The sequence below is a fragment of the Oryctolagus cuniculus genome, chromosome 17 (genome assembly GCF_964237555.1).
Source record: "Oryctolagus cuniculus chromosome 17, mOryCun1.1, whole genome shotgun sequence".
Taxonomy (NCBI): domain Eukaryota; kingdom Metazoa; phylum Chordata; class Mammalia; order Lagomorpha; family Leporidae; genus Oryctolagus; species Oryctolagus cuniculus.
The window spans coordinates 35,836,864-36,791,527 of record NC_091448.1 but is presented as its reverse complement, the minus strand read 5'-3'; the positions used below and the strand labels follow the sequence as shown (position 1 = coordinate 36,791,527).

The 954,664-nt window shown below is 44.9% G+C and overlaps 4 protein-coding genes, 5 long non-coding RNA genes and 4 pseudogenes across 26 annotated transcripts; 4 read left to right on the top strand and 9 right to left on the bottom strand.

The window, feature by feature from the left end:
- The first annotated feature begins 41,336 nt into the window (after nucleotides 1–41,336).
- PPM1D (protein phosphatase, Mg2+/Mn2+ dependent 1D) lies at nucleotides 41,337–116,969 on the top strand. The gene is made up of 6 exons (XM_008271185.4): nucleotides 41,337–42,029; nucleotides 61,008–61,236; nucleotides 75,835–75,959; nucleotides 104,968–105,158; nucleotides 110,542–110,784; nucleotides 115,489–116,969. Exons 1-6 carry the CDS (start codon nucleotides 41,573–41,575, stop codon nucleotides 116,044–116,046), a joined length of 1,803 nt encoding a protein of 600 aa, XP_008269407.4. The 5' UTR covers nucleotides 41,337–41,572; the 3' UTR covers nucleotides 116,047–116,969.
- Nucleotides 70,879–74,177, bottom strand: LOC127484497 (large ribosomal subunit protein eL15-like; annotated as a pseudogene).
- A 7,548-nt stretch (nucleotides 116,970–124,517) lies between the features above and the next one.
- Nucleotides 124,518–731,823, top strand: BCAS3 (BCAS3 microtubule associated cell migration factor). Of its 15 annotated transcripts, XM_070060998.1 has the most exons (27): nucleotides 124,518–124,667; nucleotides 124,753–124,981; nucleotides 126,924–127,011; nucleotides 130,621–130,675; nucleotides 141,170–141,245; nucleotides 161,984–162,090; nucleotides 194,690–194,771; nucleotides 220,987–221,059; nucleotides 268,790–268,897; nucleotides 277,253–277,329; nucleotides 288,174–288,250; nucleotides 292,649–292,732; nucleotides 299,960–300,130; nucleotides 305,274–305,367; nucleotides 325,510–325,643; nucleotides 356,302–356,566; nucleotides 384,231–384,381; nucleotides 395,409–395,453; nucleotides 402,855–402,979; nucleotides 405,777–405,942; nucleotides 407,765–407,865; nucleotides 444,534–444,634; nucleotides 447,455–447,651; nucleotides 450,681–450,778; nucleotides 709,153–709,320; nucleotides 727,861–727,951; nucleotides 730,999–731,823. In XM_070060998.1, the coding sequence occupies exons 3-27, from the start codon at nucleotides 126,929–126,931 to the stop codon at nucleotides 731,033–731,035; spliced, it is 2,766 nt and encodes a 921-aa protein (XP_069917099.1). In that variant the 5' UTR covers nucleotides 124,518–124,667; nucleotides 124,753–124,981; nucleotides 126,924–126,928; the 3' UTR covers nucleotides 731,036–731,823. The 15 variants fall into 15 exon arrangements, with proteins under 15 accessions (XP_069917099.1, XP_069917103.1, XP_051680681.1 ...); XM_070061002.1 differs by lacking the exon at nucleotides 395,409–395,453; XM_051824721.2 differs by lacking the exon at nucleotides 727,861–727,951.
- On the bottom strand, nucleotides 244,103–248,985 carry LOC103351529 (eukaryotic initiation factor 4A-I-like; annotated as a pseudogene).
- On the bottom strand, nucleotides 266,296–267,000 carry LOC103351614 (solute carrier family 35 member E1 pseudogene; annotated as a pseudogene).
- Nucleotides 681,403–682,627, bottom strand: LOC138846153 (uncharacterized). The gene is made up of 2 exons (XR_011383553.1): nucleotides 681,592–682,627; nucleotides 681,403–681,551 (listed from the first exon to the last, which is right to left on the bottom strand). It is a non-coding gene; the product is annotated as an uncharacterized lncRNA (long non-coding RNA).
- A 6,653-nt stretch (nucleotides 731,824–738,476) lies between the features above and the next one.
- Nucleotides 738,477–747,637, top strand: TBX2 (T-box transcription factor 2). The gene is made up of 7 exons (XM_070061009.1): nucleotides 738,477–739,159; nucleotides 740,197–740,464; nucleotides 741,390–741,536; nucleotides 742,664–742,740; nucleotides 742,842–743,005; nucleotides 743,430–744,067; nucleotides 746,270–747,637. The coding sequence occupies exons 1-7, from the start codon at nucleotides 738,765–738,767 to the stop codon at nucleotides 746,720–746,722; spliced, it is 2,142 nt and encodes a 713-aa protein (XP_069917110.1). The 5' UTR covers nucleotides 738,477–738,764; the 3' UTR covers nucleotides 746,723–747,637.
- Nucleotides 747,638–755,571: 7,934 nt separating this feature from the next.
- Nucleotides 755,572–758,686, bottom strand: LOC138846152 (uncharacterized). Its single transcript, XR_011383552.1, has 3 exons — nucleotides 758,549–758,686; nucleotides 756,371–756,455; nucleotides 755,572–755,701 (listed from the first exon to the last, which is right to left on the bottom strand). It is a non-coding gene; the product is annotated as an uncharacterized lncRNA (long non-coding RNA).
- A 3-nt stretch (nucleotides 758,687–758,689) lies between these two features.
- LOC138846154 (uncharacterized) lies at nucleotides 758,690–762,854 on the bottom strand. Its single transcript, XR_011383554.1, has 3 exons — nucleotides 762,744–762,854; nucleotides 758,921–759,026; nucleotides 758,690–758,822 (listed from the first exon to the last, which is right to left on the bottom strand). It is a non-coding gene; the product is annotated as an uncharacterized lncRNA (long non-coding RNA).
- A 23,659-nt stretch (nucleotides 762,855–786,513) lies between these two features.
- TBX4 (T-box transcription factor 4) lies at nucleotides 786,514–817,824 on the top strand. 4 transcript variants are annotated; one of them, XM_002719252.5, is made up of 9 exons: nucleotides 786,514–786,735; nucleotides 790,403–790,597; nucleotides 791,310–791,404; nucleotides 798,747–798,866; nucleotides 800,469–800,616; nucleotides 810,890–811,042; nucleotides 811,988–812,076; nucleotides 812,188–812,423; nucleotides 815,751–817,824. In XM_002719252.5, the coding sequence occupies exons 2-9, from the start codon at nucleotides 790,406–790,408 to the stop codon at nucleotides 816,365–816,367; spliced, it is 1,650 nt and encodes a 549-aa protein (XP_002719298.2). In that variant the 5' UTR covers nucleotides 786,514–786,735; nucleotides 790,403–790,405; the 3' UTR covers nucleotides 816,368–817,824. The 4 variants fall into 4 exon arrangements, with proteins under 4 accessions (XP_002719298.2, XP_008269411.2, XP_051680695.2 ...); XM_008271189.4 differs by having other exon boundaries at nucleotides 815,748–817,824; XM_051824735.2 differs by lacking the exon at nucleotides 786,514–786,735 and adding an exon at nucleotides 789,042–789,494 and having other exon boundaries at nucleotides 815,748–817,824.
- On the bottom strand, nucleotides 810,844–815,817 carry LOC127484377 (uncharacterized). Its single transcript, XR_007911292.2, has 3 exons — nucleotides 815,171–815,817; nucleotides 813,009–813,171; nucleotides 810,844–811,351 (listed from the first exon to the last, which is right to left on the bottom strand). It is a non-coding gene; the product is annotated as an uncharacterized lncRNA (long non-coding RNA).
- On the bottom strand, nucleotides 817,800–822,217 carry LOC103351531 (uncharacterized). The gene is made up of 3 exons (XR_519295.4): nucleotides 822,136–822,217; nucleotides 821,017–821,068; nucleotides 817,800–819,193 (listed from the first exon to the last, which is right to left on the bottom strand). It is a non-coding gene; the product is annotated as an uncharacterized lncRNA (long non-coding RNA).
- A 128,260-nt stretch (nucleotides 822,218–950,477) lies between these two features.
- LOC127484506 (transcription initiation factor IIA subunit 1 pseudogene) lies at nucleotides 950,478–953,103 on the bottom strand (annotated as a pseudogene).
- Nucleotides 953,104–954,664: the final 1,561 nt, after the last annotated feature.

Sequence of the window (954,664 nt, the reverse complement as noted above, 5' to 3'; positions counted from 1 at the left end):
TGAAAGAAATTGTTCCCAAAAATGAATTTTTCTTTACTCTCGAAGAATTAAAAATCTCCAAATTTCCCCCCTTTCCAAATCCCATTTTGCAGGGTTCTCACTGGAGAGATTGTTTTGTTCTCAGACTTCTTTCTTTGACTACGGTAGTTCTATCCATCTTCCACTAGACCCTTTATGGTTCCTCCAGCCCCCACCCAAGATGTTCCAACCCAATTCTGTATGTTTACTGAATTCTAGAAGGAACCATAAAAATGTTCAAGTATAATCTCCATGCCTACAAAACTTTATATCCCAAGCAATGATTTTCCATTAATGTAATAGCAATCTAAAATCACAGGCTCAGTGTTCATTATTAACCATAGCAGAAATTGCATTGATGAGGTGAGAAAGTTGTTATGGGTTAAATAGAACTTTTTTTGGCGGGGGAGGAGGCTGGCATTCTGGTACAATGGATCAAGCCACCACTTGCAATGCCAACATCCTATATTGGAGCGCTAGTTTGAATCCTGGCTGCTCCTCTTCTGATGAAACTCCCTGGTTGTGTACCTGAGAAGGCAGTGGGTGATGGCCCAAGTGTTTGGGCCCCTGCCACTCACATGGGAGACCCAGATAGAATTCCTGACTCCTGACTTTGGCCTGGCCCAGCCCTAACCACTGCTGCCATGTAGGGAGTAAACCAGCAGATGAGAGCTCTCTCTCTCTCTCTCTCTCTCTCTCTGTCCCTCCCTAATCTCCCTATTCCATCCCCATTCTGTCTGTCTTTGTCTCTGTCACTTTCTCACTCTCTATTGTTCTCCCTTTCAAGTAAATAAATAAATCTTTGAAAAAAATGAATTGTGTACAATGAAATACTTATAAATTCAGCAATATGGAATAATCTCAAAATTATTACAATAAGAAGCCAGGCACAAAGGGCTATATATTGTGTGCTTGATTTTACGTAAACTGCAGAAAAGGCAAATGTAAGATCTAGTGATTGGAAACAGATGAGTGGAACCTAGGGCTGGAGTTGGAGGTACTGACTGCATAGGAGCGTACAAGACCTTCTTTAAAGTGGTTGTTGTTAAATGGGTGTACACATTTGTTAAAATACACAGAACCATACACTTAAAGTGGGTACATTTTATGGAATATGGATTATATCAGAAATGAAGCTGATTTTTTTATACTGCTAGCACTGAACTACCTATACTTTTTGTGTATTTCCAGGGCACTGTTAAGTTTGCATTTTGTTTCCCCTAAAGATATATTGAAGTCTTATTCCCCAGCATCCCAGATGCTGTACAGAGTAGCAGAATCTTTGCAAATGTGGTCAATTCAATATGAGGTCATGACTATTGTGGTATTAAGAGGAAATTTGAAGGCTGGCATTGTGGCATAGTGGGTAAAGCTGCCGCCTGCAATGCCAGCATCCCATATGGGTGCTGTTTTGAGTCCTGGCTGCTCCTCTTCCAATCCAGCTCTCTGCTATGGCCTGGGAAAACAATAGAAGATGCCCCAAGTGCTTGGGCCCCTGCACCCACGTGGGAGACCCGGAAGAAGCTCCTGGCTCCTGGCTTTGGATGGGCCCAGCTCGAGCCATTGTGGGCATTTGGGAAGTGAACTAGTGGACAGAAGACCTTTCTCTCTCTCTTTCTCTGCCTCTCTGTAACTCTGCCTTTCAAATAAATAAGTAAATAAATTTTTGAAAAAGAAGACAAAGAAGAAGAAGAGGGGGAGGAAGAGGAAATTGGAATTCAGAGACACAGACACACAGGCAGAACACTGTGTAATGCTGGCTGTCAGAAGTTGGAGTCACTTGTCATGTATCCACAAAACAAGGAATGCCAAGGATCACCACAACCATCAAAAGCTGGAGAGTCAAGGGCCAGCGCCCAAGTGGCTCACTTGGTTAATCCTCTGCCTATGGCCCAGTCATCCAATATGGGCGCTGGGTTCTAGTCCTGGTTGCTCCTCTTCCAGTCCAGCTTTCTGCTGTAGCCTGGGAAGGCAGTGGACCAAGTGCTTGGGCCCTGCACCCTCATGGGAGACCAGGAGGAAGCACCTGGCTCCTGGCTTTGGATCAGTGCAGCGCCGGCCATAGTGGCCACTTGGGAGGTGAACCAACGGAAGGAAGAGCTTTCTCTTTCTTTTCTTTTCTTTCTTTCTTTCTTTCTTTTTTTTTTTTTTTTTTTGACAGGCAGAGTGGACAGTGAGAGAGAGAGAGAGAGAGAGAGAGAGAGAAAGGTCTTCCTTTGCCATTGGTTCACCCCCAACCCCCCCCCAAATGCCCACTGCGGCCGGCGTGCTACACCGAGGGCTGATTCGAAGCCAGGAGCCAGGTGCTTCTCCTGGTCTCCCATGGGGTGCAGGGCCCAAGCACTTGGGCCATCCTCCACTGCACTCCCAGGCCACAGCAGAGAGCTGGACTGGAAGAGGAGCAACCAGGACAGAATCCGGCACCCCGACCGGGATTAGAACCCGGTGTGCTGACGCTGCAGGCGGAGGATTAGCCTAGTGAGCTGCGGCGACAGTCAAGGAAGAGCTTTCTCTCTCTCTCTCTCTCATTGTCTAACTCTGCCTGTTAAACAAAAAATAAAATAAAATAAAATAAAATAAAAAGAAGAAGAAAAGAAAAGCTGGAGAGCCAAGGATCTTCAGTTCTCATCTGTGTGCCAAGTAAGAATACAACATGAAATTTAGATTTGAAGTTTCAAACTAGGAAGAGGACCAACACCATGCAGTAGCTCTGCTAACACCTTGACTTTGAATTTCCCAGCTTCCAAAACTGTGTGTGTGTGTGTGTGTGTGTGTGTGTGGTTGCTTAAGCACTAAGCAAACAAATAAAATCTTCCCATTGTTGTTCCTACAGCTCCTCCTGGGATAAATTAACCAAATTGTGTACTTTTCTAGAGTGTAGAAGGAAGTGTGAAAACACTCCAGCTTAATCTGTTTTCCCACAAAACCTTATATCCCAAGAATAGTGATTTTTCATAATGTAAAAACAGTCTATGGGGCAGGTGTTTGGTGCAGCACTTAAAGTATCAATTCTATGTTGGAGTACCTGGCTTTGAGTTCTAGCTCCACTTCCAACTCCAGCTTCCTGCTAATGTGCACCCTGGGAGGTGGCAGATGATAGCTCAGGTAGTCGGGTCCCTGCTATCCACAAAGGAGATCCATATTGGATACCGGACTCTGGCCTATCCTTGGCTGTTACAAAAATCTGGGGAGTGAGCCAACAAATGGAAGATCTCTGTTTCTGTCTCTCTCCATTTCAAATAAATAAAACAATAAGTAAAATTAAAAAAAAAAAACTTCTCTAGAACCTCAAGAGAGAGAGAGAGAGAGCATGTGGTGTTGACACCTTAATTTTAGATTTACAATCCCAGAAGCATGAGAAAATACATTTCTATTGTTGAAAACACAAGTTTGTGATGGTTGTCTACAGTGTATGACACTAATACAGGTGCTTATAATTGTCTTCGTAATTTGCCTTTTCAACTCTGGCCTTGGGGGGATGTGTTGCAGTGCAGTGTGAGGCCAATGAGTTTGAGATCTGAGCATCTCCTTAACCCAGCACTTCCTTGGTGGCATTCTCAGAGAATTAGCTCCCTGCTGTCAGCCCAGCATCCAGCCTCATGTATGAACTTGTGGTATTGTCTGGCTCCTGTTTGGTGAATCTTCAAGCCTGTGGCTTCCCTGTGGCACTCAGCTCCGTGAACATCTCAGTTGCTGCTTGTAGCAAGTCCCCTTATGTGGGAGATAAACCCAGATATTTTAGATATTGTATATTTTCTCATCCTGTAGATCATCACCACATTTTGTTTTTTCCAGAAGATGTTTTTCTCCACAAGACAACCTAGAATTAGTTCTGAATTTCCCACGGCTTTAAGAAAACGGGGGTGGAGGGTGTGGACATCATTGTGGAATGGCAGGAATGAAAGTCAGTAAATTTGCTTTGTTAGTTCAAAAGCTGTTTATGTATTGTAAAGCAAAAAAAAAAATTAAGAAAACACACAAAATCTGGCAGTAGAGGACCATACAGAATATTTGACAACCTCTCTTCACTTCCACAACCATCCTGGGAGCATTTACACTCCACCCTCCAGAATTCAAACTCCAAAGGAAAGGATCAACCAGAAACGAACCCGAATGTAATTATTTACACAGACATTGGGGTGCGATTGAATTTGTTTTCTGTATTTATTTTGCATTTACTAGAAAGACAGAGATCTGCCACCTACTGGTTCACTTCCCAAATGTCCACAATGGCCAGGGCTGGGCCAGGCCAAAGCAAGGAACTGGTTACTCAGTCTGGGCCTCCCTTCTGGGCCATCATCCCAGGGTTGCATTAGTAGAAAGCTGGAGTGCACCCAGGCACTTCAATATGGGTTGTGGGTGTCCCAGGTGGCAAATTAACACTGACTCAAATACATCAAACACCTGCCCCTAGAAATACTTTACATACACCTGCATTCACTTGCAGGCCCCTGAGCTGGGGCACCTGCCCGCTGGACTTATGCACACAGGTGCCTCACTCACCACATGGCAGTCCCAGCCCTGCTTTTTTTTTTTTTTTTAAGATTTTTTTAATTTACTTGACAGGTAGAGTTATAGACAGTGAGAGAGAGAGAGAGAGACAGAGACAGAGACAGAGAGAAAGGTCTTCCTTCCGTTGGTTCACTCCCCAAATGGCACAATGGCTGGAGCTGCGCCGATCTGAAGCCAGGAGCCAGGTGCTTCCTCCTGGTCTCCCATGGGGTGCAGGGCCCAAGCACTTGGGCCATCCTCCACTGCCTTCCCAGGCCACGGCAGAGAGCTGGACTGGAAGAGGAGCAATCTGGATTAGAACCAGTGCCCATATGGGATCCTAGCGCCGCAGGCAGAAGATTAACCTAGTGTGCCACGGCACCAGCCCCCAGCCCTGCTTTTTATTGGCTGCTTTCAGAGGGTACCTTTAAACATTTGCCTGAATTCTGGCTTTCTTTGGAGGAAGTCCCACTACTTTTGAGCTAACTCAGTGACTCTTATTTTGTTAAGTCTTTGGATGTCCTAGACCCCCTCCTTATTTTTCAAGACTGTTATATCTGAGTGGGGTTTTCCCATATGTCGCTTTCACATGTAGGATCAGTGTTTCTTCTTCGCAGGGCCCACTGTTCTCTCACTGCCTGAGATCCCCAATCCACTGTCTGAGTCTGTTTTGTATTGCTATGGCAAAATGAGTGATGCTGGATAATACATAAAGAAAAGGATTTATTTGGCTCCGATTGGTGCCTGGAAAGTCCAAACAGCCCTGGCTCTCACAAAGGCCCCCTCGCTGCATCACAGTGTACAGAGAAACGAAGGGAACTGGCCACAGGGTATATGTGAGCGACGAAGCAAGAGAATGAGAAGGAGTCAGGCGCACTCTTTTACATTAACTTACTCTTGGAGCCAGTGTTGTGGCGCAGCAGGTTAAGCTGCCATCTGCAACGCCAGCATCCCATATGAGCACTGGTTGGATTCCCTGCTGCTCCACTTCTGAACAAGCCCTTTATTAATGTGCCTGGGAAAGCAGTGGACGATGGCCTGAGTGCTTGGGCCCCTGCCACACATATGGGAGTCCCAGGTGGAGTTTAAGGCTCCTGGCATCCAGGCCGAGACCTGGCTGTTCCGGCCATTTGAGAAGTGAACCGGTGGATGGAAAATCTCTTTCTGTCTCTCCTTCTTTGTACCTCTGCCTTTAAAATAAATAATAAATAAATCTTAAACAAGCAGTTTACTCTCACAGGAACTAAATCAGTCCTGGGAGAAGGGCATTAATCTCTTCTGAGTGTGGCACCCCATAACCTAATGCTCTCTTAAAGATCCTACAACCAGGACTGGTGCTGTGGCATTGTGGGTAAAGCTGCCACCTGTGGTGCCAGCATCCCATATGGGCACCAGTTTGAATCCTGGCTGCTATGCATTCAATCCAGCTCCCTGCTAATATCCCTGGGGAAGCAGTGGAAGATAGCCCAAGTGTTTGGGCCCCTACACCCACATGGGAGACCCAGAGGAAGTTCCTGGCTCCTAGCTTTGGATCAGCCCATCTCTGGCCGTTGGGGCCATTTAGGGAGTGAACTGGTGGATAGTCTCTCTGCCTCTGTAACTCTGCCTTTCAAATAAATAAATAAATCTTAAAAAAAAAATCCCACCCCCTTAATACTGTTACATTGGGAACAAATCGTCTAGCAGATGAAACTTTGGGGGATACCATACAAACCACAGCATCTACGCTTGGTCAGCTCTATGTAGAAAGTCCATTAGGAGGGGTGGATGTTTGGTACTGTGGTTAAGATGCCACTTGGGGGCCCAGTGCTGTGGTGTAGTGGGTAAAGCCGCCACCTGCAGTACCAGCATCCCATATGGGCACCAGTTCAAGTCCCGGCTGCTCCAGCTCAGATCCAGCTCTCTGCTATGGCCTGGGAAAGCAGTAGAAGATGGCCCAAGTCTTAGGGCCCCAGCACCCACGTGAGAGACCCAGCAGAATCTCCTGGCTCCTGGCTTCGGATCGGTGCAGCTCTGGCCGTTGTGGTCAACTGGGGAGTGAACCAGTGGATGGAAGACCTCTCCCTCTTGCTCTCTCTCTGCCTCTCCTTCTCTCTCTGTGTAACTCTGACTTTCAAATAAATAAATAAATCTTTAAAAAAAAAATGCCGCTTGGGACACCTGCATCCCTACCAGAACACATGAGGCAGGCCCGTGCCGCGGCTCAATAGGCTAATCCTCCGCCTAGTGGCGCCTGCACACCAGGTTCTAGTCCCAGTTGGGGTGCCGGATTCTGTCCCAGTTGCCCCTCTTGCAGGCCAGCTCTCTGCTATGGCCAGGGAGTGCAGTGGAGGATGGCCCAAGTGCTTGGGCCCTGCACCCCATGGGAGACCAGGAGAAGCACCTGGCTCCTGCCATCGGCTCCCGCCGCAGCGGCCATTGGAGGGTGAACCAACGGCAAAGGAAGACCTTTCTCTCTGTCTCTCTCTCTCTCTTACTGTCCACTCTGCCTGTAAAAAAAAAAAAAAAAAAAAAAAAAAAAAAAAAAGAACACATGAGGCCAAGTCTTGGCTCAGCTCCCAATTCCAGCTTCCTGTAACTGTGCACTCTGGGAGACCTCAGGTGATTGCTCAAGAACTTGAATCCCTGCCACTAATATGGGAGACCTGGATTGAGTTCTGGCCTCTTGCTTTCAGCCTGGTCAAGCCCTGGCTTTGGCAGCATTTAGGAAGTAAAAAAAAAAGATAGAAGACCTGTCTCTTTCTCTTTTCTTTTCAAATAAAATGAAAGTAAATTCATCAGTGAAAAATCTGTCACTATGACTTAAAAGAAAAAAGGCCTATTTGGAGCTTAGATGACACCTGAATCTCTATAACTCACAAGGGCTGGCAACAAAAATCTCTTACATCTTGGTAATAAGTTATACCATTCTTGTCCTCTAGCAGTCCTTAAAGGGCTGGTTTCTTCATAAGGATACCTCACTTCTGAAACTAGACACCAACCTTATAACTGGATTATTCCTCAGTTAAGCAACAGGACAGTTTATGACATAATTTTATAATTCTGTTTGGAAATGCCCCCTGGTGGCTAGAACTAGTATGGTTTCCATTGTAACCAACCACAAAAGTCACAGAATAATCGCTACAGTGAGCCCAGTGAGTTCACATATTCCCCATCATTCAAACCAGGCACAATGGCCTGCAATGACTCCACCACCTTTTCTCCTGTCTTTTCTGCTTCTCTCCAAATTAATAGCAGTATAATCCATAAGAAAATGTTCATTGTTAAAAATGCATGTTACCATGCTGTCCAAACTGTTAGCTACTGTAGTAGTCAAATATTTTGGGAAAGTACATGGAGCCAAGGTTCAGATGTTAGGCAATGATGGGAAGTTAATATTAGTGCATCTACTCTCTAACAGCACAGAATTCTCAATACTCAACAGAAAAAGCACTAAGCTAAAATCTTACATATCATGTGAGAATTCAATCATTGCCTTATTATCCGAGAATAATCTATAAATCATGAAGGTTTCTTCCCATCTCTAAGAGTAGCAGTGTAAAACTCTGGAAGTCTTATAAACAAAGGTAAGTGGCAATCTTTGGCTTCAAACATAAAGCGCTTTCAGGTCCTCACTGTATTCCCAATTCCAGCTTCCTACTAGTGCACTCTAGTGAGGCAGCAGGTAATGGCTTAAGTATTTGGGTCCCTGCATAAGAGACCTGGATTGAGTTCCCAGCTCCTGGTGTCAGCCTGGCCTGGCCTTGGCCATTGCGGACATTTGAGGAATGAAGCACGGATGGCATCTCTCCTTCTGTCTCTCTCTATGCATCTCAAATAAAATGAGTAAAAATGCAGGGGCTGGCGCTGTGGCGCAGAGGGTTAACGCCCTGGCCTGAAGTGCCGGCATCCCATATGGGCGCTGGTTTGAGACCCAGCTGCTCCACTTCCGATCCAGCTCTCTGCTGTGGCCTGGGAAGGTGGTGGAAGGTGGCCCAAGTCCTTGGGTCCCTGCATCCATGTGGGAGACCCGGAAGAAGGAAGAAGCTCCTGGCTCCTGGCTTTGGATCAGCACAGCTCTGGCCGTTGCGATCAATTGGGGAGTGAACCAATGGATGGAAGACCTCTCTCTCTCTCTCTCTCTCTTTCTGCCTCTCTTCTCTCTGTGTAACTCTTTCAAATAAAATAAATAAATACTTAAAAAAAAAAAAGAACGCATCTCTAGACAAGATCTTTGAACTCTTGTCTTAAGAACCATCAAGGCAAAACTGAATCCAATTTCTGAATTACCCAAAACTTACTCAAGTATAGACACATGTAGATTACCAACAGGGACACATTCTAAGAACCTCATCATTAGGAGATCGCACTGTTGTGCAAATATCATAAATTGTACTTACACAAGCTAAGACAGCTACAACATCATTAGGCAATCTAATCTGTGACTCACTGTCAAACACCCAGTCTGACACTGACTGAGATGTTGCTAGACTGTACTGGAGACTTCAAATTACCTATGCCTCCACATTTATTGAGTCATACTATGGCTCATTAGAGCCCCTTTCTGTTTCTTCCCTTGTGTCACTCTATCTGGGTTTTGGTAGACATCCTACCAATGAGGATGTCTCATTCAAATTTAGCTAAACACCCATCAGAAGTTACATCTATCTGTATTTATAAGGGGAAGGCAGAAGGAGATAAAACACATAAGAGAAAAAGGCAATGTGGCCTTGGAGTGATGTAACCATAAGCCAAGGTGTGCTGGCAGCCAACAATAGAAGCTGGAAGAAGCAATGTGACAATGATTTATCTAGATGTGGGCTTTGGGTTTATTCCATCTGATGTTTGTTTCACTCTTGAATGCATATTTGACACTGTTACTTTTATATTATGTTGATATTTTATATTATACACTGATATTTGATGTTTTTCATCAAATGTGAGAAGTTTCCAGCCATAATATCTTTAAAAAGATTTATTTGAAAGTCAGAGTTACACACACACACACAGAGAGGTCTCCTATACGCTGGTTCGCTTCCCAGTTGGCTGCAATAGCCAGAGCTGTGCCAATCCGAAGCCAGGAGCCAGGAGCTTCCTCTGGATCTTCCCACGCAGGTGCAGGGGCCCAAGGACTTGGGCCATCTTCTACTGCTTTCCCAGGCCATAGCAGAGAGCTGGATTGGATGTGAAGCAGCCAAGACTTGAACCGGTGCCTATAGGGGATGCCACCACTGCAGGCAGCAGCTTTACCCACTATGCCACAGCGCTGGCCCCCAGCCATAATATTTTTGTTTGCTTTTTTTAACAGTCACATTTACAGAAAGGGAGAGGCAGAGAGTGAAAGATCTTCCACCTGCTGGTTCACTTCCCAGATGGCTGCAATAGCCAGTGCTTGGGCCAGGCCAAAGCCAGGAGCCAGGAGCTTCTTCTGGTGGCAGGGGCCCAATCACTTGGGCCATCTTCTACTACTTTCCCAGGCCATTAGCAGAGAGCTGGATCAGAAGTGGAGCAGCTGGGACTGAAACTGGTTCCCATATGGGATGCCCATAGCAGGCGGTAGCTTTACCTTTTATGCCACAATGCTGGCCCCTCCTTTTTTTTCTTTAAAGATTTATTTATTTGAAAAGCAGAGTTACAGAGAGAGAGGGAGAGACAGAAATAGAGAGATCTTCTATCCACTGGTTCACTCCCCAAATGGCTGCAAAGTCTGGGGCTGGGCCAGGCCAAAGCCAGGAGCTATGAGTCAGGAGCTTCATCTGGGTCTCCCATGTGGGTACAGGGGCGCAATTACTTGGACCATCTTCCACTGCTTTCCCAGGCCATGGCAGGGAGCAGGGAGTCTCTACATGAAAGTAGAAACTTGTCTTCAGGTTGACTATTTCTTTTGTCAGCTGGGATATATTGTTGGTCACCTCTGGTGAATTTTTCATCTTAGTTCGTGTACATTTCAACTCCAAATTCTCTGTTATGTGCTGATTGCTAACTTAATATTCTCTGTTTAGTGAGACATTGTTACCATTTCCTTTAGTTCTTTTCATCCTAACAGTTGATTTAAAGGGGCAGTTGGTAAGTGGCAGGTGGTTGGTTCAGCCATTGGTTGGTCAGCATTGGTTGGGACACCCATCTCTCACTGGGGTGCCTGAGTTCAAGTCCAAGCTCTGCTTTTGATTCCAACTTTGTTAATACAGACCCTGGGAGGCAGCAGGTTATGGGCTGAAGTTAGGTACCTGCCACCCACCTGAAGGACCAGCATTGAGTTGCCAGATCCTTGCTTTGGCCTGGCCCAGCCCTGGCTGTATAAATTAAGGGTGAGCTTATAGATGGTAAAATATCTGTCTCCATGCTTAAAAAAAAAAAAAGATTTTGATAAGTTCAACATCTAGACCCTCTCCTGGACATTTTCTATTGACTGTTTTTTGCTCTGTCCATGTGTTAAGCTTTTTAATTTTATTTTATTTTTTGACAGGTAGAGTTATAGACAGTGAGAGAGAGAGAGAGAGAGAGACAGAGACAGAGAGAAAGGTTTTTCTTATGTTGGTTCACTCTCCAAATGGCCGCTACAGCCGGTGCTGTGCCGATCCAAAGCCAGGAGCCAGGTGCTTCTTCCTGGTCTCCCATGCGGGTGCAGGGGCCCAAGGACTTGGGCCATCCTCCACTGCCCTCCTGGGCCACAGCAGAGAGCTGGACTGGAAGAGGAGCAACCGGGACTAGAACCCGGCGCCCATATGGAATGCCGGCACCACAGGCAGAGGATTAACCAAGTGAGCCACGGCACCGGCCCTTATGTGTTAAGCTTTTTAAACAATGATGTTTTTTTCTTGTTACAGCTTATTTGGTAACTTTATTGTACTCATTCTGTAATTCTATGTTGTCCGCAGAGTGTGGCTGAAAGAAGTCAGAGCAGCAATGGTAAAAAGGCAGAGAAAGGGCCCAGCATTGCTGCATCATGCGTAAAGCTGCCATTTGAGATGCCAGCATCCCACACTGGCAACGGTTTGTAGCCTGGCTGCTCCACTTCTTATCCAGCTCCTTGCTAATGGCCTTGGAAAAGCAGCCAAAAATGGCCTAAGTGTTTGGGTCCCTGCCACCCAAGAGGGAGACCCAGGTGAAGCTCCCAGCTCCTGGCTTCAGATCTGCACAGCTCCAGCCATTGCAGCCAATTGGGGAATGAACCAGCAGATGGAAGATCTCTCTCTCTCTCTCTCTTCTTCTTCTTCTTCTCTCTCTCTCTCTCCTTCTCTCTGTGTTACTCTTTCAAATAAACACGTAAATATAAAAAAAAAATAAAAAAAAAAGCTAGAGAGAACAAAGGGGCCCCTCTGGTAATGCGGAGCATTTTCTTAACATAGCTGGGAAACTGGACTGAGCTAGAAAGCAAGTGTGATAATAAAAAGGACAAAGAATTTCACTGATTGGTTGGGAGAAAAACAGGCTCTGCCGCCAAGGCAGGGTGACTGGAACCGTCTGTGACCAATCCCGGAGTATGGTGAAGACAAACGGCTCCCTCCCGCCACAGACCCCAAGACAGGGCTGCTTCTCTGTCCAGTACAAGCCACAGCCAAATGGGTGGAGCGGAGATAAGAAGGCAGGATGAGCTCACCACACAAGAACGCTCTTCTTCAAGGACTCTGTACAAACTTTCCAATGGGTAGAAAACCCCTAGATCCCTTCTTTTCAATAGCTTTTTCCTGCTGAAAAAGAGCCTATGCTCTTTTCAATAAAACTCTGTTGCTAAAAATTGCCTTCTCAGATACAGCAAGTGCCCCTGGGGTTCCTATCAGCTGTAACACGGCCAACGAGTTTCCCGCAAGATTTACAAACATTTTTTGTTTTTGTTTTGAAGCCTGGATTCCTAGGGATCATCTCTAGGTTAATAAAATTTAGTGATCAGCCGATGATCAAAGCGAAGAGTTCTTTTTTATGTTTTCTCCTTATGTCTTCCATCCTCAGCTAAAAGAATCTGTGTGGGAAGGCTTGGCTTCAAACTCCGGACAATGGACAAGACAGCCTTAACTTTATTTTCTGCTTGGAAAGACTCTTAAGGTCAGCCAGCGGTGTGTGAGTGGAGCCTGCCCCAGTGCATGTCTCTACTGCGTTCACACAGCCTTTTGGATTCCACAGAATATGTTGATGCTTCTCCAAGTCCCCTCTGGTTGTCAAGTTCTCCAGGATGCAATGTTCAGTTCCCAGCCTGTCCTTGTTTATCCCAAATGAAAAGCACAGCCTTAGGCAGCTTCAGTTTTGCCAGCAGATGGTTATTGTTTTGATAATGCCCTAGGGGAGAGGACATTATTTATTTCAGCTGAGTTCTGAGTCAAATCAAATAGTTACAAGTCCAGAGGAACAGAGATTTTCCAGGGAACTGGAAGTTTGAACAAAGCATTGACAGTGTTAAGCAAGTCAGTCCTCTCCATTGGCTGCGAGACTGCTGGCCTTTGCGGCTACAACTACGGAGCTGGGGCGGGAAAGTGAATGCAGAGTGTGCCATTCCCAGGTGAGACCCTCACAGACCCCAGCTCAGTAGTCTTACTGAAGTTTAACAGTTTCTTGGAAAGACAGTTTCCAGTTTGTTCTTTGGATTTGGTTAATTTCCAAAGTACTAAGATGGCCGATTTTAGTAATCTTTGCCTGTATTTTCATTGCTTTTTTGGGAGAGCAAATTCACAGAGCTCTTCACTTGCTATTCTGGAAGCTGATCTCCAGGCAAACTTGTTCCCAAACGTAATTCTTTTCAGGTCTCTTACATGGCTGCCAGAAAAGTATTCCAAGTTTGTTCTGCTTCGTCCAACTCAAGTGATAGTGGGAGACAGAGACGTTAAATGGTGAGGTGTTCAGGTTTTGGGCAAAGGCCAAGATAGGTCAGTTCGCTGGCCTGTGGGTGAACTCTGATGTCCCCTTCAGGTGCTCTCCTGGGGTGGTTATAGTCATATGAGGTTGCAGGATATCCAGCCTGTAGAGTTGGGGTGGTCATGTAGTAGCAGATCTGGCTTGACTTTATCATTCAGTAACTCCCAAGCCATGGTACACAGTGGATACTCGATGTATATTCTTTGTCCAGTGAAAGAGGGATGGTGTAACCAAAGAAAATCAATGAAGTTTCCAAGTGACTGAAAAATCTAGAAGATCTCAGCCTTCCTTTTGTCCTTTCCTTGTAAGACTGGGGTCTGGGGTGGGGCTGGGAATCTGCCGCTTCAGAGACCTGTAGTGGCTGAGAGATGATCCTGCTCAAAGATAGAAGCTTAATCTAGGTAGGAAGGTGTGTGTGTTGAGAAGGTAGAGAAGGAAGAATTCACTGGATTCCATCCCATCAAACATATCCCAAAACTTTCATGAAATCCAAGCTTCTGATATGAATGTTGGGATATCAATCTATTGCCAGATTAGGTAGAGGAAAATATGTTTGCATTAAAATAATTATTTTCATTCTAAGGTTTTACAACTTCACACAATTCAGTTATGGATTTCATCTTGAATTACAGATGAAGATGGATATGTCTTTAGAGTTAATACAATTCTTTTCACAAGACTTCTGTAAAACTGGAATTCAAGGGGAAATACTGACTTCTTGGTGATGTACTTCTGACACCACCTGATTTAATCCTCACAGTAACTGTAAGGTAGGTAGCATTTTTGTCTTATTTTTAAAATCAATTAAGGGGAAGCAGATGTTGTGGTACATCAAGCTAAGCCGCTGCTTGGGATGCCTATAAGCCAGAACAAGTCCTGGCTACTCTGTCTTGAATTCTAGTAAAATTCTCACCTTATGTATTTTTAATTAAAAAATTAAAGATTTTTGTGGGGCCAGCATTATGGCATATTGGGTAAAGCCACTGCCTACACTTTTGCCAGCATCCCATATGGGTTTTGGTTTGTGTCCCGACTGCTGCACTTCTGATCCAACTTCCTGCTAATGGCCTTGGAAAAGCAGTGGAAGTGCTTGTGCCCCTGATACTCATATCGAAGACCCGAATGGAGTTCTTGCTCCTGGCTTCTGCCTGGTCCAGTCCCAGCTATTGTGGCCACCTGGGGAACAAAAGAGCAGATGGAAGATCCAGCTCGCTCTCTCTCTCTCTCTCTCACTCTTTCAAATGAGTAAATGTATCTTTTTAAAAATATTTTTTTATTTTTTTTTTTTTTTTTTGACAGGCAGAGTGGACAGTGAGAGAGAGAGACAGAGAGAAAGGTCTTCCTTTGCCGTTGGTTCACCCTCCAATGGCCGCCGCAGCCGGCGTGCTGCGCTGATCCAATGGCAGGAGCCAGGTGCTTCTCCTGGTCTCCCATGAGGTGCAGGGCCCAAGGACTTGGGCCATCCTCCACTGCACTCCCGGGCCACAGCAGAGAGCTGGCCTGGAAGAGGGGCAACCGGGACAGAATCCGGCACCCCGACTGGGACTAGAACCCGATGTGCCAGCGCCGCAAGGCGGAGGATTAGCCTAGTGAGCCGCGGCGCCGGCCTATCTTTTTAAAAATATTTTTACTTCTTTATTTATCTCACAGGCCAAATAGGAGAGGGAGAGAGAGAGAGATTTTCCATTCTCCGATTCATTCCCCAAGTCGTTGCAACAGCTGGGGCTGGACCAGACAAGCCAGGAGCAAGAATTCCATTCAGGTCTTCTGCATGAGTGGCAAGGGCCCAAGTGGTTCCTGATAATACATCCTGGAAAGCAATGGATGATGGCTCAAATGTTTGGGTCCCTACCTCCCATGTGCGAGACCTGAATGGAATTCCTGGCTCCTTGCTTGAGCTTGGACCAGCCCTGGGCCGTTGTTGCCATTTGGGGAGTGACCACTCTACCAGCTGTATCTGTCTCTCTGCCCTTTAAATAAATATTTTAAAAAATCAATTGAATTCCTAAATGTGTATATAAAAGTGCATCATTGACAAGATATGAGCTTGGAAATATCTAACAAGGTGTTTCTAGTCATCAGTCAGAAAATCTTAATCCTGGGGCCCATGCTATGGCACATTGGGTTAAGCTGCTGCTTGCAACGCAGCCGTCCCATGTGGGAGTGCTGGTTCAAGTTCTGGCTCCTCCATTTCTGGTCTAGCTCCCTGCTAATGTGAATGTTCGTGGGAAAGCAATGGAAGATGATACATGTCCCTTGGCCCGTGTCACCCATGTGGGAGAACCAGATGCAGTTCCTAGCTGAGTTCTAACCATTGCAGTCATTTAGGAAGTTAACTAGTGGATGGAATGTCTGTCCATCTGTCTTTCCCTGTCTCTCTGTATTTCAAGTAAATAAAAAAAGTCCTTTCACCAAAGTATAATTTCCTGGTCAACGTATCTGGATGTATTAGTTGCAAAACATTCTGATTTGACTTTCTGTGCAATGCTATGGGAGGCCTAATTGGAAGGCAAGCATTTGCACCTCACGCTTACCATTCTCTGTCCCGTTCTCCTCTCCCTTGCTCTCAGCTGAGGATGTCAGTCCTATGTCACAGAAGATACAGGCTAATGAGCAGTAAATTCTTCCCACCCAATCCTAAACCTATAACTTACCTGCAACTCTGTCAGTCTTTACTTGCTGTTTATCTGCTCTATGGTTAATCTTTCTCTCTTAAGGGGATTTTCTCCACAGGTACTCCAGATCAGTGGTTCTCACAAGTGATCCCTGGACTATCAGCATCAGTACCACTTGAAGATTTTTACAAATGCAAATTCTTGCACATAATCCCAGACTTAAAAGAATCAGAAACTCTTGGAGCGGAAACCCAATCTGGTTTGAGTCCACCCGGTGATTCAGATGCACAGTAAAGCCAAATACTCACTGTTCTAAATCCTTACGACCCAAAGAGGGGCCCACAGAGAGCAGCATTGGCATCACCTGGAGCCTGTTAGAAACGAAGACCCTTGAGCCCCACCCAGAACTTGTGTGAATTATAATCTGCATTTACTAGGATCCCCCAGGTGACTCCAAGAGCTCCAGATTCTTAGTGTGTGTGTTGAAGTTTGAAAAGCACTGTTCCAGATTGCAGCTCTTCTCAGAGACAATCCGAATTTTCCCCTCTCATTACTTTTTCCTCTTTTGGAACTTTCTTGTCAGCATTTTAAAAATTATTCTTTTTCTGCACTATTAAAAATCATTCTAGGACCGGCGCCGCGGCTCACTAGGCTAATCCTCCGCCTTGCGGCGCTGGCACACCAGGTTCTAGTCCCGGTCGGGGTGCCGGATTCTGTCCTGGTTGCCCCTCTTCCAGGCCAGCTCTCTGCTGTAGCCAGGGAGTGCAGTGGAGGATGGCCCAAGTGCTTGGGCCCTGCACCCCATGGGAGACCAGGAGAAGCACCTGGCTCCTGCCTTTGGATCAGCGCAGTGCGCCAGCTGCGGCGGCCATTGGAGGGTGAACCAACGGCAAAGGAAGACCTTTCTCTCTGTCTCTCTCTCACTGTCCACTATGCATGTCCAAAAAAAAAAAAATCATTCTGGAGCAAACCTGGGTTCAAGTCCTAGCTCCACCCTCGTCTTCAGTTTCTTGTTAACGCACAGCCTGGGAAGCGGCAGTGATGACTCAAGTCACTGGGTTCCTCTTACCACCCAGGTGAGAGAGCTGGGTTATGGTACTGGCTCTTGGCTCCTAGCTCCAGACCCAACCCGACTCCAGTCATTTTGAGCATTTGGGAAATGAACCCGTGGAAGAGAACTCTGTTTATCTCTAAAATAAATAAAATATGTACAAATAAAAACGTGCTGTTCACCCTTTACTTCTCTCTCCTTCTATTCACAATCTTCTCAAATGATTTGTCTATTGTTTAATCAGTCTATCATCACTTTACTTCTTAACCTTTATCAGCCTAATTTGTCCCTCCCATCCTATTGGAAATTTCTGGACAAAGTTAACAAGTATCTCCTCAGTGGATAAATCTGAAAGACAACTTTCAGTGATAAACTTGCATGACTCCATAAATAAATCATTAAGGGGGGGGGGGCTGGCGCTGTGGTGTAGCTGGTAAAGGGGCCACCTCCAGTGCCGGCATCCTCTATGGGCACCGGTTTGAGTCCCAGTTGCCCTACTTCTGACCCAGCTCTCTGCTATGGCCTGGGAAAGCAGAAGATGGCCCAAGTCCTTGGGCCCCTGCACCCACATGGGAGACCTGGAAGAAGCTCCTGGCTCCTGGCTTCGGATCAGCACAGCTCCGGCCATTGTGGCCAACTGGGGAGTGAACCAGCAGGTGGAAGGCCGGCCTCTCTCTCTCTCTGCCTCTCTTTCTCTCTCTGTGTAACTCTGACTTTCAAGTAAATAAATAAATCTTAAAAAAAAAAAAAAAAACTTACCTGACCCCACTCAAGCATCTGACATTATTTACCATATTTACCTTGTTAAAAGTCCCTGGCTGGCGCCATGGGTCACTAGGCTAATCCTCCACCTTGCGGCGCCGGCACACCGGGTTCTAGTCCTGGTCGGGGCGCCGGATTCTGTCCCAGTTGCCCCTCTTGCAGGCCAGCTCTCTGCTGTGGCCAGGGAGCGCAGTGGAGGATGGCCCAGGTGCTTGGGCCCTGCACCCCATGGGAGACCAGGAGAAGCACCTGGCTCCTGCCATCAGATCAGCACGGTGCGCCGGCCGCAGCACACCGGCCGCGGCGGCCATTGGAGGGTGAACCAACGGCAAAGGAAGACCTTTCTCTCTGTCTCTCTCTCTCACTGTCCACTCTGCCTGTCAAAAAAAAAAAAAAAAAAAAAAAAAAAAAGTCCCCAGACCTTTAAAAGTCTAGACCTAGACCTGGATGAAGCTCCTGGCTCCTGGCTTTGGCCCATCCCTGGCCTTTGCGGTCACTGGGGAGTGAACTAACAGATGGAAGTGCACGCGCTCTCTCTCTCTCTCCCCCCCTCCCCATTTCTGTAACTCTGCTTGTCAAATAAATCTTTTTTAAAAAGTCTCCATTGATGTTTAAAATTTTTAAATGTTTTTGTTTCTATGAAAGACAGAGAAAGGAGAGAAAGAGAAAGAGAGAGAGAGAGAGATTTTCCACCCACTAGTTCAGTCCCTGAAACCCACAATAGCTGGGACTCCTTAAAATGAAGCCAAGAGCAGGAATCCCACCCGGGTTTCCCATGTGGCTGTCAAGTACTGAAACACCTGGGCCATTACCTGATGCTTCCCAGAGTGTACATTATCAAGCTGGAGTCAGAAGTGGATTTGGGACTCGAATTCAGTGTCTGATCTGGGATGTGGGCATATACCAATTAGTGTCTTCTCTGATGCACCAAAATCCAACTCCTTCCTTGACTTTTTTTTTTTTTTTTTTTGACAGGTAGAGTTAGACAGTGAGAGAGAGAGAGAGAGACAGAGGGAAAGGTCTTCCCTCCGTTGGTTCACTCCCCCAGATGGCTGCACCAATCCAAAGCCAGGAGCCAGGTGCTTCCTCCTGCTCTCCCATGTGAGCGCAGGGCCCAAGCACTTGGGCCATCCTCTACTGCCTTCCCAGGCCACAGCAGAGAGCTGGACTGGAAGAGAAGCAACCGGGACAGAACCAGCACCCCAACCGGGACTAGAACCTGGGATGCTGGCACCGCAGGTGGAGGATTAGCCAAGTGAGCTGTGGCACCGGCCTCCTTCCTTGACTTTTAAACAGGACAGTCTTACCATCTTCTTGACCTCTCTGAACACTCATTGTCATTTTTCTCTGGTGTCTACCCCTCCCACAGATAGCCTGGGTACTTCAAGGTAAGGAACTGCTTGGCCTAAAACAGTTCCTCAGCCTCAGCACTTTTTTTTTTTTCTGAAGCTTTATTTATTGAGGCCAGCATTGTGGTGTAGGAGTTAAATCTGCTGCCTGCAATGCCATTATCCCACATGGGTGCTGATTTGTGTCTCAGCTGCTCCACTTCCAATCCTGGTCCCTGCTAATGCACCTTGGAAAGCAGCAGAAGATGGCCCAGGTACTTGGGCCCCTGTACCCACATGGGAGAGCCAGAAGAAGTTTCTAGCTCCTAGATTTGGTCTGGCCCAACCCCGGCCCTTGCAGCCATTTGGGGAGTGAACCAGCCTATAGAAGAAATCTCTCTCTCTCTGTCTCTCCCTCTCTCTGTGACTCTGCCTTTCAAATAAATAGATTTATTTATTTATTTATTTATTTATTTAATTGAAAGGCAGAGAAAGGCACGTGCGCATGGATCTTCCATCTGCTAGTTCACTCCCCAGTTGCTGCAATAGCAAAAACTGAGCCAAGCTAAAGCTAGGAACCAGGAACTTCAACTGAGTTTCCCATGTTAGTGGCAGGGAACCAAGAACTTGAACCATCATCTGCTGCCTTCACAGGAAAGGCAGGAAACTGGATTGGAAGTGGAGCAGCTAAGACTTGAAACAGTGCTCTGCTATGAGATGTTGGCTTCACAAACAGCAGCTTAACCTGCTGGGCCACTATGCCAGCCCCAGCCTTGGCATTCTGGACTCTGTTGTGGGCCATCCTGTCTGCTGTAGAATGCTCAGTCACATGTGTTGCCCCTACCCACTTGATGTCAGGTGCACCTCTCTTCTAGTCATGACAATCAAAAATATCTGGTGGAGCTGGCGCTGTGGCACAGTAGGTTAATCCTCCGCCTGTGGTACTGGCATCCCATATGGGCGCCGGTTCTAGTCCCAGCTGTTCCTCTTCCAATCCAGCTCTCTGCTATGGCCTGAGAAAGCAGTAGAAGATGGCCCAAGTGCTTGGGCCCCTGCACCCACGTGGGAGACCTGGAAGAAGCTCCTGGCTCCTGATCAGCGCAGCTCTGGCCGTTGCAGCCATTTGGGGAGTGAACCAGCAGATGGAAGACCTTTCTCTCTGTCTCTCCTTCTCACTCTCTGTAACTCTACCTCTCAAAAAAAAAAAAAAATCTCTGGGGGCTAGCACTGCGGTATAGCCGGTAAAACCACCAGCTGCAGTGCCAGCATTCCCATATGGGCACCAGTTCAAATCCTGGCTGCTCCACTTCCGATCCATCTCTGCTATGGCCTGAGAAGGCAGTAGCTGATGGCCCAAGTCTTTGGGCCCCTACACACATGTGGGACACCCGGAAAAAGTGCCTGGCTCCTGGCTTCAGATCAGTGCAGCCATCTCTTTCTCAAAAGAAAAGAAAAGAAAAGAAGAAGAAGAAGAAGAAGCAGAAGCAGAAGAAGCAGCAGCTGAAGTAGACCAGGACTTGCTTGATCCTGGGCACTCTACTATGGGAGGTAGGCATCCCAACTGCTGGCTTAACCTGTTGGCTTAACCCAACTGCTGGCTTAACCTGTTGTGTGTTGTCCCTTTAACGCTTTCATTCTGGCTGATAATAGGCCAGCAGGCCGAACAGCTCCAAGTGGGAGTTTGAAGACCTCTGCTTTCTCTTGTTGAAGAATTAGAACTGAGAAACAGAGACATGGAATCCAAAAATGATGGGTCCCTGGAACTGAAAGGACGTGCAGACTTGAGGGGCACAAATATGCGTTTTTGTCTGTCTGATTCCATTCTCTGTCACCAGTGCCTGCAACAGGCCTGGCCCCTGGTAGGTGCTCAGTAAATATTTGCTGAGTGCATGCATGCTGATGAACACAAAAAATCTGCTCTGCTGAGAAAAGCATAGCTGAGACCCTTTATGTTCCTAGAAAAGTAAAAAGAAAGTTTGCCTTGGTTCCTGACAAGTCCCTGTTCAAAGTCCTTGTTGGCCTGGTCGGGGTTCCTGTCTTCTCGTTCCATGAGATACTCCTGTATCAGTATAACAACAAAGACTGCCCTTGTTTTTCTATAGTCATAGAGGGCTTTTGTGGGCACTTGGCCCACTCAGAGCAAGGAGTTCATTTCTTGGTTTTCTGTAAGTTAGGTGTTGCCATGTAACTATGCTCTGGTTAACAGAATATAGGCAGAAGCATTCTGGGATAGTTCCACATGACACATATACCTGGACTGAACTTAGGATAATTGTGCCCAGCTCAAGACCCTGTTGGGGAAGCTCTGGTCCCCAAGAAATTGGTAACCAAACATCCCTAGAATACCCTGGATTTTACCTCAAGGCGACCCTTTTTGTAGATATGACATTGTCCTCGTTGTGGTAACACTATGGTTATTTCCTTATCTAATCCTCACCATACCAATATTTTTAAAAAAGATTTATTTATTTATTTAGAAGGCAGAGTTACAGAGTGGCAGAGGCTGAGAAAGGCACCATACTAATCTTCACCAATCAATTTTCCACAGTGCCTCCATGAATGGTTCATTCCCTTCTAAGCATTGTCTTCAATTTATTATTAATTTTTTTTATTTGAAAGGCAAAAAGACAGGGGCTGGTGTTGTGGCACAGCAGGTTAAGCTGCTCCCTGTGATGCTGGCACTCCATTATTAGCACTGGTTCAAGTTTCAGCTGCCCCACTTCTGATCCAGTTCCCTGCTGATGAACCTGGAAAAGCAGTGGAAAATAGCTCCAGTGGGTGTGTGTCCCTGTACCTATGTGGGAGACCCAAACAGAGTTCCAGGCTCCTGGCTTTGACCTGCCCAAGGCCCGCTCGTTGTGGCCATTTTGATAGTGAACTAGCAGATGGAAGTTTTTGTTTCTCTCTCTCAGTATCTCCCTCCCTCTCTGTAAATATACCTTTTAAATAAACAAGTACAACTTCAAAATGAAAGAAAGAAAAAAAGAAAGGCAGAGAAGAGCTTCCATCTGTTGGTTCACCCTCCAAATGCCTACAATGGCTGAAGCTGTGTTGAGACCAAAGCTAAGAATTGAGAAGTCAATCCAGTTCTCCCATGTGGATACCAGGAACCCAATTACTTGAGCCATTACTGTTGCTTCCCAACATTTGCATTTGCAGGAAGCTGGAGTCAGGAACAGGAGCCAGGAATCAAACCAAGGTAGTCCAATGTGGGTCACAAGTATGTTAACTAATAGACTAAATGCTTGCCATCTGCTACCTTTCCTCTATTTAAATCTCATATTGAAAAGTGAAGTGGTAGGGCTGGTGCTGTGGCGCAGCGGGTGGAAGTCCTGGCCTGAAGTGCAGGCATTGCTATGGGCGCCGGTTTGAGACCCGGCTGCTCCACTTCTGATCCAGCTCTCTGCTATGGCCTGAGAAAGCAGTAGAGGATGGCCCAAGTCCTTGGGCCCCTGCACCTGCATAGGAAACCCAGAAGAAGCTCCTGGTTTCGGATTGGTGCAGCTCCAGCTGTTGCGCCCATCTGGGGAATGAACCAACGATGGAAGACCTCTCTCTCTGTCTCTAGCTCTCTGACTTTCAAATAAATAAATAAATCTTAAAAAAAAAAAAAAAAAAAAAAAAACACCCTGAAGAGAAGCAAGCCTCTCTACCCATGAGTAGTTTAGCAAAGAGCTGGCTCAGCAGAAAGTACCACATTATCACTCGCAGATATCATTACTGATATTTCAATTCCTTTAATACTTATTTTTTTTTTATTTGACAGGTAGAGTTATAGACAGTGAGAGAGAGAGAGCCAGAGAGAAAGGCCTTTCTTCCATTGGTTCACCCCCAAAATGGCCACTATGGCCAGGGCTGCGCCGATCCAAAGCCAGGAGCCAGGTGCTTCTTCCTGGTCTCCCATGCGGGTGCAGGGACCCAAGCACTTGGGCCATCCTCCACTTCCCTCCTGGGCTACAGCAGAGAGCTGGACTGGAAGAGGAGCAACCGGGACTAGAACCTGGTGCCCATATGGAATGCCGGCGCCGCAGGTGGAGGATTAACCAAGTGAGCCATGGCACCAGCCCCCTTTAATACTTATTTTTATGTAAGGCAGAGAGACACACAGATATACTGACAGAGGGAGAGAGAAATCTGTCAACCACTGCCCAAATTCTGGTAACAGCCAGAGCTGGATCAGGCAGAAGCCAAGAACCTGGGGCTAAATCCAGGTCTCCCTCTTGAGTAACTGGAATTCAATTACTTGTGCCTCTCAGGGTGCATATTAGCATAAAGCTGGAGTCAGGATTTGAATCAGGGCTCTAACCCAGGACTCCAATATGGGATGTGGTCATCTTGAGTGGCATCTCAGCCACTGCGCCAAATGCTCACCCCGTGAACTCCTTTAGATGACTGTCCAAAAGAATATCCTTATAGTATCCTCTAGGCCCCCCAAATTTCCCTATAGAAACGTAGCTCAGCTTGGGGCAATTGCCTTTGCTGGAGCTCTGTCCATCGAATGTCCACCTGTGCTGGTCCAAGCCTCTCCATGGGATATAGAGCGTAGAGTATTGTGTGTACTCTGCTGACTTTTCTCCAATAAACTTTCCCCAGTCAGTGATGAGTTATGCCTGTATCATGTGTGCATAGCAGTCTCTCACAACTTACATGCCCCACAGGAGGGCATTCTTTAGGGATCTCTAAGTCCACCATCCTCAATCATGGAGATGGATGACTATAGCTAAAATTTAAAATAGATACTCAAAGAGTGCCCATGTATCTATACCTCTTGGTGACCAGACAGGCCCACCTGAGCTGCCATTACAGAATTCGTGTTTAGCTTGTTACCACCCTCCTTTAGGAAGCATGTCTTGTTTTATAGCAATTATGTTTTTTCAATCCTGCTACTTTTCTGCAAACTGGACATAATTTAAATCCTTTCTAGAAGTCCTGTTCAGAACTTCCATAAATTCTAGACCACCCAGGACACCACCTTCCAGATAAGAAGCTGGATAAGGAGCAAGGAAAATGCATTTAGTAGGAAACAATGCTTAGCTTCTCTATAGCTGTATGTGTATACTAGCCTCTCAAAGCAAGAGGACCATTACAGTGAGTTTATCAAAGTGATAGACAATTTCTTAAAAAAAAAAAAAAAAAAAGGTGTTTTGGGGCCAGTGCTGTGGCACAGTGGGTTAAAGCCCTGGCCTGAAGCGCCAGCATCCCATATGGGTGCCAGTTCTAGTCTCGGCTGCTCCTCTTCCCATCCAGCTCTCTGCCATGGCCTGGGATAGCAGTAGAAGATGGTCCAGGTCCTTGAGCCCCTGCAGCCACATGGGAGACCCAGAAGAACCTCCTGGTTCCTGGCTTTGGATCGGCACAGCTCCAGCCGTTGCAGCTATCTGGAGAGTGAACCAGCAGATGGAAGACCTCTCTCTGTCTCTACCTCTCTCTGTAACTCTTTCAAATAAATAAAATAAATTTTTTTTTAAAAAGGTGTTTTTAAATTGATTTATTGAGGAAGCGGAGAGGGAGAGGGAGAGGGAGAGGGAGAGGGAGAGGGAGAGGGAGAGGGAGAGGGAGAGGGAGAGGGAGAGGGAGAGGGAGAGAGTGAACGAGTGAGCCGCCATCTACTAGTTTACTTTTAAAATGCCCACAATGGCTAGTGTCCAGCCAGGGCTGAAATGAGGGGCTGGGAACTCAATCCAGATTTCCCAAATGTGTGGCAGGAACCCAATTACTTAAGCCATCACTGCTGCCTCCTAGGGTCTGCATTAGCAAGAAGATGGAGTCAGGAGCCAGAGTTAGCTATCAAACATAGATACTCTGATAGGGAACATGGGTATCTTAACTACTAGCCACACACCTGTCACAATGGATAATTTCTTTGCCTTCTGTTTCAACTTTTTTTTAAAGATTTATTTATTTATTTAAAATTTAGAGTTACAGAGACAGAGAGTGAGAGAGAGAGAGAGAAAATAAATATCTTCGGGCCGGCGCCAAGACGCAGTAGGTTAATCTTCCACTTGTGGCGCCGGCATCCCATATGGGCCCCGGTTCTAGTCCCGGCTGCTCCTCTTCCAATCCAGCTCTCTGCTATGGTCTGGGAAAGCAGTAGAAGATGGCCCAAGTCCTTGGGCTCCTGCACTCACATAGGAGACCAGGAAGAAGCATCTGGCTCCTGGCTTTGGATCGGCGCAGCTCCGGCCGTGGCGGCCATTTGGGGGGTGAACCAGCGGGTAGAAGACCTTTCTCTCTGTGTCTCCCTCTCACTGTCTGTATCTCTACCTGTCAAATACATAAATAAAATCTTTAAAAATTATTTAAAAAAAAAGAAAATAAATATCTTCCATTTGCTGTTTCATTCCCCAGAAGGCCCCAGTGAACTGGGCCAAGCCAAAGCTAGGAGCCTGAAACTCCATCTGGGTCTCCCACAATAGTGACAGAGACCCAAGTTGGCCAACATCTGCTTCTTTCCCAGGTGCATTAGCAGAGAGCTGAATCAGAAGTGGAGCAGCTGGGACTCAAACTAGTGCTCATATGGAATGCCAGTGTCACAGGCGGTAGCTTAACCTGCTGCGTCACAACGGTGGCCCAGCCTTCTGTTTTTAGATATTCACAAAATCATTTTATAAATTGTATTCTAATTGCATTAAAATCAAAAAAGAAAGGTACAGCAAAAAAAAAAAAAAGTACAACTTTTAAAGGTAATTCAAAAGTCAGAGCCCCCTGCATAAAAGAAAAAGAAAGAAGGAAAGGGAGAAAGGAAGGAAGGAAAAGAAAGAATCTATACTGCACATCACACAGTTTTACCTAATATTTTATAAAAATGCCCTTGAAAGATTCAGAGACAGCCATATGTAGTGAGTACACAGATTCTGTTCTGCCAGAAGGATAAACTTATTTTAACCTTATAGTTTATGCCCCATTTCACCAAGTTCATGAACAGTTAATTCAAATAATTCACACATGCTGATTCCATTCAGAAGCTCCCATGCCTGCAGCTTTATCTGACTTGAGTGGTGAAAAGGGCAAATGTTAATGTCACTGAACAACTGGATGGAAGACCTCTCTCTCTCTGTCTCTCCTTCTTTCTCTGTAATTCTGCCTTTCAAATAAATAAATCTTCAAAAAAATTAAATTTGACACCCCTTGCTCCATGCTCAAGTCCCATTACCCATGCTGTCTCCACAACAGAAACAACTACTATATTTCTTTATATTTTTCCAGTACAGTTTTCAGATTTTACACACATTAAATTACCTTATATTATGCATATCTTATATCAGTTATATTATTTTAGAAATATAAATTATTGCTTTGAGCATGCATGAAATTTATAGAAACCATGTTTTCTTCTTTTTTTTAAAGATTTATTTATTTATTTGAAAATCAGAGTTACACAGAGAGAGAAGGAGAGGCAGAGAGAGAGAGAGAGGTCTTCCATCTGCTGGTTCACTCCCCAGTTGGCTACCACGGCTGGAGCTGTGCTGATCCGAAGCCAGGAGCCAGGAGTTTCTTCCAGGTCTCCCATGTGGGTGCAGGGGCCCAAGGACCTGGGCCATCTTCCACTGTTTCCCAGGCCATAGCAGAGAGCTGGGTAGGAAGTGGAGCAGCTGGGACTTGAACCGGCGCCCATATGGGGATGCCAGCACTGCAGGCGGCAGCTTTACCCACTATGCCACAGCGCCGGCTCCAGAAACCATATGTTTTACTAAATTAATTTATGCTCTACTTTAACATTGTTCCTTTAGCATTTTTTAACATTATGCTTGAGACGTTTCCATGTTAACCCAGTGTACCAGTTAGGAATGCTTCTGGCTGAGAATGACTTACACAAATAGGGATTTTTTTTTTTTTCATAAAATAAGTAGTCTGTAGATAAATCGCTGCTGGCATTTCTTCTGTTGCTCAGTAACGTCAGGGCCAGAATCTCTGTACTTCCCCTGGCAGTTCCTTCAGAGTTGTAAGCTGGAGGAAAAGGCAGTGCCAGCTGCATTTGTCTAAAAAATCCTCCAACAAACTTTCATTAGTATCTCACTGATTTTCCCCAAGGCTTCTGTGCATTGGGGTTTAAGAAGGAAGACAGTTAGGCTTTTTAGCTTCTGTAGAGAAGGCAGCAAATGAAGAAAGGAGCCAGGAATGACTGATGGGTAAATCAATCAATGCCAGACACACTGTTCCTAAAAGAACATTCCTGGGGCTGGCGCTGTGGCATAGCAGATAAAGCCACCACCTGTGGTGCTGGAATCTCACATGGGCACTGGTAGTTCCAGCTACCCCACTCACTATTCAGCTCCCTGCTAATACAACTGGGAAGAGTAGTGGAAGATGGCCCAAGTGCTTGGGCCCCCAGACCCATGTGGGAGACCCAGATGAAGCTTCTGGCTTCTAGCTTCAGACCAGCCCAGCTCTGGCCATATAGGCCATTTGGGGAGTGAACCAGCAGATGGAAGATCTGTTTCTCTGTCTCTTTTTCTCTCTTTCTGTAACGCTGCCTTTCAAATAAAATAAAATCTTAAAAATTCTTCCATTATTACGGTCATATGAACATGCCATATTTTATATTTCACTATTCTATGTTTCCAGTTTTTGGTATTTCATTCAATGCAATGAACATTCTTACATATATCTTCTTGTGAGTTTGTAAAGTTTTCGTCACCTACATTGCACAAAAAACTGGCTGTGATGAATTGCATTTTTTCACATACCAGACAGGTTTTTGAACCAGAAAAGCTGAATATTTAAGTCTTGTTTCCTGTAACATCATTTTCCTGAGGCATAAACTCAATTGTCCTTAAGTGAGGGAAGGGGCATGAAGTAACAAATTTCTGTTTGTGAAAAACCAGTAAACATACAAAAATAATTTTCTGCTACACAGAAATCAATTAATAAAGTCTCAAAATGTAAAAATTACACTCTGTGTTACCTTGGGTTAAGCTATCATTTGCAATGCCAGTATTATATATCAGAATATTGGTCTGAGTTCTGACTACTCCATTTCTGATCCAGCTTCCTGCTAATGCACCTGGAAAAGCAGTGGAAGATGGCCCATATACTTGGGTCTGTGCAGTCTGTGTGGGACACCAGGATGGAAATCCTGACTCCTGGCTTTGGCCTGGCCTAGACCTGGCTATTGCAGCCATTTAAAGGGGAATGAACCAGCAGATATAAGATCTCCCCCACCCCCACCGCCATAGCTCTACCTTTCAAATTAATTAATTAATTAATTTAAAAAACCCTGTACTCTAAATTAATACCTAACTAAACACTAGGCTATTTCAAGAAAAATAACACAAAGAAGCATAAATCACAGCATAGACCACCTGGGATGAAAGCAACATGGAACACAGCATAGTTCAGAGTGCAAACAAACAAGATCTACCAGATTAGTCATAAACCAGCCCCAGTTGCTTAGTGATGAGGAACAGATTTCTATCTGGGTTGTTAAAGATTCTTTATGTTGCAAGTGAAGAAAAATCCAAAGCAAGCTGGTTTTGTTAGAAAAGGAAAGTGACTATTGGTTAAGAGTGTTGGAAAGTTCAGGGATGGTGATGACTTTATTAAAAGTTCCAACAATGCCACCAGGACCTGGTTCCCAGATTGTGCTCCTCTGTATACCAGCTTCATTTTCAGGCTGGTTCCCTCTCTGTCAGCAGAGTCCCAACTTCACGCCCACTGAACAACAAGTCTTGAGAGTTACTGTGTCTTCTAGGAGCTCCATTATTGAGAAACTTTTCTCTCTAGTAAGCCGCAGCCACGTCTTCACATCCCGTTGCTTCGATTAGGTAATTGGTTCATTGATGAACCCATCACAAAGGCCATGAAGATGGAATATGTCAACTGGCTTACCCAGTCTGAGCCCTCTCCCAGAACTAGGGCTGGCATTAATTCTACTCAATCACAAGGCTTGTGAGTGGGGAAAGAAGGATTATCTGGAAGAAAACCATCCTATCATTTTACACAGAGAGGTGGTGCATGAGTGCTGGACAGGATAAACAAAATGTGTACTGGAAATCCAGAACATACGTTAGGTGGTTTTTAGTTAATAGTTTTTAAATAGGCAAAGAACGTTATATTGTTCACATCACAAAGATAGTCTCAGTCACTGTCTATGAGTGCTTCTACATCTTTTTTTTTTCTCCACTAAAGCCCATCCCTGAGTAATTACACAATGGAAGCTCTCTCCACCAATTACTACTTAAATGATACAACCAATTAGTCAATTCTCTGTTGTCTCTAATACAGATACTGGAGGGCAGGCATCTGGCCTCGTGGTTAAGCCAGGACTGAAACAGCACCTTTATGGGATGCTGGCACTGCAGGCGGCGGCTTTACCCACTATGCCAAAGAGCTAGTCCCCTGACTCCAATTTTCGCTAACACAAACCCTGAGAGGCAGTGGTGATGGCTCAAGTGATTAACTTCCTGATACTCATGTGGGAGACTCAAATTGAGTTCTGGGCTCTATGCTTCAGCTTCTGTCCAGTCACAACCTTTGTGAGCATGTGGGGAATGAACCAATAGATGAGAGCATTCATACTCTCTCTGTCTCGTGTCTCTCTCTGCATCTATCTCCTTCTGTATCTCAAATAAAAGTTAAGAATAAAAACAATACTGAAACTCAGAGCATGCTGAACCCCTGTTGACAGACTTCAACTCTCTCTCCATCTGCACTATTACTCCTACCTATTGAGTTAATGCTTGTTCACAAACCTGTTTGTTCCAGTTGTTCTTGTTTTAACTACATATCTAATTAAGTGTTGCATAACACAACAAAACGCCAGTGGAGGAAAATAATTTCTCCCTATGAAAACAAAATAAGAATACTTGTGAAAAATTCGATAAAGGAATAATTTTTTAAGGATTTATTTATTTATTTGAAAAACAGAGTTACAGAGAGGCAGGGGCAGAGAGAGAGAGAGAGAAAGAGATCTTCCATCTACTGGTTCACTCCCCAAATGGCCACATTGGCCTGAGCTGGGCTGATCCAAAGCCAGGAGCCTGGAGATTTATCCCAGATCTCCTACTCAGGTATAGGGGCCCAAGCATTTAGGCCATCTTTTACTGCTTTCCCAGGCTATGGCAGAGAGCTGCATCGGAAGTGGAGCAGCTGGGATTTGAACTGGCACTCATATGGGATGTTGGCACTGCAGGCAGTGGCTTTACCAGCTATACCACAGCACTGGCTCCCCAAATATTCATTTTAAAATACAGCTTCCATCTTTCTTCCTGTGTCCCCCTTCCTCCCTCTTTCTGTAACTTTCAAATCAATAAATAAATATTAAAAAATAAAAATAGAAGCCGGCATTGTGGCATAGTGGGTAAAGCTGTTGCCTGTGACACCAGCATCCCATGTGGGCAATGGTTTAAGGTCCCAGTCGCTCCACTTCTGATCCAGCTCCCTGCTAATGGCCTGGGAAAGCAGCGGAATATGGCCCAAGTGTCTGGGCCTCTGCCACCCATGTGGGAGACTTGGAAGGAGCTCCTGGCTCCTGCTTTGGCCTGGCACAGCCCTGGCCATTGCAGCCATCCATGGAGTGAACCAGTGGATGGAAAACTCTCTGTCTCTCCCTTTCTTTCTCTCAAACTCTTTCAAATAAATAAATATTAAAATAATAATAAAGATGATGATAATAAGAAACAAGCTTGCTGGTGGGTTGTTTGGCCTCACTAGTTATGATCCTGCATTTCACATTGGAGTGCTAGGGTTTGAGGCCTGGCTCCAGATCCCAATTACAGCTTCTTTCTAATGTAGCTCCTGGGAGGCAACATGTGATGGCTAAACCAGTTGTGTCCCTGTCAATCATGTGGGAGGCCTGGATTGATTTTCCAGCTCCAGGCTTTGGCCTGGCTCAGTCTTAGCTGTTGTGGGTATTTGAGAAGTGAGCCAGCAAATGGGAATTCTCTCTGTCTCCCTCTTTCTCTGTCTTGAATCCTGAAAACAAAACAAAACAAAAGAACCCAAAAATACAAGCTTCTGCTCTTTAGACAGATTATTTAATAGCTCATCTTTAAGTTGGGTCTGAAGTCCCTTCCAAGTTCACTCAGTTCCACAGAGCAGATAGAGACAGAAAATGTGAACAAAACAGAGGCGTGGGCATTTAGCCTGGCAATGGAGTATGTGGGTTCGAGGCATACCTCTGGCTCCTGATGCACGCTTCCCGCCAATGTAGATTTAAGGAGGGAAGCAGCATTGCCATGAAAATGGCCAGGACTGGCCGGCGCCGCGGCTCACTAGGCTAATCCTCCGCCTTGCGGCGCCGGCACACCGGGTTCTAGTCCCGGTCGGGGCGCCGGATTCTGTCCCGGTTGCCCCTCTTCCAGGCCAGCCCTCTGCTGTGGCCCGGGAGTGCAGTGGAGGATGGCCCAGGTGCTTGGGCCCTGCACCCCATGGGAGACCAGGAGAAGCACCTGGCTCCTGCCATCGGATCAGCGCGGTGCGCCGGCCGCAGCGCGCCGGCCGCGGCGGCCATTGGAGGGTGAACCAACGGCAAAGGAAGACCTTTCTCTCTGTCTCTCTCTCTCACTGTCCACTCTGCCTGTCAAAAAAAAAAAAAAAAAAAAAAAATGGCCAGGACTGGGCTGAGGTCGAAATCAAAAGCCAAGAAGCCAATCCAGGTCTGCTCTGTTGGCATTTGTGAAGTAAACCAGCAAATGGGAACTCTCTCTGTCTGCCAGTCTGTATCTCTCTTTTTGTCTAATTTACAAAAATAAAAAAAATTTGTGGGGAGCAACCCGGACTAGACTAAGTTACTGGAATTAAGACTTATTCTATGCATCTGCTCTCCCACAATATGGCGCTGGGAGAGGAGAAAACAGCTTCTACACAGCTGCCTCCAGTTCAGCCAATAAACTGTAGGACTTGCTCCTGATTGGAGGAGAGCAGCGTACTCGGCGTGTGGGCAACCGAGTTGGGATTGGCAGAGGAGGACTATAAAGGAGGAGAGAGACGGCATGCACCAGGAACATCTAAGGGGAACATCTAAGGGGAACACCTGTGCAGCCCCCGAGAGAGCCGGCCGGTGGTGTGCCGCTCCCCTGCGGAAGTGGGGAAAGTGGCTAGGGGGAACCGCCCTTCCACGGAGGTGGAAGGGTCGGTAGCCAACCCGGGAAGAACCAGCAGCAAACCCGGGAAGGGCCGAGCAGACGAAAGAACAGCGCAGGGTCCTGTGTCGTTCCTCCACGAAGAGGGGGAGTGACAAAATTTAAAAAATGCTGTGCCTTACAATGCAGCACAGAGAAGGCACTGAGTTCTAAAATATTCTGTCTTTACATCAGAGGCTAAAATTACCTTGTTAGTATCTAAAAACGAGTGCAATGTTTACACTTTACTAGTTTCTTTTTTTTTTTTCTTTTTTTTTTTTTTTTTACAGGCAGAGTGGACAGTGAGAGAGAGAGACAGAGAGAAAGGTCTTCCTTTGCCGTTGGTTCACCCTCCAATGGCCGCCGCTGCCGGCGCGCTGCGGCCGGCGCACCGCGCTGATCCGATGGCAGGAGCCAGGAGCCAGGTGCTTTTCCTGGTCTCCCATGGGGTGCAGGGCCCAAGCACCTGGGCCATCCTCCACTGCACTCCCTGGCCACAGCAGAGAGCTGGCCTGGAAGAGGGGCAACCGGGACAGAGTCTGGCGCCCCGACCGGGACTAGAACCCGGTGTGCCGGCGCCGTAAGGCGGAGGATTAGCCTAGTGAGCCGCGGCGCCGGCCACACTTTACTAGTTTCTATCTTAAAGGTGGTCTCCTGATTTTGTCTCAGAACTTATTTTGTCTGAAAACACTATTTGGGGGCTTAAAACTTCCTCCAAAAGAAGCATAGTACTGCTGAGTATAACTAACCCACACAGGAACCAACATTGTGGCACAGTAGTATTGGACATCCCATATGGGTACCTGTTCCAGCCCCAGGTATTTTCCTTCTAATACAACTCCCTGATAATGCACTTGGGAAAGCAGTAGAGGATGGCCCAAGTGCTTCGGCCCCTACACCCATGTGGGAGATCAGGATGAAGCTCTTGACTTTGGCCTGGCCCAGCCTTGGCCATTGTAGCCATTTGAGGAGTGAACCAGCAGATGGAAGATCTCTCTGTTTCTCCCTCTCTCTCTCTCTGTAACTCTGCCTTTCAAATAAATAAAAGGATTCTTTAAAAAATAAAAAAGATAAAAAACCCCTAATCCATACAGCAATTAGTCTAAGAAAAGAAAGCTTTTTCCAAATTTTTTAAACAAATATTTTTCATTCAACATTTTGGGAAATGAGGAAAGGAGAACTCTTCACAAAGAAAAGCAATAAATTCAAAAGCAGGCCACATCTTTTTAGAAAAAAAAAAGATTACTGCTATCGGAAACGTATGGTTGTTCTTTCCACATTAATGACTCAAAACTCCATAATCTTTAGAAAACATGACAGATTGAATTTCCATGGCTAATTTGACACCTTTGGGATTCGGCAGCACTCTTATTTTGTGTCTCCCACCAGTTTACACGCATACACAATGAGTGTGACAGTGTTAGTCAGATTAGACTGATTATTTTGTTAAATACTGAGTTGCAAAAACAACAGGGTCAGAGGCAAGGCAGGTTTACAGAATTTAATCTCCTGAGATGCATTATCTCGTAGTTGTAAATACACAAGTGACTCTATTAAATGAACAATGGACTACCACTTATTATCTATGTCACTGATATTTTCTAGCTATGGAGAGGAGTAATAGCAAATTAACTTGATGTTTATTTTGTTTAAAAAATGCAGTCTGAGAGTATATGTTTGAAGATTTTGAGCTCTAATAATTTAAGACATAATTAAAGATAATTAAAGGCAAGATATGACTCCCAAATCAACAAAGCAATGGATGACAATAGTTAACCCTGAAATAGAGCCAAGGATATGTAAAAACTGACTTTCCATTAAAGGGAGTATCACAAACTAATGGCTAAAAGTGGATCATTTTATAAAACATACTGGGAAACATACCTATTTGAGAGAATTCAAGTACCCTTCATACCAAGATAATTATAGATAATATTTAAAACCTTTTAGAAAACTCCCATTGGCTGATTCACTCCCCAAAAACCTATGACAGCTGAGTCTGGGCTGAGCCAAAGCTGGAAGCTAAGAACTCAGTCCAGGTCTCCAATGTTGGTGGCAGGAAGCCAATTACTTGATTCACCTCTGCCTCCCAGGGTCTGAGCTGGGAATCAAACTCAGGCACTTGGACATAGAATATGGGAATTTCTACGAGCATTTTAACCACTAGAACAAATGCCTGCCACAAATTTCAGATAATCTGGAATGTAAAAACACACTTTAACCATCAAAATGCAAGAAGAACCTGGGACTGGCATCATGGCATAGCAGGTAAAGCTGTCGCCTCTGATACCGCCACCCCACATGAGCACGGATTTGAGTCCCAGCTGCTCTACTTTTGATTCAGCTCCCTGATAATGGCCTGGGGAAAAGCAGCTGAAGATGGCCCATGTGTTTGGGCCCATGCACACATGTGGGAGGCCTGGAGGCAGCTCCTGGTTCCTGGCTTAAACTGGGGCCAATGCTAGCCATTGTGGCCATCTGGGGAGTGAACCAGCAGGTGGAAGATCTTTCTGTCTCTCCCTCTCTCTCTGTAGCTCTGACTTTCAAATAAATAATAAATCTTTTTTAAAAAATACTAGAAGAAACCATGAAATTTGGATATTTAACTGACCTCAGAAGTGAGAAAGACATTTAAAGCATAAAGTCACTGGAAATATAACAAAGGAAAGTTGAAGAGGATGTATAGTATACTTTATCCTATATTTTCATCTATTAAAAAAACCATTTATTGGCATGGGCTTTGGGGCACAGCAGGTTAAACCTGGGACCCCATACCACAGCTCCTGGTTTGAATCTCAGCTACTCTGTTTCCAAATACAGCTTCCTGCTAATGCATCCTAGAAGGCAGAAAGTGATGGTTTAAGTACTTGAGTCCCTGCCACCCACATGGAAGACCCAGATAGAGTTCCTGGCACCTGATGTCAGCCTGATCCAGCTCTGGCTGTTGTGGGCATTTGGGGGAATAAAGCAGTTGATGGAAGATAGCTCTCTCTCTCTCAGTCTCTGTCTCTATTGTACTTTCAAAGAAATAAAATTAATAAACATTTTAAAAATAATAAAAATAGGCCGGCGCCGCAGCTCAGTAGGCTAATCCTCCGCCTTGCGGCGCGCCGGCACACTGGGTTCTAGTCCCAGTCGGGGCGCCGGATTCTGTCCCGGTTGCCCATCTTCCAGGCCAGCTCTCTGTTGTGGCCAGGGAGTGCAGTGGAGGATGGCCCAAGTGCTTGGGCCCTGCACCCCATGGGAGACCAGGATAAGTACCTGGCTCCTGCCATTGGATCGGCGCAGTGCGCCGGCCGCAGTGGCCATTGGAGGATGAACCAACGGCAAAGGAAGACCTTTCTCTCTGTCTCTCTCTCTCTCACTGTCCACTCTGCCTGTCAAAAAATAAATAAATAAATAAATAATAAAAATATTAATCTATTTTAAACAATGTAGCTCTAAAAGCTTTTTGCAAAGATGCCTACTACTTGGTAAATTCCTAGCAGTAGAACTTCTGGGTCAAAGGGTATTGGTGTTTTAAGTTTCATTTGAAGAGCTGGTGCTGTGGCATAGCGGGTTCAGCCACTGATATGGGCGCCGGTACAGCCGGACTCAGACTGGCACTCACATGGAATGATGGTGTATCAGGTAGCAGCTTAACTAGCTGCACTACAATGCTGGTCCCCCATATTTCTTAATAACTTCTAAATTCACTTATTGCTTTGTTCAGGGCTCAGAATATAAAGTAATGAACAAAACAAGTTCCCTGTTCTCATGGAGCCTATATTCCCATTGGGGAAGAGAAACAATAAATTTAAAAAAGATGAGACAGGGGTACATACGTCCTTTGTAGATAATTTAAAAGGAGTCATGTGATAGAAAGATACTGGGTAGTTACTTTAGACTGGACGATTGGGAAAGCCTCTTTATATCTGAACAGATCTGAATAGCAAGAAGAATCCAGCCTTGTAAAGCTGCTGGGGGTGGGAGAAGCACATTCCAAAGAGAGAGAGAACAGCTAATGCAGAAACCCCTAAGGCTTTGGTATGTTCAAGAAACAGAAAGAAAGGTTAGTGAGGCTAGAGGGTAGTGGGGAAGAGTTAGGGAATGATGTTACAGAAGTGTTTAGGGACCAAACAGACAATGCAGGCCTCTTTGAGGAGTTGTATTCTATTTTAAATGTGACGGGAAGACACAGTATACTGAATGAGAAAATGACTCGACCTGACTTACAATTTTTTTTTTTTTTTTTTTTTTTTTTACAGGCAGAGTGGACAGTGAGAGAGAGAGACAGAGAGAAAGGTCTTCCTTTGCCATTGGTTCACCCTCCAATGGCTGCCGTGGCCGGCGCACTGCGGCCGGCGCACCACGCTGATACGATGGCAGGAGCCAGGAGCCAGGTGCTTTTCCTGGTCTCCCATGGGGTGCAGGGCCCAAGCACCTGGGCCATCCTCCACTGCACTCCCTGGCCACAGCAGAGAGCTGGACTGGAAGAGGGACAACCAGGACAGAATCCGGCGCCCCGACCGGGACTAGAACCCGGTGTGCCAGCGCCGCTAGGCGGAGGATTAGCCTAGTGAGCCGCGGCGCCGGCCTGACTTACAATTTTTTAAATAATTGCCATAGTGGGTGAGAAAAGAATTGCAGAAGGCCAGGAGGGAAAGAGGACTTGTGAGGAGGCGAGGATAGAAGTCCAAGGAACAGGTAGTAAGGGCTTTGGACTGCTTTTAATGGAAGAGGAAGTGAGAAGTGGTGGTTCAGAACTAAATTTAAAGATGGAGTCAAAAGGATGTGCTGACTAATCAGAAGGATATAAATAGATGTGGTGAGAGGATGACAGTGGAGGAGGGAGAAGAAGAAAGGTGAACTCCTGTGCTTTTTGGCTGCAATAGGCTGGTGGGTGGTTATGGCACTTACTAATGTGGGTAAGAGAAAACATTAAATTTCTTTTGGCTATGTTGGGATGAAATGCCTACTAGACATCTGCGTGTAACTGCCAAATACACAGTTGTTTGTAGGCACTGGGACTCGTGATACAGTCCAGGACTGGAGGCATAAATTTGGGAATCATCAGAAGATTGTTTTTGGAACCATGGTCCTAGATGGTGTTACCAGAGAGAGTGAGTAGAGAAAGGAGTCTGGCCAATGTTCTGGATGCTCTCCCTACGATCTGAGTTCTTGCTTGGGAGAAACTGGCAAAGGAAAATGGGTGGGTAGACAATGAGGTAGGAAGGAGATCAGTGTAGTCTCTGAGAAACCAAGAGAAAAAAGTCTCAAGAAGGAAATGGGCTTAACTTGCTCCTCAGTGTCAAGTAGGAAGTATTGGTTGCACTGGCTACTTCAGCTGGAACAGAAATCACTAGCTTTGGAAACAGAGATGTCTGGTTAAGTCATCAAAACAGTCTTACTGGCATGATGGGGATGCTTGCCTGATTGGAACTGGTTTAGGAGAAACTCTGAGGCAGAAGCTGGAAAGAGCATCTAGGTAGAATCTTTCGAAGATTTTTTTCTGTGAAGGGAAGTAGAGAAAGGGGTAATATAAGGAATCATGGAGTAATATAAGTTTTTGGTTTAAGATAGAAACCAGAGCAAATGGAGAAACCAGCAGAAAAGGAGAAATTGATAAGAAAGGAACCAGAAAAGGTGATAGTTGGAACAAGGACTTTGAGAGGGGAGAAATGATTTAGAAAACCAATCTTTGATAGCAGTAAGGCCTCTTTATTGCAAAGAGGAGGTTAAGAAACTGTGAAGCCAACGTGTTGTATGGAAAATGTGGCTAACATTTTAAAAGACAGAGAGGCTGAGAAATGACAAGAATAAAAGACAGGGGGGCTGGCATTGTGGTGTAGTGGGTTAAGCCACAGCCTGTGATACTGGAACCCCACGTGAGTGCTAGTTTAAGTCCCAGCTGCTCCACTTCCAATCAAGCTCCCTGATAATGTGCCTGAGAAAGCAGAAGTTGGCCCAGGTACTTAGACCTCTGCCATACACGAGGGAGACCTGAACATAGTTATGGTGTTCTGGATTGGCCTGGCCCAGAGCCCTGACCATTTTAGCCATTTTGAGAGTGAACCAGCAGATGAAAGATCTCTCTCTCTCTCTCTCTCTCACTCTGCCTTTCAAATACATAAGTAAGCCTTACCAAAAAAAAAAAAAAAAAAAAAAGTGGTCAAAAATAAATGAGGAAAGTTGCCAGGGATCAGTAGGTGAACGCATCTTAGAGTAGCAGTGATTCCCTTTAACTTAGAAAGAAGTTGGTTTTGGGGCCTGTGCTGTGGCGCAGCGGGTTAAGCCATGGTTGGTACTGGTTCGGGTCCCAGCTAATGTGCCTGAGAAAGCAGGAGAGGATGGCACCCACGTGGGAGATCTGGAGGATGCTCCTAGCTCCTGGCTTTGGCTTGGCCTATCCCTGGTCATTGCAAGCCATTCGGGGAGTAAACCAGCAGATGGAAGATCTCTCCATCTCCCTTCTCTCTCTGGAACTCTTACATTAAAAAAAAAAAACAAAAAACAAAAAACAAAACTTGAGTTTTCTTATTATTGTTTAGTTGTTAATTTGTTTGACAGGTAGAGAGAGAGGGAGAGGGAAGAAAGATCTCCTACTCACTGACTCATTCTCCAGATGCCCCATTGCTGTGACTGTGTCATCTGTTGGGCCAACCCATGGACACCTGGATGCATGAACTTCATTGAGCTGCAGTCCGACCTGCATAGAGTTGCCAGACCTCCAGCATCACTCAGTCTGTGAGGTGCCTTTCTGGGAGAGGATGGGCCACTGCCTGCCCCTCATCTCCTCCAGCAGCTTCCATGCTGCCAGTCACAAGAGCAAGGTGCTGCACTGCAAGGCTCCAGTGGAGGAACCAGAAACTGAGCTCTACTAAGTCACTCTAGCCAGGGCTCGACTGACCCCTGCCCATGCAGGCGGGAGGTATGGGGTATACCTCTGGAACTGTGGAGGGTGTTGGAGAGAGGCAGGGTTGTACATCTCTGTGGCCCAGAATCTGGTGTGGGCTGACACTAAGATGGTCAGTGTGGGAACTGGCTGTGTTCCCCTCTAGCAAGGCAGGTGTGGTAGTCAGGTCAGCCTGAAGCCAGGAGATAGGAACTCAATCTGGATCTCCCACATGGGTGACAGGACCCATGCACTTGAGCCATCACCTGCTGCATTCAAGGATATGCGCAAGTGGGAAGCTGGAATCAGTTGTGGAACCAGGACCTGAATCCAGGCATACTGATATAGGATGTGGGAACCTCATGAGGCATTTTTTTTTTATTTTAATAGATCGACTTTATTTATTTCAAAAGCAGAATTACAGAGAAAGAGAGATCCTCCATCTGGTGGTTTACTCCCCAAATGTTTTCAACAGCCAGAGCTGGGCCCAGGAACCAGGAGCTTCTTCTAGGTCTCCTATGTGGGTGGGGTCCCATCTTCTGCTGGTTTCCCAGGCACATTAGCAAGGAGCTGGATCAGAAGTGGAGCAGCCAGGATTTGAATCAACACTGAAATGGGATGCTGGAGCCGCAGGTGGAGTCTTTACCCCCTATACCACAGCGCAGGTCCCAAGAGGAATCTTAACCACTGTACCAAATGCACACCCTAGAACTTGGGTTTTTGGAGGAAAGAGGACAATTCATTTGCAGGCAACATAAAGAGCAGACTGTAAGGTAAGCACCACCGTGAGAGGAAAAATAATCTCCTGTACTTGAAAAGTTTCAATGTAGATTGGCTTTTTATTTTTCAGGTGATAAACCAGGTTTTAGTTGGAAAAGAAAGTTGATGGAAACATTAAGATAGAAAGAATGAAAGGGAAATGGCTGATAACAGTTGTTGAAATTTAAAGCTGTTGAGGAGCGGATATGGAACCATAGAATGGAGACACTAGGTTAATCCTCCGCCTGCGGCGCTGGCACACCGGGTTCTAGTCCGGTCGGGGCGCCGGATTCTGTCCCCATTGCCCCTCTTCCAGGCCAGCTCTCTGCTTTGGCCAGGGAGTGCAGTGGAGGATGGCCCAAGTGCTTGGGCTCTGCACCTGCATGGGAGACCAGGAGAAGCACCTGGCTCTTGGCTTCGGATCAGCGCCGTGCAGTGGCCATTGGAGGGTGAACCAACGGAAAAGGAAGACCTTTCTTTCTCTCTCTCTCACTGTCCACTCTGTAAAAAAAAAAAAAAAAAAAAAAAAGTAACGATGGATGACCCAGAGGCTGTTGTGACTGAGGTGAAAAGGTTTATAAAGCATAATGGGATTAATCTCTTGATAATCTCTAAGGATGAAGGTGGGTCAACTGTTTAAACGGCACAGCCTGGCACAGAACCTCACTAACTGTTCGCTCTTGCAGATACTGTGGTGTGGAGGTTGCTGGTGTACAGCTACCAAAATTTCACTCATTTTTTTCCCCTTGTTTTAAGCCCTTAGTGACCCGCTGGGTGAAGCGAGGGGGCGGTAACACCAGTTTCTTTCTATAAGCTATTTTCAAGCGATAGCTTTGAGTGACACCGCAAGAACCAAAGGGTGCATCCAGGGCCAATCAGCAAAAGCAGTGCGTTTAACAAAAGCTGAGAACTGTTAGGAATTCGTTAAAAATCGAGTCTTTTTGTGTTTCTGACATATCTAGTTCCGTGGAACAAGACTGTGCAGCTGATGGTGCAAACTTCCTAAGTTTGTCTGCTCTCCGTCCCCCCATCCTTCCCGCTCAAACCGCAGCCGGATGCGTCCCACTCAAAATGTTCACAGCCTTCGAAGGGAGGTTTCCCGCCATTTCACTTCAAGGAGTGGAAGGTACAAGTCTCCCACCCCCACTCCCACTTGGCATTTTCCACATTCGCAAAAGGCTGGGGCATACATCGCTGTCCCGGACAGGCAAGCCACGGGACGCCAAGTGGGCAGCAGGCCGCATCACGACCCAGAGCAACGGGCGAAAAGGCGGCAGACCGAGTCGCCGGGTTAAGCACGCAGCGACGACGGAAAACACCGAGGCAGCAAAAGCCCGCGGCCAGCGGCGAGCGCGCCAGATCGCACAGGGCGGCAGTGACCGCGGCGGGCGGAGGGCGCGCATCCGTTGCAAGCCGCGGAGGCTGAGGGCGGAGGCTGAGGGCGGAGGGCGGGTGCGCCGCACTCGACTCCGGATTGGTCGGGCGCCGAGAGCCGAGTGACGACAGCCGGCGAGAACGCCTGATTTGTGCGGTGGGCGCGCGCAGGCGGCGGGGGACGTGCAGTGCGCAAGCGCAGCTGCTCGGCTCCTCTGGCCTCAGCGCTCCGGCCCAGCTCTCGCGGACAAGTCCCGACATCGCGCCCCCCCCTCCCCGGCTCCGGGACCGCCCCCTCCCCCCTCTCGGCGGCGTCGAAGATAAACAATAGTTGGCCGGCGAGCGCCGAGTGTGCCTCCCGCCGCCGGATTCGGCGGGCTGCGTGGGACCGGCGGGATCCCAGCCAGCCGGCCATGGCGGGGCTGTACTCGCTGGGAGTGAGCGTCTTCTCGGACCAGGGCGGGAGGAAGTACATGGAGGACGTTACTCAGATCGTGGTGGAGCCCGAGCCGACGGCTGAGGAGACTCGCTCGCCGCGGCGCTCGCTCTCGCAGCCGGCGGCTCCGCGGCAGTCACCGCCCGCCCTTCCTGGGAAAGGCCCAGCGGTGGCAGCCCGAGAAGCCCGCGACGCTGCCGCGGACGCCGGGGCCTCGCCGGCTCCCGGCCGCTGCTGCCGCCGCCGCTCCTCGGTGGCCTTTTTCGCGGTGTGCGACGGGCACGGCGGGCGGGAAGCGGCACAGTTCGCCCGGGAGCACTTGTGGGGTTTCATCAAGAAGCAGAAGGGCTTCACCTCGTCCGAGCCGGCGAAGGTGTGCGCTGCCATCCGCAAAGGCTTCCTGGCATGTCACCTGGCCATGTGGAAGAAACTGGGTAAGTTCCCCGGCTTGCTGGGCGCCGGTTCCCCCCACCCCCCAACTCCCCCAGCCAGTTGTGGGAGGGATTTTACAGCAGCACCGGCCCCGCGCAAGTCGCCGGCTTGGAGAGCGCGGCCGAAGTGTAAGCTGAGAGCAGCGACAGAGACTTCTGGGGGCTCTGAGCGCGCTTCCCACGGGAGAGGTCCGGGCAGACAAAGTGGCCTCGCGCAGGATGGGGTCCCGCCTTCGCTCAGCCGCCCCCTCGCTCGCTTCCCACCCCCCACCCCCCCAACGTTCTGGGGGGGAAGCGATCCTCGCTCGCCCTTGGCGTCGTTACTTTGGTGGCGCTCGGCGACAAAGTGTTTGAAACCTGGCGCCGGCTTTGGGCCAGGAGATAAATTTTGAAGACACGTTGCTGCCGGAGCCAGGCCTCCGAAGGCAGCGGGAGAGGGCAGAAATCGGAGCGTTTCCTTCGGATCTGTCACGATTTTGCTTCTGAGGGACTTGTCCCTCATCCCCGCTCGGTTGCCTTCTACCGGTTGGTGGCAGTTCTCCAAGTGGATCCCGGCTGGCTGGCTGGCTGCTGGAGTGAAGTGGCAGCTCATTTAGAAGGGCTGGAATGTCATCATCCAGCAACCTAGTCTTCCACGGGATCATCAGGTGTGTTAGGACCGCACGTAAGCCATCTTGTTTAGAAAAACAAAAGCGGGGAGCGAGTTACTATTACTTCCCTCTTGAATTGGCCCCAAGTTAGTGCTGTGTTAAATTTCGCTGGGGTCCCCCCCCACCCTTTCCGTAGAAAGCCAGTTGCTTTCAGATGTCACTCAACAGTTCGTACGTGGGTAAAAGGACTTAGAAATTGTAAATACCTGTCAAAGTGGCAAAAGGTAAGGAGTACTGCATGCTAAGTGGATATGAGAGATCTTAATTTCTAAAAATTCAGCTTAGCTGTGGTTTGCAATTATAGTTTCGATTTGTTTTAATGTTTTCTAAGGCAACTACTATTGCTGTATCCAACATATATTATACCGAATTATAGTCGTTTATGTCTTGCTATGGATGAATAACATGCATCTTTGTTAGCAAAAAAAAGATGATACTCTTTGTTTTTGGAAAAAGCGCTTGTTTATGGGAGCACATCAGAGTTGCTTTACTCTCACCAGGACAGAGAAAAGAGTGTGAAGGATTTGTCAAATACAGAACATTTTAATAAAGGTATTGTCAGAGTTACAGACGAGCTGGTTTCAAAGTCTGTTTTCCATTTGCTTGGCTTTTTGCCAAGAATTATTTGATTGACTTAGAGATGAACCACTAGGCCTACTGGAGGCGTTTCCCGTCCAATCCCAGGGGCCTCTTTTCCCCGTTTATTTTTATTTATTTATTTATTTATTTTTGTGTAGGCAGGGTAGAGCTGAAGGCACTGTAGTGTTTTCTAGAAATATGTTGTATCATTGAATGCAGAGGAATTAGAAGTGGAGAGCAAGGAAACAAGATAGAGGAAGATTAGACACAAAGAACAAATCCAGAGTCTTGTTTATTTTGCAGTACACTTGCAGTAGTATGAATTTGCCATATCCTTGAACTAGAAGGATTAAAAAAACTTACATAAACTCTGTTACCTGAGCATTTTTAGGTAAAAAGGGGCTATGCTGTTAAATGTGTGTATGTGTTTGACATAGATATTCTTTAAAAATCTTTTACTTATTTGAAAAGCAGGGTAAGAGAGGGAAAAACGAAAAGGGAAGCATCTTCCATCTGCTAGTTTATTTCCCAGATGGCTTCAACGGCCTAGACTGGGCCATGCTGAAGCCAGCAACATGGAACTCCATCCTAGTCTGCCACAGGAGTGTCAGGGGCCCTGAGATTGGAGCCATCATTCTCTGCTCTCCCGGGTGCATTAGCAGCGAGCTGTGTCTGGGACTTGAACCTTTGATCCTGTGTGGACCGCTGGCATTGTTACAAGTAGTGGCATAATCTGTTGTACCACAAGCTGGTCCTCATACACATAGGTTTTTTTGTAAGATACCTTTAAACTCTGTAATCTATAAGCCAAGCCCTTTCTGGTTTTTTTATTTATTTATTTGAGAGAATTACAGTCAGAGGGAGAGAGAGAGAGAAAGGTCTTCCATCCGCTGGTTCGCTCCCCTGATGGCCACAATGGCTGGAGCTGAGCCAATCACAAGCCAAGGGCCAGGAGCTTCTTCCAGGTCTCCCACGTGGATGCAGGGTCCCAAGCTCTTGGGCCATTTTCCACTGCTTTCCCAAGCCACAGCTGAGAGCTGGATCAGAAGAGGAGCAGCTGGGACTTGAACTAGTGCCCATATGGGATTCTGGCACCGCAGGCGGAGGCTTAGCCCACCGTTCCACAGTGCTGGCCCCACATAGTTTTAGAATCAAGCTTTGACTCCTGTGGTACATAGTTTAGAGCCTTTTACCCCAGACAAATGTTAAAGTTTGCTTTGAACAAAAGCTAAATTTCAGATTCTATCTTCAAAATTTCAATAAAAACGAATATGCTGAGTGAATTTATATGAGTGTTGACACAGCAAACTCATGTTTAAAAAAAGGTTTTTTTGTCCCAAGCTCATGAGTGGCCCCTCATTTTTTTGCAAGATACCTTTAAACTCTGTAATCTATAAACCAAGCCCTTTCTGGTTCAAATTCAACCTCCCTAATAAATTATACCAGTTCCCTTTGTTTTTGTCATATTAATCTACATACCTTTTCCCAGGGCATACTGAAATAGGCTGTTTTCTTGGATTCCTTCCCCGGACAAAAAGAAAATTGAATCAAAAATGCATTCAAAATATAAAATCCAAATTAATATGGGGTCTGTGAAGACTTCTAACTAAGCATCCTTTGTTTCCTCATTTTTTTTTAAAGATTTATTTTATTTATTTGAAAGAGTTTCAGAGAGAGGTAGAGACAGAGAAAGAGGCCCTCCATCCGCTGGTTCACTCCCCAGATGGCCGCAATGGCTGGAGCTGCGCTAATCCGAAGCTTGGAGCCAGGAGCCTCCTCTGGGTCTCCCACGTAGGTGCAGGGGCCTAAGGACTTGGGCCATCTTCTACTGCTATCGCAGGCTATAGCAGAGAGCTGGATGGGAAGAGGAGCAGCCGGGACTAGAACCGGCACCCACATGGGATGTCGGCACTTCAGGCCAGGACTTTAACCCACTGCACCACAGCGCTGGCCCCTCTACTTTTTTTTTTTTTTTTTTTTTAATATTTATTTATTTAAGAGTTATGGAGAGGGAGAGAGGAAGGAGACAGACAGATCCTCCATATGCTGGGTTACTGCCCAAGTGGCCGCAATGGCTGGGGAGCCAGAAGCCAGGAATTTGATTTGGATTTTCCACGAGGTTGGCAGGGGCCCAAGCACTTGGGGTATGTTCTGCTGCTTTCTCAGGCCATTAGCAGGGGCTGGATCAGAAGTGGAGCAGCCAAGATGTGAACTTGTGCCCTTATGGGATGTGGGCATGGCAGGCAGCAGCTTTGTCTGCTCTGCCACAACACTGACCCTGTTTCTACTTTTTTTCCAAGAATTATTTATTTATTTGAAAGTCAGAGTTACAGAGAGAGGAGATCACTCTGGTTCACTCCCCAGATGGCTGCAGTGGCCAGGGCTGGATCAAGCCAAAGCCAGGAGCTTAATCTGAGTCTCCCACATGGGTACAAGGGCCCAAATATTAGGGCTGTCTTCCACTACTTTTCCCAGGCTATCAGCAGGGACATGAACTGTTGCCCATATGCCCATATGGATGCTATGCTAGTGTCACAGGCAGAGAAGCTTTACTACAACACTGGCCCCTCTTTTGACTTCCCTAGTGTTCAAGTTTTGGCTTATTGCAGTTCTCAAACTTTCTGCTCTAAGATTCCTGGGCATTCTGGTTTTTTTTTTTTTTTTTTTTTTTTTTTTTTTTTTTTTTTAGAGAAGAGAAATAGTCTGTATGTACTTAAAAGACAGAAAAACAGTATACTTTTAAAAATTAATTAATTAATTTGAAAGAGTTACAAAGAGACAGAGGCAGAAGCATAGAGAAAAGTCTTCCATACTCTGGTTCACTCCCCAAATGGCTGCAATGGCTGGAGCTGCGCCAGTCCAAAGCCAGGAGCCCAGAGCCTCTTGTAGATCTCCCATGCAGGTATAAGGGCCCAAGGACTTGGGCCATCTTCAGCTGCTTTCCGAGGCCATAGCAGAGCTTAATTGGAAGTGGAGCAGCCAGGACTCGAACCAGCGCCCATATGGGATGCCAGCACTGCAGGCAGCGGCTTTACCTGGTATGCCACAGTGTTGGCCCCAAACAGTGTACTCTTAAATTTTTATTTTTTCTTTTGCAGAAGTTATTTAATGGGAAAAGAGAAAAGTAGAGATCATTCATTCATTTCTTCACTCCTTAAATGCTTCAAGCAGCCAGGGCTGTGCTGTGCTGAAGCCAGGAGCCTAAAACTCAATCTGGGTCTCCCATATGGGAACAAAGACCCAACCCTTGGACCATCCTCTGCTGTCCCACAGGATGTGCATTAGGAAGGTGGATCGGAAGTGGAGGAGCTGGGGCTTGAGCCCAGGCACTCCAATGTGGGTTGTGGGCATCCTAAGTGGAGACTTAACTGCTGTGCAACATGCCTGCCCTTGAATGTCTAAGTTTTTTATTTATTTATTTATTTATTTTTTTGTGACAGGCAGAGTGGACAGTGAGAGAGAGAGACAGAGAGAAAGGTCTTCCTTTGCCGTTGGTTCACCCTCCAATGGCCGCCGCGGCTGGCGCACTGCGCTGATCCGATGCCAGGTACTTATCCTGGTCTCCCATGGGGTGCAGGGCCCAAGGACTTGGGCCATCCTCCACTGCACTCCTTGGCCACAGCAGAGAGCTGGCCTGGAAGAGGGGCAACCAGGACAGAATCCGGCGCCCCGACCGGGACTAGAACCCGGTGTGCCGGCGCCGCAAGGTGGAGGATTAGCCTAGTGAGCCGCGGCGCCGGCCCCAAATCTCCAAGTTTTATTAATACAGTTTATCAGTCTTTCAAGTAAAAAATGATGGTCCATGAAAAATGTGGCTAGTCGATGCCATTATTCAATCACAAGTGCTTTTACTGTAGCTAGTCATGGTATGTTATAGAAAGAAGACTGTATTATATGTTCCCCTTTTTGTCACACATAATGTCAAAAAAAAAAAAAAGGGATGAGCATGTGGTATAGTAGGAAGATGCCCACATCATATCATAGTGCCTGGGTTTGACTTCTGGCCCTTCCTGTTTCAGCTTCCTGCTTATGTGATCCTGGAAGGCAGTAGATAATGGGTCAATAATTGGTTTCCTGCCACCCACATGGGAGACCTGGAGTGTGATCCTGGCTCCTGATTTTGGCCCTTGACTAGCCTTTAATGTTGCAGGCGTTGGGGAATGAACCAGTAGATAGTAGCTTTGTTTCGCTGTCTCTAATAATAAGGTTAATAAAAGAGTACAATGAGGATTTAAGAAGAAGCTAGTCTTTAATTTTTAAAAAAAAAAATTCTTAATTTGAGAGATAATCAGAAGTAGAGAGAGAACTCCCATCTGTTCTTCCTTGGTCCCCTCCCCAAATGTTTCCTACAGACGGGACTGGGCCAAGTGGAAGCTGGAAGCTAAATCCAGATTTCCTTCATGAGTGGCAGGGATACAACTATTGGAGCCATTGCATGCCTCCCAGGGAAGGAGTGCATTGGCAGAAACCTGAAATTGGGAGTGGGGCTGGCACTTAAACTTAGGCACTTTGGTATGGAATGTAGGCATTCCAATCAGCATCTTAACCACTAGGCCAAATGCATACCTGTGAAGAAGCTGGTTTTAAACTAAATTGTTGGTTCTGGGGCCAATGTTGTGGTGCAGCAGGCTAAAGCCTTGTCCTGAAGCGCCAGCATCCCATATGGGCGCCGGTTCGAGTCCCAGCTGCTCCACTCCTTCCTTCCTTCCTTCCTTCCTTCCTTCCTTCCTTCCTTCCTTCCTTCCTTCCTTCCTTCCTATCTATCTATCTATCTATCTATCTATTTGACAGCTAGAGTTAGAGAGAGAGAGAGAGAGGTATTCCTTCTGTTGGTCACCCAAAAATGGCCGCAATGGTTGGAGCCGCGCTGATCTGAAGCTGGTAGCTGGGTGCTTCTTCCTGGTCTCCCTATGCGGGTGCAGGCGCCCAAGCACTTGGGCCATTCTCCACTGCCCTCTCCCGGGCCACAGCAGAGAGCTGGACTGGAAGAGGAGCAACTGGGACTAGAACTCGGTGCCCATATGGGATGTCGGTGCCGCAAGTGGAGGATTATCCAAATGAGCTGCGGCGCCTGCCCCCCCCCCCCCCCCCCCCGGCTGCTCTACTTCTGATCCAGCTCTCTGCTATGGCCTGGGATAGCAGTATAAGATGGCCCAAGTCCTTGGACCCCTGCGCCCACGTGGAAAACCCAGAAGAAGCTCCTGGCTTCGAAATCTGCACAGTCTGGCCATTGTGGCCATCTGGGGAGTAAACCAGCAGATGGAAAACCTCGCTTTGTTTCTACCTCTCTCTGTAACTCTTTGAAATAAATAAAATAAATCTTTAAAAATAAATAAATAGTTGGTTCTATGCTTGGCAGATAGTTTTTATTATTTTAATTTCAAATGAAATGCAGTGGAGGTAGGCAGAAATAGAGAACTGAATTTGAAGAAATCTTTCCCTTCTTAAAAAAGATTTATTTATTTATTTGAAAGAGTTGCAGAGAGAGAGATGGAGAGAGATCTTCCATCTTCTGGTTCATTCCCCAGATGGCTACAATGGCCAGGGATGGGCCAAGCTGAAGCCAGGAGTCAGGAGCTTCATTCAGGTCTCCCATATGGGTGGTAGGGGCCCAAGCACTTGGACCATCTTCTGCTTTTCCCAGACCATTAGCAGGAAGCTGAATTGGAAGTGGAGCAGCCAGATTAAGAAACAGAGACCATATGGGATGCCGGTATCGCAGGTGTGGCTTTACTCATTACACCACAGTGCCTGCCCCATGAAATCTCTTAAATCATAGAATTTTAAAGCTGATAATTATTTCAGTTTGGTTTAGTTTGTAAATGTAAGAATTAAGTTGTGTTCCCAACTTTTCATTATCAAGATCTGTTGCCTTCAAAATGTTTTTTTTTTTTTTTTTAAGATTTTATTTATTTATTTGAGAGAGTGAGTCACAGTGAGAGGGAGAGACACAGAGAGAGGTCTTCGTTCCATTGGTTCACTCCCCAGATGGCTGCAATGGCCAGAGCTATGCCGATCCAAAGCCAGGAGCCAGGTGACTCTTCTGGTCTCCCACACAGGTGCAGGGCCCCAAGGACTTGGACCATCTTCTACTGCTTTCCCAGGCCATAGCAGAGAGCTGGATGGGAAGAGGAGCAGCCGGGACTAGAACTGGCACCAATATGGGATGCCAGCGCCGCAGGTGGAGGATTAACCTGCTCCATGGCACTGGCCTCACATAAAATGTTTTGAAAGACTTATGTGCCATGCTCTTTAAGAAATACAAATTTATTTTCTTTTTTAAAATCAGCCATTATTTTTGATCATTAATAAGTAATCTCCAGAATTTATATAATGCAACAAAAAGAACATTAATAAATTTGAATTAGCTCCAACCTTATGCAAATAAAATTAGATTTCTTTGAATCTTTAGAATTTATTATGAAATGTTCCGAAAGTACAAAAAAAAATATAAAGTGCGATATAAAGTTGCAGGCATTTGTCCTGGTGGTTAAGATGCTGCTTAGGCTGCCCCATGTACCATAACCAGTTTCTGGGTTCAAATTCCAGCCTCACTTGTGATTCCAGTTTCCGGCTAATGTGAACTCTGGGAAAGCAGCTGGTGATGACTCAAGTGCTTGGGTCTCTGCCACACAAATGGGAGACCTGGACTGAGTTCTTATCTCCTGACTTAGGCCTGGCCCAGTCCCAACCGTTGCAAACGTCTGAAGAGTAAGATATAGCAAATGAGAGATCTGCCTGCCTGTTTTTCTGCCCTTTTAAAAAAGATTATTTATTTAATAGGTAGAGAAAGGGAGATACAGTGAGAAAGGTCTTTCATCTGCTGGTTCACTCCCCAAATGGCCGCAATGGCCAGAACTGGGCTGATCCGAAGCCAGGAACTGAGACCTTCTTCTTGGTCTCCTGCATGGGTGTAGGGGCCCAAGCACTTGGGCCATCTTCTATGGCTTTCCCAGGCCAGAAGCAGAGAGCTGGATTGGAAGAGGAGCAGCCAGGGCACGTACCGGCGTCTGTATGGGATGTTAGCACTGTAGGCTGAGGCTTAGCCTACTACGCCACAGCACCAGTCCCTCTCTGCCTTTTGATAAAATAAAATAAATAAATAAAACTTAAAAATCTTTTAAAACAGAGAAATAATCCATCCATAATACAATTGCAAAAGTAAAACATTACCAGTGGACTTGTCACTGGTCTCTGTATTGTATGTATCACATCCTTTTTCCTCTCAAGAGAAGCAGCTGTTCTCCTAAATTCATTCCCAGGAATTTCTTTATAATTTTATTGTATCATTGTATCTTTAAACAATGTGTAACACACTTTACATGTTTTTTTTTAAACTATAAATTACATATTACTGTGTGTATTCTTTTTGGTTTTGCTTTTTGGTTCAGTGCTTGTGATTTCTTCATGCATGTTGATATGTGCAGCTCTAGTTTGTTTATTTTCAGTTATGGATAGTATATCAATATGATGCTCATCTTGATGGATATTTAGTTTTCCAACTATTTGTAATTAAAAACAATGATGTTGGGAACATTCTTGTTGGTCTTTTTGTTGTTTCTCACCTGTATGAAAGTTTCTTTAAACCAGGGTTTGGCAAACTAGTGTATAGGTCAAATGGAATCATGACCGATTTTTTTAATATATACTTTTGTTTATTCTAAAAGAGACAAAATGTTTGCAATGGCAAGAATTGTGCTATGCCAAAGCCAGGAGCCAGGAACTCCATGTCTTTCACTTGAGAGACAGGGGTCTTAGGACTTAAGTCGTCACCTGCTGCCTTCCAGGGTGTACCTTAGCTGGAAGCTGGAATTGTAAGTGGAACTGGGACTCAAACTCAGGCATTGTGATATGAAATGATGGTATTTCAAGCGGCATCTTAACCGTTCCACCAAAGTCCCATTTTACCACAGATTTTTGTAAATAAAAAATTTTTTAAAAGATTTATTCATTTGAAAGGCAAAATTACAGAGAGAGAAGGAGAGACAGAGAGAGAGAGAATCTTCTATCTGCTAGTTGACTTATCAAATGGTGTTGGTTGGGGCTGGGCCAGGCTGAAGCCAAGAGCCTGGAATTCCATCTTGGTCTCCCACTTGTGTGACAGAGTCTGCTGCTTTCTTAGGCACATTAGCAGGGAGCTGGTTTGGAAGTAAAGTAGCTGGAACTCAAATGTGCTTTTATAGGATGCTGGTAACACAGGTGGCAGCTTAATCCACTGCGCTGTAACTTTAGCCCAATATAAACAAAATTTTTTGACACACTGCCATTATTGTTCATTTATATATATATATATATATATATAAAGATTTATTTATTTTACTTGAAAGAGTTACACAGGGAGAGGTAGAGACAGAGAGAGAGAGAGAGAGGTCTTCCATCTGCTGCAATGGCTGGAGCTGTGCAGATCCAAAGCCAGGAGCTAGGAACCAGGAGCTTCTTCCGGGTCTCCCAAGCGGGTGCAGGGGCCCAAGGTCTTGGGCCATCTTCTACTGCTTTCTCAGGCCATAGCAGAGAGCTGGATTGGAAGTGGAGTAGCCGGGACTCAAACCAGCATCCATATGGGATGCTGGCACTGCAGGTGGTGGCTTTACCTACTATGCCACAGCACTGGCCCCTGTTTATATATTGTTAAAAACTACTTTCATGCTACAGTTACAGAATTGAGTAGCTGTGACAGAGACCAGGTTTTGCAAATGTGAAAGCATTTTTCTGACCTTTCTAGAAAAGGTTTGCTGACCCTGCTATAATGTACATCTTGGCCTTTGATACTGCCAAATGGCTTTCCCAAGTGCTGTGCTTGTAGCAGTTTGTTTGTCCCAAGAAGTATAGGAGAGTATAGCTCTTGCATTGTCTTGCCAATATTTGAAGTTGTCAGACTACATTTTATGTCAGTCTGGTGAACATAAACTTTCCTCATTGTGGTTTTAATTTTCATGTCCCTGATTATTAATGAAAGTGAGCCTTTTTAAATGTTTATATAGGACATTTTATTTTTTTAAAGATTTATTTATTTGAAAGGCAGGATAAGAGAGAGAGAGAGAGAGAAAGAGATCTTTAATCTGGTGGTTCACTATATAAATGGCTGCAATGACTAGGGCTGGGCCAGGTTGAAGCCAGGAACCAAGAGCTCCATCCAGGTCTCCCAGGAGGATGGTAGGGACACAAGCACTTGAGCCATCATCCACTGCTTTCACGGGTACATTAGTAGGGAACTCGATTGGAAGCAGAAAAGTGGATGTTTATTACCTTGACTGGTATGATGGCTTGACTCACATATGCATACTCAATATAGTAGGGTTCTCCAAAAAGCTTGTGGAAAGTGCATATTACGAAAAGACTTAATGGATTTCTAAGTATTTTTGCACCAAAGTAGACATCTTTTATTTCCATTTTTTTAAAGATTTTATTTATTTATTTGAAAGGCAGAGAAGAGACAGAGAGAAAGATCTTCCATCTGCTGGTTTACTCCTCAAATGTCCGCAATTGCCAGGGATGGGCTAGGCAGAAGCCAGGAGCCAGGAGCCTCCTCTGGTTCTTCTGTGTGGATGCAGGGGCCCTCGTACTTGGACCGTCCTCCACTGCTTTCCCAGGCGCAACAGCAGGTAGCTGGATTGAAAGTGGAGCAGCCAGGATTCAAACCAGAGCCCATGTGAGATGCTGGCACTGCAGGCGGAGGCTTAGCCTTCTATGCCACAGCGCTGGCCCCTAATTCCATTTTTCCATGAACTTGTTGAAGTACTTGAATATACATGTATTAAATATTATCAAACTGTATGTAGACAGGATGGCTTCGAACAGCAGGCATTTATTGTTCATATATCTGGGGTCCAGAAGCCTAAATTCAGTGTATCCTCAGGGTTGCTTCACTTTTGGATATTCTGAGGGAAAATCTGTTCCACATCTGTCTCCTAGCTTCTTACGGCTGCTAGCAGTCCTGGGCATTTCATGACTTGTAGATGTGTCACTTAGTGTCTGCCTCCATATTTGTATCACCTTCCCCTCTGTATCTTCTCTTTCTTCTAAGGACATTTGTGTTTGGATTTAGTACCCACTCTAATCCAGGATGATCTCTTTTTTAAGAATCTTAACCTAATTCTATAAAGACCCTTTTTCTAAAGGTCACATTCAGGCCGGCGCCGCGGCTCACTAGGCTAATCCTCCGCCTAGCGGCGCCGGCACACCAGGTTCTAGTCCCGGTCGGGGCGCCGGATCCTGTCCCGGTTGCCCCTCTTCCAGGCCAGCTCTCTGCTGTGGCCAGGGAGTGCAGTGGAGGATGGCCCAGGTGCTTGGGCCCTGCACCCCATGGGAGACCAGGAAAAGCACCTGGCTCCTGGCTCCTGCCATCGGATCGGTGCGGTGTGCCAGCTGCAGCGCGCCGGCTGGGGTGGCCATTGGAGGGTGAACCAACGGCAAAGGAAGACCTTTCTCTCTGTCTCTCTCTCTCACTGTCCACTCTGCCTGTCAAAAAAAAAAATAAATAAATAAATAAATAAATAAAAAAAAAGAAGGTCACATTCAAAAGTTCTGGCTAGACTTACCTTTTTATTTGGTGTTGGGAGATACCATTCAGCCCATTAAAAAGATACTGGCCTTCAGATTACCTCTAAACAAAATACTTATTAATTACTAAAGGAAAAATATTACAGTAGAGAAATGTAGTAGACAACAGCTTAAGTAATCAAATATACTAGCACTTTTAATGGGAAAAACTGAAAGTGTATATTCTCTGGAATGAGAAGATCATAGTCAATACTTCCGTGATAGTCCTGCTGAAAAACAACCTGAATACAAACGTGAGAAAATGTAAGACCTAAATTAAGAGACATTCTTGAAATGACTTAGTATTCCTCAAAAACATCAGTGAAGCCGTGAAGAATTGTTCTAGATTGGAAGGGATTAAAGAGTTGGGATAAGTAAACATAACTAGAAAGACTATTATATATGAAACATATTATTAGGATAGCTGATGAAATTTGAAGGGGAAGAATGAACATTTGGCACATTGGTTAAGACACACTACTAAACTGACATCCCATATTGGAGTGCTTGGGTTCAATTCCGGCTTCACTTCCTATTCCAGCTTCCTCCTAATGCGCACCCTGGGAGATAGCATTTGATGGTTCAAGTACCTGAGTCCTTGCTATCCAGGCAGGTGCCCTGGCTCTTGGCTTCAGCTTGACCCAGCCTCAGTTGCTGTGGGCATTTGGAGAATGAACCAGTTGATGGAAGATCTCTGGTTTTCTGCCTCCCATATAAAATGAATATAAATAAGTAAATTTTTTTGAATGAGGTCTAGGGATTACATGGTAATGTATTATTGGAGTTAACTTGATTTTGATGGTTGAGTGTGGTTATGTTAGAATCCCCTTGTTAGGATTAGAGTCTGTAAATATTTGGGCGTTATGGGATATCTTGTTGGCAGTTTATTTAAATATTGGTTCAACAAAACACATCTTTGGAATTATTCTTGCCAAGTAGAGAACTTGAGCTGAAGAAATAGGTCTCAAGATGATCAGAAACCTCCATGCCTCCAGGAAAAGTGGTAGCAGTTTCATCAGGGTCTTTTTTTCTTTTTAAAGATTTATTTTAGGGGCTGGTGCTGTGGTGTAGCAGGTAAAGCCGCTGCCTGCAGTGCCAGCATCCTGTATGGGTGCTGGTTCAAGTCCCGGCTGCTCTACTTCTGATCTAACTCTCTGCTATGGTCTGGGAAAGCAGTAGAAGATGGCTCAAGTCCTTGGGCCCCTGCACCCACATGGGAGACCAGGAAGAAGCTCCTGGCTCCTGGCTTCTGATTGGCACAGCTCTGGCCATTTTGGCCATCTGGGGAGTGAATCGGCAGATGGAAGACCTCTCTCTCTCTTTCTCTGCCTCTCCTTCTCTCTCTGTATAACTCTGACTTTCAAATAAATAAATAAATAAATAAATCTTAAAAAAAAAAAAAAAGATTTGGGCTGGCACTGTGGCATAGCAGGTAAAGCTGCCACCTGAAGTGCCGGCATCTCATAGGGGCGCCGGTTCGAGTCCCAACTGCTCCACTTCTGATCCAGCTCTCTGCTATGGCCTGGGAAAGCAGTAGAGAATGGCCCATAGTCCTTGGGCCCCTGACCTGGAAGAATTTCCTGGCTTGGATCGACGCAGCTCTGGCCATTGTGGGCAATTGGGGAATGAACCAGCAGATTGATGACCTCTCTATCTGCCTCTCCTTCTCTCTCTGTGTAAGTATTTCAAATAAATAAAAAAAGATTTATTTATTTGAAAGGCAGAGCTAGAGGGAGAGAGGCAGATACAGAGAAATACTTCCCAAATGGCCACAGTGGCCCTGGTCCCAAAGCCAGGAGCCAGCAGTTTCTTCCACGTGGGTGGCAGGGTCCCAAGAATTTGGACCATCCTCCACTGGATGGGAGCTGGATTGGTGCTGTATGGGGTGCAGGCATCTCAGGCAGTGGCTTTACCCAGTGTGCTACAGCGCTACTCCACCACCACCACCACCCTTTTTTTTTTTTTTTAAGATTTATTTTATTTGAAAGGCAGAATTAGAGAGATGAATCTTGCATCTGCTGGCTGATTTCCAAAATGGCCAAGGATGGACCAGGCCGGAGCCAAGAGCTCTATGTACTTCTCCCATGTGGGTTCAGGGGCCCAAGCACCTGGGCCATTTCTGCTGTCCTCTCAGGCAGTGAGCTGGATCGGCATTGGAGCAACTGGGAATTGAATCTGTGCCCATATGGGATGACAGCGTTGCAGGTGGAGTCTCAACCTGCTATGCCACAGTACCACTCCTCATCAGGAATCATATTTATTTTTTGGGTAAAGAGACTAAATCAGAAACAACAGCTGCATTTGGGATTACTATTTGTCTATGATAATCCATGGTCATTTTGTAAGAATTCATACTTTTGCAGTGATCAAACTATAGAATGGAATACATAGACTCACCACCCCTGGTTCTTTCATGTGTTAGTGGTGGCACCAAGCTTTATGATTCTTTTAAGAGATGTGATGTTTTAAATTTATTATTTTGGAGAAGGGTATTGTGGGGAGCAAACCGGACTAGACTGAGTTACTGGAATTAAGACTTATTCTATGCATCTGCTCTCCCACTGTGGGGAGCAAACCGGACTAGACTGAGTTACTGGAATTAAGACTTATTCTATGCATCTGCTCTCCCACAATATGGCGCTGGGAGAGAAGTAAACAGCTTCCGCACAGCTGCCTCCAGTTCAACCAATAAACTGTAGGACTTACTCCTGATTGGAGGAGAGCAGCGTACTCGGCGTGTGGGCAGCCGAGTTGGGATTGGCGGAGGAGGACTATAAAGGAGGAGAGAGACGGCATTCACGAGGAACATCTATGGGGAACATCTAAGGGGAACATCTAGCTGAAGGAACACCCGTGCAGCCCCCGAGAAGAGCCGGCCGGCGGTGTGCCGCTCCCCTGCGGAAGTGGGGAATGTGGCCAGGGGGAACTGCCCTTCCACGGAGGTGGAAGGGATAGTAGCCAACCCGGGAAGAACCAGCAGCAAACCCGGGGAGGGCCGAGCAGACGAAAGAACAGCGCAGGGTCCTGTGTTGCTCCTCCACGAAGAGGGGGAGCGACATAATGGTGCCGTGACTCGGATAGGAAACCTAGCTCGGATAGGAAACCTGACTCGGATAGGAAACTTAGGAGGGAAGAAACGGGAAGAAGCAGGAAAATACTGGAGAGAGAGACTAGCGAAGAGCCTAGGGGAAAGCCGGACGAGAAAGGTGCTGGAAGAAGCTATTGAAAGCCTAGGCATAGACTCGGATATGGACTGTGGGAAAGAAGTTAGGATTGAAAGCGAAAGTGAAAGCTTTCATAGACTCGGATACGGACTACGGGGGGAAGCTGGGAGAAATCTCTAAGGTCGAAAGCGAAAGTGAAAGCTAGAACAAACAGACTCGGATGCGGACTGTGGGGAGAGGCCAGGAGAAATGAGGGAGGAATATCGTTGGAGGAAAGCTTGGGGAAACATACCGGGTAGAGAAAAATGTTAGGGAAATTGAAGCCGCGGGGGGCAGGCCGAGGCGGAAACGGAAGCCACTTTGGGGTTCTCAAGTTAGCCCGGGAATAGGGGGCGAAAAGTTGAAACCAGAAGCTGAAACGTGAGCCAGGTTGGGATCCGTCTGATTAGCCCGGGGAGCAAAGGACGGGAAGCCAAACCGTGGGGCGGAGACGTACGCTGGGTTGAATTCGCCAGGCTAGCCCGGGGAACTTAGATTGAATCCTAGTGGCGGACACGTGAGCTACGCTGTGTTACTCGCGGAAGCCGCCGCGTGCAGAGAGAGCACGGGGCGTGAGTAGATAGGGAACGCTGGCGTAGGCCGTGGTTCAGACGCGAAAGGGTTAAGCGTGGAGACCGCGGAGCGCGCGAAGCCGAGCCGCGCAGCCGGGAAGCCGCGGGGATAAGAATGAGAGCGGGAAGCCGCAGGGATAAGAGAAATAGAAGTTTAGAAGCAAAGTGAGAGAAATAGGAATGCTGGAAGATAGAAGTAAAATGGGAGAAATAGGAATGCCCGGAGATAGAGAAATAGAGAAATAGAAAGGCCTCCCCTCAACATGGCAATGAGAAAGCTTGGATTCGGTCTGCCTGATTAAGTGAGGCGATGAGCACGATGAGCACCTGCGGCGGCTAGCAGCTTATGCGCCGCAGGTCACCGAAGACAGGCACGAATTAACATCAGTAAGGCTTCCCCACAATGCAACAATTAGGAGGCTTGGATTCGGTCTGCCTGATTTAAGGCGGTAAGCACCAGCAAGCAGCTCGACCAAAGCATGAGCTGCAGGTCACCGAAGATAGGCACAAACCAACATTAATAAGTCTCCCCCACAATACGGCAATGAGAAGGCTTGGATTCGGTTTGCCTGATAGGTTTTGTAAGCACCTGCAGGCAGTTCTAGCAGAGCAGAGCATGCGCTGCAGGGCACCGAACACAGGCACGCATCAGCGCCTAAAAACCTCCTCACAACATGGCGAAGAGAGGACCCGGATTCGGTTTGCCTGATAGGACTTGTAAGAGCCTGTGGCAACTCTAGCAAGTAGAGCAGAGTGTGTGCCGCGGGACACCGAAGACAGGCGCGTATCAACGCCAAAAAATAAAAAGAAAGGGGGATCTGTGGGGAGCAAACCGGACTAGACTGAGTTACTGGAATTAAGACTTATTCTATGCATCTGCTCTCCCACTGTGGGGAGCAAACCGGACTAGACTGAGTTACTGGAATTAAGACTTATTCTATGCATCTGCTCTCCCACAATATGGCGCTGGGAGAGAAGTAAACAGCTTCCGCACAGCTGCCTCCAGTTCAACCAATAAACTGTAGGACTTGCTCCTGATTGGAGGAGAGCAGCGTACTCGGCGTGTGGGCAGCCGAGTTGGGATTGGCGGAGGAGGACTATAAAGGAGGAGAGAGACGGCATTCACGAGGAACATCTATGGGGAACATCTAAGGGGAACATCTAGCTGAAGGAACACCCGTGCAGCCCCCGAGAAGAGCCGGCCGGCGGTGTGCCGCTCCCCTGCGGAAGTGGGGAATGTGGCCAGGGGGAACTGCCCTTCCACGGAGGTGGAAGGGATAGTAGCCAACCCGGGAAGAACCAGCAGCAAACCCGGGGAGGGCCGAGCAGACGAAAGAACAGCGCAGGGTCCTGTGTTGCTCCTCCACGAAGAGGGGGAGCGACAGGGTATCACTGTTGGGGTATCCTGAAGTTTTCTGCTTGGTCTTTTCTGTCATAATACATTTTCTAACTTGTCATTTAAGAAAGAACTATGAAGGCAGGAGTTGGTGTGGGAGGTCTTGTTTCATAGCTGGTTAAGCTACTGCTTGAGAGTGCCTACATCCCATATCAGAATGCTGATTCAAGTCCTAGCTTCTGTGCTTCTCATTCAGCTTCTTGCTAATGTATCCTGGGAGGCAGCAGATGATGGCTTACTTGGGCTCCCTCTCACCTACCTTTTTGACCTGCTGGATGGAAGTTCTGGGCTTGGTTCCTGGCTGTTATGGGCTTGTAGGTAGTGAACCAGTGGATATAAAATGTGTGTGTTTCTCTCTGTTGCTCTGTTTCACTCTGCCTTTCAAGTAGAAGAAAATAAAAAATAAGCAAAAATTCCTATTTCTTAAAAAATAATTTGAGGGGAGGCTGTTAGTTGCTGCAGTTGTTCAGGGACTAAGTAGCTGTGAGGTGGTTCTGGAATTCTGTTAGATCTGAGGGTGTTGGACAGATGTGCATTATAAAGGGGAGAAAAGGAAAGCAATTTAAAGCTTTTCCTTTATTAGGATAACTTCCTCAGAAAAAAGAAAATCTCCCAAAGATAAATTATTTGGTTCAACAATGTCTTTTGATGGTTGTTAAATTTTTTCAGATTGTTTTCCTGAAGGCTTTTACATCTTCATATTACTTTGGAACTAGAATTCAGTCGGAACTCATTTTAAAAAAATGTTTTTGTGTGGCCTGTGCTGTGGCTCAGTAGGTTAAAGCCCACAGCTCCGATTTGAGTCTCGGCTGCTTCACTTCTGATCCAGCTCCTTACTAGTGATCCTGGGAGAGCAGCAGAAGTTGGCTCAAGTCCTTGGGCCCCTGCACCCACTTGGGAGACTTGGGAAGAAGCTCCTGGCTTCGGCCTGACCCAGCCCTGGCTTTTGTGGCCACTTGGGGAATGAAGCAGCAGATGGAAGACCTCTGTCTCTCCTTTTCTCTCTATGTAACTTTGCCTTTCAAATAAATAAATACATCTTTTATAAAATGTTTTTAATATGAGATGCAGAGAGACAGAGCTTTTGTCACTTGGTTCACCCTCCCCACAGATGCCCATAACAGCCCTCAACTGGGGCTGAAACCAGGTGCCAGCAATTTAATCCAGGTCTTCCAAGGTAGCAGGAACTCACTTACTTGAGCCATCACCTTTGCTTTCCACAGTCTGCCTTGGCAGGAAGCTGGGATGAGGAGCTGAAGCCAGGAGTCAAATCCAGATAATCTGATGTAGGATGAGTTAATTAGTAGGCTAAAATGTCTGCTCCATGGGGCCCGGTGCTGTGGCATAGAGGGTAAAGCCACCGCTTGCAGTGCCAGCTGCTCCACTTCTGCCCAGCTCTCTTCTGTGGCCTTGGAAAGCAGAAGAAGATAGCCCAGGTCCTTGGGCCCCTGTACCTGCGTGGGAAAACCAGAAGAAGCTCCTGGCTCCTGGCTTCGGATTGCCATGGCTCCGGCCGTTGCGGCCAAATGAGGAGTGAACTATTGGATGGAAGACTTCTCTCTCTGTGTAACTCTTTCAAATAAATAAATAGATCTTTAAAAAAAAAAAAGAATGAAATTAAAAAAAATTAAAATGTCTGCTCCACAAGCAAGTTACTTAACCATTAAAATCACTGCTTTCCTTTTCTTCAAGGTGAAAATCATGGGAATGATCTTCCTTATCTCATAGGTTTGTTACAAGTGTTATTTGAGATAATACTTGTGAAGCTCATGGTACAGAACCTGGTATGTTATGGGTACTCAGTAAATGACATTTTTGAGGTTATGAATATCAAAAGTTATTTCAAAAACAAAAATATCTTTTTTTGAAAATCTTTTCCAGTTTAATGGATTAGCAGTTTCTTCTTGAGTAGTTAAAATATTTTTCTTTAACTTTTTCCTGTTCAAATGTTAACATTCTTTCAGGATGTGCTGCTTTTTGTATTCTAACACTGTATTAATGTTTATACCTTGAAGAGTAAAATATATTATTTCTTATTACAGCAGAATGGCCAAAGACTATGACAGGTCTTCCCAGCACATCAGGGACAACTGCCAGTGTGGTCATCATTCGGGGCATGAAGATGTATGTAGCTCACGTAGGGGACTCAGGGGTGGTTCTTGGAATTCAGGATGACCCAAAGGATGATTTTGTCAGAGCTGTGGAGGTGACACAGGACCACAAGCCAGAACTTCCCAAGGAAAGAGAGCGAATCGAAGGACTTGGTGGGAGGTAATCATTCTGCTATTTTGTCTTTTGTCTTGGTTCTATTTAGTCCTTTTAACCAAACTGATCTACTTTTCCCTTTAAATGAAATTATTTTCTAGTGTTACGGGTTTTTTAGTTCGTCAGATGCAGTTCCCATGGGCATTTATATTTATGTCATTATTTTTAATTTCCTGTTTTATTTCTGAAAATGACTCCAAAGGGAAATATTTCATTGGGACTTAAATAACATTACATGGAAGTTTTTTATTGAAAATCTTTTATGTAAGTACTGTTTAGTCTGGTACACAGATTCTGGACAGAATAGTTCTTAATGTTTCAGAATAGAACAGTTAAATATGGCTGATTGAAAAGAGTTGTTAGAATTAACCTTCAGCTTCTTTTCTTTCATTTTTGATTTACTACATTCCTTTGTAATTGTTCTTTTGTTTGTTATGGCTTAATATCTCAATGTATACTTTGTCAGCTAGGAACTAAAATTGATTTCAGTATATTTTTTTTTGATCCAAACTAAAATGAAAAATTATTTTAAAAATCAGAATGATAAGAGAAAATTTTAAAAATTACTGATACTGATTATTAAAAATTGAGGGTCTGAGGCCGGCGCCATGGCTCACTAGGCTAATCCTGCGCCTTGCGGCGCCGGCACACCGGGTTCTAGTCCCGGTCAGGGCTCCGGATTCTTTCCCGGTTGCCCCTCTTCCAGGCCAGCTCTCTGCTGTGGCCAGGGAGTGCAGTGGAGGATGGCCCAAGTGCTTGGGCCCTGCACCCCATGGGAGACCAGGAGAAGCACGTGGCTCCTGCCTTCAGATCAGTGCGATGCCGGCCGAGGCGGCCATTGGAGGGTGAACCAACGGCAAAGGAAGACCTTTCTCTCTGTCTGTCTCTCTCACTGTCCACTCTGCCTGTCAAAAAATAAAAAAAATTAAAATTAAAAAATTGAGGGTGTGAGACAAGTTAAGTAGGATGCAGTATTTCCTAAATAATCATTTTAACTAAAACCTTCCCACTATATTTTTACTTTCCTCTTTCTTGATTTGTTCAGTCAAAAGTGAGCCTTTACAGAGAATTGACAAACTGAGGGAAATAATTAACATCTTGAGAGCTGGGCGTTGTGTGGCAGTGGGTTAAACCACCACTTGGGATGCCCATATCCCATACTGGAGTGCCCATTTGAGTCCTGGCACCTCCACTTCCCATCCAGGTTCCTGCTGATGCATCCTGGGAGTCAGCAGATGATGGCTTAAGTGGTTGGGACCCTTCCACCTATGTGGGAGCCTGGATAGATGTCTGGCTTCCTGACTGGTCTGGCCCAGACCTGGGTGTTGCAGGCATTTGGGGAGTGAAACAGCATATGGAAGATTTCTCTCTGTCCACGGTCTCTCTGTTGCTCTGTCTTTGAAGTAGATGAAAATAAGCAAATTAACATTAAAAAAGAATTAACACTTTTAAACTATAAGAGGTTTAGCAAGTAAAGAGTGTTAAAGGGCCGGCGCCGCGGCTCACTAGGCTAATCCTCCGCCTTGCGGCAACGGCACACCGGGTTCTAGTCCCGGTTGGGGCGCCGGATTCTGTCCCGGTTGCCCCTCTTCCAGGCCAGCTCTCTGCTGTGGCCAGGGAGTGCAGTGGAGGATGGCCCAAGTGCTTGGGCCCTGCACCCCATGGGAGACCAGGAAAAGCACCTGGCTCCTGGCTCCTGCCATCGGATCAGCGCGGTGCGCCGGCCACAGCGCGCCGGCCGCGGCGGCCATTGGAGGGTGAACCAACGGCAAAGGAAGACCTTTCTTCCTGTCTCTCTCTCTCACTGTCCACTCTGTCAAAAAAAAAAAAAAAAAAAGAGTGTTAAAGTAGGTAAAGGAGGGGACGCTAGAACAACAAAAAATGTGCAAAGGAGGAGTGAACTTTGAAAAAAATGTTTAACGTTACTGGAATATAACTTTCCTGCTGTTGGACTAGCAAACATTTAAAAAACCGAAGAGGTAAATGTTTAGTGCAGCAGTTAAAATATGATTTGGGTTGCTCACACCCGTTGTCAGAGTGCCTGGGTTTGAATTCTACCTCTGCTTTTGATTCCAGCCTCATGCTGGTGTGTATCTTAGAGGCAGCTAGTGATAGCTCAGGTACTTGAGCCCCTGCTACCCACGTGGAAGACCCAGATTGAGTTTCCATCTTTTGGCTTCTGGCCTCTGCCTGATCCAGCCCCAGCTGCTGAAAGAAGTTTGGTTTGAACCAGCAAACGGAGAATCTCTCTCTTTATCTTTCTTACTGTCTTTCAAATAAAAATGTATTTTGGGGGCTAGTGTTGTGACATAGTAGGTTAAGCTTCTACCTGTGATGCCAGCATCCCATATGGGTGCTGGTTTGAGACTAACTGCTCCGTTTTCGATTCAGCTTCTGCTTTGTGCCTGAGAAAGCAGTGGAAGACTTAAGTGCTTGGGCTCCTGCACCCATATTGGAGACCCCGAAGATGCTCTGGGCTCCTGCCTTTGGCCTGGCCCTGCCTGGGTTGTTGTAACCATTTAGGAAATAAACCAGCAGATGGAAGATCCCTCTCTTTGTTTGTTCTCTTCCTCTCTCTGTGACTCTACCTTTCAAATAAAAATTTAAAAAAATTAAGTTAATTTTTTCAAAAAGAGGTTCTCCTCATTGGTTGAAGTGGGTCCCTTGTGAATAAGACTATAAATTGGTATATAACATATTATAGAAAATAATGTCTAACAATAGCTTTAAATGTTTATTGACTTAGTAATTTTATTTTTATTTTTTATTTTTTTATTTTTTTATTTTTTGACAGGCAGAGTGGACAGTGAGAGAGAGAGAGACAGAGAGAAAGGTCTTCCTTTGCCGTTGGTTCACCCTCCAATGGCCGCCGCGGCCGGCGCGCTGCGGCCGGCGCACCGCGCTGATCCGATGGCAGGAGCCAGGAGCCAGGTGCTTTTCCTGGTCTCCCATGGGGTGCAGGGCCCAAGCACCTGGGCCATCCTCCACTGCACTCCCTGGCCACAGCAGAGGGCTGGCCTGGAAGAGGGGCAACCGGGACAGAATCCGGCGCCCCGACCGGGACTAGAACCCGGTGTGCCGGCGCCGCTAGGCGGAGGATTAGCCTAGTGAGCCGCGGTGCCGGCCTATTGACTTAGTAATTTTAGAAATATCCTCTAAAAAGAAACCTGAAATTTATTCAAAACTTTTTTTCTTTTCAGATTTACTTATTTTATTTGAAAGGTAGAGTTACAGAGAGAGAGAAGCATAGAGAGCGGGAGAGAACCATCCTCTGGTTAACGACTGCTAAAGGCTGGAATTAACTTAAATGCTGAACAGCTTGGAGAGTGGTTAAATATATTTAGTGTATATTCATAGCGTTAAATTGATGTAGCCATACAAATAATGTTTATATATACATATTAAATATTATGGTGTTTTGCAAATTCTCCAACTTAGGGCAGGGAAAAGAGTATAGTGAACACCAGTATACAGTCATGTGCCAATTAACGATGGGGACACAGTCTAAGAAATGAGTTATCAGGTGGTTTTTTTGTGCAAGTATCATAAAGTGTACTTACACAAACCTGATGACATAGGTCAGTCTCTTGATGTGGTCTGTTGATGCAATCAAGAGACAAGGTAAACATGGGATGGGTGAGGCTACTGCTGTATAATATAGCAGACAATAAGCCTTTTTTTTTTTTTTTAAGATTTATTTATTTAATTGAAAGGCAGAGTTAACAGAGAGGCAGAGGTGGGGAGAGAGGTCTTCTGTCTGCCTGCAACAGCCAGAACTGAGCCGATCTGAAGCCAGGAGCTTGGAGTTTTTTCCAGGTCTCCCACTTAGATGCAGGGGTCCAAGGACTTGAGCCATCTTCTACTGCTTTCCCAGGCACATTAGCAGGGAGCTGGATTGGAAGCGGAGCAGCCAGGACTTGAACCAGTGGCCATAATGGATGCCAGCACCACATTTTGCAGCTTTACCTGCTACACTACAGCACTGGCCACAATAAGCCTTTTTTTAAATAGAAGGAGTACATGCTAAAATATTGATTAAAAAGTATAGATAGTAAATACATAAACCAGTAAATAGTTAATGATCATTACATTATCAAGCATTATGTATTGTACATAACTGTATATGCTACAACTTTTTTTAAAAAAAGATTTATTATGTATTTGAGAGGCAGAGTTAGAGAGAGGTTAAGATAGAAAGGTCTGCTGGTTCACTCCCAAGATGGCTGCAGTGGCCCCAGGGCTGGGCTAGGCTGAAGCCAGGAGCCAGGAACTTCTCACAGGTCTCTGATGTGAATGCAGGGGTCCAAGCATTTGGGCCATCTTCCATTGCTTTCTCAAGCTATAGCAGAGAGCTGGATTGGAAGTGGAGCAGTTGGGACTCTAACTGGCACCCATATGGGATGTTGGTGCTTCAGGCAGGGCTTTAACCCACTGTGCCACAGCGCCAGCCCCTACAACTTTTATATACTGGTAGCACCATAAGTTTGTAACAACACCACTATAAACACGGACTGATGCATTGTACTAGGATGTTACAAAGACACTGACGTCACTAAGAAATAGGAATGTTTCAGCTCTATTGTAATCTTGCAGAGCTGCCTTTGTGTATGTGATTGGCTGCTGACTGAAATGTTGCATGTGAGTGCATATGAGGAATTTTTTAAAAAGTTTATTTCTTTTCTACTTTATTTTTTTAAAGATTTATTTATTTATTTGAAAGGCAGAGTTACAGAGAAAAAGGTCTTCCATCCTCTGGTTCACTCCCCAAATGGCTGCAATATCTGGAGCTGGGTGATCCAAAGTCAAGAGCCAGGAGATCCTGCTGGGTCTCTCATGTGGGTGCAGGGGCCCAAGGACTTGGGCCATCTTCTACTGCTTTCCCAGGCCATAGCAGAGAGCTGGATCAGAAGTGAAGCAGCCGGGACACGAACTGGTGCCCATATGGGATGCCGACGCTGCAGGCGGTGGCTTTACCTGCTACACCACAGCACCAGCCCCCCAAGTGGCATCTTAGCCACAGCACCCAGCACCCACCACTTTGCTATGGCCTGAGAAAGCAGAGGAAGATGGTCCAAGTGCTTGGACCCCTGCACCCGAATGGGAGATCCAGAGGAAGCTCCTGGCTTCAGATTGGCCCAGCTCCTGCTATTGCAGCCATTTGGGGAGTGAACCAGCATATGGAAGACCTTTCTCTCTGTCTCGCCCTCTCTCTGTAACTCTGCCTTTAAATAAATAGATGAAATTCATCTTTCTAAAATTAGTTAGAATTTATTTTTTAAAGCACTTTTAGTTTCACAGCAAAATTGAGTGTGTAGCACAGAGTCCCCAAATAGTCCCTGCTCTCACCCAGTCCTTCCAGCCCCAAATCCTCCCTTACTGTCAACATCCTGCATCAGAATGGTACATTTATTACAGTTGATAAACCTGCACTGATAGGTGATTGTCACCCGAAGTCTGTAATTTATGTTAGGGTTCATTCTGGGTGTATATTCTGTATGTTTTGACAAATATAGGATATAATGATATATATCCACCATTATAGCAATATGCCCTGAAAAGGTGGTTTCATTGCCCTAAAAGTCATCAGTGCTCTGCCTGCTCATCCCTCTCCCTTAATCTTGGCAGTCACTAATCTTTTTACTGTCTCCAGCGTTTTGCCTCTTCTAAAATGTCATGTAGTTGGAATAGTATAGTATGTAGCCCCAGTGCCTGATTTTGTAACATAGGCATTATCTTTTAGAGAATACTGGTTTACTGCAGTATGCAAATATCCCAACTATTAATACCTTTTTTCAATGGGATACTGTATTATAGCAGTCATGCAGACTCTCAATTCAACTGTAGGGCCTGTTGCTGTGGCGCAGCAGGTTAAGCCGCCCTATGTAGTACTGGCATCCCACTGGCTACCAGTTCGAGTCCTAGCTGTTCCACTTGTGATCCAACTCCCTGCTAACAGGCCTGGGAAAGCAGCAGAGGATGGCCCAAGTATTTGGGCCCCTTTGCCCACTTGGGGGACTGGATGAAGCTCCTGGCTGGCCCAGCCTTGGATGTTGTGGCCATTTAAGGAATGAACCAGTGAATGAAAGATATCTTCTCCCCCCCTCCCCTCCCCCTCTCTCACTGTAACTCTTTCAATAAAAAAATTTTTAATTAAAATTTAGGTACCAGCATTGTGGCATTGAGGTCTGAGCCTCTGCCTTTGATGTCAGCTTTCCATATGGGTGCTGGTTCGAATCCCAGTTACATCTCTTCTGATCCAACTCTGCTATGGCCTGGGTAGACAGTGGAAGATGGCCCAAGTGTTTGGGCCCCTGCACCCAGGTGGGAGTCCTGGAAGAAGCTCCTGGCTCCTGGCTTTGGATGGGCTTAGCTCCAGCTGTTATGGCCATTTAGGGTGTGAACCAGCGGATGGAAGATGTTTTTCTCTCTCTTTCCCTCTCTGTGTAACTTTGCCTCTCAAATAAAAAATAAACCTTAAAAAGGAAAGTTCAGTTGCATGCACATGGCTTTAGCATTTTTAAGAAAAAAAAATTCACTTTCATACCCCCTGAAAAGTCAAAAGGACCCTGTAGGGATCCTTGTACCACATTTAAAAAATACTTGTTTTTATTTATTTTTGATTTCTTGAAAGGCAGAGAGCATAATTTTCCATCCACTCCCAAAATGCCTGCAACATGTAGGACTGGATCAGGCCAAAGGCAGGAGCCAGGAACTCCATCCAGATCTCCCATGTTATTTGCAGGGAGCCAAGCACTTGAACCATCATCTTCTGCCTCCCAGGATGCATTAGCAGAAAGCTGGATTGGAAGCAGAGTAGCTGGAATTCAAGCTGGTACTCCGATTTCGGATGTGGGCATCCCAAGAGGTGGCTTAACCCTCTGTGCCACAATGCCTGCCCCATATTTTAAGAGACCTTTTCCTGATACTGATAGTTTAATTTTTTACAATATAACTTTTTATCCTACTAGAATTTTAAGATGTAAGTGTAGTAGGGATGCCAGTTAGTATTATTTCTCTAGATTACTACTGGAAGCCATTTGAACAATTATACATCTTTTCCTTACTAATTAGCAGGTGACCAGGCTTAATACCCTTCTTCATTGAGAAGGTGACCTTCATTTTACCTTTTCCTTGCAGTTTGTGTTATTAAGGTAAACGTAGAATGTCAGCTCTGTTGCTTATTGTAGAACGACTCAGCAATGGAGCTGTATTCCAGGTAGGGAAGACTCTGAAGGGACCTTAAATGTGTTGGAAGCACAAACCTTGACTTTCTTATATGCATGGAATTTGACTTGTATAGGCACCAGGAAGCTGTAGTCATAGGCTATTACAGACCCTGATTTCCTCAGGTACATGAAGCTTACCTAATCTTGAGCATGTGGTTACTTAAAAATGAGCTGTCACATGTAGGGGGTTGCTGGACATTGACTCCTGGATATCTTAAGTCTCATTGCTGTAGCCAGCATCTCAGGCTGGCATGGTGGCACACTGTTTCCTGTCCCATATCCTGAAATGTTAAGTGAACCTGCTTTCATGCTTTAGCCTATTTGATCCTGTGAGTGTGAAGGTTAGTCTTGTATCTTAATAGCTTTACTTGTAGTCACACAAAGTGGGCTTCACAATTATAAACAATTTCTAAGAAAAATTTCTGAATGCTTGGGACTTTGACTTTCTCTGGGTTGATTTTTCCCTCTGTGTTCATCTACCAGCATCATAATTTTTTAAAAAAATGATTTATGTATTTATTTGAAAGGCAGAGTTAGAGAGGCAGAGGCAGAGAGAAAGAGAGAGAGAGGTCTTCCATCCACTGGTTCACTCCCCCCATGGCCACAATGGCTAGAGCTGTGCCTATGTGAAGCCAAGAGCCAAGAGCCAGGAGCTTCTTTTGGGTCTTGCACTCAGGTGCAGGGGCCCAAGGACTTGGGCCATCTTCTGCTGCTTTCCTAGTCCATAGCAGAGAGCTGGGTTGGATGTGGAGCAGCTGGGACTCAAACCAGCACCCATATGGGATGCCAGCACTGCACGTGGTGGCTTTACCCACTATGCCACAGCACCAGCCCCAGAAATGTAATTTTTAAAGCTGAAATTTTTATTATAATTTTTCATATCGGTAGACCTTATCCCTTCTTATTAATCTTTTTAAAAATATTATTTCTTATTTGTTTTTACATGTAAGTGTTCAAAATCTTAATTTTTAAATTTTAATACATTTTTTAAAAGTTTATATTTTTTGCTTTATCGCTTAGAATACCATCAGGGCAATTGGATAGATGTTCTTTGCTATTTTGGAGCAGGTGTCTTTTTGCAAAAATTGAGCCATTTCATTATACGTGATTTCCTCACTTCCCTCTGTCCCAGCCCAGGCAATTGGCCACCATTCTTTTTTTCTAGCTTTCTGTTGCTGCTCAGTCAGCTCTCCGCATGCCAGCCGGTTTCATTTTATATGCCTTTTAATCATACAGGACAATAGTAGGGAGTACAGTAAATGCAGAATTGTTTATAACACTTTGGTTTTTTGACACTGGATTTTAAATTGTAATGTTTTATTTTTAAAATATTTATTTATTTGAAAGAGTGACAGGGAGAGAGCTTCAGTCTGCTGGTTCACTCTCCAAATAACTGTAGTGGCTGAAGCCAGGGCTGGGCCAGACTGATACCAGAAGCCTAGAACTCCATCAAGTTTTCCCACATGAGTGGCAGGAGCCCAAATATTTGGGCCATTATTTTTTTATTTTTTTAATTTTTTTAATTTTTAATTTTTAATTTTTTTTGACAGGCAGAGTGGACAGTGAGAGAGAGAGAGACAGAGAGAAAGGTCTTCCTTGGCCGTTGGTTCACCCTCCAATGGCCGCCGCAGCTGGCGCACTGCAGACGGCGCACCGCGCTGATCCGATGGCAGGAGCCAGGTGCTTCTCCTGGTCTCCCGTGGGGTGCAGGACCCAAGCACTTGGGCCATCCTCCACTGCACTCCCGGGCTCAGCAGAGAGCTGGCCTGGAAGAGGGGCAACCGGGACAGAATCCGGCACCCCGACCAGGACTAGAACCCGGTGTGCCGGCGCTGCAAGGCGGAGGATTAGCCTAGTGAGCCGTGGCACCGGCCTTTGGGCCATTATTTGCTGTTTCCCCATGCACATTAACAGGGAGTGAGATCAGGGGCCAGTGCTGTGCCACAGCAGGTTAAAGCCCTCGCCTGAAGCACAGGCATCCCATGTGGGCACTGGTTCTAGTCCTGGCTGCTCCTCTTCTGATCCAGCTCTCTGCTGTGGTCTGGGAAAGCAGTGAAAGAAGGCCCAAGTCCTTGAGCCCCTGCACCCATGTAGGAGACCTGGAGGAAGCTCCTGGCTCCTGGCTTCGGATCAGCACAGCTCTGGCTGTTGTTGGGGAGTGAACCAGTGGATGGAAGACCTCTCTCTCTACTTTCTCTCTCTACCTCTCTCTGTAACTCTTTGAAATAAATAAATCTTTAAAAAAAAGAAATGGAGTGAGATCAAAAGCAGAACTGCTGGGACTTGAACCAGCACTCCTATATGGGATGCTGATGTTGCATATGTATCAAAATGCAAGTCCCAAAACTGTTTTTGTTTGTTTGTTTTGTTTTAACTGTCCTAAATGGTTTATTAGATATGCATTTTACGAACATTACTTGTGTTAGCAGTAACAGTGCAGTTGGAGGGTATTGTGCCTTCTCGAGGCTGCATGACGAGAACCACCAATAGTTTGAAGGAACTTGTGGCTCTTTCCAAGGCCACGACTCTTGCGGCCTACCAGTGTCAGCCCATGCCATTTCCCTCTGCTTGTGGACTGCTTTCTTTGGTGATCCACTGGGTGTGAATTTCTTTTGAAAGCTTTATGGAATGGATCAATGAGGATAACCTTAAAGAATTTGTATGCAGAATCTTCACCAGTCCAGTAAGAATTCAAGACTCAGAGCTCCTACAGTGGTTCCCAGCTGTTCCTCAGCAACATACTGAAGGCTTTTTACAAACTTTAGCTGATTGGCACCATGATGGACAGGATTGCCTAGGTTGCTTTTTAGGAAATGGGCGCTTATGGCCTCCACGGCACACACAAATCCTATATATGACATAGCATTGCTTGGCCTTGTAGCCCAGGCTGCCCCTTGTTGAGTTGGGTGGTGGGGGCACCCTGTGGAGCACGAAGAGCTGGCGGTACTGCCAGTAGTGGACCTTTAAGAGAAAGTGCATCACATATGACTGCTTTCTTCATAGCTCCTGATGTACTTGCTTTTTTAATTAATTAATTTATTTATTTATTTTTGACAGGCAGAGTGGACACTGAGAGAGAGAGACAGAGAGAAAGGTCTTCCTTTTGCCGTTGGTTTACCCTCCAATGGCCGCCGCGGCTGGTGTGCTGTGGCCGGCGCACCGCGCTGATCCGAAGGCAAGAGCCAGGTGCTTCTCCTGGTCTCCCATGGGGTGCAGGGCCCAAGCACTTGGGCCATCCTCCACTGCACTCCCTGGCCACAGCAGAGAGCTGACCTGGAAGAGGGGCAACCGGGACAGAATCCAGCGCCCCGACCGGGACTAGAACCCGGTGTGCCGGCGCCGCAAGGCGGAGGATTAGCCTAGTGAGCCGTGGCGCTGGCCAAAAGCAATATATTTTTTTAAAGATTTGTTTATTTATTTGAAAGGCTGAGTTACAAAGAAGCAGAGGCAGAGAGGGGTCTTCAGTGTGCTGGTTTGCTCCCCAAATGGCCTTGATGGCCAGAGCTGGGCTGATCTGAAGCCAGGAGCCAGGAGCTTCTTCAGGGTCTGCCACATGAGTGCAGGGGCCCAAACATTTGAGCTGTCTTCCCCATGTGGGAGACCAGGATAGAGTTCTTTGCTCCCAGCTTCAGCCTGACCTAGCCCTCACCATTGCAGCCATTTGGGGAGTAAAGCAGTGGACAGAAGATTTCTCTTTCTCTACCTGCCTTTCAAGTAAAATAAAAAATAAATCTTAAAGGAAAGCATGTGGAAGATTTTCCTCTCCAAAAAGTAAATAAATAGTTTTTTTTTTTCTTAATATTTATGTATTTATTTGAACATCAGAGTTAACATAGAGAGGAGAGGCAGAGAGAGAGGTCTTCCATCCCATGCTTCACTCCCCAGTTGGCCACAACAGCCGCAACTGCGCCAATCCGAAGCCAGGAGCCCAGGAGCTTCTTCTGGGTCTCTCACACGGGTGCAGGGGCCCAAGGACCTGGGCCATTTTTTACTGCTTTCCCAGGCCATTGCAGAGAGCTGGATCGGAAAAGGAACAGCCGGTCTCGAACCGGAAGCCATATAGGATGCCGGCGCTTCAGGCCAGGGTGTTTACCTGCTGTGCTACAGCGCCGGCCCCAAATAAAAATAGTTTTTGAGAAGAAAGTTTTGGGGCTGGTTCTGTAGAGTAGCAGGTAAAAGCACCACCTGCAATGCTGCCAACCCATATGGGCGCCGGTTCGACTCTCAGCTGTTCCATTTCCGATCCAGCTCTCTGGTATGGCTTGGGAAAACAGTAGAAGATGGCCCAAGTCCTCAGGCCCCTGCACCCTTGTGGGAGAACTCCGAGGAAGCTCCTTGCTCCTGGCTTTGGGTCAGCAAAGCTCCTTGCAGCCAATTGGAGAGTGAACCAGCGGATAGAAGACATCTCTGTCTCTCTCTCTCTCTCTCTCTGCCTCTCTCTCTCTGTGTAACTCTGACTTTCAAATAAATAAATCAATCTTAAGACAAAAACAAAACAAAGTTTCTGCTTTATTAGGAAGATTGAGGCAATTTTGCTATATTCCTGTTTTTCTTGACCTAGGAAAGATCAGTCTTTTCTCATTATAGGTTTTAAACCTTTATTGTGCTTTCCTTAGGACTTTTATTTCATTTATTATCTTTTTTCTCTCCAGTCTTGCTTTGAAGTAAGAGAATAGATAGGAAAATCATAGACAGAGGTAATGAGCTGACTCTGTATCTTAGAATGTAGAATATTTTAGAGTGACATTCTTTAGAGATGATCACCATTTTCTTTTTTTGTCATCACCTTTACATATCTTAAAGCCAGTTACTTTTCATTGCAAATACATTTAGTGTTTGACAGATATAGAATTGAAGCGTGCTGCTCCAAAAGTCAGTGTGGTAAGCAAATAACAGACTAGGGGTATGTGTTTAGTTCAAAAGTTAAGATACTGCTTGGGTTGTCCACTTCCCATATTGGAGTGCATGGATTGGAGTCCTGGTTCTGCTTTCTGTTCTAGCTTCTTGGTAATGTGCACTCTTGGGTGCAGCAGGTAAAGGCTCAAGTTTTTGGTCCTTGCCACCTATACGGGAGACTGAGATTGAGAACCAAGCTCCTAGCTTTGGGCTGGCCCAGCCCTGGCTATTGTGGGCATTTCAGGAGTGAATCGATACAAGATGCAAGATCTTTCTCTGTCTGTGTCTCTGTCAAATAAAATGGGAAAAAAAAAATAAATAAATAAAAGACTGTTACATACACCAGAATGTCTACTCATTAATATTCAGAAAACGGACAAGAAAACTACATATTATTGTCAGCTAGTCTGCCCATCTTTTCCTTGTAGATTATTCAGATTGTAGTAATAAAAGGGTTTCTGGATTAGGGAAGTTAATTAGGTTATTTTAGTGTTTTTTTTTTTTTTTTCTTAAAATTTATTTATTTGAAAGTCAGAGCTATGCAGAAAGTCTTCTATCTGCTGGTTCACACCCTAAATGGTCGCAATGGCTGGAGCTGCACCATTCCAAAGCCAGGAGCCAGGAGCTTCCTCCAGGTCTCCCACTCAGGTGCAGGGGCCCAAGGACTTGGGCCATCTTCTACTGCTTTCCCAGGCCATACCAGAGAGCTGGATTGGATGTGGAGCAGCTGGGACTTGAACTGGTGCCCATATGAAATGCCGGCAATGCAGGTGGTGGCTTTACCTGTAACACCATAGCATCTGCCCCTATTTTAATGTTACGCATTGTTTGAGTCTTGGAAATTTGCTTTCTTAAGTTCTGTTGGAGCCGGCGCCACAGCTCAATAGGCTAATCCTCCGCCTTGTGGCGCCGGCACACCGGGTTCTCGTCCTGGTCGGGGCACCGGATTCTGTCCCGGTTGCCCCTCCTCCAGGCCAGCTCTCTGCTGTGGCCCGGGAGTGCAGTGGAGGATGGCCCAAGTGCTTGGGTCCTGCACCCCATGGGAGACCAGGATAAGTACCTGGCTCCTGCCATCGGATCAGCGCGGTGCGCTTGCCGCGGCGGCCATTGGAGGGTGGACCAACGGCAAAGGAAGACCTTTCTCTCTGTCTCTCTCTCCACTGTCCACTCTGCCTGTCAAAAAGAAAAAAAAAAAGTTCTGTTGGATGGCTATAATGTCAAGTAAACCCTTTTCTTTAATATGTGCTTTGCTGCTCTTCCTCTGCAGTATCCCTTTTGGAGGAACATTTCCTTCCTATTGACTCTTTCAAAAATATTTCAGATAAACTATCATTAAATTAATATCAGTTTTTTTGTGTGTTTGTCCCATTTTAGTCATGCCAGATACAAGTTGAGAGATCATTTCTATTATTTTTTTTTGCCAAGATTTTATGCACGCTATAGTGTACTTGCTATTATAGAGAATTTCTACTAAGATTTTCTTATTCTTCAACTTCCAAATAAACATCTCTATTGCTAATCTGTTTCCCAAAATTAATCTCAGGCTAAAATTATTTGTGTGTAGAAATTTATATTTTGATATTTCCTGTCAATTCCTGGAATCACAAGTATTAAAACTAACATTGTTTTGTGTTTTTCCAATTTCCAATGAAACCTTCAGAACTACATAAACTTTCCTTTTCAGTTTCTTTTATACTACTATGTAATCTCTCTCCATTTTTGTAAGTTCTTTCTCATTTTTTTATTCAAGTCATTTTTTCTCACATGGTATCTATTCATTTTTCTTATTTTTATTTGATGTTGATTGGCCTATTTCAGTAAATTTTTAAAGATTTACTTACTTATTTGAAAGGCAGAGTTACAGAGAAGCAGAGGCCAAGAGAGAGAGAGGAAGAGAAAGAGGTTGTCCATTTGTTGGTTCACTCCTGAATTGGTTTCAATGGCCAGAGCTGCAACGATCCAAAGCCAGGATCCAAGAGCTTTTTTTTTTTTTTTTTTAAGATTTTATTTATTTGAGAGGTAGAGTTACAGACAGTGAGGGGGAGAGACAGAGAGAAAGGTCTTCCTTCCATTGGTTCACTCTCCAAATGACCGCAAAGGCCGGAATGTGCTGATCTGAAGCCAGGAGCTTCTTCCAGGTGTCCTAAATGGATGCAGAACTTGGGCCATCTTCTACTGCTTTCCCAAGCCATAGCAGAGAGCTGGACTGGAAGTGAAGTAGCCAAGACTTGAACTGGTGCCCTTAAAGGTTGCCAGCACTGCAAGTGGTGGCATTACCTGCTACACCACAGTGTCAACCCCTGTCCTACTTCAGAAATCTCCAAATTCTCCTCATCTGAACAGAAACTTTGGCTTATGCATCTTTGGATGTGAATAGATAAGTCATGGATTATTATAATATAATCTTAGGATATTAACACCCTGAGCTACCTTAGTTGTTGTGTTTTAATCATAGTATTTTTACGAACTTTTTATTTTTTAGTGTAATGAACAAGTCTGGAGTGAATCGTGTAGTTTGGAAACGACCTCGGCTTACTCACAACGGACCTGTTAGAAGGAGCACAGTTATTGACCAGATTCCTTTTCTGGCAGTAGCAAGAGCACTTGGTAAGTAGAATTTAACATTTGGTGAAAACATTGGATTTTCTATACTATATGGAAGGGACTGAGGTCTAATCCCTTATTAGGCATATGATAAGGGTAGATGTATGATAATTAAATATACTGAAACCTAATTGAAGGGTGGATGTATAATTCAGCTTTTGGGGCATCTGCATCCCAGGTGGAGTGCCCTGTGTTCAAGTCTTTTTTAGTCTTTTTTTTTTTTTTTTTCTTTTTAAGTTTTATTTATTGAAAGGCAGTGATACAGAGAGGCAGAGGCAGAGAGAGATCTTCCATCTGCTGGTTCACTCTCCAAATGGCCACAATGGCTGGGTATATCTGAAGCCAAGAGCTTCTTCCTGGTCTCCCACACGGGTGTGGGGCCTCAAGGGCTTTGGCCATCTTCTGCTTTTCCAGGCCATAGCAGAGAGCTGGAGTAGAAGTGGAGCAGCCAGGTCTTGAACTGGCACCCAAATGGGATGCCTGCACTGCAGGCAGCAGCTTTCTGCGCTACACCACAGTATTGGCCCTGTGTTCAAGGCTTGACTCTTCTTCCAGTTCCAGCTTCCTGCTAATGTACCTTCACCCTGGGAGGCAATGGGTGACAGCCCATAAGTTCATTCTCTATGATCCATGTGGAGGTCTCAGATTGAGTTCCTGGGTCCTGTCTTAGGCCTGTCCTAGTTCCAGCTGTTGTGGGCATTTGGGGAGTGAATCAGTGGTTGGAGGATATTTACCTGTTTCTCTCTCTCTCTCTGATTCTGCCCTTCAAATGAATAAAAATAAACGACTACTGTTAAGAGAACCTAGTGTGGAAGGATAAGGTATTGTTTTATTTCCACATATTCTTTGATTGTGGCATATTCTGTGTTTGGCTGACTTCTAAGGGAAGCATGGGTTGAGCGTTTGGCACATTGGTTGATACTGCTCCAAAAGTCTGGGTCCTAGGTGGAAGTGCCTGGGTTTGAGTCTTGGCTCTATTTCTTCTTCTTCTTCTTCTTTTTTTTTTTTTTTTTAAGATTTTATTTATTTATTTGGGAGGTAGAGTTAAGACAGTGAGGGGGAGAGACAGAGAAAAAGGTCTTCCTTCCGTTGGTTCACTCTCCAAATGGCCGCAAAGGCCGGAATGCGCCGATCTGAAACCAGGAGCCAGGTCCTTCTTCCTGGTCTCCCAGGGGGGTGCAGGGGCCCAAGGACTTGTGCCATCTTCTACTGCTCTCCCAGGCCATAGCAGAAAGTTGGATTGGAAGAGAAGCAGCTGAGACTAGAACTGGTGCCCATATGGGATGCTGGTGCTGCAAGCGGAGGATTAACCTACTCTGCCTCGGCACTGGCCCCTTCTGAATCCAGTTTTCCTGCTGATGGGCATCCTAGGCAAGCAACAGGTGATGACTCATGTATGTAGGTCCCTGCTACCCATGTGATCGACTTGTATTGAGCTCTGGCTGTTGCGGCTATTTGTGTGGATGGAAGACTTCTCTTTCTTTCTTTCTTTCTTTCTTTCTTTCTTTCTTTCTTTCTTTCTTTCTTTCTTTCTTTCTCTCTCTCTCTCTCTCTCTCTCTCTCTCTCTCTCTCTTCTTTTTTTTCTTTTTGGCAGGTAGAGTTATAGATAGAGAGAAAGGTCTTCCTTCCGTTGGTTCACCCCCCAAATGGCAGCCATGGCTGGCGCACTGTGCCAATCTGAAGCCAGGAGCCAGGTGCTTCCTCCTGGTCTCCCATGTGGGTGCAGGGCCCAAGCACTTGGGCCATCCTCCACTGTCCTCCTGGGCCACAGCAGAGAGCTGGACTGGAAGAGGAGCACCCAGGACTAGAACCCAGGGAAGACTTCTTTTTCTCTCTCTGCCTCTGCCTCTCTAACTCTGCCTTTCCAATACATAAATAAATCTTAAAAAAAAAAAAAGTATTTAAAAAAAGTCCTTCCCTACTTCAACCTTTAGTATTCCTCCTAAGAGCCTTTAAGCATTTTTTTCTTTAATTAGCAGAATCGATTGTCCTTGACTAAATACAAAACAGTTCTTACTACCTGGTGTTGAAATGAAGGCCAAGTAGAGAATTACAACAATTGAAATACCTTATCATGGCTGTGCTAAATGGGAGTAATTTTTTGAAGAAAGTTGCTTTAAGGAAGCCCCAGTCTGTTCCTTATCCCCTCATTCTGCTTATTTGTTTGTTTGTTTGAAAGACAGAGAAGCAGAGACAGATCTTCTAACCACTGATTCACTCCCCAAATTGCTGCAGTGGCTGGACTTGGGCTGATCTGAAGCAGGAGTCTGGAGCTTCTTCTGGATCTCCCACGCAGATTCTGGGACCCAAACACTTGGGAAATCTTCCACTGCTTTCCCAGGCTATCAGCAGAGAGCTGGATCAAAAGTGGAGCAGTTGAGTCTTAAACCAGCACCCATATGGGATGCTGGCATTGCAAGTGGTGGCTTTACCCACTGTACCACAGCGCCAGGCACCCCCAACTTCTTTCATCTACAGATGTTTGAGAACAGATTTGATGTTTGGCATTAGGCTTTGGAAATAGAATACAGATTCACTCTGTGTTCTAATGGAATACAACCATGTAGGCAACACAAAGAATAAAAGTAAACTCATATAAATAATTACAGTTTAGGAAATACCATGAAAGAAATAGGGTGCTGTGAGAAAGAATAATTGAGAAGAGAGTAGTTATTTTAGAGTTTGGTGAAAATGTCCCTCTTAGCTGAAATTGTAAGTCTGGTAAGGAGCAACTCTTGTGAAGAGCCTATGGAAGAAGATTATTTCAGGTGTAGATCCAGAAGTGGAAAAGAGCTCAGCATATTCTAGTAATTGTCAAAAGACTAGAGTTGGTGAGGTAAATGTGGGCCGTATCATAGCAGATATTTACATTCTGGTCTGTTTTTGGTCAGAAGCATTTAGAGATATTAAGCTAAGGAATAACATCGTCTGATTTTTTTTTTTTTTTAATGGGACATACTTTTTTTTTTTTTTTTTAGCAATGTTTTTAAAGACTTATTTATTTACTTGAAAGTCAGAGTTACACAGAGAGAGAAGGAGAGGCAGACAGAGAGTGAGAGAGAGCTTCATTTGTGGGTTCACTCCCCAGTTGGCCACAATGGCTGGAGCTGTGCCGATCTGAAGCCAGGAGCTTCTTCTGGGTGTCCTATGTGGGTGCAGGGTCCCAAGGACATGAGCCATCCTTCTACTGCTTTCCCAGGCTATAGCAGAGAGCTGGGTTGGAAGTGGAGCAGCCATGTCTCGAACTGGCGCCAATATGGGATGCCATAGTGCCAGCCCTGTCTGATAGGCCTTTTAAAAAGATGATGCTTGGTGGTTATTTTGCCTAAAACTAAGACACCAGGTAAGACATAGCATTCTATACCACAGTGCCTGGGTTTGAGTCCCAGCTCCACTCTAATTCCAGTTTTCTGCTAGTGAGGATCCTGGGAGGCAGCAAGGGAAGAACTTGAGTAGTTGGGTCCCTGCCACTCGTGAGACACCTGGATTGAATTCCCAGCTCCTAGCTTCAGTTTGGCTCAGCTGTAGGTGTTTCAGGTATTCAGCCAGAGGTGCGCCAATCCGAGCCAGGAGCTTCTTTCAGGTCTCCTATGCCGGTACAGGGCCCAAAGACTATGGGCCATCCTCTACTGCTTTCCTGCTTTCCCAAGCCAGGGAAGAGAGCTGGATTGAAAGTGGAGCAGCTGGGACTCGAACCAGCCCCCATATGGGATGCCAGCACTGCAGATGGTACCTGCTATGCCACAGCACTTGCCCCAAGATCTCACTTCTTAATATTGTTAAAATTGCAATGAAATTTCACTGTGAGTTTTAGAAAGTGCACAAACTTCAAACTATGACAGATTATCTACCTCACAAGATGACTTAATACTGTATCAAGTACTTAGAATAATAACTATCATATAATATGCTACAAATATTGATATTTATTGAAGTAGGACAGTGATAAGATTCTGTTGCTTTTTTCTTTTTTTTTAGATTTTTTTTGTTTTTATTTTATTGAGTTGAAAGGCAGAGCTACAGAAAGAGATCTTCCATCCACAGGTTCACTCTGTCTGCAATGGTTGGTGATTAGCCAGGGTGAATCCAGGAGCCCAGAACTTCATCTTGGTGTTACCATGTGGGCAGTAGGGGGCTCAAGCACTTGGGCCAGCCTCTGCTGCTTCCCCAGGCACATTAGCATGAAGCTGGATCCGAAGTGGAGCAGTCAAGACTTGAACTGGCACCCATATGGGATGCCAGCGTTGCAGATGGCAACTTAACTTGCTGTGTTGTGACACCAGCTGCTCAGTTTTTTACAGGATCTTTTTATTTTTTTTAAATCAGGTAGAGTTACACACAGTGAGAGAGAGACAGAGGGAATGTTCTTCCTGCTGTTGGTTCACCCCCCAAATGGCCGCTACGGCTGGTGCTACACTGATCCAAAGCCTGGAGCCAGGTGCTTCTTCCTGGTCTCATATGCGGGTTCAGGGGCCCAAGCACTTGGGTGATCCTCCACTGTCCTACCGAGCCACAGTGGAGAGCTGGACTCAAAGAGGAGCAACCGAGACTAGAACCCCGTGCCCATATGGGATGCCAGCGCCGCAGGTGGAGGATTAGTACAGGATGGTTTTGACTGATACATAGCTAAGATTGTAAGAAAATAAAATTGAGGATAAGGATACCATTAAGAGTCCTACTGAACTATTCTAGGCACTTACTTTTTTTAAATTTTTTTTTTGTAGAAACAAGGCTATTTTAAGTTGTTCTGATGATTCCCAGTAGATAACCCTTTGTATCTGCAGATTGAAAATATCCAGAAAAAAAATTTTTTAGAAGATTTATTTATTTATTTATTTGAAAGGCTAGAGTTAGAGAGGGAGACAGAGAGGTCTTCCATCCTCTGGTTCACTTTCTAATGCTGGGCCAGACTGAAGCCAGGAGCTTCTTCTAGGTCTCTCCCATGTGGGTGCAGGGGCCCAAGGACTTGGGCCATCCACAACTGCTTTCTAGACTAATTAGCAGGGAGTTGGATCAGAAGTGGCACAGCTGGGACTCAAACAAGCCCATTTATGTGATGCTGTCATTGCAGGCCATGGCTTAACCTGGCTACACCACAGTGCCAGCCCTGAAAAAATGCTTTATCAAATTTATACAGACTTTTTTTTTCTTTTAAAGATTTTTTTTGACGGAGTTAGACAGTGAGAGAGAGAGAGAGACAGAGAGAAAGGTTTTCCTTCCGTTGGTTCACCCTCCAAATGGCTGGCATGCTGTGCCCATCTGAAGCCAGGAGTCAGGTGCTTCCTCCTGGTCTCCCATGCGGGTGCAGGCGCCCAAGCACTTGGGCCATCCTCCACTGCCCTCCTGGGCCATAGCAGAGAGCTGGACTGGAAGAGGAGCAACAGAACCCGGCGGCCCAACTGGGACTAGAACCCGAGGTACCAGCACCACAGGTGGAGGATTAACCAAGTGAGCCGTGGTACCAGCCAAAGATTTTTTTTTTTTAATTGGAAAATCAGTGTTAGAGAGAGAGATCGTCCGTCTGCTGGTTCATTTCCCATATGGCCACAACAACTGGGGCTGGGCCAGGCCAAAGCCATGAACTAGGAGCTTCTTCCAGATCTCCCATGTGGGTGGCAGGGGCCCAAGCACTTGGGCCATCTTCTGCTGCCTTTCCCAGGCCATTAGCAGGGAGCTGGATTAGAGGTGGAGCAACCTGGTTATGAACCAGCCTCCATATGGGATGGTGGCATTGCATGCAGCGATAACGCTGGCCACCATATACAGACTTTTTTGTTTCATTATTCCCTAACAATAATGTATAGTAGGGGCCAGTGCTGTGGTATAGCAGGTGAAGCCACCACCTGCAGTGCTGGCATCCCATATGGGCGCCCGTTCTAGTCCCGGCTGCTCCTCTTCCAATCTAGCTCTCTGTTATGGCCTGGCAGGGCAGTGGAGGATGGCTCAAGTCCTTGGGCCCCTGCATATGCACGGGAGACCTGAAAGAACCTCCTGGCTCCTGGCTTTGGACCGGTGCGGTTCTGGCAGTTGTGGCCAGTTGGGGAGTGAGGCAGTGAATGGAAGACACCTCTCTCTCTCTCTCTCTGCCTCTGCCTCTCCATCACTCTGTGTAGCTCAGACTTTTAGATAAATAAATAAATCTATAAAAAAAACTATGTTGAGATAAAGAAATTTAAAAAAAAAATAATGTATAGTAACTCTTTAGATAGTATTTATGTTTATTAAGTGTTATAACTATGGATGATTTAAAGTATTTAGAATGTTGTGCCTAGGTTATATACAAATATTATGTCATTTTATATTATGTCATTTTATATAAAGAACTTGAGTTTCCATGCATTTTCGGATCTGTGGTCGGTCCTGGAACCACTCCCCCTTGGATACTGAGGGACAGTTGCATAAGCATGTGATAACAATTTTCCAGTTGTTAGCAAGGAACAACATAGGGAAGATGATAGTCAGCTCTTGCTTAGGTTTCAGATAGGTGGTATGTTTCAGATTGACTACTCCCATTTGTAATGTTTGTATACTGAAAGAGGGCAGGAGATTCCAGGAACTAATATCACTGAAATAGAGGGCTTTTTTTTTTTTTTTAAAGATTTATTTATTTGAAAGAGTTACACACAGAGAGAGAAGGAGAGGCAGAGAGAGAGAGAGAGGTCTTCTATCCGCTGGTTCACTCCCCAGTTGGCTGCAACTGCCGGAGCTGTGCTGATCAGGAGCCAGGAGCTTTTTCCGGCTCTCCCACATGGGTGCAGGGGCCCAAGGACTTACACTATCTTCTGCTGCTTTCCCAGGCCATACCAGAGAGCTGGATCAGAAATGGAGCAGCTGGGACTCAAACTGGTGCCCATATGGGATGCTGGCACTCCAGGTGGCAGCTTTACCTACTACACCTCAGCGCCGGCCCCTAGAGGGTATTTTTTAGGGGAACTTAATGGGCTGAAGGCAAAATCTTACTGTAGATTCAAAAGTAAGGTGAACCTTCAGTTTAGAGAGTAGATGCTAGGTTATTTTGTGTGTGAGTGTGTATGCCAAGCATTTCAAGAGATCCTTGAAACCCTTAAGTGATTTTGCAGGAGAAGAAGGGAAGGGCTTCTAGAGAGATGGGAAAAAATCAGCTGGTTTTTCTGGTTCATATGTTACTTCTCAGTAGTCCACGTATACCATAGTCTAGTGATAGTTTCTCTGGGTTTCTTCCTCACTTCCACCTCTTTACCATATAGATATAGAAAGTAGTAAAGCAAAGAAGGTAACATGTCAATAGTTGAATTTGGAAAGGGAGTATATAGTTGTTCTTAGTCTTATGTAATTTTTTATTAGAAATTTTATTATATAACAGGCAAAGAAAAATACAGAGAAATAATTCAACCCCTGCTTGAATGTATTCAATAATCTTTTTTTTATTATTATTATTATTTTTTTAATTTTTTTGACAGGCAGAGTGGACAGTGAGAGAGAGAGACAGAGAGAAAGGTCTTCCTTTGCCATTGGTTCACCCTCCAATGGCCACCACAGCCAGCGTACCGCGCTGATCCGATGGCAGGAGCCAGGTACTTATCCTGGTCTCCCATGGGGTGCAGGGCCCAAGTACTTGGGCCATCCTCCACTGCACTCCCTGGCCACAGCAGAGAGCTGGCCTGGAAGAGGGGCAACCGGGAAAGAATCCGGAGCCCTGACCGGGACTAGAACCCGGTGTGCCGGCGCTGCAAGGCGGAGGATTAGCCTAGTGAGCCGCGGCGCCAGCCTGTATTCAATAATCTTAATGTTTCAAGGTACACACTCTTAAGTTATTGACTACTGTTTTTATTGTGAGTTAAAGATCTGCCTTCTACGCTGGTTTTGGGGCACCCTGGGTTAAGCCATAGCTTACAACACATTGACACAGAAATCCCATAATGTATCTGGTAGCTGGTTTGAGTCCCAGCCACTCTGCTTCCAGTCTAGCTCCTTGCTAATGGGCCTGAGAAAGCAATGGAAGATGGCCCAAGTACTTGGGCCTCTGCCACCCATGAGGAAGACCCCAATGGCCTGAGCCAGCCCTGGTCGTTCTGGCGTTTTGGGGAGTAGAGCAGCTGCTGGAAAGTCTTTGTTTCTATTTCTCCTTCTCTGTTACTTTGCTTTTCAAATAAATAAACCCTTTTTTAGAAAATCTGTCATCATGATTCAGATATTATTCTTAGTTTGATTTGCTGAAGTGAAAACAGGGAAGTGTGTTTATTTTACCTATTGCACAGTGACATTTACGTATTTAAAATTGGGTGACATGTTTCTTTAGTCTTTCCTATAGCTAGAATGCTAATTTCAGATCCTTCATCCTACTTGTCATGTCACTGTAGTTATTTAATAAACGTGGTTACAGAATTGAGTACACCCTACAGATACAGTCCAACTAGTTTGAAGTACAAACGAAATGTTTAGTTCTGTTACCTGAGCATTGTGCTTCTACTAATGAAATCCTGAAATCCTGTCATTAGCTCTCAATATTTTTATCACAGTATTGGCTCATTAAGCTCAGGTCTCCAGATATTTTTCTTTTGAATTGCTACGAGGTCATTTCTCTGTTACATACTTTTTTTTTTTTTTTTTTTTTTTTATTGGAGGGGTACAAGGGTAAGGTCTGGACACTAGAAAATAACAGCATTCGATGAATTCGGAGTTTGGGAGTTTAGATAATTGCTCTCCCCTCTTAAATGTTCATATATAGGGAGCTTGGTCCCCAGGGTGGTAGTGTTCGGAGTCCGAGTGGGCTCCTGGGAAGTCTTTAGGTCACTGGGGGGTCCTGCCTTCAGAAGAGAATAAGGTATTTTGTGTGGGACAATGGATAGTTCTTGTGAGAGGGTTGTTTAGAGCCTGAGCCTGGCCCCAACCGATTTTTTGTTTTGAAATGTGATCTCATACTCTTGCATGTGCTCTTCACTGATGCTGACCTTGTGCCCTTAAATCTCCTAAATAAATAAAGAGCTAAATAAGCCTCTTTACTTTGTAAAGTTATCCTGCCTTAGGTATGTTGTTGTAGTAATGCAGAAACAAGTAATACACGTTCCTTGTAGTGTACCTTTTGTGTAAATAGTTTGGAATTTATTAGAAGGGAGAGATCTTGATTTACATGATGCTGTTTCTTCCTTAGCTTATTTAACATTTATAACTCCTTGGGGAAAGAAATAGAGTATTTTTATATTATACAAAATGCTTGAAAGTTCTTAGGCAGCAGGATATTAACACTGTCTTAAAGTGTCTTTTCACAGAACAATAGCAGGCAGTAGTGAAGCCAGGCAACAAGTGGGTGATCAAAATTAACCTCACCTAAAGAGTGATAGTTGGACAATATGTACCTTCAGATGTGCGACACACAGAGGACACAATATCTCCTTTGTAGTGTTCTTGCCCAAAATACATGACTTTTGGGACAGAGGAATTGAGGACAGTGGTTGACACACCCACATCCCACGTTGGAATACCTGGATTTGAATCCTTGCTCTACCTGATGACTCAGCTTCCTTCTGATGTACATCCTAAGAGTCATTGGGTGACAGCACAAGTACTTGAATTACTGCCACCCATATTGGAGACCTGGATTGAGTCCCTAGCCCCAGCTGTTTTTGACATTTGAGGAAGTGAGCCAGTGGATGAAATATTTCCATCTGTGTTGTTGTCTCTTTTTCTGCCTTTCAAATAAAATGAAAACAACAAAAGTCAGAATACATAACCTCAGTCCAGATTGAAGGAGTCTGAAGAAATGTTAACAAGTATATCCTGTTCCTGACCCCAGACTGTATCCAGTAAGGGATGTTATTAGGACACCTGATAATTTGGAATGGGGATAGTGGAAGTAGATGAATTGAAAATTGATGAAGCTAATACTTATTTTGGTTATGTAGGAGAATATATATACATATGTATTTAAGATTTATTTGAAAGGCAAGGCAAAGAGAGAGAGGTCTTCCATCTGCTGGTTCACTCCTGAAATGGTCACAGTGACCAGAGCTAAGCTGATTCAAAGCCAGGAGTCTGGAGCTTCTTCCAGGTCTCCTATGTGGGCTCAAGGGCCCAAGGACTTGGGCCATCCTCTGCTGCTTTACCAGGCCATAGCAGAGAGCTTATTGGAAGTGGAGCAACTGGGACTTGAACAGACACCCATATGGGGTGCTGGCACTGCAGGTGGAGGCTTTACCTGCTATGCCACAGTGCCAGCCCCAAGAGAATATCTTTAGTCTCAGAAAATGCACATTGAGTGGGGCCAACGTTGCGGCGTGGCAGGTAAAGTTGCTGCCTGTAATGCTGGCATACTATATGGGTGCCCGTTTGTGTCCCAGCTGCTCCACTTCGAACCAGCTTCCTGGGAAAAAGCAGGGGAAGATGGCCCTATTAATACTTGGGCCCAGGTCCGGTACTGTGGCGCTGCGCGTTAATGCCCTGGCCTGAAGCACTGGCATCCCATATGGGCACTGGTTCTAGTCCCGGCTGCTCCTCTTCTGATCCAGCTCTCTGCTATGGCCAGGGAAAGCAAGTCCTTGGACCCCTGCACCCGTGTGGGAGACACAAGAAGTTCCTGGCTCCTGGCTTCGAATCGGCGCAGCTCCGGCCGTTGCGGCCATCTGGGGAGTGAACCAGCAGATGGAAGACCTCTCTCTCTGTCTTTCCCCTCTCTCTGTAACTCTGTCTTTCAAGTAATAAATAAAATAAATCTTAAAAAAAAAAAAAAAATACTTGGGCCCTTTCTACTCATGTGGAACACCTGAATAAAGCTCTTGGCTCCTGGCTTTGGCCTGGCTCAGCCCTGGTCATTGTAGCCATCTGGGGAACCAACAGATGGAAAATCTTTTTCTCTCTCTAACTCTAACTTTCAAAATAGATAAAACAAATCTTAAAAAATAAACAAACAAAATATACATTGAGGAACTTAGGGCTAAAGGTATTTAACACCAGGTGTTTTTCATCTTATTTCTATTATTTTAAAAAATGGTTACTTACTGTTTTATTATTTGAAAGGCAGTTGTTTCTTGTCTGCTGGATCATCCCCAAATGCCCAACAACAGCTAAAGTTGAAGGCAGAAGCCACAAACTCAATCTAGGTCACCCAAGTAGGTGGTAGGTTCCAAACTACTTGAGCCATCACCTACTGCCTCCCCTGGGGCACATGAACACGAAGCTGAACAGAAAACAGAACAGAGCCAGTACTTGAATCCAGGCACTCTGATACTGGATGTGGGTGTCCCAAGCAGTATAGTAACTACTTCACCAAATTGTTGCCCCTTCTATTTTTGCAACATTTTAGACATTTGAAATTATTTCAGAAACTTATTTGAAAGTTAGACTAACATTAATAGCATGAAATTTTATTAAGCTACCAGTCTGAGATTCAGAGCATTACTATTTGGAATATTTATGCTTTCACAGTAGCATTACATATGAAAAACTAGGGATTTTTTTAGTTGGTTAGTCATGAACATATATGTTCTAGCAGTGTTAAGTGTAATGTGGCCATAAAAAAACAATGTAGTCTTAGAACACAATAATAGTAGAGTATTCAAAACACGGAAGTGGTAGGTATACCACTAGACTCTGTTACCTAGAAATATATCCAGAGAAGAGTAACCAACTAGGAGATGGTTATAAACTGTTATTGTAGGAGGAAGAAAACTAACAAACTGAATGTTCTCTGTGTTCTACTGATGTTATTCATTTTTTATGCTTTAAAAAATGATAAGAATGTGGGGATTATTTCCTTAGCATATCTAGTACATTGACCGAGTCCATGTTGTTGCCTTTGAGTACAGCTTTATTCTACACAGTCTCCTAAATTGACAAAAGAAAATTTGGAAAGGTTATTTATGGGAAAGAGTTGAGAGAGTGAGTTACCTTCCATCTACTGTTTCACTCCACAAATGGATGGCCAGGATTGGTCTAGGCTAAAGCTAGCTCACCCGAGTTCTCTCTGGGTCTCCCACATGAGTGACAAGGGCCCAGGTGCTGGGGCCATCTGCTGCCTTCCCAGGAGGTTTATCAGGGAACTGGTTTAAAAGCAGAGTAGTCAGTACTTGAACCGGTGCTCTTTGTATGGGATGCTGGCATTACAAAGGGCAGTTTAGCTCACTGTGCCACTACACTGGCCCCAACCTGATTATTTAAAAAAAAAAGGGGGGGGGGTTTAGCTGTTTTTGTTTTAGTAAAGCAAAAATTATCCTCACAGTGGGCTTTGGCAGTTGCTAGAGAGTACAAGGGCAAAGACTGAGGCCTTCTGAAGCAGGATTTTCAGTTAAGGTGGAGAGAAAATGTAGTGATTGTAAGTTGAAAATCCAGACTGGGGTATGCAGAATCCACCTACAGCACTGTGAACTCAGCTTGGGCTCCATATAAAAAAGGAATTAAAAAGAGAAAAGTGGCTGGTGCCACGGCTCATTAAGCTAATCCTCCGCCTGCGGCATGGCACCCCGGGTTCTAGTCCTGGTCGGGGCGCCGGATTCTGTCCCGGTTGCTCCTCTTCCAGTCCCGCTCTCTGCTGTGGCCCGGGAGTGCAGTGGAGGATGGCCCAGGTGCTTGGGCCCTGCACCCGCATGGGAGACCAGGAGAAGCACCTGGCTTCTGGCTTCGGATGGGCTCAGCGCGCCGGCCGTGGTGGCCATTTTGGGGGTGAACCAACGGAAGGAAGACCTTTCTCTCTGTCTCTCTCTCTCATTGTCTAACTCTGCCTGTCAAAAAAAAAAAAAAAAAAAGAGAGAGAGAGAGAGAGAACATTACCCCAGCTGACAAAAATGATAATTTTGTTCCTTGTAGTGACCTTTTCTGTCACTAAAAGTGTTCAGGTGGATAAAAGGCCATTCACTGTGATTAGCAGAAATCTAATATAGCCTAGAAACCTACATAATAGAAGACTTGGAGGTTCTCTTACAGTTATGAGTATTTGTGGAAATATTGTTAAAATATTTGATCTTTGGATCAGCTTTCCATTGTAATCAAAGCAGCTTTTTCAGCTTGCTTGCTGTTTGCCCTGATTACTGTTTTTGAAATTTAATCATGTTTATAAGTATGGTTTTAATTCAGTCATCAACTGATATATTTATTTTTAATATGAAACTTTTCTTATTCCATATTGTGATTAGTGAACTTCTTTTTCCTGAGATTTATTTATTTATTTGAAAGAGTTACAGAGAGAGGTAGAGACAGAGAGAGAGAGAGAGAGAGGTCTTCCATCTGCTGACCCACTCCCCAGATGGTTACAATGGCTGGAGCTGAGCTGATTCGAAGCTAGGAACCAGGTGCCTCTTCCAGGTCTCCCATGTGGGCTCAGTGGCCCAACGACTTGGGCCATCCTCCACTGCCTTCCCAGGTGTGCCAGCACGGAGTTGGATCAGAAGAGGAGTAGCTGGGACTTGAACTGGCGCCCATATAGGATTCCAGCACTGTAGGCCAGGCTTTTAACCTGCTACACCACAGCATTGACCTCATTGATAAACTTATAAATGCTATGTTCAAGCATTTGCTATTATGGAAAAAGCTGCAGTAAATACCTTTTTGTATACATGTATGAGATTTCTGTAAGGTACGTAATTAGAAGTGTGAATGCTGGATCATAGCGTTACTTGTCAACTTTTTTGTATCATGACTCTTGTGTAAGATGATTATATTTCTGCAATAAACAGAGGAGGCTCCTTGAGGTTATAGGTAAGTAGCCTGGAATCCCTAGCCTTTTAGGACCTGTCTTGCTATCCCAAGGCAACACTCATGAGCCCATCCATGCAAACCAGTTTGGAAATTAAGTTCATGGATATTTGTGTCTTTAGTTTCATCAGATATTGCTAATTTTCTCCACAAGTGTATAAACCATATATTACAGTCTTACTCTATTAGTTGTCTTACTGCTGTGTAACAGAATACTTCGAGACTTAGCAGTTGAAGACATTTCTTGTCTCAAATAGTTTCTGTGGCTCAGGAACCCAGGAGCAGCTTAGCCTGGGAAGTCTTGCCTTTGAGTCTCTCATGTAGTTGCAGGCAGGATATCAGTAATCATCTGAAAGCTTGAATTGAGTTAGAACATGCATTTTTTAAAAGATTTTATTTATTTGAAAGGCAAAGTCAGAGAGAGAGAGAGAGAGAGAGAAAGATTGATGAGAGAGATCTGCCATCTGCTGTTTCATTCCTCAAATTGCTGCAACAGCCAGGAAGCCAGGAGCCAGGAGCTTCTTCCCTGTCTCCCACGTGGGTGCAGAGACCCAAACAATTGGGCCGTCTTCTGCTTTCCCAACCCGTTAGCAGAGAGCTGGATCAGAAGAGGAGCAGCTGGAACACGAACTTTGGGATACTGGTACTGCAGGCAGCAGCATTACCTGCTACACCACAGCACCAGGCCCTGGAGCAACTACTTTTATGAAGGTTTATTTACATAGTTTTTGGCAGAGACCTTAGTTCCTTGGCTTCTGGGCTGCTTGATATGGCTTCATGATGTGTGGACTGGCTTCATCGGAGCAAGGATTTTTTGAGAGGAAAGTAGAAGCCATTATATAGCTGCTCTGTGCCAGGATACTATTCTAGGTGCTAGGTATTCAGTTATGAACAACACAGTCAGTGATTTGTGAACACTTATTGGTTACCTTCTAGATAAGCTAAAATAATGAGATGATATATTATGTTAGATAATGAAAAATATTTTTAAGAAAAATAAAGTAGAAAATGTTATAGAATTAGGGATTGTAATTTTTAATTATTTTTAAAATTTTTTGAACATTTGTTTATTTGAGAGTGCAGGAATAAACTTCCTCACACTAGTTTACCCCCACAAATGCCACAGCTGTTAAAAGACTGAAGCTAGAAGCCAGGAATTTAGTCCAGGTCTCCTTTGTGGGTAGCAGGAACCTAATCATTTGAGGCATCAGCAGTGAATACTGCTGCTTCCCAGGGTTCCCATTAACAGGAAGCTGGAATTGGGAGCTGCAACCAGTTATTGAACTTAGGTACTCTGATGTGGGATGCGGACATTTTAATTGGCATCTTAACCTCTACATAAAATGCCTATCCCAGGTTTGTAATTTCAAATGGAAGGGTCAGAGGAGGCCTCACTGAAAAAGATGTATGACTAAAAAGATGAGACAGTGAGATCTGGGAGTGCCTCCCCTAAAGAATTTAGGTTGAAGGAACAAATGCAGAAGTCATCATTACTCATGAGTTTAAACTTAGCATTTGGAAGGGTGGAGTTGCCATTAACTGATACAGGAAAGACTGGAACATCTGTGGTAAGGAGAGGTCAGGAGTTGAGTTTTGAACAAACTATCTTTGAGGCAAATATGAGACATTATAATGGTGATGTCTAGTTGTCTTCTGGCTGTAAGGTGTAGAATGGGGGGCTAGTGCTATGGCGTAGCAAGTAAAGCCGCTGCCTCTAGTGCCGGCGTCCCGTGGGTGCCAGTTCATATCCTGGTGGCTGCTCCTCTTCTGATCCAGCTCTCTACTATGGCTTGGAAAAGCAGTGGAAGATGACCCAAGTGCTTGGGCCCCTGCGCCCACGTGGGAGACCTGGCTCCAGATTGGCACAGCTCTAGCCATTGCGGCCATCTGGGGAGTGAAGCAGTGGATACCTCTCTCTCTCTCTGCCTCTCCTTCTCTGTATAACTCTGACTTTCAAATAAATAAATAAATCTTCAAAAAAAAAATATACAGACTAGGGATTTCAGTTTGTTAATCAGCTTATGGAAGATCTATGTTTTTCTGTCACTAACTGGCTTTCAAATAAGATGAAAAAATAAATAAAATAAATTACTGAAAAAACACATTAAAAAAAGAGGGCTATGAATGGAGAAATCAGGCAAGACAAGTAAGAGCCTTAAGTGAAATTCAGGGGATGGAGCCCTGGAAGCTAAATGAAGGAAATGTTCCAGAAAGAATGTTTGAAAAGAATGTTCAGATAGAATGAAGACTGAGAAATGACCATTACATCCTGCAGTGTGGCTGTTGTTGACCCTAACAAAGAAAGTACTGGTTTTTGGTGAAATAGCCTACAACCACGATGGAAATTTGTTCAAACAAGAGCCAACTTCATGAATAGGAGGAATAAAATTTGATATGGGAAGTTTATGATTCCTTGTAGGAGAATTTTATTATAGAGGGGAAGATAGAAAAAAATTTTTTTTTTGACAGGCAGAGTGGACAGTGAGAGAGAGAGACAGAGAAATGGGGTTTTATCAAAAGCAGAAGCGAGAGTTTGCTGTTGTTTTAAATAGGGAACAAACAATAGTTGATAAGAAAGATTCACTGGAGAAGTGAAAACGCCTTTTAGGAGAGAATATATTGCTGTTGTGTCATACAACAGTTAATTTTAACCTGGTTTTATAAAAAATATACATAGAGGCCAGCGCCGTAGCTCACTAGGCTAATTTTCCACCTGCGGCGCCGGCACTCCAGGTTTTAGTTCCGGTTAGGGTGCCGGATTGTGTCCCAGTTGCTCCTCTTCCAGGCCAGCTCTCTGCTGTGGCCTGGGAAGGCAGTGGAGGATGGCCCAAGTGCTTGGGCCCTGCACCCCATGGGAGACCAGGAGGAAGCACCTGGCTCCTGGCTTCGGATCGGTGCAGCATGCCGGCCGTAGCGGCCATCTGAGGGGTGAACCTACGGAAGGAAGACCTCTCTCTCTCTCTCTCTCTCTCTCTCTCTCTCACTGTCTAACTCTGCCTGTCAAAAAAAAAAAATATATATATATATACATAGAAATAAAGACCTGTTTTGATATAAAAGGCTTATTTGGGAGAGTTAAAGTTGTTTTAGTGATAAAAAAAAAATACCTCTTTTTTTCCCCTTTGGATTTTCCCTATTACATGAATATTTTCTTCTCAGAAAAGGCACCTGCCTTTTAGATTTTTTAACATTTAAGCATTTAAAAAAAAAGCGTCACATGTTATTTTCTCAGTTCTTATTCTGGTACTTGGGGAAATTTTTTTATAGATTTATTTATTTTGTTGAAATGCAGTGTTGGGGAGGAAGAGAGATGGAAAGAGGGAGGGAGAGAGAGAGAGATGATCTTTCATTCAATACCCAAATGGGCACAATGACTGTGGCTCAGAGGCCGAAGCCAGGAGCTGAGAACTCCATCCAGGTCACCCATGTGGGTGTCAGGTGCCCAAGCACTTGATCCATCTTCCATTGCTTTCCCAGGTGTATTAGAAGGAAGCTGGAGGGGCTTGTGCTGTGGAGCAGTGGGTTAAGCCACTACCTGCAGTGCCAGCATCCCATATGGGCGCTAGTTCAAGACCTGGCTGCTCCACTTCCAACCCAGCTCTCTGCTAAGGCCTGGGAAAGCAGTAGAAGATGGCCCAAGACCTTGGGCCCCTGCACCCACGTGGGAGACCTGGAAGCAGCTCTTGGCTCCTGGCTTCGGATTGGTGCAGCTGTGGATGATGTGGCCATCTGGGTAGTGAACCAGCGGATGGAAGACCCCTCCCTCCCTCTCCCCCAGCCCTTTCTCTCTTTCTGCCTCTCCTTCTCTCTCACTGTGTAACTCTGACTTTCAAATAAGTAAATAAATCTTTTTTTTTTTTTTTTTTTTTTTTAAGGGAGCTGGATTGGACACACAGCAGTGGGGACTGAAACCTCTAATGTCAAAGTAGGAGGCTTAACCTGCACCATTCTGCTGACCCACAAATTTAAACAAAAAAACTTCAGGGGCCGGCGCTGTGGCGCAGTGGGTTAAAGCCCTGGCCTGAAGTGCCGGCATCCCATATGGGCACTGGTTCTAGTCCCGGCTGCTCCTCTTCCCATCCAGCTCTCTGCTATGGCCTGGGAAAGCAGTAGAAGATAGCCAAAGTCCTTGGGCCCCTGCACCCATTTGGGAGACCCGGAAGAAGCTGCTGGCTTCAGATCGGTGCAGCTTCTGCTGTTGGGGCCAATTGGGGAGTGAGCCATCAGATGGAAGGTCACTCTCTCTGCCTCTCCTCTCTCTGTGTAACTCTGATTTTCAAATAAATAAATCTTTAAAAAAAAAACTTTTATTATTAGTTTGTGGAGTTAGTCTTGTTGTATGATACTTTGTGCCCATAGAAAATTAGTTGCTAATGCTTAGCACCACTCTCATGGTTTATGGCCATTTTTCTTCCAGTGTTTTGGGAATCAGAGCATTCTACTCATCATAATTGGTACCCTTTAGGCACTCAGGATAATTACTCACGAACAGTGTGGTAAAGGAACCTTCTAGTGGCTGCTGGTGGAATTGCACATGAATTTTACAAATCACTCATTGAACAGTTTTTTTGTTTTGTTTTTTGATTTTTTTTTTTTTTTTTTTTTGACAGGCAGTTAGACAGTGAGAGAGAGACAGAGAGAAAGGTCTTCCTTTTTCCGTTGGTTCACCCACCAAGTGGTTGCTACGGCCGCTGCGCTGTGCCAATCTGAAGCCAGGAGCCAGGTGTTTTCTCCTGGTCTCCCATGCAGGTGCAGGGCCCAAGGACCTGGGCCATCCTCCGCTGCACTCCCGAGCCACAGCAGAGAGCTGGAGTGGAAGAGAAGCAACCAGGACAGAATCCGGTGCCCCAACTGGCGCTAGAACCCGGTGTGCTGGCACCGCCGGCGGAGGATTAGCCTGATGAGCCGCGGCGCCGGCCCAGTTTCTTGTTTTTTTTTTTTGAGTGCAGTATGCTGGAAGCACTGCTGGAAGTGTACAAGCATGTGATCTTTGCTCTTACGGATCCTACGGTCTAAGGAAGGGGAGAAATGTACCTTAAATGAACACAAAAACAAATGAAGATTTTCAACTCTTAACTAATTATGTATATGTTAATGAGAACTTAAAATAGGTTTATTTTACTTAGAGAGGCCAGAGTAGTGATGATTAAACTGAGATTAGTACAGTTACTAGAAGATGAGAGAGAAGGAAAGTGTTGTAGGCATAGTAATAGCATTTGCAAAAAGCTTTGTGGTAGAAAGAAGCATGATTGGGGGTGGGTGTTACGGAGCAGTGGATAAGAGCTGCTGCTTGTGTTGCTGGCATCCCATATCCAAGTGCTGTTCTGAATGCTTTTGGCTCAGCTTCCAGTGCAGCACCCTGTTGATGTACCTGGGTAGGCAGCAGATGATAGCCCAAACTCTCTATTTGTAGAGTGAACCAACAGATGGAAGAATATCCCTCTCTTTCCTTACCTCTGATGCTCTGCTTTTTAAGTAAATAAATAAATCTTTAAAAAAAAAAAAGGCATGATTATATGAGACTGATACAGGCCAATATGCTAGAAACAGATTGGGGAGTAAGTGATATGGGTAAAAAAAAATACTGCATCTTATAGGCTGTGGTAAAGAGTCATGTCCTTATCCTGAGAGCGGTAGTCAGCTAGTATGGAGTTAAGAGTGGGAAATGTATAACTAGATTTGTGTATTTGTAAAATTGTGGTACCATAGATAGAACATTAAATGTTGTCTTTCCATTTTTAAAAAAACATTTATTTATTTATTTGAAAGGCAGAGTGACAGAGATCTTAGATCTGCTGGTATATTCCCCAAAAGGCAGTAATGACTGGGGCTGGTCCAGGCTGAAACCAGGAACCTTGAATACTATCCAGGTCTCCCATGTAGGTGGCAGGGGCCCCAGTGCTTGGACCATCATACACTATTTCCACAGGCACGTTAGCAGGTAACTGGATTGGAAACAGAGTTATCTGTGACTTTAGCCCTTACTCGAGTTATAGTGTTCCACAAGCAGCAGCTTAACCTGCTCCAACATCACACTAACCACTTGATTTGTGTGTGTGTGTGTGTGTTTTAATTTTATTCATTTTTTAAAAGATTTTATTTATTTGAAAGAGTTACCGAGAGAGAGAGAGAGAAGAGAGAGAGTTCTTCCATCCTCTGGTTCACTCCACTGATGGCTGCAACGGCCGGAGCTGTGCCAATCCGAAGCCAGGAGCTTCTGGGTCTCCCACATGGGTGCAGGGGCCCAAGGACTTTGGCCATCTTCTACTGCTTTCCCAGGCCACAGCAGAGAGCAGGATCAGAAGAGGAGCAGCCGGGACTAGAACCGGCACCCATATGGGATGCTGGTGCTTCAGGCCAGGGCTTTAACCCACTGCGCCAAAGCGCCAGCCCCTAGATTTGTGTTTTAAGGAGATAATTTTGATGTGTGTGTGTATATGTGTGAGTGAAGGTTTTGATAAATAGCAGGATTTCTTCAAATTAATCTATTTGAAAGGCAGAATGATAGAGATGTCTTCCATCTATGGTTTCATTCCCCAAATGGCTTGAATGGCCAGGACTGGGCCATGCCAAAGCTGGAGGCCTGGAACTCTTCTCTGGGTCTCCCACGTGCGAGCAGGGAGCTGGGTCAGAAGTGAAGCAGTTGGGCACTCCAGTGAGATGCCAGCATCACAAGTGGCCGATAAACTGCAGTGCTGGCCCCATGATTAGCTGTTTTGAGAACGGAATTAGGACAAAACTTGTTGGGAAGCTACCAATAGAGAGGGCTGCTGAAATTTTCTAGGAATAAGGACTACTGGGTCCCTGTGACCTGCTGATTGCCATGTGCCACTGGAGCTAGTGGAGATGAGCTGATTGGAACCAGAGGGAACAACTTTTCTTTTAATGTTGCATTAGCGCCCTCTACTGAACATAAAAGGGAAAAGGCCATTGAGCAGGCAAGCAACCATACCTAGCAATGTTCAAAGGGCCTCCTTTCAGAATCGGTATAAATGACATTCGTCGTACTATTTTGGTGTACAAACAGAAGGCCAACAATAAAAACTTGACCTGATTCTTACACTTACTAGTTATTTGATCTTAAATAAAACCACATGGATTCCTTGAATTGAAATTCAGATTCTAGGGACATTTGCTAGCAAACTTAAATCAATGTGATCATGTTATAACAGGAATAAGTTAAAGTATCTGAATAAAAAAGTCCATAAGTCTAAACTGATCCTAAAAAATAGATTATCCCCCCCCCCCCAAAAAAAAAAAAAGGAAGGGTGGGAGGCTGGGGACATTGTGGTGTAGCGGATTAAACTGCTGCTTGTGACACTGTTATCTCATATGGGCACTGGTTCGAATCCTGGCTGCTCCACTTCCGATCCAGGTCCCTGTTAATGGTCCTGGGAAAGCATCGGAAAATGGCCCCTGCACCCATCTGGGAGAAGCAGATGGAGTTCCAGGTTTTTGGCTTTGGGCTGGCCCAGCCCCAACCATTATAGCCATGAAGGGAGAAACCAGTAGATGGATGATCTCTGTCTTTTTTTCCTCTCTTTGTAACTCTGCCTTTCAAATAAGTAAAATCTTATTTTTTAAAAAAATAACAAGACCAGGAAAAGCACCTGGCTCCTGGCTCCTGCCATCGGATCAGCGCGGTGTGCCGGCCGCAGCGCGCCGGCCGCGGCAGCCATTGGAGGGTGAACCAACGGCAAAGGAAGACCTTTCTCTCTGTCTCTCTCTCTCACTGTCCACTCTGCCTGTCAAAAAAAATAAAAAAAATAAAAAAAAATAACAAATAATAATAAGTAAACATTTTTAAAAACATAGAAGAGGGAAAGAACTTCTTTACAAAAATAAGTGCTTGGGCTCCTGCCACCCAGGTAGGAAACACAGATGCAGTTCTAGGCTCATGGTTTTGTCCTGGACCAGCCCAGATCATTGTGCCTTTTGGGGAATGAGCCAGCAAATGAAGATCTCTTTCTGTCTTTTTCTCTATCATTCTGCTCCCCCTTACCCCCCTTTTATTTTATTTTTTTCTTTTGTGAGCAGAGCAAAATTTATTTTGAGTCAGAAATCTGCCACAGCAGCCAGGAGCAGGACTCCAAGAGAGGAAGACCGAGAAACTGGTTGAAGTGGAGTCTTTTTTTTTTTTTGACAGGCAGAGTGGACAGTGAGAGAGAGAGAGACAGAGAGAAAGGTCTTCCTTTGCCGTTGATTCACCCTCCAATGGCTGTCGCGGCCGGCACACCGCGCTGATCCGAAGGCAGGAGCCAGGTGCTTCTCCTGGTCTCCCATGGGGTGCAGGGCCCAAGCGCTTGGGCCATCCTCCATTGTACTCCCTGGCCACAGCAGAGAGCTGGCCTGGAAGAGGGGCAACCGGCACTAGAACCCGGTGTGCCGGCGCCTCAAGGCGGAGGATTAGCCTAGTGAGCCACGGCGCCTGCCTGAAGTGGAGTCTTTTAAGCACACTTTGGGGAATAGTCAAAGGGCAGAGACAAAACCCAACAAAAGGCTGGATCTGCCTCTTAAATAAATAAATAGTTTTTAAAGATGGGTAACTAATATATGTAGGTAGAACATTCTAATTCATCAATTTATAGTCATTATAGTAAAAATTGATTCATGGAAGAATCATCAAGGAAGCTGAAACATAGCATATTTCACACAGTCTAAAACCATCACTCTTCAGATTACCCATCAGGTTAGAGAAAGAAGAAGGCAACTTGATAATACCAGTAGACAGTGCTTTAACCAAATAACCGAACTTAGAATTGCCAGTAATAGGCTCAGTGTTCCCGCTCATATGATACACTGAGAAGGACTTCAGCAATGTAGTATTTTGGCCAGAAACAAAGTTTAACCTGGATACAAGTCCATATGTAGCATGAGAATGAAAGAAAACAATCAGACAAATCCAAATTAAAAATTATTCTGTGTAATGATTGGTTGCTTATTTATAGGTAATAAAATTATTCTGGGTAAAACATGACTTTTAAGGGCTGGCTCTGTGGCATTGTGGGTAAGGCCACTGCCTATAGTGCTAATGTCCCATGTGGATGCTGGTTCAAATCCTGGATGCTCACTTCGATCCAGCTTTCTGCTATGGCCTGGGAAAGCAATGGAAGGTCCTTGGGCCTTTACACCCATATGAAAGAAGCTCCTGGCTCCTGACATTGGATCGGCTTAGCTCCAGCTGTTGCAGTCGTTTGGGGAGTGAACCAGTGGGTGGAAGATAACTCTATCTCTGCCTCTGTAACTCCACCTTTCAAATAAATAAATAGATCTTTTAAAAAATGGCTTTTAAAGCATAACAGCTATATGTAATAAATGATTCTTGACTGGATCTTGGATATTGAAATGCATTATTATGATAATTGGAGAAATTTGAACATGCACTTTATATTATAACAGCTTATCATTAGGAAATTTTGGAATTATGTGATTGTGGAGGGGAACATCGTCATGTATAGAAGATAAATGCTGAGGTACTACTGTTTGGAGATGAAATGTTTTGAGTCTATAACCTAATTCACATGGTTCAACAAATAATTTTTTTAAAAGATTTATTTGTTTACTTGAAAGGCAGAGCTACAGAGAGAAAGAAGAGACAGAGAGATCTTCCATCTACTGGTTCATTCCCCAAATGGCTGCAGCAGCCATATTGAGCTGGTCTGAAGCCAGGAGCTTCTTCCGGGTCTCCCAGGTAGGTGCAGGGGCCCAAGTACTGTCCTCTGCTGCTTTCCCAGGCACATTAATAGGAAGTTGGATCAGAAGTGAAGCAGGGGCTGTTGCTGTGGCATAGTGGATAAAACTGCCACCTGTAGTGCTGGCATCCCTTATGGGCACCAGTTCAAGTCCCAGCTGCTCCATTTCTGATCCAGCTCTCTACTACGGCCTGGGAAAGAATTAGAAGATGGCCTAAGTGCTTGGGCCCCTGTACCCTCTGGGGAACCTGGAAGAAGCTTCTAGCTCCTGGTTTCACATCAGCGCATAAATTTGGGGAGTGAGTCAACAGATAGAAGACCTCTCCATCCCTCCCTCTCTCCCCCCCACCTTTCTCTCCCTCTCTTTAAAAAAAAAAATGGAGCAACCAGGATTTGATTCAACACCCATATGGGAATATGGGATGCTGGCATCGCAGGTGGCGGCTTCACCTGCTTTGCCACAATGCCAGCCCTCAACAAATAATTACAAGCATCTTATAGACAGATCTCTGCATTAGAAAATCATAAAGATTTTCCCAAAAACTTCTGAAATTAATAAACAAATTAAGCAAGGTTACAGACTCCAAATTCAGCATACTCTTTTTTTTTTTTTTAAAGATTTATTTTGTTTTTATTTGAAAGGCAGGGTTAGAGAGAAAGGGAGAGACAGAGAGGTTTTCCATCTACTGGTTCACTCCCCAAATGGCTGCAACAGCCAGGGCTGTGACAGGCCCAAAACAGGAGCCAGGAGCTTCATCCAGGTCTTCCTCATGAGTGCAGCATCCCAAGCACTTGGGCTATCCTCTGCTGCTTTCCCAGGTACATTAGCAGGGAGCTGGATTGGAAGTAGAGCAGCCAGGACTGGAACTGTTGCCGATATGGTATGCTGGCACTGCAGGCTGTGGCTTAATCTGCTGCGCCACAGTGCTGGCCCTTCGTACATTTTCATTTGTCAAAGATAGTGATTCTTCTTTGGATTTGTTCTTTTGACTGTTTGAAAAAAATAATTGAAACTGGGAATGAGGGCCCAGTGCTGTGGTATAGCAGGTAAAGCCTCTGCCTACAGCGCTGGTATCCTGTATGGGTGCAGATTAAAGTTCCGGCTGCTCCACTTCCCATCCAGCTCCCTGCTAGTGTGCCTGGAAAAGCAATAGAAGATGGCCCAAGTACTTGGGCTCTAACACCCATGTGGGATACCTGAAAGAAGTTCCTGGCTCCTGGCTTTGGATTGGCTCACTTCCCAAATGGCCTCAACGACCAGTGCTGGGCTAGGCTGAAGCCAGGAGCCAGCAGACTTATCTGTGTCTCCCATGTCTGTGCAGGGGCCCAAGTACTCGGGCCATCTTAAGTTGCTTTCCCTGGCACACTGGTAGGTAGCTGGGTTGGAAGTAGAACAGCCGTGACTCTAACCCACGTCCATATGGAATGCTGGCAGTGCGGTGACTTAACCCACTCTATGCCATAGCACCAACCCAGGGAAATGAGAATCTTCATGACATATCCTTTTGTACCTTTTTTGTTTTTGTACTGTGAATATATTGCCTTTTTAAGTAAAGGAGCAATTATATTTAAGGAGGTTAAGAACCTAGAGATTAATGTTTATATGTGAGAAATTGTGACTCTTCTTCAAGGCCATATAATCTGCATTAGAGTGAAAATTAGAATTTCTTTTTTTTTTAATCTAGATTTCAGTTTATACACATTAGGAATTCAGCTTTTATAAATTTATCTTCTTATTTGGAGTTGCTATATCATCTAAATAATAAGAAAAATGCTTTTGAAAGTTTTTGTCATCATTTATGATTTCTGTCTTAACTATCTCTGTGGTAATTTTTATTTGTTTGCTGTTAGAAAGAGGAAATGTGTCTTTGTGCACTGACATGGATGATAATTAGTTTTTAATAGTCACATGTGTTCTTTGCTGCTTTGGAGGTTGAATTTGCCTGTTTGAATAACTTAATTTTAGCAGTGAATTTTAATATTTTGGAGTGGCGTAATCGATTTAAATTACTCCTTCCTTGGGCTCAGAGCATGTTTGAATTGGCTGGTATTTATAATGGGAGCTAATAAAGAAGCTTAAATAAGATAGGGTAGGGACAAAGAGCTTCCCATCATTTAATAAAAAACCAGCTGAAAGTGAGGAAAAGCTATTTACTCTCTTGTCTAAAAAAATGCTTTAGGGGACCGGTGCTGTGGTGCAGCGGGTTAATGCCCTGGCCTGAAGCGCCGGCATCCTATATGGGCGCCGGTTCTAGTCCCAGGTGCTCCTCTTCCAATCCAGCTCTCTGCTATGGCCTGGGAAAGCAGTAGAAGATGGCTAAAGTCCTTGGGCCCCTGCACCCGCATGGGAGACCCGGAAGAAGCTCCTGGCTTCTGGCTTCGGATTGGAGCAGCTCCGGCCATTGTGGCTATCTGGGGAGTGAACCATCGGACGGAAGACCTCTCTCTCTCTCTCTCTGCCTCTCTTCTCTCTGTGTAACTCTTTCAAATAAATAAATAAATCTTAAATAAAAGTATTAAGAAATGCTTCAGTTTAGGTCTTCTAAGTTCTTCACAACAAATAGGATGAAATTAATGTTTTTTTCCTTTCTATCTGTTCTTCACTTCTTGGGAGAAAAACAAGACTTTATATTTTTTCACTTTTGTAGTTTTATGAATTACAAAAGAGTTTATTTCTATAAATTATTCTTTCTACTTCAGTTTTGTTTTTGATGGCCTGGGTTAACTAATAGTTCTTATTTCTTTCTGTTTTTATTTTTTAAATAAAACTAAAATATTTTTAAAAATTTGGGAAGCAGAAAGACCAGACTTAAATTGGCTGACTAACTACCCAAATACACAAGGCAAGAGTAAGGAACTAGGAATGCAATCCAGGTCTCCCATGTGGGTGGCAGAAACCCAATACTTTATCCATCGCTGTTGCCTCCTAAGGCCTGCATTGGTAGGAAACTGAAACCAGGGGCTAGAGATGTGAATTGAACCCAGGCATGTATAAAATATTAGTATTTTTTAAACATTTTTATAATTTTACTTGAAAGGCAAAGTTAGAGGGGAGAGACAGAGAGCGACATCTTCTGTTTGCTGGTTCACTTCCCAAATGGCCGCAACAGCTGGAGCTGTGCCAGACTGAAGCCAGGAGCCAGGAGCTTCTTCTTGGACCATTTTCCACTGCTTTCCTAGGTGCATCAACAGGGAGCTGGGTCAGAAGTTGAGCTGCTGGGACTCAGACTGGCACCCATGTTGGTTGCTAGTGCTGTAGGTGGCACCTTAACCTGCTATACTGCAGTGCTGGTCCCGAGACACAGGCATCTTAACCACTAGATTAAATATCTGCTCCCTGAGGTTTATTTCTGATAGACCTAAATGGCAGGAGTTGAGACATTGTTCTGTGTGGCAGTTATCAAGGAAGAGGTTTGGTACTCATATGGAAAAAAAAAATCTTTCTGGGTATGGTAGGCTAAGATAATGAAAATACTCATTACCTCTGGAATTTTCTTCCAAGTAACTGGCACTCATTCTGTAAATTTGATGTAAGCTCTTTGTGGACCTCAGGTTAATCAGGAGGTTTTCAGATAACCACAGGTCAACTTCTCCTCATCTTGTTCTTTTTCTTCAGAATTATCTTGGCTAATCCTGACCCTTTTTTGTGCTCTTCTCTATACATTTCGTAGTCAGCAAGTAAAATGCTATAAAAGTTCTGGGTTCTGGTTGGCATTACAGTGCTTTATAGATTATCTTGGAAAGAACTAACATCTTTATAAAATTAAAACTTTTTTTTTGGAAATTTAGTTTGTTTCTCCATTTACTCAGATTTTTTTTATATTTCAGAATATGATTGTATAAATTTCAAAGAGTTTGTGGAAAATAGAATTAAAAAGAAGTTTATTTAAGGCCGGCGCCGCAGCTCACTAGGCTAATCCTCCACCTAGCGGCGCCGGCACACCGGGTTCTAGTCCCGGTTGGGGCGCCGGATTCTGTCCCGGTTGCCCCTCTTCCAGGCCAGCTCTCTGCTGTGGCCTGGGAAGGCAGTGGAGGATGTCCCAAGTGTTGGGCCCTGCACCCCATGGGAGACCAGGAGAAGCACCTGGCTCCTGCCTTCGGATCAGCACGGTGTGTCGGCCGCAGTGCGTCGGCTGCGGCGGCCATTGGAGGGTGAACCAACGGCAAAGGAAGACCTTTCTCTCTGTCTCTCTCTCTCACTGTCCACTCTGCCTGTCAAAAAAAAAAAAAAAATAATAAAATATAAAAAAAAAAAAATCAGAGGTTTGGCGGGTTTAAAAAAAAAGTTTATTTAGGTGCAAAAAAATTGAAATCTATGCTTAAGAAGAAAAAATTTCATAGAAAATGTGTATTGTGGAAAATTGTGCATGGATTTCAGAGGGTTTTTTTTGCACCAAAATAAATGTACCATTAAAATTTTTTTTTTTTTAATTTTATTTGGGAGGCAGGAGAGAAACAGATTTCTCACCTACTGATTCTACAACAGCTGAAGTTGGGCCAGGCCAAAGCTAGGAGCAGGAACTCATTCTCGGTTTCCATGTGAGTGTTAGGGACCAAACCACTTGACCCATAACCTGCTGCCTCCCATGGTGCTCTTTAATGGGAAGCTGGAATCAGGAGTGGAAGACTAGGCACTCCCTTAGGGGATGCAGATATCTTAAACACTAAGCCAAATGCCTACCCCATTTTCAATTCCCTTTTTCCATGAACTTTTTTATTTTTATTTTTTCTGTTTCTTTTTTTTAATTACCATAAAATTTTATAAACAAATATTTTATTTATTTATTTAATTTAGTTATTTGAGAGGCTGACTTACAGAGAGGGAAAGACAGAGTGAGAGAGGAAAAGGGGGTGGGGAGGGACCTTCCATCTACTGGTTCACTCCCCCAAATGGCCTCAACAGCCAGAGCTGGGCCAATCTGAAGCTATGAGTTTCTTCTGGGTTTCCCATGTGGGTGCAGGACCCTAAGTACCTAGGCCATTCTCTGCTACTTTCCCAGATGTATTTGCAGGGAGCTGGATTGGAAGTGGAACAGCTGGGACTCAAACCGGTGCCCATAGGGGATGCTGGTGCTGCAGACAATGGCTTAACCCACTGCAGCACAGCACCAGCCCCATTTTACTTTTAAGATTTTTTTTAAGATTTATTTGAAAGAGTTACACAGAGAGGTAGACAGAGAGAGAGAGGTCTCCCATCTGCTGGTTCACTCCCCAAATGACCACAATGGCCAGAGCTGAGCTGAGCTGAGCTGATTGGAAGCCAGGAACTTTCTCCGGGTCTCCCATGCCAGTGCAGTGGCCCAAGGACTTGGGCCATCTTCTACTGCTTTCCTAGGCCACAGCAGAGAGCTAGATAGAAAGTGGAACAGCCAGGACTCAAACCAGTGCCCATATGCTATGGCCGTACTGCAGGCCACAGCTGCGCCACAGCTCTGGCCCCAAACATTTTACTTTTTAAGTAAGGTATTTGATATTGGTATCTAATGGTTACCCTTTATCAGATTGAGGCAATTCCCTTTTGTTCCTAAGTTTTATAATTCATGAATGGGTTTTGAAAGTTTTAAAAAATGCTGTTCTGCTTCTATTAAGATGAACATGTTTTCTGCTTTCATCTGGCTTGCAAATAATGCCTGTTGGTTTTTCTTCCTTCCTGCAGGTGATCTGTGGAGCTATGATTTCTTCACTGGTGAGTTTGTGGTGTCACCTGAACCAGACACAAGTGTCCACACTCTTGACCCCCAGAAGCACAAGTATATTATCTTGGGGAGTGATGGACTTTGGAATATGATTCCACCACAAGATGCCATCTCAATGTGCCAGGACCAAGAAGATAAAAAATACTTGATGGTAAGAAATGATTTGATAATTTGGTGATGCTATTAAACACTGTTCTCATACTTTTGTCAGGGAACTTGAACTTAAACTAAGGATTTCAGCCTGGGTGGATTTTTATATTTATCTGGCTCTGCTAGTAGGCAAAATAGCATTTGAGGCTCTTCATCTTTAGGGCAATGAGATTGGAAATAAAGTAGATAACAAAAACACAACCGCTGGCCGGCGCCGTGGCTCACTAGGCTAATCTTCTGCCTTGCGGCGCCGGCACACCGGGTTCTAGTCCCGGTCAGGGCGCTGCATTCTGTCCCGGTTGCCCCTCTTCCAGGCCAGCTCTCTGCTGTGGCCAGGGAGTGCAGTGGAGGATGGCCCAAGTGCTTGGGCCCTGTACCCCATGGGAGACCAGGATAAGTACCTGGCTCCTGGCTACGGATCAGCGCGGTGCGCCGGCTGTGGCGGCCATTGTAGGGGTGAACCAACGGCAAAGGAAGATCTTTCTCTCTGTCTCTCTCTCTCACTGTCCACTCTGCCTGTCAAAACAAAAACAAAAAACACAACTGCTAACTTCTGTATGAATAGCCCCAGACTTACTAGCCTAATGAAACCTTACCTGCCTGTTTTCAAAAATTGAGATATGAATCACATACCTTAAAATCACCTTTTTAAAATGTGTAATTCAGTGATTTGTAGTGTATTCACAAAGAAGTTACATCTCCATGATCATTAATTCCAGCATATTTTCTTTGTTATCTCCTAAAAATCTCATAGCTGTTGTGTTTATTCACTACCCTCTAGTGCCCACACTCCTGACAACCACCAGTCTTCCTGTCACTCTATGCCCATTTTGGATATTTCATATAAATGAAATATGTAACATGTGGCCTTTCATGTCTGGCAGCTTTGATACAGCATAATATCATGAGTTTTGCATGTTGTTGCTTATATCTGTATTTCATTTGTTCTTGTGACTGAATTATTTTCCACTGAAGGATTTAATTGCATTTTGTTATCTGTTCATTCATCAGTTTTCCACTCATCAATCTATTTGAGATAGATAGTAGTTCACTACCCCATTAGTTCACTCTCAATCTCCACAGTGGCTGAGGGTGGGAACTGCAAATGCCATCCAGATCATCCATGTGAGTGCCAGAAACCCAGTTTCTCGAACCATCACTGCTGCTGCCTCCCAGGGTCTGCATTAGCAGGAAGCTAGGTAGAATCAGGAATGGGAGTCAGGAATTGAATCCAGGTAATCCAGTGTGGGACATGGGCATCTTAATTGTTAAGCTAAACACTGACTCAAGGTGTTGGATATTTGTGTTGATTCCATGTTTTGACTGTTATAAGGGACCACTGCAGTAAAAATTAATACACATGCTTCTGTATGTGTGTCTTTGGTTCCACGTGGGTTGCATAGAAACATGATTTTGTTTTCTTAAATAATTCCATGCCTACAAACAATCAGCAGTGGGAAAATTCTTTTCTTTTCTCCCTGATTCACTTGAAAATTATCTCCTTTATTCCAAGCAATGATAAAGAAAGAACCTGAAGAACGCAGGGTCAGTGGAGGCTTAGTGAACATCCAGAATGAAAAGTTTTGGTGACTGGATGTGGGCATTAAGCATATTTTAAGTACTTGTAATGATGAATGAATATTTTGTGAAGCAGGAAATAGACACGGTGATATTTAAGGGCACAAGGGAATATATTACTGTTATCTTGAAAATACAATAAGAGTTTTTACTTACTATGCCACAACACTGGCTCTGCCATTTTTTTCCCCTTAAGGTTTATTTATTTATTTTTGAAAGGCAGAATTTGAAAGGGAAAGAAAGAGAGTTCTTACATCCGTTGCTTCATGCCACAAATGGTTGCAATGACCAGGGCTGGGCATGCCAAAGCCAGGAGCTTCATCTGGGTGTACCATGTGGGTGCAGAGACCCAATCACTTGGGTCATCTGCTGCTGCTTTTCCAGGCATATCACATTATCAGGCATCTGAATTGGAAGCAAAGCAGCCAGGAATTGAACTGGTGCCCATGGGGGATGTTGGCATTGCAAGCTGCAGGTTTACCCAGATAGTAAAAATATTTTAAGTAGTTATGAGTCAGGAAGAAGATTTAAAGTATTGGAGAAATAACTGATACTGATGAAATAAAGGTCTAGCACACACGGAACTACCTAAAATCAAAGGCACAAGAGGATTGGGTATCCTTGGAAAAGATGATCTCTTTAAAATGACTGGAATGGTAAATTTATATTTTGAGGTAAAAAGGAGGCAAATTAATGAATCTGTTTTAAATCACCTCTGTTCACTCATTCAACTAACACTAGGTACTAAGTATGAGGGATGCAAAGGTAAAGAGAATGTGGCCCTTGCTCAGCACGTACCATATTATTACCAATGGGCTGTTAAAACAACCAGGTAGATTGTGAGGACTTTAATGGTAAGAATCATCTCAGTTTAATTTTTTTTTTTTTTTTTTTTTTTTTTTTTTTTTTTTTTGACGGGCAGAGTGGACAGTGAGAGAGAGAGAGACAGAGAGAAAGGTCTTCCTTTTGCCATTGGTTCACCCTCCAATGGCTGCCGTGGCTGGTGCGCTGCGGCCGGCGCACCAAGCTAATCTGAAGGCAGGAGCCAGGTGCTTCTCCTGGTCTCCCATGGGGTGCAGGGCCCAAGCACCTGGGCCATCCTCCACTGCACTCCCTGGCCATAGCAGAGAGCTGGCCTGGAAGAGGGGCAACCGGGACAGAATGCAGCGCCCCGAATGGGACTAGAACCCGGTGTGTCGGCGCCGCTAGGCGGAGGATTAGCCTGTTGAGCTGCGGCGCCGGCCTCAGTTTAATTTTATAACCTCAGTACCTAGTGTCTTGCATTTGGTCAGTGATTGTCAGATGTCAAAGAAATACTAAATAACATAAAGACTTATTTAATGGTTTTTGGAGTCTTTAATGATTTAAGAGAAAGCCTTTCAGTGGCGTTATGAGAACAAAAGCCAGTTCAGTGGATTGGAAAAACTTACATTCATCAACACCATAGAATTTTTAGAACGAGTATTAAAGTAAGCTTTCAAGTAACAATATGAGGATTTTTTTTTTAAGATTTGTTTATTTATTTGAAAGACAGAGCTACAGAGAGCGGTAGAGACAGAGATAGGTCTTCCATCTACTGCTGGTTCAATCCCCAAATCACTGCAATGGCCGGAGCTGAGCCAATCTGAAGTCAGGAGCCAGGAGCTTCTTCCAGGTCTCCTACGTGGGTGCAGGGGCCCAAGCACTTGGGCCATCTTCTACTGCTTTCCCAGGCCATAGCATAGAGCTGGATCGGAAGTGGAGCAGCCAGGACTGGAACCGGCGCCAATATGGGATGCCGGCTCTGCAGGAGGTGGCTTTACCTGTTATGCCACAGTGCCAGCCCTTGCTGCTTTTTCTCAGTGCATTGCAGGGAGCTGGATCAGAGGAGGAACTTCCGGGAATTGAATGAGTACTCCTGTGGGATGCTAGCATCAAAGGTGGTGGCTTAATCTGCTGTGCCACAGTGCCAGCCCCAATTTGAGGATAATTCTTAAAATTTGTGGGAAGTATAATTAAAAATAAGTTTAGGGGCTAGTGCTGGCTAGCACTTGGGCCCCTGCACCCATGTGGGAGACATGGAAGAAGATTAGGGCTCCTGGCTTTGGATCAGCCCAGCTCTAGCTGTTCCAGCCATTTGGGGAGTGAACCTCTCTATCTGTCTCTCTTTCTCTTTGTAACTCTGTCTCTCAAATAAATAAATTTTTTAATAAGGTTAGGTGGCGGTACTGTGGCACAGCAGGTTAAAGCCACAGCCTGTATCGCCGGCATACCATATGTGTGCTAGATCCAGTCCTGACTGTTCCACTTCCCATCCAGCTCCCTGCTAGTGTGCCTGGGAAAGTAGTAGAGGATAGCCCAGGTTCATGGGCCCCTGTACTCATGTGGGAGACCCAGAAGAGGCTCTTGCGTTCAGCCTGACCTAATTTGGTCATTGTGGCCATTTGGGAGAGTGAACCAGCAGATGGAAAATGTCTTTCCTTTTCTCTCTATAACACTTTCAAATAAGTAAATAAATCTTAAATGCAAAAAAAAATTTTTTTTAGTATAAAACTTTGAAATCCATGCAATTTTTTTCATGATAGGTGTTTTCCTTTTTTTTTTTAAAGATTTATTTATTTACTTGAAAGTCAGAGTTACACAGAGAGAGAAGAAGAGAGAGAGGTTTTCCATCTGCCAGAGCTGTGCGGTTCCAAAGCCAGGAGCCAGGAGCTTCCTCTGGTCTCCCATGTGGGTGCCGGGGCCCAAGGACTTGGGCCATCCTCTACTGCTTTCTCAGGCCATACCAGAGAGCTGGATCGGAAGTGGAGCAGCTGGGACTTGAACCGGTGCCCATATGGGATGCCAGCATTGCAGGCGGCAGCTTTACCCGCTATGCCACAGCGCAAGCCCCTAAAGATTTATTTATTTATTTGAGAGGTAGAGTTACAGACAGTGAGAGGGAGAGACAGAAAGAATGGTCTTCCTTCTGTTATTTCACTCCCTAAATGGCCGCAATGGCTGGAACTGTGCCGATCTGAAGCCAGGAGCCAGGTGCTTCTTCCTGGACTGCCATGCGGGTGCAGAGGCCCAAGAACTTGGGCCATCTTACACTGCTTTCCCAGGCCATAGTAGAGAGCTGGATTGGAAGAGGAGCAGCCAGGACTAGAACCGGCATCCATATGGGATGACGGCACCGCAGGCGGAGGATTAACCTACTGCACCACAGCGCCAGCCCCTTCCTTGAGCTTTTTGAAGAGCCCTCATATGTACAGATTTCAAAAAGGTTTTGTAACATAATAAACTTACCTTTAATTCTGTTTGCCATGAACTTTTTAAAGTACCCTTGTGTAATTACAAATCTTATGCAAACAAGGAGGAGAAAACATAGGAAACTGGGGAGACTTCATAGGAAGTTTCATGAAAGAGAGTGATATTTGCTTTCAACAGCTGGATGGACGTACACCAGGCCAAGGCCAGGAAACTGATCCAGATCTCTCACTTGGAAGACAGACTAAACCATTTGCACTGTCACTTGTCGCCTCCCAGGGTGTACATTAATAGAAAATGGAATCACAGTAGAGCCAGGACTTGAACCCAGGCACTTTTGATATGGGATACTTATCTTTGAAGCAGTATCTAAAACACTGTGCCAATTGTCTGCCCCATTAATATTTTTTAATGTAGTCAAGTACTGTTTAACATAGTTGTGGGGACTGTGGGTAATATTTGAATATTTGGAAGTTGTATATATTTTGCTAAACCAAACACTCAGTTTTTAATTTGATGTAGATATAGTCGCAGCTAAATCTTAGTTACTAACTTCCTCCTTGTTCTTTTAAATACAGGGTGAGCATGGACAATCTTGTGCCAAAATGCTTGTGAATCGAGCACTAGGCCGCTGGAGGCAGCGTATGCTCCGAGCAGACAACACCAGCGCCATTGTAATCTGCATTTCTCCAGGAGTGGACAATCAGGGAAACTTCACCAACGAAGACGAACTGTATCTGAACCTGACTGATAGCCCTTCCTATAATAGTCAAGAAACCTGTGTGATGACTCCTTCCCCATGTTCTACATCGCCAGTCAAGGTTTACAGCCTTACAGTTTTAATGTTTTGTTTTTGTTTTCTTTTTTCATTTGAGAGGCTGAGAGAGAAAGAGAGAGAGAGCCCCCGTGTGGATTGTAGTAACCCAAGTACTTGAGCCATTGCTGCTGCCTCCCAGGGTCACATTAGTAAGAAGCTAGAGTCAGATATTCCCATATGGGAGATGGTCATCTTCTTTTTTAAGATTTTATTTATTTGTTTGAAAGAATTACAGAGAGGTCAGGAGCCAGGTGCTTCCTCCAGATCTCCCATGTGGGTACAGGAGACCAAGGACTTGGGCCATCTTTTACTGTCTTCTGAGGCCACAGCAGAGAGCTGGATAGGAAGAGGGACTGCTGGGACTCAAACTGGCACCTATATGGGATGCCAGCACTGCAGATCGGGGCTTTAACCCACTGTGCCAGAGTGCTGGCCCGGGATGGTCATCTTAAACAGCATCTTAACTAGGCTAAAAACCTCACCCTTAATGTGTTTTAATAGTTGACATTTCTTTGGTTAGTGTTGCTTGAAAATAATTTTTTCTTTTCTTTCTTTCTTTTTTGGTATATTATATGACAGGATTTAGGGTTGGAACTAAGTTCAAGAAAGTGATTAATATTTGTATGCAAATTATTGTCAGAGACCTACCTTCACATCTGCTCCAGTCTGAAGGCCAGGCATATACAGCATGTAGTTCAAAAGCAATTATATTTTCTGAAGGATTTTAGTGTTTGGAATTTATTGATCACCTCTTAATGCTGTGATATTTGTAAAGTATTTAGAAGATTGTGAAATACTTTTGTATACAATATTTCCTTTGAAGCCCATAACCCAGAAATAGTGCTGATATTATACCATTTTATATCAGCACTATTTGAGAGGAGATTGAACAGTTTGAACAAGATCAGACAGAATTAAGATTCAGTTGGACCTTACGATTATCAGACCTTCAAACTGATTGTCTGTTACCATGGATAAGAAACATCATTCGCTGGCGCCGTGGCTCAATAAGCTAATCCTCCGCCTTGCGGTGCCTGCACACCGGGTTCTAGTCCTGATCGGGGCGCCGGATTCTGTCCTGGTTGCCCCTCTTCCAGGCCAGCTCTCTGCTATGGCCAGGGAGTGCAGTGGAGGATGGCCCAAGTGCTTGGGCCCTGCACCCGCATGGGAGACCAGGAAAAGCACCTGGCTCCTGCCTTCGGATCAGCGTGATGCGCCGGCCGCAGCAGCCATTGGAGGGTGAACCAACGGCAAAAAGGAAGACCTTTCTCTCTGTATCTCTCTCTCACTGTCCACTCTGCCTGTCAAGAAAAAAAAAAAAAAAAAAAAAGAAAAGAAACATCATTAAATGGTACCACAGTCTCCTTTTCACTAAGAACTCAAATTCTTAATTGTGTTTTCATCTCAAATTTTTCTTACCAAAAATTGTAACATTGGTAACTGATAAAAAGAGTGGCTAAAAGCCTGTCCTTTTTTTTTGGGGGGGGGGGGGACAGGCAGAGTGGCCAGTGAGAGAGAGAGACAGAGAGACAGGTTTTCCTTTGCCGTTGGTTCACCCCTACAATGGCTGCCGCGGCCAGCGCGCTGTGGCCGGCGCACCGCGCTGATCCGATGGCAGGAGCCAGGTGCTTCTCCTGGTCTCCCATGGGATGCAGGGCCCAAGTACTTGGGCCATCCTCCACTGCACTCCCTGGCCACAGCAGAGAGCTGGCCTGGAAGAGGGGCAACCGGGACAGAATGCAGCGCCCCAACCGGGACTAGAACCCGGTGTGCTGGCACCGCAAGGCGGAGGATTAGCCTAGTGAGCCGCAGCGCCGGCCTAGAATGTATTTTCCATAAACTAACCACTTAAATGTGAAATACAGAATAACTTTCTATCATCTATTTGGACAGTTCTTTAAAGTGCCAAAGAACTTTAATTTGGATGATGTGATAAGTCAATACTTGAAAATTTATTATTCTGCTTTCTTTATTTTACTTCTCATATGTATGTCAAAAAATAAATATAATAAGATGAAATAGAATCTTTTAGTTTAGAAGTGAACAAATTGTTATACTAATTTTTTAGAGGAGTTTCTTGTCAGATTTTTTTTTCCCTAAAGATATATATATTTGTTTGAAACACATAGTAATAGAGAAAGAGGGAGATAGAGAGATTATCTGCTGGTTCACTCCCTAAATGGGTATAATAGTCTTAGCTGTTCCAGGCCAGAGCCAGGACCCCTGTTCTCCATCTGGGTCTCCAGTATAGGTGACAAGTGTGCCCAAGTAGTTGAGCAATCTTTGGATGCTTTCCCAGGGCCATTAGCAGGGAGCTGGATCAGAAGTGGAGCAGCCAGGACTTGAACCTGTGCTCTGATAATTGGGATGCCATTATAGCAGCCTGTGACTTAACCTAGTATGCCACAACACCAAACCCTTGCCAAAGCTTTCCTTTCTCTAAAAACCCTTAAATAATAACACAGATTGAAACATTTTAAAGTCTCCTCATTGTCCTCAAAGCTGTGAAGGACCTTATGTTTAACTTGGCTATTTCTGACTGTTGAATATATCCATGACTTTGATGTTTTCTGATGCGTTTGAAAAACTGACCTTTAGGTGGAATAGAGAAGGAGACATTAAGGGTAGGAGTCAGGTGGGCAAATGAGAGGTATTAATCTGTGAATAAATACCCTTAATATTGACCTGAAGGGGCTGGTGTTGTGGCATAGCCAGTAAAACTGCCTGTGGTGCCAGCATCACAGATGGGTGCCAGTTTATGTCCGGGCTGCTCCACTTCCAATGCTCCCTGCTAATGTACTTGGGAAAGTAGCAGAGATGGCCCAAGTATTTGGGCCCCTGCACCCACATGGGAGACCTGGAAGAAGCTCCTGGCTCCTGGCTCCTGGCCTCAGACTAGCGTAGCTCTGGCCATTGCTGCCATTTTGGGAGTGAACCAGTGGATGGAAGATCCTGTCTCTCCCTCCTTGTAACTTTGTTTCTCAAAAAATAAATAAATCTTTTAAGGAAAAAAAAAAAAAATCCTGAAGTTCCCCAGGTGATTCTCATACATTTAATTGAGTTTCTCTAACCATTCTCAGTACAGACGCTTGTGTCCAATTTTTCTCAAATCATAGAACTGTGTATAGTGTGATCAGGGTACAAAGCAATGTGTATCCAGAGTTCCATTATGATATAGTTACTGTGATGTTCCGTGTCACATTTTCTATACCACTAAATATTCAAAAGTTAGAATTTTGGAAGTAGAAAGTGAACATACAACCCCCCGCCCCCCCCAACATTTGTTACTTATAGTGAAAGCACTCTGTTCCAGGGGTTAAGCTAAATAATTTGTCACAAGGTCATCATTCAACCTCTAAAATTATTTTTGTCATTTTTGAAGAGACCTGTAGATCTTCCTATCTCTGAATAGAAATCTACTCTTTTTTGTTCTAATTACTTTATCCTGTTAAACTTAAAATGTGTTTATATAGGCTTTGTTTGGATTATCAGAATATTATGTTAATGGCTTCTCAAAACGGTTTGTCTGTGTTTATATAATAATAAGGCATATTTCATTAGCATTGTTATTGCCATAAACAAAATTGCAATTTAAGCAGAAATGTTATATTTTTATGTTTTCATGTTTGCACAAAGAATGGGTGTATTAGGATAGTGGAAGAGGGGCTGGCACTGTGGCACAGCGAGTTAATGCCCTGGCCTGAAGCGCCGGTATCCCATATGGCGTTGGTTCTAGTCCCAGCTGCTCCTCTTCTGATCCAGCTCTCTGCTATGGCCTGGGAAAGCAGTGAAAGAAGGCCCAAGTCCTTGGGCCCCTGCACCCGCGTGAGAGACCCGGAGGAGGCTCCTGGCTCCTGGCTTTGGATTGGCACAGCTCCAGCCATTGCAGCCAGTTGGGGAGTGAACCATCAGATGGAAGATCTCTCTCTCTCTCTCTCTGCCTCTCCTCTCTCTGTGTAACTCTGACTTTCAAATAAAATAAAACAGATAAATCTTTTTTTTTTTTTTTTGACAGGCAGAGTGGACAGTGAGAGAGAGAGACAGAGAGAAAGGTCTTCCTTTGCCATTGGTTCACCCTCCAATGGCCGGCGCGGCTGATGTGCTGCGGCCGGCGCACCGCGCTGATCCGATGGCAGGAGCCAGGAGCCAGGTGCTTCTCCTGGTCTCCCATGGGGTGCAGGGCCCAAGCACCTGGGCCATCCTCCACTGCACTCCCTGGCCATAGCAGAGAGCTGGCCTGGAAGAGGGGCAACCGGGACAGAATGCAGCGCCCCGAATGGGACTAGAACCCGGTGTGCCGGCGCCGCTAGGCGGAGGATTAGCCTAGTGAGCCGCGGTGCCGGCCGATAAATCTTTTTTTTAAAGGATAGTGGAAGAGTAAATGTGTTTTTGTGGCAATTTTGGGTTGTGTTTTGAAAATCTTACTCCTTAAAATTTCTTACTTTTTGTTACCTGTTAATATTTGTGACCACATGAATTATTTCATCTATTGCTCTGAAAACAAGGTTCAGTGTCATTGTTACCTTAATATTGCCATCCACCTGTCCAGTTTCTCCCCCATAGTGCCTTGCAAATAATTCAGCAGCTGCATGATGAATGAATGAGTCATGTTTTTTGTCATCTTAGATGTTTTATTACAAGCCTCACACAATGGGCTTGTTGTGTTCTAGGATAAATAATTTCTTTCTTTTACCTTCTTGTTTTTCAGTCACTGGAGGAGGATCCATGGCCAAGGCTGAATTCTAAAGACCATTTACCTACTCTGGTTCGTAGTAATGCCTTCTCAGAGAAGTTTTTAGAGGTCCCAGCTGAGATAGCTCGAGGGAGTGTTCAGGCCATGGTCAGATCGTCGAAAGATCCAGAGCCATTTGAAGAAAATTGCACTAAAGGCCTGACTGTAAGGATACACGATTCTTTGAATAATAACTTGTCTGTTGGCCTTGTGCCTACCAATTCATCAAATACCATCTTGGACCAGAAAACTGTCAAGATAGCAACTCCTGGTCAGATGAAAGCCCAAGAAGTTGAAAGAACTCCTCCAGCAAACTTTAAAAGGACTTTAGAAGAATCCAACTCTGGCCCCCTCATGAAGAAGCACAGACGAAATGGCTTAAGTCGAAGCAGTGGTGCTCAGCCTGCAAACCTCCCCACAACTTCACAACGGAAGAACTCTGTTAAACTTACCATGCGACGCAGACTTAGGGGCCAGAAGAAGATTGGAAATCCTTTACTGCATCAGCACAGGAAAACTGTTTGCGTTTGCTGAAATGTTATCTGGGAAATGGGGTTTTTCCAAACTTAGGATGTAATAGGGCTTTTAAGTTTGGTGCCGAACTTGAACTTTTTTTAAAGGGACAAAATAAAAAGAGTATACAGTTTGACATTTTGGAATTTAACAGTTTTATCCTGGCCTTGTACTTATTTGTATTATAAATGTGAATTTTGTAGATGTTAGGGAATAAGTTGCTGTAAAATGTGTGTAAATTTGTATTCTTCACACAAACTCAGTTTCTTCCTCCAATACATAGTAATTGTGACAACAGGGCTAAATGTTTTAAAAAAAATCAGAAGAATCTATTAGATTTTAGAATTACATTTAATCTTTTTTAAAATGCTTATTAAAAATTTGTATAAGCCACTTGTGATGAAACCTACACAACTTTTTAAGGTAAATTATTAAGCAGATGGGAAAAGTGATGTATTTTCATAGTGACTTGTGTTCCACTGACTGTTTCCTAGAGACTACTAGTGTCTTTTAAAAGTTATTTTTTATTTCTAATTTCCTAATTCAGAACTAAATTTTTCCTAGAAGTGTTGAGCCATGCTAATATAGCTGGATGGTAATCTCCTTGTCCCAATTAAAGTACTATGCAGTATCTTTCTTAGTAGCATTTTTCTAAAACATTAATCAGATTTTTCACTAATCTTTGGCATAGAAGGAGGTATGTTTGCCTGAAACAGTGCCCTTCTTAATTTTCCCAGGCCAGTGGCATTATTTGGTCTTAAAGTAGTTACCCATTCTAGTGTTTGCTTAAAATATGTGAAGTTTTTCTTGCTATTTCAATAACAGATGGTGCTGCTAATTCTCAACATTTCTTAAATTATTTTATATCATACAGTTTTCATGGATTATATATGAGTATATGTTAATTCATCTAATAAATCAGTGACTGTTCTCATGTTGCTGAATTTTAGTTGGTGGTTTCTTTTAATGCACAGATTAATGTTCTACTTTGCCATGACCATGCTTTAGATTAGGGTTGGGAAACCTTTCTGCTGAGGGCCGTTCATATATTTATAATGCACTCATATGTGGATCATACAAAATTATCAGCTTAAAAACCTGCTATAGACTTACTGAATTTTGAGTCCCACCTGCAGCTGCCTTGGCTGGGCCAGACCACATGACTTTACAGGCCTGATATGCTTGTGGACCAGCCATTTCTCTACCTCTGTTTTAGAGTAACAACTTAAAATACATAAAATGGAGATGGGCATTGTGATGTGGCAGTTAAGCCTCTCTTTGCAATGCGTGCATCCCGTATCAGAGTACCTGGGTTTGAGTCCTGGCTCTGCTGCCAATCCAGCTTGCTGATGCTACCCTGGAAGGCAGCAAGCGACAGCTCATGTAGTTTGGTCCCTGCCACTTCTGTGGGAAATCCAGATGGAGTTTAGGGTTCCTGGCTGCTGCTTGGCCTAGCACTGGCTGTTGTAGGCATTTAGGGGGTGAACCAACAGATCAGATCTTTCTTTCTCTGTCACTTTGCCCTTCAGATGAATTTAAACAAATAAATGAGACTTTAAAAAATACATAATGTGAACTTTTATTCTTATTTTAATAGAAAATAAATAGATGTAAGCTAAATATCCAACAGCAAGAATGTAGTTAATTCAGTTATAGCTTTGGTAAAAAAAATTAGGTGGTAGTTAAAATGGGTAGACATTGGGTTAAGCCACTGCTGGGACGCCTGCATCCCATATCAGAGTTCCTGGGTTTGAGTCTTGAGTCTCCACTACTTATGATTCCAGCTTCCTTCTGATGCCCACCTTGGGAAGCAGTAGATGATGGCTCAAGTTCTTGGGTCCTTATCCTGGTTCTTGGTTTAGTCCTGGCCAGGTCCTGGCTGTTTGTTTTAGAGTATTTGAGGAGTGGGCCAGCAGATGGTAGATCTCTGTCTTTCTCTACGTTTCAAGTTAATAAATAAAAATTAGGGGCCGGCATTGTGGCATAGAGTTGTAGGGGGTAAACTGGGACTTGTGACATCAGCATGCAATATGGGCTCTGGTTCAAGTCCCGGCTGCTCCACTTCTGGTCTAGCTTCCTGCTGATGGCCTGGGAAAGGCAGGAGATGGCCCAGGTGTTTAGGTCCCTGCCTCCCAGAGAGACCCAGAAGAAGCTGACTCCCAACTTCGGCCTGGCTGTTGGAGCCATCTGAGAAGTGAACCAACAGATGGAAAATTCTCTGTCTCTCTGTATATATATAATTTTGGTGAATGTTATACAGTGTGAAACTTCAGAAACATTAATTTCAAGCAAGATCTCATTGATATTGGTGAGTTAATTCTTGCATTGATTGTGTACCTAAAATATGCTAGAAGTTTTTTTTTCACTCCTCAGATGGCTGGAATAGCCAGGATGAAGCCAGGAACTGGGAACTCAATCCATATTTCCCACATGGGTGCAGGAACTCAATTACCTGAGCCATCGTCATTGCCTACCAGGCTATGCACCAAAAGGAAGCTGGAGTCAGGACCTAGAGCCTGGAATTGAACACAGATACTCTTTGAGATGGCATGAAAACATCTTTAACTGCCAGGCTAAACACTTGTCCCAAGGCTGGCTTTTAAGAATGACTTTTGGGGGGCCGGTGCTGTGGCATAGCGGGTAAAGCCGCTGCCTCCAGTGCCAGCATCCCATATGGGCACTGGTTCAAATCCTGGCTGCTCCACTTCCGATCCAGCTCTCTGCTGTGGCCTGGGAAAGCAGTAGATGATGGCCCAAGTCCTTGGACCCCTGTACCTCTGTGGGCTCTGGAAGAAGCTCCTGGCTCCTGGCTTCAGATCCGTGCAACTCTGACTGCTACAGCCATCTGGGGAGTGAACTACCGGATGGAAGACCTCTCTTTCTCTGCTTCTGCCTCTCTCTAATTCTGTCTTTCAAATAAATAAATCCATGAATCTTAAAGAAAAAAAAAAATACTTTTGGGAAAGGAGAGGGAGAGAGTTTCCATCCATTGGTTCACTCTCCAAATGGTTGCAGTGACTGGGGCAGTGCCAGGCTGAAGCCAGAGGCCAGGAGCTTCTTCTGGATCTCACGAGGGTGCAGGGGCCCAAGCACTTGGGCTATCTTCTACTGCTTTCTGAGGTGCATTAGCAGGGAACTGGATCAGAAGTGGAGCAGCCAGGTCTTGAACCACACCCATAAGGGATGCCAGCATTGTCCTACAAATTAAAAAAAATTTTTTTACAGTGAATGTTCCTCGTGGCTTGCCTGAGACAGTCATGGCTTACTCTTTTTTGGATAAAATTATTTTTAAAGGGATAGAAGGTGATAGAAGGTGAGCTTCCATTGGCAGGTTCACTGCTCAAATGCCCACAATAGCTGGACTGTAGCCTGTGAGCCAGGAGCTCAGTCCAGGTCTCCTATGTGGGTGGCAGGATCCCAGTTGTTTGAGCCATCACTGATGCTTCCCAGGGTCTGCATTAGCAGAAAGCTGGAGTCAGGAGCAGAGCTGGGAATCAAACCCAGGCACTTAAATATGTTATGCAGAAATCCTAACCAGCAGCTTACTGGTGGGGCTAAACGCCCGTGCCTGGTGTATTTTTTTTTTTTAAGATATATTTATTTATTTGAAAGAGTTACCCAGGGAGAAGGAGAGGCGGAGAGAGAGAGATCTTCCATCTGCTGGTTCACTCCCCAGATGGCCACAACGGCCGGAGCTGTTCTGATCCGAAGCCAGGAGCCAGGAGCTTCTTCTGGGTCTCCCACGCAGGTGTGGGGGCCCAAGGATCTGGGCCATCTTCTACTGCTTTCCCAGGGCATACCAGAGAGCTGGATCAGAAGTGGAGCAACCGGGTCTCGAACTGGTGCCCATATGGGATGCTGGCACTGCAGGCAGTGGTTTTACCCACCATGCCACAGCGCCAGCTCCTGGTGTAATTGTTAATAAAACTTCATTTCATGAACGTGTCCTAGTTAGGATGATAAATTACAGATACTAGTTGGTTTTTTTTTTTTTTAGATTATTATTTATTTGACAGAGTTACAGACAGAGAGAGAGAGACAGAGAGAAAGGTCCTCCATCCGATTGTTCACCCCCAAAATGGCCGCAACAGTTGGAGCCGCGCTGATCCGAAGCCAGGAGCCAGGAGCCTCCTCCTGATCTCCCATGTGGGTGCAGGGGCCCAAGCACCTGGGCCATCCTCCACCACCCTCCCGGGCCACAGCAGAGAGCTGGACTGGAAGAGGAGCAACCAGGTCCAGAACCTGGTGCCCATATGGGATGCCGGCGCCGCAGGCGGAGAATTAACCTAGTGTGCCACGGCGCCGGCCCCAACAGATACTAGTTTTAAGAGAATGACAAGCTAAAAGAAAATCATGTTTTCATAGTGTTTGCCAGTGTTGTGGCAGAGCAGGTTAAGCCTCCTGCAATGCCAGCATCCCATATGGGTGCTGGCTTGTGTCCTAGCTGCTCTGCGGCTTATCCAGCTCCCTGCTAATGTGCCTGTGAAAGCAGTGGAAGATGGCCCCTGCGTCCACATGGCAGACCTGGATGGAGTTCCTTCTGTTACAGCCATTTGGACAGTGAGTAGGCAGATGGAAGCTCTATAAATTAAAATAAGTCAAATAATAACCAAAACCTGTTTTTACCTCACTGCAAATTAAAATAGTGCTCACTGCAGTTGTGTGTGAGGATATATTTTTTCATCACCCTTGGAATTTAAGTGTTTTTGATGGCCAGGTAAGTGGGGGAAATGTATTGCTTTGGGATAAAATAGGAAAACTAATCATAACAACCCAACAGGAACCTTTACACTTATTCTGTATATGGTTAGTTCTCTGATTTTTCTCTGAGGCCCTAGGAGAAGCAGTCTCAGTAATTAGCAGTGTATTATAATGAGCCATGGTAGCAAATGGAAGAAAAACAAAACTCGTTTGAAGTTGCTCTTTTCCACTGAAAATGAGATTCTTAGCTGAGATTTCTCAGTATGAAGAACAGATAGTTTGTTGAATGGTTTTCCCATGTCTCAATGCATTGAAGTGAATCATGAGTTGGCAACATCTTAAGCACCCACAGGTTACTTTCGTTCAAAAATATGATCAGAGGGGCTGGCACTGTGGCATAGCAGGTAAAGCTACCACTGCATCCCATGTGGACGCCGGTTCAAGTCCCGGCTGCTCCACTTCCAATCCAGCTCTCTGCTATGGCCTGGGAAAGCAGTAGAAGATGGCCCAAGTCCTTGGGCCTGCCCACCTGCATGGGAGATCCGGAAGATACTCCGGGCTCCTGGCTTCGGATCAGTGCAGCTCAGGCTGTTGCAGCCAATTGAATGAACCAGCGGATGGAAGACCTCTCTCTCTCTCTCTCTCTCTTCCTCTCTCTCTCTCTGTCTCTACTTCTCCTTCTCTCTCTATGTGTAACTCTGATTTTCAAATAAATAAATAAATCTTAAAAAAAAAAAAAAAACACCATGATCAGGGACTGGCAATGTGGTGCAGTGGGTTAAGCCACCATTTGGGTCACTGGTATCTTGTATTGAAGTGCTGTGTTGGAGTCTCTGGCTGCTCAGCTTCCAATTCAGCTCCCTGCTGATGCACCTGGGAAGGTAGCAGAGGGTAGTCCAAGTGCTTGGACCCTTGCTACCCATGTGGGAGACTTGGAGTGAGTTCCTGGTTCCTGGCTCCAGCCTGGCTCAGACTTGGCCATTGCAGCCATTTGGGGAGTGAACCAGCAAATGGAAAATCTCAGTCTATCTCTCTTTCTCTCTGTCACTCTGCCTTGCAAATAAATTTTTAATGATTTATCATGATCAACGTAGTGAGTGGGTCTTTCCATAGAAATTATGGTGCCACTTGGGACACCTACATACTGGAGTGCCTGTTTTCAAACCTGGTTACTCCACTTCTGGTTGGCTTCCTGCTAATGCACACCCTGGGAGGCAGCAGGTGATGGCTCAGTTACTTGGGTCCCTGCCACCCAAGTGGAGGCCCAGACTGACCTGGCTCAGTCCCAGCTGTTGTGAGTTGTTTCTGTTGTCTCTATCTCTGTCTCCCCCCAACCCCGCACCTCACTGCCTTTCAAATCAAATGAAAATAAATACGGTTAGCACAGAGTTTTTTGTGTCCATATTTATTGAAGCTCAGAAGAGAATCTCATGCCATCTTTGTGGGAAAGAAAATGAAGTAGTAGTTAGAACTGGTTGGTAGTTGATTTGAAGAGTTTTTGATTGCTTCTGAGAACATTAAACTTATTTACTCATAAAAAGCCTAAAGAGGGTCATAATATTCTTCTGCAACTTAGAACTAATGAAACAAGCACAGCAGTGTACTCCCACTATAAGATGTAGAACTCTGCTGGTATTCATCCTGTTTATATGTATGCATGTGGATATATATATATATATAACATGTTGAACTTTTTTAAAAGATTTGAGTTACACACAGAAGGAGAGGCAGAGAGAGAGAGAGAGAGAGGTCTTCTATCCACTGGTTCACTCCCCAATTGGCTGCAAAGGCTGGAGTTGCACCGATCTGAAGCCAGAAACCAGGAGCTTCCTCCGGGTCTCCCATGGCGGGTGCAGGGGCCCAAGGACTTGGGCCATCTTATACTGCTTTCCTATGCCATAGCAGAGAGCTAGATCGGAAGTGGAGCAGCCGGGACTCAAACTGGCGCCCATATGGGATGTGCTCCTCTTCCGATCCAGCTCTCTTCTATGGCCTGGGATAGCAGCAGAAAATGGCCCAAGGCCTTGGGCCCCTGCACCTGGAAGAAGCTCCTGGGCTCCTGGCTTCAGATCGGCACAGCTCCAGCTGTTGTGGCCTTCTGGGGAGTGAACCAGCGGATAGACACCTCTCTCTGTCTCTACCTCTCTCTATAACTCTGCCTTTCAAATAAATAAATCTTTTAAAAAAAATGACACCTATATGGGATGTCCTCATCTCAGGCAGAGGCTTAACATGCTGTAGCACAATGCCGGCCTCTGCAAATACTTGTATTTTTATTAAAAATATTTATTTATTTAAAAGGCAAAGTTACAGAGGGAGAGGCAGAGAGAGAGAATGTGAGAAAGATCTTCCATCCACTGTCCACTCCCCAGATGGCACCCAAGGCCAGGGTTGGGTCAGGTCGAAGGCAGGAGTCAGGAGCTTCATCTGGGTCTACCACATGGGCGCAGGGGCCTAAGTACTTGGGCCATCTTTGCTACTTCCCTAGGCCATTAGCAGGAACCTGGATCTGCCGGGACTCATATCGCTGTAGCCAGTGGCTTAAAACCACTGGGCCACAACGCTGTCCCCATGCAAATACTTTTTTTTTTTAATGTTTTTATTTTTTGACAGGCAGAGTGGATAGTGAGAGAGAGACAGAGAGAAAGGTCTTCCTTTGCCGTTGGTTCACCCTCCAATGGCCGCCGTGGCCGGCGCACCACGCTGATCCGATGGCAGGAGCCAGGAGCCAGGTGCTTCTCCTGGTCTCCCATGGGGTGCAGGGCCCAAGGACTTGGGCCATCCTCCACTGCACTCCCTGGCCACAGCAGAGAGCTGAACTGGAAGAGGAGCAACCGGGACAGAATCCGGCGCCCGGACTGGGGCTAGAACCCGGTGTGCCGGCGCCGCAAGGCGGAGGATTAGCCTAGTGAGCCAAGGCGCCGGCCCCCATGCAAATACTTTTAAAGTACTGCAGATGAAAGGCTATGCTTATCATTCTGTAAATAAGTATACTTATTACTGTGAAAGGAATGTGAAAGTTATCAGAACCAATAAAGAGTCGTCTATTGTCAACTCTAAGAAAAATGTTAATGAAATAAAGCCAGGTTCTCAAGAATGGTTTATGCACATAACTGGTTGACATTAAGTATCATAAAAGACGCCGCCAGAACCACATTACACAAGAGCCACCACAATCTCACAAAAAATGTTCTGTCCACAGGACGTCTGCCCAGCAACTGTCTATCCAACCTGGGATTAACGTCACCTGGGTCACTAAACATTGTGGCCAAAGACTGCTGTTTCAAAGCATCTGGTGTAATTCTCATTTTTGCCTTTAAAAACATCCTTGCCTCAACCTCCTTGAATGCACCCATAGTTTAGCATGGCCTGCAGATTCCCTTCGCAATGTGAGCGCTGCTATTCCGAAATACGTGTCACTTTCTTTAGCGAGTCTGGACTGCTGATTACGGTTTGTTTTTATTTAGCTTGACATTCTAAAAAAACAGCAAAGGCGGAAACGACAACCGCGAGATGCAGATCGAGATAGGAGAAGGAAACCGAGATAAGAGATAAGGAAGGAGTCAGGCGTGAACTACAAACCTTGCTCAAATGCACAAGATTACCGGCCGCGCCCCTCGTCCGATCGACATCTGCCTAACTCTAGGGCTGACTGCAGGGGCGAGCCAGCCTGGGCTCCCGGAAGGTAAACACATCGCGAAGGGCGGGGCCGAAGGCGGGTTCGGGATGGGTGAGTGGTCAACTGTAAGTGATTGGCAGCTGCCATGTCCACGTGCTTTGAGCTTCGAACTGGCTGTCGCGAGAATTCGATGTAAACAGACCGGTCTCCCTGTCCTCAGGTTCCCAACCTGAGACAGACTGGTGAAGTGAGCGGGAGTTGGGCATGTTGCTGTTTTTTTCTTTTCTTTTCTTTTTTTGACAAAGCCAAGAAGGTGCTGTCTGTAAGGAAAATAAAAATGTTTGTAATTCGTCCCCAGTGGCCTGCGTTCGCAACCGAACTTACATACTGTTGTGTTTTCCTTCCAGCCTCAGCGGATTGGCTACATTCAGGAGGCGGGTCCGCTCCTACTCGCCTTGCTGGTTGGAGAAGCCGACCTCGAAGGGCGGTGCCCGGCCTCAGCCAGTTTGCATCTGGGATTGGCTAGCGGGCTGGTTCCGTTGAGGCGTGGTAGGAAGTGGGAACCGTCAATCACGGAGGGAGACTCCAAACAGTGAGCCTAGAGCTGGAGCGCAGCGTTTACCGGCGGGGCGGCCGGTGAGGCGGCTGTGGGGCTTTGGCTTTGGGGAGGCTTGGAGAGGACGAGTGGCAAGCAGCCTGAGAGGACGGGGTTTGGCCGGCAGGAATTCGACGGCAGGGAGGTGTCGCGAATGGAGGGGGGAGGGGTGGAGGGCAAGGGGCCAGAGGGCGGCCGGGGGCAGCGGTGGCTGGGCATTGGAGGTTAAGTGGGAAGATCCGTGCGAACGTCTGTGAGCAGAGTGGGGCCTGAGCTGGTGGTGAGGGTCTTCCTCGGGAGCCAGGGCCCTTGAAGGACAGGGCGTGAGAGACCGGGGTTCGGGGAAGAAAGGGTGGAGAGGGAGCGAGAGGGCTGCGGGGCTGGCGGTGTAGGTGCTGTCTGAGGGGCGGGCAGCCGGGCCACTTGGGCAAGGGTGTCTCGGTGGTGGGAGGTGGGGCTCGCCAGTTTGGGTGAGTTTTCAAATGAGCCGATTGACTGCTCCCGACTTAGAAGTGATGGCTGTGGATGCTTTCAGGATGAGTTTCAGGCGTTGCTGTTGCCTGAGCCCTGTGAGAGGTCTTTAAAATTGCTGGCAGTCGTCTTTTAACCTCAAGCAGGTGGGCTCCATGCTCTTCTTCTTGTGAATTAGTGATTGAGACGCTCACGAGACGGTCAAGGATCAGGATTTAGAGAAGGAATGGAGAGTTTAAGGGGCCTCTCCCATCATATAAGTTTACATTACGTATTTGTTTGGACTCCAGTGATTAGGTTGCAATAGTAAAGGGTTAAAAAATGATTTATATTGTGCTTAGGCAGTCTTACTCATAGATCCCCAACAGGTTTAATTGGGAAGTGGAGAGGTATCATGTCTGTCCCAATTTGCTCCTGAAGTGTTGTACCATGTGTATTTTCACTGTCCCAACAGAAAATTTCAATGAAGTTTTTAAATTTTTGTTTACAAAATGTAGCACACATGTTTTCCTGTGTGATCCTGTGTTTCCCTTGCCACCCCATGTTCCAGTTCTGTTACCTTTCTGGCTATGTTTTAACAAAGACTCTAGCAAGAGCCTTGACTAGTTTTGTGGTTTTGAGGCCTGGTCCCACATAAAAATGGCTTGACTATGGGAACATTTTCTTTTTTAAAGATTTGTTTATTTGAAAGACAGAGTTTACAGAGAGAGGAGACAGAGAGAGAGGGATATTGATCTTCCATTCGCTGGTTCACGCCCCAGAGGGCTGCAACAGCTGGAGCTGGGCCAGAGCCAGGAGCTTCTTCCAGGTCTCCCACGTGGGTGCAGGGGCCCAAGGACTTGGGCCATCTTCCCCTGCTTTCCCAGGTGCGTTAGCAGGAAGCTGGATTGGAGGTGGAGCAGCCGGGAGTTGAATCAGCTGCCCATATGAGATGCTAACACTGCAGGCTGTGGCTTTACCGACTGCACCACAATGCCCGTTCTGACTGTGGGGACTTTTTTTTTAAAGATTTATTTATTTATTTGAAAGGCAGAGTCACAGACAGGGAGAGACACACAGAGAGAGGTCTTCCATCTGCTGGTTCACTCCTAAGTGGCCACAATGGACAGAGCTGGGCCTATGCAAAGTCAGGGGCCAGGAGCTTCATTAGGGTCTCCCATACAGGTGCAGCGGCCCAAGTACTTGGGCCGTCTTCCACTGCTTCTTCAGGCACATTAGCAGGGAGCTGGATCAGAAGGGGAGCACTCGGGACTTGAACTGGTGCCCATAAGGGATGCCAGTGCCACAGGTGGAGGCTTAGCCTGTTATACCACAGTGCTGGCCCCTGTGGGAACATTTTAAAGACTGACTCCTTCCTCTGCTTTTCCCTTTCTGGTATAATATAAATTATTGGGAAGGTTTCCTCTGTTGAAGGTGTTTTTGACAAGGGATCTCTATAGATTAACCCTAAGCCTTCTCCCTTACCGTCACAATAATGATCATTTTTTTCCTATATTTTTGTTCTGATAACAGGTTTTATGAATGAAGCTATGGCTACAGATTCTCCTCGAAGACCCAGTCGATGTACTGGTGGGGTTGTGGTTCGACCCCAGGCTGTCACGTAAGCACATTTCAGACTAGCCCAATAGTTCAAGGATAGATTATTTATGATAATAACTAACATTTGACTTTTTGTTTTGAATATTGCTTACTTTTGTCTTTTTAATTTTGGCTTTCCAAATTTACAGAGTGAGTAAAATAACATTGCCAGTGCCAAATAAAAGGAATAATGGGAGGGTAAAGTTGATGTATTCAGGATTTTTATGGAGTCCAGGAAGTGTGCTATGCTAATTCCTGAACAGCAGTGGTTTTCAAAAGCTAAGTTTAACAGCAGGTCATTAAATCAATTTAGTAGGTCAGGATTATGGTTTTATTTTTATTATTTTTAAAAAATGTTTGTTGGGGCCAGTGCTGTGGTGCAGCATGTTAAGGCCTCAGTCTGTAGTATCGGCATCCCATATGGGCGCCGGTTCTAGTCCTGGCTGCTCTCCTTCCCATCCATCTCTCTGCTGTGGCCTGGGAAAGCAGTGGAAGATGGCCCAAGTCTTTGGGCCTCTGCACCCATGTCGGAGACGGGGAAGAAGCTCTTGGATCCTGGCTTCATATTGGTGCCGTTTGGCCGTGTGGGGAGTGAACCAGCGAATGGAAGACCTTTTTCTTTCTGTTCCTCTGCCTCTCTGTAACTCTGCCTTTCAAATAAATAAATAAATAAATAAATCTTAAAAACAAGTTTGTTTATTTGAAAGGAAAAGTGACAGAAAAAGGGAAGGACAGAGAGATCTTCCATCAACCAAATGCCAGGGCTGGTCCAGGCTGAAGCCAGGAGCCCAGAACTCCCTGTGGGTCTTCCATGTGGGTGACAGGTTCCAAGCACTTGGGCCATCCTCTGCTGCCTTCCCAGGAGCATACATCAGCAGCGTGCTAGACCAGCATATGGGATGCTGGTATTGCAGACTGTGGCTTAACCCACTGTGGCACAATGCTGGATCCAGGACTAGAATTTTTAAAAGTGAAATAGAATAGAAAATATAAAAGTTGTGAGTTAGTATTGCTGTATGACAAGCATAGAGATATTCACATAATTGTTTTCAGGATGGTGATAAAAATGTATCCTCTGCTTTAGGTCTCACAGTTTCAAAATGTTATAGAGAAATACATTTCTGTAACTAAGACATTGCTTGACAAAGAATAGCTATACTTTATAGGACTTAATAGTCCAGTGTGGTTTAAAAGTAGGTATGCTTGAAATCAATATAATCAGTATAAAGAAAAGAGACAGAGAAAACAGGGTGAGATAATATAGGGAGTATTTTAGTGAGGTGACAGAAAAGGTTCCATTAAGAAAGTAACATTCAGGCCGGCGCCGCGGCTCACTAGGCTAATCCTCCGCCTTGCGGCGCCGGCACACCAGGTTCTAGTCCCGGTCGGGGCACCGGATTCTGTCCCAGTTGCCCCTCTTCCAGGCCAGCTCTCTGCTGTGGCCAGGGAGTACAGTGGAGGATGGCCCAAGTCCTTGGGCCCTGCACCCCATGGGAAACCAGGAGAAGCACCTGGCTCCTGCCATCGGATCAGCGTGTTGCGCTGGCTGCGGCGGCCATTGGAGGGTGAGCCAACGGCAAAGGAAGACCTTTCTCTCTGTCTCTCTCTCTCACTGTCCACTCTGCCTGTCAAAAAAAAAAAAAAAGGAACTGGAGCTGGGAATCAAACCAAAGCACTCCAATGTAGCATGCAAGCATCCTAACCAGCCTCATATTGCTGAACCAAATGCCTGCCCTCTGAGTGCTTTTAATAACTAATTTTAAAAGATTAATTAATTTATTTGAAAGGCAGGGTGACAGGGATGGAGAGAGAGATCTTCCATCTACTGATTCACTCCCCAAATGTCATCAACACCCAGGGCTAGGCCAGCCTGAAGCCAGAAGCCAGAAGCCAGGAGCCAGGAACTCCATCCAAGTCTGCCACATGGCTGGCAGGGGCCCAAGCACTCGAGCCATCGTACTCTGCCTTTGTAGGTGCATTTACAGCAAGCTGAATTGGAAGTAGAGGAACTAGGATTCTTTTTTTTTTTTTTTTTTTAAAGATTGATTGATTTGAAAGAGTTACAGAGAGGCAGAGAGAGAGAGAGAGAGAGAGAGGACTTCCATCCACTTCCATACTTCTCAAATGTCTGCAATGGCTGGAGCTGGGCTGATCTGAAGCCAGGAGGCAGGAGCTTCTTCTGGGTCTCATGCAGGTACAGGGGCCCAAGATGCAGGGGCCATCTTCTATTGTTTTCCCAGGCCATAGCAGAGAGCTGGATGAGAAGAGGAGCAGCCGGGACTTGAACTGGTGCCCATATGGGATTGTCCACTATGCCACAGTGCTGGGACTCTTTTTTTTTTTTTTTTTTTTTTTTTTTAAGATTTATTTATTTATTTGAAAGAGTTACCCAGGGAGAAGGAGAGGCAGAGAGAGAAGTCTTCCATCTGCTGGTTCAGTCCCCAGATGGCTGCAGTGGGCCAGAGCTGTGCTGATCCAAAGCCAGGAACCAGGAGCTTCTTCTGGGTCTCATGTAGGTACAGGGGCCCAGGGACTTGGGCCATCTTATGCTGCTTTTCCAAGCCATAGCAGAGAGCTGGATTGGAAGTGGAGTAGCCGGGACTTGAACCGGTACCCATATGAGATGCTGGCACTGCAGGCAGCAGCTTTACTTGCTCTGTCACAGCGCTGCCCCCCACCCCTCCCGCCTTCCCCCAGACTCTTAATAGACACTGTGGTATGGGGTTGTGGGCATCTCAGGCAGTGGCTTAACCTACTGTGCCACAAGTCCTGCCTCTAATAACTTGTTCCACTGCTTGTATTTGCGCCAAAATGCAGGCTGATTTTTCGTACAGGTAGGAGATGAGGCTGAGAAACAGTTTAAAGAGAAGGTCACTAAATCCTGAGTCATCAGCAACAGTGGTTCTTGCTCTAACTAGGACATTCTTCTGCTCTGACTCAAGAGGAAGATACTGATTTAAACAGGTCTTCTGTCATCTCTCCTTCAAGTACAAGTTAGAAGATATCTCTATCAAATTGGGAGAGTATGGCTTTTAAAAAGAGGTAATATTAGCCGGCGCCGTGGCTCAATAGGCTAATCCTCCACCTTGCGGCGCCGGCACACCGGGTTCTAGTCCCGGTTGGGGCGCCGGATTCTGTCCCGGTTGCCCCTCTTCCAGGCCAGCTCTCTGCTATGGCCAGGGAGTGCAGTGGAGGATGGCCCAGGTGCTTGGGCCCTGCACCCCATGGGAGACCAGGAAAAGCACCTGGCTCCTGGCTCCTGCCAGGATCAGCGCGGTGCGCCGGCTGCAGCGGCGGCCATTGGAGGGTGAACCAACGGCAAAAAGGAAGACCTTTCTCTCTCTGTCTCTCTCTCTCACTGTCCACTCTGCCTGTCAAAAAAAAAAAAAAAAAAAAAAAAAAAAAAAAAAAAAAAAGTAATATTTTAAAAATTTTGAAATCTCGCTTACATTAAATGACATATTCCAAAAACTCATGAAATCTGAACTCAGATAAGCAGATAATCAGGTGATAAGAGTTGTTTTTTCCCTTTGTTTTAATATTATAAGTGTCTTTATTAGGTCTTGTAAATAGAGTTTTTCCAAAGTCTGAATTTGTCATGACTAATTTTGTCCATTTCACTTTTGTCCAGAGAGCAGTCCTACATGGAAAGTGTTGTGAACTTTCTACAGGATGTTGTGCCACAGGTGAGTTTGCACAGGTGATTTTAGAAATAGTTCTACCTTTGGCCAAGGGAGCTCAGAGTGATCTGAGTTTTAAATTCGACACTTAAGTCAGGGCAACCTGAGACAGGCATTTGTTGTTTTAGCATCCTGAGCACTGGGAAGGGGGAACTTTAGTTGTTATTGTATAAGATGTGCCTTCGTTTTTGGACCTAACAGTGATGATCGTGTTCTAACTATTATTCCTTAGCACTGACTCTACTGAGAGGAATCAAGGGTGGGATGTTAGTTCAGAGCTGGGACATGGGCATCTCTATCTCAAATCTCTTCTATCTCAAATCTGTCTGTTGTGCTTGTTAAGTGTTGCCTGTCAGAAGTAAGAAAAGCCATACATACTCTGCATCCGATTAATTGATATTAACTGAATATTATACCTGAGTAGAAATACATGTCTCTTTCAAGTTAAGCAGTATTTAATGCCAAGAAGGATATGCCTTGTTATACTAATTCATAAGAGTTTTTTTTTAGTAATGCAGATTTACTTACTTTTTTATTTGATAGGGGCAGAGTTACTGAGGGAGAGGGAGAGATCTTTCATCCGTTGTTTCCCTGAAACTCCATCTGGGTCACCCACTTGGGTGCAGGGGCCTAAGTACTTGGGCATCTTCCACTGCTTTCCCAAGTAGACTAGCAGGGAACTGGATTGGAAGTGGAGCAGCCAGAACTTGACCCATATGTGTTAGTAAAACGGTGCCATCTTCCTAAGCCCAGCCTGGCTTACTTGAAGTCAGGTGACCCAATAGCCAAATCAAAGTGTCTGCTCCACGCCCACCCTAACAAGATTTGCCGCTCCCTCTTCCTTACCTCTGCAAAGCTATATAAGACCTGTTCTCCCAGTACAGGTTGCTGTTCCCTCTGTGCACGGGGAGGTAGCCTTTCGGGTTTCCCCCACCCGACAAGAAGCCTTTTCCCTTACTGCAGTGTTTGGTGTGTTTTGTGGTGGCCTTTCCTTTCAATATGGGATGCCAGTACTGCAGGTGATGGCTTAACCTGCTGTGCCTCAATACTGGCCCCTACCTGACAAGAGATGAAGAGAGAGAGGTCTTCCATCTGCTGGCTCACTCCCCAGATGACTGCAATGGCCAGGCCAGAGCCAGGAGCCAAGAGCTTCATTTGGGTCTCCCATGAGGGTCTGGAGGCCTAAGCAGTTGGGCCATCCTCTGCTGGTTTCCTAGGCACATTAGCAGGGAGCTGGCTTGGACATGAAGCAGCCAGGACTTGAACCAGCACCCATGTGAGATATTGACGCTGTAGACTCCAACCTGAGTACCTCTTGACACGCTTATTAAAAGTGATAATAGGCCGGCGCCGCGGCTCACTAGGCTAATCCTCCACCTAGCGGCGCCGGCACACCGGGTTCTAGTCCCGGTCGGGGCGCCGGATTCTGTCCCGGTTGCCCCTCTTCCAGGCCAGCCCTCTGCTGTGGCCAGGGAGTGCAGTGGAGGATGGCCCAGGTGCTTGGGCCCTGCACCCCATGGGAGACCAGGAAAAGCACCTGGCTCCTGGCTCCTGCCATCGGATCAGCGCGGTGCGCCGGCCGCAGCGCGCCGGCCGCGGCGGCCATTGGAGGGTGAACCAACGGCAAAGGAAGACCTTTCTCTCTGTCTCTCTCTCTCACTGTCCACTCTGCCTGTCAAAAAAAAAAAAAAAAAAAAAAAAAGTGATGATAATTTCCAGGTTCCTCTGGCAGGGAAGTGTGATAGAGATTTGAGGTGGTGTCCAGTAACTTGTGTCTTGTAATCCTCTGAGGTGATTCTTATGGTAGCTTTGGGAAGCACTGTTCTGGTGGGGCTGCTGAGGGGAGAGGTTTCTATATTTTTCCTTAAAGTTATGCCACTTCTGTGGTATCTGTAACTGCACTGTTCAAAAAAGAAAATCATAGATCCAGTGCCCTAGTTTTATGAGAGGGTCCTAGAAAAGTATAATATTCAAGTTTGTATTGTATTAAACAAAGAGAGTTCATGAAATAAGGGAAAATATCAAAGAATGTTGGTATTGCCCTATTATATTCAGTCAATTTTAATGAAAATAGGCCATAATAACAAGGTCTGTGGCACATGTATAATGAAGAAGAAATGCTTTTCTGTCCCAAGACACTGGATGAATAAGGGAAATCATCTGCTTGAAGCAGTCAGATTATTAAGATCAACACATCTGTAAGAGTTATGCATGCAGCCCTGACTGCACGTTTCGTTGATAGGGTATGCTGTGAAAAGCAGAGTCTAACGCCAAAGGATGTCAGAGGCAGCATTCGTTTGAAGGAGTCGCGTGGTTTACTATTTGGTATTGAATAACACTGGTTGAGTGGACTTAGGTAGACTGCTGTGGCATAGAGTGTCTGATTTACACGTGTGTCAGGCTTGGAAAGCAGCTGGAGGCTGTTCCTCTTTCGAGCCTTGGTCTCTGGCATGAAGCTGCAGTTCCAGTGACGGGGCATTTAAATTTTTTTTTTTTTTTTTGGTAATTTATCTGCCCTAGAGAGAGCTTCTTTATCATATTTTTCAAAGACACCTTTTATGATACTAGGAGTTCTGTGTGGTAGGGAGTAGTTTTTATTGGCTGTAGGAGAAAGGCTATGGTCAGAAGCTTTGAGGGAATAGTCTGGAGAGTTCGCTACTGGAATAAAAATTGGGTTGAGTAATTTTTATTGGGTGAAAAATAGAGAACTGTTAAAACTGATGGAGAAAAATACTGCAGATCAGAAGTTTACATTTTAAACAATATTTGTATTATTTGACATGCAGAGAGAGAGAGAGAACACGTGCGTGCGTGCAAGCGAGAGACACTTACTCACTGGTTTACTCCCCGCATGCCTGTGTCTGTAGGAACTAGGGCTGAGTCAGACTGAAGCCAGAGCCAGGAGCTCAATCTAGGGCAGCCACATGGGTGACAAGAACCTAACTACTTGAGTCGCCATCTGCTGCCTCCCAAGGTGTATATTGCAGGAAACAGGAATTGGGAGCAGAGCTGAGACCTGAACCTGGGCACTCTGATATGGGCTGTAGGCATCTCCAGGGATGTCTTGATTGTTAGGACAAATGCCAATCACAGAATATTTTATGAACATGATAGATTAGAAAAGTGGTGACAATTTCTTAAGCCATGTGGTTGACTATGAAGATTTGGATCAGACTAGGGACTATGGAAATGAAATTGTAGGCATGGATCTAAGAATTAGATTGTTAATCCAAAAATTTATGTTGTTTGTTCCCTGTGTGCAAGTCATTATTCTAGTTACTGTGGGAAAAAAGCAAAAATTCGGGAGACACTGGCTTGAGCACACTATGCTCCAGGCACTGAGCTAAGTTGTAGAATATTCAGTGCCTAGCCCTGAGGCTTCATATTCTCACGCAGAGGTTGGCAAACTTGTTTTGTAAAGGGCTAGATAAGTTTTGTGGTTTATATAATCTCTGTCACATCCACTCAGCACTGCTGTTTATGAGAAAGAATGAAGGTAGCTATGTTCCAATAAATCTTTATGAACACAGGACCAGATATAGTGATCTATGGTTTGTAGTATAGCTAAGATACAGTTAAATAAAATAAAACATGGCCAAATAGAAGTGCCACAATAAAGGTGTAAGCAAAGTACCCTAGTAACATAATAGAAGGAAAATGAAATTCAGGTGGATAGCGTCAGAGAAGGCTTAATGAATGAAGTGCCATTTCTATCTTCCTTCCGTCCTTCCATCCTCCCTTCCTTCCTTCCTTCCATCCTCCCTTCCTTCCTCCCTTCCTTCCTTCCTTCCATCCTCCCTTCCTTCCTTCCTTCCTTCCTTCCTTCCTTCCTTCCTTCCTCCCTCCCTCCCTCCCTCCCTCCCTCCCTTCCTCCCTTCCTCCCTCCCTTCCTTCCATCCTCCCTTCCTTCCTTCCTTCCTTCCATCCTGCCTCCCTCCCTCCCTCCCTCCCTCCCTCCCTCCCTCCCTCCCTCCCTCCCTTCCTTCCTTCCTTCCTTCCTTCCTTCCTTCCTTCCTTCATTTGAAAGTCAGAGTTACACAGAGAAAGAAAGGCAGAAAGAGAGAGAGATCTTCCATCTGCTGGTTCACTCCCCAATGGCTGGAGCTGCACCAATCTGGAGCCAGGAGCTTCCTCTGGATCTCCCACATGGGTGCAGGAGCCCAAGGACTTGGGCCATCTTCCATTGCTTTCCCAGGCCATAGCAGAGAGCTAGATCGGAATTGGAACAGCCAGGACTCAAACCGGTGCCTATATGGGATGCTGGCACTGCAGGTAGCAGCTTTACCTGCTATGCACAGTGCTGGCCCCAAGGTGCCATTTCAGTTGAAGTGCATAGCAAAATAAAATCAATCTTTTTATTTTATTTTATTTGACAGGCTGAGTGGACAGTGAGAGAGGGAGAGAAAGGTCTTCCTTTTCTGTTAGTTCACCCCCAGTGGCTGCTGCGGCCGGTGCGCTGTGGCCGGCGCACTGCGCTGATCCGAAGCCAGGAGCCAGGTGCTTCCCCTGGTCTCCCATGTGGGTGCAGAGCCCAAGGACGTGGGCCATCCACCACTGCCTTCCTGGGCCACAGCAGAGAGCTGGACTGGAAGAGGAGCAACCGGGACAGAATCCAGTGCCCTGACCGGGACTAGAACCCAGTGTGCCGGCGCTGCAGGCGGAGGATTAGCCTATTGAGCCGTGGTGCCGACCATAAAATCAATCAATACATTGGGAGTATGATGATAATAATGGGAGAAGTTATTACTTAATAATTTAAATTTGTTTGAAAGGTAGAGAGAAAGATCTAGAGATTGTGAGATCTTCCATTCACTGGTTTAGTTTCCACTTAACATTTGGGACTGGGTCAGGTCAGAGCCATGAACTTGGAACTCAGCCTGAGTCTCCTGTCTGGGTGGTAAAGAACTCAGTTACTTGAGTCTTCACTTAATGCCTGCTGAGGGGCCCCCATTACCAAGGAATCAGAAGCACAGCTGAGACTGAATCCCAGGCACTCTGATGCATGTGACTGTCCCAAGGATCGTCTTCACTGTTGGGCCACACTCTTGCTTAGAAGTTACAGCTTAATATTTTGTCAGGCTTAGAGTGGTTTAGTGATTAAGAGTATACCATTGATACTAGATAAGGTTTTGTATTTCATTTCTCCTTAATAGCTCTGGACGTGTTGAACCTTTCTAAACATTAATGATCCTGTGTATAAAATGGCATTAATCATTGTATTTACCATGAATTTGTTTTGAGGCTTAAAGGATGTCATATGTTTATGGCATAAAATAAAGCAAATATGAAGTATTCAGTATTGGAGGGAGCTGGGTTAGACTAGCTATCCAGGGGCAGAGAGAGATTTATAGCTGACCCTCAGTAGTCGAAATAATCAGAGTTGAAACATTGTGTTTTTCTAATTGTAGTGGTGAGAGTTAGTCACTTTTTAAAAAATTTTATGATTTGTTCATTTGAAAGGCAGAGTTAAGAGAAAGGAGAGACAGAAGAGATAGACACTTTAGGAGCTACTGACCATACTAGGAATAACTTTTTGTCCCACTAGACATTTGTTCACTGGCTGAGAACAGCACTTTCTAACATTTTCTCCCTACATTTATTATAGAATCCCACATTAATACTTTGTGCTCAGCCTTTGGAAATTTACGTTTTCTGCTGCTGTTAATGTTCACATCCTGCTGTATTCCTGGAATCATCATTCATGGAGCCTAGAAATTATTTTCTCGGTCTACAGATATATCCCTAGAGAGAATGTGTTGTTGAACTAGATAGTGGCTTCTTTAGTTATCACTCACTATGTTAATTCTATTTGGGTTCAGCTGATAGCACTGAAGGCTTGTAGGAGCCCTTAGCTGTGCTCTGTGGTCTAATAATTCCACTTAATGAAAATGTATTTTAAAAATCGAACAAACTGTTAAAGGCTAGAACATTTCATTTTATTTTTTTTTAACTTTTATTTAATAAATTTAAATTTCTGAAGTACAGTTTATGAATTACAATGGCTTTCCCCCCCATAAGTTCTTTTTTTTTATTTAATAAATGTGAATTTACAAAGTGCAACTTTTGTATTGTTGTGGCTCCCCCCCAAACATTTCATTTTAATATGTGTAAGATTTGTGCATTTTCAGTAAGAAATTGTTGCTAGTACAGATGTCAGTAACAGTCAAACAAATGGTGACATCATTGTCCTTAAAGAATAATTTGCTGTAATTAAAATCATACTTCTGGTAGTAGCACACCATGGAAGTTTTTTTTATAATAAAAAATAAAACGAGAATGCACAAAGATGCCTACATTGATTATTGTAGCCATGTTGTGTGTGAACTTTGAAAGTAACTTTGTGCTTGTGACTGTGTATTGTGTTAAGAAGCCAAATTAATTATAAAGGAAGCAAGTAAGTCTTGTCAGTAACAGGATGAAAGCTTTGAATCTAAACCACAGGGCTAGATCAGTTGCATAATATTTGAAGAAGGTGGGTTTATAGTCAGTGCTGGAGCAAAACAAAAAGTTTTATGTGGCAGTACATTGCCCTCCATAAGACAGCAGGTGAGATCTGTGTGGACTCTGGATGAGTCTGGCTTGTTGAGAATAAACTATCTGAATAGAGGCAAAGGGGATCATAAGCTGAGAGGCAGAAAGATGTCAGGTGCTGATTTTTGTGCAATCTTGCAGGAAGGTATGCCAGAACCAGCTCTTACGTGCCTCAATCAGCCTCTCAGAATTTCCTCAAAAATGCTTTCTAAAACAACACAGCATTTGCTAAGAAGTGAGGAAAATACGAAAGCAGAGGAAAAGCCTGGGTAGTAAAAGCCTCTTGCCATGAAGCTGGTGCACGGAGAGCCCCCTTTGATAGCGTTTGTTCTGCCTGTTCCTGAGAAATCGAAGGAGAACGTCTTGAAGAGTTTCACGGTGATAGGAGCATGTTGAGTGATGCTCTGCATGGCAAACAGTCCTAAATTAAGTCCGCTCCCATGAAGATAGTTTTGGACATATTCCTGCATTACTAGGTTAAAGGGAAGCTTGACAGGAAAAAGAGAAATGGTCCTAAATGTGGCATAGTATCCCAGATTAGATCCTGTAGCAGAGAGCAGGCATTAATCTTGTGAAATCTAAATAAAAACTGGAGTTTAATTAATTATGCTACCTCAGTATTTCATAGTTTTGAAAAATGTGCTATGGTAATGGGAGGTTTGCTTGTATTAGATAGCTAATGTTAGGGTGAACTGGTTGAGGAGAAATGAGAGCTCTCATGCTTACTAACTTAAAATTATTGTTGAGGCCGGCGCTGGGGCTCACTAGGCTAATCCTCTGCCTTGCGGCGCTGGCACACCGGGTTCTAGTCCCGGTCGGGGCGCCGGATTCTGTCCCGGTTGCCCCTCTTCCAGGCCAGCTCTCTGCTGTGGCCAGGGAGTGCAGTGGAGGATGGCCCAAGTGCTTGGGCCCTGCACCCCATGGGAGACCAGGAGAAGCACCTGGCTCCTGCCATTGGATCAGCGCGGTGCGCCGGCTGCAGTGAGCCACCATGGTGGCCATTGGAGGGTGAACCAATGGGAAAGGAAGACCTTTGTCTCTCTCTCTCACTGTCCACTCTGCCTGTCAAAAAAAAAAAAATATTGTTGAATGAAGTTTATTTTAAAAGAAGAGGGCTTCCGGGGCTGTGATTAACCTACTGCTGTGATGCAGTAGGTTAATCCTCCGCCTGTGGCACCCGCATCCCATATGGGTGCCAGTTCTAGTCTCAGCTGCTCCACTTCCAATCCAGCTTTCTGCTGTGGCCTAGGAAAGCAGCAGATGATGGTCCAAGTGCTTGGGCCCCTGCACCTGTGTGGGAGACCAGGAGGAGGCACCTGGCTCCTGGCTTTGGATTGGCGAAGCTCCAGCCATTGCGGCCATCTGGGGAGTGAACCAGAGGATGGAAGACCTTTCTCTCTGTCTCTCCCTCTCATTATCTGTAACTCTACCTCTCAGATAAATAAATAAAAATCTTTAAAAAATAAAAAGAGGGCTTCCAAAGATGAGGGTAACAAGATTGAGGAGAATGAGGATGAGGTGGTTGAAGATAAAGTTTATCAATGAAGTACAGATTTTCTTCTCCCAAGCAGCTAACTGTCCTACACACATCACTCTTGCTTTAACTGGAAATTGTATGGATGTTTAAGGTAATCTTTTTGTATAGTAAGCCTGTTATTAAAGTACCCCTTAGTGGTATTGTATTTTATTTCTTTTTAAAAAAGATTTATTTATTTGAAAGTCAGATCTTCTATCTGCTGGTGCACTCCCCACATGGCAGCAATGGCTGGGGCGAGGTCAGGCCAAAGCCAGGCGCCAGGAATTCCATCTGGATCTCCCAAGTGACAGGGGCCTAAGTGCTTGGGCCATATTGCACTGCTTTTCTAGAAACATTATCAGGGAGCCAGATAGGAAGTGGAGCATCCAGGACTCAAACTGGCTCTCATATGGGATGCTGGCATTGCAGGCAGTGGCTTCACCTGCTGTGCCAGGATGCTGCTCCCTGAGAGAAGTCTTTTATTCACTGGTTCACTCTCCAAATGCCTGCAACATCCAGGGCTGGGCCAGGCAGAATCCAGGAGTGAGAAACTCCATCTGGGTCTCCCACATGGGTAGCAGGAACACGAGTACTTGGGCTGTCATCTGCTGCCAGCAGTCATGTTAGCAGGAAGCAGATGACCCAGGACTTGAGCTGGCGCTCTGACAGGGGATGCAGGTGGGCATCCCAAGCGGCAGCTTCACCCACTGCTCCACAACGCCCCTCCCTTTTAGTGATTTTTAAAAAAAATGTGAAAGGCAGAGCCCAAGGGAGCTATGGAGTGGGTAAGAGAAAGGGAGACGCACACACACACACAGAGAGAGAGAGAGAGAGAGAGAGAGAACAGAGATCAATCTTCCATTTGCTGGTTCTCTCCCCAAATGACCACAACAGCCTGGGCTGGGCCAGGCTGAAGATAGGAGCCAGGAATTCCACCCTGGTCTCCTACATGAGTGGCAGGTGCCCAAGCACTTGGGCCATGCTTCAATTCCCTCCCAAGTGCATTAGTAAGAAGCTGGATTGTAAGCACAGCAGTTGTAACTGAAATTGGTGCTCAAATATGGTATGTGGATATCCCAACCCTTGGCTTAACCAACTATGCTACAATGCTAGTGCCAGGATACTTTTTTTTTTTTTTTAAGATGTATTAATTTATTTGGAAGGCGGAGATACAGAGAGGCGGAGAGAGAGAGAGATCGAGAGATCTTTGATATGCTGGTTCACCCCTCAAATGGCTGCAACAGCCAGGACTCAGCCAGGGTGAAGCCAGGAGTCAGAAGGTGCTGTCGTCTGCCACATGGATGCAGTGGCCCAAGTGCTTGGGCCCCTTCACCGCTTTTCCCAGGCTCATTAGCATGGAGCTGGATCAGAAATGGCACCCATATGGGATGCCATCACTGCAGACAGTGGCTTAACCTCTGCACTACAGCTCTGGCCCTACCAAGATAGTTTTACATGCTTTTGATATAGGTTATATTAAATAATTGTTCTGTAAACTTAGTACCACTTTGTAATTGCCAAAAATTTGTGACTGTTGATAATCTAAAGGCTTTGAAATATATACAAGTTTAAAAAAATCTATGTAAAAACCATGCTTTATGTAGTGATGACTCCTTTTGACTACGGTTGACACTCCAGCATGAATGCATATCTTTGTGACCCTTGCAGGTCACTGATAGGTTGGGTCTGCAAACTAGATAAGAGACTGAATAAATAATGTCTTTGGAGTGTTATTGCCTGATCACAGACACCTGGGAACTAAACAGAGTAAGGGTGGTCGTTTCCTAAGTTGCCTTATTTGTTAATCCAGGCAGGGGGTGATTTAGTTTTTTGTGTACCTTTGTGTGATAGTGATTCTTCATTATAGATTGAGATGACAGTGTTGGGGGTTTCTATTCTTTTTTGTTTAAAGATTTATTTTATTTATTTGAAAGACAGAGTTACAGAGAGAGGTAGAGACAGAGAGGTCTTCCATCTGCTGGTTCATTCCCCAGATGGCCGCAACGGCCGGAACTGCGCTGATCCGAAGTCAGGAGCCAGGAGCTTCTTCTGGGTCTCCCATGTGGGTGCAGGGTCCCAAGGACTTAGGCCATTTTCTACTGCTATCCCAGGCCACAGCAGAGAGCTGGATCGGAAGTGGAGCAACCAGGACTAGAACCGGTACCCATATGGGATGCCGGCGCTTCAGGCCAGGGTGTTAACCCACTGTGCCACAGCACTGGCCCCTCTATTAATTCTTTAATAGGTTAGAATTAATTTTTTTGTTCAAAATTGACAGAATCCTTCATAACATTCTTTGGGACTAATAATACTCCAAAATGAGCTAGTTACAAAGATGTAGGGCTGTTGAAAGTAGAGAGGGGTAGTGCAGGTTTTATCACACTTTGTTATGAACATCAGTAATATGAAAGCTTTAAAATACATGTACTAAAATATTGCTGTTTACTCTTCAGGCTTACAGTGGAACACCTGTAACAGAAGAAAAGGAGAAGATTGTCTGGGTCCGATTTGAAAATGCAGACTTAAATGGTACGATTTTAACTTCTTTGTGATATGTGAATTAAATGGTATTGACCTGATTCCAGGTTGGCCTAACCTTTACTTTAGTTGGATTATTTTCTCTTCAAGTAATGTTTTTAATTTTTAAAATAAATTCATTTTTTAAAAAAGATTTTTAGTTATTTATTTGAAAGTCAGAGTTACACAGAGAGAGAAGGAGAGTCAGAGAGAGAGGGAAGGAGGGAGGGAGGGAGGGAGGGAGGAGGTCTTCCATCCACTGGTTTACTCTCCAGTTGACCGCAATAGCCGGAGTTGTACTGATCTGAAGCCTGGAGCCAGGAGCTTCTTCCAGGTCCCCTACACGAGTGCAGGGGCCCAAGGAATTGGGCCATCTTCTACTGCTTCCCCAGGCCATAGGAGAGAGCTGGATTGGAAGTGGAGCAGCTGGGACTTGAACTGGTGTCCATATGGGATGCTGGCACTGCAGGTGGCAGCTTTACCCACTACGCCACAGCACTGGCCCCATAAATTCATTTTTTAAGGTCAGCATAACTACAGTATGGAAATTTTTTGAACTATTAATATATGGTACAATAAGTCTTAAAGTAATTGTAACCTAGTATTTTTAAATGTCCCAGTTACTTGCAAGCGAGTTAAAATTTTCCTCAAAATGATGTTATTAATTCCAGTTTGGTATATTGCATTGAATTCATAACTGCAAAGTAATTGTTAATGTTGAACTTTCAAGATAGTCAGATTGTTTTTTTCTGAGCAGACTCTGTGTTAATCCAAGGTCAGTCTGTACTCAGATACGTTCCATTGCTTTTCCTTGCTCCTCTCTCGAAGGGAGCTGCCACTTGAGGGTCTCCCAGGCTCCCATGTCTCCTGGCAGCTGAGTGGGAGTGTGTAAGGAAGGGAAGAGTAGTATTCTCTTTCATTCTTTATATCAACAGCTGGATTTACACTGGTGCTAGTTTCCGTAGGCGACCACATTCGGGGTCCAGTTTCTGCCAGGTGATCCACCACGCTGCTTTCCTTTCTTTGTGTCCCGAGCCTGATGCGGGGTCACAGTGTTCTGCTGCTAATGGGATAGGTTGCCCCACGGTTCCTTGTTCAGCTCTCAGCTCTCCCGTCACCAGTACAACCAGTTACCAGTTGTCTGTGTTAACATTTCCTATTTTAAATACTGTGACTTGTTAGTTTCCTCTTGAGTCTTTATCTCCTCTAAGGCTTTTTGTTTACTTATTGTGGCAAAATGCATAGAACATGAAACACCATCTTAACCATTTCTAAGTGTGTACTATTGAGGTATTAAATATATTTCTAATGTTGTACAACAGTCATCTCCATCAGTTCCCTTTTTTCGTCTTATAAAACAAATGCTATACCCTCGGCTAAATAATGATTCTTTTTTTTAAAGGTTTTTTAAAAAGAATTTATTTGAAAGATAGAACGTCAGAGAGAGAGACAGAGATGTTGCAACTGCTGGTTCACTCCCCAAATGGGTGTAATAGCCAGGGCTGGACAAAGCCCAAGGCAGGAACCAGGAAATACATCGAGGTCTCCCGCATGGGTGGGAGTACTTGAGCCATCATCCACCACCTTCCTAGGTGCATTTGCAGGAAGCTGGATCAGAAGTGGAACAGCCAAGAGTTGAACCGGCACTCTGATATGAGATGCAGGCATCAAAATCAGTGGCTTAACCAGCTGCACACAACACCGGCCCCAAAACTTATATTTTAATTTCACTTTCCACGAACTTTTTTGAAGTACACTCACATAAAGTCAAAGATTTAACAGAGTTGAAGAGAGTCTGGAAACGTACACATACAGATGTGAAAACTTGGTGTCAGGTAAAGATGACTTTTCAAATCAGTGTTCAGTGGACATATTGTTCAACTTTACCATGGAATAACTAAAGTATACTAAATTTCACACATTAAAAACATACAGGGGTGTGTTTGGCACAGAGGTTAGGTTGCCCCTTGGGTGCCCTCATCCCATCTTGAAGTCCCTGGGTTCGAGTCCCAGTTTTGCTCTCCTTTCCAGCTTTCTGCTAATTCATACTCTGGGAGATAGCAGGTGATGGGAAACCTGGGTTGATAAATAATGATTCTACATCCACCACCCCCCACCAACTCCCACAAGCCCCTGTTCTACTTTCTGTCTCTATGACTTGTCTAGTTACCTCAGATAAATGGAGTCATACAGGATTTTCTTTTTTGGGATTGATGTATTTTTCATTTTTAACATCTAAGATTCTTTACTAGTGAATTCTTTTTCTGTTTCTTTTTTATCTGTTAATTTTTTTTCAAAAGGATTAGTTATTTATTAGGCAGAATTACAGAGAGAGAGGGAGAGATAGAGAACGAGAGAGACAAATCTTCCATCTGCTGGTTCACTCCCCAAATGGATGTAGTGGCCAAGGGCTGGACCAGGCCCAAGCCAGGAGCATGGAATTCCAGCCCAGATCTTTCATGTAGGTGGAAGTTTTGTAAGCACTTGGACATCTTCTGCTTTCTCAAGCACATTATCAAGGGAGCTGGGTCAGAAGTAGAGCAGCTTGGACTTGAACCAGTGCTTATTCATATGAGATTCATGTGATGCTGGTGTCACAGGTGGTGGCGTAAGCCACAGTGTTGGCCCCTATTAATGGTAAATGATGAAATTACATCAGTTTAAAAATTTTTTATTGGTTTTACTGTATTTGTGATTCTAGAAATGAACAGCACTTCATACCATAAAATAAATAAGTGTTGTAATGAGCTGAGAGAAGAGATTGGTTTTATCAACAGAAAAGTGCTGCAGAAAACACAAAGAATAAGAATTAGATTGGTCATTTAGAAGTTTTTTTAAAGGTTTATTTTATTTGTTTGAAAAACACGGTTGCAAAGAAAAAGAAGGGGAGACAGAGAGAGGACTTTCATCTACTGGTTCATTCCTCAAATGGTCACAATGGCCAGGGCTAATCCAGACCGAAGCCAGGAGCCAGGAGCTGCTTCTGGGTCTCCCACATAGATGCAGAAGCCCAGTCACTTGGGTCATCTTCCACTGCTTTCCCAGGCATATAGTACAGAGCTGAATCAGAACTGGAGCAGCTGGGACTCGAACCAGTGCCCATATGTGATGCTGACACTGCCGGCAGTGGCTTTACTCGCTACAGCCGGACCCTAAAGTTATTTCCTATGTAAGATGGAGTCTCAGAAATAGAACATTATGGCTGATGCCGCAGCTCACTAGGCTAATCCTCTGCCTGTGGCGCCAGCACCCCGGGTTCTAGTCCCATTTGGGGCACCTGATTCTGTCCTGGTTGCTCCTCTTCCATTCCAGCTCTCTGCTGTGGCCCGGGAATGCAGTGGAGGATGGCCCAAGTGCTTGGGCCCTGCACCCGCATGGGAGACCAGGAGGAAGCACCTGGCTCCTGGCTTCGGAGCGGTGCAGCGCGCTGGCTATAACAGCCATTTGGGGTTGAACCAACGGAAGGAAGACCTTTCTCTCTGTCTTTTTCTCTGACTCTGCCTGTCCAGAAAAAAAAAAAGAACATTAGAAAAATAACTGGTTTCTTCAGGTAGATTTTTTTTTTTTTAACGTAAGGGGTAAAACGGGGAACTGAAATTGAACTGTCTGTGAAATGTGGCTGTTAAGTCTTTCCTGATTTCTCTAAAGGTCTGATAAAAGTAAGTTTCAGTTTGGCAGACCTTTTATTTTTTAATTTTTTAATTATATTTTTGGAAAAAATTTAATAAATATAAATTTCAAAAGTACAACTTTTGAATTATAGCAGTTTTCCCCCCAATAACCACCCTCCCACCCACAAACCATCCCATCTCCTACTCCCTCTCCCATCCCATTCTTCATTAAAATTCATTTTTAATTATCTTTATATACAGAAGATCAACTCTATACTAAGTAAAGATTTCAACAGATTGCACCCACACAGACACACAAAGAATAAAGTACTGTTTGAAGACGAGTTTTACCGTTAATTCGCATAGTACAGTGCATTAAGGACAGAGATCCAACATGGGAAGCAAGTGCACAGTGACTCCTGTTGTTGATTTAACAGTTGACACTCTTATTTATGATGTTTGGCAGACCTTTAGTGAGAGAGATTCCATTTGGTTTTCAGTCTTGTCTGGTGGGGCCTAGTGCAGGAGCTTAATCCAAAAAACCAGCCTCCTATAAATTTTGTTTAAGTCACTATCTCATTGTTCCTCATCTTTTGTGCTTTATCTTTTTTTACTTTTTTTTTTTAAGATTTATTTATTTGAAAGTCAGTTACACAGAGGAGAGGCAGAGAGAGAGAGAGAGGTCTTCCATCTGATGGTTCACTCCCCAGATGGCTGCAACAGCCAGAGCTGAGCTGATCCGAAGTCAGGAGCCAGGAGCTTCCTCTGAGTCTCCCACGTGGGTGCAGGGGTCCAAGGACATTGGCCATCTTCTACTGCTTTCCCAGGCCACAGCAGAGAGCTAGTTCGGAAGTGGAGCAGCCAGGACTAGAACTGGTGCCCTTATAGGATGCTGGCACTTCAGGCCAGGGTGTTAACTCACTGCGCCACTGAGCTGGCCCCATATCATTTTTTACTTTTGGACTCAGACTTTTCTTTCCACTTTAGGAATATATTTGTGCTTGGCCACAGCCACCCTCTGGCTGTTCTGCCTGCTGCAGGGGTTCAATAAATCTAATCCTGCCTGCTCTGACAGCTGTGGTAGAGTCTGTCACCACCCAGAACATCATCTGCTTCCCACAGTGTTCAGCCTGGCCCAACCCTGGCTGTTGTGGGCATTTAGGGAGTGAACCAGTAGATGGAAGATCTCTTTCTTCTTCTCTCTGTTATCCTACCTCTCAAATAGGTAAATAAATCTTTAGAAATAAGTAAATAAAAATTTTTAATACTTCTTTTGCCTTTAAAATTTTTTATTTAAGTTATACAAGTTTCATGTATTTCCTATGTACAGATTTAGGAATGTAGTGAGACTCCCCTCCTCCCACTCACGGTCCAACCCTTCTTCCTCCTCCCTCTCCTATTCCCATTGTTAATTTTTACAAAGATCTATTTTCAGTTTACTTAATGATTGTAAGGTTAACCCTACACTAATTAAAAGAGTTTAGCAAACCATATGAAGAAAAAAACACTGTTCCAAGGGCTGTTAAACAATCATCGAATCTCAAAATGTCCATTTTACTCCAATACATTATATTTTAGGTACTCTATTAGTTACCCTGATCAGGGAAAACATGATATTTGTATTTTTTGGATGCAGAAATGTGTTGTTGATGGTGGTTAGAATGTGTTAGAGGAATTTCATGACTTAAAATAAAAAATGTGGTCCTGGTCTTAAAAACATTGTTCCAAATAGTAGCAAAAGGTTGTTGTACAGTATATGTAAAATGTTGTTGAAAATTGATTTTGAACAAGATAGTTCAGATCAATAGTAAAATTTTAATTGTAAAATTAACATTTAAAATGTCGTAAACATCATCCATTTGTAGAAAAGGTTTTCTTTTTTATTATTTTTAAAGATGATTTATTCATTTGAAGAGTTAGAAAGATTGCTCTTTCATCTGTTGATAACTACCCAGATGGCCGCAATGGCCAGTGTTGGGCCAGGTTGAAGCCAGGATCCAGTCATCTGTATCTCCCACATGGGTGGCAGGGACCCAGTCACTTGCTTCTATTGCTTTTCCTAGGCTTTTAGCAGGGAGCTGGATTGGAAGCGGAGCATTTGGCACACGAGCCGGTGCCCATATAGGATGCTGGCATTGCAGGCAGCAGCTTTACCCACTATACCACATCACTGCCCCCACTTTTTTTTTTTAATTTTAAAGATTGATTTATTTATTTGAAAGAATTACACATTCAATACACATACACTCTTTTTTTTTTTTTTTTTTTTTTTTTTTTGACAGGCAGAGTGGACAGTAAGAGAGAGAGAAAAAGGTCTTCCTTTTGCCATTGGTTCACCCTTCAATGGCCGCCGCGGCCGGCACACTGCAGCCGGCACATCGCGCTGATCCGAAGGCAGGAACCAGGTGCTTCTCCTGGTCTCCCATGGGGTGCAGGGCCCAAGCACCTGGGCCATCCTCCACTGCACTCCCTGGCCATAGCAGAGAGCTGGCCTGGAAGGAGCAACTGGGACAGAATCCGGTGCCCTGGCTGGGACTAGAACCCGGTGTGCCGGTGCTGCAAGGCAGAGGATTAGCCTATTGAGCCACGGTGCCGGCCTACACACACTCTTAGAGTGAGATAGATGAGATAGAGAGAGATCAATCGATTGATTGAGATCTTCCACCTGCTGGTTCACTCCCAAAAGACAGGTCTGGGCCAGGCCAAAGCCTGAAACTCTATCCAGGTCTCCAGTGTTTGTGGCAGGGGCACATGCAGTTGGGCTGTTTTCTATTGCTTTTCCAGGTGCATTAGCAGGGAGCTGGATCAGAAGTGGAGCAGCTGGTGCTTGAACTGGTGCACATATGGGATGTTGGCTTTGTAGGTGGTGACTTAAGTTGCTGTGCCCCAATGCCGGTTTTCTTTCTCTTTGATTTTTTCCAGTACCTAAGGATTTCTGGGGTAATACTACATAAAGACTTTGCTTTGGTAAAGTAAAAATGCATCTGAAAATGTATATGGATCCTTCTTGAAAATTATTTTAGTATTATTTGTCATATTGAACTTACCAATGTATCCTTAATATAGGATCCTTAACCCAATTGATTTATTAAATTTTTGAATTTGTACGATTTCCTCCTAAATACTTGAGCATACTCATGTTCTTTATTCCATTCTTTCTGTATCACATCATATGACACTTTGGCCTTGGATTTTTATGGGTATGCTGTTGCATGAAGCAACCGATTGAGGCCTATGTAGTGGATGTTGAAAAAATTCACCAGAACAGACAGATATAGTGAGCAGAGTTAGAGTTATTGAACATACTGCAAGGAGCAGCAGACAGGCAGGACAGCTAGGAGGTGACTTGCCTCCCTGCACTGCAAGCCACCAGTGGGCAGGTAGCTAGAGGCTGCTTCCTCCGTCCTGGACTGCAGCTTGAAATGTATGCTTGTAGCAGTGGTCCCTTGTTAGTTAGAGTGAGTTTTCCCCATTACCCACAGGTTTTCCCATGTAGGTATTTGTGTTTCTGGGCAAAGGTCAGGAGCCTGCACTCCTCCTCCCCCTTAACTTTGAAATTTTCCCAGTGCCCTGGAGCAGCCATAAACATTTTACCCCGATGGATCAACAGTGACAAATCTTTGGCATTTGGCTAAGGTCTCATCTTCCAGAGCTGCTTTTTGCTGGACAGGGGTGTTGCAATGGCCCTCCCTAAGATTGTTGGTCCACTAGGGTTTTGGGGTGTCCCAGGGTCCTGGCTGCAGAGATCCAGCATGGGTGGTGAAGCCTCAGAGAAGAGAGGGGTGATCCATTCCAGAATTGTTTGCCCACATTATCTAGGGACTGTAGGAGGCTTCGTTTGGAAGAATTTTATATTAAAGGGATTGATATCTTTCTCAAATTACCATTTGGAAATGGATTTTCTGTATTCTGGAGGAGATAAACTAATTAATTTGTATTAGGCAGGACAGCCAGAAGCTGTCTGCTAGAGTGTAGGCTATGAGCCAAGAGGAATGCTTGTAACTGTAGTGTCTGCTCAGTTAGGCCAAGTTTTTCTCCATCATCCAACAGGTTTTCCCAGGTAGGTGACTTGCATTTCTGGGCAGGGCTGGGGAACCTACACTCTCCTTAGCTAGGGCACTTCTCAGTGCTTCCACATAACACTTTCTGTTTTGTCTGACCCTAACAGTGTGTATATATTTGTGGATGTTACATATCTGTGTGTTTTAAGACTGTAGTACGTTTTATGAGTATATTTGATCACACATATACCTAATCACAACATTTGTTGAGTTTCTTTCTGTGTGTTCTTTCCTCAAGAATGATTTTTAGTTTAGGTGTTTGTGTGGCAAGCTGTGCGATAGTCACAGTGTAGTGAAAATTTGGGTATGAGAAAGGGAAAGTAAGGTTTGCTGACTGTATGTCCAGCATCTCCCTGGGAAAAGCTAACAAGGGCTCATTTTTCTGCTTAGAGTTTCTTGGCCGTTCCTTCCCTGGCTGTGCAGTTCCTTGTGGTAGCTGGGGAGATGCTAGAGAAGACTTTTCTGGTCATGGCTACACTAGTTTTGCTTTCTTCATGGTGGAGTACTTAGGGGTACCTGGAGATTATATTAGGTATTGAGGCTTCTCTTTGTGGGAAATGGAATTTTTCAGGGAAAACACTTTTTTTTTTTTAAAAGATTTATTTATTTATTTGAAAGTCAGAGTTACACAGAGAGAGGAGAGGCAGAGAGAGAGAGGTCTTCCGTCTGATGGTTCACTCCCCAGATGGCCACAACGGCTGGAGCTGCGTCTATCTGGAGCCAGGAGCCTCCTCCGGGTCTCCCACGTGGGTGCAGGGGCCCAAGCACCCAGGCCATCTTCCACTGCTGGGAAAACAATCTAGAAACCTGTTAGCTCACTGTAGTTTCAAGTTATTCTGTATTATTTAGAGCGATTCTGTTAGTGGTTAATCGCTTTAAAACTCACAGCATTTGAATGGAACTCTGCTCCCCTGTTTGCTTTCTGAGAGCTCTGTTTTCTGCCTGGCGTTATTAAGTGGCTGCTTGCCTCCCTGCTGTAGTCCACTGGATTATGGCTTACAGTGGTTGTGGGTGGAGCAGGATCTGACAAAGGGTGCACCTCCGAGGGCGTGGATATTTGGTCTAGCTTCAGTCACTTGTGCCCCACGTTGGAGTGCCTGAGTTAGACTCTTGGCTTGGGCTCCTGACATAAGCTTTCTACTAATGCATACCCTGGGAGACAGTGGTAGTGTGTTAAGTAATTGGGTTCCTGCTACCCATGCTGAAGACCTAGATGGAGTTCCAATTCTGGCTGTTGGGGGCATTTGGGGAGTGAACTGATGTTTACTCACATTACTCACTCACTGACATCATAGTGGATGAGAACACATTCTGTCACTCTGCTTCTCAAGTAAATGATAAATAAAAATTAAGAAAACCTTACATCCATGGTTTAACCGACTGTGGAAGAAAAATATTTGTAAAGGGGCCGGGGCTGTGGTATAATAGGGTAAGCCTCAGCCTGCGATGCCAGCATGCATATGGGCATTGGATCATATCCTGGCTGCTCCTCTTTTGATCTAGCTCTCTGCTTGTGGTCTGTTAGGGCAGTGGAAGATGGCCCAAGTGCTTGGAGTCCCTGCACCCACATGGGAGACCTGGAGGAAGCTCCTGGCTCCTGACTTTGGATTGGCCCAGCTCTGGCCGTTTTGGCCATTTGGGGAGTGAACCAGAAGATGGAGGACCTCTGTCTCCCTATCTGTAACTGCCTCTCAAATAAATAATCTCCCTATCTGTAACTGCCTGATTTATTTATTTATTTGCAAGTCAGAGTTACACAGAGAGAGGAGAGGCAGAGAGAGAGAGAGAGAGAGAGTGGTCTTCCATCCGATGGTTCACTCTCCAGTTGGCCGCAACGGCTGGAACTGCACCAATCCAAAGCCAGCAGCCAGGAGCTTCTTCTGGATCTCCCGTGAGGGTACAGGGACCCAAGGACTTGGGTCATCTTCTGCTTTCCCAGCAGAGAGCTGGATTGGAAGTGGAACAGCTGGGTCTCGAACCTGCGCTCATATGAGATGCCGGCACTTCAGGCTAGGGCGTTAACCCAGTGTGCCACAACGCCAGCCCCTCAAATAGATAATATTTTAAAAAAAATTTGTAAAGAGATTGCATCTGCCCTTTTTTTAAAAAAAAAAAAAAGATTTATTTATTTATTTGAAAGTTAGAGTTATGCAGAGAGAAGAGGGGCAGAGAGAGAGAGAGGTCTTCCATCCGATTGTTCACTCCCTAATTGGCCACAGTGGCCGGAGCTGCACCGATCTGAAGCCAGGAGCCAGGAGTTTCTTCTGGGTCTCCCACGTGGGTGCAGGGGCCCAAGGACTTGGGCCATTTTCTACTGCTTTCCCAGGCTATAGCAGAGAGCTGGATTGGAAGTGGAGCAGCTGGGTCTCAAACTGGCGCTCATATGGGATGCTTTAGTCTAGGGTGTTAACCCAGTGAGCCACAGCGCCAGCCCCTCAAATAAATGGTCTTTAAAAAAAATTTTGTAAAGAGATTGCTTCTGCCCTTAACATGTACAAATTTTTTCTTAAAGTTATTCCCTATATAAATATAGCAACTTTTTACATAGACTTTATATTATGTGAATATTATATATATTGTAACTACCATGGTCCTCACAGTTTTTGCATATAACCCACACACATTTTCCTATATACTATACCATTTATATAAGGGACTTAAGTATCTTCAGACTTTGGAATCTGTGGGGTTTCCCATAACCAATCTCCCTACGGATAAGGGAGTGAAGACTGTATTTCCAGGGGCTATAAGGATTCTATAATCTTGGACCCTCCTAGGTTCTCCATTCCTAACCCGTGTAGTAACTTGAACTTGGTATTGCATAGAGACTGTGCTTTTGGAGTTTATTATAGAGTGCGAATAACCAAACCTTTGTATTGTGGTCTCTGTGCTCTTGATACTTTCAGATAGTTTGATTTAAACTCGGATTTATTTATCTTGAAACCAAACTATAGCAGTGTCAGAAGTAGACAAAAGAAAAATTTTAAGTTATTTATTTATTTATTTGAAAGTCAAAGTTACAGAGAGTGAGAGAGAGAGAGAGAGTTATCTTCCATCCACTAGTTCATAACCCCAGGTGGTTACAACAGCCAGGACTGAGCCAGCCTGAAGCTAGGAATCAGGAGCTTCATCTAGGTTTTCAACGTGAGTGGCAGGGGCCCAAACATTTGGCCCTTCTTCTGCTCTTTTTTTGCAGGCCATTAGCAGAGCTGGATCCGAAGTGGAGCACAAACCATATGGGATGCTGGCATTTTAGGTGTGGCTTTGCCTGCTACACCACAATGCTGTCCCCAGCATCCTGATGTTTTTCTGACAGATTTCCTAAAGATGAACGTTAGTTTGATTCTGAAGACACATCAAGTTAAACAGCCGGCTTACAACAATATAACAAACTGTCCAACTTTCTACCTTGTGCAGAGGAATTCTTTGTTGTAACATCAAAGTATAACTTCATTAAACAAGTTATTTTATACAATATGAACATCAATGTAATTACAATTGTAAAAAAATTTCTGAAAAAAGGATGGAATGATTTTTCAGATTTCCAAATCAGAGTCAAACTGTACATTTAAACAGAATTTTCTGTCATGAAGCCCAAAAGGAAACAGCATAAAAATGAACTTCGTTATGAACTTGACTATATCTTATAATTGTTTACTTTTTTTGCCTTTTTTTTTTTTTTTTTTTTTTTTTTGACAGGCAGAGTGGACAGTGAGAGAGATAGAGACAGAGAGAAAGGTCTTCCTTTTTGCCGTTGGTTCACCCTCCAATGGCCACCGCGGCCGGTGCACCGCGCTGATCCGAAGCCAGGAGCCAGGTACTTCTCCTGGTCTCCCATGGGGTGCAGGGCCCAAGCACCTGGGCCATCCTCCACTGCGCTCCCGGGCCACAGCAGAGAGCTGGCCTGAAAGAGGGGCAACCGGGACTAGAACCCGGTGTGCCGGTGCCGCAAGGCAGAGGATTAGCCTAGTGAGCCGCGGCGCCAGCATAATTGTGTTTAATGCACAGCTGTTTCACACTTTAAAGTTCCTTCAGTTTGGTGATATAAACGTAAACATTGCAGATCAGTATAGAACTGGTCATAGAAGAAGAGCTAGAAATCCAGTAGCATGATTTTTAAATAACCTGTCTTTGTTTTTGATGTTAAACAGTAAATGCCAGTAGTGACCAAGAACACAGTAATTACACGTACTATACTGGAGGGATTTAATTTTTAATTCATCTTTATGAAGATTTAGAATTCATTCCTTGTGTTTAAAGGGAATGTTTAATTGAGAAATAAACATTTGTGTACAAAAGCTAAAAAAAACAACAAAAACAAAAACAAAAAACTACTTTTGCTGATCAGCAGTTTGTTAGGAAGGCAGCTGCAGGTTTGTTACCTACAGTTGGAGACAGTAGAATAGACAAAAGTGTGTGAATTCATACATAAACAGTTGTGTGTCCTTAACCTCAGTCAGTGATGGAGCAAGGGAAGCCTTAGGCTGCTTGTTCCCTAAGTTTCCTACAGACGCTGCAGGTACACAGTAAGGCAGCTTCGGCAGCAGCTTTTTGGTCATAATCTTGAATCTTTTTTTGTCCAGCTTTTTTGCGTTTTTCTGCTGAGATTGAACATTCCACTGGACACATGCCCTATTCGGGCCAGGGCTGTCTTGGTTGGAGGGACTGTGCCGTGCGAGAACTGTGCTGAGAAATTCCTACCACCCCCTGTTCTGTGCTTACTTGGCCATTTTTTGTTTTTAAAGATTTGCTTCTTTATTTATTTGAAAGGCAGAGTTGGGTAGTGGTGTAGTGGTGGAAGAGGTGGGAAGATTTTCTTTCATCTGCTAGTTCACTTCCCAAATGGCTGCAATGGCTGGGACTGGGCCAAGCTGAAGCTTGGAGCCTAAAACTCCATCTGTGTCTCCCACATGGGTGGCAGGGGCCCCGGTACTTGGTCCATCTTCTACTGCCTTTTCTGGCACATTAGCAAAGAGCTGGGTCAAAAATGGAGCAACTGGGACTCGAACCAGTACCCATATGGGATGCTGGCATCACAGGTGTCGACTAAACTTGCAACACTCATTTGGGGAGTGAACCAGCAAATAGGAGATCTCTCCTCCTTTCTGTGATTCTGTATTTCAAGTAAATACATAAATCTTAAAAAAAAAAAAGTGATCAGCCCTTGAACTAACCCATCGTATGAGATGCTGGTGTTACAGGTGGAGGCTTAACCTGCTGCATCACTACCCTGACACCACCTGGCCAGTTTTAATATCAAGGTCTAGTATTATGTTTAAGTGTCGATTTTCACATTTAATAGGCTCTTTTATTCTTCTGTAATTGATTTAAGTAAAAAGGAGAATAGGGGCCAGCGCTGTGGCATAGTAGGCTGACTCTTCCTGTGGTGCCGCCATCCCTTATGGGCGCCAGTTCATGTCCTGGTTGCTCTTCTTCCAATTCAGCTCTCTGCTGTGGCCTGGAAAAGCAGTGGGAGATGGCCCAAGTCCTTGGCCCCTGCACTCATGAAGAAGATCCAGGCTCCTGGCTTCGGATGGGCTCAGCTTTGGCAGGCCATTGTGGCCATTTGGGGAGTGAACCTACGGATGGAAGACATTTCTCTCTGTCTCTCCCTCTCTCTGTCTGTAACTTTACTTCTTAAATAAATAAAATCTTTAAAAAAAGGAGAATAAAAAATTTAATTTGGGTGCTTTGGTATTGGGATGCAACAGGTTAAGCCTCTCCTTGCTACACCAGCATCCCATATTGAAGTGCCAGTTTGAATCGCGGGTACATTGCTTTTGTCACAGCTTCCTGCTAATGTGCCTGAAAGGCACATTATTGGGTTCTTACCACCCATGTGGGAGACCAGGTTGGAGTTCCTGGTTTCTGCCTTCAGCCTGGCCCTTACTTGGCTGTTGTAGTCATCTGGGGAGTGAAGCTCCAGATGGAAGTTCACACCCTCTCTGTCTTCCCCTCTCTCAGTCACTCTGCCACAGGAATCTTTAACAAAAGTTAATACTGGGGCATGGACATTTTACCTAATGGTCCCATAGTGGAGTAACCAGGTTCTGTCCCCAGCTCTGGCTCTTTACTGTAGCTTCCCTTCTAACACAGACCCTTGGAGGTCATGGTGATGGTTCAAGTAATGGGGTTTCTGCCACTCTTGTGAGGGGATCTTGATTGAGCTCCCAGGTTCTAGCCCTGGCCCAGTCCTGGGATCTCTGTCAGGCTGTGTCTCTGCTTCTCAAAGAATGAATTAGAAAAAAAATTAATTTTGGAAAAATGCATAGAGCATAAAAATAGCATAAAATGTACCACATTAACCACTTTTAGTATATGATTAAGTAGTGTTATGTGTTCACATTGTTGTGTGATCAATGTCTGGAACTGTTTTCATCTTAGAAAACTGAAACTCTGAAACCATCAAACAACAAGTGTCAGTTTTCCCCTTCCTCCCAGTCTCAGGAAACCTCCATGCTATTTTGTCTATGATTTTGAGTATTCTGAGTACCTTGTATAAGTGAAATCATGGTATTTTTCCTTTTATGACTGCATTTTTCACTTAACATAATGTCCTACAGTTTACTCATGTTGCTGCATATGTCAGAATTCCCTTTTTAAGTCTGAATAATATTCTGTTGTATTAAATACCACGTTTTGTATACCCATTCATTTCTCAGTGGACATTTGGATTTCTTCCATGTCTTGGCTGTGAATAATGCTGCTGTGAACATGAGCATACAAATGTGTCTTTCTGTCCCTGTTTTCAATTCATTTGGGCCCAGTAGTAAAGTTACTGGCTTATATGGTACTTCTATTTTTAATTTATCGAGAGACCATTATATTAGTTTCTATAGGGCAATTAAAAAAACCTACTCATGTACCTGTGAGGGATTGGTGCTTGAATTGTTTACACTTTCCCCACTTCTTGTCAGTACTTGCCTCTGAATGCTTGCTTCACTTTGGCTTCTTTAATAAGATTGAGCAGTTGTTGCTCAAAACTCGTTTCATTTATGATTACAGCATGTGATCAAAGAGGAAAAAGTATTCATTAGAAGATCTAGATGGCTGAGTCTGGGTCACCTTCCCATTTTTGAAATAGTTTTTGTGGCTAAGGATGTAGTACTAGCATTAGCTCAGCTTGTCACATGCCTATCCTTGTGAGTGAGGAATGCCGAGATAATATTGCAACAAACCTGTATTGCCTTAGAAGCTTGATTCCACATTTTGGCTATCTCCTAGACATCCTATTGGTGCCTCAAACCTGCATTTTTCCCCTCCATCTCACTATCTCAGCTTACCAGCCAACCCTGCTCACCTTTGAAGTCATTAAAGAGACAGAACTTTCCATGTCTCAGGGTCTTTACACAGGAGACCTCTGTGTCTTTACAATTATCCTCATTTACTATTTCTTTTAAAAAGGTTTTATTTATTTATTTGAGAGGTAGAGTTAATAGACAGTGAGAGGGAGAAACAGAGAGAAAGGTCTTCCATCTGCTGGTTCACTCCCCAAATAGCTGCAATGGCTGGAAATGGGCTGATGGAAAGTCAGGAGCCTGGAGCCTCCTCTGGATCTACCCACGTGGGTGCAGGGACCCAAACACAGGCCACAGCAGAGAGCTGGATTGGAAGAGGAGCAGCTGGGACAGAACCAGCGCCCATATGGGATGCCAGTGCCGCAGGTGGATGCTTAGCCCACTGAACCACAGTGCTGGCCCCCCTCATTTACTGTTGGTATTCCCTAGAATGACAACACACTTTATATACTGGATGTAGGTAATATGAAGCTGGTATCAATATGGATATGGAATATAGAGGAAGTAAGTTTGGCTTTTCTTTTTAAAGATTTATTTATTTGAAAGGCAGACTTACAGAGAGAGGAGAGACAGAGAGATATTGATCTTCCATCCGCTGGTTCACTCTCCAGATAGCTGCAATGGCCAGCTCTGGGCCAGGCTAAAGCTAGGAGCAGGAAGCTTCATTTGGGTCTCCCACATGGGTGCAGGGTCCAAGCACTTGCACCATTCTCTGCTGCTTTCTCAGTCCATTAGCAGGGAGCTGGATTGGAAGTAGAGCAGCCGGGACTCAAACTGTTGCACATATGATATGCCAGGTTTGCAGGTGGTGGCTTAACCTGCCATACCACAATGCCAGCCCATACCCTTCAACTTTTCAGTTGTGAGGAGAAACACAAGATCTCTGTCCTCACCCTATAATTGCAGTTTTCCAAGTGGGGAGAATGTGCCATCATCTGTATACTGTGTGCAATAATGAGGGTAGCATTACAGGTAAGACTGGACAGGTTTTCCAAGGATGGGTGAATTAAAGGAGGAGAGAATATTGTAGTTAGCTAAAAGCACACAGGAATGGTAGGTGTTTCAGCAGCAAAGACTGATGTTCATGTTTAGGGATGGTATAAAAAAAGAAACCATTGAAGAAGATAAGGAATATTTCTGGATAGAATTCTGTGGTGGTATGATGCAGGATATAAGGATAGAAGAAAAAGAATAAGGATTATTTGTCCCTGTCATAAATTAATTTTCAAGAATAATATAAATGTTTTTACAAAATTAAGTCTTTTTGTTAAAAAGCAATGAGTTCTTACGAACGACTGTCATCCAGAGCAAGTGGCTAAGCAGAATCTAAAAACAAGAGAAAGAAGATTTTGTTCATATAATGACCTCAGGATTTTTTTTTAGAAAGCTTTTTTATTTTTTATTTTTTTTTTTGACAGAGTGGACAGTGAGAGAGACAGACAGAGAGAAAAGTCTGCCTTTTGCCATTGGTTTACCCTCCAGTGGCTGCCGCGGCCGGTGCGCTGCGGCCGGTGCACCACGCTGATCCGATAGCAGCAGCCAGGTACTTATCCTGGTCTCCCATGGGGTGCAGGGCCCAAGCACCTGGGCCATCCTCCACTGCACTCCCTGGCCACAGCAGAGAGCTGGCCTGGAAGAGGGGCAACCGGGACAGAATCCGGCGCCCCGACTAGGACTAGAACCCGGTGTGCCGGTGCTGCAAGGTGGAGGATTAGCCTAGTGAGCCGCGGCGCCTGCCTGAAAGCTTTTTTTTTTTTTTTTTTTTTTTTTTTTTTTTTTTTTGACAGGCAGAGTGGACAGTGAGAGAGAGAGACAGAGAGAAAGGTCTTCCTTTTGCCGTTGGTTCACCCTCCAATGGCCGCCGCGGCCGGCGCGCTGCGGCCGGCGCACCGCGCTGATCCAATGGCAGGAGCCAGGAGCCAGGTGCTTTTCCTGGTCTCCCATGGGGTGCAGGGCCCAAGCACCTGGGCCATCCTCCACTGCACTCCCGGGCCACAGCAGAGGGCTGGCCTGGAAGAGGGGCAACCGGGACAGAATCCGGCGCCCCGACCGGGACTAGAACCCGGTGTGCCGGCGCCGCTAGGCGGAGGATTAGCCTAGTGAGCCGCGGCGCCGGCCCTGAAAGCTTTTATTTAATAAATATAAATTACGTAGGTACAGCTTTTGGAATATAGTGGTTCCTCCTCCCATACCTGCCCTCCCATCACTACACCATTCCACCTCCTACTTTCTCTCCCATCCCATTCTTCATTAAGATTCATTTTTAATTATCTTTATATACAGAAGATCAACTCTGTACTAAGAAAAGATTTCAACAGTTTGCACCCACACAGACACACAAAGTATAAAGTACTGTTTGAAGACAAGTTTTACCGTTAATTCTCATAGTACAGCTCATTAAGGACAGAGGTCCTACATGGGGAGCAAGTGCACAATGACTCCTGTTGTTGATTTAACAATTGACATCTTATTTATGATGTCAGTGATCACCTGAGGGTCTTGTCATGAACCTCCAAGCCTTTTGAGTCCACAAACTCTGATATTATTTAGACAGGCCCGTAATCAAAGTGGAAGTTCTCTCCTCCCTTCAGAGAAAGGTACTTCCTTTTTTAATGGTCGACCTCAGGGGTTTTAAATGTGTCATTTGAACCCTTCCAAAAGGAATGACCTGTGATTGAGGTGCTGCTAGTATGTAGAAGGATACTGGATTGAGCATCAAGAGTTGTGAGATTTCTCATTCAGCTATGAATAAGTTATATCTAACTTGTTTGTGTTAATCATAAAATGAAATTGACCTCTTCCCTGCAAGTAAAACAGGACTGATGTGTCAGGTTTAATGATGTACACAAAAGCATATTGGAAATTATAAAACACTATCATTCAGATGTAAGTTATAAAAGTAATTAGGCTTCATGTAAGTAATTTTATAATTCTGAATTTTGCTAGGTATAAAGTCATATGTATTTGTGCCAATGAATTCCTGTCAAAGAAAATAGGTGTTAAAAAATTACTCAGTGTAAAATTTGTTTAATGCTTTTGATGTTTACACAACAGCAAATCCTGAATGCCAGGCATGTAGGTTTAAGGGTATGGCATAGTTTGTGTTTTAAATAGGGCACTTTGTAGTGTTGTTTGGTGAGCCATGGGGGATACAAAAAGGAAGCCACTTACGCTTTTAGAGTAGGTGTTTTAGCTAGGGTAGAGTGGTGTTGGTGGAAGAAAATTGGAGATCTGTTTATGAACACATAGGAATTCGTAATAGATGAGCTGTTTTGGGGGTGAGTGAGGGGAGAAAATGAATTCTGTGTTTATCAAAGGGATAGGTAATGATGCTCTTCACCAAAATAGGAAACATTCGAGGAAGCTCATATTTGGAGTGGAAATCATGGTCATGGAGTGGAATTTGAGCTTCTATTGGGACAGCCCAAACGCCTGTAGAGGATATTACCAGTAGATACTAACTAAAGCAGTGGGTAGAATAAGATCATGTAGGGGAAAGGTATATGATAAGAAGAAAAGGGAGTTTAGGAATTAGTTTTGAATTAACTCCACTATTTAGAGGTAGAAAAAGTTGCGCCAGCAGTGAAAATTGTGAAGGAATGAGTAGAGACATTGGAGAAAAATAAGGAGTGGATTATCCATGGAATACTAAAGAAAAGTATTCAAGGAGGAAATGGTGAACGCTGGTGATAGTTGCTGAGTAGTCAAGTAAGATATGCTTAAAAAAATCTGCTGGATTTTCAGCTTGGAGATTAGTGTGACTATAACAGAAGTTACTTGGAGGAATGTTAGGGCCAGAAAACATTAGGAAATTGTTTTGGGGTGAATGGGAGATGAAAAATAGAGATGACAGTTATAAGTAACTTTAGAAACATAGCTTCTAGAAGAATAGAGCGATAAAGTCTGGTGAAGGGAAAAGGATATAGATTGCTTTCATTTATGAGTTCTAAAAGAAAGATTTATTTTATTTGAAAGGCAGAGTGACAGAGAGAGGAAGATAGCAAGAAAGATAAAGATCTTTTATCCTGTGGTTCACTTAGCAAATGGTTACAACAGCCAGGGCTGGGCCAGGCCAAAATCTAGGAGCTCCAAAGGGGCCAGATCTAGGACCCGATCTAGGAGCTCCAAAGCACTTGGGCTGTTCTTCTGCTGCCTCCCCAGTTGCATTAGAAGGAAGCTGAGTTAGAAGCAGAGGAGCTGGGACTTGAACTGGCACTCCGAAATGCGATGCCAGTGTCACAGGTGGTAGCTTAACCCCCTTTGCTATGAGGCCTGTGCTCAGATAATTCTTTTTGTAGTTGACAAACTGTCCAGTTACCTTAGAAATATTGGGATTATTTGTTATATGAGCAACATGCATTTTCTTCTAGTGCTAGATTTAAAAATGTAAAATCTCTGTATGGTTATACTTCATATTTCAATTTAGTTAATATTGGCAAAATATTTCATTTTTATCATTTACAGATTATTTTGTTTCAGATGTTTATGATCCCTGTTTTGCTAGTGAGATTGAATTTTAGATTCTTGTGCTAGTAATTACAGATATTCAGTCTTTTTAAAAGTTCCTAGTGTTGATACTGGCACAACTCTTTTTTTTTTTTTTTAAAGATTCATTTTATTTATTTATTTATTTTTTAAACAGGCAGAGTTAGACAGTGAGAGAGAGAGACACAGAGAGAAAGGTCTTCCTTTTCCGTTGGTTCATCCCCCAAATGGCCGCCACAGCTGGTGCACTGCGGCTGGCGGATCCAAAGCCAGGAGCCAGGTGCTTCCTCCTGGTCTACCATGTGGGTACAGGACCCAAGCACTTGGGGCCATCCTCCACTGCACTCCCAGGCCACAGCAGAGAGATTTTATTTATTTATTTGAAAGTCAGAGTTACACAGAGAGAAGAGAGGCAGAGAGAGAGAGAAGTCTTCTAGCCGCTGGTTCACTCCCCAATTAGCCACAATGGCCGGAGCTGCGCCCATTGAGGGCAGGAGCCAGGAGCTTCTTCCGGGTCTCCCATGCAGGTGCAGGGGCCCCAGGACTTGGACCATCTTCTACTGCTTTCCCAGGCCACAGCAGAGAGCTGGATCAGAAGTGGAGCAGTGGACACGAACCAGCGCCTATATGGGATGCTGGCGCTGCAGGCGGCAGCTTTACCCGCTATGCCACAGCGCTGGCTCCTCCTGTGCTGTCGCTCCCCCTCTTCGTGGAGGAACGACACAGGACCCTGCGCTGTTCTTTCGTCTGCTCGGCCCTCCCCGGGTTTGCTGCTGGTTCTTCCCGGGTTGGCTACTATCCCTTCCACCTCCGTGGAAGGGCAGTTCCCCCTGGCCACATTCCCCACTTCCTCAGGGGAGCGGCACACCGCCGGCCGGCTTTCTCGGGGGCTGCACAGGTGTTATTCGGATAGATGTTCCCCTTAGATGTTCCTGGTGCATGCCGTCTCTCTCCTCCTTTATAGTCCTCCTCCGCCAATCCTAACTCGGCTGCCCACATGCCGAGTACGCTGCTCTCCAATCAGGAGCAAGTCCTACAGTTTATTGGTTGAACTGGAGGCAGCTGTGCGGAAGCTGTTTACTTCTCTCCCAGCGCCATATTGTGGGAGAGCAGATGCATAGAATAAGTCTTAATTCCAGTAACTCAGTCTAGTCTGGTTTGCTCCCCACACTGTGCTTGCTGTTTAAATAGAAAAACAGGTTAAACAGTTGTTACCCTAACGCCACTAAAGAAGTGTAGTTATTTTCTTGATTGATAACTGCATCTTTTAAATTTGCTTCACAATTCTAATGTAGATACGTCACGAAATCTGGAGTTTCAGGAAATACATAGCACTGGAAATGAACCACCTTTGCTGATTATGATTGGCTACAGTGATGGATTGCAAGTCTGGAGCATCCCTGTAAGTATGACAATGAATCCCTAATGCGTCATACTCTCCTGCGGGATAGCTTATGTGGAATTCTGAGATACCTTTACAGTCGTGTTGTGGTCTCATCCATGTTATGGTTTCACAGTGAGTTGCCAGGAGACTGCTTTGTGCACAACAGCATAACAAGGTATTGGGATTGAGAGGCAAGGGAAGAATGCTCTGTATGGCTGATCAAGTGGATCAGGAATTGTGCAAATCATGTTCCATGAAAGAGCTCAGTATTTCTGTTGGCAAATTATTTTTGTTTTCTTAAAGATTTATTTATTTATTTGAAAGGCAGAGACAGAGAAATCTTCGATCCGTTGGTTTACTCCCCAAATAGCTGCAATGGCTGGGGCTGGGCCAGGCAGAAGCCAGGAACCTGGACCTACATAGGTCTTCTATGTAGGTGCAGGGGCCCAAGTACTTGGGCCGTCCTCTGCTGCATTCCCAGGTGTATGAGCAGGGTGCTGGATTGGAAGTGGAGCAGCTAGGACTGCTGCTGCTGCAGGTGGTGGCTTTAACTGCTTGCCACAGTGCCAGGCTTCTTAGTATAAGTAAGGATTATTATTCATTTTTTAAAAAAAGATTTATTTTATTTATTTGAAAGAGTTATTCAGAGAGACAGAGAGAGAGAGAGAGGGAGAGAGAGAGAGAGAGATGGAGGGAGGAAGGGAGAGAGGGAGACAGGGAGAGAGGGAGAGGTCTTCCATCTGCTAGTTCACTTCCCAGATGGCCGCATTGGCCAGAGCTGTGCTGATCCAAAGCCAGGAGCCAAGAACTTTCGGATTTCCCATGTGGGTGCTGGGGCTCAAGGACTTAGGCCATCTTTTACTGTTCTCCCAGGCCATAGCAGAGAACTGGATTGGAAGAGGAGCAGCCGGGACTAGAACTGGTGCCCATATGAGATGCTGGCACTGCAAGCGACAGCTTCACCTGCTGTGCCACATCACCGGCCCCGAGGATTATTATTTCTCTTTTACAGAAGTCTAAACTGAGACTTCTGGAAGTTTTTTTTTTTTTTTAATAGCAGCCACTAACAGTATATCAGTTATGAATCAGTTATAATAATCATGTGGTACAAAATCCTAGAAGTATGAACAGGTGAAAAAAATTTCCACCTCTTCTTTTGTTTTTTTTTTCTACTTTAAGGCACCTTGATTTTCTAGTTTCTGATACATTCTTTCAGGGTTTTTTTTTTTTTTTGCAAATAAATATATTCCTTAACCCTTGGTCTGAATCTTGCTGTTTTTGCTTCATGTTGGCATTTGGGGAAATTCTTCATTCAATCTGATAGCTGTATAATAATTCTTTTCGGATTTTCCTGACTTTACTAGTTTGCTATTGATATAAAAATGCTTTTAATTTATTTTTAAGATTTTGTTTTTGGGGCCGGTGCTGTGGCACAGCGGGTTAACACCCTGGCCTGAAGCGCTGGCATCCCATATGGGCGCTGGTTCTAGTCCTGGCTGCTCCTCTTCCGATCCAGCTCTCTGCTATGGCCTGGGATAGCAGTGGAAGATGGATCAAGTCCTTGGACCCCTGCACTCGTGTGGGAGACCTGGAGGAAGCTCCTGGCTCCTGGTTTCGGATTGGCGCAGCTCCGGCTGTTGTGGCCAATTGGGGAGTGAACCATCGGAAGACCTCTCTCTGTCTCTGTCTCTGTCTCTGTCTCTCCTCTCTCTGTGTAACTCTGATTTTCAAATAAAATAAATAAATCTTTAAAAATAAATAAGGCTGGCGCCGCGGCTTACTAGGCTAATCCACCTGTGGTGGCACTGGCACTCCAGGTTCTAGTCCCACTTGGGGCGCCAGTTCTGTCCTGGTTGTTCCTCTTCCAGTCCAGCTCTCTGCTGTGGCCTGGGAGTGCAGTGGAGGATGGCCCAAGTGCTTGGGCCCTGCATCCGCATGGGAGACCAGGAGGAAGCACCTGGCTCCTGGCTTCGGATCGGCGCAGCGCGCCAGCTACAGCACACCAGCCATGGCGGCCATTTTGGGGTGAACCAACGGAAAAGGAAGACTTTTCTCTCTGTCTCTCTCTCTCACTGTCTAACTCTGCCTGGCCAAAAAAAAAAAAAAAAGTAATAAAGCACCTGAAACATGAAAAAAAGATTTTGTTTTTACTTATTGGAAAGACAGAATGACAGGGAGAGACAGTAAGAGAGAGATCTTCCATCCCCTGGTTCACTCCACCTAATTATTTGAGCTGGGTCAGGTTGAAGCCGGGAGCCTGGGACTCCATGTAGGTCTTCCACATAGCTGGCAGGGGCTCAGATACTTGAGTTGTCACCCACCGCCTTCTTAGATCCAGTAGTAGAGAGCTGGGTTTGAAGTGGAAGAATGCGAACTTAAACTGGTGCTCTGATATATGGGGTCCTAGTGTCCTAAATGGTGGCTTAACCTACTATGCTGCACTGCTGGCCCAGATGTAAAGACTTTAACTACCTATTTTTTTGATATTTAAACCAAAGTTGTAATGAATGAACTTGAACTAAGATTGTTATGTGTCTGTACCTATATGGGATAACATTCCTTCAGTGGAATTTTTAAAGATTTATTTATTTATTTGATAGTCAGAGCTACAGAGGGAGAAACACAGAGATTATATTCCATCTGCTGGTACATTCCCAAGATGGCTGCCGTGGCCAGAGCTGGGCCAGGCCCAAGCCAGGAGCTTCTTATAGGTCTCCTATGTGTGTGGCAGGGGCCAAAACAATTAGCAGCTGTCTGCTGCTATTCCCAGGCATTTAGCAGGGAGCTAGAGTGGAAGTGGAGCAGCCAAGACTTGAACCAATTCCTGTGGAATTCTGACAGAGTCAAAGTCTAAGTGCATTTCTTTTTTTTTAGATTATTTATTTATTTATTAGGTAGAGTTACACAGAGAGGGAAAGACAGAGAGAAAGGTCTTCCACTCACTGGTTCACACCTCAAATGGCTACAATGGCCGGAGCTGGGCCTATATGAAGCCAGGAGCCAGGAGCTTCTTCTGGGTTTCTCACGTGGGTGTAGGGGCCCAATCACTTGGGCCATCTTCCACTACTTTGCCAGGCCATAGCAGAAAGCTGTATCAGAAGTGGAGCAGCCAGGACTCAAACCAGCACCCATATGGGATGTTGACATCCAGGCAGAGACTTAGCCTACTGTGCCACAGCGCCAGTCCCTAAGTGCATTTGTAATTGTGATTGACGTCTTGCACTGTGTAGTATCAGTCCTAGTTTGCCTGCTGACTCCTGTGTGTACTCCTTAGGGTGATGAAAAATAAGTTTTTTTTTTTTTTAAGAAGATTTATTTTATTTATTTGAACGGCAGAGTTACAGAGAGAGGGATACACATGTGCATACACACAGACACAGACACACACACACACACACAGAGACAGAGACAAAGACAATGTCTTTCATTTGTCGGTTCACTCCCCAAATGGTCACAGTTGCAGGACTGAACCAGGTAAAGCCAGGAGTCAGGAGCTTCTTCTGGGTCTCCCACATGGGTGTGGGGGCATAAGGACTTGGGCCATCTTCTGCTGTTTTCTCAGGCACATTAGCAGGTAGCTGGATCAGAAGTTGAGCAGCCAGGACTTGAACCAGCTCCCGCATGGCTGTCAGCATTGGCGGCTGTAGCCTCATCTGTTATGCCACAACATTGGCCCCCCAAAATAAAAGTTTTTAAAAAGAAGATGAAGCTTTTTAACATCACTGGGTGGGATTTAGTATGGACTGTGTATTTTGTCTGGTTTCATGTAAGTTTCTGGTGTTGACCTTATCTTTTCTGTAGGTGGGTGGATTTCTGTTATCTGGTTCTTTTGCTTCTGGGCCAATAGAATTTGAAGATGTACCTCTAATAAATTTATTCACCAAACTGCTTTGAAACCCCTTGAGTATGTGTGTGTGTGTGTCTGTGTCTTTCAGCCTGAATTTTTTTTTTCTGTTGGATAATTTCTTCTTAAAAGATTCCTTCTTTTAATTTTATTTTTTTATAAAGATTGATTTATTTATTTGAAAGTCAGAGTTACACAGAGAGAGGAGAGGCAGAGAGAGCGAGAGAGATCGAGAGAGAGAGAGAGAGAGAGAGGTCTTTAGTTTGATGATTCACTCCCCAATTGGCCGCAACGGCTGTGCTGATCTGAAGCCAAGAGCCAGGAGCTTCTGCTGGGCCTCCCACATGGGTGCAGGGGCCCAAGGACTTGGGCTATCTTCTACTGCTTTCCCAGGCCATAGAGGAGAGCTGGATCAGAAGTGGAGCACCCAGGTCTCAAACCAACATCCACATGGGATGCCGGCGCTTCAGGCCAGGGCGTTAACCTTCTGTGCCACAGCGCCGGCCCCCTTAAAAGATTTCTAAGCAAACATATTATTTTGGATTTAATGGAAATCAGGATGTTCTCAAGTTATCGAATTTGTCTTCAGTGGCATAGGGATTATTATTACTCTTTTAAATAAGAAGTATTTTTTACATATTTATTTGAAAGGCAGAGTGACAGGGATAGGGAAAGACAGAAAGAAATAGAAAGAGGTGTCTTCCATCCACTGGTTCACTCCCTAATTGTCCACAATAGCTGGGGCTAGAATAGACTGAAGTCTGCAGCAGGAATTCCATCTTGTTCTCCAGTGTGGGTAGTGGTGGGAACTGTAGTACTTTGGCCATCATTCACTGCCTTAACAGGTGCTTTTTACAGGAAGCGTGATCTGGAGCAGGGTAGCCAGGACTTGAACTGACACTCAGATATGGTTTGCAAGTGTTTCAGTGGTGCTTTAACCTGCTATGCCAAAGTGCCTGCCCCAGTTCTGGGTTTTTTTTTTTTTTTTTTTTTTTTAGTCACTTTTATTTATTTTGTGGAGGTAAAATGATCTTGCTGATATGTTGTGGACTTAGAAGTATTCTATTTCTTTTGCCTTTTGGAATGTGTAGTTGACCTTTCTGAGTTTTTTGTAGCTGATCATCCTGAAGACAGGGACAAAAGGACTCAAAATCTGTTTGTGTTGTTTTGTTTTGTTTTGTTTTGTTTTTCACCTATCAAGATAAATATTTCCATGTAGTGATCAGAGGAAAGGATTTGGTATGATTTTTTTTAAACAGTGGCTTTTTTGCTCTGTTATGCTGTCTTTTGACAGAATTGGAGGCAGAGACTAAGCCACAGCTGCTGCTTTCAAGGTGGAACCTTGTGTGATTAGAGGTCTTAGCTGGGTTGAACATGTTCCTTTAGTGGTCCTCAGGTTGCTTTAACTGCCCACTTGGCTTGGTTATAATGAGAGGGAATATTTTATTAGTATTAAAGTTAACTTATTTATCTCTAAAGGTCTTAATTCTTGGTAGTGCCAAATTTCTTCTTTCTGAATTCAAATTCAAATTCAAAGCCGACCATTTAAAAGTTGTTCTTCATGTTTCCCAAATGTGATAGTAGAAGATATCCCATGCAAGGAATTTGGTAGTTTAGTTTTACTTTTTGTTTGCAAACCATTAAGCTGTACCTTCAAACACTCATAAATACTTACTGTGACAGTGAAAGATACTCATTCTATTTAAACCTTTCTGAAACTTATCACCTGCCATATTTTTATTAATAATATGTTGGGCCATAGGATGCTTATGTGGGTCGCCATAAAAATAAATCACTCAATGATTTTTGTAGACTAATCATAATATATATAAAATTATATTTGTTTTATAATGCATGATATATAATATGTGATAATGTGGTATTTTGATATCTAATGTAATAAAAATCATGTTTACCTTGAGTAATTTTAAGTGGACAGCAAGTCAATCCCTGTCTAAAACATAGCTTAGTTTCAGCTTCTACCTTCAGTTTTGGCTTCCTGTGTTGATTTTATATAACCCACCTGTAAGTCTCAAATTAGGAAAATAAACATATTGTGGTTAAACATTTAAAAAACTAAATAGTAAATAAAGGTGAACATGTGTAGATGACATAGGAATATAATTAGCATCAGCTGAAAGGAAGAACTTAAAACATGATTTAAAAAATTTGTTTTCATTTTATTTGAAAGAAAGACAAGGGGATTGGCCGGCGCTGCAGCTCAATAGGCTAATCTTCCGCCTGTAGTGCCAGCACACCGGGTTCTAGTCCCGGTTGGGGCGCCGGATTCAGTCCCGGTTGCCCCTCTTCCAGGCCAGCTCTCTGCTATGGCCCGGGAGTGCAGTGGAGGATGACCCAAGTGCTTGGGCCCTGCACCCCATGGGAGACCAGGAGAAGCACCTGGCTCCTGGCTTCGGATCAGCATGGTGTGCCGGCCGCAGCGCGCCAGCCGCAGCGGCCATTGGGGAGTGAACCAACGGAAAAGGAAGACCTTTCTCTCTATCCCTCTCTCTCACTGTCCACTCTGCCTGTCAAAAAAATAAAAATAAAAATAAAGAAAGAAAGACAAGGGGACAGACACTGAGGGACATCTTTTATCTACTGGTTCACTCTCCAAATGCCTGTAGCAGCTGGGGCTGGCCTAAGCAGAAGCCAGGTGCTTGGAACTCAGTCTGGGTCTCCTCCTCCTGCCCTCAGGGACAGGGACCCAAGTACTGTGGCCATCAACTGCTACCTCCCTTGGTTTGCATTAGCAGGAAGCTGAAATTGGAAGTGGAGCTGGAATTCATAACTAGGCCCTTGGACTGGGGGATACATGTCCCAAGTAGTCTCTTAACCTGCTGCGCCAGATTTCGTGGCCTGTGAGAAGCACAGCTTTGCAGTGGTTTCTCTGTTGTGCAATCTCCACCATTTTGTATGAGATGACAGCAGGGAAGTACCAGCTTTCTCAATCTGTCAGGCCTCTTCTTTCTTTCTTTTTTTTAACTTTTATTTAATAAATATAAATTTCCAAAGTAAAACTTTTGGATTATAGCGGCTTTTTCCCCCCATAACCACCCTCCCACCCGCAACCCTTCCATCTCCCACTCCCTCTCCCATCCCATTCTTCATCAAGATTCATTTTCAATTATCTTTATATATAGAAGATCAATTTAGTATATACTAAGTAAAGATTTCAACAGTTTGCACAGAAACACAAAGTATAAAGTACTGTTTGAGTACTAGTTATATCGTTAATTCTCATAGTACAACACATTAAGGACAGAGATCCTACATGGAGAGTAAGTGCACAGTGACTCCCGTTGTTGATTTAACAATTGACACTCTTATTTATGACATTAGTAATCACCCGAGGCTCTTGTCATGAGCTGCCAAGGCTGTGGAAGCCTCTCAATTTCGCCAGCTCCTACCTTATTTAGACAGGGTCATAGTCAAAGTAGAAGTTGTCTCCTCCCTTCAGAGAAAGGTACCTCCTTCTTTGATGGCCCGTTCTTTCTGCTGGGATCTCACTCACAGAGATCTTTCATTTAGTTCTTTTTTTTTTTTTTCTTTCTTTCTAGAGTGCCTTGACTTTCCATGCCTGAAATACTCTCATGGGCTTTTTAGCCAGATCTGAATGCCTTAAGGGCTGATTCTGCAGGCCTCTTCTTTCAACACATGTGATGTAACATAAGAAAATATTATTTGTTATGCCTATGTTATGGATAAACATGCTTTTTCCCAGCCCATCCTCCCCCCCCCTTTTTTTGTTAAGATTTATTGATTTATTTGAGAGGCATAGTTACAGACAAAGAGGGAGAGAGAGAGAATTTTGTGTCTGCTGGTTCACTCCCCAAATGGTTGCAATGTCCAGAGCTGGGCCGATCCAAAGCCAGGAGCAGGAGCTTCTTCTGGGAACTGGTGCCCATATGGGATGCCAGTGCTGCAGGCAGAGCTTAACCTACTATGTCACAGCGCTGCCTCCCTCCTCCAGCCCATTCCTAGCCATGTTATTGCATGTTTTTTGCTAAGGACTGTCTTGCTTAAAATGTTGGACTTTTAAAAAAAACACAGTTATGTGTATATAATTATTAAAAATAATATAGTTTTATGAGATTCATAAGGGGGAAAAAGCAGTTCTGTTTGCTCCCTGTTTTTAAAATATTTATTTTCATTTATTTGAGAGGCAGAGAGAGAGGAAGAGAGAAATATTTCATCTGCTTGTTCACTCTCTGTACACTGGCAACAGCTGAGGCTGGGCCACATCAAAGCTGGGAGCCGGAAGTTAGTTTGGGTCTCCTTGTGGGTGGCAGAGACTTAGTTGCTTGAGCCATCATCTGCTGTCCACCTGGGTGCACATAAATAGAAAGCTGGAACTCGAACCCAGGCTCTCCAGTAGGGTGTGTAGGTATCACAAATGGTGTCTTTTTAAAATTTATTATTTATTTCTTTAAAGATTTATTTATTTGAAAGGCAGAGTTACAGGGGCGGGGTGGTGGGGAGGGAGAGAGAATGAATGAATGAATGAATGCTTCTGTCTGCTGATTCACTTCCCAAATGGCCACAACTGTCAGCTTTGGGTCAGGCTGAAGCCAGGAGCCAGGAACTTCTTCCAGGTCTCCCACGTGGGTATAGGGGCCCAAGTATTGGGCCATCATCTGCTGCTTTCCCAGGTACATTAGCAGAGAGCTGCATTGGAAGTGGAGCAGCTGGGACTCGAACCTGTGCCCATATGGGATGCTGGTGTCACAAGTAGTGGCTTTAGCTGCTATGCCACCTTGCTGACCCCCTAAGTAGTGTCTTAACTGCTATGGAAAACTCCCACTTCTCCTAATTCACTAATTTTTTCAAATCTGTTAGCTTTTCTCATTTTAGTATATATTTCAGTTATTTAAAAATATATTTAAATGCTGAAATTTTTTTTCTCAGTCTTAGACATTGACTTGGTGCCTTGAATTATGTGGATTTATGTGTTATTCATTTATTTTACACAGGACTGGGTTATACAGTGGTGAGTGCAATAGATGTGGTCTTTGCTGCCATGGAGCTAATAGGGGCTATGAGCTTAAATAATAAAAATAGGGTCTCTCATTGTCACATAATGGATAAAGCTTCCGCTTGCAATGCGAGGATCCCATATGTGTGCCAGTTTGAGTCCTGGCTGCTCTACTTCTGTTCCAGCTCCCTGCTGGTGCACCTGGGAAAGTGCTTGGGCCTCTGCAACCATGTGGGAGACCCTGAAGAAGCTCTGGGCTCCTGGCTTTAGCCTGGCCCAGCCCTGGCCATTGTAATCTTCTGTGGAGGGAACCAGCAGATGGAAGATTTCTCTGCCTCTCTCTTTCCCTCTCTCTAACTCTGCCTTTAAAACAAGTAAAATAAATCTTAAAAAAAAATAAGACACAACTTAAATTATAATATGAATACAATCATGAATTTATGGTAAGAAATTGTCATAGAAGCTAAAGAATAAGATTTGGTTTGAGTAAAACCGGAACTGCAAACAGTAGTCAGAGGCTTGGAGATGGATGTGTTCTTCTCTCTATAGGTAGATGTTGAATTAGATTTCTTAATCCTTTTGTGTTTTAATAATATTGAGATAAATATCTTTCTCTTCATGTAATTTGGAGACATCAATAAAATTAAGACTCTTGCTAGATTTGCCAAATTGGATTCTTGTAAAGCAATGTCATTTATACTTTCCCCATTCATTTATTTCATTCACTCAGACAAGATTTATTGATTGCCTTTTACATGCCAGGCTTTCTTGAGGGTGCTGGGGAAACAACACTGAGCACAACAAAGTCATTCTTATAGGTTTTCCTTTCCTTGTAGGTGTGTTGGAGGTAGGCAACAAAGATAAAAAAAACATGTAGCTTGCTAGATTGTTAGAGTAGGGTAATTGGTGTTGCTGTGGGTTGCTATTTTACATCCGGTGGTCTCAGCCTCTGAAGGAGCTGATTGAGCAGAGATGTGTAGAAGCGTACCCCATGTTTGAAGGAGGAACTTTCTAAACCAGTTACACACTCTGTGGTAGAAATATGTTTCCTCTGTTCAAGAATGGCCATGGAACCGTTCATCTGGAGCCAGTTGGGCAAACTGAAGAGTAAGGGGAGGTTCTATGCAAGAAGGTGTACTCAGTAATGTTTGTTAACCGGTGTGAAGACAGAAAATTTCAAACACGGAGCAAAGTTGAAACATTTTTATGGTGGAAATGTGTATTCCTATACTGTACCATTAAAATTTTGCCATTCTTTTTTTTTGGACAGGCAGAGTTAGATAGTGAGAGAAAGAGAGAGAAAGAGAGAGAAAGGTCTTCCTTTTCCGTTGGTTCTCCCCCCAAATGGCTACTGCGGCTAGCGCGCTGCGCTAATCCGACCGATCCGAAGCCAGGAACCAGGTGCTTCCTCCTGGTTTCCCATGTGGGTGCAGGGCCCAAGCACTTGGGCCATCCTCCACTGCCTTCCTGGGCCACAGCAGAGAGCTGGACTGGAAGAGGAGCAACCGGGACAGAATCTGTCGCCCCAACCGGGACTAGAACCCAGGGTGCCGGTGCTGCAGGTGGAGGATTAGCCAAGTGAGCTGTGGCGCTGGCCAAAAATTTTGCTATTCTTGATTTATCTCATATTCAAATGTCTGCATTCCAAAGTAAGGACAAACATCAACATGCATATCATTACCTAAAGTACAATAATTGATTAATTTTTGTTAAAATAGGATTTACAAAACATTTAATGCACATGCCTTCAGAGTAGTTCTGATAAGTATGTAGACCTCTGTAACTCAGATTCCTCCAAGGCATGGAACAAAATTATCACTCAAGAAATTTCCCCATGCTTATTCACAGTTTTGCCTCCACCCTGTCTAGAAACAATCACTGTTTTCATGGTTTTTTCCCATGAAAAATTAGTTTCACTTGTAAAATTCCTGTACTATTATGCACTATGTCCTGTTTTTGTCTAAGGCTTGTTTTCACTCAGCTTGTTGGTAAGGTCCATCCATGTCATTTGTTCGTTTTTATTGCTGAATAGTTTTCCAGTATATGAATAGGTCAGCATTTATCACTTCTCTTATTGGTGGATAATCTCTAGTTTTTGGGCTATTTTGAATAAAGCTTCTTTGAAGATTCTTGTGTAAGTCTTTTTGTAAATGTTTGTGCTATTTCTCTTGGATAAATAACCATGTTTGTTATTGCTGCTTCACAGGGTAGGTGTCTGGATAGTATTTCCTTTTTTAAAGATTTATTCATTTATTTGAAAGGTAGAATTAGAGAGGGAGGGAAAATCATGGAGAGAGAGAGTGAGAGCGAGAGCGAGAGCGAGACAGAGATAGAAAGAAAAAGAGAATCTTCATCTGCTGGTTTACTCCCCAAAAGGCAGCAACAGCCAGGGAAGTGCCAGGCCAAAGCCAGGAGCCAGGAACTTCATCCTGGTCTCCCTTGTGGGTGGCAGGTATCTGTGTACTTGGGCCATCTTCTGCTGCTTTCCCAGACACATGACAAGGAACTGAATCAGAAGTGGATCAGCTGGGATCTTCTGTATATTAAAATAATCGAAAATGAATCTTGATGTGAATGGAAGGGGAGAGGGAGTGGGAAAGGGGAGGGTTGTGGGTGGGAGGGACGGTATGGGGGGGAAGCCATTGTAATCCATAAATCGTACTTTGGAAATTTATATTCATTAAATAAAAGTTAAAAAAAGAATTAATATCTTTAAGAATTTATTAAATCACCTGTTAAATGGGTAGAATGACATTAGCTTTATAACTTTCTTGTGAAAATTAAGAGAAAGTGCAAATATTTTTAATCATTTTAGGATGACCTCTGTATAATCCAGAAGCCATAAAAGATTTCTATTTGACAACACAAAATGTTAACATTTTTATCTGGCCAAATAATGCCATAACCCAAATCAAAAAGAATAAATTGGGAAAAATATTGGGAATATTTATTAAAGACAAAGAAACTATGCATTCACATCAGTGAAAGAAAAGACCCATCCAAAAAGCAAAATGACAAAGGACATGAAAATACTCCACAGGAGAAAAATACAAGTGGTGTGTAAATGAATGAAAACCTTACCTTGAAGAAAATAAGCTCAGTAATATTCTGTTTTTCACTTTACTGTGAATTGATGAAGAAAGTAAGGTGAATGTAAATGTAAATTGATAAGACTTCTTTTGAAAAGTAACATACAACAGCAATAAAATGTTTTTAAATTTTCAAAAAAAAAAAAAAGTGGATCAGCTGGGACTCAAATGGGATGCTGGCATGGCAGGTAGGGGCTTAACCTGCTGTGCCACAATGCCAGCCTCTAGGAATCTGGTTCTTTTTTTTTTTTTTTCAAGATTTATCTATCTATTTATTTATTTAATTTATTTATTTGAGAGAGAGAGAGAAAGAGAAAGATATCTTCCATTCACTGGTTCACTCCCCAGATGGCCACAGATGCCAGGGCTATGCTAGGCTGGAGCCGGGAGCCAGGAGCTTCCTCTGTGTCTCCCACATGGGTGGCAGGGGCCCAGGCACTTGGGCTATCCTCCACTGCAGCTCCCAGGCTACTAGAAGGGAGCTGGATCAGAAGTGGAGCAGCTGGGGCACAAATTTTTGCCCATATGGGATGCTGGCATCACAGGCAGTGGTAGCCTAACCCACTATACCATGCTGCACCCACCACCCCTTTTTGGGTACCTTTTCCCTTTAAGTAGTTGTACCATTTTACATCTCCCCAACAATGTGTTAATTGTTCTGCATCGTTGCCAACATGTGATGTTGCATCTTTTTAATTTCAGACATTGTGGTGGGAGAATATCTGGATGATTTAATTGACATTACTGTTTCCTTGAAGGTGAACATTGTTGAGCATTTTTCATGTGTGTTTTAGCTATTTGTAGAGCTGTTTCTCACATATCTGTGAACTTTTTTCCCCCTCATTAAAAAAAATGAGCTTTGGAAACCATTTGAGAATTTAGAAAGAGGTACATAGTACTGTTGCTTCTAAAACTAAGGAGGATCTGTGAGGAGCAGATGTGTGTGGAAAGATAGTGAGTTTGGTTTTAAACTCATGATAGTGAACTGTTACTGGTTGCAGTAAGGTTAAGTACAGAGAACATGAGCGTATGCTTATAGAAACCTGTAGTTATCTGCCACAGCATGTCATCCGGACATGGGTCTGTGGTTTACAGAAGTGTCTGTTTCCATGACATTGGATATTAAAAAAATGTTAGAACAGAGCACTTGGTCCTTTATAAAAGATGGTTTGAAAGGCGCTCCTACCAGGGCATCCGGTTAGAGGATGAGTTGTCTGTGACAGAATGATTTAGACATTAGGCGATCATATATTTTTTTAATACAAATAACTCTGCTGTGACTATTAACATTCATTTGAGTAGTGACAATACTCTTTACACACAGGGGAATAGGGTGTAGAATTTTCAGGGAAGAGGTTTGAAATGCAGGATGAGGAGTTGGGCTGCAACTGTTAGATAATGTGATCTCATAGAAAATCTTTTTAGTAACAGGTATATTCTCAAAGCTGGTTTTTAAAAAGATTTGAGTTTGTGGCAGCAGTGCCATGAATAGAAGATGTTAGGTGTTGAGAGCCTAAGCTGAGATTGTTGTGAAAGGATTATAAAAAACTTTAGAATGTGATAGGGCATTTAGGAGAGAGGGAAAAGTCAACGGTGCTTCCAGGATCTTTACCTGGAGACCCGTGCGACCTGTTGTGTAAGATGGCACGATTGTTAGTCTTCACCTTACATTGTGTTACAACATAATATGAAGCAGAAGCCACATTGTATATCTTGTTTTACAGTTTTCTGGGAGTAAGAAAACCCAAGAGAGGTAGTTATCGTCTGTTTTTACGTATTTTTTGCTATCTTTAAAAATGGCTACTTAGTTTTCTAATATTATTTTGAAATGTTTAATATTTTAGGAACCTTGGATATGTATTCAATAGCGAGCGGGGTTTTTTGACGCTTTGTGTATACTTCAGAGATTTTACACTAGGTGTCGCTAGCACATTGAGCTAAGAACAGTGCAGTTGTTCCTTGAAAGGAAACATTTGCCCTAAAGCTTTTAGTGTAGTTTTTATATACTAAAAGCTTTAGAGCAGCATGCAAGGGCATATTTGAGGTAAATAGCAATTAGTCTATTATTTATTAGAAGTTGGGTGCCAACAGACCTTGCCATGTTAAGATTTTTAGCCAGGAAACAATTTTTATGGGTTTCACTTGGGAGTCATAAAAAGTTAGCGATTTGAGTACATTGGTAAGGAGAGAACGTTTGAACAGGCAGCTCAATCAAAAAAAAATTGCTTTGTTGAGAATAGGGCCTTATATATTTGGCCCGTTCTCTTCTTACTGGAAGGAGAGGTAATATATGGCTCTGTAGTTAGCTGTCTGCATTGAAAGGATTGGATATCTTGGAATGAATAAAAGCAGATGTAAACTGTAATGCTGAGATAACTTCTGCAGTCCACCCTTAGTAGTAAATGAAAATATTTATTCCTGTAGTATCTTTCTTGATGGTTACTTCAGAGAAGTCTTAATCTGAAATCTAATTTTTCCTTGCATTCTAATTGTGGCATTGTGTTGTGTAACTTGTTGATTTGACAGAGGCAGTAGATATAATGAGAGATTGCTATTTAATATTGTAAATTAGAGTCTTGTTGATCTTTTTTTCCCCTTTTTACTCAAAGATATTCTTGGGACATAAGCTAATTTATGAGTCTGAAAGTTTCTTTTGTTGTAAATTTTATCGAGTGTATATGGTAAAGTGCACAAATCTTAAGCACACAGACTGAATTGTTGTTTGAGAGGCTTCAGGAAGTTCATGGAAAAGCTGAATTAAGCCCTGTGCATGTGTGTTTTTTTAACTCAAGACATGTCTTTTGCTCTGTGTTTTCTTTTTTTTGACAGGCAGAGTGGACAGTGAGAGAGAGAGAGAGAGACAGAGAGAAAGGTCTTCCTTTTGCCGTTGGTTCACCCTCCACTGGCCGCTGCAGCCGGCACACTGCGGCCGGAGCATTGCGCTGATCCGAAGCCAGGAGCCAGGTGCTTCTCCTGGTCTTCCATGCAGGTGCAGGGCCCAAGAAGGTCTTGGGCCATCCTCCACTGCACTCCCAGGCCACAGCAGAGAGCTGGCCTGGAAGAGGGGCAACCGGGACAGAATCCGGCGCCCCGACCGGGACTAGAACCCGGTGTGCCGGCACCGCAAGGTGGAGGATTAGCCTATTGAGCCACGGCGCCGGCCTGCTCTGTGTTTTCATCTAAGTGTCCTAGAAGTTCATTTGGAGAAGAACCGAAAGTGAACTTTACAGTCTCTCTGCTCATGCTGTCAATTCATTTCATTTGCAAAATAGCCCTTTCTCCTAACATCTCTATTTTTATTAACACCACAGTTTTCACATTTAGTCATAACACTGAAAATTAAGGTCTGTGTCAAATGTTAGAAGATTCAAATGTAAGCTCTGCTTTGAGGAAATCACATTCTACTTGTGGGAAAGGTCCTTAAACTTTTGTATTCTTCATCATTCGTTCCCACCTGGGAGTGATTTTTGCTCGCTAGGGGACATTGGACTATTTTTAATCATCATGATCAGGAGTTGTTACTGATATCTTTGTGTAGAAACTGGAGATGTAGCTAAATCTCCAAAGCAGCAAATAACCCTGTCCAAAGTATGTCTAGTACTGACTTGAGAAATCCTGGTCTGTGTAGTCACTGTTACAAGAGAGCTAAAATGCCCTAGGAGGCACTAAGGAATGAGGGATGGAGCCTGGGGGAGTTCAACACTGTGCTATAATTTCCTGGTAAAATTTCTCAGTATTAATGTGAGTAACGAGACTGTAATTTGCATACTTGGAGTTTAACATACATTATTTATTATTTATATATATTGCACCATACATTGCATATTCAAAGGGTCTTCAGTGAGTTCATGGAAAATCTGCAAAAACGGAAAGTTATGCAAAAACTATGTCTGGATCTCAAGATTTTTTTTTCATCAAGCTAAGTATATCTTTTAATTCTAATTTAATATGAATTATTTGAAGTACCTTTATATTACTTATTATCTCACTGTTACAGATTAGTATTAGTCTCACTTTACAGATGAAAAATTTAAGGCTCATATTTAACCACATTTAAGTTCTTTAATAGATGCTTTCTTTAAAATAGCGATTTATTTTATTTGAAAGTCAGCATGACAGAGAAAAAGAGATATCTTCCTTCCGTTGGTTCACTCCCCAAATGGCAACGGCCAGATCTGAGCTGATCTGAAGCCAGGCGCTTCTTTCAGGTCTCCTATGTGGGTGTAGGGGCCCAACCACTTGGACCATCTTCCATTGTTTTCACAGGCAGGGAGCTGGAATGGAAATGCAGCAGCTGGGACTTGAACCGGCACTCAGATGGGATGCACTGTAGGCAGTGGCTTTGCCCACTACACCACAGTGCCGGCTCCATTAAATAAATATTTAAAAAAAAAATAAAACACTTTTGGTTCACAGATCAACAGTAGAGTTCAGAGTCCTACGTATCTTACTCCATAACTTTCCCCACTGTCGGTATCCTGCTCCAGAGTGGTACAGATGTTAAAATCAGTGAACATGCATTGTCATCATCATTGACACATCACAGTCATTATGTATTCATAATTTACATGGGAATCACTCTTGATGTTCTTCATTTTGTGAATTTTTGACCAATAATACAGTGATATGCATCCACCATTGTAGTACCATATAGAATATAATTTCACTATCCTATAAATCCTGTGTTCTCCTAAACCCTGGTCACCACAGATCTATTAACTCTGTCCATAGTTTTGCTTTTTCCAAAATGCCAACAAAGTTGAAATCACGTATTTTGTAGTCACTTGAAATTTGTTTCAAAGATAAAGATACACATTCTATAAAGTGAGCAAATCTGATGTCTGAGGCTTGGTGAGTTTTCACTTGTATACATGTGCATTTATGTATGTGTACATGTATGTGTATGCACACAGAAGAGCACAGCCACCACCGTGAAGAAAACTGTCTTTATCTAAAACATTCTTCAGTCACTCTTCCTTCCTCCCCTACTCCCTGTAAGGTAATCGTTCTGACCACAAGTGAGTTTTACATGTACTAAAATTTGAATAAATAGAGGCTCATAGTATGTCATCTTTTACGTGTCATCTTTTGCCCAGTGAATTTTTTAGATTCATGTTGTTCTGGATGTAATAAAATAATGAATTAAAAGGAATCCCGTTTATATAGATGAGTGTTTGTGAAGTGTTTATGACAGCTACTAGGCTGACACTCTCAATAATGGTGTTACCTTGACTTCTGAACACCTTCCAGTCTGCCTCTAGGCATTTGTGTCAGTGTAGCCTGAGTGGTTTTACATTAACATCCACCCAGAGGAAGATCTTTTGACTACAGAAGTGTTAGTTGCAAATGGAAGATACCATTAGAGCGGCTTCAAAGGACTGGAATGATATTTGGATTGGTGGGTGCTGAAGTAATGGCTGGGGTTTTGAAGTGTAATGTCTAAATCAGTGTTGCATAACTGAAGGAATGTGTGAGTTCAAGCTGCTTTTCTTTGATCTTCCTTTAGAAAATCAGGCTGAAGGGAAAAGGTTAAAGTTGCCTTAAAATACTCCATTCTGTGTGTGCAAAAAATTTGGAAGTATGAAAATATGATTACAAGTTCCATTCATTATTTATGTTCTGTGGTTTTCATATTGTTTTTGAAATTCACTTCCTTCTTGCCTCAAGTTTTGTATTTTGAATTTAGTGTCAAGACCAAAATACTGACTGGATTGCAGTCTCCTTTATGTGGTTAGCAAATAATCTGTTCTATAAGTTGTTAGTCCTTACAAATATGCATTTTAGGTGGTTTTTGTGGTTGATTTTTTTTTTTCTTGATGGTATACAGAATAGGTTACAGAGATACTGACACTCTGACATTAACTGAATCATTTGTGGTCAGGCAGGCAAAAATAAAACAAAACACTTGTTTCCCCTCTTCCCTCTAAATGTAGAAATCTTTCAAAAGGTCTGTTCTTTTCTATTAGGAATAGTTTTCCCAAACTGTTAACTATCAAGTTTTTGATATTGTTGAGGCAGAAATGTTACACAGCAGTTAAGATTCTAGGAGTGACTTGTTAGAAAAAAAGCTGGAAGTAACCCCTTGAGTCCCAAATTTTCAGTTCTGCAAATATTTCAACATCATAATATTTACTTCAGAGTGGGGCCTGCGCTGTGGCATGGTGGGCTGGGCCTCCGCCTGTGGTGCTGGCATCCCATATGGGCACTGGTTAGTGTCCTGACTGCTCCACTTCTAACCCAGCTCTGTGCTATGACCTGGGAAAACAGCTACTTGTGTAGCTACATGATGTATTTTTGTTGTTTCAAGAAATTTCCTTATTTATTTTTTACCTTTTCTCCCTAATTAAAAAATAAATTCTTACTATGGTTACTTTTTAAATTATAAAACTATAATGAAACCATCTTCTTAAGAAATTTCAATTCAGGCCGGCGCCGCGGCTCACTTGGCTAATCCTCTGCCTGCGGCACTGGCACCCCGGGTTCTAGTCCCAGTTGGGGTGCCGGATTCTGTCCCGGTTGCTCCTCTTCCAGTCTAGCTCTCTGCTGTGGCCCGGGAGTGCAGTAGAGGATGGCCCAAGTGCTTAGGCCCTGCACCCGCATGGGAGACCAGGAGGAAGCACCTGGCTCCTGGGTTTGGATCGGTGCAGCGCGCCAGCCGTAACAGCCATTTACGGGGTAAACCAACGGAAGGAAGACCTTTCTTTCTCTCTCTCTCTCTCACTGTCTAACTCTGCCTGTCAAAAAAAAAAAAAAAAAAAATTTAAGTTCAGTTATAGATGTTTAGTACTTATGGAATGATTAACAAATTTTTAACAATATACTTGCATATATATTTATTTTTATGTAATTCCTTCCTTTTATGTAATTGAGAGTCAGACAGAAAGCCATAGAGAGAGCACGCACACTTCTCTTCATGTGCTGGTCATACCCAAATGCCTGCAAGGGCCGCCTTCCTCTGTTGGGTTTGAGTTGGGAGCCAGGACCTGAACCCAAATCTTCCATGTAATTGGGAGTAACCCATTCATTAGAGTCATCACCACACCTCCCAGGTCTGCATTAGCTGGATGCTGGGGTCAGGAGCAGAGCAGGTTCCATGCAGACACTCCTACGTGGGTGCAGGCATGTTAACCAGACATCTGCCACTACTCTAGTATATTTTTTATTGTTTTTCTTTTTAAAGATTTATTTATTTATTTGAAAGGCAGAGTTAAAAAGCAGGGGCAGAGAGAGAGACAGGTCTTCCATCCGCTGGTTCACTCCTCAAATGGCTGCAACAGCTGGAGCTGAGCCAATCCGAAGCCAGGAGCCAGGAGCTTCTTCTGGGTCTCCCTCGCAGGTGCAGGGGCCCAAACACTTGGGCTATCTTCTACCACTTTCCCAGGACATAGCAGAGAGCTGGATCAGAAGTGGAGCAGCTGGATCTCGAACTGGCATTCATAAGGGATGCCGGCACTGCTGGCAGCAGCTTTACCTGCTATGCCACAGCACTAGCTCCTACTGTAGTATACTTTAATTAAGCTAGGTGAGGTCCTTTTATTGCTTTAGGAACTGAATTCCTTAGTATAAGACCTTACCTCTCCTTCCTTTCCCTAATCCCTCTTTATTTTTATACTTCATCCTTAATTAATTAATTAATTAATTTATCCCCTCCCTTCCTTCCTTCCTTCCAAGATTAACATTCATTTGTGGAATTGTATGTTTTCCATATTTATATATTTGTACCTTTTATGGAGTAATTGCAATTATACAGAAAAATTGTGGTGAAAGTACTGACAGTTCCTATTTATACTCTCAGCCCCCTTCCACTCCATGTTTTCCTATGAATATCATGTCTTAGAGTGATAATTATTTTTTAAAGCTTTATTTTATTTATTTGAAAGAGTTACAGAGAGAGGTAGAACCAGAGAGAGAGAGGCCAGGGCGTTAACCCGCTGTGCCACAGCACCGGCCCCCTTAGATTACTTTTTCCTCCTAATAAAAACATTTTATTTTAATTAATGTTAACTTTTAAGTTTTTTTTAACTTTTAAGTTTAAAATTAATGAATTGATTGAAAGGAACTTCAGTTGTGTCTTCATGTTTAATACAGATGAGTGAGACTGAGAACTATATTTGTGTATTTAAATTGGGTTTTTTGGGGCTGGCGCTGTGGCTCAGTGGGTTAAAGCCCTGCCCTGAAGCACTGGCATCCCATATGGGCACCTTTTCTAGTCCTGGCTCTTCCTCTTCTGATCCAGCTCTCTGCTATGTCCTGGGAAAGCAGTAGAAGATGGCCCAAGTGCTTGGGCCCCTGCACCTACTTGGGAGACTCAGAAGAAGCTCCTGGCTCCTGGCTTTGGATCAGTGCAGCTCCGGCCATTGCGGCCATCTGGGAAGCGAACCAGCGGATGGAAGACCTCTGTGTCTACCTCTCTCTCTGTAATTCTGTCGTTCAAATAAATAAAATTAAAAATAAAAAAATAAATTTGGTATTTTTACGTTACTGGTGATAAGGAAGACATACTGCAGGCAACTACAGTATGTGAACACATAACAGAGGATGGAGATGGGGATGTAAAGACAAGTGTGCTAAGACCTGCTCTGTGGATGAGGTGAGTGCTCAGCAGCTTGATGTCGTTGTACTTTTCTTCAGGGCTATAAGACGTAGGAGGTGATACACCAGTGGGTTTAGGAACTGAGTTGAAACAAAGTGTTTTTTTTTAAAGATTTTATTTATTTATTTGAGAAGTAGAGTCACAGTCAGAGAGAGACAGAGAGAAAGGTCTTCCTTCCTCTGGTTCATTCCCCAAATAGCCACAACAGTTGGCCAGGGCTACGCCGATCCGAAGCCAGGAGCCAGGTGCCCCCTCCTGGTCTCCCACGTGGGGGTAGGGCCTAAGGACCTGGGCCATCCTGTTCTGCTTTCCCAGGCCACAGCGGAGAGCTGGATCAGAAAAGGAGCAGCTGGGACCAGAACCAGCACCCACATGGGATGCTGGCGCCATAGGTGGAGGATTAACCCACTGCACCATGGCACCAGTCCCCAAAGTGTTTTCTTTAATATGGGATAATAGTTAGTGGTCATGATTAAATATTAGTAATTTTGCTTTGAGAACATTTTCCAAAGGCATTAGTGCCAGATATCAAGTAGAAAAATGAGGCTCAGCCATTCATATATCAGTTCATTCACCAAGTATCTTCTTAACTATCACTTGTTGAGTGCCAATTTTGTGTTACATATTGTCAAATACATAATTTTGTACTGACAGGTTTTTTTTAGTTACATGTTATTCCCTGCTTTCTTTTAAAAAAAAAGTAATAAAAGTTTTGAAGGGTAGAATGTGAGCGAGAGAGAGAGATTTCTTCAATCCAGTGGTTCACTCCTTGAATGCCCAGCTACTTCTTTGTCTCCCTCATTTATAGCAGGGACACAACATGCTTGGGCCATCTTCCTTTGCCTTCCTAGGCGCATTTGTGGAAAGCTGGATTAGAAGCAGTGCAGCTGACACTCCAGTTGGCACTCTGATATGATACTGCAGTGCTGCAAGCTGAGGCTTAACCTGCTGTGTCACAGTGCCCCTTGGTAATCTCCATTTTGAATTGATTCCTTCTTTTTCTTTTTCTTTCTTGTGTGTGTGTGTGTGTGTGTGTGTGTGTATGTGTATGGATGGAAGGTCTTTGTCTACATTGATTTTATTACTTCCTGTGGATGTCTATTCTTTCAGCACCATTTGTTGAAAATACCATCTTTGCTCCATCACGTTGCCGTTGCTCTTTTATCAAAGATCAGTTATGGCTCTGTTTTGCTCTGTTGATCTGTTTGGACATCCTTTTACCCATAATGCATTGTGCTGATTACTATAGTTTAAAGCAAATTTTGATGTTGGACAGTGTCACTGTTTAGTAGTAATATTCAATATTCAGTTAGCTATGCTGAGTCTTTTGTCTCTCCAAATAAATTTTAGGATTATTGTATTTTTGTAAAGATTTTTATTTATTTATTTTAAAGTTTATTTTATTTATTTGAAAGGCAGATTTATAGAGAGAGAGGGGAGAGGAGACATACAGAAAGAGATCGTTCATCTACTCCCCAAATGGCTCTGCAGCAGCCAGAATGGGGCCAGGCAGAAGCCAGGAGCCAGGAGCTTCATGTGACTCTGCCACAGGAGTATAGGGGCCCAGGATTTGGGCCATCTTACGGTGCTTTCCTAGACCATTAGCAGAGAGCTGGATTGGATGTGGAACAGCTGGGATTCTTACCAGTGCCCATATGGGATGCTGGCCCTGCAGGCAGTGGCTTAACCTGCTACACCACAGCCCCAGCCCCAGATTTTCATTTATTTATTTGAGAGAGAGAGACAGAGAGAAAGGTCTTCCATCCACTGGTTCACTTCCCAAATGGCTGCAATGGCTGGAGCAGGGTTGGTCCAAAGCCAGGAATTTCTTCTGGGTCTCCCATGCAGGTGCAGGGACCCAAGCACTTGGGCCATCTTCTGCTTTTCCAGGCCATTAGCAGAGAGCTGGATCAGAAGAGGAGCATCCAGGATTTGAACCAGTGCACATGTGGGACGCCAGCACCACAGCAGAGGCATTGCCTACTACACTACAATGCTGGTATTGATAAAATAATTTGGTGGGATTTTGCTTGGGATTGTGTTCAATCTACAGATGAAGTTGGGAATAACTGACAGCTTGTCAGTATTGAGTCTTCCTGTCCATGAACAGCAAATATGTTGCCATTTAATCCTTCTTTATACCTTTGACCAGTTTTGTAATTTTCCATTTATAGATGTTTAACATGTTTTATTAAATTTATATCTAAGGATTTTTCTTTTGGTTGCTTATGTAAGTGGTAATTGTAATTTCAAATTCTACTTTTCCACTGTTAATCTATGGAAAAACAATAACTTTTGCATTAATCTTGAATCCTTCAACCTTTTTATAACTGCTTATAGTTGAAGACTTTTTTGGTTGATTCTTCTGGATTTTACAGAGAGTTCCATGTCATCTATGAAGAGTTTCTTTTTTTTTTTTTTTTCATTTTCGATTCTCTTTATATACAGAAGATCAGTTTAGCATACATTAAGTAAAGATTTCAACAGTTTGCTCCCACACAGAAACATAAAGTGAAAAATAGATGATTTTTTAAATGATGATGAAATCAGATCAGACCTATTGTCATGTTTAATCCCAGTGAGAGTCAAGTTGGGAATTGATAATTTCTTCTTCTTCTTCTTCTTTTTTTTTTTTTTTTTACAGATCAGTTTAGTATACATTAAGTAAAGATTTCAACAGTTTGCACCCACATAGAAACACAAAGTGAAATATACTGTTTGAGTACTCGTTATAGCATTAAGTCTCAATGTACAGCACATTAAGGACAGAGATCCTACATGAGGAGTAAGTGCACAGTGACTCCTGTTGTTGACTTAACAAATTGACACTCCTGTTTATGGCATCAGTAATCTCCCTATGCTCCCGTCATGAGTTTCCAAGGCTATGGAAGCCTTTTGAGTTCTCCGACTCTTATCTTGTTTAGACAAGGTCATAGTCAAAGTGGAGGTTCTCTCCTCCCTTCAGAGAAAAGTACCTCCTTCTTTGAAGACCTGTTCTTTCCACTGGGATCTCACAGAGCTCTTTCATTTAGGTTTTGTTTTTTTTTTTTTTTTGCCAGAGTGTCTTGGCTTTCCATGCCTGAAATAAGGAGTTTCTTTTTTTTTTTTTTTTTTTTCCTGTCTGTATGCTGTTTGCAGCTTAAGTGTACTTTATCCCAAATGTTTGGTACAAGACATGTTTCGGATTTCAGATTTTGAAATATTTGTGTGTAGGCCGGCGCCGTGGCTCAATAGGCTAATCCTCCACCTTGCGGCGCCGGCACACCGGGTTCTAGTCCCGGTCGGGGCGCCGGATTCTGTCCCGGTTGCCCCTCTTCCAGGCCAGCTCTCTGCTATGGCCAGGGAGTGCAGTGGAGGATGGCCCAGGTGCTTGGGCCCTGCACCCCATGGGAGACCAGGAAAAGCACCTGGATCCTGGCTCCTGCCATCAGATCAGCGCGGTGCGCCGGCTGCAGCGGCGGCCATTGGAGGGTGAACCAACGGCAAAAGGAAGACCTTTCTCTCTCTGTCTCTCTCTCTCACTGTCCACTCTGCCTGTAAAAAAAAAAAAAAAAAAAAGAAATATTTGTGTGTATATAATGATGAGTTGTGCATGGGACCCAAATGTAAACACAAAATTCATTTATGTTTCAAGCACTCCTTATAAATGATTTAGTACGTGAAACAAAGATTGTCTATGTTGAAACATCATACTTATGATATCATGTTGGTTTTCAAAAAATTTCAGATTTTGGATTTTTGAGCTGGACATGCTAAATCTGTGTTTCTTTTTCTTCTCTTAGTGCATCAACTAAGACAGTGTTAAAAAGGAATGGTAGAGGGCATCCTTGCCTTCTTTCTGATCTTAGCAGGGAAGTTTGGATTTTTCTCACCATTAATTATGGTGTTAGCTGTAGTTTTTGTAGATCATTTAACTAAGTTGAAGAAATTCCCCTCTCTTTCTAGTTTACTCAGTGTCTTTTTTTGTTGAATCAATGGGTGTTGTCATTTTTTGTACATCTCTTAGTAGGAGCACATAATAGTTCTATGATGGATAACTCATCACAGATTTTTTTTTTTGAGTGGTAAATGATCTTTGCAAATGTATAAAATCCCTTTTGGCTGTAGTGTATAATTCTTAGTATATATTCTTGGATTTTATTTACTAATATTTTGTTGAGTATTTTTGCACCTATGTTCATGAGACATATTGATCTGTAGTTTTGTAATTATTTTGTGGTTTTGGTATGAGGGTAATGAGTTAGGAAGTATTCTCTTTGTGGATGTTGGTATTATTTCTTCCTTAAGTATTTGGTAGAATTTTTCATTGAACACATCTGAGCTTGCTGCTTCTGCTTTGCAAAGTTATTAATGATTGACTTAATTTCTTTAATGGCTGCAGGTCTGTTAAGATTGTCTGTCTCTTCGAGTGTGAGTTTTGGCAGATTGTGTTTTTCAGGGAAATGGCTCCTTTCATGTAGGTTCTCACATTTGTGGGCATCTAGTTCTTTTGTTATTCTTTCAGTGTCCATGTTTCTGTAGTGTTCTGCTCTCTGTCATTTCTGATAGTAGTCATTTGTGTCTTCTTTTTCTTTCTTGGTTATCCTGTGTAGAGTCTTAATGATTTTATTGACCCTTTCAAAACAACAGCTTTTGGCTTCATTGATTTTTCTGTATTGATTTCCTGTTTTTAATTCCATTGATTTCTGCTCTAATTTATATTTATTCTGCTTACTTTGGATTAAATATGCTTCACTTCTAGTTTCACAAGGTGGATCCTTAGATTGTTGATTTTAGATCTTTTCATATATATGCATTCAGTGTTACAGATTTTCCTATACTCTATTCCTCAGATTTTGGTAAGTTATGTTTTAATTTTCACTTAATTCAAAATATTTTTAAGTTTTTCTGGAGCTTTTTTTGACTTGTGTTATTTGAAATTATATTATTTACTCTCCAAGTGTTTTATTATTTTCTAGCTGTCATTAATTTCTAGTTTAATTTCATTGTGGTTTGAGTACAGACATTTTATGATTTAATTTCTGTTCTTTTAAATTTGTTAAGGTGTTTTATGGTCCAGTAAGTGGGCATCTTAATTTGTACAAATCAGTTTTTTTTTCTTTGTACTTCAAGGTACATTGTGTTACCATAACCCAGCCATTCTGCCTTAATTTGGGGGAATGATTGCTCATTTAAATTGATATTTGGAATTGAGATGAATTTTATTAGGTTAACAAAAAGCTCTGTCTTTTTCCAGAGCTGCTGAAGTGGGTGTGTGTATTTCATCCTGTTTTGTATCATCCTAACCTCTGGAAATCAAGAGATTTTAGGATAACACTCCTAAAACTTCTTTTCTCATGGTGATCTAAACACTGTTTATATATATAGTCTGAGGCAATATAACGTATTCATGGTGTATTGATTTATACATTTCATTCATAATGTATAATAGTTAAATCAGTACTTTCTGTTTTAAAAAAATGTTATGGGGGCCAGCACTATGGCTCACTTGGTTAATCCTTTGCCTGCGGCACCGGTGTCCCATGTGGGTGCCGGCTTCTAGTCCCGGTTGCTCCTCTTCCAGTCCAGCTCTCTGCTGTGGCCCGGGAGGGCAGTGGAGGATGGTCCAAGTCCTTGGGCTCCTGCACCCGCATGGGAGACCAGGAGGAAGCACCTGGCTCCTGGCTTCTGATTGACGCAGTGCCAGCCGTGGCGGCCATTTTGGGGGGTGAACTAACAGAAGGAAGACCTTTCTCTCTGTCTCTCTCTCTCTCACTGTCTACAACTCTACCTGTCAGATAGAGAAAAATTGTTATGTTACTTATTTGAAAGAGAAAGAGAGAGGAAGAAAAAGAGAAACATCCTCAGGTTCACGAGAGAGACACATTATCTTCAGGTTCATGTCCCAAATACCTGTAACAACCATTACGGGGTCAGGCCATACCTAGGAAACAGGAAGTCATTCTGGGTCTCTCACATGTGTGTCAGGGACCCAAGTACTTGAGGAATCATCTGCTGCCACCCAGGATGGGCATCAGTAGGGACTGGGACTTGAATGAGGTACTGATGTGTCCCACATGGCATCCTAATTGCTGTGCCAGATGAGTGCCCCTAAATCTGTAATTTTGTACACCTGCCAGAGTGGCTGGCAGCTTTTGTTGCCTTGGATGTGAAAGGTACTCATTAGTGGAAGTACAGATTTCTAGTCGAAGTGTAAATTGGTACAATCACTTTAGCAAGTGTTTTTTTTTTTTTTTTTTTTTTTTTTTTTTTTTTTTTTACAGGTAGAGTGGACAGTGAGAGAGACAGAGAGGAAGGTTTACCTTTTCTGTTGGTTCACCTCTCCATGGCCGCTTCGGCCAGAGCACTGCGCTGATCCGAAGCCAGGAGCCAGGTGCTTCTCCTGGTCTCCCATGTGGGTGCAGGGCCCAAGCACTTGGGCCATCCTCCACTGCACTCCTGGGCCATAGCAGAGAGCTGGACTGGAAGAGGAGCAACCGGGACAAGAACCCGGTGTGCAGGCACTGCAGGTGGAGGATTAGCCTGTTGAGCCGCGGCACCGGCCTAGCAAGCAGTTTTGTTAAAATCTATGAGTTGCATAAATGCCAACCCTATTACCCTTATACAGAAGCAGTAACACTACTATATCCAAAAGAAATATTTATACCTGGTCACTAAAAGTCATTTGTGAGAATATGCATAGTAGTATTTTTTTTTCTTTTAAAGATTTATTTATTTGAAAGAGTTACAGAAGGGGAGGGGGAGAGAGAGAATGAATGAATGAATGAATGAATCTTCCTTCTGCTGGTTTACTCTCCACATAGTTGCAACTGCAAGGCTGAGTTTCTTTCAGGTCTCCCATGTGAGTACAGGGACCCAAGCACTTGGGCCATCTTCTATTGCTTTCCCAGGCCACAGCAGAGAGCTGGATTGGAAGTGGAGCTATGGATGTGAACTGGTGCCCATACAAGATGCTGGTGCCACAGGCTGTGGCTTTACTGGCTATGCCACAACTTTGGTCCCCATGTTAGTATTCTTTATGATGATATTTTAGAAAAGATAAATTGATTTTTGTACAATTATGAAATGTACAGATGTTCTGAATTCTATTTAATAACTCCTTTTTGTTAAAAAAAAGATTTATTTATTTACTTATTTGAAAGCCAGAACTATAGAGAGGGAGAAAGAGAGGGAGAGAGATCTCTAATCTGCTGGTTTACTTCCCAAATGGCTGCAGTGGCCCCTGGGCTGGGCCAGGCTGAAGCCAAGAGCCATGAGCTTCTTCTGCTGTCCCATATGGGTGCAGGGGCCCAGACACTTGGGCCAACCTCCACTACTTTCTCAGGCCATTAGCAGGAAGCTGGGTCAGAAGTGGAGTAGCTGTGACTCTACTTGGATCCCATATGGGATGTCCGTGCTGCAGATGGTGGCTTAACCTTCTGTGCCACAGTGGTGCTGTGGCGCAGCGGGTTAACACCCTGGCCTGAAGCGCCAGCATCCCATATGGGCGCCTGTTCGAGACCTGGCTGCTGCACTTCCAATCTAGCTCTCTGCTATGTCCTGGGAAAGCAGTAGAAGAAGGCCCGAGTGCTTGGGCCCCTGTACCCACGTGGAAGACCCGGAAGAAGCTCCTGGCTCCTGGCTTCGGATCAGCGCAGCTCTGGCCGTTGCTGCCATCTGGGGAGTGAACCATCAGATGGAAGACCTCTCTCTCTCTCTGCCTCTCCTCTCTCTGTGTAACTCTGACTTTCGAATAAATAAATAAATCTTTAAAAACAAAAAAGAACTTTAGAGGTTGTTACAGCTGATTCAAAGGAGAAGGTGAAGAACAGATAAAAGGAATTAGGAATGATAGAATGAATTTGTTAATAGGTGCAAACTTGGTTAATATCCGATTGGTACTAAAATGCACTGCTTGGAATAATTTTTTCTGTTGGATGGAAGTCAGTTTTGTATCTACCATGCAAAATTGATTTGCATTTTTGTGCTTGAGAATTATTTGCATTGCAATCACTTTTCTACAACTCAGAGGATTGTAAAATAGTTCAAAGAAAAAGAGGTAAGTCCATGTAGAATCAGATGATCCCATGGGATCTGATAGATAAGAGAATGTAGTGTTTTTCTCATTACAAAATCTTTTACATTTTTTCTTATCATCCTAAGAGCTAAATATTAGAAGCAATTCATTGTGCCATAGGTTATAAGATTAAGCAAGTTGTAGTATTTTCATATGATGGAAATCTATATAGCAACAGGAAAAACTTACAATTACATAATTATATACAATAAATGATTTAATTTCATGAGCATAGAAATGTGTGAAAGGCACCATTCCCAAGAGTGATCCCATGTATAGCAGTAGAAGTTGGAATTGTGGTTATGGTTGCTCTAGATTTGGGATTATGACTGGGAAGGGATGTGGCAAGACCTTCTGAGTGTATGTAATGTTCTGTCTTTGATGTCTGTTCTGTTAACAGAAGTGTATGAAAATTGAAACTCATTCTGTGACACTTGGACTGTTTTAATTGTATTTGGTATTTGATTAAATTTTCTCTTTAGTCATCTAATAGCCTGTGAGACTTTAGAAGGATTTTTGGAGCAGGCTTGGTTGTGAGGGCTAGAAAAGCGCTTACAGAGCTCTCCCAGAACTTTCTGAGCCTCCTGAGTGTGTGTTGTTGTCTTGGCTGTTGTAATTTCCTTCAGCCCTAGATTGAGTTGTGAGATTCTAAACTTTGTTCTTCCCCCAACCCCTTTTTTGGTTTGGTATGTAATTTGCATATTTTCACCATGCGAAAGCTATTTTCTATGGTTGGAAAAGATTTTTTTCCTACAGTGTGAACAAATCATTCTTTGTTCTCCTTATTGTGCCTCCAAACTGGTACGTCCGGTTTATGCCCCAAACAACAAAAGTCTGTCATCAGAAATTAAAATGCCAGTAAGAACAAAGGCAGAGACCATGAGGAGCTCTTGGAGAGGTTTCCACCCTGCTTGCTCCTCTCCCCAAGTTACAGCAGTTGCCAGGGAGCCGGAACACTGTGTTCTACACTCCTTCCTTGTAATTTTAATCTTGTTTTTATTGTTATTATTAATGTAAAAGTGAACTTATAGGATAATTACTTTCAGGATCTGTAAAATCCTCAACTATGACATTTTTTGCCATTTTCAACAATCTCTTTTTCATAAACCTAAATATCATATTTTGTCAAAAGTCTTTTAGAAATTCAGCTTTGGCCGGCGCCTCAGCTCAGTAGGCTAATCCTCCGCCTAGCGGCGCTGGCACACCGGGTTCTAGTCCCGGTCGGGGCGCTGGATTCTGTCTTGGGGTCCTCTCTTCCAGGCCAGCTCTCTGCTGTGGCCCAGGAAGGCAGTGGAGGATGGCCCAAGTGCTTGGGCCCTGCACCCCATGGGGAGACCAGGAGAAGCACCTGGCTCCTGCCTTTGGATCAGCGCGGTATGCCAGCCGTGGCGGCCATTGGAGGGTGAACCAACGGCAAAAGGAAGACCTTTCTCTCTCTCTCTCTCTCTCACTATCCACTCTGCCTGTCAAAAAAAAAAAAAAAAAAAAAAAAAAAAAAAATTCAGCTTTGACACTCACATTTGAAAGCAAAATTACCTGAGCATACATCGTGTGAAATGATTAGAGGCAGTTCTACTTGGCATCTGAAACGCAGTCTGTGAGGATATGTCTACCGTCTGTGTGGCCCTTTAAAATATACATACATATCCTTTCTCTGTACACTTTGTTAGCACTAGGCCTCTTCTGAAATGGAATTCTAATTCAGAATTAGCATGTCCTCTTTGGACAGTTATCTCCTTTGCAAAGTCCGACATTTGTGACATACACAGGATAGATTAGAATTATGGTCCTTATTTTAATATTTTATACAGTTGTGATTTCAATATATTCACAATACCTATAAATTTGACAGTGTTGCTTCTTCTGTCTTCAAATGTGTTATAGGTAAACAAAGGTTCTAGCACCTTAATTTACATGTGATGAACCATAGCATGCATCTTAGAATCAGTCCTAATTGTTTTTCTTATTGACATGCATGTAAGAAAGGATTTAGAATAGAAGCATAGAATAGGGTATTTAGATTTGTTTTGAAAGCTTTTTTGCTGAAAAACCTAGTATGTTCAATTTTGAAATATTTCATAAAAGCTCTTTTGTGTTAAATACAGTGATAAACTTTTATCATCTTTTGGGTATGCCAAGATAGCTTTGTTAAATTCTTTATTGTTCAGTATGATTGAGTGCAGAAGCTCAGTTAAGTATTGTACTTTTTTTTTTTAACATTAAGCTTTTATTTGAAAGAACCAAATGCTAAATGGCATATGGAAGTAATAGCAGAGAGCAGTAGATTTTGTGTTAGGATACTGTAATTTGTTGTAGGTGTAAACTTTATAAGTGATAAATGTTTTTCATTACTCTGAATTATAATTTCAATGTAGTTATACTGTATTATTTCATAAATCATTTTTCATTTTATACTAGTAGAAATGTACTTTGTATTATATAAGACCATTATTTACGTGTTGTCCAACAAATAATTAATTTTCAAGTAAATGACCTGGCATTAAATCTTTATATTTAAAGTGAAGTAGCTAGAAGTAGACAATGATGTATCTTGACATACTTAATTTACAGTAGGGTTATACCTTTTATCATATGTATGCTTAAGATGAAAGAGATTGTAGATTTTAGAAAATGCATGATTATTGCTCTGAGTGGGTAGTTGAATCTTCTAAAGCTCTTCTGAATTGTAAATTCTGTTCTTTAATAGTTAAAAGTGGACTTCTGTGCTGTGGTAGATTATGCCTCTGGCTTTCATTTTGAAAAGTAAAACTCCCAAAGGAATTTGTAGAGCTGCTGAGTTCCTGTAGTTTGCTTTACGGAGTTTATAGGGTTTGTGTGTCATCGGTGGTAGGTGGTGCTGTTGTTGCACGGTTAGTCCCAGCAGTGCTTACATCACGTGCATCTCAAGTGCTTCAAGAGAATGGGCTGCTACGGACAGTAACTTTGTTGCAGTTATAAGCGAAGTGAATATTCATAACAAACATTCTTAATTTAAAGTTTTAAAATCTAGGTAAATCAGCTGGAAATCTAAAAAAAAAAAGTTTCCCCAGAAGGCAGTTCTAAGGATGTATGGCTTTATATTGGAACATTTATAAGCCTTTTATTTCATAATGTGTCTATTTTTGATATTTTAAACTGTCAGATCTAATAAGAAAATAACCATCACAAAGTTTCCTTTTGAATTTTTGTGTTGACTGCATTTGTCTGTTTTAAGTTCTTGGTTATTTAGAACTGGTTTTATAATGCTACCTAATTTCTCTGTTACATATCATCAAACGCTTGACAATTATGAAAGTGTACTCAGAAATGTCCGACCACTTGGAGTAAGCCTAGAAGCCATTCATGTCTAATTCTAATTTAATTTGCTTAGTACTTCAAGCAGCAGTTGCAAAGTAGTTTTCACACTTCCATGTATTAGCATACCCTTTGCATTAATGGAAAACCCACTAAAGTGGATGGGCAATTTATATTTATATATATATATTTATATTTATAGTGATGATTTCTCTAATAATCACATTTAAAGATGCTAACATATAACTGTTTTGTTCCAAGAATACTGAAATTATAAAAGTGTACTACGGTTCTTTCTAGCAGTTTTGTCTTCTCATTTTATAATTGCAAAAGAATGTAGGTTTATAGAAGTTAAATGATTTATTCAAGGTTAATCGATAGTTGCAGAACCATAACTGCCATGGGTAACAGGACAAAGTTGCTACAGTATTTAAGTTCTGCTCTTTGGAATAATTGCTTTACTCTTAAATACAAGGCAGTCTTTTAAGAACTGTGCAAATTTCTAGCAGTTGAAGAATAATGATAGACTTCCAGAGCAGACATCTCTGTTCATATCAAGTAGGTATTCTCATAACTTTCTGAGAGTACATGTGATAATGTAAGATATAAATGTACTTTACATGAATGACTAGCCATAAATGAGTGTATGTATGTTATGTATGTATATTTGAAAAATTATGATATAATCTAGAAGGTCTTCTTTCATATTTCTTTGTTTTGACCTACATTTTCATTTGCTGACTTTCTTCTGTCTTCTGTCACACAGATCAGTGGAGAAGCACAGGAGCTCTTCTCTGTCAGGCACGGCCCAGTTCGAGCAGCAAGAATTTTGCCTGCCCCACAGTGTGGTGAGTGTAGCCCTTAAGAAAAAACAAATCATTCAGAACGTTTCTCTTTTGTTGGTCTTGGACTACAGACAAGAAGAATGATAACTGAAGTCTGTTTTCCTCTAAGTGTCCATTCCCCTTCCTCCCCTCTCCCTACCAAGATAAACTCTTAGTTCTGTCAGTTGAGATGGAAATAGGTAATCTTAACCAATTCAATATGGCTATTCACTTTCTGCTGTGGTTTTGATTTATCTTCATCCCCTTTGATCTCAGTTTAGCCTCTGCTTTTGCTGTCTCTTTCTTGAAGCCCTCTTCTCTGGGTTTTCGTGGCATCATTCTTCCCAGATCCCTTCTTTGCTGACTGTGCTGCCTTTGTTAGGTTTCTGGCTTAGCTTTCTTCTGTGGGGATTCCTTAAGTCTCTCCTGTTCTCATGCCTTTGCCCTGCTTCTCAGTTGTACCTAGTGGCTCCCAGAGTTTAGCTTTCACTGTTATCTCTGCTGTCTGCATCCCGAGCTGTGTCACAGTGACATTTCAGACTTTTCCCCTTGCCATTCTGTTCTAATAGCAAATATCTTTTAATGTTAAATATATATTGTATGTTTAGTAAAATTCAAATATCTGTTTATATCTGCTATTTTGAAGGCTAAATAACACCTGGATCTTTAAGACTTGGAGCTTTCTTTCTTTCTTTCTTTTTTTTTTTTTTTTTTTTTTTAAGATTTATCTATTGATTTGAGAGTCAGAGTTACAGAGAGAGAGAGAGACAGAGAGGGAGGTCTTCCATCCATTGATTGACTTTCCAGATGGCCTCAATGGCTGGAGCTGGGCTGATCTGAAGCCAAGAGCCAGGAGTTTCCTCCAGGTCTCCCTCATGGGTGCAGGGGCCAAATGCTTGGGCCATCTTCCACTCCCTTCCTAGGCTGTTAGCAGGGAGCTGGCTTGGAAGTGAAGCAACTGGGACTCGAATTGGCGTCCATATAGGATGCTGGCACTGCAGATGGAGGCTTAACATACTACTCCACAGTGTTGACCCCAAGACTTGGAGCTTTCTAAAGGTTGAATGTTTTCGTTAACTTTCCTATATTCATCTGAATGTTTTTTGCATGTGCACTAAAAAAAAAATCATAATAATTTTGTTTTGATACTTTAAAAATCTTTTAAAAAAGGGGGTATTATCCTTAAGTGGAAAATCTTACTTATAAGACTTCTGACAGCAGTTAATTTTATATATTCTCTGAATTATTGAGAATGATGTTTACTAAAACGTAGAACCATTCTGTTCAGAGCAATTTTTGGGAGTTTGTGATTAAATTGGATCAAATTAAATGGCAGAGCAAAGGTAAGAAGGCAGCCATTAGGCGATCTTTCCTTGCACATGCAGATCTCAGCTCTGTAGCTAACTCTGTCCTGCCCACTCATCCTTCCATTTGGCCTTTATCACCACTTTTATTTATTGTGGTTCCTAGCCTTTACAATAAGGCAAGAGAAGTAAACAAAAGGTGTAAAGATTAGAAAGAAAGGTGTAAATTTTTGTTTTTTCTTTGATAGTCTATGCCTTTATAAAATGCAATGAAATTTGCAGGCTCCTTTTTTTTAAGATTTATTTATTTATATGAAAGGAAGAGTTACAGAGAGAGGTAGAGACAAAGGGAGAGGTCTTTCATCTGCTGGTTCACTCCCCAAAATGGCCAGAGCTGGGCCAATCTGAAGTCAGGAGCTAGGAGCTGGAGATGAATTGCAAGTGGAGTAACTGGGACTAGAACTGGGTCTAAATGGCATGCCAGCACTGCAGACAGCAGCTTAACCCACTACTTCACATTGGCAGCCCTGATTTGAAGACTCTTAAAATTAGTGAGGCCGGCGCCGTAGCTCAATAGTCTAATCCTCCACCTGCGGTGCCGGCACACTGGGTTCTAGTCCCGGTTGGGGTGCCGAATTCTGTCCCGGTTGCTCCTCTTCCAGGCCAGCTCTCTGCTGTGGCCTGGGAGTGCAGTGGAAGATGGCCCAAGTGCTTGGGCCCTGCACCCGCATGGGAGACCAGGAGAAGCACCTGGCTCCTGGCTTCGGATCAGCGTGGTGTGCCGGCTGCAGAGCACCAGCCGCAGCGGCCATTGGGGGGTGAACCAACGGAAAAGGAAGATCTTTCTCTCTCTCTCTCTCTCACTGTCCACTCTGCCTGTCAAAAAAAAGAAAATTAATAAGTGAATTTAGCGGCCGGCGCCGCGGCTCACTAGGCTAATCCTCCGCCTAGCGGCGCCGGCACACCGGGTTCTAGTCCCGGTCGGGGCGCCGGATTCTGTCCCGGTTGCCCCTCTTCCAGGCCAGCCCTCTGCTGTGGCCAGGGAGTGCAGTGGAGGATGGCCCAGGTGCTTGGGCCCTGCACCCCATGGGAGACCAGGAAAAGCACCTGGCTCCTGGCTCCTGCCATCGGATCAGCGCGGTGCGCCGGCCGCGGCGGCCATTGGAGGGTGAACCAACGGCAAAGGAAGACCTTTCTCTCTGTCTCTCTCTCTCACTGTCCACTCTGCCTGTCAAAAAAAAAAAAAAAAAAAAAAAAAAAAAAAAAAAAAAAAGTGAATTTAGCAGAGCTGTTGCATACAGGGCTAATCTGGTCTTTAGTAAGCTGATCCCTTCACTGTATTTTCCCAGCATCATCTTCTGCCTTTTTTTTTTTTTTGACAGGCAGAGTGGACAGTGAGAGAGAGGGACAGTGAGAGAGAGAGACAGAGAGGAAGGTCTTCCTTTGCCTTTGGTTCACTCTCCAATGGCCACCGCGGCCGGCGCGCTGCGCTGATCCGAAGGCAGGAGCCAGGTGTTTCTCCTGGTCTCCCATGGGGTGCAGGGCCCAAGCACTTGGGCCATCCTCCACTGCACTCCTGGGTCACAGCAGAGAGCTGGCCTGGAAGAGGGGCAACCGGGACAGAATCCGGTGCCCTGACCGGGGCTAGAACCTGGTGTGCTGGCGCCGCAGGTGGAGGATTAGCCTATTGAGCCGCGGCGCTGGCTGCTATTCTTTTCTTTTCTGCTCTACTGGTTGCCCCAACATCATTCCTTTGTTTTTAGACTGAATTTCTTCCATTTTCTCAAATGATCCGTGGTCTTCATTTCAGGCCTTTATATTTGTATGTGTGTATATATATATATATATATATATACATACATGTCTATCAGAAGAAACAGAGAGACATGTCCTTCTAACCCTTCCTGCTGTTTACCTACTATTGTCTTATGTGCTCCCATGAGACTTGACTCTTGCTTGTCAGATTAGTAGTGTTTTCATATCTTTAGTGCTTTACAGAGTGCTTATTACAAGCATTTAGTAAGAATTTGTTGAATGTTGCTTCATGGAAGAATCTATTGAAAGTTATGAATTGGAAGAAAAGTGAGCTTCCTTTATGAAATTTTTGCTGTGGAAAATTTATCCTTTAACCAAAAATGAAAACTAAGGACCATTTATTTATTTACTTATATATATTAAAATTATTTTATTTGAAAGGGAGAGAGAGAAGAAACCAAAAACAAAAGAAAGGAAAGGAATGGAAATAAAGTGTACCCATTTGCTGATTCATTCTCAAATGCCTACAAATGCCTACAACAGCTGGGTTTGGTCCAGTTCAAGCTGTGAGTTGGAACTCAGTCCAGGAGGACTCCCACAAGGGTGGCAGAGAACCAACTACTTGAGTCTTCAACTGCTGCTGGTATTGGGAGTTGGAGCTGAGTTTCTTTCTTTCTTTCTTTTTCTTTTTCTTTTTTTTTTGATAGGCAGAGTAGACAGTGAGAGAGACAGACAGAGAGAAAGGTCTTCCTTTTTCCGTTGGTTCACCCACAAAGGCTGTTGCGGCCGGCGCGCTGCGCTGATCCGTAGCCAGGAGCCAGGTACTTCCTCCTGGTCTCCCATGGGGTGCAGGGCCCAAGCACTTGGGCCATCCTCCACTGCACTCCCTGGCCACAGCAGAGAGCTGGCCTGGAAGAGGGGCAACCGGGACAGAATTCGGCGCCCCGACCGGGACTAGAACCCGGTGTGCCGGCGCCGCAAGGTGGAGGATTAGCCTAGTGAGCTGTGGTGCCAGCCGGAGCTGAGTTTCAGTCTGAGGCACTTCAGTATGGGAAGCCTGAGTGTTAACTGCTAGGCTGAAACTCTGCCTCTGATTATTTTCTTAATGAGTTTGGTTTTCTTTTTGAATATTTTCAATATGATGTCTGAGAAAAGTGTAGGACAATAGGAATTTCATTAGTCTTGTTCATGTGCTATTTTCTTACTGCTCATTGAGAAATAATTCTTTTGGATTGCTTTCTTAGAACTGCAGATTTAATATTGTGTTTATCATTTGGTATTTTGTGTCCTGAGCATCTGATTTATTTTTACCTAAGAACGTTTTAGAACAAATTCCTTTTTTTGTTGTTGTTTTAAGATATACTTATTTATTTGAAAGTCACAGTTACAGAGGGAGAGGGAGAAACAGAGAGAGAGAGAGGGGAGAGAGAGAGAGAGCTCTTCCACCTACTGGTTCATTCCCTAGGTGGCTGCAACAGCTAGGGCTGACCCAGGCTGAAGCCTGGAGTTAGGAGCTTCATATAGGTCTCCCAGATAAGTGGCAGGGGCCCAAACACTTGAGCCATCCTACGCTGCTTTCCCAGGCCATTTGCAGGAAGCTAGATCAGAAGTGGAGCAGCCAGTATACAAACTGGAGCCCATATGGGATTCTGGCATCGCAGGTGGTGGCTTTACCCACTACGCCACTAGAAAAAAGTCTTATAAATAAATGTTATTTTCATGACAGAAGGGCTTACTGGAGATACACTTTCCTGAAGCATCTAGGGTCACATTTCTGGCTGTCATTCTCAAAACACTGGACAGCAACTAGTTTTTTTTTTTTTTTTTTTTTTCAGATTATTTCAGTATTATTGCTTGAAAGGTCATATTTTTAGTTCTATGTAAGTTTCATATCACAGTTTCATATCTCAGAATATTAAAATCTTTTATAAGATCTAAGCATTCTGAATTTGAAGTATCAATGGCAAGTCTTCCGATGCTTGTAATTTTGTAAACAGCCATTCATGCCAACAAAAACTAATTATTGCTGGTTTTTAATCGATATAATAGTTAAAGTTATTTCTCGTGAGACAAGCATGAGCAGAGCAAGTTGAGAATGTTTTGTGATTTGAACTTTCTTGTTTGCTTATTATTCAAAGTTCCCTTTTTAGTGTTAAATTTTAGTATTTTCCATAAGCTTCATCCATTTATTTTATCCTCCTAAGAAACCTAAGTGTGGTATATTTCATATTAAAAAACTATTTGATTTCTTATGCTATATAAAGTCAGAATTTATGATGACCTTCTCCAGAAACATTTGCTGTAATTTATTTTGATGTAAAATTTTAATGACTATGGTTAAACTAGTAAATCCTATAAAACACACACACACACACATGTGCACACACATGTATCCAGTCTATTCACCCGAAACACTAGCAAACCCGAAAAGTAGGCCAACTGACATTTGCTAACGCTCATCACCAGTATATTGCAAAGAAGAGGAAACAGGCTTATTGACATTTTAAATGGCTAAACTATGAGATTTAGGGCTTCCCTAATGTTTTCTGCTCTAATTACTTCTCAGTTTGCTTGTGTATCTCTTTCATAACACCTCATCTTTATCATCAAAGGCTAACTGCTTCTGATATTTTAGGTTTTTACAGAATTTTACTGAGCCTGTGATTTAGGTAAAATATAACATTGGAACATATTTTGTTCATCTTCGATTTCTTTAATGTTTTTGATCAGAGGACACTATAGGGGAGAATGTTGCCTTAGAGGTGCTCGTTTTTAAAAATCCTAATTGTTTTAAAATGTTTATTTTTTCATTTGAGGGAGAGAGGGAGAGAGATTCCAATATCTGGCTTATTCCCCAGATGCCTCAAACAGCTAGGTTTGTGTCAGGTTGAAAGCAGAATCAGGAACTAAGTGTGGGTCTTCCATGTGTGTGGCATGGACCAAAGCACTTAATCTATTACCTGCTTCTTCCTACCGTCCACACTAGTGGAAAGCTGGACTAGAAATGGAGTATCCAGGACTCAAACCTGGTCCTCTGATATGAGAAGCCTATTTTTTACCCTGTTTTAAATTTCTGAATTACTTTGAGCAGGTGTTTGGCACACTGGCTTAGACGCCACCTGGGACATCCTCATCCCATATCAGAAAGTTTGGGTTCAGGTCTCAGCTGCAGTCTCCATTCCACCTTTGCCAATGTATGCACTGGGAGATAGCAGGCAATGACTTAAGTACTTGGATTCCACTTCTGGTGATTTTCCTGGTTCTTGGTTTCAGGCTAGGCCAGTTCCAGCTGTTGCTGATGGGAGATTTCTGTCTGCCTTCTTTAAAAATAATGAATAAATAAATAAATTCTTGCTGACATTTTAGAAACATAGTACTAATATTTTACTATCTCCATGGTTTTATCTTCTGTGGAATGTTACGTTACTGGACTCATACAGTCTTTCAGATCCACTATTTTCACTGAGTACTATGCATTTAACTTTCTTTTATGTCTTCTCATGGTTTGGTTGGTTGCTCATTTTTATTTTTTTGTGCTGAATAATACTTCATTTTTGAATGTACCACAGGTTGTTTATCCATTTTCCTGCAGAAGGTCAACGGGTTTGCATGCAAATTTTGGCAATTGCAGAAGAGGACCTAAGCCTTCCATTCATTTGAGTAAATACCAGGGATAGTGATTTTAGCATTGTAGGGTGAAAATACGTTTAATTTTATAAGCAGCTGCCAAACTCTTTTGTGGTGGCTTTGCCATTTTTGCATTTCCACTACCAATGAAGGAGAATTCTGTCGTTCCACATTCTTGTCAGTTTATGTTTTCAGTTTTCTAGAATTTGGCTGTTCTAATAGCTGTTCAATGATATCTTGTTTTTAATTTGAGATTTCATAATGACATAAGTCTTGGAACATCTTTTTATATGCTTATTAGCCCTATTTAAATCTTTCCATGTATGGATGACCATTTAGGTCTTTTGTCTGTCTTCTTCTCGGGTTGTTTTCCTTTAAGTAACTAATAAATTTGAAAAGGAAGGAGATAGGAAGAGAGAGAGGGAGAGAGAAATCTTCATCTGGTGGTTCACTCCTCAAAAGCCCTCAACAACCAGTGTTGGGCTTGGCCTAAGCCAGGAATTAGGAACTCCATCTAGTTCTTTCATGTGGTTGGCAGGGGCCTTATCATTTGGACCTTCATTTGCTGCCTACTGGGTGCATTAGCAGGAAGCTGGCTTGGAAGTGGAGGCAGGACTCCATCCCAGGCCCTCCAAGTATTGACTCAGCCCTCTCTACCACAATGCCTACCCCTTGAGTTGTTTTCTTTTCTTTTTCTTTTTTTTTTTTTTTGACATATTTATTTATGTATTTGAAAGAATTACAGAGAAGGAGAGACACAGAGAGAGAATCTTCCATCCACTGTTTCACTCTGCAAATGGCTACAATAGCCAGGGCTAGGCCAGGCCCATTTCTGGAGACAGGAACCTTTTCCCAGTCTTCCATATGCGTGGCAGGTACCCAAGGTCTTCTGCTGCTTTTCCCAGGCCCACCAGCAGGGAGCTGGATCAGAAGTGGCGCATTTAAGACTTAAACCAGTGCCCATATGGGATGCTGGCATTACAGGCAGTGGCTTAGCCCACTGTGCCCCAGTGCAGGCCCTCAAGTTGTTTTCTTATTGCTCATTTTTTAGAGTTTTGTATCTGTTTTTGGATAATGTGAATTTTCCTTTATCAGATGTGACTTTTGCGTGTATTTAGTCCCAGTCTATGCCTTATCTTCCTTTTTTAAAATTTATTTTTAAAAAATTTTAGTTTTTAACAGATTCAATATGGCTTATAGATACTATTCTTTTTATAAAAAGATAAATTTATTTATTTGAAGACAGAGTTACAGAGAGAGAGGTCTTCCATTTGCTGGTGTGCTCCCCAAACAGGTCCATCAGCTGTGCAGGAGCCAGGAGCTTCAGCTGGGTTTCCCACATGGATGCAGGGGCCCAAGCACTTGGCCCATCTTCCACTGCTTTCCCAGGGTCATTAGCAGGAAGCTGGATTGGAAGTGGAGCAGCTAGGACTTGAACTGGCACCCATATGGGCTGCCTGCACCTCAGGGGATGGTTTTACTTGCTACCCCACAGCGCTGGCCCTAGGAGATTTCTTGATCCCTGCCTCCCTCCCTGCTTCCCTCCCTGCCTCCTTCCCTGCCTCCTTCCCTCCCTGCCTGCCTTCCTTCCTTTCTTCCTTCCTTCCTTCCAAGATTTTATTCATTTATTTGAGAGGCAGAGTTATAGACAGAGAGGAGAGATAGAGAAGTCTTCTATCCGCGGGTTCGCTCCTCAAATGACCGCAGTGGCTGGACCTGGGCTAGTCCAGAGTCAGTAACCAGGAGCTTCCTCTGGGTCTCCCATGTGGGTGCAGGGGCCCAACGACTTGGGCCATCCTCCACTTCTTTCTTGGGTCATCCTCCACTTCTTTCTTGGGCCTTAAGCAGAGAGCTGGATGAGAAGGGGCAGCTGGGACATGAACCAGCACCCATATGAGATGCTGGCGCTGCAGGTGGAGGCTTAGCCTACTACACCACAGAAGAGAAATCTCAGCTCCTGATAACTATCTTAATACGAGTACACCTCCCTTTACCTTGAATAAATGGAAAGTGTTTATCATAGAAATTTTAGTGATTTCATATAATCTTATCTCAATGATTGTTTTTTCTCTGTTGTGTACCTTGACATACTTTTTGTGTGCCAAACCTTGTGAATTTTATGTTGCTCAGTTCAGGGCTGATATTTTATATTCCTTTAAATATTTTTGGATTTTGTTAAATTACTTGGCAGTAATTTGATCTTTTTCCTGTCTTACTCTTTGTTAAGTGTGCTGATGGTAGCTCTTGGTCTCTAGCAGGGATCTTCATAAAGGACTGGATAGGAAGTATTGTTGGCTTTTGGGCCTTTTCATATCTGTGATGTATTTGAGTATTCCTCTGTGCTGTTGTTGGGTAAAAGCAGCATTCACTGTCCTTAAATGGAAGGACAGTAAGTTGGGGTATTCATGGGATTCATATCAGTTGTTTCCCTTAATTCAGTGATCAATGTCTAGAAGCTGCTTTTTCCCTCATTTTTACCTGTTTAGGTTTTCCTCAAAGGAGGTGAAATATGTTCCCTCTTACTCTATTATAGCTGGATGTCAAATATTGAGATTTTGTTATAATTTCATGTTTTGGATGATTTCCTTATGATTGCTTAGACTAGTACCTAGTGTACATAGGAAAAGTTCTGTATGAGTCTTTGTAAATAAAGAAGAGAAATCTCAGACCCTTTGAAAGATATAAGCCTTGGGGCTGGCACTGTGACACAGTGGGTTAATCACGATGCCTGAATCCCATATTAGCTGCAGTTCCAGTCCTGGCAGCTCAGCTTTGATCCAAGTCCATGCTAATATGCCTGGGAAAGCAGCAGAAGATGGCCAAGTTCCTGGGCCCCTGCCACCCTTGTTGGAGACCCAGATGGAGTTCCAGGCTTGTGACTTCAACCTGACCCAGCCCTTGCTTTTGTGGCCATTTGGGGAATAAACTAGCAGATAGAAGATTTCTCTCTCTTAATTCTGACTTTTAAAATAAATAAATCTTAAAAAAAAAAAAACAGGATGCAGGCATTCTAGAAAAAATTTTGGTGGTATAGAATAAAATGCATTTTCTCTGGTGTGCTAAATGTTGTAGCAAGAGAAGATGATGAAAACATTAACAGACTATTTACTTTTGTCCTTATGAATATGGAAAGGAATCTTAAACTTTCCCTTTACTTTTTTATAAATATTTATTTATTCATTTATTTATTATAGAAAAGTTTTTTTTTTTTTAAGATTTATTTATTTGAAAGGCAGAGTTAGAGGCAGAGACAGAGGCAGAGAGCGAGGTCTTCCATCCATTTGTTCACTCCCCAAATGGCTACAACTGCTGTAGCTGGGCTGATCTGAAGCCAGGATCCAGGAGCTTCTTCCTGGTCTCCCACATGGGTGCAGAGGCCCAAGAACTTGAGCCATCTTCCAGTGCTTTCTCAAGTGCATTATCAGGGAGCTGCATGGGAAATGAAGCAGCCAGAACTTGAACAGGTGCCCTTGCAGGAGCCTGGCATCACAGGTGGCAGCTTTACCCCATATGCCACAATGCTGGCCCCATGGCATTCATCTTTCAGATTGTATCTCAGTGTTAGTTTCTCCCATCCTCTCTGTTATTGACTTCTTAGACCTTGGAGATCACTGTCTGTCATTTGCAAAATTCCTTTCATACTTACCCTCTCTTAGAATATCATTTCTTTTTCATTATTGAAGTCTTTAGTAGTTATAGCCTTTCCATTTGTGAAGATTAGATTTTTTCCAGTAATATACATTTGAAATTCTTATATCTTCTTTGAAATGTTTAGTCATGACTCTTGTTAATGAGCATTGAGTTTCAAGATTTCCCCCAGCCTCGCATCTTTAGATGCAAATTATTTGTTAGATATAAAATTTCAAAATATTTCCTTTCTATCTCTAACTTACCCTTTTATCCTCTCAATTTTGTTGAAGTCCAGTGAATAAGTTTCTTCTTTTATCAGTTGTGTCTTTGGTGTCATATGTAAGAAGCTGGTAAGCCCATCGTTCTTTACCCCATTACATCTCCTCTATAGAGTTTGTCTTTTCTCCATTTCCTTTTCTCTTTCTCAAATTTATTTAATCTCTACAGAATACATTTCTGGTTAATTTGATGAGAGATGGTTAGAATGTATACTTCTTCATGGAATTCATTCATATAGTTGTTTCATGATTGGTAGCATGTTTAAATAAATTTTCTTACAAGTGAGTAATTCTCTATTTTCACATGTGAATAGGGCTAGGACTGTTTGCTCAGAAATAATCTGCCACAAAGGAATATAGAGTCACGTACACGATACTAACTTTGGTACTTTCTTTGTTCTTATTTCTCAGATAGTGTTGTGCTTTGGAAGTTGGTGTTTGCTCAGTAAGAATTTTTTGTTAGTAGAACTTATTTTTCTGCAGACTGTAAATCTTTAAAGGAACTGGACATATTTTCAAAATGTAATTGTGTATGTAGTTGATACCTGGGTGTTGTCAGTGGTGTTATATCTCTATGAGAGGATATAATGTCCTACCATGTAAAGGGACCAACCTTAGCATTTCATCAGGCAGTATCAGTATTTTGGCCTGTTGAGTGTTTTATGCCTGTACAATGGGTATTTGCTAAAAGTAGCATATAGTTGTATGGGACAGTGAAGCAATGGGTTATCTATATAGTAACAAGGCTATGTATAAACACGTTTTGTTGTAAAATTCCTTGTGCCTGATCTGAGTTTTTTCTAGGTAGATATTGAATAAACATTTAAGTGTTCTTTCCTGCAATACACTGGTCTGTTAATATGCTGTGGGTGTTTTTTATCTTAGTGAAGCCTCAATTTTTTTTTTTTTTTCATTTTTGACAGATAGAGTTAGACAGTGAGAGAGAAAGACAGAGAAAGGTCTTCCTTCCATTGGTTCACCCCCAAAATGGCCGCTGAGGCCAGAGCTATGCCGATTCGAAGCCAGGAGCCAGGTGCTTCTTCCTGGTCTCCCATGCGGGTACAGGCGCCCAAGCACTTGGGCCATCCTCCAGTGCACTCCCAGCAGAGAGCTGGACTGGAAGAGGAGCAACCGGGACTAGAACCCAGTGCCCATATGGGATGCTGGCACTGCAGGCAGAGGATTAACCAAGTGAGCCACAGCTCCAGCTTCTCAATTCTTTTCTTTTAATGAAATACTGAATTTGCTTAGAAGCATTCAGAAATCAATAATGTTTCCTAGTCATAAATCATTTAACAAAACAGTTTTTGTAATCTGTAGCAGAGACAACTGCAGATTAGAGTACTACCATCCACATAGATAACTGCTTTGTGCTTTCACCAAGAATCTGCATTAAATTTCTCTTCCTGTTTATATGCCCCATGCTGTACCAGGCAATGATAGTGCTTGTTGAAAATATTTAAGACAAGGCTTTCTAAATTCACATCAAGTTATTTGTTAACTATACAAATAACACTGTATAGTTTAAAAACAAATTTTACACAATCTTAAATTGAAATTGTTTTCCCACAAGAATGAATCAAGTGCGAGGTGGTTAAATGGACAAGACAAACTACACTAGAATTACTTTTTCATCACCAATTTCTTTTTAATCTTTATCTTCTTTATCTTCCCTGTCCTTCTCCTTTTCATCTTTGTCTTTGTTCTTTTTGCTTTGTTTTCTTCCCTAATGAATCCAGATGGCTGCAACATCTGGGACTGGGCCAGGCCAAACTGTTAGCCCGGAACTCCGTGTAGGTCTCCCATTTTGGTGGCAGGGGCCTAAACACTTGAGCCATCTTTTGCCGCTTTCCCAGGCACCTTAGCAGGAGCTGGATTGGAAGTGCAGCAGCCAGGCATTGAACCAGTGCTTGTATTCCTGGGATGCTGGTGTTGTAGACAGCAGCTTAATCCTCCCTTTCAAATAAATAAATAAATCAAAAAAGAAAAAAAGGTAATTTTGCCATTATGTTTCTGTTTCAATTCATGGCTCATTAGCTGTTTTTCAAATACTTTTCTTGCTTTGTTTGTTTTCTACACGTTGTCTGTCTTACACTGATTTGGATCATATTTCCTCTTATTCTCTCTCATTCTCACATTCTTCCCCTTTGTTCTTTAAAAATGTCTTAAATTTTCACGATAATAACATACATACACGCATTATATATGTATATTTCTCTACCCATTTGTTTCTTAATTCCATTCTGTTCTGCATCAGTTGATGTATTAAGAGTTGGTGTACATGATTCCAGACTTTTGTTTTTCCTTTTTGTTCTATTGGAGATTCATCTTTCTGTGTCACAAGGTTGTTGCCTTTTTATAATTTCGGAAAGTTTCTGCCATTTAATTCATTGATTATCATATTAAGTATTAATACAGAGTTGAGAAGTGAGAGAAACACATTTTATGACAAACTCCCAAAATGCTTTTAATGCTGGACAGGTGTAGTTTTGGCTTGGAGCCAGGAGCTAGGAACTTAATCTACATATCACATGGGCTGGCAGGGGCTCAGTCTCTTGGGCCATCACCTGCTGCCTCCCAGGCTCTACACTGGCAGGAAGTTGGAAGTAGAATCAGTAGCTAGAGTTGGGAGTTGAACCCAGGCCCTTCATGTGGGGGATGTGGGCATCTCAACCACTATATTTTCTGTGATGCCAAACACCTGCCCCCAGGTATTGCATTTTTAATTTCTTCTGTCCTCTTCTAGTCCTCACTGTCACCATGCTCCACATAAAACTTTCTGTTGAAAGTTCATCATCAATGAGTGAATAACCTTGTTAGAAAAAAGATTAAATAAAGACATCCGTAAGAACTATACAGACTCTCTGATGTGGGATGCAGGCATCCTAACTTTTTTTTTTTTTAACTTGACAAATAGAGTTAGACAGTGAGAGAGAGAGAGAGAGAGAGAGAGAGAGAGAGAGAAAGAAAGAAAGGTCTTCCTTTCCCATTGGTTCACTCCCCAAATGGCCACTGTAGCTAGCACGCTGCGCCAATCTGACCGATCCGAAGCCAGGAGCCAGGTGCTTCCTCTTGGTCTCCCATGAAGGTGCAGGGCCCAAGCACTTGGGCCATCCTCCACTGTCCTCCTGGGCCACAGCAGAGAGCTGGACTGGAAGAGGAGCAACCGGGACTAGAACCCAGTGCCCATATGGGATGCCGGTGCTGCAGGCAGAGGATTAATGAAGTGAGTCATGGCGTTGGCCCCAGGCATCCTAACTTCTAGGCCAAATAACCTGCCATTCCTTTCATCTACGTGAAAGGCAGAGAATAGAGAAGATCTTTCATCTGCTGGTTTATTCCCCAAATGCCTGCAACAGCTGAGACTAGACTGGGCTAAGGCTAGAGGTCAGGAATTCAGTCTTTTCTTTTTTTAAGATATATTTTACTTATTTGACAGGTGGAGTTACAGAGAGAGAGAGAGAGAGAGAGAGAGAGAGAGATCTTCCATCCACTGGTTCACTCCTCTCCTCAAATGGCCAAAATGGCTAATGTGGACCTGTTTGAAGCCAGAAGCCAGGAGCTTCTTCTGGGTTTCCCACGTAGGTGCAGGGGGCCCAACCACTTGAGCCATCAATCACTTACTCAGGATGCTGGATTGGAAGTAGAGGAGCCATGACTGGACTGGCACTCTTAACATGGCATGTGGGCATCTGAAACAGTGCCTATAGGGCTCTGCCACATGGCAACCCCATTACTGACTTTTTTTAAAAATGTGTTAATTTATTTGAAAGGCAGAGGTACACATAGAGAGAGGGAGAGACACACAGAGAGAGCTTTCATCTGCTGATTCACTCCCTAAATGGCTGCAATGGCTGTCTGGGCCAGTCCAAAGCCAGGGGCCAGGAGCTTCTTCCAGGTCTCCCACATGGGTGCAAGGATCCAAGCACTTGGGCCCTCTTCTGCTGCTTTCCCAGGCCACTAGCAAGGAGCTAGATCAGGTAGAGTAGCCCAGTCTTGAACTGGTACCCATAAGGGACGCTGGTGTCAATGGTGGAGGCTCAACCTGCTATGCCTATTATTTACTTTTTATTTTGTATGAATCAGTGTATCTTGCTTTTATATTTTTACATGAATATGCATTTTTTTTAAAAAAAGATTTGTTTATTTGAAAGGTAGAGTTACAGACACAGAGAAGTAGAGACAGAGAAAGGGCTTCTATTCACTTGTTCAGTCCTCGAATGGCCACAATGGCCAGAGCTGAGCCAATCTGAAGCCAGGAGCCAGGAACTTCTTCCATGTAGGTGCAGAAGCCCAAGTACTTGGGCCATCTTCTGCTTTCCTAGGCCATAGCAGACAGCTAGCTCACAAGAGGAGCAGCTGGGAGTTGAACTGGTGCTCACAGGTGGTGGCTTTACCTGCCAAGCCACAGTGCTGGCCCCCTTCCTTTTGTATTGGTGAGTACTTTCGTAGCAACACGGCTGATGGAATTCAGATTGACCTATTATGAGCATTCCTATCCAAGCTATTGCATCATGGAGTTCACATGACAGTGTGCTGTACAGATGTGTGAATCAGTAACAGGGTGCATACAGTATGAACTTCTGTAAGAAATAGATACAGGGAAGGAGACAGAGCGAAACAGGACATGGTCTCTGGAATGACATTTCTGGTAAGGAGATATTTTAGCAAAGTCCTGTATGCAAGTGAACTGTGCGCATCATTAGGAGACAAGTGGGTGTTTGGAAGCAGAGAGCAGAAAGTGCAGCACTAGTGAGGCAGGTGTGTGCTTGGCATGCTACAGTGTGAGTATAGAACCACAGGCAGAGGCGTCAGTCAGATATTGACATGGTAGTAAGAAGAGCCAGCAGGAGTCAGTGATAAAGAGTAAATATTTTTTAATCCAGAAGAATAGATGAATAGTTTCAGTGTATTAGAGTTGCCAGAAGCAATGGTAATTGCATGCAGTTTGAGTTCTTACCTGTTGTAGCACCATGCTTGATTCTTTGCATATATTATATTTTTTGGTACAGCAATCATATGTGGTGTGTTGGTACTTATCCTCCTTTTACAGATGGGAGGATTAAAGCACTGAGGGATGGAAGGTTTTTGATAATTTTGTTTATCACTTTAAGCACAGGAGTTGATGGTGCTTTATTTTAACACTAGCTTTGTCAGTGAGTAAGGTAACAGAGGAAAGAACCGAGGGCTGATTATCAAATTCAGATAGAGTGTTTAGAACCACAACAATTCAGAAATTTTTTTTTTAAATATCTCTATTAAAATCAGCTACTCTGTTAAATGAAGATTTGCATTTGGTACTTTTTCAGTTTAATGAGTCTACTCTGCTAAGGGTACATTAGCTTGATATCCAGGTGAAATGGAAGGTGCTATTAAAGGTCAAGGGACAGCTCACCTACCTAACATTCCAAAGAGTAACATCATTAATACATTTGGATACATTTTTGAGGTCATAGTGGAGGCTGAATATGACAACATATTTGGGATATTTGAGGGAAATGGCAAAAGACATCTTTCGTGATTATGTTTAGGTAAGAGTTCAAGGCAGTGAGGTTTGTGTCCTGTTTGTCTTTCTTGTGATCCATTAATGGTGCCTGCAGACTCTGTATCTGTTTTCTTGTTTTTCCTTCTTCATTTTATCTTCTGTATCGTCTTTCTTTGTCTCAAACAATTACACATTTCATTTTTATGATTTAGGAGAATCTAAGTAAAACAATGAAACAACTAAATTTTTTTAATGAGTATAATTGCAGTTAAATAAAAATGAAATGGAAGATTTGGAAATGGTTCAACTGATAAAGAGAACTTAGTTTAGTGAAATTATCATGGAGAGACCTTCTTAGTAAAATCTCAAGACATCATCCTTAACATCAAAAGAATCGAGTTGGAATATTCCATTATCACTTGGGTTTTTATTTATTTGTCTCTGGATCTGTTTTTGGATAGAGGCAAAAATCATTTCCATTTGATATGTTGAAATCTTTAAGGCTGATTTATGAGCTTAAACTCTTTGGTTTAAATGAGTTTACAATGGTGTGTGTGGTAGAGGATATTATTTAACATTTTCTGACAAGCAAAGTGTTTTGTATTTTATTGAGTGGTAGAGGAGTTGGTGACTTTGTGGGGAAGTCCATTTTCATTACTTTAATTGTGTGATTTATTAGGATTTTAAGCTTTTTGTAAATGTTTTAGTGTTATAGGACAGAATTAAAAGGATTTAGAATAAAAGGAGTTTAACAAAAGGACTTTGCAACAGGATTGCAATAGTTTTTATATTTGGGGGATTTAGCTAGCCGCTTTTCATTTCAATCATCGTGGTACATTCTGTTAAATGCTGTAGAACAGGTGTGTGTAACGTCATTCTCCCTATTGTGCATGCAAATAAACACACAATTTTCTATATAAAATGTTAATCTGCTGCAATTTGGAGGATTACATTGTGGGAGAGTGGTGACTCCATTAAGCATCCTGAAGAGTGCGTCCTGCTATTCATAATTCAAGAAAAAACAAGTTTGTAGTTACTATGTTCATGAAATTGTATGATTTTTATACTAACATCCTGTGAGTTGTATTTATTCACAATAAAATCATTTAAAGGAGAGTTAATATTTTGTTACATTATTCTCTAACTTTGAACAAAAGGGCATGCCTCCAGCAAGTTCGAAGTTGTTAATGTTTGTTTATTATAGACTCTGGTCTTTTCAACTTATATGGATTTTCTAGTAACTGCTTTTGGTTATGCTACTGTTAAGTTAGGGTTTTATTTTGTAGTTCAAAATTTTTGCTTTTCTGAATATCCATGAACAGTATAAATCTAGTGTCATGTGGTTGACCTACAAAAATGCGGTCTGAAGGACTGATACATCATGGTAATTTAGTGGAAACTAATATCTTCAATTCAGGTTTGTGTAAAGCAAAACAATCAAATAATTCTTGCCAGTTTATTTGTATTTTCAAAACTTGATGTTTCATTTTTCAAAGTATCAAATTGGTATGTATGACACAGGTGCAAGCCATAAGACCTTGTGAAGACCAGGAAGTAGAAGGAAAATTGGTATTGTTTAACATGAAGGTGAAATATGTAGCAGCAAAGGACTGGTCTTAAATAGATGAAGCTTAGTTACAATTAATCTGGAACATAAATATTGTGGCTTTTGGATTAGTTAATTTGTAACTTGTAGTTGGATGAAAATTCATTGTTAATTGTGAACTCTGATTGATTTGCTTAGCAGTGGTAACAGTTCACAAGCCATAGTAAATAATGTGTGAAGCAATGTATTCCTGATGCTTTCCCAAAATATTGGCATAGATTTCTTTTTTTTTTTTTTAATGATTTACTTATTTTTTTGAAAATCAGAGTTACAGAGAGAAGGAGAGTTAGAGACAGGTAGAGGTAGAGGTAGAGAGAGAAAGAAATCTTCTATCTGCTTGATTATTCTCCAAATGGTTGCACTGGCCTAGAGCCAGGAGCTTCTTCCAGGTCTCCCATGTGGGTGCAGGGGCCCAACCACTTGGGCTATTTTCTGCTACTTTCCCGAGGCCATTAGCAGGGAGCTAGATTGGAAGGGGAGCAGCCTGGATTGGAAGGGGAGCAGGCAGGACTAAAACCTGTGTCCATGTGGCTTGCTCACATTTCAGGTGATGGCTTTACCTGCTATGCCACAATGCTGGCCCTGGCAAAGATTTCATAGGGAGTGGTAATACAGGCTTTTTTTTTTTTTTTTAACATTTATTTTATTTATTTGAAAGACAGAGTTACAGAGATAGGTAGAGACAGAGAGAGAGGACTTCCACCTGCTGGTTCACTCCCCAGTTGGCCACAATGGCCGGAGCTGTGCCGATCTGAAGCCAGGAGCCAGGAGCTTCCTCCTGATCTCCCACCTGGCTGCACGGTCCCAAGGACCTGGGCAATCTTCTACTGCCTTCTCAAGCTGGATCAGAAGTGGAGCAGCTGGGACTAGAACCTGCGCCCATATGGGATGCTGATGCTTCAGGCCAGGGCTTTAACCCTCTGCGCCACAGAGCTGGCCCCAATAATGCAGTTTTAAAAAATTGAAATAATTATAGAGGATTTTGTTGTTGAATATTAACTGTGATTTTAGGTTTGGTTTCTGCCTGTTTCTTGTAGATAATACAGACTGGTTTTTCAGGGTAATGGAGTTTGTGTTACCTTGGTTTTCAAATGTCATTATGATCACAGAAAGTATTATTGTATCAAGTTACAATCTAAATATGCCACTGTTAACCTATCTTAATTTGGATAAACCTTGTTACTTTTGAATGATCTTCTAGTGAATTTATTGTTAACATTCCAAAATACTTTTTACCTTCCTGTGTAAGACACAAAAAGAGATCTGAAGTCACTTGGCCACACTTCCCAAATGTTACTTCCTTTTTGTACCCCTAACGGGTAAATTCCTATCCTGAAATTAGCATGGTTCTTATGCTTTTATTTAATTCAGCATTTTATGTATTTTAAATAGTCCTCTATCCATCTGTATACACACAACTTCTATTCCTTCAAGTTTTTATTGTGATAAAAATCATGTAAAATTTACCATCAGAATTATCTCCCAGGGGCCGGTGCCGCGGCTCAATAGGCTAATCCTCCGCCTAGCGGCGCCGGCACACCGGGTTCTAGTCCTGGTCGGGGCGCCGGATTCTGTCCCGGTTGCCCCTCTTCCAGGCCAGCTCTCTGCTGTGGCCAGGGAGTGCAGTGGAGGATGGCCCAGGTGCTTGGGCCCTGCACCCCATGGGAGACCAGGATAAGTACCTGGCCCCTGCCTTTGGATCAGTGCGGTGCGCTGGCCACGGCGGCCATTGGAGGGTGAACCGGCAGCAAAAGGAAGACCTTTCTCTCTGTCTCTCTCTCTCACTGTCCACTCTGCCTGTAAAAAAAAAAAAAAAGAATTATCTCCCAGGATACAGTTCAGTAGTGTTGTATATAGTCACAGTGTTTTATCCTTGATTTTGGGATTTTTTTTATCTTACGTAATTGTGACTCTGTACCCATTGCATAACTCCAGATCCATCCCTTCCTCCTGCCCCTTGCAGTCATTTTTCTTTGTGTCAGTGGGTTTGACAGCTTTATATACCTCATATATGTTGAATGGTACAGTGTTATTCTTTTTTTTTTTTTAAGATTTATTTATTTATTTGAAAGTCAGAGTTACACAGAGAGAGAAGGAGAGGCAGAGACAGAGAGAGAAGTCTTCTATCCACTGGTTCACTTCCTAATTGACTGCAATGGCCGGAGCTGTGCCGATCTGAAGCCAGGAGCCAGGAGCTTCTTCCGGGTCTCCCACGTGGATGAAGGGGCCCAAGGGCTTGGGCCATCTTCTACTGCTTTCCCAGGCCACAGCAGGGAACTGGATTGGAAGTGGAGCAGCCAGGACTGATGCCTATATGGGATGCCGGCACTGCAGGTGGCGGCTTTACTTACTATGCCACAGTGCCAACTCCAGTGTTTTTCTTTTTATACTTGGTTTATTTCACTTAGCATACAGTTTTGGAGGTGGTTCCATTTTGTACCATGTGATAATTTCTTTTTTAAGATTGAGAAAGATATTCAAGTATGTAGTATAGAACACATTTCTAAAAATTTTTTTAGGGCCGGCACTGTGACATAGCAGGTGAAGCCACTGCCTGTAGTGCCGGAATCCCAGATAGGTGTCGGTTCAAGTCCTGGCTGTTCCACTTCTGAGCCAGGTCTCTGCTGTGGCCTGGGAAAGCAGTACAAGATGGCTCAAATCCTTGGGCCCCTGCACCTGCATGGGAGACCTGGAAGAAGCTCCTGGTTTCTGGCTTTGTATTGGCACAGCTCTGACCGTTGTGGCCACCTGGGGAATGAACCAGCAGATGGAAGACCTCTCTCTCTCTGTCTCTGCTTCTGCCTCTCTGTAACTCTGCCTTTCAAATAAATAAATAAATCTTTTAAAAAATAAAAAAGTTTAAAATTAATTTATTTGAAAGTCAGAGAGAGGGGCCAGCATTGTAAAACCATCGCCTGTAAAGCCGCTGCCTACACCCATGTTGGGGACCTGGAAGAAGCTCCTGGCTTCGAATCAGTGCAGCTCCAGCTGTTGCAGCCAATTTGGGAGTGAACCAGCGGATGAAAGACCTCTCTCTCTCTCTGCTTCTCCTCCTCTCTCTGTGTAACTCTGACTTTCAAATAAATAAATAAATCTTAAAAGAGAGATTGATTGATTGATGAATTGATTCATCTTCCATCTGTTGGTTCATTCCTCTGATAGCTTCAGAGGCCGAGTCTGGGCCAGGCTGAAGCAAGGATCCAGGAGCTTCTCCAAGTCTCCCATGTGGGTGCCAGGGGCCCAAGCACTTAGACATCTTTTGCTGCTTGTCTCAGGCCATTAACAGGGAACTGGATAAGAAGTGGAGCATCCAGGATATGAACCGATGCCCATATGGGATGCTGGCATTTCAGGCTATGGCTTTGCCATGTGCCACAACATTGGCCCCTATATCACATTTTTAAAGAAGATTTTTTTATTTATTTGAAAGGAAGGGGGGGAGAGATATAGATAAATAGATAACTCACTCTTCCATCCACTGATTTACTCCCCAAATGGACTCAACAGCAGGATTCTGGAACTCCATCTGGGTATCCTACATGGGTGAAAGGGACCAAGTACTTGGGCTCTCTTCTGCTGCTTTCTCAGGCACATTAGCGGGGAGCTGGATTGTAAGTTGAACAGCTGGGGCTGGAACTGGCAGTTCTGAATGGGTTGCTGACATCACAGGCAGCAGTTTAACCCATTGCACCACAACACTTTCCCCCATTTTATATATATATATATATATATATATATATATATAGAGAGAGAGAGAGAGAGAGAGAGAGAGAGAGAGTCAGTCATTAATTTGTAGACTTTTGGGTTGTTTCCATCTTGTGGCTGTTGTGAATAATGCAGTAAATATGTTTGCAAGAGCTTGCTACATTTATTTTTAAATGGTAAGATTTAAAAAAACTGGAAATTGAATGTATAAATAAAACATTTCTTTCACAGATTTATACTTGAGGTTTTTTTTTTTTTTTTTTTTTTTTTTTAGATTTATTTGGAAGTCAGAGATACAAAGAGAGAAAGAGAGAGGGAAAGAGAGAGATCTTCTATCCATTTGCTTACTCTCCTAATGACCACAATGGCTGGGGCTGGGCCAGGCAGAAGTCAGGAGCCAGGAACTAAAAATGTGGGATTCCCACATGGATTCAGGGGCCAAGGACTTGTGCCTTCTTGTACTGCTTTCTCAGGTGCACTAACAGGGAACTCATTTGGAAGTAGAGAAGCTGGGACTTGAACCATACTCATAGAATGCCAGTGTTGCAGGTGGTGGCCTAAGCTTTTGTGCCACAACACTGGCCCCATATACCTGATTTTTTTTTTTAAATAAAATGATTATTTAAATATTTGCATTGTGTGAAAGACCAAATGACAGAGAAAGAGAGATCTATCCATCAATCCGTCTTGTATCCATTGTATTCCCAAATGCCTGTAACAGCCAGGACTGGGTCAGGCCAGAGTTAGGAGCCTGGAACTTGATCTGGGTCTCCCATGAGATTGACAAGGGCCCAAGCACTTGTTCTGTGATCTGCTGTCTCTCAGTTTGCATTAACTGGATGCTAGATAGGAAGTGGAGTACGTGTGACTTTAATTAGATGCTCTGATAAGGGATGCATCCATTCCAAGTGGAGGCTTAACCTGCTGTGCCACAATGCCCTCCTCTGTTCTTGAGTATTTTATCTTTTTTTTTTTTGAGCAACTATCAGTGATACCGTATTTTACATTTCAGTTTTCATGTGCTCATGGATAGTATCTTTTTGTTAATCTCATAGTCTGTGACCTTGCTAAGTTAATAACTCAGTAGATTTAGGGTTTGACAATTTATAAAGTTGATTTCTTTGAATTTTCTGTTATTATCTTCCAGCAGTATTTTGTTTCTTCCTTTTCATCTGGGTGCCTTTTATTTTGTTTGTTGCCTGTTGTGCTTAGTAGAACTTCCAATGTTGTCCTGAATAGCAGAGGTGAGAGTGGATAGCCTTACCTTGTACCTGAACTTAGAGGAGAAGGCATTCATTCTTTATGATGTTAGCTGTAAGTTTTTATTATAAACTATATCAGTCAAAAATAATTTATTTGCTTATTTGGGAGAGACAGAGGAAGAGCGCCTGTTGGTCCATTCCCTGAATGCCTCCAAGGGCACCCAGACTGTGCCTTTCAAAAGATGGGAGCTAGGAATGATCCAGTTACTGGAGCCATCACCATTGCCTCCCAGTTTGTGCCTCCCAGTGTGAAGCTGGAGTGAGAAGCCAGAAGTGGGCACTGAACCCTGGCTCTCTGACAGGGTTTGTGGGCATCTTAACTGCTAGGCCAAATGCCCACCCCTGGTTAAACCATTTAAAGAGTAACCAGTTGAATTTTTGATCCTATAAACAATGTGCTTTTTCTCTTGTTGCTTGTGGAACATCCTGAAATTATATATTCTGATGTGGGACTGTTAAATCTACTGTGCTAGAACCTGAGGGTGCTTGTGAACTCATACTCTTATTTTGGGGGAAAGTTTTGAATTATTTCATGGATAATTTTCCTCTTTCTATTTTCTCATTTTGGAACTCTTGCTATCTATATAATGGATCTTTAATCCTGTTCCTGGGGGCCAGCGCCATGGCACAGTAGGTTAATCCTCTGCCTGAGGCACCAGCATCCCATATGGGCGCTGGTTCTAGTCCTGGCTGCTCCTCTTCCAATCCAGCTTTCTGTTGTGGCCTGGAAAAGCAGTGGAAGATGGCCCACGTCCTTGGGCCCTTGCCCCCACATGGGAGACTGGGAAGAAGCACCTGGCACCTGTCTCCTGGCTTCGGATCAGTGCAGCTCTGGCCGTTGCGGCCACTTGGGGAGTGAACCAATGATGGAAGTCCTTTCTCTCTATCTCTCCCTCTCATTGTCTATAACTCTACCTCTCAAGTAAATAAAATCTTTAAAAAAAATCCTATTCCTGTAAAATTTTTAACACAGGTTATAAATGCTGTTTTTTTCTCTTTTATGTTGTTCTTCTCTCTTTACCTCTGATGGCTGTGTTGAGTTTCTAAGTAACATCTATCTTGTTTTTTTAATTTCCAAGAGCTTTCTTTTAAAATCTAAACATCCGTTTTTCATTGTATTTTTATTGTTCCATGCCTTTAAAATCTTCCTATATCCTGGAAATGATTAATGATATTATTTTTGTTGTTTTCTTCCTGTCTAGTGCTAGACACTTTTCCAGATGACTGTTAATCTTTGGCTGTCTGCATATTATTGTCAGTGTTAAAATGAAAAGAACATTGAAAGTTCTGTGTCTAGAGTTTTTCATGGTTTAATTTTTTAGTGTGTGGTACTTTGATTGCGCTGTTTGTTTGTTGGAGCCTTCCAACGGATAGCATATTTTAGTCTGTGCTTATGGACTTGTTAAATTCCCCCAAGAAGAAGCTCCTGTCCAGGGCATAAAGTTCTGTGGCTTGTGTTCTGGAAGAAGGATCATGGAGATGGGGCATGGCTGCTTTAGTATAAAGTATAAATGCTGTCATTTAATCCTCTCTCTGTCTCTGTTTTTCTTTTTGATGTGTTTTCTATCCCCTTCTACCCAGTGTACTTCTGTGTTACCATCTCTGGGGAATAGCCTTTCAGTCCTTTGTTGGCAACAGGCAGCATGAGTTACCTGAATGAAGGTCTTGGGAGCTAAGTTTTTTCAAAAGGCCTACAACAAATCCTGGCCTCTTTATTTTGGCTCCATCTTCTTTCACATCCAGTCCCAGTTGTACAGGTGTTATCAGTCAATGTGCCTTTTAAAGATTTCAGGGTGTAGTTTGAATCTCAGAGTTTTCTTGTCTTAAATTTTTATTTAAGACTACAAAGTCAATCATGAGTCATCTATTTCCTAAATTTGGTGGGATGGTTATATATTTTTAAAATCTGCTTATTTAAGAGTTTTCATAAGGCATAAAATGAAATGTATGTTGTCAGGCTGCTATTCACTTAGCTCCAAAGTTGGAACAACCACTTATTTTTCTGTTTTGATGTTTGCCTCTACATGTAACAACAAAGCAGAGACTTTGGTGTAAATTTGTATATTCACATTGTTTTGAAAACTAAAAAGTATAAAATTTTGGTTCAGTTAGATATTTCCTCTTACTTCCCTCTATCTTCCATATTTTCTATTGTCTCCCATTGAGAACTGTCAGTCCATGATTTTTGATGTGTTTTGTAGTGTGGAAATGTTGGTATATATAAAAATCATCCCTTTTTTTCCCCCTCTTCATTTGAAATATGGTGTACTATTATACATATTCCTTTTTCAACTTTGTATCTTCTGTCATTTATGGACTACTTAATTCTTTTTCAAATTTTTAAAATTTGTTTGCGAGAGAGAGTCAGAGAAAAAGTATACTCTCTTCTACTGAGTCATTCCCCAAGTGCCCCAGAACAGCCAGGGTTGGGCTGTTCTGAATGTAGGAGCCAGGAACCCATTTACTTGAATCATTGCTGCTGCCTCCCAAGGTCTGCATTAGCAGGAAGCTGGAATCATGAGCCAGAGGCAGGTATTGAATCCAGGCACTTTGATGGGTATCCTAACTGGCAGGTTAACCAGCTTTACTGCTAGGCTAAAATGCCTGCCCCATTTTGTTGTTGTTCTTTTTAAAATATACTTTCATTTATTTGAATATCAGAGATCTTCCATCTGCTGATTCACTCCACAAATGCCAACCACAGCCAGGGCTGTATGAGGCTGAAGACAGGAGATTAGAACTCAAACCAGGTTATCCACATGAATGACAGGGACCCAAGTACTTGAGCCATTACCTACTCAAGGTGTGCATTAGCAGGAAGCTGGAATTGGGAAGCAACTCCTTGGCTTGAACCTAGGGATTTTAACAGGAGATTTAGGCATCCCAAGAGGCACTTTTTAAAAAGATTTATTTATTTTTTACTTGAGAGTCAGAGTTACACAGGGAGAGGAGAGAGAGAGAGAGAGAGAGAGAGAGAGAGAGAGAGAGAGAGAGAGGTCTTCCATCTGATGGTTCACTCCCCAGTTGGCCGCAATGGCCGGAACTGCACCGATCCAGAGCCAGGAGCCAGGAGCCAGGAGCAGGGTGCAGGGGCCCAAGGACTCGGGCCATTTTCTACTGCTTTCCCAGGCCATAGCAGAGAGCTGGATTGGAAGTGGAGCAGCCGGGACTAGAACTGGTGCCCATATGGGAAGCTGGTGCTTCAGGCCAGGGTGTTAACCTGCTGAGCCACAGAAATTATTGTTAATGAAATAATAATTTCACAGGTTTATAATGTGAAACTATTACTATTGGATTAATGTAAGTTGGTTGTAAGTTTTCTGATATGTTCACTAATATTTTGTTAAACATGGGAGGTGATTTCATGTACATGGGTATAAGATTGAAGTTGGTGACATTTAAAAACTCATTTTTAAAAATGATTTTGAAAAGGCTAGTTTAACTTTTAATGGTTACAGGTTTATTTAGCTTTTCTTTCTGTTCAGTCAAGTGTATAAATTAAATCAATTTATGTTGACTTTTCATATTTTCAGTTACAAATATTTTGAAAGCGTGAAGATTACATTGTCTTTTCTTCTCATTTTCAGGTGCTCAAAAGTGTGATAGTTTTGCTGAAAAAAGACCCCTTCTTGGTGTTTGTAAGAGCACTGGATCATCCGGGTAAGGAAATTGAAACAATTGAATCTCCTGTTAGAGATTTGCGTTATATTCCAGAAGGGGAACCTTGATGTCTTAAAATTTTTGCATCTGTAAAACTAAATTCTCAGAAAATGGAAGTAAAACTTGTGACCTGATGATAAAACTTAGTATTTTTTTCCCTAACTTTAGTTTTTATATGTGGGGTGATAGCAGGACCCAAAAGAAAGCCAGTGGTAGGGGCCGGCGCCGCGGCTCACTAGGCTAATCCTCCGCCTAGCGGCGCCGGCACACCGGGTTCTAGTCCCGGTCGGGGCGCCAGATTCTGTCCCGGTTGCCCCCTTCCAGGCCAGCCCTCTGCTGTGGCCAGGGAGTGCAGTGGAGGATGGCCCAAGTGCTTGGGCCCTGAACCCCATGGGAGACCAGGAAAAGCACCTGGCTCCTGGCTCCCGCCATCGGATCAGCGCGGTATGCCGGCCGCAGCGCGCCGGCCGCGGCGGCCATTGGAGGGTGAACCAATGGCAAAGGAAGACCTTTCTCTCTGTCTCTCTCTCTCACTGTCCACTCTGCCTGTCAAAAAAAAAAAAAAAAAAAAAAAAAAAAAAAAAAAAAAAGCCAGTGGTAGGTCAGAATATAATCTGGAAATAAAAGATTACAATTATTGAGGGCATCTTTTTCAGTTTGTGTTCCTCATATAGTTACTTTTGTGATCGATTATGCAGAGTGACTTTTTTTTTTAAAAGATTATTTATTTGAGAAGCAGAGTTAGAGAGAGAGAGAGAGAGAGAGAGAGAGAGAGAGAGAGAGAGGTCTTCATCTGCTGGTTCACTCCCCAAATGGCTGCAACGGCCAGAGCTGGGCTGATCCGAAGTGAGAAGCCAGGAGCTTCTTCCAGGTCTCCTACATGGGTGCAGGGGCCCAAGACTTGGGCCATCTTCTACTGCTTTCCCAGGCCACAGCAGAGAGCTGGATTGGAAGAGGAATAGCCAGGATGCATGCCAGCACTCATATGTGATTCCAGTGCCACAGGCAGAGGCTTAGCCTTCTGTGCCACAGTGCTCGCCCTGTGCAGTGACTTTTTCTAAACATAATTCTATTTAAAATTACATTCAGCTGCTAGTAAAGTTATAAGCTAGTAGCTACACAAATCATGTAATTAGAAGTGTATAGATAGTCTGAGCTAGTGTAATGGGTCTTTGATGTCATGAGAGAACCACTTTCTTTCTAGCTTTGTTATTCTTTATTTTGACTCTTTTTCCTAATAACTTGAAATAGGTACTGTCTTTTCACATACTACATCTCCTTAACTTGAATTCTTAGTTGCAGAGATTGCTGGAAAATGATTAAAATTTTAGTAGTGCAGAGTTTATGAGGCTGGCAGCTAGGCGTCTCTCAGATCCTTTCAGATCATACTGTGCATTTCAGAAACATGGGGCTTGGAAACTGGATGAATGTGAAAATGATACAACATCTTTAGGTCACAGTATATATTTTTTTAAAGATTTATTTATTTATTTGAAAGGCAGAGTTACAGAGAGGCAGAGGCAGAGGCAGAGAGAGAGAGAGACAGACAGACAGATCTTTCATCTCACTCTCCAGATGACCACAACTGCCAGAGCTGGGCTGATCCGAAGCCAGTAGCCAGGATCTAGGAACTTCTTCTGGCCTCTCACATGGGTGCAGGGGCCCAATCACTCGGGCCATCTTCCACTACTGTCTCAGGCCATAGCAGAGAGCTGGATCAGAAGAGGAGCAGCCGGGACTCGAACTGGCACCCATATGGGATGCTGGCACAGCAGGTGATGGCTTTGCCCACTATGCCACAGCGCTGGCCTCTGGAATGACAATTTTTTTAAAAAATATATTTACTTGAGGTAGAGAGAGAGTGAGCATAAGAGAGCTTCCATCTACTAGTTCACACTCCAAATGCTTACAGGGGTTGGAGGTGATAGAGACCAAGGCTGGGTGTTGGTAACTCAATGCAGGCCTCCCAAATGGGAGGTAGGATCCCAATTACTTGAGCTATTACTTCTGCCTTCCAGGGTCTGCATTAGTGACTCAGGAACTGAAAGAAGGTGTTGAACCAAGGTACTCTGATATAGGTTGTAGATATCTTTAACCCACTAGCCCAAATATCTGCCCTAGATAATGGAATCTTGCTTCTGAAAGTATAGTTTTATTTCATAGGATTGAAAGCAAATTTCCTCAAGTTTATTTTGGGGTAGAAATAGGTGTGGTGAAGGGACTGGTGCCTGCAACACTGGCATCCCATAGAGGTGCTAGTTTGAGTCCTGGCTGCTCCTCTTCCTGTCGTACTCCTTGCTAATGTGCCTAGGAAAGCATCAGAAGAAGGATCAAGTCCTTGGGCCCCTGCACCCACATGGGAGACCCAGAAGAATCTCCTGGCTCCTGGCTTAGGCCTGGCCCTACCCAGCCACTACAGCCATTTGGGGAGTGAACCAGAGGATAGAAAATCTTAATTCACTCTGTCTCTTTCCCTGTAATTTTTCCTTTCAAAGAAATAAAGTCAATCTTCAAAAACAAAAAGATTTAGAAAGATGAGGGAACCAATGTGTTAAGAAGGGAGCTGAATGTGAATGGGATTTATAGAGAAAAGGAGTAAGCCACTGTGATGCAGTGTTTGTTGACTTTGGTTTTTCAGGGGTGTGTTGGTGTATGAAAGCCTACAAAAGGGTGTGTTTTTAGATGAAATTCAGCTACCTGCGTATCATCTTGCTTTAGATTTTCCATTCTTCTTTTTTTTAAGATTTATTTTATTTATTTGAAAGAGTTAGAGAGAGAGAGAGAGAGATAGACAGAAAGAGAGGTCTTCCATCTGCTTGTTCACTTCCCAGATGGCCACAACAGCCGAGCTGCGCCAGTGGAGCAGCTCAGAAGTGGAGCAGCCAAGGGGCTGGTGATATGGAGCAGTGGGTTGAAGCACTAGCATCCCATATGGGTGCCGGCTTGAGTCCCGGCTGCCCCACTTCCTATTCAGCTTTCTGCTATGGCCTGGGAAAGCAGTAGAAGATGGCCAAACTCCTTGGGCCCCTGCAACTGTGTCGGAGACCTGGAGGAAGCTCCTGGCTCCTGGCTTTGGATCTGCGCAGCTCTGGCTGTTGCGGCCAATTGGGGAGTGAACCATCGGAGGGAAGACCCCTCTGTCTCTCTACTACTTCTCTCTCTGTGTAACTCTGACTTTCAAATAAATAAATAAATCTTTAAAAAAAAAAATAAAGAAGTGGAGCAGCCGGGACTCGAACTGGCAGCCATTTGGGTTGTCAGCACTACAGGCAGTGGCTTTACCCACTATGCCACAGTGCCAGCCCCAACGATAAATAATTTTTATATGCTTTTTTAAAAAAGATTTATTTGTTTATTTGAAAGACAGAATTACAGAGAGGGAGAGGGAGAAGGAGAGAGGAGTCTTTGATCTGCTGGTTCACTCCAAAGCCAGGAGCCAGGAGCTTCTTCCGGGTTTCCCACGCGGGTGCAGGGGCCCAAGGAATTGGGCCATCTTCTACTGCTATCCCAGGCCACAGCAGAAAGCTGGATCAGAAGAGGAGCAGTCAGGACTAGAACCAGTGCCCATATGGGATGCCGGCGCTTCAGGCCAGGACTTTAACTCACTGTGCCACTGCACTGGCCCCAGATTTTCCATTCCTAATCAGTTTTGTTTACTATGACTGAGGAGATTTGTTTTTATGGAATTTAATTATTGAAATACCACTTTGTCGTAGAATAAACTCCAAAGGAAGGGTAGGGTATTCTGTTTGGTTATGAGATCTTTTACTCAGGTAAGGTGTGTTAGAGTCCTCTGTAGAAATAGAACCAACAAGGGGTATGTGTGTGTGTGTGTGTGTGTGTGTGTGTGTGAATGTGTGTATGTGCATGCACACACACATGAATAGGTTGCTAAGTCCAAAATCTGTAGGGTAGGTTGGTAGGCTATAAGAAGAGATATTGTTCCAGGCTAAAGGCAGAATTCCCTCTTCCTCTCAAGTATGTCAGTCTTTTTTCTGTTAAAACTTTGAAGTAATTGAATGTGATCCACCCATTTTTTTTTTTTTAAGAAAGCTTTTATTTAATATATAAATTTCCCAGGTACAGCTTTAGGAATATAGTGGTTCTTCCCCCCCATACCTGCTCTCCCACCCCCACTCCTGTCCCACCTCCTGCCCCCTCTCCCACCTAATTCTTCATTAAGATTTGTTTTTACTTATCTTTATATACAGAAGACCAACTCTATACTAAGTAAAGATTTCAGCAGTTTGCATCCACACAGACACACAAAGTATAAAGTACTGTTTGAAGACAGAGCTGGATCAGAAGTGGAGCAGCTGGGTCTCGAACTGGCACCCATATAGGATGCCGGCACTGCACTTTACCCTCTGTGCCACAGCTCCGGCCCCCATCCGGCTTTGTTTTTGTTGTGTAAAATTGCTTTAGGTATTAGTGGTCTCCTGTACCTTCATATGAATTTCAGCATCATTTTTTCTAGATCTGAGAAGAATGGCTTTTATATTTTGATTGGTATCACATTGAATCTGTATATTGCTTTCAGTAATATGTACATTGTGATGATATTGATTCTTCCAACCCATGAACATGGAAGATTTTTCCATTTTTTGGTAACAGCTTCTATTTCTTTCTATATGTTTTGTAATTTTCATTGTAGAGATCTTGACATCCTTGGTTAAATTTATTCCAAGGTATTTGATTTTTTTTGTAGCTATTGTGAATGCGATTGATCTTAGAAGTTCTTTCTTTGCTGTGGCAATGTCTGTGTATACAAAGGCTGTTGATTTTTATGCATTGACTTTATATCCTGCTACTTTACCAAACCCTTCTATGAGTTCCATTAGTCTCTTAGTGGAATTTTTGGAATCCCTTATATATAGAATCATGTCATCTGCAAATAGGAATAGTTTGACTTCCTCATTCCCAATTTGTATCCCTTTGATTTCTTTTTCTTGCCTAATGGCTCTGGCTAAAACTTCCAGGGACATAGTGAATAACAGTAGTTAGAGTAGGCATGCCTGTTTGGTATGGTACCATATCTCAGCGGGAATGCTTTCAGCTTTTCCCCAGTCAGTATGATGCTGGCTGTAGGTTTGTCATAAATTGCCTTGATTATGTTGAGGGATGTTCCTTCTATACCCAGTTTGCTTAGTTTTCATCATAAAAGGGTGTTATTTTAAATGATTTTTCTGCATCTATTGAGATAATCGTATGGGTTTTGTTCTGTTTGTTAATGTGATGTATTACATTGATTGATTTGCAAATGTTGAACCATCCCTGCATACTGGAGATAAATCCCACTTAGTTTGGGTGGCTGATCTTGATGGATTCAATTGGCTAGAATTTTGTTGAGGATTTTTGTGTCTGTGTTCATCAGGGAAATTGGTCTGTAATTCATTTTCTCTTTTGCATCTTTTAGGTTTAGGAATTAAGGTGATGTTCACCCACATTTTTTAATGAGAATGTAGTTTACTTCATCTCAGTTGACCTAAATGTTAATCTTATCCTAAAACAAATATCTTGGTGTTTAGTGTTCTAGCTGATGCATGAAATTAATCATCATAGGTGTAGTGAAGATTATTTTGACAAAATAGCAAGTAGTTTGAAATAATTTGTTATAAATTTCCTTCCTCTCCTCCTGTTTTTGCTTCTTAAATTGATTTTGTAGCAGGGCAATGATATTGTTAGAAGATTTCTAATATGTCTGGATCATTTGCAAGATAGTTTTGAGAATGGTTATTGGTAAGTAATGAAAAGAAACATTTGATTTAAGTTTGTAAGTCATTTCATGGAGTGCAGAGCAGGGTAAATGTTTCTTGTTATTCCTGTATCAGAGCTCTCTTCTTGCCTGTGTGCTCTCCTTTTCTCTCTTGTTTTCTCCCTTTCTAATGCAAGAGACTGGCTGGAAATAAACATTCTGTTTTTGCTTATTTATTTGGTGACCTGATTACAATAAACTGAACTCTTGCTTGTTTTGTGTTTGCTGAAGTGCTTATCATCTTAACAAGGACATTTATATGTAGGATTGTTTCATATAAGTGTAGCATTACCATAGTGGGTGAATAATTTAATCTGTGCAAGTTAGTATCTGTGTATTTTATTTTTGTGTGTAAATGTTTGTAGTTGGTTAGCACATAGTGACGTAAACTTTAGGATCTACCATTGCGAAGAAAAAGCATTTTCTATATCTTCTTTTTTTGTGTTATTAGGAAATGTGTTCTTTTAAAATTTTTATTTTATTTTATTTGAATGACCAAACAGTTGTGACAAAGATATTCCATCTGCTGGTTCATTCCTCAACTGCCCAGAACAGAATGGGTTGTGTCAGGCTCAAGTCCGAGGCTAGGAAATCATTCTGGGTCTCCCACATGGGTAGCAAGGACATAGTTGAGGCATTACCTGCTGCCTCCTAGGTATGTTAGCAGGAAACTGGATTGAAAGTGGAGGTAGTCCCTCTGAGATGTGATCCAGGCATCCTGGGTGGTGGCCCAACCAGTTGTGCCTCAGTGCCTGCCCCAGTGAAGGGTTTCTTTCGAAATGGCTTCAGTCCCTCTGAGTTTCTGGTGAGATTCTAGTCTCTGGCTGCTTTTTTTCTTTCTTTCATTTACCCCAAAGCTCTGAAGGAACACATCCCATTTCTGATGTGTGTTCTTTCTGATGCTTTCCTCTGTCTAATAGCTCTGGTCCTGCATAAATTGTTATCTCCTTGCTTTTGATACCCTAGTAGCAACACCCTTGATGTCAGATCTGTTTTTAAAATTTCCCTATTGAGGATGAGGTGCCCTTCTTGTGAGAGTAGATCCTATGTGATTTCCTTTGTTCTGCTACTTACAAGACCATCAAATTCCTGCTTTATTCTCCAAGTAAATCCTGCTGAGTTCTACTGCCAGCTCTGGAACAAATAGCCAATTTTGAATATTCATAACACCCCAAGTAAATGTTATTTAAACATGGAGTTTTTTTCCCTCCTGGTTTTTGTGTAGTGTGATTTAGGGATGATTTTGTTTGCTTCCCTTGTTGATTTGTGTTTTTTGGAAGATACTCGCATTAGGTGGCCATATAGACATGCAGAAACACAGTTGTAAAAGTAGGCGAGTTGTGTTTTACTTATGTAAACCATGCTTGTCTTTCCCTCTTATTAAGGTATTATAGTGTTGCTTTATTTAGTAGTGACTATTACTGCTGTAATATGTACATTATCCCATTCTATAAGCATTCAACTAGTAAGCATATGGTTTATCTTGATCACACAGAGCAAGAGCTTAATAAAATAGATCATGTGGTGATGTCATCAGGTCATGGAGTCTCATGTTCAGTTTTGTGAGGTGTTATTTCAGAGAATCCTGGTGTCATAGTCCATTCCTACCACTATAAGTAATGCAAATGGGGTAATTAGTACATAATAAGTTTATTTCTTATGCTTCTGGAAGGTGGCAAGTCCCAGAATAAGGTGAAGGCAGGTTTGGTGTCTGATGAGGGCCTTGCAGATGGGTGGGAAAGTCCTATTATTTTCCCTTTACTCTCCTTTTTTAAAAAAATATTTATTTATTTACTTGAAAGAGTTAAAGAGAGAGAGATATTTTCGATCCGCTGGTTCACTCCTCAATTGGCCACAGTGGCTGGAGCTGTGCTGATCTGAAGCCAGGAGCCAGGAATTCCTCTGGGTCTTCCCATACGGGTGGAGGGTCCCAAGGACTCTTCTACTGCTTTCCCAGGCCATAGCAGAGAGCTAGATCAAAAGTATAGCAGCTAGGACTTGAACTGGTGCCCATATGGGATACTGGTACAGCAGGTGGCAGCTTTACTTGCTATGCCACAGTGCCAGCCCCTCCTTTTAAAAAAAAAAAGATTTATTTTATTTATTTGAAAGAGTTACAGAGAGAGAGGGAGACACACACACATTCGCGCACGCACACACACACACACACACACACACAGAGAGAGAGAGAGAGAGAGAGAGAGAGAATGAATGAATGAATGAATTTCCATCTACTGGGTCACACCCCAATTGGCTACAATGTCTGAGCCCAGCCAATGCTGAAGCCAGGAGCCAGGAGCTTCTTCCAGGTTTCCCATGTGGGTAGCAGGGGCCCAAGCACCTGGGCCATCCTCCACTGCTTTCCCAGGCGCATTAACAAGTAGCTGGATCAGAAGTGGTGAGGCCAAGACTCAAACCGCTCCCATAGGGCATGCTGTCATCTCAGGCTGCAGCTTTACCTGCTGCATAACAGCACTGGCCCCATCAAACTCTTTTATCAGGTTGCTAACACCGTTCTCAAGTCACTGCCAAACGCCTCATCTCTTGATACTGTCAACACTGGTGATTAAGTTTCAATGTAAGAATGTGGTGGGACACATTTAGACCATAGGAGTTGCTAAAGTAAAAAAAACTGGAAAAGTATTAATGAACATTTCTCTTCTATTTCTTACATTTGTGAGAACAGAAATTGGCTAGAAAATTATTAAACTTGGACCATCTCTGGAGTCATTTCACTCTAATATATGTTTTATGTGGCAGTATTGGAAAGAGGTATATTTTCCAAGAGCCAATTCTCATCTCTCCTGAGATAATAGTCTAGAAATTCTCACAGGAGTTCTAGAAATCTGACATAGTGAATGATAGAGGATAGTAGCCTGTAAAGTATGTTTGAATAAAGAAGCTTAAAAAGCAAATCTAGTGGCTGCTTTTGCAGAGTTTAAAAGGACTTCTACCTAGAGTGATATTTATGAATCTGCTATTGATTTTGTTTTCTACAATTTTCTTCATGTGTTGTTTTAACCTAAAGTTGGTACTCCTTAGTTTTTTTTTTAATTTATTTTATTTATTTGAAAGTCAGAGTTACACACAGAAGGAGACACAGAGAGAGAGAGGTCTTCTATCTGCTTGTTCACTTCCCAGTTGGCCACAATGGCCAGAGCTGCATCGATCTGAAGCCAGGAGCCAGGAGCTTCCTCCAAGTCTTCCCACGTGCGTGCAGGGGCCCAAGGACTTGGGCCATCTTCTGCTGCTTTCCCAGGCCATAGCAGAGAGCTGGGTGGAAAGTAAAGCAACCGCAACTCAAACCAGCATCCATATGGGATGCTGGCACTGTAGGCGGTGGCTTTACCCATTATGCCATAGTGCCAGCCCCGAAACTCCTTAGTTTTCATTGATACTCTTAAAACTATGGATGATTGTATAGTGTAATGGAAAGAATTATGACCTTTGAGAAATTATTAGCTGTATGAGCTAGTTTGATTGATAGCTCTTTGGCTTGTTGCCTTTATTTACAAATTTCTGCTGGATGTAATTAATATGCTTGGTTCTTTTTTTTAAATATTTTATTTGTTTATTTGAGAGGCAGAGAGAAAGATTTTCCATCTGCTGATTCACTCCCAAAATAGCCACAGTGACTGGAGCTGGGCCATCCAAAGCCAGGAGCCAGGAGCTTCTTCTGGGTTGCCTGTGCAGATGCAGGGGCCCAAGTACTTGGGCCATTTTTCCCTGCTTTCCTAGGCCGTAGCAGAGAGCTGGATTAGAAAAGGAGCAGCCAGGGCATGAACCAGCTCAATATGGGATGCTGGCACTGCAGGCAGAGGCTTCGCCTGCTACGCCACAGTGCCAGCCCCTGTGTTTGATTCTTAAGAGGGTTAAATGAGGTAGTGGTTTCAGATATTGACTATAGTCTGGTAGGTATTGGGTAAATCTCATATCACTTGAGTCAGAAAAATCTGAAGCATGGCTAGGGAACACTGTCTACCAGGAATTTGAATGTGTGTATATATATGTATATATATTTCTGTTCATATATATTATGCAAAAATACATATTTGTATTCGTAAATCTTTTTTGTGGTGGGAGCGTTGCCTCTTGGAGTAGTCTAGAAATTTGACTATGCCAGCATTACATGGGGTCGCCCTTTATTAATTTTTTTTGTAGCCTAATTCAGTACTGTATGTAGTTGTTTTTACCTTCCCTGGAAAACGGTTGTTAGCTTCTATTGTCTAAAGCAACCTTTATTCTTTATTGAGGTATTTATTTCAACTTGATAGATTTTGACATTTGTATATACCCATGAAGCCATCATTTTGATCAATATAATGAGCATATCCTTAACACACAACTCTTTTCTCATACCTCATTGTAATGCATCCTTCATGCTGCTGCCTAAGCAGAAGTATGTTCCTGTGCATAGGTTTCTTTGAATAGCAGTGAAGTCTTTACTATGCAATAAGCTTTTTTTAGGCAATGCTTTGCTATCACAGTTTAAAGTGACTTTAGTAAATTGTTAAAAATATGGGGATGGATGTTTGGTGTACTTGTTGGGGTGCTGTATCAAAGTGTCTGAGTTCAGATCCTGTCTCTGCTTGCAGTTTCAGCTTTCTGCTGATGTTTATTACGTGAGGCAGCAGACAGTCGCTCAAGTAGTTAGGTGTCTGCCAGCCACAGGGGAGACCAAGTTGAGTTACTGGCTCCTGGCTTGGGATGGGATGAGTTTGTGGATTGAACAAGTGGATGAGAAATCGCTCTGATTCTCTGTTTCTGACTCTTTGTCTTTCAAATAAATAAAAGAACATATAAGTAAATTTTAAAAAATACATAATGGGGCCAGCGTTTTGGTGTAGCATGTAAAGCCACCACCTGCAGTGCTGGCATCCCATATGCATGCTGATTTCAGCTCCACTTCCCATTCAGCTCCCTGCTATACTTGGGAAGACAGCAAAAGCTAGCCCAAGTTCTTGGTCCTCTGCCACCCATGTGGGAAACCCTGGTGAAGTTCCATCTCCCAGCTTCTCCTACCTTCTGGCTTCTGTTTTGTCCAACTCTAGCCATTGAGGCCATTTGGAGAGTGAACCAGCAGATGGAAGATCTCTCTGTCTTCTCCTCTCTGTAATTATTCCTTTCAAATAAATAATCATTTTTAAAAAATATATAAAGTAAGTATTGTGAGTTCAAAGTTGTTTTTTTGTCTGTCTACAACTTGTTAGTTCCTTTCAAAGTAAAGCCTTCTATATACACCAGTTCATTAAACTACTAAAGGGGTTGCAGTTTCTGTGTAATCATTTCAAAACAACAGGTTTTTTTTTCAGCCACCAAAAAGGATGCCGGCTTGACATATAAATAGAAAACAGATTGAAATTTTGGCTGATATTGCTATACTGGTTTAAATGTTGGTTCAGTCAACTTCAGGCTTAGATTACAAGATTTGTAAATTAAAGGAAAACCAAAAGAGAAAGAACATCTGTGTAGATTCTGACTTTGTGGAATTCCACACAGGCACGTTTCCTCTACTTCTGGTGGGACAGGGCATGTGTATGGTGAATAAACCTGATCACAGATCACTGTTGTGTTGTGATTATCTGAAAAGACAGGATTGAGAGAGGTAATTAAGCAGTTCATTATGGAGAACCATGACAACTTTCAAAGAGAGTATTTCAAGCATTTTGGGGTGGTGGGGAGGAGAGTTGGTCTGTTGATAAAACTGTATGGCTTTTCACCAAAATAAAGCCTTGCTAATTATCACTAACTGTATTGTTTGATGATTTTCTTGTATCAAAGTAGGATTTGAAAATAGGATTTGAAAAGGTAATTTACTTTAAGGTTGAAATTTGTTATGATCAAAGGCTATGGAGGCAGTTTATTCTGAAAGTACAGCACAACCTTAATAAAAGATAAAGATTTCTTACCTACTATTGAGATAATCATATATTATGTGTGTGATTTTAAAGTATTTGTTATAGATCTCATCTTGTGTAGGTAGGAATCTCAGAACTGTTTGAATGCAACTTTGCATTTTTTTTTCCCCTAAGAAGGGACTGTGTATTGTGTCAAGATACATTTTTGGGTACACATTATCTGTCAGCCTCCCTTAGAATAGTAATCTAAGCCATTATTTATTAACCGAGGGGAAGAAACGATAGATGATTCTCAGGACCAGGAGATACAGTAGTGTCTGGGGACATTTTTGGTGGTCATATGAGTGGGGAGTTCTACTGGTGTCTGGTGGGTAGAGCCAAGGATGCTACTCAGCATCCTGTAACACATAGGTAAGTCCTTGACACCAAAGAATTATCCATCTCATGATGTCAGTAGCATCAGGATGGACAAACCCTGATCAAGAAGACATAAAAAGTGTACTGGTAGAGCTGGTATTCTGGCATGCAGAGAGTAACAGTAAACAAGTAAAATACTTAGTATGGTGACAAGTGTCAAATTGTAGTGAAGGTGATTAGATAATGCTGATAGGACAATGACATTTCTCTGTTGGATATATGGACAGTTTGCTGTTTTGGGATTGTTGTGAATAGTGCTGATATGAACGTTTCTGTACTTTTTTTGGTGTTCATTTCTGTTGGTGGACATAATTAGGAGTGGACTTGTTGGGTGAGAAGTTATGCTTTTTTAGATATTTCCAAGCAGTTTTTATTATTCTTTGTTTATTGTTGGTATATGGAATTATAATTAGGACAACAGAATAAATGTACATCATTTATTATGTTGGTGTGTTCTGTGGTATTGCCTGAAGATACGGGATTTGAAATTAGGAATATGCTTTTATTCCAGGTGTAGCATTTAAAATACAAATTTTTAAAAAAATATATGATATAGACAGATGGAGAGAGAGGGAGAGGGAGAGAGATAAAGAGGAAAGAACTGCTCACGTCTGTTGGTTAATTTCTCAAATGCCTGCAGCTGCCATGTATAGGACAGGCTGAAGTTAAAGCCCACGATTTAAAGTCTCCCACATGGATGGCAAGGACCCAGTCATTTGAGCCAGTACTGCTGCCTCCCAGGGTCCACGTTAGCAGGAAGCTGGAGTTAGGAATCATAGACACAAATTGAACCCCGATACTCTGATGCAGGATGCAGGCCTTAACTACTAGGCCAAACACTCGCCTCTAAACCTTTGTTCCTTAATTTCTTCTCCTGGTATTGCAGTTCAAAATATGTTTCAGAAATATACATTCAGCTGTAATAGTATAAACATTATGTTATTGCACAAGTCTGTTTGGAAAATTTCCTGGAAGATGGCAGAAATTCTTGAAGGCATTCAAATTATAAGGGGGCAAAAGGACAGAAAGAAAGTGGTCATCAGCAACTTTGTAGGAAAGATCATGCAGTGTGAAATGGGAGAGGCAATGTTTTATTAGGCTGAACGTTCCCAAGTGTTAACGTTGTGTGCAGGATGGTGTAGTGGCCACACTTTGTAATGCTGTTAGCCAAAAGTTGGGATCCTGGGGACCAAATATTTAAAGAGAATTTGGAAAAATGTAGTAAATTCCTTTTGGATTTGTATTTCACTGAAAAACTTGAAAAAAATTAAAAACCATTTGAAATTTATGTTTATACACAGAGTATTATTTTAAAAATAAATGTCCTGGCTTCAAAAAGGCAGGCAGTTCTCACAACTAATGTAACATCCTAGAGGCAAGATTTAATGTTTGTGAAATTCTCTAACAAAAAGCCACTTGATTGAGTTAAGGTTTTTCTTTAGTTGAAGCTGATTTTATCCTTTGTTAGAAAACAGTTATTGTAAAAAGTGATTTTCTTGACTTTCATGTAATTTACTAAAATCCCATTTTTATTGTGAGATGACTGATGTATTAATTAGAGCCTCCTGATGGGGTGGGCCGATGCATTTGTGGAGATGGGGATGCAGAACGGATGGCATTTCGTAGTTGTTTTTTAGAGGCACTCAGATGTGTGCTATATTTTGGTTGGATCACATATTTAGATATAATAGTTCATATTTCTTTTTGGAAAAAATAAAGACTGTAATAAATTTGTATGTTGTAAAGTAATACCACTTCCTGTCATATTTTGAAATTTATTTTCTGATTAGCCTTTTTCACTTTCTTGAAGAATTTAAAGGCCACATTCTGAATGCTTTTGTTTGTTTTGTTTCTGCACCTTTCTCAAGCAAGGGAAAAAAATGAACCTTTATGGTATCAGAAAGCGCCGTGAAAACAGCTGCAGCACATACTTCTGTGAGTCGCTTGTCAAACGAAGCGGCAGTATTGGAAAAATGATAATAAACCCTCACGCTATTAAAGATAAAACTTCTGCGATTGGGGCCGTTTTGAATTATTAAACACTGTAAACGCCATAAAGTTAATTAGAAGAGGAACAAGCTCTACAAAGATAAATGTGTTTTCAATATGATTCTTAGGGAGGGTACAGTAGAAACCAGTGACTAGAGAGGAAATTTATTTCTGGCAGGACTCTAGACATGGAACTGTGGCTGAACTTTTTACCCTAATTACCTCCTGCTAATGCCTGCAGCGGTCTGGAATCAAAGTGGTGCTTCAGGCCCTGGAAATTCTCTGATGTGGCAAACGTTTGTTGTGTGAGGAGGGTTTCTTAAGAAAAAGCAGAATATTGTGACAGGATTTTAAAAAAATTTCTCAGTTACCACCCACCTCACTTGTTGCCTACAAAAATAGAGTAATTGTTTGCATCTGTGTGTGCTTTTTTTCCCCCTAAGAAATAACTGTTATAAATCAATATGACATAGATCCAGTGAACTGAGGCTTGCCTGAGGTAGGTTTTTTTTTTTTTTTTTGGTGTTGGGGGGTGCCTTTTAAAAAAAGTTTCTCTTTTAATTTATAAATCAGGTTGAAAATATAAAGAAGTTCTTTTTAATAATTGAGAAAGAATCTACACACTCTTTAAAAGGAGAATTTGGATTTTAGAATGTACTTTTCAAAATGAATTTTAAAGACTTGTAGTGTCAAACTGATAAGTATTAAATTGATCCTGGAAGTAGAGATGGGAATTTCCAGTTTCTATTTTAGGTTCTTGTTCTGAACAAGACTGCAGTCTAAGAGACGTCTCCCTTTAATCTCTCTGAAACTCTACATCATTCCATTTTTTCTGTCTTAAACTTTCTGGCCCTTTGTTCACATTTTTTAGTTAAGTTCTCATTAAACCACCTGCTTTTCATCCTCTCCTTTTAAAAGCAGTTTTTCTTTTCTGTGTATGGGATAAGTACCTCTACTCTATCGTAAGAGAATCAAAATCCTATGTACTGTGTATGTGTACCTCCGGTTCCAGCCCTTTACTGATCATTGAGGAACATTAATAGCAAATGATAATAATTTCATTTGGATAAAAATTTATTTTGGCAGTATTTTATGTAAGTGTCCTATCCAGGTGTCTTTAATTTTTTTAAGGTAGAATGCATGTTTCATTGATTCTAAGCAATAAAGATAGTTTTTATTTCTTATAATGACATCTTAATTTCACTCAAAGTTGAGTCAGTAACTTGTACCTTGCTGTAGTTAAGCTCTGTTTGCAAATTGCTTCAATATAACCTTAGTATGTTACATTCTGTGTACTTATACTTTGACATTGCTTCATAAAATAGTAGTTTTATTTTTTAATTGTGACTGAGGTCTGTTTCTTTGGATTAAACCAAATTTAAGGATTATGTTACAAATTAGTTTTGTTTGGTGCATAGTAATCAAGGTAAGGTTATTGTATATTTTCACACCTTATGTACTTCTTAATACATATTTATGTGAATACAAATATATTATTATGACTATATGAATATAAGTAGTACATATTTCATAATTACATATAGGATATGTATTCCACAGCATTTTTTCTTTGTGATTTGACTCTCCTTGATTTTCCATCAGTTCTGCCTTTACATGGGAAGCCAAATTAGAAAAGATTTTACTTTGTTTATGGGCAAAAAAATCTTTTATAATAATAACAATGAATCTTGAAAATTATTTCTTTATCTAGCTTCAGGAATTTGGTGCAATTTATGTATACTTTGCTATAAAACATGTACATATTATGAGAAGTGTTTAATAAAGTCTCCTTTTCTAATTCTGATATTGCAGAAAAGAGAAATTATACAGATGTAACTTCACCACAATTATACAATGGGAAAACATTTATGTAAACTAAATTTAAATATCCTTTGCAATTTTCAAACATATCTATTGTGATATAGAATAATAAATTAGCTGTACATTGGCAACAGGGCAGATTAGAAGTGGTATTAGTTTAGAATGGGATGTTACATTGCCCTGTCAAGAAAAAGTTGAATGCTTAGGTGTTCTGTTACCATTTTAAATTTTTTATATGTCTTAAATCTAATTAGTAAAATAATTTAATATATTTTTAGGGTGTAATGTGACACCTAAGTATATGTCTATTGTGATATGACCAGATCAAGCTAATTAACATATTACTTCAAATACTTGTCAATTTTTGCCTTTTTAGCTGTTTTGAAAATTTCAGTAGTTTATTAATAAGTATATTGACCATGTAGTGAATAATAGGCCACCAGAACAAACATTTTAAGTATTGAAATTGGAAGTAATTGATGAACAATCATTTTTTACATTTTTTTCTAAAAATTTTCTTGTTCTGTTATAACTGGTTATTATTTGATTTGGACAAGTATATTTTAAGTACAGTCTACCAATTTTAGCCTTTTTCTGTTTGTCCATATATCTTAGGATCGATAAACTTTAGGTTTCTTGATATGCTTAATAAAGTGGCTTCTATTTTTTGTGTATAGTAAAACTTCATGTACACTGATTATAAAGTTTTAAGTTGACACTGGAATCATGCATGCAGGTGTGGGCTTCTACATTGTAGCGTGTTTTGGTCTCTGTGCTTACTTGTAATTCACAACTTTCTGTGAGCAGAACCAGACTTCAGTTGTTTTTGGTATCATTGTTTATTTAGTTAATTATGGTTACCGATATTTGTTGATGTGTAAAATGATTATTTCCTTGCTTTATAATAACTGATAAGAAGTTATAAATTATCTTGTTATTTGAGAAAGAAATCCATGCAAGGTTTTGCTGTTTTGTTGGTGTTATTGCTTCTAGTATAACCAACTCATAATTTTCCCTAGTGTAGTCTTAATTTTTATAGGTTCTTTATAATATAATATTAGCAAAAAGTAACTTTACATGATTTTTGAGATCTTTAATATGTTTCTTAAGTATTAAGTAAAATTTTAATTTTTAATTCAATTTATTTCTCCCAAGATACATTTTTATTTATTTTCACTTCATTTGAAAGACAGAAAGCAGCCTGTCTCTGCCTCTCTGTACCTCTGCCTTTCAAATAAGTAAATAAAGATTAAAAAAAAGGCAGAGAGGCAGATAGAAATGTTACATCTACTAGTTTACTCCCCAGATGCCCACAGTAGCCAGGTTTGACTTGGCTTAAGTCAAGAGTCGAGAAGTCAATCCAGGTCTCTCATGTGGGTGGTAGAGACCCAGGTACTTGAGCCATCACATGCTCCCTCTCTTCCTGTAATTCCAGGAAGCTGGAATTGGAAGCAAAGACTTGGCTCAAACCCTTGCACTCTGATATGGGATATTTGCATGTTAACTGCTTCACTGAATGTCTAGCCCTAAATTTTTTTTTAACTTTTATTTAATGAATATAAATTTCCAAAGTACGGCTTATGGATTACAATGGCTTCCCCCCCATACCGTCCCTCCCACCCGCAACCCTCCCCTTTCCCACTCCCTCTCCCCTTCCATTCACATCAAGATTCATTTTCGATTCTCCTAATATACAGAAGATCAGTTTAGTATACATTAAGCAAAGATTTCAACAGTTTGCTCCCACACAGAAACATAAAGTGAAAAATAATAGATGATTTTTTAAATGATGATGAAATCAGATCAGACCTATTGTCATGTTTAATCCCAGTGAGAGTCAAGTTGGGAATTGATAATTTCTTTTTTACAGAAGATCAGTTTAGTATACATTAAGTAAAGATTTCAACAGTTTGTACCCCCATAGAAACACAAAGTGAAATATACTGTTTGAGTACTCGTTATAGCATTAAATCTCAATGTACAGCACATTAAGGACAGAGATCCTACATGAGGAGTAAGTGCACAGTGACTCCTGTTGTTGACTTTACAAATTGACACTCCTGTTTATAGCATCAGTAATCTCCCTATGCTCCAGTCATAAGATTCCAAGGCTATGGAAGCCTTCTGAGTTCTCCGACTCTTATCTTGTTTAGACAAGGTCATAGTCAAAGTGGAGGTTCTCTCCTCCCTTCAGAGAAAGGTACCTCCTTCTTTGAAGACCTGTTCTTTCCACTGGGATCTCACTCACAGAGCTCTTTCATTTAGGTGTTGTTTGTTTTTTTTTTTTTTTTTTTTTTTTTTTTTGCCATAGTGTCTTGGCTTTCCATTCCTGAAATACTCTCATGGGCTTTTCAGCCAGATCCGAATGCCTTTAGTAGCCCTAAATTTAAGTTTTTCATTTGTATGTTTTGTCTTTGTCCTTTTATATCCCACTGCCAGAGATTTTTTGGAAAAGTAGGATTAAAATATAGTGTGCATTTTCCATGATTTTTTTTTTTTGACAGGCAGAGTTAAACAGTGAGAGAGAGAGACAGAGAGAAAGGTCTTCCTTTTTCCGTTGGGTCACCCCCCAAATGGCCGCCACGGCCAGTGCTGCACCGATCCGAAGCCAGGAGCCAGGTGCTTCCTCCTGGTCTCCCACGTGGGTGTAGGGGCCCAATCACCTGGGCCATCCTCCACTGCCCTCCCGGGCCACAGCAGAGAGCTGGACTGGAAGAGGATTGACCAGGACAGAATCTGGCACCCCGACTGGGACTAGAACCCAGGGTGCCAGCGCTGCAGGCTGAGGATTAGCCAAGTCAGCTGTAGCGCTGGCCTCCATGATCATTTTGATGTTCTTTCTGTGTTTCATGTTATAAAATAGTGAACAGTTAATATTTTTGATGTTAAAGTCAGTTTCTTTTACGTAGGAATTTACAATGTGAGACTTTAAAAAAGGTGAGATTTTTAGTATTGAGTTACTACTTTCAAACAATATACTGTAAGTGTATTATGGCTGATTATAGTATCTACTGCATGAATGTGGGAGGCAGGTTTATTAGTTTTCTCTTTGATTATATGGGAAATATGATGCTAATGAAGTCAAGGTTGCAACTTCAATCTTCTTTCAAGCAAGTTCATTTCTGTCTTGTAAATCATTTTCCTAGTCAACTAGGAAATGAATATCAGCAACTTAAATATCACATGTTAAACAACTAAAATTATTGCTAGTGGTAGAAACGTTATACCTTATCTTTATTGCTGAATATTAAACATAAAGTTAAAAAGAAAAGTATTCCTCTGTAAAATGTTACCTAATTTGCAGAGACATTGTGAAGGTTTCGTGAAAGAATGCGTGTTAACTCCTCCATAACAGTGGCTGATACTTAAGAAGTGCAAATGTTCAGGAGTCTTTTGATAAGAGTACAGAGTTTTACAGCAGCAGCAGATATAAAACTTACTGGAAAAGTACAATTCTCAACAGGTAGAATGTCAAGCATTTTAGAATTGTTTATTTTAGAAATAAATTTATGCCAAGTATGTGTCTTGAATTCATTTGTTCATTTATTCTTTTTTTAAGAGCAATTTTAGAGTCACAGCAAATTCGTGGAAGGTGCAGAGATATCTGATACACCTCCCATACATGTATAACCTCTGCCATTGTCAGCATGCTTTAGTAGTGTGCATTTGTTAACAGTTGTTGATCCTACATCATGGTATGTCATGATATACATGATATGTCATATATGCATGATATGTCATTATCACCCCGTGTCCACAATTCACATAAGTACTCCCTTGGTGGTACACATTTTGTGAATTTGGATCCAAGTATAGGAACATGTAACCATTATTATATTATGATAGAGAGTACTTAATTCTTATAACAAGTATCTTTATATTTAAATTTTATGTTTTTGAAAAGCAGAGAGAGAGATTCACCCAATGAATCACCCTCCAGATCTCTGCAAAAGCTTGGTTTGGACCAGGCCAGAGTGAAGAGTTGGGAACTCAGTCCAGGTCTCTAATGTGAATGGCAGGGATTCAACTACTGAAGCCCTCATTTCCTGCCATTCTCTTACACACTGCAGGAGCTAGAGTCAGGAGTGGAGGTAGGACTTGAACTGAGGCATTCTGAAAGATCTGTGGACATCCCAAGTAGCATCTTAACTGCTATTCCCAACACCCACCTTTATAATTCTATTTTGTTGAGACTTGGGAAATGCACATATGATGAAATCAACTAGATTGGTTTAGCTCCTTTGTTAAGACTTCTTTATATTCACGAAAACATGGAAAACATCCACAGAGGATTACTGGACAGTTCATTTCTTCTTAGAATAAACTTGTTTGCTTTCAACTTGACTGTCACTGCCCTTGGAAATGCAGGAACATTTTCATTAATGTGGATCATTAGTGTTATTTTAAAATAATCTTGCACATACATTGAATTAAGAGTTCTCATGTAACGTTTTCATAAGGAGCCCTGTCCTTGTATTTGTTTGAAATGATCAGAAAAAGTAAAATACTTCCTGCATGCTATGGTATCAACTATAATAATTCAATCACAATTGTATGCTGCTCAGTGAAAGTGTTAGATGATGTAGAAGAGTTACAGTAGTGCAATTTAATTATATATCATTGGTCTGCTTAAAACCAATTGTTTTCAATGGACATACAAAAATTATACGTATTCAAGAGGTAACCTGTGATGTTTCTGTAAGGCTGCCACAACATACACCAAACACCAGCACAGGGGAAAGGTCTTAATGGGGGAGACCTGACAGACTGAGGGGAAGAAGCGAAGAGGGAAAGAGAGAGCCACGTGTTCAGGAACAGGTCCTTTTAAAACTTTGCCAGGGGTGGGCCAGGAAGTAGGAGCAGCGAATCCCATTAGGATGGGGGTAGGGCTGACACCAGTGGTTGGGCCATGTGGCTACCTGGCTTCCAGCAATGTCGGGGGTTGGGGAGCTAGAGCCTAGGATGGTGTTGGGACTGCGCCATTTTACTAACAGTTTCAATTCATGTATATATTGCATAATGCTCAAATCAGGGTAAACATATCTGTTTCCTCAAACGTTTATCATTTCTTTTTGGTGAACATATTTAAAATTTTTTCTCCTACTTTAAAAAAAAGAAAACTAATGATCAGGGGAATATGGATCTAAATCACAGAGTGGGTGGGTATTCGGCCTGATAGTTCAGACTGTTGATTGGGAGAACCACATTTTGTATTGGAGTGCCCGTGTTTGGATCTTGGCTCCGCTCCCTGCTCTAGCTTTTTAGTGATATTCACCCTGGAAGGCAGCACGTGATGACTCAAGTTGTAGGGTGACTGTCACCCATGTGAGAGACCTGTGTTGAATTCTGGCTCCTGCTTTTGGTCTTTCTGTTTCTCCCTGACTCTCACTGTGTGAGATGTCACCTAACCTCAGGAAGCTTGTGCATTATCAAAATGACAAAAGATAACAAGTGCTAGTAAGTATTTGTAGAAAAAGGAACCCTTGCACATTGTTGGTGGCAATGTAATTTTTTTTTTTTAAGATTTATTTATTTGAAAGTCAGAGTTACACAGCTACACAGAGAGAAGGAGAGGTAGAGAGAAGGAGAGAATTTTTCCATCTGCTAGTTCACTCCCCAATTAGCTGCAACAGTGCCGATCCGAAGCCAGGAGCCAGGAGCCTCCTCTAGGTCTCCCATGCAGGTGCAGGGGCCCAAGCACTTGGGCCATCTTCCACTGCTTTCCCATGCCACAGCAGAGAGCTGGATTGGAAGAGGAGCAGACAAGACTAGAACTGGCACCCATATGGGATGACAGCACAGCAGGCGGAGGATTAACCTACTGTGCCGTGGCGCCGGCCTGGCAATGTAAATTGATACAGGGATTGTGTGAGAGTTCCTCAAAGGAAAGAGAAAAGAAGTAGAACTATAATATGATTCAGTAATGCCACAAATGGGTATATGTCCAAAGGAAATGAAATCATTGTCTCAGAGAGGTTTATTTTATTTTATTTAATTAATTAATTTTTTGGACAGGCAGAGTGGACAGTGAGAGAGAGAGAGAGAGAGAGAGAGAAAGGTCTTCCTTTTTCCGTTGGTTCATCCCCCAGTGGCCGCCGTGGCCAGCACACTGTGCTGATCCAAAGCCAGGAGCCAGGTGCTTCTCCTGGTCTCTCATGCAGGTGCAGGGCCCAAGGACTTGGCCCATCCTCCACTGCACTCCCGGGCCACAACAGAGAGCTGAACAGGAAGAGGAGCGACTGGGACAGAATTTGGTGCCCTGACCGGGACTAGAACCCCGGGGTGCCGGTGCCGCAGGTGGAGGATTAGCCTATTGAGCCGGCACCAGCCCTGAGAGGTTTTAAATATGTGCTAATTCTTTTCCTTTTCTTTCTTTCTTTCTTTTTTTTGTGGCAGTTTCCAAGTCATTTTATTCAGAATTTTGTGTTAGCTTTCTGAATCAATAAATACTATATAAAACAATGTAGCCGGTGCCGCGGCTCACTAGGCTAATCCTCCGCCTAGCGGCGCTGGCACACCGGGTTCTAGTCCCGGTTGGGGCGCCGGATTCTGTCCCGGTTGCCCCTCTTCCAGGCCAGCTCTCTGCTGTGGCCAGGGAGTGCAGTGGAGGATGGCCCAGGTGCTTGGGCCCTGCACCCCATGGGAGACCAGGAAAAGCACCTGGCTCCTGGCTCCTGCCATCGGATCAGCGCGGTGCGCCGGCCGCAGCGGCCATTGGAGGGTGAACCAACGGCAAAGGAAGACCTTTCTCTCTGTCTCTCTCTCTCACTGTCCACTCTGCCTGTCAAAAAAAAAAAAAAAAAAAAAAAAAAAAAAAAAAAAAAAAAAAAAACCAATGTAAAAATGGCTACCATTTTCTCTTCCCTGCTCCCTGAGCTGGGCTTAATAACTGGGCAACCTCACTAGGTGCTGCTCCCTGCATATTTGGTCTGGCACGTGAGGTTGAATGACTTGTTTCAGTCCCTGTTTTTTTTTTGGGGGGTGGGGGTGGGGCGGAGATGGCGCCTGGGGCAAGAGACAGCCCCAAAGAAAAGGAGTTCCAAAATGTTCCCGGTTTCTTCTTTTGCCTCAAAAAGTAACATTTATTCAAAGAAAAAAAATGACAAAATGTCCATCCCTTGGCTTCCTTCCCTCCCTCTTCATGCTGCTCCTCAGCCCCCCAGGAATGAACCCCAGCTGGGGCTAGGTGGCAAGACGCCCCTCTCAGATGAGGTCATCAACATTGAGGGGCATCTCCTCAATGGAGGTGTAGTAGAAAGTCTCAGTGTCTAAGAGTCTGCCTGTCTTCTGTCACCTTGTTAATAGCCACTCTCTTACAACCAAAACGCCCACTGTGGCCAGTTCTGTGAATATAGTTTTCCCTGTCAGTGGGAAGGTCATAGTTGATGACTGCAGAAACCTGTTGCACATCAATGCCTCTGGCCAGCAGGTCAGTGGTAATCAGTACTCGGCTAGAGCCAGAACGGAACTCCCTCATGCTCGCATCGCACTCCTTTTGCTCCGTATCTCCAAGCATGGCAGAGACAGTGAGGTCTGGGCGTGCATCTTCTCAGTGAGCTTCTTGACATTCCTTCGGGTATTGATGAAGACGACAGGCTGGGTTATGGTCAGGGTTTCACACAAGCCACACAGTGTGTCCAGCTTCCACTCCTTGCGTTCCACGTTGATGTAGAACTGGCAGATATCCTCCAGGGTCAACTCTTCCTTCTTGTCAAGAATCCAGATGGGGTCCCCCGTGAACTTCTTGGTCACCTCGAACACATCGGAAGGCATTGTAGCTGACAGCAAAACCACCTGGTGCTGCTGTTGAGCTTTTAGAAGATGTCATAGATCTGTTCCTTGAATCCACGGCTTAACATTTCATCAGCTTCATCCAGTACAGACATCTTGATGTATTTGGGAGACAGGTATCTCCAGTTAAGCATGTCGAATAAGTGGCCAGGGGTGCCCACAATGATATGGGGAACTTCCATTTGCAGTTTCTGCAGCTCAGCATGAACGTTGGTGCCCCCAGTGCAGGTGTGACAGGATGCACCCATGTAATCTCCTCATGTCATGACCACCTTTTGTATCTGTTGGGCCAGTTCCTGTGTGGATGCTAGTACCTAGGCCTGGGTGGCCTTCAGATCCAATTCAATCTGCTGTAGAATTGATATGGCAAATGTGGCCATTTTCCAAGTCCCAGATTGGGCTTGAGCAATCCCATTATAACCCTTGCTACAAGGCAGAATGGCATGCTGCTGGATGGCAGAGTGCTTCTGAAAACCATAGGCGTAGATGCCATGAAGGAGGGACTCAGAGAGGTTCATGTCATCAAAGCTGTCAATGGTCTTCACTTCAGTTACTCTTGATGATACCTTAGGGCTCTATCCCATAGGGGCCATTGTCTCTGGATCTGTTGATTCAAAGAATGGATTTTGTGCCCTGCGTGATTGAAGCACGTCAGACAGCTGACAGTCAGGCTCTGTCAGCAGCCGGGCAAGCATGATGCCATCAGCACTCAGTCCCAAATCTAACTCCCACCAGTTGCCAAAAGACACTCTGAAGTTACTTTAAAACTGAGTCAGGGTCTCTGTCCCGTCCTGTGGCAGATTAGGGCTGGGCACCCTCCTGCACGGTAGGGAAAACTCCCCTCAAAGCATCTAATTCTTTTTCATGTTCATTGATCTACCTGTTTGATAGTGGTAGATTCTGGATTTTCATTTAGGGTTACTGATGCTCAAAAGGATGACAGACTTGTACTTTGTGTTATTGGGAAATAAGACTTGATGATTTCTTGGAGACTTGGAAGATATTTCTGTGCCCAGTTTACTAGGTATTTCAGTTCATTCATGCAATTAAGTCAACTGATTACATTAAAATAACAGTGCTTTAGCTTGAAAAACAGAAGAAACAAATTACTGATATCAGGAGAATAAAAAAGGGCCATCATTCAGATCTTATGGTCAATAAATGATAATAAAATAGTATTATTTACACTTTGTAGCAGTAAATTTGGTGATTTTCAGAAAAAAGACAAGTGGAAATCCTAGTTCATGAAGAGTTATTGACAAGAACAGTCAGTAGAATAATGCTGTGATGGCATAGTTGAAAATCGCTGGCAGATATTTCAGAATTTAAAATAATTTAGTCTTTTTTCCTTAAATGTTCTATCTTTCTTTATCTCTCTCTTTCTTTCAAAGATTCATTTATTTGAGAGGCAGAGTTATAGAGAGAGATAGGGAGAGACAGTGAGAGGTCTTCCATTCACTGATTCACTCCCCATATGGTTGCAATGGTGGGAGCTGTGCCAATCCAAAGCCAGGAGTCAGGAACTTCTGGATCTTTCACATGGGTGCAGGGGCACAAGCACTTGGGTCGTCACCTACTGCTTTCCCAGGCCATTAGAAGGGAGCTGGATTGGAAGTGGAGTGGACTAGACTTGCATCAGTGCCCATATGGGATGCTGGCACTGCAGGTGGAAACTTAACCAACTATGCCTCAGCACCAGCCCCAAAATGATTTAGTCTTAAAAGGTTATTTTTTCTATTACAGAAATCCACAAATACAAGAACTCAGACATAGTGACTTAATAGGAGAGATGGAACCTGTAGGAAGAAATAGATGGAGGGGCCGGCACTGTGACATAGTGGGTAAAGCTGCCAGCATCCCATGTGGGCGCTAGTTCGAGACCTGGCTGCTCCACTTCTGATCCAGCTCTCCTCCCCTATGGCCTGGGAAGGCAGTGAAGATGGCCCAAGTCCTTGGGCCCCTGCACCCATGTGGGAGACCTGGAGGAAGCTCCAGGCTCTTGGGCTCAGATCGGCCCAGCTCTGGCCATTGTGGCCAATTGGGGAGTGAACCAGCAGATGGGAGATCTCTCTCTCTCTCCCTCTCTGCCTCTCCTCTCTCTGTGTAACTCTGACTTGCAAATAAATAAATAAATACATTTTTTTTAAAAAGAAATAGATGGAAAAAAATTCAAGAAGCTTGTCACAGAATTAATGATTAAATTAGAAGGCATGGGAGGCAGGATAAGCAGAAAATTCATAATAATGTAATGTGATGGAGAAAGTTATGAAATATTTATGGAGGACAGGTGTTGTGGAACGGTAGTTTAAGCTACACTGGGGTTTGTGATTTGAGTCCTGGCTGCTTCCGGCTTCTGATCCAGCTTTCTGGTAATGCACCTGGGAAGCAGCAGATAGTGGCTCAAGTGCCTGGGTTTCTGCCCTGTTCCTGGCTGTTGGGGCATTTGACGAGTGAACCAGCTGATGGAAGATCTCTGTCTCTCTTCTATCTTTGTTACTCTGCTTTTGAAATAAGTAAATAAACATGAGAAATCTTCAAATATTTTAATGAAGCAGCTATGTTTCAATAAAACCTTATTTACAAAAATTGCATGGGGACACATTTGGAAAATAGTTTGCTGACTTCAATACCTGACATTTTTGAAAATGGTCCTAAATAAGGTTTGAAGCAATATGGGATTATTCATCAGTGGTGTATTTATACATGGTTTTTACTGGAGGAAGATTGTACAAGTACAGTAGAAAGTAGTATCATTAATAAATTATGTATGTAGGGGCTGGCGCTGTGGCACAGTGGGTTAAAGCCCTGGCCTGAAGCGCTGGCATCCCGTATGGGTGCCGGTTCTAGTCCCAGCTGTTCCTCTTCTGATCCAGCTCTCTGCTATGGCCTGGGAAAGCAGTAGAAGATGGCCCAAGTCCTTGGGCCCCTGCACCCACGTGGGAGACCCGGAAGAAGCTCCTGGCTCCATATCGGCACAGCTCCGGCCGTTGTGGCCATCTGGGGAGTGAACCAGCGGATGGAAGACCTCTCTCTTTGTCTCTCCTTCTCTCTGTAACTCTGACATTCAAATAAATAAATTAAATCTTTAAAAAAATAAATTATGTGTGTATTTATGTTCTAGTTCCCTATAGCAGCTCTTTGATAATTTGAATTTACATTGCACTGCTTTTCATTGTGGAATATTAAACATATTTTTGTATTATTATTTAATTTCCTATCTTTAAAAAACAAAATCAAAGCAGGAAGGGCGTGTTTAGTTAAGATACCTGCATCCCACATTGGAGTAACTGGGTTTGATTCCTCCTTACTGCTATTGCCTCTAGCTACTGCACACCTTGGGGAGGCAACACTGATAATTCAAGTAACTGGATTCTTCCTACCCATATGGAAGAATAGGTTTAAGTTCCTAGCTCTTGGCTTTGACCTCAGCTGAGCGCCACTGTGGGCATTTGGGTAGTGAAGAAGCAAATCAGAGCTCTGTCTCTTTTCTGTCTTCTCTCTTCTTCTCTCCTTCTCAAATGAATAAATAAAATTGACAAGAACAACAGATTGAATATCCTTAATCTGAAATACTTGGGACCAGATGTGCTTCAGGTTTTTGGAAGTTTATGGATTTTGGAATATCTGCCCATACCTAATAAGATGTTTTGGATAGGGGATCCAAGTATAAACATGAAATTAATTTATTTTCCATACACAACTTATTTATATAACCTGAATGTAATTTTGTACAATTTTTTTAAGATTTATTTTTTATTATTTATTTGAAAGAGTTACAGAGAAAGGTAAAGACAGAGAGAGAGTCTTCGATTCCTCTAGTTCACTCCCCAAATGACTGCAACAGCCAGAGCTGAGCTGATCCAAAGCCAGGAGCCAGGAGCTTCTTCCAGGTCTCTACATGAGTGCAGGGACCCAAGGACTTGGGTCATCTTCCACTGCTTTCCCAGGCCGTAGCAGAGAACTGGATCAGAAGAGGAGCAGCTGGGACTTGAACTGGTGCCCGTAAGGGATACCAATGCTCATGCTGGGACTTTAACCCACTGTGCCACAGTGCCCGCCACTGTACAGTTATTTAAAAAAATAAATTTATTTGAGTTGTACAGAGAGAGAAAGAGTTTACACTCAAGCTGTCATGTACTGAACTACTCCCCAGATACCATAATTGCTGGAGGTTGGGGCGTGAAGTCAGGAATCCAGTTCACTCCTTTCATCTGAGTGCCAGAAACTCACCTACTTGAGTCACTGCTGCTGCCTTCTAGGGTCTGCATTATTAGGAAGCTGGAATCAGGAGCCATGGCTAGGAGTTGAATTTGGGCACTCTGATATAGGATATAGATGTCTTAGCTTGCATCATAAAATGTGTACCCTGTATAGAATATAGTGTTCCTGTGTTTTGACTGCAACATATGCTATAAGGTCAGGTGTGAAATTTTCCACTGGTGGCATCATGTCACTGTTAAACATGTTTCACATTCTGGAGCACGTCTGATTTTGGATTTTTGGATTAGGTGTGTCCTACCTGTAATTATTTTAAAAGCTCCTTAAAAGTAGAAAATATTCTAACATTTCACATTTAGTGGCAAATAGAACTTTTTTCAATAGAATAGAATGTATCATATTTGAAGTTGCTGTTGAAGAATTTGTGATTCCAACCATGGTTCTAACTTTACCTCCTGTTTTTGTGGGTAGATATTGGTAACCTTGTCCTGCTTTGTTCTGCCCCAAATAAAAGCACTATTAATAACATTTTCTCAGTTTGTGGGGAGAATTGGAAGGTTTAATTATCCAGTGTTTATTCTGAACTCTGCAGCAGAAAAAAATGCAGGATAAAAGTTATTAACTATGCTAATCACAAATTTAGCTTTTAATATGGTTGTTTCCATTTTCTTTACCTTTTCTTTTTAATTACTTGATAAAAAGTGAGACCAACTGGCTTATGTTCTTTGGGAGTTGAATGAGAATAAAAATAATGTAATACTATCAAAAATTTTCCTCTTATATTTAAGGGATTAGATTCAGTAACACATGTTGAAGGTTGCACAGCTTTTTTCCATTTAAATATAAGTGTTTCCATGCTTCTTACAATTTGTGGTAGATTTAAATGTCTTTGCTATTTTGTGTTTCACATATACATGCACATTCTTGGAAAATGTCATTTTCTCAAATACTTTCTTTGAGTTTTCCTAAGTTTGTTTCAATCTGTTAAATATAATGAATGAAAATAATAAAACTCATTGTAAAGTAAAATGGTATTAATGTTTAGAATTTTAAAATCATAAAAGCCATATTTCACATTGCTTTAAAGTGATGTTCAGTGTATTCCATTTAAAAAATCCACTATTTTGAAAACATTGTCCAGGTTAAGATGTGTCTATGGATCTAATAAAATACTCAAATGTAAGAGAAAACATACTATTTCAAATAATTAAATATAGCATGATAAACAAAATTTAAGCTTTTTAGGGATTTCTAAAAAATTGGGTATAGAAATTGAATTTAATACTGCATCATGTGTTATTCTTTTACATCAAGCAAGGATGATCTTTTTGCATCCATATACTATATCATTTTCAGGTGATGTGTAAATTTCAGTCTTATAGTATGAGTTTACCATTTTCTTTCTTTTATTCATTATTTATTTTAAAAATGCTGAAATATCCAACTTCACATTTCGACTGCACAAAAAGTCCAAGGCACCTAGCTTGTTCTTCATTCTGTAGGTGTTAAAAACCTAGTGAGTGACAAAGAAAAATGGAATAGTGTTTCTTCTATGCAATAATATCATTACAGAGGAATCTGTAAAGGTTCATATCTAAAATTCTTAGTTACTTCTAATCTGTTGACCTACTTTGGCTCTGAGGTTCATTTGACTAGGCGTCACTGCATTCTTTACTTTTTCTGTAAGTAAAAATTGTTAAATGTGAAACAAGACTGTCAGATGTTTCCCCATAGTTATAACACATGTAGTAGTATTTTGTAAAAGAAGATTCCAGTGTTAAGGTTTGAGAATTCTCTTAGTCACTGAAACAATGATGTGGTTGTGTACATTTGATCAAACTTTTTTTTAAAAAAAGACTTCTTTATTTTAAAGGCAGAATTACAAAGGAGGGGGGGGAGGGAGGGAGGGAGGGAGGGAGGGAGGGAAAGAAATGCAGAGAGAGAGGTCTTCCATCTGCTTGTGCACTCCCCAGATAACTGCAACAGTTAGGGCTGGGCCAGGCCAAAGTCAGAAGCTCTTGGCTTCCAGGTCTTTCATGTAGGTGCAGGGGCCCAAGTTCTTGGGCTGTCTTCCTCTGCTTTCCCTGGGCACATTAGCAGGGAGTTAGATTGGAAGTGGAGCAGCTGGGATTTGAACCAGTGCCCATATGGGATGCTGGTGCCAGCGGTGGCAGCTTTACCCACTATGCTACAACACTGTACCTTGGTCAAACTTTTAATTGGTTAAACCTCAATTCATTAAGAGTGAATTCCTGATATAACTAAAAAGTAAAAAAAAAAAAAAAAATGATTGGCCGGCGTCGCGGCTCACTAGGCTAATCCTCCACCTGTGGCGCTGGCACACTGGGTTCTAGTCCCGGTCGGATGCCGGATTCTGTCCCGGTTGCCCCTCTTCCAGGCCAGCTCTCTGCTGTGGCCAGAGAGTGCAGTGGAGGATGGCCCAAGTGCTTGGGCCCTGCACCCCATGGGAGACCAGGAGAAGCACCTGGCTCCTGCCATCGGATCAGCGCGGTGCGCCGGCCACAGCACACTGGCCGCGGCGGCCATTGGAGGGTGAACCAACGGCAAAGAAGACCTTTCTCTCTGTGTCTCTCTCTCACTGTTCACTCTGCCTGTCAAAAAAATAAAAATAAATAAATAAATGATTAAAATTACTTATTACTCAGGAATGTCTCCATTTTACTATTTTGGAAACAGTTTCCGTTGTCAAAATAAAACTGAGTTAGGATACCAGTTAATGTTTTATGGAAAAACTTGAATAATGGAGGCTCATTTAGTTCAATTTGTTTCAGGATAGATTGTATTGCTAAAATTAAAAATCTACTTAAATACATACAAGTGGAATTGTTTTGGTTGATTAATATAGCATGTATAAATGAAATCATTATTTTGCTAACTCTAGTTATTGATTAAGCAACCTTTTGTTTTGAAGTACTATTGTGGTAGAAGGACATAAACTTTATTATGTACTGTAAAAGAGCCCTTCATCATCATATTCCACTGGGATTGTATTGAATCTAAATGAATTGATTATTTATTATTTGTAACAAATTAGCACAGATTTAGAACACTGAAATAGTTTTTGTGATTCAGTAGTCCATGGAGATGCCTCACCTTTGCCTTTCAAATGCTGCAGTAGAATTGTCAGCACAGTTCCAGTCATAGCTCCTCTGCTTCCAATCTAGTTTTCTGCCAATATGCATGGGAAGGTAGCAGATGATGGCCCAAGTATTTGGTTTTCTGCCACCTACATGGGAGTCCCAGGTGAAGCTGCTGGCTTCAGCATGGCCCATGGCTTCAGCCTGGCCCAGTTCTGGCTGCTGCAGGACTTCAGGGAGTAAAAAAGTTTTTTTTTTTTTTTTTTTTTTTTTTTTTTTTTTTTTTTTTTTGACAGGCAGAGTGGACAATGAGAGAGAGAGACAGAGAGAAAGGTCTTCCTTTGCCGTTGGTTCACCCTCCAATGGCCGCCGCGGCCGGCGCACCGCGCTGATCCGATGGCAGGAGCCAGGTACTTATCCTGGTTTCCCATGGGGTGCAGGGCCCAAGCACTTGGGCCATCCTCCACTGCACTCCCTGGCCACAGCAGAGAGCTGGCCTGGAAGAGGGGTAACCGGGACAGAATCCGGCGCCCCGACCGGGACTAGAACCTGGTGTGCTGGCGCCACAAGGCGGAGGATTAGCCTAGTGAGCCGCGGCGCTGGTGGAAGGTTTCTTTCTCTCTCTCTCTCCCCCCTTCTCTCTGTCACTTTGCTTTTTGAATAAAACTAGAGAATTCTTTAAAATTTTTTTTTTGTTAAAATTTATCTGAGAGGTGTGGAGAGACAGAGCTCCCGTTTGCTGGTGTACTCCCCAAATGTTCAGAGTGACCCCCACCTGGGGCAGAAGCCAGGATTCATGATGCCACATTTCCTGTGTGGGTGGCAGGAACTCAATTTCTTGAGCCATCATTGCTGCCTCCAAGGGTTTGCATTATCAGGAAGCTGGAGTCAGGAGCTATATGTAGATATCTAATCCAGGCACTGTAATGTGGGATGAAGACATCTTAAGTAGAGTAATGCTATGCCCAGTGCCTGCTTCTACTACATACAATGTTTATGAATTATTTCCTTCCGCTTGTATAGGACTTATGGTGGCATTTGTAGCTGTACATTCTCTTTGAGCACTGCTTTTGCTACATCTCATAAATTTGGGTATGGTGTGTTTTAGATTTCATTTGTTACAAAATATTTTCTAATTTCCCATGTGATTTTTCTTTGACCTGTTGAATGTTTATGAGAGTGTTACCTAATTCTACATATTTGTGATTTTACAGGTTTCCTTCTGTTTTTGATTGATAATTTCATTTCCTTATGGTTAGAGAGATTGTTTTCAGTGCTTTAAAGTTTATTGAAACATGTTTTGTGCCCTAACATATGATGTATTCTGGAGAATGTTTCATGCACACTTCAGAAGTACGTGGATATTGCTTTTCGTGAGCAGGTCTTCTTTCCAGTCATTTAGGAGTACTTGATTTGAGTGTGTATTTACTCATCATTCTCTTTTCCTTCCGTTCCTCTGATGGATTATTCCAGTGTTCTTATTTGAAAGGCACAGGGACAGAGAGGAAGACAGACAGAGATCTTTCATCCACTGATTCACTCCCCAGGTGCCCAGCACAGCTGTGAGTCAGGCTGAATCTGGGAACTGAGAACTCAATCTGAATTCTTACATGGGTAACTGGGGTCCAACTATTGGTGCCACCAACCTGCTTCCCATGGTCTTCATTAGTAAGAAGCTGGAGTTGGGAGTGAAACTAAGATTCAAACTCAGGAACTCTGATATGGGATGCCAGTGTCCCTAAAGCTTGCCCCTGCTTGATTCTTGTTTCTATTCAGTGAAGTGAATTTTTCACTTCAGTTATGCTCAATTCCTAAGTTTTTATTTGGATCCTTTTTTATACTTTCTAGCTCTTCATTGAAATTCTCAATTTGATTATTACCTGCTACCCTGGTTTCCTTTAGTTGTATATCTGTAGCTTCTTTTAGCTCTTTGATCAATATTAATCAAATTTTTAAATTTTTGTATAGAAAATACAATGCTTGGGTTTTGTTAGTGGAAGTTTCTCTTGATTTATTTTATCCTGTGAATGGGTCACACTTTCCTATATGCCTTATAATTTGGTGTTGAACAGTCACTATGTAAGTTATAAAATAGCAATTCAGACCTAAGAGTCTCTCCTCTCACAAGAGTTTTCTGTTATTGCTTGATGAGGTCTGCAATCAGCCATTGTTGAGCAACTTTTATAAACTGTTTCTGCAAAACTGTGGGCTTTTTTTTCTAGTTTTTTTTTTTAATTTATTTATTTGAAAGGCAAAGTTACAGAAATAGAGGGTGAGACAGAGTAAAAGACATTTTCCATCCACTAGTTTACTTCCAAAAGGCTAACACAGCCAGGACTGGACCAGGTTAAATCCAGGAACCTGGAACTCCAAGTCAATCTCTTACATGGGTGGAAGGAGCCCAGGCACTTGGGCCATCTTCCACTGCTTTTCCTGGTACATTATCGGGGGGCTGAACTGAAAGTGATGCAGCCAAGACTCTAACTGGTACTCCTGTGGGATGCCAGTGTTGCAGGCAGAGGCTTAACCTGCCCTATCATGAGAGCGCCTTATCTGTGTTTGTCGTCATGTATGAACAGGTAAAAGTTTCTTTCATTATCTCAGCAATCAGACAGTGACATTCAGGGGTTTTCTTGAATGGTGGTGGTCAGATATTTGTAGATTAGCTTTGAGCTTGTGTAGTTCTTAAATATGTCATGATGCCATCTCCAGCTCTGCCTTAGTCTTCACCTCCTGCTTCTGATGAGTCAGAGGTACAGTCTCAGGGTCTTTTTAGTTGGTTGGTTTTTTTTTGTTTTTTTTTGTTTTTTGTTTTTTGTTTTTGTTTTTTTGAGCTGTTGCATGTCCATGGGCTTGAGTTTTGTATTATGTCTTCCTTGTATTCCACTCAGTTTATACACACTTAGACACACAGGTTATAATATAGACACACAGGTTATAACATAGACAAGCCTCATTTTTAAGGAACTGGCTTATGTGATTTTAGAGCTGACAAGTAAGAAATAGAACAGCCTGGCAAGTTGTCTGGAAACCATCAGAATAGATCAATGCTGCAGCATTGAGGCAGGATTTTTCAATAAGAGGATGGGTTGGGAAGAGATCTTCCATTGCTGTTTCACTCCCCAAATGGCCACGATGGCCAGGACTGGGCCAGGCCAAACTAGGAGTCTGAAATTCCATCTGGGTCTCCTACATGAATGGCCTGGCCCTAAGTATTTGGATTCCTCTCCTCTGCCTTCCCAGGTATATTAGCAGGGAACTGGATTGGAATAAGAGTAGCCTGGACTTGAACCAGCACTCTGATATGGGATGCCGTAGTCACAGGTGGTGTTTTAAGCCATTGTGTCATAACATTGGCTCCTTAAGTTATATTTTAAACTGATAAATCAAAGTCAATAATTTTCACAAGTTGTTTTTAATGTTAATGTACTTTGTTTTTTAGAATAGTCTTAAGTGTACAGAAAAATTGAGCAGTAAGTACAGAATGTTCCCATATATCCCCTTACTCTTCCACAGTCAAATTTGATGCTTCCGTGTACCTGTCTCATTGTTGCATTATGATTGCTGAGCCAGCATTGATACAACTAGCATCCATAGTTAATATTAGGATTTCCTTACTGAGTTGTGTTTTATGAGAAATGTATAGTGCCATACATACACCATTGCAGTATCATACAGAATAGTTCACATGCTGTGAATAATTGCTTTACTTCACCTATGCATCCCCCTTTCCCTCTCTGTATCCTTGATTTCTTTACTGTGTTTCTCATTTAGTCTCTCTCTCTCTCTCTCTCTCCACACACACACACACACACACACACACACACACAAAATATAGTCGTTTCTGATTGAGTTGTTTTACTTAGCAGCATGCATTTAAGATTGCTGTGTTTCTTTTGGCTGCTTGAGAAATTTTAAAGAAATGATTGGACAAGCTGCAGAATAGGAGAAAGTGTGTGATGCAGACATATCTGAGAAGGATAATTTTCTAGAACATACAAAGAACTCTAAAACAGCAATAAGAAAATTAATAACCTGATTTAGAAGTGGGAAAAATCGCCGGCGCCGTGGCTCAATAGGCTAATCCTCCACCTTGCGGCGCCGGCACACCGGGTTCTAGTCCCGGTTGGGGCGCTGGATTCTGTCCCGGTTGCCCCTCTTCCAGGCCAGCTCTCTGCTATGGCCAGGGAGTGCAGTGGAGGATGGCCCAGGTGCTTGGGCCCTGCACCCCATGGGAGACCAGGAAAAGCACCTGGCTCCTGGCTCCTGCCAGGATCAGCGCGGTGCGCCGGCTGCAGCGGCGGCCATTGGAGGGTGAACCAACGGCAAAGGAAGACCTTTCTCTCTCTGTCTCTCTCTCTCACTGTCCACTCTGCCTGTCAAAAAAAAAAAAAAAAAAAAAAAAAAAAAAAAAAAAAGAAGTGGGAAAAATCCCTGAACACCCACCTCACTAAAGAAGATATATTGTATGGCATATCAGCAGATCAAAAAATGTCCAGGGGCAGGCTTTTAGCTTATCAGTTAGTGTCCATATCCCACATCGAAGTACCTGGGTTTAGTTGCTGTCTCTGGCTCTGGGTACCCATGGAGGAGAGCTGGATGAGTTCTCAGCTGTCAGCTTCATCCCCTCTACTTGAGGCTGCTGGATTTGGTGAGTGGACCAGTGGATGAGAGCTCTCTCTGTCTCTTTGCATCTCAAGTAAATTAGAAAGAAAAGACGACTAACAGCATGTTATCAAGGAATTGGAAACCAGCGATGAAATGTCACATTTTGAAAGGGCTAAAATCCAAAACACTAGCAACAACAGATGCCAGAAGTGATGTGCAGCAATAGGAATGTCCTCCTTTGCTATTGGGAGTGTACAGTGGTGCAGCCATTTTGGAAGGCCAACCATACATACACCGTAAGATCAGGAAGTCACCCTTATTAGTATTTACCTCAATGTGTTAAAACTTCAGTCCCCATAAAAACCTGCATGAGATGTTCGTATAGAAGCTTTGTTTATTATTGGAATGCAGTCAAGGTGTCCTTCCCCGTGTGTGTGTATAAATAAACCTAGGTGCAATATTATTTCTTGCTAAGAAGAAATGTATCGTTATGAAAAGAGCATGAAGGAGCACTGGGTACATATTACTCAGTAGAATAATCCAAACTGAAAATGAGAGAATCTTGTGTGATTCCAAATATATGACATTCTGGGAAAGGCAAAACCATGGAGACAGTTCTGATTCTATGTCCACAGAAAATCCTGCATGTGAATGTGTATGGCAGCTTTGTTCAGTTTCCCAGCCCTGGGAGCGATCCAGGTGCCCTTCAGTACCTGAAAGGATTATGAACTTTGATGTACTCATAAAATGGATTACTACTCTTAGTTACTTCTGGTGAGGTTTGTTATTTTCATCCTACTTTCTTACTCTGGAGGGTCAGGTTGAAGTTTGTGTACTTTATAAGGAACTACTCAGCTGTCGTCCAGGAGACCTGCATTTTATATTGCCAGCAGCAGAGTGAATGATTGTTTCTCTCTTTATTTACCAGCACATGTTGTCTTTATGTTTTTATTTTTATTAATTTTTACTAGACATATATTGAAGTCTCTTCTGGATTTTGTATTTCCCTTATGACTAACTGGGGATCTGTACAATGTCTGTCATGAAATATGTGTGCATGTTTGCTTTCTTAAAAGGAAGAAATTTAAAGAGTTCAATAAAAATATTTCTAATTTTCCTGGGGTAATTACTTAATGGTGCTATTTCCTAAAACTACTGCCTCTTCCATTGCCTTTTATACCAAATGCCTATAAACTATTATATAGTTTATAATGGAAACTTACCATTGAAGTTATTTTTTAAATGTAGAAAGTAAAGAAATTGTGTGCCAAATAAGTTGGTAGGTCTTTAGAATTCCATCTGAATTTCATAATTTAGGCATAAATTTAAGACATACTGTATTGAGAATTTCAGCAGATTTTAGGTAAGTATAGTTATTTTTCTTTGTCTAGTGGTTCTAAATGTACATATTCATTTATATGAAAACGTTTAATGGTTTCTTGTTGATGCCTATATTCTGTATTTCTAATACCTTAAACATTTTTCCTTTGAGGAAATCTAGTTTAAATATTTTGTTATATAGTTCATAATTATTTAATTTAACCTTTTCATTTTCAATATATGAAGAACTTTTTGAAATTGGCTCTTTAAATAGCTATAATCCACTCTTTTCACTGAAATTAATTAACTATGAAAATTCCATACCTTTGGCTATTGTAAATATATCAAAATGAGGAGGTTTTCCTCCCTGTTAAAATCTTAATAACTTCCTTTATTGGGTATAGGTCAGATGTACAGTAGGTTCTGAAAAATTTTTTTCAACACACACGCTTAGTAAGTCACTGTAAAGCAAGTCACTTTGTTAAAGAAAAAGTCAGTTGGAAACAGTTTGTGTTTATTTTTGTCTTATACATTTTGATATACAAATACAGGAAGTCAAGGTGCCTGTGCAGACTTTATAATATTTTCAATAGCCATCTAATAACACAGGTTGCTTCTTTTCTTTTCTTTTTTATTTTTAAAGATTTATTTTATTTATTTGAAAGAGAGAGAGAGAGAGAAAGCAAGAGTTAAGTGTCTTCCATCTGCTGGTTCCGTTCCCTAAATGGCCACAAAGGCTGGGGCTGAGCAATTCCAAAGTCAGGAGCCAGGAGCTTCTTCTGGGTCTCCCATGTGGGTGCAGGGGCCCAAGCACTTGGGCCATTTTCTGATGCTTTCTCAGGCACATTAGTAGGGAGTGGGTTTGGAAGTGGAGCAGGTGGGACTCATACTTGTGCCCATATGGATGCTACCATTGCATGCCACGACTTTAACCCACTGTACCATAGCACTAGCCCATGGTTGCTTCATTTCTGTTTTTCTTATAGCCTCTGGTCTTTACTTACAGTAGATTCAGTTATTTTATCTTTCTTTTTTTTTTTTTTTTAAGACTTCAAAATTTCTTCCAGGACCTTTTCTCCTTTTTCAGCTATCAGTTTTTACTTTTAAAATGAAATCATAGCTCTGTGTTTAAGTGTCAGACACACAGTGACAAACATGTAAATTGGGGCCAGTGTTGTGGTACAGTGGGTTTAAGCCACTGGCTGTGATGCTGGCATTGCATATGAACGCTGGTCCTGATCTTGGCTGCTCCATTTCCGATCCAACTCCCTGCCAATGTGCCTGGGAGAGAAGCCGAAGATGACTCAAGTACTTGGGCTCCTGCTACCCAGGTGGGAGACCCAGTGGAGCTTCTGGCTTTGGTCCGGCCCAGCCCCAGCTGTTACAGCCATCTTGGGGAAGTGAACCATTAGGTGGAATATCTGTGTCTCTGTGTCCCTCTTCCCCCTTGCCCCAACTCTGCCTTTCAAATAAAAAATCTTTTTTTTTTTTTTTAAAAAAAGGTTAATGCATTTGAGTTCTGTAGAAATCAAAGGAAGCCTGTATTCTAGGTACAATTTTCATCTGGCACTTTCTACTCCATTTGTGTGATGTATAGTAAAGTAGAAAGTAAAAGCTTGATTTGTCTCTGTATATTTTAGTATAACATGGTATGGGGAATGAGTACTGAGTTTCTGGAAAGACTTCTTGTCGGTCTGCATATGTGGAAAAGTTGGATTGCATGGCTATGCCTCTGAAATGGTCAAGGCTTTTGAAAGGAAAAAATGGAGAACAAAAAGATGGGTTGGGTGTGCTTGTAACTGTGGTGTTGTGTTGAGTGTGCTGATTTTCTTATGAATATATAAATTTGAGAGTTATCAGTTATGTAAGAGTATTTTTTTCTCCACATATAAATAGCATTTTCAGCTCTGGCAAATCTTGTTCAGTTAGTTATAAACTGAAGTCTTCTCGAAGAGAATCTCGGTTTTGACATTCAGTGAGTGAAATGCCAGAGAAGTGGTCAGAATTCTGCTGTTTCATTTATTGTAGCCTTAATAGGCTCCTAATTGATGGTAACAAGTTTTTTGTTTTTGTTTTTAAGATTTTTTTATTTATTTGAGAGAGAGAGTTATGGACAGAGAGAGGGAGAGACAGAGAAAGGTCTTCTAATTCGCTGGTTCACTCCCCAAATGGCCACAACGGCCAGATCTAGGCTGATCTGAAGCCAGTAGCCAGGAGCCTCTTCCCTGTCTCCCATGCAGGTTGGGTGCTCAAGCACTTGGACCATATTCCACTTCTTTCCCAGGCCACAAGTAAAGAGCTGGATCGAAATTAGAGCAGCTAGAACTTGAGCTGGTGCCCATATCGGATGCCAGCACTGCAGACGGAGGCTTAGCCTACTATGCCATGGCCCTGGCCCCAGCAAAGTTGTTTTTTTTTCTCTTCTAGTTGGTGAGCAGAATATTAGGTTTCATTATTCATTGTTTCCTTATCACCAGAGGACTGCATTAATTTGTTGGAAATATTCAGAAAAAAATACTTGCCTTCTTTCACTTTTCAAAATTTGTTTATTTAGTACAGTCCATAGATTTATGTGGTGAACTTAGGTGAGAGGGCTGAAAGAGAGGAGGAAGACAGTGAATGACATGCTTATAAAGCATGGCCTTTCTGACCCCTGGCCTGTCAGTTTTTATGGATAATTTGTAAGTTGTCTTCTAGTTGTAGCTAGATGAAGATTTTTTTTGAAATCATGAAAGGATAATTTCATGGTGTGTGTGCATTTTTCTAGTGTGGTAATGATCATAGTAACATACCCTGTTTAATATGATGGGGCCGGCGCTGCGGCTCACTAGGCTAATCCTCCGCCTTGCGGCGCCGGCACACCAGGTTCTAGTCCCGGTCGGGGCGCCGGATTCTGTCCCGGTTACCCCTCTTCCAGGCCAGCTCTCTGCTGTGGCCAGGGAGTGCAGTGGAGGATGGCCCAAGTACTTGGGCCCTGCACCCCATGGGAGACCAGGATAAGTACCTGGCTCCTGCCATTGGATCAGCGCGCTGTGCCGGCTGCAGCGCGCCAGCCGTGGCGGCCATTGGAGGGTGAACCAACGGCAAAGGAAGACCTTTCTCTCTGTGTCTCTCTCTCTCACTGTCCACTCTGCCTGTCAAAAAATAAAAAAAAATAAAAAAATAAAAAAATTAATATGATGAATTACATAACCTAATATTCTGGAGGAGTAGTAGCATTATTCCAGAGTAAATCCACCTTCTGGTCCTTGGATGAACTTTATCTGCTCTGGTATTGTTGAATTTGATTTGCTTATGGTTTTATTTATTTATTTATTTATTTATTGACAGGCAGAGTTAGACAGTGAGGGAGAGAGACAGAGAGAAAGGTCTTCCTTTCGTTGGTTCACCCCCCAAATGGCTGCTATGGCTGGCACACTGCACCAATCCAAAGCCAGGAGCCAGGTGCTTCTTCCTGCTCTCCCATGTGGGTGCAGGGCCCAAGCACTTGGGCCATCCTCCACTGCCTTCCCGGGCCATAGCAGAGAGCTGGACTGGAAGAGGAGCAACCGGGACAGAATCTGGCACCCCAACCGGGATTAGAACCCAGGGTGCCAGCACTGCAGGCAGAGGATTAGCCAAGTAAGCCGCGGTGCTGGTCATGATTTGCTTATGTTTTATGAATGAATTTTATATTCTTGTGAGATACTTTGTTTTTAGATAGATGTTACTAGCATCATAAAATAAGTTGAGAAGTCACTCATCTTCTGAATTTGTGTATGGTGGCTATAATTTTTTCATTGAACGATGGATATAATTTATAAGTAAAGGCATTTTTGATTTCTTTTTTTAAAAAAGCTTTTTTTTTAAATTTATTTGAAAGAGTTAGAGAGGTAGCGACAAAGACGGGGTGGGGGGGGGAGAGAGAGAAAGAGAGAGAGAGAGAGAGAGAGAGAGAGGTCTTCCATCCGCTGGTTCACTCTGCAAATGTCCACAATGGCTGCAGCTGAGCCGATCCAAAGTCAGAAGCTAGGAGCTTCCTCCGGGTCTCCCACGTGGGTGCAGAAGCCTAAGGACTTGGGCCGTCCTCTGCTGCTTTCCCAAATGCATTAGCAGGGAACTGGATCAGAAGAGGAGCAGCTGAGACTTGAACTGGCACCCATATGGGATGCCAGTACCCCAGGCCACTGTTTTAACCTGCTGTGCCACAGTGCTGGCCTCTAGGATTTCTTTTCCTGAAGTTATAGGTTTAATTTCTATCATATTCTCATGTGTTTAGATTGGTTTTGGTAGTTTGTAGGTGTTAGGAATTTATCTACATCATCTGAATATTCCTTATTTCCTGCTTTTAATTCTTTTCCTATTCCTTACTGACCCCCCCCCCCACTAGAGACAATCCTTTTTTTTTTTTCTTTTAAAAGATTTTTTTTTTTTTTTTATTTTTTGACAGGCAGAGTGGACAGTGAGAGAGAGAGACAGAGAGAAAGGTTTTCCTTTTGCCGTTGGTTCAACCTCCAATGACCGCCGCAGCCAGCGCGCTGCGGCCGGCGCACCGCGCTGATCCGATGGCAGGAGCCAGGTGCTTTTCCTGGTCTCCCATGGGGTGCAGGGCCCAAGCACCTGGGCCATCCTCCACTGCACTCCCTGGCCACAGCAGAGAGCTGGCCTGGAAGAGGGGCAACCGGGACAGAATCCAGCGCCCTGACCGGGACTAGAACCCGGTGTGCCGGCGCCGCTAGGCAGTCTTTTAAAAGATTTTATGTATTTACTTATTTGAGAGAGTTACAGACAGACAGAGGGAGAGACAGAGAAAGGTGTTCTAATCTGCTCATTCACTCCCCAAATGGCTGCAATGGCCAGAGCTGGGCATATTTGAAGCCAGCAGCCAGGAGCCTCTTCCAGGTCTCCCACACGGGTGCCAGGGCCCAAGGACTTGGGCCATCCTTTACTGCTTTCCCAGGCCATAGCAGAGAACTGGATCAGAAGAGGAACAACTGGGACTAGAACCAGCACCCATATGGGATGCTGGCTCTGCAGGCAGAGGATTAAACTACTGTGCCACAGCACTGGCGCTAACAGTCCTTTATTGTTGGCAAAAAATGGGTACAGCTGTTCCCACAGAGTAGTCAGTAATGTTTATGTTTTCAAAACAGTTGACAGTTTTTTAAAAAAGAGGCTTAACAATTTTCAGGTCGTTTAATAATTCAATATTGTTTGTGCTCAGGGCTGTCAGACCTTAAAGTGTTTGTGTCTGGTAATGTCCTGTTGGTAATACTGGTCCTACTGCAGGATGGAAGCTAGGTCTACAGCAAAAGTCAGCAATTCTAGGTGCTTGCTCACCTGGATACACCTTGCTTATCTTCCTTTGTAATAGTGGTTTGATTTTTCCCTACAGTGAATGACTTAAAATAAGGTGCTTAAGAAAACTGAGTCTCGGGGCCAGCATCATGACACAGCAGGTTAAGCTGCTATCTGCAGTGCTGGCATTCAATATGGGCATTGGTTCAAGTCCTGGCTGCTCCACTTCTGATCCAACTCCCTGCTAATGTGCCCAGGAAAGCAGCGGAAGATGGACCACTGCACCCATGTGGGAAATCCAGAAGAAGCTCTTGGCTCCTGGCCTTGGCCTTCCCCTGCCCTGGTTGTTGTGGCCATTTGGGGAGTGAACCAGCAAATGGAACACGGATTCTCTCTCTCTCTCTCTCTCTCCAACCTTGTTTTTCTATAACTCTGACTTTCAAGTAAATAAATAAATCTTTGAAAAAAGTAGAAAAACCGGGTCGCACAACAGTGAACGAACACTATTCAGAAATCCCTTCTGAGCCGGTTTCCCCCCTGTAAGATGCAGGAGTTGGGTTTGACTTAGTGTTGCAGGGCATACCGTCCTGTGGGTGGGCAAACTGTATTCTCTATCACAGAGCTCAGCAGTGAGGAGGGCAAGAGGGGACCAGGGCTGCCAGTGCACAGTGTACTCGCCTTCAAGAGGCCAAGGTCAGCACTGAACTGCTAGGCCTCAAAAACACGTCTCTGTGTTTTGATCTGAAGACTCAGTCTACTGTGATTGTCTCATTCATACCAGTATATGTGCTTTCTATAAATTTATTTAAAGAATTAAATATCCCATTTATTAAGAAACCATAATAAAACCAGACAGTCATTTCCCTTCACCAGCATATCTTGCCTTGAAAAAGGAAATCAGATCAATATACAAATTTTGGCAATGTTGGAAGTTTCATGAAACCTGAATTGAGCCATCATTTGTTTTGGAGTTCAATGGCAAATTTTTTTTTTTTTTTTTTTTGACAGGCAGAGTGGACAGTGAGAGAGAGAGACAGAGAGAAAGGTCTTCCTTTGCCGTTGGTTCACCCTCCAATGGCCGCCGCGGCTGGCGCGCTATGGCCGGCACACTGCGCTGATCCGATGGCAGGAGCCAGGTACTTCTCCTGGTCTCCCATGGGGTGCAGGGCCCAAGCACCTGGGCCATCCTCCACTGCACTCCCTGGCCACAGCAGAGAGCTGGCCTGGAAGAGGGGTAACCGGGACTAGAACCCGGTGTGCCGGCACCGCTAGGCGGAGGATTAGCCTAGTGAGCCGCGTCAATGGCAAATTTGAGGACTTGGTCACCATAATAATACAGATGACAAGTGCAAGATCTTCACAGTGCAAAACCATTGCCATTTGTTGTTCATCTGCAGGTTCCAGCCTCTCATGCTGGAGATAGGTTCTTTTCACAAACAACACCTTGGAGATGGCTGCTTCCTGCTATACAGGGTGGCTGCCTTACAACCTGGGACCTGAGTATTTATAAAGTAAGCAATCAGCAGACAGACAGACAGGGCCTGTCCTGGGATCAGTGGTACCCATGCTTGCAGACAAGCAGGAAAGCCCTTAAACTTGCCAGGTTGTAAGATCACAAAAATCTAACATGTTAAATACAAAATTCCAATGATCAAAAAAGGCAGAAATGACAAAACTAAAACCAAAATCCAAGAGTGAAGGAAGCATCATCACTTCCTCTCTGAAGAGGGAAACATCTCAAGAGGAGAAAATGGGCAAATCCCTGTCTCAAGTGTTGGTCCTGCTCCCCAGGCACCAATGAAAGGTGGGGACAATGTTAAAGAAAGAAGGTAGCCTCTCTTGAAGTCCCCACAAGTCAAGCCAGCAGGACTCTGTGCCATCTGAAGCAACACAGAAAGAAGTCATGAACTCCAGAGGCAGTGGTATTGTCAGTTGCACCAAACACGGGGTTGATACTCTTGGTTCAGTCCTTTTAAGATGACTGTGGTTTTTGAGAGAAGCACTTCAGAAGACTTTATTGTTTCTAGCTGAATACCATGGTGCATTGGACAAGCAACCATGGTAAAAACAAAACCATTTCTGAGCTATAAACCAGTCCTTGTGTGTCCCCCAGTGGGAACCCAGGCATGAAAACACAGCTACAAAATATCCCTAGAAAAGTACAGGATCAGATGTTTTGCCAGCTCATCACAGAAGTGGAAACTCATCCAGAAAGAGGTCAATAGAAACGGCTTGGAGCACTGACCATGGTTTCCTAAAGAGCCCTGTCTCAACTCCAAGAGGAGAGGTGTCCTGTTCTGGCCCAAGAAGAAAAGGTTAGAGGCAAGAGCATTTATTTTCTTTCCCTTTGGATCTGCTGGGTACCAGCACCCTCTTGGATGTCCAGGGCTCAGGCTCTGAGGGTTCAAGACTAAATTTGATGGCTTTGCTCTTGGGCATTTACCAGCGACTGCAAATAGCCACATGGATGATGGGGAAAGCTTCCGCTTTGTAGCTGATGGTGGTGTTTTAGGGAGAATCAAGGAACTCCCAGATTCCTCATCTGCCTGATGCCTGTATCAGTTCTGGATACATCTAAGCAGTGGAAAATGAAAATAAAAGCAGATGATCTGCCGTTCTCAAGTGCAGCCCACTGGTCCTTCCCTTGGCCTTGCCAGCGGTCTTATCTTTTGCTGGCTTCCAGGTCTGTATCTACAGCAGTGCCACCTTTCCAGATGGGGTCCCACATGAGGCCATCTGCAAAGCTGTTTGAGAGACTGCAGTGCCTTGCTTGGGGAAGAACTCTTTACAGAAAGAAAAAACTTGGCCAAGATCACCTCCGGTGACCGACTCTAGGGAGACAGTTGGGGACACCAGTCCCCCATTGTATTTCTTTATGTCTAGGGTCTGAGGTCATTCACCTGGCAGGTGTGTCTTGCTGCTGACGGGGCACTGGCCGCTCCAAAATCTTCCTGGTGATACCTGCTGCACTTTCCCCTCAGCACAGCTATACCTTCAGGTTTTGTCACCAGTTTCTGATTGTGCTGGGGAGCAGGGAAGAGTCATGGCAGTGTGCTGTCCCTGGCCTGTACACATCATGTCAGTTCAGAGTGTATGAGTTTGGGTAGCTCTGCTGCTGGACAATGTTGGCAGCCATCCTAATAGTCTCGGATGTGGGAAAAGGAGGCCATGGTGGGGCTTCTCAGCCTGGCTCTGGTGTCGCTCCTTGCTGGCCAGGTCTGCCGCAGTGACAGGGAAGAGTTGTTTCCAGGCCTGCTGGTTTGCATACTACTTGGGCTTGTTGTCTAGGAAGACACCCAGGGTGGCCATCATGCCTAGGATGTTGGTGCTGGTGACTGCCTTGCACAACATGATCAGGTACACGATGATGACCTTGATTCGCTTGGTGGTGTTGTTGACAGAGTACCTCGGGATGATGATGTTAAGGATGCTGACGGTACTGATGGCCAGGCCACTGGTACACCCACCTCCCCTCAGTGCTGACCAGGAGTGCTGAGAGGTTCACCAGGACCCACGTTGGGTCATTACAAAGACAGTGTGGCAGCCCAGGATGTTCAGAGGGTGGAGATGGTAGATCCGCGAACCCCTCAAGACCTTCTTGGAGAGTCTGTTCTGAAAGGAGAAGCAGAGTGTGGCAGCAAGGGTGCTGACCAGCCCCCACAGGGCAAAAGACAACTCTGATAGTGGCCTGTAGGACACTGCTGCTGATGGGAATGGGTGACCAGTACACCTCGGTGCTTTGCTTCTCCTTTGTGAAGACCAGGGACACAGGCCCACCCAAAGGGGCATGGTGGCTTTGAGTTTTTGGCCATGGTGTTGCCTGTCCTCAGCATGTCCTACAGCAGGTGCAGTGCTGCCACCTGCATGCCCTTGTATGCCCTGCTGCCACCACCATCCTGCCCCAGTGGCTGCCCTTTCCTGCTGGGCCTCTTTTATTGATTTCTTGGGATATGTATATGTGTATGTAAATATATAAGATTTATTTATTTATTTGCGAGATAGAGTTAACAGAGAGAGGGAGAAACAGAGAGTCTTCCATCCACTGGTTCACTCTCCAAATGGCTGCAACAGTCAGAGCTGGGCCAATCCGAAGTCAACAGCCAGAAGCTTCTTCTGGGTCTCCTATGCAGGTGGAAGGGCCCAAACACTTGTACCATCTTCCACTGCTTTCTTAGTCAATAAGCAGGAAGCTGGATCGCAAGAGGAGCAGCTGGCACATGAATCAGTGCCCATATGGTTTGCTGTTGCCACAGGCAGAGGCTTAGCCTTCTGCACCACAGTGCTGGCCCCTATTTCTTGGTATATTTTGATCAGTTCTCTTAGTCTGTTTTCATTGAATTTAAGTCACTTTTCAATTCCTGATTTCTTCAAGTGGAAACATTGGTTACCTCATCTTTCCTTGTGGCAAGAACACAGTGCCTTATTCTTTGAAAATACAAATCTTTTCTCACATTTAATTCAATCATTTGATACTTTTAATATTTTTAATGACACTGTATTGTTCTTTACAAAAATATAGTGACATTTGTATTCTCACCTTGTGTTAGTGAGCTCAGTGAATCAGTGTACTAATTTAATGGTATGTATTGTAGGGTTGTTTATGTATGCTTGTCTACCTACAGATTTGTATTGCTTGGTTTTATACTTTTGCAGTCAGGTTTTCAGTAAATAGTAACAGCTTTGTTTCTTTCTTGTAATTATTATTTTCTTGACTTATACACAGGATCTCCCTTACTATGTTGAATAGAAGTATAGTGATAATGGGCATTCTTTTCTAGTTCCCTGTTTTTTTTTTTTTTAAGATTATTTATTTATTTGAGAGGTAAAGTTACAGACAATGAGAGGGAGGACAGAGAGAAAGGTCTTCCTTCCATTGGCTCACTCCCCAAATGGCTGCAACGGTTGGAGCTGAGCCAGTCCAAAGCTAGGAGCCAGGTGCTTCTTCCTGGCCTCCCATGCGGGTGCAGAGGCCCAAGCACTTGGGCCATCTTCTACTGCTTTCCCAGGCCATAGCAGAGAACTGGATTGGAAGAGGAGCAGCCAGGACCAGAACCGGTGCCCATATGGGATGCCGGCGCCACAGGTGGAGGATTAACTTACTATGCCACGGCACTAGCCCCTCTAGTTCCCTGTTTAATGGTTGTGAACTTTTCAATATTTTACAATTACGTAAAATTACATAAAACATAATGAACATTTGCTAATTTTGTTTTAGTATTAGTTCTCTTTATCTGCTTAAGAAACTATTTCTTTTTTTTATAAATATTTTATTTAAGACCAACAAAACTATTTCTTATAGTGAACATGCTTTTAAATTTATCAGATGCTTTCTTCATCTATTAATATGATTGTTATTTTTCTTGTGCATTGTATTACTTTGATGGGTGATTTTTTTCTTCCTGAAATCTCATTGCTAAGATAAATTGATCAAGATACACTGTGATCATTTTTTCTAAAGAAAGGTTCAGATCAATTTATGAATATAATGTTAATATAGGTTTTTAATATTAGTTTAATAAGAACATGTAGATTCCTGATTTCTCTCTTTTTGAAAATAATGTAATTTTCTTCCATTTAGCACAAGCCCACCTTACTGCTGTGTGGATCTATATTCTCTTCGTACTGGGGAGATGGTGAAGTCCATTCAGTTTAAAACACCCATTTATGATCTCCACTGCAACAAGCGGTAAGCATTTTTTTCTGTTTCTTATAAAAGGTAACTATCTCCTTGGCATGGAGAGCTCTACCAGCTTCATTGATTAGTTTAGATTTACTTAGGAAGTAATTGGAAGGGAACATCTTATAAATTCTGCCCATGAAATAGCCGTAAGATTTCTTGATGAATGTATTCTTTTTTTTTTTCCAAAGATTTATTTATTTATTTATTTGAAAGTCAGAGTTACACAGAGAGAGAAGGACGGCAGAGAGAGAGAGAGAGAGGTCTTCCATCCGATGGTTCACTCCCCAGATGGCCGCAGCAGTCGGAGCTGCGCCGATCTGAAGCCAGGAGCCAGGAGCCAGGAGCTTCTTCCTGGTCTCCCACGCAGGTGCAGGGGCCCAAGGACTTGGGCCATCTTCTACTGCTGTCCCAGGCCACAGCAGAGAGCTGAATCAGAAGTGGAGCAGCCAGGACTAGACCCAGTGCCCATATGGGATGTCGGTGCTTCAAGCCAGGGCGTTTTACTCACTGTGCTACAGCACTGGCCCCAGTGAATGTATTCTTGACCTATTAGAGAAATAGGAATGCAGTACTGTGGGATTTTTATTATAATAGAATATTGTAATTTTTAAGAAAAGATTTATTTATTTATTTTTTTTTTTGAAAGGTAGAGTTAGAGGGAGAGACAGAGAGGTCTTCTATCTGCTGGTTCACTCCCCAATTGGCTGAAATGGCTGGGGTTGGGCCAGGCTGAAGCAAGGAGCCAAGAGTTTCTTCTGGATCTCCTATGTGGTTTCAGGGACCCAAGTGCTTGGGCCATCCTCCACTGCACTCCCAGGTGCATTAGTTGGGAGCTGAAATGAAAGTAGAGTAGCTGGGACACCATCCGGCACCCAAATGGGATGCTGAAACTGCTGGCAGTGGTTTAACCCTCCTGCGGGCCCCAAAATATTTTAATTAAAAATTTTTTTTATCTGTGTGGGGCAACAGAGTTACGAGCGCACTAAAGGATTGGGATTACTTGAAAAATTTGATTTTATAGTGGTTCCAGCTGCTTTCTGCCCATGTAGTTTGTCTGCTCTTCCATCTTTTTGAATGAGTTAACTTTCTCTACTCTTGCAGCTGTATACATACACATGTACCTGTTAAATCTCACCCTTCTCACTTATCCATTCAAATTGTTTTATTCTGACTTCACACTTCCCTCCAGGTAACTATCCCAAATTTCTTCAATTGTCAGCCTTCATGTGTCCCTACAATTATACTCATGCACTCTCTTCAAGGTTATATTGACCTTTGAGTTTCTCATTTATATTGATTAGTTTTGAGGTCTCATCCTATTGAGGTATTTTCAATGTCTCATTCACTAAATATTTATTAAATTGCTTCTGTATACCTGAGACTAATTTCAACCTTATGAATTTAGCAGTGAACAGAACCAGGTTCCCTTATCAATGAAGAAGATTTGGAGTACTCCCATTTTGCTTGTCTTTTTCTTTTCAATTTCTTCTTCCGAATGCATCTATGCATTCTATATATATACTGCATTAGTACCAATTAATTTATAGATGACCTATAAATTTTCATTGCTAATGGTGATTCTGTCCTTTATTTAATAGTTGTGTTTTGATACCTATAAGAAATCTCAAATTTGACTTTTCTGAGAAGGAAATCTTATTAAACTACTACTACTGTTATTTTGTCTATTTTAATAAATAAATATTTCACTTGGCAATTTGTTTGGAGCCATTTGAGATTCACTTTCATACATTCTACCCTTTTTTACATATACAATATCCTTGGTTTTTACAATTTTTACAACAGTTTGAGATTCTCACCAACAAATTTAGCCTTATCTAGCACCCCCCAAAAAAACCCCGTATTCATTAATTTTTTCTTGTCTTCTGGCAACCACTGATGTATTTTCTATTATAGCAGTTGGCCATATTCTGGATATTTTACAGAAATGTAATACATTGCGTACATTGGTCTTGGTGACTGGCTTCCTTCACTTACCATAATATTTGATTTGTTAACTGTTGCATGAATCAATACTAAATTTATTTTTATGACTGAATATTAGTCTGTTATGGTTATACAACATTTTGTTATCCATTCATCAGCTTATTATCCATTCTTGTGGTTTGTGTTTTCATTTTCTTTTTAAAGATTTATTTATTTATTTGAGAGGCAGAGTTACAGAGAGAGAGGAAAGGCAGAGAGAGATCTTCCATCTGCTGGATCACTCCCTAGATGGCTGCAATGGCCAGAGCTGGGCCAGATCGAAGCCAGGAGCCCGGAGCTTCTTCTGGGGCCCCACGTGGGTGCAGGAGCCCAAATATTGGGCCATCCTGCACTGCTCTCCCAGGTGCATTGGCAGGGAGCTGGATTGGGAGTGAAGCAGCTGGGACTCGAACTGGCATCCATATGGGATACCAGCAGTGCATACAGTGGCTTTACCCACTGTGCCACAGTGCCAGGCCCCATGTTTTCATTTTCTTAATGATCAATGATCTCATGTCATTTCATGTGTTCATTGGTCACTCATTTTTATTCTTGAAAAATGTCTATTTAGATTGCTAGATTATTTGCCTCTTTATTATTGAATTGAGTAGTAATTCTTAATTTTAGATAACAGTTTCTTAATACATTTATAGTTTACCAAACTTTTAATTTTTTAAAAAGATATATTTATTTTAAAAGTCAAAGTTACAGGAGGAGAGAGAGCGAGTGAGCGAGAGAGAGAAAAAAGGAGAGAGAGAGGAGAGATCTTCTATCCACTGGTTTATTCCCCAGATGGCCCCAACTTTCAGTGCTGGGTCAAGCTGAAGGCAGGAGCCAGGAGCTCTTTCCAGGTCTCCCATATACTTGAGCCATTATTTTTTTTTTTTTAAAGATTTATTTATTTACTTTGAAAGTCAGAGTTACACACAGAGAGAAGGAGAGGCAGAGAGAGAGGAAGAGGGAGAGAGCAAAGCCAGGAGCCAGGAGCTTCTTCTGGGTCTCCCACGTAGGTGCAGGGGCCTAAGAACTTGGGCCATCTTCTACTGCTTTTCCAGGCCACAGCAGAGAGCTGGATCGGAAGTGGAACAGCTGGGTCTCAAATCGGCACCCATGTGGGATACTGGCACTGCGGGAGGCAGCTTTACCTGCTATGCCTCAGCACCAGCCCCTTGAGCTGTTATTTGCTACTTTTCCTAGGGCATTAGTAGGGAGCTGGATAAGAAGTGGAGCAGCTGGGACATTACCAGAACTCATATGGGATGCTGGTGTCATAGTGTTGGCTTTACCTACTACATCATAACGCCAGTCCATTTGCCAAACTTTGTAAAGATTCTGTGGGTTGGGACTGGCACTGTGGAGCAGCATCCCATTTTGGGTGCCAGTTCAAGTCCCAGCTGCTCCACTTCTGATCCAGCTCTCTGATAATGTGCCTGGGAAAGCAACAGAAGATGGACCATGGGGTCAGGGTCAGTGCTGTGCGTAGCGGGTTAATGCCCTGGCCTAAAGCTCCAGCATCCCATGTGGGCGCCAGTTCGAGACCCGGCTGCTCCACTTCTGATCCAGCTCTCTGCTATGGCCTGGGAAAGCAGTAGAAGATGGTCCAAGTCCTTGGGCCCCTGCACCCGCGTGGGAGACCTAGAAGAAGCTCCTGGCTTTGGCCTGGCCCAGGGCTGGCCATTGTGGCCATTTGTGGAGTGAACCAGTGGATGAAAGATCTCTCTCTCTCTCTCTCTCTCTCTCTCTCTCTCTCTCTGTCTTTCCCTTTCTCTCTATAACTCTGCCTTTCAAATAAAGATAAATCTTAAAAATATTCTGTGGATAATTTTTTTAACATTCTTCATGATGTCCTCTGAAGCACAAAGTTTATAAATTTTTATGACGTCCAGTTTTGCAGATCTTTTCCTTTCTTATTTGCACTTCTGATATCATATGCAAGAAACCATTGTTATAATCCAAGATTATTAAACTTTATATCTGTTTTTTTCTAAGAATTTTATTATTCAGCCCTACATTTAGGTTCTTTCACATCCTGTTGTGTCTTCTGTCTTTTCTACCTACCTATAATCCAATGCATTGGCAATTCCACCTTTGAATTCTACCATAATCTAATTATTTCACACTGTAATCACTGTTACACCTTGTGCAATAAAACCACTGTGGATTATTGCAGTAATCTTCAGATTCTTTCCTCCATTTGCCTTCTGCATACATCATGTGGATTTTTCCTTCTCTCTAGACCTTTGTATATGACTGCAATTTAGTTTGCTATAAGGTGGTATTACAGATTTGTGGGTAAGGATAGGCATTTGGAACAATGGTTAATGTATTTCTTGGGATTCTCACATCCCAAATTGGAGTGCCTGGGTTCAGGTCCTGGCTCTGCCTGCTATTCCAGCTTCCTGTCTGTGCACCCTGGGAAGCAGTAGGTGATATAGATCAAGTAGTTGAGTCCCTGCACATGTATGGAAGACTCAGATTGAGTTCTGGGCTCCTGACTTTGGGGTAGCCCAGTCTTGGTTGTTATGGTGGACATTTGGAGAGTGAGCCAGCAAATTAAAGATCTTTCTCTATCTCTGTGTCTCTGTATCTTTCTACTTGCCTTTCAAATAAAATAAAAATAAAGAAGTTTCAAATTTTTAGTGAAAATACACTGTTCAGTACATGGTTTTAGAGCTGTAGGGCTCATCAGGTGAATTAAATCACTTAGTTGGTAATAAAACAGATTTTCTTTTTAACGGATCTCCTATTTAACGATTCTGTGAATGTTATCTTCCTTTAAAATGCTGGTATTAATAACTTAATAGTCTTTTTGGTTGAATGCGTTTGTGATTCTTCATGAAAGAATGAATAGATGTAATGTGAAAATTTGAATAAACAAAAGAAGACCATTTTTTATGTAGTGGGAAGTTCATTATGCCAAAGTTGTCAGTATTTGACCAAAATTATGTGACTGTATAATCAAGATTACCACAATAGTGCACTAATTTCTAAGGTCTGATAAAGACAGAAATGATGGACAAGAGTACCAATTCAGTAGAGTCTCTCTCTTGCTGTCTCGCTGCCCCCCCATACATACATACATACATACATACCCATACGTGGACGCATATGCTCACATGAACACATTTATGGACACCTGATTTATATTAAACTTGTTACTGCATGCAAATCTGTTCTTCAATAAGTCTGGTTTAGTCACTTGGGTGTTTGTACATTTATATAGAAAAAAACAAATTTTGATTCATACCAATCAGTTCCAGATGAACTGTAGGTCTAAACATGAAAGAAAATACCATTTATTTGTAGGAACATTACAGTTCATTCTATATTTGCAAGACTGTTCAGGTTTTAAAATTATTTCTGCCAGCAATTTTGATAGTTTTTGTCCTTGTAGACATTTGATCATTAGGCTCTGTAACTATTGGAGTGAAGTTGCTTACAGTATTCAAATGTTACCAGTTTAATGACTATAGACTTTGTAATACTATATATAGTTCTCTTTTTTGATCAATCTAGCTAGATATCTAATTTTGGTTATGTTTTATTTTTGGCATATATGTTGTATGTGTTTGTGTACCTGTATGTACTTATATCATGTATATGTTTTCCCTCATTCTCATAATTTCTTCTATAAACAAAGACAATTTAAAACTAGGAGACTGTCAGACAGGATAACAAACTGTTATATGTAGACCAAAAATGATAAAATATAAATTGCATAAAACTTATAAAGAAAAAATGCCTGCCATGGAAACAGTAACCATAAAAGATGGATTTGATAAGATTATTATTATTAGGCAAAATAAATATTAAAAATAGGAACAAAGGATCATTCGTTTCAATAAAGCAAGTCACATAGCAGGAAACTATAAATGGGTGTGCACTCAATAGTAGAAACTCACAAGATTTAAGGGTGATATAATAATACAATGAACATCTTATGTTTTGTGAAACAAAAAAAGAAAATTTAGATCAATCACCATCATGAACACATGGGAAAATCAAATCCAGGAACATATACACAGGCTTATAAATGACACATGGAGGTCATTCTAGCATACAAGAATTGTTTCATTCTGGGGAATCAACCCTTTTATTTTCTTCTTTTTTTCTAACTACTGGTGTACTAACCCAGGCCCTCACCATGGAGCTGACAGCATCTGAGTTCTGAGCAGCACAGGTGAAGGTGACATATATGATCATTGGAATCAAGTGCAATTACTCCCTTCTCACTGGGTACCCTATTTTTTTTTTTAAGATTTATTTATAGATTTAAATTCAGAGTTCTGGAGAGTGGATGATGAGGAAGAGGGAGAGACGGGGGGCAGGGAGAGAGAAAGAAAGAGGGAGAGAAAGAAAGAAAAAGAGAGAGAGGAGAAGATATACTTTCCATCCTCTGGTTCACTCCTCAGATGGCCACAATGGCCAGGGCTAAGCCAGGCAGAAGTCAGGAGCCAGGAACTTCATTTGAGTCTCCCACTTGGGAGGGTCCCAAACTCTTGGTCTATCTTCCACTGCTTTTCCCAGACCATTAGTAGGGAGTTGGATTCAAAGTGGAACAGCTGGGACTTGAACCAGCACTTGTATGGGATGCTGGTGTCACAGGTGGGGACTTTTTCCTGATACACCACAACACTGGTCCCGAGTCAACCTTTTAACACACTGAAAACGAAATACATAATCATCTTAATACTGAACTCACTAAATTGAATGCCCAGTTACATAATCAACACCAAAAACTGTCAGCAAATTAACACAGAAACTCCCTAAACTTAATAAACAACATGTATCATGCCATCTGTTTGGTTCAGTTTACTCTTAATAATAGTACATATTTTCTTTTTGCATGTTTTATTTTTGACGTGTTATGTCTAACATTGTTTGTAAAGGAACAGTAAAAACCTTGGTAAATACAGTTGATTTATGGATTTGCCATTTGTACTTCTGTAATGGTAAATGAAGTGTGTCTTGAAGTGAAGCATTGTGTAGGGGAGATGGATTTGTGCTTTGTTGTAGTAAGTGGATAGGAAGGGAGTTTATTGTTGTTGGATGTTTCTAAACCATCATGTGATTTCCTTTATTGGAGTAACATTATCTCTCTCTTTTTTTTTAAGATTTAGTTATTTATTTTTTTGAAAGGCAGAGTTACAGAGAGGCAGTGGCAGAGAGAGAGAGAGAGAGAGAGAGAGAGAGAGAGAGAGAGAGACACCTTACACCTATTGGTTCACTCCCTAAATGGCCGGAGTTGAGCTGATATGAAGCCAGGAGTCAGGAGTCTCTTCTGGGACTCCCAAGTGGGTGCGGGGGCCCAAGGACTTGGGCCATCTTCCCCTGATTTCCCTGGTCATAGCAGAGAGCTGGATTGGAAGTAGAGCAGCCAGGGCTCGAACCGGCGCCCATAGGGGATGCCAGCACTGCAGGAGGTGGCTTTACCTGCTATGCCACAGTGCTGGCCCCACAGTACCTCTTTAGTTACACAACATACACATACACACATGTAGAGAATTATCATTTAATAATGACAGATAACCTAGTTAACAGAGAAAAAAATCTTTACAGACTCATCCAAAATAGGTAAAAAAAAAACCAATACAGCAGAATAGTATGCCAACATTGCTATTGTTCTGCATCTGCAAGGGAAGTTGTTCCATTTTAACAAATGGATAAAATGAATAAAGCATGCATATTATATAACACCTTTCCCCAACCCATTATTAGTGTCTGGTGCTCATAGTAGTATGTTAAATATTTAAGAACAACTCAAACTTTTTACTTGACTTTTTGCAGTTAAAATTAATATCCTACAAGTAGCAGTATACTATGAATTAGATTTCTAAATGATCTTTGATATTATTTATAGATCTTTGAATCTGCAAAAAGTACTGTTTATACAAGTCATCATTTTAATATATTGAATCAGTAAGAAATGAATTATTTTTTATGAAGTCCCCATTTTACTTAGTTTTCTTAATCTATTTTGGGTTATTCAGCAGTTTTAAGTGACAGATTATACAAATTTATTTTATGTTTAATTCCACGGCTTTGAAACACTACTGGAAAAACAGTTTTTGAACATATAGTTCGTATCATGATCTTATCCATTCCTATTGTAGATTTCTTCAATTTAAATTGGATGAAAATAGAACTTTAAGAGAAAGTGTGTAAAGTGGTGGCTAGTTTTTTTGCTTTTCTTCTGGTCATCTCTTATCTTGTTTATTAAAGAATTTTATTGTTTATATATTTACGTTATAAGAGGAAGGTAATCTAGGATAAATGTTATATGAAGTGTTTTATTTTTAAATGTAGATAATTTAACTTATTCATAGAATTTCACATTTACTTTTATTTTTTCTTTTTGGTTATTTTCTGTAATTTTAGGATCCTCGTCGTAGTCTTGCAGGAGAAAATTGCTGCCTTTGATAGCTGCACTTTCACAAAAAAATTTTTTGTCACAAGTATGTACCAAATTGTTTTATTTCCTGTCATATGCATTCAAGTTTATGCTACTTACTTGATACAATCAGCAAATTAATTGTAATTATGGCATTAGTATTTTATGGGTTTTCACTCATCATGATCTTTGCGATTCTGTGGATATCCTCATTTGTTGGTGTATAATTGTATGATATATATGTTTTAACTTTCCACCCTATTTTCTTGATATTACTGAGCAGTCTGTTCTGTATTGATGCAGTTTCTTCCTACACATTTTTATTGAGTGGGTGTGATTAACTTATTTTTGTATCACTATTATGGTTTCACAGGAGTTGAGACTTTGCAAGCAATTATTTAGATTTCATAATTAGCTTACCATAAGTGAAGAGGTAACTGTTATCTTATATGAAGGATTTGAACATCAGAAGAGTCTGAATCTTGCTTTCCTTCCTTCTTTCCCCACCCCCACAACTTCTACCTGTCAGAAAGTTCAGATGTTTACTTAAATCTGTATATTAAGCAGAGTATAGTAGAAATTATTCATTTCAAAGAAGTGTTAGTTTTGTTGATGTAATTAATATAGAAGTGTGTGGCAAAGGGAATTAAAATATTTTTATTGTGGTGAAGAATTTTTTTGACCTACATATATAAGGAAACTTATGGGAAATGTGTTTTATCAAAGAATTATGCATGTCTTAAAAACTTTTTCTCCAGAATAAACTTATCCTAATTCTCTTTCCATAAATTTTTTGCAGTGCTCTCGTAAAATTACATACATTAATTACTATATATTCACTATAATATAATATAACTTATTATAATACTTTGCTTAACATTTTGTAGACCATGAAAGACCAGGAATGCTCATTCCCTCCAGTGTGTATCTGTCTCTCTCCAAGTTATAAAACTGTAGTGCATTCATACGTTACATCATATTTGTAATTATCTTTATAATCACTTGGGAAATTGAACCTATCTAAGGAACCACGTACGAGTATTTCTGAGTCTCCCAATTATGTGAATATAGAGCAGTGAATCAGTACGTAGTGGGAACAGCAACCCATTGAGATGTAGGATTTTCCCGAGCGTTTAGCTTTGCATGTTGTCAGTAATGTCTTGCAACTCTTGTTAAGAGAACATGTGTGTCTCCTGCCTATGCAACATTAGTTGTCTCTGTTGCCACTGCATTTTCACTTTAAAAGTCAAATATGGGAGTATATATTGGTGGCAATTGTTCCCTTTTAATGTAGGGAACATATAGATACCTTGGTTTTGTTATTTAAGCAAACAAAGATATCTTGCTACCTCCGTGAACGTTAAATTAGGAAAAATATCCAAATGTAATTTTTAATGCAAAGTAATATGTTACATTTGTCAGTCATGTAAGTTTCTTTCTTTGTAGTAAATGAAAGGGCAAAAAGTCAGTTCTAGCAGAAACCAAAAAGAAGTTCACAAGTAAGTTAATGATGGAGATATTTATCTATAGAGAATATGTATATTATAGTTTTTTAGTAGATAAGTAAAAAAATATATCTCTAGTAATTATCCAGTTCAGAATTTTAAAAGAAGTTGTACGTTTCAGTACAGAAGTGTCATTTAAGATATTTAGAGTTGTATATTAGCTTTATAGGAAAATTTGAAATAATTTCATACATTACAATGAAAATATACCTTTCATAATACTGTATGACAATAGTACTTTTTTAAAGCTTAGAATAGTCTACTAACTTTTTGAATTAAATGATATAGATAATAGCTTCTGTCTTATATATTAGTTTCTACATTTGAGTGGGATTTGTTGCTACTAACATTTGTATCTGTCATTTCACCAATTTGCTTTGGAAAATGTCTGTGTGTAAGTAGAAAAAGTAATTAATTCCCCCATGTACTTATCATCTAGTTTTAGTAATTATTACATCATGGACATTCTTCCCAGTTATTTCTTACCCAGTTATTTTGAGGCATGTATCAGACATTGAATAATTTAGCTTGTTACGGATTTTTAAATCTATTTGATGTGGATCTCTTAGAATTGGAAATGTTTATTACTTACAGGTTTACATGGAGTAGTAAATGAAAGTACAGCTTTGTGCAGATAAATGATGGAAATGAGTGTAACAAACTTTGCATTTAATACCAGTGTTGTCTTTGAAGGGCTGGTTTTCTTAGTTTTGGTATTGTCAGAAATCATGACAGTGTGTGTCCTAAGGCGAGTCATGATTCGATAGGAGTATTAAGTCAGGGCTTTTGGGAGACTGTAATGTTCTTTTTTTGAGTCTGGTGGTTGTTTATGTGAGCATATATTCACCTTGTTTATTTGGATACTTCATATTTTATATTAAACGAAAGTTCAGAATACAAGAACAAAAGTTTATGCATATGATTTTAGGTTGGTAATATTGGTGGTGTTTGAAAACTATTTGAAGAAATTTAGTTGTTTTCTTCAATTGTTTTATATCAACCCTTAGAAAAAATTCAGTGTGATTTAGTTTTGAAAATTTAGGAACAAAGATGCCATTTCATAAGTTGAAAGAAACAGTTTTTTCCTCCTATTTCTGCATCTCTGCCTCCTTCTACCCCATTGTTCGCTTACTCAGAAACTTCGGGCAGATAGGAAGAGGCGTGGTATAGGTGAAACATATACATACGATGGGTTTCAAAATTGATTTTGTCTGTTGTGGTGGAATGAGAAGGCCGTGCCAAGATATAGGATATTGGGATTTGAAGACAGGGAAGCTGCTGGGATAGGGAATACTGAGATAGCACTTGTGGATTCCTATTTGCCAGTGATATCTAGTTTTTCTCCCATTGATTGGTACCTGATCTTTAAAGATGTAGGATCAGACCCCAGATTAAATGACAAGATCTCTTAATTACAGTGCTATGTTGATTGTGCAAATGTTGATCTTTGAAGAGTTCTTTTTAATAAGTTCTTATTTGAGCATGTTAGTTATTTATGAATAGAATGAAGGGGGTGTAAAATAAGTAGAGGCAGCTCTGTCCATCAGAACAAGCCTAATGGGAACTTGTGCCAAAGAGTGGAAGGAACAGTCAAAAGAACTGATAGAGAACTGGTAATGGATCACATCCAATATGATGAGAAAGGAGACTTCTTTGTATTTGAATGTAAATAAAAGTAGCTTTGAGCAGCTGTCTGATGTGGAAATCTAACACCCAGGTATGATTAGGAAAACAAAAGACAGAGACTGATGGATGTCATTACCAGTCATTTTGAGTGTCCTTAAATTGAAAGGTAGATAGGAAGTCTCCAGGGAGTCCAAAGAAGTGTTCAGTACATGTTCTAATTTCCATTGGATACTGTGGTTACTTAGAGGTGGAAAAATTATTCTTTAGAATCTTAATGTTATTACTTTGTGTAGTATGCATCTTCTTCGTTTATATTAATGATGAATTACCAATGGAGCAAATAGAAATAAATTTAAAGTAGCTTCAATGTGCAAAATTATTTTCAATTTTAGAAAGAGAAGCTTTATCTTTTATGTTAAGATGTAAGTCTGTAAACATTTATGAAAAGTTGGGTGTGGTGGATCTCACCTTTTTAGCAGAAGGGAGGGTAAGATCACTTCGTTCGGCATAATCACACCCTCACCTCCTCTCTTCCAAGGTGATCAGTGCCCAGCTGTTAGTACCATACTCATCCGTGCTGCTTGTGAACCACAGAGTGGTGAGAGCATGGATCCCGTTGCAGTGACCTACCCTAGGTAGTCAGGGAGCTCTGAGCTTGTGGAGCCACTCATATTGATTTCCTAGTGACCCAGCTACACCCTGCACCCTCTAGTTCAGTGACAGAGTTCCCCACAGTCTCAGTACAAAGGCTCCCACAGTTACAGGGTACAGAGGATCTGCTCTGCCCTGCTAGCCTGTCAAGTCCACAGAGAGGCCGGGTTCTCAGAGCTCCTTCTGGGTGCTCTGCTAGGCGGTTTGAGCCCTGGAGCCTGTGATACAATGAAGTGCTGGGGCAACCTCACAGTCCTACTTGAGTTCTGGCCCCCTGTCCATCTTCCCAGCTAGGCCAAAAATCAGCGGGGAACATGGAATTTTTCTCTCTGGTGGAATCTCTGTATCACACATGTACACTCTTAAGAGCCACTGGCAACAGCCACCACTCGTTTCTCAGTGGTGCCTTCTCCTTGCTAATTGCCAGGTGCATACAGCCGAGCTTCTGCTGCCGCTACCACTAATAAGATGGTGTCTCGTCCCTTCCAGTTGCTGGGCATATGCACAAGTTTCTGCAGCTGTTGCTTATGCCCAAAACAGCACCTCCCCTGTCCCTGGTTGCTGGGTGCCATTGCAGAGGGCAGGGGAGGGATGGGAAGAGAGAAATGTGCCCCTTTTTTTCCGCTGGGTCAGTGGGTACCCTGTCCCCCTTAGGGCTCTAGGCCAGTCTCATGTGACACTCTCCCTCTGACTGTGTCACCAGTGGCACTGGCTGCTGCAGTCTGATCTCACCTCACTCTGCAAAGATGGCACGTTGCTGGCGCTTAGCTGCTTCGGTCTTGTGTCTGTGCTTATGCTACGCATCTGTATCCTCCACACCAATCCACGCTGTTCCTCTTTCTTCCTGTAGAATTTCCACTGCCATTTTCTCTCTTTCCTGAGAATATACTTCATCCACTTTTTTTTTTTTTTTTTTAAACTTACCCCTAGCCTAGAGCAGTATGCCCTGCCCTATTCCTCTGTCTTGGAATCCTCCTAATCTATACTAGCTCCGTTTGTTGTCGCTCCCCGTCTTCGTGGAGGAACGACACAGGACCCTGCGCTGTTCTTTTGTCTGCTCGGCCCTCCCCGGGTTTGCTGCTGGTTCTTCCCTGGTTGGCAACCATCCCTTCCACCTCCGTGGAAGGGCGGTTCCCCCTGCCACATTCCCCACTTCCGCGGGGGAGTGGCACACCGCCGGCCGGCTCTCTCGGGGGCTGCACAGGTGTTCCTCTTAGATGTTCCTGGTGCATGTTGTCTCTCTCCTCCTTTATAGTCCTCCTCCGCCAATCCTAACTCGGCTGCCCACACGCCGAGTACGCTGTTCTCCAATCAGGAGCAGGTCCCACAGTCTATTGGTTGAACTGGAGGCATCTGTGTAGAAGCTGCTTCTCCCTTCTCAGCGCCATATTGTGGGAGAGCAGATGCATAGAATAAGTCTTAATTCCAGTAACTTAGTCTAGTCCGAGTTGCTCCCCACAGTTTGTTGAATAGGCTATTCTTTCACCACTGACTTGCCTTGGTACGGTTCTGGAAAATCAATTGATTGTAAATGCAGATCCTTGTTTGTTAAAAAATCCAAAACTTTGGCTTTGTTAGGAAAAATAAGATGTTACTGAGACTAGTTATGTCTTGATTTTTGAAATGAGTTCAGGGCACGCTCTCCATTAGGATAATGTTTCTGTGATGATACTGTCTAAAGTTGCAAGATCCTGATATGTGATGCTGGTGTTGTGGGCAGCGGCTTTACCTGCTGTGCCACAATGCTGGCCCTGAAAGCTGCATCATTCTCAAGTACCTTATTAATTGCTTCTTTACTAACGGAAGAGCCTTTATTTAGTTTCATTAAACTGGAAAACCTACATTCTTATTATAGCCAGTTCTTTCTTCTTACTTTGTTCTAAATCACTGTAAACATATTAGAATTAGTCCAAGTAGGCCGGCGCCATGGCTCTCTTGGCTAATCTTCTGCCTGCGGTGCTGACACCCCAGGTTCTAGTCCCAGTTAGGGCACTGGATTCTGTCCCGGTTGCTCCTCTTCCAGACCAGCTCTCTGCTGTGGCCTGGGAGTGCAGTGGAGGATGGCCCAAGTGCTTGGGCCCTGCACCCGCATGGGAGACCAGGAAACCAGGAGGAAGCACCTGGCTCCTGGCTTCGGATCGGTGTAGCGCGCCGGCCATAGCGGCCATTTGGGGTTGAACCAATGGAAGGAAGACCTTTCTCTCTCTCTCTCTCTCTCTCTCTCTCACTCACTGTCTAACTCTGCCTGTCAAAAAAAAAAAAAAAAAAAAGAATTAGTCCAAGTATTATAGAGGTTCAGCATCCCCCTCAAAGCCCCCCCCTACTAGTGTTTTCAAAGTTTTGCTGGAGGCAAGAGTTAATCATTACAGGAGTCATGCTTATAAAGTGGGGATAGTGCTGAGTGGCTAATGTTTTGCTTATCCTAGCTGTAAAGTGTTTTGTGAGCAGAAAAACATTTTGTTTTCACACCAATACAGTATGATTCCTGGAGTTCACTAAGTTTCTAAAAACACGATCTCAAAAGTGATATGAAGAATTTTAAACAGTTTCCACATAGAATCTTTTAGTATTTGTAAAGCAGACTGTACTATCATCTATTGAAGTTTGAAGTGGATATCAGAATTGAGAGATTATACTGACTTTTAAAACTAATTAAGGATTAGTTACTTCTAAATTGATGCCACAATTCAAGTGTGTTTGATTCTGATTTAGACCATATTTACAAACCTGGTCTGAAATTTTCATTGGAATGTATCTATACAAAGTCATATGTAAAAGTACATTTTTGCATAAATAACATTAGTTTTATTAATATAGAATACAGTATGTAAATCTATAAAATTTGCATTGTAGAGGCCGGCGCCGCGGCTCACTAGGCTAATCCTCCGCCTAGCGGCGCCGGCACACCGGGTTCTAGTCCCGGTCGGGGCGCCGGATTCTGTCCCGGTTGCCCCTCTTCCAGGCCAGCCCTCTGCTGTGGCCCGGGAGTGCAGTGGAGGATGGCCCAGGTGCTTGGGCCCTGCACCCCATGGGAGACCAGGAAAAGCACCTGGCTCCTGGCTCCTGCCATCGGATCAGCGCGGTGCGCCGGCCGCAGCGCGCCAACCGCGGCGGCCATTGGAGGGTGAACCAATGGCAAAGGAAGACCTTTCTCTCTGTCTCTCTCTCTCACTGTCCACTCTGCCTGTCAAAAAAATAAAAAATAAAAAAAAAAAAAGAAAAAAAAATTTGCATTGTAGAATATGTTGTGATTATACAATTTTTGTGTCTTTGTTCGATTCATGTCTCTATGTTATGCATTTGTAGATACAGCAGTATCAAAGTTATCCTAAGGTCAGTTTTCCCAGGATCAAAAGCACAGTAAAAACATTGCTTTAAACCATAGCATTGATTTTCTTTTTTTTTATGGCCTTCCTAGGCCATAGCAGAGAGCTGGATCAGAAGTGGAGCAGGGGCCGGTGCTGTGGTGTAGTGGGTAAAGCCGCCACCTCCAGTGCTGGCATCCCCTGTAGGCGCCAGTTTGAGTCCTGGCTACTCTGCATCTGATCCAGCTCTCTGCTATGGCCAGGGAAGGCAGTAGAAGATGGCCCAAGTCCTTGAGCCCCTGCACCCACACGGGAGATCTGGAAGAAGCTCCTGGCTCCAGATTTGTGCAGCAGGTGCAGCCAGTTGGGGAGTGAACCAGCAGATGGAAGTCCTCTCTCTTCCCTCCCTCCCTCTCTCTCTCTCCTCTCCTCTCCTCTCTCTCTCTGCCTCTCTTCTCTCTATGTAACTATGACTTTCAAGTAAAATAAATAAAACTTAAAAAAAAAAAAAGCCAGCGCCATGGCTCACTAGGCTAATCCTCCACCTGTGGTGCCGGCACCCCGGGTTCTAGTCCCGGTCGGGGTGCTGGATTCTGTCCCGGTTGCTCCTCTTCCAGTCCAGCTCTCTGCTGTGGCCCGGGAAGGCAGTGGAAGATGGCCCAAGTGCTTGGGCCCTGCACCCGCATGGGAGACCAGGAGGAAGCACCTGGCTCCTGGCTTCGGTTCAGCGCTGCGCTGGCCGCAGCGCACCAGCCATGGCGGCCATTTGGGCGGTGAACCAACGGCAAAGGAAGACCTTTCTCTCTCTCTCTCTCTCTCTCTCTCTCTCTGTCTAACTCTGCCTGTCCAAAAAAAAAAAAAAATTGGAGCAGCCAGCTCTCAAACTGGAGCCCACATGGTAGCCAGTATCGCAGGTGGCGGCTTTACCCACTACTCCACAGCACGGCCCCCATAGCATAGATTTTCAAAACAATAAGCAAGAAAATGAGTTTTTTTCACTAATATGTGGATTTTCACATTGCATTTTAAAAATTGTAGCTTCATTATCTTCATTACCAAATAAAAATCCAAAATAGAAGCCGAACTCAATCTTACTCTGTGATGGAAGCCACAGCAATGTGTGCTTTTTAAAAACTATTTATTTGAAAAGTAGAGTTACAGAAAGAGTGAGAGTGAGAGAGAGAGAGAGAGAGAGAGAGAGAGAGAGAGAGAAACACCTTCCATGTGCTGGGTTACTCTCCAAATGGCTGCAAAGGCCAGGGGTGGACTGGGCTGAATCCAGGAGCTTCATCCAGGTTTTCCATACTGGTGACAGGAGCCCAGACACTTGGGCCATCTTCCTTTGCTCACTTAGGGGCATTGGCAGGAAGCTGTTTAGAAATGGAGCAGCTGGTACTCAATCTAGTGCTCATTAGGGATGCCAGCATTGCAGGTGGTGGCTTAACCTGCTGCTCCATAGTCTGGACTCAATGTGTGCTTCTTTAGTTCTTGTGTGCATAATATTTGACACAAATGGTATGATAAGCAAATGCTGCTCATAAAGGTGTTCTGAATTCAGGCAAGCATATGATATACGGGTAAGAAAGATTTCCTTGTGAGGATTGCTGTAAAATAAATACGCTGCTTACCTGAATATATTATTTTGATATGTGAAAAAATTTTCTTATGTACAGTATTGTTTTGAATTTATTTAGTATCTGGTATGTATCCTGCATTATTCTAAGAAGTGGAAATTCAGTGACGAACAAAATAGACACAAATTGGTAATTTTGCATATTCAGATCAAGTTGCAGAAAGGTAGAAAATAATGAACATTACTTTTTTAAAAGATTTATGTATATACTTGAAAGTCAGAGTTATACAGAGAGAGGAGAGGCAGAGAGAGAGATAGTTCACTCCCCAGTTGGCTGCAATGGCCAGAGCTGCTTCGATCTGAAGCCAGGAACCAGGAGCTTTTTTGTGGTCCCCCACATGGGTGCAGAGTGCCAAGGACTTGGACCATCTCCTACTGCTTTCCCAGGCCATGGCAGAGAGCTGGATCGGAAGTGGAGCAGCTGGGACTTGAACCGGCGCCCATATGGGATGCTGGCGCTTCAGGCCAGGATGCTAACCCGGTGTGCCACAGCACTGGCCCATGAACAATAAATATTTATCATTGCTCAATCTGTTATTGGCTGAGACTGGAAACAAGACAGGTGAAATCGGCTGCTTAACATAAATGCACAGGATTATGTTTTTCCCCAACATATTTCTATTGAGGCACACTTAGCTCACTAGCTCTATGTTTAAGTACTGTTGTTTAATGTTTGCCAGTGTGGCATCATCATTTCCTTTTAGATATGCAAGAAGTTTTCAAAAAGAAAATGAGTTCTATAAAAAAACTTTGCATGGATTTCAGAAATGTTTGCTTCGGGGCTGGCATTTTGATGTAGCTGCCTAAGCCGCTGCTAGTGAAGCTTCTGTCTCATATTGGATCGCCTGTTTGATTTTTGGCTGCTCTGCTTCCAGTCTAGTTCTCTTCTAATGGTCTTGGAAAGGCAGTGTAAGATGATCCATGTAAGTGGTCCCTTGCTACCCTTGTGGGAGACCCAGATGGAGTTCCTGGCTTCTGGCTTCACCCTGACCTGGACCTGGCTGTTGATGCCTTTTGGGGAGTGAACCAGCATATGGAAGAAGTCTCTCTTGCTATTTCTCTTCCTCAATCTCTCTCTCTGCCTTTCAAGCAAATAAATAAATACATAAATAAGTCTTGGGGCCAGCTCTGTGGCTCACTTGGTTAATCCTCTGCCTGTGGCACCGGCATCCCATATGGGCGCCGGGTTCTATTCCCAGTTGCTCCTCTTCCAGTCCAGTTCTCTGCTGTGGCCCGGGAGGGCAGTGGAGGATGGCCCAAGTGCTTGGGCCCTGCACCGGCATGGGAGACCAGGAGGAGGCACCTGGCTCCTGGCTTCGGATTGGCATAGCTCTGGCCGTAGCGGCCTTTTAGGGGGTGAACCAACGGAAGGAAGACCTTTCTTTCTGTCTCTTTCTAACTCTATTTGTCAAAAAAAAAGTCTTTAAAAATTATCTTTTAATTCCATTTCATAAATAACTTTTTTTTTGATAGGCAGAGTTGGACAGTGAAAGAGAGAGAGAGAGAGAGACAGAGAGAAAGGTCTTCCTTCTGTTGGTTCACCCCCAAATGGCTGCCACGGCCGGTGTGCTGCGGCCGGCGCGCTGTGCTGATCTGAAGCCAGGAGCCAGGCGCTTCCTCCTGGTCTCCCATGCGGGTGCAGAGCCCAAGCACTTGGGCCATCCTCTACTGCCTTCCTGGGCCACAGCAGAGAGCTGGACTGGAAGAGGAGCAACCAGGACAGAATCCATCGCCCCAGCCGGGACTAGAACCCTGGGGTGCCGGCTCTGCTGGTGGAGGATTAGCTAAGTGAGCCAGGGCACCAGCCAATCCATAACATTTTAAAGGATTCTTGTATGTCTGATTGTCTCATTCATCTTTTGCCCTTAAATTCCTTAATGCATTGTTCAGGAATAACTTAATAAAATGCAAAATAAAACTGTATAAAATGCCAAATTTCACTAGAAGTGATTACCAGTTCATCCCAGATTTGTTTTATTTTCGAACACAGTCAAAACCAAAAAGAAACTAAGGAGAAAAATATCCATGTAATCTACCTATTAGAATAATAACTAGTATTAACGAAACTTTACATGCCATTTGAAAAAAATAACCATTTGATTTTTCTTTTCTTCTGAAGTCCACATGTGATACACCAACAGAAAAGTTATAAAGAAACATCTCAATACTCTCATTTGAAATTTTTCAGGTTGTTACCCTTGTCCAGGGCCAAACATGAACCCTATTGCTCTTGGCAGCCGCTGGCTTGCTTATGCAGAGAACAAGGTAAGGTGTGGCCCATGTTTGGGTTATTTCTACTGCAGCAAGGCTTTTCCATAATAAAAATATAAACCGTTTAGGGATTACAAAGAATGAGTTTTTTGTTTGTTTATTTGTTTGTTTTCAGATGGTTTCAATTTTGCAATCATTGGATTCTTTTTAAGAGTTCACATATGTTTATCAGTTGTCCTTAAATCAAGATTCTGTAGAATCTAAATTTTCTAAGCTTAGTTTTATAAATGTTTATTAATGTTGAATATTAAAGCATTGACATTTCCATAGAAAGTCAACTTTCTGTGAAACTAAAAATTAGGAGGAAAAATAACTTCGTTGGTGGGCTGGAAACCTTGGGTCCAGTATGATCTAATCGACTGTATAAATGAGCAAGTAGGTCTTAGTAGGGATCCATTCATTTTTTAAATGATTAAGTCACAAATATACATGATTTGATGGATTTTCAGTTATCAGTTTATTAGGATCTTCATAGTAAGTGAAAATATTGTATTTTATACTAAGAGTTTTATTTCCAACTCAAGGCAAAAGATAAATTTTAAGAAGTGCAATAGTTTTTTAATCCTGTTTTGAAACTCTGTATGTGACTGGGTGATGAAAACTTAAGAATATTATAGACTTCAAAGAATAGTAATTTTGGTATCATTTTGCTAGTTGCATAGTTGTATCTTGGAAATATTATGAAATAATACAAAATAGTTCTTGACAAAATCAGGATGTGGTAAGTAAAGTGAGTGTTTGGTGAAGCCACAGAGCTAGTAAATCTCTAGCTCTGGAATCAAGGAACTACTGACAGATTATTTTTCTAGATAAACTCCTTGATATTTGAAAAGTCTGTAATAGTTCAATATTTTTATGCCTCTTACTGAATATTCCTGCTTGTTCTCTTGATGTTGCCATGTATCTCATAGCTCGTTCTTTTCAAATTACTTTTTCAAACAAGACAAGAGGCATCGAGTTAAATGTGGTGACATAAATGTGTCTGCTCATGTTTACATCCTAATGCTTTTCCCTTGTGTTCTGGGGACATCCAAGAAGATGTATGAATTGTCCCTTGGCTTTTGTAGATGTGTTTTCCTGTGTGTGAAACTGTCTGTCTTGGATTGGCAGTGCCCTGTCAAGAGTTACACTTTGTTTTTGTAGGGAAGGATCTCTATTCATAGATTGGTAGCCTGGATATGCACCACTTGTCTTGCCTTTACAGAGATGCATGTCGGTAATACCTGCTGTTGTGTAAAGAGACCAGGCAAAGTAGTGACATTCTCAGGGAATTTCCCAATCAAATGGTTGTTCTGTCATCTGTAAATATTTTTGCATAAATGTCTTTGCATCATATTTCCATATGAGCTATTATTTATTATCAGTCTCCATTTTAACTTTTAGAGTGAGTGTATAATTGCAAAATTAAATTAAATTTTAGAGTTACAGCTTTATGAAAATCCTCTTGATAATAAAATCTTAAGCATAAACTATTTTGTGGTAGAGTTTCGTTTTCAGAGCCATTTTTTAAGTGTATTTTTACCATGTCACAAACACAGATTGTCCTCTGGACCATTTCAGAGTAAGTTCTGTATATGATCAACTCTAAAAACATTAGTTAGTAACCACTTTCATAATGATGAAATACAGTTATCTAATTTACCATCCAAATTCTGATTTTTTCAATTAGTCCTGTAATGCTATTTGTAGGATTTTTTCCTGTGCCATAGAGTGGATCTGATTTAGGATAACGTAGTATATTTTACTGGAATGCCCTTCTTTAACTATAGGATAGTCCACAATGTTTTACGTCATTGATACTGTAAAGAGTATAAATCTCTTTATCCATTAATAGTTTTTAAAAATTACAATGACTTTAGTTTTTTATTTGCTTGATATATATTGTAAACAAGAATTTCCACCTTGCTCGTTTTTTCTCTTTTGTGTCTGTCCATATTTTTTTATGTATCTATATTTTTGATACAGATTTCTGTTTTCAGTGGTTTTGTAGTTTATAATCATCCTTAATTATTATGGTTTTCAAAATGTCCCAGAGTTAAACAATGGAAGCCGCTTCTAGTTAAACAATGGAAAACCTTGTCAAATATTCTCATCATTAAAAAAGAGAAAAAAGCAACACAAAATTGTTTCCTTATTCACTGGCTTAAGACTATGTCTAGATTCTTCTATATTTACCTTTACCTCAGCCTTGGAATCTGCTTTTTCCTCACTTTCCTATGGGTGCTTGTTAATGAACAGTGGTGCTAGAGAATAATCATAGTCTGATAAGTGTGCTTATTTCTCCTGGAGTGTATCGATTCTTACTTCTGTACCCTTTCAGGGAAGAGCTGGGAGACATATATACACCAACTTAATAGCTATTCACACAAATGGGCACATGCACACACATGTTCCCTTGTATGTCTACATATGATTATACACATTATGTAGTTTATAAATTATGCATTCCATATCCATATACCTCTTATCTTGCATATTAGACCCTGGCATCAGCTCTTGGGCTCACTTGTTACATATTTAAAAAAAAAAAAACCTTCAGGATTGCTTGACGATACCAGATAAAAAGAGGCCAGGTTTTTGTTGTTGCGGATGTTTCTGCCATCACGTCCTGTCTCATTGCTGTCCAAAATTGAAGGTGTACATGTATATACAGTATTCTTAGGTTATTTTCATGACTTTTTATTTGATCTTTACATTTCTTTCACCTTACCTTCGTTTTAGTTATGATTTTATTTCATGTGTAGTTATGTGTTGATGTATTTTAGTATTTCATGGTAGTATATGTGCTGTTTGGAATGCTGCTCTTATTCTTTCAAATATTTCTAGGAAAATTAGTCTGTTTGATAGAGTTTTACAATAGAGTACATTCCTTTTCAGCTATAAATTTGTTGAATCAAGATACAAATGTAATTTTCTCACGAGTCCGAGTTGTAGCCCCAAATCTGGCATAGTTTATCGTGAAGGTAGACATGTTAACTTGTTAAACTGAAAGGGTAGGCTTGTCCTTGGATATTGTAATATCCAAGTAGATATTATTGTAGAAAGTAGATGAGTCTTTACAAAATACTGCCTTTCTTTGCTCATGCAGCAGGAGGCAGCAGAGGGATAATTTTTATAATACTTTCATTGTGTATTTGTGGATAAACAAATAAGTGAGGGAGAGATCCTTTTTATTAGCCAAAATAATCACTTTTCAAATTCATTATTTCATTCTATGTAAAAAAAACACATTTACCCAGCACTTATCATTTAGAAAATTTGTCACCATCTTAAAATCTACTTAACCATATAGTGTGGACATAACAGACATTGCCTAAAAAATAGCTTGACTTTGTATATCAGAGTTTTAAATGTATTCCATTCTGTTATAATATATTAATATTGCTTTCAGGGATTAAAATAAAGTAATGTCAATGATGAAGAAAATTTTGATTTAAGAATAAAAGGATTACTAGTTAATCTTCACCAAAGGGCCTGGTTTTAGATTATGTAATGTGTTTTTATTTTTACATTTTGGGAGATGTAGTTTTTTTTTTTTTTTTTTTTTTTTTTTTTTTTTTTTTGGATTCCTGGGGCTTTTAAAACCTATTAAAATTGGGTGCTTTCCTAATACTCTACTTAGTCTCATTTTATTTTTTAAAAATGCAAACATACTAATCTGGCTAATGATTGTTTTTTCCAAATATAGTAAGTGTAGTACCAGTAGAGAATTTAATCCTGATTTGTTGCTTAGCATATGAGGGAATCATGCATGTCATAGTAGCAATTAACTTTGAAAATTGACAGGTTGATTTATTGTACAGGCAGCAAGAATAAGGGCATTTTATTTTTTACTCCTAATGGTAAAAGAAGTAAGCCCTATGTAGTGGTCAGCTAGCATGAATGTCATCATTGATTTGTACATTATTTGTGCCACCTTTCCACTGATAATTAAGAATGTAAATATGTAAAATCCTTGGCATGTTTTTTGTTTTCTTTTATAATCTTTGTGAAGGAATTGAAAAGACAAAACATCCAATTTGCTAGCATGTCAAATATTTTAATGTTTGGAAGTCATGTTTACGTACTTTGATTATGTTTTTAAAACTTATTTGTGGAAAGGCTGCCAGATTCCAAATCCTACCATTTCAGAGTTTATGAATTCTTAAAAAGACTATTCATCTTGTAATTAAAACCGTATTTGAGCATGAAACTGCCTGAGTGGCACCAGTAGATTATAAAAAGGGGTAAAAGTGTCTCAGCAGGGCTTTCAGCTGTTTGTCTGAAATACACTCATGCAAACATTCCCACCCACCACCATCATTATGCATGGTGAATAAGCTCTATCTAATAGCCTGTAAACTTAAACAGTTTAATAGAAATGACTTTCTGGTTCTCTTTTTTTACTCCCAGTTGATTCGATGCCATCAGTCCCGTGGTGGAGCCTGTGGAGACAACATTCAGTCTTACACTGCCACAGTCATTAGTGCTGCCAAAGTGAGTACCTCCACAGTCTCTGGGAGCTGTGATTATGTGGAGTAATTACCAAGTTTCTCTCCTGAATTGTATTCACTCTGCCCCTCCGTTGTCATTCACAAATACGGAATAACTTTTAAGACGTAAATCAGAATATTTCTGTAGGTATGGAGAATGAGTGATTAAATGACTTGTTATGTATTCTTTCATGGTTTATAAATAATACTTTATTTTCTGTTGTTGCGATTGGAGAGTTTGTACTTACCCAATTTTAAGTATTTAAGTCTGCTAGCTAGATTAAAGTTTGGTATCCAAGACCACATTTGAAAGCAACTTTACATGTTTTAAATAGTGGCTTCTGGATTCTTTGTGATTTGCTTCATTTTACCTACACTGATGTCCCTGTGCAGCTTTGAACATTTCTGAGTCTTCTTGACTTGAAAGAGTATCATTCTTTAAGAAAACTTGAGGCAATCCCCTGGCACATTCAAAGATTCTTTCGTATCAAGGGGCTGCCTGCCCCCTTCATGTTTGTCAAGTGAGTTCTTTTTTGTGTGTCTGAGGGTTAATTTTGATGATGGCTGGTAAACTTTATGCTGATTATAAGGTATTCTTATAACCACTATCCTTTTGAATTGTGAAGTATACAACAAAACAATTCTAATAATAGGGATGACAGAGTGAATCTAAATGACAGCATGTAATAGAAAGCACAACTGTTCACAAAAGAACAACAGTTTAAAGTAAACCACAGAGAGGGAATCAAAGGTCACACTGTTTTATGTAAAATACTTCAAGATTGATCACAAATGCTTACATGATGTTCTTTAGAATGTGTTCCTCTGTTGATGAGAGAAGAATTACATATTTTTCATTCAAAAGGGAAATAATAAATAAGTCTTCATGCTGACAGCACTATACATTTTACGTTTCAGAAATCTTTGAGAGAATGCTTGTTTTTCTCCTCTTATGTGTGCTAAAATTATAGTTACTTCAAAAAGCAGCAGTGGAAGATGGAATCAGTAGCATTTTCTGTGCTATTTTGTTACTTTATCTATAATATGTAATAAGGAGATCTGTTTTTCATGCATTAGAATCTCCATGGATTTATTTGTCCCACATAACTGGGTCAGTGTGGCTCATCACAGGAGGGCACATCAAAAAGTTTGTGATAAATGGCACAGAAAGTTTTGAAATCCGTGCATACAAAAGCTCATCCAGAATTCCCTAGAAAGAATGTATTATGAAAAGCTATGCATAGGTTTCAATAGTTCCATAATTTTAAGTTAAAGAATGAAAAAATATATCAGAATAAATAATGTTAATTTTACCAAAACTCTTCCAGAGAATAAAAAAGTTCAGACTATGCCTACTACTGTTTTATGCTGTCACTGTACCTTGATACTGACACTTGATAATACCATTATGAACAAAGAAGAAATATAGTCTTTTCCAGCTTATGAACTTATGTGAAAATATTCTGAGAAATGTTTATAGTAAAAATTGTTTGAGATAATTATAAAATCAGTTTATCAGTAGAAATCAATGAGTGTAATTTGCCACATTTAACAATATTATATGATTATCTCAATAAAAGTTTATAGTAAAATTGAGCATATAGTCATTTATAAAAGCTTCTAGTAAATATTTTCTTTTTTTCTGCATTTCCATTTTTTTAGGTTTGTCAAATTTATTTAAATATAGTAAACCTGTTCCTATTAAAGTCTTTTTGATAACTCCAATATTGGGTTATTTTGGATCTCTTTCTGTTTTTATTTCTGTTACTTCTCATTCATGATGACATCTTCCCTCCTTGTTTGTTAGAATTTAGAATTTATTTTAAAAATATTTGTAAATAATTTTTAATTTGGGTGATAATGGAATTTTCAGATATTGTTGATCTTGGATCATCTTAATCCTATTTGGGAAATTGATAGTTAAATTACTTAAATGAAGGTCACCAAAATAGCCATGGCTAAATATTGGTACAGATTCATTCTTCTGCTGTATTTCTCTATATTTCAACCCAAAATAAAGAGGGACTCTAACTAGGTAGACCCTCTAGGCAGACTCTGAATCTAGTTCATGACCACCTACTTCTAGATTTATCATAAGCATTGTTTATTCTCTAAGCAGCTCCCTCTGCAATCAACAAATACCTCTAGGCCTAATTGCTCAGCTGGAATTTCTGAATATCCTTGTCCTCTTGGATTTTGACCTAGTAATTTTTCATTATCTTGTTAAAAATTCAGTGCCTTCAAGCAGCATTTTATAGTATTCTCTCCAGTTTTCCTAGATGTTCTCATTGGAATGATTGATCTGTTTATCTAGCCTGTCATTACAGAAAATAGAAAATAAATGTTCTCATAGGAAATACTGCCATTTTAATCATTTCTAGGTAATACAATATCTTTTGAAAAGTAACAAGGAATGTGCTTGTTAAGAAAAGTGCTTAAATGATTTCTCACTCATTTCATTATGAAATCATTTTCTCTGAAAGAGCAATCATTCTTTTCTCTTTTTGAAAGCAGTTTCCTATGTGGCTTCATAGAGATATTTTACCCATTTGTTGTATAGAATGATTATTGTAGGAGTAAATGTTACTGTCTTTTCACCTGGGGCTCCTTAGAAGGAGTAATCATTTCTACATTTTCTGGATATCCATCCAGGTAGTACTTAAAAGTAATCCCTATAGTTTTAATTTTTCCCTTTCAATTTTCATAGCAATTGATTGGCTTTCCTTTTAAAGAATATAAAAATTTTGGAAAATTCTGTGGTAGTGATAAAGGAAAAAATTGAAAATGGTGTGGCCAATTATTTGTATATATTTATAAAATTTTGCTCCTTATTTTCTAGTTCCTTTGTAACTGTCTTATTGTAATGTTTTAACCCCTCGTGGTCAGTTGATATAGTAAAAATGCCTGTGTTTTCTTTTGTTGTTCGATAACCTTTTTATGACAACCAACAGCTTTTGTGAGAGCAGCTCCATTAGTGCTGCTAATGGGTGGCGAGGACTCCTGATATGGCCTGGGAAAGGTTCAAGATGACTAGTGACCCTTTGGCCAGTCTGCCTGCAACAGAACAGAAGTACCACTTTCACTTGAAGTATAGGTCATAGTGGGCTTTCTCACACTTTCATTGTAGTCTAATTAGCTTTCTTGTGAAGCTTCTTCAGAAAGTTCATGGAAAATGCATATTAAAAAACTATGCTATATGAAATACATGAAACTTGTATAACTTAAATGAAATTTTAAAAAACTGTGCTGGGATTTCAAAAATTTTTGGCAGCACATTAAACTTATCTTTTAATTTAATTTTTACTTAAACTTTTTGAAGTGCCCTTGGGTACCATGAAGTTTGTTTTGTAACTCGTCTTTTGAAAAATAATCAGGGATTTAATAAGATTTTAAATTTGGATAACTTAGACTGTGGTGATGATATTCAGTCTATGTTATTGTCTCCCTTTTGTCAGGTTAGATTTCTTTATTTCTAATTTTTGCTTATCCTTGATCATTTTTTGTATATATTTAGGTAGTTTATCAGGTATGTGTGTACACTGACTAGTAAAATCAAGTGGCCAAATAAATGGAATGTGCTTGTTTCTAATGTGGAAACAAATTTATCCTAAAAGCAAACATCTTTTTTCAGCACTCCTTCCTCGTCCCCCCATACTTAATGAGCAATGATAATTGCTATTATTTTGTAGCTTAATATGCAAATTACACACTTGATGACTACTAAATTCTGGGTTTAGATTTTTGTCCACCAGTAAGATCAGTCCATCAGCAGTCACAGGTTTTTTTTTTTTTTTCCTAAAAATTATACAGAACTTTTCATCTTATATAACCCTTTGGATGTGAACTATTGTGGTGTTTTCCTCATCTCTGTGGATCATTTTCTTAGTTTTCTTGTCACTGCTATCTTGTGGTTTGCTTTGGTGCATTACTTTACACTTTGATGTGCTCTAGTTCTTTTCATTTTGTTCCTATTCATTGGTAGAAGAGCATGAACTAATAGGCTCAGGGGTAAGTGCAGAGAATAGAATATACAGCCAAAGACTTTAAAAACTAAAAGGCATTCCTTTGATAACGGGATAGCTGCATGTAAGTGGGAGCATCTCCATTAGCATTAATGGAGTAAGTGCATCAGCTGAGGCATTGCAGAGGTTAATCGTGCTTCCTGGCCAGCTCTTGACATCGATACACAGTGGCGCCTGGTTCAGTTGGTCTCTCCCAGGCTTACTTGACAACACTGTAACAGACGTTGTGTAAGTCATTTCTTGTGAATTATTGAAACAAACATTTGCTTGCTAATTGAAGAATGCTAACGTGTTTTGTAATCACTGCAGTTTGAGTTTTTAGCACTAAACAAAACAGTTACAATTGATTTGTGGCTTTTTCTTGGGGTCGGTCTGCTATAAATTTACTTGAATTCAGCAGACGGTTTTGTTGGTCATTTTATTTAAGTATTTAGTAGGATACATTATTATATTTCTGATTTTGCTTCCTCCCATCAGATGGTTTATATTCATGAAGTTTTAAAACACAGGTGGTAACAGGACCAGATTACCAGGCCGTCCAAGAGAGTGGTGAACAGCGAGGCTCTGGTGTTGCATTCCTCTGTGCTCTGGCACTCCTTTGAGCTACCATTTCATTTACCTTCCCTGGAAGCTTCCAATTTCTCTTCCAAAAAATACAAGTAGTTTATGTTGGGAACTTGACCAGTCCCTAGCACACAGCAAAGGTGCCAAGGCACATGGCTACAATAGGAGAATATACGTATTACTAGTGTTTTAGTGGAACAGTTTTTTTTTTAAAGATTGATTTATTTATTTGAAAAGCAGAGTTGCAGAGAGGCAGAGGCAGAGAAGGAGGTGGGGAGGGGTAGAGAGAGAGAGAGAGAGGGAGAGAGAGGTCTTCCATCTGCTGGTTTACTCCCCAGATGGCTGCAACGGCTGGAGCTGCGCCAATTTGAAGCCAGGAGCCCGGAGCTTCTTCCGGGTCTCCCACGTGGGTTCAGGCACCCAAGGACTTGGAATGTCTTCTCCTGCTTTCCCAGGCCACAGCAGAGAGCCATATCAGAAGTGGAGCAGTTTGAACTTGAACTGGCACCCATATGGGATGCCCACACTGCAGGTGGTGGCTTTACCTGCTACGCCACAGTGCCGGCTCCAGTGGAGCATTTCTTTGGAAAATACTTCTCCCTTCTAATCTATTTTTTTTGTTTTAATATTTATTTATTATAAAGGCAGAGAGAGAGAAAGAGAGAGAGAGACAGACAGACAGAAAGACAGAGAAAGAGATCGACCAATGTATTCTATCCAGTGGTTCATTCCTGAAATGCCTGTACAGCCAGACCTGGGCCAGGCCAAAGCCTGGAGACTGGAACACATTTAGGGTCTCCCTTATGTGCCACATGGACCCAGGTACTTTAATCATCATCTGTTGCCTCCCACGGTACACATTGGCAGGAAGCTATATTGAAAGCAGAGGGTCTGAGACTCTACCCAAATATTCTGATATGGAATATGGCATGCTGGTATCCCAAGCAGTGTCCTAATCACTGTTCCTGCCCCCTAGTTGTTTCCTGAATCACTTTTGAGCCTCTGTAAACAACTGTCTTTGTGTACTTATTCATAAATTACATTTCAAGTATGAGTATGTAATAATTTCATTATTTAAATTTAGCTCCAGTGTGTGCAAGAATTTAGGTGAGAATATTTTCCCTATAGTTACTTTAGAAAAGACTCACTGCAGTGTTGATTAATTTCAATTATTTTAGTAAAAATTTTCCTCACAACATGAGAACTGAAAAAAGATATGTGTAGTATTTAATATTTAGTTTTCCATATATTTTCAAAATCTGGGCTGCTTTGAATGGCCTTAATGGTAAATCAGTTCTTCAGCTGAATATTACTGACAATAGTTTTCTGTTTGTTTTGACTATGTCACTTCAAAAAAACATTTTACAGTGGGAGGGGGAGGGCCAGAGAGAGAAGGAGATCTTCATCAGCCGTTCCAGTCCCCAGATGGCTGCCAAAGCTGAGACTAGGCCAGGTGGACGCCAGAAGCCTGGGACTCTCTCTGTCTCCCACATGGGTGGCAGGGAACCCAGTACGTGGGCTGTCATCTGCTGACTTCCCAGGCTCATTAGCAGGGAGCTGGGTCAGAAACAAAGCATCTGGAACTCAAACTGGTGCTCCAGTATGGGATGCTGGTAGCCACTTAATCCCCTGTGCAGCATGGCCCTGGCTATCTTACTTTCAAATAATAATAATAAAAAACCTTCACTTTTTTTTGAATGCTTGGGAAGCTAATTTGTGTACATGACAAAATATGAGGTAATTTTACACATTTAAGTTATCTTTAGTGAAAATTGTGTATTAGATGCACTACATTGAATTGTTTCCTGTGGTGATAGAAATGGACCCTCTTAACTAATTTTATGATACTTCATATATCTAATAATTAATATCTTGGACAAGTGGTATCGATATATTTTACACTTGTTGAGTCTTGGAATACAGTTATTATATAACAGCATAGTATAGATTTACATTGGAATCTAGGCTTTTGTACATGAGTATTCTGCATGTTTCAGTAATGATAAAAAATAGATATTATGTTAGATTATAATATTTAAAAACAGTAGAACTCCGACATAGATTCTTATTTCTTGCTATGTCACGTATTTTAAAAAGATATATACATTAAGAGGAAAGAATAAAAATATATTTTTAGGGGCCGGTGCTGTGGCATCCCATATGGGCCCTGGTTTGAATCCCGGCTGCTCCACTTCCGATCCAGCTTTCTGCTATAGCCCGAGAAAGCAGTAAAAGATGGCCCAAGTCCTTGGGACCCTGCACCCACATGGGAGACCCGGAAGAAGCTCCTGGCTCCTGGCTTTGGATTGGTGCAGCTCCAGCCGTTGTGGCCATCTGGGGAGTGAACCAGCAGATGGAAGATCTCTCTCTGTCTCTCACTCTCTCTGCCTCTCCTCTCTCTGTGTAACTCTGACTTTCAAATAAATAAATAAATCTTTAAAAAATATATATATATACATTTATAAAATACACTGATATCCTTATGTGATGGAGATCTTAACTGTGCCTATGTAAATTATGGCTGTTTACTGTTATGTAATGAGTTATAAACTAATATAATGAATTGAATAATTAATTATATGTAGATTTCTATTCAGAAACCATGTGTTAATGTGAAGACATACTTTTTGCCTCTCATTGTGCAGACCTTGAAAAGTGGCTTGACAATGGTTGGGAAAGTGGTCACTCAGCTGACAGGCACGCTGCCCTCAGGTGTGACAGAAGATGATGTCGCCATCCACAGTAACTCTCGGAGGAGTCCTTTGGTTCCTGGAATTATCACAGTGATCGATACTGAAACAGTTGGAGAGGGGCAGGTAGGAAGAACTTGGGTTCTGCAAATTACTTGCCGAGATTGGGATCTGATCAAGATAAGCCAAAATAATTTGGCCTAGGGGGTCATTTGGAGGTTTAGAAATTATTTTAGATCTCATTTTTTTGGTCAAAGAATAGAAACTAACATGTTAAGACCTATTATTTTAATTATTATTAATTCAAAAGGTTGTATATAAATGCAATCAATAGTAAATATATATGGAAGAATTTTTCAAAAATAATTGACCATGATTGCAAGGGACATAGTTTAGTGAATAACATCAAAATTTGTAACTGATTTTCTTATAATACAAAGGTACTTAAAAAAATTGACGTAGAGTGCAATTGGTGGTTGTTTGTTTTGGTTCAGAAAATTCTGCAAAAGTTCAAGGCAAACACATATTATGAAAAACTATGCATGCCATAAAAAAATCCAAAATTGATTCTTTGAATAACTTTTGAGTAGAATAGTAGTTGTGAAATAAAATTCTTTTTAGTTTTTATAGTTTTTTGATTCTGTAATTCAGAACACAATGCTTAGAAATATGTGAGCCTTTAAACCATTAATTTTTAAAAGTTTATAATCTTTTATGAAAATCTGCTTCCAGTATACAAAATTCAACATCTTATTGAAAAATTGCTTTTAGCAGCTACTCATGTGCTGTTTCTTATTGTAAGAAGTAATTCTTGTAGTGGAACCTCAAGAAAAGTGAATTTTACTGCAGGTAAAAACAACTTTGAACTTTTGAGTGAATAAATTTGCCTGGTTCACAGAAGTGTTGCTCTTCAGACTTTATTTGAAATCTGAATAGTAATATATCTGTACCTCTCCAGTCCTGACTTTACAGTTAACAAAGTATGCTAGAGGCTTGTATTGTTTATTAATGAAACACTACACACTTTTCAGTTGATCTTTAAGACTGTGTGTGTGTGTTAGCTGATATGGATGGGTTCATGTAAAAATTCCTCCCCCTCCTTTTCAGTATTGCAACTCATTTACTTTTACTCTCACAGGCAGAGAGAGAGGGAGAGTGCACACACTCTTCTGTCTGCTGTTTGCCTCCTCAAAGGGCTGCAGGACTGGGGCCAGTCCAGGTGAAAGCCAAGAGTTAGGAACTTATTTCAGTTCTCCCACAAAGGTGGCAGGGACTCGAGTATTTGAACTATCACTTGTTGCCTCCCAGAGTGTGCATTAACAATTTTATTTAATTATATTGAAGTTCAAGGACTTAAAAAGAATTATATTAAAAGCAGACCTTGGCCAGCGCCGCGGCTCAATAGGCTAATCCTCCACCTTGCGGTGCCGGCACACTGGGTTCTAGTCCCGGTCAGGGCACTGGATTCTGTCCCAGTTGCCCCTCTTTCAGGCCAGCTCTCTGCTGTGGCCAGGGAGTGCAGTGGAGGATGGCCCAAGTGCTTGGGCCCTGCACCCGCATGGGAGACCAGGAGAAGCACCTGGCTCCTGCCTTCGGATAGGCGCAGTGCGCTGGCGGCAGCACCCAGCCATTGGAGGGTGAACCAACGGCAAAGGAAGACCTTTCTCTCTGTCTCTCTCTCTCACTGTCCACTCTGCCTGTCAAAAAAAAAAAAAAAAAAAAGCAGACCTTATATTTTCAAATAGAGTTTAATTTTCTCAATTCTCTTATATATTTTTATGACGTAAAAAATAGGAATTCTTAGTTTGATAGTATTGAAATTGTAGGTTGTTGAGATTCAGAAGTTCATTTTTCTCTGATGAGTGTATTGGTAACACTTGAAACAGATAATTATGCTTATTGGGAGATATCCTAGAAATGTTAGAAGATTATGGGGCGGCATTATGATGAAGTTGGTAAGTCACTGCTTGGACACTCAAATCCCACATTAATGCCTGGAATAAAGTCCCACTTCTGCTTCCTATCCCAGTTTTCCTCATAATGCACCAACAGTAGGATATGGTCCAAATCTTTGGGTTCTGGATGGATTTCCTGGCTCCTTGCTTTGGCTTGGCCCAACCCCATCTATTGCAGGCATTTAGGGAGTAAACCAAAGGAAGATATCTCTGTCTCTCTGCCTTTTGAATGAGTGAATGAATGAATGAATAAATAAATGTAATCTTTTTAAGAAGTTTAAAATCTCAAATGTTGTTCAATGTGAAATTTTTTATTTTTTTGTTGAGAGGGAGCTGTATCTCCCACTTATGAAGTATTCTGAAATTTCACATTGATTAAAACATTCTATTAGAATAGAGAGGCAAAACATTTATATTAACAGATAAGTTGCTATTACATTTTAAAAGAATCATATTTTTTATGACAAGGAGATTCCTGCAGTATAATGCTTTTTGTCTTTTGGTAGCATTAATCAGTTTTTCATCAATAAGATTTTTTTCTCTGTTAAGTAGTTTATTTGGAATACAAGGCTGTTATTAGTTTTTTCTAGGTTGTATTAGGAAGACTGAAGTGGTTAACTTTGTAAATTTTTAAGATTTAGCCTTTGCCACTGGTGTTTAGCATTACTTACAACGTTTTTCTTTTTCTGTATATGAGCATCTCAGGATCAAGATCTGACATTATACTGTGTTTGGTTTTTTAAATTCTTTGAGCCTTTAATAATGATATTTTCATCTTCATATTGGTAGGTATAAAATCTGATTCATTATCTTGTGCTAAATTGATTAGTTTGATTTTATGGCAGTTGATCATCCTGTGGTGACAGCATTAAGGAAGAATGGATTTGATTGACTTTGTGTCTATTTTTATCTGGGGCATTTTCATATGTTATTTAAAAGATTTTATTTAATAAGGTAGGTTAAGTGGTGTGATTTCTGTTGTGCACATTTATATAATTGAAGTTAGTAATGTGGCAAATTTTCTACTGGAAGTAAAATGCCTCCAATTGATATAAACCTGAGCTATTTCTTGCCCTGGGAGAAGTGTTATTTATAATAATGATTCCTGAGGTGTTTGTTCATATAATGAAGGCTTATTCATTTTGCACCAATAATGTGCTTTTGTTTGACACAGTCTAGGTATCAGTGCATTCTTAGAGGGTCAGCCTGCTTCCTTTTATCTGTGCCCATCCTTCACCTTACCCGCATCCTTTTCTCCTAACAGCCTGTTCTCCATCTCAATGATTTTCTGATTTTGAAAACATTCTATAAATGGAGTCAGACAATGTGTAACATCTTAGGATTGATTTATTTTCTCCACGCATTGTGTACTTAAAGTCCATTCAGGTTGTTGCATGTAGCTCATACTTCAGCATGCTGTTGTATTCCTTTGTATGAATTCCAATTAGTTCTTCCATTCACTTGTTGAAGGATATTGACAAGAACATTTGTGTAAAGATTTCTATGTGAATAGATATTTTTCTCTGTATTGAGTGCCTAAACGTGATTCCTGAGTTGTCTTACTGTGCATTTTGCAAGTAACCATTTTCCAGTGTGGCTATAATGTTTTATAGTCCTGGGAACAAGATAATGATAGGCAGCTGATTTCTCAGCTGAAAACATGAAAGAAGTAGAAAGTAGTACAGAGTGTTTAGGGGAAAATGCAATGAAAAGTAAAAACATTCACATCCACCTCCCATTTAAAAAGAAAATTTATTTGAAAGGTGGGGGTGGGAGGAGAGAGAGAAAGAGAAAGAAAACATCTTCCGTCCAGTGGTTCACTTCCCACATGGCTGCAACAGCTATAGTTGGGCCAGGCTGAAGTCAAGAGGCTGAAGCTCCATCTGGGTCTCCCATATGGGTGACAAGGGCCCAAATACTTGGGCCATCTTTCTCTATTTCCCAGGTATATTAGTAGGGAGCTCAATTCATTCATTTCCTGTAAATTCCACTATGTCAGTGCAGTCTTCTTTGCTTTATTATCTGAAGAATAGTGGGTACAATTAGAAGGAACCAAATCCAAATTGTAATGTAAATGCCTAATGATTTCCCCTCAAAACACTTGCAGAATTGCCCTTGTGTGATTGGAGACATGAATAGGACCATTGAATGACAGAGAAGCACTCTGGTGATACTCTCCTGGCTGTTTTCTGTAAAGCTCTGACTTTCTTGAAACACGCGCACAATAAATGCATGGTATTGTTCTTTGGCCCTCCAGAGATTCTACCTGCAGAATACCTGGAGTGCCCTGAAAACTGTTGCTGTGCCCTTTGCCTTGATCAGGCTGCTTTGGTTGTGTTGGAGCTGCTGTCAGTCACTGGTGTGATTGTGCTTTGTCTTCGGGATCCTGTTGAAACACCATGCTTCATCTCAAGAGATGCTTCGTGATCTTGAACTGACTTTCACGGTTTTCATTGAAAGCTCTACTCTTGCGGGCAGGATGGCTGTGGCCTCCACTGAGCAGAAAGCTAGCTGCATTTTGGTTTTTAGTCAGAATAGTATGAGCTCCATCATTTGAGAGGTTTGTTATGTTGATTTTATTTCTGCTGTTAATCATTGATCATCTTCAATTACGGCATGAACAATATAAACTTTTTTTGGTTCACAAATTGATGTGGATAGGGAACTGATGTTAGCTTCATCTTGAACTTCATCTTGTTGTCCCTTTTTAAGATTCATTCGAGAGGAAGCAAGAGAGGGCGAGAGACAGAGAGATCAGTCTTACAAATGTGGTTCACTCCCCAAACATTTGCACCAGCCAGATGTGAGCTAGGCCTGTTCTTGCATGAACCCAGGCATATTAACAGCAAGCTGGATTGGAAGTAGATGAACTGGGACTCAAAACAGCACTCTGATATGAGATGCCAACGTCATAAACCTTGACTTAGCCTGTTGTGCCACAATACTGGCGCCATCTCATCCCCTCTTAAGGAGATCTCTCAATTTGTAAGCTACTGATTTCTCTGAGGCATTGTCTCACCATACTGAGAAACATCTGTGGTTTTTCCAGCTGAGTCTGTAACATCCTAAGAGTAGTGTTGCCTGTCTTTGAATAAAGCTCCATGTGATTTTATTTTCTGTACTTGATCTGCTTGCTAGGGCCATATTGTATCTATTCCTTATTCCAAAGTGAAATGTTCACCTTAAGTTAAAAGGAATGTCTTCTAGTATATTAGAAGCATGTCATTTTTTCACAGATATTGATGTATAAACTTCAGTTTCACATATTGGTGAGGAATTGTTAACCTCCATTTATCATTATTCCCTTTGTGAAGGTACTTGTGAGTGAGGATTCTGACAGCGACGGTATTGTGGCCCACTTCCCTGCCCATGAGAAGCCTGTGTGCTGCATGGCTTTCAATACAAGTGGTAAGATTTTTTGGTTTGTTTTGTATTTTGCTGTTCGCATTACGTGTATCCTGGGAATATTTTTTGTAAATTCAAAATATGAAAGATAGAATTTGTTTTTCATGTATCAGTATGGATCAAAAAAGTTAGTAATACTCAGTAATGATTATAAATAATCCTTATGTTATTCAATGCAGGAGCCAGGGGCTGCTTCTAGTTCTCCCATTTTGAGACAGGGACCCAAACACTTGAGCTGTCTTCTGCTGTTTTCCCAGGTCATTAGCAGGGTGCTGGATCAGAAGTGAAGCAGCCAGAACTTGAACCGGTATCCATATGGGATGCCAACATCGCAGGGAGTTAATAAAAATTAATATAAAATAGAAATATTTACAGTGAAATAGTAGCTGTACCTGTGTGTTTGTAAGCAACATCATAATGGATATCTTGATATCATTTCATTTTCAGCAAATATCTAAATAGTTAAGTTTCAAAATTATGGTAGAAGGTCACTGTTGTACAGCAGGTTAAGCTGCCTCTTTCAGCACCAGTATCCCATGTCTGAGTGCTGGTTTGAGTCTAGTCTGCCTCCAATTCAGCTTTCTGTCACTGTGCCTGGGAAGGCAGTAGAAGGTGGCCCAAATAATTGGGCCCCTGCCACCGTGTAGAAGACCAGGATAGAGTTCTTAGATCCTGGCTTTGGCCTGGCCCAGACCTTATAAATAAATATTCTGAGAGGGAGTTGTCCCCAGTCTTTCCATTATTGCTGAAACAATATATTGTGCTAAAGTATTTGAGTCCCTTATGAAAAATTGTTTCATTTATTTCAGCTGAACACATTGCAAGGTAGCTGTTTGGCTAGAGGCTCCATTCATATCACCTGGCTAAGAACTGGTGATTCAGTTAATAGGCGGCAGTCTGCATACAGAGTACGTTGTAGTGATGTGGATCAGTAAATAGTGGTTTAGAACAAAGAAGTAGACACTTATAATATGGACTAAGGACAGAGTGCTAGGAGATGACTGTTAGCCTGATATTGGGGAAAGTTTTGCAAATAGAATTCAGAACTGAGGTGAGAACTAAAAGATGATTGGCTAGTAGTATTATCCCCCTTTCCTGGTACATGAATATTAAATGAATGAGGTAAGAATATTATTGAACACAATAGATGGTGAAAGAAAATCTGTATGTTGGACTCATCAGATTATCATGCAACAGATAAGATTTTCCAAAACTTCTTATAAAGGCTTTGTAGCCGTTTAAGTATTTGAATTAAATGGAGGGTTATAACTCAGTAACCACTCACACGATTGATTTACATAATGATTTGTGGTAGCTGGTTGGCAAAAATTTTATTCAGTTACTAATCATTCATCTGAGTTATTTACTGTTCAGCTCTGATTGTTTTTGCTGTTCAGAGTAGTGTTATAACTTGATTATAATCAAGAGGGAAGAAAATTCTCAATGACTTGAAAATCCTGATTATATATTTAGTGTAGCAAGTAGTTTTATGTTTTTGAATGGCAAAGTGACAGAGAGTGAGAGGGAGGGACAGAGAGAAAAACATCTTTAATCTACTGTTTCCCCCAAATGGCCATTAACACCTAGGACTGGGCCAGGTGATGCCAAGAGCCAGGAACTCCATCTGTGGTCTCCCATGTGGTTGGAAGGAACCCAAATACTCGGTCTATCATCTGGTGCTTTTCCAGGTGCATTAGCAGGGAGCTGGGTCAGGGGTAGACCAGCCAGGTCTCGAACTGGCACTCACATGAGATGTTGGTGTTGCAGACAGCAGCTTAACGAGCCCATGCATTACTAATTATTGTCTTCACTTTTTTATTATAATGTAAGTACATTATGTGTTGTAGATACGGATGCTGCAGTTGTGATTTTTTTCCTTAAATTTTCTTGTGTGACATTAAAGAATTATTTTTGGATTTAAAATGAAAAGTAAATACATCAGGTTCTTCCCTATATGTTACCAATATGATTGAGAAATAAGATGTTATAAAATGGGTTAGTTCTCTATTCATTGACTGAATTGCTTTGGCTAGTCTGAAATTTTATTAATTGGTATACTGTACAAAGATATTTAAATTGGCCTTAATGCATTAGTAACAGTTTTTTATTTATGCTAGTCTTTCTTGAAATATAATCTATTGATTCTCCAATTTTATTGTCTTTATTTATCTCTCTATGTATTCATATATCCTAAATTTATTTGTGGCATTTAGTTTTAACTTTTTATCCTGTAAAAGTTCTCTATATTTAATTGAAGCCATTTTTTTTGAAGTGTGTAATGTGACTAATAATAATAGTGCTTGTCAGAATACTTATTTTATAAGTTTAGAAATACATTTAATAGAAACAAGGCCGGCGCCGCGACTCACTAGGCTAATCCTCCGCCTAGCGGCGCCGGCACACCGGGTTCTAGTCCCGGTTGGGGCGCCGGATTCTGTCCCGGTTGCCCTCTTCCAGGCCAGCTCTCTGCTGTGGCCAGGGAGTGCAGTGGAGGATGGCCCAGGTGCTTGGGCCCTGCACCCCATGGGAGACCAGGAAAAGCACCTGGCTCCTGGCTCCTGCCATCGGATCAGCGCGGTGCGCCGGCCGCAGCGCGCCGGCCACGGCGGCCATTGGAAGGTGAACAAACGGCAAAGGAAGACCTTTCTCTCTGTCTCTCTCTCTCTCACTGTCCACTCTGCCTGTCAAAAAAATAAAAAAAAAAATACATTTAATAGAAACAAAACATACAAAAAAGTTGTGTCTTTTTAAAAACTGATCTTTCTCGTTTTCTTTTTTTTTTTTAAAGATTTATTTATTTTACTTGAAAGAGTTACACAGAGAGAGGAGAGGCAGAGAGAGAGAGAGAGAGAGAGAGAGAGAGGTCTTCCATCCGATGGTTCAGTCCCCAGATGGCCACAACAGCTGGAGCTGTGCCGATCCGCAGCCAGGAGCCAGGAGCTTCTTCCCCGTCTCCTACGTGGGTGCAGGGGCCCAAGGACTTGGGCCATCTTACTGCTTTCCCGGGCCATAGCAGAGAGCTGGACAGGAAGTGGAGTGGCTGGGTCTGGAACCAGCGCCCATATGGGATGCCGGCACTTCAGGCCAGGGCATTAACCCACTGAGCCACAGCGATGGCCCCAAAACTGATCTTTCTCAAATCAATTTACTTTTATGTGTTACTGTACCACTCCAGCATACAGTTTAAATAAAATTTACTTTAGGCTTTTTTTTTTTTTTTAAAAAAAGAAGGATATATTTTTAAATGAGAGAATTGTAAAAATGCCCTGCAAACCACACCTGTGGTTCCTCATGGGCAGTGGTAAATATACTATGAAGGGCACATGTTGGAAAAATAATGCAGGGGCTGGTATTGGGGCACAGTGGGGCCCATATGGGCGGTGCTTAGACTCCCATGTGCTCCACTTCCCATCTGGCTCCCTGCTAATGCATTGGGGAAAATAGGAAGATAACCCAAGTCCCAGGGCCCCTGCACCCACTTTAGAGACTTGGATGGAGTTCTAGGCTCCTGGTTTCAGCCTGGCCCAGCCCCAACTGTTGCAGACATCTGGGGAGTGAACCAGCAGATGGAAGATCTCTTTCTCTCTCTTGTCTCTCCCTCTCTCTGTGACTCTGTCTTTAAAATCAATAAATATTTGTTTGTAAAAGAACAGTGCAAAATGAATTCAGAAGAAATGTACGTTCACTGACTGTGTTGCTTGCTATTCTGTTGTGTTTGAGTTCCATTCAGAGCAGGAATTATGGGGTGCCACTGGACTGAGCTGTGAAACTTCTTGTTCAGCAGCTGTATTTAGTTTGTTTTGCAGTTGCTTATTCCCATTTTTATTTATTAGCTGTACTCTGAGTCCAGAATCAAAACAAATATTTTAATGGCAACATTTAGGCTTTGTTTAGAAATGCCAGAGTAGTCTTCATGGTTAGATGTAGGCCAATTGCATCTGGATGGTGTAAATCTTTGTCTTGGCAATGTTTTTTTTTTTTTTTTTTTTTTTTTGTTAATAAACTTTAAATTTAGAGCAGTTTTAGATTCACGGCAATATTAAGTACAGAAGTCCCATATGCCCACCTAACCCACATATGCACAACTTCCTTCAATATCAACAACCCACACCACAGTAGTGTTTTTGTTAATATTAATACATGGCTGAACCTACATTAGCACAATGTTGTCACTTGCTGTCTACAGTTTCCATTAGGTTTTACTCATGGTACATTTTGTGGATTTTAAAGATATTTATTTCATTATTTGAAAGAGTTGGAGAGAGAGAGAGAGAGAGAGAGAGAGGTCTTCCATCTGCTGGTTCACTCCCCCAAATAGCTGCAGTCTGAAGCCAGGATCTTAGAACTCCATCCGTGTGGGCCATCTTCTGCTGTTTCCTCAGGTGCATCAGCAGGGAGCTGGATCACAAATGCAGCAACCAGAACTCAAACCGCCCCCTTTATGGGATTCTGTTGTTGCAGGGGGTGGCTTAACCCGCTGTGCCACAAGGCGATCCAGATTTTGTGGATTTTGACAGATATTCAGTGCCATATATCTACCATATATACCATAGTATCACGCAGAATTTTTTATAATCCTAAGTTTTTCAACAAATTTGAAACTCTTTAGCCATTATTTTTGAAAAGTTCTTTCTGTTACTTTTTTCATTTTCTCACTGTACAGTTCTTTAGTGCTCCATAGCTTGTCCTGTAGGCCTCAGAGTTCTGTTTTTTGTTTTTTCTTTCCTTAAGCTGGATAACTCCATTGAGTTGTCTTTAAGTTGGCAGATCCTCTCTTCCAGTTCAGATTTGGTGTTTGAACCCTGTAGAGAAATTTTTGTTTCAATTGTACTTTTTAACTTGAAATTTTCTATTTTGTACTTTTTTATAATAGTATTTTTTCTCATTATTCTCTTATTGTGAGTCATGTTCTCATATTTTTATTTAGCCTTTAGATATAATTATGATTTCTCTGATTCTTTGCAAGCATTTGGGAGTTGTCACCATTTCAGTGTTTATATATTCTAGATATAGATCCTGTGTCATGTAAGTGAATTGAAGCTATTTTCTTCCAATGATAAGTTTGCCTTTACACTATGTTTTTCTTTCCTGAATATTCATTTATTTATATGAAAGACAAAATTACAGAATAAGAGGAAGAAACAGAGAGAGATCTTCTGTCAGCTGGTTCACTCCTCAAATGACTGCAGTGGCCAGGGCTGGGCCAGACCAAAGCCAGAATATCAGGTACTCCATCTTAGTTTCCTACATTAGTGACAGGGACCCAAGTACTTGGGCCATCTTCAACTGCTTTCCCTGGCATAGTAGCAGGGGGCTGGGTTGGAAGCAGAGCAGCCAGTACTTAAACTGTTGATCCGATATGGGATGCCTGTGACACAGAGAGAATAAGAGACATTGATAGCTTCAGGGCACATTGTCAAGACCTCACTTAACTGTAATTAAATCATTAGAAGTCCTGTTTCTGAATGTAGTCATACCAATGATTAGGATTTCAAGATGCAGATTTAGGGTGGGTATCCATTCATTTTATTAACAGTACAAATGAAAATCATTCTTTACTCTTAGTCCTGACCTTTCAATTATAGGTTTATTTTGTTTAAGATTTTTGTATGTATTATACTTACTCTACCAACTTATTTCTATTTAAAGATAATATATTGAAAAAGAAAATTTAAATGTAATGACGCTTTCATCTTTAATGGTTTCTTTACTTCTCCACATATATTGTGTAAAACTGTTTAAACTGGGCTGGTGCCGAGGCTCACTAGGCTAATCCTCCGCCTTGCGGCGCTGGCACATCGGGTTCTAGCCCCGGTCAGGGCGCCAGATTCTGTCCTGGTTGCCCCTCTTCCAGGCCAGCTCTCTGCTGTGGCCAGGGAGTGCAGTGGAGGATGGCCCAAGTGCTTGGGCCCTGCACCCCATGGGAGACCAGGAGAAGTACCTGGCTCCTGCTATCGGATCAGCGCAGTGCGCCGGCCACAGCGCGCCAGCCGCAGCGGCCATTGGAGGGTGAACCAACGGCAAAGGAAGACCTTTCTCTCTGTCTCTCTCTCTCACTGTCCACTCTGCCTGTCAAAAAATAAAAATAAAAAAAAAAAATAACTGTTTAAACCTGGGGTGGGTGTTTAGGGTCCCTGCCTACCACATGGGAGATCTACATGGAGTTCTGGGCTCCTGGCTTCAGCCTGTTCCAGCTCTAGCTGTTGAGACATTTAGGGAGTGAACCAGCAGATAGAGGATCTCTCTCTGTTTTCTGTCTTTTTGGCTTTCAAATAAAATGAAATTTGAAAAGTGTTACAACCAGGTATGGTTTTTCTACTTCAACCTGCTTCTCCCACATTTTCCTTGCATCTTCTAGCCATCCAAGTATCTTGCTGCTCCATTTACCTGTTGCATAAATCTTCCTCTTCTGGAATCTTCCATAGCCTGGCTAAACTCTTAGTTATCACTTGATTCCCATTCTACATACCATTTAAGAACATTTCCTGACCCTATATAAAGTACCATGCTTTTCTTCTGCATTCACTTTGCTGTTTAATTGGACAAGTTACTGAGCTGTTTGAACCCCTCTGAGTGCCTCAGTTTTGTCATCAATGTAATGGTTCTCCCTTTGAATGTGTCTTTGTTATAGGTAAACTCTTGAGTGGTCCTCAGGTGTTAGCCCAGTAACTTTCACATATTGGATATTGAGTAAATGTCTGTTGGACAGTTACATCAGTTCTGTTCATTTCTTCGTGTGTGATCTCATTCAATAAAAATAAGGCACAGATAATCATCTTCTTTTTAGATTATGCTTTGAATAAGCACCATCTCTGTCTCTAAATCATGGGAATGATTCATGATGGCAACTTAAATTAAATGGAGGATCAAATCAAGCATAATTAAGACTGGAATGTGGAATAAAAGCCAAATTATATGCTGCTGAAAGTACATTGTTTCCTTTAGAAACAATAAATGGATATATTAGTAATTGCAGTGCCTTGGACATTATATAAGATAAGTATTTTATTTTATTTAATTAGAAACACAAAGACAAAATTCTCCACTCTGTAAGAAGCATGACATTGCTAAAATAGGCCTGCTGTCTTTAAGTCAGTAAATAATTGATTTGCTTTCCAGAAGCATTAACTTCTGCCAGCTGTACAGCTGTGAGCTGTGAAGTGCAACACATCTACATTTTAAATAATTGCCCCTCCTTGGCAGGGAGATTACTTTTCCATCCATTAATAAGAAGAAAATGAGTGTTGAGTCTTGAGTAAAACAGATTAAACATGTGTCCCTCTCGATGCTTGACTGCATCCTTAACAGACCTGAGATTCTTCTGGTTACTTAAACGGTGTATTTTGAAAGGTAAGGATGGTCTTGGATTAATGTGTAAAAAGTGTACATTGTTGTTTTCATTAAAAGTTGTTCCCATCATTCATAGTAAGCGGCCAGAAAAATGACTTGATTTTTGATAATTTCTGTTAGACTACAGATAGTTACCAAATAATGTGACTTGAGATTTTTCATCTGTTAGGTTCTCGTTTATCACTACCTATCACCTGTACTTAACATCATTAACTATGCAAAGGCAGCTTGAAGAATTTACTGCATTTTTTCCCTCCTTAGATGAGGATGTTTTTGTGATAGGTTTGTATTTATTCTGTCTTTCATCATCCTGTGCAGTCTGTGGTGTCTTTTACTCATGAAACAGATTACTTCTTGAAGAATGACTTTGCTTTTCTTTCTCTCTGTTCATTATGTTGCTGGCATTGCGTGAGAGCCAGAGGAATCACTGTAGGGATGACTTGCTATTATACCTATGGGGTCCAGTATCTGTGGCCCGCAGTGCTGTCAGGGCTTCACCATAATGTCTTCTATTTTTTAGAAGATTTATTTTATTTTTTGAAAGGTAGTAAATGAGAGAGAGAGAGAGAGAGACAGAGAGAGAATGAATCTTCCATATCTTCCATTTACTGAGTTAGTCCCTTTAATGGCTGCAATAGTCAGGTCTGGGCCAGATTGAAAACAGTAGCCAGGAACTTTTTCCTTGTCTCCCATGAGGGTGAAGAGGCACAAGTACTCAGGCCATCGATCTGCTGCCTTCCCAGATGCATTAGCAGAAAGCTAGATTAGAAGCAGAGTAGCTGGGCCTTGAAATCACTCTGATAATGGGATACCCATGTTGCAGGTGGCGGCTTAACTTGCTGTGCCACAACACTGGCCCATCATTTTAATTATAAATCTTTTTTTTTTTTTTAATGCTGAGGAGGGCCCATGAAGTCAATAATATATACATCCCATGAAAGTTCTAGCATAGCCTTGAGTTTTGGATTTCCCTTCCATGACACTACCAAACAGCACTCCCACTTTGTTAAACAAAGGTACTTAATTAATATTTAGTGCATGAATGAAAAATGTGAATGCATACATTCTTACTATGTAAATATGTGAAATTAAATTTATAACAACACAGATGCTAACAACAGATATAACTGAAATATAGCAATATAAACTTTAGTATTAAGTTCTGATCAAGCTGCTTGCTAATGTGCCTGGAAATGCAGTGGAAGAAGGCCCAAGTACTTGGGTCTCTGCACCCATGTGGGAGACCCCAAGAGTTCTAGACTTCTGGCTTTGGCCTAGCCTAACACTGGCCATTGTAGCCATTTAGGGAATGGACCAGCAGATGGAAGATCTCTCATGCTCTATCTGTCTCTCCTTCTCTCTGTAACTCAGCTTTGAAGTACATAAGTAAATCGTTAATAAAATTTAATAAATGTGATCTTTTTCCCCCAGAAACCTTTTATTTAAGGAATAAAAACTTCATGCATTTCATAAATACAACTTGAGGAACATAATGATTCTTCCCACTGTACCCACCCTCCCACCTTTCTTCCTCCTCCCTCTTTTATTCCTATTCTTATTTTTTACTAAGATCTATTTTCAATTAATGTTCTATATACACATATGATTAACTCTATACTAAGTATTCAACAAATAGTATAAAAAAAAAAAAACCTGTTCCTCAACAGTTGAGCCAAGAGCTGTTCAAAGTCATTGCACCTCAAAATATCAATTTCACTTCTATAGATTACCTTTTAGGTGCTCTTTTAGTTATCACAGGTCAGGGAGAACATATGGTATTTGTCCTTTTGGGGCTGGCTTATTTCACTAAGAATGATGTATTCCAGTCTCATCCATTTTGTTGCAAATGACAGGATTTCATTTTTTTTTTTTTACCACTGTGTACTATTCCATGCTGTACCTATCCCATAATTTCTTTATCCAGTCTTTGGTTGACAGAAATTTGGATTGCTTCCATATCTTAGCTATTGTGAATTGAGCTACAATAAACATGGGGGTACAGATAACGTTTTGATATGCTGATTTCATTTCCCTTGGATAAATTCTCAGGAGTGGGATGGCTGGGTCATTTGGGAGGTCTGTATTCAGATTTCTGAGGTGTCTCCATACTGTTTTCCACAGTGGCTGTACCAGTTTACATTTTCACCAAGAGTGGATTAGGGAACATTTTTCCCTACATCCTCACCAGCAGCATTTGTTCTTTGTTGATTTCTGTATGAAAGCAATTCCAAAGGGGGTATAATGAAACCTCATTGTGGTTTTGATTTGTATTTCTCTGATAGCTAGTGATCCTGAGTATTTTTTCATGTGCCTGTATTTTCTCTTTTGCAAAATGCCTGTTTCAGTCCTTTGCCCATTTCTTAACTGTGTTGATTGTTTTGTTGTTGAGTTTCTTGATCTCTTTGCATATTCTGGTTATTAGTCCTTTGTCAGTTGCATAGTTGGCAAATAATTTCTCCCATTCTGTCAGTTGCCTCTTCACTTTGCTGAGTGTTTCTTTTGCAGTGCAGAAGCATCTCAATTTGATGTAATCCCATCTGTCAATTTTGGCTTTGATTGCTTGTGCCTCTGGGGTTTTTCCAAGAAGTCTTTGCCTATGCCAATGTCTTGCTGGGTTTCCCCAATGTTCTCTAATAATTTGATGGTGTCAAGTTGTAGATTTAGGTCTTTAATCCATTGTAAGTGGATTTTTGTGTAAGGTGTAAGGTAAGGGTCTTGCTTCATACTTCTGCATGAGGAGATCCAGTTTTCATACCACTATTTGTTGAAGAGACTGTCCTTGCTCCAGGGATGGATTTTAACTTCTTTGTCAAAGATAAGTTGGTTGTAGATGTGTGGGCTGATTTCTGGCATTTCTGTTCTGTTCCATTGGTCTATCCATCTGTTTTTGTACTAGTTTTGATTTGATTTTGTACTGTTTTGATTACAACTGCCCTGTAGTATGTCTTGAAATCTGGTATTGTGATTATTCTGGCTTTCTTTTTGTTGTATAAGATTGCTTTAGCTATTTGAGATCTCCTGTGTTTCCATATGAATTTCAGCATCGTTTTTTCTAGATCTGAGAAGGATGTTCTTGGTAGATTAATTGGTATTGCATTTAATCTGTAAATTGCTTTTGATAGTATGGATATTTTGATTATATTGATTTTTCCAATCTTGAACATGAAAGATTTTTTTCTTTCTTTGTGTGTGTTTTATTTCTTCTTTAATGTTTTGTAATTCTCATTGTAGAGATATTTGACATCCTTGGTTAAATTTATTCCAAGATATTTTATTATTATTTTTTTTGTAGCTACTGTGAATGGGATTGATCCTAGAAGTTCTTTCTCTGCCATGGTATTGTTTTTATATACAAAGACTTTTTATTTTTGTGCATTGATTTTATATCCTGCCACTTTTATGTCCTGCCACCAAACTCTTTTTCGAGTTTCAGTAGTCTCTTAGTGGAGTCTTTTGAATCATCTTCATATAGAATCATGTCATCTACAAATAGGGATAGTTTGACATCCTCCTTCCCAATTTGGATCTCTTTAATTTTTTGTTTTGTCTAATGGTGCTGGCTAAAACTTTCAGGACTATATTGAATAGCAGTGGTGAGAATGGGCATCCTGTCTGGTTCCAATTCTCAGTGGGAATGCTTCCAACTTTTCCCCCATTCATAGAACAAAGGGGGCCTGTGTTGTGATGCAGCAGGTTAACGCTCTGGACTGCAGCACTCGCATCCCCTATGAGCACTAGTTTGAGTCTGGCTGCTCCATTTATGATCCAACTCCTTGCTATTGCACCTGAGAAAGCAGTGGAGATGGTGCAAGTCCTTGGGCCCCTGCACCCACATGGGAGACCTGGAGTAGGCTCCTGGCTACAGATCGACTCAGCTCCAGCTGTTGCCACCATCTGGGGAGTGAACCAGCATATGGAAGACCTCTGTCTCTCTCTTTCTGTCTGTCTGTCTCTCTTTCTTTCTCTGTAACTCTGTCAAATAAATAAATAAATCTGGCTGTGGGCTTGTCATAAATTGCCTTGCTTGTGTTGAGGAAAGTTCCTTCTACATCCAATTTGCTTAGAGTTTTCATCATGAAATGGTGTTGCATTTTATCAAATGCTTTCTCTGCATCTATTGATATAATTGTATGATTTTTGTTCTTCAATTTGTTAATGTGATGCATCACAATGATTGATTTGCGAATGTTGAACCCTCCCTGCATACCAGGGATAAATCCCACTTGGTCTGGGTGAATGATCTTTCAGATGTGCTGTTATATTCTATCAGCTCGTATTTTGTTGAAGATTTTTGTGTCAGTGTTCATCAGGGAAGTTGGTCTGTAGTTCTGTTCCTCCATTGCATCTTTTTCAGGTTTACCAATTATAGAAGGAGTTTGGGAGGATTCCATTCATTTCTGTTGTTTAGAATAGCTTGAGAAGGTTGGAGTTAGTTCTTCTGTAAATGTCTGGTAGAATTCAGCAGTGAAGCCATCCCATCCTGGGCGTTTCTTTGTGGGGAGGATCTTTATTACTGAATCAGTATCCATCTTGGTTATGGGTCTGTTTAGGTTTTCTATGTCTTTATGACTCAGTTTAGGTAGGTTATATGTGTCCAGGAATCTATACATTTCTTATAGGTTTCCTGATTTGTTGGCTTACAGCTCTTTGTAGTAATTCCTGATAATTCTTTTGATCTGTGGTGTCTGTTGTTACATTTTCTTTTTCATCTCTAATTTTTTTGATTTCAGTCTTCTCCCTCCTTTTTTTAGTTAGCTGGGCCAGTGGTGTGTCAATTTTGTTTATTTTTTCCAAAGACCAGCTCTTCGTTTTGCTGATCTTTTTTATTTTCTTTTGGTTTCAATTTTGTTGATTTCTTCTCTAAATTTATTACCTTTTTCTCCTAGTTTTGGGTTTGGTTTGCTGTTGTTTTCTAGGTCCTTGAGATACATTGATAGCTCATTTAATTGGTGGCTTTCCAGTTTCTTGGTGTAGGCACCAATTGCTATAAACTTTCCTCTTAACACTGCTTTTGCTGTACCCTGTAAGTTTTGATATGTTCTACTGTTATCTCCATTTCCATAAAGTTTTTTGTTTCTCTTGATTTCCTTGATGACCCACTGTTCATTCAGGAGCATGTTGTTCAGTCTCCATGTGTTTGAATATGTTCTAGAGATTCTTGAGTTGTTGATTTCCAGCTTCATTCCATTGTGGTCAGAGAAGATGCATGGCGTGATTTTGATTTTTTTTTTTTTTTTTGAATTTGCTGAGACTAGAGAGTTGAGGCCATTTATATTCAAGGTGACTATTGATAAGTAATAACTTGGCCCTGCCATGTTCCTATAAATATTCCTGTTTTTTACTTTGGATTTCCTTTGTACTCTTACTGGGAGTTTTTTGTTGTTGTTGTTTTTGTTTTGTTTTGTTTTTTTGCCTTCGCCTTCTTTCATAGTGATGACCATGTCTCTATGTTTCTGTATGTAGCATATCCTTAAGCATCTTTTGTAAGGCTGGATGAGTGGTGACAAATTCTTTAAATTTCTGTTTGTTATGGAAGGTCTTATTTCACCTTCATTCATAAAAGTGAGCTTTGCAGGGTATAGTATTCTGAGTTGACAGTTTTTTCTCTTAAGACTTGGAATATGTCTCGCCATTTTCTCCTAACCTGTAGGGTTTCTAATGAAAAGTCAGCTGTGAATCTAATTGAAGTTCCTCTGAAAGTAATCTGGCATTTCTGTCATGCACATTTTAGAATCTTTTCTTTATGTTTTATTGTGGAGAGTTTGATTACATTGTGTTGTTGTCAAGATCTTTTCTGGTCGTGTCTATTAGGAGTTCTGTATGCTTCTTGTACTTCAACGTCCCTTTCTTTTCCCAGTTAGGGACGTTTTTTGTAATTATTTCACACAAAAGGCCTTCTAACCCACTTTCTGTTTCCATACCTTCAGGAACTCCTAATACCCATATGTTGGGTTATTTGCTAGTATCCCAATAAATGTAGCCTTAATGTTTTTTTTAAAAAATACCAATAATGTAAAGAAATGATAATTAAATATGAGCTTATTTCATGATTTTTCTATCATTGTATTGTTTATTTCTGTAAAGTCATTAAATGAAGAAATATATAATTTTAATTTGTAAGAATATCTGCCTGCCCAGTGATCTTTTTCTTTTTTAAATATTTATTCATTTTTTTGAAAGACAGATTAACAGGGAGAGACAGCTCTTCCCTCAGTTGATTCGCTCTACAAATGACCACAATATCTGCTGGTCCAGGCAGTTGCCAAGAGCCAGGAACTTAATCTGCATCTCGTACGGGAGTGGCAAGGACTAATGTGCTTGAGCCTTCTGCTTCTTCCTAGATATATCAGCAGGAAGCTCAAATGAAAGGAACGGAGACTCCAGCTGAACTCCCTGATATGGGATGTGTGTATCCCATGCATTAGCTGAGAAAGCTGAGTAAACTTGTGAATTAAGTGAAAGCTAAGTACAATCAGTAAATTAATTTTTGCATAAATATAGACCTAGATGAATGAACCATTAAAAAATTTGAAAGAAGAGAGCAAGAGTGTGAGTGAATGTGTGAGTGAGCATCTATTTACTAGTTCATTCCCCAGATTCCTGCAACTGAATTTGGCTTGCAGGAAACTGTATCATAAGTGGAGGCAGGTTGCAAAGTCAGATAATCCCATGTGAGTTGTAGGCCTCCCAACCGAATCTCAACATTGGTGTGCACTTCTGCCCCACATCTAGCTCTTATGTTCATTTGAATTTCCACTAAAGCGACATGTAATTCAATAAAATAAGTATAGCTGTCTAAGTAAATGATCCTCAACTAGGATATCCTTTTTGTACAAAATGAACCATTAGTTTCATACAGAAAACTTAACTCTAAATTCATAATAGACTTAACTAAAAAAAACCCCAAACCTATAAATCTACAAAAAAAAAAACAAAAAAAAAAAACCAACAACACAAAGGATTATAGCTTTTTGACTCTGGGATAAAGAAAGATTTCCTAGATTGGATACGAAAACCAAAGATTATTAAAGTCATCTACATCAGAATTAAAAACATTGGAAGGATATTGTTCAGAAATGTTGGCACTCAGGAGACAATTTTTGATGGTTGGATATATGGGTGAAATGACTAAAGTTTTATAAAGATTCACATTATGACATGAAGATTTGGAGCTTATGGGAATGCAAGATTATTCAGACACTTCGGTTATTTTTTTTATTTATTTTTTTATTTTTTTTTTTGACAGGCAGAGTGGACAGTGAGAGAGAGAGACAGAGAGAAAGGTCTTCCTTTGCCGTTGGTTCACCCTCCAATGGCCTCCGCGGCCGGCGCGCTGCGGCCGGCGCACCGCGCTGATCTGATGGCAGGAGCCAGGAGCCAGGTGTTTTTCCTGGTCTCCCATGGGGTGCAGGGCCCAAGCACCTGGGCCATCCTCCACTGCACTCCCTGGCCACAGCAGAGAGCTGGCCTGGAAGAGGGGCAACCGGGACAGAATCCGGCGCCCCGACCGGGACTAGAACCCGGTGTGCCTGCGCCGCTAGGCGGAGGATTAGCCTAGTGAGCCGCGGCGCCGGCCTAGATTATTCAGACACTTTGGAAAGCTCTTTCTCAGAAAGTTAAATGTTACTTGATCGAATAGTTCTGCTAAATATTCACCCTAAAGAAAGAAAATAGAGGTTAGTACTTAAGTGTTTCTGGCTTGTATTACAGTATTAGAAAAGTAGCAAATAGGGAAATGGATGCATAAATTATGATATGTCCTTACAGTGTAACATTGATCAGATATGTGTGTTTATGTATGAACGAATGAACTACTTTTGCTTGTAGTAAAAGGCTGAGAAAATACTATGCTTCTATTTATAGTCTAAAGCAGGCCATATTAATCCATAGTAACGCAGAGCTGATCTGTTGATGCTTGGGACCATGTGGATGGGGAGTGGATGAATTGTAAGTGCACACAAGGAAACTTTTTCAGATGTTCCGTATGTTATTATGGCAGTAGTTGTGTCTGTGTATAGGTGTCAGACTCAAAGTGTGACTTAAGAGAGATTAATTTATTGCATGTAAATTATACATTAATAAATGTTAATAAAATTTTCAAAAGTATTCTGGCATCTAAAAAGTGATACACTCAACCTCTTGAAAAAGTAAAAAACGTGAGCGTATACCACTTGTGAATATTTATTTCTTAAATACATAATTGTTAAAAATAATGAATACTCTAATGCTTAGTATGAAAACCCATTGGATATGGCCAATATCCAATATCTTCCTAAGCCTAAAAATTTCCTGATTCAAAGAAAAAAAATGAATCAATATATGTGTGTTGAGACACTTCTAAAAGCAAAAAATGCACAAGGATATGTTAACATATCCTTTTTTTTATGTTAACAGATAAAGTAAGTGAGCTAGAAAACCACTTGTTGACTTTAGACTTTTCCACATGGAATAAATAAGGGCAACATCATAGCTTGTACTGTAATTTATGTAGCTTATGTATATACAAGGAAAGGATCAAATAAATCATCTCCTTTGTTTGGTACTGTTTACTTCAGTGCCTTTAACAGGATGTTATGTAGCTTGTTTGATAAAGATTTACTGTATTCTGGGCTACTGAGGTGGAAAAAATACATTGATGGGTTTGACTATCAGCATCCTGATAACAACTTAAGAAATGTGCTGCTGTAACTGATACTGTCCATATGGTGGCTTTGAGACTAGTATTTTTGGGCATTCATATTCAGTTTGTAAGTTCTATTAATTAGATGTTAATTTGCGATAATATTGTTTTATGCAATCTGAGCACATAATGGATTTTAGTCGTTGAACTCTCCTGGTTTTTGTGTTTATGAAATTGGTTATTAACTTTTATAAGTTACGTGTTTGTCTCTTTAAAAGTTTTGATCAGGAAGTCTTCCATTCAAAAGCATTAATGCCAAAGTATAAGATTGTTTCATGAGTAATACAATCTAAATTCCTTTAAAGATTTTTGTGTGACCCAGCATATCAATGTTTATATTTCTTTTTGGGAGAGAGTATGAGTAGTTGGTAATTTGTCTTCCAGTTCACATGTGTGCACATGTTAAAGAACCATACAATTAGATAGGTGTTATAAATAGCATATGGCAAAAAAGACAAACCTACTCATGTTTCCAAGATTTTATAGCCTATGCCCAGTGGAGATTTGCTACTCTTTAATTTTGCTTTTTGGGCTAACCAGCTGACGCCCAGTTGAAAAGACTTATGTTCTTATGAGGCCACAAAAGCCTTAATGTTCGTTCTGCAGCAACCTCAGATTTTGGAGAACGCTGTGTACCATCAGCAGCTTCAGTCTCCACCCTCCGACGCTAAGGCTCATCTATCAAACTTGAGACTGAGAGTGAGGGAGAGGAAGCTTCCAGATAAACATACAGCAGCGCCTAAACAGCTAATCACTCTAGGCTTCCGCTTCCAGGCCCTATAATTAGAAGTCCTTCTTTTCCTTGTATTCCCAGATGACGCAAATGCTTTTTGTGGCTTGGCACCTCATTTGGGGCGTGGGTTTAGTTTATGGCCAGGCCGGAGTCTGGTTTAGTCTTCTGATGCTGCATAAATAGTTCACAAGCCACAGTCTACTCTGTGTGAGTTTTTCCTTTTATGTATATGTGCTTTTTAACTTGTTTTGTATGTATAAGAAGAAAAAAAGCTTACTATTTCCTCAACAGAGTGTGTACAAAGAAGGAAATTGTGAATTAAGAGAAGGTACGTGATTATGTAGTCCTACACTAACCACTTATTCCTTATCCTTGGTGCTTTTTTACATTTTTCCTATGATTTTTCATGAAAAATGTAAACTCATTGGTGGATTAGAGAAGTCATACATGGACTTCAGAGCAAATAAAATAACCAAGGTTAAAATAAGACAAAAAGGGTTAATTCATGATGAACTCATAATTGTGTATGGAGTGAAAGAACTAACTTTTAGGAAGCTTGATATAAACATATCCACAGTTATACTTGGCTGTTTAACTCCTACTCAGTAATAGAAGAAATAAGTAATTACTGAGGACATTGAAGACCAAAAGAAAACACACTAACTTGAATTGATATTTTAGCACATTCCAGGTGTGCAAGTTTATATGGAGCAGTTTTCAAGGCATCATATTCTGAGTCTAAAACAAACTTTAAAAACTTAGAAGTAATTTCTTGTCAAAATGAAATGACACTAGGGATACTCTCAGAAAGGTACCCACTTATTTCAAAACTAAATAACATTCCTTTTCCTAACCTATGAATAAAAGAGGAAGTTTCTTGAAAACATTTAGAACTAAATGTAAATGAAAATGAAAATATAAAAATCTGTGGAATTCACCTAAATCCGCTTAGAGGGAAGTTTTTGCCAATGTATGCTTACCTTGGAACATCTTAAGAAATTTGAGTAAAAGGGGGCCAGTGCCGTGGCTCACTTGGTTAATCCTCTGCCTGTGGCGCCAGCATCCCATATGGGCGCCGGGTTCTAGTCCCGGTTGCTCTTCTTCCAGTCCAGCTCTCTGCTATGGCCTGGGAAGGCAGTGGAGGATGGCCCAAGTGCTTGGGCCCCTGCACCCTCATGGGAGACCAAAAGGAAGCACCTGGTTCCTGGCTTCAGATAGGTGCAGCGCCGGCTGTAGCAGCCATTTTGGGGGTGAACCAACAGAAGGAAGACCCTTTCTCTCTCTCTCTCTCTCTCACTGTCTATAACTCTACCTGTCAAATAAAAAAAAAAAAAGAAATTTGAGTAAAGGAAGAGCAAATAAAAGGGAGAATAAAGGAAATAATAAATTCAGCAGCTCAAGTCAAGAAAATTGAAAAGAGAAAGAGACTTTTCCTATCTTTCCAAAATAGGGTACTTGGGAAAGATTTGCAATGGGGAGGGGGGAACACAAATTACTAATATCCTGAAGTAAAAAGTGGACATCACTGAAAACCCTATAGAAAGAATCCACTAGGCTGAAGCTGGGAGTCAGGAACTTTGTCCATATCTCCTGTGTGAGTGGCAAGGAACCCAGTGATCTGAGGCAGCATATTGTCTTCCAGATCTGTATTAGTAGGGAGCTGGAGGCAGGTACTCTGATGTTTGACACAGGTGTCATTTTTAAAAAGATTTATTTATTTCAAAGGCAGAGTTAGAGGGGGAGAGACAAAGATCTTCTGTCCTCTGATTCATTCCCCAAATGACTGCTATGGCCAGGATTGGGCCAGGCTAAGAGCAAAGAACTTTATCTGGGTCTCCTCCATGGTAAAAGTATTGTATAAAACTATCTTAAACATATATTCTAGAAAGGGCGTGTGCGTATAGTGAAGCTCATACTTAAAGAGAATGCTTTTGGGGCTGGTGCTGTGGCATAGTAGGCTAAGCTTCCGCCTGTGGTGCTGGCATTCCACATGGCCACTGGTCCAGGATCTGGCTGCAACACTTCCAGCTCCTGTTAACATTCCTGAGAAAGCAGCGGAAGATGGAGCAAGTGCTTGGGCCTCTGCACCCATGTGGGAGACCCGGAAGAAGCTCCTGGGTTCAGATGGGCCCAGCTCTGGCCATTGTGGCCATTTGGGGAGTGAATCAGCATTTGGAAGACCTCTCTGTCTCTCCCTTTCTCTATCTAAACCTTTGCTTTTCAAATAAATAAATAAATCTTTAAAAAGAGAGAGAGAGAGAATGCTTTCATTCAAGACATGAAACAAAGCATGACTATCTCTTCTATCCAGTCCTGGTTCCCTCAGCAAATGCACCAATTCCAGGAGGAAATAGTATGTAGACTGAAGTGAGAGAAATTCAGCTGTTGAGAGACTACATGATTATCTTCCAAGAATATTCACATACTCTACACACACACACACACGAACAAAAAATCACCACCACCACAACCAAAACCTAGAATTTGTAAAATACACAGAGCCACTTTTATCTGTATGTCGTAAGGAGGAAATGTTAGCATGTCAGGCACACATTTGGTGTAGTGGTTCTGATGCTACTTGGGAAAGCTATCTCCCATGTCAGAGTGCCTGGATTCGAGTCTGCACTCTGTTTCCTATCCAGCTTCTTGCAGTGCATTCAGCAGTAGGTGATGACTCAAATAATTGGGTCCCTGCCACCATGCATGGGAGACTCAGATTGTCATTTTCACATTCTTTGTTCTTAAAAGTAGTTGTGGGTGGCCGATGCTGTGGCATAGTGGGTAAAAGCCTCCGCCTACTGTGCCTGCATCCCATATGGGCACTGGTTAAGTCCTGGCTGCTCCACTTCCAATCCAGCTCCCTGCTATGGGCTGGGAAAGCAGTAGAAGATGGCTCAAGTTCTTCGGCCTCTGCACCTACGTGGGAGACCCAGAAGAAACTCCTGGCTTTGGATTGATGTAGCTCTGGCTGTTGTGGCCCGTTGGAGAGTGAACTAATGGATAGAAGATCTCTTCTCTCTCTCTCTCTCTCTCCCTCCCTCCACCCCCACTCCCAGCCTCTGCCTCTTTGTAACTCTGCCCTTCAAATAAATAAATAAATCTTTAAAAAAAAGTAATTGTGAACCCTGGAAATTCTAGCATGTAAGACTTTCTAATGTTAAGGCAATGTCCTAATATCTGAACATTTAGTGTTTATACTTTGCTAGTTTTCTGATACAGCATTGTTTGTTATTCATAGCAAAAGTATATTTTAATTTTTTATTTGGAAGTTTTTAAATATCTTATAATTTATTCCTTTGTTAATATTGTAAGTAGCTTGTAAAAAGATTTCTTCTGTATACATAATCATTTTTTTTTAACCTTTTGTTTTTCTGTGTTGCAGGAATGCTTCTAGTCACAACAGATACCCTGGGCCATGACTTTCATGTCTTCCAAATTCTAACTCACCCGTGGTCCTCATCACAAAGTGCTGTCCACCATCTGTACACGCTTCATAGGGGAGAGACTGAAGCCAAAGTAAGTTGTTTATATTGATTCCTTTTTGTGATATGACGTCTAGTCTAGCTGGTCATTCGCCTCACACTGGACCTTGATGTTAACATTAGTGAAAAAATGTGAGAAATGCTTTTTGTGATATAGTGGGTTAGATAATATTGAGAAACAGTATTGCATTTTGACCCAATAAATAAACAGACATTAGATAAAAGCCTTACCGTTGAAATATTCAGTGAATTTTTTGAAATAGTAATTGTCTTTGTGATGATTCTTTTCACTCTAATCCAATTTTTGTCCCAGATAAAACCTCTGTCATTTATTTGTTCTTTCTAGATCTTTTTGGGCATTTTGAATCTGTATAGATAAATTCACATATACATACATACACCTGCGTATATAAGAGCATATATTCACAAATACTCAAAAACAAGTTTTTCTTTTGCATGTTTAGTTTCTTAGTGGATAGTAAAGTGTAGATTAGCTGGGGAAAGTTTAAGGTGTCTGTTGAGAACCACATATGTGTATTTTAATAGGAAAATAGGAGTTTGTGTGTCAGGGCAAGTGTTAAAGATTAAAGGAGAGGCTTTGGAAATATCATCTGAGAACAAACTGTGGATCCTCTTTCACACAAACCAAAGATAAAATGATAGTTTTCATTAAAACGTGAGAATTTTTTTAAAGACTTGTTTTACTTATTTGAAAGTCAGAGTTACAGATAGAGAGGGGAAGAGACAGAGAGGTCTTCCATCTGCTGGTTCACTCCCTGAAGGGCCGTAGCAGCTGGAGCTGGGCCACACCAAAGCCAGAAGTCAGGAGATTCTTCTGGGTCTCCCACGTGGGTGTAGGGGCCCAAGCACTTGGGCCATCTTCTGCTGCTTTCCCAGGCACATTAACAGGGAGCTGGATTGAACATGGAGCAGCTGAGACTCGAACTGGCACCCATATGGAATGGGGTGCCACATTCCACCACAATGCTGGCCCCAAAAGGTGAGATTTTTTACACTTGACATATTAAATGATGATAAAGAATATTAAAGTCTATTTTTCAATCATACAAAAGTATTGTAAGTAATTTTAGTAGTTTGCTTTAAAATATTCTAGCAGTAGAGGAAGGGTGGTTAGATGATAGAACAGATAGACTAGAAGGATAAATATTCTGTTTATGAGAGACTTGAGATACACTTCAACTCAGTACAATGTGTGAACTTTGGGCTAGAATTTGAGTAAATTCTATGAAGTATAAATGACATTTGAGACATTTATGTTTTTTCCAAGAATTTTATCTGATAATGATATAATCTCATTGAAGTGATATACTATATCTAATTTGCATTAAAATATTCAGTCAAAACAAAGGAAATAATGAGATAGGTTCAGCAACATTTTCTTTTTTTCTTTAGGTAGAGTTATGGACAGTGAGAGAGAGAGAGAGAGAGACAAAAAAAGATCTTTCATCTGCTGGTTCACTCCCCAAATGACCACAACGCCAGAGCTTAGTTGCTCTGAAACAAGGAGCCAGGAGCTTCTTCCGGGTCTTCCACTCGGGTGCAGGGCTGCAAGCACTTGGGCCATCTTCCACTGCTTTCCAAGGCCATAGCAGAGAGCTGGGTCAGAAGCAGAGCAGCCTGGACTAGAACCAGCAGCCATATGGGATGCCAGTGCCGCAGGTGCAAGATTAACCTGCACCACAGGGCTGGCCCCAACATTTTCAAAGTGTTAATAATTATCAAAGCTGGGTGTTATCAATGCAGGTGTTTCATTGTTGACTTTTCTATACTTTTTTTCTATGTTTATAAATTTTGCTAAATAGAAGTAAAAATCAAACAACACCCTTTACCAACATTGTATTGTTTTACTTACTTTAGCATCATATTGCCATTTGTTTTCCTTTTGCAAAAACTTTCCTAGTATTTTGTAACTCTATTGATTTACACAGAATCCTGTGGAGACTTATTTGGAATGTGTTGAAATTATATTTTAATATAGTTAGAATAGATATCTTCCCATTATATAAGTATTCCACCTAGGAGTCACTACATTTTAAAATTAATCATTGTTGTGGTTTGGCATAACTGTTGATTGTTTTGTATCTATTTGCTGTCTTTATGCTTTGGGACACTTTTTTTTATGAAATAGTTTTTTAGTAAGTTTTCTTGGATTTTCTAAATAGAATATATGTTTTTGAAAATCACAGTAATTTTTGAGTTTAATTTTTACAACTTACTGCATTTGCTCAGAATCTGTACAACTTTGTGCATCTATTGCCTTTTGTTTTTCAATACCTTCTTTCTTTTTTTCTTCAGTATTTTTTTTATTTTACTAGAAATACCTAAGAACATTTAGAAGTAACTTTTAGATAATCCTGAAGTAATGGAGCAAAGCATGCATGTTACCTTTTAATCTCTGTACCTCCAGTTGCTTTTTTTAATATAAAACTTTTATTTAATAAATATAAATTTTAAAAGTACAACTTTTGCATTATAGTGGTCCTCCCCCCCCATAACCACCCTCCCACTCGTAAACCATCCTATCTCCTACTCCCTCTCCCACCCCATTCTTCATTGAGATTCATTTTTAATTACCTTTATATATAGAAGATCACCAGTTGCTTTTTTTATTGAAATTTGTTTTGTCTTCTTCAAATCTCACTGAGTATTTACCTAGATTACTTTGTTCTTAATAAGGCAGTACTATTTTATCTTTTTTAAAAAATAGATTTATTTATTTACTTGAAAGACCAAAGTTATAGGTGGAGAGATCTTCCATCTATTGGCTCATTCCCCAAATGGCTGCAACCATGAGGGCTGGGCCAGGCTGAATCAAGAGCCAGGAGCTTCTTCCAGATCACTCAAATGGGTTACAGGGGCCCACACACTTGGTACATCTGCTACTGTTTTTACAGGCCGTTATCAGGGAGCTGGATCGGAAGTGGTGTGGTCAGGATACAAACCTGCACCTATATGGGTTGCTGGCATTGCCAGCGCTGGCTTAACCTCCTATGCCACATGCTGATCCCAACTGTCTTCTCTTTATCAATTATTACTGTAATCTAGAAGGACTATAGTTTACAAAAAACAAGAAACAAAACAAAACAAAAACCCAAGTGATTTCCCTTAACATTTCTGATTTGAGTTCCTAACATGGACAGATTATTTTGTAGTGCTTCATAGTTATGAGCTTAGGTTTTCCATTAGTACCTATGGGAAAACACAGTTGTCTTTTTGATGGGATCTTGGAATTTTCTTTGCCAAGTTTTTTTTTGGGGGGATTTATCAGCTTTAATTAAAATGAATAAATCTTGAATCTGCATTCTCTGTATTTTTCTTTTTATATACCTGTTGCCACTTTTTGTGATAGGCTGCAGACATGAAAATAATTTTATATGTTTTTCTTCATCTGTATTGTTTTGTCCTGCAATTGAATCTTAGTTTTTTAAAATTTATAAGTACATGAAAAATAAAATATGCCCTTTTAACTATTTTTAACTGTACAGTTCAGTGATATTAATCATATTCATATTGTTGTGGAATCATCACCACTGTCTGAGCATTTGATCCATGATATCCATTCCTGGGTGAGATAGTAACTGGAGAATGAACTTCCAGCCAGTAGTGCAGTGTTGTTCCCCCTCTATCACTGTGCCTTTTAAATAAGTCAGTCAGTCTTTTAAAAAATTGATGGTAAGGGGCCGGCGCCATGGCTCTCACTTGGTTAATCCTGTGCCTGTGGTGCTGGCATCCCATCTGGGTGCCGGGTTCTAATCCCGGGTGCTACTCTTCTAGTCCAGCTCTCTGCTGTGGCCCGGGAAGGCAGTGGAGGATGGCCCAAGTGCTTGGGCCCTGTGCCCGCGTGCGAGACCAGGAGGAAGCACCTGGCTCCTGGCTTCGGATCAGCATAGTGCCGGCCATAGCGGCCATTTGGGGAGTGAACCAATAGAAGGAAGACCTTTCTCTCTCTCTCTAACTCTCTCAAATCAATAAAATTAAAAAAAAATGATGGTGAGTTTGACTTCAAATAGTAAAGATTGCCTTCTGTTTTTCACTTTGTGTATAATAGTGAATAAATTACAGGAGGCACTCAACAGTTTATTACAAATTGGCTTTGTGTGGCCGGCGTCATGGCTCACTAGGCTATCCTCTGCCTGTGGCGCCGGCACACCGGGTTCTAGTCCCGGTCGGGGCACCAGATTCTGTCCCGGTTGCCCCTCTTCCAGGCCAGCTCTCTGCTGTGGCCAGGGAGTGCAGTGGAGGATGGCCCAAGTGCTTGGGCCCTGCACCTGCATGGGAGACCAGGAGAAGTACCTGGCTCCTGCCATCGGATCAGCGCGGTGCGCCAGCTGCAGTGCGCCAGCCACGGCGGCCATTGGAGGGTGAACCAACGGCAAAGGAAGACCTTTCTCTCTGTCTCTCTCTCTCACTGTCCATTGGCTTTGTGTGAGATGATTTTGCCCAGTTGTAGGCTACTGTAAGTGAGCATGTTTAAGGTGAGCAAGGCTAAGCTGTGGTGTTTGGTAGGTTAGATGTATTATATGCATTTTCAGCTTCCAGTAGAATAATCAGGACATAACCCCAGTGTAAATCAAGGAGCAGCTGTACATTGTAGATTGTCTGTTCTGTGCCTCATGGTCTCAAGGCTGGCTGGGATCTGAGCTCAGGGTTGCTGCCTGCATATAGAATGTGGAATTATTTATTTTATCTCCTTTTTTTGTTTTATAAAATATTTCATACTTTGTATATTTCTGTTGCGCTAAATGAAACTGATTCTTGTGTTAAGATTTCTGAAAGAAGCATGTTTGTTGGATCATGACTTATGTATTTAAAAAATATTAACTTGAGAATAGAAGTGGGGTCTTCCATCTGCTGGTTTTCTCCGCAAAAGGCCACAATGGCTGGAGCTACCCTGCTCCAGCACCAAGAGCCAGGAGCTTCTTCCAGGTGTCCCACGTGGGTACTGGGACCCAAGCACTTGCACCTTTCTCCAGTGCTTTCCTAGGTGCATCAGCAGGAAGCTGAATCAGAAGCGAACAGCTGGGATTTAAACTGGAGCCCATATTGGGCGCTGGGTTCTAGTCCGAGGTGCTCCTCTTCCAGTCCAGCTCTCTGCTGTGGCCTGGGAAGGCAGTGGAGGATGGCCCAAGTGCTTGGGCCCCTGCATCCGCATGGGAGACCAGGAGGAAGCACCTGGCTCCTGGCTTCGGATCAGTGTAGTGCCAGCTGTAGCGGCCATTTTGGGGGTGAACCAACGGAAGGAAGACCTTTCTCTCTGTCTTTCTCTCACTGTCTAACTCTATCTGTTAAAAAAAAAAAAAAGAAAAGAAAAGAAAAGAAAAACAAAAACAAACTGAAGCCCATATGGGATGCTGGCACCAGAGGTGGTGGCTTTACCTGCTACGCTACAGTGCCAGCCCCTATCTCAGCACTTTTCAAAAAACTTTTATTTATTTATGTTGGTTATTTGAATGTTAGAGGTGGTGGTGGTTGTGGCCAGGTGGTTAAGCCCCTGCTTAGGATGCCTGCTTCCCGGGTGAGTACCATTTTGAGTCTCTTCTGCTCTGTGTTTCCGTTCAGCCTTCTGTTAATGCACATGAGAGAGAATGGGTGATGACCCAAGTACTTTCGTTCTTCCCACCCATCTGAAAGATCTGTGTGGAGTTCTGATACCTGGATTTGGCCCGGCTAACTCCAGCTATTGTGGGCATTTAGAGAGTGAACCAGTGGTGGAAGATCTGTTTCTTTCTTTCTGTCTCTGTTATTCTGCTTTTCAAATGAATAAATTAATCTTTAGAAAAAAAAAAGAGAGCTTATCTTTCATCCACTGATTCACTCACCAAATGTCCACGATTCTGTCAATGCCAGAGTTGGGCCAGGAGCTGGGAACTCAGTTGAGGTCTTTTCCACATGGGTGGCAAGGCCCAGCAACATGAGCCATCACATACTGCCTCCCAGGGTGTGTTCTAGCGATAAGTTTGCATAGCTGAGGCACTCTGGTACAGGATGAAGACACACCAAGCTGTTTCTTAAACACTGAATCAAATCCCTTTCCCTAACTCAGCATGTTTAAGAATTACAGGTCGTTTATTTTGTAGAATGTGCCTCACTTTTTGTCAGATGTTTCCTCATTCTATGCCACAACCCTGGGGCTTGTTTTTATTGTTTAAGATTGCTTTAACTTTTCAGGTCTCTCGTGTTTCCATATGAATTTTAAGGTCATTTTTTTTTCTGTATCTGAGAATGTCCTTGGTCTTTTGATTGGGATCACATTAAATTTGTAAATTACTTCAGGTAGTATGGACAGTTTGATGATTCTTTTAATACATGCACATGGAAAAATCTTACCAATTTTTTCAGTCTTCTTCTGTTTCTTTCCTTAATTTTTTAATAAAGTGATTGCCATATATTTTTTAAACATTTATTTTATTTGAAAGGCAGAGGTACAGAGAGGCTGAGGCAGAGAAAGAGAGCGAGAGAGGTCTTCCATCCCCTGGTTCACTCCCCAGATGGCTTCAATGGCTGGAGCTGCACTGATCCAAAGCCGAGAGCCAGGAACTTCTTCTGGGTCTCCCACACTGGTGCAGGGGCCCAAGGACTTAGGCCATCTTCCACTGCTTTCACAGGCCCTAGTAGAGAGCTGAATTAGAACTGGAGCAGTCGAGACTAGAACCAGCATCTGATTGGGATGCCAGCACTGTGGGCGGTGGCTTTACCTACTGCACCATACCGCCGGCCCCTCCTTAATGTTTTGTAATTTTCCTCATAGAGATCTGTTGCTTCCTTGGTTAAACTTATCCAAGGTATCTAAAATTTTTATAGCTATTGTGAATGAGATTCATTATACAAGTTCTTAACTATGACATTGTTTACAAGAGGATTAGCCAAGGGAGCCATGGCGCCAGCCAGCCACGGGTTTAATCTACTACACCACAGCACTGGTCTCTCTGATTTCTTAATGTAGGCACTCATTGCTAAAAACTTTCCTCTTATCACTGCTTTTGCTATATCCAATAAATTTTGATATGTCGTGTTGTCATCTTCATTAGTTCATAGGAATTTTTTGATTTCCCTTTTGATTTCTTTGGACCCACTGGTCATTAATGAACATGTTATCCTCATGTATTGACATATTTTCTAGAGTTTTTTGTGTTGTGAATTGCCAGCTTCATTCCATTGCAGTCAAAAAAGACACATTAATATTTCAGTATTCTGAATAGGTTTTATTTCTTAAGTTTAAAACCCTGTACTATCTTTTCTAGTACTGATGTGCTATGCCTCATCTATATCCTTTTAGAATTTGAATATTTAAAGCACTTAATATACCTACACACTTACCACCTTTCCATAGGCTTATTTGCCTTATGATTTATCCATATGTCTGTTCTGGAAACTGGAATCTTGTTTAAACCTTTCTGGTATCTCTCATTCTTAGAATAGTGCCTCACACATAATAGATATAAAGGTTTGCTACTAGCAGTGGTATTTCTCATTAACAAATAGTAAAAGCACATAGAAAATTATTTTGCTCTAGGGCACATTCTTTAATGTTGGAGATTGGGAACTTCTGAATAACAAAACAACAAGATTTAAGAACATCCAAATTAATTTTTATAAGCCTACTGAAAATCATTTTTAAGTGATATAGGAAATCATATACATGAAATCACATATTTATGGCACATGGTCAATGTAGCTATCTTTGAGTACTGTAAAATCATGTTATTTTGAAGTCTTCCAAGAACTCTGAGTGTACTTTAATCAGACAAAGAAAAAAATCAAATATGTGGATCTAATTATGTTGAATTAGGTTGTTTTGTGGTCTGTGACATGGGGTATCCCTGCATCTGACAGTAATTTCCCTCGTAAAGCACATATGCAGTAAGAAAAGTTGTCCTTGTATTCGATAGTAAGTGGAAACCTCACAAGTATTTTGTAAATTTACTTCTGAATTATCTTAGGGGACTCAAGTCATTCTTGGATTTATCATACTAATTTAGGTAAATGAAAACTTGCTTTTGAAACATCTGATAAGCAGGTAAGTGGTAATTTTATCATACCAGGACAGTCCTACTAAATAGTATGATTAGTGTCTTTGTCAAAAAAGGAACTTGCTTTTTTTTTTTTTTTAGAAAGGATTTACTTACTTGAAAGACAGAGTAACAGAGACAGAGAGATACAGAGAGAGATTCCATCCTGTGGTTCACTTCCCAGTTGGCTGCAATGAACAGGGCTGGCTCAGGTTGAAGTCAGGAGATGATTATTACAGGTCTCCATGTGGGTACAGGGGCCCACACAGGGCCTCCTTGCCCCCAAATACTAGTTTTCTGGAGATTCAGTAAACAAAAGAGTGTTGGTTAAAATGTTAATGGAAAATGGAATTAAAAGATGGGGTTATCTTGTTGCCAAAAGAAACCATATTGAAATCCATTCAAGTTTTTTGGCATCAAGATAAACTTTTTTTTTTAAAGATTTACTTATTTACTTAAAAGTCAGAGTTACGCAGAGAGAGAGAGAGAGAGAGAGAGAGAGGTCTTCCATCTGCTGGTTCACTCTCCAGATGGCCACCACAGCTGGAGCTGTGCCGATCCAAAGCCATGAGCCAGGAGCCTCCTCCAGGTCTCCCATGTGGGTTCAGGGGCCCACAGACTTGGGTCATCCTCCACTGCCTTCCCAGGCCACAGCAGAGAGCTGGATCAAAAGTGGAGTAGCCGGGACTTGAACTGGCGCTCACGTGGGATGCCGGTGCCCCAGACCAGGGCGTTAACCTGCTACATCACAGCGCTAGCCCCTAAACTTATTTTTAATATTTATTTATTTATTTGACAGGCAGAGTGGACAGTGAGAGAGAGAGACAGAGAGAAAGGTCTTCCGTTGCCTTTGGTTCACCCTCCAATGGCCGCTGTGGCTGGCGTGCTGCGGCTGGCGCACCGCGCTGATCCGAAGGCAGGAGCCAGGTACTTATCCTGGTCTCCCATGGGGTGCAGGGCCCAAGGACTTGGGCCATCCTCCACTGCACTCCCTGGCCACATCAGAGAGCTGGCCTGGAAGAGGGGCAACCGGGACAGAATCCGGCGCCCGGACTGGGACTAGAACCTGGTATGCCGGCACCTCAAGGCAGAGGATTAGCCTATTGAGCCACGGCGCCGGCCCTAAACTTATTTTTTAGTTCCAGTTTTTCACAGCCTTCTTGAAATACCCTTGTATACTAAAATTCTTTCCATCTTAAATTTTTTTTTTTTCAAATTGAGAAAATCAAAGGGAAGGGAGAAGGAAACCCTCCATCTACTGATTACCTGCCAAATGCCCACAACAGCCAGGACTTGCCCAGGCCAAAGCTGTGTGCCAGGACCTCAATCCAAGTCTTCCATGGCGGTAGCAGTAACCAGTTACTTGAGTCATCATTTGCTTCCTCCCAAGGTCTGCAGTTTTATGAAACTGGAATTCAGAGCTAAAGGCAGTAATTGAACACAAGTACTCCAGTGTGCAATCCAAACATCTTAACTCTCATCTTAAATGTTGGACTAAATGCTCTTGTCAGTGATGTTTCAGTGATTTTTGGGTGTTCTCTGAGTGACATAGACTATCACCAGTATCCAAATTCAGAACTTTTCTCAACCTTTAAAAACAAATACCTGGTCTATTAGCAGTCTGCATTTCTGTTTCCCAATTTGATACAGTAGGATGCATAACCATACTCCCAAGGATTAGCTAAATATTTTTTTCCAATCTTCAGATTACTCATTAGTGAAATGAGACCAATACCTGTTTCATAGTTTATCGAGAGAATGTCAGAAAGACTGTTTAAGGATCTTTCCAAAAACTTCATGGAAGATGTAAATAAAAGATAGTTTTATTTTGGTACAAAAGATTTTGAAGATCTTCTCTAGTTTTTTTTTCATTATATACATTTTCCATGGGTTTTGAAGATACCTCATATGTAACATGATTAGCAAAGCACCTGGTAGAGGATACACCAAATAGAGTCAACATTAGGATCTCCATTTTTGGCTAGTGTAGAGTAAAAGGCACTGGGTTTACCAGTCTGCTAAGACAATCAAACAATTAAGAGTGGTTTTTTAGACACTGTACATTAGCCATTGAAGGAGATGACCCTTGAGGAATGATAAATAAATGAGTAAAGGCCTATGATTCTTGCAGCTCACTGCCTTGGAAGTTTCTAGTCCATGGTACATGAGAGCGAACCGAACTGGAACCAGATGGTCTCTGAGTTGATGAGATGTTGCTAAGATTCCAAGGATACTGAAAGTATAGATTCTGTGGCCAGAGTATCAAGGAGATGAGAGCTGCAAAGAGAGAATCAGAGATCTACAAATGACCTTTTAGAACATGGAAAGAACCACCAGCAAAACAGAAAGGAAAAAGTGAAACTATCTTTATTCATGATGACATGGTTATCCATGCAGAAAATCTAAAGGATCCTGTGACACAATAAAAACTAATAGATTTTTTTGACATTGTTACAGGATATTTGCTCTTAGTACTAAAATCAATTGGACTTTTAGATACTAGAAAGAGTCAATGTTGATAGCTTTAAAGGTATTTAAAATTATAAAATACTGACTTTTTAATTCGTAAGACTTATTCTGTGAAAGCTGGAAAGTGTTGCCATAAGTAAGTAAAAGCTAAATAAATGGAAAGTTAAGCCGTTTTCTTGTGTTAGCTTATTTAATATCATTCCAATTTCAATTCTTAGCAAATTGATCTGTAGATTTTTGTAATAGCCATCAAAATCACAGCAGAATATTCTTGTGGAAGTTAACGTGCTAATTCTGAATTTTGAATGAAAATGCATAGGACTTAATGTGGACAAAATAACTTTAAAAAAGGAGAGCCAGGCTGAAACTGTGGTGGATTAGGTTAAACATCCACTTGCGATGCTGGCATCCCGTATGGGGGCTGGTTTGATTCCTGGCTGCTCCACTTCTGATCCAGCTCCTTGCTGATGTTGGAAAGCGGAAGATGGCCCAAGTGCTTGGGTCCCTGCACCTGCATGGGAGACCTGGAAGAAGCTCCAGGCTCCTGGCTTTGGATTGGATCCCCACTCCGGCTTTTGCAGCCATTTGGGGAGTGAACCAGCAGATGCAAAACCTTTCTCTCTGTCTCTCCCTCTCTCTGTAACTCTGCCTCTCAGGTAAATAAATAAATCTTTTTTTAAAAAAAAAAAGGGGGCAAATTTTCATGCTGTCACTGCCTGATACCAAGACTTAAAAAGCTACAATAATCACTAGAAGTCCAAGAATGTTCCTGTACATGTCAGCAGTGATTTTCAGCAAAGGTGCAAAGGTGCAAAGTGAAGAAGGTAATTTTTTCAACTAAGTAACTCAAATTTGGGCATAGATTTAAATGTAGAACATGTAACTATAAGTATTTCATAGGAAAATGTGGGAGAACCTTTGTCACTTGGGTTACGCACAGGTTTTTAAAATGTGACAAATAGCAAATTCTATTATGAAAAAATTGATAAATTTGAGTTCATTGAAATTAAATATATCTGCTCTTTGCAAGAAACCATAAAGAGGGTGAAGAGATAAAGTGGTATTGTATCCAGAATGCCTTTAAAAAATTGTTAAGTCTGAAATTCCTTGAAAATACCAATTCGAAATCCCCAATTTTACTGTCGAAATAATCCAGTACAAGTATTGTTGAGACTCTGAGATCCATCCTTGTATGAGGTTTCTTTTCATCTATTAAACTACTAGAGAAGCTATCTGCTATCAAAATACAATAGTAGGACATACATTGGATAAACATTTCAAAGGGGCAGAATGGAAAACTAATAAAGGAGTCACTGGTCTCACACAAGTTTAATATGCAGTAGGCCAATTTGATTGCAAGATCTTAGTTTTCTCTATTACTTGAGACGGTCCCTTCCTGGCCTAGATATTCATTTTCTGGTGCTATGGCTTTGCTTACCCTGTTGTACATGGTTTGTGCCCCTAACTGTGTCCTTGCTCATCATTCATCCAGTTTATGGAAGAGTAGTACATATTTGTACCTGAATACTGGATATCTGTTTCCTTCCTGTAACTCTCTCTCTCTCTCTCTTTTTTTTTTTTTAATTTGACAGGTAGAGTTATAGACAGTGAGAGAGAGAGAGAGAGAGAGAGAGAGAGAGAAAGGTCTTCCTTCCGTTGGTTCACTCCCCAAATGGCCGCTACAGCTGGTGCTGCACTGATCCGAAGCCAGGAGCCAGGTGCTTCTTCCTGGTCTCCCTTGCAGGTGCAGGGGCCCAAGCACTTGGGCCATCCTCCGCTGCCTTCCCGGGCCACAGCAGAGAGCTGGACTGGAAGAGTAGCAACCGGGACTAGAACCAGTGCCCATATGGGATGCCAGCACTGCAGGCACAGGATTAACCAAGTGAGCCACGGCGCCGGCCCCTGTAACCCTCTTTCACATCATTCTGTCTTGAATTTCAGTCCAAGCCGGCAGTGTTTCTGCTGATAGAACATTTTCAGAAACTGTGTATTTCCTGAATGTATCATGTGGATTCACACCACTAGACAAGAGAATACTCCACAGCTCTTGATAGTTTCCCTTGTCTCAGTTCCTAGATTCTGCTGTGAGTCTGTGCCTGATATCTTCAGCCGAATATTATCCAACCATACTCTTAGCCTTCTTTCTAGAGCACACTTTCATAAATGTTGAACTCTTGATACTAGAATATTTTCCTTCTTAATATGATATTAAAATGCCAAAAGATTCAAATAAATTACTATTTAATGTTAAAAATAGAAGCATTGTGCAAGGCAATAAGTAAGGGAGATCCTTGGTGTCAGGGACACATTCTGGAAATTGGGAAATCATACAAAGTTTGTAATCCAGCTGTAGTGGATTAAAAGGAACTGGACTGATCCTCTTCATCATCAGGATTCTACCAGTGAACTGGAAACTGTAGAGCGTTAATGAGATATATTGGCTTACATGATTGTGGAGGCTAGGCATCAGAATGTCACTCTGGAAACTGTCAAGCAGGAGCTGTTGCATCAACCCATAGGACTACAGTCAGCACATTAGCAGAATGAATGCCACAATGTTCAGATGTAGTTAATAGCAGCAATTATGTTAAAGCAGCTGGTACTATTACCTTCCACAAATGACATAAAGAAAAATAATGTTCCTAGTAAATGAAAAAGTAAGTAATATTAGCAGAGAAATAGAAAAATATAGGAAAAAATGGATAATCTGGAACTTGAAACTACAGCAACAGAAATTAATATGAAGTGTATGTACTAATTGCAAAATCTATAAAAAGTAAAAATTTCAAAACTGAGATGAAAAATATCAGCCTAGCCATATCAATAGGTACAATAATATCAGATCTACAATATGTGTGGGGTGGTTATTGCATAATACCAGGAGAGAAGGATTGTGAAAGAAAAAAATATTCAAGATAGCAACCAATACACTGTTGTTAATAGACATATAAGTTTACATGATTATAAAGACAAGCAAATACCACATAGGGTTAAATAGAACAAAAGTTATTTATTAGGAGATCATAGTTTTCTGAAGACTAAAGTAAGGTAGCAAATCTTGGAAGAAGGCAAAGGAAAATAATATATTACATAGAGGGAAAGAATATTTCAACAAACTATTGACTTTTCATTGGATATAATGGAAGTGAGAAGACAGTGGGATAACCTGTTTAAAAGACTGAAAGAACAAAATATTGGACAATATCAAGTAAAAGTATCCTTCAAAATTTTTTTTCATCAGAAACCTTTTAGTATACAAGCTTCAGGCATTTCATAAATATAACTTTAGGAATTTAGTGAATCTTCCCATTGTACCTGACCCTCACACTGCTCCCCCACTTTCCTGCCCTTCCTCCTCCTTCTCCTATTCCCATTCTTATTTTTTACTAAAATCTGTTTTCAATTAACTTTGTACACAGAAGTTTAACTCTATACTAAGTAATGTAAGTTCAACAAATAGTATGAAAAAAAATCTGTTCTTCAACAGTTTTATGATTTCTCTTTCGATTTCTTCAGTGGCTCACTGTTCATCAGGAGCATATTGTCCACTCTTCACATGTTTGCATATGTTCTAGAGATTCTTGTGTTGTTGATTTCTAGCTTCATTCCAATGTGGTCAGAGAAGGTGCTTGGTATGATTTTGATTTTTATGGATTTGCTGAGACTTGCTTTATGGCCTAGCATGTGGTCTATGCTAGAGAAAGTTCCATGCAATGATGAGAAGAATGTGATTTCTGTAACTATAGAATGAAAAATTCTGTAGATATCCTTTAGGCCCATTTGGTCTATAGTGTAAGTTAACTGTTGTTTCCTTGCTGATTTTCTGCCTGATTGATCTGTCCATTGCTGAAAGTGAGGTTTTGAAGTCTCCCATTACTATTTTTTTTATTTTTTTATTTTTTGACAGGCAGAGTGGACAGTGAGAGAGACAGAGAGAAAGGTCTTCCTTTTGCCGTTGGTTCGCCCTCCAGTGGCTGCCATGGCCGGCGCGCTGATCTGATGGCAGGAGCCAGGTACTTATCCTGGTCTCTCATGGGGTGCAGGGCCCAGGCACTTGGGCCATCCTCCACTGCACTCCCTGGCCACAGTAGAGAGCTGGCCTGGAAGAGGGGCAACCGGGACAGAATCCGGCACCCCGACTGGGACTAGAACTCGGTGTGCCGGCACCGCAAGGTGGAGGATTAGCCTAGTGAGCCGTGGCGCCGGCTTCCCATTACTATTGTATGGGAGTCTATGTCTCTCTTTAGATCCATTAACATTTCTTTTAAATAGCCAGGTGCCCTGAAATTAGGTGCATGTACATTTATTAAGTCACATTTTCCTGTTGAATTAATCCTTTAATTATTGCATAGTGTCCTCTTTTGTCTCTTCTAACAGTTTTTGTGTTAAAGTCTATTTTTTTTTCTGATATTAGGATGGCTACACCAGCTCTTTTGTTGGTTTCTGTTAGCATTTAATATGTTTTTCCATCCTTTCACTTTCAGTCTGCATGTATCTTTGTTGGTGAGGTATGTTTCTTATAGGCATCAAATAGATTGGTTTTGTTTTTCAATCTATTCAGCCATTCTGTATCTTTTAACTAGAGAGTTGAGGCCGTTTACATTCAAGGTGACTATTGATAAGTAATGACTTGGCCCTGCCATTTTCCCATAAATATTCCTGTTTTTTACTTTGGATTTCCTTTGTACTTTTACTGGGAAATTTTCTGCCTTCACCTTCTTTCATAGGGATGACCATGTTTTTGTGTTTCCTTAAGCATCTTTTGTAAGGCTGGATGAGTGGTGACAAATTCTTTCAACTTCTGATTGTTATGGAAGGTCTTTATTTCACCTTCATTCATAAAAGTGAGCTTTGCAGAATACAGTATTCTGAATTGACAGGATTTTTTTTTTTTCTCTTGAGACTGGAATATATCTCACCATTCTCTCCTAGCCTGTAGAGTTTCTGATGAGAAGGCAGTTGTGAGTCTAATTGGAGATCCTCTGAAAGTAATCCAGCATTACTGTCATGTACATTTTAGGATCTTTTCTTTCCTTCCTTCCTCCCCCCTCTCCTTCCTTCCATTTTGACCACAGTGTTTCATGGTGAGGATCTTTGCTGTTCATACCTATTAGGAGTTCTATGTGTTTCTTGTACTTGGATGTCCCTTTTTTTCTCCAAATTAGGGAATTTTTCTGTAATTATTTCACTAAAAAGGCCTTCTAATCCACTCTCTGTTTCCATACCTTCAGGAACTCCAAAGACCTGTATGTTGGGTAATTTGAGAGTATCCTATAAATCCCCAACATTGTTTCTTAGTTTTCTAATTTATTCTTTCTTTCTTTTTTTTTTTTTTTTTTTTTTTTTTTTGGTCTGACTGTGAAATTTCCAGGGATTTGTCTTCTAACTTGGATATTCTTTCTTCTGCCTCACTGAGTCTGTTAAGGCTTCCCACTGCATTTTTTAATTTGATCTATTGATTTCTTCATTTCCAATATCTCATTTTGATTTCTTTTTAAAATTTCATTTTCATGATTCATGTCATGAAGGGATTTAATTTGTGCATTTTCTTCTGATTACTTCTAAGTAATCCTATGAACTATTTTTTTTTGAATTCTGTTTCCCGCATTTCTTCAGTCTCTTCATTTTCACATTCTAGTATAGAAGTGTTGTTGTGTGCCTTTGGAGGGGTCTTGTTATCTTCCTTCTTCTTGGTTCTTGAATTGCTGCATTTATTTTTAGGCCTTTATGGAAGTACTTGTTGTTTTTTATTTTTTCCCCCCGTGATGATTTTTATCTTTGGACTATGCCTCTGTGGATTATATGCTTATGAAAGTGTTTAGGGCTGGTGCTGTGGCACAGTGGGTTAATCTTCTGCCTGCAGCACCGGCATCCCGTATGGGTTCCAGTTCTAGTCCCCGCTGCTCCTTTTCCAATCTAGCTCTCTGCTACAGCCTGAGAAAGTAGTAGAGGATAGCCCAAGTCCTTGGGTCCCTGCACCTGCGTGGGAGACCCAGAGGAGGATACTGGCTCCTGGCTTCAGATCAGCTCAGCTCTGGCTGTTGTGGCCATTTGAGGAGTGAACCAGCAGATGGAAGACTGGCATCCTGTCTCTTCTCCCTCTCTCTGTATCTCTGCCTCTCAAATACATAAATAAAATTCTTTTTTTAAAAAAGAAAATTTCTGCTCTTTCAGTGAATACCCTGAGGTGTGTGCTGGGTGTGGCCAGGGAGCTCAGTTCAGTGCTACAATGTGAGGAGAGTATCCAAGGTAATACCCAAATTGGGTGTGGTAAATCTCTCTCTCTCTCTCTCTCTCTCTCTCTCTCTTTTTTTTTTTTTTTTAAGTCAGAGGAGAGGTTTAATCTTCTGCTCTGTTAGTGCAGTCTCAAGCTTACCTGCCTAGCTTCTCTCTTCCAAGGAGATCAATGCCTGGTCACTAGCCTAGTGGGTACAATATTTGTTCACGCTGCCACAAGATATACAAAGGATCCCACAGCAGGGAGTCAGGGAGCCCTGAGCACGTGGAGCAGCCCACATGGACTGCCCAAAGACCCAGCCACACCTTATGCCCTCATACGCAGCCACAGTGTTTTTACAATCCCAGAACACAGGGTTCCCACAGTCCTGAGCACTCTGTCAATTCTTCCAGCCAGACTCAGGTGTGTCCTCTGGGCTGGGTGCTGGGCATGCGGACAGGAGCTGGCGCAGCTGTTACATATGTCCAAAATGGCACCTGACCCCTCTCCGCCAGTTACCGGATGCCAGTGCTGGGTGGTCAGGGTGAGAGAAACGTGTCCCCCATCTTTTCCCTGCCGGGCTCCAAGCCGGGCTTAGGCCAAGCTCTTTCCGCAGCTTTATCACCAGTGGCTTGGGCTGCTGCAGTCTGGTCTCACCTCACTTTCCAGAGCTGGTGCTGAGGCACTCAGCTGTGGGGGTACTGAGTTGTCTGCATTCACACGCTATGTGTGGGTCCACTGTGTCCCTTTAATTGCGTGGAGTTTGCCCTTTTCTCCCTAACTTGTCACTGAGATTACATTCTCTCCACGTTTTATAAACTATCTTCCCCGAGACTAGAGCAGTAAGCTCCCTTCCTGTCTGCCCTCTTCTAGCTGGGACTAAAAATTGAAGGAGCAATAAAGCCAGCACACCCATACTAAAAATTGTGTTGTCAGCTTTGATGCCATACACAAACTTAGATCTTTAAAAAATAGTGAAGATTTTCAGAAATGGATTCTTATTAGAAAGGATGACTTTTTTACTTAATTTGTGTAAAATATATAGGGATTATAAGGTTATAACTTTCAAAATTTTAGATGTAAGAAGTTAAATCATTCTTTCTAGTTATATAATGTATACATGCGATTCATATCATGACTTTCCCATAAAGGATGAAGAGTACTTAGGTAAAGGCAGATATATGAAATGGTATTGTTGCAAAGGTCAACATGCTACATCTGAAAATTCCATATTTAAATTATAATAGAGTACTAGAAATATTTGGTTAATTGAAATGAAAGCAGAAAAGGAAGAGCAGGGGTACAAGAAACAACGTGGATAAACAAAATAAATATTAAACAAAAAAATCCAATCATATAAATAATGCCAATACATATTTATGTGATCTAATTTTTTTAAGGGAAAGGATTTATTGGGAGAAACCTGCCAGACTGCAGGGAAGGTGGGAAGAAGGAAAAAGAGTGAGAAGGAGGTTGTAAGAGATCCAGAGAGATCAAGAGACAGAGACAAACAGAGAAAGAGACAGAGAGAGGGAGCGATCAGGAGATGGAGAGAAAGAGAGCCACGTGTTCAGGAACAAGTTCTTTTAAAACTTTGCCAGGGAGTGGGCAGGGAAGTAGGAGCATCAGATTCCATTAGGATGGGGGTGGGGCTGACACCTGTGGTTGAGCCACATGGCTACCTGGCTTCTAGCAATGGTGGCTGGGGCTGGAGCCTAGGATGGCGTCAGGACTGTGCCATTTTACTAACATTCCCCCCTTTTGTTTTTTTTATAAAGCAGGAGTTGTATGGGGTTCCATTAGCTGAAAAAGTCCAGGATGGGTAGAGGGACGGTGATCTGTCTTTAGAGCTACTTCCTGCTGACATGGGGTGATGAGGTACTGTTCGCTGGCATGGGGCGATGTCTTAAGCGGCTGTCTCCTGGGTGGGGAGCTGAGTATATCCCTGTAGCAGCATTTGGTTGACCGCCTCATTGCCGAAGGCCTTGGGTTTGTTCCATTATCACCTCCTGTAAACACTTAAACAGACACTGTAGTATAAAAGACAGGGTGAGAATAGCAACCAATATGTGATCTAATTTAAAGGAAAAAATGACAAGAGATTTTCTGTAATTATAAACATCAATATGGTAATAAATGGATGTATAAGAATAAGAATATAGTGTATAAGAATAAGAATTTGACCATGTTTATATCAAATAAAATCAGCATTAAGACAAAGCTTTTTCTGAAAGATGTTTCATCATGTTCTTGTGCTAAATTATCAGGAAGATTTCATTGTGTCTGCTTCTAAAACAAAGTTTAAAAATTCATTAAACAAATATCAGTGGAATTAATAGGATGAGTAATTATTCCTTAATCTGTGTTGGTCATTTTGAGACCATTTATTCAACATTTGGAAGAACAAATAGCAAAAAAACCATGAATTTATCAGAACAGCACTACCAACCATATTGTCTTTATAGGTAACATTTAACCCCAACAACTGCAGAATGTATATTTTCAGTTTTGCCATTATATATACTTCGATTGGCCATGAAACAATGGATAATAAATGGGACTTAAACCACAGACAAATCATTCATTACTGAGGAATGTACTTTGGATTACAATCAGTGCAGTGTAAGGCAGTGTAGACTTGATCGATAGTTTGATTTCAATCATTTCTGTCAATAAATGGGTCCATACCTTTTTTATGAGAGACCCAGATTGTTCAAAGAGCAGCCATAATTTGCACAGCCTCGAGTTGCAAAGGTGTGCATCTGCAATATGCTGGTATGTTATCCTAGTGATAGATGGGAACATTGGCCAGTCCACTCCCAGCTGCCCCAGAACTGGTAAAAATAAATCTTGACCAGAGTTTGGGTATATATAGTAGGAGTCAGTAAGCTTTCTTTAAGGGCCAGATATTAAAAATATTTAATTCTGTATTCCATATGGTTTCTGTACTCTGTTTTCATCACAAAAAAGCATCCAGATAATATATGAATAAGTGAATAAGGTTGGCCTGTGGTTATAGTTTGTCTAATTCTAACTTATATCAGGGCCGATGGCTTTCTTTTATTTTCCTGTGCTGATTTTTCCTTTGTTCAGTTAGTCTTCCAGTCTGGTTTTTAGGGTGATACAGTTGCCATGGCCAAGTGAACACCATCAGCTTTCATTTTGGTTCTGACATGACAGAATCAAGCCTAAGCACTTAGAGGAAGCTCTGTGAATCATGTCTCTGTTGAATCTATGGTATTTTTTAAGATGGTGGAGTAAGAGTAGATGTAAAACCCAAGTTGTCACTCTTCTCGTACTTTGGAATATCCACTTCCATTCCTGTTTTGCCATCTTGTCTTGTTTATTCTCAGGTTATAGTTGACCTTTCCCGAAGTGGGTCTGGAATGTAATATGGCCTCCCCGAATGAGCTGTTCAGTTACAGTTTGGGTTTAGTAGCTGCTTGATAGCTGCCATCCATCCACAAAAGGCCGTGTACTTGGTTACTGCATCAGGCAGGTGGCGATATTGTACTGGGATAACACCTCAGTTTACTTCAGCAGCCGTTAAGTCTTTACCTCTGCTTTTTCCTCCTGGATTTCTGTAGCATAAGAACTAACTAGAAGTCTAGTAGGTTGTTTTTGTGCACTCATCCTACTGTAACTTAAGTTTGCAACCTCAGTTGCTCTAGAGATAGCTGCCATGCTATAATATCCCCTGTTTGGTTGTCAGGGGAGGCCAGACTAGATACCATGGGACGGCTGTTGAGTGATGACCTTTTTTCTCACTTAGCCCTTAGAATCATGATTGGGTCCTAATATTAATGTGTTCCCCTACCCTACTGTGAGTAAGGTGCTGATTTTCAGGATCCTTATTAATATCCAGGCACAGCAGGATATTGTTGCTATCTGTACCCTGCCTTTGCCCATTACTGGCCCATGTCAACCTGCGGTCCTTGTCATCTTTGATCACTCTTGTCCTCATCTGTAGTCAGATTCAAGCTGCAGAAGGAAGCCAAGCCCATGAGCACTGCTGATCCTGTGCAGTTATTTTAGAAAGGCTTCATATTTACAGATTTATTTATTTATTTATTTATTTTTTTGACAGGCAGAGTGGACAGTGAGAGAGAGAGACAGAGAGAAAGGTCTTCCTTTGCCGTTGGTTCACCCTCCAATGGCCGCCGCGGTTGGCGCGCTGCGGCCGGCGCACCTCACTGATCCGATGGCAGGAGCCAGGAGCCAGGTGCTTTTCCTGGTCTCCCATGGGGTGCAGGGCCCAAGCACCTGGGCCATCCTCCACTGCACTCCCTGGCCACAGCAGAGGGCTGGCCTGGAAGAGGGGCAACCGGGACAGAATCCGGCGCCCCTACCGGGACTAGAACCCGGTGTGCCGGCGCCGCAAGGCGGAGGATTAGCCTAGTGAGCCGCGGCGCCGGCCCATATTTACTGATTTTTTAAAAAATTTCAGTGTTTATAGATTTAAACACACTTGCAAAAAATAACACCAAAAGATTCCATGTACATTTTGCCCAGTTTTACTTCAGTGGTCATATTTTACAGTAGCATATTAGATCACAATCAGGGTAATGACATAAATATATTCTAAAAAATCTTTTTTGGGGGGCCGGCGTAGAGGGTAAAGCTGCCACCTGCAGTGCTGGCATCCCTTATGGGCACCGGTTCAACTCCCAGCTGCTCCACTTCCAATCCCGCTCTCTGCTATGGCCTGGGAAAGCAGTGGAAGATGGCTCAACTCCTTGGGCCCCTGAACCAGCGTGGGAGACCCGGAAGAGACTCCTGACTCCTGGCTTCGGGTCGGCTCAGCTCCAGCCATTGCGGCCAATTGGGGAGTGAACCAGTGGATGGAAGACCTCTCTCTCTCTCTCTACCTCTCATTTTCTCTCTGTGTAACTCTGACTTTCAAATAAATAAATAAATATTTTAAAAATTCTATTTTTGGTTTCACCAAGTTTACTTGTAGTCATTTGTGTGTCTGTGTAGTTTTATCATATTAGTTTGTATATCCATGCCCACCTTCCCAATACTGAACAGTTCCCTCCTGTTGTTTTATTACCAGACATTCCTCCCATGCATTTGAGTGTTTGAACATTCACCTGTTTAACAACATCTGGAGTGTTTATAGTTAATGTTCATTTTTTTAAAAGATTTATTTTATTTATTTGAAAGATAGAATTACAGAGAGAGGCAAAGGGGGGGTGTGTCTTCCATCTGCTGGTTCACTCCCCAGATGGCCACAACAGCTGGAGCTGCGCCGATCTGAAGCCAGGAGCCAAGAGCTATTTCCAGGTCTCCCATGCGGGTGCAGGGGCCCAAGGCCTTGGGCCATCTTCCACTGCTTTCCCAGGCCATTGCAGAAAGCTGAATCGGAAGAGGAGCAGCCGGGACTAGAACCAGTGCCCATATGGGATGCCAGCACTTCAGGCCAGGGCGTTAACCCACTGCGCCACAGACTGGCCCCTGTGTTCATTAAATATGTACTATGTGAAAATACTTTTTTCATTTCTTTGGCACAGATGCTCAAAACAATAATTACAGGCTCAATTTTATAAGAATTTGCACAGAGAAAAATAGTTTTGAGAACAATGTATCTTTTTCTTTTTTTAAGAATTTTATTTAAGTTATACAAGTTTCATATGTTTCATATATGCAGATTTAGGAACATAGTGACACTTTCAACCCTACTCTCCCTTCTGCCCATGCTCCAACCTCCAACCTTCTTCTTCCTCCTCCTCACATTCCCACTCTTAATTTTAACAAAGATCTATTTTCAGTCTGCTTAATGATCATATAGTTAACCCTACACTAAGTAAAAGAGTTGAACAAATAGTATGAAGAGAAAACAAAACAAAAACACTGTTCCTCAACGGAAGAGACAAGGGCAATAAACAATCATGGAATCTCAGAATGTCTGTTTCACGCCAGTACATTACATTTCAGGTACTGTATTAGTTACCTCAGATCAGGAAAAACATATGCTGTCTGGAGGCCAGAGCTGTGGCATAGCGGGTTAAAGCCCCATCCTGCAGCCCTGGCATCCCATATGAATGCCAGTTCGAGTCCCAGCTGCTCCACTTCCAGTCCAGCTCTCTGCTGTGGCCGGGAAGACACTGGAAGATGGCCTAAGTTCTTAGGCCCTGCACCCACATGGGAGACCTGGAGAAGGCTCCTGGCTTCTGGCTCCTGGCTTTGGATCAGCTCAGCTCTTGTCATTGCAGTCATCTGGGGAGTGAACCAGCGGATGGAAGACCTCTCTCTCTCTCTCTCTAGCTCTACCTCTCTCTGTAACTCTGTCTTTCAAATAAATAAAAAATAAATCTTTAAAAAAACAAAACATATTATATCTGTCTTTTGGGGACTGGCTTATTTTATTAAGTATAATGGTTTGCAGTTGCATTTGTCTTGTTGCAAAAGACGTAATTCATTATTAATTTTTTTTTACAGCTGAGTAGTATTCCATAGTGTGTATATACCATAATTTCTTTATCCACTCAACTATTGATGAACATCTGGGTTGATTTCATATCTTAACTATTGTGAATTGTGCTGCATTGAACATAGGGGTACAGATAACTCTTTCATATACTGATTTCTTTTGATTTGGGTAAATTTCCAGGAATGAAATGGCTGGATCATATAATAGGTCTTTATACAGATTTCTGATGTATCTCCATAATGTCTTCCACAATGGCTGCACCGGTTTACATTCCCACTAACAGTGGACCAGAGTACCTTCTCCCCCACATTCTCACCAGGATTTGTTGTTTGTTGATTTCTGTATGTGAGCCATTCTAACAGGACTAAAGTGAAACCTCACCATGGTTTTGATTTGCATTTCCCTAATGGCTAGTGATCCTGAGTATTTTTTTTCAAGTGTCTGTTGGCCATTTGAATTTTCTATCTTGAAAAATGCCTGTTCAAGTCCTTTGCCCATTTCTTAACTCTAGAAGCAGAATCTAAGCAAAAATTGACAAATGGGATTACATCAAGCTGAGAATCTAATATACTGCAAAAGAAACACTCAGCAAAGTGAAGAGGCAGCCGACAAAATGGGAGGAAATATTTGCAAGCTATACAACTGATAAAGGGTTAAGAGCTCAAGACATTCATGAACAACAAAACAAGCAATCCAGTTAAGAAGTGATCGATTTTTAAATTATTAGTTTTTTTTTTTTTTTTTTTTTACTTTTATTTAATGCATATAAATTTCCAAAGTACGACTTATGGATTACAATGGCTTTCCCCCCATACCGTCCCTCCCACCCACAACCCTCCCCTTTCCCACTCCCTCTCCCCTTCCATTCACATCAAGATTCATTTTCGATTATCTTAATATACAGAAGATCAGCTTAGTATACATTAAGTATGGATTTCAACAGTTTGCTCCCACACAGAAACATAAAGTGAAAAATAATAGATGATTTTTTAAAATGATGATGAAATCAGATTAGACCTATTGTCATGTTTAATCCCAGTGAGAGTCAAGTTGGGAATTGATAATTTCTTTCTTTTTTTTTTTTTTTTTTTTTTTTTTTTTTACAGAGGATCAGTTTAGTATGCATTAAGTAAGGATTTCAACAGTTTGCACCCCCATAGAAACACAAAGTGAAATATATTGTTTGAGTACTCGTTATAGCATTAAATCCCAATGCACAGCACATTAAGGATAGAGATCCTACATGAGGAGTAAGTGCACAGTGACTCCTGTTGCTGACTTTACCAATTGACACTCCTGTCTATGGCATCAGCAATCCCCCTATGCTCCAGTCATGAGTTTCCAAGGCTATGGAAGCCCTCTGAGTTCTCCGACTCTTATCTTGTTTAGACAAGGTCATAGTCAAAGTGGAGGTTCTCTCCTCCCTTCAGAGAAAGGTACCTCCTTCTTTGATGGCCTGTTCTTTCCACTGGGATCTCACTCGCAGAGATCTTTTGCCAGAGTGTCTTGGCTTTCCATGCCTGAAATACTCTCATGAGCTTTTCAGCCAGCTCCGAATGCCTTTAGGGCTGATTCTGAGGCCAGAGTGCTATTTAGGACATCTGCCATTCTATGAGTCTGCTGAGTATCTCACTTCCCATGTTGGATCACTCTCCCCTTTATTTACTCCATCAGTTAGCGTTAGCAGGTACTAGACTTGTCTATGTGCTCCCTTTGACTCCCAGTCCCTTCACCATGACCAACTGTGAACTGAAACTGATCACCTGGAACAGTGAGATGGCATTGGTACATGCCACCTCGATGGGATTGAATTGGAATCCCTACAGCTGTTCATCTACTAGAGACATGGGCTCTTGGAAAGCAAAAATTTTTTAGTTTATTAAGATCCAAGGTAGCAAATTTCTTTATGGGATATGCTTTTAAATAAAGCTTAAAAATTCTTTGCCTATCCCTCAGTCCAGTATTTGTTAGATTATTGATTTGATTCCTTTTTTTTTTTTTTTTTTTTTGACAGGCAGAGTGGACAGTGAGAGAGAGAGACAGAGAGAAAGGTCTTCCTTTGCCATTGGTTCACCCTCCAATGGCCACCGCGGCCGGCGCACTGCGGCGGCGCACCGCGCTGATCCGATGGCAGGAGCCAGGATCCAGGTGCTTTTCCTGGTCTCCCATGGGGTGCAGGGCCCAAGCACTTGGGCCATCCTCCACTGCACTCCCTGGCCACAGCAGAGAGCTGGCCTGGAAGAGGGGCAACCGGGACAGAATCCGGCGCCCCGACCGGGACTAGAACCCGGTGTGCCAGCGCCGCTAGGCGGAGGATTAGCCTAGTGAGCCGCGGCGCCGGCCTTTGGTTCCTTTCTTGTTTCCCATTTATGTATCTAGAGGGATAATTTTCCCACAGTGCTGCATTGTTTTCATATTTGCTAAGATATTTTCATTTTTTGTTCATTTCTGTCGATTTTGTTACTCCTTTTCAGTCTTTACATTTAATCTATGAATTATTTAGAAGTGTGTTGTTCAGTTGCCATCTGTCTAGTGATTTTTCCTTTACTTACTGATTTGCAGTTTGATTGCATTATCACCAGAAAACATATTCTGTGTATGATTTTATTTCTTTGATGAAGGAAGTATTTGTGATCGGTGTCAGGGAAACTCAGAAGTATTATAGGCATCTTTAAAAATGGATTTTATTTAAACCTCAGATATACTTAAAGTATTTGTGTTCCCAACTTCAGACACGTCAGAAGTTTGAGGAGTAGAATTCAGACCTTGCTCTTCCCTGTCTGTGATCATCTCTTTTTAGCTGTGTGTATACCCCTCCCCCTTTCCCATATATTCCTACAGCTTATTGGAACTCACTTCTTCTTCTGTCTTTTCATAACTTATATACATATCCTCTATTAAGTAGAGGAAAAGAAAAGGTAATCTATAAGATAAAATTCTTGTTTCAAATTCTGGTAGCAGTCTGTTTAGACAAATAAATAAGAATTAATATCTCCATGAATTCAAGTTAGTTTGTGAGCTAAACTAAGTCTTATATTTGCAGAGTCTTTCATTGTTAGTAGTTGTGAGGAATATTTCAAACTTATATAACATTATTGCCATTTTATTGACACAGTAGCAACTCAAAATTATTACTTTTAAGACATTCCAGATACTGGTTTATTTGCTTTCATGTACTAGCTCAATTTTTACCAAAATCCTTTTAGGTTGCTAGTCTTCTTTTGCATATTTTAGGTATGAAAGATTATGTTTTATTTTTCACTGAGGCTCATGGATGACAACCTCATGCTTCCTCAATTTGAAAAAGGGTAAGGGAGGGGCTAGCATTGTGGCATAGCAGGTAAACCACTGCCTGCTACTCCGGCATCCCATATGGGTGCTGGTTTGTATCCTGGGTGCTCCCTTCTGATCCAGCTCCCTGCTAATGTTCTGGGGAAAGCATCAGAAAATGGCCCAAGTGCTTGGGCCTCTGCCACCCATGTGGGACAACTGGAAGAAGCTCCTGGCTCTTGGCTTCCTCCTGGGCCATCACTGGCTGTTGCAGCCATCTAGGGAGTGAACCAGTATTGGAAGATCCCTCTCTCTGTCTGTCCTTCTCTCTGTAACTCTTGTCTTTCAAATAAATAAATAAATATTTAAAAGAAAAAGGATAAATAAGGAACAGAGATTTTAGGTTTTAATCAAACTGTCACTTTTCTGTTTTTTGTTTTAAGCCTTTCTACTTCCATGTAGAAATGGCATGAATTTCAAATGTACTTTCATTTCATTTATCTCATGTTCCTAGGTCATGTCATGTATTAGTTCTTCTTGTGTTAAAGTTTTCTGTAAAGTCTCCTCTTTACGGTGGAGATTCTTCTAAACTATAGCAATCCTACTTGTGGACCTGAGGATATCTTATGTTTTTTTGCCTTTGACTTTAGATTTCTGTAATTTTTTCTACTTTTGAGGTCAGTGAATCTGTTCAAGTCTACATTCACCACCATGATGATGATATAAATTGAGTCAGCAAGCTGTGGCTCATGGTGGCCCTTTGATTGTTTTCATATATATCACCAGCATGATTTTTGCAGATGAATATTGTATAACACTTGCGTTGAACCTTAAAAGCAAAATACTAACCCTCAGTATGAAAGAATTTCATCTTTCTCATTGCAATATAGTTTTTATATTGCAATGGAAAGTGTACTGGATTATTATTATATTTTAACCATTGTGAATAAAAATTTGTTTGAAGATTATTTTCTCTGGGTTCTGATAATGTAGGCCTCAGGACATTTTTCCCTGACCTGTAATGCCTAAGATTTTCCCATGTGGTCCCTTAGAGAAAAAGATTATAAATCCCAACTTTGAAAGAAACCTGCACTTGTCTCATATCCACATTCATTTTCTGTTTCAATTTAAAAGCATATTGAAATACAGCCAGCCAGGAGCACTTACTTCCTGAGTTCACAATATTAGTGGTGAAGCTCTTTAAATATAATTATCTCAATAATTTTGTCCCTAAATTTGATAGGAAGAGTTTGAGTAATGAGTGACTCCTATACTTGTTTTCTCTCTCTCTCTCCTTTTTTAAAAAAAATAATAGTTGCCCAATCTGTATAATTATATTTAATACTATAGAACTAAATCATAGATGGGACTCCAGTCTAACCTCTCCTTTTTTGTGATGAGAAAATCTTGACTAGCATTAACATTCCAAAATTAAGGTCCAAAAATTATATAAATGATGTCATCACTTTATTATTATACTGATATTTTAATACTTTTTGTTTTGTTTTACTTAATGGCATATGAAAAATCACCCAGCTAGTTTAGTGATACTGACATTTTTATCATTTCTGTTTTGTGGATATGTGACTTGTTATCCTCTGTGATATAATTTAAAGGATTATTCTAGTTCTCCTGACAGCTATTATCTTTAACAACCCTTCTCTGCCCATATATGTTTACTAATGTGTCTTCAGGGTCATAGAGCAGAATCACTTTTTCAACAGCAGTTTTCTAAGTAAGCATTAGGTAGAATTCTGTCTTCCTCTCTTGATACTGATTGTTAAAAACACTTCATATCACAAGCATTTTTTAGATGTGAAATAAGGTAAGTCATTTTTGTTGATAGTACAGGAAGAGATCTGAATATAAGTGTTGTGGAAAAAAAGTTTTAGATAATGTGTGTCAGATGCCCTATGGATGAAGCATAAATTACTCAATAATCCTGAAGGTATTTTTCTTTGTGTTTGACTCCGGCATGTGGGAATGCATTTGAATATTGATACTAAATTCTTAAGGCACTATTATTTTCTTCTCTAGCATTCACTATTTATACTTTTTTTTGAGCTAACATTCCCTTTATTTCACTTTTCACCTCCTTCTACTCTTTCTTTTAATAGGCTCCTAACCTATTTAATAGAAAAGTCTGTTAAACTGAAAGTTATTGTAAGCAAACTATACAGGTTATATGCTTGTGAGACAACTTTTTGTGTGAAATGCTGTGTTTTAAGTTCGTCAGCTTTCAGTATTATTTTCCATTATAACATTATTGTACCATTATGATGTGTTAGCATTAATCAAGTTGGGCAGACGTGGTTGAATTTTGGGTTTGTCCATGTATTCCTGTTTGTTATCAATATTCTACCAATTAAGTTTTTGCCTTGATACATTAAACAAACATTTATTTTTTATTTAAGACTTTCCAGGGTCTTTTAGAAACTTGTGCGTTGGTAAATATGTGGAGCAGGCTTATTTGAATGTCTAATATATTGAGAAGTACTTCTTTGCTTTGAGGACTTCTACTTAATTCATAGCTTCCTTGATTTGTTTACATATTTTCTATGTCTGGTTTGACAGTACGAGGGCAGAATCGAGTTGTGACAGACAACAGAGGCTGTAGGTCCTGGAGGGCTTTGTAGTCCATTAGTGAAAAGGGAAGGGGCCAACCACTGACCATACATGCGTATTGCTGCTGTGTGTCTGTGCATTTAGTGTTTTTAGGCCTTCTCTCTTCTCCATCTTCCATGTCTTCAGAGATCTGTAGCTGATTCTGGAAGTCATTTCCTGCCTCATTTTCCTCTTACAAATCTACTCCTTCTCATTTTATTTGCAGAAGCAACTTTCCAAAACTGAAATTTTGACTCTACTATTTCTTAAATAAAATCCAAACACACCTTGCTCTGGCTTTTGCCTTCCATTTATAAGGCACATATGTAAATGTATATCTAATGTGGAATGTCTAAACATATATAAATTGGAGTGGCTCTCCTTTCCTTGTAAGTATCTTACTTCAAATGTCAGTTCCAGAACCATTGCCTATGCTGATGCTCTTTGGTCTGCTCCTTACGTTTTACGGCCACCATCTTGTAGGGAACAGAGGTGAAAACCTGATCTCAGAGGCAGAGTTAGCATTTCCCTTTCTTCGTATTTCTACTGAGCCTGGTACACAAAACAGTTTTTTTCACTTGATATGTATTTCAGTTTCCTGAGTATTTATGTCTTGTCCTCCTGTTTTACTGTAAGCACAGTGGTTGTTTCTCGTTTACCTCATTGTTGCCAGTGCTTAGCATAGTGTCCAGTAAATATTTATTGAATTAATTCTGGCTCAATTATATGGTACACTTTTTTTTTAAAATTTTTTGACAGGCAGAGTGGACAGAGAGAGAAAGGTCTTCCTTTGCCGTTGGTTCACCCTCCAATGGCCATCGTGGCCAGTGCGCTACAGCCGGTGCACCGCGCTGATCCGATGGCAGGAGCCAGGTACTTCTCCTGGTCTCCCATGGGGTGCAGGGCCCAAGCACCTGGGCCATCCTCCACTGCACTCCCGGGCCATAGCAGAGAGCTGGCCTGGAAGAGGGGCAACCAGGACAGAATCCGGCGCTGCAAGGTGGAGGATTAGCCTAGTGAGCCGCGACGCCGGCCCTATATAGTACACTTTTAAAATTTTTACCCTTCTGTGCTTATTGGAAGCCAAAATCATTTAGAAAAATAAACCTGACTCATATATTTTGTCTTATAGCTCCTAAGATCAATAGGATGAAACTGTGTAGGCACTGTTTTCTGACTTGGCACACAATGCACTAAGGCCAGAATTCCTCCTCTAAATTTTGTAGAATCTTTGAATCGAGTTTTGATCAGTATTCATTGTGAACCTCTTCTGTAGAACACTGTGTGTGTGTGTGTGTGTGTGTGTGTGTTTACAATTTATTTTATTTGTTTGAAAGACAGAGTGGTAGATACAGAAGAGAGTGGTCTTCCATCTGCTGGTTCAGTCCCCAAATGGCCGAAGTAGCTGGACCTGAGCTAATCCGAAGCCAGGAGCCAGGAGCTTCTTCCGGGTCTTCCACACGGGTGCAGGAGCCCAAGGACTTGGGCCATCTTCTGCTGCTTTCCCAGACCACAGCAGAGAACTAGATCAAAGAACAGCCAGGACTTGAAGCAGCACAAGCCCCAGAACACAGTTTTTTTATATTTGTGATTTGCTCTTCATGAAATTTTGTTGATGTATAATATTCTGAATAGTTTCAGCCATCATTATGTCTTATCTCATTTCTAGGTACAAGACATCTGCTTCAGCCATGACTGTCGCTGGGTTGTAGTTAGTACCCTCCGGGGTACTTCCCACGTGTTCCCCATCAACCCCTATGGGGGCCAGCCTTGTGTTCGAACACACACATCACCACGAGTAGTGAATCGCATGAGCCGTTTCCAGAAGAGTGCTGGACTGGAAGAGATTGAACAAGAATTGACGTCTAAGCAGGGAGGTCGCTGTAGCCCTGTTCCAGGCCTATCAAGCAGTCCTTCTGGCTCACCCCTACATGGTAAACCTAATTTTTTCCTTTTCTACTACTCACTCCAGTCTCCCTTCTTTGTTCTTAATTTTAGAGGTCTGGAATTAATTAAAACTTTTTATTATCTGTTCATTTAAAGATAAACTCTTGGGCTCGTTTTAGATATTCTTATTTATTAAGTCATTTAATAAATTGAAGCCAATATGGTACCAGTTGTTTTGACCATATTATTTTAACTGCCTGTATTTTTTGGTATATAAATGATATTTGGTATGTTTAGGACATTTGAAGTGTGAGAATGTTCTCTTAACTTTGGAGACTTTAACATCGTTCTGCATATCTCTTCTCCCATGTTCTGTCTTTAATGGGTCAGTTCTAAGAGTATAATTCCTTAGAATTACTCATTTTTGGAGAGGAATAGTCATGCTTCATGTATATTTTAGGAAGAACAGCATTTGCTTTTTATGTTGAGGTATTTCTCTGCGTGATTTCTACCAGAATGTTACAGGAAAAACAAAGGTGTATATTGGTGTTAGATCTTAGAGCAAATAGTTGTGTAATCTTCCTCCCAGTCAATAAATGAAACATTGTCAGAATTCCCACATTTTTTGTGCCCCATACCATTAAACCACAGTTATTTCTCTTCTAGTTATCACATGCTGACTTTAAAAAAAATTAGAATCTTCCCTTATATAGAGTAGAGTTTGTTCCCATTTTATACAAGTGTCATTTATATTTTGGGATATTTGATTTCCTTTCACATTATATTGGTGAGATTCATTCATGTTGTTGTGAGTAGTTTTAGTTCACTTATTTCCATTACTTTAATTTTTCCACTGTTCAAATATACTTCTATTTGTTTATCCTTTCTATAACTACTGAAGTATATTTGTTGTGTTTTTGATTTAGAGTTGGTAGGAATAATGATGCAATGAAGTTTTTTCTACTTGTTTCTTGGTATAAATATATCTACTCATTTTGAGTGGAAATTCATATATGAATCTTAATTTTGTGAGATAACACCATAGTGGTGCTACTGTTTTATTATCATGAAGACAATGTGGACATTAGATGACTCTACCTGGAGTGTTGTAGATTCTCCTTAATGGATAACCATTTTAGATTTTCAAGATCAGGCAGTTTTAGATAGTAAGATAACCCAGTTTATCCATTTATCCATCCATTGATGTTTGTTTTCCATCCTTCTATTTTAAAAATTTATTCATTTATTGAGAGGCAGTGCAACAGAGAAAGTGAACTTCCATCTGCTGGTTCATACTCCAAGTGCTTATAACAGCTGGAGCTGGGCCATGGCCAAAGCCAGGATTTTGAAATTCAATCCAGGACTCCCATGTGGGTGGCAGAAACTCAATTACCTGAGCCATTACTACTGCAAACCAGGGTTTGTATTAGCAAAATGTTCAAGTCAGGAGTCAGCCAAGAAATGAACTCAGGCATTCTGATATGGGATGTGGGCACCTTGACCTGTGTCTTAACTACTAGGCTAAACCCATACTTTTTTTCCCTTTTGGCTTTTGTGACTAATGTTGTTATGAACATGTGTATACATTTATTTATTTACTTGTTTGCAATTCTTTTGAGTATATACCCACTTTTATTGTTTCAGCTTCTGTGTTGACCACATTACATATAATTTTGTAATACTTGTTCAGTATTATTTGTGTCTACATGTATGTTTTTAGTTTATACAGACTATATTTTCCATCATTCTTGAAAACTTTCTGTGAGAGTGTACATGTATCCTGAAGGGAACTACTATAACTCAAATATGTAGAATCTCTATTTAAGTATTGTGCCAAAAAACTGGTATTTAAGTATGTAGTATAGATTCTTTAAGGATTCTTTGTGATGAATATTTTTGTTTTTAGAAAATTGAACTTATTTATTTGGAAGACAAAGCAATAGGGTGGGGAAATGGGGATGGTGGTAGATACCTTCCATTTGCTGGTTCACTCCCCAAATGTGCATATCAGCTGGGGCTGGACCAATCCAAAACCAGGATCCTGGAGTAACACTTAGGACTCAAGTACTTGATTTTCACTTGTTACCTTCCAGGATAGAATCAGCAGCAAGTTGAAGCCAGGGCTTACCCGGTGCCAGGTGACTTTTTTTGAGAGAGATTCAATGTGTATGTGCAGCAGCTAGGTCAACAAGACAACTCACAGATGCAGAAGTGTAGTTTACAAGTTTTGTGGAACAAATTTGTTTATCTTGGTGCAAAAAAATTTTCATGAACTTCTGGAAGACCTCTTTTTACCTTTGATTTTCTTCCCATTCCTCTTTTTTTTTTTTTTAACTGAGTAAACCACATGACAAAAATCTGTGCCAGTTTTTAGGTATGATGTACACACACACACATGCACACACACACAATGCGTTCTTGTGTCTTCTACTCCAAAGAGAAAGACAGATATTAAATGACTGCAACCAAATACCTCTCAATATGTTTTTATTATTATTTTTTTTAAATTTTTTGACAGGCAGAGTGGACAGTGAGAGAGACAGACAGAGAGAAAGGTCTTCCTTTGCTGTTGGTTCACTCTCCAATGGCCGCCACAGCCGGCGCGCTGCAGCTGGCGCACTGCGCTGATCCAATGGCAGGAGCCAGGTGCTTTTCCTGGTCTCCCATGGGGTGCAGGGCCCAAGTACTTGGGCCATCCTCCACTGCACTCCTGGGCCACAGCAGAGAGCTGGCCTGGAAGAGGGGCAACCGGGACAGAATCTGGCGCCCCGACCGGGACTAGAACCCGGTGTGCTGGCGCCGCTAGGTGGAGGATTAGCCTAGTGAGCCGCGGCGCTGGCCTCTCAATATGTTTTTATCAAAAGTGTCAAAGGGCCAGTCAATGAAAGGTTTTATATTTTTGTAAAAGGACGTTAGCTTAAGAATAATACTTGAATTCAAAGTCAGAATATGCTGTTTTCCCTAAGCTTAGTGCTTTCCTAGGTTTTCTGGTGTTTTCGCAGAAATTTCAGAGGGGAGATTCAGCACTGAAAATGATGCTGTACTTAAGATTCCCTTCTGAAAGCAGTGAGTTTCAAAGAGGTGTGTTTCCCTGGATAACACATTTCTCCCCATTGCTATGTAGTTTTTCTCATTTTTGAAGTATAGTCATTGGAGTGGTGGTCATTTTTCTCCATTTTATTTTTGTATCTTAACATGTCAAAACAACATGGGCATTGTTGTTGGGTTGGTTCTAAAAATGATGTATTTACAGTTTGTGTGGGTAAACAGTCTGATGGTGGTTAAAGACAATGTAAACCTTTGCACAGGGAGGGATTCATCTTGAAAATGAATCATGTTTTGGCCCTGGTACCAGTGTTCATCTGTGCTCCTTTTAGCAAAGTCAAGGAAACTGTTAAATAACAGTTGATATAGGGGTATTTCCTTTTTACTTTTGGAGTCAATCCAGTCAGGTTAGGATTATTTTATCTGTCTTTCCAGAGGATGTTTATTTATTTGAAATATATTCTTTACAAATACTGCTTTTCATTTCCTATCTTGTTGGATGGAGCTTAGTCTAGATGAAGGGTTCCCACCATGAGATTCATGAAAGGAGATAGAAAAAAAGTACTTCTTTATATTCATTGTCCTCTAGCCAAAAGTAAGTATCTCTTTTCAATACGGATATAGAAAATACATGGCCACAGTACCAGCAGTACTTGTGTTTTTGGTACCAGTAGAAAACACAGTAGTTTTGATGTCATGTTAGATGTGAGAAAAATAGAATTAAAAGTGTGAATTTGTTTTGGCACAGAAAACTTTTTTATCAGTCATACGTGGGAACTCTGTGTTGTGAAAGAATTTATACTTGGACTTAAAAATCCTTTCATCAAGACTATGCTTCTGATTCCATTTTTTGTGAACTTTTCAAGCACTTTATTATTAAATATGTATTGTGAATGTGTTAAATTATTTAATGGTTTGATATATCTTTTGTGCTCATCACAGCTTTGAAATTATATGTGATTGTATGTTATTGTAACATTAACATTATAGTATAACATTGTTTTTAATAGTTTAACTGTACTTCAGTTTAATTCGTTACCTTTCTAATTATATGCCAATTTTCTGCTTATGTCACACCATAATCTTAGAATGTGAGGAAATGCCTCATCTTCCTATCCTCTTGTGCCATCATGATTTGAGTTCTTTACTCTTTGCTGAATATGCCAGGTGTATTGATTTTTGAGGGTGACTTTCCTATTTGTGTAGTTTTCTGTTCTTCAAATAATTATTATGCCTTTGATTGCCTACTAAGGCAGCTGAAATAACAGTCTCTCTCTTAAGTCTTCTCTTGATGTGGTATTGCATGTGTCAACTTCATTTTTGGTTTACTGTGCATACTTTTGTCTTATAATATGGGAATTCATTGGTACATCTGTGTTTCCTGTTGGATTGACTTCTTTAAAGAAAAATCCTATTGTGTCTTGCCACCCTGCACAGAAGTTGGCAAAATGTGACCTCTGTGGCTTTACATCATGTTTTTGGTTAATTTTTTTATTTTTTTATTTTTATTTTTATTTTTGACAGGCAGAGTGGACAGTGAGAGAGAGAGACAGAGAGAAAGGTCTTCCTTTGCCGTTGGTTCACCCTCCAATGGCCGCCGCGGCTGGCGCGCTGTGGCCGGCGCACCGCGCTGATCCGATGGCAGGAGCCAGGAGCCAGGTGCTTTTTTCCTGGTCTCCCATGGGGTGCAGGGCCCAAGCACCTGGGCCATCCTCCACTGCACTCCCTGGCCACAGCAGAGGGCTGGCCTGGAAGAGGGCCAACCGGGACAGAATCCGGCGCCCCTACCGGGACTAGAACCCAGTGTGCCGGCGCCGCTAGGCGGAGGATTAGCCTAGTGAGCCGCGGCGCTGGCCGTTTTTGGTTTTTAAAATTTTAAAAATTTATTTGAAAAGTGGTATAACAGAGTGAAAGGGACACACGTACGTACACACACACACACACACACACACAGATCTTCTCCCTGCTGGTTCCTTCCCGATATGGCTGCAACAGCCAGTTCTGGGGCCAGGCTCAAGCCAGGAGCCTGGGCCTCCATCTGGGGCCTCCCAATGTATGGCAGGGCCCAAGCACTTGGGCCATCCTTCACTGCTTTCCCAGGCCATTAGCATGGAGCTGGATTGGAAGTATAACAGCTGGGACTGGAATCTGTACTCGCATGGTATGCCAGTGTCACATCCAGTGATTTTACCAGCTGTGCCACAACACCGCCTCACATCAGATTTTTAAAATGTCTTTAGAAGTTGTTCTAAGGAAAGCAGTATTTTTTTTTTTTAATTTTCCAAGACGAAGAGCTTTTCACTCATGGTAAGATTGCTTTTTATTTTAGAGTCTATAAAGGGTTAATTGATATTTCTTGTGTCTAGGCATTGTCATGAGCTCAAGCAATATGTCACTGAAGGAAAGTAAAAAACTTCTCTGTTCTCATGGAGCTGTGGAGAAAAATAAGGGAAGGAAGTGGAGAATAGGGAATGCCTGGAGAATATTGCAGTTTGAAGTTAGTATGCTTCCTGTAGGCTTCACTGTGATGACATTTGAGCAAAGACCTGATGAAAGCAAGGGAGAAAGTCATGCAGATAGCTACAGCCTGTGTGAAATTATTTTGAGGTGGGAATGTGCCTACAGTGTTGAAGGAAAGGCAGGAAGGCCAGTGTGGCTGAAGTATAGTGTGCAAGGTGCACAATAGGTGATGAAATCGGGGAGGAACTGTGGCCTGGAATGTTAACCTTCGACTTTTCCTCCGAGTAAGAGGGGTGGCTATGGAAGGCTTTGAGAATAAGACTGACATGAAAGTCCTGTGTTTTAGCAAAGTCAGAATGGAGATCTTTATTGAGAATGTATCATCAGTAGGTGGGTAAGTGTGGAAACCTAGCGAGTCCAGTTAGAAGAGTATTGCAAAAATCCTGCTGAAAGATGAACTTTGCATGATCATGCTTCTCTCCCCCTCCCTCCCTTCTTTCTCTTATTTTTGTTGAACAATCAATGTTTATAATGGGGGTTCTGCAAAGTCACTGGGTTTTTTATGTTAGGGTTATCAGGATTTCTGGTGTATGTTATTTCAAGCATGAAAGAACAGAAGAGTCAGAGTGAGCAGTAACACTTTTGGTCTGAACAACTGAAAGAATGGGGTTGCTAGCAAATGAAATGCAAAATGCTGTGGATAAAGTTTGAGGTTTGAGGGTGGGGAAAGGATCAGAAATTTTGGACATGTTAAGATGTTTCTTTGACCTCTGCTTGATGGTGAGTAGGTTGTTGGTTATATAGTTCAGTGGAAAGCATTCGTTTGTATGAAGATAAATGTTTGGATGGAAGTTGAAACCCGAAGCAGGATGAGATCACCTGTTGAGTGAGTGAGAATAAGATAGAGATGTCCTGGGACTGAGCCCTTCTGCCCTCCAAGATTAACTAGCCAACAACATAAAAAAGGAAAGCCATATGGGAGAATTCTAGAGCCCAAGTGAAGAAGGTTTTGAACAGAGAAGAGATTGATTAATGTGTTCAATTTTACTAGTAGGTAAATGAAGCTATGACCTGAGAAATAGAAGAGAATTAAATGTAGTGAAATAGGACATGTGAATGTGATTAAAAACAACTTTGCTAGAGTGATGAAGGTCTGGTCCAAGTTGATTTTAATAAAAATTAAAAGACAAAAAGAAATGGTATAAAAGAGATCAGGGAAATGGGGGAAAGTTTGGGGGAAAGAGGAGGTTGCTTTTGTCTTCGCATGGAAATGGCTGGTGAGCTTTATGTTTTCTCCCTTTATGAAAAAGTATGGAAGTTCATGTTTCCTTTTTCAATATATCCTTTATCTGTACTGATGGTCTTAGTGCTTTTCACTTACTAGTTTTGTGTGTGTGTGTGTGTGTGTGTGTGTTTTGGACGGGCAGAGTTAGACAGAGAGAAAGGTCTTCCTTTTTCCGTTGGTTCACCCCCCCAAATGGCTGCCACGGCTGGTGCACTGCGGCCGGCGTGCTGTGCTGATCCGAAGCCAGGAACCAGATGCTTCTCCTGGTCTCCCATGCAGGTGCAGGGCCCAAGCACTTGGGCCATCCTCCACTGCACTCCCTGGCCACAGCAGAGAGCTGGCCTGGAAGAGGGGCAATCCGGTGCCCCAACTGGGACTAGAACCCGGTGTGCCGGCGCTGCAAGGCGGAGGATTAGCCTAGTGAGCTGCGGCGCTGGCCTCACTTACTAGTTTTTAAAAGTTATGTTTATTTCATTTTTGTTTATTTGAGACGCAGGCAGAGAGAGAGACAAAGAGAGAGAGAGAACTCCCTGGTCTGCTAGCTCAATCTCCAAATACCTGTGGTGGCCAAGAGGGTCCAAGCAAGAGGCTGGGAACGTAATCCAGGTCTCCTACACTGTGGCAGGAACACCAGGAACCATCATTTGCAGCCTCCCAGGCTCTGTGTTAGCATGAAGCTGAAGTCAGAAGCCAGAGCTGGGAAGCAAATCCAAACTCTCCTACGTGGAGTGCCCTCTCCCTGTTATTTTTGAGGTTGTCTATTACTAATCTATAAACTTGTTGGCAAGGCACTTGAAGGCCCCAGAGTTAGACTCCCTAGGGTAGTTTATTCTTGATGACTTTTAATGGTGTAAACTTAGACAAATTATCAATCCACCTGGAACTCAGTCTTGTCTTTTCTTTTTTTCTTTCTTTCTGTGTGTTTTTCTTTTTTCTGTTTTATTTCTTTTTCGTTTTGGAACTCAGTTTTCTATTTGCAGAATGTAGATAGTGATACTGACCTTCAAGTGTTACTGTGAAGCTCAAAGCACTTTGAAGAGGATGTGGCACATATCAAATGCTCAGTAAAAATTTAGCTGATATCATTAGTATCATCACTGGGGCAGCTGCTAATATCAGATTTTCTAATTTTTCTTAAGTTTGATATAGTGATTCTTATCTGCAACATAAAGGGAATGAGCAATTTGATAGATAATGAGTAGATGAAAGATAATCATGAACTTCTTTTGTGCAAGCTTTTATATCATTGTTGGGCCTTATATATATCTATATATAAATTGACTTTTGGTTTCTGAATGAGTAGATAGCAAAACTGAGTGGGATGGCAGTATTATTTTATTATTTGAATCTGTTTTTTCTCATTTTAATTTTGTGCATCAGGATGCATCACTTGATAAATTAATCCACCCATTTTTGAGAATTTGCCTTTTATTTATTTTTCCATTTTAGGCTCGGGAATATAGTGTGTCTTAGGATTGTTAAGGGATTTGTTTTGTTTCTGCTATTTCCATCTAGTTGACAGAGGGCTCTTGGATTCACTGCTGTAGTTCTACAGAGTTCTCAGAAGTGTCTCCTTTTCCATTAATCCATTCATCCTCTGAGGAGGAGTCATTTTTGAGTCAGAGCTTTGGACAGCCAGATTCTCCTGTTTCCAGATGGACTCTGAGACCTTTGGTGGAGGCCTCTGGTTCCTTAGACTTGGGCCTTCTTACTGCAGTGAAGTGCTTTTAAAAACTGGCAGTATCATTTTTCTTTTCAGCATCTGTATGAGGCATTCTTCTTACCACTCAGAGTCTCTGTTTATAGCTTTCATTTGATGGTTTATTGTAATTATTTACTTTTGTTGATCAGTAGTTTTCTTGATACAGACCACATCACAATTGTAAATACAAAGCAACCACACATTTCAGCCTTATATAGTTTCATCTACTTAAGAGAATCAATAATAATGTGATGTTTCTTGACTTCTCTTTCCACATCACTGTTTACTTGTGGATTGAAGTTTCCATGTGCATGTTTTAATTTTTGCCAGGAAAAATCAATCATGTGCACTGTAGCTCTGCTTTAAATTTTATGCCTCATATGACATAGAGTATATAAATAGTGTATACATGTTAAATAGAGAGAAATCTTCTTTCAGGAGATCTTAATTTAGTACCTGGTTTTTCTGATTACATGTACTTTATTGCTTTTAGTTCAGAGGCAGTTTTGTTACTGATTTGTTTTCAAACCAAGCATTTTTCTGGTGAACTTGTTTTCCTATGAATTCTTTTGTCATCCTTTAAAAAAATCTTGCTATTACTATGCCAGTTTTGACATGTACTGTATCCCAAGCTATACCTATTTTGCATGTTTCATCCCAATATTTATAATTTCTCAAAGGAGCTTTGATCTAAAATATTTTAGATCAAAAAGCTTTCACCTTTGTGAAAACAAGGTAATTTCACTTAAAAATCGCTAGTAGAACTATTATGTAAAGATAGTATAGTTTTTGATTTTTAATATGATTTATTTTTTAGACCAGTTTTAGTTCCACCTCAAAATTGAGAAGAAGGTACATAAATAGTGTAGTTTTGAAGTGCAATATAATCACCTGTGAAGTAGCTTTAGAAGATCCAGATGATATTTGCCTCAAAATAAACTTTAAAATTTAGTACAATAAAAGCTAATCCTAAATTTTTAAAAATGAATGAAATATGTTATCTTCCTGTGTATTCCATTTTGGATATGCTACATTTTTCTCTGTAAGTTTGTTTTAAAAGTAAATGCTAGATAAAGTAGTTAGCACATGAAACTAACACAGAATTTCTTGTTTTGCTTTTTACCACTCATGAAATTGTTTTGCCTTTTTATGTGTATTTTACATTGCCAAATCATTGCTTTTAAATGGTTAATGAGACATGCCTCTAGAGGGCAATATTTTCTCAACTTTAATTGTCAGAAGGAAACCCTGCCATGCACGACCTGGGATACCTTTGATGTTGATGTTGCATTAGATTTTATAATAGTTCTTCTTTGTTTTTATAACGTTTTCCTGTGACTTATCCAACTTATTCTTCAGGGTTTTCTTAGAGAGTTGGACATATTGAACATATATTACTATCAAGTGACATCCTTTTTTGAGTATTCCATCCAGATACCAATTCCTGTGGATGAATTCAAATAATTGAATAGAGTTAACTTTTTAGTTATTTTATGTGAGCAAGTGGTGTTAGGCTGTTCTAAAAGTTTCTTTTTTCACTTCTTTATATATTCTTATTTAAGGGCTTGTTATCTGTGAACTTTATTTCACCAGAGTGATTAAATTCCATCACTGAGGCCTTGAGACACTCTTAGGACTAAGAGTTAACCTCATCCTTTCTGTTCTGTTACCATTGGCTGGACGTTCATTGCCATTATTTAACTTTTTAATACTTTTATTAAATTGATGAAATATATGTATGTATTATGAAACTCTGATAATACCATAATACTACAGTGAAAAAAGGCACTCCCCTCCCTCCCTCCTCCACTCCTTGTCATTCTCTGGAGGCCTCTTTGGTTGGCTCATCCCTAATTTTCTCTGCACCCCTTTCTGTAAATCATTTTAGTTGAAAAGTGGGGTTTCTACATTGAACCCCTAACTTTCTTCTCCATTTTATTCTTTTCAACTTTATCTTCCAATCATATTCCATTTTTATTTCTACAGTTTTTTAATATGCTTATGCTTTTTCTTTGAATGTTTTGCTATAAAATTCTTTTATTTCATTGATTTAAGATTACTTATTTCTTTGAGTAATAGTTAATAATTTTTAAAGTTTTTTTAAGATTTATTTTGTTTATTTCAAAAGAGTTACAGAGGGAGATAGAGACAGAGAGAGAGAGAGAGGTCTTCCAATCCGCTGGTTCACTCCCCAAATTGACCACAGTTGCCGGAGCTGAGCAGATCTGAAGCCAAGAGCCAGGAGCTTTTTCTGGGTCTCTCATGTGGGTGCAGGGGCCCAAGGACTTGAGTCATTTTCTACTGCCCTCCCAGGCCATAGCATGGAGCTGGATTGGAAGTGGAGCAGCCGGGACTTAAACTAGTGCCCATATGGGATGCTGGTGCCGCAGGCTGGGGTTTTAACCCGCTGTGCCACAGCACCAGCCCCAACAGTTATAATGTAAGTTCTTTGGTTTTTTGGCCTCATGTAGTTCTTTATTTTGTGAGTTCTTTTTCCAGTAGTTGTGGTTTGATTTTCCTCATAGATGTTAGAGCATGGTTCTCAACCCTGACATAAAACCTATACTGGATGAATTTAAAAAATACCTATGACTAGGCCCCATCAGACTGGTTATTTAGAATATTGACATCAATGTCTGGCAAGTGTTGACTGATAAGTGGCTGATGATTCTGTTAATTTATTATTGTTTTATGATTTTGTGTTTACCTAGCTAATCAATAAGTTAGTGTTAGGGTACTGATTGGAAACCCTTTGAATATGAGAAAGGCGTACCAGTTTATAGGTCCCAGTGGACTACCAGACAAGACTGGTTATTTTACTTGCTTGCCCACACCAGTCACCATTCAGAGATCTTTTCATTTAGGTCAGTTTCCTCATAAAGGACTCTTAATCTCTGTTCAAGTTATGGTTGAGGTAGTATAGATTTTCTGGTAGTAAACCAGAAGCTGGTTTTCAGGAGCTAAAGGAGTTAAGGTTATTTTTATGTAGAGTTGAGAATAAGAAAAAAGGATTTGGAAAACTGTTTATATCTTACTATTGCTTTTTTCATTCAAGAGTTTCATTAAGTAATAATTCTGATCTGGTTCCATTCAAATAGAAGTAATTCTCTTTAAATGAGATTTTTAGTTTTTGAAGTGAATAAGCATAAAAACTATCCAAAAGAGAAGGGTTAGTTGGGTGGAATAGCTAATTTTGGGAAGTGGACAAATTGTCCATTTCTTTATATGCTAATCTAGATAAAGACCTAAAATGTTACTTCAGGTTTGGTATTAAGATAAGTTTGGGAAGGAGCAGAGAGTGGGTAGGCTTCACAGGATATATATTAAACATTGTCTGAATGACTGACTTAAATGAACAGGTTTAAAAACTGTCTTGCTGGACGGCACCAGCATGAGTTATTTTAAGGTTAAAATCTCAGTAGCAACTAGAAATCTGTTTGTTGATAGTTGGAAACTACAAAAGGGGAGACTGGGGTAAGGCTTTGCCAAGGTTATGCATACTGAGAAATTGAAACTATGATGGTCCTTCACAGAATAGGGTGAGTGGCATTTTGCATTCGGAGGAGAATGAGGAGAGGAAGAGGATGTAAGGTTCATTGAAAGAGTTATTAACATTGGGTGGTGTGTTTTTGCAGGTGAGAATATTAAAGCTAGAATGAGGCACAAAAGAGAAACTACTTCAGAACGGACAGAGTAGAATTAGTGTGTGCACTGCTGTTGGCAGCTTTGGAAAAGACAGGCTATTCCATAGTCAGTGTTAAGAATCATCTACAGTACAGAATGCTTAATAAATGTTCAGTAATATCTCAGTCTAGTTTTGGAGTGGACTGAAACATGTCCACTTGTATAAAATCATCCATGAGGGGAAAAAATAAGATGACAATGCTGATAAATAAGTGTGTATAGTTTTCTGACAGTGATGTAGCTGATGAGGAAAAAGTGTTCCTATTATAGTGTAGAATTACAGGGAAAGAAGAAGAACCATTGCTTGTGAGATACAGTTTGCCTAAAGATGTTCAATCAAGGTGTTGCCTCTCTCTCTGCTTCTTATTCTCAAGGATTTTCTATAAAAGGAGTTTTTATGTACATAGGTTAATTTATGAGTATGCTGTTGGAAAAGTAAATATAGAAGAAGAGAGAGACTTAAACTGCTAATATGCATAAGGGATGCTGTGTTGAATTTTGTGCGTGTGAACAATTCTCATTCACAAATTGTTGATAATTTAGGCAGCTAAATTAAGTATTGGTTTCCTGTTTTTTTTCTTAAGCAGATTATGTAAGCATATTTTGATGGACAGATATTTAAATGATTTTAAGCTGGAAATAAAATATATGTGACTGGAAAAGGTTTTATCTTTCCTGCTGTCAGAAATGCTGATTTGGCCCTTTGGCACTATACTCCCGTCTTTATATGGTTGTTAAAATGTGTTGCTCTTTCCCATCTGAAGGAAATGCATCTTTGACACTTCTCATGACCTGAGTCATGATGCTGAAATAGAGCCAGAAAGTATCCTTAACAGTCATGGGTAAAAAGAAGGAAGGCTTCCGTGGGGGCGGTGGGGAGGAGGCAGTACTGGAGATTGTGGGGAGAAGAAAGTCTTTGCTGTTGTGGCTTGTGTCTTTTTTGATTGTTAGAAAAGTTGCTTACATTTTTCTGCTGTACTTGTATTCAACAGAAAATACTTTGATTTTAATGTTTAATTGTTCCTCAAGACAAGTATAAATTGTTAAACCACAGTTTAAATCTCACAAATAATTCAGTATTTCTTCTTGTTGTAAGGTGTTTACTTTTGTTTCTTCACCAATTCTCAATACTTTCACATCTCATATGTTCACTAGTTCAAATAACAAAATTATATTTGTTGAGTCAAGCTGATAGGATTCCATATTTTTCCTTGAACAGTGAAGTACTTCTGTTTGTGCAATGATGGTACTATAGAAAGTTCATGGGAAATGGGGTGATTTTCTGGAAAAAAGTTTTGAAACCGTGGATATGAAAAGTCTTCACAGTTTGTATAAAATCTTTATTAATGAAAATCACAAGCTTATCTTTTAATTGCTTTTTGTTTTTGGTTTTGTATTTGAAAGGCAGAATTACAGAGAGACAGAGAGAGAGAAGAATCTTTCATCTGCTAGTTCACTCCCCAAATGGCTGTGGCGGCCAAGGCTGCACCAGGCTGAAGCCAGAAACCCAGAGCTTCTTCTGGTCTCCCATGTGGGTGCAGAGGCCCAAATACTTGGGCCATTTTCTACTGCTTTCCCAGGTACATTAGCAGGGAGCTGGATCAGTAGAGCAGTTGGGTCTGAAACTGGCACCCAAATGGGATACCTACATTGCAGGCAGAGGCTTAAACTGCTATGCCACAATGCCGACCCCTTCATTCTGTGTTTCAACAGACTTGAAATTGTCTTGTAGGAAACTCATGGTCAGATGAGGATATAATATTTTCAAGAAATAATTTTGATGAAGGCTTATACTTTAGGGAGTAATTCCTCTGTTTTTAGTCTCAAAGATGCCAAATTATGGGGGTTTACTTCTCGAGATTTTTACCTAGGGCTAAACAGCTTCACTTCTGATAACTTAGTTCCAATAGTAAAATTGAGCTTGATTCTGTGGAGTGGGAAATTTTAAGGAACTTTAATATGATAGATTCAAGAATAGTTGGTATCTTAAAGTAAGATGTCCAAGATTTTTATTGTGATTATTATTTATACGGAAAATTTGGTTTATCTCTCTAGTGTTAAATAAATGTCGTATGTAGACTCTATTTCTACATGTTTCTTTATATAAATATTGTCAGTTTATACTTTTGTTTGTCCTTCTGTTGTTAGAAGAGCATCAAACTGCAATCCTAATATTTAAAAAGAGTTAAAAATTCCAAAAACTTCTTAAATATTAAGAGCAACAGCTCTTAATAAACTTATTTTATCCCAGAATCTTGGAGTATGCTAAGAATAATAACCTTTCCACTTTTAAAGAGAAGATTTTGTCCATTCAGTTAGTAATTAAGGTCGACTGTGAAACTAAGTTGTATGAAACTTTTCATAAAGTTTTAAAAATATTTCTGTAGAACTCCTCACAGTTCTATTATTCTTCTCTTTTGTATTTTTCCATCTTGTGAATATTTTTTCTAACTCTTTTGTAAGTTTTTTTTATGTATTGGAGAGACAGGCAGAGAGAGAGAGAGAGAGTTTTCCATCTGCTGGTTCACTCCCCAGACATCTAGAATGGCCAGAGCTGGGCCAGTCAGAAGCCAGGAGCCAGGAACCAGGAGCTTCATCCCGGTCTCCCATGTGGGTGCAGGGGCCCAAGGACTTGGGCCATCTTCTGTTGCTTTTCCAGGCCACAGCAGAGAGCTGGGTCGGAAGTGGAGCAGCCGGGGCTTAACCTGACGCCTATATGGAATGCCGGCACTGGGGTGGCGGCTTTACCCTCTATGCCACAGTGCCAGCCCCTGTTTCTTTTTTATTTTATTTATTTATTTTTTTTGATAGGCAGAGTGGACAGTGAGAGAGAGAGAGAGAGACAGAGAGAAAGGTCTCCCTTTTCCTTTGGTTCACCCCCCAATAGCCGCTGCGGCCGGCGCACTGCAGCCCGTTTCTAACTCTTGGTCACATCTCCTTTCTAGTCTTCTTTTTCCCTTTTAAGTTTTTAACCCTCCTTGTTCTAGGCTCTCTGTAGTACTTTTTACAGTAGTTTAAGCTATATGTTTGTATGTAGTTTAAACTCCACTTATGATTTCAGTGATAATGATTGTCTCTTTGTTAATTCAAAGTTTTAAATTTAATTGAGTTTATTTTATGTTTCTTAATTTTTAAAATTTATTTGAGAGACAGATATGTGAGAGAGCCAGCCTCCATTTACTGATCCACTCCCCATATACCTGCTAACAGCCTAGGCGCTGTTCCCTTTGAAGTTGGGAGCCTGGAACTCAATCCAGGTTTCCCTCATGGGTGGCAGCAAATCAGTTCCTTCAGTCAGCACCACGGCCTCCCAGAGTGTGCGTTAGCAGGAACTGGAGCTGCAGTTGGATATCGGACCCAGGTACTCCTATACGGGACACAGGCTTCTTATTCTTTTTTTAAAAAAGATTTATTTATTTATTTATTTGAGAGGTAGAGTTACAGACAGAGAGAAAGGGAGACAGAGAGAGAGGTCTTCCATCAGCTGATTCACTCCCTAAATGGCAGCAATGGCAAGAGCTGGGCCGATCTGAAGCCAAGAGCCAAGTGCTTCTTCCAGGTCTCCCATGTGGGTTCTAGGGCCCAAGTACTTGGGCCATCTTCTACTGCTTTCTCAGGCCATAGAGAGCTGGATTGGAAGAGGAGCAGCTGGGACATGAACTGGTGCCCATATGGGATGCCAGGGCCACAGGTGGCAACTTTACCCACTAAGACACAGTGCTGGCCCCCGGGATTCAGGCTTCTTAGCCAGTTGTCAACCACTAGACCAAATACCTGTACCTGTTCAGTTGATCTGCACTTTAAGGAAAGAAAAATATTTAAATTTATATGTTACCATAGCTAATACATTAAGATAATGATGAGTAAGTCAGAATGTGTTCAGAATGAAACCAAAAAACTATCTAAAGCATTATTTATCATGAATATATATGTATTTATATATATTTAGAAGTAATTATTGAATAACTAGTATAATGTCATTTCTTTTGATAAGCACTAGCAAAACTCCATAGAGATTATTTTTTATGTACTGGCAACAAGTGATGACAATATCATTAATAACCTCAATCCCCTTCTTGGGTGGGGGGGATGGTTAGATTCTTATTTTCTAGTGTATTGTGTGGGACATTTATCTTTCTGCCTTCCCACTCTTTGTCAAAGTACCTGTAGTAATTCCTATGGTGACATAAACTGTTTACTTGAAAAAAACTCAAGTGTTTCCCAGTATTTTTACTTCATCATCTATCACTTCTAAAAAAAGTTATTAGGCCAAAGCAATGTCTAGTCAGAATTGTCTCTCTTTTATTATGTCACTTGAGCTGTGTGTCAACAGTCTTTTAAAATGTATCTAAATACATACATTCCTACATCTACACCCACCCCCACTTACATATATGAAGTTCATTTTCTTTTATTTGTGTGTTCTGCCCTCCTCTACTCCTGTGAACAAGCATTGCTTCCGCCCAGTTTGGCATGTGGGTCAGAAGGCACTGTTTCTCACCAGGGCGCTGCTGTTTCCTTTTCCTACTTGAGTAGATTACAGATTATACTGGAACATGCCTGAGAAAAGGTCAGAAAGGAGGGTGAAAGTCCTGGAACTGCAGCTGGGAAGCCTGTCATTCTCATCGAGGAAGGAGGGGGGAGGGTAAGCAGAGAGAGAGACGGAGAGAGACTGGGTCCAGTCCAGCCAGAAGTCACCCACATGCAGGAAGTTCCCATTTGCCCAGGATACTTTATGTATTCCGTGAGGATTTTATTTAATTTTCATGAGCAGTTATGCGGAATTTGGTTGAGAAAACTTCGATGTTAAATTAGTTGACATGCAAGTGCTAAGCAGTGTTTTCAACTTTGCAGAGACCCTATTTTCATTACTTGCATCAAAACAAGCTACTCTTGTATTATTTTTAATAGCGTTGAAGCTGGCATTGAGAAACTTTTTGGCTACAGAGTTCACTTACTGTTAAACTCCTTGGTATATTTTTTATTTTTATCCTGTTAGTTCTACAGTAGGATATTAAGGGCAAACCAAAAACTTTGCTTTTCTGTGGAAAGCAAATGCTTAGAAAAAAAGCTCTTTAAAACTCATTACCTAACTTTTGCTTTGGAGTGATATGCAGGCAATATGAAGTCTACATGTTATCTTAGTGTACGAGAAGAGTTGGGAGGAGGATATAGGTATTGGAAATCTTGGGAATAGGGCTGTTTTGTAGAATTGTCTTCTGATGAGAGAGCAAGGACTCACAGTGACGTTGTTTCAGTGTACCTCATTAATCCGGGTTCAGTCGAGCAGATCAGAGACAGTGAAAGCTTTCTTTAGTAGGACTGTAGTGGACTTTTGGTAACTGTGTGGAGAAGTAAAGACAACAGAATTTGATAAAATTGTAGGAGTCTCTGTACTCATCCCCATGGATTTCAAAATACTTTGCAATAGGGCGAGTATTTGGCCTGGTAGTAAAGATGGCAGTGGGATGCCAGTGTCACACGTTGTAGAGTGGTAACTGGATTGTGGTTCCAGTTTCCTGCTAGTGCAGATACTAGGAGGCAGTGGTGGTGGTAATAGTTCAAATAGCTGGACTCCTGTCATGCTCCGGGGAGACGTGGATTGAGTTTCTTGGCTTATGAGTTCTGTGTCCCAAAAACCACGGACATTTAGGGGCAGACCAGTGGTTGGGAGCTCCCTCTCCATCTCGCTGTCTTTGTCTTTCTGCTTCTCAAATAAGTACATTATAAAATCTTTTAAACATTTATTGAACCAAAACAACTTTTTTTTCAATTCCATTGAATTATAGGAAGATATCTTATAAATCTTCAGAAAAGTAGAGTGCTTGAATTGAATAAAGTGTGTGTGTCCATAGTAAGAAGGAAAAAGTTAGTAGCTGTTCCTAGGGCAGCATTAATGCTGCCTACCATTCTTTTATTCTTTTACAAATGAATATTTACCATTTCTATACTTGTGTATCCCTACATCTTTAATGTCAACAAAAGGACTGTGGTAAACAATCATCCAAGTGCTCTGTGTGGTCCACTTTATTTTATTGTAGTTCTTACCTCTCAAAAACACACAAAAACTTTCTTTTCTGTTTCATTGATCATCATACTTTTAAAGGTTCTTTCTGATCTTACTGTTATCCTTTGATTGCTGCGTGTTAATCTAACTGATTTTATTTCCCTTGCTTCACAATGTAGTAGCAGAGGGAAACTTTTTGGAGAGGGGTTATCTTGCATACACACATACAGGTAGACTGATACTAACTTTAGTAGCATAATCCGAAGTGTCCAACAATTTAAGAGTCTTGTTTGCTTCAGAACTTTCTAGCAGTTTGCCACATTCACATGTTGTCACATCACTGCATTCAGAAGCTAAGAATACCAACCCGGCAGCTTCTGCATGGAGGGAAAAGATAAAACAGAAGGGAATCAAGCTTTGCAGCCACATTACCTGGGAGTTGCTGCTGATGTCTTTTCCACAAATGTCCAAGTTTGTCAAAGCCCAGTAAATCTTGGAAAGTTTATTTTCCTTGTAGCATCTGTGTTTTATAATGGGTCTTTTAATTTGTTTTTACTTTGTCTGCAGGGATTTCTTTTGTCCGGAGTTTCAGACTCTGTCTTTTTTTTCCTGTGGAAGTGAGTCCGTTAATGATGACTGGTTTGGGAATAGGCCTCTCTGCAAAACTGACCTGACAAGCTCTTTCTCCAGTGCAGCGACAAAGCCCATTGTTATTTTCTCTGTTCACGGTTATCCTCAGCTTAATCCATTTTTCCTCTGTGTTTTTATAGCAAGAAACGTCTGGGAAAACATGATGTGGGACAAAGCATAAATAAGGTGGCATTTTGAAGTTAGCTGAAATTTTAGTAAACAGATCATACATACCATGTCAATCCCACATGTGGAGGGCGTGGTTCTATGTGGCAGTGTGGAGATTTAGAGCTTCTGTGTGCCTGAGTCGTGGGTTCTGACAGGTATTCTGTATCCAAAAGGTCTCAGAGAGGGGGAATAACACAAAAACTCATGAGATTGTTTTCATACTTCCTTTTTCAAAAATGTAGACTTGTTTGAGATAAACACAGAAAGTCAGTGGTTGAAACCCCAGAGTGAACTGTTCTTGCTTAGTGCTTTGTATTTTAGCATTAAAAACAATAACAGTAAACAAAAACAGAACAGAATCAAAGTATCACAGTTTTAAACATCAGGGCATATTTTAAAAATTCTGATTTTTCAATGATTTTTCTATTCCCAGATAGAATTTATGCTTTAATTTATTGAGAAACCATTTTATTGGAACTTGAAATATTTTTTCCCCCAAGAGAACTGCGTCTATCGTGGGGACTGGTAAACCTCTAAAGGATCAAAGCTTCAGTGGCTTTGGATAAAGACCCGAAAGCCTGCAGGCTTATGCAAGTTTATCTATAGAGGAAGCCCAAGAAAGTAGGATGAGAGTCTTAGAAGAGCTTATTTTCTCATGAGATTTTTGGGACTTCCTCTGTCTGGTTGTGCCAGAAATACTGTGAGAATATCCATTCTCATGGCATTTGTCACTTACAGGTCTTGTCCCAGCTGAAATTTGAAAGTATAATGGTGTGTGAAATATTTTATGTGTCTTAAGGCTCCATGAATCCCATTGCTGAGGCTGCCATTAAACCATCTCTGCTCTTTTCCTTGTACTTCTACAATAAAGAGAAAAGACAAAAGTGCAGTAAATAAGGGAAGGGAAGGTGACACATTTATGGAGTGACTCTCTTCATAGATCTCAGCAGTGTTTCATTTTATTATTACTATCACATATATTCCTGAGAGATGACACAAAGAAAGAGAGAAACAATAGGGCTAGAGTTCATCTAGCTCCATGAGCAATACTAGAGGCCTCTTCCTGCTGAACCTTGTTACACTAGGGGGCTTGAGGTTTAATGAAACTTCCTCACTTGAAAATTTAGGCATGATTTATACACAAGGAAGTGTCTGAAGATCTCTTCGAAAGTCCGGGCTCCTGGCAGAGTCAACAGGAGGCTAAGCAGAATGGTAAAGGCCAGGGACTTGGGTCTTCTGGCTATATTCTGAAGTACTTTTGAGTCCCCTCCAAGATTACTTTTTAAAAGATCATATGCCTGTATTTTTCTTTGGCTTCTGAATGTGTGAAAAGTATTTCTTTCCTATATATATATTTCTTTTACAGGCACAGTGGGCAATGAGAGAGAGAGAGAGACAAAGGTCTTCCTTTGCCGTTGGTTCACCCTCCAGTGGCGTCTGTGGCTGGTGCACCGCGGTGATGCGAAGCCAGGAGCCAGGTGCTTCTCCTGGTCTCCCATGTGGGTGCAGAGGGCTGGCCTGGAAGAAGGGCAACCGGGACAGGATCCGGTGCCCTGACCAGGACTAGAACCCAGTGTGCCGGCACCGCAGGCGGAGGATTAGCCTAGTGAGCTGCAGCGCCGGCCTCTTTCCTATATTCAGCATTTATTGAACTGTTAATGATTAGTAAGACATTGTCTTTACTCTGGAGGAGTCACCCATCTCGTGGACGATAAATCTGGAGTTTTGTTACTTTGGAGCTGAATTAAAACAAAGATAAGAAATTGCGCAAAAATCATTCGAACAAGTTTTTAACACTAGAACAGAGAAGAAAGGGTCTTCGTGCTATTTTATGTATTTGAGTTATTATTTTTAGATGTGTATTATTTACATGTGGTTCATGTGTCGGCTGTGGAGATTTGTGGTTTTATCTAGTTCCTTTTACTAGTCCCTAGTGCTGTTCATACACCTCTGATTGTATCCCTTATTTTATGTTAGAAAAATAATCAGAAGAAATAGACTCACTCCCCTATGATCAAAATTTTTGGAACAATCTTTTCTGCTTTTTATAGTTGTCTTTTAAAATAGTAATGAAGGGGCCAGTGTTGTGCCATAGCAGGTTAATCCGCCACCTGTGACACAAGCATCCCATGTGGGCACTGGTGCAATTCCCAGATGCTCCACTTCCCATCTAGTTCCCTAATGTACCTGGGAGGGCAGTGGAGGATGGCCCAATTACTTGGGCCCCTGCACCCACATGGGAGATCCAGAAGAAGTTCTTGTCTCCTGGTTTTGGTCTGGCCCTCCTCTGACTGTTTTGGCCATTTAGGGTGTGACCCAGCAGATGGAAGACCTCCCTTTGCCCCCCAGCCCCTGCTCTCTGCCTCTCCCTCTCTATGGCTCTGACTTTCAAATAAATAAATAAATATTTTTTAGATATTTATTTATTTATTTATTAGGAAGGCAGAGCTACTGAGGGAGACAGACTGAGAGAGAGAGACAGAGAGGTTTTCCATCCACTGGTTCACTCCCCAAATGGCTGCAGTGGCCAGAGGTGGAGCTGCACCAATCTGAGGCCAGGAGCCAAGAGCTTCTCCAGGTCTCCCACGTGGGTGTGAGGGCCTAGGGGCCCAAGGACTTGGGCCATCTGCTACGGCTTTCCCAGATGCATTAGCAGGAAGCTGGATCAGAAGTGGAGAAGCGAGGTCTCAAACCGGCACCCATATGGGTTGCCAGCAAAGCAGGTAGAGGCTTAACTTACTATGCCACGTTGCCAGCCCCAATAAATCTTTTTTAAAAAAGAGTGAATTCCTATTTAAAAATAAATAAATAAGTGATAATGAAAATAATTCTTTCCTCTTTGCTCCTGAGACATTTTTCAGGTTTATTTATTTATTTATTTGACATTTATTTATTTGAAAGTCAGAGTTACACAGAGAGAGAAAGAGAGGCAGAGAGAGAGAGGTCTTCCATCTGTTGGTTCACTCCCCAGTTGGCTGAAACAGCTGGAGCTGTCCTGATCCAAAGCCAGGAGCTTCCTCCAGGTCTCCAACGTGAGTGCAGGGGCCCAAGGATTTGGCCTATCTTCTATAGCTTTCCAGGCCATTGCAGAGAGCTGGATTGTAAGTGGAGCAGCCCATATGAGATGCCGGTGCTGTAGGCGGTGGCTTTACCCGCTACACTGCAGTGCTGGCCTATCATATATCTTTATTAGCATGTTTTTCTTTTTAAATTTTTTTGTTCATATGCCTTTCTGCACCATTATGTTACGAACTCTTTGAAAATCCCTGTGATGTTTTCACCCAGGATCTTTTGTACAGGGCCTAATGTAAGAATGAATGTTGAATGAAATCTTTGGTGTGATATTTCATCTGTTAATGTCTTCTTTTCAGTGCCCATCCTTAAATCTTTTTTCTGTGTCTATTACCTTGATCATGTTTAATCAGTGTCCTTTGTCCCTTACTCTGACTTTGCCCTTTTTTTATTATCCTGTCATGGACTTTCAGAAATACTAGCATTTTAATCTTGATTTTGCCTTCCTTAACCATGCCTTTCTTGACCATTTTATTAACCTAGCTTTTTCTTTCATTAAAACTGTTTTGGGGCCATGCTGTGGTGCAGTGGGTTAAAGCCATGGCCTGCAGTGCTGGCATTCCATATGGGTGCTTGTTCGAGTCCTGGCTGCTCCACTTCTGATCCAGCTCCCTGCTAATGTGCCTGGGAAAGCAACAGAGGATGGCATGAGCCTTTGGGCCCCTACACCCATGTGGGAGACCCAGAAGAAGCTCCTGGCTCCTGGCTTTGGATTGGCTCAGGTCTGACTGTTGTGGCCATTTGGGGAGTGAACCAGTAGATAGAAGACCTCTGTCTGTAAACTCTTTCAAATAAATAAATCTTTTTTAAAAAAACATTATGTATGTTTCTAAATTGCTTGGCATATCCTATGAGATAGACATATCCCTAGGAACAATATTCACAATTTGTTTTCTTCTTTCAGATGTGCTCGATTTAAGACAGAGTGCGTTATAGACAGATATACCGTGAGCAGACCACAAACGCTCTGGTGTTTTCTTGAGAACACAATAGCAGGTTGAGAAGGATAGTCCTGGAGTGCACTGTGTGCTATTCTGAGGTTCTTCTTTACACTGGAGAGACAGTGAAGCATTTTAAATCATGGCAACTAAACCACATTATTTGGAATTTCTCAGTGAATCACTTCATTTTTCCAGCCCACTCATCTATGGAGTTCAGTGACCTCAACATCTATTCTGTTCCCTTGCTAAAGAACTTGCCTAATTTCCCACTCTTCTTTCATTTCAAAGTTCCTCTGATTTCCCTTACACATCTTCTTCTGTGATTAGATTCCTCCTTACTGCTCACGTAGTGACATCCCTTTTTATCTCTCTTCCTGCATATTACTTTTCGTGCCTAGAATACTCTATCTTCCCTACACTTGTCCAACTAGGTCATGTCCTGTCTGCCTCATGTGCCCTTTTCCAAATACATTTCCCATATGTACTTATCTTTAGTTTTAGACAGTGAGCACTTCATCATTCCTGTGTCATGCACATTAGACTGTAAATTTTGGTGTAATAGGGAATACTGTCCCTCACTGCTTATTATCTTAGGCTAAAATAGTTGACAGATAGTTTATTTACAATGGTGTACACAATTCTTGAGTTTTATTAGCTTGTGACATTTGTGATGTTGCAGTCTCACTTTGGATCCTGAATTAATAATAGACTAGTTGACTGGTGATGAATATTATGCAATTTACATCTATATTGGCTGCAAAAATGAGATAATAAATCACTTTGTTTAATTATTAAAGTTTTTCTGTTATTCTTGCACAAATATGAAAAGTTGTTATCGAATTCCCCTCTTTATATTTTATACAAGGCTCTGTGTTATTTAAATGTAGTATTGTCTAATTTATTAAACAGCTTAAAGCATCTTGTATACTTTGTAAATACTGTCTTATGATACCCCTACAACAAGTATAGATTGCTTCTAATAACTTTAATGTGTATTTTTCACTGGAAATTTGGGGGATAAGGAGATAAAGATTTACTTTACTTACATGAACATTTATTTTTCCCCTTAATTTGTGAAAGAGGAATTTACCAAAAGTTAGCTTGATAATTCCATAAAATAAGGTGTCTAAGGAGGAAGTAGCGTGAGGTTAAGCTGTTAACATTTTTTTTGCAAGGGAGTTTTGCTTTTTCACTGCCTTTGTTAAGTGCTATGTGGAACGTCTCTCTCTATCTTGAATCACACTTTTTAAAAAATGTATATACTTGGAGGCGGTAGGGGTGGGGCAAGGAAAACAGCTTTATCTGCTGGTTTACTTCCCAAATACCAGCAACAGGGCTGAAGCTAGGACCAGACTCAGTTCTGGTCTCCTGCATGGATGGCAGGAACCAAGTCACTTGAGCCATCACTGCTGCCTCCCAGGATCTGCATTAGCAGGGAGCTGGAGTCAGCAGTCAGAGCCTGCTACGGTATGGGATGCTGTGTCTTAGTGGCTGAGCTAGATGCCTGCCCTGAATCATGCTATTTTGAAGTTGAGTGTCTTGGGAGTGGGCATTTAGTCTAGTGATTTTGTTTTCATACCAGTTTTTTCCCCCCTAACTTCAATTAACTTGAAAATTCAAGTGTGTGTTTATGATACCTATTATTTAAAAAATAACATTTATTACTAAATAAATAAGGTAACTTTTATAAAAAGTCAGGAACAGCAATTTGCAATTAATATTAGGTCAATAAAATCTTTTCTATATAAGGAGTTGTTGGATTATAAATGCTGAACCCATTTTTTTAGATGGAATATGAGGTATTTTTTATAATGTTTCTCTCTAAATCATGAATTAATAAGAATCACTAAAAAACTACAGAATTCCCAAAGATGTGATTTTTGTGAAGGGATAACATGGAGATCAATAGAACTAAGCTTATACATTCATGGTCAATTGATTTTTGACAAAGGTGGAAAGCGGATTAATGTAGAAAGGATAATCTTTTTAACAAGTGGTGATGGAACAATTGGATGTCTGTGTTGGACACAGTGAACCTCAACCCTCATCATTTATATAGGAATTAACAAAAAAAAAGAAAGGAAAAGAAAAGAAAACCACCATCTGCACTTGTCCTGTCTGTTCAATTTTGTACTGGAAGCTCTTGCTAGGGAAAGTAGACAAAATGAAACAGAAGGCATCCAGAATGGGAAGGAAGTAGTACAACTATCTCTTTTTTTGAACATGACATAGTCTTCTATGTAGAAAATCCTCGTAAACCATAGAAATTAGTAGATATAAGAAATGAGTTCAGCTAAGTTGTAGAATATGAGTAATGAGTACATTTATCTGTTACCTGTATAATCTGAAATGTGCAATTAATAAAATTCCATTTAGAAATTAGATCAAAAAGAATAAAATAATTGGTAATAATTAAACAAAAATGTACAAAACTTATGCCCTTAAAACTACAAAACAGCATATTATAGTTTTGTGTAGTAAATCGAGTTGTGGTGTAGTAGGTTAAGCCACCCTGTGCAGCACTAGCATCCTATATGGGTGCTAGTTCAAGTCCCGGCTTCTCAAGTTCCCATCATCTCCCTGTTAATGTGCCTGGGAAAGCAACTGAGGATGACCCAAGTCCTTGGGCCTCAGCATTCATGTGGGAGACATAAGAAAAGTTCCTGGCTCCTGGCTTTGACCTGGCCCAGTCATGGCCATTGCGACCGTTTGGGGAGTGAACTAGTGGATGGAAGATTCTCTCCCTCTCTCTTCCCCCCACCTTCCTTCTCTTTGTAACTCTGTCCTTCAAATAAATAAAAATAAATCTTAAAAAAAAAAAAGAACAAAAAACCCCACAACGTAGTAAGAAATTATATAATACCTAAGTAAATGGAAAGGCATTCTGTGTTTTTAGATGGCAATATTGTTGAGGTTGCAGTAGGGACTCCTTGAAATCCATGGGGCATTTGTTCCCATTTGTTCCAGGATTATGTTGGTTACCAAAATCCACGATGGTTAAGTCCCTCATTTAAAATGGCATATTGGCCGGCGCCGTGGCTCACTAGGCTAATCCTCCGCCTTGCGGCGCCGGCACACCGGGTTCTAGTCCCAGTCGGGGCGCCGGATTCTGTCCCGGTTGCCCCTCTTCCAGGCCAGCTCTCTGCTGTGGCCAGGGAGTGCAGTGGAGGATGGCCCAAGTCCTTGGGCCCTGCACCCCATGGGAGACCAGGATAAGTACCTAGCTCCTGGCTCCTGCCATCGGATCAGCGCGGTGCGCCGGCCGCAGCACGCCGGCGGCAGCGGCCATTGGAGGGTGAACCAACGGCAAAGGAAGACCTTTCTCTCTGTCTCTCTCTCTCACTGTCCACTCTGCCTGTCAAAAAATAAAAAAATAAAAAATAAAATAAAATAAAATAAAATGGCATATTATATGCATATAACTTATCCATATCCCCTTATTTCCTTTAAATTGATTCTAGATTACTTTTTTTTTTTTTTTTTTGACAGGCAGAGTGGACAGTGAGAGAGAGAGACAGAGAGAAAGGTCTTCCTTTGCCGTTGGTTCACCCTCCAATGGCCGCCGCGGCCGGCGCGCTGCGGCCGGCGCACCGCACCGATCCGATGGCAGGAGCCAGGAGCCAGGTGCTTTTCCTGGTCTCCCATGGGGTGCAGGGCCCAAGCACCTGGGCCATCCTCCACTGCACTCCCTGGCCACAGCAGAGGGCTGGCCTGGAAGAGGGGCAACCGGGACAGAATCCGGCGCCCGACCGGGACTAGAACCCGGTGTGCCGGCGCCGCTAGGCGGAGGATTAGCCTAGTGAGCCGCGGCGCCGGCCTAGATTACTTATAATTGGTAATACCAAGGAGCTTCAAAAAGTTTGTGGAAAATAGAAGTAAAAGATAAATTTATTTTATTACTGCATTTTTTTGAAATCTATATATGATTGTTTATGAATTTCCAGGAACTTTTTGAAGACCCTTGTATCTTTTCTCATTTTTAATGCTATGCAGATAATTCTTATACTCCATTGTGTAGAGAATAATTATGGTGGGACAGGGGCAGAAGTCTATTCACGTTCAGTACGACACAACCATCATAGGTCTAACTGCAAGGTACATGAATGTTCCTAGGCATGTGAGTGCAGGAGAGACCCTGAGGATCCGTGAAATGGTGGGAGGCTTCAGCAGTGTGTCTACACATCGCTTCATTCTCACGGATTTAGCATAGTGCTCAGCATGCGACAAATTCAAGTTTTTCTTTTTGTAACTTTCTGGACATTTTTTTCCTTCTTAAATATTTCCAGTGCACAGTTGGTTGAATCTACAGGTGCAGAACCTTTGGATACTGAGGGCTGACTATATTTAAATTGATCAACAGGTTCATTGGAGTCCCTGTCAAAGGCCCTACTGAATTTTCTCAGAAATTGACAAGGCATAGATGAAAGCAGTCAATTTTATTTGATGTAATGACTCATTGAAGAAAGTCAACAAACTACATTGACTGTCTTCAGAAAGATAAGCAATTTATTCCCTTTCCCCAAAGAATATATTACTCTGTTTATAATCCAGTCACATTGGTTGTTACCAGGATACTTTTTTTTCCTATTCATTAACTGTAACTATAATTCATTTGACATTTGATTTTTTTCTTAAATAAGTACTGAAGTGAATTAAAGCCTTATCAGAGTTTGGGATCCTTCCTTTGATGATGTTTTTCTCATTTTTCTCTTTGTAGGGAAACTGAATAGCCAAGACTCATACAACAATTTTACCAACAACAATCCTGGCAACCCTCGACTCTCTCCTCTCCCCAGCTTGATGGTAGTGATGCCACTTGCACAGATCAAGCAGCCAATGACCTTGGGGACCATCACCAAACGAACAGGGTAAGACCTCAGGCTTCATTTTTTTTTTTTTTTTTTGCAGATGTTTTAAATGGTTGAATGAATAAAAGTAAAACATACTTTTTCTATCTGTGGTTTTGATTATATTCTTCATCTCGAGCCCATATGAAACTTAATGGCAGCAGATTAAGTACAAAGTCTAGAACTTGCACAAACATGCTCACACATATCCCTAGAAAAAACAGCAGTGACAAGTTGTGAAAACTAGTATTGACTAATAAGAACCAGATTCATCTACTCAATCTTGTATTTATTGGCCCCTGGTTTTGCTTGATAATACAGTTTGATTTTGTTTTGGTTTTTGTAGACATCATCAGGATTTAAAATGACTTCCAATTTTTTTTTTTAAGATTTATTTATTTATTTGATCTGCAGTTACAGACAGACAGAGGGAAAGACAAAGTCCTTCATCTGCTGAATCACTCTCCAAATGGCTACAATGGCCAGAGCTGGGCTGATATGAAGCCAAGAGCCAGGAGCTCCAAAGTGGGTACAGGGGCCCAATCAATTGGGTCATTTTCCTCTGCTTTCCCAGGCCATCAGCAGGGAGCTGGATTGGAAGTGGAGTAGCTGGGACGTGAGCTGGCGCCCATATGGGATGCCGGCACTGCAGGCAGAGGCTTAGCCTAGTACGCCACAACACCGGCCCCGTGACTTCCAAATTTTGGCAGACCCCACTAATAAGGAGAGAGCTTTAGCGGGTAACTGTGTATCTAGTACTTCCTAAAAGTTATCTATATTGAGGTATAATTAATATATAAATGATTTTGTGGGTGGTTTTGATAAGTCAGTGCTACAAGATTTGGGTTTTAGTCAAGATGGATCATTAATATACTAAAATTTTTTGATAGCTGGGTTTTTGTGTTTATTTTAGCTATTTCTGCTTTGTGCGTATTGAACACTATGATAGGTGAAATAAGTAAAGCACAGAGAGATAAATATTGCATGTTCTCACTTGCATGCAGAAACTTCAAAATTGATCTTCTAGAAATAGAGAATAAATTAGTGATTTCCAGAGCCTTGGTGTGGTTGAGTAGGAGGAATAACTTTCACAGTTCTCTAGCACAGTAATATAACTATGGTTGACATGGATTCATTATTTCAAAATAGCCAGAGGAGAGAATTTTTAATGCTCCCAACACAAAGAAATGACAAATGTTTGTGGTAATAGGTAGCTCAGTTACTCTGATCTCATCATAACACATTCCATATATATGTCAATCACAGTGTATCCCATATATATGCATAGTTAATATATTATCAGTGTTTAAGACAATTTTCTCCTACCTATTTTGGATATTAGATGATCACTTATTCGGGTTCCTGAAAAGAAACTGCTATGTCTCTGATATTATTAGATGTTCAGTTATATAGTAGTAGTGGAAATTCATTTCATACCAAAAAATAAATGAATATATGTTAAAGGCAAATTGCTTGTTTTCTGCAATGAGCAATTTGATGTTGATTCTAACTTGAAATGGAACAAGTGCTTGAAACTTCCATGTTGCAGCAGTAAACAGAAAACTCTGCTTGTCCTTGAATAGTCCTCAGGGTCTTTACAGTGGGAGGAATAGATAGTGGTTTTTGCTTGTTGTTAGTATGGTTGTGATAGGTGTTTAACATGTTCACAGAGGTCGCTTTAGTGAGATGAACTGTCACTGTTCTCAGGGATGTGGCCATTCAGCTCGAGGCCCCTGTCTAGGGGAAGTGGTGCTTTGAGTATTAAGTGATCCCACTGTTGAATGTAGAAATAAAACTGACTTTGTGGAACGTTAAAGGGAAGAAAAGGAAGAATGCAGAAGACCTACCTCCCAGATCATATTTTATGGTACTGACCTTTTGCCACGTATGTCTTTTAATTGACTGAAGCTTTTTAACTCTTTGTGTTCAGTAGATGTATAATGTAGAATGGAATTTTTAAAAAAAGATTTATTTGAAAGGCAGGGTACAGAGGGAGAGGGAGAGACACAGAGAGAAAGAAATCTTCTATCTGCTGGTTCACTCCCCAAATGCCTGCAACCTGTGTGCTATACTAGGGCCAGGGCAAGGAGTCAGCGTTGCAATCCAGATCTCCGAAATAGGTGGCAGAAATCCACCACTGCCTTCTAGGGTTCACGTTAGCATAGAGCTTTAATCAGGAGCTAGGACTGAGATGGGTGCCCAGGTATCAAATTTGAGATGTAGTTCCTTTCTAATGGCTTAGGAAAAACAATAGAAAATGACCCAAGTGCTTGGGCCTCTACCACCTATGTGGGAGATCATTTTGAGCTCCTGGCTTTACTGTGGCCCCACCCTGGCTTTTGTGTCTATTTGGGGAGAGAACTAGCAGATGGAAGAGTTCTCTCTATCTCTCCCTTTCTCTCTCTCTCTCCCACTCTCTCTCCGCACCCTTCCCTCCCTTCCTCCTTCCCTCTCTAACTCTTTCAATAAATAAATCTTTTAAAAAAAATTAGGGGGGCTGGTGCTGGGGTGTAGTGGGTTAAACTGCCTCCTGTAGCACCAACATCCCGTATGGGCACCGGTTCAAGTCCCAACTGCTCCACTTTTGATCCAGCTCCCTGTTAAACACCTGGGGAAACAGTGGAAGATGGCCCAAGTGCTTGTGGCTTGAAACCACATGGGAGACCCAGAAAGAGCTCCTGGCTTCTGGCTCAGCCCTGGCTGTTGCAGCCATTCAGGGAGTGAACCAGCAGGTAGGAGACTATTCTCTCTGTCTCTCCCTTTCTCTCTGTGTGTATAACCCTGCCTTTCAAATAAATAAAATCTCAAAAAAAACTTTTGGTTAGGGTCAGCACTGTGACACAGTAGGCTAAGCCTCTCTCTGTGGTGTAGGTGTTGGTTCATGTCCCAGCTGCTCCTGTTCTGACCTAGCTCTCTGCTACAGCCTGGGAAAGCAGTAGTAGGCCCAAGCATTTGGGCCCCTGCACCCGCATGGGAGACCTGGAAGAAGCTCCTGGCTCCTGGCTTTGGATCAGCCCAGCTCCAGTCATTGTGGCCATTTGAGGAGTGAACCAGTAGATAGACCTTTCTGTCTGTCCCTCTTTCTCTCTTTCTGTAACTCTACCTTTAAAAAAAATAAATAAAATCTTTAAGGGGCTAGCACTGTGGTACAGCGGGTTGACGCCCTGGCCTGAAGTGCTGGCATCTCATATGGGCACTGGTTCTAGTCCCGGCTGTTCCTCTTCTGATCCATCTCTCTGTTATGGCCTGGGAAAGCAGTAGAAAATGGCCCAAGTCCTTGGGCCCCTGCACCCACGTGAGAGACCCGGAAGAAGCTCCTGGCTCCTGGCTTCGGATCGGCCCAGTTCTGGACGTTGTGGCCAATTGGGGAGTGAACCATCGGGTGGAAGACTTCTCTCTCTGCCTCTCCTCTCTCTGTGTAACTGACTTTCAAATAAATAAATAAATCTTAAAAAAAAAATCTTTAAAAAAATTTGGTTAGAATTCTAAGGTTTTTTTTTAAAGTGTGTATACTGCACATACTTATATTGTGGAGAATTTATTATTGAATGAAGTATTACGATTTTGAGTTTATATGTGCTTTTTGAATTTACTATTAGTGTAAAATACTTATATATTGCTGACTAGGCTTGTATCTAACATTTCAAATCATTTTATTGCCGCCACATTTTTGAACTGCTTTTAGTATGTGCTATACTGAAGTGTTTAAGAGGGAATATATTTGTTCCACAATCAGTATTTGGTTTTAATTTTGTTGCCATTGTTAGAGACATACAAACCTGTTGCAATACTAATAAAAAGAGTTCAAATGTCCCCATATTCCTGTTAACGGCTTAACTTGTTTGCTTTGTTATTCATGTTCTCTCGCTATCTGCATATGCACTCACATTTTGTTGCTCCTAACTGGTTCAGAATAGATTGCAGACTTGTCACCCCCATATCCCTAGGTACTTCACTGTATAGTATCTAAAGGCAAGGGCATTGTGTTACATAACCACAGTGTATTATCTGAGTAAGAGATCTTAAAACAAATTTTATTAGCTGTTTTTTATTCTGTGTAATTGTTGTCTGTAATAAATTTTGTGCTTGTGCTGGAGCTTCAGAGTACCACCAATTACCCACCCTACCCTTCTTTTATCTTTTCCTATTAACACAGAGTACAGAGACTGATAAGTGCTGGATGACAGTGGTCCTAAGTTTTACTTGATCCCCGCCTGGTTACAAGACTCACTGAAGCCCTTTTCTGAAGTGTTGGTTGATTTTGCTCAGAAATGCTGTTGTGCTTTCCTTGTGGTCCTTCACTATAAGACACCTAAATAAGCATTTGGTCATAGAGTTTTCCGAACTCTGTGGTTTTGTTGTCTTAAAATTTAATGTTTTTATTAAAATACATGTGTTTTACCTTGTCAAAAGTAATATTTTTTTTTAATGTGTGAGAAAAAATATTCTCTGAATTTCCATTTTTGCCCTGTGCGTAGTTTTGAGGCGAATCCCAAATAATACTATATCCCATTAGGTTTTTTCTTCTTATATTTTAAAGGCTCTATCTACTTTATTAATTTTTAAACAATGACTGACCAGTTCTCAAGACTGCAGTTAACATTTTTGTGTTAATTATTTCCATTAAATTGTGTTGTGTTTATTGAGATTTGATTGCATCATTAAGGTCCTCAGGATGATGAACAAATGGTTTTTTAGCATGTCAGTTTTATCTCTAATCACAAATTCTGATTTATTCGAACTATCATTAAGCTCCTTTTCTAGTTTTTAAAAGCAAAATTAGCAAGAAATATTTGACTTGGATAATGCAGAAAGAGTCCTCACAGATGATCTATTTATAAACAAGTTAATTCTATGATTACCTCCATTATACCTGATAATATATGTAATAAAATTATATACTTAATTTATTAGATCAGCTTTTATTTTTCCATGTCCTAGGTATTTTACCTAAAGGCATAGAATAGCTAGAAAAAGTTATATTTCTAGAGCAGAGATTTATAAAGATTTCTTTGGACCCAGTGAGAGAGAAGCCTCAACTTAAACCTTCAGGGAATAAGACGTGTGTTTACCATATTTAACATCTGTCCTCTTATTTTCACAAATACATACCCCTGAAAGCCTGTGCAGCATTAGGGACCATCTGTCTCATGCTAAGACATACATGCAGCCAGCAGAACTAGAAATGGCAACAGACAGATGTGTTTACACCTTCTTGTCCAGCACCTTGAAGCAGCCCTGGAGGATATAAAGCCTGTTTTGGCAACAGCTGTTGCTTAGCCCTGTGATGGCTATACATTGATGATGGCAAAAGCAGTGCTAGAAATTATTTGACTTCAACAATCATCCATTCAAATGGAATCTTTTTTCTTCCAGTTTCAGACTGGATGATGGGAAAGCCCAGTTTCCCACACCCATGATATTTTGTATCATATGTAAAAAATAATACCTCCTCTCATTGTACTAAAAGTGAAACTGAGTGCTCAGAGGTTGCTGCATGTCTTGGATGTAAGGTTTTGGTAGAAGAGATTTATTAGAAGCATTTCATAGATGTTTGGTTCAATTAATGAGTTAAGTGTGGAGAAATTTTTAAAAAATGCTTTCTGTGTAGTAAGATACAAAACAAATTTTTATCGGTATGCTTAATTTTATCTATTTTAAATCTAAAAGTATTTGTGTATATACATTTTTTTTGTGAGTATAAGCCAGTAACAGTAAATTTCACAAAGAGGTCAGAGTAGTCTAATGGGAATAAATCATATAAAAATGAAAATGAAGTTACTTCTTTGGTCTTAACAAGGTTACCATTTTTAAAAGGAAAACGTGACGTGATTTTCTTCTTCATAGGATTCCTTTTTTCTCAGTTGGAAGTAGCTTCCAGCTCCTTTTCCTTTTCCTCACCTTTATTTGTTTCTTTGTAAACAGTTAGGGATCAGTATTAGGAACCATGGGCTGCACCCTGTAGAAAAGGTTACGTAATGTATTGGAAAAATATAATTTGGAGTCTGAAGCCCTGGCTTCTCATCTAGTTCTGCCACTTATCATTGGTGAGCGCTAGGTAATTTTCCTCATTTGAAAAATAAGTGTATTTCTGTGGGTTTTGAACTTTCAGCCATTCCGTGTGTGAGTGAATTCTCACCCATTCTTTAATTCCATTACCTTATTTCTAAGCCTCACTCACTGTTGAGAAGCCCTAGACAAGTGCTTAGCACAACCCAAATTAGAAAATGTAGATTGTTCTTTTTTAGAATTAGCAGCATTGAATAACATTTTCTTGAAGTATCTCCAGATAATATTTGTAGAACAAATCTGCTATCTGACATTGGTGTATAGTAGGGCTTGAAGAAGATCTATTCTTCATTTTTATTTAGTTTGGTCCACTTTGACATATTTGGGTAATTTGTCCTGCACTCTAATCTTTTTAGCAAAGTACTGAGAATTAGGTGGGAAAGATTTGGAGAAAGTTTCAGCAAATATGATAGCAGATGGCAGTTCTCCATCCATCTTGTGTAACGTTAGGTTCTTGATGGCTGCGCCATGAATATTTAGGTATAACATAATATACAATGTATTTTCATTAGAATGTACATGAATGTGTCCATATATGTAATATATTTATCATAATTTTGAGTTCCCAATTTTTGTGCTAAATTAAAATAAAAGTACACTATAGCTTATTGAATTTTACTGTACATCTGTTTTTTAAATGAAATCTACTATATACTGCATTAGAAGTCAGCAGGAATAACTTTGTACAAAAGTTTAATGTTAGTTATGATGTAGTAGTCTCTTTTTTGCCACATGTGGCAAAATTTAGGCATTATCTTTGTTTTGTAATGAAAGTTGTTTTACATCTTAAATTTATAATTGTATATTCAAATTAGACAATTACCTGTATCAATTCAGTTTTCCTTGCAGGTCAGTAGTTTGAGAACTGACAAAGCATAAGTCTCTTTGTAGAGAGGAAATAAAATTAATGAAAAATTAATGGTAATACTTGAAAATGACATGAGGGACAATTTGCTCATGTTGATGTGGGAAATGTGAATTCTCTGCAGTTACTCTATAAGTGGAGAGGCACAACAGCATGTAGAAGTTAGAGTTCCTCAAATTTACCTCTTATATATAATGTTGCATAGCAGTTTCTTTTTCTCTATTCAGTCCATTTAATATTTATTTCTATTATATGAAAGCATCTGTGTTCTCGTAGAACATAATTAATTGAAAAATAGGATTATAGAGTTTGTTTACAGATGTTTCTTGAACTCTAATTGCTTTTTTTTTTTTTTTTAATTCTGAAGATAGTCTTTATAATCTTTAGTACAGGAGTCTGGTTATAGGGGATTTGAATTGTACCAATCAAATCTAGTTTACTTCCCCTCCCCCTCCATTTTAAAAAATCTTCACTTTTGCCTTAATTTCAACTAGTAAAACCAAAGTCTGTGTTTTTTTTTTTTTTTTTTTTTAATTTACAAAGGGTATGAAGTATGGTGAGTGTCTATGCCTAACTGCCATCTAATTATAAGTGACAATAAAGTTTTTTTTTTTTTTTTTTTTTTGACAGAGTGGACAGTGAGAGAGAGAGACAGAGAGAAAGGTCTTCCTTTTGCCGTTGGTTGGTTCACCCTCCAATGGCTGCCGCGGCCAGCGCGCCACGGCCGGCGCACTGCGGCTGGAGCACCGCGCTGATCTGAAGGCAGGAGCCAGGTGCTTCTCCTGGTCTCCCATGGGGTGCAGGGCCCAAGCACTTGGGCCATCCTCCACTGCACTCCCTGGCCACAGCAGAGAGCTGGCCTGGAAGAGGGGCAACCGGGACAAAATCCAGCGCCCCGACTGGGACTAGAACCCGGTGTGCCAGCGCCACAAGGTGGAGGATTAGCCTAGTGAGCCGCGGTGCCGGCCTAAAACCAAAGTCTTTGTGTACCATGTGGCATCCAACAACATGATTCTGAAAAATGGCATTAATATATTATAAAATGTAATTCCTTCCTATCTTGTGATAGTCTCCAAGAGAAGAAACTCTTAGAGAACTAATGATCAGGTCCTTTCACAGTGTCTATAAATAAATCTCTAATAAACATTTCTGGATTTCTAGTCTCATGACTAGTTTTTCTGCGCTTTCTCCATTGGAATTCAGCTCGGAAAATACATAATTATGATGCAGTGATGAACAGGTTTTGAATGGCTGAATTGTTCAGCATGCTAAGACTTAATCATGATTGGGAAACACAAATTTTTCAGATCTGCATATAGTAATTTGAGTTGTATATGGTACTACAGACAGTCTGTAATTCTACATTCACTCCCACTCAAACACTGTCTTCCCTCATCTGTCCAACCTTGTCCCACTCCAATACAGAGCTACAGCTGTGGACTTCCAGCGAGAGAGAGAGAGAGAGAGAGGGAGAGGGAGAGGGAGAGGGAGAGGGAGAGGGGAAAGTCATAGGTGAAGACAGCTGGATCATGGGCTGGTACTTTGTGACTATATTTTCATTCTTTTGCTACTGAGGAAAGATTAAGCAGACTCATTTCAAAAGAACAGCTGACACTCCCTATACGAAGTCAGTAATTACGTCAGTCACTATAATTCTTTGGGGTTTGTGGATCTTCTTTCACATGTATGTGGCAGTGGTCCAGTTTGTAGAACTAGACAAGAAGTGGGTGAGTATAGATTGGATACATGCCAAGTGCACATACTAAACCAGGTTCTCACCCTTTTCTCAGCCTTCCTCCTTTTCCGTTAGCTTTGTGAGCCAGTAGATCTTTATTTAAGTGAAGTAGAACTTTTAACTATACAGTTGGTTTATGTTGTGGATAGGCAACGTATTGTCTTTAAGTTGACAATGCTGTTATTTAATAGGCTGAGAATTCTTGTTGGGCACACATTGTTAATGCCTGGAAGGGAGAATCTAGCAGTTGGTCTTTGTTTTGTTATCCTTCGTTTGTTTGTTTAAGTTTCTGTATCATTTGTTGAACTAACCTATGTTTCCTTTTTGAGTATTAAGACATTTAAGTGTGGCTGAATGTGTTTACTGACCATGTAGGTAGAGAACCTAAGGTGGTCTTCTGAAAAGAAGAAACTGAAGAAACTGGAAGGTTTTCTTTCATTTTTGTTTGGTTGGTTTTTGGTGTCAATAGGGAAAACTTCAGTCAGAAGGGACTAATTAACAACTCTCCAGTTCCTTCGCTGTAAGCCAGCAGTGACCTGGGAGGCCCACACATTCCTCACCATGAGCACTCCTGTCAGTTGGACTGTTTGGTTATTTCAGATATCCTGCCCAAAGAAGTGGAGTGTAGAGAAGTTGGGTAGTGTGAGTGCATGAAGGCCTCCTCATTTTGGAGATCTTTCTGGGCATTTAGAAATGATTTGAACCTTTCATGTTTTGAGCATTTGTGCATGAGGTCACCACACTCTTGAGAGATGGAACGCATCAAGTGGTCTCAGTTATTTACATCTGTGCTTTTCAAAGTGCAGGATGAGCGCTAGTAACATTTTATTTGCTATGTAATTAGTGAGTCTGAAATCAGATAAAGGGATTATAACTTTTTTTTCTTTTAATGAAGTAGAATAGAATAAAATACAAATTTGCCACTGGTTCCGCAGAACAGCAGCATTAGCATTATCTGGAAGCCTAGTGGAAAGACAGAATCCCAGGCACACTGTTAGAATGTGAATTTATCCACATGCTAAAAATTCCCAACATTAATGTTTATAAAATGTTGAAATAAAAAATACTAAAGTTTAAAAACATGTTTATTAAAGTAGTTAAATCTTGTTTTTCGTGTTCATGTTCAGACTAGTGTTCACCTTAGAAAATGTTTTAGATGCGCTTTTTACGATTTGGATGATGACATCAAATTCCTCGTTTTGTAGTGAACTATGAGAGAGCCATCCTTTGGTTGCATTGATATTATCTGTAAAGTTTCTTTGCTTCTCTTTATTTCTGTATCTTATCTTTATCTCCATCTCTCACTTTTTCTTCTACTTCACATTCCTCTGGTTATTTTTGCTTGTATCTAGTGTGCTTTAAGCTCATTGTACTCAGTGTTGTCAAAACACATTTTTCAAGTTTCAGATTGTGGTTAAGTATATTCAGTTTACTGGGAAATTAATGCTAAATAGCAGGATTTTAAAAATGTTCCTAGTACCAAATTTGAAGAAGGAAATACCCAAATTGTACCAGTGTGCTTTCTTCCTCTATTTATTATGTCTTCCAAATGTCAGATTCTCCATTAACATTTTGTTTTGGATGTAATTAAATCACCCAGTCTTTTTGCATAGCAATATTCATAGCCTGTCTTAAATACCGGGAGCAGACATTTCAAAAGAAATGTGTATCCCCAGTTGTACTAAAAAGAAGCAACTGTAGCTTTAGTTTACTGTATTCTAACCTAACCCAGCACAGGCCAGGTACAGCAACCTAAGCTTATGTATCATTAGGAAATGTGCTAGTTGCCTGGAAAATGATCAAAAGTATAGAAAAATCATACCATATGCATTTAGTATGTGTTCTTTTGGCCGCCAGTATGCAGTTCAACTTATAAATAAGCAGTTCGGTGCTGCAAATAAGCAACTTAAAAAAAAAATGTGCTTTCTTTGTAAGACTGCAATTACTAAACAGCCACCAATCCCAGAGTTTTTATTCAGTCATCTTTAACTAGTTTTAAACTTTTCTCTGTCACACAGCCTCACATTTTTGCCAATGATCTCATTTTTCTCCATCTGATTATTCCATTTAATTTGTAGTTTGTTTTTAAGGGCCTCAGTAGTGAATTTTATTTTAACTTAGAAATGCTACAGGGGTGTTCCAGAAAAGGGGGAGAAATAGAAAATTTTGAAATCCCTAAATCTCTGACAATGAAGAACTTTGTTACTGCATCATTTTCTTTATTGGTTATATCAGACAGTATGTACAGCACAATTGCAAATGATTGCTCATTTTTTATTTTTTATCCATACTCTATAACAGTATGATATACATGTATTTGTTAATGTTAAATGATCTTTTCTCTAATTCTTTGTGCATTTTCCCCCCTTTTCCATGAAGGCCTTATCTCTTTGGAGCGGGGTGTTTTTCCATAAAAGCTCCATGGTGAGTTCCAGTTCAGTCCCGCATGCCTAATTCATTTGCTGTACTCTCAAGAAGTAACTCTGTTTTGTTTTCAGTTGCATGGCCTGATCACACGTAGATGCACCAAATTTCTCAATAATTTGTAGATAAGACATGAATGTTAATATTAAGCTTTTAAAAAATGGGATTATTTCTGACTTCATTTAATTCCTTGAAAAGTTTTTTTTTTTTTTAAATTACTGATGTAGAATGTCTTTAAACAAGAAAATAGAAGACTTCTATCATAATGCTGGTAGATAATGAAGAGACATGGCTGACTCTCAAGTTTAAAGCTTTGAGTATTACTGTGATAGGTTTTCCCTACATATCATGCTTTACATTTGAGGACATTACTTATTTTGAAATATAAATATATTTAAAGTATACCAAATACACCCTATAAAAGTTACTGTAGTTTATTTGGTCCTAGAGGGACAATGGTCAGTTCTGTTTTGAAAATCTAGTTATAAAAGGCTACATGGTAAGGAAGTATATATTTCACATAAAAACTGCTAAAAATTTATTGTTTGAATTACTAGGGCCTGCTCATATAACTTAATCATTTCGTAAATTATTTTGTAGCAATGGATAGAAAGCAGGTTTGTCAGTCTGAGGCATGAACTTTCATGTAAAGATGTGCAGTGAAATGTATTATGAACCTGGTGTGAAATGTTTAATGGTCAAGTGTCAGTGTCCCAGAATCAGACTGTCAGATCTTAAATCAGAGCTTGCACACTTAATTTTCTAAAACCCTTCTGTTTCTTGTTTTTCTTATCTATTAAATGAAATTAGTAGTAACACTTACCTTATTAGTTATTGTGAGGAATAAATGAACTGATATATACAAACAGTGTCTGGCACATAGTAAACACTCAATAAATATTAGTTGTGGCCACTCCGAGTTCTTTTCCAGGTTAAAGGAAAAGAACAATAAGCGACAAGAAGCTTCTTTAAATTAGATCACTTTTTTTTTTCTTTTAAGAGTAGTTAAGCCAAAAGGAAGTTTTGAGAAATGTCAGGGAAATCAGTTTTATTAATTTAGTCAGCATACTTAAGAGTTCTAAACTTTTATGCGTATTTCTCATAACTGCACTAGGAATTGTTTGTGCTGTCCTAGTAAAGTAGAAACTACATTCCAAGCTTTTCTCCCATAGACAAAGAGGCTTAAATAGTTCTTCAAAGTAACTTTTCCTGTTCACATGTTGCAGGAGCATCTGAACATTTCATTATCATGTAAGATGAGATGACATAAAACAAATTAACATAAAGCTCTCCTCCTTGAAATGCAACAGCATACTTAGCACACAGTTTGCCAAATTACTCTGAGTAAGTTCAGAGTATACAGGGGTATATGAAAGTCAGTCTTCATTCTCTTTGTTAATCAGGTTTCTTCTAAAAACAAACAAGATACATAAGTCTGTCTTTTGAGCTTATAGCGAGCAGTGAATTTTAAATGCTACATTAAACATGATAAAATTTCTTTGTAGAAAAAACTTAAGACTAAAATGCATTTTAGGGTAAATTCCTCATTCTAAGTACAAAGGAAAGAATTTTAGCATGTTAAGTTTTCACATAGAAGTAAAAGATGGAATAACAAATGTTGTCTGTTAAGTAAGAAAGGCTCATTCCTCCAACAGCTTATGTGCTCCCTCACATTTAAGCAAAAGCACTTGTCAACCAGAAATGATTTGAGGTTGAAACAAGATTAAAAGAGCCAGATTAAAGAAAGGGATATATGAAATATAGTAGACTTTTAAATCATTGCCTGTCTTTTAGAAGACTGCTTTGTGGTTTGTTTGATGCCATCGTTAGCTTACAAGAAACTCGTTTTTAGTCACTTATACTAGACTAAAAGGTCCTCCTTTAAAATACTCTACTCTACCAGTGTGCATGTTTTTTCCATTAAGATCTTAATGAAACCTCAAATTAAGGCAGCAAAATTAATATAAATTTGACAACTTCTTCCATGTTGTGTATGAGAGCTTCTTTGTTTTAATAGGTTTTGCTCTTTCTCCATGATATTTAACATTTAATCTGAGAATGTTTTTATTTACTGTTCTGAAATAAAACATGTTAAATAGTTATGTTCATAGTATTTGTAGCTGAAGTGTAAGATATATATTTTGGATGGGAAAAGAATTTTCACAATTTTAAAATTATTAGTTTCAAGTTGGAACATTTATACTTAATATTTTGTACAAAGATTTTGCTTTTGGTCTATCGCAGTCGCCACTATTTCTTCATCAGACTGGTTTAGTTCTTAAAATTCATGCTGTTTCACATGAGTTAGTTTTAAATGTGGTCCTTCCCTTGTACTCCAAATAGCATGTTGGAAAGTGAACTATATAGGCAGATTTCCACATTTTAGTTAGTTTAGACTTTCATGGCATTTTGTGTCCTCTGTTAGTTTAACTAGGATACTTATATAAAATAAAGTGAAATAATTATACATGCAATATAATTTATTAAATATGGGATTTTAACATAAATAACTAGTGTGAACTTTAAAAAATAAATTTTACTTTCACTATTGTAATTAAATAAGTAGCAAATATATATTATGCTACTAAATTGCATGTAATATTGTGTTTAAAGCTAATGTGTTTTTTGAATTGTATATCAAAAATATGTATAACAAGTAGACAGTACATAGTCCATAAGGATATATCCCTCATTTATATGTATTTGTCTCCTTATATATAAAGTTTATTTGACAAAATAGTGTACCTATCAAATTAGATTTAAAGTTTTAATTAGCATTTTTCTGAAAGTTTGGTCAAAATTTAAGTAGTCATGTAAAGGAACCTTGATTTTGTGAGGATAACTTGAAGTTTATAATTTAGTTTTTGGAAAGTTAAGAGTTCTGTAAGAAGGAGAATCTTTTCTCACCTGCTAACTTCACAGAGGTCTGTTAGAAGTCAGAGAATAATTTGTGATATGATGGAATAGTTTAGACAAATAATATTTTTAGTTATTTGAAATGAAATACTTTGTAAAACAATATGGATCATGAAAGGAAACTTCCATAATCTTTTTAAAAGTTTAATCATAATAAAGAGTATAAAGTTTTTGTACCACCTCTAATTCTTACATCAGTGTGGTATTTTATATGTAAGCTCTAATATTGGCTGTGACTTATGTTGGAGAAAATAAAAGAAATGGTGCTTCTATGTCGTGTATGCCCTCTCCATGCTTGAATCCTGCTAAACAGGGGCCCAGCAATATTGCTGCTGATCGTGTTGTCCAGAAATGCGTCCCCCAAGTCCTATTCTGTGACACCTTGTTAGATTAACCAGGGGGAGATTTTGTCCTAGATCTAAAAGCAGATATCATTAGAAGTTTTGGGTTATCGTTTTGTTTCCTAGTTTGCAGTTTATTGTGGAGTAAAAGCAGGAGAAATTCAATATGTTAATCTGACCGCATTACATAATACAGTAAAAGCCAATGGGAAGAAAATGCGAAACTTCGATATGCGTTGGAAATATTTTTTGAAGTTCCATTATATTAATATCTGTATAGCTTCTGATGGCAGTGAACATGATTCTCACGCTGTACTTTAAATATTTTTACCTTTCCACAGAATGTGTAGGACACAGTAAAAACTACTGATTTTTATTTAGTGTTTCAGTTATTCATTTTATTTTTTTTGCTTGTTTTTCTTTTGATTATGTTCATTTGTATCAGGCTTACTTAATAGGCTATTTTATGCTTAATTTTTTTTAAACAATGATACTTGCATTCCTTTTTCTTTTATGCTTTGATGTGGGGTTATTTATAAAAGGTTGAAGGAGTAAAGGGGCATGAGTTACCCTAGGAAGGACTCCATTAGGGCTGTCTTTAGTATGTTTTGTTCCTATGTATGACTGCTCTAAAAAAGGATGTACCCTTATAATCCCTACAGTTAATCTTAGGGCACCATTATAAATACAAATCTTACTTTTATATTATCCTGTTATTTAACAGTTGAATAAATAAAGTGGCCTCCAAACATGTGCAGAAATTCCTTTTATACGTGCAAATTTTCTGTGATAGGATTTGTTAAAAAATTCTTTCAGAAGAGAAAGGGGATAATGAGAGCAAGAACAAATTTCGAACACTGTCCTATAATGACTTAGTCACCAATACCAGTCTGTAAATTCGTATGATTTGCAAGGTTATCACTTTTCTGTTTCATTCACATATGTATTTTTCAGTGATTTTTTTTTTGTAATGGAAGTATTTTGTATCGTTGTGGAAAAGTTCAATATGGGGTATTTCTACATTGGTAGGAAAGCCATTCTGCTGTTACCCAGCTTTCTTAGATTCAGTCTTTTTTAAAACAAACCTAGGACTAAGGGCAAATTAAGTCAAACTAAACAATTCTAACTTTGGGCAGTCACATACGAAACACATCAGTAATAGCATTCTTTTCATTAGATTATTTTTCCTTTTTATTGCTCTCCAAGTCTTATTACATACAAATACACTTTTACATTTCTAGTTTGCTTAAATAGTATGACCATTCCAGATGTAATTTAGTGTTCGAAATAATGTGACATGAAGGTGTTTACTCGTTACGCTGTATGCCCCACAACAGTATATCTTGTAGCAGGTAGCAAGTTGTTTTCAAAGATGAGAATTCTTTTGATTCCTTATTAAGCATGAGCTTATACTAATGACATTTATGAAGACCCTATAAAAGGAAAAAGTAAAAATGATAAAATATAAGAATAAAAATAATTCCCTGTATAAATTAAGCTTGCTTTAACTATAGAATACTTATTATCTGTGGGAGATAGAATATGTGTAGAATGATCTTAGGTTGATGCTTTTCACTTGTTCCAAAATTGAACTATGTAACTTATAGAACTGAAAGAGATTTTAGCTTTTGACATGGGTTTATTAGACCGTTAGCTTATAAAATGTAGCGAATATACTAAATTGGTATCCTACCATTTTTTCTACTCTTTATTATTCTGTTAATCTGGCCCATTATCAACTATTTTTAGGACTTTTTAGGATGCATACTTTAAGAGGAATCATATATTCTCTTAGGAAGTGGTATACTCATTACCACATAACTTTAAAATAGCAAAAATCACATTTAGTGACTTGCAAAAAGCTTTAAATTTGTCCTTGTGTTATTGTTCTTTGATGGTGATTCTATTACAAGTATGCAATCCCACAAACACAAAAAAACTTTGAAATTCTGGAGTGGTTTTCTCTCTTTTCTTCCCAGCAGCCTCCCCACTCCCCCACAGTTTAATAATGACTAGGGGTGCTTCAGGGATGCCCTCTGCAAGGACTTGTCAACTCAATGATAGTTCAGTGATGAATGGGTTCTTTTGAAAGAAAATGTATTTTCTAAAGTAATACAGCAGAGGACATCACAATCAGAAAGAGCAGTTCTAGTGACCTGTATAGCATGGGAAGGTGCATGAGTCTTCAGGTGTGGGATAGATTATTGGTCCAATAACTTGTGACTAATGCAGCTATGAAGAAGTGAAGTTGTTTGTGAACCACATGGAAGACTGATTGTGACTGGTTTTGTATTTTAGGAATGTCATGATTTGTGGGGGAAATGATGTTCAGCGTTTAGTGAACGTTAATGATGGAGAGATGGATTTTCATATATAACAATGTTCATTATTTGTAGATTTGATTAAAAATGTGAGACCAAAGTAACCAATCTTAGTATCCTCTGAACCAGAACTTTTGTTTTTTTCTAGAGGAAAAATATCAGAGTTCTTGGGAAGTCCTTGTAAGATACCTAAGAGACTCTTTCAGATGTCATAGGAGCTAGGAAACCAGGATTGCCAACATAGAGTCTGAGGTTTTGTAAACTAGGTGGGGGCTGTGAGTGCTACAGAAGATAAATCATATTCATTCAGTCCTCTGAAAGGGGAAGACCTTGCCCTGTCTCTACTATAGTGGTTCTTAAACTTGGCCCTCTGGAGGATTTCATAAAAAACACAAATAGTTGAGCTCCAATCCCAGAGTTTCTGATTAAGTAAATTTGGGATGAGGCCAGATTGGTATTTTTGTGCATAACTAAGAGGTTCCCCAGTTGGTACTAATTTCTAGGGATCAAACTTTGAGAACAAATATAGTAGAATCCTAAAATAGCTATTGGAGGTAGGCTATAAGAGGTTAAATGACTTATCTGAAAGTCACAGAGCGCTTAAGTGAAACACTGAGATTCAAATCCAGGTTTCTTTCTGACTTCCAAAATCAATTTCTTTCCATCCCATCATACTTTATTAAAAGATAAGGCAAAGTGACCAGAAGAAGGTAGCCGTGTTGTTTTGAGAATAACTTGTAGAACACTGACATCAGGCTCCAGCATTCATTGTATCCCAGCTGGGATGTGACAGTGAAGCTATTTTCTGGTCTGTGAACTTGAGAAAATAATTTGTATATGGTAGTTGGCAAAATTGCTAATGAGCTTTAGGGATGCCCTTAATACATCCAAAGAAAACAGAAAAACAGGATTTGAAAGAAGTTGAAAGATGAATGTTAGAAACTGGGAGTATGGAAATTTATTTGTGGAAAACAGAAGAAAGCAAGTCCTGTATGGTGGTAGTTATACAAGAGTACTTCAAACGAGATCATAGAAAATAAAATGGAAGGATGTTAATTTTGGTATAAAATTTTCTGAAATCTATGCAAAGTTTTTCATAAATGCATTTTCTGTTAAGTTTTTGAAGACCCTTTGTGTGAAGGAACACCAATTGCTAAATGTGTCCTTACACATACAAGAAATATTCATGTTTGAGAGGTTATTGATAATTAATTCTGCCTTGATCTTTTCCCTTAACCAAAATAGACAAAAATTTTTTTTTGCAAACTAAAGAAGATAAATAACAGATAGGAAGATAGATGAATATAAGTATTTTTAGTTCATTAGGTTTGCCCCCCACTCATTGTTTAACTGTGCATTTTGGCTGAGAGCATTTTCAAGGTTTTATTCAGTATCATCTCATTTTCATACATGCTGTCTGCATTCACTTGTATTGTCAACTTCCCAGTTATGTATCAACGTGAACTGATAAACCATTGTATTATTGTGTAGTGTTTATGCTGGTATTACTGCTCCACGATGAAATCTCCAGAGAATTGTTACCCATCTGAAGTCATTTGAATTTTGCCAGCACACTCATCAGAAAAGGATTTAGTTTTTATTGAGCTTTTAACTTGTTGCCTTGACAAGACTCTGGAACTTCAAACTAATTTTTGCTTTCACCCCAGAGCATAATCTCACATCACCACCTGTTACTTAAGGGCAGAATGCATGTACATATTATAGCATTTGAATACTTATGGGTGGAATTTGTAGGAAGATCTCTGATTATGTAGAGGACTGTCATTTCATCTTGGTAATTTTTTTTGTTTTATTTTTTTAAGCAAAGTTAAACCACCTCCACAGATTTCACCAAGCAAATCGATGGGCGGAGAATTTTGTGTGGCTGCTGTCTTTGGGACATCCAGGTCATGGTTTGCAAATAATGCAGGTCTGAAAAGGGAAAAAGGTATGTATTTTTACTGATGATCAAACATACTATTTGTATTTTTTGCTTCTTAATGGAAATTGGTAGTAATTCCTCTGGAATATTCTTGGACCTAATAATGTGAAGACCAGTATTTCCATTCCACTCAAGCCCAGTAAAGGAGAAAATTTTCCTCTTACATACACATGACACAAATTGCCCACTGAATGATTTTGGTTTTGCTTTCTTGGTGACAGTCTACAGGCAACCTCAGTGCTGTCAGTTCCATATCCGTTTTATAACTTTGAAATTTTATAAGCTAGTTTCACACTATTCTTTCTTAAGTGTGGAAAGGAAAATCCTTGTTATCTTTATTTTAGAGAGGAAGAACTTGAAGTCTTAGCTAAAAGCACAAGTTCACAGGTGGTGATACCAGAGGTTGAAATCAGGTTTTCTAATGGTAAATCTTTATTTATTTATTTATTTTATTTTATTATTTTTTTTTTTGACAGGCAGAGTGGACAGTGAGAGAGAGAGACAGAGAGAATGGTCTTCCTTTTGCCGTTGGTTCACCCTCCAATAGCCGCCGCGGCTGATGCGCTGCGGCCAGCGCACCGTGCTGATCCGATGGCAGGAGCCAGGTACTTCTCCTGGTCTCCCATGGGGTGCAGGGCCCAAGGACTTGGGCCATCCTCCACTGCACTCCCTGGCCACAGCAGAGAGCTGGCCTGGAAGAGGGGCAACCGGGACAGAATCCGGCGCCCCGACTGGGACTAGAACCCGGTGTGCCGGCGCCGCAAGGTGGAGGATTAGCCTAGTGAGCCGCGGCGCCAGCCTTCTAATGGTAAATCTTGACTTAGTTAAAAAAAATTGAGCAACTCTGCTGTCTCTCTGTTTAAGATTTCTTTTTATTTATTTCTAAGAGATGGGGTAGAGAGTGAGGAGAGATAGGGAGACAAAGATCTTGGATTCACTGGTTCACTTCTCAGATGGCTGCATTGGTCAGGGCTGGGTCGGGTTGAAGCCAGGAGTCAGGAACTCCATCGTGGTCTCCCACATGGGAGTCAGGGGAGCAAGTACTTGGGCTGTGTGCTGCTGCTTTCCCCGGTGCACTAGGAGGTCGCTGGATTGGAAATGAACACTGGGATTCGAACCAGCACTCAGATATAGGATGCTGGCATCACAAGCCACTGCTTGTGACATCATTGCCAAAATGCTGGCCACTTTGCTATCTCTTTTTAACATAATTACAAAAAGCAACCTGTCACTAGAAAGAATGCTACACTTTTTTTAATTTCCATTGGTCCTTTGAGTTAATATAGTTATGTTATATAATCTGTGTGTCCATCACCAGGGTCAATACCTAAAATGTTTATATAGTTAATGTTTTTGTGGGTGGTTTGTTATTGTCTCTGTATAGAAGTGAATGTCTTTGTTCGTCTCCCAATTATACAGTTTTGAATATGTTGTGATTTTCCCGTTTTTATTTTGGTATTCCTAAAGTAGGTCACCAACTGGGTTGTGACTGGGGCACTTTGATGTGGGGTTGCGCAGGCAGCATTGTTCCTGGCCAAATGGTTCTCCTCTCCACTTCCCACTGGCAGACGTCAGCCCTTTCCCTCGTTCTCACCTTTCAGTGACCCTTTCCTGGGTAACAGGATCTCAGGCACAGCAGGTTCCTTACCTAAGTGGAGAGGATACTGTAAAGTAGGCAAGCCTTCTATTTCCTTATCCCATCTTTATTTTTTTGTTTCCTCCTTGGGTTTAATGATGCTATCAAAAAGACTTTTTGTTACTAGTTAAAACCTTCTGTGAAGCTCGATTTCAAATTGTTCTCCCTTCTGTTCTAATTACCCTTTTAACTTGCTATTCCTTTGTGTCCCACTAGCTGGTCATTAGCCATTTTCTCAAATCAGCTGTAATTGATTCGCCTGACATAGAGATAAGGTGACCCACCCAGCATTCATGAGTGATTTTATATGCTCTTTGGTTTACTTTAAACCCCCAGATAGCAGACCAAACCTGTTTGGGTAGCGAATACATGTGTATTCCTTATAAAGTCACTTTGATTAGATCCATATTAAGCCACTGACTTCTCTGGGTATGGCTGATCTTCCTTTACCATGAAAGCCATTGATATCATTGAGAGACAAGAAATAAGGGTTTGTGGAAGAGGAGTGTGTGTGTGTTTAATAGGCTTTATTTTTATAGGCAGTTTCAGGTTCATAGCAAAATTGAACAGAAGGTACAGAGATTACCATAAACCTCCTGTCTCCACGCATGCATAGCCTCCTCCATTGTCAACATCCCACACTACAGTGCATTTGTTGTAACTGATGAAGCTATGGCAGCACATCATGTGTTTTTTGTTTGTTTTGATTCAGTAATTTAAGTTTTAAATTTAAGTTTCCTGAAACAAAGTAGATAAGATGGTAGTCTGATTTAGGCATGCAGTAGTCTTTCATGCAGTTCGCTCAGTCCTTCCCTGTCCCACCTGATATCGTTCAGTTTTCGTAACATGGGACTAATTACATGGTAGACAAATAAAAAGGAATGTAGAATAGTGTTTATATTAGAATTTGGGGAATAGTTATATTGTTAAAATCGATTGCTTAAAATTTTAGAGTATTTTGACAGCATACAGATTTCCGTTTTCCTTACCATCTACTTATTAGAGGCATTCTTTAGGCAAAGAGCAAGCACCATATAAAGATTGCTGCCTTTTCATTTTCTCTGAGCAGCCCCTGGAGTGGTCTGAAAAGGTCAGTAACTTGTAAACATTGTGCTGTGCCCATCTGATGCCATTGTCAAACATCCAGTTCTGTTTCTCTCTTTGTAGATCAATCCAAACAAGTTGTAGTTGAGTCTCTCTACATTATCAGTTGCTATGGGACCTTAGTGGAGCACACGATGGAGCCACGAGCCCTGAGCACTGCCCACAAGATCAGTGATGACACTCCACTGGAAATGATGACATCCCCTCGAGCCAGCTGGACTCTGGTTAGGTTGTACTTCCTTTCTTTTCATTTTTTTAAACTTGAGGTGTATGAAGTGATGGATGTGTATACATGTTGACATGTGTATACAAGCTGTGAAGTTATAACCACAGTTAACATCAGAGACATACCTATCACCTCTAAATGTCTCTGTGCCCATTTGTAATTTCTCTTTCTTTTGTTCCTTTCTGTCACTGTAGTTTACAGTATCTAGAATTCTGTGCAAATGTAATAATATAGGATGTATTATTTTGTGTGTGGCTTATTGTAGCAAAACAATAGCTCATTATTTTTGCATTTGGCATATAATTTAATACAATAAAATTCACCCATTGGTAGTGACTTTTCACAAAGTTGTGATCTATCGTTGCAGTCCATTTTCATCATCAATGAATGAAATCTTGTGACAGGAACTCCCCTTTCCCCCAACATTGCAGCCTAGGCAACCTCCTCTTTACTTTCTGTCTTTATGAATTTGCTTCATCTGGTCAATATGCTTTTTTGTGTCAGGCTTCCTACATTTAGCCTGTTTTTAAGGTCCATCCAAGTTGCAGCCTGTATCAGAACTTCGTTCCTTTTTCTAACCATAGTATCCCGTTATGTTGACATCATCACATTTTTCCCATTCACTACTTGATGGGCAATTCTCCTTGTAGCTGTAATCGATAATGTTGCTTTGAACATTCATGTCCAGATTTTTCTGTGGACATATGTTTTTAATTTTCTTGGTTGTATGTCTTTGGAGAATACCTGCTTTTGAACTCTTTTCTGTTTGCACCTTTGTGTTGGCTTTTCCTGGAATTTTGCTTTCCCCATTTGCAGTCTCATGCTTAGTGAAAGTAGAAAGCCATTCAGGGGAATAGAAACTAATATAAGTAGATCCAAGATTTCCTTTAAAGAAGTTCCAAAGATACCATGGCTAAGCACTGTAGAAATGTTGATTAAGAACCAGAGTGAATCAAAAAAGTTTATTTATTAGAATTAAGTATTAGAATCTTTACATGATGGTTATTAAGTATTAGAATCTTTATATGCTAGTTCATAGAGGGAGAATATGAAACCTGTAATAAAAATTGTAGTACATTGTCCAGGAGAGAAAAATTATTCCTAATATGTATGGAAGGGAATAGAAACAAATGGGTTTGAATATGATCTCTGTCCTTTAACATTTAAAAATATTCTTTTATTGATTTTTGGAGGTTCCATCATTTTTTACTACTACTTTACTATGTTGGATTGATCTGGTCAGTATCTGATTTATCAAGCTTATTTAGAAGTGGACAAAACTAATTAAAATTATTTTACTATCATTGTTGAAATTATGGCTTATTTTAGAAGTCAGACACTAATTAGATCTATAAGTCGTCATCCATTTACATAGGTATATTTTTTACACCATTTTAAACTGATTCTTTTTTTAATACACATATACTCGATATGGGCCTAAAATATATGTACACATAAGCTAATAGAGAGGCCTAAAAATGGATAAAAGTTACATAAAATTAGAGCCGCTTAGATTGACATTTGAATTCTATACTTCCTCTGTATAGGACTTCTGAATTCCTTGTCTGCCTTATTGTAGAATCTTCTGCTGTTAAGCTAATATTGACTCCTTGTTGTTTGTATGATACACAGCTACCTTTTTATTCCTTTGAAGCAGATGGCCTTGTGTTTCAGGTTTCAGCACATTTATTTTAATGATTACAAGTTCATTTTAATGATCACAAAAATAGTGTGAGCTTATGTCAGTATCTGTAAGGGATGACTGTTGTGATTTGTAGCCTATCTATTAAACTGAAATATTAATATTCTTCTGTTGTTTCATTAGAACCCCTCAGTGGAATGAATTGCAGCCACCATTTAATGCAAACCACCCTCTGCTCCTCGCTGCAGATGCAGTACAGTATTATCAGTTCCTGCTTGCTGGCCGTAAGTAGTTCTGATTGTTTTTTTCCTCCCTTCCATATGATCTTTTCAGGTTTCATCTTAAAATGCTTACTTTTAAAGCAGCTATTCGTATTACTAACTGGTCCATATGCCCTAGGCCCTAAAATGAGGTGATAGGATATTTAATAGGATGTAAACCATGAACCAGAGCATACTTTAAGTATGTTTCTGGCTGCTTTTATTCTCTGCCCATGAAATACTCCCCTGCAATGATTACAGGTAAGTTGATGGCAGTATCTAGTGGGCTGTTCCCCAATATTAAAACAGAATATTAGAATACTAAGGTATGATGAAGAGTTTCATAAAAACTTGAATATGTTTCTAACAGGAGAAAAAAGGTAAACATTTTTTCACTGTGAAAAAGGTGTCAGGAGGTTTCCCTTTTATATAGTTTTACTCGGAATAATGAAGTAATTATTTTCACTCCATTGATTTCTAAATAGCCTTTTTAACCTGCAAGTCATGAAAAGACAATATTTGTCAACCAGTTTGTGTTCATGGAATTAAAAATTCCTTACAATTATAATTTAATTTTGCATAATGGACTGAATCCTAATGTAACTTGATGGCTCTGAGTACTGCATGTTTTTAAGAAACTTCCTAAAAATCAACACTGACATGTTTTTGTTGTATTCAGATTATTATCTTCCTTGGTGTAGTATAAAGCAAGAGTTAAAATAGTTCTAGAATTATTTTACTTCCCCTATATATATATATTAGAAAGAGAAAAATTTTGTAGACATTGCTGTAAATTATGAAACTCCGTGAATATAGTATGTAGTTGGCTCTGTTGCCTGGTTGCATGGTTGAGTTCATTCTTCTTCTAGCACATATTTATTTAGTACCTAGTATGTATCAGACACTTTTGATTTAAAGATGAGTCACATAATGCTCTGTCCTCAATGAATTTGTTGTTGAGTTCTAGAGATAGACACTTAGTAAATAATTACAATAAAACAGGATAGGTTTAGCAGTGGAAGAGTTTGTATTCAGCCATGGCAGCAGTGACATAAATTGCCAGTAGTATCACAGAGGATAATATAAAAGTGGTTTTCAGATTGGTTCAAAAAACAGAGTATATAGAAGTTGTTTCCAGGTTTTTAAAGCTTATATTTAACTCTCTAATGAATTAGGGGAAAAAATGACTAGTCTATGCTGTGAAAGAAAAATCACAGACACATTTCCATTACCTCTAAAAGGGGCCAGAAATAACTAATTGTTGAATTAGTCGTAGTTGGTATTTTCAGAATTAATATTGGCTCTTGTTTTGTTATTTTGATACTTATTAGGTAGGACTCTTTAATAGACAAAACAGTAAGCAGCAAAAATTATTTAACAAAAAGATCTGGGCAAAAAAATTTGCAATTGTCTCAGTTTTTATGTTCTCATCAGTAGGCTGATGGAAGTCACTTGATTTCAGTTGTCTTCAGTACCTTTGTCCGGTTCTTAGAACAACAAAAATTCCCACGTCTGTAGTTTAGGACCCATCACTGTAGGCAGTAGCAAGTCTTCTAATGTTTTCCAGTACAGGACTTAGATAATCAGAACTGCATTTTAGAAAGATCACACCAGCCACTGTGTTGCAGTGAAAGAGTCCAGAGACGGGAGTGGAGGCATAGGATCCTGTAGCAAGTTGAGGGCTTTAAGTAATTCTCTTACAGAATTAATTACAGAGAAGTTACAGAGAATTCAAGTATCATTGATGATTTTGTAGTTTCTACCTATATTTATAACAAAGTTTTACAGTCTTATAATGCACCTCATTTTAGATCTTTTGAAATCTTGATGTCCTAGTAATGGCATATAGATAAAAAGGCCTGGGTTCCAGTTCAAAATCACCTCTCAGTAAGTGGATAAATGTAAAATACCAATGATAATATTTGCTTTTTTTAGAAAACTTTTATTTAATAAATTTAAATTTCAAAAGTACAACTTTTGGATTATAGCAGTTTTTACCCCATAACCACCCTCCTACCTGCAAACCATCCCATCTTCTACTCCCTATCCCATCCCATTCTTCATTAAGATTCATTTTTAATTATCTTTATATACAGAAGATCAACATAGTATGTACTAAGTAAAGATTTCAACAGTTTGCACCCCACAGACACACAAAGTATAAAGTACTGTTTGAAGACTATTTTTACCATTAATTCTCATAGTACAATATGTTAAGTATAGAGATCCTACATGGGGAGTAAGTGCACAGTGACTCCTGTTGTTGATTTAGCAATTGACATTCTTATTTACGGCATCAGTAATCACTGAGGCTCTTGTCATGAGCTGCCAAGACTGTGGAAGCCTCTTGAGTTCGCCAACTCTGATCTTATTTAGACAAGGCCATAATCAAAGTGGAAGTTCTCCCTTCAAAGAAAGGTACCTCCTTGTTTGATGGCCTGTTCTTTCTACTAGGCTCTCTCACTCACAGAGATCGCTCATTTAGGTCATTTTTTTGCCATAGTGTCTTGGCTTTCCATGCCTGTGAAACTCTCATGGGCTTTTTAGCCAGATCTGAATGCCTTAAAGGCTGATTCTGAGGCTAGAGTGCTGTTTAGGGCAGTTACTATTCTACAAGTCTGCTGGGTATCCTGCTTTCCATGTTGGGTCATTCTCTCCTTTTTAATTCTATCAATTATTATTAGCAGACACTGGTATTATTTATTTTTTAAAGATTATTTATTTATTTATTTGACAGGTAAAGTTACAGACAGTGAGAGAGAGAGACAGAGAGAAAGGTCTTCTATCCAATGGTTCACCTCCCAAATGGCCTCAACAGCCGGAGCTACAACAATCTGAAGCCAGGAGCCAGGTGCCCCCTCCTGGTCTCCCATCCGGGTGCAGGGACACTTGGGCCATCCTCCACTGCTTTCCCAGGCCACAGCAGAGAGCTAGACTGGAAGAGGAGCAACCGGGACTAGAACCCGGCGCCCATATGGGATACCAGTGCCGCAGGCGGAGGATTAACCTAGAGTGCCACAGCACTGGCCCCAACACTGTTCTTATTTATGTGATCCCCTTGACACTTAATACTATCTTTGGCCGGCGCCGCGGCTCACTAGGCTAATCCTCCGCCTAGCGGCGCCGGCACACCGGGTTCTAGTCCCGGTCGGGGCGCCGGATTCTGTCCCGGTTGCCCCTCTTCCAGGCCAGCCCTCTGCTGTGGCCCAGGAGTGCAGTGGAGGATGGCCCAGGTGCTTGGGCCCTGCACCCCATGGGAGACCAGGAAAAGCACCTGGCTCCTGGCTCCTGCCATCGGATCGGTGCGGTGCGCCGGCCGCAGCGCGCCGGCCGCGGCGGCCATTGGAGGGTGAACCAACGGCAAAGGAAGACCTTTCTCTCTGTCTCTCTCTCTCACTGTCCACTCTGCCTGTCAAAAAAAAACAAAAAAAAAACAAAAACAAAAACAACAACAACAACAAAAATACTATCTTTATGATCAATTTTGAACTTAAACTGATCACTTTAACTAGTAAGATGGCATTGGTACATGCCAATGTAATGGGATTTGGAGTCCCATGGCACGTTTGTAGCTCTACCATTGGGGGTAAGTCCGAGTGAGTATGTGCCAAACTATGGATCTCCTCCCTCTCTTATTCCCACCCTTATTTTTAACAGGGATCAATTTTCAGTTAAATTTAAACACCTAAGGATAATTGTGTTAATTAAAGAGTTCAACCAATGGTATTAAGTAGAAAAAGAAAATACTAAAAAGAATAAAATAGTAAGCTGTTCCTCAACTATCGGGACAAGGGCTGATCAAGTCATTGTTTCTCATAATGTCAGTTTTACTTCTACAGGTTTCCTTTTAGGTGCTCAGTTAGTTGTTGCATATCAGGAAGAACATATGATATTTGTCCCTTTGGGACTGGCTTATTTCACTCAGCATGATGTTTTCCAGATTCCTCCATTTTGTTGCAAATGACTAGATTTCATTTTTTTTTTACCACTATGTAGGATAATGCTTGCTTTTATGATGATCATGAAAACATGCTGCAGTCCTTTGGAAAATTGTAAAACAGTAAATGTATGTAAAATTATAAAACAATACATTTCTTTGTTGGTTATCACAAAAGTGTATAATGCCTTTGTTGGTTATCACAAAAGTTAATAATGCCTTTATTGGTTATCACAGAAGTACATATTTTCAAATAGCAGACTTCTGGGACTTTTCAGTATTAAACTTTTTTAATATTTAAAAATATATCAAATGTTCAGCAAATGTATGATACAATTACCACAACAGAATTCTCATATTAATGTTATGTTAATTCAAAGACTAGATTCATCGGTGAATAGATAAATTCTGTGAATATAATGATACTTGCCATTCTCCCCTTCCTCCTTCTTTCTTTCCTTTTGTACTTTTTGTGATAACATGTATTTAATTTACATTCTAGTCAAAGGCTTAATACTCCATTAAATAAAGAGTTGAACAAGTAAACAGCAGAAAGCCCAGCAGGAATATAGGCAAAGGCTATAAACAGTAATCAAGTGGAAATATGCCCATTTCACTCATGTGCAGTAGATTTTAAGATAATCACAGATCCTAAGAACTATAATAGCATCTTTCTTCTAACCACTGGTTTGACAAATATATAAAACAAAGTTTGTATACAGCATTAATCATGAGATACCTGTTTAGAGTATGTGATTCTAATTATGTTGTTATACCAATTATTAAATGATAGACATAGTTAATATATTTTATCTTGTGAGGTGTTACTATAGACATAATTTAATATATTACAAATCTGAGAGATAATTCTGTAATAATTATTTTTCTATTTTATATTGATAATAGAGATATGGAGTTAGCCCATATTTAAAAATTAGTTTTCCTTATGTAAATATGAGCTATTTGAATGAGAGTCCTAAGCATGATAGTATGTTACATGGCTCAAACAATGAAATATGAAAAACATGGGTCTAAGGAGTAGAAGCCTGAAATATGACTGATAAAAGTGCCACTGGTACCACTTAAAAAGACTCCCTTTACCTGTCTATCTGTTCCCTGCTTTCTGCAGTGAAGAGCCTCTTTTTTTTTTTTTTTTTTTAAGATTTATTTTATTTGAAAGGCAGAGTTAGGCAGAGAAAGAGAGAGAGAGAGAGAAATAGAGGTCTTCCATCCACAGGTTCACTTCCCAAATGGCCACAATGGCTGAACCAATCTGCACCAATCCGGAGCCAGGAGCCAGGAGGTTCTTCCTGGACTCCCCATGGGTGCAGGAGACAGTAAGGCTTTATTATCCACTCAGTTTCTCTGCAATTCCCTTTACTTAAGCCACTTGAACGATATTGTACCCCTTAAAGCACAAGTATACCATATTGTTGCTGGAAAGTTTTTTTATTTTGTTTTACTTAATCATATTCAAAGTCACCTTATTTTCCACCTTGAAGAACCTTATAAATATCTTCCTAAAATTATTTTCAATTGAAACTTTTTAAAGAATGCTAATACAGATATCACAAATGTTACAAGCATTTCCTTTATTGAATTTAAATGTGTGGATCAAATGAAGCAGTCGTGCAAGCCACATAAGTTGTAATAATAGTGCACAAAGAATAATGGAAATGGGAGACTTTATCTCAGGGGGAAGAGAGGAAGGGAGCAGGTTGTTTACTAGGGAAACCCAACTCCCTTTCCATTGCCTTGATCATAATACATACACTGTGGTTGATAAACAGAGTTATGCATATGTGACAGAAAGGTGGTCACTGGGAGAAGGACGGGAAACCTACCCAAAACAATAAAAAGACTTGATAACTAACAAAATGGTGTAAGTGAAAACGCATGTTCTCTATTGATAACTACAATTACACATTTCCTATCTATATTAGTTGAATAGGAACAACCAAAATTGAGGAATTTTAATTTTTATTGAGGAAGAATAGTGATTTGTAATTTGAGTATGTCATAAATTAGATCATTCAAGAATATTCCATGTCGAGATCATGTTGTGGTGGCAATGACTTCTTTGTCTTAGCTTAATCCTATGAAATTGTTAGTTTTACTAAGAAAAAAAGTCTAACAATAGCAATTTCATATAGTTTGTCCTAGTAGAGTGGACAGTTTATACATACAAACTACTTGTACAGATGGAAATATAGTTTTATTGTATAGTTCACAGAAGGTAAAAATCATGAATCTGGCATCCAAAGGATGTTTTTCCTGGGTGACAAACATTTTGAAAACAATCTATAAAAAGCTTGCAGCAGAGATCAGTGATTCTTATATTAACATTATATTTTCTCCCTGCAAAATGAAAATCACATACCATAATGACCTTTTCTGACATAGGCATTTTATTTCAGTGTTTTCTTTGCCAGCAATAATAAACCATAGAACAGACCAGTCAGTATCATCCAGCTTTGGAAATGCTCCTAAAGTTGTCAGCTTTTTCTTTGGTATGCTTTAGAGCTTCCAAATTGTAAATTAAAAGCAAAACTTATTAATTTGATTTAGAAAAACTTTATTTAGAGGAAAAGTAATATTTCCACCTTTTCTTTCAGATAATTTTATGAGAGTAGTATTCTTTTTCTTTAAAATTTATTTGAAAGGCAGAGTTAGAGAACCATCTACTGGTTTACTCCCCAAATGGCTACAGCCGAAGCCGGGAGCCTGGAACTCTGTCCGATTCTCCCGTGGGTGCAGGGGCCCAAGTGTTTGGTTCATCTCTGTTTTCTCAGGCACATTAGCAGGGAGCTGGATCAGAAGTGAAGCAAATAGGTCTTGAACTTGTAGTCTTATGGGATACTGTCATCACTCGGACAGCAGCTTAACCTGCTGTACCACGTTGCCAACTCCAGCAGTATTCTTAAGTGGTGACATTAGTTAGCTTTGAGTGTGTGCAGTTTTCAGACATTAAATTTCTTTGTGAAGTAGATTTCTTCATATAAGAAATTCCTCCCTCAATATACTGAATTTTATTTGAAACAGAAATAGAAATATCCATCCATTCATCAACAATGTTCCCTTGATATATGATAGAAGAGTAACTGGGATCCCTTGAACTTCCCTGTGTTTTATTGGTGATGTACAGTCAGCCCCTTGTATCCTTGTATCCTACATCCATGGATTCAACTGATCACAGATAGAAAATGTTGGATGAAAAATTTATTTGTAGTGAAGAAGAATTTTTCCCTGTCACCATTTCCAAAATAATACAACAATTATTTACATAGCCTTTGTATCCTATTAGGAATAATAGGTAATCTCAAGATGACTTCATGTATACGAGAGGACATGGGTTGTATGCAAATATTACATCATTTTCTATAAGGACTTGAGCATGGCAGGGTTTTATGTCTTCAGGTGTCCTGAAGCCAGTTCTTCATGGATGCTTGGGGTGACTGTAGAGGCAACGTAGGAATGCTGAGGAGAACCTTTATATACTTCAATTTCATCTCTAATTGTGGAAAAATAGGGTCTTTGTTTTCATTGATTCTTAAGATTCCAGTTCAGGGGATGAACCCCACAAGGATAGGATAACAGAGATCAGATTTACCTTCCTGCCTGAAGGAACAACAGCAAACAGAACAAGAAATGACTGACGTAAAAAGTTTTCTTATCTAACTTGACAGTAGGACACAAATGAAGGACAGTGGTGATGGGAAACATATAAGGCAAGCCCTACAGTTGCCTCAGTTTACCTCCTTGACAGAGTGTCTAGGCTGCGTCAGGGTACAGGGGAGAGCGTGGGCAGCCAAGTGCAACCCAGAGGGCTCCCTGAGTTGAAGGGACGTTACGGAGGGTCTAAACCAAAGAAGACCAGGTGTCAGCAAACTACCATGAGCTCTTCCTGTAAATAAAGCTTTCTTGGAACACAGCCACACCATTTCATTTCTGTACTGTATGAGCATTTTAGTTGAGCGATAGCTATAGAGACCACATGACCTGCAGAGCCCAAGATCATTTACAGTCCTGAGACCTGAACCTAGAATTTGTTGAACAAGTGATCAGACAGGAGATCTGTATAAATAGAAATCTCTGAGGATGTGCCACAAGTCTTCCTCTCGAATTCAAGAGAGTGTAGAATGGTGTGAGGAAGCAGAGGAAACAACCTTCTGAGAGTCTAGAGTACACAGGTGCTCACATAGGGTCAGGCCCAGTGGCAGTAAAGGACATATTATTACTATATTCCTTGTGGTAGAAAAGTAAGGATGTAGAACGTAGAAAAATGACTGAAATTAGTTACATGGATATAAGAACCATACTAAATATACAGCTACAGTGGATTAGATTGAGAATACATTATAAATTGCAGAGGAAAATGGTAGTCAACTTGAAGACAGAGTAAGAGAAATTATCAAATGAAACACAGAAAGAAATGGATTTTAAAAGAGTATTGCTGTGCCAGTGCTGCGGCTCATTAGGCTAATCCTCCGCCTGCGGCGCCAGCACCCCAGGTTCTAGTCCTGGTCGGGGCGCCAGATTCTGTCCCGGTTGCCCCTCTTCCAGGCCAGCTCTCTGCTGTGGCCTAGGAGTGCAGTGGAGGATGGCCCAAGTGCTTGGGCCCTGCACCCGCATGGGAGACCAGGAGGAAGCACCTGGCTCCTGGTTTTGGATCAGTGCGGTGTGCCAGCTGTAGCGCGCCGGCCGTAGTGGCCATTTGGGGGTGAACCAACGGAAGGAAGACCTTTCTCTCTCTCTCTCTCTCTCTCTCTCACTGTCTTAATTCTGCCTGTCCAAAAAAAAAAAAAAAAAAAAAAAAGTATTGCTATACTGTCAAACAATATAGTCATGTGTGGTTTACCAGTGGGATCCATTCTGAGAAACGTGGCATTAGGTGTTTTAATTCTTTTGCAAACATCATAGTATGTGCTTTCACAAATTCAGATGGCTGGGGCTTCACTAGGCCAGAGAATGTATGGGACCACCATGGTATATCATTGACCAGAAACTCATTTAGCTGGAGGATTGGGACAGAAGAGATAATACCCAGTAAGATTCCAGACTTAGTGTTGTCAAACTATCAGTTGAACAAAATCAATAAACGAAAACCATACAAGAGTGCACCAAAATCAAATTACTCAAAATGATTATTAACAAGCAAAATCTTAAAAGCAGCCAGAGGAAAAGGTGTATTCCATACCACAGAAGAAAGAAGCAGATTTGTTTGCCTAATGAAACAACTGTCAACCTATGATTCTATTTTCCAAAATATATTTAAAAATGAGGATAAAATAAAATAATTCAGACATATAAAAGCCAAAAGAATCTACCTGCTGTGGATATACCCTACAGAGAATCTGTTCAAGTAGAAAAATAATTACAACAGGTGGAAAAGAATGAAGAGCATTGGTGATGCTGCAAGCATGGGTAAATACATATGATCTTCTTCTAATTATTAAAAAATTTAACATATGGGGAGGCCAGCACTGTGGTGTAGCAGGTAAAGCCTCCACCTGCAATGCTGGTATCCCATGTGAGTGCTACTCCACTTCTTTTTTTTTTTTTTTTTTTTTTTTTTTTTTTTTTTTGACAGGCAGAGTGGACAGTGAGAGAGAGAGACAGAGAGAAAGGTCTTCCTTTGCCGTTGGTTCACCCTCCAATGGCCGCCGCTGCAGCCGGCGCACCGTGCTGATCCGATGGCAGGAGCCAGGAGCCAGGTGCTTTTCCTGGTCTCCCATGGGGTGCAGGGCCCAAGCACCTGGGCCATCCTCCACTGCACTCCCTGGCCATAGCAGAGAGCTGGCCTGGAAGAGGGGCAACCGGGACAGAATCCGGCGCCCCAACCGGGACTAGAACCCGGTGTGCCGGCGCCGCTAGGCGGAGGATTAGCCTATTGAGCTACGGCGCCGGCCTGCTACTCCACTTCTGATCCAGCTCCCTGCTAACGGCCTGAGAAAAGCAGCGTCAGATGACCCAAGTGCTTGGGCCCCTGCCACCCATATGGGAAATCTGGATGAACCTCTTGGTTTGGCCTGGCACGGCACTGAATGTGCAGATAGATGGTTTGAACAACATAGTTGCTTGTTGTGATGGAACCGTTTTGTATCTTTGTTGTAGTGGAGGCCACCTAAACTTAGACATGTAAAAAAACTGAATCTATACCTACATCAAATTAGTATGTATAAAACTGTATTTGTAAAACTGTATTATGTGGCCAGTGCCGCAGCTCAATAGGCTAATCCTCCGCCTGCGGCGCCGGCACACCGGGTTCTAGTCCCGGTTGCCCCTCTTCCAGGCCAGCTCTCTGCTATGGCCCAAGTGCTTGGGCCCTGCACCCGCATGGGAGACCAGGAGAAGCACCTGGCTCCTGGCTTCGGATCAGCGCAGTGTGCTGGCTGCAGTGTGGCGGCCATTGGAGGGTGAACCAATGGCAAAGGAAGACCTTTCTCTCTGTCTCTCTCTCTCTCACTGTCCACTCTGCCTGTCAAAAAAACAAAACAAAACAAAACTGTATTATGTAAAGAAATATGACACCTAAATTGAAATTCCTGGTTTTGCACCCCAGAGAGAAGGGTGAACATAAAATAGCTGTTCTATTTCACAACTCTTATAAATTTGTTATCATTTGAAAAACAACAATGTATGTGGGATTGATCCCAATGAGTTGTTAAGGGAAAGTTTATATGGCTAAGTGCCCATAGTATAAAAAGTAAACACTTGATGTCTGAAGCTCCACGTTGAGCAACTTGATGACATTAATGAAGCACAAAAAACAGGGGAAAAGGAAATACTAACAGTAATAATGCAAATCATTGAAATAGAAAAACAGAAAAATTCATGAAATTTTATAATTTCTGGAGTTTGTGGAATTCTTTGATCTGTGGGTTTATTGTTTTCTTCAAATTTGACAATTTTTATCTGATCTGTCTTCAGATGTTTTTTTTTGTTGTTCTTCTTTCCTGTTAATCCAGCTACATTTAATGGTAACCACTTCATACTTTCCCTGCTTACTGAATGTTTGCTCAGTTATTTCCAGGACTTTACATATATTAATTCTTCTGTTCTTTATTTTTTACTTCATTGAACATGTTTTTCTTCCCAGATACCATATTTATCATGTCCAGAAGTCCATTTTGGTCATTTCTTATTATGTACATGTGTTATAGAACTCTAGACAAGAAGATATGTTAGATGCAGCAGATGAGAAGTGAAAGCTAGTGACTTTGGAACAGTACCTTAAGAGAATGATGTAAAGGAAGTTATGGGCCCATGCTTCGGGAATTAGCAAAGAGCATAGTGAATTGAATTAATCATATTAAAAATCTAATTGAAACCTGACTTTGAAGTAGTAGTGTTACTTTTGAAAAACTAATCAGTTTTATTATTCTAAAGAATAGTAAATCCATTTATTGTCAGTCACTGTTGGATACTGCTTTATTAATGTATTGTGTTTAACCAGAATTTTAATTTTGTCTTTATGAGAATGAAGTAGATAGTACTTAAAACTAGGGATAGTTTTGTTTTACATGTAGAAGTACTAGCATCAGAAGTCAGTAATGAATAATGTTAGATTATAGGGAGTTTAATTCCTAAGTTTTGTTCTGCTGGCTTGTTAGCCACAATTGTGAGACTACATTTTTCTTTCTGATATGAAGTCATATGTTTGAGTGTAGAATTTAATTTCCTTTAGAACATTTTAGTATCTCCTTGGCTTTGCAATTCAATACTGAAACAATTTATGCATGTTGCTAGTACCAACCTACAGAAAGAACAATGACACAAAAAGTTAAAAAAATAAAATATTGGTCTTCTCCGTCGTGGGCGTTGTCAATAGTCTGTAAGAACGGTTACATAGGCATCATTTTTCTTCTGAACTGTTCTCTGTTAGATGTCACATTAGATTCAGCCTAACATCCTGGATTGCATTGCTGTTGTGGTATGTACCAAATTGGAGGTACTCAACAATATTTCCTTGCATTGTCCATGATAAATATTTGCCCAAGAGTGAGTAAGGGTGGAAGGGAAAGAAAGAAATGTTTTGCTTTTATAGAGGAAACTTGTAATGTAAGACTTATTTAAAGAGTGTTTATAGTCCATTGTTGGCAGTAGGGTGTGTCATGCTGCTCTGTTCATTTTCAAATCTTAGTTGGTTAAGAAATTGCCTATGACTGAATTACATTTGATGATTTCATATGTGGAACTTCCAAAATGTTGCTGGAAAAACAGAATTAAAGATGGTATGTATTTTCTTATGAACTTTCTAGTGTCCCCTCATAACAGTTGATACATGTCATTCCACAGAGAGATGATTTTGGTGAAGTGAAAGGTGTTTATCATAAGAAACTAAGAGTTGGGGCCAGCACTGTGGCATTAGTAGGCTAAGCCTCCGCTTGTGGTGCCTGCATCTCATGAGAGTGCAGGTTCGTGTGTCCCAGCTACTCCTCTTCTGAGCCAGCTCTCTGCTTGTGGCCTGGGAAAGCCTTAGAGGGTTGCCCAAGTGCTTGGGCCTCTAGCCACGTGGGAGGCTCCTGGCTCCTGGCTTCAGATCTGCCAAACTCCGGCTGTTTGGGGAGTAAACCAGAGGATGGGAGATTTCTCTGTCTCTCCTTCTCCCTGTCTGTAACTCTGCATCTCAAATAAATAAAATCTTAAAAAAAAAAAAGAAAAAGAAAAGAAGAGTTAAAGACATGGATACGACGTAAACTTGGTGGGCACATTGTAAAACTGAAGCTTCTTGTTCAGTGAAAAGATAGGAAGTAGTTAAGTGACAGTGCCATCAGCAGTCTGCATGTTCTCTAAGCAGTGGATTGAGAAACTGCAATGGTATATAATAAGATTTTTTGAAAAAAATTTATTTATTTCATTGAAAGTGAGAGTTACAGAGAGGAAGGAAGAGGTAGAGAGAAAGGGAGATTTTCCATCCACTGGTTCACTCCCCATATGGTTGCAACCACTGGAGGTTGGGCCAGGCTGAAGGCAGAAATTAGGAGCTTCTTCATGGTCTCCCAGTTGGGTAGCAGGGGCCCGTCCACCCACCCAGCCCATCTGCTGCTCTTCCCAGGCCGTTAGCAGGGAAGAGACCAGAAGTGGAGAACTGGGACACACACCGAAGCCCATATGGGATGCTGGCATCTCAGGCGGTGGCTTTACCCTGTACACAATGCCAGCCCCCTATAATCAGTTTTTAAAAATTTCTAAATGCCGGCCGGCGCCGCGGCTCACTAGGCTAATCCTCCGCCTAGCGGCGCCGGCACACCGGGTTCTAGTCCTGGTTGGGGCACCGGATTCTGTCCCGGTTGCCCCTCTTCCAGGCCAGCTCTCTGCTGTGGCCTGGGAGTGCAGTGGAGGCTGGCCCAGGTGCTTGGGCCCTGCACCCCATGGGAGACCAGGAAAAGCACCTAGCTCCTGGCTCCTGCCATCGGATCAGCGCGGTGCGCCGGCCGCAGCGTGCCGGCCGCGGCGGCCATTGGAGAGTGAACCAACGGCAAAGGAAGACCTTTCTCTCTGTCTCTCTCTCTCACTGTCCACTCTGCCTGTCAAAAAATAAAAAAAAAAATTTCTAAATGCCTTTCATACTTTAATTTACAGAGTTCTGCATGAGATTGTTAACACCATATTCTTTCAGTTTGTTTAATGACTACTATTTTTCAGATACAATTAAGAGTGAACATTCTTCTTCTATTGATACTAGTAATATTTATTATTTTGTGTTGGCATATTTCACTGAAATCAGTCATTGGTTCTGAGAGATTAAGGAAAAATGGTCTGTTGCTAATAATGCCATTAATTCATCAATTTGTCTGCTTCTGATGTCATTGTCTTAATCCCATCTACCATGTGGATACTGATATCCCTGAGTGTGCATTTTGACAAACAGGTAGTGGAGATAGGGGATGGAGGATACAGGTGTATCTATTTGCCTTTTTCTCCAAAAATAAGAAGCTAAAATAGAATGACCTGTCTCTGCTTACCTGTAGGAATATAATGGCTTGATTCTGGCAGCAGTTCGTGGCTTGATATGCTATCACTTTCATCAGTTAAGTTAATTGCTAATATATGACTAAATGGGAATTCAGGGAGAATGCTATAGCTGTCTGCTATGTTAGTGGTAACAGAAGTTCTGGCGCCATTTCATGGTCACTATTTGTGTCTGTCTATCAGAGTTAGAATACAGTTGTTTCTCTCAGTTTCAGCCTTCTCTATAGAATTTCTGTCAATTGTTGGACTCCATTAAGTGTGCGGAGGAAATAAAAGCCTGAATGACCAATCCACCAGGGGCTATGGATAGACCCTTTCTTTGTCCATATTCAGAGCACTGCATTAGGTCTCATTATCCATTTATAATAAGTGACCTCTGCCCCTTGGGTCGTTGAGAAATATTCAGTGTGCTTTTCTGACACATAGGGTACCTTTCTCGGCAGGCATACGAAACAATGGGATGTCTGGCAGTCTGCAGGACCAGTGTACATTGCAGGTTTTTAAATAAATACACAGCCTTGTGCCAAATCACTCTGTCAACATTTTTTCCTTTGCCCTATAATGGTTCATAAATGGGCCAAGGGTAGCCTAAAGCCTATAAAATGAATGCAATAGTCCTTTCTCTTCTTTCTGCCTTATTCTTCTAACTCTAAAGGATTTTTTTTTTTTGGCCAGGTTTTTCACTTTCGTTTTCTAGAAATAGCTTGCCTTCATTTCTGATTTTGCATTTTCTGATAGAACACTATATAAAATCTTAGTTCTGTTGAGTGGAGAAAGCCCTCATTTCTGGGAATGTTTACCAGATGTACCCAGAGTAGCTCTGCAGGTTATCTGGACACGCTTAAAACTTGTTTTTTAGCCTCTGTTATGCCCCAAGTGCTTGTAATCAAGCCTCCCATGAAAGCTTGGAAAAGAATTCAGTCATCCATCCTTCCTTGGTCTAATTTACTTTCTGATGCAGATTTGGACCTTATTTTTAGTATCTGTGTTACATACCAATAGGAGTCAGTCGTGAATTTGAAGTATGTTGGGACAGGAAAGTTGTATGAAAAGCCTTTGAGAGTATAAGTTAAAATTTTTGCTTACCCTTTGAAGTCTTTAAAATACTTTGATGAAATACAAAATTTTTTATCATTTTTAAAGTTTAAAATGCATATTTTACATTAATAAACTGCTCATTTGAAAAAGCTTACTTATTTTGTATTTGTTGTCATGCAACTAATTATTTATTAAAAATATGTGACACATACAGGGATTTGAGCACCGTTTGTTTCCATGATTTAGACTCCCTGTGTCCAGTAGACCCAGTTGTCTTACTACAGCAGTGCGGTTTCCTGTTGAGTGATGTGCTACTGCTTGATCTCAGATTTTGGGGCCAGGGTGTCATCTCTGCACAAATCATCTTTGAGTCCACACACCGACTTTTCTCTCCAAAACAGTCACGGAAAACCCTATCGTTGTTAGGACTCTTTCTGTGACAAGAATTAATATATAAGGTGGATTATAGCACTGTTTGACAAATTGCTTACTAAATACATCAAAATTGATTGGGCATTCTGTATTTGAATTGACAAATGGTTGCATTAGGAGAAGGAGGGAAATCCATTAATTATAACTGCTCTCAACCATAGGAAATGTAATCATATAAATATGGATTTTGCTAAAGCGAAAGTATCTACTTTATGGTAGTGTTGCCTGTATGTGTATCTACACCTCTTTGTCATTAATACAAGCACTGCTCTTAGTGACTGTCCTTTAAATAATTAAAAAAAGAATTCTTCTGGGCTAAAAGATATGTTTGAAGCTCTTCTGAGTACATAGTGGTTTTAAAAATATTCCAGAAAATACCAGGGAAACCCTTAGCTCAGCCTTGAGCTCAATTTTCAGTCTCACCTCTGTTTGTCTTGTTTTTGCGTGTTCATGATTTCCCAGATACCCTTACAGATTTGTGACTGCTCCGGCATGTGTTTATACTCAGACATGGCAAGGCCTTAGACGTAGATGATTCTGACCTCCTTAATAGTGTTCTTAAGCCGGCGCCGTGGCTCAATAGGCTAATCCTCCACCTTGCGGCGCCGGCACACCGGGTTCTAGTCCCGGTTGGGGCGCCGGATTCTGTCCCGGTTGCCCCTCTTCCAGGCCAGCTCTCTGCTATGGCCAGGGAGTGCAGTGGAGGATGGCCCAGGTGCTTGGGCCCTGCACCCCATGGGAGACCAGGAAAAGCACCTGGCTCCTGGCTCCTGCCATCGGATCAGCGCGGTGCGCCGGCTGCAGCGGCGGCCATTGGAGGGTGAACCAACGGCAAAGGAAGACCTTTCTCTCTGTCTCTCTCTCACTGTCCACTCTGCCTGTCAAAAAAAAAAAAAAAAATAGTGTTCTTACCTTGAACGAGTCATTATTTTCTATACCCTAATTTCATCATGTTTGTAATTTTAAAAAGACTGAAGGTCCTTTCCAACATTCAGATTTTGGGGATCTTTGCTCTCTAATCTTGTAACTTGCTCTGAAACTTATGAAAATTCAGAACCAAGACATGTTAAAAGAGCGGGATAACTGCTTCAACATCAAAAGTCAAGGTCTTTGTCAAGATCTTTGTCTCACTTTTATATTTTAATGTAGTGACAGGATCAGTAATAATTCCTGAATGTGAAATAATAGAAACAAAGGTACTTAGGCAATTGTTTCTAGAAAATGTATGTCCTTTAAACATTTTAAAAAAGAGGTATTGGGACTAGTGCTGTGGCTTAGTAGGCTAAGCCTCCACCTGCAGTACTGGCATCCTATAAGGATACTGGTTCATATCCCGGCTGATTCTCTTCTGATCCAGCTCTCTTCTATGGCCTGAGAAAGCAGTAGAAGATGGCCCAAGTGCTTGGGCTCCAGTATCTGCATGGGAGACCCAGAAGCAGCCCCTGGCTCCTGGCTTCATATCGGCCCAGCTCTGGCCATTTGGGGAGTAACCAGCAGATGGAAGACCTCTCTCAGTTATTCTACCTCTCGAATAAATAAATAAAATACTTTTTAAAAATAAGAGGTATTTATTTGAAAGGCGAAGTGACAGAGAAAGAGAGAGACAAACCCTGCATCTTTTTGTTCACTCTCCAAATGCTGCAACAGCCAGATCTGGGCCAGGCTGGAGCCAGGAGCCTAGAACTCCATCCAGGTCTTCCAAATGGGTGGTAGAGTTTTAAGAATTTGGGCCATCTTTCTCTGCCTTCCCGAGTACATTAAAAGGAAGCTGAATTTTTGTACTATTCTTTATTTCTAGGAATACATTCAAATTAATATGTGTATGTCTTTTTTTCTATGCTTTTTAAAATCTGCCTATTTTAAAATAAGCTATATCACTAATATGGACACATTTTTGTATTTCAGCCTCTTTTAACCCAATGATTGTGAAATGTGCATTTTTTAAAAATTTATTCTTTTATTTTGAAGGTCAGTTACACACACACACACACACACAGAGAGAGAGAGATTCTTCATCCACTGGTTCACTCCCTAGATGGCCACAATGGACAGGGCTGGGTCAGGCTGAAACCAGGAGCCAGGAGCTTCATCCAAGTCTCCCACATGGGTGGCAGAGGCCCAAACAGTTGGGCCATCGATCGGGAGTGGAGCAGCCGGGACTCGAACCGGTGCTCATACGGGATGCTAGTGTCACAGGCCATGCCTCTGCCTGCAACTCCATGATGCTGACCCCAAAGCCTGCGTTTTTAATATATTTTTTTCTTGAATAGTTTGTTTGATTTGTCAAATAATTTTATTTTCTTTCATTGTGTGTAAGATTTCATTATTAGTTTCTCTTAAAAATTTTTTTCCCTTATAATCTTTCTTACTGAAGGTAACCAACGGCACTGATGAAGCACAAGGGACGTGACTGAATGCCTTGAATTGTCTCTCTGCAGTTTGAATCTCTTCTCCTTATTGTTGTCATATGACAGCTGACATTGGCCATGTGATTTTCTGGAACTTGATGGAGAGACAAGAAACTCTGTATTCCTTCATGCCATAACTTTCTTGCCTTTTCTGTTGTGCTTTCTGTGTATTTTGGCAGCACATGAAGGACATCTGTAACGACCCTTGTACAGTGTGAAGTCTGGGGTCAGAAGTGATACTTTATAAGGAATTGTTCGAGGCTGACATTTTATTCTTTCCTTCTTCCTGGGCTATTTTGCAGGTGCTGGAGGGCTCTCCATGGTGCTGTCCTATAGACCTTTATATGGAGATGTAAATATTCTCATTCCACAAGGGTTTTACAGAGAATTTAGAATGATAGGCTAAAGTCATTTCTTTTATTCTTCTTTTTTAAAAATTTTATTTGAAAGGTGGAGCTACAGAGAGAGAGAGAGAGAGAGAGATCTTCCATCTGCTAATTCACTCCCCAAATGCTGCAGTGGCTGGGACTGGACCAGACTGAAACCCAGAGCCAGGAGCTTTTTCTGGATCTCCCACATGGGTACAGGATCCAAGCACGTGGGCCATTCTTCTCTGGTTTCCCAGGCACAGTAGCAAGGAGCTGGATTGGAAGTGGAGCAGCCAGGACTCAAAATGGCACCCATTTGGGATGCTGGCATTTCAGAGGGTGGGTTTTACCTGCTATGCTACAATGCCGGGACCCCAGGTCATTTCTTTGTCTGTGCATGTGGAGCTTCTTGGAGTTTTAACCTTCTTGTGTTATAATTTCTAGTCAAAGTAATTCTCCATTTGATTACATTGTGTGTTATCTCTGATTAGGAGAAGTATTTATTTAGATTACAGAAAATATCTTACTAAGCTAAGGAGCCACTGAATAAAGAAACCATAGGTATGGTACAGTGGATATTTGGGAACAAACATCTCTCAAATGTTTCATAGGATAAATTTAGGTCAAAATTAGGGAGTTACTTAGTAGGAAAAGAATGTGAAAATGAAAGGATAAGAAAGACAAGTTGTTACATAGTATAGATATAAAATGATATACTTCAGGCTGGTGCCCCGGCTCAATAGGCTAGTCCTCCGCCTGCGGCGCCGGCACACCGGGTTCTAGTTCCAGTCAGGGCGCCGGATTCTGTCCCGGTTGCTCCTCTTCCAGGCCAGCTCTCTGCTGTGGCCCGGGAGGGCAGTGGAGGATGGCCCAGGTGCTTGGGCCCTGCACCCCATGGGAGACCAGGAGAAGCACCTGGCTTCTGGCTTCAGATCAGTGCAGTGCACCAGCTGCAGCGTGCCGCCGGAGCAGCCATTGCGGGGTGAACCAGTGGCAAAGGAGGACCTTTCTCTCTGTCTCTCTCACTGTCCACTCTGCCTGTCAAAAAAAAAAAAAAAAAAAAAAAAAAAAAAAGATATACTTCAATCAAAGTACACCAGAACTAAATGTCTTAACATGGATGGCACACAGAGTAGTGTGCTTAAAAAAATTTTTGTGTTAATTATGTCATCTATTTCAGTTATATTGTTTATTAAGAAACACTCATAAAAATATTTTTGAAAATTTTTTTATTATGGAAATGATCAAATATACATGAGATACAGCGAATTATATTAGAAATATACCCATAACCTAAGTTCAGCAATTAGCAATATTCTGGGGCAAGTGTCATTGTGCAGCTGATTAAGCTGCTGCCTGCAGTGCTGGCAACCCATATTGGAATGCTGGTTCGAGTCCCAGCTACTCCACTTCCAATCCAGCTTCCTGCAAATGCACCTGGGAAGGCAAAGACCCAAGTCCTTTGACCTTGCTACCCTTTTGGGAAACCAGGAAAGATTTCCTTGGCTCTTGACTTCATCCAAGCCCAGGCCATTGTGGCCATTTGGAGAGTAAACCAGCGGATGGAAGATCTCTCTCTCTCACTCTCTCTCTTGCTCTCTGTGTGTGTGTGTCTCCTCTTTGTCACTTTGCCTTTCAAATACATAAAAATAATCTTTAAAAAATAATTAACAGTATTCTACCTCTGTGATTTCTTCTGTACTTATAAAATCTATTTTTTTTCTCCTCTGTGGGAGGAAAGTCAACTACTGTTATGTCTTTTTTATACCTGAGTACTTCACTATGCCTCTCTTAATAAGGAATTTTTGAAAAACAGAACATGACTGCCATGCCATTCATTGTGTATTACATAGGTGAGGGAGTGGAAATGAATAGTTGAGGTAACTCTTTCACAATGTGGAGAATTAGAGGAAGATTAAACCCTGGATAATGTTTTCTTGCTTTTGGAATGATAGAAGAATGCTATGCAAATTGTGAACTAATGTTTTCTGTCTCAATTCTTCCCCTATCATCTTAATTCTGTGATTTTTATAATATATTTAGAGAGGCTGCAGGGAACGTATCATGGGTCTTTAATGATTAATCACAATTATTTAAAACTGTGTCCCTGAGTATAGGTTGAAAATGTTATCTAACAGGTCTAAACGCTTTCATTTTCCATGCCAAGCCAACTTTACGGTTTTTGCTTAGATTCATTGCTCTTCTTCATAGGTGTGTAAGGCCAATAAATTTACAATATCTGGCCTATTACCTACATTTACAAGTTGGTATGTTGCTAGCAGAATACAGTTTAATTACCAAGAATATTGATTGTTTATCTTTGTAAGATCAGCTTACAATTGATTCTACATACCCACTAATCATTTTGGTTTATTTTCGAGTGTATTGTATTTTAGAATATTCCTTTGGTTTTGATGGAGAATAGATTATTTCTGAAAGAAACGCATTTACCATGCAGGTTAGGTTAGTTGAATGTAAAAGTACAGTTGCCACTTCCAAGGATTAAAACTTATAATTCTCCATAGAATTTAGACTTGGATGCTTCTAGTTTTCAACAAATAATCATTCTCCACAACAAAAACATACAGTTCCATGTGTTTAAGCAGTTGATAAAGGAGCTCTTGGTGTCTGCATACAGAAATAATTATAGAGGCTGGTGCTGTGGCGTAGTGGATAAAGCCATTGCCTGCAGTGCTGGCGTCTCATATGGGCGACGGTTGGAGTCCTGGCAGCTCTACTTGTGATCCAGATCTGCTATGGCCTGGGAAAGCAGTGGAAGATAGTCCAAGTGCTTGGGCCCTAGAAGAGCTGGAAGAAGCTCCTGGCTCCTGGCTTTGGATCAGCCCAGATCTGGCTGTTGCGGCCATTTTGGGAGTGAGTCAGCAAATGTGACATCTCTCTCTGTCTGCCTCTGCCTCTGCTTCTCTGTAACTCTGCCTTTCAAATAAATAATCTTTTTTAAAAAAATGATAATGGGTTATTCATGGACATAGCCTACATAAGCACATGAGAAGTCTCTCCCCTTCTCCTTTTTAGTTAAATCAGTAATCCTTTAAATTAAAAAAAAAAAAAAAAAAAAACCATGGTTCAATATTTAGTTATATTACCTTTTTGAAGACAATTGTATTGCTTTTTAATTTTATTATTTTTAATCTTTATTTATTTTCATTTACTTGAAAGGTAAAGTGAGAGTGAGAGAGGGGGTCAGGCAGAGAGAGAGAGAGCAATATCTTCCATTTGCTGGCTTACTCCCAGATACCCTCAACAGCCAGGGCCTAGCCAGGCTGAAGCCAGATCTCCCTCATGGGCAGCAGGGGCACAAACACTCAAACCATGAAATGTTGCCCCTGCGGATGAGTTAGCAGGAAGGTTGATTGAAGCCAGAATAGCCAAGACTCAGACTAGAACAGTGTCCATCCCATAATGTTTTTTAAATTTCTGTTTATTGGAAAGTCAAAGAGAAAGACGTGACATAGAGAGCCAGAGAGCTTCTATCTGTTGGTTCACTCCTCATTTCCACAATGGCCAGCACTGGGCCAGGCTGAAACTGGGAACCCAAACCAGATATCTAGGTGACAGGTATCCACCTACTTCAGCCATCACTTGTTTCCTGCCACTGTATGCATGAGGCAGACACGTGAGTCAGGAGCAGAGTCAGGACTGGAATGCAGGCACTCTGATACAGGATGTGTACATCCCAGCCAGCATCTTAACCACTGTGGCAGGCACCTGCCCCAACCTAGCTTTTGTCTTATGCATCAGTTTCACCTGTTTCTTGATAGGCATGTGATTTGTTCATTTCTTGATTACGGGTAGATTATAGTACCATATAAATAATAGTGTTTTGATTGTACAACTTTCTATTAAATACAGAATTTTAGGTAGCTGCATGGAGTGCACAATTCTTATAAGGTATGGAAGAATGTTCAGTGAAAAATAGGTCTTCCCTGTCTTCTGGACATCCACACCTCCTCGTAGGAGGTAACTGCTATTTCTCATATCTTGCATTCGCAGTTTTCGCTGTAAGTAGCACTCTGACCTCAGATTCAGTCCTTACGGCATTTTTGTCTGGATGAAAAGCCCACGAGAGCATTTCAGGCATGGAAAACCAAGACACTGTGGCAAAAAATGTCTCACATAAAGGACGTTGGTGGGTGAGACCCCAGTCGAAAGAAGTGGTCATCAAAGGAGGAGGTACTTTTCACTGAAGGGAGGAGAGAACTTCCACTTTGCTTTTGGCCTAGTCTAAACATTGACAGAGTTTGTGGATTCAAAAATCTTGCATAGCCTAGGCAGCTCATGTCAAGAGTCTTGAGTGATCACTGATCACTGACGTAAGGTGTTAATTGTTAAATTAATGCCAGGAATCACTGTGCACTAACTTCCCATGCAGGATCTCTGTCTTCAAAGAGTTATGTTATGAGAGTTAACAGTAAAACTTGTTCTCGAAGATTTATTTTGTTTTAGTGTATTAAGTGGAGAATATTCTTATGTCTCATAAGTTTTAGTTACGCCTAAGAGTCCAACTCCATGCTAGTTTTCTTAGGTGCCTCCTTAACTAATGATAAAACTTGTTCTCAAGGACTTACTTTCTTTTAATGTTCTAAGTGGAGGATTCTCATGTCTCATAAGTTATAGTTGTGTCTAAGGGCTCGCAAAACATGTATCATTTTTGGGTGCTTCTTTAAAGTTAATTTTCTAAAAAAAAAAGTGAAATTAACTTTGAGATACAATGACTTTGAACAGCCCTTGTCTTGACTGTTGAGGAATGTTTTTTGTTTTTTCTTTTTTTGTGCAAATTTTTTGAAATCTTTTTTTTTTCTTAAGATTTTATTTATTTGAGAGGTAGAGTTACATACAATGAGAGGGAGAGACAAAGAGAAAGGTCTTCCTTCTGTTGGTTCACTCCCCAAATGGCTGCAACAGCCGGAACTGCACCGATCCAAAGCTAGGAGCCCGGAGCTTCTTCCGGGCCTCCCATGTGGGTGCAGGGGCCCAAGGCCTTGGACCATCTTCTACTGCTTTCCCAGGCCATAACAGAGAGCTGGATTGGAAGAGGAGCAGCCAGGACTAGAACAGGTGCCCATATGGAATGATGGTGCCGCAGGCGGAGGATTAACTTACTGTACCATGGCACCAGACCCTTGTACTCTTTACTTATATAGAGTTGGTTTTCTGTGTATAACATTATTTGAAAATTGATCTTAGGAATGGGAGATGAAGGGGGAGGATGGATGGGAGTGTGTGTGGGAGGGTGGGTAGGGTGTGAATAATCACTGTATTCCTAAAGTTGTACTTATAAAATGCATGAAGTTTGTATTCCTTAAATCAAAGGTTTTTTGGGGGGTAGAAAAAAAGAATGATTTTGTTGATATATGAACTTAACACATCTAGGCAGGGTATATATCCCATGGTTAAGATAAAGTTATTATCTATAGGCTATAAGCAAGTTACTATTCAGTTATGATATAAACAGTTAAAAACAGGACATGTGGAAGCTGTTTTTCTAGCTGTCCTGCTGTTGTTGGTTTAAGGTATATGTGGTGGTACAGCCCCCTTAAGTGTGCTGCGGTAGTATGTGTTAAGTGGCCACTGTGTGTATCTTTCCTGCAAGTATGTTCTCCTTGGCCTTAACTGCAGATGTTTAAAGAAGGACTTTGATATTTTTGCTTAGTGGAGTAGCTGGTTTGGCCAATAACATGAAACCATTATGCTTTGTTCTATCATTTTATGAGATATATAAGGTCATTCTGAGAAGTAAAGCTTAATTGTGAATCCCATCACATTCCCTTCAGTTATAACTTACTCCAGTGCTGAATGTTCATTCACCTGTAAGGCAGCAGGAACACAAATAAAATCTCCTTAGTTATGTGTTCTCTGGAAATACTGTCAAACCTTGAGAGTACAGAAACTCAAATGGGGGACGGTGGACATGTCCCCAGAATTGTATTACACACTTTAATTTGTTACCCTATAAGCAATGAGGTTGTCATTTTTCTAATTATATATTGCCTGTGACTGTTCTTCTGGGAATGTGGAATAAAAGGAAAGTGAAACCAGAGAGGGGCTCTGACTGACTGTTAGAAAACTTTAATAATTAATTAGGGAACATCTCTGGTACCACAGGGTCAGGGGGCAAGAAGGAGCATTGATCCATTTAATATATAACGTAGATAAAGCTTGTTCCCCTTTATGTATTGTCACACTTGAGTTGTTGTTGCATTGGTATAAGGGTTGGCTGTTAATAACAGAGCAGCCAGAGATGGATTGTGCTAGTGTATAACTGTTTTATGAGGTTCAATGAATTCCTTTACATTTAAATTGTAACATTTACAAATCAGCTTGTGAGTTTTAATACCAGCATTTCATAAGGTATTTAAGTGTCTTACTTTTGACCTGAGAAACCTTTTTTAGTTCTTAAAAAAACTTGCTTCAACTTTTGCCATACTTTCATAAGTATGAAATAACTCTTGTAAATTTGTAAATCTCAAATTAAAATTAGTACTATTAATGCGTGTTGGATATTGTATGTGACCTTCTATGAATTGGTTGTTCATTGGAAGCTGCCTTTCTTCATTTTGCTTTAGGATTATTTGTTTTGAGGGCATTTCTTTTTAAAAGACAAATTTTTGTTGTAATAAGAAACCTTATTCCCAAGCAGAATTTCGCCCTGGGATCTTGAATGCTTTCTGATCAGAAGCAGAGTCTGGTAAAGAGCCCTCTCCTGTTGTGTGGCTGCTGTAGAAATGCTGTTTTTAATAAGTACCAAAAATATATTGAAGTTTGTCCTTGGATGAGAGTTTATCACTGTTGCCCTTTGGGTGAACTTTGAGCCTGAGCTGTTTCATTCAAGGCAGCATGATGTCATTTAACTCACAAATTTCTCTGTTGCTAGAAAAAGGAATGTTGTTCTCCTAAATAACCTAAAGAACTGAAAAATTCTGGCACAACATTATTCACCTCTCAGGTCTCCATGGAAGGCTTTAGCATGGTAAAGGATTTTTATTGTTTGCAGGAAAGGTGGGGATGTGATAGAGAGTAGTGGAAAACAAGAACAGCATATGGTCCTGAATCTGAAGACTCCTTTTTTCCACTGGCCATGTAAAACTCAGCAGCCATTACATTCCAGCTCACGCTCACTTCTCCAAAGAAGAGACTTTGGATTGGTTGTGATTGGTTAATTGATTTCTTTGTTTCTTTCCAGCAGAGCTTTCTCCTTCCTCCCTAAAGTTAAAATATTTATTTATTTAAGAGATAAATGGTAAACTCTCATCTGCTGGTTCACTTCTCCAATGCTGGGAACAAATTGGGAACCCAAGAACCCAGCTTTCCCACGTGGGTGGCAAGGACCCAGGTGCTTGAGCCATCACCTGCTGCCTCCCAGGATGCGCATTTGTAGGGAGCATGGACTGGAGAACAGAGCCAGGATTTGATAGCAGGCGCTCTGATGTAGGACGTGGGTGCCTTAACCACTAATCTGTCTTTATGAGTTTGTGAATGAAAAGACTGAATTCTTCCTAGATGTAAATGTTCTGCATACTTTTTGTGTCCAACTGAAGTTTAAAGTAGACAAGTGAATCAGTATCTCACATGATACATTTGGGTCAGCATTTGTACCTTTTTTGAGGAGCAGTAGCATTATGATTAATTTCAGGGAGTAGAACGAGCCACTTCGTGTCAGCTAGAGTTCAGAGTCTAGGATTTTCTAAGAGTGGAACTTGTGGTTGATTGGTTGTACTCTCTCAAGCATCCAGAGCTACAGCCATGAGAAATTGTTACTGGAAGTTAATGAAATGTCGTGGAAGAATAGAACAAGAACAGAGCAGAACCTCAGTTTTCCCCTTCATTGTTTTCACAGACAAGCACTGCTCTGTGGTAGTGTTAGAGTATGTGTTAGTTTTTGTAAAGAGGGTGCTTACAACCTTTGTGTGGTTGGTCTTTTAACTTTAAATCTGTTAACAATTCCTTTTTTTTTTTAATTTCTTTAAACATCAATAGATGGAAGTAATTTTTATTTTTCTACCTTAAAATAATACTTAAATCTTATAAACTTCAATTTTGGGAAATCTGATATTTTTCATGAATAGCCATGCCCAGTACACTAAAAAGAATAATTAATTGCATGCCTTGGTATAAAATATATTGAGTATATTAATGATAAAATCTTATCTTCCATCTTTTAAGTGGAAGACTAGATTTGTTGCAGATGAATGTAAGTTATTCAGATTTATCTTTTTCTTTTCTTTTCTTTTTTTTTTTTAAAGAATTTGGTTCCATGAAATTGAGGTTATACTGAATTGTCATGAGGTTTAAATTTCTCTAGGACTTGTAATAAATCATACTTGGAACCTTGGTTCAAACCTACCATAACCAGTGTTAAAGGGATGGATATTTAAAGAAACCTAAGGATGTCCATAAAGATGTCTTTAAATACAATGTTTCCCACTATAGCAAAAAAATTTTTGCATAACTTAATACATCGTACTTATGGTTCACAAACTCACAAATACTGCATTTTCCATGAGTAAATTAAAAATATTCTGTACCTAATGATCCTTATGTTGTAGAATATATCTACATTCAAAACCAGAATTCTTAAAAAATCTATAGATTTGAAACAAAGTCAGTCATGAATTGACTTTGGAATGCTAAGAGTTTTTTTATGTAGGATTCAGCATTCAGGCCATTATTAAGGGGACATTTAATCTTTCTACGCATAGCTTCACTTGTTTTGTTCTACTGATTTGGAAGCATTTTGACTTAGATTTACAAAACTAATTTGTAAGTTCTACCCTGAAGCAAATTTGTTCTTGTTTGCTTTACATATAAACAAATACAAAAATACATAAATATATTATACACACCTATTATCACTGTAAGATAGCAAAATATACTTAGTGAATGTTTTTTCTTTTTTTTTAGATCCTATTTACTCACAATAAGCATGGTTTGCTTCCTGAGAACACAGTATAAACAGTCTGGTTCATAGTTCCCTCATAATGGTCTACTCATCCTATCTTTGCTTGTTGATCTTTATTTGTCAGATGTGTGTGTGTACAGGCAATGCTTTGAAGTTGTATTCTGTTGAGTAAATAGATTGCATATCCTTTTGGTTAGGTAGATAAGGTATGTTTGAAGTTACTGAACCGAAGGTAGGGATGGAGCATGACAACCCGTTAATCTCAGCATTCCATATCCTTCTCTTGTACCGGTTTATAATGTTATTTAAATAATACCAAACATTGTTTAGGAAGCTGGTATGTATCTTGCTCTATTGCATTTGAATTTGAAAGATGTATAACATTCATCTGACTAAACTCTCCCAAGTAAGTTCTCATTTTTTTCCTATATTTTAGAAAATGTGAAAATATTAAGCTCAACCAGTTATACTCTCTTCAAAGGTTGCATCTAAATTTCTAGGGCTTCCAGGGTATAAAGTGTGAGATAAAGAGTTTGAAGATGTTTTACCCTCATAGTTGCTCAGTTCCCCGCTACATAATGAGCCATGGTTCTTACCCATCTCTGCATGATCTGTGCTTGTTTCAGCTCCCCGTCAGTCAGCGCTCTGGGATATATCTGTATGATTCCGGCACACATAGAAAACATTTTCTCACTTAAGCATGGGGCACATGGTGACTTTGTCACACCTGGCTGTGCAGACATACAATGTGAATACTGTTCTATTCTTGTACTGTGTGGGATCATATCAGACTTTATTTCAATCTTTTTTCTTATCTATGAGTAAAGGTTTTTTAATCTTTTCTCCTGATATATCACTTTTTTCCTAAGTCAGAGAATGTAGAGAGTTTTCCATACCTGGATTAGGGTACAGTTTAAAGTTTCACTAGATGTAAGGGGTGGGGAAGGCTCCTTATTTCATATTTCATTATTATCCCACATGACTTGTATCTTTTTATTTTTTTAAGGTTTGTTTTATTTAGGGACTGATGCTGTGGCATAGTAGGTTAAGCCTCCGTCTGCAGTGCAGGCATCCCATAATTGGCACCGGTTCATGTCTAGCTGCTCTTCTTCTGATCCAGCTCCCTGCTAATTGCCTGGGAAAGAGCATAGGATGGCCCAAATGCTTGAAAGGCAGAGTTACAGAGGAAGAGAGACAGAGAGAAAGCTTCCATCCGCTGGTTTACTCCCTAAATGACCGTGATAACTGGGGCTGAGTGAGACCAAAGCCAGGAGCCAGGAGCTTCTTCCAGGTCTCCCATGTGGGTGCAGGGGCCCAAGGACTTGGCCATCTTCTGCTTCTTTGCCATGTGCATTAGCAGGGGGGCTGGATTGGAAGTGGAGCAGCTACAACTTGAATTGGAGCCTGTATGGGATGCCAGTGTCTTAGGCCGTGCTTTTACCCACTCTGCCACAACGCTGACCCAGAGACTTACATCTTTTTTTTTTTAACTTTTATTTAATAAATATAAATTTCCAGAGTACAACTTTTGAATTATAGTGGCTTTTCCCCCCCATAACCTCCCTCCCACCAGCAACCATGCCATCTCCTACTCCCTCTTCCATCCCATTCTTCATCACAATTCATTTTCAGTTATCTTTGTATACAGAAGATCAACTTAGTATATGCTAAGTAAAGATTTCAACAGACTACACCCACACAGACACACAAAGTACAGAGTACTGTTTGAGTAGTAGTTTTACTGTTAATTTGCATAGTACAACACATTAAGGACAGAGGTCCTACATGGGGAACAGGTGCACAGTGACTCTCGTTGATTTAACAATTGACACTCTTATTTTTGAAGTCAGTAATCCCTCGAGGCTCTTGTCATGAGCTGCCAAGGCTATGGAAGCCTCTTGAATTCACCAACTCTGATCTTGTTTAGACAAGGCCATATTAAAAGTGGAAGTTCTCTCCTCCCTTCAGAGAAAGGTACTGCCTTTTTTGGTGGCCCGTTCTTCCTGCTGGGATCTCACTCACAGAGATCTTTCATTTAGGTTTGTTTTGTTTTGTTTTGTTTTGCCACAGTGCCTTGGCTTTCCATGACTGCGAAACTCTCATGGGCTTTTTAGCCAGATCCAAATGCCTTAAGGGCTGATTCTGAGGCCAGTGTGCTGTTTAGGGCATTTGCCATTCTGTGAGAGACTTACATCTTTGTATTGCACATCTTTTGGTGGATTCAAAACATCTTTAATTAGAAAACTGTAGTTTATAAAAGAAAAGTGACATGGAACTTCTGCTTACAATCTTGACTTGGTAATTCTGCAATCAGGTTTATGGTTGTGTTTCTTAGATGAGTATTTATTTGGAGTCCTTACTGCTTCTTTTGGAAACTATGAGTCGTGGAGAGGATCTTCTGGTCCTCCTACTCGTCCTCCTCCCTTTTCACTGTGGCAAACTCTGAACATACACAAAACTAGAAAACTAATTCAATGAACCTCCCTGACCAGAAATGATCAGTTCATGACTAGGCTTCTTTATTCCATATTGCTATTCCCTGCGCCCATGCCAGCCAGGTTTTTTTTTTTTTTTTAATTGTCCACATTTTTGTGATGGATAATTAACTGTCCAACCATTCTGGTGCCATTTCTTACTCTGAAATCCAAAACTCTAACCATCTATTTACTCCTTCTTTACTGCTTATTCTATGACAGTTACTAGTCTGGGCTCAGCTTGTTTATGAGAAATTCATCTTAGGTACTAATTTTTTTTTTTTTTTTTTTTGACAGCCAGAGTTAGACAGTGAGGGAGAGAGAAAGGTCTTCCTTCCGTTGGTTCAACCCCCAAATGGCTGCCGCGGCCAGCGTGCTGTGCCGACCCAAAGCCAGGAGCCAGGTGCTTCTTCCTGGTCTCTCATGTGGGTGCAGGGCCCAAGCACCTGGGCCATCCTCCGCTGCCTTCCTGGGCCACAGCAGAGAGCTGGACTGGAAGAGGAGCAACCAGGACTAGAACCTGGCGCCCATATGGGATGCCGGCGCCGCAGGTGGAGGATTAACCAGTTGAACCATGGTGCTGGCCCCTTGGCTATGCTATTATTACAGAAAAGTGTTAGGCATCTCTTTTATAAGGTTTAAAGATCAAATTGTACATTCTAGAGAGTTCTTCAGAATAGAGTTAGCTTTCTTTAAGAGAACAGAGAAATGAGGGAACAAGTTAGGCTTCCCAGATTGCTTACTGACAATAGCAATATCAAATGAAAACTAGCAAACAATTTTAAGTAACAACTTATGAAAACATTTAACTGAAGGTCCAATGCCTTCTATAAATTTCAAGACAATAGTGTATGTATTTGGAAACATTGCTTAAATATCTAACAGAAGTGTAACTTGTTTGACCAGCAAACTCAAGTACAAACGTCAACAAATTTATAACATCTGGTACAGAAATTTAGGTCACGTGAACCAAAAAGGTATCTTTGATTAACTTAGCAGTTTGAATTTATGGACAATATTTTATCTATAAGCCAATTAAAACAGAGCTCTTAATAAATTTTCCATGTAGGGGAGAGCGCTGTAGCGTAGTGGGGAAAGCTGCTGCCTGCAGTGTCAGCATCCCAAGAAGTCATCATGTGGATTAATCCGTATGCATTCAATAGCATCTGAAGTTATTGGGCCTAGTTCTTGCCTAGAAACCCCAGGCAAAATTAAAACAATGAGGACAGTTGTCACCTGATTAAAAAAAAACTCCACTGGGATTAAAATCAGCAGTCACAAGCAATAACAGAAGAACCCTGGTGGCTCACTGAATAGACCAAGGACTCTGTGACACTCTGGAAAAGAATTTAATGCATATCAGAGCACATGCAGAGGTCTGTTAGGGCTCAGAGTGGAGGGGCTGGCACTTTTTGTAACTCACTTAAGCTAACTTCTCCATCCTCTAGCTTGTCGGCAGACCAGGTAGCGGTGTAGAAAATGACGAGGCATTTTTCTGTTAGCTTGCAGGCCAAAGAAATAAAAGTAGATAGTTTGCCTCCTGGCTGGAATGAGAGCATAAAAACAGAAGTGTGCTTCAGGTCTTATGTGTCCTGCGTTTGAGACATCTCGAAACTGTCTCGGTGCCTGTGGTGTCCAGATGTGCACTGAAGCCCACAGGGAATGGAGGAAGGTGAGAGTAGGGTTAGCATGTGTCACCCACTCTCGCTCAGCCTTCCTGCCTGTAGCCTAGGGTACATATTTGTCAGAATAGCACACACAGGGAGTGATCAGTTCCCTTACTGGTGGTGTGCTAGACGGGGTCTCTGCCTGGTCAAATATATACTGTAGCTTCTTCTTAGACATAAAGAAAAATAGCTGTTCTATGCCTCTCCTTAGTCTTCTCTAATAGGCCTGATCTCGACAATGAGCTTTCATGGCAATCACCTTAGCAAAGGTGTTTGTAAGCTAAAGTGCCAGTCCTGGCTACCACCTATGTTGTGACTACACAAGTGAAGTCACAAAGAAGCTGAGTGGGAGAATATAGTTCTCCCCAGTTAAACTCCTCTGTGGTAGCTGACAGTGGGGACCCGCAAGAGCAGACTGGAGAAGGAAGGTGGAGGATACCAGAGACATGCTAAGAGTTGTCTGTGCCATGTGGGGACTGCAGCTAATGGGAGTCTAGATCGACAGACTGCCTGTCTGTAAAGGAGATAGTTAGACTTTAACCCAGAACTAACAAATGAAATATCTAGGAGATACCCACTAATGAGACCAGGAAATTGAGGTTGTAGAAATTGTGGAGACTTGATGAGGTATAGAAAGCGTTTAGAGAAGCAGAGAGAGAGAGAGAGAGAGAGAGAGAGAGAGAGAGATCTGCTGAGATCTGGGGTATAGGAAAAACTCACTGAGGCATGGAGCCGGGAGCCCACGGCCTCACTCCAGGCTGCGCCTAGTCTCACTGACAGATTAATCTCCAGGAAGGAAGAAGAGAATGCAGTTTCAGCCTACATCCTAATGGGCCATTGGGATCTGATGTCCAGTCAGGGAGTCCTTGAAAAATGCCAGAAAGTGGCCCTGTCCTGTATTTCAAGGTTACTCCAAACCTTTCTCCCAGTCCCATGTGTTGGGCCAATCCCTGCAAAAGGAAGCTGGGTTGGGCCAGACCAGTATTCCAGAGCTGAGATGAGAAGCAAGAAGAGTGGAATCTCTGGCTTACAGCTCGTGAGGACTCCAAAAGGTCAGGGAACTGGCTCCCTGTTGGAAACTGCGTTTCTCGGCCCAGCACCGTTCCTGCAATCGGAGCCTGGTGCCCAGCCACAAGACCTTCTGATAACACTGGAGTGTAGCCCCAGCCAGAATCCATCAGTTGTCTCAAGGCCTTCTTCCAGGCCCATGCAAAGGGCCGATCCACGCAAGAGGGAGTGGAGGTGTTTCACGGCCCAACACCATTCCGGCAATCGGAGCCTGGTGCCCAGCCAGGAGACCTTCTGAAAACGCTGGCGTGTAACCCCAGCTAGAATCCATCAGTTGTGTCTAAGCCTTCTTCCAGTCCCACACAAAGGGCCGATCCACGCAAGAGGGAGGGGAGGTGTTAGGATAGAATCCTAGCTCCAGGGGATTGATCTAGCCTTAGTCAACAAGCCTTGCCCCTGAGTCTTAAGACTGGCTGCCACACTAATCACTTGTAAGTGGCTGACAGGGACCCGGTGTTTTGAGAAAAATGCAAGTTACTATGAAGGAGAGAAAGGCTCTCCAAAAAAAAGTGACAATAGTCCACATGCTCACCAGTCCAGTGGGATGATTGATGTTGGGTCTACATCACATCACGCTGGAGTTGCAGTCTGAGTCACATTGGAGTTGCTATCTAAGTCATGGCACCAAAAATGTTACGGGAAATTGGCGAAGAAATTACTGTTACCTTGGTTCTTTGTCTCACATAGAAGGAGAATTTCTAAGCGGATGGCAAAGAGATTTAGAAATATTTATTAGAATCAGGGACCTCCAGCCAGAGTGGCATGGAGGGGGGCTTCCAAGAGAGGAAAATCCCTATTCCCTTACTACTTTTTTTTTTTTTTTTTGGACAGGCAAAGTTAGACAGTGAGAGAGAGACAGAGAGAAAGGTCTTCCTTCTGTTGGTTCACCCCAAAATGACTGCTACGGCCGGCACACTGCGCTGATCCGAAGCCAGGAGCCAGGTGCTTCCTCCTGGTCTCCCATGTGGGTGCAGGGCCCAAGGACTTGGGCCATCCTCCACTGCACTCCTGGGCCACAGCAGAGAGCTGGACTGGAAGAGGAGCAACTGGGACAGAATCCGGTGCCCCAGCTGGGTCTAGAACCCGGGGTGCTGGCACCACAGGCGGAGGATTAGCCAAGTGAGCCATGGCGCCCACCCCTATTCCCTAAATTCTTTAAAATTTTTTCTACTCTTATCTGCTTTCCGTAGCATGTCCTGACCTCTAGACATTTGTTCATATTCACCTTTTTCACTGGTATTTAAGGGGTAGCATTTAGGGAATCCTCCTACTCTGTGTTAAGAAGTTAATATACATTATATGTATTATAAAAAGTGGCATTGTTTAGGGCCAGCTCAACTTTTTGAGATCCAGTTTGCTTACCACCTTTGCAACATGTACTAGAATTACTTCCACAAGAATGCTTAAGTAAATATATAATTATCATTCACCTTCAAGAATGTAGATGTGTGTATTTTGATCACTTGTGCTTTATACCAAATGCCAGCATGCCTCCCAGCTGTAGCACCATGATTTTAAAGAACTAACTGCTGAATGTTTTAACCATTGTACATTGATTACATGTTAATACTTTATGTACCCTTTCTCATCTCAAAGCTTGCTAAGATTAAGATGTTTTTGAATATGTGCCTATTTAAATCTGGCCCTAGATTATACCTGTTGGCTTCGTTTGTATCTGTTCCATTGAGATATAGTCAGTCAGAATATCCTGTTCCACAAGAGCGCAGCAAGGGTGGCATTTGCCTTCTTTCTTTGGAAGTATACACCTTCTCTAGGAATGGATGTTAGGAGATTCTAAAATGCTCACACCCTTTGCTTTCATTGTTAGGTTTCTCAAAGCCTTAGGAGATTTTTGGACATTGATGTATGTACAAGTATCTCTGGGAGATGGGAATTATAGGATTGTTGTCTGTTTCTTATTCTTTTCTATTCCTTCCATATCTTGTTAGTTCTCATCTCTCTTCCTCTTTTTCCATAACTTCATTGCCTGGTTTCTCTGAGTTATAAAATGGTAGATGGGGCTAGGGAATATATGGGAAATGCCTGTATCTTGAGCTCTTTTTGGCTGTGCACCTAAAGCTGCTACTTAAAAAAAACTACGGGGGGGCCGGCGCCGCGGCTCACTAGGCTAATCCTCCGCCTTGCGGCGCCGGCACACCGGGTTCGAGTCCCGGTCGGGGCGCCGGATTCTGTCCCAGTTGCCCCTCTTCCAGGCCAGCTCTCTGCTGTGGCCAGGGAGTGCAGTGGAGGATGGCCCAAGTGCTTGGGCCCTGCACCCCATGGGAGACCAGGAAAAGCACCTGGCTCCTGGCTCCTGCCATCGGATCAGCGCGGTGCGCCGGCCGCAGCGCGCCGGCCGCGGCGGCCATTGGAGGGTGAACCAACGGCAAAGGAAGACCTTTCTCTCTGTCTCTCTCTCTCTCACTGTCCACTCTGCCTGTCAAAAAAAAAAAAAAAAAAAAAGAGAGAGAGAGAGAGAGAAAAAAAAAAAACTACGGGGGATGGGGTTGGTGCCGTGGCAGAGCAGATTAAGCTGTGGCCTGCAGAACCAGCATCCCATATGGGTGTCAGTTCAAGTCTCGGCTACTCTACTTTCTTTTTTTAAATTATTTTTATTTTTTTATTTTTTATTTATTTGACAGATAGACAGTGAGAGAGAGAGACAGAGAGAAAGGTCTTCCTTCCATTGGTTACACTCCCCAGATGGCCACAATGGCTGACACTGCACTGATCTGAAGCCAGGAGCCAGGTGCTTCCTCCTGGTCTCCCATGCGGGTGTTGGTGCCCAAGCACTTGGACCATCCTCCATTGCCATCCCGGGCCACAGCAGAAAGCTGGACTGGAAGAGAAGCAACTGGGACTAGAACCCAGTACCCATGTGGGATGCCAGCGCCGCAGGAGGAGGATTAACCCAGTGAGCCACGTGCCGGCCCCTCGGCTCCTCTACTTTCAGTCCAGCTCCCTCCTAATGCACCTGGGAAATCAATGGAAGATGGCCAAATCCCTGGACCCCTGGACTTGTGGGAGACCTGGAAGAAGCTCCTGGCTCCTGGCTTTGGCCTCATTCAGCTCCAATTACTGTGGCCATTTAGGGAGTGAACCAGCAGATAGAAGATCTCTCTCTCTTTCTCTGTCTCTTTCTTTCTCTGTAACTCTGCCTTTCAGGTAAATAAATAACTTAAAAAAAAAAAGCTGTTTGGAAAGGGATTCTACATTTTCCTATGAAAAGGCTGTTTTTTTTTTTTAAGATTTTTTTTATTTGACAGGTAGAGTTATAGACAGTGAGAGAAAGACAGAAAGGTCTTCCTTCCTTTGGTTCACCCCCCAAATGGCCACTCTGGCCAGTGCTGCGCTGATCCAAAGCCAGGAGCCAGGTGCTTCTTCCTGGTCTCCCATGTAGGTGCAGGGGCCCAAGCACTTGGGCCACCCTCCACTGCCCTCCCAGACCACAGCAGAGAGCTGGACTGGAAGAGGAGCAACTGGGACTAGAACCCGGCACCCATATGGGATGCCGGTGCTACAGGCACCAATTGAGCCATGGCACTGGCCCCAAAAGGCTGTTTTCTTAAAAATTATATTTATTTTTATTTTATTTGAGAAAAAAGAGAGGTAAAGACAGAGGAAACAATATCTTCCATCTATGGCTCAGTAGGCCAGGCCGAAGCCAGGAATACATTCTGAATGTCCCACATAAGTGGCAAGGATCCACATATTTGAGGCATCACCTGTTACCTCCCTTGTGCATGTTAGCTGGGTTGGAAGTGAAGCCAGAACTTGAACCAGGGACTCTCATACGGGAAGCAGGCATCTCAAGAGGTGTCTTAACTGCCGTGTTAAAGGGCCACACCATGACTGAAATTTCTGGTGGGATAATATATGGTTCAATATATTGGGTTGAAACTCAATTAATGTTTGATGAATCATTTTCTTGTTTTCACTAAGAATGGGTCCTCTTCATATGAAAAAATAGACTGTAGTCAGAAACTACATGTTTCTTTGGATAATTTTTTTGAGTAACTGAGAATGCTTTTAATGAAATATGCATTTTTGTGCATACCACATATATGAAATTATAGGACGGACTCTTTTAAGCAACCTTAAAGTAATCCTTCAATGAATAGGTTTGACACTATTGCTCATTATACTTTGCTGTTAACATCATCAGTCTTTTTCTTTTATGGTGAAAATATATCATTACTAATTTTGTACAGAAAATGTACCCTGAATTACAGATCTTTCTTATTCCTAAAATCTTCTGGAATTGCTTGCTCTTTAATTATTTGAATTGCCTTGGTGCTTTAAATGTTGTATTTTATAAGTTAGGACAGTGTCCATGATGCTTGTGCCCAGATCTTTTCCATTGCCTGAATTAAAGTGGCTTAAATCCATTTTCTTTGTTCTATAGTGGTGCCCCCTGGAAGTCCTGGGCCTATTACTCGACATGGGTCCTATGACAGTTTAGCCTCTGACCATAGTGGACAGGAAGATGAAGAATGGCTTTCACAGGTAAAACTCTGAAGTATTTGGGTATTAATGTCAAAACAAAAATCCACTATTTGTTTTCATTCTTGTCCTTAGAGAAAAATGAGAAGAATTGGTAACTCTTACATATTGATATTCTTTCTCAGGAATAATGTTACAATTATATACATAATATTTTGTATCAGTCCATACATACCTGTGTGTGTGTGTGTGTGTGTGCACTTTCATACAGAGAACATTAAAAAATGTGTGTATCTTTTAGATAACCCATCTAAAGCCCTGGGTTTTAGACAGACTCTTTGGAATAGATTTGTATCAGATTTGAAACAAAAGTTAACCATGATAGTATAGTGTAGCCATTCATGAATCTTTGAAATTTGTTTGTGAAACCAGTATTTTCTTGTGACTGGTTCATACTCTGATTACAGAAGTTGAATGTTCTACACAGCCTCGGCACTAGTGGTGCATGAGAGTTTCCTAAACTGCTTTAAGGTTGCTTCTGGTCATCTGAACCAGTCCTGTAACCTCTTTAACTGACCCTTCCTCCCCTATCAGGTAAAGCTATCTTCATCTCCAGAGATTTGAAATAAAAAAAAAATACTTGGGCAGATTTCAAAACGATGAGGATTACAGGCCGGCGCCGCGGCTCACTAGGCTAATCCTCCGCCTAGCGGCGCCGGCACACCGGGTTCTGGTCCCGGTCGGGGCGCCGGATTCTGTCCCGGTTGCCCCTCTTCCAGGCCAGCTCTCTGCTGTGGCCAGGGAGTGCAGTGGAGGATGGCCCAGGTGCTTGGGCCCTGCACCCCATGGGAGACCAGGAAAAGCACCTGGCTCCTGGCTCCTGCCATCGGATCAGCGCGGTGCACCGGCCGCAGCGCGCCAGCCGCGGCGGCCATTGGAGAGTGAACCAACGGCAAAGGAAGACCTTTCTCTCTGTCTCTCTCTCTCTCACTGTCCACTCTGCCTGTCAAAAAAATAAATAAATAAAAAATAAAAAAAAAATCAAAACGATGAGGATTACAAATGGCTTCATTACAAATGCTGTTATGTCTGCTTTAAGTTTGACATCTCTTGGTGAAGTTAATGACCTGTCTCTGATTACCAGCCTGGAGCTTTTCATCAGACAGGTGCCTCAGAAAGAGTAGGACCACTTTATCATTCCATTACTTTTTCAGGAAACGTTAGCTTGGAGAACCAAGGTGAATCCACAGCCTCAGAGAACCAGTATCTAGGTCCATGGATTCATTTAATCACAACCAGCGTACTGATAGGAGACGCCTTGAAGCAGAGTTGATGCTTCAGTTGCTGGCATAGGGAAGTCAATCCTTTTTTTTTTTCTGATAATAAAATAAAGTGAATCCAAAATGCATGTTTTTTCCCCAAAATGAAACTTTCTGAGAATGCTGGCAAAGAAACCAGTGTCCTTCACTTCAGCTTTTCAATTAGAAAAAGGGGTAATGTGTGCTGTCAGTGTGAAAGTATATCCAATATGTTTGTCCTGCACTCAACAGGAGAGTGAACTGAAACATCTGGCCATCGCCTCAGTGAAATTGCAAAGGCATCTGTTTACCTCTCGGCTCTGTGACACTGATGGTTTTGAGCTTAAAATACACAGAACACTTTATCTGTGGCCTAATTTACATTGCCGAATACAACTACTTGAATCAGAAATCACTGTCCTCAATCTGAGTATTTCTCTCCCCGTGATTAGTGGGAATGTGAATATTGTTCCAAGACCGTGATGTGTTTGCCTGTTCAGACTCACAAACACAGAGCTATGCTCTGTGAACCTTTTCAGTTATGTTTTGTTAAGAATTAATCTCCGCAATCAGAAAAATGTGATTCAATGAAAAGAACTCAGGGCAAAAACTCAAGGCACATGGGATGTCAGTGCCATAAAGAATTCTCTCAGCTGTGGATATAACAAGGGGAAAATGTTAGAAATACCGTAGACTTACACCAAAGGTTTTCACATTGAGTCAGTTATTCAAGTTGATCGTTTGTAAAATCTTGAAATATGAGTGCACTCGGGTTTTGCCCAATGTCTTGTATTTGCTGCTTCATCTGTACAGTGTCTAATATAACTTTGGCAACATTTCCTGCCCTCTCCATAAAGCATGAAATTCATAAAGCATTTTGATATTACTGTTTTGCAGCATATTACGTGTTTGTCAATATTCACGGGCAATTGAGAAGACATTCTAATTAAGAATCGTTATTTGGGAACAAAAAAATCTACTTTGAGAGAAAATATGTAGTGCTTTCTCCTTTTCAGAGTGGATTTTTAGGGATCTTGAATGCAGTCTCATAACTATTATAGTATTTAATGTGGAAAGAAGCTGGTATTAGGTGTTAAAAGTTATTTCAGAGCCTTTCTTTTCCTTAGGTAGTTCAAGAACAGCTTCACGTTTGTCACGAGCTTGATCCTCTGTGAAGGAATTACTTTTATTCTGTGGATTAATAGGTGTAGTATTGAGTGCATGCCCACAACATGGGAAGCACTGTCTCGAACAAATGGAAAAGGTCAACCCTAGGGAGCTGATGCTAGTTATATGAAGCAAGCAACTTGTTCTTTACTTCCTTGGGACGTTTGTGTTGTGTGTATGTATATGTTATATGTTGTGCCTATTCATGTATATGTAGATAATATGTCATTTTTTCAATGTGGATGAAAACCAATAGAAGGATATAGTACATGTCTTGTGTGAGTGTTGTCCCTTTCCTACTTCATTTAGGTGGGCTCCTTGGAGAAGGGTGTTGTGAGAATGGGGAGGGTTGGGTCATGAAGGTCTGTCAAAGTAGGGGTCAGAATACATGTAAACCATGATTCCTGCTGTGTTCCAGGTTGAAATTGTAACACACACTGGACCCCATAGACGTCTGTGGATGGGGCCACAGTTCCAGTTCAAAACCATCCACCCCTCAGGCCAAACCACAGTCATATCTTCTAGCTCATCGGTGTTGCAGTCTCATGGTCCGAGTGACACTCCACAGCCCCTTTTGGATTTTGATACCGATGATCTGGATCTCAATAGTCTGAGGTAAGGAATAAAAATTAGGGAGTGATTTGAATGGCAGGGTTAATATAGTCATCTGAGATGAGTATCCTGTGTAATAGTTAAGTTTGCTTTTTTGGCTTGGTACCATGTTGCAGACTACATATACTTTTATGTGTGATCCACTGTCATCACTTGGGGAAGATAAGATGGGATCGCATTACATGCAACAAAAACTTGTATTTCAGATTATATTTTACCTAAATCTAATATTTGGTACTCTTTTTTATGGAATCCTAATTTATGATCTTTACTCATGTTTCTAAGTGCTTGAATTTTGATTCAGTCCTTCTTTCCTGACATTTCTGAAGTTGGAATTATCTTCCAATGAAATTTCATTTTTGAATTTCATCTAGTCCTGCATATTTCGTTTTGGATAAGAAAGTGTTGCTGTAAATTCATTTATAGTTTCTTATCTTTTTTTAATTTTTAGAATTTATTTTATATGAAAGGCAGAGAAACAGAGAGGAGGAGAAAGAAACAAAGACAGAGATCTCCCATCTGCTTTTTCATTCCCTAGATGCCCGTAACATCTGGGCCTGGGTCAGGACAAAGTCAGGAGCCAGCACTTGAAATCTGGGTCACCTACATGGGTGGGAGGGACCCAACTGCATGAACTGTTACCTGCTGCCTCCCAGGGGCAGCATTAACAGAAAGCTGGGAGAATAGCCAGGATTCAACCCCAGTCACACTGATGTAGAATGCAGGCATCCTACATGGTATCTTAACTGCTACACCAAACGATTCCCCCTAATAACTGATTATTTTAAATGGAATTCTCATATTTTTTTTACTGTTGTAGTCTCATGTTTGCTTTTAGTTTATAATACCTAGACTCAATACTTTAGAGACAATAAAGAACTGGGATTAATGCAATATAATCTTCCATTCCTTGTCTTTGTGAACAAAAAATCATTACACACCTTGATTTGAATACAAAATAGCCATCTGCTTTTCCTTTTATATCTTCTCCTTATTTTTTGTTTTTTTTTTTTAAAGGTAGTTCCTGAAGATTCCATTATTCTTTTTTTTGAAATTTATTTTATTTATTTGAAAGGCAGAGTTACAGAGCAAGAAAAAAAGGGAGAGACAGAGACAGAGACAGAGACAGAGACAGAGAGGTCTTCCATCTTCTGGTTCACTCCCCAACAGCTATAACAACCAGGGCTGGGCCAAGCTGAAGCCAAGAGCTAGGAGCTTCTTATAGGTCTCCCACATGAGTGCAGAGGCCGAGACACTTGGACCATCCTTTGCTGCTTTCCCTGGTGCATTAGCAGGGAGCTGGATCAGAAGTGGAGCAGCCAGGACTCAAACCAGTACCCATATGGGATGCCGGTGCTACAGGCAGTGGCTTTACCTGCTACACTGCAGTGCCAACCTCTGATGGTTAGTTTTAAAGAATGACTCATAAAGAGGAATGTAACTTTAAAAAAAAAAAGATTCTATGAATTTACTTATTTGAGAGAGAGAGTTATAGACAATGAGAGGGAGAGATAGAAAACTCTTCTATCTGCTAGTTCACTCCCCAAATGGCCACAACAGCCAGAGCTGGATTGATGTAAAACCAAGAGCCTGGAGCTTCTTCTGGGACTCCCACATGGGTCCCGGGGCCCAAGTACTTTGGGCCATCTTCCACTGCTTTCCCAGGCCATAGTGGAGAGCTGGATCAGAAGAGGAGCATCTGGGACTTGAACCAGCACCCACATGAGATTCTGGCGGGGCAAGCGGAGGCCTAACCTGAGACTCCACAGTGCTGGCCCCAAGACACTCTTTTCTTTGTGGCCTAATTTTGCTTAGACTTGCTCATCTCAGAGCTAACTAACCACTGCCAAGATACTGTGGGGTTATCGTGGCTGGTTTAGAAATACAGTCATGGGGGTTGGAATGTTGGGTAGTACTTCATAGCAGTCATAAATATTTGTATTTCAGTATTTTCAATTTCAAGTTCTAGACCAATTGTGTTACTTTATAACTCCCATTTCTTTCTTTCCCACAACACACACACACAGATTCAAACCGTACTTTCCATAGTTACTCTTTGTCTTCAGTTCATACTTGGCGTTTCAGGCTTCTGTAATGTGTTCCATATTTCTTATCAACTTCTTATCCTCCACAAATACCCTTTATGAACTCTACACCTTACACAAATCATGCACCTCAAGATGCCCTGCATTTATCATCCTCAACCACAAATCCAAGGCTCTGCTTGTTTGAGTCCTGAGCTTAAAGGGTACCTCTTTCTCCTCTTCATATATCCATATTCCATTACAATCATCCCTCAGCACCCATGGGAGACTGATCCTAGGATCCCATTTGGATACCAAAATCCAAGAATGCACACATCCTTTTTAATCATAGATATTTCAAGGTTAATACTATTTATTCTAATGCTCCTGAAGACCCTTGCCATTTGTATGTTTATCATTGTTGAACAACTTGGAACTGCAGGTAGTAATTTGCCATTTTGTTCAAGTTCTCGTTGTTTCTTATTTCTGCTAGTAATTTTATGGAAGTAACTCTGTTAGTAGTGATCCTGGCCAAACTCCTTGGAGCCACACAGCTTCGCTATCCTGTGCTTAATATCATATATAAAGTGACTTTCATTATTGATTTGAAGGGAGCATTTCAGAATTTTACCTCCTATGTTGCTGCCTGTTGTGGAACTCATTACTAGCTGTGATGCTATTTATGAATTTGAAGATTCTCTTTAAAAATGTGTCTTCTGCAAATAACAGACACTCCCATTCTACTTATTTTATTCCTCTAAATTACCCTCATCTTTCATTCTCTTACTGAAAAATCTCCTATGTAACATAGGAAGTTAGGTTAGAATGTTTGTAGTAAGTTAGCTTTGTGCACTACTTAGTGGGTACAGCTCCCCTGTTTGTCTGGTTTAAAATGAATGGTTCTTTAATGGATTGGGCTATTTAAACACGCCTGATTTAAGGTCTGGTGTAGTATGTGACAGTTGTGATGCCAGTAACATATGTGAATTAAATTAAATTGCATTGCAGGATCCAACCCGTCCGCTCTGACCCAGTCAGCATGCCAGGGTCATCCCGTCCAGTCTCTGATCGAAGGGGAATTTCCACAGTGATTGATGCTGCCTCAGGTAGAAAACCATCTCCCAAATGTGTGCTGAGCAGTCCTGTGCATTTTTCAGTTATTCTTTCTTGTATATGGTAGAGAATGATATTCATTTGCCTCCTTCTTTTGTGTGTGTGCATGTAGGGGGGATTTTTCTTACAGTAATGTGCCTTTATTTGTTGCTAAACAAGGCCGTGCATTTAGCCTTCTAAGATTGGTGAATGATGCAGTGGAGTTGGCGCTTGATTAAATGTAATAATGAACATAGTATTGAAGGCTACAGAGTTGATGACTGCTTTGCCTTTGATCACTGAAATGTGGAGAAGCAACCTTGACAGAGAACGTAAATACAATATATGGATTCAATTTACTCAACCTGTTGAGTATCAAAGTGCCTGATCTGTGAAAGTAGAGTCCAAATGCTGTGACTTGAATGGTTTTACTATTGAAAGCATGGAGTTTAGAAATTCATTAAGTGAGCTCTGTTCTATCTATTCCAGTTATTAATTTCCTATCTGTAGAACCAGCTATGAATATGTACCGTTAGTACTTGAAAGGAGAGACTTTGCAGATGATGGTTGCTACTTTAGTACTGGAAAAGTGTTTTCAGAGAGGCCTGCTAAATAATAGGCCTGTTGGTAATAATATATTTTCTCATCTCTAAAATGAGTGATCAAGAAAATAAGGACAGTGATGCCTTGCATTATTGTGCAGCTGAGAAACATCTGAAGATAGCACAGAGCAGGATTTCATCCCAAAAAGTCTTTCACAAGTAGAATTATTAAATACTCGGCATTAGTCAAACAGTTGAGTCAGAGAGGATTTTAATCTATAGCGATTTCAAAATCCCTAGAGACTGCTGATTTGATTGAGGCTTAAACTGTGAAAGAAAATGGAAACAAACACAAACTGATTTGTGAAGGTCACTTTTGAAAGGCCATAGCTTCTGTTTCTGACTCTGTCTCTGGATATATTTTAAATTTGCAAGCTAATGAGTTTTGTGCATTTTCTTAGGCTTCTGATTGTTTGATCAGTGGATTGTGCCTGTGTCTATTGAGCTGTCCAGATTCAGGGCTTATGCCTGAATTTTTAATGGAGATTTTTTTTCAGACAACTCATACTGCTTTAACTTGTCAGTCATGTTTGTTTCCTGGAAATAAGCACAGAAATGTGTATTCTTTATCCTTGCTTCTCTGCATTGAGTAAGGTACCAAGATAGGTAACTTAAACAATAAATCTTTTTGACAGTCTCAGTCTGAAAATTCTTATGTATCATGCTGGTCTGGAATTATCATTTGAAATTGTGAATCTTGGAAGTGTTACGTGTTTTATCCTGAAGGCTTTTATTGAAGATCACGATCGCAGGCCTTGTTGAGCTTTTTAAACTACCACATTATTAATGTTACATTGGCAAGTAGTAGCTAACAGGAGAGCCTTTTGCCAAAGAACTTTCCTTGGGTTTTTAAAAGTTGATGTGTCCACTCTGCCTGTCAAAAAAAAAAAAAAAAAAAAAAAAAAAAAAGTTGATGTGTTCAATACTCTAGTCTGGAATGAACGATTTTAGCTCTATTTAAAGTTGCATTATGCAACCTGGAGGAACTTCACCAAAATGGTGTGTCTAGTTTTGTTTTATCCACTGCAAGAAGCATTTTTTAGCTCATATCTGAATAGGAGTTAGGTGTTTGCCCTTGGTTTACCTAAATTTCCATCAGAGCTGTGTTGTAGAAATTCCCAAGGTACTGCTATATAGCTCTGAGCCTCTACCTGAAAGTACCTGTCTTTTGAGTAGGGAAAAGATTTTGGTGATGAAGCTTTACTAGTACCTTTCTAAGTCTGTTTTCATTGTATAAAGCCAAGAATTTGTTGCTTTTTTTTTTTTTAAGATTATTTGGAGGGCAGAGTTAGAGAGAGAATTCTATCTGCTGGTTCACTCTCCAGTTGGCCTCAGTGGCTGGAGCTGGGCTGATCTGAAACCAGGAGCTTCTTCTGAGTCTCCCACATGGGTGTGGGTGCCCAAGCACTTGGGCCATCTTCCACTGGTTTCCCAGGTGCATTACTGACGTCTGTATGTGACATGGGTGTTGCAGGTGGTGGCTTTACTAGTTACACCACAGCGCTGGCCTCATGAATTTGTTTTGAAAGACAACCAGAATAATGAAAAATGGGTGCTGCTTCCTCCAGCTTTTTTTTTTTTAAAAAAGATTTGTTTATTTTACTTGAAAGTCAGAGTTACACAGAGAGAGGAAAGGCAGAGAGAGAGAAAGAGAGAGGTCTTCTATCCAATGGTTCACTCCTCAAATGGCCGCCATGGCTGGAGCTTTGCCGATCTGAAGCCAGGAGCCAGGACTTCCTCTGGGTCTCCCACGCAGGTGCAGGGGCCCAAGGACTTGGGCCATCCTCTGCTGCTTTCCTAGACCACAGCAGAGAGCTGGATCGGAAGAGGAGCAGCTGGGACTAGAACCGGTGCCCATATGGGATGCCGGCGCTTCAGGCCAGGGCGTTAACCCGCTGCACCACAGCGCTGGCCCCTTTCTCCAGCTTTTGAGCTGAAGAAGTCTCAGTGTAGATGGGGAATTGAACTTTTTATTAATTAAAAAAATGTTTAATAGACAAACACACAGTGTTCTTATATATAATTAGACTTTTATAAATATGTTTTAAGCTACATCTCCAGTGGTTTCTATAATTTTTGAATGAGAGTATATGTTGCTCAACACATTTTTTGAGTAAATACTATTTTGTTACGGAACCTGTAATAGATCTTCTGTTAAAAGAGTATTTTCTACTGCTATTTAACAAGATAGATGCTAAATGATTTAAGTTCTCTATGGAAACATGTTCATGGGAAAATTCCATTTCAGATTCTCCAATTTTTAAAAAATCTAATAAATTTTTATAATTGCTCCTGAATCAGGAAGTACTTCTCTGATTATGACCTATGTATCTGAGTTAGCTGCATATTAGCAAGAAGCTTCTCTAAACATTTGGTTGCCTGTTGCTTAGAGATGTTCAGTGTGGTGCCTCCTGTATTAGACTATTAATCTTCAAGTTTTTATATGATTTCATGGATTCTCTTTAATTGTTGCTGTGTCACATATTATAGCTGCCCCTCTGTTTTAGTGACTGCTTTTGCTCTGTCCAACTTGGTGTTTCATATAATTGCTTTTTAGAGGTTATGATCTAAAAATTGCAGTGATACATTCAAATTCATTGATAGCTACAATAGTTTTCCAAGTGAAAATACTTTATTTGACCTTTGGGTCTACAGTTTATTTTTATCTATGTGTGTTGTATTAATTTAGCTACGAAACTGAAAGAGATGATTGGAGCATTTGTCATTTCTGCTAGGAGTTTTTTTAACAGCCTTGATTATGTTGTAATTTCTGTTTTACACAGAAACACACTCCCTAAAATAAGTATTTTACTTGTTACTCACAGTGAATTCTGTGCCTTTAGATATATATATATATTTTTTTTTTGACAGGCAGAGTGGACAGTGAGAGAGAGAGACAGAGAGAAAGGTCTTCCTTTGCCGTTGGTTCACCCTCCAATGGCCGCTGCGCCTGGCGCACTACGCTGATCTGATGGCAGGAGCCAGGTACTTCTCCTGGTCTCCCATGGGTTGCAAGGCCCAAGCACTTGGGCCATCCTCCACTGCACTCCCTGGCCACAGCAGAGAGCTGGCCTGGAAGAGGGGCAACCGGGACAGAATCTGGCGCCCCGACCGGGACTAGAACCCGGTGTGCCGGCGCCACAGACGGAGGATTAGCCTAGTGAGCTGCGGCGCCGGCCCGTATACTAGCTTCCTACCAGCTTTATATGTGTGTGATTTAGAACATCAGCAGATCTCTTAAGTGCTTGATTTAGGTGCTTCTCCTATAATATCTATTTCATCTTATAGGCCACCTAAAACTGTGGTTCAGATAATTGTGAGATACTCCCTTGGCTAAGGAGAAGACCAGTGTGGAAATGGATGCTTCATAGGATTTTAACCTAAGACATAGGCTCCTCAGAAGAAATGGGATTTGAGGCAGTTGCTAACTTTATCCTTCATCCGGCTAATTATATCAGTATTTCTTGACAAAGCACTGTAGCAGTATCTTAACTTTTTTTACTTACACGTTCTTTTTAATTGTCTAAGAATTTTTTCCCATTGTTTGTACCTTATAACATGTATCTCTCTTTTGATAAAGGCCTTGGTGCTCTAAAGAAAAAGCAGAAAGATAGCTGTTATTGTGTTTTTGAACTTTGTTTCCCAGATTGGTGACAGATGTTCAATGAATTAATAATCCCTTTACTTGCTTTTGAGTCACCAAATCAAGGATCCTAGAAAGATCTGGCTCACCCTGAGTTTGTTGATTCTGGTTTGTCATTTTACTGCGGACATTGTTGTACCATCTTAAGAACTGAAAACAACTGAAACTGAAAGTTAAAATTTAAGGTAGGCTTGTCTTGTATGAAGAGAAAACATCTTTATCAAACTGTAACATTAAGTTTTATAACCATAAAGGGATAAGAAATGCTGGGAGGACTAAGGAATACGAAAGCTAAAAAGGACGGTCATGACATATATATAAAATGAGTTCTTAGCCTTCAGAGCAGGTTTTTACATAAAAGATGTTTGTTTTACATCAGTCATTTCCATTAATAGGCATAAACTTGCAAACTTGGTATTTGTTGTTTGAATAGGTCAGGGTTCTCTGGAGAGAATCAACAGGGCATGTGAATGTAGATATATTAAAGGGGACTTACTACAGGGTTATCTATAGTGTTTAGCTCAGTCCAAGTCTGAAGGCATAAGAACTGACATAGCTCAGTTCAAGGCTGGAAACCTGAGGACCTGATGAGCAACCCACAAGTCCTCACGTCTGAGGCACATCTCAGCTCTCTGGACGAAAAGATCTGCTCACCTTTTGCATTTATATTCTCCAGGCCCCCATCCAATTGGCTGATGTACTCCCACATTGAGGGCCGGCCTCCTTTATCTTGGGCAGTATGAGTCATATGCTAATCTCCTCTGGAAGTACCCTCACTCAAAATAAGTGCCTTTAGGTTTCTAGATATTCCTTAATCCAGTCAAGTTGGCACCTAAAATTAACCATCACATTATTTTCCTTGTCTTGAGATAGGTAGTGTTTTTTTTTAATAGTTGAAACACTAAATTTTTTTAAAGATTTATTTATTTACTTGAAAGTCAGAGTTACAGAGAGAGAAGGAGAGGAAGAGAGAGAGAGAGAGAGAGAGAGAATCTTCCATCCACTGGTTCACTCCTCAATTGGCCACAACGGCTGAGCTGCGCCAGTCCAAAGCCAGAGCCAGGAGCTTCTTCCAGGTCTCCCATGTGGGTGGAGGGGCCCAAGGACTTGGGCCATCTTCTACTGCTTTCCCAGGCCACAGCAGAGAGCTGGATCAGAAGTGGAGTGGCCAGGACTCAAACCAGCGCCCATTTGGGATGCCGGCACTATAAGCGGCGGCTTTACCTGCTATGTCACAGTGCCAGCCCTGATGCTAAATAATTTTATACACTTTTTAAAAAAAGATTTATTTATTTATTTGAAAGTCAGAGTTAGAGAGGCAGAGGCAGAGGGAGAGAGAGAGAAAGAGAGAGAGGTCTTTGATCTGCTGGTTCACTCCAAAGCCAGGAGCCAGAAGCTTCTTCTGGGTCTCCCATGCTGGTGCAGGGTCCCATGGACTTGGGCCATCTTAAACTGCTTTCCCTGGACATAGCAGAGAGCTGGATTGGAAGTGGAGCAGCCGGGATTCACACCGGTGCCCATCTGGGATGCCAGCACTGCAGGTGGTGGCTTTATCTGTTATGTCACAGCGCCAGCCCCAATAATTTTTAATATTAGAGAATGTATTAATTTTAAGAGATAATCTTTGAACATCTACTTTTCCCAATATAACAAAATAATTTGTTTATGGAAGAAAAATATACATGAAATTACAGCTGCTTTCATTTTATTAATTTTATAATGATCATATTTGACATTTGATGTATGAGTCCTTTAAACAAATAATACTTCTTATTAGGTGATAGGAGACTTTTTTGACCAGTTCTCACTGTATCTTGCCTTCATATCCATGCTGAGGGGACATTTTTTTAGTAAATATTTACTTATTTATTTATTTGAAAGGCAGAGTTACAGGAGCTTCTTCTGGGTCTCCCATGCAGGTGCAGGGGCCCAAGAACTTGGACCATTTTCCACTCCTATCCCTGGCCATAGCAGAGAGCTGGAGCAGAAAAAGAGCAGCCAGGACTTGAATTGGTCCCATATGGGTGCCGGCACTGCAGGCAGTGCTTTTACCTGCTGTGCCGCAGTGCAGCCCCCGAGGGGACAGTCTTAGAGAAGCTTCCTTTTATATATTTTTTAAAAAAATTTATTTTATTTATTTGAAAGACAGAGTTGCAGAGAGAGGTAGAGCCAGAGAGAGAGAGGTCTTCCATCTACTGGTTCACTCCCTAAATGGTCGCAACTGCCAGAGCTGAGCAGATCCAAAGCCAGGAGTCAGGAGCTTCTTCTGGATCTCCCACGTGGGTGTGGGGCCATCTTCCATTGCTTTCCCAGGCCATAGCAGAGAGCTGGATCAGAAGTAGAGTGGCTGGGACTCAAACCAGGACCCATATGGGATGCCAACACTGCAGGCCAGGGCTTTAACCCGCTGTGCCACAGTGCAGGCCCCCCTTTCATCTTAATAGATTGTTCTCATGCATGGGGGAAAGGGTATTCCTAAGGATTAAGAGAGGACTTCAAAAATTCATTGCAAGTAGAATTAAAAGATGTTTATTTTAATGCAGAACTGTTTGAAATGCATGCATAGTTTTTCATAAGACACGTTTTCCCTTGACTTTATGAACAACCCTCTAGACATGAATTTTATAATTTTTTACACCAAAATAAGCTTACCTTTTTAAAAAAAGATTTTTTTTTGTTTATTTGAAAGGCAGAAATAGAGAAGGAGAGAGGAAGAGAGAGATCTTCCATCTGCTGGTTCATTCCCAAATGGCCATATTGGCCAGGCTGTACCAGACCAAAGCCAGGAGCCAGATGCTTCCTCTGGGTCTCCCATGTGGGTGCAGGGGCTCAGCCACTTTGAGCCATCTTCTTCTGCTTTCTCAAACTTGTTAGCAGGGAGCTTGATTGGAAGTGGAGCAGCCGGGATACAAACAGGCACCTATATAGGATGCTGTCATCACAGATGGCAGCTTTACCCACTCTACCACAATACCAGTCGTGAAGTTATGTTTTTTTTTTTAATGTGTTTAGAGATTTATTTATTTATTTGAAAGGCAGAGTTACAGAGAGGCAGAGAGAGTGAGAAGCCTTCCATTTGTTGATTCACTCCCCAAATGGCTACAATGGCCAGAACTGGGCCGATGTGAAGCCAGGAGCCAAGAGCTTCTTTTGAGTCTCCCATGGGCATGCAGGGGTCCAAAGACTTGGGCCATCTTACACTGCTTTCCCAGTCCATAGCAGAGAACTGGAACAGCTGGAACTCGAACCAGCGCCCTTATGGGATGCCTGCACTACAGGTGGCAGCTTTACCTGTTATGCCACAGAGCCGGCTCCCTGAACTTACGTTTTAATTCCATTTTGCATGAACTTTTTCAAATGCACATATATCTGCAGGTGCTGTTCTAATATGAGGCCATCAGATTTGTTCATTTTCTCAGAGACACAGAGATGCTGGCAGTAAGAAGCATTTGCAAAAGGGTCATTCAGTCTATTATAGTGTGGCCATGTAGCTCTGTGATCTTAAAACTAGAATTGAGTGACAGAAGTGATAATCATGATCTTGAATTTTACTGAAACCTTCAACAGATCTCTTTTTGTACCTAGACATTTGTTGGCATCTGTAAAAATGTTTCTTGTGCAAAACTTTCTTCCACCTCTTTTGGAAAGGATATAATCAAATGGTTTCCTAAAATAGTTCTCAGGTATGAAGGACGTAATGAGCTTTAGAAATATTAAGCTATTTCTCTGCATAAATGATGTAGTTTTCATTTAATAGAGTTCCAGATAGGCTTGGTGATTATAAAGTGACAGAAACTCCAGGCATGTACCTGGAGTCCTCAGAGCCTATGTGCGATCAGTAAGAGGATTAAAGAAAGGGTAAAATTAAAAGCTGGCTCAGTCCTGACCTGTGAACCATCCCTTAGAGGGGAAAAATATTCAAGCTTCGATATTTAAATTGACTTTTCTACTAAAAATCAGGAAATGTATGTATTGAATCAGTTTAATCTTTTGTACAGCAACTGTCTGTAAGAAATCAAAAGTCAACTGTAGAGATTGAGAAAGCAAGGAAAAAACCTGATTTGTCTGTTAGAAAAGTGCTCCACCACATCTGTCTTCTTCTATTTCAAATATTCATTCTTTTCATTCTTGTTTCTAAAAATTATAGGAAGGTAGAAGATCAAAGCCAAGTTAACAATTTGGAAAAATTTAGCTCAGCACAATTAAGAGAAAAAATTGCCCCATTTGAAGATGAAGAAATGGTAAACAGAAGTAGAAGTTGTTGGGAATGTTTCCTCTGATGACACATTGCTGCTTTGAATAAATCTTTGTGTCAACTGAAGCCTCGCCTGTGTTCTCTTCTATTGCAAACACCAGGTCCTTGATGTGACTAAATCTCTCCTTTGCATTTGGAGAAGGAATTGTGGGAATTCCCCACACTGTTGTTAGACCAGGGCACCACGGATTGATGTGGGACTTTCTGAATAATACACCCAACTTTTCCCTTTGGCCTTTGTTACTACAGCCCTCCTACAGAGCTGAGCTGTTTATGTCATCTGTAGCCTGAGACTGTGGTGGCAGGGGGACAGTGTTGGGGGGCAGTATTAGAAATTGTTTAAGTCTGAACCGGGAATTCCATTTGTCTTTGTGACACGAGTGTCAAACTGTTAGTGCCACACTATTTTAAATTGTGTCCAAGAGCCTCAGAGGCTTATGCTTATAGGTGCCATCTATATCCTTAGAAATGAACAAAGGGCCTCTCTCCACTGAATAGTCAGCCCAGTTGGCAATTAAAGACTAGCCTGGGTCCTGACCCAGGCCACTAGTTGGAAGCAGAGCCTGTCCTTTTACCTTGGTTGTTGTTGAGAGCTGTCATAGAAAAACTAAAGTAAATAATTAAAGTGAAAACAGTTGTTCCTGAGAAAAGTCTTGTTCTGCAAGCTTGTTGTAGTAGGAAGAATAATGGGCAGTAAAAAGTATCTTTGTACTAGTCTCAGCTCTGCCTTAACTGACTGTTTGGCAAATTGCTTCAAAGCCCAGTGCTTTCTTCCATAAAATGAGAGAATTGAACTAGGTTATTTCCAAAGTCTTTTTCATCTTGAAAAATTGATGAGTCTGTACCTTGGATCACCTTTGAAGATGTTTATAAGATTAGAGTATAATTTATGTACAGCAAAAATTGCACATTAATCATATAGCTCAGTAAAATTTTATACCTATATAATCATCATTCCTATCAAGATGCGGAATATTTCCATCAGTTCAGAAAGTTCCCTCATACACCTTCCAGTGAATGCTGCCTCTGACTTAGAGCTAACCAGTTTTTATCATGATAAATTAGCTTTGCCTTTATTGACTGTCGTATAATTGGAATCATTCCATCCGTACATTTTTATATCTGATTTCTTTTGCTCAGCTTAGTGATTGTGAGATCCATCCAGATGTTACATATGTCACTAATTCATTTTTAACATTATAGTGTGGTAGTCCATTATATGATATGTCATAATTTATATACCCTATATCCTGTTGCTTCCAGCTTTGGGGAATTATGTATAAAGTTGCTATAAATATTAGTATACAACTCTCTCTATTTAAAAAAAATGCATTTGCACACATTTCCTTTTGGCATATACTTGGGAGTGGAATTGCCTGACCATGGGGTTAACTTGACTAGGAAGTATCAAAAAGTATACTAAAATGACTATACCATTTTGCATTATTTAGGAAAGATGGATTTATTTATTTGAAAGGCAGATTTACTGATAGGAAGAGAGAGAGCGAGTGAGCGGTCACGCGCTAGCTCTTCAATCCCCAAATGGCCACAACAGCCAGAGCTGGGCCAGGCTGAGGCCAGGAGCCTGGAGCACCATCCAGGTCTCCACATGGGTGGCAGGAGTACAAGCACTTAGGCCATCTTCTGCTGCTCTCCCGGATACATTAGCAGGAAGCTGGAATGGAAGAGAAGCAGCCGTAACTCCGGTGACGCTCACGTGGTTGCTGGTGTTGCAGGTGGCTGCTTAACCCGCTGTGCCACACACAGTGCCTGCCATTCTAGGCAGAGTGAACTGTGGTTGTGTTTGCTTTTCTCTGATGAATCTTTTTTTAGAAAACTTTTATTTAATAAATATAAATTTCAAAAGTACAACTTTTGGATTATAGCAGTTTTTCCCCCTATAATCACCCTCCTACCTGCAAACCATTCCATCTCCTACTCCCTCTCCCATCCCATTCTTCATTAAGATTCATTTTTAATTATCTTTATATACAGAAGATCAACTTAGTATATACTAAGTAAAGATTTCAACAGTTTGCACCCACACAGGCACACAAAGTGTAAAGTACTGCTTGAAGACTATTTTTACCATTAATTCTCATAGTATAACACGTTAAGGACAGAGATCCTACATGGGGAGTAAGTGCACAGTGACTCCTGTTGTTGATTATCAATTGACTCTCCTATTTATGACGTCAGTGATCACCCTATGCTCTTGTCATGAGCTGCCAAGGCTATGGAAGCCTCTTGAGTCCACCAACTCCGACCTTGTTTACACAAGGCCATAATCAAAGTGGAGGTTCTCTCCTCCCTTCTGAGAAAGGTACCTCCTTCTTTGGTGGCCCCTTCTTTCCACTGGGATCTCACTCACAGAGATCTCTCATTGAGGTCATTTTTTGCCACAGTGTCTCTGATGAATCTTGATGTTTAGCACCTTGTATATAGTTATTGACCATTTGGATATATTCTCTTGTGTAGATCCCCAGTGTTTTAGTGAATATCAGGGGTTCTCCAGATGTTCTGGACATAGATCATTTGTTAGATGTGTGTGTGTGTGTTGCAAGTATGTTCTTCCAGTTACTTGCCTTTTCACTGTCTTAATTGTGTATTTTGACAAGCAAAGGTTCAATTAATTCCTGGTGGAGTTTTTTTTTTTTTTTAATATTTTATGCCTTACACAAATTTCTCTTTTTTTCAATCTTGAAAGGATGCTTTTCTCCAGAAATTGTGTAGTTTAGACCTTCACATTTACCATTGGGGTCCTTTTCAAGTTAATTTTTTTTGATGATTTAAAAAATTTATTTGAAAGGTAGAGTTACAGAAAGAGAGGGAGAGACATACACAAAGAGATCTTCCACCCACTGATTCACTCCCCTGGCTATGGCAGGCTGAAGCCGGGAGCCTAGAGCTTCTTCCATGTCTCCCACATAGGTGCAGTGGCTCAAGCACTTGGGCCATTTCCACTGCTTTCCCAGGCCCATTTGCAGGAAGCTAGATTGGAAGTGGAGCAGCCAGGTCTTGAATCAGTGCCCATATGGGATGCAGGTGTTGCAAGCAGTTTCTTAACCTGCTGTGCCTCAGGCTGGCCCCTCAAAATTAATTTTATTATAATGTAAGTCAAGAATCAAAATATACAGATTCTCCCATATAGATATCCAGTTGCCCAGCACTATTTATTGAAAAGATAGGCCGTCCTCTCTGTTAATTGCATTGATATCTTTTTTTAAAAAAAGCACCTCTTTATTTATGTATTTGAAAGGTAGAGGCCAGCGCCACGGCTCAATAGGCTAATCCTCCGCCTTGCGGCGCCAGCACACCAGGTTCTAGTCCCGGTTGGGGCACCAGATTCTGTCTCGGTTGCCCCTCTTCCAGGCCAGCTCTCTGCTAAGGCCCGGGAGTGCAGTGGAGGATGGCCCAAGTGCTTGGGCCCTGCACCCCATGGGAGACCAGGAGAAGCACCTGGCTCCTGCCTTCGGATCAGCGCGGTGCACCGGGCGCAGCGGCCATTGGAGGGTGAACCAACAGCAAAAGGAAGACCTTTCTCCCTTTCTCTCTGTCTCTCTCTCTCACTGTCCACTCTGCCTGTCAAAAAAAAAAAAAAAGAAAAGAAAAGAAAAGAAAAGAAAAGAAAAGAAAAGAAAAGAAAAGAAAAGAAAAGAAAGGTAGAGTTACAGAGAAGCAGAGAGAGAGAGAGAGGTCTTTGAGAGAGGTCTTTGATCCATTGGTTCACTCCCCAAATGGCTGCAACAGCCAGAGCTGGGTCGATCTGAAGCCAGGAGCCATGAGCTTCCTCTGGGTCTCCCATATGGGTGCAGGGGCTCAAGAACTTGGGCCATCTTCCACCACTTCTCCAGGTGCATTAGCAGGGAGCTGGATCAGAAGTGGAGCAGCTGGGACTAGAAACGGCCCAGATGGGATGCCAGCACTGCTGATGGCGGCTTTACCCACTATACCACAGGGCCAGCCCACATTGATATCTTTTATTTTGCTTCATGTTGTGTTATTTTTATCCAATTGTTAGGAGAGACAGAGATGGAGAAAGTTTCCATTCTTTATTTCACTCTCTAAATGCCCACAAAATCCAGAACTAGACCAGAGCTAGGAACTGGGATCACAATCCAGGTTCAGCTATTTCAGTGGTAGGAACCAAGCGGTTGGATTTGCCAACACTGCCTCCCAGGGTTTGCACCAGTAGCAAGCTGGAGCCAGGAGTCAGAGGCAGGAATTGAACCTCTGATGTGGAATGTGGGCATCCCAATCACTAGACTGAAAACCTGCTCCTGATTCCTTTTTCAAAAATTGTATTTTTCAAGGATTCTGTATTCTGTTCCATTGATTTATATAGCTGTCATTATACCAGCGTTGTGCTTTATTATTCACAGTAGGTTTTTTTTTTATTAAGTTTTGAAACCTAATAATTTAATGCCACTGCCTTTATTCTTTTCTATGGTTGTGTTGGCTATTCTAGGTTTCTTGCTTTTCTGCACACATGCATCTGTGCAAACATAGCTGTGTTTCCCCAAAAATGTGGTCTACAGAACCCTGGGAACTCCCAAGATACTTTCAAGTGGTCCAGGAAGTCAAAACTATTTTTATAATAGTAGTAAGTCATTATTTGCCTTTCTTTCGTATTCCATGTTGACATTTAGTACAGATGGTGCGGAAGCAATTGTGGATAAAACTAACTGGTGGCATCTTAGTAAGGCATTGGCATTAAGCTCTGCTAATCACTGTAGCTACCCAGTTGGATTTTTGCTTTTGAAAAATTCTATTCATTTAAGAATATCATTGAAGTATTTAAAATAATAATTTTATCAACTTTTGATCCTGTATACCTTTAATATTCTGTAGTCAAGTGGGAATGAAGGCACTTACAGTTGTCCTGAGGAAAAGCCACTTGTGTGATTACTAGAGATGTGAGCCGTGCTAGCACCCATGTTCAGGAAGTAGTTTCAGCTGAAAGATCAAATGATAAACTATGTTAATAGACAGGAATCTTAGGCAGAAATTTGTTCAAAAATAAAGCAAACCTGTCTCTTTTAGGAAAACAAGTAATCATTTTTTACCACTGATAAAATTATAGCTTCCTGTTGAAAATTAGAAATTCAGATACCTTGTGTCTGCACCATCTATGTAATAGGTTCACACTACTTGAAAGACATTTCTGATGAGATAGATGGTGATATTAACTGACTTTTATGTCATATACTGAAATAACATTTGGAAGATCTGCAATATTTTCTAAATGGCCAGTTTCATGGTGTTGCAAAATTATACAGGAGTAAAGGACTCCTTCCAAGTGCAAGAAGGGACCAAGGGTTTCCAAGTAACAGAATTCGAAAGGTAACTGGTATGGTTTTAAATTCCACATGGGAACTCACTTTTTAAATGTAATATCAATAATTCTGTAATTAATACACAATTATTCTTAAGTGTTGAAACTTAGCTGAAAAGTAATCCCTGTTAAATATAAAAGTGGGAATAAGAGAGGGAAGAGATGTACAATTTGAGACATGCTCAATCTAACTTGCCCCAAATGGTAGAGTTAGAAACATACCAGGGGATTCCAATTCAGTCCCATCAAGGTGGCATGTACCAATGCCATCTCACTAGTCCAAGTGATCAATTTCAGTTCACAATTGATCACACTGATAGGTCTAAGAGTCAAAGGGATCACATAAACAAGACTAATGTCTGCAAATACTAACCGATAGAATAAAAAAGGGAGAGAATAATCCAACATGGGAAGCAGGATACACAGCAGACTCATAGAATGGCAGATGTCCTAAACAGCACTCTGGCCTCAGAATCAGCCCTTAAGGCATTTGGAACTGGCTGAAAAGCCCATGAGAGTATTTCAGGCATGGAAAGCCAAGACACTTTGGCCAAAAAAAAAAAAAAAAAAAAAAAAAACAAACAAACAAACCAAATGAAAGATCTCTGCGAGTGAGATCCCAGTGGAAAGAACAGGTCATCAAAGAAGGAGGTATCTTTCTCTAAAGGGAGGAAAGAACTTCCACTTTGACTATGACCTTGTCTAAATACAATCAGAGTCGGCAAACTCAAAAGGCTTCCATAGCCTTGGCAACTCATGACAAGAGCCTAGGGTGATTACTGATGCCATAAACAAGTGTCAATTTGTTCAGTCAACAACAGGAGTCACTGTGCACTTACTTCTCATGTAGGATCTCCATCCTTAATGTGCTGTACATTGTGATTTAATGCTATAACTAGTACTCAAACAGTATTTTTCACTTTGTGTTTCTGTGTGGGTGCAAACTGTTGAAATCTTTACTTAATATATACTAAATTGATCTTATATATATAAAGAGAATTGAAAATGAATCTTGATGTGAATGGAAGAGGAGAGGGAGCAGGAGAGGGGAGGGTTGCAGGTGGGAGGGAAGTTATGGGGGGGGAAAAGCCATTGTAATCCATAAGCTGTACTTTGGAAATTTATATTCATTAAATAAAAGTTAAAAAATGTAATATCAATAAAGAATATTGCCAGATTCTGAAAATGCTGCCAATATACTCTGTGCATTTCCAGTTACGTGTTTGAGTAAGGTCAACTATTCCTCACATGCTTCAAGCAAAATAAAATATCACAACAGACTGAATGCATATGCAGATACAGGATCCAGCTGTTTTCTATTATGGAGGCATTCATAAAAATGTAAAAAATCACTTTTCTCACTATTCTTTCTTGGTTTGGAAAAGTTTTTTTTTTTTTTTTTTTTTTTTTACTTTAAAATGCCATTTATGTTAATACATGAAGACTTCTTTTCAAAGAGGACAAAGAGGAGGATCTCCTGCCCACTGGTGACTCCCTGAGTGCCTGCACCATCCGGGGCAGCCCGGGGGGAGCGAGGAGCCTGGGCCTCCACCTGAGTTTCCCAAGGGGCGGTAGGGAGCCGAGTGCTTGCAGCACTGCCTGTTGAGTCCCAGTGTGCCGCGTTAGCTGGCGTCTGGAGTTAGAAGCAGTGCCAGGACTCCAGTGGCAGCAATCTGACGTGGGGTGTGGGCGTGCCAAGCAGCGTCTTTTTTAAATTTTTTTTTAAAGATTTATTTTACTTATTTGAAAGAGTTACAGAGAAAGGTAGAGACAGATAGAGAGGTCTTCCATCCTTTGGTTCACTCCCCAGATGACCACAACAGCCACAGCTACACCGATCCAAAGCCAAGAGCTTCTTCCAGGTCTCCCACATGGGTGCAGGGGCCCAAGGACTTGGGCCACCCTCTACTGCTATCCCAGGCCATAGCAGAGAGCTGGATTGGAAGAGGAGCAACCGGGACAAGAACCGGTGCCCATATGGGATGCTGGTGCTTCAGACCAGGGCATTAACCCGCTGCGCCACAGCATCAGCCCCACCAAGCAGCGTCTTAACTGCTACATCGAACAGCCACCCCAAGGCTTGATTGCTGTTGCTTAAAAATTTCCTAATACTTAGTAATTTTTAATAAATCTTTTTTTAAATATATTTTTATTTTTTTGACAGGCAGAGTGGACAGTGAGAGAGAGAGAGAGAGAGAGAGAAAGGTCTTCCTTTTGCCGTTGGTTCACCCTCCAATGGCCGCCACGGCCGGCGCGCTGAGGCCAGCGCACCGCGCTGATCCGATGGTAGGAGCCAGGTGCTTCTCCTGGTCTCCCATGGGGTGCAGGACCCAAGCACTTGGGCCATCCTCCACTGCACTCCCTGGCCACAGCAGAGAGCTGGCCTGGAAGAGGAGCAACCGGGACGGAATCCGGTGCCCCGACCGGGACTAGAACCCTGTGTGCCGGCGCCGCAAGGTGGAGGATTAGCCTAGTGAGCCGCGGCACCGGCCATAATACTTAGTAATTTTAAATGTGGATGGATATACTACACACAAACCCAAAGTCTTTGTAGTCCTGGGTCAAAAAATGTTAAGAAAACACTGAGACATACATACATATACACACACACAAGCATTTGTATATATACATGTACTTAATCATGTATTAAGTAATCAGCTTATTCATTTCTGCAGGAGTTCAGATGTGATTTAATTGGGATTTCATTGTACACATCAAATTTGGGAGAATTAACCTCTTAAAATTACTGAATCTTCTAATACCTAAACTTGTTTTGCTAACTTTTGATTAGGCCCTTTAAATTCTCAGTGTTGAGTTTTTACACATCATTCATATTATTTATTTATTTCTAATATTTAATCCTTAAAAGTTAATTTACATGGTGTGTTTTCATCATAGCTTGTAGAATTTTTTTTTTTGTATATTGAACTTGTATCTAGAAACTTTATTTTTTTTTACAATGATACTTTCTAGTCAGTTGACCAAGGTGGCTTTCTTTTTTTAGATTTATTTATTTATTTGAAAGTCAGAGTTATACACAGAGAGAAGGAGCAGCAGAGAGAGAGGTCTTCCATCACTGATTCACTCCCCAATTGGCTGGAACAGCTGGAGCTGTGTCGATCCAAAGCCAAGAGCCAGGAGCTTCCTCCGGGTCTCCCACACAGGTGCAGGGGCCCAAAGACCTGGGCCATCTTGTACTGCTTTCCCAGGCCATAGCAGTCTCAAACCTGCACCCATATGGGGTGCCGGCACTGCAGGTGGCGGCTTTATCTGCTAAGCCACAGCACTGGCCTCAACCAAGGTATTTTTTTAAAGATTAATTTATTTATTCAAAAGTCAGCATTGAGAGAGAGAGAGACAGCGAGAGACAGACAGAGAGATCTTCTTGGTCTACTCCCTGAGTGGATGCAATGGCCAGGGCTGGGCCAGGCTGTGGTAGGGGCCCAAGTGCCTGAGACATCTTTTGCTGCTGTCCCAGGCCGTCAGCAGGGAGCTGGTTCAGAAGCCGTGAAGCCGGGACATGAACTGACACCCATGTGTGACGCTGGCATTGCAGGCAGTGGTGCAATCTGCCGTGCCTCAACACAAGCTCCTAAAGCTTTCTAAATTCGTTTATTAATTTTAGTAGAGCCCGTTGGATTTATTACTATTTAATTGTGTCTTCTGCAAATAAAGATGGTTTTATTTATTTATTTGAGAGGGAGGGAGGAGGGAAGAGAAAGAGAGAGAGAGAGTGAGCGAGCAAGAGCTGTCATCCACTGGTTCATTCCCCAGATGCCCTGCTGAGGCTTAGCCAGATTGAAGCTGGAAGCCAGGAATGCAAACCAGTTCTTCCACCTTGGTTGTAGGAACCCAGTTACTTAAGCCGTTTGCACTAGAAGCTGGAGTCAGGAGCCAGAGCTGGGACTCAGACCCAAGTACTCCAATGTGGGAGGCACTTGTCTTAATTGCTGGGATCAACTGCTTCCAGCAAGTGACTGGAATTTATTTAAGGACTACAAATTTCATGCTTTTCATAAATGCAATTTTAGGAATACAGTGGTTCTTCCCACCATACTTGCCCTCCCACCCACACACCCACCCTTGTTTCTCCTCCCTCTCCTATTCCCATTCTTATTTTTAATTAAGATCTATTTTCAGATAACTTTATACACATACGATTAACTCTATACTAAGTAAAGAGTTCAACAAATTGTATGGGAAAAAAAAAACTGTTCCTCAACATTCAAGACAAGGGCTGTTCAAAGTCATTGCATCTTGAACTGTCAATTTCACAGTAAGTGACTTTTAATAAGCCAACTGTGTTTCTATTTTCTTGGGTTCACACTTGGGTAAAGGTTTAGAGTTTTGGATTAAACTAGAAATTGAAAAAGTAGTAGGTCCATTTTTGAGATTCCTTGGCAATATGAGATTCCTGTCTCCCAAGAATCAAGAACTCTTAGAGGAATTTTCAGTATGTTTGTTGATAGGTGAATAAGATGTGGGAAACTAGTGTTTATATTTATAAACAGCGAGATGCCCAATGCTGTGCTATATATTTTCACATGTCTTATTTAATCTTATTTAATTAGGATCACAGGTCCATTCCAGAAATATTCAAAGAATAGGACCTAAGACACCTAACTGCTGATACTTTGAATTACTTTAAGTGCATTATGGTGACACCTCAGATAAGTCCAAACCTCTTTCTACCCTGCCTGATTAAATATTCATGTCAAAACACTGTATGTTGAAATGAGCCATGTGGGAGTTGAAGACAATCAACTATTCAGGTGGTGAAAATGTGTGAATGCAGCTGGCAGATGAAGTTCCAGGAAGATGAATTCCCAGCTTGTCCTTATTGCCTCAGGCAACAACTGACAGGCCTGACTGGTCATTGGCTTTCCATTTCTGGCATTGATAGGACTGAAAATTCTTAGTGTCACAGATACTTAAAAGCTGTCCCTGTTACAGTGAATACAAACAGTGCTGGAGGGTCCTTCTTGTATAGAGATGTAATCAATATGGTCTGGAGTTCCTGACCTGAACCTGTAATTATTTGGACATTGTGAAAGTAGCCTGTTGTCACAGAAAATGCTTATATTCAGAAGATTAGGGTGAAGCTGTCCATGGAGTGGAGAAAAATAGATGCTTTGTGTGCGTTTTTCTGTTTTTCAACAGTATTTAAGAGACCTTCATAATAATCACAGAACGGGGTGGTATTAGAAGATTTTAGAGCATTGTATTATGGCTTTTGCTGTTGAAGTGTGCATGTCAACCTTGAAGTGATCCTGGTGTCTTGCTAAAAGTGTGACTTTAGTGTTATGCAGCTTGTGATTGTGATTTTTATAATATCGAAGTAGAATTTTTTTTCATGGACCCACATACCTAGATTTGAAGTAAGCCTTTAATTAATAACATATTTAAGTTTGAGTTTTTATTGTCCCTAAGTGGTCAGCTGAAAAAATGGATTAGCTAAACAGGTTTTAGGGCATTCATGATGTATGAGCAGGAGTGAAGAGAAGGAGATGACCCTGGTATTGGTTCCGCCTTTATTGTGCTGATGTGTTTGCTACACACTGTTGTGATTAGGATTCCTTTGCCACATGAAAGTAGTAAAAAGAGAGACATGAAACACCTTAATAGTGGTGTGTATCCCATGTACTCTGTCACTGTCCTAAGATACTTCAGGCTGGCATTTTTATTGGATTACCCTACACACGGGATTCTTTCTAAAAAGGTGAAAAATAATGCATTGAATCAATGGAAAAATCCAGATGAGACATAATGCCTTATAATAAAGGTGTTCCTTGAGAACAAGGTCTGTATTTGTATCTTCCTGTGCGTAACATTGATTCCTTCACTGAGCAAATGATTCATATTTGTTGTATTGTTCATTTATGATAAAACGTCAAGTCCTTAAATATACCATGAATTAACTAAAAGTTTATAATGATGTTTTCTTTCTCCATTTCATTAGTTAAAGCTGGAAAACTCATCTTTGACCTACAGTTCTTGGTCAGGGTTGCCCTTATGCCGTGATACTAATCCTGTGTTTGGTCCTATTGGTAAACTAGGTGATTAGTTGAAATATTTTGCAAAGAGCATTTCAAAGTATCTTTGTGTTACTCTTTAAAAGCAGCATTATGTTTAAGCAGAATGTTTGTCATCTGTGATAGCTTTTACTTAAGGCAGACAATAAAAATAAAGGAATTATAGCCCTTAACTCATTTCTTCTTCGATTTAGTAGGCTTATCATAGAAATTTTTGGTTTATGGTGATCTTTATACAGCATTAACTATAACAAATTTCTGCCTCCTGGCATCTGTTGTCAAGGCTGGGAAACATGAACACATAGTGAGTGTGGTTTTGTCTCCTGGTCATACTAGGATAACTTTACAACATAACCATTTCAGAGGTATTTGGGGATGTCTTTTAAGCCAGCCCATCTTGGGCATAAAATGTTACTTATTGAAAGCTGATCCAAGTTACATTAAACCAGAAAGTTTTGTTAAAAAATTGCCAAAATTATAGTAATGTCATTACCGTGAATGACCTGAACTATGTTTTAGGTGGCTCCAAGTGGCAACAGTGGAATTTGTTAAGTGGTATCCTATTTTGCCTTGGTGTTTTATGAGGTATGGATAGGCAACAGCTACTTTGTGAATGCTCGTGGTAGGTTACTGGGGAACACCAGAGTCTCCATTGAAGACTTGGTTGAACTGCCCAGTGGAACTTGTCTCTTCTTCCAATGAGTGTATGTAGTTTTCAGTTGAAGACTGTTTCCTTTCCTTCTGTTTGTTTGCCTGAATGGGACACAGAACCCTTTGACATTCTCCTCTAGGGCTGCCTTTTCTTTTCCTGTGTCAAAAATGCTTACCCATGAATGAAACCCTCTAATTAGAGCTTTTATTGCTATGGGAGGAACCCATTCCTCAGTCAGAAGACTTAAGCCAGAGAAAACTTAACTATGGTGCCTGAATCCTTTCCTTGGCCTTCAAACCTATTCTTAATCTTACTGTAGTCCATTGTACTCCTTATTTGCTTAACTGCTTTTGTTCTGATCTTCAAAAAAATTCACTATTAAACTTTTTTTTTAAAGGTTTATTTATGTGAAAGGCAGAATTTACGGAGAGAGAGAAGGAGAGGTAGTGAGAAGGAGAGAGACCTTCCATCTGCAGGTTCACTCTCTAAATACTACAATGGCTGGAGCTGGGCTAGGCCAAAGCCTGGAGCCAGGAGCTTCATCCCCATCTTCTGTGTGGGTGTAGCAGCCCTTAAGGACTTGGGTCATCTTCCACTAGTTTCCCAGGTATATTAGCAGGGAGCTGGATTGGAAGTAGAGCAGCTGGGACTCGAACCACTAGTGTCGCAGGTAGGGGCTTGACCCACTACATCACAACACCAGCCCTGTTCTTTTTTTTTTTTTTTTTTTTTAAGATTTATTTATTTTACTTGAAAGTCACAGTTACACAGAGAGAGGAGAGGCAGAGAGAGAGAGAGAGAGGGAGGGAGGGAAGGAGGGAGGGGTCTTTCATCTGCTGGTTCACTCCCCAAATGGCCACAACGGCCAGAGCTGAGCCAATTTGAAGCCAGGAGCCTGGAGCTTCTTCCAGGTCTCCCATGCGGTACAGGGGCCCAAGGACTTGGGCCATCTTCTACTGCTTTCCCAGGCCATAGCAGAGAGCTGGATTGGAAGTGGAGCAGCCGGGATCTGAACTGGTGCCCATATGGGATGCCGGCACTGCAGGTGGCGATGCTACCCACTACACCACAGTGCCGGCCCCCTGTTCTGTTCTTAAACTTTTACTGTCTTGTTTATTACCTCATAATAAAGTGAGTTGAGCAGCATTTTCCATTCCAGACTTGAGCTCATCTTTGTACCCTCCAGAGCTCCCTAAATGGTTCTTATCCATAGTATGCACTGAGTAAATGTCAACATTTCAGCAGAGAACATTGAAGCCAAATTTTTGCATTTGACTGGAATCAGTATTTACCTCCTAGAAGAGAAGGGAAGCTGAGTGGTTGGTTAGGGAACAGAAACTGAAAAGCAAACAATCTCTTCACTGTATACTTTTAGAACACATGTGAATAATAAACTTTCAATACCTAACATGGCTCAGCATTTTTTTTTACATAGGGAGAAATAAGAGATTGAAGGATATTGAGTAAGTAGTCTCTTGTCATATAGCAAGTTAGGTGATATAGCAAGGTGTAAATCTGTGAAACCTTTAGTCTTCCCTGAACTTGGAATAGCATCTCAGTCAAGATAGCCTAACTTGATTTTTTTTTTTTTTTTTTTTTTTTTTTTTTTTTTTTTTGACAGGCAGAGTGGACAGAGAGAGAGACAGAGAGAGAAAGGTCTTCCTTTTGCCGTTGGTTCACCCTCCAATGGCCGCCGCTGCAGCCGGCGCACCGCGCTGATCCTGGCAGGAGCCAGGAGCCAGGTGCTTTTCCTGGTCTCCCATGGGGTGCAGGGCCCAAGCACCTGGGCCATCCTCCACTGCACTCCCTGGCCATAGCAGAGAGCTGGCCTGGAAGAGGGGCAACCGGGACAGAATCCGGCGCCCCGACCGGGACTAGAACCCGGTGTGCCGGCGCCGCAAGGTGGAGGATTAGCCTATTGAGCCACGGCGCCGGCTCCTAACTTGATTTTGTTCATGTAATCCTCAGTCTTTATATGTGACCTAAGTATTATCTGTACTTATTCTTTCTACATATGCTACGTTCATCACAGAAGTCACAAAGGTGATCACTTCTACTCTCGAATGGCATCTCTATTTTAAGAGGTTGTTGGCAAAATCTCTCTGATGAGGTTTGGATGATGGAAGACTGATATACTTATGGCTCACCAAGGTATCCTTACAGATCAAAAAGAAACTCTTTTCCTTTCAGTAGTAAGCAATTGTCTTCTGCTAGGAAAGCCACTATCAATCAGGTAATGGTTTCTTGACTTGAAATAGGCTTTCCCCTAAAGAATGGTGATTGCCCAAGGACACATTTAATTCCATCTATTTGTGCCTAAATACAAACTAAAAGAATACCAGTGCTTGAAACTCACAATTCATTCTATATTGGGGGTTGGGGACCAAGGGAGGTAAAATATTGAATTTCCCTTAAAATATTGTTAATTACTTTTAAGAAGATAGATTAAAGCTTAAAATAAGCCAAAAAGGTACTGATTCTAAATGGACCTGACACCTTGATCTTCAGTCATGGAATAACATATGAGAGAGGATTCCCAATGGACCATTGTTCACTACAATATTTATTACTATAAAGATCTAAGAGCTCTTAGACACTTTGAAACTTGTAAGAGCTCTTCAAGTCTCATCCCCGTGACTTGTGTTTTCACATTTTATAATTATTCTGGTATGTTAGGTATAGTGTATTGAGTTGTAGTCTATGTAATAAATTTGACTTTTCAATAAATTTTGAGGATGAGCTTGGATTTGAAGTAAAACAGAGATGAATGTATTTCCTTTTCCTTACCATCTTCCCCCATCTCTGCCCCCTGCCTCCAGTTTGTTCTTGGTGACTATAGAATGTTAACTATATTTTACTGTCTGTTGTGTTGCTATGATCAAAATACTAATAAACTGAAAGAATCAAGTGTGATACCTTTATTAGCTCTTGGTATTCATGGTATAATTTTTCCTATAGTTTGCTTAATGCAAATTATTTCAAGAATTAAAAAAGGAAATTTATGAAGAACTTCCTGAGCACAGTGCCATTATAACACAAAAATAGCAATACAAAAATTAGTACAAATGGGGTATGCTTTTGACCTCTTATTTAAGAGACAGCTTGAGGCCGGTGCTGCAGCTCACTAGGCTAATCCTCCGCCTGCGGCGCCAGCACCTTGGGTTCTAGTCCTGTTTGGGGCGCTGGATTCTGTCCCGGTTGCTCTTCTTCCAATCAATCCAGCTCTCTGCTGTGGCCTGGGAAGGCAGTGGAGGATGGCCCAAGTGCTTGGGCCCTGCACCCACATGGAACACCAGGAGGAGACACCTGGTTCCTGGCTTCAGATCGGCGCAGCGCGCCAGCTGTAGCAACCATCTGGGGAGTGAACCAACGGAAAAAAGGAAGACCTTTCTCTCTGTCTCTCTCTCTCTCACTGTCTAACTCTGCCTGTCAAAAAAGAAGAAAAAAAAAAAGGAAAGAAAGAAAGAAAAAAGAAAAGGACTGCTTGAGACACCTAGATCCTGTAGTAGGTTACTTGTGTTTGAGACGAGGCTCTGGGTCTTGAAACCTGGCCCTAGGTCTTGATTTCAGCTTCTGGCTAGTATAGTCGCTGGGAGGCAGTAGTGTCTAGATGCCTGCCACCCATGTGGGAAACCCATAGGAGCTCCTGGCTTCAACCTGACCTAATCCTGGCCACTGCAGGATTTAGGGAGGCAAACCACTGGATAGGAGCTGTTTCTCCCTCTATGTTTCTCAAATAAATAAATATATGTCTTTAAATTATAAATTATTTTTGAAGTTATGGTCATGAAAATTAATGTAAACTGATATAAATTTGAATTACATGCTTCTTTATGAATGAAAACTATTTAGACTGGTTTATTCCTAGAAAGTTATATAAATATAATTAAATCAGTAGGCTATTTAACATCTCTATTTATATCTTCAGTGATTGCAACCCATAAATTTCTGTGGTGCATATATGTTTAATGAAGTAATGGTGGTTTTAGGTAACACTGGTTGCTCAGTACACTGTACTAAGAATTTCATATGTATTACCTCCTTTCTTCACAAAATCCTATGAGATTAAGGTATTATTATAGCTTCCATTCTTGAGACAAAGCTGTGGTTCAGAGAAATTAAATATAATATACTGCCTTCCACTTTGACAGTGTCATCTGAATTTCATTGTAGGACATGTATTATATAGGACTTTATTAAAATGTGCTTTTTATAAAAATACTTCTGTAATAAAAGCATTTTTAGGATGCACAGGTGTGTAGTGTAAGTGCATGAGCTTTGTGGTCAGATGTATTTTTGATTTCTATTTCTTTGTCCACTTAATGACTGTTAGTTGCTTTGTACTTAAGAATATAAGAACAGCTGTCGCCTGTGTTGTGAAGAGTAGTAGATACAACATTTTTAAAGCTTCTGGCCATGGTCTAGGCAGATAACAAGGACTCATTAAATGTTTGTTCTGTCCTTTATATGATCTTTCCCTGATAAATCTAATTGCTTTTACTGGGGTCCAATTTTTTTGTTTTGTTCTTTGGCTCTTTGTGTATGCTATATGTGTTGTGTATATTTCTCTTTTTAAAAAATTTTATTTATTTTCATTTTTATTTGAAAGCCAGAGAGACAGAAACAGAGATTTAATATCCTGTGCTTCAGATGCCCACAACAGCCAGGGCTGGGCCAGGCCAAAATCTGGAGCCCAGAACTTCATGCAGGCCTGTGGTTTGCAGGGACCCCAGTACTAGAACTTTCATCTGCTGCCTTCCCAGGCTGTGCATTAGCAGGAGGCTTGTTTCAAGTTAGAGAAGCCAGCACTCACACCCAGCACTCCAATCGATAATGGTTTGTGGATATCCCAAGCAATGACCCAAACACTGCACAAAATGTCTGCCCCAGAGTTTATCCTATTGATCATTCTGAGGAAATAGATTATACTATTATCCCCATTCTGTAGAAAATGGATTTTTTTTAAAGATTTATTTTGTTTATTTGAAAGGCAGAGTTACAGAGAGAGGTAGAAACAGAAAGAGAGGTCTTCCATCTGCTGCTGGCTCACTCCCCAGATGGCCGCAATGGCTGGAGCTGTGCCGATCTGAAGCTAGGAGCCAGGAGCCAGGAGCTTCCTCTGGGTCTCCCATGTGAGTGCAGGGGCCCAAGGACTTGGGCCATCTTCTACCGCTTTCCCAGGCCATAGCAGAGAGCTGGATCGGAAGAGGAGCAGCGGGGACTAGAACTGGTGTCCATATGGGATGCTGGCACTGCAGGCCAGGGCTTTAACCCGCTGCACCACAGCACCAACCCCGGAAAATGGACTTAAAGATGCAACAGATCCCATGCAGTCTGATTCTAGTGTCTGTGTAACGACCATGGGATTTGATATGAGAGGGTTTCTAATAACAAAAGATTGGTTTCTGACTTTTCAGGCAAGAATGTAAATCTCAAGAATTGTCTTTCCCCCTTCTTCTCCAACATCCAGTTCTTCCATGATTAGATTACACCAGTATGATAATGTAGGTCTTCTGATTCTCACTTGGCTTCTATAATAACTTTGCTATATGAGATATTTTGATGCCCTTTTGATTCTCAAATCTCTGGTCCTGTATCATTTGGATATAGCTCTGAGAATCCTTAAAGCAAAAAGCATTAGTCACTGTTGCTTAATAAGGAATATGTTGAAATTTTTATTCTTTTTTTTTTTTAATGTATTTATTTGGAAGTCAGAGTTACAGAGGTGGGGGGAGAGAGAGATCTTGCATCCACTTGTTCCCTCCCTAAATGGCTACAATGATCAGGGCTGTGCCAGGTCGAAGCCAGGAGCCAGGAGTTTCTTCCGGGTCACCCACTGGGTGTCCAGGCACAAGCACTTGGGCCATCCTCTGTTGCTTTCCCAGGCACATTAGCAGGGAGCTGGATTGGAATTGGACCAGCCAGGATTCAAACTGACACCTGTGTGTGATGCCAGCAAACAGGTGGTGGCCTTATCCACTATGCCATAGTGCTGGCCTCAACATTTTTGTTCTTTGTGTCTACAAACCCCTTCTGACAAAGAATTAACCAGTTATTGTAATTTTTGGTGGGGATTTAGGAATGGGAATTAAGTCCCCACATCTTCTCTTAAATAAAGAAGAACCTCAAAAATACTTCTGTCCCCCTGGACTTGATTTGAATCACTTTCATCTTTACACATAAGTACATTTGCTCAGCCTGAAACAAGTGAGGAAATGAAGCCATGTGGTCTACCCAAGGAGAAGATCACTGTCCTGAGCATGTCAGATGGGCAGCTGGCATTTGCTTTTGGCTCTGTCTTGATCTTTATCCCTTTTTCATTCTTTTGTTTCCTTGTCTTTGGTTGAGCTTTTCCTCCTTTTCTCTCTCACTTTCCATGACCTGTTTTTTTTTTTTTTTTTTTTTTTTTTTTTTTTTTTTTTTTTTTTTTTTTGATATACCGTTTCATCTCAAGAGAAAGGCTCTTGCAGGGATGCTGAATATGGAAATATTTTTTATTATAGTCCCTACTTACACAGAAGATTTTGACTTGGCTGTAAAACCGTATTCTTGGCATAAGTTTGGCAGATAGTTTTTAGCCTGGGTGAGACTTTTCCTTGGGATCCGGAAAGTGTTGGGGCGTGACCACCCTCCACTTTTGCTTCTTCAAGTATGACATTAGTGGTTTTAGCTCTTGTTGACCCTTCTTTAAACCAAAGCTTTATAGCCTATTAGAGCACATTGTGGATTTTTCTTATGATACATTGGAATGAAAGAAGAAACTTCTCTAAAGTTACAAATGGTTTCATTTACCAAAATGACTATTTCACTTGGAAAGTTTTGTCTTTTCTCTAGAAATTCCAGGATTTGGGTGGGCTTGGTGTCCTCTCTGCCATTGCACCTCCCTGCCCACACAACACTCCTGCAGCCAGAGATGCTGAGATCTTTGACCATTTCTCTAGCAGGAAGACATTGACCTGGGAATAACTAAGATGCACTTTTCTACTTTTATTTTAAAGAGACATTTTAAAAAATAGATCTCTAGAATGTTTTCATTTTGCATAACTGAGTAATGAAGCTGCTTGTATTTCAGAGAAAATAAGGAAATACTGCAGGATCACTTTAATATCTGCTTCGTCACACAGCACAGGACAAATCAGTACAACGTCCGTAAGTCCTGCTTGAGTCACCCCTGGGGAACTGGTTTCTGTGCCTTTCAAACCTGCATTTACTCTCATCTTCATCATATACTGGCTCAAACAGATTTCTTGTTCCCTTAGGATTCCTGTCAGTGCCTTCAGCTCCAGAGAACACGTTATGTGTTACCTTGTGAGAGGGTCACTGCATTGCCTTCACCTGCTTCATTAAAGGACTTTATTATAAGCATTGCCATTTTCACAGCATATCTCAAGGCTTTAAAGAAATGAAATCTTTTCCCTTTCATTAACAAAGAAAACTACAAAATAACAAAAAAGCTGAGACTTGATCCCAGGTGCATAGTCCAATATGGAATGCTGGCATCCAAGCGGCACCTTAACTGCTAGGCCGAGTGCCCATCCCAGTTTTTTTTTTTTTTTTTATCATGAGTATTTCACATGAACTTTCTGAGTTACCCTCATTCACATATGTAATGCATGCTTCAGGTGACCTCCCTGAGGTTCCGCCCTACTGTTGGCTCAGCTGTGGCTTTTCATGGAGCCATAGCTGCACCTCCATCACTTTTCTTCCTTCCTTTTTTATGAGACTGAAAAGCAAATTGAGTGCTATTTAACTTTTCTCCACTTATTTTTATTGAAAACTACCCTGCCACAGGGCACAGCACTTTGGAAAATTGCCTTGTGCTAGCCCAGTTTTCCACCCAGGTGGTTTACCCCAAAACCTGGGCTTCACTTTCCTTAAACCTTTAATTTGTTTAAACCAAATGATCACAGAAGAACTTGGGAGGAGCCTAGTTTCGTTTGTGAGGTTTTCAATAAAACTTAAGTGGAATATGGCTAGAACGCCAGACCCATGAAAAGCTGTGACTGTGCTGACACTAGAGGAAAATCCTACAGAATTCATGAGCCACTTGATTTCAGTGTGTGGAGAAAGAAAAAGAAGAAGAATGTGGAAGAGCTCTAATACTAACACACTTTGGGAAATAAGAGGAGTCAGGGAGGTCTGATCACATTTATTTCTCACACACTGCTGTTTCATTTAAAATAGTGTCATGGGGGTGGGCGTGCTGCTGCTGCTGCATGTTGAGCTGATGCTGGGGCTGCTCGCATCCCCCATGGGAGTATCTAGGATGAGTCCCAGGTCTTCCACTTACATCCCAGCTTCCTCCTAATGATCCTGGGAGGCAGAAGATGATGGCTCGAGTGCTTGGATTACTACCACCCATGTTGGGGACCTGAACGTAGTTCCTGGCTCCCAACTGTGTCTCTCTGAGCCTCTTCCTCTGTCACTCTGGCTTTCAAATAAGTAAATAAATAAGTCTTTGTAAAAAATATTGTCTTGAGGCTGGCGCCGCAGCTCACTGGGCTAATCCTCCACCTTGCGGCGCCGGCACACCGGGTTCTAGTCCCGGTCGGGGCACTGGATTCTGTCCCAGTTGCCCCTCTTCCAGGCCAGCTCTCTGCTGTGGCCCGGGAGTGCAGTGGAGGATGGCCCAAGTGCTTGGGCCCTGCACCCCATGGAGACCAGGAGGAGCACCTGGCTCCTGGCTTCGGATCAGCGTGGTGCGCTGGCCGCAGCGCGCCAGCCACAGAGGCCATTGGAGGGTGAACCAACGGCAAAGGAAGACCTTTCTCCCTGTCTCTCTCTCTCACTGTCCACTCTGCCTGTCAAAAACAAAACAAAACAAAACAAAACAAAACAAACAAAACAAAACAAAAAAAACAAAAAATACTGTCTTGATTTTTAAAAAAATATTTATTTATTTATTTGAGAGGCAGAGTCACAGAGAAAGAGGGAGAGACAGAAAGGTCTTTGATCCACTGGTTCTTGCCCCAAATGGCTGCAATGACTGGAGCTGGGACAAGCTAATGCCAGAAGCCAAGAACTTATTGCAGGTCTCCCCTGTGGATGCAGGGACCCAAGCAGTTGGGCTACCCTCTGCTGCTTTCCCAGGTGCATTAGCATGTAGCTGGATCAGAAGTGGAGCAGCCAGGACCTGAACTGGCGCCAATATGGGATGCCAGCGCCACAGGAAAAGGCTTAACCTACTGTGCTGGAGTGTTGGCTCTGCACTGTCTTGATTTTAAGTATATGTTCATTCTCAAAATTTTGGAAAATACAAAAAGGCATAAAGAATATTAGTAGATTTGTCAGTCATCCCAATCAGATCAGAACACATTGTATACATGTATTAAAATATGGTGCACTCCATACATGTACACAGTACTACTTATCAATCAAAATAAAAATGTGTGAAATGAAAATTTAAAATGTAAAAGCCAATGAATTCCACAGATGTGATTATTCATAACAATTCAGTATATAATTTATAAATACCTGCTTTTTTCTGTTTATGAATTACTTTCTCAATAAACATCACCCATTTCTTTCAAATCATGGACTATTTACTATGTGAGAATAAATAAAATTCTTATATATGAATCTTTGTAGTCATTTCAGTTTGTTTAGTTAGAACTCCTAAAAGAATTCCTAAAAGTGGAAGTTCTGGGTGCAGAACGTATATATATTTTACGTCGTTTTATGCATCCTTCCTGCCAGCTCTCAGTAAGGCTGCATCAGCTTGTGCTCCATTCAGCTAATTGGAGGGTGCCTGTGTCCTTCCTTTATGGCCTTCAATTTGACAGACTAAAAAGAGTTATTACCTCTGTTACATTGCTGTTGGGAATGTACAATGGTGTAGATGCTGTGTAACACTATTTGATAGTTCCTCCAGCCTAAACATAAAATTTGCAAATAACCCAGCAAGTTTACTCCTGAAGAATTTGAAACAGGGGTGGCTGTTGTAGCCTACTGGGATGCCTCATCCCAGTGACTCTTGCGGCCTCTGGGATGCCTGCATCCGATCATAGAATGCCTGGGTTTGAGTCCCGACTCTGCTCCTGATTCTAGCTTCCTGCTAATGTGCGCCCAGGGAGGCAGTAGGTGCTGGCTCAAGAAGTTGGGTCCCTGCCATCTACAGAGGAGACCTGTTTTGGGTTCCCAGCTTCTGCCTGGCCCAGCCTTAGTCCTTGTGGACATTTGGGGAGTGAACCAACAGATGAGAACTCTCTGTCTTTGTGTCTTTCATTAAAAACATGTTAAGAACAGTGACTTGTCAGGCACTGTTCAGTGCAGCATTATTCACAATAGCTAAAATGTGGAAACAACCCAAGGGTCTGTCAATAAATGAGTAGATTTTAAAAATGTGGAGTATCCATACAGTGAAACATTGTTCATTTAGAAAAAAAGAAATCTGATAACATACTGTAGGATAGGTGAATCTTGGAAACATTATGCATCGTTAAAAACATTGCATGATTCCACTTATATAAAATTTTTACAGTAGGCAAAGTAAATTCTTTGTTTAAAGTTTAGTACAAGAAATAGTGGTACGAGTGGAACACTTACCCACCTTTTGGGAGTCACTGAGGGCTTCCCATTGATAGCTCACTTGAGTTGGAAAGAGGGTGAGTGTTCCTCTCCTACCAAAATATTCTTAGGTACAGAAAACTAAGGCTAGAGAGATGCGTCTCCCGTCTCTGTGCATCCTCCATCCCTCCACGAGATCTCACCGTTAGTTATGGGAAAACTGGAATTCACATTCTTAGTTCCTTTCGAATCAAATTCTTTCAGTCTCATCACACAGCTTTTTTAGACAGTGGCTGTTTAAACTTTATAAAATCACATTTCTATTTCCATAGATGAAGGAATCATTGGGATCCTTGTGTTAGGTTGAATGGGTATGCAGAAAGTAATCTGGACACTTCTAATCATATCTAATGATGGCACTGTCTGGAACACATCTACCAGCACTGCTCCGGTTACTACATCCACCTTCTATGGACATGAAAGAAAATTGACACTGGGCTACAGAATCCCTACACTTCTGTGTCATTTTTTTGATATGTGTAGATTTGTATAACCACCACAATGAAGACATGTGCCGTTAGATCACCACAAAGATCGTGTCAGTCCCTTTGTGTCTGCAGTCAGTTCCCCTTCCACCACCATCTCTAATCCTGGCCACCTCTGGTCTGTTCTCCCTCTCTATAATTTTGTCACTTTGAAAAATATTAAATAAATGGATTCATGCAATAAGTGACCTTCTGATACTGTCTTTTCTTACTGAACATAATGCCCTTGAGAGCCATCCAAGTTGTTGCATGTATCAGTAGTTTCCTTTTTATTGCTAAGTATTGTTCTGTGGTCTGAATGTACTACAGTTTATTTAAATATTTATCTTTTGTAGGACATTTTCATTTTATGACTACTTCACGTCAAAGTTTGCTGAACAATCTTGTGAAGGTTTTTGTGTGAATAATAGTTTTCATTTCCCTGAGATAAAGACCCATGAGTATAACTGCTGGGTCACATTTTAAGTATGTGTTTAATTTTTTAAAAGAAACTGCCATACTTTTCCATATTGATTATATCATTTTACATCCCATCAACAATATATGAGAGCCCTAACTATTGAAATCTCCCGCTAAAATGATTGACAAATCCTTTTCTTCTTTGACTTTTATCAGTTTTTGCTTCACATCCTTTACAGCTTTTTTGTATAGTATATGTAAATTTAGGGTTGCGGTTTTTTCTTGGGATATCCTTTTATCATTGTGTAATATCCCTTTCTTTGCTCTAAAATCTTTATTAAAATAACCACTCCTAATTTCCTTCATCTTATGTTTGTGTGATATATCTTTTTCAATTGTTTACTTTCAGTTTGTTCATATTATTGTATTAAATGAGTTTCCTGTAAACAGGATATAGCTGTTTTCATGTTTTTAAATCCATTCTGCCAACATCAGTCTTTTAATGGTGTTTCTAGACCATTTACATTGAATGTAATTGAATCCAATTATTTATATATTGGAGCTTAAGTCCACCATTTTGTTATAATAGAATTATCTTTAAAACTGCTCTATATACATTTAGAACATCAGAGGGAGTTAAATTTTTTACCTTGACTCTCAAGCAAAATTTAGAAAACTCAAAAGAAGGAAAGCCTATTGCATTTACACGCATTTTTGCCTACTGTATTCTTTTTCCTTTCTGACGTTGTAAGCTTACTTCTTTTGTTTGAAGAACTTCCTTTAGTTACTCTTTTACAGCTAGCCTGCTGTCAACAATTTTTTTTTTTAGTTTTTCTTCATCTCAGAATGTCATAATTGCCCCCTTCATTCCTGAAAGATCTTTTGTCTGGGTGTAGGATTCAAGGTTGACAATTCTTTTCTTCCAGTATTCAGAAAAATATTGTGCATTGTGTAGAAACATGACTCTTTATCCTATAAATATTTCCAATTACTAAGTGTCAACTATAAATAAAACTTTTAAAAGATATGTGTCACTTCCTTTTAGCCTCTGTGTTTTCTGATGAGAAATCTGATGTTGTGTGAAGTGTTCTTCCCCGATGTCTAAAGAGCCAGTTTTCTCACAGCCTTCAAGTTTTCTTTTCTTTGATTTTAGTTTGCACAAGTTTGATTATGATGTATCTTCGAATGAGTTTCTTTGGAAGTTTCCCATTTGGGATTCTTTACCTTCTGTAATGTGTATCTCTTATAAATATCTCTTGTAAAATTTATGTATTTAAGATATTTATATCTCTTGGAAAAATTGGGGAGCTTGCTTTTTTTTTTTTTTTTTTTTTTTTTTTTTTTTTTTTTGACAGGCAGAGTTAGACAGTGAGAGAGAGACAGAGAGAAAGGTCTTCCTTCCGTTGGTTCACCCTCCAATGGCTGCTACGGCTGGCGCACCACGCTGATCTGAAGCCAGGAGCCAGGTGCTTCTCCTGGTCTCCCATGGGGTGCAGGGCCCAAGCACTTGGGCCATCCTCCACTGCACTCCCGGGCCACAGCAGAGAGCTGGCCTGGAAGAGGAGCAACCAGGACAAAATCCGGCGCCCCGACCGGGACTAGAACCCGGGGTACCGGCACCGTGGGCGGAGGATTAGCCTAGTGAGCCGCGGCGCCGGCCAATCAGGGAGTTTTCAACCAGTATTTTTCCAATTCTTTTTCAACCCACAGACCCTTAATTATATCCTCCTAGTCCTAAAATGACAATAATTTTAGGTCTTTCATGATAATCCCGTTGATTCCCTCAGAATCTGTTCTCTTTTGCAGTCTGTTTTCTCTCAGTTGTTCACACTGAGTAAATTGTATTGTTTTATATCACAGTTTACTAGTTCTTTCCACTATCTTTCCATTTTCCTATTGAACCCATCCAGTCAGCTTTTTATTTTGGTTATTGTATTTTACAATTCTAAAACTTCCCTTTGATTCTTCTTGAAATCTTTGCTAAGACTTTCTTTTCTCCGGCCCTTTATTTTTTTAAATAAAGGTTTAGAGATTCCGCTTACACCCACTTGTCCCGCACATGCACAGCCTCCCCCACTGTCAACATCCTCCATTAGAGCAGTGTAGGTGTTGCAGATGGAGAGCCTATATTGACACATCACACAATATGCATACCTTAAATGTTTTCATTTTCATTTCTTTCGTTTCTAGCATGTTGGTGATTGCTTAATGAAGTATTCTATTTTCATGACTTTTCTAAAATCTTTGTCAACGATTGTTAGCATCTCTGTCATCTTAGTGTTCACATCTGTTGGTTGTCTGTTTTTTATTAGATTGGATATCTTCCTGGTGCAAAGTATGTTGAGCCATTTTCACTTGAAACCTGGGCATTTTCCTATAATATAGATCTTATTTAAACCTTGTGTTTTAGCTGGATTTCTCTGACACCACCGTGGCAGGGGATGTGGTGTTCTGTTACATTTCTACTAAGTGGAGATCCAAGTCTAGGTTCCTTACCTAGCCACTGTCAGCTCACAGAGTCAGGTTGCTATTAGGTAAAGATGGGAATTCTGTCTCTCCACATATTCTATACCCACAGTCTGGCAGGTGCGGCCTCCCTGCTTTTGGGAGAGATGGTTGGAGTCCCACAAGGACTCTGCCTTAGGCCTCTTTTCACCTTAGCACTCCCTGGGAGGAAGGAGAGTCCAGGATCCCTCTTGTGCAGTGGTACTGCCTGTGTGGGAGTGCAGGCTTCCTGTCCTGCAATGATGCTGCCGATGCGTTTTGGGAGGTGGTTCTTCTAATCAGGCAGGGGGAAGAGTCTGATGCCCTATGTACCCTTCTCTAACTCCACCCTGGTGGGGGTGTTGGGCATCTTGTTATCATCTCTCAAGGGGGGCAATCTAAGCTCCTCCCTTAGCATTTCCTGGTGTGCATAGTGTGTATGGTATGGTTTTTTCTTCAGTGTTTGGCTAGTTATTTTCTCAAAATTTCTGTCATGCTTGTCTGTGTCTTTGTCTAGAGAAAGGAGGCTTTTATTGGGTCCGTAAAAAGCACAGGCAACCTTGCAATGTAGAAATGTTCAAGAACCTTTACTACTGTAGGGATTCCGGTGCTACTCTGAGATAAATACTATTTGGATCTTTTTTTTTCTTTCTTTCTTCTAACCTGGATTTCTTGTTTCTTATTCCATATTAGCATTCCCAAAAACATGTTCTGGCTTTTAAATTATCTTCCAAAAAGTTAATGGTGTCTGCGTTTGTCAATTACTTTAATATTCCATACTTTTAAATGGATGGTTGGTTGGGAGTCTCTAGACACAACACTTCACACTAAGTAATGCTGACAGTTTAGTGATGTGGAAGCCATTATCTCACCTTTGTGCTTGCAGGCTGTAGCCTTTGCCGATTTTATAATAGAAAGCATTAGCATTGAGGAACTTTTTAACACCTACCGAGAAAGGGTTTTTTCTTAAGCCCCTCTAAACAAGGCTTTTAAAAATGAATAACTAAAACTGAACCAACACATCATACTCAAACAGAGCAATGCAACAGTCTTATGTATGAATTTCAATCCCAAAATTCCAAATAAAAGGCATCAAACAAAATTATACATTATAATAGAATAATCATCTACCAGAACCACCCAGTATTATAAAATTTATTATTGTAACAAACAGTATTGGTCTAATGAGAAGCTGCAATTATTTCAATAGATGTAGAAAGGGCATCTGAAAATAAAAAAAACATTTATCCTTAGGATTTATTTTGAGATAACTGGGAATGGAAAATGTTAACTGCTTAATAAAGAATAGCTATCTAAGACTAAAAACTAGCATCATATTCAATATGATGGCATTTCTCCTAAAATCTTGAAAAAGTAATCGTGTTTTGAACATTATTGTACAATTATTTGTTTCCGACAGTACCATCATATATAAAACATATACAAGAAGTGTACCTACAAGTCGTCATTTATAGACAATATAAATATTTTGGCCTAGAATATTCAGCTTTTAAAGGACTTTTTTGGGCCGGCGCTGTGGTACAGCGGGTTAAAGCCTTGGCCTGAAGCGCCGGCATCCCATGTGGGCGCCAGTTCTAGTCCCTGCTGCTCTTCTTCCAATGCAGCTCTCTGCTATGGCCTGAGATAGCAGTGGAAGATGGCCCAAGTCCTTGGGCCCCTGCACCCACATGGGAGGCCCGGAGGAAGCTCCTGGCTCCTGGCTTTGGATCGGTGCAACTGCAGCCTGTTGCGGCCATCTGGGGAGTGAACCAGCAGGTTGAAGACCTCCCTCTTTGTCTACCTCTCTCTCTAACTCTTTCAAATAAGTAAAATAGATTTTTTTTTTTTTAAAAAGGACTTCTTAACTGGCCAGATAGTTGGTAAATATGCAAAACATCTGTGCTATTTCCATAAAGAAGTAAAAACTAATTAGATGGTCTGAGCTTTAGAATATTATACTAATGATAATACCAGAACATGTGAAACAACTTTGGGCTGAGCCTAAGAAGAAAGATTTGATGCCTGCATAAAGAAAACTGTATATCCCTATCGAGTGCTAGAAGGAAATAATTTATGTGAAGTTATAATGTTTGTTCAGTGTAGAGAGGCTGAATATTTTAAACTGTAGTTATTTAAAATTAGTTCAGAACTTTTGTGCAATCCCAATCAAAATTAAAGTAGATTTAGGGGCCAGTGCTGTGGCATAGCAGGTTAAAGCCCCAGCCTGCATCGCTGGCATCCCATATGGGCGCTGGTTTGAGTCCTGGCTGCTCCACTTCCGATCCAGCTCTCTGCTATGGCCTGGGAAAGCAGTGGAAGATGGCCCAAATCCATGGGCCCATGTGGGAGACCTGGCAGAGGCTCCTGGCTTCTGGCTCCTGGCTTCAGAACAGCTCATCTCTGGCTGATGCAGTCATTTGGGGAGTGAACCAACAGAATGAAAGACCTCTCTTTCTCTCTGGCTTTACCTCTCTGTTAAACTCTGTCTTTCAAATAAATAAAATAAATCTTTAAAAAAAAGTAGATTTAGAATATTGATAATATTACTCACTGCATATCGAAGTATAAGGCAAGAATTGCCAAGATAACTGTGACTTGATAATGAGTAGTAAAGTTTTATACACAGCCTGTTATATGAAAGCTCCCAGATTTATAGCAAGTAATCTAAACACTCTCAGTGTGTTCAATAATTGCTCACATTTTGTGTATCTTTCTATACAGAATTGAAATTTAAATAAAAATGAGCGAAGAAGTCTGTTTTTATGGCAGTATCAGTGCAGACTCTTTTCTTTGTCTTAAAGCATAAATCTTCAGAAGAATTATCTGTACTTGTTATTACCAGTTTCTTTGTGTGTGCATATTCATCTGCACTCGTACTCAGGTTGTATATTCCCTTTAACTCGTGAATAATTTTAAATATATGCAAATATAGAATGAATAGTTTAATGCCCCCCTAAAAATTAAGGACCATCAACACTTAATAACTCATGGTCAAACTAGTTTTATATATCAGCCCACTACCTCCAAATTGTCTTGAACAGGCACCATATTATTTAATCTGTAAAGTTTTCGGTACCCATCTCCAAAAAGTTAAGACTGTTTTTAAGAAGCAAAGTATTAACTCAACTATCAAAATTAAAAGTAATTCCCTAATATACTGCAGTTGGTCAATACTTCTTATAGACTTTTTTTGTGTGTGTGTGAAGGTTTATTGTTGGGTGGGGAAAACCCAACAGGTCGCCTCCTCATGCACAAGAGAACAGCTGATAGACTCTTTTAGAATACAGTTAACCCGTCACAGTTTAGGGCTCAGCCAACTTCAGATAAAAATCTCTGGAGGGGCCAGCGTTTTGGTACAACCAGTGAAGCTGCTACTTGTGATGCCAGTATCCCCATTGCAGTTTGAGTCCTGGCTGCTCCACTTCTTTTGTTTTTAATTCAAATGGCGTCCATATAGGTTTTTTTTTAATCATTATTATTTTATTTATTTGAAAGAGAGTTACAGAGAGAGGTAGAGAGAGAGAGAGGTCTTCCCTCTGCTGATTCACTCCCCAGATGGCCACAACGGCCGGAGCTGCACCTATCTGAAGCCAGGAGCCAGGAGCTTCTTCTGAGTCTCCCTCGTGGGTGCAGGGGCCCAAGGACTGCTCCACTTTTGATCTAGCTCCCTGCTAATGTCCATGGGAAAGTGGCAGATGATGGCCCAAGTGCTTGGGCCCTTACCCTCCTTGCCACCCTCCCACCAACCACACCTTCCCAACATAGGAAACTGGGATGGAGTTCCAGGCTTCTGATGTTGGCTTGGCTCAGCCCCTGTCATTGCAGTGATTTGGAGTTTGGAGATAGTGGATGGAATGTCAGTCTTTCTCTCTCTCTCCCCTTTGTCATTCTCTCAATCTTAAATATAAATGGAAAAATTATTCTGTGCTGAGCATGTAGAAAATATTTACTATTCCCTAACCAGTGAAACCGTATTTACATTAGTATTTATGTTGTGTTAGGTATTTTAAGTGGTGTAGAGATGAGTTGAAGTGGATGGGCACGTGTGCATAGGTTATAGGCAAATACTACTCCAGTTTCTATGGGAGCCTCGAGTGCCCTCTGATGTTGGTGTCTGCGACAGGTCCTAAAAGCAGTTCCTCACAAATACCAAGTGACACCAGTGTAGGTTTTGCCCCTCTTCATTTCCTTCTCCTCTTTACAGTGTAATTGCTGAGGAAACTGGGCCATTTATCCTGTAATGGACAAGATTTTGCTGATCCCATGGTACACTTTTGTCCCCAGAATTTCCTGTAAACTGTTTATTACATCTAGAAGATTTGTGAGATCATATTTTATATTTTGGGAAAAATGTTTCATTATCTTTGTATATTCGCTGCAGCATAAAGTGTTACATTTTATATAAATTAAAGTTACCTTATTAATTATGTCTTAAATGACCTCTGATACACACACAACTTGGCTTTGAAAGTATGAGGTCCAATCTCATGCTACTAATATTTCTACTTCTCCTTATATTTCTGTACTTCTGCATATGGCCAAAGGTGTTGCTGCCATTTTATTTATAGATATTTGTAACTCTTAGGCACTTATTATAGAATAAAATATACCTTTTAACATTTATAGGTTTCCTCCTTTTGTGTTTTTTTGTTTATTTAAGATTGTGACGACTGCTTTGCTTTATAATAAACATAGAAATATTCAGATTTTTCTGGAAAATGATACAATTATGGACACATCTTTATATGGCATTTTTATGTATATGTATTCATAGATGAGAGACTATATGAGAGATCAAAATATAAAAAGGGTTTATCCCCTGAGTGATCTGATTATGGGTCATTTAAATTTTCTTCTTTACAAAGTTTTCTGTAATGAGCTTGTGTTACTTGTATAAGATTCCAAAACCTATTATTTTTACAAAAGAATTTTTGAAATATTTATTTATTTGAAAGACAAAAGGGAGAGAGGAAAAGGGAGAAACAGAAGGAGAGAGAAGGGTGTCTGCCATCCATTGGTTCATTCCCTAGACAGTCAGGTCTAAGCCAGGCCAGAGCCAGGAGCCAAGAAGTCCATCCTGGTCTCTCATGCGGGTGCTAGGGTCAGAGGCACTTGGGCTGTGATCTGCTGCATTCCAAGGCACATTAAAAGGAAGCTGGATCACAACTGGAGTAGCTGAGACTTGAACCAGGCATTCCAGTATGGAATTCTAGCATTGCAATGATGAGTTAATCCACTGTGCTGCAATACCAACTCCACAAAAGAAACTGTAAGGAAAATATACAGAAATATTTTGGCTTCATTAATGTTTTCAGCATATTTTTTTAACCACAGATGAAATATAATGAACTAGAGACAGTATTGAACACCTCCCACCCCCAGTTTTTAGCACAACTAAAATCCTATCCTTGGATCTTACAGTGTTGCATTTGAAATGGGAAAAGTTGATTACTAGGAATTGTTACATGGATGAAGAAGGAGTTACCAGAGTCTCTGATGACTGGCGGATTAGAGGTAGAATCCAGGAGGCCTCCCGAAAATCTGGCATTCCCTCAGGCTTTCCTTGGTTGTGAGCCACATGCAAACCCTTCAGTTGAATTTGTCTTTGTCCAGACACTAGCTTAAATGAAAGTAGACTTCACTTGGAAATGTCATTTCAGGTTTTGGCTAGAATAGCTGTTGTAGGGGAGCTTCTTCAGATGGGAAGCCATGAGGGAGTTCTCTGAGTACATGCATTTTCACACATCTGCTAATGCAAAAGCCCCAGTGTGAGCATTAGGACTCAGGAATGTGATGTGGATTCGAGATGATCTCCACAGGATTTTGGCAGGTCAGGACAAACATTGTCTTGCTCCCATATGTTTTTGTAGGATCTTAAAAAGGGAAATCATAGACATTTCCTAAAACTGACATACTGAATTTTCCCACATATACCAAAAAACCCTCTCAGCAAAAATAAATTCAAGAATATGCAGATATACATTCATATATTTAGCATCTGTTGTCAGTACAACAGAGTAAGCTGGTGGCTATTGGAATTCACATACACCGTGCATTTACTTTATGTTTAAGTGGCTTATCTCAGAAAACTTGACCTGGTGGATAGAGACTATGAAAGAGCCCATATTTGGAGTAAGTCCCTTTTATTTCTCTCTACTCTTCATTTCCTTAGGTGCAGTGTGCTTGTGACCAGGTGCCCCTTAACTCTGCTGCTTTGCTGTTGCTAGAACTATTGTCCCAAGTGGACATACCTCTCAACAGATTGGTAGTGTCTGCTATAGATCTGACATATTCGTTATAAAAACAACCAGGGAACCCTTTTGAAGGAAACCTTGTGAAGCTAAAACAACTCTGCTTTCAAAAATTATAACACACATGATATATGAAGTCCATATCTGTTTTTTATCACCTTCGAGCAAATCCAGTCCTATTTCATATGGGGTTTGACATACAGTCGGTACTCATTAAATGTTGACTAACCCTTTTCCTAAGTTTTTTATTCTTCAGGTTTTTTTTATCCCTCTAGAGAATGATCTGTAATCTGCCCAGTAGTTTGACTCCTTTTTTCTCCAATAATATTATTAAAAGTTGAATAAAGAAATAGCACCTGTGTCAGCAACATTATGGCCCACATGTCAAGAACAGCGTATTGGTTGATTCTCAATGGCATATGGGCTGACAGATTTCATCTTGTTTCATTTTGTGTCATATCCACACCCTCCTGTAGAACTGAAAATAATTCCTAATCAATGTTTGTTTTCATGTTTGGTTAATGGGTTTTAATGCTACAGTATCCTCTATGTATTCAAGTTAGTCTTTCAGGTGGTTTTTTTTTTTTTTTTTTTTTTTTTTTTTTTTTTTTTTTTTTTTGACAAGCAGAGTGGACAGTGAGAGAGAGAGACAGAGAGAAAGGTCTTCCTTTGCCGTTGGTTCACCCTCCAATGGCCGCCGTGGCCGGCGCACCGCGCTGATCCGAAGGCAGGAGCCAGGTGCTTCTCCTGGTCTCCCATGGGGTGCAGGGCCCAAGCACTTGGGCCATCCTCCACTGCACTCCCGGGCCATAGCAGAGAGCTGGCCTGGAAGAGAGGCAACTGGGACAGAATCTGGTGCCCCGACCGGGACTAGAACCTGGTGTGCCGGCACCGCAAGGCAGAGGATTAGCCTGTTGAGCCACAGCGCCGGCCTCAGGGTGGTTTTTTTTTTTTTTTTTTTTTTTTTTTTTTTTTTTTTTTTTTTTTAAGATTTATTTTATTTATTTGAAAGGTAGAGTTGGGGGCGGGGTGGGGGAGAGCTTCAATCCACTGGTTCACTGCCCCAGGTGGCTGCTACTTGAGGCTGGGCCAGGCTAAAGCCAGGAGCCAGGAGCTTCTTCTGGGTCTCCCATGTAGGTGCAGGGGCCCAAGTACTTGGGCCATCTTCTTCTGCTTTCCCAGGTGCGTTAGCAGAGAGTGGAACTAGAAGTGGAGCAGCAGGGACTTGAACCAGCACCCATATGGGATGCCGGTACTGCATTCAGTGGCTTAACCTGCTGTACTGCAATGCCAGCCCCAATCTTCCAGTCCTTTTATGTGCTTATATCACTCAGTTTTCAGGCTTTCAAATATAGTTGAAAGCTTCTACCTAGTCTATATTTCTTTCTTTTTCATATTTGGAGAATCATCTTTGATATCATTACTTTTACTTCATTTTCTGTTAGTTTAACAGAAGTGGGTTTCTATTGGATTATTTAGCTGGGAGAGTTATTTCTACAGGACACTAAGACCTGGGATTCGGCTCTACAAGATGAAACATGAGATGCTAATATTATCAATTTAGTGTATTAACAAGTAATTGACTTTTGGTTCTTTTCCTGGCATGTTGAATTACTGAGGTCATGTAACTTTGCTCAGTCTAATTTTATCAGTCTATAGAAGTGGGTATTGTAATATAACAACACATCTTATTTAGCATGTTAACTGCGTTCTATTGTAGGACTGTTTTTGTTTTTAACATCTTAGGAATCCTTAGAAAGATTTGCATTTTGGTACCAGTTCTTCATGCTTCACAATATCTTGGTGTTTTGGCATAATTTCTCACATCCTTACTATATTTGCGGGAGGGAGAAGATGTGGAAAAGTTTCTTGATTTTGTTTTTAGCTGTTTCAGTTAAATATATAAAAATTTTCTTCAGTTCTAGAATTTGAGAGATTTTTCAGCCCTTTGAAAAAGTGGTTACAGTGCATTTTCAATATATTACTCAACATTATGAATCTGCCTGCCAAATGATCCCAGGTGTGGATTGCAGCAGGTAATTTCCTGAGCTGTATGGTACAGGTGATTTTCTGTGTTAGAAGATGGTATCGGCTCACCTGGCTTCTTTGTGACAGAGAAATCCTTTGTTTATTCATTTAGTAGGCAGGTTAACCCTAATGAATATTGGCTTCCTGGAAATAGATACAGGTGACAATGGCAAAGTGGGGAGAAGTAAGAAGGACAGATTCACTTTTCTTTCTTCACTTATAAATAATGGCAGCTTTCACAAGACAGTGTTCTAAAACAGAAAGGAATGCAAAATATTTCAACTAAAATAGATTTAAGTCTTCAACCTGCAATATTTAGTTTTGAAAAAATATATATGTAGTCTTTTCAGAAAAACTGAGATTTTTCAGTTTTGGCAAACGAGTTTTAGGTTTTCATTAGTGTTAAATGAAAATATTAAATAACTTCATGCTGATTTGGGCAGTGCTGCTCATATTCCTACTATGTCCTCGTATGTTCAGTTAAGATTTTGACAACTGGAGAATTGTTAACATTCATCAGATCTTAGCACATGAAAGAAAAGTCCCTCATTCTGTGTGAATGGCTATAGTGTATTCATACTTGTTCAGTGGCATATTCATTTGTTTTCTCAGCAAGCATGAAGGATCAGTCTAGGCATCATAAAATTATTGATAAAGTAATCATGAATTGTGAAAAGTTTATAGCAATAAGCTACTTTAAATTCTTTGGTTTGTTATAGGTTTTAAGCAGATGCTATATTGGTCACAGTCCTATTTTATCAGTATAATTTTATTGATATTACTTGTATCCTCATTAATATATGATGAAAGCAAAACGTTTGCAAATGCAACTCTAGGTTATGCTTACTGAAGGACAGAGTACTTTACAACATTTTTCTTTGAATGGTTCTGGAGATACATTACTCCCTTGACGGGAATGTATAGGCACAGATGGGAAAATCTCTTAACGCTCATCCAAACTTTTCCAGATCTTACAGGTATGATTTATTCTGCACTCTCTCAAAATGTCTTCTTTTACATAACTTTATCCATTGGAGGAAAAGTTAAAAATTCTCCTCTCCACATGCTAAATGTTGAAGATAGTCTTTTTACCATGCCTTTTGTAGTTGCATATAAAAGCTCTAGAATTTCAAGGAAGAAGTGAAAAAGCAGTTTACCTTTCCAGGAAGATTTTAAATTTATGATTTGGCTTAAATACCAGAATTGTGATTCTGCTTGAATTGTTAGGGGGAATTGTGCATAGTGTGAGATATATGTGAATAGGAGACAGTAATAAATTCTGAATGAATCTTTTGGTTTTTACCTACGATTACATTATCCTTAAAACTAATGTTTTTGTAACCTCTGACCAAATGCAAAAGATCCAAAATACATCCAAGGGTGAGAATTTTTCCTTGCCTGTTGTGAGCAGTTTAATTCATTCCAATTGTGTGGCACGTTGTATGGCTCCTGAGAACATCAAAAAGAAGCATATTTGCAAAATCTTAATTTACATATGAACCTGGTAACATATGGGACAGTCTTTTACAGAATTCTCAGTAATATTTATTTTCAAGGGTTTTGGACAAAAAGTAGGTAATGTATGTGTGTCATATTGTCTTTACGTGAACCACTGCACATGTTAAATAGATTTTTCTTTCCCTTTAGTCAAAAACTGGGGGACAACAGTCATTATACGATTTTGTATTTTAAGTATTTTCATAATCCAACATAAATTGGCCCACCCAAGGATTATGTCTGTCTTGTAAAGATGTGTTTATATAGTCATTGGGTGAAAGATTGCAGAAGTTGAACCACTAGTTTTGAAAGTTGAGCCAGACCAGGAAAAATCAGGATACAATTTGGCACTTATGGAGACGAAATGATTTCCTTTTTAGCTGCTGATTTCTACTGGGAAATGTATCCTTGGACTGAAAATTGCATCCGGAAAAATGTTTATGTAGTGTTTTTCAAATGACTGATTATTCTTCTAACCTTTAACATGAACTGTGTCTAATTTTGGTCTCCCTTAACTCTTTCCTGACTAGGGGATTTTTCTCTTTGTGAGAAACTTAAGAACAACTGATCTTTCCACTCCGCCTGCAGAAATATCTTACATAGAACAAGAATAGAAAATGAGTTAAAATTTCTCCTTGAGTTATTTTTCCTAGCAAGTCGCAAAACACCTAGAATTATTTACTAAGCTTTTATCCTAAGACTTAAGCTTTACATTACGATAATATTTCAGGATAGTTCAGTCAACTTGAGCAGTAGCCCCAAACTCCTCTTCTTCCTCCACCATCACCTGCACATGTCAGGTAGATGCTTCTTGAACATTTTCATGGGTCACATTTGACTTGTAGGGTGTACACAAATATCAGCGCTTGTGTTTCTGTCCTTGTGTATTTAGTGACCTTTCTGGCTACATTATTGCTAACTCTTGTCCGTAATAGGTAACAGGGTGCTCTGCTCTGTGTTACCTCCACTCAGTGACCTTAGTTTATGAAGGCTTCACCACTGAATTATTGCCACTGACGTGACAGGGGGAAGAGGACACTGGAAGTCTCTCAAGTGCTAAGTTCTACCCATGGCTCAGGTAGACCGATGGTGTCCAAAGCAATAGTCACCAGCAGTATGTTCCCAGTTTCAACATAAATTAATGAAGATTAAATTAAAATTTGAAATTCAATTCCTTGGTTACATATACCAGCCACATTATATTGGGCAGCACAAGAGCATTCTCATCCTTGTAGAAAGCTGGAGACTAGTGGACTGGAACTTTGAGAGGATGGGGAAGCACCATCCCACAGTGTTCCTAGAGAACAAGAAGAAACTGGTGTTACCAAAATGCAGTACAGAGTGAGCGTCCCTAATCTGTCTATCTGTCTATCCATCCATCCATCCATGCATCCACACATACACCACTTCTCATTGCATGAAAAAGAAAACAGGGCTAAGTATTGTGGTGTATTGGGTTACGTCACTATTTTGGATGTCTGCATCCCATATTGGAGTTCCTGGGATTGAGTCTCACTTCTGCTTCTGATTCAGCTTACTGCTACTGCACTCAGGAGGTAGCAGATTATGGCTGAAATACTTGAGTCCCTGCCACCCGTGTGGAAGACCCAAATGGACTTCCTGGCTCCCGGCTTCAGCTTTATCCAGCCCTGACTGTTGCAGGTGTTTAGGGAAGGAACTAGAGGATGGAAGATCTCTCTCCCTCTCTCCCTCTCCCTCTCTCCCTCCCTCCCTCTCTCCCTCCCTTCCTCCCTTGCTTTCTCTCTCTCCCACCCTCTCTCCCACCCTCTCTCTCTCTCTCCCTTCTTCTATCCCTCCCTCCCTCTCTCCCACCCTCTCTCTCTCTCCCTTCTTCTATCCCTCCCTCCCTCTCTCCCACCCTCTCTCTCTCCCTTCTTCTATCCCTCCCTCTCTCCCTCCCTCTCTCTCTCTCTCAGTGTCTCTCCTTGTGTGTCCCTCTCTCTCTTTCCCTCCTTCCCTCCCTCATTCCCTCTCTCACTCTTGTAGTCTTGTGTTTCAAATAAATAAAAATGAATAAGAAAACACTTATGAAAAAAACAGTGGAGGAGTCCACACTTGCAAGTGACGTTCTGCCAAAGGGTCGCACTTTTGTTAGCTGTCCCTTGAAGGAAGACCCTGAAGTGCATTTGTGTGGCTTTGGAGAAGGTATCCTGCAGAGAAACACCACAATTCCCACTGAGCTCAGAAAATGTGATTAAGGAATTGAATGTAATTACCCAGAGTTTGGCTTTTCTTTTAAAGAACTCATTCATTTTAGAGATTCCTTGATACTGTAAATCTGACAACTAAACCTGGTTTTCCTTTGGATGTCTTCCCCCAGGAACAGTGCGAGTCCAGGATGAGCACATAAAGATAAAGCTGGAGCAGCAAGGACAGGCGGAGCTATATTGTTTTGTCTTAAATCAGATTTTATGTGTGTCTGACATGCAGAGGGGATATTTAGAGGGATGTGCAGAGCTCCATTCAGACTCCCGTCTTTATTTGATTGGTGTACAAGCTTATTTAAGTGAAAAGTGGGGCACCAATAAATACACACTCAAACAAATCCCCCGCAGTTACTGCTGAGCACCATAATAATAATAGATTTGGAAGATTTTCGGTATTTTCAGAGGTAGAATTTGACAAGTAATGGACAAAGCTTCAGTTCTTTTCTCCCCTGATTCATTTGGTGGCTGCATAAAATCCCCAGCACTTGTAAAAAGTGTGTGTAGAGAACAAGAGAACAAGTAACCCAACAGAGTTTGTGACAGAAGCTATTAGCTCTCCTTTGTGCTGTTTCTGCACTGTCTTGTCAAACATCTGGAAACCAGCATGTTTGCAGTCGTCTCACAACATGAGTTTGCATTTACATCATTGTGCTAGCTGGTAGAATTTTTTTTCCAGGAAAAAAAAATTGGCAACTTTTGGTCTGTCACAAGGTCAAGTGATGATTAGTGATGCAGTCTCTCCTAAACACATGGTTAGCACAGAAAAGTTAAATCAGTTTCCAAAATTTGGTAACCATTAGAGAGCTTCCTAAGTCACTTCCGGATGTCGGGGCTAAGGTGGAGAGAGGGACAGGGCTATATTGAGTTCTCTCCAGTTTTCTTCCAAAGGGATTTAATTTGGCAGCTGATCCAGCCAAGGAAACACTCACGCAAGGGCAGAGCTAGACAGGAAACACTTTTGAAAGTGCTGTTTTGATAGAGGATCATGAGATCAGGCAAAGAGCTGTGAACTTTATATGTAGCCTAGGCCATGCAGCACAAGGCTAGCCACCTGAGGGTATAGAATAAGAAAGGAAATTAAAGGACCAGGGCCAGAAAACTTTTCTTAAAAGAGGAGCACTAAAAATTACAAATTTCTTTGAAGTGGAGGAACATAAGTGATGAGTTCTCTTGTTGTTGTTTGTTTTTTTGCGAAGCATTCCACTGTCATTATTCACCTTTACGTTTTTAACATGATTGTTAGCATAGACTACAAGAGCTAACCTCGTCATTTCCAACCACCTTTTTATAGCTCTCAGAAGAGCTGTCTTCCAAAGAAAACACTGCATTCAGCAAAGGTTGTACTTTGGGAAGATGGACGTTTTATAATGATCAGTTTTGACAACTTGCTCTGGCCGCCATGTGTCTCCCAGTCCTGCTGGTGGGTGGGTATTTGTCAGGAATGAGAGTATGTCTGAGATGGGCTGCTTTATAGCAGCCAGACTTGATTTTCAACTTGCACGGTTTTTGGCATCCTGCAAGCACTCCGGAAACATGGAGAAGGGGCTTTGCTGCCCTTGAATGTCATGTTGGAAAAGAGAAGTCCCTGAGCATCTTGTCATTCATGGTGCAGAGCCCAGCGTTAGAATCTTTGTTGGACACCTTTACTTCTCCCGTGGACTTTTCTGTGTCTGTCTTGTCTGCCTTTCAGAAACGATCATGTGTTTTGTTTCTTTTGTTGAGCCGCTCTTCCAAGTCTACAGAAGCTAATTTTGTTTATAAATCAGACTTAATCATTTCTCACAGTAGACCATTAAGTATGTGGCTTCACTGCAAAATTCAGCAAGAAAAGACAAAGTCTTTGTTTTTACCTAAAACCTGCTAATACTTTTCTCTAGACCTATGGTGATTTATGTTTTGTTGTCTCCCACTGCGTCATTGGCCACACACTGCTTCTGGGACTCAGCACATTGGGTGGTACACCAGTGGCATCTGTCCAGTTGTCATTATCCCATACCTTGTAGACACCTGAAAGACCATCCTTTACCTTTGCTAAGTTTATGTGACTTATTTTAAATTTACTGTAAACATTTTTATATAATACTCTTTGAAATGTTTATTAATACTTAATAATAATTGCAAAGTTTTTCAACTCTATATTCTAGAGAGTCTTAAAAACTGGCAAACAAAGGATCTTACAATTAATTACAAAAAACTAAACTACAGTTTCCTCATTATCATTCATTTTGTTCTATGCAAAAATAGTTGATACAACCCAAGGATCCCATTCGTGAGAATAAGCACAACGCTGCTTCTCAGATACTTCTTTTCTGGAGCTCTGCTGAAATATCCAGATGGTTTCCACCAACACAAATTTCTCTACCTACGCATTTCTCCGCCAATTCCATTTTTTCCTGTCATTCCTCTTCTCAAGAACCTTGATTACATCCCATTTTACAATATGAAGTTCAAATGTTTTGAATAGAGATTCTGAAAGTCCAGCCAGGTTTCGTGTAAATCACCTCCAGGGGACTGTTCCACTAGCCAGTTGGTCCTTCCTTGTAGTTAGTTCGGCTCTGAGCAGTTCCTTTACCGAGTCTTGCAGTCAGCATCAAGCAGTGTTTCTCCTGAAAAGTTATGAGAGCTTTTCCATCCCAAAGTAAGTGACAGACAAGGCTTCTGGCTGAAAAGCTAGAGGCTGGCTGTCTTTCCTAGCGAGAGTCAGGCGGTGTGCCTCCCCGTGGTGAATAGTTCCTGAGGGCTGCTGCTAGCTATATTTTACTGCAGAGGATCCAGCTGTTTTTTGACTAAGTGTGATTCTTCCTCGGAGCGGGCTCCCCAGCGGAGAGGGCAGGGTATGTATCTGTCAGGCCATGGCACCAACTCTCACAGAAACACCAGTCGGTAAAACACCAGTGAAGTTCCACCGACTTCCTGGCTCCTGGGTGGGTTATGTTACCTGAACTGCTGTACGGCAGCATGTGCTTGGCTAACTGCAAACTGTGGTGCTGGTTTTTTTCTGTAGTCAGTGTTGTATGTACCCTGTCCCTGGCAGACAGAAAGTAGACTTTAAGTTTGGCATTAGAAAAGTTGGCATCAGTTTTGGCTGTGGACTCAGCCCTTTGCTTGCTCATTTTGCGTGGCAGGCTGCGTTCTAGTTTTATAACTGCAGTGATTTTTATCAAAATTTGTATCCAAGAGTTCTGGAAGTGTTTTCCTATTGTGGAATTATCTTTCTATGAAATGTTAATTTTCTCTTTTACATGAGTCTTGTTAGCTCTTCAGCTTATTAATACTCCCAGCGATACAGTTAATAATAATTTAATGGTACCTTGAATTTATGAGGAATTATAGCAGCTATATACTTTGTATAAGAACGATGTAAAACTGGGGTCGGCTTTGTGGCGTAGTGGGCTAAGCCACTCCTATAGCATTGGCGTCCCATATGGACACCGCTTCAAGTCCTGGCTGCTCCGCTTCCCATCCAGCTCTCTGCTAATGCGCCTGGCAAAGCAGTGGAAGATGGCCCAAGTGCTTGGGACCCTGCACCGACTTGGGAGACGCAGAAGACGCTCCTGGCTACTGGCTCTGCCTGGCTCAGCCTCAGCCATTGTGGCCATTTGGGGAGTGAACCAGCAGATGGAAGAACTCTCTGTTTCTCCTGTCTCTTTCTTTAACTCTGCCTTTCAAATGAATAGAATAAAATCTATTAAAAAAGAAAGGAAAATAAAGATGTAAACCCTATTGTATAGAAAAATATGTTGAAACAGACTGCTAAGTGATCTGCTCTAGATAGCTCAGTAAGAGTGCATTTCCTGACACATATTCTGCTATTCTCTTTGTTTTGCTGCCTCTTTGCAGTATTTGACCCGTGCATAGCATCTGTAGTTATTTAAGTTGTTTGGCATTCTAGGTTCTAGGGTGAACTCTGCAATTAACCAGCTAATGCCAAGCCAATTTAATTTTTTCTTAAATTATTTCTTACTTTCCAATGAAGAAAGTACTAATATACACAATTTTATGGTTCTAATTCCACTTAAGTCAACAGTTGTGTCGTAGACATTAGAGCATTCTTACATGCAGAGTTTTTTTTTTTTTAAAGATTTACTTTAAACAAAATGTATTTGAAAGGCAGTGTTACAGTGAAACAGTGGGAAGAGACAGCTCTTCCATCTGTTGGCTCAGTCCCCAAATGGTCACAACCTTCAGGGTTAGGCCAAACCAAAGCCAGGAGTTCAGAGCTTTTTCTAGGTCTCCCACATGTGTGGCAGGAGCCCAAGTACTTGGATCATCTTCTATTGCTTTCCCAGGCACATTAGCATGAGGTTGGATTGCAAGTGGAGCAGCCAGGACTTGAACTGGTGCCCACATGGGATTCCAGCATCACAGGTGGCGGCTTCATCTGCTAAGACACAATGTTAGCCCCAATGATCGATCTATCTTTCTTTCTTTCTTTCTTTCTTTCTTTCTTTCTTTCTTTCTTTCTTTCTTTCTTTCTTTCTTTCTTTCTTTCTTTCTTTCTAAATATTTATTTATTTATTTGAAAGGCAGAATTACAGAGAGGGAGAAAAAGAGAGAGGGGTCTTCTATCTGCTCGTTTACTTCCCAAATGGCCGCAACAGATGGAGTTGGGTGGATCCGGGGCCAGGGGCCAGGGGCCAGGAGCCAGGAACCAGGAGCCAGGAGCCAGGAGCTTCGAGCTTCGAGCTTCGAGCTTCGAGCTTCGAGCTTCTTCCAGGTCTCCCATGTGGGTGCAGGGGCCCAAGCACTTGGGCCATCTTCTACTGCTTTCCCAGGCCACAGCATAGAACTGGTTTGGAAGCCGAGCAGCCAGGACTTCAACTAACACCCATATGGGATGCCGGCACTGGAGGTGGCGGCCCCTCCAATGATTTCTTTCTTTTTCTTTTTGATTTACTTCTTTATGATATCCCTACACTTGTGTATAAGGGGAGAGTTCCTGATTTTTATTGTTTTAATTATTTTCATTTATCTGCATTTATTCTGCCCTGGCTTTATTTAAACTTTGAAATAGGCATGAAAATTATTAAACTGAGAATATATATTATAATTTATTAAACAAATTCGTAATATTTTATACTGTTAAAATTATATTCCAACTCTTATAATTAAGTTTGAACACTGCAATTTTAAAATAAATTCCATACGTTTGGAGTCCTGTTCTACCTGCACTAACTTCCTTCCCCAGCAAGTCCTCTCTTCCCCCAGGCATGGGGGCCCGTGGGCCTCTTCAGTCCTTAGTGGTCTGCACTTCTCTGTTTTTCTTTCCCTAAGAGTGCTGATTAGTGACTTGCGGTGTGGATTCTGATTTATCGCAGACTAGAGCTGCCCCTTAGGGGCTGAGCAGAAACACTCATGAAGGAGCCCTGATTAAAAAGAGTGGTAATGAAGACAAATGTTTCAGAGGGAGTTGAGAGAAAACCAGTCCTTGGCATTCCACGTAGCTCCTCTGAGCTTTTGCAAAGGAGGCAGTGGTAGCCAAAGGAAATATTTCTTCTTTGTTGTTTATTTCTCATGGCACTAGAAACATTTTTCTTTTCCTCCTGGGTGTTCTAATTCTCACTTGTTAACTGCTTTCCATGCAGGGTTGCAATTAACCCCTGGCAGATACCTCACCAAGTTCTCTTTATGCCATTCCGTCCCCAAAGAAGTTTTTAATACTTTGACCTATAACCATTTTAAAATTCTTCAGACTTAACACTTTTGCCTAATTTCTCAGATCATTAAATCACACTTCTTTTTTTTTTTTTTTTTTTTTGTTTCCTCCCCTGGTGATTTTTACAAAATTTGATAGTAGGTACTTATAATCACTTTCCTTACTTGTTTTTACAAGATAGAATGCCAGGAGAAAAACGCTATTCCTGCTCTTGTGGCAATTTTAATCACAAGTGGGTCAAGCATCTCGAACCTGGTGTTCTGCCTGTGCCTGAGGATGCCACACCTGATCCCTTGCAGACAGGTGTCACCGCCTGACTGGGGTCCCACCGTCTGAGGCTGTGTGAGCTGTCCTCTCCTGTCCTGCTCAGGCTTACCCAAGATTCTGTTTTCTTTTGGAAGATTTGCTAGCATTAGAATAAATACTAAAGATACAGATAGTTTGTGATGGGCTCACACAGAGATTCTCCACACTACACTGAGTGGTGAAGATGTGGCATCAGGGCACTTAGGAAGAAAAACAAAGTGCCTTGGGAGCTCTGAAGTATTCTGGTGAGCAAGAGCAACCCGCTACCTAAGTACATGCGCCTGCGTTCTGTGGCGGCTGTGTACTTTGCTAAATGCTAAGGATGCAAGATAAAGAGAAGGAAAGCTGAGAGAAATAGAAGATGGAGGTGCCTCCTCACCTCATCAAGAGAAGCTCCTTGCTGGTTCTTTGCAGATTAACAGGAAAATAACCAAGAATTCAAGCTGTTTGTAAAATACCACCACCCCTGATTCATGACCTGACCTACTGAAAGGCTTGATGTCTGGGGGCAAGTAATAGTTTCTGACGCAAACCGATAGATTTCTGTTTTTGTGGAGAAAGCCTCACCATAGACCACTTTGTCAAATACCCAAGCCAAAGGAAAATTTAATCCAGTCAAATGAACAAACTGATAAGAGGGTGGACCCATTCACTAGTGTGAAGGAAGCATTTAAATTACCCCCATGGCCTTTGTGAAATACTTACCTCTGAATCAAGCAAAATAAAAGTAAAGCAAAAACAGATTTGACAACAATGAATTAGGAGTTTTCTGTTTCTCGCATGTAAGGGAGTATTTCGAGTTCATCCATTCTGGGGAACATCTGAATTGCAAGATCAGCGAGAGCACGTTGACAGAAGGCTTGGGGAGACCTTTCACACTTGGTTTCTGCTGAGGTTCGGTCCCTTCGGGATTAAACTCTTCCCAGGGTACACAGGCAGGCTCAGTCAGGGGCTGAGTGTCTGCTGAATGACATCAAGTACTAGGGCTGTAGCAAAGGCCAAAACATCGCTGCTGCTCATCTGCCACGAGCTGAAAAGTTGGTGCGCTGGACTGATTGTCGGGTGTGTAGGCACTTGCTCCAGGGTGGGAAAACCCCATGCAAATCTGAGCTGCTTGACAAGACTTCCCTCTTCACTGGGAAGAAATGTATCGTGATTGGCAAGACTGAATCAGATGCCCTCTCACGTGCTGATGCACTCTGTTTTTCCTGGCTCCAAACAGGCCTATTCAGATTTCATGGCTATCTGTTTCTTTGAGGATCTGGGTACAGATCAGAAAAACTACATGGAAAAGAGGGGAAAAGGAATGAGGTGCAAGCACTTGCAGACTGCAAATGTGAAATTGTGGGATATCCTAGTGAAGGAGTCACACTCAGAAAGGAAAAAGAGGTACAGTTTGCTTGCTTTGGGAAATAAATATTTTAAGTAGTCGGCTTTAATCTGGCCTGTAGGGCTAGATAGAAGTTGTGTTCAGAATAAGCATAGGAGCATTTTACCCACATCTTCCAAAAAAGGGATGGATGAAATATAGTTTTATGATAGAAAGATAAAAATAATGACACCAAATGTGTATTGATTGTTTAAAAATATACATTAGGGAAGCAGGGCAAATGAGCCTAGTGGTTACAGCATCGGCATCCCATAAGGGAGTACCTGTGTTCAGTACCCAGCTCCAGCTCCTGACTTGGGCTTCCTGCTAATAGAGACTGTGAGAGGTAGCATTGATGGCTGGAGTAATTGGGTTCCTGCCACCTACGTGGGAGATGTGGGTTGACTTCTTGGCTTCTGGCTCTCAACGTGGACCATCCCCAGCCATCGTGGGCATTTGCAGAGGAAGCTCTGTGTATGTGTGTGTGTGTGTGTGTGTCTTTTTTCTGTATCTCTGAAAGTAAATTTTAAAAACAAAAAAAGTTCAATAATATCCCCAAGATAATAGAATCAGAATTATTCATAAATAACTATATCAAAGATCGAAGGTTAAGTTTTGAATCACTTTTGTTATAATAGACTCTTACAGAGTCACAAATATTGGAATAATGAAGAAGTAAGTTTTTAAAAGAAATGTTTCAGGGCTGATGCTGTAGCACAGCAGGTTAAGCCACTACGTGCAGTGCTGGCTCCCATATGGGCAGGGGCTCAGGTCCTGGCTGCTCCATTTCCCATTCAGCTCCCCGCTAGTGTGCCTGGGAAAGCAGTGGAAGATGACCCAAGTGCCTAGGCCCCTGCACCCACATGGGAGTCTCCTGCCTCCTGGCTTCCTCCTGGCTCAGCCCCAGCTGTTGCAGCCATTTGGGGGAGGGAACCAGCGGATGGAATATCTCTCCTCTCTCTCTCTCTCTCTGCTTTTCCCTTTCCCTGTAACTCTGCCTTTCAAATAAATAATAAGTAAATCTAAAAAAAGCTCCTCCATCTTAATATGCTACTTTTTCTTAGTCTTTCATTAAAACATTTGAGAAATTAGTTTGAAAGGCAGAGAAACAGAGATTACTCTTTTATCCTTTGGTTTACTCTCCAAATGCCTGAAACAATCAGAGCTCTGCCAGGCAGAAGCCAGGAGCCTGGAACTCAGTCCGCATCTCCCACAGAAGGGCAGGGATCCAGCTACTTGAGTCATCACCAGCTACCTCCAAAGATGTGCATTGACAAGAAGCTGGAACTGGGAACAGAGCCAGGATGGGAGCCTGGGCACTCCATTATGAAATGTGGGCATCCCAAGTGGTGTCTTAACCACCAAAGAAAATGCCCCTCCCCTTTTTAAATGTTTCTAAAATTGAGTAACAGTGATGTATTTTCTTCACAGTTGAAATTCTTGTTATCTGACCTGTGTCTTGAAATGAGTTCCAAATGAAATATGTGAAATTTCTGGTAGATTGGGTTTTCCAGAATCTGTCCTGAAATCAAATCAGGACTGACAGTGAGAACACCTAGCCTGCTAGATGTTCAGCACCCTGTTTCATACTTCTCCTAGTGACTCTGCTGTAGTTAGTATTATATTCATTATAGCAGAGGACTGTAAATAATACAGGATTGGTTTCTTAATAGCCTGTACTTTTTGTCACTTAGCCCTAATTCTCTTAATTCAAGGACATACCCTGTTAGTTCTGGGGAACTAGTTTAAGGCTGATTTTGCTACACTAATCAGATTACATCAGTGTCAAGTGCCCACTAATTAACATGAAATTTATATCTGCATTAGGTAAATGTCATTTCACCACAGTCGCTGGAAATAAGCTTTCTGTTCCTTTGAGTAAACATGCCATCTCTTCGTAAATATTATAGACAAGGCCATGAAGAAATGTAGGCCCATGTGTGATTGTTCCTTAGCGGGAAATAGCTGGAAGATGTCAGTACTTCCAGAAATCGGAAGGGAGTTCCCTGGTTTGTTTTTTATTTGATCCTCTATCTTGTCACTTTGAGTTCATGGTATACACCGCAGCAGAGCTTGGCACACTTCTGCCACCACATGTTTGTGTACAACCCAAGGGCTAAAGACAATTTTCACTTCTTTGAATGGCAGAAGAAAATCAAAAGTCGGAGATATTCTATAAAGCCTGGAAATTCCATGAATTTTACATTATTTTAGCCTGATAAATAGTTTTCCTGAAATAGTTCTGCTCACTCATTTATGTGTATCTGTTTTCTCACTAAGATATCAGTATTGAGTAGTTGTAACAGAGACTGTGTGTCCTAAACATACAGTCTGGCTTCTCCCAGGATGTGGTTCCCAACACACATCTCCATAAGCAGGCTGACCCAGCTGTTCTAAACTACTGGCACTTCTTGGACTGCACCATACTTTTGACATGTCTGTGTGTCTTTCTCTGCTGTTCCCTCAATGAGAAGTCATGCCTTTCCCTCCAGAGTACTCCTGGCAAATTTCTGTTTGTCTTCCTATATTTTGACTGAAGCCTCCCATATTCTTCCTGTAATCTCAGCATCTTGGATGTAGCTTTGTTCCCTCCTCTCACTCTCTCTCTTAGATAGTAAGGTTTTTCAAGACAGTTGTTTTCTTGTGTTCATTTTTGTATCCCTAGAACATACTTTCTCAACCTTTGAACTGTTAGTGTTTTGCACTGGGTTATTGCTGATGGTGGGATGTAAAAGTTTAGCAGCATCCTTGGCCTCTACCCATTAGATGATGGTAGCACCCTCTCCTCCTCAAATGTGTCTACACATTACCAGACATGCCCTGGTGGGCAGAGTTGTCCCTATTGAAGAACCACCACCCTAGAAACCAGCAGTAACCTGACTGATGTGGAGGTGGGGTCAGTGTTGCCCTGAGTATTAAGAAACTGAATCCACATCAGATTGTATACTTCAAGTGTATGGGTTGTGAATAGTATCTTAAGAAAACTTTTTTTTTTTTTTTTGGACAGGCAGAGTGGACAGTGAGAGAGAGAGAGACAGAGAGAAAGGTCTTCCTTTTGCCGTTGGTTCACCCTCCAATGGCCGCCATGGCTGGCGCGCTGTGGCTGGCGCACCGCGCTGATCCGATGGCAGGAGCCAGGTGCTTCTCCTGGTCTCCCATGGGGTGCAGGGCCCAAGTACTTGGGCCATCCTCCACTGCACTCCCTGGCCACAGCAGAGAGCTGGCCTGGAAGAGGGGCAACCGGGACCGAATCCGGCACCCCGACCGGGACTAGAACCCGGTGTGCCGGCGCCGCAAGGCAGAGGATTAGCCTATTGAGCCACGGCACTGGTGGTGGTAGTTTTGGTTGGTGGCTGGTTGTTTTCTTTGAGTCCACCAAGGAGCTACTTTTTTCTTCCATGTCATTAGACCTTGAGCTTTAGGGGAATGCACAGTGTATTCTTTTTTCAGTCTACAAAAACAAGAGAAAATTTGTAGCTGGCATTATCCATTATTTCAAAGAGAATCTTGGAGCAATGGCTACTTAAAACAAATATAACCTGAAAGATGGATAACCTTAGGACTGGCACTATATGATAGAACTTTCTGTAATGATGGAAATGTGGTAGTGTCCAATATAAGATAGCTCTGGAAATGTGAATTTATTTTTTTTAAAGATATGTTTATGGGGCTGGTACTGTGGTGTAGTAGGTTAAAGCTCTGCCTGCAGGACTGGTATCCCCTGTGGCTGCCAGTTCGAGTCCTGACTGCTCTACTTCTGATCCAGCTTCCTGCTAATGGCCTGGGAAAGCAGTCAAAGATGGCCCAAGTGCTTCAGCACCCACACTCACGTGGGAGACCCAGAAGAAACTCCTGGCTCTCAGCTCAGATCAGCCCATTCAGTCAGCCCATTGACCCATTGGCCCCATCAGCCCATTGGCTACATCAGCCCATTGGCTCCAGCTGTTGCAGCCATTTGAGGAGTGAACCAGTAAATGGAAGCTCTCTCTGTCTCTCCCTCTCTTTTGTCTCTAACTCTACCCCTCAAATAAATTAAGTAATAAAAATGTTTATTTTATTTATTTGAAAGGCAGAGTTGAGAGAGAGAGAGAGAGAGAGAGAGACTGAGCAGAGACAGAAGGAGATCTTCCATCTGCTGGTTCACTCCCCAGATGGCTGCAACAGCTGGGGCTGGGCCACGCTGAAGCCAGTCCACAATGCTAGCCCCTGAATTTCTTATCTATTTAATTTTAGTTAATTTAAATTTAAATATCCGTATGTGGCTAGTGGCCAATATGTAGCACAGCATAGCTTTACAGTCTTATCTTTGATCAAACCACAAACCTAAGCTTAAGTGCAGCAATCATCTTTGGAACCAGAGACTCCAGTCTGTGACTGGGTAAATTACCCATGATAGATACAGATGGGAAGTTTGGGAATATCTACTTGTAAAGTGTAGATTAAAAGATATGTTTGTAGGGTATTTTGCCTAGAGGTTGGGAAGCCTGCATTGAATATTGGAGTGCCTGGGTTCGAGTCCTGACTCTGCTTCTGATTCCAAATTCATAATGACATACCTCCTGGGAGGCAGCAGCTGATGGTTCAAGTAGTTGGGTCCTTCCACCCCCATGGGAGACCTGGCTTGAGTTCCCAGCTTCTGGCTTCAGTCTGGTTGGGCCCTGACTGTTGCAGGCATTTGGAGAGTGAACCAACAGATGGTTCTGTTAGCTATCTGCCCATCACTCTGTTTCTCAACAACAACAAAAGGAAACGGAGCCTGGTGGGGGTGAACTATTAGATCTTGGCTGTATGATTTATACATGGACAAAGTTACTCTGTTGAAGGTAAGCTCACTTCCTGGTGCTGTTTCAGCATTTCTGAACATCTATTAATAAGTAATTTTGCATTTTTCAGCTTACTTGATTGCTATAATAATTACAAAATAAATTAGCCCTAAGTAGATATTCCTAACTGGACAGTGTAGAGATGTTGAGAAATAAATGGATAATGTAGTAGATTTGATAGTTTCAGTTAGTTGCTTAAAAAATTTTGTTGGAATAATAGATTGTTGCTTTATTAAAATTCTATAGTTTTTTACTAGAAAATTTGTTTTTTTGGCTTTTGGGCCAAATGACAGCTGCATTTAAGAATTAAATAGCAAAGTTACAGTTTTTCTTCTTTGGACATTTTTTTCTAAGTATTTTCAGAGGACTCCATATCTTGGAATATGCTTTTCATACTAGTAAGATTTTAATTATGAAGATTAAAATTATATTGACATGTTTTCATCAGCAATGCATTATTTAAAGGGAAAAATATTTCAAATTCCATGTTAAGTTAGTTATAATCTTTGACAAATTTTATATATTTTTAAAGTTTTTTTATTTATTTGAAAGGTAGAGTTACAGAGAGGAAGAAGCAGAGAAAGAAGTCTTCCATCTGTTGGTTCATTCCCCAGATGGCCGCAATAGCTGGAGCTGCGCAGATCCAAAGCCAGGAGCCAGGAGCTTCTTCCGGGTTTCCCACGCAGGTGCTGGGACCCACCAACGTGGGGCATCTTCTACTGTTTTCCCAGGCCATAGGCAGAGAGCTGAATTGGAAGTGAAGCAGCCGGGATTCACACTGGCACCCATATGGGCTGCTGGCACTGCAGGTGGCGGCTTTACCCACTGTGCCACAGCACCGGCCCCTTGACTAATTATATTTAAACCCACTGTATGCTTTTGCTTTGTGTTAATTAATTATAAAATATCTGGGGAAAAAAGACACTTTAATTAGGGAGACTGAGATGAGTTTTTTTATTGTTGGATTTTTAAGAATTATTATTTTTATTTGTATTTATTTTCTTCCTGTACTTTGTGTTAATTGCTAGTGATAGAAGTTCTGAATGCTTAAATATTATACATTCCCCCCTTAGGATTACAGATAATCTAATCTAAAGATTTGGAACACTTTAAAAATATAAGTGCAGGCCGGCGCTGCGGCTCAATAGGCTAATCCTCCGCCTGCGGCACCGGCACACCGGGTTCTAGTACCGGTCGGGGCGCCGGATTCTGTCCTGGTCGCTCCTCTTCCTGTACAGCTCTCTGCTGTGGCTCAGGAGTGCAGTGGAGGATGGCCCAAGTGGTTGGGCCCTGCACCTGCATGGGAGACCAGGAGGAAGCACATGGCTCCTGGCTTTGGATCAGCGTGGTGGCCGGCCGCAGTGGCCATTAGGGGGTGAACCAACGGAAAAGGAAGACCTTTCTCTTGGTCTCTCTCTCATTGTCCACTCTGCCTGTCAAAAATAAATAAATAAGTGCAAAGGTAAGTTTTTCCCTTTCCCACTTCCTAATTTGCTCCCTTTAAGGAAATAGAAGGAGATTAAAGATGCTGTGATCTGATCAGAAGAGATTCACAAATACTATTTCTGTATTTTAGGTTTTGGTGTTTCCTCTTGTGCATGATGGGTCTTGCTTCCTCAGTTTTTCTGTTATGACAGAATTGACTGCTCCCCTTATATTCTGGGCACACAGCATGTGGGCTATGTATAGGTTTTGTCTGTAGAAAAAAAAATACTGTCCAGGAGTTGGTAAAATAATTCCTTCAAAGGATTTGTGCAGGGGCTGCTCATCCAAAAAAAAAAAAAAATCTATTTTTGAGTTTGCTAGCTCCCGTATGCACAGTAGTTCAGTGTGATTAAAAGTCACCATTCAGGGCAGGGTTAAGCCACCACTTGGGTTGACCATATCCCACATTGCAGTGCTGGTTTGAGTCCCATTTACTCTGCTTTTCATTCACCTGCTTGATAATGTTCATGGGAAGCAGCAGAAGATGGCTCAAGTACTAGAGTTCCTACCACCCACATGAAGACTAAAATGGAGTTCCATGCTCCTGCTTTTAGCTTGGCTGAGCTCTGACTTCCATGGCTGTTTAGAAAGTGAACCAGAAAACAGAAGATTGTGTGTGTGTGTGTGTGTGTGTGTGTGTGTCTGCCTGCCTGCCTGCCTTTTTAAGCAAATAACTCTTTTTAAAAGATACATATATAAGCCACCATGCTTCATGCTATATCAGGTACCAAAAAAAATTAAGAAGGCACGTTCCCTAACCCCTCAAACCTAGAATTCAGCTGATAGAAATAAAACCCGTGTCATCATAGAACAAGGCAGACAGAGTTCTCCCAGGTGACAAGGGAAGGAAAGTCTATTTTCAGTGGATGATCAGAGAGAATGTTCTGTGGACAAAGTCCATGTGAACTAAATCTTGAGGAGTAGGTAGAATTTTGACAGATGAAGACTGAGGAGAGGGACTCTGACCGGCAAGAAACAAAGGCACCCAGGCATCCACATGCTGCACGATGGGGTAGAGCCTGCGTGTGTTGTGAATATAGCAGAGGGTGGATGAAGAGAGCTGTGGCTGATCCAGCTGTCAGGAGAGGCTAGGACCAGACTATGGAAGCAAAGTTGTTGGTAGAAGAGTTGAGCAGGGGCAGGCACGGAAGGTTGTTTTAGCCGTAGGATTGGATGGAAGTGGAAAAGATTTCTGAAGAGTCGCCTCGATAAGTAGTTATCACAGTCAAACCAAAGTCAGCACAGCAACTGAGGCTTGGTTTGTGAAGTGTATGAAAGTTCCAAATCTTTCCTGTTTTGTTCTTTTTAATGGAGAGAGAGCACCTCGGCATTTCGCTATTAGGGTGGCCTTTATCTAACTTTGGAATGCATAAGACAAGAGAAAAGAATACTGTCATTGTAAAGTCAGGGAAAAGCTTCAGGTTTGTGGTTTTTTAATTAATAAGTGGGTAGGTAGTTCTTTCATAAAGCTTTTATGTCAGTTCTTTTCCTTATGAAATGACTATATGACATAAGGCATATGACAACTTGCAACGTAGTGGTTTGATAGTGTGTGATTTAAGATACATTTGTCCTAATCTGCAAGTGTCCTGACACAAGTTAAGTAAGCAGAAAGTGTGCTTCCCTGTGCCCTTTGTTCATTGAGTGATGCTCAAAAGCGTAAGCCTGAATTAATGCAAGCACGAAGCCCATGAGAGACCCACAGCGTCTGCTGCTTCTCACCATCAGGACTCTGGCTTCTCTTTGGCCTGGTTCACCTGGACAAGTTGACAGGGCTGGCTTATTCTTAGACCAAGAAGTGAGGGTTCATCCTCTGTCACCCTGAGCATGATGCCAATATATAAATATTACTCCCTTCACCCAAGGTTGTTTACATTTGTGTATGTGACATTTGACTGCTTAAATGTTTTAACAGTTTCAAAGAGGTTGAATCACCATGTTTTAGATTATGAATGTGTTGAAAGTTTCCATTCAGTAATAACATAGACATACTCAAGTTCTTGAGAAAAGTTAGTTGAGGGTAAGATTTATTAAAATGGAGATTTTTTTCAACCCCATTTCCTCTCTTATTCCTTCCTTTCTCCCACATACCTTCTCATTATGGGTATCCTTCTGCAGTTTTTTTAGTATTTATCACACTGTTGCTTATGTTTTTAAAAATTGAGCCACATTTTTTATTAAGGTACCAGGCTAAGCACTTTATGTACAGTTTATTAATCTTCTTGACAATTCTATGAGGTGGTTATTAATTCATATTTAAGGATGAGGAAGCAGAGATTCAGAAAGGTTAAGGAGTTTACCCAGGAACACAAAGCCAACTTTAAATCCAGATCTGAACATCTGCAGCTGTTGTCCTTGGTGGTAGATCATGTGACCCCAGCTTTGGGGATGGAGGAACAGTGGTTCAGAGTAGTGTTTGCAGAGAGAAACTGGAGCACTGTAAGGTTGAAAGGGTACTTGGAGAGCATCAGCCCTCAGGTAAAGCAAAAATCCTGTCTCGGCTGATATCGGGTGTTGGAAGTACTAGTTAGTACTAGTAACAATGCTCTGTGTGTTGGGAGGGCAGGTCTGTCATCAGAAAAACTGATTTGGGCATGGAAGTGAAAGCAGTCAGTATGGAATAACATACTTGGGAGATCCCTGATTCTCCACAGTGTGCTTGACAGAAGTGGACCTGATGACATGTAGCGTTTGCTTTAAAGTGATCCAGTAGGAGGAAAATGGATTTGGATGTGGACGGGGCAGGAATGGCCTGGTTTGATGGTGGTTGGGGTTTTGTGATGGATGCATGGGATTTTATTATGTTTTTCTATTTTGGTATATGTTCAAAATCCTCCTTAACTCAGTCTTTTAAAAAATTTATTTGAAAGCACTGTTTCCATGTTTTTGTAGTGGTTTAGATGATGTATATGTTTTCTTATCCAACACTTTCTTGGAAGTTTTTCTCAAAAGAAGCAGTTTCTTCTAGCATTTGTTCCCTCTTGAAATCTCTGTCATCTCTTTTTCTGATTATTTTTTAAAGAAAAACTCAACTTTTTCAGTGCTAAAGGTGAAGTTAGCTGTCAGCTGCTGATACAGTGACAGCATTGGGATAATTCTTCTGATTTGACTTACGAGTAAGTTCTTTTTGACTATTTTTGAACTCAAAGACTTGCTTGCATTGTTCCTTTTCATAAAAAAACATAGCTAGGATGTACTTAGTAATTGGAGTCAGCTGCACTTAAGACTGGTCGGCCAGACTGTTATTTTAGCCTTCACTAGTAGGGTTTTTAACACCAGCTTGACCTTACTTTGAAACATTCTCAAAATACCATACTTTAATATCGATTTATATACTTTCATATTAGGCAGGGCAGGGTCTCTGGGGAACAAAATAATGAAATTCTTACTTTCCACAAATACAGAATACAGCTACATTTTCTGATTTTGTTTTTTAAAGAAAAAGAGAGGGAAGCAGTTTAGATAAAATGTTCTTTAGAGCATAATGCTAGAAAACCCATTCTGAACTGGACATCAGAGGGGAGGGTACCTACAAATGAGTGGGGTGGTGCCCATGGCCTGTGTGTCCTGCTCCAGCATCTCAGTGTGTGGCACTGAGTAGGTGCTCAGTGAAGTCTCCTTCTGGATGCGAAATAATAAATTCCCATAACTTTGTGCCAATTATATTTTAGGCAAGTCATGCTCACATTTCAAAAATTATTTTCTAAAATAACTTCCAAGCTTGTTAATTCCAGAGGAGTAGGTTTCCTGGCTCCCTTTTCCCCTTTGCATTGTGCCGGTGTAGTTCTTTTTGCCACTCATAAACTCCTGTCTCGCGGTGTGTCAGAGGCAGTACACGGAGAGTAGATCTTCTTTTTTGGGTAGATTGAGAGAGTTATAGTATTCTCAGGACTTCTTTCTCGGAAGACACGACCATGTCCCATATAAGGCAAGGGCCTCTTCCCCCGGCCGCCCCATCTCTTCTGAGTCCTCTGTGCGTGTGTCTAGAAGAGATGCAGTGACTGCGAAGCCCTGGAGCGCTCCAGACACTAAGTCAGCTGTGTAGGAACTGAGCAAGTGTTTTCTAATGAGTGGTCCCTCAAGGCGCCCTGCATCTCCCTGTTATGCAAACCTGCAGACACCCAGTGTCCAGTCATTTTTAGGTCTAAAATGTTGGCTCTTCTATCTCTGTTATGTTTCTGGGATATTTGGCCTAATCTTTTTTTTATTAGTAGATAGTAAAACCTTTGCGAAAGTTTGAAATTTTATAATTGGCGATCCTCTAGAGTGAAAAACAACTAGTTATTTAACAGTACAGTATCTCTTGAGCCTGTATTTTCAGTTTTCTTTAGTTAACCCATTATTTTCCTGACTTAGTCAAATTAGCGATTAGAATTGTTTTTACAGGTTGGGGAGGAAGCTAAAGGTTAAAGAAATTTTCTCAGTAAGTTGATTTACATCAAAGCACGCCTTCCTATAAATTAACTGTAAGGATGATACTGGTAAGCTCCCCAGACCCAGGTCCTCACAGCCTCTCGAGTGGCCCTCAGTGTCAAACTGCGGCTAACCTGTTTGGCTCGCCACCCCAAGGCTTGAGACATAAAAATACAAAAGTGTTTGAAATGTTCTTTCTGATTCCTTATCAGAAATATTCATTTAGACCATAACAACTGTTAGAACAAGATAACAACTCCAGGCCAGCTGTCAAATGTTTACCATTATCAAAACTCTCCCTGGAGGGAGATGCAGCTTTGGCTCGTCTCACCGGCAGTAATTTAATTTTTCCTTCATTCTGACTCGGAAATGGCAGCATTTTTCAAAGCTTCCTCCCACTGATGGCTGAAATTTTCCTTGTGAAATGATTTCCACCAGTCTTGAATCTTTCTTGTTTCTGCCGTCTTCACCTTTGCTGATGGTTCTGCAACTCATCACCAGCTATGCAAACTGACAGTTCACATCCTGGGGCAGCAGCGGGGTCTGGCCTGCAGAAAGGAGCAGCCTGACCAAATTTACGCTCACAAGATCTCTTAATTCACAAAAGCATTTGCTCTAGTTCCTGTTCTCTGCTGCAGGGGCTACGGGGAGGGAGTGGGGGCTGGGGGAGCACCACTGGGAGAATGTTCGGAGGAGAAGAGAGGCTCTCTTCACACTCTACTGAGTACACAGACTTTGGAGATGAAAACCAGACGGAGAGAGGCATTTCCAACCATCCTGCTGCTCTGGGCAGGGGTTCACTGAGCTGTACAGCAAGCAGAGCACCAGACCCGCGCGTCATGTAATGGTACTTTTGAATTGTCCTTAAACGTTCAGCGCAGACATCCCTCCCTCTTTTACTTAAGTTGACAAAGAAAATAAAAATTAAAAAGGAAATTTAAAAATAGTAAACCTTGCGATGAGAATGACCAGAAATGGTCTCCCTTCCCTCCCTGGGGAGTTCTGTTTATTATGAAAGTCCTCTTAACAAGAGTGGACAGAGGAAGTTTTAGGTTTGATTTGAACTTCATGGACATGACATATCTCATTTTCTTTTCTTCTCTCACAAATTTTCACCTAGAGCACTTGTTCACACAAACCACCAAACCTAGCCTGCTGCTTCCAAGTTAGTCCTGGAGTCTGGGGTTAGCTTTTACCATTTTGGAAGAGACTTCTTTTTGTGCCCCCCACCTCAGTCCTCCTCCTCTTCCTTCTCCTCCTCCAGGGGAGGACCCAGCCCCTGCGCACGATCTACTCCAGATGGCGGCCACAGTGCTAGCACAAGGTCACTCACTGAGTTGGGTACCAGTTTAGGTCCCTCTGAAAATTTCTTTTGAAAAATTGTGCTTAAAATGAGTGACCTCTTAGTAGTGTTTCTACTCATTCCTTCTGTCCCAAGATGTCTAAAATGACTTCATTAAATTGTCTGTTGTTTTCATGACTTTAGAAATGGAACTTAAATTAACAGTGATGGAATCCAGCAAGAGTGGCAGATTTGAATGCTAGCCTTTGTTCTTCCGGTGACACTGTTCATCCCTTTCTTTCCTGGTGATGCTCACAATCACAGTGAGCACAGTGGGAGTGTAGGTGATGACACAGTCAAGTCCCGAGTTTGGATCCCACAAATCCAGAATGTATGGTTACGTCGAATGGAGGCTGAGCTTTGAAGTGTGTGTGAGTTGTTTGTGAGGCAGATATTATTGGTAGAGTCAATAATATTTCAATAAGGAACATTCACTTACTGAAGAAAATGGAAATATTGCAAACCTGCCCATACAGGTGCATTGCTGCCTGTAGGTGTTTCTCGTATCAAAGTAGGCTAATGCGTTTCTAGTTCTCAGGTGTACTTCTTTTTTTTTTTTTTTTTTTTTTTTTGACAGGCAGAGTTAGTGAGAGAGACAGAGAGAAAGGTCTTCCTTCTGTTGGTTCATCCCCTAAATGGCCACTACAGCCGGGCGTTGTGCCGATCCGAAGCCAGGAGCCAGGTGCTTCTCCTGGTCTCCCATGCAGGTGCAGGGCCCAAGGACTTGAGCCATCCTCCACTGCCTTCCTGGGCCACAGCAGAGAGCTGGACTGGAAGAGGAGCAACCGGGACAGAACCGGCGCCCCAACCAGAACTCGAACCCAGGGTGCTGGCGCCGCAGGCGGAACATTAGCCTAGTGAGCCACAGCGCTGGCCCTCAGGTGTACTTCTTACATATACCTCACCTGTTCTCTTCTTTCAACCTGGCATTCCCTAAATTGCCTGCCCTTAGAGGTGTTTTTGTATTCTCAACAAAGCTTTGGAGAACCCACAGCTGAATATTTAAGTTGGTTGGGGATGTAAATACCAATACAAGATACAGTATATGCTCAATTCCTCAAGGCCTATTGTAAGAAGTATTAGCTGAGTAGAGACACTCAAAAGGTTTAAAAAGCTGCATGTATGCGGATGCTTCAGCAAATGTGTGGTAAGTGCATGCTACACGAAACACACATGGCGTCCCTGCCTGAGTGACCCTCACAGTAGAAAGGCCATGATTTTCGAGGTGGCACACTTCATCCTTAACCGTCAGGTGGGTAAGCCTTTATCGTTAGGCCCCAAAGTAATCTTACCTTTTAATTCCATTGTCCACAAACTTTTTGAAATACCCTTTGTGTCTCTCACCAAGAAGTGTTTGTATTCTTTCCAGAACTTGGTAGCTTCTCTGCTTTATACAGTGTTTTGCTGATACATCCAAAACACCCCCCTGAAGTTTGGAGGCAGGGTCATTTTATTTGGCGCAGTCATTCTCAAAGTCATCTTTCACCGAATACTTACTGTGTGCCGGACCTCGTGTGCAGACACTGTTCCGGCACTGTGCTCCACTGTTCTGTGCAGGGTCCACAGTCTCAGATGTTTCAGTGGCGGACACCCTAATGTTCTCACTGCAGCAATGTGGGCTTGGCATTGCCAGACCTTCCATGTAGTCAAGAGAGGCAGGAAACTCACATTTTTGTATGTATTTCCTGATTTTTGAAACAGTACAGGCTAACTAAAGTCGTTTGTGATGTCTGCATTACAAACTGAACTCCACTTTATCCTCACAACTCCCCAGCAACATTTACCATCACTTGTCCATCTCCACTCTTGATAGGGGGAAAAACAAACAAAAGTGAGACACTTGCTCCTGGTGTGGCTTGCTCCAGAAACTCTGCTGTGACTGTGCCTCCTCTACCCTCCCACACTTGTGGGGTTGGTACTATTGGCAGAACAGTGCTTTTTGGTTAAAGCCAGGCCCTTAACAGAATTACCGTGTCATGTAGTAGTGTCCCATAGAGTGTCTTCTGGAAAGAAGTTATTTACCACTTTGGTGAACTAAGTATGGCATGAAGGTGCTGGTGACTGAATATATCAGACAGAAGGGCCTTTGCCTTTGCTGCAGATTAGTTCATTCTCATGGTACTTCTAGGAAAGCTACGCAAATACTGTAACTCATTTGCAGAGTTCTTCAAGTTTCACCAAGAGTAGCAGAAGTCTTAGTGGCAATTTTACAAGAACTGACCTTCCCCGAGAATGAGGACAAATCAGTAGTTCTCAGGGTCTACTAAATATTTAATCACTTTTATTTAAGTTCTGAGTGAACTTTGTGGCCTAAAGGAGTTAACACACCTCCACCAACCTGCCTTCAGCTGGTCATATCAGACCCATTATTATTATTATATACAGCTGTAAAAAGCTGGTTCCATAGCATAAATTGCACTGAAATACTTAGTCCCCGAGATTACTTGAGAAGAATTGTATTGCTTGTTCAGTCATATATTTTGATCTTTATTGCTGGTAGTTTATTCTCATGAGAGTTGGGGATTAGCCTTGCTTTTAATGTAAAAAGTGTATCTGTGAGGGTAAAAATATAAAATGAAAATAGATTTTTAATGGCAACTTTGGTTCTTAGCATTAATTTTACATGCATTTTTCATTCTGAACTTTTAAAACAGTTTTGAGAACATATGAGAGATTTGTGAACAGGGGGCAAGAGAGGGTCAAATGTATCAAATCCTTGGATTCCAGCAAATGTAGGATTTGTGGAAGAGCAAGGAAGCACACATGTGTTGGGAATGTAAATTAAAATAAAACCCCACTTTGGGGAGACTTTGAGAAGTGAGTGCACCCTGTTAAGGCAAATGACTGAGGCGTTTGTCATCTTAATAAATTAAGCAAATATGAATGTAAACATTCATTTTATCAGTCTGCATTTTTCCTCTCTGGATGAAAGTGTTTCAGGAAAAATCATAAAAGAATCCGTGGTAGCTCAGAGAGGTTAAACTCAACAGTTGTTTTCTTTGAAGTCCCTGGCCACGAGGTTAATTGCCAAAACTGCTTGTGGAAAAGGTGGTAACAATTTAACAAGACTGTACAACTGCAGAGACTCAGATGAATATCAGGTGCTCGCAGATGCTTTTCCCTAACAGGAAAGGGGGTGGGGAGGGGAGGCGGAACAGAATGAGAAACAGGGGAAGAGAGAAGCCCGAATAAAGTCCCAACTAAACAGCCAATAATTCTTTGTTTGCTTAGCCAATCATCCTGTAATTGGCCAGGAGGTTAATAGGAGTCTATTGATTGGTCAGGAGGATTGCTTACTGCGGCTATTTTTACAGTATGCTCCCAGACAGAAGGCTGCAATTACTGCAGTGTTCATTCCCACTCTTTAGGGCCACTGCTGCTCTGATTTATGAAACCTGATCGGGTTGCTGTTGGCAGTTTGTGTTTTAAGTGTTGCCTTCTGGGTCTCTGCTGCTTATGGGTCAGTGTGCTATTTCTCATCATTTATTGTGATCATTGGAATAAGGAAGCTTATTTATGACTTACTGAAGTAGGAATACATTAAAAATAATCACCACCACCCACGTGGACTGAGAAGTGGGAGCAGTCCTACAAGATGTGTGCAGAGCGCAACCTGTTCTAGAAAGAGAATCTCTACTGCCAGGGTGGAGATGACAAAAGGTCAAGAATTTACAGTCCTTACTTTTGTAGATAGGTCTCCTCGCTGTTCTTTGTTAGCTCCTACTAATCGATTACACTTATATTTGCTTTTGTATAACTTCTGAATTAGATGTGGTTGCTGATGTGTTTAGTGTTTGGAAAACTGAGGCTACGCACGAAGCGTCTAACCAGCCAGGCCGTTTCTAGAGCTTGCAACAGGGCCCTTCTGTTGTGACCCATCCTGACCTGGTCTTGACCCTAGCATTACTAATAAGGTACTTACCTCATCGTTTCATTTCTCACTTGCTGAACGTGACCATAAATCCTTCCCTCACTTGAGATCTTGATTTTCCGCCCCCGTTCGAGCTTTCTTTTGTGATTCCGAGATCCCTGGGAGCGCAGAGGAAGGGGATTACATCTCAGAGGCTGAGAAGCATCCCCCCTCCCACCCTGAGCCACAGCCTGCTGGGGAGCCCCCTCTGGACACCTGGCTTCCACCTGCACGTGCAGCTTGCCATTGACAGCCACAGTGGCTGCAGCTACCACTGCTGTTGTGGCGGCTGCCGTTTCTGCCTTATCTGGCTAGTAGTGATTTTGCAAACACGGATGTTCCTGAAAACACTGGACTTTTGTTTAGGACGTGTGGCAGGCACCACCCTATAAAGTGACCTTACAAGAAGGGCAAGGCTTCTCTGTGTACCCAGGGAGAGCAGTTTTGTGAAAGGAACCAGACTGGCTGCAGTGGGCATCCTGAGCCAGTGTTCCAGAAGCAGGCAGGCAGGAGGAAGAAAATGGCCGTGAGATGGCCGTGAGCAGAACTGAGAGCGTGCTTTGAGCACTTGGAAGGGGGGGGATGCTTACAGTTATAAGCCTCTCTCCCCTCTCCTCTCCTCTCCTCTCCTCTCCTCTCCTCTCCTCTCCTCTCCTCTCCTCTCCCCTCCCCTCCCCTCCCCTCCCCTCCCCTCCCCTCCCCTCCCCTCCCCTCCCCTCCCACTTTTTATGAAGACAACAAAATCTTAGGTTATTTTTCAGGGGGAACAAACTACCACTGTTGCCCATGCTGCAGGTTCATGGTCGTTTTCCTTCTCCAAGGGACCCCTGGTTTGGGAGGCACACCCCTCTCTGTAAGCAGTAGCGGCTGTGATTTCTGCACTGGAGCGTGGGGTCTGCAGACGGCCTCCCCGAGATTCTGCTGCTGTTGTGACCACGGGAAACAGTTTAGTTGTTTATATTAAGTGGACCTTAATGCCTTTCCTAATCCCACCGTCCTATGCTGAACCACCTTTTCCCCTGTCGTCCCGCGTTTACAAGAGCTCCTGAGAGCCTTTGGAACTTTCTGCCTTGTCAGATGCGGGTGGATCTCCCCTTCTCTAGGTGTCGCTTCTGCACAGAAGACACAAGGCCTTTTGCTGCCCGTCACCTGGTCCCTCACTGTAGCAGTCTACATTGATTGTAGTCTCACCCATTTCGAGGCTCTTTGCAGTTCTTCTAATAAACCTATTGTTGCCGTAATGTCACGATGAGGAGTAGTGTTGATCTGACATGCCTTTCTCTGTAGTAATTATAGCTCAAGGAAAGCAAACCACTGGTCACTGCCTCTCCCATAGGGTAGCCTGCCACCAGTTTCATCCGGCTTGGAGACCATCACTCCCGCCTTTCTCCCTGATTGACATTTAGGCTGGATTATGTTTCTCTCTCTTATCTGTTTTAATAATGATTTTTACTATGAATGTCAGAGGGCAGAGGACTGTTCTGTGCCTAACAGCTGCTGCTCACATAACCTCTCTCACCTCACCAAGCCCTGGCCCTGGCATCTCCTGTTTACTCTCTCTGGAGAGGGTAGCTTGTGACTTTTCCTCAGGCTCCAGGCTCCTTATTCTCTGCTTTCTCACAATCCGCAGGTTTGAGCCCCAGAGAAGGTTCCTGAAATGCGTTCTCTTGAACACTGTGTGCCTTTAGAACCCTTGTGTTGGCTTTGTCCATGGATTTGTTTGGCTACACTTCATTGTTTTCCTCATCACCACCTTCACATCAGAGCTCAGCAGCATTCACAGGACTCCAGTGCTCACCTGGGAACTCTGATCTTCGTTTGCAAGTGGAATCTGCTGATCTCTTCCAGAGGAATTAAACAACCAGCCACCACAAAAAATTGAACAATCCACATTCTGAATCTAGCCAATTTGAAGGTCTCATTGCTTTTCCTTGTCCTTGTACTTCTGATAAAATAATTAAGAGGAGGAGGATCGTCCATTCACTTAGAGAAGGGAAGCAGGGAAAAGCAAACCCGCTGTCCACCCCCTGGCCCAGCCTGGTTCTCTGGCAGGAGCTTTCCTTCAGAGGTTTGCCACACTGCCTCTTTCTCTTTTGTTTTGTTTGTCTTTGTTTTGAACCAGCGTGCCCTTTGCTGGAGAGAGGGACGGAGGAAGCGAGGGAAGAAACTTCATGTCATACAGCAGAGATTGTGGACTGAGAGGTGGAGCAAAGGCAGAGTTTGGAGATACTATTTATAAAACTTCGGGCGCTGACCCAGCCATGACACTCTCACCTTTTTAGGAGAACTCAGGGGGCGTTTGTGGCCAATTTCTGTGATTTTGTTTGCATTGTTCCAGGACGAAACTACTACTACAGCCTGTCACATTCCAGAGAACTAAAACATGACTCAGTCAATCACTAGAATATTTTCCACTTAATATGTTTAATGTAAAAAGTAACACAATTCAATGTAAATTAAGGTTCTAACACTAAATATATTTTTATTTTTTAGAATACAAAATTGTACACTTCTTTTGATGGAATACAACTTTTATTTTTCAGTTTGTGCTAGCCAGAGACAAAATAAATCATTTAAAAAATACATATTTCTCTGCTCTTTTCCTTGATGTTGTCTTGTCAGGATGGAAAAGGGATGAATAAACACCAGAGTTTTTCATGAGACACCAGGCTCCTGTGTGCGTCACACGTGTGACACGACTTCAACACACCCATCTTACCAATACAGTGAACAAAGTCCTAGAAGCTTACCTATGACTTTTAAATATTTCTCCACCCATATTATAGATGAAAGAAACTTTAAGCAAAGAGCAAAAAAAAAATACAGTTTGAAATGAATTTTAATGAACATTATCAGAGACAAATAGTGGACCAACTAAAACTATCTGTTTATACACAAATTTGAATTGGGGCAGTCATTGTGCCTGAGACTTCCGACGACACCATGAAGTATTTGTGATTTAGCCTGTATGACTGATGGCATTAACAGAAGTGAGCATTTGTTTTGAGAGATGGATAATTCACACTTAAATTTTGTTTTTCTTTATTTAATCAAACTTGAATTTGGGTTGGAATAGTGGCCAAAAGCGGGGGGAGCTACAGAGAAAGTGTAGTGTTTGGTTGTAATCTTAACTTCAGTTTGCCACCCGAGGCTGGGTTGTTACATCTGTCTAGGAGCGAACCTCTGGTGTTTGTCAATAAGCAAGAGAAAGACACTGGCTCTCAGATAACAGGCATTTGGTGAACTGGCGACAGTCATGCAAGCGAGAATGTTCAAATGACTTCAGCTCTTTCTAGCTTCATTATGTCAGGCTGGCAGATCACATATGGCATTATGGAAATCAGCAAATGAAAACCATATTGATCAGCATTGAGAACAAATGTAAAAAAGGTGGCGTCGGGGAGGAGTGGAGGAGAAGAATGCCTTCCTGGTCAACCTGATAGGCCCTGGCGAAGGCCTTTTAATCATTTATTAACGTCCCCTCCTTCTTCCCTCTCCACTCGGATTACCTCAGCCACACAGCATCCTGCTCCATTTATCTGTTAATGTTTCCTTTATTTAATTTATTTTTAAGCTCTAAGTTATACTCTCATTTCAGAATTGAGTTGTACTTTTCAAGGGATTGTTTTAAGTGACTTAAATGACTCTTCCCAACAAGCCAAGCAGGCATTCGAAGGAAGAAAAGCATTTTCTGAGATTCACCTATCAGCAAATAATTTACTGGGTGTGCACCACCACCAAAAGTAGAGAGACAGAGAGAGACAGTCAGCCAGACAAATTTAAGAAAAAAAAAAGGTAAAATCTGAGTTGTTCCCTAGCCCAATTCTCTGGCTAAGGTTTGGGACAACGTATTAGTTTTCTTGTCTTCTTCACAGGCTTTGGAATTTAGCCTGGAAAGATTACTTCAGGTCTAAGCCTGGAACTCAGCCACCTTTCACACCTCCCTCTCCACTCTGGGACTTGAGGAGAAGGGTGCCATTTTCTTTCATCTTGTGTCTCTGGGGGAAAACTTAGAGCAGTCCTTGGCCTGCTGAATGGAGATGGAGAAACAGACCTGTGTGCTGGTGGAGGGGCTGCTGACCTCGAGTCCCCTCACCTGAAATGCGGTTGCCAGCTCTGTGGCTTGCCGCCTCTCTCGAGCTACATTCCAGCCTAGCTTTGAAGGAGCAGTCTGGCTGCTGTCTCCCGATCTCGCCCCACTCCCACTCCTGCCTGCCCTTCTGTTTTTTTGTCCAAGTTCATCTTTTGGTACGAAGTTTCACAGGCTTTTTTTTTCTTTTTAATATGGACCTGTGTCCTTTTGTAGTTGATGAATAACCTGTAGATATAAGTCCTTGGAATACTAATTGACAAATAACAATAATTGTTTCTTCATTGCTTTTGGGTATAAATAACTCCTAAAAAAGATTCAGATACACAAAAGACATCTGGATTATGGATGTAGGTTAATGCCCTGGAACTGGTTCACACAAACAACTCAATGATGGAATCTTCCAAGAATTATTTACCTAATTGACAAAAGTGCATATTTGCATTTTTTTTCCCTTTTGGAAAACAAATTCTACATTTAAGCTGTTATGACTTCACTCTCCTATAAATTTAGCACTGAATTCAGAAATCGATATTCTAAACAAAAGAGAAGCATGTAGTTTATCTCTGGGTGCTGCGGGTGATCAGATCACTGCACTTTTTCTGTTCACTGCGCTCCTTGTGTGGGGCTGTTTGGGAATGATTATTTTTGACTTTGCTTTCCTGTTTCTTTGCTTTCCCAGTGCATGATGGGGGGAATCTCTGATTGATTTGAATATCAAAAAATGCAGTGTATAGACCTAATTTATCTATATAGAATGCAAGAATTTTATTTCATTTTGTTTCTCCCTGAGGACTTCCAAGATATATTCAGTAATATATTTGAAAAATCCATGTGTGAAATCTATTTTATCTTTTCTTCTTCTTGCATACTCACTGATTTCTAAGTGCTTTTCCTCTTAGACTCTATCCCACTTTGCTTTCTGGGCTCCACATCAAACAGTGTATGAATTACAGCAGGCGTGCTATCTGTGCAAGACTTGCTCCCCTTGTTTGTTGCAGAAGAGCAGAACATTCAACAGTGAGTGCTCTGTGCAAACGCTCACCCTCTCGGCTCTCTTTCTCTCGGCCTCCTCCCTCTTTTTTCCACTCTTCCCTCTCCTTCTCTTCCTCCCTTTCTCCCTCTCTCTGTCTCTCTCTCTCCCCCCATTCCCAATGGGAGTGTTGTTTATAGAGCATTATAATTTATAACTGAAGAGAGTGGATTTAATTTCAGTGGAGAGGCTCGCCAGCAGGGCGCCAGCCTGCAATCATATGAATCAGCAAGCTGCAAACTCTATTGAATGGAAAGTATTATCGCTGGCCACAAACGGACACTGTTTCTCCTAAACAACTCCCTTGGTGCAGGAAGACCTTGTCTTCATTCATCTATTTTACATATCTACTTCTGTTTTAATTTTGTCATTTCCTAAAAGTGTTTTCTCTTTAGATTGCAACTTTTCTTTAACTACCTTATTTCCTGACCCAACATTGGAAACTGCTATTGCATATTTCGAACTGACTTGATATCTCATCTATCCCTGTTCCTTACTGTGCATGACTTTAGTTTTCCATTTGCTTCTCCTTCCTGTATGCAGCTCTCTTTTTTTTTAAATGGGAGCTGTTAAACATGCAAACAAAACTATGATGAACAATTAGCATTAATATTGTAAAATGCTAGTCAATTTCAGTCACCTAGAGGCTTATTTAATCATGGGTATTTTGTTTATACTAAAATATTTTTTCTACATCCACGGGGAGATTAATTTTCTTGCTTTTGAAAGTGTCTCTGGAAGATGATTTCTTACTCTTTACCTGACCCATCCAATATGTTGTAATATTAGCACTTGGATCTTTACTCTGTATTTTTCTCAACTGTTGTAGTCTTTTTTTTACTAAGAGTGATAGAATATGTGAATGGCTTTTGTGGTTCAAATTTGTTTCTGTAACCCAACATGGACAGCTTTAATGTATTTAACTAAATCTCTGAGTCATTTTAGAAATCAAGTTAGACTTACATGTGACTAGTACCTTTTTCTAAAGCATTTCACTGAATTCATGCAGCTATTATAATTTTTAGGAATTTTGGTAGTGAATCTTTAACTGAAATTAAACAAACCGCATTAAAAATTGCATCCAATTCCAGGCTGTCTTTTTCCAGACTTTAGTAATTTCAGAACTCATGACTTAACAATAAAATTCAAGTTGCACAAATACATATTAACTGATGTTGATATTTTGTTTCGAGAGAGAGGAATAGTACATAAAACAGTAAGGCAGCTCCAATAAAAGAATTCTATTTAGATACCACAGGAGAATACAGACTAGTCTGCCTATATTTGTTTAAAATGAAGATCTTACATGTTTAAAAAATACTGAAATAAATACAAATGTTAGAAAATTTCAAAAATACTGAAAGTTCAGAAATGTGATTTGAATTCACATGATTTGTCAGAAATGTATTGTCTTGTATGTATAAAAAAGGAAATTATAAATCAGCTTGCATATTTTCTTGACACAATTTAATATCAACAAATCAAAATATGTTACCATAAGTTTTCTCATTTCCAGCACAAAATTATGAATTCATTTATATTTATAAATTTTCTTCTTTTAAAACCTAATAGAGTTAACAGTCATCACTGTCTGAGCTAGGAATTTTTCTTATCTTTGATTACTCAATAAGAATTACACTTCAGAACAGAAAATCAATATGTTTACCTCTGCTTATTTTCCAAATTAAACGTTGCTCTGGTTTGATATCAAAGGTGGACCCCGGCTTAGTTTCAAGGGCTTTTGTTTGGCTTAATTTTAAATTCTTCGTGCTGATGGCTGCTCCCTGCAACAAGTAAAATTGCCGAACCCCACCACCACCACCACCACCACCAGCAGTAGTATGTGAAATGAGGAAGAAAATTGTTAGGTGATTTCAGGTGAATGTGTTTCTAAATCCTTTTATTCTGACTTGAAACCACTTGGTAAGCCTGACCTGTGGTGCGTGGTTTTTCAGTGAATCGCTAACATTACACAGACGGCAGGCAGCTGCGGAGCCCGTATCTTTATACAGCGATGGGGAGCGTGGGTAGCATCTTGGAGAAGGTGGGAGTGCTCTATTGACATGGGAAGGCTTGATGAAGCTGGGATGACTCACAGCAGTGAAAAGGACTTTGGTTTTATTTCTTTTCTTTTCAGAGGTTTGCAGAGGGAGGCATTTTCTCTTTTCTCGAGTCCTGTGTTCTTTGTTTGCTTTTTGCCTAAAAGATACTTCTTTCCACCTGTGATGGAATGTTCATGTGAAACCTGGCTTGTGCCTCATTCTGATTATTTCCTGTTTTTTTTTTTTTTTTTTTTAATCGTAAGCGCTCTCAAAATGCCATCGTAGGACAGATAAGTACTATTTGGGAATTATAAGGAAAAGATTCATTATTTTAAAGTAGTGCTCTCACATTTAATTAATTCCTTTGAGAATTTTCTGCAGCTGAAGTAGAAGGAAAAAATGCGGTTATCTTTGGTTGCATACAAAATATTGAAAATAGAATCATCTATAGATATTCTTGTCCAAAATCTTTACATGTTACTGTTTTCAGAGATTTAAATTAAATGTAAGGAAGTACTGTTCACTAAAAATTTGTTTTTCATCATCCGAAGCAATGTGGTTATGTTTTGTAGAGTTCTTGCATGTTATAGAGGCCTGACTTCCTAATATATTATCCGATTCCTTAATTAGAAAAATTTTCTAAGACTAAACCTGAGTAGTTTCTTTTTTAAATGTACTAAGTGACCTTGTGAAAGTCCCTAAACTGATCTTACAGTGAACGTGTGCTGCCTCAGTCATTGCTGTTGGCTTCCTTGACTGTGAATACCGAGTTTCCAAGCACGCTTGAGTAAGACTTGTGCGGGCGTCATGGCAGACCTCTGCCTCCCCCCGCGCGGCTGCCCCCGCACACTGTGCTTGGCAGACTGCGGAGCCCGAGAGTCAGCTGCTGCGTCTGTGCGCTCCAGCTCCGCTTTGACTGGGGGCGGTTGTGTGTACCATTGTTTTCTAAGTGTTGTAAAAGTTCTGTTTTCCATTCACTGCCGGTCTTTTTTTTAATTGTCTTGGGTTGACAGTTTACCAGTTTCTAATGTCTATGTCTCCAAAATATAAAAAGGCGGTGGTCTTAATGCTGATTGCAGTGGATAACTCGGTGGGTGCTCTGGATGAAACTGTGACCTTGAGAGGCGGGGGTGGGGCAGGCGCTCCTGGTGGCTGCTGTCCTCACTTTCAGGAGCTTTGATGTGTTCTGCCACTGATACAAATGCAGGGGAGGTGGGGTGTCAGGGAGAGGGAGCTGGCTGGCAGCGACAGATTAAAATATTTCTGACCCACAAAAGTAACCAAATGCCCATATTTCTTCATTTAACATAATTAATACCTTGTATTTCCATTGACTTTGATAAAGTGGCCTTCCTCTTCCCACCCCATCCCCCTTCCCTCTGTCAACTTTGGGAAGACTGCAAGAAATCTGCAGTTAAAATACTCTACAGATGATGAAGGATAGCATGTCTTTTAAGAAGCCAGCATCAAAAGTCTCAATTAGCTTGCTGCCTAGCAGGAAGCTCATAACCACATTAAAATGGAAAAATTTCATTTTTAGTATACTGTGTTTCAGCAGCAGAGGGTTGCAATCTAAGAGCAGTGTGAAACATTCTGGTGTGGCTGCCAAGTGAATGCACATTTTTTAAAAATAAATGTATAATTACCAAAACTGTATGAAAAGTGTTAAACATTTCTTATCAAATATTGTTAAGGAGGAACTCCAGTTGCATTTGAAATTTCACAGAGGCCTGGGATACATTTTGCTCACGCGGCAAGGTCCACTTGTTGCATTTCATTTAAAGCAGTTGTGCTTATTTCACTACCACAGAGCCTAGTGGTTTTCAATTTATTCTTTCAAAGGGAAAGACAGTGGCAAAGAATGTGTATGTGTGTTTATGCAATATTTGATTGATCGTGTCATTCAGTGTCTTCTTGCCATGTTGCCTGAAAGTACACATTTCTGAATGAAAAGGCAGACTGTCTTCATTTTCAGTAACCTTGTCGTGGCTGATGAGCTACCTGGACAGGTGATGTCCTTGGAGGGATAGGGTGGTTGCAGGTGACAGTGGGCGACCACCCCTTTCCAGCACACGGCCCAGCCTTGGCAAATCCAGTTTCATGCTGCCTGACTTGCTCTCTGGTTGGTTAAGCTCATTCTCCTCAGCTGATATTTAACTAGTAGCTTGTGCTGGAAAAGTATCAGCCTGCCTCGCTGGCCTTTACAAACATGATTGCTGAGCAAAGATGAGCTCCCCTGATCTGCTGTGATGGATAGAATTCAATTATGTTACTCCCTCGGAGAGGGGAAAAAAGTGCATGTTTAATGCCATAGCTAAATTTGATTCCTTCTCCTAAGAAATCCTAAATGTGTATTTCATAGCCAGACTGGTTGTGGATTGGGTTTGAGAGAATATGAAGTTGACTCTGAATGGGGATGGTTTAAACCTCCCTCAGAGAAGTGTACATTTCCTGCTCTCGACCTGTTTCTTTCTTAAGTAGCAGCCGAAGAACTCTTATTGGAAAGTGTCTTGGGTAGGTAGACAGTGATTGGGATGCGGATGGAGCCACAGTGCTGACAGGAGAATGTGTGGTAGATGTAGGAAGGGGAAGCCCTACCAGGATTCTGATTCTCTGTAGGGTGCAGGTAGTTAGAGAATCGTTTCTCTGGAGAAGGAAAGCTCCTGACGCAAATGAGATTGCAGAAGTATTCCTGTCTGCCGGGCTCCTTTTTATTCTCAACAAATAAATGTTTCGTAAGCTTTTGACCCCACAGAAGGGGGCCAGTGTCTCATGCCAGATACTGAGAAAGGGTACACAAATACACTGCATTTTATAAGACGTCCTGACAGAATTGCTCGCTCCCTTGTCCACGCTAGTCTGTTGTTACACAGCAAGACCGAGATGATCCCAGTCATAAACCTTACTGATATGGTTCACTGATTTGCTTGGACTCTGCATTTATTTTACCAGACTACTCTGATAGCATTTTTGCAGTTTTCAGCTTTTTGTTGTTGAAAACAAAAATAATAAGTAAACCAATGCAGGGACATATTTCTTCTTCTGAAACGGTTTCCCTGTCATGATATCCTGCCTGGGGAAGAGTGACATTGCTGGACAAGACTGGAACCCAAGGAACTACTCCTGATGGAAAGTGAGAAATCTGAGGGTACCACTCTTTCATATTGTTTGAGACATTCAAGAGCTCAAAAAGTGGGAATTTTTTCCTTCAAAAATTATGTGCATGCATGTATATCTTTTTCAGTGGTTATACATAATTCTGTAAATGTAGTCATACTTTGGGAAGGATCAAAGCACCATTCTGTTAATCTGATACATTTTGGAGCATGTATTATATGACCTAGAGTGAGTACCTAGCGTGGCTTTATGAGAATAGATACTGTTCACATTGTGTAAGTGAAGCACTGTGACACGTGTGGTAGACACCATTCAATAAAGTGTTTTTTCTATAGTTAACATTTAGCAGATCAATTCTCAACTATCAGGAGATGGCATAATTTTTATTGTCTCACTTAACAGTTGAATGATCAAGATATTTTATTACTGTTTTTAGCATCATTTAAAAATATTTTGTTTATTTAAAAGGTAGATAGACATAGGAAAAGAGATACAGATATAGTCAAATAGAGATCTTCTGTCTGCTGCTTCACTCCCCACAAAAGCTGGCACATTCCAGGCTGCAGCCTGGAGCTGGAAACCCAGTCCAAGTCTCCCACTTAATGGCAGGAACCCAATTGTTTGAGCCATCACCTGATGCCTCCCACAGCCAAGCCAGGAGTTGAACCCAGGCACTCCGATAGGGGATGTGAGCATCCCAAGTGGCATCTTAACTGCTGTGCCAAACACTCACTCTGACCAAGGTATTTTAGATTTGGAGGTGTAACTATAGTATGTTTTTCCAGTGCTGAGCTTTCTAGAGTCTGTTTGGTTTAGATTAAAGGTTTCATTTCACATTCCTTTCTGGACTGTAGTTTAAGAAATGAAAATATTCCGTTTAATTAGGAATGAAGTAAACAAACAAAACTCAAACCAAAGTTTTAATTGAAATGACTATTTTTAGGAATTAAAATCAGTGATATAGATGTGACTTTTCTTTTGAGACACCAATATTGGATATTTTATAAAGTCCTTAATACAGCCAATAAAAGTTGCATAGAATCATGTGTATGGTAATTCTGAAACAGTGGCATGATACTTACCTATCTTCTGGGTCATTAAATAATAAATTCTATTTCTGTACTAAGCATGCTTCAGAAGTTTCTAGTTCCTAATGAATATCCCAGTATGATAGATGATGTACCTCTTAATATATATGTTCCGAGGGAATGGTGAGTGTTGTGGTGCAGTGGGTTGAGCTATCACTTGAGATACCCACATCCCATATTATTCCTGGGATCGAGTCCCACCTGTGTTTCCAATTCAGCTTTCGGCTAATGTGCACCCTGGGAGGAAGCAGATATTGGCTCAAGTACTTGGGTCCCTGCCACCTATGTGGGAGAGTCGGATTCAGTTCTAGGCTCCTGGCTTCAGCCTGGCCCAGCCCTAGCTGTTGCAGGCCATTTGGGGAGTGAACCAGCAGGTGGGAGGTGTGTGTGTGTGTGTGTGTGTGTGTGTGTGAAATCAATAAATAAATAAAAATGCAGAATGTTCTGTGAACCCCAACGTGTTATTTTCTGATTAGATTATGTTCCTGATCAATTATGGGAAAATTGAGCAAGCAAACTCCCCCTCCCCAACCCACTGGGAAATCAGATGGAGGCATTTACATGGCTTTTAAAAAATTGTTGTTATAATATATAGAGAACTCTTCACTTATGTTTATCAATTAATAATACTCCAACTCAAAGAGGCAGGAATTACTGTTTTATGTTTTATCAATGAGTAAACAGAGACTTGGAGTTGTTAAAATATTTCACACAGGGCCTAAGTGGTAGAGCTGGGAGTTACAGTGAAGTTTTCCAAGTCCAGATCCTCTCTCGTTGCCACATGACTTTGCAGAGTTCTTAGGATGGCAGTGATCACAGCTAAAGGAGGCCATTGCTTAAGGTTCTTGATGAATAAAGGAAATGTGTCTCATGATTAGTTTTCCCCTTTATTGCCTGCTGAGACCCTGCAAAGCAAAATACCTTTGCCAGGAGCTCCTTCTGGCAGATTATCAACAAGCAAAAGCCTTGAATTCCCTCGTGGCGTATTTTGTCCTATAAAGTAGCTTATGTAACTGATAGCTTCATCACAGTCTTCCCTCCCAACTACTTCTGGTTAAGAGGCAGTTCCAGCTGGGCCTCCTAATTGTAGCTGACAGCCCTGTAAGCATTCCTTAAAGAATCTGTTCACTTTGTCAAACAGGTAAATATTTACTGAGTGCTTTTTGTGCTTTGTTTTTAAGATTTATTTGAAAGGCAAATTTACAGAGATGTAGAAGCAGAGAGAGAGAGAGAGAGAGAGAGAGAGAGAGAGGTCTTCCATCTGCTGATTCACTCCCCAAATGGCTGTCATGGCTGGAGCTGGGCCAATCCAAAGCCAGAGGCCAAGAGCTTCTTCTGGGTCTCCCATGTGGGTGCAGGGACCCAAGGACTTGGGTTATCTTTCACTGCTTTCCCAGGCCATAGCAGAGAACGAGATTGGAAGTGGAGCAGCCGGGACTCCAACTGGCGCCAGTGCCAGCACTGCGGGTGCTGCCTTTACCCGCCATGGCACAGCACCGGCCCCTTTTACTGTGTTTTTACTATACAAGATGAGAAAACTTTCTTTCCTGGGACCAGTGTTTGGCATTGCTTCAGTTGGGAAATATGAAGCATAAATGCATTTGAATTACTTAAAAGACAAAGAAAAAATGTAAAAGTTTTTTCTTAAAAGGGATAGGAATTTAGTCATTAATATGCCACTTGAGATCCCTGCATCTGATGTCGCAGTGCCTGGATTTGATACCGAGTTCCTTTTCTCAATTCCAGCTTCCTGCTGATGCAGGCCTGGGGAGGCTCCTGCTGACCATGTGAGAGGCCCAGGTTGAGATCCAGGCTTTGATCCCCAGCCCAAGGCCACTGAGCTGTTTGGGAGGAGCAAACCCATTGGATGGAACCCTTCCTGCCACCCACCCCTCATCCCAGATAAATAAAACATTTTAAAAAGTTTTTAAAAAGGTGAATGCTGGCCGGCACCTCCGCCTGCGGTGCCGGCACCCTGGGTTCTAGTCCCGGTTGGGGTGCCGGTTCTGTCCCAGTTGCTCCTCTTCCAGTCCAGCTCTCTGCTGTGGCCCGGGAGGGCAGTGGAGGATGGCCCAAGTGCTTCGGCCTTGCACCGCATGGGAGACCAGGAGGAAGCACCTGGCTCCTGGCTTCGGATCAGCGCAGCGCTGGCCATGGTGGCCATTTGGGGGTTGAACCAACGGGAGGAAGACCTTTCTCTCTGTCTCTGTCTCTCTCTCTCACTAACTCTGGCTCTCAAAAAAAAAAAAAAAAAAAAGGTGATTGCCATTTTGCCATTAGCAACTACATGATTAATTGCAAAACTCATGGTAGAGGTCGTAAATGCTTTGTGTTCGAAGAGAGGGAGACTCCCACTGTTAGAAGTGGAATACTGATGGAGTCATTGTCCAGTTCCACTTCCTTCTGAGAAGTTGCAGCTCAGAAGGACTACACGCAGGCTTCGAGATACAGAGCAAGACATTTCTAGATCTAGAATTTATCAGTCTCTCCCCTGCAGTAGACTCTGACCTGCAGACACCTAGATTTGTGAGGATGAAGCCTCACCATCAGTATTTTAAAGTTTCAGACAGGATCTAGCAGGTATCTGTGGAGCCTCCTGCAATGCCTTGGGCAGTTTCTCGGGGTAGATATATGTGCAGTGTATGTCTGACTGGACTACAAGGTAAACTTAAGTAAATGCCACAGAAGAGTCTTTCATAAATACTGTGCTGGGGAAGACCAGGGAGAAGTGGTGAGAAATCCTGCTGCTGAGGAGGCCTGCGTTGTCCTGTAGGGGACGTATTTCCTGGCAAAGGGAAGCGCTGTGATCTCCTTTAGGTTTGTTAGTGCTTTCATGATAAGGACCTGCTTGCTCGTCCACTCGTCCCTGTTCTTCATGCTTATTTTTCACTGTCTTAAACGCTTGTCCATGTGCCTTGCTGCTGAAGCCTACTTTTTGATATTTGCTGTAACTGTAGGCTTCCTTTTCCTCCTCTTCGGTACAGTGTGACACTGCATGCCTCTTGATAGTGGAAATAATTGTATTTCTTCATTGGCTTTTATCACTTGGTACAAATGAAATTCATGCCGATGACAGAATTCAGCACTAGCTCGTTTCATTTGCTGGGTCAGGGGTGCCTTTTCTCTCTTCCCATCCTTCTCCTTCCTTGTTTCTGTTTTTCATTTCTGTAACTCTGGGCTCTTTCCTGGCCTCCCATCATTTCTCCTCTAACTCCTACACTCTGGATGATCTTTCCACCTGTCAGGAGGGCCTTTTGTTGCCTGAGGCTTTTCTCGTTTTCTATTCTCCTACATTTTGTATTTGGCACTTAAGTACCATGCTGCAAGACAGGTTGTGATTCTTTTGTGTGAAAAAAATGCAATCAAATAAAAGTTAATTTCTGTTTAAAGGTGGCTCTGAATGTATGGAGGTTAGGTCATGATTTTCTCACCTTTTAAATATTTATCTCTAATTTTCCCTCCTGCCAAAGTCTAAAATTCCAGAGTGTTTTTTTCCTCAGTAATTTAATTAGGCCACAAGTTTGGAGCTTAATGGTAGATCAAAAAATGTATGATATGCTTGAGAGATCAAGACAGTAAATTGATTACTGTTGTAGCAAAGGTTGGCAAATGTGGGAGAGGGAGCAGGTACTGCCCTGTGCTGCAAGATCTGAGTCAGTGATCAAGGTCAGCTCCAGTTCATTAACTTCTTCTGAGGGCCTATAGTCATTGTAAATATAGCTGCACATAGTTTATATTATAATTAGAATATAGTATCATTTTAGAATTATGGTAACACTCAGTCCTGTTCTAGAGTAATACAAGATGCTCCAAGTCTAGAGTAGCATAAACTGATGCCTGGCTGTTTTACCTAGCTTCCTAATGCCTGCAAACTGAAAAAAAAAATCTCACCTCGAAAGGTGTAAGTCTGGATAAATCAACTCCCCATACCCCAGGCTAGGAGTAGTCAGCAGTGTGTTCCTGACCTGATCGTCCAAATGATCGCCTAGTTTCAGGAGCAATAAAAGGATTCCCATTGTGCTTTCAGCTAGAAAAGTATTGAAAATGGAAACTTATTCTATTCTAATTATTAAGACCTCACTCTCAAGAAATGTTTTCTCAACAGTTCTGATACCTGTTTTAATCCTGTGTTTACATACAATACCATAAATTTGTCCTTGAGTTGCTAATAGGCCTACTTTCAAAGCATTTCACTTAAAACAACACAATGAGTGATTTTAAGCTTAACAGAATTTAAGAAATTCAGAGTGAAGATAATAACCATGTGTTCAGTCTGTTACACAAAGCAGAATAACTTGGTTTGAGATTCTGCACCTGGAAAACTTTATTATCCTATGAGAATTCTTCTGTTCAAGGATTTCTTGGTGTACTTCAGAAGCTTTGCCTGCCAACTTAAAGACAAAATACAAAAAAGTCAGTATTACTTTTCCTTTATTAAATGTACATTAAAGATCATTTGAGTATCCAGCCTTGGTGTTGGCTATAATACCAGTTTTATTTAAGTCAATAATATTTGAGGATATTGGATCATTTTTATTTATCTCATTGAAAATAGATTTTGCTGCTTCCATGTTCTGTAAGTGGACTTTTCTAAAGATGAATAAATTGTCATTCATTTTATAAGCGTTTTGGGGCTATTCCATACATAGGCATTTACAAGGCAGGCACCAGCCTTACTCTTCCACGTGAAACCAACTGGACAGTTGCATGATACAGTGATTTTTAAGGAATTGATATCAGTCAATTAAGACAGTGATCCCTGAGAGGTGAGAAACAAATCTTTCATAGCTAGTACATACTGCAAGGAGGGGAAATCTTAGTGGAGGACAGCCGTCTCCTTGAGCAGGCCAGATGAAGCTGGGAATCTAGGGAGGCTAGGTGGCTGGAGTTCACAGGGCAGAGTACCCAAGAGCAGAGTTTCACAGTGAGACAGAGACAGCAAGCTGTACAGTCTGCAGAGAGCCTATTCAAAGCCCAGAAAAGAACCCTGTGAAGAGATTTTCAGGAACATTCACCACAGCTCACACAGGGCTGAGGGTGATTTGTAGCATGCCATCCAGAGGGGAAGAATCTCATCAGTTACAAACAAGCAGAAGGGTTTTGTTTGTTGTTTTTGTCTTGATAGTGGGGGTAAAATTTCTCCTAGATTAAGCTATGCCACTTCTGCCTAACAACACTTAAAAAATCAAGACCGAACACATGTTATAGTGAAATTGCTTTTAACCAGTGATAAAGAAAAAAATGTTGTAAGGTACTTACACCATGTATAGAGGGGTATGATGGTCCCTAAAGATCTAAAGTACCTAAATGTCTACATTAGACTTCAATAAGTTACAAATAGATGCTGCATACCAAAAGCAACACCTAAACAGCAGTTACAACTAACAAGTTAACAAATTAAATAAAATGTAATCCTAAAAATATAAGGAACATATGGTTATATAGAAAGGTGATAGATTTAAACCCAACCATGTCAAAAATCATATTAAATGTAAATGGTCTAAATACCTAATTAAAAGACAAATTGTCAAATTGGATATTTTTAAAAAGGGTGATTCAGTCATATACTATCTACAAGAAACCTTAAATATGAAGACACAAACAGGATAAAAATAAAAGAATGGAAATAACAATATACTTTGTTAGCACTAACAAAAAAAGCAGGAATGGCTATATTAACTTATAAAATAGATTTTTATTATAAAGCATAATATCACAGAATGAAGGGGAATTTCATAATGATATATTGATGAAGAGATGAAGAGGTCACTTTTTAAAGAGAACATGTCAGTTCTAAATATTTATGTGTGATTATAGACTGCAAAACATGAAAGAAAACTGATAAAAGTGCATGTAGAATTGGATAATTCCACAATTGTCATTGGAGCTGTCAATATCTCTCTCTCAACAATTGATAGAATATACAATGATCCAGCAAGTAGATAGAATATTTGAATAACACCAATAGCCAAATTAATCTCATGGGCATTTATTTCAAAAATAAAAACTCCACTACCAACGGTGGAACCACCTTCTTTCCAAGTACACACAAACCCGTAACTACAGTAATCCATATTCTGAACCACAAAGCAAGTCTCAATAAATTTAAAAGGTTTAAATCATGCAAATTGTTCTCCGACCACAATGGAATTAAACTGCAAGCCAGTAACCCACAAGATATTTGGAAAAATCCCCAAATATTTGGAACCTAACACTTTTGCATAACTCATAGATTGAAGAGGAAATCAAGAGGGAGATTAGAAATTATTTTCAACTGGATGGAAATTAAGACAAATCATGACAAAATTTGTGGAATGCCCTACAGCAGTATCAAGAGGTAATTTTATAGAACTAAACTGTATTAGACAAGGCAATAGATCTTCTTGTTAGTGACCTCAGCCTATGAAAGTAGACTCATGATCAACGTGAAAATTTGCTAACTAAAAACAGAAAAACAATAAGGTCAATGAAATGTAGGTTTCTTCATTTCATCACCCATAGTGTGATCTGTAAAAACATATTAAGTTGTGCTTTATCCAAATCAAGATGGTACATCATTTCAAAGCTACATAAAGGCTGGATTATATGGTACTCCTATTTTCACTTTATTGAGGAACCTCAATTCTGTTTTCCGTAATGACTGTACTAGGTTATATTCCCACTAACAGTATATCAGATTTCACTGGGAGAAAACTTTAATGGAAGTTATACATTGAGAGAAGATATTTTCAAAACATGTATCTGATTAAAGGACTCTTATCCAGAATATCTTAATATATAAAAACTAAAAACCCAGTAATAAGAAAACAATTGAATAAAAAAATTGAACAAGTTGAAAATGTTATGAAAACCAACTAAGATATGTATGTGGTGTCTTCAAATAGTTCACAGAGAATGTAGATTATGAAGAAACTGTGTATGGATTTCACAGTTTTTTTGCTCCAATTTACAACTGCTGAATGGGTTTATCTTTTGCCCTACATCTCTAAATTCTATAATAAAACAAACATTATTCACTTGTATCTTTCAGTGTTTGAGTTGGCCTTTTTTTTTTTTAGGATTATGCAAATATAGACTTAAATTCCAATTTTTTTTTTAATTACCTCCCCCTGTTCACAGATTCTGACTTGGTGGGCTGTACACCCAATCTGCCTTCTAATTCTGTAGAAGTCCTGCTTGGACATTGTATTTTGAAATCTGTATTACAAAGTCCTTTATCCTTTTATTGGTTTAGTACTTTAAGCCTGAGACATGAGAAAGAAGACTATCAGCGAAAATCAATTGAAATGCAGTTAGATAAAGATCTGATGTACTGAGGCAGAAGGCTTACTTGCAGCACCATATAATCAATTAGGACCCTCCAGCTGCACACAGAGTTTTACCCGGCCAATCACTTTTCACACGTTTCCTCCATTAGCTTGACTAGAGTTCTTCTTTTTTTTTTTTAATGTGAATTATGATGAATGAGATTGCTGTTATGAATGTAGAGATGGGTCATTATCCTACAGGAACCAGACTGTGCTGGCGTTTAGTAAGTAGGGCTATCTGCTTCTGCTATCAATAAAGCACAGATTTATCTGTCTCAAACTATGATCGGGAAGCTGTGGTCATTGTTATCTAATTCATTTAGCGATGTTACAATACAAATTTGTTATAATACAAATTTACAATATAAAATTATTTTGGTTCATCTGGGCAATTTACATAATTTTAAAGGGTGAAGGAATATAATTTATCAAATAGAGGTGGAAATTTTTCTACTGTAAATATACAGTAGAATATCCCTTAGGAGTTAATGTACCCACATTTAACAAACCAGGTGTAGCCCTTTAAGCTATGAAAAAGTAGAAATAAGAAATGAAGCTGTCAATCCTATATGAAGATGCTGGAGCTTTGTAAAGTAATGCCCTTCAGCTTATGCAGATATCCTACAGTTGTTGCATTCTGAAAAATGAGGTGACTGTTTTACTGGGCTTGAATCAGGGAATGCAAGAGGTGGGATGGAGTTACTGAGTTTGGTTTAATCCACCAAATGACTGAGATCTCATTATTAGGTAAATTGGGCCAGTCAGCCCAATATTAGCACATATTTTTTAAAAAATGCAGTGAAATAAGATTCCATTCTAGATGAACAAGTTTTCTATCTTGTTATTAAATGTTCCTTGCCAAAAAAGGACCTGTCCTTTGAAAACTTGCATCCAGGCAGAGCAGTAGAAAAGATCCTGCTAGACACAGCTGTTGAATTTTAATTTTCCCTTAAAATGGCTTTTGTTTGTTGTTGTGTTTAAGTTTTTCCTATTCCAGATTCCAAATGTCATAGGTAAAGGCTTTAAGAAACAAATCTATCACTGATGTTAGTGTTTGGGTCATTGTAACATGAAAAATTACCTGGAAAAGCGGAACCCGTTTCCTGACTGTGATGGACACCACAGAAAGGCCCAGTAGCGGTGCTGTTCCTGGAAGCTTAAATTGAAGCAGGCGCCCTTTGAAGTATTCTGTGCCATGGGGTGGGGGAGGAGTGCTCAGTGCTAGAAGAGTTAATAAACACCCGGAGCTGCGCTCATCTTGTAGCTTTAGGAAGGCTTACTCTGTAAGCTTGATTACCTCCTAACTCTAGAGCTCTTGTCTCTCCCTTCAAGCACTGCAGGGGCTTTATGGCGGTATTAGTGGCATTTTGCCCAACACTGGTTTTAGGGAAATCATTCTACAAGAAGGAAAAGCAGAAAGACTGAATCTATCTGCTGTGTGTGGTTATTAGCACAGGAGTAACCTTAGGAGCTGCAGAGGGCAGGAGGGGATGTCTTGTCTGTGCTAGAAACCTGCAGCTGAAATGCCGTGTCTGTTTCTTTTCTAGCCCAGCTTGCCCTAGCTTGGTGTTGTCATCATGGAGAGGGACTAGTCATAGACACTGCTAGCAGAATATTCACTTGAATACCATAGGAAGCTTGTGGTGTCTTCTAGGATATTTCATAAAAATACATCTGCAAGTTGTAGCTATCTGGGATTTTTTTTTTTTTTTTTTTTTTTTGGCGACACATACTTACAAAGATTTGCTCTGTAATTAATTCTCAACACTGAGCTATTCTGGAGTCAGAGCTGATTGAGTGCTCCGTGTTTTGCCAAACATCATTAAGTCATTAGTGTAGAGGACTTGTTGTAAAGGACCGATTAAAAGCTCAGTGTAGCCCTTGCACATTTTTATATTAATCCCAAGAGCTTTCCAATATTCTCTTTTCTCTTTCTAATGAGGAGTCTGAGAAGATGATGTATTATTTCATTTAAATAAATCTCAGAAGATAAACTGACAGAAAATTATTACAGCCACAGATAAAGGATTAAGCTATTCTGCCAACAAGCTGTAATAAATGAATTCTGAGCCAATATACTGTTAAACTGGGAGCCATTGTGTAGAAATAACATGGCTTAAATTTTGACCCAGTACTGAGAGGGGGTGGGGGATACAGAATAAAGCTGTCACTGCCCTACGGGGTATGCCAGGGTAGATTGTCAGGTTATCTGAAGAACAGGTCTGCTCTGCAAATATGGGGAAGCTATGCAGGGCCTGATGGTCAGGTGATGGGCTTTGAAGCCAAGTGGTGGTGGAAGCTTGCTACCTCTGGGGTCACAGAATCCAGTGGGCAGAACTCACAGGTGGCCTTTACTCTGCAGTCACACAAGTTATCCCAGTCATGCGGCACATGAGATAATGTGTCAGTGCGTTCACCACTGGAGCCTGGTGATAGACTCTAAGCGCAATGAGGACAGAGTCTTACCTTCCGTTGTGGCATCCCCAGCACTTGTAATAGTCCTTGACCAATCATGGCAATTTAATTCAAAATTAATTAATTGGCATTTAAAAATATTATTTGAAAGGCAGAGTTAGAGAGAGAGAGAGGGAGAGAGATCTTGTATCTGCTCGTTCACTTGCTAGATGGATGTAATGGCCAGGGCTGGGCTGGGCTGAAACTGGAAGCCTGGAACTCCATCTGGGTCTCTCATGGGGGCACAGGGGCCCAAAGACCTGAGTCATCTTCCACTGCTTTCCCAGGTGCATTAGCAGGGAGCTGGACGAGAAGCAGAGCAGCCAAGACTCAAACTGGTGCTTGTATGGGATACCAGCATTGCATGTGGCAGCCTATCCCGCTGTGCCACGATGCCAGCCCCACTTGGCATATAATTGTAGTAACATTGGTTGTCATGTCTGGTGAGGGACAGGGAATGATTAGCTCTTTGCCAGATCTCATGATTGCATAGTAATACCAAAAACTTTCTTGGCTCACTGCTAGAGATCAAACGTAGGAATCTAAGCAAATTAGGCAACGTGTGGAGTTATGGGAAAATTCTGATGGCCACTGAGATAACCAAGAAACTACTCATTACTATAGGGGATATTATCCTTGGGCCTTTGTTCAGCTGTTTACAGATCAGTACACCCGGAAGCGATTTTTTGTGTGCTAACAGAGCCGAAGATCTTGAGTACGCCAGTCATTTCCTTTTGATAGTCAGAAGTAATCTATTTTGTCTTTGGGGAAAAAAATTCTGCAAATTGGTTTTTCTCTATGAGTTGCCAATCGATAAAACAGAAAGTTACTGTCTAAATTCGGTGCAGACCATCTTGACCCGAGATGCAACCTGTTTCCCTATGTCTTTTGCTCAGTGAGAGGTGGCCTGTTGTGGTAGTAGACTACACCTCTCAGAACCTGAGAAGATGCCTTCAGAAAGGAGAGAAACATAAGGTGCTTAAAAAGCTTTAGGGTATAGGAGGGAAGGTGGAAGAAAAAAATAGTGTGAACACAGAGGTTTAAAGTAGAAGAGGGGTAAAGGCCTGGTACTTAATTAATTAGCTTCTTTTCTTCATTTTTCATTTTCCCCCAAAATATAAATAGCTTTATATTTTCTGTTCTTGTGGATATAAGGTACACATCTTTGAAAACTCACTATGAGAAAAGATAGTGTGTTGCCATTTTCCCAAAGCCCCATTGTCCCTGAGATAGCCCCATTTAATTTTTTTGTTTTTATGGTTATTTTTTTTCTTTGAAAGGGAGAATGATAGAAAGGAAGAGACAGAGAGAACGAGATTTTCCATCTGTTGATTCACTCCCCAAATGCCTGTCAAGACTGAGCCTGGCCGAAGCCAGGAGCCAGAAACTCTGTCTGCGTCTGTCCTGTGGGAGATAAGAACCCAAATACTTGGGCTGTTGTCTGCTTCTGCTTTCTCCCGAGTTGCACATTAGTGGGAAGCTGGATCAGAAGCAGAATAGCCAGGTCTTGAACCAGGCACTCCTTATCTGTGATGTGGGCATCCCAAGCAGCATCTTAACCTGCTCTGTCATATGCCCCCCAACCCCCGTTTAAAGTTTTTTCCCTCTGGTTTCCAGACTTCTCGTGTGTATATCTTTATGTGTATTATTACTAACAACACTGCTACGAACTCTCTGCTTATATGTCTGCCTGTAATATAGTTGTTTCTGTACAGTGTACTCTTTGAGGCAGCAGTGGTACCTCTTCAGAGTATAAATGTTTTAAACGTGGGTACATCTTATTAAAGTGACTTTCAAAACAAACAACTATATTCCTTTGAATAGAAACTTTCCTGTTTCTGTTATGGCCTCACCATAATCTGGTCAGGTTTTTTTTTTTTTTTTCTACATTTGTTCATGTTAGGTGAAAAGATTTTATGATTATTACCTCTTCTTTTTGTGAATTTCCTTTTGACATAGCTCATTTTTTTTGTTGCTAAAGAGTTTGTTACTTTTCATTTGTTTAAATTATAAGGACTAAAAATATGAACACTTTATTATACACATTGCAAATATTTTCCCATTTTGGTCCTTCACAGAGGACCAAGTTTAAGTTAATACCCTTTGCTATACTAAAAATCTTAAACTTTACTAGTGTTCTTTATTGACTTCTATTAAAAAAAAAAAAACTTCCCTATCCTGAATGTATTGAAATTCATTCTTGTCCTGTTTCTCCACTTCTGGTCAGTGTGAAGAATGACGACTTCAGAGATGATAGATAGCCATATGTCTGAGGATTGACCATCGCTCTCAACTCCTTTGTTTAAAAGGAACAGAGAGTGAATCCTCAAGTTAGCACAGATGAAAGAAACGTACCTGTCTTCCTTTCAGCAGTTTGTTTTGCCCTTTCGTATCTGTGGGGTACATCAGAGCCGGATAAATACTTTCCATCTGTTTTTATGTGCAGCAGTGTTGACTCTTGAAGGATGGAGTCATTTCCCTTTTTCCTGGAGATGTGTTGTCTTCTGGAAATCCATACCTGGAATTTGAGTGGATTTTAGACAGTATGTTCTGGTAGTCTGCACGGTGTCACTGTTGCTCTGTTTCTGTTTCTCGGGTCACCTTCACTGAGATCTGCTGGGTGTCAGAGTGAACTCCAAGTAAAAACACAGAGATGTGTTTCAGCACGACTTCTTCATTGTCTGCTAAAAGAGATCTCCCTTAATTCTGGAGAACAAGTCAGAAAAGTTTTTAGTTGCTTAGTGTTTCATATCATTGCTAGCATCACAAGCCTATAATATTGCTTAATTCTTGAAAGTAGAAATATTCTCTTATAGTATCCCATCATTCTAAAATTTTGTGAAAACATCCCAAAATTTCAAAGAGGCAATGTAAGCAGTTTTTAGCAAGTATTTTTATCTACTTTGTTTATTAAGGAGTTGTGTATCTGTAGAGTATGAGTTTCTGGTAATTTTTTTCTTTTTTAATTTTTTTGTTAAAGATTTAGTTATTTATTTGAAAGTCAGAGTTACACAGAGAGAGAAGGAGAGGCAGAGAGACAGAGGTCTTCCATCTACTGGTTCACTTCCCAATTGGCTGCAACTGCAGGATCTGCGCCGATCCAAAGACAGCAGCCAAGAGCTTCTTCCAGGTCTCCCACGCGGGTGCTGGGGCTCAAGGGCTTGAGTCATCTTCTGCTTTCCCAGGCCACAGCAGAGAGCTGGATCAGAAGTGGAGCAGCCAGGACTCAAACTAGCGCCCATATAGGATGCTGGCACTGCAGGCGGTGGCTTTACTATCTACGCCACAGCACCGGTCCCTCCTTTTTTAACTTTTGTTTCAAAATTTTCTGTTTTCAAATCTCGTTGTTGTTTTTTTTCTTTGTTTTTGTTTTGTTTTGTTTTGTTTTGTTTTACAGATAAAGTTAGACAGTGAGAGAGAGAGAGAGAGAGAGAAAGGTCTTCCTTCAGTTGGTTCACCCCCCAAATGGCTGCCGTGGTCGGAACTACACCCATCCAAAGCCAGGAGCCAGGTGTCTCCTCCTGGGCTCCCACGTGGGTGCAGAGGCCCAAGAACTTAGGCCATCCCTCCCTGCCCTCCTGGGCCACAGCAGAGAGCTGGACTGGAAGAAGAGCAACCAGGACTAGAACCCTGTGCCCACATGGGATGCCTGCGCCACAAGTGGAGGGTTAATCAAGTGAGCCACGGCGCTGGCCCAATCTCTTGTTTTGAAGGATTTTAACTATACACAAAAGGAGCAAGGGTAGTGTAAAAAGCACCCATTACTCATTGCTCATCTTGAACAATTATCAATATATTACCAAGCTGATTTTGTTCCTGTGATCCTAACCCTACTTCTTACTCATTATTTTTATTTAAATATTACTATAGTTTACATACTATCAAATGCACCTGTTATTTGTGTATAATTTTTTTTTTTTTGACAGGCAGAGTGGATAGTGAGAGAGAGACAGAGAGAAAGGTCTTCCCTTTGCCGTTGGTTCACCCTCCAATGGCTGCCGCAGCCAGCGCACTGCGCTGATCCGATGGCAGGAGCCAGGTACTTATCCTGGTCTCCCATGGGGTGCAGGGCCCAAGCACTTGGGCCATCCTCCACTGCACTCCTGGTCCATAGCAGAGAGCTGGCCTGGAAGAGGGGCAACTGGGACAGAATCCGGTGCCCGGACCGGGACTAGAACCCGGTGTGCCGATGCCGCAAGGCGGAGGATTAGCCTAGTGAGCCGCGGTGCCGGCCTATTTGTGTATAATTTAATGGTTTTTAAAGTACGTTTCTAGTTGTGCCACAAACACCATCACAGTTTTAGAACATTTCTGTTACCCTACGTTCCTGTATGCCCTATGACAGTAATTCCCCATTCCCAAGCCCTAACCCTAGGCAGTCCTTGATCTGATTTCTGACCCTATATATTTGTTATTTTGGACATTTTCTAGACATTTCATATACGTGGAATCATATAGTCTGGGGTCTTTTGAGTTTGTCCTGTTGACATAAGGTGTTTGAGATTCATCCATGTTTTAGAGTGTTGTGGAATGTGTCAGTAATTTGTTCTTGTGGCTGTGGACCCCTTTTGGTTCTTCATGTTTCTTGGCTTTGGTCTTGGCTTGAATTTGTGGGCTATGTGCTGAATAACTTCCCTATAACTTTTACTGTTGTTTTGGAGGGAACAGAGGGGGGTTATTATTATTATTATTATTATTATTATTTTGCCAGGCAGAGTCAGACAGTGAGAGAGTTATAGATAGTGAGAGAGACAGAAAGGTCTTCCTTCTGTTGGTTCACTCCCCTAATGGCCGCTTTGGCTGATGCTGCACCGATCCAAAGCCAGGAGCCAGGTACTTCTTCCTGGTCTCCCATGCGGGTGCAGGGCTCAAGCACTTGGGCCATCCTCCACTGCCTTCCCGGGCCACAGCAGAGAGCTGGAAGAGGAGCAACCGAGACTAGTACCTGGCACCCCAACCGGGACTAGAACCCGGGGTGCCAGCGCTGCAGGTGGAGGATTAGCCAAGTGAGCCACAGCACCGGCCTGTTGTTTTGTCTTTGTTTTAATGAATGGATACTTCCTGTGAGTTCACACTGCTAGTTAAGGAAATATTTATTTCATAGAAGAGCCTTCTTTCAAGGTCCTCCTACTTTTCTTCCCAATTATGTAATATCATTTTTAAAAGTTTGCTATTATCTTATATATCCAGTCAATGGAAAACTAAACTGTTGATATCTTTGTTATCAAAGTTAATACTCAAAAGCTAATTTGAGATTAAACATGAAACAAATCTTAGTTCCCCCACCTCACTAAGAAAACTCTAATTGCTTATTTAAACAAAAACTATTATACATTTATAGGAAAAAATTTCCTTTCATTAAAAATTTTATATTATTTCTTCTTTTAGAAAAGAAAGCATTAGTTTAGAAAATGTTGTTTGATGTGTCAACTGCCATGTTATCCACCATAAGAAAATGTTTTGTCGAGAGTTAGTAAGAAAGGCCTAAAGCTGGTCTTAAGTATGTGTGCAACTCTGTGTTGTTTAAAGTCGGTAGGAAATTTCCCCTGTTGCTGTAGTTCAAAATAAATATAACATTATGTTAAATGAAAATGTATTACTTCTTCTATGATGTTTGCTAAGGTGTTTAAAATAGCCCACAAGCTTACTGTTCAATTGCCATGTAATGTTCCTAAGGACGTTATGATGTGCCTTGTGAGGAGGATACATGTGGTGTGTAAACTTTATTTAGGCAAGCATCGTAGTGCTGTTGGCCATGGACTCAGGGTTACTGAACCAATACTGTGGTACACCCAGAAAAAGGAAGAGGAAATTTGCCAGTCTGGATATGATCTGCTTTGGAATTGGGAGGGTAAAAGCCCCACAGTGCTTGATAAAGCCATGGCAAAGGGGGAAAGTGGCTACATTTGTGGATTTATGAGATGACAACTGATTTAAAAAAAAATGTAGGGATGAGATTGTTGAGAGCCTGAAAACCAAAGAAATTTACAGTCCCACTATTCAGGGTCAGGAAAATGTTAGACTCCACTCAGCTGGTGCTGACGGTGTGACCATTGCCAAGGGGAAATATGGCCCAAGAAATGGTGAACTTGCAGGCAAGGCAGGTTCTGCAAATGTAGAATTTTGCAAATATTGTCAAAGTGTTAAACAGGACAGGATTATATGGAGGAGGTTTCCAGTGCTGTGTAGACTGGCTTATTTTCAGTGCTGGTGAGACATTGGCAAATGCCCCTAAGCACATACTTGCATAATACAATGGCATTTTAGTTGATGAAAATGTAGAGTCTTTTGGGGGCCTAATCCTGTTTTTGCTCAGAACAAATTCAGTATTCACTAATTCAGTGTTCATGGTGACTTTATCAGACCCTAAGTACCTTGAGTAACAGGATTGATTATATTTGATAAAGGAATTATATACCAAATCTTTCAAGAACTCGTAACTCAATAATGAGAAAACAACTGAAAAAATGGGCATTTGAATAGTTGCCACAGAAGATTTGAAAATGACCAAAAACACCTATCCTGTGCACTAGAATGGCTGAAATTAAGAAGACTGACAGTATGAAGAGTTGGTGATTCGTGGAAAAACCGCAGAATTCTTGTATGTCATTGTTGGAAAAATGAAATGGTATTCCGCTTTTTAAAGTCATTTGATGGTTTCTTATGAAGTTAACTTACCATATAATCCAACAATTCCATTTGTGGGTATATATCCAAACGAAATGAAAATCTATGTTTATACAAAGATTGCATGTGAATATACATTGCAGTTTCATTCATAATAGCCCACGCCGGAAAACAAGCCAGATGTTCATCAGTCTGCAAAAGGATAAACAAATTGTGTGCTCACATCCCTCTTCAGCAATAAAATGGAACAAACAACTGATATACACAGCAGTGTGGATGAATTTCAAAAGCATTATGCACGTGAAAAAAAAAACAGAAACAACTATTAAATAATGTATAATTCCATTTGTATGAATTCCTGAAGAAGGGAGCCAGTGTTGTTGCATAGTGGGTTAAGCCACTGCTGGGGACACTGGCATCCCTTATGGGCACTCGTTTGTGTCCCAGCTGCTCCACTTCTAATATAGCTCCCTGGGAAAGCAGCAGATGATGACCCAAGTACTTGGGCTCCTGCCACCCACAAGGGAGACCTGAAGAAGCTCCTGGTTCCTGGCTTCAGCCTGGCCCAGTCCCGGCCGTTGCCGGGGAGTGAACCAGAAGATAGAAGATCTCTCTCTCCGTCTCTTTGTCTCTGTCTCTCTCTCTCTCTCTTTGTAATGCTTTCAAATAAATAAATAACTCTTAAAAAAAGAGAGAGAGAGAAAGAAAGAAAAGGAAAGAAATCCTGAAAAAGGAACTACTATGGTAGAACGCAGATGAACGATTGCCACAGGCCAGGAATTGGGAGGAAGTGATGTCACAGGGGCTTCTTGGAGCGGTAGAAATATCTTGATTGTAGTGTTGATGATTACGTATTATATGCATTTTTTAAAAAAATACTCATCAAACTCAACACATATAATGAATGAGCTTAATTTAACGTACATTGAAGCTCTAATAAATTGTTTTTGAACAGCAAAATCTCCTTATGAAAACCTTCAAAGCCCAGCATGGTGAAACGAGTGCCTACTTTTCCATTTTAAAAATAAAAAAGCCTTTATTTTCTTTGAATTTATTGGCATTTCGCTTAGCAGAAGCTCCTATTGGAGTTGGGCTATCTCCATATAAGGCAGTAGTAGTTAAAACTGTTCTTTCTTTGAATGGCTAATGGGCTAGTGGTTTAAATACTTCTCCACATTCTACTTTGTGCTTCTCCTCAGTGACCATGCTGTGACCTCTCAAAACAGAAGTTAGAGATCGGAAGTAACTGACTGACAATCACAGTGGCTGATACACTCCAGTTTAAATAGAAGTGTCCTCCGTTAAAATATGGTTCATTCATCGGTCAAACTGTCCTTATTTCCTTTAATTGAATTAAGATGGACAAATGAGAGATGTGAGCAAGACAGGAAAAAAATCCTTTCACAAATCACTGTTATCCTCCCTCTGAGTGTAAAACGAATCAATTAAAAGCATGTCAAAGCATCTTTCACTCTTGAACAACTTTAACATAGAAAACATTCTCTAAAAATAAAATTTTGAGTTAAAATTGATTATCCTTTACGGTTAAATATCATTTAGTGTTATTTCTGAGCATTGTGGATTATTTTATATGCTCTTGTTTGATTATAGATGATATCTTTATGCTAAAAAGCCTTCCTTTTTCATTTCAACTTCAATAATAGTTGTATAATACAATACAACCGAATAATAAGAAACCACAAAATATTTTAAAAACTCCACAATTTACAATTGTATGTATACATTTTATCTTGTCATTTACTAAATAGTATTACTAAATAGATGTGTGGGAGTAGGATGGAGGGTGAAATATAATTTTTATTTTCTAACTAGCTTTTAAAAATACAATGTCCCTTTTCTTCCCAAATACATCTAATTATTACTTAATGTATTATAGCTTTTTTATGGATTCATACACATTCTAGAAAATCATTTTTACCTGTGTGTTAAGATTTATTAAAATTAATTCCTTTGTCTTCTGCTGATTTCGCTAGTGTCCACACACAAATGCATACTGTTTAGCCCAGAGTCTGCTGACTGTGTAATTCACACCTTTTCATACTTGCCTTTCCCCCTGCTTTCTCAATTTGATTAGAGAGATGTTCATGATTTTTTTAACTTTCAAAATTTTAGATTTTTTTAATCAGTTCAAAATTAAAGCATACAAAAGGGTATATGGTGGGGGGAAAAAAAAAACTGTTCCCAGCCACATAGTTCCTCTCGTAGAGGTCACCAGTATTATCAGGGTCTTTATCCTTCCAGACATATTTTGTACTACATACATTTGAGTATGTGGGGTGAGGGAGAGTGAAGCAGGCCTTACTGATTCGGGCTTTGTAGAGTATGAATTGCATTTGTTTCTACACGTTGATTGTCAGAGAGTCTACTCTACGATTCCAAGTGTTACCAAGGATATCGCGATAGGCTCTTTTCAAAGAGTTCTTCAGAACTCGCTCAACATACTCTGAATATCAAGCTTTTAGAGTTTCCTATTGCTGGCCTTTATATCTCTGACATGTGTTCTCAACTAGATTTCTTGTATGGCTGGGTAACTCCTCTCTTACCATTCATCTCTCAGTGTGGCTCCAGCCAGGGAAAGCGTGTGGATATGAATTACTGAGTAGCACTGATCACCAACACAGCTACTCCTGTTGTTTTCTTTCAGTTTTATAGTCTGTACTTTAAAGTTTTTCCTCCTAAAGTATTTAGGAGCTGGGAATAAAGATTGCAACTGTTTTCTCCCATGATAAGTAAACAGGATTTTGAAACACAGGATGGGAAACTATAATATTGGCAAACATGTTTAGGATTATTTATTGATGACTTTGCTCATTGGTAGTATAAAGTGTGTGTGTGTCACTTGTCATTGGCAGTAACAATTTCAGCACATTATATTCTCTTTTTATTTACTCTGGTGGCAACATGTTTCTGAACAGGGCCACTGGCTGTGGGTCAGGAGGTCAGTCTTTGAGGTTAAGAGTGGATGGGGTCATTTGCTATTAACCTAAGATTAGCAGCTAAGGTTTGTTTTTTTCTTTTCTTTTCTTTTATTTTCTTTCTTTCTTTTTAATAGATTTCTTCCTATTTGTGTAGTTTGCAAAATTAATCTTGCCCAATTTTAGAAAAATTTCTCCTTTCTGATGTGTATTTTATTTATTTAAATTTACTGTCAAGGGATCTTTATTCTGGCCCCTGTCCTGGTCCCGCAAAGTGAGGTTAACTTCTTTTTCTAAGATGTAGAAAATCTTCCTATCCCAGTGTATAAATGCAGCTAACGTACTCTGTACTTTTGAAGTTTTCTTCCCACATATTTACATACAAAATGACCAATACAAGGTAGAATTTTAAGGTTCAGAAACATGTTCTCCCAGGACAGTCTCTTTGCTGGGCTTTCTGTTAGATGCACTCCCAACTCTTGAAACCTCAAGTTTTGTTGTTGTTAATTAAGGGTTCCTATAATTGGTGCACTGATACCTGCAATCTCTTAGTTCTCTCTGTTCATCAGCAAAATAGATCACCAACCGTGACGTGGTTTCCTTAGTCATCTTTGAAAACCATCTAAATATGAATGGACTACTTGTAAAAAGTGCTCTCTGTGGGATTTCCTCATAGAGAATTTCTACACAATTTCTATTTTAAATTTATTAATTGCAAAGACAGAAAGAGTGATATCTTCCACCCACTGGTTCACCCCCTAGATGCCCACAACAGCTGCCAGCTGGACCACAGTCAGGCCAAAAGCTGCTGACTTAATCCAGGTCTCCTCTGTAGGTGACAGGGGCCTAAATACTTGAGCCATCATCACTGCCTTCTGTGGTGCATAGTAGTAGGAAGCTGGAATTGTAAGTGGAGCTAGGATTTGAACCTGGGCATTCTTTATTTTTTTCTTATTTTTTTTAAGATTTATTTATTTATTTGAAAGAGTTACAGAGAGGCAGAGGCAAAGTGAGATCTTCCATCCACTAATTCATTCCCCAAATGTCTGCAATGGCTGGAACTGGGCTGATCCGAAACCAGGAGCCAGGAGGCTCTTCGTGGTCTCCCACGTGGGTACAGGGGCCCAAGCACCTGGGCCACCTTCCACTGCTTTCCCAGGCCATAGCAGAGAGCTGGATCGGAAGAGGAGCAGCCAGGACTTGACTTAGCACCCATACAGGATGCCGTCACTGCAAGTGGAGGCTCAGCCCACTATGCCATAGCGCCACCCCCCATCCCCCCACACACAAGAAGTATCTTAATTACTGCAGGAAACACCTGCCCCACAATTTCTGTTTTAAATTCCATTATAGATCACAAGCCTAGGAACTGAGTGGATTTTTAGATGTTTTATACCAAGCCTTGGTTCATTAGATTACTGGAAAGAGATTTTTATTTTTAAAAATTGTTATTGATGATTCTCTTTCTTTGTTTCTGTAACTTTAGCAGTAGGTCTTGTCTTGTGGAAAGCATGTAATGAGTACACTGTTGGTATGAGGTAACAGCAAACAAGGACATGTTCTTAATGCAGACTTCCCAGAGTACACTGTTGAACCTAATGATTGAAAAGAAGGAGGGCCGGCTCTGTGGCTCACTAGGCTAATCCTCCGCCTGCGGCACTGGCACCCTGGGTTCTAGTCCCCATCAGGGCGCTGGATTCTGTCCCGGTTGCTCCTCTTCCAGTCCAGCTCTCTGCTGTGGCCTGGAAGTGCAGTGTTGGATGGCCCAAGTCCTTGGGCACTGCACCCGCATGGGAGACCAGGAGGAAGCACCTGGCTCCTGGCTTCGGATCAGCGCAGCACACTGGCCGTAGTGGCCATTTGAGGGGTGAACCAACTGAAAAAGGAAGACCTTTCTCTCTCTCTCTCTCTCTCTCTCTCTCTCTTTCTCTCTCTAACTCTGCCTGTCAAAAAAAAAAAAAAAAAGGAGCAGTAACTGAAAACTATACATATAAAATTTAAATATGTTAAACCTGTGATAAAGTACAGACTGAATTTCAAATCACATTATGCTGTCAAGAACAGCACATTTTAGAGGGTAAAGGTATGTTCTTTGTTGCTAAGCTTGTTAACATGCTTGAAGTTGCGCCAGAGAAAATTCAGGGAAAGCTTCCTGGAGAGGTGCACACTCAGAATAAGATTAGCAGCAGGCAGCCACAAGAAAAGGCATGGGATAGTCCAGGGCCCATCAGTAGGTTGACCTGGCCATAATACAAATTCCTAGCAGAGAGTCTTAGAAGATGAATCCAGAGTCTGGTGGATTTTAGTGAACGAATTTAGACCTTATCCTGTAAGGACCTGAAAAGAGTTTTAAGCAGAAGAGGAGTGACATAATGAGGCTTACAGTTAAAATACAAGTTGGTTGCTGTAGGGAGGGCAGGCTCACAGAAGGGTTAAGGATGGAGTCAGTGAGACCACTCAGAAGTGTTGACCTGACCTTTGGCAGAGGTAAATGGAGTTGAAAGGAGAAGACCAGAGTCGAATAGAAAGTTGAGAAATGCCTATGAATAAAAATTGCCAGGCTTGGAGTAGATATCAGATGTGACAAGGGGGAGAAGGTCACTGTGAATTCTAGGATTCTGTCCCTGCTAATTAAAGGGAGAGAGAGCATACCAGAAGCAGTTTAATGAGGAACTTAATACTCTTAGGCTCTGGTGCCTGCCATGTTTGTGTGTTCCAGTCTACCAGTTTAGGTTTGGTCCAGCCTCATCTGTTGCTGGCCTTTGAGGAATGAACCTGTGGGTGGAAGCACTGTGTCCCCTACTCCCTCTCAAAATGAAAAAAAAAAAAAGTTTGTAAATTTGGGAATTATCACCATTCAGCTATAGAAGATGAAGGGCAAAATATGTGCAATGAGAAAAATACCGCGGACCTGCAAAGGATTTGTTCAGAAGGTGCTGTAAAGAAAGCAAGAAGAGAACCCAAAAGAAGAGCCGTCAGGACTGAGTGACTGGATCAGCAGTGACACGAGGCACGTTCTGCGAAATGCAGCATTAGGCCATTTCATGATTGTGTGAAAATCTTAGAATGTACTTTCACAGAGTAAGGTGTCCAGGATACACCAGGCAATATAATCTCGTGAGACCACATCCTTTAGGCAACCCACTGACACACGTGTCTTCACATAGGCATCACTGGAGAGAACAAGGCACTGTTCCTGAAGATAGGGGTGGAAGTAGCTGTTGTATTGAGTAACTAGCACATCTTGTTGGAGGACTTGGCAAGAACTGTTCGAGGACAGCAGTGAAGAGGAGAGCCACAGTACCACAAACTATGGAGTAAATAAAAATGACTGCAGGTGTGAAAACAGAAACCTGAATGCTTCTTTGATGTCATTTTCTCTCTTGTTTGTTTTAAAAGATTTATTTATTTATTTGAAAGATTTACAGAAAGAGAGAGAGAGAGAGGCAGAAAGAGAGGTCTTCCATCCGTGGTTCACATCCCAAATGGCTGCAACAGCCGGGATTGGGTTGGACTGAAGCCAGGAGTCAGGAGCTTCTTCCAGGTCTCCTTCATGTGTGCAGGAACCCAAGCACTTGGGCCATCTTCCACTGCTTTCCCAGGCACATTCACAGGTGGCTGGATTGTAAGTGGAATGGCCAGGATGCAAATGGATGCCCATGGGGGTGCCGGCATCACAGGCCATGGCTTCGCTATGCCACAGTGCCGGCCCCTCTTTGATGTCATTTTTAAGAGAGCATTTTTATTTTTTTCATGTGAATCACATGAGCACATTTATCATCTGAAGAGGAGAATGAGAAAGTGAGAAGTGAGTTAGAAATGGTAGGAAGATTGTGTGCCTGACAAAAGCAGATCTTGATCATGCAGGAGAGGATTGATTGAAACCCTTAAACAGAGGGAATGAGAACTTAGATTTATGTAATAGGAAGACATAGCTACAGGTAGGTAGATGTCTATGTTCAATTATCAGCAGTCAGTTGAGAGTTTAAGATGATTGGCCTCAGATTCATGTAATCTCCATTGTTTCACCTTCCATGTATCTAAGAAGATTAATCTACCCACCCCTACTTAATTTTTACTATTTACAGAGATACATACATTGGCATGGGGCAATAAAATTCTTAATTCTTTTAACTAATTAAAAAAAAGAAAATGACCACCAATTAACATACTTCTGGGGAAAAGACTTTGCTATAACTTTTTACTTCTCCTGTGTGTATACGTGTATGGTTCTTAAGTGACTGTGTAGTATTCTATAATTTAACCAGTTTGTGATCAATAAGTATTTTGTTTGTACTTTGCTTTTGTTTATTTTGCTCTTGGATTGCTTTGATTTTGGTTTTGCTTTTTTAAATAATTCCTTGTACATTTTGGCATGTATATTTCTTTGGGATAAATTTCTAGAAGTATAATTTCTGGACCAATGGGCATACATCTTGTTAGTGCTTTTGAGGTCTGTTTCCAAATTACTTTCCAAAGGGTTGTTATATATATAACATATGGGGGTTTATTTATACCCCATATACAATGTAGAGAATGATTTTCCTGTGCTTCCCTAGCATGAGTATCATTCTTTTTGTGTAAAAAATTTTGTTTGGGTTCTTATTTAATTTATTTATGGTCCAGCTTATTCTAGGTTCTTTCTAATGACTGAATAACATTCCATGGTATATATAAATACCATGTTTTCTTTATGTATATATCCATCATTGGGCACCTAGTTTGATTCTGTATCTTGGCCATTGCAAATAGGGCTGCAGTGAACATAGGAGTGCAGATATCTCATTGATCTAATGATTTCATTTCCTTTGGACATATACCAAGTAATGAGATTATTGGATTCTATGCTACTTCCATTTTTATTTTATTGAGGAACCTCCATATTGTTTTCCTTGGTGTCTATGTTAGTGTTGTCATTCTTTTGTTGGCCAACTCAGTCTACAAAAGTTTTATGTTTGTTTTAAAGTTACATTTCCTTGATGTTGAATTCATGTGTTCTGATGACTTTGAGTGTTTTTCACTTACTACTAAAGGTACAAGAAATTAATGATAAATTATAAGAAATTATTTGGATTTAAGAAATGTTCAATGTGGCTTTTATATATATGTATCTGCGATAACAGTAATTATGCAAAGGGCCAGCATTGGAGTTCCAGGATCTTGGCTTCAACCTGGCCCAGCCCCAGCAATATGGCCATCTGGGGAGTGAACCAATAGATGGAAGCGCTCTCTTTGGTGTGCTGCATATGTAGGGAGAGTAGGATGATTTTAGCATAATTCCCACTTGCAATGAGCCTACAGATCAAGTAACAAAATCTGTAGTATAAAGTAATACCTTAATACCAAGAAAGACTACCGAATCAGCATGTAGGAAATGATTGTACTCAGATGAAAGAAAGATAATAAAATGAAGCGAAATCAAATTTAAGACCCTCAAAAGAACAAAGGAATAGTCTTGCAGAACAAGTTGTAAAACAAAGGCCAACCAACATGAAACAAGACAAGTGGATATGGAAAAGAACCACTTCAAAATTAGCAATAAAATAGTGAAGACATTGAAACTTAAACACTCTAATAAATTAACAAATTGTATACTTGTGCGGTAGTTCACTCAGAAAGATGCATAGAGGTATAAAAATGTGAAAAAGTAGTAAAGAAATACACAGGTAAACATCAATATATATATCTGAAAAGGAGTTAACAAAATAGTATGATAGGGAAGTGATGTTCCAATAGTAATTACTCAGAATTTTTAGTAATTATTACTGTAATTTTCCATAATTAAAGATATTATATTCCTCAGGCTGAAAATGTTATCTTCAATGTTAGAATAAATAAAAATAAATTTGTATCTTCATCCTTTGTAGTAGTATTAAAGAACTTTGATTTTTAAAAAGCTAACTAAGAGGAAAGACATATTACCTACATGTGTATAAAAATTAAGTTAGTGACAGATTTCTGTTTGGTGACAGTGGATGTACCAAAGTTCCAAGTAAAAACAATTCTTTTTTATTTGACAGGTAGAGTTATAGACAGAGAGAGAGAGAAAGGTCTTCCCTCCATTGGTTCACTCCCCAAATGGCCCCCACGGCTGGCACCGCGCTGATCCAAAGCCAGGAGCCAGGTGCTTCCCCCAGTCTCCCATGTGGGTACTGGGGCCCAACCACCTGGGCCATCCTCCACTGCCCTTCTGGGCCACGGCAAAGAGCTGGACTGGAAGAGGAGCAACCGGGACTAGAACCCCATGCCCATATGGGATGCTGGCACCACAGGCAGAGGATTAGCCAAGTGAGCCACGGTACCAGACCCTTGAAAACAATTCTTAACTTACAATTCTATACTCAGCTAAAATTATCAGTCCATGCTTTCACACAGTGGCAAAAGTTAGCCACTGTCATGCTCTTTTTGAAAAAGAAAATCTCTTAAAAATGGACTTCACCAAGAAAATGTGAAATCAGAGGTAGGAGTGATATGCAAGATATTAAAATACTTGTGTGAAGCTAAAACTCCATATACTAATGACAAAGAAGAGATAGGGATGTTCAGACAGAGAAATAGGTCTTCCTCCTGTTGGTTCACCCCCTAAAAGGCTGCCATGGCTGGAGCTGCGCCCATCTGTAGCCAGGAGCCAGGTGCTATTTACCAGTCTCCCTTGCAGGTGCAGGAACCCAAGCACTTAGGCCATCTTCCACTGCCCTCCCAAGCCACAGCAGAGAGCTGGAGTGGAAGAAGAGTAACTGGGACTAGAACCCGGCACCTATATGGGATGCCAGCACCACAGGTGGAAGATTAGCCAAGTGAGCCACAGCGCTGGCCCCCAGTTATAGCATATTCAGGGCAAATATTGAGCTATTATCTTAGGGAAATGTGTTAAGTGTAGTATGATAATTATTAAATCATTAATAAATATAAATCTGTTTTCCTACCATGTAAAGGAAAAATTTATAGAAAACTATCAGTGCAATGTAAGACAGGAAAGAACAGATCATGCAAAATAAGATGGTAGGCATTACCTCCAATACATCAATAAACAAAACGAGCCTAAATTATGGAGTATATAATGTTTTCAAAAATCTAGTCATATTCTACTTACAGCAAAAGTGTATCTTCAGAGGGTGCCATGAGCCTGTACTGAAGGTGTGAAATTTTAAGTTAAGTTTTATAGTAAGCAACAAATGGCTTCATCTTGTTGTTCTCATTTTTGCAAACACATTGAGTAAGAGAAAAGAAAACATTGCCTTGTAATGTCATAGATTTTGTCGTTGGTTAATCGAAGCGTAGAGAGGCTCCAGAGACCCCATCAGTTAATTCTCCTAGTCCTGGACATTTTCATTTCAAGTGAAAGCTGACTGAAATTCGGAGATGCCTTTAAAGCAATTCCAGACCTCAAACTTCCGCAGGGTTTTAGAGAGATACTAAGTATGTAATTCTTCAATTCATAGGCTGAATTTTCCTTTGGATTGTTTTTCAAAGACTGAAAATGCTTATGTCAGGAAATATCTTCACTCTCCATCTCCCAGCTCCCCGACTCGTACTTGTCAACTGTTCCGTTCTGACCTCTCAGATGGGGTTTGCATTTTAATTACGATTATGTGTGGCAGTCTCCATCTGCCATAGGCGGGCAGCCTGCAAGCCTGCAGACAGAGAGCCGAGCGCAGGCCTTCTTTTTGACAAGCTCTCGCATTACTTTCCCTTTGGCAGTCAAACTCTGAATAATAGTCTGTTATGATGAATGAGTGAACGGTCCTATAAATTATCAGATTTTATGAACCTTCAGTTTAGGTCTATGTAACACTTTAAGCATTAACAATATATTTATTTAAATCAAATTTCTTCATTCTTCAAATGTGTCATTTGTGCTTATGGCCAGAAGGACTTGATACAATACCTGTATTTGAAAGATACGAAAATTTGCTGTTTATTCTCTTCCCATTTAACTATAGATAAAATATACCTTGTCCATGAGAAATCATCCCGAGTGGAACATTTATACTCTTCATTCATGTCACTCGGGGTCCTTTCCCCCAACTGTGTTGTTCCTAAGACTATTTCTAAGCCTCCTAATTCATTGTGACTAGAGTCATGTACAGATTTATTCTGGTTGGTCATAAGCACGTGGCTATCCCGAGGAATAACGTTTGTAGGCTGCAGTGTTGACCAAATGTCCAAACTGTCTTTTGTCTTTTTGTGTGTGAAGGTAAGAGAATCTAACATTTATGGGCTGACCTCAGAAACATATGTGAGAATATGTAGCTTAAAAAATGCAGCTTCCTTTTCCTCTCCTCTGACTATAGAGACACCAGTTGAAGATCTGCCTGGAGAACTTTTCAGGTTCACACACGCACACACATCCTGTTTGCTGCTGCTGCTGCTGCTGAACTCCTGCTGCGGCCCTAGCTGGAGTCAGTGCATTCTGAACCACTAGAGAAGCTATTCCGTAACACAGTGAATCGCAGAATTTATTTTTTCAACTGATACTTCCAGCTCTGGATCCTGTGACATTTGCCCAAAGGGAAACACCGGTCCCTTGGATTGCACTGTGCATCCATTGTCTGAACTGTCACAGCAATAGCGCGTCAAGCTGTTTGCATAGCGTGCTAACTCTATCAGGGTCAGTTCCAGTCTGTGGCCGCTAAAAATGAAAACCATGCCCCAACCGGGACAAGAGCAGGGTCAACAGCTGGCAAAGGATATGGCAATCATTTATATAAATATGCTTTCTCAAGCCCACAAAAACACAAAACCCCAACCCAACAGCTGGGAAGGGTTGGAAGTAGCCCCAAGGCTGGTTAGTCCCCTTCCAGATGGGAAGGTTAGACTGGGGCTAGCCAGGCTGCTCCACATAGACTTCCGATTCGCATTAGAAATGAAAAGAGGAGAGGAAAAGGAAAAGGAAGAAAGGCTACAAGCATGACTGCTCTGTTTTTCACCTAACTTAATCAAATAAGTGAAGACTTTCCGAGACGGAAGGCTTGCATTTATCGGTATTCACGCTCTGTTTTTTCTGTTTATCATAGTGTCTAATACACTTCTTAACTGCTTAAACAGAAAGCATATATGCTCTAAAGTATAGTTTATATATAATGTCATGGTTATTTGTAGACAGATTGAAGAACCAATCTCAGATTTATGTCCTGTTTACGTCTTCCAAACACTTATGTAGAACGTTCAATGCTAGGGAGATAATAATTGTGGTGTTGGCTCACTCCCAGAGTTTTATCCAAGGGATAGGGTTCCCTTTTGTAATTTGATTTACTTTATAATACATCGTTATTGCACATCTAATATATCCAACAGAATAACGAATACCATTTTCCTGGGTTCATCCTAAGGTTGCATGCCATGAGGCAGAGTATTATTTTTGTAACCTGTTGATGTTTCAAGAGGCAAAGGTGGAGAATATATGACTTCAGATGCTTCCAAAGTGACACCAAGAAGTCAGAGACACCACAGTGATAATGAAAAAGTTGTTCTCATTATCTAGAAATGGGCAGCCTCTTCTAATACTGGAGAGTCCTGCTGAAGCCAAAGTGAATGGCAGACAGCCCTTTGGTCCTCTTCAGCCTTATGTCTGCTTAAGGGAAAGCTTACATAATGAATACATTCATAGGTGTAGGATGAGCTCATGCTCTCAGAATCCATAAAGAGACAGAAATTAGAGTCTTTTGCCAAAATTGAGGCACTGTCTTAGAGAATGTGCCGGTCTGACCTAGAAGTTAAGTGATGCACTTTCATTCTTGTAATGATCTCCCTGAACAGACGTGTTAGCTTCACTCGTAGAATGTCAAAACTCAGAGAGATGGTAATGATCCTCTCAGATACTGCCTCTCCTCTCCCTGACAGAGCAGGGCCCATCAGAGAGGAAGACTGTGTAGCTCAGCTGAAGTATGCTGTGAATGAGGTCTGTGTTTTCCAGCTGCGTGCAAGTCGGAAAACAGTCGCTCAGAACCAGACTGGCTGAAGTTTTGCAGAGACCTGAGTTGTCAAAGCTAATGCCCCCTGCTTTACTTTGTTCTGTGGTTCTGTTGCATAAAAGGGCTCAAGCATCAAAATTTTATTATTGGAGCCAGCTCTGTGGTATAATGAGCTAAGCCTCCGCCTATGGCACCGGCATCCCATATAGGTACCAGTTCAAGTCCCAGTTGCTCCTCTTCTGATCAAACTCTCTGTCATGGACTGGGAAAGCAGTAGAAGATGGCCCGAGTACTTGGGCCTCTGCACCCGTGTGGGAGACCTGGAGGAAACTCCTGGCTCCTGGCTTCAGATTGGCCCATCCCTGGCCATTGCAGCCATTTGGGGAGTGAACCATCAGATGGAAGACGTTTCTCTCTGTCTCTCTACCTCTCAAATAAACAAATAAAAAAACCTTAACAATTTTTATTAAAAATACTGCTGGTTTCTATGTTATATTTTGGTGAGATATTTCTATGCATAAGTAATAAGACAAGTGTGTTAGGTGGTGGCTCTGAGACTATATTCCTACATTTATGTAGTACTAGATTTTAAACTTTGGGTGGAGGTTAGGAAAATAAAGTGTTATTCACTTTTCCTCTATAATAGCTATAAGCATTTTATGCTAAATTTTTTTTATGGGAGCTTTTTATCACCTTACTTTATACAGTAGGCCAGTTGTGTTTTGCAGGAGTGTGAGAGGGGATGCAGATGTGTCTGACAATTGTTGTTACTGCTGCTGTCTTCTGTTCTGTTGCCTGGCCCTTTTTTAGTTTCTTTGCAGTGATTTTTAGTTAATCTATTTGATTTGATGCACTATTCTCTCCATCTCAAAGACTTTCTTAGTATTTGTCTGCAAACTTTGAGTGTCAGAGTAGGACAGAAGCACAGAGGTGTGCTCAGAATTTAAGAATTTAGTGGTTTAATTTCCTGACTCTGAGAGTTCAAATGTTGCCTTAGATTGATGCAGATTATTTTAACCTAATTGAAAGTTTGAAAGCTGCATGTTTCTGAAGCTTTTAAGATAATGATACTTAGCAGCCCCTGACTCTTGCCTGAGGAATAATGCCTGTAAGGTATGTTTACAAGCTTCAAAGCTTTTAGTATCCCATAGCATATGCTGATTACTTGAAATATATAATGGGAACAAACAATTTCTCTGTCTTGGAATTTTGAGTGAAGAGAAGTGTCCCATGGAATCTGTCCTTCTTGAACTTAGTCAAAGCAGCTTTTGTGGATTATTTTTATGTTTGTTAAACTTTCCAGCAGGCAGGCCTGGGTTCAAGTCCCAGCTCTGCTTTCAGTTTCAGCTTCTTGCTAATGCACCCCCTGAAAAAAAATGCACACTCCGGGAGGCAGCAGGTGTCCCTTCCACTCACAGGGAAGACTGACTGAGTTTCAGGCTCCTAGCTTTATCCTGGTGCAGCCCTGGCTGTTGTGGCCATTTGGGGAGTAAACCAGCAGATGGAATGTCTTTGTCACTGTCTCCATCTCTATATCTTTCCAATAAATAAATAAGTAATTTTAAAAATTTAAAACTGCTTTTCCCAAACTGTAACAGTTTTGTGGTCCTGATGGGATATGATAAACTGGGGAGACATTTCTTCCCTCCCTTTCTTCTTCCTCTTTTTGGCTCTCTATATACCAAGTACAATCAAAAAATATCTTTGTTTGCATCTGTTCTGTTGTATGCAGTGTTTATGCTGCCTGCCAGTCTGCGTCCTTTTTCTCTCCACACTGCCACATTAGAAAGCCAGAGGCCAAGGGTGGGCATTTACCCTACCAGTTAAAGCCACCGTGTAGAACACCCGCATCCTACACTGAAGTACCTGGGTTTGATACCTGTGTACAACTCTGACTCCAGTTCCATGCTAATGCTTATCCTGTGAGGCAGCATTGATGACTCAAGTATTTGGGTTTCATCAGGGGAAACCTGGGTTGAGTTTCTAGTTCCTGGCTTTGGTACTGGCCTGTTGGAGGGTTTTGGGAGTGAACCAGCATATCTCTGTGTCTGTCTCTCACATACTCTGCTTCTCAAATAAACAAACAATAAAACGGAGGTAGGAACCTAGAATATGCTGATACATTCATAACAACTTGACATTATTCTGACTGCAACTTCCCTCCCTCAATATAAAGGCCAGCGGTACCTATCACAACTAAATGTAGGATGCTATTGACACCACTTTTTAGGTGTGTGTGATTCATCATGATTATTTAATCACATTAAATAATAATGAATATTTTTAATCACATTTTTCCCCAGTGATTGCATCTTGTCAAAGGCATAGGACTAGGATAACAACCATGATGAACAAGTCAAAAGAAATACTTTTTTTTTTTAAAGATTTTATTTATTTATTTGAGAGGTAGAGTTACAGACAGTGAGAGGGAGAGACAGAGAGAAAGGTCTTCCTTCCGTTGGTTCACTCCCCAGATGGCCACAACTGTCAGAGCTGCACCTGGCCGAAGCCAGGAGCCAGGTGCTTCCTCCTGGTCTCCTTTGTGGGTGCAGAGGCCCAAGGACTTGGGTCATCTTCTGCTGCTTTCCCAGGCCACAGCAGAGAGCTGGATTGGAAGAGGGGCAGCTGGAACTAGAACCGGCGCCCATAGGGGATGCCGGCGCTGCAGGCAGAGGATTAACCTACTGTGCCATGGCGCCGGCCCCTAAAAGAAATACTTTTAAAGCAGACAAATGTTACCTTTAAGCGGTGAACTCTAAGGGAATGGATTACTAACACTGTAATTCCTTTCTCAAACAACAGTGACAACCTCATTTTATAGAACTCTTATGATCTTTCCATATGTATTCATGCCGGTAATGATGTCCTCTGTATGAGATCCTATCTCTCTTTTCAAAAATCTCTGTAAATTCATTTGCTTAAAACTACCTGAAAACATCTTTCTAGACATCCACCTTACTTCAGGGCTCAAGGGTCATAACTTCTTAACCTTAAAGGTTAAAGGTCTCTTGCTTTTTGATCTTTCTTGGTTCCTTAGTTTCTGCCTACTTCCTCAACAACACTCAAGCCTTGTTATATAAGGAAATTGGAAACACCAATTTTGGATGAGATAAGTTACCCTCTCTTGCGGAATAATGCAAAAGGACGAAGTTAAATAGAAACATGCCGGGGGAAAAGCTGGACAAAACTACGGCATCCTGTCTAAGCTAGTTTGAAGTTGAGCCCTTTCATTTCTTATCCTCTCTTTCAAAAAAAGAAAAAACAACTTAAAACTTACTGTTGATTTAGCGATACAGTTTTTACTTAGGTCCCAGGCAGGGCAGCTTGCTTGAGACATCAGAGAGAGTCTGAGTGAATAAGAAGAGGATTAATAAGATTAGTGAGCCAGTCTCTGTTATTCTTGCCTTACTGACCACTATGCTGTTTGATGATACTAATACCAATAACACCAGGATCACACGTTCTACTGACAAAGCATCATCACAGCTATGATTTTATAGCCACAGCAACTGGGTGAAAGTGAGTTTTTTATCTTCATTTTATGGATGTTTCTTTCTTTTTAAAAAAATATTTATTTATTTGAGAGGCAGAGTTATAGTCAGAGAAAGGGAAAGACAGAGAGAGAGGTCTTCCAACCACTGGTTAACTCCCCAATTGGCCACAACAGCTGGAGCTGCTTTCCCAGGCCATCAGCAGGGAGCTGCATCGGAAGTGGAGCAGCTGGGACTCGAATCGGTGCCTATATGGGAAGCCGGTGCTACAGGCAGAGGCTTAACCTACTGTGCCACAGCGCTGGCCCCCTTCATTCATAATGGAGGAATCTGAGCTTTGGGAAAGATGCTGTACTTGCCTGAGGCCATGTAGCACCTGCATGGTAGAGCTGGCATGGATTGTGAGCTCGCGGTCCCTGGCTGTTCCTGCTGGGCAGGCTTCAGGAGCAGGTCAGGCTTCTTGTGGTTCTCAGTGAGCATGGTGGAGAGCTACCCTCAGTTGTTCAGCTGGATGACTCTTATTCCATTCATACTGTTTTCATCTTATCTTGCTTTTGTTTGAAACAATAAGATTAAAAAAAAAAAACGATGTATTTTATTTTCTGAAAGGCAGAGTGGGAGAGATAGAGAGAGAGAGAGAGAGAGAGAGATCTTCTATCCACTGGTTCACTCCCCAGATGGCTGCATTGGCCAGATCAAAGCCAGGAGCCCAGAACTTTTTCCAGGTCTCCCACATGAATGCAGCGGCCCCAGGACTTGGGTTAACTTTCACTGCTTTCCCGGGGCATTAGCAGGGAGCTGGATTGGAAATGGAGCAGCTGGGACTCAAACAAGTGCCCATATGAGATGTTGGCACTGCAGGCAGTGGCTTTACCTGCTGTGCCACGAAACTGAATCTGAGCCAATAGGTTTTGTTTCTTTGTCCCATCCCTAAAACTCAGGTATAGTTCGCTGATCTGAGCCTAATAGTCAAATAGTGAAATTCAACATGTAATTGGATTTTGGTGGAATACCTTTCCTCTTTCCTGCCCCAACCCCAGAGTCCCCATTAGAAATCAGGTCTCTCGTGTGGCATTGTACAGCTGAGTTAGGAGCTCTAGGCCATTTTTAGCACAACAGGTGTTTGTTTTTAAGTCTGACTCAAAATATGCTGTTTACCCATTCACCAGACAAAGCAAAAAGAGGAAAAATGGCTTCAGTCCCTTTAGTTTCCTTGAGATTATTGATAATGTTTAAGTAAGTAAATTGTAACTGAAACCGAAAATCAAACAGTGACAGCAGCATTTCTTCTCAAAAGCACACTAGCTGACATTCACAAGTATGTAGCAAACTCAGAATTGTAGACCTACGAAAGTTAATCATACTTGCATCCCATATTAATCATCGACTTGTCTGGCTCACAAGAGCCCTGGAGCGTGTGTGTGTGTGTGTGTGTGTGTGTGTGTCCTGAATTTGTTTTGATTTGAACTGCCTTGCCAACTGAATAAGGGGGCAAGGAATGTAATGTGGAAACCATCCATTGCCACTGCAGAAAGGATCCAAGAGGAATTCCTAAGCTGGGAACATGGGCTGTGAGCAACATGTTTAAATAACTAAATATCCAATGTCTGAGTCATGTCCATTTATTCTAGAGTACACACTCTTCTTCAAGGTTCCTAGATGCCTTTTGACTTGGACTGTAGCAAATGTGGTGCTAGAGAAGGTAAGAGACTGGCAGCCCTGGACAGTTTGTTTAGCTTGTGGGCAGTAGTGAGAGAGAGTAGTGTGGCTCCCTTCATCTGATACACGAGCAGTGTCTCTGTACTCTCCAATGAGAGGAAAAGGTAGGAGTAAGGAAGCTAACATTTTTGGTCCATTTTTACATGCCAGAAGCCATTCCAGGCACTTGCAGAAGTATCACATTTAATTCTAGAAGGTAGAGAATTGTGTACCCATTTTGCAGGTGAAAAAACTGATACCTGAAATGACTTACCTGGTCTAACACAGCTACTAAGGTTGGGTTCAGGATTTGATCCCAAATTTAGCTCCCACGCCCAGGCTTCTCTCAACTGCCTTGAAACATTACTCAAAACATTTATTAGAGCTTTGAACAAAAAGCTAACTTTTTCCCATAATTTTCTTTATTTTGTCATTTATTTGAGAAACAGAGAGAGCTCCTATCCACTGGTTTACTCAAGTACCCAAAATGGCCAGGACTGAGCCAGGACCAAAGATGGGAACCAAGAGCACAGTCCCAGTCTCTCGTGGGCAGCAGGAACAACGTCTGTGTTGTCAGGAAGCTGGGGTCAGGAGCCGGAACTAGGACTCAAACCCAGGACTCAGATAAGGAGCGTAGGCATCTTCAGCACCGTGCCAAAGCTGCTTCTCTAATAAAAGGAATTATGCATTTAATTGATTTTAGTTGATGAGTTTACTTTCTTTCTGATCTTGTTTGGTTTTCTTCTCTAGTAGCTCCCTAGGATAATTACTCTATTGATTAGAATGATGCTGTTGGGCTCCAAATTTTGTTTGAGCTCTGGATAAGCCAAGATAATTTTTTTTTACAAAGAATACTTAAGAATTGTATGGTTTCACCATTATCCTGCCCTTGTCATGAGAGTATGAAAGATGAGCTGAAAGTGTGTCTGACTCAGTACCAACCCAGAAAGCAACTCAAAAGCACCTGTGTCAGATGGTCTAAGTATTAAACAGACAGAGTAGAAATCAGCAGCCTGAATAACTCATATACTGAGTCAGTAGCTTTTCTTTTTTTCTCTTTAAAGATTTATTTATTTTACTTGAAAGTCACAGTTACACAGAGAGAGAAGGAGAGGCAGAGAGAGAGAGAGAGAGAGAGAGAGAGAGAGAGAGAGGTCTTCCATCTGCTGGTCCACTCCCCAATTGGCCACAATGACTGGAGTTGCATCAGTCAGGAGCCAGGAGCTTCTTCCAGGTCTCCCGTGTGGATGCAGGGGCCCAAGGACTTGGGCCATTTTCTACTGCTTTCCCAGGACATAGCAGAGAGCTGGATTGTAAGTGGAGCAGCCAGGACTTGAACTAGCACCCATATGGGATGCCGGCACTGCAGACTGTGGCTCTACTCCCTACGCCACAGCGCTGGCGCCCAGACCCTAATTTAAGTACATGGTGATACTCTATGGGCAGGCTAAGTTTGGTGTCAAGAAAGAATGTGCAGTTTCTAAAACAGTCATTTTTAGAGAGTGCAGAGGATTCCTGAAGGAAAGTGTGTCTGTCCTGGTTGGTGGGCAGGAGTGTTCCCCACACGGCTCTCTGGGCCTTCTCCCTTAGCAGTCATTACTGTTATATCTCGTGTTATCTTTGTCTTCCTGACTTCTAGACTACAGGGGAACACAAAGTGGACTGTTGGTGGAGAACTTGAGAATTTGTTTGTTGCCATTTCTGTAACATCGAGGAAAAGTAATGAATAATTTAAAAAAATATATATTTTTATTTATTTGAAAGACAGAGTTACAGAGAGAGGTAGAGACACACACATACAGAGAGAGAGGTCTTCCATCCGTTGGTTAGCTGAGCTGATCTAAAGTCAGGAGCCAGGGGCTTCTTCCAGGTCTCGCACACAGGTGCAGGGGCCCAAAGATTTGTACCATCTTCTACTGCTTTCCCAGGCCATAGCAGAGAGCTGGATTGGAAGTGGAGCAGCTGGGACTTGAACCGGTGCCCCTTATGGACACTTCAAGCTGGTGCCTTAGCTGACCCCGAACAGACATCTTATAATAGGTAGGACAGCAGCCATCACAAAGCATTTAAACAACCCACTGCTACACATTCTGCCTCCTCTTGGTCCCTGTAAGCTTCGTGTGTTCGGGTCGAGGGTAACTCCTCCTCCACCTCACCGCCAGGACCAAATGCTCAGTGGCCGTCGTTGTGCAGAGACTGTTCCCGGTGTGCCAGTGTCCTGGCTTTGGCAACAGTTGCGGCTCAGGCCCCCTTCACCGCGCAGCCAGCTGGTCTGCTAAGTGACAGAGGGGAAGGGGCAGAGGATGGAACCAAGAGCTCACTGGGAGTGGGGTTCAAGCTGCGTGCCGTGCCTGGCCCCCTTCTCTCACAGCTGGGGTTTTGGCAGTGCAGCCCCGGGGGTTGCAGGGCTGGGTGACCCTGGCCGCCTGTGATTTACTAACTGTTTTACAAACATTTCCTCACTCTGGGAGGTTTGATACGCTCCTCATCCTCCTCGGCGCACCAGAGTGCCTCCGTCTCCGAGCCAAACCTGCCTTTGTTTACAACTTCGCCGGAAATTTTCACAGAGGGGGGACAGCCTCCCTCCTCCTCCAGTGTTTTATTTTTAAGTCAACACTTTCCTCAAGTTTATTTGTGCTAAACCAAGTCCTCCTACAAGGTATTGCTCTATATTCAAATGGGAATTGCTGCGGCTCTATAAATAGAGCGAAGGGCATGTGAACGGGTTCAGACAAATCTAGATAGCACATTTTACGGGACCTTTACATTTAGTTCACTACTTTTTGAAAATAATATTCCATGTTTGGATTTGTCTTTTTTTCCCACATTCATATTAGACTGAGCATTATGTGAAAAACTGAATTTGGGAAACATTGAGTGGAATCTTTTAAAACTAAAATACCCATGTTAAAAATAACAGAAGTGGTTGTTGCTTCTTCACCGTAAGTTTCTGACAAACAAGAGTTTATAGCCTGTTCATTAAATATTTCTAGAATATGATTGCTTTGGAAAACACAGTAGCAGGGGTTTTCTCCTTAATTCTAACTCTCCTTGTGTCACTGTGGTTTTACATTGCGAATGAGTCAGTGGCGTAGAACTTGTGAAGCATTGAGACAATTTGAAGGAAAATGAAAGAGTGATAGGAAAAAAAGATTAGGAAGCCTTATTCAGTTTGAAATCAAATGCTAGCTTTTGGCCCATACTGAGAAGCATGTCAGGTTGCCATGAAATAAACCCACAGTGGATTGCCTGATGCTGGTCATCTTCCCTGTCTGCTCGTACGATGGAGGCAGATTTGTCAGACTCTCCTGTTTAGAACATGACTTTCTCTGGAACTTGTTTGGGAAATGCAAAGAGAAGCATTATCTTTCTCTTTGTACCTGGCTGAAACGGAAACAAAACAACTCTGGCAGCGTCTCTTTCCCCACTTCCATCTTCGAGAGCCCTAACAGGCAGAGCATGTCTGAGCTGCATCCAGCCAGAGAACAGCTTCCTGGTAAAGTGTGTTTTAGGAAGGAAAATTTGTTTTATTTCAGCAAATCCAGCTGGGCTTCCTGGTGGGCCTCCCACAGTGTCAACATCAGTAGCACATATTTGCTGACCAACAGAAGGCCACCATAATGAGGTGTCTCCATTTCTCATTCTACAAGAAAGACAGCTGTCGGGGAAGTTGGGACGAAGGAAGTGGCGAATGAGCCCCGTCGGGGACCCCGTGTGACTTGCAGGAGCTCTTGCAGACTTGCAGTGCTGCAGACGGTCCCCTCAGCCGTCGTGTCATTGACCTAGACGTACTCGGGACAAATTGGCCTTTGTGATTGCTACCACATGCTGCAGCGCCTCCTAGCCCTGCGGTGGCCTGGGCTGACGGGGCAGAGGAAGGGCCGGCCCTTGTGCTCTTCAGCGCCTCGCCCAGCGTGCTTCCCACTCGGCCTAGTGCTGAAATGGCTAAGGTAGAGCTTCCTAGGCTTTGCAGGAGCTGTACCGTGTGCCTAGTTTTACCCAAGTACTGAGTAGGTGAAGTGTCTGTATTCTCAGTGTGTGAACGGTTTCAAGAGCAGGGGATAAGGGAGACAACCACAGCGCCAGTCTTTCTGCTCACTTAGGAAGGTGTTTATTCATGGCGAAGCTCTGTCAGTGGTCTGTTCTATTACAGAGGAGTAGAACTTGGACTCTGTGTCCACCTAAAGAATCGACTGAAATGAGCAGTTAGCATCCTATGGAATTTGTGTTCTCTCTCTCCTGTAGACTTGAAAAATGTTTTATTTCTTTCTTTTCATTTGCAAGGCAGAGAGACAGAGAAAGAGAGACAAAGAGACAGAGAAAGAGATCTTCCATCTGCTGGTTGACTCCCCCACACCAGCTGAAGCCAGGAGCCTGTAACTCAATCTGGGTCTCCCATGCAGGGAGCCAGGAACCCCAGTACTTGAGGCGTCACCTGCTGGCTCCTACTGTGCACGTGGTTGGAAACAGGGTAAGCGGAGTAGCCAGGACTTGAACCAGGCAGGCACTCTGATATGGGAGTTGCAACTTTAACCGCCATGCCAAGTGCCTGCCCCTAGTTGTATAGACTTTAAAATGTATCTGGAGTCACAAGTTTTAGGCAGTGAATGGTTGTGTGGGCTTTGGTTTCTGGCACTCTAGGTATAGGTGCTTACTAAATGCTTTTGCAGTGAATGAGTGGTGAATCCTACTCAATTCAAGAAGCATGAGGTAAGTCAGGATCTCAGCAGAACTGAATCATTGTCTTTTGGAAAGAACTTCGGGTCTTAGCCTGAAGTTGCTATGTGAGGTCTGGTGCTGCAGGACAACATGACCCATAAACTGGAGTGTGATTAGGTTTGTTAGCAGTTGGCATGCGCAGAGCACCCACGGGCATTCTCTGTTCATCGCTCCTCCCTGTATTCTGCATCAGAGCTCTCTAGAAGATCCTTTAGTACGGGGAGTAACTTTCTTTCTCTTTTGTAGTAAGCAAGACCATGTTATTTCTTGATTTCTGTGTCAATATATCTGTGAATTATGATAATTTCTTTATGTCGATATGAATAAATTTAGTATTAACCACATTTTGTTAGAAAATTGTGGAGGGGGCCTCTCATGTGAACATACAAGTTTTTACTTGGATTCTATCAATCCAAGTTGGGTTAGGTTTTTGTTTGTTTGTTTGTCTGTTTAACTTGAAGAATTCTGTGTAGCGCTAAAATAATTTTGTCTTAAAAGAACAGAGAGAGCCGGCGCCGCGGCTCACTAGGCTAATCCTCCGCCTAGCGGCGCCGGCACACCGGGTTCTAGTCCCGGTCGGGGCGCCGGATTCTGTCCCGGTTGCCCCTCTTCCAGGCCAGCCCTCTGCTGTGGCCCGGGAGTGCAGTGGAGGATGGCCCAGGTGCTTGGGCCCTGCACCCCATGGGAGACCAGGAAAAGCACCTGGCTCCTGGCTCCTGCCATCGGATCGGTGCGGTGCGCCGGCCGCAGCGCGCCGGCCGCGGCGGCCATTGGAGGGTGAACCAACGGCAAAGGAAGACCTTTCTCTCTGTCTCTCTCTCTCTCTCACTGTCCACTCTGCCTGTCAAAAAAAAAAAAAAAAAAAAAAAAAAAAAAAAAAAAAAAAAAAGAACAGAGAGAGGCCCGTGCTCTGACACAGTGGGTTAATCCTCCACTTGCAGCTCCAGCATCCCATGTGGGTACTGGTTCGAGTCCCCACTGCTCCTCTTCTGATCCAGCTCTCTGCTATGCCGTGGGAAAGCAGCAGAGGATGGCCCAAGCGCTTGAGCCCCTGCACCTGCTTGGGAGACCTAGAAGAAGCTCCTGGGTTCTGGCTTCAGAATGGCCCAGCTCTGGCTGTTGTGGCCATTTGGGGAGTGAACCAGCAGATGGAGGATCTCTCTGTTTCTGCACCTCTCTGTAATTCTGCCTTTCAAATAAATAAATAAATCTTTAAAGAGAGAGAGAAAGAGAGAGAGAGAGGAACAGGTGGCATGTACTTTACAAAAAAAGGGGGAGGTTTTTTGAGAACCTCTTTATTTGAGGATTCAGTATTAGTGTTTGTTCTCAGCACCTTTCTCAAGTTTTCTGCACATCAACTCTTGAATTGCGCCAAAGATAGTAGATAGCAGAGATGTTCCGTAAGCTTTTATCAGTTACATGCGAAACAAAGAGAAATTCCAGCTTTCCTTCTCTGTATCACTTGTTCTGCAGCCCTTGTTTTCTGCCTCCGGTAGATGCGGTGGATGTCATCCCAGTATCAGTACATATTGTACTTGTAGATCCATCTTATTCTTCTTGCTGTCTGCAAATAATAACCAAGGTTAGCATTTCTGCAGGTAGGCATGTATTAATTCATTTCAGCTTCTCCATAACTTTAGGTTGTTGGTACTGCTACTCCTCTTTGACAGATGAGGGAAATAAGTTAAAGGAAGGAGACAAACATGTCCAATATTACAACAACAGTTACCACCGAGACTAGTTCCATAGCAAGATGTGTGGCTCCTGAGCCTGTGATCCTTCGCGATTACAAAGCTCTCTCCCTTAGTATTCTATTGTGTACAGATACTATCATTTATTTAATGGCTTTGCTATGGATGTTATTTAAAATTTGTTTGCTTTTTCTTTAAAAATATTTTTTTCATTTATTTGAAAATCAGAGTCAGAGAGAGAGAGAGAGACCTTCCATCCTCTAGTTCATTCCCCCAGTGCCTACAACAGCTGAGTCTCCCACATGGGTGGTAGGGACCCAAGTATTTGGGCCCTCATCTGCTCCCTCCCAGGTACATTAGTAAGGAATTGGATTGGAAGCAGAGGAGCCAGGACTTAAACCAAGTTCTCTGATATGGGATGTGGGCATTCCAGGTGCTGCCTTAACCCATTGTGCCACAATGTCCAGCCTCCAATTTTTTGCTTTTAGAAGCAAAATGCATTGAATATTTGTACCTATTCTTTTGTGCACTGGATACCATCTTTTTGTTAAGGAAATACGTGTGTGTGTGTGTGTGTGTGTGTATGATTTATTGATTTGAAAGGCAGAGTTACAGAGAGGCAGAGACAGAGAGAGAGAAAGAGAGGTCTTCCATCTGCTGGTTCACTCCTCAGATGGCCACAACAGCTAGGGCTGGGCCAGTCCAAAGCCAGAAGCCAGGAGCTTCTTCTGGGTCTCCCATGCAGGTACAGGGGCCCAAGCACGTGGGCCATTTTCCACTGCTTTCCCACGCCATAGCAGAGAGCTGAATCGGAAATGGAGCAGACGGGACTCAAACTGGCGCCCATATGGGATGCTGGCACTGCAGGCAGCGGCTTAACCCGCTACACCACAGTGCTGGCCCCTATTGAATACCATCTTAAAAGCATGGATGTAGGTGCCCTTTGCCCCTTGCCAGAGCAATCCCTACCCAACAACTTCCGAACCCAGAGAAGGAGAAAATCTGCCTTGTCCCATGGCTCAAGGATATTAAGCAGGCAGAGGATCCATTTTTCCATTATTTTGGATTAAGACCAAAATAATGTTTTATGTATTCAGTATCTCGGTTAGTGAGTAGTGGTAGACAGGGATAATTGGTTTGTTTTGCAAAAAATTTTGCTAGTAACATGGCCAAAAACATTAGCTGGAGAAAATTCTCAGTAATTCCATAACTTAAATAGAATCAGAAGGTTAAAAATAGTATTAATTTTACAAGAACATTGAGAAAATGAATACTTAGGTGTTAATATTAATCAAATTTTAAAGTTATCTTTAAAGTATATTAACATAATGAATAGGACTGTTTCTAAAATCTTCAGAAAACTGTATCCAGCCATACATGTGGAACTTTTAAAATCCTGGGTTAGTTACAAACTCAAAAACAAGTCCAAAGAAACACCTTTTTTAATCTGTGGGGGAAGTAAACTGGTTCTACCTCTTACCTATATACCGTAATAAATGTCTCTAATCTTTTAGAAAGTGGTCTGTAAAAAATTTATTGACTTCCATTTACTATTTCAAATCTAAGTTCAGGGTGGGAACGTTTTGTGAACTTCCCAGAAATTGAAGGCTTTATAGTCCCCTGCCCCATGCTTGATGTTTTGGTTATTGTATTGTCTTCTTAAATGTGTTTGACTTTTTTTTTTTCCCCTAAAGCTGGACTGTTCTTCCAGGGTCATGCGATGCTTTTTCTGTTCTGCCAAAGTCTTGCTAATGCTCTGACTCAGCCTAATTTAAATCCACAGTTTTATTTTCTAACATTATTAATAATTAGTATTGAAGCACCCAATAAAAGAAGTGTGATAGATTCATTAAAGAACTGAGAGATCTCCTGTTCAGCTTAGTTCTTATCCCCAGCATGGCTTGAACTTGAATCTCATTAGCCCAACTTACTTTGAGGATGTTCTAGAAAAAAGAGCAAAGTCAAACACATGGTCATCATGACTGCTAATGTCAAGAGCCTCCCTTTGTAAATTGGTTAGGTCCATGCTTCTGTAAGGAAAGCAAGTATCCGTGTTACTCCAGCTCCCCAGAGAGAACCTCACACACATTTTGTTCCCAAACAGAATCATAGGACAAAGTCTGCTTAGCTGTCTTTTCCTGTTTAAAATACAGCAACCCCTGAAGTAGAGCCATCGTCAGCTCCCAGGTGCTCTGTGCCTACTTAGGTAACAAGTCCACGATAGAAGTAGTGTCGGGTGGGTTTGTTGCTCAGGGAGAAGTGCTTAAAAAAAAAAAAAAAAGGCTCTATGGCTTGTGTCACTGAGACCTTTGTGTCCCCGGCTATCTAATGTACAGTTTCAGCAAAGGACACTCTGAATAATACCTCTGGTTCAAAATTGCTTCAATGTTGAAACATATGGTCTCATGTTGCATTGGTTAGGAAACTACCAGCTGTTCTCAGCCTGCCACATCCAAGTAAACATCCACTGTGTGCAAGAGAGAGTCTGAAGTGGTGCAGTAAAAACATAAAAGCTGTTTCTGCTGAAGAGGAAGAAGAAGGGGAGGAGGGAAGGCCACCCCGAAACAGCAGTCAGTGAAGAAGAGAGAACTCCTGTCTGAGACCATGCTTTCCCTGACTCGCCTGCAGTGCGCTGTGGGCTGTGGGCTGACTCAGTTACGAGGACGTGTAGGTGCCCTTGGCTTGCCTTCTGGGGGTGAAAACCACGGGGTTGTCTCAGTCACAGTGATTATTTTAATATAACGCAATTATCTGAATAATTAATTTATTTGACTGCTCTACTGTGTCCTCCATTTACAGAGGCCAAAATGTCAAAGATCAAGTCGATTGGGTGAATAGGGAAATTCTCATGATAAAGGCGAGGGGAGGAGGGAAAGGATGGAATACTTGGAATTTCAGTGCCGTGGTTTCTATTTATCCGAAATGTCAAGGGCAGTGTAAAATGTATTTTTAAAATGTGTTTCTGTATGGTTTGTGCCCATTCTTGGCGTGGCTGTGGCTCCACAGAGGCCATTGTTCTTTGAGGGGTATGAGGGGGTGTCTTTGTCCAAAGTGACAAAAAGAAGACTTGGAAGACTGGGCGGCCTTTGTTCCTGGGCGGTGCTGTAAGATTTGGTTTGAAATGAGGACCTCAGGGAAGGGCCTTCAATAGAGAGCTTTCATTTCCTGCCAGCATCTTAATCACGCCGGGGTTTAAAGTGGATGGCCGGCCAGCATAATGGCCCTATGTTTAATAGAACAGCTTGTATCTTGAAGGCCAGTTAAGGGATCTGTCATCCGCCCAATATTCATCTTTTCTGTTTCCTGTCCATTTGTGAAGATCGCCCACCCTTTTAGGTGGCTTCCCTGGACTATTTTGTAGGAGGGCTGCTGCCGCAGCTTCTCAGAGGCTAAACAGAAACTCAGTTGAATGCCAGCCAGTCTCCTCCAGCCCTGCAGGAAAGGTCTGGAGAGTGCTTTAATTAGACATGAAATTCACCAGATTTGGGAGTTGATTCCATCAGTTGCACAGGAAAAGTGTCAGATTTCACGCAAGTACAGAATTTGAGGGAGGTTAAAATTTATCCGTTTCTCAACAGAAGTCTGGGCACCTGTGGACCATGTCTGCTCTCACGGCACCGACGCCCTGGAAGTGGAGGTCCCTCTCTTACCCCCAGGAGGGAAAGCAGCCCGGGGGTGAGACCCTGTTGTGCAGCTGGGATGCTCCCTGCAGTGGCTCTGATACAGTGGCCTCTTAGCTCTAAAAGCCTCCCTTGGAACCATTTAGAAAACCATCTGTGTAGTCTATTAAATGACATCAAGAACCTCTAAAGGAGTAAATACTGGAGTTAAAGAGAGAGAGAGAGAGAGAGAGAGAGAGAGAGAGAGAGAGAGAGAGAGAGAAAGGGAGAGAGAGAGGGAGAAAGGGAGAGGGAGAGGGAGAGGGGGGGAGATGGAGGGAGGGAGGGAGGGAGAGAGAGAGACAGGGAGGGAGGGAGGGAGGGAGACAGGGAGGGAGGGAGGGAGAGAGAGAGACAGGGAGAGAGGGAGGGAGGGAGAGAGAGAGAGAGAGAGAGAGAGAGAGAGAAACACATTAAGAAGTAAGGATTCTGTTTCTTCCTCAATTAACGCCTAGTGGCCAAGAGTGAGATAAGATCAGTGAAAGCCTCAAATTTCCTAAATTCTAATCTGGGACCTATCACTGAGACTGCTCTGTGACCAAGTGCTAAGCACAGCCTCTTTGCTGCCAGTGCTGGTGAACCTGTTGGCAGAGGGAATTCAGGGGGTAGCTGTCAAATATCACACTGCTTCCCTGACTGAGTGCTGACATCCGTGCGCTGAGGGGAGAGGGCAGGACGTTCAGTCTCTGTCCCATGAACAGGTGTGTTTGGTGGATGAGGGTGTGAGGGGGCACTTTTCCAGAGTGTGTTTTTGCTTTGTGGCTAATTGCAGCAGAGTATGATGGGGAAATGAAGGTGTGCATAAGCCTCTTTAAGCAGAGTGGAACAGAGGTTTGCCAGTCCATCTGGGAGCACGATTAAACCACCCTACAGAGATGCTGGAGCTGAGCCTGACCCATTGCTGCCCACAGCCTTCCCCGAGCTGGGGTCCCATGTCTGGGTAGAGGGAAGAAGAGGCTGTCAGGAGTATTGTGCGGAAGCTTTCTCACTTCCGTAGCAGGAATGCAGTGGTGTTAAAGTTTGCGAGACAGTTCTGGAGCCATGCCCCCTTCCATTTCCCTTGCTCTGTGATCAGTCATCCTGATCCAGATGGTAATCCAGGTGGCCACCAAGAGGTGGTGCTTCTTTACTGAACGACCTTGTGACCCAGCAGACCTCTCAGACACAGATGGCTACATGCAGGGGCTTTACTGCTCTTTGAGAGCCCCTCTCTCTCTGGGTCCCTCTCTTTCATTGTGTCTCTGGCTGCAGACTTCCCAGCTGCCCAACTGGAGCCATTTTCAGTTGGCCTCCCTAGGGTGACTGGGTGTTTGTGAACTGATGTGAAGTAAGTGTTGCTCCAGTAAGAGCTCCTGGCAGAGGAGAGCTCAGTGCCCAACAGCAGAGGGGACGGAGGGAGGCAGCAGGTGCTCCGGAGGCTGGCAGTGTACCCTCCCGTTGGTGTCGCAGGGACTGGGCACTGTTGGACTGAGGATCTTACCTCTGCAACCATGATGTTTCTCCATCCAAAACGACCTCTGATGTTTCAGCACAGGAACCTTCATTGTGTCTGCAGCAGCGTGCGCCCACACAGGAGATGCTGTGACTCGAATAACCATTTGGCAGCTCAGCTTAGAGTCCCGAGTATATTTACCAGATATAAGTTTTCAGGCAAAAATGTGGAGAGAAAGCTGCCCACCAGAACAGGGCTTTAGCATAAAGTTGATATCGTCATAGATCTGACTATAAAGCCATTTCATTCACTGCTGCACTTTGCTGTGTGGGTGTTTCCACAATGTGGGAAACTCATTTCATTGAAGAGTCGGAATATTTTGTGAGGATGTGAAGAGTTGCAAATCATCTTTTCTGTAAGGCTGTGAGGAGGAACAAAGCAGCTAATGTTAGAAAGAACTGGTGCACTATTGTTTTCTGTCGTTTGTAAAACTCAATAGGAATATTCTAGACGTGACAGATTTATATCCTCAACTTGTTGCCTCTTAAAGATTATACAAGAAGTGCACCTTGGAAAAGTTTGCAAGGATATCCTCTTTTGAAACTCAGGTAGTTTTAAAATAGGATGATATATGTAGAACCTAGACTCTTTGTCAATAGAAAACACTGTGTCTCTATTTTCAAAGAGCTACCTGAAGTCTGCTGTATCAGCCAGTGAAAAAGTGTGGAATCAAGCTTTTATATTTTTGAATATTTAAATAAAAAGTAGTATGTGTATGTACAATTTAAAATGTAATACAGATAAATGTGTGTGTTTTATTCCATAGTTAGCCAGGATGCTTTCATTTTTGCCTTTAGGCAATGAGATTATCCCAGCCTTAACTGTAACCAAGGCGGTTATTAGACTCCATGGTGCTAGTTTCCAATTTCTGTTTTTCAGTATCTCTTTGAAAACACACTGGGAAATGAATTGGCCTTTGTGGATGTCCTGTTCTTAGTCGGTGGCATTCAGTTAGCATTGTCTCTGTGAGCTCCCTTCAGAAAATTTGCCTGTATCCGTTTATGAGGCTTCTTTAAAAACTTCATAGAAGGAGCTGGTACTGTGTCTGCCTGCTGTACCGGCACCCCATATGAGCACCTGTTCGTGTCCTTGGCTGCTCCTTTTCCCATCTGTCCCTCTGCTGATGGCCTGGGAAGACAGTGGAAGGTAGCCTAAATGCTTGGTAGACCCATGTACCCACATGGGAAACCCGGAAGAAGGTCCTGGCTCCTGGCTCCTGGCTCCTGGTTTCAGATTGGCCCAGCTGCAGCCCTTGCAGCCATTTGGGAAGTAGAACAGAGGAAGATCTCTCTGTCTGTCTCTCCTTTTCTCTATGACTCTGCCTCTCAAATAAATACATAATAATAACAATAAAAACAACAAGAAAAGCTTTATGGAAAATGGAACTAAAAGATTGTTTTGGTGCAAACATTTTTGAAATCCAGGCATACAAGGATTCTTCAAAAAGTTCATGGAAAATGCATAATATTAAAAAACTGTTCTTGAGCTTCCAATTTTTTTGCACCAAAATAAACTTATCCTTTAATTCCATTTTCCACAACTTTGTCAAATTCCCCTCACATGCATGAAGTCCTTCCTTTCAAGAAGCTTTCCTGGGAATTCAGCCCTGACTCAGGTAATTTGCACTTTATCGCCTTGTGTACAGGTGGTTCTGCGTTTAGAACTGAACCCTTCCTGATAGTCAACTTCTCTGAGGCAAAGCACATGTCTCACTTTTCCTGTAGTCCTCAGAACCTAGCGCCCTATTTGGCATCTAGGTGTTAGTTTACTTTCCTTGATAAATTGCTATCCATTTATTTTCTGTAGGAGAGAAGTAAGGCATAAAGAGAAGTTTATTATTTGTTTAGTTGACCAGAAATTTAGAACAAAAGTAGTATAACAGCCATCCTGCCTGGAAGTATTATCTTCTTCTCCACACCTTTCATTCTAGCTCTTCTTCTTGACTTTTAACTGTCTTTAATTGTCTTACATTGCATGCTCCGGAAAAAAATGTGATTTTGAAAGTAATGAAAGAAAGTTTGAGGATGAATATATAGACAGACAGATAGACAGATACATATTTCTGGCAGAGACTGAGTTAAACCTCAGAAACCTAGTTTCGTGGATGTGGTTTACTACATCCTAAATACCAAATCATATCTCCCGGCATGTAATCATAAGGCAGGCAAGGAAGGATTCAGTGGGGTTAGATTCTGCCATCTACCCTTCTGTAGCTGCCCAGGGTAGCAGAGGAAGACCTACAGTAATAGCATGCAAAGAGAGGGTTAATAAAGTGACAGCAAGTGAGGGCTTGATTTCATGGTGGGCTGGATACCTTACCTAGCCTTACAGGACTCCTTGCATGGCTTTGTTTATTTTTTTTTAAGATTTAATTATTTGGAAGGCAGAGTTAAATATATAGAAAGAGGTAGAGGTAGAGGTAGAGAGAGAGAGAGAGATATCTTTCATCTACTGGTTCACTCCCCAGATGTCCACAATGGCCAGAACTGGGCTGTTCTAAAGCCAGGACCCGGGAGCCTCCTCAGGGTCTCCTATGTTGGTGCAAGGGTCTAAGGACTCGGGCCATCTTCCACTGCTTTCCCAGGCTATAGTAGAGAGCTGGATTGGAAGTGGAGCAGCCAGGACTTGAACTGGCACGAATAGAGGATGCCAGCATTGCAGGCTGTGGCTTTAGCCACTATGCCACAATGCCAGGCCCAACTCAATGAATATTTTTTGGAATTAACAGGTTCAAAAGCCAGTGGTCTTTCTTTTTTTTAAAGATTTACTTGTTTATTTGAAAGTCAGAATACAGGGGGTTGAGAGGAGAGAGAGAGCAAGAGCGAGAGAGAGAGAGAGGGGGAGAGAAAGATCTTCCATCTGTTGTTTCACTTCCCAAAAGGCTGCCATGACCAGGGCTGGGCCAGGCTGAAACCAGGAGCTAATAACTTCCACTGGGTTTCCCACATGGGTGGCAGAGTCCCAAGCACTTAGACCATTCCCAGCTGCCTTCCCAGATGCACCAGCAGGGAGCTGGATTGAAAGCAGAACAGCCAGGACATAAATTGGAGCCCACATGGGATACTGGCTTGGTGGATGGTGGCCTAACCTGATAGGCCACAGCACCAAGACCAGCCAGTGGTCTTTCTGGAAAATATTGAAAGCTATTTAAAATAATATATTCTTGCTAAGAATATACTATGCAGGTGTTAAGCAGTATCTGGCAACCATACACTTGCTACTGCTTTCATCCTGGGAAACTAAGCACTTTCTTGTACTTTGAGCCCAGACATATCCTCAAGAAAAAAACTGCTTAGGGGCAGGAATTTGACGTAGTGGTTTAGACACCACTTGGAATGCCTTGTCCCATGTCCAAGTGCCTGGGTTCATGGTGGCTCCACTCACAATTCCAATATCCTGTCAGAGTGCACCTTGGAAAGCAGCAGATGATGAGCCATCATCACTCACATGGTAGACCTGGATAGTGTTCCCAGCTCCTGGCTTCAGTCTGGCCCAGCTTCAGCTGTTGCAGGTATTTGGAGAACGAACGAGTAGATGGAAGATGTCTCTGTATACCTCTTTCTTTCTTTCTCTATCTGCTTTCAAATAAATAAATAAAACATTTTTGAAAATGTTAAATTCTGTCTTACGTTGGTTTACTCAGTAATACATCTCTGGTATTTTAGAACTTTGCTAAATATTTTATACTGACTATATGCTTTACTTCATATCATTTCTCTGATTCACATAGTCCTTCCCCTGTGCAGCACCATTTGAAAGTAGGTAGCACGATGTGAATTTCTGTTCCTATCTGCTACGATTAAATTCTAAACTAACAGGGAGATTTCTTAGTACATCACTAGATGTCTAGAAGTTGAGCATGGCCTGGGACACATGACTGGGATTAAGGTGGCATTGATTTGAGTTTATTTATAAATCCTACTGGGATTTATATCACCATTTTGTCAGATTTTTCTTAACTCAAGGACATGAAATGTTTAAGGAAAAGCTCTTTAAACAGAGGTTTAAAGGGAAAAAAAAAACTTAAGAAAAAAATACCCATTAAAACATGCATAGCAAAGTATCACCAGACCAATAACTTGGTGATTCAATAAGTATTTATAGATTTTATATGAAGGGAGAAATGCTCAACTACATTATTTCATTGAAATATAGAATTTAAATATTCATTCACACGAATCTGAACATTTGAATGTCTGCCCGTCAGGCTGCAACATGGGTTGCCTAGAGTGTGTCAGTTAAAGGTCACGTTAGTTTATAGCGTCCTCCACATTTTATAGGAATGAAAATCTAGATTCCTGAAAAGAATAGATTCTTTACCCACCTGGATGATTTCCAGTCCTTCCATTGGTTTGGAAGCATGTGTTGGCCCAGAAATCATCGCGGCTTAGTTTGGCTTGCTCCAGTGATGTAAATTATAGGAAACCTTTCTTACAAAAGATAAACAGGAACTAAGAGCAGAAATGCTGTTTCCCTCCACCCGTGGTTACTTGGAGCTATTAAAGGAATGGGCAAATAAATGAAGGGCATATTCCCAGGACCTAGGCACACTCCAAAATTCCACATTTTTTTTTAAAAAGATTTATTTATGTATTTGAAAGGCAGAGTTTACAGAGATATACACACATACATATATACACACACACACACATACAGAGAAGAGAGATCTTCCATCCGCTGGTTCACTCCCCAAATGGCTACAATAGTCGGAGCTGGTCCGGTCCAAAGCAAAGAGCCAGGAGCTGCTTCTGGATCTCGCACATGAGTGTAGGGACCCAAGGACTTGGGCCATCTTTCGATGCTTTCCCAGGCACATTAACTGGGAGCTGGATCTGAAGTGGAACAGCCAGGACTCAAACTGGTGTCCATATGGGATGACAGCATTGCAGGCGGTAGCTCCACCCGCTATGCCACAGTGCCGGCCAAATCCCAGTAGGTTTTACAAATTTGATAGCATTAGGCAGATTCCTCTGACTTACTAATTTGCTTGAGTAATATGTTTTTTATCATGTAGCCTCCCACTCTGCATTGCCTCTACAACTCTATGCCATTTTTCTCTCGCTTGAAGTGATTTAAAAATTCATAGTGCCAAGTACAAAATAAGCTATACCAGAAAAATATCTTCTCTGAAGCCATCTTTTCCAAGGAGTCTCCGTTTAGTGTTGCCGCATTTATGGTATCACAGTCTCGATCCAGCAGAGCAAGGCACACGGAGACGCCTGGAGGAACAGTTGCTAAATGTCAGGTGTCGGAGTTTCATTTGACGCCTCATTACATGTTCTTCCTGGAGCTCGTTGTGCTGTCTCAGCCTGCAGTTCCTTCCCGTCTTCTCCTTCCCGAGGCTCCCATGCACCCATTATCAGGTCGCATTGCAAAGACGTGGGGGTGTTCCTTTCCCGGGTTCAAACTCTCTGCAGACTATTGAGATGACTTTACATTCGTCTGTCAGTGGAGAATGCCCAAATTCCATTCTGTGTGTCCTTCGGGCTTTGTCCTTAGGACCAGAGCAAAGGGCCCTGCAGGCCTGAGGCTCGTGGGCTTCTTTCGTTCATTTTCATGGAAATGTGTTCCTGGCTGTCCTGTGATCCTGGCCCTGCATGTGAAGATGCAATGGATAACTCCGCCTGCATGATAGTTATTGTTGTAATGACTCCTCTCTTCTCACTAAGGAGAGCCAGGGCTGGGTCTGTGCAGTTGCCTACTGTGGTTCAAATTGCCTGGTATATATTGCTAGCAGGACATCCAGCTTATAGGCTGAATATCCCCGTTTTCGGCAGGGCCAGCTGCTCAGCTGGGGTTGCCCTAGGTCCCAGTTTGCCTGGGTCATGATTTTATTTATGGTGCCAGTTATTATACCAGTTTGGAAGATAGTCACCCTATGTGAAACATCAGGAAACCAAAAGAGCTAGCTAGTGTCAGTGGAATACTGCTAGGATCCGTGCTTGTAAAACACTGGAATTAGTCTGGGTATCCTGTTGTGTTCAATAGAAGTAGACTATTGCTTGAATCTAAGAAAGTGGCACGATATCTGCTTCCTTGTTAGGATTCTGAGCTCTTTAACTGCTATTTTTGAATCTGAATCAGCAGTAAGGTGCCAGAGGAATCAGTGGGGCCTTTTCCTAAGATCTAACTCTTCCTGTGGGTGGTAAAGGTAGGTGGGTGGGGTGGAGTGGGGTGTCTTCTGATCACACAGCTTCTGAGAAATAACCCTGGTCAGAAATCCCATGCTCCCAGTGGTGCCCAGCCGCACCCTGGAGAGAAACATTCCAGTAGTTCCTTTCTGGGCCTATTTCCTAGGGAGTTTTGGGAGTTGTGCAGTGTGTGGGTTCAGGATTTTGGGGGCAGGTTTCCACCTAAAAGGCTTGGTCTCCCCAAGGTGGCCCATTGGCTTGGTTTCTGTGTGGCCACACGGCTAGTGCTGCCAGCTCAGGGAGTGTATGAAATTTTGATGGAGAAATTAGGTTGTTGCTTATCTTGTCCCATCTTGCTCATAGTATTGACAGTACCACTGAATTGCTGGAGGCGGATAGCATCTCGGCGATCACTGTGCTATTTCAGCTTTCTGCTGCTGACAACATCAGAAGTGTTTTAACAGGGTTTTAATGGGCAGCCTCTGTAGCTCCTTGGAGGGTTGCAAATAGCTGCCGTGAGAAAGCCTCTGTGCTGCTCTGGGCTGACATGCCCTCTTTTCTCATCCAGCTGCTGCTTGTTTAGATGGCCGCCTTCCTGGTGACAAGCACTTCTTATTTGGGCTGAGCAGTCCTAGGACTTGAATTCCAGAGATGAGATTGTGTAATGTAAAAAAGGAAAGGTCTTCTAAGGACGTTTTCTTCCCATCCTGTTGGGGGCACGAGAAATAAGGCAGGTCATGGGGCATGGGGAGCCTCAGGCAAGAACGAGGGGCTGACCAGGAGCGAGCCTGCCTTCCCAGAGCGGTTCCTGGAGGAGGCCTGGCGTGCCGTTACAGCGAGGTTTTCTCATTCGACGGACTCACTGGCGTCTGTTTGGGAAAGGTCGTGCCCAAGGCCCTGGCCGTTTTTTTCTTTTAACCTTAGTCACATTTTGGAATTTTCCTTAGTGGTTGGTAAACAGACAAGGAAAACACCTTTTCTACACATGAATACCATTTTTCACTCTTTTAGGATACTCTGGGATTGTCTCTGTTTCAAAAGTGAAAGCCCTATGAATCAGTGCTGCTTTTTTGGCTTTGGTTCTGTTATTTAATCTTCAAATTCAAGTAAGTATCTCAGTTCCCAACTAGTAACTTAAAATGTTAAATCCTAGGATGAAAGGGGATGGATAGCCCCCATCCCTGGGATTCTCTTTGCTGTCAAAACGGGGTGGTGAAGAGGAGTGAGAACATGGTACTACCTTGTTCTCCCACTTTTGGTGCCAAAGGCAGTTCTGTGCCCAGGGGTAACAGGGTCCCCCAAAGGACACTGTCGGTAAGAATGGTAGAAAAGGCACCGGCGTTGTGGTGCAGTGGGGTAGCTGTCTTCGACACCAGCATCCCAGTTGGAGTGCCCGTTGGAGTCCCTACTTTTTGGCTTCCGATCCAGCTCCCTGCTGATGCTCCTGGGAAAGCAGCAGAACACAGTCCAAGTGCTCGGGCCCCTGCACCCACTTGGGAGACCTGGATGGATTCTGGGCTTCTGGCTTTGGTCTGGTCCAGACCTGGTTGTTACAGCTGTTTGGGAAGGGAACCAGTGGATGGGAGAACTCGTTCTGTGTGTCTCTCCCTCTCTTCTCTTCTCTGTCACTCTTTCAAATAAATGAACATGAAAGAAAAAAAGAAAGAGTGGTTGCCAAAATAAGAAGTTATCAGTGTGGCCTCAGAGCTCAAACTAATCAAAAGGGGCTCCCTGAAGCAGAGATGTCCATGTTCCAGGCGGGGTCCCAGGGTTTGTCAGCGCAGACATAGCTGCTGGGCTTGCTTCTCTGTATCACTGGCCCTTCTCAGGGACTTGAAAATGGTAGCTCGCCAGGCTGCCAGTAAAGGAGGCTGAGGAATAATTCCTTCTGATGTCAGAGATGGGAACTGCCTTCCCTCCAGCTTGACTGACTTAGAATTGGTTTTTATCACTGTCACCCTCCATAGTGATTTCAGGTTGTCTGAGAAAAATCTCCTATCAGACACTTAGGGCCATTTCACAGCCTCCTCTTCCCAAAGCAGACTGATAGCTCTGTGCTATCACCTGTCCTTCACAGATGTGAGATTGTTAACTTCATGTCACCAGCAGAGGCTTGGCCTTAGCTGTTAGGAGATAAATCTGATTATCAAGGTTGGAGGAAAAGAAGAGCTAGCACCCCTCTGGGACATGCTCCGAAATGGATTCTTGGGCGAGCCAGGTCTGTCACCCTTCGCATTCTTACCTTGGGCACCTGCCCTCAGCCACAGTTGCTGCGCTGCTCTTGGGACCGTTACCCACCTGGGATCTTTGAAAAGTGTCGTTAGCTGTGCTCAGGTTTGGGGTCGTCTGAAAGGCACCAAGGAAGGAAAATGCCAGAGACTGTGATGCAAAGGAGCGTGCTTCCTGGTGAGACAGGAGTTACGGGGAAGACTCAGGGCACCGTGAACTAGCAAGTGCATCCACACCCTGCCCGCCTCAGGCGCCTCATCTGGAAAATGGAGCTTATAGCAACGGAGAATTCCACCTCAAACTTCCTAAGTTTGTTGGGGATTCGGTCAGCTAATCCGTTACAGCATGGTGCCTGTCTCGTGTTTAAGGGCTCGGTTAGCAGAGGCTGTAAAGCGCACGCGTGGCTGGTGCTGAGCCAGCACATGTATAATCCCGCCGTGTGTAGAAAGTGCTTCGCTGCGGGGCGTTCGCGAGCAGTCAGACTGACGTAGACCCAAGTGTTAAGGACTCGTGGGGCGGAGTGAATTCAGCAAATCGAGCCGTGAAAGAGTGGTGGGCAGCTCTAAAGAAACATCAAAGCAAAAACCTAGCATGAACCCTTGCCTGTCACATCACAAACTTCCATTTCTGGTTCCCTGTCTCAAACCCAGGGAGCCAGGCTCGACTGACGGGTGAGGTCATGAGATGGTTCTTCCTTTCTCTGCTCCTCAGTGTTTTTCTGGGAAGTGGAAACTTGCACACGTTGGTCTCCAGGGTTATCTTCTGGTCTGAAGTTCCTTTCGTCTGAAGGTGGTAGCTTCCTCTTTCCCCAGCCGCTCAGCTGTGTGCTGCTGCCCCAGGCACAGATGTTCTGCGGCTGTCCCCTGGTACCGCTTTCTGAGCAGTCTCCAGGTCCTGCCTCCTGTCTTTGTAGCTTAGCCCGTAAGTCGTAAGTCGTTCTGTTTTATTGCCATTGGGGGGTGATTTACACCCTGTGGCGGGTGGGGATTTTTCCTCCCCTTCGGTGACCAGTGGTGTTGGTCAGGGCAGGCCATGGCCACCCTGAGACTCCTGTTGGATTCCTTTGCCTACTGGGCTTTTGGCTTTTGCTTTGAAGTTGCTTTTTGCCTTAGTCAGCTGCCGTGAATAAAGTCACTTGCTGCTGCCCTGTGCTTGTGATTTCCTCTGCTTTGATGTTTGTCCCCTTCTGCGAATGGGGACAGTAAATTGTCAGCTGCGAGAAACAGGTCCCCCAGGTTCCCCCCAGTGACAGTCCCAACACACTGGGCTTTTCTCCACCCACCACCCACCCTGCCCCTCTGGTTGTTCTCCAGTCCCCTAGTTTAATTCTCCACTTTTGGAGAACACCAGGGCAGTGCCTCCTCTCCGTTAACCACAACTGCAGTTGGCAGCTGTATAATGAGTTTCCTACAAATACTGATTTTAGTGTGACAGGATGCAGAGCAGGTTTTTTAAGAATAAGGATTCAAAACATTTAAAAATTAGCAATAACTCTAATCAGGTCCCAGAGGGCTTAGAAACTGCCTGACCCAGCCGTTCTCCTCTCTGCCCTTGGGTGCCATCTGTCTTCACCTTTGTGTGTGTCCTTACGTAAGGGCAGTGCCTTTTCTGCTACACTGCAATGCTGGTCCTCCTTCATTTCTTAAGATACCATATGTAACAATTTATATTGGATTCCTGAAGACCTTTGGGGAGGTGGCCACATAGTGAGTGACTTGGCTCAGGTATTTTCAGAGCAGCTGATGTCTCACGTGTGGGTTCCTTGAGATGTGAGTAGTTGTCGAGGTGCATGTAGTGCCTATTGACATCAGCCAAGCAGTCTCACTAGGACCCACCTGTGGTGTGGTGGGTGTGAAGGACATCTGCTGAGTACCACCTGTGCTCAGATTTGACTACATGGAGGAGGTGGGAGCGAGGCCGTCGTTCTGGTCCTGCCAACCATCTCTTACTGAGCATAGATAAAGACCTTGATTTCTGTTAATATGATAGTCGGTCTTTCCTCCAGTACTTGATTCTGGGAAGCAGTTTCTGGTTTTATCTTATATGTTATTTACTCATTCAGTTTTTTTTCCTTAAAGATTTTATTTATTTATCTGAAAGGCAGAGCTACAGAGAGGGCAGAGAAAGAGAGAGAGAGAGAGGGAGGGAGGGAGGCAGGGAGGAGACAGAGAGGTCTTCCATCCACTGGCCTGCTCCCAAATGGGCACAACAGCTGGAGATGGGCCGATCTGGAGACAGGAGCTTCCCCCTTGTCTCCCACGTGGGTACACGGTCCCAAGGACTTGGGCCATCTTCCACTGCTTTCCCAAGCCATAGCAGAGAGCTGGCTTGGAAGTGGAGAAGCTGGGACTCAAACTGGTGCCCATGTGAGATGATGGCACTGCAGGCAGCAGCTTCACCCACTACGCTACAGCACCAGCCCCTACTCATTCAGTTTTAAGAGGAAATTTAAGAGGAAATGCACCTATTATGTGCATCTCTGTGCTAGGTACCCTAAGTGATTCAAAGATGCACAAAGCAAAAAAAAATTTTTTTTTGACAGAGTTAGACACTGTGAGAGAGACAGAGAGAAAGGTCTTCCTTTTTCCTTTGGTTCACCCCCAAAATGGCTGCTACAGCTGGAGTGCTGCGCTGATCTGAAGCCAGGAGCCAGATGCTTCCTCCTGGTCTCTCATGCGGGTGCAGGGCCCAAGCACTTGGACCATTCTCCACTGCCTTCCCGGGCCACAGCAGAGAGCTAGACTGGAAGAGGAGCAACCAGGACAGAATCCGGTGCCCGAACCGGGACTAAAACCTGGTGTGCCAGCGCCGCAGGCAGAGGATTAGCCAAGTGAGCCATGGTGCCAGCTAAAGCAAAATTCTTGTTAGCCAGAAGTTAGGCTAAGTATACAAGGAATCTTCAAAAAGTTCACGAAAACCTTTAGGGTGAAAAAAAACTTTGCACCAAAGTAAAGTTATGTCTTAATTCCATTTTTCCCACAATAATTCTGCTATTCCCCCACCCCTGCCACAACCGTTTTGAAGTATCTTCATATACAAGACCTTTAACTGATATCAAAAGTACAGGTAAATCAAGTGTTTGGTTTGGTTTCATGTCTCAGCTCCACTTTGCATTCCAGCTTCCTGCTAGTGCATGCCCTGGCAGGCAGCAGACATTGGCTCAAGCAGTTGGGTCCAGTCCACCTATGTGGAAGACCTGCATTAAAGTGCCTGGCTTCAGCCTGGCCTACTCTGGCTGTTGCAGGCATTTGGGGGCATGAACCAGCAGATGGGAAATCCCTCCCTCCCACCCTCCCTCCCTCCCTTTTTCCCTCTCTCCTTCCCTCTCTCTCTGTTTCTTTGTTTAAAAAAAAAAAGTACAGAGGATGAGGTGCATGTTCTGTGATTAAGGTGTCAGTTAGGACTCTGTGTGCCACATGGCCATGGCTCCTGACTCCACCTTCCTGCTAATGTGGGCTCTGGGAAGTAGCAATGATGGTTCAAAGAGTTCTATTCCTGCCACCTCCTTGGGAGACCTGGAATGAGATCTTGGCTCACACTTTGTTCCCTGAGCTCTTGTAGGCATTTGGAGGAGTGAGCCAGTAGGTGGGAGTGCTCTCCCTCCTTCTCTCTCTCTCTCTCTCTCTGCTTCTCAAATAAATTTAAAATTTCTTTTAAGTACATGTGAAGTAGTAGCGGCATTCAGAGGAAAGGAAATGTTTCTTCTCGAAATTCAGTGAGGCTTCATGGAAGAGGTAGAACGTGAGCTCAGTTTTATATGCAAGTAGGAAATGAGCTGTATGGAAATAGGAAAGGGAAGTTGTCCAAGGAAGGAAAACAGTGCTCGGAAAACAGCATACTTCTGAGGAAGAATGGTGATTTGGTTTGGACAAGCGTGACAAGGACAAGAGAAGGACATGAGGCTTGAAAAGTGAGTTAGACCAGAGGGAGTAGGGCTTTCAGTATTCTGCAATGTTTATGTGTCCCTGGAGTCGACTGACCAGTTGGGATTTGAACCCTACTTCCACTGCTTCTTACCTCTGTGACCTGGGTGTATTCCTAATTTTCTGTCTACTTCCGTTTCTTGGTCTGTAAAACTTAACAGGCAAAATTAACATGTATGTTTCTTTTAGTGCACTATACCTAGAATATTTCATAACTTTTTCATGCTGAATCATCAAAATCTGTATGTTTTACACTTATACACATTTCCATTCAGACTAGCCACATTTCAAATCCTGAATAACGACATCTGGTACTGGCTACCAGACTGAATAGGGTCTAGAATATTTGGGACCCATTCTTCAGTTCTCCTGCCTTTGGCTACTTTTTTTAAAAAAAGAATTATTTATTTGAAAGACAAAGGGTTGGGCACACACACACACACAGAGATTGAGAGGTCGATCAATCTCCCATCTACTATTTCACTTCCCAGATGCCTACAACAGCCAGGGCTGGACCAAGCCAAAGCCAGGGGAAGTTCTATTGGAGTCTCCCATGTGCATGACAGGAACCCAAATGGGCCATCATTTGTTGCCTCCCAACACATCAGCAGGAAGTTAGATTGGAAGCAGAGTTGAGACTTGATCCTAACCACTGTGCTGACGGGTGCCTAAGTCCCAAGTGGCAGCCCAGTCCTCTGTGCCACAACACTCACCCTTTGCCTTTGGTTTTATAAACACAGAGTGAAACATTAGGATTGAACTCTAAAGTCACTCCACACTGAAATGCATGGTTACCTATTTCAGATGTTTTTGAGATGACAGAAGTTAATCCAAATAAATTTTGGCTTTGGCCATAGCAGGTTTCCAGCAGTTGTCTGCAATGAAAATATTTGCTGGTGACAAGTCCATGCTGGTGGACATGGGAGTTTTGTTCTGGCAAGGTTTTTTACTTTTTATTTTTAACGTGAAGTAAGATTCTTCTCTCCTGTAGTCTTTTGTGGCCCTGCCAGTCTTTGTATTCCAGTCGGCAACCTTGGCCGCTTACAGAGTGTGTGCTAAATGTAACAGTTACCTTTTTCACTTAGCAAGTGGCTCCTGAATCCCCAGCGTGGATCTAAATCCAATTGCTCCTGAAGTTTACCTTTTACACTTGTGTTGGTTTTAGCCAGTGGCTGCCATGTCAAAGGTCATGAACTTTTACACTTCCTCCCCAAAGATTCACAGTGTTGGTGCCCAGTCTGTCAGGATCTCACTAGATTGGCTTATTTAGTTTTGCTGTTGTTGCTTAATTCATAAAATCATAAGGCCTTTTTCTTCTTTCAAATGAATGGCAAATGAGGGACACAGAAGAAGAAGAGAAAGGAACAGAATTCCTCAGTATCTTAATTAGTTTGTAAGTTCTTCCTTAAATGTGTCTTTATGGGTGTCGTTGTACTGGCCTACAGCAACTAATTGAAACCAGATCCTTAAATTTCTGGATGGAGGAACAGTGGGAAGCCCAGAGCATCTTCTCCCTATAATCCAGAAACATGTTGCTGTGCTTGGGAAACCTAGCATGATCTGGTACAGTAAGGAAGGGTATATTTATTCCTGTTTTGTTATTTTTTATTTACTTGAGAGGCAGAGAGAGAGAATTCCCATCTGCTGCTTCACTCTCCAAATGCCTGCAACCACTAGGACTGGGCCAGGACAGAAGCCAGGAGCCAGACCACAATCCAGGTCTGTTATGCGGGTGGCAGGACCCCAGTCATTTGTGCCGGCACTGTTGCTCCTCAAGGTCTGCACCAGCAGGAAACTGGGGTCAGGAGCCAGAGCCAGGAAAGGAAGCCAGGCACTCTGACGTGGGATGTGGGTGTCAGAACAGCTAGGCTAACTGCTCCTGTTTGAAATGGGTGCAACCAGAGAAGGTTTTTGGCCTAGTAATTAAGACACCTGAGATCCACATCAAAGTAGCGAGGATGGGGCTTAATTACTGGTGATTATTGAAACGATGTATTTTCTTTGCATTTGGTATTAAAGGGAAAAATCCATTTATTTTCAGCTACAGAATGTATGATTACAGTTTCTTCCCTATCACGTGCTGATTCGGATTTGATGTCAGAAATTCAGAGTGCTGCTCCAGCAGTGCCTGCCAAGCGCAGCAGTGTGCCGCACACACTTCACCGTCTTGCTCTCGGGCCTCCCTAGAAAATCCAGGTGATGCTTGTTCTGTGACACCTACTTTTCAGGCAACTCCAGCTTGTCAAAAGACTGCCAATATCTGAAGAATTTAATGGGTGTTAACACATTTTTTACTTGGTTGAAGAAAATACTCAGACAATTTTTTAAAATGTCTAACCCTTTGAAGCAGAGCTCTTTCTCTGCTGGATCCCACGCTTGCTTACTTCTTAAATCAGAGTGTATTGGATCTGCTTTGGCCCAGCGGGGAGGCTCAGGCTCACCCACAGTAGGCAGGCAGTTCTTAGTGACTGTCGAATGTTGTGAACATCCAAGTGTGTGCTGGATCTTAGATCTTACAGGTTTGATTTGTTGCTGTTGTACTCATGTGAGTTTCCTGTATTATCTTTCTCCTCTTCCTGTCATCAAGGCCAACAACCTGATTGCCTCTAGACAGAAAACCCTCTATTGACTGCTCGTGGGCGCTGGAGGCACGTGGCTTACATGGCCAATCACATGTAGCCCTCCCAGCAGATCTGCGCTGTCACTGCTGCTACTAGAGTTCCATGGCAAGAACCTGAGGCCTATAGAGGTTGAGCTTTTCGTCACTGCTTTCAGTGTCAGCGCCTGTATCCTGTATCCTGTACCTTCCCTTTGTAATGTGCCGCTTCTAGTCTGGGGGACCAGAAATCCAGCTAACTGGATCACACATGACAGGAAGTTCTCCCTGGTCGGTCTTCCTGGTGGGATTCTCAAGAGAAGGGTTGATGAAGAGTGGAGGAGGGGGCTGGCGCTGTGGCTCACTTAGTTAATCCTCCATCTGCTGTGCTGGCATCCCATATGGGTGCCAGGTTCTAGTTGCTCCTCTTCCAGTCCAGCTCTCTGCTGTGGCCAGGGAGTGCAGTGGAGGATGGCCCAGGTCCTTGGGCCCTGCACCTGCATGGGAGACCAGGAGAAGCGCCTGGCTCCTGGCTTCGGATCAGCACAGCGCGCCAGCTGTGGCAGCCATTTGGGGGGTGAACCAATGGAAGGAAGACCTTTCTCTCTGTCTCTCTCTCTCACTGTCTAACTCTGCCTGTCATGTTAAAAAAAAAAAAAAAAAAAAGGCGTGGAGGACCTGCAGGCTGGGTGCTACTGCCCCTTCTGCTTAGGACCGGATTAGTCCACAGTGAAGCTGTTGTGGTGCTGTTAGTCAGCATGGTTTCATTCTGGCTACCCTGTTTGTCTAGGAATAGAGAGATTGCCACCGTGAGCCCTCACAGACTGTTCTGGAGTAGTCACACACTGCTCTGAGAGCCAGTGAAATCCATGAGTCATCCCCAGGACAAAACATTCAGACATTTATCCAGATTAATGCTGCCTGTGCTTGTGGGGATTGCAGGACCCCTCTGACGCCTTCCTGAGCCCCAAGTTCAGATCTTTCACCTGTCCTCTCTGGGTGGGTGCTAGTCACTGAGGCTCGCAGAATCTACACGTAGTCCCAATACCAGAGCCATAGAGGAAGCCCAGGGAGTGTGGGAGGTTTGAAGCAAAGAAGGCTTTGTCATCTGGGAGGGAATTATGTTCGCCCTTGAATACGATGAGGTAGGCAAGACTGGTGGAGCTGCTCCTGGATGCTAGGAGACCTCATGTGCCCTGAGGCCTTGTGTCTGAGAGGAGGGCCAGAAGCCAAGAGAAGAAACTGGGCACTGGTGCTTTCAAGTTACATGGATTGCTCAGGTCAGAGCACCCTGGGCTATGCTCAAGAAGTCCTTAGAGTCTGAAACCTGCCCTTGGGAGATGTAACTTTTTATGCTGTTTACATTTTATGTAATGATTTTTTTGGCTCTCTCCTTGATTTTAAATACAAGTTGTGCTAAGGTCAAAGAAAGGGACCAGCATTGTGGTGCAGTGGGTTAAGCTCCCCCTTGCAACCATGGAGCAGTTTTCAAGTCCTGGTTACTCCATTTCTGATCTAGCTTCCTGCTAATGTGCTTGGGAAGGCAAGGGAAGATGGCCCAAGTACTTGGGCACATGATCACCTACGTGGGAAAGCAGGATAGAGTTCCTGGCATCTGGCTTCAGCCTGGCCTAGCCCCAGCTGTTGTGGTCATTTGGAGAGTGAGCCAGTAGATAGAAATGCCTTCTCCCTCTCTCATCCCTCCCCCGTCCCACTATGCCTTTCAAATAAGTAAATCTTAAAAAAAAGACAGTGGTTGATGCAGTGGTGTGAGTAGCAGTTCTGTTATTCCAGAGTGAGCTCCCAGGAAAGTAAAGTGCAAAGGTTTAGCAGCAAGTATAACAGAGTCCTTTCCCACCTGAACACTCTCCTCTGAATGTCCTCCCCTGAAGGGATTAGCATAATGTCCAAACCAGCAGGAGGAGCTGCCTCATTTTTTCCCAATTGAGACTCCTACTTGGGGGACCAGTCTCCTGGCTTTTAACTGAAGTATTGAACCATGTCAGCGATAGAAAAATTCTTTATTATTTTGCTTTGGGGTTCTTCTAACCTTCACTTGTGTTGTGAAATTATGAAGGAGTCAATAGACACATTGAAATCTTCAACCAGAAAAGCTGCATTAATAGGAAACCATAATTTATAGTTGTTTTCAAAGGATCTGAAAGCACTAGAGGGCCCTTAGTACAGTATTTTCCCAAATTAGGCATCATTATCCTAAAGAATGCAAGCTGTCACCTTTTAAGTCACAGACCAATCTTCTGTATCTAAATGCCATAACTTTTTTGCTAGGCAGCTGCAGTCTAAATAGGTGAATCATATTCTTTTGCTTCTAAAACTTCTCCTTTTGAGAAGGCTTTAGAGTGGCAAAGAAATGCATGCTTCCCGAATCTGGCCCAGGGTCTGGATCTGGAGCCACAACTTTGCCTTCTGCCCGCTGAATTTCTTCTTCACGCTAAGGTTGCATTTTTAATCTTTTAAAAAAAGATTTATATATTTATTTGAAAGTAAGAGACAGAGAGAGAGAGAGATAAGGATAAGTCTTCCATCCACTGGTTCCTTCCCCAGATGGCCACAACAGCCATGGCTTTCCCAGGCCGAAACCAGAAGCCAGGAGCCAGGAGCTTCTTCATATATGTATACTTTTATTATATAAAGCTATTTATCTTTCAAGTTATCCAAGCTTATCCCCTGAAATTTCAAGCAAAATAGCTCTCCCTGGCCCACTATTAGGTAGCCCCCACCCAGAGACACTGTAGTAACATGAGAACATTGATAGAGGTTATGTTTTTTTATTGGTGTCTTTTATCACATTTTACAAATAAGAACGAGTTTTGTAAGTTTCATGTATTTGCTGAAGGTCATACAACTCATGAAGTGCAAAGCTGTTTCAAAGCCCCTGCCTCCCAGAGAAATGAGAAGACAGATTTGAAATCATTCCAGAGTTCATGGCAGTGGGCTATTCATGTACAGGGTGTTTAGTTTCCCACGTAGTTTAGAAATTTTGATTTTGGATAGGCATGTATGTTACATGTAACTGTAGGTACTTCCAGTGATGTTTTCTAATAAAATCCATTTTGACCTAAAAAAGTTTGGCATTTGGCACAGTAATGAAGACACCTCTTGGGATATCCACAGTCCATATTGCACTGCCTGGATTTGAGTCCTGACCCTGCTTCTGAGTCTAGCTTCCTGCTTATGCATACCCTGGGAGGCAGCATCAGGTGACCACGACTCAAGTACTTGTGTCCTTGCACTCATGTGGGAAACCTGAATGGAATCAGTCTCTTTCTCTCTCTCCCCCACCCCTGCATTTCAAATAAATAAAAACAAAATTTTAGAAAAGAGTGGTAGGCAATTTTTCCCAATGAGAGTATCTGGTGAAGTGGGTGCTTTTTCTTTTATGTGCAGTGACAGAGTCTCAGGAGGGAATCTGCTGTGTTCGTGGTGGACTGGCAGGACTTTGAAATACAGCCTTTTTCCTGAGCATGTTCTGTTCCTGCCCTGCAATCCTCTGGCGTTTAAGGAAAGCCCTGACAATCCTAAGACTCTGAGTTTCATTTTGAGGATCTGAGACCAATGTTCTCTTTCTTAAGAGAAAAAAGATTCAAATGTTGGGAAATTTCTTGCAGGTCCTGTTTTAGTCTCACTGAGCTCTCACCTCCTTGTGACCATGTGAATTAGAAATGACAACTACTGTTGTTGTCATTACTAAAAATCACTGTTTCTTTGTTGCTGTTGTAGAGTTGGGTATCTGCTTAGCAGACCAGGGCAGCTACCCTGGAGCTACTGTTGCAAGACAAAAAATCATGTTGCCTGCATCAGCTGGGAATTCCATGGAATTTGCTTCCATTTGACTGTGTTTCCAGATGGAACCATGTGCCTAAGTGTTTGTTTTGGGCCCCTAAGAAGTCATTCCTTTGCAATGATCTGTAGCCAGACTGTTCTCCGGAGCAAATAACCTGTGTGACTAATTTGAGGAGGAGTGTGATAAACTTTGTTCCCACTTAAGAAGCAGCTAAAAATACTCTCCCCTCTTTCTGTTATCTGGCAGCACTCTTTGAGGAATAACAGAAAGAAGGGGTGAGATTAGAGCAGATTGGGAAAGTTCAGAAAGCCCAAATTTCGTTTGGAAGCTTCACACCTTTGAGCCCCAGGGGTGAATTTTGACTCGAGGTTTTTACAGGTTTCCTGGTAGAATCTGAGCTTCCCAGAACTCTGTGTGGCTAATGGCTTTCACAGAAGCGATTTTACAACTGAAAATGGCCATCCACCAGACTGGTCTTAGTTCCTCATCCAGAGCTGAAAATGATGGTTAGCTTGACTTCCTGTGCACATTCAGTATTTCTGTGGAGACTTCTTTTTTTGAGTTGTGGTCCTCTGATCAACACATGGTAAATGACCAGCTTCCCTAAAATGTAGAGCAAACAAGTGTGGTTTAAAGACCAGTGCACACCTCATGGGAAGACCATACTGGTTTTTGCCTTGACCCAGGCCCTAGCTCACGGAGAACTTCTGGCAAGCCACAGCCTTCCTGTCCTTTTTGTCCTTCCTGCTTTTTGTACTTTAAAATTAAAAAATTGGGCTAGCTGTTTGATTAAAAACCTCCCTTTTATACCCTTTCTACTCCAATAATAGAACTTTTTTCTAATAAAATTTTATGCAGGACCCAAATATATAAAACAGATACAAGTGGAGATGCTTGGATTAATGGAGGGTACAGAGTGAATCTCTTTTGGACTTCAGTTCTGGTCCCTGGGGCACTTTCTTGGTTTAGTTTATTTCAGCTTCTATTAAGAGCTCTTCCAGCTGTGGCATTCTCTAATTCTAATTAATTAATAGCAGGTTCAGTTTTGATTTTTTTTACCATTTTTAATTTTTCATTCACTACCTGCATCAGGGAGGAAGCCAAAGGTATTGAGTTGCACATGATTTAAGTTTGTAGAAGGTATAATTAGCTAATAGTAAGAACTAGTTCTGGTCTAAGCTTAACTACTAGGAGTTATGGAAGTTTGCAATAGAAATGTACTTTCTTTGTCCTTGAACACACGGAGCCCAGAGTATAGAGAAGGAAGGCAGTGATAAACCTTGCAACCAGTAAGAGCTCACTTCCCAAGTATTTCCCACTGAGCTCTAGTGTCCAGTTCCTCTTCTCCTTCCTCTCTCAACTCCTGGTTTCCTGCACCACTGTGGAGCAGTCTGGGAGGCTGGCCTGCAAGGACTTCCTTCATTCTTACATGCCGCTCCGTGTGTTCTGCACCTGCCATCCTGGCTGATGCAGTGCTGACCTGTCATGTGGGATTACATTTGGAGCCTTCCGGGGAAAGCATCAGAATGTTGTTAATTGCAAAATCAACAGCTCTCCCGCCTTCTCCTCTGGTGGGCTTCCCTCTAGCAAGGCAGGAGCTGCTGGGAGCATATTAACACCTGCGGCTTTTAGATGAGCTTTGAGCTCTCACTTCATTTTCTCAGCTGCGGCATCTCACTGTAACTGTGGCCAATCATTTTGCTTTTCTTGAGCAGCGACTTCTCCCAGCCAGTGGTTTCCCATTAATTGTTGGAGCTGTTCATGATTTATCCAAATAATAATAACAACAACAACAACAAATACTGTTGAGCATTTTCTCTCAGCCAAAATTGAAGGACAGGATAGGTACAGCATTTCCCAAATCCTCCCTGGCTAGCTACAGCCTCCACGACTTGTCGACAGGCAGGCTGGGCCCATCCCAAAAGAGTGAGTGTCTTTTAATGAAAACAAGCCATTTTGAGAATTTGGATTTTTTTTTTTTTTGACAAAACAAATGAGCCATTCGAGTGGCTTATGTATGAATGTGATTGTTTGGCAGGTGGAGTTATTATTCTCTTATGTTAAAATTTATTAACAAGGGCTTAATTTCATTCCAGACAGATTGTGTCAAGGCGACTGTGCACTGCAGAAGTACAGTGAAATATGAGATTCTTGAGCCTTTAGTGGAAGCTGAGCTAGAGACCCCGTTAGTCCTACCTCCTCAACAGCCGCAGCCATGAAACTTCCTTGACCTTTTCACCTTTAAACTTTGTTTGAACTTGGAAAGAAGACTTTCGAATTTAAAAAAAGAAGGAGAAGGAGAAGGAAAGACAGACAAGGGGGGGACCAAGGGTTGGGGGAGGCCGTGGAGGGGCTAGAGCGGCGGCTGGGGGGAGAGGACTGATTATATGTTAGCGTAACCATGCTGCCGGGACAATAATCCTCCTCTGTGTGTGAGTTTCTGCTACTGGGAGCCTCGGGTCATCAGCTCACATGACATACCCAGAGGCTAATGCTAGCCTGTGCTGTTTTTGAACATATTCAAACAAAGGCTGATTATCCAAACAAGAATTTGGACTGCAGCAGCCGGACCAGTTAAATTATAGTTAGTAAAACTTGGCGCCTTCTACGCTTGCAATGTTACAGTTGCAGCTGGGTCCTCACGGGTCCACACTAAACAATAACACCCGAGAGTCACATCTCCTGAGCACTCAGGTTAACTCCTTGGGTGCTAAGGGACAAGTGGCGGTAACTCAGCTTCACCTTCCAGCCAGCCTCCAGTGGGTTTGGGTAGGGAAGTGTGTAGGGGAGGGGAGAAAACACTGTTACTATTTTCTTAGCTCTTATTTTGGAAAGAGAGTAATTGTTACTCAATTCCTTTAACAACAGTTCTTAAGTGCTCCTGTGGACAAATCCCTGGGTAGCTACTTTGTTTCCATATAAATGATGATAATGAATGGCACAAAACAGCCAAGTGTAAAATGGTTACAAAATATTAGGAGTAGGGACTGGTGTGTGATGTAGCAGGTTAAGCAGCTATTTCAGATGCTGGCGTCCCATATCCAGGTGCTGGTTGGAGTCCTGGCTCCTCCACTTTGGATCCAGTTCCCTGCTAATGCTCCTGGGAAGGCAGCAGAAGTTGGCCCAAAGACTTGGGCCCCTGCACCCATGTGGAAGACCCAGATGGAGTTGGTGGCTTCTGGCTTCACCTGGCCTGGCCCTGGCTATTGGCTACCATTTGAGGACTGAACCAGCAGACAGAAGACTAATCTCTCTCCCTCTCTTCCTCTCTCTCTCTCTCTCTCTCTCTCTCTCTCTCTCTCTCTCTCTCTCTTTGTGTGTGTATGTCTGTCTGTCTGTCTGACTGTCTCTGTTTCCTCTATCTTATTCCCTTTGTTGCTCTGCCTTTCAAATATATGAGTACTTTTATTTAAAGTATGAGTAATTTAGTGGATGGGACTTGGAGATGATGAAGGCTTTTTTGAGATGGTGTCATTTGAGATGATTTTTAATTGAATCTTTAACAGTGGCTCTCTGGTGATTTTAACAGCTCAAACAAAGGAATTGAAGCAGGAATACTGGGACTTGGGTGGGAACGGAAGTAGTAGAAGAGAAGTCTGAAAGATAAATTGAGACTGCAAGGGGAGAACTTAGGATACCAAGTCTAAGAGAGTGGGCTTTAGCTGAAAGCAAGACGAACCATTAAAGGTACCTTCCTTTTTTATATAGCTGTCTTTAACAAGTTAACTTTTGTTAGAAATTTACTGTATTTTTGGACATTCGACCCTCAAAATCATTCTCTAAGAAAACAGAGACCCAGAGAAACCAAGTAACTTTCTCAAGACCACACAGCCCACAAGTGGCAAACCAGATTCACACCCAGTTGACCCTAATCCCTTTTCTGTACCACTGCTCCTTTCAGATTTTCTGATTGTAATACAGAATTAATTTGGAATATTTTTGTATGGTGGCAGGAAGCTTGACAGTAATGTATCACCACCAGTCTTGAGTTGGATGACTGTGGTGATAAAAAATTACATGGATGGGTTTTTTGCTGGACAAGATGTAGTTATGATGATAACCTGGGTTGGTTCACACATATGGCTTGCAGTGAGTTCGTGTGAACAAGAGTATTTATTCCTGACCAGTTCCACCAGGGCCAGTCTGTTGTCCTGGGCACTTCTGCCAGGGCCAGGTCTCATGGCTTCATGGCGTGGCCTTGCATTCGGTAGCACTGGGTGAGGCTGTGCAGTTCCCGGATTGCACAGGGAATCTTCCCCGTCCCCTTATCCTCTGTTGACCTTGCCACTGTCTTGTTTTCCTTCCTGTCCTCTTTGATATACTCTGTTATTGTAAGCCAGGCTTGTGGCTTCTGGGAGGGGTGATTGGCAGGGTCAGTCAGACAAGCGCTGAAACGTGTGTCCCAGAGGTGGAAGCCAGATTTCCTCTCTGGGCCCTGGGGCCAGCCTCCCTTGATGGCTTCATGGCTAGAAATAGCGAAAATGCAGATGGATATTGCAGACACTCCAGACAAGCATGTGAGAGTGCAAATGCTTGGATGCTTGAGATTTTAAAACTCACTAATGGATATTTTTCAGTAGTAGAGTGTATTTTGGTGCCTGTTTTCCCCATCTATGGCAGATAGGTTGAGGTTTACAGCTCTTAGGAGGTTGACTTAGCTCATTTTTGAAACACAAAAGCAAGAGTGAATACGATAGCAGGTTACTGTGGTTGAGATATTGGGGGTTAATTGACACCAACATTCTTACTTAGCTGGGATTAAAACAAATTCTCTACATAGTGAGTGGGTAGAGAAGCTCTCAGTGTCAATGGCAGTGGTGTCAGAGGTCATTATATATTGAAGAGGAAAGCTTGCATTGGAAATACTGGCAGAGCTCTGCAGATTTTCAGGTTTGTTTGCTTTTGTATTGTTAAATCTGCAGAGGTTCTAAGCAGATAGTTCTAACACATTTGGGAAAGCTGTTAAAATTCTAGATAAACCTTCTGGAACTTAGGGGTACTCCTGGAACTTTGGTGGTCTAATGCTGAGAAGTTCCTCCTTTTGATGTTAATCATTTGCATTATATCATTGGCTCTAAGATTAATATAAAAAGGGAACTTCATTTACGCTGAGTGATCATGTTTCAATGTGTTAATGTTTCAAGAGTAGCAGAGGATAACATAAAACTGTTAAGATCTTGATCATGCTAAAAGTATTAAACTTGGCTTTTGGAGATTAGCTTTTTCCTACTTAAAATTAAGAACTTAAAGATTTTAATCAAGATAATCCTAAAATGTCTTAAGGTGCAACTTATTCTGGAGGTGATACTACTTGGAATAGTAAAGACCAAAGGAGACATTGTGAGTTAATGTTTACTCTTTCATTACTATTTTAATCAAATGGCTTTACAACTTGACCTTTTAAATGTGAATATTTTTTTAGAAGAACACTCAGGTATGTGAAGCCATAACTGTTGTGTTGGAAGTTCACAGTCCTAAAAGTCTTAGAACTTGAATATTAAATAAGTGTGTGATCACAATGTCTTGATTGGGGTTTTCTGTTTTGGCAGTTATAGTCTCCTGAGAATTGGTATTGCATGTAGGAAATATTAAATATATGGTGGTTATTGGGGTTTGTAACCATGCTGCCATCGGTGGTGTTTGAGGGAGCATCGGCAGTCACAGTGGGACCGTTTATTAAATCCCTGCACTCCTGCAGGAATTGTATGGATTTAATTTCTTATCCTTACAACCATCTTGCCACACAGAATAGTTTTTGTTGCTTTGTTCTTCACAGATAAGCAGACTCACAGATAAGCCTGAGAGAGGATAAGTAGTTGGGACAGGTTTTACACCCAGGTTTTTGTAAGTGATGCTCATTTGAGATCTGTCACCTTCTTAGTACCCTAAAAAGTTCCAAACAGGCTTTATCTCAGTCACTAGACATTCATTTACCTGTGTCATTGAGCCCTATAATGGAAGGGTCCATTTCTTTTAAATTGATCTCAAGCACACTCAAGTGTATCCTACCTAAATCTCCCTACCCACAAAGACAGAAGCATTCTTAAAAGGTACCAAGAGTTGTTATTCTTAAAGTGTTTCTGATGAAGCCAAAGGCAAAATACTTTAGGCATAGGGGGCCAGTGCTATGGCGTAGCAGGTAAAGCCACTGCCTGCAGTGCTGGCATCCCATATGGGCACTGGTTTGAGTCCCAGCTGCTGTATTTCTGATCCAGCTATCTGCTATGGCCTGGGAAAGCAGTAGAAGATGGTACAAGTCCTTGGGCCCCTGTGTCTTTGCGGGAAACCTGTAAGACGCTCCTGGCTCCTGGTTTCGGATTGGAGCAGCCTCTAGCCATTGCAGCCATCTGGGGAGTGAACCAGTGGATAGAAGACCTCTCTCTCTCTCTCTCTCTCTCTCTCTCTCTCTCTCTCTCTAACTCTCCCTTTCAAATAAGTAAATAAATCTTTTTAAAAATATTTTAAGCATTTAATTAGATTCTGTTTTGGGGGCATGCAAGTATTCTTACCTTGGAAACCTGCTCCCTCCTGTTCAGTTCTCTCTCTATCACTTGCCCAGCCAGAAATGATGTCCCATCTACTGGTTCACTCCCCAAATGCTGGCAACAGCCAGGGCTGGGCCAGCCTGAAGCCAGAACTCAATCCATGTCTCCCATGTAGGTGGCAGGGACCTCAGTAATTGAGCCATCATCTTCTGCCCCCCAGAGTACATGTTAACAGGAAGCTGGAATCAGAAGCAGGGCAGGGACTCAAACCCAGGTCCTCTGATACAGGATACCAGTGTCCCAAGCAGCATTTTAGCCACTGCCCCAGAGGCCCTCACCTGCTTAGGTAAGTTTCTTTTACTTTTGCAGAGCCATTGTTGAGTTTCAGGAACAGTTCTCTAACCATGGCTGCTTCCTTTACCACCTTTGTAAGTTAATCCCAGTTTCTTCCAAACCAAATCTTAAATAAAAAAAAGGAACAAAATGAAAAACCAACTCTATTGAGGTATGATTGGTATACAAAAAGTTGTAAATATTTAATGTATACAATTTGATGGGTTTGGAGATAAGTAACACCTGTGAAATCATCTCCACAAATCTATACCCATAAACCTATCCATCACTCCCAAAAGTTTCCTCCTGCCCTTTTCATGTTATATATGCACGTATGTGCAATAGAAACACTCACTGTAGGATCTTCCATCTTCAGCACTGCTGCTGTGCACCACACGTGACTGCTGACTTCAGGAACCGTGCAGTGACTTCGAGGACTCACGTAACTGAAACTCTGTCCCCTCAGATGGATACCCCCCTCCCCCTCTTTCCCTGGTCCCTGGAAATCATGGTTCCTCTCTCTGGTTCTGTGAGTTTGACTATTTTAGATTGATTGTGTAAGTGGTACCATATGTTATTTGTCCTTCTGTGAATGGCTTACTTCACTTAACATAATGTCCTCCAGGTTCATCTATGTTCTAATAAATGGCAGAATTTCTTTCTTTTTAAAGACTGAATAATCTTCCATTATATCCAAAATCACATTTTCTTTATCCTTTCATCCACTGATTGACATTTAAGCTGCTTCCAAGTCTTGGCTACTGTAAATAATGCTCCCATGAACCTGGGAGCATCTCTTCATAATCCAAATTTGAATTATTCTAGTTATATACCCAGGAGTGTTATTGCTGGATCACATTGTAGTTTAGTTTTTAATGTTTTGAGGACCCGCCATACTGTTCCCTATAGTGGTAGCACCTACAGTGCACGGTGGTTTCCTTTCCTGTGTATCATCACCATAAGTTATCATCTTTTGGTTTTTTGACAATAGTCATTTTAACAGGTATGAAGTGCTATCTCCTGGTGCTTTGAATTTGCATTTCCCTGATGTTTATTGATGAACATTTTTTCATATCCATATTGACCATTTTTATATCTTCTTTGGAAAGATGCCTGCTCAGGTTTCTTTTTTTTTTTCCCCCATTTGATAATCAAGCTATTTGTTTCTTTGCTGAATTATAGATATTAAATATTTTGGATATTGACCCTTTATCAGGTAGATGGTTTGCAAATATTATCTCTAATTCTATAGTTTGCCTTTTCATTTGGTTGAGTGTTTGTTTTGCCATGCAGCTTTTAATTTGATGTAATCTTGCTTGTCTGTTTTTGCTTTTGTTGCCTGTGCTTATGTGGTCGTATCCAAGAAACATTGCAGAGGCTAGTGTCAAGAAATGTGTCCCCTACTCTTTGCACCATCTTTCCCTTCTGCCATAATGGTGCACACGAGTGCCCTGGCTAATGCTCTCAGGAGCATCAGTAGTGCTGAAATGAGTGTTTGTTTAGGCTGTGCTCTGGAGTCAGGTTCCTGACTGTGTTACTTATATTGGCGAATCTGAAATCATTGGTGACCCACTGCGAAGATTGTTGTGGCCTTCACAAGCAAGTTAAACAAGTATGAAGTGATCAGCCTCAGATTTGATGTGCAACTGAAAGAGTTAGAAAAATGGTGAAATAGTCTACTCCTATCTTGTCAGTTTGATTTCGTTGTACTGACTACCTTAGCAGGTATCACGGACCACGAAGAAGCAACATGAAAATACACAGGAGGGTGAACCCCAGGATTCTCTTTCTAGGGATGTAGCACATGCATGCAAGGAAAATGCCTCAGCATTCCCTCTGTTTTCTTTTGGAGGTCTTACAGTTTCAAATCCTGTATTTGAGTTGTACCACCTTGTATAAGCTCATATCTTCTACCAGAAGTTTCTTGGATCATTCTTCTTCTTCTTCTTTTTTTTTTTTTTTTAATTTATTTGACAGGTAGAGTTATAGACAGTGAGAGAGAGAACAAAGAGAAAGGTCTTCCTTCCGTTGGTTCACCCCTCAAATGGCCACTACGGCCAGTGCTGTGCTGATCCAAAGCCAGGAGCCAGGTGCTTCTTCCTGGTCTCCCATGCGGGTGCAGGGACCCAAGCACTTGGGCCATCCTCCATTGCCCTCCCGGGCCACAGCAGAGAGCTGGACTGGAAGAGGAGCAACCGGGACTAGAACTCGGTGCCCATATGGGATGCCAGTGCTGCAGGCGGAGGATTAACCCAGTGAGCCATGGTGCTGGCCCCTGGATCATTATTCTTTATTAACTACTTGGTGGTTAACTAATTATATTCCATGAAACACCACGAGGACTGGAGGCCCAGACTCCAAATCAGAGACTCATGAATTCTTGTTTTGCTTCAGTTTGTCACATTGAGTGAGACTTTTCCATAATTTAGGAAGATTTAGCAGTGAGTGTTGTTTCCCTGAATCTAGAGTAAGTAGGATTACCTTCACCTTCAGGCCTGTCACTCATCTGTGTTTTTCCATATTGTACCACTTCCTGCCTGATACATGCATCTGGGAGTAAGTGACTGCCAGAGAGTTCTATTTGACATACTTGGGAAATAAGTATTAACATGCTAACTATGTGGGGTTTTTAATAGTATGTGAATTTGAAACCTTTTTAAATCTTTTTTTTTTACTTAAGTTATATTTGTTATAGGAAAATTAAGAAAAAATACAGAAGCAAAAACAGAAATTATAATCATTCATAATTTCATTACTTTGAGTTTGCTACTATTAACATTATGGTATTTATTCTGCAAGATTCTTTTATGCATTAAGGCATACACATAAATGCACAGACACATGTTTTTGTAAAAGGAGATCATATCGAGTTCATATGGCAGTAATACAAGCCTTTCCCCTGTTGTCCGGAGTGTTTTTTCTTTGGCTTTTTACTAGGTGCTATATTGAAGACATCTTTTTGTGTCAATAAATAACAATTTTACTGCATCTCCATTAGTGGATACTTACTATCCAATCATTAGCTGTATCTGGACTTTGCTGTATCCTTTAGAAGGTAGTGTCTTAGAAAGACAAAGAAGGGGGCTGGCATTGTGGCAAAATGGATTAAGCCACCGCTTGGGATGCCAGAATCCCATATGAACACTGGTTCAAATCCCAGTTGCTCCACTTCCCATCTAGATGGCGCAAGTACTTGGGACCCTGCACCCATGTGGGAGACCCGGGTTAAACTTCTGGTTCCTAGCTTCAGCCTGGCCCAGCCCTGGCTATTGTGGCCATTTCGGGAGTGAACCAGCAGATGGAAGATTTCTCTTTCTCTCCCTCTCTGTAACTCTGCCCTTCAAGTAAATAAAAAATGTTAAAAAAAAAAAAGAAAAAATAAGTTGTAGGTTTTCCGTAGATATTTTTTTTTAATTAGAAAAAGCCATTCAGTTTAAGAAAATAACAGGCCAGTGCCACGGCTCAATAGGCTAATCTTCCGCCTGCGGCGCTGGCACACCAGGTTCTAGTCCCAGTTGGGGTGCCGGATTCTGTCCTGGTTACCCCTCTTCCAGGCCAGCTCTCTGCTGTGGCCCAGAAGTGCAGTGGAGGATGGCCCAAGTTTTTGGGCCCTGCACCCCATGGGAGACCAGGAGAAGCACCTGGCTCCTGGCTTCAGATCAGCGCGGTGTGCCGGCCGCAGCACACCAGCCACGACGGGCCATTGGAGGGTGAACCAACAGCAAAGGAAGACCTTTCTCTCTGTCTCTCTCACTGTCTACTCTGCCTGTCAAAAAAATAAAAAATAAAAATAAATAAATAACACAAGGCACAAAGGCATGAGTTTAGAAACAGGATCATAAGAAGTTAACAAAAATATGTGTCATGGGGCTGTCACTGTGGCATAGTAGGTTAAGCATCTGCCTGTAGTGCCGGCAGCCCATATGGGCACCGGTTCAAGTCCCAGCTGCTCCACTTCTGATCCAGCTCCCTGCTGATGGCCTGGGAAAGCAGTGGAAGATGGCCCAACTCCTTGGGCCCCTGCACCTGTGTAGGAGACCCAGAAGAAGCTCCTGGCTCCTGGCTTCGGATTGCCGCAGCTCTGACTATTGTGGCCATTGGGGAGTGAACCAATGGATGGAAGACCTCTCTCTCTCTCTCCCTCTCTGTATCTGTAATTCTGCCTCTCAAGTAAATAAATTAATCTTTTAAACAAAGTGTCATAGAGAATAACTACAGATAAAGTTGAGAGTATTATTTTACTTTAATGTAAAAATGATCGAACTCTCACATACTTCACTTATTCTACATTTGAGAAATGGAATAGAAACAGGCACGGTGGTGCTTCAGGTTATGCCCTACTTGGAATGCCAGTAACCTGTATCAAGAGCACCTGTTCAAGTCCTGGCCACTCTGCTTCTGATGCAGTTCTCTGCTATGTACCCACCAGATGGTGACTGAAGTACCTGAGTTCCTGCTGTCCATGTGGGAAGCCTGGATGAAGCTCCTGGTTCCTGGCTTCAGCCTGGCCCAGCCATAACTGTTGTGGCCATTTAAGGAGTGAAACAGCAAATGAAAGATATCTCTCTCTCTCTCTCTCTCTCTCTGCCACTCTGCCTCTCAAATAAATTTATTTTAAAATATGGGATGTTTAAGGAAGGAACATTTTTTTAAGATTTAACTATAATTGCATAGTAATTTGTGATTTCACTATTCATCTTTCTAAATGTGTAATAGACCATAATTCTAGAAGACATTTAAGCAAATATAAGTCTGTATAAAGGTGCTTGTTTTAAAAAGTGAAAAAATTGTTTACAAAGAATCTGATATCGGTCCCTTTTTCTCTGTGTTGGCAATTTCGTACGTACAGATGGAAGATGTGGAAGTTCTCCTGCCCAGCAGGTTCAGATTGAGGCATTAATGTCACGACTATGAGAAGCTGACCTCTCACAGGAAGCAATTCCTAAGGGAATACCTACATTCAGCACTTGGTTGTAATTGGGAAGTCCTATTGAAAGGAAAAACAACAGGAGGTGGTTAGGTACCTCTGACTGCCCAGTGCTAGCCAAGTCGTGAGTGCTGTGAGATCCTGTGTCGGTTAGAGCTGGAAAAAAAAAAAAAAAGAAAGAAAGAAAGAAACTGCCAGGGTTCAAGTGACCCTCCAGGGTTCCACAGTGGCAGAGTGCTGGGTGTGGAATTCTAGCTCTCTGGCGCCCAGCTCTGGCCTGCCTTGCTTTCAGACAAGGATTCCTTTCTGTCCTGGGCAAGCCCGTCACTATCATGGCAGATCAGTTGACATCTGTCCAGATAGCGTTCTGGAGAGGGTGAAGTCGGGAACAGGTTTGAAATGGGTTGACATTCTCCCCTGGGTTTCCTCCGGAGGTGTTCCAGGAGCCCCGGTGTTGAGGGCAAGGGAAAGCATACCCCGCAGTGTTTTGGATGTGGCTCACCTGCATGGTCTCATTGGAACTGGTGACCTAAATTATACCTGTTGTTGCGGGTTAGCTCTCTTAGCTGTTAAGAAAATTTTCTTTTCTTTTTCAAAATGCAAGCCATGTTTGTGTTTTAATTCAATATCAACCATCCAGCCTTGACATGATTTAAAATGAATGTGGCTGGTTTTGCCTTTCAGAGCGTGTGTGTTGGAATAACCTAATTGACAAGCAGTCATGAAGTTTTCTTTGAGCCTGATGTTATCCCATCACTCGGAGACCCATTTGGTTTAATTTGTTTTTTTTTTTTTTTTCATATAGTTTCTGGTGGGAAAAAATGCATTGCTTTGGTACTGAAATTAACTTGATTGAAATGTCTTGGACTTTGTCATTTTCCAGTGGCTCAAAATGTTATTTCCCAAGTGTTTAATTTTTTAAGTGTGGTATATATTAATTTAACTGCTACTTTCTGACATTCATCATCCCATGAAAAGTTTTCACAAGTGAATACATGGAACAGATTTCTATTTACACTGCTATTCCTACTCAGTGTACTTATTTAACTTAGAAAGCATCATGCAAATGTGATCAGGATGAGGTTTCTAAAATTTGAGCCATTTATCAGTGTGTTAAATATAAATTTCACAGTTTCTTTGTAGTACCCTGTACCTTTCTAAAGGCAGACACTTAAAAACGAGTGCAATCTACAGGAACTGTCCCATCAGAAATAGTGAATGGAGAGGTCACTTGTCAATGCACTTATTACCTGAAATGCTCTTAGTTAAGGAGTTCTTGTCTTTGAGGTAAAAAGGTCTGCCATGAAAAATGGGGACTGCATGGGGCTTCTGAATTCTGTACAACCTCTCACGATTTTTGCTCCTGAGCTAAAGATAGAAAGTAAAATAAAATGTTCTTTGTCCATTTAGTTATCCTTGACTCCATGAAATTCTCCAAAGTAATTACTGGTGACCACAATACCACCTACCAGCTAGAGCAGCATTGACCTTGTGCCAGCTGCCTTATTGCTGACCACAGCTGCTCTTGACTGGAGCAGATGTTTCTCCTTTTGCCTTGGCAGTAAAATTTTATTGAGCAGTTTTGCAAATATAGAGCAACCTACCCTACCTGATGATTGGCTGGAGCCCGTAGCCACTGTGTGCAGTCAGGTGAGATTTCTCCTGTCCGCCATCTGGCTCCCACCCCTGGGTGCCATGCGTCTTACTTCCCAGGCCTCAGGCCTTGTAAACTGCAATCCTCTTGGCTTTGTTTCCCTACCCACGCATGTAATTTTCCCAAGGAAAATAATGTTGGACGAGCAACCACACTTGTGGTTGCAACTCGCTGCTTTAAAAGGCTGTCACATTGGAACTTTGCTCCTACCAGTTGTGGGTTTACAAAAAGGAGTTAGGGTACTTTGTTGGGATGTTTTGTTAGGATGCTTTTCTGAATTTTTCCACATCTCTTTGGTTTGGATGTTGACTTGGAAATCTCTTTTGGATTAGCTTCTTTTGGAGAGTGTTCTGCCTTTCCGAGTACTTCTCAAATCTTTCCCCCATCAAGGCTTCCAGGGGACCTCCTTCTGATCCTGCTCTGTAGGGCATGCCCTGAGTCGTGCAGACCGAAGCTCACAAAGGTCTGCTTTTGCTTCTGAAATGGATTGGGAGATTTAACACAATGTGTGTGTTCCTCGGTCCTGGATAAAGGGTAGATTTTTTGGGTTCTGGCTGATACTACTTGTAAAAAGTGGAAATCTGAAGGGCAGGTGCTGTGATGGCCACAGCCTGCTTCCCAGGACCTTTCAAAGAAAACAATTTAGAAAGATACCAGCAGTTGAGGGTCCAAGCCCCAGGCTGGCAGGAATTCCCTCAGAGGCTGGGGCCCTGGGAGAGAGGAGCAAGATAGAAGATCAGAGGGCAGAAGCCATGTGGTGAGAATTTGCCTGGTTTGTGCTTCCTTAGCAGGCAGGAAGTAGCAGTGACCTCCATCCAAAATGGCCATTCCAGGAGTGTGTCGCTGTGGGAACCTATCTGGCTAGCTTTGTGGCAGATGACCAATCCCGATAGCCTCATCTTAAGTTTCCTAATGCATATGATGCCAGATGTCAGGCTTCACTGAATATTCTGTTTAGTCCATGTGAGGATCCACAGGACAAGGAGAGTGACAAGCTGTTTAGAACAAGAAATCTGAATTAGTGTATTCTTTTTTTAACACCTCAAACTACTGGAGTAGCTTAAAAAAATAATGTACTTTTAAATGCTTGTGATGTAAAATGTAGGTCTTATTAGATCTTAAAGTAAAGACTTTGTTGATGTGAGTATGTGTTCTTTCCCTACTTTCTCTACTACTTCTGGGAAAAAAAAAAAAAAAAAAGGCCCTTGAAAGCAATATCACCCCTGCAAGACTGGGTATTTGGCTCAAGCCTGTGCCCTTTTTTGACGTTCCCAGAGCAGAACTTTCCTTAAACTAGGATGAGAAAAGTTAATTTTAATCCTCCAAAGGCTTATTTGCTAGCACAAAAGGTCACGTAACACACCCAGAAACTGGACTGCTGCAATCTAAGGAGAGAACTCTCAGGCCCCAGCGTGGAACTGTGTCTCTGGCTGAAGAAACGTGCATTCTATGCACCAGTTAATAAAAAGCTGTGGAGAGAGGGGTTTTCTCTTAAGTAAGTGGTGAGGGGAAGCTTGCTTTCCTTCATGTCATTTCAGGAATCTCAGAAGTCTTTACTAGTGTTTGTAAAATGATGGTAGCAGGAATTATTTCCAAGGATGTTTAACTAAATGCTCTTTTGCCTGATATTAATATATAATATTAATAGTGTGTAGTCTTTTAATAGTTACATTATTTTGTTATATTTTACATTTTAATTTGTTGCCTGTCAAAAGGGAATGAGTCTACATCTGGCTGAGAGACCCGTGGAATACAGAAATGTGATGGCCCATTCGTGTGTAAAGTTGTTTTTTTTTTTTTTTTTTTAATTATTTGAAAGGTAGTGTTACAGAGGGAGTGGAAGAGACACACAGAGAGAGAGCTTCCATCTGCTGGTTCACTCCCCAAATGACGACAACAGCTGGAGCTGCACCAGGCTTAAACTAGGAGCCAGGAGCATCTTCTGGGTCTCTCACATGGGTGTAGGGGCCCAAGTTCCCAGACCATCTTCCGCTGCTTTCCCAGATGCATTTGCAGGGAGTGGGAGTGGAGCATCTAGGACTCAAACTGATACCTGTATGGGATGCCAACATCAAAGGCAGATGCTTAACCTGCTTTGCCACAATGAATGATTTGAAATTATTTGAAATCATTTGAAATGATTCCTTAGGGTATTAAAATATCACCTGCCCCAAAGATTAAAAATCAGAAACTAAATAAGTCAGACTTGAAAAAGATCAAAAAGCAGTAGCCATGGCCAAACTAGCAAAGGTGGTCAAATGACCTTCCTTTTCTCTAAGGAAATTTCGGTTTCAGACCTCAGGCCCAACCACACTTCTATTCCATGGGTTTGTGGGGTGGGTGTGTAGGTGAGTTCAGCCCCTGAGTCCGCTCGCCAGCCTCGCTCTGTGATCATCTCTGCACAGTTGGACAGACCTGAGAGCTCTGTGTCGCCCCCCCCACCCCCGTGTGCACGTACATGGAGTAAAAGATTATTCACGGGAAGGTGGAAGAGAAAACCTAACTGCATATACAAAGTTGGGACCATTTGAAACCAAATAAGGAGACTTATTTACAACTGTTCCTTTACACAGTGTGAACTCTGCTGTGTTATAAAAATAGGGCCTGCTAAGCCATTGGAAGGCTTCTCAGTATATTGTGACACTAAAGGAGACTGAGAGAAAGGCACGTTTTCTGCGTGGAGAAACTGAGGTAGTAACTGAGCACCACACGGTGCTGTAGGGGACCAGAACTTCCCGTGAGTCGTGAAGGCATGCAGCGAAGCCCGGGACGTCACAGGACAGGTTTGGGCAGTGTTTGGGATGAGGAAGACGGTAATCTTAGAAGAAACTGGACATGGAGGACACTGTCTCCCGTTTCCCCACAGGCAGAGGGCATTCTGTCAGGTAGCCTCCTCCTCCGGCTCCAGCGGCCGCGCTGTCGGCGCTGTGAGGGGCCCCACAGAGCAGCCTTCCCAGCTGGGCTCTGGATACCTGCGGCCCAGCTCGGCTTCAGTTTCCTCTCCTGAAAACGAGTAAGAAACTAGATCATGTCCATGGGGCCTGTCTAGCACCAGGAGTCTGTGAATCTGGCTTTTGAACATCATCCTCCAATCGTGGATAACCTCTGGGAGATTGTATGATTTGTGGCTTCCCATCCGTGGGCCCACCCCATACCTTGGGCACGTTGAGGAGAGCAGTGTGACTTCAGTGGTCAAACGCCCCAGGAAACTCTTGGCTCAGAAAGGCCGTTTCACTTGCTACGAGCCAGACTTACTGGTACAAGAGCTGGGTGCTGTTTGCGTAACTGGAAGGGGAGCCGTGAGGTACCTGCCCTTGAAGGCACCTGGCCTGCCAGGGGTTGTCAGCCTGGGGCACGTTGGCAGGAGTCTGCTAATGCTAGACCTCATTCTAATGAATTTGGAATTTGTTGCTGACCTGGGGTAGGCATTTGGCCTAGGAGTTAAAGATTCCAGTTTGGGTACCCTTGTCCCATTAAGAGTACCTGGGTTTGCTGCGAGGCCTTCTTACTCCAGCTTCTCACTAATGCAGATCCTGGGAGGCAGCAATGATGGCTCAAGCGTTTGGAATTCTGCCACCCACATGGGTGACCTTGATGGAGTGGCCCAGCTCACCCCTGGCCATCACAGGCATTTGAGGAGTCAGTCAACCAGGGGGTGGGAGTTTCTCTCTCTCTCTCTCTCTCTCTCTCTCTGCCTCTCAAGTAAATTTTAAAGGCTGGATCCTGGTGCATCCAATGCTCTGCCCTTGAAACCTCTGGGTTGATGACTGATATGTTAGTCTCCTGGGACAGGGCTGTACAGTTGAGAAAAGTAGCAAGAGCATCAGATCTCTGCGGGTCATCTGGCCCCCATAAAAAAGCAATAGCAACTGGGAAAAGGCTGGACTGCGAGGTTCCCAGCTACACAGCATTATTGGACAAAGCCACCCACTCCATCTTTGTTTATAGAACTCATTTTCAGGCACAAGTGTTTTATGGTGAGGTGGGGACTGTAAAGAAGCTATTTATAATGAGGATCCCAAATACTTGAGCCTTATATCAAGCGAGATCTAACGGAACTTTACATGGGTGGCAGTTCAGGAGAGAAATGGAGAAAAGGATAAGGAAAAAAACTAATAAAAATAGCTGAGATCACTCAGCAGTTATCAAGAAACAGATACTACAGTTTTATAACATGAAGTACTAAAAGTATATGCACTCTTAAAAGGCAATTAAAACGTATGCTCCGAAACCATAAAACATTTTCTTTTCATCTGCAACATAGAGGGTAGATTACAACACATTAATAACGTTTTGTTTAGAGTTCGGTTTCTGATGGTTTCCAAATGTAGTCTGTGTAGATTAACCAGAAGGAGTCCAGTTCCCTTTTTTAAGAGCGCTTGTAAAGGAAAGCAATGTGGTAAGATTGTTATGAAAAGAGAGTGTATTTAGGAAATAGCACTTAGCAGGGTCTCTCTGAATGGCTGCCAGGTCAGGAAGCTGAAGTGCAAGGCTTGGCCCTTGTTCAGCACCCCCAGTTCCAGCTCCTTGACCACACAGTACGTCAGGAACATGTCACCAGCCAGCCAGGAAGACTCAGCCCCGCCCCAGGACCAGCTTGGCACCGCTGCGTTCACATAACCCAGGGCTCCAGAGGGGCCAGAGGCAGGCATTCCAGGACCACGGGAACTTGCAGTTTTTAAAATAGAAATGAAGAACTTTAAAAAAGAAAAAAAAATGAGAAAGCCTGGGAATTAAACAGTTGCTGAGTCTTTGTGGAGGACGGGCCCTCATGTAGAGTGGCAGAGGGGAAAGGGGGCTTTAAAGGCTCTCTCAGCCTCTGCCCCTGCTCTGCCTGGGCCTGTGTGGGGGAACCGCTCGTGGGATCCTTCTCTGTGCACTCACAGTAGGCTACACCCCTGCTGGCCCAGCCTCCCACCCTGGGGCCGGCCACCCTGCTCCAGGCCCCTCTCCCACCGCAGATTTGGCTCCGGGAGGCTTTCCAGTGGTCCGTTGCCTCTCCGTTTGTCCTGACTCCTGGATCTCAGTCTTCATTTCTTCATCTGCAAGATGGAGATCCTGTCAGTGTCCACTTCATAGCATTGTTACAAGGACTGATTAAATAACACATGGAATCATTACAGTGCCTGGCGTGTAATAAGGGCTTAATAGTATTATCTGATGATTTGTTAATAGTGGGAGTATGAGCACGATACCGTCATTGTGTTACTGTGACTTCCACGGTCACCATATAAGCAGTCGCCCTCAGGTAGGCAGCCTTAGGGCCTGTGGTGTATCAGCTGCAGCTCCAGCGGACTGGCAGACCTAGGAGTGAGGTCAGCGCTGAGTGGAGGGGATGATGAGCCTCGAACACCTTGGGGCCAGTGCTTCCTGAGGCCTTGTCATCAGATGGAACCAAGGTTCAGGAGTGTTCTGCTGTTTATTTTTGTTTTATTTTTTTGCTGCCCTGTTTTACAAATTTTGTTAAAAGAGACTTTGCCTTCTCAGCGTACTTGCTGGATAACAGACAGCTGAGAAAGAAAAGTGCCTTGGCTTGTGTCTTGCTAGCTGGACTTGGTAACTGAATGGCGTTCCTGTTTAGTTTGTGTGTAAAAGGGGAAGTGGAGGAGAAAGAGGATGATGCCCATGCGACTTAAATCCTATAGCCCACCGCAGCCTGGTTCCTCAGTCAGTGTGGAGAACAAGCCCCTGTAAACGTCCAGTGAACGTTTGTTTCTTACTGCAAACCTTGAAGAGATTTGGCCCCACTGGGTGGGTGCTGCCTCACAGCGGTGAGTTGGAGCCCTCAGGACCCTACTCCTGGGTCACTGAAGCCACCGTGGCAAGCACACTTTCTTTGCTTAATAAAAGCTGACTGGTTTAGAAAGTAAAATTACTTTCCTAGTTAATGCCTCATTTGTCTTCTCCTTGGAGTTCTTGTCTTTCCTTTGCCTGTTTTTCTGAAATGTGTGGTCAGGTTTAAGATTAGCAATTTTATACCACTTTAAATAGCCAATAAGATAGTTATTTCGTTGTGAGAAAGATCTTTGTTATTTACCTACAACAACAAAACCGTTCTCTACCTAGAAAAACCAACTATAGATTCACCCTGACTTCAGTGTTTTAGGTTCTGGTGTTGCCTTGTACATCAGAACAGCCTTATCGTGTCATTCTGCTTTCTGTTTCCTGGTAGTCTTGGGAACTGCGGTTTCATTACTCTCCATTTGCTCTGAAGGCACCGAGGCAGATTTTCAAGGGCTGCAACGTCGCAGAAGGAGCGCAGTGACTTACTGAAGTTTCACATGTTGTTCTTTGTGGGAGCTACTGCAGACGGAACCGGATTCTCCACCCTCTGCCCCAGAGCTGGATGGAAGTATCAGAGTTTTCCCTTCTCTGGTGACTTTCAAAAGTACCATCCCAGTAAAATCATTCCTAATTTGCCAAAGAACAGAATCAGAGTTCAGGTGGTAAAGTTCAAGAGGTGAGGAGAGTGTCCGATGACCCAAAGAGCTCGTGGGAGCGCCTCCAGGATATACCACCTTAAGATGAGTGTCCACATTCAGTAGTACTACAGTTTTTTTTGTTTGTGTGTTTTTTTTTTTTTTTTTTTTTTTTGACAGGCAGAGTGGACAGTGAGAGAGAGAGAGACAGAGAGAAAGGTCTTCCTTTGTGGTTGGTTCACCCTCCAATGGCCGCCGCAGCTGGCGCTCTACAGCCGGCGCACCGTGCTGATCCGATGGCAGGAGCCAGGTACTTATCCTGGTCTCCCATGGGGTGCAGGGCCCAAGCACTTGGGCCATCCTCCACTGCACTCCCTGGCCACAGCAGAGAGCTGGCCTGGAAGAGGGGCAACCGGGACTAGAACCCGGTGTTCCGGCACCACAAGGCGGAAGATTAGCCTAGTGAGCCGAGGCGCCGGCCTGTCCTACAGTTCTTAATTTAGCAGTGTCTGGGAGGCATCACAGGAAACTGGTGGTCACTACCAGTGAGACAGGGACTTTTCAATATTAATAGGACACTTAAGTCCTTCCATCCTTCTCTGAAGCCACATTGGGTGCATCCTCGCACCCTGTGGAGTCAGTGTGAGTCCTGAAATCAGAGGAACCCTGGCGTGGTGCCTGTATCGAGGTCCCTGTCCTAACTGCGGTATCTCTGTTGAGTGGAGCTTTTTCATCAGAACACTGGTTCTTTGGGAGCCTTTCATATACTCGTTTTCCTTTGACCACGCTGCGTGTAGGGTTTGGGAGCTAATGGGTTCCTGATGGAGCTGCTCATGAGGAGAACCTCACCACAGCTTTCTTTTCCCTGAGCAATATGTGGTGATACCCTGACAATTTGTTTAGATGTTCAGTGTGTAATATCTAATAAAATAATAAGTGGATGGGGTTTGATTGTAAGGACACTTGGGGCCTTGGTTTTCTTGCCAAGCTACTGTGTGCAAGTTTGCTCCTAGACTTTGGGATTGGGGGGGGGGGGTGCTGCCCTCTCCCCGTTCCCCTGAACATTGAACCAAATTAAAGCAAGAAGCTGTCTTCCGAAACTCCAGGTCACAGTTGTGTTATGTGTATTTTCTGACTTGGATGTCTTCCCTTTCAGTTGGTACACGTTGCCTACCCTACTGCTAATCTCGAATAGTAGTCATGGGCTAAATGGTTTTTATGTAACTGAGGCTTCCTTTTTAACATGCAAGAGCCATGTTTACCTTCAGAGTGACCCTCATCTTCACCAGACTGTGTGGGATTTAAGTCTTCTGCTCTGGAGCCAGGAGGCAGCTGCTTGCGTTTGCAGGTTTTGTTTGGGTGTCTTTGTCCATGGGATGCTCACATCTTGCTCTTTGACCCCCTCCAGCCATGGGGCCTGTGAGGGGTGCAATGCAGAGGTGGCTTGAGACTGCGGAGCACAGCCAAAAAAGGATAATAATTTTTTAAAAAGATGTATTTATTTATTTGAAAGTCAGAGTTACACAGAGAGAGAAGGAGAGGCAGAGAGACAAGAGAAAGAGGTCTTCCATCCACTGGTTCATTCCCCAGATGGCCTCAATGGCTGGAGCTATGCCAATCCAAAGCCAGGAGCCAGGAGCCAGGAGCTTCTTCCAGGTCTCCCACGCAGGTGCAAGGGCCCAAGGACCTGGGCCATCTTCTACTGCTTTCCCAGGGCATAGCAGAGAGCTGGTTTGGAAGTGGAGCAGCTGGGACTTGAACTGGTGCCCACACGGGATGGCGGCAATGCAGGTGGCAGCTTTACCCACTATGCCACAGCACCAGCCCCCAAAGGATAATAATTTAAAAGGATACTTGGGGAGTTAGGATTGTTTATATCCTATGGCTCAAGATGCCAGGGTAATCTCAGGCCTCAACCTGGAGATGTTACTTGAGCAACCTACAAGTTAATACTGCTCATAAGTACACACTCTGTGGAATTTCTGGGGGTGAACTCAGATATCCCTTAGAGATATTTTCTCTGCCAAAATCAAGATTTTTTTATTTTTTTAAAAAATGATTTATTTACTTGTTTGAAAGAGTTACAAAGAGAGAGAGAAGGAGAGACAGAGAGATCTATCCACTGGTTCATTCCCCAAATTGCCACAACGACCAGAGCTGGGCCAGGCCAAAGGCAAGGGCTAGGAGATTCTTCCAGGTCTCCCACACGGGTGTAGGGGCCTAAGTACTTGGGCCATCTTCCACTGCTGGGAACTGGATTGGAAGTGGAGCAGCCAGGCCTCGAACCAGTGCCCACCTGGCTTTAACCCAACTGCATCACAGAGCCGGCCCTGGAGATTTTTGAATTTTTGAAAATATTTTACAGTCTGCTTTATACTTAGAGAACATTTCTTCCCACATTATTTTGCACACCTGTGAGTGAGGTGGGTATCATCTTCCCCATGATCAGAACTAAAGAAAGAAACTCTAAAATGAGATTGCTAGTAAAAGGCAGAATTCTGGCATTCAACCCATGCTTCGATCACGTTGAGACAATTTTTCTCCTCAAAAACTTTAATGATGTGTTGCTTCCTTCTGAAAACACAGATCCACATTCTTTAATATCTTGTTTCTTTTTTAAAAATTATTTATTTGAAAGGCCAAGAAACAGAGATCAATCGATTCTCCATCCCCAAATGGTTCATTCCCCAAATGGCTGCAATAGCTGCGGCTGGGCCAGGCCATAGGCAGAAGCCAGGAGCTTCCTCCAGGTCTCCCACGTGGGTGCAGGGGCCCAAGCACTTGGGTCACTCTCTGCTGCTTTCCCGGGCACTTTGGCAGGGAGCCACCTCAAAGGGATCTCGTGAGTATAAATGAAAGGACAAACATAGCACCCAGCTTGAATAGGAACCCAACAGAAACAGGCTCTTTCATCCTCCCTTCGGTTCAAGCTGAGCTTTCCCCCCGTACCTCCCACCTCTTCCTCAGAGGAATTCTTTGTGCCACATTGAGAATTTACCCTCTCCCGAGCACGCATTTCACCTTCCCTCTTCAGTGTGTTTCCTGTCCCACCTCCAGTCACTCGGCACACCTTCCCTTCCTCCAAAGAGCCCTTCCTTCATCCGTGTCCCCCCGTCCCCTCCTCGGTCTCCACATGTAGAATTCCTGCTCACCTCTGAAGCTTTCGCTCAGATACTTCTCTTGCTTCAAGCCTATTCTGGTCACTGCACTAGGAATTCTTCTCTGCCTGTCTGTGTCTTTCATAACCTACACTCTCAGGGGACACTGAGCCTGTTTTGCTTTATGCTGTCTTCATTTATGTATCTTCATCACTTTTCCTCTCACACTTTAAATTCCACAGGGGAAGAGGCTGAGGTTTCTTGCCTCTGGGTACCCACCACCAAGTGCAGCATAGCTCCAGAGAGGCTGTGACTGAGAGCAGTGTGTCTGGGACTGAGTCACGAGTCTCCCACTTCCTTGCTAGCTGTTGACCTCAGACAAGGTACCGCACCCTCTGAGCCTAAGACATAGATAACCAAGCCTACTTCATGATGTCATTGTGTGCATTAAAGGAAGTAACATACAGAGTACAGGGCAGTGAATAGGTGCTTAATAAATGTTAGATTCTTTCCCTTCATCATAATATAAAGTGGATTGAGTGACAGTCATACTTCATGCCATGATTTACCCAAAAGATAAATTGTAGATAATAAATGTTAGAAGATTCATTTAATGTAATGGGGACTGGCATCCACCCTCTGTAGTTTCTTTGGGAAGCCTGGTGTGGCTAGTGAAAGAAACACAAAACATGAGCTAGCTATTGACAACTGATGCTTCTACCCTATTCCAGCATATGGATTTGTGTCTGTAATTCCCCCAAGATGAGAGTTTACCGTCCCTCTTAATTTTATTAATCCATTCTAAACTGACAGATGTTGTGGTGAGCCTTGAGCTCTTTGGGGATTCTTGTTTCGTTTCTGATTAAAAGATGAGTTTCTTTCTTAAACCCAAGGGTCTAAGTATATGCTGCCCTTCTCTCTTAAACAGCTTGTTTGAATGCCAGAAGTAGACTTGTTATTTGCTCTCAGATACTTTAAGTATCTGAGCCCCTTCTAAAATGTTTCCTTCTTATTAGCAGAAGACTAGTATCTGGATAGTTTAGTACTTAGGACTTTGTAGATTGTAGATTGTTAGTAAATAATAGATAACATGATCTTTATTTACTTTTATATATTGAAAGAGCCTGGGGAGAATAAGCAGAGCTCATAGAATTAATCTGTGTTGATCTCTCTTCTCGAGGGCACACAGAATCTGAGGACACGAAATCCTGCCGGATAATGACCCAGAGTTACGGTCAGTGTTCCGGTGTGGTTTGCGCTTTGTTCTTTCTTATTAGACTGCAGCAGCACAGTAATTGCCAGTCCCTAACCGTGGAGGCTGAGAATATCGGCAGACGACGTGCCTTACACTGGAGAAGCCGGGGTTGCCTGGGTTGTGGTCCACTCTTAGGTGTACTGGCCACTGCGTGAACAACTGCTCTGGAAAGCAAGCTGGTCAGAATTTCATTGCAGACTTTGAGTTTTCCAGCCATGAGAGCTGCTTCTCTTTGTTTTTTTTTTTTTTTTTTCCCCTTCCATCTGCCTACTTCCAAGAAGAGGCTCCTGTTCTACTTGCAGGGCACCAGCTTTAGAGTGAGCGCTTGCCCATGACTGGCCTGGGACAGTCGTGTTGGAGATCCGGAGGTCTCCCCAGACACCAGACGCTTGCTATCATTCTGCACCGCTGTTGGCTGATCCTGCTGGTGCTTTTAGAGGTACCTGAGGTCATCTTTCTCCCCAGGGAGCGTCACACCATGGCATCTGCTTGAATAGGACTCAGTATGTGCTGTCACTTTGGACTTGATAGCATCAGCCACTAGTTATTAGACTTCCGTGTAAGTTAAGTAGTGTCCAGACTGCTTAACACAGATTGTCATTAGTCCTCACAGTAGCCCTGTAAGGTTGGTGTTTTTACACTCATTTTACTGAGAAATATTGGAGAAATTAAGTCACCTTCCCAAAGTTTAAGGAACTACTAAATGCCAAAGCCAAGACTTAACTTCAAAGCCCCATTTCCACCCTGTGAGTGGAGAGCTCAAAATGACCCCCAGAAACTGAAATCATGGCGGTATTTCACACTAACATTACCAGAAATTCCCAAGACGTTAATTCAATGATCTGAGCTGAATGTGTAGAGAGATTTGCCAAGTTGGAAACAGTAGATTTCCACACGTTTACAAGAAAACCCTGAGAAGCCCAAGTACATTAGACAAATTGGAACTGAAAAGCTTAAGTAAAAATACTCATTTTAAGGTCAGCTGTTTGTACCGCCACCAGGTCTATGGAAAATGAGGGAGCCAGCATCATGTTTCTGAAATATGCAATTTTACAATGGGAACGTGTTATAAAACGCCCCGCCACTGTTGTTTTCCTTGGGATTTAGGGTGAGAGACATGAAGGCTGACAACTCTCTTCCTGTCGTAGGTCAGAGCTTCAAGGAACTCTGTAATCTTCCCACCAGCTTTACTCTCTCCTGGAACTCACGGGTAAAATTAGATGCTGGCTGGACTTCAGTAGTTGAGTCTGAAGGCTCTCAGAGGCCGAGGCAGGCGAGCGAGTGCAGCCGGCCGCTTTCTCACAGCGCCACTTTGAGAGATGCTTTGTACAGACCATCAGGGCTTGGTACACTGACGAGCGCCCCACAGTTCAGCCTCCAAACGCCCGTCAGTGACAACACCCACAGCGGCAGAGAGACTTAGCTTTGTTTCGCTGATCTGGCTGTGCCAGTGTCCTGCGTGCATTCCTTGTTGTGGCTGTAGTGTGTGTGTCCTGTTACAGTTAGAGCGGCACCAGCGGCAACTCTCTTCGAGGATTTCATTGGAATTGTTTTATGATACACATTCTAATTGACTCCAGGAGGCAGCCTTGGTGGAAAGGGGATGGGAAGAGATCGTTTAGAGACTGAGTGTTCTCCCAAACTGGCATCGACCACATTTATCTAATTTGACACATTTTGCCTGGAAGTCATAGAAACAGACTGCGGTGCCCTCGCCGGAGACCAAAACCAGACCCAAAAGGGCCAGCCCTGTGAGGGAAGTCCCTCCCTAGGGAACGGTGGGCAGAGAAGGAAGGTTCTATGGCAGTTATTAAATACTGACTCAAGGATATGTCCCGAAAAGCTGCGACCCAAGAAAACCCTCCCTCCCACGCTTCGCCGGGTAGGGACAGCCGAGAGAAAGGAGCTCTGCTTATTCTCTGCTGCAGGATGCTACCCCTGACCCTTTATAAGTCAGCCTTGCTTGATTACTCCTTTTAATTCAAGACTCAAAACAGCTTGTAAAGTTTTTTTATCATTCCGTTCCAGATTGTGTGGGCCACACTGTAGCATGAGCTCTCCCTTTGTCCACATCTGTTTTCCAACCTCATTACTCTTCTGTTATTACATTCATTAAAAAAAAGAGAGAGGGAGAGCTGTTTATTTCTTTTCTGCATGCTTCCCCCGTAGTTTCCAAAGCTGACATGGTAAATCCTGTGGTGTTTGATGTGACCATCTCCACAACTGCTAGTGCACGAAACCGTGGTTGCACAGACAGAAGTTGGCCGAACCGTATTGTTTAGATTAGCTATACCCACGCCAAGGCTCACAACACACAGCGGGCCATTTCAGCATCAGCGTACACTGGGGCTGTCAAGACTTCCCGTGTCTGGATCAGAGTGTCCTATCATGCTTTCCAGGGCTCACAGGAGTAAAGTAAATTTTTTGGCTAGTCTGACTCCTAAGCACTTTAGCTGAAATAAAATTATTTAAAGACAAGTAGAAGCTGAGAGGCAGAGCTTTAGGAGTTAGGGTGGTTCTACTTAGTGAAGAGAAAGCTAAGAGAAAGGAAATGAGGATACCCGTTAATGCCACTTCTGTTCAACATTGTAGTCAAAATGCAAGCCAACGCAATGAAATGAGAACAAGAGAAAAGAGGTGTAGAAATTGGCGGCGGGGGGGGGGGGGGGGTGCTGGGAAGGGACAGAGCACCCTTATCTGCATCCAGGGAATGAACCAGTGGATGGAAGATCGAGCTCTCTCTCCCTCTCTCACTCTGTAACTCTGACTCTCAAATAAATACATTTTTTCTATTAAAAAATTGCATATGCAAAGAAGCTGGGAATAATCCTTATGAAGCAAAGTTGGAGGAGTGAAAGAGGACCTAAATAGTAAGTGGGTATATGGCTGCAAAGACTTAATGCTTTAAAGTTGCTGGCTATCCCCAGATTAATCTAGAAATTAAATGAAAAGTCTAATGAATTGTAATTCATTTAATGAATTTTAATGGCAGGAAAGCAGTGGTATACACCAAAGCATTTTCAGAAGAGAGTTCATAGAGGGGTTATCATAATGAACAAAGCTGTGGGAAAACCAGGTGACCCACAGGGGCAGGTGAAGCACCTTAAGGAGCAAGAAGTCTTTAGCCACCCTGGGCCTGAGCTGCCAAGGCCAAGGCGATGGTCTGATTGCATATGGCGCAGCAGCGATCGCTGTCGGTGAGGCCTGCTCGGCAGGTCTTCGGCACTCAGGACTCTGTGGCAGGGGAGTCTAGGGCGAAAATGCCTTGACCCCTTTTGCTCTCAGCCTTCATTCTGCAGTCTTTGGCTTTCAGGAGCGGAGTCTAGGAGGAAGGGGACCAGCTAATGTGGTCCCTTTGGAGGCCAGCCTCATGAGTCCCAGAGCCAGGTGAAGAGGAAGGAAGAGTCCCAGCAGATTTTTTTCCCCACGGGATTTTTCAAGGTGATCTTGAACTTCATAGGGAGGGTCAGAGAGTCAGATCCAGCAAAGAGCAATTTCCATGAACAGACCTGTCGTGATTTTTTTATTTGACTCATTAATTTCTGTCCTACCATACATTAAAATGTAAAACTGTAGTAATTAAGGCAGATTGATCCTGTTGTGGAGAAAGATAGACCACAGAAAAAGTCCACATGTAAGTGGAAACATGTATGACAGAAGTAGCATTAGAAATTAGTGCTGAAAGATGAACTACTCAGTAAACTATGTTGGGACAAATGCTTATCCATGTAGGAAAATCTCATTATAGATAGCAAAAATGAAACTTTGACCGTAAGTCCGAGAAAGATGTAGAGACCCATGCACTGAAATATAAATGTATGTCGTCCCTTCCTTTGGTGATCTACATGGTCTGGTGAACTTGAAGGATTCTAGAGCCAGACGTCTCCTCCTTGGTAGAATAAGGACAGCAGAATTCTCCTGAGGCTGTTGTGAAGCCTAAATGAGTTAATATACATAAAAGGCAGAGTGACAGAGAAGGAGGTCTCCCATCTACTGGTTTACTCCTCAAATGGCTGCAACAGCCACGGCTGGGCCAGGCCAATGCCAGAAGCCCAGAATTTCATCCTGGTCTCCCACATGGGTAGTAGGGGTTCATGTACTCAGGCCGTCTTCCACTGTCTTCCCATGGAGCATTACCAGGGAGCTGGATGGGCAGTGGAGAAGCTGGGACTCGAACCGCTGCTCCCATATGGGATGCCAGCATTGCAAGCAGAAGCTTAACCCACTGCACCACAATGCCAGCCTTGATAAACACCATTTAAATGTCAGTCAGTATTATTGTTATTTCAAGATCTTGTAGTTCCACTCCTAGGTATATATTCCAGAGAAAATTTTCAACCAACATGTTGAAAGGGGAAAAGAACAGATTGCAGAGAAATACAAGTAAATACTGAGAAGGCAGGAGATAGGGCTGGGGCTGAGTACTGAGATTACAGCTTACTATTTTGTCACATTTACATTTAAAATATTTTTATTGAAAGAGAGCTAAGCAGTTCATCGTGGTTGACTTTAAAAAAACAGGGCTACTAGAAGCATGACAAAAAGAAAATGTTTTGCAATGGAAAACTACTACTACTACTCTAGCTAGTATTAGTTTGGTAACCTTATATAAATTACGTCACCTTAGTTTGAGCATTACACAGCGCAGTTGATGTTCAGTAATTGTTGCCGTCCTTTCCTTCTTGTTCAAAGCAGAAAAAAGACTAACCAACACTTCCCTTGGAAGATATTCTAGACCAAATTTCTGCTTCTGTAGTCCTGGTTTCTACAGTCTTGTCTTGGCTGTAGTTCATGTTGACTTTAAGTAAAGATTTCCAAATCATGCTCAAACTTAGTGAAGCAAACTCACTTGATTAAGAAATGAACTTCAGGATCTCACAGTATAGAACCATCCTTCTTTTTTTCCATCAAATAGTATATTTGCCAGTGTTTGGGTGTGAATTGCTGGTCTGAGATCTGTGTAAGAAATTAAACAACCATGGTCCTTACCTTTATCTTGGAAAAGTCCTACGATTTGTGACCTTACACCTTCCCTTGCTGAGCCTGGGAATGGTCACCTCCCACCCCCATTCCTCAATAAAAGACAACTCTCTTTGTCTTAGGAAGACCCAGAGTCCACTTTCATGGATACTAAAATATTTGCTTTTCTAATCTCCAGCAACAGTTGCTGTTTGATTTTTCCAGTTTTTGGTTGTTTTCAAGAAATGTTTTATTGACTTAAGATAATAGTACATAGTGATAGGGCACAGTGTGATAATGGATATGTATATACAGCATATCAAGAACAAATTAGGGTGATTAGCATTTCTGTCTCTTTAAATGTTTATCATTTCTTTTCCTTGAAGTAAAGGTTTACTTATTTGAAAGAGCTTCAGAGAGGGAGGGAGGAACAGGGAGATCTTCCATATTCTGGGTTACTGGCCCAGATGGAAGACACGAGCCAGGAATTCCATCCGCATCTCTCACATGGGAGGCAGGGCCCTAAGCTATAACTAGGGCTGTCTTCCTCTGCCTTCCAGGCATATTAGCAGGGAGCTGGATCGGAAATGGAGCAGCCGGAAGGTGAACTAGTACTCGAATATATGATACCAGCATCATAGGCCAAAGGTTAACTTGCTGTGCCACAATGCCTGCTTCCAATTTATCATTTCTTTATGTTGAAAACCTTCAAATTCTTCTCCTCTAATTCTTTATAAAAGATGTTACAAATTATTGTGAACTATAGTTAACCCTACTATGCTGTGGAACGTTAGAACTCACTCCTCCTATGTAACTATAGTACCTGTTATCAACCTCCCCTGATTACTGTTTATAGAAAGATGTGAAAGCTCTGTAGTTGGGGTTGGTTTCTGCATGGGAGGAACTTGTCCTTACTTTCATTATAATCACATGTGTTCTAGGCACACCTCTTTTGTTCATTGCCAAGAAATTTGATGCTTTTCATATGAACACTTTGGGAACAACCAGGTTAGCAAATACAGGACTGTGGTTGAGAATTTGACTTTGCTTTCTCTCTAGGACCTGGGGAATGCTAAGAAGGGAACAGTTAAAGTGGACTCTAAAGAGAAAGCACACCTACACGCAAGTCTGTTAATAGACAACAAAAATGGGTGATACATGGCTATTCAAAGAGTGGTCGACTTTCATGCATGCATCGCACAAGGAAACGCACCCTGGCGTTACATCTGAGGAGGGGTTTGGGAAAGGAGAATTAGTTTCCAAAGGAAAGTGCGAGCAGCACCTTAGGCTTGAATGATTTAACACTGGGACATGCTATCTGAGAAGCTGCAGCAGAGGGTGGAGAGGTGAAACAGGAGGCCTAGGAAAGTTTTCCTGGCTTGGGATCTCAAGCTTTATCAAGCTGGCCTTGCCCGTAGATGCCGCCTGCTGTACTGAGCATGTTTGGGGAAGCTTCTGGAAGGTCTAATTGCCACAATAAGCATGACTCCCAGCCCTTTGCACCTTCTGTTGCTGTGGGATCTATGCCATGCCGTGTTAGAAATTTTCTGCAATCTAAGCCTATTTAGTCTATTTTCTCCCGCTTTGTAAACACCCTTTTTCCATAGTTGCAAATGTCTCCACCATTATTTGTTTCAATTTGTAAATTGCAGAAAGGCTGGAATAAACAGTGGCCTCACACACGCACACTCATCTGTTGCCAAAGATGAGCCATCTCCAGCCAGAGGTGCGTTCACCAGGGGAACCTCCACGCTTTCCTGAGGGAGCCAGGGTTCCAAGAGCGAGGTCCTTCTCTTCCTGTCCCCTTTGTGCCAGGATAGGAAAGTTAATTTTTAAATTCCCACAGTGGTTAGTAACTTAAAAGACCATGAAGCAGTGATGTCAAGGCTTTTATATTCTTTGGAAATAAACAAGTGATTGACTGGTCCCTCAAAAACATTCAGGCTCTGAGCAAACAGCTGCAGTGTTGGACCCCGTTGTGTTTATCTTTGAATTCTCAGCACTCACCCGTGGCTGCTGGATGAGTGAGTGAATGAGTGAGTGAATAAATGAATGCATGCCATGTTGCCAAGTGGGGTCCTTGGCCAGAAGCACGAGATGCCTATGGAATGATAGTCTGATCCAGAACTCAACGGGGGAGGTGGCAAGAAGGTGAAACCTGGAATTTTCCAAAGGAAAGCCAGGAAGGGCAATGGGAGAAAGGACCACTTGACCTGAAACCTGACCGTAGGGCAAAACACTGATCTCTTGTCTTGTTCTCCTCGGTATTCCAGAACCTGCCCTATCTAGGCCTGTGTGTGCTCAGAGCTCACTGAAAATCCATACCCTTCCTCCCACAAACAACAACAACAGCAACAAACAAAAAACTGGGTCATGGATCTCTTGAATATTTAACATTGTGCCCTACATTCTATGCCTGGAGAGAAACTCTTACTTGGAGGTGTCCCTCAGGCCACGGAGACCTGTGACTCTCTGGAGATTCCGTGCTCTTGTAGTCATATTTGACCCTGGGGACTCTCCATATCACTCCGTCTTCTACCCTTGCCTTTTTTGCATTTGTTGTTCATCCAGTATTTTCTAGTGACTAAGGATTCTCTGGTCTACCCACAGTTGAAAATAAATATGACATCGACTCTATCCTTGAGGTATATCCCTCAATCCAGTTTGGAAGCAGAATTATGTAGTACAGGACAGTTTCTGTCTGTCCCTCTGTTTCTGTGTAACCAGCAGCAACCCCCACGACCCCCATAGTCTCTAGTTTTCTTTTTGTTTTCCCTTTACCAGACTCAAATTGCTTTTTGTCATGCTATAAAAACACATAACAGGGGTGGGCATTTGGTCCATTTGTTGAGTTTCCTCCTACATCAGCGTGCCTCGGCTGTAATGTCTGCTGCACTTCCCGTTCCGGTGTCCTAGTGTTGTGTACCCAGGGTGCCAGTGGATGATGACTCGCAGCCTGGGGTCCTGGACGCCACCCATGTAACAGGACTACATCTCCCAGGGTGGGGAGACCCTGATTGGGTTCTTTGTTCCTGACTTGGGCCAGCCCCAGCTGTTGTGAGCATTTGGAGATTGAACCAGTGGGTGGAAGATCTCTCTGTCTCTGTCTCTATCTGTGTCTCTCTTCCTCTCAAATAAAAAAAAATGTAAAAAATTAAAAACATCTGGGCCAGCACTGTGGCATAGCAGGTAAAGCTGCTGCCTGTAGTGCTAGCATCCCATGTGGGCACCAGTTCAAGTCCAGGCTGCTCCTCTTCTGATTCAGCTTTTTGCTATGGCCTGAGAAAGCACTAAAAGATGGCTCAAGTGCTTGGGCCCCTGCACCCATGTTGTAGACCTGAGGGAAGCTCCTTTCTCCCAGCTTCAGATTGGCACAGCTTTGGCCATTGAGGCCATTTGGGGAGTGAACCAGCAGATGAAAGACTCTTCTCTCTGTCTTTCTCTCTGTAACTCTGCCTCTCAAGTAAATAAATAAATCTTAAAAAAAAAAGAATTCCTAAAACTCGATAGTAAAATTACAAATCACTTAACTAAAAATGGGCAAAGTACCTGAACAGGCACACTTCTCCAAAGAAAACCTACACTGGCCAATGACCATATGAAAAGATGTTCAGGGGGCCAGCACCGTGGCTCACTTGGTTTATCCTCCGCCTGCAGCACCGTCATCCCATATGGGCCCCGGGTTCTAGTCCTGGTTGCTCCTCTTCCAGTCCAGCTCTCTGCTGTGGCCCAGGAGGGCAGTGGAGGATGGCCCAAGTGCTTGCACCCCTGCACCCGCATGGGAGACCAGGAGGAAGCGCCTGGTTCCTGGCTTCGGATCAGCATAGCACCAGCCATAGTGGCCATTTAGGGGATGGACCAACAGAAGGAAGACCTTTCTCTCTCTCTCTCTATCACTGTCTATAACTCTACCTGTCAAATAAAATTTAAAAAAAAAAAAAGATGTTCAGTAGCACTAATCATCAGGGATACTAAACTCAGAACACAATGAGATACCACTCGCATCCACTGGAAAAGCTATAATCAAACAGAAGCTGAGGGGCTCCCATGCTGCTCGAGGGAATGTAGATTGATGCAGCCTCTCTTGGCAAGGCTGGCTGGCAGTTCCTCAGGTGGTTAAATAGAGTTACCAGATGATGCAGCAATTCTATACCTGGATTTATACACAAGAGAAATGAAAACATATCCACACAAAAACTTCACTTGACTCTTACAAGCAGCATTACTCCTAAAGGACAAAAGTGGAAGCAAATGTCCATCAACTGATAAATGAATATACCCAGAGGAACCGAGAGCAAGGATAGGAACAGATGCTTAGACTCGTGTTCACTGCAGCTTTATTCACGTTAGCCAAAGATGGAAACAACCCAAGTATTCATCAGCAGATTAATGGACAGACAAAATTTGCTAAGTCTATATAATGGAATAGTATTCCATGTAAAGGAGTCAAGTTCTTTAAAAAAAAAAAAAGATTTATTTGAAAGGCAGAGTTACAGAGAAAAAGAAGGAGAAACATAGAGATATTTTCCATCTGCTGGTCTGCTGGTTCACTCCCCAGATGGCTAAAATGGGTGAGGCTGGGCCAGGAGCTTCATCTGAGTCTCTACGTGGGTGCAGGGACCCAAGCCTGGGCTGTCTTCTGCTGCTTTCCCAGGTACGTTAGCTGGATTAAAAGTGGAGCAGCTGGGACTCAAACTGGTGCCCATATGGAATGCCAGCACTGCAGACGGCAGCTTCACCCACTGTACCACAGTGTTGACCTCAGGAGTTAAGTACTTATACATACTACAGCATAGATGAACCTTGAAAACATTTGAGAGTAGAAGAAGCCACATGGTTCCATTTAATGTCCAGAATAGGCAGGTTTCTAGATAGAGAGCTTAAATTAGTAGTTCCCTAAGGCTGGAAATAGAAGAGATTGGGAGGTAGGGCTGGCACTGTGGTGTAGCGGGTAGAACCGCCACCTGTAGTGCCGGCATCCCATATGGGCACCGGTTCGAGTCCCAGCTGCTCCACTTCTGATCCAGCTCTCTGCTATGGCCTGGGAAAGCAGTGGAAGATGGCCCAAGTCCTTGGGCCCCTGCACCCATGTAGGAGACCTGGAAGAAGCTCCTGGCTTCGGATCAGCGCAGCTGTAGCCATTGTGGAGAGGTGATGGCCAAGAGGGGGAGGGTCCTTTTTACAGTAATCAAAGTGCTTGAAATATAGGTCATAGTGATAATTTTACAATTCTGGGAATACACTAAGAGCGATTGAATTCTACCATTTACGTGGATAAAGTCTGTAGTAGTTAGTATATCTCAATAAAGTTTTTTTTTTTTTTTTAAGGCAACCTCAGATTCACACATCCAGTAGAATAGATGCCTTTGTCTTATTTCTTCCCTTTTCCCCAGTGTCTGTGTTGGTAGGCAGGTGTGTGAGCAGACGGGGAGTTGCATTCCGTCCCTTATCAGTTGGGTTTGTCTTGAATGGCAGCTTGCGCCCAGGCTGTAGTGGCTCAGAGAGTCATCAGCCACTGTTTGCATTTTGCACTTTCCCCTGGGGTCTTAGCAGAGGATATTTTTGGAACAACTGTGGGTCTAGTTTTGATGTGGGGCAGTGTCTGCTCATCAGTCCCCACCCCTGCCATGGGGCAAGCACATGTCACATTCAGTCTTAATCCCTCACGGGACACAGAGTTGTCCAGGCCCTCCTCGTTTCAACCACAAACTATGTTTCAAACAGTGAGCCAAGCCAGTGGGCTCCATGCTGAGGTGGCACTGGTCCCTCAGCACGAGTGAGAAAGAAAAAAAAAAAAAAGAGCCAGGCAGGTAACCACAAGCCAAGTTGGACTCGGCTCCTCCCACTGCCTGCATGACTGTGGCAGTGCAGGCTTTCTAAGCCCCCTTCAGCTCCCTCTTCCTCCCTCTCTCAACCTCTCTCCACGTTTACTCTTTATTTAGCTGGGCTGCAGAGCTGTGCACGAGTACTTTCCTTTAGTTCGATGTTCATTTCTCAGATAATTCTCTCCCCACTGTCAACAGAACTTGTGAAGCAGCCTAGTTCAATAAAATAGAGTTGAAAGGGGTCTCAGAAGGCACGCTAGTCCAAGCCCCGTACATTGTATTTCCGGAGTGGGGTGCTGGAACTGCCCGCAAGGGCTGAGTCAGTTTTGTTGCTCTGCTCCTGGTTCAGAGCTCTTTCCACTTCTGAAATAAAGACTCGGGTTGCAGAAGAAGCAGGACTCTGAGCATGCTCCAGCTGCTTGCAGTTCTTTGTGACAGATCCCGACATAGCACCAACAGTTGTCCACCTCAAAGGCAGTTGTAGTTTTTTAAAGTCAAGAGGTTTTGGGATGCCCCAGATTCTACCTTGTGGGCCAGGCATCAGGTTTGTCTTTGGAAACAAATGTGAGGTCATTGACTTGGTAGAGAGAATATCTAATTTGGAATCAGGACCTGATATCTAATTTGGAATCATAACTCTGCCATGTAATCATGGCATCCTGGGTGAATGAGTTAAGTTTTCTGAGCTTCTCTATGCCAGATCTAATAAACAGGGAGGAATAACAGCACCTACTTTAGAGTGGGCTGGAGAGATTTGGTGGAATGAGGAGTGCAACAGCTTCTTGTACCTTAGGAGAGAGGTTTATCACTTGAAAATCTTGGTGCTGCTGGGTAATCACACATGTAGCCAGAGGTGGCCCCTCCACGTATGTTCTTGTGACACCCCAGTGCTTAGGCGGCCAGCACCGGAGTGCAAGGTTCTTTCTGCCTGTCGTCCTCACACATGCCTGCTCTTTGGGGCGGCAGTGATGGAGTCATTGGGGCACTTCTGGGCCTTTATCACATGGAAGGCTTTCTCTGAGAACTCTCAACTCATAGACTCACTGATTCCTGTGATAGCTCAGCTTTTTTAGTAGGTATTACATTTTTACCACGCAGTTCAAAAAGGAAAGTAGACACAAAATGGCGTGTAGTGACAAGGCCCCTTGCCCTGTTGCTGAGTGTCTCCCCAGGGGCCATCACAGCTTCCCATGTGTCGTTCCAAAGATGCACTGTGTGCCCTTTGTCCTTCACATCAGAGGATGCTGTGCTAGTCACACTGTTTTCAGGTGTCGCTATATCTTGGAGAAGAGTAATTTGTAGAATTCCCTTGTTATTTATAGAGACAACTTGGTTTTCCATAATTTCCTTAGCTACCCTCCATGTTGGACATTACAGATCTTTTATCTTCGTAAACAGAGCTTCAGTTTGAATATTGTACATCTGTGGGCAAGGGTATAATTTTATCCGTACAATTAGTTTCTGGAAGTAGAATTCCCAGATCAAAGGATATGTGACCTCAGAATTTTTTGTAAGTTACTACATCATGTCAGATTTTTCACCATACTCACTATACTAATGCATATGCCTGCCAGCAACATAGTGGAGTGCGTATTTGTCCATCCCATGCCTGTATAGTGTGTTATCAGATGTTTGTTCATTGCTGTTCAGATGGGTTCAAAGTATGACTTCACTGCAGTTTTAATTTGCATTTCTCTTAGATTGCCGTTGAGCATCTTTTCACACATGCAGGTGCTGTGTTTATTTCATTCTCTCTTCACGTTCCTTGTCCATTTTTCCAGTGGGTTATGAGTCTTACTCAAATTGATTTGGAGAAGCTTTCTGTATATAAGGTTCATTAGGTCTTTATCATATACATTTTAAGTATTTTTCAAAGTTGTCATTCTCTTTTAACCTGTTTATGATTTTTTTTCTCTTATATTTTAAAGCTTTATTTGTTTAAATGTATCAATAATTTTAATGTTTCTGGAGTTTGCATGTCAGAATAGTTTTCCCCATTTTTCTTGTTTAAAAAATTGTTTTCATGATAAATTTTCACTTCTTGGTTGCGTGCATCCTAGATGCTGAAGAAGGTTTTTCCTAAACTGTTTGAATTAGGCTGTTTCATGTAGTGAAAGGAACAGTGAATTTGCTTCGAAAACTGTAGCATATTCACACCAGGTGGCTACTTTGTACCTGCCTCTGGATTTTTGTGAATTTTTATAAAATCAAATGAATTAATGTATGAGAAAGTGCTTTATAAAGTGATTATTTGAGACAGTTTTTCACTGAACACATTCGTACATGCTGTTGTTATTTTCTTCCCTAATTGGTCTCAGGTTTGAAATAAAGTTTGTCTCTAGGAAAAAGCAAAGCTCATAAATGTGAAATTTCCTTTATTGCTCCTTTGGGAATACCTTACCAATGAGCAGGCTGGATAAGAGGGGAGCATTGGGTTTCTGGCGAGAGGGTCTCCTGAGTGTCCTTACGGGTATCGTATGAGAGCCAGAGGGTTGGAAAAGTGGGCAGGACATTTGGATAATATTCAAAGACAGAGCAGCCAGTGCGTATTAGTGTTAAAATAGTTCAAAGGCAAAATGTTTTGGGAACTGAGGCTGAGTTAGTTGGTTTATGCTTAGGCAGATGTGACTTCCTGTGTCAGCAAGGGAAGCTCCCCTAGCCTGACCTATCAAGCCTGCAGGGACATGCTCAGTGCCCAGTGATACAAAGCTGTGTTTGGAGTGATCCTTTTTAGTAACATGGTGAAGGGGCCAGCGTTGCAATGCGGTGGGTTAATCCACTGCTTACAATGCGGACATCACCTATCACAGTGCTGTTTTGAGTCCTGGCTACTCGACTTCCAATCCAGCTTCCTGCCAATACACCTGGGAAGGCAGCAGATGATGGCCCATGTGTTTGGGACCCTGCCTCTCCCCCTCAATGTGGGAGACCTAGATAGAGTTCCTGGCCCCTGGCCTGTTCCCAGCTGTTGATACCATTTAAAGAGTGAACCAGCAGATGGAAAATTTCTCTCCCTCTCTCTGCCTTTCAAATAAACAAATCTTAAAAAAGAGCTGTAGAACTCAGCTGAATACAAAAGAAGAAAGCCCATCAGCTTAGGATACTGTCAGGGCCAGGGCCGCAGTGTAGTGGGTGAAGCTGCCACTGGGCACCAGTTTGAGTCCTCGCTGCTCTGCTTCCTATCCAGCTTTCTGTTACGGTCTGGGAAAGCAGTAGAAGATCACCCAAGTACTTGCGCCCCTGCCACCCACGTGGGAGACTCAGAAGTACCTCCTAGCTCCTGGCTTCCAGTAGACCCAGCTCTGGCCATTGTGGCCATTTGGGGAGTGAACCAGTAGATGGAATCAATCTCTCTCTCTCTCTCTCTCTCCCTCTCCCTCTCCCTCTCCCTCTCCCTCTCCCTCTCCCTCTGCTTCTCTGTAACTGCCTTTCAAATAAATAAATGAATCTTTAAAAAAAATAGGATACTGTGGGCTATACCCTTCTAAAATTCACTCTACCTTACTTTGGAAGAATTGGACACTTATTTTTGTTTCCATCCTAATTTAATGAATCGGTCAAATTATATCATCATCGCTTTATCTAGCTTAAATGAACTTTAACCCAATTTTTCATATTTCATACAGTGAAATGCAGATGTCTTGGATTTGTAGTTAAGTTTTTAAAATGGAAATATATTTTTTGACTGTGATATTTTTTCCCTCTTTAAAAATAAAGCAGCCTTGGCATCTTCTGTCTCAATAACATGATAGTGTGACGTTGTTGTACCAGAACTGTGAGGATTTTGCTCTGCTCCTTTGTGTGTTGAAAGCAATTGGGCAGCCAGGATACTCATTTGTGTTGCCTGGATCCTTCAGAGATTTTGCCATTAATTTATGTTTGAATACAAATGTGACCATTTGTGCTGGAAAAGTAGGCCTGAGTCCAGGTTTGGCTTGCTTCTCTGCCACTGCCCCATCAGCGTGCACCGTGCCACCACCTGGTGCCAGGATTTTATGTTTGATTTGCTTCTTTCTCTCAACTCTGTCCCTTCTTGGGAGGAGGCAGAGGTGATGAAGCGATGGTCAAATGAATTGAGAGAGGATTTGTATCCAAATGAGGTTGAAAAATCCATAGATTTGTAAACGGCCGGAACTTGAAGTGACTTACCTGGGCATCCGCCGTCCCCTGGTGTCCCGGGCTGCAGGTGTCGCGGCCCTGCTGCAGCTGCTCCCTCATGCCTTGCACGCAGTGGTGCTGTTGGCAGCTACATCTCTTTCCTGGCCTCTTTTTCTCCTGCTCCTGTTGTTGAAGCTTCACTCCAAGTGGCTTTTCAGCCTGCCCGGCATTCGTTTCTTCCTTGTGGCCACAATGACCATTGTGAAGGCCCAGACTGGGCATGCTCAGAGGCACTGCCAGGGGCTCCGCTGGGAGAGCCCGCGCTCGCCGGAAATGGCGAGATTTACCCAGGCCTGGCCAGGCCAGCGCAGTGACCCGAAGCCTCCTCCGAAAGAGCAGCAGAAGCTTGCCCAACTCCGGACCTCGGCTCCTGTCCGGGAAGGGATGCATGAGTGACCTTCTCAGGCAGTTGTCACCAAGGCCTCTGCTGCTTGTCGAGCTGTGGGCTATGGAAACTGTGTTGCCCTAAATTCCTGTCCTTAGCCTCTCCCCAAGCTGAGCAACTCTCTCTCCAAGTCCCTGGTGCTGACCTCGGGGCCTCTTCTGCCCCCTGCTGATGGAAACCAGCTACCCTGGCCCAGCCTCCGCCCAACGGACCAGGGCCCAGGTGAACCACAGGAGCAGAAAGTATCACTTGAGAGTTGAATTGGGCTCCCTAGTTGGATGCATCCTGCTAGGTTGTGCTTTTTCCTTGCTCAAATGCAGAAAAGGAAGATGGAACAAATGTAATAGTTAGTGTGTGACAGACTAGGTGCTAACTGGTGCTTCACAGCCTGGGGTAGTGAAGACTGAATACTTACCTTTGTTTTCTGCACATTTTCAGCAGGTGTCAGTTACACTTTCTCGGCCTGCAAAGCTCTCCATGCTGGGTTCCCTTTACCCATAGGCTCTGGACTAGACTGGGGGATTGACTCAGGGAAAATGTTTACTTCTCTAATTAAGCAGAATTAAGGTCTGAACTCAAAGCTGTCTTGGGCTGTGCTGGGCATAATTGAGATGCATGAGCTTTGTGTAAATAATGTACCTCTAATTGGCTTTGATTAAGTGCAAATTAGGATCACACTTCACTCCAGTGTGATTTACATTCCTCAGCCCTTTTATTCACCGGAGGGCTGTGGGTGGCCGATAAGGCGTGTTTATCCAGGAGAGGAGAGAGGCACAGCCAGGAGCTACCCAAAACGTAGGCAGCTTGCAGCCCAGACTCCCGACTTTGACTTCTCGTCCCTGTTTCTCCTCCCTTCTTTGGGTGAGTCCTCTTTAGTCTTTGCGGTTCTGGGGCTCCACCAATTGCTTTTAGATTGCTTTTTGATTTTCAGGACTTGGAAAGTTAGCATTTGCCTTGGCAACCTCTGCCCTGCAGCTGCCCCTGGCTTTGGCTATGTGAGGATCACCACACCTTTTGGTGGCGCAGAAACATTTCACAAACAAAACAGCTGGTGGGAAGTTTCCCCCCACAGAGTCCCCAGGGTGTGGGCATGAGTCCATAGCCTACCTTGATACATGTCTTCCAGGTGCTTCTGTAGCTAAAGGGTGGGCCTTTGCAGCCGGCCCTTGGGGAGCCAGCATGAGGGAGTGGCCCCATTTCCAGCTGCTTCTCGCATGTCCGAGTTTGTACTGGGAAATCATCCCGAGCAGATGAGGCTGCCTAGCCAGCTTTGCAGTGATGCTGGCTCCTACCCTGTGCCCGTGCAGCCTGGCATGCGGAAAGGCCCCTGGTTTAGTGGCAGCCTGGTAAGGAGCAGTGGGGTGGGGAGGTGACATGGTGTTTATGAGCCTGCTGGCCATCGACAGTTGGGCCCAGAAGGGGTTTCTGCAGATTTTCTCACATTAGCCTGCTGCTGCTTGGCGCGGGATCCAAACCCAACACTACCGCATAGGGATTTTCACACCAGCCGAGAGCGCTGTCGGGGTGCCAGGGTCGGTGGGAATGCTCTTAGGAGGAGTGAGTTAAACACCACTTCACACCCTTGCGAAAGCCTCTCCCAGCACAGCCAGAGCGGCTCCTTGAGCTCGCCACCTTCAGAGTTCTTTGGTTTAGACTCTGCCCTGGGCTTAGCGGAGTGGGAAGGCCCTGTATTTAGCTAAATGACACTATGGAAATGCCAGCCTGGGCGCAGAAGTCAGAGCAATTTCCAGGCCTTTTGAGCCACACTCACTCTTTTATGCATTCGATGAGGTCCGCAGGCCCCTTCTGAGCCAGACACTAGAGAGGCTGCGAGGCACCTGCCCCACCTTTACACGAAAGAGCTGGCGGGGGCTGGGAGCCCATCTCTGTGGATGCAGCAGGTGCTGCGGCCGAAATGAGCCGGGGCCACCAGCCTGCCGCCGTGCTGGTCCTGAGAGCGTGGACTAGCTCGGGGGCCACGTGCTGTCCCCAGGAAGAGCGCTTGTCCTTCCTTTCACCTCAGTGGGACCAGTGCATGAATCTCTGAAGGAAAAACGGCCGTAAGAACAGTGGTCAGTACAAGTTGCCGTTCTCCGTGTTCACTCTCTCTTCTGACCATCACAGCACCAGGGAGTAGACTGAAACTTGGAGGGATCCGGTAAGCTACCTAGGATCTCCGAGACATGGAGAGGCAGACCAGTTGCGTGTGGCTCCGTCTCTCAGGCTCACCGCTGCGACTCTCTCTAGGTTGCCAGAGCCGGCGAGGCCAGCGCTCTGGGCTCCGATGCTGACTGGCTCGCCAGCTGGCTTTGTGCTGCTGGGCAAGTTGCTGCCTGTCTCTGCCTCAGTTTACTGCCCAGCTACACCTTCAGGTGGTGCACTCAGCATGAATCCAAGAAAACACACAGGCTATGCAGGAGGAAAGCATACACGCTTTTCCAACTTGCTGTTGCTGCTGTCAGTCACACATTCCGTGACCTTGACTTGCCGTCTGTCAGCCCGAAAGTATGCAGTATTGATCTTTGTCAGTCTTACTTCTTGACCTGTGTGCTTGATTCCAGAAAGCCTCTTAAAGAAGGGCTCTGTATCTTGCTCTGTCAGGAATAGACCAGGCAGCAAGGGCCCGAGGTTATCAAGTACAAGGGCCCTGTCCCGGGGCCATCTCTGCTGCGGACTGTGCTGGCCTGGATCAGCATGTGCTTTCCACTTCGGATCCCCGATGGGGCCTCGGTGGCAAGTGCAGTGCTTGTTCTTTTAAAAGAGGCCGTTCGGCCCAGGGCCTTGACTAAAGTGAGTTTTCCTTCCTTTGCAGTGGCTTGGAAGTGGTCCTTTCTTGTCTAAGCGACAGAGTCAAGGAGCCAGGCCTGCAGCCACCAGGCAGCATGGCCAGCAGAGGACCAGAGGGCCCCCCGATGATTTGTAATGCAGAGGTGCTGAGGAGGGAGCCCCGATCCCACGTGCCATCCTCTTAGCAGGCAGTGTACCCAGCCTCGGTACACTCGGTGGGGAGGGGGAAGTACTGGGCTGAGAACCCCCAGTCCTGGGCCTAGGTGGCATCTGGCCCTTTGCAGGTACCTTGATTTTGAAGGAAGCCTTGGACCAGAAGTTTTGGGTTTTGAAGGATAAGGGTGGAAGGTGAGAAATATGCTCATAGCACTTATCTGTCAACCCATAAGATGTTTAGAATTCCCAGTGTCAGCTTCGTGACATCAGTCCTTTTTGTTCCTCCCATACGAGCGGGACCACACAGCCATAACCGCCCTGCCCTGCACATTTCCTCTTGGGCAGGGCCCAGTGCAAGTGTACCTTCCTTCTCACTGCTTAGTCCACCTGTTGGAACAGCTTACTTTACACTCTTAATCTTGTCTCATTCTTCTTTTCATGTTCTGGAACCTTGACTTTGACCTTGAGCTGTATTTCCAAGTACTAAGCATTATATCGAACAGAAAATGCCACCATGACTCAGCAGGCTCACTCAGCATGGGGGTGGGGGTGGGGGTGGGGGTGGTGTGTAGCGGTGCTGAGCCAGCAGATTTTTACTATGAAGAGGGGGCTTCTCTTTTGACCACTTCTGAACATCCTCAAATGAGCCAAATTTGATTTTTAGTCTCCTTTTTTTTTTTTTTTTTGCTCTTTGCTTCTAATTTCTCAACATCAGTCATACATGTTTACCTCCATGTACATTACTGCAATACGAAACCACTCTGCTGTCCGAAAGCAAATAAACCGGCTCTAATGGGTGTGCTGTCAGGCAGCGACTTCAGGGTTAACAGCTTTAGCAGGCAGACCGGCCAGCAGGAGTTAGTGGTGTGGAGTAAGAGGGACGCCAGGCTGTCTCTAAACTTTCTGGCCTTCCCCGAGTACAGAGATGAAGGAAGAGCTTCTATAAATCACAGCAGATTAGAGACCCTGTTCTTGCCGACTCCGCAGGGTTGCACTGCTTAATGTCAAAGCCTCACGTATTACTTTAACAGCACTCCTTTTCTTTATTAAATCCACTTTGAAATACATATAAAAAAAAAAAATGATGATCTTTCCAGTAAGGGGGAGAAGGCTAAAAGGATTTAGAAAGTATCTGCGATGTTACATTACAGAGACTAATAACTGTTTAGGGAGTAAGTAACATTTTTGCACCATCTTAAGCTATAAAAAGGCAAAGAGATATAAAGGTCTGTTCCCTCGAACCCACTGGTTTGAGTGTTTTGCGTGGTGTCCTTGCCTTCGGGTTCCTTCAAAGCACAAGCGAAGAAACTGGCGAGCTGGTGTGAGCACTAGTGACAAAGAGAGCGAGTGTGTCTTTTGTAAATTGTTAGGAAAGTTGGGTGTGCACTCGTGTGTGTGTGTGTGCGTGAGCAAGCCAGGAGCAAATGGGATGGAAAGAGTTCTACTTTTATTCTTAAGAGGAAAAAATGCAAACTCCGTGTCCTGCTGGAGGCTGAGGCTGGGCTTATCTTCTTCATCTGACTTTAATGAAGACATATTTTAAGCAGCTGCACCCATGTCAGATGTCATATTTCGGCTCAAAATTTCCACCTTCTGAGTGGGAGGGTTCTCGGAACTCAGATGTTGGTAGTGATTGCAAACTAAGTGGGGAGCACTAGACAAAAGTGCGACTGTCACAGAACTCAAGTGAGAAACAAGTTTGTAGGGTGGAAATAAGAGAAGCCGCCAGTCGGTCATTGTTAAAGCTAATGATATACGCACAGACAGCGAGCTGCCATTGTCCCTGCCTGTAGTTTTTGATAATTTTCACAATTGCAAAATAAATCAATTTAAAGTGCTTAGAATTTTGTAAGACAGAAAATACACCACCAAAAAGTGAGCTAAATTGTCAAATCACCAATTACTGCATTTTAACCTATACTTTCAGAGATCTAAATATAAAGAAAAGCTGCCCAGAGAATGTGAATGCCTCTGACTTGTTTCCTACTCATTACAACATGAAGCTCCTTTCTGTTTTTTCTTTTGTTGTCAAATGGTCATAACTGAAACCACATTATTTCAAGAAAGCAGGATGTCCTCGTTGAAAACCCAGCAAAAGCCTTCAAGACCATAGGGGCCGGTGTGGCCGTGGCACATTTGGGGCTGGGTCTTTGAGCCAGGCCCCCACAAGCCATGTCCATCATGGCTTTAGGGTTTCATTGTTCATTCAGCAGACATCTGATCAACAACCACTGCCCTCCCAGGCCTGTTGCTAGCTGATTGCTGCGAATCCAGTGGAAATGTAGAGATTCGGTACAAGGTAGGCCTTAAACCTTAGAAATTAAAGGCCACTTTTTAAGCATTGCCATCCTTGCGATAGGAAAGGGCACTGAGCTTTCGTCATGCAGCTCCCAGGTTCTGACTCGGAGAAGGACCTGGGAGCCCCGAGATGAGCGAGGTACCCCTTTGAGCCCATCGCTAGATCGGCGCGATGTTGTTTCCATCTGCATCTCGAAGTTTGGAAAGCATTCGCACCTTTAAAATGTGGTTCATATTTGCCAGGAAAAAAACTGGCTTGTTTTGCAGAGCTTCCCATCCGAAAGCTGCCAGGTCACAGCTTTTTCTTCTGACGAGCAGCTTGGAGGTATCCCCTCTGCAGGCTCCCGACACGATGGATTGCAGTTCTTCATTTATGGCAGTCTGCGCTTCGTGTGCTCTTTCATGTGCTTCGGACGGCTGCCCAGTTTTAAAGTAGCAGCTCTTAAAATAGCTGGAAATGGACGTGGCGTTCAGGTTGGGGTGGGAGGGGGTTGACGCTGCTTGGGTGTGTGCGTGTGCGTGCTTTCAAGTCCGCGTGCGTGGCGGTGTCGCTGGCAGCTGGTGACACAGCAGCCTACACAGGGGTCCATTGTGAGAGGAAATACAAGGCATGGAGGGAGAGGAGGGAGAGGGAGGAAGGATTGCAGCTAGTGATCCCGGAACAGTTGCTCAGACCAGCATTTAGTGTTTTATTAGGAGAGAACAACTCTATAAAAGGAACAAGAGGTTCAATCATTACAGAGTGGGGCGACAGGAGGCAGCTGCCAGCGTGACTTTGAAACCCCTTTGAGATCCCAGGCGAGTTGCCACGTATCGCACGCTGCAGCTGCTGGGATCATTTAGCAGAAGTGCAGAGCTTGGCACCCACCCACCCTTGCAGGGACAGGACTCCAGGATCGCCCCTCGGTTCTCCTTAGGTACCGTCCAGTGCAGCCTCTCCCCCTCCCGTGCTTGCCCACAGTTGTTCTTGTCTTTTTCTTTCTTTTTCCTCCAGGTAGGTTTGTAGCGAATTGAGAGACAAGGACAAGTCGCCTAGTTTTGATTTGAAAAGATGCAAGGGGTTATATTTGCTTGGGGGCTGGGCAGCTAAGGCCGGCTTGGGAAGCAGACAGAGAGGGTCCCCTAACCTCACACCCAGTACTGGGACTTGAGGAACAAGTTACAGAGCCTGGCAAGCTATCGCTTACATGATGTCATCCCGCTACGAAAGCATGTGCATTTCATTTTTAAAGATCTACCTGGGATGTCTGTTTTTCATCAATACATAAAGAATATTTGCAAAGTTGAACCCTTCAACTTTAAAAGTCTCCAATTAAATCATATAAACTTAAGCAACAGCTAATGTTCATGTAAGCCAGAAAAAAAAAAAAAGGTCATTTGCAGGAGGTTATTCTTGACAAATGTATTATTTAGTGTACATATAAAATGTTTTATAAAGATTTCTCCAAGTCTAAATGCCAGTTACTGCTCAACTTTGGCAACCCAACGAGTTTCTGTGAACTCACACTTCTGACCAAGCTCAGAGACCACCAGTATGTCAGTAAAAGTTGTTACTGCCATAATTTTGAGAGCGAAGTGGCTCCGTCCTCACTGGGGAACAAATGGAGGGAGAATTAGAGAGTGGGTGTGGAGATAGATACTCACAGTTTCATTTCTAGAACATTAGAAATCTTAGAGTTTGAGAAACCCTCCTGCCCCCTCCCAAGCCCAAAGAGTCTGGTGATTTCTTAACTCCTTAACTCTCCCCCAATTTAAGAATCGTTCCCACTTTTAGTAATGAGAGCTGGGTATCTCTCAGATGTATCGAGATGGAGCAGAAAAGTTAAGAACGGCTCTTTTAATCCTCCTGGCTCATTTTTTCGCTTTATTTTAATTTTTTATTGAATATCATAATATTATATATTTGAGGGGCACAGTCTGATAATTTTATTCATGTATACAGTATATCCTGATCAAAGCAGGGTAATTAGCACTTCCATTTCCTTAAACATTTATCATTTCTTTGTGTTGGAGAGCTTCTAACTTCTCTTTTCAAGACCTTTATAAAATATATAATAAGTCATTCTGAACTGGACCTTCCCACTTTTTATTTTTTTAAGAGTTTCTTTTATTTATTTGAAAGGCAGAGTTACACAGAGAGGGAAAGACAGAGAGAAAGAGATCTTGCATCTGCTGGTTCACTCCCCAAGTGACCACAATGGCCAGATCTGGGCCAATCTGAAGTCAGGAGATTCCTCTGGGTCCCCAGTGTGGATACAGGGTCCCAAGCACTTGGGCCATCCTCTGCTGCCTTCCCAGGAACACTGTTAGGGAGTCAGATCAGAAGTGAAGCAGCCAAGACGTGAACCAGCACCCGTATGGGATGCCAGTGCTGCAGGCAGTGGCCTCACCCGCAACACCACAGCACCGGCCTTGTATTGTCCCACTTCTAAGATGAGAAAGCTGCGGCCCACAGAACTCCTGTAGAGGGAGGTAGAATAAGGTCTTCTTACTCCCTCCCTTGGTAGTGAATGCTTGTGTGGATCCAGGCATTTCTACAATGTGTGATCCGACCCTCATGTAGTGGCCACAGAACCAGGGCCGACAGCGCTTGCGTAGAAGAGAGAAGACTGTGGTGCTGGTGGGGTGACACAAGGAAGTGCAGGTGGTCGTAGCTGGAATTCCATCCTGTGAAGCAGGACTCAGGAGTTGTACGGCACTAGCAGCTCATTTTGCTGGAAAATAGGCGGTTGTATCCACGCGCACAGTAGTTCAGTAAGAGATTGTTACGTTTCTTTCTGGCATCTTCCAGTCACCAAAATAAGTTTTTATTTCCAAAGGTGATAAATGCATAAAAGAGATGCGCACTACTGTAGTTAAACTCATATGGGGTTACTCATGTTTGAAAAGAGCCCTAGCCTGGGCCCATGGGCAGATGGTAGTACCGTGATGTCCTACACTCACAAGTCCTGTGCCTATTTCTTTGGCGGACAGAGAGGACTTCCCACCAGACTGGAAGGAATCCCCCAGCCTAAGTGTCTTTAAACATTTGATTCAGCCATCCAAGAAGCAAGCAGAGTTATGCTAGCCACAGCGTGGTATTTGAAATTCCTTTTGTTATTAAAAAATTCCACTCTTGTTGTCTGCGCTCAGGAAGCCTGAGCAGGGATGAGAGCTAAGAGCTGTTGTCTAGTGGCGTTTTAACGCGCTGCTCCGCGTCCAGGTGGGCAAGCTGGCTTCGGAAGTTGGCTTCAGGTTGTTAGCACTGCTGACTCTCGGACCCGATCTGTATGGGTTCCACTGTTCCGTCTCGCCTGTCACTGTGTTTGTCAGGATTCTTCAAACAGCATTGTCATTTAAAACCCAATCCAAGCAGATTCTATCCAGTCCCAGCCACTGGGACATAGCCTGCGTTTGATGCAGCTGGTCTGTTGGGATGGGCTCAGCCTTTCCCACATGTTCTTGAGACTTCTGGTGCGTTGCTTCATCTCAGAGGTCCTTGGCCCTCTCTGCTCCTTGGTGCTTTCAGTAGGTCAGGCAACTTAAGCGTCCTGCCACCTCCATAATCCAGGAAACAGAGACTGTGCCCGCCCATGTGGCCACAGCCCTTGATGACATCACCACTCAAGGCTGCAGCTGACAGAAGGCCTTAGTGTCACTTTATGAAGGAGACAAGCCGAGAATCCCACCTTCTAAATAGCGCCTGCCGGGTGACGAGGCCTTGACTGGGGAATGTGCTTGCCTGGGTCTTCTCTCCCAACGTTGCAGGGGGCGCTCCCTGACAAGCTGCCTGAGATGGGCGTGCTGGCCCGGGAGTGCCCTCAGAGTGGGCCACAGCCTCTGGGAGGAGGCCGTGCCAGGCGCCTCCTCCTTCCTTCCTAAAACTTCACTCTCAGCTGAAGTGGCTTCTAAGGAGCAGGTGACGGGGCCATGAAGGTGTTTGCGATGGAGACTTCTGCCAAGCACAGTCTGGCTCCTGGGAGAGGAACGGCCCAAGGACCTGTGGTACCCCGCTTCCTCCCTGAGGCACGGGACAGCCTGGGAGGGTTTGGTCACATGAGTTCCTGCATCTTGGTGTCTGCATGTCCCAAATTTCAGGCCCCGTGTGGGACAGGTGTTCCTGCGGAGTTGTGACACTGACTCACCTCGTTGCAGCCGCGTCTCATTCCCCGGCCCGTTGTTACCGTGTTTCTGTAGGAGGGAGATGTACTAGCAGAACCTGTTTCTTCCCTTGTGTTGGGTTGGGTCATTTAGCCCACAGAAGCTTATTAGGCAGCAAGCATGTGGCAGGGAAGGCATCCTGGGGAGACCAGTGCTTGAATGAAGTCTAGGAGAATGCACTGGAAATAACGGGGCAGCAAGGAGGTAGGGACAGAGTACAGCGTCTGTGATGAGATGAATCAGTGCGCGCAGAGGCTCCCTTTGGTTCAGGGAGGCCAGGAGCCGGGGTCCATGCTTGGAGTCATAGGAGCTGAAGTGGGAAAATAAAAGGCTGATCCTGAAGAGTGTGGCTGTCACGGTAGAGAGCCTGAGGCTTTGGGAGCCCTTAGAGAGCTGAAGCAAAGTATTAGGCTCAGTTAGACGTTTCAGAAAACCCATGTGGATCATGGGTTGAGGTGGGAGTGAGGCTGGACCCAGGAAAACCCTCAGGCACCGGCTGTCTTCAGCTAAGCGAAGAGTGATGCAGGGCAGGAGTAAGGGAGTGGTGGGGACGAAGAGAGGGGCTCCATCAGAGGCCAGAGCCCGTGGGATCCAGCTTGACCACTGAGGGGGAAGCAGTACCATTCATGGAGGAAGGAGGGATGGGGGAGAGAAGGTAGGTCTACTCTGGAATAGATTAGGTTTAAGAAACCTAAAGACCAAGCAAGAGAAACAGGGGCTAAAGTCTCACTTCTTAACTTTTCCTTTATTGACTCAGACTGACTTGTTCTATAGTGATGTGTTCCTGTGTGTGTGTGTGTGTGTGCATGCGTGTGGTGGGGGGGAGGTGGAAGCAAAGAGAAGGGCATGTGGAAACTCTCAACATCCAAAAGAAGTTAGCATAAACCCTTCTGTTGAGATTATTTCCAAAATTTGACCAGATGTTTAAGCAAATTAACAAATGATTAAAGCGGCAGTCGGCAGGGACCCAGACTCCTATGGGAATAAGCAGAGGCACAAGGCTACAGAGCAAGTTAGGCCCAGGTGTTCTCGCTGGAAAGGAGGTCGGTGTGCTGTGGGTCCCCAGTGGTTGATGGGCACAGTTGAAATAAGGCAAGCTGAGTGGGCTGGAGCCAGTGGAATAGCCAGCCTAGACGAAGGGCTGCTATTCTTGTTCACTCTGAGAAAGACTTCGGCCCTATGGCAAGACCCACAAAATTTTTATTGCATGGGTAGTTGGTAACATACTCTACTTTTTGTTGTTGTTGTTGTTATTGTTTTAAAAGGATTTCATCCCTAAAAAGACTGTTTTCAGGTGGTCTGGAGAGAATGGTATCACGAAGGACGATTGTTTAGTATTTTGTCATAGCAAAATGGATCAGCAGTTGAGAGAGCACTGGGTCCCCCGCCTTGAGCCTCAGTAATAGCTCACTGCAGGGCCTTGGCAAGATGCAGACCCCCTCTGGACCTTAGCTCTCTTCCTCAGAAGGTAAAGGAACCTTCCCTAGCCTTTTCTTGGGTCACTTTCAGCAGTGACAGCCCCCATCTGTGTCCATTTCGGGTTTGAAAAGGCCACACGTCTTGCTTACAATGGCAGATTCTTCTCACTCACCAAAGACACAGGCCTGGACATCAGCAAAATACTTGAGTAAATTGTACTTCCCAGCACACTTTATGCCTGGTGTGTACAGGCCTGGAAACATGCCACAGAGACAATCAATGCAGCCCTTAACCCATCAAGGGTCATTGAGAATGTCAGCCTTAAAAATCAACCACCCTTCCCCCCAAAACGTCAGCTCCCAGCCAGAGACTGCCCTCCTAGCTGTCCCTAAGATAAAAATGCAGTGTAGTGAGGAGGACCTTGAGCTCCAGTGTGGGGAGGCTCTCCCTGCACCCCAGTCCATGCACACCCTGGCACTCTTCATCATCCTCATCCCTCAGGTGAGTCGATTCTGTAGTTCAAGTCCTTGACCTTGAGACTAATGGTGAAAAAGATCATTGAAAGCTGGCCACTGCTTTCCAAGCTGCTTCCCAAAGGGAGCCAGGACCCAGGTCCCCTAAAGGATTGTACGCTGCCCGAGAGTTGGCACTCACACGCCCCCAGTCTGTGGGTCTCAGGCTATGTCCATTCCTCATCCCTCTCAGTCCCTCTGTAAAAACCCAGGGTTGAGTGCCTTCAAAATGTGGGCCCCCAGGGCCGATGCAGCAGGTTAAGCTGGCCGCCTGCAATGCTGGCATCCCGTGTAGGAACCCTATTTAGGAGCCTTGGCTAGTCGACTTCCAATTCTGCGTATGTGCCTGGGAAAGCAGCAGAAGATGGCCCAAGTGTTCAGGCCCCTGCCATGCATGTGGGAGACCTGTGTGGAGTTTTAGGTTCCTGGCTTCAGCCTGGCCCTACCCTGTTTGTTGCAGCCATTTGGGGAATGAATCAGTGGATAGAAGATCTGTCTGTCACTCTCTTTCTCTCTGTCACTTTGCCCTTCAAATAAATAAAATAAATCTTTTAAAAAGTGGGCTCCCCTCCAACTGAAAGTAGTCATGCACCGTAATTTAAAACTTATGTTGCAGAAGACAGGATTCTGAGTAAGTTTAGGATAAGGTCTTTTGAATTCACTCATAGCAATTTCAAGGCATTTTTTCAGAGGGCTTGGGTCTCTTTACCAAGAGTGTCTAGTTACAGTTTAGTGCCTCTTTTGCATTAAAATGTTTGTTCCACCCTCGGACAGCACAGAGCCAGAGAGGTTCAGTCACTTGCTTGTTGTCACACAGCAGGTGAGTGATCAGCAAGGATTAAGAGCAACCAGGTGCTGAGAACTGAAGGCTGTGGGCTCTGCCAGCAGAATTCAGGGACAGGAGGTCGGTGCTCGTACACGGGGTGCCGCTCAGCCCCGGAGTCCCGTGGCCGTCCCAGGGGAACTGTGTTTTCTGTTCTCCTGAATTATGTTATGACAGATTCTTTTTAATGATTTAAAATTTATGTGTATGTACGTGCATGAAAATATGTGGCTGCTCACAGATACATATATCGAAGATGAAAGAGGAAAATGGACAACTTATAATTACAGATATTTTTGTTCATCTGGATGCCAGATGATCTCCCTCGATTCTGACAGTTTTGACAAATCAGTTTATTAAAATTGCAAATGTAACCCAGAGCTGTTTGGTCCAGTGCTGAGCAGAAGGTGCCTTCTCCTCACATGCTGTTTTGCTGTGGCATCGTCAGAAGTGAAAGCAGCTTCTGCTTCAAGCACGGACCATTGGTCTTCCAGGAGAGCGATGTCCACAGACAGCCCCAGTTGGAGTCTCCGGCCCTGACCCCAAGTGTGTTCTAGTGTGGCTCTAAGCTCGTTCAGGCCCAGAGGCGTCTGGTCTCCCCACCTGCCCTCTCCCCACCGGCACTGCCTGCCCTGCTCCTTGGAAGAGAAAACAGGCTCCCTGGGCTCCCAGCAGGCTGTGTTCATGTAACATTTGAGGAAGGAGATGGGGATTATACGCTCCTGGTGTTGAGCAACAGGTTTCTTTTCTTTCTTTTTTTTTTTAAGATTCATTTATCTATGTATTTGAAAGGCAGACTTACAGAGAGGCAGAGGCAGAGGTACAGAGAGAGAGAGAGAGAGAGAGAGGTCTTCCATCCACTGGTTCACTCCCAGATGGCCAGAATGGCCAGAGCTGAGCCAATCCGAAGCCAGGAAACAGGAGCTTCTTCTGGGTCTCCCACACAGGTGCAGTTGCCCAAGGCCTTGGACCATCTTCTACTGCTTTCCCAGGCCACAGCAGAGAACTGGATCTGAAGTGGAACAGTCAGGACTTGAACCGCGCCCCTATGGGATGCCGGCACTGCAGGCGGCAGCTTCCACAGCAGAGAACTGGATCTGAAGTGGAACAGTCAGGACTTGAACCGCGCCCCTATGGGATGCCGGCACTGCAGGCGGCAGCTTTACCCGCTACGCCACAGTGCCGGTCCCGAGCAACAGGTTTCATGGCGACCTCTGGGAAACTGTGGCCAGGAAGGCACGATGGAAAGGGAGGGCAGGGCGGCTCGGCAGTTGTCGGGTGCTGTCTTTGACACTGAGAGAAGCAGTGTGTGCCATGCAGGAGGCTGCCGTCTCTGAAAATAGAGAGGAATTCCTTCTCTTCTGTCAGTCGCTATCGGAGGCCCAGAGTGGTCTTCATTCCTTATCTTGTCAGCTTCATCCAACAGTGTCTTCCGCCTCTCTGACTTGGCCTGGCCGGCGTTCCTCTACCCTCACCTCCAGCCTCTGCCCCCGTCACGTATGAACAAGAGCAGACATGTTTTCCTGTGTGCCATGCACTATTGGCAGTCAGGTAAAGCCTGCAGACCCCTTGTGAGAATACTTTAAAACAAATAATATAAAAAGTGTAGGATAATAATTATAAAAATATTTTAGGGACAGGCATTTATCCTAGTGGTTAACATGCCAGTTAAGATGCCTTCGTTGGAATCATGGCTCCAGCTCCCAGTTCCAGCATCCTGCTAATGCAGATCCTGGGAGGCAGCAGGTGATAGCTTGAGTAGTTGAGTTCCTGCCACACACATGGGCCTCGTAGATTGAGCTCCTGGCTCCTGGCTCCTGGCTTCCGCACGGGCCAGCCCCAGCTGTCACAGGCATTTGGGGGAGTGAACTAGCAGATGGGAACTTTTTTCTCTCAACCTTTCAATTGGTAACAGACTATTTAAAAAAAAAATTTTTAAGTCCTATACATTTATGATATGGTAATAGATGTACTTATTTTTCACATGTTTAATTACCAGACATAGTCATTACTTAAATTTTAAAGTCATCAGGTGTACCTTCCAGGGGTTGGCAAACTAAGGCCCACAGTCTGATTTTTTGTAAATAAAGTTTTATTGGAACACAGCCATGCTCATTCGTTTACCTGTTGCCTGTGCCTGTTTTCACCCTCCAGCAGCAGAGTCCAGCAGCTGCCCTGAGATCATGTGATCCTCACATCTAAAGTATTTGCCACCTGACCCCTTACACAAAGAATTTTCCAATCCCTGGCATAAATTGCAACAAAGTAATCTAATCAGAAGACTGATTCCTAATGGTGGCAGTCAGTTATTGATGACTACTGATTTTTGCCCATATCCATAATTAATGTAAGACCTGAATTTTAGTTAGAAGCTACTGAAATATGGTTGTAATTTTTTTCCAACCCAAACCTCCCAGACCACCTAAATTCTTTTTTTTTTTTTAATAATACTGTATTTGTTTGAAAAGCAGACTTACAGAGAAAGAGGGAAAGGGAGTAAGAGAGAGAGGGAAAGAGAATGAGAGTGAGCAAGTGAGCAAGCTTCCATTGCTGGTTCACTCCCCAAATGTCCTCAGTGGCTAGGGCTGGGCCAGACCAGAGCCAGGAGCCAGGAGCTAGGAGTTTCTTCTGGGTCTCCCACATGGGTGCAGGGGCCCAAGGACTGGGCCATCCTCTGCTGCTTTCCCAGGCACATTAACAGTGAGCTGGATTGGAAGTGCAGCAGCCAGGACATGAACCAGCACCCATATGGGGTGCTGGTGCTGCAGGCCATGAGTTAACCTGCTACACCACAGCCCTGGCCCCCACCTGAATTCTTTCTGTGGGTCCCTTGGAGGACTGTGGACCCCAGGTTAGTGACCTCTAAATGGGATCACACTGTAAAGGACCTTTTAGCAGAAAGAAATAATTTCTTTGGCGTGTGAAATACCTGTACCTCTCCACCCAGCTAATGAATGCATGCACATGTTTACGCAGGGGACAAAGGAGAAAGAGCTCAGATCATCTCTAGAATTAGGTGAATCCGAGCCACTTCGGACTCTTGGTCTTGTCTTGCTGGAGTCATGCGGGCAGGAGCCTGTGGTGTGCAGTCTGCTGCTTCCCGCTGCCCCACCCCACTCCGGCCAGCGAAAGCCAGAATTTCTCAGCCTCACACTCCAGGCTCCCCTGTTCTCCGTGGAGTATAACTTGACTTTTCTTGTCTTGTCTCTTAATGTCACGTCAGAGCATGCCACGGGATCTGACTTTGCCATCTCTGTGGCTGTGACACCTTCGTCTCCAGAGGTAGCAGCAAGTGTTCAGCAGTGACTCGCGTCCACTTAGCGTGCAGACTGCTGCCATCCGGCAGCACCTTCAGCGTGCCAGTGACGAAATGCGAATGTTTCTACTTTCTTAGTGCAGTTACTTTTCGACTCTTAAGGACTGGAGTATCCTCTTTGTTGGGAATTGGGAGCTGGAAATTGAGACGCAGAGTTCCCTTGTGCTAATTTTCAGCAGCCTGCTTACCTAAAGCCCTGGGCTCCCTCACTTAATCCTCACATCAGACGTACAAGATCCCTATCATTATTGCTCTGGTTTTATTGCTAAGAAAACCACTGATGTCGGGAGGTTAGGTTACACTGATAAGTGACAGGATTGTAGGATTCATGTATTTTTTTTCCCAGCCTTGAGAGAAAAGACTATTTTATCTGATCCTTGGTTTACAGGATCAGCTGTGGCCCCTGGGTGTGTTTTCATCTGATGGTAGCCCAAGCTTGCAGAGAAACAGTTCTGGCTGTAGACTTAGGGGATGTAGGGTCTAGATCACTTCCGAAGTTTCTCTATAAAATAAGGACTTTGGGAAAGAAGACTGGATATTGAACCCCTTCTAATACCATCCAGTTATCTGTGATTCTAGAATATTCAAAGCAAATTTGAGGGTGTGGATGTTGTGTTGCAGGAAGGTAAGCCACCAGTTTGGATGCCTGTATCAATACTGGAATGATGGTTCGAGTCCTGGCAACTCCACTTCCTAGCATCCTGCTAATGTGCCTGGGAAGTGGCAGATGATGGATCAAGAACTTGAGTTCCTTCTACCCACATGGGTGACTCAGGTGGAGTTTCTGGCTCTTGGCTTGAGCCTGAGCCAGCAGTGGCTCTTGCAGCCATTTGGGGAGTAAACCAGCAAATGGAAAATCGATAGCTCTCTCTGTGTCTCTCTGTCACTCAGCCTTTCTACTACATAAATAAATAAATGCTTTGAAAGGAAGAGGGAGAGGAACTTTGCAGCAGCCCACGTGGGGTGACCTCCACAGTGTGCCTTTCAGCCTGGCCAGCGAGGCAGAGGCTCCCCAGACTCTAGGACCTCAGAGGTCGGGCAGCAGGTGCCGGGGCCACTCCCTGTGTGCCGAGCAGCTCTGCTGATGCAGCAGGGCTGGGCTTCGTATTGATTTTTCAGATGATATTTGAATGTCATCTTACCGAGATGAAACGACGAGGATTTACGGGGAGCCAGCGCCGCACACGGCTGCAGGAGGCCCTCTCCGCGGGCATCTTCTGAGCTGCAAGGAGAAAGGAGTCCCTCATCTCTGAGCGTGGGACAAGAACATAAACAAGCGCCTGTGTTTGGGGACACGGCGGCAGCAGCCTGGAGCTGCTGAACTGCTGCAGAAACGTCCAGGGGGTGAGAAGGAGCACGTGGGCGTCCCCGAGCAATTAGTGCCAGAGGTTTCCTCGCGTTGGGGTCCCGATCTGGTCTCAGCTCCGTCTCCGCTTGCCTTCCACGATGCTGATGTGAACTGACAGCCTTACCACCTGTTGTTAATTGGACTTTGGTGCTTTCTCCTCCTGCTGTCATTTCTCATTACTGCCCTTGACTTCTTTTCAGGGGAGTGGGTACAGTGGGGAGTGAGCAGGCCGCAGGAAGAGCCACCGAACACGTCAGCGTGACTCTTCTCTTGCCTGATTCTGGCTAGCTGTGGCTCGAGGCAGGACCGATCCCCCCCTGTCCTGTTGTTCCCTCTCTACTAAACATTTAGCACAGTGAACTCGAGCTTCTTGCTCACATGCCTGACCCCCTTCTGGATTGTAAGTAAGCCCCTAGAAAGCAGAGGCTGAAGAGTCATCTCTGTGTCCCCAGCCCCAGCTTCTGTGCCTGGCACTTGGTAGGTGTCCACCCGCTTGACAGAGGGGCGAGAGTAGGCGTAGTTGTCCCAGCCCAGCCCATCCTAGCTGTCCGGTGCTCTCGGCAGTGCCGTCTGTTGCTGTTCTCTGAATCCACATCTGAGCTGGTAACACCACCGTCGGCCCTGTCAGCGGCACTAGACACATGGGAGCGTGCTCCCCGCTGCCTCCTTCTACCTCACTTCTCTGTGCAATTAAATCGCCAGTTCCTGCTGATTTATTTCCCCTGAGTCTCTCTCAAATTTGTCCTCTCTCCTTCATTCCTGTTGCCACTTCCTGCTTTATTGCCTCGTTATCATGATTATCTGGCCTCCTACCTCCCCTCACTTTGTCTTCCACTTACTGGCCCTGTGCTCTGGCCATGTCACTGCCACTTCACTACCCTGTCCGAGGTCTCTCAGGGGCTCTGTCTGCCTACCTGCATGGTCTGGGGAGCCTTCTCTGGGCCTGGCCCTGCCTGCTCTGAGTCCTCTGCTCTGACTGCTTCCTGCCTTGAACTGTATGTCTCAGCATCACCACCTTTCTCGTAGACACCCATATGTGTCCTGTTACCCGCATTGGATGCCTCAATTGCCCTTCTTACCCTTCCTTTTTCCATTCTCCCATGTGTCACTCACCTCTGCCAGGAGGCCTTATCTGACCCTATTTCCAGGGAGGGAGGGAGGGTGGGTTAGTTCCATGCACTTGAGACTTTCATAGAGTTCTGTGTACACACTTCAGTATACCTGACACAGTTGGTCACTTCCAGAGTTTATTGAACTCCCAAGCTGTCTGTTTCAATAGTGCATGCCCTTGAATTCTATCCATTTTCCTGCCCAACACTTTGCTGAAGTTTTTGTTCATATTGGGATAAACGCATTCTTGAGAGGCTTGCTGTTTTTCCCAGGCCCCTTCCTTCCCTCCAAAGGTGGAATGGCCAGCCTCAGTGAGTGGAGGAACATCATGGGTTGTCAGATGAACCCAGTGGACAGTCGAAAATTGCTCCAAGTTCTGATTCAGCTGCTGTGGCAGGTGAACTGTCTCCTTTCTGCTCGGTGAACCACGAAGAATGGAGGGAGCAACAGAGCCCCTCATGCCACTGAGAGGGGTTGGGAGCTGAACACAGCGGCGCTCGGGAGGAAGCCGGCTGCCAGAAAGAGCCTGGCCTTTGCAAGCTTGCCAAACCTGGGTTCAAAGCCATTGTCTGCAAATGTGAGCAACTTCCTTAAGCCCCCTGTGCATCTGCACAGTGCTGAGAACCAGCAGAGGTCATAACGTTGTCTGCTTAGAGCAGTCTGGCCCGGAGGCGGTGATGGGTAGCACGGACCACATTTGCTGTCCCTTGCCCTGTGGTGATCCTCTGGTGGGTGTCCCTGTGCAACAAAGCTGGGAGGTCGTTCCTCGGCTCTGTGCTTCCTTCTTGTGTCCCTGACTCCGACCCTGGTGCTTCTCCCCCAACTCAAACCAGAGTTCCGAGGGACTTCTGACTTAGGGAGTTTCGAACATGCTTGCACATTTCCAGTTTTCAAACAGTTGAGGAAAACCTGAGTAAGCCCCAGACCCTGAACATGGTGGGGAAATGTGGTCCTGGCTTCCTGTGGAACTGAAAATGTGACACACCCGAGTCTCCCCTCTTGGCAGCTGTGTGAACTGGGCTTCCTCCCCAAGATCTCTGTCTCAGTTGTAAAAAAGTTCCTGTGCACGTGGAACGTTGTGTTGTTGGGCGTGCTATTTGTATTTCCTTCTGGAACTTATCTTATAATAAAGTATTTTGGAGGGGCCGGCACTGTGGTGTAGTGGATAGGGCCGCCGTCTGCAGCGCCGGCATCCCATATGGGTGCCAGTTTGAGTCCTGGCTGCTCCACTTCTGATCCAGCTCTCCGCTATGGCCCTCTGCACTTACGTGGGAGACCTGGAGGAGGCTCCTGGCCCCTGGCTTCCAACTGGTGCAGCTCCAGCCATTGTGGCCCTTCGGGAGTGAACCAGTGGATGGAAGACCCCTCTCTCTCTCTCTCTCTCTCTCTCTCTCTCTACCTCCCTTTCAAATAAATACATAAATCTTAAAAAAAAAAGAAGAAAAAGTTAACATTTTTTTACAGTATTTTGGAACTATTTGTTAGCCAGACGTTAGGCTTAAATATAGCTATTAGCAGACTTTGTTTGGGTTTTAAATGGTAACAGAGTTCACCTTAAGAAGTGGAACATGCTCATTATCACCACATGCTGATTTATTAGTGTAATTCAGTAAGTTCTCTCTCAAATATGTCTTTGAAAATAAAGCCATAGGTACTATTACGTTTTTATCTTCACCATTATTGATCATTCCTTAATGAAACTTCGGGCTTTTCCCCAGGCTTTAGTGAAATGGTTATTTCTAGTCCCGTGTGGTTTTCTGGCAGAAACAGCTCTGTTCTCTTGGCCAGTTTGAGAGGTGTAGGGAGTGTCCCCAGCTTCTGTGATTCCCTCGAGGGGCTGTCGAGGTTGATGGGAGAGTCATTGCCGCAGAATCCTTGCCGTTTTTTCTGCCTTCCACACAGGCGCAGAGTTAGAGAAGGCAGAGTGAGGTGCTGAGCTCGGGGCCCTGCTCGGGCCTGAGTCCCCTCCCGCTGTCACCAGGAGGAGTACCGTGCCCCAGCTCCCAGGAGGAAGTGTGTCTGCTAGTTCTTGGTTGATTTTTTGGAGAACAAAGGATCCCACCTATGATTTCCCCCTACTTTGTTAGAATTTACTGGATCTTACTTGAGATGTTTGAGAGCAATCTCAGGAGAATCTAGCCCATCCTTTCCTTATCCCCTTGCGTCTAGCACAGCTGTACGTGTGATAAATTATGAGTTAACTTTCGTTAGCGTCTAGTCGGTATGTAAGCATCATCCTCTGTGCCTGGTGTCTGCTGGTGTGAAATAGGCATCAACTCAATTTCCTCAGCGAGATTTTGCCAAAATAAGAGAGTCTTCTATCCAGCAATGAAAGGAGCCGTATAAATCTGAAAAAAATGCAGAGAAGCTTCTAACTAATTTCATTCCGAGGCCTCTACATTGAAGTATTTTTTCCAAGTATTCTAGGAAGGGTTACATTCCTGGGTAAGAAGTTACTGGTCAAGATGGGAGGTAACCAAATTAAAACAATTTAATTCAAATGTTTTTCTTGTGATTTAATTGTGATTTGTTAAATCATGGTGTGTCTCAATACATGTACACACTGCATAATGTTCAAATCAGGGCCAGCCTATCTGTTCCCTCCCACGTTTGTCATTTCTGTGTGATGAAAACATTTACAATCCTTTCTTTTAGCCTTTTTTTTTTTGTAAAAAAAAATGTGAATATACTCAAAATGTTCATGGAAAAATGCATTTTACCTTTCATTATTATTACTATTATTATTATGAGAAGCAAAAACAGAGAGAGAGAGAGAGAGAGAGAGAGAGAGAGAGAGACAGTTAAAAACAGAAAGCTTCCATCTGCTGATTCACTCCCCAGCTGTGCATAATGGGCTGGACCAGGCGGAAGCTGGGAGCCAGGATTCTAATCTGGTTCTGCCGTGTAGGTAGAAGGAACCTAATTCCTTCCATCACCACCGCTGCCCAGGGTCCTCAGCAGGAAGCTGGAGTCAGGAGCCAGAGCTGGAGCTGGACATTGAACCCAGGCACTTGGATTTGGAGCGTGGACATCTTAACCAGCATTTAAACCACTAGGCTAAAAGCCCACCTCGTGTTGTCTTCTAATTTCCTTTTTTCCACAAACTGTAGTCACCCTGTAGTCACCCTAATTTTTTGTAATTCCTTCTGGTAGACAGTTCCATGCGACTTATGTAAAATAAGCAAAGCAAAACATGGTTACAGATGTAACACACATAACGTTCTGTGACCAACTCCAAACAGTGTACCCTTACGCTGTGGAGACTTCAGTTTTTCCAGACACAAATTAAATGAAGCAGATGTATCGTCCATGCCATCCTGTTTCCTTCTGTTTTATCTACTTAGCAAATGCTTAGAAGAGAGCGTGTGTGGGCCTCCTCTGAAGGGAACTAGGAATTGGGGTCAGAAACTAGACTGGCCAGGTCCTGGAGTTTGTGCTCCCTGGAGCTGTACACAGCAGTGTGGGCACAGCCGGCCCTGCCTTGTCAGTGTGGCTGAGCCTGCGGGGACTCCCGTGTTGTTGTTTACGCCATTTGGCAAATATTTCTACTCAACCCTTCAGCTAGTTTATAGCATTTCGTTGTACAGACCATCACGATGATAGTAACCAACTCCAGGAAAACATCAACAAGCCAAAGGCAACCATAGTGTCAGAAGACAAATGTGACCCCAGAGACCCCTCTTCTGCCCCCCACCCCCACCCCGGGCCCATCACACCCCTCTCCATTTCAGTGCCTCTCTGGCTGAAGTGGTTGCCTTGGGTCTTGGGTCAAAGGAAGCTGTTTGGAGGGATTGCTCCAAACACATGCCTATAAATGTTGAGAAATAGCATTCCCAGAGAGCAGAAGGCGCACACAGACCTCAACCCCTCTCTCTGCATAAGACACAAGGCAGTGTGGTCTACAAGCACGGTAGAGGGCCTTGCAGCAGGTCAGTCTGCAGGGGGTGGGTGGTGAGGGGGACAGGGGTCCAGGGACTGGGGAGGGACCAGGCACGCCTCTTCCCTCCAAACACAGCCTCCTAAGACGGTTTCCATTCTTGAACAAGGAAACAACAATTACATTTTAAGTTGCATTGGTTAAGAACAGAAAAATATAACTTGGCGTGAGTTCCCATGCTGGCCTTTAAGAGCGCATTGGTCTGTAACACCATGCTAAGTCTGTTTTCTATCAGTGATTCCTAGCCAGCTTATTAAACAGATTTATACAATGAAAGAATCTAATAACAGAAACATTCACCTTCTTTATTACTTGGCATTATTTATGGTTTGAGTTTTTTTTTTTCAGCTACTTTTTTATGCACTGGAACCTGCCAACATCATACTTATAAAGTTTATGTACCAAAGTCGAAGTCGGTTAGGAGCCTATGGTGAAAGTCTCCCCTGTCCTGCCATGTGGCCTCCCCAGCAGGGACCCGTGGGGCCCGTCCTCTGAGTGTTGCCAGCTTGGAATCCTGTTTCCTCCTGGAGTCCGTGATTCTTGACCCAAACAAGGGTTATCCTCCCCCAACCCCATCCCCCAAGGAGCAGTGCTCCCTTCAGCCTGGGGTTGAGGGATAGGAAATACAAGAACCTCAGCATGTGTGCAGGGATTAGATCATTCTCTCTTGATTTGCAGTCATCTCTGACAATTTTTAAGATATCTGGATTCCTTGCCATTCATTCTAGGGTAATGAGGACTAGGGAGGCAGCAGTAGGGTTGTTGGCGGGAACCAGTATGAGCGGATGAGGACACGTGCGGCTGAAATGATAGCATCCCTCCCCAGATCGGCCTTCTGGAGCAGGGGTAGCCGGCGCCGCATGGGGGTGCCTAACTGGGCTCGTGTTATGGAAGCCACAGGCCCTTCCCTGCCCCATTTGCCTCCCACTTCTGGCTTCATCCAAGCATGAGAGAAGTTTTTGAATTGTTTTCCCTGAGAAAGAGCAGCTCCCATGCCAGGTTTTGCCCCTTTCCCTGACGTGCGTCCTGTTTCCTGTGGGAAACTGTGGGAAAAGCTCACCTGTACAGAAGGCTCCCCGCGCAATGTCTGGAGCTGGAGAGGTGGCCACGGCCACGTGGGGACTGTGCAGAAGTGGCGGCTGCTTGTGGCTGGAGGAGGAGGGACAGGGCATCAGGAGGAGGACCAGGGGCCTCCACGCCCTTGTGAGAAGATGCCCAGGAGGTCACATGCCGCTTGTTTAAGGCAGCCATGCACTCCAGCAAATGAGTAATGACGAAGTTCTACATGCAGGGGAAGGCTTTTGCTCAACGCAGGATTCCTCTTAAGAAGTGCAGCGTTTGGCTACCTTTCACCACGTTTCCTTAACAAGGAGGCCATGCTCAGCCTTGTGGCAGGAGTCAGCCTTCCCTGTGGTTGATAGCAACAGTGTGAGGACTCGGAGGCTGCTGAGTCAGTGGGGATTGCAGTGGGCCTGCTGGCAGGTGTCCCGGAGGCGATCACCCTCTTCCTCCCTGCGTCCATCTTTCCAGGCCTGCCTGCCCGCCATGCTTTCATGCACTAGGTCTCTTTGGCCCACTGACCTCTATTCTGAAAGGGCCTGTGAATAATCTAGAATGATACCATCTCTAGAGGGCTCATCCCTCACTCAGATGCATGTGAATCATCTCCCAGAAGCAAGTATTCCCCCAGCCCCGGTGTTAAGCCGAGCTCTGAGCCAAGAATTAGAGGTGGGAGAGACTGAGGAAGGAACAGCCCTCTACACCCTGCACCTCATGAGCTCCCAGTCTCATTCCAGAGCCTGGGCTGTAACCAGATGATTGCAGTGGTCCGTTCCGTGGGAGGGAAAGGACTCCTGGTCCTGTGTCCTGTGTGTGCAACGGGAGGCAGTCGAGAGGCAGGTGGAATGTGGAGAGGCTAAGCTAGGCTCCAGGTGGCCTCCCAGGGTCTAGGACTTGAGAGACAGCTTGGCTCAGAAGGTAAGAACTTGGGCCCTGGAAGTCCACTTAGAACCTCAAACCCCGGTTCTGCCTCTTTACAGCTGTGTCATTTGGGGCAGGTTCCTTAATCTCTCTGTGCCTCAGTTCCTCATCCATTAGATAGTATACCTACATCCAGGGTGGCTGTGAGGAGTCATTGAGTTCATGGGTACAGCATACTTAAAATTCTTCTCACCTGTCTCATAAAGAATACTGCCTGGAAGTAAATGTTGTATACATTTAGCTATAGTTGTTACTATCATATCATCTTTATACATACTTTATGAAAGCGTGTACATCCGGTATGTGTGATTCTTCTCTTTTTTCCAATTTTGGGTACTATACGGAGAGCCCAACCTGCTTTCCATGTCAGTGCATACAGATTTACCATAAGACACTGATTTAGAATGGACTTTGTTTTGAGAAACTGGATCACTAACCCCATCAGAGCTTAGAGGGCTCGAGGAGGCGCCACCATCCCAGGGCTGGGTCTTGCTTAGGTTGATGGATTTCCGTCCTGCGAGGTCTCACTTTGGGACCTGTCTTCAGGCTGTTTGGTTTCTGAAAAATTAAGATTATTTGTCTTCTAGAATCTGTGTTGGGACATGCCATTCACTGTGTGGAGAAATTGTGTGTGCTGATGTCTTGGCTGTGTGAAGAGCTTGAGGGGTACATGGTTGCTCTCCCTAAAGGATAGGGCCAAGGGGAACTCAGCCTGCTGGGCATTTTACATGATGCCAAGTCAAGGCCAACTGCTCACATCCCACATGGGGCCCGGGGGGCTTGCACTTCTGCAGTGCCGTGGTGTCTAGGTGACTGTTAGCAACAAAGCAGGAGCAGTCTAGATCTCTTACTCCTAAAATGTGGGTCCTGGGTTGTCTTTAAGAAGTGCCAGCTCTGGCCAAGTGACACTGTTCTCCCTGATTCACTCCCCAGGTACCGGGAGCTCCAGCTCTCAGTAACGGGAGCCCAGGGTTCTGCACGTTGTTATTGGTTGGTCCATGGAGGCAGGGAGCAAGGAAAAAGATGGTATCAGCCGAGATGGGCCAACAAGTCTGACAGATGCCCGATCTCCCAAAAGGCAGCCACCCTGTGTAAATCCCATCTGATACTCCAGAGGCCGGAGCGGTTGGCACACCGCTGATCGACACTGACCTTGGCCATGCTGCTGGGGTAATTGGACTTTCAGGATGAACTCCCTGAACAATCCCGCCACTGTGGCTGGCACAAACAGCCTTTTCTTTAGCAGCAGACGTTCATGTCTTCTTGCTCCAACTTTTTTTTCTTGAACAAACATATGTATTGTGGCCAATGCAAGGGAAATCCCACTCACCATTTTGATCTGAGTTGCTTCTGTCCTGGAACAATGGTCTAGTGTCCCAGGGGCCCTCGAGAATCTGGTTTCCATGCCCGGGTCCAGTTTTGTGAATCTGCTTGGAAGCCCCTAAGGCCAGGAAGCCGCTGGCATTCCCGAAGGACCTCCTCCTCTGGTCAGCAGTGGCGGCAGTGGCTCGCTACCTGATTGTCTTCCTTTTCTGTCCCTTACCAGAGAGTGAACTTGAGCAACAGCTTTAGGGTCGGCGTTGACTGATTTGGAAAATACCCCCGAATCAAAGAGCTTGTGAAGCGCCTGCCTTGTCTCCCGTGAGCCGGCATCTTCCTAACTTAACTAGGCACAGCCAAGCACTCGTATCCCTGCTTGACTGTCACCTCACTCTGGCGGAAGAGCAGGCTGCCGAGGCCGGCACCGTGGCATAGTGGGTTAAACCACCGCCTGCGACGCCAGCGCCCCGCTGCCCAGCTTCGGATCCAGCTCCCTCCTGCTAATGTGCCTGGGCTGAGAAGGCAGCAGAAGACGGCCCAGGTTCCTGGGATCCTGCACCCATGTGGGAGACCACAATGGAGTTCGTGGCCCCCCACTTCAGCATGGCCCAGCTGTGGGTGTTATGGCCTTTTGGGGAGTGAACCACTGGTTGAAAGATATCCCTCTCCATCCTTCTCACTCTAGCTCTTCCTTTCTAATAAGTAAATCAGTCTTTGAAAAGAGAGAGAGAGAGAGCAAGGGAGCAGACTGCAGACTGGAGAATAGCACCGTCCACTTCAGGTCCACAGTGAGATGTTTCACATCTCGGTGCTCAAAACCCTGTGAGGTTTTGACTCAGCACTGGTTGAGAAATGTGCTCTGCCTTAAGCTGGGACTAAACGTGATGAACAAAACAGGCTTCGGGCTCCTGGAGGTCACTGCCAGGTAGAAAGAATGGACGCTGTCCCGTCAGAGGACAGGAGGCCGAGGCTCGGGCAGTCGGCGGGGCTCTCTCCGGGCCCTGCAGCCACCGTTGGCGCCTGTGTGACTGTCAAGTGGCTGTCCCCTTCCGCTGTGCCATGCCGCCTTCCTATAGGAAGCTTCATCTGTGGTTCCACTTAAAATGTGAGGAAACATCTGGAATATTAGTTTTCAACCACACTTCAGACACAGCAAGCAGAGCCTAAGGAATAGGCCGGTTGGCTCCTGTCTGCGAGTGGGTGAGAGTGGAGAGGAATTGCTGATCGCAAGCATTTTGTTAGAGGAACAACCCCCCAGGACAGGCCTGGCTGAGCCGGGATTTGTGTGGGCCAGACACTGTAGGGGATTTATTTCCGAAGCTGGAGGACAGAGCTTGGATTCCGGTCCAGCTCCGCATCCTCCCCGGAGCCCAGGCTGCTGAAGACACACAGCCCCTGGATGAGGCTTCCCGCCGGGAGAGGCCGCAGGGCCCAGGCAGTTAACGATGAAACAAGACGCAGCCTTTGGCTACAAACCTAATGGTTTGGGTTCCAGAGCACAGGATAAAAATACACGGCTGGAAAGGCAAGCTCCCAATTAAGTGGAAGAGCTCCGGCAGGAGACGTTTCAGAGCGGCGCAGCCCGCGACCACACGCGGGCCTGCCGTCTCCTCGCACGGCCCCGTACTTAGTGCTGGCTCCGGAAGCCCGTGGGGCCGGCAGCTGGCAGCGCCGGGCCTAGCGCTCTCCCATTCAGAGAAAACCTCGCCTGCCCTCAGACCGACAGCTCATCTCCTTTGGCATCGCGGAGCCATGGGACGTGGAGCCGCGCAGCCACAAGGGTCTTTGGGGATCTGGGTTCAGCCAGCCTAGTCCAGCGCCCTGAGCGACTGAGGCCCACCAGGGGACAGTGACTGGAGCAGGAGGAGGTTAAAGCTTTCGCCTTCTGATGCCTGTGTTCGCTGCTCCCCATCCTGGGCTCAGCCCGCACCATTTGGCCTCCTGCCAGCGGCGCCTCTCTCCTCTGCTCCCCCAACAGTCGAGCAGAGCAGTGGGGCTCTTCTTCTTTCACAGGAGAGGGGAGGGGGGGGGGAAGGGAGGGGAGCGGAGGCAGTGCCCGCAGAGCCGACGAGAGCGGATGCCAGGAAGGGAACCACAGGATCCCGCCCGGCGGGCCTGGCCTTCGCCGTCCGACCACACTGCCTCTCGAAGAACATGCTGTGGGGAGGACCCTGTTTGGCCTCTTGAGCTCCAAGCCTGCCTGGGCCATCCTGATGGCTGTTGGGTCCCTGGCTTCCTCCTGCTGCTGACTCTGCCCTCGGCCGCTGCCCGGGACAACCTTGCAGCTCCAGTGACTTTGAGTCTTGCCAAGACAAGCCCAATAGTTACTTTAGGACTTAAGTTCCTGCCAAGCCTGAAATAGTAATTGCCTGACGGCTTCCAAAAAGCTGGGCTTTATCTGCAGCACAGTCTTAGTAAATCAAAACACGGGTCTTATCTCCCTCTTCTCTCCCCTCTGTTGTGTGGTCTCCTCCATGAAAAATGTTACCTAATTGCCTACAACAGCTGGCCTGATGTTTAATTATTTCGGCTTTCTAACCTGATATTCCGGGCCAATAAATTGTACACAGGGAGGGGGTCGTGCTCTCTGCAGGTTTCCTTTGTGGGAAATGTTGATTTCAGCCACCAGAGGGAATTCCAAACGTGAGCGCTGTGAGCAGTCACTGCCTCTGTCTGATGCTGGACCTCGTCTTCACCCATCTGAGGAGCAGTGTGCTCGGAAAGCGCCTTTAATCCTCTCCCAAGCATTCCAGCGGCGTGCCCTTGTGCACTCCTGCACAGTTCAGCGTGCACTCCCTGTTCCAAGGCCCAGCAGAGCCTGGAGAACAGCCTTGGCCTGACCCTCAGCCCTGGTGCCTTTGCTGTCAGCCTCGGGCCTGAGAGGGAAGGTGCCCACAGAAGAGGCAGTGCGGTGGTGCCAGTGAGCGGCCGAGCGGGAGCCCAGGTTGGCAAGCCCCAGAGAGTCTGTGCCGCCTTCTCCCTGGCCACAAGGACTCCACGGCCATCCCATGTGGGTCCCGTGTTCTGAGCGGGCTGAGTGGCTCTGGTTCTCTGCATCTTATAGTTCTCAGCGTCTGTGCTCCGACCAGTCACCGAGCCTCCCCTTTGTTACCCCTTCCCTCCCCGCTTCCCTTCCATCTGCCAGGTCCCACCTGCTTCCCCTTCGGGAGTCACCCCAGCAGCAGTGCCTCTCCTTTGCCCCTTGCTGGGTTCAGAGGGCCCCAAGACTGGCGTCCCAAGTGACCCCCGCTGTCCGCCTATCCCTTTCTCTCTTCAACTGAATTTCTTCAGAATTAAGACTATAATCTTCTTTGTGATGCTCCAGTACCTAGAATATTGTCTGCTGCATAGCAGGTGCTTACTAAACATGTGCAGAAGGGGAGATGTGTTTCGAAGGAAACCTAAGATGTCATTCTTAGAGCAGCAGAAGATATGATCACATGGCTGTATAATTGGTATTCAGTTAAGGAAGGGAGGCAGGCACTTGGCCTAGCGATCTCGACACCCATGTCCCATATCGGAGTGCCTGGGTTCAATTCCCCACTCTCAGTCTAGACTCCAGCTTCCTGTTAATGTAGGCCCTGGGAGGCAGAGGTAATGGGCCAAGTAATTGGGTTCCTGTCACCCATGTGGGAGACCAGGATTGAGTTCTCGGCACCTGGCTGTGGCCTGCCCATCGTGGTCCCTGGCTGTTGTAGACATTTGAAGAGTGAACCCACAGACAGAAGATCTCTGCATCTGTCTCTCAATAAATAAATGTTTAAAAAAAGAAAGGAAGGGAGGGAGAGAGGGAAGGAGAGGAGAAATAGCTAGAAGAGGCGTATTCTTCAGAAGTGTGCTCGCCCTCTGAACGGGACGGTTGTCCTGTCTTCCAAGCCAGTGTCCGCTCAGGCCGACGTGCAAGCCCCTGTGTGCTGCATTGGCCTCCTCCGTGTAATGTGCAACAATTCCTGCCATTCAGGTTTATTAAATTAACAGTTTCAACTGAAATTATGTCTAGCAGATCTCCCCCCTAAGGAATCCCTCATCTCTTCGATCGATTTGTATATGAGGCTAGCAGCAGCCATCGCCACTCCCTCTTGGAACCTGCTGCCAGGAGAGCCAGAGTGCCTTCCTTCCACCTGATGCCGAGAGAGAGCCGTGCAGGCTGGGATGAGCGTGACGTGGATGGAGATCGCTTTCACTCTTCCTTAAAAAGCGTACATTTCTCTCAGCAGGGTCTATTTACATATCCTATCTGCAGTATTTGCAGCTTTCCGTCAGACAGATGTGTTTCGTGGCCCAGCTTTTCCTTCACCTGCTGGTCGTGTTATTAGCCCTGTTAGCCAAGGGTCTTTCTCAGACCCCTGCTTCCTGGGCCTGTGCTGGGGGTGCAGCCCAGTAAACCACAGTTCTTGGTGCTGGGGCCCTGGACTAGGGAGGTGACCCTCCTGGTGACGTGGGGGTCTTCCTCCACCCATATGGGGCACTAGGGACTATAGCGAAGGGCCACGATGGCGATCTGGACTGGCCGGGCAGTAGCAGCGGGAGGGGTGGCAGGCAGGGGGCCGCAGTGGCCTGTGGAGGACCCAGCAGGAGCCTATGGTTGACAGGAGAGGGTGTGGCTTCATTCCTGGAGAACTGAGGCTCATCAAGGCAGGGGCCCAACACACAGAGTGCAGGTCTCAGCCCCAGCATGGGACTTCAGTCTGCTTGTTAGAGCAGAGATGGAGTCCGAGCCGGCTGAGGGCCCTGCCCCGGGGCACCTGCTACCCAGGTCTCTCCCCACTCCCCACTAAGGGCAGACCCGCTCAGAGAATGCCAGCAAGGTCCGAAGGTGCAGAACGGCCTGGCAGAGTCTGGCAGGGTGCCCTAACTGACTGTTCTGCCGGGCCTGCCACGCTGAACTGCTGGTGAGGGACAGCGAGGGCAGGACATGGTCTGCAGGTGCCCAGAACACGCAGAACTCGGGACAGAGACCTCCTCTGCTGCTGGCACCCTGTGTCTGCCCCCTAGGATCCCCCCTTCCACTTTCACACTAGGAGGTGGGCTCCAGGCTAGAAGAGACTAGAAATGCCTGGGAGAAGGCTGCCTACTGCAGTTTCTCCTCTGGGGCAATCGATCCTTCATTTAAACAGTAGGGGAACATTTAAACAGCTGGGGGGCCTTGCAAGGCATGCAGAATCACATGGTCTGGCCCTGCCAAGGCAGCTGTGGGCAGGACTTGAAATTCAGTACATCTGTAGTGGGCTGCTTTTGTTTTTGTTTTTAAAATTTATTTTATTCATTTGAAGGGTAGAGTTACAAAGAGAGGGAGAGACAGAGAGAGAGAGAGAGAGAATCTACCCTCTGCTGGTTCACTCTCTCTAATCCTGGTCTTCGCCTTGTGGAAGGCTGGCTGCAGGCCTGCAGTGTCTACAGCCCTTCCGAGCAGCGGAGAGCTGGAGAACGCACAGTAGTTCCGCTCCTGTTCTTCTAGGGTGTGGCAGCCAACGCCTGGGACCTGCAGGGTCTGTGGAGAGCCTAGGTCATTCTGGCCGTTTGGACTTGAAATCCTTGGAGAGCTTTTCCCTCCAATAACAGGGCATAATATCCACAGTATGACACCCCCTACATCAAGCTCTATTATATTAAGGAAACCTGAAAACTTAGGCCTACAGTCCTGGCTTGATAATTTACAATTCTGCTGGGATCAGTATGAGGAGTAATTATACCTATTTATTTATTCCACTGTCAGAATGATGATGCTAGGTTTTCATACTGTCTCTGCCACTAAGATTATAATTAAATAATATGTCAAATGTATTGATCATATTCTTCTAAATTTGCTTGATATGCTTTAGAGGGCTTTTGTTGTTACAGTATAGCACAAGATTAAATTCAAAAGTTTGCCAGCTCATCTAGGTCTGTTTAAGAGATTTTTTTTTTCTGAATAAACCACAATTTTCTGATGCCTTGTCATTTTGACATTGACTGAAGTAATTACTTTTTCCTCCCGAATGCAGTCCTGTTAGCCTTTAGTCAGCCTAAATAGCTGTAATAGCATTAGGATGGAAAGTAGTGTGCGTCTTTGAAAGCGGATTTTAAATGTCCTTCTCTGCATAAACTCACAGTTTTTCGGAAGACAATCTGTTTTCTTTCTGTGAATTTATTATGAGAACTTTTCCAGTGGAATTTGAACTCAGCTCCCTTGTACTCAGAACCCTGGTTTCTCCTTCTGCATCGGAGCGCCTGGCTCCAGACAGCTGCGTGGGGGACCAGCACAGCAAGGCTTCCCCTGGACTTCCCCATGGGCTCTCGGCAAAGGAGCACTGGTAGAAGGATGTGTGTAGCTACGGATTCTTCCATCCTGTGCAGCTTCTGCTTTTCTTAGGTCCCATTTAGCTGCGTAAGTGACAGGGCCCAGAGGGTACAGTCAGACTTTTTCTAGAGTCTGTGTTGGCTGTCTCATGTCCTTTCTTACTTGGCCACCAGGGTTTCTTCAGTGTTCCTGAAAATGTGTGGTCAGCTTTTCAGTCCTAATAGTGATAGAGCGTGTGTGTGTGTGTGTAGCTGTGACTTTCACAAAGAGCCTTCATGTTCATTTTTCAGCTGATCCTGAAAGCATGCTATGGTGTACCTGGGGATTGTTACTATGAGTATATTTTGCAGATTTAAGAAAATTTATTTGAAAGCCAGAGTTAGAAGGAGAGAAAGAGAGAAAGATGGAAAGAGAGATCTTCCATCTGCTGGTTCCCTCCTCAAATGACTACAACAGCCAGGGCTGGGCCAGGCCAAAGCCAGGAGCCAAGAGTTTCATCTGGCTTAAACGGCTACGCCACAACAGTGGCCCCCATGTTACAAATGTTTGCAAAAGAGGTACGGAGAATTTAAGATTTTCCCTGTCATACAATTACTAAAAGTGAAACTGAGATTGGAGCTCTTGTCTTCTGAATCCTGCATCTAGTGCCTTTCGGTCTCCTGTCCTCTTTTTCTAATGAGCTGTATAAACATAACTAAAAACGTATCTCCAGCGTCCCCTTTTTCTTCATTTCTGTAAAGTAGCCCCTCAGCTTCCTTCTGGCATGCAACCCTCTGGGTAGATGTGGCATGAAATAATATGGCAGCCCCTTACTAACCCAAGGAAGGACAGAGCAGTAGCAAAAGAAGAAGTGTGTTGTTTGTGACTTGGAGACGGACTCACACCCCCTGCCACACCTGCCGTCCTCCCTTGGCTCCTTGAGGAAGCTCATGAGCTCTGTCCTCCAAGAGCGGAGCTGTGGTCCTGGGCCAGGAGGAAACACAGTAGAGTGAGTGGCAGGTGACCTCTGGAATGGCTGCTTGGGCAAGGCGGGTCACAGGCTGTGGCCCGGAAGCCCCAGCTGTCACAAGGCCTCCTGGCACCGCTTCTCCTTCACCCTCAGGGAACCTCGCTCTGCTCTCACGCAGGTTGGCGTTTGGTCTTTGTTTTCAGGAATTCTTCACGCTGGAGCAAGCCCTAGTGAGAATGACCAGCAGGTTGTCCTTGTGGCTGCTCTAGGTGCTGAGAATAGGCCAGATCTAGAATGTTCCGTGCTAGTCTGGGCTTTGGCAAGGGGGCCAGCAAGGTGGGCGACAGAGCCCTGGAGGGCTGGACTTTGGTCCTCACAGCCTTTATGGCACTAGGCAACTTCTCTCTCTGAACTTGGGCTTGGTTTCCTCATCGGTTCTGTGGATGTTCACGTCATTATGGGGAGGCGAGAGTGAACTCTTCTGTGGAGGCACTTTGCTCACTCCGGGGAGATGTTGACCCTGGGAGACCGTGTCTAGGGCAGTGCGACACGCAGACAGAACTCTGCTCTGCAGACTCATGGTGAGGGGCAGCATCGCCACCTGTGCTTGCCCCCAGCCCACAAGCCCTCCGCCACTGCTCCCCTGAGCTCTTGACTCAACCACGCTTGGGCTGTGCCATCTCTCCAGCCCTGATGCTGCCGGGCCAGGAACATGGCTTCTCCCTCCCTCTCCGTCTCCCTCTGCTGTATCCCTCCCCTTCTCGGCCTCCGCTTCATTGCAAACAAGTGAGTTGTGTTTGTTGGTTTTTTTTTTTTTCCTTGAGATTGTCCTTATTTATTTATTTATTTATTTTGTCGTAAGAACCCCCTGTTGCTTGGAGCCGAAGATAAAATTTGTCCAGAAGTAAGCTGAAAGTGTCATCTCATTGGTGTTGATGTTTTTAAGCCTCTCTGTAAAAAAAGAAAAGAAAAGAAATGAGAGTGACAGAAGAGAGCTCAGGGAGACAGGCGGGGCGCGGCGCTGGAGTGAGTGTCGGCTTGAGTACCCTAGGGTGAGGACTTGACGTCTTCTCTTGAGAACAAGGCGCCTGCCTTCTTTTTAGGGAGCGTCATGGCTATTTTGATGCCTTTTGAAAGTGCCACAATTAATTTGATTGAGCTGCTAAGCAGTTGGTTTTTTTGAAAAGAGAGGAAGGAGAATGGTCACATGGATTTAGCATCACATGGGGGAAATTCACTGTAGCGCAGCAGCCTTTGAGACAGCTGATGACCACGGGCCAGATTGTTCATTTCACAAAGGGGAGTCTTTCAAAGATGAGAAGACTTTTGTCTAGAGCCCGAACTTCCCCAGGGGGCAGGACTCATTTATAACCCACTCTGATGATTCTTTTCCTCTTGGGTCTCACTCGTTAAATACGGGGTTGTGTGGGGCACCAAGGGATGCAGGGGTGAGGCGTTGGTGTCAGAGTGTGCACGCCCCAGGTTCTACCCTCGGCGCTGGCGCCTGCTCAGATGGAAAGCTGTCGATCGCGGAAGTGGCTCCGAAGTGACGTTGGGTTCAGGTTTCTGCTTTGTAAAACGAAGCGGTGACACTAATCCTTCCTACCTGGGTGGAGTCGTCTGGAAGATAATGTCAGTTGATCATGTGAAAGTGCTTTGAGCAATGCCATGGCCATTCTCAAAATGATAAACTTGGGGTTTGCAGGGCAGGTGACCAGGCAGGGAATGGATGACAAGCTCCCCGGCTCCTTTCTCCATGGACACCTCTGTCAGGAGGGGAGTCTATTTATATGAGTCCGAGTCGGTTTCTCACGGTGCTGCCAGGCCCCCGGGAAGCAAGTAGCCTGACCCTGGTGCACCCCTGCTTTTGAGACGCCTAGCAGGACAGGCAGCCGTCCTAAGCCAGGCCTCTGGTCCCTGTGTGGGTCCATGGGCTTTCATCTGTCCACTTCTCCACTTGGCCTTCTTGTTTGTGGATTCCTCCTGCAGTGAGAGGGGAGCTCGTGAGCAGGCGGGGAGACCCAGTTAGAACTGATTATATCTGTGAGGTGTGTGGGGTCTTTCAGTCCCATGTGTTCACTCTGGCCCCCAGCTGCATCCTCTTGCTCCTTCCCCTGGGTTCCTAGGGTGCTCCATGAGCCTCTCCTAGAACTCTGAGTGCACAGGGTGTGCTGGGGCTGAGGACACCCCCACCCCTGGCTCTGGAGGTGGACGCTGGGCAGTTCTGCTTCTCTGTGTCCCCCGGCCTGGACACATGCTCAGCACTCAGCAACGGCCAGATCAATGAATGAATCAGAACGAAAGGGACCAGCACTGTATGCTTGGGCGGAAGTGAAGCCCACAGCTGCTGTGTGAATTGATCACAGAGGGAAAGCTGGAATGGAGATCTGTTTCCCAATTCTAGGACACCCTGCCTCCAGTTTGTCCAGTGTCTATCCGTCTGTCTGTCTAGCGATCAACCCATGGATCTGCCCTGACTCAGTGGACTGTGTGCTAAAGAACAAACCCAAAGCAGCCCCCACAGCAGAGCAGCACTGAGTAGTCAGAAGAGTGGCTGGGAGCCAGGAGCCCAGCCCTGACTTGGTTACGTCATGTCCTGGTCCTCATCTCATCTGCTTCCTTTATAAAACAGGAGCGTAACCTGCATGATCTCTGAAGTTTCTCCACGTTCAGAAGTCACACATTCCGAGAGCTCCTGGGAGAAATATTTGAGCTGCTTGAGGAAACGTAGGAAACATTTCAGGACTATGGTAGATTATTGTGAAGGTGGCCTTCTGTCAGAGGTGCTGGAAGTCCTCGTCTGAACACCCACGTCCACTGCAGTCCAGTGGTAAACATGGCGTGCTGTAGAGGCCCCTCCCCCCACCACCCTCCGAGCTGCTGGTGGGAGCCTTTGGGGTGTTTGTCTCCCAGTCACAGCACAAGCCGCTGACTGTCGTGGGCAGATTTAGGGAGTGGCAAGATCGCGTTCATATGGCCGACAGAGACCACTGTGGGGAGCCGTCAGCTGTAGACGCAGCTCTGGCCTGTCTACGTGCACGGGGGCGGATGTGCAGCCTCTGCACATCTCACACAGACTCCGGGCAGCCTCCCCATGTCTGCCCTGGACAGCTCTCGGGCCTTGCGGGGGCGGAAGGAGCGGCCTCTGCCTCAGGACGCGGCCCGGCCATTCCTAGGAAGCCCTGCATTGGCTCTCCCCGAGGGCTTTCCACACCAATTCATTCTTGGTCAGTGGCAGGCACATTTCACACTGACTTCCACCCCATGGGGCTGTGTCTAATTGGACAAATTTGAACAGCAGGCAGCATAGCCACTGCAGCGGGGAGCATTGATATATGGCCCAAGCAAGGGACTAAAATCTTAAAGTGGCAGGGGTTCCTTTGGAAAGAATAATTGGCAGGATTCCAGGACTAACAGGCCTGACGATGACCGGCGAGAGGGAGGTGGGCCAGCTCCACAAAGCAGGGGGTGCTCGAGGGAGGTGTTTTTCTAAAGAGAGTGTGCATCTCTCCTGGGATAGGTCATCAGGTTAGGTTGGGCCCCAGGGACCGTCTTCTGGGACCTACTTATCCAGACGCGCCTGCCACCAAAAGTACACAGTATTTGTATCTGGATTAAATCTGGCTACACGACCCAGCAAAGAAGACTTGAGAGAAAAAAAGAATGAAAAGCGGTGGAGTCATACGTTACTGAACACCAGCATCCATCAAATATCTACTAAGTGCTACTGTGTATGCTGTTAGATGCACTCTGCTCGGACACAATGGGGCTTGTGAAGTGCATGGTTTAGGGTAGGGGAAAGACATGAGTCAAATAATCTCACAAGTAAACTTACTTAGAAATTGTGTGAAGTATTACGAAGGAAAACTTCTCTGTGGTCAGAGAGCATCTGAAAGGACTATTCAGAGAGAGGAGGTTTCCTAAGGAGGTCACGTGTCAGCCAAGCTCTGATGGGCGAGTGAAGGCAGCTAGGAGCGCAGCAGCAGGAGAGGGGAAGCAGGGGTCACGAAGTTGAAGGAGGGCCCGTATGGCTGGAGCTCAGCGCCTGGTGGGCGTCGGGAGAAGAGCCAGGGCTAATGCTACAGCGTCTTGGTGCTCTCCTGGCTTGCACTGTCATCCTTTTTTAAAAAAGGTTTTTATTTATTTATTTGAGAGGTGGAGTTACAGACAGAGAGAGAGAGAGACAGAAAGGTCTGCCGTCCACTGGTTCACTCCCCAAATGGCTGCAGTGGGTGGATCCAAAGCCAGGAGCTTAGTGCTTCTTGGTCTCCTATATGGGTGCAGGGACCCAAGGACTTGGGCCGTCTTCCACGTCTTTCCCAGGCCATAGCAGAGAGCTGGATCAGAAGAGGAATAGCTGGAACTAGGACCAGCGCCCATATGGGATGCTGGCACCTTAGGCAGAAGATGAACCTACTGTGCCACAGCACTGGCCCTCTCAATGTAATCCTAAAAGCAGTGAGGGGTGTGTATTCAGCAGACAGTGATGTGGTCATATTTGAGTTTTTGAAAGATCTCTGTAGACTGTGGAAAGCAAGAGAGTATTGCAGACATCTGGTGGAACATGATGGAATGGGTTAGGCACACAACAAGCAGCAGTAGACAGGCAGGAGTGGTATTTAGGGGGTAGTTTCAATAGGACTTTGAGAGGAAATGGGTATGAGAGGGTGGAAGAGGAGATGTTATAGATGGTCCCTAGTTTTCTAACTTTTTTTTTTTCATGTGCTTCATTCACTGGGAGTTGCTTGTCGTCTGGAGAAGGAGGCTTGGGCACATAGAGTTTCCAATGAAGAAGTCAAGATACTGGGTGCACAGCCAGGTCTCTGGATCTTGAGCTCAGCAGAGATGTTTGGGCCGGGCATTTCCTCAGGGAAGTGTGGGGAGAGAGGAATGGGAAATTGACAGCCAGCTGGATTGGATGCCATCTCTCCCTTGCGGCCACTCAGTCTATTTGCAGAGGCAATGGGACCACATAGTCAAGGAGACATTTGAAGATTAATATAATAAATGTAAATGCGCACAATTTTGTGGAAGTGTGACAAGATTTACCCAGAGTTAGATGATAGCCAGGTCTGTGGTTATGTGGAGTTGAAGGAACAGAGCAGATAGCAAATGAGACAGCCCTAACTGATTTGCTCTTGCGAAAGTGATATTCAGTTCACAGGAAGTTAGCAGAAGGCATGCCTTTATTTAAAGTTCGTATTGCTTATTCATACACTGGAGGTGAGAGTGTACATTGGTGTACCCTTTTTGGAAGTCAGTTTGGTAGTAAACGCTGTATATTAATGGTTTGTTCTTTTCAACCCCACAGTTGATCATCTATGAATTTATCCTATAAATATACATGTGAAAATGCTAAGTTACAGCTGGAAACACATTGTAATGCAAAAAGAAAAAATATAATCCAGTGGCAGGTGTTTGGCCCGACAGGTCGCCCACACCCCATAGTGGAGTACCTGGGTTTGAGTCCCAGTTCTGGCTCCTGACTCCAGCTCCCTGTGACTGCAGACCCTGGGAGGTGGTGGTGAGGGCTCAAGTGAAAGGCTTGCTGCCACCCATGTGGGCAACCTGGATTGAGTTCCGGACTCTCAGCCTTGAGCCTGCACCCCTGCCTGGCTCCTGAGGGCATTTGGGAAATGAACCAGCAGGTGAAAGCCCTCTCTCTTGCTCTCTGTCTGCCTCTTTCTCACTGTCCCTCTCTGCTTCTCAAATAAATAAATGTATTTTTAAAATTTTTTAAAAAGAAAGAACCCAATTGTCAATTAGTGGAGAAGATACAGTAAATTTAGGTTGTGCATATCATGAAATGACGTGTAGCTATTAAAAAGAACATTTAAGGGGCCGGCACCGTGGTGCAGTAGGTTAATCCTCCGCCTGCAGCGCCAGCATCCCATATGGGTGCCTGTTCTAGTCCCGGCTGCTCCTCTTCCAATCCAGCTCTCTGCTATGGCCTGGGAAAGCAGTAGAAGATGGCCCAAGTCCTTGGGCCCCTGCACTCACATGGGAGACCGGGAAGAAGCACCTGGCTCCTGGCTTTGGATCAGCGCAGTTCCGGCCGTTGCGGCTATTTGGGGAGTGAACCAATGGAAGGAAGACCTCTCTCTCTTTCTCTCCCTCTCACTGTCTATAACTCTACCTCTCAAATAAATAAATAAAATATTTTTAAAAATCTAAGAACATTTTTAAGTTTTAGACAAAGTGTTAATGTGACCCCGTTGTTAAAAAAAAAAATGCTGTATAAGCACAGACCTGTAGTTGTCTCAGGGAGGTCGTCAGTGCAAGCAGTGTGGGATCTGCACTCTCGTGTGCTTCTGTACAGGTAGTGTTCTGCAGTCGCTGCCTCAGTCCGTTCCGGCTGCTGTAACAGGCGAGCACACACCGGCTGATTTACACAGTGGGCATTTATTTCTCAGTGTGGAGGCTCGAAGTCCACAACCAAGGTGCTTGCAGATCTGGGTCTGCTGAAGGCCTGCCCCTGGTTTGCCCCTGGCAGGGTCTTCTTTTTGTGTTGTTCCCTGCAGGAAGCAGAGAGAGAGAAACCAGGTCTCTGTGTAAGAGCGCTAATCCCACACGAGGAGTCCACCCACATGAGCTCATAAGCTCCCAGAGGCCCTGCCTCCAAACACCAAAACACCAAGGACTAGGGTTTTCTCATATAGGTTTGGGGCAGACATGAACATTCAGTGCATAGAAATATGTTACTTTTCTGAACAGAAATAATATTAGACTTTTCTAAAAATTTTGTTTATTCATTTGAGAGGTGGAGAAACAGCGTGACAGAGACAGAAAGATTGACAGAGTGTGTCCACCTACTGTTTCTCTCACCAAGTATTCACAGTGGGCAGCACTAGGCTGGGGCAAAACCTAAGCGCCAGGAATCCAATCCAGGTCTCCCTTGTGGGCAGCAGGAACCCAGGATATCCTGTCGTGGGCGACAGGATAGCTTGAACTGTGGAGCTATCACCTGCTGCCTCCCAGGGTCTAGAGGCAGGAAGCTGGAGTCAGCAGTCAGAGCTGGGTCCTGATCCCAGGAACTCTGCTGTGGGATGCAGGCATCCTAACTGCTAGACCAACCGCCTGTACCAGTAATCCATCAGTAATTGATCAGTAATCGATCAAATAGGGCAAGTGGAAATAACTGCTGGCTATGAGCAGCTCTTCTGAACCACGCTGAGGGGCAGGAGGAAAGGGGTCCGCGCTCTTCTGTGATTGACCTACACTTACTCATGGAGGCTGCGAGGCAGCTCGGACACCAGCCCTCCCAGCTCAGGCGTCTGTCTAGCAAGCATTTGTTAAGTGTCTGTTGATCAGACCCCACGAGGCCCTGGAAATACGGAAGTCAGGTGCAGTCCGTATCCCAGCAGAGCTTCCTGTTTAGTGGCAGAAATTGCCAAGTGACTAAATGATTGCAGCACAGAGCTGAGTCCTGGGCCCTGAGGTCTCTTCTGAGTTGAGAAACCTTCAGTGCAGTGACAAGGGTCCCAGAATTTCAAGTTGCGTTCAACAGGCTGGGAGGCGGACTCCGTGAGCAGCTCTGTGCTTGCCCATGTGTTTGCTCCTGGTTGGCCTGGCCCCCGTGTGGGCCCTGCTTCCCTGCACTGCAGAGTGTTCCTTCTTCTCCATGGAGGGTGCTATGGAGGAGGCCAGTGAGCGAGTCTGTGGCTCACCAAGCTGATGACACAGCCGGGGCTCACATCCCCTCCCTGCAGACTCTGTAGCTCCTCAGGCCCCACAGCCACTGCCGCCTGAGTGTCCCACCGCAGCCCATGGCAGTTAACCCACAGGGGACGCTGGGAACTGCACTGAGCGTAGGGCAGCGTGGGCCTGCGAGGGAGCAGCCCTGAGTTCTCAGCCCTGTGCTGTCGCTCTCGGAGGACGACCTGGGGCAAAGCACTTGCTCTCCCTGGGCCTCAGCATCGTCATTTGCAGAATCGGCAAGTGGTGCTGGATGCTCTCAGCCCAGAGCCTTTGACGTCCTGTTATCACAGTGAGACAGTCCCGTCCTCTCTCTGATGGAGCAGGTGAGGCCCCCTCCCAGAGAGCCTCTGTCGGCTGGGAGTGTGCCTCGTGGCCCCGGCAGGAGAGCCAGGCACAACGCCAGCACCCAGCAGGTGCTCAGCATTTGTTGTTGAACAAATTAGGACTGGTAGAAAGCCCACTGCAGGCGTTAGGTCTTGTGTAGAGGAGAGGGAAGGTTACAAGCCCCTGTCCTGCCTTCTAGGAGCTTCCTGCTTGCTCAGAAAAGCAAGAGTCATGAACCATGCACAGCAGCCCTGGAGCCTTCAGCCCCCAGGGAAGGGGGAGGCCAGGGAGGGGCTGCAGGGAGAGGGGGCTCTTTGGTGGGTCCGTTCCCAAGGTTCCTGCTGGTGCTGAGTTTTGCCCCTTTATGAGGCACACAGCAAGGTCTGATGCCTTGGTCGTTCTAGGACATCCTATTCTCTGGTTCCGCTTCTGAAAAGGTGTTAACCCCAGCACTTCTGAAATGTCTTCAAGGGTCAGGAGAGGGATGGGAAGGAGCCAGGGGCCCCGTCCTTCTGTTCCAGAGAGCAGGGATGGAGGCGACCTGGGATAAGCCCAGGCTGGTGTAAGACAACATTATTCAAGGAAAAAGTCCCAATCATGTAACCCTTCTTAAGTGCCATTCTTCCAAGCCAGGAGAGGTGAAAGAATTCTTGCTGTCATGTTGCTTCCTTGTGGTGTGGCCTTGGCAGAGTGAGCCTGGCATGTGGCAGGTGTCCAGCCAGGCCTCGAAGCGACTGCCCTTCCGAGTTCCCTGCCCGGCACTGCGGCCTGCCAGAGCTTTATATGCCTGTAAGAGAGCCTGAGTAGGTTTGGGGGTGGCCTTCCTTTGGTCGGAACCATGCCAGCCTTCTCTGCATATCATGCTGCTGTGTCTCTCGGGCATGTTCTGGGCTCCTGTTGTCTGTCTGTGAGCCTGAGTCGGTGTGTAGGGCCTGAGCTCCCATGAGCAGTGTGAGGCTGCCCAGCCCGCCAGGCTGTGGAGCCAAGCTGTTAGCTGTTCTCTGCGGGGCGAGGCCGCCTCTTCAGGCCCCCAGTCCCTGCATGGAAGCACCTGACAGGTTCTCTCTGGGCTTTGCAGGGCAGCAGGAAAAGATGTTGTGTGAATGGGGACTACCTGGTGACCCACCTAAGACGATGGGCCTAATGTGTGCCCAGCTCTGAGATCAAGAGTCCTGGAGGCTGGGGACTTCCTGCCCTGTCAGCACCCCAGAGATCAGCTCCCTTCCCCCGGGAGCCCTTGCTCACCATGTTTGTGAGGGACAGATACAAATACAGTATTTTTAGGGCTCCTTGTTGAAAGAAGGGGAGCAAGTTGATAGCAGAAGCAGAGACTGTTGCCATTATTACAAAGTCCTTTTAAATTCATTACTTCTCTGTACCCTAGGAAGTAGGAGTTATTATCTTGATGTTAAAGGGGAGACAGCATGGGCTCCAAGAAGCCATGTTGCAAGTATGGGGATCCTGACTGGGCTCCTGACTGGGCTCCTGACTCCAAGTTCAGTGCGCTTTCTAGAATCCTGCACTCTCCAAACCAACATGGCCACCACACAGTGGTTTAAAGCCCTTTCTACAGACCCCCATCAGGTGCTTTTCCAGGGCCCTGCCCGTCTCCCCAGGGCCCCTGCAACTTATCTGTGGACCTGAATGGCATATGGCTTAAGGAGAAAGCCGTGGGAACAGGAAGATGAAGTCCCTGTGAGCACAGCAGGTGCAGTTTATGCACAGGAAGCAGCTGGCCCCTTGACCTTGTTGGCCACTGCTGTTGCGGTGTCTGCCTTGGAAAAGCTGCGTGTTCAGAGAGGTTCAGATGGCTGCTCCTCCACCTGTAATCTTCAGAGTGCACCAGTTCTCATCAGCCCATAGCTGTCTGTGACCTCAAGCCAGGCGTGTGCCTCATTGACACCATAGCACACCTGCCTGCCAGCCCATACCCTTGCCGGTCCCACGCGTAGCACATAATGGGTAGCAGCCCTTCCTGCCTCCCCCAGCCCAAGATCACCCTTTTTTTGCCCACCACACTTGTTATCCAGCATTATCAGCCTCTCAACCCTTTCTGGCCCCTGGTTTCCCCACTGGAGAGATTCAGCAAGTATGCATTCATCCCTTCATCCCCTCATTTGTGTTCAGTTGGTCTGTAATCCACCAGTGGGGGTCCCCAAGATTCAGCAAGGAAATCAGACACAGTCTCAGCCCTGCAGGTGTTCCCAGTCTAGCAAGGGAGACAGGTGCGTGCATGTGATGTGATGCAGTAGGAACAGGGACCCAGAGCGTCCCAGCCCATGTCACACCTGTCTCCCCTGAAGGCTGTTGAGAGAAGAAGGGTGTGGCAGTCGTCTTTTCCTTCCTTAGGAGTCATGGAAAATATGTGGAGGACCAGGGCGGCCTCAGTGAGCTCCAGTGACTTATGTAACATCCCTGAGCCTCAGTTTCCTTCTCTCTAAAATGGGATGCTTGCAGGCCTGTGCTACAGAATGATATTGTCAGGAAAAATCACATATCCATTCAGCCAAGGCCTTGTACACAGTGGGTCCTCAGCGGACAAAGGAGCCACCAAAAGTGGTGAGTTGTGTTAGGGGGCAGGGTCTGTATCACAGGGACGGCACACGATGACAGCAACTTGGATTTATTAGGGCCCAGCCAATGGCTAGCCCATTTATGGGCTTTGGCCCAGTGTCCCGAGGCTGAGGTCTCTCCTGCACACTGGGCCTGCTGAGCATAAGCTGGCCTTTGCTGGGAGAGAACTGAACCTACAGCCAGCACAGCACGTCTTCAGTCGCCAGGAATAAAGCTCTGTGACCCTGGCTCTGTTGTTGTACCCCGGGGCGCCTGGTGCAGGCCAGTGTGTCCTCTTCAGGCACGTGGGGCCCATGCTGGCAGCCGTGCCTCACTCTTAACCACGTCAAGACGGGCGCACCTCCCCGGAGGGAGCCTGGGTGGAGTCAGATCTGCCTCCATCCGCGTCCCCTGGGCCTTCTGAGAGCTCTGTAGATTCAAAGCAGTGATTTCTTCCAGGGCCTAGCGTGCCAGGCGCCTCCTGTCTCAGAGCTGCCTCCTCTTCCCCTCACCCAGAGCTGTTTCCTGTCTGCTGGGAGCGTCTGACCCCCTTGTTCTTAGCAGTGACCCCAGGTGCCCTTTGGCCATAGCTCCCTCAGGGTCGCCTCAGACGCAGAAGCAGTGGGAGGCAGGGTCCCTGTGAGCCTTGCTGGCCAGGGTCCAGTCCCCAGGGCTGCACCTTCTCTTAACGTTGACCCACTTCTCTGAGAAGTGCCTTTCCGGCCTTGTGAATTAATTGCATTTCACAGCAGCTGGAAGGAAGAGGGGGAAATGCAACTTTTGGTTGTATTTTCTTCTCAGAAACCCATAGGCTGCAGTCTGGCCTGGACAGCACAGTGTCAGAACCCGGCTGGAGAGAAGGCACCAGCTAGCTTGGTACCTTGCACCTGCTGGATTGACAGCTGTCTTCAGGTGCCACCCCAGGGCTATCAGACCCCTCCCCTGACTTGGGGAGCCCTCTCTGCCAGCCTTCTCCGTGCTTCTGCTCAGATACAGGAGTCACGTGCCTTCCTTTCACACCGGAAGCTCCAGAGGCCCTGCCCTGATGGTGCTGCTCTGGATCAAGGCCTTGCTAAACTCCCAGCTCCCCGGTTTGCAAAGCAAACTTCAGCCTTTTACTATTTACCTTGGCAAGTCCAGGGCCGGATTGATGATCTGTAAAGTGGATTTGTTATTTGGCTGTTTGCTTTGGCAGCTCTTGAAAGCGCTTTGCTGATTACACTCCCAGATGTCATTGCATACATTACCCTGCTCTATAACGGGACTTTGAACGCTTTAATTTGAACTACAAATACTATTAAGCTTTTTGCACCTCTTCTTTCTTTAGTTTTTGGATATTAAATATCAGAGTTGACAGCCCTTATTCTCTTAGGCTTCTTTGCTGTTTGTGTCAGTCTCCTCCCCTGGCGAGCTTTGGGCTCTCCTCCTGCCATCTCTGGTTCTTTCTGAACTCCTTGCCCGCCTGTGCCCACCTCTGCCCTGCTAACGGGCAGCAGCCTCACAGGTCGCCCGAATGCAGTTTGGAAGGTGCAGATGCTCCTTCACTCGGGGTCCTGCTCTTCCCGTGCCCTGTTTCATTCATCTGCCAGGGCTTTCTCTATATTCTGTTTGTTTTAATGTGAACAACAGCGTTCTTTGAAGAAGGCTAGATTTGGAATCCTGTTGTTTTGCCCAGAGAGGACAAAGTGTTGCTCAAGGTTACACAAAAAAAAAGGCAACTGCAGAAGCAAACATAGTTGTGTGCTCTGTGGCCTCTCGGAGCCTGCTAGTACCGCCGGGCTCCGCTTCGTGTGGATGCCCCGCCTCGGCGGGCCCGGGACGAGCGCTAGGGCAGTGTGGAAGTGGAGGCAGTTGCCGGTTCATATATCTTTGGGGGTTATTGGTGGCGAGTTCCTGGCTAGTGGCGGTATATGACTCAGTGTTCTCCAAGGTAATTGCTGCTTCCTGTTGTAAATAAACCATTAGCTGGGGTCTTCGCCTCAGGAAGCAATTTAAGGCCCAAGGGAAGTAGCCAGAGAAGGCAGCCTGCAGCTCCTGGAGGGGAGGCCCCACTCGGCCCACAGCCCTCGGCCCAGGTCTTCCCCTTGGAGCAACAGACTGCGCCCCAGCCGTCCTGCCGAGCCCCGACAGCTTCCCTTGGCTTTGAGTTTGCCAAACTCCCCATGAACTCCCTCGGTTTTTGTTAACCCTCCAAAGACAACGGCTACTTCTACTCCTCCCATGATGAATACTGGTGGGATTTTTTTAGCAGTGGCGGTGGTGTTTTTTTTTCTTTTTGTTTTTGTTCCTGTTCCTTCAGGGTCATTTTTTTTGGTCCACTCCCTCTCCTCTGCCCTTGAAATGTCCTCCAAGTTCTGAGCCGAAACTTTACAGCATTCTGCAGGGCTGTCGAGACAGAAAAAGCCGCCCTGCTCACAATGGTTCACGGCATTTTTCAGCAGTGAGCATTTCCGGTCATCCCTTACCGGCCCCCCTGCGGGGACGCCGGTCCTGTCTGCTGTGCGGTGGGGGGCAGAGGCTCAGGGAGGTGACACACCTCGTCCCACGTGGCATAGAGGCTCAGGGAGGTGACACACCTCACCCCACGTGGCACAGAGGCTCAGGGAGGTGACACACCTCGCCCCGCGTGGCACATCCATGGCTGAGCAGTCGCATCCATCTGACTGCCCTCCCTGCCGGCACCTCTCCTTGCTGCTTCTGGTCAGACCCTCCCTCCTGCTCTTGCTGGGCCTAGCTTCTGACTGAGAACCACAGCACCCCGCTTTGTTGTTAGCACATCAAAGGTAGGCTGCATGTCGCACTGGATGTCCTATGGCAATGACCAGTCCTTGGCCTGGCTCTTTTAGGTGCCGGGTAAATGCTTATTGGATGAGTCATCGTAAATGCACTCCCGTGGTTCTGATCTTGCACGCCTGTATCTTCTCTGTGGCCAGTCTCTGTGTCGGGGAGGGCACTTTCAACTTGGCAGAAGTTAATTCACACTGTAAGTTTACTTTAGGAGTAGAGATTATTGCAGAATTTTTGGCCACCACTCTGAAATTCTCCTGGACCTTTACTATAATAAGCAAATTGTGCAGATTAAGGACATAGTTAACTGCCAAGTGGTGTTCTGAACTCTGTCGAGTTACCCAGAGTGGCTTCCCCCCCCCCCCTTATATAAAAGATTGTGTGGGTTCTGTGAACTTCTGTGCCTTTTTTTTTTTTTTTTTTTAGCTCTTCCTGTTTCATGGTGTTTGAAGTATCTTTGTGGTGACCTGTTGGGATTGGATTCTTCCATATGGAAGTGTTTCTTTAACTTTTTAATCATTTCTTTTGGGAAGTGCAGGGTTAGGGGTAGCAGATGTTTTTCTGGCGTTGTTTGCCGCCTGGAGGCAGGGACTTGGGAGCTGTGATCCAGCCTGAAGGAGCAGGCCCGTGGCCCATCACCGTCGGGTCTGGCGCAGCAGGCCAGCTCCCCGTTCTCACTCTGACTAATGCCTTTTCCATTTCCCGGGAAGAATATGTTTTCCCTGGTGACACTAAGGAGTTATTTTTTTCAGTGTCCCAGGGCAAATCCTTATCAGTCCTCAGATGGGAAGCCTGTCTGGTTCCCTTCCAAAAAAAAAAAAAAAATGAGAAATGACAAATAAAATGCTCCCTTGTTCTCTCCTTGTAGCAGTCATGCCCCGCTTTGTACCCCATTTCTCAGTAAAACAAAGCTTTAGCATCTAAAAAAAAAAAGTTGGATTCTCCCATTTTCTCAAGTTCCTCTGGACCCCCTTTCTCATTTGGTGCCACGGGACCTCCTGTGCAGGTGGCAGAAGCTGGTGGTTGGTGGGCATCCCCACAGCTCTGAGCCTGAAGAATGGCTGTGACAGTGACAGTGGCAGGTACCCCTTGCCCCTGGACTCGTTACTGCCTCCCCTTCAGCATCCACCTCTGCTTTGTCTCCAGGTCACACTTGGAAACTGAATGGCAGGACTGGGGGGAGGGCATACTGGGAGAACACGGTGGGGAGAGACCTGGAGAAGTGAGCCCTTTCTTGTCCAGACCAGGACAGTGGGTTAAGCCGCTGCTTGGGACATCTGCATCTCATATTGGAAGTGTCTGGGATTGAGTCTTGCCTCTGCTTCTAATCCAGCTTCCTGCTAATGTGTGCCCTGGGAGGCAGCAGGTGATGGCTCAAATACTTGAGTCCCTACCACCCCTGTGGGAGATCGGATTGAGTTCCAGACTCCTGGCTTCAGCCTGGCCTCAGTGTTGTTGTAGGCTTTTAGAAAGTGAACCAGTAGACAGAAGATACCTCTTTATCCCTCTCTCCCTCCCCCCTCTGCCTATGAAATAAACAAAAAAAGGTTGAGATGAGCAAAAGAGGAAGTAAAAGAGGCTGAGAACTAGTAACCAGAAAGACGGCAGGAAAACCAGGTGAGGGCTGTGTCGTGGGAGCCAAGTGGAGAGCAATCAGCTATGTCCATGCACACTTGACCCTGAGAAATGGCCGTGGCACCAAATAATGCGGAGGTCAGCGGCTCTAGAAGAGCAGTGTCGGGGAGAGGAGGGGGCAAAAGCCTGATTGGAGCGGGTTCAAAGAGAGAGAGGAGGAACGCAATTACAGGCAGCAAGTGCAGACGGCTCTTTCAAGGAGTTTTGATGAAGGAAGGGGAGAAGTGGGACTGTGGCGAGAGGAGGCAATGCAGTCAAGGAGGTCTTTCCTTTTTTTAGAGGAAGAAATATTAGCACAATGATGGCAGGAGGTGGGGGTCCTGGTGCCTGGTGGAGGGGCCGGCCTCGGTGGTTGAGGGAGTGCAGGTGGGCCGTGGAGGCAGGGGTGGCACTTAAAGCCCTCTGCTGTTTCCTTCTCCCTAGTGAAGCAGTCACTCAGAGCTGGGCAGCCTCTCTTGTGCCAAGGGCCATTTCGGTATTTATGACATCACTCACAGCCTTACAGGATTATCAACTTAAAAATCAGCCCGCTGTGGGTTTATCGCATTTCGAGTCCTGCCCGCAGGTGCCTTAGCAGTGATTTCTCCAGCCTCATACTGCCCCCCACCCCGGGTCACATGTTCCCCACCCCTGATAACCCTCAGCGGTGGGGAAGGCATGGGGGTCTCAGGGTAGCAGGGAAAAGTGAGAGACAAAGGAGTGAGGTGGGCACAGTGAAAAGCAGGCAGGGGCGTCCAGTGTTGTGGTGTAGCTGTAAACTCACCGCCTGTGACACCTACATCCTACAATGGGTGCCGGTTCACGTCCCAGCTGCTCCACTTCTGATCCAACTCCCTGCTAATGCCTGGGAAAGCAACGAAGGATGGTCCAAGTGTTTGGACCCCTGCACCCACGGGGGAGACCATGATGGAATTTCTGGCTCCTGGCTTCGACTTGGCCTAGTGCTGGCCGTTGTGGCCATCTGGGAGCAAGCTGGACAATCTCTCTTTCCATCTCTCCCTCACTCTCTGTCACTCTGACTTTCAAAATAAATTAATAAATATTAAAAAAAAAAAAAAAAGAAAAAGAAAAGCAGGCAGGGGCAGGGATCATAGATGCTGGTAAGGGTGAGGATGGAGTTGGGGTGCTAGAGGCAGGGAACCAGGAGAAGAGGGGGGGTTCCTGGTAGGCATTCGAGGTTGAGGTGGTGACGGCGTTTGCTATGACTGTTGATTATATGACGGGAACCACTGCTGCCGTGAGGAGCACGAGCCACAGAGGAGTGGAAGTGAGGCCATTGAGAGCTGAGGGAGCAGGTTGCCAGTGACTTCTGGCACTGATGCGGAGGGCCGGTGAACCAGGAGCCTAACCCCTCAGGGAATAAGGGGTGTGACAGGGCCGCAGGTGCAAGGGTGCGACAGGGAGTGGTGGGCGATGCACTCTCGTGACGTGAGTGTCGGGGTGAAGCAGAGAAGAAGTGTCTGCACCTGTGGGGAGCGAGGAGTCTGAGGGCTGGAAGAGGGAGACGCTGCAGGAAAGGACAGCTGGGCCGGCAGTGGCCGAGAGCAGAGCCTGCGCTCCTCGGACACGTCACTTTAGCATTTGGAGAACAAGTGTGTGTGCACCTTCTGCTTCATCTGAGTCCGGCACAGATTGGGGGGGCAGACGTCCTGATCCCTGCTAGATCCCCGAGCTCCCCGAAGCTTCCGGAGGAAGGGATGGATGTGCGGGCCTCAGCCGGATGGGGTGGGGCCCGAGCGCGCTCTGTGCCTCTTACTGCCGGCCTTTAGGCAAAACACACCTGACCCAAAGTCACCTCTGCTGTCTCCAGAGACAGGCTAAGGGAGGGGTGACCGATGGCCCATCCTCGGCTCTCTCAGGCTCTCTCAGATCTACCCAGAAGTTAGGGATCATCTGTGGAATACCCCAAATATCACATACTATTGCTCAGCTCCCAGTAATAGCTTTCAAGTACACTTCCCCTCCAGGGATGGCTTTAATAATCATTCTGGAATGGAAAAAATAGATTTTCTTTTCCTTAAGTTGATTTATTTATTTTTATGTAAAGAGAGAGAGAGACCTCCTATCTGCTGGTTCATGCCTCTAGATGCCCGCAATGGCCAGGGCCAAGCCAGAGTCAGGAGCGGCAGTTGCTCCATCCTGGTCTCACATCTGTGTGGCAGGGATGCGAGTACTCCAGCCATCACCTGCCGCCTTCTGTGGTGCATTTTAGCAAGAAGCTGGATCAGAAGCAGAGGTGGCGTTCAATCCCAGTCACTCTGATGTGGGATGTAGATGTTATAAGTGGTAGCTTAACCTGCTGCACTCTAACACCTGCTCATGATTGTTCAATTTTAAGAAATTCAGGCATCTAAGAACATGCCTGGGCCATAGCTTTCCAGGAGCAGTTGACAGGGAAGTGACAATGAGATGTTGCCAGTCAGCCATGAAGGAAGTCACAAACTTAGGGGGATGGTTCAGGGCCTGGTTCTTAAGTGTGTTGTTTCCTTCTTGATGTCAGGCACAGCGAGAGAGGCGGTGTGGCCATGTGGGAGTCTCCCGCTTGCCCAGATCTCTCACTGGGCCAGCTGCACACAGGGGCAGAGCAAGCCCAAGCCCAAGGCAGGCCTTGTCATTCATGTCCTCAGTGAGCATGCCCCAGTTGTCACAGGGCTGGGTAGATGGAAGCGATCACCACACTACAGAAATGAAGTTGCTTCTGTCCATGCGGTCTGTGAGATTTCCTTCTAAAGGAAAGTGAGAGATTCCTGTGTACTCCAAAAGTCACTTCTCAGCCACACCAGCCCCGTGTCCCCTCTAAGGAGGGTTGGTTTGTGTGGTGCAGAGGGTGGTTTGGTTCCGGATGCCTGCATCGAGGCCTGCTCATGACAGCTGGGAGGGCTCCTATCCCATTCTGGAAATGCCGCCAAGGGCAGGGCTGGCACAGCAATTGCGACACCTCCCAGGATGCCTGCTGCCATACTGGGGAGCCTGGTTTGACTGCTGCTCCTCCGTGTCCTATCCAGCTTCCTGACAGCGCACCCTGGGAGCAGAGCTGACGGCTCAAGCCCTTGCATCCCTCCCACTTATGTGGGAGACCAGAATGAGTTTCAGGCTCCTGGCTGTGGCTTGGCCTGGCCCTGGGGCATTTGGAGAATAAACCAGTGGATGGAAGAGTACTCTCGCTCTCTTGCTCTGTCTCTCTCTCTCAAATAGAATGGAAATACTTGTGTGTTTTTTTTTTTAAGATTTATTTATTTATTTGAAAGGTAGAGTTACAGAGAGGTAGAGCCAGAGAGAGAGAGAGAGAGAGAGAGAGAGAGAGAGGTCTTCCATCTGCTGGTTCACTCCCCAAATGGCTGCAACGGCTGGAGCTGCGCTGATCCAAAGCCAGGAGCCAGGAGCTTTCTCCGGGTCTCCCACGTGGGTGCAGGAGCACAAGGACTTGAGCTATCTTCCACTGCTTTCCCAGGTCATAGCAGAGATGGCTGGAAAGGAAATGGAACAGCCGGGACTCGAACCAGTACCTATGTGGGATGCCAGCACTGCAGGTGGTGGCTTTACCCGCTATGCCACAGTGCCAGCCCCTGGAAATACTTTTTAAAAAAACTTATATGCTTTTAAAAATAAAAAACAAAATAAATAAAAATGTAGCAGTGCAGCAGACTGAGCCCTTCCATTCAGCAGCCTGTTGTATACGGTGACGGAGCAGAGTCTCGAAAGTCTGTGTCCTGTGCTGTTGGCCATAAGGGCCTCAAGCAGACACTGACCTGGACAGAGACAGGATCTCACCATGCGTTACAGCCACAGGGAGTGCCTCACGATCACTGGTGGGCCCTGAAAGATACAGATACTCGAGCCTCAATACTATACCCCAGAGAGTCCGACTGTGGTCCTGGTGTGGACTTTGCACCTTTGTTTATTTGAAAATCTCACCAGTTGCTGTCCAGCCCCAGCTGAGAAAGTTAATGCAGAGGCTTGTGCCAAACAGCAGGATGGCAGGCGAGCTGACACCCGCTCCATTCCTCTACCAGGCCTGTGTGTGATCAGAGGTCTCCACAGACAGATTCCCTGCTCACTATTATCCTCCAGGAACTTGTGATTATCCTCTGTCTAAGTCAAAAGCAGCTTAATTCCTCTAAAAACAGTGCCAGTTGGGCATTTTGCCTAGAAAGAGACGCAAATCTGTGTCAGCGTTCTCACTCGGTTCAGCCTCCATGGGGCACCCTCTCCGGAGTGCCTCCCCCTTTCTCTTCCTTCCACCAAGCCCACTGCTTTGTTTGGTGCTGGCTGTTCAAGTCAGGTCATTGCAGCAGGCGTGGGTGTAGTGGGCCAGATGAAGTATGGTCGACAAGAAGGTCTTGGGTGAGCTAAGACAGGTGGATGTCAGCTGTAAGGTCAGAGAGCAGATGGGCCAGGAGCCCGGGCAGCAGGCTGAGGGTGAAGACCACACCTGCACAAAACCCCAGGCCTGCAGAGCCCTGCAGTCACGGCCAACAGAGGCCTCACTGACACCCAGAACGAGCTGGGATGGGTGAAGCCGCCTGGCTTAGAGGAAGCCGAGTTCAACCTCCGAAATCCTGCTTTGCCATTCAGTGCCCTGGGTTGTAAAGAGTCATCCTCTTGCCAGTCCCTTCTCCTTTGTCAGACATGTGATGTCAGACACGGCACCTGCAGCGTCAGCTCTGTCTGCTCATCCAAACTGGTTCCCTCTTAGGCCTCGCTGACCTTCTGGGGCTCTCTCCCAGCCAAGTGCTGATGGGAGTGCTGTGCTGACGCCGGCCCTCCTGGCTTCTCTGGGACCAGTGTAGGAGGGGAGCGATGGGTGTTGACGACACCGTGAGAGAGCAAGGCAGAGTGGCTCCTCTGCCCTTGCAAGGCTCGCGCTCTGCAGGAAGAAGCCGACGCTCTCACACTCTGTGTGGCCAGGGGAGGTTCAAAGGCCTGACCTTGGGGAGCATCAGGGAAGCCGTCCGAGGAGTTCTCTGTAAGCTGTGGTCGGGATGAGCAAGGCAAGGAAGGAAAGACCCAGAGCTGAGAGGAGGTGCAGTGTGTTGGAGAAGCTGATGGAAATTCACCGTGACTTTGCCAAAAGTGAGGGCTTGGGGAGGGAGGAGCCTGGAGAAGGGGGCAGGCCGCAGGGCACGTGGAACTTGGCAACCACGGCAGAGTTAAGATGTCATGTTAGCCCCTGTTGGCCACTGTAGATACGTCTTTTCTGATCACAGGCTGATTCTGAAGTATACCCTCCCCCTCCCAGGAAGAATGGCTTCTCCGTCCCTTCTCCTCCAGAGAGGGCACGGGGTTATCTGGATTATAAACCACCTGCCTGGGGCAAGGCCTCGCCTGCTGGAATCATCTTCCTCCTCCGCCTTAGGATGCCACTCGGCCTCACACAGTACAGTTCTCTGATGAAGAACAGAAGTGACAAGGGCAAAATCAAAAACTCTCCAGAATGTATTCAGCAGGAAGCTAAGATGGGGAAAGCTGTGCTCATGCTCCCCAGCCTACACTCCCACTCCTGCCTTTGCCCGTCAGAGGAGGCCTGGCTCCCGCTATGCCTGACTGGCTGGCTGGGCGATTCTTCAGGGGCTGTGTTGTGTGCTTGTCACTCCCACACTGGGTCGCTTTTAAGATGCATGGACTTCTGAATCTTTAAAAGAAAGAACTAGAAAGGAAATCCCAGAGGCAGTTAGTTGGCAGGTCATCTGCCCGGAATGAGGAGAAAGTTGTGACAGGTTTGGGGAGCTTGAGAACAGGGGGAAATACAGGAGGGAACTGACCAGGAACAAATGGGAAAAAGAAATAAATAAGGGTGGAAGAGCGAGGAGGGCCTGGCTGATAAATTTGTCATGGTGCCAGTTGACACAAGTGTGTGGTTTTTCTGCACACAGCTCAGTAGCCTAGGAGCAGGAGCAGAGGAAGTAGATGGTTGGACAGGTTGGGCCGAGCGGGCCTGGCAAAGCAGGCGTGGCTCATGAGGCAGGTGGGAGCGGGGAGTGAGTGAGGGTGTCAGGTCTGTGCGTCCTCAGCACTAGGATAGGCAGTGACCCAGGGTCACCAGCAGGAAGAAGCCAGGGGACTGGGACAGTCAGGGGTTGGCAGGCTCTGGGAGGTTGAAGAAGGTCATGAGTGAGAGTAAGGCAGGGAGGGAGGTAGACAGACTGATGATGCAAAGGTGGGATTTCTAGGCTCCACACGTGGGAAGTGGCCTGGAGTACAGCGTGAAGGCTTAGGTGAGGGGCTGCTGGAGTGAGGGTGAAAGCCAGGGCTGGGTGGAGGCTGGTGAACTTGAAGGCCAGAGGTGCTGGTGGTGAACTTGAAGGCCAGAGGTGCTGGTGGTGAGCTTGAAGGCCAGAGGTGCTGGTGTGGTCGTGCACCCGAGCGTCACACTTCCTGGGCACTTGGCAGCAGTGGTTGAACAGACAGAGGTGCAGGTGCCACAGCCCCGTCACAGTTGAGGGATTGCCCTCGGAGGTGTGGAGGCAGCAACAGGGGCGAGGAGCACCGTGCCCCACAGGCCTCTGGGCTCCGAGTGCCTCTCCCGGGTGGAAGGCCGTTGCTTTGGAAGAGGTGCTGTAACCCACACAAAGGGCATTGGTAACCCCTCAGAGGAGGAGGTGCGTCCTTTCATTGTCAGGCCATTTTAGTGTGATTGAAAAATCAGGGGAGAAATTTCATTAGATGCCTGAAAGGGATACTGTATGAGATGTCTCTGCAAATCCTGGCCTCCCGGCCCACCTCTGCCAGAGAGCATTCCCGGTCGCACCCTGGCTGCTTTCCGAAGCAGAGTGCCGCGGGGCCCTGGCGAGGACTGTGGAGGCAGTAGCACACTCAGCCTGCCCCGCACGTTATCCTGTGTCCAGTGCATTCCTCCATGCCGGAGTGATTTCTGTGATTCCCATTTTATTGATGGGTAAAGTGAGCCAAGATTTGCCCTGATAGCACAGCTACTGAACAACGGGCCAAGCAGAGCCATCCCCATACCCTGACAGATCCCAACCACTCCCAGGTAGGCTCTGCAGACACAAGTAAGAAAACGCGTGCCGAGCCACGCTGAGCAGACGTGAGAGCAGACCGCTTCACCACACTCCCAGGGGCGCTGTGTTCGGGGTGTGCAGGTGCTGTGGCGGGGTGACTTCAGGCAGGCCCCACAGAGGAGCTCGCCCTGGGGATGCGCCTTGAGTCTGCAGGAGGCAGCTGCGTGTCACTTGGTGCATCTGCTGTTGGTCTGAAATACACCATCATTGTCTCCTCCCTCCATGTCCTGTTTTTGAAGAAACATACACACACCAATACCAATTCCTTTTCCATGAAATAGCCTTGATTTCTTCCTTTCCTTCCTCCTGCCAGGTGCCAGGAACTGAGGCACTGCGCTATGCACTGGGGACACAGAGCATAAAAAAGAAAAAAAGAATGAATGAAAATCAGATCCTGCCCTGCAGGAGCTTGCAGCCTAATGGAAGGACAGACCAGAAAGTGCTGCCTTGCTCTTGTGCATAGTCTACTCCACAAAAATGCCCAGCAGTCAGTGTACTGGCCAGAGTTTGACCGACTGCTGTCCCGGGTGATGGGTCAGTTGCTCTCTGTGAAGACCTGTTGGATGATCTCAGACAAGCAGGGGAGTGTTGGACTTCCCTAGCTGGCCCAAGCCCTCAAGGATGACTGGAACTTTATCAAGGAAGAACATTCCAGGGTCAACAGGCAGCACATGTAGAGGCAGTGAGGGGGAGGCATGGTGGTGGGGGCAGGCAAGGCCCAGGGGCAGGCGTAGTGTGCAGTCTGGTGAACAGGGCAGGGGTGCAGGTGATGGACAGTTATGCTCCAAAGAGTGGGCTTTGTCTTAAGGACAGAGGAGTAGAATGCACACATTTGCAGTTGCAGGAAAAGTCACACTGGTAGCAACAAGAATGAATTGAGGGGCCGGCACAGTAGGTTAATCCTCTGCCTATGGCACAGGTTCTAGTCCCATATGGGCACTGGTTCTAATCCTGGCTGCTCCACTTCTGATCCAGCTCTCTGCTATGGCTGAGAGAGCAGTAGAAGATGTCCCAAACACTTGGGCCCCTGTTTCCGCATTGGAGACCCAGAGGAAGCACCTGGCTCCTGGCTACAGATCAGCACAGCTCTGGCTGTTGCAGCCATTTGAGGAGTGAACCAATGGATGGAAGACCTCTCTCTCTGTCTCTCCCTCTCACTGCCTGTAACTCTACCTCTCAAATAAATAAATAAAATCTTTTTTTAAAAGAATGAATTGAAAGTAAAGATAGAGTAAACTCTGTGAGAACTGAGCTGAATTCCGGTAGCTATAGAGAGTAGAGGACAAGTTCAAGAGGGCTTAGGAGGTTAAGTCCACAGCCCTTCCTGATCAGCTGGAGGTAGGGGTAGGGAAGGGGCAGCTGAGGGGATGGCGTCGCCGTTCACTTAGGAAATCTGTTTTGGACTTGTTGAGGTACCTGTGGGACATCCAAGGGAATGTGTTTGGTGTCCCCTGCCTGGGTTTGGAGCCAGGCGAGAACTGAGGGGCAGGTGCATTTGGGAAGTCCGGAGCGTGCTGCTTGTATGTGCAGCTGCTGGAGTGAGTGAGTGCACTCAGGAAAAGTGTGCAGAGTGTGGTGGAACCATCAGGAGCACCACAGTCAGGGTTGCAAATCAGGAAGAGCGGGGCTGTGGGGAGACTTGGGGGTGGTCAGAGAGGGAGAAGGAAAACCAGAGGAAGCCCAGCACTGGTGGGAGTATGCAGCACTTTCCCCGTCTAGTCAGTTTGCTTTTAGGGTGTTGGGCTGTGTTCCACCAAGCTGCCGTGGCTGTGGGAGAACACTCACATGTTTTCCCAGTTGGGCAGAGGTTATTTAAAAAAATTATTTATCTATTTGAAAGGCAGAGTTACAGAGAAGCAGAGAGAAAGAGCAAGAGAGAGAGAGAAGTCTTCTACCCAGTGGTTCACTACCCAAATGGCTGCAGTGGCTGGAGCGGGCCAATCCAAAGCCAGGAGCCAGGAGCTTCTTCCGGGTCTCCCGTATGGGTGCAGGGGCCCAAGGACTTGGGCCATCTTGTACTGCTTTCCTAGGCCATAGCAGAGAGCTGGATGGGAAGTGAAGCAGTCGGGACTCAAACCGGCAGCCATACAGGATGTCGGCACTGCAGGTGGCAGCTTCACCCACTATCCATAGCGCCGGCCCCTGGGGCAGAAGTTCTTAATGCTCAGTTTGAGGACCTACTGCTCTACAGCAGTGGTTCCCAGAGTTCCTGAATAAGAATCTGACTGTATCCCAGAACCACTGCATCAGCATATCCCGGAGAAGGGCGGAGAATCCACCCCCGGGAAGCCTCCCCTGGGATTCCTCTCACCAGGGAAGCCTGGGAATGGTGCTCCAAGCGTTCCTGGAGAACCTGAGGTTCTTTCTGACTGCGCCGATCACACCCCACACCCACACCTTCTGCCCTAAGGTTGTGATCCCTGTGGTCATGACCGCTGTTCTAGTGAGGCTCTGGCTGGCTGGCGTTGGAAGTGCTCACCCTACCCTGAGCACTGGCGTGTTTGGGAGCCAGCAGAGATGCTGCGCTGGGGTTGTTGGTCCAGCTCCAGCCTCTGCCCGTGTTCTGACCACAGTCCTTCCCCGCTGCCTGGTGCGGCTGGGCTGATCGCCAGTTCTGCTCTGTGGGGTAACGGGCCTGAATGTAACCCAGCATTCGGAAATGCCTCTGAATGTGTGAAGCTGACTCAGAACGAAGTGGGGAAGAGGCGCCATATGTAGACGGTAGGACATTGTAGGGTTATTGCCGCTGAAAGAGCCAGCTCCACCTGCTTCTGTGTTGAAGACCTTGCGCTGCCTAGTGTCCCCAGCGTGCGACTCACAAAGCATGCCTGATTCATTTACTCTCAGGAGTAAGGTCGTGAATAAGGCCTGTCGCAACCAGAGGTATTTATTACTCCTAAGAGTGATTGACAGGACCTGTGCACCTGGTGTGAAATTGCAAATTTATTGACTTCAAACACTCTCATTGTATTAATGAATAGTCCAGATAAGTAGCCATTCCCAAACTATTGGCTTTGGGCATTGTCTTTCTAGAACAAAATGGAAACATAAATTACAGTTATTTTAATATAATAGGCATAAGAGACCTACTGAGTAAAAAACCAGGGACATCTCCTGTTTAGAGCTATTTTACATTATTAAATAACTTGTATTATGTATATTTAATCTGTTCCCCCAAGAAAATACAATCACCACTTCATAAAGAAACCTGCACCCCATTCGCTAGAGCACTGTTCACAACCAGGCAAGATAGGAACACAACCCAAGTGTCCATCAGTGGACAGATGGACAACCCATAGCATGCACATGTGTGTGCACACACACACCCACACCTGCACACACAGTGATTCTGCCCCTTGCCACTATTTGGAGTTATTTGAGAATGAAAGGTTGCAGGGTGGTGCTGCCTGGGAGGAGGTGGGTGGGTGGGTGCAGAATGAATGCCTGGGCAAGTTTTCTTTCAGGCCCATGGCACACAGATCAGCTCATGCTGTAGTGCAGGCCTGTTCTTTCACCTCTCCATTCAGCAAACTTGGGTGCCTGTCGTGTGGCAGGACCTATGCCGGGGCCATCTGTGGGGTGTCAGATAACCTCAGGGTGAGCTCTTTCTGATTCTGGAGGGCAGCAGTTGAGTCTCGGGAGCACCAGGAAGGCTCCCATGAGGCTGTTGCTGGCAGCTCCCGGTTCCCAGGTTAGCAGCGCCCAGTCCCAAGTGCACACGCCTCCTGCCAAGACTGTGTGAGACCTACAGGGTACCTGTTTTTTTGGTTTTTTGGGGTTTTTTTTAGATTTATTTGACAGGTAGAGTTACAGACAGTGAGAGAGACAGAGAGAAAGGTCTTCCTTCTGTTGGTTCCCCCCCTAAATGGCCGCAACAGCCAGAGCTGCACCTATCCGAAGCCAGGAGCCAGGTGCTTCCTCCCAGTCTCCCATGCGGGTGCAGGGACCCAAGTACTTGGGCCACCCTCCACTGCCTTCCCGAGCCACAGCAGAGAGCTGGACTGGAAGAGGAGCCACCAGGACTAGAACTGGTGCCCATATGGGATGTTGGCACCACAGGCAGAGGATTAACCTTGTGTGCCACGGCGCTGGCCCCAGGGTACCCGTTTATCAGGTTTGATTTTCTGACCATCTGAGGGATGTGAGAAAGCTATTCTAGTAGCTTTTCAACCCCAAAGGCATCTCCAAAACTTGAATGAAACCTGGTGAGAAATGAATTCCTTTGTTCCACTCTTACTCCTAGTTCAAGGTCAGATCAGGGGTTAGTGCTGTCAGGTGGAGTCACTGAAGTCTCTGCCGCCCTGCCAGGGGCCCCTGGTGCCTTGGCCTTTTCTTTGTATTTTTATTCCTCCCTATGGAGGAAGCCGATTTTCCTCTAATCCATTGTGTACTTCAGGTCTGAAGATAAAAAGATAAGTTCCTGCGTGCTCTCTCTCACACACACATAAGCACACACATGCACTCACGCTTACCCATACACATGCTCATACACACACACTTACACACATACACATGCTCACACACACACACTCATACACATGCTCACACACACTTACACACACTCATACACATGCTCACACACACTTACACACACTCATACACATGCTCACACACACACACTTACACTCATACACATGCTCACACACACACTTACACTCATACACATGCTCACACACACTTACACACTCACACACATGCTCACACGCACACTTACACACACTCATACACATGCTCACACGCACACTTACACTCATACACATGCTCACACACACACATACACATGCTCACACACACACTCATACACATGCTCACACGCACACACACACACACTCATACACATGCTCACACGCACACACACACTCATACACATGCTCACACGTACATGCTTACACACACTCATACACATGCTCACACGTACATGCTTACACACACTCATACACATGCTCACACACACTTACACACACTCATACACATGCTCACACACACACTTACACTCATACACATGCTCACACACACACACATGCTCACACACAAACTTACACACACTCATACAGATGCTCACACACACACTCATACACATGCTCACATGCACACACACACACTCATACACATGCTCACACGCACACACACTTACACACACTCATACACATGCTCACACGTACATGCTTACACACACTCATACACATGCTCACACGTACATGCTTACACACACTCATATACACGCTCACACGTACATGCTCACACACACTTACACACACTCATACACATGCTCACACACACTTACACACACTCATACACATGCTCACACACACACTTACACTCATACACATGCTCACACGCACATTTGCTCATACATACACATGCTCACATGCACACACATACATGTGCTCACACACATGCTCACACGTACATGCTTACACACACTCATACACATGCTCACACGCACATTCGCGCACAGATACATGTGCTCACAAACACACACTCATACACATGCTCACATACTTGCTCACACACTCGCTCACACACACTCATCCTGGGCTGGTGATAAATCTGCTCTTTGCCTGACTACAGCAGAAACAAAATACGGTGCTTCCTCCTCATGGGGGGAATTGGCATTTCTTACACGAGGAGGGGGAACAGGAATCTCTCCGGCCCCTCTCAGCTTGCGTCTCAGCTGTGGAAATGAATAACATCCTGCCTGGCCCTGCCAGGGTGAAGCGGGGAGCAAGAAGGGAGAATCCTGGCCCCGAGCTCCTGCCAGGGAGACCCTTGAGCTGGCAGGAAGTCATAACCAGGTTAACACCATTATCTGGGCAGGGCCGAGCAGGAATGTCCTGCAGGCAGGTGAGGACCCCCCCCCCAGCCTACAGACAGCTGGGCCTGTGAGGGAGAAAGACAAAGGGAGGCCCCTCATGGGCCCACCCGGGTAGCCAGGTGGGAAGGCCCTTGGGTGCATTAACATGAGGCTGGAGCTGAGGGAAGAGGCCGAGGGACTGGCCGCTATGGGGATTGAACTCATGGGGTGGGAAGGAGGAGAAAAGGAGGGGAGATGGCGGCAGCATCGGCTTGAGGAGTCGTGGCTGCCGCACACCCAAGCCTCTGTCTGCTGCTGCTTCTGTCGCAGACTGCGCGTCATTCCCAGCCTGGGCCTCCAGCTCCTTGGCTTTAGAGAAGGTTGAACCTGAAGTACTACAAAGAGCCAGGAGCCGCAAACTGCTCTGGGGCTGGGACAGAGGTGAGCAGTGGCCGTCCAGCTTTAGCGAGCACACAGGTGCCTGGGGACCTCATTTAAAGGTGGAATCTGATGTTGCAGGCCTGGCTGGGGCCTGAGAGGCTGCAGGTCCAGCAGACCTCCCTGTGTGCCATTGGGCAGGCCACACGTGGAATACTCCTATGCCACGTGCTCAGCTGTGGAAAGGGGACTGGTAAGCATCGCCTTGACGTCCTCCTGCAAGGTGCGGTGAAGATAAGGGAGCAGAGGCCTACGGGAGCATGGCGTCAAGGCAAAGCAGTGTGTAGTGCCAGGGATTATTGCCACCATTGAGGCTTCTGCGCCTGTTGCTTACCCTGTGTGTGTTCCTGCAGCACCTCAGCGTCTCCCTGCCTCCTCTCTGGTCTCCAGACCTGTGCTGCAGAGTCAGTGTGGCCCCCACCATGGCTGCACAAATACTTTGATGTGTCGAGGCAGGAAATGACAGTCCCCAGGCACCCCGCTGGTTCAGGTGTGGGGTCCCCTTAAACAGGCCTAGGATGATGCACTCAAGTGCTACCAGGCTAAGCCCCACCCTCAGCCCCATGACTGCGAGACCAGACAGGCAGACAGGGCAGTCCCCGTGCAACAGAAGGCCTGGGGAAGCGCCTGCCTGCTCACGGAAACCTTCATGGATGCTGCCACGGCCGCCCTGCGCAGTGGGAGGCAAAGGGGACCAGCCTCTGTAGCCTCGTCCGTGAAGTGGAGCAGACAGCATCTGCGCTGCCTGTGGCGCTCTGCCGTGGTCCTGTAAGCAAAGTGAGACGATTTTGTGAAAAAGTGTGCTGATCCTGTGGAAACAGGCATGGCGTTCGTGAGACTCTGCTCGCTGCTCCCACGGGAGGAGCACGGTGCTCAGACTGCCCTCCCCCAGCCCCGCTGTAGGATGTCCCCTTGTCCCCCGCTGGCCTCCAGGCCTTGCAGAAACCATCCTCACGCCCCTCCAGTGACCAGTGGTGCTGCTTTTCGTCTTACCCTCCTTGGGCCCTGAGTTCAGGTCTTGCCTGAGCAGCTTCAGTGGAGGGGCCTGGAATGTCAGGATCCTGTTGTGTGCCGTACCCACCAGCACAAGCACAGGCCGGGCCCGGCTCTTTGTCCCGAGCCCCCTGCAACTGAAATAGTGGTGCAGATTCATGCCTTGGAGTGAGAGCTGACAGCTTAGGTGGCGGAGGGTGCTACAAAGCTGACCATGCACACTGCAAATAGAGCTGCCTGTTGCCCAAGCGGGCAGTGCCACTGTAAAGCCCCTGTAATTAGGTGGCTACCAAAACAACACACCCAATCAGCGCCTCAGCCACAGCAAGACCCTCCCCTTCAGCGCTGAGTGGGCTCCTCCCTGCCTTTCCCCGAAGCTGCTGGCCCAGGGCCTCCTGGGAAGGAGCAAATAGATCCTGGCTCAAGTAGGAACCCATTTGCCCACCCATCCCTCCTTGGCCTTTGAAGTCCCAGAGTCCAGCCCAGACCCAGGCCTGCAGAGTGTGGCCCCAAACACCTCAGCGAGCAGGGGAAGCCGAGAGGTCTCCCTCTGAGGAAAGGCAGAGCCGCACGGGGAGAGCAGGGGTCAGGGATAATCCACAAGCACAGGCCGCTCGGGGCTGTGTGCAGCGCGAGCGTCACATCTGCAGCCCGGTCGTGATAAATCCGATGGTTTTGGAAACATCTTTGATTAAGGAAAACAGAAGACGTCCTGGCCCCTGCTTTCAGACTTCAAAGTTCTCCGTGGAAAGCCTCACATTTGACTTAACTTACAGAGCGCAAATCACAGGATTGTAGGGGGTTGCTCCCCCCACCCCAGCTGCCCAACTGTAAGAACCTCTGTAAAATTTTAGATAGGACAACTGAGCTGAAAACCCCCTTCTCCGTACTGCAGCCAGATTTTCAAAACCAAAATTCAGGTGAAGGAGTCTGGCATTGTGGTGCGGCAGGTTAAGCCGCTGCGTGGGGTGCCTGCATCCCCTATCAGAGAACCCGCGATTAAGTCCCACCTCTGCTTCTAATCCAGCTTCCTGCTAATGCACATCCTGGGAGGTAGCAAGTGCTGGCTCAAGCACGTGGGTCTCCGCCACCCACGTGGGAGAGCCAGGTGGACTTCTTGGGCTTGGCCTCTGCCTGGCCCAGCCCCAGCTTTTGCTGGCATTCAGAGAGGAAGCCTGCAGATGGACAATCTCTCTCTCTCTCGCTCTCGCTCTCTGACACTCTGCCTTTCAAATAGAAAAATAAATAAACTTTTAAAAACATTCAGCGTACGTTTCAGGTAGCAAGTGTAAGCTTTAGAGTCAGAGGAACACAGAATCCTGGCTGAACACTTGATATTGTCACCTTGAACAAAAATGCTACTTTTCTTTGCCTCACTTTTTTGATCTGTAAAATGGGAATAATTGCATCAATATAATTGAATTCTTGGGATGATTTAGATGACATATAATGTATATAAAGTGCTTAGCGCTGTGTGGCACAAAATAAACACCCAGGTATTTAAGTTCTCTTTTCCTGATATCTGACCCAACTATTTCCCATCAGGACTGTCCTAGAAAACCTACTTTATGTGTTTGTTGCCTTGAGAGATACGGTTCCGTGAAATGTTTCCATTCAAGGAGTTGTTCGGTTTCCGAGGACACGCTGCATCTTCCAGTGAATTCTGAGCCCTGCCGGGGGAATCCTGTACAGGATGCTGTGTGCACATTTTCTCTCCATCCTCAGAAGCAGGCCAGAGTATACTGAAGGAGCCATTTCATTGCAATATTCTGCAAAATGATTCTTCCTTTCTCAGGTGGAGGGGTAGAAGTCACGACTGCACTGGGCTTGGGGGGTGGTGTTTGGCCCAGTGGTTAAGATGCCAGTTAGTACACCCACTCCCATTGCAGGGCATCAGAGTGCCTGGATTTGACTCCTGCTCCAGCTAATGACTCCAGCTTTCCTACTAATGCAGAGCTGAGGGGCAGCAGGTGAAGGCACAAGTAGTTGGGCTCCTGTCACTCATGTGAGATACCTGGGCGGAGTTCCCAGCCCCAGGCGTCAGGTGGTGCAGGCATTTGGGGAGTGAACCAGAAGATGAGATCTCAGTTTCTCTCCCTCTCAAATAAATAGATGAATAATTTTTAAAAACGTAAAGCAGAGGGGTAAAGGGTCTCCGAGATGCCATCTGGGAACTGCTGGCCTGACTCTGGGGCAGCAGCAGGTCGGTGTGAGTGAGGAGCCAGCCCACACTCTCCTTACTGGGGTCCTCAGTGATGACTGAGCTCCTGGGCTCACAGGCAACCTGCTGGGGCCCTGCTCAGTGACCTCACCATGCGTGAAGGTCGCAGACATGCCTTCACAGTCAGGAAAGGGTGTCTCCTAGGAAGCCGTGTATCCAAAGGATAGTGGAGGGTCACAGGCAAAGGGATTCGATTTTTAAATCTCCTTTCGGAGTTGTTCTTAAAGCCCTTTCTGAGCTCAGGCATGGATTGTGTACAGAGGTGGAATTGCTCCTGCCATTTTTCACACACTAGTTGGTACACATTCCTGATCTGAATTGAGAGGAAATGTGCCACAGGTGCAAGGGATGGGTTCACACTGCATCGCGTGCGGCCCGCCAGGGCCTCTGGGAGGAGAGTCAGACGTGGGCCACAGAGCTGCAGGCTCCCTGGCCCCAGCCGGGCGGAGGTGGCACTCAGGGCTTCCCCAGGAGGCAGCTGAGCGAGGATGGGCCTCCCGCGCAGGCTCTGCCTCTCGCTGGCTGACCGGCTCCTAGTGGGCACGCTGCTCTGCAGGCATTTCGCTCACTCGACCTTTCTATTTTTTCTTTTAATTTTGTTTTGTTTTTATTGATTACAAAAATTGTGGAAAACACCTAGAAAGGTATAAGGTAACAGGAGAGCCCCCTGGCCCGGCTCGGGAGGCTCCTTGGTGACCATTTGCTGTGAGTCCTGTAGGACACTTCTCTGGGCTGCTGGTGGGTGCTCACTCTATAATTCTGCCTTGCTTTGCACATTGAATGTGCTGTAAAGGGTGTCTCCTCTTCACACCTTCTGTTCTCCAAGGATTAAGTGTAATTTACATAACAAATACCCCTTGTGAAGCCGTGTGAAAGTAGTAGCATCTCGGTGCATAAAGGTTTCTTGGCCTCCTAGGTTATATACTTGGACTGGAGTTCTGAAAATAGCATTCGCAGGTCAGTAGATGATGCGTTTCTACCTTAGTGTGTACCGCCACTCAGATAGCTTAGACTAGTAACTTCCCATCAGCTACAATCTGGCTTATCCCATCCGGACCCATACAGACTGTGGTTCCATTTATTTATTCAAGAATTTAGGGGTGTGGGTGTTGCAACATAGCAAGTTATGCTACTACTTGAGACACCCACATCCCACATCGGAGTGCCTGGGATCAAGTCCTACCTCTGCTTCTGATCCAGCTCCCTGCTAATGAGCCCTGGAGGCAGCAGATGATGGTCCAAGTACCTGGACTCCTGCCACCCATGTGGGAGACCCTGGTGGGTCAGAGACTCCTGGCTTGGGCCTTTCCCAGCCCTGACTGTTGTGGGCATATATGGAGTGAACCAGCAGGTGGAAGATCTGTCTGTCTTTCTCCCCCTCTTCCCCTCCCCAGTCCCGCTTTCAAGTAAATAAAACTTAAAAGAATTCAGGGAGCTGAAAATCCTGTCCCCACCCTCAGATGTGGAGAGATCATTGGTACATAAGGGACCTAACCTTGTTCTGAGCTAAGGGGCCGACCCCCTGCTCCCCGAGCCCTCAAGGCATCCTCAGGAAAGGGGGCACCATGGCCAGCGAAGGCCCCTGCCTCACAGTAGGCAGTGAGCAGTCAGCCTGGGTGGAGCCGCTGCACGGGGACAGGCTGCTCCGCTGGCTGCCTGTCTTCTGCCCAGGATTTCCTCAGGGACTCACCTTCACTCTCTAAAAAATCCCAGGGCCCCCAAGAAGTGCTGCTCACAGAGCCAGGGGTAATCCCCTCTGAGTGGCCCCTGGTCTAAGAAACCAGTGTAAACACTGCAGTTACAGACCTGATTGGTTTTTATTTGTGACGCAGGCGTGGGGTGGTTCTCTACAGCAGACTGAGAGCTTCCCCAGGCAGAATCAGAACATTGGGAGCAGGCATCGGCCCAACAGGGGGAAAGCTGATTGGTTAACCTCAGGTTATATCAGGTTACTTCCGTGAATAAGGGTTAAAGCAGAAGGGCGTCCTTAGGATACTGACTCAGGTGGACCAGAATCTCCTGTTTGAGAATACAGGTGGGCCAGGGGCCTGTCTACAGCCCCTCGAAGTTCGGGTCCAATTCTGTCCCGTTCAGCACAAGTGATCCATTTTGTCCTGGTCTGGTTCCGTGCAGGAGTTTCACAACAGCCTCCCATGATTTTACTTAACACACTGATGTGATGCTCACGGTAGCCCTGCAAGGCAGACGTCAATTCCCTGGCTTGCAGGTGCACTGTTCTCTTGGAGAAGCTGTCAGAAATCACCACGGATGTGCTGCATTCAGACAGCGCTACTCAGGGTGGCACTCCGTGAAGGCTCACCTCTCCCAGCCCCGGCGGCTCCCGGCGTCCCCTGGCCTGTGGCTGCATCACTCCCGTGTCCGTCTCTACCTTCATATGGCCTTCTTCTCTGTGTCTGTCATCTCCCTCTCTCTGCTCTTCCAAGAACACAGGCCTTTGGGTTCAGGATGGTAAATTATGACTGAAAGGCTCTATGTCCAAATCAGGCCACATTCTGAGGCTCCAAAGGGACATGTCTTTTAGTAAGGACACCTTTCACCTGACTGGCTATAGTTGAAGAAACCAAGGTCCAAAGAAGGGAAATGACGTTCCCAAGGTCATTCGGTGAAAAGAATAACTGGCCGTGGCGTATGAGCCCAGGTCTCCTACTCACCAAGACTATGTTTAATTAGGCAAAAGCAAGACTCCTATGGGACGGTTCCTTGCTTATATTACCTGGTTCACAGAAAATGAAATTTGGTAACTTACCCTAGGATAGCTCAAACATTATTTTACCATTTTTCTGTTAGCATCTTATTGTTAATTCTATAATTCTGTTAGGATATTATTATTATTTACTTTGGAATTAATTGATGTCAGTGTGAACCCCTTAAATGAGAATCAGTTATTGTCCATGTGTTAAGTGTGGAAATTGCGTCCCAGAGGGAGTCAGTCACTTGCCCGGAGAAACCAGAAATGTCTGTGGAGGAATTCCAGTTATAGCCTACATTTCCCACTTTGTAACTGATGTTCGAGCCGTCAAGGTCTGCGTTAGGATCCTCTGCTGCGGTTGTGAGTGTGACCTGGCTGTCACAGTGACGCCTGTGTGTTAAACTGCAGGGAAAGTCTTAGTGTCTCAGTTACTCCTGGCCTTTTCTTCCTGCTGCAGGCCTCTTTGACATGTTGGCCACACGGGGCACTGTGTTCATGTAGCCCCTTCTCCCTCGGGGCCCCGAGGGCCTGTGAGAGCAGGTGTGCGTGCCGTCGCCACCTGGCCTGTCGGCACCTCCTGGCTTTACAACATTAGCTGGGGTGTTCCTTTGCTTTGCTGGAAGCTTTTCTTTACTCTTTGCTCAGTTTGCTTCCAAACTGGAGTAGTAAATCCTTTAAAAATAATCTACTACCCAAACCCCAAATCCCACAGCCAAACAGATGAACACGGGACATACAGGGTTCACTGATTGTCACCGTTTCATGAGCCTTAGATCATCTGAGTCATAACAGATGGCTGGAGCCCAGGCCCCTTTGCTCAGTCCCACATCTGCCTATAGGGGTGAGAGTGTGTTATTTACGGGAACCAACCCAGAGAATGCAGAGGACAGGCGGAGTGCTCATCTCCTTGCGCCCTACCTGCCCTCCCACAGTGAACCCATCTGGTAGTCGTGACATGGTGCACGATATCATGAACTATGAAATATGCCTGCAGACATCCCAGTGACCTCCCGATCAGTCAGGGTTCTCCCGGAAAACAAAATGGGAGACGGGTACATGTATGTATGTGTCATATGTATGTGTCATATGTATGTGTCAGCAGATCATTCTCGGGATTTCTAATGGGAATTACCTGGTGTGATTAGGAAGGCTTTGAAGTCCCACTCGCTGCTGCCGTGAGCTGCAGGCCCAGGGCGGCTGGAAGTGCCACCGTGGGAAATCCCGGTGTAAGTCCTTGTCGGATCCCAAAGCGCAAAACGCAGTGGATGAGGGGCTGAAGGTGTGAGCCCCAGCCTGGGCCCAGAGGTCTGAGCACCAGGAGCCGCAGTGTCCAAGGGCAGGAGGAGACAGTGTCCCAGCTCAGAGGGAGTGAATGTGTCCCTCCGGCCTCTTCTTGTCTTCTTCAGACCCTCAGCTGGACAGCGCCAACCCACATGGGCGAGAGTGGATCTTCCTCACCCTGTTGACTGGTTCTGATGCTAGTCTCTTCCAGGAACACTCCACATCATGTTTTGCCAGCTCTCTGGGCATCCCTTAAGCCCATCAAGTTGTCACGTAAGATTGACTGTGGCACCAAGTAAAGCTCGGGTCCTGGTGCTAATCAGAGCTGAGCTGAGGTGTGGAGAAGGCAGTGCTGGCGGTCAGCTCAGCAAGGAGCAGTGTGGTGCCCCAGCGAGGAGGCCGTGCAGGGGTTGCCTTCACCGTGCATGGGACAGTCTCTTGGTTACCAAAGACACTGCTATTATCACAAGCTCTCACCTAGCAGGGCCTACCTCTTGTAGTGCAGGTTTTCTTGTTGGCCTCCCTGGTTGCTGGAAATCTGATCAGCAGACTCTCAGCAAAGTCCAAACCCAGGGCTGACTCTAGTGGTTGCAAAGCGGAGGCTGTGCCACCGTCTCGTAAATAGCGGGATACGATTAGACACTATCAGCTTAGGGGAGCATCCCGCCTGCCCGCTCCGCCTCCACCCCCATGCGTCCCTGCCCCTTTTACAACGCTGTACAAAGCAGCGCGTGTGTCCCCCCGCCTCCCCACACGCTGCCAGCTTGCCAGCTGTCACAGCATGCCTTTAATGGGTTTGTGAAACCCAAGAACCTGCCCCATCTCTTCTCTGGGGAGAGAGGATCACACCGGATGCCAAGCTGGGTAGCAGGATGCCACCGCCCTCTGTGCCATCCCACCCAGCTTGTTTTGCCTTTTCTCATTCTCAGAATCTCCAAATCTAAAATAAGTGTACAGAAGGTGAAAGAGTGACGCTGTAGGGCTGCTCTCCGCTCCGGTCTTCTGATGTAAAGTCCATTTTCTGCCTACCCTGGCTCTAGCTGCCTGGGCTCAACAACCTAAAGGGTGTTGACACCAGAGTAACAGATCTCTCAGATGGTCATGATGAGTCAATCAACAAATGTGCTCCGAGCACGCGTGATGTACTAAGCCTTGCGCTGTTTCCCATTATGGAGAAATGCATGCCCTCAGGAGTTCTGAGCTGCTTGGAGAAGCGGAGCATGTGAGCAGCATACGGCAGTGTGGAACACGGCCTTGGGAGTGGTCTGTGGGGTCCCGGATCAACCTGGGCTCCACAGAAGGGCTTCAGAGGCATCGTGCTTGCGTGGTGTTGTGTCTACCAGCACACAATTTTTGGATAAATTTCTAGCTTTCCTCAACTACACTCCTAAAGATAAAAACAAACAAAACAAAAAACCCGCCTACTATCAGAGCTGGTGGGTGAATATGCATTATGTGCTGAGTTGTTGTGCAGGGTTCCATTGAGCAAAGTCAGACTTGAACCCCATCTTGGAGCGTGACGGAGACTGCAGGGTACAAGGCGGCCCTGCAGGGTAGATTCTCAGGCAGCCTCCTGGGAAGACTGTGGTGCTCGGTGTGGTTTCTCACATCTCTCAGACTCCGGAAATGCCAGTCGTTAACGTGGTGACAGTTGCTGCTGCTTCCCACGTTCTGTGAAGGCCCCTGAGCGTGGGCTCCTGGATTTTTGGCCCACTCTGTATCGCCATACAGTGCAGCGCTTGACTCCTGTCATGTGGACAGTAATCCGTGTTTGATGAATGCCTGAGTTAGCTGAAGTAACGCACGTGCGAGGGCTCTGCAGCCAGCGGCTCGTTGCTTCCGCGCGTCTTCATTGCTAGCATGTGTGTTTTGAGCTTTGCAGCGGCCTGCGCTCAGTGAGCATCTTCTCCCCCGAAGCTGACCCTTCCCCACGTAATGGGACTCAAGGGCCAGCCCCTCTGATGGAGCGTCCCTGGGCTAGAAGATGAATGAGAGCTGTGCCGTCACCACCGACAAGATGTGCAGTTTCCTAAGAGCCCGGAGGTGACCTCAGCCTCCAAGGGCTTGGCCTGTTCACCCCTGCGCCTGCTGACATGCACACACCTGCAGCCCTGCTCCACTCCACAGCCAGGAGGGCAGCAGCGGGCTGGGAGGAAGGGCGGGGGTGGGGGTGTTACATAGCCTCCGCCGGGACCCTTCCAGCTGGAAGAGCAGGGGCTCTGCTGTGACTTCCCTGGGCAGCGGAAACGACCACGTGCTCCTTTGCTGGGCACCCTCAGGGTCTCCTGCCTCCCACCCACAGCTTCTTAGATGTGTCCAGGCTGACAGAATAGACCTCCAGTCTGTCTTTTCCCTCCTGTGTGCCGTCGGACCGCGGGGTGACTCCTCGTCATCACCATGATACACCCAGGGACTTGGGCTGGTCGGGAGCAGGAAAGAGTCTTAAAAGGTGTTGGATGAAGATGACAGGAGTTCTCTGCGCAAGTTGAGAGAAACAGGGCAGGAGGCAGTGTGCGAGTGCATAGAGTGAGCTTGTAGAAAGATGGTCTTCCCGAGTTACACCCCTGAAGGGACACTCTGCCCGCCTTGCCTCACGTGACGACCTTGCTCGCCAAGCCCACGCTGTGAGATATTAAGATTAGCCACCCATGCTTTCGAAATAAATACTACATATTTGTGTCTATGTAACATTTCCATAGGGAGGGAATATGGCAAAATATTTTTAAAAAGCAGAATGTGTTCCAAGCCGAGAATCAGGAACACATACTTAACCTCTGCGAGCTTCCCGCTCCTCCTCCTCCTCGGCCGAGCTGAGGATCATGGCGGTCAAGGTATAGATGCCGAGGTAGGCACTTGTGACTGTTGGCGAGCACACGGGTGACATGCAGGGCACCCCCGTGTCGGGCACTGCCAGCTTCATCTCACGTAGCCTCTCCGCCCCCGACGGCTCCATGCGGTTGTGTTGTTTTGTCCGTTCTTCCCGGGGAGGAGTTGGCGACTCCAGCCTGGAGTTGCACAGCGGATATGTGTGAGTCCAGGTTTAAATCCAGGTCCGCTTGCATTCTGCACCATGACATGACTTTCAGTTCTCTCCTCTGATACCGTGTACCCTCTGTCAGCCATGGCAGGCCCACCCTCTCACCTGAGCGCTTGGTACTGTAACGGGGGGTCTGGATTCTGATTTGTTTGGTTGTCTTCCTGACTCGGCCCTGCCCTGGCCTCTTGCACAGAAGGTGTGGTCAGCAATGGGGACACCTCCCGGAGGCAGCCGCCCTGCTGTCCGCTCCCATCCTGCTCTCCAGGCTCTGAGCCACCTCTGGCTGCAAGAAAGCTGCGTGCCCAGGCAGGAGGAGGGTCCTCGTTTTCTCATCATTCCGGCTTCTGAAGTCATGAGGCACAGGCGTGCCAGACAGACCCTGGAGAAAAACACCCATGCTGTAGCCGCTGGTGCTGTCAGATCAGCCGGGGCGGGGAAGCTGGCGTAACCGCACTGCTCCCTGGAGCCAGAGCAAAGAGTCACTAGTTCCCTTCAGAGATGGGAAAAGGAGATAGAGGCACTCGGCTGACGTCACGGGGGAACAGGCAGTAGACTCAGAAGGCTCGTTGGTGTCATCAGCCCTGCGTGTCCTTGGGAGCTGGGCTGATGTTGGCTAGGTGTTGTCCCCAGGCCTGGCGCTACCAGTGTCTGACTTCGCTCAGCCCAGGCCCTTGGAAAATTTGCTAACACTCAGCACCTAGCTCCCCAGAACGCCACCCTGACCCTACTCAGTGGGACAGAGAAGGTGAGTGAGGGCAGCACCCCATTGCCAGTCGCCAGCAGCCCTACCGCCAAGGCTGCATCTTCAGGGAGACGCAGTTACAGCTGCTGCCCACTTTCCAGTGCCAGGAGCCTGTTCTACAATTAGGTAAGAGATAAATCAAAGCCAGAGTTGGCTGATGAAATTCAGGAGCTGGTGGTGACCCTTGCCACACATATAAATCCCTGCAGGCTGGCTGGGGGCCTTTGTCTGGTCAGGAGGGTTCAGGATTATCTGGCCCACTTTGCTGATGTATGGAGTCCCCGGCTGCCGGAGTGTTTACCAACGGTTATCACCTCGATGCTTTGGCCATTATCAGAGGCAGGGCCGCCTGCCGGGGCCGGGGCTCGCACCCTCTCTATTACCACCTGTCATTGGCAGAGAGTGTGCTCTGACACTGCCCAGTCCCCCGTGCCGAGGGAAGATAGTTTCTGACGGCTGATCAAAGAAGAGAAGCAAGGCCTGATAAAGAGTGTGTGTTTCATGTACTTTTAACTTTGGGAAACACTGGCATTTGCATTTTTCCCCCATCTTCCTGGTGCTGGCAGGAACCAAGCCCAATAAATGTAGTGGATTCAGTTACCTAATCACTGTGGAAATGGCATGTGCTTAAAGCAACAGAGCATGACAATAATCTCCTTCCAAGAGAGAGGGGATGAAATAAGCTTTCACAGAAGACTTGCTGTAGAATAGAGTAGAATAATTTAAACTTGGACTTTGAAGTGATCTTGCACGTAAAACCTAATCTTGGCATTCAGCAGAACACCATGTACTTTTCAGAATTGGGGAGAGCTTTGGATTAAAGAGTGATCCTTAGTGAAGATGCTGTCATTCGACTCTACTGGTGGTGTCCCTGCATGGGGCCCTGGCTAGGCACGCGTCCTTGGGAAGTTGGGAGACTTTGTGGCGGAGTAGAATGAGTTGCACAGAGAGGCATCGAGAGATCTGAGTTCTCAAACACACACTGTGGCTCTATGTTCTTGGGCCCTCGCTTCTCAGCGCTTCTAGTGTAAAATGAGGAGATTGGGGGGTCCAGGTTATAGGACATAGTGGTTTAGAAAGTCTTTTTGCCATTTAGCCCATGCAACCCCTTTTGTGAATGCTATTTCGGGTGGAGTCCCATTGTTTCTAACAGAAGTGGAGATGTGTTGGGGGAACTCGGGAGGGGGCGGCCCTTCCCCCGTCCCGGTTCTTGAAGCAGTCCCTGAAGACCAGAGGGAAGCCCCTCCGAGCTCCTCAGAAGCAGTTTTGAAATCAGTGCCCTCAGTGGCGTGGAGGTCTGCGCCATCTGCAGCGGCAGGAGCTGCTTTCTCCCGCACCACCCGTTCCTGTCCCGCACTGGTCTCCCTCCACCCAGCGCACAGAAGTGCTAACATGGGGCGTCCATGAGGGACAGACAGAGAAAGAAGAGCCTGCCCCGGGAAAACCTGGACTCAATCCAGATGTCCCCTGTGTGCCGCAGGTACCTTCGACCGGAGCGTGACCCTGCTGGAGGTGTGCGGGAGCTGGCCTGAGGGCTTCGGGCTGCGGCACATGTCCTCCATGGAGCACACAGAGGAGGGCCTGCGGGAGCGGCTCGCCGACGCCATGGCCGAGTCGCCCAGCCGCGACGTCGTGGGATCTGGAACAGGTAACGGCGCATCCCACTGCCATCCTGACTTTTGGCGTAGTGCTTCTTTGGCAGGTGAGGGCGTAGGTGTGTTTGCAGGTTTCTGCAGTAGCACTCGGCTCACTCCACGTGAAGGGGGCTTCCCAGTGGAACTGCCCCCTCCCATAGGGTGAGCACAGGCACCAGTGCCATGGTCGGCACCATCGTGTTGTGCAGGAGCTCCGGAAGGACTCCCCCCAGGAAAACGGAGTCCCCAGGTCCTCCTGCAGCTCTGACTGCAGAGGCCTCACGCATCTCCCGCCAGGCTGGAGGCTTTGCAGACTGGTGGCAGGGGGCCTGGCCTTGGAGGGCACAGCATGGAGCAGGCAGGGCTGCTTCAGCCCCCACACAGCTCTTTCCTAACCTGCCTTTTGCCCCGCACTCTTGCCCCTGAGCACATCCAGTGACAGCGGCCTGGGGTGGCCTTCTGCCTCCACAGAGGATGAGAAAGCCATCCTTAGATGATGAGTGGGCGCTCCCCTGGGCGGGCACGTGTACGTGTGCACGTGACTCTCACCCACCCTCACACAACTCTCACATGCACTCTCCCTACCATGCACATGACTCCCACACAAGTGCACACAGCTCACACACATGCTGTCACATGCACGTGACACAACATGTTCATGACCCTCACACATGCATGCACATGCGTATGACTCAAGCACGTTCCCGACTCTCTCACACGCACTCTCCCACACATGTTCTTAACCCTCACACACGCACTGTCACGTGTACATGACACACACATGTTCACGGCCCTCATACGTGCATTGTCACATGCACATGACACACGTTTGCAGCCCTCACACATGCACTGTTGTGTGCACATGACACACACATGTTCACAACCCTCACACATGCACTTTCACATGCACGTGACACACATGTTCACAACCCTCACACATGCACTGTCGCGTGTACATGGCACACACATGTTCACAGCCTTCACATGTGCATTGTCACATGCACATGACACACATTTGCAGCCCTCACACATGCACCGTCATGTGCACGACACATGTTCGTGACCCTCACACCATGCATTGTTGCATGCACATGACACACACGTTCACGGCTCTCACACATGCACTGTCACGTGCACATAACTCCTACACACATGTTCACGACTCTCACACACACACTCTTGCTCACATTCACACGTTCCTTCCCTCTCCACACGACTGTGACACAGGCTGGGCTTCCTCGTGCTAGGTAGCTCTTGCTGTCTGGGCTGATCTGGCCCCGCTCCGGCATCTCCTGAATGCCCCAGAGGCCGCTTCCCAGCTTTCTGAGGTCAATGCGGACTTTTTAATGGGTTGGGCGGACACTGGCTGAAGACCTTTTCCTCTCTCACTTGCCTGAGTCCTCTCAGGATTTTCACTCTTTGCTGTGAACTGTTCCATCCCTGCCTCCCAGGCCTGCCCGCACAAAGGAGCCATGTGGGAGACACCCAGAACCCTGTGGTTCTGACCGGGACCAGCAGGGCACCCTGAGGGTCAGAGCACCTGAGGCTGGCAGCACCCGGCGACATCTCCCAACTCCTCCAGCCCCTCAGATGAGGGCTGGCAGTTAGGCCGACCCCTGCCTTCTTGGCCATCCCCAAGCCAGGCCCCCTGTGCCCACATGAAGAAGACAGAGTCATCTCGCATAGGGGCCTGTCCACAGGGCAGGCGCTGAATGAACCAAATGGAGTAGAGGAGGCCAGGCGGAAGGGGCGGGGCTTGGCTGGAGACCTGGAAGGTGCTCATGGGCCCCAATGACAGCCATCTCTCTTCCCTGCCACCCGCCCCACAAAGGAGGGAGCTCAGGCCTTGCAGGTGCCACGGCTGTGTCCCCCCCCAACCGTGCGCTGGTGGGCACGACCACGTCCTGCCACTCTAGCCCACTGTGTAGCCCCCACTCACTTGTGGAGGACACATCACTCCCCTACCCAGGGAGGCATGCATTGTTCTTTCTGCACCTGGCTCCTGCCTCACCTTGACCCTGCGTCTCTGGGGCCCGACCAGCCTGGGCTCCCACAAGAGCCTGGTGGCACTGGACTCACTCCCCGGGAGCCTCCCTCCTCTGAGGCCTCTCCTCCCCAGCATAGCTCAGCCCCCCGTGAGCAGATTGGAAGGTGCCTTCCACGGGAGCTGTGCCTGGGTGCAGCCTGAGCAAAGCTGGCAGTGATTCGTCTATCAGACAGCAGAGGGATTCAGGGACATCGTTGTGGCCTTAAGCAGGTTCATGAAGTTACAAAGAATAAAAAAAGAGAGAGAGAGGAAATTAAAACTGCATGGCCCATAGGTCAGAAAATAAAGAGACTCTCTTTTTTTCAGTAGAGGGATTTCATTTTCCTCTCCAAACTGTCACCGAAAGGGATTCACTTAGTTTTCTGTGACTATAATAGATGTATGTTTTATTTATTTATATGAAGCTTCTCTGTTTGGAAGGCCAGTAAGTAGAGCAGGTGTCATGGAAGTTAGCTGGTTCCCTGCGCTGTGTTGGGAATCACTTTTCACATTTCCCAGCTGGGGATGAAGTAGGAGCCTGGTAGTGCTGCACGGGCAGCACGGGCAGCCTCACACACGCAGCCCCGGGCAGCTCAGCCCCCAGAGGGTCAGGAAGTACCGAGTGTCGGGTGAGGATTTCCAGCAAGTCACCTTTTGCTCAAAGCAGCCTCCGTTCCCCTCTTCCCACAACGCTGCTCCCCTGGGTATTCATAGGACAAGCAGACAGGGTGACATCAAGTGCTGGCCTGCTAGGTGCTCTGATGCACCAGAGATAAGTCACTTCCTTGCATGCCTTCTCACAGGCACCAGTGTAATATCAACACGCAAATGAAGCAGAGGCCAAGTCAAAACTTGCTCTCGTGACCCCTGACCCGGAAGCACATGATACAGCACACCTCACTGTTACCAAGGTTGAGCTGGCAGCAGTGTTGGTAAATATTTAACAACCGGTTCTCCAAAGGAATGCAGGGAAGCCCTGCTTTGTGGACTTCCGAAGAGTAAAAATGGTGAGCGTGAGTTTCAGGCTGTTGGCAGGATGTGTAGTCGGCTGGCAGACTTCCTGGAAATGTGCGGGCTCTGGCGTCCCGTCGCAGGCTGCACCGTGGGACGAGGGATTCTCCCCAAGCGCAGCTCAGTGGCAGCTGTGCAGCGCAGAGGCTGAGATACCACTTGGGACAGCCGCATCCCATAATATCAGAGGGCTTAGTTTTGAGTCCCAGTTTCACTTCCCATCCAGCTCCCTGCTGATATGCACCCTGGGAGGCAGCAGTGATGGTTCAAAGACATGGTCCCCTGCCATGCACGTGGGAGGCCTGGATGGAGTTTCAGCCACTTGGAAGTGAACCTGTGGATGAAAGATAAACCTCTCCCTCACGCTCTTTGTCTCACACTCTGCCTTTCAAATAATCGTTTTATAAAAAGCATGAAAATCTTTTAAAAGGTCCCAGGTGGCCAGGGTGGTGGGGACGTTGACGAGCCCGTGGTCCAGGGATGTGAAAGTTCACGTCAAGGGATCGGGTCCCCAAGACCTGTCATCCCGCATGGTGAAGATGTTATGTCCTTGAGCATGGCCTGGAGAGTATGTTTTAAGTATTCTCACCACGAAAACCTGCTACGGGAGGTAATACGATGTTAGTTTGATTTGGCCATTCTGTAATGTGTAGTTATTTCAGAACTTCAGGTTGTATGTGATGAATAAGTACAATTTTTATTTGTCAATTAAAAAGTAAGTTTATTTAAGAAAAAGAAGAAGAAGGGGTGTCTGCAGGCCACAGCGTCACCATTCCCTAGGAGCTGACGAGAATGCAGAGTCTCAGGCCACACCCAGCCCTCCTCAGTCAGGGTCCATACCCTAACAGGAACTGGAGTTCAAGGTCTATTTTTAAACCTGATTGACCTGTCAGGCGGGTGCTAGTTCAGGCCTCCACGGAGGCTGCAGATCCAGGCGACTCGTGAGGTCACACGTGTGACGGCAGGCCCAGCTCTGGCGTCGCTAGCTGCATCGCCCTCTCACTAATGCTCTCAACGCCCCTCACTCCCGCTGCCCTTCCGCTGCTTCGTGCACTTGGGGGTCAGTCCCACTCTGCCCTTGCAGCTGCGCGGCCAAGGGACGCTCACAGCTTGTTCACGGTGGTGACACGGTTGTGACACGGTTGTGGTCTGCAGCCTGCTTGAGCCCCGCCATGCGTTTCGCTGTGTCCTCTTCCACCGCTCTCGCTTGCAGCCGCCTGCCTGGCCCGGGTGCAGCACAGCAGGCAGGGAGGCCGCAGCTCTTCACTGAATGTGCCGCAGTCCTGTGTACTTCTGGCCTGTTTTCTTACAGATTGCCCACTTCTGTGACCCACCAAGAGTTTACTTTCGATGCTTTTTCCTGTCCCCGCTGTTTATTTAGGACGGTGCTGCGCTCGGTCCCTCGTCTGGGAGCCAGGCCCTTTCCTTCTCTGTGGATGCTCCTTGAGCCCCCTCTCACTGTCAGAGAGGAAGTGGGGGTCGTCAGTGCAGGCGTCTCTCCCCTCCCTGCCGCCAGGATGCTGGCCACAGCCCCTCTCCTCCTGCCACAGAGGAGCCACCCGACCCCAGCTGTCCACAGCTGTCCTCCCGGCCGTGGGCCCCGGCCGTCGGGTCTGCCCCAGCACTGGCCCTGCTTGCCGCTGCTGCCTTCTGGAAGTGCTCTCCCCGAGGGCCTGTTTTGCCAACCCCCGTGGCTTTTCTTCTCCATCCCCGTCCTGGGTTTCCCTGCTCCGTCCTCCATAGTCTTACTGAAGGCCCTGTCTTGTCTCTTCTGTGTCCCTCAGTGCCTGGTGATCTCTGTCTCCATGGCTTCAGTTTCTACCCCCGAACTGACAACTTCCAAATAATGTGCAGACTGGCTTTGTCTCCTGTCTCTGGAACGCGCTGCCCAGTTACCTGCTGACCTGCCCACAAAACTGAGAACAGATCTCCACCTTCCCCTCCTCCCGGCTTCACCCCATCTCAGTGTGCACCCAGCCCTCCCTCCATCTTCCTCTCCGGCTGCCCTGTGCCAGCTCCAGCGTGCTCCCTGAGGGTCCCTGAGCCCACGCGCACTCTGCCCGCCAGGCCTCTGCACATACTTTTTCCTTTTGCATGGAATGTTGTCTCCCAGAGCCCACTCCTCTCCATCTCCCCCCCAGAATAACTTCACTAATTCCTGCTTAGCAGACATTCCTTTCAATATTGCCTTTTCTAGAAAAATAGAATGTTTTAAGTAAACACAACATTGACTTCTTCCAGTTGTTTTGTGGCTAGGTAAAGCTCTAACAATACCAAAGGGGGGGGGGGGCGGATGTGAGAAACACCTGGGTACCCTGTAAGTACTTCTTCTCTTTAGATTTTAACTCTTCAGTCACTCTTTGGTTAAACCTTGTCTTCCTTTTTCGCTTTCTCCCACAATAAGTATCAAAAACACAGGCCTCCCCTACAGGCCCCGGTTCTCTGTCTAACCTATGCTTCACCCGGCTCTGCAGGAAGCAGCCTCTTTGGCTGTTAACTTTGCTCATAAATTTCATTATACGTGCTCGCTCAGCTCACCCAGATACACAGATCTTCCCAAAACAATACCGGGCAAGACGTTCTAGAATGTTCCATTTTATTTCATTTCTTAAACATGCAGTCATAACTCACTAGATTGAGTGGTGATCTGCAGTTTGAAAACTCGTGCCCTAGCTCGTTCTGCTAAACCCTCTCCGTTCTCCTGTTTGTGTGTTAATTACTCAGCAGACAAGACTCTGGTTATTTTCAGCAAAAGCTGTTCTAAAGACTTCCATCAGAAGCTGCTTTTAGTTCTAGAAAGCGGTGCCTTTTTCCCTTTGTACCAGAAAAGGCCCACTCTGAGCATTACACAGTTTCTAAGTGGCTGCAGTGAGGTTTCAGTAAGTTAATACCAAATATCTGTGGATTGCCTATGTTTTGCAAAAGGTGACCTCAAAGCACTATTTGTATCTCGTGTGTGCGTTCACGTGTATGTGTTAATAGCATCTCTCATTACGGGGCTGTGGGAAGTAAGATCATGGTAGATGTGAGCCATGATGACCAAGGAGATCAGAGGTGCACGCTAAGCCAGATAACCCTGCTGCTGACCGCCTGTGCTACCTCCAGGTTCAGCCTTTGGGGTAGGCCTTAGGATTCCTGCCCGTCCCGCTGCTCAGGGCTAGAACACCCCCTGCGTTGTCAGCAGGGGCCATGTCAGCCCCCTTGCATTGCAAGGTGCTGCATGATCCAGTGACTGCAACTGCAGGCACAAGGGCGGTGAATGAGCTGTTATCTCTTAGACCTCACTGCCCACTGGTCAAGCCCATCTTCAGGACAGGTCACTGAATTGTCAGTGTTGATTTTGCTGGACTTGGTAGACGTTTTGGAAGATGGAGCCATTAGGATTTCCCCAGCCCACAAATGAAACGTCTGCAGCCCGGATGGGGGACTCTACCCCACGCACGTGCACCCTGGTGACAGGAGGGACTGGCAGCGCCGGCCCACGAGTGCCCTTTCCCAGCCCTGAGTGATCTGATTCTCAGTGAAGTGGGAGCCTGCTCGGTGGGTCCTGGGCCAACACCCCGTTTCCATGTGTGCTCACCCAGAGGTGATGCGGGCCGAGCTGCCGCCGTACCAAACCCCCATGCAGCTTTGTTCTTGCTGCGGGGTCTTCTCTCCTCCTCTTCCCACTGTCTCCCTGTGAGTGGAAATGATCTTCACCCCAGACACTCTGGCAGGATCTTGGAGCCACCTGCCAGTCAGAATGCCTGTGCTCTTCACGATGCCCAGTGTCAGTTCTCACCTCTCTGACTTCCCAGGTCCCATTCCCCCTTCCTGAGATGGGAGTGGGTGATGCGTCTCGTTGGACTTTCTCACTCTCTCTGTCTGGCATGGCTGGACCCTCTCGCCCGGAATGCTGGGGTCTCTGGGTGCTCTCCCTGATTGCCAGCTGCTCCTGGATTTGCCCCTCTCCCAGCAATTCCAGGTTCCTGGGCGAACACTGCCAGCCAACTTAGCCGGGCACCTGGGGCCTTCCCTCTGCTTTGCCTGAATGGGCCCTGGATTCTTTCTCCCCCATGGAAAAAACCCTGTGGGTGTCTTCCCTCAGCGACCACCTAAGTGGCCCCCCGTGCTCCTTGCAGGCATCTGCTCGCTGCCCCAGGCCAGGCTGGAGAAGAGGAAGTAAGACTTGGCCCCTGCCCTGAGGAGGCAGTAGTACTGACCCATGAGTCTGTTGCTCTCTGGCTGCCATCTTCGGCTTACCCCTGGGCCCCCCTAACAGAGCTGCACCAAGGAGAGGTCCGGGTTGCTCCCCTATGCACAGGGCTAGTCTTGCCATGATTGAAGACAGAACTGGCAGCTCCCCAATCCCAGATGCCCTCATTGCTGAGGCGGGGAGAAGAAAGTGAGCACGCAGAGGGCCTAGGACCCCCAGATCCAGGGCCCAGGCCCACCAGCAGGTCTTTGAGTGGGAGGCTGCAGCTGGGGTGGCATTGTTGGTGTCTCAGTTCAGTGTCACATCACCTGGCCCTAGCCGTTACCCACTGTGGGAAAAGGCCAAGCCTAGAGTCTGGTCAGTTCCCGGCACCCGGCTCCTGCTACAGGGATGTTTGCTTTTCCTCTTCGGTGGGATTTAGAAGCCCTCCTCAGGGTGTGGGCTTGTGGCCCTGGCAAGCACCTTTCCCTCTGTGGCTCCCTGCCTTCTTCTCCTACTGTGGGCACGGGGCCACCAGGAAGTGTAGAACGTGTTTCCTCCTGCCCCAGATGTGGCCTGGGCACTGAGCCACTGCACCAAGTGCTTTGTGTCATGTCCCTGGTCCTGGCCACCCCGAAGGCCCTCTGGGCTTCTGACTCCACTCAGCACATCAGTGTCCTCTCTCCATCACACGAGGCCAGGTGGACAGACAGTCTCCCTTCCAGAGTAAAGAGAAGGAATTGAGGGACTTGAAGTGAGATTGTAGCTGAAAGGAGTGGTATTGAGTTAAGGTATCCAGAGCCAGGTGGCCACATGGCCCAACCATTGGTGTCAGCCCCACACCCATCCTAATGGGATTTGCTGATTTGCTGCTCCTACTTCCCTGCCTGCCCCACCCCCCTGCAGAGTTTTAAAAGGACCTGTTCCTGAACACATGGCTTTCTTTGTCTCCATCTCTCTCTCTCTCTCTCTCTTTTTTTTTTTTTTTTTTTTTTTGACAGGCAGAGTGGACAGTGAGGGAGAGAGACAGAGAGACAGAGAGAAAGGTCTTCCTTTGCCGTTGGTTCACCCTCCAATGGCCGCCGCGGCTGGCGCACCACACTGATCCGAAGCCAGGAGCCAGGTGCTTCTCCTGGTCTCCCATGGGGTGCAGGGCCCAAACACTTGGGACATCCTCCACTGCACTCCCTGGCCACAGCAGAGAGCTGGCCTGGAAGAGGGGCAACCAGGACAGAATCCGGCTCCTCGACCGGGACTAGAACCTGGTGTGCCGGCGCCGCAGGCAGAGGATTAGCCTAGTGAGCCATGGCGCCAGCTGTCTCCATCTCTTGATCTCTCTCTTGCTCTCGCTCACACTTACACTCATGCTCTCCTTCTCCCTCTTTTCCTTCTTCACCCCTTCCCTCTAGTCTGTTGGGTTTCCCCCAATAAACCCTTTCCCTTAAAAGAGAGAGAGAGAGAGAGAGAGAGAGAGAGAGAGAGAGAGAGAGAGAGAGAGAGAAAGAGAAGGTATCCAGGTTGAGTCCCCAGCTTTAAGATCCTGCCTGCCTCACCTAGGGAGGTGCCCCTGCCTGTTCTCTAGATCGGGGGATCCCCAGAAAGGTGCCCCTGCCTGTCCTTCTCAGGGCCTGCTCTGATATCAGCAGTGCCCAGGGCCTGCATTCGCCGCAGGCTCCTTGCTGCAGCATGGCACATCTGGAGGACCCGCGCCCCGCTACTCCCCAGTCTGGGTGCACACATCCCTGGCTCTGAGGGCCCTGATGTGGCCGCTGCCCTCCTCCTCTGCCCACTCATCTGTTTTAGGCCACGCTCAGACCCGACCCGCTCTGTAATGCTTTTCCTGATGGCGTAGCCATATGTTCGTGCGCCCTCTCTGACTGTCCCTGCCACCGCTTTATGGAACACTTGGCCCCGGGCAACCCACGTGGGTTGCCATTCTGTTGACTGGTGATGGCCCATCCCTTCTAAATGTCACTGCAAGAAGAGCCAGCTCCAGCAGTGCCTCCAGTCCCTCCCTGGCGCCCAGTTCCGTGAGCGGGTCTTGATCCAGCTCTGTTTCCATGAGCTGAGTCTGATGCATCTTTGTCACCTTTAGCCACTCGCCGCCTCCCTGGATGGGAGCCAAGCTGGGCCTCAGTTAATGTCTGTTGAATGACTGGTTGGGTTTTTGTGGCCTCTGAGAGGTAAATGAAAGGCAGCCAAAACAATGGGAATATTTATTGTGCTCCAAAGACACACTTGTCAGGTTCTGGCCAGATCTCAAATCCGATTCCAGGTAGATTCTCCTCTCTGTGCTCCACCCTCCCTCTTGTCCCCCGAGGCTCCCAGAAGCCCAGCCAGAGGCAGGGCTATAAGGGACAGTGTGGACTGAGAAACTTCTGTGTGCATTGCCCAAGGTCTGCTTTTGACATTCTGACTAAGGCACGCCGATTCTGCCACCAAGAAGAAAACGGCTCTGTGACCCCCTTGGGGACCCCTCAGAGTCCCCTGTCCAGGTGCCGGCCCAACATGGAAGCAGGGTTCCTGTGAAAAGGGTGTATCCAGGACAGAGGGTGGGAGCAGCTGCTGCCTGGGACCCCTCTCTGGAGGGATAACATAGGTAAATGGTTAACCGAAGGGAGGATTTCTCTGTGCCTCCTCCCCGCCAGAGAATTCACCTTTAACCACCGACCTCTCTGGGCGGTGTGAGAGCTGAACCCAGTGGAGCACAGTCGTGGGTGGTTAAATGTGCACCTTTCCCAAACTCGGCCTCTGCCTGCTCAGAAGACGGCATGGGGTAGGCAGAGCACCCCCAGGGCTGATGGCTGGCAAGAGAGGAGGCCAGCCGTGACCCTCCCTGACACTTGAGTGAGAGGCAGCACTGTCTGAGCCAGGCGAGTCGGGGGGCACCCACACCAGCAGCAACTGCCCACCCTCCGACTTGGAGCTGTCTTCCTGCCCACTCCTGTTCCTTCCCCACTCCTCCCCCAGGAGCCTGCAGCCCTACCACATCAGACATTTTGACACTGGCTGGCAGAACCCCCAGCACCAGGCCACCCCAGCAGCCCCGACGCCCCTGCTCGGGTATTGCTCGGAGCAGCTCCACCCCTCCGTGTGCGTAATTGAGTTTGGGAGAACCCGCCATCCAGCCGCTTCAGTTGTTCTGGCTGATTTTCCATCCCATGTCCCCTGTGCTCATTTTACTGGCATCTCCAGGACCGGCGAGCCGTCACCCCTTTGATGTGTGTGACTGCTTGGTGCTGGCCTTGGGGGTGGGTCGGGGGGGGGGGTGGCCCAAGCCTTCCCCAGGCCCCGCCTCCATCTGAGCGTGGCCTGGGCCCTTGGAAGGCTCAGCGCGTCTTGGGTTTCATGCTTTATTCATCCCCGAGCCACTGGGAGCAGAAACAGAGCGCACAGTTAATGCATTTGAGCCCGTTTCCGTGATCCTCGCCTCAGAAGCGTAGCCACGCTGCCACACAGCTTGGAAATCAGGCCCAGATTCCAAAGCCCTGGGACCCAAGAGGAGCAAGAAAACCTGAGGGGCCGCCCAAGGGCCTCGCTGCCCTTCCACCTGCTCCCTAAGGCTGCCCTGGCCGGCAGGACACAGGCGCTGTGGGCTGGCCCGAGCGGCAGGCGGGGAGGGCAGCAGGAGGCCTCTGGGGCCCCAGGAATCTGTAACCCCCTGGATGTGCGTGCCTTGGACCAGACCGGCAAGGAACACCCCCCGCAGAGCTCTCGGTCAGACCAGATTCTGGCATCCTCTCTCCTCGGTCTCAGCTCAGCTCTTTCTGCTCCCTCAGAGGTCCGTGCTGTGAGCCTCTGTAAGGAAATACTTTATTTTCAATGCAGCCGCAGCCCTGGCCAGGGCAGGAAAGGCCATCCCTCCTGAGAGACCAGGGCTGCGAAGTGTTCGGGTGTCCCCTCCTGTCTCTGCCTGCTCGGAGGCTTTGTCCCGCTGTCCTGTTCCCCACGAGGGTGCCCTCCCAGCACCAGGTGCTCCAGCTCCAGGAGGCCCTGGCGTGACAGCCAGGAGGTCCCTATTGGCAGGGGACTGGTTGGGATGGGGAGTCGGTGCTGCCCTTCACCCAACAAGAGTCTCTTTGAGAACGAGGCTCCCCGCCCCCCACTTTGAAGATGGAACTCAAATTTTCGGACTCTGCTGTGCAGAGCAGAGAGGTCACTAGGCTCTAATGCATTTACCATTGACTGCCCCTCTTGTAGTGCGTCTATTAGTGAGTAATTTGATTTGTACCTATTCATTTGCAGTCCCTGCAGGAGCCTGGAGCTGGCCCCTAGTATAATTGGTGCTGTCTCTATTTTTACATCATTAGATTAGCCCCGACTCCTGGCCACTTGTTGTCTGCGCTTGTCTGTCCATTTATACAACCTAATGTAACACAAAATTCATTACTGATCACATTACTTTCAACTCTGAAGCCAGCCTTGTGATAAACATTTGGTTAACCCCTTCCTACCCACGGGAGGGCTGACAGAACAAATGCACTTCTCCTCGACAGGCAAATCAATATCTTAATACAGCAAAGTGGAATTGCATTTCTAGATTTGTTATTCCTCCTGGAGGAGCAAATGGAGAGGCTCGCCTGAGCCGGCTGAATTGAATAATGAATAGAGCCCCGGCACCAGCAGCCAGTCTGGGAGCACAGCACACAGGCAAACCTGGCATCGGCCCGGGCGCTCTCATCTGGACAGGCGGCACCGAGGCCAGGAACTGGGGTCGGAATCCCGGCTTCAGTGGGGGGGCTTGAGGGCACCGGCTGGGACCCCAGTGGGAACCACAGAAATCCTGCCCGATGCCATTGCCTTTGCTAGGCTTGGCCCAGGACAACCAGACCCAAATCAGCACAGACAGAAAGGCTGCCAGACACGTGGGCCTCACCCTAAACACCACCGGGAAGGTAAAGCCCATTACTAAGGTCAGGCTTCCCATCTGGAAACAGACACGAAACAGCAGTTCCTATCTGGAGCCAGCCCGGTGACACTGGAGCTGGTTGGTTCCGACTGACTCGTGTGCGTGCTCCGCCTGTTGCATTCTCTGGCACCCAGATGCCCTGTGCGCCTGCTCGCAGTTCAGATCTCTGGGAGGTTTGTGAAAAGTGATTTGGACTCCCACATAGCAGAACGTCGTAAAGAGACCTCCGCGCAGCTCTAGTTTATCCAGAAGGTTCTCCCGTCCCCTCTTTGTCTCCAGGCAGCATCCACACCCACAGTAGATCCTTAACGCACAGAGCCGTTTGTTTTGGAAGGAACCGGGCCCCCACTTACTGAGAGACTCTCCCTTAAAGCCTGCACAAGGATGGAGGAGTAGAACGGAGCCCACCTCCGTGGAAGCCATAAGGCACTGAGTAACAAGAAGCCAGCAACTGGAGGTGCCCAGGTGGGAGGCAGGCTGGGCAGGCAGCCATCCAGGCACCATGCTGCTTGCCCAGGCCTGGCTCAGCGAAGTCTCACTTCTGTTGAACGGGACACCCCACTCCGCCCCTCGCTTCGCCACCACACACACACAGGTCTGCCTGGGGACTCTGCTGTCCCATCAGCACTCAGAGCCCAGGCAGGCCTGTGAGACCCGGTTGAGGGAGGCCTTGGCAGACTCAGATGCCGGCCCTGGCCCTGGCCCTGAGGCCGATTCGTCCTCTCCTGGTAGTCCCGAGGCCGCGGGGGTGGGGTGCTCTGTGACCTGGGAGGTAGGACTGGGCCCAGGAGGCTTCTCACCCCCAAAGGCTCCAGGATCGCAGCCCTCAAGCCTTTCCTGCAGTGAGGAGCCACTGAGAGGGGTCCCCTTGCAGGGTATTATGGGATGCCTCCTTATCTCGGAGGGGCACTGGTATGTCAGTGAGGTGAGTCTGGGTACAGGCCCTGTGAGGAAGAGTGGGGACACTGGCCCTTCCCCAACTCCGCCCCACTCCGAGTACACCCACAACGGGCTCGGCCGTTAACCCTCTCGGGTGGGTTTGGGGAGCAGTAGGGCGTGGGGTGTGCGCCGCCCGTGCCGGCTCAGGGTAGAAGAGATAAGAGCGAGGGCCTTGGCCTGGGACTGGGAGAGGCAATGGCAGGAGGAGCGGATCTGCTGGTGGAATGAGAGGCTGCGGTTTCTTAACCTTGATGGAAAAGGGGGAAAGCCACATCTTACCAAACTCTTCCGCTGCGTCGTCGAGAATTTAATTACATTTGGACACTTGAATGAGAACCAGATGTGGCTCTGGCCCCGAGAGTCAGCGGCATTCAAAGAACGGCGTGGCCCCTGTGGTCTGCAGGCCCGTCTGCTAACTCAGCGCAGGAGCGCAGCTTGGGGAGACCCCTGCCTGCCTGGGAGCTGGGGTGGCGTTTTCCGGGCATTGTCACTGGACTTGAGGAGCCAGGCAGGTCAAGGCCAGCGGCCAATCACCTGGTCCCACGAGAGTGGTCCCTTGTCCCGTCCGCTCTTCCTGGCCATGCAGGGTGGGTGCATATGCACCACCCCCTCATCAGCACCCCCATGAAGAAGCCACTCCCGCTGTGCTGTGGGACCCCGAGTCCACCTGCGGTTAAGTTATGCAAGGACCCGAAGCTAGAAGAGGTCCTGGGTACTGCGTGCTGCTCTGGGGCCTCAGCCTGCCGAAGGCACACCGGCGGCTGAGCCATGCAGCGCCTTCGTGTCCCTTCCTGCCGGAGCCTCACACACCCGGGGAGTGGCTGGAGCAGAGCCCCGCGCCTGCATCTGCCCAGCAGGAAGCGAGCCCGACACCTCCAGAGCGGGGCGATGGAGCCGGCTCGGCCCAGCCTCTGCCGTCCCTGCGCGCCATGCTCTGCCTTGGTCCGGAGTTACAGCAGCGCCCAGGGGGTCCCTGGACAGGGACCACTGGTCAAGGTGGTCTCAGGGCGGTAGGGAGGATCTTGCTGCCCTATTGAAAATCAGGACTTGGTTTCCTGGGAGTGGGCGTGGCGGCCTTTCTAGTGCAAGTCCTCCCCTGCCTCCTGGCTGTCGTGGGAAGGGCCCAGGGGAAAGCCAGTGAGACCTCACCCCCATTGTCACTCTTGGTTGGTTCGAGGGCGGTGATGGGGAAGCCAGGGCTGGGCTGTGAGGGGCTGGATGCCTTAGGGACAGGTCTGGTCAAGAGAGGCCCCTCTCTCCCACTCGGTCCTGCTTCTGTTCTCCCTTTCCTGCACTCCAACACGCACACCTCCGGTGATTCTGCCCTGCCCCTGCTGGGCCCTCAGGGCCTCGGGGTTCCTGCCTGCCTCTAAGTCTCTACTCCCTGGGGCTGATGCCACCAGGGCTGTGGTCATGAGCAGGGCTTCCAGGAGCCTGCAAACCTTCCTTGTGTGGAGGGGAAGGAGAGGAGGTATGCCCCTGGAAGCTGAGGCACAGAGAGGGCTCCTCCATCATCTCCTCCATCCTCGCCCCTCCCACGCATGCCTTACAACCCTCAGCAGCAGCAGCATCTGAGGTCTCCTGGGCCTCAGGTCTTCCCCTCCAGGCCCCATGAAGGCTCCTGGGAACTTGAACGCAGCTCCAGGGGCCAAGGGAGGCGGCTCCAGGCCGCCCGAGCCCAGGGCACCTGCCATTACTTTCAGTGTTTGAGCTGACAGTGGCGGCTGGTGGGGAGGGGCCGACAGGTTAGGCCACAGATGTGGTCTGGGCCTTGTTCTAGGATGACCTCTACACCTGGGAGGGCTCAGCAATGGGAGCTGGGAAAGGAGGGTCCCTGTGGGATGAGAGACTCCTGCCAGGGAGGAGCAGGTGCCCCAGGGCCACATTGCTCAGGCTGCTGGCAGGAGCTGTCGGAAGCACCAGGCTGCCTCCGTGGTGAGAACCCAGGAGTAGGTGGCGTCAGCTGGCCGGGGTCTGTGCTCAGACATAGGTGTTAAGCCCCGGAGATAAGAACAGGCGAGAGCAGGTCCTGTGCCTCCTCCACTCCCTGTCTCCCACAGCCCAGACCAGGATTCCTGTTAGCGGAATGTGGGGGAGCCTCAGCTTCCAGAAGCCGCCCTCCTTCCTCCCTTGAGCCTGCCTGGGAAGGGAAAAAAGGCCCTGCCGCGGGAGAGAGGGGCCTGCCTGCCCGACCCCTGCTAGACGAGGCCCCCGCCTGCCTCGCGAGGCCCCCGGAGGAGCCGGCTCTGTTGGCGTCTCTGCGAGCTCTGAAGCTGAGCAGGGTGCTCATCTAGACCCAGCGGCTGTGAGGAGCCAGGCAGTCTCGCAGGTGGGAGTGCGGAGTGCAGAGCAGAGCGAGGCCTCCCCATAGGCTGCCCTCTTTAACCGCTGCACTTGGAACCTTCTACAAAGTGCCTGGGGGCTGAGGCTGGCTCCTGCCCCACCTGTGGTCCTGACAGGGTCACCAGGCTTTTAGAGGCCAGCTTAGCCCACTCCATCTGGGTCTCTCTGAATAGGCCTCCGCCGCCTCGGCCACACTCTGGAGAAAAAGCGGTCACTTCCAGGCCCAGAACTGGGTAAGGAAAGCAGCCCTGGGCTGTGTCTGCCAGGGTCACCACCCCACTGGCAGCTGTGCCATCGCTCCAGGTTCCAGCAGCAGGAAGCTGCCAACCCTGGCCAGCCCCACACATTGTGTTCAAGCCTCCCTGTCCCCAGCTTCTCTCTTCCCCGTGCGTGCGGCGCAGCTGGTCCTGTGCCCTGTTTGCAAATCCCTTGCTGATAAAACGGCTTGCCCGGGGCAGACCCCATTGAGACCAGTTTGCTGACGTCATGGCAGTCCTGTGGCCCTGTGGTCACCATACAGATCCCATCGGGGAAAATGCTGAAAACCCCTAAGCTCCTAAGGAGGAGACCGCACATGTACACACCTGACTTCCTACCCGAGCTGAGGAGACTGTTCTGGCAAATACTTCCTGAGCCCAGCACTGGGCAAGACAGGGCAGCGGACAGGCTGTGTGCCTATGGCCATCCACTCCCCGGGGTGCCACCAGGCCAAACCCAGGCATGGGTCTTAATCACAGCCCCTGCTAACATGGGAGAACTGGGAGGTAGGTGTAGGAGGGGGAAAAAATCAATGCATGTCAACAGGGTTGGAAATTTATTTTCCATCTCGGAGGAGGGGTTTTGCAGAGAGGGAAATGAAAAGCTGTACACGTGTATCAGCCATCCTCCTTCCTGGGCCGTTTCTTGATGAAAAGCAGGAACTCCTTCCCAAGCTCCAGTGGGGGTCTGGGTGGCAGAGACACCTGCCCGAGAGGGAGTGCAAGAGGTGCCCTGAAGTCCTGCGGATAATCATGATGACTAATCCGATTGCAGCAATAATAGTAACTCACATTTGCTGACTGGAAGCTTGAAGCACTCTGTGATGCACTCCACATGCATTATTTAATGTCATTCTTACAGCCAGGCCACGAAACAGACATTGCGATCCTCACAGTCAGGAAGCCGAGGCACAGAGGTTGCCCAAGTCTCCCAGGTAGCAGGTGGCCCAGGCCTGTGCTCCTAATGCTTCCCTGAGCGGCCTCCACCGGCCTGGGCCCTCTGAGGCTTCATTCAAGGCCAGGGGGAGTGTCCTGCTTCTTGCTGCTAGAAGTGGAGGCTGTGGGTCCGGGACAGACTCCTGCTCCCACCAGGTCTAATCCCACTCCCACCAGGCAGTGTGGGTGATTAGCTTGGGGCTCCGGTGCACGGCTGCAGCCAGGGCCCAATAAAAGTGCTCTGCTAATCCCTTTCATGAGCAGCATCTTGGCGCTCGCGGACGGAGCGAGGCTGGCTGGCTGGAGCCTGGAGGAAGCCAGAGGGGCGAGGCAGTCCATGCTGCTCCTTTGTGGTTGTGGAAGTGCCGGGGGCCCCAGCACCCCCTTCCCAAGTGCAGACGGCACTGCCCTCGCCAGGCTCTCTCGGCCTCCTCGGAGTCCCTTAGACCTGGACCTGGGCTCTCCCTGCTGCCCCCCCTACCGGGTCTCCAACTCGCTGAAAGAGGCCCCAGCACAAGCCCATCATGGCCTTCACGTCTACCAGGGTCCCCGGGTCTCATCTGGGCCCCGTGTCCTAGGCATTTCTCTCCCTGCCCAGGAAGTGGGGGAGCTGGAGGTGTGATGTTGAGTAGTGACTGCAGTGTGAGAAGAGGCCCGCGTCCAGTCTGCCCAGCTCCCACCGCAGGTCCCAGGAGCCAGTCTGTGCACCCCACTGGGGGCTGAAGGGCAGGGCTTATTCTGCACAGTCCAGCTCGGGAGCTGGGCAGGTGGCAGGCAGCCATGCCCCCGCCTCAGGGCACAGAATGAGCATACCCCTCCCTGTGTCTCTCTGGTGGCTTCCCTGACCAGGCCAACCACTTCTCTGCACCCTGTGACCGGCACCCTAAAGAGTGGGGTCAGCACGAGGCTGCAGCCGTCTGTCTCCCTCTTGTGCTTGCTTCATCTGAGCTGAGTCTCCTCCCTGTTACTCACTGCCACTGTCTTGTCCCCCCAGCCCCTGTGGCCTGCCCATCCTTGGCCATGGCGGGGAGGGGCAGTGGTGGGCAGCAGCCCCTTCTTCCAGTAACAGTCCTCAGGGCAGTGGTGGGCACTGAGGCCAGGCCCAGTGACAGTCGCCTGGAGGTCAGCCTGCACCAGCAGCAGTTCTCTGTGGTAGCGCGTGGCCCGGGGCTAGCGGCTTCTTAGTCCTCGGCTTCCCTGTCTGTAGGATGGGGAGGTCACTCCCCCTCCCAGGAGCTCTGCAGAGTACGAGGTCTCAGGAGGGCTGGCTTTCATCTGAGCCCAGCCGCATCCCTGGGCACCGTTCCTTACCCCCTGCCCTGCTCCCATAGCCACCTCAAAGCCTGGCCAGAAGCTGCCAGAGCTCCACGGGGCACTTGCTGGGCTGCTCCCCTCATCCCCCACCACAGGCCCCCAGCACCCTCTGCCAGGCCCTGGCAGGTTTGAGGTGGATCCTCCACACACGCCCATGTCAGCTGCCAGGCACTGCCCAGGCCGGGGCTCCTGGGAGTGGGGAGGAGGATATGGGCCAGAGCTGGGCCCCTGAGTCAGAAGGTCCGGAGGCGGCCTGCCAGCCATGTGCCCCTCCTGCCAGCCCACCTGCATGGGGTCCCATCCAGCGCTGCATGGGCCGTGGTCCCGTCTGTCCCCTTCCCGGAGCTGCTCCTCCTGCTCAGTGTGACCCCTCTCCCCTGCCCCCTTGCCAAAGGGGGTCTTGGCTCCGTCACGCCGATTCTGTCTCGGGGAGCCCCCAGGCTGGCCTGTGCCCAGCCCCCCACATGTGCATGTCACCGTCCCCGACTGCAGAGTCCCTGCTGCAAGCCTCCCCCAACCCTGGTGTGAAGCCTCTGCCCGCACCTCCATCCACCCCCTGCACCTGCTTGCCAAGATCACTGTCCTTCTCCATCGTTGTCCATATCTTTTCCAAAAAAGATTCCTCAATGCTTTTCTTTTCAAAAGGGAAAAAAAAAGGAAAAAAAAAACAATGCCAACAGCCCAGCGCCCGTGAGCAACCCAACAGTAACAAAGCGTGCGTTCGCGATGGAGGCAGGTAAGGCTGCGCCTTTCCCTTCGCCGTGCTCCCAGGGCGGGCAGCGGGGAGACTCCGGGGACCCGCGTGCACCCCCCGACTCCACCTCTCCACACACCCCAGTGCTGCCTTCAGCGGGGAGAAGGCATGGCGGAAGGTGTGTGGAAGGGCAGCCAGAGGATTGTCCAGGGCTTAGTCCCACTCTCTGTGCCATCTCGGTCATCTCAGCCATCTCCAGGCCCTGTCATTGCCAATAGGGACACAGAGATAAGGCACAGCCACCCCTGCCCCCGGCTCTTGACCTGGTTGGGGTTGGCACTTGCTAGTGTTAGAGGGCCTGGGTGCACAAAGGAGTGAGCCCTCTTGCTAAGCTTTGGGAGATAAGAGGGTGCGGTGGGGCCCAGAGAGCCCAGGAGGGGCCTGTCAGTCAGAGGAAGCAGCTTGAGCACAGCCCCAGAGTGTCACCCAGCCCGGAGAGCTCATGGCTGACAGCTAACACCCGTGGGTGGGGCCGGAAGGCTGTGTGTCACACTGGGGGGCTGTGAGCATCCAGGGGAGGTTTTTAAGCAGGGTCCAAACAGGATGAGTGCTGCAGACTGACTCCTGCGGCTGTGGGGAGGGGGTTGCAGGTCAGAGGCCTGGGTGGGCAGTGCAGGCTGAACCAGGGTGGAGGCAGTGGCCAGCTGCTGGGGAAGTAAGTTCAGCAGAGCCCCATGTGCCCTGGGGTGTGGGGGTGAGGGGGAAGGCTGCCCACCTCCCTCTCGCTGGGGCCAGTCGGCGGAGGGAAAACTGGAACAAGGTGGCTTAGGCCGCCCCTGGCTCCGGGAACTGCATGTTCATCTTGTAACCCCTTCGGCAACTGTCCCCGCACTGCCGCGTGACGGACCGGGCTGCTGGCAGTGTCGCTGGGGGGTCTGCACCAAGGGGCGGTGCGGGTACCATGCTTGGTCCTCGACTCTGGGTCCCTCGGCTTCCTGGGCAGCATGGATGTATCCGCTTTTGCGTCATAACCAAGGGGGGGGGGGCTGCTGTTCAGCTCTGAAAAGGGGCGACCCTCCCCTGAACTCGTGGCCTTTCCTGCTCCTTCATCTGGGGCTGTCTTCCTTGGGCCTGGTGTGCGGATCCTAACGAAGCCTCTGCTTTCCTTGCTCCTGCCATGCGCCTCCCCTGCCCTCCTGGCCCTGCTGTCAGCGCCCCCTAGTGCCAGGACGGCCATGCACGAGGGCAGGGGCCTCGGAGATTCCCCCATAAACTCCCTGGCTTGCCTGTGGGGAAAGAAGGAAATGGAGGGTGCGCTCGTGGAGCCGGAAGCTTCCATGAACCATTCCCACAACCTACACTTTGCTTTTCTGTTCTCTCCCTCTGGTGACACAATGGTCTGCACCCCGCAAACTAGGGTGCCCCTGAAGAATGAGCAAGAAAGAAGAGATCCAACCCAGCAGCCACCTGCCTGGCCTGTTCCCTGTCCCAATCCCAATAACTCTTGACTTTGCCAGGGTCACGGCCCCAGGGCAGCCAGCATCTCTTGGAGACCAAGGGCCGAAGCAGGGCTCTCAGCCTACGTCCCCAGTCTGCCCGGGGGACCTGGCTTCCCAGTACGCCCATCCAGCCGGGGTCCAGGCCCCAGCCGTGGCAGGTGCATTCCTTTTCCCTGTGCCTCTCTGCGGCTGCTGCTTCTGTCAGCCTCAGTGCTTTCGGGGTGGCCTGCAGGGTGCAGGAGTCCATGGGTAGTTCCCACCCAGCTGGTGATGGCGGCCCAGGAGTAAAGGCCGTGACCCATTCCTTCCCTAACCAGAGCAAGCTGTGCTGCGTGTGTGTGGTGACAGGGGCCTGGGGGCAGCAGCAGGCTGGAGGGAAAGTGCTAAAGCTAGACCAGCTGGGCGTGACATCCGAGCACACCTTGCAGGCCCAAATGGCTGCTTTGGGGCCCGTGCGGGCGTTTGCCTGAGGTGGAGGGGCCAGCCCCCCAGGCAGAGGCAGGCATCCCTTGGAGAAGGGTAGGCTGCAGGTCACCACATCTCAGCTCGGGGAAGCTTCTAGAGACTGCCGGGGCATGGGAGTGGCTACGTCTCAGTGAGAAACTGAAAGGGGGTAGGAACTGGGCAGCTTCTGCAAGCCGGCAAATAATTGCTGCTTTCCTTGCCTTCAGCAAGCAGGAAATTCTATTCCCAACTCATCTACCCCAGTACCTGCCTCGGGTAGAGATGTTGTGGCAATTAAGATGCCTGAGGTTGAATGAGATGGGTCACGTTGTCGGGTCCAAGGTGGCAGCCTGGATGTGCAGGGGCCAGGGAAGGGGAGACTGATGGGGGAGACCTTTCCCCCTGCTTTACAGGTCTCTCTGAACATGGACCTTCTCAGGGGCCCCTGAGGCTTGGGGCTGAGAGGAAGGGGAGGAGTGAGGCACTCCAGGCAAGCAGGGACCCTCTCTCCAGTGCAGTAGGCACCCCTCCGAGCAAGCATTGCTTCCCGAAGGACAACAGGATGCTTCGAGGAAGTGCTGCATAGGAGCCAAAGGCTGGCCAGCAGGCAGCTAGAGCCGATGAGAACGAGCAGCTAAGCCAGGGACAGGTGGGGCAGGAAAGGAGAGGTGGGCGCAGATCAGGCTGGGAGGCGCAGTGCTCCTGTGTCCTGGCTTCTGCCCACCTGTCCCTCCTGAAGATCCAGGACAGGAGACAGACACTGTGGAGTGGGGGTGGGGGAGGGAGTAGGGGTACCGGCTGGGCATGTCTACATGTGCTGGTGCCAGCCAGCACAGGCCCCGTGAACCACAGTGTCATCCCGGCAGATCGTCAGGGTGGCTGTACTTCTAGCCTAAAGGGCTCCCCCATGATGAAGGAAAGATTGTGCTCTAACTCTGGAGCTGGCCAGCCGAAGGACTTTCTCTGGCCCCTGGCTGAACCTCCCTATGACCTGAGCTGCTGCCTGGCCTCCGTGGGGACCAGAGCGGGAATCACCTTGCAGAAGGGTGCAAGGGGGGCCTCCAGGCAGGCGGCTAACCCAGCCTGTGCCCCACCCACCCCCAGTCCCTGCTCTGACCTGGCCCGGCCTTCTCCTCTGTCTTGCAGAACTGCAGCGAGAGGGAAGCATCGAGACTCTGAGTAACAGCTCAGGTTCCACCAGCGGCAGCATCCCGAGAAACTTCGATGGCTACCGATCTCCGCTCCCCACCAATGAGAGTCAGCCCCTCAGCCTCTTCCCCACCGGCTTCCCGTAGGTCCCAGCAGCCTGCTTCAGACCGGCCAGCCACTCACCTGCCCGAGGGAGGGGAACGGCCCCCTCTGATTTGACCCTGCAGTCTCTGCGCCTGTCGTCATCATTTCCCCGAGCTTAGTGACGTCAGCCACCCATCCTTCCTGGATCAAGAAGAGCCCCTTCTCCAAAGCACCTCGGCGCACCCCGACCTCTGCCGCCCATCAGTGGGGCCTGTGGCCGCGAGACTGCAGATGCTCAGTCAGTCCCCTCCTCCATTTGCACTTGACGTCCTGCATTGGATCCGCTTTTGTATTTTCTAACCATACCCATGGGGGCCCTGGAACCGTGGCCAGATCTTGGGGCCTGGCTTGGGAGGGGGTGGTCGGTTCCAGCTGGGTGCTTAGGCCCCGCGTGGTCAGGCTCCACCCCAGCCCTCTCTGAGCTGTGGCACGCAGTTTGCTCCCAGCTCCCCTCGCTCAGCCCCTCCAGCATGGTGTGAGCTGAGGCCCAGAGTATTCGGGGAGGAGGCGGGAAGGAGAAGTGTCCCCTTCATCTCCCCATCAGCTCACGGGAAGGCTTTGTCTTTTGAATCTTTAAGCCCTTTTACCCTGGTTCTGTACTGTTCAGTGGAAGAAACTGGTGACCGAGGCCCTGTCGAAAAGTGCACGTCTTGTCCAATAAATCACGCTGCAATTGGAGTCCATCGCTGAGTTGCTGGGGGCCAGGGTCCTCACCAGATGCTGAGCAGGGTCCTGTGGGCCTGACCTCGTGCCCTGGCTCTCCACATCCCCACCCCCAAAAGTGCAGCTGAGCGTGGAGTCTGGGGTAGGAGCAGGAATGGCAAGGGGAAATTTTGCTCCGAAATTTGGGTGGGGCCCAATGTAAGTCCCTTCTTGAAGCTTCTTGCCTGTTAGCAGACCCAGTGCATCCTGAGTGGCAGTCAAGGCCAGCTCAGCCCTTGATGCGTGCTGGCAGGTGGCGGTGGGAAGGAGAGCTTGGCAAAGCCTTGGACCTTATCTTCGGGACACATGGGAACCGTGTCTCTTTGCAAACTCAGAAAATAGGAAGGCACTCAGGTGGAGGTGGGTGTTGCATGAAACTCGGCTGAAGTCTCAGGTGATGACTTCCTGGTTTTATTCCTCCCCTCCTCTCTATTCTGGACCTGAATGAATAGCAACATGGGACAGGAGCTGGGGAGCAAGAAGGTTGAGCAGGAAGATTAGTGCTAATCCTGGTGCCCCCTTCCCTGCCTCCACTTCCCAGAGACCCCGGTAGACCTTGCAGGATTGAAGGAAACCCAGTGAGCCAGGTGTGTTTTGGGCTGAAGTTTAATGAATAGCTGTAGAAAAGTCAAGTTCACAGACAAGCAGGACCTCTCATCCAACCTATTAGCCAGAGCCCGGGTAGCTCCTGGGGCTGCTGCCGCCCCCTTCACAGATCCCCTGTCCCATCCCTGGTACCACAGATTCCATCTCCAGTCCTCCCCAGTATCACTTGGGGCTGCTGGGAGAAAGGGGCTTGAATTCCACTAGGCTGTGCAGGCTAAGAAGATGTCCCTCCCACCTTGGCACTGCAGCAGGGGAAAGCCCCTGCTGGAGCAAGGCACACTGGGACCCATGGGAGGCCTGGGCACAGGCGGGGAGGGGGCCGCTGGACCGACGGCTCCCTTTTTCCCTTTCAGCTGAGTTGGAGCCACTGATGCGCCTCATATGGGCCCCGCTGCCCTGCTGGAGCAGTGTTCAGTCTAAGGGGACAGGGAGGAAGGGGCCACCAGGCTGCCTATGCACACTGCCGGTGGCCTGGCTCCCTGATGGCTCCCAGAAGCTCTAGGAATCCACCCTAGGGCACGTGGTTGGGGCAGAGACCTTGCTGCCTGGGGCCCCCGCCCAGGCAGGGACCCGGCAGGCAGCCCGCAGTCAGTGCCTGGCCCTTCTCTGGTGGGGGACGAACAGCTGTGGCCTTCTCCCGCCAGGGAAAGTCGTGGGTGTCGGCTGGACATTGGGCTGAGCTTGCGGGACAATCTGGTTATTCATCTGCTCACAGGCAGAGCAACTCTTTGAGTATGTGGGGGAAGGGTGGGGATAAGAGAGGCCAGATAAGCCGGCCCCATGGCGGCTGCTCCTGGAGCTCAGGTTATCAGAAAGGCCTTGGGCCTGCCCCCCCCCCCAGGCTAATTGGGGACATTGTGGACTCTGCTATAGTCTGGAAGTGAGAGCTGGGCCCCAGGGTGGCGCCCTTACTGCCACTGGCCCTGGAGCTGCCAGCAGTCCACTCACTACAGATAACATCCAGGCCAGTCTCCCCCTCACCCCCAGCAGCCCGTGACCTCATGATGGCATCACCTAGAAGGTCATCGGAACAGCAATCTAATTGTGGTGGGCCGGTGACCTTGAGGAAACCATGTGACCTGAGTAGCAAATTACTGTGGACTTCTCAATTTGACAGAGAAAAAAATACATATATCTTCATGATCTGGATCAAGAAACCGAGGGGTGCCAGAGAGGCAGCTCAAGGAGAGTCTGTCGTTGACGGGAGGCAAGTGTAACAGGACTGGCACTGGGGCGGCTCCCCTGGAAGCGGGAGAGGCCAGGCAGCCTCAGGCTGCACCAGAGACGGCTTCTCAGGGCCGACTTTATGGTTTTCACAGATCAGAGACTCGAGCCCAGAAGGTACCTGATAGCACTGCTCGGTCCTCATTTTGCAGATGACAAGCTGAGCCCCAGATAAGGGCAGGGCCTTGTCCAAGGTCACAAAGTCACACTGGTAGTCAGCTGATCCCTGTCTGCACCTTGCTGCTTCACCAACTCCAGCCAGCCCCCTCACAGGGGCGAGAATCTGAGCTGCCCCCACTCAATCCGGGACCCCGTGCTCCTGACCCGGGTGCCCTACCCCTTCAAGCTTCCCAAGCCCCCTGTCTGGCTGTGAGACTGTTTGTCCCTGTGTAACTGGGAGGGCAGCCCAGACCTGGAGGCTCTAGGGGCGAAGAGAGAGGGCCTTCTGTGTGCCCTGTTTGTAGAGCGCTCCCCGGGGTGGATCTGGGAGGCCTGGGCCGCAGTCTGATCCCGCTGCCTGGGCAGAGGTGGCCGCTTCACAGCAGTGTCATCTCCTGGGAAGGAGTGCATTTGCACCTGCTCTCCTTTAAGGGCCCGGGGTCCCATCCTGGCTCCACCAGCAGAAGTCCGTGTGGCCTTGGGTGCACCTTACTGCACCTCTGGGTTCCGGGCTCCTCCTCTGCAAGAAAGGGGTGGGGGTGGGGAGAGAGGAGGACCAGGGCGGGCTCAGGGTCAGAAAGGCAGAAGGTGGTTTTAGGTGCAGAGACTGCCAGACCAGGGAACTCACTGGCGCCCGACGCAGGGGGGCGGGGGGCGGAGAGGGCACAGGTGGCGCAGCTGTAGCCCAGATTGTGGCTTGTCGAGCCCGAAGCTGCTCTCTGGAATCCCGGCCGGCCGCGCTCCCGGAGAAAGCGTTTCTGAGACCGAATCGACAACCCGGCGAGAGCGCGCCGGGCAGTCCCGCCCACCTGCCGCAGGTGGGCGCGTCCTGGGGATTCTACCTGAGCTTGGCCCCTTCTCCGAGGCCGCTCAGCCGAGGGCCCGCCTCCGCAGTCTTGGACGCCCACGCCCACGAGCTCACGCCCGAGCACGTCCGCGCACACGCGGGTTCGCAGACGGCGCATCTAGGCTGCCGCCGCACATCGCGTAGGCTGGAACCCCCCCCCCCCCAGGCTACAGGGTCTCCCAAGCCCTGGGGAAGTCGCCAAGCCGCTCGTTCGCCCCATCCAGCCCACAGCGACGCCCCTCGAGGGCTGGGTCTGTCCCCGCTCCGGGAAGCCGGGCTGGGCCCCGCCTTCGCAACAGCCTGGAAGGCGAGGTACCAGACCACACAGGCCGCTTCTGCCGAGGCACTTCCCGGGGCCCGACTGGAGGAAGTGTCCCCGCCGCCAGGCCTGGCGCAAGGCCGCGGCCACACCGCCACCAGGAGGGGTCGCGCCGCCTGCTCTGCCCGCGCCCCCTGCCCCGCCCCAGCCCGTTGGCCCGACCCTGCGCGGGGTAATTGGGGCGGGAGGGAGGCGAGCGGCGGGCGGCGGCTCCAGAGAGACTGCGCGCCTGTCAGCCGCAATTTGTTTAAGTGGACGGGACAGGCCGGGCCGCTGCGGGCTGGGGTCACCGAGGCCGCGGCCCCCACCCCAGCCAGACCCGGGACCGCGGGGGAGCCCATCTCGGCCGCTAAACCGGGCTGGCTGGCGCCAAGGCTCCGGGAGGCGCGGGGCCCTCGGAGAGGCCGGGGATGGGAAGCAGAGCGTGTTGGCGGGGACGTCGAAAGGGCTACACGTGCGCCTGCGGCCCCGGACTGTCACACACAGGGCCACGCGCGGCCTGTGCCACCGCCGCTGGGTACCAGCCTCGCGCCAGCGCCCGGTTGGTTACTCGGGCTTGCGTCGAGTACTTGGCCACACGCCCCCAGGAGCTCCCGCCATCCCCTCCACGGGTCACGCAAACCCACGCCCAGCCACACAGGCGAGGACACCAGCGGGGACCCCGGCGACTCTGAAGCCCAACTCCCGGGACGGTCTCAGCCAGACCCTTGACCCCGAGAGACGAGGCAGGGCCCAAGGACCGGCGGGCAGCAGGCGCGGGAAGGGGACCGCGGCCCCACTGAGTCCGGGGCCGCCCTCGCCTAGTGTCCTCGTTGCGGGAAGCGCGGAGCGGGCCGACCGTGCGCAACGAGACTGAGGTCGCGAGGCCGCGCCCGTCCGACGCCCCAGCCCGGGACCGCCCGGGAGAGGGAGGGGCGGCTGAGCGCGCGTCCCCCGCCCGTCTGCGGGGCCCGGCCGATGCGAAGTGACAGGGGCTGGAGCTTTGTTGTGGAGCCTCGGCCGCCTGGCGCCAGCCGCCCCCGCCCGTGCCCTCCCCCTGCAGCCCCGGGCGGCCCGCGAGGCGCCCCCCGGGGCCTCTTAAAGAGACACGCACACTCGGCTCCGGGGACTCCCCCAGGGGCGCCGGCTCCTGGGAAGGAGGGGGGAGCGGAGAGGCGGGGGAGGGGCCGGCGCCGTTCCAGGGCCGCTCGGCCTCTCCAGCGCCCGCTCTCGATGAGACGGTGACTGTCTCGGCTGCAGGGGTTGGCGGGGGGGGGGGGGGGGGGGGGCCGCGGGACGGTGGGGCGGGGCAGACGGTGGGACCCTGGCCGGTAAAGAAGCCGGTAGCCGCCGGGGAACTGGCCCGTGGCTCCGTAGGTGGAATCGCAGTCCCCAGATGCCGCCGCTACACCGTCGCTGCCGGGTCTCGCGACCAAATAACCCAGGCCTGTTTGTTTCAAAATCTCTGGGCCAGCTTCGGACCCTTCCCTGGAGAATGTCCAAAACGCAAACCCTTCGAGGTGCACGCGTGCGCGCACACACACACACACACACGACTTGGAGAGCGTGTTCCCGGCCCCCAGGCCGCGCCTGGGCTCCAGGCTGGGCAAAGCCGCCCATCCGACCGCACGGACGCGTCCACACACGCCCCTCCGCAGGGGCCGCCGCTCGCCCCCGTGGAAGCCCACAGCGTTTTTCCTGTGCGACGCTGCGAGGGATCCTGCGCCGGCTGCGTAGACCGCGTTCCGGGCAGAGAGCAGAGACCCAACCAAGAGCGAGGTCGTGGAGAAAACCCCGTGGGGGCAGCGGCCGCGTATGTGTGGCTATGAGTAGCTGCGACAGCCTTTGGGGCTGGCTCCGAAACATAGATAACAAGGTCTCGGAGACCCAACGGCCTCTGCCGGTGCAGCGCCCGCACGGTCCGGGGCAATGGGTCTGCTTACGGCAGGCGCTGGGCCCCGAGGCCCTCGGACGACCCAGGCCAGGTCACTGCCGGATAGGGGGATGGACGCGCCCTCCGGGCGGGCAGTGGGCCGGCGCCGGCCCAACTCAACCGCACTGGTGAGGGTGGGAGGATCCCCATGGCCAGTGCAGGTTCCGTCTGGGCTTTCGGAACATGACCTCCAGGAACCGACCCGAGCGAATGTCGCGGCCCGAGCCGGATCCGAGGCAGGTGTGCGGTCGCTTTCCTCTGCCCGCGCGCACCTTCGCGTTCAGCGCTCGCTGTGCCCAGAGGGCAGCACACACACCAGCACCTCTCCCTTTCTCTCTCTCTCTCTGCCTCCCCCCCGCCCCAACCTCTCACAGCGGGAGAGGGGGTGGGAATACTGGGGCTGCCAGAAGACGGAAGACGGACTGATCCCACAGAGGGTTCAGCCACAGTTGCTCGCAGACACCCCGACTCCCACCCGCGTTACTCAGCACTCTCGAACTTGGGACACTTGCGCCTCGGAGAGACGCAAACAAACGAGCGAAGTGGCGGGGAGCGGAGGGAGGATGCGGGCGTGCAGGATGAAAAGAGACTCGCGTCTCCAGTACCGGATGCAGCGAAAATTCGTTCGGCCGCGGGTGCAGAATCCCAGCTGGGGATCCTCCTGCGCCCGGGTGAGGTCCGGTGCTCAGCGGAAGGTGCGCTCACCTCCCTGGCCCGGAGGGCCCGCTCTCCTGGCTGCCCGAGGGTTCAGAGCTGGGTCGCCGACCCAGACAGAAGTTGGGCTGCGTCCAGGGCCTGCTGGGAACTCCAGGTTCCTCCGAGGCTTCCAGCAAGGGGAGGGCGGGCCGGGGCTCCCCCCGTTTCCCGAGCGCTCAGCTGCATCCCGCTCCCGCCCGCGCCGGCCCCATCAGGGCTCTGCTACGGCTCCACTCACCGGCTCCCGCCACCTGGGTTCCGCTCCGGGACCTCAGCCGCCCAAGCCTCCCGACTCACCCGCCCACCGGCCTCCCTCCGCAGCGCGGGGACCCCGGGGCGGCGCCGCGGCCGGCAGCGGGGTCGGAGGCCGGGCTGGGGCGCGGGCCAGAGCGGCCTGGCCTCCGGGCGCGGGAGAAGGAGGGCGCCCTCTCTCCTCGCGGGGCCGTGTCAATGCTTTGCACTTGGGGCCGGCTGCGGCTCGGGGTTCTTCCCCAAGGCCCCGGGGCCCGGAGGCCCCCCGCCTCAGGCTTCTTCGGCGGGTCGGGTCGGCCCTCCACGCTTCCAGTCCCCGCGCGGGCGGCGGCGGGCGCGGGCGGCGGGGTGGGGGCCGGGGCAGGGGGAGGGGTCTCGGGGCCCGCCGGCCCGTCATTGGTTAATATTTTATTCTGTTGACATGTTTTCTTACTGCTGAGGCTTCCGACACCTTCTCCCCGGCCCCCCTCCCTCGGCCGGAGCTTGGCCTGAGCTGTCAAAACCCCGCCCCCGGAGACCCACAATTGGTCCAAAAAGCGTAAAATCAGCAATCAAGGGGGGCCTGGCTCGTTAGCGCAGGGGATCCGAGCAGGGCAGGACATGTGAGATAGTCACAGTTTTCCAGAGATCACGACAAGATCTTGCCAGTCGCGCGTGGTCCCCGGCGCCGAAGCGGGCCAACCCAGCCCAGCCCAGCCCAGCCCCGCGCAAAGCCCCCTCCACCCCCGCGCCCAGAGCCGGGCGCCCCGGGCGGAGCGCGGGACGGGGAGCCGGGAGGAGCGGAGCCGCTGCCGCGCCCGCTGCCGGGGCCGTCCGTCCTCCGCGCGCGCCGCCGCCCGGGCCGGGGGTCCGAGCCGCGCGCCCCCGGCCCCGGCCCCCGGGCGCCTGGGCCGGATGTCCCGATGAGAGAGCCGGCGCTGGCAGCCAGCGCCATGGCTTACCACCCTTTCCACGCGCCACGGCCCGCCGACTTCCCCATGTCCGCCTTCCTGGCGGCGGCGCAGCCCTCGTTCTTCCCGGCGCTCGCGCTGCCGCCCGGCGCGTTGGCCAAGCCGCTGCCCGACCCGGGCCTGGCGGGGGCGGCGGCCGCGGCGGCGGCGGCCGCAGCGGCGGCCGAGGCGGGGCTGCACGTCTCGGCACTCGGCCCGCACCCGCCCGCTGCGCATCTGCGCTCGCTCAAGAGCCTGGAGCCGGAGGACGAGGTGGAGGACGACCCGAAGGTGACGCTGGAGGCCAAGGAGCTGTGGGACCAGTTCCACAAGCTGGGCACGGAGATGGTCATCACCAAGTCCGGGAGGTAGGGAGCCGGCGGGCGGGCGGTTGGACGGACGGACGGGCAGGCAGGCGGGCGGGCGGGCTGGGGACCGACAGCACCGACCGGCACCGCGCCCGCAGTTCGCGGCTCGGGCTCCGGCCTCGGCGCCACGCTTGGCTCCCGCGGACGACAAAAAGTTGGCTTTTCTCGATTGGCACCGGAGCGAATTGTTTGTTTAGTTTTTAAAACGAAAACATCAAAATCTCACGAATAAAATAAAACGAAAATATGCTCCGAAAGAATAGCCCCGACTGTCCTGGGTCTCAAAGCCGGGAAGGCCCGAAGCTCGGCCCTGACCGGTCCACTCAACCCGGTGGCCTTGCCTGGCAGCTGCACGATGGCTCTGGAAGCCCCAAGGAAATTTGGCGTCTTCCGGACGCTCCTGGAGCCTGCAGTGGGGCCCCCGCGCCCCGACCGGCCCCAGGCCGGCTGCTTAGGCCCAGCCTGCAGCCTGACCCGGCCTTGGAGAGTCTTGCCCTGGCCGGAACTTGGAGCTCGGTAGCACCGGCTAGCCCAGGCCATAAAGCCAGAAGGAAGCCACAGTCTCCGACCCTGGGCCCTGCGACTCAGCCTGCGCGAATCCAGGCCTTGTGCTCACCCTCTTCCCCCGAACTGCAGCCAGTTCCCCTACATAAACACCCTCTGAACTTCATTCTGGGAACTTCTGTTCCAAATGGATTTAAGTCCTGGAGGAATCTCAGGATTACTCGGGAGTGTTCCTATAGGGCCTAGATTTCTTTCATCCGAGGTCAGAGAGGGTTCCCCGAATCTGAGCACCAGCAGAGGTGAAGCCGTTTATAACAGAGGGCCCAGCCTGCAGAGTTATCAGGATCTTCTGGCAGTAGCAACCACAGGTCGGGGCCTGGGGCAGTGGGAAGAGGGCAGATCGGGGACCACAGGAAACTCAGAAGCGACCTGCAGGCCCTGGGGTGCAGCGGGGGAAGTACAGCAGGGACAGAGGGGTCCTTGGATGTCCAGGAGCGGGATCCCAATGGCATCTCCCCCTCCCTCCTTCCTAGGCGCATGTTCCCCCCCTTCAAGGTGCGAGTCAGTGGCCTGGACAAGAAGGCCAAGTACATCCTGCTGATGGACATTGTGGCCGCTGATGATTGCCGCTATAAGTTCCACAACTCCCGCTGGATGGTGGCAGGCAAGGCTGACCCAGAGATGCCCAAACGCATGTACATCCACCCGGACAGCCCGGCCACTGGGGAGCAGTGGATGGCCAAGCCTGTGGCCTTCCACAAACTGAAACTGACCAACAACATCTCTGACAAGCACGGCTTTGTGAGTGTGGGGCTTTGTGAGTGTGGGGCAGAGGTGGGGACGGGGTCTGGAGGCTGAGCGCCCTACACCGCAGCAGCTTGGGAGTGCCCAAGATGCTGCCTGTGTGTCACACCTGCAGGGCCTGGGACAATGGTCTGGTGGGCGGCCAGGAAGCTCCAGGCCACAGACAATTTTAGTTGCCCTCTGGCCTTTGAAGGTCACTCCTAGAGTCAGGCAGGAGGCAGGTGCCGTGGGGCTGGGGTGAGCAGCGTGGGTCCTAGGGAGGTCACCTACTGTTGGCCTGTAGGTCTCAAGCTCAGAAGACCTGCCCGTGACCTCAGCTTGTCCCTCACTCACCTTTCCCTAAGACTGGAGGGTTTAACAGTTTAACCAGAACTTCTCCAGGCTCCCTGAAACCCTCCCCTCCTCTCACCGGCAGATGCCCAACCAGGAGGAAAGACTTTAGAGATCTCTTCATTTTTGCTTGAGCCGAGGTCCCAGCAAGCCGGGGTCCCAGCAAGCCGGGGTGGGGTGTCCGTGGGGCAAAAAGAGACTGCCGGTTATGCCATAGGGCAGTCTGTGAGCCCCTGGGGAAGGTCCCAATCCCTTCTCCCAGGGCTTTCTAGGGGCTTAGCAATGGGACCAGGGAGAGAGGTTACCAGTGCCCTATAGGTCGCTTTTGTGTTTTGTTTTGCTTTGCTTCATTTTGCTTCCTTTCATTTCCGACTTGGGGGTAGTGGGTGGTTATCAGTGGTGAGAAAGAACGTGCAGGAAAGAAAAGAAATCCAGAGAAGAGCAGTGAAGACAGGAGAAAGGGGGTGGAGGAGGCAGAACCAGGGGAGAGACCGAGATGCAGAAACGGTGGGTCCGGGGGAGCCCAGGGGTCGGGCTGGGGGCGGGGGGCGGGGGGCTGGGGGCTGGGGGCTGAGCCGTGCCCTCTGCGCAGACCATCCTGAACTCCATGCACAAGTACCAGCCGCGCTTCCACATCGTGCGCGCCAACGACATCCTCAAGCTGCCCTACAGCACCTTCCGCACCTACGTGTTCCCGGAGACCGACTTCATCGCTGTCACTGCCTACCAGAACGACAAGGTGCGCGCGGCGCCCCGCGGGGTGGGCCCTGCCCCTGCCCCTGCCCCTGCCCCTGCCCCTGCCCCTGCCCCGCCGCCCAGCTCCAGCAGGCTCCGGCCCCGCGCTCACACCCAGCCACCCGCCCCTCGCTCGCGGCGCCCGCTCCCGGTCCTCTCCCCAGCGCCGTCTCGCGTGCTCGCGAACGAACGACGCGTACACACACGCTCCCCCGGGACGCGCCGACAGCTGGGCGCTGGTTCTGGTGGGGATGTTTACTTAGTAATTAGCGGAGACTCTGGGCCCGCGCTGACATTTTTACATTTTATTCGTTTATTTTCTTGGCTCAGGGATAGGGATTTAAATGAAGTGAGGTCTCTCCTGGTACTAGAACTCGAGGCCCAGCTTCCACTCTCCCAAGGGAGCCAGAGGGTGGGACAGGTGTCAGCCCCCTCCCCGAGCGTTCCCCCGCTACTGCTCTCGGTCAGTCCAGGCCCCTGACCCCTTGGGAAAGGCGTTGAGACTTTTCCTTTAAGTCCAAGGGCTTAGTTTCCTGCTTGCTACATTTCCACCCCGGTTTCAGTGGGGTAGGGACACGTCCATGCGCACCACTGCCGTGGGAGCGAGAGTCGCGGTGTCCGTGACGGTCATTTTGGCTTGGTGGATCCGTGTGCCCGCCTGGCTCTGCGAGCATCGTTTGGGGCGTGTGAATTCGTTTGGTTATGTGAGCGCGCATTTGTTTTCTGCGTGCAGAGGTGCGCGCGGGCCGTGAGTGTGACTGCCGGTCTCTGCAAGTACGGGCGGACCTGGGTGCGCCCTACTGGGTTTGTGTGTGCCTGTTCCCGCGCGGAGTCGTTTGACTTGCGGGACGGCGCTGGCCTGTTTCTGTTTACTTGAGCGCATTTCGACCGTGTACGCACAGTTTCAGGCATGTGCGTGCATGTTCAGGGGTTATTCCTTGAGTAAGTTTCTGGAGAACAGACCCTGTCGCTTTACCTCGGGCGTGTCATCCCTGGCGGAGCGGGGGAGGGTTGCCAAGTGGACACGGCCCGGGGCTCCTCTGGTCGGCGGCCGGTGACCTTGGGGTGCCCCCGGCCCGGCTGGAATAGCCACGGCCTGACCTAGCGCCGCCCCCTCGGTGGTCCCCGCAGATCACGCAGCTGAAGATCGATAACAACCCGTTTGCCAAGGGCTTCCGGGACACCGGCAACGGCCGGCGGGAAAAAAGGTGAGGGGTGAGCGGGCCGGCCCTGCGGCGGGTGTCCTGGGGAGCCAGAAGCGGGACCGGTGCGCGCTCCGGGCTGACCGGCTCCCTCTGCTCGCCCCCAGGAAACAACTGACGCTGCCGACGCTGCGCCTGTACGAGGAGCACTGTAAGCCGGAGCGCGACGGCGCCGAGTCGGACGCCTCGTCCTGCGACCCTCCGCCCGCGCGGGAACCGCCGCCCTCCCCAGGCGCAGCGCCCAGCCCCCTGCGCCTGCATCGGGCCCGAGGTGAGGGTCGAGTTGTCCGTCTTGGGCGGGGAGCGGTCTCTGGGGAAGGTCAGCTCCGGGCCCCGGGGTGGCCTTTAGCTCAGCGAGCAGCTAATCTTGGAGGCCGGGGTTATGGGGAGTCAGCGATATGTCTGCGCCAGACCCCCCTGTCGGCAGCTGGGGGGGCTGCGCTCGCAGCGTGGCCCTGGCGCTCGGTGGGACTGCGTGCAGCACGGCCGCCTCTCAGTCTCTTTAACTGCCAACACGGGGTCCTGGGTTAGGCGACCTGCAGCTGCCCCTCGCCCAACTTTCCGAGTCCCGGGGGCTCGGCCTCCGCCAGAGTCGACCTTGCCAAATCTCTCCGACGGGCGCAGATCCTGGGGAAAGGCTTCACGTCGCTGTCAGCCCAGACCCCTCTCACCCCAGGCGCCCTCTCTGCCCGCAGCCGAGGAGAAGTCGTGCGCCGCAGACAGCGACCCGGAGCCCGAACGGCTGAGCGAAGAGCGCACCGGGGTGGCTCTAGGCCGCAGCCCGGCCCCGGACAGCGCCAGTCCCCCTCGCTTGACAGAACCTGAGCGCGTCCGAGAGAGGCGCAGTCCGGAGCGGGGCAAGGAGCCTGCCGAGAGTGGCGGGGACGGTCTGTTTGGCCTGCGGAGCCTGGAGAAGGAACGCGCAGAAGCCCGGAGGAAGGACGAGGGGCGCAAGGAGGCGGGAGAGGGCAAGGAGCCGGGCTTGGCGCCGCTGGTGGTGCAGACAGACAGCGCGTCCCCTCTGGGCGCCGGACACCTGCCCGGTTTGGCCTTCTCCAGCCATCTGCACGGGCAGCAGTTCTTTGGGCCGCTGGGAGCCGGCCAGCCGCTCTTCCTGCACCCAGGACAGTTCGCCATGGGCCCCGGCGCTTTCTCTGCCATGGGCATGGGTCACCTGTTGGCCTCGGTGGCAGGCGGTGGCGGCAATGGCGGAGGCGCCGGGCCCGGGAGCGCCGCCGGGCTGGACGCAGGCGGGCTGGGTCCCGCAGCCAGTGCCGCGAGCACCGCCGCGCCCTTCCCGTTCCACCTCTCCCAGCACATGCTGGCATCTCAGGTAAGGCCTGTGAGGCGGCGGCGGCGCGCAAAGGAGGGAGGGGGACCAAGCCGCGGGGCGGAGAGCAGAGGTGGGCAGAGGGGTTGAGGGGTGCCACGGGCGCTGGAGCCTGCAGCGGCAAGAACTCCATCCAGGGAAAAACTGATCACTGCTCTCCATCACACCTAGGTTCTGGGAGGAAAACTAGGTTTAGGGTCTGGCCACGGCACTGTTCCGACTCCCGTGTGCCCTTGGTCGAGTCCCTGCCGCCTCTGGACCCATTTCCCACCCTATAACCCCAATGAGCAGGCACCCCTTAAGACTCTTCTCACCTACGAGGGGTGCCCCTGGCTTTCAGGACGTCCATTCTCCTAGCCCCGGGAAAATCTGCAGCCGGGGGAGGGGCGGCAAAGGCCCCTGCTCACTGTCTGTCCTGAGAGGCTAGGGTGACTGGACAGGGGAGGGGCAAAGCTTGCATTATTCCCTGGACAACTGGCCCCCACATGAGCTCCTCCTGGGCACCCCTGTTCCCTTTCAGGCACTCCAGGAAGTCGTCCTCTCAGGCAAAGGACAGACTGGGCTCCCCCCACCTCAAGCCCCCCTCTCCCCAGCCACATCTCAGGGAAGGAGGATTCAATCCCCCCCCCCCCAACTACCCCTCAGCCCTGGTTGAAATTCTGAGCTCCCAGGAGGGAGTTTATGAAAATGTGGCCAGCGGCACAATAAGGAGACCCAGTGGGGGAAGCAGCCTCTTTGGTTACTTGGGTGGAATATTCCCTGTGGAAAGATTTGGAATCTCCTCATTCATTTTCTTCCCTCTGAGGTTTCTGGCAAATTGAACCCTTGAGATCTTATCTCCAGGGAAGGAAAAGAGGAGTTCAGGTCTGAGAAAGTGCCTTTGGTTCAGAAGGAAATATTTTAAAAGTTGGGTGAGGGGCGTTCTGAGATTCGTTGTACGCAGAGCTCCACATCTGGGTGTGTGCCATGTCCCCCCACCAGCGGCACCTGTCTGGGGCTCTGTGCTGGTTGGGAAGCCTCCGGAGAATGGAGTTCAGGGCGTGGAGGCTTAACCGGCACCCCTGACTGTGTGTATAGGAATGCCTCCTCCCCAAACTCGTGGTGAGCACGGGTTTTATAGAGGCCAAGGGCTTCTGCATACAGCCTGGTCAACAGGTGCAAGACCAGGTGACAGCTCCAGGAACCCAGGAGGCTTCAGCTGGTATAGCTGCTGCTGGGTGCGTTCCCAGGCCAGCCCAGCCCATGCCAGCAAACAGGTAGAGCCAACCCCCCGGGAGGTCTGTCTGACGGCTCGCTCTTTCCTTCCACCCTAAGATGACGGATCTGAATGCGCAGCGGGGCTTGACCCTCTTAGGAAAGCTATTTTCTCACTCCTAAGCTCCCTCTTTGCTTCTCCCTGCTCGAGCCAGGCCTGAGGCTCCCAGGAGCCTAGCACGGTCAGCCCCCGTCCTGCTCCCCGTAAGCACCACTCTGCCGAGGGAGCCATCATGGCAGAGGTCAGAGGATCTGCAAGTCGGGCCGCAGGAACTCAGGCGCAGTTTGTGCAGGGTTTCCTGGCTGCTGTGCGCTCCATGGCCAAAGACTGCATTCCTCCCCCAGCTGCCGCTGAGGTGCTGCCAGGAGCTCTTTGTAGAGTCTTGAGGCCAGTTTATGAACTGGTTGGCACCTGTGCCCTCCTCCTGGCCCAGGCACGGGGCCTGGAACAGGTGAACAGGCAGAAGGAAGCTTGACCAGAGCCTCCTTCAGCCTGCTGCCCCAGCCTGGCTCCATGGGCGCCCACAGACAGGAGGGGTGGGGAGGGCCCTGTCCTAGCTGAGCAGGACCTCCCAAGGCAGCCAAGGCGGCCCGCTTGCCACCTGGCCCTGTGCCCGCCTTGTTTCTTCCCTCCAGGCCTTTGCCCGTGCTAGTGCAGCCACCTGGAATGTCCTCCGCCTCCCCCCCCCCCACTCTGTAATTAATACCCAGCCCAGAGCTGAGCGTGCCAGGCCTTTGCATCCTAACCTGCGGTCGTCTCGCCTCCCCGGGCGGGCGTTCGCCACTGCCGCACTGGCTCCTGCCTACCTGTGCTGCCCGGTGACAGTTGTGTGAATTGCTGTTTTGTATTCCTTAGGATTGCCTCCTGCGGCACCACCCACAGCACCCAGCACACCCTCAGAAGGACCTCGGGCAGCTTGTCTGATCCTTGTCTTGTTCTGTTTCTTCCAGGGAATCCCAGTGCCCACTTTCGGAGGCCTCTTCCCCTATCCCTACACCTACATGGCAGCAGCAGCCGCAGCGGCCTCCGCTCTGCCCGCCACCAGTGCTGCCGCGGCCGCCGCCGCCGCCGCGGGCTCCCTGTCCCGAAGCCCATTCCTGGGCAGTGCCCGGCCCCGCCTGCGCTTTAGCCCCTACCAGATCCCGGTCACCATCCCACCCAGCACTAGCCTTCTCGCCGCTGGGCTGGCGGCCGAGGGCTCTAAGGCTGCGGGAGGCAACAGCCGGGAGCCCAGTCCCCTGCCTGAGCTGGCTCTCCGCAAAGTGGGGGGCCCGTCGCGAGGTGCCCTGTCACCCAGCGGGTCCGCCAAGGAGGCGGCCAGCGAACTGCAAAGCATCCAGAGACTGGTGAGTGGGCTGGAGAGCCAGCGAGCCCTCTCCCCCGGCCGGGAGTCGCCCAAGTGAAAGGGCCGACCAGCTGCCACGCAGGCCTCCCGGGCTGCCACCCCCGCTGCTTGGGACGTGCACAGCACAGAATGGGTTATTTATTTAAATAAAGGAGCAAAAGCGGGCTGCAGCGGCCAGACTAGAGCCTCCACTGGCCAGCCGGGGCATGGGGCACTTCCCTGGCCCTCGACAGGGAATCAGGTTGCCGGGAACATGGTCACTTTGGGGCTCCTGGACTCGGTCCAGGTCCGCTCCAGCGTCAGAGTGGCATCAGCGAGGTCTCTCTGGGCCTCCCACGCTGCTGGGCAGGCCTCTCCCCGGGCCCAGCGGTCCCTACGGAAGCCAGAAGGCGCAGGGGCCGGGGGTGGGATTCTTGGAGGAAGCTCCGGAGGCCCTGGCCCTGGGCCTGGACCGCGTGAGAAACTGGGCTGCAGGGGGCCGGAGCCAGAAAACAAGTCAGTGTAGACTTAGGCTGGGAGGGGACCTGTCCTGTTGGTCTCCCACCTCTTCCCTGGATAGACAGGCGCCCTTCCCACCCCTGCCTTGAGTCCCCAGGGGGGGAAAGATATTTATGAAATAAATGGTAATTTGTGTAAATAAGCTTTAAGGTCCCCAGAATATGCAAATTGGTATTAATTTATTCAAAGGTGTACATTGCTGTGTACATATATTTAGAGATTAACTCATAGCATTTAAATTTTTTTTTTCATTTTACATGAGCATCTATATTGTACAGGGCTGGGGGTCCCTGGCTGCGGGAGAAGGCCCCGCGCCAAGGAGGAGCCCCCCACCCCGCCGGCCCCTCGGCCCCTCCGCCCGGGCTGGGCTCGCCCGGCTCGCGGGCTCCACCTCAGGTTTTCACTTTTCGCTGCGGAGCGAGAACGAAACGACAAAAACGCGAGAAAACAATAAAACGCTACCATGCGAAGAGAACGGCGCAGTGCGCTCTGTGGGCCGCGCGGGGCTGGGGCGCTCGCAGGCGCGTGAGGAGGAACGAGAGGCGGGGACGAAAGGCTGGCGCCCCTCGCGCGGCGGCAGCTGCATCCGGGGGGCGGCCGCACGGCGGGGCCGCCGCGTGCGGAGCCGCGAGGCCGGGCGGCGCCGGCGCGGGGCGCGGGCCCGGCGAGGCGGCGCCGCGCCGCCTCGTGCCCCTCGTGCCCCCAGCGCGCGCCGGGCCGGGGCACCGGGCTCCCTCTGCTGGCCGCTCGCTGGCCACCGGCCGCTCCTGCTCTCGCACCTCCCGCCTGGGCGCCGGAGCGGGGCCAAGCGCAGCAGGCGGCCGGGCCTCTGAGTCCCTTTGCTGGGACAGCACAGTGCAAACTCGACGCCTCTGGGTGGACTGGCTGGGAAAATGGGTACTCCTCGCCTAAATCTCTCCCTCCGGAGGACAGGCTTGGCTGTGGCCCCCACAAATGCCGCGGATCCCCCGATTCCCCTCTACTGCCTGTGCCCTTCTGAACCTTGAAGAGGAACTTTCCGTGTCAGGGATCAAAGTTCCTTCTTGAAAATCATCTAAATCCCTCTTGGAGGGTGGGATGGTCAGCAAGCCAGTCCTTCCCCGCCTCAGTTTCCCCTGTATAATAAGGGGCGTGGCTGCCGTGGAGGTCTCCCGTAGGCTGCTCCTTCCCGGTGACCCACTCCTGCAAGGCCTGCTGCCCACCTGAGCAGCTCCCGAGCGCGGCGGCCCACAACGTGTTCAGCCCCTGGTGCGCGTGGCGGGCGAGGGAGATGGGCCAGCGCCGCCTCAACGCGCCCTTGCGTCTGTCGGCACCAGGCAGGCAGCCCATCCTCCTCTTAGTTCTCTCTTCCCTAAGCCTGGACGCTCTGGCAGAGCAGGCGGCCCACCTGGGCACGGCGGGGGTCGGTGGAGGCGCTGGCTTCCGGCTCCCCAGGCAACACCAGGGATGGTGGCATGGAAGGAAGGGGAAGTTAGAGGTGCCACGCTCCATTCCGGAGCCTCCCAGCGCCATCACGTCTGCAAGGAAAGGATCGTGCCCACCACCTCGGCCAGGGCGGCGAGGGGTGGGGGTGGGGGACTGGCGAGGGGCGCTCGGCTGGGGCAGGAGAGGGTGCAGAAGATTCCGTCCCGACTTCTAGAAGATGGGTTCCAGCCTCTCTGTCTGTGGCCCGCGGGCGGGACGAGGAAGGGGGATCCAGGGGCCCGGGCGGGGACGGGGACGCCCCTTTCCCGGTACAGACAGGCGCACCGGGTTTTCACTCGACGTCGTTTCAGGCTAACGTGCCTCTAAAAAGCAGAGAGCGCGCGGTGGGAGGGTGCGCATTGGCTTCCCGCCGCCTCCCCTCGCAGCAGGCCCGGGAAGCCGAGCGCGGCCTGCGGACCGGGCTGCGGACACCAGGGGGCAGCACGGCCTTGAGGCCCTGGGAGGAGCAGCCCGGGAGCCGGAGCCGGGTGGGGCTGCGACGGCCGCGAGCGCCGCCTCGTTTCGGTGCGTTCCGGCCGTGTGGTTGCTGCTGCGACGCGGGTAGGACCAGGTCTTCCGGGGCCTTGAGTGCAGCTTGCGGAGTCGCCCCCTCCCCAAGTCTCCCACCCGGCGCTCTACGCTGGGCCCCAGCTGCGAATCCGAGTGCGGGTACGGGAGCCCACTGCCAAAGACACGGCCTCGTCCCAAACAAAGGCCAGGCCACTCCCAGGCCCAATTAAGCCACCCGCCTCCCCAGCCTGCCAGTCCCCATTGTCCCCGGGGTCGCCAATTAGCCCAGGCGCCCCGCGTCCTCGCCTGCTGCGGAGCCCCCAGGCCTCCTTAACCCTTCAGGGCCTATCGCGGGGAGCGGGGTGAGGTGGGCGCCCTGGACGGGCCCAGCCGGCATGGCGGGCGAGCGCCGAGGCGGTGGGAGCTGAGGGGTCGCCGCCAGTGACCTCGCTCGTCGCCGGGGGACCCTGCGTGTCCCAGGTGTGGGGGCTGAGAAGGCCCCGCGGGGTCACTGTGGGGCTGTGGGAGTCGCAGGGGAACCTGAGGACCGAGGCTGTGGGTGGGAGCTCCGTGAGACCCCTGGCGGCCAAACTTCCCGGATCCCGAGGCGCAGGGGGCCTCATTTCCTCTGGGGTTACCGGGAAGAGGTCCCGGGCTGCGGTGGCCGGGCCTTGCCCTCTCCTGGGCGGTGGCTGCGGAGCAAGGGGTGTGTTCGGCCTCACGTGAACTCCCGGCTCGGGAACCCGGGACGGGACGTCTCCCTGAGTGTCAGAGACCGAGGTGTGAACTCCGCGCCTGCCTCCCTCCGGCTCCAAAATCCCATCCCCGCGTCCTCCCCTCCCTCACTGTCCTGGACCCCAGAAGCCGGAGCATCAGCCCGCCGAGGAGCGTCCAGCAGGGGCCCGAGCGCTCCGTGCCCTAGGAGCTGGGCAGCAGCCGAGAGGGGGACGCGTGCGCGCTTGGGGACAGGGCAAAGGGGAGTGCCTCCTCCAGGGAGCACCCTGGTGAGGCAGGCTGCTCCCCCCGCCCCCACCCCCGCGCACTGAAAGATTAGTGCCTCTGTCCGGGCACAGCGGGGCTCCTCTGCCCTTGGAGTTCCTTGCAGGCTCCCTGGAGCTGCAAATCGACCCCCACGTAAGTCGGTGGATCGGGGGACCCCGACCCCACTCCGAGAGTACCGAATTCCCAGAGCCGACGGCCGCCGCTCTTTACCTCCGCGCCAGTCGCTAGCTGGCCCGGGAGAGCCTGGAGCCCCCACACCCCGCAGACCGCGGCAACTCCCCACGGGCTCCACGAGATGGCGCTCCAGGCCAGGGGCCGGGCCACGGCCGCCCAGCCCGCGCAGGCTGGAGCTGGCGCTGACCGAGGGACCCACGGGGAAAATGGAGCGCAGGAGTGCCGCTCCGGCCGGGGGCTGGGGACGCCTGGACCGGAACTTCGGAAGCGGGGGTCGGGTCCTCTCCTCTTCTGCAGTGCCAACTCCCGGAGCGGTGAGGCCTGGCCGCCAACCCCGACCCGTCACCTTCTGCGTGCCCGTCTGGGCCAGGGCCCTCGGGAGTCCTCTCCGGCCTTGCCAGCTTCCTGGAAGCGGGACTGTGGCCTGGGATCCCCCGCGCCCGACTTGACGGTGCGTGCCTGGGGACTGACGGCCGCTCGGTAGTGCAGTACGCGCCCCGAAGGCCAGCGCTCTTTCCGCAGAGTTGCGCTCCTGCCTCTGCCTCCCCCGGGGCTGCCCACCTGGGTTCCCACCTCCCAAGGCTCAGGGGAGGCGCTGGGTCTGCCCTGTGCCCCCGGCAGGGCTGGCGTGGGGGAAAGGCGAGGGCGCCGGGGAGGGCCGACGACCTCCTCCACTTTGCAGTAGAAGGCCGCAAGGCCGCATGTGAGAGTCTGAGGCCCTGTGGTCCGGAAATGCCACAGCTCCAAGGATGCCAGGCATCTGCGGACCTGGAGTGGGGACACAAATCGGGCTTCCTAACCCGCCTCCCCCTCCTACCCAGCTCTTTCTCAATCCCAGCCCTCGGGGAGGGACACTAATGAAGTGATGATGGGTGAGCCGCAGACTTGCCCTGGGAAAGGGCGAAGGGCCCGGTCCTGAGCCCTGGATGACCCGGCCGGAAGCTGCGTCCCTGGGAACAGCAAGGCTGACTCAGGGCCAGAGTCCTGGAGACCAGGCCAAGGCCAGCCAGGTGTGCCAGGGGCCGCTGGTGAGGCAGGGAATTCTGGCGTGTGAACAGTGACCGGGCCGAGAGGGTGACCCGAGGTGCTGCCGGCCCGTTTGCTCTTGAACGGAGTGCCCTCGGCCCCAGCCTGCAGGAGCTATTGTCCTCCACTGCACACCTAGCTCTGTGCTCTCCTTTCTTACTCGGTTCTCAGGGCGGAGCGGGCAGTCGGGGTGCTGATCTCCATTTCACAGAGGAGAAAACCAAGGCTTGGACCCACCCAAGGCTGCAGAGTTGCTAAGAAGTAGACCACAGGGCCACACCAAGGTCTGGCTGACCCCACGCATGGGTTGCTCTGTCCAGGAGCCCCGAGGGTTCCTGCTCTGCAGCCCCTAGGCCTCAGAGTCTCGGTCCGGCCTCGCGGGAGGCTGTCTCCGGCTGGTCTTTGGTTAGCCTTGGACTAGCTGCTCAGTTCTTTCTTGTCTACCCCTGCAGGCTGCGGCTCCCACCACTGTCCGAATTTGCCCACAGTGGGTCAGGTTTTAGGACTGCTATCTTGTGTTCTGGGACACCTCTGAATTCTGAACAAGTTACCCAGTGGGTCACCCCCCCACACCCACACACCCCACAGACAATGCCTGGCACATGACCCAGGCATGGGCACACCAGCACCTACCCCACACACACACACAGATGTCCACACACCCTCCCTGCCCACACACACACTTGGTGCACATACAGAGAAACATACTTCGACACACACCAGCGCACAACACCAGCGTGCGGAATGCCTGCACGAAGACCCCCATGCAGAAGCCAGGGTTACTGTCAAGGCTCTGAGGCTCCCTCTTGTCTCTGATTGGCTGGGGCCAAGCCTTGCCCCGGTCCACCCCTACGCGCGGCCATGCCCCGTCTTTGGAGGGGATGTGTTTGTTTAAGGTTTCTGACTTCCACATAGTCACTGCCTCCTTCTCTTCAAGGGGGGCTGTTGTCCGTTTGACTCATGGCTGGGTCCCCAGAGCTGACACTGCTTAACACATGGAAGTGGCAGGGGAAGCGTTTGCTGAATGAATGAATGAATGAATGAGAAGCAGGGCTCACACCTGTCCCTCCAGGGTTCTCCCACACAGGCTCTCGCCTGGAAGCCCCTGCCCCATGTCCATCTGGGGTCTGCTGCAGAGAGCGCCAGAGGGCCGTGGGTGGGCCTCAGCCCAGCCGAGGGCCCTCCTCTGTGTGTCCTGCCTGAGGACTGGCCTCTAGAAGTTTCCAGCCCTTCCCGGCTGCCCCTCTAACTGCTGTGCTGGGTGATTCTCTGTTCCCCAGGTGGTCTGTACCGGCTGGCCTCTGCGGCCTCAGCCTGGCCCACTCTCCAGGCCAGGGCTCTCTGTCCCTGACCCTTGGGGGGGCCTCCTCGCATGCCTACTATCCACTGTTCCCTGTGCAGCAGAGAACATTCCTGCCACAGGCTTTCTACCGCTCTGGGGTCAAGTGCACACTGCTCTGGCAGTGGGGCCTGCGTGGGTCCTGCCTCTGGCCACCCACCTGCCTCCCATCCCAGGGCACCACCGCACTGGCCAGCTCCAGGGTAATCCTGGTGACCTTGCCTCAGGGCCTGCTCGTCCCTCCACCTGCAACACCCTTTCCTGCCTTCCTTCAAAACTCAGCCCACTGGCTGCTTCTCCAGGGCGCTCCTCGTTGGCACTCCGCCCTCTTGGGTGAGGTGCAGTCAGTGATGGAGGGATCTGGGGTCAGCTTCCCACCTCTGGCCCCCTCCCCCGCGGAGATTCTAGCACCTAGCTCACGGGCTTGGGTGCGCTGTTTCCTGCCCCTTCAGAGGGTGACCTGGAGGTGCTATTCTCGTTGGCCCAGAGGCAGAGCCGGGGTTGATCCTGCCAGGGAGGGGTGACCCTTCCTGCCCCGAAAGATACCCTTCTGGGGTGACAAGCTGGCTGAGTCCTAGGAATCCCGCCTAGACTGCGGGGAAGGGTTAGACCAGGGGTGGCCGAAGGGGGCCCATGACTTGGGGCTGGGAGGTCTGTGACTGAGCTGCCGCAAGGAGAGCCAGAGGGAAGGCACAGCAGTGCGCACGCGCTGGGGGGGCCTCCTGCGGGTAACCTGCCCCCAGGGAGGGGCGTGCGTTGCTTGCAGAACCGTGTTTGCCTGGGTCCCTTCTGCTACCCAGGGGCCAGTGAGCTGCATGGGCCGCGCAGGCAGTGGCTCCTTCCCACCGCTAGGTGGGGGTCTGGAGTCGGTCAGACCTGGAGTCTGGGCGTCGGGCGGCGGCGCGGAGCCCCGGCCCCTGCCGCCGGGCGGATTTAAGGCAGGGCGCCCGCCGGCCTGGCTGGCTGTCTCCAGGGTTCCGCCCGCTCTGCGGGTCTCCACGGTCGTGCTTGGCGAGGTCCTGCTGCCGGGAAATAACGTGCAGGGAAGTGAGTGAAAGCGTGGACTTTGTGCAACCAGAGACACCTGGGTTCAGAGCCCAGCTGTGCGGCTTCAGCCCTCGAGCCTGAAGTTTCCCTACCTGTGAAGTGACCTGCAGAGGGCTGGGCCGCCGCCCGGCGCGGGGTGGGCCGCGAGCCTACTGTGTTCTGTGACCCCTTTGGTTTCACAGCGGACTGGGCAGCGTCCCCACCTGTCCGGTCCAACACCCCTCCCAGCTCCCTCCTCCCGGAGCTCCGTGAGGTCCCAGGGGAGCGCTGAGCGAGGCAGGCACCTCCCAGGATTGCCCCAGACAGTGACACAGTGAGTCCTCGAGAGGTGGGAAGCAAGGGCTGTGGGCTGTCACCTCCCCTCCTGTCCCCAGGGTGTCTCCTCCTGCTAGTGTCTCCTCCGTCCGGTAACGCCCCTCTCTGCGGGCACCGGCTCACGGGCCAGGGACTGGGGCCCGGAACAGGTTCCTGCCACAGCTGGGTTGCTTAAGGTGCTGTGAGAACGCTGACAAGATGGAGGAGCATTCCCAGCCCCAGGGGCCGGAACCTGGGGGTCGTGTGGGCAAGGGGACACTGTCCCAGCTTAGGATAATGTGTGAGCTCTGCCTGCATCAGGAGGCTCTCTCAGGGAGGCCTGAGTGCCGTCCGGGAGGGTGGAGGGTGGAGGGGCTGGGTTGGGGAGGAGAGACACTGACTCCTTGCAGGGCCTCCTTTGGAGTCGCAAGCCCCAGCCTCCCTGGCCTGGCCACTCGGGGGCGGCGGTGGCAGGGCCTGTGTCTAGTCCAGCCTGTCCTGAGCTGGGCTGTGGGCCCGCAGGTTCATGTCCTCTTGAGAGGGGCGTCACGTCACCACCCCACCACCTCTGCAGGTGAGGAGGGAACTGCTGTGGGGCTGGGAGCCCAGAGGCCTCAGTTTCCAGTGCTCTCCCGGGTCAGTTTTCCAGGGACAACAACATGGAAAGAGGCAGGGGCACAAACGGCCTCACTTGTCTGAACAGAGCCCGGGGGTTGCTCTTTTCCCTCCAACACTTCGTGTCTGAGGCTTTCTGGCCGGCAATGCCCCCCCCCCCCAGTGCCTCCCACAGGGCCGAGTCTGGTGCAGTTTCCCCCTCCCCAACAGTGCCATCTTCAGGAGTGCCATGCGCTGCCCTTGGCCTTGCCTTGCCTTTGCAGGTGTCAAGGCTGGGCCCTGCCCTGGGCTGAACCTGAGCCTCAGGCTGGTTTGGGGTTTCAGTGTGGCTTGTCCTCAGGCCCTGCTCCCTGACCCCAGAGATGCCCAGGGCTCCCCAGGCCCTCCTGGACAGCACCCCTGCATTCCAGACCTTCTGCACCCCACACCCGCTCCTCCCTGCTGGAAACTCACCTGCACCAGGCCCCTCCCTCAGGGCTTGCCTGACTCCCCAGGTGCTCTGCTTGCTGCCTCCATCAGCACCATGGGGACCAGACTGATCTTGGGCAACATCTCTGCCATCACACAGAGGCATTATCCCTCTCCCCACTCCCCAGCCAGGCTGGGGGATGATTTCCCTTCCCTCCCATTCACAGGCAGGGAAAACCGGATCTGAGAGAGTCCAGGGCAGGCTCTGTGTGTGTGGGGGGGGGGGCATGAAGGATCAGCCTGGGAAGGGGAGCATGGGGCTTGGCACTGTTCTAAGTCATCCTCTTCTTGGTTCAGGTGTTCCCGCCGCTCCCCCACAGAGGTCACACCTACCATTTCTTGCAGCCTGCCAGTCACTTAGTCACTCTCTTCCTGGCTCCTCCCCTTCTTTCTGACCCTGGGCAAGGCCCTCTCACCCCCTCTGCTCGCTCCTCCTGCCTCCCTCTGTTGTCCCTGTTAGCATCTGACGTGCTGTGACTGCCCTACTTACTTATCTGTGGGCATTGTGTCTCCTCACTGGCCTGTGAGAGCTGTTTTGTTCACTGTTGCTTCGTTGCTGCTAGAACACGGCCTGGCTTGCGGCAGGTGCTCAGTGAAGCTCTGCTGGGTGACACACAAATACAGACACACAGGGCGTTGTGCTGGGAGCAGAGGGAGGTGGACCAAGGGTCAGGGAAGAGCCCTCACGGTGCCCTCCCCACCTGCCACAGCTGCTGTGGAGGCTGGGCCCGCACCCCCCCACCCGTGCCCTCCCCGCGGCAGAGGAGGGGCACCTGCCTTCCCCCTTCAGCTAGGCGGGGAGTGAGGCAAACTTGGCTGTGCAGCCGCTTGGACAGTCCCTGCGGCAGACAGGACGCCAGCTGAGCCCAGGGAGTTAAAGGCAGCAGTTGGTCCCCAGTGGTTCCCACTTGAGGAATGAGGGCCAGGCCACCCCAGCCGCCCCAGGGGGTTTATGGCCTCTCCTCAGCCGGCCTCTGGGTTCCTAGTCAGGAATCCTCCAGAAATGCAGCTCAAGCTAAAGGGAAATAGCAGCTCCTTGGCTCACAACTTAGCTGGAGAGAGCAGGCGAGGGGACAGCCGGCGGTTAATCCGTGGCTTGAGGCAGCTGCATCCCATATCAGAGGGCCTGGGTTCAAGTCCCAGCTCTGCTTCCGATTCCAGCTTCCTGCTCATCCATCTTCTGGGAGGCAGCAGATGGTGGCTCAACTACTTGGGTCCCTGCGACTCACATGGGAAACCCTGATGGAGTTCCAGTCTCCTGACTTTTACCTGTCCCAGCCCTGGCTGTTACAGCCTTTTGGGGGGTGAATCAGCAGATGGAAGATCTCTCTGTCTCTTTTTCCTTCTCTTTTCCCTTAAGATAAAATGAAAATAAATAAATAAAAACTTGAAAAATGAAGTTTCTGCACAGCAAAGCAAACATTCAAGAGAGTGAAGAGCCAAAGTGCAGAATGAGGGGAGTATTCACAAGCTATGCACCTAATCGGGGTTAATATCCATAATATAGAAGGAACTCAAATAACTCAACTGCAAAGAAATAACCAATCTAAATGATCCACTTTAACAATAGGCAGTAGATCTAAACAGACATTTCTCAAAGGAAGACACACAAATGCAACAGAAAAATGCTCAGTGTCACTCATCAACAGGGAGATGCAAATCAAAGCTACAATGAGACATTCACTTCAGTTAGACCAGCTATTAGCAAAAAGACAAAAGATAACAAGTCCTGGTGAGGATGTGGAGCAAAGGGGTCCTTGCACATGGCTGGTAGGAATGTAAAAGTACAGCCATTATGGAAATCAGCGTGGAAGTTCCTCAAAAAACTGAAAATAGAATGGCCATATGATCCAGCAATCCCACTCCTGGGTCTGCAATCCAAGGGAAATGAAATGGGTGTGTTGAAGAGACAGCTGCATTCCCATGTGTGTTGTAGCACTGTCCCCAGTAGACAAGAAATGGAAACAGCCTAAGTGTGCATCCACCGACGAAAGGGTTCAGAAAATGTGGCGCATGGGCCTGGTGGGAGACTACTCACCGTCAAAAAGATGCTATTGTGTTCACAACAGCACGGCTGCAACTGGACCTCATTACATTAAGTGAAATAGGTGAAGCGCAGAAAGACAAGTGTCATGTGATCTCTCACATATATGAAGTCTAAAATGAAAGTGATCTTGGGGCCGGTGCCATGGCGCAGTAGGTTAATCCTCTGCCTGCGGCGCCAGCATCCCATATGGATGCTGGTTCTCGTCTTGGCTGCTCCTCTTCCAATCCAGCTCTCTGCTGTGGCCTGGGAAAGCAGTAGAAGATGGCCCAAGTGCTTGGGCACCGGCACCCGCATGGGAGACCAGGAAGAAGCCCCTGACTCCTGGCTTTGGATTGGCGCAGCTCCAGCAGTTGCAGCCATTTGGGAGTGAACCAACGGATGGAAGACCTTTCTCCCTCTCTCTCTCTCACTGTCTGTAACTCTACCTCTCAAATAAATAAATAAAATCTTTAAAAGAATTAAAATGAAATGAAAGTGATCTTAAAGGCTGAAAGTATTATGATCGTTACCAGTGGGTGGAGAGGGAAGTGGAGATAGAGGGCCAGGGAAAGGTTGATTACAGGCACTAAATACAGCTAAGGGTAAGAAATTTGGGGCCCCATTGCGCAGTAGGGGGACTACAGATAACATTAATGCACTTTGTGTTTCTCTATCCAAAAAAGCCTAGAAGGTAGGATTTTGGATATTTTGACCATAAGAAATGTTAAAGTTTGAGGAGATAGATACGCTTATCTTGATTAGGCAGCATACCATGTACACATGTATCAAAACTGCACATAGTGCCCCACTGTACAATTTTTATGTGTCTTAAAACATTTTCATTTAAAAAATACAGAAAAAAGGCTCATATTCTTCTGGTAGGAGTGAGTGGCATGCAGGTTGGAATTTAGTTCCTGCTTGATCCCTCCACCCCGAAAGGTGCACCTGGGCTGTGAAAAACCTATGCTAACTGGGTGTGGTGTCTGTGGCCTGTATTCTATAGTTCAGTCTGTGTCTGGCCAATCCAAATCATTTTGGGTCTCCATTCCATTATTTCACGTATTTGCCATCCCTGCCAGTTTTGTGAGACGTACTGAGCTGATAGGCCAGCTTCCACACCACTTGAGACCAGCTGGGCCCGGTGTGAGGCTCCACTGTGGACACCTGCTGCCGCATTTGCACTGGCCTGCTGGCCGTCACTCGGTGCAACTGTCAACTGCCATTGGTCCTTGTTGTGTCCCTGGAATGACACTGTGATGCCATCGCCTGCCTCTGCCCTCACTGGTCTTCTCGACCCTTTCTGACTTTGTTCACAAAGATTTCATGACAACTGGATCAAAAGCTTTTCTGAATTCTGAATAGACTTCCACCTTCCAGGCTGGGTTTCCAGCCACAAGAGATTTGCCACTACTTTCACTCACCTTGGTCTTTGAATGGGTGAGGGAGTGCAGGGCAGTGGTGTTCAAATCTGGGCATGCTCGGAGCACCCAGGGGTGACTTCTGGGCTCCACCCACAGGGTTTCAGTGCAGCAGATCTGGGGGTGCAGCTGAGGATTTGCATTTCTAGAAAGTTCTGAGGTGATGTTCACTGTGAGAATCACCAGCGTACGAGGAGAAGAGTAAATGTCCTGGAGTCAGACCATAACCTGTTTGAGCCTTGTTGTCTGCAGATAACTGTTCCACCTCACAGGCCAGCTGTCAGTGAAAAAGTCATGAAAAAAGCACTCACTTGGTATCCAGTGCATTGAGACTGACAACTATTGGCGCTGGCATGGGCGCGCCTGCTGACGCACCTGTGCTGGCTGCGCTTGTAAACTCCCTGCAGAGCTTTGCTGAGTAACTCAGCTGCACACTGGAGAGGGGCTGTCCTTGGCTGGCGTCAGCTTTTCTGGTGCTGACCTGGAAAATGGGTAAATTTCAAAACTGATCACCTGAAGGAAGCAGACTGATTGGATAAAAAGGTGTAGGAGAAGAGAACAAATACTTAGGGGAGGGAGGATGGACTGAACTGGAGAGGACCCCCCTGACTGCTGCTCCCTCTTTGCCTCCTGCCCTGTCCTTTGTGGTGCTATCAGTGCTGCACTTTCCATAGCCCATTCCTAGACCCCAAGCCAAGAAGAGGGTGCCAGCCCCAGGCTGGCTCTGGGCAGGGCAAGTCTCATGCTGGCAACCACTTAGCTCCAGGCCTCTTGCCCTAGTCTTTTTTTTTTTTTTAAGGTTTTTTTGTTTGTTTGTTTGAAACAGAATGATAGAGAAAGGGAGAGAGAGGGATCTCCTCAAATGGGCACAACAGCTGGGGCTGGGCAAAGCTGAAGCCAGGAGTCTAGAGCTCAGTCCAGGTCTCCCATGAACGTCGTAGGAACCCAAGTGGAAGGAACCTCCCAGGTGCATTAGCAGGAAGCTGAGTCAGAGGCAGGGAAACCAGGACTGAATCCCAGGAACTGTGACATGGGCTGTGGGCATCTCAAACAGTGGCTTCAATCGTTATACAATAGTACCTGCCCCTCTTTTCAAAAATTTTATTTCCATTTTACTTGAAAGGCAGAGAGAGAGAGATACAGAGATGTAGAGAGTTCTACCAACTATTGATTCACTCCCCAAATGCCCACAATAGCTATTGCTGGGCCAGGCCAAAGGCAGGATCCTGGAACTCAGTCTGGGTCTCCCGTTTGGTAGCAAGAACCCAATTGCCTAAGCTGCCTCCTAGGTTCTGCATTAGCAGAAAATTGGAATTGAGAGCAGAGCCAGGACTTGAACCCAGGCATCCCACATCCAGTATGGGATGTGGGAGTCTCAAGTGGCATTTTAACCACTGCGTCAACACTCGCCCCAGTGGTGCCAAGTTTGAGAAAGCGGCTCTGCTCTCCGATGCTGTATTTCTGCCCGCCTCCCCCTGGTATTATTACTGGCACTGGTTTGACCTTATCCCTACCTTGCTTCCGGCCTTGCTGTTGTGGTCAGAGGGGAGTAGCGTGGGCCCCCTCAGCTCTCTGCTTCTTCCTCTTTTGTTGGCAGATGCAAAGAGACAACTGGCTTTGAAGAGGTACCTAGGTACCAACCCAGGCCTGGCAAGAGACAGGGTGAGTATCCTCCAGGAAGAGACCAGAGCCCGAGAGAGAATGCAGCAAGGGTGTGTGGAAGGAACACTGGATAGAGAGTAAGAGGCTCAAGTCCTAGCCCTGTGACTCTGCCTCAAGCTTGGCCACTTAACCTCCCTGCCTCAGTTTCCTCCTCTGTATATTGGGCGCGGATTCCTTAACCCCTCATAGGGTTGTTCTGAGGGTCAGGGGAGATGAAAGAAGGGGCGGGGTGGTGGAAAGCACAAATGACAGGCAGCACACCCAGACAGCTCCTGCTGTGCAGGCCAACACAGGAGCTTCCCAGGTAGGCTGAGAACACAACAAACCTCGGGGACACTCGCTCTGGTTCCAGGGTCCTGCAAACAACCAGGCATGGCTGCAGCACAGAAGTGGAGTAGAGAGAAAAATGGTTCTGGGCAGCAGCTGGGGACTTCCTCTGTGGACGCTGCTGTCTTTCTGTAGTGCTCAGCCAGAGAGAGCAGCAGGTGCATCTGAGCCTGCACGCGCACTCACGCAGTCTGGGCTGTGGAGTTAGTGCAGGGAGAGGTGTGAGAGCAGGTGCCAGTGTGCCTCACACACTTGGCCAAAACCAGATTGGTCAGACCAGATTGGTCAGCAGTGTAGTCTTGAGGACTAATGAAAGCTGGCTTCTGCAGCTGCTGTTTGCAAAGCATTTGTATTTTTCATTACCTGTGAATAACTTTCACAACCTTCACATGTCTTTAGGCATCACTGTGCATTTTTTCAAAGTGTTTCAACTCTATTTTTAAAGATTTATTTATTTGAAAGAGTTACAGAGAGAGGGACAGAGAGAGAGAGAGACAGAGACAGAGACAGAGAAAGAGAGAGATTAGTCCACGGGTACACGCCCCAGATGGCCACAATGGCCAGGACCGGGCCAGGCTGAAGCCAAGAACCAGGAGCTTCTTCTGGGTCTCCCACGTGGGTGCAGGGACCTAAGCACTTGCGCCATCCTCCACTGCTTTCCCAGGCCATTAGCAGGAAGCAAGACCAGAAGGGGAGCAGCTTGGACTCAAACTGGCACCCATATGGGATGCCGACTTTGCAGGTGGCAGCTTTACCTGCTATACCACAATACCATCCCCCAAAATGTATTTTTTTTAAAAAAAAAAATGTATTTTATTCATTTGAAAGACAGATAGACACAGAAAGTTCCCATCTGCTGGTTCACTCCCCAGTGCCCAGGAGACAGGAACTCAGTCCAGGTTTCCCACCTGGGTGGAAGAGACCCAACCACTTGAGCCATCGCCTGCTGCCTCCCAGGGTGTGTGTTAGCGGTAAGCTAGAATCAGGAGCAGAGATGGGACTCAAACAGCACTTTCTCCTGTGCACTCCGATAAGAGATGTCGGTGTCTTAACTGCTTGGCTGAACACCTGCCCCTTTACTTTTTTTTTTTTTTTTAAGATTTATTTATTTATTTGAAAGGCAGAGTTACAGAGAGGCAGAGGCAGAGAGAGAAAGAGAGAGAGAGAGAGAGAGAGAGAGAGAGAGAGAGAGAATGAGAATATGAGAATCTTTCCTCTGCTGTTTCACTCCTCAAATGGCTGCAACAGCTGGAGCTGGGCTGATCCAAAGCCAGGAGCCTGGGGCTTCTTCCGGGTCTCCCATGTGGGTGCAGGGGCCCAAGCAGGGACTTCTTAAGCTGCTTTCCCAGGGGCATCAGCAGGGAGCTGAATGGGAAGAGGAGCAGCTGGGTCTCGAACAGGCGCCCATATGAAATGCCGACAGGGATGCTGACACTAGGCGGCTGCTTTACCTGCTATGCCACAGTGCTGACCCCATCCCTAAAAAAAACTAAAGGTTTTTAACTTTAATTTTTTTTACCTAGTTATTTGTCTATGTTGAATCAATTAGCAAAAATCTGAAATAACCAGAATGCCCAACATTAAAGCATTTATTAGAATGAATGAAAATGTATCATCAAGAATTTGTGGGAACAAACTAGATGCACACACACAGAGTTATGAATAAAGAACTATTGTCAAAGACTGCATTATGATAAATCAGAGGCCAGCACTGTGGCATAGTGGGTTAAGCTGCCGCCTGTGGTGCCAGCATCTTTTGTGGATGCTAGTTCAAGTCCTGGCTGCTCTACTTCTGAAGCAGCTCCCTGCTAATGCACCTGCGAAAGCTGCAGAAGATGCAAGTGCTTGGGTCCCTGCACCCACGTGGGAGACCCAGAAGAAGCTCCTGATTCCTGCCTTCAGCTTGGCCCAACCCCAGCTGTTGTGGCCATCTGGGGAGTGAACCAGTGGATGGAAGACCTCTCTCTCCCTGTCTTCTCCTCTCTCTCTCTATAACTCGGCCTTTCAAATAAATAAAATAAATCTTAAAAAAAAAAAAGAGAGAGAGATAAATCAGAAGAGTTGCAAACTCAAGTACTAAAGCCTTGTGTGTGTGTGTGTGTGTGTGTGTGTCTGTAATTATATTCAGAGGAGACAGACGGTGGGTGTTAGTCATATCTGCTGCCCAGAAGTTGGGGAGAGGCCCGACCCCTCCCACCAGCCCCTTTACCTCGGTTTTCTGCTTTGTGAGCCGTGCACAGCATTGATGTGCTGTCAGAGAAACACTGCCGCCTGCAGAGAGCGCCCCTACTGGCCAACGCTGGAACAGCTTTAGCAACGTAATAAATAACATGCTATTGGATTACCACCCGAAGTATAACATATGTATCTATGAGGTGGTTACAGTGATATAAACAAACTCATGGCAGAGAACGGACCATTCTGTGACGAGGTCCCAGTATTTATGCCCATGCTCCGTGCTGAAGGAGGTGGAGTGGCACACCGCACTCCGGAAGCGTGGGCAGCGTGTAGTGACCTCCTTGCAGCTACCGCAGCGTGCGGGCGTGTGGGTGTGTGCGACTACAGCGGACACCTGGCCAATGCCAGCTCGCTCAGGTGGTCAGTGGTGGCATCCTGATGACGGGTGCTTGTGACGCGAGGTGATGATAGTGACACTTCTCGTCCAGGTCCTTCCTCCTCAAACCCACAACTCCATCCTGATCGGAGGAAAAGCCCAGCAACCCCAGTTGAGGGACGTTCTACAAAACGCGGGGACAGTGTTCCTTAACAACATCACGGCCGTCAGAAGTGGGGAGAATCTGAGACTGTCACAGCCCGGGAGAGGCTGAGGAGACCCGGTGACGGAATGTCACATGGGGTCCTGGACGGGATCTGGGAGCTGAAAAGGGCAGGAGGGAAGAACCAAAGACATCCGGGAGAACTGAGGACCGCAGAGGAGACGGCCCAGCCGCTGCCGCAGGAGTGGGCAACAGGAGGAGGAGGGTGTGAGGGATGCCGGGAGTGTATGCTCTGTCTCTGCGGCCTGTCTGTGAATCTTTCCAAAATGAAAAGCTTGCTTGAAAAGTGGACAACGGTGTCTATATTATGTTGTTGCATTCAGTAAGGGAATTTATACCAAGTATTTTGAACACTGGCATTTGTGTTTAATATTAGCTATTTTTTTATCATGAGCATCCTTGTTTGTATTTTCCTTATTAAAATAACAATATGCATTTACTACAGAAAAATTTACAAATGAGCCAAAGAAAAACACAAGCCAAAGAAGAACAAAGGGCACCCTGCCCCCTTCCAGACAACTCCTGGGCACACCTTGCTGTGGATCCCTGCAGAGGTGTAATTAATTTTTTATAAGGCTTGGATTACACCACACATACAGTTTGGTAAGTGGCCGTAATTTATCTAAGTAGCCCCATAAAATCACTTGACATTTAGCTGTTCCAATTCTTTGCTCTTACAAATAGGCAAGAAAACAAGTAATAAACTAATGTTAATTATGGAGAGAAAAAGGAAACCCTGAAAAATGACAGAAACTGGACACCCGTGCTTAATTGTGCAGAGACGGTGATAATCAGATAACTCATCTGAAAATGTGATGACTGATGACTGGCTTGTTTGACCCTGGATCAGTTTTGTTTCTTATTTTCAAAAAGCTGTAAAATTAAAAGGAAAAAGAAAAGAATTCACAAAAATTAAAAATTTCATTTATTTTGACAGTGGAACTGGTAGAAGATGCGTTTGTTCAATGTAATTAGGGTAGGCGTTTCCTGTTCTTTTAAATTTTATTTATTTGCTTTTAAAATATAATTCTGTTCTCTCTTTTTAAAGTTTTATTTATTTATTTGAAAGGCAGAGTTACAGATAGGCAGAGGCAGAGAGAGAGAGAGAGAGAGAGAGAGAGAGAGAGGTCTTCCTTCCAATGGTTCATTCCCCAAATGGCTACAATGGCTGGAGCTGAGTTGATCTGAAGCCAGGAGCCAGGATCCTTTTCTGGGTCTTCCACGCGGATGCAGGGGCCCAAGCACTTGGGCCATCTTCTACTGCTTTCCCAGGCCACAGCAGAGAGCTGGATTGGAAGAGGAGCAGCCAGGACTTGAACTGGCACCCGTGTGGGATGCCGGCACTGTAGGTGGTGGTTCTACCCGGTATGCCACAGCACTGGCCTCTAATTCTGTTCTTTTAAAATTCGTTGGTTTTATTTTTATTTGAAATAGAGAGGGAGAGAGTCAGAGAAACAGAGAAAGAGACACAGAGAATAGATCTTCTGTCTGCTGGTTCACTCCCTAAATGCCGGCAATATCAGAGACTGGGCCAGGTCAAAGCCAGGAGCCAGTGACTCCATCTGGGTCTCACACAGGTGTCAGGGACGCAGCTGCTTGAGCCATCACCTGCTGCATCCCAGGCTGTGCACTGGCAGGAAGTGGATTAGAAATGGAGTAGCCGGGTCTTGCTCCAGACACTGATATGGGATGAGGAAGTTCCAAACCTTAACTCCTGTATCAAATGCCCACCCTGCTACCTGTTGTTATCCCTAGTCTTGTAAACTTTCATCTTGTAAAAGTTGTGTGTGTTTAAAGTTCACAACTTGATGGTTTGATAGATGTCGTGAAGTAGTCACTGCAATAGAGCTAATTACCATATCCGCCACCTAATGGGGTGCCCCTTGTTGCTCCTGGTGGGGAGAATATTAGGACCCATGTACTCTGTCTCTTTTTTCAATCTTGGTCTCCCCCCCCTTTTTTTAAAGTAAAGATTTATGTATTTATTGGAAAGGCAGAGATACAGGGAGAGAAGAGGAGAGAGGGAGAGAGAAAGATCCTCTATCTGCTAGTTCACCCCCCAAATAGCCACTATGGCCACAGCTGGGCCAGGCCAAAGCCAGGAGCCAGGAGCTTCCTCTAGGTCTCCTACGTGGGTGCCGAGTCCCAAGGACTGCTGCTTTTCCAGGTGCATCAGCGGGGAGCTGGCTCACAAGTGGAGCAGCTGGGATTCAAACCAGCGCCCATGTGGGATGCCGGCACTGCAGGCGGAGGCTAAACTTTCTGCCGCCACAGCACTGGCCCCAGGACCTACTCTGTTAGGGATTTCACCTGCACAGAACATCTTGTTACCTAAAGCCGTCGTGCTCCACATGAGAGCACCCGAACTTGCCCCCCTTGCCTAACCGAGCCGTGCACCCCCTGAGCATTTCCCCCTTGATTTAGACCCTGGTAGGCACCGTTCTGCTCTCTGCTGCTGCGTTTGACTACTTGAGATGTACTTAAGTGAGAGCACACAGCAGTTCCCTCTTTGTGCCTCGTTTATTAGCATATGCCCCTCAGGTGTCTCCGTGTGTTGCGGGTGGCTGGGTTTTCGTCTTGCCAGGGCGGGTTTTCTGCTTTTCCTTGTGTATACGTATGCACACGTTTTCCCCGCCTGCTCCTCTGCTGATGGACGTGTTGTGAATGCTGCAGCAGCACACATAGGTGTGCGGCTGTTGTAGCCTGTTTACTCTCCTTCTTGCAACAAAACACCCGAGTCTGGGCAATTTATAAAAAATAGAAATTTGTTTCCTCAGGGTTCTGGAGGCAGGAAAGCCCATGCCCAAGGCAGCAGCAGGCTGTAGGGCCTGGGGAAGGCCCACTCTTCACGGACGATGCTAACCAGGGGCCCTCGCACGGTGGGAGGGACGAACGCCTTGTCCTCACGAGAGGGAAGAGCAGCAGGGGGCGGGGCGGAGGCTGGCTCCCTCAGCTCTTTCTCCAGGCCCCAGTGCATTCGGGTGGGCAGAGCCCCCGTGGCGCAAGCCCTTCCCAGAAGGCCTCAGCTCTCCAAGGCCACCACGATGAGGATGGCGGGGGCGGAGGGGCAGCATTGAGACCACAGCCTGTGTGCCTCCTCAAGACCCTGATTTCAATTCCTTTGGATAAACGCCCCGAGAGGGCTGCTGGGCTCGCATGGCGGCTCTGTGGTGATAACCGAGGAAGCCTCAGTGGGCGTCCTAATTCCCACCAGTCCTGTGCACAGCTTCCTTTCCTTCCACACCCCCACCAACGCTCGTTACCTTTAAGAAAGAAACGCGAGCTGGCATTGTGGCATAGAGGGTAATCCCATGTGGGCGCCGGTACATGTCCTGGCTGCTCCACTTCCTTGGCTCTTGGCCTGGGAAAACAGTGGAGAATGGACCACGTGCTTGGGCCCCTGCACCCATGAGGGAGACCCAGATGAAGCTCCTGGCTCCTGGGTTCAGCCTGGCCCAGCACCGGCCATGTGGCCATCTGAGGAATGAAACAGAGGATGGAAGATATCTCTCTTGCTCTCTCTTGCTCACTCTCTCTCTTTTTGTGTGTGTACATGTGTGTCTTTCTGTAACTCTGGCTTTCAAATAAATAAATAAATCTTTTAAAAAATAGCCATCCTAATAAATATGAGGTGACACATTATTATAATTTGCATATCTCTGATGATTAGTCATGTTGAACACTTTTCCATATAGCTCTTGTTTTCCTTTTTTTTTTTAATTTCATTTGAAAGGCTCAAGGGAAGGGAGGGAGGGGAGTGAGAGCGAGAGCAAGAGAAAGAGCAAGAGATCTTCTACTTGTTGGTTCACTCCCCAAATGCCTGCAATAGTTGGGGCTGGGCCAGGCTGAAGCCAGTAGCCAGGGAACTCCATTCCTGCCTCCCATATGAACTTGGGCTATCATGTGCCACCTCCCAGGGGAAATATCAACAGGAAACTAGAATCCAGAGCATAGCTGGGACTCAGAAACAGGCACCCCCATTCGGGACGCAGGCACTCTAAGTGGTGGTTTAACCACTATGACAAGCCTGCCCATCTATTGGCCATTTTTGTATCTCCTTTGGAAAAATGTCTGTTCAGGTCCTTTGTGCCTTTTTAATTTTTAAAATTTATGTTATTTGTTTGAAAGGGAGGGAAAGAGAAAGAGATTTTCCATTCTCTGGTTCACTTCCCAAATGGCCTTAATGACCAGGACTTGGCCAGGCCAAAGCCAGGAGTCAGGAACCCTATCTAGGTCTCCCCCATGGATGGCAGGGGCTCGGGTGCTTGAGCCATCATCTGCTGCTTCCTGGACATATTAGCAGAGAGCTGGATTGGAGGTGGAACATCCAGGTCCTGAACCCGTGCTCTGACGTGGATGCCAGTGTCACAAGCAGTAGACTAATCTGCTGTACCATAACACTGGCAACTTTGCACCTTTTAAAAATCAGGGTTTTTTATTTTTTGCTATTGAGTTGTGTGAGTTCCTGTCATGTTTTGTATCAGATACATTGTTTGCAAATATTTTCTCCCATTCCATATGTTGCCTTTTCACTTTGGTTCCTTTGTTAGACAGAACATTTTAATTAATTAATTTATTAAAGAGGCAGAAAGAGAGAAAGAGAGAGTGCTCCTATATGCTGGTTCACTTCCCAGATGCCCGAAATAGCCAGGGCGGGGCCAGGTTGAAGGTGAAATCTAGGAACTCAATACAGGTCTCCCACAGGGTGGCAGGGACCCTAGTACTTACGCCATCACCTGCTATGCTTCCGAGTGTGCATTAGCAGGAAGCTAGAATCCTGGACAGACCTGGGATTTGAACTCTGGCACTCCAATGTGGATGTCTCAACCCCTAGGCCAAATGCCTGCCCTGCAGAAACGTCTTAGTTTGATGGAATCCCACCTGTTTATTTTTGCTTTTGTTTGTGGTTTTGGTGTCGTAGCCAAAACATTGTTGCCAAGACCAATAGCAACAATTTTTCTAGGAGTTTTATGGTTTCAGGTCTTAGGCTTAAGTCTTTAATGCATTTCAAGATAATTTTTATGTACCGGGCCAGCACTGTGGCGTAGTGAGTAAAGTTGCCACCTGCAGCGCCAGCATCCCATATGGACACTGGTTTAAGTCCCATCTGCTCCACTTCTGATGCAGCTGCCTGCTAATGCACCTGGGAAAGCAATGGTGTACGGCCCAAGCATTTGGGCCCCTGCACCCACATGGGAGCTCCTGGCTCCTGGCTTCGGATCGGCCCAGCCCCAGCCATTGCAGTCATCTGGGGAGTGAACCAGCAGATGGAATATCTCTCCACCCCCCCAACTCTGTCTTTGAAATAAATAAATAAATCTTTAAAAAATTTTATGTATTAAAGTTAACACTGGAGTCCAATTTCATTCTTTTTTTTTTTTTAAAGTTTATTTATTTATTTGAAAGCCAGAATTACAAAGAGAAGTAGAGAGAGACAGAGAGAGGCAGAAAGGGAGGGAGGGGTCTTTCATTCACCGGTTCACTCCCCAAAAGATCAAAAGATCACAGTAGCGGGGGCCAGGCCAAAGCCAGGAGCCTGGAACTCCAATCAGATCTCCTACACGGGTGACAGGAACCCAGGCTCTTGGGACCTCTTCTGCTGCTTTCCCACGCCCATTAGCAGGGAGCTGGATCAGAAGTGGAGCAACCAGGACTCTAACTGGTGCCCCCATGGGATGCCAGCACTGCAGGCAGTGTCTTCACCTGCCATGCCACAGTGCTGGCCCTGGTTCATATTGTTTTGACTAACATAGCTTAATGCAGTTTGAGATCAGGGAGTGAGATGCCTCTAGGGTTGTCCTTTTTCAGGAGTGCTTTGGCTATTCAGGCTCTTTTGTGTTCTAATGAATTTGGGGATGCTTTTTCTATTTTTGTGAAAAATGTTATTGGAGTTTCAGCAGGATTACATTGACTCTGTAGATAGCTTTGTTGTATGGACAATCTAACAATGCTAATTCTTCTAATGTATGGCATATCTTTCCACTTGTTTGTGTCTTCATCTTCTTTTATGAATGCTTTGTAGTTTCCAGAGTATGGGTGTTTTACTTCCAAGGTTAAATTTATTTCTAAGTATTTTGTTCTTTTTGATGCTATTGGAGATGACATTGTTTTCTTTTTTTTTAATTTTTATTTTTTGACAGGCAGAGTGGACAGTGAGAGAGAGACAGAGAGAAAGGTCTTCCTTTTGCCATTGGTTCACCCTCCAGTGGCCGCCGCGGCCGGCGCACCGCGCTGATCCGATGGCAGGAGCCAGGTGCTTATCCTGGTCTCCCATACAGGTGCAGGGCCCAAGCACTTGGGCCATCCTCCACTGCGCTCCCGGGCCACAGCAGAGAGCTGGCCTGGAAGAGGGGCAACCGGGACAGAATCTGGCGCCCCGACCGGGACTAGAACCCGGTGTGCTGGCGCCGCAAGGCGGAGGATTAGCCTAGTGAGCCGCGGTGCATGCCGACATTGTTTTCTTTATTTCCTTTTTGGATTCTTCACTGCTCAGGTATGGAACTGCAACTTTTATGTGTTACAGTTTTCCTAAATTAATTAGTTCTAATAGATTTTTTGGTGGGGGCTGGAGTCCTTGGGGTTTTTTATATATAAGATCATATGATCATGTCCTCTCTAGAGACAATTTAACTTCTTCCTTTCTGAATTTTTTTCATTCCTTTCTTTCTTTACTTTACTTTTTTTTTCCTAATTACCTCGGTTAGGACTTCCAGTACTATTTGGAATAACATTGACAAGAATGGGCACCCTTTTTTGTGTCTGATCTTAGAGTAAAAACTTCCAGCTTTTCTTGATTTTTTTAAAGATTTATTTGTTTGTTTGAAAGGCAGAGTTACAGGGAGGGAGAGGCAGAGGCAGAGAGAGAGAAGGAGAGGGAGGGAGAGATCAATTGTCCATTCACTGACTGACTCCCCAAATGGCTGCAGTAACCAGGATTGGGTCAGGCTGAAACCAGAAGCCAGGAGCTTCATCTGGGTCTCCCACACAGGTAGTAGGGCCCCAAGTGCTTTGGGCCATCCTCTGCTGCCCTCCCGGGTGCAATCCAGGGAGCTGGATCAGAAGCAGAGCAGCTGGGACTTGAACCAGCACCCATATGGGATGCTGGTGCTGCAGAATGTGCTTTACCCACTACACCACAATGCCAGCCCCCCAACTTTCCTCCATTGAGTACAATATCAGCTGGGGCATTATTATATATGGCATTTATTATGTTAAGGTACATTCTTTCCATACCCAATTTGTTAAAAGTTTTTAATGGAAAACAATATTGAGTTTTGTCAAATTCTTTTTCTGCATCTATTAAGATGATCATAAGATTTTTATCCTTCATTCTGCTAATGTGGTGCATCATATTTCTTGTTTTGTGTATGTTGAGCCATCCTTGCATCCTAGGGACAAATACCACTTGATCATGGTATATCCTTTTAACGTGCTGTTGAGTTCAGGTTGCTAGTATTTCATTGAGGATTGTTTCATTATTGATTTTTCCATCTGGATGATCTTGCCAACATTGATTGGTGTTGAAGTTGCCTAATAGTATTGCATTACTGTGTATTTTTACTTTTAGTTTTATAGTGATTTGCTTTAGATATTCTGGGTGTTCCAATGTTGTATGTATATATATTCACAATTGTTATATCTTCTTGATGATTTTACCCCTTTATCATTACATAGTGATTTTTAAAAGATTTATTTATTTTCATTTGAAAGAGTTACACACAGAGAGAAGGAAAAGCAGAGAGAGAAGACTTCCAATCTGCTGGTTTATTCCCCAGTGGCCGCAATGGCTGGAGCTGTGCTGATCCAAAGCCAGGAGCCAGGATCTTCTTCTAGGTCTCCCATACGGGTGCAGGGGCCCAAGGACTTGGGCCATCCTCTACGGCTTTCCCAGGCCATAGCAGAGAGTTGGATTGGAAGTAGAGCAGCTGGGACTTGAACCAGTGCCCAAATGGGATGCCAGCACTGTAGGCAGTGGCTTTACCTGCTACACCACAGTGCCAGCCCCATTACATAATGATCTTATTTGTCTCTTGTCATAGTTTTTGGCTTAAGTCTATTTAATTTAATTATGGCTATTTCTACTCTCTTTTAATTACTCTTTGTATGGAATAGCTTTCTCCAACCCCTCACTTCAGTATATTTGTGTCCCTAAAACTAAAATTAGTCTCTTGTAGGGAGCATATACTTGGATCTTGTTTTTTAAATTCATTCAGCCCCTATGCCTTTTGATTAGAGAATTTAATCCATTTATAATTAAACTAATTATTGATAGATAAGAACTTACAATTGCCATTTAGTTAATTGTGTTCTGATTTCTTTTTTTTTATAAAGATTTTTTTATTTATCTGAAAGAGTTACACAGAGAAGGAGAGGCAGAGAGAGAGAGAGAGAGAGAGAGAGAGAGAGGTCTTCCATCTGCTGGTTCACTCCTCAGTTGGCTGCAACAGCTGCAGTGTGCCAATCTGAAGCCAGGAGCCAGGAGCTTCTTCTGGGTCTTCCACATGGGTACAGGGGTCCAAGAATTGGATCATCTTCTACTGCTTTCCCAGGCCATAGCAGAGAGTTGGATTGGAAGTGGAGCAGCTGGGACTCGAACTAGCACCCATATTGGATGCCTTTAACCACTACACCACAGCACTGGCCCCAATATTCTGACTTCTGTAATTCTTTTCTGTCTTCCTGTCTCCTTTTGTGATTTGATGATTTTTGTAGTATTATACCTTGATCGCTTTTTTCTTTTTTTTTAATATTTATTTTTTAAATTAATTAATTAATTAAATTTTTTGACAGTCAGAGTGGACAGTGAGAGAGAGAGAAACAGAGAGAAAGGTCTTCCTTTTCCGTTGGTTCATTCCCCAATGGCCGCTGCGGCCAGCGCACTGCAGCCAGCACACTGCGCTGATCCAAAGCCAGGAGCCAGGTACTTCTCCTGGTCTCCCAGCAGGTGCAGGGCCCAAGTACTTGGGCCATCCTCCACTGCACTCCCGGGCTACAGCAGAGGGCTGGACAGGAAGAGGAGTGGCCAGGACAGAATCTGGCGCCCCGACCGGGACTAGAACCCGGTGTGCCGGCACTGAAGGCAGAGGATTAGCCTATTGAGCCGCAGCACCGGCAAAAATATTTATTTTTGAGAGGCAGAGTTACACACAGAGAGAGGGAAAGAGAGAGAAATCTTTCATCTGTTGGTTCATGCCCCATATGGCTGCAATGGCTGAAACTGAGCTGATCCGAAGCCAAGAACCAGGAGCTTTTCCTGGGTATCCCACATGGGTGCAGGGACCCAAGCAGTTGGGCCCTCTTCTACTTTCCCAGGCCATTAGCAGAGAGCTGGATCAGAAGTGGAGCAGTGGAGACTCAAATTGGCGCCAACTCTTCAGGCAGTGGCTTTACCTGCTATTCCGCAGTGCCCGCCCCATAAAGTTAATATTTCATGTGTGGGCCAGCGCCGCGGCTCAATAGGCTCATCCTCCACCTAGCAGCGCCGGGTTCTAGTCCCGGTCAGGGCGCCAGATTCTGTCCCGGTTGCCCCTCTTCCAGGCCAGCTCTCTGCTGTGGCCAGGGAGTGCAGTGGAGGATGGCCCAAGTGCTTGGGCCCTGCACCCCATGGGAGACCAGGAGAAGCACCTGGCTCCTGCCATCGGATCAGCACAGTGTGCCGGCCGCAGCACGCTGGCTGCGGCGGCCATTGGAAGGTGAACCAACAGCAAAGGAAGACCTTTCTCTCTGTCTCTCTCTTTCACTCACTGTCCACTCTGCCTGTAAAAAAAAAAAAAAAAAAAAAAAAAAAAAAAAAAAAAATTCGTGTGTGTGTGTGTTTTTTTTTTCTTTTTTAAAGATTTTGTTATCTATTTATTTGAAAGGAAGAGTTAGAGAGAGAGAATAAAAGAGATTTTCCATTTACAGATTCACCCACCAAATGGCCACAATGGCTGGAACTGTACCAGGCCACAGCCAGGAGCCCAGAACTTCCTCTGAGTCTCCCACATGGGTGCAGGGGCCCAAGTATTTGGGCCACCTTCTGCTGATTTCCCAGGAGCATTAATAGGGAGTTGGATCAGAAGTGGAGCAACTGGGTCTCGAACCAGCACCCATATGGGATTCTGACGTTATAGGCAGCTGCTTAACCCACTACACCATGTCACTGGCCCCCTCACGTGTTTTCATGTTGGTACTTCATGTCCTTTATTTCAACCTGAAGAACTTCCTTTCCCATGTTTGTAAAGAAGATGAATACTGATAAACTCTTTCATCTTTTGTTTATCTGGGAAAGTCTATCACTCCTTCATTTCTGAAGTACAGCTTTACCAGCTAAAGTATTCTTGGCTGGAACTTTCTTCTTTCAGAACATTAAATGCGTCATCACGCTCTACTAGCCCTCCAGGTTTCTGCCAAAAAATCCACTGTTAGACTTATGAGGATCTTCCTCTATGGGGTAGGTAATTTCTCTCTTGCAACTTTAAATGTTAATCATTATGCATCTTGGTAATGATTTTTTTCTTCCTTCCCCTTCTTTCCTTCCTTCCTTTCTTTTTTAAGATTTTATTTATTTATTTATTTATTTATTTATTTGAGAGAGAGAGTTATAGACAGAGAAGGACTGAGAGAAATATCTTCCATCTGCTGGTTCACTCCCCCAAATGGCCACAACAGCTGGAGCTGGGCCTGTTCGAAGCCAAGAGCCAAGCACTTCTCTCGGGTCTCCCACATGAGTGCAGGGACCCAAGCACTTGGGCCATTTTCCACTGCTGTCCCACCCATTACCAGAGAGCTGGGCTGGAAGATGAGCAGCCAGGACACAAACCGGTGGTCACATGGGATGCCAGTGCCGCAAGCAGAGGCTTAGCCTCTCACACCGTGGCGCCAGCCCTGGTGATGATCTCTTTTGTTCAGTCCATTTGAGATTCTTTGGGTGTCATGGATTTGGATGTTCCTTTCCTTCCCCAGATTTGGGTGGGGTTTTTGGTCATTACTATGTAAAAACAAAAAACTTTTTAAACTTACTATCATTTTATCTAAAGAGCAGAGAGAGACAGAGACAGAGACAGAGAGACAGAGAGACTTTCCATCCACTGGCTCGCTCCCCAAATGCCCGTAACAGCAGTCAAAGCCAGGAACCTGGAACTCAGTCCATGTTGTGGCAGGGACCCAACTACTTGAGCTACCACCTGTTGCCTCTTAGGGTGTGCATTAGTAGGAATCTGGATGGGAAGCGGATACTTGACTCAAACCCAGGCACTCTGAGAAGGGATGTATACATCCCAAGTGGTATTTTAACCGCTGTGCCAAATGCCTGCCTTGTTTTTATTCTTTTTTTAAATAAGCTGTCTGACACTGTCTGAGTTTCTTCTGGGACTCCCATGATGCATACGTTGCTTTGTTTCATGTAAATCTACTGTCCATGTAGTGTTCCAAATGTTTCCTAAATATGTAATGCCTCGGTGAAGTAACTGATTCCTGTGTGGATCATTTTCGGATGAGGAAACTGAGGGCCAGGAAGGCTAAGCAGGTTGTCCAGGATTCTACCTATGTGTGTGGTTCCAGCTGCCCACCTCTGGACTGCTGCACATGGCCCCCATAACCCTCTGAACCAAATCACACACAGCCACGCTGCATGCAGTCAGTCAGGTGACAGCGGCATTAAACTTCGTGATTCTGGGCCTGATATCTGAAAACCACTGGATTCCCGAAGTCTGAAGAGGCTACTTCCTAGTTGTAGCTTTGGAAAAGTGCCTGAATGTCCTTAAACCTTGGCTTCCTTATATGTAAAATAAGCATCATGACACCACCTGGGTCCCCCCCTTCTCCTCGGAATACAGGTGCGTGAAGATGCTTCACAAGTGGTGACGCATACCTGTAGGCAGGACACCGAAGGAGAGCAGCGAGAAGGGCGCTGTACAGTCAGAGGTGTGCACACAGGACTGCGGGGCCGCTCGTGTGAGGGAAATTGTGTGAGGGAGCCTGTGGGAGGCACTTGTGTGAGGGATCTCACGTAGGGAGCTCGTGCGAGGCGCCTGTGTGAGAGAAGTCGTGTGAGGGCACTTGTATGAGACAATCTATGTAGAGAGCTTGAGCGAGAGAACTTGTGTGAGGGAGCTTGTATGAACGTGCTTCTGTGAGGACACTTGGTGAGGGCGCTTGTGTGAAGGAACGCGGGCTCCTGGGAAGCGGTGTTGGGACTGGGAAGCGGTGCTGGGATAGGGTAGGAGCTCGGTTTGGTGTTAATCTGATGAATTTGGATGCTGTTGGTGGAATGGGAGGCGTGCTGTGAGCGGCTGTCCCCTGCCGGGATCCTGGGTGCTGGAAGGGTTTTCTTCACCTTCTCTGATGGACTTCATCTTCTCTCAGTTGCAAAGTGGGAGGGCTCCCAGGGACTGCCTTCCTGGCGCGTTGTAGCCAGTGTGCACAAGAGGAACGCTTGGTAGCAAGGGACAGGGTTGGGGCTCCTTCCACAAGCCCAGGTTAGTCAGAGTGTGGGCTCTTCCGATTTAAAGAAGCCAGCGCATCGACCCTCCAACACTCCCTCTGCTAGACTGTTCTGCTGCACGCCGACTTCTCACTGCTCTTCCCTCATAGTTGGCACTTTCCTCCTGACACCCTTGTCGGTGTTTCACAGTGCTCGCCTCGTCCTTACTCCTAAAGGGCTGTGCTCTTTCTCAGCTAGTCTCCTGACCAGTTCTTCTCGGGGCCTGTCATTAATATCCTCCTCCTCCTCCTCCTCCTCCCCCCCTCCCCCCTCCTCCTCCTTCTCCTCCTTCTCCTCCTCCTCCTCCCCCCCTCCCCCTCCCCCTCCCCTCTCCTCCTCCTCCTTCTTCCTTCTCTTCCTCCTCCTCCTTCCTCTTTTCTTTCCTCTTCTCTTTCCTCTTCTTCCTCTTCTTCTTCTAAGTTTTTTTTTTTTAATTTAATGAATGCAGTTTTCATAGGTATAACTTTCGGAATATAGTGGTTTTTCCCCCTATACCCTCACTCCCACTCCACCCCCACTCCCATCCCATCCTCCTAGATTCTGTTCCTGGTCTCCTTTTTTCTCCCATGAATTCTCTTCTAGGGCCTCATCAGCCACCAATATGAACCTTTCCCTGCACACTAGGAGTCCCGGATCAGGATCTCCAGCCTCTGTGTTTCTAATTTTCATCTCTTGATAACTAAAATTAAATCTGTCTCTGCCCACACCCCTGCCTCCTTTCTCACTACCAGATAGGGTTCTGTTGTCCAAGCTGTGAAGAATGTATCCAGTCAGCTTTAGTGTAAAGGAGACTTCCTGCGAGGGCGGGGCAGCTCACTGGCTGGAAGTGGAGCTGGAGGTCTAACCTCAGCCTTGCTACAAACCTCTATGGCTCCCGAGGCCTTCAGAGTTCTTAGGATGGTGATAGAGGCCCTTCCCAAACCACAGGCTTGCCCTCCCCACCCCAGCCCCACCACTGCTCACACTTGCCTCCCCCTGCCCTTCAAATCTGCTCTCCCTTTCTCCTGGGATGCCCGTCCACATTCTCTACCTTGCAGGTCCATTCATGTTTGCCTTTCAAAGATGGACTCAGGCGTCATCCCTCACCGAACTTCCCTCCACAATCCCAGGTGAGTTGTTCACTCTCCTTTTGTGTTCTCCTCACTCTCAGTGTACGGACCCGGATGAGAGCCCTGAGTGCATTTATTGCTGCCCTTGTTTACATGTCTGTCTGCCCCTCTAGACTGGGAGCCCCCCAAAAGCAGGGCCTGAGTTTTCCGCAGCTTCATCTTGCTGGTGCTTAGCACATAGTGTGTGGTCAGTCCTCAGCAAACTGCCCAGATGAAGAAACTGGTTTTCTAGGAGCCAAATCACACATTCAAGAAGGAGAAAGCTCCTGGATGGACATGGATTTGGAACTTGTCTGATCAGTCAGACTGGGCTTTGTAATCACCCAGGCAGTTGCCAAAGACCATTTGGGGTAGAGGGCGGAAGCCAGCTATCTCCACTTGCTCTTTGGGGAATAAGGCTCTAATGGTCAGGGGGGATTTAACTTAATGAAGAGGAAGACTCTTGTTTTTGGGTCTGGTAGACAAAACAGTGGGCTGACTCAGAGCGCTTATGGACTGGGCCTCTGCATGGTTTGAAAACAAGATACACGTTATCAGGCCAGAGTACGAAGTTCTGCTAGAGGCGGCCAAGTGGCCGAGCTGGGGGCTGAAAAGAACCTCCCGAGGAAGCCCGCGGGACACAGGAGCCAGCTTCAGTGTCTCTACCACGTTCGCATGGAGCTTGGGGGGGTGCCTGGGGGAGGGGGCAGACGGATGAGGGAGCCCTCGCTCATTAAGGCTCTGCCCACGAGTAAATGTGAGGCTAATAAGGCGGCCCCATTCCAGGGCACCTCCACACCCAGCCAGCCGGGCTGCCTGTTTATTGCCCGTATGGAGATCATTAATGCCTCCTGACACTGGGGTCACTCCCGGGGTCAATCCCAGAGCCCGTTCTGCAAAACAAGGGGAAATGAACTTCCCAGCACATGTGGCTCAGGCTGGGCAGGGAGGGGGACTCCTGTTACCCCACACCTCAGCTCTGGGAGACATCAGAACCCCAGGCAGCCAGACCCCCCAAAACAATCCCCTCCGCACACGCTGGACCCTGGGAGGAGGGGTCCTGGGGAAGGGCACGAAGTGGAGGTCCTCGTCTGGGCCAGGACAACCCCCACTGAGGCTGTCCCAACCTACAGACGGACACTAATCCCCTGGCGACGGGCTGGGATGGTGTCTGGGAGCTGCAGCTGCAGCTCGACAGGGGCCAGGCTGCCGGCCGCAGGTGGCGGGAAGGCGCAGGCCCGGCGGCCACGTGGGCACCAGCAGGGTCCTCAGCCCCGCCCTCACGCACTTCCTAGTCAGTGATTGGGCGCCTTGCCGCCTCAGCAGTCAAGATGGCGGAGGGGGGCGGGGCTCCAGGCAGATGGGAGCTGCGATTGGTGAAGCCAAGCTCTTTGAGTGAAGGACATTGTCAGTAGCCACTCAGGGAGCACCCGGTGGTGGTGCTGCGCCCTTAGTCACCTTACCTCACACTTAAGCAGCCGAGGCGGCCTCCTGAATCCATGTCCCGCAAACTGGGGAGGGCCAACGTAGGAATGAGGAATTCCTAGACGTCCTCTGGGCATGCCCCTCACCAGTTTAGGGTGTTACCCTCGGTAATGACTAGAACTGGGAATCAGCCTTACTGGCCCAGGAAGAAGCGGGGGAAACCTCCAACTAGCTGGGAGGAAATCAATAGGATTATGAGGTTAATGCCCGAGCAGGCCGAGTGACATTTACCAAATAAATGATCCCAGGAGGACACGGCTGAGGTTAAATGAGGCCCAATAAATAAAGAAACGTGTTCAAAGGGGAAACTTCAGAAAATGCAAGGGTATGGGGGTCAGGCCTCGGGACACTCTCCTGCCATCCCTTTCTAGGGCCTACTGCGTCTCCGTCTCCGGCGGAACCCGGCTCCAGGCCTGCTTCCCAAGAATGCAGACGTGGGTAGGCACCCCGATCAGTGCCAGTGCTGGTCTCCCTCCAGGACACAGCGCGCCTTGGACAGCTCCCTCCATCCAGTTTCAGGGACTGAGTGAGAGAATGGAAACTCTTACTGTGGAGGTCCAGCATGCATCTGCTTCCTTAAAGAAAGGGATAAGTGCAGCAAGAGAGGCTGGAGCTAGATGGCAGGAGGCACCTTCATAGCGTTAGCTACGTGGAGGGAGCTTACGGATCTGGGAGGCAAGTTGCCTCTCGCTCGGCCTCCTTCCTTCGTGAACTCTGCAAGAGAAAGGTTTGGGTCTCTGATCAGTAAGCAAGATCCCTTATCCAGTTGCTTTTCAATCTTCCCGCTGATGCTCACATCAAGCCTCCTTCCATTACCTGTTTACTGTGCCAGCCCCTTAGAGTTAGAGACTGACAAAAATCCATGGCTGAGGCACAGAGCGCAGCCCTGGGTTGAGTGGGGCCCAGGCTGCTGGAGGTGTTTGAAGGCGAGGGAAGCTACTGGGAGAGGACCCTGGAGGGATGGGCTGGGGCACCCAAGAAACTCCAGGACCCGGTTTCGAGGGACTATGAGTGGAAGACAGACAGGTTGGAGCTTGGTACAACCTGAGAGAAGGGCCTGTGCTGTGAAGGGGGATGGAGGCACCAAGCCTGTCTCTTGTTGGGGTTTCCTTTGGCACATATTTGGCATTGTTACAGGTGTTACTTGGTTTTGTGTGTGCATGGTGTTTTTATGGTAACAAATTTCACCCAGAAGTGGAGAGAGAAAGATTGGTTTTCCAAGGCCACTGTGTAGCACTTGTATTGTCTCCCTCCACATCCAGGGCCACATGACCACTGGTGCAGCAGGTTTGTGCCCAAGTAAGTGGATGGGGAGCAGGAGCAGAGCATTCTTTGCCCAGGGGCCTGTGATAGAGGGTTTTATTCCAAATGATAAACACATTTTTTCCTTAATTTATGTTTGGTTTAGTCAAGAATTTGCCTTTTTTAGCCAAAGCTTTGTTCCCAGCTGGGCAGGGTCATCAGCACCATCTTTGCACAAGACACACTTGCAGTTGAATGTAAGTGTAGAACACCCTCCTTCCGTCAACAGTAAGTCCCATGAGTGGGCAGCCACTCCCATGGTCCTGCCGACTCTTCCAGGGGCTCCCTTGGTGAGGTCAGAAACAGACAGCATGGTGTTCTTGGTACCATCAAGGATAGGAGTGGCTCTCTTGAGAATTTACAGAGAGGGATGCTTGATCCTTTGGTATCTGGGTGGGGGGTTTATGATTTCAATTGTAACAGCTGCCAGGTGAAGGTCTTGGGCCCTGGAGGCCGATGGCTACAATGACCTATTTTCTTGTTGTCTATGGCAAGTCCTATTTATGATCATGTTGCCAGGATTTGAGTGTTACTATGTGTCAGACACTATGTTACTCTCACAACATGGTGAGGGAAGTTATCCCTGTTTAACAAAGGAAACCTGCTTGGGTTAGGTGATCACAGAGTTGAAAGCACGGACACTGAATTTCAGATTGACTTCATTTCCTGGTTGTATAACATTGGGAAAATTATCTGGCCTCATTTTATTCACCTATAAAATTAGGTGCATGGTAGTATCCATCTGATAGGGTGGTGAGGTGGGAGTGAGATAACACATATAAGGGTCTGAGAATGCTGCCAGGCACATTGTAGGTGTGAAGTATGCATTCGCTGTGATTGTGAGCCATCAAAGCACTCTCATCCGGGTGATGCCATGTCATACTTCTGCCACCCTGTGAGGCGGCCGCTATTGAAGTCATTGTAGAGATGAGGACACAGGTGTAACACTGGTCATGCTCGAGGGCCCTCTGGAAACAGCTTGCAGAGGATCTGAATGTGGGATTTGAAATGTCCAATTCGAAAGGCTTCCTGATAACTCATATACTCATTTTTTTTAGGATTCATTTCATTTATTTGAAAGGCAGAGTTACAGACAGAGAGGAAGAGAGGGAGGAAGGGAGAGAAAGAGAAAATCTTCCATCTACTGGTTCACTCCCCAAAAAGCCACAATGTCCAGGGCTCGGCCCAGACCAAAGCCAAGAGCTTCATCTGTGTCTCCCACGTGTGCGGCAGGGGTCCCAGCACTTGGACCATCTTCTGTTGTTTTCCCAGGCCGTTAGCAGAGCTGGATTGGAAGTGGAGAAACCAGGACTCAAACTGGTGCCCATATGTAATGCCAGCATTGCAGGTGGCAGCTTAACCTACTGTGCCACAAACCGGCCCCTCACATTCTTGAATCCTAATTTGTTTCACCTCCTCATTCATTGCCAACTTTGTGTTATACATGCTAAGGAAGAATGGAAAGGAGAAAGAAGGAAAAGAGAAGTTAGATAGGAATTTTTTGCACGTAACACAAGCCTGGCAGATATACCTTCCTCAGACAGTAAACATGAGCCCACATTCCAGAGAAACCTTGCTGGAGGAAATGGCATCTCAGGAAAATGTGAAAAGAGGTTGAGTGGGGTGGGGAAGCTGACCTACAGAGAATCCACCTACAGATTAGGACATTGGAACAGCAGCTCTGGATTCCTGGCCCAGGCTCGGCAAAACTTAGATTTGAGGATCCATTCCTTACCTCTGCAGCATCTCCAGAGGGAGGTATAGGAAGGATCTACCTGTGCTGTTGGAGAATCACACCTCTGCCCTCAGTCCTTATATGGCTCGGACCAGCCTGCCTCACCCAGGTCAGAGACTGGGGCAGCCCAGTTCCCCAGTCTTTTGACTGTACATTTTCTAATTCTCTCTGGTAGGAGAAGGCCTGGGAGGCTGGGGTGAGAGGTCGGGTGAGCAGACTGCATCTGTGGTGTAGGGGAAGCACCTGCAGCAGCAGCTGCCACCTATGGCCTGTCCCCTTGCTCGGTTCTTCAGCCTTCAAGAATGAGCTCAAATTCCTGCCCCAACCCCAGCTGTCCAGAGCTTGCGAATCCCCATGGGTGTGAGCTAGGGAATCTGGAACCTAGATTTGGGGCTACTGGGTGACAATAAAGCCACAGAAGACAGTTAAATTCCCCGCTGCCTCACTCATCCTTTCTCTATTGGAGGCTTAATAAGGATCTCGGACCTGAAACTGCAACACGCACAGAATAACACAGCCGGGAAGGAAATGGGGAAGATTTTGTTGCCTGGATTCTGTTGGAAGGCATATATGCACAGGACACAAGGACTCACAGACCTTCTGTATGTGCCTTTTGTTATGAAGTACCTGAAGGACTCTCAACGCTGAGCGGGGACCTTTCCATGGGTCTCAGCAGTGGATTTGGCTGTGAGTAACAGAGCCAGACTAACGGTGATGTAAAGGAACATGGCTTATTTTTCTCATATTTCAAGAAGCTGACTGGTATTGGTTTACCTTCTCAGTGACGCCACCCAGATTTTTTTCTGTTTTACTCCTCTCTCTCTCTCTCTCTCTCTCTGTCTCTCTCTCTCTCATCCTTAGCAGACTGGTCCTTTTTGCCTTAAGGTTTCCAGAGGGTGAGGACTCCAAGGACCTCCTCCTCAGGGGAATTGAAGGGTGTGTCTTCCTCTTTATCAAGAAAGCAAAACCTTCCATACCACCTTCCTTCCCTCTAGTCTTCCAATGAGCTTAGGCCAACACTGGCTCACACTGCAATCCCTGGCTACGAGGGGGAGGCGGAGAGCAGAGAACAGGATTCCACACTTGGCACAGAGCAGTGCTTCTCACCCTTGGCTCTACTCTCAGAGACTCTGACTCAGTTGGTCTGGGTTGGGGCTTGGCATTGGTCCTTATGAATTGCTCCAAAATCCTGGGTTTTAAAAAAATTGTAATTGCTTTTCACGCCACTGTGGTGCCAGCTCAGGCAGTCATCCACCCAAAATCTGCCCTAGGCTTTGGGAGAGCCACCTTACTGAGTGCTCAGGCTCCCCCAGTTAATCCTGTAGCCCATTCTCTCTGGGCTGTCTAGGTAATAAATTAGGGAGTTTGCAGTTTGCAGTCAGGACTTGTGAGCCAATCTGTTAGTTCACTATTACAATGGTTAGCTAACCTTTCTTCCTGATGTATCTGGCATGTAGTAAGCACTTGATAAACATTGCTTTGGATAAATAAATTCATAAAATAAAGAAAAATAAGGTTAACAAAGTATTTAGAGATAGTAGCTGTGAAGCCACTTTTTTTTTTTTTTTTTTTAAGATTTATCTATTTGAGAGGCAGCGTTACAGAGAGAGGGAGAGACAGAGAGAGATATCTTCCATCAACTAGTTCACTTCCCAAATGGTCGCAAGGCTGGAACTGGGCTGATCCAAAGCCAGGAGCCAGGAGCTTCTTCCGGGTCTCTCCACATGGGTGCAGGGGCCCAAATATTCTACTGCTTTCCCAGGCCATCAGCAGGAAGCTGGATTGAACATGGGGTGCTGGCCCCTGTGAAACCATTTGTACAAGAGAAAGCACTCTATAGACACATAAGAAACATATGGGGCAGATATTTGGCTCTGCATTTAAGATTTAGCTGGGGACATCCACGTCACATATGAGAGTGCCCAGGTTTGAGTCCTAGATCTCCTTCCCATTCCACTTCCTTCTAATGTGTACCCTGGGAGGCAGCAGGTGTTGGCTGAAGTACGTGTGTCCCTGCCACCCAAATGGGAGACCCAGATTGATTTCCTGTTTCCTGGCTTCTGCCTGGCCCAGTCTGGCTGTTGTGGGCACTTGGGGAATAAACCAACGTGGGGGAGATCTCTGTTTCTCTCTGTGTCCATCTCTGTTTCTGTGTTTGTCTCTGTCTTTAAAAAAAGAGAAAGACAGCATCTAACATGATCTTAAAAAAAAAAAAGAAGAAGAAGAAGAAGAAAAAGTTACATGAGAAACTGCTGTCAGAGATCCTGGCAGGAGAAAGCGTGTTCACTCACCTCCCACCTGCGCACTGCTGTTACCATGGTTCTGAAGTGGAGAGCCGCCATTTTGCCTGCAGCTGGAAAGCCCGACTTGCTCTCAATTACAGCAACTTAGTCCGCACCTAGTGACTGTGTATGTGCCTTTTCCTTTTTTCCTTGGTCCTAATTTGTTTTCCCACTCATATTTTTCTTGGCTTATTTTGGTTACAAACTACCTCCCGCCCTTTTGGGAAAGGTTGGGGAAGGATCAAATCAATGTTTAAAATGCTTGGGAGCTAACCTTTATTAACCACCTCCCACATGCTGGGCATTTACCTGCACTCACTTGGCCAATCTTCAGGGAAAGCTTATGTGCTGGTGGGGTCATTTCCATGTTGTGTAGGTATGAGGGGACTTGCCTAAGGTCACACAGTTACTAAATGGTGATCCAGGACTCAGGGCAGGGTTTTAAAACCAAGGTCAGCCCAATACCAAACCAGAGCACTTGACCTCAAGCCATGTCATGTCAGCGCGGGAGACGCTTGCTTAACAGTCAGTTATTTGTTTAGCTATCCCAGGAGGAGTTTTGTACTTTGAAGTCCGAAAAGAATTTTGGAGGGGAGCATTTTTCAGTTTATGCTGCACTTCATCAAGTGTAAGCTACCCCTAATACTTTACATGCCACTAAGAAGAAAAGGCACTGCTAGTTAAACCACGAAACACCACTGACTAGAGGTGCATCCTTGTAGTCCTGGAGTTAGCAAAAGGAGGTACTGCAGCACAGGATGGGAAGTGTGTATGTGTAACCGCCCCCTCTTACTTGCTCACTGCTCCCCCCTTGCTTTTCTCTTCCAAAACCTTGCCAGTCTCTTCCATATCTCCTTTCTAAATCACCATTAACCACTGGGTATTGATTTGGATGGTCTCCAGAAAGTCTTGCACTTCTGGGAAGGCTCCAGTCTACATTTTCACAAGAGCTACACTCCACCGTCTCATTCTGCACTTCCTCCAGTGACTGTCAACAAATTCTTTCCAGAGCCTGTCCTAACTCTGATCTTCCCTCCACACGGTAGTTGGTTCCTTGGCCTGTACACTGTTTATCCGCAAGGGATCTCCCTGCTAGCTGTGGCAGAGGGCATGGGAGGGGGCGGTAAGTGCAGCGCTCCCTTCACACAGGAAACAGATTCCCCCTGGCATCTCCCACCACTTTCCCTTTCCTCCCTGGGGGAGGAGGCAGGAGTAGGGGAACGACAAGCTTCCCCACCCTCTCCTAGGCCTTCATGCGAGGAGTCTTGCTGGGAAGTTGTGGAAGGGTCTGGCACTGCTTGCAGGTGGTGATGGGGGCCTCCCTAGCAATGGGCCTCTTGTTGAGCTGGATTACAGGCTCCTGGTGCTTCGGCGGGACGGCGGGGGCAGCAGCAACCGCTGCTGGCTTTGGAGTCTGTGTTTTGCTTCCTCCTCGGAGCGCAGGAGGGGGTGGGGGTGGGGGGTGAGAGAGGCACTGATGCTGGCTTTCCACATCCTAGCATTAGGAAAGGGCGGGCAGACCCATCCAGGAAAGGAAGGTCCCTACCTCGTTCCCTTCCATGTGATCTTGAGGTCAGAATCTGGAAAGGAGCAGAGGCTGGTTGGAGAGATTGGGGCCCCCAGTGGAGAGAGGGATGCGGTCCACGCGGAGAAGTGAGGGGCTCCTCTGGGAATCTTTATTGTCAGAAGCTCCTGAGCATGGGAGGCAGGTCTGTCCTTGCCCCAGTGTTGTGGGCATCCGACAAGCTTCGAGGTCGAACCTGGTCTGCGGTGCACACGGCTCAGTCCGCCCGTGCAGCTGCAGGGGCCTGCGGGGAGGTAAAGACGCGCATGGAGAACTAGAGGAACGCAGCGCTTCCTTGGCTGGAGCGGGCGCTGGGCTTTTCTGCGGCGCTCGGGGATCTCGGGGAGGGGGCGGGGGATGGGGTGCTGCTGCCGAGGCCTGGCCCCTGGCTGCGCTTTCCCCGAAGAGGCCCTGCCAAGCCTGGCATCGTTGAGCCCGTCTGGGCTCCGTCAAGGCCTGGGCCAGGGCCCAGGCTTCGACTCAGAGGCCGGACCGGCACCTCCTCGGCGCCGCCGCCTCTCCAGGCCCGGCTGCCCGGCCGGAGCGCGGGGCCTGCCCTCGCCCGCGACCTCCGCGGCCGACCGCGAGGCGCGCCAGGCCCGGTCTGGCGCCCGCGGCCCCCGAGCCGGGACGAAGAGGGGCGGCCGAGCGGTGCGCGGGCGGTGCGCACGGTGCCCGGAGCCCGTAGGTGTGAGGACGTGGTGGGCACGGTCGGTAATCGGTTGTAGGGCTCTGAGGCACCGAGTGTCTGCCACGCCGGGAAGTGGGCTCGCGAATTCAGTGCGAGCGCGGCTGAGAGCGGGTCAGAGAGGGGCGTGTGCCGGCAGGAAGCCCGCAGCCCAGGGGTCGGTGGAGACGGCTGCCTGGAGGTGGCCCGGGCAGGAGCCAGGCCTGGCCGTGGAGCGCCCGTCTGTGGGCCCGCGGCTCTGGGCAAGCCGTCCCGGTTGTCGAGCTTCGGGTGGGAGCCGCGCGGCGCGGCCGGGCCGCTCGCCCTCTCTTCCCGCCTCTCTAATCTAAACCATGCGGGACTCCCAGCTGCTCCCCGGCCGGTAGGGCGCAAGGGCCGCGGGGAGGGCGCTGGGCCGCGCGGTGGAGGAATAGGCGGCCTTACTCCGGGCTCGGGGTCTTGGGGGCCGCAGAGCTAGGGGACCCTAGCGCCCCCTCCCCGGGGGGCGGCGGGCACGACTGATTGACAGCGGCGACGTCAGCGCGGGGGTGGGGGGTGGGGGAGGCGGCCCCGGAGGGAGGGAGGGAGGGAAGGAGGGAGAGAAGGAGGGAGAGAAGGAGGAGGAGGAGGAGGAGGGAGCTGAGGCCCCAAAGTGCAGCGTCGGAGATCAAGGGCCCGCTCCAGAGCCGGGATGTGTCCGGCTCCGAGGGCGGGGCGGGCAGCGGGACCCTGACCCAGCGGCCCGGAGTCGGAGCCCCGGCTGTCCCGCGCTCCTCGGACCCGAGCCTGCAGTGGACCTCGGGCCGCAGGCGCCTCCGCATGTGGCAGCGCAGTTAGGGTGAGTGTGCGGTTGTGGCGCGGTGCGGGTGAGCAGGGCGTGCGGGGCTGGGGCCACCTGGAGCCCAGGGTTAGGCTGCAGGATCTAAAAGGATGAGCTGTAAAAGGGCGAGAAAGCTGACCAGGCAAGGACCTTGGGGGCGGCCAAGGCTGCAAGAGGGCGGCATAAAGCGCCTCGGGTCTGGTCGCCGCCGGGCCCCGGCACCCAGGGGTTGCAGCGCGGGACCTCCTCTCCGAGTCCCAGGCACCCAAGAGCAGAGAAGCGACGGCGCCAGCACCGCAGAGGCGAGGTGGAGCCGTGACAGGCGGAGCAGTGGCCTTGAAGCTGGTGTTTGCAGAGTAGGACAGGCCAAAGAAGAGGGCCTGGGTACTCGCGGCGAAAATCGATGCAGAAATATGAATGATCAGAACTGCAGAGCCTTCGAGGCAACCGACTCGTCGGAATTAAGGCAAGGAACGTTATGTGTAAATAATGATCGATGACCCAAAATTATCAGAATGTGAGCAGCCACCAAAGAAACACGGCTAAACAGCGCAACTTGGGCTATAAAATAACACTTTCAAAATCAAATGAAAATACTAATCAAAACTTCAACAGGATTAAAGACAAAGTAACTCCAAATACAGGAACAGTGTAAGAGCTACTGTCTTCATGCCAGTAATAATAGTATAACAAATAATAGTGCAAGAAATTACTAAACTGTGGGCAACTGTAGCAAGCACACTGTAGTAAAAAGATGAACAATAAAAAATATTAAGGAGAATACTCTAAGTAGTATTGGTGGGATGCTATCATATAATGCCTTATTTATAGAACAGTGAACTATTAAAACAAATATTAACCAAAATCTTAAGAGCAACTGTAAAATACAAATAAAATGATGAGAATTGCTGGAGTAATATGACAATTTATGACCAAGGTATTAATAGTCACAACAACATTATAAATAATGGCTGAGTAATAAGAAGTATTGTACTTATGTGATGAAAAATAATCAGAGGATGGAGCTACAGCAATTTTACAAATTATGACAAAGTAACAAGAAGTAATGATGTGATGAAAAATAACTAGTGAATTAAGATCTGTAACATTACAAATAATGACAAAGTAACAAGATACTGACCGGTTCGATGAAGAATAATACCTGGAGTATGTGAACGATCCCAGCAAACCAAATTATAGTGAGAGAACCGAACAATTACTAGGATGTGAAGAAAATTACCACGACTGTGGAGCACAATGTTAGGAGAAGCGGTAAATAACAAGTATTCTAACAGTGTGACAAACTGTAAACAGACTGAAGAGCTAACAACCACCATTTTGGGGATACAGAACAAATATAAAAAACAACAATGGATGAGCATGACCTGTGGAAACACTGTATTTAATTACTGAGAAACTGGTAATACCACGAACGTGCTAGGGGGCCTGGAACGAAGGAGCGCTGGTGGAAAGCAACCGCGTGCTTAATAGTGATAAATTTATGAACGAAACCAGGGCTTCAACCTTGTGGTATTAATGATAAAGGTACTAATAATTCGTGTGATAGGATAAATATTCTCAGTGCTACTGAGCTGACCAGATCACTTCTCTTAGCGTGGGGACATTAGCGTGGGGACAGTTTTTAAAAATATTAAAACTAAATTAGTACAGGATAGTTAACGATTCTTCTAGCGCGAGGAAAACATCACCAGTCGTCTTAAAGTGGGAAGAGGATTGCTGCACTCCTAGGGAAACGGCAGCCGAGAGCGACCCAGCCGGGCTCGAGGGGAGTGGAGCCGGCCGGCCGCACCCGCTCACCAGGCGACGACGCCAAGCACTACGCCGCGGTGCCGGCGTCAGAGCGCGCGGAGGCTCGGGGTCCGAGGGGACCGCAGGGTGCGAAATCAAAGAAATGGACGCAGAGCTTCGGAGAGGGCAGGATGCGGCCTCTGTGCCCGAAGCAAGAGGCGAACCCCGAGGCGAGGAAGGACAGCTTGGCACAGCCCTAGTCCCCGGTCCGGGCGGCCGTGCTCTGCGTTGGGCAGGATTGGGGGCGCCGGAAGAGTCGCTGCGAGTCTCCGGGCGTGACGATCGCCCTGCAGAGGACCCAGTGGCCGGACCGGACCGCAACCCTCCTGCGCCCCGCGGGATGCGACACCTGGGACAGCCCGACCGCAGGCGCCCTCCCAGGCCGGGCCGGGAGAGATCGTTGGAACCAGAGACTTGCCCCCCCCCCCCCCAGCGCGACTGCCCTCGTTGGGGCAGCCTCCCTCTGTCTGGGGTCTCTTGGATTTCCCAGGCTCAACCCGGAACTCGCACGTGGTCCAAGGCAGTGCCGGGCGACCAAGTCCAGTGAGCCTTGCTCTCCGCCTGCTATGGCCAAAGCCTGGCCGGGGTCGTCAGCCTTATCTTTATGGGCTTTTCCCAGCCCGGGCTGGCCCTGGCCTTCCTTTTATCTCTTCGGTTGCACTTGGCTTGTTTACATTGCAAAGGCTCTGGGAGCCGAAGTTTAAGCCTGGGGTGGGAGGCCAGTGAACTGGGTGGGCATGGGACCTGGACCTTGGGATGCTGACGGAGACCCAAGGGAAAGGAGAAAAGGGAGAGTGTCCTGCCCCCAAGAAAGGCACACCAGAACTTGTCTGAACCAGAAGGAGCAAGAGCAGGGAGGCACAGAGGGGAAGCAGGGACAGTGCAGGGCCCCTGGACAGCTTGGTTGGTCCTTGCAGGCTGGGATCTCCTGGTGACCCATCTGTGGCCGGGGGCAGGCACAAGCGTAGGTGAGTGAACAGGCCCCAGATGCTGAGTGATGTAGGAGTGTGCACCCTGAGGCAGCACTGGGCTGTGCCTATTAACGGGACCCTCCCTACTGGCCCAGTTCTTCCGCTGGGAAGGGTCTCCATCCTTTGGCTCAAAGCAGAGCCCTTTGAAGCCAAAGCGTGAGTGGGTGAGCGGGTGAGTGTGAATGTGAAGACAAGGCTGGGGGGCCCCTAGCCGCGTTCAGGGCCCGGATTCTAGCGTGGCTAGGAGAATGTGGCAGCCACTGTGAGCAGGATGTGTGGAGGAGCCTATGCCAGGGCCCCAGGGAGAAGGGTGTGTGGGGGAAGGGGGAAATCGCATGTGTAGAAGTGAAAGTCTGTGGATCAGCAAGTCTGTCTACCTGAGCGCTGTCTTTAGGACTGGCTGAGGGCACCGCAGTGCCTAAGGCTGAAGGGCCAACGCCCAGCCCCAGGCCCTCTCTGCAGGTGCTGAGCTCCCGAGGCCTGGGCCTGCCTGCCTAGGAAGCATGCTAGCCGCCCTGGGCAGAGTGAGGCCTGGACCTCAGTTATTAGGGAACAGCCAAACAGACCCAGGCCTGGGGCTGCACTGGTGCCCAGCAGGAGGGAGGGACTAGGGGTACACCTGGGGCCATGCTGAGGGGGCGGTCCTTCCCCCAGACCTACTCATCACGCAGCCCCACACCCAGGGCAGGCAGACATAGCTGGGCAAGCAGACCCTCCCAGGCCCAGACCTGGCGGGGAGGAGGCGAGAGTCCTGCCCTCCCCCGGCTCAGGAGGGGGCGGGGTCCACGTGCGCCAGGAAGGCCTCTATGCCCTTCGTGAAACCCTCGGCTGGGCTGGAGCGGGCCCGGGGGCCTCTGGCTGGTGTGGATCCGGGCGAGTGATTCGGTGTGTGCTGTGCCCCGCAGGAGATGCTGCAGGACAAGGGCCTGTCGGAGAGCGAGGAGGCCTTCAGGGCCCCGGCCCCAGCGCTCGGAGAGGCCAGCGTAGCCAACGCCGCCAACGCCCCGGAGCCCGTACTGGCCGCACCGGGCCTCGGCGGAGCCGCGCTCGGCAGTCCCCCGGGCCCCGGCGCCGACGTCGCCGCCGCGGCTGCGGAACAGGTAGGGTCGCGCCGGCCGTCGGGTAGAAGTCGGCCGTTGGTCGACTTGTGCCCGATGTTTCGTCTTACCGCGGGCAAGATTCGCTCCAGGGGGACGTGGCTGCCTGTTGGTTCTCTCTACCTTTCGGGCCCTTGGGGCTACTCTGGGACTGGAGCGGGAGAGAGACCCCTGGCAGCTCAGTGTCCTGCTGTGTGGACCGCCAGGGGCTGGGGTCAGAAGCCTGGGACCTGGCGGGAGGGAGCCCGCGTGCGCGCAGGAGCCGCGGGGGCATCGCGAGGGGCTGCCCGGTGCTAACCAGGCGATCTCAGACAACAGAGCCCAGCCTGCGTGGGTCTGCGTGCGACTGGCCGAGGGGGCGTGTGCGCGCCGTTCGCTGGTCTTGCCTAACCAGGCGCCTGCGGGTGCGGCCTGCCGCGAGAAGTGTTTCTGTCTGGGTAGCAGCTTGTTGTCTACCGCTGCCCGGTCACGATACGTGTCTTCTGCTGGCCCGTCTGTAGGTGCAGCCCCGAAGGAGGGAGCTTTCGCTGTTGCCTAAATTAAAAAAAAAAAAATTCTCCAACGGTTCAGAATAATTTTGCAAAACGAAATCTCCAAGCGTGAACTCCCAGGCTGGTGCGGGTCTGCATGATCCTTCTCGCGGGCTCCGCGTGGAGCCGTGGAGCCGTGGAGCCGTGGGCCAGGCAGACATGAGTCCCTCTCCCTCCCACCCCAGACCATCGAGAACATCAAGGTGGGGCTACACGAGAAGGAGCTCTGGAAGAAGTTCCACGAGGCGGGTACCGAGATGATCATCACCAAGGCGGGCAGGTCAGCGCGGGCAGCTAACCCAGCTAACCCCCGGGGGATGGCGCACGGGAGCCCTGGGGCTCTCCCGGGGGCTTCTTGGCAGTCTTAGGGCCTATGGGAGACCCCTCGGCCTCGCCAGTCTCAAGGCCACATCCAGCCCTGACTTGGGACCCGGTGGGAAGCCCGAGGGGGAAGGAGGGTGCGACAGCAGCATGCAAATCTAACTCGAACTCAGAGTGTATAGCCTCAGGACTTTGCCTCCCTCCCCAGCCTGGCTGCTTTGCCCTCCCCGCTTGGGGACCTTCCAGGGTTTCTGAAGATTGCAGGGATCCTAGATGCCCCTCCAGATGATGGATGGGGATAGGACCACACTTTCCAGTTTCTAGAACTTCTCTGGCACCTGGTTACCCCCAAGTCTCTCCTCGCAGCAGTGCTGCTTCTCTCTCTTCTGCCTGCCCTCAGCCAACGAAAAGGCACTGTTAGGCTGCGTGTGTGTGTGTGTGTGTGTGTGTGTGTTGTTTGGGGAGCAGAGCTCGGGTGGCTGCCAGAGAGAGAGATGATTTATAAAGTGGAAACATCTTTAAAATGCGCTGGTGTCTGTGGGAGAGAACAGGGAGGACAGGGTGAGAGGAGGAAGACACAGACGAGGATGACAGAGATTGGATGGGGTGGGGGTAGGAATGGCCCCTGACAGGGGAGATCAGGTGAAGATTGCGCAAGTTCAGGTTCATGAGCCCCTTCCCCACGCTCTGCGCCTCTGCAGACTCAGGCTTGATTTTGGTCCCTAGGGACAGGTTGAGTGTGAAAAAGCCCCTTTGCCTGGTTGTGGTTCTGAAATTGGGGATTTGGGAGGAATCTGGTGGAGAAGCATGAAGAGCCAGGGTGCTGGTGTCAGACCACTGGGGAGGGGTTCCAGCTCTGACTCAGCTGCTTCCATCCGTGCAGCCCCCACGCAAGGTGCTTTCCGGTCTGTGCCCCCTCCCCACGCCAGCTGTAAAAGTACAGAGCCTGCCTCATACGGTTGTCTGTTGGTAAAGCACTCAGCACGGCTCCTAGCACACGTAAGCACGTACGCAATGCTACCTCATCGTATTACTAATCAGAACTGTCTGGCCCCACTCAGTACTGCCTTCTTTTTGGAGAACGCAGCTCCGCTGAACTGCTTAGGGAGTGCAGGGCTGTTCGGAGCAGACCACAGCAGCGGTTTGCTGTGTTCAGCCTGGGGATGCTGTTGGCCTCCTTGTCTGCTAGCTGGCAGGCTTGGCAGCCTGTCCCTTGTTTCCCTGAAGGTAGGGATATGGGCACCTGGTCAGCCTCACACCTCAGTCCGGGAAAGGCATGGCCCCAAGGACTCTTTCAGGGGCGAGAGAGTTTGCTGTATTTGCATTCAAGAGTAGGGTTTGGTGGAGGCTGCCACGTGGAGCAGCCGTGGAGGATATTGAGGGCCCTGCGTGGTCCTCGCTGAGTGCACTTGGGCAAGTCACCATAGCTTAGTGGAGCCGGATGAACGGTGACCAGACCCACCTGCCGCCCTTCCTCTCTTGGTGATTGCAAGGCTCCAGCCAGCGTACCATGGGGATGGTGCCTGGCAAATTGTCAAGTAGATTACAGGTGTGAGGAGGGACATTTGATTTCTTGTGCCTGCTGGGGTGGAGGGAAGGAAAGAAAAAAGATCCAGAATTTTCATTTTTAGGCAGCAAACATAACCTTGTCTGTTGAAAATGAACAGCCTGCATGTTCTCTGGCAAGCCCGGCCTCTGCCATTTCAAACAAAAGGCACTTGTGGGTCTCCTCAGTGGGGTTTCCTGCACCTGTGTGGGTCCCCCATCCCTCCCCCCACACACACACTCATACATGCGCTCACAGAGGTGGCCAGCTTCAGGCAGATGTTTGTGCCTGGTCTTCCTGGGAGCTTAGAGAGAGGCATCAAGCAATGATAGAAGGAGTTTTGAAATGGCCCTGATGATGTTGGTCAGTTATGAATTCATCATGGCCTTTTATTCTTCTGGCAGGAAGTTATCCTTGCACCAGGTCAGCCCTTAAGAAAGTCCCCAGCCTTATTTGTCTACCCCCACCCCTCCGTTCTCACACACAAAATCTGTTTCCTTCTGCATGGCTGCCCACTGCCTTCAGAAACCACTTTTATTGCTCTGATCACAGTGTGCAACCCTGTCCCCCCCAGCACCTCCATCATGGAAGGCAGCTTCTAGATGCAGCTTTGCTGGGGCTTGTGGCGCCCTGCTCCCCTAAACTGTGTGTTTCTCTCTCAGAACCCTTTCTGGGACACTGCCATTTCTCAGCAGGTGGCCTGGACCTTTCTCTCCTGAACCTGAGTGCTGGGGCAGAGCAGGGAGAAGCAAACTCCAGGGAAGGAAGGCCACACTGGGTCCACACAGGCCACGCAGTTGATACACCCCGCAGCCTGAAAGCCTCCCCCACCCCCTGTGCTCTGCCCTAGAGATCTTGGCAGCTTAGGGACTAGCTAGCTGCCTTTGGGATGAAGGGAAGCAAGGGCTCTGCAGAGAGGGAGCCAGAACCTTCCCAAGCCAGCTTGAATTCTTGGATCACAAGCCTCCTGCCTTAGCCCTTTGGGGCCTTGAAAGTCTGAAGTCCCAGGAGAGAAGAGTCCCCTCATTGGCTGTGACTTTGGGTCGCCAGGCCATCTGAGCCGACTTCCGAATGCTCAGGAACCTCTGACAGCAGGTGTAAAATGCAGGCCAGCCCTCCCCCACGCAGCAGTTAGGCGGCCTTGCCCAGAGGGTCCACGCTGGAAAATGCAGGGAGCAGATCCCTTCTTGGCCTCCTCACATCCTTGCCAAGCTTGACCCACGTGAGAAACTGCATCTTCTCCCAAACACAGATAAAAGCGAGCTCCACAAAAATTTAAATATAAACCTCCCCCAAATGAAAATTTCCCAACCATCTGACTGGCCTGCTTCTAGGTCACAGTTTTGCCACCAGATAAATCTCCACTATCAGCCCTCATGGTCTGTTGAGTTCAATGTTGCTTGTGTTAGTGACAGTGAATTTGTGCTTGAAAAATGAACTACCGATGAGAACTCCTGTTGAACCTGCATTGTTTGTTATTCTGAGGCAAGGATTTGGCCCGGCTTAATCCGTGGCTTCAAAGCCAATTGCCCTCGCTCTGTATACAGAGCGTCAGAGCCCAGTGGCGTGGATGATAAGAGAAGTAAGGGTTGAAGACACTGGGAAAGTGGGTTGGGGAGAGAGTGCTTTGATCTCTTTTTAAAGTATTTTCTGAAAGCAAAAGTCTATCAGAAGGAAGTGCCTTAAAAAAAAGAAAATCTAAGGGAAACAACCAGCCTTCTAAAATAGAATCCATTTCACACACCCTCACCCTTTCCCCTTCCCTCAGGGAAAATAGTTCTTTAAAAAACACTTAGGGTGAATGAGCACACTTCATGTGGGGGCAGGGGTACGTGCATACCCACGCGTGGACCCATACCTGCGTGCAAAGTGGCAGTCAACCTGATAGCTCTGTGGGTGCTCTCAGAAAGTCATTTGGCTACAGAAGCTTTGGCCCCAGTGTAGGCAGCACGGCCACCCTCCCTCTCCAACCTCAGCCCTGGCCTCTTCCCAGCAAATCCCAGAATTCTTCCTGAGGACCCCTGGACATTAGCAACAGAAAAGATGAGTAGGGTGTTTAGTGGTTCCCTGCCTTTCTCCTGTGCCTCTCTGCGCGAGCGCGCACGCGCGCGTGCACACACACACACACACACACACACAATTTAATGCAGATTTTATTGAAGTGGAATATTCTTGCAGAGGAATGCAGTAATCTTAAGCATACAGCTCTACAGACTTTCACAAAAGGAACGCGACCGGGAACCCCCACCCAGATACAGAAGGAGAACATTACCAGTCACCCCCCCTGCCACCCTGGAAACTACTCCCCCCAGACTTCTCACCCCTTCCGTCTGGTTTTGTGCCTTCACTGAAGGAAGGCACGAGTGGTTGTTTCTGAGGTCCCTGGGGAAGCCAGGGCTGTGGTGGGGTTGGGGTTTGGGGCCCTGCCAGGCGGCGGTCCCCCTAGGGGGCTCTCCGCTCCTTCCCCCACGAGAGGGCGAGTCTGTCAGCGCCTGGAATTTGGCAACAGTCACTTGGACCCAGGAGGAGCCCGGCGATGGCTTTGTGTCCCCTCCCGGGCAGTGAGTTCGCATTGATGTGTTGATATTGCCAAAATCAAACGCCCCAAACCCTGGCGCGGGCCCTGCAACTCTCGGACGCGGAGAAGCGTCCCCGGAAGCTTATCTTAGCAGTTAATGCCAAAGCCATTTCCGAGGATGAATGGACGAGGGCTCCAGCCCCGCACCCGTTTCGTGATCAGAGCAGAAGCCCGGGCTTTCATCTCCTCGCCGGGCGGCAGCTTGTTTATTCGCCCGGCGGAGCCGCTTCCGCGCGTGCGGTGGGGGTGCGGGGCGCCCCGTCCGTCGCGGGTACGGGCGTGGGGACTGGGACAGCAGGGAGGGCGCGTGCACAGGGCGACGGCGACTCCGCCGAGTACAGCGCGAGCGACCGCCCTCCCCAGCCCACGAGGGCGTCCGTGTTCCCCGGACGGTGCTGGTTTTCAGGTGCATCGCGAAGCGCGGCCATAGCGTGCGCCCCGCGCCACCGTTTCTGCTGTTTCCTTAGAAAGGACTTCGCAGAGCCAGCGGGGCGTGGAGGGAGGACCAGCGCCTAAATCCAGCTGGCCTCCGTCGCTGGGTCGTGCTCACCAGGGTCCCCGGGCTCCAGCGGTAGCTCTCAGGGTACCCAGGGCTGCTGCCCACAGGCGGAGGCGGAGCCCTCTGCCCGAGCGTGGGCAGGGGACCGTGGGGTGGCCAGAGGGGCGCCTCGCCGTCGCACTCAGCCCGGCCCCACCCTGGGCCGCTCTGGGTCCCTCAGAAGCTGGTCGTTGTGGGAATGTGCCTGGGGCGCCGCAGAATGAGGTCTGCATGGCCCCGGAGCTGTCCCGAGCTGGATTCCGCCGAGACTCAGATGTCTGTCTGCACCAAGGCAGCGCAGCCTGGAGCAGAGCGAGTCGGCTCTCCGGAGCAGATAATGGCGCCCTCCCCGCCCCAGGCCTCCGCCCCAGGAAGGGGGAGTGGGTGGGCAGAGGCAGAGGCGAGGTGGAGATCGCTTCCTGGTCATCTCCCGTGCCGGCGGCATCACCGCCCCGACCCTGGGATCCATCAGGAGCCCGCCCCGTGGTCAGCGGTCAGCTCCAGCTGCACGCCTTGGGCGGCAAGCACAGGCTCCCCCTCGCCTTCCACACAGCTCTTAGTCACTGTCACCCCGGCCTCCGGAGCTGCAGGCGGAGGGGGAGGACGGTGTCCGCCCTCAGCCTAGGTTATGAAGACCAGGCAGTGGTCATTTCCCCTCGCGCCCTGTGTGGGACACTGTCCCAGAGGGGAGCCCTGGCTGCCTTCTGTCATTGCCACCCGGAGTGACTTCAGGAGATCCAGGGCTATGTGGGGGCCACTGGTGCCAGCCGGCCCAGCGAGGCCGGGCTGCCCCATTTTGCGGCTGTTTTTGTGGCAGTTACAAAATGGTGGCCTGGAGGGGACAGGATTTGGGCCTTCCCTTCCAGGAGGAGGGGAGGCAGCCGCTGCCTCCCCCACCCCCACCCCCTTCAGCTTTAAGCCCACCAGGGAGAGGCAGGGCCGGGAAAGAGGGTGGTGCGGGTTGCAGCTGTGCCCCCAGGCCGGACGGGGGCTGGTACGCAGGAGGCAGGCTTGGGTTCCTGAGCCGTCACTTCCCCCGTTCCTGCAGAGGGGGTGGGGTGGACATTTGAAAATGCTTTCAATTGACATCTGAGACAAATTCTTCCACACGGTTTATAAGTCCCTAGACTTGCAGCTAGAACTCACCACTCCCCCCCCTCCGCGCCCAGCAGGCACGCACACAGCCGCACATGCGCACTTGGCTCGCACTGCACCACGTGCTCGCGCACATGCGCCTGGGCGCGCACGCACGTTCACTCGCTCACGTCCCCACTTCCCGCCCGCTGTGGGGCGCTCGTCTGGCCTCTTCCTGCAAGAGGCGTGTGCGGGCCCAGCTGGGCTGGGGTAGGGGGTGGGCCTGAACCTCAAGGCGCTGGCCAGGGCCTCCTGTAGGGTCTGCCCGCTTGCGGAGACCTTCATCCTCTCTGCCCTCACTAGATAAAGCTGGTGCCCCCGTGGACAAAATGTGGCCCTCTGATCTGTCTGGGGATGCGGGATGGCTCCTTGAGCACTGGACTCCTCCAGGCATGGACTGGCCGGGCCTTCCCACAGCTCGGGGCTCGGTCCCTCTCATTTCCCTCGGTGTCTTCTGTTAGGGTTGGATCTGCTCCTCTCCTGGGGACATCTTTGTGGGAAATCAGCTCGGAGGGGCAGAGGCTGTGAGGAGGACTGTGAGGCTCTTGTGGGGAAGGCACTGGTGGCCAGGGGAGGGAGCTGTGACCCCGGAGTGTGTGTGTGTTTTTCCTGGCTGGTGTAGGTGTGTGTGCATGGCCCAGGGCTCAGGGTCCTCAGAGCCTCAGGTTTCTTGGTAAATCCGTTATCACAGAGGGAGGTCGAACCACTGATTGGTGGAGAGTGGAGTGCAGCAGGGATCAGGGTGATAGTCATAAATGGAGTCATTGAAGCTACGCAGCGAGCTGTGAGTGAGGTAGTAGGGTTATCCTTGTTTTAGGGTGAGGGAACCAAGGCACAGAGAAACCCAGGGTCCTAGACGCATCAGTGGTGGGGGCAGGCTGAGGACCTCAGCAGGGTGGCTTCAGAATCCGTGTTCTTATCCATCAGCTCCTGGACTGACTTTCCCCCATGCCGTGTTAGGATTCACGGTGAGAAATACCCCTGCTCAAAGCACCAAGCCAGGTTTTCCGCAACACTCACTTTACTGTTTTCCTGCTGGTTGGTTTGAGGTCTGAGGGCACACAGATGTGGCTGGGAGGCAGCGTCTCGCTGCTGGTGGATGCGGCACACAGGGACTTCCAGGCCATCTGTCCTGGCTCTTTACAAGGCCACCCCAGAACTTCAGCTAGCAAAGGCCAGCAGGGAAATGAAGGCGGCCAGGCCGGGGAGGGAATCCTCTCTCACAGTCTCTGCCAGGGCGTCTAGGCTGCCGCAGCTACCAGGCCCATATCTTAGGGGAACTGAATTTGAGAGACCATGTCAATTCTGTTCCTAGACACAGACTGACAGCTGCAGGGGCTCAGGGGGACACCAGCCCCTCCTAGTGCAGCAAGGCAAGGTGGGGGGCTGTGAGTGCTAGATCCCTAGGTATGGGGTGGCACCTGCGAAGGCCTTCCGCGTCCTCCGCTCACTCTGCTGTCTCCCCTGGCCCTGTCCCTGCTTCTCCTCACCCCTTGGCCCCTCAGGAGGATGTTCCCCAGCTACAAGGTCAAAGTCACAGGCATGAACCCCAAGACCAAGTACATCCTGCTGATCGACATCGTCCCTGCGGATGACCATCGCTACAAGTTCTGTGACAACAAATGGTAAGAGGCCTGGGACCCTCACCACACTGCCAGCCCTCCCTCAGCTGCTTTTCCCACACATCACCCCACCCCCACCTGGTGTGCGGCACAGGGGCCCAGCCCAGGATCCCTGCCAGGAACTGGAACTCTGAGGGCCGAGCAGGGCAGGCAGTGCCTGCACAGCTGCTGCAGGTGGGGCTGGAGCCGGGAAGCAGCCAAGGTGTTCGGGTGTCCACTGGATTTCAAGGGTCTGGACTCCCCCACAGCCATGGACAGTCAGGACTTGGTGACCATGCTGTCGGTGATGAAAGAATGCCAGCACTGGGCAGATTCACACTGTGTCAGTTCTTCACTGGGGATGGGGCAGGGGCTGTTTCTTTGGGGAACTTTGCTAGTTAGCAGTATCACCTGGCCGTCTCTGGTTTCCACCCACATCCTCTGGCTGCAGAGCCCCTCCGCCTTAGGTTGTGTGTCCATCACAAAGACTGAGGGAGCTGCTGTCTGGGGCTGAGTGACGGGACCCTTTGGCAAGGGGTTGGGGAGATAAGCAAATCCAATTGGAGCAAATCCAATTGGGGGGGGGGGGCACAAATAAATGCTAGGCTGCCCTTTTCATGAGGCCAACTCATTCACACCCTCTCTGTCTGCCCCCAGGACTGAGAACAATGCTTTCTGGGGCAGGCACTTGGCACAGCAGTTAATCTGCACTCGAACGCCTGCATCCCATATTGGAGTGGTTTAAGTCCCCCTTACTCCACTTCCAATTCCAGCTCCCTGCTAATGTGCACCCTGAGAGGGAGCTGCTGATGGCTCAAGTACTTGGGTCTCTGCCACTCTCTTGGGAGACCCGGATGGAGTTCCAGGCTCTTTGCGTTGTCCTGACCCAGCCCTGGCTGTTTGGGATATTTGGAGAGTAAACACACAGATGGAAGATCTCTCTGTGTCTGTCCCTCTGCTTTCCAAACAAAAGGAAAATAAATAAAATTCTAAGAAAAGATTAAAACAAAAAAAGAACATTTGCAGAGGGCGTGCCAGCCAGGGTGGGTGGGTAGTGGAGCTGGCAGAGGTGGAGCTGCCGAGGCAGGATCTGGGGACCAGGTCCTGGCAAGGACTGTGTGTCTGTTTCTTCTGTCTCTGGACTAGATTAGAACTCAGAGCAGGCTCTGGCCGAGGGAAAGCTACCGATTAATTTCCTAGCATTGTTTTTGGGGCAAACAATTAGAAAGTTGTCTATGGCCTCTAAGAAGCTCCCTCTGAAGAATGTAACTTGTAACATTTACAGTTTATAAGTGTATATGCAGGAGTGCCTGGATCTCCCCCAGGCACCTTTGTGATTAGCCCCTGTTCTTACAAATGGTTGCATTTCCTGGTGCTCTTCTCTTCCTTTTCTACTACCGTAAAATACAAGAGGTCTGTAGCCATGTCTCTTCCTCAGCTCTCTGTTCCCTGTGCCTCACCACCGCCCCCACCCCCAGGGTCCCACAGTGACTGCAGGTGGGACCCGCGGCTGCTCTCCTGCCTGGTCACCCGGGGGGGGGGGGGTGCTCTCCGAGGGACAGGGTATCTGGGCTTCACAGACCCCAGGGTGATCCACTGCTACCACCATGTCTGCTCTGTTGGCAGGATGGTGGCGGGGAAGGCAGAACCGGCCATGCCGGGCAGGCTGTATGTGCACCCGGATTCTCCTGCCACGGGGGCCCACTGGATGCGGCAACTGGTCTCTTTCCAGAAGCTGAAGCTGACAAACAACCACCTGGACCCCTTTGGCCATGTAAGCATGGGACCCAGCTGGCCTTGGGGTGGGGGTGGAGCAGTGTTGGGGAGGGGCAGGTGGGGGTGGGGGACAGGATCCAGCATCTGCCCCACTGTGGGGCGGTTTCTTTGCCTTGTGAGCTGAGGTTTCCTGGTCTGGAAAGTGGAGATGGCCCCAGCTACCTCTCGTGGCTGTTAGGTCTGAATGAGAGGACAGGCTGGGAGGACCTCACGCCCACAGGAGGCTCTGAAAGAACGGTGACCTTGGTGATGACTGTGATGGGCCAAGCCTCTCAGCCTCAGTTTCCCCAAATCTGGCCTTGCTGGAGCACACGAGACAGGTGAACCTCATGAGAAAGAGCATGGATGCGTTCCGAAGCCGCTCCCTGGTGTGCAGCCTGCTTGCCCTCCAGATGACAAGGCCCAGCCCCCGTGTCAGCTCCCCCTGGCTTTGCCTGGGACATGGCTCCCCTCAAGCAGATTCTGAAGACCAGGGGTGCTGTGTCTGATGCCCCGTCCAGGCTTCCCAGGCTCGCTCTTTCCCCATCTCGCCCTCGCTGGCCACCAAAAAGGAGCTTTTTTTGGTGGAAATTTTTAGCTCAAGTGTGTGGCAAACAGAAACCTGGGACCCTCTGGTATTATCTGCCAGAGCGTAGGCCCTCCCTCCTTAGACTTACAGTGGCTGCTCTGGAAGTGCAGGACAGGTGGGGTGGGTGGGGTGGGCAGAAGCTGGCAGGTGCAGCCCCCTGAGCTGTGCATGCAATGCTCGGGGTGTGGGCGGTGGGGTTGGGGTGTGTAGGTTTGTCACCCTTGATGCCTTGGTTCTGCTTCTGGGGAGCTATGTGCAAAGTAGGGTTCCAGGAATGACCCTCATGGAGAATGTCAGCAAGGCTTCATTTCTGATTGATGGATGTGCAGCTGGCAGACCCCTCCTGGCTTTAATTTCTCAGAGTGTGTTCCATTTGCTGCTAAGTTGGGAGAATGCTGAATGAACATGTGTAGCTTCTGACTTCCCTCTGCTGGATTTCCCATGCAGGCAGGGCAGGCGGATGTCCAGTGGAAAGGCTCAGCCAGGGCTCTGCCTCCCAGAGCAGCAGAGGCTTTGTGTTGAGCGGCAGAGGGGCCTCCTGGACACTATCCTGGCCATGACTTTGCTCCCACTCAACTCGTATTCTCCCTCCTCTTCGTGGCTGGGTTGTAGCTCCAGTCTTGCAGTTCTAGGGATGGCCTCCATGGTAGAAGGCCAGAACCTTGTCTCTCCCGCAGCTGCACACATCCAGACCCCTGGCAGGAGCTGAGCGTTTGGTGCAGAAGTCCCTTGGGATCAAAGCTCTGGAGGGGACTTTGGGTGCACCTACCTGCTATCATTGCTCCTGGCTTTAGGAGTGCCCCTCCCTGACTCCTGCAGGGGACAGGAGGGGAGGGGAGGGTTGGAGAGCTGGGCCTTCATTAGGACGTCAGAGAGAAATCTGGCCTTCAAAGCCTGGTGCCAGGTCTTTCCAGCCTGGCTAACCTGTGTGGTGATTCTACCTGAGTCTCCAAGGGGCTTGTGACAACACTGTGGGTAGTGTTAAGTTTGGGCCTCTGTTAAGCTCTTTTTAAAAAAATTTTATGGGGCTGGCACTGTGGTGTACAGAGTAAACCTGCAGCCTGCAGTGCCAGCATCCCATATGGGTGCCGGTTCGAGTCCTGGCTGCTCCACTTCCGATCCAGCTCTCTGCTATGGCCTGGGAAAGCAGTAGGAGATGGCCCAAGTCCTTGGGCCCCTGCACCCATGTGGGAGACCCAGAAGAAGCTCCTAGTTCCTGGCTTCGGATTGGCACAGCTCTGGCCATTGTGGCCATTTGGGGAGTGAACCAATGGATGGAAGACCTCCCTCTCTCCCTCTCTGCCTCTCCTCCTCTCTCTCTTTCAAATAAATAAATAAATATTTTAGAAAAAAATTTTATTTATTTTGAAAGAGTTAAAGGAAGAGAGAGGTAGAGACAGGGGTCTTCCACCCACTTGTGCTCTTCCCAGGTGGTCACAGTGGTCAACATTGGGCCAAGCCAAAACCAGGGGCCAGGGACTTCGTCTGGGTCTCCCACATGGGTGCAGGGGCCTAACACTTGGGACATCTTCCTCTGCTTTTCCCAGGCCATTAACATGGAGCTGGATTGGAAGTTCAGCAGCTGGGACTCGAACAGGCACCCATATGGGATGCCAGTGTCACAGGTGGAGGCTTTACCTGCTACTCCACAGCGCTGGCCCCTGCGGATGGGCTCTTGAGGCTGGAGTGCACATGCACACACCTGTGATCCCTGCCTGGGGCTTATCTGTCCACAGCAGAACAGATACCGACCTCTGTGAACTCAGCTTTCTGCCGGGAGGCGTGGGATGCAGAGCCTTGGACTGCTTCTCCCTCTGTCCTCACCCTTGTGCGGCACCTGTTGTCCTTTGGCTCCAGCACCCCCTGTGGAGGTGACAGGGCTCAGGGAGCCGAGGAGATTGTCTCAGGAGCTGGGAGGAAAGGAGCCAGTGCATGGACCCATGCTTCCTGCTTCCTGGTCCCCTGCCGTTTGGGCTCCCCTACCTGTCTTTCCATACACAGGGTGCTAGCTGTCCCCTCCTCAGCTGTTGGGAGCAGCCTTTGGCCATGCACATGGGCAATGGAGGAGGAGCTCTCTGCCAGGGCGGGTCAGGGTGAAGCAGCCCAGCAGACGCTGCCTTTCCACTCCCCGGCCTGTGCCGGGGGGATCCGGGAGCCCTACTGGAGGTGAAGAAGCTGCCTCCTCTTGGCTTCTTTCTGTACAGGAGCTGGGACAGAGCCATCCTGCACTGTGAACTTCTCTCAAACAAGCTCTTCATTCTGCACAAGTCACCACTGCATTTTCAGTTTTCCCCAAAAGCTTCCAGGCCTCAAGGGACCTTCTCCAGCCAAATGGACTTTGGCCATTCCCCTGGCATCCTCATAGTGTCCCAGGAGTTTTAGCAGTAGCCTCTCTTTGACAGCCTTCCCCCAACTCCACTGTCCAAAGGGCTAGGGTCTCTCCTTAGTGAAGGGGCCCAATCCACGGTGAGCTGGCACTGCCACTGTCGTGGAGGAGTCCAGAGTCAGTTCTATGATACCAGCTTGGGATCCTTCTATCTTAGAGATCCTCAAGTTCAGCTGCCCCATTTCCTCATCCCAGGGGTGAGCAGGGTGACTGACAGGCCGTGTGTCTATCTGTGCATAAGGGCCCAAGGAGAAGAAAGGCCCAGTTACGGGGGGTGCAGAGCAGCCACGTGGGGAAAATATGTGCTTGGGTAGTTGCCTTATCTTCCAAGCACCCTGTGTCCTCCCCCCGCCCCACACACACACTGCTTTTCTTGACTGTCTGAGACCCAGGAGAAGGGTGCATGACTCAGGTGAGGGCTTGAGCCCGGTTGATGCTCCTAACAGACAGGACTGGCTTCTGACGAGACCAGGAGGGTCGGGTCAGCAGGGCAGGCTCAGGAATGACCACCAGGTTCCAGGAGTGAGCCAAAGGCCAAAGGCTACACAGGCAGCCTGGGCAGAAAGGGTCATGGAACAAGGGTAGGGTGGTATTGCCTCCATGGACCTGGCAGCCAGCTCCCCTCCGTGGTCCTGCTGCCTGCAGCAGTGGCCTGCCCATCCCGCCTCCTCCTTGCCACTCCTCCTGCCCCCAGCTTTCCCCTTCTGCCTCTCCTCCTCTTCAGGATAAGAGTCCAGCAGTGCAAGTGAGGGGTGGGCGTGTCTCCTGTGGCAGGACACAGAGGTGGCTGGCCTGTGAGCCTCCTTTACCCTTGATCGGGAGGAAAGAAGGCCCTGGCCGTAGTGGGCTGTGTTTGTGTGCATCTGTGTGAGCATGCGTGAGTGTGTTCATGCATGTGTGACTGTGTGTGTGTATTGGAGAGATGGCCGTCTTCACTAGCAGGAATGCCAGATTGTTGGGGAGGGGGGCCTGCATAGGATTTTTGACATAGTAGGTAGAACTATTGGACAGGCTGAGTTGGCGCAGCCCAGGGGTGTGCCCTGCCTCCAGCTTGTGCCCAGTGCCCTCCGAGTTCCCCCTCCTCCTCTGGCCACAGTTCCACACATACTGCCCGCCTGCCACCTGCCGTGCTTCCCTGTCAGCCTGGGTTGATCTTCCCACCCTGTTTGCTTACTTGCATACTACTTGAGCCTTAGGATCCAAGTTCAAATGCAGCTTCTTCAGGGAGAAAGTTCAGGTCCCCATTCTGTACACACAAAGCCTTAGGCACCTTTTCACCCTTGCACTTACCAAAGTAATGATTTCACACTTACTTGCATTTTTAAAAATTTGTTTTTGAATAGGAAATATACTTACGTGGTTTCAAAACAAATCACTGAATAAATAAAACTGTCTACACTGCACTTGTGCTCTACTCCAATTAACTTCTTTCCAGCATTTCCTTCTGCACATATAGGCATAGTCCATAATCTCAGACCCCTCATCTGTACACAAAAGGCAGCTACTGTATCAACACTTTTCGCTCCTTGCTTTGTAAGCTTAATCTAACTAGGCTATCCTTCCACTCATAGAAAACATCCTTCTTTCTTTTTTTCTGTTTTGTTTTCTAGCTTTGTGCAATTGTACCACGTGTTTGTTCCATCAACTCTATAGCCAGCCTGATTGAAGGAATGAGGTGTTCTCGTTTTTCCCCTTGTCAGTGTGCATTGATGTGTATGTCTGTGTGCTAAGTTGCCTGTTCAGAGGGGTTTGTAATTTTGAAGACACCGTCATTGCCCCTGAGGAGTCACACCACTGTGCACTGCCACTGTTGCTGTGGCCTAAGCAATAACACGGGAGAGCAAACTTAGGGTTTCTGCCATTTTGATGAGTGAAAAGTGGATCTCAGTTTCAGTTTTCATTTCCTTTATGGTGAGTGAGGCTAAGCGTTGCCTCTTCTGTGAGCTGCTGTTCTTGTCCGTTGCTCATTTTCTCTTACATGTTTGCTCTCATCAGCTTGTAGGAGCTTTTATAAATCAGGAGGAATCAGCTCCCGCCCATGATGAGAGCTACAGGCATTTCCTGACTTTGTCATCTGTCATTTGGTTTTGTATTCTCATGTAAAATTTGTGATTGGATTGGTCTGTTCCTTAAGGATTCTGGGTTTTGAGTAATTGGGAGCCTGTTTTCCACTCCTCACTTACAAGGGGATTTTCTTCTAGTTTTTTATGGATTTATTTTTACATTTAAACCACTGATCCTTTTGAATTTTATTCTGGCATTTGATACGAGGTGTGTATCCAACTTTCTTTTCTTTTCTTTATTCTTTGTTTCTGGAGAGCGGGCTCATTGTACAGCACAGGCATTGCATAGTCCTCTCTCCTCCCCACTCTGGGGTCCCTGACTTCTGTACGCCCAGTCCCCCAGGTGCTGGTGTCTCTTCGTGTGCCAGTGCCGTAGCTGTTGAGACTTTGAAAGGGTTTCAGTGCTTGGCAGGGCTCCGCCCTCTCACTCCTCTCAGTTTTCTTGGCTTGTCTTGTCTATTTTTCATATGAACTTTAGAATCAGCTTGTAGTGGTGAAAAAAGAAACTCCGCGTACTTTTTTTTTTTTATTGTAATTGCTTTAAATTGCCATCTGACTTCGGGGGAGTGCATAGGAACGCCTTTATCTCAGCTGAAGTCTGTCCTTCCAAGTGTGTTGGAGTTTCCTTCCTAGCACCTTGCTTGTGTCTCCATTTCCGGATTCCCGTGCGCTGTCTGCACTAGGCAGAACATCGCGAGGTTTTCACCACTGCTGTGTCCCAGTGCCCAGCACCGTCTCTGGAGAACCAGCGGGTGCTGGGTGAGTGAGCCTGTGGGTGGCAGGGTGGCATGTGGACAGAGAAGGTACTGGTTTCCCTCCAAGTTCATGCTATTAACTTGCCAGGGGGTAGGGATCCAGAGCTGTTTGTCCCCTGTTTGACCTCGTTTGCTCCCACATTTGCTGCGGTCAATGTACCAAGCCTTTGGGAGTGACGGGGGCCCACAGAACTCCAGACTAAGCTCTGCTGTCCCCCCACCAGGTGGAGGTAAGGGCTCAGCCTTGGAAATCCCTACCATTCTGGTCCTGCCTCCGTTCAGCTGCCTGGTACTGGGCAAATGTTTTCATTCCCCAGCCCCTACTCCCCTAGTAATGATGCCTGCTTTATGAGGTTGTTGTAAAGATCAGTTATGCGATGCATGTAAAATGCCTAGCAAAGGGCACACAGCACATGCTGGGTGGACATTGGCTATTATTGCTGCTGCTCTGAGAATAGGCGGGAAGGTTCTGGGCCCTAGGTATGACCCCAGGATTGCTGTCCTGGCTGTGACACGGCCCAAGACCCTGTGCGGCTGAGGCCTTTTGAATGGGCTAGAGGGCTTCCTGTTCCAGTTCTGATTTGGCTCTTTGTTGGGAAGTCACTTAATTCTCCAGGTCTCGGTTTTCTTTTCTTCCTTTATTTTTGAGCTGCGGCTCCTCTCCCTACCCTAATCTATTTGCAGGGCTGGGGAGGGGAAGGGAGACTTAGAGAGTAAAATAATGGTGCAGGTAAACTGATGTTCATATGTGACAAAATGAACACTCGCACCCAGATAGGCCATGCCTGCTGGACCCACATCCCTCACATTGCTTAGCCGACACCTCGAATCCTTCCACAAGTTGTTGAGAACCTTGTGGGTTCTGCCCAGTGCTCTGTTTCCAGCCAGCTGGGTGTCCTTGAGTGAGTCCCATGCCCACCACAGGCCTTTGGCTCCTCAGCTGGACCGGAGTGATACGTGAGGACTACCCTCCCACGTCTTGATGTCCTGTGATTCTAACGGAGAGAAATCTGGGCCTTAGTGGCTAAGCACGCTGTGGTGCTCTCTCGAGGAGATGGATGTCTGGCTCTACTGCGATTGTTAAAATAGACCAGGCTTCGGAGCTGGGGCCAGAACATAATGAATCCCATTTCTGTGAAACAATGATGATGACGGGACCAGTCGTAGTGGGGCTGTTGACGTGGCTGGCCCATTTGGCCCAGCATCCTCGGCAGCACACATAAATGTGAGACTCTGGCAAAACCTCTCAGTGTGGCGCCTGCAGAACTTGCAAGCAGAGCCAGGTGCATGAGTCACCCAGTTGGTTTCCCGTTCTCCCAGCGGGATGGGACTGAGGCTCACGTTTACACTTGCCTTGGTTCAGTGGAGGGGGCTTTCTCCTAGACACCTGTCCGAGTTCCTGGCTGTCAGAGTCCATGATCTGGGACCACTTAGTTGAAGGTCTCACTTTATAGACAGGGACCCCAGTGCTGGAGGGGAGGCGCTTGCTCACGTGCAGCCGGTGAACAGAGGTCCGCCGAGGCTTCTGGAGCCTTCGTGACATCTCTGTGGCTGTCCTCGCACTCCTCTGGTGGTGCCTGCCTAGGAGGAGGGCAGGCAGTTTCGGCCTTCCCAGGCTGCCCTGTCAGCAGAGTTTCTACCCCAGTCACTGGGGACTTTGTCTGATGGCTAAGGAGCTTGACCTTGATTGCAAGGGGCTAACAGGGACCTTCATCAATAGAAAGCATTTACTGAACCCTGAAATCTCCAGGCCCGGTTGTGACAGGGAGCGGGCCTGGGAGCCTGAGGAACAAATACAAAGGGCTTTGTTCTCCCGGATACCCCAGGGGAAGCAGGGGAACAGCTTGATAGGCAGTACAGCAGGTGAAGATGGAGTGGGTGGGGGCAGGGAGGAGGCTGATCCAGCGGTGCAGCCAGGGACCCGGGTCTGAACCAGGGCTGCACGGAGGGCAGGGGAGGCACACTCACAGGATGTGGTCGTGGAGTGGACCACGGGCATGGCCATGGAGAGGGGGAGTTGAGGGTCATGCCAGGGCTTTGGCTGCCCTGGGACCACTTGTGAACCACCCCATGTCACAGGAGCAGTGAGGTTGCTGCCAGTGGTCTTGAGGGCCCTGTATGGCCTCACTGGGGGCTGGGTGCCTGTAGCATCTGTTTTAGGTTCTGTCAGCCTTGCTGTCTTCTCTCTCCCTTTGCATGGGTTCCTGGGAGAGCCAAAGCAACCAGGGGCTGGTCCTGCCTGCTCACAGCGGGATAGTCTGTGCTGTGTCTGAGTACCACTTCTGACCTGACAAATGCCTTAGAGACGATCGATGTTGTCTCTGGTGAGTAAAGTGAGGCCCAGGGGCAAGGGGGCTTGTGGAAGCCCCCGCTGAGCCTGCGGTCCTGGTCCAAATCTGCCCACAGCTGTCGGCCTGCCCGGCCCTCGCCAGGACCTGTGTCAGGGCAGAGGAGCCTGGAGGCACGAAAGGAGTCAGGGATTCGGCCCTTCCCCTTGAGGAGTTTATAGTTTCACCAAGGGACAAGGAACAGGAAGCCCGGCGGAGGCCGTGGCAGCCAAGTGGAGCGCGCAGAGGGAAGTTCCAGGGCTTCAGACCGTCCTGGAGCTGGGCGCCAGCCCAGGAGTGCAGGGCTTCCCACATGGCAGACGACAGGGAAGGAGGACGATGGGAGCCGAGGGAGCTCTGGGCATTCCCAGAGACGTCTGGCCACCTCCTGGGTTTTAAGGGAGCTCAGGGTCCTGGGTGGACCCTGGGTGGGCGTTTGCACCTCATGAGCAGTGCGGGGTGACAGAGATCTACAGGGACTGGGAGGTATTTCCCAAGACCCAGCCCCTGTGCCTGCAGGAGAGCTCTCAGCTGCTGGACGGGTTCGCGCATACTCCAAGGCCCCGTCAAGCTCACTCGGACTTTCTGGCCTGGCAGGCCTTCAAGTGGGTGGTGGGTCCCCAGTTGTGGGACCTGGTTTGGGGTTTGGGGAAGTTCTTTACTTGTTCTAGAAGGGTCCAGAGGTTTGCCATTGAAAGAGGAGGGAATGGCTGGCACCGCAGCTCACTTGGCTAATCCTCTGCCTGCGGCACCGGTTCTAGTCCTGGTTGAGGTGCCGGATTCTGTCCCGGTTGCTCCTCTTCCAGTCCAGCTCTCTGCTGTGGCCTGGGAAGGCAGTGGAGGATGGTCCAAGTGCTTGGGCCCTGCACCCACATGGGAGACCAGGAGGAAGCATCTGGCTCCTGGTTTCAGGCTGGCGTAGTGGCCATTTGGGGAGTGAACCAACAGAAGGAAGACCTTTCTCTCTGTCTCTCTCTCTCTTACTGTCTAAACTCTGTCAAAAAAAAAAAAAAAACAAAAACAAAAAAAAAAAAAACCAGAAAGGAGGGAGTGGCCAGGGCAGGAGGCAGAAATGCTGGTTGGTGCTGGGTGGAGCCACCTAACCAAAGTCAGGAGTCCAGGGCAGCCCAGAGCCCAGCTCCTTTGTCAGCTGAGTGTGCGCTCTCTGGGCTGTCCCTGTGCCCCAGAGATGTAAAGGGAGCAGAGCCTCTCTAGCCCTAGACTTTAGTCCAGGCTTGCCTTGGAAGAGCCTGACTCTGTCCTCTTTTTTGGCATGCCAGTCACTAAAGGGTTAAATCTTTCATCCAGCTTCAGCACCAGGCCGGTCCCAGGAACCCAAGGGTGGGAGCCAGCAGGGCCATCCCTAGGAAGGGGCACTCCCAGGCAGAGAGAAAGGAGCTTGGGGGGAGTGGGACCTGAGGCCACCATAGGCCGGCCCAGACAGAAACCAAAGGGTTAACAAAGGCAGCCGAGCTGATAAAATGCCCCAAATTCCTGGTCCTGCCTCCAGTGGGAGGACGTCTGGCAAATGTCAACGATAAAAAATACATTTTAATGGCACGCGATGCCGCAGCTACCGTGGGGCACGGCCAGATGAAGCAGGTTCGGAGCAGCAACTGCCGCGTGTTGCTCCCGGGGCTCACGGCCCAGCCTCCTGAGCTCTTGGCTGAGCCTTGTCCAGCTGGGCCACCTGTCCTCACTAGCCCCTGGTGTCCACAAGGGGCCCCTGGCCGCCTCTGCCATTATTTTAGGAATTGTGCATGTCATCTAGGGCTCTAGTCCATAGCATGCTTCTATCCAGGCTGGGAGCTGCCTTTGGCCCTCTGAGTGCCCGCAGCCCAGCGGGCCTCTAATGTTAAGACAGGCGGGAGTGAATGGGGGCCGCCTGGAAGACAGAGTGAGCCCCTTTCCCCACTTCTCCCCACCCCCCTGCCCTTCACCCACTGTGAGAGGAGAGAGGAGGCAGCTGAGCCCTCAGAGTAGACGGGCTGAGTCAGGGCTCAGGGGCCTGCTTCTCTGCTTGGGAGCTTTTGAATTTTCTGGGCTCTGTCCCGGTAGTCAGGCCTGAAGCTGGGGCTTTTGGGAGTATGAAAGCCAGCCCAGGGCTGCTAAACAGGGTCCAGGAGCAGAGTGTGGGGACCTGGAGCTCACAATGAGACCCTTCTCTTGCAGATCATCCTCAACTCCATGCACAAGTACCAGCCGCGGCTCCACATCGTTAAGGCTGATGAGAACAATGCCTTTGGCTCCAAAAACACAGCCTTCTGCACACATGTGTTCCCGGAGACCTCCTTCATCTCTGTGACCTCCTATCAGAATCACAAGGTACCCCCCAGGCCCTACCACCAACACCCCGGGCATTGCTGCTTCCACGACAGAGAAGATACAGTGAGGCTGGGCCAGGGACCTCCAAAACTGGCAGTGTCCCTCAGAGCCATGAGCACATTGAGTGTGGAACAGGACAGAGGATCAGACACACGCCTCTGGAGCAGAGTAATGGTGGCCTCTGTATTTAGGGATTGGGCAGAGTTGGCAGGCGCAGAAGCTGGGAGCACGGAGCCTGCCTTGTGGTTTGGGTTAGGGCCTCTTGTTGTATAGTCTTGTCCCAGTGCATCTGCAGGCATGTTTCTGGGCCTGCAGAGAGAGGGAGAGAAGTGGGAGAGTAGCCCTGGGCCCCTGTCAGCTCTGTGGGTGCAGGGGGACTGAGTGTTGTGGAGGCCGCACCCAGGCTGCGGTCATAGGTGCCTGGGATGTTCCCACCCACACCCTCCCCACGGCTCACCCTCTGCTCATTGCCTCCCTGGCTTTGTCCCTGCCACCCTTCCCAGGGTGCTGTTCATGTTATGCACACGAGGACTGGCGGGGTGGGTGGCGGTGGTGTAGAAGGGCCTCAGGAGAGCAGCAGGGTACAGTTTGCATTGAGCACAGTCCCTGTGAACCTGATGTGGTGGTTTCACTGGACAGGGCCGTGGGCCAGGGAGCCAGGTACAGGGAGAGCCTGAACCAAGTGGTGCTGTGGGCTGGAGAGCAGGAGAAGGAATCAGAGGGTCTAGAACAAGGAGAATGGAGAAGAGTAAGAGAGCCAGGGACATGCCACGTGGAATGGCAAGGTCAGGGGAGACCCCAGGTGCCTCCCAGCTGGCTCAGGGCTGCTATGTGTGGCCTCCGGGCCCTGCCGTGAGTTCTGAGCGAGCCCAGGGTGTGGGAAGCAGGCCAGGGGCCCGCGGTTCTCTCTTCGCCACCACTCTACCGCGTGTCCTCTTCCTGCAGATCACACAGCTGAAAATCGAGAACAATCCTTTTGCCAAGGGATTCCGGGGCAGTGACGACAGTGACCTGCGTGTGGCCAGGCTGCAGAGGTGAGGCTGCCCTGCCCAGGGTGGGGGGCTGACGGGATTTGAGCACGTGGACTTGGGGACCCTCAAAGCTCCCTGTCTGTCCGTCTTTCCCACTGTCCTCCCTGCCTTCAGCAAGGAGTATCCCGTGATTTCCAAAAGCATCATGCGGCAGAGGCTTGTCTCCACCCAGCTCGCGGCCAAGCCCGACGTCAGCCCCCTGCACGGTGCACACCAGGCGCTGCAGCACTACCAGTACGAGAACGGGGCCCACATGCAGTTTGCTGCGGCCGAGCCACAGGACCTTCCTCTCAATACCTTCCCTGCCCAGAGGGACTCCAGCCTCTTCTATCACTGCTTGAAGAGACGAGGTAGCTCTCTGGTCTGCAAGCCTTGGAGGGGTGACGGGGCTGGGGGAGCTCTCTCCACAGCCACTCCCCATGACACATACACGTGCACGCTGCCCCCCCCCACTGCCACACACATGTTCTCTCTCTCTTTTTTCCCCCAAAGATTTCTTTATTATTTATTTGAAAGAAAAAGTTACAGAGAGGCAGAGGTGCCCAAGGACTTGTGACATCTTCCACTGCTTCCCCAGGCCACAGCTGAGAGCTGGATTGGAAGCAGAGCAGCCAGGACTTGAACTGGTGCCCACATGGGATGCCAGTGCTACAGGCCAGGGCTCTAACTCACTACACCACAGTGCCAGTCCTCCCCCGGCTAATTCTCACATACATTCACCAACTCACACACCCATGCACACACATACCCCACTGCCACACATGTACAACCCACTCACACACACTCTTGTACACATATACACACACTTACACAAGCACATACCCCCACTGCCACACACACATGCACACCCATATACACATATCCCATTACCACACACATACACATACACACCCAGTCACACATACGGGCACACACACACACACACGCACAATTACTTGTGTGGCGGGGAGAGTAAACCTGAATGGTTCGAGATCATAGCCAGGTTCAAGGTCATCTTTCCCAGTGCAGGAAGACTGGTTCTCATCTTGTATGGAATGCTCACTGTTTGTGGCCTTGGTGTCCCCAGGCCCTGGCAAGTGTGGCTTCGCAGTTGCTGCTCTGTGGGCAGGATGGAGACACAGCGTTAGTCGGGCTAGAGGTGAGGGGAGGCTGAGGCCCCAGAGTCCACAGGCTTACGGATTGGGGCCGTCATCTATGGAGGTTCCTAGACTGCAGGGTGGGACAGCCCTGTAGCCCTCTGTCTCCACACCAGGATCTGCACAGGCTCTTGCAAATTTGCAAATTGAAATGAGATGAGCCATCATGGTTACAGACTGGGGCCCGAGAGATGGTAGTGGCACTTTTGGGGCTGGGCTGCTTTGTAGTAGGGACCCTGGGCTGGGAACCGGAACACCAGTGCTGTGCTGTGGTACCAGGTCTCGGTGTCTCCGTGGATGGAATGGGGATGGTTAGTGTTACTCCATCGAAGATCCCACCAGGCTACTGCCATTCTCTTGGGGACAAGTCTGGGACTTTTTTTTTTTTTTTTTTTTTTTTTTTTTTTGACAGGCAGAGTTAGACAGTGAGAGAGAGAGAGACAGAGAGAAAAGTCTTCCTTTCCGTTGGTTCATCCCCCAAATGACCGCTATGGCCGGCGCTGTGCCGATCTGAAGCCAGGAGCCAGGCGCCTCTTCCTGGTTTCCCATGTGGGTGCAGGGCCCAAGCACTTGGGCCATTTGCCACTGCCTTCCTGGGCCACAGCAGAGAGCTGGACTGGAAGAGGAGCAACTGGGACAGAATCCGGTGCCCCAACTGGGACTAGAACCGGGGGTGCTGGCGCCACAGGCAGAGGATTAGCCTAGTGAGCCGCGGCGCCGGCCATGTCTGGGACTTTTGCTTGTGATCCAGCATGTTCTCTCAGCACCACTCCCAGCCACCAGCCAGGCTGAACTCTGGGTACCCCGTGCACAAGCCCTGTTAGAGCTCAGTGACCGAGAGCAGGTTGGCAAACTGGGGCCTGAGCACTAAACTGATGTGCCGCCTGTGCACAATGTTTTTCACAGTTTTCAAACAGTGGGGAAAAGGTCAACATAAGATTTCATGACATAGCCTGTGCCGCGGCTCACTAGGCTAATCCTCCGCCTTGCGGCGCCGGCACACCAGGTTCTAGTCCTGGTCGGGGCACCGGATTCTGTCCCGGTTGCCCCTCTTCCAGGCCAGCTCTCTGCTGTGGCCAGGGAGTGCAGTGGAGGATGGCCCAAGTGCTTGGGCTCTGCACCCCATGGGAGACCAGGAGAAGCACCTGGCTCCTGCCTTCGGATCAGCGCAGTGCGCCGGCCGCGGCGGCCATTGGAGGGTGAACCAACGGCAAAGGAAAACCTTTCTCTCTCTCTCTCCTCTCTCACTGTCCACTCTGCCTGTCAAAAAAAAAAAAAAAAAAAAAAAGATTTCATGACATGTGAACAGTATCTGAAGTTCAAAATTTAGTCTCTATAAATAAAGCTTTATTGGAACACAGCCACCCTCATTTACGTCCATGTTGTCCACGGCTGCTTTCAGGGGCCAGCTGCAGGATGAGGACTTGTGGTGGATGTTGTGTGGCCCCCAAAGCCTGATCCATTTCCTCGCTGTCTCTTGATGGAAGACATTTGCTTAGTCCTGACCTAGAGTCACTGGCCACCTGCCAAGGCTAAGAGCTTAGTGCAGGGAGAGAAGAAGACTCTGGGGGGAAGATGGGGAGGAGGGGTGAGTGGGGGAAGATCCAGCTCCCCCAGGGCAGGGAAGATGTCTCTCGAGGAGGGGCATCGGAGAGAGGTGAGCACCGGCCTGCAGAGCCAGCTCCCTCCTCCAGGCTGCCCTGCCCTGTGCACACACTGGCCTCCAGAATGATCCTCAGAGGCAGCAGGAGGGCGGCCAGGATAAGTGTGGATAAGTGTCCTTCGATTTGTTGAGCAGGCCACCACCGGAGCCTTCAGGCCTGGGTCCTCCCGGTACCCCAGAGGAGGGTGGGCCACTCCTGCAGCTGAAGATGCTGAAAGACCCACAGACAGGACATCCATGTCAGCAACACCAGGGCAGCAGCTTAGCCTGAGAAGCCCGAGGGACCCTTCTTTCTCACCGTCGGCTCCTTTCCTGAAGTTGTAGATGTCTTGGTGTCTGAGCTGGCGTGATAACAATCTTATGGGCCGTCTCTGTCCACAGTAGGGTTAACTCCCTTTTCTACACACAACAGAAACGTGCCTACAGGAGCTGAGGAATGAAGCAGAAACATGGTGGCCTTAATTTTCTGGCTAGTTCAGACAAATGTGGCCTCAGAGCCTGGTTGGGCCTGGCAGTTGCCTCCACTTTCCTTGGCCAGGGCTGGCCTGGCCTGAGAACGCCAGCACACATCAGGGCCTCTCACCACCCCAGGAGGAGGCTGGCAAAGGATCACAGCCTGGTCCAGCACGTCACTCGGTGTCCAGGGCTCTGGGGTCCCCCATGGCCTTTGATTAGGGTCTGGGATCCAACCACTTTTTGGCTGCCACCGCCTTCTAAAAGCTGTAGCTGATTAAGACGTTTGTGGGCGTGCCATGGCGACACGGGCGAGGGTGGGCACTGAGTGACGAGGGAAGCCTGCTGTGGCATCCAGCGGCAGTGGGGGAGGTGCCGGGCGGGTGGAAATGGCTCTCCCTGAGTATGTTTTTGTCCTCCAGCAGACAGCGCCCGCCACCTGGACTTGCCCTGCAAGCGATCCTATCTGGAAGCCCCCTCTTCAGTGGGGGAGGACCACTACTTCCGTTCTCCCCCTCCTTACGACCAGCAGATGCTGAGCCCCTCCTACTGCAGTGAGGTGACCCCACGAGAAGCGTGCATGTACTCAGGCTCGGGGCCCGAGATCGCCGGGGTGTCTGGGGTGGACGACTTGCCCCCGCCCCCACTGAGCTGTAACATGTGGACTTCGGTCTCACCGTACACCAGCTACAGCGTCCAGACCATGGAGACTGTGCCCTACCAGCCCTTCCCCACGCACTTCACTGCCACCACCATGATGCCTCGGCTGCCCGCCATCTCCGCGCAGAGCTCCCAGCCGCCAGGAAACGCGCACTTCAGCGTCTACAACCAGCTCTCCCAATCTCAGGTCCGGGAGCGGGGGCCCAGCGCCTCCTTCCCCAGAGAGCGCGGCCTCCCCGCGGTGTGTGAGCGGAAGCCCCCCTCCCCACACCTGAATGCTGCCAGCGAGTTTCTGTACTCTCAGAGCTTCTCCCTGTCCCGGGAGTCCTCCCTACAGTACCATTCAGGGATGGGGACCGTGGAGAACTGGACTGATGGGTGACTCCGTGCCTCCGCGACAGCCCCCGGACCTTGTTAACCCAGTAGTAACCTCTGTGGGTGGCCTGTACAACCGAGAAACACAGGAAGGTATTTCACAGCGCGTGTGCATGTGTGTGTATGCGTGTGTGTGTGCGCACGCGTGTGTGCGTGTGTACCTGTGCTCATGCTTCCATGTATGTATTTTGGAGAGCGTCTGTCTTCTGATGTACAACTGAGGCCATCAAAGAAAACCAGGATGATCTCAGAAGCGATTCTGCTGCAGGGCCTGGGGCTGTTGTCTGGCATCTCTGGACGTGCCCATGGTGGGATGGGAATCGAGGGTCCAGAGGAGCTAGTTAGAGGCCCCTGGAGCCCGCTCAGGGCCAGGTGGTGAGGTCTCCCCCAGGAAGGCTCTGTACACATGCTGGAGGTGCAAGGGGAGCAGGAGGCCCACTGCTTTGGCTTCTGAAGGGCCTGTGAGACCACCCGAGAGGTGGGCCCTGCGGAGCCTCCGAGAGGGGTGCAGGCGTCTCAGTCCACGGTCAGGAAGCTGACTGCTGGGGCTCTGAGCGCTGAGGCTGACTTCCAGGAAGGGTCCCACCTGATGGGTATTTTACAGTGGTGGAAGTTTCATTTTTCCTTCAAAAGGAGGGAAAATCAATAGCATCTTTGTCACTATTCGGGGTTTGTCTTAAAGCCCTCACACCTCGGTCCTCAACACACAGGCGACCCCCACACCCCCAACCCACACACCCCCTCTGCTGTACCATACTCAGCCTCTCGGGCACCGCCTGCAGCCTCCTGGGGCTGGCAGTTTGGAAGCACACCCGTGTCCCCCAGAGACCACCCTGGATCTGATGTCAGGCATCTCCTGGGCCTGTTCCACTCCCAGGAAAGCCCAACCAGAGATGGAAAGAGAGAGAGAATTGAGAAAAATTCAGTTCTTCCAGAATATTCAGCCAGTGTGCACAGGGAATGAAGGTCGCTCTTCTCCACGAGGCGTCTGGCCCTCAGCCTTGTTCTCTAGCCTTGAACATCAGCAGACTGGCCTGTGTGGCTGGTGCGAGCTCTAAGTGAAGTTTGGGAAGTCACTCAACTCTTTGCATGCTGAATAACCTATTTATATATTATATAAATGAATAAATAAATAAATATATATATCTCACAAATGCAGGCCACATGTCAAATTCAGCTTTGCTTTTTAAAGATGACTATTAAACTTAATAAAAATGAACATTGGAGGGGGTATTCGGAAAGACATCTATTTAAATTTTTATTACATGTCTGTTGTTAAAAACTAAGAGCATTTTAGATAAAACGTATATATTATATATTATATATAAACACACACACATACACTGCAGATAAAGCTTTATTAGGAAACACGTTAGCTGACAGGTGATACGGATCGTCAAGAGTTTTGTTATATAGCACGGACGTTTTATTTTACGTATCGGAACATAAAGCCATTTTACAGCTGTGCGGTGTGTGTAGGCTCTTTATTCCTGACTTGTCATTTCTGGGCTCAGCAGTGAGGCCTGCCTCTCCCTTTGCTTGTGTTTTCTCTCAGGTGCAAGGTGGGGCCCCCTGAGCCTCTGAGCACAGAGGCATGTCGCTTAGGGTCAGTGTGGAGACAGCCCCTTGGCTCCTGAGGCGCTCCTTAGGGGAGGGGTCTCAATTCCAGGGTCCACCAAGGCCCCAGCAGGCCCTGGACAAGACTGCTGCCTTTGAGCAGTCAACACACAACACGGCTATTTGGGGAGGTCGGTCTCATGAGGAGGGGATTCTTGGTGGGATCTGCACGGCAGCTTCAGAAAAGGAACCGACAAGTGGGTGAGAGGCAGAGCCCGGGGCTTCCTGGCTCAGTGCGAGGTGTGAGCGCAGCTCAGCCTTCACTCCACACTGTCCCCTGAGGTTTGGCCAGGAGATGGAGGGAGAAGGAAGGAGCTGAACTCCAAGTGGCACCCTAACGCAGGTGTACGGAGGCGCTGCAGGGTCTCCCCTCTCAGAGTCCCTTTGCTCCTTCACCAAAGCCGCTCGCTCACCTCCACCATCTCTGCTGTCGGCTGGGAACCCAGAAGAGAAGGCAAGGCCAGGAGCACCCTTTAAATCTGTCCTCAGCAGGACTAAGATGCGATTTCTTGCTGGATAAAAGGTCAGCTTTGTCCCCCGTTTCCGCAGGGCCCTTCACTGGACTGCTTCCTACGGAACACAAGGTCACACTCCTTCCTCTGTCAGCTGTTGGCCGGATGCTCACCGGAGCCTGGCTTGGGGCAGGGAAGAGAGCTCTAACTCACCCCAGCTCTGTTTCTTTCTTTCTTTCTTTCCGGGTGGACACTGCACATCTGGGGTACCCTGTATCTTCTAGAAGCCAGGGAGCAGGCTGCGGGCAAGACCTATGTTCCCTCGGCTCTCTCCAGACACACAGTTGGCTCAGCCCTGGGTACAGAAAGTCTGCTTCTTACGGGGTATTTTGCCTTGAGGGAGCCCCACAGCTTCCTACCCACCTTCTGGGAAGCATGAGGTCCCCGACTTCCCCACCTGGGCATGGCGAGAGCCGGGCCTGCCGTTGGATTTGTGGAACTTTCCTGCCCCTCTGAGTCAACAACTCAATAAAAAGGGGGCACATGGGATCTCCTGAACAAAGGGCGCCATTCAGGAGCGCCAACAGGTCATCCATCACTGGGCCAGAAGCTGCCACTGGAAAAGGGGCTGCCTCCACCGTGTCTTGCCCGCATGGAGGCGCGAGGCCGTGGGCAGGCAGGCGGCTGCCCGGGCTCTGCGCTCCGGCCCTGCGCCAGGCCTCTGGGTCCCAGCTCAGCCACCAACAGGCCCTCGGCGGAAGACCCTGGAACAACAGCAGGGAGAAGGAAGAGAGAAGCTGGGTCAGACTGACAAATTGTTAAAAAACCAAAAACCAACTTCCAGCCTGCGCTGGCCTCGGGGGTCAAGAGGCCCTGGCTGGCCCCGCTAATGGAGCCTGCCGGCAGAGCGGCAGCCCAGCCCCGCAGTGTCTTATCTTACAACATAAAATTAAAACCCACTTAAAAGGCCGGAGGGCATGTTAACATTCCCCCTGCTGTCTAATTGAAGTAGTTCCCAGTGCAAAGGATTTCACTTGAAAGCTGCCTCCTCTGAGCCCGGTTCTGCTCAGAGGCCCCCGGGAGGGCATGGCTGGGAGGGACTGTCACGGCCAAGACCAGCCAGAAGACAAGGCACCCTTGCCGCTGGCCACCCCCACCCAGGTGGCAGGTGGCGACAGCAAAGGTTACAACCGGCTGGGTTGTTTTGTATTTTTAAAAAATTTACAAATTCATTAGCAGCGATGTCAGCAGAGGCCAGACTCCCGACAAAGAAGTCCTGGTAATGATTCAAACCCTGGAGGGGCCTGCAAGGAAAACTGGCAGCTCCCGTAGCCAAGAGGTTCCCATTCCTTTCCCCCTGCAGTCCCCTTCCCCCGCTATGCAAATACACTGCAGGTCTCCAAGGCATACGGAATCAATCAGGGACATCCTGTAAAGGTGATGAACTTGCACTGGCCATCCCGAGTAATGGGAACCAGTCAGCTCACGGCCGGCCAGCCTTGAAAGCCAAGGTGACAGCTATTAAGCAATTGTGCGCCGAACAAAATGGCAAGGGGGCCGGGCAATCAGCTCCATTACTCCACGTCGATGGGCAGCCCCAGCCTCCACAGCCGTCTGTCGCAGCTGATTAGGGAGGGCCCGGCTGGGGCTTTCAATGCAAGCCCATCCCAGATCAGAAACAGGCCCGGGATGAAAAGGGAAGGAACCGTCTCCAGAGGTGCAGGCGATGAAGGACTCTGTTTTATGTGACTGTGTTCTTCCTTCTCGCCTCGAAGAAGGGGCAGGAGGAACGCTAGCAGTTTGGAGATTAGATAGTTTTCTTTTCAGCCATTTATCATTATGAAGGAAAGTAGACAGGGCAGAGGCAGGAAAATCTCCAGTGGGATTTCTGCGAAGTCTCACTAAGAAGGACCAGGCTTACGCTTCGCCGCCCGAGCAGCCCCCGCTGATTACCGCAGCCCCGCGGGGTCTGCAGAGCGTCCAGGGTCCCTCTTCTCTAACGAGGGCAAGCAGGCCCCTGCGCTGCAGATCACAGGAGCCCTCGGGCCGAACCCCCAGCCACCAAATTGGAGCATTTGTGAAAATGAAAGCCCAAGTCAGACCAGTGGGGAGGGGAGGCAAACCGGGATAGGGAAGAGTAGAGAGGGCTGGACCCCAGTGGGCGGTGGCCCCCACTCTTCCCTGGGCCCAGGTCAGCGCTGTGGAGCACCCCCACCCCCGTGTCTGCCGCCAGTCAGCCTGCCTCTCAGGCCAGGGAGGATGCCTGCTGGAAAATTCTAGGCTTCTAGAATTTTCTAGTGCCTATTCAGCACTCTGCTACCCAGGCTTGGGGTTGTAGAGCAAGAGCCAGGCCTAGGTGCCATGACGGAGACAGCCATAGGGCTGTGGGAGGTGGGACAGGGCTTGTGAGCAGATGGCAAGGGAGGCCGCACGCCCAGGGGCAAAGGGCCACTTTGGAGCCTAGGGTGGGACAGAATGTGGGGAAGGAGGAAGGGCTGACTTAGAAAGCTGGAGCCAGGGCCGCTGGCAAGCAGATCATTCCGAAAAGAGGACATAGGAGTAGATAGTTACCCTGGACAAAACTGACCTTACACTTTTCCTGGGACAGTGTGGACCGAGACTCTCAAAGTGTTCATATCCTAAAAGATTGACCAGAAACGTGGACATTACTTAATGCCCTGTATTTGTTGTGGTATTACTTTTAGTAGTCCCACATGGCAGAAAATAAGTTGGTCAATTATGGTATCTTCTGGAAAAAGACACAGTCATTGAGCCTGGGTTTACCAACAGCCTTCGATGACCTGGGAATTGATTTAAAATTAAGTGAAGAGAGAGTAGTAACATAGAGTATGATTTCAAGAACGTTTAAGAAAAATTGGTGAAGCCAAACTATAGATCATTAAGTAGCAATTAACAAGAGAAAGAGATATACATATATATCCATCATACGCGATGTGAAAAAGATTTCTGAGTGATATATATGGTGTCTCATTTGTGCAACACAAACTAATAAACCTGTGTGTGTGTGTTTGAGGGTGTGCATGAGTGCACTCATGTCAGTGTACTTCAAAAAGTTCATGGAAAATAGAATTACAAGATAAGTTTATCGTGGCACAAAATTTTAAATCCATGTATAGTTTTAAGTTAACATGCATTTCCCATGAAATGCATGGCTCACATGCATTAATTTTTTTAATTTAATTCATTTGAGAGGCAGAGTTCCCATTTACTGTTTCACTCTCCAAACACCTGCAACAGCTGGGCCTGGGCCAGGCTGAAGTCAGGAGCCTTAAAACTCAACCCAAGTCTCCATGTAGTAGTAGAGACCCGACTACTTGAGCCATCAGCACCTGCTGCCTCCCAGAGCGTATTTCCCAGGAAGCAGGAATTGGAAGCAGAGCCGGGACTCCACCCCCAGCACTCCAACCTGGCTTGCACGCATGCATCTTAACCTCTAAGCCAAATGCCCACCCTTCTGTGAACTTTCTGAAGACCCCATACCTGTGGGACGCGTGTGTGTGTGCGTGTGTCTGTGCGGGGCACAGAGATGATTTAAGAAAGACCTGTTCATGATGCTCCCCTCGTGCCTCTCTGCTTTGCTTAATTGGTCACAACGAGCATGTACGGCTTCTGTAACTCACAGATTTAATGGAAGGAAAGACGATTTGGCTCCCGAATTCACACAGATTTTAACCTCCAAACTCACCAGTTAATGGCGCTGGGAGGGTGGAGATTCGCCCAGCTGCCGCACCAGGGGGGCGGGCCTAGTGGGAGGTCGTTAGGTCACGGGTGGCATGCCCCGGATGCTATTCTCGCGAGAGGGTTGGGCCTCTGTTTCCGGGCTCCTCGGGAGTCCCGCCTCGGCACGCGCTCCTCCACGTCCCATTGCGCTCATCCACGTCCCTCATCCGAAGCCACGCTAATGGGGTCGCCTGGCCTCGGACTGGAAGCTCCGGAAACCGTGAGCCTGAGCAAAGCTCTTGCTCTGTCACGAGCCTGAGTTCCGTATCATAGAACAAAACGGTCACAGAAGCCCCTGGGGGAAGAAGGAGCTGTGCCCACACGCCAGGGGCGGTAGCTGCGGCGTGGGGAGGGGGAGAGGGGCTGCTGCCGCCGCCCGGCGGGTCCCGCATACGGCACCCTGCTTTCCCGTGGCCTGGTGGGCTCTTCCTCCCAGACACCCTCAGTGCGGCTCCTGTGTAAGGCGGGGGGGCTCTCCCTAGGGGATACGGTCCGCCCCTGTGGCTTCTCTCAGCAGCGGAGGCCCGTGAGCCTCAAGGCCGGATCTCCTTTCCCTCTCCTGACAGAGGCGTTAGGACTGAGTCCACCCTGTTCATCTCCCTGCACGCCCGGCATGGTGCCCTCCCCTGCAACCTGGCTTCAGGGCTGACTCCTCCCAGCGCCTGCCCAGCCTCTCCCACATCCGCCCACTTCCTCCTCTTGTGTGCGGCGTGCGGGGTCGGCACAGTGGCCAATCTTTGGAGCTGGGTTGGCGCCTTCCCAGGTGAGCTGGGTGTGACTCTGGGTTTGGGCTGTTGTGAGCGGCACCCCCCCCCCGGGGGGGGCACTAAAGCACTACTCATGGGGTGAGGGTTCAATGCGTGAAGCCGGGGAACTGTGGGAGCTGAAGGCGCCAGGCCGTTCAGGGACAGCAGTGCTGCCGCCTTCGCTGGCATCCCTGCTCTCCGCTGGTGCGGCCTGGGTCCGCTGCTATGGGGTGTGAGGACGCTGGGTACTTCAGCGGCCCATGGTCAGGACTGCAGCCCATCTCCCAGGGTCGTGGGCCATCTCAGCACCCTCTTGTCCTCCTAGGTCTGCACCTGGGGTATGAGGCTTGCCCTGGAGCTCTACCTTAATGCACAGTTGCTTCCTAGGGCAGAGTGTGACCGGCACCTGCCCCGGTGTCTTGATTCCACACTGTCTGCTCCTCCATGCACTTTCATGGGCACCACTCGCCTATGCCAAGATGGGACTGACTTTGTCTGTCTCTTAAGAAGAAAAAAGTCAAACTAAAGAAGCCCCTAACACAGTTCCTGGCAGAGGAGGCCTGTCAGGAAATGGCAGTGTCCCTTGGTTCTTTGTCCCTTCACCTGGCAGGTTTCTGTCCGGGCTGAGGGACAGCAGCAGATGGGTGGCTTGCCATCCCACCTCCACATCAGCTGTTGAGTCTGAGGTCCCCAGCACACCCTATTCTTAACCTTTGGGTTTAAGGAGCCGGGAGACGTCCAGATGTAATTGATGGCCCTTGGAGAGCCTCACTCTAATCAGGAAGAGGAAGGGACCACTCCTGTTTTTTGACTAGGCGAATTGAGGCTTTGGTTTGGTGGTGGTTGGGCCAGGCTTTCTGTAGGTGGGGGAGCTCATGTACCTGAGTCCTTGCCACTCAGGTGGGAGACCCCGATGAATTTCTGGGCTCTGTGAGTCCATGTCTCAAGATCTGTCTTGTAGTTGTGGCCTTTCTTTCTCTTTATTTTTCTTATTGATTTGAAAGAGTTAGAGAGGGAGAGATCTTCCATCTGTCATTTCCCTCCTCCTCACAGCCACAATGGCCAGGGCCGCAGCCTTAAGCCAGGAACCTGGAACTCCATCCAAGTCTCCCACGTGAGTGGCAGGGGCCCAAGCAGTTGGGCCATCTTCTGCTGCTTTCCCAGGTGCGTTAGCCGGGAGCTGGATTAGAAGTGGAGCAGCCGAGACTCTAACAGCCGCAGTGCTAGTGTCGTAGCCGGTGGCTTAACCTGCTGTGCCACGTCTCTGGCCCTGTGGCTGTGGCTTTTCTAGCCTTCTGGTAAGAATGGGACCTGGATTTAGTACGTCTGGTCTCCCGGTTTCCCTAAGGGATGAGCGCAGCTTCACTGGGGTCTAGTTTCAGCATCTGTGGGACAAACTGTGTCTTGGGCCAGAAATCCTGGGTTTAGGACTTGGCCTTGTCGCTTTCTGGTTTGTGCCGGTCAGCAGAGACATCATTACTGAGTCTGTGTCATAAAAAGGGGCTGATAATGCCTGAGAGCGTCTGTTTCCTGGGACTGTGGAGATTCAAATAACACTGCAAGTGGCCTGGCACTGCCCCATCCCTGTCGCTCTGATAGGAAGCAGGGAGTTCCTCTCTTTACTGCCTCCTTTCATGGCAGGGTGTGGCTTGGGATTTCAGATTCTGAACTCTTCAGATTTTACTATTCTCGTGTGTAAAAATGAGAAACGGAAACTAGCCTTCATTCCTACTGTGTTAGTAAGCAGTTAGCAGGTGTTAGGAGTGGCGCCAGGCCGTGTATTCTCTCCTAGCAACCTGGTAAGAAAGGTGTTGTACCACGCCCTCACACAGGAGGATGCTGAGGTTCCAGGAGGCCAAGAAGCTTGCTCAAGGCTCTGGGCTCAGGGTCAGAGCTGGCTTCAGAGCCAGGTCTTTCTGACACAGAGCCGTTCCTCTGCCTCTAGGGTGTCACAGCCGTCACTGTCATCACTGCACGTTCTGTCCCCTGGCTTGCCCTGCCCCCTGTCCCGAGGCTGCTGGACCCAATGGATTTGTATTTTTAGTGGTTTTTGGGTTCCTTAACAGAAAAATCAGACAGATGTGTTTCAAAATAATTGTGATTTGAAAGGCACAGAATGGCAGAGGACGACCGTTCCATCTGCGGGCACCGCCACCCACCGCAGAGGGGCCATCCGCGTGGGGTTGCTGTTGTCCTCTCCCTCGCAGAGCGGTGGTGGAGGAGGAGGGGGGCTGGCCTTGTACTGGATCTCACGCTGTCCTTGGAGATGAGTCAGCCTGGCCCAAATTTAGGTACTGGGGCAGGCATTTGCTACAGTGGTTAAGATGCCAGTTTGGAAAGCAGTTTCCTGAAGCAGAGGGCCTGAGTGCAAGTCCCAGCTTCCTGCTCTTGCACACACTGGGAGGCAGCAGGGGATGGCTCATGTACTTGGGTCCTGGCCACCACGTGGGAGATCAGGATGGAGTCCTGGGCTCTGGCTTCAGCACGGTCTAGTTCTGGTTGTTGCAGTCATTTGAGGGAGTGAACCATCATCTCTGTCTCTCTCTCTGCCTTTCAGATAAATAAAAATAATTCATACGCCTCTAAAACAACTGTTCAAAGTGGTTTTTTTTTTTTGGGGGGGGGTGGGGGATGCGGTGTTTGGGAGAGGGGCCCAAGACTCACTGGGCTCAGAAGCAGAGCGAGGATGTCCTTTGCTTGCCTGTCCAACTCCTGGTCCCAATATGCTTCCTTGGCAATAGCGAGAAGACTTGTGGAGGAGTCACTTTTCTTCAATACCCAGAGTTCCTAGCTGGTATGCCTGAAGCAAGGGCTGGGTCTGTAAAATGACACGGCGGCGTGAGGAATGATGGAAACTATGTGGGCTGCTTTTAATAGCATCCGACGGCGCGCAGCCCAGGCTTCCTTCTCCAGCCCCACGTGCTGGTGGCCTGGCCCGGACTACGGGCATCTCCTCAGGGCAGTCGATAAACCTGAAAGTACTGCACAGGAGGCTCAGGCCCTAGTCTCTGGCCACTCACACTAGAGACCCAAATGTAGTTTTCTGGTGCAAGAAAAGTGAACTTCCAGCTTCTTTCTCGGTCAGTGTTGAGCAGCGAGAACGTGGTCTTGGGTGCCTGGCCGCAGACCTGTCGCTTGCTGCCTGTGTGGCTTGCCCTCTTCCACGCTGCAGCTACAAGGCCACGCATCCATAACTAGGGTCTGTGAGGGAACTTTGTGGTGGTGAAGGACTGCGGAAGCTGTAGCAAGACTCTCCGGAGTAAAGGGGGGAGGGCACACCCGAGTTTCTCTCTTTAGTTTAATCTCCCCTTTTCAAATAGCCGAAGTCTGTATTAGCATGGTAGAACACATGTGTAATTTATAAATACTATACTGGTAGTGTGTTCTGACAGTTTTTCCCATAGGGAGGGTGACGTGGGCAATGTTGTGAGCTTGCGTCTGTGGGCAGGGCTCTTTGTCCTGGGATGCACATCCTCCTTGGGATGGTGTACCGGCACTTGGGGCGGAGCGGCCTGATAGGACAGTGGAAGCAAGCGGGCCTGGCGCTCTACCCTGTCTGAGACGGGTGCCTGACCCCTGTGAGCTCTGCCTCCCCACACGCTACTCAGGGGTGAGAAACTACTGCCTTCTCCCCGGGCTACGGAAAAGATGAAATGAGATAATGCAGACAAAACATGTGCTCGGTTCCTGTGGCCCTCAGCCCCAGCGCGCCATGCCAGTTTGCACAGGTTCCGTTTTAGATGCTGAGAAGATGGGAGACTTTTTTTTGTGCTGGGAAGTTCTGTTTACTGCATTTTGAGATTTTATTGCTTCTCCTGTCTCATAGCTGAACCTCCTTTTCCAGATGCCACAGCTCAGATCCGTGTGCAGCTGGGTGTGCGGTGCCACTTGCAGGCGGCAGGGGCCTGTGCTGGGTGGGAGCTTGCCTGGTCTTTCCAGGCCTCTGAGCACCTCAGGCGTCCAGAGCTTTGAGATTTGCCTCCAGCAGAGCCCCTGCAGCCAGGAGCCAGGCTCCAGGGAGGCAACCTGAATGTTTCTCACTCAAATCCCATTGCAGAGCTCAGGGGCACCGACGCTAAATCTACTGCAACAGGAAACTCCCTGCGTTGCCACTGCCTTGTCAGAGGCCTTGGGCAAGTCCCTGTCTGGCTTCTGTTGCTGCCTTGGGAAGGAGGGTGAGTCACATCCCTGTTGCCAGCCTCCGAGGCGTGGCCTGCCGGCCCAATGAGAAATGAAAGGGATCCTGACAGTTTAACTCCCCATTGGCCCCGTTAGTCCTGGGCCAGGCTCATTTCTGCATTTTCAGGAGAAAAACAAAACAAACCCCACTACTTCTCCTGGACCAGGGAGGGGGACGGTTGGCACAGGGTGGAACAGGCCGCGCTCGCATGGGGCATGATTTAGAGTCCTCACCTGCCTCCTCCTCCTCCTCGCCCCGCCTTGCGTCCTCAGCCCAATTTCCGGCACACACGGAAAAGCCGGTGGCTGCATTGGGAACAATCGGCCACAGTGCCCCTCTCGTGGGGTTGATCCTTTCATTTCCTCCGGCAGACTCCCGCCGGGGCCCAGGTTCTGGGGTTTGCGCCGCTCTCCTGGACTAATCATTTACAAGCGGCCTTAGCGCCCGGCCCCTCTCTCGCTTTTACTGTCCAGGGCCTGTTAATTGGGGCAGGATCCCAGCCAAATGGCGAGAAAGACTCAAGGAGCTGCTTCACTGGGCCCTGACTATCCTGCCCAGGCGGCCATGGAGGAAGCGTGGGCCGCAGCCACGCGTGAGGCTGCTGTGGAGGGGAGTCCTCCGCAGAGATATTTTTCACGCTTTTAATAAACCACTGTGTCCTTAGCACTCACTGGACCTGAGCTTAGTGAAATGCGTAAGCTCTCGGGCTTGAATTTTTCTTTTGTATTGCAAAATGAAACCAACTGGCCCAGTGCAAATTAACCTCAGAAAATGCATAGATTTTAATTGTGTTTCTCTCCTTTTTCCTCTCCCTTTCACTATTCTCTCAAAATTTTGAATTTTGCTGGCAGTTGCAATCTTTTGGAAGAAAGGACAATGTACAAGAGGAAGAAGAAATAAAATTAGAGAAACATTCTCAGATAGTCACGACTTTACAGGATTCACAAAAGGAAAGTTACTGATCGCCAACACAAATTCCAAGGGGATTTTTTTTTTTTAGAAAGAAAATGAAAAGGCAAACCAAACCACCACCAGATCCTCTGAGGTTGCATCAGAAGTGCAGTCTGGTTTAAGCCTGCATTTTCTGAAAGCGCCTTCCGTCTGTCCTATCTACCATGAGCCCTGCACGGTACTGGTGCTCCTGAACTGACAAACAGATCTCCATTCCAGAAGTAACGAGCACACGTTCTTTATTTTTCAAGTTTCTGGGGCTGAGCCTTTGGAAATCCTGCAGGGGGAGGGGAGTGGAAGGTGCTGCTGTGCACCTGGCCTGCTGCTCCCCTTCAGCTGTGGGGGCAGGAAACGGCTCCGCTGAGCTTCTGTATTTGCAGGAATTTGTAAAAAGACATCTTTTTCCCGCTTGCAGCTACATGCATAAACAAGTGTGCGCTCACAGCCCTCACCCGCTTGGCACGCATGTACTCAGTAGAGTGGGGTTTCCAATGCCTCCTTGTTCTTCGTGGGGGCAGAAAGATGCAAGTGTCCACCCTTAAGGTCAGGGCACTCTGGGCCTTTCCAAAGTCAGGCTTGGAATCCCTGCTCAGGTTCAGTCGCCCCACAAGTTGGGAGAGAACCCGTTTCCAATGGACAGCCTTCAGCAGCGAGATTGGCAGGCCATGGAGAGGGCTGGAAAGGCGTACAGACACACACACACACACACACACACACACACACACCCAGGCCCAGAGCTGCCTTTGTCTTGGCCGATTCCTCCTCTCTGGATCAGGCTCAGCTCCATTCCTGCAGGGAAGTCCCTGGTTGGCATCAAGGCTGGCCTCAGGCATAAGATCCTAATTATTTGAATGGTATTTGTTTTCATAGCTCTCTCTCTCTTTTTTTTTAAATGTGTCCAGGTCGATGGCATTTTAATGCCTTATTAAACAGGGGTTTTACAGCAGTCTGTCTGTTCAGTCTCTGGGCCCAGGCCTGTACTTTGTGTGCGGGGATTTTATCTTTCCTGCTGGCCAAAAATATTTTCCAAATTCCCAATAAAAGTTTTCGAGATTTCCTAAGACAAATAGAGCTCCACCAGCTCTAAAATGACCTCGATGCAGTGGGAATTACGTTCAGACACATGCTCTCCCTCTTGTTTACACAAAGAACTGAACTGCACTTGTGCTCATTAACTGCCGTTACGAGTACACCGAATTCACTCCACGAATGTGCTGGTGCATAAAACACAGCCCTACCTGGGATGGCTCCCCAGAATCCCATCTTTTACTGGTTTCTTCCATCCTCTCAGATGGCCGCCTTGGCTTTGTAGGCAGCCTGCACAAAGCCTGTCCTGGACGAGGGGTTTACATGAGGGCAGACGGCCGCTGCTCGCAGCCCAGAGGAGCAGCCAGGCCTGGAACAGGACTGAGGCTGTCCTGAAGACCACAGAAACGTCCAAAAGAAAATCGGCTGAGACCTTTTGTTTCCTTGCCAGTGTTTTAAATGTTATGAAAAATGAGTTGTCTCTCCAGAAGGAAGCTGAATTGGAAACTGTTACGATAAGCCTGGAATGGGGCAATTTAGTGGTCGCCAAAGAACCTAGAACAGACATGAGTTCTAATATCTTTTGTGGTACCATGTAGAATGTGATCTTGGGCAAAAAACTCAATTTCAGTGTCTTTTAAAAAATGAGGAAAATTGGTGCAGGCATTTAGCTCAGTGGTTAAGACAGTATTTAGGTTGCCTGTATCCCATATTTGAATGCTTGGGTTCAAATCGTGGCTCTGCTTCTATTCTAGCTTCCTGCTAATGCACACCCTGGAGGCAGTAGGTGATGGCTTAAGTAGTTGGGTTTCTGTCGCTCATACAGGAGACCCAGATTGAATTCTGAGCTGCTGGCTTTGGCCTGGCCCAACCCTGGCTATTGTGGGCATTTGTGGAATGTTCTCTTGTCTGTTGGTCGCTATTTCTGTATTTCTGTCTTTCAAAAACATTTTTTTGATGGTAGAAATTATGAACATACATCTGGCTGGGTTGTGTGAGAAGTGAAATGAAACAGTGAAACAGTGCATATAAAACATAAGTGCAGTGACTGATCCTGACTGTTGTAACTGTTTCCATTCCATGAGGCTCTTAGGATTCAGAGGGGCAGCAGCGGGTCGTGGTGGGTCTCGAGCCTTTGTGAAGGGTTCTGGGAGTGTGAGCAGAAGGGAGGCTTCCAGGGCCCAGTGCCAGTGCTGAACCAGATATGGTCATCAGTGGTAGCTGGTAGTCAGATATGACTCTAAAACCATGCTAGTTCCACTATCCATACTGACAAAAGTGTTGATGTTAAGTATGGGGAATTATGTTAGCTGCCTGCAACCCAGCCCCAGGCTGGCCCAGGCCAGCAGGCCTCACTTTGCTCAGGTGCCCCGGAACAGCCCCTCCCCTACCTGCTGCTGGGCTGCCAGGAAGTTCCCTGCAGGTGTCTGTTTGGCTGGCCCACATTTGAGCTTAACCTCTAGGTGTCACACTACTAACGCCATTGTCAACATTTAAGACAGACATGATTAGAGGGATGTCCCGCCCATGGTGAGCATTTCCGGTGTAGTCAGCGTCTACTGGTGCCGGACGTGTGGCGCCAGCGGTGGGAGGCTGCCCGTGCCGCAGGCGGAGGGCACGACTCATTGGGACGAAGACCTTCCACTTTCATGGGGTCACTGAATACTGTCGATTTCAAGGAATATACATTGCATTCCTTGAGATTCTATTTGATTTCTTTTCAAGTCAGCTTAGTTTTTTAAAAAAATATATATTGCTTTTTCTGATATCTGTGGTCTCTCCTTTCTAAATATTTAATTATCTGAAACATTTTTAAATAATCTCTACATGATAATTCTGTCATCTGAGTTCTTGGGGATGACTTATCTAGCCAGCTTTTATTGGGTTTACTGATATTTCACAAAAGATTTTTTTTCTCAGATTGTCTTATAATTTCTTGAGGCACTTATCCTAAGCCAGGCCTGATCTCCTATGAGGTCACCTCAGAACAGTTTTGTTTGCTTCTAAGGATTAGCCTTTTGTGTTGATTTTTCAGTTTGGCAATTGTTAGACTATGCAGGAATTATAAATTCAGATCCCAAAATGAACGAGGACAACATTTTTTTGTCTTGTGCTGGGTGTGAATCCTGTGGGGTTTCAGCCATTCACGTGAGTCTCAGTCCCAGCTCCTCTACTCTCCTGTCCTTACTTGTCAGTGAGAACTCGGGCCCCTGGTGGTACTAAAGGAAAAAGTTGGAGGACTTCCACTGCAAGGTGAGAAGATCTGTGAAAAATGATAGCGATGAAGGCAGCATTGCGCTGTGCAAAGACAGATGAATGGGACATTCATCTAGAACAGAGTCCAGAAAGACGCACATTTGTGACACTCGCATTAGGAAAAAGGTGGCAGTATAGTCAGAAAAGATGGTGCCGGGCCTGTAGGCTGTCCATCCGGAGTGCAACGCTGCTTCACCTCTGGCTCACAGCGTGCACACAAACCAATTCCAGCGAGACCGTGAGCTAAATATTAAATATAGAATACATTTTTATAAGAAAACGTGGAAGAATAACTCCATGACCTTAGGCTAAACAGAGATTCCTTAAAGAGAACATAAAAAGCCTAATTATAATGGAAGACTCTAACAGATTAGTTTATATTGAGTTAAAAATTCCTGTGTGGCAAAATGTACCACTAAGACAATGAAAAAGCCAAGTGCAGAATAGAGGGTATGAAACATATTATACATAGACTCAAATCCAGTATGTATAAAGAACTTCTATAAACCATTAATGAAATTCAGACAACCCTAATAGGACAATGGGCAAAAGACTTGTATAGGCTATTTGCACCAGTTTGCCAAGAAACATGAAAAAGTGTTCAACTTTAGTTGTTACCAAGAAAATGCAATATTACTATACCCACAGCAGAATAGCTAAAATGGAAAAAACAGTACTGCTTGTTGGAACTTGCGTACACAGCTGGGAGGATTGCATGTTGGTATAACTACTTTGGAAATTTGTTTGGCAGCATCGCCTAAGGTGTTCCTTGGTATCCTACAATTATATTTAATAGGAACATACTCAATGGCCATTTAATTCCCCTCTGAGGTATATATCCCAAGATGCATACATTTACTAATAAAAAGACAAGTATAGAATACTAATAGGGCATTATTTGAGATTTCAAAGTGAGAACAACCTAAATGTGCACCTACAGTAGAAAGGACAGACAAATTTGTTTGGGAGATGTTGTCATGCAACGGGTTAAGCTGCCACTTTGTACATCTGCATCCCATATCCAAGTGACTAGTTCAAGTTCCACCTACTCTGTGCTTCCATTCCATTTTCCTGCTTATGTGTCTTGGAGGCAGTGAATGATGGCGCAAGTGTTTGGGTTCCTGCCACCCACATGGGAGACCAGGGTGGAATTCCTGCTTCCTGGTTTTAACCTGGCCTAGTCCTGATTGCTGCAGACATGTAGGGAGCAGATGCAAGATCTCTCTCTCTCTCTGCCCCTCTGCTTTTCAAATAAATATGTAAATCTTTAAGAAAATAAATAAATTTCAGTATATTCATACACTGGACTATCACATAGTAATAACAATAAATGAATTGCAACTCAGTGCAAAAGCATAGCTAAATTTTACAGCAAAATTCAGCTAAAGAAGTCAGACTTAAGTGAGTACAGAGCATGCATTTTCATTTTATGAAGTCCAACTAGCAAAACTAATTTGATGCTGTTAAATTAGTATAAGGGGTCAGTGTTGTGTAGTGCGTAAAGCTGCTGCCTATGATGTTGGCATCCCATATGGGCACTGGCTTTGAGTCTTGGCTGCTCTATTTCCTGTCCAGCTCCTTGCTGATGTACCTGAGAAAGCAGTGGAAGATGGCCCAAGTGCTTGGGCCCCTGCACCCGCATGGGAAACCTAGAAGTTCCTGAATCCTTGCTTTGGCCTGGTCCAGTCCCAGCTGTTAGAGCCATTTGGGGAATGAACCAGAGGATGGAAGATCTTAGCTCTGCCCCTCCGCCCATAACACTGCCTTTCAAATCAATAAAAATAAATCTTAAAAAAAAGTAAGTTACACAAAAAACCATAATGGTTTCAAAACTTAAAAAAAAAAAAAAAGTGGGATAGGGTTTTCCCTTGGAGGGATGGGCAGTGAATGGATAGCTCACAAGGGGGTGTCTGGCATGCTGACAAGGTTTATTTCTCTGTGTGGTCTCCAGCTACATGGATGTATTCACTTTGTGAAAATTCATCAGGCTGTGTAACTATAATTTGAGCAAATTTTTGTATGCATGATACACTTCAGAAAAGTTTTACTAAAAACATAACTGTAATTAACAGACAAGAACTTTAAGCCCCTTGATTAATACCACAGGTCCTCTAACCTCAGGCAGTCCTAGCATCAGCTCTTACTTTGTACTTTTTGGTCTTTAGGATTTCTCTTAACTTTCTTGTAAGCTCAACTCTGTATTTTAAGTGAAAATTGCTGTATTTTATCCATCTTTCAAGAGGCTTTTGAACAGGAGATTTTTTGGTTAAGTCACAATATTGCCCAAATCAGTAGTCTTCTATGAAAAGGTACTCAACCTCAGTAGTCATCAGGAAGGGAAATGCAAAACGTAACCACACTGTATGTCAGTATGCACAGTATGTCAGTATGACTGGGTTTTCTTAAAAATTTTTATTTCTCAAATGACTCTGTTCTGAGTGAAACAAGGATCAAGGCTGAGTCAACCATAAGACAAAAGACACTGTTGTCTTATATCAACAAATGATTCTTTTTCCATCACCCTGGATTCAAAGATGTACTCATTGTCTTCCTTGTTGGGTCAGGCATTCTGTCTTGTCTGCCAGCAAGAAGACCAGGGGCAAGAACAGCGAGTGGAACCTGGTTTAAAGGACTTGACTTACTTCCTCCCACGGCCTCATCTGGTTCTCACTGTTACTCCAGTAGATTCGTTTTTTTTTTTTTTTTTTTTTTTCTTTAGAGAGAAAGGTCTTCCTTCTGTTGGTTCACCTCCCAAATGGCTGCTACGGCTGGCGCTGCGCTGATCTGAAGGCAGGAGCCAGGTGCTTCCTCCTGGTCTCCTATGTGGGTGCAGAGACCCAAGGACTTGGCCATCCTCCACTGCCTTCCCGGGCCACAGCAGAGAGCTGGACTGGAAGAGGAGCAACCGGGACTAGAACCTGGGGTGCCGGTGCCACAGGTGGAGGATTAGCCTAGTGAGCCGTGGCACCGGCCCAGTGGATTCATTTGAAAGTTCCTTTTGGAAAATGTGTTTAGTTGTAATAAAGGTATCAGGGAGGTAGACTCTGTGTCTTGTCTCATGGAACCGTTAGGTCTCAGGTTGGGGGCAGAGGGTTAGGTTAATCATTCTGATGTAGGAGTATATCCTCATTAGTTTACCAAGTGAGCATTTCCTTCTGTTAAGTTTCTTTTTAAAGTTTGAATCACACTTGGAAAAAGACAACAAATCTGACTGAATTGGGCAGTTCTATCCTTCTCCCTCTGTGCTTGCTTTTCCGGTAGACCTCACAGGAGAAATACAGAATCCAGGAGCTGGCTAGTTAGCTGGGGACTCCAGTGGCCCACGTGCAGTGGCAGCAAGCATGCAGGTATAATTACCTCCCATAGCACAGCCATAGAAAGCAGTTTCCTGTGTTCTTTCCTCTGCACCTCCAAACTCAGCTTTTTATTGTATATGATCTTTATTGTAATATTTTCCACATGGTTATTTCTGATATGGTAGAATAATTTTTATTTTGTAAATGCTACAAATGCTATCTTGAATCCAGCAGTTTTTTATTTGGTTCTCTTGGCTTTTCTAGTTAGATAATCTTATCAGTTGCAACTTCCCTTTGTTCCTTTTTTTTTTTTTTTTTGACAGAACTCCCCCCCCTTTTTTTTTAAAGATTTATTTATTTGAAAGAGTTAGAAAGAGAGAGAAGGAGAGGCAGAGAGAAAGAGAGAGGTCTTCCATCCACTGGTTCACTCCCCAATTGGCCACAATGGCTAGAGCTGCACCAATCCAAAGCTAGGAGCCAAGAGCTTCTTCTAGTCTCCCACGTGGGTACAGGAGCCCAAGCACTTGGGCCATCTTCTACTGCTTTCCCAGGCCATAGCAGAGAGCTGGATTGGAAGTGGAGCAGCTGAGACTCGAACCGGTGCCCATATGGGATGCTGGCACTGCAGGTGACAGCTTAACCCACTACACTACAGCACCAGCCCCCTGGACAGAACTCACTTTAACAGCTGTGATAAATAATTGATTGTAATCTTGGTAGATTGTACATTTCCCTTTTTTTAAAAAAAAAATAATTAATTAATTTATTTATTTGAAAGGCAGCATTGGAGAGGGAGGCGAAGAGACGAAGAGAAACAGAGATCTTCTATCCGCTGGTTCACTCCTCAGCCACAGCTGGGGCTCAGCCAGGAGCCTGGAACTCCATCTGGGTGTCTTCCGTGGGTGACAGGGATCAAGAACTTGGGTCATCTGCTGCTACCTTCCTGGATGTATTAGCAGGGAGCTAGATTGGAAGTGGAACATCTGGGACTTGAACCAGTGCCCGTATGGAATGACAGCATCATGGATGGCAGCTTAACTGACTGTGTGACAATGCCAGCCCCACATTTTATTTTATTGTATATTTGACTTTTGCAACTTGTTCCCATTTGTTCTAGTATATGCAGAGGCATGATGTATTCACTGACTGCCAGTTCCCTCATCTTCTCTCTCATCACTGTTTTTATTCTTATCTGGGACTCTGACTTGTATTATAGCCTCAGTGGTACCCAGAGGTACCATGCTAACAATGCCCAGATCTAGAGGCAAGCCACTTCTCTCTTGAAACCCAACTCCTGCCTTCCTGCTGCCTCTGGGCATGGTTGTCCTGAAGCTACACCAAGCCTGGAGTGTCCGGAACAGAGCTCTTCCCCACAGCGCATCCTCTGGTGCATTCCCGGCCGGGGTGGGTGGTTTACCAAGCGCCTGTCCTCCCAGCTAGGAACCTGGGAGCCAGTTTTACTCCCTCCTTTCCCTCCATTTCCTCTTCCATGCAGCTGACATGCAAGAGCTTTTGTTGAATGAACTCAACAGAGCAACATCACAGCCCCTTGTGTGTATGTTGCTATGAATGATGTGAAATAAGACGCGAGCCTCACACTTGTCAGGGTAAGGAAAAAATGTTCTTTAGAACAAAAACGGATGGCAGACACTCAGCCTATAGGGAAGTTGCACAACTGGTTTTTCTGGGAAGACACCATCACCATCTAGCGCAGTGCTCTGGTGGCACGCTTCTGCTGAGAAGGACCCAGCCTTGGTGTGGTGTAGGGGAGAGCGCAGAGTTCCTCTGTGGAACAGAGTGAGAGGACTTGAGTTTGGGCAAAGAATCAGGGTGAAAGAGATGGGGTGGCCCCACAGACAAAGGTGCGGGGATGTGTGACTGGGGGGAAGATGGCAGCAGGCCAGAACCAAACGGAAGGAAGTCCCTTTGTTTCTGCTGAAGACTCCGATGGCACGGCCTGGGAAGGTGTGCACCACGACACCGCTCACGTTCACACTCGAGGTGTTGGCTGTGCTGTGCCACCAGTGCTTCTGTGAGTCCTGTAGAAAGGACTTGCAGAAATGGTGTCGGAGGAAGCAGGATTACGGTAGTGAAGGGAGGCTCAGCCTCCTCCGTGCAGCCTGCCTGAGGCTGGTGTGGCTGTGCTGTGCGCAGGACGGCAGCCCACAGGAGGGCCCTGGGCGCCAAGCCTCTCTCCCCAAGGAGAGCGGGAAAAGGGAAAGTGATCTTCGGGACGGGGCAGGCAGACCCTTGGGTTGTGCCTACAATCTAGAAGGGAAGAAAATCCAAACTGCCACAAAACAGTGCAGAACGAGAGCCCTGCGAAGGGCTGCTGGAGTGTCTTACAGGCATGTCGGGAGGGCTCTGACGTTAGTGGAATCCGAATGAGATAGGAATATCTGGGAATATATAGAAGATGAAGCAGCACACACCAACACCACAGCAAGGATCAATGTGCTGGGAGTTACCAGTAACTCTTAACAGCGACATTTGCAACAGCAAATTTAGGAGAACATTAAGATTTTTAAAAACTTATTTACTTCTTAAATTTAAAAGGCAGAGACATAGACACACACACACACACATAAAGCATTTCTATCTCTACAAATGTTCAAAGTAGCTGGGGCTGGGCCAGGCCAAGGCCAGAAGCCCAAAACTCCAACTATGTCTTCCACATGCGACCCAGGTACTGGAGCCATCACTTGCTGCCTCACAGGGCATGCATTAGCAGGAAGCTGGAATCAGTAGACTTGAGACTTGAACCTAGGCACTCTGACATGGGATGCAAGCATCCCAACCAGTGTCTTACCTGCTATACCGAATACCCACTCATAAAAGCACATTTTTTTTTTTTTTGACAGGCAGAGTGGTCAGAGAGACAAAGGTCTTCCTTTGCTGTTGGTTCACCCTCCAATGGCCGCTGTGGCCAGCGCGCTGTGGCCAGCGCACCGAGCTGATCCAAAGGCAGGAGCCAGGTGCTTCTCCTGGTCTCCCATGGGGTGCAGGGCCCAAGCACTTGGGCCATCCTCCACTGCACTCCCTGGCCACAGCAGAGAGCTGGCCTGGAAGAGGGGCAACCGGGACAGAATCCGGCGCCCCGACCGGGACTAGAACCTGGTGTGCTGGCGCCGCTAGGTGGAGGATTAGCCTATTGAGCCGCGGTGCCTGACATAAAAGCACATTTTAAAAGTAAAGCTTAACCCTCAGCATTTGCTGATGAGATGAATGAATGCAAGAAGAATTTGTTAAAGTGATTCAGAATGAGAGACTGAATTGTGAGCCCATGCAACTGACAGGGTGGTAAAGACTATAAAATAAAGGAATGAATGACTTACAATGAAAAATTGAGTTCTAAAATTGGTATGCTTCCTGAACAATAAATTTTGCTAGAGAAAGATCGAGTAGCCTAGATCTAAGTACTAGAATCTAAGTACTTTATGAAGTGCTTTACCAAGATCACCAGTGTTGGCGCTAGCCAGGATAAACAGAGCAACGAAGACATAATTGGAGGCTTTAAATGAAAACATTTTTGCTGCAAATGCCCTGGGCTCGTTCTGCTTGTTGTAGCTGCCTTCTCTAGGAAGATCATGGTCATCAAGATATATGTGTGGGTGGGGTGTGTGTGTGTGTGTGTGTGTGTGAGTGATGAGGCAAGAGGGACAGGTGGAAAGAAAGAGAAAATCAAAGTGTAGGTGGCACTTGTGAATGAAATTTCATGATTAACAAAACAAAAATCAGAATGTCCAATTTGTCTTATTTTATGCTTGTAACAACTAGTATCTGGCTTTCCATTTGACAGATCCACGAATGTGGTGAATGAATTGCATTAGGGCAGTTAAGTGCATGGTGCGAATATTTTTGAGTCGTTCGTTGACAACAAGACCCAGAAGCTCCAGTTAATGACTCAGTGTCTACTGTGGTCTTCACCAAGGCCCAGGGTGCAAGTGCACACCGGGTGGGGGCAGTGAGGCAGCATGTCCTGAGGCAGAGGTGGCAGAGGGACAGGCTGGGCAGTCCTTCCGAGGGGGAAGAGAGCAGCCATCTGTACCGTGGTGCTGGCTCTGCCGAGGCAGGAGGCCAGATGTGATTTCCTTGGTTTCAGCAGATGAGGAGGCTGAGGGTCTGAGAAGCGGCACGGTGGCCAAGAGCTGGAACTTGGCTGCGACCCTGGGTCTGCCCAGCTCCATGTTACCACGTCACCAGGGCCTTAAACCAGGGGAGGAGTCCTCCTCGCGATTTCTTCCTGACTCCCAGAAACAGAAATATTTCTGAGGCTCTGATGGCTGCTTGACACTAAGCAGAATTCCTGTAGAACAGGTGAAAGTTATCAACAAAAGCCAGTACTTTTTGGGGGTCTCTAGAGACAGGCTTCTACTTTGGGGAAGAAAATATGTGTAAAGTAAACTGAATCAACTCCAGATTCCTCGCAACCAGCGCCATCCAAGAGGAACAGGGGAGGCACTCACCCCAGCTTATTTTTCTTCCAAGAAACAATTATATAAGAAAAGAATAAAGATAGTAATATATATTAAACTTCCTAAGTGAAATGACAAGTTAGTAGTATATTGCAATACATTAACTGACAAACATACAGCATATATAGAGGATTTCTATGAATTAATAAGAAAAAGTTTCATAAAAGCCAGGCAAAAGACATCAACATATACTTCACAAAAGAGCAAACAGACTTAACTGCTAACCACCTCAGCCTCACTGGAAATCAGGGAAATGCAAATGAAGATCACAAGCGGTTTCCATTTCATACTCACTAGAGTGCCAAAACTTGAAATATCAAGTAAAATCAGGAATTAAAAAGAACACGGAGCAAGTGGGACAAGTATGCACCGTGGTGATTGTGCACACTGCTTGGGACACCAAAGACAAGCAAACTCCTAGATTCATCAGAAATCAATCCCCAGAGACACCTGTCGTGGTGCCCCGGGAAGCAGGTACAGCAATGCTCAAAGCTGTGCAGTTTGCAGTAGTGAAACATTGTAATCAATCCAAGTATCTATCAGGAGGACAGTGGTTAAATAGACTTCTGTACAAACAGTGGAATATTATACAGCAGTGCACGCGAGTGAGTGATAGCTACACACTTGCCTTAGACATGCATATGACACCATGTTTATGACCCTTTGAACAAAAAACAGCATAGTTTGGGGATCAGTACTCCTGTAGGAGATCCTCATGCTGGAGAAAAGGAGTAAGAAATGCGGCGTTAAGGACAGAGTGACCTCCAGGGAACAGGGAGAATTTTTGGTAGCCTGGGTGATGTTCTTTTTCTTGTACTTTGGGTACATCAATATTTATCTTACCGTTCCTTCACTGAATATATACTTGATATGTTTTCTTTTGAATGCATCATTTAAAGAACACGAAGAAACAGCACCAAGGGCTGAGGAGTGCACTTGTTTTAAAAGGAACCTCTCTGCCTTCCCCTTGCTCATCAGTGGACTGTTGCCTCCCTCTGGAATGGCATTTGTAGTGGATGAAAGGATTAGAGAGCAGTGGGTAAAATTAGCTGTTGGGAGATCTGCAGTTTGCTGTTGACATTTAAAAAGTAAAAGTGCCGTCTCAGGTTGGACTGACCCCTAAGTGTTCCATGGACATTTCAGAAGTACCTCTACTAATGAAGATGTTTCTGAAAATTCCTTGGTTGGCAGAGCCCTTGCTTCCAGTGTTAGGTGTCACGTTGCTGCCCTGGGCTTGGGCGCAAAGCCTGGGCTCCCTCTCTCTGCTCCCCAGGCAGGCGCCACAGTCACACAGACATTCCTTTCTCCCCACCCCCAGGCAAGCCTCCGCTGCCCAGCCTCCCAGCCTGCTGGTCCCCCACAGGGCTGCTCTCCTCTGCTCTGCCCTGCCCTTCCTTCAGCTGGGGCATCCCTTGTCTTCCATAATCAGCCAAAGCCCCACACCGGGGCTCTGCGCCCCCTCTCAGCCCAAACTGGGGCGGAAGGCACCAGATGCCTGGCTGTGAATTGTCTGAGCTGAGGCCTCTGACCCAGGCTGTCTCAGGGGCCCCTGCCACACCTGTAGGTTTATTAGCTCTTTGTCACCTGTCTGATTTCTCAGACGCTGGGATTTATAACATTGTTCTTGGGACCTTCTCCTTGGAAATTTGTTTTTCAATGAAACTAAAATTTTCAGTGTCCCTACTGGCCTCAATGGCCAGCGAGAAGTATTAGAGGACACGTAGAATGAGTGGCAGTCGTCAGATGAACAGGGTAGAGCACTTTGCTCCAGCAACCGCTCTAGCTAACTTCGCTCTGCTGAGTTAGTTATCTGTAAGTTGCCACCCAGGCCCTTACATGTCAGGCTGTGTTCAACATAGGTGTTGAACCAGCAGGTGAATTGTAATTAACTCTACTTTATAAACAAAGGGAATGGAGGTTTAAATACATACTGGCCAAGGTCACATATCCTGTAAATCATGAATTGTTTGCTGACTTCAGCTTGCTAGGAGGCTGTTATAGGTAGAAATTCCAGTGTCTTTAGGAGGACAGTGAGGTCATGTGACATGGTGCTCCACATAGGCCGTGACACTGGACTCTGCTCATTTTCCGTATGCTAGTACAGTGTGGAGGGCATCTCTATTTCTGGTGGAACAATATTATTAAAAAAAAGACACTTTTTTTGAAAGGCAGAGATGGGGAGAGTGGAGGCAGAGAGAAAGAAGATCTCCTATCCATTGGTTCACTCCTCAAATGGTTGCAATGGCCAGGGCTTGGCCAGGCTGAAGCCAGGAGCCCTGAACTCCATCCACATCTCCCACGTGGGGCTCTAGTACTTGGGCCATCATCCACTGCTTTCCTAGGCATATTAGCAGGGAGTTGGATCTGAAGTGGAACAGCTGGGACTCAAACTGGGTTGTCGGCTTTCACAGGCAGTGGTTTAATCTATGCCACAGCACTGGCCCCACTACATTTCTCTTTCAAAGCACAATTCCTGCGACTTCACAGAGGCAAGCCTTCGCTGCATCATAGATCGATAGTTTACAAACCCATTTTTACCAAACAAAGCTTTTGGGGTATTTGTTGAAATCACACTCAATGCCTGGAACTAGAAATGTCTATATTTTTTTGAGCACATGGCTTAAAATGAGCTAAGAGACTGAATGCCAAACTTCAGCCCAGAGTGAATTTTTATGACTTGAGCTGTAAACCTATGAAATTAGGGGTTTAAAATGGAAATGGTGACACAATCTTTGCACTTCCTAGAACGTCAAAGCCTGGTGGGGGTCGTGCTTTCTGCTGGGGCTGGTGGCCCCTGCTGTGCCAGGAGACTTCCTGTCCCGCTTGCTTCACTTTGAGGGCTCTGGTTCTGTTCCACACCCCTGTGAGCCTCTCTCTGGCCTTCCTGGACAAGGCAGCTCGGCTGTAGGCACATCTGGAGATGTTCAACGTCAGGCTGGGCCTGACTGCAGGGCCCCGCCTTGGGAGGCCCTGCTGGGCTCAGAGCTCACGCGTGCTGCCCTGGGCAGCCCAGATTCTGATCTTCCAGGGGCCCAGTGAGATGCAGCATCCAGCTGTGCTGCTTCCTGGGCATCCCCCACGACTGCAGCGTCCAGGCCTTACCCTCTCCCCAGCCCCGATCCCAGATTTGCTCAAGGCTTTCGGCCAGCACTGAATTTGCATCCTCCTGGAAGGAAAACCCCTATTAAAAGCCTTTTCCTTCACAGCAACCAGGTGACAGGTGATGGCTGCCCGAAAGTTACCTTGAATCAGCATGGCCAGCCGCAAGCGTGCAAACTTGGAGTCAGATGGCCCGGATTCAGACCTCGCAGGACTGACCTCAGGAGATTATGTTGGAGATCAAATGAGTTCTATGCAAAGTGCTTGACACTCCCTGGGTGAGTACTGGGTGAAGGCAGAGCTGCTCCAGCTGAAAGCAGGGGCAGGAACCAGATGAGCAGCTTTGGGAGGCTTGTGCAAGACGGAACCCAAGGGAGGGAGAACGGCCATTGAGGACTTCAAAATAGAACTTGTTTGCATGGAGCTTTATAGTATATGGTCTCATAATGTTATTGGAATATCCCTGAAGGGTAGATTATGTCTACTTTACAGATTCTGGCTCAAAGAGGTTAAGTGACCAGGATCACATAGGCAGTCAAAAGCCAGGGCTTCAACCATGTCCTGATACTCTGGTGCTTTCTTCACATTTTGTAGATTTCGTGGAGGTAGAAGTTGATGGTGCAGTCCTCACTGACCAAGAGATTCTTTTGTATGTATGTGTGTGTGTGAGAAGATGTATTTATTTATTTGAAAGGCAGAGTTACAGAGAGAGGGAAAGAGAGAAGGGAGATCTTCTATCCCCTGGTTCTCTCCTCAAGTAGCCACAACGGCCAGAGCTGGATCGGACTGAACCCAGCAGCCTGGCCAGGGCCCAAGCACTCGGCCACCTTCTGCTGCCTTCCCAGGTGCATTAGCAGGAAGCCGGATTGGAAGTGGAGCAGCCAGGACTCCAGCAGGTCTCTCAGGGGATGCTGGTGTTGCAAGGGTGGTCTAATCCGTGGTGCCACAATGTTGGCCTTAACTGGTGGTTCTTAATGAAAATTTTTATTTATTTATTTTACTTGACAAAGATATAGGGAGCTCCCATTCACTGATTTACTCCCCAAATTCCCTCAACAGCTGGGGCTAGACCAGGCAGAAGCCAAGAGCCAGGAGCTTAATCTTGGTCTCCCATACAGGTGGCAGAGATCCAACTACTTGAGCCATCACCACTGCCTCTGAGGACTTGGATTGCAGGAAGCTGGGACTGGGGGCAGAACCAGGACCCAACCCCAGGCATTCTGTTGTGGGGTGCAGTTGTCCCAAATGGCACCTTAATCACAACACCAAACTCCCACTCCAGGCATCTTTATTTAAAAAACTGACTTTATTCCTTTTTTTAAAAAAGATGAAAAAAAAGTATATTCCATTTCTTTATTACTGAGAACTCCAGAAAATAGCTTGGTCTTGGTGTGAGCGAGGCTAAAATGAACATATTAGTCCTTGGCCGGCGCTGCGGCTCAATAGGCTAATCCTCTGCCTAGTAGCGCCAGCACACCAGGTTCTAGTCCTGGTCGGGGCGCCGGATTCTGTCCCGGTTACCCCTCTTCCAGACCAGCTCTCTGCTGTGGCCAGGGAGTGCAGTGGAGGATGGCCCAAGTGCTTGGGCCCTGCACCCCATGGGAGACCAGGAGAAGCACCTGGCTCCTGCCATCAGATCAGCGCGGTGCGCCGGCTGCAGCACGCTGGCCGTGGCGGCCATTGGAGGGTGAACCTACGGCAAAGGAAGACCTTTCTCTCTGTCTCTCTCTCTCATTGTCCACTCTGCCTGTCAAAAAAAAAAAAAAAAAAAGAGAGAGAGAACATATTAGTCTTAATATGGAATTAAATTGAATTTACTGACTTAATTCTGCTTTCTTTTATACTTTCTCCAATTTTAGCTTTAGGAATTTTCTTTACTTCAGAGACCATTTCATAAAAAATTCAGTTTATGATCAAAATTTAATTGGGAAATGAGAGAAATAGCATATAAATAAAAGAAGAAAAACTTTTTCATAATTCAGTAAAACTTGCTTAGATATTTGATGCCCATATAAATGTGGGAATGAAATAACTAAACAGTAAAACTCTGCTTTGCTACAGTCACAAGGGAAGGTATGATGCGACACAGGAACTGTTGTTTTCTTCTGGACAGTGGAGAAGACTTGTTTCCATTGGTCCAACCTAGAAACTGTTCTCTTTCTTTTTTCCTTTTTTTTTTTAAACAACAGGATCTTTTTAGAAAGATTTATTTATTTATTTGAAGGGGAGAGTTACAGAGAGGCAGAGGCAGAAAGAGAGAGAGAGAGAGGTTCCACATCTGCTGGTTTACTCCCCAAATGGCCACAATGGCCAGAGCTGAGCCAATCTGAAGCCAGAAGCCAAGAGCCTCCTCCAGGTCTCCCATGTGGGTGCAGGGGCCCAAGGACTTGAGCCATCCTCTGCTGCTTTCCCAGGCCACAGCAAAGAGCTGGTTGGGAATGGAGAGGCCGGGACCTGAACTGGGCTCATATGGGATGCTGGCACTGCAGGCAGCAGCCTTACCCACTATGCCACTGTGCTGGCCCTAATACTGTTCTCTTTCTAAAAATAGAAACAGGGCCATTGCTGTGGTGCAGTGGGTTAAACTACCATCTATAACGTTGGCATCCCATGTTAGTGCCTGTTCAAGTCCCAGGTGCTCCATTTCCCATCCAGCTTCCTGTTGATGCACCTAGGAAAGCAGTAGAAGATGGGCCAAGTAATTGGGCTCCCTGCACCCACCTGAGAGACCTGGATGAAGCTCCTGGCTCCTGACTTTGCCGTGGCCCATCCCTGGCATTGTGGCCATTTGGAGAGTGAACCAGTGGATGAGATTCTCCGTCTCTCTCTTGCTCCCTTTCTTTCTCTGTAACTGCCTTTCAAATACATAAATATTTTTTAAAAACAACTGTGAATAGTGAGGGATTAAAAAAAAAGAGAGAGAAAGGAGAGAATAAAGCAGAGAACACAAACAACGTGAGAGCAAGCGATGCCAGAGGTGCTCCAGGCAGAGGGATGGCTCTGGCGTGCCTTCTTCGGAGTGCACAGTGCGGGAAAGTGACTCTGGCTGGTTCTGCTCAGGAGCAGATGGGAGACAGTTTCGCTAGAGCTGTGGAAGTAAAGCTCAAAAGGATGCACTTGAAGACCAAACTTGAACCAACTGCAGACAGAGATGCTGAATTGTCTGCATTTGTTGAAAAGCATTTGCACAAGGTAGGCCCGTGAGGCATGTAAGACAGCCTGGGACACGGAGGGTCAGCAGACCGCGTGCCTCCAGACAGTGAAAGTGCAGGATCGGAATAGGACGAGGAGATCCATCTCACCAGTCCCTTGGTATGAGCCGATCGGCTGTAAATATCGGCCACAAGAAATAATCTAGTTGTGTTTATAGATTTATGTTTAAATGAACTATTTGATGAAATAGTTTATTCTATGGTATACATTTAGTCCTCACACATCTAGGCAATCCATTAAAAGGATTAGTCAGATCCTTGTAAAAGTCTTTATGAAGTCTTGAGTTCAACAGACAAAATCCTGTAACTACTGAGGGTCCTTGAACCTAGTAGGCTCTGCTCACAATCATGATCGAGATTTTGTTGTTAAAATTGGCAGACAAGATGAACAGCTCAGACTAGCACCTGGTGGGGGATGTTTGCAGCCCCATCTGTCCATAGTGATGATTGTGCTGTTGATCTTTTTTGTACGTTGGCCTTTACAAAATTGCTTATCACCTTGGGATTTTTCTTCTTTATTTCTTTTATGGGTGGGAAATTATAGCCATTTCCCATCTTTTGGCTTATAATGGTGTTGATCTTTCACGGTGCCACTGCTACTCCCTAACAAATTCCATGTCTTAGACATTCAGGCCTTACCTTTCACCTGAACCAGGAAGCAGCCAATCTATCCAGGAACACAGCTAAAAACCAGGAATAAAGGAATAATGAAGGGTGAAACAAAGAATGGAGTTTTGTGTATCACCTGCTGTGTGTCTAGAACTCTGTTTTATACTTTATACATATTTCTTCATGTAATTGTCCTTATTCTGTAAGTTTTATTTTCTCCATTTCACAGATGATGAATCTGAAGTTCAGAGAGATTAAGTAACTTGTCCAAGGTCATGCAGCTAACAAGTAGAGAATTCAGATATAGGTCTCTCTGGCTATAAAACTCATATTCTTTCTACTGCACCACAATGTTTTCCATGAAGGCCTTCAAAAAGTTGAGACTTGGATTCAAAATATGAACCTAAACTATGTGATCAGGTTCAGATGCTGCTCTCCTTGCCACGTGGTGACATCTCTAAAAACCCACATCAGTGGAGAATATCATTACATTGAAAGGAATTCACTACGCCTAACCTTGCAAACATAGCTCAGCCTAGCCAACCGTTTTTTTTTTTTTTTAAGATTTATTTATTTATTTGAAAGGCAGAGTTAGATAGAGAAAGATCTTCCTTCCTCTGGTTCACTCCCTAAATTTCCACAATGGCCAGAGCTGGGCCAATCTGAAGCCAGGAGCCAAAAGCTTCTTCCAGTTCTCCCACATGGGTGCAGGGCCCAAGAACTTGGGCCATCTTGCGTGTGTTTCTCAGGCATGTTATCAGGGAGCTGGATCAGAAGTGGAGCAGCTGAGACTCAAACTGGTGTCCATATAGGAAAGCGTCACCCCAGGCAGCGGCTTTACCCACTACACCACAGCGCCAGCGCTCCAGCCTGGCCAACCTTAAATGTGCTCAGAACACTTTTCTTAGTCTGTGGTTGGGCTAAATCATCTAGCAAAGCCATTTTACAATAAAGCATTAATTAGCTCATGGAATCTATTGAATACCTGTATCCCAAAAATGCTGGCGACTTAGCACACTGCAGAGCATTCGTGGCTGCTGCCCAGCGTCCTGAGAGAGCATCAAGCCACGTGTCATTGGCCCAAGGAGAGATCCACATTCAAAATTTGAAATTCTACAAATGGCTTTCACACCATCATAAATCAGAAAATCATTGGAAGTTGGGGACCGTCTATATTTTGCTAAATGCATACTACATGAAGACTAAAACCCTCATGTAGAATTTGACTGCTCTTATTTTACACACAATTATAAGACATGGTTGTCTGGTTCTGAAACTCAGAGATTAGAAAGAAGCAGCATATTAAAAGATGGGATTAGGGTTTTTCTGAGCAAGTACCCTGATTACAGTGAGAAGAGACAGATGACAGCTTGACAGGAAGAAAACCACATGAAAAAGCAGATGCAAGAATAAAAGCACAGAAATGAACAAAAGCTTCATATTACGTGATGCTGATAGTAACGACTGATGTCATTTAAACAGTGCCTATTAAATATCGGGCTCTGTGCTAGAGGCAGGGATTTAAACAACCCAGACAGGAGCAGGTGTTGAAACGCCTGTGTCTACACTGGGTTTCCTTCCCAACATGGGCTCCTGACTCCAGCCTCCTGCCAACGCAGACCTTGGAAGGCAGTCGTGATAGCTCAAGTAGCTGGCTCCCTGTCACCCATGTGGGAGACCTGAATGGAGTTCCTGGCTCCTGGTTTCTGTGCTGTGGGCATTTGGGCAGTGGACCAGAGGATAGAAGATCTCTCACCAATTCTTTCTCTCTCTTGTTTTATCTGTCACATTTCCATTTCTATAAACTTTAAAAAAAAAAGGCATTTTGGAGGTGGAAAGCATTTAAAAAACAACCACATTGTATTGTGCAATCTGGAAATCAGCGTTGTTGAGTTTGATTCTGCCATTCCCATTTTACAGATGAGAAACTAAAGCTCAAAAACATTCAGCAATGTGCCCCAGGTCACATGGCTGTTAACAGTGGAGCCAGTACTGAAAGACATTTTTGCTGACTTTGAGAGCCTGTGTTGTTTCCTCTGTCAGGCTGCACCACATTTATAGGGATGGCTCTGAGTCATTAAAAGAAGATGAGCTTGTAACTGTTTAGGAAGCCAGAGGGTCTGTGTTCATTCGTTAAACTGTTGGAAAAGACTCCCAGCTACCTGGGACACTGGGCTCTCTGGAACCATTAGATAAAAACAGGGGAGCTGCTCTGTGAACAGTCTTCACACCTTTCCCAGTGCTCTTTGCAGGAGTGTAATTTTGTAACTTTTCACGGCTCTTGCAGGCCTTCTTATGTAGTCATCTCAGTGGGAATGTTGAAGAAAATCCAATCCAGGCAGGATTTTCTCATGGTAATCATGAGGAGAGAGTGGCTTTCAGCTGGATTAAATGCTGTCTGCTTTGGTGCCAATGACTTTATTGAGCCATTATTCATGAGTGGAGTCTGCACATGTGCATACATATCACCCATGAATTATTAAAAATGCATTCTTTTATGAATAATAATCTGTGGGCTGCAGAAGCGATATCTTCATGAGATCTTCCTAATGATATTGTAGGAGGGGAAAGTAGTTATAAATCATCCCCCAAACCCTTAAAGGTTGAAAGGTAAGTAGTAACCAGTCATCTTCAGAACTCATTGGATTTACAAGTTTATCCTTGACTAGGTTCATGACTGAGAGTCAGCCTCATTAATCTTAATCGTAGCAACCTGGGTGCCTAGTAAAGTTAGGTCAGCAGTGGCTGCTATCAGAGGCAGCCAGGACATACTTCAGACAAGAATGCACTCACTTCATAGACACACATACCCAGAGCAGATAACAGCCAGGATTTAGGGGAGATTGGCTGGAGACACAAATAGTCTTAATAACGACAATAACTAAAGAGAGGATCCCAGAACCAAACACACAGCTAATAAAACACGGAGGTGCAGAATCAGACCAGAGTGGCCGCAGCCTTCCAGAACATTGCCAGCTCTATTAAGGGGGGGGGGGGGGCAGCAGAAATCTTGTGTGTAACAAGTGGCCCATTTGGGGCCTCAATGGGTGGAGTATAGTTGTGCTGGGAGACAGAACCAGATAGCATCAAGGTCAGGGAGAACTCTGAGCCTTCCATTTAGATCTGGGGAGATCAACACAAGGGGACAAAAAAAAAAGCAAGGGAGGGAAGGAGAAGCCACAGAGTGTAGACATTTTCTGCATTTGTTGGTGGGTGTGAACTCACCGAGTTCAGACTGACCTGACCAGAGAAAGTCGTCTGGCACACAGCGTAGTGAATGGAACCCACTAGGTGAACATCTTTTCCATTTTTTACCCCTAAGAACACCAACACTTGCCAGGAAACTGTAAGGTAAATATTCTGTCTCCCTTGTGTTTCCCAGCCTGGGTGCTGTTCACTTACTCCATCAGACTTCTCCCAGAGGCTGTACGTGCCTTATAAGAAAAGAGCATATTTTGTTCATCTTTATTTTCCCTTATAAAATTGAATATGAAAACACACAGTAGGCACTCAATAAACCTTTGTGGGCTTTAAACACCCGCACACCCCCCACCACATTATGGAGAAGGTGTTCTCCTTCTTCTTTTGTTGTCACTAACTAAGCCCCAGTATTTTCAAAGATGCACGAAGAAACACTGGGCTTGATCCTGACAGGAAGCTCCGTAGATATATAGAAACATCACAACACACAAGATAAGAGCCAGTGTTGAGGTGATTTGATGCCAGCCAGTTTTAATTTGCTGAACCTTCAGTTTGTACCTCATTTAACTTTTAAACTTTTTTTCCCCTAATATTTAAGCTTCTTCTCTTTCTTTTTTGCTTGCTTGCTTTCACCTCTGGAGAGAACTTTTATTTGTTGCTTGTGTGTATTGCTTTGTTATAAAAGAAGTAATTGCATTTTTTAAAAGATTTATTTATTTATTTGAAAGTCAGAGTTACAGAGAGAGAGGAGAGGCAGAGAGAGAGAGAGAGAGAGAGAGGTCTTCCATCCACTGGTTCACTCCCTAGTTGGCTGCAACAACCAGAGCTGCGCCAATCTGAAACCAGGAGCCAGGAGGTTTTCCTGGGTCTCCCACGTGGGTGCAGGGACCCAAGGACTTGGGCCATCTTCTACAGCTTTCCTAGGCCATAGCAGAGAGCTGGATCGGAAGTGGAGCAGCCAGGTCTCGAACCCGAGCCCATATGGGATGCTGGCACTTCAGGCCAGGGCGTTAACCTGCTGTGCTACAGTGCTGGCCCTAGAAGTAATTGCATTAGTTAGACCCTGTCACTTGCATTTTAACAGTTTGATTGAGATATAAAACCATACAATTCACTCATTCCAAGTATATAACGCCGTGCTTTTTAGTGTACTGATAATTCGGCAGCCATCACCACAGTGAATTTCAGAATATTTTCATCACTGCAAAACTAAATCTCGTGTCTTTTAGCTATGCTCCCATATCCCACAATACTTTCTAGCCCTAGGCAACCACTAATCTACTTCCTGTCTGTATAAATTTGCCCATCCTGGAGGATGTTTCGTAGAAGTATCATCATACAACATGTGGTCTTTAGTACCTGGCTTTTTTCTGTTAGTGTAATTTTCTCCAGGTTTATCCGTGTTGTACCATGCATCAGTACTTCATCTTTTTTATAGCCAAATAATATTCCATTGTGCACATACACTATTTTTATTTAACTATTCATCAGGTAACAAATATTTGTGTTGTTTCTACCTTTTAGCGATTATGAATAATATTGTTATAAAAATTCAAGTACAAGTTTTTGTGTGGACATATGTTTTCCTTTCCCCTGCGTATGTATATCTCCAGGTACAGTTACTGAGCCGTGTGTTAGCTGTAGGAGCCGGCTGAGGAAATGAATGGCTGCACCGTTTTACATTTCCACCAGCAGTGTGTGTGAGTTCTGTCTTCCCTACATCCTCAGGAACCCAGTATTTGTTGTCATCTGACTTTTTGAATTCCAGCCCTCCTGTTGATGTGAAGCGGGGTCTCACGTGGATTCCGCTGGCATTTCTTGGATGACAAACGGATGATGTTGAGCATCTTTTCATAGACGTGCTGTTCATTTGTGTATCTTCCTTGTAGAAATGTCTATTCTGATCCTTTGCCCATTTTTAAATTGGGTTATTAAACTTTTTTATTGAGTTGTAAGAGTTCTCTATATATTCTGCATATAAGTGCCTTATCAGAAATAAGGTTGCAAGCATATGCTCCCATTCTGAAGATTTTTGTTAATGTTTTCATTTTATTGATAATACACTTTGAAGCACAGAGGGTTTTTCTTTCTTTCTTTTTTTTTTTTTTTACTTTGATGAAGCCCAATTTATTTACTTTCTCTTTGACAGTACAAGCTTTGGTGTCATGTCAAAGAATCTATTGCCAAATCTGAGGTCAAGAAAGTTTTCCCTCTCCTCCACCCCCTTCATGTTTTTTTCTCGGAGTTTTATAGTCTCAATTCAGTACTTTACCTCATTTTGAATTAATTTTTGTATCTTTTATGAGGTAAGGGCCCAACTGCATTCTTTTGTTTGTGACCAGCACCGTTTATTGAGAAAACCATACTTTCCTCTATTCAGTGGTCTTGACACTCTTCTTGAAAAATCAGTTGCCATGGGTTTGTTTCTGGATTTCCAGTTCTGTTCTACGGATTTATATATCGACCCTTGGGTCCGTGCTATACAGTCTTGATTTGTATTGAATTGCTTAAGTTTTGTAAATTGGAAATGTTAGTTCTTCAACATTACTTTTAAAGTGATTTATTTAAAAAGCAGAGAGGGAGAGAGCATCTGCTTCACTCCTCAAATACCTGCAATAGCCAGACAGATCTGGGCCTGGGTTACCTGAACCCAGGAACTCAATCCAGGTTTCCCACATGGGTGGTAAGGACCCAACTACTTGAGCCATCACCTGCTGCCTCCCAAGTGTAAATTAGAATGAAGCTGGAATCAGAAGCAGAGCTTGGACTTGAACCTAAACATTCTGATATGGGATGTGGCCGTCCAAGCAGCATGCCCCCCCCCCACCCCCCAGGTTAGACAGTGAGAGAGAGAGAGATGGAGAAAGAGTTATAGACAGTGAGAGAGAGAGAGAAAGGTATTCCTTCCGTTGGTTCACTCCCCTAATGGCCTCTAGGGCCGGCACTGCGCCGATCAGAAGCCAGGAGCCGGGTGCTGCTTCCTGGTCTCCCTTGCAGGTGCAGGGCCCAAGCACTTGGGCCATCCTCCGCTGCCCTCCTGGGCCACAGCAGAGAGCTGGACTGGAAGAGGAGCAACCGGGACAGAATCCAGTGCCCCAACCGGGGCTAGAACCTGGGGTGCCAGTGCCGCAGGTGGAGGATTAGCCTATTGAACCGCGGCGCAGGCCATCCCAAGCAGCATCTTAACTGCTACTTGAAATGCTCACCCCAGAATCTTCAACTTTATTTTTTATTTTTCAAGCTTGTTTTAGCTATCTCAAGGTCCATAAAATTTGCATTAATTTTAGCACCAGTTTTTCAATTTCTACTAAGAAGTCAGCTGGGATTCTGATAAGGATTCTGTTGCATCTGTGGATCAAGTTGGGAAGTTTTGCAATGTCTCTCAGCTGTGGACGTGAGGTGTTTTCATTAGAACTTTTAAAATTTTTTTCAATAATGGTTTTATAGTTTCCAGAATGTAGGTTATGTACTTTTTTTCTAAATTCATTCCTAATTATTTCTTTTTGATGCAGTTGTAAATTGAATTGTGTTTAATTTTTGATTTTCAGATTATTCATTGCAAGTGTATAGAAATATGTTTATTGATGTGTATCTTGAAACCTTGCTGAACTTGTTTATTAGCCTAATAATTTCTTAGTGGACTTCTTAGAATTTTCTGTATAAGTCATGCCTTCAGCAAATAGAGGTTGGTTTACTTCTTTCCTCTTCTGTTTTTTGGAAGAGTTGGTGAAAGACTGGTTTGAATTCTTCTTTGTATGTTTGTAAAATTCACTCTTGAAGACATCTGGTTCTGGGCTTTTCTTTGTGAGTAATTTTTTGGTTACTAATTCAATCTCTACTTGTTATAGATTTATTATGATTGTCTATTTCTTTTTGAGTCAGTTTTGGTAATTTATATGTTTCTAGGATTTTTTTCCCATTTCATTTAGTTTACCTAATTTAGAGCATATAATTATTCATAGTACTCCTCATAATCTTCTCTTTCTTCTTCTTCTTCTTCTTTTTTTTTTTTTTAACTTGGGAGGCAGAGAGAGCGAGAGAAAGAGAGCTCTCCCATCTGTTGGTTTGCTCTCCAAATGCCCACAATGACTGAGGCTGGGCCAGAGCCAGAGCTAGGAACTCAATTCAGGTCTCCATATAGGATGGCAGGAATATAATTAGGTCTACTTTGCCAGGAAGCTGGAGTGGGGAACTGAACCCAGACATTACAATGTGGGACACAGTATTTTTTTTTAAGGTTTATTTTATTTATTTGAAAGGCAGAATGACAGAGAAAGAAGAGACAGAGACAAAGAGATCTTCCATCTGCTATTTGACTCCCCACATGGCTGCACTGGCTAGGAATAGGCCAGGCCGAAGGCAGGAGCCTAGAATTCCATCCTGGTTTCTCATTTGGGTGACAGGGACCCAAGCGCTCAGCCCATCTTTTGTTGCTTTCCTGGGCACATTAGCAGGGAGCTGGATCAGAAACAGAGAAGCTGGGACTCAAACTGGTGTTCTGGTATGGGAAGCTGGTATTGTATGCGGTAACCACAGCACTGGCCCCAGGACACAGGCATCTTAAATGATAGGCTGAATACCCAACCCCCCTTTTTCACTTCTGATTTTAATTTTAATTAATTTATTTTATTTATATGAAAGGCATAGAGAATGAGACAGAGATCTCCCATCCACTGGTTCACTCCGCAAATGCCCACAACAGATGAGATTGTGCCAGGCTGAAGCCAGGAGCCAGGAAATCAGTCTGGATCTTCCACGTGGGTGGCAGGGACCCGTCCATTCGAGCCATCACATGCTGCCTCGCAGAGTACAAATTATTAGGAAGCTGAAATCAGGGGAGCGGGGTTTGAACCCAGGCACTGGTGTGTGGGATAAGGGCATCCCAGCTGGTGTTGTAACTGCTGAGCCAGAAAGCCCATCTCTTCTGATTCCAGTCATTTGAGTCTTCTCTCTGTTTCCCTTGGTCAGTCTAGATGAAGTTTTGCTAATTGTGTTGATCTTTTTCCAAAAAACGTTTTTTGTTTGATTAATTTTTCCATTATTTTCATGTTCTTTATTTCATGAATTTTGCTTTAATTTTTATGATATCGTTTTTTCTACTTAATGTTTAGTTTGTTTTTCTTTTCCCAGTATTTTAAGGTAGAAAGTTAGGTTATGGCTTTGAGATTTCTTCTTTTTTAATGCAGGCATACACAGTTATAAATTTTTAATCCTTGCTTTAACTGCATACCATGAGTTTTAGTCTGTTGTGTCTTGATTTCCATCCATTCCAAAATATTTTCATATTTCCCTTTTGATTTCTTTGGCTCTTTTGCTATTTAGTGGTGTGTTAATTTCCTCATACTTGTGAGTTTCCCAAATTTGTGTTATTGATTTATAATTTCATTGTGTAGAAACCATACCTCATATTAGTTTTATCCTATCATATTTATCGATGCTTGTTTATGGCCTAGGGCATGGTCTATTCTGATCCTCTTTTCGTGAAGTTTCCTCAGATCTTGGAGACTCCAAATAAGGTAGAAAAAAGTATTATTCAGTGGAGTTCTGACTCTAGCTTTTACCTTACCAACAGGATGGTCTTGGAAAGTGTTCCTATTTGTACAAGGAGGACCAGTTTAGACTAGAGATTTTCTAAGACTACAGGGCTGGTTTTGTTGTTATTTTGGGATGCAGTTAGTAGAGAGAGAGATAGACAGAGAGACAGAGACAGATAAGAGAGATCCCATCTGCTTGCTCACTCCCCAAACACCTGCAGTGTTGGAGGAATAGACAAAGCCTGGAGCCAGGAACTCAATCCAAGTCTCCTATGTGGGTGGTTGGAACCCAACCATTTGAGCCTCACCTGCTGCCTCCCAGGGTGTGCATTAGCAGGAAGCTGGAAGCCGGAGCTGCAGCTGAGGATGGAATGCAGGCACTCTGATGTGAGAGGTGTGTGTGCTAACTGGTGTCTTGACACCTAGGCAAACACCCTCCCCTACCCCCAGGACTGCTTCTGAGTTTTAGTTCTCTCACTAACTTGACCAAATCCCATAAACTCTCTGAAGTAGGTTTCTTATCTACAAATTGGAGCTAACAGTATCTGTATTTTGAGAGTTGCTTTAAGACTGTCGCTCCCCATCTTCGTGGAGGAATGACACAGGACCCTGCGCTGTTCTTTTGTCTGCTCGGCCCTCCCCGGGTTTGCTGCTGGTTCTTCCCGGGTTGGCTACCATCCCTTCCACCTCCGTGGAAGGGCGGTTCCCCCTAGCCACTTTCCCCACTTCCGTGGGGGAGCGGCACACCGCCGGCCGGCTCTCTCGGGGGCTGCACAGGTGTTCCTCAGGTGTTCCCTTAGATGTTCCTGGTGCATGTTGTCTCTCTCCTCCTTTATAGTCCTCTTCCGCCAATCCCAACTCGGCTGCCCACACGCCGAGTACGCTGCTCTCCTCCAATCAGGAGCAAGATCAGCTCCTGCAGCTCAGTCAATCAAATTGGCGAGAGGCAGCTGCGTAGAAGTTGTTACTCCCTTCTCAGCGCCATATTGTGGGAGAGCAGATGCATAGAATAAGTCTTAATTCCAGTAACTTAGTCTAGTCCGAGTTGCTCCCCACAAAGACTAGGATAGCATATTCATAATTACTGTCATGTGGTAGACCTCAGTTAATTGTGTTTGTTTGTAAGGGATGACAGGCATCCATTTGTTCTGTGGTCCAGGGAAGAGATCTGGTAGAGTCACCCTGACAGCTGAGATGCAGGTTTTCTGAAACTCACGTGAAAACCACTTGGCGTTCTCAGTGGTTTAGGTTCCCATCACCCAAGAGGCTGAACTAATCCCACAAAAACTTCTCTGTTTGGCATTTGCCCTCCAAAGCTGTGAGCTGATGTTAGGATTCTTTTTTTTTAACATTTATTTTTATTTGAAAGGCACAGCAACAGAAAGAAAGAGGGAGAGAGCAGGAGAGGGAAAGCTCTTCCATCCTCTGGTTCACTCCCCAAATGGACACAACGGCTGGGGCTTGGCCAGGTGGAAGGAAGGAGCCGGAGCTTCATCCAGGTCTTTCTTCTGCATGGGTGCAGAGGTCCAAGCACTTGGGCCATCCTCCACTACTTTTCCAGGTCATTAGCAGGGAGCTGGATTGGAAGTGGAGCAGCCACGAATTAAGCTGGCGCTCTGCTATGGGATACAGGCATTACAAGTGGCACCTTAACCTGCTACTCCAAGATGCTGGCCTGATGTTAGGACTCTATGTGTGCGAGGGTGCTTCAGGAAGCTGTGGGAAATGGAATTAAAAGGTAAGTTTAGGGTCCAGCATTTTGGCGTAGCAGGAAAGGCCTCTGCTTCGACGTTGGCATCTCATATGGGCCCTAGTTCTAGTCCTGGCTGCTCCACTTCCGATTCAGCTCCCTGCTAATGCACCTGGGAGAGCAGCAGAGAATAACTGAAGTGCTTGGGCCTCTGCACCCACATGGGAGACCCAGAAAAAGCTCCTGGCTCCTGGCTTCAGTCTAGCTCAGCCCTGGCCATGGTGGCCATTTGGAGAGTGAACTGGTGGATGAAAGATGTCTCTCTGTTTCTTCCTCTTTGTGTTACTCTGCCTTTCAAATAAATAAATAAATAAATAGTTTATTTTCACACAAACATTTTTGAAATCTATGCATGGTTTTTTCATAATATTCATTTTTTTCTGGAATGTCTTGACAACTTCTCATATTCATGGATTTCAAATTTTATCTATACCAAAATAAGCCTACCTTTTAATTCCATTCTCCTCGAACTTTCTGAAGTAGCCTGGTGCTCTACTAGAAGGGAGACATCTCGTGGCAGCATCAGTCTGCGCCTGAACGATAGATACTGTCTACACAACGATAGATACTGTCGACATAGTGACGATGATTATTTTGTACTGGGCATTCATTTCCCTTGGTGATCCTGATGTTGAGTTGTTTGCTTTGTAATTTCCTACTAGGTGGAACTTCTCACCCAGCAGGTTTGCAGTCAACTTTTCTGTGATGTAGAGAAGCAGCCAGAGCAACCTGGAATTCAAGGAAGTATTGGCACAGATTGGGTCCTAAATCCAGTTCCCTCCACGCCTTCTTTTCACTGCTTTCACAGCCAAATCTGTATGAGCTCCTTGTCTTCAGTGAATGCAGCTGCGCACGAGGGAAACAACGTAGATGTTTGAAACCCAGCAGAAAATAGAGAGGAAATTCCTGCTGGGACCACGCAATATATGCAGATATAAAGTCTCCCACACAACTCCGCTGAGGGTCTAAACCTGACAGTGGAACTTAACCTGAACACCAGGTTGACCAATCTTGTAATTAAAGGAGGGAAAAGGCCAGCTCATTATTCTGGCAGGGTGGGAGGAAGGGAAGGTCATCTGATAGTTGTTGGGGTCACCCCACTGATTTCAGAAGAATCAGCTGAGGTCTGAATGGTGACTGCGGTAGAGGATGGATGGGGAGGGGCGGGCTTTCCTCCAGGCATTTCAGCCATGTTATTATACAGAGATTCAGTCCTCAGATGGCCACAAGACAGGAACACAGTGCTTATTGGAGTGGTGAATAGTAAGCAGGAGGAAGCTGGAGAAGAAATTATCTCCACACTCTCTTTCCAAAGATTAAATCAGTTCACAACACTAGTATCTCAATTAGTCCAGCTTTTGGAAATACAGGAAAGCAGTCATGGATAATTTATTCCTGGTCAGGAATTTACTAGGAGTCTACCAGGTGCCCCAGCCCACATCCCAGAGAACAGCAAATTCACTAGAGGAATTGGCAGCTGTTCCAAACCTCTCCACTGGACCAGGGCTCCAAACATGGAGCAGCCACAATGCTTTCCTTGGACCAGCCTCCAAGCTTTTATTAGCTTTTTGCTGTTTTTCTAGGTTAAACCCATTGGAAATTGGATTCTCTTTAAAAAGAAGTCTATTTTGGTTGAGAATACAGAGTATGTGGAATAATCAAGTCAGGTAATCTCTGGAGCTTTGGATCAAGAATTCTCTGCCCATGATGCATCATAGTTAGCTTTTATTTTTGATGAAAGGCTAGTCTAAGAAATCATATGGAAAAAACGGTCTTGATCTCTGGAAGAACAGAAATGATGTCTCTCTTAGCTACTCACTGGACCTGGAGGGTCCTGGCTTTGTCCTTACTGCGTGTTTTAAGTTGACAGGTGTTTTCAGAAAAACGAGTCCTGTTTATATAAAGCCAGTATTGGAAGCCAATAAAAAGGCTGGACTTGCTGGCTTTCAGATGCGGTGTAATTGTGAATTTTTCTCTACTACATTAACCACACATTCCTTAAAGAGCACTTAGAGTCCTGGGAAGGATGTAAAATGTCAACGCTGAGCTAAGATCACCAAGTTCCTGCACTCAACAGCAAACATGTTGTTCCTGATCAAACTGAGATGTGCAAATCAGAAACAATACTTGAAACACACACTCCGCTTTTCAGTGCATCCCGAAAACTCGATTACTGCTTCAACACCAGGGCAGTGGCGACTCCCAGCGCTTCTAGGTCCTTCTCTGAAGAGTATGGGGCACTTTCCAGCCATGACTTCATCTACCTTCCCAGCCACCAACAGTGCTGGAGAGAGGGGCAGAGCCGTTCTCCCAGGAAGAGTGGCCTGGGAGAAAACGTAGATGCCATCTAGCACTGAGGCTTCCAGTCGTTAGAACTTTATACCCAGGGGAAGTTTCAGAACGGTTTTCAAGGTTAACTGAAAAGTTTGCCCAAAAAGGAACCAGAAGAACAGTATGTGGCATATGAGGTGGTTAAGTCCTGGAGTGAGGGTCCTAACAGGGCGCTGGCTTGATCCAGTTGTGGTGTCTGGGACATGGGCCTGGGGCTGGAGGTCACTGGCATGTCCTGGGAAGGTGGTGCCCAGGGCCTGCTGTCCAGCTCCCTCATGAGACGAGACACCAAAGCAGTGCGACCTCCTGAACTCTGGACTGAACCTCCGATAGAGTAAGCCACAGCTACACCTCCTTCCTAGCGGTTGGTCTTGAAATGCTCACTAAGAGGGAAACAGCTCATTACTAACTGCGTGGACAGGTGTGGAGGAGCCTTAGGCTTTGGCTTGCAGGATGAGGTTGCCAGGGTTGGGAGGGGTGGCCGGAGAACTCAAGCACTGAAAGCAGGGTGTCCTGGGGGATTCTGGAGAGGGCTCCGAGATCCACACTGGGGAAAGGCCCTGTTGACGAGGCCTCCAGTGGAAGTGAGGGTTCTACCGGGAAAGGGAGCAAGGGCCGGCTCTGTGGCGGCCTTGTTCTGAGACCGTGCAAGGCTGCAGCTGAAGGTGGTGGATGGGTTTGTTTGTTGGCTGCTGCAGAAGCTGTCCCCGGCTGCTGTTAGCAAGATTTACCATGAGAATCGGCAGCAAAAGGGAGCAGAAAGATTGGGAAAATTGCCTGGGGAGAGCAGGGGAGAAAAGGGGTGGTGTGTTTGGGACCTCAGAGTGAGGTGGGAAAGCTTGATAAAGATCACAGTGCACATGGGAGCTGCGTGGCAATTAGCAAAACGGGGGTGGGGGGCGGGGGGGACACCTGGTGGCGCCTCAGATCTTTTGAGGCTCTAGGCAGGCCCAGGTTCCTGACTGAAAATTTGTCTCAAAGATCTCCCCAGGCTGGGTCTGGACTCTGGCTTGCAGGCAGCATGCAGCTGAGTCCCCCGCAACCCCGATTCCCGAGGCCCAGGTGAGGCTCGTGCTGCCGGCCGCGCTTCATGTCGCCCACGTGATGCTGCTTTTGCAGGTGTGCAGAATGCAAGCGTTATGAGGTCATGGAGGGCGCCGGGCAGGTTTGGGCCACAGGGTGGAGCCTCTGAAGGGGGTGATGCCTGATAGAGCTGCAGAGACTCCAGCCTGTGAGGACTGGAATGTGTGTGGCCTGTGACCAGCAAAGGCAAGGCGGAGGGGCTGCCCCTCCCTGCCACCGAGGCTGGGATGCAGGACAAAGAGCTTCAGGACTTCATGTTTGCCCTTCTGGTTTCTGGTCTGGTCTTGGCTGTATTGGCTCTGTTTCCCTGTCTCCCTGCAGGGGGACATAGATGTGCACCCTGTGTACTTCACAGGGGCTCACAGCTAAGGGAGAACGCACTTTCGACTCTTGAGTTAATGTTGAACTTGGGAATTACTGGGGCTGGAACAATTCTGTTTTCTGTGAACAGGACATGAGTTGTGGGGAGCCAGGGGCAAAATTGAACAGGATTTGGCTCCCCAGTTCATGCAGATGGTTAAGTCCCAAAGTCATGGACTGATGTTACTAATTGGGTGGAAGCTTCATCTGATTATGGTGTCTGGGAGGTGTGGGAGGGGTTTAGGTCGTTGGGGGCGTGGCTTCAGAAGTTAGTTCTTGGGAGGAACATGGTTTTGAGCCTGAGTCCACCCAGCTGCTCTCCCCCTCCTTCCCTGTTCGCCATGCAGCCCTCTGTCTGTGTGAGTTCTGCCACCCAATGCCCTGGTCAGATGCCAGACCACTGGGGCTAGCTGATCTTGTACTGTGAGCTGATAGAACTCCCTCAATGTAGTTTTTCTTACCTGTTGAGTTACGATGATGAAAAACTGCCTGACATGTGGAAAAGTGATGTAACCCCATTGAAATAGGAAGAACAACCTAAAATAAATGCTAAGTCTTCTTAATGAAAGGATGTTTGCAGGGGCAGCGTTGTGGCCTAGCAGATGAAGCCTCTGCCTGGGATGCTGGCATCCCATACGGGCACACCAGGTTGTGTCCCAGCTGCTCCACTTCCAGTCCAGCTGCCTGTGAATGGCCTGGGGAAAGCAGCAGAAGATGGCCCAAGTGTTGGGCCCCTGCTACCTGCCTGGCAGACCCAGCTGGTGTTCCTTGGCTCTGACTCAGTGCTGGCCATTGCAGCCATCTGGGGAGTGACCCAGCAGCTGGAAGATTATTGTCTGTCTCCCTCTCTTGTAGCTCTGACTTTCAAATAGATAAATAAATCCGATAAATAAATAAGTTTGCAGCTGTATATTAACAGATGTACACAAACACTATATTTTCTTGATTTTTCTTTTTTTTTTTTTTTTACCTTCACAGACCAATATCAGTTAACAGGGTAGGCCTGTATGAATGTAGCCTACACTTTCATTTTTACTTAGGAGAAAGTTAAGATTTGGAAAAGGAAGTAGGGCTGCCAGATAAAATACAGGAACCCAGTTAAATCTGAACCTTATGCAATATTCAGGGCATACTTATACTAACTAATAATTCGTTGTTTATCTGAAATTCAAATTTAATGGGGCATCCTGTATTTTTATTTGCTAAATCTGGCAACCCTGAAAGGAAGTGACTTCTGGTTACTTGACTTGAAGTAACCATTGCTTAACTGTAGGATTAAGAGAAATCAGCTCTGAATTCAGTGGGTTTTTTTCCTTAAACTCCACTTTGCTACCTCTTAATGCATCTTAGTCCTACCCTGAACACAGTACATCAACTATATTCATTCATGACTTGGGTGCCTACCATCTTCAACTCCAATTCTGATTCCATTATTTGTAATGCTGTTACTTTCTCCTTTAGATTTTAAAATTTATTCTCTTTATATATCAGAAATTATCAAATCTTTTGATTTCAGGACCTTTACTTTAAAAAATTTTTGAGGACCACAGAGTTCTTACCTAAGTTTTATCAATATTAACTGTACTAGAAAGTAAAATTAATGCATTTGAGTCTTTATTCTAAAATAATTCTATAACAAGGCAACATTTATTTTTAAAAACTGTATTTTCCAAAAACAAAAATAGCCAGAAGTATGGTAATGGGCATTAACTCTTGTTTTTACAAAGCCCCTTAAAGCCTGGCTTAACAGAGGACAGAGGATTCTGATACCTGCTTCTGCACTTGGTATATGTGACATGGTGCAGACTTCAACCCCTACGGCTGAAGTACACAAGGGGTTTTGAGAAAGTTCTTGGGAAATACATCATCTTTGAATTCCCATTTTCATGAACTTTTTCAAGGACCCTCACCTAAAGAAAAATTAACCTCTTAAGACATGTATTTGGAAAAGGAAGGGAGTGTTTCAATGAGCCTTTGGGGAGAATTGTGTGTGTGTGTTTTTTTAACACCAAAAAGTGAACAAGTGGTTTCTTTTCTTTTTTTTTTTTTTTTTAAAGATTCATTTATTTATTTGAAAGGCAGAGTTACAGAGAGGTGGGGGTGGGGGGGAGAGAGGGAGAGAGATCTTCCATCCACTGGTTCACTCTCCAAATGGCTACAACAGCTGGTGCTGCACCGATCGGAGCCAGGAGCTTCTTCCAGGTCTCCAACATGGATGCAGAGGCCCAAAGACTTGGGCCATCCTCTACTGCTGGATTGGAAGTGGAGCGCCTGGAACTCAAACTGGCGCCCATGTGGGAAGCCAGCACTGCGTGACGCCTTACCTGCTACACTGTGGTGCTGGCCCCTAGTGGTTGTTTCTTAAAGGATAGTTGCGGTGTAGAATCCAAGACCTTATTAAGTCCTTTTGTGCTCTTTTACATTAAGAATTATTGATGTGATATGCACTTTGAGTGGATTATTTACCCATGAATGATTTTTAACATAATCCATTGGTAATTTGGAAAATATTGGTTCATTGAGTTATGCACGTCTTCCAATGGAGACCCATTTCATTATATGATATCAAAAGATCACCTTTGATAATATCACCATCAATTTGATCATTTTGCTTGGAAGCTGGAATTTTGTGTTTGGCAGCAAATATTGAGTTACTTGTTGGGAGGACAGGCACCCTTTTCTCACCATTGAGAACATGTCTACCAACTTGGAATACGTACAACTTGACTGTTAATCTTTCTTTAAAAATAAAGTTCTATGGAAAAAGTAGCTAACTGAGCTCAAAACTCAAGCAATTGAAAAACCGTTTCCCTTGAGTTAGCCTTTGAACTTGGACTTCGTGTGCAGCAGAGAGTCTCATGTGTCATTCTCGTCTGGTTACCCTGACCATGAACACATCCTGAAAGGAGAGTTGAGATTTAATAAACAATTGTCACTTCTTCCTCAAAGCTGGTCTCAGAAGCAGCTGGCTGTTTTTATACGTTGTTTTTGTTTTTACTGTGAGTTCATGATAGTCAAAGATGAACTGACTGCTAGCAAAGTTTGGTGACAGCATTTTTTTTTTTTTTTACCTCCTATTGCGTCCCAACCTTCATTGCCAATGTCAGCAGAATTAAAAAGATGAACAATGTCTGAGTTTTGTTAATAAAATAATTTTGCCTTGTGGACCTCCTGAAAGGATATTGGGAACCCGCAATGATCCATGGCCCACATGTTGAGATCCCCTGCCCACGCCACCCTTGCTCTAACACTCCCACAACCAACTGAAGTCCGTAACCGAAATCGCAATCCAGAACTCGTTAAGAGGGACAGCCTCTTTGTTCCAAGCCGTCCCTGTGGTGTGAAACCTGCAGGGAAGGCTTTTTACTTGATTAATCATCAAGATGGTTGTAGCCTGCCTAGAGTAAGAAACCTAGACTCTGCTAGCTGCTCCCAAGCACATGTTGTTATTGAGCCCAGAATGTCCCTCGACCTTCCCTCCACCGAAGTGCCAGGCATTCTTCGTGTTGGAGCTGAGGCATTAGCTCCTCTGAGAAGCTTTCCCAAGTCCTCTAAGCCTGTATTCCCATAGCATGGTGCTTATCATGGACGAGGGTCAGGAAGAGGGCAACGTGAAAGGCCTGCTACAGTTTCCACACTTAGCAGACCTTAGCATTTAATGCTCCCCCAAAACTTGCAGGACAATGTTATGGATAGGAGCACCAAAGAGGTATTTAATGGTACAGCTAGTAACAGTAAGAACAGCCTGAATCCCAAGCATAAGCTCCTCACACTTGATCATGAGCTAGTTTCTGTTGCATAGGGAAATCTGGTTTAGTTAAAGTTCCTCTCGTCTCTTTGTGTCCACAAAGGGGTTTAAATGAATGCTTTATGATTCCTTTTAGTATTAATTTTTTTTAAGATTTATTTTTTATTTATTTGTAAGTCAGAGTTAGAGACAGGAGAGATAGAGACAGAGAGACAGAGATCTTCGATCCACTGGCTCACTCCCCAAATGGCCGCAACGGCCAGGACTATGCCAGGCTGACGCCAGGAACCAGGAGCTTCCTCCAGGTTTCCCATGTGGTTGCAGGGGCTCAAGCACTTGGGCCATCTGCTGCTGCTTTCCCAGGCACATTAGCAAGGAGCTGGATTGGAAGTGGAGCACCTGGTTCTCCATCTGGCACCCATATAAGATGCTGGCAGTACAGGCAGAGGCTTAACCTGCTGTGCCAAAATTCTGGCCTCAAGCATTAATTTTTTGTGCTTATGGTTCTTGGGTCTTTATGGAGCCACTGACTAGTTATTCAGCAATCTAGAAATAACTTTTTGTTTACACAGAAGAAAGACTATAATGGAGATAGGATGGAGGGGAGCAGAGACGGGGAGAAGTGTGTTGTGGAATGAACCTGGAAAGATACATTCAGTCCGTTTGTGGAAGTCATCAAATGGCTAGAAATTGCTAGTTAAAGCCACACTACTAGAAAAGCAAGGAATCAGTGTACTTTCAAAACCCAAGGGCATAATTTCAAAGAAAAACAGGTTGGGAAATTATCTCACTGAAAATCAAGAATTATTTTAAAGTTATGGTAATTGAAATGGACAAGCATAAATTATAAAGAAAGAAAAGGATGAATTTGTTTGAAAAGCTTAAACTTCAGTTTAGCAAATGACACAGAATAGAAAATATGAAAAGACAAGATACAGACTAGGAAAAGGTACTTGAGATACACAGAACCAACAAAGGGCTTTGTATACATCTCTATGAAACAGACCAATAATTGCCCCAGAGAGCCAAAAGATACAGACCTCTATTTCACAGAAGGTGAAACGTGAGTGGCTAATAGATCGATGTTAAACTCCGCTGGATAAGCAGAGAAACGTGAGCCTTCACATCCATTGGGTGAATAAAGATGAAAACGGCTTGTGATGGGAAGTGTTGGTGAGGAGTGAAGCAGGGCCTGCCGGTGGGAGTGTGTTTTCGTTGAACCAGCTTGGAGAATAACATGACAAGAACTAGGAACAGTCAATCTGCATTTCTGTGACGGTCCCCAGTTCCTCTTTGGAGATACACTTAGAGAAATTCTTGTCAATGTGCACAAAAAGGTGTGTGTGGATTTTCCTTTTATAGTAGCAAAAGATAGGTTAAATTACATCAGGAGATTGATACTTGGGCTGCAGAGTAACGATGCGATGTACAATACAGCAGTGAAAAAGACTGACCCAGAACTATCTCCAGAAAACTGGGTGACTCTCCAATGCAAAGTGTTGAAAGAAAAACAGATTGCAACTGTTTAAAGAATCACGCAGTCTAACAATTATGTAAAGTTGTAAAGTGATATTCATATTCTGTAATGTTTCAGGGCACTTACATATATAGCAAATGCACAGAGATGTGGAAATTGTAAATCCCGGCTTCCCTCATCCAGGGCATTGGAAGGAGCGTGCATCTGGGGCGGGGGACACCCAGAGGCCTTCAATTTTATTGCCAATACTTAATTTCTCTAGTTAGGCAGTGGGTACAGAGGTATTTGCTACGTAGTTTTCTTATGCAGTGTTGTACATGCCATAATTTTTAAAAGCCAAGGGCAAATGTCTGAAAAAGTCATTTTTTAGTTATACCAAAGATATATATTTTTCTCCAGGCAACCAAAACTCTTTTTTTTTTCCCCATATTCAGAATATTGGATTTGAACAGTTGAACTAGTTTCAGACAAACTAACACAAAAACTCATTCTCACCAGTTAGGTTTCACATTATGCACCTTCCGGATGAAAATAATGCCATTCGGCATTCAGCTTATGTCACACGAGGTCAAGGGAAGGAAAAAAAAATAATGATACCTGGAAAATAGCAGGGAGAAGCAGACCCTGTGTGCACACAGTTTATTTGTTCAGGCTTGTAGCAAGGAGGAAGGGAAACACGAAAATACCTTGGTCATAAATTGTCATGTGAAAGACAAAGAGAAACTCTGGAATATTATGAAACTATAAATTACTTCTGCTGAAAGGGGAGAATTTGCAGCATTCCCTTAACCGAGGTTTCACCTCCCCACTTTTGACAGAATAACTCCTGTTCTTTGGAGAAAAACACATGAAATAAATGTAAAACCCGAGAGGGAAATCATCTAATATGTACACCACCTGCCCAATAAAATGAGAATAAATTTGGGTTTTTGGCTAAGTAGATTTGCTTATGTTTTAACTTAGTTAGAGGCACACGCCATCTAAATTACAGATGTATTTTTGTTTCAGAGGCACAACACGAAGGGACAAAAAAATAACTTGGCAAGGTTGACGCGCTGTTGACCTCAGAGCGGACATCGACCGATAGAGACTGATATTTTGCCGTTCGCAAAATAGGATGCAGTCGGTTCTGAAGTTAGCGCAGAACCCAGTGCGATTCCGAGCAGTGCGAAGGAGAACCTGAAACCGGGCGGTTCTGCCTCCAGCTCGGGGCTGGGCTCCCGGCCATGTGGTGCTGAGTTTGAGGGCGACACAGACACTTTGATTCCAGAGACTGCCAGCCCTCCAGCTGCTCAGCTAATGGCTGCAGGTAGCAAACAATGACCACTCAAAAGTAAACACACCTACTCTTTAAAGAGGCTTTCTCCCAAACCCCAGAAGGAGCAGGCCCCACGAAGAGCTACCTGCAAAGTCCTTCCTTTGAAGACATACACAAATGAGTCAATCTCCCGTTAAGGGATTTGCTAAAAACAAAGGTCCAGGAAACCACGTAAAAATGATTTGTGGGGCTGCTTGACGCCTGACATTAAACACACACACACACACACACACACACGCACATGCACACACACCCCTTTCTATGCCCCATTTCAAAAAAAAAAAAAAAAATACATCTGCAGGCACGCGGGCTGCTCTTTAAGGCTAAATGCTGGTCTCAGATGTATATTTGAGGCATCTGTGCGATCTGGCGTCTCCTGCTGCCTGAGACCTAAACCATGTAAGTGGAGTTGGTAATGAAAACACGGAGAGCTTTAGCTCGAGTCGGAGCCAGATTGCTCTCCTGACTTGTCCAGCACCTTCCTCTGAGAGGTGTTTCCAGCCAAGTGGAGTCGTGGCGGCTGGGAGCAAGTCTCCCTGCTGCGGGGCTGCGGGGCCCTCCCACCGATGGCCCGCGGCGGGGCTGGGAGCTGCTGGTGCCGAAGTTGGGCTGGTGAGCCGTGCAGCCAGGACCTCAAAGGCCGGCCTCGGAGTGCTGCTGTGGCTCGGGTCCACTGGTTACACTGGATGGTAGGGGCAGATAGATATTTCCTGATGTTCTTTGTTCCAAGCAAGAGGAAAAAAAAAAAAAAAAAAAAAAAAAACCGGCCAGTATCTGGTGTCAGAATAGGACCTTTGGTACCACTTAGTCTAATATTGCAATTGCTGAGACAAAAATTGTAAGAAATGTAATTCAGTAAGCATTGACTATGAATAATAATGGCTGTGAATTTCAAAAATCTTATTTGGGAGGCAGAGAGAGAAACAGAGCTTGCTTCTGCTGATTCATTCCTCAGATGCCCACAAGGGTCGAGGCTAGACCAGCCTGAAGCCAGAAGCCAGGAACTCAGGGTCTCCCACTTGGGTGGCAGGAACCCCACTACTTGAGCCATCAGCTCACCTCCCCGGGTCTGCATTAGCAGGAAGCTGGAGTCAGGAGCCCATGCAGGGTACGGAGCCCAGGTTATCCCACGTGGGAGGTAGACATCTTCACTGGCATCTTAGCCGCTGGGCCAAGTGCTAACTCCTGCAGCTGCGATTTTTGAGGCCTTACAAGTGAACTTCTCTGCTAGACTTCTCATATATTGAACTGTGTAATCTCCTTAATATTCCTAAAAGTATGCCTGTTATCCCTGTTCTATAAATGAGGACATTGAGACATGAGAGATTCAGTCACCCGATCCAGGTTACATGTTTATCGAGGGGCAGATCTGGGATTTGAGTTCACACTTAGTCAAGCTCTAAACCCCTTTTCACTATACTGTAATGCTTCTGCCGAGTTACTGTGTGTGCAAAATACTGAAGACGTGAGACCAAAACATTGGGGTTCATAACAGCAGAAAACACAAGTGTCCCTGAAGCATGTGCCACTGTGGGGGGATGCCAGACCCTCCATCCTGCAGTGGCAGTAGGAAAGCAAGAGGGGCTATCAGTCTAATACAACACCATAAGGAAGATCTGTGCTCTTGACTTGACCCTTGGGACTTTACTGCTGTAAGAAAGTTATAAAATCCTCCTTGTATGACTCCCTTACTCTACTGCCGGGTTTGATCTGACAGCACGAGTTTACAAAAAGCCCTTTGTTCCCAAACAATGTTAAATAATAGAAAGGGGGGAAAATGACAGTTTTTTTTTCTTCCCGAAGTCATATTCAAGTAAGTTGGCTAAAAATACAAAAACGTATGAGCTCTTTTTGGAATTAATTCATTGAAATGCACCATTACAGTATCCATATCCCTTCCCATCAGTGCTTCCATCTGGAATTTATTTTTTAAGACGCTCATTGCTTCTCACAGGTTCAATGTTACCCATTTCACACCATTTAACTATTGAAAGCACTTGAAATTCCGGACCATAGAGCAGAGCCAGTGTATTTCGCCATGATGCAGCTAATGTGTCAGACTTGTAAAATAGCTCTTAGTGGCGGGCCTCCATTTAGAGAAAGACGGAAACTGGCTTTAAATACTTAGAGCTTTAATATCTAGTCCATTATACTGATGCAGGGTCTTGTAAAGAGTCAATTATGGGATCCTTCTGATTTGATCCACATGCAAGGGAAATCCGCTTCTTTGCCTTTAAATCCCTGTTGTAAGTGTCTTGTTTAAATAATTAGTGACACTTTTTCTTTGATCAAATTGATTCATATTGTTATTCTTCTATGTTAATTTAAAACTTAATCCATGTAAAACTCTCAAGCCAGATTTTGATCTCTCACAAAGAAAGCTTTCTCCCCAAGAATGGAGTTTTCCAGAAAATGTTTCAATTTTTAATACATCATTAATTGATTGAAAATAAATGTGTTTTTCTATGATGGATATTCTGTGGGTCAATCACAAGTCAAGATGCTAGTGTTCTTTTTGGTATATATAACGCGTGCTCACTAGTGTGTCTGAGCAGCTAACATCACTGAGACTGCTAGAAAGAAGCAAAGGGAATCTCATTTATGAGTTGGGAGCTGGAAGACTTATGTGTGTTTGTAACACACCGTCAAAGGGCCGGTATTCCTGACTTAAAACTTTATTCCGAATCCAAGAATTGGTAAATATAAATAAAAACAAAATTCCAAATCTTAACATGCAGTTTTTAAAAAATTATATCCACTGTTGGTCAGGGCCCTTGGAAACTGGTATTCTCATGCACCGCTGGTGGATATTAAAACAGTTTTTCTGAAGTGCTTTGGCCTAGAAAATGCACATTACCCGATCCAGCAATAACAATTCTAGCAATTTAGGAATCTAGTCTGGGGAAATAATCACAGTAAGAATTTAGTTATAGAGATATTTCAGCACTGATTCCACTAGTGAAATACTGGGAGAAACCTGAAAGTGTAACAGTAGGGTACTTGTTAGGTATATTACGCTTTGACACGGAGCATATCCCTGGTGTTTACTGGACAAATGAAGGAACATGCGTCCTTTTTTAAAAGAGTCTGTACATGAATATTTTGTTAGGGAATATAATCACAATTTATAATGCCATTTTTATTTTTAAAATGTGGGAAAAATGGGGTAACTATACATTAAAATGTTAATAGGGGCTATTGTTGTGTTTATTGGCAAATTTTCCTCCTCTGAATATTCTAAATTTTTTGAAATAAACATGTTGCTTTCATTATAAGGGTAACGTTTAAAACGTGTAAATTTTAAATTTATGCAAGAAATATATTCTCTACACTAAAAAAAAAAGTGGATAGCAGAACATAGAAAGTACGTCCTTCCCATTCCTGTCTCCAATCCCAATCTCTTTTCAAGATATAACTACTATGAATAATTTATTATAGCCTTCGTGACCATTTTCCTAAATATTTATATCTTACATGTATATATTTTGATTTCTTTTTACTTTATTCATAAATAGAATTGTATTCTATGAATCCAGGAAGAATCACAGTCTACTTAGCTCCATTAATACTTGTTTATTTCTCTTTGATTTTGGCTGTTTATAAACAAATGTTATAATACGAAAATAACCTCATACAAATGTCAACATATAGAAGTGTAAGTACTTAGGATTAAAGTTCAAGAAATGGAAGTGATGGTTTGATAAAGTAGAAACTTAGAATTGCCTTTCAAAAAGTCATTTAACATTTCACCGCCAGCATGGTACGTTTGTTACCATTGATGAACCTACACTGACACATTAATGCCACCCAAAGTCCACAGTTCACATCAGGGTTCACTCTTCCTGTTGTGCAGTCTATGAGTTTGGACACACTTGCCATGATGTGTGTTCACCACTGTGGTTCTGACAGTAGGTCACTGCTCACAGATGCCCTGTGCTCCACCTGCTCTGCCTCCTCCCCCTTAATTCAAGGCAACCACTGATCTCTGTATCCTTAGTTTGATGTTTTCCAGAATGTCCTGTGGTTGGTCATACAGTATGAAGCCTTTTTTTTCAAACTGGTTTCTCTCTCTTGTAATATGTATTTAATTTTCCTCTGTGTCTTTCCATGGTTTGATAGCCTACTTTTTTTTTTTTTTTTTTTTTTTTTTTTTTTTTTGACAGGCAGAGTTAGACAGTGAGAAAGAGAGACAGAGAGAAAGGTCTTCCTTTTCCATTGGTTCACCCCCCAAGTGGCTGCTATGGCCGGCGCATTGCTGCGCCGATCCGAAGGCAGGAGCCAGGTGCTTCCTCCTGGTCTCCCATGGGGTGCAGGGCCCAAGGACTTGGGCCATCCTCCACTGCAATCCCTGGCCACAGCAGAGAGCTGGCCTGGAAGAGGGGCAACCAGGACAGAATCCGGCGCCCCGACCAGGACTAGAACCCAGGGTGCTGGCGCCACAGGCGGAGGATTAGCCTAGTGAGCCGTGGCACCGGTCTTTTTTTTTTTTTTTTTTTTTTAATCTCTTTGCCTATTGAAGGATATTTTGGTGGCTTCCAAGACTGGGCAATTTGAATAAAGTTCCCATAAATACTTGCCTGTGGGCCAGTGCCACGGCTCACTAGGCTAATCCTCCGCCTTGCGGCGCCTGCACACTGGGTTCTAGTCCTGGTTGGGGCACCGGATTCTGTCTGGTTGCCCCTCTTCCAGGCCAGCTCTCTGCTGTGGCCTGGGAGTGCAGTGGAGGATGGCCCAAGTGCTTGGTCCCTGCACCCCATGGGAGACCAGGAGAAGCACCTGGCTCCTGGCTTCGGATCAATGCAGTGCACCAGCTGCAACACGTCGGCCACGGCGGCCATTGGAGGGTGAACCAACAGCAAAGGAAGACCTTTCTCTCTGTCTCTCTCTCACTGTCCACTCTGCCTGTCAAAAAAAAAAAAAAAAAAATACTTGCCTGTGGGTTTTTGTGCGGACCTAAATTTTCAACTCATCTGGGTGAATACCAAGGAGTGATTGCTGGTATCATGGAAAAAGTTGTTTAGTTTTGTAAGAAACTGCCAAAAATGTCTTCCAAGGGTTTTTTACCATACCACGTGCCCACCAGCAGTGCAGGAGAGTTCCTGTTGCTCCACATCCTTGCCAGCTTGTCAGTGGCGTTCGGACAAGCCTGCAGTGGTATCTCGTCATTTCAATTTGCATTTCCCTGATGACATGTTATGTGGAACATCTTTTCATATACTAATTTCCCATCGGTAGATCTTTTTCGGTGAGGTATCTGCTAAGTTTTGGTGCTCATTTGAAGAACCTAGTTGTTTTCTTGTTCACTTTTGAGAGTTCATTGTGAACTTGATAACAGTCTTTGTTTTTTTAAATATTTATTTATTTGAAAGGCAGAGTTAGAGAGCAGAGAAGACAGATCTTCCATCTGCTGGTTCACTCTCCAAATGGCCGCAATGGCTAGGGTTGGGCCAGTCCAAAGCCAAGATCCAGGAGCTTTGTACAGGTCTCCCACCTGGGTGGCAGGGGTCCAAGGGCCTGGTTGGTCTTCTGCTGCTTATCCAGGCCATTAGCAAGGAGCTGAATTGGAAGTGGAACAGCCAGGTCTTGAACGAATGTCCATATGGGATGCCAGCACTGCAGACTGTGACTTAACCCTTTGCACCACAGCGCTGGTCCCCGGATAACAGCCTTTTTGTTCAGATAAGTCTCTTACAGATATTTTCTCCCAGCTTGTGGATTGGTAGTGTATGTCACAGTGCAGAAAAATTTAATTTTAATGGCATCCAGTTTATCAATGATTTCTTTTGTGGGTCATCTTTTTGGTATTGAACTTTAAAAAGTTACCAGACCTAATGCCATTTGTGTTTCTCCTCTATCATAGGAGTTTATAGCTTTGTGTTTTACAGTCAGGTCTGTGATCCTTTTTGAGTTACTTTGTGAAGGATGGAAGATCTGTGTCTAGATTAATTTTCCTGTGGATGGATGATCAGTTGTTATAGCAGCTTTTGATGGAAAGACGTTCTCTCCATTTTATTGTCTTTGCTCCTTTGTCAAAGACCGACTGACTGTATCTGGGTGGGTCTGTTTCTGGGCACTCTGTTCTGTCCCGGTGAGGTGTTTTCACTGATACCATACTGTCTCATTGACTGTACCTTTATAGTAAGTCTTGAAATGGGGTAGTGTCAGTCTTTCAGCTTTGTTGTTTTTCAATCTTGTGTTGTCTAGGGGCAGGGGTTGTAGGGAAGCAGGTTAAGCTGCTGCTTGGGATACCCATATCCCATTTCTAGTCCTGGCTACTTCTCTTCTGATCTGGCTTGCTGCTCATGCATCCTGGGAGGCAGCAGACGGTAGCTCGAGCGCTGGAACCCCTACCGTCCAGATGGAGACCCAGATGGAATTCCAGGCTCTTGACTTCAGCCAGGCCCAGCCCTAGCTGTTGGAGGCATTTGGGGAGTGAACCAATGAATATAAGGTTTCTCTGCCAATTTCCTTACCTTTCTTTTCTTTTCTTCTTTTTATTTATTTGAAAAGCAGAGCCACAGAGAGGCAGAGGCAGAGAGAGATAAAAAGAGAGAGTGAGAGAGAGAGAGAGAAAGAGGTCTTCCATCCGCTGGTTCACTCCCCAGATGGCCACAATGGCTGGAGCTGCGCTGATCCAAAGCCAGGAGCTTGGAGGTTCTTGTGGGTCTCCCACATGGGTGCAGGGGCCCAAGGACTCAGACCATCTTCCACTGCTTTCCCAGGCCACAGCAAAGAGCTGATTTGGAAGTGGAGCAGCCGGGACTCAAACCGGCGCCCATTCGGGATGCCAGCACTGCAGGCAGTAGCTTTACCTGCTATGCCACAGCACCAGCCCCATATTTACCTTTCAAATAGATGAAAATAAATAAATAAACCCTTTAAAATATTGTGTTGTTTAGTCTATGTCTTTTGCTTCCCCACATAAACTTCAGAATCATAGAAATTTGTAGGTATAAAAAAAAAACTTGGCCGGCGCCGCGGCTCACTAGGCTAATCCTCCGCCTAGCGGCGCCGGCACACCGGGTTCTAGTCCCGGTTGGGGCGCCGGATTCTGTCCCGGTTGCCCCTCTTCCAGGCCAGCTCTCTGCTGTGGCCCGGGAGTGCAGTGGAGGATGGCCCAGGTGCTTGGGCCCTGCACCCCATGGGAGACCAGGAAAAGCACCTGGCTCCTGGCTCCTGCCATCGGATCAGCGCGGTGCGCCGGCTGCAGCGCGCCGGCTGCGGCGGCCATTGGAGGGTGAACCAACGGCAAAGGAAGACCTTTCTCTCTGTCTCTCTCGCTCACTGTCCACTCTGCCTGTCAAAAAATAAAAAAATAAAATAAAATAAAATAAAATAACTTGCCAGGATTTAAAAAAAATTTTCCCGAGTTTTTATATCTTTATTTTTAAATATATTTTAAAAATAATTTTAGAAAGACTTTGAGAGACAGCAAGAGAGAGAGTGAGCGAGCATGCACATGTGCCCCCATCTGGCAGTTCACTCCCCCCAAAAGATTGTACTGGATCAAACTAGGAGCCAAGAACTCAGTCTGGGGCCAGCGCTGTGGCGTAGTGGGTTCAACATCTGCTTGTGGCGCTGGCATCTCATAGGGAAGCTAGTCCAAGTCCCAGCTGCTCCTCTTCCAGTCTAGCTCCCTGCCAACAGTGTGGGAGAGCAGAGATGGTGCACGTGCTTGCGCCCCTGCACCCGCATGGGAGACCTGGAAGATGCTCTTGGCTCCTGGGCTTGGCCTGGTCCAGCTCCAACCACTGTGGCCATTTGGGGAGTGAACCAGCAAATGGAAGACCTCTCTCTCTCTGTCTCTCTCCCTTGCTCTATAACACTGCCTCTCAAGTAAATAAATAAATCTTAAAAAAAAAAAAAAAAAAAAAAAAAAAAGAACTCAATCCAGGTTACCCATGCTTGAGTTACCACCAGTACCTCCAAGGGTTTGCATTAACAGAAAGCTGGAGTCTAGAGCTGGGAATTGAACCCAGGTACTCTGATATGGGACTTGGGCATCTTACCTGCTATCTTAAGTGGTAGACTAAATGCCTGTCTCTTAATATGTTTGATTGACACATTAGTAGATGTACATATTTATGAGGTGAAATGTAGACACGTGTATCATGTGTAACGATCAGGTAATTAGCATTCCTGTCATCTCAGATACATCATTTTTTGGGAGAGGCTTTGATTGGAGTTGCTTCAAAGGCAGCTGTTGGGAAGAACTGACGTCTTGAGAAAATGGAATTTTGTGTCTATAAACACTGAGTATCTGTCCATTTTTTTAGGTCTTTGACTTTTATTAGGGTTTTGTAAACCTGGTCCATGTTTTGTTACTCTTACAACCTAAGTATTCCGCTTTGGGAGAATGCTAATGTAAATGCTATTGTGTTTTAAATTTCAAATTCCACTTATTTGTTGCTGAATTTAGGAAAGCAATTAACTCTTGCACATTAACCCTGTATCCTGAAACTTTGCTGTAATTGTTTCTTAAGGCCAAGAGGTTTGTTTTTGTTTTGTCAGTTCTTTCTGATTCTTTACATAGATATTTATGTCATTTACGCACAAAGACAGTTTTATTTTTTTCTTGCCAATCTGTAAAGCCTTTATTTCCTTTTCTTGTCTTATTGCATTAGCTAGGATTTCTGGTCTGATGTTGAAAAGCAGTGGTGAGAGGGGATATATTACATTATTCCCAATCTTTGTGGAAAGATTTGAATTTCTTACCACAAGTATGATGTTAGGTATAAGTCTTTTAAAAAAATTACTTATTTTTCTCTTTGAAAGAGAAGGAAGGAGGGGGAGAGAGAGAGATTGATTTACCCATCCATTCTTCCATTGGTCCACTCCTCAAATAGCTGTGATAGCCAGAGCTGGACCAGGAGCCAAGAACTCTCTTCCCACATGGGAGTCAGGGCTCCAGGCACTTCTGCCATCATCCTCTGCTTCCCAGCCACATTGGCATGGAGCTGGACCAGAAGCAGGGGTCAGTGTTGTGGAGCAGTGGGTAAGCCACTGCCTGTGACACCAGCTTCTGCTGTGGGTGCCAGTTCACGTCCCGGCTGCTTCACTTCTACTCCAGCTCTCCGCTCATGGCCTGGGAAAAACAACTGAAGAAGGCCCAAGTGTTTGGGCCCCTGCCACCTATGTGGGAGACCCGGATGAAGCTCTTGGCTTCAGCCTGGCACAGTGCTGGCCGTTGTGGGCATTTGGGGAGTGAACCAGTGGATGGGAGATGGATCTCTCTCTCTCTATAACTCTGACTTATGAAATAAATAAATATATCTTAAAAAAAAATAAAAGCAGAGTAGCTGGGATTTAAACCAGCACTCATATGAGATGTGGGTATCCCAAGAGGTGGCTTAACCCACTACACCATGCTGCCCACCTCTGTAAGCTTGTATAAGATTCTTTAGGTTGAAGAAATTCCCCTCTGTTCCTACTGGGTTTATACTTTGTCAAATATTTTCCTGCATCCCATATGATCATGTGACTTTTCTCCAGCCTGTTGATATCATGAATTACATTAACTTATTTTTTTATACTGAGCCAACTTTGCATATATTTGATAAATTCTACTTGGTCATGGTGTGTAATTCTTTTTATAAATTTTTGTGTTCAGTTTAATATTGTGTTGAGAATTTTTGCATCTATGTTCATGAGAGAGATGGGTCTGTGGTTTGCTTTTTCGTAATGTCTTTATTTAGTGCTGGTATAGGGGTAATGCTAGCCTCTTAGAATGAGTTAGGAAGTAATCCCTCTGCTTCTGTCTTCTGAATGTGAATGTTCAGTGGAATTCACTCAAACCCATTTGAGCATGGTGGTTTCTGTTCAGGAATTTGTTGATTGAATTTCCTTAATAGATAAAGTCCTATTCAGATTGTTCTTGTGAGTTTTTGCAGATTATGTCTTTCTAGGAGCTGGTCTGTTTCATCCAGGTTATCAGATTTTGGGGACTAGAGTTATTCCCAGTGTTCCTTTACTATCCTTGGAATTTCCATGTGATCTGTAGTGATATCCCCTATTTCATATCCAATATTCGTAATTTGTGTCCTTTCTCTCTTTCCTCTTGGTTAGCCTGGCCAGAATCTTAGCAACTTTATTGATCTTTTCAAACAACAAACTTTTATTTGATTTTCGTTAGATTGATGTTTTTCCTTCTGACTTCTGTTCTAATTTTCATGGTTTCTTTTGCTTACTTTGGATTTAATTTGCTTTTTCTAATTTTTAAAACTTTATTTATTTCGAAGGCACAGAGGGAGGGAGAGAGAGATCTCTTCCATCCTCTGGTTCACTCCTCAAATGGCTGCAATGGCCAGGGTTGGGCCAGGCAGAAGCCCGGACCTAGGAACTTCATCCAGGTTTCCCACATGAGTGCGGGGATTCTAGTACTTGGGTTGCCTTCTGCTGCTTTTCCAGGTGCATTAGCAGGGAGCTAAATTGGAAGTAGAGCAGCCAGGACTTGAACCAGCGCCCATATGGGATGCCAGCATTACAGGCAGTGGCTTAACCCATTTCGCTGCAACGCTGGCCTGTATCTTTTTCTAGTTTTCTAGAGATAGCAGCCTGAGTGATTGCTTTTATATATTTCTTTTCTCAATATGTGCATCCAGTGCTGTAAATTTTTTCGAAGCACTATTTTTGATGCACCCTACCAATTTGGATAAGTTGTATTTTCCATTTCATTTAGTTCAAAATACTGTAAAATTTCTCTTGTTTCTTCTTTGATACGTGTATTATTTAGAAGTGTGTTGTTTAATCTCCAAATATTTTGGCATTTTTAGGCTACCTTTCTGCTCTTATTTTCTAGTTTAATTCTGTTGTGGTCTTAGAGATTACCTGACTTCTATTCTTTTAAACAATACTTTAATTGTCATAGCTTTATAGTAAATTTTCAGATCTTGTAAGGCAACTTCCTCCTCATTGTTCTTTATCAAGTTGTTGTCTTATGACTTCATTCTGTTTCTTTTCAATAAATAATTATCAGCTTGTCAAGCTCCATGGGAATTCTGGGATTTTGACCAAGAGTGCATTCAATTCATGAGTAATTTGGGAACTGACATCTTTACATGCTGTGTCTTCCTATCCAATAATATGATATTTGTCTCCATTGAGTCTTTTTTTTTTTTTTGGACAGGCAGAGTGGACAGTGAGAGAGAGAAACAGAGAGAAAGGTCTTCCTGTGCCGTTGGTTCACCGTCCAATGGCTGCCGCGGCCGGCGTGCTGCTGCCGCGGCCGGCGCACTGCAGCCGGCGCACTGCGCTGATCCAAAGGCAGGAGCCAGGTGCTTCTCCTGGTCTCCCATGGGGTGCAGGGCCCAAGCACTTAGGGCCATCCTCCACTGCACTCCTGGGCCACAGCAGAGAGCTGGCCTGGAAGAGGGGCAACCGGGACAGAATCCGGTGCCCCGACCGGGACTAGAACCCGGTGTGCCCGTGCCGCAAGGCAGAGGATTAGCCTATTGAGCCATGGCGCCGGCCCTCCATTGAGTCTTCATTAAAGACTTACTGAAGTTTGGAAGTTGACTTCATACAGTTGCACATGTTTGTTTTTAGGTATATTCCTCAGAATTCTATGTAATTTCTAGAATATAAGAAATCTGTTTTTTTTTTTTTTAAACATTGATCTTTAGCTTCTGCCTTAGTCCATTTTATCCTGCCGTAACAGGATTCCCCAGCCTGGGTAACTTAGGGTGAACAGAAGCTTGCTTGGCTGGAGTTTATGGAGTCCAAGATGAGAAGCCTCCTCTGACGAGGCCCTCCTTGCTGTGTCACAGCAGAAGGAGGGCATGGCGTGAATGAGGGAGTGCGGGAAAGAAGCTAAATGCGCCCTTTTATAAGGAAGCTATTCTTGAGATAACAGCAGTAATCCATTTATGAGAGCACAGGCTTCATGACCTCATCACCTCCTAAAGGCCCCCTTCCCCGCACTGTTGTCGTGGGGAGCAAGTCTCCAGCACGCCAGCCCTGGGAGCTGTGTCACATGTAGAAACTACTCTGACAAATTTGTTAGCTGTTAGAGCTGTTGATTTCTCTAGTTAGACTATTGTGTAGTCTGCAAACAATGACACTGCGTCTCTTTTCAGAATTTATTACTCTGATTTCTTTCTCTTTTTATATGGTATTGGCTTTTAGAATAATATTAACCAATAGTTATTGTGGACACTTGTACCAAAGTTCAAAGGGAATACTTCTGTGTTTGCTATGTATTTGTGATGGGTAAACTTCATCAAGTTAAGGAAGTTCTTTTTCTCATTTATTGAATTTTTTTGTTTACTGGAGAGTAAGTGCTGAATTTTAATAAAATTTTATTTTTAGAGTTGGAGACTGTTGATCTTTTATCTCTTAATCTGATAATTTATAGAATATTAAACCATCTTTGGATTCTTGACATAAATCCCAATTAGACGTAACGCATTTCTCTCTCAGTGCATCAGTGGATTGGATTTGTGACTACATTACAATTTTTTTTACTGTTTCATAGATGGTATTGGTCAGGGTAGGCTGCCCTTGCCCTTATTTGGTTTCAGTCTATGAAACTGAGTTAGCAAGCTTCAGCTCACCCCATGGCCTGGAGGACCTTATCTACCAAAGGATACAATCATTCCTCAAGGTTTTATATAATTCATCTAGAAAAATAAGGCTTGATGCTTTCTTTGAAGAAGACTTCCTACTCATGAAGTTTTAAAAATTATTTTTATATGTTAGATTGTTTATCTTGTGAGAGATTTTTGCTATATAGTTCTCTAGAAAGTTTCCATTTCATGGAAATTGAAATCTCTTTCCGTATGTTTGTGCTTTCTTGATCAGATTTATAAGAGCTTTGTATATTTTATTGATCTTTTTTAAAAACTCCAATATTTGGTCTCATTGATTAGATATATTAGTTTGGTTTTTTTCCCGTTAATTTCTACTTTAATCGGTATTGCTTCTTTGCTCCATTTGGGGCTTTTATGCCCCCTAAATTTTTTTACCCCCTAAATTTTTTAATCAAATGCTCAATTAACTTTTTTTTAATTATTTATTTGAAAAGCAGAGTTGAGAGAGAGAGATCTTCCATCCACTGGTTCACTACCCAAATGGCCACAATGGCTGGAGCTGGGCCAGTCTAAAGCTAGGAGCCAGGAACTGCATCTGGGTCTCCCACGTGGGCGCAGGGGCCCCATTACTTGGGCCATCCCCTGCCGCTTTCTCAGGTTAGTAGGGAGCTGGATGAGACCTGGAGCATCCGGGACTCAAACTGGCACCTATATGAGATACCAGCATTGCGGGCTGCAGCTTTACCCACTACACCACAATGCCAGCCCCCGATTAATTATTTTTTAATCTTTCCAAAAATCTTATGTGTTAACAAAGCTCTAAATGTTCTCCCAATCATCACTCAGACAGTTTTCACTAAATTTCGCTATGTTGTGCTTTTAGTGGTTTCAGTTTCCAAATAATTTGTAATTTGGTGCAATAGCATGAAAGATGGTTAATTTTTTCCTTGTAGAGAAAATTTGGAAGATATCCTTTTACAATAAACTATTAATCACTAATTTTATTGAATTTTAATTAGAGAATCATATCATATGAGGATGCTTCAAAAGGCAGGTTAATCTTGGTTCCAAAAAATTGAAATTCATGCATAATTTTTTCATAAAATGTATTTTTCATGAACTTTCTGAAGCACCCTTTATTTATTTATTTATTTAGACAGGCACAGTTAGACAGTGAGAGAGAGAGAGAGAGAGAGACCGAGAGAAATGTCTTCCTTCCGCTGGTTCACTCCCTAAATGGCTGCTATGGCTGGTGCGCTGCACCAATCCGGAGCCAGAAGCCAGGTGCTTCCTCCTGGTCTCCCACGCAGGTGCAGGGCCCAAGGACCTGGGCCATCCTCCACTGCCCTCCTGGGCCACAGCAGAGAGCTGGACTGGAAGAGGGGCAACTGGGACAGAATCTGGCGCCCCAACCAGGACTAGAACCCCGGGTACCGGCGCCGCAGGCGGAGGATTAGCCAAGTGAGCCGCGGCGCCGGCCTCTGAAGCACCCTTATAAGATTTCTGTTTTTCATTGTTAAAATTTCCTTTGTAGCTTAATATATGGCTAAGTTTTGTGAATCCTCTGTTTGAAGGTAAGCATGTTGTGCCTTTGTTGGGTATATAGTTCTTAAAAGTATCTTTATGTTGGGTTTTCTTGATTGTTAACTTAGGTCTTCTGTGTCTTTACTTTGTATGTATATACTTAATCATCTTATTTCTGAGATCCCCTTCATTAGAATCTCTCTAAATGTAAATTTGTCATTTTGAAAGTGTATTTGCATCAATTTTTACTTAATAGTGCATATTTCAAAGCTATATTTTAGTTCATAAAACTCAAAATTCTTACTTGTTCTTGCTGGATTATACTTTATCAAAATGGAAAATCCTTGTTGGTCCTTTTTGTTCCTTTAATAGGTGAAACATTTTAGACTGAAAATAATATTTTGCTTGAAATTAGTATTGCTACATCTGCTTTTTAAGCGTTTACATAGAATATATATATACATACACATATATATTTTTTAATTGTTTTATTTGAGAAGTAAAGTTATAGACAGAGGGAGAGAGACAAAAAGGTCTTTTTCTTTTTTTAAGTTTGTTTGTTTGAGAGGTAGAGTTACAGACAGCGAGAGGGAGAGACCGAGAGAATGGTCTTCAATCCATTGATTCACTCCCCAAATGGCCACAGTAGTCTCCCATGCGGGTGCAGGGGCCCAAGCACTTGGGCCATCTTCCACTGTTGTCCCTGGCCATTAGCAGAGAGCTGAATTAGAAGAGGAGCAGCCAGGACTAGGACCGACACCCACACGGGATGCCACTGCTGCAGATGGAGGATTAACCTACTGTGCCACCGCGCTGGCCCTGACAGAAAGGTCTTCCATCCACTGGTTCACTCCCCAAACAGCCATAACAGCTATAGCTGAGCCCATCTGAAGCCAGAAGCCAGGAGCTTCCTCCAGGTACAGGGCCCAAGCCAGAAGCCAGGGTCTCCCACACAGGGAGTACAGGGCCCCAAGCACTTGGCCGTCTTACGTATTTCCCCAGGCCATTATCAGAACTACATCAGAAGCAGAGCAGCCAGGACTCGAATCAGCAGCCATATGGAATTTTAAGCATTTCATCATTCTATGTTACACGTCTCTCATAAATAGCTTATGATAAAATTTTTGAAACACCAACTTGATTTTCTATCATTTAATTGGATAATTTTTTACTTTAAAGTTTTAACTGACACATAAAAATTATGCCTATTTATTAATATGGGATGTTGATTGGGGAATTTAACCTCTTTACATTTATTGTGACAACTAGTATATTTAGACTTAATCTTACTACCTTGCATTTTCTGTTTACTGTGATTTTTTATTTCTTTATTGCCTTTTGTTGGATTTCATTTTCCTTTTCCCCTATATTTATTGTTTTGGAAACTGTATGAGTATATTCTATTTTTCTAATGATTACTCTTACATTTAAAATTGTTTTTTAAAAACAGGTTTATTTTTGAAAGGCAAAGTGACAAAGAAGGAGATAAGAAGAGGGGGAGTGAGGAGGGATCTTCCAACCATGGGTTGACTCCCCAAATGACCACAACAGCCAGGGGGGGTCGGGCCAAAGACAGGACCCAGGAATTCTATCTGGGTCTCCCATGTGGGTGGCAGGGCCCAAGTCCTCGGAGCATCCTCTGCTGCTTTCCCAGGTGGATTAGCAGGGAGCTGGATTGGAAGCAGAGCAGCCCAAACTTGAACCAGTGCTCCGATGGGGGATGCTGGTGTCACAGGTGGTAGCTTGTCCCATTGCACCACAACACCAGTGTCTGACACTGATTGAAAAGTTTGTATTTTTTTTTTTTTTTGACAGGCAGAGTTAGACAGTGAGAGAGAGAGAGAGACAGAGAGAAAGGTCTTCCTTTTTCCGTTGGTTCACCCCCCAAATGGCCGCTACGGCTGGTGTGCTGTGTCGATCCGAAGCCAGAAGCCAGGTGCTTCTCCTGGTCTCCCATGTGGGTGCAGGGCCCAAGCACCTGGGCCATCCTCCACTGTCTTCCCAGGCCACAGCAGAAAGCTGGACTGGAAGAGGAGCAACTGGGTCAGAATCTGGTGCCCCAACTGGGACTATAACCCGGGGTGCCGGCACTGCAGGCGGAGGATTAGCCAAGTGAGCCGCAGCGCTGGCCAAAAGTTTGTATTTTTCTGTCTTTGTTTTCCTATCATTTGTGTGCAAATGTCCACACTCTCTCTTGTCCCCAACATAACAAGGGTCTTAGCGAGCAATTCCTTTACTTCTACTCTCCTTCTTCTTGTATCGTGATCTGGTTAATTTTCATTATGCATGAACAGCCTTAGATATATTTTAGATTCTGTTTTTTTGCCCATCTCTTGCTTCTTATATATTTCATATTACTCTGAGATGTCTTTTTTTGGAGGGAGTAGAAGGGTCACATCTTACTATAGTTATCTAAGGACAAGGTTCGTGGGTGATAATACTTCTATGCTCTACTGTGGCTGTGGCTGAAAATGTCTTTTTCTTTTAAACTACAAGTCCCCTTCCCCCCCCCCCCCCGCCTCCCAGATTTGATTTATTTATTTGAAAGGCAGAGTTACAGAGAGAAAGAAGGAGAGAAAGAAGAGAACTTACCTCACCCAGATGGGTGCAGTAGTTGGGGCTGGGCCAGACTGGAGCCAGGAGCCCCGTTTATTGCTCCCACGTGAGTGCAGGGGCCCAAGGACTTGAGCCGTGCTCTGCTGCCATCCAGGTGCATCAGCAGGGAGCTGGATGGAAAGTGGAGCAGCTGGGACTCGAACTGGGGCCCACATGGGATGCCGGCACTGCAGACAGCAGCTTAACTTGCTGTGTCACAGCACCAGCCCCAAAGATGTCTTAATTTTGTCCCACTACTTAGATATTAATTTGATTGAGAAGAAGAATTTAGGGTTAGAGGCTGGCACTGTGGCATAGTAGGCTTAGCCTCTGCTTGCCACGCTGGCATCCCATATTGGTGCCGGCTGTGTCCTGGCTACTCCTCTTCCAATTCAGCTCCCTGCTTATGGCCTGCGAAAGCAGTAGAGGATGGCCCAAGTCCTTGGGCCCCTGCACTCACGTAGGAGACCTGGAGGAAGCTCCTGGCTCCTGGCTTCTGAGAGGCCCACTTCTAGCTGTTGTGGCCATTTGGGAAGTGAACCAGCAGGTAGAAGACCTTTCTCTCTGTCTCTCCCTCTCTGTCTGTAACTCTGGCTCTCAAATCTTTAAAAAAAATTTAGGTTTAAAGTAATTTTGTGATTATATTGATGTGTTATTTCATATCAATATTATTTTAGTATCTAGTCTTAGTAATGAGATATTTAACACCCATGGATTATTTTTTGTAGATTTTTTGCTTTTTATCTGTTTCTTGTTGGTATTCTGAAGTAAGACTTTGATGTGGGCTCTTATAATCTGATCATTTCTGTTTTCCTCCTGCTCTGTAAAATTTTCTTCTATAAATCTTTGATTATTTCCTCCACTCCACCCCCTGTCCTCTCCTTCAAGAGTTCATCAAACTATTTAATCGGATGTCTTGTTTTCTGACAATTCATGATATTTGGGGAGGAGAATCAGGCATTTAATAAACTCACAATTTTAATCCAGCCCCTTTGAGTTCTTGAGGAAAGTTTTAAAAATATGGGGCTGGCACTGTGGCGCAGTGGGTTAAAGCCCTGGCCTGAAGTGCCAGCATCCCAAACGGGTGCCGGTTCTAGTCCCGGTTGCTCCTTTTCCGATCCAGCTCTCTGCCTGGGAAAGCAGTAGAAGAAGGCCCAAGTGCTTGGGCCCCTGCACCCGCGAGGGAGACCTGGAGGAGGCTCCTGGGTCCTGTCTTCAGATCAGCGCAGCTCCTGCTGTTACAGCCATCTGAGGAGTGAACCAGCAGATGGAAGACCTCTCTCTGTGTCTCTACCTCTCTCTCTAACTCTGTCTTTCAAATAAATAAAAAATAAATCTTAAAAAAAATTTTATATTGTATGTTTGAAAGTGATTGAATCTTAGTTTCTATATTTGCATAGATTCCTTGCAGACAATCTTATGGATTTTTAAAATTCATTTCCGGCAGTGTTTATTTGATGCCTGATTTTTGCTTGGTATTGTTCTTGGTTCTGAGGATCCAAAGATGAAAAAGCCCCAAGTGTACAGTTCAGCACAGAGCTTTTCAACTTCAGGGTATCACTTGGCTAAATGGGCATTTGCTGTGCAAGGCATTCCAGTGTGGCTGCCAATAAATCCCCCATCTTGCCATTGACAATTAAAAATGTAACCAAACATTGCCATGTGTCCCCTGAAGGACAAAATTTCAAATAAACACCCCCCTTCCACCACTGAGAACCACTGGCCTAAGCAAAATATCTAGTCTAATATGAGGAGTACGGTAGTAAAAAATATATATGTGATAGAATATTGACACAAGGAGAGTAATGATTCATCCTCTCTGGGTTTAGGTCAAGTTTTACAGAGCAGACGTTACCTGCTTGGCCTGGCTCATAAAGGAAGAGGTGGGTGTTCATTCAGTCAACAGGAGTGAGAGAAGGAAAAAACAGGACAGCAGCAGGTGCACCCAGCAAGGTTGAAATAGTTGGATGCATGCGGGAACTCTTAGTTCAGTGTATGGTAGGAACAGAGGCTTGAGGGTTGTGGTCAAGGGATAAGGAAGCCACAAAGCTGGCAAGGTAGCCGGGGTCCAAGCTGTGGGAGGACTTGAAGGCTGTGATGAGATATTTGTGCTTTATTCTGTAGTAATGGCAAATCACTGAACATTTTAAGCAGGGGAATGACATTTTAGAAAGTTGGTTTTGTAAATATGCAGTGAATGATTTGAGCAAAATGAGGCTGGAAATAGGAAGGCTGGTTAGAAAACAGCACCAGCTGTGTAAAGGCCTCCCCAAGGGCAGTGGGGGCCGGAGAGACGAGAACTGGCCCAAGCACTACATAGGAAATAGAACAGGTAAGATTGGGGTGGGCATTTGGCCTGGTGGTTTAGAGCCTGTTTGGGACGCCTGTATCCTGTGTCAAACTGCCGGGTACCAGTCCTGGTTCTAGTCTGTGTTCCAGCTTCCTGATAACGTGCACCCTGGGTGGCAGGCGGGTGATGGCTCAAGTACGTGGGTCTCCGTTGGAGACCCAGATTGAGTTCCTGGCTTCATGAACCGGTAGGTGGGATCTGTCCCTCTCCCTCTCTCTGTCCCCCCCCTCTACCCCCCAAATTCTTTCCTTTCTCCCTCCCTCTCTTTCTCACACACTCTCGCTCTCAAAAATAAACAAATGAATGGTATGATTTAGTGATTGCTTGTACAGAGAGTAAGAAATTGGGAGGAGTTAGAGACTTAAATTTTGGTGAAAAGAGAGGTAAATGAACAGTGAGTGTGTTTTGTTTATAGGCATAAAATTAAAATAAAAATTGGAATTAAAAGAAAAAGCAAAAACCCTAAGTATTTTGTAACTCCTAGTTCTGGAAACAAGGAAGTAAGTAGATTGGCATTTTTTTAGAAAACTAGGATCCACTTCCCCAACCTCCCTCCAAAATCAAGCTTTTTCTTCTATCCCAAGAAGTCTTAAAATCTCTTCTAAACATTTGCTTTTTATTCCAAAATTTTAAGAGAAAGGATTATATAGATATATATTTTTGAAATATTCCAGTGTTGAGTCATTGATTTTTGACACATTAGTTCAGCTGTTACCAAAGACTGTAGTTTTAAGCCAGGACTCGAAAAAGAGGACTAAAATTTTTTCCTTTATTAATGACATAAGAGTAGACAGTGCCACTCATCAAATAACTGAAGTTCCTTAAGCAACCACGAGTGCCAACTCATTCAAAGGCGGGAGAGTTTGTCAGCCCCTCGGTGGAAGAGCTGTGGTGCTGGGGCCCTCTGCTGTTGAGAATAGGAATGGCGGTGCCGTTAGGATTAAACAGCAACCAGAGGGCAGCCCATCTGTCGCCTGCCCAAGGTCAGAAACGCCTGCCAGAGGCCCAGGGAGGGCTGTGTTGCTGGACCTGCGCAGAAATGCCTGCGAGCGGAGGTTAGGGCGCTTCCCTCCGGGGCTGCTGCTGCACCTGCTCTTGGCCAGTGGCCCCGTGCTGTCTTGAGACCCGAGTCTGTTTTAGGCCTGATTAAGACTGTTCTGAGGGTCTTTTGGAGGCACAGTTGCCAGGCAGTTTCATGCCTATAGAATGTAAATGCACTGATGCTGAGAGCTGGAAGGAACCTTACCTGCTGCCTGCCGGCCTGTGCTTTGCTCCCTTTAGAGAACGGGGTCCTTCCTTCCGTTCACTGCCTCCGGAGGCAGGAGCTCCAGGGAACACGGTTAGCTTGCAGAAATGCAAGATGCCCAGTAGAGACGGTCCCTCCCCCGGGTGGTATATAGGCAATCCAGGAGCTGGACTAGAGACTGATCTGTAGTTTACCCTCCAAGGAAGTCTGACTCCACAAGAGGGTTGATTCTGCCAAGCCGTTGAGCCTGGCAAACACATTTTCCTTAGCTGTCCCACAGTTAGCTCACAGACTTTTATTTTCATTTTCATTCGTTTAATTTATTAGAGAGGGAAAGAATGGGCGCTATCTTCCATCTGCTGCTTCACTCCTCAAATGCCCACTATAGCTGGAGCTGAGTCAGGCTGGAGCCAGGAGCCAGGAACTCAATCCAGGTCTCCACACGGGTATCAGGGACATAACCACTTGACCCACTGCCTGCTGCCTCCCTGGGGGTGCAGTAGCAGGAAGCTGGAATTGGGAGCAGAGTCGGGACTCAAACCCAGGCACTCAGGATATGGGATGTGGGCACTGGTTTACTCCCCAGATGGCCGCAATGGCTGGAACTGTGCTGATCCAAAGCCAGGAGACAGGAGCTTCTTCTGGATCTCCCATGTGGCTGTAGGGGCCCAAGGACGTGGGCCATCTTCTACTGCTTTCCCAGGTCACAGCAGAGAGCTGGATCAGAAGTAGAGCAGCTGGGCCTTGAATGGTGCTCCTACAGGATGCCGGCACAGCAGGCGGCGGCTTTACCTGCTATACCACAGCTGCATCCCTCCAAGCAGTGTCTTAACTGCTGTGCCAAACTCTGGACCCCTCAGAAGATGTTCAAAACAATGCAGGTGCTTTTTAAAATGGGGTCTTTGGGAAAAGCTCTTCTCACATGCCGCAAGCTGTACAGTTAGAAAACGGTGCTTTACCCTCGCCCTGACTGTTGATGAACAACTTAATACGTTACCCCTCTTAGTATTTTTTTGTTTGTTCTACTTAATACTTTTGGTTGAATACTGTAATCAATACACAGTTATTCTTAAATGCTGAAACTTAACTGAAAAATGATCACTGTTAAATATAAGAGTGGGAATAAGAGAGGGAAGAGATGTGCAATTCGGGACATGCTCAAGCTGACTTACCTCAAACAGTAGAGTTAGAAACATACCAGGGGATTCCAATTCAATCCCATCAAGGTGGCATGTACCAATGCCATCTCACTAGTCCCAGTGATCAATTTCTATTCACAATTGATCACAATGATAGGACTAAGAGCCAAAGGGATCACATAAACAAGACTAGTGTCTGCAAATACTAGCTGATAAAATAAAAAAGGGAGAGAACGATCCAACATGGGAAGTGAGATACACAGCAGACCCATAGAATGGCAGATGTCCTAAACAGCACTCTGGCCTCAGAATCAGCCCTTAGTCACGCGGATCTGGCTGAAAAGCCCATGAGAGTATTTCAGGCATGGAAAGTCAAAACACTCTGGCAAAAAGAAAAAAAATACTAAATGAAAGATCTCCGTGAATGAGATCCCAGTGGAAAGAACAGGTCATCAAAGAAGGAGGTACCTTTCTCTGAAGGGAGGAGAGAACTTCCACTTTGACTACGAACTTGTCTAAATATGATCAGAGTCAATGAACTCAAAAGGCTTCCATAGCCTTGGCAACTCATGACAAGAGCCTAGGGTGATTACTGATGCCATAAACAAGAGTGTCAATTTGTTAAGTCAACAACAGGAGTCACTGTGTACTTACTCCTCATGTAGGATCTTTGTCCTTAGTGTGCTGTACATTGAGATTTAATGCTATAACTAGTACTCAAACAGCATTGTTCACTTTATGTTTCTGTGTGGGAGCAAACTGTTGAAACCTTTACTTAATGTATGCTAAACTGATCTTCTGTATATAAAGAGAATCGAAAATGAATCTTGATGTGAATGGAAGGGGGGAGGGAGAGGGAAAGGGGAGGGTTGCGGGTGGGAGGGAAGTTATGGGGGGGAAGCCATTGTAATCCATAAGCTGTACTTTGGAAATTTATATTCATTAAATAAAAGTTAAAAAAAAAAAAAAAGAAAACGGTGCTTTAACTGTGCTCGTAGTTAACACCTGTGTGAGCGTGGCTGTCTGTACAGTGGGCTTCCTCCTCGTGGGAGCTGAAGTCTGGTGTGTCTGAGATACCATGAGCAGCGGGTGAGTGGCCCCAAAGGCCTACCCAGGCATCATTTGGCCAACAGCTATCAGACACACCAGGGCTTGAGCTTGGGCTCTACTTACTTATTGCCTCATTGCTAAGGAACTGGTCCAGCTTAATTATTAAATGAAACTTAATTTCATCTCTGTCAAAATGGGGGAAAATAATGCTTACCTTGAAGATCCTACAAAGTTTGAGTAAAGCAGATTTGTGAAAACATGTAAGACAAGAGTTGGTACAAAGTGATGCTCAGTGTATCTGTTTGCCTTTCTTTATAAAGAACCCATTAAATAACAATTCAAAGTGAGAAATACCCTTATTTCAAAATATGCCTAGTGGAGTTGTTTGTGAGCAACGTATTTTGAAGTCACATGTGAGTCAAACCAAATTCTTGCAGTCATCAGATTGTGATTTTACTGAAAGAAAGGCCTTCAAATTAGGGTTTGGCTTGCAAAAGTCGTTAGGTGTCAGAAGCTGTGTTTGTAAACAAAGTGGCAAAGACATCACCTGTTTTGTATAAGAAATTCTAGAGACTTGTAAAGGAATTGTCTACTTCCGCAGTCTCACGTGAACTGTGAGGATTGCTATAGAGGCCGTTGCAGGAAAGGAGGCTATGGAAATTGAAACAAGAGAAAGGGAAGCCCCGGGCATAACGGTGGCTCACAGGCTCTGTGGCAGCAAGCAGCAGGTACATTTGGGCACCCTGTCTAAAGGAAGCCCAGCAGCCTCCACACACCACCTTTGAGGACGTGGAGCTGGGCCATCCTGTCAGACGGGGCTGTTAATAAGATACGGCAAACCCTATGTGGATACTTACACGTGATCACACAAATTCACGCCACCACAGATGTGTTTTCACACTGCCAGGGGGTTTCGCTGTTGGAGGCTTGGGCGAATCGTGAAAGCTCATCGCTCCCACTCACCAAGCGAAATGCAGCAACAGCAGCAGCGTGGTCTGGTGGAGGGACCAGTAGGAGAAGGAATAGCAGTCAGGAGATGGGATCTTGAACTTCACTCATGCCACTGTGTATCCAGGGGGCCTAGGAAAATCCTCTGCACAAAAGGCTTGCATTCCTACCCACCCTACCCCACCCCCAATCCTCTGAACAGCGATTCTGGCTTGGACCGAAAAGGGAGGAGACAATACGCATAAAATACTGTGCAGTCTTCCTCATCTCAGGGTTCTGTAAATCCCTGTCATCTTTGCCACTAACACGCTTGGATGACAGTACCTGCAGGGCAAGGGGCGGGCAAGAGGCATGGAAACCCTGGTGCTGGTGCCAGGAGGATTTTGTGTGAACCTCAAGCTCTCACTGTAGACCTTTTGCCGCCCGGAATGGGCTACGTGCAGTAGCCTCATGGCTTTCAGAAAACGGGGTCCTGACCTTGAGACTTTAAATCTTGGCAGTGCTGCTGTGACTCCTGCCCAAGCTAAAGGCCTGGTCAGGACTGCGGTGGCAACGTAACCAGGAGGAAAGAGGCTTCCCGTAACGAAGGAAGCTGCTTGCAACCTGGGACTGTAAAATATCTCTCTAAATCCCCACCGCAATGTGCATCTGCAGCCCCACCTCTAATGCGGTCATGTGCAGATCAAATGTGGAGACTGATGAACGCAGCTTACTGGTGCCAGGGACGCGCTCGTAGACGGAGCTCGGCATCCAAAGGTGATTAGTTGATTAGCAGGGAAGATGAGCACCTGACAGCCCTGTTTGTCGTTGTGACACTTAATCAGGTAAATCTCACTGCACTAAGTGTGTCTGCACCGCAGGAAATTAAACACTGACAAAAATAAAAGCAAAGCTCCGAAGGCAGTGCAGACACCTGTCCCCTGGAGTAAGTGCAGCCAAATCCCGTGCGGGTGGCCGTGTTTTCCTGTGGACATCCTTAATATGTGAGTCTCAACTCCTAGCCCCTGGGAATCATTTTCATAACAGTGGCTGCTTTTTGTATAACATAGATGCATGTCATGTTTCAGGTAAAAACCAGACTGGATTCTAACTGGAGACCACTACAGTATCTTCTAAATGTGGTGGCTTGTTAATAAGCAATGTAGTTCCTGTTTCAGTAGGAAGCTGATTCAGGGATTTCCTTTAATCCCCCAAATACAAAAAGTGACCAAGGCTTATCCTGTTTGATTCTAATCAAGATTTCTCTCTTGAACCTTGCATTATTTAGAAGAATTATTTACAAGGTAAATGCACTCTTAGTATTGACAGATTGTTTTTAGCACAAGGAAAAACATCAATTTAAAGACCACGATACTTGTTTTTTGTGAAAGAAGAAACATGGCGCCATCATGCAATCATGTTGGGCTACACAGTTCCGTTTTTTATTGAAAACCACCTGCAAGTCAGCTAAGCATTTGAAAAATTACTAGTGGAAAAACGCAAGAACACACCCTCTTCTAAAGAATCTGTTGTTTGCAGGTAGTGCTGATTTTTAAACTACTTTATTAGGTGCTACTTTTACATTTGGAAGAGTTCTGATCATAGTTAGTGTTAAGCAGAATACAGGTTTTCTACAACAGTGCAGATGTGTAGAAGATTCCAGAAAAAGTCACATGCATCAGACTCCAACGGAGCAACATCCAAGCAGAGACGACCCAAAAAAGACCCGCGATGCGTTTTGTGGCTGCTGGAGGGAGTCCGCTCCAGGGATGACTTTCTTTCTTCTTTATTTTTTGACAGGCAGAGTGGACAGTGAGAGAGAGAGACAGAGAGAAAGGTCTTCCTTTGCCGTTGGTTCACCCTCCAATGGCCGCCGCGGCCAGCACACTGAGGCCAGCGCACCACGCTGATCCGATGGCAGGAGCCGGGTACTTCTCCTGGTCTCCCATGGGGTGCAGGGCCCAAGCACTTGGGCCATCCTCCACTGCACTCCCTGGCCACAGCAGAGAGCTGGCGTGGAAGAGGGGCAACCGGGACAGAATCTGGCGCCCCGACCGGGACTAGAACCCGGTGTGCTGGCGCCGCAAGGCGGAGGATTAGCCTAGTGAGCCGTGGCGCCGGCCCGGACCACAACTTTCTTTCAAAGCAAAGCAAGCACTTGACAAGAGCCGTGAAAGTCTTTTTTTTTTTTTTTTTTTTTAATCTAATTAAAAGCTTAAATTTACAGAACTTCAGAGCACGGCTGTTTTGGCTAGACTTTGCCGAAAGAATCAACTAGAATGAAGCAAAACAGGAGAACTACAGGCCCACTGCTCTGGTTCTGATTTGCTGCCCATTGCGCTTGAGAGGTTTGGCCTGCTGGGGCCAGATGCTTTAACACGGCTTCCAAACGCTCTTGGAGGGAAACGCTGTTTTCCTTGCGACAGTATTTGTCCTGTTTAAACGTTATGAAGCTGTTTGTTCTAATCCATTAGGAACAGCCGTAATAAGGCTCATCGAGAGGCTTTCCCTGGGGAGGGAGGTGACCGCAGATTCAGGTCTTTAGGCCGTCTGTAAATCTCCGAAGTGAAAGATGATTCACAATTAAGCTACAAAAACGTGAGCCCACTCAAGTCTGGAAAGTTTCAGTCTGAATCTAGGAATCCTAAGTCAAAGCAAGAGAGTCTGCCTTACAGAACCAAATTTTTTATAAAATCAAGCTCTATTCTCAAATCTTGTAAATAAATTTTAAAGGGTTCGCAAGTTAAATTCAGCCAGTTTCAGCTGAGGAACTATCAGCATTTTCCTATAAGACATCACGGAAGGAATAATGGGGCTTGTATTTAAAGACAAAACTATATGTAGTGCTTCAACATGATCATATAGAGATTGTTTGCCTTCAGAAGAATAAATTCCTAGTAATTTGGTCCATTGGGAAAGGGAGAGAGGTTTTGCCAGCCTCTTCACAACACTGCTCCCGGTTTAGTGGCAAATTAAGGCCAGTTTTCATAAACAAGATTCTAAAATTATTTAAAACTTTGAGCAGTTAGGATGATCAAGTTCAAGGTCTGCGTCAGCATGCATGCCTTGCTTTCCTGACTCTGGACTCGGCCAGCATCCCAGACCTTGGATGGAGATCTTGCTCCAGATGACAGCGTCCCAGGACCAGGTGGTGGAAGGACCGTGGCTGGAACCCCGGGTTTGGATCCGGGCTGGGTAACTCTGGGCAAGTTTCATCTGTCAACAAAGGAGTCACACCAACCACTCGTTCTAGTCTAAAACCCTCCGCACTCAGCAGGGAGAGAATATTGGGTAATGGCTCTCACGTAATCCCATTCCCCAGGTCTCATCAGACCTTTGGGTCAATGCCTGAAAATTGTCCAACTAACTGTCTGAATATTGACAACAAAAACTAAAAAGCTGGGAAATCAGGAAATTTGGGGGAAAAATTAATGAGAGATAAAATCGACCAGGGAGAAAACAGCCTGGAGAAAGTTGTCGTGCACGCCGTAGGTCTGCAGAAGCTCCCCCTCGGAAGGCGAAAGCAGGCGAAGCAGTAGACGGGCGCACGCGTCGGGAAGAGCGCTACGCCATGAGCAAAGAGGGGGGCAAAGCTGACCCCCTGAAAAAGGAATCAACAGAAGCCCTCAAAAATGAGGTGATGTGGTCAGCCTTTTTGAAGGCATTATGGGTAGTGACTGGGACACTGACCAGAACTCGGAAGGCAGATTCTGCTCCGGTTTGCTGACTGCGTGTGACAGAGCAGTCGCTTTGCCGTCCAGATCTTATTTGACTTGCCAGTCAGCTCATTTGTAAGAGGAAGGAGTGGGTGGATGATCTTTCTTTTTGATTAATTAGAGAGATCACAGAGTGTTCCCATCTGCTGGTTCACTCCCCAAATGCCTGCAAGAGCCAGGGCAGGGCCAAGCCAAGACTCAATCTGGGTCTCACATGTGGGTTGGCAGGAGCCCAATCCCTTGAGTTATCCTCTCCTTCCTCCCAGGGCCTGCATTAGCAGGAAGCTGGACTCAGGAGCTGAACCAGGACTCAAATCCTCAAACTCCATTGTGGAGTGTGGGTGTCTTACTGGCTTATTAAACATTAGACTAAATGCCTGCCCCAGACGTGGTTCCTTGAAGGTTCCTTTGGCTTTATAATTCCACCTGGTGAAATGCAGTATGCTTCAGTATGCTTCAAGGAAGTTAGCTGGGAATCCAGGGAAGGGTTTAAAAGTTAAGATAATAGTAATACTATCCACTTCATACATTTGGAAAGATTTGATGGAGTACTGACTGTAAAATGTTTTGTAAATCATCAAACACTGTGCAAATGATGGTGGTAGTGGCTATTATAATTTATCATCATTTTGGAAAATGAGGAACCAATACTGATGAAAATTTCAGCAATGCCATAGTAGGTAGTCAACACATACTGTCTGCATAAATGGATGCAACATAGCATATCCAATCTCTTAATAATAAAAATTGATCTGTAGATGTAGGGGGAAACTCATCTCCACATTGTGGGCAATGTAGACAAATATGAGGGGTCTCCAAAAAACTCATGGGAAACATATTATGACAAAGCTATGCATGAATTTCAAAATTGTTTTACACCAAAATAAACTTAACTTTTTGTTCCATTTCTCCACAAACTAGTCAAAGTGCCCTTATAAGAAGCATAAATTTTTTGAAGAATGCATTTTCTTTCCCAGAGAAAAAGTTCTGCTTTGAAAATTCTTTGGTTTAAAAATATATTTAAATGCCAACAGTGTTGGCCCGACTTTGCATTGATTTCTTCAGCACAGGGAGTGGATATTACAGGATAAGTAAGTCAGTCCCTGTCTTCAAGAAGCTTACACTTAATCTGAGAGAAGGACAGATACATACTCATTAGGATATAAAGTGGCAAATACAGTGAGGAGGAACAGTTCTGGGTCCTGTGGACCCCTGTGGCTGAGGGGAGAATACTTCTCTTTGGGAAGAAAGGGGGATGGGGAATGGAGATTTTCTGTAGGCAATAATAGTCTGCCTCGCCTTGAAAGCTGAAGAGGAGGACGTTCCGGGCAGAGGACAGACAGGAAGGATTCCAGGGTAGAAATTCAAGTGAGAACCGAACTCCCACAGGCACACATGGGGTAAGAGGGCGGCCACGCTGTGGTCACGATCTCCATGGTTTGAGCCACACGGAGAAGTTGCTGTCCACAGAAGTGCATTCGCAGTCGCGGCCCATTTGGTGAGGGTGGTGTTCTTTGGCAGATTGGGCAACAGTGCTGTCAACTCCACATGTGTCACTGTGAATATGTGTGTTTTGCTGACTGTTTTACCAAGGGAATTCACAAGGTAGGAAACTGGTCCTTTCAGACCTTCAAATCAGACTAGTGCCATTTTGGGGACATCTTGCATTTTTTTTTTATTTTTTTTAAACAGAATTCAAGCTTTAATTCATACTCTAAAATGGGCTGAGAGACAACATTGTCTACCATAAATTGCATCAAAATATATAGCTAAATATATATATATATAATATGTGTATATTTAGGGCTTGGACTCTTAATTTAACTCAGAGCACTTTTAAGAATTCTTCCACAGATATTTTTTTAAAGATTTTTTAAACTTATTTATTTGAAAGTCAGAGTTACACAGAGAGAAAAGGAGAGGCAGAGAGAGAGAGAGAGAGAGGCAGGCAGAGACAGAGAGGTCTTCCATCCGCTGGCTCACTCCCCAGTTGGCTGCAATTGCGCCAATCCGAAGCCAGGAGCCAGGAGCTTCTTCCAGGTCTCCCACGCAGGTGCAGGGGCCCAAGGACTTGGGCCATCTTGTACTGCTTTCCCAGGCCATAGCAGAGAGCTGGATCAGAAGTGGAGTAGCTGGGACTCGAACCGGCGCCCATATGGGATGCAGGCACTTGCAGGCGGTAGCTTTACCCACTACACCACAGCACCAGCCCCTTCTGCGGGTATTTTTAAGCAGTGTACAGTGACGCAGACTATTGCGATGGCTCCAGCACATGTTTAATTCTGTCTTTTTCCCAGTGCATTCTTTAAGCTGTTTGCAGAGAGGTGGCGTATATTTCCCCCTGTCCCCATCGCATCAGCCTGCTTGCTCATTAGTCTGGCTGGGATGCCTTTCCAAACCTATCCTCACGTCCAGTTAGTCAACCCTGGTAGTCACTCTGGACTTGTGCAGTGTAAGGCACACCATCCTTGCTGCCTTCCCAGACCCTGCTGGCTTTGGTCCAGACTTTGGAGCTGGAAATTCAATCAGAACCCTGCTTTCCTATGGAATTTGACCTTATATTATTTTTAACACTTACAGTCCAACAGAAACAAACAGCCTTGAAAAGGAACCTCACATATTAATCACGTAGCAAGCTGCTAGATAAACATGCCACATCATGCCACTTACATAGCTGCGAGGGACGGGGTCATCCCGCAGGCCTCTGAAGCAGGAGGGTCGCTGAGCGTGCCCAGAAGTCACCGGCCCACCCATCGCAGGCAGCTGAGTAGGACTCAGGCGGGCGGGCTGCTCCAAGGACCTCTGCGGAAGATCATTCTGGAAGGGTGGTTGCGCAATGTATTCATTGCAGTCCTTTTACATTTCCCCATGTTCCACAAAGGTCAAACTGCTTTTATAAAAGGAAATTAAATGTTAAAAACCAGCACTAAAATGAAATCGCTCTATTTTCTCACCCAACCCCACCACCATAGGGTGTTTGGAGCTCATATCTGCCTGTTTCCACTAGACTGTGGATCTCAAATTAGAATGTTTTTTTATAGAAATGTCTCTGGTCATCTCTCAGGCTGTTGTTCTCCAGCAGAGGATATGATTCTAGATATCTTATTTAAGAAGTAAATAATTAGGTAGTCATGAACTGGACACTTCGACTTCTGCATCAGTCGGACGTTTCCTGGGCTCCTGGAACTAAGAGCAGCAGAGGTGCAAGTGCGTTTCCTGTAGGTGCGTCTTTGAGCACGTGCACAGTAAGGAGGCAGGCAGGGGATCGACAGGCGCTGCTCCTGAAAGGCCTTGCTCCCAGGGCAGGTACGTTCTGCTTTGTAACACTTGCTTTTGCTTCCAAGTAGAATAAGCCTGCCTTGATGAAAGCATGTGATTTCTGACACACGCAAAGTAAGCGGGAACGTTCTTGTGACGAAGTTCGTCTCTAGGGAGGGCACGGACACAATTCTGATCGTTAGAATGTAGCCTCGTGGAGAACTAAACCGCTGTACTCTGGGTCCGGGCCCTTCCACTGCACTACCTTCCTTTGCCTTGATTACGTCATCTTTAGTGGAGATGACAGTCATACCTAGCATTTGAATTTGTTCATTTGTGCAAATTACTTTGTCCTGTGTCATAACACATACTCATGCTCCAAAAATAGCCATTCTTCCAACCACTTGCACAACATGACGTGCTTTGCAAAGCGGCCCCATGGATGTCCTCCCCATAGCCTGGCGTGGGAGAGGTAGCAGAATGGGGAGACCAAAGTGCGGATTCTGGAGTGCGACTGCTCGGCGTGGAAGTCGAGCCTCCCCGCTCAGTAATGCGGAATGGCTCACGTTTGCCTGCTTTTATTCTTCTGATCTGTAAAATGAGGATGACAATGAGGTCAGCCTCTGGTTGTGAGCACAATATGCTTAGAAGAATGCTTAGAACCTAGCAGGTGCCTGATTAGTGTTAGCCATTGTTACTACTCTCATGGTAAAGATGAAAGCTTGTTTCAAAGAGGCAAGTGATTTGCCCAAGGGCACTTAGCTAAAATGTAGTAAAGCTGTAAACAGGAAAAAAACAAAACAAAAAAAAAAAAAACCCACCAACTGGACTATTAAAATGTTCACTCCAGAGTGCCTGCAAAGGTTTGCATTCTGTTTACTTTCCAGATGACACAAACCTAGACAGGTGCTCAGGGTATACCTAGAGTATAATGTGTGAGGAACATGTGTGAACTGAAGATTTATAGACTTACATCACCCTAGGGAAAGGGCCTTTCAAGTTCAGACCAGGACCTCGGGAGAGGGTGATGCCTGCACTGGGGCCCGGAACCTCAGAATTAGCCATGATCTGATTCATTGAAAGGGCAGCGCTGGGAACCCGACGAGAAGAAAGGCGTGGCACATGCACATTACCCCACAGCCAACAGGCAGGCGTCGGTGTGGTTAGACACTGCTGCAGTACCCCACCCCATACCAGTGTGTCTGGTTGGAGTCCCAGCTCCGATGCTAAGTCCAGCTTCCTGCTCATGGGCATCCTCAAAGGCAGCAGGCGCTGACTCAAGTGGCTGGGTTCCTGCCATCAGTGTGAGAGACCTGGATTGAGTTCCCCAGCTCTGAGCTTTGGCCTGGCCCAGCCCCAGCTGTTGTGGGCATTGGGAATGAACCAGCAGACAGGAGCTCTGTCTGACTCTGCCTTCAAAATAAATATTTTAAAAGACTTATTTATTTATTTGAAAAGGCAGAGAGGCAGAGGAAAAGAGAGAAGTCTTCCATCCCTGGTTCACTCCCCAGATGGCCACAATGGCCAGAGCTGTGCCGATTCAAAGCCAGAAGCCAGGTGCTTCCTCCGAATCTCCCATGCGAATCCAGGGGCCCAAGCACTTAGGCCTTCTTCTACCGCTTTCCCAGGCCATAGCAGAGAGCTGGATTGGAAGTGGAGCAGCCAGGACTCGAACCAGTGCCTGTATAGGATAACCAGCCCTGCAGGCAGTGGCTTTACGTGCTATGTCACAGCGCCAGCCCCAAAATAAATTCTTTTAAAAAGCATGCAAATTTGAAACAAATGAGCAAAAAGCCAGTGTTATTAAAGCATAAAATCCCAAAGGGAGAGATGCAGGAGATAAGCATGGGTCATGAGGGACAGGTCTTATACTAAAGAACTAGAGCCTTTTTCAGTTGACGGCCTGAACCACTTCAGAGTTAGGGGCAGGAGAGTAAGGCAGATGGTGCTGGGTGCAGTGCGGGTGAGCTCAAAGAAGCCGAGATCTGAGAGAGGCAGAGGGAGGGCCGCGAGGCTCGGGCTGGCCTGTGAGCCCAGCAGGGGGATGCAGGGATGGGGATCCTTGGCCTTGAATGCGGTGTAGACAAAACCTGGTAAAAAGTGAAACCACTAAGAACACTTTGCAGTGTTCTTTCCCTCCAAAAATGACTTTTTACCATTGTTGACAATCTGTATAGCTGTTACATTGATGTCCTGGTTATCTAGTTGTAGACATACTATGTTAATACACATGTAGGCTAGAGCCATTCACTAACTCGACTGGAATCTCCTTGAAGGCCATATCTTGTCTTGCTTGTACGAAACATCATAGGTAGCCTAGTCTTGAACATACAGTAGGCCTACTACATACACTTGTTGATTAGTGAAACTTAATTATTATATAATATTGCAGAGTCTTAGAAGAAAATTATGCTTATAAGGAGAAGCATAATTCTGCCTGTCATAAAGCTTAACAGAAGTTTGTAGATTTATCTGAATAGGAGAAATGCTAAAAGCAAAACAAATATTCTCACAATGGCCAATAATTGCTTCTCAAATTGTGTTGATGAAAGTTTGTCTTGTCTTAAGCAAAGACAAATAAGGATATCAAGAAATTTCCAGAAGGGGAAGCTGTACCTTTAAGAACAGTTGTTACAGCCTACCTGGGAAAGAAAGTCTTTGCAGAGACGAGATCAAAGGAGTCCATGTGTTCAGTGTACGAGCAGCACACCTGCCGAAAGGCTCGTTTTCTGTTCACGTGGACTTGGTGGCAGCCTCTCTGGTGTTTTTCCTACAGCTCTTCCACGGGCTGGGGAGTCAGCAAAAGGTTACTTCTTTGTCCCTTTTGAAAACTCCATATCCGTCTCAAGGCTGAGACTTCTTTCACGCTCTTTGTTCTGTTGTACACACTGGTGGGTTTTTATTTAAGTGACTCACTATTGAGGCAACCTGTGAAAAGTTCAGCATAGCTGGTAATTAAATGAAGGCATTTTGGAAAACATTACAGCTTTTGTGTTAATGGGTGTAGCCCAAAAGGTGGGCCCCTGACTACTCTTGTCTGTATTGTGACTGCACCACATTAAAACCAGATGATAAGTAAACACTAAGTATGCTTTCAAATACAAGGTATTATCAGACAGAAACCGGGAGCTCTTGTCCCTAACATGTTAACCAAGAGCAGACAATGAGTACTTATGAGTAAGTTGGGGATTGTTAGAGCCCATTCAAACAAACATTTCCTATTTGCCTTGAACTTCTTTTAACAAGCAATAACCATTAGTAGAAACTATTAACTGTATGAAAACAAATGAAGCTGAAAATTCCTCACCAAACACTTATTTGTGGAGCTGGGAGGTTGGCCACTTCAAGGCATTTTAAAGCTAAAAGAAGCTTCAAACACCCTTAGATTAACATTGGAATGAACTTCGCCGATCTTGATCTCCTGAGTTAGGAAGCTGCATGCTAATTATTCAGGTTTCCTTTTAACTGAGAGTTCAAAGCAGCACACTTGGGCAGGTATTCCGAAGGCGAAGGCGTGGTGACCTGTTCTACCTGAGTATCATTAGGTATGCTCTTTGTTTCTTTAAAGTGCTTCCCGTGTATCCTGGCTACTCAGAAGCAAACTTTTACTGCAGATAGGGTGAGCATCCCCCAGCTTCCTCTACGTGTATCCGTTTCTCGACTTCCAAGTTCAATATCTACCATGAAAGAAGCCAGGAGGAAACAGTCCAAATCTGCAGGTCTTTAGCGTTAGTGGTGAGAATCGGGCATTCCTACGGGTTCAGATTCAGCTCCTGTATCTCTGTGTTTACTTAACCATCCACACCTATGTTGACACAGTGATTCACAGGGAAAAGTAAGAACCCACACTAAAGCATAAAGGCCAACAGCAGAAAATACCACCCAGGGAAAGGCCGTGAGCGAGGGAGGAGCATTCAGCCAGGAGGATGCCACTTGCCCGCTCAGGTGCACAGAATTCTAATGAGAGCCAAACCTCTAGCCCATCTTGGAGTTCCTGAGACTGACCATGTGAGCATCACAGAGAGCGAGGGGGAAAGATGTGCACCACACTCCCAGCCAGCGCACATGTCGAAAAAGTTGCTCCCGGCCCCAAATTCGAAAGGCAGAGAAAGATTTCCCATCCACTGGCTCATTCTCCAAATGCCTGCAACAGCTGAGACTGGGCTAGGCCAAAGCCAGGAGCCAGAAATTCAATCCAGGTTTCCCACATGGGTGGCACATGAACAGGAGCCTGGAATCTGGAGCAAAGTGAGGAACTGAACCCAGGCCTCCAGTTATGGGGCGCCTGTGTCTTAACCAGTTCAGATCCAACTGTCGTAACACCTACCCCTTAAAGAGCTTAAAATTAGATAACACATTTTACAATTTAAAATATTGAGTGCAAAGCACAGTATACCTTAATTTTAAAAACTCAAAATAACACGTATTACTTATTCAAGCATCTAAAACATAAAAAACAAATGGAAGAGATTCCCAAACAAGTCTGGGGTAGTGACTGCCCCTGGAGGGCAGGAGGGAGGGGGTGGGATCCAGGAGGGGTACAAAAGGGCCTTCACTTGTACCTGGAATATTTTATTTCTTGAAGAGCAAAACTGACGTAGATGCAGCAAAACATGAACATTTATTAAATCCATTCATCACTGATTGACATTTGGGTTGTTTTCACCTTTTGGTTATTATAAATAATAGTGCTACGAACATTTGTGTACAGTTTTTTGGCATGAATAAATGTTTGCAGTTCTTCAGAGTGGAATTGTTAGGTCACGTGGTAACTGTGCAGGTTTCTGAGGAACAGCCGGACTGTTTTGCTAGCAGCAGCACCATTTGTCAGCAGTGCACAGGGGTCCACATTCCTCTACATCCTTGCCAAGACTTGAATCTCCAATTTTTAAAATGATAGCCATCCTAGTAGGTACAAAGAGGTATCTTACGGCCATTTTACTTTGTGTTTTCCTATTAACCAATGATGTGAGTATCTTTTCATGTGCTTAATGGCTATTCAAAGTCATTTGATCATTGTAAAATTGGGCTGTTTGTCTTCTCGTTGTTGAGTTGCAGGATTACGTACTGTGGCTACTAGACCCTTACCAGATACGTGATTTACAAATGTATTCGCCCATTCTTTGGGTTGTCTTTTTACTTTCTTGATGGAGTCCTTAGATGAATTCAAATTTACTTTTTCTTTTGTTGCTTATATATTTGGTATTACATATAAAAATCCATTGCCAGCTCCAAGGTCATAAAGATTGATACTTAAGCTTTCTTGGGAGAGACTTACTGTTTTTAGCTGTTGCACTGAGGTCTTTGATCCATTTTGAGTTGATTTCTATAAAGGGTATGAAGTAAGAAACCAACTTCATTCTTCTGTATGTGAATATCCAACTTTTATTTTTATTTATTTATTTATTAACAGGCAGAGTGGACAGTGAGAGAGAGAGACAGAGAGAAAGGTCTTCCTTTTCTATTAGTTCACCCCCCAGTGGCCGCTGCGGCCGGCGCACTGTGCTAATCCAAAGGTAGGAGCCAGGTGCTTCCTCCTGGTCTCCCATGTCGGTGCAGGGCCCAAGCACTTGGGCCATCCTCCACTGCCTTCCCGGGCCACAGCAGAGAGCTGGCCTGGAAGAGGGGCAACCAGGACAGAATCCGGCACCCCGACCAGGACTAGAACCCGGTGTGCCGGCACTGCAGGCGGAGGATTAGTCTATTGAGCCGTGGCGCCAGCCCCAACTTTTATTTTTTTAAATATTTATTTATTTGTTTGAAAGACTTAGAGAAGGAGAGGCAGATAGTTCTTCCATCCACTGGTTCACTCCCCAGTTGGCTGCAATGGAAGGAGCTGTGCCGACCTGGAGCCAGGAGCCGCTTCCAGGGCAGGACCTGGGCCCTGCCCTCTTCCCTTGCTTTCCCAGACCACAGTAGAGAGCCGGATCAGAAGTGGAGCAGCCAGGTTTCGGAACTAGCGCCCATGTGGGATGCTGGCACTTCTGGCAGTGCCCCCCCAACTTCTTCAGCACCATTTGTTGAATAGTCTTGCTACCTGTGTCAAAAATTGACAAGTCTGGTGTGGTGTAGTAGATTAAGCCACTGACTGTGATACTGGTATCCCCCACGGCACCCACTTGTGATCCAGTTCCCTGCTAATAAGCCTAGGAAAGCAACTGAAGATGGCTGAAGTGCTCGGGCCCCTGTACTCATGCGGGAGACTAAATGAAGCTCCTGGCTTCAGCCTGGCTGAGCCTTGCCATTGCAGACTTTTGGGGTGTGAACCAGTGGATAGAAGAGTCAGAAGAGTCATTCTCCCTCCCTCTCTCTCTCTCTCTCTGTGCAATTCTGCCTTCCAAATAAAATAGATAAATATTTTGAAAATTTAACAAATTGACGTAAATACATGATACATGGGTTTATTTCCAGACTGTTAATTCTATACCATTGATCTGCATATCTATCTTTATGCCACCATGCATAAAGATGTACGTACTCTATGTAGAACAAACGGTCAATGCTTTCATAACGATACAGGGCCATTATCTTAGTATTATTTTGTATTGTGCAGTGACAGTGCTGCCTTAGGTTCCACTGCAATAAATGGGATGTTTGCACAGCAAAAAAGTTCCCAGCTGGCATTTTTAGTTACTTTTGTTTTATTTGCTTTTTACCTTCTTCCTGCTGAGAGCTGTCATTTTTTGCTGTCATAACTAGGAGTTTCATTTTTCCCTTCCAAATTCATTATTATTTTTTTTTGACAGAGTTAGTGAGAGAGAGAGAGACAGAAAGAAAGGTCTTCCTTCCATTGGTTCACCCCCCACATGGCCGCCACGGCTGGCGCTGCACCGATCCGAAGCCAGGAGCCAGGTGCTTCTCCTGGTCTCCCATGCGGGTGCAGGGCCCAAGCACTTGGGCCATCCTCCACTGCCCTCCCGGGCCACAGCAGAGAGCTAATGCTGCTGTAAATTCAGATACCTGGGCTTTATCCATTCAGTAACCGTTGTCAGTGCTCAGTTAGGGTTTATGAGCAGCTGCTGGTAGCTTTCAGAATCTATGGTGACTAGGAGAGCACTCAGAATTATTTGTATATTAAATATTAATGTATATGTGGCTGTTAAAGTGATGGTGCACTAATGAAGGTAGGAATAGTGCTGTAGGAAGTGTTTATTCAACCCAAGGAGACGGGGAAGGTGTGTGTCACAGAGGAGCTGACACTGAAACAAGGCCATGAAATACACACTGTTTGCCCGGCACCGCGGCTCACTAGGCTAATCCTCCGTCTAGCGGCGCCGGCACACCAGGTTCTAGTCCCGGTCGGGGCACCGGATTCTGTCCCGGTTGCCCCTCTTCCAGGCCAGCTCTCTGCTGTGGCCAGGGAGTGCAGTGGAGGATGGCCCAAGTGCTTGGGCCCTGCACCCCATGGGAGACCAGGAGAAGCACCTGGCTCCTGCCATCGGATCAGCACGGTGTGCCGGCCACAGCGCGCCGGCCGCCACGGCCATTGGAGGGTGAACCAACGGCAAAGGAAGACCTTTCTCTCTGTCTCTCTCTCTCACTGTCCACTCTGCCTGTCAAAAAATTTAAAAAAAAATGCACTGTTTTGTCAGACCCTGTGGAGAGGGTAAGAAGTACATTTTGGGGAAAGAGAACATCCCGTATTTGGGGTACAGCGTGAGTAGAGTCACGGTCCAAGGCAGGAGGGGGGTGACAAGGTGGAGAGAAACGAGACACTGAGGTGCAGGGCGAGAAGAGCTGTGGGCGCCGCGCCGAGGAGACTGAACCTTATTCTGAAGGCAGCTGGAAGGCAGTGGAGGGTTTTGTTTGGCACAGTGACGTCATCAGTTCTGTTTTAGGAGGACTGAACTGGTGGCGGCAGACTGAGGCTGGAGGGAGTTGGGAGGTGAATTTTTAACCTCTGGGTGAGCTGACAAAGAGTGGGCAGGCAATGGGAATGGATTTGGGGTTTACAAAATTCACCATGTGAGTCAGTTTCAGGAGCTGCGTTTCAAGCAGAGCGCACAAGGAAGTCACAGGGCATGGACTCCGAGATTCCCCACTCTTGGCTGCTGTGAGGAACGAAACCACGTAAACCGCGCAGGGCTGAGAGCTACCGGAGAGCCAGCTCTGGCTCTGCCAGTCCCTAGCTGATGAAGTCCTTCAGTGTTTCAGAGACTTGCCCTAAAGCAGATGTGTTAATATCACAGAGAGGTGGGAAGCACTGGCTGAGACACATGCGTGGGTATTTCATGCTAGTTTTAAAATGTTTCTTCGTGCAAGTTCACTGTCATTGATGATCAAGGTTGCCCTATAAACAACCTTAGGGTGTAGCTTTGTTACAGCAGGTTTTAGGTTATAGTCAAGGGTTGGTGACAAAGTAGGGTTTCTGGCTGTTGCATTTGAACCCAACAGAATTATTTTCTAGATCCTGAGCTGTAGTATTCAGGCCAGATGCAGGATCCAGTGGGCACCATGTGATCCCCCTGCTTGCTTTGCTGTGCCCCCGTCCCTCCCAGCTGTCTGCGTTAGCCCTTAAGACTCAGCCTCAACGCCGGCTCTGTCAGGAGGGCTCTCTTCCCCTCGACTCCAGGTCGACCCTGTCCTCTCTGCCCCGTCTTACCGTGTCATGCAGTGAGAGGGTGTACCATGTTACAATTACCTGTCTCTGTGCTGATTCCTCCCACGGCCTGTAGACGGTCAACAACTGTGAATTAGAGACGATAGCACTATTTCCTCAGTGCTGTCCTGGCCTCGGTACATACTAAACACTAAAATATCTCTTGAATGAAGAGTGAACAAGTTTTTAAAAATCATTTTCTACCTATTTCAAGTGCTTTCGAATCACACCTATTTTTTTAAAAAAGATTTTATTTATTTGAGAGATGGTTAGAGAGAGGGAGAGACAGAGAAAAAGGTCTTTAATCTGCTGGTTCGCTCCCCAAATGGCCACAACAGCCAGAGCTGGGCTGATCTGAAGCCAGGAGCTTCTTCCAGGTCTCCTATGAGGGTGCAGGGTCCCAAGGACTTGGGCCGTCTTTCCCTGACTGTAGCAGAGCGCTGGATCAGAAGTGGAGCAGCCAGGACATGAACCAGTGCCCACATGGGATGCCAGCAGCACTGCCTCCCCCCCAACCTCCATTTAAGCTAGCTTGTTTTATTGATTCTTTATTTGGCAGAATTACAGAGAAAGTAGTAAAGACAAATCTTCCATCTGCTGGTTCATCTTTCAAATAACTATGTCTGGGTCTGGGCCAGGCTGAAGCCATGAGCCTGAAACTCCATCTGAGTCTCCGCCACATGAGTGGCGGGGGCCCTGGCAGGGAGTTGAATCAGAAGCGGAGCAGTCAGGACTCTAACTGGCACTCCTATGGGCTGCTGGCACAAATGGCGGCCTCACCTGCTATACCACAACAATGGCCGCAGTCACACCTGTTCTCCAGTCTGGAAGCTTTCCTGCCCCCACTTACTAGCCTTCTGTTTGTCTGTTTGTTTTTAAAGATTTTATGTATTTGAAAGAAAGAGTTGCGGAGAGACAGAGAGAGCGAGAGAGAGAGGGAGGGAGGGAGAGAGATACATAGAGATCTTCCATCTGCTGGTCCATTTCCCAAATGGAGCTGGGCTGGTCCGAAGCCAGGCGCCAGGAGTTTCTTCTAGGTCTCCCTTGTGAATGCAGAGGCCCCAAAACTTGAGCCATCTTCAGCTGCTTTCCCAGGCACATTTGCAGAGAGCTGGATCAGAAGTGGAGCAGCCGGGACTCAAACCGGCACCCACGTGGGATGCCAGCTTTGCAGAGGGCAGCTGTACCCACTACACAACAATGCCATCCACTCCTGCTTCTTTAGAGAAGCAGTTGTAATGGCGCTGACGGAACTGAACTTTTTTTTTATTTTTTAATTTTTTTAATTTTTTTTAATTTTTGACAGGCAGAGTGGACAGTGAGAGAGAGACAGAGACAGAGAGAAAGGTCTTCCTTTTGCCGTTGGTTCACCCTCCAATGGCTGCCGCAGCCGGTGGCCGCGGCCGGCGCACGGCGCTGATCTGAAGCCAGGAGCCAGGTGCTTCTCCTGGTCTCCCATGCGGGTGCAGGGCCCAAGCACTTGGGCCATCTTCCACTGCACTCCCGGGCCATAACAGAGAGCTGGCCTGGAAGAGGGGCAACCAGGACAGAATCCGGCGCCCCGACCGGGACTAGAACCCAGTGTGCTGGCGCCTGTTGAGCCACGGTGCCGGCCGGAACTGAACTTTTAATGTTTTTATTTTATTTAAGAGGCAGAGAGACAGAGGAGCTTATCCACTGGTTCACTCTCCAAGTGCCCATGAGCAAGGAACTGAATCCAGGTCTCTCACATGGGTGGCATGGACCCAACCACGAAAGCCTCCCAAGGTGCACATTAGCAGGAAGCTGGCATCAGGAGCGGAGTCAGGGCTTGAACCCAGACACCCTGCTATGGAATTTACACGTTCCAACCTGTGTCTTCACTGCTGGGCCAAAGGCCCACCCTGCAACTGATATCATAATTTTAAAAAGCCTATGTTTCAGGACTGGCACTGTGGGGTAGTGGGTAAAGCTGCTGCCTGCAGTGCCAGCATTCCATATGGGCACCGGTTCGAGACCAGCTGTTCCACTTCCAATCCAGCTCTCTGCTGTGGCCTGGGAAAGCAGCAGAAGATGGCCCAAGTCCTTGAGCCCCTGCACCCATGTGGGAGACCTGGAAGAAGCCCCTGGTTCCTGGCTTCGGATCAGTGCAGCTCCAGCCTTTGCAGCCATTTGAGGAGTAGCCAGCAGATGAAAGATCTCTCTCTCTCTCTCTCTCTCTCTCTCTCTCTGCCTCTGCCTCTCTGTAACGCCACCTTTCAAATAAATAAAACTTAAACAAAAAGTTAAAAAAAAATCAAACCTGAGTTTCAACCTGCTTCTAGCACTGATACCCGTGAAATCTCGGACAAGTCATTGAATCTCCTGTGTCCTTCTTCAGGTGCGAAATAACAATGATTCTGGGTTTCCCTTGTGATAAACTTTGAGGGGAGAGGTCCTTACGTAGTGCCTGTCATCCGATGAGTTTTCATTGTGTATTGATGACTGATTATTCTGTTATCCATTTTAGTCAGTGCATGATTGGAAATGGAAAAGTGCTTCTCCTGAAACCTCTGGGTTTATCATTGAATTAATTCAGATGATTCCATCATCTAGAGAACTCTGTAAAATTTTATGTTAGGCACTGTTGTTATCACCAGCACCAGAATGAACCTGTTAACAAAAATAAAACAAAGTAAAACACCCAGCCTCAAAGTCACTGCCAGTCATAAAGAACTTGCGAGTTATTTCAGGGAAGATATATTGCCTCTGTAATGGGGCTCTGTCTATAAATCAGGAAGGAAAACAAATAAAAGTCCCATTCAGGAGAGGCGCTGGCAAATCTTCCAATCGGGTGTTCTCAGGAGCTGCGCTACAGCCCCTGCTCCTGTCTCCCACACCCCACGGCGGGCGCACCGTGCTCAGGGCTCTAGGGTGAAGTCTGATGCCTGGGCCGACAAAGTTCATGGCTGGTTTTGAGGAGGTGAACTGTAGTCTGGCAGGCACCGCAGGGCTCTGCCTTTCTCACCGATTGGCTGCGGGAGGCTTTGGGACGGATGCCTTAGTGAGATGCTGCCATCTACAGCCAGAATTTTCCATCTGCCGTGAAAGAATCACGAAAAACTGACAAGTCAGGGCCTGGCCGGTCAGCACACTCTTCTCTTGCAATATGCTTTGTGGCGTAAGGAGGCACCGGGTTCTGGAAGAATCTGGAGCTGAGGTTTTTGCTGGTTTCGCAAGAACCTGTGTTAGTTTTGCTTGAAGAGAAATAGCATACAGAAGGTGCACGCACCTCACGTGAGTCGGCCTGGATTTCCACAGCACACGTTTTTATCCGATGGTATTAACAGAAGCCTTTAACAAAGAAGTATGTCTGAGGGGCCGGTGTTGTGGTACAGCGTGTCGAGCTGCCAGTCGAGTGCCACATCGAGTCCTGGCTACTCCAGTTCCAAATCCGGTTTCCTGCTAAGGTACCTGGGAGTCGCCAGCCACCGCCACTGCCTCCCAGCATCCATATTCACAGCCAGGAATCAAACTCAAGTACTCCGATGTGGGACATGGCACCTGAACGGCGAAACTAATTGCCTAACCCTGGGTATATGTATTCTTAATAATACTAGAATTATAAATCATAAGAGGGAAGCAGAAATTTTAAATAATCCTGAATATTAAAAATTAACTCAGAAATACAGGAACTCTTCTTAGCACCTTACATCATAGCATGAGACTATCAAACATAACCCTTAATTTTTCTTTATTTTTTAAGTAGAGGTTTCCAAGTGGGATTTGACAGCTGATGAAAATTATTTTATTAACTCTGAATGGATTAAATTCTTTCCTTCAAACAATGTGTTGAATGAAAAGTCTACATAATACCAGATGCAATAAGCAGAAGCAATAATTTGGTGTATTGTCTAGGCATTTTCATTTTATGTGTTTTTTAAAGATTTATTTATTTGTTTGTAAGTCAGAGTTACAGAGAGAAAGAGAAAGAGAGACAGAGAGAGGGGTATCTTCAATCCGCTGGTTCACTCTTCAATTGGCCACGATGGCTGGAGCTGTGCTGATCTGAAGCCAGGAGCCAGGAGCTTCTTCTGGGTCTTCACGTGGGTGCAGGGGCCCAAAGGCTTGGGCCTTTTTCTACTGCTTTCCCAGGCCACAGCAGAGAGCTGGATCAGCAGTGGAGCAGCTGGGACTCAAACTGGTGCCCATATGGGATGCTGGCACTGCAGGCAGCAGCTTTACCCACTAAGCCACAGTGCCGGCCCTCATTTTAGGTTTTTATAGAAATATATCCATGGTGATGGTTGGATATTTCTATAAATATGCTAAAGTCATTGAATTGTGCACTTTCAAAGATGGATTTTGTGATCTGTGAATCCCATCTCAATAGGGCAAAAATCACAACTACCTGAATTATTCAGTAAGAAAATCCTTCTAGGAAATAGGATTCTCTTCTCCCTTCCTCCCTTCCTCCCTTCCTCCCTTCCTCCCTTCCTTCCCTGGCACCATATTTAGGAAGATGTTGCACAGTGAAGTAAAGCAGGTGTTCATCGCCGTGCAGGTGTGGAGATGCTGTCTAGAAGAGGTAGTGTTTGTGCTGTGAATTCAGATGTCAGCCTTGTGTGAAGCTCCCGTAGAAAGGACGCTGCAAAGCTGTGGTGTCGTTTGACCCATTCTGCGGTGCAGATACATTTTTAAAGGATTCTTTGTTACACCTTTCATCTGTTTTTCTTGAACTGACAAAGGGATCAGGCGAAGGTCGTGCTCTCCTCATGATATTTCTTTAAAGGAGATCTGGTTAGAAACAGGCAAGTCGCCCAGTCCAGCAGTAGGGATTTGAACTCGGAGTTTCTGGAAATAAATATTGCAGGCACTCTCCATTGGATATTGAAAGAATCATTCTTTTCTGGAATAACAGTTCGAATAGCATCAAAGAATCCTAGAATCAGAAGCACTTTAAAGATAATCTGGTTAAATCCAGTGCCCTCCTAGGTGGAGAAAGAGACCCCAAGAGGTTAAGTCATTTGCCCAAGGTCACACAGCAAGTTAGGGAAAGAGCCAGATGCAGACTGAGTCTCCTGACGCCCTCATCCAAGCTTTGCAAGCTCTCATTCCTCAGACTGTTACCATCCGGAGATAAAATTATTAGATGTCCCCAATGTGCAAAGAAATTTTGTATCATCATCTCCTGCATAGCAGGTGCCTAGCAAGTACTTTTACAATTTTTGCATGATTATCCATTGATTTTTTTTTTTTTACAGGAGAGTTTGGTGAGGTGTTTTGTAATTAATCTTGAAGTGAATGAAATGGAATGGGAGGATGAAGAGGGTTAAGGGAAGGGTCACCCGGCAACCACCTCTCCTTCCCAATTCCGCTGTGAAGTCTCAGGAGAGCTTCAAAACTGCACCATGTGAGTGGGCTGTGAAATGGATACCATCCCAGTCTATCAGAGCAAGCGTAAGCGGAAACAACTGTTCTGGAAAACAGTCACATGATTTCCATCAAAGGGCTTGCAGAAGTTTTTATAGTTGACCTAGTAATTCTGTGTCTGGAAGCCAATTACATAAAGCAAGATCCAGAGACACGTCTTCACAGAGAAATGTCCGTTGCACTAGTGCCCACTCGGACGAGAAGTTCTAACTGTTACTGAGGGACTGGCACAGGACACAGTAGTGGGCTCATTTGGTGATGATCATTGCAGCTAATAAAGAAAATGTAAGAGCAGTTTTAAGGCAAAGCATTTTATATGATGTAGTGGAAAGTTAAGCGGAGTAAAAAACTATGTGTATATTTTTCAAGACAGAAAACCTGTGCATAGAAAAATAGTAGTCGTCTTTAGGGAGCAAAGTTATCAGTGCTTTTCCTTATCCAAGTTCTAATGGAAAATATGTATTGCTTTTATAGTAAAAAAAAAAACTTAAAATGTTATTATTAAAGTAAACATGAAATGTGCCAATCTATCAAAAAAAAAAAAAAAGCCAATCTGGAAAACAGAATTCGAGTCGACGGTTGGAATGAGGTACACGCAGGCTTTGAGTTCACATGCCTTTTTCCACCACCTCACCTTATCCAATGCCATCATTTCCCACCTTGGTGCCAAGTGCTTTTCAGTGCGGAGCCATGTTAGTATCTAACATACAGTGTGGCTCTGTGAGAGTCTAAAGGGCACCGTCCGCTCTGGGGCTTAGAAATACTTCATTCCCTTGATTTGCTTGATCAGACCCCACCCGTTCAAACCAAAAGCCGCCTGCGCCTTGAGCGAAGTTCCTACAGAGGGGCCCGCTGAGCGCTTCCCAGCACAGGGGAGCCCTGCGGTCTCCGCACAGAGGCGGGACCACCGCGTCCCTCCCGCAGCATCGCCGGCGAACGGAAGCCGTCCCCCAGGTCTGCACGGACACCCGGCCTCTGGAGCTCGCAGCAGCTGTGGGAACGGGTAAGGCAATGAGGATCTGAACCACAGTGCGGGTCCTCGCGAACTGTGACGTGAAAACGTTCTCCACCTCGGGAGAATCTTCAGCGTTCCTCCATCTCTGGCTGTGGACGCCGGCCCCGCCCCCGTGCGGGGCTCACCCTGTGCAACAGCCGGGCGACCGAGAACCCGCTGGTCCTCTGCGACCAGGGCCAAGGGGAGCCTGAGCTCACTGAGACAACCGCCGAGGCAAACGGACAGCCCGGGTTTCCGCTGTCAGAGATTTGCACATCAATCAGTGAGACTCCATATGGCATCTGTTCTCAGTGATCATGTCACTTGCCATCAACATCACGCTAAATCCTTGCAGTAAAAATGGATTCTTTCCCCCCTGTTCACAAGCAGACGATCTCTGATGTCGTCCCCAGGCCTCCCGTGGGGCGGGAACCCCAGGGCAGCGATGTCACCTGCTGCCTATCGGGGCGGCGCCCCACCCCCCACCCCAACTCCAGGTTGACCAGGAAGCCGGACAGCCTCCGCGCAGTACCTGACTGTCCCCCGCGCCTACTTTATCTGCGTTCGATTGAAATGTGCTTTGAATTTTGCACTGCTCATTTCAAAGTGTAAGCATATCATTATCTCTGGTATTAGGAGTCTGCTATTCGTGAGCAATTGCTCAAACTCTCTTGATACTTCACCACTCCCGCCTTCACCTTGAACAAGCACTAGGAGGGAGCCGGTTAAACTAGGAGAACTGCTGGATCAACAGGAAAGTCTGAACATTAGAAGCCAGAGAGGAAAGGTCTGGTGGCGGCTCTCTCCTGCTTTCACAGGTTTGGCCCAGCGCTCCGTGCGAACTCGTTCTGGACGGGTGCCACTAAAACCCACACAAATACGAGCTGGCTTTGTAGCACCATTTCAGATCCTTGATGGAAGAAAAATGGATGTCTGGGAGCAATCACACTCACGCATATATCTTCCTGTGATGCAATTTTGTGAATCCAAAGTGATAAAAAGAAGTTGTGACTTTTGACATTACTGAATAAATTCTGAGGTACTGTTTGAATCAGTCAGGTTTCTTCTTCCCCGGAAATAAATCCAGTATGTTGACACTCTTACCATATGTCAAAAGAATGCATTGGAAATCTCATGAATGAGTTAATTTATTTTTTTTAAAAGTGTCTGTCTCGGGGTGGGGTGGGGGACTCATGCACAGTGTTTGCCCCCACTCTCTCTCCTCCAAATTTCCAGGCCTCCCTCCAGTTCCTAGGGTCTGCTTCTGGGGAGTGTCTGGTTTTCATTGTCTCCTGTTGGGGGAAAATCTGACAAGCACGCTTGGTTGCGCCCATTCTGGAGGCTGAAGTGACCTCCTTGGAGGCAAAGGGAGTCTGTTCTATTTGTGTCCAGAATTATGGCGGAAGCGCAGTCACCCTCCCTGGTCTCCAAGTAAGGAGGGTGTGAGAGGAAGCCATGGTCTATGGTCTGACTGGATTTCTACATCGTCTCTGACCTGTGGCACTGACTCTCTGCCGTCTGAGCCCGTTCTCTTTTGAATTAGTCCCTGATTGTTCGAGAAATGTCTGTCTTGCCTCTGGAACAGGACGGATGTACTCAAGGGCGCCGTCTGCTGGCCGTGGTCCCTCCAGCCCAGGGTGCCCTCGCTGAAATGACTTACAGATCTCCGTGCCACACCCGCAAGCCTTAGAAGGATCAGCTCGTTAATATCGGTGCTGTGTTTCAGAAGTTCACAGCTCCGGCGTTGTGGTGGGCAGCAACTTAACAAGACCGTTCACCAACCGTTTCCAGCTTGAAACGGATACGTATGGACATGCTTTTGTTCTTAATGTTTTATTCTTTGTTCCTTTTGTTGGTTCAAGCGTACTACTGAAGGTTCTGACCCAGCCTGAGTGAAAGGAAAAGAGACCTTTTTAGTTTGAATAAGAATTATCTTACCATTTAGCGGTACTGTTTTCTTTCAATACACAGAATTTTTTTTTTTATTTTAACACACCACTTTTATGCCCTGAGCAGAAAGATTATTGAAGGTAAACACTGGAGCTAATCCACAGGCAAGCATTTGATCTTTGGTTTTGCTTTGCTTTTTTCCCCAAAGATTTATTTATTTATTTGAAAGTCAGTTACACAGAGAGAGAAGGAGAGGCAGAAAAATGCTCCATCCGCTGGTCCACTCCCCAACTGGCCGCAACGGCCGGAGCTGCGCCAATCAGAAGCCAGGAGCCAGGAGCCTCTTCCAGGTCTCCCACACAAGTGCAGGGGCCAAGGACTTGAGCCGTCCTCCACTGCTTTCCCAGGCCATTTGATTTGCTTTTGAATTGGGACACTCTTCCACATGACACCTGCCCCTCCTGGGATGGAAAGTGACTACTCATATCTGTTGGTCACACAGATGAACTGCCCCATCATGTGTCCACTACAAATGACATTTCCTTTTGTAGTGGGGACTGTCTCTTGATCTCGGCGCTCATTCCTGTTCCAGTCTTTCGTAAGTAAAGAACATTTCAAGTTCATTCCCCCAAAGACCTACTGGCTGAAACCATCGTGCTCCACTTACCAACTTTCCAGGACCCAAGCACACCATGAGAATGTAAAATTGTTGTAAAGCAAAAATCAGAACAGAGTAACAATGAGGAGCCACTGAAACCCTAAAATTGGATTTGCTGATCTTTGTTTCTTTAGGAAGATGTGGAGGTTAAACCATAAATAACTTCTGGCTTAAATTATAGTTAGCCTGGAAAGTAGAAAACAAAAGAAACAATAACTTCAAATCGGTCATAGAAAAAAAAATAGAGGAAATCGCTAGAAATATAAGATTTTTTAAGTAAAAATTGTCACGTCTCTTGCTGAATATTAGGTTTAACACTGTCTTTAATCTTGCTCTCAAGGGAGGGCTCATCCCATTTCTGTCTCCTGTGTGGAACACAATGCCTGGAACAATGCAGGCCCTCAATGATTACTTGAGAGATGAGAGAGACTGATGAATGGCGGGTGTACCTTACCGTGCTGGCCAGTACACAGCTGTGTCTGAAACACAGATCTGAGAGGCAAACCTGGAGCCAGAAATCAAACACCTTTCACCCGGATTCCTTGAAGCTAATCTTGGAATTCATTTGCGAGTGAGTACTTGAGAGGGCTCAGTAGAAGAAGCTATTATGGAAGAAGAAAAGAATCCTGGGTATTTGGAAGGCTCTAAGATAGAGGCATGGACAGGCTCAAGGTAATGAACTTGATTGCCAACTCCTCTTCAACTTTTGTTTTAAATAACCTCTAAAGTTATTTCACAAACTTCGCCCAGCCCCACATTGTGTGTGAATACTCCTTACAGATAACGGATCGTATTAGCCTCCTAAAGTGTATTAAATTTTGTAAACCATAATCACAGGGAGCAAAAAAAAAAAAAAAAAAAAAAAAACCCACAAGGGCAGCTGATCTGCTTGCCAAGAAGGAGCACATTTGGAGTCCTCGTTGGGATCAAGGTCAAGAACACGCCCCAAAGTGTGTGTATTGAGGGCATGTGTTACCAATTTGGGAATGGAGTATGGCTCTGACCAACTTGGTAGGCCCAGAGGCAGGATTCTAACTGATGTGCAAACAAGGCAGAGATAAGAAAGCCATTTAAAAAGCACATCGTCAGAGTCAGAATCAAAAACGCTTCCCCAACAAGTGTGTACATAAAACACACCACCTTGTGGGGTAACAGATAAGTGCTTTACTATGTATGTCCTGCCGCTGGGGAATGATGTCACCACTGTGATTACACGGAGACGCAACCTCTGAGCTCCAGATGGCCACCATTCCGTCTCGCTGGCAGCTCTAGTTTTTCTCAGTAAGTCAGATTTTGGTTGTTAAATTCGATCAGAACACTTCGCCTCTTTTCACTGGTACAGGTGGGTGAGCACACTGCCTTCTCTCTCCGTCCCGGGTTACTGGGTCTGTTCTCTTGGTATAGTGATCACACGCCTTGTCTGGACGACCAGCAAAGACTGCTGGAAACCCTTCTTCTGCGTGTTTCTCGGAGGGGTCACAGATGGCTGTCAGTGTTGCATGCAAGCCACCATAATGCTTTTCTTGCTACTTGGGCGACACTAGGTGCCCACTTCTTAACGGGGAAAGGAGAGGTAGACAATTCTTGTTTGTTAACATACAGGTGCTAGATAACCATCTCCCGCCTGCCTACTCCCAGGACGTCACGGAACCCAGAAATATGTGGTTCAACACCTTCATTTTTAAAATTAGAAATCCGAGGGCCGGGGAAGGTTCCGGGAATCCCTCCACGTACACTGTCCGTTGACGGCAGAACCCAGACCAAGTCCCAGGCCGTGTGCCCCTCCCTGCGCGTTTTCTACTGCAGGAGACAACACTGCTTAGGAGGGGAGGGAATTTTAGATGGGAATTCCAGATGGAAAAATTCATTATGCTTAGCAACTATGCTATTTATTCAAAAGTTATCAATCCCTCGTGATTTTTATACTTCATGCCTTAAAAGCGATGCTAAAGTTTCACTCTGAAAATAGAGCTATTTCACTCATTTCCGAAGTGTGGTATTTTAAAAACATGTATTTTATGTTGAGATTGGCTTTGTTGTCTGTGTATTTTTAAAACCAAGATAATGGAAACAGTTCTGATTTTTCCATTAGCTATAAAAGCAATATATTTGCTTCCCAATGAGAAAACAATGTAGGTATTTAATCTGTTGCACATATGAATTCTGCCGGATACTTGGCAGGTCTACATTACACAAGTTTGATGACAGCTATCTTGCATTTTCTAATTGAGGGAGCTTTAAGTAATTGTGCTAAAGCCATGTTCAGTGTGTGCAGCAGTGAGGCAGCCCAGATACTAGAAAGGAATCTTTCACTGGAGCTGCTAATAGAATCCAAATCCCGTTTGTAGAGCAGTCAGCTGCAACCCACTTGTGACACACCATGTGAGAGAGCAGATGCGTTTGGTACAAGTGATTTATTTAAGAAGGCAGAAACCTGCTATTTAAAATTCACACTAGTTGATTAAAAAATACTAACAAATCCATCTTTCCTTGTGGACTATTACCTTAAAATAAGAACAGGCAACCTCCGTAAAAAGTTTAAAAAGTTTTAAGACAACTTAAAAATATACAGTGCTGAGCACACATGTTCTGTTAAAGAGGTTGTTTTCTAAAAAAGGAATTAGAATGTCACTTGTATCCTTTCTTCTGACTTTATTTTAAAAATGAGTCCAAAATTCAGAAAAGATGTTTTTTGTGGGACTCACAGATGGTAAACAAAATGTTCTACATTGCTGGATTAGTGTAATAATAAAATATTAATTCAAGCATACTAGATTTCTTTAGAAGAAAATGTACATGTTTGTCAGGAAAAAGAAGGATCATGTTAAATATCTCTCTTACTAAAGCTGGCTTGGACTAGCCTGTGTCGTCATGACCCGTATGGTGTTTTGTTTTGTTTTGTCTTTAGCTATGGATAATTTAAAGCAATGATTTAGAAACTATGTGTTTTGAGCCATTTATTAGGTCCTGACCAGAACTTGTTTTAAGTTTATTAATTTGAAAGACAGAGTGTGCATGTGAAATAGACAGACAGAGAGAGAGAGAGAGAGAGAGAGAGCAAGAGAGAAAGATTGGTCTTTGATCCACTGGTTCACTCCCCAACTGGCTGCAATGGCCAGAGCTGGGCTGGTCCAAAGCCAGGAGCCCAGAGTTCTTCTGAGTCTCCTCCATGGGTCCAGGGGCCCAAGTACTTGGGTCATCTTCCACTGCCCTCATAGGTGCATTATTGAAGAGCCATTCCCCTCCGTCCCAGATGAAGTAACCTTTGTCCTACTTAGTGAGTTAATTCTTAGAAGTAACCTTTGCCCCACTTAGAGTGCTAGTTCCTAGAAAGAGCCCTAGGCACCAGCAGTCACTTGAGATGTGGTTCGCAGCAGGAACCCCACCTCGAGGCTTTGCGATAACTCCTAGTTGCAGAGCACCTTCTGGCGAGCAGCAGATATCCCACCCTAAAGTCTTAAAGTGACTCCTGCGATAGCCAGAAAAATTTTCCCGCCACTAACCCCCTCATTTAAATCCTCCAACCAGTGTGTGAATCGTGTGTGTATCATTTAAACCCTCCAATTAGCGTGTAAATTGTGTGTATTAAGTAAATTGTGTGGTTTTGTGCTCGTTAACAACTGTTCGGGGCTTCTTCTTTGGATGGCTTTGTGCTGTCGAGAGGCCCGTCTGCGCAGACGTTGAATAAATCCTCTTGCGTGTTGCATCTACTGGTTTGGAATCTGAGTCTTTGGGGTGCGCATCTCGACGTGTCGGGGTCCTGGTTCAGGAATCCAACATTATCAGGGAGCTGGATGGGAAGTGGAGCAACGGGAATCGAACCCGTGTGTGATGCTGGCATCACGTGCGGCAACGTTACCTGCTACACCACAGAACTGGCCCCTACTTTGAGTCTTAAAATAAAATGTATTTCTTACTGTGAGTCATGGTTAAAGGTTAAAAAGACAGTAACTTAAGAATAAAACACTTTTGGGAACCATTGCTAGCTTCAACGTTTTTTTTTTTTTCCCCCTTGGTAATGCTTAGCTCTTTTATCAGTGGTTACCATAGCCTGGAATGTATTTGCCACACTTTAAAGCTTTATAGAAAGAAGAAATGCGCATATTACCAGCTAACAAAGGAACATGCAACAAAGACTTCCTAGAAATCAGCTTACTAAATAAACGACTAGGAGTCACGACATATAAATGTCATTTCTGTAGCTGTCACAAGGCCTTGTACAAATCCTGTTGTGATTTATTTCCCTAATATATTTGGTGAGAGTGATGATTCCTGATGCTATGGGAAGGTTAAACAAAGGGTGACCAAAAAAATCTTACCTAACAGGAATATTTTCAAAGATATAAGGAACAATCAGAAAGAAAACATGGAAACATGGAATGAGAATTACTAAAAAGCCTAAATTTCCTTTTTTTCCCCAGAACTCTTGGAAAATTAGTATCTGCTAACTAATAATAGGTAGGCCGCTCTGAGCATCACTGGGTGAGTGCATGGATGGATGGAGAAGAACCTCAACAGAAATTTAGGCTCCAGGGCCGGTATTGTGGCATAGCGGGTAAAGCCACCATCTGCAATGCTGGCATCCCATATGGGAGCAAGTTCGTGTTCTGGCTGCTCACTTTTTTTTTTTTTTTAAAGAATTACTTATTTATTTGAAAAAGTTACAAAGAGAGAGGTAGAGCCAGAGAGAAAGAGAGGTCTTCCATTCCACTGGTTCACTCTCCAAATTGCAGGAGCCCAAGGACTTCGTCCATCTTCTACTGCTTTCCCAGGCCATAGTAGAGAGCTGGATCAGAAGAGGAACAGCCAGGACTTGAACTGGTGCCCATATGGGATGGCAACGTTGCAGGCTGGGGTTTTAACCTGCTGTGCCACAGTGCCGGCCCCCTGGCTGTTCCACTTTCAATCCAGCTCCTGCTGATGACCTGGGAAAAGCAGTGGAGTACTGCACAAAGTGCTTGAACCCCTGCCACTCATGTGGGAGACCCGGGAGAAGGTCCTGGCTTCAGCCTGACCATTGTGGCTGAAGAACCAGCAGGTGGAAGATCTCTCTGTCTCTGCCTTTCTCTCTGTAACTTTGCCTTCCAAACAAATAAATCTTAAAAAAAAAAAAAGGGAAATTTAAGCTTTTTAGTAATTCTCCTCAATCCATATTTTCTTTCTGATTGTTCCTTATATCTTTGAAAATATTCCTGTTAGGTAAGATTTTTTTGGTCACCCTTTATTTAACCTTCCCATTATAACCCAACAGACTTTTGAATATAGGCAGCATGGTTTATAGAATTCTACTGATGTCATTTCAGGATCCAGAAAAACCCCTCTATGAACAGATGCTTATAACAAGGTGGTGCTTAGAATAGGTAAATCATGATGAATGGCGAGGGCTAGGTGAAAAGTGAAATTTTTGTTTGAGACAGAGCGTGTTCCTGTTTGCTTGTCGATGCCCCTAATGGCCACAACAACCAGGACTAGGCTGGGCCAAGACCACAAGCCAGGAATTCAGTGCAGCCCTCCCTTGCGGGTGGCAGGAACTCAATTATTTGCTGCTTCCCAGGGTGTACATTAGCACGAAGTTGGAATCGAACCCAGACATCTGAGAGATTTTCACTGAGAGTCTCACAGTCTGGGAGCAAGGCACAGACCCTAACTGGACAAGGAATAGACGTCACGTTCAGGAACAGGACATACTCCATACACCGCTCCTGCTGCAGCCTTTCCCAAGTATCTGGAAAATCCCCCCCGGGAAGAGTTGGCACACCGCCGTTCTGCAGGAAGCAAGGCTCGGGGAAGTTGGGGTCTGGAGGGCAGGTCATCTGAGGAGCACAGGCAGGGTCAAGCCCCACAACAACCTTCTGGGCAGTGAAGCAGACAGGCCCAATTCTGCAAGAGAAAAATCGAAGCCACAGCCAGATAGGCTAAGCGTTGTGAAGTGAAGACAGTGATACTCGGTAGAAACCCTGAGGCCCCCTGAGAAGAAGGTAAAGCTAGCGGAAGACTGAGACCCTGGTGAGAGAATGGGCCACAAAAAAGACGAGACAGTAGACATGGGGTCCACAATCTGCCGTGGAGGGTGGCTGTTGGACCCAGCTGTTGAGACACCGGCTGAGGGGCCGGCGCTGTGGCGTAGTGGGTAAAGCTGCCACCTGCAGTGCGGGCATCCCATATGGGCACTGGTTCAAGACCCGGCTGCTCCACTTCTGATCTCTGCTATGGCCTGGGAAAACAGTGGAAGATGGCCAAGTGTTTGGGTCCCTGTACCCACGTGAGAGACCTGGAGGAAGCTCCTGGCTCCTGGTTTCGAATCGGCTCAGCTCCAGCCGTTGCAGCCAATTGGGGAGTCAACCAGTGGATGGAAGAACTCTCTCTCTGCTTCTCCTCTCTCCGTGTACCTCTGACTTTCAAATAAAAAATCTCAAAAAAAAAAAAAAAAAAAGACACTGGCTGGCACGTCCTCATGCCCTACCTGATGGTCCGGGTTTCGGTCCTGGCTCTGCTCCCAGTTCCAGTTTCCTGCTACTGCACCCCAGGGGAGGCGGCAGGTGATGGCTCAGGTAGTTAGGTCCCTGTCACCCACGTGGGAGACCTGGACTGGGTTCCAGGCTCCTGGCTTTGACTTGCAGCCTGAGGTCATTGCCAGTATATGGGGAGTAGATCAGTGAATAGAAACTCTCTGTGTCTGCCTGTCTGTCCTGCAAATAAAATAATAAAACTAAAACCTACCACTTTTTTGGCACATGCTGGTGGCCTGGTTCTAGTTCAGTGCTCCCCTTGAATGAGGTTGAAAGCTCTTGGCAGTCATGTAGACGGTGCGTTCTCAGTGTAGTTCTTCCTACCGCTGGATATATGATAATAGACCAATTAACCTCTGTTAGCTTTGGTTTCAGAAATAAAAAATGACACTGGCATATTAAGTGCTTAGCCTGGCATAATTTCTGGCACGTTGCAGGGATCTAAATGAGATCTGTTATCGTTGCCCTTGGTGGGGAAGATAGATTTATTTCTGTGGTTCTGTTTTTGCCTGTGATTTCCCTTGTGGCTAGTAACACATATTTTGAGATGTCTGACCAGAGTCGGAGGGCACCATCTGTGCAGAGAACCTTGAACTTGCTCATTAACTTCCATAAATTGAGCCAACCCCATCTCACAGTGGTTGGTGCCCTGGAGAGCTATCTTAGCTGGCAAAGGGTTATTCCATATTTCAGAACATTTTTGTTCAGGGAGGTATTTCAAGGAGGTGGGCTAGAGTAACTGCTTTGTGGTGACAGGGGGCCAAGTCATGGTGACGGTTAATTTGTAGGTGCTTTGTGTGTTAGGTGTTCACAGCAGTGACGAGGGTAAATAAGATTGCTTCCCTTTCTGGGCTCCGTCTACTGTGTTATGCTCTTCCTGCAGTTTGAGAAAAGCTCATGCATACCCAGAAAGTGTGTCTAAGGCTAACAGGTTTCTTTTTTAAAAGAAATTCCTGACTGTGTATATCTAAATGGTCAGGGCCGCCTGCAAAGGAAGTCCCTTGGGAAACTAAACAAACATTGTAAGAGCCCTGCAGAGCTGGGGGCCTTTTGGAGCTTCTCTGTTGGAACTGCCTTATGACCCAGTTTATGAGCCATGCAAAACAGTCAGGCTTATTAATTTATAGCCACACATAATTTTTCACCTCTGATGTTATTACCTGGCTTGATCACCCATCTTGGCTCTGAATACTCTTGCTACTTCCAAAATAAAATCCAGTCTCAAAGCGTGGCTATTTGCCGCCATCCAGGGTACGCAGAACACACGGGCACGTTCCGATGGCAGTACTCCGAAGAATTTCAGTGCCCGAGTAACGTCGCGGGGGCAGTGAGCGTACCGAGGGCTGCTCTCTCCCGGACAGCGACTTGGAATATGTTCGCTGTTAGGAACATTCGCTCTTCCATCAGGTGCTGAATGGGAGCTCTGGTCGGTTGGCTCTTTCATTCATTAGTTCAACAAGTGCTTGAGCACAGAGGGGCACTGAGTACTCGGCGTGGAGAGGTGAGCATTGTTTTGGCGATCCAGAAGTGAATAGGACAGATACAATGTGACACTTTTAGAGCTGGTCCCTGGGTAAGAAAGTCAGATGCCATACGGGGAGGTGCAGTGAGAGCGGGAGCGGACTGCGCGGACCCCTGAGCCGGCCCAGGCAGGGTAAGCTTTCCCGAGGAAATGGCTTGAAAGCCGAGATGCGTGAGCGTGTTTCGGGGGGAGAAAGCAACCTGCCTAAGAGCCGGAGGGCGGGCAGCAGGACGGTGCCGAGGTGGGAAGAAGTTCAGCGTGGCTGGAGTGCGGTGGGAGACAGCAGAAGCGCAGAGACCCACCACCCAAGGCTTCGCAAGCCCCGCGGAGGAGCTGTGACTGCTTGGGCTGTGCGTGCGCTGAAGCGTGCCTGTGCGACTCGGGTGGCAGAGCGGACCGGAAGCGGGGACGTTTGCGGGGGATGTTACAAAAGTGTAAGAGAGGGTGACGGCAGTGGAGATGGAGAGGAGGGCATGGATTTGAGACATGCTCAGGAGGCAGCGGCAACAGGACAGGGAAGGGTTAATTAAGGTTGATGGTCACGTTGCTGGTTTGGTGACTTGGAGCTGGGGGCACTGGAGAAGGACCTGTAACCATCCGGGGGAGGTGGGCAGAGAAGTTGCACCCACTTGGGTGGGCTGGGTCGGAGGTGCCAGTGGAGTATTGGAGTAAAGACATCACGTAGGTGGTTGGGTACCCAAACCTGTGTCTCAGCGCAAGGCTAAGACTTGTAAATACAGACAAGCAAGCCGTCAGCAAGAGGAAGGAATGAGAATGAGACCATCTGAAGTGAACGTGCAGAGGGCAAAGAACACAGGCCCAGAAAGATCCCTGAGTTCTCACACCGCAGAGCTGGCGGCAGAGAAGACACCCAGAGAGGAAACAGCAGAGGGAGCCCCAGGGGCAGGCACGGGGTGGGGGTGGGGGTGGGGGTGGGGGCAGGGCGTCAAGCCACCACTTGGGGTGCCCACATCCCGTGTTGGAGAGCCTGAGGTCAAGTCTCACTTCCACTTCCAATCCAGCTCCCTACCAAGGTGCCTGGAGGCAGCAGACAACTCCCAAGTACCTGGGTTCCCGCCACCCCTGTGGGAGACCCGGATAGGGTTCACGGCTGCTGGCTTTGGCCTGGCCCAGCCCCTGCTGCGTTTGAGGAGTGAACCAGCAGATAGAAGCTCTTTCTCTCTGGCTCTCCCTCCCTCTCTGCTACTCTTTAAATGAATGAATGAATGAATCTTAAAATATGTATATGCCAGAGAGGAAGGAAGAGGATCAGGAGAGTGTGGTGGCAGGAGATCAAAGGAAAAGTTTCAAAATAGTTTTCAGAAGGGACTTCAGCAGTGTCACATGTTGCTGAGAGGGCAGGGACAGGTGGAGCTGGAAAGTACCTGTTGGGTTTAGAGAACACACGGCGGGAGCATGGTGGGAACCTTTGTAATTTTTCTGTGTTGAGAGAGGGACTGGGGAATTTCTCAATGGTCAGTTCATTGAAGGAGTGATTAAGTTGAGGGATCATTTTAAAAATTTTACATTCTTTAACACTTTAACATAAAACATGGATCTGTGTATTCCCTTGATATAAGGCCTAGACCTCTGTACGTGCGTCTGTATGATCTGTTCATTGGAGTTCAGCTTTCGTTTCCTTATACAAAGCCTATCCATGCATGCATTGTCTATAATTCTTTATTTTGATTTATTTCAAGTAGGCCAAGAGCTTAAAGGTGATCATGCAGCAGTTTAAGTGCAGAATCCTAGGTAATTATGATTTTCTCCCAAATTTTTCTTGCTCACCCCAAATCAGTAGAAAAGTATAAGCAATTTTCCTTTTTAAACCTTTCCAAAGCATTCAACTTAATTTAATTTTCTTTTTCTTCCTTACATTTCATGTAGCAATTCTGCAATGATATAGGTCATGTTTGTGTTACGCAATGACAGTAACAAATATACCTGGCATAAACAGATTGAATGAAGACACTGATGCTTGGTAAGCCTTTAGCAGTGCAGTGTAGTGGCATGGAAGCAATAAGGTGGTCAGTGTCCTGAACGCATTAGTGCGTCTTACAGGCAATGGAGAGTATTGCTCATTTGCACTAGGTTGGTAAATAGAGGTTAATTCCAAGAGCTTTTACTTAAATTCTAGGGAAGGGTTCAAGAGGAGGTTAGATTGCAGTGGGCTGAGATGGAAGCAGGCGTTGAAGAAGTAACCACGGTAGGTAGGTAGGTAAATGCATACTCTGCCTTAAATGGAAGAGACTTGAGCAGGTTTAAATTCTAGAAGGAGAACTATACAGTCCAAGTATAAGGGGAGGAGGGAAGATGAGCAGTAGACACCCATGGCACGTGGAGAACAGTTCATCATGGATGACAGGAAAGGCGTCGTTTTCATTGTAAAAGGAGAGAAAGAAGCTGTGGATTTGGTTGCGTACAGGTGCTTAGGTGTGGTAAAACTAAGTCACAGAGGCCCATATCTGGGAACTTTCTTCTGAGAAGTCGGAGGAGACATCTACTGAGCCTGTAGGGGAAGGCAAAAGAGTTACAGGTTCATGGACAGTGGAGATGGTGTGTGTGTGGACATAATGCACCTTCTTATTTATTCTAAACTCCTTTTTAATTTTTTTTTTATTTAAGGATACAAGTGTCATGTATCTCATATATACAGATTTAGGAACATAGTGATACTGCCAACCCTATCCTTCCTCCTACCCACGCTCTCACCCTTCCTCCTCCTCCCTCCCCTGTTCAGTGGAGAAGCCTTGAAAGAGTTATTGTATAGGAGGAAGAAAACAGTCATGGAAAAACCCAAGCGGGGCTGTGTGTGCACTAGGGTGTCTGGCTGAACAGGGGCAAATGGAAAGAGTGTGAAAGATAAGTAAGGGGGCTAGCGCTGTGGCGCAGTAGGTTAATCCTCCACCTGCGGCGCTGGCATCCCATATGGGCACTGGTTCTAGTCCCAGCTGTCCCTCTTCTGATCCAGCTCTCTGCTATGGCCTGGGATAGCAGTGGAAGATGGCCCAAGACCTTAGGCCCCTGCACCAGCCTGGGAGACCTGGAAGAAGCTCCTGGCTCCTGGCTTCAGATCAGTTAGCAGCTCCGTGCGTTGCAGCCATTGGGGAGTGAACCAACAGAAGGAAGACCTCTCTCTCTGTCTCCCCCTCTCACTGTCTGTAACTCTACCTCTCAAATAAATAAATAAAATCTTAAAAAAAGGAAGATATAGTTCCTGTTATTCAAATAGGGAAGAGAGCCATGTAACAGTCTTTATAAAAATGAAAAGCATAAATCAGAGCATATTGTAAAAATTAATTAACTGAGGCTACAATAGTGCACCAGTAGTGGATTTTAAAACACTTAACATTGATTCCAAAGACATGCATGTCTAAACCCAAAATGTATCCATTAGATTGATGTAATATTTTCACATAATTTATGTCTCAGTAGAGCTTAAAGAAACCCACAAAGCCTTTATAAAATGAAGACATGAACTTTTAGCACTAAAAAGAAAAAAAAATCTCAAAACAAATAATGTTAAGTGAAAGAAACATAGTGCAGGAGATAAATATAGTATAATTCCATTTCTATAAAATTCAAACACGGATCGAGTGAGCCTATGTTTTGGGCATGCACTTGTGTCTGTGATGAAAACCAAGGGAGATGGCGAGCTTCTGTGATCACCGTGAGAGGCGGGTGGTGATTCACTATGGGATGAAGGAGAGGGTGTGACCAGGGAGGGACAGAAGGGGACTTCTGGTGCCAATGAAGTGCTTTTTTTATTGTCAAAATTTTTAAAAAGATTTATTTATTTGAAAGGCAGAGATAGAGGGAGAGAACGCGAGATCCACCACTAGCTGGTTTATTCCCAAATGGCCGAAACGGCCAGGGCTGGGCCAGGCTGGAGCTGGGAGTCAGGAGCTTCTTCCAGGTCTCCCATGTGGGTGCAGGGGGCCCAGGGTTTAGGGCCGTCCTCTGCTGCTTTCCCAGGCGCATATGCAGAGAGATGGACGGGAAATGTAGCGGCCAGGATTCAGACAGGTGTCCATATGGGATGCTGGCACTGCAGGCTGGGGCTTTACTTTCTCCGCCACAGCACTGGCTCTGTGAGGTGTTCTTGACCTGGATAATGGTGTGCTGGGTCACAGCTCCATCAGGAATGCAGCTCTCCACTGGTCATAGGATAATATTGTAGAAATTAGACCTTGGATGATTGTGGGAGGCCCAGGGGAGCAGAGCTCTGCAGAAGGATCTGGAAGGCCGGAGGGGTCTCCAACCCATCTTAGAAACCCGCATGCCACTGCCAGGGTCAACCCAGCCTCTGTGCTCTGCAGCTGGACACTTGATGGGGAGCTGGGACTGCTGTTGGGAAAAAAGAGATGGTCTAGAGTAGAGGAGAAGGCATAGCAGGCTCCTGTGGGGTTCCTGCGTCTCCTTCCCCACACCCCTCCTGACAGCCTGCAGGGAGGAGCGGCCGCTGCTCTGCCTTGGCCAACCCGAGGCGGTGCCTTGCCTGGCTCCAACACAGAGCCTAGCAGGGGAGGGCGTCCTGGGAAACACCTGTCCCTCCGTCAGCCACTCTGAAATAACATGTGATGGGAGTTACACGTCAGAATCATGCACTGTGATACACACCAGTGGTTACACACTTTTAAAAGTTACAGCTCATGGGGCCAGCAGTGCAATGTAGCCAGTAAAGCCACCACCTGCAGTGCTGGCATCCCATATGGGCACAGGTTCATGTCCCGGCTGTTCCACTTCCCATCCAGCTCCCTGCTAATGTGCCTGGAAAGCGGCAGACGATGGCCCAAGTCCTTGGGCCCCTGCACCTACTTAGAAGACCTGGAAGAAGCTCCTGGCTCCTGGTTTTGTATCAGTTCAGCTCCGGCCATTATAGCCATTTGGGGAGTGAACCAGCAGATGAAAGATCTCTCTCTCTCTCTGTCTCTCCCTCTCTCTCTGTAATTCTCCCTTTCAAATAATTTTTAAAAAGTTGCAGCTCATAATAATAAATACTGTCCATTGACAACTGATGAGAGAACAGGTGTGTCACTCTGAATGCCGTGTATGTAGTGAGTGTCCCCACAACACCACCAGACTGCAAATGTTCAGAGGATAGGAAGGCCCAGCTCTGCCTGCAGGTATCAGCCGGGGTGCCACAGAGAGCAGGAGTTTCAAAATAGTAACAAAGTAACTGGCCACCTGTGCCGATCACTGCTAATCAGGTGTTAAAATAGATCCTTATTGTACATAACTTTCCCAACAATCCTATGATTTTAATCCTACACTGTCCGTTATTCAAATAAAGGGACAATACAGAGAAATACATGAACTTGCCCCACACCACATCAGCTAACAAGAATCAGCCCTGAGCGGAACTCGCCTCTGCTTTATCCAACCATTCCTAGTTCCTAACCTCTGTTCTCCACGCCAGCCCTTGAGTCGGATGGGTGGGAGCCGTGGGAGCCAGGCAGTGCTGGCGCAGGAGCCGCGCGCTTTGCTTGCCTGATCCTGAGAGGCTCTGTGTGCCCGGGAACCTCTGTTTGGGGGAGGGTAAAAAAGTGAAAAGCCATAAAACTGGCTTGAGTTATTTTTAAATTTTATTTATTTGAAAGGCAAAGTATCAGAGGGAGAGAGGGAGAGAGGAAGAGAGAGAGAGAGAGAGAGAGAGAGAGAGAGAGATCTCCCTTCCACTGGTTCACTCCGCAAGTACTTGAAACAGCCAGAGCTGAGTCAGGCTGCAGCCAAGAGCTCCATCCTGGTCTCATATGGGTGGCAGGAACCCAAGTACTTGGGCCAGTATCTGCTGCCTGCCAGGTGAATTAGGAGGCTGGATTGGAAACAGGTGGGACTTTGATACAAGAGTAGGGTGTCCCATGTGGTGGCTGAACCTATTGCTGCCGCAAGTGTGACATACGTTGAAGGCTTTTTTTCTGAATGCCATGATGAAGTGTTTCGACCTTATGATCGAGAGGGAGTCGTTGGAGATTAATGAATAGGGAAATAGTAACACCCTTATTTTAAGGTTTTTGTAAATTTTTATTGGGGGGGGGGAGAACATCCACTAGTTGCCTCTCCCAAGTGCCCACAGCAGCTGGGACTGAGCCAGGCCCTCGCCAAAAACTGGGAGCTCAACCCAGCTTGCCTATGTGAGTGACAGGGACCCAATTACTTGAGCCACTACCTTTGCCTCCACGGGTGCGCATTAGCGGGCAGCCAGAGTCAGGAGCAGAGCCAGGTACTGAACCCAGACTGTCCGATGTGGGACGCAGGTGTCTCAGCTGCTGAGCCGTCCACCGGCGCCTGCCCCCCAGATTTGTATTTTCAACTGCTGGCACTCATTGTTTAATGGCTGTCCACCTTTGTGCGTGGGACTAATCTTTTTTGTTTAGACTCTTCCCATGGAGCTTTCCATTACATCATTTGTTTTGAGTCTCATGACTGGCCTGTGGGGGAGTGCAGAATAAATATTCTGTCCCCATTATATAAATCTTAAAATGGGGGCTTGGCAAGGTTCAGTAATCTGCCTTGTGCCACTTGGCTTAAAAGTGACAACCTGGGTGAGAACCCACGCTTCTCTGACTCCTTCTTCTCTCCCCTTCTTCCCACGTGACGTTGCCCGACTCAAGCTGGGGCAAGTGCGAACTTCAGGAAAACAAACGGATCAGCATCCTCCAGCACTTGGCACTGAGCTGCAGCCAGGTCTAGCACATTCCCCAGCTCTTGCATTCTAGGAGCCGGGAGCTGACTGGCATCATCATCTTTGGAGAAATTAAACTTTAGTCTTGGAATTCCTGTTGGAACTAGAATTACATGACTCACAGATAGGTTGTGATTTAAACCTGACGACAGCAGATGGACTCCTGGCGGGAATATAACAACTCTAGTTACACATAAATTTTGTGTTTTAAAATGGAACAAAGTGTTGTAATCGCAGTGAACAAAAGAATGTAATTAGTCCCAAACGACCAAATCAGAAAATGTGCCAGGGGTCTGAGAAAGCAAAGCTGCAGGGCAGGAGTCGGCATGAGTGCCCAGGACAGCCCTGGCAGAGCCTGCCTGGGACCCCTTCTTCCGCCTCGGCCTCAGCCCCTTTCGTCAAGACTCTGAGAATTTCCTTCATGCAGGATTCCCGGTTTGGGATCCCGTTTTCATTTATACAACCCCTGTCCTTGCTCTGATAGTTCTGCCTCCATCTGTGCAATCCAAATTTAGGAAGGCCTTGAGGCTGTTTACGGTGGAATCCGACTTTTTGGGATTTTAAGCAAGGGCTGGACAGGGGCATCCCGAGGATTTTCTCCGCGTCTCCCGGGCTCTGCGGGCGGAGAGGCCAGGGTTTCCGTCGCCATGCTGTGGTGCCGGGGTGCAGCTTCCCCTACCCTCCACTGATGGCACTGACCCCCATAACTGCACGGGGAGACCATGTCCTCAGCTCAGCCCCCTTCCTCGGCACCCTGTGCGCATCGCCTTCTCCAAGTAGGCGGCAGCAGAGCAGCATGGAAAGGTGCCACACCAGGCTTCTGTCTCTTCTATGTGTATTCCTGTCCTTCTGAACTGGCTTTTTACTATTTTAAGTATATATTCATATTATCTCTCTTCTCAGAACTGCTTAGGTCAAAGGTTTAAAAAGAAAGGAATATACATATGTGTGTGTATGTATATATATGTATACATGTGTCTATCTAACCTTTTCCCCCAAAGCAATCGAAGATAAAAGTAATTTCTCATGCCGTAGAAAAAAATTGAGGATAGGTGTGGAAGCATATCATTAAAACTGGTATTTTTATCCTCAAAACTTTCTCTAATTCTTCTCACCTGGGTTGAAAGATGCTGCTTTGTACTCAGCCACAACCTAGGAAAGACTCAGATACGAAGCGTGTCGGGGCTGAGGGGGGTGTGCTGCAGCGTGTGATGCTGGCTTCACCAACCTGCTGGCTCTCATCCACACGGAGTCAAAATGGAAAATGTACCTAATGAAGGTTTCTACATAACTTCTGGGAAACTCTTCAGATTTAATTTTTAAAAATGTAACCCTATTAGTCATCTCATGTAAGTGGTCCCAAAGAGCCCCCCATAAGTGGCCGACTTTAATTTGCGTGCCTCAGGGAGTCGAGCCCTGTACATGGCTGGCTCTGGTCTTACGATGACAGTTTGCTTAGTTACAGGCAGGATACAGTAGTTCAAAATTAACCGCAATTAGCGGAGTCATCCGTTCTCCCTCCTGCTTACTTAGTTACCTGAATGCATCTGATCAAATACAGTCGCTGACTCAGATTTAATCCATTGTTCAATACCAGTTCCTTGCATTGCATCAGACAAATGTCTGCGTGCCTTGTCTTTCCTGCATGTATGAATGGGGATTAGCTGCTCGCATTGGGGGATGAAATACTGAACTCCTGGCTTTTGTTGCCACTACCTGAGGGCTTAGGGCTTTTTCCTGTGTCTGACTTGAGAGTAGCCCTTGTTTTCTCTTGTACTTCCTCTTGTGTCTATAGCAACATACCCTCAAAATTCTATCTTTGAATGGGAAAAAAATCCTTTGATACCTGTTGAGACTTATAAAAAGTAAAAGTAAATAGAGGTGGACGATCCCAGGCAGCTACATAGCTCCGTGTTCTAGTTTTTGCAGTACGGAGAACAGACCTAGTAAGGGGTCTTGTTTGTGGGCACCTCTGCTCAGCCGTGCACACTGCTCCTCCAGTCAGGCCCGTCTGGAGCAGTTTCCAGGCAGCTGGAGGATGAGATACTGTTAGTCCCCATTTTTTTGTTTGTTTGTTTTTATAGATGAGGATGCACGAGTTAGGGCACAAGCCAAAGCACAAAGCCCTTTCTCTGGAGTTATGTTAAAATCCACTCATCGCCTTCCAAATGAGTTCCTCTGTATAAAGCCCCTGGAACTCCCTGGTACCTGGTCCTTCGGAAGTGCCTGTTCCTAGTGCTATTGCAGCGCCCTGCTGAGGCCTTTGCTGTCCACACCAGGCCACCCCTCTCTCTGCAACCATGTGTTTCTTGGGTTTGTTGTCCTACTTTAACTTAACATTGTGGATGAATTGTTTGCATTTCCCTCTCCCTTGGTGGACAGTCAGCTATTTGAGGACAAGAACCATGACTTTGCTTTGCGTCATCCCCCTCCCCAAAGACTGTCATACCACTTTTCAGGTGTTGCAGCCTTAAAAAAGTGCTCATTGTAGTGATGATCCTCAGAACCACTGGGAAGTTATCCACCAGTGTAGGCTTTCTCTTAGATCTGCCTACAAATACTGATAGATACCATGTGAGTATTTTCTTCTCTTTAAAAATGTATCTCCTGGATTTGGCTCCACCCAGCCTTAGACATTTGTAATGAAGCTGTGGATGGAAGACACCTTTTTCCTTCTCTGTCACTCTGCCTTTTGAGCAGATGAAAATACTTTTTTAAAAAAGATAATACATCGGGGTGCCAGATTCTGTCCCGGTTGCCCCTCTTCCAGGCCAGCTCTCTGCTGTGGCCCGGGAGTGCAGCGGAGGATAGCCCAAGTGCTTGGACCCTGCACCCCATGGGAGACCAGGAGAAGCACCTGGCTCCTGCCTTCGGATAGGCTCAGTGCGCCAGCTGCAGCGCGCCGGCCGCGGCGGCCATTGGAGGGTGAACCAATGGCAAAAGGAAGACCTTTCTCTCTGTCTCTCTCTCTCACTGTCCACTCTGCCTGTCCAAAGGGAAAAAAAAGATAATATATCACAATAAAGTTGGATTTATCACAGGAATGCAAGGTTGGTTTAATATTAAACAATTCAATGTGAATTATATTAATGAACTAAACATGAAGAACCATAGGATCATCTCACAGACACAGAAAAAGTAGATATCAAAATCCAGCATCCAACCCTGACAAAAACTCTCAGCAGATAGTTTTATTCTATAACTAGAAGAAACTTCATTACTTAATGATGAATGATTGGATGCTTTCTCCAGAAAATCAAAACAAGACAAATTTTTCTCATTTCACTATGACAATTTAACTTGTACTGGTGGTGCACTATCCAGTGCAATTAGGCATAAAGTTAGAAAGGGAGCATTTATTCACATTGTAAATAATGCAATACACAGCTCAACTAGTGATAAGCTATCGCTAAGTGATAAGCTTAGTAATAGGTGAGCTTAGTAAGGTTGGAAGACATGAAAGCAATAAACATAGATCAGTAATATTTCTATACACTAACAATCAGAAATTGAAAAGAAAGACAGCACATTTACAATGGCATAAAATATGAAATATTTAAGAATAAATGTAACAAAAGATGTGCAAGACCCATATGCTGAAAACTAAAACATTGAGAAAACTAAACAAGACTAAACAATGACAAGAAATTAGCTTTTTCATGCATTGGATGACTTAGTATTTTTTAGACATCAGTTCTTCTCAATGAGATCTTAGAATTCCTGTGAGCTGATTCAATAAATTATATGGAAATGCAAAGTACCTAAAATGGTCAATACAGCTTTTGTGAAAAAGAAAGTTGGAGGATTAATACTACCTGATTTGAATACTAAAAATCTACAGTAACCAAGACCGTGTAGTATTATAAATATAGACAAATAAATGGAATATAGAATTCAGAAATATACCCACACATGGGGAAATGTTTTTTAAGAAACATTAATTTTCTTAAAAATTTATTTATCTGTTTGTCCATCTGAAAGGCATAGAGACAGAGAGCACTCCCAGCCACTTCCCACATACCAGGATCTAAAAACTCAATCCCGGCCTCTCACATCGGTGATAGGGACCAGCCATGTTTAAACATTGATTTACTTATTTGAAAGGCAGATCAAGAGAAAGAGAGAGAGAGAGACAGAGACAGAGACAGAGAGACCTTCCTCTACTGGTTGAATCCCCAAATGCCCTCAACAGCCAGGTCTGGCCCGCGCTGAAGCCAGGAGACAGGAACTCAATCTGGGTTTCTCCCATGGGTGGTAGGGCCCCCAAGAACCTGGGCCATCATCAGCTGCCTTTCCATGTGCATTAGGAAGAAGTAGGATTGGAAGCAGAGGAGCTGGAATTTGAACCAGCACCCTGATAGGGATTCAGATATCCCTTGGCAGTTCAAACCACTGTGCCACAATGCCAGCCCCAGGACCCAGCTGCTTGAGCCAGCACCAACTGCCTTCAAGGGTCCACATTATCAGGAAGGTGCCAACAGGAGTGGAGCTGCGACTTGAATCCATGTACTCCAATATGAGATGTGGCATCTTAATCTGCTAGGCCAGATGCCTGCTTCTGGATAATTTATTTCTGACAACAGTGCAGAGACAATCTAGCTGAGACAGAGGATACTAATTTCAACAAATGCTGATAGGACAATTGTACATAATGATAAACTTGGACCTATACCATATGCCATATACAAAAATTATCTCCAAGTCATCATAAACCTTACATTATAAAACCTCTTTTTTTAAAAAAAATTTATTTACTTAAAAGAGTTACAAGAGGCAGAGAGAGAGAGAGAGAGAGAAAGAAAAAGAGAGAGGTCTTCCATCCACTGGTTTTGACTGCAATGGCCAGAGCTGCACTGATCTGAAGCCAGGAGCTTCCTCCAGGTCTCCCATGCCCCCATGTGGGTGCAGGGACCCAAGGACTTGGGCCATCTTCCACTGCTTTCCCAGGCCACAGCAGAGAGTTGGATCGGAAGAGGAGCAGCCAGGGCTCGAACCAGTGCCCACCTGGGAAGCCGTCACTCAGGTGGTGGCTTTACCCACTGTGCCACAGCGCCAGTCCCCTATAAAACCTCTTGAAGAAGGTAAAGGCGAAAGCTCTCTGCAGCCTAGGTGTAGGAAATATTTCTTAGATGTGATACTAAACGCATAATCTAGGGAATAGTGTCTTGGCACAGTGGGCTAAGCTGTCACTTGTGAGGCTGGCTTCACATAGTGGATTACCAGTTTGAGTCCCTGCTGTTCTACTTCCAATCCAGCTTCCTGCTAATGCTCCAGGGAAGGCAGCATAAGACGGCCCAAGTGTGTGGGACCTTGCCACCCATGTGGGAGACAGGGGTGGAGTTCCTGGCCCCTGGCTTTGGCTTGGTGTAGACCTGGCTGTTTGAGCTTTGGGGGAATAAACCAGTGGAAGGAAGATCTCTTTATCTCCCTCCCTCCCTTTCTCAGTCACTCTCCCCTTCATATAAATAAATCATTTTTTTAAAAAAAGGGGCATGATCTATTAAAGAAATATGGACAAATTTGACTTATTAGATTTAAGTTTCTGTTTTTTAAGATTTTCATTATTTGGGAGTTAGAGTTATAGACAGAGAGAACGAGGGATGAGAGAAAGGTCTTCCATCTGCAGGTTCACTCCCCAAATGGCCACAAAGGCCGGAGCTCATCCAATCCAAAGTCAGGAGCTTCCTCTGGGTCTCCCACACAGGTGCAGGGGCCCAAGGACTTTGGCTTTTTTCCACTGCTTTACCAGGCCATCAGCAGGGCGCTGGATTGGAAGTGGAGTAGCTGGGACACTAACTGGCATGCATATGGGGTGCCAGTGCTGCAGGCAGAGGCTTAGCCTACTGTACCAGAATACTGGCCCTTCTGTTTTGGAAAGACACTATTGAGAGAATGTAAAGTCACAGATGAGAAGAAAATATTGGCATAACAAATATCTGATAAAGGATTTGAATCCAGAATATATAAAGAATTCTCAAAAACTCCATAACACAAAAGCAAACCTATTTAAAAAATGGGCCCACAACTTGAACAGACCCTGAACCAAGTAAAATACACAGATGGCATGTTAACATAAGAACAGACACTCAATATTGTCATTAAATTAAAATGATGATAAAATGCCACCCCACTTCATCTAGAATGGCTAGCATATTTAAAATGGACCATGTCAGTTGTTGGCAAAAATGTAGAGGAATCTAAATGTTTATACCCTGGTGAGAAGAATGTGACATGGCATACAAAGACTGTGGAAGATGAGTGTGGCAGTTTCTAGAAAAAGTTAGGCATGAAGGTGCTGCAGAAATTTCAGGAAAAATATAAGTTATGAAAAAAACCATGCATGGATTCCACTTTTTTGGTACCAAAATAGACCTCCTTTTTAGTCCATTCTCTGTGAATTTTTAGAAGTGCCCACGTGTACCTGCTGAATACCATGCCATTAGTAAAAGCTACTGAGTTCTTTATATCTGGATTGATATGGAAAGATACCCATATGCAAAGTCGTGTGCACAAGCATAATTAAAGTTTTTAAGTATTTTGTGAAAAACAGTCGGGAAATCATGGCAGTGCGTTAACAGCAGTTTTCCCTGAGAGGTGAGATCTGTAGGTGGAAGTTGCACTTTTGAGATTTTTGTATTGCTTAACTTGTAAAAGAAATGAATGAGCTTTTAAGTATGAACGTCAACAAAAGGTTTCTAGTTAAGAAAAATATCTCAAATTATTCACTAAGAATTTTATAATGAAATTGCTAATAAAATTCCTTGCTGTTTAGGTTTGTTACTATTGCAGTTTGACAACTGAAAGCAATAAAAAGTGTTTCTTCCACAGAAGGGTCGTGAATCACTTTCTTGCCTGGTGATTTTGAAGCTTGTAGGCAGTAGTTCTGGCCAGACGGTTTGGAGCGCTGAGAAGCACAGCACGTGGAGCTGTACGCCCAGCTCTGAGTCAAATACGTCTCTCATCACATTGTGAGGGGATTTCCCGCTAAACAAACACCTGGGCCAAGAAAATTAATGGATAAACCAATACTGCAAGCCTGGGCTACATTCATATATATTGGATTAGTTTATATTCACATCATTATTTCTTGTTGAAAAGTATTCCATTTAAATCGTTTAAAAATTCGCCTTTCGTAATATATTGTCACATTTAAACATACACTGAAAATACTCTGGATAGTGTTATACCAAGGACACAAACCAAAGATCACTTTTGCAAAGACGATGTATAATAATCGACTGAGCAGTGTATTTAGCCATGAAACAAAGCACACTGAGAAATCCTGGTTGTTAGAACAGTGCATCTTAAAGTGAATCATCTTCAGATTTTAAAATATCCACCTTAGGGAATATTGGCAAGATCAAGGCATGATTAAAGATAATAAGTTATATATCAAATGTGAATTGCATCATTTCTCTGCATCCAGCTTTATCACTGCTGCCTGTGACAATTTAAACAAAAGACCCAAGCACATTATAAATCAGGCACCCCTCCCCACAGCCTCTTAAACAAAAACACCTACCATGTGTACAATCAAATTAAAACCGTAGGAGAGATTTATTAGCTTATAGATGTTCCTAATTATTTGAAATACTTAGGTTCAATAGCCACATCATTCAAACGCACATTTCAATCTTAGGGAAGAGAAGCGGCCACGGAGTGTTGATGAAATGGGCATTTCAAGACAAAGCGAACTCTCGGCAGGTATTGCGGGCTTGATTGCAGAAAGCGCACAGTGGTGCTCAGCCTTTGCCACTGTGGAGGAGGCGCTGTGCCCCAGAGATACAGCAACGCAGAAGGCAGCCGGGACGGGGCAGGAAGACAGGAGGAAGGAGGTAAGATTTATTGCCTTCAATTATTTTGGTTAAAAACTCTCCTCAGGGCACAGGCACATAATATATTGTACTTTCCATTACTTAGTGCAAATGTAAAACATATCTAAAAAACACATTTCATCCTCATAACATATTAAAATAACAAGTAGGATGTCATGACGTTAATTTGACAGATGGACTGTCATTTAGCAATGTTGTACGGCATTAGTTAGCAGCAAATTAATATCATCGTACTCCATTTTTCTTAACATCTAGAAGCCATCACATTGGCCAGAGATTCCTAGCAAGGAACTCTTTGCTTAGTCATCTAATGGGGCAAAATAACTAGCTAAACTATGCAAATGTAACCCACTTCTGATTTTACTGCAGCTAGCTTTTAACTTAAAAACTAACAGTAGACTAATCTAAAAACTCTGATCTTGGAATTCCTTCCCCCAGGTTGATCCTTCAGTAAGCTATTGATTTTTTCTGACAAGTTCACATGTACATTATGAATTGACTCATAAAAATTTTCAGCATATTGTACTCAGTTTATTATAACCATCCTTACTATATATTAAGACCAGTATCTTTTCATCAACACCAGCTGTTAAGCAAACCTAAGTGACACTGTAGATTCATGATTAGTTTGTAGAAAAGAAAGCAAAAATAGTGACATAAATTTAATTTCATTACACTTTGGCATCTAGAGCCACATTTTATACCTGGCTGACCACAAATGACTTTTCTGTTGTGAAACTGTCTTGATCTACACAATTCTAGTTAGCAATGTTACTCACCAAATGTATCTGAATGTTAGTTTAAGTTCTTTATGTCAAATTTTGATGGCATCTGAAATAATTTTAGTGGCGGTGGAATAACCTGAGAAAGTTATTTCTCACATGAGTTTATTCTCATTCATGTTTTAAGGGATTCAATAGGTTCTTTCTGTTCATGCTGTTTCTTCATTCCATGCACAAAGGGCGGAGGAACAGAGGAAGGATAATTTCTAGTCTGCAATCACAGTTTGATTCAAAACATCAGCCTGGCCGCATCTCCCTCCTGCAGCAGGGACGGGAGGCGTTGCAAAAGCGTGGCTTTCCATCTTCAGCAGCCAATTCTGGAAAAGCATGAGAGCGTGATGTGATGTCGCAGCGTGAAAACAGGCCTGCTCCTCTGTAATAGGAGTGGGCCTCACCAGAGAAGCCTAGAATTGTCTTTAGCAGAGAAGTTGAAATTCCTGAATGCAAACAAAGACGACCTGATTTCAGGAGTGACTGTAGGAAAATTCAGGCAGCAATTTACATGCTCATGGCTTGGAACCTGAGAATTCTAATCTCTTATGCAAAGCTAACTCATTCCACCCCAATACCTTGTCACATTTCTCTAGTTTCTTACACATGTTAACTTGGCTGCTCCATTGGATTTTCTATTCTTTGAAAGTAGAGACCATGTCTTAAACATGCCATTCAGTCTCCTCTTTCCACAGTGCTAAGCATGTAATATGCACTCAATAAACATCTGATTGTGGAATTCTAGCCATGTGTATGTTACAAAATACTAGACATAGTTTTTACTTCCATAGTCCATTTGTATTAGCTAAATGTGTCTGCTTTTTCTGCTTATGACTCCCTTTTCCTTTCATCCTGTTTGCTACTGTGAGCTTTGCCTTTTCTTCCTTTTTCAATATATGTGTAGCCACACACATGCCTGTATCTAAGCACACATACACAAATATATTAGTATCTAAGCATGCATGTGCACACAAACACACACAAAGTACCTATAAATAAATCTTCAAAAAGTTTGCGGAAAATATGAATTATGAAAAAAAACTGGATTTCAAAAGATTTTTTTACATAAAAATAAGATTACCTTTGAATTTCATTTCCCATGAACTTTATGTGTGCCTTGTTCCTATCTTATTCTGTAAAGAAAAATCTAGGAAATAAAACATTTTAACAGATTATCTTCAATTCATTCCCCTTGCCAAACTCACGGATCAGTCCAAATTATCTCAAAATACAGCAGTAACCTCACTCACGTGTCACATTCTCTACATAAATACTTTAAATTGATCCCATTGGAAGAGAGTGGTTGTTAATAAAAGAGGATTTTAAAACATCATTCTTGATTTCTCCTTAGATGATGATAGCAATCTCGGCCACAACCGTTTCAAGATTAGGGGAACTCTGAGGTGTCTGGAGGTCAGAAACCACTCCAGTACAGTAGCTGATACACAGACCAAGAACTCAGTAGGAAACCCACATTCACGACCTCCCCTCAATTATAAAGACAAGACAGCACTGTTGTTCGCTTTCTCGATCTGTAAGATTTGAGCTGTGCCATTCCGCAGATCTGCTGGGGCAGCTGGAGCAGTGCTAACAAAAGGTACATAAAGCCTGGTAATGGGATGGATGCAGCGCGGTCATCATTACTCTGTGCTGTCCTTGGAGCAGCGAAATACTGCAGAGGAAACTGATCTCTGTGATTTGAGCTATACTATCAATAAGCCTTTGGACACAGGCTTAGGGAAAGTCAGGATTCAGATCTGGCTTGCTGGTATTAATAGCTGTGAGGTTGAAGAAGTGAGTCTATCTTTCCATTGGTCAGCTGCAGTGACACGGATCCCATAGGGTGGGTTCATGATGACAGTTTGCACGGTGGAAACTGCCCATTTCAAGTGCTCTGAATGGTGTTTGGCATCTCTCTTGTGAAGCTAAGGTTTTTTTTTTTTTTTTTTTTAAACACACAGAAGTGGAATTGGAGCCGTAGTTTTATGATATGAATAAATAACTAGTTATTACCGGTCGTAAGCCTACTTTAAAAATGCAGATGCGGAGAGGGGAAACTGGAACGCCAAGAGTCAGCTGAGGTGACTGCCATTCGTTTGCTGATCACGACTGCACGTCAAATTCCACCAGAATCGTCTTTCTAAATGCGGCCTGTTTTTCCCCACAATCAGAACACGTGTCTTAACTGTAACTGTTGGAATAGGCAGCCGCGGGGGAATGTTTTCAACTATCTGACCCCTGGCCTTGGTTCAGCACAGACAAAAACTCGTGGAATTTCTGAGAGACAGGAGTGGGAGGTCTTTGTTATCCTTGCAAACTGGCTGAAGTCGGGACCCCTAGGAAGCTTCGGAGTGGGGCCACGTGGAGGAACCGCGCGGGCACTTCGGACCCCGTGGTCCTTCAGGGAGGCGGCTGGAGCGTGCAGTCACGTGGCCGAGGCTTTATCAGCCATGAGTAGTCGTGACGCCGGGCGCGACTGCGTAATGACGTGAGTGACGTGAGCGGCGGACGTCGCTGCAGTGTGGTCCCTGCGACCGAAGGCGTGGCTGCCTTGAACCAGGTGATACCCAGTTGCTGTCTGACAGTAACGTGATGAGACAACCACTTTTGAGAATTAGGAACTTGCGAATCTACTTCCGTCTATGTGCCTCCTGCTGTGTGTAACAGTGCCAACAGTCTTGAAAGTCAGAGTGATGTCACAGCCGTTACTCCAGTTGCTTTTTCTAGATATTATTTTTCTTAAATAACAAAAAACTCCCGCAATGTTATCTACTACTATGTATGCAGAATACATGGTATGAAGATAAAAGCCATCCATCCATATTCAACAATTTTTATTTTGGTCTTTTTTAAAAAGATCTATTTATTTATTTGAGAAGCAGAGTTACAGAAAGAGGGAGACATAGAGAGAATTCTTCCATCTGCTGGTTCACTCCCCAAATGGACACAGCTGCCAGAACTGGGCCAATCTGAAGCCAGGAACCAAGGGGATTCTTCTGGGTCTCCCATGAGGGTGCAGGGGCCCAAGCACTTGGACTATCTTCCACTACTTTGCCAGGCCGTTAGCAGGGAGCTGGCTCAGAAGTGGACAGCTGGTACTCAGAGCAGTACCCATATGGCTGCAATGGCCAGGGCTGGGCCAGGTCAGAGCCAGGAGCCAGGAGCCTGGAGCCTGCAGCCTCTTCTAGGTCTCTCGTGTGGGTGCAGGGGCCCAAAGACTTAAACCATCTCCCACTGCCTTCCCAGGAACATTAGCAGGGAGCTGGATGGGAAAGTGGAAGAGCTGGTACTCGAACCGGTGCCCTATAGTATGCCAGTGTCACAGGTGGTGGCTTAACCCACTGTGCCACAATGCAGGCCCCATATTTCAGTCATGTTTATGGTAGTCATAAGTTTAACATAGTGGACTTAGATTTAATGGGAAAGCAAGAGTTAAAATGCCCAAACCTCAAATTCTAGAAATTTTAAAATATGAACTTTATATTTCATTAATGTCAAAAAATGGTCTTTGATAAGTACATAGTGCTATTTCTGCTATTTAAAATAGAGTTTACCCTAAACTCTAGATGAAAAGCATTCTGCTAATTTTTATTTTTACAATAAAATATTCACTGCCATGGAAAGGTTGGATTACAAATTGGGAGGGCCCTGAGCACAAGATCAGACTGAGAGTTAAAAATCTTTGTAAACATTGGTGAATGCCATGTGTCGTAAGGAATTATCATTTTTAGAGACTGATGAGAAACAGATGAAGTCAGTAAAGTTGCCACAGGGTTAGGTAGAAGTCACGGCCACTATTTTTACTAACATTTAATAGCCAACAGCTCAAGCATTTGCTAAACGCACTACTAGAAACTGAAGGATACGAGAATCACTTGTAAAGAAAAAATGCTAAGGATTCAGGAAAAACTACACATCGTGTTCTTGACGAGACAAGTAATTCAGTTAGAATTATTCAGCTGGTGGGAAAAGCTGAAGGATACTTTTTGCAGCATACCTTATCCACTTATGATATAGGAAAGTAAGTGGATTTCAATTTGGTGATTTAACCTATAGCTTTAAATCTTCAATAAACAAACTCAAAATTCCAAACTTTAATAATGAAAAGGCCATAACTGAAATGATGTCAACCCTGGATATGAATCTCTTAGCAACATGATGAAAGCCCCACTTGTAGAGCTGCACTTCTGGTCAGCAGCTGCATTTTTGTTTTAATAAAAGGAGAGAGGGTGCCAGCACACCAGTGCGATCCAAGACATGGTCGCTACATAAGCAGTAGGATTAATTGCTTTTCCAGAAAGCCGGAGTAAGCTCTCCTTCCACTGTCCCATCAGGATCAGCTTCCATAAAATGAGTGTAATAAGATAATGTATTACATACGCCAGTAACTCCTACCAGCAGTATTCAGCTGAACAAAGCCATACATATTTATATCAATCAATAAAAACTTCATTGCTACATATATTTCAGACATCACGTTTTAGCTATGTCTTTAAGGTGGAGATAAGGTAGACTATAAAGAAGCAAAAATGCATTTCCTTACTCCCTAAAGGATCTGTCCACCTTTCTGCTAGTATCTTCTTGCTATTTATGAGATTTTTTAAAAAGTTAACATGTATTAGGGATTTTGGAAAAACAGTTCCACCAATCTGAAGGCTTGGATTCACACAAATGTTAACTATGGGCACTTTAATTAGCACCTAGACAGTCAGCGTTTGATTTCACGATTGGTGGAATTGGGAGGTGTCAGTTGATTTTCCCATGCATAGATGTGAGAGGGTTCATTTAGGTTCCATTGTGCCACAATGATTCCAAAGGCTTATACCATCCTTTTGAAGTAAACTGGGAGGAAAAAGTCATTTCTAAATTTAAGAATAACACAGAAAGGAGCCTGACAAAGGTCACCTCCAGCCAGAAAGAGAACTCTTTGCTTTTGGTTCCACAGCCTGGCACTTATCCACTAAATCATTTGGATTTCCAGACCACAATCTAAATGTACCTCTTCACGGTTGCATGTCGGACAATCAAGTGATCTCTACAAACCCATCAATCATTCTAGAAACTGTAGGCTTAGGTTTATTTCACAGCTACAACACTTATGAGACTTATATTGAAATCCTGGCCCATTTATGAGTATGACACAATGTATTATTTTAGAAACTAAGAGCTACCCTTGGAAATTCTTTTAATAAAAAAAATAGGTCTTTGTCTTTAGGAGAGTTAAGGATTTTTGTTGTTCAATGAGTCTAAACCAAGCCTAAGACAGCCTCTTTACTCACAGTGATGCTGTTTGTTGAAATTATATAAAGGATTATTGAGATTGCTGCTTAAAATCTGGGAATAAACAAAAGTAAAATTATGATACTAAGCTAAAAATCTAAATCTTGCATGCCTTTTTAACTTGTGTATGTGTGTATAGCACTGAAAATATGTAAAAAGGAGAAATCCCTACTTTTATTCAGAAGTATTCTACAGTAGCTTTAGAAACAATAATATGTAGAATTATCTTATTCAAAGTAAGCTATCAGCTGCTTAAAATGTTTTAACAATATCAATATAGAGTTTTCTAAATTCTTGATAAAATCATTTTTTGTTGCAGGCATTACCTATCCTGAGAAAAAACATACAATACTATTCACCCTCTATTATGATGTCTCTGATGATTTCCAAATGTTTCTTTGCTATGCAGCAGAAGTATATGATTTCTGCTCCAGATGCTTCAAAAAGCAGTCCTAACAAAGAAACTTAATCTGAGCTGAACTTGGCACAGATTCCAAAAACCTATAGGATGATGTTTTGGAAGCTGCTCAAACAAAAGCTAAAACAGAAATATGCATCCACAGCCATATATCCCTAGCTGTTAGTAATAAATGAAGGACACAGACTTTTTCCATAAGTATAGGTGAATAGAAGTTAATGCTTATAAAACATAGTTTAAGTACCAAAACAGTATTTGAGACTGATACTTCTTTTTTTCTTTTAAAGTAAAAGCATCCGTCTAATTCACAAGAAGGTAAAAATTAAATAAAAAATACTATACATGCTCTTTGAAAGCTATGCAGAAGCTTTGGTGCCACCTTTAAGGAATTATTTTTTATGATATGTAACACATTTATGGCCTAATCTAAAAGATTTAATATACAGAGACAAGGGGACTTTGAGTCAGTTTCTTCTAGTGGACACAGAATAGTGGTATAGAAAAGTTTTGAGACTCATTTTGGAGTCCCAGAAGGAGAAGAGAGGGAGAATGGGCCGGAAGTAATATTGAGGGTACTTTAAAAAGTTCATAGAAAATGGAATTGAAAGATATTTATTTTGATTAAAACATTTTAATCTATGCATATTTTGTTCAAAATATATATTTCTGTGAACTTTCAAAATCTTAGGGGAAATTTTTTGAGGGAGAGAGGGAGAAGAAGAGAGAGAGAGAACGAATGAATGAATGTGTGTGTTCCTATCCAACGATTCACTCACCAAATACCCCCATAGCTGGGGCTAGGACAGGGCTGAAGCCAGAATCTGGAAATGCAATCCAAGTCTCCCACATGGGTAGCCAGCATCCAATTAATTGAGCTGTCACCACTGCCTTCCAGAGTCTGCATTAACTGGAAACTGAGTCAGGGGCCAGAGCCAGGAATCTGATCCACGTATTCTGGTGTAGGATATAGGTGTCTACACCCCCAACGTAAATGCCTACTCCCCCAATAACATTTTGAAGATCCCTCATATTTGAAGAGCTAAAGCCTGAGAATTTTCCAAAACTCACAGAAGTTATCAAGCTGTATGTTCAAGAGTTACTACACCAAGAACAATACATACAAAGAAAAGTATACTAGGATCATCATAGCAAAAACTGTTAAACAAAAGACAAACACCTACAAGCAGGCAGAGGAAAGAAAGGACACATGATACTTCAATGAAAACAATGAAAGTCAGAAGACAATATATCAGTTTCAAAGAAAATGACTGCAACCCGGAAGTCCATACTAAGTGAAAACGTCCTTCAAAAATGATGGGAATTAAATAATTTCAAACATTTAAATATTGAAGGTATTCATTCACCAGCAGACCAATACTAAATGTAAACATAGAAATATATGTAAAAATATAATTTGTTTTTACACATTGATTTTAAACCCTGAAATCTTATTAAATACACCAATTAGTTTTAATAGCTTTTTAAAAATTCTCTGCTTTCTACAAAGGTGATCGTGTTGTCTGTGAATAAAAAGTTTTATTTACTTTTAGTCTATAGACCTTTACTTTTTTTCTTCCTTTATTGCACAGGCTAGGGCTACTAGTACAATGTTGAATAGAAGTGGGGATAATCGAATATATCCTTACTTTGTTTCTGATATCAGGGGAAAGCATTGAACTGTTTACTGTAATTAATCATGTCGTTGGCTATAGGATTTTTTTTTGTAGATACCCTTTTTCCTCTTGTTTATTGAGAATAAGGGGATGTGGGACTTTGCAAATGCTTTTTTGAATCTATTGGATATGACTTTTTCACACTGACTTTTAAAAAAAAAACGAATATAGATTCACAAGACATTGTTATTACAAAGTTCTAGTTTCTGCTATTGGTTACATCTTGTATAATATAATAGTATCAAAACCAGAAGATTGACAGTGACATGAAGTGTATTACAGATCTATGCTATCTTATTGTATGTGTAGACACATGAAACCACTACCATAATTAAAATACGGAGCCATTCTATCAGCACAATATTCTCCCTCATGCTATTTCACATTTATAGACATAGCCGCTTCACTCTGCCACAATTTCTTACCTCTGAAGACTCCCAGTTATTTTCTGTCTGCATAATTTTGTCATTTAAAGAGTGTTATGTAAATAGAATCACATGGTATATATTTTGGTGAAGGTTCTCCAGGGAGATAAAATCAGTAAGTATGGGAAAAGGGATTTATTGAATATGGAGGCTGAGCAGTCCCGTGATAGGCCATCTATCAAGTGGAGAATCAGGAAGGCTGGTAGCATGGTTGAATTCTAGTCCAAAGGCCCCAGAACCAATGGTGTAATTCTTAGTCAAGGCTGAAAACCAAAGAGCCTGAGAGCCGTTGCTGAGTCCCAAGTCCAGTGCCTGAAGAATTTGGAGTTCTGATGTCCAGGGGCAGGAGAGGAAGACATAGGGAATTCACCCTTTCTTTGAGTTGTTGCTCCATCTGGGCCCCCAACTGGTTGGATGGTAACTGCTTATGTTGTTGGGGAAAGATTTATTTATTTATTTGAAAGAGTGACACAGGGGGCTGGCGATGTGGCTCAGTGGGTTAACACCCTGGCCTGAAGCTCCTGCATCCCACATGGGTGCCAGTTCTAGTCCCAGCTGCTCCTCTTCCAATCTAGCTCTCTGCTATGGCCTGGGAAAGAAGTAGAAGATGGCTCAAGTCCTTGGGCCCCTGCACCTGCATGGGAGACTGGAAAGAAGCTCCTGGCTCCTGGCTTCAGATCGGCATAGCTGCGGCTGTTGTGGCCATCTGGGGAGTGAACCAGTGGATGGAAGACCTCTCTCTCTGTCTCTACCTCTCTCTGTAACTCTGTCTTTCATATTAAAAAAAAAATCTTAAAAAAAAAAAGAACTGGATTGGGCTTCACACCTTTGACCACAAAACCTATATTTAAAAAAGAAGAAAGAAAGAAAGAAAGAAAGAAAGAAAGAAAGAAAGAAAGAAAGAAAGAAAGAAAGAAAGAAAGGAAGGAAGGAAGGAAGGAAGGAAGGAAGGAAGGAAGGAAGGAAGGAAGGAAGGAAGGAAGGAAGAAAAAAAGACACAGAGAGAGAGGGAGAGAGAGATTTTTCATTTGCTGGTTCACTCCCCAAGGGGAGCCAGATTTGGGTCAAGAGCCAGGAGCTCCATCCAGCTTTCCCACATGAGTGGCAGGGACCCAACTACTTGGACCACCTACCGCTGTGTTCCCAGGCACAGCAGCAGAAAGAGGGAAGCAGCGCAGTCAGGACTTGAACCATTACAGTCATATGAGATGTCAACATCGTGAGCATCAGTGGCTTCATCTGCCACTACACCACAATGCCAGCTCTGGAGAAAATACAGTTTGAACTAAAAATTACATACTACTGCATACCCACTAGAAATGGCTAAATTTAAAAGACTGACGATGCCGAATGTGGGTAAGGATATGGAGCAACTGGCTCTCTGATATACTACTTATGGGAGTGTAAATAGATATAATTACTTTAGAAAACTGGTTCTATCTACTGTATATGTTTCCTATAATCAGCAATTTCTCACCTATTAAATATCCAAAATATATTTACACCAAAAGATATAATAATCATTGTAACTGAATTATTTATAATAGTCAAAACTGTAAACAATGTAGATCCCCACCAAAAAGTAGAATTGATAAGTAATTATATATATCCATATATTGGGATACTGAACAAATAAAAATGGATGAAATGCTACTGATTGAGGCAACACCATGAATAAATCTCGCAGCATAATCTTGGTGGAAAAGTCAAGGGCTGATGTTGTGGCATAACAGGTGAAGCCAGCGCCTGAGATGCCAGCATCCCATATGGATGCCGGCTTGAGACCCAGCTGCTCCACTTCCAATCCAGCTCCCTACTAAAGCACCTAAAAAAGCAGCGGAAGATGGCCCAAGTCCTTGGGACCTTGCACCCACGTGGGAGCCCCAGATAAAGCCAGCCCCAGCTGATGTGGCCATCTGGGGAGTGAATCAGTGGATAGAAGATTCTCTGTCTGTCTCTTACTCTGTTACACTGACTTTCAAATAAATAAATCTTAAAAAAAAAAAAAGCTAGGCAAGAGAAGATGAACGATTCATTTACATAAAAATTTTTAAAATGCAAGGCAAATCCATGGTCTATAGTTAGGAAAGAGGGTACCTTTGGGGAGAGCAGGCGGGATTGGGAAGGGGCGCAGGGGGACTGTGAGACAGTGACAGAGTTTGTGTTTGACCTGGCAGTCGTTACACAGATGTGTTTACTTTCTAATGATTCATGCACTTGAATTTGGATTTGTTTACTTTTCTGAATGTGTTGTTAATCTACAATGGAAAAATTCACTGTTCAAAAGCATACATTGGGCTTTTCATTTAAAATACATTGCACTTGATAATCGTTAGTGCAAAGGCTATAACAAACTGGGCTCTCCTTATCTCACCCCTTCCTGTTCCCTTCCTGGCTCCTTGTTCGGGAACCTGGGACCCAGTGAGCAGAGATGACAGTGGTGCAGCCCAGTCTCAGCCTCAGTGAGGAGCTGAGGGCTCTGCCTGCCCCTGAGTATGCGTTTCCTCCCATCACGCGTCCGCCAGCACAGAAAGGTGAATGGAGACGCTGCTGTGTTACTAGTTCCAGCATCATCTCTGTCTACCTGCCTAGGAGAACTGGTACTCAAAACAGTGACAGAACTCTGCTCTCTGAGGTGAATGCCATTAAGTAGCCCTACCTTATTCCCCTCCAACCTTGGCTCCTGGTTGGCCACCTCTGGCTCTTTTCAAAACCCTGCCACTATCCCGAGTACTTCAATACCCACATGGACAATTTACCCAACTCCGCGGACCCCTCAGTTAGCTTGGCTGCTTCTTCTCAAGTTCTCCTTCACTCCACCTCTGCCCTAACTCCATGGCCGTCCTGGGGACGCTGCTTTTCATTTTGAGACCACAACTTACTCTGCTTGTAGCTTATTTATTTATTTATTTATTTATTGACAGGCAGGGTGGACAGTGAGAGAAAGAGACAGAGAGAAAGGTCTTCCTTTGCCGTTGGTTCACCCTCCAATGGCAGCTGCAGCCGGTGCATCGCGCTGATCTGAAGCCAGGAGCCAGGTGCTTCTCCTGGTCTCCCATGGGGTGCAGGGCCCAAGCACTTGGGCCATCCTCCACTGCACTCCCGGGCCACAGCAGAGAGCTGGCCTGGAAGAGGGGCAACCAGGACAGAATCCGGCACCCCAACCAGGACTAGAACCCGGTGTGCCGGTGCCACAGACGGAGGATTAGCCTAGTGAGCCGCGGCGCCAGCCGTGTGTGTGTTTGTTAAAAGATTTATTTATTTATTTGAAAGTCAGAGTTACACACACACACACACACACACACAGAGTTCATCTGTGGGTTCACTGCCCCAGATGACCACAATGGCCAGAGCTGTGCCGATCCAAAGTCAGGAGCCAGGAGCTTCTTCTGGGTCTCCCTCGTGGGTTCAGGGGCTCAAGGACTTGGGCCATCTTCTACTGCTTTCCCAGGCCATAGCAGAGAGCTGGATAGGAAATGGAGCAGCTGGGACTTGAACCAACACACATATGGGATGCCAGCACTGCAGGCAGTGCCTTTACCTGATATGCCACAGTGCCAGCCCCTCTTTGTGTTATTTAACATAATCAACACATGATAGTTGTCAATATTTAAGTGGCCCAATGTGGTATTTAAATACATGTGCCAATGTGTAATGTTTTAGATTTAAAAAAATTTTGTTTGATAATAGACAATTAAAATTTGTATATATTTATGGTTTATATGTACACATTCCAGGTAATGAGATTATTGGTTCATATGAAAGTTCTATTTTTAACTTTTTGAGGCCCCTCCATTGTGTTTTCCATAATGGCTATATGTGTGTATGTATGCATTATAATCAAAACACAAATTTTATTTCAATTGAAATGTCATGGGGCCAGCGCCGCAGTTCACTAGGCTAATCCTCCGCCTTGCAGCGCCGGCACACCAGGTTCTAGTCCCAGTCGGGGTGCCGGATTCTGTCCTGGTTGCCCCTCTTCCAGGCCAGCTCTCTGCTGTGGCCTGAGAGTGCAGTGGAGGATGGCCCAAGTGCTTGGGCCCTGCACCCCATGGGAGACCAGGAGAAGCACCTGGCTCCTGCCATCGGATCAGCGTGGTGTACCGGCGGTGGCGGCCACTGGAGGGTGAACCAACGGCAAAGGAAGACCTTTCTCTCTGTCTCTCTCTCTCACTGTCCACTCTGCCTGTAAAAAAAAAAAAAAAAAAAAAAAAAGAAAGAAAAAAAAAAGAAAAGAAAAGAGGCCGGCGCCGGCGCCGCGGCTCACTAGGCTAATCCTCCGCCTTGTGGCACCGGCACACCGGGTTCTAGTCCCGGTCGGGGCGCCGGATTCTGTCCCGGTTGCCCCTCTTCCAGGCCAGCTCTCTGCTGTGGCCAGGGAGTGCAGTGGAGGATGACCCAAGTGCTTGGGCCCTGCACCCCATGGGAGACCAGGAGAGTACCTGGCTCCTGCCACGGATCAGCATGGTGCGCCAGCCGCAGCGCGCCGGCCGCAGCGGCCATTGGAGGGTGAACCAACGGCAAAGGAAGACCTTTCTCTCTGTCTCTCTCTCTCTCTCACTGTCCACTCCGCCTGTTAAAAAAAAAAAAAAAAAAAAAAAGGAAATGTCATGGTAACAAAAAAATCTCAGTAACTACCAGGAAAACGGCAGCACTTGGGAAGAAGCACTGTGCAGGAGTCCAGAACGCGGGCAGGGGTGGGCGGGGCACTTAGGATGCTGCTGGATGTGGGCGTGCCTTATCCGAGCGTCTGAGTTCGAGTCCTAGCTCCAGTTCTGATCCCGGCTGCCTGCTAATGTGCACCCTGGGAGGCACCAGCAGTGGCTCAGGGACTTGGGTCTCTGCCACCACATGGGAGACCTAGACTCAGTTCTCCGCTCCTGGCTTCAGTCTGGTCCGGCCCTGGCTCTTGTGAGCATTTGGGGAGTGAACCACTGGATGGAAGGTCTCTGTCTCTGTCTGCCTTGTCATGTGATCACACGTTTTCTGTGGCAAGGAGCTCTTGTCTTTCTTATCACTCACGTCGTTTTCATTATCAAGTGGCTGTTCTTCCAACTGCCCATCCTCAGCGCCGTCTTCCTCTTTGTCCTCCTCTTTGTTATCATCAGATGGTGCGTCCCCAGCTCCGTCAGCTGGGACACCGGGGAGCCTGCTGCAGAGCAGACTGGGCCTGGGGTCGCTGTCGGCCGGCCGCAGTTACCTGCACTGGTGCAGGTGTAACTGGAGTCCTCGTCCAGGTCGATGAGATCTGCTGAGGCTGCATGGTGACACCCCCCTGGGGGGAAATGCCTCCAGGAAGAGGGGCCGATACCTGCAGCGTAACAGGAGTTGACACTCCACCAGGCTGTGTTTCTGGGCTAACCTGTGCTAGCGCCACGGACTGCTGAGACGGAAAGGTGTCCTGGGCACCCTAAGCCGCCCTGAGCCCCTGAGGAAGCTGCCCTGCATTTGCTGGTATCCGCTGAGCGGGAGTCACACGCACGGGTAGCAACCGTTGCTGCAGCGGTTACCTTTGATGCAGTCCCGGGTTGCACCTGCCTAGGGTCAGGAATGCTAGCTTGTGCTGCTGGGCTTGCTCTGATGCGGGAATAAGGACGTGCAGGGTCTGGGCTTGTGCTTGCTGGGCTGATGTTGCTGTTGAACTTGCCATGAAAGCAGCTCCGCGGCTGGAGGAAATCCGCTAACTGCCCCAGGCTGCACTGGCTTATTCTCCCATAAAGTTCTTAGTTCCATCAGGACTTGTTCATCCACTCCACCACCCAGAAAGATGTCTCTCACATCAGTAATACCAGCCTCAATCGCGGAGCTGTGGAATTTGGGCATAGTGTGTGTGTCTGGCAAATTTGCAATTTCCACACCAACTCAAAAGAGGGGGCAACCCTGAGAAAGCACACACACCCGAAGGGTGACCCAAGTCACCATAGACTGGGGCCAAGAGTTCAAAGTCAATTCTGAAGGAGCCAAAAAAGCCACACCCCTTCAGGGCTCCCGGGGCATTGCCCACTCCCCACCTTGCACCACGGAGGGAAGCCACCATGGCTGTCACCATTGACATTCCCACTATTAACATACAAGAGTTCCCTTTTAGCCACATCGTGGAGTTGTGCCTCTTTTTGGTAATGAGCCATTCCAGCAGGTATGGAGGGCTTTCTCCTCTCCAGAAAGACTGGTGCTATCAAGTGTTTTCCCCATGGGTTCATTGTTGGCCTTTTTATGTCTTTCAAGAAATGCCTATGGAGGTATGTTGCCCATGTTAAAGTCAGATTTTCTTCAGTTTCCATTTTGAATTGTTTGATTTCCAGATGAGATGTATGGCCTGCAAAATTCCCTCCCATTCTGTAAGTTATCTCCTCACTCTGTTGATGTGTCCTTTACTGTACAGCGGTTATTTAATTTGACATAACCTGAGTCATCCATTTTTGCTTTTGTCGTCTGTATTTTTGAGGTCTTATTAAAAAAAAATCTTTGCCAGATCACTTTTTTTCTCTATGCTTCCTTTTAGTAGTTTTCTAGATTGAGGGTCTGTGTTTAAATCTTTAAATCATTTTGAGTTGGTTTTTGTACATGTTGTGAGAGGAGAATCTAATTGCGTTCTGTTCCATGTGGATATCCAATTTTCCCAGCACCAATTATCAAAAAGACTGTCCCTTCTGCATTTTGTATTCTAGGCAGCGATGTCAAAATCAGTTGATAGGAAATGAAAGGATTTGTTTCTGGCCTCCTTGCTGGTAAACATGTCTGTTTTTATGCCAGTACCATACTGCTTGATAACTATAGTGTTATAATATAGTTTCAAACCAGGGTGTGTAGGCCTCTAGCTTTGCTATTTTTGCTCAAAATTGCTTTGGCCGTTTTGTATCTTCTGTTGCTCCATACACATTTTAAGATTGGTTTCTCTATATCCAAATGTGAAAAATGACTGGAGTTTTGATAGGGATTGCATTGAATCTGTACGACACTCTGGGTAGTGCGGGCATTTTGACAGTGCTAATCCTTGTAATCCGCGTGCGCAGGACATCTTTTCCTTTATTTGGTCGTATTCAGTTTCACTTTTCAATGTTTTATACTTCTCAGCGTGTGTGTATTTCACCTCCTTGATTACACCACTTATTCCTTATGTAATCTTTTATTTGCATGGTTTTAAGACTTGTTTGCCCCAGTAACTGGACCATGACCTCTAGTATGTGGTTTCGCAGCCCATTGCATTCCCAGTGCCCAGTACAGGGCTTGGTATATAACTATTAGTTGAATGAATGAATTTAAAACTGTTGAATAAATGAATTTAAAAATCCAAAAGTTTAATAATCTTTATAACTTTCTTAATGCGTTAATATATAGTTGATTTTTACTTAATGAATTATTCAGACTATTGCTTAACACTATTCAGTTCTCAAACTATGTAACATTCTTGGGACAAATCAATTTGCAACTTTTAAAATTCTAAAACCTTGTTTAATATCCTTAATAATTTAAAAATGGGTCACATCCAATTACTGCATATCAATTAAAGCAAAATAAAATTGGAAAATTAAAAAGAAATATTCACAGAGAAAGAAAATAACTCAATGACACAATTTATAAAAACTGTGCCGTTTTGGAAACAATCCTTGAACTTGTTTTTCTGTGGATTGATGTTTTGAATTTGTTCTACAAAGTCAGACAACATGCCTGTAACAAAGAAGTGATTTCTATCTGTTACTCCTAAAAGAGGCTGGAGGTGGCGCAAGCTGCATGAACTCCAGTTGCACAGTAAGGACTCTGGGTTAGACTATGCAGCAGTGCAGCCGCTTCCTGAGTTTTCCAGCTCCTCTTGCAGGCTTAAAATACAGCCTGATTCCATCCTTAAGACTACAGAGCCTTGAAGTGTCAATTCAGGAAGGCAGAGACTTGAATCTTCAAGTGATAATATGCCAAAAAATGTTTTTAGCGCTCTTGTGAGCGGCATGTGCCCTTTGAAACCCCACATGACAAATTTCTAAACTCAGTGAGCTTTCCTCTTAAAAATTGTATTTCACCATAACTTGATAAAGTATTATTATATAGCAAAATTCTTGGGACCGGCGCCATGTCGCACTAGGTTAATCCTCTGCCTGTGGTGCTGGCATCCCATATGGGCTCCAGTTCTAGTCCCAGTTGCTCCTCTTCCAGTCCAGCTCTCTGCTGTGGCCCAGGAGTGCAGTGGAGGATGGCCCAAGTCCTTGGGCCCCTGCACCCGCATGGGATACCAGGAGAAGCACCTGGCTCCTGGCTTCGGATTGGCGCAGCTCCGGCCATTGCAGCCATTTGGGGAGTGAACCAATGGAAGGAAGACCTTTCTCTGTCTCTCTCTCTCTCTCTCTCTCTCTGTCTGTAACTCTACCTGTAAAATAAATAAAATCTTGGCCGGCGCCATGGCTCAACAGGCTAATCCTCCGCCTAGCGGCGCCAGCATACCGGGTTCTAGTCCCAGTCGGGGCGCCGGATTCTGTCCCGGTTGCCCCTCTTCCAGGCCAGCTCTCTGCTGTGGCCCAGGAGTGCAGTGGAGGATGGCCCAAGTGCTTGGGCCCTGCACCCCATGGGAGACCAGGAGAAGCACCTGGCTCCTGCCTTCGGATCAGCGCGATTCGCCGGCCACAGCGCGCTGGCCACGGCGGCCATTGGAGGGTGACCCAACGGCAAAGGAAGACCTTTCTCTCTGTCTCTCTCTCTCACTGTCCACTCTGCCTGCCAAAAAAAAAAAAAAAGATTTTATTTATTTTTTTATTTTATTTTATTTTTTTTTTTTTTGGACAGGCAGAGTGGACAGTGAGAGAGAGAGACAGAGAGAAAGGTCTTACTTTGCCGTTGGTTCACCCTCCAATGGCCACCAAGGCCAGCGC

Excerpts from the sequence above, each read along its gene's own strand:
- TBX4 (XM_008271189.4), top strand. The coding sequence starts at position 790,406 with ATGCTGCAGGACAAGGGCCTGTCGGAGAGCGAGGAGGCCTTCAGGGCC. Across the intron at positions 798,867-800,468 it reads AAGTTCTGTGACAACAAATG|GATGGTGGCGGGGAAGGCAG; the intron begins GTAAGAGGCCTG and ends CTCTGTTGGCAG. Across the intron at positions 800,617-810,889 it reads ACCTGGACCCCTTTGGCCAT|ATCATCCTCAACTCCATGCA; the intron begins GTAAGCATGGGA and ends CTTCTCTTGCAG.
- PPM1D (XM_008271185.4), top strand. The coding sequence starts at position 41,573 with ATGGCGGGGCTGTACTCGCTGGGAGTGAGCGTCTTCTCGGACCAGGGC. Across the intron at positions 75,960-104,967 it reads GGCAGTAGCAAGAGCACTTG|GTGATCTGTGGAGCTATGAT; the intron begins GTAAGTAGAATT and ends TCCTTCCTGCAG. Across the intron at positions 105,159-110,541 it reads AAGATAAAAAATACTTGATG|GGTGAGCATGGACAATCTTG; the intron begins GTAAGAAATGAT and ends TTTTAAATACAG.
- BCAS3 (XM_051824721.2), top strand. The coding sequence starts at position 126,929 with ATGAATGAAGCTATGGCTACAGATTCTCCTCGAAGACCCAGTCGATGT. Across the intron at positions 325,644-356,301 it reads GGGGAGAGACTGAAGCCAAA|GTACAAGACATCTGCTTCAG; the intron begins GTAAGTTGTTTA and ends TCTCATTTCTAG. Across the intron at positions 395,454-402,854 it reads TTTTCCATAAAAGCTCCATG|CAAAGTTAAACCACCTCCAC; the intron begins GTGAGTTCCAGT and ends TATTTTTTTAAG.
- TBX2 (XM_070061009.1), top strand. The coding sequence starts at position 738,765 with ATGAGAGAGCCGGCGCTGGCAGCCAGCGCCATGGCTTACCACCCTTTC. Across the intron at positions 743,006-743,429 it reads GCGCCTGCATCGGGCCCGAG|CCGAGGAGAAGTCGTGCGCC; the intron begins GTGAGGGTCGAG and ends CTCTGCCCGCAG. Across the intron at positions 744,068-746,269 it reads AGCACATGCTGGCATCTCAG|GGAATCCCAGTGCCCACTTT; the intron begins GTAAGGCCTGTG and ends TGTTTCTTCCAG.